General features: G+C 44.0%; 7 protein-coding genes, 2 non-coding genes and 1 pseudogene across 10 annotated transcripts; 3 read left to right on the top strand and 7 right to left on the bottom strand.

The window, feature by feature from the left end:
* Window positions 1-2,341: 2,341 nt before the first annotated feature.
* LOC145358933 (U2 spliceosomal RNA) lies at window positions 2,342-2,533 on the bottom strand. The gene has a single exon (XR_013889527.1). It is a non-coding gene; the product is annotated as a U2 spliceosomal RNA (small nuclear RNA).
* A 1,043-nt stretch (window positions 2,534-3,576) lies between these two features.
* ubxn6 (UBX domain protein 6) lies at window positions 3,577-51,276 on the bottom strand. Its single transcript, XM_080212828.1, has 11 exons — window positions 51,144-51,276; window positions 32,833-32,987; window positions 31,037-31,086; window positions 29,044-29,175; window positions 25,540-25,637; window positions 24,605-24,680; window positions 20,005-20,089; window positions 19,250-19,469; window positions 14,504-14,634; window positions 7,243-7,388; window positions 3,577-6,101 (listed from the first exon to the last, which is right to left on the bottom strand). The coding sequence occupies exons 1-11, from the start codon at window positions 51,224-51,226 to the stop codon at window positions 5,976-5,978; spliced, it is 1,302 nt and encodes a 433-aa protein (XP_080068954.1). The 5' UTR covers window positions 51,227-51,276; the 3' UTR covers window positions 3,577-5,975.
* Window positions 51,277-67,780: 16,504 nt separating this feature from the next.
* On the top strand, window positions 67,781-127,053 carry hdgfl2 (HDGF like 2). Its single transcript, XM_080212818.1, has 16 exons — window positions 67,781-68,011; window positions 84,054-84,130; window positions 84,691-84,829; window positions 94,850-94,996; window positions 98,513-98,632; window positions 99,502-99,573; window positions 103,443-103,641; window positions 104,036-104,114; window positions 104,499-104,808; window positions 106,327-106,442; window positions 107,129-107,199; window positions 108,374-108,444; window positions 110,955-111,056; window positions 120,541-120,745; window positions 122,208-122,367; window positions 125,672-127,053. Exons 1-16 carry the CDS (start codon window positions 67,940-67,942, stop codon window positions 125,766-125,768), a joined length of 2,037 nt encoding a protein of 678 aa, XP_080068944.1. The 5' UTR covers window positions 67,781-67,939; the 3' UTR covers window positions 125,769-127,053.
* Window positions 127,054-129,435: 2,382 nt separating this feature from the next.
* LOC145358945 (U2 spliceosomal RNA) lies at window positions 129,436-129,627 on the top strand. Its single transcript, XR_013889535.1, has one exon. It is a non-coding gene; the product is annotated as a U2 spliceosomal RNA (small nuclear RNA).
* Window positions 129,628-140,109: 10,482 nt separating this feature from the next.
* Window positions 140,110-147,703, bottom strand: LOC145358919 (perilipin-2-like). The gene is made up of 7 exons (XM_080213295.1): window positions 147,641-147,703; window positions 145,165-145,360; window positions 144,659-144,741; window positions 144,135-144,351; window positions 143,717-143,934; window positions 141,810-141,956; window positions 140,110-140,463 (listed from the first exon to the last, which is right to left on the bottom strand). The coding sequence occupies exons 1-7, from the start codon at window positions 147,701-147,703 to the stop codon at window positions 140,110-140,112; spliced, it is 1,278 nt and encodes a 425-aa protein (XP_080069421.1).
* An 11,694-nt stretch (window positions 147,704-159,397) lies between these two features.
* Window positions 159,398-168,378, bottom strand: LOC145358588 (perilipin-3-like). 2 transcript variants are annotated; one of them, XM_080212769.1, is made up of 8 exons: window positions 168,276-168,378; window positions 167,866-167,945; window positions 165,576-165,771; window positions 164,289-164,371; window positions 163,546-163,831; window positions 163,174-163,361; window positions 161,767-161,904; window positions 159,398-160,485 (listed from the first exon to the last, which is right to left on the bottom strand). In XM_080212769.1, exons 2-8 carry the CDS (start codon window positions 167,935-167,937, stop codon window positions 160,120-160,122), a joined length of 1,329 nt encoding a protein of 442 aa, XP_080068895.1. In that variant the 5' UTR covers window positions 167,938-167,945; window positions 168,276-168,378; the 3' UTR covers window positions 159,398-160,119. The 2 variants fall into 2 exon arrangements, with proteins under 2 accessions (XP_080068895.1, XP_080068894.1); XM_080212768.1 differs by having other exon boundaries at window positions 168,280-168,378.
* Window positions 168,379-170,801: 2,423 nt separating this feature from the next.
* Window positions 170,802-173,761, bottom strand: LOC145358918 (perilipin-2-like). Its single transcript, XM_080213293.1, has 5 exons — window positions 173,696-173,761; window positions 172,919-173,105; window positions 172,661-172,842; window positions 172,171-172,305; window positions 170,802-171,203 (listed from the first exon to the last, which is right to left on the bottom strand). The coding sequence occupies exons 1-5, from the start codon at window positions 173,759-173,761 to the stop codon at window positions 170,802-170,804; spliced, it is 972 nt and encodes a 323-aa protein (XP_080069419.1).
* An 8,306-nt stretch (window positions 173,762-182,067) lies between these two features.
* On the bottom strand, window positions 182,068-196,995 carry LOC145358667 (perilipin-3-like). The gene is made up of 8 exons (XM_080212888.1): window positions 196,893-196,995; window positions 196,538-196,617; window positions 191,755-191,950; window positions 190,409-190,491; window positions 188,811-189,096; window positions 187,626-187,813; window positions 183,413-183,553; window positions 182,068-182,507 (listed from the first exon to the last, which is right to left on the bottom strand). Exons 2-8 carry the CDS (start codon window positions 196,607-196,609, stop codon window positions 182,151-182,153), a joined length of 1,323 nt encoding a protein of 440 aa, XP_080069014.1. The 5' UTR covers window positions 196,610-196,617; window positions 196,893-196,995; the 3' UTR covers window positions 182,068-182,150.
* Window positions 196,996-312,465: 115,470 nt separating this feature from the next.
* sema6bb (sema domain, transmembrane domain (TM), and cytoplasmic domain, (semaphorin) 6Bb) lies at window positions 312,466-901,453 on the bottom strand. The gene is made up of 18 exons (XM_080212572.1): window positions 901,042-901,453; window positions 749,053-749,142; window positions 608,905-609,039; window positions 594,255-594,372; window positions 553,282-553,342; window positions 499,433-499,495; window positions 480,574-480,675; window positions 422,912-423,002; window positions 421,120-421,239; window positions 417,770-417,858; window positions 412,982-413,199; window positions 374,620-374,751; window positions 368,949-369,098; window positions 350,947-351,126; window positions 341,673-341,813; window positions 332,645-332,722; window positions 325,507-325,565; window positions 312,466-315,395 (listed from the first exon to the last, which is right to left on the bottom strand). The coding sequence occupies exons 3-18, from the start codon at window positions 609,002-609,004 to the stop codon at window positions 314,386-314,388; spliced, it is 2,712 nt and encodes a 903-aa protein (XP_080068698.1). The 5' UTR covers window positions 609,005-609,039; window positions 749,053-749,142; window positions 901,042-901,453; the 3' UTR covers window positions 312,466-314,385.
* LOC145358650 (large ribosomal subunit protein eL42-like) lies at window positions 510,129-510,441 on the top strand (annotated as a pseudogene).
* Window positions 901,454-1,097,648: the final 196,195 nt, after the last annotated feature.

Genomic DNA, 1,097,648 nt, shown 5'->3' with positions numbered 1-1,097,648 from the left:
ACTATGAAATATGCAGGATGGTGGGAGGAAGGGAAAGGTGCAATGCTGAGATGCACCCTGACCTCCAGAATGCCTTTTGATGAAAATAGTGTGGAATTGAGGGAGGCATTGCAAATTTGATTCTAAAACTGGTTTAGCTGAAAGCAAGAAATGGCAGCCCAGTGAGTGATCGGCTGAGGCTACTTTTTGTTGACTGTAAGTGATTTAGATACAAGCACAGGCTGAAATGCAATAATACCACTATCTCTTATCCTTAATCTGGATAGAACATAGAACAGTACAGGTCCTTTGGCCCTTGATGTTGTGCTGAGCTATGTCCAAACCCAAGATCAAGCTATCCCACTCCCTCTCGTTCTGGTGTGTTCCATGTGCCTATCCAATAACCGCTTGAAAGTTCCTAAAGTGTCCGAGTCCACCTATCACAGCAGGCAGTGCATGCCACACCCTGACCACTGAGTGAAAAAATCTACCCTCCCATGAACCTTTATAGTTATGCCCCATAAAAACAGCTACATCCACCCTAGGAATTAGAGTGGATGTGCAGAGACTATCTATCCCCCTCTTTAAATCGTCTCTCATTGTTCTCCACTCTGAAGGAAAAAGCCCTAGCTCCCTCAATCTTTCCTCATAAGACCTACCCTCCAAATCAGGCAGCTTCCTGGTAAATCTCTGCACTCTCTCCAATGCTTCCACATCCTCATAGTGAGGTGACCAGAACAGCGCACAATATTCGAATTGTGGTCTCACCAAGGTCCTGTATAGTTGCAGCATATTCCCATGACTATAAGCTGCCTTCTGGCTCTATCCATGAGTGTCAACCTTCAGAGATCTGTGGATGTGAACCCTAAGATTTCTCTTGTTCTTCCACATTCCTCAGAACCCTGCCATCACCATCCGAGGTAAAATTTAGTCCATTTGTTAGGAGAATAAATATCATCAATAGCCTATTAATAATAATATATTTACAATTGGGATAACATAGCTAGATCTACATTTTCATACTTCGTACTGATTCCAGTTTTGTCGACATCTATTGCTCGTCAAGTGATTATTCTCATCTCAAACCTGTTGATGGCAGCAGATTTTGTCTGAGTGAGATAGTGCTGCTTTTTTTTCTTGCAGGATCTAAAACTTCTAAGGTTCCTCATACTTGGGTGGTCTGCTTCTGCTTGTTTACACAGTGTAGAATCATTTTAAAGCAGTGCACAAAGTTTTGTAAATTCTTCAAATACCACAAACCTTCAGTGAGTAAATCAACCAGCAGATTCATTTCAGTACTTTGAGCTCAACTTGGAGATTGAAGTCTGCATCCTCAGCTGTTCCATGTTATTCTTGCATTGTTCCTTATCCGCAAAGATAAAGAGCACTTGGGATAAACCTCAAGATTTGCACTCCAAACAAAGTTTAATGTATGATGGATCTAAGATACTGTTAACATAGTTCCACATTATTAGGTTAACAAGATCAAATTGTCAATTAGTTTATTAAGTGAATTATGAAACCTAAAGGAATATTCAGGACCATTACAGTTTTAATTCATTATTTAATATCCAAAGCCTTCAATTTTCAGTAGTTACTTCATTCTTGGCTATATAGTATCTGAATTACATATATCAAGCATGTGACTTATAACAGGGGTGTTAGATTACAAAAATGGTTAAGTAGCTCCTTGGGAAGCAAGATCTTTCTGCACAATTTCTCAGTGAAGGATAGGCAATGATTTCTGTTTCTGCATCATTAACAAGATCATAAACTGACAAAACCTTCTGCAATAAAGTCCCAATTTCAAATGTAAAACAATTTGTATACACAGCACAATATATTCAAGTTTTGGTGTGGAAATCATGAATCCATATTAACAGTGCTCAGAAGAAGCTTGAAAGTAGTTCTGGTTGGGTCAGTTGTTATACAAGTATACACACAGGTTACAAATAATTAGCCTCCATCCCTTAAGCTAAAAAGGAACTCAGTCCCAAAAGAAAACATCCAACAGTGGCTAAGAAAAACAATGGGCTCAACTATGTTACTCCAGGGTTGCTAACACTGCTCTCAAACAAAACCCTACAGAACTGGAGAACCATCTGCTGAACTGTATCCCAGGAAGATTTAACACTGGAGAAAGAAGAAATGAAATGCATAGGTGCTGCATTAGGCTCGAAACAAATCACTACAAGGTAATTGCCAGTATGCATTCCTCTCTTTAGGAAGTGACCAGGGTGCTTTTCAGGTTTATTTATTTTTATTCCAATTTAATCAAATCAAGTCCAATTCAGAGTCTCAACAAGGTGAGTCATTCCTGATCAAGCTGACAAGACAGGGCTCTCACCACCCATCTTGGGCAACATGATCCAAGCTGATTGGAATAGGCATAGTTCCTCCTCCAAGGCTTGATTTCATTTGCATCTTAGGCAAAAGGCCAAGATGCTGCTTTTAAAAATTGCTTCAAATGAAACTTAAATGTAACCTAATGACTTCAATCAAGCGCAGCATGTCGATACTACACTTGATCTTAGCCAAAAGGCCGAGAAGCGATTAGAACAGCTATTACCTTGGCTGGAACTAAAGATATTTTTGACAAACAGATTTAAGGTGGGCCTGTAATCAGAATTGACTGTTTTCATCAAATTTTGTTTGGTTTTGTTTTGAATACAAGATCATTCTGAACAGGTATATATAACACTAACAGGATAAGTAGCTCAGTGTAGAAACATGCAGTTACTGAGTGAGTTCAATGTGATTGTAGTGAGTGCCATTTAATGCAGTCTAAAGGTTCAATTGGTCAGTATTTGTTTCTCCAGTAACAAAGTATAACAACTCAGGCTGGTGCCTGCTATTTAATGGTTCCATTAACAGTATAGTATGCAACTGAAGCAATTAAAAACACTGCAAACATAACCAGATCATCAGAGCAGCGCAAAGTTGCTCAGAATGTTTGGTAAACAGTGTAGGCAGTCCATGTGTATTGCCAAACATATAGTAAATTGACATGTAAATAATAAGTATTTGAATACAAATGCCAAGTTAATGTAAAAGCTATTGTTGGAATTAGACACGGGTCAAGGGAGGTGTAGGAAAAATACATTGTTAAGATGGTGGCGCGGGCTCATTGGGCCGAAGGGCCTGTTTCCCGTGCTGTGTTGTTCTTTGTAGATTTTCAGAATTCTGTTCTCCAACTGGATATGATAATCCAGGTGATAATCCAGAACTGAGTTTATAATTTGTATTTTAAACTATTAAGGTTGAGCACATTTACAAGTTCTTTTCATTTAAAACATTGATTCAATTTTAATATAATGCTTCACTTTCTGTTGCAAAACCAAGTGTTATAAAGATTGAACTAGAATTTATATTTCACCTTTTACATCCTCCTCAAGTACTTCACAGTAATGCTTACTTTTGATGTAGCACTATTTGTTTACACAAGCAAGGTGATGATTAACTCTTAAGCTTTGATGAAAAATAAAATGTTGACCAAAACACAGAGAATGCTCCTTGCATCTCTTTTGAAAAGTGCCAGACAAGTTTCTACATGCACCTAAGCAATAAGACCTTGGTTCAATGTGTTTATTTTCTTAAAAAAAAAGCACTCCCAATACCATAACTTTCATTCTACTGTACTGTTTCAGTAACCTAGATTATGTACTCGGGGTGTGGCGCTTGAACCTACAACCATCTGACACAAAGGTAAGTTCCCCATTCCCAATATTTGTTTCAGGGCAATCTATGAGCACTGGACTACCCAGATGCCAATTTACACATGATTTACAACTGAGTTTTTGACAAACAATTCAACAAGAAGGCTAAGAGCAAATCCAATCTTGACCTCACCCAACTCCTGTAACAATCAAGAGCAAGTCCACAGGCCTACATTTCTCCCTCCTTTGCTCCAGCCTCAGATAAGGATGTTGAGGCCAATGTCAGATTCTGTACCATCTTCACTCTTGAAAAATCAGTAAACTCAGAGGAAAGATGTGATGGTGCCTGTGTCTGACAATATGTTGAACACATAGAAGACTCAAAATCTCTTCAGTGCAGAAGCAGGCCATTTGGTCTATTGAGTCTGCACCAACAACTATCCCAGGCTCTATCCCTGTAACCCCATGTATTTATCCTTCTAATCCCCTTGACATTCAGGGACAATTTAGTATAGCCAATCAACCTAACCAGACATCTTTGGACTCTGGAAGGAAATAGGAACATCTGGAGGAAACCCACGCAGAAACAGGGAGAATGTGCAAACTCCACACAGTCACCCAAGGCCGGAATTGAACCCAGACTCCTGAAGCTGAGAGGCAGTAGTGCTAATCACTGTGCCACCGTGTCATTCTTGGTTTGTATGGTTTAGTTCCACAGGAGGTTGCCCATGTAATAGGCAACATGGCTATTCAACTAGCAAATGCTTTGTAATGTCTCCAGTTAATCTGGGTGCCATATAAACATGAACATTTGTATGTAATTTATTAACTGTATCAGGAGTGAATCACATATTCAATGACACCCAAAGGAAACTTACACCTTTGTGTTAAAACGCTCCCAACTGATCAACTATACATTTGTGTCACTTAATAAAATTACAGCTTGAAACCCTTTTTAGAAATCCCATTTACATAATAAATAACAAAATGTTAAATATTACACATACAGCATTGCTAGCCCAATAATAATATTGAATTTGTTAACCAGCAATATTGTAGAGATAGTGCACTGCTGGGTACAAATTAATACTGTATCAAGACAGGTTTACTTCAAATGGTGCAAAAGGAAGAGGGAGTGGAATAATTCTGCATAGACAAAACCTAGACATCAAGAACATACTAAATTACAGCATCACATTTCACCTTCAGAATAACAGCCAAAGGTTTCTATGAACCTGATGAGAAAAGGAAATACTAGGAATACACAACAGTCCAGCTAGCAGGCAAACAAGTGGAATCCAACTTGATTCCAAAGGGAAACTTTTTGTATCAATGTTAGAGGTTTTTTTGTGTATATGGAGCCTTCCACTGACTTCACTGTGGCTCACATATGCTTTCACCTGAAGTGGCATACAATCCGCTGTTAGTAAACTGCTCCAATTTTTACTGAAAGCTCACAGATCTGCTTATAAAAAGGGAAAACCATTGGGCTTCAGCTGACCCACTTTTTCTACAATGATCTCGCCACTGCCAATGACAATTTAATTCTCTGAATCTCAAGTATCCTCTTCCAAAATCGGGTTATTTTACGAAACTGTGACAAAATACAAAACGCTTACTCCTGGCAGATCACAGCATACTTATTTTATCATGCTGGATACACTACAGAATGCAGAAGATTTCAAAATGTCAATCCAAACATGGGCTCTGGACAGTATTACAAATAATCATCCAAATCCAGACCTGGGGGGTCAGTAGGTAAAGTGGCAGTGATAACATGCAAAGTACTCAACAGCAGTAACTGACACTAATACTAAAGCTCAGGACATCACTGGTAAATAACAGTAAAGCTGTTAGCAAGGCCAAATCCTGCTCAAAATCAAATTCAATTCCAGTAGTTTAATCAATGGTCTCAAATCTTTTCATGCTGCCTTCTCTGCAACCAGGTTCTTGTACTTTTGGAAGTAATGCTCTTCTACCCATTAGTTCAAAATGCAGAAGTTCTAATTGATCCACTCAACATCACCCTCACTACTAATTGTGGTCTCAACCCAATGGGTGTAACCATAGTAGTTTTCCTTCCCTTTGGCAAGTACCTCCAAACCAGACCAAAAGTAGAAATTTAGTATCGAAGAGACTACATCTAACAGTAGCGTAGTATGTCCCATTAATGTCGCAATGTACACACCTGCCTTGAATCATGTTACTTCAAATGACTCCAGAAAAAAATCTTGATTCTTTCCTCTCCTATTTGATACAGTATTAACATGACACCATTTATATTATACAAAATAAATTTACATACAATATTCAAATGAGCACTGGAAGTCCATTTTTTACTTATACAAGTGTCTGGACATTAGACAGCAGTTCCGGTTTGAGCACACTGGTATGACTTTGTCCTGTAGCCTCAAGATCGGATAGAACCTCTGCATCCCATGTCAAGGTGAGCAAAGCAGCAGGAACCTGAAGGTGAAAGGGCAAAATGTCAGGGCTGCAAGTTTAAACTGGGATACTGGTCTTGAAGACCATTACTCCAAAGGGCCATAGCGAAGTTACAGTGCAGAAAGAGGCCATTCAGCCCACCGCGTTTGCACTGACCAAACAAAAAACTAGTTGCTCATTCTAATCCCATTTTCCTTCACTTTGTCCATTGCCTTGCAGGTTACAGCACTTCAGGTGCAAATCCAGGTAACTTTTCAATGAATTGAGCATTTCAGCTTCAAATTGGACAGTGAATTTCAGACGCCCAACACCCACCTGGGTGAACAAGTTTTTCTCCAGTCCCTTGTAATCCTTCTGCCAATCATCCTAAATCAATGTTCCCTGGTAACTGACACCTCAGCTAGGGGGAAACAGATCCTTCTCTTCTACCTTAACAGGGCCCCACAGAATTGTGTACAGCTCAGTTAGGTCACCCTTCAGCGACCCACCCCGCCCCCCCCCCCCCTCCCCGTTATCAGGAAAACAACTCGGGCCTATCCAGTCTTTCCTCAAAGCCTGCAATTTTCAAGCCCTGGCAATCTTTTTGATTACCTCCACTGGCTGGATAATAATCCCCTCCCTTCTTCGTATAAATAATTTTCAGCTTGTACACACGTCGGGGGAATAAAAACAAAGGTACTGGAAATTCACATCTGTATCTGTGCATAGAAAATATAGGAGTAGAAACTGGAACTAGCATAAAAGGCCACTACTCGAAACATTAACTAGTGTTTACATGATTTATCATTTCACCAGTCACTCCTATGTTGCACTCACCGTTTGCTTTATGCCCAAGGAGCCGGAGCACATGCAACAACCCTGTAGATGTTGGCATTCCTTCAATTTCCTGTTCTCTACATGCAAAAAATACCCATAATAGGAAATAAAATGAGCGACATCAATCCTCCCTGTTCTGCAGGAGGCAGGAAATTTGAACATCTTGTTATGGCAAAAGAACAAATGGTTCTTCAACGTAAGAGGTGAAGGAGGAACGAATCATTTCGGGGCATCTCCTATCTAATTGTTTTCAACAGGCATCAACGGAGTGAAGGAACTGAGACATCCTCATCTCTAACACAAGGGAAAAACACAAAGTTGAATAGAAAAATTGTAAACAATTTACCAATCCCACTTCAATAAACATTGCAGATTCGTCTTTCAGTTTCTGTCCTCCAGGAGCCACCAGTTCAAAAGGAATCCAATCTTTTTCCAGAACACTGTGGACAAATTCCCGAAGAGCTAAAACCCTCTCTCGGGCATAGAACGTCCCTGGAAGGAAGGAATCAAAATCAAAGTCATACAACACAGAAACTGGCCCTTTGGCCCACCATGTTTTCTTCCAACATATTTTCTGGCTCACTTGTTTTACTTTTGAGCTTCTGGGGATTCCCTTGAATGTTTGCATAAGTTGTGCATGTTATTGCTGTTTTTCTCTTCTAATCCACAGGTGCTTCGGTCCGCCTTGTTGTCCAACAAGGGGCATACACGCAATGGGTCATGCGAGGGCTGCTCTTGGATGTTTCGAGAGTAGCCTAGTGCTTCACGTCGTTAGTGTACGCTTAAACTGGACCAGCTGATGGGCAACATGACAGCTCAGTGACTATCCATGTATCTGCACAGCAAACAGTGATTTGGGCCAGTGTCTGTGGGAGTTTGCGCATTCTCCCCATGCTTGCAGGGGTTTTCTCCGGGTGCTCCGGTTTCCTCCCACACCTCAAAGATGTGCTCTTAGGCTGATTGGTGTAACAAATTGTCCCTAAATTAGTCTCCCCTCAATCTGGTTTCCAATGTGGAGTGCCGTAAGCACAGACAAGGGTCATGGGTGGAAGAGGGGACTCACAATGTTGAAATGGCGGCGCAGGCTCATTGAGCCGAAGGGCCTGTTTCCCGTGCTGTGTTGTTCTTTGTTCGTCTATGCCGACCATCAAATACCAATATATGCTTATCCCATTTACCAGCACTTGGACCATAGCACCATACACCATGGTGATTTAGGTGCTTGTCCAGATGCTTCCTACCTGCCTCCACCACCCTCTTGGGCAGCATTTTCCACATTTCCACCACCTTTTGGTGGAAAAGAATTTTCCCCAGATCCCTTCTAAACTACCTATTCACCACCTGGCATTTCATCTGTGGCCAGCAAAGATTTACATATCTCCATCAGGGCCCCTACAATCTCCTTCCTTGCCTCCCACAGCAGCTTGGGAGACATCCCGTCAGGCCCTGGGGATTTATGCATGTTTATGCCCGCTAAAACATTTAATATCTCTTCACTAATCTTTACATGCTCTGGAACTTCAGCACCCCAACTGAAATCTCCAGCTACAATGTATTTCTTAGTGAATACAGATGAAAAATATTCATTTAAGACCTAGCCCACGTCTAATTCCACACACACACTGCCCCTTTGGTTTCTAATGGGCCCCACTCTTTCCATGGTCATCCTCCTTCTCTTAAAAGGCACTGGGGTTCTCCTTAATTTTGTCTGCCAATGATATTTCAATACCACTCTTTGTCCTCCTAATTTTTTTGCTATCCAGGCTTTCCTAGACTTGCTGCCCTTGCCCTTAACTCTGAGGAACATGTTGACCCTCAATGCTCTCAATAAATTTACCACCAAAAATGGGAGAGATTTACATTGTTTTACATGCATGATACTTCAGCTTTAGACCACAAAATCTCTACAGTGAAGGAGGCTATTCAGCTTGTCAAGTCTGCAGTGGCTTGCTGAAAGAGCAGTCTACCTAATCCCACTCCCCTAGCTCAACTGCGTAACCTTGACCACTCTCTCTCTTTACACAGCAATCCAATTCCCTTTTGAATACCTCAATCAAACCTGCCTCCACCATTCTCTCAAGTTGGAGTCTGTGTTTCCAGACTCCAACAACCCACTGGGTGGGAAAAAAAATCCTCACATCACTTCTACTCCTTTTGTCCATTACTTGGGTTTTTGCCCTCTACTTCTTGATGTGTTTTTGAAAGGGAACAGTTTCTAACTATTTACTCAGTCCATACCCCTCAGGATCTTGAATACCTCTATTAAGTCTCTTCTCAGCTTTCTTTTCTGTAAGGAAAACAGACTCAACCTCTCCAATTTATCCTCATAGCTACAGTTGTTTATCACTAGTATTATTCTTGTGAATCTCCTCTGTACATGCTCCAATGCCTTCACATCTTTCCTCAAGTATAGCATCCAGAACAGAAAGCAGTATTCCAGATGAGACCCAATCAATATATTTTACAAGTTCAACATGACCTCCTTATTCCTGCATTCAATCTAGAAATCTATACGCTTCATTAAGTGCTTTCCAAACATGTACTATCATCTTCAATGACTTACATATGTATAAACCAAAATCCCCTTGTTCCTGCACCTCCTTAAAAGTTTCCCCCTTTATTTATACTGTCACTGCACATTCTTCCTACCAAAATCAGACATCAAAAGCCTCAGTGGAATCCCACACACATTCCCTCAAACTGTTGGGCTATAAACATTATTTTATGCAAATCAAATACTATTGAATTCACATCAACACATTAAATACAATTGTCAATTCTCTTGCCCAAACAAATTTGAAATCCTGATAAAAGCTCCTTAAGAACAGTATGCAGTTTTTCTTTTACACACAAAGTGCAGGAATGAGAAATAAGACTCTTAAAGGGCTTTTAAATCACTGGATTTAACTATTTATCAACAGAGGAGAGAAGACAATACAAGACCATAAGGATCAGGAGGCAGAGAAGATATTTGGCTCTTAGAGCCTGCTCCATGATTCAGTAAGATCATGGCTGATCTCAGATGCACTGTCCCATCCTCATATCCCACATTCCCTTAGTGCCTGAAAATCTATCAGTCTACACCTCGAATATACTCAATAGTTGGCCAGTCACAGCTCTCCATTGCAGAGAATTCCAAACATTTTGAGGATGCCAACACTTACTCGAAAGCTGTGACCCCATGTTCTAGGTTTCCCAGCCAGGGCAAATATTTTCGTATCGTCAAACCCTGCAAGAAATTTACACACTTTAAACAGACCATTTCTCATCCTCTGGGCTCCAGTGAATATAGTCCGAGTCAACTACTCAACCTCTCCTTATGGGACAATGCCCGTCATCTCAGGAACGAGTCCAACGGACCTTCACTGCACTCTCCCTTTAGCTAAGGAGAACAAGGTGAACACTCTGAGGTGTGGCCCATGCCCTGGAGGAGTGGGAGTGGGATTGGGATTGGCGGGTGGGGGGGCGGGGGGGCGGGGGGGCGGGGGGGCGGGGGCGCAGCAGCAGCAGGTTCAGATATTCAAGGTGGTCAAAGAGGAGAATCCAAATCTGGGGACTGTCACACTTAGAATGTCTACACTCCATCTTTGGAAAATAAAAAATATAGAATGTCAAGGCAACTCATGAATTAAACTCTTTACTCAGATAAAATGAAGGGATCAGCAGATGCCACTGACAGATTACATGCTAGACAACTCGCTGGCACCTCGTTGGTGCTGCAAGGAGTCACATGTTGGACTGTCATGGATGGCAATGGGTCTCACATCTTACAGGACTGTAGTGATTGGTGGTGAGTGTCACGTGTTAAGCAGCAGGAACTGCGGTGGCAATGGGGGTATGTGTTGTGGGAATGTGGTCAATGATTGGCAGTGATGGGGTCACGTGTACAGCACCCTGTGGGTGATGGTTAACAGTTGGCAGTGGTCACATGTTGGGTAGGATGAGGGCCCCAGGAGCCACTGAGGTTTGAGGGGAAGGGAGACCGATGGAGAGTGATAGAGAAGGGGTGGAAGAGCAGGTAGGAATTATTCTAGACAATAACAATCATCCTAAACATTATCGAGCTGTGCAAATGCGTCCCGATTCAGCCAGTCCCCGACTGGCAGGGGTTTCCAGCTGATGTTAAAAAGATGTAGAAGATTACTGAGGTCACCAGTGCCAGACCTGTGGCCTCAAAGACCCTCTCTCTTAACGGCTAGAGCACCCCAGGTTAAAGGCCATCTGCCTGCAGTGCTACAGGAACAGAGAAGCTGTTAAAACAAACAGCAATTTCCCTTTCGTGCTGCTTCAATGGAGATTAAAAGATCCCATGGCCCCGTATGAAGAACTTTTTCCTGTTGTAATAACCAACATTACTCTCTACGCACTCTCATCATTCCTCCCTCTCTCCTTCACTAACTCTCAATAATCAAAAGATGGGGTGAAGAACAGGAGAAGCAACAGTGCCCATGATCTCTCTCCCAGGCCCTGCTGCCATATTCTTGCTCACTCACCAACCTGTCCTATCCCTTTGCAGCTTCCTTGCATCCTCCTTAGTCCTTTACCTTCCCACTTAACATTGTATCATTAGTAAACTTGGAAACATTACACTTGGTCCTTCATAGCTAAAGCCCAAGTATTGGCCCTTGCAGTCTCCTGCTAGTTACAGCCCAGCAACCCAGAAAAGTCCCATTTATTCCAATTCTCGGTTTGACTAATCCTCAATCCATGACTTCTAATCCCACAAATTACAACTTTGTGCAAAAGCCTTATGCGTCTAGGTTTCTTGAAAATCCAAATATACTGCACGAGTTACATCCTCAAAAAGCTTTGTACAGATTTGTCAAACATTACTTGCCCCTTCATAAATTTATGTTGATACAGAAAATCATACTATGATTTTCTAAGTGCCCTGTTACCAATTCCATAATAATAGATTCTTAGCATTTGATTACTATTAAATGTTATGCTATTGGGCATAGTTCCGCATTTTCTCTCTTTCTCCTTCCTTGAACAGCAGGTTTATGTTTGCTAACTTTGAATCCACAAGATCTCTTCTAGAATCCAAAGAATACTGGAAGATCAAATCCGTACCTATTTTAAAACCCTAGGCCATCAGGCCCAAGGAATTTGTCGCTATTTAGTTCCTATCATTTAGTCAAGTTCTATTTCTTAACTTATCTTGATTTCTTATATTGAAGGATATACCTGGTTTGGAGGATATGGACTGTAAGAACACAAGAAATAGGAGCAGGAGTAGGCCATCTAGCCCTTCGAGCCTGCCCCGCCATTCAATAAGATCATGGCTGAACTGAAGTGGATCAGTTTCACTTTCCCGCTTTCTCCCCATAACCCTTAATTCCCTTGTCTATCAAAAACCTATCTACCCGTGACTTAAATATATTCAGTGAGGTAGCCTCCACCTCTTCAATGGGCAGAGAATTCCAGAGACTCACCACCCTTTGAGTGAAGAAATTCCTCCTCAACTCCAATCTAAACTGTCCCCCCCCACTTATTTTGAGGCTGTGCCCTCTAGTTCTGCTATCCTTTCTAAGCGGGAAAAATCTCTCTACCTCTACCCTATCTAGCCCCTTCATTATCTTATATGTGTCTATAAGATCCCCCCTCAGCCTTCTAAACTCCAATGAGTACAGACCCAGTCTATTCAATCTCTCCTCATAGGCTAGCCCCCTCACCTCCGGTATCAGCCTAGTGAACCTTCTCTGCACTCCCTCCAAGGCCAATATATCCTTTCTCAAATGCGGCGACCAAAAGTGCACACAGTACTCCAGTTGTGGCCTCACCAGTGCACTGTACAGTTGCAGCAAGACCTCCCTGCTTTTCTATTCTATCCCCTTGCTATGAAGGCCAACATTCCATTGGCCTTCTTGATCACCTGCTGCACCTACAGACTGGGTTTTTGCGATTTGTGCACAAGGACCCCCAGGTCCCTCTGCACCATAGCATGCTGCAGTTTTTTGCCCTTTAAATAATAATCCCTCCTACTATTATTTCTACCAAAGTGGATAACCTCACATTTGCTAACATTATACTCCATTTGCCAGGGCCTCGCCCACTCACTCAGCCTATCCAGATCTCTCTGCAGGCTTTCCGCACCTTCCACGAAATTTGCTTTTCCACTCATCTTCGTGTCATCAGCAAATTTCGCCACCCTACACTCAGCCCCCTCCTCCAGATCACCTATGTAAATGGTAAACAGTTGCAGCCCCAGCACCGATCCCTGCGGCGCTCCACTAGTCACTAACTGCCAACCAGAATAGCACCCATTGATTCCAACTCTCTGCTTCCTATTAGACAACCAATCCTCTATCCACGCTAACACCTTACCCCCAACGCCGTGCACCCTAACTTTTTGCAGCAACCTTTTGTGAGGCACCTTATCAAACGCCTTCTAGAAATCTAAAAACACCACATCCACCGGTTCCCCTCTGTCTACTACACTAGTCACATCCTCATTGAAATCCAATAAATTTGTCGAACTATGAAGAATGGTTGAACAAACTTGGATTGCTTTTATTGGAGCGTTGGAGGACGAAGGGGGATCTGATAGAGGTTTACAAGATTGTGACAGGTTTGAATAGAGTGGATAATCAAAATCTTTTTCCCAGGGTTGAAGAGTCAATTACTTGGAGGTATAGGTTGAAAGTGAGAAGGGCAAAGTTTAAAAGAGGCAAGTCTTTCACACAGAGGGTGGTGAATGCCTGGAACGCGCTGCCGGAGGTGGTGGTGGTGGAAGCAGATTCTACAACAATGTTCAAGAAGCATCTGGATAGATACTGACTAGGCAGGGAAGAGAGAGATACGGACTATGTAGAGACAAGAAAATATTAGATGAGAGGTGCATCTGTGTCAGCACAGACTTGGTGGACCGAAGGGCCTGTTCCTGTGCTGTTGTTTGTTCTTCAAGTTCCCCATTCTCACTCAACTCTTGATTCCCTATTATTTTAAAAGTCTCTGTCATTTCCTTCTTTTTCATTATAATTTTACCTGTCTCTGTTGGGTGCAGATTTCCTTTCATTAATCTCATCCTTTTTCATACCTATAGAAATGTTGCAATCTGTTTTTGTCTCTTTCAAGTTTTACTCTAATATCCTCTTCTCTCTTTCCTCGTCAATTCATTTGCCAAATTTGAAAATCCTCCCAATCTCGCTACTCTTTTTGGCGACAATAGAATCCTCGTCATTTGATCTAATATTAGTTTTAATTCCTCTTGCTAGCGTCCTCAAGAGTTGACCCGCTTGAAATCTTTACAAAACATATTCAACAATACATCTTGCAATCAGAAAAGATCACAGGCAAAAAGGATCTTGTGCATCAAGCATAACACATTAAAGAATGGTGTAAAAATTATGACTTCATACTTTTTCCAACCATTCCAGAAGCTACATAATAGATCACTGTAAATAGATACGCATTATCAGTTAGATATTAATTTGTGTAACTTTCGTAGAATAAAATTACTTAACCCAATACAGGATTCCACCAAAATTTAAAAGAATCGGAGGGATTATCAAATTAAAATCAAGAAATGAGTGAAGTGACTTGTAAGGATTTAAAAGCTCCTAAGAGTATGGCCAAATTGGCTGCAGTCTAAAAAGCAAGATTACCTTGTAAAATGTATCCATCCGGAAACCTTATGCGCAAGAGTGTGTAGTTATATTTCTTCAACTCCCTCTGCTCATCTCTCTCCCGCATGGCTTTAGTTCTCAGTTTGGTCATCCTATCCAAAGCTTCTGATCTGCCAACACACACCCCATTGCCACATTAATCAATACATCAAAGACCTGCATAAACAATTTAGTGTGAATTTTAAAATAGGAAAGGTTATTTATTATCACACATTTCCCCTAGAGGCTTAAAAACACGACATCGCACTCATTCAACTCTCACGTACTATCACTCACACAAAGACTGGATACAGATGAAGGGAAAGTCTGTGGGTTCTTAAATGAATCAATGTTTTAGTTGAAGTGAAGGTCTTACAAAGCAGAGGATTTTTCAGTAAGCCTCTTGTGGTCAAATTACCAGGAGGTTGGTTCTCAGGCAAACTTGTTTGGGAAGAGTCCTTCTCCCAGTTTCAAGATATGGCAGTTTATTGCCTTGGTTACTTACTTGACTTGCTGTGGGTTCAATGGCTGTCAGAGGAATCTCTGTCTCAACTTCTTGCTGAATTTTTAAAGTAAACCACAAAATGGCCTCTTCACCATGCGACCTGCACAAGCTAAAAGTTCTTTATTTCCAAAAAATGAGTAGTGGGATGATTACACATTGCGGTGTTGTCATTTGACGCTTTGAAATTCACCAAGTCTAGTTTGGAAGATCGACCATCATAATACAACAGAAGATCGATGGGAATCAAATCACATTCATCCAATACACATTGGATTTCAATGTTTCTTTTGTCCTTGGTGAAACAGAAAGATGAGCCAACTGGAAGGCTGCAGCTCTTTTGTTGACGGTCCATTCTTAAACAGGGGGATATATGAATTCTCCGGATGGCTGTGAATGTCCATATTTAACTGGATATTTGCTTGAGACTCAGGGCTGTCTGGAGCTCAGAAACCAAATGGTCACATGGTGTGCAATGGTCATTTTAATAGACTGTTTGTGTTGAAAGTTTTTAAAGTATTAACTAAAAGTTAATATATGGGAACGCAAAAAGTCAATCCAGTAGCAAGTTCCACATTCTACCCACTCTTAGAGTAAAAACTTTTCTGAATTGTCAATTGGGTTTATTCGTGTCAATCTTTATATTTACATACTCTTGTACAAATAAAAACATCTTCCTTATAGATAGCCTATTACACCTCTTATCTATTCGGCCATCTCAGCCTTCTCTCAAAAAAAATTCAACTTGTTCAGTCTTATAACTGCTTAGCTCCGATATCATCTTTATAAATCATTTTTGCATCTGTGCCTTCAGCAATGCCTCAGTATCCTTTACATAAGAGTTTAGAAAAGATCAGGGTACTTAACTGTGACAGTGTCATCTAGAATTCAGTCATTACATTGCTTGCCAACAACTCATGCTAAATAACTCTGGTGATAAGACAAGGACAGTATTTGATTCAATTACGATAACATTAAATGGAAAAGGTAATTTTGTATTTGTGTAGTGCCTCGTATGTCTTCAGAACACCCCAAAATGCTTCACATCAATAAATCACCAAATAAAGTATTGTCGCTGTTTTTAATAGCAAACATAGGGAGAGAATTTGCATTCAAAGGACAATTGTTTAACATTGAAACATAGAAGCTAGAAGCAAGAGTAAGCCATTTGGCCTCTCTGAGCCTTCTCCACCATTCGTTTTGATCATGTTCAATCATCAAATTCAATATCCTGATTCCTCCTTCCCTCCATATCCCTTGATGCCCTGAGCTTGAAATTATAACATTTTGGCCTCAACTATTTTCTGGGTAGTGAATTCCACAGATTCACCACTCTCTGTGTGAAGAAATTTCTCCTCACCTCAGTCCTAAAAGGTTTACCCCTTATCCTCAAACTATGAGCCCTAGTTCGAGACTCCCCCACCCCAAGTTCTGGACTGTTCCACCATCGGGAACATTGTCTCTGAATCGACCCTGTCTAATCTTGCTAGAATTTTTTAAGTTACTATGAGTTTGATGGTAAGAAGAATATGTGCGCGAATGATGGAGGGCTGCCAGTAATTATGGAGCTGTATCTCAGGAGACATCTTCAGGAACAGATACAAAGAAGAGGAGAATATCCAAACAGAACTCAGTCCCATTGTTGCACAAACACATCTTTGTTATCAAAGGGGAGAAACTATTCCTTTGGAAAGTTATTGGGGCGGCATGGTGGTTAGCACTGCTGCCTCACAGCTCCAGGGACCTGGGTTTGATTCCTGGCTTGGGTCAATGTCGGTGTGGAATTTGCACTTTCTCCCTGTGTCTGCATGGGTTTCCTCCAGGTGCTCCAGTTTCCTCCCACAGCCCAAAGATGTGTGGGTTAGTTTGATTGGCCATGCTAAATTGCCCATGGTGTCCTGGGATGTGTAGTTTAGAGGGATTAGTGGGATAAACGCGTGGGGTTGTGGGGATAGGACCTGGGGTGGGATTGTTGTCGATGCAGACTTGATGGACCGAATGGCCTCCTTCTGCACTGTAGGATTTCTATGATTTATACAAAAGAAATGGTACAACTGAGAGACAGAGAAACAACAGTGATTTATACAATTTATAGCTAAATTAGCACAGTGCTATAGAGATACAACAACTGTGCCAATATGGCAACATACAGACTGACAATTAAGAATCTCACATCTAATTCCTCAACTGCATTGCTGTGTGCAGAGTGTAGGCTCTGAAAATAGTCAGAAGAGAAGTTGATAATACAACCACAGAAGTTAATTGGACCTGTGACTTACTTAGCCTTGACAACACTCACCAGTATGAAAATGGTGTCCTAACATTACACTAAAGTGGGCCTGAAAGGGTAACTTTAGCTTTGCTTCAGTGCAAACCTGGTCCTCCCACTAAGACATGGCCTGGGACTGCTTTTGAAAATCGCCATATTTTGGCAACATTGTCTGCTCTCTTGCATCCCTTAGCAACCACAATAAAGAAACACTGGCACTTTTGATTAAGAATTTGGGGGAATAGTGTCATGACCAGAATTTGGTAACGCTATTCAGTTTGCTCAAAGAATAAAATCAGCCAATAACTGCTATAAAACCTTTGCTTTTGCCAACTGTTGCTGTTATTCAAGTTGTTTAGTCTGTTAATGTCTCTTAGACAACAGCATTTGGCATCAATCACTAACAGAGAAAAAGGCAATTAAAAAATAATCTCTCCTTGCCTTCCACAGCCATACATAAAATTTTAAAGTTTCTTTTAAAATGTTCGTTTTGTTACACTGCTGTACAAATGCCAGCAGTTCTGACACAGCTTATGATAACGTCAAAGATGAAGTTGCCAGATTTGCTAAGGCTATCCACAAGACAACCAATGTGTCACAGGCTGGCAGAATACTGACATGATACAAAAGAGAATACATAAATAGGCTGGAAAATTGGGGGGGGAAATTAGGCAGAGAAACGGAATTTAATCCAGACAATGCAAGATGATGCATTTTGGTCGATCCAATTCAGATGCGAACTAGAAAATAAATGGGCAGAACTATCAGGATGTAAAGACGCAGACAGATCTGGGAGTACAGGTCCACAGATCCTTAAAAATGGCAGCACAGGTGGAAAAGAGTGTGAAGAAAGTATATGGCATGCTTGCCTTTATCAGCCAGGCCACCGAGTATAAAAGTTGTCAAATTATATTACAGTTATATGAAACATTGGTTAGGCCACATTTGGAATATGTCCAATTCTGATCACCACACTACCAGAAAAGGTTTACCAGGACGTTGCCTGGTATGGAGAGTATTAGCTGTGAAAAGATTGAATAAACTGGGATTGGTCTCCCTGGAAAGGCAGAGGTGAAGGGGCGACCTGATAGAAGTTTACAAAATTATGAGGGGTATAGGAAAGGTGAACAGTTGGAAGCTTTTTCCCCATGGCAGAAATGACATTTATAAGGGGGCACAAGTTCAAGATAAGGGGAGAAAGGTTCAGTGGAGATGTGCAAGGGAAGTTTTTTTTGCACAGAGAGTAGTAGGGGCCTGGAATGCACTGCCAAGTGAGATGGTTGGGGCAAACACATTAGCGACACTTAAGACTTATCTGGATCGACATAAGAACAAGCAGGGAATAGAGGGATACAGGTGATTGGTCTAGAAAGGAGAATGTGATTGGTGACAGGTTTGGTGGGCCAAAGGGCCTGTTCCTGTTTTTTGTTCAAAAAAAGGCTCGATCAGGATTAAAGCAGAGGGATCTTTGCGGCAGTGAAGAAAGTGCCACCAATTCATTTGTGGAAGCAGCTGAGCTTTTTGGGCCGAAGGCAGAAATTTATAGTTCACTGTGTTAAGGTCAAAGGAAGTAAACCTGTTTCACTGCTCTGTATTGCAGAACAGTGGAAACAGTGATAGCACACTTTCCACTCTACTCAGCAACTGGGGCACACACAAGTAAAAACAATCCTAAAACTCTGAATTATTTGTTTAAGCAAAGTGTTTTTGTCAAAATAATCAGTGTCAGACTGGCCCATTTGCAAGTCAGAAGGTGGCGAGTTCAAGCCAAATGCAAGAATATGAGCACATAATCTAATCTGGCGATTTAGTACCAAGAAGGTGCAGAGTTCAGATAAGCATAAAAAGTTGCAGTAGTAAGATGGTTAGGGTTGGTACGCTGGCCTTGTTCATACAGACATATCCAAGTTTTAAAAACATAACTATGCTTCCAATGATGCAATGCACTGGCACATACGCATGAATCAAGCCATACCTCATCAGCTGCTCCCGTTTAATTTCTTCAGCAGTCAGGTTATAGAACTCGTTTGGCAACTCGAACCTTGCTGCCTGGGGTGAAGGTCGAAAAACCTGGATCCGTCGATCTAATTGCGCTCTCACAGGCTCAGCACTTAAAAGCTCATCCTTGTACTGTCTAAGCTCTTCAAATGTAGTGAGAAGTTCCTCATTTAGCACATAAAAATCCTCTTCATTTTCTATACAAGAAAGATAAGGCGTTTGTTACACCAAAGCATAAAAAGGTCAATTTCTTAACTACACTGAAATTTCACTTTGATGGTTTCTCCTCCTCTCCAGTGCTGTCACTAACAAAGTGCCCATGCCAGAACAACTCGATTCATTCCCAGTGGAGCTAGAACTTTGGAACAGCCCGGAAGTCAAACTGAAGACACTAACCCAAGAGAAATTGGGCTGTGCACTGATAAAAAGGTTGGGGTGGGTGTGTGGTGAGGGGAAAACCTTTTCATCAAGGTATCCTATTTCAATGTCACATCAGACCCTTGGATGATATTAGTTAGACTGTCAAAATTGTAATTTTTTTCTGCTCGATTGGAGGAAATTTCAGCTTAATGATTCATGCAAGGTTGAAACTTGCTAAAGGTAAGCTCTAATCCATTGTGGCATCAATGTTAGTACATAAAGATGCACACAACTACTCAGTACTTAACCGGGAGAAAACTGGCTGCTTAGGTGCAGCAATCTATTTGGAAGTTACTATAGATCTGTGGTTACCTTGTCCTGCTACTTGCAATGTTTTCCTTTCAAACCCAATCGACTGTAAAAATTCATGTGTTCCTTCCAGTTCAGATATCCTTTCCTTGATAGGGCAAGAAAAAAAGGAAGGTGGAATGAGAGAGAGAATACTTCAATGTACACCTACTCAAAAAGATTGAGCTCTAATCCATCTAAGCTTTTGATTATTCTCATTAAGATTGTTAACACAAGATGGAGGAACGATAAAAGGACATGAATAATGACTGATGGCTAAACTAGCTAAGCAAGAAGCTAAATATGACAGTGACATACCAAGGAAGGGAATTCCAGGATTTTTTTTATTCAGGAATAGTGAAGGAATAATAATAGCGTTCTAAGTCAGGATGGTATATGGCTTGGAGGGAACTTGCAGATGGTGGTGTTTCCATGTGTATGTATTAGATTCTCTTTTATGGAGATAGTCTTTGCCTGGCACAAGGGTGGTGTGAATGATACTTACTACTCATCAGCTCAAGTCTCAATGTTGTTCAGGTCTTATTGCAAATGGACTTGGACTGCTTCAATATGAGGGGTTGCAAATAGTAAGGATCATTATGCAATCATCAGCGAAAATCCCACTACTGACCTTATGATAGAGAGAAGTGGTTGAAAATAGTTGGGCCTAGGAGGTTATCCTGAGGGACTCCTGTAGTGATGTCTTAAAACTAAGACAGAGATGATTGACTTCTAACAATCACAACCACATTCCTTATTGCTAGGTATGACTCCAGCCACTAGAGTGATTTCCCCTGATAAATACTGACTTCAGTTCTGTCAGGGTTCCTTGATGCTGCCTTGATGTCAAGGACAGCCATTCTCACTTCCACGTGAATCCACATTTGGATCTAGGCTGTAATGAGGTCAGGAGCTGAGTAGCCCTCGTGGAACCTGAACAGGGTGTCAGTAGCTGATTCATGTTATAAAACCCTGCTGATATTATGTTCAAGAGTGTTCCAAACTGAAACACTGGTTTCAAATGGGGTTTCTTTCTGGGTATTAGTGAGAAACATTTGCAGAAACAGAACCCAAGCCTCTCTTTTGTTAAGCAAACAAATAGAAGACAATAAAACACTACAAAAAACAATCTTATGCTTCAGCAAATTAACAGTAAGCACAACAGTAGTGGGCGAGAAGAGAATTGGGAGAGGTTTAAATGTCAACAAAGAATGACAAAGAAGTTGATAAAGAAGGGTAGGATAAACTATGGAGCTGGGCTAGCGCTTAATATAAAAAAGGATAGTAAGAGTTTTTATAAATATATAAAAAAGGAAGAGGCTGACTAGGGTGAACGTTGGACCCTTAGAGGATGAGAGGGGGGACTTAGTGGTAGGGGACGGGGAAATGGCTGAGGCCTTGAATAACTTTTTTGTTTCGGTCTTCACGGAGGAGGATGTGAATAGTTTGCCGGGTGTTAGCGATGGAAAGATGGTAGGAGTGGAGGGCCTGAATGACATTATTGTTACTAGAGAGGCAGTGCTCGACAGACTGGAGGGACTGATTGTGGACAAGTCCCCAGGACCGGATGGAATGCATCCAAGGGTTCTGAAAGAAATGGCAGAGGTGATAGTGGATGCCTTGGTGATTATTTTCCAAATGTCGCTGCATTCCGGGGAAGTACCGGAAGATTGGAAAATGGCTAATGTTACGCCATTGTTTAAGAAGGGTGGCAGGCAAAAGGCAGGGAATCATAGGCCGGTTAGTTTAACGTCTGTTGTAGGTAAAATGTTAGAATCCGTGATCAAGGAGAAAATAGCGAGGCACCTTGAGGAGAATTGTTTGATAGAGCAGACGCAGCACGGTTTCGTTAAGGGGAAGTCGTGTCTGGCAAATTTATTGGAGTTCTATGAGGATGTGTCTAGGGCGGTGGATAGAGGAGAGCCGGTGGATGTGGTGTTTCTTGATTTTCAGAAGGCGTTTGATAAGGTGCCTCACAAGAGGTTATTGCAGAAGGTCATGGGACATGGAGTTGGGGGTAGGGTGTTAGCGTGGATAGGGGATTGGCTGTCAAATAGGAGGCAGAGAGTGGAGGTCAATGGGTGCTATTCGGATTGGCGGTTGGTGACTAGTGGAGTGCCCCAGGGGTCGGTGCTGGGGCCTCAGCTATTTACCATTTATATAGATGATCTGGAGGAGGGAATCGACTGTATGGTGTCGAAATTTGCTGATGACACCAAGATTGGTGGTACGGCAAATTGTGCGGAGGGTGTGGAGAGTCTGCAGGAGGATCTAGATAGGCTGGGCAAATGGGCCAGGAACTGGCAAATGGAATTTAATGTTGGCAAGTGTGAAGTTGTCCACTTTGGTAGGAATAATGGTAGGAAGGACTACTACTTACATGGCGAAAAACTGCAGCATGCGACGGTGCAGAGGGACCTCGGGGTCCTTGCGCATGAGTCGCAAAAACCCAGCCTGCAGGTGCAGCAGGTGGTCAGGAAGGCGAATGGGATGCTGGCCTTCATAGCGAAGGGGATTGAATATAAAAGTAGGGAGGTCTTGCTGCAACTGTACAGGGCACTGGTGAGGCCGCAGCTGGAGTACTGTGTGCAGTTTTGGTCGCCGTACTTACGAAAGGATATTTTGGCCTTGGAGGGAGTGCAGAGGAGGTTTACTAGGCTGATACCGGAGTTGAGGGGGTTGAACTATGAGGAGAGGCTGAATAAACTAGGCTTGAACTCGTTAGAGTATAGAAGGATGAGGGGAGATCTCATTGAGACATATAAGATGATGAATGGGATGGATAGGATAGAGGTGGAGAGGCTCTTCCCATTCAGAAACGACAGTAGGACTAGAGGGCACAGCCTCAAGATAAAGGGGGGGTGGTTTAGAACAGATTTGAGGAGGAACTTCTTCGCTCAAAGGGTGGTGAATCTCTGGAATTCTCTGCCCGTTGAAGTGGTGGAGGCTGCCTCGCTAAATATATTTAAGACGTGGGTTGATAGGTTTTTGATAGGCAAGGGGATTAAGGGTTATGGGGAGAGGGCGGGAATGTGGAACTGAGACACGACAGATCAGCCATGATCTTATTGAATGGTGGGGCAGGCTCGAGGGGCTAGATGGCCTACTCCTGCTCCTATTTCTTATGTTCTTATATGTTCTTACTTAGTCCCTCAAAGACTTAAACCCAAAAGTATCTTGTTTCCCAAGTCCTAAACTCTGCTGAAACCCTGTTTTCCAAACAATCACCATAAATCTATTGGTCAAATCTAGCCAGTAATTACCACACCATATAGCTTAAGTGACCAGGACTTGGGAATGGTCTTCGGTTCAGTGAAGAAAACAATCTTTTGCACAAACTGGCTTGCCTTTTGCATTTCATCTCTGAATGAACTGAGAATGGTTGCCTGTCTCTCATTCTTGCTGCTGCTGCTGCTTCTTCAACACTTCACCTGTGTCTAAGATACATCCTGGCTCACAACACTCCGACTACTAATTGTACCAATTGCAAAGAACACCCTGTGCCCAGATCTTTCCTTTCTCTTCAGTGTTGCCCAGACATTTTTAACAAAATGCATGGCAGTTTGATTTTAGTTATGCAATAAACTATACGTTCATTTAATAGCACACTAATATTTCACTGTTTCAGAGCACTATCGAGCAAACCTTCTGTCATTTTCTGATGATCAAGAATAGATTGACGGAGCAGTAAATAGCAAGATTGGATTTTCATAGACAGGAAATATGAGAGCAATTTTCCTCATTGTTGGGGAGATGTCAGTGTTGCAACAGTACTGGAATAGCTTGGCTAGGGGCATGGCTAGTTTTTGGAGCACAAGTTTCAGTACTATTGCCAGAATGTTGTCAGTGCCCTTAGCCTTTGCAGTAGCCAGCGCCTTCAGCAATTTCTTGCTTCCACATGGAGTGAATCAAATTTGCTGAAGACTGCCATCTGTGATGCTGGAGACTGAGATGGATCAATCATTTGCCATTTCTGGCTGAAGGGTTGCCAGCAAAGCTGTTTTTGCATTTCTCGACAGTATTCCCCACTGACACCAGATTCTTCAGATTTCAGGTCTCGTGTGTCCACAAGGATATCTGCCGAAATGATGTTTGAGCCGTCACAATACAGCTCCTGATAAACTAATTCTGGTTACATTCAAATTGTGGATCTCATTCAGGACGGTCACAGGGTGGTTCAAAAGTGGGAAAATGTCAGACACTGTTATGTTGAGATGAGAGAATGCCTAGGGTCTAAGACATGGAGTAGAGGAAGCTTTACTCCACATCTAACAACTCGGCACCTGATGTGGGAATACTTGGTGGACTGAGTATCACAATATCCATCACCTTCCAAACATGTTTTAAATTGTTCACATTTTCTCGAGACTAAGCACTTCTGTTAACTTTCTGCATATCTTTGAATGGGACTTGATTAGGATTACACGTTTTCTGAATTTGTTAAAACTCCGTTTGTACTGAATGAGGTTCTGGCTTTTATCAGTTTTTTTTAAGGTTGTCTCAATTCCATCCATTCTTCTATGGAAGACATCAGCCAACAGACATGATACACATGTGGTTCAAACTAGCACTCCAATCCAATTGGTTTTATAAAAGAAGTAAGAAAACTGATTAAGGCTTTTACCTGGAAGATTTTATTTTGCAACTTGATTTTTCTGTATTTCTCTTCATTCGGATTATTGCATATGTTATCAATGTATCTGAAATTTTACATAGATAAAGGAATTCATTTTTATATAAAAAGACAGGAAAAGTACAAAATATAGAAGGTAAAATACTGGAAGACATTGCAAGACTATCAATATCGAAAAATATTTATTTTTCCTGAGGATGTCAGCATATAACCTACAAATTTGAGCCAAAATTATCAAGAGTTGACAGCGTTACTGAGGAGAAGAAAGAGGAAAGGGTTATGGTTACCACACATCACAACAGGGGCAGAAGATGGCACATTGGTTAACACTGCTACCTCACAGCGCCAGGGAGCTGTATTCAATTCCAGCCCTGAGTGACTATATGGAGTTTGCATGTCCTACCATGTCTGCATGGATTGCCTCTGGGTGCTCCGGTTTCCTCCCACAGTCCAAAGATGTGCAGGTTAGGTAGCTTGGTGGGTTAAATGTGTGGGGTTCCGGGAATAGGGTGGGGGAAAGGGTCTCGGTAAGGTACTCTGTCAGAGAGGGTCAGTGCAGACTCAATGAGCCGAATAGCCTTTTTCTGCACTGTAGGAATTCTAGGAAAAGGCAACAAATCCAGGGAACTGTTCATGGAAAAACAGTCAAACATCAGACAGACAAAGATACGAGGAGAGATACAAAGCAACTCTATTCACAGTAGCAAGGGGAGGTGACTGTGGCTCAGAGATGAAAATGAATAAATAAATTTAATGTGAACAATACTAGTCTTCATGTTACAAAAAGAACATAGACGCAAAGGAGAAGGTGCAAAAAGATTTGCTAGCATGTTATTGAATTGAGAAATTATATTGAACAGGAAAGATTGAGGCATTCTTGTAGTTTGGAGTAAATCAAATGGAAGCAACAATTGATTGTTACTTACTTGCCAAGAGTTTCACAAGCAATCTTTACTCTCTCTTTATCTTTATTAAATGTGTGAATCATCATTATAGAGGCTCGTACAGGATCATCAGCAAATTTCTGGATTGGAAACATATGATCCATTTAAAAAGAATGTGCAATTGAGAATGTATAACTACAATAACTTGTATTTTTAATATTCAAAACATTTCAATGACAAAGACACCAGAGTGAGAGGTGGTGTCTGAAGGCCTGATTGGAAAGATGGTATGGAGACGCAACTCACCATACAATATGTGCAGAAGGGCTCCTTACATTTAATGAAACAACAGCTAAAGACTATGATAACATTTTAATAGTTCCAGCCTTGCAACTCAACCAACCAATTTTTCCCTTTTGAAACTGAGCCTTTCTGGTGCTAGTCACCCTCCAGTGCTTCCTCTAAATGACCTGTTGTATTCATGGACATACCTCAATAGCAAATGTAGGCACAAAATCATACTGTCAAGGACAGTAAATCCAAGCCAGATTCTGCTCTCACCCAAAAATGTATTAAGATAGATAAATATAATGGACACATACCTACCTCTACACTGCCAGCAGTAATCACCGTGCAGTAGTCATGAGTGGGATCCCAGGTTGATTCGTCCTTCCCAACCCATGGGCGCTGAGGCCTGTTGTTTAGCCCCTTTTGCTATGCCCACCAGTTTCCTGCCCATCCAATTCCCAGTACACGTTGGCACAAACCCAGGAAAATCTCCTCTGGCATTTAGCATTACTCATTTAAAAACAATTCTTTAAAAATCCTTTCTCTTTGGAAAAAATTGCCCCAATAGCCAAAGTCATGCCTAGGAGTAAAAGAGTTTAAGGTTGGAGATCAACAGTCGCAGGCTGGTATAATGGGTTTGAGGAGGTTGCAGAGGTCAGAATAAAGAACAAAGAAAAGTACAGCACAGGAACAAGCCCTTCAGCCCTCCAACCCCATTCCAATTATGATGCTTTAACGAAACTTAAAAAAAAAACTTCTGTCCTTACTCAGCCTGTATCCCTCTGTTCCCTCCCTATTCTCATACCCATCCAGATGCCTCTTAAATGTTGTTAATGTGCCTGCTTCCACCATCTTCTCTGGCTGCGTGTTCCAAGCACCCACCACTCTGCATGAAAAACGTACACCACACATCTCCCACAGCTACTGTGAAGAGCTAAAAAGAATTAAATCTTTGAATTCAAAGATTTGGGAGCTGAAGCCTGGAAGGATAATGGTGTCAGGAAATCACAATTTAGTTTAAGCTGGAATTCAGGTAAATAAGATATATTAAAGTGAACCCACAGGAATAATAAATGTCATTTGTCAAATAAACTGTATTTTTTAATTACCAAGATTACTATCAAATTTCTTTCAATGCTTGGCAGATCTAGGTTCAAATTTAATATTTACCAGGCCAGCATTAGAAACACGGTTCATTTTTCCTCCTCTTTCGGAATTCTTGCTACTTAAACAACACCCACTCAAATTTGCCCTCACATCACTTGATGGCAAAGATTTTCAGTTTCCTAGTCTCCTATAAGCCATGCACCAATTAAACACTGGTTCAAAGGGCACCACTGAATGTAACCAACTATTATGAGGTCAGCACATAGTCACACAGAGTCCCTTCAATACACAAAGCTGATGCCTAATTAAGCTCAGTTGCAATTTTAGTAAAATCTGTAGAAGAGTCAGCACAGGTTCAATGGCCTCCTTCTGTGCTGTATCTTATGATTCCAGGATGAATTTGATGTGAATACCAATATAAAGGTAAGCTCTGTGCATTATTGATTTTCTATTTTTCTCCACCCTCTCTGCCATTAAAAATTGTTTTTTTTTGCCCACAGTTGCGTTATTTGTCTTGCTCAGGGAGGTAGTAGTGGTTCAAATCCCACCACAGCAGCTGGTGGAATTTAATTCACTAAATAAGTCTGGAATGTAAAGCTAGTCTCAGTAATAGCGACCGCAAAACTATCAATTGTTGTAAAAACCCATCTGGTTCACTAATGTCCTTTTGGAAAGAAAAGCTATTAGCCTTACCTGTCTGGCCTAAGTGTGACTCCAGAGCCACAGCAATGTGGCTGACTCTTAACTGCCTTCTGAAATGATCTAGTCACTCAGTTCAACGGTAATTAGGGATGGACAACAAATGCTCAACTTATTGGTGAAAGCGACACTCACATCCAATGAAAAGAAACTTCTTTTCTGAACCAGTCCTTGAGGCATTCACGTTGCTATTTTTCTTGTTGATATGATTCATAGCTGTTTGTTCTTTTATTATAACTGTGGTTTTCTGGGACATTTTGGATGCCATAGACATCAATTTTATACTGAATTACCTCCAGGTCAACCCAGGAAGAATGCTCATGAACCAGCTGGCTATTTGCAACATTCCAGCCCAGTTTCATAGTCACCTTTCCGATATACTGAAGTCAAACTCATTACTTCAAGTTGCTAGTCCAGCAAAACCACTGCATATTGTGTCTTTGCTGAATTTAGCTGAACTATCATTTCACAGGCACTGGACATGCACTTGGACATCAGTCAAGGGATTATTCTCATATAAATGCTAGGATTCTATCTTACCATGGGGGCACTGCATGTGAGTGTCGCTGGCAAGGCCAGCATTTATTGCCCATCCCTAGTTGCCCTTCAGAAGGTGGTGGTGAGCTGCCTTCTTGAACTGCTGCAATCAGAGGTGTAGCTTCACCAAGTGTTGTTAGGGAGGGAACTCCAGTATTTTAACCCAGTGACAGTGAAGGAATGCTCTTGTCTTTCTAGATGATAGTGGCTATGGGTTTGGAAGGTGCTGCCTAAGGACATTGGTGAGTTCCTGCAGTGCACATATACACAGCTGCCACTGTTCATTGGTGGTGGAAAGGTTGAATGTTTGTTGAAGGGATAGCAATCAAGCCAGCTGCTCTGTCCTGGATGGGTCGAGCATTTTCAGTGTTGTTGGAGCGGCACTCATCCACACAAGAGGAGAGTATACTATTACATTCCTGAACCCAACCCCATTCCCAAGTGACAAATTCACAAGCTCATTTTAGCAGAAATGTCTTGGTAATAGCCAAAAGTAGGGACTGGTAGATTTCACACTTCTGGAACACAGAAGCTAACTGCAGCATCCCTATGAGCTCCCTACTAATTCCATCAAGCAGTACAGGATGAGATGGAACAGTGACTTTTCTGATCTATGTTGCTTACCATATGCCTGTTCCATCAAATGTCTATAACATACAGCTAGAGTACTTTCCTGGAAAATATATCTTGTGATGAACAATGTAGCGCTCACTAAGAATTATTAAAAGTTATGTCAAACCATTCCAACTAAGAACTTATGCAGTGGGTGAATCACGGGATATATTCAGGCCATACCATAAGAACACTGATAGACTAAAAAACTGAACCCAATCTCTTTATAAAAGGTCAATAGAAGAATATTCAAAGCCCTTTTTGATGATTGTGAATATTTTCAAAATTGCATTTAAAACATACCATAAGAATGGCCTCCTTAATGTGTGAATCCCTTGCATTTTTGGAGACCGAGGCATTCGTTAAAGGGCAGATAAAGTACACGCCAGTAACGGAGAAGTTGGTGCGATCTTCCTTTACAGGACTGCTTGGACCCTGTAATAACAATGATGAATTTTATAGTTATAGCTCACCACCAATGCTCTTGACTATTCCACTGTCTCTAAATTGTGAGATCAGTAAGGACAAGCAGAAACTTCTTCCAGCTAAATATTGGGAAGACTTGGATCTTAAACCCATATAAATTTATTTTCCCAGCCACTGACTCCATTCCTCTCCTAGGCAACTAATGGTTTGAAGCTGACCCAGGCTGTTTCAATGTTGGTGTCATTTTTGACTATGAGATGAGCATCTGACACATCTCTGCACTAAGAACACCTATTTCTATCTTAATAATATCACTTTCTTCAGCATGCAAAACCCTCTTCCATGCCTTTGTTATCTTTATGCTTAGCTATTCTGGCTGGCCTCCCATGCTGCACTCTGTTAGGTTGATTGGCCATGTCCTTAGTGTCAGAGGGATTAGCAGGATTAATATGTGGGGTTACAGGGATACAGCCTGGGTGGGATTGTTGTCATTATATGCTCAATAGGCCAAATGGCCTCCATGCACTGTAGGGATTCTTTGATATGGACAGCATGATGGTTTGTACTGCTGCCTCACAGCGCCAGGGTCTCAAGTTCAATTCTGGCCTTGGGTCACTGTCTGTATGGAGTTTATACGTTCTCCCTGTGTGCACGTGAGTTTACTCCAGGTGCTCTGGTTTCCTCTCACAGTCCAAAGATGTGCAAGTTAGGGGATTAGCCATGCAAACTTGTCCCTTAGTGTCAGGGGCTTTAGCAGGGTAACTGTGTGGGGTTACAGGGATAGGATAGGATTGTCGGTGCAGACTCGATGAGCCGAAAAGTCTCCTTCTGCATCGTAAGGATTCTATGATTTCTGTACTCTTTCAATTCCAGCCTCTTGAACATCCCCAATTTTAATCACACCATCACTGGCAGTTCTTCCTTTAGCATCCAAAGTCCTAAGCTCAGAAGTTCACTCCCTTAAACTCTTTCGTATCTCCATCCTCATTTATGATGCTTCTTAAAACCTAACTCTTTGACTAGACTTTTGGTAATCCAGCCTAATTTCACTTTATTTGGGTTGTTTTCAAATTTTGTTCAACAGTGCTCATTTGACGGTCTTGAGATGTTTCGCTATGTTAAAGGTAGTATATAAATGCAAGCCATTGTTGTATATTATCAAGACCACAAGTTGTCTTCTTTATGCAATAATATTTAAAACTACTGAAAATAACATGGGATCTGGGAACATGAATGGAAGGAATATCGAAGCTTCAATAAGAGTTTTTTCCTGAGAGAAGATGGAGAAGAATTTCTGCTGACCATTAGAAAATTTGTACTTTGTTCAGTAAGGACAGTAGAGACAAAACAGAATTTCATTATCTGACCTGTGTAAGCCCCAAATCACTTTTTGCGCTTAAAATAATTTTAATTAAGCAACATAAATAACAACAGAATAAAAGGAATTTATCACTATTTTCTAAAAAGAAAATTCCAACAATTCAAACTCAAGTAGTTCCAATTAAGAATTGACAATGATTGTGTTTTGGAGATCTGTAATTAACAGTTATTGCACTAGTATAATAATGGTGTATTGTACAATATTGTCACTGTCCAATATATAATTACTAACTTCAGTCCGGTCCTAGAGGTCCCAGCACTGTGGCACATAAATAAGAAACATGACACTGCTAAAAAAAAAGTGAATTTTGGTCTGTATCGCTCAGATGATATTCCCAATTGAGCCATTGGAAGAGTTTGAAATTTAAAGTAAAAAAAAACTCCAGTAGATAACAAACAAATATTGAGATTATAAACCATGCCCAGGTACAATTTTAAGTCAATCAAGAAAGATGCTATTCATAATGTAAAATATTAGCACAATATTTACCTGACTGTTGAGAGTTTGTGCTTCAGCCTCTGTTGTCAGTTCCTTCTTTACTATATTAAAAATAAATGTAAAAAAATTTAAGATTCCCATTTCACAATTTCAAATTTTAACCCAGTGTCCAATTTGAGTCAAGGTAACGCTTATACCAGAGGTATTGTGCACAGTGATGATGTGGTGGCCTTCTTGCAGACCAACTGATCACATGCATCCAAGCTTCATTCATTGACTAGCTCCTCTTGTATAGCACGTTAAATTGTAAGGGCTCCCTCTGGCTTTAGCAAGTTTCACAGCTGTCCAATTCTGAAATCCACTGTTTGCAGTCTGACCACATGGTGGCACAATTGGTTCTTACTGCCCTCAAGTAACACACATGTAAAATTTCAATCATTACTGAATCTAAGCTCACTTTATTTTTAGTCCAGTGGTCCTTAACTGGGTCCGCAGACTTTCCAGGATCCATGAAATAATGTGAAAATGCTCACTGAGCAGGATAGGCAGAGTCTGCAGTGAGAAGAAGGCACATCCATTCCAGTGCTATCTGGAATACCTGCTTTCTTAAAGCATTTCCATACTATGGAGTTATAATTTAGATTGAGTGGAGTTGTGATTCATTCAAGCAAATCTCATAATTTATCTTACAGATAAATTTTTGAACAGTGAAAGTTTTAAGGGTTATGGTGAGCGGGCAGGTAAGTGGAGCTGAGTCCACGGAAAGATCAGCCATGATTTTATTGAATGGTGGAGCAGGCTGGAGGGGCCAGATGGCCTACTCCAGCTCCTGGTTCTTATGTTCTTAAAGGATTAAGAACCATATCTTCTGAAGAAGTCAACAGCATGACACAACATAGTTACAGTTAAGGGAGATCATTCAGACAATTATTAGCTTATCAGAATAAAAGATAATTAGCACAAGGTCCTAGATGGTTCCCTCACACTGGAGTGACCAAACTCAATGCAAAAGCAGTCTATAGATTCACCATGCACACAACCTTCTGGCAACACATCCAGCATCCTGTTCAGTTAATTTACCACTGCTTCTGTGTGCTAATCAAGCTTTGACCTGATACCAGATTTATCAACTCCTTACTCGGGGTACCTGCCGAGAGCTAGAATGTTAAGCAAGCAATGAGCTTAAAGGTCATTGTCACTGCCTGATGCCTTTTTTCCTATTTTAATCCAGCATTTTAAAATACATTTGTTTCTTTTCCCATCCCTCAGTCTGCCGCTAACACCATGGGTGGAATTCTCCCAAAAAAAAATTTGAAGTGCTGAAATTGCACGAAACTGGAGTAAATACCGCTGTTTTCTCCCCAAACTCTGTGCACAAAGTGCCCTAGCGTGAATCACACTAAAAAGTTGTGGGCCTATTTCCACTGAAGACACCTGTAGCATAGCATTGAGCAGGCCATTGTACATGCGCTGATCTGTCATTGCGGGGATCAGCGCATATGCAGTAACCTTCTTCCCACAGGTATAGTGAAGCAGAATGGGGGAATAGCACAGGGAAAAGAGGAAAATGGAGTAAAACCACAGAGTACATACTCCTACACAATGTTCTTAATTTGTCATCTCATATTTCCCTCACTGCTCCCACCTTCAGTTCTATATGAGTTCACCAATCACAACTCAAGTTTGTCAATGCAAGAATATATAGTTTTACTGCTGGGTTTTTTTTAGTGCTTGCAACGCAGTTGTGTGGGAATGTCACAGGCCCAATTGTACACTTTGCTAAATCCTAGTGACAACTGTGCATCAAATGGTTCAGTATGTATTGCTCTTCTTCTTTGTCCACTTACTCTCAGTCCGTAAGCTGCTTGATCCAGTTGCATTTCGCCCCCTGTGCTGCTTAATTTCCAGCCGTGAGAGAGCCGCAGCTGCTGCCATTTGAGCTTCTTCAGCCGGTGGTCTACGAGGTTTCTCTTGCCCCTTGGGTTTGGTTTCTATGGATGGTCTAAAGATCACAGTAACAGGACGTGTGTGTTAGGGTAGAGCTTCAAATATTTGGAAGCCTGTGCCTGCATTTTTATGTCAGCAAACATCTGTTCTTATCGTGAATGCTGCACATTAATGCAAGTTCTACATCAGTTCAAGCAGAATACAACCGTAAAATGCTAAAGGAGCTGTCAAGACAAGAGAGTTTAATTTTCTAAACTAGGCATAATGAACACCATAACCTGAAAGTTCCCCTATAAGTCACACACCATCCTGATTTAGAACTATAATTGCCATTCTGTTCTTTGCTAAATCACTGATTCAAGATCCTGGAACTCTTCTTCCTGTGAGTGTACCTGCACCAGAGAGACTGTAGCAAATTAAGACCAGCAGCTCACCGTCAGCTGATCCAAGGACAATTAGTGATGGCAATAAATGCAGACCTGTTCAGCAATGCTCACATCCCATAAAAAATTAGGGACAGGAAAAGTTCCTTAAATCTACCCATTTTTCAAGATTAACCTGGCTTAAACATGTTCTTCACAAGCCTCTTGAATCTGTTTAGATTGTCGTCTTTGATAACTTATTCCCAGGCCGACTGGCCAACCTGGGAAAGGAGTGCCCATGAATGGTCCACTTAAAAGAGTGGGATTGGTGGTCCATCCACCTTTCTGAGACAATCTAATTTCCTTTTGGGCCTGTCAGTACCCATCTTTTTATTTTAACCTCGTGGCTTTCCAAGTGTAAAAAGCGTCCTATTCAGCTTTCCTTCTTACTCCTATTTTGCCAATTGTTAAACTTATTATTTAATCTTACCACAAACAGTGAACAATTTTTCTGGTTTAATTTTATCAAGTAGGTCATTTCAATGGCTCTATACAAAAGGAACTTTTTATAAAGTTAAAATGCTCATACAGTAGTACATCTCAATGCCACTAAGTATGGTGTCATCCTTCACACGGATACACCTGCACCCCGAAGACCGATCGGACTAGACCAATGCTCCACAGCAATAAAGTAATCTCTTTGATTTGTATTCTATCCATCTGCCAATGCACATCAGTACATTATAAGCTCTTTGCTGACCGTTTGTAGATTTACCTACTGTATCAGCACCCTGAAGCATTGTTCAATTAATCACACATTTACTCTTTCGGATCTTCACTCCTGTGCTTTCCTAGTTACAGCGTGTAAAGTTGTCATTTTGTAACTCTTAAAGAGCAAGATTATTTTCAGGGAAAAAAAACGAGTGCACAACTGGACGGTGCAGTACATACTGGACTTCTACCTCCATGATGTGGGTTCAAATCCAGTATAGACTTGGAGCGATGTCATTGGAGTCCATTGGATAAGGGGGTTTTCAAGGAAATTATTTTCAGCAGTCATAATCCAGTTCTTAAAGCAACAGGACAGCTGGTATGGAAAGGTGAAAGACGGCACTCTGCTACAGGGTGCTCCTTTCAGACCTGAAGCACTTTGTTGGGGGTAGCTGCATCAGGCTGTTCTATACTTGGCCTGGGAGTGCTTAATTATTCCATTGGGTGTCTGATATAGGAAAAAATTCCATTTGAAACACCAACACCCTTCACCTTGATGAAAAATCAAATCTGAAAAAAAACACACACCTCTCCATGAACCTTACACCATGCCCTGTATAAAAAAAATTAAAATTGGATACATGCAAGAGATTTCAAAGCTGGAGCGTTTATGACATCTGAGCCCTGCTTTGCTGAGATCACTCCCTTGCTCCCAGCTAGGCATTATTTCTCTATGAAATTGATGCACATTATGTTTTGCTATCAGCCTCTATTCCCATTAGCTGAGACCATCACAACAAAGAAAATGGTCTACTCGTGACACTGCCATCGGTGTTAATGAGGCAGAAGTAATGCAATCCAATTGATAAAGTGGTACATGAGCCAGGAAGATCCCAAGACTGATGCTGAAGTCTGGGTTCTCATGGATTACAGCCTGGACTGGTTATTCTTCAGTGCAAGCATAAACAGAAGGAAAATACAGGCACGAGGGCGGAAAAAGAAAAAAAAAATCAGGAATGTGAACCTGAACTGATTTTCTTGCTACCTGTACCCCAGGAGGCACTGTGACATCCTTACTGCCATCCAGAAATCAGCTAACTCGGCGAGACTAGGATTGAACAGAAGATGTTGAGATATTCAATTTAATTACAGACCGAGCAACGCACTTTGAACTCGGCCACTTTAGTAAGCACATTAATTCAACCCCAAAAAAACTTAAGAAAAAGTAATTTATTTAAAAGTAAATGGAGTAAGGCAAACAAAATGGAATAGGGCCAGAGGTACTACATGTTGCTTACATGGTGCTTGTAGGTGATTGATACAGTAAGGTTTCTTAACACGATGAGCTTATGCCAGGAACAAGGCTGGTTTATGGTTGTTATTTGTCCTTAATTCTTGGAGCTCCGGGGATGAATGGCATATTTTGACGCCATCACTCACTGGATGAATTATGCTTGTGTGATGCTAGTGTGCCTTTAAGGATTTGTTTTTACAGTCATGCTCTGCAGTTATAAACAGCTTTGGCTTTTTTTCCCCATTGTTGCTGAGCTATCTGCTTAGAAGCCCTTTTATTGCTGCTTCAATGGTTTAAATGGGGCTTTGTTTATTTTTACTCAGATACGTTCTGGGATTTATTCATGAGCCTGAAATGTTGGAGAAAAGTGATGACAGGTCAGGTGGTAGGATTTCTTTCATTTTCAGTTTTGAGCTGCTGTTTCAGTTAGAATGGGTTTGGACATCAGACTGAAAAGTGGTGTTTGTTTTCTCTCTGTAAATTCTGCTGGATAGTTGGAAGCAGGTCTTCTGGCCTTCCAGGAGTGAGAATTCTGTCCCTTGCAGTGGTTCGCTGGCAGAAAGCCAGAGGTCAGTAGTGGCAGTATCATCTCAAGGGCTTCTGGAAATTACAAGGCTGGGAAGTCACAGTTTTAATTCTCCAACCAAAGACGAAGTTCCAGCATCACATGAGCAATTAGATTTTCTGTTCTAAACCTGTGGCGGGGTATGTTTATAAGGAGCTTTGTTGTATTGGAACATTTCATATATTTGTCAAGGATTATGTAATATCATGGTTTTTTTTGTCTGTAATTGGTAGAAGTCATTGCTGTATGTTAACTGTAGTCTTAAACAAACCTTGTTTGATAAAAGCTCCTTAGGGGTCATTTGAATCATATCTGAAGTGAAACATATGCTTAATCTAGCCAAATTCAAAGTGCAAAACTTATGATCCAGGGGGCTTCATAAAACACTTTGGGGTTTCTAATCTGAATTATAACAACTGGGGGCTTTGACAGGATTAAAATTGATATTCCTTGATTGATTTGGGACTATTGGACTCAAAGATAGTGAGTGGTAAACATGCTTTTCAGCTGTTGTATTCAGGCTTAAATAGGGAGTGCCTTGTGGAATAATGACTCTTTCAGACTAAGAAGTTCCTGGGAGTAGAAGTCATACAGTTTACGAAAGCTGACTAAATCAAAGCTTTTGGAATTGACAAAAACAGTTGACATTACCTGACAGTGTAAGGAAAGGGGAGATAATTGTAGCGATAGCTCAGCATTTAAAATTGCCAGAACCAGTCAGAGTCATTGGAAATGGCTAGAATTTGATTATAAACATAAAAAAAAATCAAAGCAGTTAAAATTCAAAATAAAAGAAAGAGAGGCCACTACTGCAGAAAAAAAACAGAGAAAAGGAGGAACAAAAAGCACAAGAAATGATAGCCTGAGCAGAACAGAAAGAAAAAAGGAAAGGGAAAAAGGAAGAGAATTTGAACTTCAGAAACTGGCAATAAAAAGTAAACATCTGTTTAGACTGGAGATAAAAGGAAAAGTACAAGTTGAGAGTAGTGATGAGGACAGTGAGAAAGAGCAACAGTGTCATATTTAAAAAGATCTCCACCAAGCCTTTGACTATGTTCAAGCATTGGTAAGGTTTAATGAGAAGAATGTAGCAGCCTTTTTCATTTCAATTGAGAAAGTGGTTAAACAAATTAAATGGCCACAAACCATGTGGGTATTGCTGATTCAAACAAAGTTGGTAGGTAGAGCTAGTGAAGTGTTTGCATCACCAGAGGAAGTATCTGGGAATTATGATCAAGTGAAAATCCATCTTACGTGCATATGGACTAGTGCCAGAAGCCTGCAGACAGTGGTTTAGAAATCTAAGGAAAGAATCTGGTCAGACGAACATAGATTGCGTTAAGGGGAAGTCGTGTCTGACGAATTTATTGGAGTTCTATGAGGATGTGTCTAGGGCAGTGGATAGAGGAGAGCCGGTGGATGTGGTGTTTCTTGATTTTCAGAAGGCGTTTGATAAGGTGCCTCACAAGAGGTTATTACAGAAGGTCAGGGGACATGGAGTTGGGGGTAGGGTGTTAGTGTGGATAGAGGATTGGCTATCAAATAGGAGGCAGAGAGTGGGGGTCAATGGGTGCTTTTCGGATTGGCGGTTGGTGACTAGTGGAGTGCCCCAGGGGTTGGTGCTGGGGCCTCAGCTATTTACCATTTATATAGATGATCTGGAGGAGGGAATCGACTGTATGGTGTCGAAATTTGCTGATGACACCAAGATTGGTGGAACGGCAAATTGTGCAGAGGGTGGAGAGTCTGCAGAAGGATCTAGATAGGCTGGGCGAATGGACCAGGAACTGGCAAATGGAATTTAATGTTGGCAAATGTGAGGTTGTCCACTTTGATAGAAATAATGGTAGGAAGGACTATTACTTACATGGCGACAAACTGCAGCATGCGACGGTGCAGAGGGACCTCGGGGTCCTTGTGCATGAGTCGCAAATACCCAGCCTACAGGTGCAGCAGGTGGTCAGGAAGGCAAATGGGATGCTGGCCTTCATCGCGAGGGGGATTGAATATAAAAGTAGGGAGGTCTTGCTGCAGCTGTATAGGGCACTGGTGAGGCCGCAGCTGGAGTACTGTGTGCAGTTTTGGTCGCCGCACTTACGCAAGGATATTTTGGCCTTGGAGGGAGTGCAGAGGAGGTTTACTAGGCTGATACCGGAGTTGAGGGGGTTGAACTATGAGGAGAGGCTGAATAAACTAGGCTTGAACTCGTTAGAGTTTAGAAGAATGAGGGGAGATCTCATTGAGACATATAAGATGATGAATGGGATGGATAGGATAGAGGTGGAGAGGCTCTTCCCGCTCAGAAAAGACAGTAGGACTAGAGGGCACAGCCTCAAGATAAAGGGAGGGCGGTTTATAACGGAGTTCACTCAAAGGGTGGTGAATCTCTGGAATTCTCTGCCCGTTGAAGTGGTGGAGGCTGCCTCGCTAAATATTTTTAAGACGCGGGTTGATAGGTTTTTGATAGGCAAGGGGATTAAGGGTTATGGGGAGAGGGCGGGAGTGTGGAATTGAGACACGACAGATCAGCCATGATCTTATTGAATGGCGGGGCAGGCTCGAGGGGCTAGATGGCCTACTCCTGCTCCTATTTCTTATGTTCTTATTTTGAAAGCATCAGAGTAATTTTATAGGTGGATAAGGCTTTGAAAATAGACCAGACACATGAAGCTCTTAGAGAAATGACTATTTTTTTAAAAAAATCACATCCTGATGTAGTGAGAACTCATGTGGAAGAACAGAAGGTTAAAACTGTGAGGTTAGCAGCAGAAATGGCACATGATTATGAATTAGTTCATAAATAAAGTTTGGTTTCCAACATCTATTTCAGCCTGTGAGAGACAGAAACTGGAGAGCTCACATACTGTTAAAGGTTTAGACAGGGTAGAGTTTGTAAAATGTGTTCAGGAGAATTTTCTACATCAGAATATAGAGGTGCCAACTAGAGAGGATGCGATATTGGATCTCCTATTGGGAAGTGAGTTAGAGCAAGTGATGGATGTGAGTATGAGGAAACACTTTAGATCCAGTGATCATAATGCCATTAGTTTCAACCTGATCATGGATAAGGATAGATCTGGTCCTCGGGTTGAAGTTCTGAACTGGAAAAAGGCCAAATTTGATGAAATGAGAAGGGATCTGGGGAGTGTGGATTGGCACAGGCTGTTCTCTGGTAAGGATGTAAATGGAAAGTGGGAGGCCTTCAAAAGGAGAAATTTTGAGAATGCAGAGTTTGTATGTTCCTGTCAGGATTTAAGACAAAGTAAACAGGAATAAGGAACCTTGGTCCTCGATGGAGATTGTGACACTGATTAAGAGGAAGAGAGAGTTGTATGAAATGTACAGGCAGCAAAGAACAGATCAGTTGCTCGAGGAGTATAAAAAGTGCAAGAAGCTACTTAAGAGGGAAATCAGGAGGGCTAAAAGAAGGTTGTTTTGCAGGCAGAGTGAAGGAAAATCCATAGAGCTTCTATAGGTATGTAAGGAGCAAAAGGATAGTGAGGGATAAAATTGGTCCTTTTGAAGACCAGAGTGGTAGACTGTGTATGGGACCAAAAGAGATGGGGGAGATACTAAATGGGTTTTTTGCATCTGTATTTACTGAGGAAACAGGCATGGAGTCTACGGAAATAGGGCAAATGGGTAGGGAGGTCATGGAACCTTTACAGATTAAAGGGGAGGTGGTGCTGGCTGTCTTGAGGCAAATCAGAGTGGATAAATATCCAGGACCGGACAGGATATTCCCACGGACCTTGAGGGAGGCTAGTGTTGAACTTGCAGGGGCCTTGGCGGACAATATTTAAAATGTCAGTATGCATGGGCGAGGTACCAGATGATTGGAGGGTGGCTCATGTTGTTCTGTTGTTTAAAAAAGGTTCCAATAGAAATCCAGGAAAGTATAGGCCAGTAAGTTTGATGTCGGTGGTGAGCAAGTTATTGGAAGGTGTGATAAAGGATAGGATCTACAAATATTTGGATAGACAGGGATTTATTAGGGAGAGTCAGCATGGTTTTGTGTGCGGTAGGTCATGTTTGACCAATCTATTAGAGTTTTTCAAGGAGGTTACCAGGACAGTGGATGAAGGGAAGGCAGTGGATGTTGTCTACCTGGATTTCAGCAAGGCCTTTAACAAGGTCCCTCATGGGAGGTTAGTTAGGAAAGTTCAGTCGCTAGGTATACATGGGGAGATAGTAAATTGGATTAGACACTGGCTCAATGGAAGAAGCCAGAGAGTGAACATAAGAACATAAGAAATAGGAGCAGGAGTAGGCCATCTGGCCCTTCGAGCCTGCCCCGCCATTCAATAAGATCATGGCTGATCTGTCGTGGCTCAGTTCCACTTTCCCGCCCTCTCCCCATAACCCTTAATCCCCTCTCTTATCAAAAACCCATCAACCCGCTTCTTAAAAATATTTAGTGAGGCAGCCTCCACCACTTCAACGGGCAGAGAATTCCAAAGATTCACCACCCTTTGAGTGAAGAAGTTCCTCCTCAACTCCGTTCTAAACCGCCCCCCCTTTATCTTGAGGCTGTGCCCCCTAGTCCTACTGTCTTTTTTGAGCGGGAAGAGTCTCTCCACCTCTATCCTATCCATCCCATTCATCATCTTATACGTCTCAATGAGATCTCCCCTCATTCTTCTAAACTCTAACGAGTACAAGCCTAGTTTATTCAGCCTCTCCTCATAGCTCAACCCCCTCAACTCCGGTATCAGCCTAGTAAACCTCCTCTGCACTCCCTCCAAGGCCAAAATATCCTTGCGCAGGTGCGGCGCCCAAAACTGCACACAGTACTCCAGCTGCGGCCTCACCAATGCCCTATACAGCTGCAGCAAGACCTCCCTACTTTTATATTCAATCCCCCTCTCTATGAAGGCCAGCATCCCATTCGCCTTCCTGACCAGCTGCTGCACCTGCAGGCTGGGTTTTTGTGACTCATGCACAAGGACCCCGAGGTCCCTCTGCACCGTCGCCTGCTGCAGTTTTTCGCCACGTAAGTAACAGTCCTTCCTACCATTCTTCCTACCAAAGTGGACCACCTCACACTTGCCAACATTAAATTCCATTTGCCATTTCCTGGCCCATTCGCCCAGCCTATCCAGATCCTTCTGCAGACTCTCCACACCCTCTGCACAATTTGCCTTTCCCCCAATCTTGGTGTCATCAGCAAATTTCGACATCCTACACTCGGTTCCCTCCTCCAGATCATCTATATAAATGGTAAATAGCTGAGGCCCCAGCACCGACCCCTGGGGCACCCCACTAGTCACCAACCGCCAATCCGAATAGCACCCATTGACCCCCACTCTCTGCCTCCTATTTGACAACCAATCCTCTATCCACGCTAACACCCTACCCCCAACTCCACGTCCTCTGACCTTCTGCAGTAACCTCTTGTGAGGTACCTTATCAAACGCCTTCTGAAAATCCAGAAAGACCACATCCACCGGCTCTCCTCTATCCACCGCCCTAGACACATCCTCATAGAACTCCAGTAAATTTGTCAGAGTGGTTGTGGAGGTTTGCTTCTCTGAGTGGAGGCCTGTGACTAGTGGTGTGCCGCAGGGATTGGTGTTGGGTCCATTGTTGTTTGTCATTTATATCAGTGATCTGGATGATAATGTGGTAAATTAGATCAGCAAATTTGCTGATGACACAAAGATTGGAGGGGTAGTGGACAGTGAGGAAGGTCTTCAAAGCTTGCAGAGGGATTTGGACCAACTAGAAAAATGGGCTGAAAATGGCAAATGGAATTTAACGCAGACAAGTGTGAGGTATTGCACTTTGGAAGGACAAACCAAAATAGAACATACAGGGTAAATGGTAGGACTCTGAAGAGTGCAGTTGAACAGAGGGATCTGGGAATACAGGTACAGAATTCCCTAAAAGTGACATCACAGATGGATAGAGTCGTAAAGAGTACTTTTGGTACACTGGCCTTTATAAATCAGAGTATCGAGTATAAAAGTTGGAGTGTTATGGTAAGGTTGTATAAGGCATTGGTGAGGCCGAATTTAGAGTATTGTGTACTGGTCACCTTACAGGAATTATGTAAGTAAGGTTGAAAGATTGCAGAGAAGGCTCACAAGGATGTTGCTGGGACTTGAGAAGCTGAGTTATAGAGAGATTGAATAGGTTAGGACTTCATTCCCTGGAGCGTGGAAGAATGAGGGGAGATTTGATAGAGGTGTATAAGATTTTGATGGGTATAGATAGAATGAATGCAAGCAGGCTTTTTCCACTGAGGCCAGAGGAGAAAAAAACCAGAGGGCATGGGTTCAGGGTGAAAGGAGAAAAGTTTAAAGGGAATATTAGGGGGGCTTCTTTATGCAGAGGGTGGTGCAAGTGTGGAATGAGCTGCTGGATAAAGTGGTAAATGTGGGGCCACTTCTAACATTTAAGAAAAACTTGGACGGGTTCATGGATGAGAGGGGTGGGGGGATATGGTCCAAGTGCAGGTCAGTGGGACTAGGCAAAAAAAATGGTTCGGTGCAGACAAGAAGGGCCAAAAGGCCTGTTTCTGAGCTGTAATTTTCTATGGTTCTAAAAGAGAAATTCTCAGATGGTAAAGGTAAAGGAGAGCTCGTGGGGGGATAATAAAGACAGTGTATCTCTGGTTAAAAAGGAAACACATGAGGATAGAAGAGAAATGAAAAGCCTCAGATGTTTTCACTGTAACAAATTAGGCCTTGCAAAGTCACAGTGTTGGTGGTTAAATGTGGTAAAAGAGGATAAACCAGTGGGATTTGTTAAAGTGTTAAAGGAAAGCCCACTTGAAGTGAAAGAGGTGCAAAAGAATGTACAGCCTGGTCAGGAGTTGATTGATAGGTAAGTGCCAGAGGCTTTTTAAAAAATTCACTTGTGTGGGTAAAGTTTACTCATGTGTACCAGGAGGAGTAGGTAAAGAAATTACAATTTTAAAAGATGCAGGAGCAAGTCAATCTTTGATCTAAGAGATGAGGAGTTATGTAGTTTAGGAGTATAGCTAGAAAAGGTAGTAACATGTGGAATCAAAGGTGAGAAGATAGTGTTCCATTATATAGGGTGAGGTTGGCAAGTCCAGTGAAGAGTATTAAGAAATTGTCTTGTCCAGAAATACAGTTGGGACACCTTGAGGGCTTCTGGAAGTTACAAGGCTGGGAATCAGAGTCAGAGTTTCAATTCTTCAAAGGACTAAGTTCCAGCATCATGTGGGCATTCATATCTTCTGTGCTAAACCTGTGGCAGGGGTTTGTTTACAAGGAGGTTTGTTGTATTGAAACATCTCATACATTTGTCAAAGGTTATGTAATATCATGTTTGTTTCTTACCTTGTCTGTAATTGGTAAAAGTTTTTGCTATATGTTAACTGCATTCTTAAATAAACTTTGTTTGATAAAAGCCCCCTAGTGGGTCATTTGAATCATATCTAAAGTGAAACATTTCATGCTTACTCTAGCCAAATTCAAATTGTTAAACTTTTGATCCAGGTGAGCTTCATAAAACATTGTGGAGTTTCTGACCTGAATTATAACATTTGTTATTTCTTGGGTTTTTATTTTTCCAGAAGATCACAGGGATGTGTACTTGATAGCATACACAATCTTCTGCCTTTTCATTGCAAACCACTTGATACAAAGCAGATTTTAAAACACAATCCATAGAGGTTTGAGCATTTACTGCAAAACTAAAGGCTGAAGTAGACTTGTTATACATGCAACCTCACAGAAAGCCTTGGTTAATAATAAACTTAAGAGTAGCAACTCCTCAAGATCGACAAGACTACAATCTAAATCATAAGCGTTTATTGGCCCTGTAGTTGCATATTATGAAGTCCAAGAGTCAGTGGAGTACATAAAGTTTGGATTTATCCTTCCTAAGGTGTGCACGTTATGGAATTTTGATCAAGGATTTATCCTGAAGCAGCACTTTCCAAAACTCTAGTCGTAAAATTCAAAATTGGACAGATCAATGAATAATGGGTGTTAATGGTTGGATTGATAGGGTTTGAGGGTCACAGGTTGACCATATCTGATGTTTCAAAACATGTCATGATGTGGTAACAACTTTTCTGAATGGACATCACACTGCTGCCACATGAATAAATTAATGATAGTATGTGCTGACTTAGTCAGACAAAAAAAAAGTCCCAGCCTCCAGTTTTGAGCAGGTTGATCATGGTTACAGTGACACATCAGTGCCCCCTGCATTGGGGTTTGGGAATAACAAGTCAGTCAGCACATGGATATCACTATTCAGCAACCCCTGCGTGTATATATGAGTAAGAAGTTTCACAACACCAGGTTCAAGTCCAACAGGTTTACTGGTAGCAAATGCCACTAGCTTTCAGAGCGCTGCCCCTTCATCAGTTGAGTGGGAGTTCTGTTCACAAACAGGGCATATAAAGATACAAACTCAATTTACAAAATAATGATTGGAACGCGAGTCTTTACAGATAATCAAGTCTTAAAGGTATAGACAATGTGAATGGACAGAGGGTTAAGCACAAGTTAAAGATGTGTATTGTCTCCAGCCAGGACAGTTAGTGAGATTTTGCAAGTCCAGGCAAGTTGTGGGGGTTACAGATAGTGGGACATCATCATACTATCTGTAACCCCCATGACTTGCCTGGGCTTGCAAAATCTCACTAACTGTCCTGGCTGGAGACAATACACATCTCTTTAAACTGTGCTTAACCCCCTGTCCATTCACATTGTCTGTACCTTTAAAACTTGATTACCTGTAAAGACTCACATTCCCACCATTATTTTGTAAATTGAGTTTGTATCTTTATATGCCCTGTTTGTGAACAGATCTCCCACTCACCTGATGAAGGAGCAGCACGCTGAAAGCTAGAGGCTTTTGCTGCCAAAAAAACTTATTGGGCTTTAACCTGGTGTTGCGAGACTTCTTACTGTGTTTACCCCAGTCCAATGCCAGCACCTTCACATCATGTATGTATGAGGTCAGGACAAATTCTGACAGTGATTCTCTTGTAGTTAGCCAGTTTGGTGAAACTCATTGGAAGGTTGGCATGATTAATGGTCAGTCAAATAAGGCCTTTGCAGACATCAGCAGAGCATGAAATTGTACTTAAAAAACATAACATTAAGAATTGAAACAAGCATGATGCACTCCTTATTTTCTCTAATATAATTTAAAACTTTAGCATCTCATATTGGGACACCTGCAGTGACTTCCTGCTGCTGCCTCTACAAGAAGATAGTAACCTCCCATCCTGAAGTTATGACTGAGTGTCACTCGAGATTCACAAAGTCAGATAGAAGGAAAAATCTATGGGACATAAAGTTCCATAAAGGGGAAATAAGTTACTTTAGATATTCACATCACAATCACAGTTGTTAAATATGTGAGAGAAAAAAGGTTAAAACCAAAAGCCAACAGAATAACAGGTACCTGCTGACAGAAAGCGGTCTAAATTATAGTTGTGTATCTCTGTCTCCATCCAATTAAAACATTTATCCATTTTGCTCATCTGACTGGCATCTGAATGATGATTAAACTTTAAAGAAGCCAATCACTCCTAGCTCTTCACCAACATTTTTGTTTAATTCTTGGGTGGTTTAAATTCCTAGGTGGTCGAAACTTTGCCTAGTTGCAGATTTTGCCAACGTAACAATAGTGCCACTTCAGAAATAATAAATTGACTGTGAGACACTTGGACATCTTTACACTATTAAAGTTGCAATAAAGTACATGTTCTTTCCTAACTTCAGCACGGACAATTCATAGTGCTGTCTGGGTAGATTTCAAAGATGGTCTTAATTTAAGATTCCTATCCAAATTACACTACGTTGCAACGTGATGCCAAAACCACTTTGCAAGGCTTTTCAGTTTAACTGGTTGACAATCACCCTTCATATCGCTTGATTTTATGGAAATATTTATTATTTAGGCAAATAACTGTGGTCAGAGTAACCAAGGGCCATTAAAAAGGATTAAAATAAGCAAAATAAGTGGTAAAGATATGTACAATAATCAGCACTGAATTCATTGTTTCCACTGCTTGAGTTCAACTACTAATAATGGTTATTTTTTCCCCACTTGTTCCCAGAGGTACGCATGGATACAAATTAAATAACAGCTTACATTTAGGTAGCACTCTTAATGTAGGAAAACATCAAGTGCCTCACAGAAGCATTTTCAAACAAGAATTGATACCAAGCCAAAGGAGGTTTTGGGAAGGGTGACTGAATGCTTAGCTAAAGAGGTTGTTTTTAACTTGGATCTTAAAGAGAGAAAAAGGGAAAGTGGAGGAGGGGTTCAGCATAATAGCACTACACCAGAAATCTCCAGCTTGCTACCTTGACAAGGACATATTGCATGGTTACTTGGAATGTACTTAAAGAGGGAGCACAATGGCATATTTTAATAAAAAGCGCTGTTAATACAGTCCTGTGACAGAAGAATATATTCCAGTAATTACATACTTCATGTATTTAGATACAAGTTGTGACTGTTCATATTACAGCCTATTATCATTTAATGGGTTATAGTAAAAGATATTTAAGCGATCAAGCATAAATCTGTATCCCACTAATTAAATGTCATTTTGGAACAATAAATAGCAAGCATTTTAATTCAAAGTGTTTTTCCATGTATTCACTGAGATCACTTCCTTTTGCCAGAAATCAAAACTCAAAACTCTTCACTAATGACTCAAAAATCGTTGGACCTTCATATGAGCAGTAATATATCACAAAACAATGCTTTTCACTAGTCTATGGTTAGGTTAGTGAACTAAATGTAAGCTAGTTTCAGCAGACAATAATTGTTGATCTAGCTTCGTGTCACTATAAACAAAAACCTTTCAATTAGAGCACAATACTGAGCACGAAAGCTGGTAAACTGCAATACGTTACAACATCAGAACACAGTAAACACTTTGCAGTACCCCTCACAAACAGATAGAAGTCACAGTGCAAACAAGTTACTCAAATGATAAGGATTTCTTAAGCATTAAGGGATTGCTTCAATGTCTCAATCTGTCACTTCATCCTCTTTTACCCAAATGTATGTATTCAATTGTGTAAACATTGTCTACATAACAAACCTGGCAAAAGTGAGAGCGTGACCTTCACGTGCAATTATTCCATAAAGGTAACTAACATCTCAAAACAAAAAGTGGAAAGTCTGAGGATTGGGGCTGTTTTAGAAACTGGCATAAGGGCCACTAAAAAGCTGATGAAAAAGGGAAAGAATATAAATTAAACTAACCAGAAATACAGAAACAAATTGAAAAAACTTTTATTAGTATATATAAATGACTCAGAGGCACAGTGGTTAGCACTGCTGCCTCACAGCGCCAGAGACCTGGTTTGATTCCAGCCTTGGGTGACTGTGTGGAGTTTGCACATTCTCCCCATGTCTGCGTGGGTTTCGTCTGGGTCCTCCAGTTTCCTCCCACAGTCCAAAGACGCGCATGTTAGGTGGACTGGCCATACTAAATTACCCCTTAAGTGTCCACAGTTGTGTAGGTTAGGTGGATTGCGCATGGTTATGGGCATAGGGTGGGCCTGGGCGAGTTGCTTTCAAAAAGTTGGTGCAGACTCAATGGGCTGAATGGCCTCCTTCTGCACTGTAGGTATTCTATAGGAAAAAGGAAAAGATAAGCGAAAGTAAGTGTTAATTCCTTAGAAGCACATACATGAGAAATGAAATGACAAGACGTATTCAGCAAACATTTTTGTCCATCTTCAAGCAGAAGACAAATTTCATACCAGAAACTGTTGGCAACTTAGGGATCAAAAGAGAGAGGAAACTAATATCAGCAGAAAAAAAGTACTAGATAAACTAAACAGACTAAAACCTGAAATCCCCAGAACCTGATGGGCTACACCACAAGTTTCTACAAGAAATGGTGGATGCACTAGCTAAGGTTTCCCAAAATTCCTTAGATTAGGAAATGGTCCCACTAGATCAGAAGTCAGTTAACGTAACACCATTTTTCAATAAAGGAGTGGGGAGAGAAAGTAGTGAACCACAGGCCAGTTAGCTTATCAACTGTTGGGAAAATGCTGGAATCTATTATTAAGGCAATGACTTCCTATGTTTAGGAAAGCACGGTAATGAGAACACATCCACATGGCTTTACTCTACATAAATCCTTTTTGACAAATTCGGAGTTATTTGAGAACGTAACTAGTAGAAAAAGATGAACAGATGGATTTAGTGTACCTGGATTTCCAAAAGATATGTCATAAGGTGCTACACAAGCATAAGATGACATAAGAAGATAAGGCAAGATAAGGGTTTGTAGAGCTGGGAATAATCTATTATTATGGTGAAAGATTGATTAATGGACAGGTACCAGAATGTGGAAATAAATAAGGCATTTCTAAATTGACAGGTAGTGAATGCTGGAATGCGGTAAGGATCATTGTTGGGGCTCCAGCTATTTAGAACATAAGAACATAAGCAATAGGAGCAGGAGTAGGCCATCTAGCCCCTCGAGCCTGCCCCGCCATTCAATAAGATCATGGCTGATCTGTCGTGGCTCAGTTCCACATTCCTACACTCTCCCCATAACCCTTAATCCCCTCGCTTACCAAAAACCCATCAACCCGCGTCTTAAAAATATTTAGCAAGGCAGCCTTCACCACCTCAACGGGCAGAGAATTCCAGAGATTCACCACCCTTTGAGTGAAGAAGTTCCTCCTCAACTCCATTCTAAACCGCCCCCCCTTATCTTGAGGCTGTGCCCCCTAGTCCTATAGATTTACAATCTATATTAATGATTTAGACAAAAAAGACAGAGTAATGTATATAAGTATGCTGATGACACAGAGCTAGGTGGAAAGGTAAGCTGTGGGGAGGACACAGAGGCTGCAAAGAGATATGGACAGGTTAAGTGATTGAGCAACAAGATGACAGACAGAGTATAATATATTATACACTTTGGTCACAAGAATAAAAAAAATCTTTTAAAAAGGTGAGAATTTTTTAAGTGTTGATATTTAAAGAGATTTGGGTGTGCTCCTACAAGAATTGCAGAAAGTTATCATGCAGGTTCAGCAAGCAGTTAGGAAGGCAAATTGCACGTTGACCTCTATCGCAAGGGGGAATTGGAGAACAGGAATAAAGAAATCCTGCTACAATTGAGAAATTACTTCACTTGAAGTGTTGTGACTCTTTGGAGTTTTCTATCCCAGACGGTTGTGGACGTTCCATTGTTGGATACATTCGAGGCTGGAAAAGCAGATTTTTGGTCTCTCAGAGATTCAAAGGATATGTGGGAGTGGCCAAGAAAGTGGCCAAGATCAGCCATGGTCATACTCAGTGTATAGCAGGCTTGACAAACCATGTGGTCTATTCATAGAATCCCTATAGTGCAGAAGGAAGTCATTCGATCCATCAAGTCTCCACCAACTACAATTGCACCCGGGCCCTTTCCCCATAACTTTACTTATTTACCCTTCTAATTCCCTGACACAAAGTCTGGCCAATCAACCTAATCCGCACATTTTTAGTCCGTGGGAGGAAACCAGAGCAGCCAGAAGAAACCCAAGCAGAAATAGGGAGAATGTGCACACTCCGCACACACAATGACCCACGGCCAGAATTGAACCCAGGTCACCGTGCTGTGAAGCAGCAGTGCTGACCCACTGGGCACCGCAGAATTGAATCCAGGTCCTGAGCCATGCTCCTATTTCTTGTGTTCCTTTCACAGGAAGTGTTTTGCCATTCAATTTTAGTACAGTTATTTACAATTCCTCTGCACTTGATTAATTTTGCACTTATTAGCTACCAAAGATACCAACCATCTTTTTCTCCTCACTCTCTAGAAATATTCTACAGAATCATCAGTGTAGAAGTCCTGATGGTAACTCAGAACTGACAAGATTGTGTCTGAGAAAGCCCTGTAAACAACTTGTCTTTACAGTAACTTGCGTTGCCATAACACCTTTAACAGAGTAAATCACCCTAAAAGTACTTCACAAGAGAGTATTAAGCCAAATATTAACACCACACTAAAACAGGAGGCATTAGGCAAAGGTTTAGTCAAATATTTGAAAACTTTGAGGGAGATGTCTGGGTTTAGGGATATTTATTTTAAAAACAGATTTAAAACATTCATGCTCTACATGTCAAACTTTAGCCAGGAATGGACTAAGGATTTCATCTCAAAGAGGGGGGGGTGGGGTGCTTCCCTAAACATTCTTTCTGGGAAAATTCAGCCACAATCTTTAGCAGAATGTGCCACGAAGCAATCACCACAATCTAGTACAGTGCCAGAGAACAAGGGGAGATAGTGGCATAGCAATCTTGTCGCTGGAATAGTAATCCAGAAACCCAGGGTAATGCTCAGGGATCTGGGTTCAAATCCCACGACGGCAGATGGTGAAATTTTAATTGAATAACAGTGTAATGACAATCATGAAATCATTGACAATTGCCATAAAAACCCCTCTGGTTCACTAATGTCCTTTTAGGGAAGGAAATCTGTCCTTATTTGGTTAGGCCACCAGGTGACTCCAGAGCCACAACAATGTGGTTGACTCTCAAATGCACTTAGAGGTGGGCAATAAATGCTGGCCCAACCAGCAACACACTCATTGCATAAACATAGAATGATCAAATCCTACAGTGCAGAAGGACACCATTCAGCATGCACCAGCTGCAATCCCAGCCAAGTCCTAACCCCATAACCTCACATATTTACCCTACCAATCCCCCCGACACTAAGTGGCAATTTAGCAAGGCCAATTCACCAAACTTGCGCAACTTTGGACTGTGGGATGAGCACCCAGAGGAAACCCATGTAGACCAATCTAAACTCCAAACAGACAGTCACCCAAGGCCAGAATTGAACCCAGATCCCTGGCATGGTGTGAGGCAGCAGTGCTGACCCAGATTTTTTTAAAAAGTAACCACAATCTGACAAGTATCAGTATAGAGCGAGTGCGGGGTGGAAATGTAATTTAAAGTTCTTTCCTATATACCACTCCTTTAGATTTGAGAAGAGATGCAAAAGGGGACAAAGATGACACATAGTCTTCACATTATATCCATATTATGTCGTGCAGACTGACAGCCCAGAGTTGTTATCAGGCTAATAGGAGTAGGGCTGATCGAAGTAAAAGTCAGAAAGGTTGAAGAGTGATTGCTACAACGCAGAGCTGTGAAACTTTCCAGGACGGAAGCCAGCTTAATTCCGGAATCAAAGCTCCAAGCTTTGATTGAGTGAGTGAGTGAGTCTGTCCTACCTGTGGCTCCCCTCCTGTGGCCTGCTCTTCCTGGAACCCTCACCAGCCTCCACAATATCTCCCCCTTCCTCACCTGGTCTCTTCGGTCAGGACATGTCCCGGCCCTGCAGTTTTAAACTTTAGATCGCGCTTCAGGTCGCCAAAGAATTTCTTCATCTTTCAAACCCCCACTAGGCCCCGCTGAACTCCAGGTGTCACATCATCAATTGTCCAACCCTGGACCGGAAACCCGCTGTCCGCCCAGACCGGAAGCGACCCATTTCACTGGTGCACCAACGCCGTTGCCGAGGCAACAAGCTCAACTCCCATCTGAACAGACAGCAAAGGTCAGTATTGCTGCTGATAGCCTGAAGCAATTCCATCTGCAGAGTGAGAATAAACTGCAAATAATCAAAGTATAAATAATTTGATCAAAGGGAGGCAGTGGCGTAGTCGTCGAATTGTTGCTGGATTAGTAATCCAGAGACTCAGGATCATGTTCTGGGGACGTGGGTTCAAATCCCATCATGGCAGATGATGAAAGTTTAAAGTTTGCTAATTAGTATCACAAATAGGATTACATTAACGCTACAATCAGGTTACAGGTGCAAAATGAGAGTGTAATGAAAAATAAAAATATGTTGCCGGTATTTTGGTGGCAGCACAGTGGTTAGCACTGCTGCCTCATAGCACCAGGGACCTGGGTTCAATTCCTGGCTTAGGTCACAATCCGTGCGGAGTCTGCACATTCTCCCTGTGTCTGATTGGGTTTCCTCCGTGTGATCTGGTTTCCTTCCATAGTCCAAAAGATGTGCTTTAGGTGCATTGGCCATGCTAAATTCTCCCTCAGTGTACCCAAACAGGTGTGGTGACCAGGGGATTTTCACAATACTTTCATTGTAGTGTTAACGTAAGCCTACTTGTCACACTAATAAATAAACTTTACTGTGAAAGTTCCCTAGCTGCCACATTCATGCACCTGATCAGATACATTGAAGGGGGTATTCAGCATGGCCAATGCATCTAACCAGCATATCTTTCAGACTGTGGGAGGAAACCAGAGCACCTGGAGGAAATCCACGCAGATATGGGGAGAACGTGCAGACTGCACACAGCCAGTGATCCAAGCCAGGAATCGAACTCAGGTTTCTGTCACTGTGAAGCAGCAGTACTAACTGCTGTGTCACCATGCCACCCACGAGTTTGAATTCAATAAAAATCTGGAATTAAAACTCTAATGATGGTCACGAAACCATTGTCAATTGTCATAAAAACTCATCTCGTTCACTAATGTCCTTCAGGGAAGGAGATCTGCTGTCCTTACCTGGCCTGGCCTATACGTGATACCAGACCCACAACAATGTGGTTGATTCTTAACTGCCATCAGGGATGGGCAATAAATACTGACCCAGCCAGCGACACTCACATCCCATGAATGAAGAAAAAAATAGTTGAAAGAGTAAATCTTAAGCGAAAAATGAACAAAAATCCTGAAAAAAGACACACGGAATGGATGCTGAGGTGGTCAGCCATGAATGGAAAAGACAAAGAAAATGTTTAAGATGTAAAGCCAATAGATTTAGACAGGTATAATCATTTGACCTCCATTCTAACGAATGGTTATGCCTAACACGTCAACTTCCTTTTTCTCCACATGGATGCCTTTTCTTCAGTTGCTCTAAATGGTTGCCCCAGTGTCATCAAATATATAACCTAAAAAGAAACACACCTTTTATAGAGGGAGGTGACTAATTTATTTAGGAAAATAACTTATTGACTTTAGTAAAAGGAAATTTATCAAACTAAATTAAATATTGCCACCCGTAACCATTCTTGCCCTGCGGTGACCACTGTTTGCAAAAGGCCTGAATCAAATTAGCTGTCCTGTAATGGATACTGACTGACTTGCAATCACAGATCGCTGCTCCCCAAATCATATCAACATACGTTCCTGTATATTTTAAATGGACAGCACAGCATGTTTGACGTGTGAAATTTCCTACCTTAAAAAGTTTAAAAGTTTTAAAGATTTTGCAGAGAAGGAAGCCATTCAGCACATTGTTCCTTTGTCAGGTCTCTGAGAACGCTACTCAGTTAGTCCTACTCGCTGGCTCAGTCCCAATAGCCCCCTAACTGTTTGTTTTACCCGCAAGTATTTATTCAATACCTTTTGGAAAGTTACCATTTAATCTGTTTCAGTCATCCTTTCAGGCAGTGTATTCCAAGTTGCGGCATCTTGCTGTGTAAAAAAATTGTATTGTTACTTCTGGTTCTTTTAGTGAATTGCCTTGAATCCATATCCTCTGGTTACCAACACTTCTGCCACTGGGAAACAACTTTATGATTTTGAACACCTCTGTCAAATCTTTTCATTAACTTCTTTAATCTCCTCACGTACCTAATGTCCCTCATCCCTAGTACTATTCTAGTAAATCTCTTTTTGCACCCACTTTAAGGGTCCTGGAGATCTTGTGGCACTGTGAGTCGCTTCCCTGCCTCTCAGCCAGAAGCTCTGAATCAACTCCCACCCTAGGACCTGATGCCGAGGTAAGTTAATTCATAAGACAGCCAGACAGATTGATACTCAATCTGAAATGCCTCCCAACACAAGTCAATGGTCAGCCATGTGATGGAATGAATGTCAGAGCCTCTGCTATTACTATCCATAGCTCCAGAGTGCCACAGTAGCTTGGACTCCCTGAGTAACACACCACCTTGAAATCCTCCTTAAAGTGTAGAGCCTGGAATTGAATATGATACTGCAGCTGAGATCAAACCAGTGTTTTATAAAGTTTAGCATAGCTTTCTTGTTTTTAAACTCTATTCTTCTATTAATGAAACTAAGGATCCCAGATGCTTTTTGAACAACCTTCTCAACTTGTCCAGCCACATTGAACAATTTGTGTACCTTCACCCCCAGGTTTCTGTGTTGCTGCTTCCCCTTTACAATGTTATTTATATTGACCCTGCTCATTCTTCATATTAAAATAAACCACTTTTTGCACTTATTTTTGTTCAATTGATTAACCATATCTCAGCCCATGCCCTTCTGAACTCTGTTACCATCCTACTTTACTACATTTCTGAGTTTGGTGTCATCTGAAAACTTTGAAGTTATGTCCTTTATACCCAAGTCTCAGATCATTAATATAAATCAAAAAAACATACTTTAAAATATTTTTAAAAGGTATCAAAATATCCAATGCGTACCTCTGGAAAACACCACTGTGTAGTTACTCTCTGTATTTCCTATCCCTTAGTAAATTATGTGTACGCACTGCCATTGTCCCTGTAACCAATTGGCTGTAATTTTGATTGCAAGTCTGCTGTGTAATTCTTGTCAAACGCCTTTGAAAAATCCATAGACACATCAGCCAAACCATCTACATCAACCCTCTCCAATAAATGTCCTTACCTAGAGTTTCAGATTGGTTAACTGGTTTTCTTGGCGCAAGTTGTTGGAAATCAGTAAAACCAGCATTAAATATCACAGAATTTTAAGTGCAAATTGTGCTCAGTGTAAATCAAGTTTCCAGAATCTCCTGTGCTTGTTTAAAAGCCATTGCACTAGGAGCCTGCCCTGCCACGAAACTGGCCATGACCCCAGATTTCTCAACTTTGCAAGCTTCTGCTAATCATACTCATTGGGTGTGCTTTGCGAATACTCTCAAAATTAAGCTGGTTATTTTGTGCGTGAGGACATTAATAGACTTGTTTTAAAAACTTTTGAACATATTATCTTAATTTGCTAATAAATTAACAATTAAGTGCTTCTTTTTTTATCTAGTAATTTTCAATGATTTAAAGTCAGTTTACCTACAGGTCATGGACTGGATGCTGTGGTTATTTATTTTTGCGATAACCTATTTTCAACTATCTAACTGCACCAAGTTACCATTCTTGCCATTCAAAATGAAAATGAGTTTGAGAAGAAATTTTAGAAATAAAAAACGCTCCTCAAAATCTATGCAACTTTGGACACAATTTGCACCCAGATTGTCCAAAACAGAGATTCCAGGTCACTGTGTTTCTTGAATTTCTGGTTTAATTTTAGTAAAGAATTACACAGGCTACAACAAATCGAAGTCTGTGAACTCAGTCATATCTTAAAGTATCCGTTTCAATTTGGCTTAGTTGGTTAGCACATTGCTTTGGAACTTTGAGCAACTGCATTATCACATAAAGTACTTCAAATGGCTGCAACAATGGTCAAGTTGCAATGTTCAATCCTTAGTCTTCAACTGTCCATAACATGTAATGGTGTTGAAGCCTTCTCATCTCCACTACTTTTTCAGTAGATATTTTGTGATGTCACAATGAAACATGTTAACATTTTTGAACTGGAACATTTGGCCATTTCAAGCATCTCAATCAGAGACCCCTAGGTCACATGTAACAAGGTAACTCAGTGACACAAATCATGGTGGTCGATATGTTTGATTCTGGAGATGACTTTTCAGATCTTCAAAGGCAATGTAGCAGCATCAATGAGCACAAACACCTAAAGTATAAGAAGTCAACAACAGATTAAAAGTGGGCAAAAGTCTACATATGGAGCTGTCTGAGCTTGAAGATAAAGTTTAATAAAGTATGAAAAACAACATAGCATTGCACCCCTCCCATGGTGAAATGTGCATAACTCTCCAAGTGGCAAACGAGACCAACTAAACAGAGACGAGGAATTGAAATGGGACTAACTGAAAGAAGTAAAATTAAAACAGGTGCACCATAAAGAATTATAAGTAGGCGGGACGGTGTTTGTTGTAGAACATTGTGCATAAGAAATGAAGTTTCAAAGATGGGTGAACAAAACTCAGTAACTGAATCACACATCAGTCGAACAGACTGGAACCAGATCTCAAAGGGAATAATTGAAAATGGAGATAACAATTGTAGAATTTAGAAGAAAAACTAGAGTGCTTGGGAAAACCAGCATTGGAAATAGGATAACATGGGTACCCATCTCCAGATAGGGTATAACATGGATGCAGGGAGTAACAAACTTCAGTTTTCATGACAGAAGATTATGCCTAGTTACTAATGATAATATATTGTATAGTTGATGCTAAATATGAAAGCATCAAAGTGAACATAGACATGGTATTTGCTAAACTAAGGCATCTAAAAAAAATCAGGCTGTTGATTGGCAACAATCATCCAAGGCATGCACTAATAAATGTAAGGCCCTTACTCATATTTTACAATTTGCTGGGAAGAGTGACCTGTACCGGGCCCACCCCAACTCCTATTCTAGCCCATCTCACCTCCTTGAACCAAAAATCTTGGGCAGACATTTTTAGAGGTCGTATTCACAGAGCTGGGAATTCTCTGTACAGCCGACCAGGGGACGAAAATCTGGGCCAGAGTCTTTCTTCGCCTGTTCTGCCATTGTGATCATTTTCGACAACACTTTGTCTGCCACCTCCTCCTGTCGTTGCCACAATGGGAGGTCCTACCAAGAAGAAAAAGCTTGTGATGATATTACTCGAAAGATCACCATACACAAGCCAGTGCACCACGCCAAGGTGGCGACTCATGGAGGGAATGCATTTATTTGCCATCTTCAAAATAGGAAAACGTTCCAAGGAATATCAAAGAAAAAATAGGAATGAACAAAAGATCACTCAAAGTTGAGTTTTTAAGTACAGTCTTAAAAGAGAGGAAGAGAGGTTTGGGGAACAATTTCAGAGGAAAGATGTGTGCAGGCAGAATGGTGCATAAGGGACGCACAAGTCCAGAGCAAGAGAGATAGAAAAGTAAATTGGAGGAGTCAAACCTGAAGGGATTTAAACATGAGAATGAGCATTGTAAATTTGACACATTGGACACTGGCAGCCAAAAATCAGTCAGGAAGGACAGGATCAGCGGGTAGGACTTGATGTGGGATAGGTTATGTGCAGTGTTGCGGGCTTTGATGTCAGCCTTTTAATTGGTTATAACTTCACGCTTTGAGTAACCAGACAAGTAACCGAGTTCTCTTAAACATATGCTTCAATACAAGCTATAGCAAAGATACTGGGAAGCTACAGTTCACATCCCTGTAGCTAACCACCTAACCACAATGACGTATTCCAAGATACAAAGGCAATTAAAGTTTTCAAAATCGATTACAAGTAATTAGCATCAACCAATCACAATCAAGTTACACTTGCTTCATTATAATATCCATTCAGTGTGAAAACTTCATAGTACAGCTCTGTTTCTGTGGATCACTCCTATTTTCCTATTACAGATGTCTGATTTATGTGCTTTGACAGACTAATGGCTTGGTGTCTGTCTGTGAAGGTTGTTATAAGGAGACCTTTGTTTTTCAGCCTGTGCGATTTTTAAACTTGGGTAACTATTAACCTTTTCATGCAGCATAGTTTTAAATGAGTTGAAGTTTATGGAGAGGAGATCAGTCAGGAAAGCAGTGGAATAATTGACCCAGAAGCAAAAGGTGATCAACCCGAAATGTTAACCAGTTCTCACCATAATGCTACTTGGCAGGCTGAATAACTCCAGCATTTTCTTTTGTACTGGAATAGTTAAGTCTGGAAATGATAATGTAACATTGTGCACCATTTCTCCCAAAGTATACCCCTCAGCAGCAGAAAATGTAGTAATAAAACTCACACTTTCACCTTCACTACACAGGACCAAAGTTTGTCCCTTGTCTAACAACCCTTCCGTCCTGAACAGAAATGCTATCAGAACATCCACCACTGAATAAAACTCCCATGCTTCCACAATTAGTAGAAGTTTAGTTAAAACCTAATTCCCACAGAGGGAGAACATGGACTTCTTTGCCCTCCCCAAGCGAGGAAAGGGGTGATCTATGCCTATTTTGGCAAATAAATATTCAACATTTCTCCTTCCATTGAGGGCATCTTTATCCTCTTCACACCACCATGAACAAAATAGGCATTACTTACACCTCTGAGCACAAATGGTGCTTGAACAAGTTAAAAATAAGTCCTCTGCCTCACCCCTTCAGCTGAACCGTCTATTAACAAATCCAGACTTTTTTTGTTCCCTTAATTAAATTTCCCAACCCATTGGGAAGCAAAAGTTTTCCCCAACCAGTTGCTGAGTAAAAATATGTGTTTCACAGCCCTCCACGCAGAATCAATACAGCATTTCTTGAGTACTGCTGAACAAAGACTTTTTTTGTCAAAGTTTTTCACCTTGCACCCATCAGGACATCAGCAAGAGTACAATGTAATAGAAATCAACAAATTAATACCATACAAGAAGATAATGCTGATTAATTGGCAAGTAGACTCTGATTGTTAAAGACATTGCCATGGAAAATGCACCAGTTGATGACTGATAGAAGTTTAGAAGGAGTTGATGGAGTTTAGAAGGATGAGGGGGGATCTTATAGAGACATATAAGATAACGAAGGGGATGGACAGGGTAGAGGTAGAGAGATTCTTCCCGCTTAGAAAGGATAGCAGGACTAGAGGGCACAGCCTCAAGATAAGGGGGGGGGGCAGTTTAGATCGGAGTTGAGGAGGAACTTCTTCATTCAGGGGGTGGTGAATCTCTGGAATTCTCTGCCCGTCGAAGTGGTGGAGGCTACCTTGCTAAACATTTAAGTCATGGGTAGATAGGTTTTTGACAGACAAGGGAATTAAGGATTATGGGGAGAAAGCAGGAAAGTGGAACTGATTCATTTCAGATCAGCCATGATCTTATTGAATGGCGGGGCAGGCTCGAAGGGCTAGATGGCCTATTCCTGCTCCTAGTTCTTATGTTCTTATAGTTAACTGTCAAGTATTAGTTGAAATTTAAACCAGACAGCTTGACTCTGCTTGGTCAAGACTTTTCCCTGAGGAATGAACCAGTGATTGGCTATCACTCACTTTATTTAGCTGAAATGAGTATAATGTGTGTATCTATTCTTTCTACCGGTAAAGCACAGGGCCCTCTGTATTAATGTCTGTAGCTTCCTGTACACGCAAATGTGCCAGAGTGTGAGCCCAACTGACAATCTTAAATGGGCTGTGGGTGTAATTTTTAGCGCACTAAGGATTATTTATCATATATTAGCCTCACAGTCATCGACACCCTCCTGGTCTATGATGACCAACTAGTCATTCTGGCTTCTCTTGGGTAGATGTCCTTAAGAAGGTACACCTGGAAAATCCACCATAGCCAGGCAGGCCCAAAGCAATAGAAGAGACCATTGCAAATTGCCAGGTTTGCAAGCTGCTCTGCCAAGGTCAGAGGGAGCCACTTATTCCCATGCCATTCCTGAACAGGCTGTGGGAAAGGCTGGCCATCGACCTATTTGTCTACAAAGGCAGAACCTTTCTATGGTAGTGGACTACTTCTCCAAGTGGGTTCAATTCCAGCCTTGGATGACTGTCTGGAGTTTGCAGATTCTCCCGTGTCTGCATGGGTTTCCTCCGGGTGCTCTGGTTTCCTTCCACGCTCCAAAGATGTGCAGATTAGGTGGATTGGCCATGCTAAACTGCCCCTTAGTGTCTCAAGATGTGTAGGTTAGGGGGATTGGCAGGGTAAATACTTAGGGTTACAGGGAACAGGTCTGGATGGGATTGCCCCTTAGTATCAGTGGGACTATGTGGGACTGTGGGGATAGGGCATGAGTGGGATTATTGTCAGTGCAGACTTAATGGGCTCTTTCTGCACTGTAGGGATTTTATGATTCTGTCTGCACAGAGAAAAGATAGGTTAGTGAGATTTTATGCAACCATAATTATTTAAAACATTTCAGTATATTAGGATAGAAGACAAAAGGGAACCAGCAACAGTGACTGAAGACGTTACAATGAGAGTTGGTGGAATGAGAGGGTTTTTGGTCATTGTAATCTTTCCTGAACTATATGATGGAGGAGATAAGAGGCAGATGAATAAAGTTGTGGTAGTCCCAAATGACTGTAGGCTGCTCTCCCCCTTGAGGGCAAGAACTGACTGGTGATGATTTAACCTGAGGATCACCACACCTCAGGCGAGAGACAAGGTTGAGAGGGCAAAGTCTTCATGAATAACTTCAGCCAGTGCAGGAATTAAACCTGCACCGTTGGTGTCACTCTGTATTGCAAGTCAGCCATACAGCCAACTGAATAACCGACAGACAATAATTAGTGGAAAAAAGCAAAATACTGTAGATAAAGGGAATCTGAAATTACATCAGAAAATGCTGCAAATACTCAGCAGATCAGACAGCATCTGCATGGAGAAAAATACTTAGGATGGAATTTTACCAGCACTTTCGCCCATGGCTCGTACAATTGCAGCCGAGGCCAACAGAGAATGCTGTTCTCCGAGCCTCGCCTGCCCCCGGAATCGGGGCAGGCATGCCAGTAAAATTCCGACCTTAATGTTTCAGGTCACTGAATTCTTTATGAGAACATTAGGGTGTTGATTTGGTTTTAATACAAAAGTGAAGCTTGAGGGACATTTTCACATATTTAAAAAAAGCATTGATAAATTCAATAAGAAATCATTGGTGTGAACACATCGGAAGAGAATCAACAATCCTCTCTTTTAAGTACAAAGAAAGACAATCATAATGAGGCGAGATGGCTCACGAATTTGATCCTCATATTTTGTGGAAGCACAGAAATGCCAGTCTTCCAGTATCGCACCGCTTTATTTAACACAAAGAAAAGGCCACATGGGGGTCCTTCATTTCCACAGGGAGCACTGAAGTGTTACTGACGCAGGTTCCTCTTCGGGATTTACTTCACTTGGGGTGCCTGCTTCTTCAGCTCCCATCTCTGAGTCCATTTCCTCGTTGTCTGGAGGAATGGATGTCAGGTTGCCCTATACTGGTGGCAGTCGCCTCCACAACTAGTAACGAGGCCTCTGGGGTAAACTCCCTACTCCTGAGGTGGTCCAGGTGTTTCCTTACAACCTTACTCTGAACCTTCACCTTGTAGGACACTGGCCCCATTTTCCCTGAAGTTCTTCACGTAAACTGGTCACTTACTCTGAATGTCCTCTCTGTTCTTGCAGAGTCATAATTTATTTTGTGGTCCTCTTGTCTGGTTTTGGGAATAGTAGGTTTGGTCTCGTATGAAGCCAACATCCCACTAACAGTTTTGCTGGAGCGATTCCTGTTGTGTGATGGGTGGTCCTATAATTAAATAAAAAACATGTCATGGTCTCTGTGGATGCTACAGGTTGTAACTTCAGGCTGGAATTAAATGTTTGTACCGCCCATTCCACCAGCCCATTTGCTGATAGATGGTAAGGTGTTGTTTTGATACATCTGATGTCATTGGAAAGCATGACATTTTGGAACTCACTACTGGTGAAGGCGATGCTGTTGTTGGACACTGAGACTTCAGATAATTGGTACGTTCAAAAATTCTGTTGTAACTTCTCAATCAAGGCATGAAAGGTAGCAGAGCTAATGCAGTGTATCTTTAATTGTGAGTGTGCATCTACCTGGATCAAAAATGTGGGGCCCATAAAAGGCCCAGTGAAGTCAGCATGCACTCACACCCATGGCCTCCAAACCACTCCCATTGGTGTAGAGAGGTGGTGGGAGGGAGATTTTGGTTCTCCTGGCATAGATCACACTATCTTACCAAATCTATGATGTCTGAGTCAAAACCAGGCCACCAGAAGTAGCTCCTCCCAAGCCCAACTGGAAAACCTCCAACCAGTTTTGTTTGATTTGCTGAAACCAATTTCTCCCCATTAGTTCTTGTCACTGCACAGTAATTAATGGAAGACAAACTGATTGCTGTCTGTAGGTCACAGAGGTCATGTGGTGCCCCTGATTCTTAATGATTCCCCCATTATGGTCACTAGTCTGGCCTTTGTGTTTTGTAAGTTCAGGAGTTGAATACCATTTTGGAAATTATCATATGTCGGTCAGCTTCCTGATAACAAAAGCTGCAGCTCTTGTGTCCACCTCCATTTTCAATGGTTGTCCATTTACCAGCAACTCCACCATTATTGGGGTGACCTTGGTCATAATAATGTGATTTAGTTGCATTGTTCCTCCTCCTGGCAGCAGGCGTACCTGCATGATGCAGGCAGCACTGGACTTGGCTCTTCCTGGAACAACACGTGTTTTGTCTGCTCCTGTAACCATGCTTTGGCTGAGCCACATGTCTGTGCCTATAACAGTACGTCATCTGACATTTGCAATCTTCCAGAATATGTTCCCTACCACATTTGGGGACATCATTGCATTTCCTTCACTGCCTGGTGAAGCGAGCTGAACGCTGATGTCGTAATGGAAACTCTGATACCTTACTTGCACAGACACCCCCAGTTGAGAAACGGTCACTGTTACTCGAGGCTCCTCTCCTCAACTGGAGGACATTACTTTGGATGTTACTCCACTTGTAGCTCTTGAGCTTCCTTTTGTGCAATTTCTTGTGGTAAAACCATTTCAATAGTTTTCTTTAATTCCAGATCAGGTTCTGCCAATAAGTTTTTTTTGGATGATCAGGTTGGTTATCAGACTGTTTCAAACATTTTGTTCAGGAATGGTCCAAATTCACAATGTTTTTTCAATTTTTGTAATCTTGCCAAAATTTTGGAATTAGGTTCTCCGGGGGATTCTTCCTGTTGTAATAAAACAATTTCTCTGGAGAATAACAGAAGGCTTTGGATTATAATGGGTTTTAACCAGGTCTACAAGTTCATTAAAAGTCTTTGAATCAGGGGTTTCTGGGTTGGTCAGGTATTTTATCATGCCGAATGTCGAGACCTTGCACGTTGTCAATAAGAACACTTTCTGTTTTTCATCTCCCTCAATATTATTTGCCCAGAAGATATGCGCTCTGCATGTTGGGCCCAGCCTTCTCTTTTATATGATAGGGTTCGAGTTTACTATTTCTTTTTCTTACCGGAGAGGAGCTACTTGTGCTCAATGATGAAGATTGCCAGGTGGAGGGGAAAACAAAATCCTGTTTACGCGCATTGCCAATGAAATAATCACACCAAGGCCAGTCTTCCAGTATCAAGCTGCTTTATTTAACACAAAGAAAAGGCTTACAGTAACACAAGTCCTGAGCTCTGAGCCTACAATACATTGGCCTGGATTGAGACATGGGTTTTAAGCTCCCGCTGCTCACCTATCATTGTGCAAACTCCTGCTCACTCAATAGGGAAACTTGTACTCCATGAAGCCCATGGGATGATCATTTGATGATGCCCCATGTCCTTCATGGCTGTTAAGCATGCAGCAAAATTGTATCATAGTATCAGTAGATGTCCTGACAATATTCCAATTATGAAATTAAAGGTATCAAAACCTAGCAAGTATTTTGGAAAATGGTGTTTTATTGAATATTTTAATATTTAGGTAAGAATGCTGTCTCACTGAGAACATCAAAGTTAGAGGTAGTAGTTTTCTTTTGATGATCTGATTTTGGCCATGTCTAGTGATAGGGATGTTTGAATTGGCTTGAATGTTCTTGCACTGCAGAGAGGAAAAATCAACCAGCATTCCCATTTGATCTGTATGCATTGACTTCTACTGGAAAATGTACTTGTATGAATGTTCGATGAGTGCAATTTGGTTCTAATATTGTCCACTGTAAAAAAAATTCTAAAGGTCAATGTCCAGAACTAGTGTCTTAAGAGGAACCATCATTTTGGATAGATATTGGCAATCGGTGTTGCTAGAATTGTAAGCCAGCAATTTAGCTCCTTCAGGAAAGAGAACTGCCAAAACCTCCAGGAAAATGGGATTAGTGTAATCAGATCTTTGTTGACTAGTGCAGATATGGTGAACCAAATGGCCTTCTTCTGTGCTATAAACATCTATGAAATCTATGTCTCTTGTAGAATAGTCGAGAAAGTCGGAAAAAGTCATAGCTATGGAATTAATTGTCTGTTGCCATGTCAAACCAATGAAGCAAATATATGAATATGATATTTTGTTCATTTAAACTTTTTTTAATGTTTAATCCAACATGTTTATGTGAAATTTGCACCATTGGAAAGGTGATCAATTGATGGCAATCTTCATCTCTGCATCCGAAGACTGTGGGTCCAGGAACTGTCCAGAACTTGATTGCATAACCTAGGTCACAACTCTGGAGCTGCATGTGGTTCCCAGGTTTCTGATGTGCAACTCACGAAAGCAACTTTCAAACAATGACTGAAAGAGTTGTCAAAGAATTGTTCCCCAATCTGCTCCCAGTGCAGAAACATTTTAAAAGATCATCAGTGAACTAAAAGTTTTTGCCTGTCAAATGCTTCACCATGAATATTGGCGTCCTGCACTGTTGCTGCCATTGAATCATGTGGGTCAAACAGGCAGGTACATAATCAATAAAACATTGCACTCATGCTGGCTCTGGTTGGTTCTATACGAAAAGCTGACCCAAAGTGGCACACTCTGGTCACCATATTAGCAATCTGATTAATTGATAATAGTGGGTTAGTGCTGATTCATCAATTGTAACATGAATGCTCTTGATGATCTTGATGTTGTGCTGTTGAGCATGCATTAATCAATATAAGAGCACACACATTCTGGCCCTGGTGAACATGTGGGTTGTGTGCAGGCAAACAGATAAATCATTGAAGGGACAAACCTACTCTGATCCTTGTTTTGAGGCTGTTTTAGAAATGCTGCAAAGAAGAGACGACTTGAAGAGGAAAGTCAAGAATTTCAGGATGAATGGACTGATTCATTCGCAATCATCCCAAATTTGGCTGGCCTTCCTATGTGTCTGATTTGCAACGAGAAACTCATAAACAACAAGAAATCAGATCTTGCAAAGCTTTTCATTAAAAAGCCCAGTGCCTTAGCTGAAAGTTATCTGGCTGGAGAAGCCCAATCGAAAGCAGTGCAGGAGCTGATGGACTAGGCAGAGAAATTGAGGAACACGTACACTGAGTGGGTGAAATCATTAGGTAGCTCAACTATTGCTGGTTTTGTGGCAGCTAAACAGATTGTGAAATGAGGAAAACTGTTCACAAATGGAAAGGATGCAAAAGTGCTTTATCAAAATCTCAGAGCCACTGTAGAGTGATGTTAGAAACAAAATGGAAACAGTTAAAAAAAAATTAAAAACAGTGCCTTTATCTGCAAGATGTGAGAGACAGAATAGTGAAAGTGGCTACACATATCAGTCAGCAGATTTATATAAATTCAGCTCCAGTATTAGTAAGTGTTTTCAAGTATGAATTTCATAAAAAAGCGAGTTGAGAAACTAAGTGAAACATTGAAGATAGAAGCAGGAGAAGGCCATTCAGCCCTTCGAGCCTGCTCTGCCATTCATTTTGATTATAGCTGAACGATGAAACACTATAATTGATTTGAAAATGAAAATGACAGCAAATTGTTCAGCTATCAAGTGACTCCCCAAAGAAATCTAGCAGCAGAAATTGCATTAAAGTATTTTTTTTCATTTAAGGAACTCTTTGATGTTACTTAAATGGCTTGTTTCATTGTTTTAAACTTGTATTAACATTATTATCACGGAAAAGCATTCAATTAGCAATTTTTTTGTCAAAATCTTCAAAATGTTTATAATCAAACATCCTCTTTCATTATTAGTAGCCCAATTCATCATGCAAACTAGCCTGCCATCCATTGACTGCTTCTACACTTACCGCTGCCTCAGCAAAGCAGCCAGCATAATTAAGCACCCCACCCACCCTGGACATTCTGTCTTTCACCTTCTTCCGTCGGAAAAAAGACACAAAAGTCTGAGGTCACGTACCAACCAACTGAAGAACAGCTTCTTCCCTGTTGCATCAGACTTTTGAATGGACCTACCTTGCATTAAGTTGATCTTTCTCTGCACCCTAGCTATGACTGTAACACGACATTCTGCACTCTTTCATTTCCTTCTCTGTGAACGGTATGTTTTGTCTGCGCAGCATGCAAGAAATAATACTTTTCACTGTATGCTAATACATGTAACAATAATAAATTAATACATTCCCATTCATGAGCATCTGTAAATTGTGTTGCATAGACACCTATAAATGCATTTCTGCCTAGTTTTTTATTATTATTGACTAACACCATGTGGCTCTTAAGATATTGCGTTTTTGATTACATTTTTTAAAATAGCTCTTCTTGTCATTAAAGGTTGCAGATTCCTTTGCGAGGTTGCTACTTCTGCGCAGTGCTGTTGGTGTAAAATTAGGTGTTGAATTCAACTTTTGTTTATCTGAATAGTGTTATGACAATCATGCAATGTAATTTACTGTAACTTTACAACAAGATGGGTACGTCATACCCAATTCTCACAGCACTTTGCTATGTATGCAGGGTTTTAAAGTCCCAGTCATAATGGATCATGACTGCCCATCTTGAAATACCATGCCCTGCCAGTAGACTTTTGAGAATTCTGAATGCTAGATTTTTCTGACATTGTAATATGCCATTTTAGTTGCTGCATATGAATAAATGTTTTATTTTTTAAATGGCAGCATTGTTATCTTTTGACAGCTGTCTCTGCCTTTCAGAAGTTAGTTCAAAGCGTCCTCCAAAATGTGTCAATATTTGCAAAGAATCTTCTGCCCAGAAGTGTTTGAAGATTTGGGCTTACACCGAAAGAATAATCACTGGGGACAAGTGCAGAGCTGTCATGATTATTCAGTCAAAACTAAGATAGCATTTTATTTGCAAATACTGAGTACATACATGAGAGGGGTCTGCAGCACACATAAGCAAAAACTGCCAAGCATGTGGTGGTCATGGATTGCCCTTTATTATCAAAATCACCAGGCAATTCCATGTAACCACCCCCCCAATATGAAAAGGTGGTATCCCAACTTCTCCCATTTTATAAAACAGCCATCAACTGTCAATCAAATTACTGCAGATAATGGAATCTGAAACAAACACAGAAAATGCTGGAAAAATGCAGCAGGTCTAACAGCATCTGTGGAAGAGAGTACAGCCCACCATAGAGTAGAATTATAGAATCCCTACAGTGCAGAAGAGGCTATTCGGCCCCTCAAGTCTGCACTGACTCTCTGCCCGAGTATCTTTTGTAGGCCCTCTTCCCCACCCTATCCCTGTAACCCCACACACTTCCCATGGCTAATCCATGTAAGCTACACATCTTGGGATGCTAAAGAGACAATTTACCATGACCAATCCACCTAATCTGCACATCTTTGGACCGTGGAAGTGAACCAGAGCACCCGGAGGAAACCATGCAGACATGAGGAGAACATGCAAATTCCACACAGACATTGACCCAAGGTTGGACTTGAACCTGGGTCCCTGGCACTATGAGGCAGCAGTGCTAACAACTTTGCCACTGTGCTGCCCAGGTGGGAAATGTTCTTGACTCAGCTGGTACATGACCTCAGACTTCTGCATCTATTTTCCTGATTGAAGAAGGTGAAAGAGAGTATAATTCAAGATGCGCAGTGTCCTTGATTATGCTCGCTACTTTTCCGAGGCAGTGGGAAGCGCAGACAGAGTCAATGGATGGGAGGCTAGTTTGACTGATGCCCAAAATTACACTTTATTCATAAAAGTGCATGGTATAACAGTTGAAAGTTGACGTGCCATGAAGTGTAGCACTGGTCAGTTGCTTCCAGTACTTGTGCAACTTAACATCCAGACACTGACCCAGAGCCCATGGCTCATTCCAGCATATGCAGCCCAACCAGCCCTTTTCTGCCTTCTCACACGAACCTGCCACCGACGTCATTTAACTGACAGCCGCGTCCTCCATTCAGGGAGCGTCGCTGCTGCCCCGCTAGCGGCAGCGACCAATCGGAGGAGGGGAGGAAGGCGGGACTTCTCGGCAGCAGGTTCGGTTTTACCTCCCCGCTTCTCCCCTCCCCCCCCTCGGGCCCTGTGCAGTATTGGATAGGCTGACAATTGCGTTGCGGGAAGGGGGGTCACGGGCTTGTATTTTTTGGTGCTGAGGGGGGGCCCGGTGAAAGCAGATTGGGGATTTATTTTTTGAATCGGAGTCGATCGGCCAGAAAATGCCTCACAGTTTCAAAGCTGGAGACTTGGTGTTCGCCAAGATGAAGGGTTACCCTCACTGGCCGGCTCGGGTGAGTATTCCCGCTGTCTTTTGATGCGCTTTGGCGGGAGGGAGGGAGAGACCGAGAGTCTGACAGGGGAGGGAAAGAACAAAGCACAATCCAAACTTTTCCTATTCTGAACACGGTACTGGAATCAGTCGGAGGTAAATGAAAACCCATCTGCCATTTGCATATTGTCTCTTTTTTTCCCCCCTCGCGGTTAATTCTTTTGTTTCCCTGAATGAAAAAGGTAAAGAGCCTGGGACTCCTCTTTTCGGGTGAACTTTATTTTTTTTAAGCGAGTGTTAATGCTGGGTTTCTTTTCTGGTGTGCGGGATTTGCGGCTGAAAGTTTTTTTGTTGGGGGGACGGATGTACAGTGGATTTTTCTGGACGAACTGGCGGTGGTGCGCATGCCTGACGTTCGCGGCGCACGACGGGAGTTGTAGTCCTGGTGTCTCGGGAGTTCAATGACGCAAGGCGGTCGGACGTTGCCCCGGAGGACTACAACTCCCAGCATGCGGCGTGCCGAGCGTGTGCGCGCACAGCCACCGCACTAGCTCTCTCTCCCCCTGCCAGTCCACCCTCATCACTTACCTGGAGGAAAAGTGCCCAGGTCAAATTTCTTCAGGTATTTAAAACTGGATTCAATTGAAATCATTAAATAATATAATGGGCGATCGCTCGCAATTTTACACCTTCACGTAGCAATCTCCTCTGAATCTTACCCCAGTAAGAAGTCTCTCAATACCAGGTTAAAGTCTTACCCCAGTAGCATCTCTTGCAGTCACAGGATCCCTACAGTGCAGAAGGAGGCCATTCGGCCCATCGAGCCTGCACTGACAACAATCCCACCCAGGCCCTTTCCCCACATATTGACCTTGCTAATCCTCCGGTCACTAAGGAACAGTTTATTCTGGACAATCAACCTAATCTGTACGTCTTTGGAGAATGTAATGTAAGAACTAGGAGTAGACCATCTGGCACCTTGAGCCTGCTCCGCCATTCAATAAGATCATGGCTGATCTTTTCGTGGACTCAGCTCCACTTACCCACCCGCTCGCCATAATTCTTAATTCGTTTACCGTTCAAAAATGTATCTATCCTTGCTTTAAAGACATTCAGTGAGGTAGTTTCAACTGCTTCACTGGGCAGGTTGTGTGAAGAAGTTCCTCCTCAACTCATTCCTTAAACTGCTCTCCCTTATTTTGAGGCCATGCCCCCTGGTTCTAATTTTATGTGCCAATGGAAGCAACTTCCCTCCTTCTATCTTATCTAGTCCCTTCAGAATCTTATATGTTTCTATAATATCTCCCCTCATTCTTCCAAATTCCAATGAGTATAGCCCCACTCTACGCAGTCTCTCCTCATGAGCCAACCCTCTCAACTCTGGAATCAACCTAGTGAATCTCCCTTCCAGTGCCAGTACGTCCTTCCTTGAGTAAAGAGACCAAAACTGTACACAGTACTCCAGGTGTGCCCTCACCAGCACCTTATACAGCTGCAATATAACCTCACTGTTTTTAACTCCATCCCTCTACCAGTGAAGGATAAAATTCCATTTGCCTTAATTACTTGCTGTACCTGCAAACCAACTTTTTCTGATTCATGCACAAGGACACCCAGGTCCATCTGCACAGCAACATGCTGCAACTTTTTACCATTTAAATAATAGTCCATTTTGCTGTTACTCCTACCAAAATGGATGACCTCACATTTACCAACATTGCACTCCATCTGCTAGACCCTTGCCCACTCAGTTAGACTATCTATATCCCTTTGCAGACTTCAAGCGTCCTCTGCATACTTTGCTCTGCCATTCATCTTGGTGTCAGCTGTGAATTTTGACACACCACACTTGGTCCCCAACTCCAAATCATCTACAAAAATCATAAACAATTGCAGTCCCAACACTGATCCCTGAGGCACACCATAAGTCACTAGTCACAAGAAGAATATCCATTTACTCCCATTCTTTGCTTTCTGTTAGTTAACCAGTCCTCTATCCATGCTAATACATTACCCATAACACTGTGTACCTTTATCTTATGCAGCAGCCTTTGGTGCGGCACTTTGTCAAATGCCTTCTGGAAACCAGATACATCATATTCACAGGTTACCCATTGTGTACTGTGCATGTAATGCTCTCAAAGAATTCCACCAGATTAGTCAAACGTAACTTACCCTTCATGAACCCATTTTGCGTCTTCCCAATGGGACAGTTTATATCCAGATGTCGAAGGGAGGAAAGCCATGCAGATATGGGCACAATGTGCAAACTCCACAGAGACAGTCAGCTGAGGTTGGCATTGAAACAGGGTTCCTGGCACTGTGAGGCAGTGGTATTAACCACTGTGCTCCCCTACCAGGTTGTGTTAGAAGATTGTTCTAAGTTTATTAATGTTGCAAGTGGGCTTATTTTAGCACTGAAGTTACTGTGAAAATCCACTAATAGCCACACTCCTGCAGCTGTTAGGGTACGTTGAGCGAGAATTTAGCATAGTCAATACACTTTAACCAGCATGTCTCTTGGACTGTGGGAGGAAACTGGAGCACCTGGAGGAAACCCACGCAGAGAACTTGCAGATTCCACACAGAGAGTGACCCAAGCATGCTGTGTGAGGCAGCAGTGTTAGCCATTGTGCTGCCTAGGTATTTGAAACTGGATTCAACTAAAATTACTAATTAATGTAATGGGTGATCAATACAAACTTTACGCCCTCGTAGTAATCACATCTGAGTCTTATCTAAGTAGCATTTCTTGATTTAAGTTAGATGATTGTAGGTTCAGTGCCCCGCTCCAGTGATTTTACAGCATAATCTAGGCTGACATTCCACAGCCCGGGTGGCCGAGTGGTTAACACTGCTGCCTCACAGCGCCAGAGTCCTAGGTCCAGTTCCTGGCATAAGTGACTGTATATGAGGAGTCTTCATGTTCTCCTCCTGTCTGCATGGGTTTCTTCCGGATGCTCTGGTTTCCTTCCACAGTCCAAAAGAGGTGTTGGTTCGGTGCATTGGCCGTGCTAAATTCTTGCTCAGTGTACCAGAACAGGCACCGGAGTGTGGTGACTAAAGGATTTTCACAGCAACTTTATTGCAGTGTTAATGTAAGCTAACTTGTGACGCTAATAAAAACAGTAATAGTATACTGATGGAGTGCTGCTGTTTTGGAAATGCATCTTTCAGATGAAATGTTGCATCAGGATTCTATGGCACTATTTAAAGACAAGTTCTCTTGATGTCCTGCCGGTATTTATCTCTCAATCAACACCGGTGACCCGGTCGTTTATTTAATTGTTGATTGTGAGTCTTTGTTATAGGGAAATTAATTGCTGTATTTCCTACATTACAATAGGAACTACACTCCATTTTCACACTTTTGCTCCACCTCCCTTGGCACATTTACCTGATGAAAATTTTTGTCTGTCATAAAAGCTGTCATTGTCCTGGCATCGACAGCCCTTTTGGGGAAGAGTCCCACTTGTGTGAAAACATCATTGCTTGTCAAGTGCTTTAGAACATCCTGAGATTCTGAAATGCAAATGTATGAATACAAATCATTTTGTTTTCCATAACACTGCCATGTTTGCCAATCTAACAAGAGGATATTCATTAGTTGTGAAGAGTTTAGGATGCTATGGGGACGTGATTAAAAAATGAACTTGTGCATTTATATGACATCTTTCACAGCTTTAGGCTGATCCATAGCATTTCTGCTTCTGAGTCACATGAAGGCAAATTAATTGCTCTAATGGCACAAGATCTTTCCATTTTGTCTGAAAATTGGAAGGAACAACTAAAGTTTTGCCAAATCTGTGATTGATATTAATGTGTTTTTTGCTGTTGTTTGGGAGCACGGGTACTGTTTATTTTTTGGCACAATCCACTTGATGATATAAATGCTTTGGATGTTTTGGAATGTGATTCTTGGTAGACTTGCAATTACCTGTATTAGTTTATTGTATATTAGTTTCTTTGCAGGATAGGTGCAGAGTGGAACAAAGATTATCTGAAATGCACCCTCACTGGGAGCCAGGAAAATTGGAAGTTAGGAACATAGTATAGTGGTTATGGAGTGTGATCGATTTAAACTCAGTTGATTTTGTTTTGTATGTTTAATGCATTTAAATTATTAATATATTTTATAATAAAATATTAAATTTTAATTAGAAAAGAGGACAGTGATTATAAATGTAATGTATTGTTGAGATGAGATGATGCTCAAATCAACAGATTGAGATTTTTCTTCTATTCCCATTTCTGAACGTGATCAATGGGAGTCAATACCAGAATTGTGTAGATATTGATTTGTTAGTAATTAGAACACTGCAGTAGCACATTTACAGTATATGCCTAAATTATGCTGTACAAATCCCAGGAAATTATGCCATTATGTGTACAATGCCATAATTTCTTGATAATTTTATGTTACTTTCCTGGCTGAATAAGTTAAACAGCTAATTATCATAGACCTGATTTTCATTAAACTCAGTGGGGACATTAAGTTTGCTAAATTAACACCACTATGACCTCCACAGCCTCTGAGACCATTGCAGAATGGTGCTATAGGGTCAATAGCTTGGAACCTTAGGAACCTTTTGTTTACTGTATATGTTAAATCTGTTTCCCTAATTATTTTCATTGTTACATTGGTGCAGTTACAACTATACCTAGGATTTCTGGTGTAAACAAACATAAATTATGTACAGCCAGTGCAGGTTTTTCATTCCCAGCATTAAGCTGCTATTCAAATGGAACTCATTTTTAAAAATTTTACTTTGATCATTTATCCATTGTATTATGAATGGAACTGATTGCAACATGCCAATTTGTACCTGCTGACAATCTAATGAGTAAAACAGAAATAGCACAAGAATTACAGATTGCAAAACCTCACTCAGGTTTATTCTTGCATTTTCAATGGGAGGGTCACTGCACCGTCCTACAAAATAACCAGACGGATATAAAAAATACCCTCAAGCCAAATTTGTGCTTATTTCTGCCCATCTATTCAATCATTAAACAGCATTTTATACACTTCTGGACCTTGGTGTCATCTTTGACCTCAGCATGAGCTTCCTATCACATATTTCAAATTCCTCATAGTCTTGCTTGCCCTTTTCTCTATCTATAACCTCCTTGCAACCATATAAGATGTATGCAGTCCTCCAATTTTGGCTTCCTGGGCCTCCCTGATTTTAATCGCCCCACCGCTGGTGTTCTTTCATGCCTTCAGCTGCCTAGGCTCTAAGATCTAAATCTCTAGAATTCCTCCTTAATCCATTCTGCCTCTGATTCTCTTTTCTCTTTTAAGGCACTCCTTAAAATCAATCTCTTTGTCCAGACTTTTGGTCATCTAATCTAATATCATCTTGTGTGGCTCAGCCTCAGACTTTGTCTGCTAATGCTTCTGTGAAACACCCTCAGTATCCTGCAATGGTAAATGCACCATATAAAAGCAAATTGTTCTGTTGAATAGTGTCACTTTGCTGTTTGTTTTTATAAAATAAATGCAAAATACTATGGATGCTGAAATCTGAAATAAAAACAAAAAATGCTGGAAAATCTCAAGAGTTCTAGCAATATCTGTGGAGGGAGATAATAGAGTTAACATTTCAAGTCAACTACTTCTTCAGAAGTGTAAAATGGACTCAACATTAACTCAGTTTTCTCTCTCCACATACGTTGCCAGACTTACTGTGACCATTGCGGAATGGCAATGGTACAGCATGGTACACATAATGGCATCATTTGTACACAGTATAGGCATATACTGTAAATGTGCTACTGCAGTGTTCTAATTACTAACAAATCAATATCTACACAATTCTGGTATTGACTATCATTGATCACATTCAGAAATTGGAATAGAAGGAAAATCTCAGTCAGTTGATTTGAGCATCATCTCATCTCAACAATACATTACATTTATAATCATTGTCAACAAAACACTAGGTCAACAAAAATGCACCTTTTTCTAATTACAATTTAACATTTTATTATTAAATATATTAATAATTTAAATGCATTAAACAAGCAATAAATACAACTGAGTTTAAATCAATGGCTCTCCGTAACCACTATGTTTTTAACTTCCGATTTTCCTGCGTCCCAGTGAGGGTTTTCATTCTGCACCTATCCTGCAAACTAATGCAATAATCTAATACTAATTGCAAGCCTACCAAGAAACACATTCTGAAACATCCAAGGCATTTTTTCCAACATTTCCTGAAATTTGTTTTTACTTTGGCCATTAGCTGCTTATCGACTGATTCACCGCCGTGCTTGTTATGACAAATACTAATTATTTTACCAGTAAATTGTTGTGTAAATTTGTCTCTGATGGAACAGCCAGTTGTGGCATTTATTACCAAAATCACCATTGCAACAAATTTGGAGTCTTTTGATGTCTTCATGTAACAAGATAGGCATTGGTCACTAGGATGCTGTTAAAGCATAATGCTGAGTGTTTGATTTTTTTTAAAAAAATTCAACGTTATTACAGAAGGGAGCATTGTATGCTGCATGAAACTAAGCTGAATTACTAGTTATCAGTTGTAACATAGTGGTGGGAGTGACATAATATCCCATTATCGGATTTTCCAGCATTTTCTGTTTTGATTGTTAATTCCCATCTCATTTGACTTCCTGGCAAAGAATTACTGTCCATCAACTCGAGCTGTGGATGGAATTTGGTTCCGGGGATGTCTTGTAGGGAATTCTAGTCTAGTACAAGGGTGTCCAGACTTCCCTTGCTAGGCTCAGAATGGCACTTCTACTTCTCCCACCCCCACAAAGCAGAGTTTTAAAAACTATCTTCCAGGGCTAACTCTCTAATTATGTGCTAGCCTGGTGGAAAGCCAAAGCAGCTATGTTCAGGCCTTGTTTAAAATTTCAGTCAGGTACTGATGACCTTAATGGGACCTAACATGCTTATGCAAAATGGGATACCACCAGCTTTGGGTGGGTGTCCTTGCAACTTGCTCAGGAGAATAAGTTAAAATCACAACAGGCAGCTTTGGGCAAGGTAACTAAATGACATTTAACTGCTTGCCCATCCAGTTTCCATTAGGCAGGTAAGATTAAAATCATCCCTATATTTCATTATCTTAAGTGATCAGGTTGTTGATACTTTTGATATTAAAGATCATAATAAAAATCACTGAAACTTAACTGGGCATCTAATTTTCAACAGTCATGTTAAAATATTTTAATTTTCAAGTTGCAAGCAAGTATTTAAGACATGTTATCTTGACATAATATTGCTCGTGGTTGAATCAATCTCTGAGAACTAACATTTAATATGACAACATAATAACCCATATTACAAATTTTGTAGCAATGTCTTTTGTTGTGAAAGGTCAAAATTGGGCCCAAAATTTTAAAAAATCTTAAATGTCTTAATTGTGCCTTTGCAATTTCTTTAAATATGTATTCTGTTACGAGTTTGATAGCAGTTGACTTTCTCTGTAATCTGGTGCTTTGCCTCTGCAGTTACTCCTTTTATTTTTTTTTCTGTTGTGTAAGTTTCATTTGTCCCAAATTAAATCTTATTCTGTATTTGAGGTGGGCTGTCTTTGACTAGAATTTAAGTGTAAGTAATTCTGTACCCAAATCTCAAGGTCATTTTCACAGCATGAGTTTTCTTAACTTGATGCCAGAATGAATAGTTTTGCATAACATGTGAATTTGGGACTTAAAACTATTTGATTAGATAAATATATTTTCATATACATTGGCAAGGCTGACTCAGAAGTGCAGTCACCAGCAAATCCATGGCATTGTAGGAGACTTGGCTGCATTGAGGTGGGGAGGGGGGATTAAGCAAGAAAAGGTAGAGTTTCAGAACCAGGAAAAATACAGAACTCAAACATGATGGTCTCTGGATTTCACCAACTGCAATAGACTGGGGAAGTGGATGTGCAGTTGGGAAGTGGTGCAAGAGGGGAAGCTTCAGATTCCTGCACCATTGGGACCAGTTCTGGGGCAGGATGGATTTAATAGCTGGACAAGTCTGGAACCACATGGATGTTAACTGGTGCTATTGGGGAGGGATTAAACAAATTTGACAAGGACAAAGTAGGTTGTGACAGAAGAGAAACTATGCTTGGAAAACTAGGAGGAAAAACAACATTAGAATAAAACATAGTGTTGAAGGGGAAAGGATCCCTGTAAGCGGAGGAAAATTGCAAGACAGGATTGCATATTGGAATGCATATGTATTACAAGAGGAGTATTACAAATAATGATGATGAGTTGCAGACCCAAGTTGTCTCATGGGTTTATGATATATTAACTGTAACAGAGACAAAAAAGGCTTGCGTTTTATATAGCACCTTCAGTGACCATCCGGCATCCCAAATTCTTCACAACCAATGAAGAACTTTTGAAGTGTAATAACTGTTGTAACTTAACTAGACCAGGCGTAAATCCTGGCAGGAATGGAGCTAAACATTCTTGGCTGCAATATATTTAGGAGGGATTGGAAAAGAAAAGTAAGTAGTTAGAGCTAAATGGATGGCAGTATTGATCAACGGTAATGCAAGGTATTCATTTAGTAAATATTTTGTTAGTGTTGCGGAACTGAAAAAATGCTACTCCACTTCGGGGTGTTTACACCACAAATAGTGCAAACAGGTAGAGGAGCAAGTCTGTAAACAAAGTCTGAAAAAATGTAATATAGCACAGAGGATTTCATGACCCTAATGTGAGCTGGAAGCATAAAGGACAAGGAGGCCGAAAGCTTTTTCGTATGAGTTTCTGTCCCAATGAGAAAGAGGCTGTGTTTAATCTATATCTAGGAAATTAAGCAGGCCATGTTTCAGTGAGAGAAAATCTGGGAAATAGTGATAGGGTTTAAAGTTTTTATAGAAGGGGACACAGAACAACCAACTGTGAAAATACAATGACAGGTCTTCAGGGCAGAATGGCTTGGATTAAAATCAGATATATTTGCCTAAAAAGGAAAGATAGCATATCCAGAGCGAGATCTCACTGGATCACAAAGGAAATAGTTAAAATAAAACAAAAATAGGCACTTTATGATAAACAAAGTAGAGATTGCAGAGTGTGCAGGGAGAAATTGAAAAAGGGCATAAGAAGGCTAAAGGGAGAATGTGAGAAAAATTATTGGGTAATGTGTAAAAGAACTGTAAAAATCACAGACTTAATACAGTGATACAAAAATTGAGAGGTTTTTCTTAGGTAGGGAGAAACTGTTTGCTTTGGCAAGTGGATTGTAACCAGAGGCCATAGCGCTAAAATGTTGGAAGAAGCACTGGGGAGGGGGGAGGGGAATGAAAGAAACTTATACACAGAGAGAGTAAGGGAGGAAATGTTGTGTCTGCAGTGTTGTTTTCAGTTAGGCAAAAGAAAATGAAGATGGATTGTATATAGCATAATATAGAAATAATCTTCTGTTACACTCATTGCTCAGGTGTATTTGTCTGGAGTTGATTTAGAAATATGTATGTAATGTAAACTTTATCCCTTGGATTTCTTATGCATTCAGAACAGCAAGCATGATTCAGTGTTTTGGTGTACTGTGTTACAGCTTATAACTGAGGTATGATGCATTCCTATCACTTCAAATGATGCTGAACACTAAGACTTTGTTAGATCAAGTCCAGCAGAAGTTATTCAGTGACATATAAACTTGAAAGAGAAAGAAAAGCCAAGTTGGAAAGATTGTAATGAAAAAGTTAAAAGGAGAGATAAAGAAAGGGTCTAGAAAAGAAACTGTTTTCTTACACTGTATACCAGTGTAAGATAGTTTCTTCTTTTGTGACTTACAGAATTCAGATGACAAGCTTAGTTGTATGAATGGTAATCCTTTTTTGTTTTAATTGTGAAAGAAAGGAATTCCTCTGAATGGGAAGTGGTTATGATTGTTTTGCCTTAGTAAGATTCTCACATTTGTGTCTCCTGTAATAGTACAACACGTCTGGAGTTCACTCTGATACTCTGGATTGGTGCCCCAGTGCGTTGTGCCTTCATTTTTTCTCTCAGTGGGGACTGTGGGCCCTACCTCTTAATCCAATATTTGCATGAGCTAACGATTTTTTTGAGATTTCTTGTCTGCTCGGGGACTAAGAGTGCTAACGTAAGGTTCTCTGTCCCAGGATAGAATCGATATGTTCCTGCAACTTTTTTGTGTGTAATTAGTTCTAGTCATTAACTGCAAGAATGTATCTGTTACTGTTTTAGCAATAAGCTTGCTTTACTAAATTGAGACTCTTGTTAGCTTGCTTGCAGACAGCCAATTTGATTTGCTGTTCAGCATGTTATTGCATTTAACCTGCAAGCCATCAACATATTGCATAATACCTTTTGATCTGATAACATCAGGAGAGCAAGATTTGTATTTAGGGTTTTAAGTGATGTTAAACCAGCCTCTGCAGCACCACAGGTGTCAGCTGCAGCTTTCAGTAGATGCCGTGACTGAATTTGAAACCTGTAACTATTGATGAATTTCAACTATTGGTTCACTTGCACTATGTTTATTTCCTCTTGTTATTGCAGTAGCCTGCTATGCAAATACAGTGACAACGCAATGCATGGTAACTCATCCGAGTTAATAACTCCCAGCCACAGACAGAAGGCTTGAGTAATTTTCAAGTTACCTCTCAATAATTATATCAAGACTCAATAATTATATTCAGTGACACTGCTATCAGTCAAACCCCATCAGCAACACCCTAGCTATCCATTGACCAGAAACTGAACTGGACTAGTCCATATAAGTACCATGTCTATGCAAGCAGATCAGAGGCTAGGAATTCTGTAGTAACTCACTACCTGACTCCCCAAAACTTGTCCACCATCCACAAGGCACAAGTCAGGAGTGTGATGGAATATTCTCCATTTGCCTGGATGAATGCCACTCCATGAACATTTGGAAGGGTGTAACACCATCCAGGTCAAAGTGGCCTACTTGATTAGCATCCTATGCACTACCTTTAAAATTCATTACCTCCACTGTTGGCACACAGTTATAATAGCAAATATTGTGAGATGCAAGGTGCAAACCTATGACCTGCATCAGTAAAAGGACATGGGCAGCAAACATATGGGAACACCACTATCATGACTTGGGGCATATTGCCGTTGCTTCATTGTCACTGGGTCAAAAGCTCATTTCCTAACAGCTCTGTGTGTGTACTTACACCAGGTGGACTGCAGCAAATCACTTGGCTCACTAACACCTGAAGGGCAGTTGGGGATGACCAGCAAATGTTGGCTTTCAGTGATGCACATATTCCATGAAAGAATGGAGGAAAATCGGGGAACCCACACATGCATGCTTGCCATATTGAAAATTGCAAGTGCATTTTAACTTTTCTAAAAGCTAGTTTATTGTACAGCAATTGAGATCCTTGTTGAAATTTGTTTGCAGAATTATTTGTAAATCATGCAAAATGCACACTACTGTGACGTTGTGTTTTCCATAACATACCTGTAGTCGACTAAACGGCCCTAAACTTGGCACTTAGAATGGACTCGTTCTCTCCAATATCGATGGATAGGTCATAAAGACTTTGAAAAACTGTGGAAATTTGTTTATCCTAATTGAGATTATGGTGATATTGTGTTATCAGGTTTTTACACAAATTATGAGCAGGGTGCAATACTTAAAAAGAATTAGTCTTTTTAACTTGCGCACTGCTATTGAAACTTGTCTTTATAGACACTGCCACGCAGTTGGTGACCTTGCCAGATTGTTGGATATAACTGATATGAACACTTCAATCTCTGTTTCTAGAAATGGTACCTTTTGAAGTACAAATGCTGCATACTTTAAAAGGTGAATGGGAGTTTTATTCAGAGACATTTTCGACTATACTATAATCTTTGCAGAAAATCCACCTACATATAGTTTATATATATATTTCTAAAAATGCATCTCTGCTCCCAGCTCCTGCCAACCTATTCATTTATAAATTCCTGTATCTGAATATAGTGGAAAATGCTCATGTAAAGTTTACATCTTCTCACCAATGGAGACACTAGCCACGATTTTCCCAAAAAGTGATTAAATGTCATAACAGCAAGAAAACCAGAATGCTGTGTGCCAGTCTGTTCAGCATGGCTGGGCTGCAATTGCCCCACACTTGGTCGGTTTTTGGAGAGTGGTGAGTTGTTTGCTGGTTCTGGGAGGCGCGGAGCCTAAACACACTGGTGAGCCCGGATGCAAAGCGATTGGGCACCATTTTGGAAGGGCACCATGATCTCACAGTGCAATGGAAGAACACCGCCCTTCTCCCATTGACCTCAGGGCTACCCCCTACCCATCGGCAACATGTTTCCCCATCCCATCCCCTCCCTGACGCGGATCACTGGCATCGAGACATTGGAGCTGGTCCAATGGGTCCTCCTTCATGACCCCGACATGTCCGCACTTCATGCTTCAACCCTTCATCAGCACCCCCTTCAAGCTCCACCCCTTGGCATTGCCCGACACTGGAAGTGCCCAACTGACACTGCCAATAATCCATCTTCATTTGTACTTTTTGATTTGATTTAATATTGTCATGTATTAACATATAGTGAAAAGTATTGTTTCTTGTGCACTATACAGACAAAATATACCATTCATGGAGAAGGAAATGAGAGAATGCAGAATGTAATGTTACAGTCATAGCTAGGATGTAGAGAAAGATCAACTTAATGCAAGGTAAGTCCAGCCATGTCCCCCACCAGTGGCCTCCGAGCTCGTTCCCAGACATGGCCGACATGAGGTAGCCATGACCTGAAGTGGTTCTTGCCAGGCTCATGCTGCATCCACGGGTCAGAAGATCCCAGAGCCAGGCAAATCTGTTCAAATGAGCTATGCATATTTATGCTAATCGGCCTCGCGCCCTTTCTGGTTTGCGCCAGCAGAAAGGGAGTGGGATGATTGCAAGCTGTTTGATGCCGGATGTGAAAGTAGCTTTTGGGCCCACGCTATTTCCTGGATTGGGCGCGATATGCGCCAGGCTGGAAAAGCACCCCTGCTGATTCACCCTGACTTGTCTGAAGCATAATTCAAGATTAAATGCACAATTTTTGTTACAGATGTAGGAATTTATAGTGGAAATGTAAGGACAGAAAATGTGACTTGAAAGTGGGGCTGAATTACAGCTACGTGTTCCAGTGACCTCCTTCTGCGCTGGAGGGATTCTGTGGTTCTATTCCAGCTATTCCCTGCCCTCTAACCATACTTCACCTGAAGGCTGGATGTGTGTCTGAAATGCCACGGAAATTTGATACATTGCAGACTAAAAGAAAAGGGTGGCAAGGAAAATAAATAGTGGAAAAACTTTTGTTGCTGAAGGTGTGTCTGAATGGAAAGTTCCCTGACTACAGTAAAGAAACAAGGAGCAGAAGCGTGGGCATGTTCTTTTCTAGCCAGCTTTTGGTTTTATTGTAAACATTAATTCCTATTGGTGTACAGTGTCATGGGTTCTAGTTGCCCTTCAATTCCTCAGTCAAATGGCCATTATTCAAAAAGGAGCTTTACATGGGAGTGTTCTCAAGCTCTCTAACCACATGGGCAGCACTGCTGAATGTAATCCATCTTCATTTGCACTTCTTGATTTGATTTAATATTGTCACATGTATTAACATACAGTGAAAGGTATTGTTTCTTGCGCGCTATACATACAAAACATACCATTCATAGAGAAGGAAATGAGAGAATGTAGTGTTATAGTCACAGCTAGGGCGTAGAGAAAGATCAGCTTAATGAAAGGTAAGCCCATTCAAAAGTCTGACAGCAGGAGGGAAGAAGCTGCTCTTGAGTCGATTGGTACATGACCTCAGACTTTTGTATCTTTTTCCTGAAGGAAGAAGGTGGAGGAGAGAATGTGCAGGGTGCGTGGGATCCTTAATTATGCTGGCTGCTTTGCCAAGGCAGCGGGAAATGTAGACAGAGTCAATGGATGGGAGGCTGATTTGTGTGATGGATTGGGCTACAATCAACACCTTTTGTAGTTCCTTGCAATCTTGGGCAGAGCAGGAGCTGTATCAAGCTGTGATACAACCAGAAAGAATGCTTTCTATTTTAATAATGTTGCTTGGTCAAGATCTTTCCCAATTTCCCAACCCAATGTTGAGGTGATCATCTGTAGCCCCCCCACCACACCTGCAAATCCAATTAAATCCACTAACTGAGAATCAGGAAATGTATTTTTCAATGTTCATTCCTCCTTTTCTGACCCCGCTGATCCCTGAGGGAGTACAAACATTCTTCAAATGCTGAGCCCAGCAATAGTTACGAGCAAACTATACAACATGTTGAATCCAAATGCAATATATATTCTCTTAACATCTGTACTTATACACATTTTACAACGGGTATTAATACTAAGGGTCAAGACTAGGGAAAATGCATATATCAAACTAAGTAATATTACCTCCACAATCTTGAGGCCAGTTGTAGCACCCCTGTTGCTACAAATGACTGAGATCAACTGACTCTGAATAGGTCATGTGTTGGACCTGCGATCATCTGAAATAACAATACGTGGGATTCTTGCTGTTTCCTCAAGCTCAGTGGGAACTTTGGAGAGAGTAATAACTAGATTTGGATCTGGAAGCTATACACTGAAAGAGAACTTGTACTCAGGCCTGCAATATATATTTTGTCTTTGCACTGCGATCCTCTTAAAAATGCACCATGCAAAATGTTTATTTTCGGTTCAGTGTTTGAAAATATATTTAAAATATGCAAAGATAAGTGAAAATTATCATTATGCTGAGTTTTAAATCATTAACTAAAAGCTCTCGTGTAATGAGAATATTTCAAGCCACCTGATCTGAAAGAAACTATATTGCGGATCTTGTGTAGAGTGAAAGAACTTCGAAACACAATGTAACCTTGCACTCTGGTTCAATTTTATACGTTCTATTCAGCCAAGTAAATTCTTTAAAAAAAATTTAAATTAGAATCCTAGTATGATGGTGCAGAAGGAGACTATTCATCACACTGTGCCATCTCTTTGAAAGTGGGATAACCAATTAGTCAGTCCTATTACTTTGCCGCCCCTTTTTTCCCCTATCAAATATTAATCCAGTCCCTTTTTAATAGTTATTAATGAATCTTGTTCCACCACATTTTTGAACAAATTTAGGTCCTTTAAAATAGATTACTTAAACTACATGTGTTGCTTTGAGAATGGAGCTGCTTGCTACAAACACTATGTGTTTGTTGCAAGATCCAGTCTGATACCTTCTTTGTGTTTACAAGGCAAAGAAAGAAACCTGAATTTAATTGTGACAGTTGATGTGTGCGTTTTTTGGAGGGCTGATGGTTGTGTCATTGCTGTTTAGTAGGCCAGGAATTCTGTTGGTAGTTTGGACTTAGGCCAGGTACCCAAATTGTTGCATCTCTTCCTGTGCCCTAACTTGTGTTTATCGTCATACAACATCACACAAACATATAACCTGGTCATCCATCTTGTTGCAATTTCTGAGACCCTGCTGTGAACAAATTGGCTGCTGCGTTTCTCCACAATATAGCTATGACTGTACTCCCAAAATACCCCATTGGCAGTAAAACACTCTGGGACTTATTGAGATCATAAAATGTGCTATGTAAATGCAAGCCCTTCACCAGGAGGTGCAGAAACTTATTTCCTGGGAATTAGATTTATTTTCTGTTGATTTAAGATTAGACAGTGCTGTGGGAAGGAGGCAAAATCCTGGTGAATCCCAACAGCCTGCGTGGGCATTTTCTAGTGCCTGGTTGGTTACATGGCTGAGTAGCTGAGGACAGGAGTGGATGTCTGAAAGAGGGGGGAAAAAATTAGAATTAAACACTCAAAGCTGACATTATGGTAATCATTAAGTTCAGAAATGAGTGTAGTTAACACTGATAATTGTTACTATGCTACAAAATTTGTTCCCCCATTATTAATGTATAGATAATTTAAAGGTTGAAGTGGACGCAGTGATCATATGACAGGAACAAATCAGCCGGCATATGTATTTCAAACATGTAAAATGAGTTATTGGTGTTGGTGGATTTTTGAAATTTATAACTGAATGATAATGATAATCCAGCAATGTACTAATTCCATATTGTCCTGTTACAGATTGATGATGTTGCAGAGGGAGCCGTTAAACCTCCATCAAATAAATACCCAATTTTCTTCTATGGCACTCATGAAACGTACGTATCTCTGCCTTGTAACAGCAATGTAATGTATAATCAGCCTCATTGGATTTGGATTTGTTTGCCAGGATAGACCATTGTTTTTTTTCATTTTTGCTTTTGATCAAATTTTTCATCAACATAATGCTTGTATACAGGAGCGTGTCTTTATTCTGCTGAGCAAAAGCAGGTAAACCTGGCTGACTAAAAATGATGCTTTATTATGTGTAGGGTTCAAAATGGTAATTGAGTGGCTTAGAATATTTTAGGAAGTTTAGTAAATGTCATTAATTATAGTGCATGGTTGGACAGCAACCTTGCAAGGACAGTTCAGAAATACAGTGCTAGCAACCTCCAGTCTAGTTTTTTGAGTGTTAAACCAAGCAAAACTGGAAAAAAGAAAGGATTATCTGGGGAAAATGGTTCCTGATTTGCCTTTTTCAGATTTTATTCTTATGAAAATTACCCTTTTCCATTTTTTTGCCCTGACATAATGATATTTTTTGTACATGGGTATAAAGATGATTTTTGAAGATCACACTGATTCTTAGCCTATTTCTTGTATTTTGGTTATCCAGAGCATTTTTGGGACCAAAAGATATTTTCCTTTTTGAAAAATACAAAGACAAATATGGAAAACCAAACAAGAGAAAAGGATTCAATGAAGGACTGTGGGAAATACAAAACAACCCAAATGTCAGCTTTACGGCACCACTGGTGAGTTGGGCATCATCCTGCCTTGTGTTTAATTCCATTGTGATACAACAAATTCATGCAGCTGTTATGTCTTATCAGTGAGAGATGTGGCCTTTCTGCATGTGAAACTTTGTGCTGATTTAAGAATATTTCCAAATATTCTCTCAGTAGCCAGATTATATTATTAACTATGGGGTATCTTTCACTTGTCTAACTATGGAAGCTGTAATGCAGTTCACACTGGTGAATTTTCCAGAAATTTGAGATTGGAGTTGAAAATGACCTGTGTTGCTGAAACATTGTAAGTTACAATATCGAACTGCTGCAAGCATTATAGAGAAATTAGGAGTGACAAATTTTTACTTTGCAGTTCCTTTTAAAATGTGTATTCTGTAAATATTTGTTTAAAAAAAAGGAAGAAGAGTTTGGCCAATGAGACTTTGGGCGGGATATTCCCAGTATGCTCGACCCAAAACCGGAAAATCCCGCCTGAGGTCAACAGACCTTTGCGTGCCCCCCCCCCCCCCCCCCCCCCCCACGGATTCCTGTGGTGGGTGGGACAGGAATATTCCCCCTTTTGTCTCTTATTACGTTAATTGTCACAGTGTGGAAAAGACAAACTATATGGACTGATCAGTACCTGAAGGAGGTTCGCCTAAACAACTAAATTTTGGAACGGTGGAAGTATACACAAGAGGAGGACGTGTTATTCTGTGATGCATTGTGGGGGAGCAGCATCAATCTGGATTTGCAAGTCCACTATTCTGAGCTCGATAAAGGCTGGAAAGAAAAACCAGGGTGAAGCAGCTTCAAGCCAGTGAATGGCAGCTGCCACCTGATGCAGCAAGGGATTGCACAACTAAACCCAACTTGGTCACCAGCTTCAGCGGGTAGGAGATTCCTGCTGAAGCCAACAAGGATTTCTTGCATGAAATTTCCCTGCACACAACCAACTAGGGAAGCCTTAGTAAGTTCAATAGACTAACTTTATACTCAAAACAATTGAGCAGAAAGGAGAGCACTTTAAAATGTTTGTAACGGACTTATTGGCGCAAATGTTTTGTATGAGAAGAACATTATAACCCCTTCCCACTTAATTTTTTTTCCCACTCATTCCAATATAAATGATCAACAATGTGCCTGCAATCACATGCTCCTGCTTTCCTAAATTCCTACTGAATTTCATGGCTATCAACTACAGTGCACAATTCATGTTCTTTATTCCATTGGTCAGATGTGTTGTTCACATTAACAGGGATATAGATGTTTTAAGATTATGACATGAGATTGGGGACATGGAATCTGGTGCTTGTGGGTCAGGATATTGTGGAGATTAGTGAGAGAAGATTGGAAATGACTGAAACTAGAGGGGGCTAACATCATTAAGTTTTTCTGCCTGGCCTTGCAAAAGTTTAAACTAACTCCTAGCAGGTACAGTACTGATTTCTGATGTACAGAATGGAATCACTGAACTCTGTGAATCAGAAATTAGAATATGTGCTGCAGGTCAGCAGAAAGATTAGGTATTTGTGACAGTTCCATGTACTCGTATTTGTGGTGAATGCTTTCAAACTTTGGGTGGCAGTGGAACCCTGGTATAAATACTGAACAATAGCAGACTATTACTTTCTGATGTCAGATACAATGGTGCTAATACGTACCAGCATCATGGCCATGTTAGAAATGTTCACCTAGATTTAGTTTCCAGATTTTGGTTTTCTGTAAATTTTGATATCCCAGTTAAGCGTACAATCCCTGCATTGCAGAAGGAAGCCATTCAGCCTAGCAAGTTTGCACCGACTCTCTAACAGAGCATATTCATGTAACTCCACCACTAATCCCCCTAACCTATACATCTTTGGACACTAAGGGGCAATTTAGCATGGCCAATCCACTTAACCTCTACATCTTTGGATAGTGGGAGGAAACCTGAGCACCTGATGGAAACTCATGCAGACACAGGAAGAAGGTACAAATTCCATACAATTACCCAAGGCTGGAATTGTTATTGCCGCAGTCAGGAGTAGTACCAGGTACTGTGACTCTGTTCTACCCAATACGATCTGCATGTCGCACTATCTGTAACCCCCAACACTTGCCTGGGTTTGCAAAACCTCACTCACTGTGCTGTCTGGAGACAATACACATCTCTTTAACCTGTGATCAGTGCTCCTTCCACTCACATTGTCGGCTACTTCAAGACTTGAACAGCAGGTTAGGTGTAAAGATTTGCATTCTAATCAGTAATCTCTAAACTGTCTGTGCTTTATATGCTCTGTCTGAGGCCAGAACTCTCCATTCACCTGACGAAGGGACTAACCCGAAAGCTTGTGCGTTTACTATCAAATAAATCGGTTGGACTAAAACCAGGTGTTGTCAGACTTTTTACCAAATTGACATATGCAGTGGTCTAAATGGCACCCTGAAAGGGATGTTGCCTACTGTGAACTCAACAAGAGTTTCTATAATGATGTACAGTGGAGTGTTATCAAACAAAATCTGACACCAATCTAAACAAGGAAAATAACTTGATCAAAGAGGTAAGTCTTCAGGAACAGCTTAAAGAAGAACTCGTTCGTGTAGATATCTAGAAAGGAGCTCCAGATATCTGGAGCTTAGGGCATTGAGAACTGGTTTAAATAGTTGCTCTTGGTGCATTAGGAGGTGCAGTAGATTCTGTTGGATTCCTGCCATTTGAGCCACAATACTGATGCCAAATATGCAGATTATTAACCATGATCAAAGAGACTTGATTGTGGAAGACGCGCACAAGGGTTAGAATGTAGTGGGTTATGTGCTTAGGATGAAATTTCAAGATTATTTTAGCCAAGTGTGTGAGAGAAAATCTTTAGCTTGTATAAAATCACCAGAAAACTACAAACAATTTAAGTACTAAGGAATCTTTTCTAATATATTCTGACTATGCTTTAGGATTTCAACTCTGTGTTGAGTAATGAACATGAAAAACATTGTTCCATCATAAATGGTTGTGAATGGATTGGTTGAAACCTGCAAATGTGTATAAGTCAATAACTGTCCCGTAGAGCACCATGATTCCTTGTGCTCAATGCCAAGATCTGGAACCAAGCCTAGGATGAATAAATTGTCCAAAGATTTAGTGGACTAGGAATAGTGGAACATATTCTTGAGTCTAGTAAAAATGAGAGATCTTATTGAAACATAAAATTCTTCCGATAGCTTGACTGGTTAGATGTTGAGGTGCTGTTTCCTCTGACTGAAGAATGTAGAATTAGGCCTGGATACATAGTCTCAGGGTCAGGGTTTAGTTTAGTTTATTATTAATGTCACGAGTAGGCTTACATTAACACTGCAATAAAGTTACTGTGTAAAACCCCTGGTCGCCACACTCTGACACCTGTTCGGGTACACTGAGGGAGAATTTAGCATCATCAATGCACCTAACCAGCACTGTGGAAGAAAACTGGAGCACCCAGAGGAAACCCATGCAGACACAGGGAGAATGTGCAGAATCCGCACAGGCAGGAATTGAACCTGGGTCCCTTGCGTTGTGAGATGATACTGCTAACCATTGTGCCACTGTGCCGTCCATTCATTTTAAGACTGAGATTGAAATAAACTTCGCTCAGGGCTATGAATCTTTGGAATCTTGACTTCCGAGGATAGCAGGACCTGTGGCATGATATCCAGGACTAATAAATTTGAATGGAAATGCGCTACAATTCTGTGTCCAAGCACAGTTTAAGAACAAAAATCCATGTGAGTTAATTGAGGCTGTATTAGGAGAATAGTTTGAGGATTAAATAGCAAGGTTGAAAAAGGCTAATCGTTTTTAAATGCATTGGTGAATGGAGTTGGTTAAATGTGATTGAAGCACACTTCAAGTCAGACTTGAGCAAAAGTAATTATCTAGTATCAGAACAGAACATCCATCATAATCTGTTCGTTAGCTTTTGTGATGGGCAGGGGCAGTGATGCTCTCTACTTGAATCGAATCTACATTGGCTGTGCAGTTAAACATGCAATTCTTTGATTTTGGGTAATTAATTTTCTGCTAATAGAGGTTTGCAGATCATTTTTTAAATATGATTATGTTTAGGAAGCACTCTGTAGTGTTAAATATCTGGTTTAATGCTGTTGTGACATTTCATCAATCTGTCAGAAATAAAGAAACATGGAAAATAGCAACAGGAATAGGCCATTTGACCCTTCACACCTGCTCCACCATTAAACATGATTGTGGCTGATTCTCTATCTCAACACCATACTCCTGCATTCTCCCCATGCCCTTCAACACTTTTTTAGAGTCTGAAAATCTATTTACTTCTTTCTTAAATATATTCAGTGACTTGGCCTCTATAGTCTTCTATGCCAGAAAATTCCACAGGTTCACTACTGTGAGTGAAGAAGTTTCTCCTCAGCTCAGTCCTAAATGGCCTGTATCCTGAGACTGCGACCCATTGTTCTAAACACCCAGTCAGGGAAACAACATCCCTGCATCCATGTCTGACCAGTGCTGTCAGAATTTAATAGGTTGTAATGAGCTTCTTTCTCATTCTTCTAGATTCCAAATTATATAGTCCTAGTCAACCCAATCTCTCCTCATATGACTTTCCTGCCATCCCAGGAATTGATCAGTTGAACCTGGGCTACGTACCCTCTTTAGCAAGTATATTCTTTCTTAGATCAGGACTTATGGCATATGTAAACTTCTGGAGCCCCTGGGGAGTTCTAGCCATCTTGCTCCCGGGACTTGCATTGGGAACAATCCTGGGAATTCATTCCAGGCAGGGCACTGCAGTACTATCTTTTCTGGCCTCTGGAATGCTGTGCCTGGAGGGATTGGAGACCTGTTTGACAATCAAATTGGCCAACATCTCTAAGGGGGGGGGGCTCTCCTTCCATGGACAAGTAGAATTCTCGCTCACTGCCAATCGATGCTCAGTTGAATGTTAATTGGCAGTGGACTTTGAGGGTCGGTGGGAGAACATTACGTGTGCTGACTCTCGGGATGGCGATTGCCAATTGCTTGCCATCCTAAAAATTCTCCCCCACCTGCAGTCTTGCCAAAGTCTTGTACAATTGCAGCAAGACATCCTTGCTCCTGTATTCAAGTCCCCTTGCAATGAAGGCCAGCATACCATTTGCCTTCCTCAATGCTTGCTGTACCTGCATGCTTGCTTTCAGTAACTGGTGTACGGGGATATCCAGGTCCTTTTTGTACGTCCACATTTCCAATCTGTCACCATTTAAATAATACTCTGCTGTTCTGTTTCTCCATCTGAAGTGGAAATCTTCACATTTATCCACATTATACTGCATCTGCCATGTGGTTGCCCACTCGCTTAACTTGTCTAAATCACCTTGAAGCCTCTTAAATTCCTCCTCACCATTCGCAATCCTACCAGGTTTCATGTCATCAGCAAACTTGCAAATGTTACTTTTGGTTCCCTGATCCAAATCATTAATGTATATTGTGAATAGCTGGTACCCAAACACTGATCCATGCAGGAACCTACTAGTCACTGCCTGCCACGTCAAGGTGATTTAGACAAGTTGAGCCACATTGAATACTTTGTTTCCTGTCTTCTAACCTTTTTCAATCCATGCCAAGGTATTACCCCCAGTCACATGTTCTTTAATTTTGCAAACTAACCCCTTATGTGAGACTTTAACAAACGTTTTCTGAAAATCCAAATACATCACATCCACTGGTTCACTCTTTTTTTTTCTATTAGTTATGTCCTCAAACCCTCCAGTAGGTTTGTCAAACATGATTTCCTTTCCATAATCCATATTGACTTTATCTAATCCTGTTTATATTATCTAAGTGTACTTTTGTTGCATTCTTTACAATAGACTCTGGCATTTTCCCTACAACTGAAGTTAAGCTAACTGGCCTGTAATTCCCTGTTTTCTCCCTCCCTTTTTAAATAGAGGGGTTACATTTGCCACCCTCCAATCTGCTGAGATTGTTCCAATCTATAGAATCTGTAGAATTTTGGAAGATGATAACCAATACATCCAATATATCCATGGCCATCTCCTTTAATACCCTGGGGTGTAGATTATCATGCTCTGGAATTTATCAGCCTTCAGTCCCATTAATTTCTCCAGCACTATATTTCTAGTAATATTAATTTCCTTCAATTCCTCTTCCTCACTAGACCCTTGATTCCTTAGCATTTCTGGGAAGTTATTTGTGTCTTCCTCTATGAAGACAGAACTGAAGTCGTTGTTTAATTGTATTTTGTAGGCCGTCATATTATTTCCATATTAGAATCTTCAGAACCTGCTTTTATTCTAGGTTATGATGTACTGCTGCATTATTAAAACCATGGGGCAGACACTCTATAGGTATTATCATGGAATTTCCCCCACTGTGCTGACTGTATGGGAACAGAATGTGCAATTCGTAGGAAAACAATTTGTAAAATAATGTGACAAAAAGTAGCAAGTATTTGATAGTATACCTTATTCATATTAGGAGACAACTGGGTGATTGAATAGCAGGGTTGAAGAACTCTAGCAGGGCTTTCAAATGCTTTTATTAATGAATATTCTTTAAATTGGACCTTAAACCTGCAGTATACAATAAAGACCAGTTTGGTTAGCGTCCCTGAAGTTTAGTTGTTGGTGACAAGGAGGAAAGAGACTTGTCACTTTTAGGTTATTGTCTGAGGGTCCTCAGTTATAACATGGGTCAGTGAAAGGGGAAGAGCAACAGTTGGGTGAGGCAAGCCCAGTTCTACAAGATGGGTGGTAGTATGGATGGACAGAAGCATCACCCAAATTGGACATGGAGTTGTATGGTCTGAAGTAAGTATGCATCAGTGCCTTGAGAATCAAACTTTGAGGGCTCTGCTAAGTATAATGAGGATTGTGGGTGGCATGGTGGCACAGTGGTTAGCATGGCAGTGTGGTGGCGCAGTGGTTAGCACTGCTGCCTCGCAATATCGGATTCAATTCCGGCCTCGGGTCACTGTCTGTGTGGAGTTTGTACATTCTCCCTGGGTCTGCGTGGGTTCGTTCCGGGTACTCCAGTTTCCTCTCTTGCTCCAACAATCTGCAGGTTTGGTTATTTGGCCATGCTAAATTGCCCTTAGTGTCAGGGGGATTAGCAGAGTAAATACATGGGTTTAAAGGGATGGGGCCTGGGTGGGATTGTTCTTGGTTCAGGCTTGATGGGTTGAATGGCCTCTTTCTGCACTATAGGGATTCTATAAGTAAGTTAAATTTTGGCTTTAGAGGAAGAATGTGCATATGTGTGATTATATGTACTAACACTCTTCTTACAATCAGATTTTTATTTACATTTTCAACATTGTTGCATCACCAGCAGCAGCAATGGTGCATAATTACACATATAAATTTAGGCAATTTTCCTTGTAAATTGTGACATATGAATTTATAGTTGGAAATATTAAGGGTCATAGAGTCGTAAAGATTTACAGCATAGAAACAGGCCCTTCAGCCCAACTTTTTAACCACTAAGCTACTCCCAATTGCCCATGTTTGCCTCTGTAGCCATCTTACCCATGTAATTGTCTAAACACTTTTCAAAAGACAAAATTTTGTCTGTCTCTACTACTGATTCTGGCAGCTTGTTCCAGACACTCACCACTCTGTGTGGAAAAAGTTGCCCCTCTGGACCCTTTTGTATCTCTCCCCTTTCACCTTAAGCCTATGCCCTCTAGTTTTAGATTCCCCTACCTTTGGGAAAATATATTGACTATCTAGCTGATCTATGCCCCTCATTACTTTATATACCTTTATAAGATCATCCCTCCTACGTCCCAGAGAAAAAAGTCCCAGTCTATCCAGCCTCTCCTTATAACTCAAACCATCAAGTCCCAGTATCATCCTAGTAAATCTTTTCTGCATTCTTTCTAGATTAATACTATCCTCTCTATAATAGGGTGACCAGAACTGTACATGGTGTTCCAAGTGTGGCCTTACTATTATCTTGTACAACTTCAAGATGTCCCAACTCCTGTATCCAATGTTCTGACCAATGAAACCAAGCATGCTGACTGCCTTCTTCATCATTCTGTCCACCTGTGACTCCACTTTCAAGGAGTTACGAACCTGTACCCCTAGGTCTCTTTGTTCTATAACTCTCCCCAATGCCCTGCAATTAACTGAGTAAGTCTTGCACTGGTTCGATCCACCAAAATGCATCACTTCGCATTTATCTAAATTAAACTCCATCTGCCATTCATTAGTCCACTGGCCCAGCTGATCAAGATTCCATTTTGCACTATGCCACCAATCTTGATGTCATCTGCAAATTTAGTAATCATGCCTCCTAAATTCTCATCCAAATCACGAATATAAATGACAACAGTGGACCCAGCACCGATCCCTGAGGCACATTGCTGGTCACGTGTTTGAAAAACAATCCTCTACTTCCACCCTCTGTCTTCTATCATCAAGCCAATTTTGTATCCATTTGGCTACCTCACATTGGATCCCGTGAGATTTAATCTTATGCAACAACCAGTACTTTGTCAGATGCCTTGCTAAAGTCCATGTAGACAACATCAACTGCACTGTCCTCATCTACATTCTTGGTTTCCCCTTCAAAAAACTCAATCAAATTTGTGAAACATGATTTTTCCAGCCACAAAGCCATGCTGACTGTCCTTAATCGGCCCTTGCCAGAAAAGGGCAGAATGCATAATTTTCAAAAGTTATTACATCTAAAAATCCTGATCCAGTTATTCCTCAGACTCTAATCCCACTTCATTTGAAGATATGCTTGCTCCTGATTCCCTGGGTGGAATTTTACTGGCAAATTCGCCTGAGGTTTGTATGATCCCACCCAAGGCCAATGGAGAATGCTGTTTTCCGAGCTTCGCCCACTCCTGGAATTGGGGCAGGCACATTGGTAAAATTCTGGCCCCTGTGTCCATTCCACAAATGGCTATCGAGACAAAGGCTGTAACATTTTTTTAAAAAGAGAATCAAATAAGTATTTCAAAAGGAAAAATGTAAAAACATAGGGTTAAAAAGAATTAAAGTACATACTTAAGTGGATTTTATGACTCCTAGTAGCGACGAATGCTGAGAAGTTTGCCACTGCTGAGGGTTGCAATGGCATCATAATAAGACTGTAACTTCCAGTATCACTTGTGTCAAAAATGAGAAGTTGCAGCATACTTCCAAGGGCTCTGCAGGAACTCTCCCTGATGGACCTGCCGGGCCACCTTGTAAAGCAGCAGGGATCTGTCAAGTTTTAGCTAATTAAAGCCTTCAGAAGAACTAGTTTCAGTAAGCAGTTGAAGTCAGGGGCAGTGGAATAATCAAGTTACACTTAATTACACAGAACTGTCCTACAAGAATTTAGCAATGCCTTTTTCTGTAGAAGGATATTGTAATTTTTCTACAACTTTACAGACTGGTATTTGTACCATAATTGGCTGTTAACGCAGCTTCTACAAATGACTTATCTGTGAATATTTCACTTTAAAGTGTCTGATGTGACTGATATCAGTCAAGTGATGCAGATATCATTCAGAAAGTCTTTGTGTAATCCAGAGATAATGAGCCTTTGTTTGTCAAAGGCATTTTATCGAAAAGTATTACAGGCACGTGAGATCTTGCCTTGCTTCACAGGAGGGCCAAGGGCTTGTGTGTGCAAGCTAAATTTCAGGTTGTGTGCAAGATAAAGTATCTGGTGAAACCTGAAATGTAGCACCAACATCTTATCTCCCTTAACTGCTACAAGCAGTTCCTCACTAAGCTCTCTGCATCTCTCTCTTAAGACATTTTTAAAAATCTACCTCTGATTAAGTTTATAGTCATCCACCCTAAATACCTTCTTTTTCAGTTCATTCATTTTTTTGGTTATGCTCCTGTGATGCACCTTGGGAATGTTTTACAATATTAAACATGCTATGTAAATGTAACCTGTTCATTTATACCGCTTTTCCAGGGTTGTTGGCTGAGTGTGCATTTTCCTTGACAAAGAAGACAATGAATAAGATGTGACTACGGAGCTTTTATTTTCTGTTTTGCCAAGATTTGGTAGCTGACCCCATTTCTAATTTTTTCCTTTAGCCATCAAGTTCCTCAGACAGTGAAGTTCCAGAAAATGAAGTAGTCCCGGGAAGCGGGGTGGAAATGGAGAAAGAAGCGAGTGATGTGGAATCCGAGAAGGATAGCATTGAAGAGAGTGGAATCAAGAGGAAGCCGCTTCTTGCAAAGGTACATCCTTACAAGTGAGGCTGTTCATTGGCCATTGTGCTTTTTTTTAAAGATATCTAGCCTTTTTGAGAATGATGCTTGTTTTTCTGCCGCGATTTCCTGGACATTGCGCTGATGTGAAATGACTTACATAGGTGGAGGATCTCTCTCTCTCTCTCTCTCTCTCTCTCTCTGCCTCCCTCCCACGCCCTCCCTTCCCCCCAGCCCGAGGGCTCCCTCTTGCTCTTCTTTGTCTCCCTATTTCTCTCTCTCTCGTTTTCTTCCCCTCTCTTTCTCTTTATTTCTTTCTCTTTTATTGTGCTTTGCAGCTGCAGAGTACTCTTACTGACAACAGCACATTTAACAAAACATATTGCCATGAAATGTGTCCTCCAGCATTAATCGAGGGATGTTCAAACGCTTTTACTATTGTTTGTACTGCTACAAATAGGTACCATTGAGTTCTTTATTAATTACCTTAGTAAAATTGCATGGTTAATCGTGACTAATGGCTCTGTTCAACATTAATACTGCTGTCATTAGGTAATGTGTGCAATTTCAGTTCTAAAGTCATAGAGGTTCATAGCATAGAAACACGCCCTTTGGCCCAACTTGCCCATGCTGCCCAGCTTTTACCACTCAGCTAGTCCCAGTTGCCTGCATTTGGCCCATATCCCTCTGTACCCATCTTACTCGTATAATTGTCTAAGTGCTCTTTAGAAGGCAAAATTGGAGCTGCGTCTACTACTGCCTCTGGCGTTATATACTAATACAGTAAAGGTGTAATAAAGCAATGGTTTAAGAGTATTAAGTAATCAAGTCCCTCGACAACAATGCTATAATTGAAGATGATGAATTATCATGGTGCATAGGAACCAAATAAACTCCACTGAATATTGTGAACTTGGACACTTAACAATACTTTAATTCAAATTATTCATATTTACATTAACAACGAGCAGAAGTTGGTCTCCACAAGGAGATTGTGTGTCAGGGGAGTGGATTGGAAATGAGGCAAATGGAGTCACGATGTCAGGCTTGATGGATCCTGCTTTTCCTGTCCTCCATTTTTGTTATGTACCAATTTCAGTAGTAACCATGCAGTGTTCGCTAACAATTAAGATTGTAAATCAAATTATTGCCTTGGAGCAATGGAAGTCAACCCAAATTTAAATAAGGATTGAATAGAACAATATTGATATAGAAGTACTAATTGGGGTTACCACCTCAATTTTATGGTGCTAAATATGAAAGTATTTAACCCATGTATCATCTCAGGTTCCAGTGAAGTATAATGGTGGGCCTGTAAGATAATGGTTTTGTGTCCCATTGAACTGTTTAGGAAACATATACCTAGCCAGGTGGTATTTGCTAGGTATCCCTCCCAACAGCCAGCCTGATTCATAAGCTGGCTGTCTACCTGTTAAGTAGGAAAATCTTCAGGTAGGTTTAGTGAGAGGGTGGTGAGAAGGAGGAATAATGAAGAGATCACAGAGTTGTGTCAGACAGTTTGGGAGGATAGGTTGTGGGGTCAGTTTTTTCTGTCTGGAAGAAACAGTCTTGCTTCTCCTGGCCCACAAGCAGTGCTGTAAAGGCATTTGACTTCTGGATCACAGCCAAATCATCCTTCTTTACCTGCCAGTTTTCTGATGATTTGAACGTCATTTGACAGGAGTTAACAATAGGGTGGAATGGTCAGCTGACCGTTATCCTGATTCTGTTGAAATCAGTAATTGGTGGATTTGAAAATGTTGATACCTTAATTTTCCACTCAAAATTGCTTCCAATATATCTTTCAGAAAGCGTAAGTAGTCTGTCAACAACAATGAATGAAACCCATTCTTGCTAAGCCCAAGGTGTTTCTCGGTGCTGGGTCTTTTTGATTGACTGACTTCATGTTTTGATACAAATACAGATGAAAATTTGACAGCTAATATGCTACCTAATTAACACTTCAACAGCCAAGTTCACCAACATATTTTTATGACTAATGGTTGTTTTGAGTCAAAACATTGCACTTAACATTATAAAACAAAAGCTTACAAATTAAAATAAATGCTGTTCAATTAAAACCCACAATGCTCCCATGAGTAAGCAAGACCTTCACCTCCAAAACAGATTATCCGTAACATCCTTGGTCTGGACTCTGTTCAAAGTAAACAAAATCTATTGGGCCAGACTCTCTGGCCTTGGAGAATCATCATAGAACCCCACAGTTCAGAAGGAGCCATTCAGCCTATGGAGTCTGCATCAACAACAATCCCCCCTATCCCTGTAACCCCATTTATTTACCCTGCTAATTCCTCCTGACACTAATGGGTAATTTAGCACGGCCAGTCAACCTAACCTGCACATCTTTGGAATGTGGGAGGAAAATGGAGCACCCAGGGGAAACCCACACTGACGCAGAGGGAACGTGTAAACTCCACACACACAGTTACCCAAGACCGGAATTGAACCCGGGTCCCTGCTGCTGTGAGGCAGCAGTGCTAACCACTGTGCCAACGTGCACCCTATTTTTAAACCTTTCCTCCCCCTCAACCACCCATTAGATCCTCTCAACATCCCCCACTTTCTGCCAGAGGGCAGAGTTCGGCAGATCATCTTTGGCCATGGAATCCCTACAGTACAGAAAGAAGCCATTCAACCCATTGAATCTGCATGACAACAATCCTACCCACTTTCCCCATAACCACACTAACCACTGTGCCTCCTCTCAGTGTTTTTCTTGGTTTCGGGGCAGCAAACCATTCACTGGTCGTAGACTCTTGCGGTCCTGGAATTCCTATTGAAGCCACCCCATGCCACTGGAAAACCTGCAGCAGGGATGCACTGCTGGCAGGAAACAAAGAATTCCGCCAATCATTGGAGGCAGTACAGATGGGTTTACCAGGATGATCCTGGATATGGAGAAACTGGCATATCAGGAAAGATTAAACAGATTGTGTTTGTACTCCTTGGAGTTCAGAAAAATGAGAGGTGATATGATTGAAACTTATAAGATTCTTAGCAGGTGAGATAGGGTAAATATTGGGAGGATATTTCCATTCATGGAAGTGTGTAGGACCAGATGACACAGTCACAGAATAAGAGGGTGATCATTTAAGACAAATTTGAGGGAGAATGTCTTCTCCCAAATGGTAATGAAACTTTGGATTTCTTTATCCCAGGAAGCTGTGGAGGTAGAGTCCTTGAACATTTTCAATGTTGAGGTTGGTAAGTTTTTAATCAGTAGGGGAATTAAGGGTTATGGAAATAAGGCAGGAAAGTGGACTTAGTGTTAAATTAGCCATGATCTTATTAAATGGCAGGGAAGGCTTGAAGGGCTGAATGGCTGCCTCCTGTTCCTAGTTCTTATGACCTTATGATAGCAAACTAATGAAAGTGTGTCCAGATTAATTCACGTGTAGTGTTTTTACCTCTAATTGAAGTTGATCAAAGTTGCCTTTTTTAGTAAAAGCAGTAAATCCCAATCAACAACAATCAAATGCTGATCAATAGAAAAAAAATTAAGTTTGCTCTTTTGTAAATCTGCAGAAACTGCCTCCAAAACGAGCTCATAAATCCAGTGATGAAGAGGAAGAGGAAAGTGGCTCTAACTCGCTGGAGGAGAATTCCGAAGCAAGTTCTTCAGAATCTGAGAAAAATAGTGACCAAGTAAGTATAAACATTAAATATTGATTCATGGAAGAGAAAATAATAAAAATGGGTTGTTACCTTTTCGTACTTGTGTGCAATCTTTGAACATAAGAACAGAAAGAGGAGCAGGAAGACACCGTTCGGTCCTTTGAGCCCACTCCATCATTCAATGAGATCATGGTGATCATCTTCAACACCATTTTCCAGCACTATCCCTTGATGTTTTAAATACATAGAAATCTATTGATCTCAGTCTTGACAGTCTCAGGAACACCCACTGACAATCTTCGCACTCTGGCCCTCTCCCACCCCACCCTCGCTTCCCTCACCATTTCAGTCTAACTCTCTCGATGGTCCGCTGAATTTATCCAGTGAATAGTTAAGCTTTACAGACCAGAGAGGGCTCCAATTTGTCCCAGTTTGTGGTAAATTAATTGACTGCTACTGCAATGATATGTAGTGCTTCTGAGTTAGTGAGAAAGAATCTGCCCACGTTGAATGCACAGCAGCCACGAGCAATCCCAAGGGAAGGCAGCACGGTGGTACAATGGTTGGCGCTGCTGCCTCACATTGCCAGAGATCCGGGTTCAATTCCAGCCTCGGGTCACCGTCTGTGTGGAGTTTCCATATTCTCCTCGTGTCTGTTTTTCCTCTGGGTGCTCCAGTTTTCTCCCACACTCCAAAGATGTGTGAGTTAGGTTGATTGGTCTTACTAAATTGACCCTAGTGTCGGGGGGTTCGCAGGGCAAATGCGTGAGGTTACAGAGATAGGGCCTGGGTGGGGTTGTGGTTGATGCAGACTTGATGGGCTGAAAAGCCTCCTCCTGCACTATAGGAATTCTGTGATAAATATTTTTGATTTGTTTCACGTTTTTTTTTCCCTTTAGGAATTCACGCTAGAAAAGAAGGTAATTTCCAGAACCCCTCGGCGCGGCCCTGCAGCTGGAAGAAAGAAAAGGGTAATCAGCATTTTCAACTTGGATACTTGAATTGTGTTGTATGAGTGTCAGCTGTGACAGGATAACTAAATTCTTTTATGAAGATTGGCAAATCCCTGAGTGATTAATGACCCAAGGATGTAATTTTTTTGTATAATGAGTCAATTCCAAGTCCCAATCTTTATAAGTTTAAGCTCTGAAGTAGAAAGTAAAGGAATGCGTTTATTTGCCATTTAGCTACCTACATATCTACCACTATATGCAGAGACTTTTTGCTTATAAAACAGAACTTGAAAAGTCAGAGTGCATTTCTACTATGAGATTAAGAGAGTGTTATTAAGGGATAAAATATTTTCATGGTAGTAAGCACTCTTGATAATGAATTTGGGTTCTGAAACACCCAAACAAGGCACCAATACCATGCATTAAGCTTTGGTATGCAAGTGCATGCAACTAGATGGATTAGATGCAACTAGATCCATCCATTAGATGGATGTTCAATCCTCTCTCCCCTTCCCACTCAATATATTTACTATCTAGCCCTCTTTTAAAACATGTATTTCACACTTTTCACCAAATATGAGCCAAGTCTTTTCTGCATTTGCTTTTTGAAACATTGCAAAATGGTCAGATTATTCAGTCTTACTCAGCTGTAATGTTAGATCATCTGCATCACAACTCCATTCTCCCACCTTTTCTCCATATCCTTTGATAGCATACTTATCTCTCTGCATTCAAACTGCTACTTGTCCACTAGTTTTTGGTAGGAGTTGGAGTAGGGAAAAGGGAGGGAGAAAAGAATTCCATGTTTCTTCTATCCTTTGTGTGAAGCAGTTCTCCCTGATTCACTTCTGAATGGCCTAACTTTAGTTTTATAATTATGTCTTCTTATTCTTGATTCTCTCTCCATGGCTCTCCACCCCTCACAGGAGAAAATAGTTTCTGCATATTTGCCCTGTTAAATGTTTTTAACATTTTTAAACACCTCTGCCTGATCATCTCTCAGTCTTTGATAAAGATTAGTTAATCAGAGTGGCAGAAGGCAGGAAATGGTGACTTGCAAAGATCAGTGCAGTGGGTCGCTACAATTTAGATTTTGAATTAAAAGCAGAATTTTTAAATTTGTGGATGACTCTGATTGAGAGGAATAATCAACGCTAAAGAGGGCTGCACAAATTTCAATAAATTTGCACAATGGACATATAATTGACAATTGAATGTCAACATAAGTGAAAGAATTGCATTCTAGTAAGAAAAATAAAGGGGGTCATATTACTTAGCAGATGAGAATCTAGGTGGCTAGGGATATTGGTGTACAAATACACATCACAAAGGAATGCAGGTCAATAATAAAACCAAGCTTAAATACTCGGATTCATTTTCTAAAGGGATAGAATTGAAAAGTGGAGAAGTTATGCTAAACTTGCATTGAACCTTGATTGCACTAGGGTATTATGTATAGAAATGGATATCATATAAAAAGGATGCAAAGGCACTGGAGAGAGTGCAAATAAGACTCACGATGACACCAAAACTGTGAGATTACACTTATTGACAAAGATCGAACATATTGGGTCTCTCTTCACATGAAAAGAGCAGGCTAAGGGATAATAGAGATCTTTAAAATTATGGAAATGTTTGAGTAGGAACTGAGAAAGTGTTCCTATTTGTAAGGAGGATCTAGAGACTAACAAAATCAGATTAGTCACCAAGATGTGGGATGAGAATTTCAGAAGAAGCTTTAACCTACAGACATGTATGTAAAGTTAAATGTTGGTTTGTTTTGCGGGCGATGGTAGCTCAACCAATCCAAAATCTAGGTTAATAGTCTGGGGACATTGGTTCAAATCCTACCTTGGCAGCTGGTTGAACCAAAACTCAATTAATTAATAATTCTGGAATATAAAATGAGTCTCAGTATTGGTGATTATGAGAATATTTTCATACAAAACTCTGGTTAGATCTCAGCTGGAACATAATGCATAATTCTGGGCTCCACGCTAGAGGAATGATGTGCAAAAGAGTTAACAAGAATGGTTCAAAACTTCAGTTATATGGATAGTTTAGAGAGATTGGATCTGTTCTCCGTGGAGAGAAGAAGGCTACGAAGAAATTTGATAAAGATATTCAAATCATGAAAGGGCTGCACAGCGTAGATGGGGTGAAAAGTTCCCACTTGTAAAAGGACCAAAAACAAAAGGGCACAGATTTAAAGTGATTTAGAAGATGATCATAGAATCCCTACAGTGCAGAAGGGGCAATTTGGCACATCAAATCTACACCGATATTAATCCTGCCTAGGCCCTATCCCTAAAACCCCACGTATTTACCCTGTTAATCCCTCTAACATATGCACCCCAGGACATTAAGGGGTAATTTTGCATGGCCAATCAACCTAACCTGCACATCTTTGGACTGTGGGAGGAAACCAGAGCACCCAGAGAAAACCCACACAGATACAGGGAGAATGTGGAAACTCCACACAGACAGTGACCCAAGCCAAGAACCGAACCCAGGTCCCTGGAGCTGTGAGGCAGCAATGCTAACGTTTGTACCACAGTTTGCAAAAGAAGCAAATGTGATGTGAGAAAAAACTTTTAGACAACAAGTGGTTTGGGTCTGGAATGTACAGGCTGAAAGTGTGGGAGAGGCAAGTTCAGTCAAGGCTTTCAAGAGGACATCAGATGATTACTTGAATAGAAACAATGCGCAAGGCCATGAGAAAGGCAGAGGAATGGCACCAAGCCTTGATGCTTGTTTGGAGAGTCAATGCAGACATGATGGGCCAAATGGCCTCTTTCTGCTCTGTAACAGTTCTGTGATTCTTTACTTGCAGTGGTGAGGCTGAAACATGTGATGCAACACAGATGTTTTCTTTGACCTTGATTTGAGTTTCAATCCTGTACTTTGTCTATAACGAAGACTTAGCACTGTCACGATATTGTCTACCTGTATCCCTATCCTTTATTCTTACTTTGTTGCACGGCTGTTTCAAAATCCTGTGCTTGTTTCCTAACCCACACTAAGTTCTTACTGACCTCAGTTGGATCCCTGAAACCAGTGCAGCAATCGTTCTATTCTTCCATGGGATGTGGGTGTTGCTGGAAGCATTTGTTGCCCTTCCCTAATTTGTCCTGGAACTCAGTGACTTGCTCAGCCATTTCAAAGGGCAGTTAAGAGTCAACCACATTGCCGTGGGCCTGGAGTCATATCTAGGTCAGAACAGGTAAGGAAGACAGATTTGTTTCACTAAAGGGCGTTAGTGAGCTAGATGGGTCTTTATGATGGTCATCATTACTGAGACTAGCTTTCATTTCCAGATTGATATTAATTTCATTGTTTTATCAATTTAAATCCCATCAGCTGCTGTGTTGGAATTTGAACTCATGGCCTCAGAGCATTGCCCTGAGCTTCTGGATTAATCTTCTAGACTAGTCCAGTGACGTCATTACTACATCATCATTTCCATAAGCATACTCCACCATCTCTCTGCAACCCTTTTTCTCTCTCTCACCCCACTGATTCCTTCATCTATGGCCTCCTATGCATCTTCCCTCAGTCCCTCCCTTTGCTTTACCATCAGTGGCACAGTCTTCACCATTTTTGGAACTTGCATCCCAAACTTTGTATTACTTCCTTCTCTGCCTTTAAAAGTCTCTTCAAAACTTTTATTTTAATTTGGCTTACTCGGTGTGTGAAGCATTTTGGGACATCTTATATGCAAATATCATTTTATTGTTGAATGATTTGCAAGCAGCCATCCCATTCTTGGATGACTTATCAATTCACTCAGATTTTGTACAGTTTGACTCTTATCTCCTCTCTCTTCCCCTCCCCCCCAACCCCAGATTAAGAGACAAATTGTTTATTTTGTCTATAAACTTTTCTAGAAGTATGATTCTGAAGAGGAAGAGGAGGAGGAGGAAGAAGATGAGAAACAAGAGGATGAAGATGATGATAAGGAGGAGGAGGAACAGAAGAAGCATGAACAAGCTAAGCAAGAAGATGATGAGGATGACGATGAAGAATATAAGAGAGAATCTGACTCTGATGACTCTATAAAGAAACCTGCCAGAGGCAGGAAACCAGGTATTACAATGAGGGACAATCATTTCTGCATTTGGCATTCATTTTCATAGCCACTAGTAATGTCCAAGCATTGGGGAATGGATGAGTTCATTATTAGTTTCATTATTTATGTACTTGCAATTAAGCATTAATCAATTTACGATTTGTCACAAGTATTATTAGCATTTGTAACCTATCTTTCCTATGATGGGTTAATTAGACAAAATGAATTATTTATTTAGCTTGCTATCTTGAGGCCTACAGTGTTGGTAACTTTCTAAAGATACTAAAACATGGTTAGTTCATTATGTTAAAAATACGGAGCTTAGTACAACCGACAAGTATGTTGTGAATATCAGATTAACCACAAGCCCAATTTAGAGAGGACCTCTTCCATTTTCTTCTTTCTATTCAGCAACACAAAAGAAGACTCCAAAACCCCGTGGGAGGAAGCCAAAGATTGAAAGGTTACCATCTGTCTCTAGCAGCCTCAGGTTAGTAAAATGGCCAAAAATATTTGGTTTCCAAATAGACCCAACTGGATTTCCACACTTACTGGAATAGAATGAAGTATATTAATGTGTTAAAGGAAAATAACCAGTGGAAATCATATCGCGTTATCTGCATAAAGACTAAGTTTGCTTATTATTGTCTTGTAGCTTAACTTGACATGAGCAGAATAATAAATTCAAAGGGATCAATGACTTGTTTTGAAGAACTCCAATTGATTAGTAAATCCGTGAATTGGTAAAACACCACTTGTATTTTTATAATTGTTGCAGTTACAGCTTCTATACTTGACCATTGCACCCGTGCTAGTTATTTAGAATTTCCTTATGAAAAGATAGATGTACCTTACATTTAGTATCTAATTTTAGCAGTGACAGTGACAGCGATGCTGAAGCCAAGATCAGTGACTGGAAAAAACGAGATGAGGAACGGAAGAGAGAGATAGAGGAAAGGAGGAGGAAGCAGCAGGAAGAAGAGCTGAGAAGGTTGAGAGAAAAGGAAAGGGAGGAGGAGGAGGAAGAGAAGAGGAAACGGAAGGAAGAGAAAGAAAAAGAGGAGGAACAGGACAAAATACTTGATGAAGTAGATGAAATAAAGAAGAAAGATTCAAAGAAGACGAAAAAAAATCGGAACAAGTTGAAATATGCCTCTGACTCCGACTCGGAAGTGGAAAAGGAGGTGACTGGCTTCTCGTATTCATTATTCTTTAGAGTTAAAATATCTTTTTGTTAAAATGATCGTGCTAACATTGTTGAAGTTGCAAATTCATTTTGGGGTGCCATTTTATGGCCATTAGCTGCTCAACTGATGCTCATCAAGTTGCTATGCTTAATATGTGTGTGCACTGTGTGAATCTTAGCAAGCTATTTAACTGGGTAGTAATAATGATGGGAGCTGTCACCTTGTATATTGTGTAAGCAAAATGTCCCTTTAGAAACCATAGGACTGCACAAGCCATTTAGCACCTCAAGCCTGATCAGCCACACAAAAAGATCATTTTTGCAGGACGCCACTAGGTCACAGTCTGCCAATTAAAATACTTGCCTAATATCCTTACACTTTCTCCTGTCACTTGGCCAATTTCCCAGCCAGGAGTCTTCAGTTTCATGAGATTTAACTTTAGCTAACAGCCTCATAAGAGGGACCTTGTCAAATGTTTTCTGCAAGTCCATATGAATAATATCCATCAATATTTAGATTACAAAATTTAGGCTTCCCATGTAACTGTATTGTTACCCAGTCAAAATGATATTCCACAAACTGTACTGTTCACAACAAAGCACATCACACTATAAATGAGCTAGTTCATTAAAGATTGCGAGGTACAGAGATGCATCAGTTAATATAACTTGACAACTACAAGGTTCAACATTGAGAATTATAATAGATGGCTGGATAACTGTGTGGTTGAGTTTTTGATGCATTCAAGGAGAAACAAGAAAATAATAGAAATATATTATTAACCAGCCCTTGGATTGCGTTGCCCAGTGGAAAAAATTAGCCCAACCCTAACTTGGGCAGAGCAATTTCACTCCAGCTATCAGTTTGAGCCTGATAGCTTTAGCTTTTGTTTTGGTCATACTCTGTTTACATTGCCGGGTTGAAACTTAAATTCGGCTGCTCATGCTTGAAGCTGTGTGCTTGCAAATATATGCAGTTAAATTTTGAATGTTTAATTAGGCAATGTCATCACTTTCTAAACATTAATTGCAAGTTGAAGAACTGTGGACTTTTAAACCTGGTTTGATCTTGCATTGACTGTGCACTCTGGACGAGGAAGTTTTGCACTGTCTCTACCCCACACTGTAGAAAGGATCTGAGTCTCCTTTCGTTTACCTTCAGTTTGGGCTTGGTTTCTGGATTTACACTTAATTGTCTGAATTTATACTAAGCTGTAGTGTAAATACAGTCTAGGATGCTTTGGTTATGAATATATATTTGTATTGGTTGTGGAGTACACCTGGAGAGAAGAGAGGGAGTTGATGCATTGATAGAGCCAGATTTTTGTCTGCTTTCAGGAAGTTAGTCAACAGAACATCTCTCTGTACCAGAAAAACCAAACCGTTCTTGTGGAAGGTTAAAATGTATGGAAATGAGGAAAATTTGGGAAAATGAGGATATATATAAGTGGGCAGTGTTTGGTTTCCTGTTTTGCAGTTAAACAAAAGTGAATACATGTCACATTATTGTTTACAGGTGAAGAAAAAGTCGAAGAAACCACATCCCGAGCCCACAAATAAACAGAATCAACAGAAAAAAGAGAAAGAACAAAAAGAAAGAAAACGTAAGCTGGAAGAACGTCACAAAGAAAGGCAAGTTGTGTTTTGTGGTGGTACAACAAAAATCTGTTAAATATCCAATTTTTCAATAAATGCTGCTTTCTCATTCTTGAAGGAAGTCGTCCATGACTGATCGCAAAGAAACAATTGGGTAATTCCCTGGGCTAAGGAAGGCAAAATCAGCCCAAGTTCTCACAGCAGTCATAACCGGGTACACTTGCAGTGCGTCAGCTAAAAATAGTATTCAACTTGGATGTAATATCCTTGACGAAGAATCCGCTTATCTCCCAAAAAATAATCTGGTGGCGGGCTGTCAGTGCAATGGAACCACAGCCTGTAAGAAGTTCCTGAGACTTCAAATTAAAGCCAAATCCTTAGTTGGACATGAAAGGTGACAGTACCATGTTATAAAGAGTCACAAGGGAGTGCTCCTACAGCTTAAAATTGGTCATTACCACATTTCTGACTGTGGGACCTTCATCTCTGCATAGTGGCTGTCACATTTCCTACACTGGTCCAGTTAGAGCACTTCAGTGAAGTACTTAATTGGCCACAAAGCACTTTGTAATGCCCTGAGGTCAAGAAAGGTGTTTCACAAATGCACGCCTTTCCCTTTATTGTTTAAGAGAATAAAGGTACCACTCCTGAAAACACAGGATTGAAGTTACTGATTGAAGAGTTTTTCTTTTCACGTATTGAAGTAATTGATTTTTCTGCAGGGCAGCCAAAGCAGAAAAGGAAAAGAAGAAAGAAGAAAAGTTGCAAGCTCGGAAACTAGAAAAGAAAAAAGGTATGTACCTCTTGGGGTTTAAGTTCCTGTTGGAAGCAAACACTTTAAACATGCAATCTAAAAGGAATTTGATAGCCCAGATTTGGCAGTCAGTATGAAGTGGTAGCACTTCCCCTCTGATTTTTTTTTAAAGAAGTTGCCCACAAAATCTAGTGATCTGTCTGACATGGATTTCATCGTCTTCAATGTGAATTTTATCCTAGTGAGAACTTTTGGCATCAAGAAAGAATTATGTTGTCAAGCAGGCTAAGTAACCAATCATCTTGAAGCATTCTTAAAGTCAGCAAACCAGGAAGTAACAATCAGGCTTCACGGTTCTCTTTCTATGATGTTTACAAGCAAAATAAAAATTGAGATGTGAAGACACCTGGGGGCGGGATTTTATGGCATCTTTCAGGTGAGACTGGAAATTCTCACAATGTCAACGGAGATTTCCATTGTCAAACCCTCGCCTGCGCCAATTCTGTGGCAGGTTAATAATATCAGTGTCTTTACAACTACAAATACTTTGTGGTGGAGTACACTATACAGAGCATCTGTGGATGTGATTTTGTTGCAGAGGCTTATTTTCGTACCTGAGCGCAGGATGGTATTAAAATATCAAACTCACCTTGCTCTCTTTAAGTAACCAAAACAAAACAGTGGCACAGAGGTTAGCACTGCTGCCTCACAGCCCAGGTTCAGTTCTGGCCTCGGGTGACTGTGTGCAGTTTGCACGTTTTCCCTTTATCTGCATGGGTTTCCTTTGGGTGCTCTGGTTTCCTCCCACACCCGAAAGATGTGCAAGTTAGGTTAATTAACCATGCTAAATTGTCTCTCTTAGTGCCAGGGAGACAAGCAGGCTAAATACTTGGAGTTACGGGGATAGGGTTTGGGTGGGATTGTTGTTGGTGCAGGCTTGATGGCTGAATGGCCTCCTGCACAGTATGAATTCTATGGTTCTATCCAGACCTTTAATCCATAGACTATATCTCCTGCACCTAATAGAGAAAAAGCAGTATTTTTACAAAGGCTGAAGCAGGATCTGTGATGTGCACACGTCAACCCTACAGCTTGAATGATAGAGACTGAGTGAATTAATAATTTGCCTGGTCTGCTGTCTTTATGCTGTCTCCCTCTTGTGGTATATAAAGGATTATTGTGGAAGATCCAACACATTTCTTTTATTTAACAGAGATGACCGCAGAACAGAAGCTTCAGAAGATTCACACAGACATTAAACATGCTCTAAAGGTTGACAGTCCTGTGAGTATCAGTAAAGATTTGTGTTGAAGGCCAAGCTTCGTATTTCCTTTGGGCAAGTCGGGATTCATGTGTAGCTTGTATAGGATTTAAAATAATTAGTTTTTAATTCAAAGCACTTCAAAGATTTTAGCAATTTCAAAGTAGAAGCCAGTTCATGTAAAGCTTTTTTTTATTCCATTTAATAGTTTTTCTGACTGTGCAGAATTTATTTTCCAGCCCAGGCACTTCATAGTTTATGCTTGCATTTATTTATATCAATTCAGATTAGGAAAAATAAATCCTCTTTTAAGATCCAATGTCTTGAACCAAGGATATCCAATCCCTTGGATTGGGACAAATACATATGTCAAGCTAACTAAGTGAGACCCCTCAAGGGAAGCCCACCACACAAAAGGTGAGACTACCAGTTAACCAAATAACTTACTTTGGGAATGATTTAATATTGGAGGAATTTCAGGTAACATCTAGTAATATATTCTGCTAAAAATGCAGTTGAGTGAGGTTAGGTTCACAAGTTGCAACTTTTGAAACTGTGGATTATTATTCGGCACATAAAGAATTAGACTTGGTGTCTGTACAGGATGTATTTCAACTACCACGTTAGTTTGAGAAAATTAGATTATTCCAGGGCATCTTGCAGAAAATTGAGTGTGATGCTCAATGGCTTTATTCATGTGAGCACAACAAGGAGTGGGGTGGGGTCGAGTGGGTGTGGTGAAAATAATGCCCAGGAAACTGATGCCTCGGATAGTGACAGTAAGAGTCAGAGATTCTGCTTCACACACCATTAAGGAAGCACAGTGAGTGAAAGTATATGACAGTCTGCAAGAGTAAGGAAGTGAATATGGAAAAGGGAGTTTGGTTTTAGATCTAGTATAACTAGATGCTGGGTGAATGCTAACTAGAAAACATTTAGCCCACTAAATGCGGAGTCCCTGTGTTAAGAGAACTATTAAGAAAGTTATTTAAAATCATTGTAATAACTACCCTGTTCATCCATGTGGGTTTCCTCCAAGTACTCTGATTTCTTCCCAGAGATGTGCAAGTTAGTTGATTGGCCATGCTAAATTGTTTCGCAGTTGATCTTGCTTGGAGCATGCAGGTCCTTTCCAGAAAATGGAAGGACTTACGCAAGATTGCTGTATCCCATTCGCATGCATGTTCAGTGGTGATCCAATTACACAGAAGTGAACCCAGTGGAGTATACTGCAAAATGCTGATCTCAAGGCACTATATTGTATAGTGCAAACCCAAAATTTGCAGAGAGCAAGTTCCTGATGCATAAAGACAAGATTTGTGCTTCAGCACTGTGGTGACTCCTCCATCACCACTGACACCTCCCTCCTGCACCATTTCTGTGGAACTAGTATCATTCACCTTATTAAATACAGAACTTACAACATAGAAATGAAAATTAGGTAGGAAATAGCTTTGAAGCTGTGCAAGTGAAATGTAACATCGAACATTGCTACTGCACTATTCATTGTTACGTGGAAAGAAGGCAATTATTTTCTTGGAGGAGATTGAGAAATGAAGAAATGACTTAACTATTGGATGTGAAAGTTTTGATGTTCAGGCCATTCAGATACACTGTTTATAGCAAGTCACTGGATGGCACCATTGTTCTGGTTTTGTGTATCTAAAAGTCACAGGCATGGCTAGTCTTGCTTAGGAAATAGTAGTAAATATCATCCAATTACTATTGCTAAGTACAGTTGTATGAGAAAAGAACAGAATAAAAAATGTCAAGGAAGTTGACAATCTTCAAATCTAGAGATGCATAACAGCTTGTGATGCTTAGCATTTGGACAAAAGTGGATTTTGAATCAAGAAATGAGAAGTGCCTGTAAGATAACAATCATGAGAGATCTTAATCTTCAGCTAGATTGGATGAATCAAATTGGCAAAGGTAGCCTAGAGAATAAGTTCATGGAGTGTATTCGGGATAGTTTTTTTTAGAACAAAATGATCTGAAACCTACCAGGCTATTTTAGACATGGTAATGGATAATGAAACAGGATTAATTAATAACCTCTTAGTAAACGATCCTCTAGGTAAGAGTGATTATAACACATTAGATTTTCAGTTTAAGGAACCGTTTCATGACTCCCAACAAAGATAGAGTAGATGCTAAGAGGATGTTTCCTCCAGTGGGGACATCGAGAACCAGAAGATGCAGTTTAAAAATAAGATGTCCCTGTTTTCAGATGGAGATGGAATTTATTCTCTCTAGTGATGGAATACATTTATAACTGAGATAGAAAGATTTTTGCTTGACAAGGGAGTTGAGGATTACAAAGGACAGGTTGGGAAAGTGGACATAAGGCCACCATCAGATGATGTGACTTAAAGAGGGAGCGGATTCAATGACCTGAATGGTTTAATCCTGCTCTTATTTCTTCGGATCTTGGAGGAATGCAAAGATTCCACTGAAAAGTAATTGAAAGCTAAGCAAACAATATACAGAAGCTGGACTTTTGCCAAATGCTTTAATGGCTGGTGTTTTGTAGGATGTCAAGAAGTGTGTGGAGGCACTTGAAGAATTGCGAACACTGCAAGTCACTACACAACTCTTGCAGAAACACAGTGATCTCGTTGCAACATTAAAAAAGGTATGTTTGTTTACTGTGCTTTCTATTGATGTCTATAGTACTTGATCCTAATTCAGGTCAGTCTGTCATAATTTGTATTAAATTGTTTGAAAGCTTAGGCTAACTAATCAAATAGCTTTATTTGTAGTGCTTGGCATTGCTGATGTATTTGATTTAATTTTTTGATTCCATCTCAATGTTCTAGAGTAATGGTGAGCTACTTGTACAATAGTGTCTCCAACGCAGCATGGTAGCACAGTGGTTAGCACTGCTGCTTCACAGCTCCAGGGACCTGGGTTCAAATCTTGGCTCGGGTCACTGTCTGTGTGGAGTTTGTACATTCTCCTCATGTCTGCGTGGGTTTCCTCCGGGTGCCCCGGTTTCCTCCCACAGTCCAAAGATGTGCAGGCTAAGCTGATTGGCCTTTCTAAATTATCTCTTAGGTTCTCTAGTGTCATTGGTTAGAGGGATTAGTGGGTAAATATGTAGGAATATGGAAATAGGGCCTGGGTGGGATTGTTGTCAGTGCAGACTCAGTAGGCAGAATGGCCTCTTTCTGCACTGTATGATTCTATGAATTCTGTGAAAACATTGCTGCCTTACATTTAAGATGGACAGCTTGATTTTGGAAGTTTATAAGATAATGAGTAGGGGATAAGATTTTGATGGAGTGAGATGGTTGTAGCACGACTACTTAGTTCTCAGCCTGAGCTGTGAGTCTGTAAGCAAAACCGGGGTGCTTTCTGGTAAAGGGAATGGAGTATAGTTTGCTCAGCCCAGGAAAAAAAAATGTCTCTTATGGTTGCAGTTTTTTTTAATTAAGTAATTGCAAAATATGTGGATGCCAAGAAGTCTTGTGTAGAATGGCACCATCATGTGCAGAACCACATTGTGGACTGTTCCTACCTCACGTAATTAATTTGAACACACAGAATTGTCACTGAAATAAAAAACAGATATTTTAGGGTTTGCGAGGTGAGCCAGGTATTGCCGAAACTTTAGACAATAAAGACTCATGAAAGCCAGTGTCTCAGTTAGATGTAACTTCATTTGACAAAGGATCATGGGGAGAAATTATCCAAGAGTCCTGGGGGGAGCCAGACATCTCCAGTAAGTCCTGGCATATACAGTTCAAGATAGATCAATTATACACTTTAGAATTAGATCCATCCACCTTTCATTAGTTTTGAATCAATCATCCTCAATATACGTAAATTAACAATAATACCTGTCATATACTCCAGCCAATTGCACCTCATCTTCTGGCATAAAGGTATTTCATTTGTCAATAAAATTGGATGTGTTTTTCCATTTTGGCTAATTCAACATCCTGTATCCTTTAGGAACCGGAAGCCTGGCCACTAAGTTCAAAGTTGACATTCCCACAAATTTCCCTCCAGGTCATTGTCAAGTCAGACTAACACATTATCATGCATCTGGGCATGCATCCATCTTATCTGGACAGTGATCAAAGCTATTCATAAAGTTGCCCTGAGTGTTCCACCATTAGAAACTCTGCTGATAAAACATACATATTTCCAAGGTTTCATTATTCCATTAGAATGTGGTTCTGTGCGAATGCCCTTTACCATCATACTTTGTGGCAGTCTGCCTTTGGCTAAAGTGAACAATGATCTTTATAAAATACACTTATGAAGTAATTTAATACATTCCAAAATATCAACATGATGCAACCTGGCAATGCCAGCCTGTGCCTGGGGGCAGTTCCGGGACACTGCCTGACCATGTCCTTTTTCCCTGGGAGCTGCACTTAACTTTACACCCCTGGGGTGGGGGGGTTTACTGACCTTTACACCTTTGGGGGGGGGAGAAGGGAAGGGGGGGCGGTGGTGTAGAGGAGGTGGACGATCCCCACAGCAGGTTCACGTCTGGGTGCCCCTGTTCTAATCACGTCGGCAACATTTGAAAATATGCCTGGGGGAAATATGTGCTGACGAGGGGTGGTCTTTAATTATGTTTAAATTTATTAAAATCAGGTTCACGCCCATTATAGATGTGAACCTGATTACCTTGCTAGTGATTGGTGGCAAAAATTGGAAATTGTAATCTCGTCAGTGAACGCACGCTCAAGATTGCCCCAGTGACGCAGAGATAGCTGTGTTTGATTGATGGAACTAGTGCTTTTTATATACTGATAAGTTTAGCAATCCTGTAAACAGAAGTTTACCTAAGACAATTTGGTAACAAGAATAGACTGTCAAGAGGTTAAAGCAATAGTTAGAAGTTCAAAGCAGACAAGGTGTGAATTTTACAATTACATTCTAAATATGGACTCATGAAATAAAGATAACTAAGTGTGGCTTCTGAGGAGGTTAGCTCAGGTAAGGGAAGATCAAAAGGAAAATGATAAATCAGGAGCAATTTTAACCTATGCAAGTTGGCTGTTTTGAGAACTCAGCCCATAGCAGGGGTAGCTGCATGAACTCCCAGCAAGATCTGTCTGTAGAAAAGCTTATTTGGATAATGAGTTGTTCTGCCCTACATCAGAAGTAATCCTCAAAGACAAAATGCCTGGTGTGGTAACTATTGCTGGATTTTGTCTGCTTTTTTTTCAAAACTTATAGGATGTTGTTTGGGGAGGATTTGCTCTGAAGTTAGGGGAAATAAGGGATTTGGAACTGGGTAAATTTAGGGAAACAGTGTATAGCCATTAAGTTTGTAAAGTGTATTTCTAGTTAACTTTATTGTTTATGTATTACATTGTTTAATAAACATTTTGTTTTTGAAAGCATCAGAAAGACATCTGGGCCACCGTCCTCTGATTTTCCTATCTTTCTTCATTTTACGCCAAAATTTACAAAATACAGTTGAGAGCAGATGTTTCAAGTTTCCCTCTGAGATTTGGAATACCCTGCTTTTTACTATCAGCTATGCTCTTAGTAGTATCATAATATTAGATCCTGTTTTGTATCTGTGATTATTTAATATATGTGAACATACCAATTAGGAGCAGGAGTAGACAACACTTCCCCTTGAACCTGCATTGTCATTCAATGAGATCATGGCTGATATAATTGTAACCTCAACTACCCATTGCCATCTATCCCCAATAACCTTTCACTTCCTTGCTTATAAGAATCTATCTACCTCTGCCTTAAAAATGTTTAAAGATTGCTTCCACTGCCTTTTGAGAAAGAGAGTTCCAAAAACTCATGATCCTCTGAAATAAAAAGTTTCTTCTCATCCCTGTGTTAAATAGTGACCCCTTATTTTTAAGCAGTAACCGATAACAGATATATGACTGAATGACAGTAATGTAGCGCTAGAATGCAAGACCTCCTCCTTCAACTCTGGGTCTAAGTAACCTCTGGAAACTAAATCCAAATAAGCTACCTAAATGTGCTAATCCACATTTTTCTTGGTGCAAATGCGACCAAAAATACCTGATATGTTGACGTGTATTCCACTCACCAACAATGAGTAGTCAATGTAGTGTGATTTTGTAAAATTAATGTGGGAATATTACTTAAAAATCCAATATTTCCTTCAGACCAATTACACAGCAGGTGCAAAATTGCACTTACATTAAATGTAGCTCGGGAGTGAGTGATGGTACTATGATTAAACTCTGATATACTTTCTGTAGAAACAAAATTGAAGCCACTTTGAATCCTGTCAGCTGAGTTTAGTTGATAGCTTGTCTTTGAGTTACAGTCAAGTCCCGCCATTCATTGGGGTTACTTCCTGTGGAATTTTGCAAAGTGTGAAATTGAATATGTTCAATAATGGGAGTGAATTAGTTAGGTTCCAGCTATCCCAAAATTTGACGTTTTTAAACAAACGAGAACATCAAAAACTACATTTTTGAGTAAATTCATGACAATTTTACTGCAGAAATTGTTTGACAACCAAGAAAATGAGAGCAATATCGGACTTATCAATTATGGTATTGTTAAGTTACATTACATTTGTGTACAGTACAGATACTCGAGTGGAGGTAGAGGGAGTGGGTGACATGATTGATGCAGGCATTGATGTGGATGAAAAGAATGATATTACTGACTGCTTTGCCTCTTGCTTTTCAATTTTGTGAAGCTATTGGTAAGGAGAAATAACAATGTCAATGTCTCTACAAGGACAGTAGTACTTTCCATGCTTTTGTCATGATCTGCCATCTATTTTTTTCACATCTTCCGCTGATCTTATGACATTTACAATGATAGTTGGAAACAGAGTCTCCTCCCTGCTCCTGTTTAGATTCATTTAATTTCATCAGTTCAACAACTCCTCTGTAGACAGTTCCTCTTGATGAGATCAAAGCAACTCATCTGTAGTCAGTTCTTCACACCCCTCCCCTCCAAATTGTTTGCCAAGTCAATAATCCTGGCCATCCTGATGTTTGGATTGGCTATGGTTATTTTCCTTATATTTGATTTGATTTTGATTTTTGATTTATTATTGTCGCATGAATTAACATACAGTGAAAAGTATTTTTTCTTGCACGCTATACAGACAAAACAAACCGTTCATAGAGAAGGAAACGAGAGAGTGCAGAACGTAGTGTTGTAGTCATAGCTAGGGTGTAGAGAAAGATTAACTTAATGCAAGGTAAGTCCATTCAAAAGTCTGACAGGAGCAGGGAAGAAGCTGTTCTTGAGTCACGTCAGTTGGTACATGACCTCAGACTTTTGTATCTTTTCCCGAAGGAAGAAGGTGGAAGAGAGAATGTCCAGGGTGCGTGGGGTCCTTAATTGCACTGGCTGGTTTGCGTGATGGATTGGGCTACATTCACGACCTTTTGTAGTTCCTTGCGGTCTTGGGCAGAGCAGGAGCCATTCCAAGCTGTGATATGATCAGAAAGAATGCTTTCTATGGTGCATCTGTAAAAGTTAATGAGAATCGTAGCAGACATGCCAAATTTTCTTTGTCTTCTGAGAAAGTAGAGGTGTTGATGGGCTTCTTTAACTGTAGGATCAGCATGGGGAGACCAGGACAGGTTGTTGTTGATCTGCACACCTAAACCTCATAACAGAGGAGGCTGAGGGGAGACCTAAGTTGTGAGGGGTCTTGATAGAGTAGACAGGAAAGACTCATTTCCCCTAATTGAGGGGTCAGTTACCAGGGAGCATAGATTTAAAGTGACTGGTAGAAGGATGAGAGGGAATGTGAGGAAAAACCTTTCACTCAGAGGGTGCTGGGCATCTGGAAATCACTGCCTAAGTTGGTGATTGAGGTTGAAACACTCAAGTCATTTAAGTAGTACCTGGATCTGTATCTGAACGGCTATAACCTGCAAGGCTATGATGCTGGAAAATGGGATTAAAATGAGTGGCTAGTTTTGTTTTTTCACTTTTCGTTTTGACTGACTAGTGCAGTGGATCGAATGCCCTTTTTCTGCACCGCAATTTTTTTATGGCTCAGCATCATTGGGGAACTCTATGAAATAAATCACATCCTCAGGTCAAACTTTTTTCCAGCAGGCATTTATGATTGAAGCTCTAAATTCATCCTAGGAGTCTGTAAGTATGTCTGTTGTTAAGAGGATGTTGAATTGCTTCCAGCAATGATGGATTGTGTTGAAGGGTCTGTTTCCATCATATGAAGGATGTGGCTGAAACTTCATGTGTAGTAAGCCTTGAATGAGGCAGATATTGCCTGGTCCATTGGTTGGATAAATTAGGTCATATTTGGGGGTAAAAGTAAAATGTCAACAGCTGGATGGCTGTATGTGAGAGAGTGCAGACGCCGGTGCATGATTGAGGATTAAACGGACCTTGAAAGATAAGCACCAACCTCCAGCAGAAAGCAATTAGCAAACTAGTCTTCAAAGACTGCTGCTGTAACCCTTCCAAAAGACCAGCAGATAAGATTTATTTTACCCTTTAAAAGTTCGAGGATTCACGGGATCTATAAACCAGCATTGATTTACATTTAAAGACAGTCACATTAGTGCATTGTAGAAGCAGCAACCTGTCCCTTGTTGCTGCAAAACCAGGAGCTGCCACCTTTTTTCAAAATGTAGATACTTATTAGCATCATCTTCCAGAACAGGCCAGGTTTGTCTCTGTTGAAGACTTGCTCTGTCTGCCTGGTAGCCGCTCTCCTCAATGTATTCTTGCAGCACCTTGGAAAACTATCCTGCAGCTAGCTGCACGGTCAGCTGAAACAGCCTCCCCACCAACTTCACATTATGCAGGTCAAAACGCCTTTTAAAATGATCAAACCATCCTGTGCTGGCTGAGAACCCATTCAAAGTCGAAGCAGAGGCACTTTCACACCACCTTCATCATCACTGGTAACACCAGCACTATCTTCTTTACTACTTTTTACCTGCTGGTACAATTCAAGTGGTTTGTTTCACATAACTAGACCATTAACTGGGGTTTCCTTTTGATGTTGGTGCTCTATCAATTGTTGAACAATTCTCCATTTCCTTTTCTGCTCACAAAAGTTAACCTAGCAGTACCACTACCAGAAACGCTAACACTATCCCTTATTTTTCCTTCAGACTATCTAATGCACCTGATTGTGGATTAATTGACAAACTATTCCTTTGTGGCATTTGCAATATTTTTCAGCCTATCTAAAGTTGTGACTTGTTGTTCAAGTGTCAAGCCATTCCTGAGGCTTGGTGCTGACTTGCTAAATTTTAGTAAAGAGTTGTACTGTACCTGAACTGCAAAATACTGGTTGGGAGTTAACTGTATCCTGTAAATCACAACAAACCATGCGCAGTGCACATTTTCTATGTGATAACTCAACACTGAACAATCACTTTTTCATGGCCTCTAAATTTAGTTTTTTATTTATTTCAGGACCAACATATGTTTAGGTGAGAAGTTTTAAATATTAAATCTCAGTTGGGTGAATCGTTAACCACCATCAGGTCTACATATACTTCTGTGCGGGTAAACAAATTCGTAACAGAGGGAGTCGCAAACGGTGTGGGTTGGCTGTAAATGATTGTGGCCTTAAAGTTCTGGGACCCGAGCAGTACTCTTTGCTGACATTCCAATCTGATACGCAGGAGTGTTTTGCACAGTTAATTAGAGATGCTGCTGTTCAGTTGAAAAACTGAAGTGGAATCTTGTGTGGCTTTTGGAGTGTCACAGATGGCTGTAAATGATCCCATATCATTATATTTCCCAATGTCCTGGCCAACAGCCTAGGTTTGTTTTCAAAAATCATACTGGACTGTGCTTGACATGTAAGTTGTATGTAAAATGGCACAACATAAGAGATATGACTATGTCATATATATGTTATTCATTTCTATAAAATAACTGTGCATGTGATTAAAGTGTTGAAGATAGCTGGGTGATATCGTACATGTACTTACTATTTGAGCGTGAATAGAGGTTTTATCTTGAGCCATACCACTGAGAATTGTACTGAACAATGAAATATTTAACAGTTCAGTAAATTATGAATGTAACAAATAAAGTAAAATATCTATGAAGTGAGAGAGAAAAATCCTTTAAAGTAACTCTAATCGAGGAAAACAACTTGTATTTGTATAGCACCTTAACACAGAAAATGTTTCAAAGTGTTTAAGAAATAAGTAATAAGAAAACAGAAGGTGAGCCAGAAAGGAGAGACTTAAATGACTGAAAGCTGGGCAAGCTTGTGGTTCTTTGCACGGTAATGTGGCAGAGAGGTTTACGTACTTACAACAGTGTTGGGAATCACCAGATGGTTGGAGTATTTGATAAGAGCTGCAGCATTGGAGAAAATTGCAGAACTGGAGTGGACAAAACCTTGAAGAGATTTATAAATGCAAGTAAGGAATTTGAATGTAATGCATTTAAAGACTGTGAGCCAGTGTAAATTAGTGGGCCCAGTTTTGAGCGAGTTAGAGTTTTGGGAGGATGGAAGGACAGTAAAGGGCTCAGTAGAAAAGTCAAATCTAGAAGTGACAATATTCCAAAGTGTTTCTGCGTTGGATGGGGTAAGAGCTGATTCTGTTGAGAAACTGGAAGTAAATGGTGTTGGAAAGGATTTGTTTTGAAGATTTAGCACAGGTCTATACAATCGTAAGATTACAAGACATTCTTGTTCAACGCAAAAGATTGCCATTGTTATAATTTGGTGAGAAACTCCAAAGTGTTTCATGAAACCTGCCTGGATCATAAGTTTTGCACTTTGAATTTGGCTAGGGTGAGCATGAGATTTTTCGCTTGAGGTATAATTCAACTGACCCACTAACGAGCTTTCATCAAACAAAGTTTATTTAAGTATACAGGTAATGTGTATAGAAAGAAAATTAGCAATAACTTTTACCAATTCAAACAAGAAAATAACAAACATGATATTATATAAACCTTAGCAGCTAAACACAGTTCCAGCAAAACAAATCCCATAAACAGAACCGTTGCCACAAGTTTAATATAGCACCTGACACTGGAAGTTAGTCTTTTGGGTGAATGCTACAATTCTCTTGGCACACGCAGACAAGCTTGGAGTCAAAACAGCTTCCCAAAACACCAGGGAGAGACTCTTGGCAAGCTAACCACCAACAGCAGATTTTCCACTCCAGGGAGGACAAAGAACCTTGCTCACAGTTAGCCAGCATACGAGGTGGGGAGAGAGAGGGAAAAAAAGACACTGCTTTCCAATCTGATGGCCACTCTCTCTTCCAAACTAAAAATGAATCCTTATATCTTTCCCTGGGGAGGAACTACCTGACTTTGACTTGTCAGTCAATCTTCTCTCTCAGAATGCATAAAAGATCCCAACGTAATAATAAACAAAACTCCATTTAAGCCATTGAAGTAGCAATAAAAGGAGTTCTAGCAGATGGCCTGGCAACAGTGAGAATAAATAACTGATTACAACTGCAGAGAACGTGATTTTTTTAAAAAAAGTTCTTAAAGGTACATTAATGTCACACCATCTCAGTGCTAACCGAATAATTTTGCTGATTAACTTTTACAGGCAATGTTTTTCTTACATTTCATAAATCACTTTGGGAGCTTTGTTAGTCTGAACTATTTCACTTGGAAATTCAAAATTGACTTCCTCCAACCGATACAGCTGAAGTCCTGTAAATGGTTAGTGGAAATTCCTGGATTTGAATAGCTATTGATTACATTTAAAAAGTAAGTGATAATTATGCAAATAACCGAGCAAATAACAAAGTAATTTGGATCCTCCCTCAAGGGCTAGAAGCAACTGATGTAACATTTGACAAATCAGCTTTAAATTTAAACTTGAGACAAAATTCTAACCTTTTTAAAAAATTCCTTCTGAGTAACTGAATTAAAGAACCTATATGAAGCCACAGCAAGAAATTACACTTCACTTTTGTTCAGAGTTCTCCCTTGTAAATTTTTTTCCTGAATTCACCCAAACTGTTTGAACAGTCAAAGAATGAAGCTGAGTGCTGAAAGGAGTGTTCTGAGAATTGGGAGGTGTTGTCCTGCACTATTCCCCATCTCCTCAGTGAGAACTCTGAGACTACCCTAAGAAGTACATGAAATGTTGTCCTTCATACGTAAGACTGTTATAACTCATGTGTCTACGTATTGTTGGCAATGTTTTCTAGATACGCCGCTATAAAGCCAGTCAGGAAGTTATGGCAAAAGCGGGTGAGATCTACAGTCATTTAAAGTCCATGTTTATGGGAGGAGATGATTCTGGCAATAGTACACTGAAGAAGACTCCTTCAGACCAGGAGCAGCAGCAAAATAACAAAACCAAAGAGGAAGATAAAGAAGCTGAGAACAGCATGAAGGAGAAGCAGGATTCTGGTGAGCATTCTTTAGGTGGGATACAGTGGTGCAGACTACAGCTGGCTTCAATGATGTCCATTACCCATCTAACCTCTTAGTGTTTATTTCTCTGTCTCTTTATATGTTTTGGGGAGATATTTTTATGTTGAAAGCTCCATATAAATACAACTTGTTGGGGCTCACCATATCACTTACAGCCATTAACTAGTATGATTCATTAATGTTCTGGCAGTCATTCTTAATTTAGGCATGGATTGCAATTCATTGTAAATGGAATTTTAAAAGTTTGTATCTTTGCTCAGTGGTAAAATTGTATTCTTTGATTTGGCACTGAGTCTCACTGGTCAAAGTCCTCACGTTTGTGTGTTATCTGGTCACCAAAAATTGGAGCAGTGTAGTTGGGCTTTGGAAGGAGAGGGTGATAGAAACTAAAAGCAAGAGTAGGCCATTTGACCCTTTGAGCCTGCTCTGCCATTCAGTATGATCATGGCTGATCATAGAATTCAATGTCCTGATCCCCCTTTAACCCCATATCCCTTGATCCCTTTAGCTCCAAAAGCTGTATCTTATTTCTTCTTGAAATCATACAATGTCTTGGTCTCAACTACTTTCTGTAGTAGTGAATTCCATACATTCAGCACTTTCTGGGTGAAAAAATTCTCCTCATTGCAGTTCTAATAGTTTAGCCCTTATCCTCAAACTATGACCCCTAGTTCTGGACTCATCACCATCGTAACATTCTTTCTGAATCTACCCTGTTTAACCGGTTAGAATTTTATAAGTTTCTGTGAGATCCTCTCTCACTCTTCTGAACGCCAATGAAAACAACCCCAAATGACTTGGTCTGTCTTCATTTAACAGACCTACCATCACAGGAATTAGCCTGATAAACCTTTGCTGTACTCCTTCTGGAGCAAGGACATCCTTTCTCAGATAAGGACACCAAAACTCAAGGTGTAACCTCAGCAATACCCTATGCAATTGCAGTAAAACATTCCTATTCCTGTACTCAAATCCTCTCACTATGAAGGCCAACATATCATTTGCCTTCTTTACTGCCTGCTCTACTTTTGTATTAGTTTCAGCGACTGATGCACAATGACACCAAGGTCTTGCTGAGTATCCACCTCTTTCAGTTTACACCCACTTAAATAATAATCTGTCTTCCTATTATTGATACCAAAGTGAATAACACTCAGCTTGTCCAAACCACGCTGAAGTATCTCTGCATCCTCCTCACAGCTCACCCTCCCCCCAACATGCAATACTGGAAAGTCACTATTTATTTCAAGGACAGATCAGACCTTACTTTGTTGCCGACTGTGGTTAACTAACCTGCTGGCTGTTTGCTCTAAAAGAGAATAGCTGAATATGTGGACACCCAAGATGATATCTGTTAAATTATTGATAATTTAGGTGCATTTGGGGGAAAAAAATCTGCAATTGATCTGTTCTGTTTTCCCTGACAAACAATCTGCAGATTCCTCTACCGCAGTAAATGGAGAGACAGCATCTCAGAAGAATGAAATACTTCCAGAGAACCAGAAGAATGAAATACTTCCAGAAAACCAAGAACAGGATCAGTCACAGACAGAGAAGGAGAAGAATGCTGAGGAAATATTGGTTGGCAAACCGAATAGGTGAGTGTTCTGAATAAGCAACAGCAAATGATTCACCCGCACCCTTGACACTGCATTGCGCGTGAACCATGCGCAGTTCCAGTCAGCTCAGCTTAGTTGGTAAATATCAAACTTTGTGCTGGATGTATGTAGAACCAAGTCTCATTGTGGACTTGAGCCCACAACCTAGGCTAACCATTAGAGTAGTGAGGGAGTATTATGCTTTTGAAACTGTTCTGTTTGATGACACAAACCATCCCGTAGCATTACTTGAAGAGTTCTCACCGTGTTTTGGCCAACGATCCCCATGCAAAAAACATCACCACTGCCAAAAACAAATTAACTGGTTGTTCATTTCATTTGCTATCTGAGTCCTTGTGCACAAAATGTTCTGGTACATTTCCCTGCATAGCAATGACTGCACTTCAAAAGTAGTTAATGAGTTACAAAATTTGTTGGGACATCTTTTTTGAGGATGTGGCACTGATGCAAACAAATACTATGTTTTTTTCATTCTTTTGTTCAAGTCAGTACAGAATATAGACCATTTCAATGGAGCCCAAAGATCTATATCAATTTCCGCTTTTGCAGAGGAGCCTGAAAGGCAAATCCGTACCAGTTGAGGTATGAGCCTAATATAGAACATGCATCAGAAAGTGTTCAAAATAAGCCTTGTTGGGCAGAAGATCTTTTGAGATATTGCTAGAATTAGGTTAAGGATTTAGGTGTCAAAACAATGTAGAAAGTGTAACTGAAGGAGCCCTTTACTGAATTTCTATAACACCTCAGGAGATGCAAAGTACTTTACAGCCAATGGAGTGTTTTAAATATAGTCATTGTTGTGGGGAAATGGGCAAGGTCCCACGATCAGAAATGAAATTTCACTGATCCCCACACGCAGTTATTTTTTCTTTGTGAAAATTAGTTATACAATTGAACATGTATTTACTATTTTTGTTTTATATAATGTGAAACTTGTTACTGGTGCTGAGCAACAATTCTTCAGGCATGGGCGTCACTATCTGACCAGCATTTATTGCCCATCCCTATTTGCCTGAGGGCAGTTGAGAGTCAACCACATTGCTGTAGCTTTTGGAGTCACGTGGAGGCCAGACCAGGTAAGGACGGCAGATTTCCTTCCCTAAAGGACGTTAGTGAACCAGATGGGTTTTTCCAACAATCGACAATGTGTTTCATTGGCATCAGTAGATTCTTAATTCCAGACATTATTTTTATTGAATCCAAATTCCACCATCTGCCGTGGCGGGATTCGATCCCCAGAGCATTAGCTGAGTTTCTGGATTAATAATCTATCGATAATACCACTTATTATTTCCCCTCAATTAATTAAATCTACATGATTTCCCTCCCTAATTAAAAATGCATTAAACATGTCTTCAGTGTTGGTATTTGTGTAACTGAAATAATCTTCCATGCCACCATGGCCTGAATTTTTCAGATGGCAGAATCTTGCCACTTTCCAAGGAGTTTATCGGGAACACATTGCTGCCGATTCAGAATGTTCCGCTGCCGTTTCACACTCTCATGCGCATTAGGTGCGTGCAGGCGGGCCTGCCGCAGCTCATTCAGGAGGAAGTCCCCACCTCAGAGAGCTGCTGGCCAATCTGATTGGGCAGCAACTCTCCTGTTCTGGCAGCAACAGGGGTTCAATGGACAGAAAAAGAATTGCTTGAGGACACTGGAGGCCCAGGGAAATTCATGGGGTCCCAGTGTAGGGAAGGTTGGGAAGGCCTGAGGGCGGTACGATCAGGGTCTTGGGAGGGAGTCCGGAGGCCACTGGAACTAAGGGGTGGGTGTCGAACTTCAGAAGGGTGTTTCTGATTGAACCGGTACATTTGCCTCCCTTCACTGGAGCTGATTGCTTCCATCTGATTGAGCCAGAAATGTCTTTAATTGTATTAACTGCCTTTTTATGCGGTTGAGGTGTTTCATAATGCTTCAGGTGAGTTATTTCCAGAATGCACTAACCCCATTTAGGTAGGTAAATTCACTTGATCAGATGTAGTAAACAATTATTTGACAAGTGATTGTACTTTTTTCTACACTTTCTCTGGTTATATTTGGCAGATTCTGGATTTAAATAATTTTGTATTTACTTTTTGTCAGTAACCTGTTTCTTCCAGTTTGTCTCGTGTTGCATTTCATTTCCCAATTTTCTTTCATGCATGAAAAGGCACAAGATTATCACCAGTTGATTTGCATCAAACTATATCACCAGTTTGCTAAGCAATTCATGCGTTGCCAACCTTTTAATAAATGGTGTTAGTTTGGATTGTATTGGATTTTAAATGGGCCAATCCTTTGTTTTGTTTTCAGTCTTGACTTTTAATCTGTAACTTTCATTTGCTTCTTGTCACTTTTTTTCCCATTCCTCAAGTTTCTTCTAAACCTACTCATGCAAAGGGAATTATGTGAATCGTAGAGATAATGCCCTCTCAAACTAGAGACAGGCATCTGCTACAAACCTATCTGCCGAGGAAAATGCTTGCAGAGGAAGAGACCCAAAGTTGATGTTGGTAGCTGTCTCAACTGTTTGAGATACTGGTCAGCATAAGTCGTAGAAACTAGAAGCAAGAGTACGCTGTTCGGCCCTTCAAGCCTGCTCTGCCAATTCATTATAATCATGGCTGATCATCGAATTCAATATCCCGATTTCCCCTCTTCACCCCATATCCCTTGATCCCTTTAGCCCCAAGAGCTGTATCTAATTTCTTCTTGAAATCACACAATGTCAATTATATTCTGTGATAGTGAATTCCACACATTCACCACCTCTGGGTAAAGAAATTTCTCCTCGCCTCAGTTCCAAAAGATTTACCCCCTATCCTCAAACTATGACCCCTAAGTTCTGGAGTCTGCCACCATCAGGCACATTCTTTCTAAATTTACCCAGTCTAACCCTGTTAGAATTAGGGTCAGTCAGTCAATAGTAATTAATATTTGGGCAGTCTAACTGATTTCCTTTCCTCCACCTCACGTGACTCAAAGGAAACTTATTGTTGTGCCCTGTTGCTGCCTTCCAGGTTGAGAGTAACTAACATACTGAAGATCAAATCATAAACACCCCTATTTTGTATAGATCAGCAGCTCACCACTGATAAATCCACCCATTTTATCATTGATAATGTTTTCGTAATCAATTTTTTAAAATTATAATTTATTGAAAATAAATAAGCACAAGTGCTTATTCCTCCTACAAGATGCTAGATTTATGAAGCGATTAAGTGTGGAAGATTCTGGCATGTTCCAATGAGTTTAACATCGTGTAGAATTGAAATTGAGGTTGTGTGTTTTACTCTTGCAGTGCTCCATACATATCTGCAGTGCTTCAATCAGATGATCAACACACCACCGATACAGAGACCGTTCCAATGGAGATGGAATCAGCTAATGAGAGCTAAGGCTTTGAGCCATAATCAACTATGGGACACGTTTTAAAATCTGGGTTGCTTTCAAAGAAGAACATTTGTCACTTGAATCGTCCTAGAACCTAGTAAAGACTGGTTTGTTGTCTGCCCACGTGAAGAAGCTGAATGAGGTCACTTACTTTGCAGAACTCTGTATTTCTTCATTTTTTTGAAAAAAGAAAAACAAAAATATAGATCTGCACATTAAATGTATCTTTTTTTTTCTGACCTTGAGCAGAGGAAGTGAATGAGGCGCAAAGTGCAGAAATGGCTGCTTTTTGGTGGATTAAATTTATCACCAGGAATTTCCTCCGGGTTCTCCTGACCAGCGGAAGTCCTGGATAGACATGTACGCAGGCTTTTGCTGCAGTGGCCAATTGGGAGAACACTCGAGGAAATTAATGGCGGATGCTTTACTTCAGAGCGTATGTTTCCTTTTACTTCTCATGAAGTTATTTGTTTAAAGTTTCTGTCAGTCTGAAGTATGTTCTCCATGATGGGTTGGCTCACAGAATTAGACAAAGAAAGTGCGTTTTCCTTCATTTTCTTCTTTAACCTCTTCCAGCTGCAATGTTACATTACATGATTTCCCCAAATAGCTAATTTCTCAGCATTTAACCTAATTTTTTTTTACAGGAAGAATGATTATGTAGAGATTGCAGTTTTGTCATTGTAAAGTGCAACTTTGTTATCAGTACCAGTTATTAAAGTTTGACCTTGTGGGAGTTTTTAATGTGATGTTGATACAGATGTAGTGAGCTTCCTTCTCAAGTTACTTTATGTTAAGAAGAGGGCGCGAGAGACTAGCACTGCAGGGAAGAGCAGCAACTCCATTACGGATGTTGATCCTCTGAATGTCTTCCCCTCTCATTCCTTCTAAATTCCAAATATGTCATTCTGTATACTCTTCGTCCTTATTATATTGAAATCAACATTTATCACGTCATCTCCAACTCTAATTCTTCCACATGACCTCAAAACTGTGGGACTCCTTATCATTCTTTGTCTTCCGTTCCTCATTTAATCCAGAGACTTATAAAACTCTGTTTTGACATTGCCTAACTTCTACGTCTTGATCAACCTCATCGTTGCTTTTCATCTTAACTGTGGTGGTCTGCACTGTGAGCCTTGACCTCTGGCTTTTGTTTGTTAATAATTTAAAGGAGAAAAAAATCAAATCTGTTGTAAAAGACCACCAAGGAAAAATGGCCTTTAGCAGGTTAATCTAGAAAGTTTTAAAATGCAAACTTTTATATATTAAAAAAAAACATTTTGTGTGGAGTATTCTTTTGAGTTTGTTTCCTACTAGTTATCAAAGATTCATAAGTAACATCAATCTGACCGCTGTAGAAATTTGAAGATTCTTAACTTTACTATTTGACTTGGTGACTGCTTTTGCCCATCTTAGAAATGTTATAGTAGTGCTCTGAAACACATACTTGTGACCATTCAACTTATTACCTGAGCTCAAACAACAAATAAAATTTCAAATGAATGTATTTTGCTGCAGTTGAGATATGGACCAGAAAACAGATCACAGTATATATTTTTAAAATCTTTTAAAAAGCTATTGTCCATAATGAAAACTCCTCACTACATAAATCATGTATAGACACTTGAAGTACTAGGAAAAACTGATAGTTCAGGGTCCAATAATTCACTATCTGTAGCTCAAATTTGCTTCAGCAGAAGGTTACTGGATCAAAGTGCTAGCTCCCTAAAGTTTAAAGTTTATTACTAGTATCACAAATAGGCTTGCGTTAACACTGCAATGAAGTTACTGTGAAAATACCCTAGTTGCCACACTCCAGCGCCTGTTCAAGTACACTGAGTGAGAATTTAGTATGGCCAATGCACCTAATCAGCATGTCTTCCAGACTGTGGGAGGAAACTGGAGTACCCGGAGGAAACCACACAGACGTGGGACGAACATGCAGACTCTGCACATACAGTTACCCAAACCAGGAATCGAGCCCAGACCCTTGGCATTGTGAGGCAGCAGTGCTAACTGCTATGGCAATGATAAGAAACACGCAATTACTTTGGACATAACAGCGGCACCAGTTTTTCAAGGATGCCAACAATGCCCATGCCCCTCTGAGGGCTCAGTAACAAAGGCTAATTTGTAATTGGTCTCTATGGGCCAGAAAGCTCTGAAAAGATGACAATGCACAGAAAAAGTGAAATAGTCACACCCTTTCACTTGGGAAATATGATTGCGAAGGAGGAAGAAAGGACATGTATATATTTTTGTATATTATTTGCTTTAGAATGTTGATGGAGTTGTTGAAACATTACAGAACACTGATTTTTAAAATTTATTTAGGTTTTTGTTCAATAAGGCTGTGGATGCAAACATAAGAAATAGGAGCAGGAGTATGCCATTCGGTCCCTTCACACTTCTGCATCCTTCAAGATCCAAGCTGCTCTGATATTGGTCTCAACATCATAGAAATATAGAAAATAGGAGCAGGAAGAGGCCATTTGACCTTTTGAGCCTGCTGTACTATTCATTATGATCATAGCTGGTCATCGAGTTCAGTAACCTGTTCCTGCTTTCCCCCGCATACCTTCTGATCCCTTTAGCCCCAAGAGCTACATCTAACTACTACTTGAAAATGTAGTGTGTTGGCCTCAGTTTCTATAACCCTTGATCTATCTATAACCCTTGATCTATCTATAACCCTTGAATCTGTTGTAATTCAGCCTTGAATATAGTCAATGACTTTGGCTCCACAACTTTCTGAATAGAGAATTCCAAAGATTCACAAACTTCTGAGAGAAAAAAAATTTCTCCTTTTCAGTCTTAAAAGGAAAACCATTTGTTCTGGAACAATGGCCTGGATTTTCAGTCGGGTTGACGCGGGAGCCTTTTAATAACGGCGTGTGGATCCTGATTCCTGAGGTTCCTGACCCCACTCTTGGGCTGCTTGGTTTTTTGGGTGTGCCTTTAAAGGATGTGGACTGCTTCGTGCCAGGAGCCTGCATCTGGTACTTACAACCTGGCCAACTGTACTGCAGAGACAGATACCTCCTCCTCCTGCAATTTTCATTGAGGTGGGTCAGGTTTTTAAAGACTCCTGGCTCATGGCTCCTTAGAGGAACTGTGAATCATACTATGCCTGAGGAGATCTTTTTACAAGGCAAGTTCAAAAGATCCCCTCATGCCACCAATGCCAGTCTGTTATTCCACCCATACCGCATACCCCCAGTGCTAACTGACCCATTGTTATTTTCTAGAACCAATTAACATCACAGTATAAAATTAGATGTGCTTTTAAACAAAAACTTTGAAAAAATGTGCTCCGTTGATAGATTTCTCCATGAAAGGTTAGGACTGAAAGATAGTAAAATGTCAATCAGCCAGGCTCTTTGAAGTTTCACAAAGTCCAACCACTCGAAATCAATTGAGTTATGTGGCATTGTGACATTGTGACATTGATAACAGAGATACATATGAATATACATACACCCTAAGAATTAAGATTAGAAGCAGACCTAATCTTATCAATTTATACCTGGTCTAGGATCATATATAGTCTCCCCACAAGAGGAAACATCCTCTCAGTATCCACCTTCCTGTGTACCCTCAGGATCTGCTATGTTTCAATAAGATCGCCCCTCATTTTTCTAAACCAGGCTTGTCTAATGTTTTTTTGGTATCGCTTCTCAGCCTTTTAGCTAAGATCAAGTGTAGTATCGACATGCTGCACTTGGTTAAAGTCATTAGGTTACGTTTCGGCTTCATTTGAAGCAATTTTTAAACGCGCCATCTTGGCCTTTTGGCTAAGATGCAAATAAGATCAAGCCTTGGAGGAGGAGCTATGCCTACTCCAATTAGCTTGGATCATGTAGATCGAGCCCAAGACAGGAAGTGAGAGCTGTGTCTTGTTAGTTTGGATTGGGATTGTCTCAACTTGTTGAGACTCTGAATTGGACTTGATTTGATTGAATTGGAATAAAAACAAAAAAATTTTTTTTGGTAAGGAGATGAAATAGTGCTTGGGAAGAAAAGGAAATGGGCTGAGAAGAATGGAAATTTATCTTGTTACTTCAAGCAATACCAATCTGCATCTCTATAAACAAACTGCAGATAAGACTAATTTATTGCCTCAACTGCTATTGCTTGATTACTGATTCAGTGAGACATCAGACCTTGTTTTCCCTACCTCAAGCTGTTAATGCCTTCTCATGTACTTGATGTAACACCTTGACATATAGAACATAGAAAAACTACAGCACAACAGGCCCTTCACCCTACAAGTTGCACTGAACATATCTCTACCTACTGGGCTTACCTACAACCCTCTATCTTACTAAGTCCCATGTACTCATTCCAGACCTGATTCCCATCTGTCAGGAACGATTCTAATTCAGTATTCTTGTCCATCCCCTTCATGTGAGGGACCACATTCCCATTCTTTCCATACTTGCAGGAGGCCCCATGCACAAGGTTTGGGAGAAATTGGAACAATCAGATGATTTGAAATTTATCTCAAGCAACAGAAATCCGTACCTTCGTGTGTAAGGTCGACATGAGGGGACTAATTTACCACTTCATCCACATTTCAGTAACCCCATCCCATCTGGCAGTACTATTGCTACCTGCACACTTTAGGTGATGCAGAGTATTCCAGGTCGATGTCTGTTTGTCAACAGTGATCTTGATTTTGACTTGATACTCTTTATTCATGAAAAAGGCTGCTTGCAATGATGCAACCAGCACATCTTAACAGGTGTGGGTGATTCAGTGGGAACATAATGCCTGTAAAATGTCAAGATGGTTATGGTCTGCAAAAGCACCCTTCAGGTCACTGTCATCCCCATCTCTGTTAGCTCCATCTGAAACACATTAGCAGCATCAGTTCCAAAGTGCTTCCTGAAAAGCACAAACATGTGTTCGCATTTAACTCTCAAGCCACCAATCAGTGCAGCACACTTCTCATGGTTCACTGCCTCCGCGTGCGCTGATGACAATGTTGTGAATTGGACAGCTCTCTTCCTGGCCAATTGTTTATGATGTGGTTCTAACTTCTCAGTGAACACAGGGACATGCTCGTGCAGTCTGTTGACAAACTGGTCCTTGGAGTTTCACCTTCAAATTGTGTGGCCACGTTCCTTAGCTGGTGCACCTGGCTGAAGTAAACGAAACCTCTTATGCAGTGAGCCTGCATCTGCAAGGAAGGTTCATAACTGTCTGATCAAGCCCTTTGCACTGTATGAAATTGTCAGTTGAGAGGACCTTGTCCCTTGTATGTCTCCTCTTAAGGGTCTTTGCATACAACTTCATGAATGATGTGTGATGACTCCCTAAGGCACTGATTTGAGCATCAGACTGACAAAACTATTAATGCTAGGCAAACACAAAGGAACTCCATCAGTTGTCAGGCCACAGCATTTGTACACTGCACTTCAGTGAAGATGTCTTGCTCTGTTGTCAATCCTTTCAATGGGCAGAGGTCATCCTTAAAAACTTCAAAGGTTTTTGTGACTCCTGTTGCAGAGATTGCAAGTTCAGCTGTATCATCTGTTGTCATCGGGACATAGATTGTAAAACTCAAAGACATTCAATCATGTGATTAGAGAATTCTAAGTATTGGCTGCTAGGTTTGTCAATGCTGTGGTGTGAAAGGCTGGTTCCCTCCACCACCGACTGTTTATCAGAAAATACCACAGCTATAAACAGACTCAAGCAGTCTTTCATAAATTCCCCACTGACCAATTGCTTCCTTCACTTGATTATTGCATCAAGCAATTAACCTTGGATACTGTCTCATAACTCTAGTTATGCAGCCTTCAAGAGAGATTGCTGCCTGATGATGCTTTGCTTCAACAAGTTCAGTTGGTGATTCTCACCTCTGAATCTGTCAAATCTGCCAACGTTTTGCACAAAATAATGGTGCTTGGTATTGCACTCCTTGTAAACAACTACCTTCTCACACCCCTAGTGCTCAATAATGAAGACGTTACCAGTCCAGGAACCTTCAAAGACTCGGCCTTCCAGTTCAATTCACCTCTTCTTGCTCAGGCGTCCTGAGGGGCTACCGTTATCCTTTGTTAAGTATTCTGGGTGGTTAATGCAGATAATTTCCAGGCCTGGAGTACAAATCTTACTTCTCAAGATCACTCTTGTGACATGAAAGTATTATCTGCAAGAACATCTCAACATTTGACACCGATTTGTTGTGGTGTATATTGTTTTTGAAATGATGTGAGGGGGTCACATGAAACCACTCGTGAAAATAAGCAGCCCAGTTGTAGTGTACCAATTACTAAGAGCTATTTAGTAATTGAAAGAAAAGATATGAACAGGACTATAATTCTATAAAGCACAAACAGCGGACTAATGCAAATACACACAGTTTTATCTCAAAATACCTCTTGTTCTAAACCATATCTTTCCCCAAACAATATCCATCTTAAACAAGGTACTCTGGTCTTTCAATGAGATGCTAAACTGGCCTCCCTGATTCTGCAGGAATTGCCAATTATCCTGCTGGCTCACTGTATTTTGGGCCATTTGTCTTGCCTACATTCCTTTATTCTTGGAAATGAATATCTTCATGCCTCTTCTGATCTCACAACCATCTTGGTAAACTACTCTCTGATGATAGGGTTATTCATATCTGATCTTACCAGGCATCTGCTAATCTTGTTACTGGAAAAAAGGATGCATCTCATCAGCCCCTTTGAATGGGAGCTACTGCTATTGTGAGGCATTTTCTCCCTGGTTGCTGGGTGGATTACATCCCATAATTCCCTTCATTAATTCTGGATCTGGTTATTACTAGATAAATACATGGACTGAAGTGAGGAAGTGCAAGTGAAATGAGCTCTGTAAGGAGTAAGAAAGTGTACACATTGTAGACATGGGTAACATTTTCAGTTATATAATATTCTATCAACCTCCCCTAAAGCAATGGCAGTGCCTGATCAGGGGTCTTGTGACCCCCCCCCCCCCCCCCCACCCCTTCCTTGCAGCCCTTGGCCTGCACATCCCAATCCCCCATCCCCATCCACCCCACATGTTGTATCAGGGCCCTGCCCAAATTTTGAGATCTGTCCCCCATTCAAAGTTACTCCAAGGCCCAACTTGCCTCCATGCTGCTGCAGATGCTTCAGTCCCTGCAATCACCATACATTGCTCTGCATAGCATTTCTCAAATCAAGGTCAATTGAACCTTCAGTGCTAAGTCCAATGGTCTGGTAGGCTGAATCATGCACGGGCCAATTCTCATCTTCAGGCCAGCCCTTGGAGAGGCCAGTTCTCAGCTCCAACAGGTATAGGCCCAACCTGGTCACCCTTTCTTCTTAAAATAAGATCTTCATCCCAAGAATGAGTCAAGTGAACCTTCTGATGTAATTGTACCCTTTTTAAAATGAGGGGACAATAAAACTTCACAGTACTCCTGATGAGGTCTGATCTAAAAGTGTACATTCCCACAGCAACTATGACTCCTTGAAGGTTGGCTGGCTCAATTGGTTGGAGAGGTCCATGTGGATCAGACTGGTGCCAGAAAAATTGAACCCAGGTCCCTGGCAAAAAGGAAAGATTTGGATTGCACACGTAGATTGAAACTAACAACAGACCTATTGAACAAGATAGTCTCTGAACTGCACAGATTACAAAGTGAAAGAGCAGCCTCTGCAACACTCTAATGACATCACCATCAAGACATGTGATCAGCTCTTAAAGCAATCATGAATGCCTTTAAATATATAAGATCCCTCCTTCTGTGGTCTTGACACAGTAGTTAGCACTGCTGTCTCAGTGCCAGGGACCTCACTCTTGATTCCAGCCTTGGATTAGTGTGTGTGTGGAATTTGCACATTCTCCATGTTTGTGTGGGTTTTCTCTTAGTGCTCTGATTTCCACCCACAGTCCAAAGATGTGCAGGATTTCCATGCTAAATTGCCCCTTAGTGCCTCAAGATGTGTGGGTGAGGAGGATTAGTGGGATAAATACATGGAGTTGCAGGGATAGGGCCTGGGTAAGGTGCTCTTTTGGAGAGTCAGTGCAGACTTGATGGACCAAATGCCCTCCTTCTGCACTGTAGGATTCTATGATTTTATAATTCTTAATCATCAGGCAACTCAGATTCAGCTGAGTCTTCTGAGTAGCATTCATGACACTAGGGACTAAGATGTGGGCACTCCTGGAAATGATTCTGAGAAATCATTTCAAGAGGACAACAATTGGACAGCATGGCATCACTAAACTAGTTTATCTTTGGTTTGAACCTTGTAAGAAGTTGGACTGTTTCTGCTAAAACTATGGCTTGTACCCATTTCTCACTCATGGCAATAATTACTCGCTAACACACAATCTCCTTATTGAAATGTTGCTTTGCTCTCACTTCACAAAACACACAAAATATAATAAGCGATGAAGCAGATAGTAAGACTCAAGAAGGACATCAACATATGAAAATTGGTGTGAAGTGGTGCATTTTGAGAAGAAAGATGCAGAGAGGCAACATAAACTAAGATGATAATTCTAAAGAGAATGCAGTAAAGGACAGACCCAGCTAGGGATGCACATATACAACCTTTGAAGGTGAAAGGACAAGTTAAGACTTTAAAAAAGACACATGGAGCCTTTGACTTTAATTTAGGAAGAGTAGAATTGCAACTTAGCTAAACCTTTCTAAAATAATGTCCTCTAGGGAAGGAAGTCTGCTGTGCTTTCTGGTCAGGCTTATATGTGACTCCAGACCCACAGCAATGCTCTCTTAGATGCTCTCTGAAATGGCATGTGAGACACTCAGTTCAAGGACAGTCAGGGATGGACAATAAATGCTGGCTGTGTCAATGATGTCCACATCCCATGAAAGAATAAAAAAAATTGGTTAGATCTCAGACGGTTCAATTCTGGACCAGTCTCTTTAGGAAGAATGTTGAGGCCATGAAGAGGATGCAGAAAAAATTTACAGAAATGTAACCAGGGATGAAGGACTTAAGTGAAATGGATATGGGTGGTTCTCCTTGGAGCAGAGAGGGAGGAGATTTGATAGAGGTGCTTAAAATCACAGAGGCCAGGAATTTTCCAGCCCCCCTTGCAGCATGTGTTCTGACAATGGGAGCAGCTCACCATTAGCTGCCAGCATGATCTTCTAGTCTCACTGAAGTCAATGGCATTTTGTACAGCTCGCCTGCCCAACTGCCAGAGAACTGGGGGGGGGGGGGTTGTAGCACAATCGTTGGCATTGCTACCTCACAGCACCAGGGACCCTGGTTTGATTCCCAGTTTGTGTCACTGTCCATGTGGAGTTTGCACATTCTCCCTGTGTCTGCGTGGGTTTCCCCTGGGTGCTCTGGTTTTCTCCCAGGTGCATTGGCCATGCTAAATTCTCCCTCAATGTGCAGGCACCAGTAAGGGATTTTCACAGTAACTTCATTGCAGTATTACTGTAAGCCTACTTGTGACACTAATAAATAATCTCAAACTTAGGTCTGGAAAATTCTACCCTTGGGAGTTTTGATGAAGTAAACAAAGAAAACTTTTCAGTTAAAGCCAGTAATCGGAGAACACCAATTTACTTTGTGGAACAAGAGGCAACATGAGGTAAACTTTAAAAAAAAAGTGAGAGAATGCACTACTTAAAAAAGTGAAGGAATCAAATTCAATAGTAGCATTGGATTAATAGTTGAAGGGATTTTCAAGGAAAGGGCTATGTGCAAAAATTGGTGTTAATTGGATAGTTACACTATTAGCAACAGCAAGAGCAAAATGGATCCTGCACAGCTGTTCCCTAGGCTGCATTAGTGTGTGAAATATCTAGTGGGTTGGATTGATAACAGAGTTCTAGATACATGTTTAAATTTAGATTGCCCTTGTTGCTATAATTATTTGGCCTGTAGCCAGAGACAGGCCAGGGGTTCTGGACTCTACAACAAATTCCTATGTAAAAGGCCAATTTAAAACTGTTGCCAATAATGTAGGAGCAGCTGTTCAATGTGCTTAATTATGCAGAGGGAACATGCTTACTTGAAGCATTCTGCCCAGTGATACCCAGTGTGCCCATCAAGTGCCAAACAGGAACTGGCACAAAATCTGCACCAAGATTCCTGGCCTTAATGTTAGGTTAGTTGTTTGCTACACAGCAAGCATTGGAGTCAGAGGTTTACAGCATGGAAACAGGCCCTTCAGCCCAACATGTCTACGCTACCCTTTGTTTTAAACTCCTAAGCTAATCCCAATTGCCTGCATTTGGCCCATATCCCTCTTTACCCACCTTACCCATGTAACCATCTTAATGCTTTTCAAAAAGACAAAATTGTACCAGCCACTACTACTACTTCTGACAACTTGTTCCAGACACTTGTCATCCTGTGAAAAAATTGCCCTTCTGGACACTTATATCCCTCCCCTCACCTTAAACCTACACTCTCTAGTTTTAGACTCCCCTACCTTTGAGAAAATATATTGACTACCAAGCTGATGAGTAGCTTATTATTTTATAGACCTCTATAAGCTCACTCCTCAGCCTTCTACGCTTCAGAGAAGGAAAGTCCCAGTCTATCCAGCCTCTCCTTATAAGTCAAATCATTAAGTTCGGGTAGCACCTAGTAAATCTTTTCTGCACTCTTCCCAGTTTATAATATCTATTCTTTATATAGGGTGCCCAGAACTGTACACATTGAATGATGCTCTAATGAAAGCAATGTTATTCCTTACACAAAATGTAGGCAGTGTAACCAGCAGCCATTAAATGAATGCTGGTTTGAATACTGTGGGTTGGGTGTCAAGGGATATGGCTGAAAATATTTAGTAAAGTCAAGGACACATTAATTAAACTGAGGCATACCAATCAAAAAAAGAGGCCAATGTCACTGCTGCTATCTCCTGTCTACATGACTAGTTAACAGTTTAAAGTTAATTAGTCACAAATTTCCTGAGAGAGTAGAGGCATTGGTGGGCTTTATTAATTGTAGCTTTGGCATGGAGGGACTGGCACAGGTTGTTAATGATTTGGACACCTAGAAACTTGGGGCTCTTGACCAGTTCCACTTTAGGGTGGCATGATGGCACAGTGGTTAGCACTACTGCCTTGCAGTGCCAGGGACCCAGGTTCAGGTCTGTGTGGAGTCTGCACATTCTCTGTGTCTGGGTGGGTTTCCTCTGGTTTTCTCCCACGCTCCAAAAATTTGCAGGTTAGGCTAATTGACCCTGCTAAATTGCCCCTTAGTGGCAGGGGGAACAACAAACTAAAACTTTAAAACAGACAGTGTGAACGCTACATTGAAGTTACATGAAAATCCCCTATTTGCCACACTGATGCCCATTTAGACACAGAATTTACCATGGCCAATGCACCCAACCAGCCTGTCTAATCAGACTGTAGGGGGAAACCCACACAGACACAGGGAGAACACCATGTAGCCAGTGACTCAATTCGGGAATCAAATCCAGGACCCTGGTGTTGTGAGGCAGCAGTGCTAACCACTGTGCCATTAGGCTGCCCAAGTTTAAATGCAGCTAACATGAAATCCTTCAGGGATTTAACGTATTGTAATTTGATAGTCACTGTTGCTTCACCTGTTTCCACCGTGCGCCCCCCCCCCCCCCCCAAGCACTTTGAACCAAAGTGAAATACTTATTCTGCTACCTTGCAAAACTACTAGGATTGAGATAAAGTTAAAAGCAGGGTTTTTTATAGCTATTATCTTTGTGTTCCTACAAGTAGAAGCACATACTGTCAAAAATTTATAATGATGCTAAACTCAAGTTCCACTCCTGCAAGCTAAAAATAAAGTTTGGAGCAGTGTGAGAGAAATCTTTAGATTTTAGCAGATTAAGTGTTACTATATTAGGCTCCAATACACAGATGAAATGTGCTTAATCTGCTATAGTTGAGTTAAAATTTACTGATGGGAATTGAAGTTCTGTAAAATAACTAACCTTCAGAATTAACACTGGATATTTGATTTAGTCATCATCATTGGGCAACTGTAATCCTTGTGTCCTCAACAACTATAAATCAACCCTTTCAAAGCCATTGTTTGAATTGTTGCCATTTGACTTGTGATTATAAAACACCATCATTGCCTTAATGTCATTAACATGTGATAATGTTAATTCAGTACTTAAACTTATGGTTAAAAAGTCTTCTCATTGCCTTCAGATGTAATATTTTACTTGAACAAACTTTGTCTCAAGGTTTAGTTATGCATCTCTTCCTGTCAAATCTTAATTGTTTGGAATTTCAGGGATCTGCTTGGCAACAGGAACAAAAATTTAAAGAAGGCCTGAAAGATATCTGCCTAGCAACTGCCCAGCATTTCCTGGGGCAGGCAGGCCTCTAAAAGTGCATTCCAAAGGCATGAGAGCATCTGAAGATGATCAGGTGTGAATTGCTCCAAGAATAGAAACAGATTACTTAGATGACTGCTATAGAAGTATGTTCCCCAGGCAGAAACAGGTTACCTAAATGATGACTGGATGACTCAGGGATATGGAAATCCTTAACTCCACAAAAAGGAACAATGAGATCTGTAGACAGCCAACACTTCAGTTTGAAACAAAAAGGGGAAAACAGTAACAGATTGTCCCCCCAATCCCCCATCTTACCTGAGAGAAAGGCCAGTCTAGCACTCAGCCAGGAGACTAGGACCCATTTCACAGCCAAAAAAAAGTGTCCTATGCTATTGTTTACTTGAGATGTTAGTGTTGCATCCTCATCTTAGAGCCAAGACATTGCAGAAAACTGCATAAAGGCAGTTTTAAAACCTTTGTTGGATAATGGAAAAGACACTTCCCAACTTGGATCATCAACACTATTGTATGGCAGCTATAGAATATTTGGACATCTGGGAAAGTCTTAGTGAGTTCAGGATCATAGATATAGTGTGTTTTGTTATTCATGTACCTGTGTCTGAGTATTTAATCCCTTTCATTGTATAAAGAATATTTAACTGGAAAACATGCACAAATGATTGGACTGGGTTCCTTACTGGGCTCTTACACATCTCAATACCTGAGAGATTATACACCAACCCAAATAACTGTTTCAGTTCTAGTACCCATACCTGTATCAGGGTTGTTTGGTGATAGGAAGCCAAGTTGAAGCTTTGCTCCAGAACTTGAATAAGGAGTGAGTGTAATGCTGTATGTGCAGAGTTGTTCAAAACTACTTGCTTGTTAAATAAGGATGAAAGATCCAAGATCAGGCTGTCTCCCCATTTCTCTTGGTAGATATGGGTGTTTATCAACTGCAATTACCAATTTATGAAACAGCTGCTACTTTTAAATCTGTTTAGAGATTGCCTTAACTGTTTGGTCAAAGCAGACTTCATACAGCAGGGGTACCAATATGGACTTTTACAGCTCTATTAGAGCATCAGATTTCTATTTATAGAACTGCCAACTGGTAGCTATCATGTACAAGGTGAACAAAATCTTTGTCATGTGGTTTCTCCCCTCTCAACTTGTGCCAGTCTGTGGTTAAGTGCAAAAACAGGATGCAGGAGCAATCCCAAAACAGACTTTCTACTGGGTCAGTATTAAATCCTTCAAATAAAAGTTACTAAAATATTTGATACTTCACTGAATGTGAATAGAGGCTCAGTACTACACTCTGGCAGAAGAGACATCTCAGCATCTGACATAACCAATATGGTACTAAAATAACCAAACATACTAAAATTGGACAACATTTGGTTCCCTTCAGTGATCTCAGGGCAAGCTAAGTGACTGTTAGATATGCAGCCCTCCCCAAGGAGGGCAAAAACATTTTGCACTCATGCATAAGGCAATTATAATCTTGAGGCCAGTTACAGCACAGGGCACTTAGCCCCTCAGAGGCTGGGTTCATGAACTATATCCACATCAGCCTTTGGCCCAGAATGCTATTCTCCACAGATTTGAAGTTTCAGTATTAGAATTGATACAAAAACATCCTGGTTAGTTGTGCTATGACAGTTTGTCCCTCCTGTAGTACTGCCTCTCCCCAAATTGGTCTAAATTCTACAAATTGGAAGTCTTCAGCCAAGCATTTACATTAGTGTGTGAACCTCAAATTTATGTACTGAGCTAAAATGTTATGCAAGATTTGTATTGATCATCCTGTACAGGAGATGGTACTAAAGTAAAATAGGATAGCAAGGTTATAGACAGACAAATTCCTTTGTGCTCAGACTGCTACCAATGCAATTAAGAGTTAGGTGCCAAATTGCTTTTAAGATGCAATTGTTTATTACAAAAATACATTCCAAGTTACCACTAAAGATAGCATTTATGGCTCAAGACAAGTGTTCTACAATTAGTAGAAATAAGTGGTAACAAGTTAGATGAGCAGTGAAACTCCACAACCTATTAAGTTAAATCAATAGCAGATTACTGCATTTCAGTTGAACCCTCCTCCTGCTTTTCAGTGACTTGGGGGATAAAGGGTCCCACCAGCCAGTTAAGAGGGGTGTTGTGAAGCAGGTAATCCATCACCCCATCCAATCCCTCACCAATTTTCACCATTTGCTCTTTACTCTGGGTCAGGAATTGGGTGGAGAGATCTTGGAAGGAGGTGGCTGACAAAAGGGTGCTGTAGATCTCTTCTGCCAGTTTACACACATGCTGCACTTGATCCTCAATGTTCTGAGGCAGACCACGAATGTCTGAAGCCAGTGTTCGGCAGATGGTTTGGAGTCGATCAGAGAAATTCTGAGTCACAGCCAGTGTTTCAGATTCAATTTGCTGGAATAAAGCAAACTAGTTTAGTCCAGTCTGTTCATCACCCATTGTAGATCAGAAAGGAACAGACTAAAATTGTTTGCATTTACAATTTAGGAATTTTGAAGTTGTCAGAAGTCAAAGGCCTGAGATCATTTAAAAACCAGTTAATGGTAGGACACAAGAGTTACAGAACAAAGATCTAGGGGTACAAGTTCATAGCTCCTTGAAAGTGGAGCCACAGATGGCCAGGGTTATGAAGATGGCATTTAGTATCAATATTGGACACAGGAGTTGGTGGCTTGAAGTTGTTCAAGATGGTAATGCCACAGTTGGCATATGTGTACAGTTCTGGTCATATTATAGCAAGACTACACCAGAAAGAGTGCAGAAAACATTTGCTAGGATACTACTAGGATTTGGTTTGAGACTAGGATTTCCCCCCAGTATGTAGGGGGCTCAAGAGTGGTGATCTTAGTCTATAAATAATGGGGGTATAGATAAATCATTCTTCCCCCACTTCAGAAATAGGGAGTCTAAACTAGTGGGCATGGGGTGATACAAGAGGGTCTGGGGGCATTTCCCCCTCCCCCCACTGAGGGGGGGGCAGGGAGTGTCTGGAATGAACTGCTAGAGGTAGAGGTGGGTACAATTCTCATCTTTAGACAGTTACATGGACAAAGAGGGATTATGGGCAATTGGGACTAGCTCATGGTAAAAAAATTGCAGCATGGACAAGTTGGGCTGAAGGGCCTGTTTCCATGCTGTAACATCTGATATACCAATCAGTTCCCTGCTCTACATGTATTAGCAGAATCTCCAGTCACCTCATCTGTACTTGCAACATGTGCCCCTGTGTACTCCATTAAAAAAAGTGTCTGTATAGACAGAAACTGTCCACTTTCTAATATGTTAGAATAAATCAATGGTATATACTGAATTTAGTTTGATGGAGCAGAATGGGTCCTAAGGCATTTCAGGAAATTTGAGCAGGAAAGTCAAGGAAGTTGTCCAGTTGATTTAAATGTCCATCATAGGATAGATGTTGGATATGCAGGAGGATGTTTGAGCTCTGGCAAAGGGATCATTCACTCAAGACAGGAATTGAGAATAGAGCTTTTTAAGAAGCAAAAAGACAAAGAAAATTCCAGAGTTAGATAGATTCCAAGGGGTGAAGTGTTACAGGTAGGAGTGAGTGTCGTAGCAAGAGTCACAAGGATGAACAGGCAACTGAGGTCAGGTCAGACCAGCCATGGTGTCATTGATGGATATTGCAGGTAGGAATATCAATTCTTCACAAGTGAATGCTGAGTGATGGAGAAGATGGAAGTGGATATGTTATGGCAGACTGTCTATACTGGAGCACTTACTTCAGATTTTTCAGACAATTCCTCCTCTTTTGCTTGGCCTTGCTCAGGTTGTTGCTTTCTCCATTCAGACAAGATCTGATTCAAAGTTGCTTGAACATCTTCAAGTTTTAGGTGTGCAGATTCAGTGTTTCTTTTTGCTGTCTCAATCTAAAAGACAATTTAGAGACAATTGTTGGAACAAAGTCCCTCATGGTAGGTTGGTACATAAGATTAAAGCTCATGGTCAGGTATCTAGATGGGTAGAGAACTGGCTCGTAAAGAGGAGTCAGTAGTAGTGGAGGGGTCTTTTTCTAGCTGGAGGTCTGTCACTAGTGGTGTGCTGCAGGGCTTGGTACTGGGACCTCTTCTCTGTAGCATGTATAAGTGATTTGGAAGAGGGAGTAGGTGGTGTGATCAGCAAATTTGCTGATGACACCAAGATGGCTGGATTGGCAGGCAGTGAGGAGCAGTGTTTGACAATACAGCAGGATATTGATAGGGCAGATACGTGGCAAATGGAGTTTAATCTGGATAAATGTGAGATGATGCATCTTTGGCAGGAATAATGTAGGGGGAAGTTATATGATAAAGGGTAAGCCTGTAAGGAGTATAGAATTGCAAGACCTCAGGGTGCAAGTGTACAAGTCTTTGAAGGTGGCAGTGCAAGTGGAGGGTGTGGTGAAGAAAGCCTATGGTATGTTAGCCTTTATAGGAAGGGGTATAGAATATAAGAGCTGGAGTCTAATGTTGCAGTTGTACAGAACGTTGGTTAGGCTGCATCTGGAGTACTGTGTCCAGTTCTGGTTGCCTTACTACCAGAAGGATGTGGAGACTCTGGAGAGAGTGCAGAGGAGGTTTACTAGGATGTTGCCTGGTATGGAAGGACTGGGGTATGAGGAAAGATTGAAGAAATTGGGGCTCTTTTCCCTTGAAAGACACCAGCTGAGGGGGGGGGGGGGGGGGAAATCTAATATAGAGGTATAAGATTAAGGGTATAGAGTAACCAGAGGCAAGCCATTTCCTATAATAGAGACATGTAGGACAAGGGGCCATGGACTTGGTGAGGGGGGAAAGAGGTACACATATTAGAGGGAGGTTTTTCCCAGAGGGTAGTGGGGGTATGGCATGCTCTGCCAAGTAAGGTGGTGGAGGCAAACACTAGAGTCCTTTAGAGTAACTTAGACAGGCACATGACTGAGTTGGAAATGGGTGGATAGATATGGGAGATCCTTTTAAATAAGGGTCATTAGTATTGGGGCATCCCTGGTAATGTAAATGGGTATAGTATGATGTTTTCTTTTCATTCCCAGGTTAAGTCAGTCCACCTTGTGTCCAATGAGGGGCATACACAATGGGTTGTACTGGGACTGCTCTTGGTTGTTTGAGATTGGCCTAGTGCTTCATGTTGTTAGTGTGCGCCTAAACTGGGCAAGACAACAGCTCAGTGACTATTGCTGATTGCTGTGCAGACACATGGATTTGGGCTGGTGTCTGTGGGAGTTTGTGCATTCTCCAGGTGCTCTGGTTTCCTCCCACACCAAGGATGTGCAGTTAGGCTGATTGGCAGGAATAAGTTGTCCCTAAATCAGTTTCCCTCAATCTGGATGGCCATAAAAACATTAGACAGGGGTCATGGGTAGAGAGGTGGACTGGTGGTGTTGAGATGGCAGCACAGGCTCGTTGGGCCAAAGGGCCTGTTTCCCAGGCTGATTTTGTTCTTTGTTAAAGTGAATTAATGTCATAAATATTCTAGGGGTGAAGTATACAAAATTTAGCCACCAAGTAAAGATGTGAACATATGCAGTGGGGGGAGCTTTCAGGCATCATAAAAGCAAACAAACATACAGGATCAGAGACTAATAAAAACCAGGGGAAAAAACCACCATGATCACTTCACAATATTGACCCAAAAAAGGAGTACAACCAACATAGCATCTAGAAATCTGTTGTTTCCTTACCAGGTTTACAAGATTGTGGAGATGAGAAAGTGTCTCCTGGCCATTCTGCTTAGCTCTATGCATCTTGGTGATGGAATACTGGTATGCACGATTACGAACTTTAGATGATAGAGATCCCAAACGTACGTAATAACTCTGCTGTTGTGCTGCTGCAGTCTCAGAGCCTTCAGTGGAAGCAGCTACTTCAGCTGAAAGTAAGTGAACATCTCAGGATGTAGTAACTACTTTTGTCCCACTGGGAATTTGAGCTAGTAAGATATTGCAAAGCCAATAGAAGGGATAACAGAAAACCCAAATGGCTGATGCAAGAGTATATTTATTAGATCAGTTCTCAATCTGGCATTAGGCTCACTGAAGCCAATAGACATTGATATAACCATTACATTACCTAGTTCTTCTTTGGTCATAGGAAGGTAGTAATCAACCAGCTCCTCAGATTTGAGGAGAGAAATATCCACACCAGTAGCCACAAGTTGACCCACAGCAGCTTTAGTTTTTTCCAGGTTGCCTTGTACTGCAGTGGCTGCCGTGTCTACGACTCCCATCACCGATTCTTTAACATCAGTCATCTTAGATGTCACAAGCTCCTTGGTTTCAGCAAGGACCTGTAATAGGGAAACAAGTTTACTTTCTCTTCAATTACAAAGAAAGTTGTCATCTCAGGCACTTTCTATCATACTCAAAATCCAGAACCTCTGTTTATAGTAGAGGTGTCATCTTTTACTAGAAGTAAAGATATCTTGGCCCTGGGGCACCTGCCATTCTTCAAATGGAAATTAGACTAAGCTGATAAACATGGTAGATTTAACATTATCATTCTATATTTGGATAGATTAGTTACTAAGTGAATTGAGACTGACACTCAGCTCCTTATGGAGCAGTTTTTCCCCTCTGATGAATCATAGCACTAACCTGATCTGTAGCTTGATGAAGGATTGGAAGCTTCTCCTCCAATTTATCCAAACTTTTGCAGGCATATTCATTAGCTGCTGCAACTGAATGTAGAACATGATGTTATTATATTGCTCTTAGATCAGGAAGGAATAATGGTCTTCCATGTTGGCTAGCACCAATTTGGCCAAGACTGCTGTCCATGCATCGCATGACTTAATATCTAAAGCCAAGAACTAGTGACTTAAACAGTCTACTTTATTCGAGTGTACCCAGAAAATAAGTCCTTCAAGAAGGATGTACAATATTGACAGACAGCTGACCCATTGAGTCAGTCTACTCAGTTGCAGTGTCATGACCAGGTAGTTAAAGCTAGATTTCCTCAAAATTGCCTAGTAGCTTTTTAGCTAGAAACATCCTAGAGTGGTTATAAAAGAATGTAGGCATCATCAACTGCACACTCATTGTACCACTTTGCAATATTTGGACAGCAATCCTAGTTTCTCCAAAACCCTGACTCATCTTACTTTGAGGTTCCAGCTTGTCGAGAATGGGTTTAGCACCAGCAGCAGCCACAGTAGAGATAGTCTTCACTCCCTGTTCAGCCACATCACAGATGGTCTTCACAGCAGGAGAGCTCTCCTTGGTGCTCTCATATGCAGCAGATACTTGCTCACATGCAGAGCTCACAAGTGGCAGACTCGTCACTCTATCAACCACATTCTGAAATACAGGGTTGCTAAAGTAAGCTTTGGCTTGCATTAATGATTTCACCATTTAGCAGAAGTCTAGCCAGGATTTTAAAGCAGATATTGCTTGGAAAAATTTTTACAAAAAAACCACCACTATTCAATCCTGAAAGCAAGGCAGGACATCAAATAAGTCTTTTTAATGCATTCATGGAAGGGGGCCACTGGCTTGGCCAGCCTTTATTGACTAAATGCCCTTGAAGATGGGCAATTATGTTACTATGGCTCTGGAGTCACATGCAGGCCAGGACACCAGATTTGCTTCACTAAAAAAAGGGAATTAGTGAACCAGATGGGGGGGGGGGGGCGGTTTTAAAAACAATTAGGAAAGATATTATTAAAACTAAAAATGCATGAGCAATGCAAGAACAAAAACAGCCTGGGAAACAGGCCCTTCAGCCCAATGAGCCCATGCCACCGTTTTAACACTACCAGCCTTCCCCCCTCCACCCATGACACTTATTTGTTTTATGGCCATCCACATTGAGGGAAACTAATTTAGGGACAATTTATTACTGCCAAATCAGCCTAATAGCACATCCTTGGGGTGTGGGAGGAAACCTGAGAAAACCCACACAAGCACAGGGAGAATGTGCAAACTCCCACAGACACTGGCCCAAATCCATGTGTCTGCACAGCAATCAGCAATAGTCACTGAGCTGTCATCTTGCCTTGTATTTGGTCCAGTTTAAGCACACTAATGACATGAAGCACTAGGCCAATCTCAAACAACCAAGAGCAGCCCAAGTAACTACTGGGACTTGGTTTGAGCCACAAGTAGAGGCTAGGACTTTCTCTCCCCCCCACCCCAGAGCATAGAAGACTTAGATCTCTAATAATGAGGGGCATAGACAAGGTTCACTTTTCCCAGAGGTGGGACAGACTAAAGCTAGTGGGCATAGGTTTAAGGCAAGGGGAGATACAAGAGGGTTCAGAGGGGCAGTTCCTCCCCCCCCCCCCCCCCACCTCCACCCAGAGAGGGTGGGGACTGTTTGCAACAAGCTGCCAGAGATAGCAGCAGTTAGTAAAGTTGCCTTTTAAAAGCATTTAGACAGTCACATGGGTAGAGAGACACATGGGCCAAATGCAGGCAATTGGGACTAGTTTAGTTGAAAAGACAGTATGGACAAGTTGGGCTGAAGGGCCTGTTTCCATGTTGTAAACTTCTGATTCTAGCTGATAAGAGTTAACTCCAGACATTTTATCATCTATCATGGAAGGATCAAACTCAGGTCTCCAGAACATTCCTTGGATTACCAGTACACTGGCATTACCACCTCCTTAGTGATCTAGGGAGTTAAAGCAACTGACTTCCAATAGTCCCAAGTTACCAAAGACAAATACACAAGTTACGAGTTACACAGCTGCAGTTATTGTTTCCTGAAGCACAGGGAGGGTATTGTCACTGAAAGTGGCAATGCAGGTGGAGGGTAGTCATCAAGGCAACATACAGCCTTCATCAGCCAGGGTATGAGTTTAAAAATTGGCAAGCCATGTTGACACTTTGCAGAAAGTTAGGCTACACTTGGAATATAGCATTCAATTCTGGTCATCACATTACCAGAAGGATGTGGAGGCCTTGGGGGGGAGGGTACAGAAGAGATTTACCAGGATGTTGCCTGGTATGGAGGGTATTAGCTATAGAGGTTAGAACAAACCAAGTTTCTCCGTCTGGAGAAACAGGTTGAGGGGAGACCTGATAGAAGTCTACAAGATTGAGAGGCATGAACAGAGTGGATGGTCAGAAGCTTTCCCCACCCCACCAGGACAGAGGGTTAATTATTGGGGGAAAATAGGTTTAAGCTGCAAGGGTAAAGTAGAGAGATGTACAAGGTAGTTTTTTTTATATAAAACAGTGGTGGGTGCTTGGAATTCATTGCCAGGGAGGTAATGGAAATGGATATGGTATTGACTTAAGGGGCATCTTGATGACTACATGATTAAGATGCAAATAGAGGGATATGGTCCCTGGAAGCATAGAGATTTAGTTAAGTCAGGCAGCATGGTCTGTGCATGTTTGAAGGGCCAGAGGGCCTGTTCCTGTGCTCTAATTTTTGGACTTTGTAATCAGGCAAAAGATTGTAGGGCTACCAATAGAATCAAAATTTCTTAGTTAGTCAACTTATACACATCAGGAAGGTCAAGAGTTGAACATTACTGAAACTAGCATTGCAATTTTGTTAACATGCTTATACTTAAAAACAGCTTTACTGATAGATTAAACAAGCTAATACTCGCTCTAAGTCAGCTGTACCTGTTGGCTTCCATTTTCCTGGCCCTCTGTGGTTTGGGCAACATTTGCTGCTGTTGATGCCATGATGAGCTGCAAAAATCTACTTAGAAAGAAAGAAAGAGATAACCATTTCCTCAAAATTTACTGCAACTCCAATCTTCCAAACCTGCAATCTAGAAATTTAAACAAACTAATCTACAATGTACCAAACATTAGAAATGATAGCTACAACATACTTAAAAAAAAATTAAACATCAATTTAGCAGAAATTTAACAATATTAAAGCTAGCCTTCAGTTTCCCCTCACTGAATCAAAGCCATTGAAACACCCTTACTTCCTACAAACCTGGTCTGCTTCTCAATCAGTACCATATGCAATGCTTTTATACACCTGATCCTATTACCTCATGAAGGCACTTTGTTAAATTAACCAATTGAGATTCACATGATAGAACAACCAATCCTACACCACTTTTTTGACATCTCTTTTTGAACAACCAATCCTACAGTTACTACTGAGTATCACAAATAGGGTTTTTAATCACACACAAACCCTTCCAGCAAAATTCAATGCATTACCAAGAGATATTTCAAACAAGTGAAAAGATAAGAACAACTAAAAGTGTGAGGTGGTTCTCAGCCTTTTAGCTAAGATCAAGCACCCAAAGGATTGGTCATATTCAAGCCCAAAAGATTGATCAATCAAGCCCAAGATTAGGTGCAATGCTTTTTCTTGTCAGTTTGTATTTGTGTGTCCAGGGACTGTGAATTGGTTCAATTTGAATTTGATTTGGTTTTTGGAGCTAGCAAGGCCCTAGCTTTGAATCACCTAAATTATGAAATCCAAGTGTCAAAATGTCTAGTAAGTATTGTGAAAAGAGCTTGGAACAGGACAACGAATTACTGATCAATCCAAACAGTTGCTTAAATATAAAATTAACAACCAAAGCTGATGAAATTCTTGAACTTCGATCCAATCTGAAGAACATAAGAGATGAGATGCACAAAATGGAAGAGCAAATCCAGGCTTTAGAAGTGGAAAAGAAACATTCTAAGAAACAGCTTGAGGATCTAATGAGTGAACAGGAAGAGTCTTAGGGACAGTCAGTGACCATCGAAGAAAGACTCTGAAAGGAACAGATGAAGTTGTTAAGCTTGTGTAAGAGTGGCACAGATAACCCTGAAACACATACAACTGAACTCTTCAGAGCAGTTGCTGAGCAGAATGAAATGATTAACAAGCTTGAGAAAGAAATGAAGAACAAGAAAGTGATGGAATGTTTGGGTGCAATTGTGAAACAAGTGGAAATGAAGGTTCCATTTTTAAGACATCAACCTCCAGCAAGATCATAGTGAACCCCACATGAAAAGGAAACCCAAGTCCACTCTAGGAATGAACAGGATGGATATTCTCTTTGGAAAGTATGTGATAAGCTCATGGCATCCGATCAGAGAAGGCGGATTGTTAATAAAAGAAAAAAGGTAACACTAAAGAGTTCAAGAAGTGAACCAAATGTTGAAACCTGGGTTCTTAAGATACCCAATTACTGGAGACACTGTATGCTACAATTTCAACTCCCAACCATCAATGTTTGGATTCTCAACTGAAACTCAAAGCACCCAACACTGCCACTCCTCTTAATATAAAAAGATCAAGATCTGACAGAGCAGTAAAGCTTCCAGATTGTCTGACTTTACGAAGTCAGAGACTTGAGGGGAAGAGAAGGGGTAGCACAATGGTAACATTGGGTAAAAGTTAGGGGAAGTAAAGTATAAGGATATGTAGATTTAACATACTGCCCACATACTAATGTGGAGAATCACATTATTGTCCACTTTGCGAAGAAAATGCTGGAAAAATCAAGCATGGAGCCATCACCATCCAGAGCGGTTCCTTGAGATATATACGGTGATGAGTTTTAATAAACACTTCATGTTAAAACTTACAAGCCTCCAGACCTCTTAGTGAGACACTTAGAAACATGGACACTAGAAGCAGGAACAGTCCATTCAGCCCTTTGAACTTGTTCCACCATTCATTTTGATCATGGCTGATTATCGAATTCAACATCCTGATCCCCCCCCCCCCCTTAGCCCCAAGAGCTCTATCTAATTTCTTTTTGAAATCAGACAAGGTTTTGGCCTGAACTACTTTCTGTGGTAGTGAATTCCAGAGAGTGATGAAATCTTTCATCACCTCAGTTCTAGAAGGTTTACCCCTTCTCCTCAAACTCTGGCACCTAATTCTGGACTCCTCCCTCACCATTGGGAACATTCTTTCTGAATCTACCTTGTTCAAACCTGTAAGAATTTTATAAGTTTCTATGAAATCCCCTCTCACTCTTCTAAACTCCAGGGAATATAATCCTAACTGATTTAGTCTCTTCTCATGTGACAGACCTGCCATCCCAGGAATCAGCCTGGTAAAGCTTTGCTCCCTCTATAGCAAGGACATCCTTCCTCAGATAAGGACACCAAAACTGCACACAATACTCCAGATGTGGCCTCACCAATTCCCTATACAATTGCAGCAAAATATCCCTATTCTTATACTCAAACCATCTTGTTATGAAGGCTAACTTACCATTTGCCTTCTTTACTGCCTGCTGTATCCACACGCATACTTTCAGCGACTGATGCACGAGGTGTTGTTGAGTATCCACCTCTCTCAATTTACACCAAACTTTACAACACTACCTGCCTACTCAATCTACACATCCAGCAGTGACCTCTGCAAGGAGTCTCCAATGCAATGGGAGGGTCTCCAGTGCAGAGTACAGGAGGAGAGGCCATGCTCTCCATGATGCTTTAAGAGTTGAGAATTCCTCTTAAAATCAAGAAGCAATTGGAGTTCAAAGAGAAAGGTGGGCTATTTAAATTTCTCCAGCACTTTTTGCACTTTATGTTTCTTTAATTTCCTTTTAGATACTTAGCAATATTTATTGGTCCGTACCTTCTGGTGGAGTGGTGTTTGAATCAGATTGTCATGATGCTCCTAGTTTCTTACCTCAGAATGATGCCATTTCATTTGTCTGACCTTCTGACTCAGGATGTGGAGATGCCGGTGTTGGACTGGGGTAAACACAGTAAGAAGTCTCACGACACCAGGTTAAAGTGCAACAGGTTTATTTGTAGCAAACGCCACTAGCTTTCGGAACTGACTGTTCCTTCATCAGGTGGATGGGAGTTCTGGTCACAAACAGGGCATACAAAGACACAAACTCAATTTACATGAATAATGAGCCATTGGGTTATTATTAATGTAAAGTTGGACTTTCATAGAATCATAGAAACCCTACAGTGCAGAAAGAGGGCACTTGGCCTATCGAGTCTGCATCAATCACAATCGACCACCTTTAACCTGGAGACTTCGTTCTGACTCCGGTCAGGTGAGACTACTCCGGTGGCCAACAGACACGGGCAGCTCAGACAAAGATAAATTTGCCTATTTTTTTATTTTTTCACGGCACCAACTGGTATTAACCAGGTTAATTTACAGGTCGAGCCACTTTGACAAGCAGGAGAGAAGGTCAGTGTGTAAGGGAAGTGGGCTGGATTTGGGGCTGCGGTGGGGTGGTATCAGGCCTGATGGGGAGGATGGGTCGGGCAAGCTGGTTGGGTCAGGCCGTGACAGGCCCACCAAGGGAGGGCGGAGAGGTGGTGGCGGAGGTTGGGTCGGGTCGGATTGGGGTGGGTTGGGTTAGGTTGGGCCCATGGTGCAAGTCAGGTGAGGCTGGTGGGGGAGGAGGGGGTGGGTGTTGAGATTGAGGTGGGGAGTATAGTTGGGGAGAATTTGGGATGGTGGGTGGGGAGAGTCCCACGGCAGCAGTCGTGGAAGGTAGCGGGCAGTCGGGATGGGGAGCGGGAGATGGGGGAGTTCCATGGGTCACCGTTACAGTACCCAAAAGCTAGAAGTGGTTTTAATTCTTTTAGCTTTTTCTGGGTAGCTATTGCTGTATAACAATTGGCAGCATCCGAAGTTTGTGATTTAAATCACAATATCGGATCACAGAGCAGGGTAATTGTCCAAAGGAAGTTTGAAGTTATTGGGCAATTGCTTTGCAATCCTTCCGAAGCTTCCGGGTGTGGGGCACCCCCAGTTACTTTACCCTGGTAGTGGGGCCAGTAATTTTAAGTGTGGCCAACTTACGCGTTTGCACGCAGAAAGATATCAGCGCAGAGTACAATAGCCCAGAAGAAACAATGTCAGAATTCCCAGGATGAAGAGTTGTGTATTACCCGTGAGGTGCAACTTAGACATTGGAAAAGTGAAACTGCCCAGGAATGTGATGTCCTTAGCCCAGACGTAAGTAGCTCAGATAGTGAGTGCAAGTAGTAACGTGTCACGATTTGATGCCTCCTGCCAGGAAGATATTTTGTTTAACTTAAAATCCTAGTGTTTGAGTTGACAAAACAGAAATGCTGCTTTTATTGACTAATTTTATGAAGTGTCATAAAATGCGATTGGGTTGGAGATTGTCCTGACTTTGATTAATTTTATCCCTAATCTCATGTCCTCCTCCTTTGGGTATAGTTAACAAGCTGTCTCCATAGTTATAATATGCATCACAAGACAGCAGAGCAAAGTCTGGAGCATGTGTATTTTAAAATGTGCATTTCTTCCTTTAGGCAAAGCTGGTCTCTTGTGCCAGGAGCACTTGTTGACTAGAGGGATGGGCAGGGGGCAGCAGGAAGTTGGGCAGGAGGCAGGGGGGGAGGGCAGTGGAGGCGGGTGCGGTGAGGTAGTGGGCAGGGGGCTGGGAGGAGGGCGATGGAGGCGGGTGTGGGGAGGGGTGTTCAGGGTCAGGGGTGGGGGAGAGAGGCCAGGGTGGGCGTGACATCCACAAAGGAGGAACTGTTCACTACTTCCAACCACTCGATAACCAATGGTGGATCAGATATGGGGATAAGCAAAGGTGTCATCAGCTGAATGGTTAAACCGTCAGGAGGGGGGAAGTGACAAAAGGTAAATGTGATTTGATTTTTATCTGACAATTACATAGGTGTCCGTGGAGACATCAGATGAAGTGGGCTGTTGGCAGCGTCCAAGGTTCCTGAGAAAGGTGATCTGGAAGGACGGAGGAGAATGCTTCACACCATGATGGCATGTTAGAAGGAGGAAGCTGAGATCTCTGAGTTCGAGGGCAACCATGTTGGTGTTAGAATCCATCTTTACGTGAAACCTTTTGATTGCTGAGGAAAAGGAAGCCTGTGATGTCATGTGAGAAATGTTGGGAGGCGAGGAATCTGTACCTTTGGAAACAGAATCTCCACAAGCACACGGGCACCGCCAGGGCAATGATGATGGCATTGAAAATACAGGTGGTGCAAATGAACTGGCACTTCTTGAGCGGTTATATCGTGGCCAGTGTGCAGATAGTGGAAATGATCTAACTAGTGCTGAGCAGCTGCAGAAGACTGATTTGGTTCAAAGTGTGCACAATATGGAGACAAGTCTTTCCCTGCAAAGAAGCAATGAGACACTTTGTAACCTCCTGCAAAGACAAAAGTACCTGTAGATTGCTTCAGTCACCTGGTGAATACAGGTCTTCACAGCATCCTGGAATATATTGTACATGTCACTAGTATCTGATTGAAATGACCCACATAAATAAAAATTCCATGCAGCGGTTACTTTCATTGCCATTAATAGGATGGCTAGTGCAGTCCTTTGATCTTGACTTCAGGTCATGCTGCAAACTATCACAGAGGCGGACGATCACTTCTCTGCTGAGTTGCCTGACACACAACCTCGTCTGACATCACTTTTCCACTCCCTATATACTCTGGCAGGTGTCAGTTGGCAGATATGGTGCCTGAGTCTTCTTTCATCGTCCCTATGCCAGCATCATGCCTGTTCTCTCACTAACTTAAGTTGCGAGGCAGAAAGCAAGATTTCTGAAGTGCCAAGAGGCAAACATGTCTCCAGCTCAATGTTTGAACCCACAACCGCTGTTAAAGTGATCATTTACATCAGCTTATCAATGTTCCTGTACCGAAGGTCCAGAGATTGGAAGATTTGATCCAACATGTGTTCCAGTCTCCAGACTAGAAATTTAAAATGTCACCTTCTAAGTTAGGCAAGACTGCTACCTTAGAGCCTGACCCTAAATTAAAACACATTATCTAGTCCGAAAAGAAATTTCTCCAAACCATGTTACTGCTGTCATCAGACTTTTGAATGGACTTACCTTGCATTAAATTTATCTTTCTCTATGCCCCAGATAAACCAGCCTTCCATCCAGTGACTCGGTCTATGCTTCCCGCTGCCTTGGCAAAGCAGCCAGCATAATTAAGGACCCCAAGCACCCCAGACATTCTCTCTTCCACCTTCTTCCATCAGGAAAAGATACAAAAGTCGGAGGCCACATACCAACTGACTCAGGGACAGCTTCTTCCCTGCTGCCGTTAGATTTTTGAATGGATCTACCTTGCATTAGGTTGATTTTTGTCTATACCCTAACAATGACTATAACACTATATTCTGCACTCTCTCCTTTCCTTCTCTATGAACAGTATGTTTTGTAGAGTGCGCAAGAAACAATACTTTTCACTGTGTACTAATACATTGACAATAATAAATCAAATTAAAATTCCTTTTGTTTTCAACTATACCTACACTTCATGTCGACTTTACTGTACTTTTTCAGGATTTCAGCTATTATGTTTGCTTAAACATTTGTGCTTACCTCAGAAAAGGTAAACCTTCCTGAAAAAAAATACATTAAAATCTCTCCTAAAGGGGTCTCTGCTTGGAGGTCTTAAGTTCTCTGTAATCTTCAACTAGTTGTAGCAGGATTCACAAACAGGGCAGGAGCTATTATTTACCAGAACATTTTCACCAAGGCTAAAAGAGTTAAATTACGAGAGATGAGAACTATATTCCCTTAACTGTGGAAGATGAAGGGGTGATCCAATTGCATTTACATAAGAACATAAGAACATAAGAAATAGGAGCAGGAGTAGGCCATCTGGCCCTTCGAGCCTGCCCCGCCATTCAATAAGATCATGGCTGATCTGTCGTGGCTCAGTTCCACATTCCCGCCCTCTCCCCATAACCCTTAATCCCCTCTCTTATCAAAAACCCATCAACCCGCGTCTTAAAAATATTTAGCGAGGCAGCCTCCACCACTTCAACGGGCAGAGAATTCCAGAGATTCACCACCCTTTGAGTGAAGAAGTTCCTCCTCAACTCCGTTCTGAACTGCCCCCCCTTTATCTTGAGGCTGTGCCCCCTAGTCCTACTGTCTTTTTTGAGCGGGAAGAGTCTTTCCACCTCTATCCTATCCATCCCATTCATCATCTTATACGTCTCAATGAGATCTCCCCTCATTCTTCTAAACTCTAACGAGTACAAGCCTACTTTATTCAGCCTCTCCTCATAGCTCAACCCCCTCAACTCCGGTATCAGCCTAGTAAACCTCCTCTGCACTCCCTCCAAGGCCAAAGTATCCTTGCGCAGGTGCGGCGCCCAAAACTGCACACAGTACTCCAGCTGCGGCCTCACCAATGCCCTATACAGCTGCAGCAAGACCTCCCTACTTTTATATTCAATCCCCCTCGCTATGAAGGCCAGCATCCCATTCGCCTTCCTGACCAGCTGCTGCACCTGCAGGCTGGGTTTTTGTGACTCATGCACAAGGACCCCGAGGTCCCTCTGCACCGTCGCCTGCTGCAGTTTTTCGCCACGTAAGTAATAGTCCTTCCTACCATTCTTCCTACCAAAGTGGACCACCTCACACTTGCCAACATTAAATTCCATTTGCCATTTCCTGGCCCATTCGCCCAGCCTATCTAGATCCTTCTGCAGGCTCTCCACACCCTCCGCACAATTTGCCTTTCCCCCAATCTTGGTGTCATCAGCAAATTTCGACACCCTACACTCGGTTCCCTCCTCCAGATCATCTATATAAATGGTAAATAGCTGAGGCCCCAGCACCGACCCCTGGGGCACCCCACTAGTCACCAACCGCCAATCCGAATAGCACCCATTGACCCCCACTCTCTGCCTCCTATTTGACAACCAATCCTCTATCCACGCTAACACCCTACCCCCAACTCCATGTCCTCTGACCTTCTGCAGTAACCTCTTGTGAGGTACCTTATCAAAAGCCTTCTGAAAATCCAGAAAGACCACATCCACCGGCTCTCCTCTATCCACCGCCCTAGACACATCCTCATAGAACTCCAGTAAATTTGTCAGACACGACTTCCCTTTAATGAAACCGTGTTGCGTCTGCCCTATCAAGCAATTCCCTTCAAGATGCCTCGCAATTTCCTCCTTAATGACAGATTCTAACATTTTACCTACCACAGACGTTAAACTAACCGGCCTATAATTCCCCGCCTTTTGCCTGGCACCCTTCTTAAACAACGGCGTAACATTAGCCGTTTTCCAATCTTCTGGCACTTCCCCGGAATCCAGCGACGTCTGGAAAATAACCACCAAGGCATCCACTATAACCTCCGCCATTTCTTTCAGAACCCTCGGATGCATTCCATCCGGTCCTGGGGACTTGTCCACAATCAGCCCCTCCAGTCTGTCATGCACCACCTCTCTAGTAACAGTAATGTCATTAAGACCCTCCAGTCCTACCACCTTTCCATCGCTAACACCCGGCAAATTATTCACGTCCTCCTCCGTGAAGACAGAAACAAAAAAGTTATTCAAGACCTTAGCCATATCCCCATCCCCTACCACTAGGTCCCCTATCTCATCCTCTAAGGGACCAACGTTCACCCTAGCCAGCCTCTTCCTTTTTATATATTTATAAAAACTCTTGCTATCCTTTTTTATATTAAGTTTCCTTTACTCTTAATTTGTTCATTCATTTTTGTAAAGTTTTGAGTTGTTTTATGATTGGATCCAACTGACTAGAGGAGTGAGGCAAAGTTTTCACCTAAAAGCGTTTAGTGAACCTGGCTTTTACAATACAAAATATTGTAATAGTTTGGTTGATAAAAAGCACCAAGGTGTCAGGAATAACATCCACAATAGCTACAGAAATTTTCCATGCCATTTCTTAAATTAATTCACAGGATGAGAACATCACTGGCTGTGTCCATTTATTGGCCATCCCTAATTGATCCTGAGGACATTTGAGAGTCATTTTCTTGTGGGTCTGGAGCCACATATAGGCTAGACCAGGTATGGAGACAGTATATGAGTTTATCAAACAGAACCAGCATGGATGTGACAAGGTTGGTCATGTCTTATCAAAATTGGTTTACGTTTTTGAGGAGGTAACTAACCTGCAAGATGAGGAAGTTTCACTGGGTATTATCCATTTGGACTTCCAGAAGGCATTCAACAAGGCTCCACAGAAAAGGTGGTTATGACCATGTGAGGAGGGTTAAAAATAGATTTCCCGACTTTCCCACTCCAGGTTTGGCTGTAGTGAATTTAGCAAGGATGTGCTTCACCAATACTAGTCATGATGTGGGTATGCCGACGTTGGACTGGTGTAAACACAGTAAAAAGTCTGACAACACCAGGTTTTAGTCCAACCTATTTATTTGATAATATACTCGCAAGCTTTCGGGTTAGCCCCTTTGTCAGGTGAATGGAGAGTTCTGGCCTCAGACAGAGCATATAAAGCACAGACAGTTTAGAGATTACTGATTAGAATACTGATATCAGCCACTTCAGGTCTTGAACAGCAGGTTAGGTGTAAGGATTCGCATTCTAATCAGTAATCTCTAAACTGTCTGCTTTATATGCTCTGTCTGAGGCCAGAACTCTCCATTCACCTGACGAAGGGGCTAACCTGAAAGCTTGCGAGTATATTATCAAATAAATAGGTTGGACTAAAACCTGGTGTTGTCAGACTTTTTACTGTCTTCACCAATACTGCAGGAATACCATCATGCAAACATCAGATTCTAAAGAATTAATCATGCAGATTTTCTGAGTTTAAATTGAAGAACAAGTTTATTGACTCTTTTGAGTTTTAAAAGAATTGGTAAATCACAATTCTTATTCACACACACATGTACAGGTAGTAGAATACAAAGAGACAAAGTTTTGCAGAGAAAATAATTATACAATTAATTGCTCTTGATGCTGTGATTTTTTTGTTCAGTTGTCTCCCTGTATAATTGTATGGGGTAAATTTCCATGTTTAATTCTTGATTTTCAGGAGATTCCTCTTCTCAGGATGGTTATTCTGCTCAATACTAGAGAGAGAGAGAGAGATCTTGCAGCAATTCAGTATGTTGTTCCAATCTCTGCTCTGACTTGGTTTAAAAAAGTCTTTAAAAGCCTTGTTGGCTGTATATTCCAGAATAAGTTGATTACCTGGTTTAGTGTAGTTGTTATATTGTAGAACAAGTAATTACAATTGTGATCTCATCTCAAACTTTTGAGGTTTAGTGTAAAAGGTAAACAGGGGCTGTCCAATTACAAATGGAGGAACTGATCTGTGTCAAATCAAGTAAGTAGTTGTAATGAGGAAATGACAGATACCCAGCAGTTGAGGATGCAATATTTCACATCTTTCAACTTCCAAAAGTTCTGCTGGTTTTTGACCAACACTTTCCATTGACAGATTTTCTAGGTTTAATCTCCCTTTCCATTGTCTAATAGGAACCAAAGCTGTTTGGCCAGGAGCTGTATGTCCTAGAAGACATTGTGATACATCTGCTTTTGGGCTTGACAAGTGACTGTTAACAAAGGGCAGAATTGAGATCACCTAGCACAATACTGGACATTCACCATATTCCTTTAAAAGTATAAAAGATCCTTAACAGGAGATAAGGATTAAAGATGCTTGTTAACTAATTAAGCCATCCTGTAGCAAAGGCTAAACAAATTTAATAACAATTCAACTACACAGATGCAGCTAACAAAGGCAGTACAGTGGCTAGGACTGTTGCCTCATGGTACCAGTGATCCAGCTTGAGTCACCGGCTCTGCATTTGTTTTCTCCCACAGTCCGAACGACATTCTGGTTATGTGCGTTGACTATGCTAAATTCTTCCTCCGTGTATCTGAGCAAGTGCTAGTGTGGGGCAACTAGGGGATTTTCACAGCAACTCCATTGCAGTGTTATATTTGTGTCACAAGTAGATGTTAACTGTAGCACTGTTAGTAACCATGCTCACCTAGGAGTCAGAATGTTGTGTGTGCGCAAGAGCCTTGCTACTGTGAGTTTTTTTTTAAATGTATGGGATGTGGGAATCACTGGCTGATCCAGCATTTATTGTGCACATCAATTGCCCTTGAACTAAGGCCACTTAAGAGTCAACCACATTGATTCCAGATCCACAGCATAGGCCAGATCTGCTGATGTAATAAGATTTTCATCCAAAATGGACACTAGTGAACCAGATGGCTTTTTTTAAAATGACAGTGGCTTTAGAACTATGGTATGATCCAAATGCAGGTCCCCAAGATGGGATCCATATCCTCTTCATGATTACATGAAGGTGTATTGGGGTATTTGAGATCATGAAAGAAAAAGAATACTGGAGAAGGAGTTTGTATTTATATTCTATCCACATGTATTTGTAATTTAGTATTCTAACCACCCACTTTAAACTGTGGGATCATAACACATGGAGAATTATACTCTTTTGTAAACTTGTGGTTTATATACTTTTACTGAAAAAAAGCAAACAAGCAAACAATGCATTCTATTAACTTTTACTGAAAACATACAAAGTGCATTCAATGCCAATTCACCAGTTGTGATGCAAATCCTGTCCCCATTTCAGATCCTTGACAATGAATTATTTGTCTCTGGTAACACTGGAAGTATAATTTCTAACTGTTTAGAAGTAAAAGTGTATTTGAGAAAAATCTCTGTACAAAAGGAGTAATCAAAACAACCACTTTAGAAAACTTCAGTCATGGATTGCAAGAAAAAACTGCACAAGGTAAAGTCAAACTCTTACATAATACTATTCCAATTCGAGTGGTCAAACTCTCCATCTGGTGCTGTCATGAATTGCTTGAAATATTAAAAGAACAAATCTTGAAACTTGTACAGCTGAAGATGCAGGCAGTTCAGTTTTCCAAAGTGTTAATCTAGATCAACATTAATCCATTGCTGAATGAGAATGGGCATACTCCTGAACAAAATATTAAATGCAGGTTTTGCACATGTTACAAAAAGGTTAATCTGTCAATTTAGGATGCAGTAGCAATAGGAATTTTACAGCATTGAAACAGATCAAAGATTAACAGGAGAGAAGTTTAATCTTACTCAAATTGGACTGGAAATTTTACTTTTCATGATGTGTACAGGACTGCTGTGATTTCCTCACCATTCTAACACCCCACCCCCCCATTCCATCTTGATTTGCTGAGCATTGAGTTAGTATTTGTCTCTAGGCAGTGGAGCTAGATTACACAATCCCATTAGGGCCATACATGCATTGACAGAGGAAAGTTATGTAGGGCAAAAATATAATTTAGTCAAAACAGCAAGGTGAGTTCAAAGCTCAAAATGCTAAACTTACAAGTATAACCCTCAATATGTAGCTACAGAAGGCTGTGTCTATTCTTGAACTTGATCCATTTCAATCTCCTCTGACTGAGGGTGCTCAGTTAGTTGTGGGGCAAACGGACCCACCATCCAGTTGAGGGGAGTGTTGTGAAGCACATAGTCCATCACCCCATCCATGGACTCCCGGATCTTCAGCATTTGCTCTCGGCTCTGCGCGAGGAGCTGCCCGGAGAGATCACTGAAGGAATTGGCAGAAGAGAACGAGGTGTGGATGGTCTCTGCAGTGTTGCGGATCTGCTGCATTTTCTCTTGTACATGCTGAGGGAGGCCGTGTATGTTTGAAACCAAGGTCCGGCAGGTGGTCTGTAGTTGTTGGGTGAGGTTGCGGGTCATGGTTAGTGTCTGGGACTCAAGTTGCTGCAATATAAAAAAGAAACTTAGAATTTGGTCACCTTTTGGTACTGGCTAAAAGACAAAGACAAATTTAAAAAAAAAGGGTCAAGTTTTCTAGAGTAAAGCCTGACTACAACACAGGAGGAGTTCTAAGCAGTTGCAAGTTGTCTGGTTAGAAAGTTGTCTGGTTAGGTTATGATCCACACCTTTTAGTGAATGCCTCAGTAACAACTGAACTCAAAAACAGCTCAGTGGAAGAATGGAGGGAACTAGAAGAAAAGCTGGTGTTCCCATCATGATCACTATCCAGGCATTCTGGCTGAAAAATATCCCAGCCTTGCCTGACAGAAGGCAGGTAGATCAAAAAGTAGCAGGGAATGACCACCCAGGACAGACCACCTCCAACACTGGAGGAGCTTTCCTATGGAATCATCTTAAAAAAAAATGGAGACAACAGCAACAATGACTAAACCCAGTCTGGTCATGAGCAGCAGCAACTGGTTCTCATATCACCCACAAGCAGCAGCCTACATGACCAATTGTGCATCTCAACCAGGCTGGAGCAGCAAGAATGTATTATCATTTGATCAATATTCATTCTTAGTGTACTGCAGCATTTCAAATTGATCAATCTTACTCCAGGGAGAGCTTCATTTCTACCAGAAAGAGGAAGAAGAACAGCAATGTCCTATCACCTCCAAGTCACACCATCCCTACAAAGGATTACAGCACTTTGAGGCAGCAGCACCAGGGGCAAGAAAGAGATTCTTCAACTCTTGCCAATGGTTGACAATTTAATTAAAAAGCCATATAGCTACACATTGCCCTCCCTGGGTCTTAAAAAAGAACCCACTGGCTAGTTTGGCCAAGCACAAATGGCTTCTTGGGAGAGGTGCTAGCCCCAGAAAAAAAAACACTTTCTAGTAAGGGAGGAATTATCAATGCAATAGTTACAGATTGTTAATAATCTGTTCTCAAAAATCAGGGATATTGGAGCAACTGCACTGCCCAATTATATGGACAGTGAAGGGGAAATACTTCTTGGAACTTTGTGCAAAAGCAAGCTTTCTACCTGTCTGGGCAATGCAATGGAAAATGTCAGGTATCACAAACTAACCAAATAGAAACAAGTATTCTTTCAAATCTTTAATAACTTTGAAATGAAGGCATTTATCCTTGAATAGAATAAGGGAATTGAAAATGTATAGTGGCTATTGGAATCAAAGAGCCCTTTGATAGGAAGGTTCTGTACAATAGCTGCCCCAATCTACACCCACTGGTCAAGGGTAAAATCAAAATCCTTACTTCTGGTTTCTGAGCCTCTTCTTCCACTTGAGCTTTGGGTTGTTTTTTCTGCCAATCAACCCAGGTCTGATGCAGTTTGTCTTGAGCCTCATGCAGCTTCTGATTTGCTGAATCTACTCCTTTCTTTGTCAATTCAATCTGCAAGAGAGTAACAAACTGGTCATAGTGTTGAGAAATTTACTTGACAGAATCTGCGAGTACAATCACTCCATACCCCATTTCAATGCAACAGCAGCCAGTCTTGAAGGGCAAGTAGTTAAAGATTTGGGTAGGATCCCCTCCATGGGCTTCAGGAGACCTGTTCGAGCCTGCATTTGCTGGAGCCAGTTTGCTATTTGAGTTCTTTCCCCCTTTGTCAACAACCTCCAAATGAGTCACTTAAGGATGGCAGATGGGCTTCTGATTTAGCTGGCCAGATTCAGAGATGGCAACTCCAGCAACCCAAAAGGGAAGAGATGGGCATTGTTGAGACAGGTTAGCAGAGGCCCCAATGTCAGCAAAATACTGCTGAGTGTTTGGTTCATATTTTAAATTGGTTGTCTGCTCCACTCAGTAGGATGCATCCCAAGTGGTAAAGCTGCATCAGTGGGCAGGGTTGGTCGATATGGATCCTTAAGGCTTTCCCAGGCATCCTTCCACTGAGCTGAGGGGGCTGGGAAAGTTCAGTCTATATTTGTTAGAATGACTGCAGCTAGTTCAGGTCAATGACTTTCATTACAACATGAAGGGTCATTGACAGGCAATGTTTACTGTTTGGCTTTCCAGATGTTTCTTGACCCCCAACAGCACGTCCTGTTTAATTGTGTTTGAACCCAGCCATTAGAACAAAGTGTGACATGCAGAGCAGCCAGTGAGATATCTACTGTATATTAAAGCAATGGTTTACTGAAAGTGAGGAATTTTCTTGGTGGTATCATGCAGTGTAGTGGATCAATGCCACACAGCATTCTTACCAAATCTATTGTTGAGGCACAGACATTCCTTGACTAATTGGCCTGGCAAACCTTGGTTGGAGAGTGTGGGTACACTCCCAAGCCATAGAGCAGAGGAGAAGTCTGGTCTTGGGGTGGTAGCTTTGACATGCAACTCAAGACATGAAATGGCAATTGGAACATTTACTATTCAAGTCATTGCTCATTTTGAAACTGGCTGTCTGTCTCGATTGGTGGAGGGACCAGGTTGGACAATTGGAATGCAAACCAAGGTTGAGGTGATGTTGTGTAAAGAAATATGATTAAATTTCAGCTGTCTAGTGATAACATTACATTGTGCTCCTCCTTTAAAAAGCTGGTGTCATTTCTTCCAATGGTCAAGATAGGATGAAAGATCCTTAGCCCAGCTACCATTTTTTGGCCAAATCAAAACCACCCAGGAGCACAAGGTATCAGCAGCAGTGTGTATTCTTACCAGATCCATTGTGCTGTGAAGCTGAGCCATGATGTCTTGGCTGCTTTGCCTGGCCTGCTGCATCTTGGAAATGGAGTGCTGGTAGGCTCGATGACGAATTTTTGAAGATAAAGATCCCAAACGCACATAGTAACTTGGCTGTTGTGCTGGGGCCACTTCAAAGCCTTCAACAGAGGTAGCCAGTTTTGCTGAAACAAGAGGATTCACAATTGAAGTTATTCAAGACAGGGCAGGGGTGGGAGGTTGACAGTATATATAGAGTGTAATACATGCAAGACTCAACTTGATTGCTTAGATAGAAGTAAGGGCACTGAGGCCAATACAAAAGCATCCCAATTCAAGTAGGAGGTAGCAAAATGAATCCTTTCTTACCCAGCTCCTCCTCAGTCATAGGAAGATAATGATCAACCATCTCTTCAGATTTATTGAGTGCATTGTCCACTCCAGTGACCACCATCTGCCCTACTCTGGATGCCATGACAGTGTTAACTCCTTCAGCCACTGCAGTCTTGGTCTTTTCAATGCCACCATGCACTGCCCCCTTGGCCATGTCCACTACACCAGTCACTGTATTTTTAGCCCCAGTCACTGTGTTGGAGACAGCATCTTTGGCTCCAGTTATTGTAGATGAAACCAGCTCTTTGGTGTCAGCAACAACCTGTATTTATAAAAAAGATGACAGTGCAGTACATGGTAAGAGGGCAAACACTTGGGTCCTCACTGTCTAACTCCTTAATCCACACAAGACAGGAGACAATTCTAAAAAAATGTGCATGCATTCAGGTGAAACTGGTGAATCTGCCAGATTGACTTCTGCAATTAGATTCCTTCCACACACCCAAATCTGATATTGAAATATTGGCTGACATTTCAATTTTTAAATTTGTACACAAGGGTCCAGCAAAAAGGGAAATTTTAGAGCTTTTTTAAAAGCTAGTTAGGTGACAAATTGAAACACTGCCCAAGTAGACAATTAAAGATGTGAGTTAGAAGTTACAGCTTGGTGGTTTCATCAGCCACTATAGCAAAAGTCAAGTGGATTGTTCCAGTTATCTACATTGGTAGATTACAATCCCTTTGAAAGCTAGGTATTTTAAAAAAGTGATTTCCCTTACCTGGGGTGTGGACTGCTGAAGAATTGGAAGCTTCTCTTCCAGTTTATCCAAGCTTTTACAGGCAAACTCATTGGCGGCTGTAACTGAGCACAGAAGAACCTTTGCTTAGAGACAAACCGAAGTGTGAAATCTCATTATCCAGTCATCTTACAGGGGTTGTACAAAACAAAACTTTAAGTGTCTAAAAAGAGTCTTTTCAAATGACTATCTTTTTCAATAGTCTCTAGAAGGGAACAAGGGTGGCACAGGTGATTAGCACTGCTGCCTCAGTGCCAGGGACGTAGGTTCAAATCCAGCCTTGGGCAATGTTAGTTTGCATATCCTCCAGGTGTTCTGGTTTCTTCCCACAATCCAAAGATGCACTGGTTAGATTGATTGGCCATGATAAATTACCCTTTAGTGTCTCAGGGGATGGCAGGGTTACAGGTATAGGGCCTGGGTGGGATTGTTGTCAGTGCAGGCTCGATGGGCCAAATGGCCACCTTCTGCACTGTAGATTCTAAGTAGTCAGGAAACTGGAGCTTTTGAATAAAGCTCAATTGATTTGTTTATTGGCCACTTATGAAATTGAATCTTCAATATGCAAACCATTCAGTCTGTACCTTCCATTCTTGGATCTCTCCAAGAGTGGAGAACTTCCCACTTTTCCTTCATGATGCAATAATTTGTAGTGTTTAACAGCAGGTGCTGTGTACAAGTGACATGCAACCCAGCCAAAAGTAGTCACTACTGCAACAAACTTGCATATGTCTGAATATGGCTAAATCTGGTTGAGCGTTAACTATTGGACATCTTGCTTTTAAATTTAGAAAGAACAGTAGCAGGATCTATTACAGCCACCCAGAAAGTTAGTGATACTATCCAAAATCTGCCACCATACACAGGTGGTAGAGTTCACTAGAAAACAAATTCCCTTCAGGGCACAGATTTTAAATCTAATTAAAGGAATGTGCATTTCTCTACTTGGGTGAAGCCATGTGACAATTAGAATTTGTAACTTAATCATACTTGTTAAATTATTTATTTCATACCAGTTTATAAAGAGCTTTAAGAATAATTTAGCATTTGGGGAGTTCTAGTTCCTTTTAAATATCACTGGGTACCAAGCTAAGCTCATCTGCCCAAAAGGCAGGCTTGAATAAACTTATAATTCAGAAAGAGGTCCAATATATCCAGGGGCCTTGGTGCAGTATGTTCAATTATTTTTAAACACCCAGCCCCACCGATGAAGGGCAAATTTTAGGTTTTAATTCCAGCCGGCTGAAGTAACGCAAGCTCCGATCTTACTTTGAGGTTCCAGCTTGTCTATAATTGGTTTAGCGCCACTGACAGCTGCAGCCGAGATAGTCTTCACTCCCTGCTCAGCAACATCACAGACAGTCTTCACATATGGGTGGTTCTCCTTGGTGCTGTTGTACACAGCTGATACCATATCATAGGCTGAGCTCACAAGAGGCAGGTTGGTCACTCGGCTCACCACATTCTGAAATACACAAGTCATGGAATTACCAGATCATCGCACAGAAATTCATTCCAACGATGCCATGCTTCTCATCACCTTTCTAAAGTAGGTCAGTTGGACTTGTAGCAACTTCCCATTCAGTGCAAGGAAACACGAGATAGATTGCACAACCATCCTTAAAAAAAAAGATGCTTATGCAAGGATTTTAGTATGTCAATTTGTAGTTATTGCAAGAATTTTGTGCATTTCTTCCTAATAGATGTAATTTGTAGCTAACACTTTAGATGCTGTACCTTAACCCAGGCCCAGTTTTAGTTATTGCAGGCAGTAAAAAGGGTTATTAACCACAAAAATATCAACTTTTCTGTCTCTCTTCACATGCTGCAAGAGCCTTATTTCCAGCATATATAGTTTAAAATCTCATTGAGTTAGTATTTGCCAACTATAAAGGAACTAGATATTCTAAATCAGATGTCAATCCCATTTCCCTCCTTCCCAATTTAATTTAAATTTTGAACACTGGACAGAAGCTGCATCCTGAAGAGGATTTTAGTTGCATATCTGAATTTATCCCCTCCAGGATATCAATCCTTTCCTATACCCTCACCCTAGAGTCTGCTGTTTTAATGAAATCTTTGCATTTCCTTGCACCAGCCAGCATGAACAAGGGTTTTTTTTTAAAAAAAAACTATCATCTCATTTTGAGCACTTAGTTAACACATGTACACAGATGATTAAAAAAAAGGTGGTAGGGGAAACTGAAAGTTAGTAAAGCACAGGATCCATACAAAAGTCTATCATAATAAATTTGTTGGTTCATTCTCCAGAGTATCGTGTTCAATGCAAGGCAGCTATAAGGAGGATGTGAATGGCAGAGAGAGAGGATGCAGAAAAGATTCAAAAGAATGGCAACCTGAAAGGCTTTGGGAGGGATCTGGACAGAATAAACATGGGAGCAGTTTTTTTCCCCCTTGGTAGAAAGGCTGAGAACGACAATGGGCAAAAAACCCTCAACAGGAGGAGAAAGTCTCACATGATAGGGTTGGGAGCTGGAATGCATTCCCTAAAACAGTGGTGAAAGGAAGCAGATTCAATTGGAGGCCCTTCAAGGAGATTTTGCTAATTACAAAGTGAAAGACCAGGACAATAGAGAGAGAAAAAAGAGCAAGGAGCTCTTACAGGAACCATGGAGACAGCAGGCTGAATGGGGGAAGGGTAAAGGTCACCTAAACAGCAAGACAAAAATCCCAAGATATCCTCATTTTCACAGCTGCACAAGATTTATTCTTCCCCTCCCCTTCATCCCTTTATTTAGTTGGTGGCAAACTCCTCAGTTATTTTAAGCACTAGTCTGGATCTATCCTCCCCCACTTCAAACCTGAGACAACACCACCTTCTCTCATCCACCCATTAGTTAAAATAAATACAAATTATGTTTTAAGCACTTTTTTGGCCTCATTAAAGCACAAGGAACAAGCATTTATATCATAAGTGGATATTAATGCTGCAAAGTCACTGAAAATCCCCTGGTTAGCATGTCTTTCAGACTGCAGTACTTTGGAGAGAAAAAGGATAACAACTGGAGCAGCTGGGATAGGGCCCAGTGCTGTGTGGTAGAGAGGCCCTGTTTAGAATGGATGTCACATTCTAAGTTCACTGCTTAGTTTTCCTCCTGAGGCAAAATAAGCTCCTCCACAAACACAATTTTGTAGCTTTGTATTTCAAGGCAATGAACGTTAAGTTCGTTACAAACTAGGCCAAGGGTCACAACCAGTGAGCGTTTGAATCAGTAAGTAATACTTCCCATCAGAAGTGAAAGCAACTCATCATCTTAACAGTATATAAATGGTGAGGATTTCCTCAGACCATCCTTTAGAGTGCAGTATTTAGTAACTAGGTTATAGGTCACCAAGTCAAAGTTAAAAATACAGACGCACACACTACATAATGGAAGGGATTTCACAAGCCATTTTAAAGATTACAGTAGTAAGAAAAACTTACAAATACACAAATCCCAACAGTACACAGCGACGAGGATTTCCTCAGACTACACTTTACATTAGTTTAGCAACTAGAATACAAAATCGAACGTTAAAAAATCTACACTTCCAGTACCTGCTGTTCCCCGTTCTCCTGGGGCTCGGATGGTTTGGAGACCTCAATGTTTTCTGCCACTTCTGGTTCCATAGCGAAATCTAATGGAAATAAGTTGGGGATTGATTGTAAAAGAAAAACCAGCTAGTTTGAACTCTCACCAGTCCGAGAGTAGGGTAACGCCAGAGTAAATAGGACAGATTCAGAGCAACTTTCACAGTTAAGAGTTTATTGAGCAGCTCACTACAAAAAGTTGGGCAAAATCCCTTCAGGAAAAAGAAGTGTAAAAGTCTGCCTGGGGCAAAATGCGCCAGAGGAGATTCTGACAAGAGAAGAGGAGCAGCTCAAACACACACACAGCGCATTGGAAGGCTGCAAAATAAAGTAATTGAAGTTTTGGAAGTAGGCAGAAAGATTTCAGCTGAACTTACTAACTTGTATCAGTAACACACACGCTACTTCTTTTTCACCCTGGACAGATTTAGTTCCTGGTTGCGAGCCACTGCGTTTTAAACTCCTTACGACATTACCCGGGTGGGGCCACACCGGATGCTTGTCGAATGATCTGAACAGGGAGCGAATGAAATTGATTGAGGCGCCGGCCAACCAAAGACTATCAGAGGTGGAGTTTGTTCATTTCAGTCGAGTGTTGAGTATTGGCGATGCGGGGTGGGTTGATATCTCATCTTACCCTGGGAGAGTTTAATTGATGAAATGTGTAGTTGCACAAAAGACTGCAGTGTCACTAAACAGTAATGCTTTATCATCTGGCCAACAGTGGAGTGGCACAGGTGGTTAGCGCTGCTGCCTCACATTTCCAAGGACCAGTGTTCGATGCTCGGCTGACTGTGTGGAGTTTGCACATTCTCCCCATGTCTGCGTGGGTTTTCTCTGGTTTCCTCCCACAGTCCAAAGATATGCGGGTTAGGTGGATTGGCTATGCTAAATTGCCCCTTGGTGTCAAGGGGACTAGCTAAGGCAAATGCCTGGGATTGTGCAGATAGGGCCTGGGTGGGATTGTGGTCAGTGCTGACTTGGTGGGCCAAATGGCCTCTTTCCACACTAGGATTCTATGAACTAGTACACAGTCACAAGACAAGTTAGAAGTTCATTATTGGGCGAGGGAGACTATTTGACTCAGTTCACAAATATTTAGCCCTAGTCTCCCCATGGCACCATCCAGTTGGGGCTGAAAACATTCCAGGGTGTTTGGGATGAAAGTCTGTTGGTGTGCTGACCACTCGTGTTTTTTTAAAGCTAACCCTTGCAGCTGTTGGAAATCTGAAACGAGAACACCAAATGCTGGAAACACTCAGCAGATCAGGCAGCATCTAGAGAGAAGCTAGCTTTAAGAGTGTGAATTGTGCATCAAGATTTTACAAATAAATAGTATTTTATAACTTGGGAAGCTGGGGGAAAGGGAGGGTGGAATACCGACATACTTGAAAAATAATAGAATGATTGAAATAATATGCAAATTAGGATATGGTTGGCTGGCAGACATACAGGAGACAATGGGCAAAATTGAATGCCCTCCACTGTGGAATTTGATGATAGAGATGTTTAATGTGATAGAAGGGTACCCTGCTGCCTTCCTGCTAAGGCCTCAATTAAGACAATGGTGGCAAGACCACTGGACAGCCTCCCTACCCTATTGCCAATTCAGGTGCTTAAATGGGCAATACCCACTTGGGCAGTATCTTGCCATTCTAGTATTCACCCAGCATTGAGCAAGAAAGGTTCTACCCAGGAAGCCCAAAGGGATCCAGCTTGCTGACTGTCCTACCCCACCCCATGGCACCCCATTGTGCAAAACCCTATCCACCATCACTATGTGCCTGTGTCCATGGCACTCTGAGGCCTTGAAATTTCTCATTTATTTGTGGGATATGGCATCACAAGCTGGCCAGCAGTTATTGCCCACCCTTAGTTGCCCCTAAATGGTGACATGCCATCTTGAAACTCTACAGTCCATGCACACAGTGGGTTGACCCACAATGTCAGTCAGGATTCTGACAAGAGACTGCAAAGGAACAGTATTGTACAAATCAATAAGGTGCAGCAGGGAACCCAATTGGCATGGATTACACAGCAAGAGGGATATAGAATTATAAAAGTAGGAATGAGAGAGTGGTTGGGAGTCATATGGGCAATTCTATGCAACACACATCAGAAAAGATGTAACAACTTAAGGGTAGAGGGAAGTTTACTGGGGATGAGATTTAAGAAAATGAGGGTTAACTCGGGTTAGGCATTATATTCTCTGTGGTAGATGAGTCAGGTTAGAAATTTAACTCCTTGGTAGATGAGTTGAGTGAATGAGGTGTGAGGATTTAGATGCCATACCCAAAGGCTTGATAGAAAAACAGATTCCATTAATTTTAAAAGGGAATTGGACAGGTACAAGGAGGAACTTACAGAAAGGAGTAGGATTGCTCAAAAATCTAGCACAGGCACAATGGGATGAGTAGATCCAAGGTAGATACGATAGGACAATCAGATTAAAAGGACCATTGTACTAGAAACTTGAGAATGAGTGGCTGGCTAGTGTGGGATAGAGGGCATAAGGCCTCACATGTTTAAATAGGGCCAATGTTTCCAGGCAAGGATTAGTTCTGATCTAATGAACATAAACCACAGGAGCTAGTTGGTTAAGTATCTTGTACTGGAAGTGACTGTTAAGGAGTGCAATTACTTTTTGCTGAACAAGAACGGAGATGGAACAAATCAAGGCAAGTTATTTACTTGCAGCACATGACCAGGGATATGGTCAATTTGAAGATTCCTGTCCAAATCAGAATGACAGACTAAATTGAATTTGTATGCATTTATTAATTTATGACAATATATACAAGTGACAGTAGAATTACCAGTAGGAAGTGCACTCAGCATGGTTCTTATTCAAGACAGTAAATATATTCCACAGCCAACAAATAATATGAACAAGCCATCTGGAGTTATGAACCAATCTCCTCTTCCTCCCTTGACTGGGGCACAACCACAGATTGCTCCATTGATGAACCCAGATGCTCCGGATCTTCAGTGACCTGGGGAATGGAGGGTTCCACCAGCCAGTTAAGAGGGGTGTTGTGAAGCAGGTAATCCATCACCCCATCCAGTCCCTCACTGATTTTCACCATTTGCTCTTTACTCTGGGTCAGGAATTGGGTGGAGAGATCTTGGAAGGAGGTGGCTGACGAAAGAGTGCTGTAGATCTCTTCTGCCAGTTTACACACATGCTGCACTTGATCCTCAATATTCTGAGGCAGACCACGAACGTTTGAAGCCAGTGTTCGGCAGATGGTTTGGAGTCGATCAGAGAAATTCTGAGTCACAGTTAGTGACTGAGTTTCAAGTTGCTGCAATTAAAAAATTAAATTTAATTTCTAGCCTATAATCCTTTCAGTAGCTGTTCTTTTGAAATTTGGGTTGGTGTCATGAGGAAGAGATTAAGAGAAGTCTGCCCCTTAAAAAAAGGCACCAGCTAACATCCAGCACTTGATGGACCAGTTTGCAATGTGTCATTTAACCAAGATGAACTTCTGAAAGTCTCCATGCCACCAAGACCCCATCTCCCTATAATCTATTTCCAGTCTCCTGACCAACCTTCCAAAAATTTGATCTGACACCATTTCAAAACTGGCACCAAATCCAACTGATCCATTCCTTCCTAGTTCTAACCTCAGCCTCTTAAAAGCTTCATCATATTATGACATCTTCACATCACTAATGCTCAAGATGCATCTTAGATGGATGCTTTATTGAAAGCAAGTTCTGGCCAAGTGGAATAGCCCCTAGTGTTTTTAAGCACTACCCAAAAGGAAAAATGTTACTTTAAACAGCCAACTCTTCTGGAGTTAAGGCCCAAGGTCATGCCACCTTAAAATTAGTTCCACTGAAGGAAACTAACCCCATCCACTTCAGGTTGACCTTTTGGAAGGATAAGATTTTGCTGCACTTTGTTTTTAATGGTAGGGCTAGTACTGATTAACCAATTTCATTAAGGAAGAATGGCCTGCTTAAATTGCTATCAAAAACAAAGAACAAAAAGAGCAAAACAGCCCAGGAAACAGGCCCTTTGGTCCAACAAACCTGTGCCGCCATTTTAACATATGAGTTCCCCCCCTCCACCCATGACCTTTGTCTGTGCTTTAGCATTCCACATTGAGGGAAGACTAATTGAGGGACAATTTGTTACACCAATCAGCCTAATAGCACATCTTTGGGATGTGGCAGGAAACCAGAGAAAACCTTCAGAATAACTACATTTTTCATGCCTCTTGGTTAGAAGTGAGAGACTATTTTGAATAAAAATCAAGTTCTTACTTCAGGTTTTTCAGACAGTTCCTCTTGAGTGTGATCACTTGGCTGGTGTTTTTTCCAGTCAAGTTGGATCTGATTTAGTTTGGCTTGAATATCTTGTAGTTTGATTGCTGATTCAGCCTCCTTGGTCATTTCAATCTGGAAATGCAATGACCAGTTATGTTATTGAAAAATTTCAAAAACTGTTGAGTTAACTTAACAGAAGCATCCTCAGAGGCCCCTGAGAATTGAAGAATCAAGCATGAATATCAGATGCTGATCAAAAGGCTATCAAGGCATAGCATGCAAAACGAGATTTATCAGGTCATGGGGAAGTAAAAACTGTGCAACCATATTTCACAGAATGGTTAGATCAGCCCAGTTAGTCCATGCAAGACTCAATTAGCACAACTACTTTCCTAATGAGTTTGCCTGCCACTATAAACAGGAACTTTACTAGCTGCAGTTCCTCAAGCACAGCTAATGTGGCATCTGCAATCAAGACTCATCTTACCAGATTGACAAGGTTTTGGAGATGAGAGAGTACTTCCTGGCCATTCTCCTTGGCTCTCTGTATCTTGGCTATGGAATACGCATATGCATGATTGCGAAACTTTGAGGATAAAGATCCCAAACGCACATAACTCTGTTCCTCTATTGCTGCTGCATCAGTAGGAGTGGCCACTTTAGCCAAAGCTGAAATAGAAAAAGGAAGTCAAGTCTTCAGGTTGAAGATCAATGATTAAAGATTGATAGTACTAAGTTTAGATACCTAGTTCTTCCTTGGTCACAGGGAGGTAGTGATCAACTAGTTCTTCAGGTTTGAAGAGAGAAGTATCCACACCAGTGGCCACAAGTCGACCCACAACACTGTCATCCTCAACCACAACAGCTTTAGTTTGTTCCAGTTGATCTTGTACATCAGTCACAGTCATTAGATTCTCAGTTTCAACAAAAGCCTGTAACACAATGGGATGCAGCAGCTCAATTTGATGATTGCAAATTATGTAACATGCAGATCTATAAATATTTCTCCTTTAAAAATTCTAGCTAGTGACCAAATTCTGGAGACCATTTTTGTTCCCATCATGTGCAGTGGTTTTCACTCCAGGATTTGATTTGAAATAAGGGCATTGTATTAGAGTAGCAGCTTCAAGAGTTTGAAAGTTTTAATTGCAGAGTGAAATTAAAGAATTACATTCTTTGGGAATTTGGATAAATCAGGGAAACAACTATAAATTTTAGACACTATTCAGCACCTCAAGTTAAATAGCCAAAGCATTTAATTGTACATTTAAGAAATGTAATTGAACTAAATGCCTTAATTGCTAACAATTCAATTTTCAGGAAACCTCATGGCAGTTAACTCAATTAAAAAAATGTTAATTCTAACTCATCTTGGTGCCTAAATTACTGCCCTACAGCTGATTACTTGGGTATTTAGCCAAGACAGACATGTTACTGAACTTGGTTCTTTCCCATCCAAGTAAAGGAAGTAGATTTAAAATAGGTTAACACTTCATTCCAACATACCCCTAGCAGTAAGTACCTGTTGGCTAAAACTTTCTTGGCTTTCTGCAGCTTTGGAAAGCTGTTCTTCTGTCATGGATGCCATGCTGAACCAATGATATCTGCAGAAGAGGTTAAAATGTGGTCACTATTTTAAAAGGTGATAAAAAAAACATACAGTAGTGGTTAGCACTGCTGCCTCAAAGCACTAGGGACCCAAGTTCAATTTGAGCCTTGGGTGACTGTCTCCACATGTCTGCATGTGGTTGCTCCAACTTCTTCTCAGCCCAAAGGTGTGTAGCTTAGGTTGATTGACCATATGCTAAATTGTTTAAGTCAGGGTGTAGCAGGGTAAAGACATAGGGGTCTGGATGGAATTGTTGTCAGTGCAGGCTCAATGGGTCAAATGGCCTCCTTCTGCACTATAGGGAAAGTATGATACTGATTCTTATAGAGGGAACAGAGGTACAAACAAAAATATGTAACTTCATGTCTGCCTTCACACCAATCTGTAACTTAAAAAAAAAACCCACAAGTCACAGACAACCAAAACATGGGTCTATAAAAACAACCTACAAACTTCCCATTTGTCCAGCAAAAATTAAAACCCATAACTCACACTACTTTACCAGCCCACTCTTTACTCACCTCCTCTCTGGTAGTAGCTTGTGCAATACATTTATATACCAACCAGGTGGCAGTAGTTGTTTTTATTCGAGCCAATAGAAAAAGAACAAATCTGCTGTCATCGACCAATGTTGAGAGTAGTTCTTTTCATCTGCCAAATGAGTAAAACAAACTCAAATTAACTTAGGAACAAATTAAAAGGGGCAGCCCCCCCAAAAAGGAAGGAGGGGGACAGCCCAAACAAAAACAAAAGTATAAAGGTAATTTAAGACACATCAAATCAAAATGTGATTGTTGGGGTCTATAACGCACCTCAGCCCCTGCGGTGCCCAATGGGCACGGAAGGCCTCGACTGCCCACGGACACCGTGTGCTCCCTCTCCAGGCATACCCGCCCGCAAACGTAGCCGCGGTAGAGGGGCAGGCAGTCGGGACGGACGGCCCCATCGATCGCCCGTTGCCCGGACCTGTTGAGAGTCAATTTTTTTGACTAGCCAATTAAACAAAATCAAATTAACTGAGGGACAAATTAGAAGGGGCAGCCCTGCAAAAAAAAGGGAACCACCCAAACCCAAAAAGCAAATTAGAAACGAAACTTGCTCTTTTTGGTTAACCAAATAAACAAAATCAAATTAACTGAGGGACAAATTAAAAGGGGCAGATCCCAAAAGGAGGGGAACCGCCCAAAACAAAGGACAAAGTGGAAAGGAAACTCAAAGCATCAAATAAAAATGTGAATAAAGAGGTCAATAATGCACCCCAGTTCCCACGGTGTCCAGCAGGCACGGAAGGCCTCAACAGTGCCTTTGGACACTGCATACTTCTTCTCCAGAGGCACCCAGCCACAAATGTAGACAGGCAAATGGTCAGGTCGGATGATTCCCTCAATCGCCTGCAAACTGGACCTATTAATGACAAGTTTGGCCAGGCCCAGGAGCAGGTTCACGAGGGGGTCCTCTGCCTCCCCCCTACTAGCTCCCTCCCCTCCATGCCCCCACCCCTCTTCCCCTTTCTCCCCCCTTCCCATCCCCTCTCCCCCTTTCCCCTCTACCCTCTCTCCCCACTTCCCTGCCTCACTCCCCTCCCCCTTGCCATCTCCCTCATCCCCCTCCCCACTCCTCCTCCTCCGCCTTCCTCCCCTCTCCCCCCTTCTTCCCACCCCTGACCCCTTCCACCCCCCCTCCTTCCCCTGCTCCCCCTTTTCCCCCACCCCTCCCTCTTCTAACCCTCCATCCTTCCCTGCCCCATCCTCCCTCCCCGGCCTATCCTCCCTCCCCTACCCAACCCCGCCCCCGTCCCCATCCCCTCCCGTGCCCCCTCCCCGTCTCCTCCCTACCCTATTCCCCCTCCCCCACCCTATCTCCCCCTGCCCCATCCCCCCTCCTCTGCCCAATCTCCCTCCCTGCCCCATCCCCCTTCCCACACCCTAACCCCTCCCCCATCTCCCCACCCTCACCCCATTCCCCGTTCCCATTCCCCACACCCCCCTCCCATCCCCACTCCCCAGCCCCCTCCCCCTTCCCCTCCCCCGCCCCTTTGCACTGGGTAATGTTGAGAGTCTTAGAGGAGGGATTTTAATCAAATTCAATATCTCCAGATCATTCTAATCAAAAGCAAGATTAAACATTCCTAATGTGGCGGGGAAAATTAAAAGATTCTCAGGATACAGTTCAAGTAAGTGAAAGATTATAGAAGAAAATGCATTTTTTTAAAAATGAGAGAGGTGGAAATCTTCAATGGGTAGAAGTTTAGAACAGTTCAGAAAGGTCCCATGATACATTGCCAGTCTGTGTTAATAGCAGATCGAAACAAATGGGTCTGAATACTAATGAGCTAGGCAAGGTGTTAGGTTTTGAGATCTATTGATTATCTTTCAACAGAATTAGCTCAGAATTGGCTCTTTTGTATATTGTGAAATTATATAGCGAAGAAATATTGGCATCTGCCTATTCCATCTTGTTGATGCTTTGTGCCCTCCTAATGTTTGAAAATGTAATGTCAGAAGCACTTGTTCACTTCTATCTTAATGACTGACAGCATGCAGAGCCAACAGATTATAGAACGTGTACTAAAATAAAAACACTACGTGTTGGAAGAATCCAGCAGGTTTGGCAGCATCTGTGGAAAGAGAAGCAGAGTTATTGTTTCGAGCCCAATATGACTTCTAGGGAACTGGCTGGCCAGTATTTATTACCCATCCCTACTTAGCCTTGGAGGGCAGTTGAGAGTCAACCACATTGCCGTGGATCTAGAGTCAGATGCAGGCCAGACCATGTGAGGACGGCAGATTTCCTTCCCTAAAGGACATTCGCGAACCAGATGGGTTTTTTCAACAATTGACAATGGTGTCATGTTCATCAGTAGATTTTTAATTCTGGATTTTAAGAATTGAATTCAAATCTCACCATCCTCGTGGCAAATCTTGAGCTCGGGACCCCAGAACATGAGCTGAGTTTCTGCATTAATAGTCTAGTGATCATACCCCTAGGCTGTTCCATTCCCTGTTGGGCTGTGTTGGCCTTCACTGGAATATTGTAGTAGATCGATGATGGAAATATGAACATGGTTATGATCCAAGTCAGAAACTCCAAGATGTTTAATGAAGTCAGTCTAGATCAAAGGCCACACCTGACCTCAGTTTCAGCGATGATTAATGTTTGACATACCTTGCATCATCAAAGAGGTTGTAACTGAAATCTGACAAGTACCATTGCCACCACGCAACCTTAAAACAGGACACCACTGCCTGTAGCAGCTGTTGTGAAGTTAGTGTTTAAAATTATAAAAAATTGTAAAATGCTAAGAGTTGTAAAATTTAAAAGATGGTTTAGTTTTTTCTATACTAAAGGGAAGCGGGTGCAGTACACAAAGAACACAGAGTGAAACATTATATCAGTAGCCTGGATTATGGTGCTGCCAAGGCAACAGGTTGTTTTTGAATTTTAATCAATCAATTTGAAATAGGCATTTGAATAGCCACAGCCTATCAGATTTAAATTTTGATGTTTTGATAACCCGTAAGCCAATCGTAGTTTGTGAATTGTAGTATATCATTAGGGTTAGAAAAGCCACAGCTCCAAATAGCCAGAAAGACAATCTGCCAGCGATGGCCACAGTTCACAGCTACAGACACACAGACAACTCACTGCCAGGGCAACTGCTGGTGTAATAACCACATTGTGTCTGAAAAGAAAGCCTCATCTCATGTCAGAACAGAAGGCAGCAGAAATCAGCAAAGAAGAATTTGCGAAGACAACAAACCTGTCTGCATTTTTAATGTGACTAAGAAATTCTATTTTTTTTTGTTAATGAGTGGTGATTGTACTTATCTGAACAGCATTCCATTAGAATAGTGCTTTATTTGTTTGTTTCTAGTTGAGTTAACCTGTTTACTGTTAGTGAGATAATTGAAGTGTTACTTGTTGATTGTACACAGAGTCTCAGGTAGTTATTTTGATTTGTCACTAAAAGCTGTTGAAGGGCAGATAATCCCCCTTCTCTCACACACTTTAACAGATTATGAAAGGACCTACTTCTCTTTGAGTGGCTGAGTGTTAGTTCTCAGAGAGGAGATCAACCTTCCCCTTCGTAACACAACCATGTGACCGTAGTTCTTAAACTTTTGGTATGTTTGCCTGCTTCCAGCTTGTTGCTTTTGACTTGACTTGATTTGATTTATTATTGTCACACGTATTGGGATATTCAGTGAAAAGGATTATTTCTTGCGCTACCCAGACAAAGCATACCGATCATAGAGTGCATAGGGGAGAAGGAGAGGAGAGAGTGCAGATTGTAGTGTTACAGCCATAGTTAAGGTGTAGAGATAGATCAACTGAATACAAGGTAGGTCTGTTCAATAGTCTGATGGCAGCAGGGAAGAAGCTGTTCTTTAGTCGGTTGGTGCATGTCCTCAGATTTTGCATGATGTATTGGGCTTCATTCACAGCCCTTCGTTTACAAACCTTGTCTTCCACACTACCCTGGCTCCTGCGTACTTGTAGCTGGTGTCTCTAGCCTCTGAGATATGTTCTGTTCATCTCTGAGCTCCTGGCTGCGAATATAAGATCCAGTGAGGGTGTCTGTTCATCTTCACTGTCCTCCTCCTCCATTGACTGGGAAGATTTCAGTTCTTTGGTGCATGAAATGAAAAAGTGATGAGGGGTTGGTTTGGGATGCGGGGATGGGAGAAAGAAAGAGGTGCATGCTTACGCTAGCTGCACCTAATGAATCAGAAGAGATTGCAGGATGAGACAGGGGAGGAGGTGGCCTAGTAGTATTATTGCTAGACCATTAATCCAGAAACTCAGCTAATATCCCAGTTTCGAATCCCACCATGGCAGATGGTGGAATTTTAATTCAATATCTGGAACTAACAATCTGATGACAATGAAACCATTGTTGGGGAGACCCATCTGGTTCAGTAATGTCCTTTAGGGAAGAAAATCTTCCGTCTTTACCTGGCCTACCTGTGACTCCAGAGCCACAGCAATGTGGTTGACTCTCAACTGCCCTCTGAAATGACACTCAGTTCAAGGGCAACTAGGGATGGGCAATAAATGCTGGCCCAGCCAGTGATACCCATGTCGCATGAGTTAATGAAAAAAAGAGAGGATAATTAGATATGCAAATACCATTAATATCGATCCTGTGAAAACACCAGTGGCCGTGGCCTCAGTGACACCCACCAGGCTGTGGGCTCATTGATACACTGCAGTTTGAGGGAGCTTACTGAGTGGGAAATTGGCTGCTGCATTCTCTACATTATAACAGCAAGCGACTAAATTTCAAAATACTTCAATGGTTGCAGAACATTTTGGAAAGGCCCGTGGTTATGAACCGTACATTAGAAATGCAAGTCTTCCTATTACTCAGGATGATCAGCTCTCCACACAGTGAAAACTGGCAAGCTGCCCCTCTGTTCTATCCCAGTTCCTATCTTTAGCCTGAATCATCCTCTAGCTGAAAGTAAGTGGGAAGTATGTCAGTGAGTGTCCTGCACTGTCTTTGGATGATATTGGGAAGGTTGCATAGCCAGTGTGAATCTGTAAGTAGCTTGCCTGAGCTTTGCTACAGTGCTGGGTGTACGAAAGAGATAATGTGCACAAATTCCAGTGTCGATATTGATTATTGGTAGATGCTAATGGGGGTGTAGTAATTTAAACAGTGGATAAGGCTTGTAATAGAATATGCCATTTGAAGGTAAACTCACTCACCTTGGCAACTTGTGTCAAATTGTTAAAGCACTTCCTTAATCCATCCATTAGGGCATGGTTAGGAGTAGACCTGTACGGTTGTGCTGTTAAATCCTTAGTTGTATATCGTTCTTCTCAATAAATTCAGTCAATAAATCTTTTAGTTGCTACTTGCAGAAAAAAGTAATGCAGTCAGTGCAACTTTTATCCAGGTTATCCACTTAACAAGGTCAAATCTATACTGTATAACTTTGTTCCTCCTAACATTGGTATTCATAGAACCCTACTGTGCAGAAAGAGGCCCTTCGGCCCATCAAGTCTGCACCGACCACAATCCTACCCAGGCCCTACCCCCATATCCCTACATATTTTACCTGCTAATCCCTCTAACCTAAGCATCCTAGTACATTAAGGGGCAATTTCAGCATGGCCAATCAACCTAACCCGCACATCTTTGGACTGTGGGAGGAAATGGGAGCACCCGGAGGAAACCCATGCAGACACGAGGAGAATTCTTGTGAATGACCAAAGGAAACAGGCACATTAGCAACATTTAAAACGGCATCTAGATAGGCTCATGAATAGGGAGGGAACAGAGGGATACAGACTAAGGGCGGAAGGGTTTTTTTTTGAGTTTAGTTAGGGCATCGTGATCAGCACAGGCTTGGAGGGCTGAAGGGCCTGTTCCTGTGCTGTACTTTTCCTTGTTCTTTGTCTTGATTAGCCTGAGTACAGGGTGAAAAGCTTTGACAAAAATGTTTTTCAGCAATATTCAAATTTTATACTCCCCATCAATTTGAGTTGTCTTGTTTTAAAACAAACCCACTTTGAATTTCTGAATTATAGTCATTTTGCAATTTTTTTTCAAGCAATAACTCAGTGGGATGTGTGTGTTGATTAGTTGTAAGATGAAAATACATGTAATATTGAATTGTGAATCTAAATCACAAATCCACTCAGTTGCCTTGCTATGAAATAAAGCTGTTTAATGGTTTGCATCAAGCCAATTCCACCAAAAGATTCTTTAAAGTATTTATGTAGATGATACATAAATAGTTAGATATAGGTTGTAATAATACATCATTCTATTATGCTGCTGTTTAATGCAGCCTCAGAAAAAAAGATGGAAAACCACATTCTTGCATTTATATGGTGCCAAAGGACATCCTCAGGTGCATCACAACCAATGAAGGACTTCAAGTCTAGTGGTAACACAAGAAACAGCATCAAATTTGCATAGTGATGTTTTTAAGATGGGTGCTCTCTCTCTCATGATCAACATTATCACTCAATTTCTTCAAAATAGTCATGGGATCTTTAATGTATAGCAAGAGGGGACCTTGGTGTCTCATCCAAAAGATGGCAGTAATGCAGTCCTTCAGTAATGAAGGGCCAGCACAGTGGTTAGCCCTGCTACCACTGTCAGAGACCCAGATTCAACTCCTGGCTTGGGTCAGTGTGGGCTTCCTCTGGCTCCTTCCCACAGCCTGAAAGATGTACTATTTATGTGCATTGGCTATGCTAAATTCTCCCTCAGTGTACCCAAACAAGAGCTGGAATATGACTAGGGGATTTTCACAACAACTTCATTGCAGTTTTAATGTAAGCCTACATGTGATGCCAATAAAGTACAGCAAGGCATCAGCCCAAATTTGTGTACGTTTTAATAAGGTTACTGAGCTGCTGCATTAGAAATAAAGTTGCCACTAGTTATGACAATGTAGTGGCTAGATTAAAGACTCCAAGTGCATTCCTGGCTTCAATGTATTCAGGAATAATGGGATACAGGGTTAGAAAAATTTGGCTAAAAATTGAATTATATTTCAAGATTTCAAAGATTCATTTCTTAACTTAGAGCTGGGGTTTTTGTTAATATTTTATGTTAAAGTTGTGGAAAGAGACAAAGAAAACCAAAAGGTCAAATAGTGACCTGGAAGAGATCCCAGGGACCTAGGCACAGGTATGTGGGAAAACACCTCAAGAGAAATAATGAACAATGATTGGACTCAAGGAAATAGTCCAATTTGGTACAGAATGTGGTTGAACAGACAAGGTTAATGGCACATACATGTACAGAGGGGGAAACAAGGGAAAGTTGGATGAGTACTCAAATCCTCCTAGACTAGGTCAGATGCTGAGGTTAATTACAATGTAGATAAAGAAACTCTGGATCATGTCAGAATTGCAAATGTTACACTGAGGGATAACCCTGACAACTGTTAAGACAAAAATCAACCTTCAGTTGTGGGGGTAACTGAATGTCATGTCAAAATTAGGACTATATCAGATGGAGATGGAGCAGTGGGGAAAATGGCTCATTTTATTGCTGGAGAGAAGTATGCAGTGGGATTCCAAGGTTTGGTATTAGGAACAATTCCCTTGTTGTATAAATTCTGGACTTTGTAGGACTGTTATGCCTCAATTTCCACCCTCTAGGTGCCATTATCCAATAAAATTCAATAATTGCACAATATGGCAGCAAGAGTCCATAAAATGCTTTACCCAAATGGTGAGGGGGAAAAACACCTTTAACAAGATTGTTGGATTATAGCAATTACTCAGACTGAAAACAAGTGATGAAAATTCATGCTGTTTATTCATAGCTTTCCACTAAATTATACAAAATGAGATAGTTTAGACAAGATTAATCATTTAGAATAGATATAGGCAAGTTGCATTATTCTTGAACTGTATCCATTGCAATCTCCTCTGACTCAGGCAATTGTGGGATAAATGGACCCACCAGCCAGTTGAGGGGAGTGTTGTGAAGCACATAGTCCATCACCCCATCCATGGACTCCCGGATCTTCAGCATTTGCTCTCGGCTCTGTGCCAGGAGCTGCCCAGAGAGATCACTGAAGGAATTGGCAGAGGAGAACGAGGTGTGGATGGTCTCTGCAGTGTTGCGGATCTGCTGCATTTTCTCTTGAACATGCTGAGGGAGGCCGTGTATGTTTGAAACCAAGGTCCGGCAGGTGGTCTGTAGTTGCTGGGTGAGGTTGTGGGTCATGGTTAGCATTTGGGACTCAAGTTGCTGCAAGACAAAAAGAAACACTTGAAATGGAATAAAGATCTATGGACACCCCAGTTAGCCCCCTCACTGGAGCTAAACTACAATCAGTAATGTTTTGGATAAAGATGAATGGATTGTATGGAACTAAGAACCACTGGTAGCCTAGCAGGAAAATGAATAGTGAAATCTCCAGCATTTAAGTGACTGTTTAAAATATCCAAACTGGGCTTAAAGTCCATTATTCTTTCATCTTACCACTCCTAAATGCTATAGTTTGATATGTACAATAAGCCATTCAAGGTATGAATGAAAACATTCAATCTTGGTGCAAACATCAAACCCAACCTCCAATCTATTGTCTGTCTGTACTTCCCACTGCCTCAAAGCAGCCAGCATAAGGACCCCACATAGTCCAGACATTCTCTTCCACCTTCTGCTGTCAGGAAAAGAGCTACAAAGAGGTGAAATACCAACTGACTCAGCTTCTTCCCTGTTGTCAAACTGACTGGACCTAGCTTGCATTAAGTTGATCTTTCTCAGCACTAATTACATTCTGCACTCTTGTTTTTTTCTATGAACAATATGCTCTGTATAGCAAAGGAAGAAATGTGACCAAAATCAAAAAGTTTGATAGGGATTGAATTACCATTAAATGGGAGTCACTATTGGCACTGTACTGACATCCAAGCCAATGCCACACTACCATGGCAGCAGGACTAGCCTATTTGATTATAAGGGCTCAACTTTAACAATTGAAATAAAAAAGGATAACTCTTGAGCACTCCAAGGAACTGAAAGTTTGATGGCATTTGGATTCAAATTTATTCAGCCTGGATTAGTTCATCTTAGCAATAAAGTTTTATCAAATAGCTGCTGCAATTTAGCAAACATATTCCATACTCTCCTGGCCCAATTTCTGTTCTTACCTCTGGTTTCTGAGGCTCTCCACCCTCCACTTGAGCTTTTGGTTGATTTTTCTGCCAGTTGTCCCAGGTCTGATGCAATTTCTCTTGGACCTCATGCAGCTTCTGATTTGCTGAATCTACTCCTTTCTTAGCCAATTCAATCTGCAAATATAGTTGGTAATAAAAACATGAAAAATTGGAATTGGTAGCTCCCAGTAGTGTTGCCATGACATTGTCAGCTTAAGGACAAGTGACTTCAGTTTTTATTGGTCTTAGATTGGACCCAAGTTAGCAAAATGCATTGCATAGGATTTTACAGCAGTCTAGACAAAATTAAAATTGAAACATTGAGGCTGGATTCTCTAACCTCACCTGCAGCAGAGGGGAGTTTTGGCCAAGTGCCAAATTCTCCATCCTCAGGCCATAGCAATGGGATTAGAGAATTCTGGCCAAAATCTCAGGTTCAGGTGTCAGGAAGGGATGGCACCAATTTCTAGAATTACCTTGGGGAGTTCAATAAGCCAACATTCTGCTTAATTATGGAGAACTTAAAAACTCAATACCATGGAAAGACAACATGGGGCTTTCAAATGTTACATTTTTAGTGTTAAATTTCCATTAGAAACATTATTGCATAGAGTTGAATTAGAATGTATACAAGATGCAGTTGTCTGCCTATCCAATCCATTGAGTTCTACCAGGCCAGATTAAAAGGATGAGCTTTGGCAACAGGACCATTAATTGGAACACATTTGTACAATTCAGTGGTCAGTTGCTATTGAAGGCTAGGTTTTAATCTTGGCTGACCAAGAGATTCCAGCCTAGGCAACAGCACTGCAAGTAAGCCTATCTCCTTGATGTTGTCTTGTCATCCTGTGATGCACAATGCAAGAAGCCACCTCATGTATTGCTTTGCCAGCCATTTGCTCCACTCCCTTGCTTGATCCCCATTGTGGGGTAGAGTCAATCACTGCCACCCTCCCTCCCCCACAATAGTTCAGAAATTGATTACATGTAAATCCTCTTTCAGGAGAGAATTTGCTGCCACTTCCTCCTCAGTTAAATCTCAACCTTGTTTGAGAACATTGTAGCCTGTCCTTCCTGAGGTGTCATACAAAAATATTCTAGCTGAAGACTGAATGTTTTAAGTAATCACAACTTCACTTGCTTAGTATGCAATTCCTCCAATAAAAATCTAGAGTTTTGTTGAAACCACACCATGCCATCTTCTAAGACTTGGATACATATACTCCCAGGTCTGTTCCTGTATCTCTGAAATTACAGCAGTTTGCATTTTGCAAGGAATAATGAGACAAGAGTGTTGCACTTTGAAATGTTAAAGTGACCTTCTAGCTTTGAAATTATGCCATCTACACTGTGCTGTGGTCCTGTCCAGGTCACCAATATATCTTGCTTCCACTACTAAATCCTTGGGAAACACCACTGGAATTGTTCACCCCCTCCCCCATGAGCTTTTTGTTAGTACTTCATTTTGTATTCAAAAACCCATGTGAGGGTGCCATACACTAGATTTTTGCCTCATTTTTAACCTACAATTTTAGGTCTCCTGCCCTTTCACCATCATGAGGAAGGGAGTTTTGTTAAAACTCCTGACCAAACAGCAAATCCAATTCACCTAGCTGAGGTCTTTTCATCTTGGTATCCAGAGAACAATTAACCTTCTAAGGACCAATGCCCTCAAATCTACTGGATGCATAACCAGCTCCCCCCCAATGCCCCAAACACAAGTCCTGCCACTGCACCAGACTTCCAACTGTCAACTTGTACCATTCCTATACTCACTAGCTTTTGACCCTAGGAGGAATCTAGGAATTACACCCTTAAGCAGCATGGCAATTCATTTCCTCAAACTCCAGAAACCCTGCAAGAGCCAACCAGGCCCCCCAATCACAAGATCTTGAGTGCAAAAGGAGGCCACTCAGTCCATCAAGCCTGCACCAACAATCCCATCCAGGCCCTATCCCCTTAACCCCATGTATTTACCCTGCTAGTCCGACACCAAGCAGCAATTTAGTATGGCCATATCAATGTAACCCACACTACTGGCCATTTATTCCCTTCATATATATCCAATCTTCCAACCACTGTTTCTACACTTGGAACAAAATTACAGCACAGGAACAGGCCCTTTGGCCTTCCAAGCCTGCACCAACCATACTGCCTGACTGAACTAAAAGCCCTCTACTCTTTGGGGACCATATCTTATTCCCATCCTATTCTTGTATTGGTCAAGATACCCCTTAACTCATTTGCATCTGCTTCCACTGTCTGCCCTGAGTTTCAGGCCCCCACCAGCCTGTAAAAAGCTTGCCCCTTAAAGCTATACTGCTTAGTAACTGACTTCCACCTTGGGAAAAAGCTTCTGACTATCCATGCCCCTCATCTTGTAGGCCTATCAGGTCACCCCTCAATCTCCATCATTCTGGTGATAACAAACCAAGTTTCTCTAACCTCTCCTCAGTTCTCCATACCAGGCAACATCCTGATAAATCTTTTCTGTACCCCTCCAAAGTCACCACACCTTTTTAGTAGTGTGGCAACCAGAATTGAACACTAAGCACAGCCCAACTAAGGTTCCATAAAGCTGGAACATGCCCCAGCCAATGAAGGCAAACATGCTGTATGCGTGACTATTTTCTCCACTTGCATTGCCACTCGTGTACCCAAACACCCAGATCACTGCCTATTACTCTTAAGGGCTCTGCCATTTGCTGTATATTTCCTATCTGTATTAGGCTTTCCAAAATGCATTACCTCACTTTGTGGCCCTGTACAGTTATTTGCCCTGCACTGAAAATCTGTTACTTGAGTACAGGAATTTAGGTAGATTGTTGTGGCTGGCAATGTGTGCAGGAGGGAAGGGCTTCAGATTCTTGCAGCATCAAGACTACAATGGGACCACCAAGTTCCCTTCTAAACCACTCACTGTCCTAACTTGCAAATACATCAGTGTTCCTTTGCAGTTGCGGGTCAAAATACTGGAATTCCCTCTTAACAGGATCAATCAACCCACAGAACATGGACCACAGCAATTCAAGGCAGCATCTCACCACCACCTCAAGGGCAACTAGTGATGGGCAATAAATGCTGCCTAGCTAGTGATGTCACTGCCATGAAGGACCAAGAATGCTGTGGGTATGCTTTTGGTTTCCATTTTCAGCACTGGAAGATGGTTACAGTACCACTCATTTTTATGGCCATCAACAGGACAAAAATTCATAGGTATAGAACTTTCTATTGAGTTTAGCTGTGATACAAATTCCAGGAGGTAGTTACATGCCAGGAAATTCAGCTTCCTGAATGGCTGGACTCACTGCAAGGCAATCAAGCTGAGAGTTTGATGAACTGGAGGCATTTCCTGCATGTGCAGTAATGAGAGTGTGATGTCCACATGATAGGACTCTCCAGTCCTCTCCTCTACACAGATAGAATGCAATTTAAGTGTTAATTAAAACAATTTGGATCCCCATGTTATTCTTTAACAAATCTACTTTATTCCTTTGACTAATTACTCATTTATCATGGCCCCTTGGTTGTCCTTTCCCTATATATTGATTCCCATTGCTACTAAGCTACTTGGTGTAACATACTTCTATCTCTGCATAGTGTGGACCTAACAAATTGGATTGATTCTTTCAACAGTAGTACATTCCCAAAACATAACTAATGCAGAAAAAAGGTTCCTTCCATGATTCTTCAAATCCAACTACTATTTACCTAGCTACTGGGTATGAAAGGATAGCAGAACTAGAGGGCACAGCCTCAAAATAAGGGGGGCGCAGTTTAGATTGGAGTTGAAGAGGAACTTCTTCACTCAAAGGGTGGTGAACCTCTGGAATTCTTTGCCTATTGAAGAAGTGGTGGAGGCTACCTCACTGAATATATTTAAGTCACAGGTAGATAGATTTCTGATAGACAAGGGAATTAAGGGTTATGGGGAGAAAGTGGAACTGATCCACTTCAGATCAGCCATGATCTTATTGAATGGCAGGGCAGGCTTGAAGGCCTACTCCTGCTCCTATTTCTTAGGTTAAATTGTGTACTCTGGATAATCAAGTAGGACAAAATCTGTCAGAAGTGACTGGTCACTGAAGCAGCCAAATACCTGGTGAGATAAAAGCTAATCAAGTTTGATCAATAGTAATTTTTCTCTTCCAGAGGTAATAAGCAGGTTACCTCTTATTTTAAGACCACCAGCAGTGTGTATTCTTACCAGATCCATTGTGGTGTGAAGCTGAGCCATGATGTCTTGGCTGCTTTGCCTGGCCTGCTGCATCTTCAGTGTAGAGTGCTGGTAAGCTCGATGACGCACTTTTGAAGATAAAGATCCCAAGCGCACATAGTAACTCTGCTGTTGCGCTGGGGTCACCTCAACACCTTCAGCAGAAGTGGCCAGCTTTGCTGGAACAGGAGGAGTTTATGATCAAAGAGTGCTATTCAAAAAGCAATCCTGGCAATAATTATTCATCTATGCATCAAAGTGCAAGCATCCCAGGTATACATGGTCCACAAAGATAAGCCAACCACCCTGCTCAATACATGGAAGTTGGTGCTAACAAGAGCTTAGTCATTATTTACATTTAATGTAGAGATTGAGATTTCAGATGAGCAATAAGGTAAAGGGTAATAGGGATAGTGGATGTACAGGGCATGTTCTGATCAGCCATGTTAAACAATGGAGCAGGCTCAATGGCCCACTTGTTCCCCACATTATGTTTGTCCTAGACTCATTACAACCTCAGCTCAAACAAATTAGCACTGAATTCTAGATGAGCAAATGCCCTTGGAGCATGGCTTCAGTCAAGTTATTGGAAGTTAGAGAGCTTTCCACAGGCTAAAGTCACACCTAGCACAAAAGATGAGTACAGTGTTGGAGGCAAATTATTTCAGCTGAAGGATACTGCTCTACAGCAACCATCTCAAGTCACCTTTCCTTGAGCATTCAATGGTATCAAAATTCCTCCATAGCCAAAGGGCAATAGTATTGACCAGAAACAATTGGATAAGCTACACAATATTGTAGCTATAGGTCAGAGGTTAGGTACATGGTGCTATAACTAAACCTCTTGTTTTGCCACCATATCACCCAGACAAAGTGGCCTATTTGACAGGGTGGCTAATGTATTATCTATAGGATGTACTGCAGCCACCTGTCAAGATTTTTGATTTAGTGACCTGTTTAATGGGATCAATATTAAAATGCTACTTTGGATTTTCTGCTTGTAGTTTAGTGATATATAGCAGTACCAATACACAATGTTCTGCATGAAGGTTGACATTAGTCTATGATGGATGGATTTGTACTTGACAACTTCACTGCTTAGGTCAAGGCACACAACATGCAAATTGAAATACAAAAACATTTGTATGGGAGGTAACAAAATGAATTCTTTCTTACCCAGCTCCTCCTCAGTCATAGGAAGATAATGATCAACCATCTCTTCAGATTTATTGAGTGCACTGTCCACCCCAGTGACCACCAACTGCCCTACTCTGGATGCCATGACAGTGTTAACTCCTTCAGCCATTATAGTCTTGGTCTTTTCAATGCCACCATGCACTGTCCCCTTGGCCATGTCCACTACACCAGTCACTGTATTTTTAGCCCCAGTCACTGTGTTGGAGACAGCATCTTTGGCTCCAGTTATTGTAGATGAAACCAGCTCTTTGGTATCAGCAACAACCTGTAAAGAGGATAATTCAATACATTGAGACAAAGTGATCAAATGAAAACAATATGAATATTTCCTGGTCTAGACAGCACAGGATGGTCAGGCTTGAATTCTCATGGAGACACTGACACTTGGGTGTCTGCAATACAAAAAAGCCAAAACTCCATCTACATGTATATTACAGCTGCCACTGAACCCAGTCACCACCATTGTTGCACAGCCATGGTTCCCAGAGGCAAGACAATATTTGTTTTTACAGTAGGCATTTTGTGCAATGCAATGAATAATCAATATTGTCAATTTATTTGATGCAGAGCTCTGGCATTAATCTAGGTTGTGCTTACATTGAATCCATAATCTGACCAAAGCAAGAATGTCAGCTTCCTAACCCACACATGGTCACCTCAGCTGGTGTATTCACATTACCTGATGAATGGTTGATCTGATCTAGTCACTGACTGAATTTAACTAAATGCTTAGACAAGAGAAGACCAATGTACAATTAAAGACAAATTAATTGCTAGTAAAGGACAATGAAGGAAGCTGGCAACAATGAAATTGAAAGATGGCACTTTTAGTTCAGCAGATTCAGTACAGATATGGACCAAGATCAAATGGAAATTTAAATGTGGAAGTTAGAGCTCTGGGGAATGGGACTAGCAGAGATCCCACTGTACTGGCATGCTGTGCTTTAGCCCTTATTGATCATAATTTAGGTGGCACAGTGGCAAGTACTACTGTCTGTGCCAGGTTAGATGCCTAACTTGGGTCAGTGTTGGGTGTTTGCATAAACTGTGGGTTTCCTCCCACAATCCAAAGATCTGCAGGTTAGGTGGACTGGCCATGCTAGATTTCCCCCTTAGTGTCAGGGAACTAACTAGGGCAAATGCCTGGGGAATAGACCCTGGGTGGGATTGTGGTCAGTGCAGACTCAATGGGCTGAGTGGCCTCCTTATGCACTGTAAGATTCTGAAATATCTTCAGAGGGAGATGGTCAAATGTCACAGACAATAATCCACGGACCCCAGTGAGTGAGATTGTTCAGATCCCACTACAATAGTTGGTGGAATTTAAATTCAATTAGTAAGTTTGGAATATAAAACTGATCTTAGTAATAGTGATCATAATGTTTCTTTGGGAAAGGAACTCTGCCATCCTTACCCATTCTGACCTACTTATGGCTCAAGATCTGTATGTGGTTGACCAACTGCCTCAAAGTCACTTGGTTCAAGGACAATTAAGGATTGGCAATTAAATACTGGCACTTGTCAGTGATGCCCATAAGAATAAAATAATCTGCAGTGTCATTGGAGATGATCCTTACCTGGGGTGTGGACTGTTGAAGAATTGGAAGCTTCTCTTCCAGTTTATCCAAGCTTTTACAGGCAAATTCATTAGCGGCTGCAACTGAACATAGAAGAACCTTCACTTAGAGACAAATACATGTAAAGTGTTCACACTCTAGCTAAAAACCCAAATCATGAAACTTCATTAGAATACTGAAATCTTAAAGCCATTGCTTTTTACTCCTTGTAAAAATACCACAATCAAGTCAGTGACTGTTATTTGCTTGGTCACGCCAGAGAAAAATTAAGTTGGAAGCTTGAGCCTGAATTAAGCAGAGGTCAGTTATAATCACTAGTTGTATTAAGAAATGATCACATTTAAGTTAGCTACCGGCCAATATTTAGTGAAGTTACATATCAATTTGTCAGTCACAATTGAATAACCTGGACCACAGCCATATTATGTTGCAATGGTAGTTGACAGTTTAATCCACCTTATCCATGTAACAAAGGCAAGCTGAGCTGATAAGTGGCTCACAATTGGAGATATCAAAGTGCTTTATACAGTGATGGTTTCCCTAAAAGGGGAAGATAAATGGACTGCATGGCTTCCTGCTGCCATGGCCCAGGTTTCTAAGTCGGCATATGATTTGTTCTGTGGCAAACATTTACTAGTTTGTCAAGACAATTGCATTTTCCCCCTCAATAGTGCTCAGGAATATCTTTTGCCAGACAAAGGAGATATGGGGCCTTGATGTAGCATCCCCCAGAATGGATGGAAGTCTCAACCTAGATAATGTACTCCAATCCCCTCCAGTGGGTATGGGGGGGTGGGGGAAGTGAGCTGGACAGTCATTTTTACACCTCAAATTGCCACTTTGGACTTTTCTTCCTTGCTTAGCAAGATGTTTTACATATTTTTGTGCCAAACTTTATCCTTCCAAAATTTGCCAATTCTTTTGAATAAGGTTGGGCAAGCCAGAAGACATAATTCCCCATTTCTGGCTTAGGGCACAAACCCAAGATCACTTCATGTGACAGTTAATTGCTGTCACAGCTGGTTTGGATGAAGTAAAAAGTCCTCAAAGAAAATATAATTTGCATTTAAAATTCAGGATCATTTTCATTATTGCCATGCCCAAGTTCAACTCTAAAGAACAAGAACATTACAGCACTGAAACAGGCCCCTTTGGCCCTCCAAGCCTGCACCATGCTGCCCAAATTAAAAATCCCTACCCTTCCCAGGACCACATCCTATTCATGTTCCATCAGCTTATTACAGGCTTGAACAAACTGAGGGAAAAACATCCCATATCAGATTGGGGTGAAAAAGCGTGGGGTGATTTTTAATCCCAAATCAAATTATTGCATGCTCCAATCTTACTTTGAGGTTCCAGTTTGTCTATTATTGGTTTGGCGCTGCTGACAGCCACAGCCGAAATAGTCTTCACTCCCTGCTCAGCAACATCACAGACAGTCTTCACATATGGGTGGTTCTCCTTGGTGTTGTTGTACACAGTTGACACCATATCATAGGCTGAGCTCACAAGAGGCAGGTTGGTCACTCGGCTCACCACATTCTGAAATACACAAGTCATGGAATTACTAAATCACAATTCATTCTAATGATGCAATGGGAGACAACCTCAGTACCAGGCTTGCCAATTCTGGCTGGATAGATTTAGACAGGTTCCATTCCTTTCTTCTTGCTCCCCCTGCCCCAGACTCGAGAGAAGTAGGAGTAGGCCATTTGAATTTGCTCTACTATTCATTTTGATTGCATTCAATATCCCGATTCCCCTTTCTCCCATATCCCGAGTCAAGAGCTATATCTAATTTTTCTTGAAATCAGATGTTTGGCCTCAACTACACTGTTGAATTCACCACCACATTCACTGCTCTGGGTGAAGGAATTTCTCCTCACTTCAGTTCTAAAAGGCATACCTCTTACCTCAAGATATGAGGTCTAGTCCTGGACTCTTGTAAAATTAATACTTATGTCTGTACTAAGTATTTCAAATTATGCACAAACATTCTTTCCAAATCTACCCTAGAATTTTATGTTTTTGCAATCCCTTTCATTCTGAACTCTGAATATAATCCTAACTGACTTAGTCTCTCCTCATGAGCCAGTAACCTCAGCCAGGTTGAAAGCAGTGGAGCCTGTGGTTGCCCCACTCCCCCCAGACTGAACCCTGCTTCTGCCTCAGACAGCAAGAATGGGGCCCCTCTACACTTCTGTCTTACTGGACAAGCAACCCAAAAATCTCCAGGGCCTGCAGAGAGCACAGACCTCAGACCTCAGCTCTTGGGGTCACCATTATCAGATACATGTCTGTAGGAACTACTGAACTTCTCGCAACTGTCCATTCAGTATATCTGTTACTATTTTGCATATCCCAAATCCCCTGGATTGCTTTCAATGGGTATTGAAAAGGAAGATTCCAGGATCTCTGTTGTGGAGAAGATGTTAGAATTGATTAACAAAGTTTAGCCAGGCACTTGACCCAATGAGTCTGTATGGGTTTGCAAAATCATGTTTAACCCATTCATTGGAGTTTTTTGAAGGAGCAACATATGGAAATGTTACAATTGATTTCTAGAAGGCATTTAATAAAGGTGCCATAAGAATGTGGAAGATAGTATAGGAGTTAAAGGAGTCTCCAACACTGCACTGCAGAAGGTCCCACATGAATCATGCTGAAAATCAGTGGGTGGGGCTCAGTTCCACTAGAAAGACCAGCAGCATAGTGTAGAACAAGCCATTGCACATGCACTGTTAGATCAGAGAATGGCACATGTGCTGTGACCCTGCACTGCTGGCCAGCCACAATTCCTGCATCACTTTCCACCAATTGCCCTCCTGGGGCCCCACCTCCTTGGCACTGTTTAGAAGAATGAGTCACTTAATTGACATATACAAGATCCTGAATAGTCTTGACAAGGTGGATATGGAAGGGAGGTTTCCTGTTGTGGGTGAGTCCAGAAGGGGCACTGTTTCAAAATTTAGGGGAAAATAGAAAAGGAGAATTTTGAGGGTTGTGACTTTGGAATTTTATCTCAGAAGGCAGTCATTGACTATTTTAAAGGTGGAAGTGGATACTGGTTAGGCAGGGGAATCAAGGGTAATCAGGATAGATGGAAATGTAGAACTTGAAAGAATGTATCAGCCAAGTGGCAGAGCAAGCTCAAGGGACCAAACAGCCAGCTTGTTCTAATTCACATGATTGAGTTACATACTGCCATGATAACTGAAATTATTCCCAATGTGTCAGCTGAAAAGGTAAACATTGACAGATGTCAGACAAGATATCTGCTTTCCACCCAAATAAAAGAGCACTTACAAAAGCTGTGTACACCAAGTTCAGTACACTTATTCTAGTGAGATCTACCTGCCTTTCTATTCCCCAGTTATGAGCTTACTTTTATAGTCCAAGATTGCTTATTTTGGCAATTCTCATCTTCATTTTCTATGAAGTACCTTAACTATGAGATTTCTAGAACTGGGGCAACCAAAGGTGTTGCCTCAGTGATGGAGCAATTAAATGAGATGCACAAAGAACCTGAATTAGAGAAATGCAAATACCTGGCAGGGTTGTGGGACTGGAGGAGCTTTATTCCAAAATCAATTCATCATCCAAGAGGCCTTTTCATTCCTGTTCCCAATGTTATCATCCACAACTTCAATTGCACAGGTCTTTATCCATTTACTTTGCAAGCTTCATCTGCCTTATTTTGGTGCAGTTCTTCAAAATGTTATTCCCACTTGCCAATCAATTCCAGTTATCCCACTGTGCTGTGGCCCTCCTAAGCCATTTTAGTCATTGGATGACTTGTGACCTTTTGCGTAATCTTTCTCTGGACCTTCTGAGCTGCCTGACTCAGCAAGAGGAAGGGCCTGGACTTACTCATGTGCTTCTCACCACAAGTGACTGTTTTTATACTGAAAATGTCACCATGTCAGGAACAAGACTTTAGGTACCTCAGCCCTGCCATGATACCTCCTCAAACCCTCCTGCCCACAACAGCACAAAATTAGTGCCAGGACACTATTTGGCCCACAGAATCCATGCCAGTTCTCTGTCCAGCAATCCAGTCAGCCCATGTGCCTGCTTTATAACCCTGATATCCTCCACTTCATTTTGATAGTGATGTTACAACTGGATGGGGAAGCAGCCAGAATGGAACCCAAGCTCAAAAAAGAACCACAACTTTTACTTTGTTCTTCCACATTTGAAGTCAATGACTGCTAATTAGTTTAAAAAGCACCAGTGTGGAAAAATTAATTACAGTAGCATTTACTATTTACCATCATAGAATCCTGATGATATTTGGCTCATCGAGTCTGCACTGACCACAGCTTAGGCTTTAAGCCTATGACCATGTATTTACCCTGCTAATTTCCTTGACACTAAGGGGCAATTTAGTATGGCCAATCAACCCAACCTGCACATCTCTGGACTGTGCAAGGGAAACCTGAGCACCCAGAGGAAATCCATGCAGACATGCAATGTGAAACACCACAGTGACTAGAATTGAACCCAGTTCCCTGTCATTTTGAGGCAGCATTGCTAGTCACCGTCACCCTTTGGCTTAGCAAATTATATAGGTTTAACTAGATGGCAAAGTACATTTGAAGGTACAATGTATTGTGGATTGCTCCTCTGAATCCCCTTTATAGCAGTTCACAATCCAGATTGTGAATGACACCTTTCTCTCCATTTTTAAAGTTATTCTGTTCTAGGATTTTGTACAAACCCTTTCACTGTTGTACAAGTTCTGAAAGCTAGACAATACTTCATTTCTTCCCAATTACTTTATTTGCTCAGTGTAGCAAGACATTACAAACTTTAGGATTTGAATTCTTTTTCTAGTATTCTCAATCAATTGCTTCTCCATCGAGCAGGATACCGTTCCTGGACCCCCAGCATGCCAGATCAAAGGGCAATTTGCTTACACATTACTCCATTGTACAGCTTTGCTTAGGGGAGCTGGTCATTTCTCTAGCTTCTTCTGGCAGAGAATTAAGCAAGCCGTCCACTGCTCAGTGGTCTGTCCACAGCTGCCTCTAATTTCCAGCTAAAATCAGGAGAAAAAAAGCTTTTTGCTTCACCTTACTAGGGCCTCTAGTTGTTAAGCGACTATATTTACCTTTACACCACAGCTCGCTAAACAAACATCTTTGTCCAAATATGAACAAAGCCTATACTTGCATTTTTTTCTAGGCACAAACATTAAAGCAAACCCACTTAATATTTTAAGCTTTGACAGAGGGTCACCCAGACTTGAAACGTCAGCTTTTCTCTGAGAGGTTGCCAGACCTGCTGAGATTTTCTAGCTTTTTTTTGGTCCCACACAAATAGAACTCAACTACTTTTGGTTTCTAAATAACATGTGCCCCATTGCTCTTGGCATCTGATAATAGGATCATGTGCCCATCTTGTCTAAAGACTACACTCTTGTATACTTGCAGCAAATCTTTTATCCAAGTAATAGCGTCATCATCTTCCCAAATAGCTTTTGTAGCCTAAATTCCCCATCTTTGATGCCATTCTAATAAATTTCTTCTACATGCACTCAAGGGTATTCACATTAAGTGTGGCAACCAGAACAGGATTCTCAAATTGTGGCCTGACCAGAGAATTATAACAGGTTCAACTATAAATTGTCATTTTGCACTAAATCTCTCTAATGAAGGCAAGATCCCATATGCTTTGCTAATTATTGTACCGTACACATGAACCACCAGTGTCCATTTCTCTGAAGCGCTAGATACTCAAGGAAGTTTTAGTTTGGGGGAAGGACAGAATAAGTAGAACTAGAGGGGCCAAGTGCTTCTTAAAGTAGGTGAAAGGTCACTTGGAAGAAAAATTAGTTTAAAAATCTAAACTTGTCGCTTACATTCTGGTTTTACGTTGAATATTTCCAATATACACCTGATACAAATATGGAACTTATTTTAAGATAATGAATTCGGTCAAAGGTCGCAACAAGTCATTGAAATCAGTGAGTAACTTTCCCCGAGAAGGGCGGAGAGCAGTTCCTGGACTCTTGGTCTCGAACTCGTGATAGTTGGATCATTGTCTTGCACACGGCAAGGGTTTTCCCGCAGCAGTAACTAGTCTAAAGGTTACTAAGTCATAGTTACAAATCCACACTTTCAGTACCTGTTGTTCCCCATTCTCTTGAGGCTCGGATGGTTTGGAGACCTCGATGTTTTCTGCTACTTCTGACGCCATAACGATATCTAATGGAAATAAATTGGAATTAAATTAAAACAATAAACCAGTTAGCTTAACTCGCAATCCAGCAACTGCCGAGGATAGGATAATGCCGGAGTCAGGATGCTTTTTCACCGATTTAAGCCAACGTCTGGGGGAAAGAGAGAGTTAGAACAACTTTTACTGTAACAAGTTAAGGGAAATCCCACAATAGAAAGTTCGCTAAAGTTAAAATACACCAGGAGTTGAATAATAAATGATCCATCAGACATGTTGGACCATAAAGACAACTGAAACTTACAAAGTAAACAGGCAAAAAAAACTTCGCAATTAACCAATTTGTCTTAAGACCGTTCCCAACTCTCGATTCTCCGCACAATTCACACAGGGTCACAGCAGCGGAATTAAATAACTACCATCGGGGCGGCCACAACTAGGATTGACAATAGATCTGCCCAATCTACACAAAGAGTGACATTTAACGAGGCAATCAAAGAGGACAGAGGCGTGTCTTGGTTCACGTCGATCTGGGCTGAGTACAAGCCTGAAGTCACGCAATGTGGACGAATGACTTGCAGTCAGCCTGGAGGAGTTTGGCAAACAGGTTAGACACAAAAACAGGTCAAAGTGCAACAGAATACCAATGCTTTCAGCACATTCTAAAGGGATCAAAGAATATGAGGGAATATGGGATCACAATATTGATTTGATTTGAATGATTATTGTCACACGTATTAGTATACAGTGAAAAGTATTGTTTCTTGCGCCCTATACAGACAAAGCATATCGTTCATAGAGAAGGAAAGGAGACAGTGCGGAATGTATTGTTATAGTCATACTTAGGGTGTAGAGAAAGCTCAAGTTAGCATAAGATAGGTCCATTCAAAAATCTGATGGCAGTGGGGAAGAAGCTGTTCTTGAGTTGGTTGGTACGTAACCTCAGACTTTAGTACCTTTTTCCCAGCGGTAGAAGGTAGAAGAGAGAATGTCCGGGGTGCTTGGGAGTCTCTAATTGTGTTGGCTGCTTTTCCAAAGCAGTGGGAAGTGTGGACAGAGTCAACGGATGAGAGGCTGGTTTGCGCAATGGATTGGATTACATTCACGACCTTTTGCTGTTTCTTATGGTCTTGGGTAGAGCAGGAGCCATACTAAGCTGTCATACAAACAAAACGCTTTCTATGACATGCCAAATTTCCTTAGTCTTCTGAGAAAGTAGAAATGTTGGTGGGCTTTCTTAACTATAGTGTCAGCATGGGGGGACCAGGACAGGTTGTTGGTGATCTGGACACCTAAAAACCATGTCTACTTCATCCCCATTAAATGTAGATAGAGGCACGTTCTTCACTACACTTCCTGAAGTTGATGACTATCTCCTTCATTTTGTTGACATTGCGGGAGGGTTTATTGTCATCACACCAGTTCACCAGATTCTCTGTCTCGTCATTGTTTGAGATCTGACCCACTACAGTGGTGTCATCAGCAAACATGAAAATTGAGTCAGAGGGGAATTTGGCCACCCAGTCATAGGTGTATAAGAATATAGTAAGTGGCTGAGGTCACAGCCTTGTTGGGTATTGGTATTGAGGATGATTGTGGAGGAGGTGTTGTTGCTTATCCTTACTGAATGTGGTCTGTGAGTTGGGAAGTTCAAGATCCAGTCCCAGTCCTGCCAAAACAGACCAATAAAATTGTGAAAAATAAAAAACTGCTGTGATGAATTCTGCAACAATGTCTTGGGACTGAGATTTGTGCTAGATCAGACACCAGCCAGTGGATTTTCCCCTCATTTCCGTTAGCTTTAACTGTATTAGGTGTAGTAGAGGGCCCCTTTAAGGGGTGTGCATTGGGAGGGTCATGTGACCCAATTACCCAATGGGGATAAACACAAGGCTCTTGGTGCAGAGTGTGGGCTTTAGCAGCCAGAGTGGATTCTAGAGTTGGAAGTATTAACATCATAAAAGTACTCTGCATATTTATTGGCTTGTAAATAAATTGGTGTTGTTTGTTTCATATTAACTGTTGGTCCCTAATCCTTCCAATTACTGGCGGTATAGCAGTGTTGTCACTGGACTAATAATCCAGAGACCAAGGGTAATGCTCTGGGGACTGAGGTTCAAATCCCACCCATGGCAGATGATTAAATTTGATTTCAATAAAACTCTCCAATTAAAAGTCTAATGATGACCGTGAAATCAATTTCTATTGTGAATTGTCTTAAAAACCCATCCGTTTCACTAATGTCCTGTAAGGAAGGAAATCTACCGTCCTTATCTGGTCTGGCCTACTTGTGACTCCAGATCCAAAGCAATGTGGTTGACTCTTAAATGTTCACTCAGTTCAAATACAGTTAGGGATGGGCAATAAATAGCCAGTGACATCCAAGTCCACTCAATGAAAAAAAAAGCCTAGAGTTTTTTGACGCAATATTTGATACTGTCTTGATGTCAAGTGCAATCACTCTCTGCTGTACTGAGGTCAAGTGCTGGGCTGTTCCTGGCAGAACTCAACCTGAGCATCAGTGAGCAGGTTATTACTGAACAAGTGTTGCTGAGTGGCACTGGCGATTACACCACACCACCTCCCCCCCCATCACTTTGGTGATCGAGAGTAGACTTTTATGGTGATAATTGGCTGGATTGAATTTGTCCTTTTTATAAACAGGACATACCCAGGCAATTTTCCAAATTGCTGGGTAGATGCCAGTGTTGTGGCTGTACTAGAAGAGCTTGGCTAAATACAATTTATACCCGTGTAAACAAATATTTGACACAAAGCTTTTAGGCAAAAAATGGAAGGGTGGAATTTTCTGCAAATAATATTATCAGGAGGTTGAGAAGTACAAGCTCGATTTTCACCCACATAGCAGGAAACAAAGGTGAAGACAAAATTCTGGATGAAATTTTTAAAAAAAGATCATCGCTTTGTCAACCTCAAAAATATAAAGTTAAAGGCTTTCTCCCAACTGTTGGCAATCATTATCTTCCACATCAAGTTTGAATAAGGAGGATAACTGGCTTTCAAAATTTTCAAAAAGAAATTATTTTGAGAGTAATTTGTTCTAAAAACATGCTTTATCTTTTCTCCCTCTCCTTGAGCAGAAACTGAATTGTCCTGGGCCATTGCCATGAAACTTGTCTCCCTTGAAAAAAAAGTTAAAATTTGTAAATGCTGTTTATTTGCTTATTTTCATTATTTTATACATTTGCAGTGAAATTGAATCATTAACCTATCAAAGGACACATGTAAAGAGGTTTGGCCGTGCTGCCATCTACACAGAAAGTGTGTAGAATCTCCACATCTCATCAATGTGACAAAATGCACTTTGACCGTTTTCATGATTTAAACTTCTCAAACCTGCCTAAGCATCTCCAGGGTTACAGGGTGTTTTGAATATTTTGGGTGTTGGTTCCTGAGAACCAAAGTCAACATTTACATGAAATAATACAGGTTTTTTAAGTCAAAAAAATTAACAGGCTGACTGTTACATGAGATTGACTTTTACTCGGGTAGATGCATGAATAATTCTGTCTATTAGACCATAATAACATAAGATATAGGAGCAGAATTAGGCCATTTGGCCCATCGAGTCTACTCTGCCATTCAATCGTGGCTGATATGATTCTCATCCCCATTTGCCTATCTTCTCCCTGTAACCCTTGATTCCCTTATTGATCAAAAACCTATCTATCTCTGTCTTAAATGCACTCAATGACCTGGCCTCCACAGCACTCTGTGGCAATGAGATTCACCACAATCAGGCTGAAGAAATCCCACCTCATCTCAGTTTTAAAGGAGCATCCCTTCACTCTGAGGTCGTGCCCTCGAGTTCTAGTCTCTCCCACTATTGGAAACACCCTGTCCATGTCCACTCTATCTAGGCCTCTCAGTATTCTGTAAGTTTCAATTAGATCACCCCTTATCCTTCTAAACTCCATTGAGTATAAACCTAGACTCCTCAACCACTCCTCATATCACAAACCCTTCATTCCTGGGGCCATTCTTGTGAACCTCCTCTGGACCCCTCCAAGGCCAGCTCATCCTTCCTTAGGTATGGGATCCAAAACTGCTCACAATATTCCACAGGGAGTCTGACCAAAGCCTTATACAGCCTCAGCAGTACATCTCTGCTCTAGTATTCTAGCCCTCTAGAAATGAATGCTAACATTGAATTTGCCTTCCTAACTGCCAACTAAACCTAAGTCAACACTTCTAAGCTAATTGTTTAATGTGTTGGAAGGAGTGTGGCATGGTGGCACAATGGTTAGCACTGCTGCCTCACAGCGCAAGGGACCTGAGTCCAATTCTGGCCTTGAGTGACTGTCTGTGTGGAGTTTACATGTTCTTCCTGTGTCTGTGTGGGTTTCCTCCAGATGCTTCAGTTTCCCACAGTTTAAAGATGTGGATATTAGGTGAATTGGCCATGCTAAATTGTCCCTTGGTGTTCAGAGATGTGTAGGTTCGGGGGATTGGTGAGATGAATGCAAGGGGTTACAGGGTTAGGGCCTGGTTGGGATTGTTGTTGGTGCACACTTGATGGGCTGAATGGCCTCCTTTTGCACTGTAGGGATTCTATGATTCTATGAATTGTCTGTGAGACACTGAAAAATGCTACATATAAACATTGTGTTCCTTTTTCCATTAGGAAGTCTCACAACACCAGGTTAAAGCCCAACAGGTGAGTGATTTCCTGATGAAGGAGCAGTGCTCCAAAAGCTCGTGATTTCAAATAAACCTGTCGGACTTTAACCTGGTGTTGTGAGACTTCTTACTGTGCCCACCCCAGTCCAACACCGGCACCTCCACATCCTGGCTTCCTTTTCTCATGACAACGCTTGAAAGTTTCTTTTTGCCCTGGTGTTTCAACCAGCCCGCTTTGCTTTAGCGTACACACTGATGGAGTGCTCAGGAATCTCGTTTATTCCATTTAATATACCATTAAATAAAAACTCATCTCCCAGGGAACAGCCTTAGTTTCCCCTATTTAACTCAATATTTTGGAGCCTTGAGGATCTTCTTTGCACTGCACCCTATGGCTTTTAGTTTATCTTATGTTGTGTGTCCATTGCATGGTCTTAGCAAGGGACATTGCCATTGCACCATGCTTCCTTTCGCTCATTCATTTTCTCAGCTTACATGGATCAGAGTCTTCAGGAGACAGGGAGGAGAGAAGAAGGTAGAGATGAGACGCAGAGGAGAAAAGAGAAGGATGGAAGGGGAGAGGAATGGAGGTGTGGAAGGGGAAGAGTCAAGGAAAAGAGAAGGATAAAAGGGAATGGATAAGAGAGGGCAGAAGAGGACAGCAGAAGAAAAGGAAGGGGCGGGAGAGAGGAGTAGGACATGGGAGGGATGAAGAGGGGAGACAGGGGAGGGGAAGGTAGGAGAGGGAATGGAAGAGGGGAGGAGAGAAGAGGGGTGCTGAAGAGAGGAGGAGCTGTAGAAAAGGATAGGAGGAGAGAAGAGTGGGAGGGACAGAGAAGAGAAGTGGGTAAGAGAGGAAAGGCTGGCCATGCTACCGTCTACACAGAATCTCCACACCTCATGAATGTGACGAAAGAGGAGGAGTGGGGAGGGAGGGTCAGAAAGAAGAATGGGTGGGAAGAGAACAAAATAAAAATCCACAAGAATGACAGGGGCTCAGGGTTTTAATAATGCACATGTGAAAATCCAAATTAGCAACAATATACTGTAAGTATATAAGGGGCTGATCAGTATTTGTAAAGAGGAAGGACGGTTTGATGTTAATCATCAGAACTCTTCTGTGAAAAGCATCAAGCCAAAGCGTGAACCTTTCCCTTTCCGAGGTTCGTGGAGTTGTTGCACGTCCGACCCAGTTGGCTTGAATTCTGGATATTGCAAAATCCTGGATGGGATGGTGTTTCATTTAGGCACCAGTCCAACCAGCCCACAAACTACACACGTTCAGAGTATAGAACCTTCATTCAGCCGACTCACTGATAGTTCTATTTGTGACTCTGCCCTCTGCACTTATAACTTTTAAAGTACATTCCGGTACATTGGTTATTCCCCATACCCCCTCCTTATTCCCCCCCGCCGCTCCCCAAGTTTGGACCGATCGAACTATCTGTGTCATGTAGGGGAAATTGCAGGGTAGTAAATAGCGTTAGGTTTTGCATCATAAGTGATTACGTAACTGTCCAATGTCCAATGATGATAATTGCTTTGGTAATAGCACATTAGATGTTGTAATCGAAATGCAGGCCAGAACTTTCCCCCAGAAATTCTAAGTGTTGAATTTGTGTGAAAACTGGAGTAATTCATGCTGTTTTTTTGCAGTGGGAGTTCAGGGGATATCCTTCCACACTCTGAGCACCAGCGTGAATATCATTCGATTTCAGGGGCCGGGGCCTATTTCCGCTGGAGAGGCCGGCAGCAGAGCGCTGAGTGGGCCACTGCGCATGCGCCCGTCTGTCAGCACCAGCTCCCCCTAGGGCCGGCCTCTGGCACAGGTTGGCACTGTCAGGTTGACAGTACCAACTTCATAGTGGCCCAGCAGTGCCACAGGGTATTGTCACAGGGTACTGCCAGGGCCACATCCTTCTCCCCCAGGGACTGTAATGACCTGGTTTGGGGATGGGGGAGGGAGTGGAAGGAGTGGGGGGGGGATAAGAGAGGGGATTAAGGGTTATGGGGAGAGGGCGGGAAAGTGGAACTGAGCCACGACAGATCAGCCATGATCTTATTGAATGGCGGGGCAGGCTCGAAGGGCTAGATGGCCTCCTCCTGCTCCTATTTCTTATGTTCTTATGTTCTTATGAACCATCACATTGGCAAGGCTTGAAAATCTCAAGAGGAGGGAAAATCTGGCACAGGGTTTCTTTAATTAGATTGAAATTGATTAAAATGAATGCAAATTCGATGCTCGCACATTATGGACACAATTCTGATTAACTCGTTGGAGAGGGGTAGCAAAAATCAGAGATCATGATTCTGCCAGTGAGATTCACCCCTATCAACGATCTTACAGACAGAAATTGCAGGCTCAAGATCCCACCTATTGTGAATAAATGACCCTTTAGCAATAGCTTGTTAACTGGTCATTCCAAAATGGCAGGTGGGCTTCCTGTTTCAGAGCCGACTAGCCTTCCATTATTTCTGAGACTGGTGAGATGATGTCATATTGCTGATGTAATCACACATGGGGTGTGGATTGCTCAATTTATGGCCAGAAGATCCAGCAAGAAGTCTCACAGCACCAGGTTAAAGTCCAACAGGTTTATTTGGTAGCACAAGCTTTTGGAGTGTCACCTGAAGAAGGAGCGACACTCCGAAAGCTTGTGCTACCAAATAAACCTGTTGGACTTTAACCCGGTGTTGTGAGACTTCTACCTGTGCTTAGCCCAGTCCAACGCCGGCATCCCCACATCATAAGATCCAGCCCAGGGAGACTAGTTGACAGGAGTGGGATGTTTCAGGAGGCAGGACGTCAGTTGTGACCACCTCCCCAGTGGGTACAGACCTGGATGGCTCTGATCTGTACAGCTCAGTGCCACAGCAGGCGGTAAATTCACTCCATTTTTGGGATTAATTTCCTGTTTTTATTAAATTGAGAAACGAACAAATTAGCAATAGACAGCGTGGTTTTGTAGGAGGGAGGTCATGCCTCGCAAATTTGGTTGAGTTTTTTGAGAGATGACAAAAAAGATTGACGAGGGAAGGGCCGTGGATGTTGTCTATACGGATTTTAGTAAAGCGTTTGACAAAGTCCCTCATAGCAGGTTTGTGCAAAAGGTTAAATCCCATGGGATAAAAGGAGAGCTAGCTAGGTGGGTGGAGAACTGGCCATAGCAGACAGAGGGTAGCAGTGGAAGGGTCTTTTTCCAGCTGGAGGTCTGTGACTAGTGGTGTTACGCCAGTACAGAAGGAGGCCATTCAGCCCTTCATACTGGCACCGACAACAATCCCACCATGCCCTATCCCTGTAACCCCACATATTTACCCTACTAATCTCCCTGACATTAAGGGACAATTAAGCATGGCTAATCAACCTAACATACACATCCCTCGGGGATTTTCACACTAACTTCGTTGCGGTGTTAATGTTAAGCCTACTTGTGACCAACAAATAAACTTTAAAGAAACTTAAAAATAAACTTTTACTTTAAATCCTTGGAGTGTGGGAAGAAAGCAGAGCACCGCCAGGCAGACACGGGGAGAATGTGCATTGGGTCACTTGGGACAGTGACCCAAGGCCAGAATTAAACCTGGGTCCCTAGCGCTGTGAGGCAGCAGTGCTAACCCACTCTGCCACAAAGCTGAATTAGAAATGTATGGTTTTGAAATGGGCAATTTTCAGGTGGTTAACTAGAAATGGATTGTTAATTGTGGAGAAAACCAACACTTCCGCTCATCACCAGTAGAGAAATGTCACTCCATTAACTCACAAGCCACAAGAGCAAGCTAATACAAGGGCACAGGCGTCACTCATTAATAAACTGTGTCAGGCTCCAGTTAGGCAATTTACTAACAATCCATGTTTGCTGTCATTCCTGCTTGATTTTAACAGCCTGAAAGGGTGAGGTGACCGGCATTCGACCTCCCCAACACTACTTGGGCAGAAAATGTTTGTTGAAAAGTGTCATCTCAAAGTCATCGAGCCCTACAGGCCAGATAAAGGCCATTCGGCCCATCAAGTCTGCACTCGATCCCACCCAGACCCTATCCCCATAACCCCATGCACTTACCCTAGCTAGCCCCCCTGATACTGAGGGGCAATTTAGCCTGGCCAATCCACCTAACCCGCACACCTTTGGACTGTGGGAGGAAAGTGGAGGAAACCCACGCCGACATGGGGAGAATGTGCAAACTCTGCACAGACAGTGACCCAAGCCGGTAATCAAACCCCGGTCCCTGTGAGACAGCAGGACTAACCACTGTGCCGCCCAAGTCTTTGCACTGGCAGATTAAACTGCAGAGCAGCAATCACAGGATAAATGTTCACTTGGCTAATGTGATGGACAATTTAAACATTTAACACCCTTGCTAGTGCAGCATGGCTTTTGTGATGACAAACACCCTCAAGAGAACCGCAGTTCACTCTTCCTTTGTTTTATAAATAATGGGTTTTAACGCTGTGAATCAACTAGACAGGCTCATTTTCTTGCTAAATTACCTTTTTAATTTCTATATTCGCTCTCAGGGTGTCATTGGCAAAGCTGTTGTTTATTGCCCACTCCTAGTTGCCTTGACAACTGAGTGGCTGAATGCTAGGCCACTTCAGAAGACAGCGAGGAGTCAACCACAGTGTGAAATCAGAAACAGAAAATTGCTGGAAAATCTCAGCAGGTCTGATGGCATCTGTGGAGAGAGAGTAGAGCCAATGTTTTGAGTCTGGATGACCCTTCGTCAGAGCTTTGTATAACCGTGGTGTGAAATTGGACTGCGCAAGGCAGGTCCCCTCCCTGTTGAGGTGATTAATGCGCCAATTGGATTTCAGCGACAATCCGAGTTTTTACTTTTATCGATGCAAGTTCTTTATTCCCACACTTTTAAAAAAAAAGAGCTTCAATTTCTCTACTTTGTTTTTTTGGGAGGCACGATGGGCACAGTGGTTAGCCCTGCTGCCTCAGAGTGCCAGGGACCTGGGTTCAGTTCAGGCCTCGGGTCACTGCCTGGGCGGAGTCTGCACGTTCTCTCCATGTCTGCGTGGGTTTCCTTCGGGTGCTCTGGTTTCCTCTCACAGTCCAAAGATGTGCAGGTTAGGTTGATTGAGCATGCTAAATTGACCCTAATGTCAGGGGGATTAGCAAGGTAAATGTGTCGGGCTAATGGGCGGGATTGTGGTTGGTACAGACTCGATGGGCTGAATGGCCTACTTCTGTATTATTTGATTCTATGATTCAATCCTTAAACTGGTGAGATTTAAACTCATGAATTATTAATCTGGAGGAACAAGTTCATTGCGGCCTTACTTTGAGTGCTGTAGATGGCAGCCTGCATGGGTTGTGCTGCATTCTTCAATGATATTAAGTTTATGGAGGGTACATCATGGGAGGCTGACCAGGAATGCATTGGAATAGTCAAACCCAGCAGTTTCATAGGCACGGATTGACGTTTCCAGCAGCAGATGAGCTGAGTCCATGGTGGACTTGGGTGATGTTAAGAAGGTGGCCTTGGCGATGGTGCGAATATATGGTTGGATCAAATGTGACTCCAAGGTGGTGAACAATCTGGGTCAGCCTCAGATAGTTGTTGGGGAGTTGGTTGGAGGTGGCAATGAGGAAATGATGTACTGGATTTCAGACACAGTGACTAGCACTGCTGCCTCACAACTCCAGGGACTCAGCTTTGATTCCCGGCTTGGGTCACTGTCTGTGCGGAGTCTGCACGTTCTCCCTGTGTCTGCGTGGGTTTCCTCTGGGTGCTCCAGTTTCCTCCCACTGTCCAAAAATGTGTGACTTAGGTGCATTGGCCGTGCTAAATTCTCCCTCAGTGTACCCGAACAGGTGCTGGACCTTGGCAACTTGGGGATTTTCACAGTAACTTCATTGCTGTGATAACATAAGTCTTCTTGTGACTTTAAAATATTAAACTTGAAGTTTTGAACAAGCTTTTGAATAATTTAGAGACAGTGGGGATCCAGAGAGCTGGTGGTGAGATGTAGTTGAGTGTCATTAGTAAAAATAAACATGTGTGCACTGATGCTGTGCTTTGTGATTCTTTAAAATTTGTTCATGGGACATGGGCATCACTGGCTGGGTCAGTGTTTATTGCCCATCCTTAGTTGTCTGAGGGCAGCTGAGAATCAACCACATTGCTGTGACTCTGGAGTCACATGTAGGCCAGACCAGCTAAGGATGGCAGATTTCCTTCCCTAAACCAGATGGGTTTTCCCAACAATCGAAAATGGTTTCATGGTCATCAGTAGATTCTGAATTCCAGACATATTTTATTGAATTCAAATTCCACCATCTGCTGTGGCAGGATTTGAACTCAGGTCCCCAGAACATTAGCTGAGTTTTGTGGATTAATAGTTTAGCAATAATACCACTAGGCCATCACCAAGAGGCAGCATGTAGATGAGAAATAGGAGAGAGCCATACATAGCCCCATGGAACTTAACGGTGTGGGAGCAGGAAGATTGCAAGTAATTCTGTTGCTATAATTAGGTAAGAATGGAGGCAATGGCCGAGTGATATTTTGAGACCTGTAAATTGGTTTGCTTGCTTCCCATATGAGAACAGTGACTACTGTACTTCATTGGCTGTGGTGGGTTGAGGTTATGAAAGGTTATTTAAAAAATGACTTGTTATTTTTCTGCCATATCCTCATCCTTGTGGTAGGGTCTCCCTGAGTAATCAATTGCGGGCGCTGATTCTCATTGCTCTAATTCAGGGAGACTGTGCCAGTTCTAGCCCCCTCACCACCCCCTCTGCAATGTGCTAACTGAGCACAGAATGTGTGATTTTCCCAGGACAGTTACTGAGAGGTTGGTGGACTTCACTCTGAGTCACCAGGTACCACGTAAGTTCACACTATGGAATTTGAACTGACAACTCATATCTGTGAAGTCACTCAGTACAGAGCACAGTGTGATTTATCAGTCCTACTGATAACGCAGAAGTTGACATTAGTAAGAGCGGAGCAGTTGTTTGAGGTAATACCACACATTGTATCAATTCAACACATGACCTAACAACAGTAAAATGATAAATATAAAAGCAAATGCTGGAATCTTAAACTAAGAGAGAAAATGCTGGAAAACCTCAGCAGGTCTGGCAGCTTCTGAAAGGAGAGAAAAGAGCTGACGTTTCGAGTCCAGATGATCCTTTGAAGCCCTTTGACAAAGGGTCATCTGGACTCGAAACGTCAGCCCTTTTCTCTCCTTACACAAGCTGCCAGACCTGCTGAGATTTTCCATCATTTTCTCTTTTGCTTACCTAACAGTAAATGGCTGAGTGAAGCTGGGTCACTGAGTACTCGGATTTGGTGGCCACCAGGCTGGTGAACATCTCCTCGCAAAGGTTAGTGGTCCCTTTAATTGCTCAGTAACTTAAAGTGACTCAAAAACAGCTGCAATAAACAGCTGTCTTCTTGATGTGTGTTCAAGCTGTGTCCCAGGAGGGTTGAATGTCAAGCACCCACCTTCACTGCTCTGACATGGAGAGCTTAGAGTAGAACCATAAAATCCCTACAACACAGAAGGAGGCCATTTGGCCCATCAAATCTGCACCCACTCTCTGACAGAGAATCCCTTCCAGCCCCTTTCCTGTAACCCCATATATTTACCCTGCTAATCCCTCTAACCGACACAGTTTGGGCAAGTTAGCATGGCCAATCCACCTAACCTGCACATGTTTGGAGTGTGGGAGGAAACTGGAGCACCCAGAGGAAACCCACACAGACATGGGGAGAATGTGCAAACTCCACACCCAAGGCTGGAATTGAATCTGGGTGCCTGGCATTGTAAGGCAGCATTGCTAACCACTGTGTCACCCCAATCAAAAATGAAATAAGGACAGTTGTGCAACACACAATGTTGTGAAGGTGGGGATTCCTTTTTGGAGACTATGACCTTAAAGGTGAGATGATCATACAAAAAAAATCTGTAAACCTTGCAGTCTCCTGTATTCATCTCTCTATTTCTTAGAGGCTTTTGCCAGAATTTTACCGGCATGCCTGCCCCAGAATTGTGGCTTGCAAAACGCATTCTCCTTTGGTCTTGGATGGGATCATACGAGCCTCAGGGGGGAGAGGGGGTGGGCAAGGCGGTAAAATTTCAGCAGTTGACTCTGACAGATGGTTAGGCATCTCACAGGCATTTCATCCCATGAGATTTGGGTCGGGGCCTAGTGCGGAGGTGCTGACTCCATCTACTGACTGAAAAGTCAGGGCCATGTCTGCCTTTGCCAGCCCTGAAAGCCACAACTGGATTTGATGTTGGGCAGACAGTTAACAGCCTGAGGTCCTAGCTTCTGCAGTGAGTGCCATATTGGGGATAGTCACTTTGATGGTGAATCAGGCAGTCAGTCTTGAATCACACAAGGAGACTTGATGGCATGGTGGTATTATTGCTAGAACAGTAATCCAGAAACTCAACTAATGTTCTGGGGACTTGTGATCAAATTCCTGCCGCGGTAGGTGGTGAAATTTGAAGTCAATAAAAATCTGGAAGTAAAAATCTAATGATGACCATGAAACCATTATCGTGGAACGCCTATAGTGCAGGGGGAGGCTATTTAGCCCTATTTGGCCTGCACCAGCAATGATCCCAACCAGGCCCCTTTGCCTGTAATCCCAAATATTTACACCACTAATCCTCCTCACATCCATTTAACACTAAGAAGCAATTTAGCATGGCCAATCAACCTAACCCACACATTTTTTGTCTGAGAGGGGAGCACTTGGAGGAAGTTCACACAGACATGGAGAAAATGTACAAACTCCACAAGCTGGAAATTGAACCCTGATGCTTGAGCAGCAGTGTTAACCACTGCACCACAATGCCACCCCAATTGATTGTCAAAACTCATCTGGTTCACTAATGTACGTTAGGAAAGGAAATCTGCCGTCCTTACCTGGTCTGGCCTACATGTGACTCCAGAGTCACAGCAATGTGGTTGACTCTCAAACACCCTTGGGTAACTAGGAATGGGCAATAGATGCTGTAAAAAGTCTGACAACACCAGGTTTTAGTCCAACCTATTTATTTGATAATATTCTCACAAGCTTTCGAGGGGTTACCCTCTTCGTCAGGTGAATGGAGAGTTCTGGCCTCAGACAGAGCATATAAAGCACAGACAGTTTAGAGATTACTGATTAAAATGCGAATCCTTACACCTAACCTGCTGTTCAAGACCTGAAGTGGCTGACAATGTGAGTGGTAGGAGCACTGATCACAGTTTAAAGAGATGTGTATTGTCTCCAGACAGTACAGTAAGTGAGGTTTTGCAAACCCAGGCAAGTCACGGGGGTTACAGATAGTGCGACATGAACCCAAGATCCCTGTTGAGACCGTCCTCATGTGTGCGGAACTTGGCTATCAGTCTCTGCTCAGCGACTCTGCGCTGTCGTGTGTTGTGAAGGCCGCCTTGGAGAATGCTTACCCGAAGGTCAGAGGCTGAATGCCCGTGACCACTGAAGTGTTCGCCAACAGGAAGGGAACAGTCTTGCCTGGTGACTGTCGAGCGATGTTCATTCATCCGTTGTCGTAGCGTCTGCATGGTCTCCCCAATGTACCGTGCTTCGGGACATCCTTTCTTGCAACGTATCAGGTAGACAATGTTGGCCGAGTTGCAAGAGTATTTACCATGTACCTGGTGGATGGTATTCTCACGTGTGATGATGGTATCCATGTCGATGATCCGGCATGTCTTGCAGAGGTTGCTGTGACAGGGTTGTGTGGTATTGTGGTCACTGTTCTGAAGGCTGGGTAGTTTGCTGCGAACAATGGTCTGTTTGAGGTTGTGTGGTTGTCTGAAAGCAAGAAGTGGGGGTGTGGGGATGGCCCTGGCGAGATGTTCGTCTTCATCAATGATATGTTGAAGACTCCGGAGAAGATGTCGTAGCTTCTCCGCTCCGGGGAAGTACTGGACGACGAAGGGAACTCTGTCCACTGTGTCCCGTGTTTGTCTTCTGAGGAGATCGGTGCGGTTTTTCGCTGTGGCGCATCGAAACTGCCGATCTATGAGTCGAGCACCATATCCTGTTCTTACGAGGGCATCTTTCAGGGTCTGGAGGTGTCTGTCACGATCCTCCTCATCTGAGCAAATCCTGTGTATACGGAGGGCTTGTCCATAGGGAATGGCTTCTTTAACATGTTTAGGGTGGAAACTGGAGAAGTGGAGCATTGTGAGATTGTCTGTGGGCTTGCGGTACAGTGAGGTGCTGAGGTGACCGTCCTTAATGGAGATGCGTGTGTCCAAGAATGCAACTGATTCTGGGGAATAGTCCATGGTGAGTCTGATGGTGGGGTGGAATTTGTTGATATCATCATATAGTTGTTTCAGTGATTGTTCACCATGAGGCCAAAGGAAGAAAATGTCATCGATGTATCTAGTGTACAGCATCGGTTGAAGATTCTGTGCAGTGAAGAAGTCTTGTTCGAACCTGTGCATGAAGATGTTGGCATATTGAGGCGCAAATTTGGTCCCCATGGCTGTTCCATGTGTCTGGATGAAAAACTGGTCGTTGAAGGTGAAGACATTGTGGTCCAGGATAAAGCGGATGAGTTGTAAAATTGCATCTGGAAACTGGCAGTTGTCAGCATTGAGTACTGAGGCAGTCGCAGCAATGCCATCGTCGTGGGGGATGTTGGTGTAGAGCGCTGAGACATCCATTGTGACGAGGATGTACACTAGATACATCGATGACATTTTCTTCCTCTGGCCTCATGGTGAACAATCACTGAAACAACTATATGATGATATCAACAAATTCCACCCCACCATCAGACTCACCATGGACTATTCCCCAGAATCAGTTGCATTCTTGGACACACGCATCTCCATTAAGGACGGTCACCTCAGCACCTCACTGTACCGCAAGCCCACAGACAATCTCACAATGCTCCACTTCTCCAGTTTCCACCCTAAACATGTTAAAGAAGCCATTCCCTATGGACAAGCCCTCCGTATACACAGGATTTGCTCAGATGAGGAGGATCGTGACAGACACCTCCAGACCCTGAAAGATGCCCTCGTAAGAACAGGATATGGTGCTCGACTCATAGATCGGCAGTTTCGATGCGCCACAGCGAAAAACCGCACCGATCTCCTCAGAAGACAAACACGGGACACAGTGGACAGAGTTCCCTTCGTCGTCCAGTACTTCCCCGGAGCGGAGAAGCTACGACATCTTCTCCGGAGTCTTCAACATATCATTGATGAAGACGAACATCTCGCCAGGGCCATCCCCACACCCCCACTTCTTGCTTTCAGACAACCACACAACCTCAAACAGACCATTGTTCGCAGCAAACTACCCAGCCTTCAGAACAGTGACCACAATACCACACAACCCTGTCACAGCAACCTCTGCAAGACATGCCGGATCATCGACATGGATACCATCATCACACGTGAGAATACCATCCACCAGGTACATGGTAAATACTCTTGCAACTCGGCCAACATTGTCTACCTGATACGTTGCAAGAAAGGATGTCCCGAAGCACGGTACATTGGGGAGACCATGCAGACGCTACGACAACGGATGAATGAACATCGCTCGACAGTCACCAGGCAAGACTGTTCCCTTCCTGTTGGCGAACACTTCAGTGGTCACGGGCATTCAGCCTCTGACCTTCGGGTAAGCATTCTCCAAGGCGGCCTTCACAACACATGACAGCGCAGAGTCGCTGAGCAGAGACTGATAGCCAAGTTCCGCACACATGAGGACGGTCTCAACAGGGATCTTGGGTTCATGTCGCACTATCTGTAACCCCCGCGACTTGCCTGGGTTTGCAAAACCTCACTTACTGTACTGTCTGGAGACAATACACATCTCTTTAAACTGTGATCAGTGCTCCTACCACTCACATTGTCAGCCACTTCAGGTCTTGAACAGCAGGTTAGGTGTAAGGATTCGCATTTTAATCAGTAATCTCTAAACTGTCTGTGCTTTATATGCTCTGTCTGAGGCCAGAACTCTCCATTCACCTGACGAAGAGGGTAACCCCTCGAAAGCTTGTGAGAATATTATCAAATAAATAGGTTGGACTAAAACCTGGTGTTGTCAGACTTTTTACTGTGTTTACGCCAGTCCAACGCCGGCATACCCACAATAGATGCTGGCCAGCCAGCGATGTCCATGTCCCACAAATGAAAAAAAAACAAGCTGCAGCACTATCGGGTTTCATTTCTGTGCCAAATATATTGCGCAAAATGAAAAAAAAGCCTATTTTTCAGCCACAAGAAAAAGAGAGGGAGAGAAAGTAATCCACAGAGGCACTGCAATGCTGAACCTCCCCATGGTGTAGAGAGGCTGCAGATCCCCTACACATCGACAACATTGGCAAAGGACAGGAAACATCAGGAAGGTGACTACCAAATTCCGCGGCATGAATTTGAGCGGCACGGTGGCACAGTGGTTAGCACTGCTGCCTCACAGCGCCAGGGACCCGGGTTCAATTCCAGTTTCAGGTCACTGTCTGTATGGAGTCTGCACATTCTCCCTGTGTCCGTGTGGGTTTCTTCAGGTGCTCCGGTTTCCTTCCACAGTCCAAAGATGTGCGGGTTAGGTTGTTTGGCCATGCTAAATTGCCCCTTAGTGCCCTGGAATGTGTAGGTTATTGGGGTAAATATGTGAAGCTACGGGGATAGGCCCTGTGTGGGATTGTTGTTGGTGCAGGCTTAGTGGGCCGAATGGCCTTCTTCTGCACCGTAGGGATCCTGTGATTCTAGTCTATGAGTTGGATGGTATGAATTCGCGCTTTTTAAACAAAGCATGGAGCTGTTTTTATTTTGATTTGAACCAGATGAACAAGAGGTGAAAACCGAGATAGCCATTGGAAAGCAGGGGTTACACAGAGTCAACAGTTCGGGCCTGTCAGAGGAGGGTCCTGCTAATCTGTGGCACACGCGGGTGAATCAGCTTTGTGTAAAGGCGAACTTTGGAATGCATTGTTCGGAGCTGATGGCTTGCAGACAACAGCCTCAAGAGTCAATCAATCAGCTTGTCAGCAGATACTGTGATAAGGGCAAGGACTGTGACCTCTTGGCAGCTGAGCTGCCTGAATGAATAATGGAGCTGGTTATAGCTTCAACACCAACGAAGCTTGCCAAAAAGGTCTTTGGGAGAAAAAGAAAGGTCACATTGTTATGCTGCCAAAATATGGTAGTAAATATAAAGCTGTTGTAGATGGACAACAACACCTCCCAAGTATGAAGTGTAACTACCAGTATTGGACCAGTAGCTAGAAAGTAAAAACATTGTGTGGGGAGTGTTGTCAACTGCTCCCACCACGAAGCTTACCTGCGTTCCAAGGTCTTTGTATGTTACACGTCATAAAAGGGCTCACCTATGTAGGAAATCTGGTTCTGCAGGAGCGGCAGAGATAAACAGCCAAGCAAAAGGTGTGTGCAGCATCCAGGTAGCAACAACAGGGAGAAGTGAATGCCAGATACCTACATAAACTCAAGTACGTTTAGGAGGTTAACGGCCAGGCAGACCCAGATGAAAATGAAGAGTGGAATGACCTTCAACTGGAAAAATGAACAGCCTTTCCGCATGGACTTCACCCACACGTTGGCCGGAACTCTTAACACCTCACCTGCCATGGAATCGGAGTGGGCAACGTCCGTAGTTCAGAAATGTCTGTTGGCCTCAGGCAGGATTTTATGATTTTGCCTGAGCGAGGTCGTAAAATCCCACCCATTGTGTCAAATATTGAAAAATTGTTGGAGGCTTTTGTTACAATCAACATTGTATGACCAAAGAAAAGCGGGAAGCACACTCTCACAGCCAAAGTCAGTAGGGGAGTGAGTGCGAATATCTTACCAGTCAGAATCCTGAAGGATATGTATCTGGAGCGTTGGAAGTCAGTGGTCCAACCTACAGCAGACAAACTGCATACAATGGGTGACCCATTTATTGCGTTGGATCATTGATGTTGAAACTGTAAGTATTCTACCTCGGGGGATGGGGTGCGGGGGGGTGGGGGGGTTGGGGTCGGTTTAACTCAGTTGGCTGGACAGCTGGTTCGTAATGCAGAGCAACATCAACAGCACGGGTTTAATTCCCGTACTAGATATTCTTGAGGGTTTGAAAATAGATAAGTCCCCTGGGCCGGACGGGATTTACCCTAGGATTCTCTGGGACACAAGAGAGGCGGTTGCAGAGCCTCTGGCTCTGATCTTCAGGTTGTCGTTGGTCACAGGTATAGTGCCAGAAGATTGGAGGATAGCGAATGTTGTCCCATTGTTTAAGAAGGGGAACAGAGACTTCCCCGGGAATTATAGACCGGTGAGTCTTACTTCTGTTGTGGGTAAGGTTTTAGAAAAAATTATTAGGGATAGGATTTATAGTTATTTGGAGGGTAATGAATTGATTGGAGATAGTCAGCATGGTTTTGTGGAGGGTAGGTCGTGCCTTACTAACCTTATTGAGTTTTTTGAGAATGTGACCAAAGAGGTAGATGGGGGTAAGGCAGTTGACGTGGTATATATGGACTTTAGTAAGGCGTTTGATAAGGTTCACCATGGAAGGCTTCTGCAGAAAATGCAGATGTATGGGATTGAGGGTGATTTAGGTAATTGGATCAGGAATTGGCTGGCGGATAGGAGATAGAGGGTGGTGGCTGATGGTAAGTATTCGTCATGGAGTTCGGTTACGAGTGGTGTGCCTCAAGGATCTGTTTTGGGGCCACTGCTGTTTGTAATTTTTATAAATGATCTGGATGAGGGTATAGTTGGGTGGATTAGTAAATTTGCTGATGACACCAAAGTCGGAGGTGTGGTAGATAGTGAGGAAGGGTGTCTTAGTTTACAGGGAGACTTGGACAAGTTGCAGAGCTGGGCCGAGAGGTGGCGGATGGAGTTTAATGTGGAAAAGTGTGAGGTAATTCACTTTGGCAGGAATAACAGATGTGTAGAGTATAGGGCTAACGGTAGGACTCTGAATAGTGTGGATGAACAGAGGGATCTAGGTGTATGTGTACATAGATCCCTGAAAGTTGGGAATCAAGTAGATAGGGTTGTTAGGAAGGCATACGGTGTCTTGGCGTTTATTGGTAGGGGGATTGAATTTAGGAGCTGCAAGAGGGGATTAAGGGTTATGGGGAGAGGGCGGGAATGTGGAACTGAGCAGCGACAGATCAGCCATGATCTTATTGAATGGCGGGGCAGGCTCGAAGGGCTGGATGGCCTACTCCTGCTCCTATTTCTTATGTTCTTATGTCATGTTGCAACTGTACAAAACTCTGGTGCGGCCGCACTTGGAGTATTGTGTGCAGTTCTGGTCCCCACATTATAGGAAGGATGTGGAGGCTTTGGAGAGGGTGCAGAGGAGGTTTACCAGGATGTTGCCTGGTATGGAGGGGAGGTCCTATGAGGAGAGACTGAGGGATTTGAGGTTGTTTTCGTTAGAAAGAAGGTGGCTAAGAGGGGACCTTATTGAAACATATAAGATGATTAGAGGTTTAGATAGGGTGAACAGTGATAGCCTTTTTCCTCGGATGGAGAAAGCTAGCACGAGGGGGCATGGCTTTAAATTAAGGGGTGGTAGTTATAGGATGGATGTCAGGGGTAGGTTCTTTACCCAGAGGGTGGTGAGGGATTGGAATGCCCTGCCTGCTGCAGTTGTAAATGCGCCTAGTTTGGGGGTGTTTAAGAGATCTGTGGATAGGTTTATGGATGGAAAGGGTTTGGTTTAGGTTAGAGGGTCATTGCTTTTTAACTGGTGGGCGCAACATTGAGGGCCGAAGGGCCTGTTCTGCGCTGTAATGTTCTATGTTCTATGTACTGGCTGAGGTTATTCATTCATTCTCAACCTTGCTCCTTGCCTGAGGTGAGGTGATCCTCAGGTTAAATCACAGCTCTCCCCCTTATAATAGGGAGCAGCCTGTGGTTATCTGGGTCTATGGAGACATTACCTTTACCTCTACCTGGTGGTCATGAGTGGCCATGATGTGGAGATGCTGGTGTTGGACTGGGGTAAGCACAATAAGAAGTCTCACAACACCAGGTTAAAGTCCAACAGGTTTATTTGGTAGTATAAGCTTTCTGAGTCTTGCTCCTTCAGGTGAGTGAAAAGTTGTGTTCACAAACAGGGCATACATAGACACAGATTCAGTTTACAAGATAATGGCTGGAATGCGAGTCTTTACAGGTAATCAAGTCTTTACATATGCAGACAATGTGAGTGGAGAGAGGATTAAATACAGGTTAAAGAGGTATGAATTGTCTCCAGCCAGGACAGCCAACACGCCACAGCGAAAAACTGCACCTCAGAAGACAAAGATGGGACACAAAGGACAGAATAACCTTCGTCGTTCAGCACTTCCCTGGAGAGAAGAAGTTACGACATCTTCTCTGGAGCCTTCAACAAGTCATCAATGAAGACGAACATCTCGTCAAGGCCATCCCCACACCCCCACTGCTTGTCTTCAAACAACCTCACAACCTCAAACAGACCATTGTACGCAGCAAACTACCCAGCCTTCAGGAGAATGGTGACCACGGCACCACAGAACTCTGCCACAGCAACTTCTGTAAGACGTGCCGGATCATCGACACGGATGATATCATCTCACAGGAGAATGCCATCCACTAGATGCACAGTACACTTGCGACTTGACCAACCTGATATGCTGCAGGAAAGGATGTCCTGAGGCATGGTATATTGGTGAGACCACGCAGATGCTACGACAACGGATGAATGAACACTGCTCAACAATCACCAGGCAAGAGTGTTTCCCTCCTGTTGGGGAACACTTCAGCAGTCACGGGCATTCAGCCTCTGATCTACGGGTAAGCGTTCTCCAAGGAGGCCTTCACAACACATGACAGCGCAGAGTCACTGAGCAAAAACTGATAGCCAAGTTCTGCACAGATGAGAATGGCCTCAACCGGGATCTTGGGTTCATGTCACACTATCTGTAACCCTCACGACTTGCCTGGACTTGAAAAATCTCACTAACTGCTCTGGCTGGAGACAATACACATCTCTTTAACCTGTGCCTACCCCTCTCTCCACCTGTCTGCACCTGTAAAGACTTGAATACCTGTTAAGATTTGCATTCCAACCATTATCTTGTCATTGAGTTTGTGTCTATATATGCTGTGTTTGTGAACCGATCTCTTCACTCACCTGATGAAGGAGCAGTGCTCTGAAAGCTTGTGCTACCAAATAAACCTGTTGGACTTTAACCTGGTGCTGTGGGACATGAGTGGACCAGCAGCAGCCTGGTTACTGGTGTGCATGGAACTCAATATTGTGACCATACACAGGATCACCAAAATACTGCTAGCAGAGAAAAAGGGCAAGAATAATCACACTGAGTCCATCCATGACCACTGGTGATCCCAGATATGGATTCATAATTGAACACCATCCAGAGGATTGGAACGGAAATCACATCAAACCACCCCCCCCTCTAGGTTTCAGACCTGGGAATCAAGCATATCCCCTCAGATTGCAAAATTCAGCCTGTTGTGTATCTAGCAGCAAAATGTTAATTATAGCTATTTATCACTGCGTGTATTTCTTCCTCCTTTGCATGTGGTGGCGCAGTGGTTAACATATTCTACCTGTGCCTGCGTGGGTTTCCTTGGGGTGCCCCAGTTTCCTCCCACAGTCCACAGATGTGCTGGTTAGGTGCATTGGCCATGCTAAATTCTCCCTCAGTGTATCTGAATCGGTGTCGAAGTGTGGCGACTAAGGGGATTTTCACAGAACCTTCATTGCAGTGTTAATGTAAGCCTACTTGTGACTAATAAATAAACTTCACTTTCTGAAGTTGCTCCGAGGTTAAGCCTGCATTGTCAGGGCCTGTGGGACTGAAGGTTCCTGAGACAGGGTTGGTCTATCTCCCATGGCGACTTGGCCTTTGCGGGTATCCGCTGCTGCCCTCTGCTGGGCAGCCTGCTGTTTGCCTCCTAGCTGCTGCTTTAGAGATGTTCTCGGGGATGGGTCAGATGTGTGGCACGAAGGGCATTGGATAGGCTCTTGATGACGAGCAACCTGCAGGTTTATGAGTAAAAGATGGGAATATAGGACTAAGCATGAATGGGTGGCACAGTGGCACGGTGGCACAGTGGTTAGCGCTGCTGCCTCCTGCACCAGGGCCTGGGTTCAATTCCGGCCTTGGATCATTGTCTGTATGGAGCTTACAATTTCTCCCTGTGTCTGTGTGGGTTTCTTCTGGGTGCTCCGGTTTCCTCCCACAGCCCAAAGATGTGCGGGTTAGGTTGATTGGCCATGCTAAATTGACCCTAGTGTTAAGGGGTTTAGAGGGTAAATATGTGGGGGTTACAGGGATTGGGCCTAGGTGGGACTGTGGTCGGTGCAGACTTGATGGGCCTAATGGCCTCCTTCTGCGCTGTAAGGATTCTATAATTCAGTGATTCTGTGACCAGCACATGCATGAGGGCCAAATGGCCTCCTTCCATGCTGTAAGTTTCTGTGATATTTATGAAGGGTTAACTCATCTGGGGAGGCAGCGCTAATAATAATATTCTGAATGTGCAGACCAAACAAATGTAAAGAGACTGCAGACAGTTCCCTGTCCCAAGCACCCTTTATTGTGTACCAAGAAACAGGTCGCTCCTGCTAGGTAGTGCAACACCTTGGGACCTACAACACTGGTCTGGGTGAGATAACATGTTTAAAAGCCCTCACTGAATGCTTCCTATTTGCTCAATAAGGGGGCTCGTACTCCATGAAGTTTCAGGGAGATCAATCGACAACCCCTTCCTCGGCCTCCGTGGCCATCACAACAGAGACTCGGAGTGAAACTAAATCTTGGTTTGTTCTCACTGGAAGGGCAGGGGTTGAGGGGCGACCTGATAGAAGTCTACAAGATTATGAGGGGCGTGGATAGTCAGAAGCTTTTTTCCAGGGTGGAAGGGTCAATTACTAGGGAGCATAGGTTTAAGGTGCGAGGAGCAAAGATGTACAAGGCAAGTTTTTTAACACAGAGGGTGGTGGGTGCCTGGAACTCGCTGCCGGGGGAGGTGATGGAAACAGATACAATAGTGACATTTAAGGGGCGTCTGGACAAATACATGAATACAGGGATAGGGTCCCCGGAAGGGTAGGGGGCTTTAGCTCAGATGGGCAGCATGGTCGGTGTATGCTTGGAGGGCCGAAGGGCCTGTATCTGTGCTGTAATTTTCTTTGTTCTCTTTGTTCTTGACAGTGGTTACCTCTGTCAATGAAACTGCATAAGTTCCATCGCACCCACTGGTTGTAGGAGGCCTCAAGCTTATAGATAGGGATTGTGCATTCCGGGGCCTCTAGTGAGGTGGGTGAATGATAAAATTACTATGGAATTGGTAGATTTTTGCTAATCGAAGCTATTCAGGGATAGTGGATTAAGTGAATTTATGGAAATCAGGTCACATCAGCTAGGATCTCAGTGAATGGCAAAAGAGGCTTGATTGGGTTGTGCTACTACATACGTAGAATAAAATGTCTATTATATTTATATATATATATGAAGAATAGAGCCTATTTTGGGGTAAACTTCTCTTCATTATGCTAGACTAATGATACTTTCAGTGAAATGGCAAATCCTGACAGAATCGCGAGCGAATGTAAAGTCTATAGTACCCTCTGGTGGGCAACCGAATCATAGTCACCGCAGTTTTTCTATATTCTGGAAGAGTTCATGAAAAAGGCTGAGTCCCGTGGTGCAGGACACTACCAAGGCTGAGCAAGTGAGGAGATAAAGATCTAACAATGGCTGTGAAATTAGCCTTGTTTTCTTGAGCAATGTCTGCCCCAAGACCAGCGCAAAAGATTGAGAAATTTCCAGTCCTTTCACATTTAGTGCAAATCATGTCACTGTAATCTTCTGGTTTAAAAAGCATTGTGGTGGAAGCCCACCCCACACACACAAAATTGGTCAAATTAATCACCATTGCTAGTTTTCGCCTATCACACCTGTTGGTGGGCCATAAGGAAGATTATTAAAATTAAATTCTTTGTAGATGCAGGGCACATTTTGAAGGAATAAAATAATTTTTGCTTTTAGCTTACTCAGAAAATTATTACTGTCAACCAGTTTACTTACTAAATGGCTCTGGATCAGGGGGTTAGCACTGCTGCCTCACAGTAACAGTGACCCCGGTTTGATTCCGGCCTTGGGTCACTGTCTGTGTGGAGTTTGCATTTTCTCCCCGTGTCTGCGTGGGTTTCCTCTGGGTGCTCCAGTTTCTTCCCACAATCCAAAGATATGTAGGTTAGGTGAACTGGCTATGCCAAATTGCCCCTTAATTTCCAAGATGCGCAGGTTGGATGGATTGGACATGATAAATCGCCCCTTAGTGTCCAAAGATGTGCAGGTTAGGTGGATTGGCCATGGTAAATGCATGAGGTTACAGGGTGGGGAGTGGGTCTTAGTAAGATGCTCTTTTGGAGGGCTGGTGCAGACTTGATGGGCCGAATTGCCTCCTTTTGCATTGTAGGGATTCTATGATTATATTCTTTTCTTAAAATCACATTTAGTTATTTAAAAGCATGTTATTCACAGATAGTGACCAACTGCATTAATTAAACCACTCTTAAATGTATTAAGGAAGATATTTTAATGTGAACATTTAAAAGGTATTATATTTGGAAACTCTGCTCCAAAGGCAGATTTCACATTTGACAATGAGTTTGAGGGGCAATTTGAGCAAATAGCAGGACTGTCTGTTTCTACGACAGAGAACATTGACTTAACATCTTTTCCTTTGTGTACTCCCCTGATTTGAGTAGTTCTGAGCTGTCGAATCTCAGCTCCCCCACAGCATGACATTGTTCAGTTTCCCTGGGGACGCACTTACTTTCAAACTTACAGGAAAAGTTGTCTGGCATAGTCTGAGCAGGATGTTCTTGCTGTGTACTCTGGTATCAAGCTTCAGATTTATCAGTGTGGCCTCATTTCTCACCCTCTTCCTGATCTGAAAGTTTGTGTGAATTTCTTTCCCCTGGGAACTGCTACACTCTGCCATGGCATGCAGCTGTGAGGCTCCAAATCTTCCGTGTTTTCAAACTCATCGACACTTTCCAGGGTGTGTTATTTATATTTCCTTTCCTTTTCATTCGCCCTCTCTCTGATAACTCGTTTACCATCTTCCTTCCTTGTTCTTATCTTTGTTCAGTGATTTGGATGGCAGTTTGATTGTATATTGGACATTTCCTTCTGTCCCTGGACTTGTCTGTCTGTCCACAGTTTGTGCACACTTTTCTCTCTGTCTGGTGTGTATTCTTTTGTCGCTGTTTCGCTGCATTCGTCCTGCTGCCTTTCTCTTGACTTGACTGAAGGTTAGTCATCTGATTGGTCAACATCTTTGTCTGTTGACTTGTGGTTTCATGGGCTCAAGCCAGCGTCTACAGCTTGTGATACTGTGGGCTTGTCCCTTCCGATTAAATCTTTTTATACTTCTGGCCATCCCTCTTTGTCCTTGTATTTGCGTTCTCTGGCTGCATTTTTCAACTTATGAAATTATCAACAGGCTTACCCGATTCTTGCCTCAATCCTTAACATTTGTATTGGTAGGTCTGGTGATTTGACTTTGGCTCAAGGTGTGTGCTGGATTTTTTAGACACTTTGTCTGGGTTTCTGCTGCTGCCTAGCGTCAGCTTCCAGCTAGTAAATAAAATCTAACCCTTTCTCCCCAGCCCATTAAAGAATATAGCTTCTTCACCAGTATCTTATTGAAAGCTGTTGAATGTCAGTCTGTGCTTTTGTTTAAACTTCTCGAATGCCTGTACGATAACATCAGCCTTCAGTTCACATGAGCTCTTGCCTTGAGTTCATTGCTGTGGCAGTGGCCATTTTAGTTTTTCTTTCTCTGACACTAATTCAGGGTGATTTTCAATCTAATTCATTAAATTTATTTAAAAGATTTGAGTTTTTTACTCACTGACCGCTGCTGCCACCATGTTGTATCTCCTGGTTTCCATAAGTTACAAATAATCACATGTTATGTTCAAAATACTAGAGCTTCATTGAGTGTATTTTTTGGTGCTCCCCATGTGGCTGGTAGACTTGATATGTTGGGGAGAAATCTCTATTCCTTACGGTGTGTTTTCCCATGGTGGCGGTGACTCACCATCAGCCACTGGTGGGATCTCCTAGTCCCGTCAACGTCAATAGTAATTTGCATTTGTTCTGTAGTGGTGCTTTAGGCTTTATCAGGACACTTCAGGTATTTATTGATGAAGATAAACTATATACAGGGGTGGGCAGCCCTAAGCTGCCTTGGAGTAGCAGTCCCCAGCTACTCCAGTCTTTACATCTTACTACATGGATTCCAGATGTATTCTGTCCAAGAGATGACCCCACCATCTGGGGCACTTGGTCTCTCAAACCAGGTGGCCCTATTCTGCTGTGCTGCCTTAAAGAGATAAACACCACAATCAGTACAACATTCCTCACCCTGTGCCACCACTGGGGAATCCACAGTGGGGCGGTCAACCTCGCCAGGACTGGAAGATCCCATTGGCGGGAAGGGCTGGAGTGCTCTGCCCATGGTTACTTAGCACTTGACTGCAGTGACATGATGGATGTAGCACCCGGATGTACATCCTCGTAACAATTTGTTTTAATTCTCATTATGAATAATATAACTGTGTCTCTCCTGTCATAGCCATCCAGTAAGAGAGAGGCAAAAATAGCTATTTGACCACGGAAAATTAGGCTGGAGAAATAATAATAGGAAACAAAGAAATGGCAGAGGATCTGAATAGTTACTTAGCAACAGTCTTCATGGTGGAATACACCAGTGGGATGTCAGAGCTCCAGGAGAGTCAGGGGGCACAGTTGAGTGCAGTGGCCATCACTAAGTAGAAGGTTCTGGGAAAACTGAAAGATCAGACGGTGGATAAATCACCTGGACCGGATGGATTACACCCCAGGGTCTAAAAGAGAAAGCTAAGGCAATTGTGGAGGCATTGGTGGTGATCTTTCAGGAATCATTGGAGGCAGAGAGGGTCCCAGAGGACTGGAATGTAGTGAATGTAACACCGCTGTTTAAGAAGGGAGGGAGGCAACAGAGAGGAAATTATAGGCCGTTTAGCTTGACTTCGGTCATTGGCAAGATTTTAGAGCCCATTGTTAAAGATGAGATTGCAGAGTACTTGGAAGTGCATGATAAAGTAGGGCTGAGTCAGTACAGATTCATCAAGGGGCGATCATATCTGACAAATCTGTTACAGTTCATTGAAGAGGTAACAAGGAAGTTAGATAAAGGAGAACCAGTGGATGTGATTTATTTAGATTTCCAAAAGACTTTTGGCAAGGTAGATCCTGGCATGGATAGAGGATTGGTCAACTGGCAGAAGGCGGAGGGTGGGGATAAAGGGGTCTTTTCCTGGATGGCAGCCGGTGATTAGTGGTGTGCCTCAGTGGTGTGCTGGGACCACAACCTTTCAAAATATACATTAACAATTTGGTAGAAGGAACTGAAGGCACTGTTGCGAAGTTTGCAGATGATACAAAGATATGTAGAGGTGCAGATAGTATTGAGGAAGCAAGGGGGCTGCAGAAGAACTTGGACAGGTTAGGAGAGTGGGCAAAGAAGTGGCAGATAGAATATAATGTGGAAAAGTGTGAGGTTATGCATTTTGGAAGGAGGATTGGAGGCATAGACTATTTTCTAAATGGGGAAATGCTTAGGATATCAGAAACACAAAGGGACTTGGGAGTCATTCTCTTAAGGTTAACATGCTGGTGCAGTCGGCAGCTAGGAAGGCAAATGCAATGTTAGCATTCATGTCGAGAAGGCTAGAATGCAAGTGCTGGGATGTACTTCTGAGGCTGTATAAGACTCTGGTCAGATACCATTTGGAGTACTGTGAGCAGTTTTGGGCCCCGTACCTAAGAAAGGATGCGCTGGCCTTGGAAAGGGTCCAGAGGAGGTTTACAAGAATGATTCCTGGAAAGAGGAGCTTGTCGTATGAGGTATCAGGGTCTATTCACACTGGAGTGTAGAAGGATGGGGGGTGGGATCTTATTGAAACTTACAGGATACTGCGAGGCCTGGATAGAGTGGACATAGAGAGGGTGTTTAGTAGGAAAAACTGGAACCGGAGGGCACATCCTCAGACTAAAGGGATGATTCCTTAATACAGAGATGAGGAGGAATTTCTTCAACCAGAGAGTGGTGAATCTGCGGAGCTCTTTGCCGCAGAAGGTTGAGTGTCTTTAAGACAGAGATAGATAGGTTCTTGATTAATAAGAGAATCAGGTGTTACGGGGAAAAGGCAGGAGAATGGAGATGAGAAAAAAAAAGCCATGATTGAATGGTGGAGCAGACTCAATGGACCAAGTGGCCTAATTCTGCTCCTATGTCTTATGGTCTTACTGTCTTCTGCTGTGAGAGAGCAGGCCTCGGCAATCTATAGGATAGCAGAGTGCATGGTGCTTGATGTTGGTGCAATAGGGGCGGCACGGTGGTTAGCACTGCTGCCTCACAGCACCAGGGACCTGGGTTCGATTCCCGGCTTGGGTCACTGTCTGTGTGGAGTTTGCAAGTTCTCCCCGTGACTGCGTAGGTTTCTTCCGGGTGCTTAAGTTTCCTCCTACGGTCTAAAAATGTGCGGGCGAGGTTGATTGGCCATGATAAGTTGCTCCTTAGTGTTAGGGGGATGTGACTCACGCTGTCCTGGTACCAGCGCAGATACACACACCTCACTGCGGTCTCCAAGGCAGCTAGCTGCACTGTTAGCTGGTGAAGCACAAACGAGTGGGCGCGGGTTGGAGCCGGGCACTGCAGTGAACAGCCCCCAGCTGACTGCAGCTGCTGAGCTTCAAGGGAAGAAGACAATTGCTGAGCAGCAACATGAAAATGTACCAGACAAAAACAGAATGGAAATGCTCAGCAAGCCTGACAGCATCCAAACTTCCTGATGAAAAGACGTCAGCTAAAAGCTTTAACTTGGCTTTTTTCCTCTGCAGATGCTGCCAGATGTGCTGAGCACTTCCAGCATTTTCTGTTTCCATTCCAGACATCCAGAGTTTGCAGTATTTGGTGTTTGTAGAAAATCTGTGAGAATTTTCAGAGGAACATCAAACTCTCCGCTTGCCTGGATGGGTGCAGCTCCAACATCCATCCAGGAAAAACAACCCGCTTGATTGGCATCCCATCCACCACCTTCTACATTGATTCCCTCCACCACTGACACACTGTGTGCACCATCTACAAGATACATTAAGCAACTTTGACAGCACTTTTCAAACGTGCGACCCCAACCATGGAGACATAGCTTGTCCTCCACAATAATGTCACACTTCATCTGCTACTTCAAACAGGAGGGAGGCAACCCTTGCCTTGGCTCTTCCGTGTCTCACTGAAATGCAGCACCTTGGTCTCCAGCCCTTGGCTTGGAATGTGGAGAAGAGATGGAAGATGGAGGCAGGGCAGAAGGAATTGGGTCTTTGCTCAAAGCACTACCAATTTTCACTCCTTACCCTTGCCCTTCCCTCTGGTTAAGGCCCCATTGCCTCCTGCCCTGATCTCAGAGGCTCTTCGTCTGCAAATGCAGATGAGACAGTCTTTGACCAGAGTTTTACAAGCTGAAAACTCAATGTGATGACTGCCACAGAATCTCAGCTATCAGAGCAGGGGAACAAGCAACCTGCCTCTAGCTCTGCTGTAGATCTAGGGGTAAAGTATCATGTAGGAAAATAGTAAAAGGAAGTGGAACTCAGTTTCAGAAGGGGAAGTCACTTGGATGTTGATGATGATATCCTTGTGTTAAAGTTTTTGTAAATGTTAATGAACCCTCCACTGTCCAGTTATCTCCATTGCTGCTTCGCTTTTGCCAAATTGTCATCAGCCAGTTTCCTCCACCCTCTGGGTGAAAAGGTTTTCCCTTAAACCGCCCTCCAAATCTTCTGCCTCTTACCTTGAATCTCCTGCCCCTCTACTAAGGGGAGAAGTTTCTTCCTGTCTATATCGCTCATAATTTTGTACACATCAATCAGGTCCCACCTCAGCCTTCTCCACTCTAAGGAAAATAACCCCAGCCTAACCTGCTTCTTTTCATAACTGAAGGTATTCACTAGGCAACATCCGAGTGAATCTCCTCTGCATCCTTTCTAGTGTAATCACACCCTTCCTATAGTGTTGTGACCAGAACTGCACAGAGTACTGTGTAGTCTGTGTGTTTTATATAGCTCCATCATAACCTCCCGGTTCTTATATTTTATGCCTTGACTAATAAAGACAAGTATCCCATATGTCTTCTTAACCACCTTATCTACCTGCCCAGTTGCCTTTCAGGGATCTATGGACATGCACCCCAAAGTTCCATTGGTTCTCTGTATTTCCTAGTGCCCTACTGTTCATTGTATATTCCCTGGCCTTTTTCATCCTCTCCAAATGCGTCACCTCACCTTTTTCGGGCTTAAATTCCATTTGCCATTGTTCTGCCCATCTGAAGACCTAGAAGAATAAGGGCAAATTACTGCGGATGCTGGAATCTGAAACCAAAAGTGAAAATGCTGGAAAATCTCAGCAGGTCAGGCAGCGTCTGTAAGGAGAGAAAAGAGCTGATGTTTTAAATCCTTTGACAAAGGGTCGGCCGGGCTCGAAACGTCAGCTCTTTCCTCTCCTGACAGGTGCTGCCAGAAGAGGAAGGGCAACATGCGTGGGAACGGCATCACCTATAAAAGCCCCCCCCCCCGAGCCACACACTGTCCTGGTTTATACATCGCTATTCACTGTCGCTGGTCAAAATTCTGAAACTCCCACCCTTACAGCACATAAACCATACGGACTGTAGTGGTTCAAAAAGGCAGCTTGCCATCACCTTCTCAAGGGCTACTGGGAAGGCCAATAGGTGCCGCCTAGTCAGCGATGCCCACATGTCAGCAAAGAATTTCAGAGTGGGCTGAATTTTCCAGACGTAGATTATATTTTTGGTTGTCAGTTCTAGGTACAGTTCCATGACATGACGACAAGAGCGTTGTGCCGTAGCTGAAATTTCTGAAAATGGCCAATTAGCAGTTGCGCTCTGGGCCTGCTGTCTAATTAGGGACAGCAGGAAGGTTGCAGGAAGACTGGGGGCAGGGGCTGAGGGTTGCTGGCTGGAGTGTCAGTGTGCTGCTGAGGCAACAGCGTCAAAGCAGGGCGGAGTGAAATAGCTGTGAGGAAAAGACTGGGGAGTCATCTCTGTGTCTCAAACACTGACTGTGAAAGTAGTCTCCAGGAACTGAACCTGCAATGAAGTCACTCTGCCTGTCGATGCCCTCGGGCATGTCATATGCGCCAAAGGGCAGCACAGTGGCACAGTGGTTAGCACCGCTGCCTCACAGTGTCAGGGACCCGGGTTCGATTCCCGGCTTGAGTCACTGTCTGTGTGGAGTCTGCACATTCTCCCCGTGGGTTTACACAGTCTGAAAGATTGAAACTGGTTAGGTGCATTGACCATACTAAATTCTCCCTCAGTGTACCCGAACAGGCTCCGGAGAGTGGCAACTGGGGGATTTTTACAGTAACTTCATTGCAGTGTTAACGTAAGCCAATTTGTGACACTAATAAATAAACTTAAGAAAAACTTAAATCAGTGGGTCAGGTTGTATCTTATGTTCAGGAAGGAAAAGCCAGTTGTCAAACCCCAGTTAAATTCAGTAATACTGGCTCCAGTAGCACTGGAGTTCCATTTTAATGTGTATAAGAGCAGTTTGAACAAGTTTTATTGGAAGCCTACATTTCTCATCTAACCGGAGATGAGGGGGTTAGCTTATGAAGAGAGATTGAGTAGATTGGGCCTGTACTCGTTGGAGTTCAGAATGTTGAGGGGAGATCTTATAGAGACATGTAAGATATTGAAGGGGCTAGACAGGGTAGAGGCAGAGAGATTATTTCCGCTTAGGAAGGAAACAAGAACTAGAGGGCACAGCCTCAAAATAAGGGGGAGTCAATTTAGAACAGAGCTGAGGACGAACTTCTTCTCCCAGAGGGTAGTGAATCTTTGGAATTCTCTACCCATTGAAGCAGTGGAAGCTACTTCATTAAATGTGTTTTAAGTCACAGGTCGATAGATTTCTGATCAATAAGGGAATTAAGGGTTATGGGGAATAGGTGGGTAAGTGGAACTGAACCACTATCAGATCAGTCATGATCTTATTGAATGGCGGGGCAGGCTCGAGGGGCTAGATGGCCTACTCCTGCTCCTATTTCTTATGTTCTTATGTTTTACTGGTTTGTCTTTCTTCCAGCCCTGGCTGTTCAGCTGCCTCCTCTGAGTAGTTGAGGTTCTGACACAGGGGCAGGATTTGGTGGTGTGTTATCTGGTGGCGGAGATGGCACGCCATAGGCCAACGGCATGATCGTCCGCTGCTGACCATGTCTGCCGTGTTTTGTACTGTTTGCGGGCTCCGCCATCGGGTAACCTGCTGTGGGTAGGGGGGAGATCACCATCGGCGGGACTGGAAGATCCCACTGGCAGGGACGTCCCGAAAATTCGACCCAGCAGGCGCTGCATTCGGAAGTTTTCTGCAAATCGCTGGGTGGGTTCCCGTCACCGGACAGAAGCTCCTCCCAGGAAAAATGGGAGGAGGCGGGAAGAGATCGGGAAATTGGCACAATGGTTGGGGGGAGGATTTTCCTGTCCCGCCCACCATGGGAATCAAAATGGCGGGAGGTGGACCATGCAAAGGTCTGTTGACCTTGGGTGGGATTTTCTGGTTTTTGGGGGGGGAGCGTGGATGGAAAGCCCCGCCCAATGTCTTTCTCCCTTATTTTCCTCACCCTTCCCCCCCCGCCACACTCCAAACTCACCTCTGAAGACCTGATAATATCTCCCCAAGTACAACAGTCATCTGATGGGGAACAACACCTATTTGAGGCAGCCATGGTTTCTTCTGTGTCATGAGGGGCTTTGAAGGGGTTCATGAATTTGAGGCCACACCTTCTTAGAAAAGGCATCTTGCTTTTCACGAGCACTGGAGACAAGTCATGTTATTATATTGCCCATCCACACCCACAGACTCCCACTACCATCTGAGCACCTCTCACACCCACAGGAACATTCTGATGGAATTTAACTTAATCCCAGCAAACGCCATGAAATTCCACCCCCCCCCTCACCCATCCCCCTCCGGCATCTTCCCAGATTGCCACAAAAATAGTTTTGACATTTAGCCTGTACTGCCCAATCTAAAGCATTGCTTCCTTAATTCCGAACTGACATTTTGCCCTGCTGACAACTGTAATTATCTTAATAGCAGTAATATAGCGCACAGGAGATTGAATAAATCGGTTGGGTTGTCAAGCTCTCAAGTCTCTGCTAGCCCTCCTCCTCTGTCTTAAAGCAGCATCGTCCTCTTAATGAAAGTACTTTTGAAAGCCAGGCTTGTGCCATTTTCCAAGCACTAGGACATGCTGCTTTGTCGCATTGCTTGCCTTGCTTCCGATGGGCCAAATGTTCTTTTTTTTCACCCACATTCACCTTGGTATCATGGAGAGGTGATTGAGTGGCACTGTGGCACAATGGTTAGCACTGCTGCCTCAAAGTGCCAGGGACCTGGGTTTGATTCCTGGCTTGGGTCACTGTGTGGAGTTTGCACATTCTCCCCATTTCTGCGCGGGTTTCCTTTGGGTGTTCCGGTTTCCTCCCATAGTCCACAGATGTGTGAGTTAGACAGATTGGCCTTGCTAAATTGCCCCTTAGTGTGAGGGGAACTTGCCAGGGTAAATGCATGGGGTTATGGGGATAGGGCCTGGGTAAGATTGTGGTTGGTTCAGACTTGATGGGCCGAATGGGCTCCTTCTGCACTGTAGGGATTCTATGAAAATTCTATGCCCTAGTGTTATTATTGCTAGACTATTAATCCAGAAACTCAGTTAATATTCTGGAGACCCCAGTTCAATCTCATCATGGCAGGTGATAATCTTTGAATTCAAGAAAAAAAAATCTGGAATTAAGAATCTACTGATGACCATGAAACCATTGTCGGTTGTCAGAAAAACCTACCTGATTCACTAATGTCCTTCAGGGAAGGAAATCTGCCATCCTTATCTTGTCTGGCCTACATGTGACTCCACAGCCACAGGCAATGTGGTTGACTCTCAACTGCTCTCTGAAATGACCCAGCCAAGGGCAACTTGAAACGGGTAATAAATGTTGGCCAACCAGTGGCTTCTGTGTCCCATGAATGAGTAGAGAAAACACCACTGCATTCTGATCATCGAGCTTTCCTGGTGGTTTGGTTTGGAAAGAATAATTTGGAATTGTAAAGCTAGTCTCAGTACTGGTGACCATGAAGCTATCATCAATTATTGTAAAAAACCCATCTGGTTGAGTAATGGCCTTTAGGGAATGACATTTTGCAGCCCTTATCTGGCCTGGGCTACATGTGACTCCAGATCCACAGCCTTTAATTGCCCTCTGAGAAGGCGTAACAAGCTACTCAATTCAAGGAGAATTAGGGCTGGGCAGCTCATGCTGGCCTTGTCAGTGATGCCCACATCCCATCAAAGAATGAAGAATAATAATGGGGCTCTGAACCGTACAGAGCAGGGTGGTGCCAGACTTGATCCTTCCTGTTAGTTGGAATGCCCCTAGGTTAGGAATGAGAAAAACATATGAGGCAGGTTAATACAAACAGAAAATGCAGAACACGGACTCGAAATGTTAACTCTGTTCCTCTCTCCACAGGTGCTGCCAGACCTGCTGAGTTTTCCCAATGCTTTCTGTCTTTGTTTCCAGTGTCTTACTTTTGTTTTTGGTGAGCCAGCTCACCGAGTAATAGCAGGGGAGTCCTCCTGGTGCCTGGATCTAACATTCCTCCCTCAACCTACGCTGTCCAAAGCCCCACCCACCTTCCCACACTATTGAGTCATTCAGTTGACCTTTGAGGAAACTGATACTGAACAATTAAGTACTGCACGTGGGAGAGAGGAAAGAGGCAGTCTTGATTTGTGAACGGTGGCACAGCGGTTAGCACTGCTGCCTTCACAGCACCAGGGACCTGGGTTCAATTCCGGTCTTGGGTCACTGCCTGCGTAAAGTTTGCACATTCTCCCTTTGTCTGCGTGGATTTCTTCCGGGTGCTCTGGTTTCCTTCCACAGTCCAAAGACGTGCGGGTTAGGTTGATTGGCCGTGCTGAATTGTCGCTTAGTGTCAGGGGGATTAGCAGGATAAATACGTGGGGTTACAGGGATAGGTCTGAATGAAATTGCTGATGGTGCAGGCTCGATGGGCCGAAAAGCCTCCTCTCTGTGGGGATTCTACGATTCTATGAATCTTGCTGTGCACAAAGTGCTTGCTCGCTTGAAAACACTGAGTTGAGTATAATGTGCTTTGGGGACTCTGAAGATTTGATTAGCTGCTTTATTTATTCTTCCTATCTTAAAAACATAGAGACTAAAAGCTGGGATTGGCTATTAGACGCCCCGAGCCTGATCTGCCATTCACTTTGATCCTGGCTCATCATCAAATTCAATATCCTGATTCTCCCTTCCCCCCATATCCTTTGATCCCTTTAGCCCCGAGAGCTGTATCTAATTTCTTCTTGAAATCGGACTACATTTTGGCCTCAGCTACATTGTGTGGTAGTGAATTCCACACACTCACCGCCCTCTTCTCCCTCAGTCAGCGTGCTTTGTACCAAGGAGCTTAGCCCCTTCACAGAGTCTTCAAATAAACAATATTTGAAAACCTGGCTGCAGATGTGTCATAAACCCTGTGCTCTACGCTACTGACAGTGGATAAACACTCTATAATGAGAGGACGATGGAGAGAGGCTAATTTGCAACACGTATTTGCATATTTTAATTTGCCCGGTTTCACGGTGCAGTTGGCATTTCAATAATTGTTACTGCTGAGTTGAACAGCATTCTATGCCTGTAAAATAAGCAATTTGTGAGAAATGCATGTAAACATTTGGGGGCAATTTTCAGATCCGAATGCCCTCTGTTACCTCACTTAAAGCCTAATCACAGCATCCATGGCATCAATTGCTGAGATGTCAGGGAGTATGATATTGTTTTTTGAAAGCTGGCCTTTGTCCTTTCAGACTCTTTCACCTCACACACCTGGACCATCATTTCAAAAGAAAACGCAGGGGCTGTGATCGAACCAGGGCTGTCCCTTTCCTTCCATTTGCAGTATTTTATTATTCTGCATCAGTTTACAGATGCTGCGTTTGTACATATCAAACACACTCAAAATGAAATTCTTCCCTTTGCTCTGAAATAACCAAGACGTGGATTTGATTTTTTTGAAACCCAATTTGTAATCGTATATCAGTATCTTTGTGGAACATTAACAAGTCTGGATGATATTGTAATTGTGTGCCTCCCAGGTTTATGAAATGGCAGATGCACTAATGACTGGAATCACTTCATACTGATGAGTTCTGACTTTCTGTAAACAGGCATTGTAACAACAGCCCCAATGCTGCATATAACCCCTCTTCACTCCTCACCAATCCTCACAAGTGACCCTCAATTTTTCACTGTGATGATTTTAATCAGGCAATTAAAGTTGGCCCGTATGAATATGAACTCCCTGATTAAGGTTCAAACTGATGGTCCAACCAGGGAGCCTCATGCTCTGGAGTGCCAGTTCCTCTGACACTCCGGATGTAGACTGCAGACTGAGAGCGCTCTGTATAGTGTTGTTGGATCTTGTAACTGAAAGAATTTTGATGAAAGGACTTGTGCCTCTGAGGACTTATTACATTCACCAATGATTCTGACTCCTTATGTGACCTTAACTTACTACTGGCAACCTCATCACTTTATTACTGATTTGAACTTGTTACCTGGGATCTTGCTTTTCCACAGTGACCCTAACCCACTACTAATGAGTGTGACTCCCCCTCAGTGATTATAACCCTCTACCAATCACCCAGCTCTCTCACAGTGACCCAAATCCACTAACAGTGACTCTAACTCCCTCTCAGCGACCCTAACCCACTACCAATGAGTGTAACTCCCTCTCAGTGATTATAACCCTCTACCAATCACCCAGCTCTCTCACAGTGACCCAAATCCACTAACAGTGAATCTAAATCCCTTACAATGATCCTCAAACCCTACCAGTTACCTAACTCTCTCACAGTGCACGTAATGCATCACCAGTGTCTAACTCCCTCACAGTGAACCTAATCCCTTATCAGTTACTCTCTCGCAGTGACTCTAACCCCCACTTATGAGTTTAACTCCCTCATAGAGATCTAACCCCTTACCAGTGATCCAGATCTATCACATTGACCCTAACACACTGTCAGTGGGTCTAACTCCCTCAGAGTAATCCTAACCCCCATCAGTGACCCAGCACTCTCATCATGAAGTGAATTTTATTAGTCACAAGTGCGTTTACATTAACACTGCAATGAAGTTACTCTGAAGTTAGTGATCCTAACCCTTACCATTGGTCCGAACTCTCAACTCACTTAACTTTCTACCACTGACTCTAACATGGATCCAGTGCCCTTGCAGTAACCCCTACCAGTGACCCTCTCCCTCACAATGACTTCAAATCTCTTCCCCTGACCCTAGTTTTTATATTAGCGACATAGTTCTTCATCACAGAGTGCAGCCTGTTTTCCCACCATCAGCCCAACGTGATCTTATGGTTTGGTCAAAACGATGCTGATTATTGCTCCTATGTACAGCGGCACAGTGGTTAGCACTGCCCTCTCACGGCTCCAGGGACCCAGGTTCGATTCCTGGCTTGGGTCACTGTCTGTGCAGCGTCTGCATGTTCTCCCTGTGTCAGTGTGGGTTTCCTCTGGCTGATCTGGTTTCCTCCCATGGTCCAAAAGATGTGCTGATTTGGTGCATTGGCCATGCTAAATTCTCCCTCAGTGTACCTGAACAGGCACTGGAGTGTGGCGACTAGGGGATTTTCAAAGTAACTTCATTGCAGTGTTAGTGTAAGGCTACTTGTGACACTAATAAATAAATTAAAGAAAACTATTTCTCTTTTCTCCAACTCACCATTTTTCTCTGCTCCTGAAGTTGCTGGGATACAATTCCTTAGATGCAGCAGTCCTCACCTCCCAATCCTGCGCTCCCTGAACCACTTTTCCCAAATAGCCATTCTTCTGGTGTAATTCTACGCAATGAATGTTCGCAGGCTTTGCAACAAAGAGAGGCATCATTGCCCATCCGGATTGTCCTCTTGTCCAGTGGCCAAGAAAACACACTGGGCGAGGTTTCAACTCACTTAAAACCTATTCATGTACACAAGAATTTAAACTTGGCCTCCTGCTATCCAGCGGGGGTCACTGGGCAGTGATTGGGACTGAGAAAGTTAACTGTTCTGTGGCACTGTGAGTGTTCAACCAACATGAGATGTGGCAACAAAAGCACAAATGTAGCCTCTTTCAATCTCTGGGAGGGTTCTTGACACACACTGTATCAGCCTTTCAAAGCCATTGCCCATCTCCTTGGATAGCATTGCATCAGCACCATATAGAGAGACACTGCAGGTCAATGTCAAAAAACTTAGATGGATTAAAGTTTATTAACAGGTTTGAGAAATGCAGCAATTACTTTCCTCCTGGCCTTCTTTCCAAGACCAACAATGGTGTTTCTTTAGCAGAATATGCAAGGGGGCCAATACCATAGATAAGTTCCGTTATAAAAAAAGGTCCATTGTAGTTTACCACCCCCCAAAACAATTTGAGTTTAGTTGTGTTAGTGGGGGCTGGTGCCTCCTTTATTGATTTGATTTGATATTATTGTCACATGTGTTGGGATGCAGTGAAAGGTATTGTTTCTTGCACACTACACAGATAAAGCATACTATTCATAGACAGGAAAGGAGAGAGTGCTGAATGTAGTGTCACAGTCATAGCCAGGGTGTAGAGAAAAATCAACTTAATACAAGGTAGGTCTGTTCAGTAGTCTGACAGCAGCAGGGAAGGAGCTGTTCTTGAGTCGGTTGGTACGTGACCTCAGACTTTTGTACCTTTTGAAGATGGAAGAGAGAATGTCTGGGGTGAGTGGGGTCCTTAATTATGCTGGCTGCTTTGCCAAGGCTGCGGGAAGTACAGACAGAGTCAATGGCTGGGAAGCTGGTTTGCGTGATGGATTGGGCTACATTCTCGACATTTTGTAGTTTCTTGTGGTCTTGGGCAGAGCAGGAGCCATACCAAACTGCGATACAGCCAAGAAGAATGCTTTTTATAGTGCATCTGTAAAAGTTGGTGAGACTTGTAGTGGACAGGCCAATTTCTTTAGTCTTCTGAGAAAGTAGAGGCATTGGTGGGCTTTCTTAACTATAGTGTCAGCATAGGGGGCTGCGGGGGAAGTGTCCAGGACAGGCTATTGGTGATCTGGACACCTAAAAACCTGAAGTTCTTGACCATTTCTACTTCATCCCCTTTGATGTAGACAGGGACATGTTCTCCATTACACTTCCTGACATCGAAGACTATCCCCTTTGCTTTGTTTACATCAAGGGAGAGATTATTGTTGTCACTGCTCCCCTCTCTGCTGCTCCCCACTCTGCTGCTCCCCACTCTGCTGCTCCCCACTCTGCTGCTCCCCTCTCTGCTGCTCCCCACTCTGCTGCTCCCCTCTCTGCTGCTCCCCTCTCTGCTGCTCCCCACTCTGCTGCTCCCCACTCTGCTGCTCCCCACTCTGCTTCTCCCCACTCTGCAGCTCCCCACTCTGCTGCTCCCCTCTCTCTGCTGCTCCCCTCTCTCTGCTGCTCCCCTCTCTCTGCTGCTCCCGTCTCTGCTGCTCCCCTCTCTGCTGCTCCCGTCTCTCTGCTGCTCCCGTTTCTGCTGCTCCCCTCTCTGCTGCTCCCCACTCTGCTGCTCCCCTCTCTGCTGCTCCCCACTCTGCTGCTCCCCTCTCTGCTGCTCCCTTCTCTGCTGCTCCCCTCTCTGCTGCTCCCCTCTCTGCTGCTCCCCTCTCTCTGCTGCTCCTCTCTCTGCTGCTCCCCTCTCTCTGCTGCTCCTCTCTCTGCTGCTCCCCTCTCTCTGCTGCTCCCCACTCTGCTGCTCCCCACTCTGCTGCTCCCCTCTCTCTGCTGCTTCCCTCTCTGCTGCTCCGCTCTCTGCTGCTCCCCTCTCTGCTTGTCCTCTCTCTTCTGATCCTTTCTCTCCTTATTTTATTTTTATTTATTAGTGTGACAAGTAGGCTTACATTAACACTGCAGTGAAGTTACTGTGAAAATACCCTGGTCACCACACCCCAGCACCTGTTCAGGTACACTGAGGGAGAGTTTAGCATGGCCATTGCACCCAACCCGCACCTTTCTCGTCCCTTCTCTGCCAATCCACTCTCTGCTGGTTGTCATGCTATTGGTTACTTCTGTACTGTGCAGTTACAGCTCTGTGACCAGAAGGTGCTGTTGTTGATCGTCTCAATCCTCATCTGCCAACCAAACTCAGGAGCCTAACTGGAAACCATCCCGATGTGATCGAGGAAATGACCAAAACATAACAAATAACTTCTCAACCAAAGTACTGTGAACCAACTCTCCTCTTTTGGTGGCTAAGAAAGCAGTTGTTAGCAGTCAGTACTTTTAGCATTTTTCCTTGAGATTGAATCACCCCATTTGGGTGACACAGTGGCACAGTGGTTAGCACTGGTGCCTCACAGTGCCAAGGACCCAGGTTCAATTCCGGCCTCGGATTACTGTCTGTGCAGAGTCTGCACATTCTCCCCGTGCCTGTGCGAGTTTCCTCCGGGTGCTCCAGTTTCCTCCCACAGTGCAAAGATGTGCAGATTAAGTGGATTGGCCATGGTAAATTGCCCCTTAGTGTCAGGAGAATTAGCAGAGTGGGGGTAACAGTGATAGGGCCTGGGTGGGATTGTTGTTGGTGCAGTCTTGATGGGCTGAATGGCCTCCTTCTGCACTGTACGGATTCTATGATTTAATTGCCTCTGTGTATTCACCTTGCTTTTTACGGATGAGTTTCAGGAAATTTGGGAATGTCATTGGCCTGACATTAAACTAGTCTAAATAAATATTGCTATGTTTGAATGATTTACACATGTTCATTGTTAAGATCAGTTTTTAAAGTTTATTTATTTATTAGTGTCACAAGTAGGCTTACATTAATGCTGCAATGAAGTTAATGTGGAAATCCCTTAGTTGCCACACTCCAGCGCCAGTTTGGGTACACTGAGGGAGAATTTAGCATGGCTGATGCACCTAACTAGCATGTCTTTCGGACTGTGGGAGGAAACCAGAGCACCCGGAGGAAACCCAAGCAGACATGGGAAGAATGTGCAAGCTCTGCACAGACAGTGATCCGAGCTAGGAATTGAACCTGGGTCCCTGTGAGGCAGCAGAACTAACCACTGTCCCACCCGAAGTGTGTTTCTCATAGGGAAGCTGTGCCCGAGCAACCTGCAGGAAACTGCGATAGCTGGTGGTTTGGAAGTTTGCTTTCCAACGTACTGTCAATATCAAACTTTTTATCCCTGCCCCACCATAACCCGCAGGCTCATGCAATTTAAAATACAGCCCATTATATTCCCGTTATATCTCTACCTCACAGACAAGATTCATTCTCATTGTGATTCATCAATGATTAGATGCTCTTTAATTTTTCATCATAGACCATCATCAACTATTCCCTCAGATACAATTCAAGCAATGATGATAAAGCATCCGACCAGATGGAAATCGCTAACATTATTGATGTAATGGTGCATGAAGTTAACACAGTGATGTCTACTATTCTGGACAACTCCACGCAAGCGGATCCCTGACACAGAATACCAGGAATTTCAAATTGTTGTCCATTCACATGGAATGCCCACACAATAGGATTATTATTTTTGCAAAATATAGTATGTTCCTGATTTGATCTGTCTGTCTGTAATAGCTTGCCTGGGATAAAAGTCTCTCCTGTGGTGTTGCTTATTGGTAGTCTGACATCTGAACAGCATTTAGTAGTTGACTAATCTCAGCCTAAGGTGTGCTCAGTCTGGCTTGTTTCCAATATCTGATGTATTGCTGGTAAATCCTCCTAATTGCTGCTGTTTGTAAACCCTTGTAGGTCCAGGTGAAAAGCAGCACGAGCAGACTGACTTCTTTTTACCTTCTTCAAAGGTCATTTGTTATAGAGCCGTAGAGGTCTACAGCATGGAAACAGGCCCAACTTGTCCATGTCGCCCTTTTCTTTTAATCACTAAGCTAGTCCCAATTGCCCACGTTTGGTCCATATCCCTCTATACCCATCGTACCCATGTAACTGTCTAAGTGCTTTTTAAAAGGTAAAATTGTACCCGCCTCTACTACTACCTCTGACAGCTTGTTCCAGACACTCACCACCCTCTGTGTGAAAGAATTGCCCTTCTGGATCCTTTTGTATCTCTCCCTCTCACCTTAAACCTATGCCCTCTAATTTTAGACTCCCCCACTTGTTCCTGTATCATTGTAGGGCAACTGAGTGTGAGAAATGTGGCACAATGGGAGCAATTTTAACCCAGCTAAACAGAAGAGAAACCCACAGAATTGAGTGCAAAACCCGCTTAACCTCCCATCTGGAGTTGCTGGGAGGAAGGGCACTTAATCGAACGGGACGGGGTCAGGTGTGGACCTGCCACCTTCCAGCTTCCACCCTGATTAAGCCAATGGCAGGAAGGCGGAGGAACGACATTCCTGCCTCTTCACCAGTCGAGGCCCTTAAGTGGGAAATTAATGCCCCCTTAAAGGGCTCACACTTGCTCCATTGGTATTAACCCAGTGGCAGGCTGGGGTCTTGCCATGCAGAGAGTAGGACCCTGTGCAGGATTGCTTGTGGGTTTTCGGAAGGGGTTGGGGGTACAGTTAGGAATGGGGGGGGGGGGTAGTTTTCTCATTCAAGGCCACTCAGAGTCTGATTGAAAACTCGGCATTGAGAAGGGGGATTCGCTGAGAGCCATCTCCTGCCCTAGTTGCTGACCCTCCTCAACTTTGTTTCAGAAAAGCTCCCTAGTGGGTCACTTGAATCATACCTGAAGGGAAGCCTATCATGCTTATCCTAGCCAAATTGCTGGTCAATAGAGCTGCTAGTGTCTGATTGTTGGCAACTCTTGGTGGGCAAGACTTTTGCCCCAGGTCATTGACCCTAGGAAAGGCCCTCCAGTGTCCTATAAAGTACCTGAGTGGCACTTAATTTGGTGACCTTCCCCAATAGGGTTGACTTGGTATTTTTGCCAGCTCTTGAGCCAATGGCAAGACTCCCATTATCTCTAATAAATAAGTCCAGTATCACTCTCTGGAGGAAACCCATGCAGACACAGAGAGAAGATACAAATTCCACACATACAGCCGCTGAAGGTTGGAATTGAACATGTGGCCCTGGCACTGTGGGGCAGCAGTGCAAACCACTGTGCCACCGTGCCACCTTTTGGTGGTCAAATTGCCTGTATTCAATTGCCAATGCAGGAGGGCTTTTCTAAACCTGTGACCTCTACCACATAGAAGGACAAAGGCAGAAGATGCATGGTGTTATAGTTCAGTTCAGAAACTCCAAAGTGTTTTTTGGAGCCTGTCTGGATCATAGGTTTTGCTTGAATTTGGCTAGGATAAGCATGATAGGCTTCTCTTCAGGTATGATTCAAATGACCCACTACGGAGCTTTTCTCAAACAAAGTTTATTTAAGAATATAGTCAACATGTATAGTAAGACAATTAGCAAGAACTTCTAGCAATTACAAACAAAAACAAAACAATCACAATCATGCAAAACCCTTAATGAACAACTATAAGCTGCCCCAATCAAACCAACCTCCATAAACAATCCTGTTAACAAGTTCGACACAGCATAAACTAAGGCTCACGTGATGCTGGGATTGAGACCTTTAGCTGAATTCTGCAGTTAAATGGTCTTGAGCCTCAGAACAGTTTGAAGACAAGGCAGCTTCCCAAAACACCAGAGAGACTTTGGTCCAGCTGCCAACAACAGCAGATTTTCACTTATCAGGAAAACAAGATCTTCTTTTCAGCTAACCAACAGAATTTTCAGGACAACAGAGAGAGAGGGGAAACACTTCTTTTTAGCTTGCTGTCCCTTCTAAAATCAAAACTCAAACCTACAGTTCCCAACTGAAAATGAAAAATAAAGTGTCCAAAAACACATGATCACTCTCCTAATAATGCAGGATCATAAAACTAACCCCAGAGTAAACACAAACAACCCATTTAAGCTGCTTAATTAGCAATAAAAGGACATTACAAGTCAAGCTAGCAATAATATCACTGAAGCCGTGAGAGCTGCAGAAATCGTGGGCAGAATTCTCCAGCTGTGCTGGTCTAAAAGCTGGAAATCCCGCCCAACCATCAATGGCGTTTCACATTCCCTGTGACCAGCCTGCTAAAATTCCAGTAGTGGGTGGGATGGGAGAATTCAGGCCCATATTTTTCAAACAGACAACCTTTCTTAAAGGTACATCAACATCACAAAGGGGACAACACTACCTACAAGTTCCTGTACAAGTCACACACCATCCTGACTGAGAATTACATTCCTTCACTGTCGCTGGGACAAAATCCTGGAACTCCCTCCCTAACAGCACTGTGAGTGCACCTACACTACACGGACTGCAGCGGTTCAAGAAGGCTGGTTCACCACTACTTTCTCAAGGGCAACTGGGGATGGGTAATGAGTGCTGGATTCTGATTGACCTCAAAATGTTTACTGCTTCGCGTCTGGATAATGTTCATCCAAGGATGGTTAAATCGATGGGATGTGTGCTCTCTGAGTCCCTTGTTGTTTATTCAACACTTCAATAGAATCAGGGCTAATTCCCTTAGACTGAAAGCTCATTCATGTAATTCTTATTTTCAAAAATGGGGGCACACATCAATGCCAATGGGTGACAGGTTTATCATCTAGACATCCATTACTGGGAAGATGCTAGAAAGGATTGTCAGACATACAGCGAAAGGAGGACTCATTAAAATTTTACAACGTGGCCTCTGAACAAATGGGTTGCGCCTATCAAATCTGAGGGATGGCTTTTTTAAGGGAATTATATCACGAATGAGTGAAATCTGGTGGAAGGCCTTTCGCATGATTACCTCACAAGGTGGAATACCTGATATTACTAAGATTTGGAACAATGGATTAGAAATTGGTTCCAATCTTGTAATTAACCAAAGTCTGTTCAGCTTTGAGGCATGGTTCAAGCGATCTCTCTCAGCAGTTATTCCTGGGTCCACGGCTCTTTTATTAATGGCAGGGACAGTGGTGTTGTCAGTATGTTCAGTAAGTTTGCAGTTGCCACCAAAGGGTTAAGACAGATGAGGAACACTACCAAATCCAAAAGGATTTAGACATGTTTGAGGAGTGGGCAACACAGTGGAAATAGCATTTATTTAAATCAACAAAATGTTGGAAGAGAGAACAATGGATGTAAGTGTCATTTGGGGGAACTGAACTGAAAAAGATTGAGAGAGAAATAGATCTTGGTGTTACTTTGCACAGGTCACTAAGGTTTTGTGACCAATGTGAGGAATTTATTGCTAAAGCTGACTGGATATTGGATTTATAAGCCGACCATTCCCCAAAATTAAATTTTGACACCGTACCACTCACTGGTGAGACTGTAGCAAATATACTGTGCTCAGTGTTGGTCCGGGCATGTGAATGTCATAGTGTCCACAGAAAAGGTCCAGAGGATAGATACAGGAATGATTCCTAGCTGAAAGGACCTCAGTTACTCAGATGGCTCAGGACCTTGGCTTAAGAAGTGTTCGTCTGTGATTGGTCAGGCATTGTGGTATAGAACATAGAACATAGAACATAGAACATAGAACATTACAGCGCAGAACAGGCCCTTCGGCCCACGATGTTGCGCCGACCAGTTACAAAAACAATGACCCACTAGCCTATACCAATCCCTTTTCGTCCATAAACCTATCCAGAGATCTCTTAAACGCCCCCAAACTAGACGCATTTACAACTGCAGCAGGCAGGGCATTCCAATCCCTCACCACCCGCTGGGTAAAGAACCTACCCCTGACATCCGTCCTGTAGCTACCCCCCCTTAATTTAAAGCCATGCCCCCTCGTGCTAGCTTTCTCCATCCGAGGAAAAAGGCTATCACTATCCACCCTATCTAAACCTCTAATCATCTTATATGTTTCAATAAGATCCCCTCTTAGCCGCCTTCTTTCCAACGAAAACAACCCTAAATCCCTCAGTCTGTCCTCATAGGACCTCCCCACCATACCAGGCAACATCCTAGTAAACCTCCTCTGCACCCTCTCCAACGCCTCCACATCCTTCTTGTAATGCGGGGACCAGAACTGCACACAGTACTCCAAGTGCGGCCGCACTAGAGTAGTGTACAGTTGCAACATTACACTGCGACTCCTAAATTCAATCCCCCTACCAATAAACGCCAAGACACCGTACGCCTTCTTAACAACCTTATCTACTTGATTCCCAACTTTCAGGGATCTATGTACACACACACCTAGATCCCTCTGTTCATCCACACTATTCAAAGTCCTCCCGTTAGCCCTATACTCGACACATCTGTTGCTCCTACCAAAGTGAATTACCTCACACTTCTCCGCATTAAATTCCATCCGCCACCTCTCGGCCCAGCTCTGCAACCTATCTAAGTCTCCCTGCAGACTATGACACCCTTCCTCACAATCTACCACACCTCCAACTTTGGTGTCATCAGCAAATTTACTAATCCACCCAACTATACCCTCATCCAGATCATTAATAAAAATTACAAACAACAGTGGCCCCAAAACAGATCCCTGAGGCACACCACTCGTAACTGTACTCCATGATGAATATTTACCATCCACCACCACCCTCTGTCTCCTATCTGATAACCAATTCCTGATCCAACTTCCTAGATTACCCACAATCCCATACATCTGCATTTTCTGCAGAAGCCTACCATGGTGAACCTTATCGAACGCCTTACTAAAATCCATGTATACCACGTCAACTGCCTTGCCCCCATCCACCTCTTTGGTCACCTTCTCAAAAAACTCAATAAGGTTAGTAAGGCACGACCTACCCGCTACAAAACCATGCTGACTATTTCTAATCAATTCATTACACTCCAAATAACTATAAATCCTATCCCTAATAATTTTTTCTAAAACCTTGCCCACAACAGAAGTAAGACTCACCGGTCTATAATTCCCGGCAAAGTCTCTGTTCCCCTTCTTAAACAATGGGACAACATTCGCTATCCTCCAATCCTCCGGGACTACACCAGAGACCAATGACGACCTGAAGATCTGAGCCAGAGGCTCTGCAATCACCTCTCTAGCCTCCCAGAGAATCCTAGGGTAGATCCCATCCGGACCAGGGGACTTATCTATTTTCAGCCCCTCAAGAATTTCCAGCACATCCCCTTTATCAACCGTAATACTGTCTATTTTACACCCCTGCAACCCAATGTCCTCCTCAGCTATATTCATGTCCCCCTGCGTGAACACCGAAGAGAAATATTGGTTCAATACTTCTCCAATCTCCTCCGGTTCCACACACAACTTCCCCCTGCTGTCTGTAACTGGCCCTAATCTTGCCCTGACCAACCTTCTGTTCTTGACATACCTATAGAACGCCTTAGGATTCTCCTTAATCCTATCAGCCAAAGTCTTCTCATGTCCTCTTTTAGCCCTTCTCAACTCACTCTTCAACTCCCTCCTAGCCAATCTAAAGCTTTCTAGTGCACTATCTGAGCCCTCCAATCTGGCTTAATGGACCAACTGGTCTTTTCCTTCCCACCACCTTTGTGATCTTGTATAACCAAAGAAAATCCAGACAATGCCAATTTCCTCTGGTTTGGAACTGCACCAAAGTGCCCAATTACCTTATTCTGAGGCAGTCAGTCGTTAACAGGGAGGGGCTTTGAGATGAAGTGTAAAGAACAGGCCAAGGACCTGGGTTCGATTCTGGCCTCAGATGTGGAGTTTGCGTGTTCTCCCCGTGTCTTCATGGGTTTCCTCCGGGCGCTCTGGTTTACTCCTGTAGTCTAAAAATGTATGGTGTAGGTTGATTGGCCATACTAAATTGCCCCTTGGTATCAGAGGGATTAGCAGGTTAAAGACATGGGTATATGGGGATAGGGCCTGGGTGGGATTATGGTTGATGCAAGCCTGATGGGCTGAATGGCCTCTATCTGCACTGTAGGGATTCTCCGATTCTGTGGGGATCAGGATATTGAGTTCAATGATCAGTCGTGATCAAAATGAATGGTAGAGCAGGCTCACAGGGCCAAATGGCCTATTCCTTCCTCTAGTTTCTATGTTTCTATGTAAATAAAGTCACAGTCAACAGTTTAACAGAGCATTCCAGAAGGGAATGTTACAGAACTCAGCAGACTTATACGAGGCAACTTATCCTCAGATGTTGAAATACATGAGAGAATTTTCTTTTTGTTTAAGATTATTTTGAAAATAGGTGTCTGCTGTAGTTGTTAGGGTACGAGGTCCGATATAGTATAGTATGAAGGTATAGTATGAAGTTAGACTAGATCCCAACTATTTGCTTTTTTGGCATTAACGATAGGTTAAGGTGTTTTACTTCAGGTGTGAATCTGTTGACAAACTAGGAAGATTTTAGTAAAACAAACTTTATTTAGCAATGCCGCTTAACTATAACAAACAAATTAGCTTAACTTTTAGCAACTGAAATACTTAAACATGACAAGATTACAATTCTTAACTGGTAACCAATCTCTATTAGTTCCAATTCAAACAATATTCCTCTTATAGCCTTAAACTTTTCTTCAAAATCAGTTAATAGCACATAGTTTTACATGTTTGTTAACAGCTTTTGAACACCATTGGAGAGAGAGAGAGACAGACAGTGACCTATTCTCTTAGCAGGTCACAATCAATAGCCTCCAGAGAGACAGAGAGAGAGAGAGAGAGATCTTGTTCCTGTCGGAATCCAGCAGTAACTGCTTGCTTTTCTTTGTAAGCTTAGATCCTCTCCTTAAGCACATGACTTTGTCAATCAAGCTAATCAAAATCATATTCTAAAACACCAGAGAAAAAACAAATAAACAAAAGCTCACATTAAAACAAATATATCCCTAGCTAAAATCAATCATTAGCCTACATTCTCAGCATGTGAGCTGCTTGGTGCAGACAAATTGGCACTGCATAAAACAGAGCTGAATTTTAAACATACTCCTTACAAGAAACATGATATAAATATATTTCTTAAAGGCACAGTAGCATCACATAGTCCATAATATATGGCTGTCACCAAACAGGATTCCATGAACCTTTCTATCTCCATTCAAGGACTGGAGGATGCTTTTAGAGCTGGGATAGAATACTGTTCGCTCTCTCTTTCTTGCTCTTCAACAAAGCAAAGCCAATATAAGTATTAGAAGGAAATGCGATCCTAATTTCTGCTCCATGAGTGAAGGGGCTCCACTCAGATACAAGCATTATTTTCTTGTCTGTGTGAGGGGATGCCCAGTTCTGAGTCCCATCGCTTTGTGACAGCCCAGGGGCGCTGCAATGATTGAAATCAGGGGCTTACAGTGAGTGCCGTTGCAGGTTTAGATCCATGAGTAATCGACTCCATGGTGTGGCCTGCTAGAAAACTCCCGCGAGCGGCTCAGGCACGAAATTGCAGCCCTTGACAAGAAGCTAAAGATTGTTTGGAAAGGTGCAACGGGACAAAACTTTCTGAAGTCAGCAAAAACATTTTATAACTTAGTGAGCTGTGAACCTTTAACCTGGTCTGTCAGCCTCTTTGTTCTGTTAACAGCTGCACAATTCATTGAGAATGGAGAATCGATACTATATTAACTAGCACTGGGTAATTGACGACTCTGTCAATAGTGGATAGGAAATGCTAATAAGATTTATTTATGCTAATAAAGCACCTCAGCAAATAGATGTTTGAGGGCTGCTTTTCGAATGTCTCAGACTTGCTAATGAGTTTGTTCTTCGCGAGTCCCAGGACGCAAACAGTTACATGAGAGCCACGCTGCATGGGAACCAGCAACATAAGACCAGTTACCCCTCACTATAAAAGCAACTTTAATTGACTTGTAACTTTATTTCTTCCCATGATCAGGTTTTGCTATCCAGGTAGACCGAAAGGTATAAACATTGCTATCCTTGATGGTGGAATGCTAAACCACACTGTCCTCTGCGTTACTATTGATTAAACCATAAGCATAAAAGTGACACTTCGTCCATTTGCAATGATACATTCCCATCTTAAGATGAATCCTTTCTTAAGGCTTTGCAAGGCAAATTGATTGCAACTCCTTAATAGAATTTACAGGGCGAGGGAGGATGTAAATTTAGACCGAGCCTCCGCAGCTCAGGACTGCGGTTAGTCAGCTGAAAGATTTGGAAGTAATGGCTCAATGTGGAGTATGGGGAGATTTTCTGTCCCACTGGATGGGAAAACAGCCTTTGTCAAAGTTCGAGTTTATTTATTAGTCACAAGTAGGCTTACATTAACACTGCAATGAAGTTACTGTGAAAATCCCCTAGTCGCCACAGTCCGGCGCCTGTTCGGGGACACTGAGGGAGAATTTAGCATGGCCAATCCACCGAACCAGCATGTCTTTCTGGCTGTGGGAGGAAACTGGAGCACCCAGAGGAAACGCACACAGACATGGGGAGAATGTAGAGTCTCTGCGCAGACAGTGACCCAAGCCGGGAATCGAAGCCAGGTCCCTGGCGCTGTGAGGCAGCAGTGCTAACCACTGTGCCACTGTGCCGCACAATGGAAGGTCTCATCAACAGGGCGACCAAGTGACACTTACTCATTGAAAGCTTGCCAGTCAATGCCCCTTTTGAGTTCTGGCTGGATTGCTGAGTTCCAGGCCTTGGCTGGACTTCACCGGACTCACTGGGCCCAAGTGGGAACCCCGATAGCATGATGACTCGGAAATCGGGCCTAAAATGGATTCCTGTTGGGCAGCAAACCCATCACGATGCTCCTGGCCCACTCTGCTGGCCTCGACCAGCTTCCGTACCAGAGTGGGCAGGAGCCCGATCACTACGCAAAACCCACATTCGCATGTGATTAGCGGGCTGGAAGCCTGATTCAATTCCCTCCCATACAACACCCATCCCCAGAGGGAAATCCAGCGGACGGGCTTTGCTAAAATAAAGATGAGGAGGAATTTCTACAACCAGAGAGTGGTGAATCTGTGGAACTCTTTGCTGCAGAAGGCTGTGGGGGCCAGGTCATTGAGTGTCTTTAAGGCAGAGATAGATAGGTTTATGATTCATAAGGGGATGAATGGTCTCTTTCTGCACTGTAGGATTCTATGATTCTACTGTGTTTCTGTCTCCCTTCAAACAGCGCTGTTCCCTGAGAGCGCACAGATAGTGAGTTCACCCTTTATTAAATAGCATACTTTAGATAAATCCAAAGTATTTACTTAAGCTGGAAATTCCAACTCCAAACGAGTTCAAAGTAAATAGACAAAAATGAGAAAGAACTCTATTACTCAGGGAGGTAATTTTCTTCACAGTGATTTACGAGACTGCATGGCAGAGATAAAGGCATTGGGAGCATTGACAACACAGGGCAAGCTTTGATTAGTTCAGTGGCCTTTTCTGATGTTGTGTTATTTTGGCTCTGTTCCACGGAAATCAGACAACTGACTAATTGCTAAGAGAATAGTGCGACTTCAGCATCTGTTATGTAATCCTAAGCTTACTTTGGTTCTCAATATAACATTGAGGATACTCATATCTGAACAGCAGAGGGGAGGGACACATGATGGGTGGGGACACATCTTGCCTTGTATATTTCAGGCTTCAGATACGCCTTGTCGATGATCTCCCAGTGGGCGTCAGTAGCAGTGAAGGGTCTCCCCTGTTTCAACATCAACATTTCCCATAAGAGATGGCAACCAGCAATGCCAGCAGGAGGTAAAGGCTAATGTTATAATTGATAATATTCCTGGTGTTAGTGCTGTTATGATCTCCAAAACGACCAACGCTGTTAAAAAAAATTGAATTTGCAGTTTTGATTTGATTTGATTTGATTTATTATTATCGCATGTATTAGTATTAATGTGAAAAATATTGTTTCTTGCCTGCGATACAGGCAAAGCATACCATTCATAGAGAAGGAAAAGAGAGAGTGCAGAATGTAGTGTTACAGTCATAGCTAGGATGGAGAGAAAGATCAACTTATTGCAAGATGAGTCCATTCAAAAGTCTGACGGCAACAGGGAAGAAGCTGTTCTTGAATCAGTTGGTATGTGACCTTAGACTTTTGTATCTTTTTCCTGACGGAAGAAGATGGAAGAGAGAATGTCCAGGGTGTGTGGGCTCCTTAATTATGCTGGCTGCTTTGCTGAGGCGGCAGGAAGTGTAGACGATGTCAATGGTTGGGAGGTTGGTTTGTGTGATGGATTGGGCTACATTCACAACCTTCTGTAGTTCCTTGCAGTCTTGGGCAGAGCAGGAGTCATACCAAGCTGTGATACAACCAGAAAGAATGCTTTCTCTGGTGCATCTATGGTTAATAGTTCAAAGAATGACATGACAAAATTTTAAAAGTTTTACAGTAACAAAGCACTAAAAGCATTCTTGATCAAACAATATTCTTTTGGGTAACTCATACTTCAAACTGCAAAATTAAACATTCATATTTTCTTTTAGCATAATTGAAAACACACTTCATATTAGGCAGTCCTTTAATTAGATATTCAATTCTCCCAAGTGTTTAATTCTGTTCTTCTTTCTTAGCCCTGGAACGTTTGTTGTATATTGGAGATGTGATGTGCAGGACAGGTTTTGGTTTAAAATGAACAGAGCTTTATTAAAGGTGTGTGATCTTTTCCAGGGGTATTTCTTTTCTCTCTGTTTCCCACACTAGGTCTATTATTACATCATTCCCAGACCATACATTAATACAGCAGAACTCCAGTGAGCCAATAGAACCCTCCTTCTCCCTTAAATTGAACATCCCCAAACAAGTTCAGTGTGAACAACAACCAATAAGTTGGCCAATATTAATCAGTCAGAATGTCTGGAGATTGTTGCTTTCAGAACAGTCGATTGCTAGCTTCTACCATTTTTTTCACACTGACGAGAACTTGTGGTGTCTTTGCATTAATGTTTTTGGTGGTTGGTTTAACTAGCATTGACGCAGGAACTAGAGGTTGTCTCGTGTATCCAAGAATGCACCCGATTCCGGAGAGTAGTCCATGGTGAGCCTGATGGTGGGATGCAGTGATAGCTCCTTCTCTGACTGTGAGTCTCTTCATTTGTTTTAACCCTATTGTACAGCATGGCCATTTCTCCTTTGATTTTATTTAAATGCTACCTTGGTTTGCCCTTGCTTCTTATTTTTATTCATAGCTCACTTTTTCTTCCTGAAGGCATGCGCCATGAGTAAAATTTTACCAGCAGGTCTGCCTGAGGCTCGTACAATCCTGCCCGAGGCCAATGGAGAATGTTGTTCTCCGAGCCTCGCCCGCTCCCGGAATTGGGGCAGGTTTGCCGGTAAAATTCCAGCCCATGAATTCTTTTGGTCCCAAACTTTGACATTCCATGTTTTTACACCAACATTCAGCAGTAGAATGCCCTGGCTTTGTACACTGGTAACATGTACAAGTCTCAACAGCTTTGGGTGTCGATTCAGTGGACATTTTGTGTATTCAAGTACACAAACTCGATTGCTGGCCTTCCTTTGCAGCCATTTCCATAGAAACAGCAATTTGAATGGTCTTCTGCAGTCTAAGAATACCCTCAGTCAACAGACATTTTTGTGTCGCTTCACTGCGTAGACCACAAACACACCTGTCCCGAATAGTGTCATTCAACACACCTCCAAACTCACAATATTCTGCAAGTCTTTTAAGCACTGCCACAAATTGTGCGATTGACTCCCCTTCATCATGGTTTCTTCTCTGGAATCTAAAGTGCCCTACAATCACCATGGGTTTTAGTGAAAAATGTGCTTGTAGGATGTCTACAATCTGTTTTAGTGCCAAGTTTGTCAGTTTGCATGAAGCTACAGGGGAGATTAAACATTTGCTCCCCCCCCCCGCCCACCCCTTCACATTCAGGAAAATGGGCAGCATGATATCTTCAGCTATTTACTGCGCAAACTTGGTATAAGAGTTCCATTGCTCCCCATTTTCATCAAAGGGTTCTATGATGTCAAAAACCCCTGCCAATTTTTCACTTAAGCAAGTTTCCCAAGTGCACACTTCACAACTGCGTTTCCCGCAGTTACCACAATTTTCTTACACACACGATAACTAATTGAACTTCAGCCTCTTATTTATCACAGCCAGCTCTATAATGTGCTTGCAGCGTACCGTTTACTCGTGTCCACCTAGCCTATTAGTCTCTGTAGCACGTGTGAAAGTTTTCTTTTTATTCTGACTTTGCCTCGGTATATTTCTTCTTTCCAGATTGCTAGCAAGCTCGTAGCCCTCGTCGCCTATTTTTGTTGCGTACTGGAGATGTGATGCAGAAGGCAGACTTTGGTTAAATATGAATGGACCTTTATTAATGGTGTGTGATCTCTTCCATGGCAACTTCTCTCTGGTTTCCCGCGTTAAATCTATTACATAATTTCCAATCTACACATGAATTCAACGTAGCTCCAGTGGTCAGTGGGAATAAACACAAATACATAACGCTTCTAATCTCCGAATTGTTTTTCATTTTTCCGTGCACTTATAAAAGGGGACCTGAAATAGGCCAGGCTGATCGAGAAGCCTGACTGCAACTTTTAACAGGCAGGCCAGGATCCATCCTCTGAGTGCTCTAATGCTATTCATGACCCCAGGCCATGTTTTCTTGCATTGATCCTGTCCTCCGGGCAACTTTCTTCGATTCAGCTTTCATTAAAGCTTAGAATCATCCTTCATTAAGACACACTCAGACTCGTTCACATTCCAGTCCAGGTTAAGAGAGGACTGATAGCTGGATAAAAAAAACCCAAATTTTTAGAGTGCATTGTCGTGAGTCACATGGGCTGTAATGTTACGGCTGTTCATGCTGGCAGGGTTTTTCCATCCCACTGCAGTGAACGGAGATTTGGCTGGAAGCCAAATTCTCCAACCTCGCTGCATCGGGAGTGTGGCGTGAACGGCCGGTAAGATCATGCCTGTTGTCACCGATTACACAGAAAGACTTTTATCCTGGTACATCTTGATAATGAGAAACATCTCATGGCTCTGCAGCAAGTGGGCGGCATGGTGGCACAGTGGTTAGCACTGCTGCCTCACAGCGTCAGGGATCTGGGTTCGATTCCTGGCTTGGGTCACTGTCTGTGTGGAGCTTGCACATCCTCCCCGTGCCTGCGTGGGGTGTTCCAGTTTCCTGCCACAGTCTGAAAGACGTGTTGGTTCAGTGCATTGACCCAAACAGGCACTGGAGTGTGGCGACTAGGGAATTTCACAGTTTCACTTAATTGCAGTATTAATGTAAGCCTTACTTGTGACTAATAAAGAAACTTTAAAAGGAAGTGATTTGACAGAAGTAGATTTATTTCATAGATTTAAATTTCCAAGTCAATCTGGAGAATTTGGATTAATGGACATTGATGGCCTTAACCCAGTACTGCATCTCCTTAAGGGCATTCTTCAGTTTCTGACAAGATTCTTGACTGGAAATTAAGCTAATGAATGCAATATTCAAGATCTCAAATGCAGTTGATCTTAATAGGAACTTCATTGCTGGTTTGAATAAATACAAAATGAAAATTCTACTTTTCCTGAATTTTTACTCTGCTCTGTGGAAGATATTATGTCCAATCATAACCCAAAGTGGGAATAGGGCAATATAATCACCTAGAGAGCCAAACTAAAATCTATATATAAAACATGTATTTTCATCACTGGGGTAAATGGTTACACAACAGGAGGCAAAACAAGATTCTCAACACACTTCACAGAGTGAAGTCTGTTAATGTTAACTCACTGGTCTCAAAGGCATACAAAACTCCCAGATCCTCCCCACTGCTGCCGCTGCCCCTCCCCACCCCACCAACCACCCCACCATCCCACCCAGTCAGTTGCCTTTCTGAAAGAGGCAGGCTGCGATAGGTGGTCAGAAGGAATGTTGGGTGGCTGGAGACCACTGGTTGGGAAAATGGTTAGCACAGCACCAGGGACCTGGGTTCGATTCCTGGCTCGGGCGACTATCTGTGTGGAGTTTGCACATTCCTCCCGTGTGTGTGTGGGTTTCCTCCGGGTGCTCCTGTTTCCTCCCACAGTCCAAAAAGGTGCAGGTTAGGTTGATGGGCCATGTTAAATTGCCCTTTAGTGTCCCAAGATGTGCAAGTTAGGGGGATTAGCGGGGTAAATATGTGGCATTACGGGGATAGAGTCTGAGCAAGATGGTCTTTGGGAGAGCTGGTAAAGACTTGATGGGCTGGATGACCTCCTTCTGTGCTGTAGGGATTCAATTTGTCAAAAAGAAATGTAAACAGGGGTTGACTAACAGTTATTGATGCTCGGGTAATTCGTGGGTTGGTCATTTTGGGAGGGTGTCACTTTCAGAAAGAAAGGGAAATGAGGCCAAATGAGGCCAAAACAACACATGTGAGGACACATGCCAAAATCTAAATGCTTGGAACCCTTTGGCCCCAGATGCAAAGTTTTCACATGTTTGATTCCTCCAGTGTTGGAGATATTTGAATACTTGTCTTTCTGCCCTTCCACAATGTAAAACTCTGCAATCTTATGAGTTTCCCAACACTGTTTCTCATTAAAAGATGGAAAACATTCTTAACTCCCAAGAATTAATTCCCAAGTCATTAACAGAACATTCTAAGGCGGTGAGATGATGCCCAAGAGTCACAATAAATATTCCATTTTGGATTTGGCCGTAATCTCTGCTCCACCCAGGAATGTATTACTCCTCCTGATTATTGTGCCTGATTATAGCACCTCTTCTTGAGGCAAAAGCTTCAGCTCATGGTGCCATTCTTTATTGAACAATATTGACAACTAAATCTTCTAAAGTTGTCAAATTAATGGAGGTAATTTTGACTTTGGTCAAGAGTGTAAAATGAATGACATGAGGCTTGTTATTCTTCTCTCCTGATTTTTTATTCTGGAATCAGAAAGTGGGAAAGATGTACAATGGGGGCACTGATATGAAGTTTCCCATTTTATATTGGCATCCAAAGACCTCTACTATCCCTATTTCCAATGAGGACCCCTTTGTACTCAACATCTATACTTAACAGTTTGTGTCCCACCTGCTACAATCCCTGTGGTGGGCAGGACAAGAAAATTGTGCCCAAGTTTCCGCTTTGATACATTTGGTAAAGCATCTCATTTTCTAATAATTCGGTGTAAAAATATTTTTTCAAAATTTCCACCTTCTTCCAGTGGCCATCCTGAGCCTATCTCACTTTCGCTACCCATCTAATAGCCAGAGCTAGCAATCGTCTGAATCGGGCAAAATACTACAGATGCTGGAATCTGAAACAAAAAGCAGAAAATGCTGGAAAATCTCAGCAGGTCTGACAGACACAGTGATGAGCACTACTGCCCCTCAGTGGCAGGGACCCAGGTTTGATTCCTGGCATGGGATCGCTGTCTGTGCAGAGTTTGCACTTTCCCCCCCATGTCTGCCTGGGTTTCCTCCAGGTGTTCTGGTTTCCTCTCACAGTTTAGAAGATGAGCTGGTTAGGTGCATTGGCCAAGCTAAATTCTCCCTCAATGTACTCGAACAGGCGCTGGAGTGTGGTGACTAGGGGATTTTAACAGCAACTTCATTAATTAAGCCTACTTGTGACACTAATAAATAAAAAAAAGCGCCTGTGAAAATATTTACTATTTATGTTTACTATTATTCCTTCCACTTTGGAAGGAATAATAGTAAAATGGACTATTATTTAAATGATGAAAAATTACAACATGCTACTGTGCAGAGGGACCTGGGGGTCCTTGTGCATGAATTGCAAAAACTCAATTTGCCGGTGCAGCAGGTGATCAAGAAAGCAAATGGAATGTTGGCCTTTATCGCGAGAGGGTTGGAGCGTAAAAGCAGGGAGGTCTTGCTGCAATTGTACAAGGTACTGGTGAGGCTGCACCTAGAGTACTGTGTGCAATTTTGGTCCCCTTATTTGAGAAAGGATATATTAGCTTTGGAGGGAGTGCAGAGAAGGTTCGCCAGGTTGATTCCGGAGATGAGGGGGTTAGCTTATGAGGAGAGACTGAGTAGACTGGGCCTGTACTCATTGGAGTTCAGAAGGCTCAGGGGAGATCTAATAGAGACATATAAGATAATGAAGGGGCTTGACAGGGTAGAAGCAGAAAGATTATTTCCACTTAGAATGGCAACAAGAACTAGAGGGCACAGCCTCAAAATAAGGGGGAGTCAATTTAGAACAGAGTTGAGGAGGAACTTCTTCTCCCAGAAGGTGAATCTCTGGAATTCTCTGCCCATTGGAGTAGTGGAGGCTACCCTGTTAAATGTGTTTAAATCACAGATAGATAGATTTTTGACCAATAAGGGAATTAAGAGTTATGGGGAGCAGGGGGGTAAGTGGAACTGAACCATTATCAGATCAGCCATGATCTTATTGAATGGCGGGGCAGGCTCGAGGGGTTAGTTGGCCTATTCCTGCTCCCATTTCTTATGTTCTTATGTCTCAGACAGCTCTTACGAAGGGTCATCGAAACCCGAAACGTTGGCTCTATTCTCTCTCCACCGGTGCTGTCAGACCTGCTGAGATTTTCCAGCATTTTCTGTTTTTGTTGTGACAGCAATTATTTGTTTGGCTTTATATCCTAACAGTATTTGGCTACAGAAAAATGTGTGCTATATGATCACATCTGGGCTTAAAGTTTGGCCTTTTGAATATTACATTTTGCAAGATTCAAGGAGTGCAGCTTATTATAAAAATATATTCATGGAGCAGTCAGTCAGCCAGAAGCTGTATATTGAATTTTATGATCAGGAAATGTTTTTTATCATTCTGAAAGCTCTCATGTATGAACACTGATGAAATAAAATGTGAAGCTGCTTTCTTGTTGCCATAAAATAAACACAAGGAAATTAAGCCAGATTCAAAATAAAATCTCTCAATAAACAAAGCCCATTAAAAATTTACAAGGCAGCTTGTGCGTGCAGTGTTTTACAATGACTTTATAAAACGGGAGCTGTGCTGCATTGGGTCAGACACATTAGAATAATTCACTCCCCTGCCTGCGGGCTGGGGTTTGGATTCCGTTGGGTCCTGTGAGGGTGAGCTCGGACGGTTCCCAACCAGTTCCTCCCTGACGTGGACCCACAGCCGCAATAAAAAATAACCACCCTAATTTGGCACTAATCGTCAGGCTCACTCGGAAAAGCCAGGGGAGACGGAAGTTAAATACTGCCGGAGATCTGTCATCAAAACGGGAAGTGCTGGCCTGGCTGCATGCTACGGGTAGAGCACAGGCTTAACATTTCAGGTTGCTGACCCTTCCATCAGAACTGAACAAGTCAGCAGTGTAACAGGCATCAAGTGAGAACGTGGGCAGGTAAAAGAAATGCGATGGGGCAGGATAGGTGGGGGTGAGGGGATGGGGAGGGAGAAAAAAAATTAAGGGAAATTTGCATGATAGGATGAAAGGCAGGACAGATTAAATGACAGAAGGGATGAAAGATTAAAGCTTTATTTATTAGTCAAATAACCAGCAGTAGTTGAGTGTCTGATGATCAGTGAATAAAGTTTATTCATTCGTGTCACAAGTAGGCTTACATTAATGAAGTCACTGTGAAAATCCCCCAGTCAGCACATTCTGGCGCCTGTTCGGGTTCACTGAGGGAGAATTTAGCGTGGCCAATGAACCTAACCAGCACGCCTTTCGGACTGCAGGAGGAAACCGGAGCACCCAGAGGAAACACACGCAGACACAAGGAGAACGTGCAAACTCCATACAAACAGTAACCCAAGCCAGGAATCAAACCCTGGGATTTTGAGGCAGCAGTGCTAACCATTGTGCTACCGTGCTGCCCGTACAGACATAGAATAGATGTAAATCCCAAAAAAATCTGAATCGTCATCAAAAGTTGCAATAAAAGACAAAAAAAATACTGTGCCTTTAAGAAACATATTTATATCATGTTTCCTGTGAATGGTATATTTAGAAATAAGCTTTGTTGGATTCCTGACTTCCTGGCAGAGTGTGCACATTCTCCCCATGTCTGCATGGTTTCCTTCAGGTGCTCCAGTTTCCTCCCACAGTCCGAAAGACCTGCTGGTTAGGCGCATTGGCCATGCTAAATTCTCCCTCAATGCACCCGACTAGGCGCTGGAGTGTGACTAGGGGATTTTCACAGTAACTTCATTGCAGTGTTAATTTAAGCCTAGTTATGACACTAATAAATAAACTTAAAATTTAAAGAAAAATTTTGATCTGAGGCACTCTTAAGAGTTGAACACCACAATGGCTTTGAACAATCCAAAGGGCTGAGTGAGGGAAGATCATTCAAAAATTCTCACTTCATGATCCTTACCCAGAAAACACTATTGTTAAGTATGGATGTTGAATGCAAAGGGGACCTTATTGGACCATGCAAAGATTAACCTCAGGTGGAATTTTTCGTCCTCAGGGCGAGTGCAGTCAGAAAATCCCACCCAGTGTGTTAAGCCTTCTAGTTAAAGGTAGAAATAATCACACTTCAGTCTCAAAGTGCTGGAAATCCATCAAGTGTATTTTCTGATGATTCCAATGTGGCTGCTACGTTGGTAGACTGAGATATCGTTACTCGGTATATGCAGTGTGTCAGTGAATGTAGCATCCCGGAATATATATTCATGTAACATTTAGTTCCTAGCTCTTCAATCCTGGTGTTGTAGAAATTATGTGTGATATAGGTAATGAATTTTTTTTCTTTATTCATTCATGGGACATGGGTATCACTGGCTGGCCAGCATTTATTGCCCATCTCTAGCTGCCCGAGGGCAGTTTAGAATCAACCACATTGCTGTGACTCTGGAGTCACAAGTAGGCCGGACCAGATAAGGACGGCAGGTTTCTTTCCCTCGAGGACATGACTGAACCACTTGATGTTGTCTCGCTGGAGTTGCTGGGTTGCCGATGATCTTTTCTGTTTTTCCAGCTTTGATGTAGGTCCAATATAGACAAATCCACCTAACCTGCACATTTTTGGACTGTGGGAGGAAACCAGAGCGCCTGGAGGAAACCCATGTGGACACAGGAAGAATGTACAAACTCCACGCATGCAAGGCTGGAATCGAAGCCGGGTCCCTGGCATGGTGAGGCAGCAGTGCTAACCATTATGCCACTGTGGATTAGGTGTCGCGGGTTAAAGCCTACAAGTTGTGTGAAACGTTCAGTACTTTTTTTTGTGCTTCATGAAAGGTGTACTTAAGGGTGGGGGGGGAGCAGGGTAAGTACTCAAAAGGACAAAGGAGTAGACTTAAAGGACATTCATGGTGGAGCATATCCCAGAAGGGCTGAATGGCCTGTTTCTATGCTGTAACCTCGGTGTAGTTAGTGACAGGCTGAAAGAGGTGGATCATGCTCAAGCTGTGAGGTACACACTTTAAACGCCTTGTGCTATTAATTTCCCTCGGACAACTAACAAAACTTGGAAGCTTCTGAAAGTGTGGTTAGATGTTCAGTGGAGAGTGGTGTGACAGACAGCCAGACATAGTATTACCCCTGCAGTATTAGATTTCCCTGATACTGTCAGGGCTGGATAAACAGATGGTGGTGCATAACATAAAATTTCAGAGGCGCAGTGTCAGCAAGCACATTTTTTGCAGATGTTACTGTTTAATATGTGTTGACACATTCCCGCTTAATGGATTCCTCATGTTGCTATTGGTTTTTCTAACTTGCCAGGACTCATTAAAGCAATGACTGTAATCAAATTTTAGTCAATTAAACATGAGATATTCTTTGGGTGCCAGTGGAAGGCTTTTGGCAGTCAGTCAAATGGGAACTTGGAAAACCTGGACTTGAAGGAATAAGACCTGCAAACCCCCATTTTTAATGATTATAAAGGAGATAAGCACAGCAACAACAGCAGGCATTTATACAGCACCTACAATGTGGTGCACAAAAACATTAGCAGACAAAATGTGCCCAACCTTGTGCACCTAGCAAGGAGCCACAGTCGATGGCAGGGCAAAATGAGAATTAGGGTTACTTTTTTTTAGTTTTATCTCAACTTTATGTTCTCTCACAATTCGACTCCTGTTGGGTGGCACGGTGGCACTGGTGGCCCGCGCAGTCGAACAGCTGAATAACAGAGGCAAAGTGAAAAATGGGCAACTTCTGTGTCTTGCTGAAGGATTGTCAGTCACTGTGTTCGTTGTAAACTTTGCATCCTCATTGTGTAGAAATCAAGGCTCATTGGGCAGGATGTTCCTGTGGGCTTTAGAAGTCCAATGTAGGGATACATTGGGTGTTAGCACTACTGTTTCACAGTGCCAAAGACCCAGGATCAATTCTGGGTCACTCACTGTCTGTGTGGAGTTTGCACATTTTCCCCATGTCTGCGTGGGTTTCCTCCGGGTGCTCCGTTTTCCTCCTACACTCCAAAGATGTGCAGGTTAGGATGATTGGCCATTCTAAATTGACCGTACTGTCAGGGGGTTGGCAGGGTAAATGTGTGCGGTTACGGGGATAGGGTCTGGGTTGGATTGTTGTCGGTTCAGGCAGATGGGCTGAATGGCCTCCTTCTGCACTGTAGGGATTCTATGATTAGTATTGGGAGTGCAAAACTGGGATTTGCCATGTCCTCCCAACATCGAACCTTACTGCAGGCTGTTATTTTTAACTACTGTTTTACATCATTACACTTTGGAGCAATTCGTTGAATGAGGTCTGGGAACAGTGTGATGAGCTGCTGTGTTAATGTATATCCTTCCTTCTTTGTCCTGCCATAGTTTTGCAGCCCATCCATCTTTTCCTGCCTTTCCTGCTGTCTACTGACTGAGCTCCAGCCCAGTTAAGTGCAGGGTGAGGACACCCAATTTATCCCTACATTAGACTTCCAAAGCCCACAGGAACCTCTTGCCCAATGAGCCTTGATTTCTACACAGTGAGAATCCAAAGTTTACAAAGAACACAGTGACTGACAACCTTTCAGCAAGACACAGAAGTTGCCCGTTTTTCACTATTTCAGCCATTATTTGGCTATTCGACTACAAGGGCAGTACAACTTCACTTTGAAACACAGTCAACATGCCTTCTTCAGCAGAAATCTGGAACTCCCTCCCTCAAGAAACAATCCAGATGGGCACTGGAAAACTCCATTCCCGCTGCATAAGAACATAAGAACATAAGAAATAGGAGCAGGAGTAGGCCATCCAGCCCTTCGAGCCTGCCCCGCCATTCAATAAGATCATGGCTGATGTGTCGCTGCTCAGTTCCACTTTCCCGCCCTCTCCCCATAACCCTTAATCCCCTCTCTTATCAAAAACCCATCAACCCGCGTCTTAAAAATATTTAGCGAGGCAGCCTCCACCACTTCAACGGGCAGAGAATTCCAGAGATTCACCACCCTTTGAGTGAAGAAGTTCCTCCTCAACTCCGTTCTAAACCGCCCCCCTTTTATCTTGAGGTTGTGCCCCCTAGTCCTACTGTCTTTTTTGAGCGGGAAGAGTCTTTCCACCTCTATCCTATCCATCCCATTCATCATCTTATACGTCTCAATGAGATCTCCCCTCATTCTTCTAAACTCTAATGAGTACAAGCCCAGTTTATTCAGCCTCTCCTCATAGCTCAACCCCCTCAACTCCGGTATCAGCCTAGTAAACCTCCTCTGCTGAGCGCCAAATTGTCCATTCTCACTGACAATAATGTGGGGAGAGAGGGTCGAATAAGATCAGAGAATGCCATCCAATTGAATGTGTCAAAACTGAAATTGATTGGTTTACTGTTTGGCAAGGATGTCAAGGGTCAGAGGACTAAGGCAGGTAGATGATGTTAAGATACAGCTCAGCCCTGATCGAATTGAAGAGGGAACAGACTCAATGGGTTGAATGGCCTAGATATACTGGATAATGTTAGGGGAGAGGAACCCATGAATAAAACACAGACCAGAAACCAAACGTGAAATAACTGTTGTTGCTATGGCTCAGTACAATGCCAGATGGTACGCTTCCTGTTCTTTTCATTTAGATGGTCTTCATAAAATTATAGAATTGACGGCACGGAGACAGGCCCTTTGGTCCAAACTGGTTCATACTGACCAAAAAGCCCATCTAAGATAATCCCATTTGCCTGCATTTGGCACATATCCCTCTAAACCTTTCAAAGAACAAAGAACATTACATCACAGGAACAGGTCCTTCGGCCCTCCAAGCCTGCACTGACCATGCTGCCCGACTCAACAAAGACCCCCTACCCTTCCAGGGGCCGTATCCCTCTATTCCCATCTCATTCATGTACTTGTCAAGATGCCCCTTAAAAGTCACTACCATAACCGCTTCCACTACCTCCCCCGGCAACGAGTCCTGGGCACCCACCACTCTCTGTGTAAAAAATCTGCCTCGTACATCTCTTTTAAAACTTGCCCCTTGCACCTTAAACTGATGCGGTCTAGTAATTTACTCTTCCACCCTGGGAAAAATCTTCTGACCATCCACTCTGTCCATGCCTCTCATAATCTTGTAGACTTCTGTCAAGTCTCCCCTCAACCTCTGTCCATGGATCTGTCCAAATGCCTTTTAAATGTCAATGTCTCTGCCTCAACCACTTCCTCTGGCAACTCATTCCACACATGTACCACTCTCTGTGTCAAAAAGTTGCTCCTCAGGTTCCCATTAATTCTTAACTTAAACCTGTGCCCTCTAGTTCTCGATTCCCCAACCCTGGAAAAGACACCTGAGTGCATTCACCCTATCCATGCCTCTCATGATCTTACACACCTCTATAAGATCATCCCTCAGTCTCCTGTGGGTTTTGGAACTCCGATGTAGGGATGTCCTCACCCTGTACTTAATGGATCCAAATTGGGTGAGCTATCTTTCTGGAGGGTGCCTGCTAATTGGCTGCATCCATGCTCACTGTCCTATTAAGGACAGCAACTGGGCTCCCAATAGGCTCAAACCTTGGGACCCCCACTGAGAGAGAAAGCAAAGGTGCTTCAAAATGGAGATACCCACAGAGGAACACCTTTGAAGTGAAAACTCAAAGAGACTAAGCAGGTGGGGACCCTTGGAGTGGTGGGGGGAGGGGAGGATCTCCTCCATTGGCTCCCCTACATTGGAATTCCAAAATCCACAGGAGAACACCACCCAATGAGTCTTGCTTCCTACGCAGTGACAATGCAGGGTTTACACAGAATGAATAGAAATTGACGTATTAGGAACATAAAATGGCAAATTGAGGGGGGTGGGTCAGGGAAATTCTGCCCACTGTGTCATCGTCTACTCTAACATTCCCTCAAAACCGTGGGTTTTCTCTGCTCTCTTGATCCTCCCTCTCTTGGACAATCTGCTGGCAGGAGGCGTAGACCCTGGCTGAATCAATATTTGCTCATTTAATTAGCTTTTCATCTTCAGACTTGCTAGTGTTCTGCATAGGAGGCCTTGGCCTGTTACCAAAGGGCCTGAAGGCACAGCCTGACTTGGTGCCATGGTACAAAGCATCCAGTGGTGAATTGACAGCCTATTTTACAACTCCTCCAGTTTGTACTTCTGTTGACTTCAGTTGTGTAAAGTAAAAACTACCCTCCCACCCCCCTCACCACATCCCGCCCCCCTACATCACACCCTCCCCTCCCCCTCACCACCCCCCACCACTGATCCCCTTGAGATGATGACTTTATTAGTCATAGGACATATAGCGGACACAGGAATTTTACACAGGAATAGTCTGCTACCAGAGGAAATTAAAAACCTACGGAGGGAGATGTGTCCAAGGATGGAGGTTGCTGTGACAGCTGTTGACCTTGTTATTATCTCACAGGCGAGTGGAAATGAAAATGCTGCAATGCACAAAATGGATTTGGAAAGCGCAATTTTCTTCTGTTTATAATCATAAGACAGTTTAAAAGTAGCTTTGCATGTGACATTTGCATTGGTGGGTTTCGAATATATACATGAGGTGAGCAATTAGCGGATTAACATTTACAGTAATGAGAACTGGGACCACAGGTGCAGCAGAGAGCACTTGAAAAGCAGCGCAGCTCCCTGAGTAAATCAATAGGAGAAACCTCTGCCTTCAAATAAACTGAACGATTATGCTCGAATCGAACGCAGAACAAAATACACACACTTTGTTCAACACAAGAATGCCACGAAAATATTAGTCATATTAGAATCAAGAGCTTGAGGGCAAAGGTTTAAGAGGGGAAAGGATTAATGGGAACCCGAGGAGCAACTTTTTTTTACGCAGAGGGTGGTACGTATTTGGAATGAGCTGCCGGAGGAAGTGGTTGAGGCAGGGACATTGGCAACATTTGAAAAGTGTTTGGACAGATATATGGATAGGAAAGGTTTAGAGGGATATGGGCCAAATGCAGGCAAATGGAGTTAGCATAGATGTGCATTTTGGTCAGCATGGACAAATTTGGGCCGAAGGGCCTAGGTCCGTGCCATAGATTCTTTGATCCTAACCCATTGTTCACCGGCTAACTGGCAAGGCAGTTGAGTGAAAGATAGAATTGAAGTAAAGATACATTTTCAAGTTTTTATTTTCTTGTTCATTTGTGGGACGTGGGCATCGTTGGTCGGCTAGCATTTATTGCCCACCCCTAGTTGCCCAAGGGCAGTTAAGAGTCAATCACATTGCTGTGGCTCTGGAATCACATGTAGGCCAGATCAGACAAGTACGGCAGATTTCCTTTCCTAAAGGACATTCATGAACCGAATGGGTTTTTTTCTGACAATCGACAATGGTTTCATGGTCATCAGTAGATTCTTAATTCCAGATATTTTTTATTGAATTCAAATTTTACCATCCGCCGTGGTGGGATTTGAACCTGGGTCCCTAGAACATTATCTGAGTTTCTGGATTAATAGTCTGGTGATAATACCACTTGGCCACAGCCTCCCCATATGCTGCACATTAATTATTTATTCAGCTGAAGTTAAATTTCCCAGGTGTTGGCTGCCCAACAGTACCACACCCAGGTACACACCTTGAAGGTTGGGTTAAGGTCGTGCGTCTTCTGTAGACTATTTGACTTAGGGCAAATGAAAAAATTGACTTTATGTTACAAAATGATTACACTTGAAGTGGACCATTGCTTGTAAAGGACTTTGGGGATGTTCAGAGCACTATATAAATAGTCTTCCTAGTTTCTCAATCTTCCTGTTGTTCAATTTGCAGGTACAATTGTGTTCCATTGAGGGGGGGGGGGAGGGTTCTTTCGGGTGTGTTCCATTAGGGGATACAGGTGTGGGAGAGGAGAGCTGAGCTCAGCAAGGGGCCAGGAAAATTGGCAGCACCCTTACTGTAGACTGGCTGTCTCTGCATATACATGAAATAGTCAGCACAGACAAAGGGAATGTTTCACTATATCTATCAATAGGACACAGTTGAATGTTCTTCCTAACAGCACTGAAACTGTGATTAAGACACGATTAAATGACTATGATCTGAACGGTCATTCCATCCGTCTACCACTAAAGATTATGACATTTCTGATGAGACACGATTAATCAGCCATTGTTTCGGGCCTACTTCTTTGTGTCATATGTAAATAATTTACTGGTGTGCGTGATGAGAAATAATTAAAGTTGTGCCCTATAAAAAAAGCTGACTGTACACAACTGAAGAGGGCAGACTGAAGAAGACTATTTATATAGTGCTCTGAACATCCCCCAGAGTTCTTTACAAGCAATGGTCCACTTCAAGTATAGTCTCTTTTGTAACATAAAGTCAAGTTAATTTTTTCACTTGTGAAATAGCTTACAGAAGGCACACTACCTGATAGATGTAACAAGGTACCAAGTTACGCAGTGCATCTACTCATTGAGTTACCAAGGGAACCATGATCTGTGAGTGCGTTGTCGGTTGGTAAAGTTTTGCCTTGGAGTGAGAAAGTGGACAGCACTTCTGAACTGAGGAAATGCTTCATTTTTGGAAGTCTTTTGGGTGAAATTTTGGAATTAGAGCTACCTGTGAGTTCCAAAATGTTACATGCACAGAAACACAAGGACAGGAGACAGCCATTGAGCCCTACAAACCTGTTCCAATAACCAGTGAAACTGTGGCGAGACTCTTTGCCATATGTCTCTTAATAAAGATCTATCAATCTCAGATTTAAAATTAACAATTGATCTAGTGTTAATTACCGTTTGCAGAAAAGAGTTCCAAAATGTTACCATCTTTCATGTGTAAAAGTGTGGGGGCAGCATGGTGGCACAGTGGTTAAAATAAAATAAAGTTTATTTCTTAGTCACAAGTAGGCTTACATTCACACTGCAGTGAAGTTACTGTGAAAATCCTCTAGTTGCCACACTCTGGCACTTGTCCAGTACACCAAGGCAGAATTTAGCATGGCCAATGTACCTAACCAGCACCCGAAGGAAACCGACACAGACACAGGGGAATGTGTAAAGCCCACACACACAGTGAACCAAGCCAGGATTCGAACCTGAGACCCTGGCACTGTGAGGCAGCTGTGCTAAGTGTCACTGTACTGCCCTACTGTGGTTAGCTCTGCTGTCTCACAGCACCAGGGATCCAGGTTTGATTCCTGGCCAGGGTGACTGTGGAGTTTGCACAATCTCTCTGTATCTGCGTGGGTTTCCTCAGGGTGCTCTGGTTTCCTCCCACAGTTCAAAGATATGTAGATTAAGTGGATTGGCCATGCTAAATTGCCCATTAGGGCAGGATATTCAGGCCATTGTCACCGCAAGACGGAAAATCCCGCCGGAGGTCAACAAACCTTTGCATGGTCTGCCCATACCCGCTATGATTCCTGTGATAGGCGGGATGGGAAAATTCCGCCCTTAGTGTCCAAAGATGTGTAGGGTAGGGGATTAGTGGGGACAATACGTGGGGTTATTGGGGTAGGGCAAGGGGTGGGCTTGGATAAGATGTTTGTCAGAGAGTCAGTGCAGACTCATTGGGCCAAATGGTTTTCTTCTGCACTGTAGATTTGCTGTGGTTCTTTGGTTTGAACTCCATTCCTGAAAGGTCTGCCTCTCATTCTTAGACTGTGATCCATAAACTTACAATCCTCAACTGTGGAATTGTTTCCCTTTATCGACTCTCGCCCCTTAATATCTTGAAACCTACAATCAAATCTTCTTTTAATTTGCTAAATAAAACTCCAGACGGTGTAATCTCTCTCTGTAATTTAACCTTTGGAGTGCAGGTTAATAATCGACTTGAAGAGCAGAAGTTAGTCAGAAACACTTTTACTGGTTATTTATCCAATTATTCTTTGTGAGACTGGCCTATATATATGTTGCTGAGAGTGTCCACATAAAAACACAGAGTTCAGGTAAAGTTAATTGTATTTGGTGTGCTTTGGAGTACGTTGCAGAAACAGTTGGTAATATTTTCTTTCTTTTGTTACTTCATTCTTTCTTTCTTATGGTGATACAAACAAAAATTCACACTCTACTCCGTGTAATATCCTTTAGAGCTGCATATCTACTGTTCTTACCCTGCCCGGCCTACACGTGTACTGTGAAGAAAGTTTTTTTTTTAATCATGATCTCTGCAGCTCTCACAGCTTCAGTGCTTCTCAGCTCACAGACTTAGCTGATGTCATTATGGCACCGGCTTGTCTGGAAATGTCCTTCCGTTGCTGCTTAAATGGGGGTTTGTTTATTTTTACTGGGATGTTTATGAACCTGCATTGGTAGGAGATAAACTGGTGGGCAGGTTAGGGACAGGACCTGTTTTGTTTTCAGTTTGAGCTGCTGTTGGGTTTGAGTCTGAGCACCACAGCATTCTGCCAAAGGACTGAGGTCCAGCATCACGTGAGCATTAGTCTGTGCTGTATTAAACCTGTTTGAAAGGTCTTATTTATGGGATTGGTTTAATTGGAAGATGTTAGATATATTTGTTAAGGATTATTCATTATGGTTGTTGTTTTGTTTCTTGTTTGTAAGTGATAAAAATTAACTATAATCTTAAATAAGTTTTGTTTGATAAAAGCTCCCTAGTGGGTTATTTAAATCATATCTGAAGTGAAACATCTCATGCTTATCCTAGCCAAATCCAAGATGCAAAACTTATGATCCACGTGGGCTCTATAAAATGCTTTGGAGTTTCTGACCTACGTAGAACATAGAACAGTACAGTACAGGACCTTCGGCCCTCAATGTTGTGCCAAGCTATGTCCAAACCCAAGATCAAGCTATCCCACTCCCTGTAATTCTGGTGTGCTCCATGTGCCTATCCAGTAACCACTTGAAAATTCCTAAAGAGTCCGACTCCACTATCACAGCAGGCAGTGTATTCCACACCCCATCCACTCCCTGAGTGAAGAATCTACCTTGGACATCCCTCCTATATCTCCCAACATGAACCTTATAGTAATGCCCCCTAGTAACAGCTACATCCACCCGAGAAAATAGTCTCTGCATGTCCACTCTATCTATCCCCCTTATCACCTTATAAACCTCCATTAAGTCACCTCTCATCCTCCTCCACTCTAAAGAGAAAAGCCCCAGCTCCCTCAACCTTTCCTCATAAGACCTACCCTCCAAACCAGGCAGCATCCTGGTAAATCTCCTCTGCATTCTCTCCAATGCTTCCACATCCTTCTTATAGTGAGGTGACCAGAACTGAACGCAATATTCCAAATGTGGTCTCACCAACATCCGGTATAGTTGCAGCATAACCCCACGGCTCTTAAACTCAAACCCCCTGTTAATAAATGCTAACACATTATAAGCCTTCTTCGTGGCTCTATCCACTTGAATAGCAACCTTCAGAGATCTGTGGATATAAACCCCAAGATCTCTGTGTTCCTCACATTCCTCAGAACCCTGTTGTTGACCCTGTAATCTGCATTCAAGTTTGTCCTGCCAAATTGAATCACTTCACACTTATCAGGGTTAAACTCCATCTGCCAGTTTTTTGCCCAGCTCTGCATCCTATCAATGTCTCTTTGCGGCCTGCAAGAGCTCTCCACCTCATCCACTACTCCACCAATCTTGGTGTCATCAGCAAATTTACTAACCCACTCTTCAGCCCCCTCTTCCAAGTCATTGATAAAAATCACTAATAGCAGAGGACCCAGCACTGACCCCTGGGATACACCGCTGGTAACTGGCCTCCAGTCTAAAAACTTTCCCTCCACCACCACCGTCTGTCTTCTATGAAACAGCCAGTTATTTATCCAATCAACCAAATTTCCTTTTATCCCACACCTCCTTTTCTTCTTCATGAGCTGACCATGGGGAACCTTGTCAAACGCCTTACTAAAATCCATGTATATGACATCAACTGCTCTACCATCGTCTACACACTGAGTTACCTCCTCAAAGACTTCAATCAAATTTGTGAGGCAGGATTTACCCCTCATGAAACCATGCTGACTATCCTGGATTAAACTGCATCTTTCCAAATGGTCATAAGTCCTATCTCTCAGGACCCTTTCCATTAACTTACCGACCACCGAAGTAAGACTAACTGGCCTATAATTACCAGGATCATTCCTGTTTCCTTTCTTGAAGAGAGGAACAACATTCGCCACTCTCCAGTCCTTTGGCATAATCCCCGTGGACAGTGAGGACCCAAAGATCAAAGCTAAACCATAACAGTTAGCACTGCTGCCTCACAGAGTCTGCACGTTCTTCCCGTGTCTTTGTGTGTTTCTTCCGGGTGATCAGGTTTCCTCACACAGTCTGAAAGATGTGTTGGTTAAGGTGCATTAGCCGTACTAAATTCTCCCTCAGTGTTCCCGAACAGGGATTGTGGCAACCAGCGGATTTTCACCATAACTTTATTGCAGTGTTAATGTGAGCTTACTTGTAACACTTATTAATAAATAAATGAATAAAATTTGACTCCAGACCCACAACAATGTGGTTGACTCTGAAATGCCCTTTGAAATGGCCTAGAAAACCAAGGGCAAGGACAATTTGGGATGGGCAATAAATGGCTGTCCAAACAGCGATACCCACATCCTTTGAACAAACAAAAATTGTAATGAAACCAATGTTTTGCACATAATTATAATTATTTTACTTTTGTACTCTATATGTGTTCAATCTAAAATGCCATTGGCCTTTTACATGGCTTTATCTATCTAGACTTATACTCCAATTAAGTAATTGTTCCTCCAAACACTGCAACATCTTTCCATTAAATGGAAATACCTGCTCCTTTTTTTGCTCCCAAATTATGTTCACTCATGCTTACCTACAGTAAATTGCATCTATGTTGTGTTGACGCAGTCCATTAACTTGTTTAGGAGCTCCTGAAGACTTTTACAGCCCTCCTCATTGTTTGCATGCACCCAAGTCTGGAATAGAAATGTGTCCAAGCCCAACTTTGGATTCAGACTCGGTGCAGTGGAGGCAGTGTGACTGAGGTCAGGAAATTGGTATAGGTGGCAGTACCACAGGGAGCAAACCTGACTGTAAAGCACAATTTTGTGAGGCCTGCCTCGCAGTCACCAGCTCTTGGGTAGGGTTAGGCCTGGATTAAAGAGGAAGGGATGCTTGGAAAGCCTGTCAAGTTGGAGGTGCATCCTTGTAACTCCACAGGAAAGGTTTTAGGAAGGAATTCTTCTGTTGGTAATTGTGGGATGCTGAAGAATCCCAATGACAGACCCAATTGTTTTGAAAATACACCCTTCAAGGGGTTTTAGGAGTGTGACTATACTGTTCCTTTAAGAAATATATTTGAGTCAAGTTTCTGTACAAGATTTTTTTAACAATCTGTTCTATCATCTGTTGCAGCTCGAAAGGTATTCGGACGCAGCGTTTGCAGGTGATGGGTCTTTTATTGCCTTCTTATCGATAAGGAGAGAACTGAAGAATTCCTAAGGCTTCCTAATTGCTCTGCTCAATTGTATACAGTCAGCCTTCTTTATAGGGCATAACTTGTAGTAAAGGTAATTGTTTCTAATCAAGCACACCGGTAAATTGTTTACATATGATACAAAGAGGTAGGCCGGAGACACTAGCTGTTTAATCGCATTTCAGTGGTAATGTCATAATCTTTAGTGGTAGAGGGATGGTACGTCCGTTCAGACAATTGTCATTTAATCGTGTCATTATTACAGTTTCGGTGCTGTTAGTAAGGACATTCAGCTGAGTCCTGTCGATAGATATAGTTAAACATCCCCTTTGTCTGCACTGAATATTTCATGTACGTGCAGAAACAGCCAGTCTACAATGAGGGTGCTACTGCTGATATGCTAATTTTTCTGCCTCCCCCCCACACCGGCAGGCCCCCTGCTGAGCTCAATTCTCCTCTCCCACACACCGGTGCCACTTGGTCTGTAACTTGCAACCTCTGTTGTTATTGCAGTAGCATACTTGGTCCTAATTGCTAGAACGTTTGTTTTAATCTGGATTAATACTTCTGTTATTTTGTTGTTTTCCCTTGGCCTTTTTTGCAGTATAGGGCTTGATTATGTTATTTGACAGAAACAGCAGGTGACTGGGTGGAGCTAGGCTTACAAAGAGCAATCAGGCTCAATTGTTGGAATTGTTTGAGAGTGGTGCCTCTCTTTCTGCCTCTGGATTTGGGGATTAGGTTCTGTAAAGAAAAGTCTCCTTCTCTGAGATTCTGCCATTTGATGGTGGATCTTTCTCTGGAGGTTGCTGTATGAGAGTCAGAGGACAGGTGTCCATCTGGAACTGTCCAGAGATGTTATAAAGCTGGAAATCTACCAAACACGTGAGCGTATCTGTTGTTGGTGCTAAAGAAGAATGTACGTCTATGCGGATACTGCTTACATTGGAACTATAGGGATAGTTAATTGGTAAGAATTATACCTTGATATGTTTAAGCATTTCCAATTAGTAAAAGTTATGCTAATTATTTTTGTTATATTTTAACTGTTGTTAAAATGAAAGTTTATTTAAGAAAAGTTTCCTAGTAGGTCAATAGAATCACATCTGGAGTGAAACATGTTATGCTCACCTAAAGAAAATGGGATCAAGGCTAACTTCATAATACCTTGAAGTTTCTGATCTGCTCCCTACCAGGTGGTATTAGGGCTTATTAGGTAGCGTCCTTGCTGCTAACCCATAAGATCCAAATTGAAATTCCAGTCCAGGGACATTTTAGGTATGAAAAGAGTGATCACGATATAGCTGAACAGGTTGATAATTCGCCTGTTACTCCTTCCCAGAGGATGAAAATACGTGTGTGATGATATGAAGCAAGTAAATTGACATTAAGCCCATCATTAACATGATCAAGGGGTGCAATGCTTGCTTTAAGCATCCATTGGCATGCATCAGAAATATCACATTTTGATGGATTAATTAGAAAGATAATTCTTTTGCTTTCTTGACTCCTGTGCTCAAGTATGGCACAGTGGTTAGCATTGTCGCCTCTCAGCGCCAGGGACCCGGGTTCGATTGCCGGCTTGGGTCACTGTCTGTACAGAGTCTGCATGTTCTCCCTGTGTCTGCGTGAGTTTTGTCTGGGTGCTCCGATTTCCTCCCACCATCCGAAAGACATGCTGGTTAGGTGCATTGGCCATACTAAATTCTCCCTCGATGTATCCAAACAGGTGCTGGAGTGTGGGCGACTAGGGGATTTTCACAGTAAATTCATTGCAATATTAATGTAAGCCTACTTGTGACACTAATAAATACACTTTAAGTAAGGGATGCCATCTTTAGACTTTTGCAACTGAAATTTGGTTGTGCAGATGTAAAGCATCCAAAGGTAGAAACATGGAATTCCTCGTCCAGGAGTGGGAGTTGAATCCAAAGTTTCACACTTAGCAGTAAGTGGCACACCTGATTGAGCCCACAAGACCGCTAGCTGAAGGAGCCCTCTTCAAAATGAGCTTCTGGAGGTCAGTATAACTTGGGTGTGCTGAACATTATATCGGCGGCACGGTGGCAAAGTGATTAGCACCGCTGCCTCACAGTGCCAGGGACCCGTGTTTGATTCCTGGCTTGGGTCACTGTCTGTGCGGTGTTTGCACATTCTCTCAGTGTTTGTGTGGGTTTCCCCTGGGTGCTCCGGTTTCCACCCACGGTCCAAAGATGCGCGGGTTAGGTGGATTGGCCACGTTAAATTGCCCCTTCATATTAGGGAGACTAGCTAGGATAAAAGCATGGGGTTATGGGGATAGGGTCTGGGTGGGATTGTGGTCGGCGCAGGCTCGATGTGCCGAATGGCCTCCTTCTGCACTGTAGGAATTCTATGATTCTGTGCTGTGAGCAGGTAGTGATTTTGAACATGACCTCTTATATATCTGTACCCTTCAAATGCGTCACTTTCCATGAAAAAGCTGACATTACTGCCTAACATAAGCTGTGTTTGATCTATTCCAATGGATGTGATAATGAGTTAAACAAGAAAGTCAGTTTAGTGACATTATCTTGGTGCTGGAACTGATCTGTTTGAGCAGCTGATTAGAATGTTATTGAAATATGACATTTAGAAAGCTAGGAAAACTAATGACCTTACTTTGAATAAAGGAACCATCCTTCTAAACTCTCCTTGATGCCCATTCTACAATAAATGATCCAAAGGTAATGAACCTCATATGAGCTGTATTCACATTGCCTCTGCATTGCTCCTTGATACAACAGTGTTTCACATTATCATGCTGAGGACTGTAAAAATGCTACAATCTAGTGAGAATATTTCCATATATGTAGAACCTTTGACGTCCAAAAATGTCAGAATTTCTGAAAATTCTATTTGATCCTGAGTTGAGCTCTTGGTTCCCATATGCTCTCCATCACCTACTCTCATATGTGTATAATGGCTCATTCTGCCCTGCATCAGGCTACTGAAATCCTTATTGATGTCTTAATTCCTCTCTACTCAAGTATTCCAAAGCTCTTCTTAACTAGCCGTAGTCCATATCCCTACCTCTGCAAACTTGGGGTCAGACAAATCTCTGGCTGCACATATCCCAACTCGCATCAAGCTCTGTTCACTTATTACCCTTGTGTTTGTCGACTGATATTGGCTCCAAGTTTGGCAATGCTTCAATTTAAACATGCTCATGTTTAAATTGAGGGGTGATAGAAATAGGACAGATGTCAGAGGTAGGTTCTTTACTCAGAGAGTAATAAGGGCGTGGAATGCCCTGCCTGCAACGGTAATGGACTCGCTAACGTTAAGGGCATTTAAATGGTCATTGGATAAACATGTGGATGATATTGGAATAGTGTAGGTTTAATGGGCTTTAGATTGGTTTTCGCAAGTTGACGCAACATCGAGGGCTGAAGGGCCTGTACTGCGTTGTAATGTTCTATTCCTTTTGTTAAGCAGTTGAGTTGTTTTCTTTGAGACGAACATTTACATCTGTAAATACAGCTTTGATTGTTGAGGTGAACAAATGTTGCACCTACTGTGCAATGGCGTTAAGCAGGACCATCTGTTTCGTGAAGCCTGAAGGAAGTAACTATTAAATTTGCTTTATTCATCTGTTTTGCTTGAGAAGATGAGGCGATCTAGTCATGTGTCCTCATTCAGCACTAATGTCACTCTATGATTTGATAGCAGCAGACACACTCAAGAGTTACCAGAGTTGAAATGTGTGACCAGAAACTGTCTACGTATTACCTCTGTCAAGGACCAGTGAATCTTTTCTCTGCATCTCTCCACATCTTTTTCAAGATGTATGTTAATATCTTCCTCTATTGGTCATCTGTCTTAGAATCACTGCAATGCAGAATAAGGCCATTTGGCCCATTGAGCCTGTGCCGACAACAATCCAACCCAGACCCTATATCTGTAGCCTCACGTATTTACCCTGCAAATCCCCCTGACAGTAAGGGGTAATTTAGCATGACCAACCCGCGCATCTGTGTGGGAGGAAACTGGAGCGTCCGGAGGAAACCCATGCAGACATGGGGAGAATGTGCAAACCCCACACAGGCAGTGACCAACCCAGGCATCGAACCTGGGTCCCTGGCCCTATGAGACAGCAGTGCTAACCACTATGCCAACGTGCTGTATAGTGTTATCATTTCTTTATGTGGCTTGGTTCAATTTTCTTTGACAAGTTCCTGTAAAGTGTTTTGTTGTATGGGAGGGGTTTTGATGGGGTTTTAGGGATTGTCTAGTCTTACAAAAACATGATGCTTTGAGTCCATAAACTCTTTAGCTACAATTGTTTATTTATGCAAAGTATTTACTCATTTGGACTTGCACACAATGTTAGGGCTTCTCTGTCTTCCAGATCTCTCTTGCATCTCAGACACTGTGATCCCACCTCATTATTAAATCATGTACACTTCTGATGTCAACCCCTAAGCCTACATCTTCCCCAAATCTTTATCCTCATCTTATTTACATCTACAGCTTCCCCAAAATCTCAGGCTTCATAGTGTTAGCCTCTGATGTGCCTTGACCAGTCTCCTTTATCCTTGTCAGTTCAAGAATGTTCAGTATTCTGTCTTTGTCAGTATGAGTAGTCTTCTGCTGGTAGATCTTGTGATAGATCTGTCCTCTTCTCCAAGATTTGCCAAATAAACCCAAGCTTCTATTGGCTTTCTTTCCAAGGATAATAAAGAACTATGGTTTCTCCTCATGATATCCTAGCCTATCTCAACGCTGTACAATCTTGGTTGTGAAATTTTTGATTGCAAGAAACCACGAAGAGTTGTGACGCAGCCTAATCCATCACACAAACCAGCCTCCCATCCATTGACTCCACCTACACTTCCCGCTGCCTTGAAAAAGCAGCCAGCATAATCAAGGGCCTCACCCACCCCGGGCACACTCTCTTCCACCTTCTTCCATCGGAAAAAGATACAAAAGTCTGAGAACGTGTACCAACCGACTCAACAACAGTGCTTCCCTGCGACCATCAGGCTTTGAATGGTCCTATCACGATTTTTCTCTTCACACTGTTGGTAACTGCAACACTATATTCTGCACCCCATCCTTTCCTTCTCCCCATCTACTCTATGAATGGTATGCTTTGTCTGCAAAGTGTGCAAGAAACAATACTTTTCACTGTATCCCAATATATGTGACAGTAATAAATCAATTCAATTCCATTTTTTTCAATTATTGTGGCTTCCTGTTGTTGGTCTCAGATGTATATCCTCACTCTGGGCTTCAGCGCTGGAAACTCACATACTCCACGCCTGTGATTAACGTTCTGAGCCTTGTTGTTTCTCTGGTCTTCCATGCTCTCTTTTGCTCTCTCATGGTGGTCTGTGGTGACATTGGGTTTGAGTTTTGTGTCAGAGATGGAAACTGTGTCCTCAATCACCGACATTTCAGTAACTCTCATGGTGAGAAACTATTCTGTAATGGTGAGGATTAATGATTCAGAGGAGTTAGATTAGAATCATAGAATCATAAAATCCCTACAGTGCAGAAGGAGGCCATTTGGCCCATTGAGTCTGCACTGACCACAATCCCACCCAGGCCCTACCCCCATATCCCTATATATTTACCTGCTAATCCCTCTAATTTACACATCTCAGGACCCTAAGAGGCAATTTTTAGCATGGCCAATCAACCTAACCTGCACATCTTTGGATTGTGAGAGGAAACTGGACCATCCGGAGGAAACCCATGCAGACATGAGGAGAATGTGCAAGCTCCACACAGACAGTGACCCGAGGCCGGAATTAAACCCGAGTTCCTGGCGCTGTGAGGCAGCAGTGCTAACCACTGTGCCACTGCGCTGCCAGAGGGTCAGTGTTTTTCTTTAATAAATCCTTGCACTCCTCTCTCTGCCTTTCCATTTGCCTGCAGATAATGAGGTGAATCACTTACAAGAAAAAGCCCTATCTGTGTCCAAATTCGAGCCTATTGTCAAACAATACAATGTTCAGAAAGTCGTGTGTTGAATAAATTCCCTTGGGAGATTGAATGCCTCTTTCTGTTGGGATGCTATGCAATTGGTTTATTTCAATCCACAGTAAGCAATAATCAATGACCAGAAGGAAGGTGTTCCTCTTAAATTCAAATATGTCCATGCCCAGGCACTCCCACGGCTTTGATGGAAAGGTGGGAGGTAATAGTGGATCTTTTTGTTCCTGCTGTTTATGGCACCAGTAAGACAGTTAAACATTGTTTCTTCTACTGAGTGAGCAATGCCTGGCCACTGACTGATTGATGGACCCTTACATGTACTTTATCAAGTTGTGGAAGAGTATCAAGTCAAAGTACTCTCAGTATGACTATTCTCCCATTAAAGACCAATAGGTTGTCAATAATAGTGAAGTGCATATGCTGTTCAAATTGCTATCATAATATTGGATTATTGGACATATAATCTAGCCATCCTTCCAGACAATATTCTGGGATTTGAAGACATTTTTCGTCTTGTTGCTGGGCTTGCTTTATTTTTTGCAATCTCTGTACAGTAGCTGGTAAGTGTTGAGTGATTCAGGATGTCTATGCTTTAACTGCCTTGATGAAATGTAAATTTTCTTGTTTGGTTCCTTCTGATGGTACTCATGACAGTGGGAGGGATTTTCTGGCCTCCCCACTGCTCATTTCTTGTGGCATGAGACAGCGCACTATTGGCCAGTAAACCAATTTATCACGGTCAATCAACCCAAGCAGTGCATCTTTCGACTGTGGGAGGAAAGTGGAGAATCTGGAGAAAACCCACGCAGACATGGCGAGAACGTACAAACTCCACGCGGACAGTCATCCAAGCCTGGAATTGAACCTGGGTCCCTGGAGCTGTGATGCAGCATTATTTGTTGGAAAATTTCTGGAGTAGAAACAATTCCAGTCTAAAAAATGCCAGCCCTAATATTACTCTCATTCCAGCTCAACCTTTTTGCATTTGCTGATTATTTTCAGCGGTCTTTGGGAATCAGTGTAACCACTGCAATCCAACAACTCAATAATCTATTAGAATCTCACCCAATAAATGGCTGCATTGTCTCTCTGAATGGTTTCAAATGCTGGCTGGATACGCAATTACATGATGTAATTGGAAACAGTACAAATATCCCACCATTAGGGAGGACAGGGAATTACAAAGAACAGTACAGCACAGGAACATGCCCTGCGGCCCCACCAAGCCTGCACCGATACATAGTTTCTGTCCCTCCGTTGTATGTGCCTATCAAGATATGCCTTGAACGTCCCTGCTTTCACTACTCCACTGGCACTGCTTTCCAGGCACCCACCAGCCTCTGTGTGAAAAACTTACCCTGCGCATCTAATCTTACCCCTCTCACCTTAAACCTATGAGGTCCTTTGGTTGAAAGTTAGCCAGTCTTCCTGCCTATGATGGCCACTCAAGTAGCTCATACTGGAAGTATGTTCATGTAAATGGAAGCTTGTGGGTGGTAATGTCACCCACTGAATAACCAGCTGATACACAAGCGACTGAACTTGCACACCAAAGAGGCATCAGAGAGTTGGCAAAGACTCACCCAAACTTTTAATTACATAGAACTGTGCCCAGTAAGACTTTCAAAACAGAAGGGACAATTGACATTTTAAGCCACACCTACATTTTTCCTGATGACCTTCAGTTCTTTCCAGATTCGTTGTTGAGGTAGCACTCTTCCAACTCGACTCTGCAGGTTGCAGTCTCGCTCCAGAGAGCGGGCGCAGTAAATCTAGGCTGGCACCTCGGTGCCGAACTGTCGCAGGATGAGATCACATCCTCCGAGGTGGATGTAAAACACCTCCGGCATTATTTGGAGAGGAGCCAGGTAAAGTCCCTGGTGTCCTGGCCAATAATTATCTCTTATCCAAACTTGTAACCAATGATAAATATTCATGACCTATTTTATCATTTGAACAAACCAGAGATGATAGAGTGTCTTTTATCTAGGCTAATGAATCATAGACAGGGTAATGCCAATTACATGAGATTATTATAGAATGATCAGGCCATGACTTTGATACTGTTTCTGAGAGATTTCTCCACGAGATTTCCAACAACAAACAGTTTCTACATTTCAAAAAGTACTTAATTAACTTTTTATGTGCTTATTTCCATAATTTGGCAAAGAAGAAATGCCTGTAAAATTGCTAGATGATTTGTGTCGAATTGTTATTGGTATCTTGTCTTTAATCTCCCCATAATTTCAATGAAGTTGCTATATTGCCATTTATTTCCCATTACACTTACCACAGAACACTAAGTTTGCTAATTAATAGCATAATTACCCTTTCAGTTTGCTGATAATTGTTCATGACTAACAATTAACCTCTCTTGCCTAGAAAATGAACAATTATAGGTGTGAAGTCTTATTTCCAAATGTAATGAACTGTTGGAATTTTATTTTTTAAATGCCAAAGTTTAGTTTACTTATTTCTGTTCATTTCTCTTGCTTAATCAGATCTTCCTTTATTTCTTTTCCTCCGCTTGATTCTAATGGGATTACATTCATAGAATCGTAGAATCCCTATAGTGCAGAAGAAGGCAATTTGGCCCATTGAGTCTGCACTGACCACAATCTCACCCAGGCCCTATCCCCGTAACCTCATAGTTTAACTTTGCTAATTGCCCTGACACTAGATTCAATTTAGCATGCCAATCAACCTAACCTACACATCTTTGGAAATGGGAACACCCGGAGGAAACCCATGCAGACACAGGGAGAATGTGCAAACTCCACACAGACACTAACCCGAGGCCAGAATTGAACCTGGGTCCCTGTCAATGTGAGGCAGCAGTGCTAACCACTGTGCCACCGTCCTTCTCATTACATTCCCTCTCGATTCATCTGGGTACAGGGAGAACTCTATATACCTTTCATTTTGGGAAGCATTGCACCTTGAAGCAGTTGAGGATATTTCATTATTGTGAAGAACTCTCATTCTATTAATGTGATTGCAAGTTGGATAAGTCTCTGGCAAGACCTATCTCCAATTGGCCTGGAGAAGGTGGTGGTGATCAATGTTCTTGAACCACTGGGTGCACATTGTGTAGGTACTCCTGCACTGCTGTCACGTAGGCAGTTCCAGGATTTTGCTCTCGTGATGAATAAGAAATAATGAGATATTTCCAAAGCAAGATGAGGTGTGACTTGGAGGTGTTAGCGTTCCCATGTGCCTGCTGATCTCATTATTCTAGGTGGTAGTTATTGCAGATTTGGGAGGTGCGATCAAACAAGTATTGGTGAGTTGCAAGCAGTGCATCTTGTAGAGACAAATGGACTGTATTGCTTCGGGCTTCTCTCTTTTGCCTTGTGGATAGATGGCCAAATAAAATTGGACAATTACACAGGAAGGATTATGCCTGAAGCACAGTTGCTGCTATTTTGCAGGCAGCCAATATGTACACAGAAAAGTGACAAAAATAGCAAAATGAATTAGCAGATAATCTTTTCATGGTGCTGTTATGCAAGAGGAATTCACTGGATAACAGGAGAGCTGCCAAAGCATCTTCAGATCTGTTGAGAAGGGGACTGGAATTCTCTCGTCTCGCATCTGCTATCGCTGCCAGTGAGAATGAAGAAATTGACGCTTGATTAAACCTCAGTTCACAGCAGCTGGACTGGAAAATCCCAGCCGGGGGTGAGGTCAGAGAATTCTGGCCGGCACCTCTGACCATGCAGGATTCCACTGGCACTTGTAAAGTCCTAACCATGTGAGGGGTTCTGCATTTTAAACAAGAAGAAAAAGATGTGGACTGGGACGCTCCGAACTTGTTCACCCCACTGCCAGCGAGAATGGAGAATTTGACACTTAGCCAAAACTCCATGCTCTGCAGTGGGACCAGAGGATCCAAGGGACTCCAAGGACCAGAGGACCTTGGCGGGCCGAAGGGCCTGTTTCTGTGCTGTATTGTTCCTGTGCTGTATTGATCCCAGCTGTGGGTGAGCTCGGAGAATTCCAGCTGCAGTTTGCACATGTAGATACAATATAACAACAGCAGATTTATTGAAGGAGCTGCTGCCTGTATAGAGTAGAAAAATGAAATTAAAGCAGGAGCCTGTGAAACACCCCAGTGACATCACCATCAAATCATGCAACGGGCTCTTAAAGCAATCATGCAATCACTTAAATATAAAGCAGTAATCTGTTAAAATGTCAGCCTAGATTAAGGCCTTTCAGCTCCTAACAAGCTCACGAAATAACTCAGTCTCTTCAAAGCATGCAAACCACCTGTTTATAGAATTTGCTGTACCTGACCATGTATCAGTACCTGTCACAGAACCTTTGAACACTGCACCTCTTGTGTTTTAACATGAAACTACTTCATTTTAAAAGCAATTTCATTGAGAACTGCCCTCGAGATCTGCTTTGATGAAGTTACAGAATTTACACAATACCTCTCAATCCACTCTAAATTTTTTCTCTCAGAGCATTCGAATACAAGAGCAGCATGTACTGCTGAGGCTGTATAAGGCTCTAGTCAGACCTCATTTAGAATAATGTGAGCAGTTTTGGGCCCCATACCTAAGGAAGGATGTGCTGACTTTCAAGGGCTCAGCGGAGGTTCATAACAATGATCCTAGGAATGAAGGGTTTGTCATATGAGGAGCGTTGAGGAGTCTGGGTTTATATTAGATGGAGTTTAGAAGGATGGGGGGGGGGAATCTAATTGAAACTTACAGAATATTGAGAAGCCTGAATAGATTGGATGTGGAGAGAATGTTTCCACTAGTGGGAGAGACTAGAACTCGAGGGCAAAACCTAAGGGTGAAGGGATGCTCCTTTAAAACTGAGGTGAGGAGCAATTTTCTTCAGCCATAGGGTGGTGAATCTGTGGAAATCATTGTCACAGAGGGCTGTGGAGGACAGGCCATTGAGTGTCATTAAGACAGAGATAGATAGGTTCTCGATCAATAAGGAGATCAACGGTTACTGGCCAAAGGTAGGAGAATGGGGATGAGAATCATGATGTGGGTATGCCGGTGTAAGTCCACGCCGGCATACCCACATCATGACTACTATCGACACCACAAACTGCCGGATCCAAGTGGAGAGGATCTCCAAGAAGATTGCGCATATCAACACAGACATCAAGTTTTCAGTGCTCCTTCCACTCACATTGTCGGCCACTTCAGGTCTTGAACAGCAGGTTAGGTGTAAGGATTCGCATTCTAATCAGTAATCTCTAAACTGTCTGTGCTTTATATGCTCTGTCTGAGGCCAGAACTCTCCATTCACCTGACAAAGGGGCTAACCCCGAAAGCTTGTGAGTCTATTATCAAATAAATTGGTTGGACTAAAACCTGGTGTTGTCAGACTTTTTACGATGAGAATCATATCAGCCATGATTGAATGGTGGTGCTGACTTGACGGGCTGAATGGCCTATCTTTGTTCCTTATTGTCTATAACTTTGAGTATACAATCTCGCCACACTCAAAAAATGACAATCTTGTTGGTGAGATCTAATTTTCTGAGTCTCCACGTCCTTTACTGGCAACATAATGAGATTCCAGCCCAGGAAGGTCAGGAACCTCATTTCAATAAACTTTAATATAATTAGCAGGCTTCACTGCCAGGCCATTCTCCCCTTCACCAATGTGATGTCAAAACCAGGAAGCAGGTGAACACAACTCGCCAGGGGTGTGCAGGTGAGTATAGCCCTTGGGGGGAGAGGGACATGCCCAGTCAGTACCCTGGCATGGCCTCTGCTCCCTTGGCATGGCCCTCTGGCAACCTGTTTCTTCCCCCTACTACTGTCCCCTGACACTGTCCCTAGCAACCTTGCACTGCCATTTAGAACTGGCACTGACCCTTGTAACTGGCACTGCCCCCTGATACTACCCACAGGGGCATTGCCAGGGTGCCAGGGGGCCCACTGGAGAGCTTCATTGGGGGTGGAGTTTCCCATTATTGCTTCCTTCTTGTAAATGTGAGGGGATCCCCATATCCATGGGACGGGGAGGTGTGTGTATCGTGCGTGTCCATGGGGGCGAGTGTTGTCCCTGTGTCTGTGGGGTAGGGGTTCCACTTTAATAATGGTGCTCCGATCTTCAGGCTCTCGGCTGCCAGTTTTTTTCCAGACCTGCTTCACCAGCGTGACAATGTAGGCCACGGCCCCAGATTTTTCTCTGCACAGAGTACTGGACATTCTAGAGAGAAAATCTAGCTGTGCAGTCTGTGAGCTACCCATGGGTTTCCTCACCTCAGCCCAGCACTCTCTGTCGTGATTGGAAAATTTCGCCACTGGGTCTAATCTTCAGCAGCAGGCAGCTTGAAGCCAAAAATCAGGTTCCCAATAGTGGGATGTATTTTACCAATTCTGTTCCCAGAGCTGCGAAAGCTTTCTGATAAACTATACCAGCAATATCCTTCATGTGAAATAGCATACCATCCACACTCATGGAATTCCTACAGTGCAGAAGGAGGCCTTTGGCCCATTGAGTCTGCACCAACCACAATCCCACCCAGGCCCTAATCTTGGAATCCCACATATTTGCCCTGCTTATCCCCTGACACTAGGTCAATTTAGCCTGGCCAATTAACCTAACGTGCGCACCTTTGGACTGTGGGAGAAAACCGGAGCACCGAAGGAAACCCAGGCAGACATGGGGAGAAGGTACAAACTCCACACAGTCAGTGACCCGAGGCCGGAATTGACCCTGGCATTGTGAAGCGGGACTGCTAACCACGGTGCTACCGTGCCATCCTAGACTTGCTAGAATCACACTCCACTTTCGTTTTTATGACTGCACATAAGTGATGTCCACCTGGTGGGATACACTTCTTCCCTGATTGGTGATGAGATACCACTGCATTGCCATCTTTGGAGAACATCAACGAATGACAGGCTATGTGTGAGATCGGGTGGTGGCATTGGAAGCCTTAAGGAAGGGTTTGTGAGGTAGGGTGGAATGGTGGCCAGGCAAGAGTTGAAGGGATAGTGCAGACTGTCTGGGTGTCCTTTATCCTATGGGCCCTGGACATTCATCTTCATGAGGTAATAGAGGGGACTTCCTGTTTTCACCCATCGGGAGAGTTGGCAAGCTCCTCACAGATGCATATTTCATGAGTTGAATAGGGTAAGATCGTGCGTGGTCAGCCCCACTGTGGAAATCATTCCCACTCCCGCCACTGAGCTTTGTTTCCAGATTCCGGCAATTGAATGACAGAGAAAGCAAGTAGTGGAAAATAAAAAGTAAGGTTAAAAGTAACTTCAATCAATAAAATCAAAATGAACACAGAAAACAACTACACTGAGTAAATAGAAACATAAGCTATAAAAATAAAAATGTAATTTTGGAAGGCAATGGAAATGTCAAACTTAAGTATTAGATAGAATTGTTCAAGCCTCAAAGTGCTTGGTAACGTACTAGACAGTATTCATTGATGTCATTTTGATAATACCAAATCTTACCAATTTTATATAATATCAGAGTATTGGAACTGTGTTGACTATCTCCAAGTTCAGTGATCCACACTCACCCAAATCAATTGCACTAACTTTCTCCTTCCAATTCCCTTCCCTGGTATTGTTTATGCTGGCATATGGATCCCTACAGGTGACTGAGGTCAGCATTGACTACAGGTGACTATAGCTGAACATTGGCTCTATTCTCTCTCCACTGATGCTGTCAGACCTGCTGAGTTTCTCCAGAATTTTCTGTTTTTGTATCAAACGATGCAGTTGTCATGGACAGGATATAATTGCTCTCCGACTGTCTGTGATCAATCGGTATGTTTCTTTTGGAAAGAAGTGTGACTTTTTGTGCCCTGCTTGACTGTGTATTCCTATGAAATAATTCAGCAGCATGCTTTTGTGAGTTTAAAAAGGAGGAAGGCTATTTATTCTCACATGAGGGGAAGCAATGCCTAGTGGTTTTATCATTAGACTATTAATCCAGGAACTCAGCTAATGCTCTGGGGACTTGGGTTCAAATCCCGTCACAGCAGCTGGTGGAATTCAGTAAAAAAAAATCTGGAATCAGGAATCTACTGATGAGCATGAAACCATTGTTGATTGTCAGAAAAACTCATCTCATTCGTTAATGTCCTTTAGGGAAGGAAATCTGCCATCCTTACCTGGCCTGGCCTACATGACTGTAGAGTAATGTGGTTGACTTTCAACTGCCCTCAGAAATGGCCTGGCAAGCCACTCAGTTCAAGGGCAACTAGGGATGGGCAATAAATGCTGGCCAGCCAGCGATCTCATGTCCCACAACCTAATAAAAACAAATGCTTATCCCAAATTAACACATCAGACACAAATGCTTTTGCACGCACTCACACATACAAAGATCAGATGGAAGTCTCTGGATTATGAACTCCAGTCACATGAATGACAGGTCTTTTGTTTCTAGGATGGTTTTGATGCTTTAAAGTTGAAATGAACTTTTTCGCAAACAAAATATTCATAGTAGCAAGGTTTCTTGCAGTCAAATTTCTAGGAGGTTGGTTCTCAGTTGAACTGCAACAGGGACAGGTTACGCAAGCTGGTTACTTGATGTCTCATAGCTTGTTTCACTACTAGCTGAACTAATGGTTTGATGGCTTTGATGGAACTGACTGCAAAAAGTTCTCAGCTGATTTTTAGAAGTAGACAAAAACATGGTTTCCTCATTATGCAACTTTCCACATGTTTATGTCCATTTCCAAATAAAGGGTGGTGTTTGTTGACTACATGCAATGCTATGGATTAACATCGCTGGGGGTTTGACAGAATGAGATACCCATCCATTGAATCTGGCTTCACTTCCTGCTGCCTTGGAAAAGCAGCCAGCATAATCAAGGACCCCGCATGCCCCGGATATACTCGGCAGCAAAAACGGAAAATCCCGCCCGAGGTCAACAGACCTTTCCATGGTCCGCAACCCCAATTCCTGTGGTGAATAGGATGAGAAAATTTGTCCCAATCTTTTCCATCTTCTTTCATCGGGAAAAAGATACAAAATTCTGAGATTGGATACCAGCCAACTCAAGTACAGCTTCTTCTCTGCTGCCAGCAGACTTTTGAATAAACCGATCATACATCAAGTTCATCTTTCTCTACACCCTATCTATAACTGCAACAGGGACAGGTTACGCAAGCTGGCTGCTTGATGTCTCACAGCTTGTTTCACTGCTGGCTGAACTGATGGTTTGATGGCTTTGATGGAACTGACTGCAAACAGTTCTCAGCCGATTTTTAAAAGTAGACAAAAACATGGTTTCTTATATTCTGCACCCTATCCTTCTCCCCTATGTACCCTGTGAACGGTATGTTTTGTCTGGATAGCGCGCAAGAAACAATACTTTTCACTGTGTATTAGTATATGTGGACAGTAATAATCAAAGTAATAAATCAAATGGCTGAGGGGGCCCATTCACCTCCTTTGGCCACCAAGTGAGTTTTAGCTTCTTCTTTTGTTAAGTATAAAACATGGAGGCAGCTGGCCTGAAAATCTCACAGAGGGGGATGTTCTTTGCTGCGCTCGCCCTCAAGACTGGAAAATCCTGCCCCAGGTCAATGATCTTTGCATGATCTTGTTCAACCTGCTATAATTCCCGTGGTGGGCGGGACGGGAAGATTCTGGCTGTAGTATTTTTGTTAGGTCCATCCTTAAATAAAGAGATGTGTGAATTCCCCAGCTGGTTGTATCTGTACATATTTAATTAAGCATTTGCTAGGGAGGCAGTGGCGTAATGGTATTGTCACTGGATTAATATTGCAGTGTTCAAATCCCACCATGCCATCTGGTGAAATTTGAATACAACAAATATTTGGAATTAAAATTATAATAATTAATTAATATTCTTTATTAGGCTGAATTTGGAATATTTCATGCAACTCTGGTTCCACACTACTGGAAGGACATGGATGCATTGGAAAGGATTCATGTTATCCGATCTGGAGGTTTTTGGGTATGAGAAGAGATTGGATAAACTCGGACTGTTTTCACTGGAAAGATGGAGGCTAAGGGGAAACCTGATAGAGGTCTACAAGATTATGAGAGGCATAGACAGGGTGGATAGTCAGAGGCTTTTTCCCAGGGTGGAAACATTGACCACAAGAGGGCACAGTTTTAAGGTGAGAGTTGGTTAGTTTAAGGGAGATGCGCAGGGTAAGTTTTTCACACAGAGGGTGGTGGGTGCCTGGAATGCACTGCCAGTGGAGGTGGCGGAAGTAGGCATGTTGGAACATTCAAAGTGTATCTTTGATAGACACATGAACAGGAGGCGAGCGGGGGACAGAAACTGTGTATCGGTAGAGGCTGGGTGGTGATCATATTTTAATTCATTCATGTAATGTGGACATCACTAGTTGGACCAGCATTTATTGCCTATCCCTAACTGCCCTTGAATTGAGTGGCTTGCTGGGTCATTTCATAGTCAACCACATTATCTGGTGTCACATGTAGGTCAGACCAGGTATGGATAGTAGATTTCCTTCCCTAAAGGGTATAAATGAACCAGATGGCTTTTTGTGACAACGGCTTCATGGTCGTCATTGGACTTTTAATTCCAGATATTTTATTGCATTCAAATTTCACTATCTTCTGTAGTAGGATTCGAACCCGGGTCCCCAGACAAATACCATGGGTGTCTGGATTAATACACCAGTGATAATACCAGAGCACCTCCCCATAAATAACTGAAGTTTCAAGAACAAAACTAACTAAAAAGTGGCACCTAGAAATGGAAATATCAGTATTTCAGCTATTTGATCAGAACTGAACAACTACAGAGATCTCTTCCCCAGCAGCAGAGAGAGGGATTGACTGAGGTTTAGCCGGGATGATGGATATCATAGAGTGGTTGCTGGTGAGGCGATGTGTACGGATGGTGTTAAACAGATCAGTGTGACATACCTTGACAGCAGAGCTCCTGGAGTAGCTACAAGCAGCAGAAGAAAGTTATAATATGCTGGGCATGACACAGTGTTAGAAGGTTTGTCCAGTTGAGCCTGACTCTGTTGTTAACTGGAGTCCATACAAGAGCAGGTCAGAGGCTAGGAATACTGCAGCAAGTAACTCATCTCTTGAATCCCTCTAAGCCTATCCACCATTGACAAGGCACAAGTCAGGAGTGTGATGGAATACTCCATCACTCCATTTGGCATGCTTGGTTTCATTGGTCAGGAATTGGGATGTCTTGTTGAAGTTGTACAAGACGTTGGTACGGCCACACTTGGAATATTATGTACAATTCTGGTCACCCTATTATAGAAAGGATATTATTAAACAAGAAAGGGTGCAGAAAAGATGTACTAGGATGCTACTGGGACTTGATGCTTTAGTTATAAGGAGAGGCTGGATAGATTGGGACTTTTTTCTCTGGAGTGTAGGAGGCTGAGGGGTGATTTTATAGAGGTCTGCAAAATAATGAGAGGCATAGATCAGCTCAGTAGTCAATATCTTTGTCCAAATTTAGGGGAGTCTAATGCTAGAGGGCATACATTTAAGGTGAGAGGGGAGTGATACAAAAGTGTCCAGAGGGGCAATTTTTTCACACAGAGGGTGGTGAGTGTCTGGAACAAGCTGCCAGAAGTAGTAGTAGAGGCGGGTACAATTTTGCCTTTTAAAAAGCGTTTAAACAGTTAAATGGGTAGGATGGATATAGAGGGATATGGGCCAAACATGGGCAACTGGGACAGGTTTAGTGGCTATAAAAAGGGGCAGCATGGACAGGTTGGGCTGAAGGGCCTGTTTCCATGCTATAGACCTCTATGACTCACTACTTGTTGGATGGGTGCAGCTCCAACAACACTCAAGAAACTTGACACCATCTCGGACAAAACAGTCCGGCATCACATTCACAAACATCCACTCCCTCTGACGCTCAGTAGCAGCAGTGTGTACAACGTGAAGTTCACCAAAGATCCTTAGATGAGATCTTTCAACCCCATGACTGCTAACATCTAGAAGGCCAAGGGCAGTAGATACATGGGAACACCACCACCTGCAAGTTCCCCTCCAAACTACTCACCATCCAGACATGGAAATATATCCTTCACAGTCGCTGGGTCAAAATCCTGGAATTCCCTCCCCAGTGGCATTGTGGGTCAACCCACAGCATGGGAACTGCAGCGATTCAAGAAGAAAGCCCACCACAATCTTCTCAAGGGTAACTAGGGATGGGCAATAAATACTGCCCCAGCCAGTGATGCCCATGTCCCATGAATTAATAAAAAAAAGTTAATCTTTCCATCTGGAGTTCATCCCAGTCCAGATGTTGAACAGAAAGGTTGACTCTCCAGTGCAGTACCGTACGAGTGCTACACTGTCAGGGGTGCTGCCTTTCAGAAGAGAAAAGACCCTGTGGTGCATTCAAAGAAGAACAAGAGTGTTCTTCCTGGTGTCCTGGTCCTTCAGCCGTCCACCAAGATCATTAAAGCAGATCATTTGGTTATTATCACATTTCCTGAGTTGGGAACAAGTATCCATCAATCGTGGGTTGAATAGAAACTGCGTTCTGTCGGTGTTTCTGAGGATGACGAGCTAGGAGTGGTCGTTTTTTAACTGATTTACAGAATGTGGGCGTCACTGGCTAGGCCAGCATTTCGTGCCTGACCTAATTGCCCTTGAGATGGTGGTGGTCAACTGCCATCTTGAACCACTGCTGTCGATGGAGTGTAGGTACATGCACAGTGCTGTTGGGCAGGGAGTTCCAGAATTTTGACACAGCAACAGTGAATAAACATTGATATATTTCCATGTCAGGATGCCGAGTGATTTGGAAGGGAACATCCCAGTGGAGGCGTTCCCAGATATCTGCTGCCTTCATCCTTCTAAGTGGAAGCAGTCATGGGTAGTCCAAAGCGAACTGCTTTGATTGCCCGTGTTAATTTGCCTCCTGATATCAGGAGGATTATCAGGGTAAATAGGTGGGATGACAGGGATAGGGCCTAGGTGGGATTATTGGAATGGCCTCATTCTGCACTGTAGGGATTCAATGATCATTCTGAGGTTTGGAAGGCATTGTCTGAGGAGCCTTGGTGAGTTTCTGCAGTGCATTTTGTATTTGTTTTTGACGTACATCAACCGATTTAGGGATAGAGCATCCAATAAGTTGAACAGCTTATTTGGTATGTTCTTTACTGGTACAAACATTACAGCAACAATTATAAATCAAGCATTGGCCGGAAAATGCTCTAGGATGGCCTGACGTTACAAAATATGTCTTATAAATACACGTCTTCTTTCTAAGGAATTTTAATTTTTGACGATCGGCTCTGAGAACATTGCCTCATTTCTCCCTCTAGAGCCCAGGGACAATGAAATCAAGTGTAGTTGCTGTTGCTCACTTGGGTGAGGCACTGAAGGCTATCAGACAATGCCGGCCAAAATGGGGAAACTAAAATCCATTTCCACTGATGCAATCCACTGGTTTGGATAATGTGTATGAGGCGAGAGTCAATCACTCCCGCTTGTACTGGATATCTCGCAATGGTATAAAAACATTAGCGGATGATAAATAGCTGTACTGTACCAATCTGACCACTTTCTAAATCATCGCAGAACTCCCCTTGTGTGCCAAGATGGAAATGCTGGACTGCACGATGCCGTGACAATTGGTGGCCAAGTGGTAATACTGGTAAATCATTGATCCAGAACCTCAGCTAATGCTCTGAGGACCCGGGTTTGAATCCAGCTACGGCAGATGGTGGAATTTAAATTCAATAAAGAACATCTGAAATTAAGAATCTGTTGATGACCGTGAAACCACTGTCGATTGTTGGAAAAAGCCATTGGTTCACTAATGTCCATTAGGAAGGAAAGGTGCCGTCCTTACCTGGTTTGACTTCACAGCCACAGCAATATGGTTGATTCTCAGGCAACTAAGGATAGGCAATCTGCAAAAACCCAGTCTGCAGGTGCAGTAGGTGATCAGGAAGGCGAATGGGATGCTGGCCTTTATAGCGAGGGGGGTAGAATATAAAAGTAGGGAGGTCTTGCTGCAGCTGTACAGGGTACTGGTGAGGCCGCAGCTGGAGTACTGTGTGCAGTTTTGGTCGCCGCACTTGTGGAAGGATATATTGGCCTTGGAGGGAGTGCAGAGGAGGTTCACTAGGCTGATACCGGAGATGAGGGGGTTGGCCTATAAAGAGAGACTAAATAGACTTGGTCTGTACTCACTGGAGTTTAGAAGGATGAGGGGGGATCTTATAGAGACGTATAAGATAATGAAGGGGATGGATAGTGTAGAGGTAGAGAGATTCTTCCCGCTTAGAAAGGACAGCAGGACTAGAGGGCACAGCCTCAAGATAAGGGGGGGGCAGTTTAGATCAGAGTTGAGGAGGAACTTCTTCACTCAAAGGGTGGTGAATCTCTGGAATTCTCTGCCCATTGAAGTGGTGGAGACTACCTCGCTGAATATATTTAAGTCACGGGTGGATAGGTTTCTGATAGGGGAATTAAGGGTTATGGGGAGAAAGTGGGAAAGTGGAACTGATCCGCTTCAGATCAGCCATAGCGGGGCAGGCTCGAAGGGCTAGATGGCCTACTCCTGCTCCTATTTCTTATGATCTTATGTTCTTATGTTCAATAAATGCTGGCCAGCCAGCGATGCCCATGCCCCATGAATGAATAAAAATAAATCATCATCTGCATCATCGGGAACTATGCTCTCACTTTAACAGCCAGAGGTAGAACAGTTGTTGTGACAGATGCTGAGTCCAAAATGCATGTCAGCTATAATCCACCTGCTCGTCTGAAACATACTGATGTGCTCATTCTCAAATGGAGCAAGGAAATAATTAATTGGCCTTTCCCAAATCACTCCTCTCAGCCTCGTGTGTCACACCTGACTTGTTAAGTATCCTTAGCAATGGTTGCAAGCGCCTGAATGATGTGAAAAATAGTTGGAAAAAAATAGCTGAATTGAATGCTCTTACACGGCTTATTAAGTGAGCCCTGGATTACATCTGTCAAATAAGGGGAGTAATAAATTGAATTTCTACCAGTTCAATAAAAATTCACTCTTTTAGTAATGCAGATAATGATAACACAGATAATTCATGTTTCTAGTAGGTTTGATAAGCCATTGGGTGAGCAACTTTCTCTTTTCTTCTGATCACATTGAGTCCATGATGGAGGACATCTCGCTCAACTAACCAGCAGCCCTGTTTGAGCCTTAATATCATTGAATCCCTACAGTAGAGTAGGAGGCCATTCAGCCCATTACATCTGTACTGTGCACAATCCCACCCAGGCCCTATTCCCGTAACCCCATACATTTACCCAGCGAATTCCCTTGACACTAGGGTAAATTTTAGCATGGCTAATCAACCTAACTTGCACATATTTGGGGTGTGGGAGGAAACCGGAACACCCGAGGAAATCCACGCAGACATAGGGAGAATGTGAAATTTCCACACAGGCAGTGACTCGAACCAGGGTCCCCTGATGCTGTGAAGCAATGGTGTTAATCACTGTGCCACCATGCTGCCCATATTACATGTTGGCAGGATATTCAGGCCCAGTTGATATCACACCAGGTTCAAACTTATTCTCACACATAATACTCAATGGAAGTAAATCATGACTAGTGAGCTTGGTTAGCTGTATAAATCAAAGTCATGTATCATGGAATCCCTACAGTGCAGAAGAAGGCCATTTGGTCCATCGAACCTGTACCAAAAACAATCCCACCCAGGCCCTATTCCCGTATCCTCAGTTATTTACTCTGCTAATCCCCCTGACACAAAGGGTCAATTTAGCAAGACCAATCCCCCTAACCTGCACATCTTTGGATTGTGGGAGGAAACCGGAGCACCTGGAGGAAATCCGTACAGACATGGGGAGAATGTGCAAACGCCACACTGTCACCAGAGGCTGGAATTGAACCTGGGTCCCTGATAATGTGAGGCAGCAGTACTAACCATGTATCTACAGGTCGGAGATGCTCATGGTACAAATACTTGTGCACACATAAAGAAAGACTTTTTCCACGACCAAAAGGCATCACAGGGGCTGGAGTGAACATCACCACCTGAATTTACATGTCAATTTAGCTCGTTAACTTTCTTTTATAGTTACACGTATGAAGTTATGAGAAAGATGGCCACTTTCCTTTTAAAAAGTGGAATAGAAGGGAATTTATACATTGACAAAGGGTCTCAAATGTCATACTCCCCCACCAGTGGGTTTTAGGTGGTGTGGGGGGAGCGTGGGGAATGAGGGATGGGGACAGGAGGGTGGGGAATGGTGGGTGGTGGGTGGGTGTAATTTGTGGGATGGAGGGTGGGGTACAGGGGTTGGGGGGGGTGTGAAATTGAAGGAATGGGATTCCCTCCAGATTCCCACCCTCTTCAACAACACTGAGTTTCTGCGCTGGAGCAGGCAAAGGCTCAGATGGGACACCCTACCCCCTTGCCTCAATTAAGGCCCCGTTGGCTACTTACAGGCCATTTCCTCCCCAACCTCAATTTCTAGGCTGGCAGGAGGATTTACCTGGTCTGGGGGGTGGGGTGTGGGGGGTGGGAGGGGAGGGGGCAGTAGTTGGAGGTGGGGATTGGTGGGAGACTGGGAGGAAGGGAAGGGGCCTCCATCAAATATTCCATTTTGACTGAGCACACATTCCCTCCCATTTAAGGTCTGTTGGCCACTTCGCCCTAAGAGCTGTGACTTTGGTCTAGCAATCACAAACATGGTCTTCTGGTAAGAGGATGAATTAAAAAAATCTGGTTGCAGCCCAGATTTTATTATTCATTCATGGGACAGGGGTATTGCTGGCTGGCTGGCATTTGTTGCCCATCTCTAGTTGCCTGAGGGCAGTTGAACATAACATAAGAAATAGGAGCAGGAGTAGGCCATCCAGCCCTTCGAGCCTGCCCCGCCATTCAATAAGATCATGGCTGATCTGTCGCTGCTCAGTTCCACTTTCCAGCTTTCTCCCCATAATCCCCTCTCTTATCAAAAACCCATCAACCCGCGTCTTAAAAATATTTAGCGAGGCAGCCTCCACCACTTCAACGGGCAGAGAATTCCAGAGATTCACCACCCTTTGAGTGAAGAAGTTCCTCCTCAACTCCGTTCTAAACCTCCCCCCTTTTATCTTGAGAGTGAACCACATTGCAGTGGCTCTGGAGTCCCATGCAGGCCAGACCAGATAGGAATGGCCGATTTCCTTCCCTAAAGGACATTAGTGAACTAGATGGGTTGTTATGACAATCAGCAATGGTTTCATGGTCATCAGTGAATTCTTAATTCCAGACATTCTTTATTGAATTCAAATTCCACCATCTCCCATGATGGGATTTGAACCCAGATCCCCAGAATATTAGCTGAGTTTCTGGATGAATATTCCAGCAATAATACCACTAGGCCATCGCCTGTCCTTGGCCATGATCAATTTCCTTTTAGTGACAGTGGGGTTAGCAGAGTAAATACGTGTGGTTACGAGGATGGGGTCTGGCTGGGATTGTTGTCATGGCAGGCTTGATGGACAGAATGGCCTTTTCTGCACTGTAAGGATTTTGTGACTATAAAATGCAATTTAAAACTTTCCAAATGCCAGAAATTTAGCTCCTGTGATGTGTCCATTAGTGAGTCAGTTGCAGGCTAACAGGCAGTTTCCATGCCTCTGGTCAAAACCCATTGTTCGCCTTAGGAGATAGATTGTGTCTATTTGTGCCTCTGAGAGTATAATGAGTTTTGGTGGCTCTTCCTTTGTTAAAGAAAAAGCTGGGGAGACAGATTGTCGACCGGTCACTGATTTTGTTGATGATAATGGGTCCTCACCAGGAGAGGTGTGAGATTCCACAAGGATGAGGTTTGAGCTTTTGTCCTTTAACTACTGTTGGAAATTTCCAGAAACTGTTGCCAACTTACGAATCATATGACTCGTAGCAGCCATCTTTTTGTTCAACAAAGTCCACCTCCTAACTAAGCAAAAAAATAAAGTTTGATTTAAACAGTTTATGAACAGTCTTTCATGTATTAGGGATATGGTACTTTGAATAAATCGTTGGCATAATTGCCCCAGAAGGTCTATAAACAGATTCTGTCAGAGGGGAAATCAACACTTTGGATGGGAGAGAGCTTCTTGAGATGGACCAATGCTAGCTCCAGCCTGACACCTTAGTGAACTCAAGACTTTGGACAGAGGAGAGCATTTTAGATTTATTCATTCTAGCTTTAGCCTAACACTTTGGCTAGATTAAGAAAGCAGAATAAACTGCTACTTTGAATAACCCTTACTTTGGAGAAGACGAGTAGCTTCCTGATCTCTTGACTGACTGAAGAAGGCAGAGAAGAAAGAGCAGGGAACAAAGACCGCTTTTACAAGCAGACAAAATTCTTGCCACCGCCATGTCACAGAAATCAGCTTGATCTGCCCATTTAGGGAACACTAAACTTTTCAGAGGAGCCTGTCAACATCAGCCACACATCCTATTGTCTACCCCATCTGTTTGTCCAACCTGAACCGGTAAACTCTTCTCTGTTGTTACAGGTTATATATATCCTTTCTGTTTATTTAGCTTATGCATCATAACTAAACTGTTGCTTCTTTGTAAACTGCCTCAAAATCATTTCTGAATTCCTGACTGCCCATTTTGGGTAATTTTGACTCCAAAACTGTAACTCTCCCAGGTCGGTGATGGATGGTGATCAGCAGGACATTTCCCTGTGTATGCTTGATCCACTGCCATGAAATCTCCCGTGGCCCGAAATCTTTGTCGAGGAGTCCCAGAATGACTTCCTCCAAAATATAAACCAGTGGCTATGTTTGCTTTAAGGTTGTTTTACTCTTCATTGAAACCCTACAGTCCAGAAGAAGGCCATTCAGCCCATCGAGTCTGCAAGACCACAATCTCAGTAACCCCCATGTATTTACCATAGCTAGTCCCCCTGACACTAAGGGACAATTTAGCATGGCCAATCCACCTAACTTGCACATCTTTGGAGTGTGGGAGGAGACCAGAGCACCCGGAGGAAACTTTATAGATGCAGGGTGAATGTGCAGACTCTACAAAGACAGAAGACCTGAGGCCGGAATTGAACCCGGTTCCCTGGCACTATGAGGCAGTGCTAACCACTGTGCCACCATGTTTTTCCAGCCATTCAGAGCCTTGGACTTAGAGGGTCCAAAAGTGACTAGTTGATTGAATATAAATTCAGCTAATTAGATCATTCTGGATGAAAACACTGGAGTTAGTAATGGTGACCAAGAGGTTATGGGATTGTTGCAAAAATTAAATTAGTGCTCTAATTCTCTTCAGGGAAACAAATCTGGGATTCTTCGATCTGGTCCCTATCCACCCTGCTGCCAGTGAGAGTGGAGGATTTGGCGCTCAGCCAAAGCGCCACTCACTGCTGTGGTGAATCCCAGCCACAGATAAGGTCAGAGGTTTCCGATGCTGATGCCTGCGTCTGTCTAACTGACATGTGACTTTGAACCCATCGCAGTGGCGCTTGTCTCTTAACCACTCCCTGGAATAGCCAGCAAGTGTTTTATCAAATCGCTATGAAAAGTAAATGAATAAAACTGGACAGGCCACTGTGATCAAATTAGGCATTACATTTGGACATGATACAGTTCTGTCCTCCTCACTAACATCTGAAGACCTGTGCCAAGATTGAAGCTGTTGTACAATCAATGGGATCACAGGGATAATGATTTCTACAATCAATGGGATTACAGAGATAAGGACATTGTGGGATTACATTGAGTAGGAGGCTATACCAGAATGTGACATCTGAAATTGGATTGAAGTGTAACATTTTGCATTGTGTAAGGATTTCTGAGCTGGTGTGCCTCTGTTGCGTCCAAATCCTGTACCAAGATTGATGTGGAGTGAACCATTCAGTTTTTTTAATATATTTAAATATTGTTTTTAATACATTGGTCCCAGAATTAATATATCCCAAAATGTTTCACAATAATCAAGCTTGGCTCAAATATTGAAGCTCATTGATCTGAACACTGGTCATTTATTATGAGCGCAATTTTTTTTCTCTAGTGGTTTGCTCAGACTGAATGACTTGCTAGAGGCCATTTCCAGAGATAGTTGGGAGCCAACCACATTGCCGTGGGCCTGGAGTCACATTTCTAGATTTCTGAGAGCAGGAGGTACCGATCGATGTTGGGGAGGCAATGGCTGAGTGGATTATTGATCCAGAAACACAACTAAAATCCTAGTGGCTCTGGAGTCACATGCAGGTCAGACCAGGCAGGGGTGGCAGATTTTCTTCCCTAAAGGACATTAGTGAACCAGATGAGTTTTTTATGACAATTCGCGATGACCTCGTGGCCACCATTACTGAGATTAGCTCTTAATTAGGGCGGAGAGGCAATGGTCCAGTGGTACTATCATTATACAATTAATCCAGAAACTCAGCTGATGTTCCGGGGACCTGGGTTCGAATCCCACCATGGCAATTGGTGGAATTTGAATTCAATAGAAAAAATCTGGAATTAAGAATCTACTGATGACCATGAAACCATTACTGATTGTCAGAAAATCCTATCTGGTTCACTGATGTCCTTTAGGGAAGGAAATCTGCTGTCCTACCTTGGTCTGGCCTACATGTGATTCCATAGTCACAGTGATGTGGTTGACTCTGAACTAGGGATGGAAAATAAATGTTGGCCCGCCAGCGATGCCCATGTGCCATGATAATAAAAAACATGTCTTTTCACGCAAAATAGGATTACATAGCATTTGAATCATAGAATCATCAGTGCAGAAGGAGAGTTCATACTGACTCTCCAACAAAGGACCTTACCCAGGCAGTATCCCCAGTAACCCTGTGTATTTAGTCGGCTAATCTTCCAAACCTACATATCTTTGGACACTGGGGGGCAAGTTAGCATAGCCAATCTACCTAATCATTGGATTGTGGGAGGAAACCGGAGCAACTGGAGGAAGTTCACGTAGACACAGGGAGAATATACAAGCTCCAGTTACCCAATGTTGGAACTGAATCTGGATAGGTCGCACTTGGAGTTTACAGACAGTTCTAATCTTCATTTTATAAAAGGATATAGAGCACTGGAGAATGTGTAATGAAGATTTACAAGGATGTTGTTGGAATTCAAGAGGTTGTACTAATCAGGAAAGACTCTACAGGTCCCCAATTTGCGGGAGAATGGGAATAACTCCCGCTGGTTTTTTCAAGCGTGATTTCCAGAATGAATCTCTGACACTTTGTGCATGACAGAATGCATTCGCATGATTTCCTCTGAAAATCAGGGGCCGGGGCCTATTCCCATCCAAGTGACCGGCAGTATAATGCTGAGCGAACAACTGCTCATGCGGCTGATCTGTCAGAGCAGAAATCGGTGCATGTGCAGTGGTCTTCCCAATTACCAGCCTCCTGACCACTGTCCAGCCCCACAACCCCCATCGCTGGGCATGCAGAGCCCCCATCCCCTGGGCATCAGCTTCCCGAACCTCCCTGGTCAGCCCCGATCTTCCCCCTGCCCAGCCGACAATCCCTTCCCCTCCGATAATCCCGACAACTCCCATCCCTGTGGCAGCCCCAACGCTTCTCCCCCGCAACCACCGAGATGGCCAGCCCCGATCGCTGTCCTCCCTCCCTCTGCCTGCGAATGTGGCAGCGGGGACCCCTCCCCCCCAACCCCACTGATTGCTCACTCACTAGGCCCTTACCCCCAATAGGCCCCCCCACCGGCTCTGCCCCCTTAGACACTGCCTACGGGACATCCCCCCTTACCCCCGTCCTCCTTGGTGGGGGGGCTTAATTACCCCTCCGGTGCGGTCGGCTGCCTGTTCCTGTTGGGTGGGGAGTAATTGTAAACCCCGCTGGAGGGAACCAGTCCTGGCCAGGGTGGGAGGAAGATGCTAATGAGCCCTGAAACCTCAGTCCTGGGCCAGCTAATGAAATTTAAATCCCGATTTCCATATGGTAATCTGCACCACACTGATTTCCGTAGATGGCAGAGGTTCAAAATTTCAGCATTGTGGTAGATGCAAAGGAGATTAATTGCCATCTCTTGTAAAGGTCAAGGGCTTGTGAATTGCATATGTATCTGACCTGAAGTGCACTTTAACCTTTTGTCCTGTCATTTTGTGCTTGATTGCAGGGAAGTAATCCAGTTGGATGAAAAATAGAGTGAAAACCTGTAGAAGCAAAGCTAAAGCAAGAATGTGTAAAACATGTAAACATATAAGCAGCTACCGCAATAGAAAAGTGTAAAGGTTGAGTTAAAAATTGACATGTCAAGGATAAAGACTAATGCTTTAATATGTGGGGTTAAAGGGATAGGGCCTGGGTGGGACTGTGATTGGTGCAAACGTGATGGGCTGAATGGCCTCCTTCTGCAGTGTAGGGATATGATACTACGATACTTAAAGGTAGTAAGTGTGACACAGAAAATATACATGAAATGCAGACCCTTACAGATTGATATCAATATTAATTGATTCCCCATGTGTTGTACAAGAATACAGACATTTATAATGCCTCAGGTGCTTTGGTGTTGCCGTTTGAATAAAGTATCTCTTCCGCTTCTGTATCTTTCTTTTCTTGTCTCAACTTCTTCATTCTCCTTAATTAACGCTTCCTTTTGCTCTTTTTCCTCTGTCCACAATTGCCTCTTGGGCTCCGTCTCCCAGCGCTGAGCTTCAGGCTGCTGTCAGTAAGGTGAGGAGCCAGATTATTGGGCTGTGTAAATCGATTAGCTACCTGTGGACCCATATACAGCTTGTACATAACACAGTAATGAGACCTTAATGTGGCCCAGTTTTGAGCTAAGAGTCACAGTTGGGGCATGGGCTGCATGAGGCTTTGCAAAAAAAATCTCAGTCGAGAATAGGTTCCTAAACTCGCAACCGGGGGCAACAATATGGATTCAGGCAAGGCTTCTGGGAGAAGTTGTTAAAAACTGTAATGAACGTGTTAAATTGCACAAAAGACAATTTGATGGAAAAAGTCCTGTAACCCTACTATGAAATAGGTATTTTTTAAAATTATTAATTTTGTTTAAATCTTTATTTTGAATATTTGGACTTCCAGATACTGAGAGAAAAAGAAATCGCCGATTATTATTTTCCAATAAGCACTGTGGCAAGCATTGCTGCCTTACAGCGCCAGGGACCCGGGTTCAATTCCCAGCTTGGGTCACTGTCTGTGTGGAGTCTGCACATTCTCCCCACATCTGCATGGGTTTCCTCCCACTGTCCAAATATGTGCAGGTTAGGTTAATTGGCCATGCTAAATTGCCCCTTAATGTCAGAAGGACTAACTAGGGAAAATGTTTGAGGTTATAGGGATTGGGCCTGGATAGAATTGTGGTCAGTGCAGATCGATGGGCTGAATGGCCATCTTCTGCACTGTAGGATTCTATGATTCCCTGACTTGTCGGAGCCCTGAAATTGAGATCACGCTTTTAAATCTCGAGGTGGTGCCAACTCTGATTAAATTTATTCCTGGAGGTTTCATCACATGATTTCCTCACGCTCCAGTCATTGGTTGGCTAATGGAATGTGGTAGAGACAGGTGTAGTTACATCATTTAAAACATTCGGACAGATACATGGATGGGAAATTTGAGAGGGTAATATGGGGCGCTAGTTAGGCTAATAGAAACACCTAATCATCAGTTTAAGAACAGTAACACAATACTGACTTAGGAGTGAATGATCTTAGGCTATGGAGAGCGCTGACACGGGCTGTTACTATAGAAGACAGCGCCAAATGAATAACAAGTATTTTTAATTTAAAACATACATTTTGAATCGAAGCGGCTGCGGGGCTGACGAGACGGTTGTACACCTCCTTGTGGAATGTGCCTTTGCAAAGAAGGTCTGGAGTGAGATGCAGTGGTATTTGTCGAGGTTCGTCCCAAGCAGCTCGGTGATGCTGGACTCTGTGCTCTACGGGCTGTTTCCGGGAACGCACACCGAGACAAATATCAACTGCTACTGGAAGGTCACCAACTCGGTGAAGGATGCACTTTGATCCGCCCGAAACTTGCTGATCTTCCAGTTGAAAGAACTGTCCTCGACCGAGTGTTGCAGACTGGCACATTCCAAGGTCCAGGACTACGTGCTGAGGGACGGGCTGAAGCTTGGGGCAGCCGCCGCAAAGGCACAATGGGGAAAGGCCACACTGTAAGGCCTTTAAACGGAGGCAGACCGAGGGCCCAGGAACTGCAGAATACCCTCAACCTGTGTAACTGTGTGCCAATCTGAGAAATAACGGCACACAGTAATTTATTGAGGCATGTATATAGTTTTAAGTATGGAAATGTATTGACTGTAATTTGTATAAAAATGTAAAAACATTTTGATTCTGTACTGTTTGCAATTCAAAGCCATGTATATTTGCAACAGTTTATTTGAAAATTTTATGAATAAAGTATATTTTTGGAAAAAAAACATACATTTTGAATTTATAAAATAGTTGCAATTTGCTTTTAGTGACATTTTGTGCAAGCTTCAGACAAGGCAAAGCACAGTAGAGCTTGATGTGTTGAGGCAGGAGATGGTGCCTGCATTCCAGAGGACAATAGTCCAACTAAATGCAGCTACATTATCAGTAGTTGTCGGGAGCAAGATGGCTACCAATGCTAATTTGATGAATGGAGCTATGTAGCTCTGAGCTGATAATGCAGGTGGAAGGCAGATATAAAGGATTTCTCAAGGTTGGACAAGTGTCATGTTTGTTCAATGCGGCTGGAATCATTTTCCCATTTCACTATCCAGAGTCCCATATTGCTGGGCAACAGAAGGGAGGTAATGTCCATAATTAATGACAAATGAGATCCCATGAGGTCAGGATGTGTATCATTATTGGCTGGAGTTAATGACAGGGTAATTATTGACAGATTTGTATTAATGTCTATTGGGTAATGCTCACCAGGAGGGTGTGCAATATGATTTTGGGAATCCATAATTGCCTTCATGGGGGAGTTGTTCTTCAGCCGCTGCCCGCATTCTGTATGTTGAGTGCTGGGCTGCCTTACATCATTCTCCCATTCAATTGTTTGGTTAAATAAGGTCACGTCTTAAAATCAGTACACTGCGTTTCATGAGTCTTTGGATTAGCTTAAGTTTAGCAACACACAGTCTCAAGAGGAAAACCCCTGTCAACAGAGGGATAGGGGCCAAATGCAGGCAAATGGGATTAATTCAGTTTAGGAAGCCTGGTCGGCATGGACAAGTTGGGCCAAAGAGCCTGTTTCCATACCGTATATCTCTAAGACTTTAACACATTCAGCCTTGTGGTACACTACCTTCATATGTCAATTGGAAAGCAAAAAGACTCATTACCCAATTGGACGATGCTTGGCATCATCTTCATTCTCAATGTTTCTACATCCAGTAAACATTCAAAGAAAATTTAAAAAAAAATATACTTTTTAAACAGCCCAATGATTTCCCTCTGGAATTGCTTAGGGTAGAATCCTGGAGCTTGATCTTAATCTTATGACAGTCCAGGCCCATCCTAGAGCAGCTTTTGCATCTCACATAGTGTGAAACTGCTGATGTCGTTAGGGGAAGCGATGGCCTTGTGGTATTATCGCTGGGCTATTAATTCAGAACCTCAGCAAATGTTCCGGGAACCCGGGTTCAAATCCCAGCACAGCAATTGGTGGAATTTGAATTCAATAAAAGATATCAGGAATTAAGAATCTACTGATGTCCTTGAAACTATCGCCAATTGTTGGAAAAACCCATCTGGTTCAGTAATGCCCTTTAGGGAAGGAAATCTGCACCCTTACCTAGTCTGGCCTACATGTGACTCCAGAGCCACAGCAATGTGGTTGCCTCTCAACTGCCCTCTGAATAAGGGCAATTAGGGATGGGCAATAAATGCTGGCCAGCCAGCAAAGCCCATGTCCCATGAATGAATTAAAAACAATCATGCCACAGTGCCACTTATAGGAGTAATAAGCACTGCAGGTATTTATAATGGTTAGAAATCTCTGACCTTTAACCCCCCCCCCCCCCCCCCGCCACCACTACCAATGAGAACAGAGAATTTGGCGCTTAGCAGTGGGACCAGAGTATAGCTATGGGCAAGGTCAGAGAATCAGGCCCAATGAATCTTCAATGAAATCTGTGCCATAAACCAAACTGTATGTCTTTATATATGTAGTATAATATATATAGTATATATAGGAAGGACATTTGGGGGAAGTTTTTCAAAACATCTTTTAAAATCATTAAGCTATGGCATAGTTATCCATAGCTAGCTTTTCTTGGTTTGATATGGAACTGGCCTGTGACTCAGCATCAAATATTGAGAAGATTCTGAGCTGTTGTGCTTCTGAGACATTTTTCTACCTAATTCCCATGTCACCCATCCGAGGTTGTCAATTTGATGCCAACTCTATGCTCCAATACTGAAGCACGATTAATCAATTGTCTTTGGTAGAGTAAAAAGTCACCATTGTCCCAGATGCTCTCCCCTTTGAAGGACAGGGTTCGGGGGGGGGGGGGGGGGGTGGTATGGGGGGGCGGGGGGGTGCAGGGAGAGAGCTGACTGGTGCTGATTTTAAGCTGAAGATCACCACACCTCAAGCAAGGGGCAAGGTTGAGAAGGTTGGGCCTTTATGAACGGTTAGCATAATGACCAGTGGACAGAGGAAACTTTTATCACATGGGACGTGGGAGGATTTGAATTCAGACCAGAGAGCTGAAAACACATCCAGTCTCCCTCTGCTGTGTCTTTGTTCATACCATCAATCAGGGAAATGCCATCCTGCACCCGAGATATGGCACATAAAGTTTATTAATTAGTCACAAGTAGGCTTACATTAACACTGCAATGAAGTTACTGTGAAATTCCCATAGTTGCCACACTCTGGCACCTGTTTGGGTACATTGAGGGAGAATTTATCATGACCACTTCACCTAACCCGCACATCTTCGGACTGTAGGAGGAAACAGGAGTACCTGGAGGAAACCCACGCAGACACAGGGAGAATGTGCAAATGCCACATAAACAGTGACCCAGGCTGGGAATCAAACCTGCATCCCTGGTATTGCGAGGTTGCTGTGCATTAGTTTGTAACCCAACAGGTCAGTGGTCTTTTTATAGGGTGGGTAAAGTATATCCTATACATCCTATATGTATTTATGGAAATTACAGGCTTTGATGGGGTCAAGTGTTTGTCTTATACAAAGCCTGAAACAAGCTGGGAATTACATAATACCAGTAATAAACTCCAGAGCACCTTTAAGGACAGCATTTAGCATTCTATAACTATTATGTTATCCCCTATGCCTTTTATTATCTTGAAACGTAGAATGGCGCACAAAATAAATGGAAGCTGCAACATCAGATTTTTTTTAATATTATGTAGGACCTTTATAAGCATTTTAAATTCACATTTCAGAAACAGAACACAATATTTAGAAAAAAAAGCCAGTGCATATCTGTTTCCAGACTTCAAAAGAGGCTGGGACAGCCTTGTTTCAAATAAATGGGAAGTAACACATTGGTGGGCACGTTACATTAATTTGCAGATGAGCCACAGCCTAGTACCTGGAACCCTAAGCCATGGAGGTGGGAGAGACAACTCCTCATGCATGCAAAGGTTTATGTGCAGAGCATATAAAAGGGCAATTGGACATTTGTAGTGTGCGCCCCATTTGCTTGGTATGTTTGTGCTGGCACTTCCCCCAGTATTCCAACCACGTGCCTTTTCAAAATTAATTAAACTCAAATAAAACCCATGAAAAGAACGCCATTAACCTAGTCATAACAGGGGGCTGTGCATTCCATCCTGAAAAGTATGTTTAAAAAGCGCTCAGCGCTTGTTGCAATTGAGGACGCCAGTTACTGTGAGTGTTAGCTACCAACTCAATGACTTTAATTATAGGGATTTACCTGATCTAATGGTTCATGGCAGCGAGAATTCCGATTCATGACTTTGATCATTCCAGTGAGGTTGATTGTCCATAGATTATTCTGTCAGTGTGCGGTGATGATAATTGCGCTGTACTTAGCTGACTCAAACAATTAGTTGCTTTTCATTTAACGGCCTGAAATATCCATTCCAGTTTTAAACACATCAGCCCTTTCAGCACTGAAGTGGTTGAAGAACAGTCAACAGAAATTGCAACTTAGAACTGGAAAGGGGTTCAACTCAAGTTTGTCTGCTTTGCACTTGAATAAAAAACAGCCTAGGATGGAAAGGCAGTAGGCTACTCACTCGCAGCATTATGCAGGATGTGGATCTATACATCAGAGGCCAAATAGCGCTGTAAATCAGCCTTAAATTTTGGGCGCAGGTTGAAATTTTCTCTCATTTGTGGTCACTGATCTCCTTAAGACACTGAATCATGTTGAGGTTTGTCTCCATAGGCATAGATATCCCTTGAAATCTCACCCAAGTAGCCACTGGACAGAAGTAAGCACGTGCACAATATGTTGTCAGACTATCCCACTATTGAAGCTGAACTTAATTCCATCCTCCACCCTTGCAAGTTCACTCCTGAGCAGTGGTCAAAGAACAGGGGCATGGGAATTCTTTTCATATCGTAGAGTCCTAGATAGATCATAGATTCCTACAGTGCAGAAGGAGGCCATTCAGCCCATTGAGTCTGCACCGGCCACAATCCCCCCCAGGGCTCTATCTCCATAACCCCACGTATTTACCCAAGCTGACACTAAGGGGCAATTTAGCATGGCCAATCAACTTAACCCGCACATCTTTCAGACTGTGGGAGGAAACTGGAGCACACAGAGGAAACTCACACAGACACGGGGAGAATGTACAAACTCCACACAGATTGTGACCCGAGCTGGGAATTGAACCGGGTCCCTTGATAAATGAATTAAGACCAAATATAGCTTCCCAACTACTGGTCCAGTGAAGATCACTGAACTCAATGAAGGTTCATAATCATATCTTGGGAATTGGGTCAGCGTGACTCAGTCCTACATCACCCACTAAAAATGGGAATATTTCTTCATTGTCACTTTTCTCTGACATTTCTCAGATTGTACAATCACAGAATCCCGACAGTGCAGAATGTGGCCATTTGGCCCATCAAGCCTGCATCAACAACAATCCCACCCTGGCCCTATCCACGTACTTAGGCTGCTAATCTCCCTGACACTAAGGGACAATTCAGCATGGCCAATCAATCTAACCTGCTTGTCTTTGGACTGTGGGAGGAAACCGGAACACTCGGAGGAAACCCATGCAGACATGGGGAGAACATGCAAACTCCACACAGATCTGAACTCTACAAGATCGGAATTGAACCCAGGGCACTGGTGCTGTGAGGCAGCAGTGCTAACCACTATGCCATCCTGTGGTTTTATATGTTTGCATCTTTTTAACGGAAGGTCATTATATTTAATAGGTTTAAATCCACGCAAAAAAAAGATTTTCTTATCTGTAAGTTGATTAGGAATGTTAAAAATTCCTAAAATCAAGTGAAACCTTCAGTGCTCAATATGCTTTTCCTTTCAGAATCTTGGTGATTTTGAAGATTTGGTGAATTTGGATCTCTTGAGGTGAGTGATGATTAGCATTGAGGTACGATATACACTTTCTTATTCTCAGCTAGGTTTCCAAGCACATATTGGTCAGATACAGCATAGCCAGCCTTTAATATCCCAACGCTGTACTTTTCGCTTCAATCCCAGAAGCTGCACTCACTACTGCAAGCAATACGATATTTTCTGCTTCCTGCATCTGCCGTCTCTGAATGAGATACTATTGTTATAAGACTCTAGTCAGACGACATTTGGAGTATTGCGAGCACTTTTGTGCCCCATAATTAAGAGAGGATGTGCTGGCCTTGGAGAGGGTCCACAGAATGATCCCAGGACTGAAAAGCTTGATGTATGAGGAGCATCTCATACATGAGGAGAGGTATGAGGACTCTGGCTCTGTAGTTGATGGAGTTTGGAAGGATGAGGGAGGATCTCTTCGAAACTTACAGAATACCAAAAGGCCTGGATAGAGTGGATGTGGGGAAGATGTTTCCATTAATAGTAGAGACTAGGATCTAAGCCTCAGAAAAATGGAATGACCCTTTAGAACCAAGATGAGGAATTTTTTCAGCCAGAGAATGGTGAATCGATGGAAGTCATTGCCACAGAAGGCTCTGGTCATCGAGTGTATTTAAGACAGAGACAGGTAGGTTCTTGATTGGTAAAGAGATTAAAGGGCACAGTGAAAAAGTGGGAGAATAGAGTTGAGAAACTTATCAGCCATGATTGAATGGCGGAGCAGATTCGATGGACTAAATGGCCTAATTCTGCTCCATATCTTATGGTCTTATCATGGAGAAAGCAACACAGCAAGAGACCATCCTACCCAAAGCTTCTTCACTCCACAATGGAGGGATCTATTCCAATCCTGTTTCCTTGCTTTCTCCACAATTTTGTTAAGATTCTTTTTCAATTGCTTATCTAATTCCCTCTTTAACATTGTGATCGATTTGGCTTCAGTAGCCACTTGTAATGTGCTCCCTAGTATTGGATTGCCAATTTAGTGTCAATTAGTTCCCAATTAGGAGGTAGTTTTGTGTTGTGGGTATGTGCCAACTAGAAACTAGACTGACACTGCAGAATCCTGACAGTTAACAAAGAAGACATTTTTATTAGGCTGATCTTTCTGCGCTCTGCCTTGTGGTACATTTCGCCCAGATGCATTGTGATCTGTGTTTTCCAAGCTGGTACAAATTTGATCGACAACAGAAAATAAGAACATCAAATATCCAAATAATGTGCAGTAATGATACTATCAGTGACTCACATGCAAGGGCTCTAATTCCTTAACTAAACGTATCAGCATTTTCAAATATATCATTTAGATTTTGTTTCTCAGTTTGTATATTGCACACAATGCAACCTTTTTGTTATAGTTACCTCTTGTATACAGTACAATAGGATGTGGATATACCAGGAGTAGAGACTCAGATACAAAGGGAGTACAGAGGTTTTTCATCATTTACACCCAGAAGAAAAAAGCAGTTTGGATCAGTATTCTTATTTTCCAGTTTGACTTGAGCTGCATTTTAGAGTATACAAGACCAATTCAGGGCAGAATTCTTATTTCTCCATTTTACTGGTGTTCCATTTTGAAGTATACAAGACCAATTCAGAACAGTATTCTCATTTCCCCCTTTTACTAGTGTTCCATTTTAAAGTATACAAGACAAGTTCGGACCAATGTTTTTATTTCCCCATTTTACTGTTTTTTCCTTCTGGGGGAAGTTTCATTATGATAGGGTTTCACTACAAGAGCATATATTGTGTTGTTCCAGTCCCTTTATAAAAAGAGGAAACACACTGACACACAAACATACTCACACAAACGCGCAACACAGAGCTTCCCATTAGAACTGGGAGTTTTTTTTTCTTCCGTCAACGATCTCAATACCATCCGTCTTCAGTTGGAATATTCCGAGCTGAGGGCTTTTTGAGAACCACCACGACTACCACTCCGTGATCAGAGGCAAGGAGGGGCACTTCAAAGGAAGTTAGCATTAAGGTCCTTCCCATTCTTTTTTCCCCAAATTGCACCACCTTGCTTCTGAATGACACTCCATCTAGTGGCTATAGTACGACACTCCCTCAACAGGAAGCAAGGATTATGTCAGGTTGCCCTCAGAATCACCTATGGCCAGAAATCAAGTGATAAAAGTCCCTCAAAAACCCCAATTTGTTTGGGGAGAGAGGGGGAGGTGTGTTTATTATTTGTCTTGTTAGCCCACAAAATGTTCCAGTTATGGGCTTTGCTCTCAAGCTAGCAGCATTTCCCATCTTTTGAAAACTAAATTAGTTGCCACTATCAGTGCCTTTCAGATTTGCTGGTAAGGTTCATCGCTTATTCCAATGTGTTGGCATATTGGACATCAGACTGGGCTCTCTCTCAACAGATCTGATGCACAGCGCGTGCAGACCGATGAACAAGAACAATTGTACACTCGGTCTGATAAGGTCTTGCAACAGTTGCAAAGTCCATCCCATTGGTGCCCAGGAAAACGGGTTTGGCAGCCTTGAGGCGAATTATATTTATTCCCCCTTTGCACATCATGCACTAACAATTGTAATTAAGCAAGTGGGTTTGAAGCAAGGTATGGTCAGTGACAGAACTGAACTCCCAGTTGTTTAAATAGGACCATCACAAATCTGTCACAGAATGTTAATCTTTGTCAAGTGCGATGGAGGTAAATGATGCACTATGTACAAGAAAAAGGCTGGCTCCACCCACCCCCTCCCTCCCCCCCAAAGTCTTGCATCTAGATTTTGAGTCTAAGCCCAGCTCAGAAGCAGTGCCCATAGTGTCCTGCTTGGCAGCTTGGGGCAGATTGATCACTTTGGCTTGGGATATGTCTACATTCCATGTCCAAAGTTAAGCCCATGTCAATAGATTTTTGCATAGACCCCCACGCAAGGCATGCACAGCATCATGCAATGCATGGAATGAGTTAAGCTGGCTAGGAAGCAACACATGCTTTTGTACGATCGTTAATGGTCAACTTCATCTGGGACCAGGCTTCGCCATGGTTCAAGCATTCTTCAGTAGGCCCATCAATGTTCAAAAATTAACTTATTTTGGGGAACGCGACAGCAAATTAAATTTTGACCTCAAAAGGGAGCTACTATTCCTTTAAGTTGTGGTAAGGTGGATTATCTATGTCTGCCGTAGAGTAAGTTCAAATAATTCTTTACAAAAATAATCACATGGTTGCAGCTAGCTTTAATTCACAAGCCCCTCTATTGTTAAGTATATTAGGCTTCCGGACAAGTTTTTAGACCATGAATAAGGCAGAAACACTGAGTCTGATGCAGACTTTTGCCACCAATACAGGAAACTATGTTGATTGAAATGGATGGGAAATAAATAAGCATCAGGAAGAATGACATATCCTTCATAGAAAAGCCTGCTGGCAATATACAAACATATATACACACACATATATATGTTACCATTCTGATGATGGTACGCCACTCATCCATTAGGGGAAGATTTTACCCACGCACTAACTCAGCACCACTAATGTTATGTCCTCTTTGTTCTAAGGCCATTGGGTCGAAACATTATAAACTTATTCGTCAACCATTTTGTGGGTATGATTGTTCGAGCTTCCCAGTAGAAAATTAACGCATTGCAACTTGCAGGAGTAACATTGGCCTTAAAATAAATAGCCCGAATGCCCTAGAGGCAGCAAGGCAGTGTTGTCACTGGAGGGATTGTTAACAATGTGCTAGAGGAAAAATGGTACTTTTCGCAAATGCATTTTTAATATTGTGCCAATATGCTTCTTGCGCGACTCCGTTAATGCATCAGCTGGTACTGTTTCTGTCACTGCCTCTACCAGTGACTGACCTGTAACCACCAGTGCTTCACTCCAGTGTCGTACAGCTCAAACTGTTCCCTCCAGATACAACCCAAGTGCAAAAGGACAAAATCTTAATTATATGGCTGGGTTTTTCACAGTTCTGAGTGGGCGTAATCTGAACATTTCACACGCCCGTTATTATGCTTTGCTGAATTTCAAGTGTCAACACTGAGTAAGAGATTCGTAGTAACTGTCCCTCCGTCACCTCGGTGCTCTGGAATTCCTAGGTGCACCCGAACTGAAGCAATAGTTTATGTGCAGTCCATAAATACATGAATACTGAGAAACTCTTTCACAGGTCATTGCAAAATTCAATCGTCACACCACCATCAAAATTATCAGTGCTTCTAAAATTTTACCTTTTATCTAAAATTTTATAAAATGATATTTTTTTTCCATGAAAATTTGTGCTTGCAATCTTCTACAGTAATTATCACAGGACTCTTGCTGCTGCTTTCCAGGAGCCGCTGGTAATTAGGTGTGTATGGGTTTTTGATGGAATTGCAATTTAAAGGCTGCAACAAAACAAAACCCTTCCCACATTCATCATTGAGTAGTCAACACTCCCTTTTGAATTTTTTTTTAACAAAATTAACATAAACTGGAGCCAAACAAATTAATCTTGACAAGCAAAACTATGTAAAGCCTTGGTTAGGCCGCATTTGGAGTATTGTGTGTAGTTCTGGTCGCCACACTACCAGAAGGATGTGGTTCCTTTGGAGAGAAGGTTCACCAGGATGTTGCCTGGTCTCGAGGGCATTGGCCATGAGGAGAGGTTGAATAAACAAGGATTGTCTTCACTGGAAAGACAGAAGCTGCTAGAGGTCTACAAAATTATGAGAGGCATAAACAGGACAGATAGTCAGAGGCTTTTTCCCAGGGTGGAAGTGTCAATTACAAAGGGGCGCAGGTTCAAGGTAAGAGGGGGAATGTTTCAGGGAGATGTGTGGAGAAATCAGATCAGCCATGATCTTATTGAATGGCGGGGCAGGCTCGAAGGGCCAGATGGCCTACTCCTGCTCCTATTTCTTATGTTCTTAGAAAGTTTTTCTACAAAGAGAGTGGTGGATGTCTGGAACGAAGTAGGCGCATTAGCAACATTTGAGAAGCATCTGGATGAATATGGAGGGAACAGAGGGATACGGATTGAGTAAGGGCAGAAGTTTTTTTTAGTTTAGTTCGGGCATCATGATCAGCACCAGCTTGAAGGGCTGAATGGCCTGTTCATGAGCTATGCTTTTCTTTGATCTTGATCCTATCAGTTTCTCCATTTCTTTTGACTTTGAAGGGCTGTAGCCACCCAGCTGCTACTAACTTTAGACAACTTTGTTCACTATATTCTTCTGTTCAAGCTATTAAGTAAAACCGGAATAAATACCAAGTAAATATTCAATTTTGGTTGACCCTTAAAGTACGATCCCACTACCTGAGGAGTAAAGACTGGCTAAGAATAGACACGCTTGAAGAGAAAGGAAAGACTGTTCAAAATACGTCCCTGTTTGTTCAAAAAAATATAAACAATGTAAATATAGGGTTTGATTTTTTAAAAAATGTTGGATTTCAGTCTGAAAGTCATGCACAGGGCACTTTCTCGTCAACAACATCAGCAGAGCAGCCGGGAGTCAACTGCACTGGGCCTGTAGCTGTGTTGTAAATTCTCTATAATGCAAAATCAATAAGACACAACTGCGCAGTGATTAAAAAAAAATCGAAGTCAGTTTTATAATTTTGTCATTTCTGATTAGATGATGAACCAAAATAAATTTGCTTCGAGCTTGTTTCTGCATCTAAGGATGGATGAGATTAGAGTGAATCATAAAATAAGGAGCACATTTGATGTCTGATAATGGAATTATCATCAAAGTTACAGTATAATAAATGGTTCTTCTGGTGCTTCTCTACAATCTGCTGCTGTTATTGTTTAATATTTATGTCCCATCATCCCTCGACTCAACACTTTTCACACTTTCGTGGATGCGTGTTATTCTCATTAGGCTACATGAAAATATAATTTAGATTTGTGTGTCCCATAAGGTGGTATTATCCAAATTAAATTAACATTGTGGGTATAATGTGATAGCATTTGTCATGCCATGATTTGGATGAGAATTTAGGAGGCACGTTTCATAAGTTTGCAGATGACACCAAGATTGGTAGCATAGTGGACAGTGAAGAAGGTTATTTAAGATTGCAATGGGTTGTTGATTAATTGAGCCAGTGGGTCGATGAATGGCAGATGGAGTTTAATTTAGATAAATGTGAGGTGATGCATTTTGGTAGATCGAATCAGGGCAGGACCTACTCAGTTAATGGTAGGGCATTCCGGACAGTTATAGAACAAAGAGATCTAGGGGTATAGGTTCATAGCTCCTTAAAAGTGGAGTCACAGGCGGATAGGGTGGTAGAAAAGCATTCTACCCAGACTTGGCCCATCCCCGTAAGTCCACACATTTATCTTGGTCAACCCAGCTAACCTCACACCTTTGCACTTTGGGAGGACCCGGAGGTAACCCACACAGACACGGGGAGAACATGCAAACTCCACATAGACAGTGACCCAAGGACAGAATTGAACTGGGGTCCCTGGCGCTGTGAGGCTGCAGTGCTAACCACTGTGCCATGCTTTTCGTGGTTGAATTGTCTGTATTCAATTGCTGATACAGGAGGACTGCTGGAACCTATGGCTCCAAATAGCCCTCAGCAGAAGAGGAATTATGGGGGAAATGCTTCTAATTGATATTTTAAGGGAAATCTCGGGAATGGCTCGAAGGGCTAGTTGGCCTACTCCTGCTCCTATTTCTTATGAATGGTCACTTGTCCATGTCTAGGCTTTGGACAATTAAAATGTCCTACCACAAATCAAAGAGATTTGGGTTAATCATCTATCCTTTCTACTTGATGGCCAGGAACTACAATGATAGAAGGAGCAAAGTTGAAAGAAAATATGAATCTGTTACCCTCTTGATACAATTTTAAAAGGGTGTAGAGATAGTCAACTCAGGGATGGGGGAGGGGGGATGTGGGACAGTGGGTGTGTTTGTCTGCACAAATCCTTAAAGGTAGCAGGCCAAGGTGAGGAGGCTGTAAAAGAGATATTCAGGAGTCTAGAAACTGAGACATAAGCCTGGAATTTTCTTTTAACATACCTGGCCTGCTGAAAGGTGATGGGAACATGCAAGTGGAGATCCCCCCCATTACTGAGCAGTTAAACTTCAAAATTGTGTGTGCGTGATGCCACCAGTTGGGTCCCCCCCCCCGCCCCACCGGAATCCAACCTGAATGACAAGCTTGGCTTCTGGTCGTTTGGGGAGCCATTTTGCGAAGGCTAGAGGCGCCAACACAGGAGTGGCATGGATGGGGACCGTTTTTGAGACGTGGTGGGCAGAGATCTTTGGTGTTGGGTAGCAGATTTTGGAGAGCATTTGGAGGGGAGGGGGTGGCAAGTCATTGACACAGCTTGGGAGGGAAGGGACAGGCAAGGTGAGATAAGACCTCAAAGATCGCTGGGATGAATTGGAAGCCCCACCATGGATCCTGTCCATCTTCCCATCTCAGTGAGAGCCAGAAGTGGGCAGTTTGGAAGTGGGTTTCGATTGGAAAGCTGATGTTTTTGAAGTCTTTACTACCCCCCCTTCCCCCCGCCTGACTGAAACTCACTTATTTTTTAGATAAAACTCCTCCCAAAAGTACAAAAGCAAGGACAATCTGCTAAATATTAGTTAAATACTGTCTATATCCCCATCTGGGGTATTGTGGCCAATTCTGGGCATTAGAATCATAGAACCCTACAGTGCAGAAAGAGGCCCTTCGGCCCATCGAGTCTTCACTGACCACAATCCCACCCAGGCCTTACCCACATATCCCTACATATTTTGCCCGCTAATCCCTCTAACCTAAGCATCTTAGGACACTAAGGGGCAATTTTAGCATGGCCAATCAACCTATCCCGCACATCTTTGGACTGTGGGAGGAAACCCACTCAGATATGAGGAGAATGTGCAAACTTCACACAGACAGTGACCCGAGCTGGCGATTGAACCTAGGTCCCTGGAGCTGTGAAGCAGAAGTGCTAACCACTGTGCTACTGTGCAACTGTGCACTACCTGCACTATGCTACAGGAAGGTTGTAAAGGGCTCAGAGAAGATGAAGAAGAGATTTACTGGAATGGGATTGTGGAGGTGGGACTTCAAGAATATGGAAAGTCTCGAGAAACTGGAATTGTTCTGTGAGTTGAGAGGTTTAAGTGGAAATATGATCGAGGTGTCCAAAATCATGACGTGTTGACATGAGTGGATCCTATTCCCAGTGGGTGGACAAGCAGAGGATACAAATTTACGGTAATTGGTAAAAGTTTGGTTTTAAATGCAGTGAGTTATGATGAACTGGAATGTGCTCCCTGAAAAGATGGTGGGAAGCAGTAACTTCCAAAAGGAAATTAGGCAACAAAGGGCAAAAAAAATGAGAGGACAATGGGGTAGGGACAGGAGCATGGAACTAACTCTTTCAAAAAACGTGTACAGATATAGTGGCCCAAATGGTCTCCTACACTTGTCGTTCTATGATGCTGAACGCCTGGGCAATATGTATGCTTGAAATAATATGTTGCCGTCAACTTAATCTGCATAAATCTGAAATTAAGCCCAATGTAGCTTGTCCAAACAATAGATCATGCTGAATTAATTTCAGCAGCGGTAAACGATAACAGTAAATTAACTTTATAAACTCATATTACAGACCTAATGATTTTCTGAATTGCACAGTCAGTATCTTGCGCTGTTGCAGTTTGTTCTATTCAATCACCGGTAATAAAAACCTTACTGTGAGAAATTGCAAGAAAAATTTGCTAATTAAAATTGCTGGCTAATTTTCTCCCTTTGTTATCACGGCTCCTGAAAAGTTAGCAGTCGAGAGAAATCTAGTAAGATTCCTCAGTAAGTTCTCTCCCCTAAACTACTCTGTCCTTCTGAAGCTCATGTCATTTTTATTTTTGCAAAGGAAACGCGTCCTTAATTTTGAGGACAGGCCTTTGTTACCTCAGGAGTGCTGTTGTCTCCACATGTTCCTTTTCCTCCAGTATTTTACTTTTGTTTTTAAATATTTGTCCCACGTTCTCACAAAGATTAATGAAGAGATAGGAAAGCACAAGGTGTCTCATTTTGTTAAAGGTGTCCTTTCAACACCTGACTTTTTTGGTGGTTTAAAGCCTGCGAGGTCAGGTTGCCCGGTGACAGACTGGACTGGTTGATGGAGGTGTACGTGATGTACAGGCACTGGGTCCTTTCTCTGCAGAGGCGCCGAGCTCTCCCCTCTGTTAAAAGTCTGACTCCTCACGTGTTGTGAGGGAATGGGTGCATTTGCCTTTTCGTAATTCCACTGTGTGGAACATGTTGGGTCATCCCCAATGTAGTCCTGTGGCATGATGGGCGTTGAGGCACCCCTCCTTCTTTTTGGGCTGCTGTGCGGAGAGACTGAATACTCCACAAAAGCATGGCTGCCTCCATTGCCGCCCAAGGATGACCTATAGTGAGAACCGGGGTTCTCAAGTTGTTCTCTCATACTGTGCGAAAGGTAGTTGTCCACGACGTCCTTACCATCGCTCATCAGCTCCTGATCCCGATGAAAGGAATGGCGGGAAGTCGGAATGACCCGCACGTTGCCAAGGTGATGGGACATTGCTTGGTGCGAGGAGTCAACGAGGATCATCGGTGATCCCGCGCACGGCTGATCTCTCAGACTTGCATTGATCACGTTCTGCTCCCACTCACAGCTCCTGAGACCTGTGCTGCGTTTCTGCTGCAATGGGGTCTGTTCCGGCGTCGGTAAAACAGTCGAGTCAAGGTGGTGCTGGCTGGTTTTGATCAAGTTCTTCGACCATCCGTTCTGCATCAGCGGAGCGAGCAGGGTTTCTGGCTGCCCTCTGGAGCGGCGCTCCACCATGCCGCCCAGTTTGGTGACGCTGACTACAGACTCGCTGTGAGAAAGGATGGTTTCCTTGTCTTTCCTGCGGGCTGTGTCCTTTTTGTCCCGATGGCCAATGAACCAACAGACGCTGAAGCCGGAGATAACTGCTCCGATCACAAAGGCAGCGATGGCTGATATCACAAGGAGGTTGACGGAAACCAGACCATTGGGCTCCTCAACAAAGCTCTCATGTATCAGGCCTATGATGGGAACAAGGTTATACAAATTGAGAAGCAGTAAACGTGACATTTAATGGCCCACAAAGAAATTGGGCCTCAGCAACCATAATGCATTTTTATCGTTCATTTATATTCCATTCTACAGTTTTCTGTTTCATCTCATAGTGACAAGGTTAAATGCATCACAGATGTAACCAGCTCATTTTTCTTTAGATGCCACTCTCCACCTCCTTCTCTATCGCTCTGACTTTTTCCATTTCAGTTATAATACATCTCTGTAAGAACTTGTCCTCTGCACCATTCTCTTGAAATCATCATCCACTTTATCCCAATCGACTCTTTCCCAGGATCTCAGATCTGTGCAACTTTGCACCTCCCCAAATCTTAACCCCCTTTAATCTGTCAGGTTTTTGGAATTCAATATCAGTGCCTGTAGGTCACACTGTAAAAAATCTGCCTGTCCAAAAACACCCTTTTAAATTAAACCTTTACCAAGTTCCTCTGGGACTGGAAATCTGCTCTGGCTCCACACCAGCCTGCTTTGCTCAGTGCATTTAACAGCCTAAACACAGGGACAACTTTACTTGGTTTTCTGCTTGTTGAACTGAGGCTGGTGTGATTCAGGAGTTGGGGTGGCCAGGGCATGAGCATAAAAGTACCACTGCACCTTCCTGCAGTTTAATTTAAAAGGGTTGCGAATGAAGCCCAACCCATCGCTCAAACCAGCCTCCCATCCATTGCCTCTGTCTACACTTCCCGCTGCCTTGGAAAAGCAGCCAGCATAATTAAGTACCCCTCACAATGGATTGGGCTTTGTTCACAACCCCTTTAAATTCTCTCTTCCATCGTCTTCCGTCAAGAAACAATACAAAGGTCTGAGGACACATACCAACCAATTCAAGGGCAGCTTCTTCCCTGCTGCCATCAGACTTCTGAATGGGCCTACCTCACATTATGTTGATCTTTCTCTATACCCTAGCTATGACTGTAACGCTACATTCTGCACTCTCTGCTTTCCATCTCTATGAACAGTATGTTTTGTTTCACTGTGACAATAATAAATCAAATCAAACCAAATCAAATCAAACCCTGAAGTGGCAATTTGTTTGTTGGTAGCAAGGATTGAAATGAAACATCCGATGGCTCGTTTTGCTCTGACTCCATTGGAATTAAATGTAAGTTTACTTATTACTGTCACAAGTAGGCCTACATTAACACTGCAATGAAGTTACTGTGAAAATCCCCTAGTCACCACATTCCGGCGCCTGTTCGAGTACACTGAGGGAAAATTTACTTCGGCCAATGCACCTAACCAGCACGTTTTTCAGACTGTGGGAGGAAACCGGAGCATCTGGAGGAAACCCACGCAGACATGGGGAGAACGTGCAGACTCTGCACAGAGTGTGACACAAGCCAGGAATTGAATCCGGGTTCCCGGCGCTGTGGGACAGCAGTGCTAATCTACTGTGCCACCCTGAATTAAAAATAATGTCAGGAGAGATGTAAAACCCATCTGCAGATTTGCTCCGTTACAGTGTACGGCCCAGTCAAAATCTACCTGACTGGTTTTATTTTCTGGAATTTCTGGACAGGGATTTGGTGATGGGATCTTCCAGTTGCCCCAAAGTCAATCCTCTGTGGTGGCTTCTCCAGTGTGGGGTGCGCGAGCTATGCGAAAGCCCATAGACTGGAAGATCCCAATGGCTTAAATGCACGGAGCAAAACAGGCTGGTATGGAGGCATAACATGGAATTGGCAATGTTAAATTGCCCCTTCATGTTCCAAGATATATAGTTTAGGGGGATTCAAGGGGTAAATATGGGAACATGGCCTGGGTAAGATGCTCTGTCAGAGAGTTGGTGAAGACTTGATGGGCAGAATGGCTTCCTTCTGCACTGTAGGGATTCTATGATTCACTCCTGACTGTCAGTCTTGGCAGGTATTGACTGCTATGTAAGATGCCACAGACTAACACAATCCTGTTTTCTGCCTGTGCTGAGATCCATGCGCAGGAATGGGAACTCTGATTGAAGGTTCACCTCCCTCGCTCTGTGATATGGACTTGAAAAGCCTGAAATGACAATGTGATCAGTTTTCAACTGAATATTATGACTATAATTTTGCCTGTTTGGATGCGAGAATTATAACACATTGGCCACTGATGAGTTTTCTAGCTCGTGGGAACACCAGCGAAAAGGGAGTGAAAAATAGTCTAAAAAGGCACTTAAACTAAAATCAGTACAAAATGCCTTTTGTCTTGTAGGTACTGCATTCCTAAGGCGGGATATAGGCAATAAAGTAATCAAAAGCCTGTAATTATACTAAGTCAGGTATGGGTTAGATTTATTTGCAAACATTCTAAAGGTAGCAAGACCTATGATTATCAAAAACCTGGCAGGAAACGTCTCATTAAGGGAATCTTGAAACTTCTTCTGGTTTCATGAGATTATCATTGTGATCAGGGGAGCGAGGACCCTTGAAACAGTGTGAAGATACATCTGCGTGATGATTACCAATCATGTGGAATGCTGAGCCTCTTTGGGGATCTTGTGACAGTCAAAAAGGGTATTTTGAAACATGGGAACATAGGATCAGGAGTAGGCCATTCATCCCACTGGGCCTGCTATTCCGTATGATCATGGCTGATTATCCACTTCATTGCCTTCCCACACTATCCCCATATCCTTTTACATCACTGGCATTTCGAAATCTGTCAATCTCTACTTTAAACACACTCAATGACTGAGTTTCTACAGCTCTCTGCGGTATAGAGTTCCAGACATTCGCAACCTTTGAGTAAAACAATTATAGAATCATATAATCGTCAGAAGGAGGTCATTTGGCCCATCAAGCCTGCACCGACAATAATTCCACCCAGGTACAGTCCTATCCCCGCAACCCCATATATTTATTCTCGTGATCCCCCTGACATTAAGGGGCAATCTAACATGGCCAATCAACGTAACCTGCACGTCTTTGGAGAATGGGAGGAAACTGAAGCATCCGGAGGAAACCCACGCAGACGCGGGGAGAATGTGCAAACTCCACACAGGCAGTCACCCAAGGCCGGAATTGAACCCAGGTCCCTGGCACTGTGAGGCAGCAGTGCTAACCACTGTGCCCTTGTGCTGCACATTTTCCTCATCTCAGCCCTAAGTGGCTTTCCTCTTACTTTGACATTGTATGCCCTGGTTCTGGACTCCCCAGCCAGGGGAAACATCTTAGTAGCATCGACCCTGTTTAAGCCTTCAATATTTTGTTGGTTTCAATGAGGTGGCCTCTCGTTCTTCAAAACTCTCCAGCATACAGGTCCAGATTCCCCAATCTCTCTTCATAGGACAATCCAGCCTTCCCAGGAACAAATCTGATGTGCTCCCTCAATGACAATAATGTCCTTCCTAAGGTAAGGGGACCAAAACTGTGCACAGTACTCCAAGTACAGTCTAACCAAGGTTCTGTACAATTGAAGGAAGACTTTATACTCCAGTACTTAAACCCTCTTGCAATAAAGTCTAACATATCATTAGCCTTTCTAATTGCCTGCTGCACCTGCAAGTTAGCTGACAGGGACTTACTGACATCCAGGTCTCTCTGTATATTTACACTTCCTAATCTCTTACACCTAAAAAATACTCTGCACACCTGTTCCTGCTACCAAAGTGGATTACCTCACATTTTTCCACATTATCTTCCATCTGCTACGTTCTTGCTCACTCACTAAATCTGTTCAAATTCTCCTGAAACCATTTTGCACCTTCCTCGCAATACACATTCTCATCTAACTTTGTATCATCCACAAATTCGGAAATATTCCATTTGGTCCCCACGTTCAAATCATTGATATATATTGTGAACAGCTGCACCCCAAGTACTGACCCTCATGGTAACTCCACTAGTCACAGCCTGCCAATGTGAATATGACCCATTTATTCCTATTCTGTGTTTTCCATCTGTTAGCCAATCCTCAATCTATCCATATGACCTACTGTCCCATGTGCTTTAATTTTGCTAACCAACTTGTGGGGGACTTTACCAAAAGTATCCTGAAAATCCAAGAACGTGACATTCACTGACTCCCCCATATCAATTCTGTTAGTAACATCCTCAAAAAATTCCAACTGGTTCATCAGATATAATTTCTCATTTCTTAAATCCACATTGACTATCCCAAATCAAATGTCCATTTAAAGTTTAAAGTTTTATTATTGTCACAAGTAGGCTTATATTAACACTGCAATGAAGTTACGATGAAATTCTCCTAGTCACCACACTCAGGGTCTGTTTGGGTACACTGAGGGAGAAGTTAGCATGGCTAATGCACCGAACCAGGAGGAAATTGGAGCACCCGGAGGAAACCCACGCAGACATGGAGAGAATGTGCAGATTCCACACCGACAGTGATCCAAGCCGGGAACTGAACCTGGGTCCCTGACACTGTGAGGTAGCAGTGCTAACCATTGTGCCACCATGTTACCCCATCTTTTATCTTTTATAATAAATTCTACCATTTTCTTGACTACTAAGGTAAGGGTAACAGTTTTGTAGTTCCCTATTCTGGCTTTCCCTCCCTTCATAAGTAGTGGAGTGACATTTGCTACCTTCCAGTCTGCAGGAACAATCCTAGAATCTATAGAAACAATTCATAGGGACTCTCCATAAGTGATAACCAGGCACAGAGCTGACCATGCAGAGAGAAATCAATCTCCAATAACACCGAACGTAGTACAGAAGGGTATAAGGATGTATATCTTTCTTAGTTCCCCAGAAGTACAGCTGGACACTGGTCAATATGTCAGAAGTTACATCTTTTCCCCTGGATGTTTAATCAGAGCTCAAGATGTGAACAGGGACCATTTCACCAATGTTGCCATTGCCCAACATGTCTGGGGCCCCACTATGTTTTGAAATTATTCTGGAAGGGGCAAAATCATTGAATTATAGAATCCTACAGTGCAGAAGGAGGCCATTCAGGCCCATTTAGTCTACACTGACCACAATCCCACCCAGACCGTCATGTCTATAGAAAGTTAGACCATTTGGGGCAGTGGTTACTTTGATTCCAGCCTTGGGTGACTGTCTGTGTGGAGTTTGCATGTTCTCCTGTGTCTGCGTGAGTTTCCTGCGGGTGCTCTGGTTTCCTCCCACACTCCAAAGATGTGTGGGTTAGATTGAGTACAGTTTCCAGGAAGAGGGAAGGAGTTTTTGCCTCTGGAATGGAGTTTATGGCAGTGACATCAGCCTCAATCTTCCCCATGTTTAGTTTGAGGAAATTTCTACCCATCGAGGATTGGATGTTGGATAAGCAACCTGATATTTTAGAAAGAGTGGACGAGTCAAGAGAGGTGGGGGTGAGGTAGAAACGAGTGTTATCAGTGTGCATGTCAAAACTGACCCTGTCCTTTCAGATGACGTGGATGTGCTGGTGTTGGACTGGGGTAAACACAGTAAAAAGTCTGACAACACCAGGTTTTAGTCCAACCGATTTATACTGACTATTTAGGCAGCGGGAGTTTTTCCACAAACCCCAAGAGGCCAGCAGCGAACACAATGAGACAGCCGATGAACCAGAACAGCCAACAGAGAGATCCACAGTGCAACATCCTAAGAGGAAGGAATCCAATTGGACTCCTCCGGAAGGCTGCTGCCCTCGACTGGACTTGTATGTCCAAACCATCAGGAGGTGCGTTAACACCAGATTCATCAGCCGCACTCACAAGACAGCCCCGAACATCACCCAAGCACAATGCAATGCCATCCACGCTCTCAAGACCAACCGCAACATTGTCATCAAACCAGCAGACAAAGGAGGGGCCATCGTCATACTGAACAGAACGGATTACTGTAAAGAAGTGTACCGACAACTAAACAATGAGGAACACTACAGACAGTTACCCGCAGATCCGACCAAAGAACACACTCGTCAACTCAACACTCTGATCAAGACCTTTGATCCGGACCTTCAGAGCACCCTCCGTGCTCTCATTCCACGTACTCCCCGCATTGGGGGTCTCTACTGCCTCCCAAAGATACACAAGGCAAACACACCTGGCCGTCCCATCGTATCGGGCAATGGGACTCTGTGTGAGAACCTCTCCGGCTACGTCGAGGGCATCCTGAAACCCATTGTACAAAGATCCCCCAGCTTTTGTCGCGACACTACAGACTTCCTACAGAAACTCAGCACACATGGAGCAGTTGAACCAGGGACACTCCTCGTCACAATGGATGTCTCGGCGCTCTACACCAACATCCCCCACAACGATGGCATTGCTGCGACTGCCTCAGTACTCAATGCTGACAACTGCCAGTTTCTAGATGCAATTTTACAACTCATCCACTTTATCCTGGACCACAATGTCTTCACCTTCAACAACCAGTTTTTCATCCAGACACATGGAACAGCCATGGGGACCAAATTTGCACCTCAATATGCCAACATCTTCATGCACAGGTTCGAACAAGACTTCTTCACTGCACAGAATCTTCAATAAATCGGTTGGACTAAAACCTGGTGTTGTCAGACTTTTTACTACTTTCAGATGACGACACTGAGGGGCAGGATGTAAGTGAGACACAGGAAAGTGGTTCAAAGATAAATCTCTGCAGGATACTAGCTGGGAGTAGGAAGTAAACGCATCAGTTCATTCACAACTAGCTAGATAAGACTCAAGGGCAGTCCTATTCAATTGGACATTGGGTAAAGAGGCACTGGAAGATGATTGGTTGTCCACCATGTCAAGGCTGCCGATAGGTTGAGAAGGACAAGGAGTGATCGTTTTACATGTTACATTTTGCCTTTATCTTAAAGTCCTCCTTCTATTCTCACACATCTATCTGTATTACATAAATTAATTAATAGATTATTGTGTTGCCCTATGGGGTGAATATTACTTAACAGATTGTTTGCATTAATGTTCTGCAGCCCTTCCATTAATCTGGCAAAAAATATTGATTTTTAAAAAATTTTCTAGGGCTATATTGATTTAATTTTTAAGCTAACAATTGTTTAAGCCTAACTTTTCATTAACAGAAGTTTAATTAGCTCTTTCCCTGCTGGCTATAGTGGATTTCTTTTTTTAATTACTTTACATCAAGTAAAGTAGCAGGTACATGAATTATTGAGCAATGGAACCAGTTTATTTTCCTTTCAATCTCTTCCTCGCCTGAATGCACTGACTCATATTGCAGTAAGATCTCTGGGATGACATTAGACCAGCCAGCCCTTTGAATCTGTAACACCATTCAATTAGAGCATCTTAACGCCATCTACTGCCTTCACCTCAGTTGTTTTCGAAGTTGTTAGGCCTCCAACCCTCCCCCCTCATGCCCCTTCCAGCCCTCACGGCCCGTCATATCTTCCATACTGCCTCGATAATTACTCACCCTTTATCCAGAGTGGGCAGATGTCAGGAGTCACGTGAAGATGAAAAAATAAACTTCTAATAATCTAATACAGTTTACATATCCTTGATAGTGAAAAATAACACTGATTCATAAAATCAATTCAAAGCTTCTAAATCCTCCTAAAACATTGATGTCTTAAAAAAAAACGCAAACTTCACTTCAAGCCTGACAACAAAGACAGTTTCTTCATTAATAGCTCTTTAAATTATTATTCAAACTGTGAACTCAGAACCCCTTGCAATTGTAGCTTTTGAAAGTCAGCCAAGCATTCACAATGACACAATAAAGTTGGGGAAAGGTCAACAAAGAACTCCATTAAAACTGCATGCCCACAGATGCTACTTTTGTCCACACCTATAGCTATCTTTGAAAGAAGTCCAGCAGTGATTTTTTTTTAAAGTCCCGCTGACAGATGCAGGCTGTTTCTTTATTAAAGGGCAGGACATTTCAAAGAAGCTTCAGGTCCTGACTGTCATCCCTATCTTATCCACCCTTCCAGGGCATTAAACATCCACGCCGTCAATTCTTGATTCTCACACTGCGAGTTAAGGCAACAGCGAAAATGGGGTCTGCTGGAACTAAGCACCAGGTTCAAATAGCCCTGCTGAGTTTCGGTTTCCCTCCTGTGTGCATCATCCCCCAGATTGTATCTGTTAGGAATGGGAGCATCTGGCTTTCGTCCCCCCATTATTAAATATGGAAGATCTGGCCCGAGGTTCTAGTACAATGTTGTTGACTGGAGGTGCTATTTCTCTTTCCCTCTGTACAGCTATTGCCCGAAATACTGACTGTTTCCAACAGTTTGTAAAAACCTGCCTCGAAATGAGGAATTAAAATTGGAAATGGTTTTATTTAAAGAAACTCTACTCTAATAAATTGAAAGTAAAAATCAAAAACAAGTCCCAATTTTTATCAACAGTGAAATAGGGTGACAAGCACTGAAGAATAAATCCAATTATTTTTAGATACCATTTAAAATATTATTTTATATATGTATGAAACTTCCAAATGAATTGTTTTTTTAACTGCACAGTGCAGAAATTCATAAAAATACATAAATATTCATTAAATTTCTCCTTCAACTTAATCTCCTGGGTTGGCACAAGTTAGTATTACACACACCTGTCATGTCTCACTTATATTGCATCAGGGTTTCTCACACTTTGTAAAAGATTAGTCTGCTTCCACGGGAACATTAAATTCGAGAATCAATATCTTTTCCCAAAGGTAGGGGAGTCTAAAGCTAAGATTCTAAGGCATAGATTTAAGGTGAGAGAGGAGAGATATAAAAGGGTCCAGAGGGACAATTTTTTCCACACAGTGGGTGGTGAGTGTTTGAAACAAGCTGCCAGAGGTAGTAGTAGAGGCGGTTATAATGTTGTCTTTTAAAAAGCATTTCAACAGTTACACGGGTATAGAGGGATATGGGCCAAATGTGGGTAATTGGGACTAGCTGAGGGGTTAAAAAAAGGGGGCAGTATGGACAATTTGGGCTGAAAGACCTGTTTCTATGCAGTAAACTTCTATGACAATTCCAATGATCAAAAAAGTTGTTTCATTCACACTGGATTCATTTATCAGAAATTCATGAAAAGATAAATTTTCTATGTATTTTTTACAGTGTAATAAAAGCTTGTTCAAAACATTTTATTTGGGTGAAATTTGTATTTGGCAACATAAAGAGTGGCTTAGCCAGTAAATGGAACACTTTCTTTTAATAGAATCCCTACAGTGTAGGAGGAGGCCATTCAGCCCATCGAGCCTGCACTGACAACAATCCCACCGAGGCCCTATCCCCTGCTAATCCCCCTTGACACTACGGGGCAATTTAGCATGGCCAATCCTCCTAACCCGTACATCTTTAGGGCTGTGGAAGGAAACTGGAGCACCTGGAGGAAACCCAATGCAGACACAGGGAGAATGTGCAAACTTCACACAGTCACCCGAGGCCAGAATTGAATTCGGAATTTGGGGTGGCACAGTGGGACAGTGGTTAGCACTGCAGCCTCACAGGGATTTGGGTTCAATTCAAGCCTTGGGTGTAGAGTTTGCACATTCTCTCCATGTCTGTGTGGGTTTCCTCTGGGTGCTCCGGTTTCCTCCCACAGTTCAAATATGTGCGAGTTAGGTTGATTGGCCATGATAAACTGCCCCTTAATATCAGGGGGATTAGGAGGGTAAATATGTGGGGTGATGGAGATAAGACAGGACCTGGGTGGAATTGTTGATGTAGATTCGATAGGCCAAATGGCCTCCTTCTGCACTGTAGATTCTACAAATCCTGGTCCCTGGCACTGTGAGGCAACGCTACTAATCACTGTGCTACCATGTTGCCATCTTGTGTCTGTCTGCCCGGAACTTCAAAGGTCGACCCTGCCAATACAAGGGCAACAGTGCCTCCCCAGTTAACCAAACCCCAGGCTAGAGACCTACCCGCCTCAAAAAAAAATCTGGAATGAGGGATTTGCAGAGCTGTGGCAAATATATCTGTTTTATAAGCACGTCAGCAGTCCTGAACTTCAATATTTGGTGAGATGGCAGGTTGGCATTTTCTAAAGGTTGAGGTGAGCGAAATCCCCTTGCTTGGATTTCGTACCACGGGGCCATTTTTAGCAATGTGGTTTCCCCATTTTATGAACCAACACAGCTCGGACTCAAAACCCACTGTGATGTCAGGGGGGGGATGTGATTCAATTTAAAGTTGTGCCAATGTCCAGTGCAACCTCACCTTCGCAGTCGCCCAAGTGCGTTGTATTTCCATGTTCCACATCTTGTTCAAATGGAACACTGCAGGGTAAACAAAGAAGAGCATTGAACAGTTTATGTCCATTTGTGTAACAATAATCCAACCCCTCCTCTATTGACGTTTTGAAAATTAATTCCAATTTAGGTTGAAAACATGAAGGGAAAATATATGAAAGTTTACAATAATCCAGGCAATAATAAGTTTTGATAAAGAATATAATAAGTTTTGTGCTGCTTCCTCCTGATCCCAACTTGGCTCCCTGAACATCTTCTGGTACCTTGCCATTCTTCCAGCATTAACCTGGGAGCCAACAGTTGGGAATTTGGTCAATTATGGAGGAGGCATCACAGCCTGCTTGACCCTGCCCTAATTCAACATCAGTGTTAAGGCTCACTCACAAAGAGTGTCCATTTGACTGAGATATCAGTATACAGGAGTTGGGACATCTTGTTGAAGCTGTGTAAGACATTGGTAAGGCCACACTTGGAATACTGTGTACAGTTCTGGTCACCCTATTATAGAAAGGATATCATTAAACTAGAAAGAGTGCAGAAAAAATTTACTAGGATTCTACTGGGGCTTGATTGTTTGAGTTATAAGGAGAGGCTGGATAGACTAGGACTTTCTTCTCTGGACTATCAGAGGCTGAGGGGTGATCTTATAGAGGTCTATAAAATAATGAGGGGCACAGGTCAGCTAGATAGTCAATATCTTTTCCCAAATGTAGGGGAGGCTAAAACTAGAGGGCATAGGTTTAAGGTGAGAGGGACGAGATACAAAAGGGTCCATGTAATAATGTCACGGAGGCAAAAGTCCCATCACCAAGTTACTTTATTTACACCATACATCTGTACAAAGCCAGCTCTCCAGTTGCCCCTTGCAGAATGCAGACTGGGAGACCGACATACTTGCTTTAAATAGTGAGGATGAGGTTCCCTGATTTAACCATCAATTAGGACTCATCAGGTATTTATTTTCAATACCAACCAAATAAACTAACTCAAATTAACTTAGGGATTTGTTCATACTCTAGCAAGCCAACCTCATTAACCTGGCTGAAATCATCATGGTCCAGAGGGGCAATTATTTTACACAAGAGGGTGGTGAGTGTCTGGAACAAGCTGCCAGAGGTAGTAGTAAAGGCGGGTACAATTTTGTCTTTTAAGAAGCCTTTAGACAGTTACATGGGTAAGATGGGTATAGAGGGATATGGGCCAAACGCTGGCAATTGGAACTAGCTTAAGGGTTTAAAAAAAAGGGCAGCATGGACAAGTTGGGCTGAAGGGTCAGCTTCCATGCCGTAAACCTCTATGACTCTGGAGGAAAGAGAAGGAACCAGAGAAGATGGGGGTGGGGGTGGGGGTGGGGAGTGGTTGTGGGAGTGGGGGTGGGGGCAGTTCCTATTTCCAAATAAAAATGTGTGGCCAGATTTTACCTCCTGGGTCGCGTAGCGGGAGTTAGCAAATTACCCATGCTCACCTCAGGGAAATATGCCCTGAATGGTGTGGTTTTCTTCCGGGGGAGGATTTTTTTTTTGGCACAGAGGTTTGAGTGTGGAATGAAGTCAGGCCTGTTGCCCTTTGAACATGGATCAATGACAGCTAGGGGGGCTGCCGAGTGCTGGGGTGGGACACGTGGAAGGCCTGCCTCAGTTGTCTGGAACTTTGTACCACTTATTTTATAAAATGTCAGGGCCCTAAGCTCTTACTCCTCACACCCTCCATGCTCCACTCATTCACCGCACCCAGTCCTATGGAACCTCCATGTTTATTCACCCAGCATATGTTCTGTACAGATCCAGTGAATCTTATAGTAACAAAACAAACTTGCAACTATAGCCCGGTTAAAAACGTCAATCGACTAATTTTTTTAAAGGAACAGTAACAAGCTTGTGGAGAGCCCAGGCTTTCATAAAAACTTTGACTTTGTTGACACAGGCACACAGGAGGGAAAATATTGCCTGAATCACAGCTTTGCAAGCTTTTTCTTAGATCACTCAAAGGGTGGTGAATCTCTGGAATTCTCTGCCCATTGAAGTGGTGGAGGCTGCCTCGCTAAATATATTTAAGAAGCGGGTTGATAGGTTTTTGATAGGCAAGGGGATTAAGGGTTATGGGGAGAGGGTGGGAAGGTGGAACTGAGCCACTTCAGATCAGCCATGATCTTATTGAATGGCGGGGCAGGCTCGAAGGGCTAGATGGCCTACTCCTGCTCCTATTTCTTATGTTCTTATTATGTTCTTATGTTCTAGTTTTGTCAATGGCTCAATGTTTATTTGCAGAAGATAGAATCATAGAACGCTACAGTGCAGAAAGAGGCCCTTCGGCCCATCGAGTCTGCACCGAACACAATCCCACCCAGGCCCTGCTCCCATATCCCTACATATATTATACCCACTAATCCCTCTAACCTACGCTTCCCTGGACACTAAGGGGCAATTTCTTAGCGTGGCCAATCAACCTAACCCGCATATCTTTGGACTGTGGGAGGAAACTGGAGTACCCGGAGGAAACCCATGCAGACACGAGGAGAATGTGCAAACTCCACACAGACAGTGACCCGAGCCAGGAATCAAACCCAGGACCAAGAGCAATCAAGCGCTTTTCGTTTCTATTATTGATATTTTGGAGATTTGGTTGATCGAAACTTTTATGTAGTTGCAGTAACAGCAGTTGTTCTGAACAAAATTATGAAGGAGTGTTTGTTTTTAAGCAGTTCCACACACTTGGATTCATTGGATTTCTCCAAATCTGAGATAAAAATAGAAATGAGGAAAATACTCAGGAGGAAATACTGTGGAGAGAAGAACGGCGTTAACAAAGATTCTGCCTGATGACCTTTCACCAGAACTGGGCAATATCTGATAGGCGATAAGCTTTAAGTAAGTGGAAGAAGGGTTGGGGGGAAGGGGAGAGAATAAAAGGAATGGTCTGTGATTGAGTGAAAGGTGGAATGGTGGTACAGTGGTTAGCACTGCTGCCTCACTGCACCAGGGATCCAGGTTTGACTCCCGGCTTGGGCCACTGTCTGTGCGGAGTGTGCACGTTCTCCCAGTGTCTGCGTGGGTTTCCCCTGGGTGCTCCGATTTCCTCCCACATGTGAAAGACGTGCTGGTTAGGTGCATTGGCCATGCTAGATTCTCCCTCAGTGTACCCGAACAGGCGCCGGAGTACTGTCACACAATGGTGTACAAATATTTATCAGAGCCATGTGAAAATAATTTCTCCGCTATAAGAGCAAAGGCTGTTTTAAAAGAGGGTGGAGGGAGAAACGGCGCTAATATTTCAGATTAATGTCTTTTCATCAGCACTGAGAAAAGGTAAGAGATGTCCACCAGAAACCTCCGACCTTGTCCGCAGCTGGGATTCTCCAACTAGGGGGTTTTCACAGTAACCTCATTGCAGTGTTAATGTAAGCCTACTTGTGGCACTAATAAATAAACTAAATTTTAGGCAGAACAGATTAAATGACTAAAGAGCTCAAGGTACAAGGTCAAAGGGACCGGTAATGAGACTGGTAAAGAAACAAGGGAAGTGCCCAGAGGAGGTGTGAACGCAGAATTATGACCAGTTGCTATTTGAAAGCAAAAGTAAAGAGAAAAACAGAAGGGGCAGACCCAAACCAGCGAAGATAAAGGAAAATGGCAGCAGAGATTGCAAACTGAATTTGCGGAACTCACTGTTGAATCTGGAAGATTGTAAAATGACAAATTGAAAGATGGGGATGGGGGGATTTCCTGTCCATGTTTCCGGTGGGCAGGAAAGCCGGAGGGGGTGGGGAATTCAACAGGGGTCCCCAAACGGTGGGATTCCCTGTTGAGTTTGTCCCTGTTCAGCCACCAATGTTTTGCGGGGGTGTTTCTGCTTTCACATTTATATTTTTCAGATTGGGGCACCTTTTGGGTACTGTTATGTACACCCCCGTTTTTTATTAGCTTGGGTGCGGTTCTGCAGCTTCAAGGACCAATAACCGTGAGCGGCGAGTAGGGTATGCTAAATTCAAAGTTTCTCTTTCCTTTGCCCCTTTTTAGTTTTTCTTCCTTTTTTATTTGCTTTTGGACTGCAGCTGTTCCACAATCTTACCACTCACACCTCCTCCAGGCATATCTTTTGCTTCTTTACTTGCTTCATTCCTACTGCCTTTACACCACCAACTCTTCTGTTATTTAATCTCTCCCGGTCTTTTGCCCTCTTTTAAAACCTATTATGGCGGGATTCTGCAATTTTGTCCAATTCTACCTGCCGCCAGCGAGAATGGCCAATTTGGCGCCCAGCCAAGACTCCATTCACTGCAGCGGCACCGGAGAATCCCAACTGCGGACAAGGTCGGAGGTTTCTGGTGTATATCTCTTTCCTTTTCTCAGTGCTGATGAAAGGCCATTAATCTGAAACATTAGCGCAGTTTCTCCCTCCACCCATTTTTAAACAGCCTTTGCTCTTATAGCAGATAAATTATTTTCACACGGATCTGGTAAGTATTTGTACAACATTATGTGACAATACTGTGCCTTTAAGAAATTTATTTTAGTCATGTTTGTTGTGTAGGATCTGTTTTAGTTATTATCAATTCTGGTTTGTCTGTGACTGGCATATTGTATTATTACTGCAGCAGCATAATTGATCTTAATTACCACAATGTTAGTTTCAATCTGGACTAATGTAGTATCATTTTTGAGATCTCCCTGGAGTTTTGCAGAATAGGGCTTGGTTGGGTTGATTTACAGGAGGATCACATGACTGGGTGGAGCTAGGCTTACACTTAGAATTTAAGCTTAGTTGCTGTTTAGATGCTGCTTTAATTTGAGAGAGGGCAGTGCCTCTCTTTTCCCCACTCTGAAGTCAGGAGACTGGGAACTGCCATAGACCAGGTTTACCTCTTTGAAGTTCTGTTGTTTTAGGATATATCCTTCTTGGGAAACAGTTCTCTGTCCAGAAGTGTTAAAAGACTGGAAATCTAGCACCATGTGAGCACACTTGTTTCAGTGCTATCTCATTTTGAAGAAGGGTGTATGCCTGTGGGGATATTGCATTAAATTGGAACAACAGCGATAGCTAGCTGTTAAGAATTATACTTTGTCATGTTTAAGTAATCTGATTGGTAAAAGTTATGCTAATTCTTTTTGTTATATTCTAACCGTGCTCTTAAATAAAGTTTGTTTTGATAAAGGCTTCCTAGTGGGTCAATTATATCATACCTGGAGCAAAATCCCCTATGATAATCCCAAATCAAATGCAAAAGTTGGGGTCCAGGCTAACTTCATAATATACCTTAGAGTTTCTGATCTGGTCCCCAACAATTATCCCACTGCTGTATGAGTTATGCTCTTGTGTCAATGAGTGAGGTTACTTCACTCATGGAGTAACATTCACATTTTTGTATAACTTCTGGCAGAAAGGAAGTAAAACTTGTATCAGCAAATGCAAGGTGACTAATGAATCATCTATAAGTGAGTATCAGCTCATTATAATGTCATGCTGGAATCCGTCACCAACTACCAGCACTCTGTACTCACAGGTTCTCAAGACTCCCAGGTGACAATTACCTCTTTATTTTGTGTAATTTGGAACTGAGTTGGCAGTAAATGCATTAGCGTTAAGCCTAAACAGAACCATTCTGACTCAAGCCTTGAAACATTTCCTTTGAGAACTGGTGAAATTCCCGGTTTCAGCACCATCAGACAAACACACAGGCGAGATTCTCTGGCCTCCCAGCTGCGTGTTAGAAATAGAAAGAAGGTGCAGGATGAGGCCATTCGGCCCTTCAAGGCTACACCACCACTCTACGTGATCATGCACTTTCAGCATCCCACTCCCACTTTCTCTCTGTATCCCTTGATCCCTTTAGCAGGTAGGAGGTGACGGGATTCTCTAGATCCTGCTGCTGTCAATGGGATTTCCCACTGACATCACACCACGCCGACCGGGAAACTCACTGCTGGCAGGACCGGAGAATCCCGTAGGTGTGAACGGCCAGAGAATTCCGGACACAAATTAGAAGCAGAAGTAAGCTGTTCAGTTCCTTAAGCCTGCCCCCGCCATTCAGCAAGATCTGACTGTGACCTCAATGTCACTTTCCTACCTACCCTTACATGCCCTTTGACCCTCTTATCGGTCAAGAAACAGTCTCCCTATGTCGTAAAAATATTCAATGACTTTGCTGCTATGGTTCTCTGGGGAAGTTTCAAAGACTCAAAACTCTCTGAGAGAAACAATTTCTCCTCATCTTGGTTTCCAACTTTGTACGTTCCAAACAGCCGAGCGTAGAACTGACAAACTCTGCACTCCTGGGAAATAATGCCACCAGTAAGAAGCAGATTTTCAACAATTATTCAGAAGCAAATTTAAACATTTAAACACTGTGAGAATTTAAATGAGGCTGGGTGAGGAGGAATTGTGGCTGAAAGTTTAGTGTGTACTTGCTGATTAAAAATTAATTACAAACATTTGTAACTTTAAATATGTAATCGCAACATAAAGCAAATGGTAAAATAACTGTCTCTGAATATCAGATTTCTGATACCCAGTTTTTATTTTAGAAGTTTCCAAATAAGCCACTCAAAAACTTCATTTTCCGGTCCAGAATTGGAAGGTGAAAATCCTACTTTGATGTTTTATTATTATCACAATTAGGCTTACATTAACACTGCAATGAAGTTACTGTGAAAATTCCCTACTTGCCACACTCTGGTGCCTGTTCGGGTACACTGAGGGAGAATTTAGCATGGCCAGTGCGTCTAACCAGCACGTCTTCTGGACTGCGGGAGGAAACTGGGGCACCCAGAGGAAACCCATGCCGACATGGGGAGAACATGCAGACTCTGCACAGTCACCCGAGGCTGGAATCAAACCCGGGTCCCTGGTGCTGTGAGGCAGCAGTGCTAACCACTGTGCCACCCTTAAGATAAAGACTAAGATGCTGCATTGATGTGTTGTGCATTTTGGGCAGATTTGTAAATCTTTTGTCTCCAGCAACATCAGAATGTACAATACCTTGTGGCAAAAAGTGATCAAGAAATACTATAAGCGGTGTGATTGATTAATATAGGATGTGTCTCCTCCAACAGCGAGTCCTTCTCATTTTGAAATAGAGCTTAGGCCATAAGAGTTTAATTTGGTTCTACCTGGTTCCTGGTTCCAAATACGTGCACACTCCATCGCCAACCCAGCCACAGTACGGGTCACGAGTGCCAATGCAGTTCCTTTAGAAACAATATTTGAAAAATGCATTAATTCTTAGGCAAAAATAAAACACTTACATTTATATAGCACCTTGCATGACCTCCAGACACCGCAAAGCACTTTGCAGCTCAGTGGTGAAATGTATTTTGTGGGTTGGTTGTGGCGGTAATCTTCTTTCTGTTTTTTTTGTTAGTGTGGTGATTATCCCTTTAAGGGTAACACAGCTGAGTAGAGGTCACTGGGCTTGGGTGACCAAACTGGACTCAGAGTGGGGAATCACCCCAGGGAGAGGAGCTCTCCTAGATTGGAGCTATTTGGAGCTAGCTGCATCTCTTCTGATCTGCTAGCTGATTTCTACAAGATCACTAAACTGTTCACTAGGGAAGTCTCTGAAAGGGCATCATTACACTTGGACAAAATTTGTTTTTGCAAATGGTGACTTGCTCAGGTTTGCATCACTCAAGTAGCATTCTTTATATGGGCGACATGGTGGCACAGTGGTTAACATTGCTGCCTCACAGCACCAGCGATCCGGGTTCAATTCCAGGTTCAGGTGACTGTGTGTATGGTATCTGCATGTTCTCCCTGTGTCTGCGTGGGTTTTCTCCAGATGCTCTGGTTTCCTCCCACAGTCCAAAGATGTGCGAGTTTGGTTGACTGGCCATGCTAAATTGCCTCTTAGTATCCCAAGGTGTGCAGATTAGGGGGTTAGTGGCATAAATATGTGGGGTTACGGGGATAGGGTCTGGTTTAGATGCTTTATTGGAGAGAGTTGGTATGAATTTGATGGGCCAAATGCCTGTTTCTGCACTGTAGAATTCTATGATATCTAAGTATTGGTATTTGATAGTAGAAAAATTTGCAGCCAAAGTTAAACCTGACCTTACCCTGTGTCCAAACATGAATTTCTACCAAGATTATCCTCTCTAACCCAAGGGATGCCAAGGCTGATTGTAAATACAGAAGTAGAGATGAATTAACCGAGCACAGACCAAGGAGCAAACATAGCACTTATATGGCTGGTATGATTCATGGACAAGAACATGTAATGACAGTATCACAGATTATAAGTGCAATGGCTTTTAAATCTTTCAATTGAGTTTAAAAAGCCTTTTTCAAAACGAAAATATAGACAGAACCCAGCACTTTTCTCTTTGTTCAAACCTTTTAGACTCTTGGCTACAAAGAATTATTAAAATACAAAAGACTGCCCCAGGAATCATAGAATCTTAACAGTGCAGAAGAAGGCCGTTCGGCCCATCAAGCTTGCACCGACAACAATCCTACCCAGGTTTATCTGCCTAATCCCACCTGCTAATCACCCTGATATTAGGGGACAATTTACCATGGCCAATCAATCTAACCCACGCATCTTTGGCGTGTGGGAGGAAGCTGGAGCATTGGGAGGAAAGCCATGCGCACACGGGGAGAACATGCAAACTCTGTACAGGCAGTCACCCAAAGCCAGGAATTGAATCTGGCTCCCTGGTGCTGTGAGGCAGCAGTGCCAACCACTGTGCCACCGTACTGCCTAAATTGTGCAGTACTGGGGAGCTAAGACACACTTCCAGACAAAGTACCTGAGACAATTAACCCTTCCATAAATTGTTAAATGACAAGTAAGGATAAAATGATTGGTTTTTGACAGTAGGAGACAAAGCTGATCAAATAGTAAAGGGATGGATTCCTTCTGTTCCTTTCGGGGATTGGCTATATGATGTATGAAACCCAGTAGATTTGGATTGGGTAATGGAGCTGTGAGGACAGTGAGATATCATGTAACGTTGCCTTAAGGATCAGGGAGCGATTATGCAGAACTATATCACAGGAGGAAGGATGAGCAGGGTGGCATTCATGGTTGAGTTGGCTCCTAGGTGAACTGTGGGAGAAAATTAAATAGTTGGTGTAGAGTCGTGGATAGATTGTACAGAGTCTGAGGAAGGAGATTAAATGGGTGAGGTGGAGTCTATATCAGGGTAGATGTACAGGCTATGGTAGCAGTGGGTTCGACAGACCATGTAATTGTTTCTTGTTCTGAGTGTCTCTGCGATCTTTCACACCAATGATTACACGCCAATGATTACACACCAATGATTATAAATTCCAACCAGGTTCTGAGACACTCATATGATATTGATTTATTCATTCCTTTGAATCAATCTTTACTTTTGGTTCTGAACATTATAGTTCCTCTCCTGTCTCCACGCTGCGTTCCTCCGGCTGAGACAGTGGGGAACAGGCATATTTTCCATTTGTTTCATTAGGTGATTGAGAAGGCTGAGGCCTGAAGAAATTCTTGACTAATTCACTGACTGCTTTCCCAGCTTGACGCATTGGCTGACGCTATGAAATTGTTTGTGGCTAATTGCTCAGCCAGTACTCAGTGTGTACGCTCAGCCAATGCTTGGAAGCTGACAGCTCCAACCCAAAAATTCGAGACTCGAGACGCAGCAATGTTTTCTTGATGCTGTTACAGTTTCGTTTCGCTTCAGTTGATAGGATACGCACCATCTTGTGCCAACATAGAACAGTTCCCTGGCAACCAACGTCGCGCACAAGGCTCACCCTTAATTATGAATTCAATTATCAGGATTCCATTCGGAGACTGATCCTGAAGAGGAGATTGGTAGAAGAAAACTTGCATTTTTGTAAAGCTTCTCCCAATTGGAGGATGTCAACTTTCAGCTGAAGTACATCTGAAGTGTAGTCACCATCATCATGTGGGAATTGTAGCAACCAATAGGGTAGTTAGGGCATTATAATTGGCATGGGCTTTAAGGGCAGAAGGGCCTGTTCCTGTACTGTGCTTTTCTCTGTTCTTCAATAGGAACAGGTGGGAAATGTCCCACAAACTGCAATGTGATAATAGGCAGATCATCAGCTTTAGAGACATTGGTTAGAATCTTACAGTGCAGAAGGAGGCCATTTCATTCTGCCAATGTTGTAATTGTATCCACCTCTACCACCTTGGGCATTCCACTGGCCAAAGTCATGTGACAAAACCTCCAGGAATACATTTAATTGGCATTGGCAACACCTCAAAATTTAAAAGTGTGATCTTGGTCCTGGGGCTCTGACAAGTCATAGAATTGTAGAATCAATGAATCCTGCAGGGCAGAAGGAGGCCATTTGGCCCATCGAATCTGCATCGACCACAATCCTGCCCAGGTCGTTTCCCCATAACCCCATGCATTTGCCCTGGCTAGTCCCCCTGACACTAAGGGGCAATTTAGCGTGGCCAATCCACCTAACCCGCACACCTTTGGACTGAGAGAGGAAACCAGAGCACCCAGAGGAAACCCATGCAGACACGGGTAGAATATGCAAACTCCACACAGTCACCCAAGCCAGGAATCGAACCTGGGTCCCTGGCACTGTGAGACAGCAGTTCTAACCACTGTGCGACCGTGCCACCCATTGGTTGGTAAAGATTACCAAAGGGCATTCCCATCTCGTTCTTCAAAATAATGCCAAGAGATCTATTCTGTCTCCACGAGAGGGTATTCGATACCTCAACTCAACAACATAATTGAGTGATAGTTCTTCACATAGTGCAGTACACCTTCAGTACTGAATTGGAGCATCAGCCTAAGTTTCCTACCGAGGGGAAGGGGCTTAAACCCAACACTTTCTGTCTCAGTGTTAAGCGTACTACCAACTGAGCAATGGCTGCCAGTAAGCACTTGACACAGAGTTCACAGATTCCCTACAGAGGTCATTTGGCCCATCAAGTCTGCATCCAACTCTCCCACAGAACATCTTTCCCAGACCCCTTCCCCCAGATTATCCCTGTAACCCCACACATTTCTCCAGGCTAATCCACCCAACCTAATCATCTTGGGGCACTTCAGGGGCAGTTTAGCATGGTCAATCCACCTAACCTGCACAAGAACATAAGAACATAAGAAATAGGAGCAGGAGTAGGCCATCTAGCCCTTCGAGCCTGCCCCGCCATTCAATAAGATCATGGCTGATCTGTCGTGGCTCAGTTCCACATTCCCACCCTCTCCCCATAACCCTTAATCCCCTCTCTTATCAAAAACCCATCAACCCGCTTCTTAAAAATATTTAGCGAGGCAGCCTCCACCACTTCAACGGGCAGGGAATTCCAGAGATTCACCACCCTTTGAGTGAAGAAGTTCTCTTCAACTGAGGGAGGAAACTGGAGCACCTGGAGGAAACCCGCGCAGACATGGGGAGTATGTGCAAACTGCACAATGAGGAAAGGCTTTACAGGTTAAGCTTGTATCGGCTGAAGTTTAGCAGAGTAACAGGTGATTTCATTCAATCATACTGGATCCCGAGGATGGACAAGGAGAGGATGTTTCCTCTTGTGGGAGGACCTAGAACTAGGAGCCACTCTTTAAAAATAATGGGTAGAATTTTCTATTTTCCTTCCAAAACGTCAACTCCGATGGGAAAAGCCGTGTGTTGCCTATCAGTCGTGCTGCTGGCTTTTCCCGCCAAATGTTTAAACACTTCGAAAAACAAATCCAGGAGGTGGGTCTCATGATGTCACGCTGGCAAGGTGGGTTCAGAATGAGCTGTGCCCCACTGGCAACATCGGCTATCCAAAGATTGGGGCCTCCTCACCATGGGATCACCTGCCACCCCCCCCCCAAAAATGGGCACAGGGACCCCCCGGCACTCCCCGAATGACCCTCCCATCTGCCCCTCCCTCCCCATACACTGCCCCTCCCCTAGCATTGTCAGGGGCATGACCCTCTCCTCCTGGGGGGGGGAGGGGGGGGTGCTGTACATACCTGCCCGTCCCCTGGCGGGCATCTATTCCCCTTTTTAAAAGCTGTTGTAAAACCCGCCCAATGTGATGTTGCACTGCAGGCTAGAGGGGGTCGCAGGGGGAATGTATGGGGGAGGGGGTTGGCAAGGAGGGATGCGGGACTTCCTTACATGGAGGGGTGTTGCAGCAGGATGGCCCGCTAATCATATTAAAATGCATTTAAATGAGCTTCCAGTCATCATAAGGCGGGAACCCCGTTATAGCACCGGCGGGGGTGGGAGGGGAGCGGGGACAAGTGAGGCAAATCCCATTGGTGTCAAAGCTATTTTGGGACTCCCCCTCAATTCTCTTCCTCCTTCGCCATTCCTGCTTCCCCAGGATAGAGGGTGGAAAATCCCACCCCCCCACCCCGATCCCACCAAGGAGTTGTCCATTTAAGGCACGGATGAGGTGAAATCTTTTGCACTCAGAGGGTGGTGAGCCTTTGGAACGTTCTTCCTGGTGGAAGCAGAGTCTTTGAATATGTTGAAGGGAGAGTTGGATAGACTCCTGGTAAGCAAGAGGGGAATGACGGGTTGTCGCGAGCAGAGGAATGCGGATACTGCAGATCAGCCATGGTCTTATTAAATGGTGGAGGAGGCTCGACGGGCCGAATGGCCTACTCTGCTCCTTGTTCCTACGTCAGACTTTACTTATCTAATGATCTTTATTTAATCTTGGTGCCAGAATATGATTTGAGACTCTGTTCTTGGAGGTGAAAGGATGACACTGGCGGTTTGTTCTAATCCGTATTAACTTCAAGAGCTGAATCTTCCCATCTCGCCCACCACGGGAATCATAGCGGACGGGACATGGACCATGTAATAGCCCGTTGACCACGGGCAGGATTTTCCGGTCTCAAGGCAAGTGCGGCCGCAAATTCCCACCCAAACTCTTTCAATAGCTTGACATGTGGTCTGGATAAAGCACACTGTTCCCAGTGGATCAAATTTAATTGCTGTTCTGTTAATTTCCTCAGATCTTGAGCATTATTTCAGCAGTTTGGCAGGAAACTAACTTTGTTAAGGCTCCTGCTTCTCTCATTTTAATTAAATACCGATCAGATCTCTCGTAACCCCTTCTCAAAGTGCTTTCAGTTCGAAGCAGCACAGACTCATTTCGCTTTGACTGGCCTCCAAAACCTCCTCCAGGCAGATCCAACTTCAAGCCAATTTTGATTTGAGCCTGTTTTGCCTTCCCTCCCAGCCTAAGTCTCGCAGTGTAAAAAAACAGGCATGAGAAAAGTGTCAAACTTCAATCAGCAGAGTAACAAAGCAGTAAATTCTAACCAAGGGTTAGACAAAGCCCTGTAAAAGAATGAAACTTTTGCTTTGAAATTCTGTAGCTTTAACATATTGCTGTACAAGTTTGAACACTATGTGGGGAGGGGGGGTGGGATTTGCATTTTCATGAGGGCAAGAATAGCAATGTGTCAAAAAAGTTCGGTGGGAAAAGCCATCAATGCAGTCTACGGGCTACATCCAACTTTTTCTCCCTGAGTTGACACATTGTCAAACAGAGAAAATTCCACTCTATATTGAAAGCTCCAAAGCAAGCCTTCGAACCTTGGCTCCAAATGCATAGGACTGGGTAGTCAGAACCTGAAAAATGGTAAGTCTTAAAAAACTTTATTTATTAATGGAGGCTTCCATTAGCACTGCAATGAATTTACTGTGAAAATCCCCCCGCCGCCACACTCTTGCACCTGTTCGGGTACACAGAGGGAGAATTTAACATGCTCAGTGCAGCTAACTAGCACATCTTTTGGACTGTGGGAGGAAACCGGAGCACTCGGAGGAAACCCACGCAAACACGGGGAGAACATGCAAACTCTGCACAGACAGTGACCCAAGCCGGGAATTGAACCCAGCTCCCTGGCGCTGTGAGGTAGCAGTGTCAACCACTGGGCCACTGTGCTGCCCTGAGGTGACTGGATATGTGAAATCTTTATTCTTCACAAAGAGAAGCTAACACTAGATGCCAAGGGCCAACTGAAAATCAATTACATGTCCTGGTTGGTCCACTGGTTCAATGGTTTATAAAGGTGGGCGGCACGGTAGCGCAGTGGTTAGCACTCACAGCGCCAGGGACGTGGGTTTGATTCCACCCTTGGGTCACTTTCTGTGTGGAGTTCACACATTCTCCTCGTATCTGCATGGGTTTCCACCGGGTGCTCCAGTTTGCTCCCACAGTCCAAAGGTGTGCAGGTTAGGTAGATTGACCATGCTAAATTGTCCCTTAGTGTCCCAAGATGTGTAGGTTAGATGATTAGCCATGGTAAGTGTGTGGGGGTGCAGGGTTAGGTTGGGGAAATGGGCCTGGGTGAGATACTGTGTTAGACATTTGATGCAGACTCAAAGGGCAGAATGGCTTCTTCTGCTGTGTAGGGATTCTATGATTCTATTCTACTTAGGATCCAAAAAGTATGACAAAAGCAAAATACTGTGGATGCTGGAATCTGAAATAAAAACAGAAAATGCTAGAAAATCTCAGCAGGTCTGACAGTATCAGTGGGGCTCCTCTGACGAAGGGTCATCTAGACTCGAAAGATTGGCTCCATTCTCTTCCCACAGTGTTGTCAGACCTGCTGACATTTTCCACAATTTTCTGTTTTTGTTCCAAAAAGTAAGAGCAGCCTGAACAGGATACAGAAGTCTGAAGAGGCAGTCACAGTTTGAGAAGTCTCTGTGAGATAAATCCAGTCCGGGTTTTTGCTTTGCTGTCCATAGCTGAATCAGGGAAGTAAAGGTTGTTAAGCTGCAATAATTACTGCCTAGATGACAAAGTCATATTTTATCCTTCCTTAATAAATCTTTCCACTTGGCTACAATTTCACGGTCTTGCTGTTGAGACATTTATTATGCCCAAAATTCCCTATGCAGGGATGTGGAAAAAGTTTCCTAGGATTTAGCTTGCGGCACGGTGGTTAGCACTGATGCCTCTCAGTGCCAGGGACCTGGGTTCAATTCCTGGCTTGGGTCACTGCCTGTATGGCGTTTGCACGTTCTCTCCGTGTCAGCGTGGGTTTCCTCCGGGTGCTCCGGTTTCCTCCCACAATCTGAAAGACATGCTAGTTAGGTGCATTGGCCATGCTAAATTTTCCCTCAGTGGACCCGAACAGGTGCCGGAGTTGTGGCGACTATGGACTTTTCGCTGTAACTACACTGCAGTAAGCCTACTTGTGACACTAATAAATTAATATAAACATGACATCTGTTGGGAGAGTGTGGATTTTGACAAGGATAGGATCAGGCTTGTAGTCAAGCTTGCCATTGTAAACAGTCTATTAAAACACAATGCCAAGGCACATGAAGAAAAGCTGCCTGAGTGAGATGATCTACATCTCAGCTGTGTTTACTGACGCAGACTGAAAGATCACACATTAATATCGTGTCTTTTCACAGTTTGGATGTCTCAAAGTGCTTTATGGCCACTTAATTTGTTTTTTTGGAAGGGTAGTCACCATTGTTATGTAGGCAAACACAACTGCTAAATGCTCCCATCAGCGCTCAAAAAACAGCAAATAAAATTAATAAACAAATCTTTGATTTTTTTTGCATTTTGGTTGAGAGGTTCATAGAGTCCTTACAATGTAGAACAGGCCATTCGGCCCATCAAAACTGCACTGATTCTCTGATAGAGTATCACATAGAGGCCCTTTCCTCCACCCTATCCCTATAATCCATCTAACCTACACATCTTGGGACACTAAGGGGCAATTTAGCATGGCCAATCCATCTAACCCACACATCTTTGGATTGTGGGAGGAAACCCACGCAGGCATGAGGAAAATGTGTGGAGAAGACACACACTCCACAGACAGTCACCCAAGGCCGGAATTGAACTCAGATCCCTGGAGTTGTAAGGCAGCAGTGCTAACCATCGTGCCACCTTGCCACTCCCTGTGCCATGAGAGGAGTATTGACTGGGACAATTGCAAGAAACTGTTTCTCTTCAAATAACACCATAGGACCTTTTACAGTCATCTGAACAGATACCAGGGGCGTTAGTTTAGCGTCTCATCTAAAAGATAACACCACAAACAGTGCTGCACACCCTCAGCACGGCAAGGCAGTGTCAGGCTAGATTGCATGCTGAAATCTTCAATCACATTTGAAGCCAGCCGGGGAAATACTTCTTGTTGAAATTTAAATTCCAGTACTTTGCACAGATCGATGGGTTGGACTCACTTCATGCAGACAGCATGTTGCCGACAGTGAGCAAATGCTACTCGCACGACACAAGAGGAAAATGCGACCAATAGCGTTCCGCTGATCTTATCGAGCTCCATTCCCACAATCCTCCTGTTCTCCTGTCCCTCGCTGTCACACCTGGAATGAAGAGTAGTAGGCCATCTGTTACTTTATGCGATTCTGAAACAGCATTTTTAGAATAGAATGCAATAGAAACCCTACAGTGCAGAAGAAGGCCATTCAGTCCGTCGGGTCTGCACTGACAACAATCCCACCCAGGCCCTATCCCTGCAACTCCACGCATTTACCCTCCTGGGGCAGCACGGTGGCACAGCGGTTAGCACTGCTGTCTCACAGCGCCAGGGACCCGGCTTGGGTCACTATCTGTGTGGAGTTTGCACGTTTTTTCCGTGTCTGCGTGGATTTCCTTCAGGTGCTCCAGTTTCCTCCCACAGTCAGAAAGACGTGTTGGTTAGGTGCACTGGCCATGCTAAATTCTTCCTTGGTGTACCCGAACATGCGCCTGAGTGTGGCGACTTGGAGATTTTCACAATAACTTCATTGCAGTGTTAATGTAAACCTACTTGTGACACTAATAAACAAACTTTAAAACTTTAATCCCCCTGACAATAAGGAGCAATTTATCATGGCATATCAACCTAACCCACACACCTCTGCAGTGTGGGAGGAAACTGGAGCACCCGGAGGAAACCCACGCAAACTTGGGAAGAACATGCAGAGTCCACACAGACAGTGACCCAAGCCAGGAATGGAACCCGGGTCCTTGGCGCTGTGAGGCAGCAGTGCTAATCACTGTGCCAACGTGCTGCTCACAATTCCAACTTTTGTGACAGCATAATTAAAAAGAAGTAAATTGCTCTTCAATAATGCTACATTTCTTCTGTCAGGGCAATTTCAAAGTGGGTCATGCACAATAAATTACTATTCAAGTACAGACAGGATAACTCTGCAAAAGGATGGCACCAACATATAGCAAGGCACCAAAAAAATACAGTTGGGTGAATGAGCAAATAATTTATTTTTGGTTAATAATGCTGGTAAATAACCTTTCAATATTTATTCATAGAACAGAATAAGTTAAGACTTTTTTTGCCCTCCCCTCTGGTTTGGTCTCCTTCTGAAGATACTAATTCTTGTGGGGTACCATTTTAAAAGTGTGTCCAACACTATTAACAACAGGAGATTGCAGTTTAATCTACATGTTGACTGAACTACATTGCCCTTAATTTCCTCGTTTAGACCTTTATTTCAAAGCTTGCTGCGTCTCCAGTTCGAAGAAGAGTAATTTGTGTTCCGTCAATTCCTATCAGCATCAATTTTAAAAACCCGGTATCAGTGGCCCTTTCTAATCCGATGTGCTCTAAGTAGAAAGACCTAAAATATTTCCACCTTTCTTCATGGTTCTTGGAAGAGAGCCCAGAACTTTTAGTTGCTTTCTTTGCACTTTTCCCAGATCATCGATATGTTTAATTACAGAGACCGAAACCAGGCCCAGTATCCCCTGTATAGTTTAGGTGCATTAGAAAGCTAATATTGTGTCTGATATCTGATTATAATTTCAAAAATGTTATTCACCTCATTAAATTGCAGCTTACTGTTGCTAGAGTTTCCTTTTTCTTTGTAATTTGTCTCCACTATGAAGGTGCTGGGTGTTGGGGGTGTTGAATTTGGATAGGGGCAGCAATGGAAAAGAGGTAGTATTGCATCTGTGGCCTGTTACATGTCCTGCCCGATTGATTTCAATGGAACTGAATGAGGGGAGTGTTGAATAACAGTTGGCAAATGTGATTCCATTTGATTTGTGCCTCCTTCCCTGTTAGTTTCCAACCCGGTTGACTCTTACAGGGGTAGGGTGCTATATTGTTGGATGCTAGATGGGGAGGCAATGATGGCCTAGTGGTATTATCTCTAGACTAAAAACCCAGAAACACAGCTAATGTTTTGGCGACCTGGGTTTGATTACCACCACGGCAGATGGTGGAATTTGAATTCCATTTTGAACCATTGTCAATTGTTGGAAAAACTCATCTGATTCACTAATGTCCTTTAGGGAAGGAAATCTGCCGTCTTCACCTGGTCTGGCCTACATGTGACTCCAGAGCCACAGCAATGGGGTTGACTCTTAATTGCCCTCCAAGAGCCAGCCAACCAACACCTACATCCCATGAATGAATAAAAAAAAGTTGTACTTCCCAGAAGGGAAAATGTTTTGTTGTGTGAGCCTGAACATTTGAGAGTGAGAGTCTTACAGCACAGAAACTGGCCATTCGGCCCACCGTGTCTATGCCGACCATCAAATATCAATCTATTTTCTAAATTCCATTTACCAGCACTTGGTCCAGGCCTGACTATGCCCTGGCAATTTAAGTGTTTGTCCTGATGCCTCCACCACCCTCTTGGGCAGCACGTTCCATATTTCCACCACTCTCTGTGTGAAAAAAGTTGAGTGCTGGCAGGGTATTTGACTGCGGCAAGATTACCATCAAACCTAAATTTACTCTCAAACAAAACTTCCCTACAGGGCTAGGGGAAGCCATCAGAAAGCAAACTCTTCATCTATCATGAGCTCAGGCATATTCAGATTGACCTTTGAAGTCTTATCCTGTCTGTGATCAACAAACAACATGGATCAGAATCGGTATCTCCCTGATATTGTCATCAAACTGAGGCGGACAATATTCGTTCAACCAGTGAGTGGAGCCCGAAGTAACTTCTCATTTGCTTGCAAAGCCTCATCATTTGCAAACTCATGCAATGCATTTCTTACCGTTACAACACGCAAGTGTGTAATCGTCCTAGATTTTTCTGCGTGCTACTTGGTGATAACCCACATAATTTTGTTTCATCTGCAAAGTTAGCCGGCTTATTAGTAAATATTTCTCAACCAAATCATTTGTGGAGATTAGCTCGGATTTGGAATTGCTCCCAGAGGCACTTTGCCACTTATCTCTCTCCAACCAGAAAATGGCATATCCCATTTTTGTCTCTTCCCCCTTCTAACCACTTTTCTGTTCAATTTCCTATTTCACCTTCAGTTCCACACACCTTAGCTTTCTACGCAGCAGTGCTGTAGAACCATAGAAATATTACAGTACAGAAAGAGGCCATTCAGCCCTTCACTGGTCAACAAAGGGGAAAAAGAAAGTAACCGTTTCATTTTAATCCCATTTTTCCGCATCTGAACCAAAGCCTTGCAGATTACAGCTCTTCAGATACAAATCCAAGTACCATTTAAATGATGTGGAGATGCCAGATTTGGACTGGGGTGGGCACAGTAAGCAGTCTCACAGCACCAGGTTAAAGTCCAACAGGTTTATTTGGAATCACGAACTTTTGGAGCCCTACTCCTTCATCAGGTGATGAAGTAAATCATCTGATTTACAGAGCAGCGCTCTGAAAGCTCGTGATTCCAAATAACCTGATATTGCGAGGCCTTTAAAATGAGTTGAGTGTTTCAGTCTCAACCACCCTTCCAGGCAGGAAATTCCAGATGCCCGGCACCCTCTGGGTGGAAAAGCTTTTCCTCATGTCCCCTTTAATCCTTCTACCAATTACCTTAAATCTCTGCTTCTGGTAATTAACCCCTCAGTGAGGGGAAACAGGTCTTTCCTCTCTAGCTAATCTGGGCCCCTCAAAATTTTGTATACCTCAATTAGTTACTCCTTAACCTTCTCTTTTCTAAGGAAAAGAACCCTAGCCTCCCCAGTCTCTCTGCATAACTGCAATTTTCAAGCCCTGGCAACATGCTTGCTGGCGCCGGCTTTTGAGAAGTCCAAATAAACAAAGGTTTTGGTGTCCCATTACCAAGTGGCTTCAATGCATTTTTTACAAAATTGCAACTTAAATTTATACAGCACCTCTAACATAATGGAACACAGCATCATAGAATCCTACAGTGCAGTAAGAGGCCATTCAGCCCATCGAGTTTGCACCAGCCACAATCCCACCCAGGCCCTATCATAAGAACATAAGAAATAGGAGCAGGAGTAGGCCATCTAGCCCTTTGAGACTGCCCCGCCATTCAATAAGATCATGGCTGATCTGAAGTGGATCAGTTCCACTTTCCCGCTTTCTCCCCATAACCCTTAATTCCCTTGTCTATCAGAAATCTATATACCTGTGACTTAAATATATTCGCCGAGGTAGCCTCCACCACTTCAATGGGCAGAGAATTCCAGAGATTAACCACTCTTTGACTGAAAAAGTTCCTCCTCAACTCTGTTCTAAACTGCCCCCCCGCCCCTTATTTTGAGGCTGTGCCCTCTAGTTCTGTTTTCCTTTCTAAGCAGAAAGAATCTCTCTACCTTTATCCTATCTAGCCCCTTCATTATCTTGTAAGTCTCTATAAGATCCCCCCTCAGCCTTCTAAACTCTAATGAGTACAGGCCCAGTCTATTCAATCTCTCCTCATAGCTAACCCCCTCATCTCCAGTATCAGCCTGGTGAACCTTCTCTGTACTCTCTCCAAGGCCAATATATCCTTTCGCAAATGCGGCGACCAAAACTGCATACAGTACTCCAGTTGCGGCCTCACCAGTGCCTTGTACAGTTGCAGCAAGACCTCCCTGCTTTTATATTCTATCCCTCTCGCTATAAAGGCCAACATCCCATTCGCCTTCTTGATCACCTGCTGCACCTGCAGACTGAGTTTTTGCGATTCGTGCACAAGGACCCCCAGGTCCCTCTGCACAGTAGAATGCTGCAGCTTTTCACCCTTTAAATATCCCCATATATTTACCCACTAATCCCTCTAACCTATGCATCCCGGGACACCAAGGAGCAATTTAGCATGGCCAATCAACCTAGCCCACACATCTTTGGACTGTGGGAGGAAACCGGAGCACCCGGAGGAAATCCACGCAGACACAGGGAGAATGTGCAAACTCAACACAGACATCCCATGGCACTTCATGGGAGCGTTATAACAAAGTCTCACACAGTGTCACATAACGAGATAATGAAAAACTGAGTCAAAGAGGCAGATATTAAGGAGAGACTTAAAGAAGGAAAGTGAGGTCGAATGGTGGTATGATGAAGGGAGGGTATTTCAGAGCTTGGGGCCTCGGCACAGACATTGATGGTGGAATGATTATAATTGGGAATGCACAAGAATACAGAATTAGTTGAGGGCGAGGCCATGGAGGGACTTGAAATCAAGATATAGCTTGACTGTGAGCCAGTCTAGGTCAGCGAGCACATGGGTGAGGGGAATGGGATTTGCTGCGGATGAAGATACGAGCAGCTGTAGTTTAGGTAACCACAATTTTACACAAGGTAGGCTGTGGGAGACCAGTCAGGCATGAAGAAGCAAAGAAAAGATTTGCAGTGATGGTGTATGAGAAACCTAGGAGAAAGGCCTAGGGGTATTTCAGAAAAGCCCATACAAGGGCTTGCTATGAATTCTTCCCATTCCAGCACCCATTTTGATGTGTCTAGGGCAGTGGATAGAGGAGAGCCGGTGGATGTGGTCTTTCTTGATTTTCAGAAGGCGTTTGACAAGGTACCTCACAAGAGGTTATTGCAGAAGGTCAGGGGACATGGAGTTGGGGGTAGGGTGTTAGCGTGGATAGAGGACTGGTTGTCAAATAGGAGGCAGAGAGTGGGGGTCAATGGGTGCTATTCGGATTGGCGGATGGTGACTAGTGGAGTGCCCCAGGGGTAGGTGCTGGGGCCTCGGCTATTTACCATTTATATAGATGATCTGGAGGAGGGAACCGAGTGTATGGTGTCGAAATTTGCTGATGACACCAAGATTGGTGGAACAGCAAATTGTGCGGAGGGTGTGGAGAGTCTACAGAAGGATCTAGATAGGCTGGGCGAATGGGCCAGGAACTGGCAAATGGAATTTAATGTTGGCAAGTGCGAGGTGGTCCACTTTGGTAGGAATAATGGTAGGAAGGATTATTACTTACATGGAGAAAAACTGCAGCATGCGACGGTGCAGAGGGACCTCGGGGTCCTTGTGCATGAGTCGCAAAAACCCAGCTTGCAGGTGCAGCAGGTGGTCAGGAAGGCGAATGGGATGCTGGCCTTCATAGCGAGGGGGATTGAATATAAAAGTAGGGAGGTCTTGCTGCGGCTGTATAGGGCATTGGTGAGGCCGCAGCTGGAGTACTGTGTGCAGTTTTGGGCGCCGTACTTACGCAAGGATATTTTGGCCTTGGAGGGAGTGCAGAGGAGGTTTACTAGGCTGATACCGGAGTTGAGGGGGTTGAGCTATGAGGAGAGGCTGAATAAACTAGGCTTGTACTCGTTAGAGTTTAGAAGAATGAGGGGAGATCTCATTGAGACGTATAAGATGATGAATGGGATGGATAGGATAGAGGTGGAGAGACTCTTCCCGCTCAGAAAGGATAGTAGGACTAGGGGGCACAGCCTCAAGATAAAGGGGGGGCGGTTTAGAACGGAGTTGAGGAGGAACTTCTTCACTCAAAGGGTGGTGAATCTCTGGAATTCTCTGTCCGTTGAAGTGGTGGAGGCTACCTTGCTAAATATTTTTAAGACGCGGGTTGATGGGTTTTTGATAAGAGAGGGGATTAAGGGTTATGGGGAGAGGGCGGGAATGTGGAACTGAGCCACGACAGATCAGCCATGATCTTATTGAATGGCGGGGCAGGCTCGAAGGGCTAGATGGCCTACTCCTGCTCCTATTTCTTATGTTCTTATGTTCATGGCGACGTGAATCAAATGGGTCTTGTATCCAGGTAGAAATAGTATCCTCTAGACTCCGCTCCCCAACTTCATTCTATCTTGGAATTACACAGGCAGTTCAAAGTACAGCTGTTTATAGAATCTGACATTCCTCATACCTCCCTGTGAAACTTGGAGACTAAGGTCTTAATTTACCTCCCAAAGCATGTGCACAGTGAAATGTCCCAGTTTACCACACTGTCTGAGATAAACTGGCCCCAGGCAACTTGGCTTTCACTTGGGGTGGGGGAAGGGGGTGGTAGACAGAGAAAGGGAGAGAGTGGGATGAAGTCAGCTTTGCCAACCCAGAAAGCAGAAGGGATGTGGAGGGAGGCAGCTCTCCATGGGGGTTCAAGCCTTGGGTGTAGAATTAAAGAAGACCCTATAAGGAGAGCCTGCTATGATACAGGAGGTAGAGGATAGAGTTGCAGTTGGACTGGTGGGACGGGGAAGGGGGAGGACACATTGATTAGAGGAGTCAAGTAAGCACTAAATAATAGTTGTCCAATTGATTGCTGACACTGGAGGTGATGGCGCAATGTTGCTTTCTGATACAAAAATGTAGAGATTACTATTACTTGTTCACATTTAATGAAGGATTGCATCGACTATATTAAGGAGGGAAAAACTTCCACAGGATGTAGCCACAGAAATAGCAGCATTGGTGTTGCTCATGACACTCCTTCGAATCAGCATCGAAGCACAATGCTTCAGTGGGTGACTGACAGCACATGCAGAACCTTTTCCCTTCCAGCTACTCTCTTTCCACCCTCATTCTCATTGAGTGCGGCCATGCAATGGAGCCTTTGCCATGGCCATCACACTGCCGACTGTCATGGTAGACCACTGGCGACTCAAAGCGAGCTGGCCGGCTGGGTGGTTTGTGCCCGAGGGTACACCATGCCAGATGCCAGACCTGCCTGCATTCGTTACAGCCTCTTTCCCCTTCACCAAGTCCCCAACACTGAGCATTTGTTGGACAAGAGGATCCATAACACCAGGGAAACAGCCTGAGCTGAGAGGCTACATGCGATTCGAGATGTTGAGGGGGCAGCCACGGATGTAGTGATGGGGCCAGTACAGCTCGTGGTCAGAGATGGAGAATCACCTGTAGCAGGTGCTAAAGGCAGTGATAGAGGCACTTTGGAATGTGGTGGTAACGGTGGAGATGAACCTGTTAGTTCAGTGAGCGGAAGGGGACAGATCAGGAGAAGAGACAAGGGTAATTCCATAAGTCAAAACTAGATAATGGTCTGTAAATTGTAGGAAGGAGGGAAAGTAAGAGATGGCACCACGTTGAAAGACAAAGACAAAGAACAACCCAGCACGGGAAACAGGCCCTTCGGCCCAACGAGCCCGCGCCGCCGCATCGCCCTACACCTATTCTACCCTGAGGTCTTAGGAAGGAGTGTGTTGGAGTAGGTGAATGTGGAATGAATTCAATGTTGGTAAAGATGGGGGTTGGGGTGAAAAACTGTAAGACAATGCGTTCTGTACTTGAGTGGAATAAGGGAGGAGGTTTCATTAGAGTAATAACTATAATACTATAATATATATTACATATACTATGGCGTGGATTTTCTCTGGGTGCTCCAATTTAGAACATAGAAAACTACAGCACAAACAGACCCTTCAGCCCACAAGTTGCGCTGATTATATCTCTACCTACTAGGCCTATCTATAAACCTCAATCCCATTAAATCCCATGTACTCATCCAGAAGTCTCTTAAAAGACCCTAACGAGTTCGCCTCCACCACCACTGACGGCAGCCGATTCAACTCACTCACCATCCTCTCAGTGAAAAACTTATCCCAGACATATCCTCTGTACCCACTCCCCAGCATCTTAAACCTATGTCCTCTCGTAGTGACCATTTCAGCCCTGGGAAATAGCCTCTGAGAATCCACCCGATCTACACCTCTCAACATCTTATGAACCTCTACCAGGTAAATTTCTGTGTGATCTCTGAGTTACTGAGCTCATAAAACCTCCGGCTGAAGGAGCCTTTTCTGAAATGAGCTCCTGAAGGTCAGTAATAACTTGGGTGTGCTGAACCCTTATATGGGTGGCACGGTGGCACAGTGGTTAGCACTACTGACTCACAGCGCCAGGGACCCGGGTTTGATTCCTGGCCTCGGGTCTCTGTCTGTGCAGAGTTTGCATGTTCCCCCCGTGTCTGCGTGGGTTTTCTCTGGTTTCCTCCGACATTCCAAGGTGTGCAGGTTCAGTGGACTGGTCATGCTAAATTGCCCCTTGCTGTCTGGGGAATTAGCAGGATAAATACATGGGGCTACAGGGATAGGTTGTGGATGGGATTGTTGTCAGTGCAGGCTCAATGGGCTGAATGGCCTTCTTCGGCACTGTAGGGATTCTGTAATATATACAATACACAAAATGAGGGAAGAAAGGCTGCAATGTAGAGATAGAGAACAGAAACTAAAATGCAGAAGCTATTGAACTGGGTTACAGATCTTTCCTTCCCTCTGCTATTTACTTATCACTTTGTGATTAATGACTGACATCTTCCTGAGTGTAGGAATCGAATAAAGTTAGACTTACTTCTCCGGACTGTAGGCATCAAAATGTTCCAGAAATAGGCTCCGATTGACAAAGTTTGTACTTGCAGTTGGTCTAATGAGGAATTTGAGAATAATTCCAGTTTCTGAGCCAAGGAATACCACTGTGTAATTCTTAAAGGGACCAGCTTCTGTATCCACCACTATCTTGTTCAATCGATCCCTAGATATTAAAGAAAGACATTAATTACACTGCAGTAGAGATAAAGATTTCTGGGAATACCTAATAAAATGGACACTTGTGCCTCAATTCCACCTGTAAAACGACAGATATTGTTCCTGAAGTTACAGCATCAAATTTTGGCCATTGTCAAATGATGCAACATTCTCATCAACACTGCATGGAATTTTGCAGAACCTTCAAACAAATCTATTTCCATCGAGAACTATGTTTCATGTTATTTTGCAAGCTTACCTGTGTATGTGTGTATCTGTGCGTGTGTGTATGTATGAGTGTATGTGCCTGTGTGCTTGTGTACGTATGCATGTGCATGTGTGTATGTATGTGTCTTTGTGTGTAAGTATGTATGTGTATGTAAGTGTGTGTGTACATCTGTGAGTGTGTGTCTGTCTATGTGTCTGTGTGTCAGTTTATCTGTGTATGTTTGTGTGTAAATATATGTACATCTATGTGTGTGTATGTCTGTGTGTATTTGTGTGTCTGTCTGTTGCCAGTTTATCTGTATGTCTGTGTGTGTGTAAGTATGTGTGTGTATGTAAATATGTGTGCATGTCTGAGTATTTATGTGTATCTATCTATGTGTCAGTTTATCTGTGTGTGTGTCTGTGTATGTCTCTGTGTGTGTGTCTGTGTGTGCATCTGTGTATCTCTGTGTATGTGTGTGTGTCTGTGTGTATCTGTGTATGTGTATCTGTGTGTGTGTGTGATCTAAACAGATTTAGAAATTATTCAATATATTTAATACAATGGGTGGGATTTTCCTCTCCCTCCCTCCTCTTTGTGACAGTGAGAGGTGGCACGCTGTTCGCTGGCGGCAGGATCTTATGGTCCCGCCATTGTCCACATCCCTCGCTACCAGGAAAGCCATGGCAAGTGTGCGCCATTGGCAGGACTGTAAAATCCCACCGGTGTAAACAGCAGCCAGATTTTAGCAAGTGTCTTTCCTTTGAATCCAAAGTTGCCTAACAACTAACTACTGATACCAACTTACTAGGAGCATTTTATCCTTACTGAAGATGAGGAATATTGTTTGTAAGTTGCTGCTTTGTTTTCTGCTGAGCTAATTGCTGCTGTATGTTATTCACCAAATCACTCATAAGGGATTGGGTGAACATGTTGTGGGCTTATTTATTAAGACTAGGCACAATTATTGATGGGTACAACGCTTGAAGACATCAGAGCTGTGTGTGCTGTGTTCTGCTCAAAGCAAAAATGAGATGAAGAGGGGATCAAATGACGCACTTCCCTTCAAGTGATGTCATATTGCTGTACCTTAAAGGCATATTACAGGCATGGCCTCTGGTCGCGACACAGGACAGTATTCCTGGATCTGAGTTCTGAATACTCCAGCAGCAGCCTGCACAAGGATCTACAGAACATTCCAGGAGCATGAGGAGTTTGGAGGCCTTTCGCGTCTTTATAAAATCATCTGATCTGAGAAGATGAGAGGATGATTTCTGGCAGAGTAAACATTCAGGCCAGTGTAATATTCCAAAACACTGTGCCTCTTTCCACAGTTTGGATGGCAAATGCACCATTCAACATTGAGTACTAATGAAGGGCCAGGGCCCATGTTGCAGAATACCCACAGGATTGGAAAATGCGGCAGAAAAGCTGAGATAAAAGGAGAAGGAACAGTGCCCAAACTTAAATATTTAAAGCCTGCGGGTTGTTGGAGGAGGGCCATTTCTGAGTTGCTGTGAAGAATCAGTTAGATTAGGAGGAGCTGGAATGAACTCAACACAAGGAAGACAGATGAAGGTATCGGAGCGTGCACCAGAGAACAAAAGAAATTTGAAGAAATGTGTCTTTACTTCCCAGTTTTGGCAGAGCATATAAATGATTGACGTTCCTGCCTGAAAATAGGTTAAAGGGTAACAAATCTGAAGATGGGAAACCATGGTTTAAAAGACCTGTGTTTTTGAAGGATAAGTATGGATTTTTTAAAAAATAAGATGTTAGAATATAAAAGTTTGTTACTTTTCAGGAACTGTAATCAATAGGAAAGGCGAGTGTGAGATATTTAATCCAGACTCGGGTATCTGGACTTTGGAGGTGCTGTTTCCTGTATCCACACTAGGGGTCAGTATTACAATCTTCTGATAACGTATTTTTCTCTAGACTTCCTGAATGTTACAGCTCTCAAAAAACAGACAATGCTCTGCTTACCTGCCAGCACCTCTATGGACCTGCTTAGAATAGACAATTCACAGATACTGCTGTGCAATCATGTGCTGTATTGATTATCGAGTGAGGTTTCTCTCAAGGGGGGAGAATTACTTTTACAACTTTTACTCGTGGTGAGGTGTCACCCTGTTCTTTACAGTCACACACACATCTTGCAAACCCCAGGACATGACACAAAACAACGCCAGCCTCCATTTTATGTGGCACCTTGAGCCTGAAACACAATCCCACTGTGTCTCAGAGACAGGCGTGGAGGCAGAAGGAGCGGTTAGATGGTGGGACCTAAAGTATGGTTCAAGGGGAATGGCTTTTGAGGTGGGGAATATAGGTTTTTAGTAGGACTCAGGAGTGGAGGCTGTTTAAATCAACGGAAGGAGTTAAAGGATGAGGATTTGAAACAAAAATGCAATCTGAAGAGCTACTGCAGGTCAGCAAGGGTTGAGTTAATGGACATAGTGCGAGACATGATATCCATAGAATTCTTATAGAGTCACAGATGTTTACAACATGGAAAAAGGCCCTTCCGTCCAACTTGTTCATGCCATCCTTTTTTTAAACCCCTAAGCTAGTCCCAATTGCCCGCGTTTGGCCCATATCCCTCTATATTCTTCGTACCCATGTAACTATGTAAATGCTTTTTAAAAGACAAAATTGTACTCGCCTCTACTACTATCTCTGGCAGTGTGTTCCAGACACTCACCACCCTCTATGTGAAAAAATTGCCTCGCTGGACCCTTTTGTATCTTGCCTCTCTCGCCTTAAACCTATGCCCTCTAGTTTTAGACTCCCCTACCTTTGGGAAAAGATATTGACTATCCACCTTGTCCGTGCCCCTCCTTATTTAAAGATCTCTATAAGATCTCTATAAGATCTTTAAATAGAGAGATCACCCCTCAGCTTCCCACTCTCCAGAGAAAGAAGTCCCAGTCTATCCAGCCTCTCCTTATAACTCAACCATCAAATCCGGGTAGCATTGTGGCAAATCTCTCCTTATAGCACAGAAGGAGGCTATTCAGTCCATCAAGCCTGTACCGGCAACAATCCCACCCAGGCCCTATCCCTGTAACCCCACATATTGACCTTAATGCTCAGGGGCAATTTAGCATGGCTAATCCACCTAACCTGAACATCTTTGGCGTGTGGGAGGGAGCTGGAGCACCCAGAAGAAACCCATGCAGTCACAGAGATAACGTGCAAACTCCACATAGACAGTCGCCCAAGGCCAGAATTGAACCCATGTCCCTGGCACTGTGAAGCAGCAGTGCTAACCATTGTGTCACTGTACTGCCCATATTGCTAACCAACAACAGATAAACTGAAGCTGATGGAGGGTGGAGGATTGGAAACCAGTCAGGAGAGCGTCAGAGCAGCCACGCTCAGCAATGACAAAAGCCTCAATGTTTCTACAATGAAATAGTGGAATGGTTTTGGAGCTGAACATAAGTGGTCTCTCTAATGGAGGGATGTGGAGTCTGTAACTCAGTCCAGGGTTGGACAGGTTGCTGCAACGTGGTTCCATCAGAGATAGTGTCCAGGAGAATGGATGGAATCAGTAGCAGCTTTTATATTACAATGAGTTGAACCAGTGGAAGTTTAAATACATCTAACTCTGAATGCCAGGTAAGCAAAGTGACTGTATAGAATGGGCGAGTAATGTGATCAAGATGTGGACCTGGATATCATTGCTGTTTTTGTTGGTTCAAAGTTGGCAGATCATGTCACCATGTCTCTCAGGAAATTAGGGGATAGGCGGAGCGGGCAAGAAAATGGAGCTGAGGCTCAAGATCAGCAATGGTCGTATTGAATAGTGGAGCAGCCTCAACTGGTCACACAGAATCCCTAGAGTGTAGAAGGAGGCCATTTGGCCCATCGAGTCTTGACCTGACTCTTTGAAAGAGCATTATACCAGGGTTACCCACTGTGCTATGGTCTACTCCTGCTGCTATTTCTTGTGTTCTTGCAAGTGGAAATTTTGAAGAACATTAGACCCCAGTCAGCACCGTCTGTGACAGCGACACAATGACTGATCAGCTTAATTCTTATTCATTCTCCATATGTAGGCATTGCTAGCATGTGCTGCCTGTTCAGTTCAGTAGCTTGCTCAGATATGTGATCACATAAGTAGATTTATTTCAATGAAGTATAGCAATGAGCCAGTTTTGCCAGTACTAACATTTTATTTCCATATTTAATCTGCCATGGTAGAATTCGAACTCCTGTTCTCTGAGTTATTAGTTCAGGCCTCCAGATTACAAGTTCAGGAACTCAATACTCTAAGCCACCGTACTTGTGTATATTCAACTATTCCAGAGAATATGTGGGCTGATTAGGCAGAAAGAAATGTGTAGGCCACTGCGTCCTGTGTCCAGTGTATTTAAAAGCGCTAACGCCACAGTGACTGGAACTGCCTTACTCTAGTGGGAGCACTGTAACACAGGATTAACACCAGTGAGATAGTGCCAAAACCTCTGTTAGACAAGGGAGAGACAGAGACATATTTGCAGGTTTGTACTCTGGCCTACTGTGGGCAAATGGAAACCAGCTGCTATTTTTCAGTCTGCAGTCAGATGGTCCTCTGCTCACCCATGACGGCTAATGCTTTCGCAGTGATAACATGCCCAGTAACTTGGAGTCATAAGTGCAGCTCCGAAATAACTGTGTTTCCCTGCTTCACTGTTTACAGGGCAGATTATGGAGCGGCAGCAGCTCAGCGCACTCCCTCAATAAAAAGATTTCTGCTATAAAAATGAACATTTTTATAAGCATAGAACAAAGAGACTGGATGGGGGAGCATTTGACAGATACATCACAGAAAGCATCCTTTTCTGGTTGTATCACAGCTTGGTATAGCTCCTGCTCTGACCAAGACTGCAAGAAACTACAAAGGGTTGTGAATGTAGCCCAGTCCGTCACTCAAAACAGCCTCCCGTCCAATGACTCTGCCTACACTTCCCATTGCCTCAGAAATGCAGCCAGCATAATTAAGGATCCCACGCACCCCGGACATATTCTCTTCCACCTTCTTCCATCGGGAAAAAGATAGAAAAGCCTGAGGTCATGTGCCAACCGACTCAAGAACAGCTTCTTCCCTATTGCTGTCAGACTTTTGAATAGACCTACTATAGATTAAGTTGATCTTTCTCTATACCCTAGCTATGACTGTAACGCCATATTCTGCACTCTCTCCATTCCTTCTCCCCACTAACTCTATGAACAGTATGTTTTGTCTGTATAGTGCTTGTTCAAAGAGACTGTTTTTAAGGAGAGGGAACCCCAGAGGCACAGGGGTTCAGGCAGGGATTTCTAGAGCTTTGGGCCTATATCTGAAGGCACCACCAGTGATGGAGTGATTGAAATCTTCTCAATTAACATCCTTGGGATGGGAATACTGCAGGGCAAATTTTACCATCCCGCCCGCCATGGGAATGGGAGCAGACAAGGGGTAGACAATGGAAAGGTCCGTTAACCTTGTGCGGGATTTTCCGGATTCGGGCGAGCAAGGCTGGAAAATCACGTCCTGGGTCTTGCTGTAAAGAAAAATAAAGGACAAGTTCCCCCCCCACCCCAGCAGATGGCTTCACAGTTAAACAAAATCCAATGCCAGCACATAAGACCCATTAAGACCTAGGTCTCAGTCACTTTCCAATGGTCAAAGATCCCAACTCTATATCACACAGTGACGTGACTTGGAAATACTGTGAATCTACAGTCAGCAGGACATAAGAACATAAACATAAGAAATAGGAGCAGGAGTAGGCCATCTGGCCCTTCGAGCCTGCCCCGCCATTCAATAAGATCATGGCTGATCTGTCGTGGCTCAGTTCCACATTCCCGCCCTCTCCCCGTAACCCTTAATCCCCTCTCTTATCAAAAACCCATCAACCCACGTCTTAAAAATATTTAGCGAGGTAGCCTCCACCACTTCAACGGACAGAGAATTCCAGAGATTCACCACCCTTTGAGTGAAGAAGTTCTTCCTCAACTCCGTTCTAAACCGCCCCCCCTTTATCTTGAGGCTGTGCCCCCTAGTCCTACTGTCCTTTCTGAGCGGGAAGAGTCTCTCCACCTCTATCCTATCCATCCCATTCATCATCTTATACGTCTCAATGAGATCTCCCCTCATTCTTCTAAACTCTAACGAGTACAAGCCTAGTTTATTCAGCCTCTCCTCATAGCTCAACCCCCTCAACTCTGGCATCAGCCTAGTAAACCTCCTCTGCACTCCCTCCAAGGCCAAAATATCCTTGCGTAAGTACGGCGCCCAAAACTGCACACAGTACTCCAGCTGCGGCCTCACCAATGCCCTATACAGCCGCAGCAAGACCTCCCTACTTTTATATTCAATCCCCCTCGCTATGAAGGCCAGCATCCCATTTGCCTTCCTGACCACCTGCTGCACCTGCAAGCTGGGTTTTTGCGACTCATGCACAAGGACCCCGAGGTCCCTCTGCACCGTCGCCTGCTGCAGTTTTTCTCCATGTAAGTAATAATCCTTCCTACCATTATTCCTACCAAAGTGGACCACCTCGCACTTGCCAACATTAAATTCCATTTGCCAGTTCCTGGCCCATTCGCCCAGCCTATCTAGATCCTTCTGCAGACTCTCCACACCCTCCGCGCAATTTGCCGTTCCCCCAATCTTGGTGTCATCAGCAAATTTCAACACCCTACACTCGGTTCCCTCCTCCAGATCATCTATATAAATGGTAAATAGCTGAGGCCCCAGCACCGACCCCTGAGGCACTCCACTAGTCACCAAGGACTGCAGTGTAAATACTGTGTGTCTTCAAACCCAGGTGTTCAAATACTGCAGCCCATGCTGACAATTCTACTTACATTTGCTGCATCCTTTGGGACAGGGAGAAGATTCTTCTGTTGAGCTGGTTACTGATGGCTGAGATACATATTAGACAGATTATGTTTTATGTTGGAAGGGGAAAGAGGATAGCAGGTGCAGAGAATGATGGCACAAATGATACTGAATATAGGATCTCAAACTGAAACCTCGATTTAGTCCAGGCAATGGCCAAGTGGTATTATTGCTAGACTATTAATCAAGAAACTCAGCTAATGACTGGGGACCCGAGTTCAAATCCAGCCAGGGCAGGTGGTGGAATTTGAATTCAAATAAAAAAAACTAGAGTTAAGAATCTACTGATGGCCATGAAATCATTGTCGATTGTCAGGAAAAACCCATCTGGTTCACTCATGCCATTTGGGGAAGGAAATCTGCTGTCCTTACCTGGTCTGGCTGACATGTGACTCCAAAGCCATGGCAATATGGCTGACTCTCAACTGCCCTCCAAGGGTGACTAGGGATGGGCAATAAATGCTGGCCCAGCCAACAATGTCCCATGAATGACTAATAAAGGTTAATGCACAGTGCCAATTTGGTAAAGGAATTGAAGTGTGCTGTTGGATTTGACTTGATTTATTATTATCACATGTATTGGTATACAGTGAAAAGCATTATTTCTTGCGTGTTATACAGACAAAACATACCAATCATAGAGTACATAGGGGAGAAGGAGAGCAGAATGTAGTGTTACAGTTATAACTGGGGTATAGAGAGAGATCCACTTAATATAAAGTAGGGGAATTCAGAAGTCTGATGGTAGCAGGGAAGAAACTATTCTTGAATCGGTTGGTATGTGATCAAAGACTTTTGTACCTTTTTCCTGACGGAAGAAGGTGGAAGAGAGAATGTCCACAATGCGTGGGGTACTTGATTATGCTGGCTGCTTCTCCAAAGTAGCAGGAAGTATAGACAGACACAACAGTTGGAAGTTGCCTTTGGGAATTATGGATTGCTTTCGGCTTGCAATACTCATGTGACCTATGATATTCTTTATTTATAAAGGCTCGAGGATGGGAGCCATTTTATCCACCAATTGGAACATGGTGGCAGTGACGTCCAGCTAAAACAGAGTGGATTTTAATAGCTGGAAGAGAGCCTGCTATTCTTAAAAACAGAGAATAAATAAAACTTCACTTTGCAACTTTGTGCAGGACACTGGCTGCTGTGTGAGTATGTCTTTGAATATTCCACTACTGGCTCCTATGGATATGAAGGGAGATTTGGAAATTCTTTCAGTCACAATGGCGTAATTATGAAATTGCCACACAGTTAAACAAGAAACCTGAACATATGAGAATAGAAAATCTTGTTATCAGTGCTGGGGAAGGAGTGCTACTCGCTGTCTGACACCTTAGACCTCACTGAGGAGCAGAAAGGCCAGTCTTGTGACATTTTAGAGACAGGAAGACATACCTTGAACCCGTTACTGATGTTACGTATGGATGCTACATGTTCAATACCAGAGATCAGGAGGATGGGGAAAATATTGATCATTATGTCACATCTAGCTGAATCTTGTGAGCTTTGATCTGTTCAGAGATAGGATTGTCTTAAGCAGAAGAGGTCCTACCATAGGTACATGTCTGCTGACAGAGGAGAAGCTTACTCTCAAGAAAGTCACTGACATGTGCATAATTTTGGAAGTGGTAAATCATCAGCTGAAGATTGGCGAACTGACAAGGTTGTGCAGTCTGCTGAGAGGCAACTCAGATGATGCAGAAGAGGAAGAACTACTTATGGAAGAGCCAGCAGGGAGGTCAAGGTCAGAATACTGGACGTAAATGTTGTGGAAGATGTCACACAAAAGAAAAGGAAGCATGTTCAGCATAGGGGAAGCAGTGTTCTAACTGCAAGAAGCTGAATCACTCTGCGTGTAAGTATTTTGAGTAAAAGGACAAAAGCAAACTTGTAAAGATTGATGCTGGAAAGATATCAGACAATGATTCTGAAGTATTGCTCTAAGTTGACAATGACTTTGACAAGGCACTCTCAGTCCTGGAACAGTTTGGTACCCTCAAGTGTCAAGAAAAAGAAACAGTTTGTGACTATTGGAAGATGACTACAGAAGGAGAACATCAAGTTAATGTGAAGTGTCAGGTAGACACTGGTGCAACTTGCAACATCATGGGCTTTACACACTCTGTGTGAAGTTGCTCAAGATGGTGACCTGAAAATAAAGGTCAAGTTGAGGCTAAGTGATGGACTGGGCACACTCCAAGAGGACAAACTAGACAGACAGTCCAATGCAAGAGGAAGAAAGAAAATATGCAGTCCCACCTGATAGACACTAAAATAGAATGGATTGCACAGTGAGGCAGTGGTTAGCACTGCTGCCTCACAACACCAGGATCCCTGGGTTTGATTCCCAGCTTGGATCACTGCCTGTGCGGAGTTTGTATGTTCTCCCTGTGTCTGCGTGAGTTTCCTTCGGGTGCTCTGATTTTCTCTGAAAGACGTGCTGATTGGGTGCATTGGTCAGGCTAAATTCTCCCTCAGTGTACCCGAACAGGTGCTGGAGTGTGGCGACTAGGGGATTTTCACAGTAACTTCATTGCAGTGTTAATGTAAACCTGCTTGTGACACTAATAAATAAATTTTTAAAAAAGGAAACCCTCGTCTCAACTGCCACAAGTCAAAAGCTTGGACTGGTAACCCATCCGAGGACCAGACAAGGTTCGCAGTAATTCACACGGCACAAAGCCATTGACTGACGAACAAATCCTGAAGAATTACAAAGATGTTTCCATGGCTCTTGGATGTCTTTCTGACAAAAATCACCTTGACGACAATGAGAGTGTGAGACGAATTCCACATCTTCCGAGGGGAGTTCCAGCTGACCTCGAGTCTAGCTTGAAAGACACGATGGAGGAACTTGAAACCATTGGAGAAATCAGGAAAGCGACAACTCCTACAGTCTCGATTAGCAGAATGGTTTCAGAGAGAAGGGAGTGGAAAAGCTGACAGTGTGCATAGATCCAAAAGACCTCAATAAAACGTTGAAGAATCCTCACTATCCCAATTCTGCCACAACTTTCCAAGGCATAGGTTTTGGATACCAGGCTCGATGTGAAGGATGGACACTAGTAAGTGAAGTTGGATGAAAGCATGAGTGTTTGGACTACATTCTGGATGCCATTTGGGACATATAGTTGGTTGTGCATGCTGTTTGGCATTTTTACCACCTTGGGTGAGTATCAATGCAGACTGCATGAGGTCAGCAGTGATCCTCCAGGAGTGGATATGATGCTGAAAGATCTGCTAGTACATGAACATGATGGAAGAAACCATCGCAGACCATGATCAGAATCTAGTGAGACGACTAGACAGAGCTTACCTGATGAACCTGAAACTTATTAAGAATAAACTGAAGGTTATAGTAACTCCAGGAGTTGGCTATAAAGGAACAGTGCTTTATTGCACAAAATAAAGTAAAACAAAACTGTGGTGAACACAAACAGGTTCCAGCTGGGACAATGCAATTATAGACCCGCTCAGGGGTCTGCTTCATACAAGGCTTGGTATACGTTAGTTAATTACCAATCCCCAGGGAGCTCATATTCAGCGAGTCCTACAGGAAAGTCAATCAGTCATTCCACATGCAAGTCCTGGGAGTTATCACAAAGATCAAGTACACAGGTCATGTTCAGATGGCAAAAGAACTTCATCCTGATGAAATACGAGCTGTAGCAGAGATGCAACCAACGGATGTGAAGGCAATGTAACAATTTGTTGGACTTGTGAACTAACTAACAAGGCTCTTGCCCAGCTTGTCATCAGTATGCAAACCTCGACACATGTTCACTACAAAATATGTTCAGGATTCGCTACTCTAATGTTAATGACGAAGTCGCCCTGCAGTGTGATGCCAGACTAACAGGACTTGCAGGAACCCTCATGTGGCAAGGATACCCAGCTGTGTTTGCATCTAAGGCATTAACACAAAACGAATGGGTGGAATTTATTTTGAGGAGCGGAGGCAGCCCGCAATTGGGCAGGTCACACCGCTGTCAACAGGGTTTCCTGTTATTGGCACCCTCCATCACCGGGGAATCCGTGGCAGGGCCTTGCCATCAGTGGGACTGGAAGATCTCACTTGTTGTGTATGTGGTGGCTGTCTCTTTAAGACAGTATAGTAGAAGTCACCTGACTTGAGGGACCAATGGAAGGAGAGAATGAGTGATGAGGGTAGAGTCCTATCTCAAGCAGAATCATCCATGTAATAAGCAAGTACAGACTGGAGCACTGCCCCGGGGCAGCCTTCATGCTGCATAAACCTCCTGTATCACGTTTCTATTATCAATAAGTATCTTACGTTCCTAACAATGTCACAAACTGCTTCTTGAGGCTAGAAAGCCTCAACACAACATACTGGCAACAAGGATGGGAATCTATTGAATGGCACAGCCTCCCTGTGAGTATCTGGTTTAACTAAAGTTGGAAAGGAGGGATACTGCTTGACTTAGCAAACAGACGTAGCGAAACTTGTTGAGCCAGTGCTTGGCCTGGAGGGGCAGTTGAAACACTGAACCCGGTGTTACTGGCAAGTAAAGAGATCTTGAAAGATATTTTCTGAAATCTTGAAATTTTGAGTTCTTGAAAGATTTTTAAAAAAAAAAATTGGAATGAAGAGCGGTTAGAATCAGGAGCGAGGAAAAGGAAATTAGGAAGAGAAAGGATAGGAGATATCTTTTTACAAAAGAAAGATATAGCCAGCTAAAAGAAAGATTTGTTTCAGACTCAAAAAAGATAAATCTGGAAGAAATTTTTTTTTGAAGAAGATATTGGCCGCAGTTGAAAAGTTCTGAAGTAAAAAAGGAGAAAAATGAAAGTCTCAGGAACTGAAAAACTTATGTGAAAAGTGTGGAAAAGTGAAGAGATTTGTAGTCCTCTCAATCTGAACAAAGCCTTTTTTTTTAATTCATTCGTGGGACATGGGCATCACTGGCTGGCCAGCATTTATTGCCCGTCCCTAGTTCAGAGTCAACCACATTGCTGTGGCTCTAGAGTCACATGTAGGCCAGACCAGGTAAGAACAGCAGACTTCCTTTCTTAAAGGATATCAGTGAACCAGATGGGTTTTTCCAACAATCAACAATGGTTTCACGGTCATCAGTAGATTTTTAGTTCCAGATTTTTTTTATTGAATTCAAATTCCACCATCTGCTGTGGCGGGATTCGAACCCGGGTCCCCAGAACCTTAGCTAAGTTTCTGGATTAATAGTCTAGCAATAATACCACTAGGCCATTGCGTCCTTTGTAAAGCCAGCAGGGAACCATCCCTGCACTAAGGGGTGCAGTATTGTCTGAAAATATTCAGATGAAGGCAGTCCTTTGAAAAAGAAAATACGTTAAAAAGTTAAAAGAAAATAATGGTTCTGAAACGGACAGCTCCCACTGTGGTGGGATTAACAGAAAGAATGTCACATCACACTCTTCAGCCAAGAAAATTAAAAGCTGCACAAATTCTTGTAAAAATCCTCCACCAAAGAGAAGTTAACAATCCAAAAAAAGCATCCACGAAGGAGGAGCTTCTTGGTAGCTTCCTGTAAAAACCACAACAGTGTGGGAAAAGCACAGAGAGAACGATAAACTGCCCCTATGGCAGTTAAAGAACATAAGAACATAAGAACATAAGAAATAGGAGCAGGAGTAGGCCATCTAGCCCTTCGAGCCTGCCCCGCCATTCAATAAGATCATGGCTGATCTGTCGCTGCTCAGTTCCACATTCCCGCCCTCTCCCCATAACCCTTAATCCCCTCTCTTATCAAAAAACCCATCAACCCGCGTCTTAAAAATATTTAGCGAGGCAGCCTCCACCACTTCAACGGGCAGAGAATTCCAGAGATTCACCACCCTTTGAGTGAAGAAGTTCCTCCTCAACTCCATTCTAAACCGCCCCCCCTTTATCTTGAGGCTGTGCCCCCGAGTCCTACTGTCTTTTTTGAGCGGGAAGAGTCTCTCCACCTCTATCCTATCCATCCCATTCATCATCTTATACGTCTCAATGAGATCTCCCCTCATTCTTCTAAACTCTAACGAGTACAAGCCTAGTTTATTCAGCCTCTCCTCATAGCTCAACCCCCTCAACTCCGGTATCAGCCTAGTAAACCTCCTCTGCACTCCCTCCAAGGCCAAAATATCTTTGCGCAGGTGCGGCGCCCAAAACTGCACACAGTACTCCAGCTGCGGCCTCACCAATGCCCTATACAGCCGCAGCAAGTCCTCCCTACTTTTATATTCAATCCCCCTCGCTATGAAGGCCAGCATCCCATTCGCCTTCCTGACCACCTGCTGCACCTGCAAGCTGGGTTTTTGCGACTCATGCACAAGGACCCCGAGGTCCCTCTGCACCGCCGCCTGCTGCAGTTTTTCGCCCCGTAAGTAATAGTCCTTCCTACCATTCTTCCTACCAAAGTGGACCACCTCACACTTGCCAACATTAAATTCCATTTGCCATTTCCTGGCCCATTCGCCCAGCCTATCTAGATCCTTCTGCAGACTCTCCACACCCTCCGCACAATTTGCCTTTCCCCCAATCTTGGTGTCATCAGCAAATTTCGACACCATACACTCAGTTCCCTCCTCCAGATCATCTATATAAATGGTAAAAAGCTGAGGCCCCAGCACCTACCCCTGGGGCAGTCCACTAGTCACCATCCGCCAATCCGAATAGCACCCGTTGACCCCCACTCTCTGCCTCCTATTTGACAACCAATCCTCTATCCACGCTAACACCCTACCCCCAACTCCATGTCCCTCGACCTTCTGCAATAACCTCTTGTGAGGTACCTTGTCAAACGCCTTCTGAAAATCTAGAAAGACCACATCCACCGGCTCTCCTCTATCCACCGCCCTAGACACATCCTCATTAAAAGATGCTGACAGTCTTAAAGCGGTAATACATTTTAAGTAGTACAACTTTTAATTAAACAACCAGAAGAAGGAACAAGAGAACAAGGGTCAGAAAAGTCAAAGAAGACTTCAGACGGAAGGCAACTCTAAAAAGGGGGTCACAGGCAATGCAGGGCCTCAAAGGAGGAAATTAAGACCTCAAGGAACAGACAATGCCAGACTCAGAGTAGGCAATTAAAGATCTTAGGAGGGCAACAAAAGACACAAAAAAGGCACCAAAAGCCCCTAAATGACTGAGTGAAGAGCTGAAAGGAAAACAGAGTTTCATCCCATTCTTATATTATTGAAATGAGAAGTTCCTTGAAGCTGTAGCAATAAACTATAAGCAAACGATAAAGCTGCAATCAATTTTAAAATAAGGAAAGCCACAGAAAAGAAATAGAGTGAGTGAAAAGAAAAGAATTGGATACTCTTCACTGAGAACTGCAGCAACTAGAATATGAGGTGAAGGTTTATGACCCGTAAGCTGAATGAGAAGCAGCCCAGCTACATCAAAGCTAAATAAAAACATGCATGATGAGAAAGGTGGAAGTTGCTAGGAAATTTCTGTTCATGCTCATAAGGAACTGTACAACCAGCAAGCGGTGAAGCAACTGGAGTTAGCGCATGAAGATGTGAATAAAAGGTAAAAGGGGTCAAGAGAAACAGCATAAGCGGAACTCAGCAACAGAGGTCATAACATGGAACTCGAGACGAGCCAAGGAAATCCCATGTAAGGGATGCGATCAGTTTTGTGATCAATGAGAGACCTGATTGTCTCAGAGAAGCACTTCAAGGATTTGATCCACGGTGCTGATATACAACATTTTGTATCATCCACTGCAAGAGTCACCATACTGTTGAAGCAGAAATTAGAGCAGAGCCATCATTCACCTGAGCCATTATTGGGAATTCTCTAGAGAGCCAGTTGAATGTTCAAATTACCAGTCGTGTGAAATACACAAATGAGCTGGAGAATTTGGCGTTCTGCAGAGAGGCAGAAACTGTCCGGTATTCAAGGGTGCTGAGGAGGACTTAGCAATGGGCAAACCCAAAGAAAAAACACAACTGTTGAACAAGTTAGCAATTCAGGAGAATTGTTTAATTAAAAACAACAAAAAGGTAGAAATGTTGAACGTAGAAGTACAGTTTGATGCAACTACAACAAATAGGAATGTGCCAGTTTTCTGAAAACATAAAGGATGGCACAGTGGCACAGTAGCTTGCGCTGCTGTCTCACAGCGCCAGGGTTCTGGGTTCAATACCTGGCTTGGGTCAATGGCTGTATGGAGTTTGTATGTTCTCCCCCTGCCTACATGGGTTCCCTCCGGGTGCTCTGGTTTCCTCCCACAGTCCAAAGATGTGCAGGTTAGGTTGATTGGTCATGCTAAATTGATCATAATATAGGGGGATTAGCAGGGTAAATATGAGAGGTTACAGGAATAAGGCCTGGGTGAGATTGTGGTCAGTGTAGACTCAATGGGCCGAATGGCCTCCATCTGTACTGTAGGGATTCTACGAAATGTAAAGCATGAGAAGGAAGAGATTACTAAATGTTGATAGGAGGAAATGATGGATTCATCTTGGAAGACAGTCAGTAACAGATAAACTGAAAGGATAGAAAAGCATATGTATTGAATAAAGAACAACTCATGTTTAAGCAGAAGATTGGTTGATACAGAAGATGAAAGGAAGAGATTGGTAAATGAAGCCACTCAGCTGAAGGAGATGTGCTAGAGAGAGCTAGACAAAGCAGCAATTCAGGAGAAGGAACCTCAGAATACATGGCAGATTGCTGAAATGGTCACACTAATAGAAATGCACAAGGCCCAACATGGTCAATGGAAAACATATTGAGAAGAAATGCTAGAAAGAGAAGAAACTTTATCACATGACCTAAGTACCAGTCATAGAGTACCATGGCCATTTCCTTCACAGGTTGCAAAACAAGATTGTACAAGAACTGTCAAGATGTAAGACTGTATTGTTTTGAGATGATGGTACCTGCCTGCTGTGTAGAGTGAGGTGCTTGACAGAGAAAAGGATCCACAAAGGTTAGAGAGTGGCACTATCTGGAGAGTAAAGTTTATCAACCATGGTGACCACACAGTTTAGGATGGAACTTGGAAAGCAGCAAACCTGTATGGAAGAATCCCATGGAAGACTATATTTGGAACTGTGCATAGAAGGTTTCTAGAAGAAGTGTTATGTAAAATGCAAGCCTCACAAACCCTTCATTGAACATTGATTTACAAATATCTAACTTACAATGCTTCTTTAGAAAGTGGGTTGAGTAAATCAACTTTACAGATTGTTTAAGAACATTAAAGGGACGCCCTGTATGTGGTGTCTGTTTCTTTAAGACAGTACAGCAGAAGTCAGTCACCTGACTTGGGGAAGCAATGAAAATTGAGAGTGAGTGATCACCCCAAAGGGTGGAGTCTTCTCCAAGGCAGAATCATTGAGCAGCCATGTAGTAAGCAGGTAAAGACTGGAGCTCTGTTCCAGGGCTGCCTGGAGCTGCAAACCTCCTGTACCAAGTTTCTCTTATCAATAAATACCTTTCGTTCCTAACAAAGCCTCTATTCTCCTGATGGTGCCAGAAAGCCGCAACACAACATTGCTGGCAGGAGAGCCAGGAAATCCTGCCCAATACCTCTATACACAGATTGAGAAGAGTGTCTTTGCTTGTGAGCACTTTACTCGGGACCTGTTTGGGACAGATTACGTGATGGTAGATTCTGACCACAGGCCACTTCAAAGCAGCTTCCCTAACCGCTTCTGTCTGCTCCAAAGGATGTTCCTTTGTTTGCTGAGACATCACTGGGATGTGGAGAACAAGTAAGGGAAGTAGGTGGGAATCGTTGTCGAGAGCCACATTCCCTTTGAAGAAACTGCTGATGCTTGTACAGACTGTGAATTCTTCCAGATTTAACAAGAAGCAACAGCTCGGAATGCTCTGGAAATCATCAACCCAGCAAAGACATTAAATCTGACTTCAGATGTCTTACTCAGATGAAACAAACTACACAGCAAGATGCAACTTTCCGAGTGCTGCAGGATATAATGATGGAAAGGATGGCCAGAAACCATCAAGGAGACACCCATTGTGATAAGATAATATTGGGTAGAAAGAGATGAAATGATTGCCTATTATGGTATCTTGTACAAAGGAACTAGTCATTATTGTTAGGGATGGGGAATGGGTTAACAGACCTTCCAATTGAGTCCTAAGTTGACGTCAATTATTCAATTGAACTCACTGATATATAAGGGGACCACAAGTGGCAATATCTGTTGTTATGTGTGGAGTTGGATCAAAGAAATAAAGGTATTTTATGAAGAAACAGAACTTGTGACTTCTTTACTCTACAGCAACCGTGAGGCTTGAACAATTATCCCTATGGAGATGAGGAAAGAGATGTTGAGGTAATCTGGTAGGCATCTGGTGGAAGGAATGGTGGGAGAGGATGAGACCAGGCAGAGCAGAACCAGCTGCTGGATGAGGGAATGCCGGGAGTGTCAGTTGGACTCCTTCCCCTCGACATTCCTTCTCCTTTATCCCTCCTCCACCAAGACCCTCCAGAGCCCTATCCAAGAACCTGTGCTGCCTCTCATTTGAGCCTCAAATCATCCTGAAACGTGCTGCTGTGTGTCAGCAAGCCCATTCTAGGACTGAATTTCACTATCATTTTTTAAAATCGTGTCATTAGGATCACCTGCCGGTCACAATGGTTGCTGCAGTAATAATACAGCACTGTTAAATTCAGGCAGAACAGCTCCAACAAAATGGAAGGTTCTAGTAAACACATTCCGCACAGAAGCATGACTAAAATACATTTCTGCTGCCTGTGTCTTTCAGTATCACCTGATGGTTGTCTTTATAATCCAGGGTCCGTGGCTGAGTGAGGGAACAGTATCGTCCATCAGTGGGTGGGTCTTCACGAAATTCAACATCTCATCTGGAAACCCGTTGGAGGAGTTGTATTTTGTTCCGGGTCCTGCGCAGCAGCCAGGTCTGTATGTGTGAGAAACAAGAGCTCAGTGAAAAGTGGGTAGTATGTTGCTCATGATGCTTTAGGCAAATTCAGTCTATTGGACCAAATAAGATGTGTTATTGGTCCACTCACACTATGTGTTGCCCTTTTATCAGCAAAATAACATTTAATTAACCCATGCCACAATTAAATTACAGGGTAAATGGTAGGACTCTGAAGAGTGCAGTTGAACAGAGGGATCTGGGAATACAGAATCCCTTAAAAGTGGTGTCACAGGTGGATAGGGTCGTAAAGAGTGCTTTTGGAACATTGGCCTTTATAAATTGGAGTATCGAGTATAAAAGTTGGAGTGTTATGGTAAGGTTGTATAAGGCATTGGTGAGGCTGAATTTAGAGTATTGTGTACAGTTTTGGTCACCTAGTTACAGGAAGGATGTAAATAAGGTTGAAAGAGTGCAGAGAAGGTTCACAAGGATGTTGCCGGGACTTGAGAAGCTGAGTTACAGAGAGAGATTGAATAGGTTAGGACTTTATTCCCTGGAGCGTGGAAGAATGAGGGGAGATTTGATAGAGGTGTATAAGAGTTTGATGGGTATAGATAGAATGAATGCAAGCAGGCTTTTTCCACTGAGGCTAGAGGAGAAAAAAAACCAGAGGGCATGGGTTAAGGGTGAAAGGAGAAAAGTTTAAAGGGAATATTAGGGGGGGATTTGTCACGCAGAGAGTGGTGAGAGTGTGGAATGAGCTGCCGGATGGAGTGGTATATGCGGGGTCACTTTTAACATTTAAGAAAAACTTGGACGGGTTCATGGATGAGAGGGGTGGGGGGATATGGTTCAAGTGCAGGTCAGTGCGACTAGGCAAAAAGTGGTTTGGGACAGACAACAGGGGCCAAAAGGCCTGTTTCTGAGCTGTAATTTTCTATGGCTCTATGGCATCTTGTTCTAAGAAAACTGATGAATTTGTTGACAAAAAGATACAGCTTGCTCACAAACACATCACAATGTTCTAACCACCCATTCATGTTCACCATTGCTGCCTTCATTGGAACACAGAATATCTGGAATAAACAACATCCTGAAGATAAGAATCATTGTCGGCCCAACAGGTCCATGCCGATCATGGTGCCCTCCCAGCTATTCCCAATAGTCCATGTTTGGTCCATATTCCTCTAATCCTTTCCCAGCCACGTACTTATCCAAATGTTTTTTAAACATTGCTACTGCATCTGTTTAACCACTTTCTCTGGCAGCTCATTCCATATACACACCACCCTCTGAATGAAAAAGTTGACCCTTTTAAATCTTACCCCTCTCACCTTAAACCCATGCCCTCTAGTTGAAAATTCGCCTTCCCTGAGAAAAAAGATTATGTGCGTTCATCCTATCTATGCCCCTCATGATTTCAGATACCTCAATAAGGTCACCTCTTGTTTTTATATACGTGTTAGGTAGTGGAACAGTTTGGTAGTTTAGACACCCAGGTTGGGATTTCCCACTCACCTTCTGCCGGTTTTCAGATGGATGTTGGGTGGACAAGAATTGGTAATTTCTTGGAACTTTCCCCGCCCCCTCATTGGTGCCCTCTGACCCCTGAACTCCATCCATATTCTTTGAAGAATTAAGCCCTAGCCTGGTCAACCTCTCTCTACAATCAGGCCCACTAGTTCTGGCAGCAACCTCGCAAATCTTCTTTGCACTCTTTACAGTCTATCAATGTCTTCCCTATAACAGGGTGACCAAAACTGTACACAATGCTCCCTTAGCAACGACTTATACAACCGTAACGTAATAACCCAACTCCCGTACTCAGTGCTCTGACTGATGAGCCAGTGAGCTAAACGCCTTCTTCACCACCCTTATAGCACAGAACAAGGCCCTGCAGCCCATCGAATCTGTGCCAGCCTGAGAAGTACATTGGAGGGCATATTTCTCTAGTTTGCAATTCATTTGCTTTCCCCTGTCAGTTTCGTTAATGGATGGAGTTCAGGAGTCGGAGGGCACCAATGGGAGGATGGGGTGTTTGAGCATTAAGTTGAGGAAAATTCCAAGAAATTACCAGTTCTTGTCCACCCAACAGTCATCTGAAAACCGGCAGGAGGTGAGTGGGAAATCCCAACCTGGGCGTCTAAACTGCCAAACTGTTCCACTACCTAACACATACAGAAAAAAACATATTATCTCACTCCCTCACTGCCAAATTTCCTCTATTCTAATTGGCAGAACTAATTTCCTCCAATTTATTTCATCTTCTGGTCGTGCCAACATCGCTTTTTGCCATCTGCCAGTGAAATCTACACATGAAAAGACATTTTATCACAATTGCACTGTGGCATTTTCACTCATTATGCTGTTAACCCATGGCATACGTAATGCCTTCGATGCACAACTATGTCAGTTTTCGCCTTTATGAAGAAAAATGTAGCATTACTCCCTCTTTTGCCTGTTCTTTCAGGTACAATACTCCCTGCCTTTTGGAGTTAGAAACATAGAAACTAGAAACTGACCATTCAGCCCTTTGAACCTGCTCCGTCATTCATTATGATCATCGCTGATCATCAAATTCAATATCCTTGTTCCCCCTTTCCCCCATATCCCTTGATCCCTCTAGGAAGTTCTCTCCCAACATCACCTCATCTCACCAACAACTCTTCATTTTCTCCAAACGCCTGCCACAAAATCTGGGACCATGGTACTTTTCTTCTCCACTCATTACCCCAAATTGATATCTTAGTCTACCCTTAGGTTTATCCTTAGGTGGGGATTGGGTGTCAGGTAATTCTCAAAGTTGTGATCCAGCCTCCTTGCCTGGCAGCTGCCACCCACAATATTCTCATGGTGGTCTGGAATTTGACTGGAGGTGGGTATGGAGATGGTAGGAGGCTGAGGTGGTTACAAGGCCACCTCTATTCACTGGGCCATTGGGCCAGTTCTGTAAATGAGTGCTAATTGTTCTAGTCCTTATTTCTCACTTCCTTTCACTCCTCCACTCACTCACCCTTCATAGCTCCTCATGTCCCCCATGCCTTTTCCATACTCCCCACGTCCTCTCCATTTTCTCATTCCCACTCACTGAATATCCACTATGGACAGAACTCATGAGCCCTATAATAACAATGGGAATTCTTTGAGATGCTTACAAAACTGTCAAAATAAAAAAAAAGCCAGTCAAAAACATCTTTAAAAAATTTAATCCTCTTAGATGCTCATAAAACTGTCAATCAAACACAATCATTGAAATTACATTCGAAAGGTAATCCTCTTAAGTGCTCATAAAACTATCAAAATAAACAAACAACAATTCAAAAGCTCTTTAACAAACTAATCCTACTAAATGTTCACAAAACTGTGAATCAAAACAAAACTCTTTGTCTCCTTGCCAACTATATAAATAAACTCTGCTGAGCTAAACAATGAGTGGTGCTTGGAATCCATGCAAACATTCATAATGGGATTCTAAAGCAGTATCAACAAAGCTTCTAGAGCTGAATTTTATGAAGCCTCTAAAAGCCATGGAGCAGATAGCTCCACTGATTCAAAGACTGAGCTGATGAAAGGACTGTCAATCAAAGAAAAGATTTAAATCACGGGGGGAATTAACACCATGAAATCTAATCTCAGCACAGTTGAATGTGGAAGAACACTTTATCCACAGACTAAGTACTCTAATGCATTTGAACACTTTCACACTATTCATCAATTTAATAATTATTTATCTTTTTTAAAAAAAGCCCTTTCATTAATCACTGAATTAAAAACATATTGAATTTGTTATACGTCATTAATTCATGTCATGTGAAGTCAACAGATTGACAATTCCTTTTCAATATATTCCTGACTCGAGGCTAGGCTTCTTCCACAGTTAACAACTACTGTGAGGTGCCATGAACCCTGTCTCCTAACAAAACATATCCAGCATCATGGAAGTAGGGGGAGGGGGCTGAAATCCCATCTCACAATGGAGAAGGCATGGGAGAGATTGTTTCATGTGGGCCTATTATCTGCACACTTATGCTGGGCCCTAAATCAGGTTTAAGTTGCCAATCTCACTAATCAAAGCCAGCAGATTGTCTAAAGTATAGAAATGCTACACTGATGCAATGGGCAGTGCTCTCTGAGGTTCCTGCAAAGTTGCATTGCTGGGGCAGGATCAAACAAGTTATTATCTGTTTTATTCATTCACAGGAAGTGAGTGTTGCTGGCAAGGCCAGCACTTATTGCCAAAAGTTAACTGCCCTTGAGAAGGGGGTGATGAGCTGCCTTCTTAACTGGAATCTGTACGGTGTAGATACACCCACAATGCTTTGTTCTAAATAGTGCTGAACTTCTTGTGTGTTGTTGAACTGCACTCATGCAGGCAAGTGGAGAGTATTCTACGCCATGCCTGACTTGTACCTTTATAGATGGTGGACAGGCTTTGGGATGTTACAAGGTAAATACTCGGCACAGGATTCCCAGCCTCTGACCTGTTCTTGTGGCTGCAATATTATGTAGCTAGCCCAACTCAGTTTCCCATCAACAGTGACCCCCAGGATGTTGAGTAATGCCATTGAATGTCAAGGAGAGATTCTGTTTTGTTGAGATGGTTAATGACTGGCACTTGTATTACTTGCCACTTATCAGCCTAAGCCTGAATGTTGCCAAGATCTTGCTGCATGTGGAGCGTTGGGAGAAAGATGATGGCATAATGGCAAAGTCACTGGATGAGTAATCCAGGGATCCAAGTGAATGCCCTGGAGACGTGAGTTCAAATCCCACCACAGCAATTAGTGGGATTTAAATTAAGTTTACAAATCTGTATTTTTTTATTCATTCAGGGGACATAGGTGTCGCTGGCTGGCCAGCATTTATTGCCCATCTCTAGTTGCCCTTGCTCAGAGGGCAGTTGAGAATCAAGCACATTGCTGTGGCTCTGGAGTCACATGTAGGCCAGATCAGATAAGGGTGGCAAATTTCCTTCCCTTAAAGACATTACAGACCCAGATGGGTTTTTCTGACAATCAACAATGTTTTCATAGTCATCAGTCGATTCTTAAATCCAGATATTCTTAAAAAATTAAATTCAAATTCTATCCTCTGCTGCGGCAGATTTGAACTCAGGTCTCCAGGATATTAGCTGAGTTTCTAGATTAATCGTGTAACGATAATACCTCTAGACCATCGCGCCCCCCCCCCCCCCCCCCCCCCCGCCCCACCAATTAAAAGCTAATCTCAGTAATGGTGACCATGAGATCACTGTGGATTAAAAACTCATCTGGTTCAGCAATGTCCTTTAGGGAAGGAAATCTGACGTCCTTACTTGGGTCTGACCTACATGTGACTCCAGAGCCACAGCAATGTGGTTGACTCTTAACTGCCCTCTATAATTGCTGAATAAGTCACTCAGTTGTATCAGTCTAATTGTGTTGATAACTATTTTGACAGCTCAATGCCTACGATATATAGAGAGCATTTCATTCATATTACTTTCACCTCACCTTCAGGCAGATTTATTTCATTTTGTAATGTGTTGTGTGTTCTTGGCCTTGAAGGATTCTCTTACCTTGGCTTTGGAACCAACTCCTCAGGAACCGGTGTCCATATCGACTCTGGGGATTTCTGCTCCTTGAAACGTCCGTCAAAAATGCTGGAAATCTGCTCCATGTCGAAGGCACAGATGGCAGATCCAGGAATGCTTCATTGAACAAATAAAAGGAAAATGCAGAGTCAGTATTCCTGCTTAAAAACCTTCTTCAATTGTGTATTCAGAAGCTAAATACGGAGAACTCATCCAAAAAAAACTCTGGCCCTTTCCTTGACCTTTTGGAGACTGAGGTTGGCTGACTAAGAATGATAAAAGTTTTTGTTTAAATCTTGCACCCTCTTGATGACACAGCGGTTAGCACTGCTGCCTCACAGCACCAAGGACCCAGGTTCAATTCCCGGCCTCAGGTCACTGTCTGTGTGGAGTTTGCACATTCTCCCCGTGTCTGCGTGGGTTTCCTCTGGGTGCTCTGGATTCCTCCCACACTCCAAAAGTATGCGGGTTATGTGGATTGGCCGTGCTAAATTGACCCTGAATGTCAAAGGGATTAGCAGTGTAACTACATGGGGTTACAGGGATAGAACCTGGGTGGGATTGTTGTAGTTGCAGTCTCCATGGGTCAAATGGCCTGCTTTTGCACTGTAGGGATTCTATGATTCCTCACAAGGAACTGATTAAACACACGAGGGAGACAGGAATTGAACATTATGCTAATAGGGTTAAATGAAGATAGGTGGGAGGAAACTCATGGAGAATAAACACCAACATGAACCAAATGGGCCAGTGACCTGATAGCTTAAGAAGACAAGAAGTAGGAGCAAGAGTAGACGACGTGGTCCCTTGAAGCTGCTCTGCCATTCAATATGATTGTGTCTCACCTCTACTCTCTCACCTGCACCCCAAGTCACTTTATTCTCTGAGCAATGAAAATCCTATCTATCTTAACCTTGAATATACTCAGCAATGGAGCTTTAACAAACCTCCTGTGGAAAAAATCCTAAAGATTTGAAATTTCTCCTTGTCTCGTTCCTAAATGATTTTCTCCTTATCCTGAGACTGTGACCTAGATTCCTCTCTCACGTTAAGTCCCTTCAGTGAGATCACCTCTCACTTTATCCATGCTCCAGAGTGTTTATATGTTTAATTTACTCAGTCTCCCGTGACCCCTTTTATCCCAGGAATCTATTGGGTGAACCTTTGCAGCATGACCTCCAACACAAGCATAGCTTTTCTTAGATATGGAGGCTAAAATTGCACAAAGTACCATAGGGGTACCGTATCAAAGCTCTGTACAATTGTAGCAAGGCTTCCTTATTCTTGTGTAAATGCAAAATACTACGGATGCTGGAATCTGAAACAAAAACAGACAATGTTGGAAAATCTCAACAGGTCTGACAGCATCTGTGGAGAGAGATTAGAGCCAACGGCTTTGAGTCTAGATGACTCTTTGTCAGAATGCCAATGTTTTGAGTCTAGATGACTCTTATTCAGACCCCTGACAAAGGGTCATCCAGGCTTGAAATGTTGGCTCTATTCTCTCTCCACAGTTGCCATCAGACCTACTGCAATTTTTCACCATTTTCTGTTTTTGTTTCTTTGTTCTTATAATCGCCTTGCAATAAAGGCCAACATGTCATTTAGATTCTAATTGCTTGCAATATTTGAGTGCTAATTTTCTGTGTTCCTTGTACAAAGTGTACTCCAAGTCTTTGTAAAGGTTTCACGCCTTTTCAAAAAATATTCTTTTTTATTCTCACTACCCTGATGAATAATTTCACACATTCTCACATTAGACAAAATCTGCCATCTAGTTGCCCACTCATAGGATCATAGAATCCTCCAGTGCAGAAGGCGGCCATTTGGCCCATCGAGTCTGCGCCAACCACAATCCCACCCGATCCCTGTAACCACATGTATTTACTCAGCTGGTCCCCCAGATACTAAGGGGTAATTTAGCATGGCCAATCCACCTAACCTGCGCATCTTTGGACTATGGGAGGAAACCCAGGCAGACACGGGGAGAATGTGCAAACTCCACACAGACAGCGACCCAAGCCAGGAATCAAACCTGGGTTCCTGGCGCTGTGAGGCAGCAGTGCTAATCACTGTGCCACCCTGTAACTCATACAACCTGTCTATATTCCTCTACAGTCTGTTTGTGTCCTCCTTACAGCTAACATGAAATTGTACAGGTGGGAATGTAAGTTAGAAACTGTTCGAAAGGCTGAATAAAACCTACTTACTTTGATCTGTTTGGAATTATTTCCCTGAAATTCAATCGAACATCTTCCTGATACCAACAGTGTGTCATCATCCCAGTAAATTTAATTTGTTTTCGAATGGAACAATTTATTTGACACCCTGAAAAGTGGTGTAAATTTGAAATTTGTTATGAACTCAAATTTCTGTATGGATGCGTTGAGGAACCAATGTCTGGGGGGGGGGAGAGGGGAGGGGTGACTGGACATTCAAAAGCACTTATTTAGCTTGGATATTAAATATTTAGTTCAGACGAAATCCAAATTAAGCCTCATTATGTAAACAGTGCTGTTGGGAGCAGGTTGTGTGTTGTGTTACATCGAGAGAGAGAAGCCCGACTTATGAAGATGGGAAACCCTTGGCACATCAACGAAACAACCTGACTCTCTCTAGAGCAGTTATAACGAAATCACAGCTTGCGCTGTGGACTCAAGCCAACAGCTAACTAGTGTAGATCTGCCAGAAACGCATTCACTTGGGGGTCTCAACAGCCAACAAGAGAGGAATTTTTATCATGTTCCTGTGGGTTGATTGTGAAAAAAAGATTAAAGATGTTAACATACTTTTATTTGGCTTTCCACGGACGTGCAAATGCTGCAATTGCACCAGTGTGCAAAAAAAACCAAGTTAGCTTTCCGTGAAGCCTGCTGGGACGGAGGAGGGGACGGGGGCTAAGGGTATATTGAGTTCATTATCTTGTTGTAATTCAGATCAGAGAATGCTGGAAAATCTCAGCAGGTCTGAGAACCACTGAGGAGACAGAATAGTGCCAATGGAGAGTCTGACAAAGGGTCAGCCTGACTCAAAACATTGGCTCTATTCTCTCTCCACAGATGCTGCTGGACCTGCTGAGATTTTCCAGCATTTTCTGTTTTTGTTTCGGATTCCAGCATCCACGGTATTTTGCTTGCATCTTAGTGATCAGATTAGAACAGTGGTTGTTCTGCAGGATAGCTTTGGTGCATTCAATATCTCTGTCAAGCTTGCATGGTGTGTATGATGACATGGCCCCTTTAAGGGGGCAATCCCTGAGTGTCATGTGATCAGGTTGGACCCTATGGAGAGGCAACGGAGGAAGCCGAGCCCATCGGGGGCAAGGGTACCCGTCCTGGTTTGGGGAGGAGCCTCAGTTGGAGCCAGGGAGGAGTGGAGAGTGGTCATGAGTTCAGTTCTGTCACAGCCTTGTTTGTGTATATCTATTTATCGTTGGTAATAAAATAAATAAATAATAAATACCCTCAGAATAAGGGGGAGCAGATTTAGGATTGAGTTGAGGAGGAACTTCTTCATTCAAATGGAATTCCCTGTCCAGTGAAGCAGTTGAGGCTACCTCATTGAATGTTTTTAAGTCAAGGATAGATAAATTTTTGAACAGTAAAGGAATTAAGGGTTATAATGAGGGCAGCGAGGAGGGGGTTAAGTGGAGCTGAGTCCACGAAAAGACCAGGCATGATCTTATTGAATAGTGGAGCAGGCTCGAGGGGCCTACTCCTGCTCCTAGTTCTTATGTGATGAACCCTTTACAACTTGAAGCTACAACCTGTATCCTTTGAAGTTATTAAACTGTGATTTCATTTTCTGCAACCAAGAGGAATATTCTCACCATGAATTGCCCAGGAGTTTGGGGAATCTATCATTCCCATTGCTTTCTTCATGGCAATATTGCAGCTAATCAGAGTCAAGTTGCCAACTGATCAGCACTCTTTTCTCAAATTGTTGTGATCATTTGAAATTTGGTGCTCTTGCATTTGTCCTGTTGAGTGCAAGATTCTGGTCACCACATTATAAGAAAGATGTGATTGCACTGGAGGGGATGCAGAGGAGATTCATCAGGATGCTGCCTGGAATGGACCATTTGAGACAGAGAGGTTGGGTACGCTTGGGTTGTTTTCATTGGAGCAGTGAAGACTTGAGGGGCAACCTGATCAAGATGTACAAAATTATGAGGGACATGGACAGAGTGGAAAAGAAGCAGCTGTTCCCCTTAGTCGAAGGGTCAGTCACAAAGGGACATTGGTTCAAGGCGAGGGGTAGGAGGTTTGGGGGGCTGTGAGGGAAAACATTTTTTAGCCAGAAGGTGGTGACGATCTGGAATGCGCTGCCTGGAAGGAGGGTAGATGCAGGTTGCCTCACATCCTTTAAAAAGTATCTGGATGAGCACTTGGCACATCATAACATTCAGGGCTATGGGCTAAGTGCTGGTAGATGGTGGGAGTTCAGATGTTTCCAATGTGTCAGTGTAGACTCGATGGGCCGAAGGGCCTCTTCTGCACTGTATGATTTTAACAGGAAAAGTTTCAGCGACGTCTCTCTTTTCGGCAATATTCAAGTACGGTACTACCAAGTGACAATCAATTACTGTGTGTCTGACTGAAGTCACTTGTGGGGTTGCTGTTCTGCTCTCCGAAAGGACATTAGTGGAGTGGTTGGGTATTACCAATAATTAATTTCTTTCTGGAGCCGTGACAAAAATAAATTACTTTGTTGAAATCAACTTCAGAACTTGCCATGTGGGATGGGAGGTTATTACCTCTGGGGTGCTCAACATAGGGACGCAGGAAGAGGAAAGGCTACTGAGACGTTCTAAGTATGTCATTTATTTAGATCTTGGCTGAGCTGTAGCTTAAGGTCTTTGATTCATATCCCCAGTTAGCTCTGCCTAATAATGTCTGCCCATTTCCATTTTGAAAATTTCAATTGACCCAGTGTTCACAGCCTTAACCACTAAAGTTAAGCTTAGAGCTTATTTATTAGTGTCACAATAGGCATACATTAACACTGCAATGAAGTTACTATGAAAATCCCCTGGTCGCCACACTCCGGCGCCTGTTTGGGTACACTGAGGGAGAATTTAGCATGGTCAACACAGCACATCTTTCGGACTGTGGGAGGAAAACGGAGCACCTGGAGGAAACCCATGCAGACATAGGGAGAATGTGCAGGCTCCACACAGACAGTGACCCAAGCTGGGGATCGAACCTGAGCCCATGGTGCTGTGAGGCAGCAGTGCTAATCACTGTGCCAACCATAGCTATCATATTGCCATTCCTTTCGACAGTACCCCAGGCAACAGTGCATAAACCTGCCTGTAACATCAGGCACTTTCAGATATGTAGGGGCAGCTATCCCAAAGAAGTGTCTAAGTGTTCCATTCTGGCCTTTTGGGCGAGCTCGTCACTGCAATCTTCCAGCACTCTGTCAATGTCTAGGACAGCTGGGAGCTTTGGGGTTGGGGATGGGGGGTGGGGGGTTGAGTAAGCTGGTGAAACTGGTTCTAGAGTGTTAAGCATTATTGTGCAGGCCACCTCAATCTGACAGTGAATCAGGAGACCTCCTCCCAGTACCCCCCATGGACATCAGACCCCATCACTGGTGGCATTGCTACTGCTACCCCCACCGCAGCCACCCCACACCAATACAGGATGTTGGCATCGGGAAATCAAGTCCCTCCCGATGAGTCCCCTGGCGGACCCACTTCATGCGCCCCCCCCAAGCCACCCCTTCACGATCCCCTCTGCAACCCACCCCTGCACGTCCCCCCACCTTACATCCTTGCATGATCGCACCCCCTCCCCCTTCCATGACCATCCACCTTGGCAGAACTCCTCCCCGTTGTTGTGCACGGTCCCCCGTCACAGACATCCGCAGAGGATCCAGAAGGGAAGAGTGGGAACGAGTATTTGTGCTGTGATATAGTGGTAAATGTTCTGGCTGTGCCCACTGTGGGAACTGTCCGGGGCGGGATGGACAGTTTGATGGACCATTCGACGGTCGGTCAACCCCTGGTGGGAATTTCTGGTTTTGGAATGGGAACAACTGGAAAATTCCACCCATAATTTCAAAATAAAACAGTTGTGAATCATCAGAATGTCTTGTGTTGCCTAATTCAGTAAATGGATGTTCACCTATAAAAGGATGCGATTAAATGGGCTGAAAGGCTTCCATCATCAGGGGCATTCTTGTGATCGTGTGAATGTTTTGTGTGACAACAACAAAAGGCAGTCTCCATAACAGAGGCAATGCTGGTATTTTCCAGCCCCGTCGTGGTAGGACCCACCGCGGGAGATTCAGCAGCCCAGCCAACTGTCCATTGACTTTCAGCGGATTTGGATGATCCCAGTGGCAGGTTGGGCCGGAGAATTCCATTTTTAAATTGACTCCAGTGAAAATCAGCTGTAAAAACTATGCAAATTGAGCTACACACATGCAAACACTCACACATATACAATAACACTCACACAAACAATGTTCAGAGCCTCACACAAACAAAACACACACGCACAACATACACAAAAAACACACTGGCGTGACTTGTGCTGGGCATGACTTGAAATTGGGAGAGTTTCAGATGTCTTTTGGGCGTGTTTTTCAGCAACCCCCCCCCCCATGCACTCTGCCTGTAAAAATATCACTGAGCCTGTTGCTCGCTGGAGAAGACTGTGGGTGGGGCTTTACGTGTCTGAAAGCCAGCAGAGGGAAGTAGTGCACATGCGCAGGCCTCTGATACTGCACATGCGCATTAGCAGTAGCAGGTGTCTGACAGAAAAGTGTCTGTCAGGCCCTTGCTAGTGTAGGCTGCCTAAAAGAGCAACCGCTACCCCCCCCCCAGCAATCGCTGGGGCCCGCAGCCCAAGATACAGCCAACGTTGACGCCCCCCCCCCTCCCCGCCCAGCCGATCGCGGAAACCCTCCCCCCAACGATTGTGTATGTGTCACTCTCCCTCTCCGCTGATTGCTGCAGAGTGGCAGTGGGCCCCTTCCCCCACTGACTCTGCCCCCACCTCAACACTGCCCAGTGGGCATTGCCCAGGTACCAGGGTGGCATTGCCCAGGCACGATGTGATGGTAAAATCGGCCCCATAGTCTCACACAAACATGCGCAGACACACACAAACATATACAAAAATGCACACACACACAGACACACACCTTGTGTATCTTCCTGCTAATTTAAAGTCATGCTTTGCTTGAAAAAATAGTGAATTAGCAGGCAGTGCAAATTAAGTAATTTTAATATTAAGGGGAAGATTTTTTGCAAGGCTTCAATTTAAATTCAGAGATAATTTAATTAAGTAACTTTGAATAAAGATGAGTACACAGTGAATATTAAACTAGATTTGAGATGCGCCTGTCACAATTCAGATGTCTTATTTTGTCACATATGTAAATTCTGTGTCACACTAAAAAAAAAGGGAAGGGGAACCAATCATTTCTTCTTTTTGCTCAGCAACAGAAAATACCCTTTAATTGACCTCAAAATATACCTACTCCCAGCAATAAGACCTTGCAGGCTCACAATGGATGGGTCAGGTTACACAGCGATCCTCTTTAGCAACAGAATGATGTATGATGTGTTAAATGGTATAATGTTCCTGTTCTTATAAAATAGATTATCAACTGACCTACCATGAGCAATACCATGGATGATTTGCTGGTATAATGTGACATTTTTATAATACAATCACATCAGTCATAGCCTGGCCACAGGACACCGCAGAAAACCAATGAAAGAATGCACCCTCATGATAAAAATGTTGACCTGTTCCATGGAACAATGATGACAGCTTTTGTGAACAAGATATAAGTTTTCATAGAATCACAGAATCCTCACAGTGCAAGAGGAGGCCATTCAGCCCATCGAGCCTGCATCAACAACAATCCCACCCTATCCCGTAATCCCATGTATTTACCCTGCTACTCCCCCTGCCACTAAGGGGCAATTTTGTGTGGTCTAAGGCACATGGCTTTGGAGTGTGGATCTGTTCAACTTAATTGTGTAGCATTAATCACAATCACGAGCCTTTTTGGGTAACTATACTGTATCGTGTGTTACTGGGCAAAAGACATCTGCAAGTTCACAGATGTAACTGTCAGATGGAAAACATTAGTGTGGCTTCCACCCTAAATACTGTCCAGTGATCCCTGTTACAAGTAGGGATTCCAATCCCCCATGATTCTTTTGGACCATCCAATGACATAAAGATTAATCTCTTGACACTTGTGGACAAAGGACGGCACAGTGGCACAGTGGTTAGCACTGCTGCCTCATAGCGGCATGGACCTGGGTTCGACTCCCAGCTTCAGTCACTGTCTGTGTGGAGTCTGCACGTTCTCCCCATATCTATATGGGTTTTCTCCAGGTGCCCTGGTTTCCTCCCACAGGCCAAAAGATGTGCTGGTTAGGTGCATTTGCCATGCTAAATTTGCCCTCTGTGTACCCGAACGGATGTTGGAGTGTTGGCGACTAGAGGATTTTCACAGTAACTTTATTGCAGTGTTAATGTAAGCTTATTTGTGACACTAATAAATAAACTTAAACCACAATTTGGAACATTAAAAGATATAAGCTTGTTTTGTGACTGGGAAAAAGTGTCTCATTGACCAGCAAGGTTGGCTAGAAGCATGAGGTCATGTGATGAAACATTGAGGAGGATCTCCATACAGAGAAGGAAGGTACAAATAAGATGATCCTCAGTGAATGATAGCTTGTGTGCATGTTACTGGAAGCTGGTCAGCCCATTTGGAATCAAATCCCAGTAGGAACTCTCATGTACAGGATATATAATTGGGAATGGTGGGGATATATCCTCAGCTGTCAGCTGTGGTTCAATGTGTAACGCTCTCACCTCTAAGTCACACAGTTTAGGGAGGCAATGGCCTCATGTTATTATCGCTAGACTATTAATTCAGAAACTCAGCTAATGTTCTGGACAGCTGGGTTCGAATCCCATCAGATCTTGGAATTTGATTTCAATTAAAAAAAATCTGGACTTAAAGATCTACTGATGACCATGAAACCATTGTTGATTGTTGGAAAAACCCATCCGGTTCACTAGAGTCATAGAGGTTTACAGCATGGATACAGGCCCTTCAGCCCAACTTGTTCATGACGTCCTTTTTTTTAATCACTAAGATAATCCCAATTACCCACACTTGGCCCATATCCTTCTATACCCATCTTAGCCAAGTAACTGCCTTTTAAAATGTCCTATAGAGAAGGAAATCTGCCATCCCTACCTGGTCTGGCCTACATGTGAGTCCACAGCCACAGCAATGTGGTTGACTCTCAACTGCCCTCAGGCAACTAGGGATGGGCAGTAAATGCTGGCCAGCCAGTGACATCCAAGTCCCATGAATGAATAAAAAAAAGTCCCCCTTCAATCCAGGGCTTGAGCACAAAATCAAGGTTGACACTCCAGTGGCGTGCTGAGAGAGTGCTGCATTGTTGGAGGTACCCTCCTTTGGCTGAGATGTTAACCCTTGAACCCTTACCTTCTTGCTCAGATGGATCCTGTGGCACTGTTTCAGGAAAGAAGAGGGGAGTTATCCCCACTGTGCTGCCGATAGTTATCCCTCAAAGTCACATTTTTAAAAATCCAGTCATTATCACATTGCTGTTTGTGGGAGCTTGCTGTGTTTAAATTAACTGCTGTGTTTCCTACATCACAACAGTAAGCACACATCAAAAATAATTCATTGGCCTTAAAGCCCTTTAAATTACAGAATCATAGAGTGCCTACAGTGCAGAAGGTGGCCATTCGGTCCACTGAGTCTGCACCGACCACAATCCCACCCAGACCCTATCCCCATAACCCCACGCATTTACCCTAGCTAGTCCCCCGACACTGGGGAGCAACTTAGCATGGCCAATCCACCTAACCTGCACACCTTTGGACTATGGGAGGAAATCGGAGCACCCAGATGAAACCCATGCAGACACGGGGAGAATGTGCAAACTCCACACTGTGACCCAAGCCGGGAATCGGAGCTGTGCCCCTGGCACTGTGAGGGAGCAGTGCTAACCACTGTGCCACCCTGCCACCTGGCAACCAAACACCTGGTTGTCATGAATGGCCCTATGTAAATGCAAGACTTATTTCCTTTTTGAAAATTGTAAATTCCCACTCGTTTAGCCTGCTGTGTGATGGTCTCATTAAAGGCATAACAACTAAGTTCCTGGCTCTCCTATGGTTCAAAAAAAGGGAAGTTTGGCTGTGAGACTCTGTTATTTTCTTTTTTAATAATTTTAATGACTTTGTCCCTGCCCTAATCATAATTTAGCCTTGCAGAAAATAGTTGTTACAGCCGAATGCTCATTACTTCTGGCTGGTTCTGTACAGCCGGGCTGAAAAATGTAGCAGACACGGTATAAAAAGAATTGCCTTGACAGTTAAGGGCATGCAGAGACTTAAATGAAACTTGGTGTCAAGGCTGATTAATTTCCCCGTTGGTACACATCTTTCCTGTATCGAAATATGTTTCTCACTGTCGCACTAATTGAAATCCGTTAATTTTAATGACTTTGTCTCTCTCCACACCTTGCTGCCAATAAAACAAGTTTGACAGGTATATGTACTTGAACATATTACTATTGTAATAAAGAAAGATCAGTTGAAACTTCCATTACCTTGTTCAACAGCTAATAAGGTAGGAATACTGGGAGCTGCAGTGATATTTGAAATGCTGTCATTGTGTTGATTGTAAAGCGGAGGTTCAGGATGTAAAAACACTTAATTAATGCTCACACGAATTCACTGTTACCACAAGATACAACCCCTCACTGCAAAATATTTTGCCCTGTTTGCCTTGCTTTAAAAGTGCACCTAATTAGCATTTTATAATTTATTTTCCACCACTCTAATTTTCACCTCTCCTTCCTTTAAGGCTCAGACTGAGTTACAGGTCCGTGGACAGCACTTGCCCCTCCACACTTCACGCAGGAAGCTCCCAGTCTGTGCTCAATTAGTGTAGCAGGAGCCGAGCTGCTAAAATTGGCCACAGGCTGTGAGTAACCTGCTAATGATGCTCACCAGAAGGAGGAAAGAAAGCAAGGAGGAAATAAAGCAAGAAAGGAGGAAAACAAGACGGAAAGAAAACATTTGCTGGAGGAGACCACACATTCAATCATTTACCACCATACTCACTGTTGCCTTATTGACAAAAGCACTGGTCAATTTGTGCCCAGCAAGTTCTCACAAATAGCGGCCAACTGGCCGGAGGAGGAGCGTAGGCTGTTGTAATATGGGTTCCTTAAATGTCTCATGATGAGACCCATATGTTCAAACCGTTTATAGTTCATTTTCAATTATTTAGAGATCCCAGGTTACTCATCGCCATCCAACCACCTTCCAGAGTTTTCTCTCTGAGTCTACTACTATGTGGCTCAATACATCATACCTGCCATTCCAGTCCCACATTAACCTTTGCTCTGTCGAGCACCTTTACATTACAATGGCATGCACACACTGGCCCTGATTTTACTGGCACGGCCGCCCGAGGCTCGTACGATCGTGTCCGAGGCCAATGGGGAATACTGTTCTGCAAGCCTCGTCCGCCCCCATTTCGGGGTAGCCATGCTGGTAAAATCAGGACCACTATCACAACACAGGCCGGGTCAGTGGGAGAACTCCTTGCTCTGCCTTGAACCATATCACAAAATCTTTCATACTCACCCGAAATATCTCAAATGGAAACCATCACCTTCAATAAGGTAGCGCTCTCTTGATATGCACCAGTTGATTAGATTAAGAGCTCAAACCTGGAGTGGAGCACAATGACACTGCCTCTGACTCCACAATGTTACCAATTGAAAACTGGCTATGTTGCCAGATGAACATTGATCACTTAGTGCGGTAAAAGAATGCCGGGAATTTCTGCTTCACTGCAGGACCCAAAGGAGGGGATACATTTCAAAATGAAAATCTCAGAGGCGTAACCAACAGTATCCTGGTGGCACAGTGGTTAGCGTTGCTGCCTCACAGCGCCAGGGACTCGGGTTCAATTGCAGCCTTGGGTGACTGTGGGGAGTTTGCACATTCTCCCCCTGTCTGAGTGGGTTTTGTCCCACTCTCCAAAGATGTGACGGTTAGGTTGATTGGCTAAATTGCACCTTAGTGTCCTAAAATGTGTAGATTAGGGAGATTAACGGCGTAAATATATAGGGTTAAGGGGGTAGAGTCTGGATAAGATGCTGTCTCGGAGAGAATCAGTGCAGACTCAATGGGCAGAATAGCCTGCTTCTGCACTGTAGGAATGCCATGATTCTATTCTGAAAAAGGGAAAAGTCTGCATTCCTAATAAAGGTACGCTGTTGCATGTCTCAGTACATGAGAATTTTGGGAGAATTTTTCCAAACTAATGATTCACGAACTCTCAGGCAGTTCTAATATTCACAAAAAACACTTAAATCCTTATTCATATTGATTTGCACATATTGAATGCTGATTATATGAATATGTTCCGATGTAGGATTTATCCATCAATGGGCAATAGTTCTAAGGTTAGCCCCATCCAAACTGCCTAGCTCTACAAAATTCAAACTGACAGGAGTCAGAAATAAAGGCACAAATAAAGTTAAGTTGTAGCTCCTCTGAATTCAGTGCTCACAAAGCCCACTTGATATGTAGCCTGGTGTTTCCAAATCCTAATGGACGGGATTTTCTGCCATCACACCCCCATCCCCCCCCCCCACAACCAAACCCTCTCACCCCCCCCAACTCCCCACCCCTTCGTCACCCCTCTAACACCACACAGTGTGTTCTATGGCAGCAGAGGTGGCCCAGCCTTGGCTGGTGGCAGGAACCAGATTTCCCGTTGTTTGCACCTTTGTCAACAGGGAACTTGTGGCAGAATGGTGGGGGGCGGGGGCGGGGAGGGGGGGTGGGGTGGGGAGAGGAGAGAGTTGCCCTCAGTAGGATTGGAAGATCCTGCCAATGGGAAGGGATGGAAAATCCCGCCCAATGTGATTGGGATGTGGAGGGCCCAGTTGCCTGGGGTGGGGAGGGGGGATGGGGTGGGTGGGGTGGGGGACAGTGATGGCAATGGATGGGTGGCGGGACTGGCAATGGAGGGGTTAGGGTGGAGAAATAGGGTGGAGAAAAAAATGTAGCATTGGGGTTTGAGAAAGAGGAATCCAGAACTCTTGGAAGGGGAAAGATTGACATCCACAGTGACGGACACAATCCAGGATGAAAAGGGGACAAACAAAGTAAATCTGGAAATAATTGCTTGTTGATTCCGAACTTGGGTTTTAAAATTTTAAGTTTTGGAGAGAAGCGAAGTAAGAAAAGCAATCGAGCAAGATGCAAGAATCTTAAATGATTCGTATACAATTAATCACAACATACGTGTGTTAAAGACTAAGGAAAACTAAGGAAATTTGGCATGTCAGTTCTGACTCTATTTTACAGGTGCACCATTCTTTCTGGTTGTATCACAGCTTGATTTGGTTCTTGCTCTGCCCAAGGTCACAGGGAACTACAAAATGTCGTGAATGTAGCCCAATCCATCCTTCCATCCACTGACTCTGTCTACACTTCCCGCTGCCTCAGCAAAGCAGCCAGCATAATTCAGGACCCCCATGCACCCCGGACATTCTCCCTTCCACCTAGATACAAAAGTCTGAGGTCACATACCAACTGACTCAAGAACTGCTTCTTCCCTGCTGCTGTCAAACTTTTGAATGGACTCACCTTGCATTAAGTTGATCTTTCTCTACACCCTAGCTATGACGGTAACACTACATTCTGCACTCTCTTGTTTCCTTCTCTGTGAACAGTATGCTTTGTCTGTATAGTGTGCGAGAAACTTTTCACTGTATACTAAAACAGGTGACAATAATAAATCAAATCAAATCAAATAAAGCTGAAGCCAAATCCACACATGAGAAATAAAGGAGTAGATGTGTAGGGTGTCATGGTGGCACATTGGTTAGCACTGCTCCCTCACAGTGCTAGGGATCCAGGTTCAATTCCTGGCCTGGGTCACTGTCTGTGTGGAGTTTGCATGTTCTCCCAGTGTCTGTGTGGGTTTCCTCTGGGTGCTCCAGTTTTTTTTCCACAGTCCAAAGATGTGTGGGTTAGGTGGATTGGCCATACTCATATTGCCCCTTAGTGTCAGGTGGATTAGCTAGGATAAATTCATGGGGTTATGGGGATAGGACCTAGGTGGGATTGTAGTTGGTGCAGACTCGATGGGCCAAATGGCCTTTTTCTACACTGTAGGGATTCTATGAGTAAGCTGATAGGCTGAGATGAAGGTGGGGGGTTAGTGGGGACTGTTGTTGAGCATAAATATGAACAAAAACCAGTTGATCCTAATTTCTGTTTCTGTGTTACATGAATCCTCCAAGTCACATATGAAGCTGTGATGTCGGAACAGGAGATGCCAAAAGCCATTGTTCTCACAGCTCCTCATAACCTTCTTCCTAACCCCAGTTACTGTGCATCTCTCGGAAGGTCAGCATACAATTGACAGCAAATAGACTTTAAAGCCCTGCTTCCAGCAAGACGTGCGGTGTCTGCAGATTTGTGTATTCCAAATCATGCTGCCATTATTTATCCAGCACAGAAAATGCTTACAGAGCGGAAATGCAATTCAAATGACCTGCCAACATACTGGCCAAATTAGCTCCAATGCCTCAACAACGTGCGTGCTAAAGGCCACCGTATATTAAATAGAAACATAGAACACTACAGCACAAACAGGCCCATCGGCCCACAAGCTAAACATCTTGAAAGCCAATTCTAGGGTTCCCTCTCATTTGTAGCAATAAGGTGCATGTTTTCTGGACTTCTATGGAATCCCTTAGGACAGGGTGGGAAAGTGAAGTTAACGCTACTGTCAGATCAGCCACGACCTCACTGAATGCAGGCTCAAGGACTCTAATGGCCAACTCCTACTCCCACTTCCTTTGTTACCTTTAACCTTACTTTAATTTAAAGCTTTTTGCATCTCTAAAGCGAGCAGAGGTTATGCTTCAGAAATCAAAACTCAGGAACAGTTGTGCCTCGAAAATGCCCCTTATATCGGCTGGTGCATTGGGTTGCTGGAGGTCTTGCAAGAAGGTACACCTATGATAGCAATGGGATTTCAGACTGTTGATGACATTGCAGCCCTTCCATGGCAACTATGTACGTGTGATGTATATGCTGCTTACAGCCCAGTGACCTGCCATGATGATGTAGAGGTGCAACTGCAACTTTCTGATTCCTAGCAACATTACTGCAACATTAGGAGTCATTAGGGAACAGGAAAGGCCAGGTCAAACTCTTTGCCAGAAGATGTGATAAATGAAATAACAAAGGAGCTAAGTCTGGGTGATATTAGTCTCTATCTCTTAGTAGATTTGACTCTGTGGAATGCTCCACTCATCACACCTTGTGGGGACGATGCACATAAACCCATAGCTTCTGGTTTTCAACAATTCTATAAGTCTGCACACATGTGGCAATTTGAGCCTCGATTTTGTGAACTCACAGTGGTAACCATTCATTACAGGCTTCCGTGAGCTTTGGAAGATGCGGCCATTAAAAATGCAAAGGGGCTTGTTGCCCATCGACCTGAGACCTGTGGGAACAGGATAAGACGCTCAACAAATCAGGTTGAATAACTCTCACTGAAGGGGAGAAATATTGGATTAAGAGTTGTGACAAAAGAGACAGAAAGAAAACAGAAAAAAAATTGTAAAATCTCCAACAATAATTCAAATCTGAAGGATTGAGACCCCCCTGTGCGTAAAAGTTCATGTGCGGTGGTGGAGAAGTTGTTTTGCTGTAACTGAGAACTATCACACAGCTAAAATTTCGAACACAATTGAATGGGCAGATTGAACGTTTTTTTGATGTGTTTAGTGAGTAAATACTTCAATATCATGTTGAAGGGCATTATGTAAGTTGCGGAGTCTCTTGGCAGGTTACCAGGAGAGTTTGGTCCAATTTCTGGAGGAATAAGTCTCTGGTTTGTATGTACTAGACAGCAACTCTCTGGTTTGTATGTATTGAACAGTGTTGTTGCTGGATAGTATTAGCCCATTTTACTCTTTGGTAAGAGTGAACGTTAATCGCCTCACTGTTATTTTACCACCACAACACCTGGGCCTTTATAGAAGTGGGATTGGACATAGCTCGGCACAACATTGAGGGTCGAAGGGCCTGTACTGTGCTGTACTGTTCTATGTTCTATGATGTGGTGATGCCACAGTTGGACTGGGGTAAACACAGTAAGAAGTTTCACAACACCAGGTTAAAGTCCAACAAGTTTATTTGGCTTATTTATGGCTTTTGCTACCAAATAAACCTGTTGGACTTTAACCTGGTGTTGTGAGACTTCTTACTGCCTCTCTAGAAGCAGAGAGATAGAAAGAAGTTCAGTCTTTTTTCAAATTTTGATTTGACTCTCTCAGCCTGATGGGAGGTTCCCAGGTTCCTATCCTTGACGGCTATGCTATGACTCTTGTTGGACTGTCTTGAATTGTATTCCCTCTGGTTCCTATTAAATTTTCTTCCCTTCTTGCCTGAGGGTGATAGCTGTCACCACCTGGCTATTTCACCCGACTGCCTGTTCTTCATACGCGAGCAGTGATGTCCTTGTGGAATGCATTAAACTTGTGATATAACTCAACAACTACCGAATCACACTTTTCAGCAGGAATCAGTGGACAGTGATTAAATACAGGACACGGGACTGATTTTTCTTTATCTCACCCAGCGACACTGAAGCTATTTATCATATCATTCCCGAGTAATGTCATTGCTGAGGTTGACAAATTCAGCAACAACAGCTTGTATTTATATAGCACCTATAATGTAGGCACCATCCCAAGGTCCTTCATAATAGCAATAGAAATTGACATCAAGCCAGAGAAGAAGCTACCCGGAGGAGTGAGGAAAAGTTTAGTCAATGATTCTGGTATTAAGAAGGGTTCAATGGGAGGATTAAGCACAGCTTTGGGATCAAATCAGGAATCACAGAATGATAGAATCCCGATGGTGCAGAGGGAAGCCATTTGGCCCATCGAGTCTACACTGACCACAATCCACCCAGGCCCTATCTCAATAACCCCACATATTTATCCGACTAATCCCCCTGACACTAAGTGGCAATTTAGCATGGCCAATCCACCTAACCTGCACAACTTTGGAATGTGGGAGGAAACCGGGGCACCCGGAGGAAACCCATGCAGACATGAGGAGAATGTGCAAACTCCTCACAGACAGTGATCCAGACTGGGAATCTGATCGCTAAGACTGATGGAATCATCTCTATCTTTCTGGCTGAATGTCCGATCATTAGTTTTCACATGATCCTATTATGCTTTGCGTAAAGACTTAATTCTCACTGACATATATGGGGCCAACTGGCATTTAACTGATGGGCATGTGGTCAGAATGAAATCACTGTTTTAGAGCTAATACCGATTCTGAAATATTAATTTTGTCTCTCTCTCTTGCTACAAACGCTGAATGTTTCTGGCATTTTTTGGTTTCAGTTTTGCCACTCAGTTGCTTTTCCTTGGGACACAACGGGATTTTGCAGATGTTATATTTTGGTAACTAATATCCTTGTAATATTGAGCTAACATGTCAACATAGAATTATCATAGAATCCCTTCAGTACAGAAGGAGGCCATTTGGCCCATTGGGTCTGTACCGCCCACAATCCCATGCATTTACTCTGCTAAATGCCCTGACATAGAGGTAATTTACCATGGCCAATCAGCCTAACCTGCACATCTTCGGACTGTGGGGGGAAACTGGAGCACCTGGAGGAAACCCATGCAGACACGGGGAGAATGACCAAACTCCACACAGACATTGACCCAAGTCGGGAATTGAACCTGGGTTGCTGGCGCTGTGAGGCAGCAGTGCTAACCACTGTGTCACCCGATGTGAAAGGTTAATTTTCACGATTTTATCCAGTGTTAATTTGAATAAGTTTGGTGGTCAAATATTTTATGAGGCGTTGGCTGAACTCTCCGACCTCGCCAGGGACTGGGATTCTCCAGTCCCGCTGCAGTGAACAGAGATTTGGCTGAGCACCAAATTCTGCTTTCTCGCTGGCAGCAGTGGGGGTGTGTGAACGACTGGAGAATTCTGGCCATAGTTTATTTCTGGAACACACAATCATGGTTGGAAGCATATCTATCATTTGGGAGTATCATTAACAATACAGACAGTATTGTCAGAGTAGACAAGAAATAACCCACTGGGCAAAATCTTCTGGCTCTTTACACAGCTAGGACCTTCTGGTCTCACCGACGGTGCACTCCTGCCACAGGTTTCATGAGTCGCAAAAACCCAGCCTGCAGGTGCAGCAGGTGGTCAGGAAGGCGAATGGGATGCTGGCCTTCATAGCGAGGGGGATTGAATATAAAAGTAGGGAGGTCTTGCTGCAGCTGTATAGGGCATTGGTGAGGCCGCAGCTGGAGTACTGTGTGCAGTTTTGGGCGCCGCACCTGCGCAAGGATATTTTGGCCTTGGAGGGAGTGCAGAGGAGGTTTACTAGGCTGATACCGGAGTTGAGGGGGTTGAGCTATGAGGAGAGGCTGAATAAACTAGGCTTGTACTCGTTAGAGTTTAGAAGAATGAGGGGAGATCTCATTGAGACGTATAAGATGATGAATGGGATGGATAGGATAGAGGTGGAAAGACTCTTCCCGCTCAAAAAAGACAGTAGGACTAGGGGGCACAGCCTCAAGATAAAGGGGGGGCGGTTCAGAACGGAGTTGAGGAGGAACTTCTTCACTCAAAGGGTGGTGAATCTCTGGAATTCTCTGCCCGTTGAAGTGGTGGAGGCTGCCTCGCTAAATATTTTTAAGAAGCGGGTTGATGGGTTTTTGATAAGAGAGGGGATTAAGGGTTATGGGGAGAGGGCGGGAAAGTGGAACTGAGCCACGACAGATCAGCCATGATCTTATTGAATGGCGGGGCAGGCTCGAAGGGCCAGATGGCCTACTCCTGCTCCTATTTCTTATGTTCTTATGTTCTTATGTTTCCCACTGGCGAATGATGGAATCAATGGAAAATCCCATTGGGACCAGATGATCCCACCACTTCCCACTGCAGAGAAACATGCCGCAGTGAGGCCAGAGAATCGCACCCATTTGGCCGAATTCTCAAGCCCTGCCCGCCATGGGAATCATAGTGGGTAGAACAGGACCATGCAAAGGTCCATTGACCTGTGGCGGGATTTTCCAGTTTTGAGTTGAGCGTGACTGGAAAATCCTACCCAAAGTCTCAGAATTTCCGTTGTGGTGGCAAACGGTTTATGCACCTAAGAAACAGAAAGAAGAGGCCATTCGGCCCCTCAAGCCTGATCTTCTAACCTCAACTCCACTCTCCCTCCAGTCCCCACATAAGAAATAGGAGCAGGAGTCGGCCATCTAGCCCCTCGAGCCTGCCCCACCATTCAATAAGATCATGGCTGATCTGATAGTGGTTCAGTTCCACTTACCCGCCTGCTCCCCATAACCCTTAATTCCCTTATTGATCAGAAATCTATCTACCAGTGACTTAAACACATTTAACGAGGTTGCCTCCACTGCTTCAATGGGCAGAGAATTCCAGCAGTGGAGGATACTTTGTTACCCCTTTTTATTATTAATTTGTGGGACATGGGTGTTGCTGGCTGGCCAGCATTTATTGCCCATCCTTAATTGTCCTTGAGAAGGTGATGGTGAGCCGCCTTCTTGAATCACTGCAGTCCAAGTTAGAGTCTAAAAATCTATCAATATCTTTCTTCAGTGTACTTAACAAATGAGCTCCTACAGCCCTCTGAGAGTCGAGAATTCCAAAGATTTACAAGCTTATGAATGAGGAAATGTCTCCTCATCTCTTCCCTGAAAGTTGACACCTTATCCTAAGACTTTGAACCCCTGCCACAATTCAGAAGCCACCTCGGTCAAAAGAGTTTAATCTGTTGAAGATGTTATTCTATTCAAGCAGCCTCCTGGATTGGTTAAACACACTGAGGGATAGACTACCAAGTTGGAAGAGACTTGCTTGACGGCTGTTGTTGAGACCAGTAGTGAAACGCAGTTAGCTGGAGTCTTCTGTAATTTGACAGTTTGACACACAGAGACTTCATCTTTCAAATCCGTACACTTCACAGTGAAAGAATGGAAACAGTGCAGTCAATCACCCAGGGCAGATCAAACTCAGCAGTGGGCAAGGCTTTCCGGTTTTGAAGTCCTGTGGCAGCTCGATGAGCAAGGCTAGGCTAGCTCCAGGTTAAAAGAGATAAGCGAAAGGTTAGCGAGCAGGGTGACGATCTTGTTAACGTGTGCCAAGCAGTGGGTGATTCAGCCTTCTGCTTCATCCAACTAATGGCATCAGCGTGAGGCCAGATCCGTTCCTCTGAGGAAACTGATGAGTTGTCTGTGCTGGTGGCTAAATTGGGTGCTTTCCTATATAATTAACGCAGACGTTATTTGCTGAAGGGAAAGTTGGTGGTGTTAGGGAAGGCAATCTGCTGTTGGTGTGGGACACAGACAATCAGGCCATTGATACAAGGATAAAAATGCTCTTCTGAGTTCAACAAAATTCTTGTAAAAAGCTCCTTGCAATTAAATGCTCCAATCCTTTAAGGATCTCTGGTTTGACTGCTTTGTGTGTGGTGGTACAGGAGACACACTGGATGAAGATCTTAATCACATAACACCATAAGCCATAGCAGCAGAATTGGGCCACTCGGCCCATCGAGTCTGCCCTGCCATTCAATCATAGCTAATTATTTTTCATCCCCATTCTCTTGCCTCAATCAAGAACCTATCTATGTCTGTCTTAAAGACACCCAACGACCTGACCTCTACAGCCTCCTACGGCAAAGAGTTCCACAGATTCACCACTCTCTGGCTGAAGAAATTCCCCCTCATCTCTGTTTTAAAGGATCGCCCCTTTAGTGTGAAGTTGTGCCCTCTGGTTCTAGTTTTTCCTACTAGTGGAAATATCGTCTCCACGTCCACTCTATCCAGGCCTGGCCTGTAAGTTTCAATAAGATCCCCCCTCATCCTTCCAAACTCCAGCGACTACAGGCCCAGAGTCCTCAACCATTCCTCATACGACATAAGGAGATCCTGATTTGAATATGTTAATGAGGTTTCCGCCTGTTTCATGGCGATCTGAATCAAGACCCAAAATTGCCTTGGGTGAGACTCAGTTGGCAAGTGGGTGTTACTTTTCTTTTTAACCTTTTTGTCTTCTCCATTTTGCTGAAACATGGCTATTGTAGTGAGATAAAAATTACTACACATTCATAAAGTTAACGAGTCTTTGTTAAATGTAGAGAAGAAGTGTGAAGGGAAAACAAATCACATTATGTGAAACTGTGACCTTTTTGTTCACCTAACTTGTAGGCCAGAACTATACGTTGCTTGGGCGTGTGTGTGCCCAAACCAAAACCCCGCAGGGGAAAATGTCAGCTATGTCTCCCAATCTCAGTGCACACTTGCGGAATACTTTGGTTGGCAGGAGAATTAGAATCATAGAATCCCTACAGCACAGAAGGAGGCCATTCGGCCCACTGACTCTGCATCGGCCACAATCTCACCCAAGCCCTATTCCTGTAACCCTCATTTACCTTGTTAATCCCCCGACACTAGGGTCAATTTAGCACCGCCAGTCAATCCAACCCACAGATCTTTGGGCTGTGGGAGGAAACCGGTGCACCTGGAGGAAAGCCATGCAGACACGGAGAGAATGTGCAAAGTCTGCACAGACAGTGACCCAAGGCCGAAATTGAACCCAGGTGCCTGGTGCTCTGAGGCAGCAGTGCTAACCACTGTGCTGCCCTCGTTGCGAGTGCAACAAATGCATTAGGATGCCAAACAAATGCAATTTTACATGGCCCATCTGCTTTTACGGCTGGTGGGTGGGAAATTGGCCAGGCAGCCTTTACGTTTTAGTTGCAACCTCGATCCTGGGTCAAGGTACTACCATGAAATTACAAAGAGGATCTGCTGGCTGAGGCTTGTGTTTGAATGCGCGGCCTATTGAAACTCTTTCCATAGTTTATCCATCTCAATTTATTTATTTTTTTAAACAGGTCTGCAACTTCCTGAGACAATTCCTCAGCGGCTGTCACCCTGAGGGAGAGCAGTAGAAGTACCAGCCTGCAGCCTCTCTTTACCCTCGTCCAGTGCCCCTGGCAGCACTGAGCCCTTCCCAGCTGATGTTTCACACTGGCAGCCAGTTAACTGGGCAGCTAGCATGAAACCACGCGCTGGGATGATCATAGCCGAGAACGTGTATTCCCGTGCCCGATGGATGAAAATTCAGGCCATGATAGATCGAACCATTTGTTGGTTCAAAGCCTGGATTTGGTCAGAGTATTTTTACAGTCTGTTGTCTGTAAAGGGTGGTGGTGGGGGGCGGGGCGCTGGTTATTTCACACGGTGGAGCATGAGAGGTTCCTGCTGTTGGAAAACAGAATAAGGACAGGACTCTCAGTTGAGATTTCTGGGCTTTGTGATTGTGCTCGCTGCTGGGAAGACCTCCATCTTGAGGGACACAAAGTCCACTTGGGGAAGGGGCTGATGAATCTGAAAACACAACTAGAAAAAACAAACTGTAACACCTCCTTCATATTTAAGAGTTGCCTTCAATCACACCTCGAAAAGTAGTGAAGAACAGTCTTAAAAGCTTCACGTTTTTTAGGTGTTCAGATCACCAACAACCTATCCTAGTCCCCCCATGCCGACACTATAGTTACGAAAGCCCACCAATGCCTCTACATTCTCAGAATATTAAGGAAATTTGCCATGTCCACCTTCCACAGATGCGCCATAAAAAGTATTCTTTCTGGTTGTATCGCAGCTTGGTACGGCTCCTGCTCTGCCTCAGGCCGTAAGAAACTTCAAAAGACTGTGAATGTAGCCCAATCCATCATGCAAACCAGCCTCTCATCCATTGACTCTGTCTACACTTCCCACTGCCTCAGCAAAGCAGCCAGCATAATTAAGGACCCCACGCACCCTGGACATTCTCTCTTCCACCTTCTTCTGTTGGGAAAAAGGTACAAAAGTCTAAGGTCATGTACCAACCGACTCAAGAACAGCTTCTTCTCTGCTGCCATGAAACTGTTGAATGGACCTACCTCGAATTAAGTTGATCTTTCTCTACACCCTAGCTATGACTGTAACACTACAGTCTGCACTCTCTCCTTTCCTTCTCAATGTATGGTATGCTTTGCCTCTATGGTGCATGAGAAACAATACTTTTCACTGCGTACTAATACATGTGACAACAATAAATCAAATAAAATCAAATGAAAAAACATATCAAATCAAAATAAAAGGCACCGCCTGTATCTTCAGAAGTAGTAATAAAAAGACGCAGATATAAGTAATTGCTGCTGGCCCACTTTTTATTCTGGATCGGATGCAGTAAGGCAGGGTAAGCACCCAGCCAACATAGAAAGTCCATGGATTGATTGAGGAATGTTGTGGGTAACTGGAGAGCAATCCATGTTGACAGGGCAGTTATAATTTTAAATAACTGCTGCGTACTTTAGAAAGGAATAATTGTGGAGTTAAACTCAGAACGGCAAGTTGCAATATGGAATATTATAAATAACATGGATCAGTGGCAGATGTAGATATCATGATCTGTGTTGACATGCATATCTTTTCCTAGTATTACTGTACAAACTGTGTAACTGAGATCTTCTTTCTTCCAGCCAGCGTCTTATAAATAATTTGCGTGCCCAGTGATCTGCACACTGGGATCATTACCACAGCTGGGAGAATAGGTTGGCACTTCACAGTTCCAGGGTTAAGGAGCTCAGGGTAAGTTTGCATGCACAGCCTGCATCTAACAGCTGGAAACGGAAGAAAAAAAGACTCAAATTCACATATTAACATTCGCATTTAGCATAAAGCACCTTGATGCTTTTCGTAAGCTGCTTTCTTGTTTTTATTATTGCCAGTGTGACAGCCACTTAAAAGCAGCATCTCTGAAATGGATTAATTAATGACGATTTAGTCATATCAGGGGAAAAAAAGAATTGCATTTATGCAGTGCTTTTTGCAATCACTGGCCTATTCAAAAGACTTCGTAGTTAATCAAGTATTTTCAAAATGTGGTCGCTGTTGTAATGCAGGAAGCTCTGCAGTTAACTCGCACACAGCAAGTTCCCACTGATGACAATGTGATAGTTACCAGCTACATGGATTGAGGGTGAATACTAATTAGGACACTGAGGAGAACTCCCCTACTCTTCTTCAGAACAATGTTAAGGGATCTTTTGCATCCACTTAATCAGGGAAATGGAGCCCTTGATTTAAGGTCAGTTTGCTTGTTAGTGTCACGGCTAAGCTTACATTAACCCTGCAATGAAGTTACTGTGAAAATCCCCTAGTCACCACATTCCGGTGCCGGTTCGGGTACGCTGAGGGAGAATTCAGCATGGCCAATGCACCTAACCAGCACGTCTTTCAGACTGTGGGAGAAAACCAGAGCATCCGAAGGAAACCCTACGCAGACACGGGGAGAACGTGCAGACTCCGCACAGACAGTGACCCATTGGAATCGAACTCAGCTCCTTGGTGCTATGAGGCAGCAATGCTAACCTCTGTGCCAGCCGGTTCTTAAGACTATGGGCGCCAAAGTGACCATTTCTTGCTGTAGAGTTTACATAAATGGAAATGAAGTATTTTTGGATGATTAGTTTGTACAAGCATTATCTTGTTTCATTCTTATTTCAGTCATGTTTCCAAACTGTCATGCTGAGCGTGTGAATGTTTTATTTAGGGGTATAGTGGCCAGGATTTTGCGTGCATGCTTGCCCTGGGGGCAAATGGCAAAGTGGGTGCAAAATCCCACAAGAGGCAAAAACCAAGAATTTTGCCAGTGTGATTTCAGGATGCAACTGCTCCCACCCAGGAACCTCATTTAAATACATTTAAATCTTATTAATGGGTTTTCCCACTGTACAACCCACCACACAGGGAAATCCTCCCCCCCTCTCAGACGGCATGACATCACTTTGGCAAGGTTTGAAACAGGTCTGGATTAACATGAACCAGGCAGAGCTTGGGCAGTGCCAGGGAGGAGGGGGAGGGGTACAGCTGAGAAGGCTTGCTTTGGAAATCCAAGGTTGCCGACGGGGTGGGCTCACCTGTTGGTGGGATGCAGTGGGATCCATCTCAAGCACCTTCTCTTTTTCAAAGATCTTAACAATTGGCGGGAAAAGCTGGCGTTGTGCCCACCTTTCTTCCTGTCTCAGTCAACAATTTGACTAAAAATGTGGATATCCCCACAATTATTTGAGACACAAAAAGCAGACAATGTTGGAAAAGGAGTCAGCAGCCTGGGCAGCATCTGTGTAGAGGAAGGAAAACAGAGGCCCTGAGCCTCGTCCCTGGGTCGGGCTCGCATAGTTGGGACATTTCCAAGCTTGGCGAGCCTGACTTTTAAAAATGGCCACCCATGGGTGGGGTTTTCAGTCAGGAGGTTGGCGGTGTGATGGTGGGGAGGGAGCAGTGGGCTAAAATAAGGGGTCAGAGTGGCCAACCCTGGAACGACTGCAGAGGCTGCTAGGCGTGGAGATGGACTGGTTGGAAGACCTGCATCTGTGCTCTGGCACTATGTTTAAATTAATAAAAATAATAATAAAACACATTATTTCTCGAGCTCTCACCCTTCAAACCTCCACAGGCCGCATGCCCCAGCCATGCCAACCCATTTTGCCCCACCCACCCCCATGGCTGCTCACACCCTGCTATGCCAACACATGTCCCATTACCTAGATCCCACTACCCGAGGCCAGCTTGAATGTCCACTCAGCCCGCCCCTCCCCAACCGCACGCACACCCCTCCAACCACACACACCATCCACCCACCCCCCACCCCTCCCGCAACAACACCACCACCACCACCAAACCCCTACTAAGTTACATTTGCCTCTTTGAGCACTGATTAACTAATTCAGGGAAAATCACTGCTGGTGATGGATTGTCACACAGTGTGGGGTCATGACCTTCATTTCAGGATCCCGATTCAAAACCCTGCCCGTGGAGTAACAATTCAAAGGTGAAGGAAAGATAAATTTCAAATGAATATTGAGCTATAAGTTTTCTACAGGTACTTTATGGAGCCGGGGTGGGGGGGTGTGGGTTTGGTGGGGGCAGAACCTTATAATAACTTTTAAAAAATCAATACGTAACACAACAAAGTGAAAATTATACGGTATTTGTGAAATCCTTTAACAATCCATTTCCCTTGCTTTCTGCACACAATAGATTCGTAAGAGGGTCATAGATACTTCTATACAGTTTGATAATGGAAGATATGCCAGGAAAAGCATCTATTTTCAGTCAATGCAGGGGAATGGGGTCAAACACATCGTTTATTGGATATCAAGAGTGTATGCGATTTGGTGAGGTGCATGGGGACAGGAAAAGGTCATAATGCCTAAAGCATATTCTTTATTTCATTGATCTCAATCCGACTAATCTGCCTCCTTATCAAATCCTGTGAACTTTTTGCTCTGTTCAACTGCACACAAGCATCTCAGAGATTTTGTTTTTCAAAGGTTCTTAAGTTGCAGGTAAATCATTCAGGGGAAGCGGGCATTCTCCTTCTCCATGGTTAACAGAAGAATTGCCTGAGTTTCCTTCTGCCTGGTTTCATGCTGTTGCTTTATTAACAATTTCAGGTAACTTATTCCAAATCTCTCTTATCCTTCAGCTGTCAACCACATTTCCTATGAGATTCCCAGCTCTGAATAACAAGTCATGAGAGTTGAATCTTGAATAATTTGCTGGATTAACTTTGCCAAACATGAAAACTTAGTGGGAAAGCTGGGAACTTACTCCCACTGTCTAGTCCAAAGGTCCTTGTGAGATTGTAAAGTTCTGCTCCATATAACAGGTTGGAAATCAATACTGTTCTGTATTAATGAAATGCTACCTTGCTCTGAGTTAAGACATTTCATTGCAAGCCAAGTTAATTTTATACACCGTACGGTCACTGTGAAGGTCAGTACTCATCAAGCATGCACAGGCTGTAGAACTGCCATGGTCATTCAAGAAAGATTCTCAGGAGCTATGACTGCATCTCTCCTCTTGTCTCTCACCTGTATATTGAGAAGACACTGGCTCCATTTGTAGGTTGTGTTTTCAGGCAACGAGTACTCTGATATTTTGTCCCAGTGACTATTCTTCATACATCAGTCTTTAAATTAGGCAGTACCATCGCAGCCTAGGTTGAAGCTTTTCACTTCAGTAGCTCATGTATGCATACTTTCCACACTGTTCAGTGCAGACTCAATGGGCCGAATGGCCTCCTTCTGCACTGTAGGAATTCTATTATTCTACACTATTATTGAATAGAAACTCTGGTCAATTTTGACTCTGGGGCAGCACAGTGGTTAGCAGTGCTGCCTCACAGTGCCAGGGACCGGGTTCGATTCTGACCTTGGGTGATTGCGTGGAGTTTGGAAGTTTTCCCCATGTCTGCTTGGATTTCCTCTGAGTGCTCTAGTTTCCTCCTACAGCCCAAAGATGAGCAGGATAGGTGGACTGGCCATGATAAATTGCTCCTCAGCGTCCTAAAATGTGCAGATTAAGGTCTTAGCGGGATAAATAACTGGGGTTATGGGGATAGGGCCTGGGGTAAGATGCTCTGTCGGAGGATCAGTGCAGACTTGATGGGCCAAACGGCCTCCTTCTGCACAGTAGGAATTCTATGACTCTGTGAATTTTTCTCTTCTAACCCCAGGATTGATGAAGCCGGCTGCAGTGCCATAAATCATGCACTACCTGTGGTCAGTTTTACTGATAGCAACAAACAAACATTGCACCTTAGCCACTGTGATAGAGTGCGATGTGATCAATACATTTACACACCAAACCATTGAAGACCCAAAACACATCTAAGAAGCCGTTTTCATTTTAAGGTAAGGACTTTGAAGAGGATCAACCAGGTACCTGCACCAGCTGACACAAAATGCAACCTTGAAGGAGGATTGTCCAGGGAACTGACACATTCAGTGTCCGGCCACACCTAGACTTAAGGCTGGAAATGGGGTGGGCAACAAGAAAGGGTGAGAAAACCGTAGCTTGATTTTCTCTGCATTAAGGTTAGGGTCTCCTGCAGAATCTTTAATATTCGTGTGCTCTCATGGGATTTGTTTGCTCCTATTAAAATGGGTGGGACTCCTTCTGGGAGTCCTTCTTCCAACCAGTGAGGTCACTAGGATTAAGATGGCACGGTGGCACAGTGGGTAGCACTGCAGCCTTGCAGCACCAAGGATCCGGCTTTGACTTCTGACTTGGGTCACTGCCTGTGTGGAGTCTACACATTCTCCCTGTGTCTGTGTGGGTTTCCTCCGGGTGTTCCGGTTTCCTCCCACAGTCAGAAAGACATGCTGCTTAGTTGCATTGGCCATGCTAAATTCTCCCTCAGTGTCCCCGAACAGGCGACTGGGGGATTATCACAGTAACTTCATTGCGGTGTTAATGTGAGCCTGCCAATAAAATAAAACTTTAACTTTTAAAAGGATGGTTTGAGAGGGAGTTGGATCCAAAAGGGCTCCATTGGCAAAGGAATTTGTCTTGAGCAATATTTAAATAAACTATTTTAGACAGAGATTGAAGGACCTTTCAACAAAATGTATTCCCTTTAGACACCCTATCACTTGAAGGTCTATCGTCAAATCGTGTTAATTAAGACTGAATTCTATTGTAAGTGGAAGTTGTTGAGCTTCATTAAAACACAATGTTAATTGTTTTTAATAAATCTAAGATCATAGACAATTTTCATCGAGGATTTAATTTGCTCTTTGGACTATTTTTCTAAAAGCACCAAATTAAATCTTTGCTGGACAATTGGCAAACGTGAACTTTTAAAATAGCACACAATTTTCCACTCATCAATTTAAAGGTGCTAATAGTTCCCAGGTTATGGAAACTTAACAGTTGCATCCCAATGGAATGCATAATGTGAGATCACTACATGGTGAAGTGTCTGATACAAACGAATGAAACACAGAGGATTTAATTAGATTCTAAATTTTGAGGCGGGGATGGGCATATTTTAGCTCCAAAAATTTCAATGAAGATTGAGATCCATTGATAGGATATGGCTGGGGTTGAACCCTGGGGGCATAGTGATAATGTGGTCGGACAAGAAATCCAGGCTATTGTGCTGGAAACACTTGTTCCTATGCCGCAATGGTGGAATTTAAACTAAATTTATTTGTCTGGAATTAATGGTGGCAATAAAATTATCATCAATTGTGGTAAAAACCATCTGGTTCACCAAAGCTGTATAGGGGAGAAAATCTGCTGTCAATACCTGGTCTGGCCTACATGTGACTCCAGACCTACAGCAATATTTCTGGCTCTTAATTGTCCTCTGAAATGTCCCAGCCAGCCATTCAATTGAAAGGCAATTAGACAAGGGCAATAAATGCTGACCTTGTCAGTGACACCCAAAGAATAAGTGAAAAAAAAGCGAGGAAGCAGTCAATAGGAATCAGGCACAGAGTCATAGGGGTTTACAGCATGGAAACAGGCCCTTTGGCCCAACTTGTCTATGTCACCCAGTTTTTAACCACTAAGCTGGTCCCAATTGTTTGCATTTGGCCCATATCCCTCGATACCCATCTTCCAATGTAATTGCCTAAAGACTTTTTAAAAGCCAACCTGCCTCTGGCAGCTCATTCCAGACACTCATCACCCTCTGAGTGAAAAAATTGCCCCTTGATCTTTTTGTATCCCTCCCCTCTCACCTTAAACCTATGCCCTCTAATTTTAAACTCCTCTACCTTTAGGAAAATATGTTGACTCGCTACCTTGTTTATGCCTTTCATTATTTTATAGAACTCTATAAAATCACCCCTAAGCCTCCTACACCCCAAAGAAAAAAGTCCCAATGTATCCAGCCTCTCATTATAACTCAAACCATCAAGTCCTGGTAGCATCCTAGTAAATCATTTCTGGACTCCTTCTAGTTTAATAAGATGCTTTCTAGTACGGATAATGCCACAAGAGCTTTCACCTTCACACAACAGGGAGATGGAATCTCAGTTCAGCAATTCATCTACAGGCTGGCAACACGATGTAGCAACATTTCAGAGATGGTTTGATCTGTGACTCTAGCCTTCTAACGTAGCGATGGCGGAGTTAACAAACAAGTGAACATGGCTCATGACTAATTTTGTCGGTAGCTCTTGCAGTTTGCCAATCAAAATGGCAACCGAAGGAAATTTTCTCAGTGCACCCACATAACCAGGGAGGTTTTGCTAAGCTTTTTCTATGCAAAAGGATATGATTATAGAGAATGTGGCTGTTGATGTCAATTGATTCAAACTATCGGGGGGGAGGGGGTGCGGTGCTGGTTAAATAAAAATTTGAAGGAAGCAAATATATTTAGGACAGCAGAAAGATTGATCAGCAGTAGAGAATTCTGAACTGGGGTTGGCAGTGGGAAAAGGACAATGGACGAAGAGGAAGTCTTTCTTTGCTTCTACAAATCTTCCTTTCCCATATCTCAGTGGCTAACGAGATACTACCTGGACAAATATTTATTATTTGGCTCATTATTAAGTTTTTTTTAAAGTTTATTTATTAGTGCCAAGTAAGGCTTACATTAACACTACAATGAAGTTACTGTGAAATTCCCCTAGTTGCCACACTTTGTCACTTTCAGACTGTGGGAGGAAACCCATGCAGACACAGGGAGAACGTGCAAACTCCACACAGACAGTGACCCAAGCCGGGAATCGAACCCGGGTCCTTGGCGCTGTAAGGTGGCAGCACTAACCACAGTGCCACCCTTCCGCCCAGTGCGCAATTTCATGCCCAAACACCCCTGTGCGAGTTATTCATTGGTAGCCTTTAACTAGCTCGTAAGTTCTTGTCTTGCTAACTTCCTGTGACACGTTTCAGAATAGGAGCAAGACTGTGCGGAGAGGACAAACACAACTAAAGCATTATTGCTTGCTTCCTGTCTTGTACAGCTATTTACTCATCTTTGCAACCTAGAATGGCAGATATAACCAAAAAGCAGTCATGACAGTGTAGGAGATTGGAGACTCACAGCCAGTGAGTTTCCTTATATCTTGTCATGTCACTAATTAGGGAGAACTGTATAGAATGTACAGAAATAGGCCATTTGGCCTCATTAATCTGTGCTGGCATTTGCGCTTCACATGGTCCCATTTCATTCACTTTATCTTAGCCAATCCCTATACATCTTTCTATGTCTTTTTCCTTGCGTGTATCTGTCTATTCTTTCCCAAAACATCTCAGCTACCCGCCTCAGCCACTTCTCATGGCAGCGAGTTCCACATTCTAACCACTCACAAGCAGAGACATTTCTCCGTTGGACTTATTAGGAATTATCTTCTACACATGGCCCCGAGCTCTGAATTCCCCCACGTAGAATCTTTAAGATTTAAGGCACGATCTTACCGCCCGTTTGCGTCATCCTCCCGCTGCAGCAAAGGTGAGACAATTTGGCGACAAGCCAAATCTCCGGGATGAGAAAATCCCGCTGGGGTGAACGGTCGGAAAAGTCTGGCCTTGGTCCCTGCTGAAATGGCAGGAGCCGCAGTGGTCAGTAATCTGTTAAATTCTTCAGGGGACCTTGTCATGGTGTTTACACTGAGCCACAACATTAGCATCCTGTTTCTGAGTTATCTGGCTAATGAAGGTGGGGGTGGGTGGTGCTAATGGTTCGTTAAGATATACAGATGAAGAGCATTTTTTAATTAAGTATCCAGAGCATATACATAAAGTGAGACGTATGTGGGCACCCCAGAGGCCTGGACTGCTTCCTCACCCCATAAAATGACATCTTGATTTAATTTGGTAATGGTTCCTTTCATTCTTTTCCTTCATTACAGTGCCCCTTTGGGGCTATCACTTGGTTTATTGCCTAGATGGGCTTTTTAAAAAAGTTAGCTGCTTGATTAATTGATCAACTCGACAGAGTGTATAGTGAGACTCCAGGGACTGACATCCTGCTTTCATTTGTTTATTTTCTCTAATCATTTGTTTTTATTTCAGATGGGTATAAACTAAGATTTGGCCCCCAAAATGACATGTTAGTTTAACTTGATACAATTCCTTCAATTTTCTTTCTTTTGTTTCAGTGCTCCGTGGGGGCTAGCGATTTGTTTGATCTCAATGGGACTATTACATTTGTGTTACAGGTACGGAGAAGAGTGTAAAGAGAGACTTCTGTGACTGCTGCAACCTTAGGGGCTGGATCACTACATTAGCTCTCACAATGTTATTTTGGAAAGTTTTCTTTTAAATAGAAGATGTCCCTTTAAGGAACCGTCAATTTGCTTGGTTACTTAATATGCTAATTATTGGTATGCTTAAGAAGAGAGACTGTGCCCCCTTAAATGGCTATCACTTTAATTTAATTTGTAATTAGTTTTTTTCCCCTCAGATTAATTAGTTTAATGAAAGTGTTCCGTGCTAACACGAAGCCTACGTGAGTTGCAGCCCCTATTCCTCAAGTTTCGGCTGCACTGCCCCAGGCTCCTGATCTGTGCCCACTCAGTATGGGGGAAGGGCCTCACTGCAAACCTGGGCTTGGCTGAGGTGGCCATTTACAGGTTGAGGTAGCGGGCGGTCGAGGGAGTTGTCCAGCCTGACTGTCTGTCTGTCCCTCTGCTATGTTCATGGCTGGGTGTCCCTGGAGAAGAAAGACATGTTGTCCACTGGTTCGCTTGTGGCCTTCCGTAACTGGGGATGGAATGCATCATTAGCCCCCAAAAATGATATTTCGATTTAGTTTAACTTTCCTTTAAACTCTTATCTATTTGGTATTAGGCTCCTTTAAAGGACTATCACATTCACTTAATTTTTTAATTTGTTAATTAAATTAACTAAATTCGTTCAACTGTAGTGCGACTTGGGCTGGAATCTTACTACCTCACTCGGGCAAGGCTCGGAAAATCCCACCCGAGGCCAACGGAGAATTCCGTTCTGCGAGCCCAGCCTGTCCCGATTCCGGATTGGGCAAGGTGGTAAAATTCCAGCCTCAGTGTTTCATGCACAGGGTGCACAAGGTGACAGCCCATTTGTAGTTTTTCAAAGGGGCTGCACCTCATCCCAAGGGATGCTGTGGTTACAGCAGTTGCAGGCTCTTCCTGTTCCTCCGGCTCCCCTTCAATCAAGGGATTTGTCCAGTCCGACTGTCTGTTCCTCTTCCTTGGCTAGATTCGCAGCCAGGTGTCCCCAGAGAGGGAGTGTCTGGCAGTGTGTATTGGTATGCTCGAGGTCTCTTTTGACCAGTGGGCACCCTGGGGGCTGGAGTGCCTCATTAGCCCCTAAAATAACATATTAGTTTGATCTGGTAAGGTTCCTTTTGTTTTTTGTTGCAGTACCCTTCAAGAGAACATCAATCTGTTTAACTGGCTTGGCTAATCATTTAATTTGTTACTTATTTTTATCAGTATACTCAAAAAAGTATAACTAGATACAGTGCCCCTTTAAGGTGCTATCAAATTGTTTAATTGGTTGATGTGTTAATTAGTCTACTTTATTTCATGGGTGTACTCAAAGGAGTATGGAGAGCAGTCAGCACTCGCCATCCTGAGAGTTGGCACAGAACATGCTCCCGTGACTCCCAGAAGCCCATTGCCCATAACACACTCGACTGAGCTCTGATTGGCAATGGGCAGGTGCTCTGACTACCCGGCCGCCATTTGATTGGCTCACTGATCCCTTCCAGTCCAGGCGCAGCGTTGCAGTAGCCAGGAGAGGTAGGGTAGCACGCTGCCTTAAGTCCCAGGACGTACGTGAGGTAGATTCCCAGGATGGGAGGATAGGGGAAGCCCTGGAGGGTTGGGGGTTCACTTGAGGTAGGGGTGGGAACAATTATGGCATCTGGGGTAGGCCAGGGTGGGAGGGTGGCTCAGAGTTCCCAGGTCCTGGAGGGGATGCTGCCCCAAATCTGAAGGGGCCCTCAAATTGAGATGAATTCTCACCCCTGCCCACTTCCCACCCAAGATGGAGAATTGTTTCTCTTTCACTTACCCGCCCTGCTCCAAGTGGCATCTGCCAGCCAAGAAATTGAGGTTGGGCAGGTAAAAAGTACTTAAAGTGGCCACTTATGGGTCTGAATAAATGAAAGAACAGGTTTTCCATCTGAAGCCCTACTATGAAATAGCACCTTTGTCAGGTGGGCAGGATCCTGGGCTGAATTCCATCCATACAAGTTTACACTCCCTCCCTCCTCTTCGCCCACCTCAGAACCCACCAGGGGTGGGGAAAGAGTAAAATTCTACCCTATATAGTGAGGCTGCTGGGACAGTGGGTTAGTTGTTAAGAAGCAGACATACATAATGCTGCATTCTGTAAATAAACCTATTATCAATAAAAGTATCAGTGTTTACTTTCACACCTCATTAACTAGCTTGGAATTGGTATACAGTCACTGGCAACATGTGCCCATCAGAGCCACTGGGAAGGAGGCTGCAGATGTTGGGAACACTCTGCTGTAAAAGACTGAGTCTCCTGTAGTCCTAGTGCTCAGAATTGATTGACAGAAGTATTCCTCCGTCTGTGGACCCTCTGATGGGCAAAGGCAGCGGGTGCTGCCCTTGATGCTGCTGGTGTTGCTGTTCCTCTCTGCTCCATGTATCGGTGAAGACTGCCAGCAGGAATGTGCAGCCAAAGCTGAATAAAGTGCCAGAGTGACTTCTGAGTAGGTGGCAACCAGCCAGTAAGCAGTGACAGTGCCCTCTGAGCAGTAACCTCTCACCTGGGCCATGGGGGGAGCTCTTCAATTCCAGCTGAACAGAAGCCCGCCCAGCCTAGTGATTTCATCGAGATAGCACTCCCCGATGTAGACTCACCTTGCTGACGCTGGCAAGTTCCACACAGCTTGGGAAACAGGTGGGCTGTCCGTGAAATCCGGAATCTTCCGTTAAAATGGAACTTGATTGCCTGAGTAGAGCCATACCTGACAACTATATGGGGGCTTCCCACTTGCCTCCAATGGGCCAGGGCAGCAAGGTTGGCACAGTGGTTAGCACTGCTGCCTCACAGCAACAGGTTCGATTCCCGGCTTGGGTCACTGTCTGTGTGGAGTCTGCATATTCTCCCTGTGTCTGCGAGGGTTTGCTCTAGATGCTCCAGTTTCCTCCCACAGTCCAAAGATTGTGGGTTAGGTGGATTGGCCACGCTAAACTTCTCCTTACTGTCAGAGGGACTAGCTTGGATAACTGCACGGGGTTATGGGGATATGGTCTGGATGGGATTGTGGTCAGTGCAAACTTGATGGGCCAAATGACCTCCTTCTGCACTGTAGGGATCAGTGCCTGAAGGTAATTTTTTTCCACATGCACGCACCCAAATTGGTCTCCCCTTGCCTGTAAAAAATCCTCCTCTCTCCTCCTCACATCCATTTTTAGAATCAGCCCAACCCATTCATAATTTGAACGAACTCTTATCAGCTCTAAATCTCCCCCTTTCTAAAGAGTCAACCCCAACCTGTTCAATTTTCCCTGGCAGCTGCATCCTCTCAGATCTGGTGTCATGCTTGTAAATAACTTTTACAATGTAAATGCTTTCTCCAGCATCCGATACCCTTTTTATGACACGGAGATGGTGTAGTTCTTCAGCTGGCCAGACAAGGCTCCGACGCAAGTTTCGCATAAAAATTGTTTTTGTCAGCCCCGCTGCCTCAGAGTGCCAGGGACAGGGCTTGGGTCACTGTCTGGCTGGAATCCGCACACTCTCCCTGTGTCTGTGTGGGTTTCCCCCAGGTGCTGTGATTTCCTCCCATAGTCCAAAAGACATGCTGGTTAGGTGCACTGTCTATGCTAAATTCTCCTTCAATGTACCCAAACAGGTGTCAGAGTGTGGTGACTAGCGGACTTTCACAGTAACTTCATTGCAGTGTTAATATAAGCCTACTTGTGACATTAATAAAATAAACTTTTCTTTTGAATTCCATTACTCTAGAAATAAATTGCATTTTAACTGCTTTTAATGATTGGTTCACTACATATCTCTGAGATCTCTTCATACTTCTGCTCCATTCACTTTCTTATTTCCTAAGGTGTAGGTTATGTTTCTAATTTCCTAACCAGCCTCACATTTGTATTTAAGGGAAGTTCAGCTGCAGTTTAACAGGCCAGCTCGCACATTTCTCATGCCTTTCCACACGCTGCAGTTTTTGTATCTCCAACTGCATCACCCTTTGATATCAGCTGCCAATTTTTACCCTGAGTTCCTTGTTCCAAGGGCCAAATCATTCACATGAATGATGCTGAGTTATGAATAATACTTGTCCCAGAGACGGTCCTTGTTGAATATCTCTTTCTACATTACAAAGCCCCACGTCTGCATATTATGCACTTTGCAAAAAAGGCTGGATCACATAAAGCTGTCGCCAAAATCAAAGGTACTGACCCTGCATTCACTGTGAATTTAAACATGCTATTTATTCCCATTTTCAAATCCATTTTCAAAATGGGTTACTACAGAAATAAAGACTTGTTTCAACATATGAATGACTGGGGAACAATGTGCAGACCACAGTAGTCATTTTGCAATCATTATTCCCTTTGATTCAGTTCATTTAGTTTCATCTGTGGAGCATATTCATTGTTGACAGTCATTGATTTGACCCAGAGATGGTACATTTTTGCACAAATCCATTTTGAAAATTGCTTTGTTTACAGGAACGAAGATCTGATTTTAAACAGGTAGCTTAAACTGGCTCACTTGATGTGGAATGACTCAGTAAGCAATACCACAGAGAATTAACAAAATAACACCATAACCACCTTATTGAGTTTAACTGTCAGAACTGTGTTCTACAAGGTACCAGTCACTGAATACCCAATTTAGATGCTGTGCTTTGCTGTGTTGTTTTCTGATTCCTTTTGTCAAAAGCAAAATGAAGGAAACACGGAGTTGCGTAGCGAGCTAATTATAACGGTTTGGGTTTTTCTCTCTGTCTGTGTCAGCGGGAGGTGGCATGCTGCTCGCTGGTGATGGGATCTCATGGTCCTGTGTTGTCAATGGGGTTTCCCATTAAACACTTCCCTCACCAGCGAGGTGTGCGCCATGGCAGGAAGTTAAGATCCCGCCATAGTGAACGGCAGCAAGATTTTGGCAAACTTTTCAGCTTCAGGATCTGGGTTCAGACCACACTTTTTTTCATTCATTCATGGGATGTGGGCATTACTGGCATCCCTAATTGCTCTCAAGAAAGTGGTGCTGAGCCACATTCCTGAACAGGTGAGACAGGTGTTAAAGTGGACGTTCCAGGATTTTGACCCAGCGATGATGAATGAATGGCGCCATCTTTCCAAGTCAGGATGGTGTGTGGCTTGAAAGGGAACTTGCAGGTAGAGATATTCCTACGTGTCTACTGCCCTGGTCTTTCTAGGTGGTAGAGCATCACTGGGTTGGAAGGTGCTGTTGAAGAAACTTTGGGGAATTCCTGCAGTAGATGGCACACACTGCTGCCACTGTGTGTCAGAGGTGGATGGGGTGTCAATCAAAGGGGGCTGTTATGTCCTGGATGGTGTTGAGCTTCTTGAGTACTGTTGCAGTTCCTCCAGGCAGGTGGCGTGCATTCCATCACACTCCTGACTTGTGTCCCAGAGATGAGGACAGATTTTGGGGAGTTAGGAGATGAGATGGGAGGTATTTCTGGACATCAAAATATGTTGCAATTAAATACAGTTCAAAAACATAAATATCAATGTTAAATGAACATTTTCAGATCATCAAACCAAAAATAACTGTCTTTATATTGGATGATTTTTAAGTCACAAACCTGGTTTCTCAACACATTACTTAATCCCTCCTCAAAGTACGAACACATATATTTGGCCATTAGCATCATTGGTGTTGTTCTCTTCAAAGGTCTCCCAGAGTAACTTGAATCTACAAGATTACATTTCTGTCTTCCCTCTACATCCAAACTACTGATTTGTAACAGGTGTCCTGTGGTATTTGAACCTGTTATGCCACCGTGAACCATTTTCTCCAATCGGTTTTTAACCTGTTTCCTTCTAAATCTTGAAAAAAGGCCGGTCAGTCACTCTCATGTTCAAAGAAAGCAGACCCGACTTCTTTAACCTTCCCTCTTTACTGCAATTCTTCCTATTCTCAATCATCTTGATTGTTCTCCTCTGCACCCCTTCAAGGGCGCTGTTATATCTTTACAAAATTAGAACTGCACTTTGAATTCCAGAGGAAGCCTGGTCAATATCTCATATGTATAAAAGACATGTTTTATTAGGCTAGAGTGAATGCTACTTCACCAGAGCTATTATCACTCAAATAACTCATTAAGTAGTTTACTCGCAAAATCTGAAAAGGCGGAATGTGCATTTTGTTATTGGAAAATGCATTTACCTATTGTAGGGGGTGGAGAATATGGCCAGCACAATCGTGTGCCCGTTGATCCGGATGATGTCTGTAACTGCCTGGAGGACATTGAAGTAGAAGTGGGAGTCTCCAGGCACTGAGCAGTTCAAGCGTGCTTTCAGGAAGGATGTCCACTGCTTCTCCAGCACCCGCTGGGAACCCCCCATGTCATTCTTGCAGACGCGAGCAACTCTGGAGAGGACCACCTACAAGCAGGAGAGAGAAACGTTGGTGAAATTTTCATCTGCCAGTCAGGTACCCTCCAGGGGCTGTCACCTTCCCATTGTCTCCCTTCCTCTCCCGCAGGCATGTTGGGTTACACTCCTAATGGGGACCCTCAGCTAGTTAAAGTACTAAAGTGGCAGTTCCTCAAGTCAGCCTGCATAGTGAATGCCAGTGGCTATCCCACAGTGGTGAGTACCACAGGTAACCTTGGTCTTGTCTTCATTTTGCTGACAGGAATAATGAATAATGTTCAGGTGCATGAACCCTGGTTGAATTTCAACACTTCTTGCCCTCCACCCCAGCACCACTGAGACCAACAAGTACCCCTTTTTTGGCTGAGAGTGGGGAACTGACCATGGACAGGGATTACCTTCCTTGTCTGGGTGGAACAGCTTCTACGTTGCACACTGCATTTCCCATCCATACGAGGCCACTTCCACACTTCACAAGCTATGGCCAGTCCTTTCTTCATATTTAACACTCATGTCAACTACACAGGAAAGTGTAACTAACACAGAATGTGTACATGTAGAGTACATAATGAATCATATCTCCGCAGTAAAAAAAAGTTTCAACCAATTACGTGCCAGGTAGAATTGAATTATACTTTGCAGTTATGTGGATTAGGATCTGAATTAGGATCAAGTGAAAACCAACTGAAGTTGAAACAATTAATGTATTTAAACAACATCATATCGATGATCAGACTGGGAAGGGATATAGATACCATATAGATATAGAATGGGAAAACTAAATACTCCAGAGGACGAGATGGTTTTTCATAACTAGTGGAGAGGGATCTGGTCTTTGGCAGAAAACTAGTGCATCATGAATAGTGAAGATGCGTGAACTATAGAAGGGGATTTTATAATTGGGGTAAGGTCAATGAGAGAGTCGATTGTTGATGCTTTATGGAACAGTGGGATTGATGGGCTGAATGGCCTCTTTTTGTTCCATGCTCTATTAATATTTAATGTGAGGATGAGTGTTTCATTAGATTAGCAGATTGAGTAATCCACTTCCCCTGAAAGATCTAATACATTGTAGAGGGTGCTGGTGCTCCTTGGCACTTTACTGAAGTGGTCATTCTTTATATTTAAGTTTGGACACCAAGGTCAAGCTATTCAACATGGTAAGGATCATAGCTGAGGCAGACCTGATTGTTACTCAATGCCCAACATCTGCACTTCAAGGAGAAGGTTGTTGGACAATGATCAGGAGCAGGAGCCTTGGAGAATGTCCATCTCCCAAACTCAGGGCTATAGAGTCAATGCAATTATCTCCTTAAAGCAGTTTTGCCTTAGATCACCAACATCAGCATAGATTGCAGAATTCAACTGGAACCTTTGTTAATCTGCATCTGCTCAGCTATTCATTAGGTACGCTGTTAGTAGGATGGCATGGTGGCACAGTGGTTCACACTGCTGTCTCACAGCGCCAGGTACCCAGGTTTGATTCCCTGTTAGGGTCACTGTCTGTGTAGAGTCTGCATGTTCTCCCCGTGTCCATGTGGGTTTCCTCTGGGCGCTCTGGTTTTCTTCCACTGTCCAGAAGATGTGCTGGTTAGGTGCATTGACCATGTTAAATTCTCCCTCAGTGTCCCCAAACAGGTGCCGAGTGTGGCAATTAGGGGATTTTCACAGTAACTTCATTGCAGTGTTAATGTAGGCCTACTTGTGACACTAATAAATAAACTAAACTAAACTGTTGAGGGAACAGTATTTCTCCACCGATCATTCAATGAGTCGGAAGTCCAGAATGCCTTAATTTCCGACTGTCCCCTCTCAGCATGTTAAGCCACATCTATCATGGTGTATAGATCAGTTGCTGCATGCTGCACCATGGACAGGAACTGCTCAGATCTATTGCAATGACATGACCAGTTTTGGATTTGGAATCCAACTCCTTGAGGTGTGAGCTTTGTGGTTGCTCTTTGGCAGAATGCACCAATTAAGAGCCTGCCTCCAGACGCCAGGCTTCCTGGGGAAGGCAGACGGGCTGACATGTCTATTCTGCCGCAATTGGTGCGTGCCGCAGTCGGTGTGTGCTGGAGTCAGTGTATCGGTGCGTGCCGCTGTCGGTGTGTGCCGCTGTTGGTGTGTGCTGGAGTCAGTGTATCGGTGCGTGCCGCAGTTGGTGCGTGCCGCAGTCGGTGCGTGCCGCAGCCGGTGTGTGTCGCAGTCGGTGTGTGCTGGAGTCAGTGTATCGGTGCGTGCCGCAGTCGGTGCGTGCCGCAGTCGGTGCGTGCCGCTGCCGGTGCGTGCCGCTGTCGGTGCGTGCCGCAGTCGGTGTGTGCCGCTGCCGGTGCGTGCCGCTGTCGGTGCGTGCCGCAGTCGGTGTGTGCCGCAGCCGGTGCGTGCCGCTGCCGGTGCGTGCCGCTGTCGGTGCGTGCCACTGTCGGTGCGTGCCGCAGTCGGTGCGTGCCGCTGTCGGTGCGTGCCGCTGCCGGTGCGTGCCGCTGTCGGTGCGTGCCGCTGTCGGTGCGTGCCGCAGTCGGTGTGTGCCGCAGTCGGTGCGTGCCGCTGTCGGTGCGTGCCGCAGTCGGTGTGTGCTGGAGTCAGTGTATCGGTGCGTGCCGCTGTCGGTGCGTGCCGCTGTCGGTGCGTGCCGCAGTCGGTGTGTGCTGGAGTCAGTGTATCGGTGCGTGCCGCTGTCGGTGCGTGCCGCTGTCGGTGCGTGCCGCAGTCGGTGTGTGCCGCTGCCGGTGCGTGCCGCTGTCGGTGTGTGCCGCTGCCGGTGCGTGCCGCTGTCGGTGCGTGCCGCTGTCGGTGCGTGCCGCAGTCGGTGTGTGCCGCTGCCGGTGCGTGCCGCTGTCGGTGCGTGCCGCAGCCGGTGCGTGCCGCTGTCGGTGCGTGCCGCTGTCGGTGCGTGCCGCAGCCGGTGCGTGCTGCAGTCGGTGCGTGCCGCAGCCAGTGCATGCTGTTGTTGGTGTGTGCCGCAGCCGGTGTGTGCCGCAGCCGGTGCGTGCCGTTGTCGGTGTGTGCCGCAGTCGGTGTGTGCCGCAGCCGGTGCGTGCTGTTATCGGTGTGTGCCGCAGCCGGTGCGTGCTGTTGTTGGTGTGTGCCGCAGCCGGTGCGTGCCGTTGTCGGTGTGTGCCGCAGCCGGTGCGTGCCGTTGTCGGTGTGTGCCGCAGTCGGTGCGTGCCGTTGTCGGTATGTGCCGCAGCCGGTGCGTGCTGTTGTTGGTGTGTGCCGCAGCCGGTGCGTGCCGCAGTCGGTGTGTGCCGTTGTCGGTGTGTGCCGCAGTCGGTGCGTGCCGTTGTCGGTATGTGCCGCAGCCGGTGCGTGCTGTTGTCGGTGTGTGCCGCAGCCGGTGCGTGCCGTTGTCGGTGTGTGCCGCAGTCGGTGCGTGCTGTTGTCGGTGTGTGCCGCAGCCGGTGCGTGCTGTTGTTGGTGTGTGCCGCAGCCGGTGCGTGCTGTTGTTGGTGTGTGCCGCAGCCGGTGCGTGCCGCAGTCGGTGTGTGCCGTTGTCGGTGTGTGCCGCAGCCGGTGCGTGCCGCTGTCGGTGCGTGCCGCTGTCGGTGCGTGCCGCTGTCGGTGCGTGCCGCAGCCGGTGTGTGCCGCAGCCGGTGCGTGCCGTTGTCGGTGTGTGCCGTTGTCGGTGCGTGCCGCAGCCGGTGCGTGCCGTTGTCGGTGTGTGCCGTTGTCGGTGTGTGCCGCAGCCGGTGTGTGCTGCACTCGGTGCGTGCCGCAGCCGGTGCGTGCTGTTGTTGGTGTGTGCCGCAGCCGGTGCGTGCCGCAGTCGGTGTGTGCCGTTGTCGGTGTGTGCCGCAGTCGGTGCGTGCCGTTGTCGGTATGTGCCGCAGCCGGTGCGTGCTGTTGTTGGTGTGTGCCGCAGCCGGTGCGTGCCGCAGTCGGTGTGTGCCGTTGTCGGTGTGTGCCGCAGCCGGTGCGTGCCGTTGTCGGTATGTGCCGCAGCCGGTGCGTGCTGTTGTTGGTGTGTGCCGCAGCCGGTGTGTGCCGCAGTCGGTGTGTGCCGTTGTCGGTGCGTGCCGCAGCCGGTGCGTGCTGCAGTCGGTGCGTGCCGCAGCCGGTGCGTGCCGCTGTCAGTGTGTGCCGCAGCCAGTGCGTGCCGCTGTCAGTGTGTGCCGCAGCCAGTGCGTGCCGCTGTCAGTGTGTGCCGCAGTCGGTGCGTGCCGCAGTCTTTCAGCGATGTTAGTTGGCGATAAGCCAATGAACTGGAGTTGAATGATCGGATGTTTTGGTTGGAAGTGAAACAAGGGTTATGAGGATAGATTTAGTGTTAAATAATTATGGAGGAAGATCACAGTTTCAACTTCTTGCCTTGGGACAACCTAATGATGCTGTGCTTTGTGGAAATGGAGGCTAAAATGGTCCTTTCTTTGCATTGTCCTTATGTGTTTCACGCTGCACTGGGCTGCGCTCAATCCTCGAACGGTGGGGCAGATAAGGGAAAGAAAGCCGCAAAAAGGGCAGAAAGTGACCACTTAATTTTCCAGGGACAAAGCACTGTTGCCAATTTGATTTTTTAAAAAAATTACACAGCTTTCACTTTGCACATTATTCACACCTACCCAAAATTCCCAGTTACCTTTTCCAGGTAGTTAAATTCCATGGCGATTTCTCGGAAAAAGAAGAAGACATGACGGCCGTATTCGACAGCATGGATAAAGTATGGCTCTGGAAGAAAAGTAGGTAGGCTTTAGCTAAGCCCATTGGCACCAAGTACAACATTGTGTGAATTACTTATTAACCCATTACAGAAAAAGATGTAATTGTAAACTGGATGAACACCTTTCAATGTAATGAATATTTTATTGCAATTGTATTGACTCAGTTTTCATTATAATTCACTTTAATCATCACAAATTGCACAAACATAATTAGGTGCAATGAAGAGAAGCTACATTAATATACAACTTTGCGTTGATTGTTATGAAGCCACATTGTTGGTATTTGCTAATATGCATCAGATTTTTCAATGGAAAGTACAGATGTTGAAAAAAAAACCTGAGGATCAGCCAAAGAGAAAATCCTTTCAAAGTAAAGTATAAAAATGTTGAGGAAATCACCATGGGAACTGTGAGCAGGTCAAAAGTTATTAATTTTATTATCCAGTCACATTTATTCAGAAAAGCTGTACATTTCCCATGGAGGAACTGGCGCAAACCCGTGTACAAAATGTTTAAGTGACGAATTGAATTAGAATCCCTACAGTGCAGAAGGAGGCCATTTGGCCCATCGAGCCCACACCGACCACAATCCCAGCCAGGCCCTATCCCCTTAACCCCCTCTATTTACCCTGCTAGTCCCCTTGACTCTAAGGGGACGGCCAATCAACCTAACCCGCACATCTTTGCACTGAGAGGGGAAACCAGAGCACCAGGAGGAAACCCACGCAGACACGGAGAGAATGTGCAAACTCCACACAGACAGTTACCCGAGGCCAGAATTGAACCCAGGTCCCTGGTGCCGTAAGGCAGCAGTGCTAACTATTGTGCCACAGTGTGGATCATCGTACTCCTGGAAAAAACTGATGCTGGAAAAAGAGCCAAGAGTAGTTTGGGTGATGGTTCCCCAGTACAAGTGAATATATTCTCTTGTAAGAAACTGGACCATTGTGTCAGCAGGCTATTTATCTGTATTGGCAATAATAACCAAAGCTAAACCCACCTAATTGAAGCATACATACTTTTTTCCAGTACAGGCTCATTGGATGTGATCAGGTGTGAAAAAGTTGATCCACTGAATAGATTTTCCTTCCCTGGGCCAGTCATGTTAAGCCCCATTCTAATAACATGACTGATGATCTGGCTGGTTGGGTGGCACGGTAGCACAGTGGTTAGCACTGCTGCTTCACAGCTCCAGGGATCTGGGTTCGATTCCTGGCTCAGGTCACTGTCTGTGTGGAGTTTGCACATTCTGCTCGTGTCTGCGTGGGTTTCCTCCAGGTGCTCTGGTTTTCTCCCACAGTCCAAAGATGTGCGGGTTAGGTTGATTGACCATGATAAAATTGCCCCTTAGTGTCCTGAGGTGCGTAGGTTAGAGGGATTAACAGGTAAAATATGTAGGGATATGGAGGTATGACCTGGGTGGTATTGCGGTTGGTGTAGACTCGATGGGCCGAAGGGCCTTTTTCTCACTGTAGAATTCTATGATTCTATGAATTGATCTAATTCAGTACAGTTCAGGGATTAAACCTAGGATCTTTCTCATCTGTATGGCTCAGTATAACTCATTATCCCCTGAGACACTGGAGTGGCTAAGGTTATCCCCAACACTGTAATAAACACTGCATAATGTGGCAAAACATTAGGTTGATGAGAGATGCATTAAACATTTATTAAAAAACATATAATGATCCGCCACAGTTCAGGACCCATGTACAGGATTAACTGTATTTTTAGTATAATACCACTATCAGTGACTATACTCTATTCCATGTTCCCTATGGCAAGGATAAAACAATCAAACCCATTGATCTCCTCAGCCCGCCTGAGCAACTTTATATTCAGTTTTAAAAAAATTAAAAATTGGCAAGCCATGTTGCAGCTTTATAGAACCTTAGTTAGGCCACACTTATTGTTCAACTTTGGTCGCCACACTACCAGAAGGATGTGGAGGCTCTGGAGAGGGCACAGGAAAGATTTACCAGGATGTTGCCTGGTATGGAGGGCATTAGCTACGAGGAGAGGTTGGAGAAACTTGATTTGTTCTCATTGGAACGACGGAGGTTGAGGGGCGACCTGATAGAAGTCTACAAGATTATCAGGGGCATGGACAGAGTGGATGGTCAGAAGCTTTTTCCCAGGGTGGAAGAGTCAATTACTAGTGGGCACAGGTTTGAGGGGCGAGGAGCAAGTTTTAAAGGAGATGTACGAGGCAAGTTTTTTTTTCACAGAGGGTGGTGGGTGCCTAGAAATTGCTGCCGGGGGAGGCAGTGGAAGCAGATACGATAGTGACTTTTAAGGGGCGTCTTGACAAATACATGAATAGGATGGGAATAGAGGGATATGTTCCCCTGAAAGGCAAGGGGTTTAAGTTCAGTCAGGCAGCGTGGTCAGTGCAGACTTGGAGGGCTGAAGGGCCTGTTCCTGTGCTGTAATTTATTCTTTCTTTATGACTTGTACCATTCCTCCTGCCAATTCTTGTTAATTTTTTCATATTGTTTCCCTTAACCTGTTCAGAGCTGTTTCTGTAAGCGTTTGTGAGCTCCGTGAATCTCGTTCTTATTTCATTCAGGTTTAAACCTCAAATATTGAGATTGACAGATAGTTGGAAATGGTGGGGTAGTTCCACGATACTGAGAGGTACTGAAAATGTTGTAAATATCATCATTTTCTGTTACTTGTCCATGGGTTGTTGGCGTTGTTGCCTGGGCCAGATATTATTGACCATCCCTGACAGCATTTAAGAGTCAACCACATTGCTGTGGCTCTGGAGTCACAGGTAGGCCAGACCAGGTAAGGATGGCAGATTTCCTTCCCTAAAGGACATTAGAACTAGATGGGTTTTTCCGACAATCAACAATGGTTTCACGATCATCATTAGACTTTTAATTCCAGATTTTTATTTAATTCAAATTTCACCATCTGCCATGGTGGGATTCAAACCTGGGCCCCCATAGCATTACCCTGGGTCTCTGGATTACTGGTCCAGCGACAATACCACTATGCCACTGCCCCCACTCTCAAGTACGATTCTAATTACAGTCTTACAGTCCCTTCTTTCACTGTCATTTCTCCCTTCCTGGAAGCTGAGTCAGAGGGAAGCCCAGTTTTACTAAACAATCAGACTGTGTCGTGTCATTTTAAAGCTTTAATTTTTACAAATTTTTTTGTTTTAATGTTGGCTGTAAGAACCTACAGTAAATCCAAGAGCTGCAAGGTTACAAAGTGATCGGCATCTCGGTATTGAGTACTCCAGTAGTGGATGACTTACCCTTGAACCACTTGGAGTCATGTTTGACTGTTCGGAGGGTTGGACTCTCACCCAAACTTCGATAGATGACAGCATCAATTGCTAGGAAATCCGTTACTGTCCCAGTAAATAGCTTATTATCTACAGTGCGAGAAAATCGATAACTCTTCAGTTTTTTGATCAAAAAGCACCTTCTACATTGAACAAGAACATTTAATAATCAACGAAGCTGAATCAGACTAAATTGGGGCAATTTTCAACTGTGTCGCATGGGAAAGGGGCAGTGGATTGCCTGACCTCACCTGATTTCCATCGCATTGCCATGCGTGTGGAGCGCCTGAACAGTGATGACATGGGCAATGTTGCAAGGATTCAGCATTATCAGCCACTTTAGATCTCAAAGTTCTGCTTCCCTCATTATTTCTACCATCCCAATTTCAAAGTCTTTTTCTAATTGAAATCTTTATCACCTTTATTGTCAACAATTTACTTGGAAACATCTCATAAAGAATGCAATCATATTCCAAAAAGATCATTTAGAGTGTTTTTAAGTGTTTCCAGAATTTCTAACCTTTCCAGATAACTTCAATTCCTGATAGTCAAAATAATCTTTGCTAAATGGGAGGAATAGAGAGGGACAGATCAAAGATTTGACACTCAGATTTGCAAGGTTCAATTATCCTAATGATCATTTGGTTGGCTTCCCATCTTCCATAAAATTCAGCTCATCCGAACTCATCTGCCTATTTATGGGTGGCACGGTGACACAGTGGTTAGCACAGGTGCCTCACAGCGCCAAGGACCTGGGTTCAATTCTAGCCTCGGGTGACTGTCTGTGTGGAGTTTGCATGTTCTCCCTGTGTCCGCGTGGGTTTCCTCCCACACTCCCAAGATGTGCAGGTTAGGCTGCTTGGCCATGCTAAATTGCCCCTTAGTGTCGGGGGATTAGCAAGGTAAATATGTAGGGTTACCAGGATAGGGCCTGGGTGGGATTGTTGTCGATATAGGCTCGATGGGCCGAATGGCACTTCTGCATTGTAGGAATTTTATGATCATGTCCCTCTTACTCATCACCTGTGTCTACAAGGGAGATTGTTCTATCTTTCTCAATTTAAAATTCTCTTCCTCATGTTTTAAATCTCTTAGTTGCTTCACCTTTCCATAATTATGTAAAAGTCCATCAGCCCTATAACAGTTCCAGAACTTTCCACTGCTCTAAATTTGGTCCTGTGAACATTCCACTCCCTTCAGTCTATCCATTGGCAGTCAAACACTCAGCTACCTCATACTTTCCCAAACCTCTACTCTACATCTCCCTCACTTGCTTTAAGATAATCTTTAAAGTCACCTCTTTGACCAAATGTTTCGTCACCTTGCTAATACCTTCTTTGGATCAGGTGTTAATTTTTCTTTCTGATCAGGCCTCTGAGGAGCACCTTGGGATATTTTTCTATCAATCCCCTTTCACGCATCACCCTCAGTTTTGGCTTTCAGTCCATCAATGCCTTGAATCATGTTCAGACTTCTATACACCCATCTTGCCCATCCTTATCCCTGCACGCTCTCCCTGTGTCCGTGTGGGTTTCATCCGGATGCTCCGGTTTTCTCCCACAGTCCAAAAGACGTGCAGGTTAGATGCACTGGCCATGCTCAATTCTCTCTCAGTGACAAGTGTGGCAACTCGGGGATTTTCACAGTAACTCCATTGCCGTGTTAATGTAAGCCAACTTATTTATCACGAATAAATAAACTTAAGAAATAATTTGACATAATTGCAGTTTTAACTAATAGATGTTCATGTTTCTGGTCTTACCGGCAAAGAGGGCGACGTTGGCCTGTTTAGGATCATAAGGACATCTTGCCATACCGCTGATGCTAGATCCAAGAGACTCGAGTGTATCCATCTGAAATAAATAAGGGCTATCAGCTCGTAAGCGAATGAGAAATGGATCACATTAGTGCTCAGCAAACTGGTCAGAGTTGAGCGCGATGACCATATTTCATTTGAAATTGAAAAGAAAGTCAATTACAGTGAAACTTTCTTATAATCAACTCATACTGCCTCGATAATGCGTTCATGCAACAAAGAAATCAATTGTAAAGGTGGAAAATAAACAGCAATAAATAAGCTATTTATTCTACCAGCCTTTGCTGCATTATCAACAGATGTAGGTTTGCAGGATTATAAATGTAAGGACTGTGCACTGTTCGAAACATTTCGCAAAATTTAAGACTCAATCTCAATTGCCTTCATCGTGATACTTGTATTCTTTTAGTAAAGCCTTTTAGTTTAATTCAATATTACTGTGAGGGGACTAACACACTACACTATATTCTTTTTGTAAAATATGCCATTATGTAAAATATGGCTACTTCTAAAATTTTGAAAACTGGACAAAGACTTTCTAAAATGATTGAAGCTATATCCATCTGTTGACCCTCAAACAAAATGAGCTTGCACGCAAGTACCAAGAAAATCCACATCAGGGAAACTAGTTAGCTCTGAAGAGCCACTAAAGGCACATTGTAGGCTGATGTTGTAGGATGCTGGCGTTGAACAGTAAGAAGTCTCACAATACCAGGTCAAAATCCAACAGGTTTATTTGGTAGCAAAAGCCATTAGCTTTTGGAGTGCTGCTCCTTTGTCGGGTAAGTGGGAGTTCTGTTCACAAACAGGGTATATAAAGACATAAACTCTATTTACAGAACAATTGTTGGAATGTGAGTCTTGACAGGTAATCAAATCTGAAAGGTACAAACAATGTGAGTGGAGAGAGGGTTAAGCACAGGTTAAAGAGACGTGTACTGTGTCCAGCCAGGACAGTTAGTGAGATTTTGCAAGCCCAAGCAAGTCATGGAGATTACAGGTAGTGTGACATGAATTCAAGATCCAGGTTGAGGCCATCTTCATGTGTGCAGAACTTGGCTATCAGTTTCTGCTCAGTGATTCTGCCTCCTGAAGATACACAAGGCAAACACATCTGGCTGTCCCATCATATCGGGCAATGGGACCTTGTGCGAGAACCTCTCCAGCTATGCTGAGGACATCCTGAAACCCATTGTACAAAGAACCCCCAGCTTTTGTTGCAACACTGTGGACTTCTTACAGAAACTCAGACACGTGGAGCAGTTGAACCAGGAGCACTCCTCGTCACAATGGATGTCTCGGCACTCTACACCAGCATCTCCCGCGATGATGGCATTGCTGCAACTGCCTCAGTACTCAACGCCGATAACTACCAATCTCCAGATGCAATTTTACAATTCATCCGCTTCATCCTGGACCACAGTTGTCTTCACCTTCAACAACCAGTTCTTCATCCAGACACATGGAACAGCCATGGGGACAAAATTTGCACCTCAATATGCAAAAATGTTCATGCATAGGCTCGAACAAGACCTCTTCACCACACAGGACCTTCATGCTATACACTAGATACATCGATGACATTTTCTTCTTTTGGACTCATGGTGAACAATCACTGAAACAACTATATGATGACATCAACAAGTTCCATCCCACCATCAGACTCACCACGGACTACTCTCCAGAATCGGTTGCATTCTTGGACACACACATCTCCATCAAGGACGGTCAACTCAGTACTTCACTGTACCGCAAGCCCACGGATAACCCCACGATTCTCCACTTCTCCAGCTTCCATCCTAAACACGTTAAAGAAGCCATCCCCTATGGACAAGCCCTCCGTAAACACAGGATCTGCTCAGATGAGGAGAATCGCAACAGACACCTTCAGATGCTGGAAGATGCCCTCATAACAACAGTATATGGCACATGACTCATCGATTGACAGTTCTGATACGCCACAGTGAAAAACCGCACTGACCTCCTCAGAAGACAAACATGGGACACAGTGGACAGAGTACCCTTTTTCGTCCAGTCCCCCCCCAGAGCGGAGCAGCTACAACATCTTCTCCGGAGTCTTCAACATGTCATTGATGAAGACGAACATCTCTCCAAGGCCATCCCCACACCCCCACTTTGCACCTTCAAACAACCGCACAACCTCAAACAGACCATTGTCCGCAGCAAATTACCCAGCCTTCAGGAGAACGGTGACCACGACACCACATAACCCTGTCACAGCAACCTCTGCAAGACGTGTCAGATCATCGACATGGATGCCATCATCTCATGCGAGAACACCATCCACCAGGTACACGGTACATACTCTCACAACTTGGCCAATTTTGTCGACCTGATACGCTGCAGGAAAGGGTGTCTCAAGGCATGGTACATTGGAGAGACGATGTAGACGCTACGACAACAGATGAATGAACATCGCTTGACAATCACCAGGCAAGAATGTTCTCTTCCTGTTGGGGAACACTTCAGTGGTCACGGGGATTCAGCCTCTGATCTTCAGGTAAGCGTTCTCTAAGGCAGCCTTCACAACACATGACAACGCAGAATCGCTGAGCAGAAACTGATAAGACAACTTCCGCACACGAGGACAGCCTCAACTGGGATCTTGGGTTCATATCACACTATCTGTAACCCCCATGACTTGCCTGGGCTTGCAAAATCTCACTTACTGTCTTGTCTGGAGACAATACACATTTCTTTAACTTGTGCTTAACCCCTTCTCCACTCACATTGTCTGTACCTTTAAGACTTGATTACTTGTGAAGACTCGCATTCCAACCATTATTTTGTAAATTTAATTTGTGTCTTTTCTGCCCTGTTTGTGAACAGAACTCCCACTTACCTGAGGAAGGAGCAGCGCTCTGAAAGCTAGTGGCGTTTGCTACCAAATAAACCTGTTGGACTTTAACCTGGTGTTGTGGGACTTCTTACATTCTAGGTTGCACAGAGTAAATTCAAAGAGAACTATGCAAAGATCATTATCATTTCATAACCTAGGCTGGCCAATTGGCGTTTACCTGTCTGCTAGGACAAAGGGCACCGTACCTTCCTTGCTGTTCTTAATGGCTGAGATATTTAATCCAGGCGAGTGATACAGATCCTTTGTCAAGGACAGTGTGGAGATGTCTAAGGATAGTGAGGAGTCATGTAACAGAGACCTCCAGCTTGTTTAACCAGCTATACTGCTTGGCTGTAGTGCAAACTCAATTTGCCATTTTACTATCTAACTGGCAGCATCACAGAAAAGGGGGTCTGGCCAGAATGAATATCTCGCCCCGTTTACACAGTTTCTACTGGAACTTCTATACCCTTGCATACAGAATAGTTAGTCTCTTGTGTACTTTTCTTATTCTCTAACATAAACATAATGGGAAAAGTGAATTGTGCAGCATTGGTTTTCAACCCACTGATCTCTGTGAAGGAATACCTTATTGGAATTGCTTCCGGACTCTGGACCAAGTAAAACAAGATTTTTCTTGTGTGTGATCTCTGCACTGTATTTTTTTTTCCTTTTCTCTATCCCTCTTTTACTGTATGAGTGCAAAGTGTTGTAATGTTGCGACCGTCCTCCTGTGTTTGCATGTGTGCAAATGGACTAACCCTTTGAGTTCATCCCACATCAAATTTGCAGTGGCACTATTGCTAGAAATTGGATCACACCAAAATTGAAGGGTTGGGAAATATGTCAAACCTTATAAAGGGGGAGACAAAAAGAAATACCTTTTTGTTTCTGCCTCAAGTGCATTATTCTTAGATATACATAGCGAATAATTCCTGTTTCTGTTTGTGGCCAGGTGGTGAGAGGATGTCTAAAGTAAGTAAGTCTCCTCCAGTTCATAACAATTACATTAGGTATGTTAGTAAATATTTGTTGTTGTATGATCTTTCTCTCAGTGTCTCATACTTTTCCCATCATGCTCTGATGATGATTGTTTGATCCAGTAGGAACTCTTCCAGTGTAGACAATAAAAACATAACAAAACTTACTCCAACTTATAACTCGAGGTTTAATAAAAACAATTGATTACTCCAAACTTGAGGCTTCAAGTTTGGAGTAATCAAGCAACTTAACAATTCCCGACAGGTTCTAATTTATACTGAGTCAGTTGACCATCATATCATCCTGTCTTTGGTTTACTGGGTCAGCTGACCCTTATAGCTTGTTACCATTGGTCACATTACAACAGATCCAATGTTATCACATTCTAACAATGATAATGTCCGAATTGTTACAAAACAGTAAATTCACTGTGAGAAATGGAATGGGAAATCTGCTGATATAACTAAAGATCCTTACTTGTTGGCTGATTGGTCTGACACAGACATAAACCATCACTCTTTTCTAAAGCACAAGCTTCTCCCTTCCTCTCATGAAAGTGCTTACCAATGCTGGGATATAGTACCATGAATTTCAGCCATACTCCAGCATCACACCCAATTGGCCATTCCTTATGCTTGACCCTACGCAGAAGCGTTGGACTCTGTAATCCCTGAAGTGCAGGAGGCAATAGGTAACACTTGCATTGCATTGCAGAGTTCAGTGGTAAACTGATTCAATTTTCCCAATAGAAAGTTACTCCACTGACTTCCTGAATTATTTGTGACTAACTTTGACTACAAACCAGAAAGAATGTACTCCTTTTGATCTTATAACTATTGACTTTATTGAGAAATTAAAACATTTTCCATTGCCGAAGCCAATTTAGTGTGGATTCTAACAACACTTTCATCTTAAAGCAGTCTAGCCTCCTAGCTGTAGCTAAGTGTTGGAATCATTTCTGGCAGATAAGATGTTGTTTCCATGGGTCACGGCCCACTCTTGAGGTTCCACCTCATCAGCAGAGCTTCAGCACAAAGAGGAAATTCTGCCAAAGTCTAGCAAATCTTGAAAGTAATCTCACAGGCATCTGGACAGGAAATTGTTCTAAGAGGGACAAATGAATGGGAGGCGGCCAGCAAACAGCCAACAGGTCATATTACAAATATCTCTGACACAGATGACCAAGAAAACACAACCATTTGTAGGGTTCACTCAATAGAAAGGTGCAATTTGAGATTTTTTTTATTGTCAAGTTTGGTCAAAAAAAAATGCTATTTTATCCTTCAAAAGGACATTTACAAGAGGTGCCAGCAGCTACATGAATATCAATAATAGTATATATGAATAAAACATATTCTAGGCACATTATTTCTGTAGCAAGCTGTCAGGATGCAGGGAACATCGAACATAGATTACAAACCAGAAAGAATCTATTTCTTTTGATCTGTTCATGCTTCTGACTATCAAAATGGAGCAGGGGCCTCTCATAACTATTGACTTTATTGAGAGATTAAAACTAGGCATGGCAAAGAATTACAGCAATTTTTGAAATTCCTCTCAGCAAGCCTTGCTGGTTATTACAGCTGTATTCATACTGACCTGTGCAGAACATCAAATTGACTTTTTAACAGCTACATTCCTTTTTCCTTAAGATGTGAGGCCCCATGTGTAAATCAGAGGATGATGAGCATTCCAGAAAGAAGCTTTGGATTGTACTTAATTAATTCCTGCAAGTCTTAGCGCAACGTCAGCAGCGAGGAGGAGCAAGGCAAGGAGCGACAGGGTGACACACTGGTTAGCACAACTGGGTTCGATTCTGGCTTTGGGCTACACTCTGAGTGGAGTTTGGACGCTCTCCCTGTGTCTGCGTGGGTCTCTTCCGGGTGCTCTGGTTTTCTCCCGCAGTCCAAAGACATGTGGGTTAGGTGCACCAGCCATAATAAAATTGTCCCTTAGTGTCTAGGTTAAGTAGATTAGCCATTGTGGATACACAGGTTTTTGGGGATGAGACAGAGGGGAGGACGTGGGTAAGATATTGAGTTGATGCAGACTCAGTGGACCAAATGGCTTCCTTTTGCGCAGTAGGAAGTCTCTGGAGTCTATAACTGCACCATGGTGTTAGTCCTTATCTTTCTTCTGTAGGGGCACCTGATCATTTTCCGTAAAAAAAAGAATTCAACAGCATAGGTTGGTTGTGGTGACTTTGGAGAGACCACAGAAAAGGTTTACCAGGATGTTGCCCTGTATGGAGGGCATTAGCTTTGAGGACACTTTAAATAAACTGCGATTGTTGACCCTGGAAAGATGGAGGCTGAGGGGCAACCTGATAGAAGTTCACAAAATTACGAAGAGCATTGATAAGATGAACAATTGGATATTTTTTCCCAGGGCAGAAATGGCAATTACAAGTTCAAGGTAAGGGGGAAACTGTTCAGTGGAGATGTGCGGGGGAAGTTTTTTTTCAGGGTGGTGAGGGCCTGGAATGCACTGTCAAGTGCGGTGGTTGAGACAGATACATTAGGGATATTTAAGGCTTATTTTGATAGACAAATGAACAGGTGGAGTGTAGAGAGATACAGACGGTTGGTCTTGGTAAGACAATGTGACCGGCGCAGGTTTGGTAGGCCGAAGGGCCTGTTTCTTTGTTCTTGTTCTTTATAAATTTCATTGTGCTGCAGACTAAACTTTCCCCTCCCCCACCACCCAACACCCCAACATTGTCCTTATTCCACCTTCCTAGGGAATATGGGGGCCTGAGTGCTGGACAGCACTCTGATTGAGTTGACGAGAAGGTGAACTGAATAATTCAGAGAAATAAAATCTTGGACAAGATGGGTTGACTGGATAAAACGGGGGTAAAAATGTTCCTCAGTGGTCAATGTAGTGCTGCTGGTCAGTGCAATTCTTTTAAGAACCAGTTACATTTTTGTTAGACCGTCTCTGTTCCATATCCCCGGTAAACTCCCAACATTCTTGGGTCCTTTATAGGCTGTTTGAAGGGAGGGAGTGGCAGTCCTGCTGTACCAGTCGAAAGAGCTGAGGCAACATTGTGGCTGTAGCAATGTATCCTACTGCAGTTTCTTCAGGATAACAAGCCTGTCTTCTGTCTATAACTCAGTAAAGCACAAATCCAATTTCCTGGCTTCCAGCAAGAAAGACCTGTGAAGGATATAATCCAGCTTGATGGAATGACGTGATCTTGGCAGTGAGCGTGCTTCCTTTAGCACTGTTTACATGGCAAAGTCTGTGGACTGGTACAGGATAGCCGAGCGAATGTATTGTGTAACCACACTGAGCAGTATGTTTCCTAAGTCCAGTCACCTTGCTATCACTGCGCTGAACACCACCTGCAATTTGCCGCCTGTGCAGAACAGATAGTGAATACCCTTCACATCCCATTCCTTGTGCAAAGGGCAGCATGGTGGCACGAGGGGAGGCACGGTGCCTTGCACTGCTGCCTCACAGCACCAGGGACCCGGGTTCAATTTCTGGCTTGGGTCACTGTGTGTGTGGAGTTTGCACATTCTCCCAGTGTCTGTGCGGGTTTTCCCGGTTGCTCTAGTTTCCTACCACAGTCCAAAGATGTGTTGGTTAAGTGCATTGGCCATGCTAAAATTTCGCACAGTGTACCCAAACAGATGCCGGAGTGTGGCGGCTCGGGGATTTTCACAGTAACGTCATGGCAATGTTAATGTAAGCCTAATTGTGACACTAATAAATAAACTTCAAACTTTAAAAATCGTTCTTTATTTGTGGCTGCACATGTAGTGAATTGGTAGAAGATTTATATAATGGATTTTTCATTCCTGGAACCTGTTCTCGCCCTTTGGCCTCTCTATGGGCTGCCTTTCGTGGAATGACATAGTCAGTCAATCTCTCACCACCTCAACCAATTATGGAAATGAGCATGATGAAAGACTAAGAACTAACACTGCAATCTCCCAGAGAGCCTGCTGGAAGTCACTAGTCAGGCACTTCAGAATGTCAAGGTGTGAAAGGTATTATGCTACCCTAGCATGCCAGGATTCAGAAGTCACAACCGGTAGGCATGCCACTGGGACCTTAAACAGAAACAAAGTTGTCCAGTCAGTGAGATGTTTTGGTCACTGATATGCAATGGTATGGGACAAGGTGGGGGAGGGCTGTGAGAAGGAATAGAAGAATAAGTTGTGAAGAACCACGTTGTCAGCAAGTGACTGATTTAACACGCGAAAGGGTAGCAGACTCTTTTGGCCATTGGTTTTCAGTCAGCTGAAGGTCTTGGTTATGGATTCGATCTACAGCCATTTGGAAGCTGGCAGAGCTCCTTACTACCCTGTGAGGAAGGTTCAGTCTTCTGAAGCATTGCTAAGGGTTGTATGAGGTTGCCTCTGGCTCTTCAGGCAGGGAGGTGTAAGCATTGCTACGGTAGAGCTCAAAGGAATATTAAGAGCAGGTGTCAGGATATTTAACCTGTGGATATCACAGCTAAGCCCCAGTCCTCGCTGAACTATTGACACAACTTCTACAGGGATTTTCCAATCTTCTGCTGTCACTTCAGGGGAAGATTGAGAGAAACACTCGGGCTTCTGCTGATGTTCTGTCAAAATGAACCAGGAGATCAGGAGAAGTCTACAGAAATTTGTAGTATAAAGGTCTGGCATATATAGGGTTAATATAGGACTGAGTATAGTAGCATCCAAAGAGTGATGTAAGAAGTCACATGAGCTAGGGTCAGCCTGGTGTTGGCCAGAGATATGCTCCATGGAACCACAGAATCTTATAGTACAGAAAGAGGTCATTTGAGCCCTCTTGAGTCTGCACTGACGCCCCAATAGAGCATCCCATCCGGCTCCTCGGCTTCACCCTAGCCCTGTAACCCTGCGCATTTACCATGGCTGATCCCCCTAACCTACACATCTTTGGACACTAAGGAACAATTTAACATGGCCAATATCTGCACATTTGGGAGGAAACTGGAGCATCCAGAGGAAACCCACGTAGACACAGGAAGAACTCCATACAGAGACCATCCGAGGCAGGAATCAAACCTGGGTCCCTGGCACTGTGAGGCCCCTTGCCTCTATCCGTATCCTATATTTAGTGAATAAAGGCATACTGTTAATATGCAGAAGACTATCAAGACGTCCGTACAGATGCATCTTGTAACAAAGAAGCATTGCAACAAAATTCTCTCCTCTTGGGTTATAAGAATGGATCAGCACATAAGGCAGAATAAAACCTAGCTGGTCTTTTTCTGTTCTGAACACAAGCTGACTGAAGCTAATTAGAGCGGCTCAACTTCCATCCTGATCCCCAATGCTTTGTTGAGCCAGTGCCATGTTCCTTAGCTGTCCTGTGCTGCATTAGCTGTATTTTTTAACAGTGCATTTTATTTGCTTTGTCATGCCTCCCTGGCTGAATATTCTGCTGAGAGTCACAATCTCTTGGACGAAAGTGCGGTGAGTGGTCAATAATTCTGGAATCAAACACAAGCAAGAAGGCGGCAGGAAGGCAGAGAAAAATTCTACATCTATATTCTTGGCTTTCACGGATATTTCTCTGCTGTGTTAATAGTACAGTATTGTGTGAGTTTGAGTAAAATGTTGATATATAAAACTGATTGTGTACACCATAGCATTGTTGATAGAATATAATTCCATTATGTTTTCACTGTATATGTTGATGTTTTGTTGGAAGCTTCACTTTTTCTTTTGCCAAAGTCTTTACATACCAAAAGGAAAGATTAATTTGCTGTCTGTCTCCAAAAAAACATATGCTTGTCAAGATTAAAAGTATACTAATATATAATAAAAGTGGAATGAAATGAAAGGCAGCCATGAATAACTAACTCGGTTAATGCCAATGCATTTGATGCCATCACCTCCAAGATTTCTTTTGTCAGTACGCTGCCATCATTTTCAACATGTCACGTTCTCAGGGATAAAAATATGAAAAACATATAATACCTACTTCAAACAAAATATTATTTTGAAAACGTGCTTATTTTTCAGCTACAGGCATTACCAGTTTCATTTACAATACCTCATGCACAGGGGAGGCAGTGGCACAGTGGAATTATCCCTGGACTAGCAAGCTGGTAATGTTCTAGGAACTCTGGTTTGAATCCCACCACGGTAGATGGTGAAATTTGAACTCAATAAAAACATCTACAATTAAAATGGCAATGGTGAAGCCGATTGTCGTAAAAACCCATCTGGTTCACTAATGGGAAGGAAATCTGCCATCCTGGTCTGGCCTACATGTGACTCCAGGCCCACAGCAATGTGTTTGACTCTCAAATGCCCTCTGAAATGGAGGGTAGTTAGGGATGGGCAATAAATGCCAGCGACACCCTTTTCCCATTAAAAAAAAATTGGGCTCCTGTGCTTTGCTGCAGAATTGTTCTTTAAGTAGCCCACTATTGGTTTCTTTAAGAGCAGTGCCTTTTGTTATTCTTTAAATACATTAGGACAAATATAGCCCTCTGATTTTGATGGGGTCAGATACACATGTCCAATGATCTGGGGGTGCAGCACAGTTTGAAGGGGCATTGTGTGGAATTCAGATACGCTGGGTCTGAGCCCAAGCTCAGAGGTTCCAATGAGACTTGTTTGGAACAAAGCTTACATTTGTCCTTGAAATAGCTTTAAATTAAGGGGTGGTAGTTATCGGACAGATGTCAGAGGTAGGTTCTTTACCCAGAGGGTGGTGAGGGATTGGAATGCCCTGCCTGCTGCAGTTGTAGATGCGCCTAGTTTGGGGGCGTTTAAGAGGTCCGTGGATAGGTTTATGGATGGAAAGGGATTGGTTTAGGTTAGAGGGTCATTGCTTTTCTCTTAATTGGTCGGCGCAACATCGTGGGCCGAAGGGCCTGTTCTGCGCGGTAATGTTCTATGTTCTAAAACATCCATGATATCAGAGAAAGAGAATGAGTTTCTTCAGCCCTGGTAAGTCTAAAACAGTGTGGGGGGGGGGTACTTTCCCATTTCACCCATCACAAGAATCATAGTTGGGGGTGGGGGTGGAGATCATCATGCAAAGGTCCATTGACCTTCTGGTTTTGGGGCGAGCGCAGTCGGAAAATCCCGTCCAGTGACTTGGATGCCAGCCTGAACCCAGGGTCCAGGGGCAGGAGTTTTTGGCCCATCCCACTGTTGGAATCTGCTGGACCCAACGCCCTCTCCACCCCCAGCGGTGAGGCCGACCTGCTTTGCAAATGCCCACTGACTTCGGCAGGACTGGAAAATCCTACTGCTCACCACCTCTGCTGCGGGCGGAATGAAAAATTCCAGCCCAGGGCTTTTGAGCATCAGAAAGGGGTCCATCTGGGCAGCAAGATCAGGGTGCTACTAAAAATGCGGGCATTAATATTCTTGTTGGCCATTGATATAAGAGAGAAAGGGTTTCTTGTAGGCTGGTGATTTTCCTGCATCCCCAAGTCTGTTCAGTGACACTTACCTCCCTATCTCTCCTTTGGTAAATGTTCACGATGTTTTTATACATTGCTGGTGTGCTGATGAAGTAATTATCCTGACCCTGAATACTAGCACAGAATAAGGATAGGAGCTCATCAGGACCCATTCCATTGCACTCCCTCCAGTACAACAGGATTTTCAGACCAATGTTGTCTATTCAAACTGCCAATAGTCAATGTGTGTGGATCTGCTGATCAAATTAAGACTGTGTATGTGGCTTGTCACTCCTCAATTCTCAATACACTATCCTGTGGGTTTTTCTCTCCCTCTCATCCTCACTGATAAAATCAGGATGCATTACATTGCCTCCCAGTCAAGCTCATTCATTCTGATGATTGCAATCTAATGGATCTCGTAACAACGCCAGGAGTCGGCTGTAAAGGAACAGTGCTTTACTGCACAAAATAAAGTAAAGCAAAACCAGGAGCCTACAGTGAACACAAACAGGTCTCAACCGGCACAATACAATAATGGAGCCACTCAGGGGCCTGCTTTATAAAGGGCTCGGTATAGGAGTTCCATCTGGTGAGGTAACTATCAATCCTCGGGGATCTCGTATTCTACAGGTCAATCAGTGATTCCCCCATGCAAATCCTAGGGCCTATCACACTTTCTAAATGACAACTTATACAATTATCCTTTGATAAAACAGCTCAGTGATGCTGTTACTTCAACTGCATTTGGCCTCACAGTATGAATGGTTCACCTGGACTGCAGGGCCAGTTCCAGTGGATACAGGATTTCACCTATGGCATCTTTGATGAGTTGTGGTTATTATGTTGTGGCTGTTATGGTATTGCCAATAGATTTCTGACTTTTTAGGAACAAAAGGTGTTTATTGATAAGGGAAACTTAGTACAGGAGGCTTATGCAGCATGGAGGCTGCCCTGGGGCAGGGCCTAGTTCTCCACGCGCCCTAGTTGCCGCACTCTGGCTCCTGTCTCGGTACACTGAGGGAGAATTTAGCGTGGCCAATGCAGTTAACCAGCGCGTCTTTTGGACTGCGAGAGGAAACCAGAACACCCAGAGGAAACCCACGCAAATACAGGCAGACTCCGTACAGTAACCCAAGCTGGGAATTGAACCTGGGTCCCTGGCGTTGTGAAGCAGCAGTGCTAACCACTGTGCTGCCACAACATGGTTACAGAAGTAAAATCCCTGCGAGAGGACTCTCTCTTTCTTGTTCTGGAGTGATCACTCATTCTTGGTTCTCATTGGTCCCTCAAGTTAGGTGGCCCTCTACTGATGTATTGTCTTAAAGAGACAGACACCACACACACACAACATTCCTTCCCCTTTAACTCTCTTATACCATCTTCAAAATTGATTTACTCAAACCACATCCTAAATAAAGATTATTCACACATTTGCAAATTGATGTGGCAATGTTCAATGGCGAGTTCGCCAGGGTTTCATTTAACATAACACTTCTTCTACAAAGTTTCAACTGTGCACAGTTCCAAATATAGTCTTGCATGGGATTCTTCCATACTGGTTTGCTGCTTTCTGAGTTCCATCCTAGACTGTGCGCTAACCATGGATGATAAACTTTACTCTATGGACAGTGCCACTCCCTAATCTTTGTGGATGTTTTTCTCTGTCAAGTCCGTTACGATGCAGGCAGGTATCAGCTCAATACAACATAGTCTTATGCCTTGACAGTTCTTGCACAATCTTGGTTTGTCACTTGTGAAAGCAAAGCTCATGGTACTCTATGACTGGTACTTAGGTCATGTGATAAAGTTTCTTCTCTTCCTAGTGTTGTTATTCAACATGTTTTCCATTGACCACGTTATCGTATTGGACCTTGTGCATTTTTATTAGTGTGACCATTTCAGCAATCTGCCATGTATTCTGAGATTCCTTCTCCTGAATTGCTGCTTTGTCTAGTTCTCTCTAGCACATCTCCTTCAGCTGAGTGGTTTCATTAACCAATCCCTTCCTTCCATCTTCCATATCAACCAGTCTTCCACTTAGACCTGAGTTGTTCTTTATTCCAATGCATCTGTTTTCCATCCTTTCAGTTGATCTGTTTCTGACTGTCTTCCAAGGTGAATCCATCATTCCTTTCTGTCAACATTTAGTGACAATCTCTTCCTTCTTCTGCTTTGCAAGTTTTCAGAGAACTAACATGTTCCTTCTTGTTGTTGCTTCGAACTGTACTTCTACATTCAGCATTTCTACCTTTTTTTTTAATTAGACAATTCTCCTGAATTGCTAACTTGTTCAACAGTTGCGTTCTCTCTTTGGGTTTGTCCATTGCTAAGTCTCCTCAGCATCCTTGAACTTCGGACAGTTTCTGCCTCTCTGCAGAACGCCAAATTCTCCAGCTCATTTGAGTATTTCACACGACTGGTAATTTGAACATTCAACTGGCTCTCGAGAGAATTCCCAATAATGGCTCTGCTGAATGATGGCTCTGCTCTAATTTATGCTTCAACAGCATGGTGACTCTTGCAGTAGATGATACAGGATGTTGTACATGAGCACCGTGGATCAAATCCTTGAAGTGCTTCACTGAGACAATCAGGTCTCTCATTGATCACAAAACTGATCGCATCCATTACAAAGGATTTCCTTGGCTCTTCTCGAGTTCCATGTTATGACCTCTGTAGCTGAGTTCTGCTTCTGCTGTTTCTCTCTTTTACCTTTTATTCACATCTTCATGCTCTAACTCCAGTTGCTTCACTGCTTGCAGGTGAATGTTGTACAGTTCTTTATTGGCATGAACAGATATTTCCTAGCAACTTCCACCTTTCTCATCATGCTTGTTTTTAGTTAACTTTGATGTGGCTGGGCCTCTTCTCATTCAGATTACAGGTCATAAACCTTCATCTCGTATTCTAGTTGCTGTAGTTCTCGGAGATATTGATCAAATTGTTTTTCACTCATACTACTTCTTTTCTGTGGCTTGTCTTACTTTTAGATTGAACAAAGAACAGGGAAAATTACAGCACAGGAACAGACCCTTCGGCCCTCCAAGCCTGCACTGAGCATGCTGCCCGTCTGAACTAAAACCTCCTACCCTTCTGGGGACCACAACCCTCTATTCCCATCCTATTCATGTATTTGTCCAGATGCCCCTTAAAAGTCAGTATCATATCTGCTTCCACTACCTCTCCTGGCAGCGAGTTCCAGGTACCAACCACCCTTTGTGTAAAAAACTTGCCGCATACATCTCCTTTAAATCTTGCCCCTTAAACCTATGCCCCCTAGTAATCAACTCTTCCACCCTGGGAAAAAGTTCTCACTATCCATTCTGTCATTGCCTCTCAAACTTGTAGACTTCACTCAGGTCGCCCTTCAACCTCCGTCATTCCAGTGAGAACAAACCAAGTTTCTCCAACCGCTCCTCATAGCTAATGCCCTCCATACTAGGCAACATCCTGGTAAATCTTTTCAGTACCCTCTCCAAAGCCTCTACATCTTTTTGGTAGTGTGGCGACCAGAATTGAACACTATATTCCAAGTGTGGCCTAACTAATGTTCTATAAAGCTGCAACATGACTTATCAATTTTTAAACTCAATGCCCTGGCCAATGAAGGCAAGCATGTGGTATGCCTTCTTGACTACCTTCTCCACCTACGTTATGACTTTCAGTAACCTGGGTATCTGTACAGCCAGATCCCTCTGCCTATCAATATTCTTAAGGGTTCTACCATTTATTGTATACTTCCTATCTGTATTAGACCTTCCAAAATGCATTACAACACGTTTGTCTGGATTAATGCCATCCGCCATCTCTCCGCCCAAGTCTCCAACCGATCTACATCCTGCTGTATCCTCTGATGCTCCTTACTGCGATCCGCAATTCCACCAACCTTTGTGTCGTCCGCAAACTTACTAATCAAGTCAATTACATTTTCCTCTAAATCACTTATATATGATAAACAGCAAAGGTCCCAGCACTTATCCCTGAGAAATGCCACTTGTCAGCGCTCCATTCAGAAACACATCCTTCCACTGCCACCCTCTGTCTTCTATGACTGAGCCAGCTGTGTCCATCTTGCCAGCTCACCCCTGATCCCGTGCGACTTCACCTTATCTACCAGTATGCCACAAGGGACCTTGCCAAAGGCCTTACTGAAGTCTATGTAGATGACATTCACTGCCCTACCCTCATCAATCATCTTCATCACTTCCTCAAAAAACTCAGTCAAGTTAGTGAGACACGATCTCCCCTTCACTGATTACAGCTTGACTGTTTGCTTGTATTTCATTTTACAACTTCAAGGAACTTCTCATTTTAATACATAAGGATGGGAATGCAACTCAGATTTGCATCTGGTGCTCTCCTGGCATCCTTTGTTGTCTTCCTGGGGTCTTTCATCGCCCTCCTTGGGTTTTTTGGTGCACTTTTTTTGGGGTCTTTCAATTCCTCCCAGAGGACTTAAAAAGCCTACTTTGAGTCTGACACTGCCTCTTTCTTGAGGTCTTCACTTCCTCCGGACCCTCCTTTTTTTAAGAGCTGCCCTCTTTTTTTAAACAATGTCTTCTTACTGGGGTCTTCCCTGATTTTTTTTTCCTGTCCCTTGCTCCTTCTTGTGGTTGTTTCATTAAATGTTGAACAATTTTAAATGCATTACCTCTTTAAACGCATTACTGCTTTAACACTGTCATTTGTTGACTGCCATTTCTGTCTGTGTGCCTGTGAAACTACAATTCCATCATTCTCGGACTCTCTTTCGGTGGTGGAATGTTTTTATCTCAGCTTTGCAGTTTTTCCCCATTTATTTCCCTGGCTGACTGGAGCATCCATTTCTCTCTCCTTGTTTTAACATTGATTTTTTTTCATCAATTTCACCACCCGGCTCCACTGTTGGGGCTGCTGTTGTAATAAAACTCCTTCACTTTTAAACAAACAGATCTTATCCTGTTCCAACAACTTCAGAACTCCTCTGCTGGTGGCCCCTCTGCGCAGCTGGAGGGCGGGGAGAGAGTGGCCCTCCCTTGCTGTTGGGAGAGGGGGGGGGGGTCCATTCATGCTGCTGGGGGGTGGGGGGTCCCTCAGCGCTGCTGGGTGGAGTGAGGGGGTTTCTCATTGCAGGAGGTCCCTCTGTGCAGGGGCTGCTGTTAGGAATGGGTTAACAGATCTTCCAATTAAGTTCTAATTTGATGTCAATTATTCAATGCTCGTCACTGATATATAAAGGGGCTGCAGGTAGCACTGTGTGTTGAAGGAGAATTGTATGTGGAGTTGGATCAGAGACAAGTGTAGTTTATGAAGAAGCTGAACTCTTGTCTCCTTTACTGAACTGCAACTGAGAGGCTCAGAGACCTGGACCCCCTGGCAGACTCTGTCCTGATTAGGAGAACTGTAATTGCTTCCTGAGGCTTTTCCCCTTTTTCTCTGTTCAGCCTCTGAACTTACTAGCTGCAGCCAATATCATCTTTTAAAACAAAACTCCTTTCCTCATTTCTCCTTTTATATCTGAAACATGGCTTTTTCTAACTGGGTATATCTTCACTTTATTTCAAAAACTCCTGTCTTTTTTTGATCTCTATTTGTTCCTCTTTCCCTGTTCCTGAAGGCCACCTTGCTTCATTCCAATTTTGAGATATTTCCTACCAAATCTTTTACCCACCTGGCCAAACTGGGTTTGGTTTCTTTGCCTGGTCCTATGGGTCAGCATCTCTTGCTGAGTTTATCCACCCTAAAGGTGTCCCTTTTTTTTCCAACTTGAATTGGATATGGACAGGTAGCCTGTGCCATTCAGTAGATCCCATCCTTGTTGCCAATGTTATATTGTGGCAGACATGATTGTGTCAATAGATTCCAGACTTAAGAACAAAAGTATTTCTTGATAAGAGAGGTTTCTACAGCACAGAGGCTGCTTGGGGTGGGTCCCAGTTCTCCATGTTTGCAACATGGCTCCAGAAGTAAAATACCTGAGAGAAATCTCCCCCTCTGATGTCATCACTCACTCTTGGTTCCTATTGGTCCCATGAGTCAGGTGACCCCCATTGCTGTACTGTCCTAAAGAGAGAGACGCCACATACACAGCCATGGCCTCCTCAGTGACTGAGTTTGTGGTGATAGAAATGTTTGCTGTGATAGCATATAATTTGTGGTTTGTCTTTGGATTCATCTGGCACCTTGTTTCATCTTTCTCCATAGAAACATTCAGCCCTTGGAACCTGTTCTGACATGCAATTAGATTATGATATTATCTTTAGTCCACATTTTAGTCTTGATTCTCTCCAATACCCTTTTCCTTCTAGAAACCCATCCCAGTTTTTAAATGATTAATCTGTCTAGACTCAGTAGCCTTTTGGGGAAAGTATTCCAGATTTCTACTTCCTTTTATTTTAAGAAGTTCTTTTACCCACCATGGGTGGGGTTTTACAGTCTTGTTTGCCCCAAGACTGGAAAATTCTGCCCAAGGCCAACAGACCTTTGCATGGTCTGTGTCCCACTTGCTATTGTTTCTGTGGCAGGTGGGACTGGAATATTCCACTTCATGTGTAAATGGTCTAATTCTAATTGTAAGGTTACATCTGCTTATCCTGGAATCACCTGCCAGAACTCATGGATACAAATAGTCAACTGCTGTAGGTAAGTAATTTTAAAAAGCTTATTGACCTTTCTAAGAAACTTAGGTATGTTGCAGTAACTAATTAGACTGAAAAATTGTATGACCTGTAACATCAGCTGAGGACAGTGTGTTGATCTCAGTCAAGATATTGGCAAACTTGTCCCTTGATCTTCCTCTTCCTCCTTTGGTCTATCTTCCATCTGAAGCAGGCAGTTGTCCAATGGGCACTACCCCCATCCCCAGCAATTCAAACCCCCTACCACCAAATATATTGTTCTACTCAGTGTTAATCAACTAGCTACCCATTCTGACCAATGGATACAGGACAGGTAATCCAAGTGCCAAGGTGGTTACCACCTGTCCTGTTTTGTCACCTTGCTTGCGGTTAACTTTCCTCTTGACAGCACTGAGTGTTTTCTCTTGGACTCATCCATCAGAGGAAATAATTTCTCTCTGATCTAATATAAATCCTTTAATCATCATAAACTCCTCAATATGCTGAGAAAATCAGCCTCACAGATGGATCAGATGTTCACTGAAACATCATCAATTTGCATTTATGGAATATTTTTAACAATGTAAAATATCCTACACTACTTCAAAGGACAAATATCAAACAACATCTGGCACTGAGCTGAGGAAGGACATTGTCAAAACTCTGACTTGGTCAAAGTGACAGGTTTTTAGGGGTTGAGTAGGAATTCCAGAATTACAGTTCCTAGGCAGTTGAAAGCCACTGGTGGAGCAGTTAAAACAGGGGGTGGACAAAAGACCAGATTTGGAGGAACGGTGAACTATCAGAGGCCTACAGATGGGCAGAAACAAGCGCAGATCTGAAAATAAGGATGAGAATTTTGAAATAGGCACTGGGACCTGGGTTTGAATTCTGCCATGGCAGATGGTGGAATATGAATTAATAAAACTAGAATGGGAGGCATTCTAGTAATGGTTAGTACTGCTGTCTGAGCACCAGAAACAGAATTCAATTCTGGCCTTGGGTGACTGTCTGTCTGTGCAGACTGCACATTCTCCCTGTGTCTGTGTGGGTTTCCACCTACAGTCCAAAGTTGTGCAGGTTAGGTTGATTGGCCATGCTAAATTGTCCCTTGGTGTCAGGGGAGGCTAGCAGGGTAAATAAGTGGAGTTACGGGGATAGGGCCTGTGTGGGATTGTGGTTGGTGCAGATTCAATGGGCCAAATGGCCTCCTGCACTGTAGGATTCCACAAAACATTTACCTGCAACCAATGTAGATTAGGGGTGCTGGGGTATTACCAGTTAGGATATGGGGGGCAGCAGAACTTTTTCCGGACTTGAGGGTGGAGAATAGGATGACGGTCAGGAGTGTGTTGGAGAAGTTAGGTCTGGATGTAACAAAAGCATTGGTGGAGAATTTCAGCAGCAGATGAGTTGAGGAAGGGGTGGAGTCAGGTGAGGTTAGAGTTGGAAATCTGTAGACTTGGTGATAGTGGATGTGTGATCAGAAGCTCCTTGAGGTTAAATATGACATGGGTTTGTGAACTGTGTGGCTCAGCCTCAGACAGTTGCCAGGATGGAGTCAGTAACCAGGCAATAGAGCTTGTGGCACAGATTGTGGACTATGGTTCCGAATTCCCAATATTTCATTTTCTGCTTATCCAATGGTGGATGTTGGACAAGCAGCAGGAACATTTGGAGAAGCAGAGTGGTTCAGGGAGAGGTGGTAAGTGGAGCTGGGTCAAGGTACATGTGTTGTGTTTTCAAATGGTATCACTGAGGGGTAGCAGGTAGATAGGAGTGGCCCAAGAATACAGCCTTGGGGAGGTAACACTTTAGGAGTAAGATTAGAAGCCTTCACAGGTGACTCTGACAACAATTATATCGTTCTTGAAAAAGTTACTCTATTCAATGCAGCATCTCTACCCTCCTGTAACTGTTATAGTTGGTGCCCTTAAATATTTGAACTAGAAGGCAGAAGCATATTCAATTTGCTTATGTGCCTTGAACTGGTACTAAGTAAGCAAGCAAGCCCTTAACAAGCTAAATAAATGTTATTGTTGGGTGCATATGTTGGTCTGTATTAAGATTGCCTTTGACCAGCAGGAATTTTGGTAGCTTGGTCAGATGTATGATGGCTTTGTTAATGCTAACATACCAGGTCTTTGAAATGACCCAGTGGGATGTGAATGTACGAACGCTTAACACGCTTGATTGAATTTCCTCTTTCCACTATTTTACAGCAGCTGTTAGCCCATTTATTTGAAATGGGTTAAAATAGCAGAGAGAAGAATTTCGGTCAAACACGTTAAGCTGGTATCTTGCGATGGGATCCCAGTGCTCATATTACTGAACTTTAAATGTCCTTCAGTGTGTGTTAGATTTAATGTGCCAAATATCAGCAGTCTCTCAGAGTTAGGAAAGAAGTGAAATGGAGAAAATTGAACCTAATGGAGTGTGATCTCCTGAAGTCGAAGTTTCCGCGCAACACCATGTGGATAGAGCCATGGAGGACTTTAAAAAGAACCAAATATGGTGCATAGCAAGACACCTGACAAAACTCTGGTAATAGAGATTGATAGCAGAGCAATCGTCTCTGTAATCTCCAATTCGAAAAAGAAAAAATGATCTCCAGAGTTCAAGCTACAGTCTGTTAAATGTGTACTTAAAATATGTACTTCTGGAACATTACAGCTGATGGGTAAATCTCAGCAAAATGAAGGTCAGTTCTTTTGATTGGAATTGCTGACAGTAAAAGACTGATAGACCTTTAGTGCCTAAAAGAAACTGTCTGGAAAAGATTGTTATATGGTTATACTGCATACTTAATATTGCTGCTGCAGAGACCCTGCTGCTGCAATGTTAAATGTGAGCTCACACTGCCAAGTCGCAAGAAACCAGCTGGTATCATGAAGTCAACATGTGCAAATGGTGTCAAGGAAACCTGGCTTGGTCCTGATACCTGTCATGATTGAATGGATGACTAATGTTATCGAGGCTTGTGCATGAACAATGACTATAGCTTGGAAGGTGACCAGTACCTGTGGAACTGTAGCTTGGCAAGGGAAGATGGTGAAGGATATGAAGAGCTACCTCAAAAACAAGGGGGAATGATTATGTTCGATTAACAATTGTTGTGGTTGTGAGACTCTACTTAAGAGTGCTCTCCTTCTAAGTTCAGTTTACTTAAAAGTGGGCTGGTCTGGTCCAAAACATAACAACCCACAGCACAGTGGGGTTAACACACAGGCTTGAAACATATTAAACTAATTCACTAAGAGGCTACACCTGTTATAAAATGGTCAAGCAGTTCTGCTCATGATGCAAACTATTCAAGGGAAGCTTTCAACACTTTAAGGATATAGAGGCACAGTGGTTAGCACTGCTGCCCTGTAGTGCAATGGACCCAGGTTCAATTCCAGCCTTGGCTGACTGTGGGCAAACTCCACATAGACCCAATGTCTTTTTCAGTCATTCGTGAGACATGGGTGCCACTATCTGACCAGCATTTATTGCCTATCCCTAGTTGCTTGAGGACAGTTGAGTCAACAGTATTGCTGTGGTGCTGGAGTCACATGTAGGCCAGACCAGGTAAGGATGGCAGATTTCCTTCCCTAAAAGACATTAGTGAACCAGATGAGTTTTTCCAACAATTGACTGATTTCATCATCAGTAGATTCTTAATTCCAGATTTTTTTATTGAATTCAAATTCAATAAAATTTGCAGGGGAATTCAAATCTAGGTCCCCAGAACACAAGCTGACTTTCTGGATTAACAGTCTAGCAATAATGTCGCAAGGTAATCACCTTGCCTCAGCCTTCTGGACTCCACTCTGAATTCAACAAGTTTAGAACACAAACCTTGTCCCCTGTTTTGTTTTATTATCTCCTGAGTGCTGCATTTTGCTCATGTGTTTTTTGCTTTCAGGCAAATTGACTGTTATTCTGCTATTAACATCTACTCCAGCCCAATGACTTTTCTTCACTATAACCAACACCACTCCCTTTAGTGTCCATGACATCCTGGTCACTTATTTCCCCTGCCCTCTCACCTATCTCTGGCCTTCCCTTTTGCTGCATTTTATCCTCTCCACTTTTTCATAAAATCCATCACATTTCTACCCCTCTTCAGTTATGAAGAAGAGTCATGTTGACTGTGGAACATGAACTCTGTTTTTCTCTCTCCACAGATGCTACCAGACCTGGTGTATCTTTTGAGCACTTCTGTTTTTATGTTAACTAAAATCTATATTTCATGCAAACCCAGTAATGACTTGGCCTTAACTATTTTAAGGAGGGTATGAAGTCCTACTCCTGTCGCACACTAAGCAAGGAGAGGCAATGGCCTAGTGGTATTATCACTTGACTATTAATCCAGAAACTCAGTTAATATTCTGGGATCCCTAATTCGAATCCTGCCATGGCAGATGGTGGAAACTGAATTCAATAGAAAATATCTGGAATTAAGAATCTACTGATGACCATGAAACCGTTGTCAGAGAAGCACATCTCGTTAACTAATGCCCTTTAGGGAAGGAATTCTGCTGTCCTTACCTGGTCTGGCTTGCATCCAGAGTCACAGCAATGTGGCTGACTCTCAAATGACTTCTATGCCTGACTAGGGTTGGGCAATAAATGATTGCCCATGTTCCACAAATGAATAAAACAAGCAAGTTGTATCTTACTCAATGTACTTGTCACATTGTAATGTCACTGCACATCTGGTGGAAAAATTATAACCTAACCTGCTGGATTTCTTAGTGATAGCTTGCTCCCAACCTGAGGTCTAGTGAAGTTCTTCTGTTTTCTTCAAATAGCTCTGAACTTTCCTTTGAAATCTGAGTTGACTGGCAGATTGGGGACAAGAACAGGGACATCTTGTATTTCATGACAAGAAGAATTTGTTCCTATAAATCACAATTGCTTTTAAATGAGTTGCAGATAGAAAAATGGATACCTGACTATGGTTACAAAGGTTGTAATCCAATCAAAGGGTTCAGCTGCAGTAATAAAGTGGGAGATCAAAGATCAAGTGATTTACAATAGTTGTTTCAATTTCACAGCTAATAGTTTTATTCCCTGATGACTGCAATTATTTAATGTGTATTGTTTCAATTTTACATGAGGATTTTTGGTTTTTAATCATTGGGTATTGAGCAGCTGGAGGTTTTCCAGTGCAAGTATGGTCAATTGCTCTGCTTCATACTTGTGAGATGAAGTTTAAATTTGTCAGAAGTCCTGCCACCAGGACTGAGGGTGAGAGTTGACCTCATGTCTGTGGGCAGCGTATGGCACCTGGAGGGAGCATTTTGCCAGTGTGTGGGCCAGTTAACATGCTACTGTTGGGACTATTGTCCAATGGAAAATGGTGGCCTGCCAGTCCAGTCCCATCAGAGCGAGCACATCAGCTTTGGCAGAACCACCGCTAACAGTGGACACTGCCAAGGCTGCAAGATGAGGGAGAGACCTCTTCCACAGTGAGGGACCCACAAATATGAAGCACGTTTCTTTCAGTAAGTCAGGGCCACAGGCAGACCTGACAACTGGGGTCATATTCCAGGGCCTTAGCCATAAGGGTGGCCACTGCCACCACGTGATCTCTCCATGGTCTATGGAGTGGCCACTAAGATGGCTCCAACACTGGGAAACTGCTTGGAGGATGCCAGGGGTCTCCCTGTGGCAATGGGCCCTCCCAACACAGGCAAAATGCTGTGAGGCTAGGACATGGCCTTCAATTGGGCAATTAAGTGGCATAATTGACCACCTGACAGATGACCACACCATTAAGGTTCCCCTCAATGGTAATTTGACATGTTCGGTGAAAGGCATCCTTGCTTGACGCATCTCAGTATGATCAACACTTTCTGTCCCTCACCACCACCCTCTTCAAGTGCCAAGAGGGCTTTGACTATGGATTTCCACTGACAAGAATAATCATGGATTAGTCTGAAGTATTTTGACATTGCCTTTTGCAATATGGCTGACCAGGAAACACTCCCATTCTTTTCCCCTGTCAGCAGGCATCCTGGGAGGATGCTGCTAATCAACCTATTGGCTGCACCTTCCATGACCATGAAGTCTTGAAGAGATTTGAACAGTAAAGGCCATTACAAGAAGAGAAATGTATCAAATTGCAGAGGTCACTGGAAAGTAATAATAAGAACCCTCATAGTTTTGTTATACCCTGGACACCATTAGACCAAGGCCTAATATTGTGCCTCACCCTGGCTCAGCTGAAACTGGTCAATCTGAACAGTGTGCATTGCACCTTGGTTCAACCTGGCTGTACAGATTGTTTGCTGCACTGTTAACAGAGCCAAATTAGCAATCATATAGAATCTCAGAATCATACAAGGTAGAAGGAGGCCATTTGGCCCATCAGGTCTGCACCAACAAGACCATATCCCCATAAGTTTACCCATGTAGGTCTTATCCCAGTAATTCCACAAATTTACCCTGCTAATCTCCTGACACTAAGAGGCAACTTAGCACAGCCAATCAATCTAACCCATACATCCTTGGATAAAAGCAAATTGCTGCAGATGCTGAAATCTGAAACCAAAAGAGAAGAGTCATTGAGCTTTGACAAACGATCATCTGGACTCAAAACATCAGCTCTTTTCTCTCCTTACAGATGCTGCCAGATGTGCTGAGATTTCTTAGCATTTTCTCTTTTGGCTGCACTTCTTTGGAGTGTGGGAAGAAACTGGAGCACCCAGTAATTATTTGATGTGGAAACCCACCCAGACACAAGGAGAATGTGCAATCTCAACACAGTTACCTAAAGCTGGAATTGAACCTGGGTCCCTGGTGCTGAGGCAGCAGTGCTGACCACTGCCACCGTGCTGCCCCACTTTAATTTTGAAAGTAGTGAAACAAGATGATACAAATGATTCACATCCCCACTGGAATAATGATGAGAGGACATTTCGAGTGGTTACAGCTACTATCTTGCAGACTCATTTGATTGTTGAATTTTTTAAAGATTAATGAGTTCTCATTGATGGTTTCTCTTTAATTTTTGCTGGTACTGAGGTTATCGCCAGCCACCATTACTGGAACCTGACCTTGAAATCATATCTCAACAATAAGTCAAGGAAACATCTTTCACAGGTTCAATCGTATCAATTCAAATTTGTGGAAATGTTTTATGCTGTGAGTAAATTATCTTTCCACATTTTCCCTCTTTTGCCTCTTCTATTCTTAAAGGTTCAGGCTGGGATTTGGTTCAATGGCTTGCATTTTTTGCCTTACAGGCACCCAGACTCAGTGGGCCTGGAGGCAGGTGTGAAGCATGCTTCCGGTTCTGAGCTGGCTGCTCTGGAAAGCTGCATGGTACCGGGGAGGCTATTTTTAATTAATGTCAAGTAGTACTGCAATGTGGCAATCTCCTAGTTGCCACACTGGCAGCACCTGTTTGGTACACTGAGGAAGAATTCAGCACGGCCAGTGCACCTAACCAGCATGTCTTTTGGACTGTGGGAGGAAACTAGAGTACCTGGAGGAAATGCACACAGACATGGGGAGAATGTGTGCTAAGTCTGCATGATGACCCAAGCTGGGAATCGAACCTGGGTCCCTGGTGCTGAAAGGCAGCACTGATGACCACTATACCACCATGCCACTGCTGCCCCCTTCCCTCCCCCTCACACTCCACCACTGCAGGTGGAGACTGAGAAGAGACAATGCAGATGGGTGTTTTTCAATGAGTGCTTTGAAGATTAGATCTTTCTCTTCATCCTATCTGTAACACTATATTCTGCATCCTGTCCTTTCCTGCTCCCCTATGTATGCTATGGATAGGATGCTTTGTCTGTATGTGAGAAACAATACTTTTCACTGCATCCCAATACATGTGACAATAATCAATTCAAGGCTGACAGGTGCCCCAGGGAGCTGCAGTATTTGCACCAAAAGCAATGCTGCAAACTCTCTTTGCTGTGCAGAATCAAGAAACTTGGTGTAACCCATAACACGGCAACCATCAAACATCTTTTGTTTTACTTCATCCTGGGAGTGGTGAAAAAAGTGAAGGTTGTCTGGCCACTTGGCCCAGGTACCAAGCATAAAACCACACGGGCCACACAGTTATGCCAATTTGCATGCTCAATGAGCTTAATTACTCTTTCACTTGTCGGTTGGTGTACTTCCTGCTTGTGCATGCAGCTACCAACCAAAACATGGCTTGAAGGTTCCATGATGTCAGGGTGTGTGCCCAACACCATGCCAGTTTGGTTTGGGTGCACACTTACCCATAAAAACTTTGGCCAATGGGCTTGATGTGCTGACTGGAACTTAAAGCAACTGGCTTCTTGTCAGTTGAGAGTAAGTGGGTGGGTGGCCCCAAAGTTAAAGCCCAAGTGGCAACTTGTTACCCAGCACAAGGCACATCACACCCAAACCCAATCATCTTTATCACCCATATGTGTGCATTGTCTGTGTGTTATCCAAGTTATTGCACTAATACAATATTCTGGCCCATGTCCCACAATGTGTGTGTACTGGCTCAAGGCTTTCAGCAGCTAGAGGGGCTGCTTCTTTCAAACAACACAAAGTTAAGATCGGACAAGTAAAGGGACATGTCTAGTACAATACTGTCATCTTCCTGCTGATTAAGAATCACTTTTCTTGTCACAATTACCAGCAGGGGACACTGCCTAGCCACCAGGAGCAAAGGCCACAGCTGAATTTATTCCTATAAAGAGGGGCTCAGTGGCTAATTATAGCATCCAATCTCCTACTAGGGCTGAGAAATTTCCTTGTCCGAATGACTTGGTATTATGTCCCATTGATATGCGTGCATTGAACCACCCCAAGACCTCATCTCGTGGCCCCTGAGGGTGAATGTTAAATTAGTAGTTTTGATGATCTGAAAACAATTGGTGCAAAAAAATGCTTTCTAAAAAAGAGAATTGCCTTTTCTCATTTAAAGCCAATCCTGGTATAAGCACAATACAGGTGTAAACGTTTACAAATCATTGATAGGACACCCATTTATTTGTGGGACGTGGGCATGTCTGAAGCCTGAATTTGTTGTCCATCCCCAAATCCTTTTTGAGGGCAATGAGTCAACCAGATTGCTGTGGATCTGGAGTCATGTGGCAAATTTCCCTCTCTAAAGGGGATTAGAGAGAACCAGGTGGGTTTTTATGACAATCGATGATGGTTTTATGGTTCCCATTACTGAGATTAGCTTTCAAATATTTACTTCTAAATGACCTCTTGATTGTAGCTGAATTCTCTGTACAATGTTCTGTCAGCTATCAGGCATTTATCCCAGTACAGTGCGATTGCACATCTGGAAATGCAACGTTGTGTTATTAGTGAGTACTGACACTGATTAATGAAGCATATTATCATTCCTGTAAATTTCATTAATGGAGAACATGTCGGTGGGTTATAAGGTGCACTAGAAATTGTAGGCCCTGGATTCTAACTCAAAGTACCTTCAGTAATTTGCTCCTCTGTGCTGGATAATAATGACCGTGTAAATTAAATTGTGGCATAGTTGATTACTATCCTATTGAGTTGAATAACAAGGGAGGTGGAGAGGGCTTTAAACTAATGATGCAGAGTGGGGACAGCAGTAGTTAGAGGGCAGGAAGTTATGTGAAAGGGTGAATTCAAAAGCAGAAAAGAGAAAAATCAATGCTGGAGATAGAAGAAATGTAATACTACATTTAGGGTCAGGAAGGGATAGAGAGCTGAACAAAGGCAGTAGAGAATTAGTGAATAATGTGACATTAGGGAAAATGTTAACGCTAAAGACACTAGACCTAACTGCATGAAGCATTTGTAAGAAGTGCGTGGATTATAAAATAGGCCAGAACAAGTAAGGACAGCAGATTTCCTTCCCTAAAAGACATTAGTGAATCAGATGGGTTTTTCTGACAATCAGCAAAAGTTTGTCATGGTCACTAGTAGACTCTTAATTCCAGACACTTTATTGAATTCAAATTCCACCAACTACCGTAGCAGGATTCAAACCCAGATTCCCAGAACATTAGCTGAGTTTCTGGATTAATAGTCTAAAGATAATACCACTAGGCCATCACCTTTCCTGATTACTAACCTTATAGTAAAGAGGGTTCTGGAAAGCAATAGTTTGCATGATGGAGAATTTAAGAGTGAATTGGTTAAGTCTGGAACTGGGGCAGAATTTTGAGGCCTCATTCACTTATGATTTTCCTGGTCCTACTGAAGTCAATGGACAGATAAATGGTTTGATACATTTTTCAGTTCCAGCTCCACCATACCAAAGTCATAAAGCTCTGCCCCAGGGCTTTTAAACAAGGGTCTTGGATATAAACATTGGTGTGAGGAGTGATCTGGTTATCATAGCTGGGGAAACTAGCTTTTTAAAAAAAAATGGTAAATGGGTAACAATAATTCATAGTTCACAAATATTGATTCTCTTGGAATAAAATGTTATAAAAGGGGGAAAATAGCCAAGTGTGATTTAGTGAGAAATTAAGAATAGTGTTAGATTAAAAGATGAACCTCATAACATTGTACCAAAGGCCTGATGACTGGGCAGCAGCGGTTAGTCGGGGGGGATAAACAACGAAATGATAAAGATAATATAGAATAAGCACTAAAAATACGGATTTCAAAAGCTTCTATACATAGTTACACTTGTAGGAGAAAATAGAATGGGTAACAGTGAAATTATTTTTCTATTTGTTCATGGAATGTGAGCATCACTGACAAAATCAGCCCATCTAATTGTCCTTGAGAAGGTGACGGTGAACTGCCTTCTTGGACTGCTGCTGTCACTGGTGCAGGTACATCCATGGTGATGTTAGGAAGGAAGCTCCAGGATTTTGACATTTCAGGAATGATACAGTTCAAAGCCAGGATGGTTGGAGGGAAACTTGCAGGTGTTGGTGTTCCCCTGCATCTAATGCTCTTGTCCTTCTAGGCAGTGGAGGTCATGGGATTGGAAGGTGCTGTTGTGAGCTATTGCAATGCATGTTGTAGATGGTGCACACTGCTGCTACTGTGCATGGGTGATAGACAGAGTGCATGTTTTATATGGAAGTTGAATGCCATTGAAGTAGGTGATTTTTGTCCTGATGGTGAAAAGCTTCATTGTTATTAGAGCTGCACTCATCCAGGTCCTGGGGAATATTCCAGCACAGTCCTGATTCATGCCTTGTAAATGATGGACAGTCTTTGGGAAGTCAGGAGGTGAAGTACTCGCTGCAGAATTCCCAGCATCTGACCCTGTTCTTGCATCCACACTGTTTATATGGCTGGTCTAATAACCTTGAAGGTTGATGATTTTTAAAGCGCTGCAATTGGTCAGATTGGATTTCTCCTGCTTTTTTGAGGAGACAGGTTTTTGTCTTAATGGTAGAAGACATTTGAAAAATAGAAATCATGGGGAAGCTGGTGGAAAACTGAGTAATGGGATTAAAAGCCAACAAATTCACTGGATCTGTTGGCCAATATTCTAGAATTACGAAGAAGTTGGTTAAAGAGTGGCTTTGATTTTTCCAAAATTCTTGAACTTAAGAATGGTTCATTCAGTTTGGACAGTTAAAATCAGATCAGCCGTGATCAAAATGAATGTCACAGCAGGCTCAAAGGGCCGAATGGACTTCTTCTAGTTTCTGTTACTCCAGCTTCTAATTTCTATGTTTGTAAATGTAATGTCCCTTCAAGAAAGGGAATAGGGGACTATAGGCTAGTTAGTAATGAGACATAGTTACTATGAGGGAAGATGCTGAAATCTATTATTTGGGATTTGGTGCATTAAAAATCATTTGATTATACTGCATGAATGTGGATATATGAAAGGGACAGGAAGGATATACTTGCCTTGGGTGGAGTACAAGGGTTCACTAGACTATATCCCAGGAGAAGGGAATTATCCAACAGGGTAGATTGAACAGATCTGGTCTTTATTGCTTAAGAGTTGAGATGACTGAGAGGTGACCTAATTGAAAAGTGCAAAATTCTTAAGTGGCTTTATAGGGTAGACCTCATTCAGTGTAGTACAGGGGGAGTGCTGCACTGTTGAAGGTGTCATCTTTCAGATCAGAAGTTAAAACCTTTTTGGGGTGGATGCAAAAGAACCCATGGTATTAGTTCAAAGAAGAACAGCAGAGTTACTCCAGTGTCCCATTAGTGCTGCAATCATCACACAAACAGGGTTTTCCAGTCCTGTCTCAGCTGGGGTTTTCCAGTCCTGTCTGCAGCTCTTCTGGCGATCTCTCCAATCTTTCTGTTCCCACCCACAAATGTTCCCTCCATGGACCAGAATGGAAAATCCCAGCCACTATCACATTGCTGTTTCATCCATAAGTATTGGCAGGATTCAGATGCCTGAAGAGCAGAAATTGTAGTTCAGCAACTGTTAAGTGCAATCTGGAGAAATTGGGCTGCATTTACAAGTGTAGGAGAAATAGGTTGGTCATTGTCAATTTAGTTGTTAGTGATCCACAACTCAATTGCTGGTAGTTTGGCTCTAAATTAACAATTGAGTGACATATTACATTTGTGTGATAACAAGTATCTTCTGAGATGAATTGTTGGAATAAAGGAAAGCAGGGTTTAATTTTTCTTTAAGCTATTGTAGGTGACTTGGAAGAGCTCGATATTGATGCCAGATCCTGAAATTAGGAAATGTTACAGGTCTGCCTGCACCATCACTTTACTGGAGATTTTCACCATTCACAATATTGCCTTTCTTCCTCCAGCAGCTATTGCAGCACTTCATTAACTGCTCCTTTGTAGAACTGGGGCTGTCAATGGCCATGGCTGCCCTTTACTATCCTGGCCACAGTTTTCAGGGTAACATTCAAAGTTTGCAGCACGGTTTTTCCATGAATGTTGACACTAATTATAAAAAGCTGTAAGACTAGGATTCCACATAAGTTGGGATCAATACTGCCCCACGTGTTTATATAACTCCTATTACTTGGGCTAATTCAAACTCTACTGCCCATGTAATAGTAAGGACTAGATCCCATTCAGTGAACACCCCATACTGATCTTTCTGAACTCCTGGGATGGTAACACTTCTGCTTGAAAACAGGAAGGTGATAGTATTATCGCTAGACTATTAATCCAGAAACTCAGCTAATATTCTGGGGACCTGAGTTTGAATCCCACCATGGCAGATGGAGGAATTGGAATTCAATAAATTAAAGAATTAAGAATCTACTGGTGACTGAAACCATTGTGAATTGTTAGAAAAACCCATCTGGTTTGCTTTAGAGAAAGAAACCTGCTGTCCTTTCCTTGTCCAGCCTACTTGTGACTCCAGGGCTACAGCAATGTGGCTGACTCTCAACTGTCCTCTGAAATGGCCTAGTGAGCCACTCAAGAGCAACTAGGGAAAGGCAATAAATGCTACCAGCCAGACACACCCATGTCCCATGAATGCATAAAACAAAGGTTTCAGATCCCTCCCCAAACTGACCTCTCTATCTCCATAGCCTCATCTAGCCTTACACTGGCTATTGAGGTCTGCAATGCTCCAATTATGCTGGCCACTTTTGTGCATCCCAGTTTTCTTCACTTCACTGGTGCCTAAGCCTTCACCTGTTGGGGCCCCAAGTCCTGGAACTCCCTCTCCAACCCTCTCTCTGAGTTTAAGATGTTTCTCAAAATCTTATTCCTCCTTCTCTAATGTCTTGTTGTGCAGTCTAACACCATATTTGTTTGATAATTGCTTCCCTGAGGTGGCTGGGATGTTTTGCATTCTAAAGGTATTATACAGATGCAAGTAGTTCATAAGGTCTGACAGAGTTGCTCAGACTTGAAACACTGGCTCTATTCTCTCTCCACAAATGCTGTCAGACCTGCTGAGATTTTCCAGCACTTCCTGTTTTGGTTTCAGATGTGGAGATGCCAGTGTTGGACTGGGATAAACACAGTAAGAAGTCTCTCAACACCAGGTTAAAATCTAACAGGTTTATTTGGTAGCAAATGCCACTAGCTTTCAGAGCACTGCTCCTTTGTCAGGTGAGTCACCAACGAAAGCTAGTCGTGTTTGTTACCAAATAAACCTGTTGGATTTTAACCTGGTGTTGAGAGACTTGGTTTCAGATACCAGCTTCTGTCGTATTATGGCTTTATTTTAATATTGTTGTATTCCTTTAGCTTCCACATATTCATACCAGCATTTGAGATGACTAATCCTCAAGCCTACACCCAGGTTGTTGGAGAACAGCTAGCATCAATGGTTCCAAAATCACAACACACACAATGTGCTGATTGAGCTGGTCTTAGACAGGGCATCGGAGTTTCAATGACTTGGAGAGTGGCCAAAAGTCCATAAGACCACAAGATATAGTAGCAGAATTAGGCCATTCAGCCCACCCGGTCTGCTCCACTATTTGATCATGGCTGCTAAGTTTCTTAACCCCATTCTCCCACCTTTTCCCTGTTAGCTTTGATCTCCTTACCAATCAAGAATCTATCTATCTCTGTCTCAATGACCTGGCCTCCACTGCCTTCTGTGGCAATGAATTCCATAGATTCACCACCTGGCTGAAGAAATTCCTCCTCAGGCCATCCAGCCCTTCGAGCCTGCCCCGTCATTCAATAAGATCATGGCTGATCTGTTGTGGCTCAGTTCCACGTTCCTGCCCTCGCCCCATAACCCTTAATCCCCTCTCTTATCAAAAACCCATCAACCCGTGTCTTAAAAATATTTAGCGAGGTAGCCTCCACCACTTCAACGGGCAGAGAATTCCAGAGATTCACCACCCTTTGAGTGAAGAAGTTCTTCCTCACTCCGTTCTAAACCCCCCCCCCCTTATCTTGAGGCTGTGCCCCCTAGTCCTACTGTCCTTTCTGAGCAGGAAGAGTCTCTCCACCTCTATCCTATCCATCCCATTCATCACCTTGTGTCTCAATGAGATCTCCCCTCATTCTTCTAAACTCTAACAAGTACAAGCCTAGTTTATTCAGCCTCTTCTCATAGCTCAACCCCTTCAACTCTGGCATCAGCCTAGTAAACCTCCTCTGCACTCCCTCCAAGGCCAAAATATCCTTGCGTAAGTACAGCACTCAAAACTGCACACAGTACTCCAGCTGCGGCCTCACCAATGCCCTGTACAGCCGCAGCAAGACCTCCCTACTTTTATATTCAATCCCCCTCGCTATGAAGGCCAGCATCCCATTAGCCTTCCTGACCACCAATGGATGAGGACAAGATCACTCAATTCACAAAAAATGGCTCCCATGGGCAAAGTGCTAAAGGATGGCTGGCACCAAACAAGGTGAAGTACCTTCAGATCTCTATTTATTCATGGGACATTGGAATCATGGGTTATTGCCCATCCCTAATTTCCTTTCAGAATATGGTGGTGAGCCATCTTGAAGCACAGTTCATGTGGTGTAACAGTGCTGCTAAGAGAGGGGGTGCTCAGATTTTGACCCAACGAGAGAGTAACCCTATAGTTGTAGGTCAGGATGGATCCAGGTTAGACCTGCAGGGGAACTTGTTCAGGATGTGGTCCCGTGCACTTGCTTCCCAGGCTTTTCTGTGTTAGAAATCATGGATGGGATTTTCTGGTCGTGCTCACCCTGAAACCAGAAAATCCTGCCCAAGGTCAATGGATCTTTCAATGCTCTGCCCCTTGCCCACTACGATTCTCATGGCAGGTGGAAGAGGAAAATTTGCACCTAGCGGTTTGGGGGAAAAAATTGCCATGGATGAGTTTTTGAAGTGCAACTTGTTGATGGTATACACTTCAGGTGAAGAAGGCACTTCAGAAAGCTGGATGGGGGGGGAGACCAGGGGTTATGGTGGAGAAAAACCAGAGCTAGCATGCCTTTGAAAGTTTGACGTTTATTCTCAAACTGTTTTACAGGTGCAGAATTACTGCTTTGATGAAGGGTCATTTTGACTCAAAACGTTGGCTCTATTCTTTCTCTACAAATGCTGTCAGGCCTGCTGAGATTTTTCAGTATGTGCAGTAATTTGCTTTTATTTAAGAGTTACTTCTGTAGTGTGTGCATTATTTTAATACGAATAAACATGCCAGCCAATTTGCACAGAGAAAGATTCCAAAAAAAATGTGTAAACCATCTGCTGATCTGTTTTGGCAGTTTGAGGATTAATGTTGGTCATGACCAATGTTCTAATTCATTTTTAAGTGTGGGCCCTTAAAGACTTTTATACATGGCCATGCACATATGAGAGGTTCCAAGGGGGCCCACTTGTGCCTGGCTTGTGAAGGAATTACTGGCTTGGTGTGCAGTGGCACAGCTTAGAGGGAGCATGAGTCATGAACCAGGGAAAGTCTGCACCTTTCACTGAACAGTCATTACAGACAGGGAAGAGAGAATAGAGATGCCTCCCCTCTTCTCCCCACTCCTTGACTGAGTGAAAAAAGTGTAGCTTTTTTAAAAGGAAGTGTTTTAATGTGAGTGCTGTTCTTGCCAGGAGCAAACAAATGCCAGGTTTTTCTCATAACATTTATCTGTCATTTAAAATGTTAATTGTTCCATACCTGAATATATGCCATTATACACATAGGCAGATATACTCACTCAAAGACAGACTACACAGACACAAATGTGCACTCTCCTACACACAGGCAGGTACACACACACATATATATATATATTTTCACGACAGATACACATGCAGTCAAGGAAATAGTGATAAGAAAAGTAGCATGCAATTATGTTTTAGGAGATTGAGTTCTTTATACTTGTTTTTCTCAAGGGTGTACGTTTGAAACAATTCAGGCTGTAATTCTCAAATCCATTATCAAGCTCTTTACTATAGAGCATTTAGAAAGCAGCGGCAGGATCAGAGAGTCAGCTTGGATTTATGAAAGGGAAATCATGCTTGACAAATCTGTTGGAATTCTTTGAAGATCTAACTAGTAGAATTGACAAGGGGCAACCAGTCAATGTGATATATTTGGACTTTCAGAAAGTGTTTGACAAAATCCTGCACAAGAGTTTATCACGCAAAGTTAATGCGCATGGGATTGGGGGAAGTGTATTGAGGGATAGAAAACCAGTTGGCAGAGAGGAAATGAAGACCAGGAATTAATGGATGCTTTTCAAATTGGCAGGCAGTAACTAGTGGGGTGCCACAAGGATCAGTGCTGGGACCCCAGATATACACATTATATATAAATGATTTGGATGAGGGAACAAAACGTGAGATCTAAGTTTGCAGATGATACCAAGTGAGGTGGGAGAGTGAACTGTGACGAGGATGCAGAGATCCTTCAGAATGATCTGGACTGGTTGGGTGAGTGGGCTAATCAATGGCAGGTGCAGTATAATTGGGATAAAGATGAGGTTATTCACTTTGGAAGCAAAAACAAGAATGGTTGTAAATTGGAAGAGGAGAGTGTACAGTGGGATCTGGGTGTCCTTGTGCACCAGTCACTGAAGGTAAGCATGCAGATGCAGCAGGTGGCAAAGAACGCAAGTGGCATGTTGGTCTTTATTTCGAGAGGCATCGAGTACAGGAGCAGGGATGTGTTGTTGCAACTATTCAGGGCCTTGGTGAGGCCACACCTAGAGCATTGTGTGCAGTTTTGGTCTCCTTTTTTTTTGAGGAAGGGCCTATCCCATAACCCCACATATTTACCCTGCTTATCCCTCTGACACTAGGGTCAATTTAGCACAGCCAACCAACCTAACTCTCACATCTTTGGACTGTGGGAGGAAACTGGAGCAAACCCACACAGACAAGAGGAGAATGTGCAAACTCCACACTGACAGTAACCCAAGGCCAAAATTGAACCCAGGTCCCTGGTGCTGTGAGGCAGCAGCGCTAACCACTGTGTGCCACCCCTATTAACCTGTGCATTTTAATTTTTTAAATTTGTTTTTTGGGATGTGGGTGTTGCTGGCTGGGCCCTGCATTTATTGCCCATCCCTAACTGCTCTCCATTTTAGAGGGCATTTCAGAATCAGCCACAGTGCTGTGGCTCTGGAGTCGCATGTAGGCCAGACCAGGTAAGGATGGCAGATTTCCTTCCGTAATGGACATTCGTGAATTATCAAGTCTTGCTCAATCACGAAGGCTAGCTCAGGATTCTTGCAGGAACAGGTGCACTGGCAGGAAAGAAAATGTCACCTGACCTCTGAACTCTATTTTGTTCCTCAATGTGTCCATTTCAGGTTGACACTTCATAATTTCAGACTGACCGCTCCTAAGTTCATATTGCTTGAGTGGACACGGTGCCATCATATCTATTTTAGCAACCTGAATGGGATCCCAGCATCTCATTTGAAAGGCAGCACCTTCAACAATGTAGTCATCCCTCAGTACTGCACTGAAGTGTCAATCCAGACTGGTTGGAATTTTACCTGCCCACCATGGGAATTGGAGTGGGTGAGAGATGGAGTGAGGAAAGGCCTGTTGCCCTGGGATGGGATTTTATGGTTTTGGGATGAGCGAGACTGTAAAATACCACCCTGTGTATTCAGGTTTGTGGTGAGATTTGAACCCATTATTACTTATCAGAGGGAGTAGTGCTACCACTAAGCTGTGCTAAGGGGTAGCATGGTGGTTAGCACCAGGGATCCAGGTTTATTACTGTCACATGCATTGGGATACAGTGAAAAGTATTGTTTCTTGCACGTTATACAGAAAAAGCATACTGTTGATGAGTACATGGAGAGATGGGAGGGGAAGATGCAGAATATAGTGTTGCAGTTTGAGATGGGGTGAAGAGAAAGGTCTAATTTTCAGAGTGCTTGTTGGAAAACACCCACCTGCATCATCACTTCTCTCAGTCCCCACCCGCAGTGGCACAGTGTGGGAGGGGGGAGTGTGGTGTTATGGTGGCACAGTCATTAGCACTGCTTCCCCTCAGTGCCAGGGACCAGGGTTCAATTACCAGATTGGGTCACTGTCTGTACAGAGTTTGCACGTTCTCCCCTTGTCTGTGTGGGTTCTCTCCTGGTGCTCCAGTTTCCTCCCACAGTCTGAAAGATGTGCTGGTTAGGAGCATTGACCATACTAAATTCTTTCCCTGTGTACCCACAGCATTGGAGTGTGGCAACTAGAGGATTTTCACAGTAATGAAATTACTGTGCAGTGTTTAATGTAAGCCTACTTGTGTCTAAATAAGTAAACTAAACTTTACAACTTTGTTTGATACAACTGCCATTAGTACACTTTAATTGAGACCTGAAGTAACATTAAGTGTAATATTATTGATAAAGTGACTAAAGTGTTTGCAGGTCATTACATCAGAAGTATAATATAGTACCTTATTGTTGGGGTGACAGGAAGGTAGTCAGTCGAGGTGATGTATGAATGGGGTAGGAGGTAGTCAGTCTTGTGGGGGCAGGAGTTGGTGCAAAAGGTGTAGTTGGAGGTCAGGGTATGGAGTGGGAGCTGAGGTGGGGGTTTTGGAGGTCTTTGGGGGTTAAGGAGCATCAGATCAGGAGTATAGCTGGTGTTTGCTTTGGGGGTAATGAGTGGGTCTGTAAGGTACTTTGGGAGTTGGGTGTAGTTTGGGGATGGAGGTGCGAGGGTAATCAGGAGTGGGAGGTAGTTCAGAGTTTGGGAGTAGTCAAGTGCAGTAGACGCTCGAAGGTGGTCAGAGGCTCAGCAGGAATTGGGGAAGTCAGGGTTGGGTGTAATTGGGAGTTTGGAAGGGGTAGTCAAGATCATTGAAGTAGGGTTAGTCTGAGGAAGGGGTATTTTGGGGGTGGAGGAGATCAGGGTTGGTCGAAGGGGAGTGGTATACTGAGGGTTAGTTGACGGAGATTGGCATTAGCTGGGGGAGTAGAAGATTGGGGGTTAGTTGGAAGGGGAGGTGGAGGATATTGGGGTTATCCAGGGGGGTGGAGTAGATTGGGGGGTTAGTCAGAGGGAGGTGGGGGAGATTTGGGGTTAGCTAGCAGGGGTATGGTGGTCTGGGGGATAGGGGAGATTGAGGGTTAGCCAGGGAAGAGGGGGAGATTTGGAGGTTAGTCAGTGGGGAGGGAGAAGTTGCTGGTTGGCCAGGGGGAGGGGGAGACTGAAGGTTAGTCAGGGTGTGGGGGGAGAGTTGAAGGTTGGCCAAGGGGAAAGGGGAGATTAGAGGTTAGTTGGGGATGGGGTGGTGAGAATAATCTGGGGGGGTGTTTGTCAGGGGGTAGGTGGGGGGGGGGGGTGTGGTGGTGGAGAGCTGAGTTCAGAATGTTATTCAGTTCCAACCTCTATCGTCATTCTGTGGATTTGCTGTTTTGAATGCTGTCATTTCTCATCAGGTGGATGAAGTGAGGGAGATCCAAAGTAAATCTTGGTGCTAACTACTTTTGTAAAGGAAACCACACTTCAAAGTGTGTAATCTAGCATGGGAAATATCATCTTTTATAGCTGCCCTCCTTTCAGAAGGTGCACATTTATCATTTGAGTAGGAGCAAGTGAATGATGAGGCAAGTGTTTATTATCAGTTTTAATCCTAGTGTGAACAATGATGAGATTGTTTCACTTCTACAAGAGCCAATTTTTGAATATTAGATTGTGATTGTTCCCCTGGTGTTTGAGGTAAAACTATTTATCCTAAATTCTAAAATGTTCTATTGTTGGTGGAAATGTTGACTTTCTGCTGTTTTGCCACATTAAGATGACCAGGCCCCACTGGCCTCCATTCAGGGATCAACACAGTAATATTGGAATGAATGAAGCTGCATTAGTTCATCACTCAGAACCTTAAAATACAACTCAGCTTTAACTAAACGGGCAAGTGAAGCATTCCTGACCTTCGCTACTCGTTAGGAAAAAGGGTCATTTTCTTGCATCAAAGAGCATTTTGAATTCTAAGTGTATCTATCCTGTGTTGTTTTTTTTAAAAAAAGTACAATTCCTTGTTTTGGTTTTTTTCTCTTAATGATAGTGGAGCACAGTTCCACTTCAGCAATTTTCTGATGACTTACACAAATGATTATTATTGTGACATTTGTGTGGTGGATGAGTGCCTACAGATTATTGGACCATGCAGAGTTCACTAAAATGCTCTGTCTTGTAACTATCTCAATGTGTGCTCAGGGCATTTTAGAGTAGGGATCACTGGATCCTAGTCAAGAGGAAGTATCTTGGTTAACTCACTCTCTCTCCTCCTGAATCTAGGGATATTGAACCTCTTTCCCTTTATGGTTCTGGTTTCTATGCATCATTGGCACAGTGTCATTTGGGATGGCTTTTCATATAATCCCTACAGTACAGAAGGAGGCCATTTGGCCCATCAAGTCTGCACCAATCACAATCCCACCCAGCTCCTATTCCCACAACACCACTCATTTTGCCCTACTAATCCCCTGATGCTAACAGACAACTTAGCATAGCCAATCAACCTAACCTGTACATCTTTGAACTATGGGAGAAAACTGGGGCACCTGGTGGAAACCAACACCAACACAGGGAGAATGTGCAAACTCCACACAGTGAGCTGAGACTGGAATTGAACCTGGGACCCTAGTGCTGTGAGGCAGCAGTGCTAACCACTGCTACCATGCCATCTCTTCCTATTCCCACACCATTACATCTGGTCTTCCCCCAAGGGTCTATCCCTTGGTTTCCTATACATGCTGCCCCCTGGTGGCATCAATCAAAAGTGCAATGTTAGTTTTCAAATGTCTCAGCTTCTCTACAGTGCAGAAGCAAGCCATTCAGCCCAGTGGGTCTGCACTGACTCCGATGGAGCATCCCACCCAAACCCACATTTACCATGCTGATCCTGCCCAACCCACACAGCTTGCGATGCTAAGGGGCAATTTAGCACAGTCAATCAAACTAACCCACACTCTTTGGGAGGAAACCCATGCAGACACAGGGAGAATGTGCAGACTTTGCACAGACAGTGATCCAAGCTGGGAATCAAACATGGGTCCCTGGAGCTGTGAGGCAGCAGTGCTAACCACTGTGCCTGCCCTGAACACACATGACACCTAGATAATCACCATCACTCGACTCCTCCATTTGTCAACAGCTTTTCCCACATCAGTGCTGACCCTTGGGGATTTCCTCCCATAGAAAGGAGGAGTGAAGCCATTGGCTGGAATTCTTCAGCTACTCTGGTGGGTTTCTCTGGTCCATCCCCTGCTGTGGATTTCCAAGGGGAATGGGGTGGCTTCAATAGAAATTCCCATTGGCAGCGGGATACTCTGGTCCTGCTGCCAGTGAACAGCGTGCCACAGAGAAATACTGCAGAGAGGCCAGAGAATCTCACCCCTGGTGTTTCTGCTCCCTGTTCCAAATTCCATTTCCCAGCTACAGACTCCATCCCTCTCCCAGCCAGTCTGTGTTCATAACCTCGGTGTCACATCTGACATCACATTCCTCATATATCACAAAGATGGTCTATTCCCTGCTCGGTAACTGTCTGACTTCACACCTATCTCAAACCACCGGACGCTAAAGCCCTCATTCATGTCTTCACTACCTCTAAACTTGATTATTCCCATGCAATCTTGGTGGATCTCCCACCCTTGGTAAATTTAAGGTTATACCATACTCCAGTACCCATGTCTCAGCTCATAGGAATAGCCACTCGACTGTTACTCATGTGCTTGCTGGTAAAACATTGATTTCTGATCTAGCAACACCTTCATTTTAAATCATAGAATCCCTACAGTGCAAAGGGAGGCCATTTGGCCCATCTAGCCAGCACCAACAACAGCTCCACCCAGGGCCTGTCCCTGTAACCCCATAAATTTGTTGCTAATCCCCTTGTCACTAAAGGGCAATTTAGCACAGCTAATCTACCTAACCCACACATCTTTGTGGAATGTGGGAGGAAACCCACAAAGGTGCAAACTCCACACAGACTGCCACCCAAGGCCAAAATTGAATCTGGGTCCCATCCCTCACCCCTCCCTATTCCTGTAATCTCCTGTAATCTCCTCCAATCCCTCAGCCATCTGAGATGTCTGCAATCCTCTGATCCTGCCTCTTGTGCATCTCTGCTTTTGATTCATCCACCATTGGCGGCCATGCCTTCAGTTGCCTAGGCCCCAAGCTCTGGAATACCCTCTCTGCCCCTCTTTCTTGCTTTTCTTCAAGACATTCCTTAAAACCTACCTCTTTAAGCTTTTGGTTATCTGACCTTATACCTTCTTGCGTACCTTGTTCTGGAATGCTCCTGTGAGGGAGGGTGTGAACACATGAGAGAGATCGTAGAGGAGGTTTATAAGAATGTTTCAAGGGATAAGAAACTCCAGTAATGAGGATAGATTGCAACAGTTGGGAATATTCACCTGGAGAGAAAAAGGCTAAGAGGAGATTTGCTGGAGATGTTAAAAAAAAATTGTGAAGGGGCTTGACAGAGTAAATAAGTTTAAATTCGATTTATTGATGTCACAAGTAGGCTGCAATGAAGTTACTGTGAAAATCCCCTAGTCTCCAACACTCATACACCTGCTCAGGTACACTGAGGGAGAATTTAGCATAGCTGATGTACCTAACTGGGAGGAAACTAGTGTGCCCGGAGGAAACCCACACAGACACAAGGAGAATGTGTACAGTCCACACAGACAGTGACCAAAGTCAGGAATCAAACTCCAGTGCCTGGTGCTGTGAGGTAGTAGTGCTAACCACTGTGCCACCTTTTAAGGAGAAACTGTTCCCACTCATAAAAGGATGAAGAACGAGAGAGCAGAGGGTTAAAGTGATTTGCAAAAGCAAATGTGAGGGGTGCAATTCTCCCATCCTGCTGTGCTGAAATCAGCATGGAGCTGCATAAATTATGATAATGGTCATTACCATATATTTTAAATATCATTAGAGTGGCCTGGGACTGATCTCCAGGCCTTTTAGTCAGCACAACAACAACCCCCCCCCCCCCCCAAACTCCACCTGCAGGGGAGATTGAGACAAGCTGGGGTGGGTGGGGGAGAAGCTGGCTAGTGACTTGGAGGCTGGCAGTGTGAGGCTATTGCGCATGTGCCGATCTTGGTGCTGACAGATCGGCACATGCACAGTGGCCCACTTACCACTGTGCTGCTGGCCTCTCCAGGCGGAATAGGCCTGATTTTCAGCATGATTCATGCTGAGGAACTCTACAGGAACTGTGTGGCACATTCATTTTGAAACTGCCGCTGAAAATAACAGCGTGATTTACTCCAGTTTTACGCCAATTTGGAACTTTGAATTATTTTTGGGAGAATCGCCCCTGTGATGTGAGGGAAATACTCTTTCACATGACAAGTGGTTCAGGTGTGGAGTGCACTGTCTGGAAGTGAGGAGGAGGCAGGTTCAATCAAAGCATGTGAGAGCATTGTTTTTATTCAAGTTGTCGTCCAATGTATAGGGCTACTGGGGAAAAGAAAGAAAATGGCACCAAGACACGATGCTTGTTTGGAGAGCTGGTGCAGAAATAATGGGCCAAATGGCCTCAGACACCATAATAATTCTGTAATCTGTGAAGCAGTTATTGTATGAAAAGCTAACAAGATAATGCATCAAAAATCAGAACAATTAGTAAGAACGTGAGTATGAAATCTTAATCCAAGCAGCCCAAACTGTAAACTCTTCTCGTAGAACATAGAACACTACAGCACAAATAGGCCCTTCAGCCCACAAGTTGCGCCGATCATATCTATACCTACCAGGCCATAGAACTATCTGTAACTCCCAATCCCACGTACTCATCCAGAAGTCTTTTAAAAGACCCCAGTGAGTTTGCCTCCACCACCACCGACGGCAGCCGATTCCACTCACTCACCACCCTCTGAGTGAAAATCTTACCCCTGACATCTCCTCTGTACCTGCTCCCCAGCACCTTAAACCTGTGTCCTCTCGTAGCGACCATTTCAGCCCTGGGAAATAGCCTCCGAGAATTCACCCTATCTATTCCCCTCAATGTTTTATAAACAGGTTTTATAATTTTATAAACATTCTCATTATCAGATTTTTATTTTGACTTTAGGCATTTATATAATCTACCAATGTGATAAGGCTCAGGGAAAATAGACCTGGGGTGAAGCAAAAAACAGTAACTGAGGGGAAACTGTTCATCCGTGATCAGGGCATAAGAAAATGAACACTTTGAGGAATGGGAACTCATCCATAGAAAATAAACTTCAACGGTTAGGTAAATTGATTCTGGCGGGAAAAGACCTCATCAAGCAGAGGCCACTGACTTGCTCATATAAAGCATAAACTCAGAAGGAATGGCACAGTTTAGAATCACAAGTTAGCACAGGGAAACAGCCGATTTGGCTCTTCAAGTTGCGCACTGGTGTTTTTCTCCGCATGATCAATCCTGTCTAACACTGCTCTATAAGCCTTCAATATTCCTTGTTTGCAGACAGCAACTGAATTCATTTCTGGAAGAAATTGTCTGCCACAGCAGAGGAGCTCTTTTGGACAAAATGAACTAAACAAGCTTGAGGGCATAGAGAAAGGAAAAGAACTGGGCAAAATTGCTACATTTTAGGATGTAATTTCTGCACATAAACCACAATCTATCAACTTAATTGAGTTATGGGATAATTCAAAGACAACTGGGAAGGTGCCCAACAGCAGTTAACAAGTACCAGACCCCACACTAAACATGTGCACAAAATGAAAGTTGTACAAATGTGTGGCTTCCAGGTTGTAATATAAATCAGGCATTTCTTTGAAGCCAAATGGGCAGTTTGTTTTATTCATTCATGGGCTATGGGTGTCGCTGGCTGGCCAGCATTTATTGCCCATTCTTAATTGCTCTCTGAACTGTGTTCTATTTCTTATGTTCTTATGTGTCTCTTGCTTCAGAGGGCAGTTGAGAAACAGGCTCTGGAGTCACATGTAGGCCAGACCAGTGTAAGGAAGGCAGATTTCCTTCCCTGAAGAACATTAGTAAACAAGATGGGTTTTTTTTCCAACAATGGTTTCATGTCATCTGCAGATTCCTAATTCCAAATACTTATTATTGCATTCAAATTTCACTATCTGTCATGGCGGGATTTGAAGCCTGGTCCCCTGAACATTAACTGAGTTTCTGGATTGGTAGTCTAGCAATAATACCACTAGGCCATCACCTTCCCCCTACAACTGGCCACAGAGCAGTAGCACCTCAGTTGCCTGTTGTAGGCTTCCCCTATCATTCCTTCAGTTTGATGTCCATTGTAAATTTCTTGGCCTATATGTAAGGCAGGCACACCAGTTGTTACAGAGGACAATAACTGCAACTTGTATTTATATGTCATCAAACATGCCATGGTGCTACACACAGGAGTGTTATGAAACTTGTCACTGAAGCACACAGTGGGGCAGAGTTTAATACTGGTGACAACAGTCTTGCCTGCCAGTTAAAGGACCCATCAGCACTTAATTGGCCAACATGAGACTACGTTTGGGATTAGGATACTAGAGGCAGTAAACTCGCCTTAAACAGCTGCTGCCAAAAGGATGCCAATAGCTCTCCATCGCCCAGTGCCTGAGTGAGTTACCTGATGAAAGAGCAGTGCTCCAAAAGCTCCAAATAAATCTGTTGGACTTTAACCTGGTATTGTGAGACTTATTACAATTATGTAGGTAAGAATGGAATCAGGTGAGTGCAGACCCACCCAGCAGAGTGACTACAGAGAGGTGTTGGAAGAGGACCTTGTGTTAACTGTGTCGAAGGCTGAGGCCTGGTTAAGAGGGAGGGGTTTACTTTTAGCAGTCACATGGAATATTGTTTGTGACTTCAGTACAAGTCATTTTGGTATAGTAGGAGAGACAGAAACCTGATTGTAGGGATTCAGCACAATGTTCTGGGAAAATTTGTATGTTTTTGGGATGTGGAGATGGGGTAGCAGTTTGCAAGGATGGTGGGCTCGAGGGTTGTCTTAGAAGAGAGAGGTTATAACCGCAGATTCAGAGAGAGTGACTGAGATGAAGAGAGAAATTTGTTAACAATATTAACAATACAGCACCAGGGACCTGGGTTCGATTCCCTGCTTGGGTCACTGCCTCTGTGGAGTTTGCACATAATCCCTGTGTCTACGTAGGTTTCCTCCGGGTGTTCTGGTTTCCTCCCACAGTCCAAAGGTGTGTGGGTTAGATGGATTGGCCGTGCTAAAATTGCCCCTTAGTGTCGGGGGAATTAGAAGGGTAACTACATGGTGTTAAGGAGATAGGGCCTGGGTGGGATTGTTGCCAGTGCAGGCCTGATGGGCTGAATGGCCTCCTTCTGCACTATAGGACTGTTATGATTCTTCTATGATATTGGCTAAGACGGGGACAAGCAAGGGAAACCCGGTCATCAGCATTTCATTGGGAAGAGGATTGAGGGAGCAGGATGTGAATAGGAACCTTGGAGAGTATATTGGGAGATTGGAAAAAGCTGAAGAACGATGTGAATTTGCAGCTAGGGTGGTAGGGGTGGGTTGGATCTGTGGAGAAAGTTTGGCCTGGTGGGTTGGGGAAGGGGATAACTGGAAGGGTCAGTTGATGCAATGTCTCAAACTTGAGCTTATTATTGGATGCAAGGATAGAAGAAACAAGGGAGAGGAGCTTCAGAAAATATTTTTTTTACATTGGAGAAAACAAACCTGGCCTTCATAGCGAGGGGGATTGAATATAAAAGTAGGGAGGTCTTGCTGCAGCTGTATAGGGCATTGGTGAGGCCGCAGCTGGAGTACTGTGTGCAGTTTTGGGCGCCGCACCTGCGCAAGGATATTTTGGCCTTGGAGGGAGTGCAGAGGAGGTTTACTAGGCTGATACCGGAGTTGAGGGGGTTGAGCTATGAGGAGAGGCTGAATAAACTAGGCTTGTACTCGTTAGAGTTTAGAAGAATGAGGGGAGATCTCATTGAGACGTATAAGATGATGAATGGGATGGATAGGATAGAGGTGGAAAGACTCTTCCCGCTCAAAAAAGACAGTAGGACTAGGGGGCACAGCCTCAAGATAAAGGGGGGGCGGTTCAGAACGGAGTTGAGGAGGAACTTCTTCACTCAAAGGGTGGTGAATCTCTGGAATTCTCTGCCCGTTGAAGTGGTGGAGGCTGCCTCGCTAAATATTTTTAAGAAGCGGGTTGATGGGTTTTTGATAAGAGAGGGGATTAAGGGTTATGGGGAGAGGGCGGGAAAGTGGAACTGAGCCATGACAGATCAGCCATGATCTTATTGAATGGCGGGGCAGGCTCGAAGGGCCAGATGGCCTACTCCTGCTCCTATTTCTTATGTTCTTATGTTCTTATGTAAACCAGGATTTATCTTTGCAATCCTGCGCATACATTGCTGGGACTGGACCTGACATAATGACAAGTCTTTCGACCTAATTGCGCCGATAATTGAAAGAGTGGGAACTAAAAGTCAAACATTTTACAAGTATAACAGCTGGGGTAGTTGGCATGCTGATCTTTCACCTCATTCAGTGAAGAATATCTCAGAAGCAATAAGAAATTATTTATCATTGTGCACTTTTATCAGGCTTGTGGTAAATGAATTCAACCTTGAATGATGACTTGAACCGTGAAATAAGCTTCACTTTTTCCATCAGGAAAATGCTTCAATTATGTTCATCCTGTAGTCACTCCTTCAGATTCTGTTCTCCGTGTGAAAGAGTTCACTGTGCAGACAGAAATTTACTAACTGTATTAACTCACACTTCTTCAGGCATCTACCAATTACCCAATGACTCAATTCGGTTGATCAATTAGACGCTAAACTGAAAGACGTTTGTCAATTTTTAAAATGTCTGAGGATTGAATTATTTACTTGATTATTCTTCTCCTCACACCACAACCAACTCGTTGGAGCTGCAGAATTTTCTGTCATCAGAACACAGTGACAATTGGGAACAGCAGCTTAGTGGTTCTGACAGATGACCGATAATCTGGAGGCCTACATAAATTCTTCAGAGATACCTTCAAATCCCATCACTTCAGTTGGGGAATTTCAATTTAGTGAAGTAAATATATCTGAAAATTTATATAGCATCAATGATGGTCACCACGTGACACTGGGTTGATGGAAAAATACATCTTGGTCACTGATTGTTAGAGTCCAACTGATGACAACTTTGTAATGTTTGTACTATGACCAATGTGAACAAGATGCAAGGGTCAGCTGACCCAGTAAACCGTGGAACCAATTACAGAGTGATGTAATAGTCAGCTGACCACTTGATTCACTATAAATAAGAAACCATGTAGAATTGTGGAGAACTTGGAGTGGCCCAGGGTGAGGCCCCAAGTTTGGAGCAATGGTGTTTCTTTATTAAACCCTTTCTTTGATCTATAAGTTGGAGTAAGTTTGGTTGTATTTTCGTATCCTTCTGAAGAAACACTTACGTCTGTTAGTGAAGGAAATCTGCCATCCTTTCCTGATCTGGTATCTCCAAGCCCAAAACAATATGATTGACTCTTAAAGTGACCTCTGGTGCAGTCCATCAAGACACAATTATCAAGGGGAAAGTTCACCCACCTTCTTGAGAGCAATTAGGGATGTGTAATAAGCTCTGCCTTTTCCAGTGGCATCAAGATCTTGTGAAATGAATTAAGAAAAAAAACTGTGCCTTGTACATAGGTTGAATGCCAACTTAAAATAAATACAAAAATCAATCGTGTAGATTGTAAAGAGATACAAACTGGCTTAAGCAATTGCATGATTGTCAAATTCTAAGGTTGCATTTGATCTATGCAGGAGAATGCTGGGCATCAACGGAGGGATAGAAAGGCTGGGAATGCTGTAATTAGGATGGTCAAATAATCTTCAGAAATGGTGGACAGGAATGTCCCCTCCCCATGACATGTTTCACAGTGGTAGGTGGTTGGATCTTCCAGTTGCTGTCAATGGGGTTTTCTGTTGTTCTCACTCTCTGCCGTTGGGCCACCTATGGCAGGAAGGGTCACTGTACGCAGGACTGGAAGTTCCCACCGGTGGGAATGGCAGGAAGATCCTGCCTGTGGCTTTTCTTATGGAAACACCGGGGCCCACAGAGCGGGACAGAGTTGGCATTGAAAAGAATCGAAGAAACAATGAACAGTCAGTGGCTAACATCAAACTTGGACTTCAAAAGCCTGTAAATTTCAGCTGGTTTTAAACCGGGATTTGCATTAAATGGGAAAACACTATCAACCCCGGAATGAAGAGATCTCTGGTCCCATTCCGAAGAACAGGATAGGATTTGCCAACTGTTTTTAATGGGACAAGTATTTACATAGGGCAGTACGATGGCACAATGATTAGCACTGCTGCCTTACAACACCAGGGTCCCGGGCTCAATTCTGACCCTGGGTTACTGTCTGTGTGGAGTCTGCACATGCTCCCCATGTCTGCACGGGTTTCCCTCCGGGTGCTCCGGTTTCCTCCCAGAGTCCGAAGATGTGCAGGTTAGATGGATTGGCCATGATAAGTTGTCCCTTAGTGTCCCAAGATGTGTAGGTTAAGGGGATTAGTGGGGTAAATAAATGGGGTTATGGGGATAGTGCCTGGGTCAGATGTTCCAGCAGAGAGAGTAGATGGGCCAAATGGCCTCCATCTGCAATGTAAGGATTCTACAATCAGGACGAAAATATAAGAGCAAAAGACAACTTGTATCTGAGATGGTCAGTCTTACCAGGATGGAAGAATGACAGAAGGGAAAAGCTGTAGGAGGTGATGGGGGATGGAGGTGTCCAGTGGTATCAGTTGTCTAGTTGTGCTGACTGACTAATTTATTTTCCGTCTCTTCCATTTTTTATGTACAGCCAGTAACTACCAACGCTCCTCTTTACCTTTCCCCACCCCCCCCGCCTTTTCCAGTTTCATGCTGCATTGAATGATAGACAGGGCCTTTGTGTTCCTTGAAAGTCTGAAGGAAATGTGATCCTCGGGCCTGCCAGCACCAGCTACCTGATTAGGTAAATACTTGTCACATTCCAGTATAAACACAATTGGCGAATTCTATCCTAATCAGCCATTCTTCACAAACCTTAGGAATGGGAACAAGGGTCCCTTTATTCTGGTGGGTGTTTCTTTCCCTTTAGAAATGTAAACCTGGCTCTGAAGGGACGGAAGGAATCCTACAGTTATAATTAACTGCGTTTATAAAATTTTAACTCCCGGAAATTTTCACACAGTGGCGTTTGTTTGAGTTATGGTCAATTAGACAAATTAAAGTAACAGAATCCCTTTCTTTGGGGCCACAGAAATTGCATTTAATCATTGCCACAACTTGTATGCCAGCTTTTTTTTTTGCTGACCTCAGTTCACACACACACACATGCGTGCACGCACATGCGAAATGTATTACACTAATTCGCTAAGATAGATGCCAAACCCCTCTATGTTATATGATAGTCAAGCAGATCTGGTAATGAGGCAATTTATTAGAGGTGAGCTTTGAACACTTTAAGAATGTAGAGCAGCACAGCAGTTAGCACTGCTGCCTCATAGCATAAAGGACCCAGGTTCAATTCCAGCCTTAGGTTGGGGTGTGGTTTGTGTGGAGTTTGCATGTTCTCCCCATATTTCTGCATGGGTTTCCTCTGGGTGCTCTGGTTTCTCTCTCAGTCCAAGGCTGTGCAGGTTAGATGGATTGGCCGTGCTAAATTGACCCTTAGTGTTCAAAGGTGTGCAAGTTAGATTAATTGACCATGCTAAGTTGCACTTAGGGTCCCAAGATCTGGAGGTTAGGTGGATAATTAGATGACTCTAAACTGTGTCAGGGCTTGTTCTTGTATGTTCCTACACATACATGTGAATATAGCCCAGTCCATCAAAGCACCTCCCAGCCATTGACTCTGTTTATACTTCCCACTGCCCCGGCAAAGCAGCCAGCATAATTAAGGACCCCATGCAGCCCGGACGTTCTCTCTTCCACCTTCTTCCATCAGGAAAAAGATACAAAAGTCTGAGGTCTCAAGAACAGCCTCTTCCCTGCTGCCATCAGACTTTTGAATGGACTTACATTGCATTAAGTTGATCTTTCTCTACACCATAGCTATGACTGTAACATTACATTCTGCATCCTCTCGTTTCCTTGCTTTGTCTGTATAGCATGCAAGAAACAATACTTTTCATTGTATACTAATACACGCGACAATAATAAATCAAATCAAATCAAAATACACTGGCTTTTCCTTTTCAGGTGGCCTTGAAAAGATTAGGCTGGTATCAGGATTCTGAAGTTACTTTTTTTGGGTGCAAGGCAGGACGGATAATTTTGTCAGTTCTCTCCTGTAATTCCAGATGAAGTGTTGTCTAAGGGTTTTGGATCATCTGGCTGTTACCTCCCAGATCGTTCATGGATACCCTGTGAGGGTATTCCGTGCTTCTCACTGGCCCTGCCTTCCTGCGGTCCAGCTTTTAACATGCACATTTTTCACATTGCTAGCCTGGTCTGGTCTGCGTTGGTTTTATCCCCTCACTGTCCACCTCTATAGCCTGTGAATTTATTAGCTCCAACTCAGGCACCCATACAAATCTGGATTCTAGAGTGATAACAGGCTGTAATTGGAGGAATTCCGTGGGAAGTCTGGATTTGCTTCTAGTACTTTATTTTCTGGTGAATTTTAAATTCATTATTTCATTTTACTTATCAGTGGACAACCCTGCATGAGTTTCATTGCTAATTCCCTTGTGGTCTCCACAATTCTTACCTGCTTTGGCCTCTCTTTCTCTCTTGTTTTGGGAATAGGCCTGTTCCACGTTTCTTGGAACTCTACGGTCCCCAAATGAAGGTTCATCTCATGCTGATCATCCTTGTGGCTTTTCAACTCAGTGGAACGCCACTTTTGCTCCTTCTTGATCATTTTTGAAACTTCCCTGCACCCAATTTGAACATGTCATGAAGATGTTCTCCACAACAATCACTGGCTCCCTTCCTTCATCCTGTCTAACCTTTTAGAGGTCCTCCATAGACCTATTTTACTCTCACTGGCCTTGCTTTTGCCCTTTTAAACTATAATGACTGTTTCTAGTTTCCTCAATGCCCGTGGACTCCACCTGAGCTGATTTACTTCCACTGGCCTTGCCTCGACCTTTCTAACTCCCAGTAGCTCTGCTCCAGGTTCCATCATTCCCTGTAGAGTGTCTGGGCTTCCCTCAGTTCCCTCCACTCTTACAGATTCCTGCTGGCTTTCAGCCTCTCCTGCCTGTCAGCTACCTATCAGAGTACTACTCTTCACCCTATCTCGCTGCCTCTAGATTCTGGAGAAAGCTAACCAGACAGTAGGGTCACCTTCAGCCTCCTCTGGCAGAGTTTGTCTGGCCATAGACTGGGTTACCACACAGTCAAAGAAAACACCAGGCTCTTTCTCCTGCAGCTGTTCTGTCTTCCTGACCTCAACTGGTTTCTCTGAATCTACTGGGTTATTGGCTATTGCTATCACTTTTGATTCCACCAGACCATTGCTGGGGCATTGGTCAACTCCAACCAAGGCCATGCCTTTTCCCAGCAGTAGAGTTCGGTTCACCCCTATATTCCTTCAATATCACTAGAGGCTTACTCGCCTCTCTCTGGGGAAATGTGGCCATCCTTGTAACTCTCAGGGATTTCTTAAGCTCACCCAAGTGACATAGCCTCATGACAAACGGAGTGCACTGGAATCACATTGGAAGCAACATTTGTTTATGGTTATGCACTTTGGCCAGCCTTTCAAACTGAAAGCTTGAAGGATAATTATAAGCAGGAAATGCAAAGGTTGGATAAAGCAACTCTTAAGGTCTGAACTGGTGATGTGCTACTGATAATGCAGAGATACTGGACAACTCAAGGCCATTTTCTACACATCTGCTCACTCAAAGAATACTATTAGTGCCTTGTTTTATCTCGGTTTCTGGATGGGGTTTCTTTTGAGTTTGCCTGTTAACCTAAGGATTCTACTGTAGGCTGTTGTTCATAAAGCCATTCTTGTTTATTGACAGATCTGTACATATCTCAGTGCTGTACACCAGCTCTCAATCTCTTGTAGCACTGCAGCACAGTCACATCAATAGTTACATCAGCATCAGATGCTCCTGATGTTCACCCTTTATTCTATATCTCTCTCCCGCAAGACTTTAACCCAACTCTATATATGCTCCTACATTTCCCTCCACGGTCTCAGGCTGAAGTTTTCCAGCCCTCCTGTAAGTGGGATCTTCCAGACTCACCAAAGGAGTGGAAGTTTGAATGTCTTGCCACATTCACCATGGTGGCACCTGCCATGTCGGGCTAGAAAAATCCAGCCTCAGACTTCACAGGGTTAGTCTCTATGGTGCCCTGACCAATCACCGATTCCTTTCGATATTGACTTCAATAGACCGACCCCTTGTGTAACTTGCAATTGAATGAAGTGCATGGCATTGGTTGAGCCAAGTTGGCAGGCCAGCTGCTTAGTGATGTGGAATGATGCCAGTAGTGTAGGTTCAACTCCTGTACCAGCTGAGATTATTCATGAAGGCCCCACCTTCTCAACCTTGCCGCTTGCCTGAGGTGTGGTGACCCTCAGGTTAAATCACCACATGTCACAGAAACATTGAACTCTTACAGTGCAGAAATAGGCCACTCAGCCCCTTGAGCCTGCACTGGCAACAATCCCATCCAGACCCATAAACCTACTTATTTATCCTGCCAATCTCTCTGACACTAATGGACAATTGAGCAATCAATCTAACACACACATCTTTGGACTATGGGAGAAAACCGTAGCACCCAGAGCAAACCCACACAGACATGGGGAGAATGTGCAAACTCTACATGGACAGTTACTGGAGGCCAGAATTGAACCCGAGCCCATGGCACTGAGAGGCAGCAGTGCTAATCATTGTTCCGCACTCTCCCTCAAAGGAGAGAGCATCCTATGGTCATCTGGGACTACCTTTAATATCTTTGTTTGCAGAATGGGCACTGATGGGACCTGGCAACTGGATGTCCAAACTTCTCCCTCTCCTTTTCAACCCATCTCTGAGTGTCAAATCTTACTCAGGTAGAGTGCCGTCGGCAACCTTGCTACGGACAAATTGTGAGCTGAGTGTACAAACACCGCAGTAAAGCCATACCCAATCTGATCCTGAACAAGAATTCCCATCCACACCCTTCTCAGCAGTTGCTCAGCAATCCGGAGCCAGCGCCATGGATGACTTTCCTCCCCTCAATGTGGGGGTCCTGGGGCCAATTATGGTGCTGTCCAGGCACGTCGGCACAGGGGTTGGTGGTGGGGAGGGGGGGGATTTATACTATGTACCCTTGATCTGTTTGGCTGAGTAATGCACCAGATTGCTGATTGCTATCTAGCCGTGGCACTTAATTAGTTTTGTAAATTCTATCCTTAGTTTTGTTCACTCTGATAATTAGCGTGAAAAATAGATTTTAATCACACTGAAAATAACTGTTATCCAAGTAGGCACAGTTATCTATAATTGGATGGGAAACTATTCAGACTATGAATGGGGCTTGCTGAATGCCCGTGCTAAACCATCAAACGTATTCTATTGTTCACATGCTGCGGTCATTAAAAATTAGAAATAAGATGCAAAGGATGATGGAATAGGCAATAAGTGAGAGCAAGGGGGAAATGCATTGTCTTCCTGTTTCTGGGGAGCGAGGGTAGGACTGGGCTTAGTGCAGTAACTTCCAAAGTCAAATATCCTGCACGTGGTCACTGATGACGATGAAATGAATGACCAGGTGGATGGCAGTGCATGTGGAATTATACAAGTCAATACCCTCAGAAGGTACAAAAGTAATTGAAAAGGCTAAAAGATTATTGGATTTATGGGCAGGAATACAAACATGTGGAAGCTATGTTTCAGTTGTGCATTCTGGTGAGATTGCAACCCAAGTACAGCATTCAGTTCTGGGCACTGGGCCTCAGACAGGCTCCACTGGTCTTTGAGGGAGATATACTGCAGATTCAGTAGAGTGATATTGGAGCTAAATAGGACAGGTTGTACAAACTAGGCTCTTTATTACTCTCTCTATCGCTCTCTCCCGCACCACTGCACAGTGCTTAACACAGGGACCCGGAAATCATAGAATCCTACAATGCGGAAGGAGGCTATTTGGCCCATTGAGTCTGCACCAACCACAATCCCATCCAGGTTCTATCTCCATAATCCAATGTATTTACCCTAGCTAGTCTCCCTGACACTAAGGGGCAACTTAGCATGTTATCATCCATCCTTACCTAGTCTGGCCTGCATGTGAATCCAAGCCCACTTCTTTTTAGTGCCCTCTGAAATGGAATTAGGCACTCAGATCAAGCTGAATTAGGGATGGGCGACAAAAGCTGGCCTTGTCAGTGGTGGCCATATCCCAAGAAAGAATGGATTAAAAAATATATAATGTTTTGGATGACCTAAAGTTTATGGACAGCGGAATGTGGGAGACCAGTCAAGAGTGCATTGGAATAACTGTTTCTATCTTCCTAGAAGATGCAGGTTAAAAAACAGAATAATAATAATGGGGATACATGAGGAAGATTTTTATAAATCCCTGTTTCTGGCACACAGTCTCACCCACTGGCCTCGACTTGAAAAATTCAGGTGCATGTGACCCACAGTTAACTGACTATAATGGCTGTAAAATCAACAAATTTCCCTTACGTACGGTCAGCAGTTAAACTTCCTGATGATGACTCATAAAATTGCTTCACAACATCTCTTCAAATTCCTTTAAATTAAAAGCAATACATTCTGGACTATGTCGGGATAAAAGGTGGTGAAGAAACTATGAGAATATGCAGAATTAAGGAGCAGGCAGGATTTGATCCCAATGTGTCAAGAATCACCAAGTAACATCAACACTTAAGGCAATAGGAGCAGACTTAGGTCATTTAACCCGTCAAGCCCACTCCACCATTCAACCATGGCTGGTAAGTTTCTCAACCCCATTCTCCTGCTCTTTTCCCCGTAACCTCTGATCCTCTTACCAATCGTGAACCTATCTCTGTCTTAAACATACTCATTGTCCCGGCTTCCGCAGGCTTCCATGGCAACGAATTCCACAGATTCACCACCCTCTGGCTGAAGAAATTCCTCCTCAACTTGGTTCTAAAGAGTCGTCTCTTCATGTGCCCGCAGGTCCTAGTCTCACCTATGAACGGAAACATCTTCCCCACATCCACTCTATCCATTCAGTATTCTGTAAGTTTCAATAAGATCCCTCCCTCATCCTTTTAAACTACTTGATTGCGTCTTGAGGGCGCATAAATACACAATAACAAAGTCATCTTTTAGTGAAATTTGAACTGAAGACTCAAGCCCCCTGAGCTTTCAAACCCGTGCCAGTGAGCTGGTCTTCCAATAAATTGGTGCATTGCACGTATTATAGATTCTCTTTTCTTGGTACAAAGAGAAAAGAATGTGCTGGAAAGGTTACAGGGACAGATCAATGCTGTTCTTGTCATGTGGAAAGGTCTGTTCGTCACGTGGTACAAACGTCAGGAAGATTCATTTAAGAGGAATACAGAATTAAAATGAAAGCAAAACTGGACCCACTTTAAACACTGAGATAAGTCCAGAAAGATAAGAATCTCAGAAAACAAATAATTCAACCCAACAGCAAGTGTTTCTGTAATCAATAATTCATTCTCTTTGTGCCGAGTAAAATATCAGGGCAAAAAAGCAGAGTTGCCGTTCAGCCTGACCCAGAAGTGCGATGTCCCCACAAATTCTGACTGGTTAGTCCCTCTGTAGTTAATATCTCGACTGTCAGAGGTCCAGCTCACAAAATGGGTGATTGGGTAAATATAGCAGAACCGGAAAGGTATCATGTTTAATTCTATCAGCTCCATAATTTTAACAGGGTTCCTTGGATAGCTGTGCTTCCTAATTGGCTTGCAATTTCTCTGCTGGGAGGCGTGAAATCCAGAGAAAACAGCAGTGGGTTTGAGCTGGGTCAACATTTCAAAGCTAGCGAGCCTGTTAGCAGAGATTAGACGGAGCTGCTGTAGGAAATTGTGAAAAAATATGATACTGTCAGACGCTCGGATTCTCTTCTGAGGTTGGGGCTGAGGCACATTATTGATCAATGTGGGAGTTGCTCAAAATCCTGAACCAGTTTGAGAGGGTAAACAATGAAAGATTATTTTCTCTGGTCAGTGAATCGGTAACCAGTTTTGACAAGAAACAAAGATTTGACGTCAGATTAACTTGACAGATTTCATTAGGTACCACACAAGTTTAACAAAAAAAGCCACACATTTAAACATTCACCCACAGGAGACTAATTGGGGGCCAGGACCATCACTAATCCAGCTTGTTCCTAACATTAGTTCAACTAATAGAAAGCTTCATTACACATTTATACGCACTATCGAAAGCCTGTCCGCTACCTACAATGTGCAAGTTAGGAGTGTGAAGGAATACCTTGCCTGGATGGGTGCAGCTTCAACAATACTCAAGAAGCTTGACATCATTCATGACAAAGCAGCCCACTTAATTGGCATCCCACCCACAAACGTTCAGTGCCTCCACCACCGATGCTCAGTGGCAGCCCTATGTATCATCCACTAGATGCGCTGCAGCAACTCACCAAGGTTCCTTAGGCAACACCTCTCAAACCCATGATCACTATCATCTCAAAGGACAAGGGCAGCAGATACATGGGAACACCACAACCTGGAGGTTACCCTCCAAGTCATGCATCATCCTGACTTGGAAATATATCACTGTTCCTTCACTGTAATTGGGTCAAAATCCTGGAGCTCCCACACTGTGGGGTGTGCCTACATTACAGGGTCTGTAGTGGTTCAAGAAGCTGGCTCACTACCACCTTCTCAAGGGTAATTAGAGATAGGCAATAAATGCTGGCCAGCCAGCGAAGCCCACATCTCATGATTGGATAAAAAACAATCCTTCTTGGGTTATGCTTTGCTCACCAATGTAAATGTAGGCTGACCATTTTCAGGAAGGCAAGTGACCAGAACTGGCTCTGTGCCAGCAGACCCACAGGACGCCTGGGGCAGCACAATACTGGAAGCGGCCAATTAAGACTCTGCTTCCACGTTCCATCATCAAATTGAAGATGGCGACCCACCTCCCAAAGCTGTTGGACCAATCAGAAGGTCAGAAGCCTTGGCAATACCATTAGAAATAAGCACGTCTGAGCTGTGGAATATAGGAGAGGACGTCTTCATGGCGAGGCACACTTGAATTCCCCTAGGTCGGCTTATTTTAATGAGCTGCGGCCTGGTAGATAGACCCTTGCAATCGGAGATGGGGAGGTGGGTGATAGGGGGGGTGGGGAGAAGCAGGGTTCATCTTCAAGCATTGGGGCAGTGGCCATTGCTGTCCATGGGACCTTGCGGCAACAATGAAGGAGGGATCTGTTTGACAACCACAAGGCTCAAGGTAAAATGTCAGCTGAGAGTAGGCGGTGGTCCTTAATGAGCAGAATTGGCCATTGATGGGTGGCCAAGCTGTTTAGGTCCCCACCTGTGATAATATGCCACAGTGGCAGGAAGACCTTGATTCTCCTCTTGCAATGCCTTCTACTGCCAGTTTACCAGCATGCCCACTTCTTAGACTGTCTCCATAGGTCTGATAACCAGCTGATATCAAGTGATGGCACAAAACTATGTGGTGCAAAGGCCCAAATTCTGATCTGTGACTGGTCCTGCTGAATCCTGCGTACCTTGCCTTGCTCAATTGAATCTATTTCTCGGGCCTTAGTGAAGGTGCAATGGGCCAAACAGCCCCCTTCTGTCCTGAAAATTTTGATGATTCTTTTGATCTAGCAACATACATCCAGACACAAAACACATACAACAGAATTCTCTCTGTTCTATCCCTTCAGCTTATTTCGCCAAAATGTTGCAAGTCCCACAAAGCTTTCAATCCCCGTCGAGGCTGCCAGGGTCAATAGCCCTGAGTTGACAACTCTAGCTCATTAAGAAGCTGGCGTCTTGTGTTGTGCATGTTGCAAAGGAGACGAGTACTAATGAGCATTGCAAACACATACAGCAATGTTACAGAAGGCGACAGTCACTCACTGTGTAATTTGCACACACTGGATTATAAGCATTGGTCCCACATATGAAAAGTGTGCTGCTGTTTCTCTTCAAAAGTACTTTGATAAAGTTCCGACATTCTGCCTGGAAATAGAGAGAAGAAAAAGACTCATTATAACACCTTCTGAACAATCAGCTCTCTTTCCAATTTGTTTCCTTTTTAAAAGAGGCAACTTCTCCTTATTTTTCAAATAATTAAAGTAATTGAGGCATGGTGGCATAGTGGTTAGCACTGCGGCATCACAGCACAGTGAGGGACTTGGGTTCAATTCCGGCCTCGGGTCACTGTCTGTGTGGAGTTTGCACATTCTCCCCATGTCTGCGTGGGTTTCCCCCGGGTGCTCCGGTTTCTTCCCACACTTCAAAGGTGTGCAGGTTAGGTGGACTGGCCATGCTAAATTGCCCCTTAGTGTCAGGGAGATTAGCAGGGTAAAAACGTGGGGTTGTGGGGATAGGGTCTGGGTGGGATTGTTGTCAGTGCAGGCTTGATGGGCTGAATGGCCTCCTTCTGCACTGTAGTGATCCTATGATTCTATCCCTGCATACAGGCAGGAGCTTCAGGAAAATGGTTTCCATTCTGTTTGCTTTGGGGTCACGTGCTGAAACCCCTGAAACAAACACAAACCTCATAGCATCAAATCAATTCAAAATTCAGCAATTGTTCCACTTTTCAGGCAGCAGCGAGTTTACAAAAGAATATTTTTATTGTTTTCCTAATCAACTCTAGTCTACAACTGGACTACCGTGGATTCAACTTTGGCCAAATTTTGGTTTGGTTTCCTACCACAGAAGTTGAGGCCAAAACATTGAGTGTTTTCAACAAGCAATTGGATATAGTGCTTAAGGCGAAGGGGATCAAAGGATATGGAGGGGAGGCAGGATCCGGCTATTGAATTGGATGATCAGCCATGATCAAAGTGAATGGTGGAGCAGCTCGAAGGGCTGAATGGTCTCCTTGTGCTCCGACTATGTTTTTATGTTTCAACACCTTGAACAACCCTGTAGCATATATAGGATATGAATACAACAGCAGCAAATTGCAACTATTTGACTTAATAAAACATCCAAAGGTGTTTCAGATGTGTAATCAGACAACAACTGACACCTAACTATGAATGGCAAAAGGCGTGATTAAAGAGGTAGGGATTAAAGAATGACTTAAATAAGGAGAGAGATAGAGGGATGGAAATACAGCACTGGTGTAAAGGGAAAGATGACTGATAGCGAATTATTGGGGTGCTTAATATTTCCCACACTTCCTATTTCTATTAAAGTCAATAGAAAACCAGTTGGGAATGACATAAAACAGGGCATTGGATTTGCCAATTTAAATTATCACCAAGTTAAAATTGCCTCCCTTCAGTGCTGTGTGTCAGATTATATAAACAACTTGCATTAATATAGCAACTTTGACAGTTCAACATTCAAGGTACTTCACGTGGATGTTTTCACACAAAATTTGACACCTAAACTTTAGGACAGATGACCAAAACTCCAGATGAAGGGATGGATTTTAAGGAATGTCTTAACGGATGAGAGAGAGATACTGAGAGGTTCAGGAAGGGAGTTCCAGAGTTTGGAGTCCCAGTTGGCAGCTGATGGCACACCACCAGCAGTGGAGCAATTAAAATTGGGGATGATCAAGAGGTCAGGGATAGAGTAACATGTACAATTTTTATTTTTGTTTTTATTCCAATTCAATCCAATCAAGTCCAATTCAGAGTCTCAACAAGTTGGGACATTCCCGATCCAAGCTGACAAGAGAGGGCTCGCACCTCCTGTCTTGGGCTTGATCTACATGATCCAAGCTGATTGGAATAGGTGTAGCTCCTCCGCCAAGGCTTGATCTCATTTGCATCTTAGCCAAAAGGCCGAGATGCCAGAATATGTACAAATTACAGCAGGAGAGGCCATTTGGCCCATTGTGTCTAAGCCAGCCATAAAGGAGCTGTGCAGCCTGATAAACCTCTTGCAGCATCAGCCTTATTGGTTAAGAAGTGCATACTGAAGTATTATTTAAATGAGATGATGAGTTAGGGCAAAGGACAAAGAACAGTACAGCACAGGAACAGGCCCTTCAGCCTTCCAAGCCTGCACCGATCATGATGCCTGCCTAAACTAAAACCATATGCACTAACGGAAACCGTATCCTTCCATTCCCATCCTATTCATGTATTCGTCTAGTTGCCCCTTAAATGCCACTATCGTAGCTGCTCCCACCACCTCCCCAGGCAGCGCTGTCCAGACATTCGTCACCCTGCCTCTACAATCCTTCTGGACCATGTGTTCCAGACTCTCACCACCCTTCGGATGAAAACATTGCTCCTCAACTTCCCTCCTAATCTTCTTGACAATTACTTTCCATCTATGCATATTAATTATTGATCCCTCTGTTAAGGGAAATACCCATAAGTTGAAGTTTATTTGTTAGTGTCACAAATAGGCATTAACACTGCAGTGAAGTTACTGTGAAAATATTCTAGTTGCCACACTCCAGTGCCTGTTCGGGTCCACTGAGGGAGAATTTAGCATGGCCAATCCACCTAGAATTATAGAATGCTACAGTGCAGAAGGCGGCCATTTGGCCCATCAAGTCTGCACTGACCACAATCCCACCCAGGCCCTATCCCCATAACCGTATGCCATAACACTAGCTAGTCCCCCTGACACTAAGGGGCAATTTAGCATGGCCAATCCACCTAAACTGCACATCTTTGGACTGTGGGAAGAAACTGGAACATCTGGAGGAAACCCACGCAGACATGGGGAGAACATGCAATCTCCACTGACTGTGACCCAAGCCTGGAATGGAACCCGGGTCCCTGGCATTGCAGTGCTATCCACTGTGTCACCATGCTACCATATACCAGCACATCTTTTGGACTGTGGGAGGAAACTGGAGCTCCCGCAGGAAACTCACACAGACACAAAGAGAACATGCAGACTCCGCAAAACAGTCACCCAAGGCTGGAATTGAACCCGGATCCCTGGCACTGTGAGGCAGCAGTGCTAACCACTCATCCCTGTGCTGCCCACGTTGAAATGTAAAGGAAGAGGAAGATGTGTTTTCTGGTGCCCTCATGTTGGAGGTGTGGACAATGCCAGAAAGATGATCTGTTAAACATGGAAGGTGAGGACAGGGAAATGTTATCATGGTTCCGGGAGGTAATGGGAAGGGATGAGAGCAGTAGCGTGTGAAATGGAATGGACGCAATAGAGATTCCTGTCAAAAACAATGAGGGTGCAGATCTCTGGTTGCATTGAGTTCAGCATAAAGAGGACACATTGGAAACATGAGTTTGAAAGATTGCATCACAGAGCAAACGTGGCAGAGACAGGGAAACTAGGAGCATGGAAGAGAGTTTTTTTTTATTCATTCGTGGGAATTGGCGTCGCAGGCTGGCCAGCATTTATTGCCCATTCCTAGTTGCCCAAGGACAGTTGAAAGTCAACCACATTGACTGAGGCTCTGGAGTCACACGTAGGCCAGACCAGGTTAGGAAGACAGATTTCCTTCCCTAAAGGACATTAGTGAAGCAGATGGGTTTTTCCAACAATTGACAATGGTTTCACGATCATCAGTAGATTCTTAACTCCAGACATCTTTTATCGAATTCAAATTCCACTACCTGCCATGACGGGATTCGAACCCGGGTCCCCAGAACATTAGTTGAGTTTCTGGATTAATATTCTAGCCATAGTACCACTAGGCCATCGCCTCCCCACTGAGTCCTGACAGGAAGCACGATGTGAAGATGTTTAGTCAAGTTAGCCATAGCAGAACCTTTTAAATGGAGGATGTAAGTGGAGTTGAGGAAGTTGACCAATGTGGGAACCAGTTAAGCCAGGCAGAGGGGGTGGTGGTAGATGGGAGACTGGTTTAGTCTCCTTTCAGGTTAGAAGGGGACAGCTCAGACCATCTTTGTAGGGAATGGAGGATTAGAGAAAATGGATGTCCTTGGTGAAAAGAATAATGGAAACTGATGGAGGGCACCGCTAGAGTCACTGATGTATATGCCTATCCTGCAATATGACTTAAAGGTGGTGTTTGCATGTCACCGGAACAATAAGCATGGTGTCTAGTACTCACACAAACTCACAAAAATAACAAGGGAAGAGATGTATTCTGTTGTGAGGTCGAGTAACTGACAGTAACCATTACTCCACCTGTCACCAGGAAAATAAAAATCAATGGGAAAAGAGCCCCATTCCAACAGGAAGATGGATTTTGATGTTACTGTACATTCAGGAACTGCTCTGATGCAAGATGTCTTAGCAGGTTGTCTTTCAAACATCCAGAAATATGGGAAAAGAAGCCGGGTGATTGTGCCTCCCAGAGGCAAGACTTAGTTGAAGTCTGACAGATGGGCTCAAGGAGTGGGGCGAGCAGAGAGAAAACAAAGAAACAAAGCGCTTGTTTCTATATATCTATGTCTTATCACAGCTTTCAAGATGTTCCATTTCACACAAAACAAATTGCTTTGAAATGCAGCCGCTCTTCCGCCAGTAAAGACAATGTTTTGTACATAGCTAAAAGGAATAGTAAATGAAAGGAAGTCACCTGTTTTTCTGTGTTTGACGGATGAACGTTGGTCGCAGAACTGGACAAACTCCCTGTCCTTCATGCAACAGCGTAACGGAAATCTTCAACTTTTAATTACCTTTCTATGAAACATTGCTGAGTTTTTGAATGTTATCGGCTATTGCTTTGGATTTCACTCATTCCAATTGTAGCTCTGTTGGTAGCTTGCCCCTGAGTCATTAGGTTTCAAGATTGTGCCCCATTTCAGAAACTTATCATCGAATCCTTCAGTGCAGAAGGAGCCCTTTGGCCCATCGAGTCTGCATTGACACATATAAAATATCTGGCCTCCCACTTATTCTCACTTCCCAGCACTTGGCCCAAATCCTTTAATGTTATGATGTGCCAAGTGCTCACCCAGATACTTTTTAATGAATGTGAGGCAACCTGCCTCTATTACCCTCCCAGAAGGCTCATTCCAGACTGTCACTCTCCTCTGGGTAAAAAAGGTTTTTCCTCACATCCCCCAAAACATCCTGCCCCTCATTTTGAACATGTATCCCCTCATGACTGATCCTTCAACTATGGGGAACAGTTGCTCCTTATTCTCTCGGTCTATGCCCCTCATAATATTGTACACCTCGTTCAAGTTGCCCGTCAGTCATCTCTGCTCCAACTTGAGGGCAAAACTCTAAGCTGACACCATGGAACAGTTCCCCACTGTACTGGATGGGAGATTAAACTAAGGCCCCTCAGATGACATGGTGGCACAGTTGTTAGCACCGCTGCCACACAGCACCAAGGACCCAGGTTCAATTCCGGATTCAGGTCACTGTCTGTGTGGAGTTTGTACATTCTCCTTGTGTTTGCATGGATTTCCTCCGGGTGCTCCGGTTTCTTCCCACAGTCCAAAGATGCATGGGTTAGGTTGATTGGCCATTGTAAATTGCCCCATAGTGTCAGGGGGAATGACGTGAGGTTAGGGGGATAGGGCCTGGGTGGGATTATGGTCTGTGCAGACTTGATGGGTTGAATAGCCCCCTTCTGCACTGTAGGAATCCATGACCATTAAAAGATTCCTATTTTGAAGAAGAACAGAGGTGTCTCAGCCAATATTTAACCTGTAAGCTTCAATCAATATCACAAATACAGATAATCTGGTCATTATTATGTTACAGTTTGTAAGAGTTTGCGATGCGCAGATTAGCTACCTACATTACAAGCATGATTCACCTCAAAGGGAACTTTATTAATTGTAAAACAGTTCTGGAGATCCTTAGGTGGTAAAAGGTGATATATACATGTGCAAGTTTTGTTTCTCCTTTTCACTGAACCACTGCAACAAATTGATAAAACCCCATCTCAGCCCCCACTTAACATCTCAACCAAAGAACAGCACCTTTGATCAATGCAGCATTCCCTCTGTACTGGTGAGCATTACATTTGTGAGTTTAGATGTTGAAGTTGAAACATGCTTTGTTGTTCCCGCTTGAACCAATCTTCATACACGTTGATGGAAACCCTCTGTTGGACATCCACTATCTTCCCACAGTTTTCAATAAAAATTAGAATAAGGATCTCCTGAGAAGATACTTGACTTCATATATATATATAATCCCTACAATATAGAGAGAGGCAAGTTTTGTCCTGTCATCTGCAACCATATTTTCCAGTGGGTTTGATAGGTGCTCATCAGGACAATGAATCCTATTTCCCCTTTTGAACCAAGACATGCTGTAGTCAATCAGAGAAACATAGACAATTGCAGCAGGAGTAGGCTAGTCAGCTGTTTCACCTCGCTCCACTATTCAACATGATTATTGCAGATCTTGTGTCCCAGAGCCACGCCAGCACTCTCTTCATGCCCCCAGCAACAATCCTGTGCTAGGTGGGGTTGTTGGTGGTGCAGGTCTGATCGGCCGAATGGCCTATTTCTGTACTGTAGGGATTTTATGATTCTATTCTATAATTCTAAGCTCTCAATCCTATCAGCTTCCTCAGCCTCAAAGGTCAGTTCAATTTCACTGGTCATAACTGGCTCCTTTGCCTGAATTAACTCTCACTTGCCCAGATCTAATACTAATACTGTCCTGACCAGCTTCTCCATGTGATCAATCCACATCCAGCCTCTGTGGTTAACCTGACTCGCCTCTTTTGCTGACCCGATCCATCTCTCTGTCCCTTCTGCACCTGTCTACAGAAATAACTCCAAATCTGAGAAAAGACAAAGAAAAAAAACCTCTCACTTATGCGTCACCTTTCATGACCTCAAAGCACTTCACAGCCAAAGACCTGCTTTTGAAGTGAAGACAGTTAGTAACAGGACAGCCAATTTGCACACAGCAAACTCCCACAATACGGAAAGTGATACTGACTAAATAACCTTAGTGATCTTGACTGAGGGATAAATGTTGGCCAAGTACCAGGAAGAATCCCCTCCACTACACCCACCACTTCCTTCTTTAGAGTAGCACCAATGGAACCTTTCCATTCACCTTAGAAAGCAGACACAGCTTTGGTTTCACATCATCTAAAGATGGCACCTCCAACAGTGGATCTCATGCTCAGTGCTCCGTTAGGAGTGGATCAGTCTGGGTTAGGAAATCAGAGAAAAGAGTGGAACGACAGTCTTGACTGTAGCGGTTGCTTCTTTTAACTTGTGGATATTAGCTACCCTGTACTTGCTTTATTTTCACTGTAATCCTCATTTAAATGTCATTATTGTGCAGTTTGATGATACTGTGCTTTTAAGAAATGTATTTTAGTCATGTTTCTGTGCTGAATGTGTTTACAAATTCCTTCCATTTTCTAAGAACCATTTTGTCTGGCTCCAGCCACACTGTATTGATATTGTAGCAACATAATTGATCTTAATGGCTGCAATGTTTGTTTTAATCTGACCTAATGAAGAGTCCTATTGTGTTTGTGTTTTCCCTGGGACATTTCAGAGTGGGACTTGATTAGGTTGATTGATGGGTAAGATTGTATGACTAGGTACAGTTTGGCTTAGACAGAGAATTCAAGCTTTTTGGGAGAAGAAGAAGTGCCTCTCTTTTCCCCTTCCTGAGGTCTGGAGATTATAACCTGCCAGGAAATAAATCTCTTTCTCTGAGATTCTACTGTTTGGTGGTGGAGCTTTCTCTGCAAGTTGCTACATGAGGTTTAGATGACAGGTGTCTGTCTGGATCACTCTCCAGAGATGTTAACAGGCTGGAAATCTAGTACCCATGAAAGCATCTTAAGGCGTCTGTACTAGTTGGTTAAAAGAAAGGATTCATGTCTGTCAGGGATACTGTGAAATTGGAACAATAGAGATAGCTAGCTGTTGAGAATTTTATTTTGTCATGTTAATTGGTAAACGTTATGCTGATTCTTTTCATTATATTCTGTGTTCTTAAATAAAGATTATTTTGATAAAAGCTTCCTAGTGGGTCACTTGAATCATACCTGGAGTGAAACATCTTATGTTCACCCTGATGCCAAAATCAAATGTAAAAGTTAGGGTCTTGGTAACTTCACAAATAACTTGGAGTTCCTGATCTGGTCCTTAACAGCAAATAGAAACAGAAAGGTTAAAGGGGAGTTATAGATCCTTCAAGCAAGGATTTGGAATTAGTTAATGTTGGGAAGATATACTTGGCAGCTCACACTTGCTGAGATTCCTTCGGTCTTCATGGATCATGTGCTTAGCAATTGAATTTACTGAAGCTTTGGGGGATTTACAAATCTTTAAATTATTCTGTGGAGTGTACAGAAGGGGAATGGTCCCAAGTTTAATCAGTGATTGGAATCGAGTTTGCCAATCCCTGCAAGTGCAAGAGTTGGGTGTCATGATTTCTAGTTAGATTTCTAGGCTCTAAAGGTGTTAAGGGGCATGAAGAGAGTGCTTGGCATGGCTCTGAGACACAAGATCTGCAATAATCATGTTGAATCGTGGAGCGGGGTCAAAGAGCTGACCGGCCTACTCCTGCTGCAATTTTCTATGTTTCTCTGATTGACTTTAGCATGTCTTAGTTCAGAAGGGGAAACAGGATTCATTGTCCTGATGAGCACCTATCAAACCGACTGGAAAATATGGTTGTGGATGTCAGGAGATGACAGGATGAAACTTGCCTGGGACGCTCTGAAATAACTCCTCAGAGGTCAGTGTCCCTTTACCAGGTTCCCTTTATTTACACAGCCAGAATCTGGAAAGGCATTGTGTACTGTGAGGCTTCCTGATTGGGCAGACAATTATGACCCCCAATCAGGGAGCTCATACTCCAAGGGGCCTCACTGAATTCATTACACTTGGTATATTTGAAGAGCTCACTGCATTCACTTTAGCTGTGATTCCAGATGACCCCAAGTGACTCTGGAGCTGCCCTCCAGCCTGTCAGAGTGGTGGAGAGGGGGAGGTGATGGCCCACTGGTATTATCGTTAGACTGTTAATCCAGAAACTCAGCTAATGCTCTTGTGACCCGTGTTCGAATCCTGCCAGGTGGTGGAATTTGAATTCAATGAAAAATGTTTAGAATTAAGAATCAACTGATGACCATGAAACCATTGTCAATTGTCGGAAAACCCCATCTGGTTCACTAATGTCCTTTGGGGGATGAAATCTCACGCCCTTATCCAGTCTGGCCTACATGTAACTCCAGAGACACAGCAGTGCGGTTGACTCTTAGCCACCCTCGGGCAGCTGATACCGGAGTTGAGGGGATTGAGCTATGAGGAGAGGCTGAATAAACTAGGCTTGTACTCGTTAGAGTTTAGAAGAATGAGGGGAGATCTCATTGAGACGTATAAGATGATGAATGGGATGGATAGGATAGAGGTGGAGAGACTCTTCCCGCTCAAAAAAGACAGTAGGACTAGGGGGCACAGCCTCAAGATAAAGGGGAGGCGGTTTAGAACGGAGTTGAGGAGGAACTTCTTCACTCAAAGGGTGGTGAATCTCTGGAATTCTCTGCCCGTTGAAGTGGTGGAGGCTGCCTCGCTAAATATTTTTAAGAAGCGGGTTGATGGGTTCTTGATAAGAGAGGGGATTAAGGGTTATGGGGAGAGGGCGGGAAAGTGGAACTGAGCTACAACAGATCAGCCATGATCTTATTGAATGGCGGGGCAGGCTCGAAGGGCTAGATGGCCTACTCCTGCTCCTATTTCTTATGTTCTTATGTTCTTATGTTCTTAAGAATGGGCAATAAGTGATGGCCCAGCCATGATACCCATGTCTCATGAATGAATCATAAAAATATTTAGAATCTGGACCATGCTGGACCATTTTGTCCCAGGGAGTGGCTGGTACGTAACCCACCACAGTCAATATTTTCTTGTCTCTTGTTAAATAGTTAAATTTGTTAAATTGCAGCAATGGAGGTTTGGAGGCCAAGTATCCGGTAAATCTGTACAGGAATAAAAACTCCTGTGCCTACTTGGAAATATTATTCCACCATCTCAGATGCAGCAACAGCATTAACTCTCAGCCGTTAAGTCTCAATTACATTTCCATTTATCTTTTACAGCAGTCATTCCGAAAGTCTACAAGTGAATGGCCCTTCAGTTTGCAGAATAAAACCACTATTTCAAAACTACAGACAAGAGGGAGGAAAGAGTGCTTGTAGAACATTTTATCTGAGTGGAAATACAGCACAGAGAAACAAGTTACATGGATGCCCTAAAGGTCTCTGACATTCAGTGCTATCTATAATTCAGGAATTTTAAAAGTCATTTATGGCTTTCAGGATTTATACATCCTACCATGGCAGCACTTTTGGGTATGATTTCTGGTGAATCTTTAATGTTGAATGTTATTGTTCTCATTTATGTTTCAGTCATGATAGCTGAGAGTAATACAACAGACTGCAATTTGTTTAGCAACCGTGATTGTTCTTGTTTTTAATCATAGCCTCAAACAATGGGGACACACACTGTGAGAAAGGAAGCAAGAAAGGTCAAAATGATGCCCTTCAATTAGGTGATCAACAAAGCACAGAAAAACAGGTCTACACCGCAGGGTTAGAAACAAAAAGACATCATTGTGTAATGGTAGTTCAGAACTTCCAACAACTCTTCCTTATATTCCAATAGGCCTGCACTCTTCCAACCTGTTAACTACCCAATGCTTCAGTCTAATCTATGGGCAATGCTTCAGTCTAATCTATGGGAGCGCAGCAGTCAAATGTACAAGCAAGTGTAATCATTTACAACAGATCTTCGTGTGATTATTTTTCACCACAAGCAATGATGTGATAAGGATGATTCCAATACTTAGGGCTGGGAAGATACGTGCCAATTTCCATTCACTGAAGGACAGAGATTTAAAGGGAGACACAATGCAAGATTTCAAACTAAAAGCAAAATACTGCGGATGCTGGAATCTGAAACAAAACCAAGAAATGGTGGAAAACCTCAGCAGGTCTGACAGCATCTGTGGGGAGAGAATAGAGCCAATGTTTCGAGTCAGGATGACCCTTTGTCAGAGCTGAAGGGAAAGATAATTGGATGAGACTTATACTGTAAAGTGGGGGGTAGGGAAATTGATAAAGATGTCATGCTGGAAGACACAGAAAGTATGGATATCAAGGAGCCATTGAGGCCTTCCTGAATTCTCTAGTGGCACAGAAAGGTGTGCACAGCGAGGCACGCACAGAGAGGCGCACACAGAGAGATAAAGAGGTGTGGTCAGAGGCGGGATGGGGATGCAGTATGGTACTCTGGCAGCCTAACACTGCCTATCGGGCACCAGGCAGAGCCAAGGGGTGGCACCTAAAATAAGGGGCCTGAAGAGTTGGGCAAAAAGGAGATTATCCTGGATTTTGGACACCTGGACCGTGTGGTTGAGGGTAATTTGGGTCGACTCAGAATGTGACAAAGTCAAAACTCATACTCACTACCATCCTTTCAAGCACTGAGTTCCAGATTCCCACCACTTCTGGTTGGTGAAGTTTTTTTCTCAAATCCAGTCTTAATCCCCTACCCCACACCTAAAATCTATGTCCCTTGGTTATTGACCCCTCTAGTAAAGGGGAAAAGTTTCTTCCTATCTACCTCATCGATGTCCCTCATAATTTTATGTACATCAATCAGGTCCCCCCTCAGCCTTCTCTGCTCTAAGGAAAACAACCCCTGCCTATCTAGCCTCTCTTCATCACTGAAACACTCCAGCTCAGGAACATCCTGGTGAATCTGCTTTGCACCCTCTCTAGTGTAATCACATCCTTCCTATAGTGTGGTGAACAGAACTGCACACGGTGGCTCTAGCTGTGGCCTAACGAGCATTTTATTCAGCTCCATCATAACCTCCCTGCTCTTATATACTATGCCTCGGTTAATAAAGGCAACATCCCATATGCATTCTTTATAACCTGCTTAAATCTCCAGAAAATGTTGTGTTTCCAGAATTTTCTATTTTCATTTTTAAATTTCCAGGATCCCCAGTATTTACATTTTGCTTGTCATGTCATAGGCTGGAATTTTCCAGCCCTGCTCTGGTCCCATTGTAGTGAACGGGGATTTGGCCAAATTCTTTGCCCTTGCCTTCAGTGGCAGCTGGACAATGAATGTCCGGAAAATTCTGGCCATAGCATCATCGGGGGTGATCTTACCAAAAAATTTCTAAGTGCCAAACAAGCATTAAAACAGAAGAGAATTGCACCCATCTTTCTGGCGAGTTCTCAGAGACAATCCAATGCCACTTAGTGCAAAAAAAGACAAAGTGTAATTCACTCCAGTAGGGGGAGTGGACGGAGTCTATTCCCACCAGAAAGCCAGCTGATCACAGCTAGAGTGCGGCATTATCCATGCGTCAATCTCTCTGTGTTCTGTGTACAAGTGTACATAGAACACAGAAGATCTGTTACTTCCCCACCCTGCAATTGCTGGCCTCCCCAGCCCCTCACTGACCTGATATCACCGCTCCCCTCCCCCTCTCCCTTCCCCCACCCTCAGCCGATCACTGCCCAGGCTGATCCCCGTTTGCAGAGCAAACACAGCCCTCTGCCTGCCTCCCCTTTTAGTCACCACAGAGGATTGGTGCATAGCTGATTTGTCCCTGTGTTTTGATCAGAAGTCTGAATTTCATTCAACCGAATTTTAAGATGTCCCCGGTTTTCAGGCAATTCCAGGTTTCGAACAGCTGGATTTTGGACACCCAACCTGGTAAATGTGGTTGAAAGATGAATTAGATATCATCAGATCAAATTCAGATGAAGTTGACCAAAATATTCCAAGTACTGAATGGAAGTACTGTGCTGCTGGGACTGTGCTGGGTGGAGGCTCATTGATTGCCATGTCCTTGTTGTCTGTGGAGGACAACTGGTTGTACCACGGAAATGTAGAAATTTCTTAACATGGTCGATTGAATAATTTGGGGGAGACCCAGGAGTAATGATACAGGTCTTTCCCAAAGCTTAAACAGGTGGATATGGTCCTTGATTGTACATGGTCTGTGGGAGAAGTAGGTTTAAATGGCCTAAACTAAATCCTTTCTTTATTTTATTATAATAAAATTCATTCAAGACAGTATTTATGCAATATGTCAGCTAGGCTAATTGTTTACATACATGCGGCACAGTGGAACACTGCTCCCTCACAGTGCCAGGGACCCAGGTTTGATTCCCAGCTTGGGCCACTGTCTGTACAGAGTCTGCACATTCTCCCCGTCTCTGCGTGGGTTTTCTCTGGACACTCCGGGTTTCCTCCCACAGTCTGAAAGACATGCTGGTTAGGTGCATTGTCCATGCTAAATTCTCCCTCAGTGAACCCGAACAGGCGCCGGAGTGTGGCAACTAGGGGATTTTCATAGTAACTTCATTGCAGTATTAACGTAAGCCTACTTGTGACAATAATAAATAAGCTTGAAAAACTGTAAACTAAAATTAATCTCTAGTCTTCGTGCCTCAAATTAAATGGTAGTAAATTTCTCTAGTGTTTGAGTTCACAAAGCTAGGCTGTGTCGCCTGTGTTGTACGAGTACATTGTGAAAGGCATTGTTTAATACACGTGACATGTGCCATTCCTATGGTTGTTCTAAGGGGAAGTAAACTATGTATTATTAGAGGCAGAGCAGGGAGCCAGTCCTGCTTAATATTTCTTCCTCTTATCATTGTAAAACAGATTAATTGGTTATTCATTCTATTGCTCCTTCTGGGACATTGCTGGTGAAAAATGATTTTTTTTGTTTCACTACGTAACAATTAATTATGTAAAACCTCATCAAGGCACTTCAATGCTAAATGAGTTCTATAAATATAAGTATTATTATGGTTCACTGTTTAAACCTCAGATTTCCCTAAGAGGAATAATGAGCAAAATACCTAGTGTGGTACTGAATCAATTGCGAATACCCAAGAGTCAATCTTTTCCTCGCACTAAGCCAGCTGTTTTTAGCCATGCAACTAGCTGCCTCGGAACGGATGAGGGGGAAAAAAAGGCCAAGCTTCCAATTCCAATATCTGATCTAAAAGCCTGGCTGGGAATATGGATATCAGAGGAGAAAAGGCCCAGTTGTGAGGCCATCATGGTCAAATAGCCTTAAGACCATAAGATATTGGACAATAGGGCCATTCAGCCCATCAAGTCTGCTCTGCCATTCAATTGTGGCTGATAAGTTTTTCAACCTCATCTTCTCGCTTTTTCCCTATAACTTTGATCCCCTACCAATCAAGAACCTATCTATCTCCATCTTAAGTACACTCAATGACCTGGCCTCCATAGCCTTCTGTGGCAATGAATTCCACAGATTCACCACCGTCTGGCTGAAGCAATCTCCTCATCTTGGTTCTAAATGATCGTCCCTTTACACTGAGGTTGTGCCCTCGGATCCTCGTCTCAAATGGAAACATCTTCCCCTTGTCCATTCTATCCAGGCCTTTCAGTATTCTGTAAGTTTCAATGAGATCTGCTCCTCTGGCCTTCAAAACTCTATCGAGTACAGACCCAGAGTCCTCAAATGCTCCTCATACATCAAGCTTTTCATTTCCGGGATCATTCTCATGAACGTCTAAACTCCTGGTCACTGTCTGTGTGGAGTTTGCAGCTTCTCTGCATGTCTGTGCGGGTTTCCTCCGGGTGCTCCAGTTTCCTCCCACAGTTCAAAAGATGTGCTGCTTAGGTGCATTGACCATGCTAAATTCTCTCTCGGTGTACCCGAACAGGAGTGTGGCAACTAGGGGATTTTCACAGTTACTTCAATGACTCTCCAAAGCCAGTACATCCTTCCTTAGATCAGGGGCACAAAGTTGCTCACAATAGCCAAATGTGGTCTAACCAGAGACTTATAAAGCCTCGGTAATACATCCACGCTTTAGTTTTCTAGACCTCTTGAAATGAATGCCAACATTGCATTTGCCTTCCCATATATCAACTCAACCTACAAGTTCACCTGAACAGAATCCTGAACTAAGACTCCCGAGTCCCTTAGCACTCCTGATTTCTGAATTCTGTCTCCATTTAGAAAATAGTCTGCGTCTCTATTCTTCCTACCAAAGTGCATGAACCTCACTTTTCCAGCTGACGTTCTCTATGAAGGTTCTTATAAGGAGAATGGTCAGTTGGGTTCTGCAACAATGAATGAACTAATTTGCTCTTAAGTTAACACTGAGAAAGAAACTCAAGACAGGACATCGATCCCTTTCTCAGCAATATTTCTTACTGTTGCAGATGTTTTATTTAAAATCTTTAAAGTAATTTCCTGTAGAGATATTCCATCTACAGTCTATGCAACTGAAGCCTGTAATCCATTGTCAGACACACCAAGCTTTGTATAATTAATTGCATGCTGAAAAACTACTCACTCACTTGTTAGGAGCAGAGAAAGGCTCCATTTTAAGCCAGCATGAGAGTTACTTTATTTTCCCTTGAGTTTCAGTCATTCATTGGCTCTTTCTAATTCCGTTTATCTCCAAAGTTGAATATGAGGACTGGTTTTCCTTCCCTGCCACCATGCCTGAAGCGAACAGTTCACATAACGGGAATGAACATCCCAGGAGATTACAGGTTTGACTTTGTTTTAGACCCTGGACTGCAGCGGATGACAGTGAAATTGGGGGGAGCTCACAGTCCCTCCAGGGTGGCACAGTGGTCAGCACTGCTGCCTCACAATGCCAAGGACCTGGGTTTGATTCCCAGCTTGGGTCACTGTCTGTGTGGAGTTTGCAGCTCCTCTGCATGTCTGTGTGGGTTTCCTCCGGGTGCTCCAGTTTCCTCCCACAGTTTGAAAGATGTGCTGCTTAGGTGCATTGACCATGCTAAATTCTCTCTCGGTGTACCCGAACAGGAGTGTGGCAACTAGGGGATTTTCACAGTTACTTCAATGCAGTGTTAATGTGAGCTTACTTGTGACAATAATAAATAAACTTTAAACACTGTCCTTCACAAATAGCCAGACTGGAGAATGTGGAGGAAAACCTAGGTTGGGGCATTGATGCAATGGTAGATTTCCAAGCTTGATTTCCTTCATTTTTGTCTGAATTTGTGGGTTTTGATAAGGATTCACGTATCCCAATGTCACACAAAATAAATATGCCAGATGTAACAAATACCTAGCTCATTCACTTATCCCCTCAATCTCTTCTCCATTAGGAACTGATCGACTGGGTCTTTTGGGCCTTCACACACTATTTGATTAATGTGTCTGACCAGTTTAATTATTCCTGAAACGAAGTTCCACCTGACTGTCTTTCTTTACGTCTAATTTGAAGCGAGAGAATTTGGCGACCCAAACCATGGTTTCTGCTGCATTCACTATAAAGCTGGTATATACAGGTGGTTTAAGCAGGCTTCTGTACCTTTTCATTTAAACTGAGTTTCCATTGTTTTTTTCCCCTCTTAAAAATCATCACCACGCACTGCTCAAGAAAACTTCACCATGAACCCTTGTGACGGCCTACCGGTATAATCCGCTAGACAGAAACTCAGCTAATGTTCTGGGAAACTTGAGTTCAAATCCCACCACGGCAGGTGGTGGAATTTGAATTCATTAAAAAAATCTCTGAAATTAAGAATACAACGATGACCGTGAAACCATTGTCAATTGTTGGAAAAACCACTTTGGTTCCTTTAGGGGAAGGAAATCTGTCATTCTTACTTGGTCTGGCCTACATGTGATTCCAGAGCCACAGCAATGTGATTGACTCCCAACTGCCTTCTGAACTAGGGATGGAAAATAAATGCTGATGTGGACATGCCGTGTTGGACTAGGGTAAACAGGAAGAAGTCTAGTCGCCAAACTCCGGCTCCTGTTCGGGTACACTGAGGGAGAATTTAGTATGGTCAATGCACCTGAGCAGCACGTTTTTTGGACTGTGGGAGGAAACTGGAGCACCCGGAGGAAACCCACGCAGACACGGGGAGAAGCTGCAAACTCCACACAGACAGTGGCCCAAGCTGGGAATCAAACCTAGGCCCCTGGCACTGTGAGGCAGAGGTGTTAACCAGTGTGCCACTGTGCCACCCTGGAGGGACTGTTTCTCTGAGCTCCCCCAATTTCACTGTCATCCACTGCAGTCCAGGGTCTAAAACAAAGTCAAACCTAAAATCTTCTGGGATGTTCATTCCCGTTATGTGAACTGTTCGCTTCAGGTGTGGTGGCAGGGTTGTGAGACTTCTTGCTATGATACTTGTGATGTGTATTAACACACATCTCTTTAATCTATGCTTAATGCTATTGCCACTCACATTGTCTGCACCTTAAAGACTTGATTAGCTATAAAGACTCACATTCTAATCAGTATTCTGTAAACTGAGTGTGTGCCTTTATATGCCCTGTTTGTGATCAGAACTCTCCGCTCACCTGACGAAGGAGCAGCGCTCCAAAAGCTAGTGGAGTTTGCTACCAAATAAACCTGTTGGACTTTAACCTGGTGTTGTGAGACTCGAATGAATGAATAAAACAAAACTCAGCAGCACTTGGTGCCCACGTTAACCTTCAAACATTGGCAGCTCTGGACAGTAACATAAGGGCATTTCAATTCTACAATTATTGTCATTAAATTACAAGCACATCAAAGTCTTCTCTGAAGTCTGCAACACCTTTTGGAGGAGGAGAAACACCAAGACTTGAAATATGTGTTTGCAGATAAGCTGTGTATCTGTAAAGTTTTCAGGTTCCGCTGAAGGTGTCCTGAGACTGGAAACATTAACATTATTTACCGTTCCCTCTCTGTGATGGTGCTGAGTGAGCAGCTCCAGCATTCTCTGATTTTTAACATCTCATACTTCTCACATTTGCAATATTTTCCTTTGGCAATTTTCCACGATTTGCCATTTAGAGACAGTGCCTCAACAGCAAGTTTGTAAGCTCTGCACCAATACGGTTTTTCATATTACTGAAAAGACAGACATGTTTATAGAATCATAGAATCCCTACAGTGCAGAAGGAGGCCATTTGGCCCATCGAGTCTGCACCAACACTCCAACCGAGCATTGCACCCAGGCCCTATCTCCATAACCCCAAGTATTTACCCAGCTAATCCCCTTAACTTATACATCTTGGGACACTAAGGGACAACCCTACAGAGCCAAACCACCTGACCTGCACCGTGGGAGGAAACCGGAACACCCGGAGGAAACCCACGTAGACAGAGGGAGACGTGCAAGGTCCACACAGACATTTTACTCGAGGCCAAAATTGAACCCAGGGCCCTGGTGCTGTGAGGCAGCAGCGCTAACCACTGTGTCATGATGCCACCCACTGCCACTGCTGTCCACTGCCACCATGCTGCCCACATGTTGCCAAAGCTTTTCATCTTGTACTCACCAGGATAAATGCAAGAATATCAAACTTCAAACAATCACGATAATTAAGCTTGTTTGAAATTTGGCACTCTTTATTTGTCCTGATGAGTGCAAGATGAAAAACTTTGGCAACATGATTCTTTTTTCAGCAATACCCAGGTTCTGTCCTGCCAGTCTTGTTAAGTCAGTTGAGATGGCAGCTAGTTAGAGGGTTAATTAAGAGTTGTTGTACCTGTGGTAATCTGACCCAAATCAGTACCCCACTGATCCCGGATTTTATTTCAACTCAACATCTTGTGTGGGAACAGAACGAGGCAAATTGATATGCAGGCCACTCGTCAGCAGCCATCCGGTGTCAGGTCATTCGGACATGGAAGTAAGTGTAATAGAATTAGAAGATTGAATTTCCCTGAATTTTGAGATGCCTCTGTTTTGATCAGTGAACTCGAAATAATTAATTGCAAATCCAATTACATGGGCTGCTAATAAATCATGTTTGACAATATAATTCAGAGATAATAAAAATGGAAGACACTGCCCCTCAGGCACAGAGTGACACAGTTGCTGAACTTAAAATAATGCCAATTTGTTTGCAGATATACCTCGTTTTTGCCTTTCATTCTGCAGATATCAATGTCATGTTGATTCGATCGCCATGTCAGTTTCTGTGGAAAAAGAAGGCCAGAGGTTAAAAACAGGCAAAATGGAAAAGGGAATTCTTAAGTGCTAGAAAAAAACCCAGTATGGCCATGCTTGAAATAGAGCAATTTTTCACAGTGTGTGTACTGGCAAGCTAGAGTATGCTATTACTAAACAGTCCACAATGAAATACAGGTTACAAAACCCACCATCACCTTTATTTTCCCAGGAGGCTAAGGAAATTTGGCATGTTCACTACTACTTTCACCAGCTTTTACAGATGCACCATAGAAAGCATTCTTTCTGGTTGTCTCACAGCTTGGTAAAGATTCTGCTCTGTCCAAGACCACATGAAACTACAAAGGGTTGTGAACATAGCCCAATCCATCACGCAAACCAGTCTCCCATCCATTGACGCCATCTATACTTCCCGCTGCCTTGGAAAAGTATAATCAAGGATGCCAAGCACCCTGGATGTACTCTCCTCCACCTTCTTCCATTGGAAAAAAGATATACAGAAATCTGAGGTCACGTACCAACCAACCCAAGAACAGCTTCTTCCCTGCTGCCATCACACTTTTGAATGGACCTATTTTACCTTATCTTCTTAAGTTGATCTTTCTAGACACCCTAGCTATGACTGTAACACTACATTCCGCACCGGCTCCTTTCCTTCTCTATGTATGGTGTGCTTTGTCTGTATAGCGCTCAAGAAGCAATACTTCTCACTGTATACTAATACATGTCTCCAAAAATGCAGACCAGGTAAGGATGGCAGATTTCCTTCCCAAAAGGACATTACTGAACCAGAGGGGTTTTTCCGACAAGCTGGGTGGCAGTGTGTGCTGTGAGGCGGATGCTAAGAGGCTGCAGGGTGATTTGGACAGGCTGTCTGAGTGGGCAAACACTTGGCAAATGCAATAACAATGTGGATAAATATCCACGTTGGTGGCAAAAACAGGGAGGAAGGTTTTTATCTGAATGGTGGCAGTTTAGGAAAAGGGGAAGTGCAACGTGACCTGGTGCAACAGTCACTGAAGGTTGGCATGCAGGTACAGCAGGCAGTGAGGAAAGCTAATGGCATGCTGACCTTCATAGCAAGAGGATTTGAGTATAGGAGTAAGGATGTCTTTCTGCAGTAATACAGGACCTTGCTGAGGCTATACTTCAAGTATTGCGTGTAGTTTTGGTCTCCTAGTTTAAGGAAGGATGTTCTTGCTACTGAGGGAGTCCAGTGACGGTTCGCCAGACTGAGTCCTGGAATGGCAAGACTGACATATGAAGAGAAACTGGATCGACTGGGCTTGTACTCACTGGGCTTTAGAGGAATAAGAGGGAATCTCATAGAAACATATAAAATCCTGATGGGATTGGACAGATAGATGTGGGAAGAATGTTCCCGATGTTGGGAGGTCCAGGACAAGGGGATCACAGTCTAAGAATGAGGGGTAAGCCATTCAGGCCGAAGGTGAGGAAGAATTTCTTCAGTTTTTAAAGCTAGAGTTTTTAAAATTTAGGTTTAAAGTTAAAGTTTAAATTTGACGTTTTTAAAGTTTAAAGTTTTTAAAGTGAAAGCTTCTTTTTTAAAGTTTAAGTTTATTTGTTATTATCACAAGTAAGGCTTACATTAACATTGCAGTGAAGTTACTGTGAAATTCCCCTAGTCGCCACATTCCAGTGCCTGTTTGGGTCAATGTGCCTAACCTGCACGTCTTTCAGACTGTGGGAGAAAACGGGAGTACACAGAGAAAATCCACGCAGACATGGGGAGAATGTGCAAACTCCACACAGACAATGTGCCAACCCAGGAATTGAACCCTGGCGCTGTGAGGCAGCAGTGCTAATCATTGTGCCACCTTGCTGCCTCGAGAGTTGTGAACCTGTGGAATTCTCTAGCACAGAAAACTGTTGGGGCCAGTTCATTAGATGTGTTCACGAGGGAACTGGACATGGCTCTTGTGGCTAAAGGGCTCAAGGGGTATGGAGAGAAAGTGGGAGTGGGATACTGAAAGTGCATGATCAGCCATGATATAATGAATGGTGATGCAGACTCGAAGGGCTGAATGGCCTATTCCTGCTCCTATTTTCTACGTGCCGACAATAAAACAAATCAAAAAACAGACCGCGAGGGAAAATGAATAAGACTAACTAAAAATGTTAGTCGACCAGGCTTGGTTAAACTGATGTAGATTTTGGTTGGAATTTTACAGCCATTGACACTGCTGCCACTGCAAGTGAGGATGGAGAATCTGGTGCTCAGCCAAATCTCCATTCAGTGCAGCAAGACCGGAAAATTCTGCACTTTGTGTTTTGAAATATTTGATGAATTACACACAACCCCTCGTTTAGCATGAGATAGGGCAAGATGGGTAAACTGAGGTGGGTAGATGAGTTGGCATTTAGGATGTAGGCAGATGGTTTGTAAGGGTTGGTGCCTTTTGCAAATGTACTGTGGAAGAAATAGACTCGGTTCAATAAATGGCATTTTTATTTTGATTCAGGAGATGGTCCTTGTGATTTGATACACACACCAAGTAATTGATACGTGAGTGTGAAACAGTGGAGGCACAGCGGTTAACACAGCTACCTCACAGTGACAGGGACCCGGGTTCAATTCCAACCTCAGGTCACTGTCTGTGTGGAGTTTGCACGTTCTCCCCATGTCTGTGTGGGTTTCCTCCAGGTGCACCGGTTTACTCCCACAGTCCAAAGATGTGCAGGCTGGGTGGGTTTGCCATGCCCCTTAGTGTCAGGGGGACTAGCATCAGGGAGATTAACAGAGTAAAAGATGTGAGGTTACAAGGATAGGGCCTGGGTGAGATTGTTGTCGGTGCGGACATGATGGGCTGAATGGCCTCTATCTGCCCTGGAGGGATTCTATAACGAGTGCTTACAAGGGGAAAAATTCCAGCCTCATCTTCTCCCGAGTCCGATATGGCTTAGGTAGCAAACACTTTCTGAAAATGTACTTCATCTGCAATTGATGTCTCAGGAACAGCGGGCAGCGGGGAGAGTGAACCATCAAATTGCTTTGTTAATGAGAGCCATGCATGAAACAATTCATTGATTTATTTTATCTTCGCTTTTTAGTTAACATTTTGTACTCAACAAACAAACAAGGCTACCAGTCACTGGGGATCCGAATATTTTTCTACTCCTGGGAATCTGTGGTATCAGAATTAAATGTTCCGGTGTCAGGTACAAGCTGCTCTGTCAGACACTGTAAACAATCCACGTAATTCCCAAAGAGCCAGATTCCTCAAACTTTTGGCTCGTTCTCCAGCTGTTGACAAAGCAAATCTGCAGCGTAAGCTTTCAAACTGCACCGTGCTTCCTGAAGTGTAAGGTTCCTTGGCATTTTCTTGGTTCCCAACAAGGCGAGGGGCCTTCTGTTCCACACGACATTCAATATCACCAATCAATCCCTTAATCTGTAACTCATTTCTAATCAGATATTCATCAATTCTTTTTCTCCAAAGGTGTTAGCTGACACACTATTAGCCATTTTTATTGGCGGAAGAACTCCTGAAAGTAGTTGCAAGATTAGATTAAAAAGATTTACACTGAGTGCTTTTTATAGATAGCCGACTTGGTAATTAATGCCATAAATCTAATCACCAGCCTCTTTTTTAGGAAAGGAGACCGGCGTTGTATCAAACTGTAACTGCCGCATAATCATGAGTCACTTTCTCCAGGTGTCACACAGATTCAGCCGTTAATGAAGCCAATAAAATAAGAAACAAATCATCCAAATGCGTCACTTAATAAACTCCAAGAAATATTTTGTTCCAACTTGAGCTCAAGGTGGCATGGGGTGAAGGAGAAGCTCTTAAACATAGAGGAAACGGAGATCAACTATGAGCTTTAGTACACCGCCATCAGTCGTCGCCTCTTTCTGCTAAGTCACTAACCGCTCCTTGACGTTGTGCAGATCGAAAGCCATAGGAGTGAGTCACACTCCTGTGTTACATCCTAGTGGAGTGGCACGGTGGTTAGCACTGCTGCCTCACAGCGCCAGGGACCCGGGTTCGATTCCTGGCTTGGGTCACTCTCTGTATGGAGTCTGCACGTTCTCCCCATGTCTGCGTGGGTTTCCTCCGGGTGCTCCGGTTTCCTCCCACAGTCCAAAACAAGTGCACTGCCATGCTAAATTCTCCCTCAATGTATCCTAGCCGCTGGAGTGTGGCGACGAGGGGATTTTCACAGTAACTTTATGTAAGACTACTTGTGACACTAATAAATAAAAATAAATAAGAGCAAGGAGCCCATCTAGGATTGGATAAAACACCAGTGAGGACATTGCTGAAGTATAGAATCCCTATCGTGCAGAAGGAGGCCAGTCAATCACCAAGACTGCACTCACTCACCATCGTTATCCAGGCCCATTCCCTGCTCCATCCCCCATAACGCCAAGTATTTACTCCATTAATCACAGAATCCCTAGAGTGCAAAAGGAGGCCATTTGGCTCATCGAGTCTACACCAACTCTCTGACAGAGTATCTTACTCAACCTCAACCTATGCCCTAGCCTCGTAACTCATTGTAAATTCACCATGGCTAATCCATCTAACCAACACATCTTGGGCCAGGAAGGGGCAATTTAGCATGGCCAATCCACCCAAACTGCACATCTTTGGACTGTGGGAGGAAACACATGCAGACACAGCGAGAACGTGCAAACTCCAGACTGACAGTGACCCAAGGCTGGAATTTAACCCGGGTCCCTGGTACTGAGAGATAGCAGTACTAGGAACGGAAAATGTTAGTAATGAAGAAAGATTGAAACATTTTCTTCGAAAGAGATGAGGCTAAAAGGAAATTGAATTGAAGTGCCTAAACCAATGAGGGTCCTCGGGAGAGAGGGTAGGAAGGATCTATTTTCCTGAGCAGAGAGGTCAGTAATTAAAGAGGGTCAGATTTAAAACATTTGATGGAATGATTAGATGGAATTGGAGGAGAAACTTTGTCTTGTGGAGGGTGATGGGAGTCTGCTCAGAGCCTGAAAGGAAGATAGAAACAGAAATCCTCTTGGAATATTCTAAACCACAGGGGGTGGCAGGATGGCACAGTGGTTAGCATTGCCACCTCACAGCACCAGGGACCTGGGTTTGATTCTGACCTTGGGTCACTGTCTGTGTGGAGTTTGCACATTCTCCTCATGTCTGCATGGATTTCCTCTGGGTGCTCCCGTTCCCTCCCACAATCCAACGATGTGCAGGTTAGGTGGATTGGCCATTCCAAATTGCCCCTTATTGTCCCAAGATATGGATTAGCCTTGGTATACGTGTGGGGTTCCAGAGATAGGGCGGGGGAGAGAACCTGGGTAAGATTTTCTGTCAGAGAATCAGTGCAGACCTGATGGGCTGAATGGCCTCTTCTGCACAGTAGGGAGTCTATTATTCTATTTTATTTTACTGACTAGGAGCTGCAAAGTAGGATTAGTTTCGGCAACTCTTTTTCAACAGGTACAGGCACGATGGGCTGAATGGCCTCCTGTTACATTGACAATTTTCTAAGCTTCTATGTATGCTTGGTGAGAAAGGACAGGGTTAAAATCCTCTGCTACTTGTTCATCTATTAATGCTCCCATCACAGACCCATACTAGTACCTGTGGAACCAGACCTCCTGCTCTCTGTGACATTGGGATGGAGATCAGAATATTGGAGGAGGAAGAGAAAGGCAGGATTTGCTTAGACACCTTATTAATTTGAGCAGAAACATCTTATTTTCTGGATCAGATCTATGTAGCATTGCAATACAGCAAACAATCTGCACAAAGCATGGGGTGACAGTTAATAATTACAGATACTGGATATACCACAGCTGAAAAGATAAATGACAGATTTTATGGTGTTGCATAGTTTAACATCAGAATGTGCAAACTAAACATTTTCTGTTTCTCAAGGTTAGTCATGAGGATTTGATATGCAGAATACATTGTAAATTATTTCATGCAATTATAAATCACAAAGGGACTCAGCGGGACACAGATTTGGAAGCTCTTCAGCTCATATTTGAGTTATTCATTTAAAATTTTCTCTCTCCATCAGCCACAAGTACACTAGCTTGCCAGTTCGAGTGCAAAGCTGGACATCTCAAATGAAAACACAAAATGCAAAGCAGGGAATCGGGATCCGCAAGAGGGAAGTTAACATGTCAGATGCTTCAGAAACTGGTGTTAAAAGCAAGCCAGCCTCCCGTCCATTGACTCTGTCTACACTTCCTGCTGTCTCGGCAAAGCAGTCAGCATAATTAAAGACCCCATGCATCCTGGATATACATTCTTCCGCCTTTTTCCGTCGGGAAAAAGATATAAAAGTCTGAGGTTGTATACCAATCAAAAACAGCTTCTTCCCTACTGTTGTCAGACTTTTGAATGGACCTGCCTCGCACAAAGTAGCTCTTTCTCTATGCCCTAGCTATGGCTGTAACACTACATTCTGCACCCGCCCGTTACCTTATCTATGCTTTGTCTGTATAGTGCGCAAGAAACATTACTTCTTAATGTATACGAATACATGTGGAAATAAATTATCAAATCAAATTAAGAAATACAATAACATCTGTTCTGATCTAAGGTCCCAAACAAAACATGCATTTGTCTTTCTCCCCATCCCCTCTTGCCCCCTCAACCCCCCAACCCTTCCGCCTGAGATGTGGTGATTTTTAAAAATCAGTACAATTACAGTGCTGTGTCAGGGTCAATGTACAGGCAGTCCTCAACTTGACAACATTAGAGTTATGTCAAACACTACTTAAACGATTTTATACATTTACACCTGTTTTTGGCTTCACAACACAGGTTTTAACTTTACGTCGCCACGCCAGCAAAATGTTCCTTTATGTTCCACTTGTCACAACGTCAAGGAAAGCAAAATGCTGCTCAAATATAGATCTCACAAACTTGAACGTGACAAAACCCCCCCCCCCCGTTTAAAACTACCTGACTCAGCGGAAACTGGTGCGTCGGACGCCTGTTTCGCAGAATGTTTGAGTTTACTCATTGTAAACTGGTTTTCTCTCCAAAATTACAAAGCATCAAATAAGGGATGATTCTAAACCTCTGTTCTTGGTGTCAGGGTCACAAGTTGATGGAAAGGGACCATTACTTTCCAGTGAAAATAGGCTTCAGGAGACAATCCCCAGATTCATGATGTTGTTCCAACGGGAAAATCAATTCCAACTTAGACATTTTGACTTACAATTTGGTTTCCAGGAACCAATTGTGTTGCAATTCCGAGGATTGTCTGTAGAGAGCTTTTACTTCATACTGATGCACATTGCGGGGGGTGGTGGAGATTATGGTCTGGTCCATGGCATTTTGAGAACAGAGCCCTGTATAAGGTTTCACCCTCACACTGGTGCATTTTTAGCAGTGTGAAGATTTAGCTTGACAGGGCATTCAACCATGTCTGCCCCATTTTCTGCATCTCTGCCCTTCCCCTCCCTCCCAGAACTGTGATAGGATTTTCCCTGTCATTTTTCAATCCGCCAGCATCCATGTTCAAAGTATCATCCTCTGCCGTCTCTGCGAACTGCAGAAAGATGCTGCCACGTAACAAATCTTCTCTCACCCCTGCATCAGCATTCCACAGGGACACCCTGGTCTATTCCTCCATCCCTCCAAACCCAATATCCCTTTCCCACGGCACCTTCTCATGCAATCCCAGGAAGTGCAACACCTGCCTCTTTACCTCCTTGCTCTGCACCATCTAAGGCCCCAAATGGTCCTTTTAGGTGAAGCAAACATTCACTTGCACCTCCTTCAATGTTGGTCTACTCTGTTCATTGCTGCCAATGTGGTCTCCTCTATATTAGGGAAATTAAAAGCAGATTGGGTAAACTGCAAGCAAGATCCCCAGTCTTCCTGTAGCTTGCCATTTCAACTCAGCATCTTGCCAACATGTCCATCCTTGGCCTGTTGCAATGTTCCAGCAAAGCCCAACACAAAGTGGAGGGAACAGCACCTCATCACTTTACAGTCCTCTGGACTCAATATTGAGTTCAACAATTTCAGGTCATGAACTTTCTGCTCCACCTTGATCCCTTTCTTAAATCCAAATATTCTTTGGCCCAACACAACTCCCACTTCCCCAGGGCCATCTGTCACTCGTTCTTCCATTTTGCTATCACTGAGCACGGACCTCTGTTCTGCTAATATTGCATTCTGCTATCTCACCTTTACATCATTATCAGCACCTTCTACAGCCCTCACACGGCCATTAACACTTCCTCTGTCTTGAGTTCTAAACGTTGTTTTACAATGTCCCCAGCTCACATCTTCTACTTTGCTCCACCCCTGTCCCACTCCCTCATGAACAGTCGAAAATCCATCACATTTCTCCCTCTCTTCAATTCTGAAGAAGAGTCTTATGGACTCAAAATGTCAACTGCGTGGGCAGTATTTTATGACCACTCTCGCCCCGAAACTGGAAAATCCCGCCTGAGATCAACATTCCTTTCCGTGGTCTGCCCCTCGCCCACTACAATTCTGATAGTGGCAGAACGGGAGAATTCACCCCTTTTACTGTCTCCAAGGATGCTGCCAGACCTGTTGAGTTTTTCCGAACTTCCTGTTTTTATTTCCGGTTTCAACTTCCCCAGTACTTTGCTTTTATTATAAAAATTTAGCTTAATGTTAGCACAGAACTGACTGCGTTCCTTCTTCCAGATTAACAATTCCTGTTGAACACCTCTGCTTTGTTTGACCCAAGAGTGCCAAGTAGCCAGCATCATAACTCTTACTTCTAGTTTTAAAAAACGTAAATGGCTTTAACAAGCATTGCTGCCACCGTAATCATAGAATCCCTATTGTGTAGAAGGAGGCCATTCAGCCCATCGTGTGTGTACCAACTCTCTGAAGGAGAATCTTATCCAGGCCCGGCCCAACCCCCCCTCCCCCCTATAACCCTGTGAATTTACTAAGGTTAATGCCCCTAACCTACACGTCTTGGGACATCAAGGGGCAATTAAGCATGGTCAATCCACCTAATTTGCACAGCTTTACCAAAATGATAGGGAGTGGGATAGCTTGATCTTGGTTTCAGACAAAGCTCGGCACAACACCGAGGGCCGAAGGGCCTGTGCTGTGCTGCATTGTTCTATGTTCTAGCTTTGGAGTGTGGGAGAAAATCGCCCCACCCGGAGAAAACCCACGGAGTAAACACGGGGAGAATGTCCACACAGACAGTCACCCAAGGCTGGAATCGAACACAGCTCCTTGGCACTGTGAGGCAGCAGTGCTAACCTCCGTGATACCATGCCGTCCTGACATATTGCATACAACGCTGGTCACTGCCACTGTGCCGGCTCAGTTTCTGTAAATCTGTACAATACAACAGATGGGATATTGGCTCTACTTTGTGAGCAATTCTTTTGTCCTCCTTTACATCATTAAAGGGTGTGCTACAAATAGCTTTCCTTCCCAGCATCTAAGCAAAATTTGTCTTCCCACCCCCACAGACAGTCAGTGCTGGCAATAGAAGTCAATCTCAGCCTCTAATTGAAGGTTTCTTTACAAATTCATCACAGTCTGGAACAGGTTTGCTGCTGACATTTTACCCTCCAGAGTCAAACGCTGAAAGTATTGTTATCTTGTTAACAGAAATGTACAGCATGCCCCTTAACTTCAGAACAACTCCTTCCTGCACAAACATGAATGTTCCCCTTGCCCACAGCAGTCAGCTAGCAGTCTCTCGGAGCGACACCGCCAATTCTGCGCTGTGATGGCCGCGGGGATCACATAGAATTATACAGATCAGCAATAGGCCATTCAGCCCAGCATTTATGTGTCACATGATACTCCATCATCACTTTCCATCTGACTCCAACAAAGGAGAAAGAAGTTTGCATTTATATAGCGCCTTTCACGACCCTGCCGGTTATCTCAGCTAATGAAGGATTGCTAGTGTAGTTGTTGTTGTAATGTCAGAAACAGGATAAGGATGCAGCGAACTCCCAAAAACAGCGATGTGACAATGGGCAGATAAGCTGTTTGTTGTCACGTTGTTTGAGGAATAGATATTGGCTGCGGGGATAAGCCGCCTGGCTTCTCTTTGAAATACCACCTTCAGATCTTTTACCCGCTTGGGTAGATGGGATGGGCCTTGGTTTAATGCCTCATATGAAAGATGGCACCTTTCAGGATGCAGCGTAACTTATGTGTTCCACTGCAGTGTCAGCCTCGAGTGGGGCTCGAGCCAGATCCTTGTGATTCGGAGGTGAGGGTGCAGCCAACTGAGCCCAAACTAACAGTGTAATCTTTCGTTCTTTTCTCCCTCTAGCCTTCCCTTCAATGCATCTCTATTACTTCTCTTAACTACTCAGGCAGTATGGTGGCACAATGGTTAGCACTTTTACCTCACAGTGCCAGAGACCCGGGTTGAATTCAGGCTTGGGTCACTGTCTGTGTGGGCTTTGCACGTCTGCGTGAGCTTCTTCCGGCTGCTCCGGTTTCCTCCCGCACTTCAAAGAGGTTATGTTGATTGGCCATGCTAAATTGCCCCTTACTGTCCCAAGATACCTAGGTTAGTGGAGGATTAGTTGGGTACTTATGTCGGGTTACAGGAATAGGGCTCTGGGTAAGATGCTCTGTTGGACAGTCAGTGCAGACTCGATGGGCCAAATGTTCTCTCTCGCTTAGTGTCCAGTCCGGGAAGATGGTCAAAGCACCAAAGACCCGGAGGACATACTGCAAAAAATGTTGTAGACACCAGCCTTACGAGGTTACCCAGTACACGAAGGGGAAGGATTCCTTATACGCACAGGGTAAGAGACGTTATGACAGAAAGCAGAGCTGTACAGACAAAGCCTATACTTTGGCAAAAGGCTAAGACCACAAAGAAGATTGTGCTGAGACGGGAGTGTTTGGATTCCAACTATCGGTCAAAGAGAATGCTGGCCATCAAGAAATGCAAGCATTTTAAACTGGGAAGAAATAAGAAGAGGAAGGGCCAAGTCATCCAGTTCTAAGCTGCATTCCTTATGTTTTTTGGAACACTGAATCACAATAAAATTTATCAAAAGTTTTAAAAAAAGGCCTCCTTCTGCACTGTAGGGATTCTATGATTTTTTTGTGGTAGGGATTCCGCATTCTAATCACTTTCTTGGGTAAAGTTTTTCTTGAATTCACTATTGGATTCATCAGTGACTTTGTAGCTTTTGGTGGAAAAATCTTCTCTACATCTACTTGATGAAGTCCTTTCATAACCTTAAACCGGGTAACACCTCAGGTTTCTTTCCCTGAGATAATAGAGACCCAGTCTGCTCAACCTTCACTGAGGTGCACAGTCTACCGATTAGAGGCTTCAGCTGGATTTTTCTGGCTGTTCATGCCCGCCGGATGTTCTGGTCCCTCTGATGGTGCACCCATGCCATGGGCTTCCTGGTGTCTTGGGATGGCATCAATGGGAATTCCCATTGACAGCGATGGAACCAGAAGATCCTGCCACCAGCAAATGGCACGCTGCCTCCCACTGCAAGAAAGGTGCCATGGGGAAGGCCAGAAAATCCACTCCCATGTCTCAATTTGCGCCCTTATAGCCAGCAGACATTTCCCACACAAATTTGGATTTGAAGCTATGTTTCAGTAGATAAATGATTGTGTCAAAACTATAGCATTCACAGCAGTTCTCTAGTGTGGTGAGAATCAATGGCCTGAGAATAAACCATGCAGGGAAATGCAGATGTATCCTGCCACAGCCCCCTCAGTAAATTTGACCAAAATCGCAATAGACTTAAAGCATTCCCAGAGTAAATGCTTTTGAGGAATTCTTGCTCAGTGTTTCCTATAGTGAACTGAGGCTCAGCACACCTTCCAAGGGGCCTTATCTCACAAAACATCATCTTGCCCCAAATTTGGAACTGGTTCGACAGTCTCGCTCAAAGAGGCCAGAGCAAGCCCGGTGTGAGAAGTGGGAACGTATTAAACTGAAGCGCGTTTGTAGAGGGAGGTTTTCTCTTCATCTGGTTATTGCTCTGATTGATGTGGCAGAGTTTGATAATGGCATTGGGACGTATTTCACAGCATTGACTCTGCTGATCACTGCTATGTCTGCCCCAATGTATTAAAGGTGCACAAAGGATCATGAGGGGGGCTGGGTAACTTGAGTGGGAACTTCTAATTTGAGGTGTGCACTGATTCACAGTCAGGTCTAAGATTGCCCAGCAGGGTCCCCACACTGGGAGAAGCTAACAGCCCAGGGGTCACCTGACCCAAACTCTTAAAGGGGCAGTCCAAAACCCAAACCCCAACATATGACTAATGTCTCTTAGGGAAGGAAATTTGCCATCCTTACCAGGTCTGGCCTACATGTCACTCCAAAGCCACAGCAATGTGGTTGACTCTCATCTAAAGTGGCCTAGCAAACCTCTCACTTCAAGAGCAACTAGGGATGGCCAATAAATGCTGGCCAGCCAGTGATGCCCACATTCCACAAGCGAATTAAAAAAAAACTATTGCACTCAGCATATAGTAACTATTTTTGAACGATAAAATTTGCATGGTGAATGAGACCAATGATTGGCCCTGAGATGGGCGACTTTGTCTAAAATGTAAGAAATTGCAGCAAAATGAGTTCCAATAACATTTCTTTCCTTTTGAAAGGTTACTAGAAATCCATTAGTTGCCAGCTGAGTTTTGCTACATGTATAATATTGTAAGATATACAGTAAGTGGTGCCTCATTTGGATCAGGATGACTAACCTTGTAAAGGGTAAAATTTGTCATAAATATTAACTATTTTTTCTGTAAAACTGTTGTTAAATAATGAGAAAAGGTGTTTTAAAGTATATAACCTTATACATACAACATTCAAATCTGCAAGCTTATTTGACACATTGCAACCTTTGCATTATTGTACATAAACCACATAGCACAGTCCAGGCTGTCACTGTTCCGTCCTAAACATCCTATCCTGCATATTAACCTTGGAATATCACAATCAATACTGCATTACCCTGGACATACTGGTCCAGACTGCATTATCTTGCACAAAACACAACCCAGACTGTGTTGTGCTGCACAAAACACAACCTCAGTAAATTTGACTGAAATCACAATCGATTTAAAGCATTTCCAGAGTAAATGCTTTTGAGGAATTCTTGCTCAGTGTTTCCTGCAGTGAACTGAGGTTCAGCACACCTTCCAATGGGCCTTATCTCACAAAACATCATCTTGCCCCAAATTTGGAACTGGTTCGACAGTCTCGCTCAAGGAGGCCGATGTAAGAAGTGGGAACGTATTAAACTGAAGCGAGTTTGTAGAGGGAGGTTTTCTCTACATCTGACTATTGCTCTCACTGATGTGGCAGAGTTTAATGATGGCAGTGGGAAATATTTCACAGCATTGACTCTGCTGATCACTGCCGTGTCTGCCCCAATGTATTAAAGGTGCATGAAGGATCACGAGGTGGATTTGGTAACGTGAACAGTGGGAGCTCTTTATTTGAGGTGTGCACTGATTCACAGTCAGGTCTAAGATTGCCCAGCAGGGTCCCCACACTGGGAGAAGTTAATTGCCCAGGGGTCACCTGACCTACACTCTTAAAGGTCCAAAACCCAAACTCCAACATACTATATATACAATATGACTAATGTCCCTTAAAGGAAGGAAATTTGCCATCCTTACCAGGTCTGGCCTACATGTGACTCCAAAGCCACAGCAATGTGGTTGACTCTCATCTGCCCTCTAAAATGGCCTAGCAAACCTCTCACTTCAAGACCAACTAGGGATGGGCAATAAATGCTGGCCAGCCAGCTATGCCCACATTCCAAAAGCAAAAAAAAAACTATTGCACTCAGCATATAATAACTACTTTTGAACGATAAAATTTGCATGGTGAATGAGACCGATGATTGGCTCTGAGATGGGCGACTTTGTCTAAAATGAAAAAAATTGCAGCAAAAGGAGTTCCAATAACATTTCTTTCCTTTTGAAAGGTTACTAGAAATCCATTAGTTGCCAGGTGAGTTTTGCTACGTCTATAATATTGTAAGGTATACAGTAAGTGGTGCCTCATTTGAATCGGGGTGACTAACCTTGTAAAGGGTAAAATTTGTCATAAATATCAACTTTTTTCTGTAAAACTGTTGTTAAATAATGAGAAAAGATGTTTACAATTATATAACCTCATACATACAACATTCAAATCTGGAAGCTTATTTGACACATTTCAACCTTTGCATTATTGTACATAAACCACATAGCACAGTCCAGGCTGTCACTGTTCTGTCATAAACACAGTAAGAAATCTGACAACACCAGGTTTAAGTCCAACCAATTTATTTGATGGCAAACTCACAACTCGGAAACGGTGTTCCTTCATCAGGTGTGTGGAAGGTTCTGACATTCTGTAAGCTGTGTGTGTCTTTATATGCCTTTCTCAGATCAGAGCCTTGCACACACCTGGTGAAGGAACACCGTTTCTGAAAGCTTGTGGGATTACTATCAAATAAACTGGTTGGACTTTAACCTGGTGTTGTCAGATTTCTTACTGTGTTTACCCCAGTCCAACGCCAGCACCTCTACATCTGTCCTAAACATCCCAGCCTGTGTATTAGCCTCGGAGTATCATAACCAATACTGCATTACCCTGCACATACTGTTCCAAACTGTGTTACCCTGCACAAAACACAGCCCTGACTGTGTTATCTTGCACAAAACACAGCCCAGACTGTGTTGTGCTGCACAAAACACAACACAAATTACATTATCCTGCACAAAATACAGCTCAGACTGCGTTATCCTGAACAAAATAGAGCACAGCTTGCATTATCATGCACAAAACACAGTCCAGACTATGTTATCCTGCACAAAATACAGCCCAGACTGTTATCCTACACAAAATACAGCCCAGATTGTGTTATCCTGCATAAAACATAGTCCAGATTGTGTTATCCCACACAAAACACAGCACAGACTGCGTAATCCTGCATAAAACAGAGCCCAGACTCTGCTAACCTACAACCAACCATGCATTATTCTGAATGTAACATTGTTCAGACTGCTTTATCAAAACAACAAAGAACAAAGAACAACCCAGCACGGGAAACAGGCCCTTCGGCCCAACGAGCCCGCGCCGCCGCATCCTCCTACACCTACCCTGCCCTGTGTGTATGTGAGTGGAACCCCTAATGTAGCCAGATTCAGGGGAGAATACTGTCAATTTGGTACACCAATCAGCCTAAGAGCACATCTTTGGGGTGTGGGAGGAAACTGGAGCGCCCAAAGGAAACCCATGCAACCACAGGGAGAATGCGCAAACTCCCACAGACACAGGCCCAAATCCTTCAAAATAATTTTGCATCGAACCCAAGTATGTAGTCAGGAAATTGGTACATGCCGTACCTGTGTATTGGAAATAAGTGGGTGCATGAACCCACTTTAGGTTGATAGGTTCCACGCTCAATTTACCAAAGTGCACGGTAGGTAAATTTGCAATGGGTGATATTTAGCAGCCCAGGAGCCCATCTAAAGCAGCTGTTGGAATATCTGTTTTAGCATACAGACCTCAAAATTAGTTTTAAAAAGTGGCAGAACTTGCTCTGCAGAAGCTCAGACTTGCTTCTCTCGTGCTCCAGTGGCCTAAAAGGACCAGTAGAGGCCGCTTCTCTGTAAGGAAATCTTTCTCTCTTACTGTGGGACCAAGACATGGGGGATCTCTCTCTGGTCTCCACCATTCAGTGGATTTCTATCAGTCAATGTTTGCTCTCCTCCCCACAAAAACCATCTACCATTTACCTACCCCTCCTCACAGGACCTACCTGACATCTCGCGCCATCCAGAGCTCACACCCACCCGTGCCTCCCACTTCCTCCCCCCACAGTCTCCCGAAAGTTCAGACCTAGCCAATTGTTCTCTCTTCCTGACTGGCTTCATGACAATAAGGGCCAGTTTTGGGCAAATGTCAGGTTGCCCTCTTCAGATGTTTTTTTCCAAAAATATACTTCATTCATAAAATTTCTTAAAGGTATATTACCTGACAGTTCAAAGTTGACATTACAGTCGATGCAAATCAAATCAGTTTCTCCGAGTGCTGTACTGTATTCACTGCATTTACAACCGCAGTTAATATTTACAAAATTCATCACAAACGTACAGCCTGAGGGGTTTTACCCAGTTTCATAGAATCCTACAGTGCAGAAGGAGGCCAGTCGGCCCATTGATGCTGTACCAATCACAATCCCACTCAGGCCCTAGCCCCAAAATCCCATGCATTTACCCTAGCTTGTCCCCCTGACACTAAGGGGCAATTTAGCATGGCCAATCTGCCTATCCGCACATCTTTGGAATACGGGAGGAAACTGGAGCACCTGGACAAAACCCATGCAGACACAGGGGGAACGTGCAAACTTCACATAGCCACCTGTGGCTGGAATTGAACCTGGGTCCCTGCCACTGTGAGGCAGTAGTGCTAACCACTGTGCCACCGTGCCATCCAAAAGTTTCCAGCCACTCACTGCATTATGGTTGAAAGGTTTTAGACAGTGACCTTTCCCCATTGTGCCATTGCCATGGCTGCCCCAAGCTTTACTCGATCCATAAGCACATAGTCCATCACCTTGGAATGTGCTAGTCTGCAACACTCGATTGTGCCCTACTCATTGCACTGGAAGATCAATAGACTTCAGGCAGACCAAGGAGTGTCTCTTACCAAGTTGATGATCCTCCATCTCTCAGTGCACATCGCTGGGGACAACCCATACAGCACAGAATCGTGCGTCATGAAGCTGCTTGAGATGAACCTCAAAATCAGTGCTTTCCAGAGCTTCTTTACAAAGACACATTCCAGATGGAGATGCAAGACAGACTCTTCTTCACTGCAGCCACCTTGAGGGCAATGTGTGGGTGAGATCCAGAGTGTGTTGGAAAGATCTGACAGGGAAGGCCTTTCTCACCATCAGCCTGACCTTCAATCCACCTTCTCCACACCTCTTCCCCACTTTACAAAGCATTACTTGTTTTTAGTGTCACAAGTAGGCTTACATTAACATTACAATGAGGTCACTGTGAAAATCCCCTACGTCACCGTACTCTGGTGCCTGTTTGGGTACACTGAAGGAGAATTTGCCATGGCCAATGCACCTAATCAGCACGTCTCTCAGACAGTGGGAAAAAACCGGAGCGCACAGAGGAAACCCATGTAGACACGGATAAGAATATTCTCCTTCTCTTCAGTTCTGAAGAAGAATCTTACAGATTTGAACCATTAACTCTGTTTCTCTCTACAGTGGGACGGTGACACTGTGGTTAGCACTGCTGCCTCACCATGCCAGGATCCTGGGCTCGATTCCTGGCTTGGGTCACTGTCTGTGTTGAATCTGCAAGTTCTCCCTGTGTCTGTGTGGGTTTCCTCTGAGTGTTCCAGTTTCCTCCCACAGTCCAAAGGTGTGTTGGTTAGGTGTATTGGCCGTCTAAATTCTCCCTCAGTATATCCGAACAGGCGCCGGAGTGTGGCGACTAGGGGATTTTCACAGTAAGCTCGTTGCAGTGTTCATGTAAACTTACTTGTGACACTAATAAATAAAACTTAAACTCCCTACACCTGCCACCAGAGCTGCTGAGTTTATCCAGCGTTTTCTGTTTCTATTTCAGATTTCCAGCAGCCGCAGTATTTGCTTTTATCTTGGCCCTTGTTTGTCAGCGCTGGCGATGAGGCATTCTGCCAAATGACTTTGTCAGTCATGTTCAGGGTATCATCCGAAAGGATCGACCACGTCCTTCTCCTGCAGGTCCTCAAGGTTCTTACACATGATGGCCACTGTCTATCGGACTTGTGGCCGAATGTATTTCTTTGCTTTGATGCCCCTGCCACTCAGTTTGCACTCACTGTCAAGCATGAAGCTTTCTTCCTCCCCGCCATACCGATAAGACCTTCCTCGCGGTGCTGAGACCTTGAGCTTTGTCGCTGTCGAGAAAATGATGCTGTCGCTTTTATTTTGTTCCTTTCACCTGAACGACAACATTTGGAAGTTTGAAGTGAGATGGTTAGTCAGGTGGAAATTTTTCATCTAGACTGGAATTGGCTCGTGTGGCACAGTGGAGCATTTACGGACAGTATGAGTGAAATCAGCAATTAGATATGTTTCTGGAGTGAGAAGAGAATGAAAGGTACGGTGAGAATATTATACTTGGGGCTTGCAATCTATCAGAAAGGGACAGCAGCGTTGAGCCCAATGGTTTTTTTCTAAGGTTCATGAAAGTGCAGCACACTCAGTTGAGAAAAAAAAGCTAAAACATCCATGTCACAGCAATTGTTTACATTGAGAACCTTCCGTGTGAGGCAAAACACCCAACGTGGAGGACATTGTCGAAGTAGAAAGGAGAAGCAGAGATGACTAAATAAATCGGTACTTAGCAAAAGAGAAAATGCTGGAAAATCTCAGCAGATCTGGCAGCATCTGTAAGGAGAGAAAAGAGATGACATTTTGAGTCTAGATAACCCTTCGTCAAAGCTCTGACAAAGGTTATCTGTACTCAAAACATCAGCTCTTTTCTCTCCTTACAGATGCTGCCAGATCTGCTGAGATTTTCCAGCATTTTCTCCTTTGGTTTCAGATTCTAGCATCGCTGTAATTTGCTCAAATCAGTAGATAGCTCTTAATGATTCTGGGCTAGATTTTCCAGCTCTTCCCACTGGCGGGATCTTCCCACAGGCAAACCACACCCCCCCCCCCCACCCTCGGCGGCAGAATGAGTGAGACATGCAAAACATCATAGGTGTCGGCAGGACTGGAAGATCTCGCCAGCAGACAATGCTGAGTCCTCTCTGCCACCGGAAAACAAGCTGTGGGGTGAGGCTGGAAAATCCTGCCACTGTGTTTAGATTTCAATTGAGCGGGGGCTCTTGGATCTTGATATTTACCAGGATGTGGGTTTGACCTGGGGCATGCGGAAGTTCAGGTTTGTTGAACATTGCCAGATATTTGCTCCAGGGTGTGTTTTTGCTGTGGATTCCCTGGCCAACAGCCAGGCTGGTTTATAGATTGCCTGTATAACCACGATAATGTCTCATTCGAAAAGCAGACAGCCAGTAGGGAAGCAGGGAGACTTCATCGCTGGGGATTCAGGATTGGGAAGGGTGACGGCGGGGCAGAAGGCTCAATAATTGTGGAGCTGGAAACGGGTAAGCTCGCTGGGCCAGGGGTAAAATGCTTCTGTTTTTCCTGGCCCACAAACAGCACTGTCGAGACAATGACCTCCTGGGCACGATCCTTCTGTCCTCCTTTTGACTTCTGATTTCTAAGGCCCAGCAATCCTGATTGAAAAGGGTTAAAAATAAAATAGCAGTAAAATGGAGGCCCATGGCAGCTTAGGCATCTGCTTCTGGCCTCCCTTTGTGAATAGTAGGTGGGTTGAGGTTGGGTTCGAAATTTGAAAACTTTTAGCTTCTCGTCCAGCTGTGACCCCTCTTCATTTCACAATGATGTAGATGCATGGATGAAAATTGGAATTTTAGAATCCCGACGGTGCAAAAAGCAGCCATTTGGCCCATCCTGCCTGTACCGATAGCAATCCCACCCAGGCCCTATCCGATGTACTTACCCCACTAATCCCATTTGACTCTTAAGGGCCAATTTAGCCAATCAACCAAATCCACAGATCTTTGGACTGTGGGAGAAAACCGGAGCACCCAGAGGAAACCCACACAGACACCGGGAGAAGGTGCAAATTGCACACAGACAGGGTTCCTAGCGCTCTGAAGTAGTAGTGCTAACAACTGTGCCACAGTGCCGCCCTAGTAGGAAACCTATTGAGAATATTCAACTCTGCCAAGGAAGTCCATACTAACCTCATTACTATAACAAATATTGTTGCATGTAGATAGGGGGACAATAACATAGTAATATATATTCAGCACAATGGACTGATGCAGTTGTTCCATCAGTTCAAAGATAACCTTGAGTATCTGCATTCCTATGACATGTGCACTGGCTAATCCATAAGAAATCTAATTCTGCGTCGCTAACATGATAGCTAAAATGATTTTTAATTGATTTTTCATAGACTCTGGCTTCTTGATCCAGCAAGCTAAGTAGTTGTTATCCAGGTGCCCATGGTAAGTATTCAGAATTTACTATCCAGGCAGTTGTTATTTTAGCTTCCGGTCTGATCAGCCAGTGTCAAGTCTTTGAGTTTGGGTTTAGTGAGAGTTCAAATGCTGGCAATTTCTTTTTGAAAATGCCTCATTTTAAAAGGGGAGAATGGGGGCACTGAGCTGCACAACTTGATTAAGGAACATAAATTGTTCAACCCAAAGCTGGGAGCTCAATGCGTCATCCTGTTAATTACGGAGCTCTGTCAATTATGCGACAATTTCCATTATCTGCCAGGGTGAATTTCTCTATTGTTGCAGTTAATTGGAGTCTCGCTGTCATCTTTATAGCAAGCATCTCATACAATTCACACATTTATGCTTTCTCAGAGTGTTCTTTCAAATCATTGTTTTCGTAAGACCTCTGTGTACAGCCCAGAAATGGTGTAGAACTACTTGGAAACGCAGCACAGAAACAGACCATTTGGCCCACCTTATAATGCTCCACACAATCTTCCTCTCCAACCTTCTCAAGCCAACATTTCGAGATAAAGGATTGTTAGGTGAAGGGTTACCCTGTCCCAAAATGTTGGCTCTATTCTCTCTCCACAGATGCTGTCAGACTTGCTGAGATTTTTCCAGCGTAGAATCATAGAGTCATAGAGGTTTACAGCATGGAAACAAGCCATTCAGCCCAACTTGTCCATGCCACCCTTTTTCTCTAACCACTAAGCTAGTTCCAATTGCCCGCGTTTGGCTCATATCCCTCTATACTCATCTTAATGCTTTCTAAAAGACAAATTTGTACCCATCTCTACTGCTACCTCTGGTAACTTGTTCCAGACACTCACCACCCTCTTGTGTGAAAAAATTGCCCCTCTGGACCCTTTTATATCTCTCCCGTCTCACCTTAAATCTATGCCTTCTAGTTTTAGACTCTTCTATCTTTGGGCAAAGATGTTGACTATCTAGCTGGTCTAAGACCCTTATTATTTTAAAGACTTCTATAACATCACCCCTAAGCCTCATACGGTCCAGGGAAAAACGTCCCAGTCCATCCAGCCTCTCCTTATAACTCAAACCATCAAGTCCCAGTAGCACGCTAGTAAATCTTTTCTGCACCCTTTCTTGTTTAATAATATCCTTCCTATAATAGGGTGACCAGAACTGTACACAGTATTCCAAGTGTGGCCTTATCAATGTATTGTACAACTTCAACAAGACGTCCCAACTCCTGTATTCAATGTTCTGACAGCATGGAAACAGGCCTTTCAGCCCAATTTGTCCATGCTATCCTTTTTTTCTAAAAAAAGTTCCAATTGCCAGTGTTTGGCCCATATCCCTCTATATCCATCTTACCCATGTAACTGTCTAAATGCTTTCTAAAAGAGAAAATTGTACCCACCTCTACTACTACCTCTGGCAACTTGTTCCAGACACTCACCACCCTGTTGTGTGAAAAAATTGCCCCTCTGGACCCTTTCATATCTCTCCCCTCTCACCTTAAACCTATGCCTTCTAGTTTTAGACTCTTCTACCTTTGGGCAAAGATGTTGACTACCTAGCTGATCTATGCTCCTCATTATTTTAAAGACTTCTATAAGATCACCCTAAGCCTCATATGCTCCAGTGAAAAAAGTCCCAATCTATCCAGCCTCTCCTTATAACTCAAACCATCAAGTCCCAGTAGCACCCTAGTAAGTCTTTTCTGCACTCTTTCTAGTTTAATAATATTCTTTCTATAACAGGGCGACCAGAACTGTACACAGTATTCCAAGCGTGGCCTTATCAATGTATTGTATGACTTCAACAAGATGTCCCAACTCCTTTACTCAATGTTCTGACCAATGAATCGAAGCTTGCTGAATGCCTTCTTCACCACCCTGTCCACCTGTGACTCCACTTTCAAGAAGCTTTGAACCTGTACCCCTAGATCTGTTTGTTCTATAACTCTTCCATACGCCTTGCCATTAACTGAGTAAGTCCTGCCCTAATTCAATCGACCAAAATGCATCACCTCGCATTTATCTAAATTAAACTCCATCTGCCATTTGTCAGCCCACTGGCCCGATTGATCAAGGTCCCAAAGTTCTGTTTTTGTTTCAGATTCCAGCATCTGCAATATTTTACTCTTATCCCTGTCATTCCCACTTCACTCCATCGACATAATCTTCTGATCTTTTCTTCCCCGTTCATTACATCAGCTAGACATTGATCCTTGCGGAGGCTGCTTTTCAAGTAACCAAATTAGAAGAAGAATAATGAGGAGGAGTGCATACAACACTGTTCAAAAGTCCAGCTTAGATCTTTGACCTAATCCAGTGTGAAGACTAATGATGGTGGAAAGGGATGCTGACCAATTGAACTCTGCAGGATGGGAGCAAACAATGCTGAGGTAGCGATAAACATTCTCCACGGGACAAACACTATTGGAGCAGCAAAACTATGATACCAATATGCCCAGGAATACAGAGAACTGAAAAATTCAGTCATCCCAATCCCAATGATTATACACAATTGATTACACACTGGTTAGCACTGCGAGAACCAAACAATTCTGGTTGTAGACAAATCATTTTACATCGTTGCATTTTTTTGAGGTCAGTCTACGTTTTGTATGGTGATAATACATTGTTTATTTATTAGTGTTACAAATAGGCTTACATTAACACTGCAATGAAGTTACTGAGAAAATCTCCTAGTTGACACACTCCGGCGCCTGTTTGGGTACGCTGAGGGAGAATCTAGCATGGACTATGCACCTAACCGGCCCGTCTTTCAGACTGTGGGAGGAAACCAGAGCACCCGGAGGAAACCCACACAGACTCCCCACAGACAGTAACCCAAGCCGGGGAATCGAACCCGGGTCCCTGGCACTATGAAGCAGCAGTGCTAATCACAGTGCTGCCATGACAATCTAATGGTAACAACTGGTAAAAGGTAAAGCCACCACAGTCGGGATAACCGTTGGCTACTCTCCCTTTTGAAAAGGAGAGTTGATTGGTGGTGATTTAACCTGAAGATCTCCACACCTCAGGTGGGGAAGTGGGGGGGAGGGGGTGGGAGGGAGGGTCAAGGTTAAGAAGGCAGGGCCTTCGTGAATAACCTCAGCTGATGTGGATTTGAACCAATGATGTTGGCATCACTCTGCATCACAACCCAGCCGTCCAGCCAACTGAGCTATGATTGATACAAGGATGCAGACTCACAGGGATTACTCGTCCTCTAATAATGTTTCAAAATGATCTGTGCTTAGGCAGTGAGTACGAGCAGACTATTTAACATTAGAGATTATAATTGGATAATCCTGACTGTCTGGTAAGTACATACACATGTGCGCGGTCTGGTAGGAAACACCATGCAGTGATGTTGAAATGGAATCTTAATTGATTAACCCCTCTTTAATTGAGGGTACATGAAGATAATTACTGTCCCTAAACCACTGCCACTGTTGAAGTTGGATAAAGAAAGCATTTTTACAATGTGTTTCACAACCTCAGGATGTACCCAAAGGGCTTTTGAGGTAGAGTCACTGTTGTATTGTTGGAATGTGGCAGCTAATGTGTACACACCAATGCAACAATAAGAAAGGGACAAGATAATCATTCCTAAATGACAGTCACTAGGAGAACTCCCTTGCTTTTTATCATATAGAGCCATGGAATCCTTCACATTCTCATTACAGGGATGGCACTGCCTTTCTCATCTGAAAGATGGTGCCACTTTCATTGGCATGCCTTATTCATATTTTTAAAGATGGTCAGCGTCAGTATATAATTTTCTGGAACTGTCTTTTACTTTAAAATAGACGCGAACAATGTGGCTAAGGTAATGGTCGAAGGTCAAGTAGCTATTGTAATTTCTGTCTCAAGTGAGACTTTTTTTCCCTGGAGCATAGGAGGCTTAGGGCTGATCTTATAGAAGTCTATAAGATAATGAGGGGCATAAATCAGCTAGACCGTCAACACCTTTTCTCAAAGGTGGGGGAGTCTAAAACTAGAGGGTATAGGTTTAAGGTGAGAGATACAAAAAGGTCCAGAGGGGCAATTTTTTCACACACAGGGTTGGAGTGTCTAGAACAAGCTGCCAGAGGTAGTACTGGAGGCAGGTACAATTTTAAAAAAACATTTAGATAGTTACATGGGTAAGATGGGTATAGAGGGATATGGGCTAAATGCGGGTAATTGGAACTAGCCTAGTGGTAACAACTGGGCGGCATGGACAAGTTGGACCGAAGGGCCTGTTTCCATACTGTAAATCTCTCTAAGTCTTTGGAAAGTTCCTGATTAAATAGCCATGGATTAGGGCTTCCTCCTTTAATGGACATCCCCAGATGGAACCCCATCTGTGAACATAGAACATAGAACACTACAGCACAAACAGGCCCTTCGGCCCACAAGTTGCGCCGATCATATCCATACCTACTAGGCCACAGAACTATCAATAACTCCCAATCCCATTAAATCCCATGTACTCAGTGAAATTTACACCCATTATTGTTTGTGGTTTACCCAAAGTTCCATATCATTTCGCTTCCAGATGCCCCCAAGTTTGAGACTTTACAACAGCAAACCAAACAAGCCAGTTTATCATAGGCAAGTGTGAACAAATCCCCCATCCATTCTCCATTGTACAGCAATTACTTCTAGCTTTATTCTGAGTGGGCAACAGCAGTTGATCAGGTGGTCAAAACTGTCTTCAGCTCACAAGCCAAAGAACCAGAGAGAAATAGATCAGCCTACACTGAACACCAGCTGCAGAAACCTGAGCTTCAATAAAAGCAGGAAAAGCCAACTCTTTAAATCCGTGAGGCTGCCGCATCTTAAAAGCATCTTAGCCATTCCTGTTTAAAAGTCCACCAGATCAGAAACTTCTCATTAAGGAAACCTCAAACAACTAATGCCACGATCTGCTGAAAAAAACCATCTAGTCGAAGGAATCCTTCAATAACGCTTTCGGGAGAGGGTGTAGCATGGTGGTAATGTCACTGGGGTGGTAATACAGAGGTCCATGTGAATTCACTGGGGGACATGGGTTCAAATCCCAGGTGGGCATGTGGCAGAATTTAAATTTAATTAATTAATCAATCACTACTGTCCTTTAGAGAAGGAAATCTGCTACCCTTATCTGGTCTGGCCTTTATGTAACTCCAGACACAGAGCAATGTCGTTGATTCTTAACTGCCCTCTGAAATGGCCCAGTAAGACACTCAGTCCAAGGGTAGTTAGAGATGGTTAACAAATGCTGTCCTTGTCAGCGATCCCCAGATCCCATGAAAGAATAAAGGGGAAAAAAGAGGACTCCAGCTCTTGAAACTATCTGGACTACCCTTTGGAGTGAAGTGCCTTCTTCAACTCATCCACAATGACTGTTTTTCCTACAAGGGGCCAAATATCTGAACAGCAAGCTGTTCCACTCTTGCTAAATTGCATTATCCTCTTCATAGAGTCATAGAAACTTACAGCATGGAATCAGGCCCTTCAGCCCAACTTGTCCATGCCACCCTTTCTTTTAAACCCCTAAGCTAATCCCAATTGCCTGCATTTGGCCCATATCCCTCTATACCCCATCGTACCCAATGTAAATATCTAAATGCTTTTTAAAAGATAAAATTGTTCCCATCTCTACCACTGCCTCTGGCAGCTTGTTCCAGACACTCACCACCCTCGCGAAAAAATTGCCTCTCTGGACACTTTTGTATCTCTCCCCTCTCACCTTAAACCTATGCCCTCTAGTTTTAGACACTTGAGCGGTGTTTTTCTCAAACATGCATGGGTAAGCGAGTGATGTAACATTTCGACTTTTGGAGTGAAGTGCAGGGGTAGTGCGGTGGCACAGTGGTTAGTACTGCTGCCTCACAGTGCTAGAGACCCGGGTTCGATTCCTGACTTGGGCCACTGTCTGTGTGGAGTCTGTACATTCTCCCTGTGTCTGTGCGAGTTCTCTCCGCGTGCTCCGGTTTCTTCCCACAGTCCAAAAGACGTGCTGATTGGGTGCATTGACCATGCTAAATTCTCCCTCAATGTATCCGAACAGGCACTGGAGTATGGCGACTCGGAGATTTTCACAGTAACTTCATTGCGGTGTTAATGTAAGCCTACTTGTGACACTAATAACTAAATAATCCCCTTTACCTAAGCTCACAAAAGTTAACAGTGATTATTTAAAAACTGGCCACACACACTGAGATTGGAAAAAAGTTTTAAAAAGGTTCTAGAAAGTACATTGATTAGGGACAGTAAGGTAGAGAGATTCTTCCCGCTTAGAAAGGATAGCAGGACTCAAGGGCACAGCCTCAAGGTAAGAGGGGGGGCAGTTTAGATCGGAGTCGAGGAGGAACTTCTTGACTCAAAGGGTGGTGAATCTCTGGAATTCTCTGCCCGTTGAAGTGGTGGAGGCTACCTTGCTAAATATATTTAAGTCACAGGTAGATAGGTTTTTGATAGACAAGGGAATTAAGGGTTATGGGGAGAGAGCGGGAAAGTGGAACTGATCCACTTCAGATCAGCCATGATCTTATTGAATGGCGGGGCAGGCTTAAAGGGCTAGATGGCCTACTCCTGCTCCTATTTCTTATGTTCTCTCCTGTCCCTGTCTGTAGCGGCTCAGTAGGTATCAGTAGGTATGTGGTCAAATCTCACAGCAGAGCGTTGAAGCGGCAACCCTGTGACTCCAAAGCTAGGGTGCCACCAGCTGAAGCATGGTTGATGCAGACTTAATTCAGCACAGATCACAGAATGAACAAGAGACCTTCCAGTTCAGCTTGGTTCAATGCCAGTCCGGGGCAAAGCATTCATCCTTGAAGCTATTAGAGAACTGGAGCTGAGAACAGACGCGAAACAAGTGTGAAATGAACAAGAAGTTTCCAGCCTTTGAGTTCATCAGAAGGAAACTGACTTCAATGTGGAAATGTTGAAATGTGTTCATTTTGTTGGGTCATTTAACAGATTATTCTTGCAGATTACGTGGTGTGACTGTTTTTTTTAGGTGGAACTGAATTTCACTCCTCACATGAAGGCACTCAATATTGCCTCAAGGATGGAACTTTTGACAAAGCGTCTTAGAATTGGAACCATTAAAAAAATGAATATCGCAATGTCATTAATTTTTTAAAAAAGCAACAAAAGGAAATATGCAGCAAGAGCTATCACCTTCTGGAGAATCGGGGAGAAAGGTAAGTAGATTGAGGGATATAAATAAATTAATATCATTAAGTTAAAATAACCTTGTCAAGGGAAAAGTGGTTGATGTGAAATAATAGCACTGATTTAAATGGGTACAGTTTGAATCATTCAAGTGGAATTATAATGTAATAAAATAACTAATAGCAGAATGGCAAAGTTCACGTATTATTATTTTCATTTGCCAATAGTTTTTTTTATTAGTCACCCTTTTAATAATGTGTAATTTTGGTACACCATCTGGCAAGGTTAATTTACTCTGACTAACATGTCGGGGTAAGGTATCACAATTTGCCAATGGCTCGCATAATGCAAACACTACTCCAGACAAATTGGACATCAGAGTCCTCTGTAAATCTAAATAAATTCAAGTGTTTTGTGCAATTAACAGATTGGGCTCCAAACCCTCAAGCAGGCCCAAATCTACCTCAGCCCAATGCATGAGCTGTGGTCTAACTTGGAACTGAGGTAAATTTATGACAATTGTAGATTTCATTCCTGCATCCTACATAAGAACTAGGAGCAGGAGTAGACCATTTGGCCCCTCGAGCCTATTCTGCCATTCAGTAACATCCTGCACAGCCACACCGCCATATTTGCCCTAAACCCCCCCTCTGACCCTGGTTGCCTTAATTCACCATCGCTCCCGCATTCCTCTTATGTATTTCCCTTATCCTCAACACAACCACACCCCCCGCTCCATATTCTGCCTTAGCTACCCCTCATGATTTTTTCCTCATCCAATCCCTCAAATATCACCAGCTACTCTCCTCTGTCTTCTGCCCGTGACCATAATTCAACCATCTCTCATGCAGAGCGTATAATCTATTAATCTGATTACAGATAGTAATACTCCAACAAATATCAATCAAATATCAAAAATAACTTCGGACGGTATCTTATGCAAAGTTGGCAAAGTGTCAGTTCTGGTGAGAAAAGTGGTGTGGAACTCTCTAGCTGCAGTGGTCAGTTTTCTCTTTGGATTTTGGCCCTTTAACCGCAAAAAAGAGCACACGTGGTCTGGCGAGGTGGGGTCTCTTAGAGCCAGGAACCGGCTCCAGTGAGATGAGGGTGCCCAAATATGAATGTCCCCCCACGCCACCATGGAAATATCTGGGGCCTCCCACCCCAACAATTCCCTGGCATAGGTACCAGGGGCTGTGCTGGTAGGCATTACCAGAGGGCACTGCCTTGTCATGTCCCTCGCCCCCTGGGGGGGCTATACTGACCTTTATGAGCCCGGAGATATGCCCTCGCCAGGTTCATGTCTAGGTGACGATGTTGTGTGCGAGTAATGAAATTCTCATGAGGGGGCAAAATCTGGCGAGGACGGTCTCCAATTGGAGAGTCTCCAATTAGATTTCAGTTTATTAAAATGTATTGAATTCAGGTTCTCACTTGTTACGGACGTGAACCTGATTATGTCGCTGCTGAGGGGTGGCAAACTTCGAGATCGCAATCTGACCAGACCAGCTATCCTGCAGACTCAAGATCCCGCCCTCCATCACAGAGATTATTAAATTAAACAAATACAAAATAATTTTAATTCAATATGAAATCATTCCACCTCGCGCTTCTCTCTCTCTGCTCTCATTTCATTTTAACCGGAAGGCAACCTTTATTGTGCAGAGATGAGTCAAATACGGAGTTCCTCAATGGTCACACGGATCCAATTCCCAATGTAGAACTCAGCAAACACATAACTGGAAGAGCCTAAGTTCTGTTTCCAGAGTGAAATAGGAAGATGAGAGATCAGCTCATACTTCTGGCTAATTTCGCAACTTGCCTGTGAAATAACTCCTCACAGGCCGGTGTCCCTTCATCAGATTCCCTTTATTTACAAACTCCATTCCACTCCTAAGAGTGCTTCAGTTACAATGTCTGAATCAGGGCTGCCACGGGATCTGATGTTCCCCTATTTATATACAGATGAGATTCCCTGATTGAGGTAACGATTGCCTGCCCAATCAGAGAGCTCATACTCCAAAAGACCCACCTCATGGACCCCACTGAAGTCATTACCTACAGATTTTACATACCACGTGAATGAATGGAGCTTAAAATTGGACATGGTGCAAAAAGAGGGAGCTAACCATTCATTTCCTACTGACCAAGTTTGGGTAAAATGATTCCAAAATGTCCCGAGCTGCAGACATCCTCATTTGGATTCTGTGTGAGATGGGACAGTCAGCACTTTGCAAAGATCAATACTTAATACAGAAGAACTCAGATTCCCTTGGGCAGAGAGCGTGTGCTGGCATTATAGCTCAGCTCTGCCAGAACAATGTCACTCACAACAAATACTGGCCTCTGTTTTTTTAAATTCATTTGTGCGACATGGACATCGCTGGCTGGCCAGCAGTTATTGCCCATCCCTTGAACTGAGTGGCTCAACCATTTCAGAGAGCAGCCAAGAGTCAACACATTGCTGTGGCTCTGGAATCACATGTAGGCCAGACCAGGTCAGGGGCATTAGTGAACCAGATGGGTTTTTCCCGACAATCGGCAATGGTTTCATGGTCATCAGTAGATTCTTAATACCAGATAGTTTTATTGAATTCCAATTCCACCATCTTCTGTGGTGGGATTCGAACCTGGGGCCCCAGAACATTAGCTGAGTTTCTGAATTAGAATCATAGAATCCCTAGAGTGCAGAAAGTGGCCATTTGGCCCATCGAGTCTGCACTGATCACAATTCCTCCCAAGTCATATCCCCGTAATCCCATTTATTTACCTTGCTAACCCCCTGACACTAAGGGCAATATAGCAGAGCCAATCAACCTAACCTGCACATCTTTGGACTGTGGGAGGAAACCTGAGCACCCAGAGGCAACCTGCACAGACACGGGGAGAATGTGCATACTCCACACAGGCAGTGACCCAAGGCCTCTGGTGCTGTGAGGCAGCAGCACTATCCACTGTGCCACCCATTAAAAGTTAAAAAATTAAAAGTCTAACGATAATACCACTAGACCATTCCCTCCCCTATTGTCCTATATTAACACTGGAAAACAGTTAATGTGAATTCAATCTGGATTTACAGTCCTGGTGTGTCTTGCGAGACTAGATCGGTGGACTTTTGAAGGTGTTCAGGGTGTGTCTACCATTAGTTAATGAGTTTTCTTTGACATTAACTGCAAACTCAATTAATAAAATGTGCACAGTGGTAAAAGCATACATCTTACCAGCAAGCTGGAAAGTTTACAGAAAATGCATTTGACATTCATAAGCTAGCTTTCATTACCCAGTCTGAAATATAAAAGATGGTGTGATAACTGGAACATTTCCTATCTTATTCTCAGTAAAGACATCATTCATCATCTTCCCTTCCTAATCTTCTCCCCTGCTTTTCTCAAGCCTTTGACTTGCTGCCTTCAGGAATCCTTTCTTCTATAAAAAAACAAGACAAGCAGGTTCACCACCAATTCAATTTAATCAAGTCTCATTCCTTGGCTCTTCACTCTTTTAACACGCTCATATTAATACCCTCTGTGCATTTATTGGTAATACCTACAATGGAGTCGTCAAATATAGCCCAACTCCCAGGTAAATGAGGGCAGCACAATGGCACAGTCTTAGCACTGCTGCATCATAACACCAGGGACCCAGGTTATGACCGTCTGTGTGCACATTCTCCCCGTATCTGCATGGGTTTCTTCCTGTTTCCTCCCAGAATCCAAAGATGTGTAGGTTAGGTTGATTGGCCACGCTAAGTTGCCCCTTAGGATCAAGTGGATTAGCTGGGTGAATATGTGGGGTTACGGGGAAGGGGTCTGGGAGGGATTGTTGTTGGCTCAATGGGCCAAATGGCCTCCTTCTGCACTGCAAGTTGCATGGGATCACTGCTGAGCACTCTGTAGTGGGAACACGGGTGTATTTTTCGTTCCTGATTTGGGAGCAGGGGAGTTAATTATGGAGCCCCCACCCGCCACCCCAACTTTGCCTGTGGATGAGAGAGTAAAAAGAAATAAAATTGGCAGGACAATCTCATCTGCAGAAATTAATTAAGTGCAGTACGTTGAATATGAACTTCTATTCAATTTGTCACATGCTTGTTAATACGTCCATGAGTTGTCACTAGGCACATTTGATTGACCCTTGTGTCAAGTGCTAACACAAGCATCACAGTGGGGGGGGGGAAATATCACAAAACCAACAGTGGCCATTTTAATTGTGGATTCTGTGACTACAAAAGAAAATAAAATGACTAAATTGTGTCCTCTTGTAATGATACGGTTTTACACCACTGACCCATAATCACCGTGGTCGCTTTAGGTTTTGTGGAGTATGGAAATGGAGTTATAATTGCACAGAACTCCACACAAATGGTGAGTCGATTCTTGACACGCTTTCTCTAATCTACAAAAAAAAAATTTGCAGCTTTTTTAATACGTAGCACTCTCCTGGAATCCCGCTGGTTTGTGCGATTAGTGCATTACTTGGGATGCTAGGCGCCATCGCTGAATAATTGGCCCACCACAGCTGCAAAAACAAAGCACAACTACAACTGGCCCAATGCACCCTGTACTTGTCTGAACAATGTAGAATCCATCGCGCCACATTTTTCGATTTGCCACTAAACAATGTTAAAGGGAAATCGCTTCTCACTGTAAAATGAAAGAACGAAATGAAAAAAGGTAAAAAAAATGATATTTCAATCTTTCAGGGCCATTTCTGTCAAATGAAAAATTGCACTATTTATAATAAATATATCTGAAGCCCATCTGAAATAACTTCAAAATGAATTAAACTTTTGAAAACAGAATGGTTCTTGTGAGAGATGGCAAAATTGTCAAATTAGCTTCAAATTAACGTCACATTTGGTGTTGTTTACCGCTGTAAGTATTCATTCTCAACACATGAATTGAAATTGACTGAACTCCCTTCTTATCCACACTGTCACAAAGGAAAAGGTCCCTCACTTATCCACTTCTGAATGAGCCAAGGAGATCCTCAATTGACAAATGTTCTGGTTGTTATGGAACTAAGATATACAGGCATGGAGGGTCTTGTTGTAATGGAGTTGCTTACAGAACATGGCTGTTAAAGGAGGTCTTTGTGACCTTCTGTATATTAACAGCGGGTCTTTATTAACTGCCCAGATATGCACAGTTAAGGGTACAGGAAAGGAGCCTCCATGTCCAGATCTTACAGGGTTTTGCACCTCTGGGTGGCACGGTGGCACAGTGGTTAGCACTGCTGCCTTGTAGTGCCAGAGACCCAGGTTCAATTCCTGGCTTAGGTCACTGTCTGCGAGGAGTTTGCACATTCTCCCCTTGTCTGCGTGGGTTTCCTCTGGGTACTCCAGTTTCCTTCCACAGTTCAAAGACGTGCAGGTTAGATTGAGTGGCCATGCTAAATTGCCCTTTGGTGTCAAGAGGACCAGCTTGGGTAAATGCACGGGGTTATGGGGATAGGACCTGTGGTCAGTAAGAACTCAATGGGCCAAATGGCCTCCTTCTGCACTGTAAGATTCTGTGATCAATGATTTTAATAGGTTTATGCTCAACACCGTACTGACCCTAGCTCTGGGTCATGTGCCTTCTTACATCATTATGTGGTAGGTACTATACTCAATCCTACATTAACCCTCTATATACCATATCCTTACACTACAGGCACCTGGTTTAATCTCTGGCGCGCGCTGAGTTTGTTGATCCTTGCTGGTGAGCGGTTGAAGTTCTACTGTTATCTTCAGTATTGCTGTCAGGAGAATTCCCATTCCTGACCACGTCATTCAGTGATTCCTGCTGGGCATTGGGTGCTCATGAAGTGGCCTAGCAAGCGACTCGGTTGTATCAAGTCACGACAAAGAGCAACATTTCCAGGAAAATGTTCTTTTATTTTGCAAATGTTAAGTCTGCAGAACCATAGAATAGAGCCATAGAACCCCCACAGTGCACGTCCCTGAGCCAAGCAGTTGCTTCAGGTCCAGCTTCGTACAGTGCAGAGAGGCCTCTCCTGAGTCTGTGGCTTCTATCAGATGGGGTTCTCTTCCACAAGTGCATAGGAAGCTGGCCCTATTTCCCATCTGTGGAGGTTGGCCAAGCAGGGGCCGTGACCAGTCCTGAACCTGTTGAGGGCGGACCACTTTTTCCTTGGAGAGTTCAAACTGGGCAACTATTGGGTTGGGTTTCAGACCAGGTACTTTTTTGTCATGTCCAATGATTCCCAATGATTTGTCTAGAAAAATTAGGGATGTGTAGTTTATAAAGTTAAAGTTGTCAATGTCCCAGATGACCCTTTGAGGGGGAGAGCTGACTGGTGGTGATTTAACCTGAGGACCACCACAGCTCAGACAAGGGGCAACGTTGAGAAGGACCATTCATGATTAACCTCACCAGTACAGAAATTGAACCTGTGCTGTTGGGATCACTCTGCATCACACACCAGTTATCCAGCCAATTGGGCTAACCTGCAAACTCCGGTTTCCTCTCACACACCAAAGATGAGCAGTTAGGTGAATTGCCCATGCTAAATTGCCCCTTAGTATCCCAAGATGTGTAGGTTAAATGGAATTAGCCATGGAAAATGTGTGGGATTAAAGCGATAGGGAAAGGGCCTGTGTACGATACCCCATCAGAGAGTTGGTACACATTTGATGGACCAGATGGCCACCTCTGCATTGTAGGGATTCCATGATTCAGAAGCGGGGGTGCGGGCTGAATGAATGGGAGAGAAGGAAGGAACTGGATAGAAGGGGAAAGAAAAGTTCCATTCTGATGCGAGTTGCTGTAGGCAAAACCAAGTGTATAATGCAAAGAAATATTCAGAAAGGCTTTTTTCTGTCCCATGCTATACGATCCAACCTGTAAGTTGCATTTCTTTTATTAAGTGCCACGTCAAATGAAAAATGCTATTTAACTCATGTATTTTAAATCCGTGTCAATTCCCCACTAAAGGTAGGTATATTTAAAACTCGACATAAATCACTGACATGTAATTTATTCAACAATATCTGTTTGACTAATGTAATTGAGTCAAAAGCAGTTCATTATTCACATTAAGTAATTTTCTATTTATCAACAGGGAAATTTCCACTTAATTATATGGCGTGATCCTGCCAGCAAGAATCCATCCAGTCTGTAGGCTTTCAACCTCTCCCACCTCAATTTCTACTCTCTCCTTTTCAACCACCTTGCTAAAAAAAATCTCCAACCTGGAAAAGGAGCCACATCTTTAGGGCACTGTGGGGCCTCCTAAACTGGCATTGGTTTTGACTTGAAGAGTGCCAAACCAGGCAAGGACATTCAGGAGGGAAAGGGTCAAATGCCCAACTGACGGTTAGTTTGCCCTTCCGTATACGGCACAATTGCCCACTATATACTCTGGAAACCCAGCCCAGCAGAACACTTGCAACACAAAACTAGCTGAGTTCTTGAGCTCGGATTATGGGATTGCAGGAGTGCCACCATTAAACCATTGGCCTAATCAGTGCCACCCCCAACCTCCATTAACCTGCCTTCCAGCCCCAATACCCAAACACTCCTCTCCCACGCTGCTGCCCTCACTACCCCCCTCCCCCACCATACTGCGAATGCCGACCCAGGCTTCAATCCATCTGATAGTTTCTAGTTACTCTCCTTGCTCTTCACACCCCACCCCCCGCCACCCCCCCACGGGCATCAACCTATCCCCTTGAGACTGAGGTCCAGAATACGCACCGTGGCCCTGTCCTACCTCCTATCCTGCGACCACAATTTTACCTATGCAAATGTGGCCTGAGGGCCATTATCTGCATCTCTTTGGACCTCATCTTCATCTGCAGGCTCCCTATCCAGAAATGGCTGCTCCCAGCTTTCTAAGTTTCTCCAAGTTGCTGGCAGGTTTGCCTGACTGGGTGAAAAGTTTATGTGCAAATCTCCTGAGTACCGGCAGATTATTTGGCCAGGGCGAGAGCCTGATCCTGTTCTCACCTGAAGCACGTACACTTTCACTTTTCTCTGAGGGATGGAAATTAGGAGTAAAAATCCTCCCTCTCCCTACTCCTTTATGATACTCTTAACAACTGGGGCTGGGATCTTGCACTCCCGTTTTTGTCAGGCAGATTCGACAATGGGAGCAGAAGATCTTGCCAGATGCCCCTATCCACGTTGACGGAGACGTCTAGTGCGATTGTTCCCTGCCCCTGCCAGTGACGTGACATCAGGAAAGTCATACATTATCATCTCATTATTAAACCTCTGAATTCCACCCCCCACCCCCACCCATCCTCCCCATCTCCTCACCCCCCCCACCCTCCCCAACTCCCCCACCCCCACCACATCCCCCCACCCTCCAACCCCCAACCACCCCCCACCAATCCCCCCCCCCCCACCCTCCATCCTCCCACCAACCCCCCCAACATCCCCCTACCAACCCAATCTCCCCCCCCTCCCCCCCCACCAACCTCTCCACTCTGGTCACTGATTGAACTTGTGTGAGAACGCTATCGACGAGGGATCGGATTCTCTGGACTCACTCGCAGTTGGGGTTTGCCAGTCCCGCTACAGTGAACGAAGATTCGGCCGAGCGCCAAATTCTCCGCCCGGGCTGGTAGTGGTGGCGGGGCGTGAACGGCCGAAGAATTCCGACCGGGATGTTTGAAATTCAGGCTGCAAGTTTCCAAAACCATTAAACAGTGCACGCAGGATTCTTCGAAAAAGCCACTATTATAATTATTAACTCCTGCGACTCACTTCATTAAAAGCATACCCTGTGCAGAAATTGAGGGGAATAGATTTAAATTGATTCACTGGCTACAAAATCCATTTCAGCTTTCTCAGATGCGGTGAAAGTGTTGAGATGACGCTATTTGGGAGCCGTAAAGAGTCCTTCTTTAATTGACAGCCCAGCGTGCCTACGTAGGTACAATAATCGCAAAGGTAATAGCAAGCTGTGAAGGAGGAAGCTACAAAAATGATTTCATTTTATTCAGATCCGAGTACTGGATTTTGGAAGCCAATACAATTAGAAGGTCTGTCATTTAACGAGCTTTATTCCTGATTTGTTTTGATTTTTTTTCTACTTGCTGTTTTGTAAAATCAGTTGCCCGTTGGCTCATTAAAAGGAAAAAAACCCATCAAATTGGCAGAGATTGTGGCAACTTTCTTTCACAGATGCCGCACCTACCATCCTTACCTCGGATTTTAATGCGTGGGAGGTTTTGTCCACTATTCAATTTTTTTTTAAAATAAGCAGTTTTTTTTTCCCTGTCTCTATATTTATTTGCTGCTAGGCCTCGTGTCATTAGGTTCTCAGCTCAGTAAACTGTTCTAACATTCCAAGAAAGGGTGGCTACAAAGCCCCACACATCAGCTACCAGTAAGGGCATTATGGCAACCAACCTGGAGTTGGAACACTGCCCACTTTTCTCCCTGGCCAATCCAGCAAAGGTAGAAACAGTCATTGACTGGCTCACTCAGGGGAGCAGGCCCCAGTCCAACTGAGGGTAGCAGGCGGGCTCTGGAAGCTAAAGAGCCAATCAGGGACCTCCTAGCTCAGGAGGAGCAGCAAGCTGTGAAGATAGGTGGGTAAAAAAAGAGGGTGCTTCAAAATAGCGGTGTTCTCTCTCTCTCAAAATTTATTTTTAAATTTTTAATTAATAATGGTTTCCGAGGTCTGGCCACCACTGTGCAGACAAAGCCCCTCTGGAGGGCAGAATGTGCTGCTCTCATGCCCAAGTTAGCAGAGAGGGCCTTTGAGCCTGTCTGGAACTTTGTCACTCTGCCTCACCCACTCTCAAACTCGGGCTTGTTGCTAGATGCCCACCCACAAGCACCTAAACTAGTCCCTGATGGAGTGGGAAGCTAGAGGTTGAGTGGAAAATTCTACAAGGCCTCCTTTAATTGGACTTAAATAAGCCTGATTGGCTATCTGCAGATTGGCTTATTGGCACAAAGCTACTTCAATCCCTCCCCCCACCCCCAGCATCTTGTCATCTCTTCTGGTCAGGATTCGTGCTACAGTTGGAGGGATCAGTCGGGGTGGGTGGGCAGCAAGGGTGGCCTTGGCCTGGGTCTCAACAGAACGAGGTGCCAGTCTGCCATAAGGGGCCAAGTTAAGTGTTTAAAACTGTAAAAATGTCATATCTTCCCATGGCTGAGACAAACTGGAGTGGTTCCCCCCAGGGCAATCACTCAAGGAGTCACTCAACTTCCCCAGATCCAACTACCCCTGATCACACCAGATCACCTCCTCCTCCTGATCCTGACAGCCTCCAGGCCCCTTCTCCATCCCTCCTTCTGAGAGGTGACTTGATTGAGGTGTATAAAACAATGAGGGGAAGAGATAGAGTGGGCGGGATAAAACTGTTCCCTTGGTGGAGAATTCTAGAACAAGGTGACATAGATTCAAGATAAGTTGCAGAAAGTGTAGAGGAGACATGAGGAAGAACTTTTTTGCTCAGAGGTTGGTGGGTGTCTGGAATTCGCTGCCCGAGTTGGTGGTGGAGACAGAGACCCTAAACTCTTTTAAAAGGTATTTGGATCTGCACCTTAAGCGCTGTAAGCTACAGGGCTATGGGCCAGATGCAGAAAGGTGTCAGCTACGACCCTCACCAACTCTTACAGATGCACAGTTGAAAGCATTCTTTCTGGTTGTATCGCAGCTTGGTATGGATCCTGCTCTGCCCAAGACCACAAGAAACTATAATGGGTCGTGAATGAAGCATCACACAAACCAACCTCCCATCCATTGACTTTGTCTACACTTCCCGCTGACTCGGAAGAGCAGCCAGCACAATCAAGGACCCTGGCCCCACGCACCCCGGACATTCTCCCTTCCACCTTCTTCAAATCAGGAAAAAGGTACAGAAGCCTGAGGACACGTACCAACCGATTCAAGAACAGCTTCTTCCCTGCTGCCATCAGACTTTTCATTGGACCTACCTTGTATTAAGTATTGAATGGACCTACCTTGCATTAAGTCCAAAGATGTGCGGGTTAGGTCGATTGGCCATGCCAAAAATTGCCTTTAGTGTCCTGAGATGTGTAGGTTAGAGGGATTAGTGGGTAAATATGTAGGGATATGAGGGTAGGGCCTGGGTGGGATTGTGGCCGGTGCAGACTCGATGGGCTGAATGGCCTCTTTCTGCACTGTTGGGTTTTTATGATTTCCATTTCTATGATAAGTTGATCTTTCTCTACACTCTAGCTATGACTGTAACATTCTGCACTCTTTCCTTTCCTTCTCTATGTACGGTATGCTTTGTCTGTATAGTGCGCAAGAAACAATACTTTTCACTGTGTACTGATACATAGGACAATAATAAACCAAATCAAATCAAAACAGTGTACAACGTGAGGGGCATTTCGCAGCCTGTGTGGCATAGGTTGAATTTAACCAGCTGGAGGTTGGGATGCTAAATCAACCATCAGTAGCTTCGATGAGGATGAGGGAAAATCACCCACCGTTTCCTGCTCCTGATTACTCACCTGCCACCATTCCTGAAAGGTTAATGAGTGGGATGAGGTTGAAGAGCCTCCCCACCCCATGTTGGCGACAGAGGGCTGAATTTTCCTGCAGGTTTCAGGAACTTGTGATCAGATTTGGGATGGCACAGTGGGTTGACACTGCTGCCTCACAGCGCCAGGGACCAGGGTTCAATTCCGACCTTGGGTCGCTGTCAGTGTGGAGTCTGCACATTCTCCCTGTGTCTGCGTGGGTTTCCTCCGGGTGCTCGGGTTTCTTCCCACAGTGCAAAGATGTGCAGGTTAGGTTGATTGGCCATGCTAAATTGCCCCTTAGTGTCAGGGGGATTAGCAGGGTAAATATGTGGGGTTATGGGAATAGGGCCTAGGTGGGATTGTGGTCAGTGCAGGCTCGATGGGCCAAATGGCCTCCTTCTGTACTGGAAGGTTTCTATGATTTCAAGAGAACCAAACAGGGATCTGAGCTGTACTTAGCTGCAGCAGAGAAATTCCCAAAGGCAGCATCTTATTTGGCTGCCCCTGAGCGCATCGCACAGTTAGGGAGAGGCAGGTCATCGATGCTGAAAGATGTGGTGGGCAGGGGCTCAGGACCCCTGTATCCACACTAGGGGAGGTGGGCAATGCTGAGGCAGCTTTGTGGTCAAGAGGACGTCTCAATAGGGGAGCATCGTTGAGGGCATAAGTAGAAAATAAAAATGCACAGTGGGCAGGAGGCTTGGCCCTCTGATTGGAGGAGAATCCAGGTGGCTCAATGGCCAGCATTTCCCCCCCTGTTCTGGTGGGACCCACTGTGGGAGAATCGGCAGCCCAGCTAAAAGCCCATTGACTTCCAGTTATCCAGACACACACTGGCGGCAGGCGGAGCTGGAAAAACCTGCCCATTGGGTTCACATCCCTTGCCCACATTCTGCTCTTGGCTCCATGGAATGGTGGCCTGCCCACATGGTGATGACGCTGTTTTGCGAAGCCCATCTCAATTGCCCCTCATTGAGGTTTTTAACTGGCTGCTCACCTTTGGTCAGAGGCCAGTCTGTCTAGATCCCTAGTGGTGGGAATGAATCAGGAGGCCATCCCAATGCAGCCCCACCTTGGGGCTGAGAGAATTCTGCTGACAGGGTTCTGCCTAACTGTCCTCCCCCCCACCACCACTCCGCCCCTCCCCTGCCAATACCTCCATCCACTCTTCTTCCCTATTGGCCCAAAGATTCATTGAGTTGCTGAACTAACCTAGACCAGGAGAGCTTCAGGCTGGCATGGAACCGTAACACTGACATAACTGGATTGAAAATACTGATTCTTTGCTCTACGTTCTCTCTGATCAGTGGCACAGTAGCGCAATGGTTAGCACTGCTGCCTCACAGTGCCAGGGACTCGGGTTCGGTTCCCAGCTTGGATCACGTCTGTGTGGAGTTTGCACATTCTCCCAGTGTCTGCATGGGTTTCCCCTGGATGCTCTGGTTTCCTCCCACAGTCCAGGTTAAGTGAATTGGCCATGATAATTTCTCCCTCAGCGTACCCGGAGTGTGGTGACTAGGGAATTTTTCACAGTAACTTCATTGCAATGTTAATGTAAGCCTACTTGTGACTAATAAATAAACTTTAACTTTAATCTCTGGTCTACTCTGAGTTAACTCAGTCAGGAAAGCTCTGGAGGTATTGAAATTGGCCTCAGTGCCCCTCAATAAGGTGAGGGAAATTATTCAGAGCTTCAGACACCAGCCCCCTCCCCATGTCGAGTGGGATTGCGTACTCCAAAAGGAGGTGCCTTGGAAAAAGATAACCTGAAACACAAACTGTTAAAACTCATGTCAAGAATGAGGTGAGATCATCAGGCAGGGGTGAAACCACGATCAGGCAGGGAGGAGGCCAGCCCATTGCACTGGGGGGGTGGGGGGGTGTTAATATGGTGGTTTGCCTAAGCTCGGGTAGTGTAAAGTATCAGGGTAGCCAATGAGATTGAACAAGACTTTACCAGATGCAACTTCACAAAGCCATCTTGGCCTTTTAGCTTAGATAAAGCGTCAGATCAAACCCAGGAAGGGTGAAATCCTGTCAGCTTGGATTTTGTTTGATGGAGCCCAAAATGGGATGCAATGTCTTGTCTTGTCAGCTTGGATCTGGTTTGTCCCTTACGTGGGGACCATGATTGGACTTAGCTTAAATTGGGTTTTTTGATTAGAATTAAAGTACCAAAGGGTTCCAATATAAAAAAGAGTGACTAAAGTCCCTGATGTAAATATTCTGCTTTTGGACTCCCAGCACACACAAGAGCACATATCGTGATACTGGGTCAGCCCACGCATAATGTCCTGCCCGTGCATTTTGATGGTTAAAGATCACTGAGGCTGCCAGAGTGCACAGTTTTCAGTTATGTGGGGAGTACAGGCATGGGATTCTTTACACTGTATCTGAACAATGTCAATGTCCTTCAGAATGGAAGGAGAGAAGATAAAATTGGTGCAAGGAAGTAAACAACTGTCACCTTCATTTTCTTGGCTTACTCAGGTAAAATGGCCAGCTGATGGAATTACCAAATTACTGATTGCGTGTGAAACCCAACAGTCAGGAGGGGGGGATAGAGGTTTAACAGAAATACATCTGCACTATCGTGTTCTCAGTATTCATTTTTGAAAGTGGTGGCTTTATATCTGTGCGGTGCCGAGGACTGTAGACATAGTTTCGTCATAAAGGTTATTAATTTACTTTTGGGTTTGACACCACTGTCGGGTTACATTATGTGGAATGACTCATTCACTATAATACACTTAAGGATCAAAGACGAATATCACAGACTCATAAGAACATAAGAAATAGGAGCAGGAGTAGGCCAACTAGCCCTTCGAGCCTGCCCCGCCATTCAATAAGATCATGGCTGATCTGTCGTGGCTCAGTTCCACATTCCCGCCCTCACCCCATAACCCTTAATCCCCTCTCTTATCAAAAACCCATCAACCCGCGTCTTAAAATATTTAGCGAGGTAGCCTCCACCACTTCAACGGGCAGAGAATTCCAGAGATTCACCACCCTTTGAGTGAAGAAGTTCCTCCTCAACTCCGTTCTAAACCACCCCCCCTTTATCTTGAGGCTGTGCCCCCTAGTCCTACTGTCCTTTCTGAGCGGGAAGAGTCTCTCCACCTCTATCCTATCCATCCCATTCATCATCTTATACGTCTCAATGAGATCTCCCCTCATTCTTCTAAACTCTAACGAGTACAAGCCTAATTTATTCAGCCTCTCCTCATAGCTCAACCCCCTCAACTCCGGCATCAGCCTAGTAAACCTCCTCTGCACTCTCTCCAAGGCCAAAATATCCTTGCGTAAGTATGGCGCCCAAAACTGCACACAGTACTCCAGCTGCGGCCTCACCAATGCCCTATACAGCCGCAGCAAGACCTCCCTACTTTTATATTCAATCCCCTTCGCGATGAAGGCCAGCATCCCATTCGCCTTCCTGACCACCTGCTGCACCTGCAAGCTGGGTTTTTGCGACTCATACACAAGGACCCCGAGGTCCCTCTGCACCGTCGCCTGCTGCAGTTTTTCTCCGCGTAAGTAATAATCCTTCCTACCATTCTTCCTACCAAAGTGGACCACCTTGCACTTGCCAACATTAAATTCCATTTGCCATTTCCTGGCCCATTCGCCCAGCCTATCTAGATCCTTCTGTAGACTCTCACCACCCTCCGCACAATTTACCTTTCCACCAATTTTGGTGTCATCAGCAAATTTCGACACCCTGCACTCGGTTCCCTCCTCCAGATCATCTATGTAAATGTGATTCATCGTTTGATAGCCTGCCCATAGCAATAAGACAAGTCTTTCCAATGCGTTCATATTCTTCCTATAGGATGGAGCCCAGAATGTACACAATACTCCAGCTGCAGTCTAACTGGTATCTTGTATAAGTTCAGCGTATAGTCTTTGCTCTCTTACCTGTGCCCCAATTAATAAGGTCCAGAATACTATATTTATTAACTGCCCTCTTCGCTTGTCCTGATCTGTGCACACAGGTTCCATTGCTCCTGCACCCCCTTAAAGATTTTACCCCTTTTGTTATATCGTCTTTCTATCAATTGATCAGTGTTCTTCCTACCGAAATGCATCACCTCACATGTCTCTAAATTGAACTTCATCTGCCACCTATCCGCCCATTCCACCAAATTGTCTATGTCCTTTTGATACTGTCCTCTTCATAAGAACATAAGAAATAGGAGCAGGAGTAGGTCATCAAGCCCTTCGAGCCTGCCCCACCATTCAATAAGATCATGGCTGATCTGAAGTGGATCAGTTCCACTTTCCCGCTTTCTCCCCATAACCCTTAATTCCCTTGTCTATCAAAAACCTATCTACCTGTGACTTACTTCCAAGTATTGTGTCATCAGCACACTTTTAAATTGTTCCTTGCACACCATAAGAGCATAAAGACATAGGAGCAGAATTAGGCCACTCAGCCCACTGAGTCTGGTCCACCATTCAATCACGGCTGATATTTTTCTCATCCCCATTCTCTTGCCTTTCCCCATAACCCCTGATCCCCTTATTAAACAAGAATCTATCTATCCCTGTCTTAAGGACATTCAATGACCTGGTCTCCACAGCCTTCTATGGCAAAGAGTTCCACAAACTCACCACTGTCTGGCTGAAGAAATTCCTCCTCATCTCCGTTTTAAAGGATCGTTCATTTAGCCTGAGGTTGTGCCCTCTGGTTCCAGTTCACACCAAGATCAAGATCATTAATATACATCAGAAAAAGCAAGTGTCCCAATACTGAGTCCTGGGGAACACCATTACAAACCTTCCCTCAGTCTGAAAAATGTCCACTGACGTCCTATCATTTGGCCAATTCTGTATCCACACTGTTACTGTCTCTTTTATTCCATGAGCTATAACTTTTCTTGCTAGTCTGTTACATCTAGCTTGAGTGAATCCAATTGGTTACAAAGATCAGACCTCATGAGAATAGGGGGGTGTAATTTATTAACACGAATAGGGGATTGATTAATGGACAGAAGCGAGAGTCATACGAAATGGGTTATTTTCGGGTTGGCAAAGTGTAACTAATAGAGAGGCACTAGGATCAGTGCTCAAGCCTCACCTATTTATAATCTACATCAGTGGTTTAAATGGTTTAAAAGTGTAATACATCTAAATTTGCTGATACAAAGTTAGGCAGTATGGAACAAAGCTGCAGAGGGATTAAATGATTAGGTAAGAAGTTGGCAGAAAGATTATAATTTGAGAAAATATGAAATTATCCACTTTGTTAGGTAGAACGGAAAAGCAGATTATTTCTTAAAAGGCGAGAGATTAGTAAATAATGGTATTGAACAGAATGCAATTAGTAAGGCACTGGCCTTGCGTGCAAAAGAGTTGGACATGAGTAAGGAAGTCTAGCCACAATTATACAGTGTTTCAGTGAGACAATTCCTGAAATACTGTGTACACATTCAGTCACCCTAGCCAAGGAAGGACATACTTTTTATTTTAGACTGGGTGCAGCAATGATTCATTCGATTGATTACTGGGATGAGATGGCTGTCCTCTGAAGAGGGATTGCGCAGAGTAGGCCTACATTCTCTGTAGTTTTCTTTTTGTTTGTGGGATATGGGCATCGCTGGCTGGGCCAGCATTTATTGCCCATCATTTCAGAGCCAATAATACTCCTGTGGCTCTGGAGTCACATGTCGACCAGACCAGATAAGAATGGCAGATTTCCTTCCCTGAAGGACATCAGTGAACCAGATGGGTTTTTACAATTGACAATGGTTAGCAGTAGCTTCTTATTTCCAGATGTTATTTTTATTGAATTCAAATTTCATCATCTGCCGTGGTGGAATTTGAACCCGAGTCCCCTGGCTCTGAATTACTGGTCCAGCGACAATACCACTCCGCCATGGAAGAAGGAGAAGTGCTCTCACTGAAACGTAGAACAATTCTTCAGGGCCTTGAAAGGTGGATGCTGAGAGAGTGCTTCCTCTGAAAAGTCTAGAACTAGGGTCTTCGGGCTTGGTTTTCACTATTAAGGCAGAGAGCCCGAGTCAGGAAACGCCCCACCTTGACAAGACCCACATTGGTTTCAGGGCCCTGTTACTCACTCTGGGGAGGGGAGAGGTTGGTTGAGGGTTATGAGGATAAAGCAGGGAAGTGGAGTTGATGCAGATCATCCATTTTCCTGTTGAGTAGCAGAGCAGGCACAATTGGACCTCTCACACAGTTGGGATTCTCCTGTCCCACTGCAGTGAACGAAGATGCGGCTGAGCGCCAAATTCTCCATTCTCACTGGCAGCAGTGCTGGAGCGCGAACAGACTGGTCTACCCTTGCTCCTATTTCTTAGTATCTTACGTTCATTTTGGTGTTATTGTGAACTGTATGAGGCCCATGTGTTAAACAGAGTGACACTTGCCCTATCCACTGCCCACTGCAACATAAAAGTGACTTACAATAGCTGAAAAGAACCTGCATGACAGGAGATTCTAACTTAGCCCTCAGAGGATGGATTCGCAAAGTATAGAATTTGTTGATTCTCAGCCCACCAAACATTCAAAATTCCTCTGAAAGGTTGGGTGGAATTTACTTGAGCCCATTGGAGCAGGCATAATGGGGGTGGGAATGGAAGATATGGGATGTTACGACCTCGTTAGGGTGAGATAGCTGCCACTCCCACTGGCTTCACCCATTCAAATTCACACTCTTTTCGCACTCCAAGCCCTTTGGTTAAGGAGACAGTCTATTTGTTCCATTCGCTCAGGTTCCAGTTGCCCTGTTTCCTTGTTATCAAGTCACACTTCGAGCAAAAAAAAAACCTTTCAAGTGGCAGGTCTAATTGACAGCAGCTACTATTAAGTGCCCTACTTTGGCAACCCATTGTTGCAATCAAAAGTGGATTACCTTTCATGGTGGGATATATATCAGGCAAAGCAGAATGGATTTTTTTTTCTGTATCCAGTTCATTTTGTTATTTGTCCTGGTAGTATTTAATATGAACCCATATGAAAGATGTTTCATTCCCCGTGCAAATACCCTTAATTTAGTGAGGAGAGAAATGGACCAAAAGGACATGTCTAATGATGTAACCAATGATAACATTGGAATGTTATAATGCAACAAACAGTGAGGGCCAGCTGACCAAGTAGACAATGTAACCAATGGTAAAATTATGTGCTGTATAAATCGAGGGGATTGTGGGAGGCCCAGGGCATGGCCTGAATGTTGGTGTAATGAAGTTTCTTTATTAAATCTTTTGTATTTGATTTGCTTTGTGAAGTGAGTTCTTTTACTGTTTGCAACTGAAGATGCTCACTGCCAGATGAACATCTAACGCAATCCGTGAAAGCCATACTTGATAACTCATTTCAGCTGGCCTCTTTTTCTTCCACGTACGGATTCTGTCTAATACCACTTTGTTAACGGTACCTTTTGTGTCGTGTACCTTTGCCTGCCGTGGTTCCACTTACGCCGTAACATGACAGCGTAAGCGAATACATTTCAGAATCCATGTTAACGAGAGTACCCACTCCACAACTATGAAGCTGCCAGCAACCAAAGCTGGTTAAGCCCAAAGTTGTCGCTGACAGGCTGTTGCTAGGTAAGTCTCACTGAAATAAATCAGTTGCTATGAGAGGTCTTCCTGGTATAAAGCTTATCTCTGCATCCACACGCTTCCTTTCAAGAATAACAGGTTTTATTCAGCGCTGAACTCAGGCAACCCATGATAATTAAAGACAATGCTGTTTGGAGCCGAGAAACCGTGCTTCCCCTCACAATTCCATTGTTGCTATGTTACAATAGTTCAGTTGCACTACCCAGTGATCTACATCATTTATCTTCAATTTTCCATTTTTAAATCCTAACAAAACCTCATTTCTAACGCTGAAACCCACCGTGAGGCCACTCGACTTCTCTCTGTGAAATCCAATTTCGCTTCTCATTTACCAGGCTGTAACTTTGTTGTGAAAATGCATTACAAATTATCGTGGAAATTAAAATTGTATTCCAAAAGCAGGCGTCGGCTATCCTCAATTTCTTCCCCATGAAGCACAGCACGGGGTGCCACAGATTCATCTTGACAATAGCATCCGTGCACTTTGTCTTGCAAATTCAAACAAATAGCAAGCTAATATATATCATCATTACAGGACAGCAGCAGACTCAGATTTCTTTTCATCTCCAGACCTCAGAGGCGCACTTAGAATAATCGTATTAGCATTAATCCATCTCTGCTGTCCCTTCATGTGGCTCCCAAATAAAACTAATCCCATGGCAATTTGCTTTTTTTTCAAACAGTTGCTCCGAATCTCTTGGGGAACACATTGTTTTCACAATTTTCACTTTCAAAGAGTTACTGTAGGTGAAGCTTGAGTTGGAATCATAGAATCATCCAGTGCAGAAGAGGCCCTTCGGCCCATCAAGTCTGCACCTACACATGAAAAACACCTGAAGTTCCACCTAATCCCATCTACCAGCATTGGCCCATAGCCTTGAATGTTATGACGTGTCAAGTGTTCACCCAGGGACTTGTTAAAGGATGTGAGGTATCCCGCCTCTACCACCCTCCTAGGCAACGCATTCCAGACCATCACTGCCCTCCGGGTAGAAAGGTTTTTCCTCATATCCCCCCTAAACCTGCCCCTCATCTTGAAACTATGTCTCCTTGTGACTGACCCTTCAACTAAGGGGCACAGTCGCTTCTTATCCATGTCTCTCATTATCTTGTGAACTTCAATCAGGGCACCCCTCAGTTTTCTCTTCTCCAGCGACAACAACCCAAGCCTATCCAACCTCTCATCATAAGTTAAAGATCCATCCCAGGCAGCATCCCTGTTCTGCTGGAGTAATCAGCCTCACGCCATTCCTAGGTGCGAGGTTGATTTAAATATCCATAAGATTATTTAAATCTATTAGTGAGTCCCAGACATGATCGACTGGACTCACTTGTCCTTACCTGCTCGCCGTTGGAGGTCCTTACTGAGGACAATCATGTATGGTCCCCACCCTGACACTCTGGCATTGCTAGCCTGGCACCCTGGCTCTGCCAGCTGGCACCCTGGAATTGTTCACCAAGCACTGGACAGAGCAAGGGGGCTGGGCCAAAGGGGAGGGCCCTTAAGGTGGTGGGCTGACGATGGGAGGTAGGGCCATGACAGGGAGGTTGGGAAGCTCCATAAGGGGAGAGTTTGCTGCATAGATGGGTGTGGGGATCAGCTGGAACAGTGATTGGTTGCATCGGGGGAAATCGGGGTGGCGATTGGCCTGGGAGATGGGATTGGGAGCAGTGACTGGCTGGGGAGGGGGAGGGGGGAGGATTCAAGAGTGGTGATTGGCCTTGGGAGAGAAACTAGGACTGGCTATCAGCCAAGACGAGGTGGGGGGGTGGTGGTTTGGGGGGCTGGAGATCAGGACGGTGATTGGACTGGCGGGAATCTGGGTTTTAATCGAGCAGGATGGGGGCGGGGCAATGATTAGGGGGCACGATCGGGGGGGGGGGGGGAGGGGGGAGCGATGTCAGGTGGAGTTGTGGGGGAGCAGGGACCAGTGATAGGTCTCCCACTCTCCTGTGTACACACTGTACACAGTGCACTAGGAGATTGGGGCACCTGCGCAATGGAACCCCTAGAACTCAGCAGCTGGCATCTTGGCATAAATAGGTTCCTCCCACCCCATACTGGCAAGAATTGCATTTTGCCTCTTTTTTTTCCTAAGTGCCGTATGATTGTGTCTTGGAGCTCATCCAGAAAATGAGCGCCACTCTCTACTGTTTTCAATCATTCGACACTTCAAGTGTTTTTGGTAAGATCGCCTCCTAAGAATTTTTTTGGGAAATACTGCTCATAGTTTATTCCTTGAGAGAAGTAACACTGCAAATAAGATGTATTTGTCAATTATTACCTGAAACCACTAACATACATGCTGATCCAACGCCTTTTAGTCATTCTATGTTAAGTGTTATTGATGAAATTATGATGAATACATGGTTCAAACTCCAAACAGTATGACAATACTAACAAGCCAACATTTAACAATAGAAACCATGACTGTTGTCAAAAGACTTACGTAAAATAAGTTTGAAAAGATCTTGATGTGGCTAATTTAGATGAGAACATCTCTTAAGTCTCTACAAAGCTGATTGTTTCTCAGTCTAACATCGTTCATCTTTGCAGTTCTTTACACTTGTAGACAGGATATACATAAGAGATTTCTTGCTAAGGACAATGCTTGTTTAATCTCCAATCTTTATCTTTCATTCTTCCAAATTTATTTATACTTCTAGTCACTAGTCTTCCAACTCCTCCCACCTGTCCTTTCTAAGTTCCCATAATGTATTCTCTTAAAGACTCATCATGTTACTTCTTCTAATTCATTCTTTCCCAGGACCTCAAGACGAGAGAACTATTTACCTCCCTCAGCTTCCTTCCTTCAACAAACTTCTTTAAATCCGGGCTAGAATTTTGCCTTTTGCTTCAAAATGTTTGGAACTAAAATGCTAAAACAAATGTCTTATACTAAGTGTAAAGATCTCAACGAGGCTCCTGAGGTTGGCCTCTTGGAGTACGAGCTCCCTGATTGAAGTAATTGGTTAGGCTGCATTTGGAATATATCTTGGTTAGGCCACATTTGGAGTATTGCATGGAGTTCTGGTCACCACACAACCAGAAGGACATGAAGCTTTGGAGAGAGTACAAAGAAAGTTCACCAGGATGTTGCCTGGTCTCGAGGATGTTGGCTGTGAGGAGAGATTGAATAAACTAGAATTGTTTTCACTAGAAAGACGGAGGCTGAGGGGAGATCTGATAGAGGTCTACAAAATTATGAGAGGCATAGACAGGGTAGATGGTCAGAGGCTTTTTCCCAAGGTGGAGGGGGCACAGATTCAAGTTGAGAGGGTGGGAAAGTTTAAGGGAGATGTGTGGAGGAAGTTTTTCACACACCAAGTAGTGGGTTTGTGGAACACGCTGCCAGAGGTGGTGGTGGAAGCAGGCACCTTAGCAACATTTAAGAGGCATCTGGATGGGTACATGAATGGGGAATGAATAGAGAGATATAGACTGAGTAACGGCAGAAGATATGTTTCAATTTACTTAGGGCATCATGATTGGCACAGGTTTTGAGGGCTGAAGGGCCTGTTCCTGTGCACTGCTTTTGTTTGTTCTTTGTAATGATTGCTTGTCCAATAGGGAGCTTCACCTCTATATATATATTGACAAATTATCAGGGTTACTGACTCTCCTGATTCTGAATTTGTATCTGAAGCACTCCTTTTTAAGTTGAACTTTAAGTTTATTCATTTGTGTCACAAGTAGGCTTGCATGAACACTGCAATGAAGTTACTATGAAAATCCCCTAGTCATCACACTCCGTCGCTTGTTCAGATACACTGAGGGAGAATTTAGCACGGCCAATCTATTTAACCAGCATGTCTTTCAGACTGTGGGAGGAAACCAGAGCACCCAGAGGAAACCCATGCAGGCACGGGGACAAGGTGCAGACTCCACATAGACAGTGACCCAAGCCGGGAATTGAAGCCAGGTTCCTGGCACTGTGATAACCACTGTGCCACCCTCTCTTTGGAATGGAATTGAGTTTGTGAACAAAGGGAATTCGATGAAGGAATGCAGGCCACTGGAGGTATTTTACTATGATATAAACATGCCAGCTATTTGTCTATCCTTTACTATGATACATTTGTGGAACAGTTCGTAGAAATAACAGATGCCGACAATACAGAGGACGCTATGTTCATGCTGGCTTTTTGCGACAACAACATGTACAGTTGGAGACACCATAAAAATTACTTCTCGCCCATGAAGTCTGATTCTTAATGCCAGCAACAGACATCAAGCTATACAACTGTCATCGGTCAGAATGTCCGTTTTGCAAGCTCTAAGGTGCTTTAATCTGACCACAATCAGGGACACAAGCTGACAGAAATGTGAAGAATTGATGCACCGAAACAATTTTTGTCCTTTCAGTGTGTACTCCATGCTGTGGGTGTGAGAAATAAGAGTACAAAGCAAATCAGGGAACTGCCAAACCAAGCAGAGATATTCCATTTACTCAGCGAGAGCCAGATTGGGAGAACACGCAGCTCTTCATACTTTCCTCCCCAGGGTTTCACTCACCTATAATATTATTACTTCAAATTTTTGTTATTTTGACAGCTGACACCAGCGGATGGGGATGTGTTTAATGGAGACGTTTTTTTCTCAGTACCAAGGATTAATTCTGACTTTATTTAAATCAGTGCTGCTGGGCTTTCCTTAATGAGGATAGTATGCAAATTATACAACCTGATTTTCACCAGGGTGTGCCAATTACAATTTCAATTGCATTTGCAATGAGCTTATTGACTCTGTTCATTTGTGATAAATTGTTAACAGGAAGGCTCAGCTGTTGCGTGCACTGCCGTGTGTGGTAACTGAGCGACGTAACCTAAGAAGGACCTGGATTGAATCTCTGTTGTGCGTGGAGATGATCTTAGGAGAGCGTTGTCAGGGGCCACTACTGATTGAGCTCAGTACCTTTGGGTTAGGGAAAGGAAAAGAACGCTGTGATGTCTACAAAGCATTTTATAGCCCAGTGGTTAGCACTGCTGTCTCACAGCGCCAGGGACCTGGGTTCAATTCCAGCCTGGGGTCACTGTCTGTGTGGAGTCTGCACACTCTCCCTGTGACTGTGTGGGTTTCATCCGAGTGCTCTGGTTTCCTCCCACAGTCCAAAGATGTGCTGGTTAGGTGGATTGGCCATACTAAATTGCCTCTTAGGGAGCTAGCTAGGGTAAATACATGGGGTTAGGGGGATGAGGCCTGGGTGGGATTGTGGTTGGTGCAGGCTTGATGGGCTGAATGGCCTCCTTCTACACTGCAGGATTCTATGATCATTTCTATAAAGGAGTCTTATTTGATGCAATTGTACGCATCCCAGTTAGATTCTTAGAAACGGAACTGGACCAGCCATATAAATACTATGGCTACAAGAGCAGGTCAAAGGCTAAAAAGTCCTGCTGAGAATAACTCACCTCCTGACACCCCAAACCATATCCAATATCTACAACGCACAAGACAGGAGTGGAATGGAATACTCCCCACTTGCTTGGATGAGTGTAGCTCCACCAACACTCAGAGAGCTCAGCACATCCAGGACAGTGCAGCAGAACCATCTGCAAAATGCACAGCGGGAACTCACTCCCAACTAGGAGGATAAAGGTAGCAGGCGCATAGGAATTAGACAACAAAAATATTGCAGCAGGTAAATCACCTGGAGGTTCCCTTCCAAGTCACTCACCATCCTGACTTGGAAATGCCGTTCCTTCATTGTCGCTGGGTCAAAATCCTGGAATTCCTGCCCTAATTCCTGTAGCACTGTGGGTGTACCCTACACCTCAGGGACTTCAGCATTTCAAGAAGGCAGCTCACCACCACTTTCTGAAGGGCAATTAAGGATGGGCAGTAAATGCTGGCCTTGGCAGCAATGCCCACATCATGTGAATGATTTTTAAAAAGAGCAGATAATGGGATGTAAACAGACAGTTGAAAACAGAAGACTCACGGCAGATAAAGTTTAACACAAAGAAATGTGGTGCATTTTGGAAGGAAGAATAAAGGGAGTGATACAAGTAAAATGGTATTATTTTAAAAGGAGTACAGGAAATGAAAGACAATTCTTTTCGTGTACATAAACACAGATTGGAAGGTCACTGGATAAGTTAATAAAAATGTGGGACCTTGGGCTTTACGAATAGAGGTATAGAGTACAAAAGCAAAGAGGTTATATTAACGCTTTATAAATCACCAGGGGTCAAGCCTCAGCTGGATTATTATATCCAGTTCTAGGCACCACACTTTAATGTGAAGGTCATGGAGAGTGTGCAGAGAGATGGGCTAGAACAGCATCAGGAAGAAGAATGCGGAAAGATTGAAGTAGCTAAGCTTGTTCTCGGTAGAGCATTGAAGGTTACAGGAAGGTTCAACAGAGGTGTTCAAAATTATGAAAGTTTTTGACAGTGGAAAAATTATGTCCATTAGCAGAATCAGATTTAAGACACTTTGTCAAAAGAAAACAAGAAGGAGATGAGAACTTTCTTTGTGCAAGGGAGACATCATAGTATGAAATGCACTGCCTGGAAGCAGGTTCAACAACACTTTTCAAAGGGAATTAGACAATGAAAACATTGCAGCAGTATGGGGAAAGAGTAGAGGAATTAGAGTAATCTGATAGCTCTATCAAAGAGCCAGCACAGGGACAATGGGCCAAATGGCCTTCTTGTGTGCTGTAGAGATTCTTTGAAATATGACATTCGCAAAATTGGCCCTTAGCATCAGGGGGACGAGCTAAATGCTTGGGGTCATGGGGATAGAGCCTGGGCGGAATTGTTGGTGCAGGCTTGATAGGCTGAATGACCTCCTTCTGCACTTTAGGGATTCTATGATTCTATACGGAATCATATTCCAGCGTGAGTCAGCATCTAAAGAAAACATTATATCAATGTATGAACAAGGAGCAGGAGTAGGCCGTTTGGCCCCTCAAGCAGACTCTGCCATTTAATAAGATCATGGTTGATTTGTTACCTTAAATCTGCATCCTGCCTACTCCTGATAACTGTTAACACCCTCGTTTAGCAAGTATCTATTTGCCTCTGCCTTAAAAATATTCAGAAACTCTGCCTTTCCAGGAAAAGAGTTCCAAAGACTCGTAGTCCTTTGAGGGCAAAAACTTTCACCTCAACTCCATTTTTAAATGGGTGACCGCTTATTTTAGCCAGTGAGCCCCTAGTTTTAGATTCTCCCACAGGAAGTAACATCCTCTCCACACCCCCTCTGTCGAGATCCTTGAGCAGAACGCTATGAATCCCACTAAAATTACACCATTTGTTCACTAAACGCAAAGAACACAGTCACTGAAGTTTTGTGACTTTGGTATTCTCATCAGAGTCTGGGGATGCAGAAAGTGGAGATGTGTGCAAACAATGCTACCTGTAATCCAATAGCACCAAACAGAAGGGATAGTTTTAATTCATGTGACAATAACCATTTCAACACTTAGTTATTGACCACAAAAGCTGGTGGGATGAAAGAGAGAACCAACGCTCAAGATTACCATCACATTATGACCTCCACACGGGCAAACATTTTTTGGAGCTTGTATTTTATCCATCATCGGAAAGCTGTTGATTATGTTGATTTTGTACTTACCCTATTATAGAGCATCTCATCTACAGCTGGTGCATCTAAATCCACACTGTACAGGTGATCCCTGTAAATGAAACAAGAGCCTCATTAGCTTGTGGAGGAACTAATACAATATTTACATCTGATTACTAACACTGCATTAGGCAGACTTTGGAAGCATTCTAATATGCAATGCTCTATAGCCCGAAAGTGATGGTTAACATGTCCTCATTTGACAGTTAACATTTGCTTCAGCATCTAAAGAGCAGTTGATGGATTTTAGGTTAAGGAGTAGTGTGAGAAGTTACAAATTGTCCTTTCCTCCTCCACCCTTCTCACACATTTTCTCTACTCCTGTCCTAAAGGTGCTCATTTTTGATGGGGCCTAGCTCCCTGAATAATGGGAGCCCTCCGGCATCTTATATCGTTGCTTATGTTCAAATGTGACGGCGAACAGGGAGTGCTGTGAGTGTACCCAAATAAAGAAGACATGAGACAGCCTCATTTTGTCCTCAGCTGGTATTCAGTCTGGTATACTCTTCAAAAAAGATTGGAAGGTGAGCAGGAAGAGGAACCCCAGTTGATTTTGATGGACTCCAATTCCAATGGTGTTGAAGCCCATTGCAGTTTCCCTAGTGTTTCTTAGCTGAAATCAATTCATTCAGCACAGATTTGAGATTGAAACTGATGTTCTCCTTGGCTGGTAGGCTCAGTCGGCCTCTGGATAAAGGGTCATCTCACTCTGTCACTGGGAGAGAGTTGTGACGAAATTGAATAAAGCAATTTGTTAAAAAAGTTTACATTTAAAATTTACATCTTGTAAAATTACACTTAACACATCAGATGTACAAGTTTCAAGTATAATTTCAAACATAATACAAGTTCAAAGGTATCCAAATGCAGATTACTTTTTTATACAGTGTATTTACAAGCACTCATCAGAGTTCCAATATTTACAATGTTGGGGGGGATGCTAGGGGGAACAGGGTACTTATCCATTTGTAATCTGGAAGAAGTGGAAATTGGCAAAGATCCCAGATCAGTGGGAAGGAATTCAGATCAACAATCAGGAATGCAGACAAAGAAATCTCACAGGTTTGTGTTGGGGGTGACTGTTGGATGGGGATTGTGGGAGAAGTGGGTAATGGACTGGTGTTGGATTGGCAATCAGGAGAGAGGGGAAGATTAAGGATTTGATTTAATTTATTATTGTCACATATATTAGTATACAGTAAAAAGGATTGTTTCTTGCGCGTTATACAGACGAAACATATCGTTATAGAGTACACAGGGGAGAAGGGTGCAGAATATAGTGTTGAAGCCATTGCTAGTGGGTAGAGAAAGATCAACCTAATATGAGGTAGGTTCATTCAAAAGTCTGATGGCAGGAGGAAGAAGCTATTCTTAAGTCGTCGGTACGCAACCTCAGACTTTTGTATCTTTTTCCCAACGGAAGATGGAAGAGAGAATGTTCGGAGTGCATGGGGTCCTTGATTATGCTGCCTGTTTTTCCAAGGCAGCGGGGAGTGTAGACGGGCACCTTTATTGTCCGACTACTGGAGGCAATAGATTTTCTTTGGAAGTGTGAGGAGCAGGTTGGAGTGGGGAGAGTTGGTGGAAGTGTATTCCTGCTCCTCCTGGCCCACAAGCAGTGCTCTATGAAGTACTTTCCCACTGGATCCAGCAGCTCCAGATTTACCAAGCTCTGAGAAACCTACCTCATCAGTACAAAATTTAAATGAGTGCCAAAAATGTAGAGAATGGAGCTCCATCAATCTCTTATAATCGTGTATCCATCCGTTCAGTGCAGGTTACTCAGATTTTCCCCAAAGCACGTTTAGAACAAAAACAGGCCTGATCGCAGTGGCTTGATCTGATGGTGATCTGATGATTTATTCCCAGGACTCCATCTGGGAACAATTTATCATAACTGATTGATTGTAATAAGGTTCTTAAGAAATTTCTTGCTATTCTGACCTAACAAGGCAAATAAGCACCAACTGCAAAAGCAGCACCCTCTCTGAAGGTCTGGGAATTTCTACTCCAGCTATCCTGTGGTTGTTTCTGTGAGATTATCCTTAAGTTTAAGTTTATTTATTAGTGTCACAAGGCTTACATTAACACTACAACTAAGTTACTGTGAAAATCCCCTAGTCACCACACTCCGGCGCCCGTTTGGGTACCCGGAGGGAGAATTTAGCATAGTCAATGCACCTCACCAGAACGTCACTACTGCCTTCTCCAGGGCAACGAGAGATGGGCAATAAATGTTGGCCAGTCAGGGATGCCCATGTCCCATGATTGAACAAAATAACCTTCCCCCAGGCCACCTCCCCATATTTTAAAAGTATAATCCTCACAGAAAAGATATGAAGTTGCCGTTTCTAAAAGTTCAAAAACATTACCATTCCAAAACATACTCCCACTATTGGATTTGATTAGTGTGAATCCAGTTCTGAGCATTCAGGTAACTTAATTTGGAACTATTATTTCAGTTTTGGGCTGGGTGGTGTGTAGTAGTTGCTCTTACATCATTGGAACCTGGGTTGATATAAGGTTTCCATGTAAATTGGACTTCAAAAGTATCAATTCAATTCCTAGTCGAAGGTCTACATCACAAAACAGCACAAAGTGCCCTCACACTGTCCCATTCTTCCAAGTTAAATATGATCTCCCACCAGAAACTCCCTGGCTAGATTGATCATAATTAGGTGCTTAAGAAATTTCTTACTATTCTGAGCTAACAAGGCAAATGAGCACCAACTGCAAAAGCAGCACCCCTTCTGAGGGAGTGACAATTTCCATGCCAGCCAGCCTATTTCCGTGTGAGATTGTTGTTAAGTTTAAGTTTATTTATTCATGTCGCAAGTAGGCTTACATTAGCACTGCAATGATGTAACTGTGAAAATCCCCTAGTTGCCACACTCCGGGGCCTGTTCAAGTACACTGAGGGTAAATTTAGCACGGCCAATGCAACTAACCAGCACGTCTGTTTGGTGCTATAAGCCCATATAGAATTCCAGAATCCCTACAGTGCAGGAGGAGGCCATTTGGCCCATCAAGCCTGCACCAATAACGATCCCACCCAGGCCCTATCCCTGTAACCCCATGTATTTACATTGTTGGTCGCATGACACAAAGGGATAATTTAGCATGTCCAATCAACCTAATCTGCACATCTTTGGGCTGGAAGTGGAAGGCTCAATACAATTAATCGCAACACTGCATCTAGATTTTCAGGTGCAGTAAGAGAGCAACATTATTTTTCTGGACTTTGTGGTAATTGTTTGAATGTTTTAAGAAAATGTGTCCTGCAAGTGTTATCTGTTGTGTTTTGATAGTAAAGTACTGTCACATTAAAAACAGAAAAGCTATTCCATTTTCAGATACTTGGAAGTGCTGTACCTGGTGTGCCAGGACTGAGTTGAAATGGTGGCACAGTGATTAGCACTGCTGCTTCACAGTACCAGGGACCCAGGTTCAAATCCCGGCTTGGGTTACTATCTGTGTGGAGTTTGCACGTTCTCCCTGTGCCTGCACGGGTTTCCTCCGAGTGCTCCAGTTTCCTCCCACAGTCCAAAAAACATTAGGTGCAATTGGCCATAGTAAATCCCCCCTCAGTGTACCCGAACAGATGTCGGAGTGTGGTGACTAGGGGATTTTCACAGTAACTTCATTGCAGTGTTAATGTAAGCCTACTTGTGATGCTATTAAATAAATAACTGAATTTCCTGCAGTACTGACCTGCAGTCTAGGTGATGACAGTGTTGGTATTTAGTACCAATGTCAACTGACCACACACATCATGACACACCTTTGTGTGCCTTCATTCAGCAATCTCTCTTTCTCTCTCCCATCCACTAAATCTGAAGTTGTGCCTTCTATCCTCCATTCCTCTTTGCCCAGTTTCCTTTTAATCGCTAATGTTCCAGCTGAAATTGTTCTTAATAAAAAGGCACAAAATCAGATGTGCCACCCAGTGCACCTCCCTGGCTGTCTACTCGGTAAGCCAGACACACATTCCTATTGAAGATGCAAACTCCAGCTGAATGTGCTTCCTGACAGGCTGCACTCGAGTTTCCAAGCACCCTCGCACATGAGTACTTCTGTTTTACACCACATTTACACTGGAGCACTGCCAATCGTTATTTAACAGAGCCAACTGTACAAGTTTTGGCAGAATCCGCTGTCCAATGTAGCAACGAGTGCAACTCCACACTCTGGCTCCAAGCCAGGGCAACTTGCACGTGGAATTCTCAAGCTCTTAATACATGTTAACTGATCAAGTTACACTTGGCCTGGCTCTCAATTCAAAAGCGGCCAGAAATCAATCTGCGTCTTCAATTAATTCTGCGCAGAGTGTCTCCCAGAAATAACTTTCATGTAGACACTTGCACATGCGGCTGACCCTGACATATAAAAGTGGTATGTTGATGTCAGTTTCTGGCTTGGGTTACAGCACTCTCACATTGAGGTTCAAAGCTCGTGGGTCAACCCCTCTGCCAGCCTTAGTTCATAAGATTTAGGAGCAAAATTAAGCCATTTGGCCCATTGAGTCTGCTCTGCCATTCAATTATGGCTGACATGCTCCTCATCCCCATTTTCCTGCCTTCTCCCCATAATTCTTCAACCCATTACCGATTAAAAAAAAGTCTAACTCCTCCTTAACTGTACTCACTGTCCCAGCACCCGCCGCACATTCGGGCAGTGAATTCCACAGATTCACAACCCTCTGGGAGAAGTCATTTCACCTCAACTCTGTTTTAAATTTGCCACCCCTTAGCCTAAGAGTGAGACTTGAGTACCTAATCTTGAGTGACACTTCAATACAGCACAGAGGGATTGCTGCACTGTGGGAGACGGCTTTTGGATAAGACGTTAAACAAAGCTTTCTATCTGGACTAAAAAGACCCCAAGGCTTTAGTGAAATAAAAGCAGGTGATTTCTACTCAGTGTCCTGGCCATACCATTCCTCAAGCTACACTACCAAAAAAACCGTAAAACAGGCCATCCACTTCGCTGCTGTTTGTGAGACCTTGCTGTATCCAAAATTGGCCGATGCACTTGTCTGCAAAATAACTCGGCTAGGAAGTACTTTGAAATGCCAAGAAGCAATGTTCCCTCCAATTTCTCTTCACTGTGCGTGGTCTCTTTATTAGGAACAGCTCTAATCGCTGAGAGGCTGCAAGTTTTCGCATACCAAAGGGAATGTATGCAGCTTGTTTGTGCAAAACATTCCAGATTACTGCCTGTCCATGCACCTGCACAGCTTAGAGGGAACACCGCCCTTATGGTATGACATCCCTACAGTGCAGAAGGCCATTCGGCCCATCAGATCTGCACCACCAACAATTCCACCTAGACCCTATCCCCGTAACCCCGTGTATTTACCCTAATATCCCTGACACTAAGGGGCAACTTATGGCCAATCAATCTAACCCGCACATCTTTGGAGTGTGGGATGAAACCCATGTAGACACGGGGAGAACATGCAAATGCTACACAGACAGTCACCTGAGTTCAGAATTGAACCCGGGTCTCTGGCGCTGTGAGGCAGCAGTGCTCTCCACTGCACCATCCCAATAATGCATGTCCTTGTTTTAATCTGTCCCATTTTCTGTAAGATCCCCTTACCGAAGAGATGTCTTTTCTCCCCCCACTGTGAGTTTGTCAGTTTTGCATTGTACAGTTGCCCCAGTCTGTATTACCCTCACCCCATTGTGGCCGCTCACTCGTACTATAGTGCGGTTCTACAAGTCACTGGGCACCCCCAGTACAAACCCATTTTGCTGATGTTGACGTGTAGGGCCCTGATTGTAAAAGTGGGCTGTATGATGCATCCCAGGCAGGCACACTCTTGGTGCCCACTTGATTAACCGTCACTGCTCACACCAGCTACAACTGCAGACCAGGAGCTGAACCTGTGACCTTCCCCGATGGCTAATCCGTGCCGCGGTTAATCCTTTTATCAACGGGCTTATCAGTGCAGCTTCAGGCAGAGTGACACTTCAAAAACCCCAGCAGACTCGGCACCCTGATGTCAGGCTGGGATGTCACTTCACTTTGATTCGGGCTCCACTCATAACCTTTTGTACTTCCTTTGACAGGAACACAAAAGACTTTTTAAGTGACGAGAATTTGCGGCCTGCCTTGGGCTGCAAGATATTTTGCGCGGAGCTCAAACTGGCAGCTCAGCATCAAGAAGAGAGCTTCCTTGTCCATTGTGTCGGGCAGGGCTGCAACCCTGGGTCCCTGCTGGAGTTAATGATTTGGGGCTTTCGCTCTGAACTTTTCGGCTGATTGAACAAGTGAAAGTGTGTCACCCTGAAAAGGCCTATTGTACAATCCTCTTCATGTGGCTGCATCAAAAGCATTGTGGAAATTGACTTGCAGATTTCAGGCTGATCACTATCTCACGGGTAGCAATAGAAATTTTTTTCAGAAATTCAAAGGTCATAACTTGGCCTTTAAAGCAATACAGTCTCAGCAAAAAAAAAATCCATTTGAAGTTGGTAAGCATTTAGAGTGAGTGCATAAGGGAGGAATAGTCAATGATAAAACAAGGGCTTGTCAGGCAGGGGATAATTGTATCGTATTCAACAAGGTACTGTTTTATTGAATGGTGGCTGCAAAGCAAATAGAACTGCTCTGACAGCTTTATTTTTGACACATATTGCAATGCTTTGGCACAAATGCGGCTTATTAGCCAATTCTTACCAGTGTTGCCATCTCTCCAGCTACTGTTGTTTGAGCAGAGCTCCTGAGTTTGGACGCTGTTTCAAGCTTGAAATTTCAGCAAAGCAAACACTAGGATGGAATTAGGCTTCCCGGTGCCACAGCAATACTAATTCACCCCAGGAATTCTCAGCAAGGGAATAGCATTCCGTAGTCATTGTGCGGAAAGGAAATTGGGACAATTCCCGGTGGTAATTATTGCTAAAGAAATCAAACGCGAGATTTTATTTCCCACAAATTGGGAGCAATCTTCCCATTTTACCCTGCTGCCTGATAGGCGGGGCATGTAACTGTGATCTGTCTGACTGGGGGTTGGGGGGCTGGTGGCGATCAATAGCAAAGTCCAACAATAGCTAGGGGGTGGGGAGGGCTGATAACAACCAGAAGGCCGACTATAGCTGGGGGAGGCAATGACAGATTTCTCAGAGCACAGAAATCTGCACATGCACAATTGCGCCCTCTGCTGCTATCAGCTGGCTTTTGAGTGATTTAAGTCCGCCCACTTCCCCTGCTGTCAGATTCCAAGTTTGGCATTTTTTTTGACTATATCAGGTAAGACTCACTTTTTAAGTCACCCAAAAACACAGTGTAAATTTCTCCCAGTTTCACGCTCGTTATAGAGTCATAGAATCCTACAGTGCAGAAGGAGGCCATTTGACCCATTGAGTCTGCACCTGCAACAATCTCACCCAGGCCCTATCCCCATAACACTATGCATTTACCCTAGCTAGTCCCCCTCACACTAAGGGGCAATTTACCATGACCAATCCACCTAACCTGTACATCTTGGAATGTGGAGCAGCTGGAAGAAACCCATGCAGACACAGAGAGAACGGGCAAACTCCACACAGACACTGCTCCAAGCCGGGAATCGAACCTGGGTCCCTGGCGCTGTGAGAAAGCAGTGCTAACTATTATGCCACCGTAGAGACTTCGAAATTTTTTGGTGAGCCCAGCCCCATTGTTTTACCCCATCTACCCAACCAAAAGAGTCCACGGCTTTATTTCTAAAATGATAAGCAGAGTTATTCCTTATGTCCTGGTCCAAATGTATTGTTTCTCCAACACTGAGAGATCACTGGTCGTTATCACATTGCAGTTTGTGGGACTTTGCTGTGTACATATTGCATGCCACACTTTTTACATTGGAGCAAGTGATTACACTTCCAAAGTGACTGTGTAGCCCTTTCATTGTCCAGTGTTTGTGAGAGGCTCCATACTGTTCCAATTTCTGCTCAGAGTGATAACTGGAATTTCAAATCTTATTTTAAAGTTAATAACTGAAGGAATGACCCAACAATGTTTTGGCCAAAATTCTCCAGCCGTTCACACCGTCGGGATTTTCTGGTGCTGCCACTGGCTCACTCTCTGCTGTGGATTTCCTAGCGGAGTGGGTGCCTTTAAATGGAAATTCCTATTAACAGCGGTAGGATCCTTTCACCATCGAATGGTGTGCCACATCCGGCCACCGAGAAAATTACTGAGCATTAAGGGAGGCTAGAGAATCTCACCCTTTGTCTTCGGGCTGTAATGAATGACTCAAAAAATGCACTATTGAGTAACCCTATTTTTCAGTAACCTTATACTTCAAATAACAGTGAAGAACGTTCCCCTTTTATCATAGCCATACATCACACTCTCCACAGAATTATAATCCGTATCGTAAACAGTCCACAAATGCTCGGAGCTTCCGTTAGGTTTGCATTTATTCATTTCAACGTATGGTAGCTGAAAGTGACTGCCTCCAAGCATTTCCCTTAGGTTTTGGGCAATTTTTAAAAATCCATCCCATTAAAGCCATCCCAATGATTCTTCCCCTCTGGTCACACCAGGACACATCTCCCAGAATCCTTAGATGGCTTCGAGATGTGTCTCTTCGATGAGAGACCATCTCCCTTTGACATCTGGCAGTGGGAGTTTGCAAAGCCTCTTTTCTCTGCTGACCGCACAGAATTGCTGCCTCTCTGAGGCATTCAGAGATTTGTAGGGAATCCTGTAACCTGATGTCAAAAATGACTTCATCTGCACTCTTCCCCATAACAACACAAAGCATGTGCAAGTGGGTTGGCTTATTCCAACTTATCCCTTGTACCTTAAGCAGAACTTCTGCGATTTCAGTGTCTGCTGACTCAGCAAGCAGATGGTGGGGAGGTTCTAGATCTGATCAGAAATGATGATGTGGCAGATACTGGATGGAGGTCCATTAGAAATGGGTCCAGACTGAGAATCCATCAGTGAAATCACTTTAACGTTACACCATAAGAACCAATATGTCTAGAAAGAAGCTCAGTTGAAATAAAATTGAAATATTGACCAACAAGGAATGGAACATAACATAGACAAAGAAAGAATGGCAAGTAAAACATAAGGAGTGAGGTGACTTCTTGCAAGCTGTCCCCAGCATACCCTCTAATTCCATCTTTTATGACTGTTTTGCACCTCCAAAATGGAATTGTTTTTCTCTTCATCCTACCTGTAACTTAGTTTGGTTTTAGTTACTGCAACACCACATTCTGCATCTTATCCTTTCCTTCTCCCCGATATACTTCATGTGTTTTTTATTCATTCATGGGACATGCGTGTCGCTGGCTGGCCAGCATTTATTGCCCACCCCTAGTTGCCCAAGAGCAGCTGAGAATCAACCACATTGCTGTGGCTCTGGAGTCACATGCAGGCCAGACCAGGTAAGGATGGCAGATTTCCTTCCCTAAAGGACACCTGTGAACCAGATGGGGTTCTTCCGACAATTGACAATGGTTTTGTGGTCATCAGTGGATTCTTAATTCCAGATTTTTTTTGAGTTGAATTCAAATTGCACCATCTGCCATGGCAGGATTTGAACCCGGGACTCCAGAACATTAGCTGAGCTTCTGGATTAATATTCTAGCGATAATACCACTAGGCCATCGCCTCCCCCAATGAATGGTATGCTCTGCCTGCATAATGAGCAAGAAACAATATTTTTCACTGTATCCCAGTACATGTGGCAATAATAAATCAAAGCAAAAATGTTTTGGAAGCTGGGGCACAAAGTAAGAACCAGAGAAGCAAGAAAGTTATGGTGCAGAAAGAGACCATTCAGCCCATCATGTGCACTGGCCAAAAAAAAAGAGAAAAGAAACCATCCACTCATTTTAATTCCACTTTCTAGTGCCTGGTCTGAAGAGGAGCTACTGGAAGTTCTGTGGAAGGATGCAGTTGGGAAAGAGAATCATAGAATTATAGAATCCTACAGTGCAGAAGGAGGCCATTCGACCCATCGGGTCTGCACTAACCACAATCCTACCCAGGTCCTATCCCCATAACCCCATGTTGATACTAACTAGTCCCCCTGACACTAAGGGGCAATTTAGCATGGCCAATCCGCAGAACCCGCACATCTTTGGACTGTGGGTGGAAACCCAAGCAGACATGGGGAGAACGTGCAAACTCCATACAGACAGTGACCCAAGCAAAATGGTAGGAAATCTAATGAGATGGCACATGTCGTGGCCTCCCACAGTGATTGATGAGGGCCTGGTGAATGGTAGGAACATAAGAAATAGGAGCAGGAGTAGGCCATCTAGCCCCTCAAGCCTGCCTCACCATTCAAAAAGATCATGGCTGATTTGATAGTGGTTCAGTTCCACTTACCCGCCTGTTCCCCACAACCCTTAATTCCCTTATTGATCAGAAATCTTTCTACCTGTGAATTAAACACATTTAACGAGGTAGCCTCCACTGCTTCAATGGGCAGAGAATTCCAAAGATCCACGACCCTCTGAGAGAAAAAGTTCCTCCTCAACTCTGTAGTGGCTCCTTTGGCAACGCTTTAAGAAATGAACACCGAGGGTCAGTCTCACATCCAGTAAAGTGGAGCCCTCCCAGCTTGACTGTTAGAAATGGACCACAATTAGTTGGTATGAGGAGGGCATCAGAACTTGAATCCTGCATTGCTGCATAGAGCCTGGCTTTGGTCAACGCCTGACACACAAATAACTTCCACGCACTTGGCAATATATGAGCAATAATTACCAAGCCGAATGAAAACTCCAGTATGAAAATAAGATTCCTCAAGTTAACGCTGCATTTTTATGGATTATTTTCAAAATGCAATATGACCTTTATTCCCAGCCTGATTAGACCCATACGTTCCCACTTAGCTTAAGTATTGATTTCAATTCTGATATTTAGAAGGCCACAAAACAGTGATGCTGTAACGTTTTATATCAATTAAGTCATCATGTATAACTTGGGACACAGTGAACAACTTGCTTTTCCATTTTGCTGTTCCAAGAAGTATTTCCAGACACTTATAGAACATAGAACACTACAGCACAAACAGGCCCTTCAGCCCACAAGTTGCGCCGATCGCATCTATACCTACCAAGCCATAGAACTATCTGTAACTTCCAATGCCATTAGATCCCATATACTCATCCAGAAGTCTTTTAAAAGACCCCAGTGAGTTTGCCTCTACCACCACCGATGGCAGCCGATTCCACTCACTCACCACCCTCTGAGTGAAAAACTTACCCCTAACATCTCCTCTGTACTTGCTTCCCAGCACCTTAAACCTGTGTCCTCTTGTAGCGACCATTTCAGCCCTGGGAAATAGCCTCTGAGAATCCACCCTATCTATTCCTCTCAACATTTTATAAACCTCTATCAGGTCGCCTCTCAACCTTCGTCTCTCCAGGGAGAAGAGACCTAGCTCCCTCAACCTATCTTCATAAGGCATGCCTCCCAATCCAGGCAACATCCTTGTAAATCTCCTCTGCACCCTCTCAATAGCTTCCACATCCTTCCTGTAGTGAGGCGACCAGAACTGCGCACAGTACTCCAAGTGGGGTCTGACAAGGGCCCTATAAAGTTGCAGCATTACCTCCCGACTCCTAAACTCAATCCCTCGATTAATGAAGACCAGTACACCATACACCTTCTTGACCACATCCTCCACCTGCGAGGCCGACTTAAGAGTACTATGGACCCGGACCCCAAGATCCTTCTGCTCTTCAACACAGCTAAGACTCCTACTCTTGATATTGTACTCCTGCATCCTGCTGGTCCTGCCAAAATGGACCACTACACATTTATCCGCGTTGAAGTCCATCTGCCTTTTTTTTCTTTTTTTTTGTTTTAAGACTGGGCAGAGAAGTGGCAGATGGAATTTCACAGGTATGTCACCTGAGAGCGGTGGGGGGGCGGGGGGGCATAAAAATGATTGTCAAGCCAAAGAAGGTGGTATCTGGCAGGGTGAAGAAAAAACACCCTTGCCCAGGCATGCAAAATGTGGGGTTGAATCCCACTGCTGCCAAAATTTCAGGTGATTCACTTAGGGGTCACTTTGAATGCTCTCTGCTGTTCATTCAATGTCAGAAGTCTGACGACGCCAGGTTTAAGTCCAACCAATTTATTTGATAGTAAACTGTGAGTTTACTATCAAATAAATTGGTTGGACTTAAACCTGGTGTTATCAGACTTCTTACTGTGTTTACCCCAGTCCAACGCCGGCATCTCCACATCATTCAGCGTCAACGCAGAGTTAACGAGGGTTCCCTTTAAAAAGGAAGAACGAGGAAAGGCACGACAAATATATATTTCTGCAGGGAGAATTCTACCCCAGTGGCTCAACTCCCGACTGTTTTCATATTTATTTATTAGTGTCACAGGTACGCCCACATTAACACTGCAATGGTGTTACTGTGAAAATCCCCTGGTCGTCACACTCAGGCGCCCATTCGGGTACACTGAGGGAGAATTTAGCATGGCCAAAGCGCCTAACCGGCAGGTCTTTCAGACTGTGGGAGGAAACTGGAGCACCCGGCGGAAACCCACGCAGACACGGGGAGAACGTGCAGACTCCGCACAGACAGTGAATCGAACTGGGGCCCCTGGCGCTGCGAGGCAGCAGTGCTAACCACTATGCCACCACGTTGTACAAATAGGGGTTAAATTATAATGCTAACAAAGAATAAGTGAGAACATCTGCCCTTCGCAAGGACATAAAAAAAAAAGGTTAAACATTAGCAAGCCTGGCTGGTTTTTGTTGAAAAAACATTTTCCAGCTCTGGGACCACTTGTCATTCAGTAAATCTGCTAATTTGGCACTAACTCTTTCAATTTCATTTTGCTGTGTTTGCCATTCTCTGAGGTGCAGGGCGGAAATTCTCTGAGAAAGCTCTCTTTGGGGGTTGTCTCACATTTTTTCCTAAATTAGGAAGTGTGTTAGTTTAGTAACTTTACACCCAGTTTAAAATACATTTCTTATTTCAGTGCTCGCTCCAGGAAATGGTGAAAAGTGCAGTATAACTCGTCTATTACTTTGTTCCTCATTGTCTGTAATACATGTGTGTGTGTGTATTGTATGTGTGTGTGTATTGTGTGTTGGTGTGTATGTGGTTTGTGGGTGTGTGTGTATATGGTTTGTATGTGTGTGCATATGCCTTTATCGGCCATTGTGTTTGCGTGTTGTGTACGTGGTGTGCGCACGTGTCTCCATCTGCCTGTGTGAGTCCATGTGTGTGTCTCTCTAGCTGCCTGTGTGAGGTGTGTCCGTATGTGTGTCCATGTGTATGTACACACGTGCACATATTCTCGCATGTGACGTGCGTCCATGTGTGTGTGTGCGCGCATGTCTCTACCTGCTTATGTGAGGTGTGTCCACGTGTGTGTGTGTGCGTGTGTGTGTGTGTATATGCGCGCACATGTCTCTACCTGCCTATGTGAGGTGTGTCCATGTGCATATGCGTGTGTGTCCGCATGCGTCTCTATGTGCCTGTGTGGTGTGTCCGTGTGTGTGCTTGCGCATGTGAGTTTGAGTATGTCCGTGTCCATGTGCGTGCGCATGTATTTGCTGAGTTCCATAAGCAGCAGTTGAGAAACAAGAGAGCAGCTTTGTGTTCTGGAATTACTTCAGTGTCCATTCTGGGGTCAGTGAGACAGCTGAGGCTTTAACATTTATCATCTCCCCTCTTTCAATGTCCTGTTCCCCTCTCCCTGACCCATGAGTCCACAGGTAATCCTCCATTACCTTGTATGAGTGGCTAAACTCTTATCTCAGAACTTGTATGGCCCAGATTTCTCATTTAACCTGATTGTTCACTTGACCTGGGGTGAACAGGGTGGGTGGAGAATTCCTCATGGACAGGCGAAGTGGCAGGTCCACCTCCGGCTGTGTCGCATTCCCTGCCTCCGGGTCTGGACTTGTCCAGTGTGGTCACCTACCAGGCATGTTCAAACGGTAGACCAGCGAGGGAAATATATTCTCCAGGGTACATTTAAATCTGCACAGAAGGGGGCTCAACTCCCAGGTGCAGGGGGTTGAATTGTAACGGTAACAAAGAGTCAATGAGATTGCAGAGAGGTTAAAAATTGGCAAGCCTGGCTGATTTAAAAGAAAACATTCTTTGCAGCACCGGGACCATCAGTCACTCATCAAGTCTTACTCCTAATTTGAACTCCGAAGTTGACAGAGGGAGTCCACAAATCTTTTTATTCTGCCAGCCCAAGTCGCCAGCTAGTGTTGCTTTACACTGGCTGAAGAAAGAACCTTAAAACTTAAAAGATGTATCGATTCAATATTGCAGGCATCACGAGGACTCTTAATTAGGTCTTCCAGATGCCACCAAAGCAAATCTTTGCTACACATCTGCCACTGATGGTCCCCAGGTTGAAAGGTCCCCTGGGGCCAAGGGCACAGTCCTGGAGGAGTCCCTTCCCTCTCCAAGATGCACCTCGATCACAACAGAGCAAAGCCTCAGCTCTGAGGGTTTGTTGAAATTGTGGCGGTGTCGCAGCCAATCCAATGCGGCCCTCGCTTGAGATCTTCAAAGAAAATGCTTTCCAGCGCAGTCCAGTGGATTGAACTGACGCTGGGAGGCCCTTCGCTGACCTTCCAACCCCAACCCTAGCCCAATGGATTTGAGCTGAGGTGCAGCATCCCGATCAGTGACTGTAATAGAGAGATGCATGAATCTTAATTGATTCTCAGGTAGTGGGCGTTACTGGGAAGTATCGCATTCATTGTTGATTCCCCGAGAGAGTGAGTCACAGTCACTCTCAGGATGGGTTGCCATCTTCATTCTGATCCGTGGGGCATTCCAATGTTTCAATCCCACCCCAGTGAAGGAACAATGGGTAATGTGTCCACAACAGGATGACATGGAGGGGAATTTGGAGGTGATGTGTTCTAATAGTGTTTCCATTAGTAAGAGAGCCTGGGATCCGAGGGCACAGCCTCAGAGTAAAGGGACCATCCATTAGAATTGAAATGAGGAGGAATTTCTTCAGCCAGAGGGTGGTGAATCCGTGGACTTTGTTGCCACAGAAGACTGTGGAGGCCAAGTCATTGAGAGTATTTAAGACAGAGAAAGATAGGTTCTTGATTGGTAAGGGGATCAAATGTTATGGGGAAAAGATGGGAGAATGGGGCTGAGAAACATACCAGCCATAATTGAATGGCAGAGCAGACGGAATGGGCCGAATGGCCTCATTCTGCTCCTATACTTTAAGATTAAGCTTGATGCTGATACAGAGTAAGGGTAAAGTAGAAAGTTCTTGCATTCCTGGCACTAACGTCCTTCAATTTGATGAGCACAAAACCCCCTGGGGGAGAAAGGAGCCTTGGCAAGTGGCTGTGGCTTCATCCTGCCCACAGGGCACACTGCAGTCACAGTGATGGAGGTGCGTGTTTACGTATCAGAAAATAAACCCGAGTTACGGGGGAAACGGAGAATGTTTCACTCCTGCAAGATAAGACAATCCTGAGAGGAAGCCTGAGGAGACCACTCTGCATCTAACCTGAGCCAGCAGCGCTTTGATGATGATGCAAAACATGATTGAAAAATGTTACCTTCTCAGCACTGACATTCCTTTATTTGACAAGCACAAAATTCACAGGACAAAAAAATGTAAAAATCAATAACTGAAACGATCACTGATCTGTGTTGCCTTTGAGAACTGGTGACCTGATTACATTAATCAGGCGAGGGAAGCAGGACACACAAAGGCAGCATTGCACTGGCATCACATTGGGATGGATGTGAAGGCAACCAATTATAGAGTCCTACAGTGCAGAAGGAGGCCACTCAGTCCATCGAGTCTGTGCTGACCACAATCCCACCCAGATCCTATCCCTGCAACACCATGCATTTACCCTAAGTCCCCCTGGCACAGAGGGGCAATTTAGCATGGCCAATCCACCTAACTAGAGCACCCAGAGGAAACCCACACGGACACGGGAAGAATGTGCAGACTCCACACATGATGTGGAGTTGCCAACGTTGGACTGGGGTAAACACAGTAAGAAGTCTCACAACACCAGGTCAAAGTTCAACAGGTTTATTTGATAGTAAACGCCACGAGCTTTCGGGGTTTGCCCCTTCACCTGACAAAGGGGCAAATCCTGAAAGCTAGTGGCGTTTACTACCTCATAAACCTGTTGGACTTTAACCTGGTGTTGTGAGACTTCTTACTGTGCAAACTCCACACACACAGTGACCTGAGGCCAGAATTGAACCTGGGTCCCTGTGAGGGAGCAGTGCTAACCATTGTGCTGCTCCACAATGCTGAACGCAGGTTGTAACTTAAAATGGAGACAAGCGCAGATATGGAACTTGTTAGAAGAGATTTGAAAACAATTCCTGGAGTAAGGAGTGCTGGAAGAACACTTTTTTTTTTAACACTTTCTCCCAAATGAGGCTTTGCTTTCCCAGAGTCTTTTCCAGACAGCGCTGAGAATGTCACACCCCGAATCAAAATGCACAGAATGCTTGAGTTTGTTATTATTAGGAAAGCAAACATCTGAGATCTGACCTCCACCTCGCAGCTGAAAGAAATACCAATTAATCTTGATAGAGAGTTGTTTCTCTATTATTTATTGATGTTACTTTGGGCTGAGGGGGTGTGGGAGCACCTTTGTCTATGAGTCAGGTCACGACTGAAGCCCCCACTCCAGAGGCTTGAGCAGGTAATTCAGAGGGATACATCAGTGAGGGAGCACGGCACTGTCTGACTTTTAACCGAGGCCCGTCCGTCTGTCTGCACATGCTGGATATGTGAGAGCTGCCCCAGTGCCTTGACAACATTTATCCCTCAACCAACATCACTAAATTAGGTTATTTGCTTGTATTCCATGACTGGAATGTGTGAAAATTGACTGATATGTTTGTCTATGTCACATACCGTTTTGTAGGTTTGCAGCGTACCAACAAACCATGTGCCACAACTGGTCCTTGCCAGTGTTTAAACTGCTGATAAGGCTCCTCACACCCCTCTTTAGCTGACCCTATTAAGTGGTTAGCACTGCTGCCTCACGGCACCAGGGACCTGGGTTCGATTCCCGGGGTCACTGTCTATGTGCGCGTCCTCAGGATTACATAAGAACATAAGAAATAGGAGCAGGAGTAGGCCATCTAGCCCTTCGAGCCTGCCCCGCCATTCAATAAGATCATGGCTGATCTGTCGTGGCTCAGTTCCACATTCCCGCCCTCTCCCCATAACCCTTAATCCCCTCTCTTATCAAAAACCCATCAACCCGCGTCTTAAAAATATTTAGCGAGGTAGCCTCCACCACTTCAACGGGCAGAGAATTCCAGAGATTCACTGCCCTTTGAGTGAAGAAGTTCCTCCTCAACTCCGTTCTAAACCGCCCCCCCCCTTTATCTTGAGGCTGTGCCCCCTAGTCCTACTGTCCTTTCTGAGCGGGAAGAGTCTCTCCACCTCTATCCTATCCATCCCATTCATCATCTTATATGTCTCAATGAGATCTCCCCTCATTCTTCTAAACTCTAACGAGTACAAGCCTAGTTTATTCAGCCTCTCCTCATCGCTCAACCCCCTCAACTCCGGCATCAGCCTAGTAAACCTCCTCTGCACTCCCTCCAAGGCCAAAATATCCTTGCGTAAGTACGGCGCCCAAAACTGCACACAGTACTCCAGCTGCGGCCTCTCCAATAGAGGGGTAAATATGTGGGGTTATGGTGGATGGGATTCTCTGTCAGGAAGTCAGTGCAGATTCACTGGGCCGAATGGCCTCCTTCTGCACTGCACGTATTCTATAATTCTAGAAACTTCTAGTTCTTTGATCCCAGTCTGTGTTCATCCAGTCTTCTCTTAAATGAATCTGTGCTATTTGCCTCAGTTCCCCGTTGTGGTTGCAACTTGCACATTTCTGGGTGAAGAAGTTTCTCCTGAATTCTTTACTGGATGAACTTATCTTTATGGCCCCAAGTTACAGCCTTCCCCACAAGTGCAAGCTTCTTCTCTCGGTATAACTTATCTCCTGCTTTCATAAACTTAAAAGACTTGAACACAAGCCACTCCAGTCGACCTGTGGAGCTTGGCCTTACCAGGCCCTTGAATTGGCCTAGTTGGCTATCAAACAAAACTAGCTGGGAATTGGGACTATCGCTGGAAGTGAGCATGCTGGCAAGTGGCAGGAAACTTAAAATCCGTCTGACTCCAATCCCACTGCAACAACTGTTTAAAATTTCAGCCCACATGGCCGTTTTGCCTTGGCTGGGGGATCTAGAATACCAGTGGCACAGTCTTGGCATGTAGGGTTACTCATTTAGGACTGAGTTGTGGAGAAATTTCTTCACTTGGTGGCTTTGACTTGTTGGAATTCTCCACCCGAGAAGTTTGTGGATGGTCCAGTGTTGAATATATTTAAAATGGAATTAGACAAATTATTGGTCTCGCTGAGAATTGAGAGGAATAGGCTGGAAAGTCAAATTGAGGCAGAAGATCAGCCATGATTGGATTGAATGTTGGGAGCAAGCGTGAGGGGCTGAATGATCCACATTTATTCCTAATGTTACATTCAACTAAATAGAAGCTTCGGGAAAAAAGTCATATAATCCTACGGTGCAGAAGGAGGCCAGTCGGCCCATCGAGTCTGCACTGACCACAATCCCACTCAGGCCTTATACCCGTAACCCCATGCATTTACCCTAGCTAGTCCCCCTGACACCAAGGGGCAATTTTAGCATGGCCAATCCACCTAACCCGCACATCTTCGGACTGTGGGGGGAAACCAGAGAAAACCAATGCAGACACGGGAAAGCTCCCTCCCCGGTTCATTCCCCAGGGCAATGCCTTGACCAGAGTTGACATAGTTTGAATTTGAAACAAGCTGGAGAGCTAACTGTTCCATTCTTCATGGTGATGCCTCTATTAGTCAGAGTCCACGTGCAACCCAATTAGCACTCTCTTCACATGCAGTAGAAATTGTTGTTCTCCCATTGGGGTTGGAGAATTCTTACGAGCTACCCTGGTGAGTGCAGGGAGAAAGGCTTTGTTTGCCTGTCTCTTGTTGCAGCGAGACTTAGACGTAATTAAGTCAGCCTTGAGCACTGAGATGATGAAAGGTGCCAAATAAATGAGAACACTTGCTTTCCTTTCACCAGAGATCTGCACGCAGTTTATAAAATAACTGCTGTCTAAAATAAATCATGTGTTAGAGCAACTGCCCAGTTGCACAAATTGTCAGTGAGTAACTCCGCCGTCCCTCACTGAAGTACTCAATTTCACAGGCCAGGGAAGACTTGTTCCCTGGGCTCTGTGAGCTAAATGAACTCGGCAAGTACAGTCACCCTAATCGCGAGGTGGGAGCAACAGTCAGGGATTTATCCGGCACCATTTTATTTCACACAGCCCACAGTCAATATTCCCTTCAAATTTACTTTGTACTCGGCAGACAATAAACTCTGCCAAGCTCGAATTTCTTGCTCACGGGCAGTTTACATTTTACAAGTCATGACTTTGCGATTTCTCTCAATGAACTGAGGAAGGTCTGTTTGTTTCAATGCATTCCCGTTTGCTGCGTACGTGCGCAGCCCAGAGAGTACATTGTCCACATTTCTTGCAAAAGGTAAAGTTGCCAGATTTCCAGATGACCATCGGCTGCTTTCCCCTTTGAGGGAGAGAGCTGATGGGGGGTGTGATTTAACCTGAGGATCACCACACCTCAGGCAAGGGGTAAAGCAGGATTTTCATGGGTAACGTCAGTCAGTACAGGATTCGAACCTGCACTGTTGGTGTCGTTCTACATGACAAACCAGCTGCCCAGCCAACTGACCCCCACATTTCTTGTACTCGCACAAGAACAGTCCCTACTTAAGTACGACATTGAATCAAGTTCAGGAGTGTGTTCTGGGGTCGGGATTAGAAGATACTTGCGGGGTAGCAGTGGTTAGCCTCACAGCACCAGGGCCCCGAGTTTGATTCCTGACTTGGGGGTCACTGTCTGTGCGGAGCTTACACATTCTCCCTGTGTCTGTGTGGGTTTCCTCCCACAGTCTAAAAGATGTTCTGGTTTGGTGCATAGCCCATGCTAAATTCTTCCTCAGTTAAAGTTTATTTATTTCTTAGTGTCACAAGTAGACCTACAGTAACACTGCAATGAAGTTACTGTGAAAATTCCCTAGTGTACCCGAAAGGTGCCAGAGCATGGCAACTAGAGGATTTTCACAGTGATTTCGTTGCAGTGTTAACGTAAGCCAACTTGTGACACTAATAAATAGATAAACATGATAAATACAGAACGTTGTGTCATAGATAGTTGACTATTTGGCTCACATATGAAAACTTGCCAACAGGGATATTTGGAGCTGTACCAAAGTGATGCCTACTGAGGGGAGAGAAAAAAAATGGGCATGAAAGGATAGAATCGGAGAATCAGAAGAGGCCCTTCAGCCCATCAAGTCTGCACTGCCATCTGAGAAACACATGACCTTCCATCTAATCCCATTTACCAGCACTTGGTCCATAGCCTTGAATGTTATGACATGCCAAGTTCTCACCCAGGTACTTTTTAAAGGATGTGAGGTATCCCGCCTTCACCACCCTCACAAACAGTGCATTCCAGACCATCACTATCCTCTGGTGAAAAAGTTTATCCTCACATCCCCCAAACCTCCTGCCCCTCACCTTGAACCTAAGTACGGCATGATTGACCCTTTAACTCTGGGGAACAGCGGCTCCTTATCCACTCTGACCATGTTTCTCATATAAGTACATTTTCCCTATCTCTAGACCCCTCCCACACTGCTCCATTGACTCAACAACAGGAGTGCTGTGGATACAACTGTGTAACGTTACAGAAAGGTACGTTTTGGAATGGGCTCGATGAGGTTGGGTTTATGTCATATAGTGGGTCAGAGCAAGGCAGGGAATTTGGATTTGAAGTTGACCTCGCCATCTGAACTCTCAATTAAATCCCCAAACATTTTCACACTAATATCCTTTGCCATCACAGTAGTGTATTACAGCTGCCTCTCTGTTACCCTCTCCAGTAGGGAGGTGGAAATAAAGTTAGGTCAGTAATGGCTGGCTGCATTTAGCATGTGTTAGTCTGACTTAGTAGACAACCAAATTCACAAGAAACAGGAAGAGCAGCCTGAACTCACACTTTCCCTTGTTTACAATCGAGCTGGAGAATGTACTTTGTGGTGACACATCCCGAAATAAACATTTGATTTGATTTATTATTGTCTCATGTATTGGGATACAGTGAAAACTATCTGAAGCATACTGTTCATAGAGTACATGGAAGAGAAGGAAAGGAGAGGGTGCAGAATATAGTATTACAGTCATGGCTAGGGGGTAGAGAAAGGTCAGCTTAATATATGATATATTAAGATCCCATTCTTTCAGGATTTTCATTATTAACTGAATAAAACACTTCATTCAGGCATGTGTTCAGGTGTATGTGTTTTATAGGTGACTGTCCAATACTGAATTAGGCAGCAGAAGGCATTCTGATATAAGGTAAGTCCATTCAAAAGTCTGATGGCAGCAGGGAAGAAGCTATTCTTGAGTTGGTTGATAAGTGGCCTCAGGCTTTTGTATCTTTTTCCCAACAGAAGAAGGTGCAAGAAAGTATGTCCGGAGGGACATGGGGTATTTCATTATGTTGGCTGCTTTTCCGAGACAGTGAGAAGTGTAGACGGAGTTAATAGATGGGAGGCTGGTTTGGGTGATGGACTGGGCTTTGTTCACAGCTCTTTGTAGTTTCTTGCAATCTCGGTCAGAGCAGGAGCCATACCAACCTGTGATGCATCCAGAAAGAATGCATCTGTAAAAGTTGGTGAGAATCGTAGTGGGCATGCCAAATTTCCTTAATCTCCTGAGAAAGTAGAGGCTTTGGTGGGCTTTCTTAACTGTAGCATGGAGGGACTCTGACCTCACCCGCGGCTGGGATTCTTCAGTGCCACTGCAGTGAATGGAGTTTTGGTTGAGTGCCAAATTCTCCATTCTCGCTGGCAGCAAGGTGGGCGCGGAAGAGATCCTGCCTAAAGAATTAGATTCGACAATAACTTAAACAGAAATCAAAGCACCAAAGACATTTGCAGCAAAGAACTTTACTATAAAAGCTTCCTAAACTTCCCATGATTTGTTCCTTATTTTTCTCAAGTGGCCGTTACACATTTAACTGCATCCTGTGCTCATTATATTGCAGCAGTTGGCAATCTCATTTTATTCTTCAGAAGACCTATTTTTTATTCATGCACATATTTAATCACACTTTTCCTGCATTTGATTATTACATATTTAATTAACTGTCCCATACCTGTTTGATCATTCTATATTTAATCATTTTTATTTATGCGCATGTTTAATGACACTTAAGTGACTGCAAACACATTTAAATGTATTTGGTCAACTACAGTATCGCATAGGTCTGTGATTCACTGAATATTCAACCAGTAATCAAGCAGAAGGGAAAGTGATTTGCCCTCAGATAATTTTTACTGTTGCTAAGTCTGGGTGCCAACCCAGCAGCTAGCCCTGCTCAACTTTGATCACTCAACCTTCAGCCTTTTATCTGTGATGCACCATGGAAAGCATCCTTTCCGGACGTATTACAGCTTGGTATGGCTCCTGCTCTACCCAAGACTGCAAGAAACTCCAAAAAGCCTACACTTCAGAGCGGAGGTTTCTCCCTCAGTAGGGAGTTGCTTCCGGACAGCGAGAGAGTCCAGCAGGGAAGAGCGGCAGTCACTATTAGTATTGAACACCAGCATCACAGTAAAACAACTGTGAATCATCAGCACGCCTTCTGCTGATTGTCTTCCATATTCACCTATAAAACACACGCACCTGAACACATGGAGTGTTTTATTCAGTTAATAATAAAAATCCTAAAAGAATTGGATCCCGCTTAAAGTTCCAACAATTTAGACTGGCAGCTCATCCACTTGTCCCTTTCTCTGCCCCTCAGGATGTTCAGATCAGGGACTTCTGCATCATTAGAGATATCGTCCTTTCAGATGAGGTGGTAAATTAAAGATCTTTTTGATTGATGTCGAAGATCCCATGGCACAGTTCCCTGGATACTAAGCCAGCGTTTCTCCCTCAAATCACACCGCTGCAACACATAAGTTGAATGTTTACAAAGTGTTGCTGGTGTGGGATGGCCACCAGGTTTTCCCACATAACAGATTGATAGGGTGGCATAGGTTAGCACTGCTGCCTCATGGCGCCAGGGACCCAGGTTCAATTCCTGGCTTGTGTGACAGTCTGTACGGAGTCTGCACATTCTCCTGTGTCTGCTTGGGTTTCCTCCGGATGCTTCAGTTTCCTCCCACAGTCCGAAAGACATGCTGGTTAGGTGCAGTAGCCATGCTAAATTCTCCCTCAGTGTACCCAAACAGGTGCTGGAATGTGACAACTAGGGGATTTTCACAGTAACTTCATTGCAGTGTTAATGTAAGCCTACTTGTGTCACTAATAAATAAACTTTAAACTTTAGTTATGACACTGGCAAGCAATGGGAGCACCAAAGCACGTGGCAAAATTATATTCTATAAATTCGATAATATGGATTCCACAATACCCTTCCTACTCAGTCTGACCAGCATAAGACTTGAATCCACACTACACTTAATTCATTCATGGGACATGGGTGTCACTGGCTGACCAGCATTTATTGCCCATCCCCGTTGCCAGAGGGCAGTTGAGAGTCAACCACATTGCTGCAGATCTGGAATCATATATAGGCCAGACCAGATAAGGATGGCAGATTTCCTTCCCTACAGGAAAATAGTGAACCAGATGGGTTTTTCTGACAATCGACACTGGTTTCATGGTCACCAGTAGCTTCTTAATTCCAGATTTTTAAAAAAAATTGAATTCAGATTGCACCACCTGCCATGGCAGGATTCAAACCCGGGTCCCTAGAACATTAGTTGAGTTTCTGGGTTAATAGCCTAGCGATAATACCACTTGGCCAGTGCCTACCCTGATCCAGAACTCATGAGTAATGCCATGTGTGGCCTATCACAGGCCATATAATTGCTATTCAGGCAACTAGGGGTGGCCTTGCCAATGTTGACCTTATCCTGAGGACAAATTTAAAAAGCCACCGAACTTGAAAGTCATCTACTCCTTGTAATATTTTGATGCGAGAAGGCAATATAAAAATGATGTATTATTTGTTACTATTTAGATGCTCTTAAAAGTAACCATAAATTAAGTATTAAATGCTTTTTTCTCTCTGCATGCCCATGAAACAGGTATCCTGTTCAATTGGCATTCTAAAGAAATACCATTCTCCCTTTAATTGGAACTGACTGCATTTGCTTTAACCATTACGAGAAAAAAACCATGCTGAGGTTTCCATACCATGTACACTAACACTAGCGAAGGAGTGTTTAAGTTCCAATCCCACTGCTCTATAATTCAATCCTTCAACTTTCACTAAACCTTTCTTTTCTCCCATCCCTGCCAAGAGCTGGCAGTCAATTGAAAACTGAAATTCTCTCCTTAACCATTGCCTAAGAAACCTTGGGACGAATGGAAGTAAAGTAACAGGGCTGACCTTTACTGAGTTCTTCAATGCTTTCCTCCCTTGTTCTTATGGAGTTAGTGCCTCATGCTGTTGAATGATACCTTTGGTATCCTTTCAAACTGACCAATATCTCAAGTCATAGGTCACCATCAGAAGAAGAATAGTTTATGAGACACCATACCTAAACCTGACTTCGTCTCACTCTTTGGCCCAAATGGGGCTCAAGGGATTGTAGAGCAAAGGGTTAATGGTTATAGTATGAGACAGTCAGGTTAATGTTGACATGAGTGTGAACGATAGAATTATAGAATCCCTGCAGTGCAGAAGGAGGCCATTCAGCCCATCGAGCCCACACTGAGCACAATCCCACCCAGTCCCCGTTCCCATAATGTCAGAGTCAGCTGACCAAGAGGCTCCAAGAAAACAAAACACAGCACGGAGTGTGCCCACAGATTCACATATACTTTCTATATTTTTAATTCTTTTCTTTACACACACTTTTCTCACTTTGGGGAATAGGAGAGGTGATGGTCTAGTGGTACTATCGCTAGACTATTAATCCAGGAACTCAGCTAATGTTCTGGGAACCCAGGTTTGAATCCTGGCAAGGCTGTGATGGAATTTGAATTCAACAAAAATATCTAGAATTAAGAATCTATTGATGACCCTGAAACCATTGTTGGAAAAACCCATCCTGTTCATTAGCATCCTTTACAGAAGAAAACCTGCTGCCCTAACCTGGTCTGGCCTACATGTGACTCCAGAGTCACTTGACTCTCAACTAGGGATGGGCAATAAATGCTGGCCTGCCAACGATGCCCATGTCCCAGGAATGAATTTTTAAATAATCAACAAAACCGCCAAGGCAGCTCGGGAAATCATTCACGAAGGAAAGCAAAGGAAAACAATGGCTCCCCTTTTCATCGAGATTTCCTTGGGATGTTTTTTGGATACATTATACTCTTCCTGTGGCTTATCAATAAGTTATTCTTGGCTAATAACAACACAATGGTCAACTGTCAAATAGGTGTTCATTGATTGACTGATTGCATTTTTAAATCATTTTCTGGGTGTTTCAGCAATTCTTTAGAACATTGTGCGATATTTTCATTAGGCGCAGTTCACGTCAAACACTAATGGTGCTTGATTCTTCGATCGGTTGCTGTGCAGTGCACACAAAAGCAAATGGCTTCTCTCATTGACCTAAGCTCCCCCGGTGGTTCTCTTGGAGAATGAAATGAGTCACGTAGATTTTGTTATATAAAATAGTTAAACTTGCATCAGAAAAGTGTCCAAAACATGTCTGATCCAGGTTAAGGGGGGAGTTTAATGAAGTTATAGAAAATGTAAGGTGGTATAAATAAACAAAGGTGTGTGTGTTAGCTTGGCTATGATACATTGCCCCTCAGTGTCAGGGGAAAGAGCAGGGTAAATACAAGGGGTTATGGGGATGGGGCCTGGGTGGGATTGTTGTTGGTGCAGGCTGGATGGATTGAATGGCTTCTTTCTGTACAGAGATTCTATGATTAGAGCCAAAGAAATTTACAGCATTGAAGGAGGCTATTCAGCCATTCATCTCTATGATAGTCCTTTGCTGAGTAAACCAAAAAAATTCCCCCTGCTCGGCCTTCACCTCATCTCCTGGGACCTTCCTCTGTTTAAATATTTGTCCAAGTTTCCATTAAATCATGCAATGTTGCCCACCTCAGTCACTTCCATGGAAAAGCTTTTCATCAATCTTTGTGTGCAAAGATCTCAAAACTTCACCACTCTCTTAGTAGCAACTTTAACTTGATGACCCTGTATCACAGACCTTCCTCTGGGCCTTTGCTGGCCCAGCACAAATAGTCCGAGTACCTCCAAGTCCACCTCACATTCTCCCAATTCAAATGTCATTCTGGTGATTTGACAATGGGTGGGATTTTCCAGCCAGTACGTGACGTATTTTCCGATGGCGGAGACAGAGCCATTGGTCGGCAGTGGAATCTTCCGATTCTGGGATGTCTCCTGGTTTTTGTGTGTCCTGTACCCCCTGTCACCGGGAACGCACGGCAAGGGGTTGCCATCCGCAGGACTGGAAGATCCAGGTGGGAAAGGCTGGAAAATTGCACTCGCTGCATGCTCTCCAATGCCTTCAATGACCTTTATATAATGAGGTGTCCAAAACTGCACACAGTCCCCCAGCTTATTATTTATAAACAAAATTGAAAATTGGTTTCGAGGGCGACAGCCAAAATGAATGAAAATTAAATTTAGCGTTTGCCTCAAGAAACTCCTTTTTATTCCATGAGGATTGAACAACTGGAATAAAGTATCAAACAAGTAAATAAAGTGAAAATAATTGGTTAGTGCCTGGAATAAAAAAGTAATGCAGGAAAACTCAGCAGGTCAGGCAGCATATGTGGAGAGAGAAACAGGGTTAACATTTTGAGTCCAATATGTCTCTTCCCCCCCTCTCTCAACTTCACTCAGTCCTTCTCCGATACTTCTCTTCCCTCCCCTGACTTCTCTGTCTCCATTCTGCTAACATTCATTACAAGCCCACTGACAGTTAGGCAGTAGAGTTATATTCAACTCCAAATGTTAACTCTGTTTCTTGGCAGATGTTGCCAGACCTGTTGGGTTTCTTTCAGCACTTTCTGTTTGTATTTCAGATCTTCAGCATCTGCAGTACTTTGCTTTTAGTGTTTAATTCACTGCCACTTCTCTTCCAGAAATGCCACCTTGAAAAAGTTCTGATCATTGTTGCCTGGATTGGGAGGCATGCCTTATGAAGATAGGTTGAGGGAGCTAGGTCTCTTCTGCCTGGAGAGACGAAGATTGAGAGGTGACCTGATAGAGGTTTATAAGGTGCTGAGAGGAATAGATAGGGTGGATTCTCGGAGGCTATTTCTCAGGGCTGAAATGGTTGCTACAAGAGGACACAGGTTTAAGGTGCTGGGGGGCAGGTACAGAGGAGATGTCAGGGGTAAGATTTTCACTCAGAGGGTGGTGAGTGAATGGAATCGGCTGCCATCGGTGGTGGTAGAGGCGAACTCGCTGGGGTCTTTTAAGAGACTTCTGGATGAGTACATGGGATTTAATGGGATTGAGAGTTATAGATAGGCCTGGTAGGTATGGATATGATCGGCACAACATGTGGGCTGAAGGGCCTGTTTGTGCTGTAGTGTTCTATATTCTATCTCTTCGATGGGATTTCCATTTGTCTCTTCCACATTGTTCGTCTTGATTGCTTCCCATTTCCCTCCTGCTGTTTAATAAGATGTTTACCAACATTTACTTTCACAGTCGCACCTCCTTCCTCAGAGAGTGTCTCCAGCTCCGATTTACCCTGTGTACATCCCAAATGAAATTCCATCCGTCGTATTTCAAATCCATCCAGGATCACAGGTACCTCCGAGACACACAACATTCTTCAAACTGCTATTCTCGCTAATTCCTTAGATACTTACCCTGCACTGCCACATGTACACACTCCACCTCTCCCTTCTATCAGCACCAACTCACCCTATCTCAAAGCTGGCCCGGTCCCTAGTTTCTTTTCATTCTTCCTCTCATCTGTTGGCTTCACAAAAAACTTTTTTTCCTCCTTTCGGGTATTAAGGAACACAATTCCAACAATTTATGGGTACTGATTCACTTCCAGTCCCTCTACCTCCAATCTTTCTGTCTAATCCTGCCTCTTGCTGTGTATTCAATATCCTCTCCGACCTTCCTCTGTCGCTGAACAGCTTCAGGTTCCAAGGTGGGGTCCAGATCACCAACATTCTGTCCTGGTCCCTCCACACTGATGTGATGGTTAAGGAAGCCCATCAGCGCCTCAGGCTAAGGAAATTTGGCACGTCTGCTATGGCTGTCACCAGCTTTTACAGATGCACCATCGAGAGCATCCCTTCTGGATGTATCACAGCTTGTTTTGGCTCCTACTCTGACCGAGACCGCAAGAAACTACAAAAAGCTGTGAAAAAAGCCCATCACACAAACCAGCCTCCCATCAATTGACACTGTCTGCACTTCCCGCTGCCTCAGAAGAACAGCCAGCATAACCAAAGACCCTACGCAATCCAGACATTCTCTCTTCCACCTTCTTCTATCAGGAAAACGATACAAAAGTCTGAAAACACGTATCAATCGACTCAAGGACAGCTTCCTGCTGCCATCAGACTTTTGAATGAACCTACCTATATTCAGTTGATTTTCACCCTGACTACAACTATATTCTGCACTCTCTCGTTTCCTTCTCTATGTACAGCATGCTTTGTCTGTATAGCATGCAAGAAAAGTACTATGTCCCCTGGTTCTAGAATTCCCCACCAAGGTAAATGAGTCTCTCCTGTCCACTCTATCTTTTCCCCTCATAATTTTGTACACCTCTATCAAGTCATCCAATTATGTTCTGCGCCTTTGCCTTTCCTCCTCAACAAAAAATATTTGGAAAGAAGAATCTATTGATGACCATGAAAACACTGTTGATTGGTGCAAAAACCCATCTGGTTCACTAATGCCCTTACCTGGTCTGGCCTACGTGTGACTCCAGAGCCACAGCAATGTGATTGACGCTCAAGTGCCCTCGGACAACTAGGGATGGGCAATAAACGTTGGCCAGCCAGCAACGACCATGTCCCATGAATGAATAAGAAAAAACTTGTGTAACATTAAGGAAGTACTGCACTCTCAGAAGATGAAAGATTAAACCAATTCCCTCTCAGGCGGATACAACAGATCCCATGGTATTATTCAAAGAGCAGGGCATGCTGGGCAATGTTGCTAAAACAGGTGGTCAGATCATTAGCTCATTGCTATTTCTGGGATCTTTCTGTGTGAAAATTTACAGTCACGTTTCCTACATTACAACAGTCACTATCCTTCAAAAGTACTTAACTGGCTCTAAAGTCTTCCTGAGAAAGATGACACACAAATGAAAGGTCTTTATATATAGAATATCATTATGGGAGTGCCATCGTGAGAGAGGTATTGCACTCGGAGGTTGAGCTTCAAATGAGTGAACAGTCAATGAACCAGTTCTGCTTAGGGCAATAAAAGCAACACCAGTGTTTCCAGGTTCAGACAAGGTCAGAAACCAGCCAGTGTTTCTGACTGCTATACAGCGTTCCATGCTAGGATGCTTGTTGAGAGCTAAGGAGAAGCTTGTTTGAGAGGTGTGGCTCCATCAGTGGTACTCTCACCTCCGGGCCAGCGCGGTTGCGGGTTCAAATCCTACTTCAGAGACTTGTGCTGGAACTCTACCGTATCGCCAGCCATGGAATCAGAGCGGGCGAGGGGCAGACAACAAAAACGTCCACTGACCTCGAGCGGAAATTTCCGATCTTGCGAGAGCGAGGCTGTAAAATCCCGCCCTTGAAGTGACACTCCAGTGCAATGTTGGGGGAGTGCTGCACTGTTGGAGCAGTCATTTTTATTGCGATATTAAACTGAGATCCTATCTGCCAGCTCAAGTGAACTTAAAAGATTTCTGTAGCATTATTCTGTTACACCAGAAAGGGGAGCTACTCTGCGTGGCCTAGCTAATTCTTACCCCCCAACCATCATCACAAAATCAGATCATCAGGTCATGATAAAATGTTTATGGTCTTTTGTGGAGTGTAATTTAGAGGACTGCAAGGTGGCACAGTGGTTAGCACTGCTGCCTCACAGTCGCCAGGAACCTTAGTTCAATTCCAGCCTTGGGTAACTGTCTGTGTGGAGTTTGCGCGTTCTCTCCCGTCTGCCTCCGGGTGCTCTGGTTTCCTCCCACCATCCAAAGATGTGTGGATTAGGTGGATTGGCCGTGCTGAATTGCCCCTTAGCGTCAAGGGGATTAGCAGGGCAAAATACATGGAGTTTCAGGGATAGGGTCTATGTGGGATTGTTGTCAGTGTAGGCTCGATGTTTCAAATAGCCTCCTTCCGCACTGTTTTCGACAATAGAGCTGCAACTATCCTTCAGAAAGTGCACCATTGCCGATAAAGTCCTTTGGAACATCCGGTCACTGTGAAGGATAATATTGCCTTTCTTTCTACTTCTCGAGACACTCTGTGTTGATTAGCTAACTGACATTCTGAGGTTCACCAATGAACGAATGCTAGTGCGGAACTCTCAGCCACTTTGAGTCAATTTTTCAAGAGAAGTAGAGAAGAGAATTGGAGAAAATGTACTCCTGAATGGCTCTGAGGGATACTTCAATTAATTACCTAATTCATTAGAATGTGAGACAGACACATGATTGATTGCCAGCAGGTAACAGCCATTGATTATTTATGAAGGTTTTGGCTCAAGTAGGTTTAACTTCTTTTTATGTCACTTGTATTTCATGCACCTCTGTCAAAGCTTTCTTGCAAATAATATACTGTTTCCCTCCGATCTGCTGGCAGAGGTTAAGAACGAGACTGTAAAATCATTCATTTGTGTCAAATCGCTCATGTAATACTTTAATAAACCTAACACAGAGCTTGTCCAACAAAAGAAGGAAAAAGGAGAAAATTTAAATAAAAAGGAACTTAATGGGAAGAAAGGAACTATTTTTTGTTCAAATGACTTAGTATTTTCTGTACATTTTCCAAGACCAGGATTTTCTGTGCCCATTTGCAGAGAATCACAGAACCCCTACAGTGCAGAAAGAGGCCACTCAGCCCATCAAGTCTACACTGACTACAATACCACCTCGGCCCTATCCCCCGAACCCCATGTATTTACCCTAATTAGTTCCGCTGACACTAAAGGGTAATTTAGCACTTCTAATCCACCTAACCCCCATATCTTTGGACTGTGGGAGGAAATTGGAGGAAACCCATGCAGACACGGGGAGAATGTGCTGACTCTGCACAGGCGGATGGGTTTGGAAATAGGGGTGAAAAATCTTGCGAGTTGTCCAAATTGTGTTTCAGAGCAATGTAAAAGTGTGACACGATTGTCCCCTCCCCCTATCAGTGATGTAACACGAGGGGGACAATCACTCCATGTTTTTATGGGACAGAATGCATGATTGATTGTCAAGGCCACATCATTTCCATCTGAGTATTGGCCTGAATCACCTACCCCGACCCCCACCATCGGGTAAGATAGTCGGCATGAGGACAGAACAGTGTAAAACTCAACTGCTCTCGCCAGATGTACACCTGATGAGCCGAACTCCCAGAAGAACTTAGGTGATGCACTGCTCAAAGTGGGAGAGAGACATGCCCGGGCAGCGCCAGAGGGAAATACTGGGGGGGTTGTTTTGTGAACCTTTTTGCACTTTAAACATGATGCCCCGATCTTCGAAAAACAAATTGGTCTGCTCAGTCAGAGCCTGTCCCACCAGGGTGACATCGTGGGACCTGTCCCTTGCCTTCTTATTCTCTGTGTCCCGAATGATACAGTGGAGAAAGCCATTACTGGTGCTGGCGGCATCAATGCCACTTTTCCTGCCCACTATCTCCCAAGTGGGAGCTCCGTCTCTGTTAGGCTGCTCCAATGATATCATGTAAAAGGAACACTCATTACTAATGGTGTAGCAGTTGTGGGGAAGGAATGGGGCAAGTTCAATCTGGCCTGAAATTTGCTCAGGAACAAACAGAGGACAGCTCTGAAGAAGAGTTTCATAGACCCAAAACAGAAGCTGCCAGACCTGTTCATTTTTTCTGTTTTAATTATACAGACTGTGGGATTTGCTTTCCAACCTTTTGTAGGATTTTCTGGAGAAGCAAGTTTCAGGAAAACAGAAGAAATTTTAAGGGATTTATATTTGTATTGGTAAACATTAGAAATAAGGTACAGTTTTAAGAGTTTTAATGTTCTTGTGGCTAGCAGTGTAAAATCTATTCTTCGATTCATGTTGGACAAAAGTGTACGTGTGGAGGTTGATTAAGTTCCAACTGTGTTTCTATTGTGTTTAGAGACTGCTACAACGTGAAGAATAAATAGGCCAGCAGGTGTATGCAGGTTTTGCTTAGCAACTGGAGACCATTTTAAAGGAAACAAGCTTTTTGAGTTTTAGTTGTAGCTGGATAGATTGCAGTTAGCGAGGGGATACTGGGGAGTGAAAATCTCTCAACTGTGCCAGGAGAAGACAAGGGAGTTGCAAAGATGCAAGCTTCTTAAGAAACAAGATACAATCCCAGATAACCAGGGAATTGGAACAGAAAGACTGTCTAAGATGACTGGAGTTAAGAGAACAGAGATCGAGGTATTATTCAGATGAATTCAAGGAAGAGTAAATGAAGGGTACGGAGTTAAAGAGACAATTGAAGTAACTGGATTCAAAGTAGGACAGCAAACTTCAGAGGTACAAGAAATGTTTGATACCATTGTAGTAAGTGTGGGGAGTTGCTGAGAGTTAAAGCAATCCTGAGCAGTTGCACAGCAGTCAAGACAAAGAAATCCGAATGGGGTTGGTGTAAAATCCCAGACTGGATTCACTATTAAAAGTGGAGCAGTGGCTTTGTTTAGAAGTGTCATTTAGAGTCAGAAGTTTACAGCATGGAAACAGGTTCTTCAGCTCAACTTCTCCATGCCGCCCTTTTTTTCAAAAACCCCGAAGCTAGTCCCAATTACCTGCATTTGACTCATATCCCTCTATACCTATCTTATCCATGTAACCGTCTAAAAGCTTTTTAAAAGACAAAATTGTACCCGCCTCTACTACTACCTCTGGCAGCTTGTTCCAGACACTCACCACCTTCTGTGTGAAAAACTTGCCCCTCTGGACACTTTTGTATCTCTTCCCTCACAACTCAAACCTATGCCCTCTAGTTTTAGACTCCTCTACCTTTGCAAAAAGATGTTGACTACCTAACTGATCTATGCCTCCCATTATTTTATAGACCTCTATCAGATCATCCCTCAGCCTCCTATGCTCCAGAGAAAAAAGTCCCAGTCTATCCAGCCTCTCCTTATACCTCAAACCATCAAGTCCTGGTAACATCCTAGTAAATCTTTTGTGCACTCTTTCTAGTTTAATAACATCTTTTCTATAATTGCATGACCAGAATGGAAAACCTGGGCTGGAATTTGTAATTTTTAAAAAAATTGTTGGTGTCACAAAGTAGGTTTACATTAACACTGCAATGAAGTTACTGTGAAAATCCCCCAGTTGCCACACTCTGGCGCCTGTTCAGATACACTGAAAAAGAATTTACCATGGCCAATGCACCTAACCAGCACAACTGTGGGAGGAAACTGGAGCACCTGGGGGAAACCCACACAGACAAAGGGAGAAGGTGCAGACTCCACACAGAGAGTGACCCAAGCTGGGAATTGAACCCAGGTCCCTGGTGCTGAGAGGCAGCAGCGCTAACCACCGTGCCACCTCTACTGCAAACTGCTAATGGAAATCTGAACAAATAACTTAAAGTGCGTTTGAAAATGAAGTTTGGGAACTCTCATGTCAGTCAGTCATCTGGGGAGATTCTGAGGAGAAATCGATAGACATTAGCATTGAGGTTCAAAGTGGAGAGCGTATTTGACCATAGCCATCTTATGTGTTTAAAAGGATGTCATGTTATTGAGACTGCTGTAGTTAAGAAATACTGGGCAATTCATATTAATCTTAAAATCTGTGTGTATTTGCTGAATGAAAGGGGAGTAAAGAAGTATTGTATCATAATCTAATCTCTCCATGTCTAATCAATATTTTTTCTCTTGTTGTTAATACTAATTAGCTGTCCTATGGCTCTGTTCCTCCACATTTTATTTTTTAAAAAGTAAATGTGATGAGCTGGAATTCTCCCGTCCCGCCAGCCATGGAAATTGTAGCGGGCAAGGGCACGGTCCATGAAAAGGTCCACTGACCTCGGTCAGGATTCTCTGGTTTTGAGGCAAGCGCGGCTGGAGAATCCTACCCATAGTCTTTTCAGCCAGGCTTCCATTCTGGGTCCTTCCTGCTCAGTTACACCAACTGGGATTGAAAGACTAGGTTGAAGTTACGATTCCCATTGTTGACGTTACTTTGACTAACACTGGAAGGGAGCACCTGAAAGTTTCCATGCAGGTTATGAAGACAACATTATATTAGTGATACGTATACCTCTTGTTGGTGAATCCAGAACAAGGGGCCACTGTCTAAAAATAAGGGGTCACTTATTTTAGGCAGTAGTGAGGAGAAATATTTTCTTTCAAAGAGTGATGACTTTAGAATTCTTCTTCAAAATGTGGCGGCGGAAGCAGAATCTTTGAATATTTTTAAGGCAAAGTTAGATAGATTCTTGTTAAACAAGTGGGTGAAAGGTTATTGAGTATAGGCAGGAATCTGGGGCTGAAGTTACGATCAGATCTGCCATGAACTTATTGAATGCTGGAGCAGGCTCGAGGGGCCAAATGGCCTACTCCTGCTCCTAATTCATATGCTCCTACTGAGACAATTACTTTGGACTTCAGATGCTTTTAATTCTGGTACTCTGGCTTTACCATGTTACTGCGATCAGTCGCTGACCAGTGTTGCAAGCTGAACCTGGCCTAACCAGGCTGAACCAGATGGAACATGGCCTAACCAGGCTGAACCAGATGGAACCTGGCCTAACCAGGCTGAACCAGATGGAACCTGGCCTAGGCTGAAACCCTCAATTTTGGTTTTGTTACCTTCAGATTCAACTATTCCAATATTAGCCGCTCTGCCATTTTCCACTCTCTGTAACTCAAGTTCATTAAAAACCATTGCCTGTTTCCTAACTCTTTCCAAGCCTCACATTGTCACCGCAATGTTTGCTGATTTCTATTGTCTATCCCCATTAACACTGTCTCAATGTAAAAATTCTCATTGTGTCCCAATCCATCCAAGACCTTTCTCCTCTCTGCCTTTGTAACTTCCTCCATCACTAGAACACTCCGAGACCTTTACCTTCCTCCACTTCTGGCCTTTTAAACAACTCTCACTCTCTCCATCCATCCACCCATATCTTCGAACTAAACTTTAGAATCCTTTCCACCTTTCTCTCTTCTCTATTGAGAAACTTAAAACCTGCCCCGGACCCAGTTTTTAGTCACCTGTCTGAATATGCTTTTCTCTGGCTCAGGTGTTAAATTTTTTATTTATGTTTCTGTGAAGGATGATGGGATGTTTTTCCAGACCAAACGCACAGAATACCTGCAAGTTGTTGCTATAGAATGTTATTCTTTAAATGATAGAACCATAGAAATAATACAGCACAGAAGGAAGCCATTCAGCCCATCCTGTCCATGCTGACCCAAAAACACCCAGGTGCCCTTTCTAATTCCACCCTCCTACACTCGGCCCAGAGACCTGCAGCTTACAGCACTTACTGTGCAGATCCAGGTGCTTTTAAGGCAGTTTAAGGCCTCTCTGCCTCCACCACCAACTCAGGCAACGGATTCCAGACACCCCCACCCTCTGTATAAAAATGCTTTTCCTCATGTCCCCTCTAATCCTTCTGACACTTAGATTGAATCTTGGACCTCTAGTTTTTGAGCTCTCTGCCAAGGGAAACAGATTCCTGCTGTCTATCTCTACCCTTCACTATTTTGCATACCTTAACCATGTCACCCCTCAGCCTTCTCCGTTCCAAGGAAAATAACTCTCCTTCTAGCTACAGTTCTCCAGCCCCAGCAACATTTTAACAAACCTTCCCTGCAATCTCTCCAGAGCACTTACATCCTTCCTGTCATGTAGTGACCAGAACTGCACACAATACTCCAGTTGTGGACTCAAGAACAAAAAACAATACAGCACAGGAACAGGCCCTTCGGCCCTCCAAGCCTGCGGCACTCATGCGCCCAACTAGACCATTCGTTTGTATCCCTCTATTCCCATCAATGTTCCATCATTGTATCCCTACTTTTGTATTCTATACTTCTGCCAATGAAAAGGATCATTCAATAGACTGTCTTTATGACCTTATCCATCTGGACTATCACCTTTAGGGACCTGTGCGCTTGCACACCAAGATCTCTCACTTCCCATATCCTCTGCATTTTCATGCAACATCCCTTCTTCACTTCTGACAGGTTCCACTTTTTCCTTACCTATCTTTTTGTTCTTTATACACTGGGAAAACATCTTTGAGTTTTCTTTAATCTTGCTTGCTAATATTTTTTTCATGCCCTCTCTTTGATTTCCTTATTTTGTTTTTACTTGATCTTTGTTCTTTCTATACTCCTCCAGGGTATCTGCAGTGCTGAGATTTTTGTGACTATTATAAGCTTTCGGTTTAATCTCCCTCTGTATTTTTCTAGACAACCATGGGGGTCTATGTTTGGCAGTACCATTCTTATTTTTGGAGAGGTATGTCTGCTTTGTACCCTGAGGATCTCACCAATAGTACTTCCCATTGGTTTACCACTGATTTATCCTCTATCCTTGTCCAGTCCACCTCAGCCAAATCACTTCAGTTTTGTAAAAGTTTAAGACTTTTACTCCTGATTTATCTCTATCTTTTTCCATAATAATACTAAATCTAACCGAATTGTTGTCTCTATCCCCGATATAGGGTAGAATTTTCCGGCCATCCACGCCGGCGGGATTCTCTGGTCTGGTTGTAGTGAATGGAGATTTGGCTGAGCACCAAATTCTTCTTCCTTGATGCAGAGGCTTTGGGTATGAACGGCTGATAAGATAGCACCCGTCTTCACCCACTCTCATTTCACCCACTTGCCCATCTTCATTTCCCACCTCTAAATCCAGATTTGCATCTCCTCTCATTGTAAGAAGTTTAATCAGATGTTTCTTTTCAAATACCACTTCACTGATTTCCAAATAGAACCATAGAATCATAGAACGCTACGGTGCAGAAAGAGGCCCTTCGGCCCATCGAGTCTACACCGAACACAGTCCCACCCAGGCCCTACCCCTATATCCCTACATATTATACCCACTAATCCCTCTATCCTACACATCCCTGGACACTAAGGGGCAATTTCTTAGCATGGCCAATCAACCTAACCTGCACATCTTTGGACTGTGGGAGGAAACCGGAGCACCTGGAGGAAACCCGCACAGACACGAGGAGAATGTGCAAACTCCACACAGACAGACCCGTGCCGGGAATCGAACCCAGGACCCTGGAGCTGTGAAGCAGCAGTGCTAACCAGTGTGCTAACGTGCCGCCCGGTTAGAAGTTAGATGAATCATAGAAGAACCCTAGACTCTCTACAGTGCAGAAAGAGGCCATTGGGCCCATCAAGCCCGCACCGACAACAATCCCACCCAAGCCCTATCTCTCTGACCCCACATATATACCCCGCTAATCCTCCTAACACTAAGGGGCAATTTAGCACGGCCAATCAATCTAACCTGCACATCTTTGGAATGTGGGAGGAAGCCCATGCAGACATGGGAAGATCATGCAAACTCTACACAGTCACCCGACGCCTGAATTGAACCCGGGTCCCTGGCATTGTGAGGCAGCAGTGCTAACATCTGTGCCACCATATGAATATGTGGTTTGGTGGGGAGCCACTTACATTTAACATGGATAAAAGTTTTTATTGGGTATTTTTAACTCCTTTGAGATGCTGAGGTGGGTGACTGGACTCATGATGTGGAGATGCCGGCATTGGGGTAAACACACTAAGAAGTCTCACAACACCAGGTTAAAATCCAACAGGTTTATTTGATAGCAAATGCCACTAGCTTTCGGAGCGCTGCTCCTTCATCAGGTGAGTAGGAGATTTGTTCACAAACAGGGCACATAAAGACACAAACTCAATTTACAGAATACTGCAGAATTTTCCAGCCCACCTCATTGGTGGGATTTTCCAGTTCTGCCGAAGACGACCCTATGTGTTAACGCAGCCAGTGGATAATGCAAATGTCCATCAACTTCAGCGAGACTGGAAGATCCCACTGGCGGTCATTGGCAAGTTACATCTGCCAGTGGAAAACACGGAACTGGGGTGGGTGGAAAATCCCAGCTATTGTGGAAGGAATGGGATTGATATCATGTATATGGCTCTGGTCCTGTCAGTTAATGTTTGGATACCAGGATTTTGTACACAGTATTGCCATGTTGGGAGATGGGGAAGAGAAGGTTTATCTCGTGTTAAATTTTTAAACCCAATAAACTTCAGCTGTTAGTACATTTGAAACATCATGAAGAAGCACTATTTCAACTGAGATTGCTAACAACTCGCTGTAACAACCTCATAAAGCACTCCTGACTGAATCAATGAGACATTTCCATTTCCTAAACATGCCTTTCTGTAGCCTGTCTGAATCATATTGCTAATCTTGCTCTTTGAGCAAATTTCAGCTGTCAATTTATGCCAGCTAAGAAACTGCCTCATAAAATCACCAGAAAGCATGGTCACAGCAGGAAGAGTGAAGTCTATAATATGCCTGCTGCAATTTTAACCTAATGGGCACTGCTCTCGACCAGTGGCAGAGAAACACGACATCAGACTATGGGTTGGAGCAATCCACATACTGTCTGAGCACCTTGACTGTTAGCGCACACATACAGAGACACACACCCACACATACAGAGACACACATACCCACACACATAGAGACACACATAACCACATACACAGAGACAAATACCCCCACACACACAGCCACACATACCCACACACACACAGACACGCATACCCACACACACACAGACACGCATACCCACACACACACAGACACGCACACCCACAGACACAGAGACAAGCATACCCACACCCATAGAGACACCCACACACAGAGACACACATACCCACACCCACAGAGACACACGCACACCCACAGACACGGAGATACACGCATCCACACCCACACCCACAGACAGAGACACATATATATACCCACACCCACAGAAACACACACACACACACACATACCTATACACACAGAGACATGCACACCCTCACACACACAGACACACACACTCACACCCACAGCCACAGGGACACTCACACGCACGCACACACACACACAGACACGCATACCCACACACAGAGATACGCACACCCACACTTCCAGAGACACACACTCCCACATGTGCACACAACACTGCACCCACCCAACAGGAGTGGCAGGTTGGTGGTTAAGGGCTGTAACCATGGCTGAATTTTCTCCAGGGCTGTAAAGAACTTTGGCTAAGATCTAGATAGCAGACACCTATGTCACATTCCTATTAATTGACTATAGCTCAGCCTTCAACACCATTATCCCAACTAAACTCACCTCCAAACTCCATGGCCTGGAGTTCAGCCCCTCCCTCTGCGACTGGATCCTCAACTTCCTAACCCACAGACTACAGTCAATAAAGATAGGCAAAAACACCTCCTCCACGATCATCCTCAACACTGGTGCCCCACAAGGCTGTGTTCTCAGCCCCCTACTACACTCCTTATACACCTATGACTGTGCGGCCAAATTCCCCTCCAATTCAATTTTCAAGTTTGCTGATGACATCACCATAGTGGGTCAGATCTCAAACAATGATGAGACAGAGTACAGGAATGAGATAGAGAATCTGGTGAACTGGTGTGGCAACAATAATCACTCTCTCAATGTCAATGAAACGAAGGAGATTGTCATCGATTTCAGGAAGCATAAAGGACAACATGTCCCTGTCTACATCAATGGGGACAAAGTAGAAAGGGTCAAGAGCTTCAAGTTTTTAGGTGTCCAGCTCACCAATAACCTGTCCTGGTTTCCTCCATGCTGACACTATAGTTAAGAAAGCCCACCAGTGCCTCTACTTTGTCAGAGGACTAAGGAAATTTGGCATGTCAGCTACGACTCTCACCAACTTTTACAGATGCACCATCGAAAGCATTCATTCTGGTTGTATCACAGCTTGGTATGGCTCCTGCTCTGTCAATGACTGCAAGGAACTACAAAAAGTCATGAATTTAACCCAATTGATCACGCAAACCAACTACCCGTCCATTGACTTTGCCTACACTTCCCACTGCCTCGTCAAAGCAGCCAGCATAATTAAGGACCCCACGCAGCCTGAATGTTCGCTCTTCCACCTTCTCCCGTCAGGAAAAAGATACTAAAGTCTGAGGTCACATACTAACCAACTCAAGAACAGCTTCTTCCCTGCTGCAGTCAGACTTTTGAAATGGACCTACCCTGCATAAGTTGATCTTTCTCTACACCCTAGCTATGACTGTAACACTACATTCTGCACTCTCTCCTTTCCTTCTCTATAAAGGGTATGCTTTATCTGTAGAGCATGCAGGAAACAATACTTTTCACTGTATACTGATGCATGTGACAATAATAAATCAGATCAAAGACAGACTGGAGTATCGAAATTTGGACCTTCCTGAATTACATGCCAACGCACATACTCGCCAAATTATTGAGGAAGTTTAAAAACGGCGAATATTTCATCAGGAGACAGGCTGCCAATGCTAATTGAGACCAAAACTCTCTGAAACTTTTATGTCAATGCATTAACATTTCAACTGATAAACAAAAATACCCCTGAGAGACCGCTGAACATGACAGCCTCATTAACGAAGCAAACTGAGATTTATTGAAAAGAATATCAGAACAGATAACCATATGATAACGCTGAAAAGAGCCTGAATGACAGTTACTCTGCAGTGTATTTACCTGCCACCGATGAAGAGGGTCCTGTTCACCTTCAGTATCCGCTGAATATCTAACCTCTCTGCGAAACCAGGGTTTCCTCCTGGGCCGCTTCCTACGAAGGCGACACTCTGCCTCACATCTGAGGAGAAAGAAGAGTCATGTTGATTCTAATTTTACTCTTGCCTTCTGACACGTGGTGGGGTGAGATTGCGGGCCTGGCAGCCCACCATCGCTACCCTTACCCAATTCATTGTCCCTGCTTCGGGAGTCGACAGGATTATTGGTCGCAAATTGGAATCTGAGCTCAGCTCAATTGTGCCCTCACCTGATACAGTCTCTCTCTCCCTCCAGCAAAGGCCAGTGATATGGAGCCCAGTGGTGCTTAGTTCGAGGAAGTGACGAAGATGATTGGTGAGGGTAGGGCAGTGGATGTTGTCTACATGGACTTCAGTAAGTCCTTTGAGGAGGTCCCTCATGGCAAACTGGTGCAGAAGGTGAAGTCGCATGGGATCAGAGGTGAGCTGGCAAGGTGGATACAGAACTGGTTCGGTCAAAGACGACAAAGGGCAGCAGTGGAAGGGCGTGTTTCTGAATGGAGGGCTGTGACAAGTGGAGTTCCTCAGGGATCAGTGCTGGGACCTTTGCTGTTCGTAATATATATAAATGATTTGGAGGAAAATGTAACTGTTTTGACTAGTGTGTTTGCAGATGATACAAAGGTTGGTGGATTTGCAGATAGCGATGAGGACCATTGGAGGATAAAGCAGGATACAGATCGGTTGGAGGCTTGAAGGGAGAATTGGCAAATGAAGTTCAATCCGGACAAATGTGAGGTAATGCATTTTGGAAGGTCCAGTACAGATAGGAAGTATACAATAAATGGCAGAACCCTTACGAATATTGATAGACAGAGGGATCTGGGTATCCAGGTACACAGGTCACTGAAAGTAGCAACGCAGGTGGAGAAGGTAATCAAGAACACATACGGCATGCTTGCCTTCATCCGCTGAAGTACTGAGCTTAAAAATTGTCAAGTCATGTTGCAGTGTTATAGAAACTTAGTTAAGCCGTACTTGGAATATAGTGTTCAACTTTGGTCGCCACACCACCAGAAGGATGTGGAGGCTTAGGAGAGGGTACAGAAAATATTAGCTAGGATATTGCCTGGCAAGGAGGGCATTAGCTATGAGGAGAGGTTGGAGAAAGTTGGTTTGTTCTCACTGGAGCGACGGAGGTTGAGGGGCAATCTGATAGAAGTCTACAAGATTATGAGGGGCATGGTCAGAGTGGATGGTCAGAAACTTTTGCCCAGGGTGGAAGAGTCAATTACTAGGGGCACAGGTTTAAGTTGCTAGGGGCAAGGTTTAAAGGAGATATACGAGGTAGATTTTGTACACAGAGTGTGGTGGGTTCCTGGAACTCGTTGCTGAGTAAGGTAGTGGAAGCAGATATGATAGTGACTTTTAAGGGGCATCTAAACAAATACATAAATAAGATGGGAATAGAGGGATATGGTCCCTGGAAGGTTAGGGGGTTTTAGTTCTGTTGGGCAGTATGGTCGGTACAGGCTTGGAGAGCTGAAGGGCCTTATCCTGTGCTGTAATTTTCTTTGTTCTTTGTTTTCTCCTTTGGCTGACATCAGCTCAATTAGCACCGACTAAAACATAACAAAGAGTTTTGGCTCAGTATAGTGAGGTGTGTGTTGAAGGAACTTGGAGAAGCAGGAATTAGGAATGTCAGATGAAAGCAGAAAGGATTCTTTCAAGATTTATATCATCAAACTTTTTCAGGAGAGATTGGATGGAGAATCAGACTTGCATTTTAATTTGCCTGGGAGGGTACAGTGGGGTGGGACAAGATGGAAGGAGGAAGAGGGCTTTATTTGGGTTGAAAACTTTGTGGGCTCTTATTTTAACAATTTTTAAAAATGTTTTAATTTTATGGGATGCGGGTGTCGCTGGCTGGGCCAGCATTTATTGCCCATCCCTAACTGCCTTCCATTTCGGAGGGCATTTGAGAGTCAACCATTCCAGATCTGGAGTGTGATGTTAGTATACCTTTTAGAGATTTTTTAAAATTCATGCTCACAGCCTGAGATGATGTCATTGTCGGGAGGACAGGGACATCAGTTTCAGTTCGGAGCTGCAGGTTTGAGTTTTTAATTGTTAGAAAGGACTATAAGCTAAAGAGTCTTCGCCTCTCTCCCTGCTGTTTTGAAAATTCTGTTGGTTAGCTGAGAACACGATCATGTTTTTTCTGAAGGTTAAAAACCTGCTGTTGTTTGGGGCTGTGCCAGAGTATCCCTGGTGTTTTGGGAAGCTGGATTTTTTTAAAAACTGTTTGGAGTCTCAAGAGCATTTGACTGCAGAATTCAACTAATGGCCTCGATCCCAGTATCACGTGAGCATTAGTCTGTGCTGTGCTAAACCTATGAAAAGGGTCTTCTGTCAATGGGAGGTTTTGGTTTCAATTGGGGCAGCTTATATATATTCATGACTGTTTGCTTGTTTCTTTTTTGCAACTGATAAAAGCTCTTGCTAATTTTCTTACTGTACATGTTAACTATATTCTTAACTAAACCTTGATAAAAGCTCCCTAATGGGTCACTTGAATCATATCTGAAGTGAAACATCTTATGCTTATCCTCGCCATATTCAAGATGCAAAACTTATGATTCAGGTGGACTCCATAGAACGCTTTGGAGTCTCTGACCTGAACCATAACAGGAGTCACATGTAGATCAGACCAGATAAAGATGGCAGATTTCCTTCCCAAAAGGACATTAGTGAACGAGATGTGTCCTTACAACAATTGGCAATGGTTTCATGGTCACCATTAGACTTTTAATTCCAATACATTCACACTGCATCATTGCTCATCTGTAACCTTTACCATTGACCCATCCAGAACTATACATTTAAAAATTATATTCCTTGTTCTTTTAAAAAAGTACCATTTTTATGATGGCGACTTCTCATTTTTAATGTTTGCGTTTGTGATTAGAGTATGATTTTCTCCTTGGAAAAATAGCCAAAAATCAAAGGGGGAGGGTGGTGGAAGTGTTGTTACTTCATTTAAATACAGGTGGTGGGCAGCCAAGATACTGTGACTGGCTGCCACAGGGTGTCACACAATGTGGCTGGAAGGTCAGGTACAGAATGGGTGATGTATAGAACACAGCTCCCAGTTTGTAAAGATCCATCAATCCTGCCGAGGACAGGCAGGTCACAATGGCAAGACTGCCTACTCCATCCTGAATGAATTCGGGCTGTAATGCTGGAGAGACTAAAGGGGAAAAGCCAATGAATAGAACAGGAACACAGCCTGCACTGGTAATTATTTTTTAAAGGAGCACACCTCAACCGAACAAATTACTAAGCCAGATGTTGAAGTTACAGTTTCAAGTTAGATTCAAAACTGCCTGTTTTTATTATTTTATTCATTGATGGGATATGGGTGGTGCTGGACGGCCTACACTTATTGCCCATCCCTGAGGGCAATTGGGAGTCAACCACATTGGCACAGTGGTTAGCACTGCTGCCTCACAACCCCAGGAAGCCAGGTTCGATTCCCAGCTTGGGTCACTGTCTGTGTGAAGTTTACACATTCTCCCCGTGCCTACGTGGGTTTCCTCTGGTTTCCTTCCACAGTCCAAAGGTGTGCAGGTTAGGTGAATTGGTCATGATAAATTCTCCTTCAGTGTACCCAAACAGGTGCTGGAGTGTGATGACTAGGGGGATTTTCACAGTAACTTATTTGCAGTGTGAATGTAAGCCTACTTGTGACTAATAAACAAACTTTAACTTTTTAACTTAACTTTTAACATTGCTCTGGGTCTGGAGTCACATGTAGGCCAGACTGGGTAAGAGTGGCAGATTTCCTTCCCTGAAGAACATTAGTGAACCAGATGGGTTTCATGGCAATGGTTTCATGGTCATCCATAGACTTTTAATTCCAGGCTTTTATTGAATTCAAATTTCACCATTTGCTGTGGTGGGTTTCGAACCCGGGTCCCTGGAACACCACCCTGGATCGCTGGATTACTAATCCAGTGACAGTGTCACTGTGCTCACCAGATTTCAGGGTGATCTGACAGAAAAGAATTGATAAATCAAGTGTAGGTGAGAGACTAGCCATTTAAGAAAGATTTTTAAGCATAAGTACGCTTTTATTTCAAAAATTCCTTGCATTCTATATTTTGAGCTCTAACCTGATGCTGAATTAATGGAGCTTGTTAATGATCAGTCTGCCTAGTAAAAAAAAGGCATTAAAACACAATGTAAAAAGGGATTTGGCCATAAGTCTCCAATTACAAATGTAAGCAATTAAACATGTTACAGTTATTTCAATTCATTTTGAACCTAAATTATAATTTGACAGACTTTGACTATCTTGCAGCCTTTTCTGAAAGCTTGTGCTGGATTCCAGTTCCATGGAAGTTCACCCCTCAATTACCTTTGACCAAAATTTTTTTTTATTCATTCATGGGATATGGGCGTTACTGACTGTGCCAACATTTATTGCCCATCCCTCATCGCCCTTGAACTGAGTGGCGTGAGAGGCCATTTCATTTTGAGAGTGAACCACATTACCTTGCTGAGGATTGGGAGTCATGTGTAGACCAGATGGAAGATTTCCTTCCCTAAAGGTCATTAGTGAACCAGATGGGTTATTAATCATAGAATTTACAGTGCAGAAGGAGGCCATTTGGCCCATCGAGCCTGCACCGACAACTACCCACCCAGGGCAATCTTCGCAACCCCAAATATCCACCCTCCTATTCCCCCTGACACTAAGAGTAATTTAGCATGGCCAATCAACCCAATCTGCACATCTTTGGACTGTGGGAGGAAACTGGAGCACTCGGAGGAAACACAGGCAGACACAGGGAGACTGTGCAGACTCCACACAGACAGTGACCTGAGGCAGGAATTGAACCCAGGCCCCTGACGCTGTGAGGCAGCAGTGCTAACCACTGTATCATCACTTTTACAACAATCCATATTGGTGTCATGGTCATCACTAGACTTTTAATTCCAGATTTTTATTGAATTGAAATTTCACCATATGCTCTGGTTAGGATTCGAACCCGGATCCCCAAAGCATCACCCAGGGTCATTAGTAGTCCAGTGACAATACCGCTATGCCACCACCTCCCCCAGTGGTAGATATGCACTGTGATTGACCTTACTGCCAAAGAAGGTAGGTCAGGCAAACATTAACAGGAGCTTCTGCTCCTAATCACAGTCCATTTGACTGGAAAACCACACATACTTGGGACATCACGCATGAAGACTGGTGACTTGGATGAGGTACCAGAAGGGCAGCTTAAATGCTATTCGAGCAAGAATCTGTTTAGAGGGAACTTTAGCACATATCTAACCAGTGATGTGTCTGGCCTGGGAATGTTCTTGTGGGCCATACAAAACAGAGACTTTTGAAACTCATCTCAAAATTGGAAGAGCAGGAGCCAGAATATCAGTGGAAACTGGATAGGTGGATTACAGACAGGGGATGTTAATAACTGCAGGTCAGAATATTGATTCATGTATTCTGGGGAATTGGAGCAATATGTTAATGGCCATTCACAGGGTAAGGTCAATGGGTGAGACTAGAATGGGAAAACATTACAACATGTTGGCAGGGAGCGGGGCAGGTGAAATGTTTTAATCTTAATAACAATGGTGGCACATACGGTAAAAATGAATAAGAAACAGTCTTTTTTAATGGAAATTATTAAACCAACGATGGGTAATTCTACAATAACACTGACTTTTTCACCATGTGCGCAGTTATGACACAATTGCTATTATGCATTACCCATTGTCAGGCTCTTAGACACAAGATCCTCTCAGTGTTAAATCTCATCTCTTGAGGCTCTCAAGTCTGAGAGGGAGGGGGCACCTAATCAGAGCTTGATCCTGTTCTCATCGAATGTAATAGATGCATATGTAGCAACAGGAGCAATTGAACACTGTCAAGCAGCATAATCAAGAACACACATTATACAGTTGGCAGTTAAAACTTTAAGGCTCTCCTTTGCAAAACCATGGGGAAAATTTCCTCCGTGTGGCAATGAAATCGTTGTCTGGGTTATAAAGAATGAGAACATACCTACCCCACCCCCAATGTGGGCTGCAGCATCTAAGGAAGGCAGCTCACCACCACCTTCTCAAAGGGCAATTAGTGACGGGCAATAAATACTGGCCGAACCAGCCATGCTCACTCGACGAACAGCAAGTTAAATTGTTGTCGAGCATCGTGCATGGAGGACCTCTTCCGCAACGCACCCACCACCCTGCCCAAGATGTTAGTTCTTTCACCCCACATTGTTAGACTGTCAGTTATAACATCTTTTGTAAAAATTTAAGCACCTGAGGCCACCAATTTACCCATTTTTTTGCATTAACCCTATCTTTCTACTCTCTCACCATATCCCTTGATATCCCCTCCCTCTTAAATTCACTCACACCATCCACCTTCAATAGCCTTCCACAGTACATCCCACAAGTGAATCTATCCCCTTTCAGTGACAGAGTAATGCCTGACTTCCCTTCTCACTCCCAACTTCATAACTATAACTTGTACTCTTTGGAATTTGAGCCCTTCCATATAATGACCATGGAGCATGATTGATTTGTATTTAACACACATCATCTTGCCCTGGTCCATAACCTTGAAAACCCTTGCCCAAAAGTTTATCAATGCCAGTTTTGAATTGACATTGCCCCAGTAACTTCTCTGGGTGTGAGTTGTGATTGGCGCACAGGGGAGTTGGGGCATGGTGGGGGGGGAGGGGAGTTGGGGTTGTTCTGGATATCTACATCCATTTGTGTGAAGTGAGGAGGAAGTCTTACAGGAAAGTTGGGGGGGAATGATACAGTCCCACATGGGAGACTTATTAAGAAGGCAAATGCACATGGGATACAGGGTGATCTGATAAAGTGGATTCATAATTGGGTTAGGAGACAGAGAGCGGTGACAGACGGCTGCTTTAGTGACTGGAGGCAAGTGACATACCACACGGATCTGTGCTGGGCCCCCTATTGTTTGTCATTTATATAAATGACAAAGATGATTATGTGGGGGGGGTAGGATCAGTAAGTTTGCTGATGACACGGAATTTGGCCAGTTGGTTAATAGTGAGATTGGGTGAGTAGGGTTACAGGAAGATATCGACAAGATGGTCAAATGGGCGGATAAGTGGCAGATGGAACTTAACCCTGAAAAATGTGAGGCGATGCACTTTGGAAGGAGTAATTTGACAAGGAAGTATAGTATAAAAGGTCTGACACTAAGAAGTTCCGAAGAACAAAGAGACCTTGGCATTTTTGTCCATAGATCTCTGAAGGCAGAAAGGCAGGTTAATAGTATGGTGAAAAAGGCAACATGCACACTCGCCTTTATCAATCGGGCTATAGATTACAAAAGCAGAGGCCATGATGGAGTTGTATAGAACTTTGGTGAGGCCACAGCTGGACTACTGTTTGCAGTTTCTGGTTGCTACATTATAGAAAGGGTGTGAACACACTGGAAAGGTGCAGAGGAGATTCACCAGGATGTTGCCTGGGATGGAATACTTCAGACATAAAGATGATGTGGAGATGTCAGCGTTGGACTGGGGTGGGCACAGTAAGAAGTCTCACAACACCCAGGTTAAAGTCCAACAGGTTTATTTGGTAGCACGAGCTTTCGGATCGCTGCCCCTTCATCAGGTCCCTCATCTGATGAAGGGTCAGCGCTTCGAAAGCTCATGCTACCAAATAAACCTGTTGGACTTTAACCTGGTGTTGTGAGACTTCTTATTTAAGTTATAAAGCAAGGTTGGATAGGCTTGGGTTGTTTTCCCTGGGGCAGAGAAGACTGAGAGGTGACCTGATTGAGGTGTTCAAGATTCTGATGGGCATGGACAGGATGGATAGGGAATGGTTGTTCCCCTTTGTTGAAGGATCAGTTACGAGGAGACACAAGTTAAAAGTGAGGGGGTGGGAGGTTTAAGGGAGAATATGAGGAACAACTTTTTTACCCAGAGGGTGGTGACAGCCTGGAATGTGCTGCCTGGGAGGGTGCTGGAGGCAGGTTGCCTCATCCTTTAAAAAGTACCTGGATGAGTACTTGGCACGCCATAACATTCAAGGGATGGGCCAAGTGCTGGCAAGTGGGATTAGGTGGGCAGGTCAAGGCCCTTTATGTGTGGGCGCAGACTCGGAGGGCCTCTTCTGCACTGTAGTATTCAGGGACTAGATGGGCTTGGAGTGCAATGGACCAATACCAAATGACTTGAGGTGTTATGCACCATTGCTGAGTGCGCTGCTGAACCTCACTTGATGAAGAACGTCCATTTGGTACTGATAAACTGTTATGGCGAGAGAGATAGATTACAGTGCGAGTCTGAACATTCAGAGCAGCAAGTGAGAACATTGAAGGGAAAAAGAAATTCCAGTCAACTAATTTATTGACACTAAATTAATTGATTCACAGCTTCATATTAATTGCCTAAGACTGGACAGGTTTGCATCAGGGGAGGGGTGGTTACATCAACATTACGCACAGCTTCTCCAGAGCCTGCTCATTAAAGTAGCACATCTGTTCACCATGCCAACACAATGCATTGCTCACACACACACAGTTCACAGCGGGTGCTTAAAAATCCTAATACCTGAAATCAGAATCAGATTCGCCTTTACACGCACCCCAGTTTGACTGGTGTTTACATAATTCAAAAATAAACACGCCAAGACAACCAGCGAGAAGGTTGTTAAAAGAGATTTAGTTTCGCCCTTGTGTGTTTTATTGGGTGAATTCACAAGGTCACTGCCCAATAATGCTGCTCTGAATCACTTCCAATAGTCAACAACCCAAAGTACTATTAGGAATTATAACATGGTTCACATTCCAATTGGACCATATAGCACTCTATTATAACAAGAGAATTAGGTGATGAGGGTCATTTATATTCATTGCAGTATAGTCAAACTTTACTCATGTTTAACAGAATTGGAACGGCTCTTATGCATGAAATATTATCCTGATTTACTGCCCAAAGGTGTCACAAAGAACAATGGGGGAAATATATTCAAATTACCAGCACTGACCGCAGTAATTAATAAGAAAACATCTGCGTCAACAAATAAATGTTTGACTTAAATCTATTTGAGGATGCATATACCACAGGTGACTTTTTATCTGAATGCAACTTCACAGCAGCAATTGAGTTTTCTCTCCGTCATAAGTTCATAAGATATCGAAGCAGAATTAGGCCATTTGGCCCATCGAGTCTGCTCCGCCATTTGATCATAGCTGATACGCTCATCCCCATTTTCTTGCCTTCTCCTCATAACCCTTAAACCCATTACCAATTAAAAATCTATCTAACTCTTCTTTAAATTTAGTCACTGTCCCAGCATCCACTGCACTTTGGGATAGCAAATTCCACAGATTCACAACCCTTTGGGAGAAGTAGTTTCTCCTCAGCTCTGTTTTACATTTGTTATCCTTATCCTATGACCTCTCGTCCTAGGATGTCCCACAAGAGGAAGCATCCATTGCACTCTATCCATACCTTTTATCATCTTGTATACCTCAATTTGATCTTCCCTCAATCTTTTAAATTCCAGAGTGTTATAGGCTTAAACTGTTCAATCTCTCTTCATACGACAAACCCCTCATCTCTGGAATCAATCTAGTGAACCTCCTCTGAACTGCCTCCAATGCCACTGCATCTTTCCTCAAATAAGTGGACCAAAACTGTGCACAATACTCCAGGTGTGGCCTCACTAATGCCTTGTGCATTTGCAACGATACTTCCTTACCTTTATATTCTATTCCTTTAGCTATAAATGCTAACATTCCATTTGCTTTCTTTATTATCTGCTATCATTGGTGATGCTGTCACTCCATTTGATACCCACGGTGGCACAGTTGTTAGCATTGCTGCCTCACAGTGCTAAGGATCTGGGTTCAATTCCGACCTTGGGTGGCTGTCTGTGCGGAGTCTGCACATCCCCCCCCCGTGTCTGTGTGGGTTTCTTCTGGGTGCTCCAGTTTTCTGCCACAGTCTGAAGTTGTGCATTGGCCATGTTAAATTCTCTCTCAGTGGACCCGAACAAGCGCAGAGTGTGGTGACTAGGGGATCTTCACACAAAGCTTAATTGCAATGTTAACGTAAGCCTACTTGTGACACTAATAAAAGGAATCTTATGAAGGAAGGTGAAAGACTTGGATAACTTTGCTGTTCCCTTCCATGTCTCACTGGTAGAGATTGCAGTTGGGGGCATGTGGCACGTGGAGTCGCAGCTTCATGGCTATGCCAGATGCCCATGCCATGTGGAGCTGCTGGATGACCAGTCCTGCTTTGCTAACTCTTTCCCAGTAGGAATGGTATCAGAGAATCACCATCGCTGTATTGTTGTCCTAACACCAATCCACACGCCTGATTTTAGTGCAACCCTGCTGGAGGCACAGAATTGGTAAATGTACCTTGTTATGTGGTCCTTTCCAGCAGCCACCCACTGGATGGTAACCGGGTATTCTGACCAATTTCTATTCACTTTATCTCACCCAGGGGCATTGTGGTCAATGGTAACATCACAACCATTAGCTGGCTGAGGGTGAAACCTGGCACAAGACTGAGAAAACTTTCCAGACTGTGTCTGAAAAGACCATCAAATTAAATAAGGGCTTACGGTTACTGGTTTATCTGTGATTATGGTAGTAACAGCATTCAGCTATTGAGCAGTTGAGTATGTGGGAAATCTCAATGATCTCCGGATAGGATATAAAGTGCGTTATTTTCTCAGCCCGCTGCTCTCTTTAAAGGGTTGAGTTAAATTGGATGGTGTTGAACCCATTCAGAGTTGGAAAGCTCCAGATTTCAGCCTCGTCTATGTGAGAGAACCTCAGCCAGGAACATAAAAAGAAATTGGCCTCAATGATCCTGAGCTTTGGAGGAGAAAAATAAGCTGGGCTTCAGACTGACTATTACCCAATGTTACATTTGGGTATCTGGCAGGGACTGAGCCCAATGTAATTGGATGCTCAAGGAACGGCTGGATGCAGTGGACTTAAATTCTGAAATATGGAAAATCTAACTTGAACCCACTGTGAATGTGTTCACTTCCGAAGCTGGTTGACTCTCAAGAGTCAGGTCAGTGTTCATAATATGTTAATTACAATTACGATAAGATTTAGGTTATAATTCCACCTGGATTTAATGGTCACAGGTCAGTTTCTCAGGGCACAGAAACAAAGAATCATAGAATCCCTACAGTGCAGAAAGTGGCCATTCAGCCCATTGAGCCTGCACTGGCTACAATCCCATCCAAGCCCTATCCCCACAACCCCATGCATTTACCTTAGCTAGCCCCCTTGACACTGAGAGGCAATTTAGCATGGCCAACCAATCTAACCCGCACATCTTTGGACTTAGGAGCGAGAGGCTGGCAAAAAATAAAAACTGCTGGACCTGAACTCTTTCTCCATGATGTCTCTCTCTCTCGCTCTCTCCCCCCACCCCGCCCCTCGCAACCAAACCCCCAGAGCCCTCCTTCCCTCCCTCTAGCCTGTGCTAATGCCATTGCTAACATTTCTGAGCAACCGGTGATCAGCTCTCAATCTGCCTGGCGGTCAGCTGTGAAACAGAGGGTTAAAACAAAACACATCAAATAAGCTCCTGTTGTTAAATTTGCCAGGAACTTGGCTCTTCCGTATTTCCCTGTCGCAGGAAGTCATTCCCACCTCGTAATAAGTACTGGGGCCATTACGCTTGAGACTCAACAGTTCTTTAAAGTTGCATTGCACTACAGCTTGTGTCAGCACTTTCAGGAGAGAACGGGACAAAGATAATGAATAAGAGCGAGAGCTGTATTATTAGGTGTGTCCCAGTGCTGCTCATTAACCATTGCTTGCGAGAGACTCGGGGCTGTACATGCAGATTTCCTCCCCCATTGTTTAGATAAGCACTTAGCACCACTTGGCCTGAATATATAGCAGCAATCAGAAATGTCATTTCTCGGGAATTGGACTAAAATCCGTTCTATGAAAATCTGTAGCACGTCATCTTGGCACACTGACATTCTGTGCCACTAGTATTGTCACAAAGATTTCACCACTGATTCCACCAGTGCTGTATTGACGTGAGCTGTGAGTAGGACTGAGAAAACTTTCCAGACACAGAGCATCAAATTAACTAAGGACTTATGGTTAAAGGTATATCTGTGATTATGGTACTAACAGTCGGGACAATTTGAGAGGATACATTATCGCATAGTAAGTGTGATATACAACATTAGACTGGGGCAGCACGGTGGCACAATGATTAGCACTGCTGCCTCACAGTGCTAGGGACCCAGATTCGATTCCCAGCTTGGGTCACTGTCTGTGTGGAGTCTGCACCTTCTCGCCGAGTCTGCGTGGGTTTCCTCCGGGTGCTCCGGATCCCTCCCACAGTCCAAAAAACTTGCTGGTTAGGTGCATTGGCCATGCTAAATTCTCCCTCAGTGTACCCGAAAAGGCGCCAGAATGTGGTGAAGGGGATTTTTACAGTAACTTCACTGCAGTGTTAATGTAAGCCTACTTGTGACATTCATAAACATTATCCTGATACTAATGCACTAAAAAGCTCAGTCACTTCACGGACCACCATGCAGTTGACCTTTCAAGAACATTTTCAATGTCTGCTCTTTGTAATCTTATTCCATCCCCAGCAGCAGTTCTGTCACAGGTCAACAGAGGACAAGAAGGTCAGCGAAACCACATGGCTTATTGTGGGTTTAAAAATGGTTCCCACCCTTTAAACCCACCCATAACTCAAGTACGCATTTCAATAAGTCCTGTGCCATTTCCACCATGTCTCTGTGTCACATTTATTGCATTCTTGCTGATGTTTGTCATATATTTCCATTAGTTCACTTGAATTCCATCAGACAATTTTCTCAGCCCCCTAATTGAATAGTGATGCATTGCCCAATCTTTTCAATGTAAATAAAGCCTCAATTCACTGTGGAATGTCACTCCCTGGAGGTCAAGACTTGTTGCTGTTGAGTGAGCACCTTCCCACAATGCGTTGTGTAAATACAACTTTCAGTGAATGAATGACTGAGAAGCTCGAACTGACAGTGGTGAAAACATTTTAAAGGGATGAATTTAAGGAGTCATTTATCTGAAGTCATGACAGGGTGGTCCCTTCCTAGACAACTTTGACAATGAGGTAAGGTCAAGCATTCTCCCTCACCTCTTCAAAAAATCCTTAAGGATTCAGTCTACGTCCAACCCCGGTAAACCCAAGTGGGATGAAAGGAAGAAGCCTGTCTCCTCCCGTGTGACTGATTAACTATGCTTCTCCGAAATTATTTCTGGAGTTATCATCGAATCTCTACTGTGCAGAAGGAGGCCATTTGGCCCATCAAGTATGCACCAATCACAAGCCTACACAGGCCCTATTCTCGTAACCCCAAATTTTTACCTTGCTAATCTCCCCTGACACTAGGGTCAATTTAGCATGGCTAATCAACCTAACCCACACAGCTTTAGACTGTGGGACGAAACCGGAGTACCCGGAGGGAAACCCACACAGACACGGGGAGAACATGCACACTCCAACAGGCAGTGACCCGAAGCCGGAATTGAACCTGGGTACCTGGCGCTGTGAGGCAGCAGTGCTAACCATTGTGCCACCATGCTGCCCAAACTGTGCCACCCTGATGGATGAGAAATTTTGTGAGGGGATTGTTTTCTTGCCCTGTTTAGAGGGGTACGAGATCAGTGTCAGGAAATCTTGTGAAAGGCCCCAAATGTGTTCAATGCCAGGGGGAATTTCCTGTTGCATCTGTCTCCAACCTCCTGCCAGGGATGTTCAACATTGGGATCCCTTTTTGAATATATTTAATGGTAATTATCAGGCCTTTACACCTCATTGTCTCTCTCCCCCAGTTACACTGTTTGTTCAGGTCAGTGTGAGGACATGACAGCTTGAATCGTGACAGGTTCCCCCATGATGTGCAGCTGGTGAATGGAACCCGCCAGAAGCAAACAGATGAGTATATCCCCCCAGGGAGAGATGGCCATGCCTGGGCACTGTGCCAGGGGTAGTGCCCAGGCAGCATCTGGGACAAAAGAAAATTACTGCAGATGCTGGAATCTGAAACCGAAACAGAAAACGCTGGAAAATCTCAGCAGGTCTGGCAGCATCTGTAAGGAGAGAAAAGAGCTGATGTTTCGAGACCAGTGCAGGAGGAGGCCATTCTGCCCATCGAGCCTGCCCTGACAATAATCCCAACCAGACACCATTCTCATCACTCCAAATATTTACCCTGCTAATCCTCCAGACACCAAGGGTCAATCCACCTAACCCGCACATCCTTGGATATGGGAGGAAACCCATGCAGACATGAGGAGACTGTGCAAACTCCATACAGACAGTCACCCGAGGCTGGAATTGAACATGGGTCCCTGGCACTGTGAGGCAGCAGTGCGAACCACTTTAAAGATGAAAATCCAGTTCACCATCTTCAGTAGAAAATGAGAAAAGGATATGCCTCCATCCCAAAAAAAAAGACATTAAGTTTTCTCCCAGGCTGGTCAATGCTGATTTAATCCTGACCAAATGAACAGCCCCCCCCCCTGAAAATGTACTCTCTCCATTTGAGTAATTAATGAGCTCCTATATACTTACAGTCTGCAGTCCCAGCACTGAGGGGCCCACTGTCATCTGGGAATGTGGCTGCAGCCAGTCCAGACAGTACCGTGAGGAACAGGAAGGTCAACGGCTTCATGGTGAGAGAGGAAATATGGCCTTCTTCAGAGATGTCTGGGGGCAAAGACACAACAACACAGCGGTTAGCGGAGGAGTTCTGTGTTAATTTAAAGTTATTGAACCTAGTCATTTCCTGGAACAGTTTTGCTCCTTGAAAAGGCTGCGTTGGGGAAAGACCCTCTGGCAAAGTAAGCTTTCTGTGAGAATATAAGCCTTAATGTCACACAGGATGCGGAGGGACTTGTCCTCTGGGAGGCAGCTTTGATTGTGGCTTCAAATGGAATGGTAGATTTCTGATATATGAAACAAGCGATGGCTTCCTTCGTCACACAGCGAATATGTCGAACAGCAAAACTATGCTGACACTGAGATTGGTGGGTAAGTGTAATACGGTACAGGCTTGACGCTGGGTCTGTGTAAAGGCAGTATATTTAACTGGGGCAACAATTTTAATGCAGCATTCAATGTTAGTGCCTCTGGATTAGGGAGTTGGGGAAAGGGTTGGAGTGGAAATTAGCCAGGGGTCCCTCATCTCGATCACTACCTATTGGCACCAGTTGGAAAACTTCCATCTGCAAACATTGATTGAGGGCAGGATCAGATGTTTGATATCCCACAATCAAATTGCCAGCTGACAGGAACATAGAAGCAGAAGCAGGCCATTTGGCCGTTCAAGCTTGCTCCACAATTCAATCTGATCATAGCTGATCATCAAATTCAATATCCTGATCCCCCCTTCCGCCCATGTCCCTTGATCCCTTTAAACCAAGAACTATATTTAATTTCTTCTTGAAATTGGATAACATTTTGGCCTCAACTGCTTTCTGTGATAGTGAATTCTACACATTCACCAACCTCTGGGTGAAAAAATTTCTCCCCACTTTCTGATCACTTCTGGGCAATATGGGAATAACGGTCACTTGGATACGATGCCTTAGGCTGCTCTGTAAATGTGGAATCCCAGCAGGAGTCAGGGTCTTCAAAGTTGGAAGGGTTAAAATCGGGATGTGTGGGGATGGTGGGCTGTGGAAGAGAGGGCTTTATGGAATCGGACATTAAGCAGAAATCCCTAGTCTTTGTTGAATCAAATAATTATTCTCCATCCCATTCCTTGATACAAATATCTGAGAGAGAGCTTGTTAAGTTCTAGAAAACAGAAAAGCTGGCTAATTACCCTGGTTAAAATCCAAATCATCTTAAACAAAATTGCAGAAAAAAAATGCATGTCACGCTCCACAATCAAACAGGCTAAATTTCCTCAGATGCTCATTTGAATAGCATTTAAAATTGTTTAGCTATATCACATTATTACACCTGTTAGAATAATCTCAGATTCCCTTCATTCCCTGGCTTTCCATTCCAGGATTTTAATGGGTATCATTGTGAACATTGCTAATGCCGTAACTCCAATCTTCCAGTGTCCTCGATTTCAGAACTGTTTCTTGGCATTGGAAATATGTGCATGCCACACCATCACTGAAGGTGAGGGAAGGGGGAGCGAGGGAATTATAGATCAGTTAGTCTAATGTCTGTTGTGGAGAAATTAATAGAGATGTTAATTAAGAATAGCATAACTGAACACCTTGAAAATGTTCAACCAGAGACAGCCACATAGGACTGTCATATCCGACAAGACTGAATGAATTTTTGTAAGTTTAAAGTTTACTTATTAGTCACAAGTAGGCTTACATTAACACTGCAATGAAGTTACTGTGAAAACCCCCTAGTTGCCACACTCCGGCACCTAGTCGGATACACCAAGGGAGAATTTAGCATGGCTAATGCATCTTATTGGCATATCTTTCGGACTGTGGGAGGAAACCAGAGCACCCAGACATGGTGTCCACACAGATAGAGACCCAAGCCAGGAATTGAACTTGGGCTCCTGGTGCTGTGAGCCGCAGTGTTAGTAGACAGGGGGTCATCTATAATGTAATTAACGTGGTTCTCCGCAAGACATTTGACGAAGTGCCCCATAAGATATGGTTAGCTGAATTCGGAGCTGGGGTTGAGTTGACCTGGTGAGGAAACTGGGTGAGTGGCAGAGACAGGGAGCAGGGATCATGGACTCTCATTAGCAGGATGTGACTTGTGGTGCCCCTCACGGATCTGTGTTGGGGCCACAACTATTCACTTTCTTTATTAAAAACTTAGACGAGGGGATTGAAACCCACATATCAAGGTTTGCTAATGATGCAAGATAGGTGGCATTGGAGGTAGAAGCATTACATTACAAAAAGACAGTAAGAAGTCTCACAACACCATATTAAAGTCGAATAGGTTTATTTGGAATCATGAGCTTTCGGAGCACTGTTCCTCCATACTCACCTGATGAAGGGGCAGCGTTTTGAAAGCTCGTGATACCAGATAAACCTGTTGGACTTTAACCTGGTGTGATGAGACTTCTTACTGTGCCCACCCCCGTCCAACACCAGCATCTCCACATCACGGCTACCATCAACATTAAAAAGATACGTTGATGGATGAACTCAGTGGACAGGACTGTGGTAATGGATTCAACATGAGTAAATATGTGGTCATCCCTGACGGATCCAAAAACAATTGATCAGAGAGAGTACTTGCTTAATGGTAAAAATACTAGAAACAGAGGGGGAACAAACAGGCTTGAGTATATCGATCATTAAAACATACAGAAAATATCCAAAAAGGCTAATGGAATGCTTGTATCTGGGGAAACTTACTACAAGGGAGTAGGAATTAGACCGTAACCATACATTTCCACTGTTAGACCCACTTTGGGAATGGTGACCAGCACTGAACACCACACTTCAGGTAGGATATTCAGATCATGGATTGAGAGCTAATGAAGTATCAAAAATCATAGAACCATACTACTACTGCAGTAAGTGAGCAGAGTTACAGGGATAGGGCAAGCAGGGGGTGGAGGGGGACTGATTAAGATGCTCTTTTGGAGAGTCAGTGTAGACTCAATGGGCTGAAAGGTCTCTCTCTCTCTACACTGTTAAGTTTAAGTTAAGCTTAAGTTTTTTATTAGCGTCACAGGCAGACTTAATTTAACACCGCGATGTATTTACTTTGAAAATCCCCTAGTCACCACACTCCGGCACCTGGTCGGGTAGACTGAGGGAGAATTTAGCATGGCCAATGCATCTTACCAGCATGTCTTTCAGACCTTGGAGGAAACCGGAGCACCTGAAGGAAACCCACGCGGACATGGGGAGAACATGCAAACTCACATAGCCACCCAAGGCTGGAATTGAACCTGAATCCCTGGCGTTGTGAAGCAGCAGTGCTAGCCACTGTGCTGTCCTTAAACTTGAAACGTTAACCCTGCTTTACACTCCGCATATGCTGCCTGACCTGCTGAGGGTTCTATTCTCATTTCTGATTTCCAGCATTTGTAGTATTTTGCTTTGAAACTACTTCTGCAAACTGGGCGCACGCTGGGCGAATACTCCACGATACAGAGCCAGACTTTTCAGGAGCAAAATTAGGAAACACTTAGGGTGGTAGATGTTTGAAGTGACCTTCCACCAATAGTTAATCAATTGTTAATTTTGAATCGGAGATTGATAGTTGTTTGTTAACCAAATGCCAGCTGTGCAAAGGCAGTGATATGGAGCTCGGTCACACATCAGCCAGGGCTAAATGGCCTACTCCTGTTCCTACGCTGCAGTCTGTTGGAAAAGGAAAACATACACAGACATGTTTAATCGTTACCCCGCTGAATTATTTACCTTCTGGTTCTCTGTAGTCGCTGGGAGAAAATCAATAGCTGGTGCTCCATGCATATACAGCAATGCAGCCTTGGCCATCCCAGTTCCAGTTGTGAATTTTCATGAATATTAATGGGACCTGAAGCTGACACAATTTTTTGTTTTAATCTGAAATTTTCTGTACAACTCAGGTGTGCAATCACCCAAGTTGAATTCCATTAGCGGGCTCGATACCCGTCCTTGCAAAGCTTGGCTTCAGTCACATCGTATTTTCATTTTTAGAAGAGTTAAGTGTCCTGTCGTCTCTTCATTCGTGTTAAAACCTCAGTGATATTCAGATGTCAATACATTAATCTGGTACAGCGGTTAGCACTGCTGCCTCACAGCGCCAGGGACCCGGGTTCGATTGCTGGCTTGGATCACTGTCTGCGCAGAGTCTGCATATTCTCGCTGTTTCTGCGTGGGTTTCCTCTCACAATCCGAAAGACGCGCTGGTTAGCTATATTGGCCATAATAAATTCTCCCTCAGTGTAGCTGAACAGGTGCCAGAGTGTGGCAAGTAGAGGATTTTCACAGTAGCTTCACTGCAGTGTTAATGTAAGCCTACTTGTGACACTAATAAACAAACTTTAAAACTTTAATCTCTTCATACACACAGATGCCTAAACAAAGCACCCTCTTCCTTGACCAAAGAGTGGCAGTGATTTGCCACCCTGAGCCACCCACCCTCTGCTGGCATGACAATATTCTTCGTGGCTGTTCCTGTCCAAATCTGAAATGATTTATTTGATTGGTTGATTGTTTTTACAATAGTTATGTTTATCATTATTCTGCCTCGTACATATACAATGGACTAAATCTATCACAGTTGGTCGACCTTTACAATCAGTGAATAAGCCCTGTTAAATGAGCTTGCAACAATGACTTGCCATCAAGGCTAAAATCAAAACTCTATTTGCATTGAAATGGCACTACACGCTTATTATCGATTACTAAAGGAATTTGGGACAGAGAACTTTTCCAGGCTTTTCAGACCTACTTGAACAAAATGGTTTCATTCCCTTTGCCATCCCGCAGAACAATGAACTATTTTGACATTTCTGGTCAACACCGGACCATGACCCTCAGCAGGTCAGGCAGCATGTGTGGAGAATAAAGCAGGGTTAATGTTTCAGAGCGGCACAATGGTTAGCACTGCTGCCTCACAGCATCAGGGACCCTGGGGTTCAATTCTAGCCTCAGATCACTGTGTGAGTTTGCACATTCTCCCAGTGTCTGTGTGGGTTTGCTTTGGGTACTCCACTGGTCCAAAGACGTGCAGGTTAGGTGGATTGGCCAGGTTAAATTTCCCCTTAGTATCTAGAGATGTGTAGGTTAGGGGGATTTGTCATAGTAATATGGATGGCATTACGGAGATGGGACCTAGGTAAAATGCTCTGACGGAGAGTGGGCGCAAACTCGATGGGCTGAATGGTCTACTTCTGCACTGCAGGGATTCTATAAGCACGATTTCTCTTTCCAGTTTTGAGCCCAACTTGGTTAAAACTATAAGTGCCAAATTCCACCTCCCCTGCCCCGGCACCCTCCAACAAAAGGTTCCAGGATGAGACCAGCTCAGACTGTGCTGAAAGGGCAGTGGATTCGATATTAACTCTCAAAGGGGGATCGGATTGCCACTTACAAAAAAAGGGGGGAAATCAGTGGAGAAGTGGGAACGTATTGTGTTAGCTTCTCGCTACAGCATGGGCTAGCTGCACCTCCACAGTGGAGAACAAAAGTGAAACAGAAAGCACCTCCATCAGCGTGATGTAAATCCAAGACAGACACCCTTTGTGCAGGAGTGCCCAAGGGAAGGGGTGGCAAGATGCTGCTGTGACTTTTGATGGTTACTTATAAGCTCTGGAGTGATCTGTGCCCTCCAGGAGTTCTCAAAGCCAACAGAAAAATAAGCTTTCATCATACCAGTGGAATCAAAGCAAGGTCCCGCGAGTAAAAAGCACAGCGCAGTGCTCCAATCTCCCGAGATATGACTCTCATTTCAACATGTGAGGGCGGCTGAATAATTCACGAGGCAGATAATCGGTCCCTTTGACTGGAAAGGAACCTGGCTCCTGCTGGATAAAGGCAGCACTCCGCACGTTGCTGAGTTACACAAACAAAGCACTCAGTTCCACACGCAGCCTAGACCCTGAACGGGACTGGCTCGGCTGGGCAGGTCTTTGGGGGTATTGCAATAGGATCTTAGGACTAGGAAAAGGGAGAAACAAACACTCCAGGTTTCCTGCCCCTGGTCAGCCTCTGGCTGTGAGGCATATCGCAGTCAAATTGCCTGCCCATGTTCCTGGTGCAGGGTAACGTGATGGATTCCTGACACTTTTTATTCATTTATGGGGCGTGAGCATCGCTGGTTGCCCAGCATTTATCGCCCAATGTGTTTGAGAGTCAACCACATTGCTGTGGCTCTGGAGTCACATGTAGGCCAGATCAGGTAAGGATGGCAGATTTCCTTATGATTGAGCCAGATGGGTTTTTCCAATAATTGGCAATGGTTTCATGGTCTTCAGTAGATTCCTAATTCCAGATTTTTTTTTATTGAATTCAAATTCCACTATCTGCCATGGCAGGATTCAAACCTGGGTCCCCAGAAGATTAGCTGAGTTTTGGGATTAATAGTCTAGCAATAATACCACAGGATCATTGCCTCCCCATCGATTCCTTAAGGAAGTGTGCCCCAAGGCCTTTGGTGTGTAGAGGAGAAGATGCACTGAGTGCCACTTGTGTTGGTAAGAAAATTGGTTCATCTATTGAAGGGATTGAACCGTAACAGACTGTGGAAGCGAGAAAGCAATCTGTGCAGCCTTCCGTCCCACACACAGCCTTGTACTGGCTGTTTGATATCTAGACTGAGTGGATTGTAGCCTTTCACTTGGCATGTGTTTCACTGTATGCATGATGGGCAGGCGAGATGTCAGAGGCTAATCCTCAAGCAATGATATCAAGTTCCCATTGAAAGTTTGGATAATTCTGTGCCTCATGGTCCGTCAATGTGCAGAACTATTTTTAAATTCCAACCCCAGCCGCAGCTTCGATCTGAGCTGCCTGCATGTTTAGGTCGGGATATATTCCTCCTTCTGGGTGGCACAGTGTTTAGCGCTGCTGCCTCACAGCACCAGGGACCTGGGTTCGATTCCCGGCTTGGGTCACTGTTTGTGGAGTCTGCACATTCTCCCCATGTCTGCATGGGTTTCCTCTGGGGTGCTCTGGTTTCCTCCCACAGTCCGAAAGATGTGCAGGTTAGATACATTGCCACTTAATGTGCCCGAACAGGCGCAGGAGTGTGGTGACTAGGGAATTTCCACAGTAACTTCATTGCAGTGTTAATTTATAAAAGTTTATTAGTGTCGCAAGTAGGCTGACACTAACACTGCAATGAAGTTACTTCAGTCAAGGAATGTAAGCCTACTTGTGACACCAATAAATGAATAAACATTTCTGTATGATTTGGCCCTGCGGTTTTCTCACCTCTGCTCTGGCAGGGTGTTAGTTCAGCTCAATATGGTGCATGGACTGTGACATGTCCACAGTACCCTGCCTGCCTTCAACACCATCAATGAACAGGAACACTCCCTCCATCTGTTTCACTAATGCCCTTTAGGGGAGGAAATCTGCCATCCTTACCTGGTCTGGCCTACATGTGACTCCAAACCCACACCAATGTGGTTGACTCTTAACTACCCCTTCAAGGGCAACTGGGGATGTGCAATAAATGCTGGCCCAGCCAGCAATGCCCACATCCCATGAACGACTGAAAAAGAAACAGCACCGTGGTAGCAACTGCAGCAAATAGACCACAGCTGGCTATTTGACCATGGAGGCATCATAGACACAAGCATTCACCAGCAATGGGCTACTGAACTGTGATCAGAAGCAGCAATCCTGACTGATTGACCTTCTCTTCCTTACCTTACCCATTATAGGAACAAACCAAAGAGTAACGGCCAAACGTGGTGACTTTCCAGCATCATGTGACTCAGTGCTTCACTGAGCTATCGGGGGACTCCCTTGTGAACATTTTATTTAAAGGGAGGAGGTAACACAGTGATACCATTGCTGGATGAGTAACCCAGAAAGAACCTAGGGTCGAATCGCATCATGGAGTAGAACAGAACAGAATTCCTACAGTACAGTAGGAGGCCATTCAGCCCATCGAGTTTGTATTGACCACAATCCCACCCAGGTCCTATTCTCGCATTTACTCTGCTAACCTCCCTGACACTAAGGTCAATTTAAGATGGCCAATCAACCTGACCTGCACATGTCTGGACGGAGAGGGGAAACCAGAACACCAGGAGGAAACTGACACGGGGAGACACGGGGAGAATGTACAGACTGCACACAGACAGTGACCCAAGGCCGGAATTGAACCTGGGGCCCTGGCGGTGTGAGGCAGCAATGCTAACCACTGTGCCACTGTGCTGCCCATGGAAAATAGTGAAATTTGAATTCAATAAATATCTGGAATCAAAAGTTAATGATAAGCATGAAAACTGTTGTTGATTGCACTTTTAAAAAAAAATCTGGAATTAAGAATCCACTGATAACCATGAAGCCATTGTTGATTGTCAGGAAAACCCCACCTGGTTCACTAGTCTTCTTTAGGGGAGGAAATCTGCTGTCCTTACTTGGTCAGGCCTACATGTGACTCCAGAGCCACAGCGAATTGGTTGACACTAAAACGGCCACCCAGGACAAGAAATGCTGGCCCCTCTCGTGACACCCACATCCAATGAATGAAGAAATAAAATTAAAAGAAGATGGTGAGTTAAACGTCTGCGTCTCAAAACATTATATTTTTTTCTCTGTTAAAAGCAAAGCCATCCTTTGAAAATGCCCAGAATACTTACTCCTCAAGCTGAGAACACTGTGAAATGTGTTGCTGTGTGTATTACTGAGTAACTCAGACAAGGGAGAGGTCTCTGTGCTTGATCACTTGTCGGTGCTGCATTAGGTGATCAAAGGTGGAGGTGAGGTCAATGGGTGCGCTCCCACAGGCTCAGGGGGAGGTGAACACAGTTGGGCGGTGGTGTTTCACGTGTGCTACAGATGTGCTGGGTGACTGGGCGAGTGATCAGAATGCCTGTGTGATGTTGCCTGAATCCTTTTGATGGTTGGCCTTATGTTCTGGGCGAATTGATTCGGTGTTAGGAAGCACTGCTCGGAGTGCAGGGACAGAAACATCCAGTTGTCCAGCCGTTACAAAAAGAGGCGCGGGGACCGGGCAGTGGTCAAGAGCATTCATGCCCGTCCTGCCTCAACCATACCTCCACTCACCTGAATTCTGGGCTTCCCTGAGACGCTCCCCAAAACCCTTTCAAATATCATGGAATCAGGAGGCCGCCATTGGGCCCATCGAGTCTGCACCAAGCACAATCCCACCTCGAACCCTAGTCCCGTAACCCCTCATATTTACCCTGCTAATCCCCCTGACAGCCAATCAACCTAACCTGCGCATCTTTGGAGTGTGTGGGAGGAAACCGGAGCACCCGGAGGAAACCCACGCAGACATGGGGAGAATGTGCAGACTCCACACAGGCAGCGACCCAAGCCAGGAACTGAACCCAAGTCGCTGATGCTGTGAGGCAGCTGTGCTAACCACTGCGCCGCCGCTTGAGATGCTGTTTTGAGACTTTGCATTTATGCCAGTGGGCAAGATTTCTGAAGTAATATACTGCGCGCTTTCAGTAAAAATTATATCAAAATCTATGGCATGTTATAGATTCCTGTTTGCATTTAGTTACACGCCTCAGGTCCATTTCTAACGAGAGCCCTGGGTGCCTATTTCAACAGTCGTAACAACACTGCAGTGGGCACAGAAACTGTGGTAAATTTTCCTGTACCATTTTCCTGTGCTCTCTACCTCCCATCCCTGCTATAAAAATCCAATGGATAAACCCCATTGGTTTCCACTGCTGTCTCGTGATTTATGCCAGTAATTCTAGATAATCCTAATTCTAGGTTTGTTTGATCTACACACTCTCTCAGCACATTCTGGACGATCACTTGTGTGCGTGTCTGAAGGTCAGCCGATTTGCAGTAATTATATTCCAGCAATAATCATGCAGCCTTTCAGGAGAACGGAGAGGCAAGACGGAAACCAAAAAAAAGGGAAAAGTCATGCGGTGAGATTTGGAGACCGTCACAACAGTCTGTTACACTCGATGAGGTTTGTAGATAACTGCTATAGACAGAAACCAGTCTACCTGAAACAAAGTCCAGGATTTGTTCTCTACAAGAGATAAGGAGATAATTACTTTAGGGAGGGTTTCCATCCAGATTAATTAGAGCACTGAGCAGTTTTAGGTGCACACAGTGCAAAGTGGTCACAGCATCCTGAACTAATGAGGTGGGGAAAGCAGACAGGGTTCTTGTGCCTGGACAGCATCCAGTAACACTTGTCTGATAACAGAGGCGTGTGCTCATTCAGCGAGGGTTGTTTGGACTCGGCAGAATCAAATAGTCCTCCAGTGCCCGTGCATGATGATTGATAACTTTGGAGAATTATCAGAGGGTAGCCAGCATTTGTGGGACCGTATCATAACACGGGATCTTGGTGTGTTCGGGAGATTCAGGCGAAAAAAGACACCAGGAATAACTGAGGGAAAGGAATGCACGCTGGATTATTAAAGTTTTAAAGTTTATTTCATTCATGTCACAAAAACTCTTACATTAGCACTACAATGAAGCTACTGTGAAAATCCCCTAGTCGCCACACTCTGGCCCCTGTTCGGGTACACTGAGGGAGAATTTAGCATGGCCAATGCGCCTAACCAACACGTTTTTAGGACGGGAGGAAACCGGAGTGCCCAGAGGTCGCCTTGTCTCCCTTGAAGTTTTTGACACATGCAGAGGGATGGTGCCCAGGGTTCCATCAAACCACACAGACACAGGGAGAAGATACAGAGAGCAACCCAAATCGGAAATCAAACCCCGATCGCTGGCACTGTGAGGCAGCAGTACTAACCACCATGTACTCATGACTTACATTCAAACTTATAAAGTCATCTTTGTAAATAAAATGCAGCATAATAAATTCACTGACCTCCCCAGGCTTCTCGTTTCTTGAGAGGTTTATTAATATTCAATAAACCGCTGAGATGTTTCCAGCCAAGGAACTAACAACATCAGCATGTTTTTTGACACAAATAATCTTGCCCTCAACCATCCCCCAGGATATATAAGTCTTTCCAATCACGAGAGAGAATGAGACATGAAAGGTATATCTGTGCAGGATAAATCATTCTGGTTATCTCTTGATCTGCTATTTCCCTTTGTTCCAACTGTCGCCTTGTCTCCCTTGAAGTTTTTGACACATGCAGGGGGATGGTGCCCAGGGTTCCATCAAACCACTCAGCCACGTTACAACTTGTCAATGTCAGCGGGGGAAACGAACGAAAGTGGGCAAGGGTGTACCCCCGTCTACCCGTGAACTGGAGACCTTGGCTGAAATTTTATCTCCCTATCTAATGGTGCTGAGGCTAGCTGCTGCAATGCTAAAGTCACCCGGTCGAGGCCAGCCAACCCAACACAGACTAAAAGTCAGACCTCAGGCATTTCATTGCCTGACTAATTTTAATGAAACTCTTAGCCCGAGAACAGACTCGAGTTGTTTGACAGGTAGAAACTTCCTTTTGCACAGGGCATTCTCAGCTTTAGTGCACAATGAGACAGAAACAAACGCTAATATTACAGGGAAGCTTCTCAAATATCACCACCCGACTTCTCACTGTAATAGTAACCCCGTCGCACATGATTAATGAGTTCACCTGGTCAGTGTGCTCTGCTATTGGTGGTTATGGAGGCTGCCTGACAATTCTTGTCTATTACAGGAAAATGAGTTAATTTTGATCATGTTTGTACCTACAGCACTGTGAGTTTTGAGTTCCCTCATTACAGCGGCTTTTGGAGGCCAACTTCTAAGTAATTAAGTGACATCTTTGTTCATAGTTTCTTCCAACGGCCAAACAAAAAGTACTTGCATTCTATAATACCTCAGCATATCTCTGAGGACACTCATAGCTAAGGTATTGCTTTCTGAAGTGCAACCATCGTTGTCATGTGGATTTCGCAGTAACTACTTTGCACACAGCTAAATTCCACAAACACCAAATCATAGAATCGAATCCCTACAGTGCAGAAAGGGGCCATTCGGCTCCCTGGCAGAGCACCTTACCCAGGACCTATCCCTGTGACCCAACACACACACCTTGCTAATCTCCCTAAGCTGCACCACACTGGACACAGTAAGAAGTCTCACAACACCAGGTTAAAGTCCAACCTGTTTATTTGATAGTAATTCCACAAGCTTTCGGAAATGTTGTTCCTTCGTCAGGTGTGTGGAAGGTTCTGATCAGAGAAGGGCAGATAAAGTCCTCAACCAGGATCCTGGGTTCATGTCACACTATCTGTAACCCCCATGACTTGCCTGGGTTTGCAAAATCTCACTTACTGTCCTGTCTGGAGACAATACACATCTCTTTAACCTATGCCTAATGCTATCTCCACTCACACTGTCTGCATCTTTAAGACTTGAATAGCGGGTTAGCTGTAAAGACTTGCATTCTAATCAGTATTCTGTAAACTGTGTGTGACTTTATACGCCTTTCTCTGATCAGAACCTTCCACACACCTAATGAAGGAACAGTGTTTCCAAGAGCTTGTGGGATTACTATCAAATAAACTGGTTGGACTTTAACCTGGTGTTGTGAGACTTCTTACTGTGTTTACCCCATTCCAACGCCGGCATCTCTACATTATGGAGGAATGTTGACCAGGACAAAAACTTCACATTCTCATTTCAGCCCTGTTGTACCAACAGAACCAGCAGACCAGCCGTGGTTTGACGAGGGCAGCATCTTTGACAGTGCAGCACTCTCTGCGTACCACACTGAAGTGCCAGTCCAGATTTGATCCTGGATGGGGCTTGAACCAACAAACCTATACTGACTCAGTTGTGAAAGTGCCACTAGTTGAGACAAGTTAGACCCGAAGGTGACTGCGGAAGGCAAGGAGGCAAAGGAAAAAAAATCAAAGATTTTAAGCTTGAAAAGAAAAAATCAAGATTAAAATCGATGGTGCGATGAAATCGAGGCATGAAAATAGTAAAGCATGTAAAGAGTGTCAGTAATGTGGAGGACACAAAGGTAGGATAAAATCAAGGTAGGAAGTAACCACATCACAGGATTCAAAGCTTCCTAATGAAAGTTCTTTGCTCTGTTAATCATAAACTTCAGGAAAACGTAGATAGTTGCTGCATTTAGAGCATAAGAACTAGGAGCTGGAGAAGGCCATCTGGCCCCTCGAGCCTGCTCTACCATTCAATAAGATCGTGGCTAATCTTTTCACGGACTCAGCTCTACTTACCCACCCGCTCACCATAGCCCTTCATTCCTGTACTGTTCAAAAATGTAGCTATCCTTGCCTTAAAAACATTCAATGAGGTAGCCTCAACTGCTTCCCTGGGAAGGGAATTCCACAGATTCACAATCTGTTGGGTGATGAAGTTCTTCCTCAACTCAGTTCTAAACCTGCACCCCCTTATTTTGAGGCCATGCCCATTTGCTTTAGTTTCTTCTGCCTTAATATAGTAAAGAAATACATAATCATTTTTGTTTGACAGAAGAAAATAAAGAGAACTTTTGAGTGAAGTCTTGGGTGGCTCAGCTACTGGAATGGTTCTTGTAAATGCTCCAGCCCATACACACTACGCAGGAGGGAGCTACACTAGCTGACAGGTCTGAACAGAGCTCTGACCTGTATGTACTACTTGCACCGTTTTACTCCATCCAGATACTTGAAAATTCCCATCTGACAGAGACTTGGCTCTGTGCTTTCACATTTCTGTGCAGGCACAGCAGTTTGAGGGTCCCACGAGGTTGTGGAGCTCTGATGTTATTGCGGCCTCGCACATTATGAAGTGCCGTCAACTACAACAGTTGTGTGTGTTGTACAGGGAGGGAGCCAGAAAGCATAGTGGCAGGAAGTCTGTTTTAAGTACAATTAAAACGAAGTCACAGGTTGCCACCTTGGAACGTGGCCTAGACCTGAACACAAACAAATCACAATTGAAATAAAACTCTCACCCTTCTCCACAAAAACCGAAGAACACTAACCTTGTTACATTCAGCAACAGAAGCAGGAAACCGAGGAACTCTTGAAGGACACATAATGTCCCAGTGGTAAGGAGACCTGTCTACACTGAGCCTTCCCTGTCATTAATATATGTAGTGTATCTCAAGCAGGGTTTTAGGTTTGCTCTGTGTACGAGGTGACATGCCATGATGAATAAAATATAACTTTAAAAAAATACAGCCCTGTGTGTGAGTATTGTGACTAGGGAAGGACCCACATCATCCTTGTTTATCCAGCTGTCACCTGATACAACTTCAATCAAAAAATGAGTTTGCTTTGGAGTGCATGAAGCTCTGTTACAATGTGCAACTTAGCAGTAATATCATTAACCCTTTTCCATATGGCAATTCGACTAAAAATAATTGTGCCGCCCTGCCTGCTTGAAATAGTCTCATCCAAAGTTAAGTCAACTCGCTTAGTTCAATATTTCAACGTTGGGAACTGGAACACGATCCAGAGCCCTGAGCTCGCCAAGTCTGTGACATGAATTAAGCTGGCTAAGTTTTAACTCGAGAGTAATCTTGGTGTGTCAGTTTGTTCAATTCATTGAAGAAGATGCAACAGCACCAATCCGCAGGAGACGCATTGTGCTGCCCTTAATAATTTATGAAGGTGTATTAGAATACAGCGGTGAATTAGCATAATTAGAAATTACTGGAGGCTGGCTCTATGAGGCACGAGACTGAGATCGGAAACCAGGTCACACAATCTTAACTCTTATACCTTTGCCATCAGTAGCAGTGAAATTAAAACATTTAGACAATTGCTTATTTAATAAGTGGAGAAAAAAAACAGTTGAACCCTTGATAATAAATCGATGAGCAGATTTCCATTTGAGTGACATTTTCCTTTTCCTGTCTGATTTGGTAATGCTTTGGTTCGCTGCTTAACACAAAGGACTGGAATTGGATTGAAGGTGACATGCAGAGACCCTGCCTGCGGAATGAAGATGGATGCCTCCTATGTCCCACATGGGGAGAACACATCATTAGCCGGGGCGGCTGCTCGGAGCTGGAATGGCCAGGCACTCGCCATTTGCCCACTTCCAACTGAGCCCACACCCTGAACTGGATGCCACCAATTGCCCTCCACCACCCCACATGACAACAGGTTCATGAGTGGAAACTTGGCATCGCATTGAATGACAAGGTGATAAGAGAAGATAAAGGAGTGGGAGGCTGCCAAGTTGTAGGAAGGAGTTATTGTGAAGACTTAAGCCGCACAAGCTGTGTTCAATGCTATAACTAAACCTACTGAGCGTTAGTTACAGCATGTCAGGCAAATGCGGAATTTTACACTGGAGGGATTTTCCGGTCCTGCTGAGGTCAATGGACTTTTGGAAAACTCGCCACATTTTAGCACCCCGCCCCCACAACAACAGGACTGTAAAATTCTGCCCTAAATCTCCCAAGTTCCAATGCTGGTGGACAGTTAGGTTTGTGTCCCACTTACAACCATTGGATCAAACAAACCTTGTTCACCAACCAAAGGTGGGAAGGCAGGATCAGGCTATTGAGTTGAATGGCAAGCCATGATCATTTTTTTATTCATACAAGGGATGTGGGTGTTGCTGGCTGGGCCAACATTTATCGCCAATTCCAAATTGCCGTTGAAAGAACAGTTAAGAGTCAACCACATTGCTCTGGAGTCACATGTAGGCCAGACCAGGTCAGGATGGCAGATTTCTTTCTCTAAAGGCCATTAGTGAACCAGATGGGTTTTTATGCCATTCGACAACGGTTTAACTCTAAATATTTATTGAATTCAAATTTTGCCATCTGCCACAGTGGGATTTGAACCCACGTACCCAGGGCATTACCCTGGGTCTCTTTATTACTAGTCTCATGACAATACCACTACACCACTGCCTCCAAATAATGAATGGTGGAGCAGGCTCAAAGGGCCGAATGACCTCCTCTTACTCCTTGTTTCTGTGTTGAGGTGTCCTTTTCCAACTCCAGTTTTCAATAGCTAAGTGCACATTTTTCACGTGAGAAACAGTCAGAAGTTGAAGTGTAGAGGAGAACATGCCCCCGTCTACATCAATGGGGATGAAGTAGAAACTTTTTAGATGTCCAAATCACCAACAACCTGTCCTGATTCCCCCAAGCTGACACTATAATTAAGAAAGCCCACCAATGCCTCTACTTTCTCAGAGGATTAAGGAAATTTGGCATGTCAGCTACGACTGTCGCCAACTTTTACAGATACACCATAGAAAGCATTCTTTCCAATTGTATCACAGCTTGGTATGGCTCCTGCTCTGCCCAAGGAACTACAAAAGGTCGTGAATGTAGCCCAATCCATCACACAAACCAGCCTCCCATCCACTGACACTTCCTGCTGCCTCAGCAAAGCAGCCAGTATAATTAAGGACTCCACGCACACTGGACATTCTCTCTTACACCTTCTTCCATGGGGGAAAAGATACAAAAGTCTGAGGTCACATACCAACCGACTCAAGAACAGCTTCTTCCCTGCTGCCATCAGATTTTTGAATGAACCTACCTTGCATTAAGTTAATCTTTCTCTACACCCTAGCTATGACTGTAACATTACATTCTGCGCTCTCTCCTTTCCTTCTGTGTAGCACACAAGAAACAATACTTTTCACATATACTAATACATGTGACAATAATAAATCAAATCAAATCAAACAAAATGCCCATGGTGTACTATACCCCTATTCCACATTTCTTGGCACTATTATAACATTCAACAGTCACTTCATATCATGCATTGCTGAAGAACATCTCTCTGAACACAATGACTGGGACTTGGAAGCGGGTCAGTGAGACTCTCCTTTAATTTATTTCATCTATTATAGACAGGCTGATGGACCTTGACTTGGTTTCGTGGCTGCTTATTAACCGGAACAACATTAATTAGAAAATCAAAATTAAAACTTGCAAGTAATTTATTATTATTTTTTAATTAAGAAGGTTCATTCTTAATGTAATGCAATCAAGGGAATGACACCATAATTATTAGACAACGCACAGTGAGGCCCTGATAAGCTCCTGCATACACAAGGGAGATAAGGCAAAGAGAACAGGATGTTCCACAATGGATTTGACCACAGATTTGACCAGGTAGCCGTGGACTCAGTGAAATTTCTTCGCTTGCTCCTTTTTGATGGGTTATCAACTATAAGAAAGGTACTATTATAAAAGACTATTAAATAACAACCAGTGTCTACTACCTCTCATTTTTCCAGCCAAATCTCCATCTCCACAACTGCAAAGCAAGGACTTGCAAAACAAAACAAATCTTCAACAATACAAATAAGGTTGGAATTGCAATTCAAAAAAAAAATACAAATAGTTTATAAAGATAAATTGTAAAAGAAAAAGCAGCAATATGGAGGAAAAATAGTTCCAGATTCTGTCGCCAAACATGTGCTTTGCTGGCTGATCTCTGTGCTGAGGAGGGCTACCCAATTGTGCTTCCCACTCTGGTATGCCATTCAATGAACCCTGTGGGAAAGTCCATACGGATATACAAATTAGGAGCAGGAAAAGGCATGCATAGGAAAGAAATCTGCCATTCTTACCTGGTCTGGCCTATGTATGACTCTAGAGCCACAGAAATGTGGTTGACTCTGAGAATCACTACAGCACAGAAAGAGGCCACTCAGCCCATCAAGCCTGCACCAACAACAACTCCACCCAGGCCCTATCCCCATATGCCCACATGTTTACCCTGCTAATCCTCCTGATACTAAGGGGCAATTTAGCATGGTCAATCAACCTAACCCGCACATCTTTGGGCTGTGGGAGGAAACTGAAGCACCCGGAGGAAACCCATGTCACGTGAAGAGAACGTGCAGACTCCACACAGACAATGACCCAAGGCGGGAATTGAACCCGGGTCCCTGGTGCTGTGAGGCAACAGTGCTAATCACCGTGTCACCCAAGCATGCTATTGAACGCTCATGGTAGTTTTATGTTTTACTGACATGGACAAGATGGGCAAATGGCCTCTGTCTATGCTGTAACTTTTCTATGGTTGATTCAGCAGATAACTGGCAGAAACATCGCAGGGGGGGATAGAAGCAGACCAGGGTTTCTGCTGTTCTACTGAAGTCACGGCAGGTGATAGGGCAATCCACGTGAAAATCCTAGCCCTATGGGCACAGTCTGCTTTCCTAGTCACTGCTATGGCTCACCGGAAATATGCTCAAGTGTCATAAAGTTGCCACTATTTCTTGCCACTTGCAAGAAGTACCAAAGGCCCATCATAATAATTGTTAAGACCAATGAAGCAGTCTTCTAATCTGGTGCTGATTTATAATCCCACCAAAATATACCCTGGATTAGCTGGCGCGGGGAATTGGAACAACATTACTGTTGTGCAGCAGGACTGATCTCTTCTGGGCTTTAGCTGAAACAGAGAACTCTACATCTAACCATGCTATGCCTGAACTGAGAGCATAATGGAAAATCAATAGTGATTTAAAATTGCTGGCTATTATATTAAGGGGCTAATTTTCCAACATAATCATTCCAGTAGGGGGGCCTTGCCAGCTGAGGCACTTATTATAAACTCTGGCGTGCGATTTTCTAACCAATTCAGTGTATGTCTGGAAAATCACACTTGCGTTCACGCTTCCGGCATATATTTCTGATGTTTAACGCATGCTGCCTGGAACACAATGTCAGAAAAATGACTCCTAAAGCTGAAGTTGTGACATTGAAGTAGAGAGAAGGGTGGGGAGTCCTGGCTTTATATTAAAGCTCTACATTTCTCTTTCAGGGAATAATCCGTGATGAGTCTCAAAGCTGACAAGATTGTGCTTAGAATGCTCCCTAACCCTTCTCAAATAAAACTGTTCCACTCCACTTCAAGGTACATCTGGAATCCGTCAGTGACTACCAATTGACACTCCCAACAATTGGCCTGCCCTATTCAATTTAATTCCCCCTAAAGCAAAGTGGAAGTAGCCGCAGGGCCAGACAACCGCAGAGGTGAGCTGCTTAAAAGGACCACCTCAGTCCCATGGGACTGTGTCCCATTTGTCTGGTTACATTGTGGGCACTGTCACCTTCAGCCCCCCAACTCCCCATTCCACTTCCATGCCCTCATGGCAACTCAGCGCTAATTCACACCCGCATCCAGCTCCAATGGCACTTATAGTCCAATGACAGGCCATGGCTCTTCCGTGATTATACACCTAGAATGCACTATAACGAGAAGCAATGTACCCAACGGTAACAATGGAATGTGTGAAACTGCTTAGAAAAAGGATACCCGTTCATAATTCTTTGAAAATAAAATGGTGTCTCTACAACCCTACAAAAAGGTTAATCAAACAGTCTGTGATAACAATAATAGATGTTTTAAGTACTTAACACCTCTTCATCCTGTACAAATAAATATTTAAACTTTGTCAACTTACAACCACATAAAGATGTCAATCAACAAATGTCACAAACTGTGTAAACAACCTCCCAAGCAATAATTCTTTCATGGGTCTGGGCTCATTGTATACGATGTGAATGGGCAGAGAGGACCGGGAGTTGGCAATGGAGGGTGTGAGGGGCCAGTGGAGATAGTTGTAGATGCGGATTTGTCACTGAGTTAGCAAGAAGGCTAAGGGCTGAGTGGGTGCTATGAGTTGGCATTGATTTGGCATGTAGGATTTAAGGGGCAGAAGGATGTGTGTGTGTGTGTGTGTGTGTGTGTGTGTGTGTGTGTGTGTGTGTGTGTGTGTGTGGGGAAGAGGTTGGGTGGAGGGATAGGGGTTAGCATTGCCTTGGCATGGAGAGAAAATGAAAGGCATGAGTAAAATCTTTTGAACTTATCTTTCTAAAGTTTCCCAATCTAGACTTTACTCCATAAATCCTCGGACATCCATGAGTCCTTGAAAAGATGGTCCAATGCTATGAAAGTTATGGGGTACTTGGAAATGCTTACCTCACAATGGAGGCAGGTACATTGGGATTGCAGAGTGTAAGCTTGCTGCCTGCACCCTTAAGCTGTGCCAGCATAAATTATGGGCACCAGTTCAGGGACAGGACCCCTGCAATCAGGTCCCACTTGCCATTCTGATGTGGCTCTGGAGTTGTTCCAACTCTGCAAAAACTTGGGCCAATATTACTAGAATTTGGCATCTCTTAGATGTTCTGTAACATAACGCTGAAAAAACAAGAGCCTTCATCTCACTGAGGAGGCTTCAGACCATTCCACATCTAACAACCTGCTCTGAAAACTCTGCTCACATTTTGACAGCTGTGCCAAATTCCACCACAGCAATCCATAACACTCAAAAACAATCAACAGCATGCTACCTTGCTGAAAGTGACATACATTCATATGGAGGGACATAATGGGCGGGATTTTATGGCCTCACTCAGGCGAGACTGGAAATTCCCATCAGAGATCAAAGGAAGTTTCTGTTGTCGGACCCTCACCCGAGCTGATTCTGTGGCAGGCGAGATTGTACAGTTCTGCCCATTCTCTACAAATAAAAGGAATATGTTCAAACCTTGCCCCTTTTTTTGAATCAATAGGGAACTTGGAGTCTGTGGTTCCCTAATGTGTTTTCCATGCGCATGCCTTGGCCTATCAGAATCAACCTGTCAATCAATCAGCACCCTTTTCTCCTGTAATACCATAGAATCCCTACACTCCATTCAGCCTATCCAGTCTGCACCAACTCATGATCATTTGAAATTTGGCATTCTTGGAAACTTTCCTGACAAGGACAAGGCAAAAAGCCTCACCAACATGTCTTGTTTTCCAGCCACCACATTCTAAATAAAACAACCCATTGCATTAAAGTCAATTACCTAACCTTCCCAATGTTAATGGATCCCTTAAAATGAATCCACGATCTGGACTTGGATCCTGATTCACATCTTTGCCAAAAAATTAATCAATTTTCCCTTGGGCCATGTCTTGATTTGATTTATTATTGTCACATGTATTAGTGTACAATGAAAAGTATTGCTTCTTACACGCTATACACGCCATTCATAGAGAAGGAACAGAAAGAGTGCAGAATGTAGTATTACAGTCATAGCTAGGGTGTAGAGAAAGATCAACTTAATGTGAGGTAGGTCCATTCAAAAGTCTGGTGGCAGCAGGGAAGTGCATTGTTAGAGAATTTAAAAGAACTAGAATGAAGTTTTGGAAAAAAATATTTTGTTGAAATTCGTCCATTATTTTTTGATGTGTATTGTTTACAGACTTGCAGATAGGAACAATAACAGGTGACATGAAGGCAATGGATGGTTTTGCTCAGAGCTGCTGAGGGTAAGGCACCATTAATATCCAATAAGAATGCCCAGCGACAGCAGCACTGGATATTGCGTGCTTCCATTTCATTCTGATCTGATCTCATCTGATGTACAGGACAGAAATTTTTCTTGTTTTCTGCACACGGGCTTAGCTTGGTCCTTCTCCTGACATCAGGGATGATCTCTGAGCAGAACCGTGACTGCAAATTAATTGTGCCTACAAGATTTTGGCCCCTGAATGGCATTAAGTGCACAAAAAAATCTGCCCTGCAATTTAAACAGACAATTAGCAGTGAAAGCTATTTGGCAATATACTCAAGGTTTGAGTGAACAGCACTTGTGCGTTGATCAAAACTCACCGCACGGTCTCCAATCACTTGAAGCTGTCGGACTCCTTACCATATTGCTCAATCTCCTTTTCCCTCCCACAACCTATCACCCTTTTCAAATTAAAGATTGAGATTGTCAGGTCTCTCCTTCCTAAGTTGTTTCATCTGCAGAACTCCACTCTTCAATATTGGTTTGTCTGCGTGACTCAGACCTTTTATCTCCTTTGAAGATGTTAAAACCAATGCCCCTCTTCCGTTCAGAGTGAATATAAAAGATACCCCAACAACTCTTTGAAAGAAGACCAGGGGAGATCTCCCTTTAACACTGTATCCAGCACCCTCCCCTTTCCTTGTCACCAATATACTCTATCGTTGTCACGTTTTGTCTGTAACCAAGTTAGCTCAATGGTACAGGGGAATGACTTTCGATTGGGGCTGAATTTGAGAGAGGACCGGGATTCAAATCCCAAACAAGCCCTTCACTGGTCAGCACTGCTGCCTCACAGCGTCAGGGAGCCCTGTTCAATTCCGGCCATGGGTCACTGTCTATGTTTGCCTGTCACCCTGTGTCGGCGTGAGTTTCCTCTGGGTGCTCCGGTTTCCTCCCACAGTCCAAATGTGTGCAGGTTAGGTGGATTGGCCAGGCTAAATTGACCCTAGTGTCAGGGGATTAGCAGGGTAAATATGTGGGGTTATGGGAATAGGGCTGGGTGGGATTGTGGTTGCTGCAGATTCGATGGGCCGAATGGCCTCCTTCTGCACTGTAGGGATTCTATGTATAGTGCGCAAAAAAACAATACTTTTCACTGTATCGCAATCCACGTGACAACAATAAATCAAATCAGGGCCTGGACCAATATTTATTCATCAACCACACTCGCTATCGCTGAGGGCTTTCCAATGTGTAGATTGGCTGATGTGTTTTCTACAGCATTGACCGCACTTCAAAGGTATTTAATTGATCTAAAGTGCTCTGGGATTTTCTGAAGTTGTGAGAGACACTGTTAAGTCCAAGTTTTATGTTTGTGCTCGTTCACTGTCTCAAATCGCAGGTCCGTTTTAAAGTGGGCAACAGGGAACTGCCGGCTGAGAGGAACAAACTCCTGAGAGATCGGTCAGCGTTGCCGAGAGGATGAGACCAGCATGACCACAGGATGGGGCTTTATGCTCCTTCCTGGGTGTCAGAAACAAGAATTTGATGCACCCCCCAGGTACACACTGAATAATGGAGCACGAACATTGAAAGGATGGCGTTAACACACAGTAATAGCGGCGGTACGATCCTATTTATTATGTATGAGCAAACTTACAGGGTCAGGATTGAAAACATTTCAGAAAGCGGGCATCATGCAGAAGAGCTTTCACTCAAGTAGATGATTATTTCTGACCCCAGAGATTTATGGCCTGTCTGTGCCATGGACATAATAAATCAGAGATTCTGGGGCAAATTAATCTTGTGAGATTTCCATTTCTTCCAGCACGTGCAGCTGGCAATTTATCATTAAAGGTGAATAGTGTTGAACACCAATATCATATCCTTCTCAAAGCAGCCTGTGTCCTCACCAACAATCGCAATACAACACAGACACACTCTACAAAATCAAGCCCGGGGGTGAACTGACCATGCTGGATTGACCATGTTATACTGTCCCTTAGAGTCGCAAGATGTCTAGGTTAGACGGATTAATCATGGGAAGCGTGTGGGGTTATAGGGATAGAGTGGTGGTTGAGGGCCCTGGGTGAAATAGTCTGGCAGAGAGTCGGTGCCTGCGATGGGCCGAATGGCCTCTTTTGCACTATAGGGATTCTATGACTTTAAACCTTTTCAATCCTTGAGACCCCGCTGTTTGCCAGTGGGCTAGCTTACATAATGACTGAATCTTTCTGAATCGTAGTAAATGAGACTTCTGGTGAAATGTTGTTCTTTCTCCAATTATTGCCCCTTCTCTTTTGTGCAGTTTGACAGGTGCCAGCTGCCCACTGCTATCTCCCCAAGCTCAACATTTTCTTCTATTTTTGCAGGAGTTCCAAATTTAAATAGAGCAACAATTTATGTTGTATAGAGGGTGCTGATTGGTTAGTAAGAAGATTCAGAATGGTAGTGGGCATTGTCTTGGAGAATACACCAAAACTTCAGTGCTGGCATGATGACAGCCAGCTACATCGGCTATATGTCCCAATGACTGGTAGATTATACCATGCAGTGTCCATCTTTGGCTATTCGCAAAGGGCAAGGTGCTCACCACACTCAACCAGCCAATACTCGCAAAACTCGAAACATAGTGTCCAGCATTAGGGGTGATTCTGGAATTAGCCATAAGTAACATGAGTTAGCCACTTGGCCCATCAAGCCTGCTCTCCCGTCCCATTTGATCATGGCTGATCATCTATCACAATGCCACCTTCCTGCACCATCTCTATTTCCCTGGATGTGATCAGTTTCTATAAATCTGTCAATCTTTGTCTTGAACATGCTCAATGACTGAGCTTGCACAGCCTTCTGTGGTAGAGAATTCCAAAAATTCACCACCCTCTGAGTGAAGAAATTCCTCCTCAACTCAGTCTTAAATGGCCTCAGCCTTATCCTGGACACACTTGCTAAAGTTGATTATGGTCAGAATTACACTCACAACTAATTTAAGATTATCAGCCAGGTCACAGGGTGGCTCGCTTACGTGTGTTAGCAATCACATATGGGGCCCTGTCCTTTGCAGACTGAAGGAGAATGTTCACACACTTCACCTTTTTCAACTAAACACAGGCTTGGGGGCAACACTTCCTTGGCTCATTCTTCACGGCAATGTCTTGACCAGAGTCAACCTTCCTGGTTTGAATTTAAACAAAAGCTTGGCAGTTAACTGCTCCCTGGTGCATTCTCCATAGCACTACTTCTACCAAGATCCTCTTGCCAATCAACCAGCACTCTGTCTTCATGCAGCATAAACTGTTGTTCCTTTTACAATTCTTGCGAATCTGTCCTGTTGAGTGCAGAATAAAAAGCTTGAACAACATATCTCTTTTATCACCAATACTCAACTTCTGTACCACCAAGCTTCCATTTGTCAGTCATGGTTGTGACATTTTCCTACAATAAAGACGCTATTAAAATACAAATTCTTGTTGCTGTAACCAACTACAGAAAAAGCAGACACCGTTGACAAACCTCAGCTGTCTTCAGACCACATCTAAAGAACTTACATAGAATTAGTTAAATAAATCTAAAATAAAAAGCTCGTATCAGTAATGGTGACCATTAAGTGACCAGATTGCCACTAAGAATCCCTCTGTTTCATTATAATGCCCTTTAGGAGAAGAAATCTGCCAACCATTTAATTCCAGGCTCACAATAATATGGCTGACTCTTAACTCTCCTCTGAAGTGACCTAGTAAACTGCTCGGTTGTACCAAAGCAGGATAGAGAGGTATAATACTAGGTAAACCACTTGACATAACTCCTGACCTGACAGCACTGTGGATGTACCTACACCAGATGGTCTGCAGTGGCGCTTCATCACCTTCTCAGGGCAATTAGGGGTGGGTAACAAATGCTGGTCTTGCCAGTGATGGCCACATGCCACAAGCAAATAACAATTGGAAAAGACATCTATGTGTGCTCACATCCCAGTCAGAGCCTTTGGAAGGTAAAAGAAAACGTGAGAAAGCAAACAGACTGGCCAAGATTTTCCAGTCCTGCCTGTGGCAGGAACTGTCGCAGGTGAGACTGGAAAATCCCAGCTACAGGTAGCTGTGGAAAATCATACCCACTATTGCTTTGTTTTAGAAGAAATATTATAAAAGTTATCTTCAGAAAATTAAGTGAGGGGATCCTGTCAATGATAGAAGAGCTTTGTACAGGCAGGATTTTATGCTCTTGCTTGTCCCAAAACCCCAATTTCCCACCAGAGGTCAACAGACCTTCCCATGGTCCAGCCCTCACCCTCTCTGATTATTGTGGCATGTGGGGCAGTAAAATTCTGGTCTGTGCGACAAGATTAATGGGTGGGTGGAGTCTAGTTTAGGATAGTTTGTACTTGGGCTACAGGAGAGTAAGTTGATGGGAGTTATGCATGATGGGGTTGGTTGTCCCATGGTAGTAGAAGGATGGGCAGAATGTACTGATGGCGTTTTCTTGTTGCAGGTTATGTAAAGGTGATGCCAAATCTGCTAATCATCTTCTTGAACTACCTGACCCCACCTGAATCAATGATTATTTTGGAATTCTAAAGGGATTGAAAAACCCTTATTCACTACAACGAATGCATGTTTATCACAATCCATCCCCTCACTGGCTCCAATAAACCACATTCAAATTCAATCCAATTCATGGTTCCCACAACAGAGACATACAAGATCCAAGCTGACATGAAAAGGCATAGCACCTGATCTTGGGCTCGATGTGATGCTTGATCTTAGCCAAAAGGCTGCAGTTTTGCCAAGGTCAGATAACTTTTTCAAATCAATCTCCCCCCTTTTATCTGCTGCTTTTTGGTTACATAACCTCACATTTGGCTAACACTAAGCTTGCCAAATATTCACTGAGGATATGACTTTATCAGTTTTGAGACATTTTCTTTGAAACATGAAACTATGAAACTATATCTCTGAGGAAAGGTTGTGTGCAATAATTTGCAATCAGAAAGTGAATTAAAGTGTATTTTATTACTCGCTTCATCTCAATTTCTTCCATTCTCTTTATGTGACATGCCTTTCAAGCACTCCAGGAGGTTATGAAGCAGGGATCTTCACTGGCATTGACTGTCGATAAACATTAATGCCAAAGCTTAACTTAGATGAGTGAACTATTTACAACGGATATTCATGGTTAATGCTCCAAATCCAGCAGGAGCTGACCTCCTGATCTATAGCAAGCTGGGTAGCAGAATTTAATTGTCGGAGCCTCTACTGCGAACTTCCCATGGCCATGTGACCCAGATTACCTTGCCTCCCAATCACAAAGGAGAGCTCCCTTGCTGCTAAGGTCTTCTGTAGCTGTCCACTGTTGCTGTTTTCTGGTGCACCAGCTGAAGGGTTTTAGTTTGCCCCGTACGTGTTAGGGGCTCCTCAATGCCCTGACTCACCTATCTCAGACTGCTGGTCCTTCCTGCTACCTTCTCACCCCTCTCTCTCTCTCTCAGGTTTCCAGCATCCCCTGATTTTCCACACTCTGGGCTCTAGACTATACCCTCACTCCTTCAGTAGACGTTAGCTTCCTCCTCCCTACTGAGGGCATCCCTTCTCATCCCAAGGAGCGGGGTGGGGGGGGAGTGGGGCACATAGAGCTGACTAAGTTTCCTGCTCGGTGTCCTCCCTGCTTGCGACCTCAGCTGCCAAGGTCCCAGTTCCCCTCAGGGCATGTCTCACAATGATGGGGCATTCGACCCCACTCCATGTTTAATCACCTAGGTGCCACTCATTTCCCTCGTCACACTTGCAATCCATTCCACAGAACTCAAAAGATCATTTCTCATTCACTCCACAATACAGAACTCCTTCATGTTTTCTTCTTGTCCTCCCCACCTCCAGTATTCTTCCATTCACTCCTTGAGGCACTCAGTATTACCTGATATGGTTCCATATGGGTAAGATGAACTTCAGTATTGTTAGGATACTGGACCAGAGCCCTAAGGTACATTATGAAGCTAGAGTAGACCAGACCAATTTTTCTATTTTGGTTTAAACGTGAGGATAGGATGCCTCATCTCAGAAGTAATTCTGCCGTGAAACTAGGGGTCTTCTATAGTAAAACAAACTTTATTTAATAACATGTTTAACTTTAACGCTAATAAATTAAGCAACTTAACTATTAACAGCTGAGAGTATTGCAGTAAGGAAGGGAAAGGAAACTTTAATTTCTAACTTATCACTATTTCAGTTCCAAATAAGCAGCATTCTTCTTCAAGACTTACAATGCCACTTTAAATAAAGTTAGCATCCAAAAATATACTTGCTATGAGTGTAGTCAGTCTTAAAGTTTTCCAAGAAAGACAATGAGTTTCAGCAGCTTGCAGAAACCTGTCTTCAAGCAATTCCCAGTCAAAACTGAAAAGCTGTTTCTCTGCTAGAGATCCGGCTCCTCTCATTATCCACATCATCACATGATCCTGCCTATCTAAACCCACCTTCCATTCCTTTAATGTAAATCCCAGAGAAAATCTCCATTGATAAACAAAGATCCATTAACTCTATTCTAAGTAAGCACCACATGACTACAATGAGTAATTATCCTGCTCTCGGCAGCCAAGCTAAACATTTTCCAGATACCCTGGTTGCAAAAAGCTAAATTTTAAACATTCTCCATAAACAAAATGTAAAGATTTATATCAATTGCACGCGTATCATCACAGTACCCTGACTGCCTTGTCAACCCTCATCCACTAGGTTTAACAGTGAGTATTGGCAGAGTATACAACATTGGATCGGGGGCCCGATGATTCTCGGGGAGGGATGGGGAGTGGTAGGGGAAAGATCCACTTATAGACAAACTCCAGCAGGAATAACACCATGGCAATCAAGTGCCAGAGACTTGCTCCTTACTTTCTTCTCCCACAAAATTCCAAAGGACATTTAAGCAAATACTGTGGCACTTGTTGAGGTCAATTAACTGGGCATTGAACCTGGCAACTCTCTGGTCAGTATATCTAAGTATCGCCCAGGTAACCCATGTACATGTCGAGTCACTCTGCCATCATTTCACTGTTCCCTCAAACATTCTGCCTTCGTATTTGTTGATTTTGGGTTTTTCACACAACCTGCCCACTGTCTCTCTGCCATAGCTGAGCTGTTAATTCCAAGGATAATTCAAATCCTTCCTTTACTTTGTCTTGATAGATTTCCAAAAGGCAACCCTGATATACCCAAGGCATTATAGAGAGAAAAAAAATCACAAAATGGAAGGGTTTGTTTTGGTTCGGAGATTTAAATGTAATCCCAAAGTGAAATAATAAATGTTGTCAGGATCACTGATAGGGCAAAAGATTTGATGAGTTGTAATTTTCTGTAATAAGTATTATAAATTTCTACAATTAAGATGTTCAATGTGATTTAAAAGAACAAAGAGCAATACAGCACAGGAATAGGCCTTTCGGCCCCCCAAGCCTGTGCCGACATGTAGTTTTTATCCCTCTGTTCCCCTCACGTTCAGGTGTCTATCAAGAGACACTTTGAATGTTGCTAACATGCCTACTTCCACCACCTCTACTGGCAGTGCACTCTAGGCACCCACCACCCTCTGTGTCTCACCTGAAACCTGTGGTCGACCCTTCCATCCTGGGAAAAAGCCTCATAATTTTGTAGACCTTTATCAGGGCTCTTCTTAGCCTCCATCTTTCCAGTGAAAACAATCCGAGTTCATCCAACCTCTCCTCACACCCGAAACCTCCAGACTCGGTAACATTCTGATAATGTACTCCAAATTTTGACAAAAGATGTGGAAGGTAATGAAGATACAGGTGAGAGCAAATCCAATTAGCACCAAATTATTTGCTCCATTGTTAATCTTGCTTCCTCATCCCCGTTTGCCTCACAAATGACTGCAACAGTTCAGGTTATATCAGCTATGCCTGCTCATCGCACACTCAAGTCTCACCATCTATTTTGTGACTGCTATGCTAAAGGAATATGATTCTAAAAATACCTGAACAAGTGGGAAGAGGCAAGATGGGAGTCTTTCACCCTAATTACATCTAGCTTCAGTTCCACAGCCAGCAAACATCCCAGCAAGATGACTATCCATCAAGGAACATCTTGAATCCATTAACATTGTACCTGCTGGCATCAACCAGAGCTCTCCAATGAGTTTGTGCATTCAAATCTAATTCCATAGGAGTAAGAAAATCACATGCTAATGTACTCAGTTCTTGTTTTGCTGAGCATAGAATCTGAGGGATCACCTCGAGCCATTTCCAAAGGAGACTGCAATGGCGAGCCAAATCAGACAGTTCTATAGTTCTCTGCTGGTGATTGAGTTAGATTGAGATGATATCCATAATTCTTTGTATTCCATGCCTACTCTATAGTTAAGAAAGCTCTCCAATGCCTCTATTTTCTCAGAAGACTAAGGAAATTTGGCATGTCTGCTACGACTCTCACCAACGTTTACAGATACATCGTAGAAAGTATTCTTTCTGGTTATATCGCAGCTTGTATGGATCCAGCTCTGTCCAAGACTGCAAGGAACTACAAAAGGTCATGAATGTAGCCCGACCTATCATGCAAACCGGCCTCCCATCCATTGGCTCTATCTACACTTCCTGCTGCCTCAGCAAGGCAGTCAGCATAATTAAGAACCCTGAACATTCGCTCTTCCACCTTGTTCCATCAGGAAAAAGATACAAAAGCCTGAAGTCACATACCAGCCAATTCAAGAACAGCTTCTTCCCTGTTGCAGTCAGATTTTTAAACGGACCTAGCTTACGCTAAGTTGATCTTTCTCTACACCCTAGCTATGGCTGTAACACTACATTCTGCACTCTCTCGTTTGCCATGAATAGCATGCTTTGTCTGTATAATGTGCAAGAAACAATACTTTTCACTGTATACTAATACATGTGACAATAATAAATCAAATCAAAATCTTTAGGGGTTTGCATCAAATCACTTTTAAATTCTTTGGAAGAGTGTTGAGTATAATTTTCATGAGAGAAAAGCGGCAAAAACAAAGTTTCAGAATACCAGGAAACACTAGAAATGTTCAGCAGGTCTGGCAGCACCCGTACAGACAGAAACAGAGCTTTCAAACAGCTGTCATTTTAATTCTCCACACCACTCTAACCACTTTTTCCAACATTCACCTCCCATTGTGTTAGGCAAATTGGGAAATAAACGAGGTTAATAGTTGAACTAGAGATGAAAACAAAATAACAAACAAGTGACAAGATTAGCAGGAGTCTAGAGAAATCGAGATCCGAACTGCTAAATCTGAAAAACTTTTACCAAAGAGCAGTGGATCTATACAAATGTTATCTTTAAAAGACAATGAATTTGAGAGACGTAGACAATCCAATGCACACAATGGAATATCAAAGAAACAGAACAATGTAACTGCTGACACCATCATCCAGGGAGGAGGCTGGTTTCCATCTAATGGCCAGTCAGAGGGCTGTTCCATCCAACAGTTAGAACCACAACAGATTGCAAATATTTTCATCTAAAAGGTGCAATTTTGCACCTTCGCTGAACTAGGAAAAGACAGTTCTCCAGACTAAACTGTATTGTGTGGTAACTATTGCTGGATTTGTCCTATATAAGTTAGATGTTGTTTGGTAAAAGGGGTGTCTCAGCAAGTTCAGGGAATGAGGGTATATTTTGGGAACAAGAGATAAGTGCAAATAAAATGTTGTGTTTAGTTATTAATATTTGTTAGTGTTATAGTTTATATTAGTCTTTCTTGTCACGTGTTTTGCTTTTACTTTAATAAGTACTCGTTCTTAATTGTTTATGCAGCAACTGGACTGCTTCTTCACTGATCCTTACAAATCAGAACCAACGTTATCCTTCGAGGTTTTGAGACACTCTCATCAGCGGGGTGCTCAACAGCTGCAACTGGGAAAAGGTAGAAACGTAATAAGTTTTAAGCAAGTACAGAGGCAGAGAAATGCATGAAAAGGATAAACAGAAACATCTGTGAGGGGTGAAATGAGAAAAAGAGCGATGGTGCAAGGCAAATGTAGGGGGAGGCAAGTAAAAGGAACTAAAGATGGTCCAGAAGAGGTATAAATAGGGAAAGCTGAACCATCACCAGCATTTGCTATCTGGAAAACATAACTGGTTATTATGTGAAATTGTTGAATTCCAAAGGCTGTAAACCTTCTATTTGAAAGATGAGGAGGAAGTTCTTCACACAAAGGCTTGTGCATCTGTGGAATTCACTGCCCAGTGAAGCAATTAAGGCTACCTCATTGAATATTTTTAAGGCAAGGATAGCTAAATTTTTGAACAGTAAAGGAATTAAGGGTTATGGTGAGCGGGCGGGTATTTGGAGCTGAGTCCATGAAAAGATCAGCCATGATCTTATTGAATGGCGGTGTTGCCTCACGGGGGTCAGATGGCCTACTCCTGCTCCCAGTTCTTATGTTTTTATGAGGGGTGGGACTTTCCAGCCGTGCTCACCCCAGAAGCAGAAAGTTCCACCCAAGGTCAACGAACCTTTACATTTCTGCTCCCACTCTTTCCCTGTGGCGGGCGGAGTTAGAAAACTTTCCCTAAGGTGTTGTTCTTGCAGCTTATGTTGGGCTTCATGGGAAGGGTGCAGGAGGTGCATACTGGGGGCTAAGGGCAGAGTTAGTCAGACTGGGAGTGGGACGGAGAATGAAAGTGACAGGAGACTGGAAGCTCAATGTTATGCGCTCAAGACTTCTAGCATCTTACACCAAAAGTCATGCAGATTGAGAATGACATCACCAAATCAGGGGTCAAACGCAACGTACTTCTCGCTGACCCCGGAAGCTTGAATCGGGAAATATTCAGTTCCAGAATTCTGTCTCCAGGAACAACATTAACTTCTAAGAGCACAAGAATATTGGGCCAATGAATTCTGGAGGGTGATTTTATGTGTTAGCATTCATTCTTTCCCTGTTGGAACTACATTCAAATCTCACTCTGACACCAACATTTCCATTTCAGATTTTTTTTAAAAAATGCTTGTGAAAAGTGGCACCGTAGATATGGAGCAAAACAAAAGGAAACAAAAAAGTTCTCAATTCCCAAATCAATTCAGCACTTCACTGAGAACAAAACCACAAGTGACCTGCCATATAACTCATGGCTAACAAGCTGCCTGTGGCTTTCAATGGTTGGATTACAAATTGAATTACCCTGCATTCATCACCCTGTTGCCATATATTCTCTCATAATATATCCCAATGAACATTCTTGTGATTGACTGCAAATGAGCCCCTGCTAATAAAGGGCATCTCGGAGAGATCAAAACCTCTTACTGACACCGCAGCTCTGAGATAATGCAACTCCCCTTGGCAGCAAGAAAACTGCAAGCTTGTAGCTACATTTAGTTTAAAGTTCATGGTGAGGAACATCTCAAGCAGTCTCTGGCCAGACCACATTACATAGTGAAGAGGATCATTCTCTGCTTTGTGTAGAGTTGCCAACCCCCACCCACCCACCTCCCCCTATCCCCGCATCCCTCCCAAAGGTGCCCTGGAACTTCAAGGAATTACTGGTAATCTTCTGGACATTCCAGCATGCAACCTGGGAGATACAATATCATAGGGCCATAAAAAAAAATCTGTTTCCTCAATGTCTCTGAATACTTTTAGCTTATGCAAGTATTCAAGATGGTGGATGAATCAAAGGTCATCAGCTCTGAAGGAAGAGGAGGGGGTGGCGCGGTAGTTAGAACTGCAGCCTCAGAGTGCCAAGGACCCAGGTTCAATTCCAACCTTAGGTAATTATCTGTGTGGAGTTTGCATGTTCTCCCCGTGTCTGTGTGGGTTCCCTCTGGGTGCCCCGGTTTCCTCCCACACTCCAAAGATGTGCTGGTTAGGTGGACTGCCCATAAATTTCCCCTTAAAGTGTCCAAAGATGTGTGGGTTACAGGGATTAGAGGGGTAAATACATGGGGTTACGGCGATAAGGTGGGAAAGGTGCTCTTTTGGAGAGTTGGTGCAGACTCAATGGGCCAAATGGCCTCCTTCTGCACTATAGGAGTTCTGTGATTCTACAACTCAAAACGTTAACTGTTTCTCTCTCCAGATCTGCAGTTTTTCCAGTATTTTGTTTGTATTATAAAAGATAGTTTGACAGATTGGGATGTGAAAGGTCATTTTATGCATTCTCCAGGAATATGTTCAACCTGAGTTGGCAACTATTTACACCAACCTAATGAACACTCCCTACTGCAGCAGAAATACTTAGGCAGAATTCTACCCCCGGAAATTAAACAAACGGAGTGAATTACTGATGGAAGGTGTTCTGCCTATGGAATCTGTATAAATCTACATAACGTTCCATGTCTATCTGTATGGAGTTGGCTGTTGAGATGACATTGCTACTGGTAACTGAGGGCTAGCGAGGGCAGAAACCAGCTAGGGTTCTTGTCCCAATGGTTTTAGTTTAGTGATATTTTTTCAAAGTGTCAGGTTCAGACGGAAAAGCAAAGTGGAGCTCTCTAACTGCACAGCCCAGTTTTCACTCCAGGTCTTGAGACTCTCTGAGTAAATAAAGTGAGTGGGAGGGATTTACACCATCACTCTGGCAGGGCAGGGCCTGATAGAGCCAGCAAAGCCTGCTCTGCAGAGATTGGGGCATCGTCTTCAAAGGGCTCAGCATACAACAGAATGGCCCCAACCTGTTTCAGCTCCCCCGCCACCGCCCCCACTCCATGTAAATGTTAGAACCCCTTCACACAAGCATCAGCGGTTACCACCTACTGCCTCCCTCCATCTCCCGCAGTGTGGGGGGCACTCTCCTTCTTCACAGGCATCAGTTCTCAGCAGCACACATAAGGGAACAGCCCAGAAGGTTCACCCTTGGCATTAACCCCTGACACAGGTTGGCACTGCCTTTTTTTTCCCCACTATGGACTTTACCTCACCATTTTCACCTCCTCTACCCTGTAACATGTTCTGTTGTGTGTGCGTTGCAGGGGTCCAGACATGTTTTTACCTTTGTAACAAGTCTTATACTTTAACCTGAATACGTCTTTAACAACAAAATTAACTCCTTACTTGTTAACTCAAAGAGATCTGGCTAACTCAAGTACACATGTTACAACCAAGCTCAGGAGTGAAAAAGAGAGGAATTTATCCCCTTCCAACTTAGTTGTAACAATACACATCAGAAATAAACAGAGGTTATTACTGTTTGTTTTCTCCTCTCCATTCATATCCACATCTCTCTGCCTATCTCCATCTTTAGACTATATGGAACCTTGGCTGCCAATAATCCAGCTTGAAAACCACCCAGTCTGTCACCAAAGCCACTTATTTCCACTTTCACATCACAGCCTGCTTGAACTCACGATCAACCCTTTCATTTGTGCCTTCATCAACTCCGGACTTGTTTTTGTCAATTTGACCTTGCTGGCTCTTTGACCTCGACAAATTCTTGGTGACCTCAATTTTGCCACTGGCATTCTGACCTGCAGTAAGCTCTAATTAACCTTATCCTCACTGACCTGTATTGCCTCCCTGTTCCCCAGTGCACAAAATATTAAAACCCTCAACTTCAAAATCTTTGCAGTTTCCACTTCAGACTGTTTCCAGAACCTCCTTAGTTGCCTTCACCCTTGTTTCCACGATTGGTGGCAGAAGCTTCAATGGTGCTAAAACTTGAGTGACACAGTGGTCAGCACTGCTGCTTCACAGCTCCAGGGGCCGGGGTTTGATTCCCGACTTGGGTCACTGTCTGTGCGGAGTTTGCACATTCTCTCCATGTCTTCCGGGCGCTCCAGTTTCCTCCTACAGTCCAAAGATGTGCGGTTTAAGTTGATTGGCTAAGTTAAATTGTCCCTTAATGTCCCAGGGGACACTAAGGTTAGAAGGATTAGCAGGTGAATATGTAGGGATAGGGGGATAAGGCCTGGGTGGGATTGTTGTCAGTGCAGACTCGATGAGCCGAATGGCCTCTTTCTGCACAGTAGGTTTTCTGCGATTTCAATCCCATAAATCACTCCGCCTCTTTATCTGTTTCATGAAGGCAAATTACTGGGATGCTGGAATCTGAAACAAAAACAGATAAAGCTGGGGAAACTCAGCAGGCTTGACAGCTTCTGTGGAGAGAGAATCTGGATGACTCATCGGCTCTGACGAAGGGTCATCCAGACTCAAAACATTCGATTCCGGAGCAGGTGAGGCGATAAAATTCCAGCCATTGGCTCTATTCTCTCACTATCTGTTTCTCTGTTTTTAGAAATCCACTTATTAAAACTTCCCTCTTCAAGCAATGTTTTAGTCTGTTCTCCTGCCTTTCTCTGAAATGCTTTTGTACTCCTTTCTTCCTTTCTCTGTGAAGCACTTTGGAATTTTTTTCTATACTAATGGAATTATGCAACGTGCAAGTTATTATTGTGCGGAGGTCAGATGAAGACAACAACAATATGCATTCACATGGTATTGTGCATGTAGAAAATGCCCCAAGGCTCTTGACAAAGCCATTGTCAAAAGATAGATTCCAATCAAAGCAGGCAACATCAGTTGTGTTAGCAGAAGCATGGACATACGGAGTGTCTGTAGTAATTGAGCCTTCAGTGCCTGGGTTCCTACATTGATCACTGAGGCATGCAACCAAGGAGCTGTTTGTTTTTAGAAGTTAAGGGAAGAAATTCTGATTTTACCCTTTGCCAGAGGCACTGAGGCTAACAAAGGCATTCAAAGCATCCAACACATCTCAATCAATGAGTAAAAAGTTGCAATAAACCACATAAATCCAGCATAATTGAGGACCCCACACACCCTGGACATTTTCTCTTCCACTTTCTTCCTTTGGGGGAAAAAGATACAAAAGTCTAAGGTCACGTACCAACCAACTCAAGATCAGCCTCTTCCCTGCTGCTGCCTGACTTTTGAATGGACTTACCTTGCACGAAGTTGATCTTTCTCTACACCCTAGCTATGACTGTAACACTACATTCTGCACTCTCTCGTTTCCTTCTATATGAATGGTATGTTTTGTCTGTACAGCGTGCAAGAAACAATACTTTTCACTGTATGTTAATACATCTGACAATAATAAATAAATCAAATTACGCACAAATTGTAATTTGATGGAATGCATGAGAAGGTGGTCATTCAGTTATCTTGTGTATATCAATGAAGAATCACATAGTTTATCGTGATTGAGAACCTGTAGCAGCCAACATTTTCTCTTCCTCCTATCACTGAGAGCTGATTCACATTCATCGTTCTAGAATTTTCTGACCCTTGCCGGTGGATCTGCCTGCGGGTAAGATGTTCCTTCCACGGCTACCTCATTACCTTCTTCATCTTTTTGGCAGAAGATTTTTCATGACTGTCACCAGGGTTGGAGACAGCTGCCACTGAACCCATTATTTGTTAATGCAGCTGTCAATTTCAGCTACTTGATATTAAAATACTTGTGAAACCGTAGAAATTCCAAGAAATGAAATACCCAGGGACCCAGGAGTAATTGTACACAAAATGAAAAGAAAAATTTAATAAAAATGTCTTTTCTCCCCTAGTCGTGACAACTTTGGCAATTAATTCCTTTCTCCGGAAACAAAACTCTTCAAAATTGATTGAAGGGTGAACTTTTCCTTTGAGAGCCGGTGGGGAAAAGGGTTTGGGAGAGGTGGCTGCAGCTGGTGCCAATCACCGAGACCCAGGCTCATTCACCGTCTGGAATGACAGGCAACTGGGCAATGTCCAAAGGAGCCAATCAGGTGTGCAGACCATCTAGATTGACAGGCTACTTAGCCAATGATTGCTGTTGTTCTGAAGATGTCGGGACAAGAAGGACCCAAGGGCACAGACAGAAACCATTGCATTCAGACTCTGTGACAATAAAGGAATGCTTGTTGGGACCCACTGGGAGACAATCCTAGGGACAACATGCATCAACACTCCACCCTCCACCACCTGTCCAGTGCCTTTGCTTTCTGATCCCAGTGCGGTGAAGAATGTGTGTATTGGACACAAAGCTGATTTGCCAAGGTGGCTGGGGTAGTGGGTTCCTGTGTAATGGATACGTTCTTTGTTTCTAGCCTTTCTACTGCTCTCCAACAATGAAACAATGTGAGTTGAGGCACGGTGATGGTCTTTTGTTCTACACAGAATAGGTAGTCAAAATATTAAATTCCGACCGATGAAGGCAAGCATGGTGTGTGACTACCTTATCCACCTGCATTGCCACTTTTGGTGATCGGTGGACATGTACGCCCAGCTCTCTCACTTGCCAATACTCCTAAGAGTTCTACCATTTACTGTATAATTCCTACGTGCATTGGACCTTCCAAAATGCATTACCTCACGTTACTCCTAGTATTAATGCTCTGCCGCATATATATTATGATATTTGTAACCAGGGGTGGAATTCTCAATATTATATACCCCAACCCTGCTAGCAGTGAGAACGGAGAACTGGACGCTCAGCCAAATCTCTATTCACAGCAGCTGGACTGGAGAATCCCAACTGCGGTCGAGGTCGGAGAAGTCCAGTGTTATTGCCAACGTTGGGCAGAGTCAATTTTACTAGGAATCTGCGATTGGTTAGTGAATCGCAAAAGAGAGAAGAAATAACATCCATATTGGGGGGGGGGGGGCGGTCCGGAAGCAAGAGAGGCACCATGGCCCATAATGATCTCTCTTTGCTGGCCCTGCTGCAGGTGTAGGGGTTGGGTGCAGGGGGGGGCGGGGGGCGGGGGGGGGGGGGGGGGGGAGCAGGTTAAACAACGGGGAAGGATGGGGGGCGCAAATGGGGGCTGTTGCTGGCAGAAAAAATAGAACTGTCAAAGCAAACATGCTGCCAATGGTGAGAAGCTGAATGATGCAGATTGCAACACTCCCAGCTTTGATCTCAGCTATTTCACACCAGGGAAGCAGTCAGGATTCTGTAATTATGCTTTGTGCTCCTTAGGCAGCTGGCAGCAGAGGTACCAACCAGGGTTTTTTGCTCTGATCATTATCCAGTGACTCCTGTCTAGATAGAAGCTTGGATCACATTGCTGCCTGGTTGTTATTCAGTCTCCTGCCGTGAATCGAATGAATAGTAAACACTTTTGGAGAAATATTTCTGGTTGATGCTCATGAAATTAAACATCTGCTTACGTCTATTGTGGGGGTGGGATTTGGTGGAGAGGTTATCGGTGCACAGACACAAATTAGGAATATGTTTTTAAGTTTGTGTATTAGTGTCACAAGTAGGCTTACACTATATTCTGCAGTCTTTCCTTTGCTCCTCTATGACTGGTATGCTTTGTCTGTACAGAATGCAACAAACAATACTTTTCATCGTATACTAATACACGTGACAATGATAAATCAAATCAAATTAATGCTGCAATGGAGTTACTGTGAAAATCCCCTACCCGTCACACTCTGCTGCCTGTTCGGGTACACTGAGGGAGAACTTAGCACGACCAATGCTTATAACCAGCATGTCTTTGAGACGGAAACCGGAGCACCCAGAGAAAACCCACGCAGACACGGGGAGAACGTGCAGATTCTGCACAGACAGTGACCCAAGCCGGGAATCGAACCCGGGTCCCTGGTGCTAACCACTGTGCTGGAAAAGAGATGAGGAAAAGTTTCCTCATCATGTTCTCCACTGCAACAAAAAAAATCATCTCCTTCTGCAGAATCTCACCACTTGTTTACACACAAATGATGACCATGCACCTCACAGCTTCCTATCCTTTTATTTACTTATTCATGGGATGTGGGCATCGCTGGCTGGCCAGCATTTATTACCCATCAACTGAGTGGCTTTGCTAGGCAATTTTGGTGTCAACCCCATTACTGTGGATCTGGAGTCACATGTAGGCCAGACCAGGTAAGGACGGCAGATTTCCTTCCCTAAAGGACATGAATGAACCTGACGGGTTCTTCCAGCAACCAACAATGGTTTCATGATCATCAGTAGATTCTTAATTCCAGATATTTTTTATTGAATCCAAATTCTACCATCTGCCATGGTGGGATTCGAACCCGAATCCCCAGAACCTTAGCCGAGTTTCTGGATTAATAATCCAGCAATAATACTACAAGGCCATTGCCTCCCTCATAGACTTTACGGTTGTATTTAATACCTTTTTGTTGTAATAAGCCAAGAAACAGGAACAGGGTTATGCAGACAAAACTGCCCCTTGACCCTGCTCTGCCACACAGTCATGACTGAATGTGAGCTTCAGCCTCACTTTCCACCCAGTCCCCACACCTCCTTGATTCCCTGAGAGATCAAAAATCCATCTATCCAGGTTAAGTGAGCAGCCATACCCCCCGCACCCCCCATCCCCACCCCTGCTGTAGACAATTCTAAAGATTCACAACACTTTGAGTGAAGTTATTTCTCCTCATCTCAGTCCTAAATGATTTGGCTCCTTATGCTGAGACGGTGCTCCCAAATTCTAGATTCTCCAATCAGAGGAAATAATCTCTCCACACTCACCCTCCCAAGCTCCTTCAGAATGATGGTTGCTCATTCTTGTAACCTTCAGAAAATATAGGGCCAATTAACGCGAGAAATTCTGCCAGGGATCAACAGACCTTTTATGATCTGCTCCCCCCCCCCCGCCAATCCACTGTGATTCCCATGGTGGGAGAGATGGAAAACAGCGCCCCCCCCCCCCCAACCCCTCCCGCCCCCATTCCCATACTGCGCACCCCCCTCCCCCGACTACCCAAGTGCCCAATAGATATTCTCCTGGGCTCGATGCTATCAGCCAGCACCTTTTACCTTCTATGAACTGAAAAGTAGAATCATAGAATCCCCATAGTGCAGAAGGCCATTCAGCCCATCAGGACTGCATCGACTCTGGCAGAGGGTCTTACCCAGGCCCTATCCCTGTAACCCTGTATCTTTCGGGGCGGCACAGTAGTTAGCACTGCTACTTCACAGCTCCAGGGACCTGGGTTTGATTCCCAGCTCAGGTCACTGTGTGGAGTTTGTACACTCTCCTTGTGTCTGCATGGGGTTTCCTCTGGGTGCACTGGTTTCCTCCCACAGTCCAAAGATGTGCGAGTTAGGTTGATTGGCCATGCTAAAATTGCTCCTTAGTGTCCTGAGATGCGTAGATTAGAGGGATTAATGGGTAAATATGTAGGGATATGGGGGTAGGACCTGGGTGGGATTGTGGTTGGCCATCACCTTAGCAGACTTGGTGGGCCAAAGGGCCTCCTTCTGCACTGAAAGGTTCTATGATTTTAGCCTGCTAATCCCCCTAACCTATGCATCTTGAGACATTAAGGGGCAATTTAGTACCAGTCCACCTAACCTGCACATCTTTGGAGTATGGGAGGAAACTGGAGTGCTCAGAGGAAACCCCAGGCACCCATGGGAAGAATTTGCAGACTCCACCCAGACAGTGACCCAAGCTGGGAATCGAACCTGGGTCCCTGGCACTGTGAGGCAGCAGCGCTAACCACTGTGCCATCCATCGATGGCTGAATCAATGTACTTTGATTAGGAACAGGAATAGGCCACTCAATCCTGTTTCCTCAATTAGTTTGATCACTGCTACTCTGAATGCCACACCATTTACTTATCTTCGCCTCATGTGCCTTAATTCCCTCCCCTTATTATCCAATATGTAGTTGTAAGACAGTGTGACCCTGGGTACGTAGCAGTAAAAGCCCTGAATGTATATGTACTGGACATTATAATCACAGATGTGCTACATATCTTCCATTAATGGACTTATAAAGACTCCAGTGAAATGAAGTCGATTGTGAAAAATAAACTGATTCATCTTATGTTAAGTACATAAATGAACATAATGCAGGTTTCATTAAAATTCAATCAATTCCCTACTTGCTTCTTAATACCATAAAAAGTAACAAAATATGCAGCTCTACCTTCCCTAATAGGTTTAATTCACTCTCTCCGAGTCAGCAATCCCTGAAGTGACTGGAACTAATTTTATTCTACAAGGCTGCATGTTTTCATGCTTTGGCCCAGAGCTTCCGAGATCTCCCACGAACTGGTGAGAAAGCGAGACTTCACTGTCTCCACCTCCCTCAATGTTCCAGATTGAAACTGGTTAGTTCTGTTCCACCCCCCCCAAGAGATAGCAAGGTAAAGACTCAACCCTGATTGATCCGTCAATCAAATAGACCACCTCGAGCGAGAAGCCAGCTCCCTTGATGTGGGCACCGTGTTGGCCACAATGACACATTGCTTATTTTCCTGAACGATGAAGATGTGAATATTCCCAGCAAATATTGGATAGCCCCCATTATTTAACCCGATTTGCAAGAATATGCAAAATTCTTCAGTGGCTGGTAATCCAAATCCCAAATTAATGCGACAGTCATAAATGCCAGAGAAATGTTCCCCGTGATTTTCCAATCTGTGTTGCTGGTGGTTCCCTATTACCAATACCTGTTTGGAAAATTACCCCCAATGGATTCACTTGTCCTCAATAGCAACCCACCGTCCGGGATCTGCCTGACTATCTCTGCTGACCCTGATCCCACTTACATAATAGTGAGGGTGGCATCCGAAATGCTTCCTCTCTGCAGACATGCACGTGCTCCGTGACTGGTTCCACCGGTAAAACTAGCGAGAATCTGATGCTGATCGGGAAGATCTCAGTTTGGAACCCCAGTCATCAGCTTGGAAGTGGTCAAGGGGAGGTGACGGCCTAATGGTATCATTGCAAGATCAAGATTTTCTATCCAGAAACTCAGCTAAAAATTTGCTGGTTGGTTGGATTGGTCATGCTAAATTGCCCGTCATTGTCAAGAGGGCTAGCTAGGGTAAATGCATGAAGTTATGGGGATAGGGCCTGGGTGGGATTGTGTTTGGTGTAGACTCGGTGAGCTAAATGGCCTTCTTCTGCACTGTAGGATTCTATGATAATGTTCGGGGAACCCGGGTTCGAATCCCGTCACATCAGAATGGTGAAATTTGAATTCAATAAAAAAAAGGAATTAAAAATCTACTGATGACCATAAAACCTTTGTTGGAAAAACCTATCTGGTTCACAAATGTCCTTTAGGGAGGGAAATCTGCTGTCCTTACCTGATCTGGCCTACATGTGACTTCAGAGCCACAGCAATGTGATCAACTCTCAGCCGCCCTCTGAAATGGCACTCAGTTTCAAAGGCAACTAGGGGGCAACAAATGCTGGCCCAGCCAGTGACGCTCATTGCCCAGGAATGAATAAAAAAGTGACAGATCAGGTTCAGCGGTGATGCCTCTCATAGTTGAATAATTTCACCCATCATTCAGTGCCCTGTCTCCATTCGAAGACTGGCCACTTTGGACGAGGGATTACTTGGCCAACCTACAACTGAGGGACTGTATCCAGCAAGGAGTCAATGTTGTCAAGACAGAGGAGGGGGGCTTAGACGGGAAGGCGGGGACAAGAAAAATGTGCTAAAGATGGAATCCAAACTCAAAACTGAACACTTGGAACTGAACCAAGCTTCTTGCTGAACCATTAATGATGCAGATTAGCATCCAGATCAAAGTTTGATGAGGTAGGATCAGATCAGGATAAACTGGCCTTAAAATCTAAGCTAAAGCTAATCTACTCAATTCTAATTGCTGGAACTTTGCTTTTTTTGGACCAGTTCTCTTCTCCCTCATGCTGCAGGGGTTGCTTTATTAAGAGGTACATTTCCGCGGACACCAGCCAGCCTTGTCTTCGAATCCAGTCTGCACAGTCTTTCTAGATAAAGGTGGCACATCATAACATTCAAGTCTAAAGTTTAAAGTTTATTTATCAGCGTCACAAGTAGGCTTACATTAACACTTCAATGAAGTTACTGTGAAAATCCCCTAGTCACCATACTCCGTCACCTGTTCGGGTACACTGAGGGAGAATTTAGCAAGGCCAATGCACCTAACCAGTACGTCTTTTGGACTGTGGGAGGAAATTGGGGCACCTGGAGGAAACCCACGCAGACATGGAGAGAATGTGCAGACTCCGCACAAACAGTGACCCTAGGCGGGAATCGAATCCGGCTCCCTGGCACTGTGATGCAGCAGTGCTAACCACTGCTATGGGCCAAGCGCTGGTAAATGGGATTAGGTGGGAGGTCAGGCGTTTCACATCTGTTGGTGTAGAATTGATGGGCTGAAGGGGTCTCTTCTGCACTGTACGATTCTGTGATTCAATCGATGGGCCAGGAAGTCGGGGCAATGACTTTTTGGGCAGCCCTGACAGAATTTTATGTTCACCGGGCAGTTAATGAGCAACCAGTCAGGAGGTTAGATGCTCTTCAGTCCTGGCATTGCCACTGATAGAGAGCAGCATCATGGGCACTGCCCTTACAGCAGGGTGAGGGTAGTTGAGATTGTTGGAGCCAGGCCCTGGCAGGGCAGTGTGTGCTAAGGTCCAGGGGGACGTAACACTAGAGGAGCAGCCAATGCAATTGGGGAGCCTCTCTGTGGGCCACACATCGTGCTGTAAAAGAAGAAAAATCTCCAGCCTACTCTTTGTTAGTAATTTCAATGGAAGTTTGCTGTACTCTTAACATTGACCACCCTAAGCTAGGGATCAGTGATATTTGTACATGGCTCCTGCTCTGACAAAGAGACCAAAAGTAAATACAATGGTTTATGAGTGTAGCCTAGTCCATCAGGCAAACCAGCCTCCCATCCTTGTCGAAGGAAAGACATTCTTGCTATTGAGGGAGTCCATTGAAGGTTCATCAGATTGACTTCTGCAATGGCAGGACTGAGACATGAAGAGAGATTGGATAGACTGGGCTCGTACTCACTGGAATTTAGAAGGATGAGAGGGGATCTCATGGAAGCATGCAGGCTCAAAAGGCCGAATGGCCTACTCCTGCACATATTTTCTATGTTTCTATTCATTGAAGCCTTCTACACTTCCTGCTGCCTCAGAAAAGCAGCCAGCATAATTAAGGACTCCATGCACGCTGGACATTCTCTCTTCCACCTTCTTCCGTTGGGTAAAAGATACAAAAATCTGAGGTCACATACAAACCGACTCAAGAGCAACTTCTTTCCTTCTGCTATCGGGCTTTTGAACGGATCTACCACATATTAAGTTGATCTTTCTCTATGCTCTAGCTCTGACTGTAACACTACATCCAGCACCCTCTCCTCTCCTTCTCCCCTGTATACACTATGAACGGTATGCTTTGTCTGTACAGCAGGTAAGAAACAATATTTTTCACTGTATACTGATACGTGAGAATAATGAGTCAAATCAAATTCCTAATCATTCTCCAGTTTATTGCTGTATCAACAGTCAATGCACCTTTGTGATAATTCTGTATCAACATTCTTGAAGCCCCACTGATCTGATCAGTGGTTACATAAATTAATTAGAAATATTTTTAAATTCTTTCCCAGCACATGACTGTCACTAGCAAGGCCAGCATTTCTCGCCCATCTCTAATTGCTTTTGTGCTTGGTGACTTTTTAGGCCAAACAGGTTTTAGCAACAATCTGGATGGACTTTTACAACAATCGATGGTTGTTGCTATGGTCACCACTACTGACACGAGTCTTTCAATTCCAGAATCATTAATTAATTGAATTTAAATTCCACCAGCCGCCATGTCCCCAGGGCATTAGTCTGGGTCACTAGATCGCCAGTTCAGTGACATTATCACTACACTCCCGTCACCCCTATTATAACCCAATGCACCTACTGCAGGAAATTGAACACACAGATTGATCAAGTGAGGACAAGATTTGGTCTGGCAGCATCAGAAGCTGATGGTTTGTGCTAAGAATGTGCTCTCTCCTAGACACTGATGGAGGAGTGAATTGAACAAGGTGCGACCCACGCAATTGTTATCCCAGTTAACCCAGATACTCAAGCCTCATCGACTTCAGTGGACTGAACAGTGAGCAGGTTCATTAACCGCAATGCTGCCCTGGCTCCAACCAAGTTCAATTCCATCCCCGACGGTGTTAGTTCATACATGAAGGAGGACCATGGGCAGAATTCTCCCATGTTGTCACCAGCAGATTCAATGGCAGGAGGTGGGCATGGGGTTGGAGTGGGGTGGGGGAGGGGGGGGGGGGGGGAGCAGTTGCAGGGAGCAGGAATTTGGCAAGAAGGTCAAAAATTAATTCTACATCAATCTCCCACAGGATTTTCCTCCACTGGTGCCCACCTTGGCGGATCGGGAAATCCTCTGGTGTGAAAATGAATTGTACCCCTTTAATGAGATACAGGTGAAGTCCAACTGCAATCTCCGGCCCCCCCCGCCCCCAATTCTCTGTGACACTAGCAAGAAAACATGCCGGTCCAGCACACTGTGCCATGCAGAAGTTGGGCTTTACCTTAACAATTTGTGGGGCTGCAGCCAGAGTGCGGGAAGGAGCCTGCCAGCAATACTAGACCTGGGAACACCACCGCAGTGAAGTTGGGAGAGCATCTATCAAGGAGATCATAGAATCCCTACAGCACAGAAGGCCATTTGGCCCATCGAACCTGCACTGACAACAATCACAGCCTATCCCGTAACCCCACAGATTTACCAGCTAATCCCCCTGAAACTAGGGTCAATTTAGCATGACCAATCAACCCAACCTGCACATCTTTGGACTGTGGGAGGAAACCGGAGCACCCGGAGGAAACTCATGCAGACACGGGGAGAATGTGCAAACTCCACACAGACAGTGACCCAAGCCGAGAATCGAACCCGGGTCCCTGGCGCTGTGAAGCAGCAGTGCTAACCACTGTGCCACATGCTGCCCAACTTCCAGCTTCAGTGTCCTTGGTGATGTTTATCTTCCAGCCTCTGAGTGTTCCTGGAGATCCGTCTTCTGTCTTCAGGAGGTCCACCTTCATTCTTCAACAGCGGGTCAGTGACGTTGGGCACCTTTTATATACGGCACTAAGTTAGGACGGCGAGAGGGACACAATCAAACCTGCCGGAACATGGTGCGAAACCCCTTGACGCAGAATTAATGAAGTTCGGCTGGGATACGTGGCGTGGTTTGCTATCAGCCTCCACAGCAGGAAACACTCCGCATCCCTGCCACAGGACTTAGTGCCAGGTGGGAGAACTCTGTCCGAAGGGCGAGAAACACTCTTCGCACAAACTGCTAGCTTCTGAAGCTGGGAGGCAACTGGACAGAAAATACAGATTTCCTAAACAACGTAGACAATAAAGGTCTCCTACTAATCACTAGACTGATACAAATTAGTCACAGGAAAATCAATGAGTTGTGAATGTAGCTCAGTCCAACACACAAACCAGCTCCCATCCATTGACTCCAACATAATCAAAGCACCCTCCGACCCTGGCTACCCTCTCTTCCACCCTCTTCCATCAGACAGAAGGCACAAAAGTTTGAAAACACCTACCAACAGATTCAAGAACAGCTTCTTTCAGACTTTTGAAAGGGCCTCTCAGATATTGATCTTCTCTGCACCTTCTCTGTAGCTGGAACACTCTATTCTGTTCCTCTACCCTGATGTACTTATGATTTGTAGGGTAGCACGCAAAACAATACTTTCCACTGTATCATGGTATGTATGACAATAATAATCAAATTAATCAAGGTATTTTTGTTGTAACCTCTGGCTGCTGTTGGTGTCTGCACCCTGTCTCTCCCTTAGCAATGGCCTCAGGAGTTTGCTAGGCCAGAGGCCTGGACTATCAGTTTTTACAGAGGTGTTAGGAGTCATTGGCAGCCTGATAATGAACAGTAAATGCCTTGCAAGCATAGTCTTTGAGTGTGTAAATCATGCCTCCTTATTAAGTTGCTTTACATAGGCATCCAATATGCAAACACTTTCTCTGACTGTGTTCTCAAGTTTCCATCTGTACTATGAAAGGTGCCAACACCTGTATGGTATCAGTCTTTGTCCCATCTTCAGGAGCAAAGGCAAGGAGAAATATACAAAAACAAAAAGGCTTGAGAGAGGAAATGAAATAAATACCTTCTTAAATTAACTGAAAAAGAGAAAAACATTTGCTGTGTATATTTGCAAAATGATGTGTAAATTTACTGAAATCCACCTCAGCGAGATAGATTTTTGTTATGACAGATTTATTGGTGTAAAAGCCTGGGGAAATGCTGCTCTACCCTTTTCCTCATATGTATTACAGTTAATAGTTGTATTATTCACCACTGACTAGCTGCAGATACTCTTAAAACGTTCACTAAAACAGACTTCAACAATACATCAGTGACACATAACATCGACCGAATGCAATTGTACCATTTTCTAAAGAATGCAGGAAGCAACCTCTTACTTTGTTCTTCTGTGAATTGCGCAGACGTTGAAGTGAGGTGAGGTGAGGTGAGGGATGTTAGCATTGAGGATCTGAATGCTTTCCAATTCAAGCGTGCAGTATCAACGTCAAGCACTTTCTGGGCAGATAAAGCACCATCATACGTAATATAAAACTACTTCTTCCCCATTGGAACAATGTACTTCAACTTAAAATGCTCACCAACCCTCCACTCTGTCCAGAATTCCCCATCATGTGTGCCCTCCAAATGTAGTTGCCAACTGCGTGACAGTTGGTTCAAAGTTAGGGGCAATTTTGCAATTATATCATTAGCAACGAGATTGCCATCATCTTGCCTATAAATGTAGACAGTCTTAAAGAGAAGATGCATTCATCTATTTAGGTATGATTAGAATAAAGGTCAGAAAGACACTAGCCCACATGATCTCACAAATGTAGTACTCAGTCCTCTAACTCAGCTGCCCTTTCGGTTAAGATCAAGCACCAGATGAAGCCCAAGGTGGGGTGCAATGCCTTATTCTGTCAGCTCGAGTCTTGTTTATCTCTCTTGTGGGGATAATGAATGGAATTCAATTGGAAGTTGAATTTGGTTTTTGGAGCAAGCAAGGAATGGATTCAGGTTTGCCCGGTCCATTCTGAGCATTGGCTTTGGAACTTTAAAGATGAAGTTAAAAATTTTTTAAAAAGTCCTCTAACCCAGCTGTGTGAGAGTAGATTACAAAATCAAATATTTGCAATCTTCTCTGAGAAAATATTTGGAGAGTGACTTCAGATATTTTACTCAGCCTATTTTCCTGGTGGTCCACTAGATAAATACATATCCAATATGGGCGACACAGTCCCACAGTATTGGCACTGCTGCCTCACAGTGCTTGGGACCCAGGTTCGATTCCAGGCTTGGATCTCTGTCTGCATTGAGTCTATGCATTCTCCCCATATCTGCGTGAGTTTCCTCCAGGTTTCCTCCCATAGTCCGAAAGAGGTGCTGGTTAGTGCCTTGGCCGTGTTAAATTCACCCTCGGTGTGCCCGAACAGATGCCGGAGTGTGGCCACTTGGGGATTTTCCACAGTAACTTCATTGCAGTGTTAATGTAAGCCTACTTGTGACACCAATAAATAATCAAACTTGAAATAAATAAAAAAAATTATGCCACAAGAACCAGGCAGATCCAAGGTTTGATCCATAGTCTGTAGGGGGCTAACTGATTTTCGTTGAAGGAGCAGTTGAGATACTTCATGTGGCCTCGATGCTTTTGCACTTGAGAGGAGATGAATTAGATAATGTAACGTGAGAAAAACATTTTCACACAGCAAGCGGTTTGGGTCTGGAGTGCACTGCCCGTCAGTGTGCTGGAGGCAGGTTCAAATGAAGCATTCAAGAGGGCAGTAGATGATTACTTGAATAGAAACAATGTGCAGGGGTACGGGGAAAAGGAAGGGGCCATGGCGCTATACAGTGACGATTGTTTGGGAAGCCAGTGCAGAACAATGGTCCGATTGGCCCACTTCTGCACCTTACTGATTCTGTGATTAAACTGAAGACCTGTTCTCCTGAGCAGATGTGAAGATCCCCTGGTGCTACCTCAAGAAAGCGCAGAGACGATCTGCTCGTTGTTTCGGCTGATGTCTATGCCTTAACTAACATGGATAAAACGGGCCACAGTGAAAAGTCTGACAACACCAGGTTTTAGTCCAACCTATTTATTTGATAATATTATCAAATAAATTATCATTATCAAATAAATTATATTATCAAATAAATAGGTTGGACTAAAACCTGGTGTTGTCAGACTTTTCACTGTGTTTACGCCAGTCCAACGCCGGCATACCCACATTAAAACAGGCCAGCCAGGCACTTTCACATTGCTGTTTGTGGGAGCTTGCTGTGCACGTATTTGGTGCCGCATTTTCTACATTATTGAGTGCCATTCAAAAAAATAATAATTATCTGGTTGTACAGTGCTGCGGGAAAGGTTCTATATAATTGCAAATCTTTCTTTTCCTTCAGCAGAGATCCTGGATGAGAAATGCATTTTGCATGCACACAGATTTACATCAACTCCCCAAGGGAACATGCACCACAGGCTGCTGGCTAGGTGGAATTTTTTATTGATATCATTAAGCTACTTGGGCCCTAAGCCTCCATTGCCTCCTTACACCTCCATGCCTCTCCCCCTGCCTCTCCCCTCCATTCAGGTGCTGCTTAAAACCCACCCCGTTGACCAAGCTTTGCGTCACCTGCCCAAACATCTCGGCGTGTGGCTCACTGTCAAATTCCATTTGGTGAAATTCCCGTGAGGCACCTTGGAATGTTTTACCACATTAAAGATGCTATATAAATGCAAATCGTGGCAATGTTCTCTCTCCCCTTCCTTCGATAAATAGGGCTGACACGCATAATTTTATAGACAAAGACCGGCCACGCATGAGATGCGAACCTAGTACCCTTGGAACTGTAGCTTCCGCCCCCTCGGGAGAGAAAGACAAGAACAACAAAAACAAAGTCAAGCTTCTGAACAGCTTCCACTCAATTTCACAAGACTGACATTTGAATTGATTAAAACAAAACACTGTTTGGAGTTCATTTTAGTTTGGAATAACAGCATACAGTCTTTGCAACTTTAACTTCAGATTAGATTTCAAAGGGAACAATTGTTTGAAGTTGTGAATTTCAGGACTTATTAAAGCTGCATTCTTTCCTCTGTCATAGGAAATGAAAAATATTTTAATCAGGTGTACAGAGACACAGACGGACAGGCAGGCAGGCACAGACAGTCACATGCACGCGCGCACACACACACACACACACATGCATGTGCACGCACACACACATGCAGAAGGGTGGCACAGTGGTTAACACTATTGCCTCACAGTGCCAGAGTCCTGGGTTTGATTCCTGGCTCAGGTTGCCGTCGATGTGGAATCTGCACGTTCTCCCCGTATCTGCGTGGGTTTCCTCCCAATCTGAAAGATATGCTGGTTAGGCTATGCTAAATTCTGCCACAGTGTATTCGAACGGACACCAGAGTGTGGCGACTAGGGGATTTTTTTTTACAGTAACTTCATTGCCTTGTTAATGTATGCCTACTTGTGACACTAATTAATAAACTTTAAACACAAATATGCACACTTGTAGAAGCACACACAGATACAGGCAGACACACATACACACATGCACACACACACACACACACGCACTCCTGCAGAAGTGTGTGTGTGTGTGTGTTGGGGGGGGGGGGGGGTGGGGGTGGTGGGGGTGTGGCGGGGTTGGTGCTAACTGTTTTTTTCCATCTACTTCACACCCAATCTGAGGATTCTTGATGCTGACACTTGGGGCAAGAATCAGAAACTCGTCTTATTCTCCATGACAACTTTAAGAAGAGGGAAACGTTTAACTGTAATCGGAATGCTGTAGATGTGTGAGAATTAGTTTGTGAAATTTGACCTCATTCTGCCTCGCCTGCTCGCCAGCTAATCGACAGTAAGACGAGAATTTTTTCACCAATCTCCCAGGCTGTATCGCTCCATTAGCACAATTTTCATTCTTGCATTTTATGCTACAAATTAAAACTACAGTTGCGCTTGTTACTGAGGTTTATGACGGCAATGATGACACTAAAAAGGTCTAGTAAAAGGTAAGAAGAATGGGGTAAGTGATGTGCTGCAGTTATTTCCCAGTGGAAAGAGGTTGCAATTTGTCCATCAGCATTACTTGTTTAGCACGGTGAAGCCTGCTCATTGGCATCCCAAGCCAAGGCATGACTTCAGGTTCACTTTACTGATGACTGAGGAACCAGCCTTTCTGAAGCAATGCTTCTCGGTTCAAACAAAATGGGACTTGAAGAGGAAGTGACATGAGTTAGTCAGAAATACCAAGAATTTGCAACACCCAGTGGTTAGCACTGCTGCCTCACAGCGCCAGAGATCCGGGTTTGATTCCCAGCTTGGGTGACTGTCTGTGTGGAGTCTGCACGTTGTCTGCGTGGGTTTCCTCAGGGTGCTGCAGTTTCCTCCCACAGTCTGGAAGACGTGTAGGTTAGGTGGGTAGTATCATAGAATCCTACGGTGCAGATGGAGGCCATTTGGCCCATCACGTCTACACCGACCACAATCCCACCCTGGCCCTATTCCCACAACCCAATGCATTTACCCTAGCTAGTCCCCCTGACACTAAAGGGCAATATAGCATGGCCAATCCACATCTTTGGACTGTGGGGGGAAAATGGAGCACCCGGAGGAAACCCATGCAGACATGGGGAGAATGTGCAGCGATCCAAGACAGGAATTGAACATGCGTTCCTGGTGCTGAGAGGCAGCAGTGCTATCCAATGTGTCACCCAACAGGCCATGCTAAATTCTACCTCATTGTACCCGAACAGGTCTTTCCATATCTGTGTGGGTTTTCTTCAGGTGCTCCAGTTTCCTCCCACAGTCCCAAAGACTTGCTGGTTAGATGCATTGGCCAGGCTAAATTCTCCCTCAGTGTACCTGAACAGGTACCAGAATGTGGCGACTAGGGGGATTGTCACAATAACTTCATCGCAGTGTTAATATAAGCCTACTTGTGACACTAATAATTGAACTTAAAGCTTTAGAACACCAAAATGCGGTTTTCCTCCGTCTCCCTCTTAATTATGGATGGAGATTGGGAGAATCCGACCTTGCTTCAGTTCAGCGTGGTTGATACAAAATCTGCATTGTAATCATTGCCTCCGAGAGTTGGTATTGTATTACTTTGGTGTTACGTTAGCTACAACATTGCTGCAATCGATAGTTGTGCAGCAAAGCCACAGGCGCTTTCATAGGCAAGTTACTTTTCTACAGAAAGATTCTGCAAACCCAGCCCAGGAAAATGTACCCCTGAAGTTCAGATATTCTGCCGGTGATGAGGTGAAAATTAGGAGTTATTGTGGTCACCCAGGAAAGCATTTGGAGGTGGGCACAGTACAAGGTAGTCTCCCATCTCTGGCACTTTGTCAAAGATTTTTTAAAAAAATGCATAAAGTAAAAGACAGCAGCCTTCCAGCCCTCACTCCATACAGCCCTGGCAAACTCACTATGCTGTGGATAGCCAAGTTCCACACACATGAGGGCGGCCTCAACCAGGATCTTGGGTCCATGTCACGCTGTTTGTAACCCCCATGACTTGCTGGGCTTGTAACATCTCACTTACTGTCCTGCCTGGAGACAATACACATCTCTTTAACCTATGCTTAATGCTATCTCCACTCACATTGTATGCACCTTTAAGACTTGATCAGCTGTAAAGACTCGCATTCTAAGCAGTATTCTATAAACTGTGTGTGCCCTGTTTGTGGTCAGAACTCTCACTCACCTGATGAAAGGGCAAGCCCCAAAAGTTAGTGGCGTTTACTACCAAATAAACCTGTTGGACTTTAACCTGGTGTTGAAAGACTTCTTACTGTGTAGACTCACCATGCCCCATCCTTCCCAATCCATGCTCCACACTCTGACCCCCACCCCACTGACCCTTATACCTTCCAGGTCAACCTCTGTTTCGCTCCCCTCCCCGCATCCTGTGACCCTTCATAGCACCTATGCCAATTCATGCCAACTCATGCCCATCATGCTCCACCTACAGCCTGTGATAATTGCAGACAGTGAAATCAGACATACATCAGTAATCCAGTAATGCGAATACTTAGGTCTTATGTCAACAGTCAGAGTGAAATAGCAAGCACAGATTTTTTTTTTGAAACACCACAGACAAAGCTTTTTTTCAAAACAGCAGGAAATTTAATTCCCTTAACGGTTCTCTTTGATTGGAAGTTCCAATGAGCTGGGCAATTCCAGTAAGTTTATGCACTTTATACGCACATTCATGTCTTCTTCTAATAATCCCAAAACTCATCTTCCATCTGCCAAGTGCACCTTAACTCTCCTGAAGGTGTCCCTGGGCCACGTCCAAAAGGCTACTCCACCTCTCCAGTTAACTTTAAACTTGCTGCTACCACGTCTAAAGCGCACGAGTCTTGTGCACTTTGAACATCCCACTGGCAAAAAGCAGATTAGCCTTGAGGCAGCTGCACTTTAAAATGCTCAGTCATGTCCATGAACCACGGATATGCTATTTCGAACCTACTCCAATTCCCCAGTCAGCGCGATAGTAATTCAAAGAAAAGTAAGGGAGATCCCCAATCATGGGTACTTTTATGACCATTTCAGAAGCTGGATGAGGTTTTGATTCAGCATGTCATCTAAAGAAGAGTATCTCCGACAATGCAGCACTCCCTTAATATTGTACTGCCATGTGAACGTAGATTGTGGCTGGGATTTTCCACTCCCACACGTGGTGGAAATTGTCATGGGTGAGGTGGAAAATTTGATGGATCAGTTAAAGAACTGTTAAATTCAAGCAGAAATTTCCACTTTCAGCACAGCGTATGTATTTGTGCCTCTGGAGTTTAAGCATCACATCTGGTCACTCACTACTAACTTTTTGTTAATTTTAAAACTTGATTACCAGGATAGGATGCTGCTGGGTGATGTTCTGGAATCACATATCCACACAGTTTTCCCTCAAGCCTGCCAGCTCAAAGGTAGCTACATCATTCAGCGTCGTTGGGAACAAAGAGATGAAAAAGTTGACAAATTGTACTTATTGATAGGAACATCTTTTGTAGTTAAGACAGAGACATTTTCAAAACTCTCCAAACAAACAGAGCTGAAGTGGTTTAGTGACATGAATGATTCTCTGTGCAATTGTAAAATCAAGTTGGCGATGAGTAGAATATTGTTGTTGTTTAACGCAAATGAAGTTTGGACCTTGAATTCTGAAGTAAAATGAAGGTTGGAGAAATTTATTTTGTGGCACAATTCCACTGAGTTTGTGCTTTTTAACACACATTCATGTCTACCTCCAATAATCCCAAAAGTCAAATTTCTTTCTTCCAAAGTGCACCTTATCTCTCCTAAAGGTGTCCCAGGATCATATCCAAAAGGGCACTCCACCTCTCCAAACAACACGGCTAACTTTGGACTTTCAGCTACCAAGTCTAAAGTGCACAAGTCTCGTTTTGGATGTTCTACGAGACCAAAATCAGATCAGCCTGAAGGCAGCTGCACTTTAACATGTTCAGTTGTCTCCATCGCGAGGCAAATTCTCAAATCAGCAAAAGCAGAAAATAAAAGTTAGTGAGTTGATCCTGATGAGAAAAACGACACATTAAGTGAGAATCATAAGGAACTTTATTCTCGGTATCACTCACTGAATAGGTTGCTGGTAATAGGTCGAGAAGAGGTTGAACAACAACATGGTGGAATGATGTGACGGAGTATACAGGGACTATTACATTGAAGATGTGCAGATACCAAAAAAGTGTAGGATGTGCAAGCCTCATCTTCTAGAATTGAGAAGGCATTTTTACAGCTATAAAAAAATCACCGGAGCTGTCTTACTGTTGCACCGAAGACATTAGATTTAACACTGCTGAAAACTGGCAGTTTTTAAAATTCATTTTCGGGATTTAAGCACTGCTGAAAATAGTTGCCCATTGTGATTATCTCTTGGTATTACGCCTTTGTGCCTGTATATTAATCCAGACCTTTGAATTTCTAGCCCAGTAATATACTGAAGTGAAGGAAATAGTTGGAAAGGAAAGCTACAAGGTTACTAACAGTTTACAAAGTGATATTGATGGGTTAAGTGAATGGGCAAAAAGTTGGCAAATGGGCCATAACGTAGGAAATTGTGAAGCTGTTCATTTTGGAAGGGAGAACAAAAGAATAGGTTTCTTCCGGGTGCTCTGGTTTCCTCCCACAGTCCAAAGATGTGCGGGTTAGGTGGATTGGCCAACCTAAATTGCTCCTTAGTGCCCCGGGATGCATAGGTCAGAGGGATTAGTGGGTAAATATGTAGGGATACGGGGATAGGGCCTGGATGGGATTGCTGTCGGTGCAGACTTGATGGGCTGAACGGCCTCTTTCTGCACTGTAGGGTTTCTATGTTTTCTATGCTTCTAACAGGCTAATATTTAAATGTGGAACAACAGCAGAGAACTGCAACACAGAGACTTGGGGGTAATTGTGCACAAAACACAGAAAGCTAGTGTGCAGATGCAGCAGGTAAGGCTAATGGAATGTTGGCCCTTATTTCAAGGGGATTGGAGTATGAGAGCGGGGAATTCTTGCTGCAAATGTACAAGGTACTCATGAGACCACACCTGGAGTACTTTGAGCAGTTTTTGTCCCTGTATTTAAGCAAATACACTATTTCATTGAAGGAAGTTCAGAGAAGGTTCACGAGGAAGATCTCTGATATTAGAGGAGGTTAAATAGGTTGGGACTGTACACGTTGGAATTTCAGAGGATGAGAAGTGATTTCATTGAAACATTGAAGCTTTTTAAGGAGCTTGACAGGGCTAATGCTGAGATGATGTTTCTCCTCACGGGGGAGTCTCGGACCAGAAGGTATAGTCTCAGATTAAAGGAGCCCCAATTTAAAACTGAAATGAGGAAGAATGTCTTCTCTCAGTGGTTTGAGTGTCTTTGGAACTCATTGCCACAGAGAGCTGTGGGGGGTAGAGTCCTTGTGTATATTTAAGGCCGAGATAAGTAGATTTTTGATCAGCCAGGGAATCAAGGGATACGGGGAAAGGGCAGGAAAATAAATGTGAGGAATGCCGGATCAGCCATGATCTCATTGAATGGCTCAAGGAGCTGAACAGCCACTGCCTGTTCCTCTTTCTTATGGTCTTATGGACTGGTGTCCATGGGATGATTTAAACCCACTGCACTCACCTAATGAAGGAGCAGTGCTCCGAAAGCTTGTGCTACCAAATGAACCTGTTGGACTTTAACCTGGTGCTGTGAGGCTTCTTGCTGTGCCTACCCCAGTCCAACACTGGCAACTCCACATCATGATTTAAACCAGCCCATATTTATGCCCTAAAAAAACGTGGGGATAAATGGGGTAGCATTTTTCTAAGAAAATGCACTAAAGTGTGGAGACGTTCTGTTACAAACTGCTTTTAGACACTCAGAGTGCAAATCAAAGGAGGTGACATTATTGCCGTGTAATGTGTTGGTCACACCCTCTGTCCAGCTGAGACTGGGAAGGACATTGGGGGTGATTCTTCCATCGCAACCCACAAATTTTCTGGCAGGTCTGGTTTGGGAAATTGCGTGTCAGCCATTTTGTGGGATTCGCGCATGATCGGGAATGCAGGCGTGTCTCCCAGAGCCGCAGAACAGTCGCAGTCGGGACCGCACTGGAAACCAACGGGAAGTGAGACAAGTCATTTAAATCTTTCTTTAATGTATTTTAAATATACTTTGCATGTGATGATCGGATCTGGCATAGAAATTGCCAGGCCTGATAGCGTCCCCCACCCTGCCAGGAGTACTTCATTCTGCTGGGGTTTAGAGTAGCTCCCCACATTCAGAGAATTAGGCGGAGATTCCGCCCGAGTGAAAGGGGGGGGGGGGGCAATCAGAGCTCCCCAGGTTGGGGGGCATGGGCACCCTGGCAGTGCCAGCCTGTGCCCCATGGCACTGCCCCAAGAACAAAGTGCCCATGTCTACAGCGCACCTTGGCACTGCCCACTGGACAGCACCGGGGGGGGGGGGGAGAGGCCTATTGTGGGAGGGCCTAGGGGCGATTAGTGGAGGGAGGGGGGCTCCCAATGCCACTCTGCATGGGGATTGATCTGGGATGGAGGGAGGCTGGCGATTCGGGGGTGCTCTGCCGGGGTGAGGTGATGGAGGGATGGGGGAGGGGTGGGGAATTGCCACTTCTGGGGGTGGGTGGGTGGGTGGGCCTGGCCTGGGAATTGTTGTGGTGGGGACTGCGATCAGGCCATGGGGTGAGGCTGGAGGGGCAACACCGCAGGGGTCCTGGGCTGGCCAGCAAACGGGGAGACTGACAGACCGGGGCCAATGCCGATGCTCAGAGTTCTGGAGCTGTCACACTCTGCCGTGAACTGGCCCTGCCCCCTGAGTTTTTAATAATATCCACGATTGTGATCTCTGCAGTGCACAGTGTGTGGAGATTCAGGTCTGAAGCTGCACTGAAAAAACAAGTTGTGATCTAGACCAATTTTCCCATCAATTCTCCCAAAAGTGCTGAATCGCTCCCCATTATTTCCACTGGGAGGGCACAAAGGGGAGGAACTGATGATGATTCGAGATATCAGGAATCTGGCATTAGAAATGATTTAGATATCAAGAAAACTTGAGAAATATAGGCTTGTTGTTGAAAATAAGTTTTTAAGATGATCAAACAGGTGGTGACTTCTCTGGAAGAATGCTGGTGATTAATCAAGTGAATTACAAATTGCAGTGTGGGTTCAAACGCAAGAGGATGCAAGTAAAACAGTGTAACTAAGAAGTAAAGACAGGCAAACTGCTTGCCTGCAAGGAGTGGTAGATTTGTATAACAAATTACCAGCGAAAAACATGGAATTAAATAGAGCAAATAGGTTCAAGAGGCAGTTTGACGTGTAGGTGGGTGCGATTGAGGTAACAAAAAGAGAAACAAGACCTAAATACCTTTCCCTAAAAACCCTTAGGCTTTTACTATTGGCAGGGGTGTACCTACAGCAAGAGGGAGATGGAGCTTCTGGTTACATTTGCCTGAATGAAGAAAAGGACAAAATGGTGTAATTTTGTGTTGAATCACAGAATCCCCGAACGTGCAGAAGGAGATCACTTGGCCAATCGAGACTGCACCAACAACAATCCCACCTAGGCTCTGTCCCCGTAATCCAACGTGTTTACCCTACTAATCCCCCCGACACTAAAGGGCAAGTTAGCATGGTTAATCAATCTAACCCACTCATCTTTAGAGTGTGGGAGGAAACCAGAACCCCTGGGGGGGGGCGGGGGGGGGGCGGGACCCACGCAGACACAGGGAGAATGCACAAACTCCACACAGATAGTCAACCAAGGTCGGAATCAAACCGGGGATCCCTAGCGCGGCGAGGTAACTGTGCTAACTTCACAGCCTAATCTGTAGTAACTTAACCCTTAAATTAATGCCATCTGTTACATCCCACTTCATACATTTTGATCTCAATGCACAGGTGAAGGCATACTTTTTTTTTAAAAAGGTGGAAGTTCTTTCTCCGTGAAGGAGTTTTTACACAGCAGATCCCATTTCTTTTGGCAAACATTCTTGGCTGGAGGCCATTAAGGATGCTTGGAAGCAGGAAACCGGTTTCCAAAGTTTGTCCACTGGGAATTTTGACTCCAAGCTACTGATCAATTAATGTGGAGAGAGAGCCAGGGCAGCAGGCTGCTAATGCACCCAGGGACACACTGTGGGAGCTTGGGTCTAATGAATAAGTTTTTTGTATTAAATGGAGCTTTGAATAGCACGTTTTTGTCCTTTTGCAAACATCTTGTGATTAATGAGGTATTCAAGTGTTTTTTTTTAAAAAAAGAACAGTCCATTGTCGGCAGCAGGAATTTGTTGAGTATGGAGACTTGGGGCTGAATTTTAACATTCCGACATGCTGGCAATGTGGGTTGGGAACCCCGAAATTTCAGCAGCAGGTTTATTCAATAAACTATTTTTAAAAGAAATTTAAAATTTGGCATTTAGATCTGTCTTTCAGATTTCCAGATCAATTAGGGGTGGCCGGGCAGGATGAAAATCCACAGCTTGTGACTCACGATTTAAACAGGAAAATCCGGGAGCCAGAATGGAAGAGTTCCAGGTGTGCCAGAAACTGGACAAAATGGAGGATCATTGTGCAAAAGCGAATTTGATTTGATCTATTATTGTCACTTGTATTGGGCTACAGTGAAAAGTATTGTTTTTAACTTAAGCATTGTTGCCTCACAGTGCCAGGGACCTGGGTTCAATTCTGGCCTCCAGTGATGTCTGCGTGGAGTTTGTATGTTCTCCCCATGTCTGCATGGGTTTTCTTCTGGATGCTCTGGTTTCCTCCCACAGTCCAAAGATGTGCAGATTAGGTGGATTGGCTAATACTAAATTGTCCTTAGTGTCCCAAGATGTGTAGATTAGGGAATGTGTTACATCGATAGAGCGAGGGAGAGGGCCTGGTAAGATGCCCTTTTAGAGAGTTGGCGAAAACTCAATGGGTAGAATGGCCTCTTCTGCACTGTAGGGATTGTATGATAAGGTGGAAACTTATCAGCATGTCTCTTTTCTTCAGCAATACTGAAGTTTTCTGCTACCAAATGACTTGAGATATTTTCAGAGGTGCACAATGCAAGTGAACTGGAACTGGTGGTGGAGACAGGAACAGGAATAGAGAGTCCCTCTCAAAGCTTGCAGAATCCTCCAAGCTCAGCTCAGTGGCTCACACATGCTGACTCTCAGGAATCATCGACTCTTCTAGAGCAGGAGCTGCAAGTGTTGAAGTGGCCTTCAGCTTTTCCTTTGGAGGCTTCAGCATGGGTACCAGTACCAGGATGTCTCAACCCTTCATGTTTATGTCCCTAGAGCCACTGAAGAAGCATCAGGTACCCTCTAGCAAGTGCAGGTGGCCCCTCACTAACCACTGCACACTCTGACTGCCACCTTAAGCATAAAGGAAAGTCTCCTTTGGCCATGCAGCAAAACGTTCTCCAGCCATGGGCAGCAGGGAAGTGTGGCTGGGCCACATGAAGAAAGAGGGACAGAAGTGTTGTAATATGCCTTTAAGAAATAGCAGCACAGCATCACTTTAAGGGAAGTGTGTCATGTGATTCAGCCTCAGCTTCACTTGGAGCACAGCACAGCGCACACAGCTCTGACATCCTTAAGCTTTCTATCCAAGCAAATACGTGCCTAGATTTATTAACTGAACTCATATATTTGCACAATTCCTTATGAATTATTTATATTATAACATACATAATAAGTGAGGCCTCAGCCCACTTTTGATTCTTTGCACTGCCTTCGACAGTGCCCCGCCCAATCTCCGCAAACTCAGATCACCTCATTACCTTCACAAGCTGTCTCCCAGCTCAATGGTCATGTCTACCCCTGCACAATTACAGGATTGACAGCATCAGGTTAGAGTCCAGCCAGTTTATTTGACAGTAATTTTACAAGCTTTCGGAAACAGTGTTCCTTCATCAGGTGTGTGGAAGGTTCTGATCAGAGAAGGGATATAAAGTCACACACAGTTTACAGGATACTGATTAGAATGCAAGTCTTTACAGCTAACCTGCTATTCATAATAATTCATATAATAGCAGGTTAGATGTAAAGACTTGCATTCTGATCAGTATTCTGTAAACTGTGTGTGACTTTATATGCCCTTCTCTGATCAGAACCTTCCACACACCTGATGAAGGAACACTGTTTCTGAAAGCTTGTAAAATTACTATCAAATAAACTGGTTGGACTCTAACCTTTTGTTGTGAGACTTCTTACTGTGTTTACCCCAGTCCAATGCCGGCACCTCTACATCTCAGTTACAGGTTTGACAGTCTTTGGTGGGGCCTCACGTGATGCAAATTCCCAGAGAACATCAGCCAAGAATGTCTGGGTAAGCAGAAGGGGGAGGTGGGGATGAGCAGCCTGCCTCTAGCTATGAAACCACAAGACTCACACGAGGTAGGAGTGACAAGGAAAGAAATAGAAAAGGGTTAGTCGGTGTACGAGGGTGTTCACTTGGGTGGCAACTCCCCGGCTATCTTTCAGAGAAGCTCATGATGATCTTCAGATGGTTGCATGGCGGCCGAACATTGATGGAATGGAATCCCTTAGTGTTGATAATTATTGACAGGGGATCTGAGGAACCCTTGGTGCTACACGGGTGTAATAAGTGATTCCTGTACCTGTGGGAGCACAGTCAGCGCAGCAAATCGGAGGGCACTCTTATTCTGACTGGTCTCACAGGTTGCAAAGTGCACGTAGGCATCAACCATGGCATGCGTCATATGGGAGAAGCGCTGTGGGCAGCGGATTATGAGGTTCTACAACTGCTGATCCTTGGAAGGAACTGGAGCTGATGACATTAAATACTGCGTTACTTTGGCCGTCACTGGTAACGTGCGGTCACCCGGTGTACTGGGCAGGAGGCTGCAAACATAGGCAACAACCTGACAAGAAAGCTGAAGCTTTCAGAGGCACAGGTACTCACTCATGCCCAGCAGGCAAATTTCTCTGCTTCAATACTGTTGGGAGCAATGGCCCTCAATTGCTTCTTGTAGGGCAACCAAACCTTTATGAGGCACGGTGGCACAGTGATTAGCACTGCTGCCTCACATCGCCAGGGTCACTGTCTGAGTGGAATCTGCACGTTCTCCCCGTGTCTGCATGGGTTTCCTCTGGGTGCTCTGGTTTTCTCCCACAACGGGAGTTTTTGATGTATACTAATGAAGGTATTCGAGTTAAAGGTGGCATTCTTGCTGACTACACAACATTCCGGCAGTTTAACCTGAAAACCACAGTTTAATATTAATCCCTTTATCCAGAAATGTTTAACTTTCGTGGATGTTCTTCTGAAAGGTTAGACAGATATGAATATTGCATCCCCTTTAGGCTCTTAATTATTTGATCAGCAGCTGAGAAAAAGCTCTGGAATGATAGAATGATCAAGCACACAAGACGCTATTCAGCCAGTCAAGCCCTTCCTGGTTCTCCACAAGAGCAATTTAGCTCCAAATGGTCAAATTTTATACCAGAGGTTTTATACAACCACCATGTATGGTCAAGGACAAGTGACTGTTATAAGTTTTAGCTGCCATTCACAAATATCCAGGTTTTACAATTCACATGAACATTACATAGAACTGCATTAACATACAGAGGGATCTGGGTGTGCAGGTTGACAGTTCCCTAAAAGTGGCAACGTAGGTGGCCAAGGTGATTAAGAAGGTAAATGGCATGCTGCCTTCATTGGCCGGGGCATTGAGTACAAGAGTTGGGAAATCATGTTGCAGCTGTATAAAATCTTAGTTAGGCCACGTGTGGAGTACTGCATGCAGTTCTGGTCTCACACTACCAAAAGGACATGGAAGCTTTGGAGAGAGTGCAAAAGAAGGTTCACCAGGAAGTTGCCTGGTCTCGAGGGTATTGGTATAAGGGAAGGTTGAATAAATTAAGATTGTTTTCACGGGAAAGACACAGGCTGAGGGGAGACCTGATAGAGGTCTACAAAATTATGACAGGCACAGACAAGATGGATAGTCAGAGGCTTTTCCTCAGGGTGGAAGCATCAATTATAAGGGAGCACAGGTTCAAGGTGAGAGGGAAAGTTTAGGGGAGTTGTGCAGGGACAGTTTTTCATGCAGAGAGTGATGGGTGCCTGGAATGAGCTGCCAGTGGAGGTGGTGGAAGCAGGCACATTAGCAACCATTAAGAGGCACCATGAATAGGGAGGGAAGAGAGAGATACAGACCAAGTAAGGGCAGAAGGTTTTTTTTTCTGGCTTAGTTAGGGCATTATGATCGGCACAGGCTTGGAGGGCCAAAGGGACTGTTCCTGTGCTGTACTTTTTGTTCTTTGCTGTTAAAAAACATGGCATGTATTACATGACAGAGTTACTAAAAGAGTAATAAATGTTCTTAATAATCTCCTTGACTAATGCAATGGAAGCAAAACAATGAGTTTAAAGTGTAGTTGAATGCAGTGCTAAATACAGTACCCAAGAGTTAAGTTTCAATAGTGTTCTACCTTGGGTTAGGAGGCGAGGGTAAATTTTGCTAATTGATTGTCTGGAACCTAGATCGCTTTGCTGCCTTTCCTAAAACTCAAAACATGTTGCCATGTTCAAAAAATGACAACCACAGACCTTACAGGAGTGTTCAGCCTTACTGCAACATTACGCTTGGGGACAAAGCTTTTTGTATTTCAGAGAGAACAAAAGGTACTGAACGTTTCCAGCTGATGTCCACGCTGGTTTCAGCCTTCACCAGCTAAACAAAAGGAGTGGGAAAAAGAATCAGAATCCCTACAATGCAGCTGGAGGCAATTCAGCCCATCGAGTCTGTACTAACCACAATCCCACCCAGGCCCTATTCCCGTAACCCCACCTTTTTACCCTGCTACTCCCTGACACTCGGGTTAATTTAGCATGGCCGATGAACCTAACCTGCACATCTTTGGACTGTGGGAGGAAATCGGAGCACTTGGAAGAAACCCATGCAGCCACGGGGAGAATGTACAAACTCCACACAGACAGTGATCCGAGGCTGGAATTATAGATCGTAGAACCCTACAGTGCAGAAAGAGGCCCTTTGGCCCATTGAGTCTGCACCAAACACAATCCCACCCAGTCCCTACCCCCATATCCCTACATATTATACCCACTAATCCCTCTAACCTATGCATCCCTGGACACAAAGGGGCAATTTCTTAGCATGGCCAATCAACTTAACCCGCACATCTTTGGACTGTGGGAGGAAACCAGAGCACTCAGAGGAAACCCACGCAGACATGGGGAGAATGTACAAACTCCACACAGACAGTGACCCGAGCCGGGAATCGAACCCAGCTCCCTGGTGCTGTGAAGCAGCAGTGTTAACCACTGTTCCACCACTGTAGCACTGTAAATATCAGTCCAAGCTAAGTGGAGAGGCGCTTACCTTCAAGACAAGGTTGAGCTTGCATTGGCATCAAGGCTGGCAGCTGTAAAGGAGTCGCTGTGCCGACACTGTAACCTCTTCAAGCAGTTGAAGAACAGACACTGTCGGTTTGGTACGAAAGCTCTGACACCCTGTATTCCCACTGCAGGTGGTGATGTCTGAACAACTGATCCTGAGTGGCCTGCACAAACTGCCTGGCATGGCATTATTCGACAGAACTCACTCGTGACAGGTTAATTAAATAAACCAATCGCAGAGAGCTAAAGTGTCAGTGTAAAGCACCTTTGGCTGCTGGAAGGTTTTTTTTCAGTGTCTGTTGGGATGCAAGAGAAATTTCACATGTTTTTGGAAACATTTTTAGCTCCTTCCTATTTAAATGCAGGGTGTTCCAAACAATACTTTTCCTTTTGAGTATGACAAGCTCAATTGGATGCTAACACAGCGCTGCCTGTGTACTTTACAAAAGAACAATGGAAGCACGCGGTACTACATAAACCCTGAGTATCCTCGGTATGAGGTTTCCCCATAGAATCTCCAATCTTAACAATATAAACAAATTACATTGAAAATAGATTGTCCTAAGAGACTAAAGATCTGTCTAGAATTCAAATGGATATTAGGTTTGACAAAATTTACACGTAGATCTGATATCTGGCTGATCTTTTTCAAACTACAGGTTCTTTTCATTGCATATTGAGCGGGAGGGGTGGTGGGTGGTGGGGGGGTGGTGCGGCAACTGTTGAATGCTTTTGCAATCTCTTTGCAGGTTTTTCACCTTATTTGATGCTATTAATTCTCACAAGGCACCATCTCTGGTTGCAATTCAGACTCTCAGGCACAAGGGGCAGCATGGTGGCACAATGCTGCCTCACAGCTCCAGGGACCTGGGTTCAATTCTGGCCTCGGGTCACCAGCTGTGTGGAGTTTGCACGTTCTTCCCATGTCTGCGTGGGTTTCCTCCGGGTGCTCCGTTTTCCTCCCACAGTCCAAAGGTGAGGGGGTTAGGTGGATTGACTATGCTAATTTGCCTCTTTGTGCCTTTAATTGATTTATTATTGTTACATGTGTTAGTATACAATTGAAAAGTGTTGCTTCCTGCGCGCTATACAAATAAAGCATACCGTTCATAGAGGAGGAAATGAAAGAGTGCAAAATGTGGTGTTACAGTCACAGCTAGGGTGTAGAGAAAGATCAATTTAATATAAGATAGATCCATTCAAAAATCTGACAGCAGCAGGGAAGAAGCTGTTCTTGACGTGACCTCAGACTTTTGTATCTTTTCCCCGACGGAAGGAGGTGGAAGAGGGTTATGTCTGGGGTGCGTGGGGTCCTTGATTATGCTGGCTGCTTTTTTGAAGTAGCAGGCAGTGTGGACAGAGTCAATGGATGGTGGGGGATGGGGGGAGCGGTTGGAGGGGGGGGGAAGGGGGGGGGGCTGGTTTGCGCGAGGATCTGGACTTCATTTACAATCCTGTGTAGTTTCTTGTGATCTTGGACACAGCAGGGGCCATACCAAGCTGTGATACAACCAGAAAGGATCCTTACTATGGTGCATTTGTAAAAGTTGATGAGAGTCGTAGTGGATATGCTAAATTTCAAGTGTCAAGGGATTAGCAGAGTAAATGCGTGGAGTTATGGGGATAGGGCCTGGCTCAATGGGCCAAATGGTTTCTTTCAGCACAGTACGGATTCTATGATTCTAATACTTCTCCATCACCTCTCACAAGTGGTCATTTTGTGTGTGAGAGAGACAAAGAGCTTAGACAACAAATGCCACAGCCTATTTGGTTATGGAGACATCACAGCTTGACTGTTTATAGACGATTTCCCAAAATGAGCCATTTCCAATATAAGTCATGGGTCTCAAATCAGGAGAGGGAGGTTATAGGCAGAATGTTCTACTCTTTATCTAGAGCATAAGTTAAAATCATAGCCTGTTTGGCACCCAACTGTTGTATCACCTAAAGGCAGCTATAAAAACTGAACATTTGAACCAAAAAACCGCTGGCTCGATATTACTCAGTACCACACCTTTGCCCTTGTGGAAACTGTGAAATCCAGCTAACCTTGCTTATTCTTTATGGAAAATAGTGGATTACAATCCTGAACTTTAATGGTTTCTGCATTTTTGCAACCACTATGTGTCTTCATAGGGCAAGATGTTCCAACTGTGCCAAGACCAGAAAATCCCACCCAAAGTCAATGCACCATTGCATGGTCCGTGTCCCACCCACTATGATTCCCGTGGTGGGCAGGACAGGAAAATTCCACCCACAGTGTCATTTTGTCATCAGTATGTCACTGGGGTGACCCTTTGGATCACATTTCTTAGATTACTATCATATTATTCAAGGTGTGAACTTTACCTTGAGCAGTAGGTGAGCAGCTGATAATGTGCCCAGGTAAATGAACTGCTAATTAGGTGTTGGTCTCCATTATACCATGGTAATATCTCAATCCAAGCACTATACACATCACAACAAACATACAACACAGAACACTACAGCACAAACAGGCCCTTCGGCCCACAAGTTGTGCCGATCATATCCATACCTACCAGGCCATAGAACTATCTGTAACTCCCAATCCCATTAAATCCCATGTACTCATCCAGAAGTCTTTTAAGAGAGCCCAGCGAGTTCGCCTCCACCACCAACGGCAGCCGATTCCACTCACTCACCACCCTCTGAGTGAGAAACTTACCCCTAACATCTCCTCTGTACTTGCTTCCCAGCACCTTCAACCTGTGTCCTCTCGTAGTGACCATTTCAGCCCTGGGAAATAGCCTCCGAGAATCCATCCTAACTATTCCTCTCAACATTTTATAAACCTTGAATAAAGTTTCCTCTGACGTTCTTATAATTAGTAAGGATTTGAAAGGCTGTGGTGAACAGGCAGGAAAGTTGAGGCCAACATGGGACCAGCCATGATCGTACTGAATGGCAGAGTAGGCTCGAGGGGCTGAATTGCTGACTCCTGCTTCTTACTTAAAATATGATGTGGAGATGTCTGCGTTGGACTGCGGTGGGCACAATAAGAAGTCTCACAGCACCAGGTTAAAATCCAACAGGTTTATTTGGAATCGCAAGCTTTTGGAATGCTGCTCCTTCATCAGCTGAAACACTCACCTGATGAAGGAGCAGTGCTCCAAAAGCTCATGATTCCAAATAAACCTGTTGGACTTTAACCTGGTGTTGAGAGACTTATTTAAAAGAGGAGGAAAACATACTACACAAAAACATCTAAATTAATAATTAAGTGGTGAGTGCACAGTTACATATTTCCATTGGAGCATCTTTCATCTCACTCCATGAAGAGACTGAATAATAAATAAATATAAATACTATGAAGTTTTTCTAGGTCAGTTTTAAAAGCACGTAGTGCTTCTCTGTCCCTTCAGGAAAATCAAACTGAAAACCACTGTAAGCTGTTTCTGGGTGTGTTTCTGAGATTTGCAATCCGTCTCGCTTAAGAGATTATCCAACTCTCTCTTAAATAACTAGGATTTTGGGTTTTGAAGATCTGACTTCTCAAATTGGAAAAAGAAGCAATCAGTCAAATGCAAAATGCTTCAAGTCACAAAACGTGGAATATTTGAAAAGTTTGTCAAACACTCAGACAAACCTCAAAATACAAACTTCACAACATAGAGTCATAGAGGCTTACAGCATGGAAACAGGCCCAACTTGTCCAAGCTGCCCCTTTTTTTAAACCTCTAAGCTAGTCTCAATTGCCTGCATTTGGCCCATCTCCCTCTATACCTATTTTACCGATGTAACTGTCTAAACGTTTCTTAAAAGATAAAATTGTACCCGCCTTTACTACTACCTCTGGCAGCTTGTTCTAGACACTCACCATCCTGTGTGTGAAAAAATTGCCCCGCTGGACTCTTTTGTATTTCCCCCCTCTCACCTTAAACCTATGCCTTTAGTTTTAGACCCCCTATCTTTGGGAAAAGATATCAACTATCTAGCTGATTTGCCCTTCATTATTTTGTAGATCTCTATACGATCACCCCTAAGCCCCCTGCACTCCAGAGAAAGAAGTCCCAGTCTATCCAGCCTCTCCTTACATCTCAAACCATCAAGTCCCGGAAGCATCCTAGTAAATCTTTTCTGCACTCTTTCTAGTTTAATAATATCCTTTCTATAAAAGGGTGACCAGAACTGCACACAGTATTCCAAGTGTGGCCTTACCAATGTCTTGTACGATTTCAACAAGACATCCCAGCTCCTGTATTTACTTTTCTGTCCAATAAAACCAAACATGCCAAATGTCTTCTTCACCACTCTGTCCACCTGTGACTCCACTTTCAAGCAGCTATGAACTTGTACCCCTAGATCTCTTTATTCTATAACTCTCCCCAATGCCCTACCATTAACTAAGTCCTTCCCTGGTTTAATCAACCAAAATGCATCACCTTGCATTTATCTAAATTAAACTCCATCTGCCATTCAATGGTCCAATTGATCAAGATCCCATTGCAATCCTAGATAACCTTCTTCATTGTCCAATATGCCATCAATCTTGGTTTCATTTGCAAGTTTACCAACCATGCCCGCTAAATTCTCATCCAAATCATTAATATAAGTGACAAATAACAGTGGACCCAGCACGATCCCTGAGACACACCGCTTGTCAGAGGCCTCCAGTTTTGAAAAACAACACTCTACAACCACCTTCTGTCATCAAGTCAATTTTATATCCATTTAGCTACCTCATCCTGGATCCCATGAGATTTAACTTTATGCAACAACCTACCATGCAGTACCTTGTCAAAGGCCTTGCTAAAGTCCATGTAGACAACATCAACTGCACTGCCTTCTTCTACCTTCTTGGTTGCCCCTTCAAAAAACTCAATCAAATTTGTGAGACATGATTTTCCACTCACAAAGCCATGCTAACTGTCCCTAATCAGTCCATGTGCCTCTAAACACCTGTAGATCCTGTCTCTCAAAATACCTTCTAGCAACTTACCCTCTACAGATGTGAGGCTCACTGGCCTGTAGTTCCCAGGCCTTTCCCTGCAGCCCTTCGTAAATAAAGGCACAACATTTGCCAACCTCTAATCCTCAAACACCTCACCTGTGACAATCAATGATTCAAATATCTCTTCTAGGGGACCCGCAATTTTCTCCCTAACCTCGTTCAGAAATTGCTTCAGAATAAGCCTGGTACGAGAGATTATTTAAAGATGATAACACTAAGTCAAAACCTGGTTTAAAAATAAGTAATTCTTGTCACATCAACATTTTTACAATGGTGGGCTTATATATTTCTGAAGGGTATTGTAGGCAGTGAAGGTTCAAAGTTTACTCCACAGACTTATATCCCCAAGGACATTTTGATTTATGACACTTGCTTGTTGGAATCTGGTGAAATACTGATGTTTGAAACCAAAAATACTTTTTTTTCCCAGAAAATATAATTACTGTAAGTTACAACTGACACTTGACTTTCATTCCATTGAAAGACATACACAAAAAAAAAGCACTGCAGATGACATGGCTCATGGATATCTGATCAGAACAGAGTTCGGCTTAACTCTGATGTGTTGCATCTTGGTCAAATACATTACGGTTGTTCTTTATCAAAGTTCACACATGAAGGCCAGGTATTTCTGTATTAACAATGCCTGCAGAACTGTTTTTTCAATTTACTTGTGGGACATGGGTGTTGCTAGCATTTACTGACCATTCCTAGTCGCCTGAGGGCAGTTGAGAGACAACTACATTGCTGTGGCTCTGGAGTCACATGTAGGCCAGGCCAGGGAAGGACAGTAGATTTCTTTCCCTAAAGGACATTAGTGAACCAGATGGGTTTTTAAGACAATGGTTTCATGGTCATCAGTAAATTCTTCATTTTTTTCATTGAATTCAAATCTCATCTCCTGCCACAGTGGGATTTAGACCCAGGTCCCCAGAACATTAGCTGAATTTCTGGATTAATGGTCCAGTGATAATATCACTAAGCTATTGTCTCCTTATTTGTATTCAGGCAACAAGACAGCTCATGTCCAGGGCACTATATCCCAGCAGAGAGCTGATGTTTTCAGTCGAGGAAGAGGGGAGAAATAAACTGCTGAGAGAGAAAAATAGATCCATGTACTGTCAAGTGACATAAACAAATTCAAAACAGATGCATAGTTTGCAGGATATGTTTGCGACTGTAGCAAGCAGTCAAACTGATGATAATGATATGTATTTAATTCCGGCAAAATTAACTAAACAGTACTTAATTGTATGACTTTCATGAGGAGAATTTTGTGTGGGGCAATGAAATCAGATAGCAGCTCGTTCGTTCCTCAGTCTGGGTCGTAATGCAGATTAGCTCAGCTGTTTGCAGAGTTCAGTAATGAGTTTTGTGGTCTAATAGCAGACTGATTGGTTAAAGACTGTTTTTGAATTTAACCACAATCTCATTGATTGAATATGTATTTTGAAAGAGAGCTTTTAGGAACTTGTTAAGCAGCAAAGGAGGAGGGGGTTGGTGGTGGTGGGGGGTGGATTTGCACTGGTGCATTATCTATTGCTATCCAGATGTTGATGGCTTGTCTAAACCTGCGGCAAATCTATTCAATCTTTTCAGTCTTGTTAGCGCTGTTGCCTTTTCTGCAAGTATCTTTGTAAACTGAATGTTAACGGCAAGACCAGGATAAGTACTGTAACTAGTGTATTTCAAGGATGTGGCGCCAGCTCACCCACAGCCTGCAGATGCCTTGATCGCAGGTAGGTGCAGGAAGTCCTTGGCCACATAACTGGAAATGCGCAGAAGCGGTTTTCTGGGAAAAGCTTGCTGCAAGTGGCGAGACAGTTCAGACAAAGGTCAACAAATGTTGACCATCACTGTGAGACACTGATGGTTGGCATGAATGCATGATTGGCCAGTTGCCAAGCTGTCCCAGTATATCTACTGTATTTACCTGACAAAGCAGAAAATAGCCCAGTTTGTCATGTTTTCATCTTTTAAAACACTTTTACTCTATTATTAAAGGTTACAAAGCCAATGCTCAGAATGGACCAGGCAGACACAAATCCTTCACCTTGCTCGTTCCAAAAACCAATTCAAATTTGGGTTGTCAGAAGCTTTTTCTCAGGGTGGAAGAGTCAATTACTAGGGAGTATAGGTTTAAGGTGTGAGTGGCAAGGTTTAAAGGAGATGTGCGAGGCAAGTTTTTTTTTTACACAGAGGATGATGGGTGCTGGGACTTGCTGCCAGGTAAGGTAGTGGAAGTGGATACAGTAGTGACTTTTAAGGGGTGTCTTGGCTAATACATGAATAGGAAGGGAATAGAGGGATATGATCCCCAGAAGGGTAGGAGGTTTTAGTTCAGATAGGCAGTATGGTCGATGCAGGCTCGGAGGGCCAAAGGGCCTGTTCCTGTGCTGAAATTTTCTTTGTTCTAATTCAAACTGAATAGAATTCATGATCCTTACAAAAGAGGAAAACCAGGATCCAAGCTGACAGGAAAACGGGTTGCACCCCATCTTGGGCTTGGCCTGGCGCTTGACTTAGGAAAGGCCAAAAAGTGCACCCCTGACAGGTGCTCATGGTCTCAGCCCTGCCAGGTAAAAAGGCTGTACAAATCAATTACTACCCTCGATCATCACCAACGTGATGGAAAGTGCCAGTCACCAATGATCTGCTTACCAATTGCTAGTTTTGGTTCTGGCAGGATCACCCCAGACATCACTGCAGTCCTGGTCTAAACATTAACAAAAGAGCAGAATTCCAGAGATAAGGTGAGAGTGATCACTTTTGACATCAAGACAGCATTTGACCTACTGATAAGGTGCCGAGGAATTCCAGTAAAATTTAAGTCAATGGGAATTGGGAAAAGTCTCCACTTGGAATCATGCTTATCATGAAGGAAGATAGTAGTGGTGATTGGAGGTCAATCATTTTAGCGTCGGCACGCTGTGGCAGGGATTCCTCAGAGTAATGTCCTACGCTCAACCATCTTCATCAATAATTTTCCTTCCATCATAAGGTTAGAAATCAGAATACTCACTGATTGCACAGTGTTCAATTACATTTGCAATTCCTCAGATAATGAAGATATCAGTGCCTGCACACAACAAGATCTAGACAACATTCAGCCTTGGGCAAATTAGACCTAGACGACATTCAGATTTGGGCGGATAAGTGGCAAGTAACTTGTAAGTGCCAGGTTATGACAAGAGAAACTCTAGCCAATTCTCCTTGACTTTCAACAGCGTTACCATTGAAGAAATCCCACTACTAATATTCTGGGGTCACCCTTGACCAGAAACTAAGTGGATCAGCCGCCCACATACAGTAATTACAAAGGCCGGTCTGAGGCTGAGAATTCTGCAATGAATAATGCACCCCATGATTCCCCAAAGCCATTCCCCAACCTACAAGATATGAGTCAGGAGTGGAGTATTCTCCACTTGCCTGGATGAGATCTGCTCCAAGTATGGTCAAAAAGCGTGACACCGTTCAGAGGATGGACTCCACTTTCTTAGCCATCCTCAACGTTCACTCCTTTTATCAGTGGCATACAGTAGCAGCAATGTGTACCATCTATAAGATGCCCTGGAGCAACTCAACAAGGCTCCTTCAATAATACCTCACACACCTCTAACCTCTACCTACAGGAGGTCAAGAGCTTGTGAAGCCTAGTTTCCGTGAACAATTAAAATAATTACTTCCCTCCTGAGCTTTGTAAAACTAAATCAAACCAAACTTCAAATCTTTTCAATCGACTTTAAGAAACACTAAAAAAGTTGGATCAATATTTTTGAAGCACATATTACATATTAAAATTGGCCTGTAATCAATCTGTTGGGCTGGATCATTAACCTGGTTAGACCTTTCTTGCATTGGAGCTTTATTGTAGAACGCACAGGCAGAAAGAATGGTGCATCAGAAAGCCTGAGACTCCTCTAATTGTGTTCCTGGTCTCAAGTCCTTCTAGCTTCTGTGCCCTCATTTACCTTCTTGGTTAACCCTTCAAAAAAACTCAATCAAATTTGTGAGACATGATTTTCCACTCACAAAGCCATGCTGACTGCCCCTAATCAGTCCTTGCCTCTCTAAATGCCTGTAGATCCTGTCTCTCAACATACCTTCTAACAACTTGCCCACTACAGATATGAGGCTCACCCGCCTGTAGTTCCCAAGCTTTTCCCTGCAGCCAAAGGCACAACATTTGCCACCCTCTAATCTTCAGGCACCAGGCCTGAAGATTAGATGATTCTTCAATCATCTAATTGAAGAATTGGATGATTCAAATGATCCAGAATAGTGGGCAGATCCTTGGTGAGTTATGGTATATTGAAGCATGCCCGACTGCACTTCAAGGGAAACATTGCTCATTCGAATTGTGACCTTAAGTGACAGGTCACCAAACAAACACAATGATTCTCATGAAGGTGCTGATAAATTGCAGTTCTTCAAAATATTGCTTAAACCTTTGAATCTCTCCCATCTTCAGGACAACATATTAGTGCCACTTATCCAAGTGGGGTGCGATCTTACTGACCGTTCACACCTCGCTGCCGTGAAGACGGAGAATTTGGCGCCCAACAGGACTAGCCATAAGATTTTGTCTATAAACAGCTACCTTACAGCACCAGAGACCCGGTTCGATTCCCCATTTGGGTCGTTGTCTGTCAGAGTCTGCACATTCTCCCTGTGTCTGCGTAGATTTCCTCTGGGTTCTCCAATTTCCTCCCATAGTCCAAAAGACGCACTGGTTAGGTGCATCAGCCATGCTAAGTTCTCCCTCAGTGTACCCGAAAAGTGTGGTGACCAGGGGATTTTCATCATAACTTCCTTGCACTGTTATTGTAAGCCTACATGTGACACTAGCGAATAAACTTAAAATTTAGTAAACTTTGTTTCCATACATTCATTCAATCACTGACTACCTAAGATGGGTTGCTTGACACCTGACATTGCAAAGAAAAACATTTCACCGGGTGGTGACTTTTCATCAATAAATCTAAAATTGATATACGTAAAATGAAAAAAAATCAAAACCTTTCTGGAAACATCTCTAAGAAAGTGTCAAAGACGGAATCTACTTCCAAATTAAGCTGAGGTTGTTCTCATCCTTTTGATTAATGTCAGGAAAATGCATGCTTTCAGAAGCTTTTCAGTTGAGGTGCTCTCTGTACTCAGCTCACAGCTAATCAGGCTTACTTTGTGTCATTTTGGCACATTCCATTTCGTATTGCCTATTCAAGCAAAGCTGATTTGCTCCTTTCACCTTTGCATGCTTTGCTCATTCTGAAAAAAAACATTGCTTTAATAAAAGAAAAAAAAATGCGCTTCAGAAACAGCCAGGATATAAGGCATTGTGCCCTGAGGGTTTATGAGGAGAATCTTCCACTTGCTAGCGAGTAATCCTGAACGAGACACAGGCTTTAATTAACCAGCCGAATTTTTCACAAACAACACGTTTTTAATTTATCAGCATGGTCAACGTGTCTGCAGGTTGGGATTATGCATAAAATGTTGGGGATTTAATGAGCGGTTTCGCGAGCTGCCAGTTTTCAAGGACTTGGTGTTTTGTTTTCCTTTGAGAAGTCATTGGAGGAATTACGGCCAGCCCTTCATTAAGCTGGGTACAAACTATTATCTGGGACTTTGGTCCCAAATCTGATTAAAATGGCAGGAACTGAAAGTGAATTTCTTTCGCAGAATGTACTGTGCTAATAAGCAGGCTGGTGTGCAATAATGTGATTACAGTCCAGAGGCTATTGATTGCTAAGCCTCCGAAAACAGGGAAGGTGGGTGGGTTGTGATGCTTGATTAACCCATGCCCATTGAGCGGAATGGAGGCACCATGCCATTGGCAGTGCTGCCCATGTTGTTCATTGACTGTACGCATCTGGAGGGGGCCCAATTGTGTTAGTAACATGCTGATAACTACTGGAATATTGCCTTTAGCTCTGAAAGGAGGGGTGCATTGTGGCTGTAGCAGATGCTGAGAGTTGACCTCCCTTTCCTAGGTAACTGAATGTTCCCTTTAAGAATGATGTCCCGATCACCGTGGGGATGGCATTTCTGGCTCTATCAGGCTCCAGCCCTCCAGTGTGATGGTGAAATCCACGCCCCACAGATTTTCTATGCACAAAGTGCCAGAGAATCTGGAGAGCTACCCACCAATCTTCTCACCCCAACCAGCACCTGAGTGCAAAATTCCTCCTACTACGTTCTGCCTGTTCGATATATTTCTGGTGGATGTTAGTGATGCGTATGCAATGGATTTTTCCAATATAACATTGGGAGCACTCTGCATTAGAAGCATGGAAGACATTCTGGATCTTCAGGGGCATCACGTGTAGGTGTTACCGAGCCTATCACCACCCTCACTGACTCTGCTGGTAATTCCAATGCATTGTTTTACTTCTCCTCAACTTCTTACTACAGCAGAGTTCTATGTGATCAGTGTCTTTCCTCAGAGGTTGTTTATCATGTTATCCAAGCCAATTATTGGATTATTCAGCATTGGAGCTGAGTTGGATTCCACCTGGCTATCAAAACGTGTTGGATAAGTTCAAATCTTACCCTGGAAAATAGAGATGAATAGAGAAATATATAGAACAGGCAGAATGTAGGAGGAGGAATTTTGCACTCAGGTGCTGGTTGGGGTGAGAAGATTGGTGGGTAGCTCTCCAGATTCTCTGGCACTCTGTGCATAGAAAATCTGTGGGGCGTGGATTTCACCATCACACTGGAGGGCTGGAGCCTGATAGAGCCAGAAATGCCATCCCCATGGTGATCGGGACATCATTTTTAAAGGGAACATTCAGTTACCTGGGAAAGGGAGATCAACTCTCAGCATCTGCTACAGCCACAATGCACCCCTCCTTAGTGGGCTAACAGCAAAAAAGAACCTCGAAGACTGGGAGTTATTGCAACACAGCTAGAGTTACAGGAAACCTGCACCCCTCCAATCTGCCCTGGTCCACACATGACTTTGTTCCACTGCATGTTTAATGCCGTCAAAGCAACTGTGGCCTGACCAGTGTTGTCTCTATCCTGAGAGCAAACAAGCCTGGCTTAAGACTCTCACATTTCTGCCCACTGCCCATCTTGTGAACATGGCCCAGTCCATCACACAAACCAACCTCCCATCCGTTGACTCCGTCAACACTTCCTGCTGCCTTGGAGAAGTATCAAGCATAATCAAGAACCCTATGCACCCCAGATTTACTCTCTTCTTCCATCAGGAAAAAGATATAAAAATCCGATGTCACATACCAACTGACTAAAGAACATCTTCTTCCCTGCTGCCTTCAGACTTTTGAATGGACCTACCATAAGCTGATCTTTCTCTACACTGTAGCTATGACTGTAACGCTACATTCTGCACCCGCTCCTTTCTTTCCCTATGTATGGTACGCGTTATCTGTATAGCGCAAGAAACAATACAATTAATATGTGACAATAATAAATCAAATCAAAGAAACTAAGAGGCAATTTAACATGGCCAATCAACCAAACCCACATACCTTTAGACTATTGGAGGAAACTGGAACACCAAGTGGAAACTCACACAGACACAGGGAGAATGTGCAAACTCCACATGAAGAGTCACCTGAGGCCAGAATTGTACCCAGCTCCCTGGTGCTGTAAGACAGCATTGAGCCACTGTGCTGCCCCTAGTGTCTTAGTGCCTATGAGATTAAACTGCAACAAGAGACAGTGCCTTGTGAGAACTAACAATGCCAAATAGTTTATCTTTCTTTATACCCTAGCTATGACTGTAACACTACATTCTGCACCCTCTCCTTTCCTTCTTAAATGTATAGCACACAAACACAATACTTATTGTATACCAATGCATGCAAAAGAATAAGTCAAAGCAAATAAAATCCAATTACAAGGCAACTGGGACAGGAACTTTAAACTGAGATTTCAGCCCTGATTTAACATTTTTCAAAATATATTGAAACAATCTAAGCAACTGGCATGGCAAAAGCTGGTGGTGTAGACAGACAGCCTGAAAGATCTGTCACGCCAGTAAAATGCCCTTGAAAATCTATAAACATGTAAACATTTCATTAGGAGAATTGGTAATGTTTCAGCTCAAACTCATAAATAACAACAGAATTACAAAGTCATTAATGCATAATTACACTCTTAGTCATCAAACCACACGAACAACAAAGACCCTGCCCTTGTTCCAATTGCAGGCTAATCAATACATTATTAAGTTATCAGTAACACAGCGTGGTAAACATCATAGGAAAGCATTTTGTTCCCTTGTAAACCTGCTCATGTGAGCAACATCATTAGCTCTCCAGTGAGCAAACCCCATTGAGGGATTGTCTTGTACAGACCGGAGAGAATTCAAGTTCAAAATCAGCTCTGTGTCTCCATTCTCATCTTCTCAAACAGCGAAATAGAAATATTGGCCCACAACAGAAAAAATAGCAGAATTATTTTTTATCACTGCAGATACAACTTCACGCTCCAGTGGCCCCTTACAAGGATGTTGCTTGAGCATAACATCGAGGCGAACACTGTAAAGTAGCACGAAGGCCTGCTGCATTGTAGGGAGTGCATGGATGAGTAAAGAGGTAAGAAGCAACATAGAAGAAGCATGCAAAAAAATACACAAAACAACATCGATCCTGACGACGGGGTGAGATATAAAGAACGACAAAGGGTAACAAAACAGACTGTAGCAGCTACAGAAAGGATATGTGACAATAAATTCACAAGGATGCATCGAAATCAACCAAATCTTATTTTTTTACAGACGTGCTAGGGAAGCAGTATGGGTCCCAAGAAAGCTGGTAATGTCAATGAAATAAAGAAATGGTAGGAACCCACCAACAATAACAGTAACAAAGAAAAATAACATCGCTAAAGAGTGACAAGTCCCCACGGCAAGACAGTTTCCATCCCAGGGTTTTAAAGAAAGTAGGTGAGAATGTTGCAAATGTTTTAACTATACATTTCTGAGCCTCAGTTGGTAGGCCTCTTTCCTGAGTCAGAAGGTTATGCTTCAAAAGCTACTCCAAGACCTGAAGATAAAAATCAAAGCTTTTCCACAAATTCAGGACAGAAGATGCATTGCAATGTTGAATAGTGTGTCTTTTGGCTGAGATATTAAACAAAGACCCTCTCTGCCCTTCTAGATGGATGTAAAATATCACATTACAGGTTATTTATTAGTGTCACAAGTAGGCTTACTTTAACACTGCAATGAAGTTACTATGAAAATCCTCTAGTTGCCACATTCTGGTGTCTGTTCGAGTACACTGAGGGAGAATTTAGCACGGCCAATGCACGTCTTTCCAACTGTGGGAGGAAACTGGAGCACCCAGAGGAAATCCACGCAGACACAAGGAGATTGAAGAAACTGGACTTGTATGCTCTAGAGTTTTGAACAACGGGAGTTGATCTCATTGAAACCTACAAAATACTTAAAAGAATAGACAGCGTAGATACAAGTAAAATGTTTCCCTTGGCTGGGGACTCTCGGATCAGGGTACAATTTCAAAATAAAAGGGAAGCCACTTCCGACTGAGGGGAGAAATTTCTTGACAGAGGGTTGTGAATCTTTGTACCCCAGAGTGCTATGGAAGCTCAGTCATTGAGTATGTTTAAGATAGAGATTGATAGATTCCTGATTAACAGTTATGGGGATAGTGCATGTCAAAAGCAGTGAAGTGTCTGATCAGCTATGACCACATTGAATGGTGGAGCAAGCTTGATGGGCTGAAAGGTCTACCCCTGTTCCTGTGTTCCAGGATAATAGAAAACTACTCCAAGTAGAAGGATGTGACTAGAGTGCTATTCCACAAGAACCTGTGTTGGGACTTCAAGCATTTTCCATATTTATTAATGACTTAGGTGACACAATGGGCAGCCAAGTTTTCTCTTGACAGAGAGATGAGCTGCATTGTGAGCAATGTAGATGAAAACAGATAACTGCAAAAGAGATTTAATTAAGGAGCAAAGCTTTGACAAATGGATCTTAATGCAGGCAAGTATGAGGTCATTGAACATGGACACAAAAAGTTTAGATCAAAGTTCTTTCAAAATAATGAGAAGCCAGAAACAGTAGAGACCCATTTACATAGATCGTTAAAAGAGTCAAACTGACTAATGAATTGCTGGTTTTTTTTATGAAGAGAAGAATAAGACCATAAAACGTAGCAGCAGAAATGGTCTTTGTTAATGACCTGAGGTTGATAGATTTAAGGGAAATGAGGCAAAGGCAGGAATATATAGTTCAGTCGCAGATCAGTCAGTGATCTCATTGAATTGTGGGACAGGCTCAAAGGGTTAAGTGGCCTAATTGTGGCCCTCGGTTAGGATGAATCATTGGAATGAAGCTTTGTTCGCCTGCTTGGGAGACCACAAAAAAAGAACAAAATACATCTGACTACTATCCTTTCCCTGCTGACAACACAAGAGGCAGGAGAACCTGCCCTTAAATACATTGGCTCACTGTGAGCAAACTGGATACTGGATCAACCCATTTCAAAAATTGACTACACCGCTGTCAAAATTGATTTGAGTTTCATGGCTGGCGCGATGGCACAGTGGTTAGCATTGTCGACTCACAGTACTAAGGGACTGGGTTCAATTCCCAGCTTGACTCACTGTCGGTGCGGAGTCTGCACGTTCTCCCCATGTTTGCGTGGGTTTCCTCTTACAGTCCGAAAGATTTGCTGGTTAGGTACACTAGGCCATCTAAAATCCTCCCTCAGTATACCCGACCAGGAGTGTGGTGACAAGGGGATTTTCACAGTAACTTCATTGCAGTGTTAATACAAGCCTACTAATGACTAATAAATAAAACTTTGCTTAAAAAACGCACGAAACACCTTAGATATTCAGGGGGCTGTGATTGAAATGTAAGACAATTGTTCTTTTGGACTTCAATAATTAATGAAGTTCTGCACCTGCTTTCATGATGTCAAAAAACATTCGAGTGTGCCACCATTTCTATGGAGGATGCCAAAATCCACAGTAGCTCTATCCCGACAGCAATATGGATTCCAATCGCTGTGCTGTGTGGACCCATTCCAACTCTCAAGGAATCTCTGGCACACATGACCAAGGATTATCAATTGCAACTTCCAAATCATTGCCTGTGGGTGAGCTTGAACACACACACACAGTTTGTAACCACTGTGAGATAAAGGGTTAACAGAATGGCTATGCTAATGTATAAAGCACAGGGATGATATAGCACTGATGTCAGACAAGGTGCTGTTGCTAGCAGACCGGCAGCCCTGAGGAGGGATGGGCCTTCCTGATAACTCTCTATGTACATACTGTAAATAAACGAGTCTTTAAAATAGACACCCTGATATTCCTGCAGCTTCTCCATGCTACAATTTTGGCTTTGCACCTTCGATGACAGCTATAGTGTTGTGGGTGCGCCCGGCAACATAAGCCATCTGGATTCCACATCAATGACAGACGTGAAATGCACTATTGAGTTTCTTCTTCAAGGGATTTGTGATGAAATCAGAGCTGGCTCCATGATCCAGTGTTGATGCAGTCAGGGTATTAGATAAGGTGGCATGATCCATTGCTGATATAAGAACATTAGATGGGGGATTCCACGATCGAAGCCACCCACTGCCAAAAGGGAGTGTCTCTCAGGAAATGGAAGGAGCTCAGCCCACCTTTAGTTTTATTCATTCAGAGGATGCGAGGTTCACTGGTGAGGCCAGCATTTACTGCCCATCCCTGATTGCCCGTGAGAAGATAATGGTAAGTTAGTTTCTTGAACCACAAGTCCATGCATTGTAGGTTCGTTCACAGTGTTGCTAGGAAGGGAACTCCAGGATTTTGACTCAGCGATAGTGAAGGAATGACAATATATTTCCAAGTCAGGATGGTGAGTGCTGTGCACCTGCTGTCTTTGTCCTTTTAGATGGTGGAGGTTGCTGGGTTTGAAGATGCTGCTCCAAGACTCATGGTGAGTTATTGCAGTGTATTTTGCAGATGGTACACACTACTGCCTCTGTCAGTTGGGGAGGGAGTAAATGTTGAAAGTGGTGGGTGTGGTGCTTTGTTCAAATGGTGTTGAGCTTTTTGAGTGTTGTTAGAACTGCACTCATCCAGGCAATTGGAGAGTATTCCATTGCACTCCTGATTTGTGCCTTGGAAGTCTGGACATGCATTATTTGCTGCAGGATTCCTAGTTTCTGATCACATCTTGTAGCCATGATATTCAGAAGCCTGGTTCAGTTCAGTTTCTGGTCAATGGTAACCCCCAGGGCATTGGTAGTGAGGGATTCAGTGTTGGCAATGCCATAGAATGTCAAGGGGAGATGGTTAGATTCTGTCTCATTGGGAGATGATTGTGCCTGGCACTTGAGTGGCATGAATGCTACTTGCCACTTATCCACTCAGGCCTGATTAGATCTTACTGAGTAAGACTCAGGTCTTACCACATATAGGCACAGACTGTTTCAGTATCTAAGGAGTTGCAAATGGTGCTGAACATGATGCAATTTTTCACAAACATCCCCAATTCTGAACTTATGATGGAGCGAAGATTATTGATGAAACAGCTGAAGAGGGTTGGACTTTGGATGCTATCCTGAGGAACTCCTACAGCGATGTCCCAGGACTGAGGTGATTGACCTCCAACAACCACAACCATCAGATAGGACTCCAGTCAATGGAGAGTTTTCCCTCTGATTCCCACTGACTTCAGTTTTGCTTGGGCTTTCTGATTCTACATTGGGTCAAATGCTGCCTCAATGTTCAGGGCAATCACTCTCACCTCACCTCTGGAGTTCAGCTCCTTTGTCCATGTTTGGGTTAAGGATGTAATGAGGTCAGGAGCTGAGCAGCCCTGGCAGAGCCCAAACTGAGCATCAAACAGCAGGTTATTGTTAAGCAAATGCCACTTAATAGCACTGTCCACAACAGTTTACATCACTTTACTGATGATTGAGAGTCAACTGATGAGGCTATTCTTGATGCAATTGGATTTGTCCTGTCTTTTGTGGAAAGGGCATACCTGGATAAATACCAGTGTTGTATCTGTACTGGAATAACTGGGTTAGAGGCATGGCTAGTTCTGGAGCTCCTCAGTACTATTGCTGGAATGTAGTCAGGGCTAATAGTCTTTGTAGTATCCAGTGCATTCAACCATTTTTTGATATCATGTGAAATGAATTGAATTGGCTCAAGATTTGCATCTGTGATGCTGAGGACCTGCGGGAGGAGGCGGAGATGGATCATCCATTGGACACTTTTGGCTGAAGATAACTTCAAATGCTTTTTAGCCTTTTCTTTCGCACTGATATCCTGGACTCCATCATCGTTGAGGACAGAGATACTTGTGGAGTCTTCTTCTTCAGTTCCTTGTTTATTTGTCCACCACAACTCATGGCTGGATGTGGCAGGACTGCAGAGCTTAGATCTGATCCATTTGTTATCGAATTTCTTAGTTCTGCCTATTACTAGCTGCTTATGCTTTTTGGCACGCAAGTAGTGCTGGATTGTAGGTTGACAGCTCAATGTTGCTCCTGGCATGCTCTACTGCACTCTGCATTGGACCCTGGTTGATTCCCTGGCTTGATGGTGATGGTAGATGGGTGCATATGCCAGACCATGAGGTTACAGATTGTGGTTGAGTACAATTGTGCTGCTGATGATGGCCTACAACGCATCATGGATGTCCAGTTTTGAGTTGCTAGATTTGTTCGAAATCTATCCTAAATGAATATTTCTCATCAATATTTACTGTTGAGAAAAGCACGGATGTTAGGGAACTTGGGGAAATAAATACTGATGTCTTGAGGAATGTACATATAACTGAGAAGGTGGTGCTGGAGGTCTTAAAACGTATCAAGGTATATAAATCCCCGGGACCTGATGAAGTATATCCCACATTTACCCCACTTAGATAAATGTGAGGTGATGCGTTTTGGTCGATTGAACCAGGGGAGGACTTGCTCAGCTATTGGTAGGGCACTGGGGAGAGTTATTGAATAAAGAGATGTAGAGATACAGGTTCATAGCTCCTTGAAAGTGGAATCATGGGGGGAAGAGTGGTGAAGAAGGCATTCAGCATGCTTGGTTTTATTGGTCAGAACATTGAACACAGGAGTTGAGACATCTTGTTGAAGTTGTACAAGACATTGGTAAGGCCACACTTGGAATACTGTATGCAATTCTGGTCACCCAGAAAGGATATTATTAAGCGAGAAAGAGTGCAGAAAAGATTTATGAGGATGCTACCAGGACTTGATGGTTTGAGTTATAAGAAGAGGCTGGATAGGCTGGGACTTTTTTTTTGCTGGCGTATAGGAGGCTTAAGGGTGATCTTATAGAGGTCTATAAAATAATGAGGGGCATAGATCAGCTAGATAGTCAATATCTTTTCCCAAAGGTAGGGGAGTCTAAAACTAGAGGGCATAAGTTTAAGGTGAGAGGGAAGAGATACAAAAGGTGCTGAGGGGAACTTTCTTCACACACAGGGTGGTGAAGTGTCTGCAACAGGATGTTGTGGAGGTTGGTACAATTTTGTCTTTTAAAAAACATTTAGACAGTTACATGGGTAAAATGGGTATAGAAGGATATGGGCCAAACGTGGGCAACTGGGACTAGCTTAGGGGTTTAAGAAAAAGGGGCAGCATGGACAAATTGGGCCAAAGGGCTTGATTCCATGTTGTAAATCTTTATAACTCTATGACCCTATCCCATTTATCATGATAGTAGTGCCACACAATAGGATAGAGAATATCCTCGATGTGAAAATGGGATTTAGACTTCACAAGGGCTATCTAATGATCACCCCTACCAATATTATCATGAACAGATGCATCTGCTGATAGCTGAGATTGGTGAGGTTGAGGTCAAGTAGCTTCTTCTTCTCTTGTTGGTTCCCTCACCATCTGAAGACCCAGTCTAGCAGCTAGTACTTTAGGACTTGGCTTCACTAGCGGTACTGTGAAGCCAGTCTTAGTGATGGACATTGAAGTCCCTCAATTAGAATGCATTTTGTACCCTTATCGTTCTCACTGGTTCTTCCAAGTGGTGTTCGACTTGGAGGATCACGGACTCATCAGCAAGAGATTTCCTTGCTCAAGTTTGGCCCGATGCTATGAGGTTCCACAGTGTCCAGAGTTGACGTCGAGGACTCCCAGGACAACTCCCCCCTGACTGTACAGCACTGTGCTGCCAACTCTGCTGAGTCTGCGAGTTATGACCATGTCTGGCTGTGGCTGGACTAGTCTGTGAGGCAGCCCTGCCAATTTTGGCACAAATCCCCAGATGTTAGTGAAGAGGAGTTTGCAGGGTCAACACAGCTGGATGTGTTACTGTCATTTCCGGTGCTGAGGTTGATGCCGGGTGGTCCGGTTGATTGCATTCCTTTTGGGATTTGTGACGGTTTGATACAACCGGGTCATTTAAGAGTCAACCGCGTTGCTGTGGGTCTGAGATCACACATAGGCCAATGGATTTCCTTCCCTGAAGGACACCAGTGAACCAGATGGACTTGTACAACAATCGACAATGGTTTTGTGGTCACCATTAGACTAGCATTTCATTCCAAATTTACTGATTCAATTTGAATTTCACCACCTGCTGTGGTAGGATTTGAACCCGTATGTGCAGAACATATGCTACTGCCTCTCCTCTTCCCCATGACCTGCTCACTGCCTGGAAGTGCAGATTTTCTTCTGAGAATGCCAAAAACAACAAAAAAAAATCAACTGTAAAGTTCATTGTTTGCAGTTGACTTAAGGAAGGACCCTCACTCCGACGCGCCGATAGAGCCCCTCACTCTGACGCGCCGCTAAGTGTCGAGGCACTAGCTATTGCAGAGGCAAAGTAACAGAACACATTTGTTACTACCCACAGGTTGGTTGCAGCTCAGAGAGTAGGAGGCCTGAGCTGGCTTGGATCCCAACCAAATATTCACCGGCAGCTGTTAATGTTGTAATAAGAACTTGCACCCACGTAAGCCCAGGCAAGCAAAGTTAGTGTTACACTACATCTAAGAAGACGATAGTCAAATGGTTTGAATAAATGGAGACCAGGTTCTAATCTATTTCCTTCACAGGTAGTTACACTGCCTGGTATATTGTTCAAGTTGAACTGATCACAAGCTCTTATGTTTCATTTGTGCTGAGTTAAGTGTTCTCAATTGAGGTTCATCATCCCTCTAGATTGGGCAGCATGGTGGAACAGTGGTTAGCACGGCTGCCTCGCAGCACCAGGGCCTGGGTTCAATTCTCAGCTTGGGTTGCTGTCTGTGCAGAGTCTGCATATTCGCCCTATGTCTGCGTGGGTTTCCTCCAGGTGCTCCAGTTTCCTCTCACAGTCCCAAAGACGTGCTAATTAGGTGCATTGGCCATGCTAAATTTCTCCCTCAGTGAATCATAGAATCCCTATAGTGCAGAAGGAGGCCATTTGGCCATCGAGTCTGCACCGACCACAATCCCACCCATAACCCTACCTTTTAACCCTCTCTTGACATTAAGGGGCAATTTAGCATGGCCAATCAACCTAACCCACACACCTTTGGACTGTGGGAGGAAACCGGAGCACCTGGAGGAAATTCACGCAGACACGGGAAGAACATGCATCTCCACACAGACGGCAACCCAAGCTGGGAATTGAACCTGGGTCTCTGGCGCTGTGCCAGTGTATCCAAACAGGCATGGTGTGTGGCAACTAGGGGATTTTCACAGTGACAGCGGAGGGAAAAATCAACCTTAATTTCTGCCACAGAGTACTGTCCAATGATCCCTGCTGAAGATTTATATGAGCAGACATTGGGTGAAATTGGGATCAGATTTGGCTGTGATGCCCTCTGTGGTAAATAACCTGCTGACACCAAACATCACCACAGGTTAGTGGCACTGCAAGTACAGCAGGGAAAATTCCTGCATTTATTGTATTGGATCTAAAGGCAAAACGAAGAAGTGTATTTACCATGTCACTGTCGATATTGACAGCAGGAGGTCTTCCTGGTTTTATTTATGATGTTAGAAACACTTTAGCCCGCATGGACGGCCTCTCCATCATTCCAAAATTGACGGAAGAGGCCGAAAATTGGAAGCCCCGCTCTTGAACACAACACCAACTATTTCTGGGATTGCCAATGCATGTTTTATGGAATCAGCTGCGCATATAAAATAGCAGCTGCCTCCATTCTAATCTAATCCCCATTAGCCAGGAGTGGGAAGGATGATGTGTGAAGATTACACTGAGGAGAAGCAGGTCTAAAATTTACAGAGTTTTTCGCAGAAGTGTGGTATGCTTTTGGACTGGTTGGTATCCCTATGGATATGGCACAGGACATCTTTGAGAGAAGTAAGCTGCCCTTTTGGAGATGTAAGACACCTTTGGGATTGTTAACAGTAGACATGAATATGCGCAACAAGTGCATAACCTCATTGGAACTGCCAAGAGGGATAGTCAAAATTACTAAAAGTGTCAAAACAACTGTCAAGGTATTTAAAACTCCTGCCCTTTAAATCTTTGAAAAAACTGTAATGTTAAAACAAATTGCTATTTCACATTGTTGACATAAACTGCAGGATTATTATTGGATGCGTTGCTTGGCTGATTTCATAACCTTCCATTAATACAGTGGGATGTCTTCCACTTCATGGGTTGATTGATATCTCCAAGTGGTTACAAACCCTTTGAAATTGGTTTATAAATTCCTATGCATGTTTTTATAATAAGTTGGCATGAAGGGTGTGAGGGGTTGTAGAGGTGGGTGGAGGGGTATAGATTAGCATGAGGGATATAAAGGGTTATGACAGATGGTTACAGGGCACTAGATGGCATGGATGGAGGATTAGGAATGGCTGAAGATTTATTTAGGTGGACTTTGAAGACTGAGCTGCGCTTGTGCAACATGACATCAAAAAAGAGGAGTGATCTTCAGCTTCTGAGTGTGTCCATACCTCAGGGCTTTGCTATCTTTGATGAACTAAGCAGGAAGCTGAAATTCTTCAGTAAGCAAGTTTCACTCAAAATCTGGGCAGTATCCTCCCAGAGCCAGGTGCTCGGGTTCAATTCCAGCCCTGGGTCACTGTCTTGTGTGGTGTGTGCACATTCTCCCCATGTCAGTGAGGCTTTCCTCCAGATGCTCCGGTTTCCTCCTACAGTTCCTCCCACATATGTGCGGGTTAGGTTGATTGGCTATGCTAAATTGACCCTTAACGTCAGGAGGACTAGCAAGACAAATATGAGAGGTGATGGGATCAGCCCTGGGTGGGATTGCTGTCAGTGCAAGTTCGATGGGCCGAATGGTCTCTTTCTGCACTGCGGGGGTTCAATGATTGGGGAGTTACCCTATTCAAAACCTAGAACATTTGCTTCAATACAATGAAGTCACAACACAAGTTACAACAACAAAGGAAACAATATACACACTGTTCCAAAAAATTACATGTAGAAGCGAGAATGACTGTACCTGAATGTGGTTTTGGTTACTGGCAGCAAGTTATCAGGGATGGTATCTGTTGCCCCACCCCCAGCCTTCCTTTCAATTGCAGTTGGAACTGCTTTCAAACTATACAGCTTTCCTAGGGAAATAGGTCTGGCTGCTTTCTGTGGGTGTACAGAAAGACCTGTTACAGAGGTATCCCCCTCTATTTGTATTTTTTTTGTTTGAAAGATGAAATGCATCGCAATGCAATGTGGCATTTATGTGACATTTCCGAGATGAGACTGAAACAGCAATATGCTTATTACTCCTGTTCTGCTTTAAATCCACGTCCTCATAGAATCCTTACAGTGCAGAAGGAGGCCAGTTGGCGCATTGAGCTTGCACATCAACAACAATCCCACTCAGCCCCTATTCCTGTAACCCCATGTATTTAACCTGCTAATCTCCCAGACACTAATGGTCAATTTAGCACGGCCAATGCACCTAACCTGTACATCTTTGGACTGTGGGAGGAAACCGGAGCACCCGGAGGAAACCTGTGCAGACACGGGGAAAACGTGTGAACTCCACATAGACAGTGACCCGAGGCTGGAATTGAACCCAGGTCCCTGGCACTGAGAGGCAGCAGTGCTAACCACAGTACCAATCCTTTCTTACAATAAATCCTATCGATACTGAAAGACACATTTAGGTTTAATCTGCCTGTCTCTGTCAAGTATCTGCAGAAACATTACCCGATTCGGTGACCATTACAGTCAGTTGAATGTGGAAAATGTATCTTCATTTATGACGTATAGCAAGCTATATATTAACCCAAATTCAGATTGATTCAAGTCTACCCATAGGAGAGCTGTCCTACTGAAGTCCTCACAATTACTTTCCTCCTTTTACTGAAGGGCACTCTCTAGTTGAATGGCATCAACACTCCTCTCGAAACTTCCTTGCGAAGCCATTCTCAGTGAGTGCCAACAGACTATTCACCCTGTTTGGCATCACCCAACCACACACTAGATAGTGAGCATCAGCAACAAGCCTGATGCCCCCCAAACCTCCATCCAAGGAGCACCAAACAGATCATCTAGCATTCTGACTGTGACAAATCACCACCGACCAGTGATTGCTGGAGTGGATTTTAGCCACCTCTGGGCATAATTCCACACCAGATAACAAATCAACTGTTCAATCCAAGAGGGCAGATCTCCCCTCGAGATGCAAAGGACAATTTGCAGCAGTATCAGACTTACTTGGGTTGACGTACCTCTGTCTGTCCAGCAACGCAATAGAACCCTGTGTCGATGATTACTGAATGGAACTGAATGATGATGTGGAAGGAGACATCAGCACCAGTTGACGAGGGGAAAAGACTCAGAACATGCTCTAACGCAGGGTCTGCGCAGACTGCCATGGCTGGTGCGTGGACATCATGTGGTCTCAACAGCTGCATTCACAGAGAGGATTTCCATTAAGCCCATCATACACTTATTAATCTCTCGACCTTATCAACATCTCCTCCTTATTAATTGCCTGACTTAATCAGCTGTCCCTCTTTAATAAGGCCGGACTGATATCCTCAGACAGTTCCCCTTTGTCTGAATCAGCAGCTCCAGTCCCGCTCTCCGTGGAGAGAAGTCCTGAACTGCTCAGCGTCTAATCTCCTCCTCTCATCAGCTGTTTCCCGAGACAATCTCACTCTTGTTGCCGGAGACATCCTCGGCTGACGCAAACATTGCAGCAACTTCAGACAGTTGTCTTGCCTCGAACAACTGAAAGGCGAAAACCGTTCACACCAGGGACAAGCTGCTCACTGCTGAAAACAGCTGTAAGGTTTTTTAACTGAACTACGGGGCCTGAACGGGAGAAACCAGAGCCCCAACAAATTGCTCTGGAGTTTTACACTTTTTTCCAGATGGCGGAAACTCCTGGTGAATAAAGTGTTCCCTCAATCCTGATATTAGCCTGCTGGAGAACATAGAGGGAACATGGACAAAATGGAAATTTCAAACACAATGGGTTTCAGCTTCCCCTCAGTGGGCAGATATATTATCTGCTTTGGTAATGAACTAAACAGAGCGGGATAGAGGAGGGGGGGGTTTGAGTATTGTGGAGTATAAGATCTCAACCTTGAGGAGAGAAGCAGATTTGGCCACAACATCCCTTCCAGATTGATCTGCCTCGGGAATCGTTGCAGGCAGGACGGTAAATTTGACAGACCAGCAAAAGGTCCGTTGATTTTTGGTATGAATTTCTGATCCCATGATGGGCGGGATTGGGAAATCCCACCATCTAGTTGTGGGGTATGAATCTAATACCTGCATTTTCTCTAAATCCTTACACTACAGATGGAGGCTATTCAGCCCATCGAGTCTCGACAACAATCCCACCTAGGCCTTATCCCTGTTAATCCCTCTAACCTACGCATCCCAGGACACAAAGGGACAATTTAGCATGACCAATGCACCTAACTCACACATCTTTGGACTATGGGAGGAAATTGGAGAACCAGGAGGAAACCCACGCAGACACAGGAAGAACATGCAAACTTCAACAGATAGTGACCAGGAATCGAACCCAGATCACTGGTGCTGAGAAGCAGCAGTGCTAACAACTGTGCCACTGTGTATCTTGCACCTGGTTCTACTCGCGCATTTGATGCGTGCTTGGTCATCTAGATTTCAACTTTTGATTCTCCCAAAGCCTGAAATTTAATATTCTCATCCTCATGTTGAAATCTTGCCCCTCTCTATGGCAGGAAGCTCCTGGGGCTCTATTATTCACGCTCCCCCTCTACACCCCCTACCTCCTGAATTCTATCCTCTCTCCCCATCATTGGGAGCTGAAGGCATGGCTGCCAATCTCTTGAATTCCCTTATGAAACTTGTTGGCCTGCCCACACTCTCTCTCCTTGGGTCCGCCTGAAGTTTGAAAGACCTCGCTTTGACCAAGCTTTTAGCCCACGCTCTAATAACATCTCCTTCTCTGATTGCACCTTTGGATGTTTTTTTTTTGACATTAAGGCGCTATGCCAATGCAAGCTGAAGCCAGTGCGTCTGATCCCAACTATGAGGCAGCACTCTCAGGAAAGAAGGGTTTAAATAATCACAGGTTCACCACGAGGTAGCACTAAATTGACCTCCTCTGTCCTTCCCATTTCTCTCCATGCTCTTTGGAGTTAAGAAAGAAAAATGCGAGATAGCCCAAGTCTGTTCTGCGTTGTGCCTCGACAGGACCACTCTACACAAGAGCGAGATGGAGCTTGTGCTTTTTTTCCCCCTCTCTCCAAAGTCTCATTTTCACTCCAGATGAACAATTCCAATTTGTTAAAAGGGTGTGAATTGATGGGAGAAAAACATTCTGTACAGGAAATGGTACCACAGAAGATTAAGAATATCCACTTTGGGAAATTATATCTGTAATGAGATGAACAGGAGGGACCTGTGGCATTGAAGTGCACAAGGTAGGCGTTCAAGGCTGCTGAGCTGTATGAGCTCTACAGTACGAAGGGACAGAGTAGATTGGGAGTGATGGGCGAGTTTGAGCCCAACTAGATTGGCAGTGATGGGCAGCACAGTGGTTAGCACTGCTGCCCCACAGTGCCAAAGACCCGGGTTCAATTCCAGCCTTGGGTATCTGTGTGGAGTTTGCACGTTCTCCGCATGTCGGTGTGGGCTTCCTCCAGGTTGCTCCAGTTTCCTCCCGCACATAAAGGTGTGTGGATCAGGTTGATTGACCATGCTAAATTAACGTCAGGGATTAGCAGGGTAAATATGTGGGGTTACGGGGATAGGACCTGAGTGGGATTGTGGTCGGTGCAGACTCAATGGGCCAAATGGCCTTCTCCTGTACTGGAGGGATTCTATGATTCACTTTGCCACCAATCTGAACTGTTCCTAGTTGAGGCTCCGAATCTGGAGCAGGACATTGCCATCTGGAGCTGGGAGGGCCGGCTGCCAAAGAATGGGCGATGAAAACATAAGCATAAACAAGAAGGAAATTCAGCTGAGCACCCCATAAAAACACACACACAGTGAATCAAGGCTGCCAGACAGGTAATGAGTACAAGCTCAAAAATCTGCACTGAGCAGTGGAAAGCAGACACTTATCCCCAAAGGCAAAATAACACTGCCAGCCAGGTATTACACAAGTAATAAAAATAGCAGAAAATGTTGGAAATACTCAGTAGATCTGGCAGCATCTGTGGACAGCAAAACAGAATGCAGTGGCACAGTGGATAGTACTGCTGACTGTCAGAGCTGGGTTCGATTCCCAGCTTGGATCACTGTGTGTGGTTTGCACATTGTCCCTATGTCTGCGTGGGTTTCCTCTGGGTCTGGTTTCCTCCCTCAGTCTGAAAGACGTGCTGATTAGGTGCATTGGCCATGCTAAATCCTCTCTCAGTGTACCCGAACAGGCGCCGGAGTGTGGCGACTAGGGAGTTTTCACAGTAACTTCAACTGCAGCGTTTTGCAAGCCTACTTGTAACACTAATAAATGAACTTAAACAATTAACATTTCAGGTCAATGAAAAATCGCATGCAAAGTCACTGACTTTAACAGTGTTTCTCTCTCCACAGATGCTGCCAGACCTACTGGGTATTTCCAGAATTTTCAGTTATTTCCGATTTTCCGTTTCCACGGTATTTTGGTTTTGGCATTACACGAGGATTGGAATCTTAACGTCCCGCCCACCGTGGAAATCGGAGCTGGCGAGGGATGGACTGTGAGGAGGTCTGTTGACCTCAGGTGGGATTTTATGGTTTTGGATGAACGAGGCTTAAAAATCTTACCTGGAATGTTCACAGGCAATGGTGTTACATACAAAGTAAGACCTAGCAAACTTTACAATGGGATACAATGGAAATAGCTTACCGTGGTATCTATGTAACTCAAGTGCTCAGGCTATAAGAATTTATGGAATCAAGCCAATTTGAGGTCAAGGTAAAAATTAAAATTAAAATAGGTCCCGGTGCATTTTGCACATCGCAGTGCGTGTGTCTGTTACTGCTTCGGATTCAATCTTACGTCTCCCCCGTAACTGGACCCCGAAATGTTGGGTTTGCCTCTTTGCTTTCCGTAACAAGACAAGAGATGTTTTGAGTGCAGCTGTTGTAGTTTTTTTTTTTGCAGTGGCCAAAAGCTGCAGAACTGCTGGAGCAGATTGGAATGAGAGCTGAGCTTGTCCGAAAGCTCCTCAAGATAGTCCCAGCTGCCCTTTTAAATCAAAGCTCTGCCTAAGCCGTGAGCAAGAATCTCCCTCGGCTTTGGAAAAACTCTGTGGACTTGTTGCACCAGTGATTAATGATCATTCCAGGACATGGTCTATATCAGGATGGAAGGAAATGGTAATTCTGATTCAAGCTCAGAGCTGTCTCTCAGCAGAACTGCATGTCTGGCTGCCGCACTTCATGGGCTAAGAAGTCCTTGAAACCCTTATGGATTAGCTGCTAGTTTTAGAGGTCAACGTGTTTTGCATTACTGAGACAGAGGTGTCTAAATGGAATATTTCAGGCCAATGTAAGAGGATATTTTCAAATGTTTTATGGGCTGAGTTCTCTTATTGGATAAATGGATTACCGGGTATGGCACTGAGCTATATAGAATCATAGAATCCCTACAGTGTAGAAAGAAGTCATTCGGCCCATTGAGTCTGTACCAACTCTCTGACGGGGCGTGTCTTATCCAGGCTCTCTCCACTGCACTATTCCTGCAACCCCACACATTTACCATGGCTAATCCATCAAACCTGCACATCTTGGGACACTAAGGGGCAATTTAGTATGGCCAATCCACCTAATCTGCTCAGTTTTAGACAGTGGGAGGAAACCGGAGCACCTGCAGGAGCACCCACGCAGACACAGGGAGAATGTGCAAACTCCACACAGACAGTCACCCGAGGTGAGAATCGAACCCAGGACCCTGGCGCTGTGAGGCAGCAGTGCTGACCACTGCAACAAAAACAAAGATATAAAATGCTGGAAAATCTCAGCAGGTCTGACAGCATCTGTGTAGAGGAAAATATAGCTAATAATCAGACTCTGTGGAGACTTTCCAGCATTTTTTGTTTTTGTTTCAGATTCCAGCATTCACCATATTTTGCTTTGATCATAGTTCTAATCACTTGAAACTGGAGCACTAGACAAGGTCATTTTATAAACATTTGTTGGAGTAGGAGAAAATGTTTCCAAAATAATATTTTTCTTCTTGTGTTTATCTGCTTTTATCATCAATTCAGTGGTCACTTAAGAACCCATTTGGGGGTGGCACGGTGGTTAGCATTGCTGCCTCACAGCATCAGGGACCTGGGTTTGATTCCCGACTTGGGTAACTGTCTGTGTGGAGTTTGCACGTTCTCCCCATGTCTGTGTGGGTTTCTTCCAAGTGCTCTGGTTTCCTACTGGTTAGGTTGATTGGCCATGCTAGATTAACCCTAGTGTCAGGTCGATTAGCAGGGTAAAGACATGGGGTTATGGGGATAGGTCCTGGGTGGGATTGGTCCTGGGTGGGATTGTGGTCGGTACAGACTTGATGGGCTGAAGGGCCTCCTTCAGCAATGTAGGATTCTCTGAAAATAATGAGCCGGGTTCTCCAGCCCCACTGCCAACGAGAATGGAGAATTTAGTGCTCAGCCAAAACTCCATTCATTGCAGCAGGACTGGAAAACCCCAGCCATGGGTGAGGTCAGAGGTTTCAAGTGAGCATTTTGGCCAAAGCTCTCCAAATCCAGGGCTGCACCGTAAGCTAAAGTGCAGCCCGACCTCTGCGCAGGCAAATGGCAGGACACAGGGCAGCATTTTAGCAGGTGTTGAATTGGTGTTGCTAATTTCCTGTGGCGTTAACCAATGCCTTCTACCCCCATTGTGCCAGCCTACCTGCCCATCTCGAGACAACTGGTAAAGTATTAGCCCTTTGATGGAGAGGTAAACAGAAAAAAGATCCTCTTTCTAGCTTCTACTTCCAATCTTAAGTTTGTGTTCAGGCATCACAACTGGCCTCAAGAGCTTTGGCCTTGGAGCTGAAGGCTTCTGCTGCTAATCACTAGCCGGTAGATCTTGCCAACAAATGTGAGGTAATCAGACAAGGGCAGGATCAGACGCACCGATGATTCTGTCAATTGATGTGACTCACTGCCTAAGCTCACACCTAAAGAATAACCACTTGCTTGGGGTACTGGCATCTAGCCAATATCCATGGCACTGTGCCCAGAAAGAGTTAGTGTCTTTAAGAGAGGAAGGGAGGAAATAAACGGTGGGCGAAACTTTTTAATTGGCTACTAAATATGGTAAATCAGACCACCTGCATTGATTCCTTGATAATTCTGCTGAAACTGACATTCTCAATACTTTATTTTCCTTTTTTTAAAAAATATTCTGTTCCTCTCTCCCCAACTCCCACAAATAAATTGAGGGAATGCTGCCTCGAGTATCGTAACCATTTATTTTCAACTCTCCACATCCTGTTCCTCATAAGTAACTCTCTAAAACTTAGGTGAGGTCGCAATTCAGTGAATTAAAAACAAACAAATGGTCTAGTTGTGTGCATGAGTGCCGCAGGCTTGGAGGGCCGAAGGGCCTGTTCCTGTGCTGTACTGTTCTTTGTTCTTGTTTTGTTCAAATCAGCTCTTTACCACCTCTCAGATTAAAGTTTATTCCTTTGCGTCACAAGTAGGCTTACACTAACACTGCAATGAAGTTACTGTGAGAATCCCCCCAGTTGCCACACTCTGGCACCTGTCTGGGAGAATTTAGCATGGCCAATGCATCTAACCAGCACGTCTTTCAGACTTTAGGAGGAAACTGGAGCACCCTGAGGAAACCCACGCAGACGCGGGGAGAACTTGCAGACTCCACATAGACAATGACCCAAGCTGGGAATCAAATCCGGATCCCAGGCACTGTGAGGCAGTGCTGACCATTGTGTCACAATGCCACCTTCTGCTTTCTCTATTGTTCTCCTGATGTCTACACAAGGGACTGTCTGGCCCAGCAAAGCCTAACACTAAGCTCACTAAAGAGCTTATGTGACCTCGCAGGAAACGTCTCTGCCAAGTACAAAGTTCAGCTGGAACCTTTATAAAGCAAAGCTGCTAGATGTATTATAGCAGTGAGACACGTGCAGCTCATCTGGGTTCCGAGCGTGACCCACAAGACACTTTATTGACCATCGCCCACACACAGCGTTACACATTGCACTGATTTCCTTCTGCACAGTTTTATTCCTACGGGTGTGTGTCTGAAGTGAAACGCACGAACTCCTCGATGTCGATTATAAGTTAGTGAGGGCTAAGCACTGATCCCTGTGGTGATACCATTCCTTTACACCATTCCATCCTGAGAGTGACCTAGTTATTCCCACAGTTTCTTTAAAGTTTATTTATTAGTGTCACAAGTAGGCTTGCATTAACACTGCAGTGAAGTTACTGTGAAAATCCCTTGATCGCCACACTTTGCCACCTGTTCGGATACACTGAGGGAGAATTTAGCATGACCAACGCATCGAACCAGCACATCTTGCGAACTGTGGGAGGAAACTGGAGCACCTGGAGGAAACCCACCCAGACACGGGGAGGATGTGCAGACTCCGCACAGATATTAACCCAAGCTGGGAATCAAACTCTGGAGCTGCGAGGCAGCAGTGCTAACTACTGTACCACCCTACCAGGATTCTCCAGTCCCTCCTGCTGTGGGACCAGAACTTCTTACCCAGAGTCAATGAACTTTTGGCAAATACGTCACATTTACTGTCCCACCCATGATGATTCCTGCGGCAGTGGGAACGTAAAATGTAGACTTTGTTTTCTGTCCATTAACCAATCCACAATCCCTGCCGATGTATCACCAATGCACATGGGCTACAGCCGTTCAAGGAGTAAGAACACCACCACCTTCTTGAGGGCAATTAGGAATGGCAAATAAATGCTGGTCCAGCCAGTGACGTCCACACCCCTTGAATGAATTAAGAAAAAGTTACCCCTCCATCGTGTATAACTGGCCGGGTTCAGTCAGGACAGTGGATCTTCCTTGTTGCTTCCTATTACATTGATGGGTAACCTTGGAGAGTAAATGGGCTGCATGAGTGGCCTTCCTTTGTCTCAAGATTGAAATCAGCCTTGTTCACGAACACTCACAAACAAAGACTGAATACGTGCTGAATATTACATAACGAGTTGCAGAAAATACTTAAATCATTATATATAATAGAACTCTCCTCAACTTCAAATGGTACAAACAAGAGGAATATTTACACTGGACACAGAGGGAGCACACGGCTCTCATAGGCAATGTTGTGTGTAATCAGCGTGCACCTCACTTCGCTTGCCCTTGCTTTTCATGTGTTTCACTTCAGTCACACCCCTAGGAATAAAACTGTGCAGAAGGAAATCAGTGCAATGTGTAAAGCTGTGTGTGGGCGGTGGTCAGCTAAGAGTCTTGTGGGTCATGCTCGGAACCCAGAGGGGCTGCATGCGGCCCACCACTATAACACATCCAACAAGTTTACTTTATAAAGGTTCCAGCTGAACTTTGCATATTGCACAGATGTTCCCTGCAAGGTCACATAAGCTCTTTAGTGAGTCTTAATGTTAGGCTTTGCTGGGCCAGAGAGTCCCTCGTGTAGGCATCAGGAGAAGATAGACAAGCAATAGAGAAAGCAGAAGGCGGCATGACAACACAATGGTTAGCACTGCGGCTTCACAGCACCTGGGACCCAGCTTGGGTCATTGTCTACGCGGAGTCTACAGTTCTCCAAGTGTCTGCTGGATTTTCTCCGGGTGCTCCAGTTTCCTCCCACAGTCTGAAAGACGTGCTGGTTAGGTGCATTGGCCATGCTAAATTTTCCCTCAGTGTACCCAAACAGGCACTGGAGTGTGGCGACTAGGGGATTTTCACAGTAACTTCACTGCAGTGTTAATGTAAACCTACTTGTTACACCAATAAATAAACTTTAATTTGAGAGATGGCAAAGAGCTGATTTGTTTTCATTCATTGAATTGCGACCTCACCTAAGTTGCAAAATTAAGAGTTTAAATTTATTTATTGAGTCAGAAGTAGTTTTACATTAACACTGCAATGAAGTTAAAGTGAAAATCCCCTAGTCACCACACTCCGGCGTCTGTTCGGGTACACAAAATCGTTACAGTACAGAAGGAGGCCATTGGGCTCATCCAGTCTGCACTGAACACAATCCCACCCAAGCCCCATTCCCGTAACCCCGCACATTTCCCCTGCTAATCCTCCTGACACTAAGGGGCAATTTGCCATGGCCAATCCACTTAACCGGCACATCTTTCGGACTGTGGGAGGAAACTGGAGGGCTCGGAGGAAACCCATGCAGACATGAGGAGAATGTGCAAACTCCACAGAGACAGTGACCCAAGCCGGGAATTGAACCCGAGTCCCTGATGCTGTTAGGCAGCAGTGCTAACCACTGTGCAAGAACGGTTTGAAAAATCTCCTCTGAAGAAATCAAAAAGTGGTTCCTTTCTTTCTTACTTTCCTCCTTTTCTTTGCTTGCAATGATAAAGATTACGTTTCACGGTTAAAACATAGAAAATCATCACTTGGTTAGGCTACCTAACTGCCTCGCCAGTAATCATTAGCCCTGCATGTCTTGGACTGAATTACAATGTTTCAGTCGCACTATTTCCATTTCAATGGGGCCAACATTTCAGCGAGTGGATAGCTTGGCTGCAACGACGTGCCAAGATTAATCTGGGAAAGGGCAGTTTGAGATAGTCAAAGAGGCCCATGTTGAGTACTGTTGCAATCAGCCCCTCGCCTCTTTGCTGATTCGTGCCTTCGAAAATCACGTGCATTACAGAAATTACGATTAGTGCAGCTGGAAAAAAGAAACCCACCGACAGTCACTTGCCAAATGCTTTTTGGGGCCACTTTTCTCTTTTGCAAGAGAAATCTTGTTGCTGAAGTGAATGAGAATCTCCTGCCAGGGCGCAGCATTGTAAAGATAATGACAGAACGATCAACCGAACGCTCGACAGGAACGGAGGAGTTACCTCCTGCAGCAGATGAGATATGCACATTTCCAGATTCCAGCAGAATCAAGAGCTGCTATTTACTGTTCAGTATTTTCACGGCAGGATATTAAGGGAAAGCCTGGCTGATCTTTCCAATGTAAACGCCTTCCAAATGGCACCTCTGCTCTGTGATTGATTGATAAATGGAGGAATCAACATCACCTCGTTGACATTGTTGTGACTGGCATTACTGTGATTGATATCTCTGCTATTCAGCTTATGGCTGTAGGTGTACGCTCTACAATAATGATCCCCTGCTCCAAACTTGGTCACACTGCTGAAAATTAAACATGTCAAAGGCCAAGGCGTTGAATTAGATTGCCCCCGAAAGTGGCTGCGGGGAACATGGTGTGCTATTAACCCATTCAGCGTATCCTCTGCAGCGCCCCAACTTAGTGCTGTTTATTCATTATTACTATACTAAGCCAACACCAATGTATGATTGGTTCCATGTATCAGCAGGAGGCTCAATATGGTTACACATAAGTAACCCAATAATGCTTAAAGTTACAATGTACTACTTTGGGAAGCTTTGCGTGCCCCCGCCCCCTGAGGGGGGAGGCTGGCGTGTCCCTCCTTGGGGGGGCAGGGGTGGGGAGGCTTGAGTGTCCCTCCTGGGTGGAGGGGTGGGGGGGTGTAAATGGTGGCTGCATCTTGTGCTGAGAATCATTCTGCAGGAGTGACTATGAGGAAGTGAACATACATAGGTTTTTAGATGTTGCACTGAAAGCCTGGAGGTGGAGGAACAGAGGAGAGATGTCCTGCATGGTACGAAAGTGGGACGAGATAGCTGTAGAGGTCAAGTTGGAGGCAGTGCCACACAAAATTTAATAAGCCCACACTAGCGGTCAAGATCAGTGAATGTATCTTTAAATGCCATACCCTACCAACTGCATCACTAACCTCAGCAACTGCTCAAATCACCACAACCCCATCATTCACCAGTCAGGACTCACTAACATCCACATGTTTCATCTCACCCTCACACACTTACACACTGTTGAAGCCTCACACCCACAAACCACACACAATGTTAACTATTCAACTGTGAAAGGCACATCACCACAAGATGACATTGCTGCCACACATCGCTTGCTCTTGTAACAGGAGACGGCACACAACTGGAGGCAGAAGGAAATAACAGAGAGAAAGCTAATGTCCCATGCAAGAGACAGTACTGGTCGTAATGGGAAGGTGTCATCGAGACTCTGGCCAATGGTGGAGGAGCAACTGTTGAAAAGAAGATAGGTTCGCAACTAATGCTCCTCATTTCATAGAACATAGAACCCTACAGTGCAGAAATAGGCCCTTCGGCCCTTCGAGTCTGCACCAACCACAATCCCAATCCCCATACCCCTACACATTTACCCACTAATCCCTCTAACCTACGCATCCCAGGACACTAAGGGGCATTTTTAGCATGGCCAATCAACCTAACCCGCACATCTTTGGACTGTGGGAGGAAACCGGAGCACCCGGAGGAAACCCACGCAGACATGAGGAGAACGTGCAAACTCCCAGACAGACAGTGACCCCGGGAATCGAACCCAGGTCCCTGGAGCTGTGAGGCAGCAGTGCTAACCACTGTGCTACCGTGCCGCCCATTTCCCTTTTATCCAACATTCCTTCTGAGCTGCACAGCCACACAGCAATCTGAAAGCTCATGTACAGGTTAGACACAAAATGCTCTCTTTAAGGTATCACCCGTGTATGATTGGGAAAAAGAAGTTAAAGGGCTTGTGTCGTAATCAGGTGGGCACTACAAAAATCAATTAGCAGGTATTTTGTCCTCATCCCATAATCCTTTTGTGCCTTACAGGCTGTAGATGGTTTAAATATGCATCTTTTGCTTCCTCCTCTCTGCCTCAGACTTCCCTTTCAGATAACCATAAACTGGTAACCAGATTGCAGAGGAATAACAAGATACTGAAGATGTGGCATGGTGGCAAAGTGACCTGGACAGCATGGTGGCACAGTGGTTAGCACTGCTGCCTCACTGCGCCAGGGATCCAGGTTCAATTCCGGGCTCAGGTCTGTGTGGAGTTTGCGTGTTCTTCCCATGTCTTTGTGGGTTTCCTCCCACACTCCAAAGATGTGCAGGTTAGGTGGATTGACCATTCTAAATTGCCCCTTGGTGTCCCACGAGATATAGGCAAATACGTGGGGTTACAGGGAAAATGTGGGTAAGAGTTGGTGAAGGCTCCTTCTGCACTGAAGGGATTCTATGATTCGATGCATCACCACTAAATTTCACACACTCAGACACTAGCTAAGATGCTGTGTGTAATGTAAAGGATAGTGAAGAGGTGTCAGTGTGATCTGTACATGATGAGCCTAGTGATGGCTGGCAGCAGGGCAGGGGGCAGAGCTGCCAGTTTGCCAGAAGGTAGGACACACACAAGTTTTGCTCCAAAGATGCAAGTAAAAGCTTTAAATTGTCCAGGCTGCAAAACAATGCTTGGTGCCTTGGAAAACCTGCCAGAAAACTTATAGTCAAGGATCATCGAGGAGGCTGGCACCGATTTGCAGCAGGGCTTTATATAAACCTGGGCACAGGCACGGCTCTAGGCCCAGAGCTTCTTGAGCTCATCCCTTCAGCATTCTCCTCCATCAGCCCTCTGGCAGCCACGCTGGAACCATGGCTGCAGTGTTGTGTAGACTTGTAAAACAACCATGGGAAACAACAAAAATGCGCATAAACATCCAGAAGAAATGTATGATTGACAAACCTGATGGTCCTGGCACTAATGACGGGCTCCTCTTGCTGCTTAACGTTGTGGTCAAATGTGCGAGGTTGAGAGGGGTCATTGGCTGGATTGTGGTGTGTCAAAATGGCCACGTTGACACCAGGCCTACCTCGGGTGAATAATAAGTGCACGAGTGCTAACCTTGAATCCTGTACAGTGCATTTCACAGTGGAAGTATGCAGACAGCAGGCTACAGACACTATTTTGGAAGTCTAAGGAGCATCACAGAACCCAAAGAATGAGAGCTTCTAAGCACAACTTCACTCCTGTGATTTTCATAAAACAGTTTGTTCTCCAATTTTCTTTGCTCTTGTGCTGAAGACACAAGGGTATAAGTTTATGAATATTAACAGACCTGCAGTATCTTACTAAATTGGCCACTTGTCATGCGTGAGCCCGGATGGAAAGCAAAAATTGTCAGATTTTTTAAACAGTACAAGCTATCGTAGGAGAGTCCAATCTCACTGATGCTCATTCCCATGCACTAGCCAACAAGGGTCACAAGACAACAGGGTCCCTTGTTGGTTCCTTCTTCACACATCTGGAACACTAAGGCTGACTGAATCACATCTACCGCATTAGAGATTGGCAACCTCCCTATTGCCCGTAGACAATCCTGGCAGCTTCTTTGTTCCCATGACTGTAAATAAAATAGAACATGGAAAAACTACAGCACAAATAGGCCCTTTGGCCCACAAGTTGCGCTGATGATATCCGTATCTATGAGGCTTACCTATAACCCTCAATTCTATTAAGTCCCATGTACTCATCCAGAAGTCTCTTGAAAGACCCTATCGGATTTGCCTCCACCACCAACGGCGGCAGCCAATTCCACTCACCCACCACCCTCCGAGTGAAAAACTTACCTCTGATATCTCCTTTTGTACCCGCTCCCCAGCACCTTAAACCTGTCTCCTCTCGCAGCAACCATTCCAGCCCTTGGAAAAAGTCTCTGAGAATCCACCCGATCTATACCTTCCAACATCTTATACCACTTCTATCAGGTCACCTCTCATCCTTCGTCTCTCTAAGGAGAAAAGACCGAGCTCCCTCAACCTATCCTCATAAGGCATGCCACCCAATCCAGGCAACATCCTTGTAAATCTCCTCTGCACCCTCTCAATAGCCTCCACATCCTTCCTGTAATGAGGCGACCAGAACTGAGCACAGTATTCCAAGAGAGGTCTGACTAGGGTCCTATAAAGCTGCAACATTATCGCCCCACTCCCTAAACTCAATCAAATAGGTGGTGCATTTGTCAATCACCCATCACCAATGATCATGCTATGATTATCTTTGAGGCAGATGGACCAATCAATTGCTGGCATAAACAAACCATCAACCCTTTTACTTCTCCCAGACGTTTGAACAACAGCCTAACACACATTCTGTAAAATAGGAACCTTCGGGGACGCAAACTAACGGTGAACAATAAACTAGAATTATACAGTGCAGAAGAGACCTTTCAGCTCATGGAGTCTGCATCAAAACATTAGAAACACCTGAACTCCCACCTACTAGCACTAGGCCCACAGCCTTGAACGTTGTAATGTGCCAAATGCTCATCCAGATACTTTTTAAAGGATGCCTCTATCATCCTTCCAGGCAATGCATTCCAGACCATCATAACTACACAACTTTCCTCCAGCTATTGATCTATACATTTATGAGTTAATCTATAGATCAGTCATGAATCAGACAGATTTGCAGACTGTCCAGCTGTATCAGATGAAGTCACTCTGCTTTGTAGCAAGCAGCACACAAAGTTTGAAATTAACTCAGCCGTTACCTCATCCGCCAACCTGCAGAGAAGAAGCAAATATCATGCAAACATTAAGTAGATTATGCAAAGGGCTCTTAACTCTTTAAGTACTGGCTTGTCCTCAGTTTTTCTTTGCTATCTTCCCAGTTTTTCCTTGTTTTGTCTCAAAGGGAACAAATACAATGGTTAGATATCTGGCAGTTGCCAAGAAGCGCACTGCTTGATTTGGTTAATGAATATCACAAACTGCTCAAGCCCAAATGGGGTGTAAAGCTTGTCCCCTAATCCTGCTCTCACCTGATGTCCACACACATTCCAGCAGCAGGGGTCACTGAAGGCCAAATCTTCACCCAACCTGGGATAACCTTGGTCTTCATGCCTCGTTCTGCTGGATTACTTCCACCGAGTGAAGAGCTCCAAGGCCTCTTCTCCTGAACTGCACTGATCAGAAAATAGTTTCATTTCCTGTAACCCCTCCAATTCCTGCTCCTGTATTGTCGCCAGGAGTTATTGTAGAGGTTAATTTGGTCTCTCACTAAGAGGTCTTGACACTTGTGTGGTTCAATATTAGCCATTTATTGTTAGCCCATAACTTTGTACATATCCCAGGTACTACCATACATGGGAGCTATCCCCATATTGGCTCAGTTCAGACTCAACTCCACAGTCTACTATCATGTGACTCTCTACATCATACTGTGGGCGGTACTATTCTCCAATTCCACATTAACCCTTGCTTTGCTGGACATACTTTTTTTAATTCAATCACGGGACATGGCTTGTGTTGCTGGCTGGCTAGTATTTTGATTGCCCATCCTGAATTGCCCTTGAGGCACATTGCGGTTAGGGAGGGAATTCAAGGATTTTGACCCAATGACAGTGAAGGAACAGCGATATACTTCCAGGTCAGGATGGTGAGTGGCTTTGAGGGGAGCTTGCAGTTGATGGTGTTCCCATGTATCTGCTGCTCTTGCCCTTCTAGATGTAAGTCGTTGTGGGTCTGGAAGGTGCTGTCTAAGAATCTTTGGTGAATTTCTGCAGTGTGTCTTGTGGATAGTACACACTGCTGTGACTGAGCATTGGAGATAGAGGGAGTGGATGTTTTCTGGATGTGGTACTATAATGGCATGCTGCAATCACCTCAGGGCATATACAACAGGAGCAGTTTTTAATACCTATGATTTTCACCATTTCAAATTGTTGCTACCACTCTCAATGAGTGACAGACATTAGTAACCATCAGTAGCTACCAGCAGAAAGGGTGTGATGAAACATCACTGACCTGAAGGTTTAGTTTCATTCCTCACTGTCCACAATTGCCACCTAACCCACTGAGTGTAATATTTACTGTTATTATAGATCATAGAAGATCATAGACCATAGAAGCAATACAATAAGAAGGAGGCCATTTGGCCCATCAAGTACGTACTGACCACAATCCCACCCAGGCCCTATCCCTGTAACCCCACACATTTATCCTGCTAATCCCTTGACACCAGGGGCAATTTAGCATGGCCAACCAACCTAACCCGCTTATCTTTAGACTGTGGGAGGAAACTGGAGCACCCGGAGGAAACCCACACAAACACAGGGAGAATGTGCAAACTCCACACAGACAGTGATCCGAGGCCGGAATTGAACCCGGGTCCCTGACGCTGTGAGGCAGCAGTGCTAACCACTGCCACCGTGCTGCCCATTTTATTACTAGGCACAACAGTGGCTTGGGAAAGAAAAACAATAGGTATTTGGATGCGAAAGCAGAAAATGCTGGAAAATCTCAGCAGGTCTGACAGCATCTGTGGAGAGAGAATGGAGCCCATGTTTCGAGTGTGGATGACCCTTCGTCAGAGCGCATAGGGTATCCAGAATTGTGCTGAATGCGTCTTCTTATCCCTATACAAAAACTTCCCTCGTCGAGCGAAAAGATATTTTGCTGAAATTGTTCTGCTTGTTATAATGTGGAGATGCCAGCATTGGATTGGGGTAAACACAGTAAGAAGTCTTACAACACCAGGTTAAACTCCAACAAGTTTATTTGGTGGCGTTTGCTACCAAATAAACCTGCTGGACTTTAACCTGGTATTGCAAGACTTCTTACTCTGCTTATTATATGCATAATGCTACTTCAAAGTGTCAGCAAAATAATCTGTGTTCTGCGCGGTCAAGTGGAAATCGAGCAAGAGATTCCAATGTGTTGGCGGTAGAGGTTTTATTGACAATGAGTATTTCAATCAAATCCTCGCCACAAACATTTGATTGAATTTGATTCAAACACATTCAGGCCTCAGCCTGGCAAAGTTGGGGATCTATTTTTATGCCTTTGCTCTTCGCTCAGGAAGTGTCTCTTGTTGAATATTTGATTTGCAATTCGTAATCAAATCCTACAATCATGCTTTTGAACGTACCTTCAGATGAACCTTAAAATTGAGTCACCAAAGTGGATTAAGCTGGATTATTTTCCCCTGAAGACAATCCAAATTGGAAAGCTCTCCCATAACCTAACCCTGAAGATCCAAATCCCACTTAATCCAAAATTTCCCTGTGTTTAGTAATAAATGTACTATCAAAGTTGTCAAAATCAGACTAATCCGAGATTTGAAGTTTTTACCACTGCGTAGTGTACATTGTGAGCGTTCGGGGTAGGTGAGTGCATCATAAAGTGACAATGTTGTTTCCCTCCCCTCTTTCCTATGCCTCTTTCCTGGTGGGGGTTGGGGGGAGTGGGGGGTGGGGGGGGGGGGTGGTGGGGGAGAGAAACAGTGGTTAGCACTGCTGCCACTGTCACCATAACGTTATACATTATAATATTCACAGCACCAGGGATCTGTGTCCGATTCCCAGCTTGCCTCACAAAACTGAGAAGGTAGCACTATGGGGAAAAACACACTTTTTCCCTTGGGTGCACTTTCTGTGTGTGTGGGTTTCCTCCGTTTCGCTCCAGTCTCCTCTCACAGTCTGAAAGATGTGCTAGTTAGATGCATTGGTCATACTAAACTCTCCCTCAGTCTACCTGGGGTGTAGCGACTAGGGGGTTTTCACAGTAACTTCACTGCAGTGTTAACGTAGCACTTGTGGCATTAATAAAATAAATAAATATGTGGCTCTGTTTTGGGTCTTTCTAGTTTATACCGTCTCTCCCTCTGTCCCCATCATGCCTCAGGTATTTTTTATGCTGGAGAATGAACTCAGGGGACAGAGCCAGTACACAGGCTGGGCTTTCCCTCCACAGGTGGGAAACAGCATGTTGGAACTGCTTCTGGTTTCCGGATTTTCCCCAGGGCTACCAATTGAGGGCCTGGACAAAGGTTCATTAGGCTCTCAAAGCTGGAGGATGAATCAGAGACCTTCAAGCTTGAGAGCAGCTGGGTGTGATGGAATGGAGCGAATGCTTTAAAATGGAGGCACCCTCTCACCCACTGTTTAAGATATATTAAATAAAGAAAAAGATTTGGGAGCCAAAACATCACTGTAGCAGCAAGGGGGAAGGGGAGAGGATTGGGAGGGGGGTAGGGTTCGGGGAGTAGCTTGGTAGTTCGGAGGGGCAGGGTCATGGGAAGACAGGGTTTGGGGAGGGAGTTGAGGGGAGGGAGGGTGAAACCCCTCTGTAGGGTTTCTGCGGCTGCTTTTGCCCCAGGCAGGCAGGGATGACTTTTGGGGCTACCCGGAATTATGACTCCTCCAGCCAGCTGCCGGCTGCCCAGGTGGGGTGATTGGGGGGTGGGCGTGGAGAGGGTAGCTCCGTCAGCTCCTGAGTCTATCTCTCCATAATTGGCCCAGAGACAGGATGGAGCCAGAGAACTGGCACTCCAGCTGCCAGAGCCTGTTTTCAGTCTTGTACATCTTCACACTTGGTCCTGGTGGGGCCCATCCAGCCTCCAGGATTCCATTGTTTTCCCTGGGGCTCAGGTGTTTCATAAGGCTAACGTATTTCTGGGCTATCTCATTATGTATTCTTGGCTGAGAGACCATGCATCCATTAGAATACTGAAACACCTGAGCCCCATGGAACCATTGCTTGTTTGACAGGTCTGGTGTTCTTATCTATGTTGTCAATTTCACAATGTTTACTTACACAAGATGAAGAGGTTTCAAGTGATTGGAGTTTCACCTATTGACATTTTTAAGGGCCTGAATGATGAATAATTTGATTTGATTGTTGTAAAATGGCATTGTCTTTAAGAAAGTAAAACGTTACAAATGAATGACTGTTTCTGAAAAATATTCTTACACATCCTATTGCCTCTTAAGGATTCAATGATTCTATACAGTGTTTGGTGGGTGAATAGGGCTAATTAAGTGTCATAGCTTGTATGGGGGGAGCGTGAGAGATCATAAGGGGCTATTTGAGTGTCAGACCTTGGTATGGAGGCACAAGGGTCCATGTGAATGTGTCAGGTGCATAACGTGGCATGGAGGTGGCATGAGGACAATATTTTGAACTCACCTTTCAAATGATTCTTTTGTACAAACTACTGATCACGACACCTGAGGAGATGTGAACCACGCCTGACTGCATGAACATTGCATGCACTAGGACATGTCTAGTATCAAGAATCTGCCTAGCAACAGCAGCAACAAGAATCTTAAAAGGCCTAAAAAGATGCCATTTACCCTGCAACAAATAGAAATCTGCCTAGCGACAGGAACAGACAGCATTCTAAAGGCATAATGAGAAGCCTAGTAACAAGGTTAGCAGGCATCAGGACAAAATCTCGTGTAAGTTGGCCTATCAGTAGAAACAGTTTACCTAGATGACTTAAAGATCAGTGGAGGTATACAGATGCTAATTTCTAAAGTCAAAGAATTTGAAAAATGAACACAGCCAAATCCACGGAATGAAATATCAAAGATGCTAAGGGATATAATTGCCAGCACCCCTCAGAGGGAACATGGTCAGTACATTTGACAGCCCAAGAGGCTGGTTTTCTATCTCCAGCCCATGAGGCTAGTTCCTTGAAATAGTCAGAGAGGCTGGAGAGAGGCCAGTTTTTCATTCAAGATTCAGAGCCAAGACATATTGCAGAAATTCTCCTTAAAGATGCACGTTCGTACCTTCGCTGACAAGAGACATCATCATCATCACTTGATCATCTATGCTGTATTGTGTGGCAATTGTGAGCTGGATTTAATTTGTAACACTATATTCTGCATGCTCTCCTTTCCTTCCCTATATATGGTATGTTTTGTCTGTACAACACGGAAGAAACAATACTTTTCACTGTATACTAATACTAGATAAATAATAAATAAAAAAAATTACTAAACTGGATGTTGTTTGGGAAAAGGGATGTCTCAGTGAGTCAGGGAACCTGGGTACAGTTTGGCAACAGGAGTTAATCTCAGAGAAAAGGTGTGTTTAAAATCATTCATATACTTAAGTGTCACAATATGTTCTAGTTTTTGTGTCCATTTTATTTTCTTTTATTTTAATAAATATTCTTTATTAATTGTTTACACAAAAACCGTACTTATACCTCACTAGATTGTATGTGACTCCAAGAATTAATCTAAACGAGTATGCATCACCATAAATCAATGGTTCAAGTTGGGACAATCTAGTATGTAACAGTAGCAGGGTTTATAACTCTATACCCGCAATAGAGTAGACCAGGTTAGGAGAACAGTGTGCAGGGTCCAACTCCCAGAACAGCCCGCCCCTTTAAAAGGCGCTCCCAAAAATCGGAAGTCTTGGGAACACGGTGAGGAATCCCAGAATAGGACCCTGGTCCGACTGAATGGAAATCCACCCCTAGGAGTGAGCAGGAAAGTTCACATCTGGTCTGACCAGAGTGTGGCGTAACATCCGACTCAAACCGACACAGCAATCTAAATAATTCAGTACTTGTGTTTTTTTTTGACACTTCACTCTGATTTGAGATGTTCTGTCTGAATACATTACCGACACCAGATTCTTTCCTGCTAATAATTTTAGTTATTTCTACACCGAGCAGTTTTCTCATGACATCCAGTTTTCCTTCTACACTGCAGTACCTCACGCTTACTTATTGATATTGAATTTCATTTCCACTGATTTCACCAATCGCGAACTGCTTTTATCTGGCCTCGTGGGCAGCCGACTGCTTCATCTGTCTTTACGGTTCTGCTCCCCCCAGCATCTAACATCGTCAATCGTGATCCATTTGCATTGGGTTTCTGAATGTGAATTATTGATGCAGATTAGGAACAGTAGATGCCTCAGGGCACTGCACTCAATAGACGCTGCACCCTGACACCACGGTGCTAACTGCTGCTTTTTCCCCTTCAATCAACTCCATGCAAAGACTTCAGAAGCAATCCCACGTTTATTTATTTTGGTAAGTATTCCAGTGGTAAATCCACAGGATTCATTTGTACTTGATAGCCCGTCACCAGAACTGTCTCTCTGCTTCTCGCACTGCTCACCTCTGCCATCTGACCTCAGAACTCATCCCCACAGTCAGCAATATTTGCTGCTCTATCTGTTTTATCTCCGGGATCCTGACACCATTGATCCTGACTCCACGGCTTATGTATCTCTGCTGGATTGTAGAATCATAGAATCTGTACAGTGCAGGAGGACACCATCTGGTCTATCGAGCCTGCACCGACCACAGGCCCTATCCCCATAACCCCATGTATTTACCCTGCGAATCCCCCTGTCACTAAGGGACAATTTAGCATGGCCATTCAACCTAACCCGCACATCTCTGGAGTGTGGAAGGAATCCGGAACACCCAGAGGAAACCTACACAGATACAGGGAGAACGTGCAAACAGACAGTGACCCAAGGAATCGAATCAGGGTCCCTGGAACTGTGAGGCAGCAGTTCTAACCACCGTGCCGCCAGATCATGGCTCTGTCCAAATTGTTAAGCTCCCCCTATCCCCTCTCCACCAGCCGCTGATATCAATGCCACAGCCCTTTGTCGCTGGTTTGGGATCCATGGCTCCATCATCCTTCTCTCGCACTCCTGATTCTGCTGTTGCTGCTGGTCTCTCTGTCATCAATCAGGGGGCGACACAGTGGCACAGTGATTAGCACTGCTGCCCCACAGCACCAAGGACCTGGGTTCAATTCCCAGCTTGGGTTACTGTCTGTGCAGAATCTGTACGTTCCCCTGGTGTCTGCATGGGTTTCCTCTCGGTGCTTCGGTTTCCTCTCACAGTCCAAAGGTGTGTTGATTAGGTGAATTGGCCGTGCTAAATTCTCCCTCAGTGTACCCGATCAGGCAGTGGAATGTAGCGACTATGGGATTTTCACAGTAACTTCATTGCAGTGGTAATGTGAGCCTACTTATGCCACTAATAAATAAACTACTACTCCTACTACCGTTCACCCACACATTGTTTAACTTAGTAATTACTTCCGTTCAAACAAAGGTTTTGGTCTTGTTGGCTCTTAACTTTGATGAAGGGTCATCTAGACTCAAAACATCTCTATTCTCTCTCCACAGATGCTGTCAGACTTGCCGAGATTTTCCAGCGTTTTTTATTTTGTTAAAGATTCTGGTCAATGCAACTCAGGAAAGATGTGGAGGATTTGGAGAGGGTGCAGAAGATCTTTACCCAGATGCTGCTTGATTAGAGGGTATGAGATATAAGGAGAGGCTGGACAAACTCAGATTGTTTTCTTTGGAGTGAAGGAGACTAAGGGGAGACCTGATAGAAGTCTATAAAATTATGAGAGGCATAGACAAGACAGTTAGAATCTTTTTCCCAGGGTTGAAATGTCTAATACTAGGGTGCGTGTACTTAAGGAGAGAGGTGGAAAGTTCAAAGGAGATGTGAGGGACAATTTTTTTACACAGAGAGTGGTAGGTGTCTGAAACATGTTGACAGGGGTGTGGTGCAGACAGATATGATAGGGGTGTTTAAGGGGCTTTTGGATAAGCACATGATCTTTCAAAGAATAGAGAGATATGGACAAAGGGCAGGCAGCAGGGATTAGCTAACTTGGCATCTTGGTCAGCACAACATTATGGGCTGAAGAGCCTATTCTTGTGCTGTACTTGTCTATGTTCTATGTAAGATGCCCCATCTTTCTCTGCTTTATTGAGCCATCTGTAAATAATGTGGCAATCAAGTATGTTCCTATATATCCTGGCCAGTCAGAGATGTCTCTCGGGGCTCATTTATTAGGTGGTCAAAGACTGCGTTCCCTCAGGACTGTATTCTGAATAAAGGTTTGAAATACTGTCTCAATCTGACAGAAAAGAGAATATACCAATTTTGTGATTTAGTTGGCCTGCTAAGTTTATTTCTCGAGATAAGTACAGTTTAATAATATTGATTAAAAATTTTCATTTACGTTTCTGTCGCCTGTCACCACAGCAGTCCATCACAGGCAATTTCTATCTCCTGTATCGCTGGCCTCTGCCATGATGGTAACATTCGCACTTAACCCACTGTCCCATTCCTCTTTGCTCGCTGTGGTTTGTCTGGCCCATTTCTCCTCACTGCCTGTTTCCGAGGCTCAACCATCTCCTTACACCTCCTCATTTTCACAACGGCCCTCCCTCACAGCAATGCCAGAAATCACACCCACCCCTCCAGTGGCCCAGACATACCTTATAGTGGAGCTCCCACATCCTGTCGCCGCCCAGATTCAGGAATTCTCAGCATTCCTATATATATTTTATATAACATATATATGTCCTCAGGAGAGCAAACCTCTGAAAACAGCAGCCATTACTTCTCATTCCAAGGAGAAACAACCACATATTTCACCGCAGATGTTAGCTTGGAGACACTGCCTGCAACTCCACTCTAAAAGGTCACGGTTAGCATGGAAATGCATTACATGTAAGTAACTGCCAGCGCTTCAACATCAGACACTTAAAGGAAAATAACAGTCCTGATTCCTCTGTTCATTGCTACAGGAGACTGATTCGAATTTTATTAAACTCCTGGGGGACTGTGGGAGACCACTTTCACCTTTAGTAAATACATTTTAATCTAGCCCTGATTATTGGCTGTAGGGTTGCTATCGAAATTGAACCTGGGCTGCACAGTGTGGGCATTGGCTTACAGATTCAGAATCATAGAATCCTTACGGTGCAGAAGGAGGCCATTTGGGCCATCGAGTTGGGACCGACTCTCACTGACACAGCGTCTTAGCCAGGCCCTCTCCCCCATTCTATCACTCTACACATTTATCATGGCTAATTAAACTAACCTACACATCTTGGGACACTAAGGGGCACTTTAGCATCCTCAATCCACCTAATCTGCACATCTTTGGAGTGTGGGAGGAAACCGGAGCACTTGGAGGAAACCCACACAGACGTAGGGAGAACGTGCAAACTCCACAGAGTCAGCCAAGACTGGCATTGAACCCTGGGCCCTGGCATTGTGACACAGCAGGGCTAATCACTGCACCACCGTGCCGCCTTTTTGACATTCTTGTCTAGCCTTGGCACAGTGTTTGCTAAAGGCACTCCAGTGATGTTAGGTGAGATCCCAAAGAAGGAGAAAGCAACATCTATTGACAGTGAAGTCATAGAATCATACAGATTTGTAGAGAACATGCAAACTCCACACAGTTGCCCAAACTGGGAATTGAACCCGGGTCCCTGGTGCTGTGAGGTAGCAGTGCTAACCATTGTGCCATTGTTTAGACCATAAGATATTGGTGCAGAATTAGGCCATTTGGCCCATCGAGTCTGCTCTGCCATTCAACCATGGCTGATACATTTCTCAACCCCATTCTCCTGCCTTTTCCCTGTAACCTTTGACTCCTTTCCCAATCAAGAACCTATCTATCTCTGTCTTAAATACACTCAATGATCTGGCCTCCACAGCCTTCTGTGGCAATGAATTCCACAGATTCACCACCCTCTGGCTGAAGGAATTCCTCCTCATCTCGGTTCTAAAAGGTTATCTATCTTCCACACTGGGGTTCGGGATGCAGTGAGGGATGAATTGCAGTTTTGTGCCTGTTGAGTCAGTTTTGAGGTATATTGGTTGAATGGAGTAGAAGATCTCCGATCACGCTCTATTTAACCTGGAAGTGATTATTGTTGTTGCTGGAAGTCTGAATGAGACAATTTCCAATTCTCCATTTTTAAAACTGTATTCTTTCATGGGATGTGGGCATCGTTGGCAAGGCCAGCATTTGTTGCCCATCCCTAACTGCCTTTGAATAGCGTGGCTTATGAAGCCATTTCTGAGGGGCTGTTAAGAGTCACCCACACTTCTGGAGGCTCGGAGTCACATGTAGGCCAGACAAGGTAAGGATGGCAACTATCCCCCTCAGAAAGGCCCTTTGTGAACTAGATGCTTTTTAGCAACAATCAATGATGATTTTATAGTTACCATTACTGACACTAGCTCTCAGTTCCAGATTTTTTATTAACTGAATTTAAATTCCTCCAGCTGCTATGGGAACCCACGTCTCCAGAGTAATTCACCTGGGTTTCTGGATTTCAAGGTGGGAAACTTCATAGGATCCTACAGTGCAGAAGGAGGCCATTCAGCCCATCAAGTCTGCACCAACCACAATCTCACCCAGATATGGCCCTATCCCCAAAACACCATGCATTTATCCTAGCTAGTCCCTGACAGTAAGAGGCAATATAGCATTGCCAATCCACCTAACATGCACATCTTAGGACTTGTCTGTGAGTGATAGGAAACTCATGATATGTGAAATTGTCCATCTGCATGTAATTTAAATACTGTTTGATTTGATTTAATCCTGCCTTCCCAATTTAGTGAAAGTCATGCATCTCTCTTGTGTCTTCAATAACCTGCCTGGTGAAAGCTGACTGTACATGGCTTTGTTGACTCACTATGATTGCTTCTTGACCTTTTGGCTAAGATCAAGCTTCAGATCAAGACCAAGATCAGGTACAATGCCTTTTCCTGGCAACATGGATCTTGTGTGGGGGCCATGGATTGGATTCAGTTTGAATTTTGTATTATTTTTGGAGCAAGCAAGGAGATGGATTGCAGGCTCGCCCTGTCCACTCTGTCCACTGGCTTTGTAACTATAAGAATGGAGAGTCCTTTGGACCTCCAGGATAATGGATTTCTCCTGGAGATATTTTCTCAGTTTAAAAGGGGAGAAAGCTTTCAGTTCCTCATCTATCTATCCGTCCAAGGATGACTGTGTGTTCAACACTTCAGCTCAATCCCATCCGTTTACCTGGTCACTTACCTTCTCCATAGCCTGTCAATTTCACCCAGTCCCATCATGCAATCCAGTCTCCCATCTATTGACTCCATCTACACTTCCCGCTGCCTTGGAGAAGCAGCCAGCGTAATCAAGGACCCCACGCACCCACGGACATACTCTCTTCCACCATCTTCCATTGGGAAAAAGATACAAAAGTCTGAGGTCACGTACCAATCGACTCAAGAACAGCTTCTTCCCTACTGCCATCAGACTTCTGAATGGACTTACCTTGCATTAAATTGATCTTTCTCTACATCCTAGCTATGATGGTAACACTACATTCTGCACTCTCTCGTTTCCATCTCTATGAAGGGTGTGCTTTGTCTGTATAGCGCGCAAGAAACAATTCTTTTCACTGTATACTAATACATGTGGCAATAATAAATCAAATCAAAAAATCACAGGGCCCTTGAATCAACATGCTTTCTGACAGTTAGTGTAGTGAAAAAAAGGGATATTGCCTTCCCGAGTTCACTGCAGCTGGACTGCAATGGGACCTCCGGACCCATCACTTTCTGACTCTAGCTGGAAGCTGTGCACCACCCACCCGCTCCCCCACCACCGTTCCCCGAGGGGGTGTTTAATCAACATTGGGATCTGTCCAGCACTGAGTGCAGTGGGAAAAGGAAATCGCCCTAACATGAAAATGATTGCAAACAGATCGAGGAACCAGATCAAAATTGTACAGATTGAAACACAATCAATATCTGTATTCACTCAGTCTGTTTATACCCCCGATCAAGGCCATCAGTAAACTAACTATGCACATCAGTCAAAGACCTGCCAACAGCTGTAAAACCTTAACAGTCCTCGATTTAACTGGGAGTATCCTGACTTGTAGCTTTATCACACATTGTCTTAAGTACTTCTATGTTTAAAATTCTGAAGTAACAATTTATTGCTCCATCTTAGGGCCTTGAGTTAACTATATAAATCACAAGGGCTGAGCTGTGGAGCCAATACACTGAGTTTCTTATAACTCTATTAACAATGGCCTATCAAATTTCCAGAATCTGGTCTTTCAGTGTTTGCGCTCAGCTCTGCTCACTCTCTCCCTAATCCTCTCCATGCAACAGTTACTAATCGAGTTTCCAGACGGATATTAGCTTTTATCCTCAGGACAGAACCTTAACCAGGGATCTGAGCAGGCTGTTTACCAAACACATCAGTCCCACTTACTCTACAAATGTTCATTACAACAAACTGCTGAAATACAAGAAGTGCTTACGGTTCCATATTTTGACAATAAGCGTCACATGTTCAGAGGAGCAGCTCCTAATCAGGGACCATAGCTCGTCTGATCTGTGCAGCTGAAGAAATTAAAGATGGATTTATATAGGCTGGTATGAAGATCCCTGTCTCCTACCATTGTGTACTTGGCCCAGAGAATTAATGCAACATCCTGGATCTCCAACACTTTAGGAAGCTTAGTGGAGGGCATGCCCCTGTCTACATCAAAGAGGATGATGTGGATATGATCGAGAGCTTCAAGTTTCTAGATGTTCAGATCAGTAACAACCTGTCCTACTCCCTCCACACTGATGCTATAGTTAAGAAAGCCCACCAACGCCTCTACTTTCTCAGGAGGCTGAGGAAATTTGGCATCTACACTATTACTCTCACCAACTTTTACAGATACACCACAGAAAGCATCCTTTCCAAATGTGTCACGATTTCAGCCTTCAGCTAGTATCACATGTCCGATTTTTTTCCCCCCTCGTTAGACCTGGAACACTGGACTTAGGAGGCGGCACAGTGGTTAGCACTACTGCCTTACAGTGCCAGGGACCCTGTTTCGATTCCTGGCTTGGGTCACTGTGCGGAGTCTGCACAGTCTCCCCATGTCTGCTTGTGTTTCCTCCCACAGTCCAAAGGATGTGCTGGTTAGATGCATTGGCCATGCTAAATTCTCCCTTAGAGTACCCAAACAGGTGCTGGAGTGTGGTGACTAGGGGATTTTCACGGTAACTTCATTGCAGTGTTAATGTAAGTCTACTTGTGACACTAATGCATACACTTTTAAAACTATTGTACAGCTCAAGCCAATATCACAGATTCCTTACAGTGCAGAAGGAGGCCATTCAGCCCATCGAGTCTGCACCGACTCTCTGAGTGTCTTACCCAGGCCCTCTACTCTCGCCCTTATCCCGATAACCCCACACATTGGTGTGGCTCCTGCTCTGACCAAGACTGCAAGAAACTACAAAGGGTCGTGAACGAAGCCCAGTCCATCACTCAAACTAGCCTCCCATCCGTTGACTCTGTCTATACTTCTCACTGCCTCGGAAAAGCAGCCAGAATAATCAAGGACCCCATGCACCCCATCCATATCACTTCCACCTTCTTGTGTCGAGAAAAAGATAAAAAAGTCTGAAGTCACATACCAACTGACTCAAGAACAGCTTCTTCCCTGCTGCCATCAAACTTTTGAATGGACCTACCTTATACTAAGTTGATCTTTCTCTACACCCTCGCTCCGACTCTCACCCTTATCATCATAGCCCCACACATTTATCGTGGCTAATCCATCTAACCTACACATCTTGGGACACTAAAAGGCAGTTTTTTTTATAAGGGCCAATCCACCCAACCTGCACATTCTTGGAGTGTGGGAGGAAACCCAGAGGAAACCCATGCAGACACAAGGAGAATGTGCAAACTCCACAGAGACAGCCTAGGTCAGAATTGAACCTGGGTCCCTGTGAGGCAGCAGTGCTAACCACTGTGCCACCAAAATTCTGAAATTCACTCGTTAAGACTGTTTAAAGCACATTGGATGGTGGATTCATCTATTGACTTGGTGAAATCAGCTGATTGCAATAAATCTTAAATTGACAACAAGTAATGATGTGTTTTTCTACTTTTAGGAATAGTATAACTGTGAAAATTTACCTTATAAGTAAGACCAGTGGACATCAGTGGAAAAATTGGACACTCAGCACTTCCATACAATAAAACCTCCATAAACACCTGGGCTGCCCCCTTTTAAGGGGGAGAGCTGATCGATGGTGATTTAACCTGAGGACCACCACGTAGAATGGTGGCACAGCAGTTAGCACTGCTGCCTCACAGTGCCAGGGACCTGGGTTCAATTCTGGCCTCGTGTCACTGTCTGAGTGGCGTCTGCATGTTCTCGCCGTGCCTGCATGGGTTTTCTCCGGTTTCCCCCCACAGCCCAAAGGATTAGGTTGATTGGCCATGCTAAATTGACCCTAGTGTCAGAGGGATTGGCAAGGTAGATATGTGGGGTTATGGAAGTAGAGCCTCAGTGGGATTGTGGTCGGTGCAGACACAATGGGCTGAGTGGCCTCCTTTTGCACTATAGGGATTCTATAATTCTACCTCAGGCGAGGGGTAAGGTGGAGAAGGCAAGACCTTCACAAATAACCCCAGCCAATGCGGGAATTGAACCCGCACTGTTGGCGTTGCTCTGCATCACAAAGCAGTCATCCAGCCAACTGAGTTAACTGACCCCCGGTAGGATGGACGGCTGGTTTGTGATATGGCAAGATGCTAACTGCGCAGATTTCCCTCCCGAGGACCTGCCCACCAAATTTCACTTGGGTTTGGGTGGGTGCATTCCTACAGGGAATCCCATCTATTCAGTATGATGTTCCTCACTCCCTCAGAACCCGCCTTGGGAGTCGGGGGGTGGGAATTAAAATTGTGCCCATTCTGTTACCAACTTGATTAGTCTACTGAACAGGTAATAGCTACCTTGAAAATAAAGTCCCAGAACCATCAGCTACAAAGGCTGAACAATTCTTGTGTCTATGTCAGTGTATACAGCAGCAGTCAATGCGAAACGCCTTCATCAGAATGTGTCCTTACTTGGGAATACAGCCTTTGACTTTCACTTAATGAAACGGAGAAATACCCCATCGCTCAAAAAAACAGGTCTCAAAGCATGGAAAAGCAACAAGTTACTTTGGGCAGCGCGGTGGTACAGTGGTTAGTTAGCACTGCTGCCTCATAGCTCCAGGGGCCTGGGTTCAATCCCCGACTTGGGTGACTGTCTCTGTGTAGTTTGCACATTCTCCGCATTACTACATGGGGTTTCCTCCGGGTGCTCTGGTTTCCTCCCACAGTCCAAAGATGTGCGGGTTAGGTGGATTGGCCATGCTAAATTGACCCTAGTGTCAGAGGATTGGCAGGATAAATAAGTAGGGTTATGGGGAAAGGAGCTGGGTGGGATTGTAGACAGTGCAGACTCAATGGGTGGAATGTTCTCCTTTCACACTGTCGGGATTCTATGAAGTGAAGTTACTGATGTTGTGTAGGCAAGCATGAGATCCAAGAAATGGCTCTTCCCTATACTGGGACATTCAGCGCAGAATCTAGGTTAACATCTTCAACTCAATTGAAAGGCATGAGTGCTGTTAACCAAGCATTTTTAGTCTCCATTCCCTTCTACAATTTACAGGCATTTACAATTTAAAAACCAAATAGCTGGAAATAGTAGGTGGCATGGTGGCACAGTGGTTAGCGCTGCTGTCTCACAGAGCCAGGGACCCGGATTCAATGCCCAGCTTGGGTCACTGTCCGTGTGGAGTCTGCACATTCTCTCCGTGTCAGTGTGGGTTTCCTCCGGGTGCTCTGGTTTCCTCACACAGTCTGAAAGACGTGCTGGTTAGGTGCATTGGCCATGCTAAATTCTCCCTCAGAGTACCCAAACAGGCACCAGAGTGTGGCAACTAGGGGATTTTCATTTCAATGTTAATACGAGCTTACCTGTGACACTCATAAATAAACTTAAACTTAAGTAACACCAGAGAGAGAAAGGCAGGTTGAAGCTTGGTGTGGAGATTCTTCATCACAACTTTTCCTTTCTCGGACACAGAACATATCATAGAATTCCTATAGTACAGAAGGAGCTATTCAGCCCATCAAGCCTGCACCAACAGCAATTCTATCCTTTCCACATAGAATAGAATAGAATCCCTACGTTACAGAAAGAGGCCATTCAGCCCATCGAGTCTGCATTGACCACAATCCCACCCAGGCCCTACCCTCATACCCCTACATATTTACCCACTAATCCCTCTAACCGACACATCTCAGGACACGAAGGGCAATTTTTAGCACAGCTAATCAACCTAACCCACACATCTTTGGACTGTGGGAGGAAACTGGAGCACCCAGAAGAAACCCACGCAGACACGCAGAGAATGTGCAAGCTCCACATAGATAGTGACCCAAGCCGAGAATCGAACCCAGGTCCCTGAGGCTGTGAAGCAGCCGCGCTAACCACTGTGCTACCGTGCCACCTGTATAACCCCACGTATTTGCACTGCAAATCCTCTAAGGGACAATTTAGCAAGGCCAATCCGTCTAACCCACACATCTATGGACTGTGGGAAGAAACCCACACAGACACGGGGAGAACACGCAAACTCCACACAGACAATCACCCAAGGTTGGAATTGAATCTAAGTACTGGAGCTGGGAGGCAGCAGTGCTAACCATTGTGCCACCCTGTGATGTAAGCTATGCATTGCCAGGATTGCTGGCATTTACTTCTAATTTCTATTTACCTTAACATCTAATCTTGCCCTCACCTAATCATCATTTGCAACTTGCCCTTATTTGCCCAGTCTTTATCCCTGTGCTCTGAGCCTCATCTCTTTAGATAGACTTCACAACATACACCCTGTACGGTCCTGTTCCCTGAAAGAATTCTAACTGTAAGCAGATTTTTCACACATTGTGGTTGCCGTGGTTTCTAAGCGCTTTGATTTCCTCAGTGTTAACCTTGATTAAAAAAAAGCTGCCTTAAGAAGAAGAAAAAAATCATTTTCAGATCTTGCCTGATGATAGCTGACACACACTGGCTGGTAAAACAAAGAAACGTTTCTGCTGCAGTGATTTTGTACTTGGATTTTATTTACAGAGAAGTACTATCTTGAACGGAATAGCTGATTGTGCTCGAATCAGCCAGCACCATCCTCATAACACGTAAACCCAGTTTGATCAGTCATGCGCAAGAAGTTTAGCCAGTGAAAATCAAGAGTTGCTGATAAGTGAGAAAAACTTGCATAAACGGTTAACCCACGGTTAATTTATGAAACGAGAGAAAAAAAATAACATTCTCTCCTCTCAGGGAATCCGTGTTCCTCTGAGTTCAGAGGCATGTGCAGATAGAGCAGGAAGACTTCCACTTTGACCTCTGACCCTTGCCGTGGGGACACTTATAGTTGGCCTTAGCATTATTATAGTTAGGTCTGTTCTTGGCGAAAGCAAAAGGCGTTGATAGTTAATATTGACCATTACGATTAGACAGGCAGACAGAGACAGACAGACAGATAGACAGACAGATAGCGATGAGATAGAGGAATGGATCGTTAGATAGACAGACCTATGGATAGATAGATAGCTAGATATAATGGTGAGATAGAAGAATGGGTAGATAGATGAATAGGTAAATAGATAGATAGAGGGATGGGTAGATAGCTAGATGAATAGGTAGATAGAGATGTGATAGAGGGATGGATAAATAGACTGATAGACGGACAGAAGAATACTGACAAACAGATAGATAGTTACACATATAGATAGGTAGATAGATAGATAGTTAGATAGATAATTGAAAAATCATCTTGGTGGCATGTGCCAATCTGTGATGACGGTACAATTAAAAATGTATTTATAATTCATTGTTATAGACGATCATTAAAATAGAAATAAGGTATAAAAGTAAGAGAATCACTCAATTTGGAGCAACTCAGTATACAAGTCATTACATTGCAAGACACAGGTCTCCCTGATTTACAGAATAAAAATGAAAGGTCTGCCGCACTCCATTTTGTGTAAAAGCCCATAGATCATACGTTGTCAGGTTGAGTTCATTAAATTCTCAATCAGTGACATGCTATTTATAAAGTAAGGGATTGGGCTGTCTTGTAGTCCATTCGTTTTGTATCTAATTTGCGGAATGGTTGGTACAGTGACTGAAGTTTTATTGTTAGTGGGAATGAGGACAGGATCAGCCTGTCCCCGTTTCCCACCTTGGGTACAACAGGCGTACTTGCCCAGCAGGGGAAGAGCAAGGTGGCTTCCATTATTTTGGCTCACAACTAGTTATTCAGTTTTTTTCATTGAGGAGGAAATGTTAGCTAATTGGCACCAGGAATTGGGTGAGGGAGAGTGAGGCTGTCATGCTAACAGAATTACAGTGGGAGTGAGTATGGAGAAAAGAAAGACTGGGGGAGAATAATGACAGAAATTAATCTTAAATTATTCAATATAAATTTCAACAGTTGCCGAAGGCATCAACTATATATCTACAGACACAATCATAGCCTATTATCTGAATTTAAAAGATCAAATAGACTGGAGGAAGACTGTTGAAAATGTGTTTCTTGATTACAAAAATTGTGACATTGTCCTGTTAATTGCTCTTAGAGTTGAGTTGGATTTACAATCTGATGAGTTCCTATTAACCATCAGCCGACTCCCAATAATTCTGTGCCCAATTCAAGTCACCTCGGGTAACCTGCCTTGAAGGATTTTTACAGAATCTCTTTGGATGGATGCATGTCCAAAATTAAATAAATGTTTCATCTGATGTAACATTCAATATTGCTCACTGTAAGTTGTTCATCCGGAAGTGAAAATCAAAGTTGTTTGTCTGTATTTCAAATTGGCAATGGGAACTATAAGTGTCGTACTAGACACCTTTGATTCTGGCTCGGGAATGTAATACATTATTCGCTATTATAGATATTATTAAACTAGACAGAGTGCAGAAGAGATTTACCAAGATGCTACTGGGGACTTGGTGGTTTGAGTTATAAGGAGAGGCTGGATAGACTGGGACTTTTTTCTCTGGAGCGTAGAGGGCTGAGGGGTGATCTTATAGAGGTCTATAAAATAATGAGGTGCAAAGGTCAACATGATAGTCAATATCATTTCCAAAAAGTAGGGGAGCCTAAAACTAGAAGGCATAAGTTTAAGGTGAAGGGGGAGAGACACAAAAGGGCCCAGGGGCAATTTTTTTCAGAGGGTCGTGAGTGTCTGCAACAAGCTGCCAGAGGTGGTAGTAGAGGTGGGTACAATTTTGTCTTTTAAAAAGCGTTTAGACAGTTACATGGGTAAGATGGGTATAGGGGGATATGGGCCAAATGCAGGTAATTGGGACTAGCTTAGGGGTTTAAAAAAAAGGGTGGCATGGAGAAGTTGGGCCGAAGTGCCTGTGCCTTGCTGTAAGCCTGTATGACTCTATGACAATTAAATGGATGGGTTTTTCCATTCTCCTCACAGAGTGTTGGCTAAGATGGTGCGTAGCTTGTAGGTTACGCAAGCTGACTTTTCTCTCCAGATAATTCACCGCTCTATGCTGAACTAAATCTGGACATGTGGCCCACACCGTCACACTCGCTATGCAGGGGTTGGTCAGAACCCAAGATTGGGATTAAAGGGTGCCCTGATCTCCGATATGAAACAAAGGAGGAGTAGTGGGCAATGACAGGAGCAATGCCAAGGCACTGCCCAGGCATCTCCCTCTCACCTGGGGGAAACACTTGTGCTCCCCTGTGGGCCCCTTCACCTGACTCCCATTTTTGAAAAGTATTGTGAAGTTCACTGACACGAATAGAAATTCCAAAAGTGGGAGTACGATACGGCGGTGAAGTCCTCTGAATATATTCATATTTATTGAAATGTGAATCCTGACATTCCTGGGCAGGAACTTTGTTATGTCACTGGCACGGAGTGGGAAAAATCGGAAAACAAGATATCACTGGCGAGACTCTCGTTTTCCGAGTGTTGTGAGATTTTGTACCCAGTTCACCGTTTGTGCTTGCCGCAAACCTGGAAGCAAAATCGCAATGAATAGCTTGTACATCTTTTTGTATCTCACTGAAGTCCAAGGAAGATTAGAGATTGTACAAAGAAGAGTCAGGAGACTGATCCCTCGTGCTAGGGGTCAAAGTTGTGTGGAGAACCTCAAGAAAGGTGGGCTCTTCAGCCTTCAGGCAAGCTCTCCAAGGTGTATGAGATTTAACAGTAGTGAGGAGGCAAATCGGGAGCACTAGTTCAAGTTAAAAATGGTGACAGTAGAAAAAGATTCAAACCACTGAATGGTAGAAGGTTCGTCTTCAAACAGAAAGGCTGAATTTAAAGCCATTGCCCATGGCAAGTTTGGTCTCTGGCCTGGGGAGTTCGCAATTATTCAGGCAGAGGGTGGGGATCCTGACATATTCCTGTCACTGTTCCAAGTAAGTCCAGGATAAGAAAGCCCATGGGCAAGCTTATCCCACCCCATCACCAACTGAGGCCCTTCCAAATTTTAAATTCAGTTGTGGAACCTGGATTTCGTTGGCTGGCCAGTACTTATTGCCCATCCCTAGTTACCCTTGAACTGAGTGACTTCGTAGACCATTTTGGAGGGGAGTTGAGAGTCAACCACATTGCTTTGGTTCTGGATTCACATGTAGGCCAGACCAGGTAAGGACGGCAGATTTCCTTCCCTAAATTACATCAGCGGACAAGATGGGTTTTTCTGACAATCGATAATGGTTTTATGATGATCAGTAGATTCTTAATCTCATTTTTTTTAAAAGGGCAATTAAAGGCCCCCATGCTTTCACCACTCGAATTATCCCATTTGCGGCTAGGGAAGTGGCTTGCGGGTAGCACGGTAAACAAACCGATTGCTTGCTGGCACCCACAGGATGTCTCTAGTTGAAAGGCACTCAGTGCCTGATCAAGGGACCTGGTATCGGGAAGGGCCTGGAGCTGACCCATTGCAACAACTAATCTGCCATCACCCACCTGAAGCCTCAGATCCATCAACTATACTAGGCCTCAGGTGGGTGTAGTACCAGCAGCAGCCACCATCTCCCCCGTGGCACTGTCATTTAATAGAGATGCTGGCACCTGATTGGTTGGCAACTCTGGGGGGTGCGGCCTTCTGGGATCCTGGGGTCCTTCATGCTGGGGAAGGCCTGTTGCTGCCTAGTGGCTAAATGACAGTAAATATGAGAGGTGATACGGGACTCCCATCAACTCTCCAGTTAATGGGCAAGACCTTAACTGTATAAATCACCCAAGCTTCTAAAATTCCATGCTGGCTTTATTGGTGTCCTATTGTAACTTTGCCAGGAGGCTGTGGAATGGTGTTACCCAATTTTAATTAATTGTGTAGCTGGGAGCCCTACCTACATCGACTGCCCCACATCCACACTCCTGCTTCTTGTAAGCAAGCACGTCCACTCTCACAATGTGTTACCTTCTCATGTCAATTGGAAAACAAAGACTTCATCACACAACTTCATGAATTTTGCCTATTGGTCAAATAGTCGCATCTCGAACAATTTTATGACGAATTAACAAAAATGTTGGAACAGGGGAGAAGATTTTTGTTTCAACGCTTCTGTGATATTGCTTCAGGGTTGCTTGCTGCAGTTCCCTGGTGATTAAACTTTACTTCACGGAGACACCGGGCTAATCCTGGAGCCTCGGCGACCCGACTGTGGAGTCCATAGAGAGATGACACTTTCATCGACCTCCCTGGGGAATGTTTGCCATTGACAGAGCTGACATAGACCTGAAACATCAAACTCTGCCTCTCTCTACACGGATGCTGCCTGACCTGCTGAGGATTTCCAGCACTATGTTTTTCTTCTCAATGGAGCTTTTCTGGATGAATTGTTGTTATATTTTTTTATTTGAACATAAACATGAAATGCCCTCTGCTGGCTAATTGTAGAGCTATGTCCTGCTGCTAAGCTTTGTTCCGGGGTTGAATGGTCCCACTCGCACTGAATGACGTCACACCGCAGCACAAGACCGCTGTACCCACAACCACGTGTGGACTCGTCAGAATATAAAATAGTGATAGTGAGTGAGGCTGCTGCACTGGCCATTAATACCGAGAGCTAACAAATATATACATATAGGGCATGATTCTCTTCAAAGTCTGCTCTCTGGTAGGAAACGGGGTGTGATCCTGCTGAGTGGGTCAGCGTGATCCCCGTTGCAATCCATCCACATTGAAATGTGGAGTTTTTTCAAGGAGCAGCTACTGCGAGTCCTTGATAGGTATGTCCCTGTCAGGCATGGTGGATTTGGTAGATCTAGGGAACCGTGGTGCACTAAAAGAGTTGAGTCGATGGTTAAAAAGAAAAAGGAGGCTTATGTTCGGATGAGATTGGAGGGCTCAGATAGTGCACTAGAAAGCTTTAGATTGGCTAGGAGGGAGTTGAAGAGTGAGTTGAGAAGGGCTAAAAGAGGACATGAGAAGACTTTGGCTGATAGGATTAAGGAGAATCCTAAGGCGTTCTATAGGTATGTCAAGAACAGAAGGTTGGTCAGGGCAAGATTAGGGCCAGTTACAGACAGCAGGGGGAAGTTGTGTGTGGAACCGGAGGAGATTGGAGAAGTATTGAACCAATATTTCTCTTCGGTGTTCACGCAGGGGGACATGAATATAGCTGAGGAGGACATTGGGTTGCAGGGGTGTAAAATAGACAGTATTACGGTTGATAAAGAGGATGTGCTGGAAATTCTTGAGGGGCTGAAAATAGATAAGTCCCCTGGTCCGGATGGGATCTACCCTAGGATTCTCTGGGAGGCTAGAGAGGTGATTGCAGAGCCTCTGGCTCAGATCTTCAGGTCGTCATTGGTCTCTGGTGTAGTCCCGGAGGATTGGAGGATAGCGAATGTTGTCCCATTGTTTAAGAAGGGGAACAGAGACTTTGCCGGGAATTATAGACCGGTGAGTCTTACTTCTGTTGTGGGCAAGGTTTTAGAAAAAATTATTAGGGATAGGATTTATAGTTATTTGGAGTGTAATGAATTGATTAGAAATAGTCAGCATGGTTTTGTAGCAGGTAGGTCGTGCCTTACTAACCTTATTGAGTTTTTTGAGAAGGTGACCAAAGAGGTTGATGGGGGTAAGGCAGTTGACGTGGTATACATGGATTTTAGTAAGGCGTTCGATAAGGTTCACCATGGTAGGCTTCTGCAGAAAATGCAGATGTATGGGATTGTGGGTAATCTAGGAAGTTGGATCAGGAATTGGCTATCAGATAGGAGACAGAGGGTGGTGGTGGATGGTAAATATTCATCATGGAGTGCAGTTACGAGTGGTGTGCCTCAGGGATCTGTTTTGGGGCCACTGTTGTTTGTAATTTTTATTAATGATCTGGATGAGGGTATAGTTGGGTGGATTAGTAAATTTGCTGATGACACCAAAGTTGGAGGTGTGGTAGATTGTGAGGAAGGGTGTCATAGTCTGCAGGGAGACTTAGATAGGTTGCAGAGCTGGGCCGAGAGGTGGCGGATGGAATTTAATGCGGAGAAGTGTGAGGTAATTCACTTTGGTAGGAGCAACAGATGTGTCGAGTATAGGGCTAACGGGAGGACTTTGAATAGTGTGGATGAACAGAGGGATCTAGGTGTGTGTGTACATAGATCCCTGAAAGTTGGGAATCAAGTAGATAAGGTTGTCAAGAAGGCGTACGGTGTCTTGGCGTTTATTGGTAGGGGGATTGAATTTAGGAGTCGCAGTGTAATGTTGCAACTGTACACTACTCTAGTGCGGCCGCACTTGGAGTACTGTGTGCAGTTCTGGTCCCCGCATTACAAGAAGGATGTGGAGGCGTTGGAGAGGGTGCAGAGGAGGTTTACTAGGATGTTGCCTGGTATGGTGGGGAGGTCCTATGAGGAGAGACTGAGGGATCTAGGGTTGTTTTCGTTGGAAAGAAGGCGGCTAAGAGGGGATCTTATTGAAACATATAAGATGATTAGAGGTTTAGATAGGGTGGATAGTGATAGCCTTTTTCCTCGGATGGAGAAAGCTAGCACGAGGGGGCATGGCTTTAAATTAAGGGGGGGTAGCTACAGGACGGATGTCAGGGGTAGGTTCTTTACCCAGCGGGTGGTGAGGGATTGGAATGCCCTGCCTGCTGCAGTTGTAAATGCGTCTAGTTTGGGGGCGTTTAAGAGATCTCTGGATAGGTTTATGGACGAAAAGGGATTGGTATAGGCTAGTGGGTCATTGTTTTTGTAACTGGTCGGTGCAACATCGTGGGCCGAAGGGCCTGTTCTGCGCTGTAATGTTCTATGTTCTATGTTCTATGTTCTAAAGTGGGTGGATTGGGGTGATTCCACCCCAATGGAGGTTGGGATGATTTGTGCTGTGATTGAGATGTACAGAGCGCAGGCAAGGGCGGCTCCTCAGAGACTGGGGCGCCAGTTTCAAAAGGTCACAGCATAGACCCTCCCCCCGCCCACCCAATTGCTGGCATCAGCACCCTTGCCCTCAATCATGGTAACACCCAGGTATGGGGGTCACCAAAGGCTCCTCTCCCTTGAGGACTCTCCCTTTTGTAGTGCCAACGTGCCAGCATTCCCTGGCACTCTGATCGTGCCACCTTGACATCACCTTAGCAAGTGCCACTCTGGCACTGCCAATCTGGTAACACCTGTGGTAGTGCCAACCTGCCAGGGCACTTCCAGCCATGTCCCTGATCACACAGGGGTGACAATGACCTCTGAGTACCCCACCTCCCCCACGCCCCCAGCATGGTCAGTCTCTATTTTTGGGCACAGTAAGAAGTCTCACAATGCCAGGTTAAAGTCCAACAGGTTTATTTGGTATCCCAAGCTTTTGGAGCACTGCTCCTTCATCAGGTGACTTCATCAGGTAAGTCTCACCTGTTGAAGGAGGAGCACTCCAAAAACTCGTGATTCCAAATAAACCCGCTGGACTTTAACCTGGTATTGTGAGACTTCTTATTGTGCCCAACCCAGTCCGACACTGGCATCTCCACTCCATTTTTGGAGACTAGTAGTGGTGCCCGCTAGCTTGACGGTTGGGGAATGCCAGGAGCTAGGTAAATTCACCTTAAAGCCAATTCTGAATATTTAAATTAGGATTTAAGTATGTTAATCTGATTATGTCATTGGCTGGGGAGGGTGGGGAAAATCTCATGATGAGATCTCCCCATCGTACAGTCCCTCTCGCGAGAGTCTCCAGCTATAGTGGGATTTGCTTTTGTGTGAGTGGGTTTGGTGAATCACCCCTAAAATAGATATCTATATATACACATTACATATATTAAATAACTGGCAATAGAACCAGACATCAAATGAAGAAAAACATTTTTATGCAGGAAAGTAGATAAATACTTGGAAAAGAAACCTGCTGAACCAGTGAGGAAGAGCAGAGAAGTATGGGAGTAATTGGATAACTCTTTAAAAGTCTTAGGCATGCTGGGTTGAATGGCCTCCTTTTGTTCTGTATCATTTTATGAAGATATCGTTCTATGTGTGTAGTCACACCATATGTTTTTCAATAGAGAGTAGAGATTTCTTTATCAGAAGGCATGTTGCTTACACTTTTCTTTCCTGTTTAAAAGCGTGAGTAGAAATGAGTAAATCCTCACAAGGCCATCTGGAATGGAAAGCGAAAAGCCAGCATTGAACGCCACCTCAGATTTATGCTATTCTATAGTACAGGACGGACCGATTCACTGGGTTTTGGACCTGTTCTGGCAACAATAGCGCCAATTCCATTAACTGCGCGCACACGATTGTTTAGAAATGCACATATGTGCAATTTGCATCATGTCTTCACACAGCCTAGCACTTGGAATGGTCTGTCCTTATGGACTGAGTCAGCTTTTACACTTTGCAAATGGTTAGTTTGCCCCCGTAGTCAGGGAGCAACTGAATCCAGGTACTTGGTAAAGCAAGAAAGCAAAGGCTGAGATAAGAAGAAGATTAAAGAATGCTGGTGCTATTACGGTTGGAGATGGACAACCAACTCTTCATCTCTAATCAATGCACGTTCCCTGATGTACAACAAATGCATTTGGATCTTGGTCTGGTGCCACTCACGATTAACCTCCAAGTTCTGTCTGTACAGGCACACATTCACTTGCAGGCAATGTAAATCAGCTTGGCTCAGTTGCCAGCTCATTGAGTCTTGAAGGTTCAAGGTACACTGTAGGGTTTAGTAACATTGTGCAGAGGGTAATACCTCTCCCTCAGATGCATTTGGAGGCGGGGAGGGAGGGTGCCAGGTTGGGACTTGGCGCTCTCTTGCTCCTATCCCGATTAAGTTCACAGTGGAAAGACTTGTGGATGGCCGGTCCAGTCCACCGCCAGTTGATGCATGTATGCCAAGAAAGATTTAATCCCACTGCTGTTGACATTCAAGCAGTGGAAGGCAGGACAGCTTTAACATGGCGAGCTGGAAATGCAGGGGGGGCCTCGCTGTCAGGCACTCAGTGCCACGCTGAGGACCCTGGAGTTATGAAGGGAGGGGGCATGCAGCAGCTGCTCTTCCTGCGTTTGCCTTTGAAGATACCCACTAACCTCCTCCCAATGAACCAGTTAAATGCTGAGAACCCCCATGCCACCCTCAGTTACCTGTGGCCTGGGTCTCTCACTGATACTGGCCCTCTGGTTGGTGTAGTGACCATCACTACCACCACTCTGGTGGCACTGCCTGTGATGAGAGCCTTTGATTGGCCAGCAGTTCTTGGAACGGGGTTAGAGTGGGGTCAGGTGTGCAAGATTTCCATCCTTGGGATCCTCGAGTTCGGGGCTGGACTGCCATCATTTACCTAAGTGCCCGTCTGGTACTTAATTTGACCAGAATTTTACCACCTCACTTGCCCGAGGCAAGCAGAATGGCATCTTCCATTGGCTTTGGGCAAGCAAGGCGGTAAAATCCCAACAAAATCTCAAGAGTCTCCCTGTAAGGAGATGAACGTGAGGTTTTCATCAGCTAAAGAGCTGATGAACAAGAATCCCATTACCTGGACTAAATTCCACCCATCATTTTGATTTAGCTCAAAAACAGAAGTAGATGAAGGTGGCTCAAGTTGAGACTGAAGATTCTCATGACGGTATCTGAACACAAATGGAGATTTGACCAGCAAATGCTTCACTCATAAAGAGCTGTGCTTCAGACTCCTGATTGTGTGATCTTGTTGCATGCAAAATGGCTGTTTATCCCAGTAAGAATGATAACTGGACAAAGTAACTTGACTACGTCTGCAATGCTGAGACTGCAACACTTTACTCTTTTAAACAAGGGGCAACTGGTGCTCTTGAAACAATCTCTCAGCAAAGGGCAGCACCTTCCAGAGGTGCGGGGGTAAAGTTGAAAGATTAAACAGAAAGAAAGTCTAAAAATTCTCTTGTAAGGAAGGATAAATTTAATTCTGAACGCGTCTTCGCAAAGAATGAATCGGGCTTTCTCTGAGTTTTGTATCAATGTAAATGAGTGGGAGCTATATTGCAAACTCTACAGATTTCTTCAGGACGATAACCATTCAGAGGATAAAGATGCGAAACCGTTCAGTGATAGCAGGTAAGCTGCCCGCCAACTTATTCTTCAGTAATGTTTAATAGTATTTTCTTTCTGAATGGCAAGCATTCCCAGTAACCAGATCTTTCAATTCAATTCCGTTCAATTGTCTGTTGTCAGAATAGCTAAAAGAAGTGTATAATAGGTTGATTCACGGCATTGGAGCCTGGCTTTTGTATGGTCGAAAACCCCCAGTGGCAAAAAAAAAATCTTGTGAAGAGTTGCAATGAGATCGGTTGAGCATTTAGGTTGGTTTAAGTAAGTGCAAATTGGTGCAAGGATAAAAAGAGAATTAAAGAAAGAATTAACTTTCTGTGACTCCTTAAAGAGCATGCCCCATCTGCACTCATCTTTACAAATCCAATTGGTTCTTTCCCCAATGACTCAATTAGTAAATGAACATCCTTGTGATTTATTGAGCCACACAGACCAGGAAGATCACACGTTCAGTTCCTGAATTGTTCTGGCTTAGCCAGCCTCATTCGACAAACTGGGACTGTGCTGAAGGGGTGTCCTTGAATTAGGGCAGCGGAAATACAGTGGGCTTGGTGCCACAATAAACTGAGCCCCGCAGGAACAATGACAACAAAGGCAAAATAAATCTACACAATGGCAACAAATTCCAACAAAAGATTGAGTGAATTAAAAATCCTTTGAAGTGCTTGTTTAATGTTTATTTGTTAGTGTCACAAGCAGACTCCCAACAATGCTGCACATGGTGGCACAGTGGTTAGCATTGCTGCCTCACAGCGCCAGGGACCTGGGTTCAACTCCCAGCTTGGATCACTGTCTGTATGGAGTCTGAAACAGGAAGAAATCTCACAACACCAGCTTAAAGTCCAACAAGTTTATTTGTAGCAAATGCCCCAAGCTTTTGGAACACATTGTTCCTTCATCAGGTGGCTGGGCGCTGACGAAGAAGCAACGTGTTCCGAAAGCTTGGGGCGTTTGCTACAAATAAACTTGTTGGACTTTAAGCTGGTGCTGTGAGATTTCTTTCTGTTTTACCCCAGTCCAACGCCGGCATCTCCACATCATTACTACCATCGTGTGGACTCTGCACATTCTCTGCATGGGTTTCCTCCCGGTGCTCTGGTTTCATAAGAACATAAGAGGTTTCATAAGAGGAACATAAGAACATAAGAGGTTTCTTCCCACATTCTGAAAGATGTGCTGGTTAGGTGCATTGGCTAAGCTATATTCCCCTCAGTGTACCTGAACAGGCGCCAGAGTGTGGTGACTAGGAGATTTTCATAGTAACTTCATTGTATTGCTGTCCATTTTTAAATAATGGTCCATGTTCCTGTTTTGTTTTTTTTTACATATTGATGTGCATCACTAATTACACATTTAGTGCCATTTCTGAGACTAATAGATCATTTTGAGAGAAAGATAGTGAAATAAAATCCAGTGCTCTATGATGCCTATGTGAATAAATACATTTATCAGGAATGAATTGTACGTGGGGCACTTCTGGGAAACAAGATGAGTGTTATGTAAATTTCTGGCTTGTTCTTTCATTGCACCTCTTTAGGAATCTGGACTAAATTCCATTTCCAAATTCCTCTTGTACATTCTAGGTTGAACCTGGAACCTTCCTGGTTCCAATACCTCATGCCATGTTAATTTAGTTTTTATTTATTTACTATTGTCACAAGTAGGCTTACTTTAACACTGCAATGAAGTTACTGTGAAAATCCCCTAGTCTCCACACTCTGGCGCCTGTTCGGGTATACTGAGGGAGAATTTAGCATGGCCAATGCACCTAAGCAGCATGTCTTTCAGACTATGGCAAGAAACCAGGGCACCTGGAGGAAACCCATACAGATATGGGGAGAACATGCAGACAATGCACAGACAGTGATCCATGTAACCTTTTAAAAATGTACTTACTTTAGCAAGCTGGTAATAACTGGTGGCATGTTGGCACAGTGTTAGCACAGCTGCCTTACAGCGCCAGGGATCCGGATTCAATTCCGGGCTCGGGTAACTGTGGGGTTCGCACATTCTCCTCGTGTCTGTGAGGGTAAGCTCTGGGTGCTCCAGTTTCCTCCCACAGTCTGAAAGACGTGCTGCCTAAAGATGGGCAGGTTAGGTGGATTGGCCATGCTAAATTGCCCCTTAGTGTCAAGGGGCTTAGAAGTGTAAATATGTGGGGTTACAGATTTGAGCCTGGGTGGGATTGTTGGCGGTGCAGGCTCGATGGGCTGAATGGCCTTTTTCTGCACGATTCTGTGAACTGGGAGTTGATTGAAGTTGCACATTTGAAGTAATTATAAATGAAGCATTTAAGAAATAATATGTAACAAGGCATAAATTCTGGGCTTGAAAGTTCCTATTATGTATGTGAAGCATGCTTACACCTGCCCAGTTAATATTAAGAGCTTTCATTGTTAATTTTCATATCGGATCAAACTTTCCCTTTTCTTCCCTGTCCTGAAAGCGACGGCTTTTGTTGGGTTACCGTTAATGGCTCTTAATGGTGCCTGGCCCAACATGGCTCTTCTTTCTCTGTGGGACTGGCAGTTTGTTTTACTGTGTGAAGCCTATTAGTGCATCTGGATAAAGCTGCTCCAAATTAGCTGAAATCAGTTGAACTAACAGGAATTGTGGCTTTGCACAAAGCACTTTGGGGAAGTGATTGAGAAATAATTAGAGTTTTGCATCGGCAGAAGCACTGTAATGGGCCAATTATCCGAATGATAATTGCCAATGTCACAGATGAATGAAAACCACATTTAAATAAACTGAGTTCCAATTTTCTGGCCCTATGTTAGCCCCATGTTCCGACACCACCCCAGAATCTTTAGCCTGGAGAAATCCACCCTCACCAACCCCATGCTTCTTTTTCATTCATTCGTGGGGATATGGGCATCGCTGGCTGGCCAGCATTTATTGCCCGTCCCTAGTTGCCAGAGGGCAGTTGAGAGTCAACCACATTGCTGTGGGTCTGGCGTGACAGGTAGGCCAGACCAGGTAAGGAAGGCAGATTTCCTTCCCTGAAGGACATGAGTGAGCCGGATGGGTTTTTCCGACAATTGACAATGATTTCATGGTCATCAGTTGATTCGTTATTCCAGATTTTCTTTACTGAATTTAAATTCCACCATCTGCTGTGGCGGGATTCGAACCCGGGTCCTCAGGACATTAGCTGAGTTCCTGGATTAATAGCCCAGTGATAATGCCATGAGGGCATCAGCTCCCCAAACGCTCTTTAAAGGCTGAGAATGCAGAAGAATATTTGACACATTTTTGACACATATTTGACACATTTCTTCCCACTTAGAAAGGATAGCAGGACTAGAGGGCACAGCCTCAAGATAAGTGGGGGGGCAGTTTAGATCAGAGTTGAGGAGGAACTTCTTCACTCAAAGGGTGGTGAATCTCTGGAATTCTCTGCCCGTTGAAGTGGTGGAGGCTACCTCGCTAAATATATTTAAGGCACGGGTAGATAGGTTTTTGATAGACAAGGGAATTAAGGGTTATGGGGAGAAAGTGGGAAAGTGGAACTGATCCACTTCAGATCAGCTATGATCTTATTGAATGGCGGAGCAGGCTTGAAGGGCTAGATGGCCTACTCCTGCTCCTATTTCTTATGTTCTTACGTTCTTATATCCAGGTATGTTACTCGAGGGTGGGTATCTCCAGAATGGCTGGCAATATCTCCCTGACCACAGGGATAAATAAACACTGACCTAATCCAGGTTAGTAAATCAATCCAACCCAACCTCAAATTCGTTGCCTTCCAAATTGCTGAATCTTTTGGGGAGGTTTTGTTTAGCCGATCAAATGGCACTCAGTTTCAAATTTGCATCCATCTGCAAAATGGGCAGTGGGCACACGTAAGATGAAGACGGGGCAAACAAAAAATTGTTAATTTACACAACGTTCCATTTTCTGTTCTGTATGCACCGAAAACAAAACAAGGCAATTTTCTGGTGAGGTTGTATTTGCCTGAGCCTGTTGGTAACCTAGAATCAAGGGGACCCAATCTTACTCACGCTCCCAAGAAAAGCCTGAAGGAGATGGAAGCTTTCAGTCTAGGACAATCTGCGTTCCCAGCCTTTGTATGTCATGGCACACCTATGGGCGGCACGATGGCACAGTGGTTAGCACTGCCGCCTCACAGGTCCAGGGACCTGGATTTGATTCCCAGCTTGGGTCACTGTGGAGTTTGCACGTTCTCCCCGTGTCTGCGTGGGTTTCCTGCGGATACTCCAGTTTCCTCCCACAATACAAAGATGTGTGGGTTAGGTTGATTGGCCATGCTAAATTGCCTCTTAGTGTTACGGGATGCGTAGGTTAGAGGGATTAGCAGGGTAAATATGTAGGGTTACAGGGACAGGGCCTGGGTGGGATAGTGGTCGGTGCAAACTTGATGGCCGAATGGCCTCTTTCTGCATTGTTGGGTTTCTATGATTCTCTATACTATAAAAAAACAGAGGCACACCTCCTCTTTTCTCTGCCTTCTTTCCTTACTGGGAACTTGGTTTTTAATTTCTCCCTACCCTCTCCTGCCTTTTTTAAACTCTCCCTGTGGCTCTCGCTTCTTCTGGGTTTTTGTGCCCATTTTGAGTTTTTGTGCTGGCACAAGGGACCATTATCTTCTGCTCCAAGTCCCATTGACCATGTTCAAGGGCCTGAACAACTTAAAAAATCTGAACTGCGCATGTCTGGCTCTTTCCCAGCTAGTGTATGTGCAGGATGCCCAAGTTTCATTGTGTATTGGAGACCATGAAACTATCATCACTTGTCGTAAAAACCCATCTGCTTCACTAATAAGTGACCATTTGAGCTGGCTGCTGTGTTCTGACTTCCGTGCTACAATGGTGAGTACTCTGGACTCTCAATCCAGAGATCCGAGTTCAAATCTTGGCGGTACCTTGCTTTCGGGTGGCATGGTGGCGCAGTGGTTAGCATTGCAGTCTTACAGCACCAGAGGCCTGGATTCAATTCCTGGCTTGGGTCATTGTCTATGTGGAGTCTGCGCACTCTCCCCGTGTCCATGTGGGTTTCCTCCGGGTGCTCCGGTTTCCTCCCACAGTCCGAAAGACGTGCCGGTTAAGTGCATTGTCCATGCTAAATTCTCCCTCAGTGTACCTGAACAGGTGCAGGAGTGTGGGCAACTGGGACATTTTCATGGTAACCTCACTGTAGTGTTAATGTAAGCCGCTTGAGACACTAATAATTACATAAATAAACCCCCTTGACACCAAGCTTCCTCAGGCAACATGGACTCATTCTGCACAGATTAATACTTAACAGGCGGAGAATACTGAAGTTTCATTAAATGGACAATTAAAAATTCAGCATATATTATAAATGGATGTTTTCAAGATGAGAAGGGGATTGACGGCGTTGATTCAGGTAATGCTTTGCTCTGGTGAAGGATTTAAATCTCAGTGGATTCAAGTGGAAAATTTGAAAGCAAGTTGCAACAAGGGAAATGATGATGAAACTTTTTTTTCGACAGAGGATAATGGAAATGTGGTCTGAAGGATAAGCCATTGAAGCAGGCAACATCAATGCACTGAAGAGATTGATGAGAGAAAGAGAAGTGATTACGAGATACAAAGAGAAAGTAGCTTGGTCAGGTTCATGTGTCAAAGCAGGACAGGCAGGTAGGGATTAGTGATATTTCCTATTCTTTTGTGTTAGTTACATTAAAACAAAATCTAATTTTCATCCTATTTTGTTTCCCCAGTGTGGTTCTCATTATCCCTCCAAAATGGATTAAGATTCCTGACTTAAACAAGTCAAGGAAAATGTCACTTCCTCTGGTCAGCCTAGTTTTTGAACAATAATTTCAGCTGATGTACTTTCATGTTGCAGTTGAACAAAACACAAAACCCCTGACATTTCCCATGTTAATGAGCATGAATAAGATAAAAGGGAAAACTTTTTTTTTTGCACACTTTGATGGAGCCCAATCTTTGCGAAAACCCATGTGACCGTCGGGGGTGGAGGGGGGGGAGGGGCGGCAGCGGAGTTGCCAAATGGGCGAAATTTTCCACTCTGGTCTAGTGGCAGCTGGGAAAGTGACTCCGGTGGATGGGAAGGGTTGGCAGGGGTGTGCGGGTGGACACGCACCATCTTCCACTTTTGAGCTTGTTTAATGATGCTTCAGCGAGGAACTCGATAAATCTCATCAGGGGCACAGGCGGGAAGTTGCCTGCCCCGCTATTACCTCGTGGGGTCAAGGCTTCTGGTGCCATGTTTAAAAGGCATCCTGACTGATATTCACTCATTGCAGGTCAGGCATTCTGCGCTACTTACCCAGAGTCCCTGTAGCCATAGCTCATACTGGAGAAGATGGTAGATGTGAGCCACCACATCCCAGGACATACAAGGATGCCTCTGGCAGTGACCCAAGGCTGGAATTGAACCTGGGACCTTTGCGCTGTGAGGCTAACCACTGCGCCACCACCCCCCCCATCTTCAACTTTTGCAAACCCCACCCTCCACCACCCTCCCCCTCATAAAGCTGATCTCATCCCAAACTCTGGTAAGTGCAATATATCTCACAGCAAGTCCCACTAACCCCATCACTCAGCTCCAGTTTGGAACACCACCAACATGGCCAGGCCAATGGTCACCAATGAAATGGGCCATGTTCAACAGCATCTGGACCTTACAGAGGTCCTGCTTCCTCTTGCTGCTCAGATCCCTGTTAGTCATGGCCCTGGGCCAACTTGTGATGGGCCTGCCTTCTCCCCATCCGTATGAGAGCCATAACTAAGGCAGGCTTGCCTGCATCATCAAAACCTCAGTGGGATGTGTGAACAAATTGCAGTGATACATTAAGTGAGCATATCCTTTGCAAGTTTCTTTCTATCTCAAAGAAAGTGTCACACCCATAATTGTTGGGGTGTCTCTTTACTCAGCCTTCTATGCTGACTGGCCTTGATCTCCACCTGCCTGAAAAGACTCTGCTCCCATCTTGGGCGATCTCACTGACTGACGAATTACATGGTCAAGATCATTTGGGAAAAATTGTGCACATCAGCTTTCAAACTCCTTCCACCTCTTTCAACGCCAGTGATTAAAATTTGGAGCACTCTGCAGGTATCTGGGTGGGTCGTATAGAAATGGTGGGAGTGGGGAAGCCGTGGAGGGATTTGAAAACCAGGATAAGAATTTCAAAAACAAGGTGCCAATATAGATCAGTAAACTCAGGAGTGATGGGGTTAGTGGGACTTGCTGTGAGATATACTGCAGATACCAGAGTTTGGGATGAGCTCAGTTTTATGAGGGGGAGGGTGGTGGGGGGTGGGGTTTGCAAAAATTCAAGATGGTGGGGTGACACAGTGGTTAGCACTGCTGCCTCACAGCGCAAGGGTCCCAGGTTCAATTCCAGCCTCGGGTCACTGTCACTGTGGAGTTTGCAGGTTCTCCCCATGTCTGCATGAGTTTCCTCCAGGTGCTCAGGTTTCTTGCCAAAGATGCGTGGGTTAGGTTGATTGGCCATGCTTAAATTGACCCTAGTATCAAGGGGATTAGCAGGCTAAATGTGTGGGGTTCTGGGAATAGGGCCTGGGTAGGATTGTGATCAGTACAGACTCAATGGGCTGAATGGTCTCCTTCTGTACTGTAGGAATTCTATGATTCTGTTCTATGGGAACTGGCTAAGTGATCATTGGGATTATCAAGTGTACAGAGCCCACAAGGACATGGATGAGGTTTCAGCAGGAGATGTATGAGGCAGGGACAAAAATGGACGGCATTACAGAGATTGGAAGCTGACAGTCTTGGGAATTTTCTGGGCTGGCTCACCACTGGGATCTTCCGGTCCCCCCAGTGGTGAACTCCCACCGCGAGGTGCCTGGTGGTGGGGGTTGGGGTGCATAGAATAGGAAATCCCGTTGATAGCGGCACATTCCAGTCAATGGTGGGACATCATCACGAAACATGCAGGGGGTGCGGAAAATCCTGCCCAACGGTTTTGGCCTTCCCAATATTAAATTAGAAGGAATTTCTACTGATCCAAGACTGGATGTCGACAAGCAGTGTGACAAATTAAAGATCAGGGAAGGGTCAGCAACATCATTTCAAAGTAGATCAGGCAAGTCGGAGAGAGGAAATGAATTATGAAGTAACCTTAAAATAGATCTTAAAAAGAGATACTTCGCTTAAGAAGTGATAAATGTTTTAAATAATCTGCCTGACAGTCTAATGGAGGGAAAAAAAAAGACATTCGGGATATTTAAGATGGTGGGATGGTGGTGACTAGGTGAGGACTACTTTCATAAGGTGAAAGAACTTTTCTGGTCCTCAGCATTTTGTCTGCTCTTGCCCTGTACCATGTGTAAAACCAACCAGGAGAATTTGTCGGGGGGATTTGAATTTCATTGATCTTTCTTTAAACCCCCAAATTCAAAGAACAAAGAACAAAGAAAATTACAGCACAGGAACAGGCCCTTCGGTCCTCCAAGCCTGCACTGACCATGCTGCCCGTCTTAACTAAAGCCCCCCCACCCTTCTGGGGACCATATCCCCGATTCTCATCCCCTTCATGCATTTGTCAAGACGCTCTTAAAAGTCACTACCATATCTACATCCATTATCTCCCCCGGCAACAAGTTCCAGGCACCCACTACTCCCTGCGTAAAACATCTGCCTTGTACATCTCTTTTAAACATTGCCCTTGCACCTTAAACCTATGCCCCCTAATAATTGACTCTTCCACCCTGGGAAAAAGCTTCTGACTATCCAAAAGCCAACTGCAACTGGCAGTCTCCCATCCAAGTACTAACCAGGCCTAAATTTACTTAACTTCTGAGATCGGGCATTTTCAGACTAGTATGGACGTAGGTGATAATACAAAGAAAGTGAAGGGCGAGATTCTCTTGCCTCCACTCAGCACTTTTCTCGGCAGTAGGAGGTGGCGCACCATTCATGGGCAGTGGGATCCTCTGGTTCCGTTGCTGTCAAAGGGAATTCTTACTGAAGCCACTCCATGCCACTGGGAAACAGCAGGGGGCGCGCTATCGGCAGGACCAGAGAATTCCACTGGATGTGCACGGCCGGAGAATTCCAGCCAAAGTGTCCCATTGAATTTCCATGAAGTGACGTTCACGACAGTTAGAAATCTTTTTTTGATTCGTTCTTAGGACATGGGTGTCACTGGCTGGCCAGCATTTATTGCCCATCCCTAGTTGCCCAAGGGCAGTTAAGAGTTGCTTTGGCTCTGGAGTCACACGTAGGCCAGACCAGGACATTAATGACCCAGGTGGGTTTTTCCAACAATGGTTTTGTAGTCATCAATAGATCCTTAATTCCAGAATTTTTTATTGAATTCAAATTCCACCATTTGCTGTGGCGGGATTCGAATCTGGGTCATCAGAACACTAGCTGAGTTTCTGGATTAATAGTCTAGTGATAATACCACCAAGCCATTGCCTCCCCTAATAATAGCCATAACTTTAAAATGCCAGATCCGAATTTCTTGTGCCTGATTTTTCCTTTCTCTTTACATTGCTGCTACTGTATAACACTGTGGAGCTTGACCATCTATCTAGGTTTCTCAGATAATAACAACAGCTTGAAATGCTAGTTCATTTACAACAAAAGCTTGTACCTGTTTAAAAATCAGTGATGCAAAAGTAATAATAACACATAAAATATGTTGGACATTCCTGATATTTTACAGCAGGAGTTAATCCATTTACATTGTGCAAATGAGTTAACAATGTTAATACTAAGATAGTGCATGTTCACCCATATGGAGCTCCCTGTTGGCGTGACTGACAAGGTCTATCCTGTGTAGACTGAGACTTAAGAGGTAGGGAACAGAGGAAAATGCTGCAATACGATTCACCAAACAAGTCATGATATTTACTGTTAGTAAAATCTGGGTCTCCTTGTGGATAAAATTGTGAAGGTGCCCTACCTATTCCCAAGAAATGAGAAGAAGGCTCATGCAGTTCATTACACTGGAGCGATCTGAAGAGTGGAGGGTCAGCTAGAGCTGGGCTTCAACCTACAACAAAGAAAGAAACAAATGTGAGTTCATCGCCATCCCATTCAAACTTGTACACTGCCACCATGTATGATAAGAGCTGCAAATATGAGTATAAAATTAGTTTGTGACATATAAGTTAAATAACAACACTCAACTCCAACTGAAAAAGGTGCCCTTGCTCAGCAGAAAGCCATGTGGGCAATTGTATGATGTGCAAGGTTACCAATTCCAATGCCTTCCTGGAGATTTCACCACATGACGTTCTAAATCCAACTGCCTTCTCACTCCCCACCCCAACCCCTCCAAGCTCCTACCATTGGTTTTCCAACACATCCATCTACACAGTGCACCGGCTCCCCGAACTAACTGAAAAGTGCAAAGACTCTAATTCACTCAATTGAGTGATCCTCATCTATCAGTCACACACCCTGGGCTGGATTCCCAAATGCCTGTCAGGGTCGGGCTAGGTTCAGGCGCACTGATTGCTCTGAGTTGGGGTAAGGCTAGGTGTAGGTGCACTGAATGCTCTCAGTTTGTGTGTCAACCTTTCAACGTCTCTATGACGTGCTGCACTTTTCAAAGAAAGGGTGGGGAAGGTGACTTCACAATACAATCCGTCTCAATTAACTGGCTCATTCAGACTTTGTTAATGGGCTGGAGAGGTACTGAGTGAAATTTTCAAAGTTGAGAATAGGAAGAAGAATGGTCTGGGCCTTTGTCAGTATGCAGCTGTTGGGTGTACAGCAAGGGGCCATTATTGATTGTTGCTTAAGACTTCAATCAGCAGCAAAGGGGATGTGTAACTCATGAGGTGGCAGAACATTGCCATCGCTTGAACAGACAGAATTAGTCACCTCAGGAGTGGGCACTTGCTTGGACCATGATGTTCCTGGTCTTCTTGTTCCATTCCGCAAAGACCAGGGTCGGGATTCTCTGACCTTGCCCGCAGCTGGGATTCTCCAGTCCCGCTGCAGTGAATGGGGATTTGGCTAAACACCAAATTCTCCGTTCTCGCTGGCAGCAGTAGAGGGGCGTGCAAAAGCGGAGAATCCCGGCCCGGGCATGGTTACCATCTGCCTTTGAAACATTCTAATCCAGAGCTGGTTCCCAGGCAACGCTAAGGGGTGTCGCCGATGGGTTTGAACATCACCAGTGGCCTAATTGGGCGTTTGTGTATCGGAACAGCGTCATATCAGCAAGGCAGGGTCAGGATCCACAAATGATCTACTTCTAATGCTCAGTCATTCTTCTACAGAATGACCAGTGGCAGGAGGGTTGGCAAAGCTGAGGCAGAGCCGAGATCAGGAAGAGCCCAGACTTAATCCAATCATAGCAACAAGTTGAGACAAATATCTGTAGTGTTCTTGCTGACATTGTGGGAAATCCCATTCAGCAAAGTGTTTCTTTATTCATTGGGGTGTGGGCATCACTAGCTGGGCCAGCATTTATTTGAACTGAATGGCTCCCTTGACCATGCCAAAGGGCATTGCTTGGATCTGGGGGTCACATATTTCATGATCATTATTAATCTTTTAATTCCATATTTTTATTGAATTCAATTTCTGCCATCTGTCATGGTGGGATTCGAACTACCCTCACAGTGGTTAGCGCAGCTGCCTCACGATGCCAGCCACCCAGGTTCAATTGGGAAGTTGACGGCCTAGTGCTATTATTGCTAGACTATTACTCCAGAAACTCAGCTAATGTTCTGGGGACCCGGATTCAAATCCCACCACAGCAGATGATGGAATTTGAGTTCAATAAAGAAAATCTGGAATTAAGAATCTGCTGATGACCATGAAACCGTTGTCAACCATCGGATAAACCCATCTAGTTCACAAATGTCATTTAGAGGAGGAAATCTGCCATCCTTACCTGGTCAGGCCTACATGTGACTCTAGAGCTGCAGCAATGTGATTAACTCTCAACTGTCCTTGGGCAACTAGGGATGGGTAATAAATGTTGGCCAACCAGTGACTCCCATATCTAAAAAAGGAATTTTTTTAAAATTCCAGCCTCAGCTCACTGTGTGTGTGGAGTTTGCACGTTCTCCCATGTCTGTGTGGGTTTCCTCCGGGTGCTCCAGTTTCCCCTCACAGTCTAATAATGTGCATGTTAGGTGGATTGGCCACGCTAAATTTTCCCTTACTGTTCCAAGACGTGTAAATTAGCAGGGTAAATATGTGGGGTTATGCAAGGCCTGGGTGGATGGTCTGTCGGAGAGTCAGTACAGACTTGATGGGCTGAATGGCTTTCTTCTGCATTGCATAATTCTATGAAGAAAATGAAGGAGAGATTGTGGCAGCAATGGTAGCTTTGATAAAATGAAGAGAACTTAGCTAGTGAGCCTTTACCGAAATCTGTCAATAAGTCCTCTTTTTGCATTGAAATTGTGCATTGGTAATGATGAAAGTTCAGTGTACTAACTAGAGTTGACTCAATGTAGCTTCAACAATGAAGAGTTTATTAACTACTAATAATATGTATGTATATATATATATATATACATACACACACACAAGTAAGTTATGTCTCTGACAGCGAACTCTCCCACGTGTCTCCTCCCTTCTCCTCCCTGGCTCCAACTGAAGATTGCCCTCCTCCCAGGATGCACACCCACACTCCTGACTGACCCGGTTTTTAGTGCGGCCTCTCCACAGGTTCCGGCCCAATAACATGGCCTGCAAGAGCTCACCCTTTAAAAGGGTGGATACTCAGAAAGTCTCTTGGTATCCTTGTGCATCGGTCACTGAAAGTAAGCACACAGGTACAGCAGACCATAAAGAAGGCAAACGGTATGTTGGCCTTCATAGCGAGAGGATTTGAGTATAGGGATAGGGATGTTTTGCTGTAAGTGTACAAAGTGTTGGTGAGGTTATATCTGGAATATTGTGTGCAGTTTAGGTGTCCTTACTTGAGGAAGGGTATCCTTGTTATACAGGAAGTACAGCGAAGGTTTACCAGGCTGATTTCTGGGATGGCAGGTCTGTCATATGAGGAGAGAATGAGACTGTTGGGGTTATTTCCACTGAATTTAGAAGACTGAGAGGGGATCTCATATACACTTATAAAATGCTAACTTGGTTAGACAGGATAGATTCATCTCAGTGGTGGGGGAGTCCAGAACTAGGGGTCATAGTTTGAGGATAAGGGATAAACCTTTTAGAACTGAGATGAGGAGAAATTTCTTCACCCAGAGAGTGGTGAATGAGTGGAATTCATTACCACAGAAAGTAGTTGAGGCCAAAATGTCAAATTTCAAGAAGAAATTAGATATAGCTCTTGAGACTGAAGGGATCAAGGGACATAGGGGGAAGAGGGATCTAATTTGATTATCATCCATGATCAAAATGAATGGTAGAGCAGGCTCAAAGGGCCAATGGCTGCTTCTAGTTTCTATGTTTCTCTGGCTCCATTCCCATACTCGGTTAAAATATAGACAGCGTTCAACTTATGAAACTACCTTGTTATGAATTACATCCTACAGCAGAGAAAGGGAGCAAACAGCAAAAGAAAACCTTTCTAACCTGAGATAAAGGCAACAAAATGACAGAGCTCTATCAAATCTACAGGGAGCCCGGTAGTCAGTACTCATTTTGTCTGATGTTTCACTGCTGGAAGAAGCTCTTCGCTGACTGAGAATTGGAGTTGTTGGACTGGCACCAGCTGACAGAGTGAACTGATGAAACTACTCCTTGGGAATCGCAGCTTCAGTATAGACATCAGTCATGCTGCACAGGCTAAATGCATTGTTGCCTGATGTGATGCAGAGGACATCTGCCATACCTCCGATCTCTTAAAATGCCCTGACCTCACAATTCCCTTTATTTCAAGCTGAAGCATCCTCCCAGACTGCCTGGTGTTTGTCTTTGGAACTGTCAATCAGCCGTCCCTGTGGCTGACAGGGATGCCGAGAGCCGGCTTGGCAGCAGCCTGTGGTCTTAGTCACGCCCACGAGGAGCTCTCAGGGTAAACAAATACAGGAATTGTTCATTAAGAAGTATCCAAGAGTGTCAGACATGGCTGACTGCTAGCATTCGAGCTCTGAATCGGAAAGCTTGTAGATTCAAGCTTTCCCCAGAAAAACTCTCCAGAGAGTTGCGGATAAAATCTAGGCCGACATTTTAGTGTCATGCTAGTGCTGCGCTTTCCAATAACCGAGGGCCTATCTGTACCCTCAGGTGGGTGGGAAAGATCCCGCAGCACTATGTTGAAAAATAACAGGCTTAGATTCCCGGCTAATATTTAACCCCCAATCATAATCACAAAAAATATATTATCCGGTCATCACCACATTGCTGTTTATGGGACCATAACCTTCGGCTCTGCACCAGCTGTCCAAAAGAGCATCTTACTCAGGCCCACCCGCACCCACCTATCCTATCTCCATGACCCCACACCTCACCATAGCTGATCTACCTAACCAGCACGTCCTTCGGACTGTGGGAGGAAAACTGGAGCATCTGGAGGAAACCCACGCACACATGGGGAGAACGTGCAGACTCCACACAGACAGTGACCCAAGCCGGAATCGAACCCGGGTCCCTGGAGCTTGCTGTGCACAAATTGGTTACCGTGTTTCCGACAACAAGGGCAACAATTCAGAAATCGTTCATTGGCTATTATTTGAGATATGCTGAGATCGTGAAGGTGATGCATAAATGCACGTTCATCTGATTGAAGTGAGCTCACAACTCCCTCAACTGTTGAGTGGATGTCTGTTTTACCAGCTGAGACAGCTACCTTGCCTGGAAATTGGATTGTACTGCACTGGGTGATGTGCAAGCACTCGTTTCATGCAGTGAAGGTTCCACAGCGTGTAGGGTGCACAACGAACACATGTTAAACCCCTCGCCCATACAAAGATTGGATTGTAATTGTGCGTAGGAGGCACACTGCATGCTGTGCTTAGTTTCTTCAGGAAATTGGCAGCCAGTCAGGACACTGCAGAAGGCTGGCATGGTAAAGGGAGTGGGGAGGGTGGGGGATTGTGGATTGTATGTTCCTGTTTTTTGGGGAGGGGGGGGTGTTTCAGGGGCAGGAGCAGAAAATCCCAAAACAGTTTACACTGGTGGGATTTCCTTTCCCACTATCCCGGCCCCATGCTAATGACGTAGCCGGAATCCTATTGTTCAACATCAGGATTGTAATTTGAATAGGTTTAATTATAATTATCAGGCATTTATGCCGGATTCTAATTGGGGTGGCGGGGGACAGACATTGTCCATTCATGTGATAGGGCGGCACGGTGGCACAGTGGTCAGCACTGCGGCCTCACAGCGCCAGGAACCCAGATTTAATTCCTGCCTTGGGTCACTGTCTGTGTGGAGTTTGCACGCTCTCCTCGTGCCTGTGTGGGTTTCCTCTGGGTGCTCTGGTTTCATTCTACATTCCAAAAATGTGTGGGTTAGGTTGATTGGCCATGTTAAATTGCTCATTAGTGTTCGGGGGATGTCAGGGAGATTAGTAGGTTAAATATGTGGGGTTATGGGATAGGACCCAGGTGGAATTGTTGTAGGTGCAGGCTTGATGGGCTGAATGGCCTCCTTCTGCATTGTAGGTATCCTACAATTCTATGATGTCAGTGTGAATCATGATAGGGCCTTCATGATGTGAGTATGGGTTTCCTCCGGGTACTCTGGTTGTCCTCCCACAGTTCAAGGATGTGTGGGTTAGGGGAATGTTCATGCTAAATTGTCCCTTGGTGTCCCAAGATGACCACGAAGCCATTGTTGATTGTCAGAGAAAAACCAATGTCCTTCAGGGAAGGACTAATGTCCTTCAGGGAAGGAAATCTGCCTCCCTTAGTTGGTCTAGTCTCTATGTGACTCCAGAGCCACAGCAGTGGCTGACTCTCAACTGTCCCCCAAGGACAACTAGGGACGGGCAATAAATGCTGGGCAGCCAGCGACATGCATGTCCCACAAATGAGTAAAGAAAAAGATGTGCAGGTTAGGTAGGTTAGCCATGGTAAAATTGTGGGGTTACAAGGATACAGTAGGGGAGAGAGGCTGGGTAAGACACTCTTTCTGTGTGTCTTTGCAGACTTAGTGGGATAAATGGCTTCTTCAGCACTGTAGGGATTCTATGACTCTATAATTCATCAACTCCCTTGTCTGGAGTCTGAGCAAGCCAATCTTTGTGGTCCCCGAGATTGGTGAGCAGAGTCCAGGGCTCTGACTGCTGTCTGCAGCTCACTCCAAATGAAGCCAGCAGCACAGTATCTCAGGGTCCTGCCGCCAACCTCGTTTATGTAGCATCCAAAACCTTGAAAATCAGGCTCCAATTCATGAGTGTTCTAATTCCTATGCCCTGATCTTAAATGAGCAACAGACAATGGTCTGTGATTGGACTTGGGAAACTTGGGCAGGTTTCCTACTCCTGATCCCTATGCAGTGACTTCTGCTGGAGTGAGGGAGTCAGCAAGTTGGGTATGGGGAGCTCAGCAGCTGAGTGCAACATTCCCAGCAATAGGCAGACACACACGCACAGCAAAAGACATCCACAGCAGGTAGTGACTGGCAGGTGAGTCCCTGGCTGGGCTCTTCCTCACTCCTAATGCAGGAACACTGCAGACCATCGACAATTTCATCTCCACTCTCATTGACATCAGCTAACCTGAGACAGACTGCAGAGAAAACCTGGACCTTTCCGAACTGCATGGTTAAGTTCTTCACTGAGCAATGAATTTATTAAGTAAGAAGCTTATGTTTTAACGGTACTGGAGACAATAAATAATTAATTCAAGTCTTAACTTGGTTTTCTGATGGACCGGAATGTAATTACATTTGGAATATGCCAGAATATGCAATGATAACAGTAGCTAACAAGACAACAGCATTTTTGTAATGCATCACTGAACATGACAAGGGTCGAAATCTACAGATTAATGCGGGATAGATGCCTTTTATTCCCTAATAAAGGATGGATAGTTGCGACATCAATCAGAGACATGCTCACCCAGCATAAAGGTGGTGCCCATTAAAAACTGATTCCTCACACTGAATAGGGCACACTGCATAATCCTAGAGTCCATTAGGCTCTGCTCTCATTAGAGAGCCCATAGATTATCCTTTGAAAGGAGCAGATCTCTGTTCGGTCCAGCAACTCCGAACCAGTTCATGAGCTGGTCCAGGGTCAAGGCTGCTGGCCATTGGACTGGCTTTGATTTGATTTGATTTATTATTGTTACATGTATTGGGATATAGTGAAACGTATCGTTTCTCTGATATACAGACAATCAAAGAATCATAGAATCCTGACAGTACAGAAGGAGGCCATTTGGCCCATCAAGTCTGTACTGACCACAGTCCCACCCAGGTCCTATTCCCACAACCCCATGCGTTTACCCTGCTAATCCCCCTAACACTACAGTCAACTTAGCATGGCCAATCAACCTAATCCGACATCTGTATGTGGAAACCCACGCAGACACAGGGAGAATGCGCAAACTCCACACAGATGTGTGCAAACTCCACACAAGTAAAGTTAAAGTCTCAAGTTTATTTAGTCTATTTAGACTATTAAGTTCATTTATTAGTATCACAAGTAGGCTTACATTAACACTGCAATGAAGTTACTGTGAAAATCCCAAGTCACCACACTCTGGCGCCTGTTTGGGTACACTGAGGGAGAATTTAATATGGTCAATCCATCTAACCAGCACATTTTTCAGATTGTGGGAGGAAACTGGAGCAAAACCCACACAGACATGAGGAGAACATGCAAACACCACACAGATAGTAACCCAAGCTGGGAGGTGAACCCAGGTCCCTGGTGCTGTGAGGCAGCAGTGCTAACCACTGTGCTGTGCTGCCCCAGTATGGGTCCATAGCATATGATTCATAGAGTACATAGGGGAGAAGGAAAAGAGAGAGTGCAGAATGTAGTGTTACAGTCATAACTAGAGTGTAGAGAAAGATCAACTTAATGCAAGGTAGGTCCATTCGAAAGCCTGAAAGCAGCAGGGAAGAAGCTGTTCTTAAGTAAAGTTTATTTATTAGTCAGGCTTACATTAACACTGCAATGAAATTCCCCTAATCGCCACACTCTGGTGTCAGTTCAGGTCAATGCATCTAACCAGCACGTCTTTCAGACTGTGGGAGGAAACCGGAGCACTTGGAGGAAACCCACACAGACATGGGGAGAATATACAGACTCCACACAGACAGCGACCCAAGCTGGGAATCGAACCCAGGTCCCTCTGAGACTGCAGTGCTAACCATGCCACCGTGCCGCTCACAGTTCTTGAACCGATTAGTACGTGATCTCAGACTTTCGCATCTTATTGATTGAAGAAAGTGGAAGAGAATATGACCAGGGTATGTGGGGTCCTTGATTATACTGGCTGCTTTTCTGAGACAACTGGAAGTGTAGACAGAATCAATGGATAGGAGGCTGGTTTGTATTCTTGTGGTCTTGGACAGTGCAGGAGCCATATATCCAGAAAGGATGCTTAGTGTGGTGCATCTGTAAAGGTGGGTTTGAGTTGTAAGAGACATGTTGAATTTCTCTAGCCCCCTGATAAAGTAGGGGAAATGATGGACTTTCTTATCTATAGCGTGGAGCGTCCATGACAGGTTGTTGGACACCTAGAAACTTGAAGCTCTTGACCATTCCTACTTCATCACTGTTGATGTAGACAGGGACATGTCCATCACATTACTCTGGAAGTAAATAGGCCCGTTCCTTGGCAGCACCATCCAGCAGTGTGGGAGGGTTGGCCAGGCAGAACGTTTAACAGCTCCAAAAAACCTTTTTCAAAAAAATCAAATCAGGTCCGTGTAAACCATAGCTTTCACTGTGAAAATATTTAGGGGGGATGGTATCTTCTGAACAAATGGTATTCTCGCAATGCTTCTTCACTCCTTGAATTGTTGCAACAGGTTGTTCATTCCCCAGTTTTTTTTCTTTGAAAATTAAGTTTATTTATTAGTGTCACCTGTTCAGGTACAGCAAGGGAGAATTTACCACGGCCACTGCACCTAACCAGCACATCTTTCAGATGGAAACCAGAGCGATTGGAGGAAACCCACGCAGACACGGGGAGAACATGCAGACTCTGCATCGACAGTGATCCAAACCGGGAATTGAACCCGGATCCCTGGCACTGAGAGACAGCAGTGCTAACCACTGTACCAATGGCATCGCCTTTGGACTATGGTTCACAAGAAAGAGTTCTCTCCTGTGTCCAACTGGTCATTCTTCCTGAATCATTCAAGGCAGCTAACTGGCTACTCATTATGTAAGCATCATCACCGTGGTTAATGTTACCCTCTGCCAACATATATAGGTCTCTACCTTCCAGCAGGGGATGGTGAATAGGGAACCATTGCATCATTCCCTATCCTTGGCGCACAGGACCTCTTCATAATATTGTTCATGCTTTCTAGCTGTGCAATGAACCTAGCATAGATCAGGGATAAACTGGGGCCTTTTTAATCTACAAGCCTTTAGTTCCATGACAGAAATATTCAGAAGGATTCATCCCTTTCTGATATACATTTCCTTGGCTTCCACCCAATCATAGAACCCTTACAGTGCAGAAGGAGGCCATTCAGCCCATTGAGACCTCACCAACACCAATCCCACCCAGGCCCTCTCCCCATAACCTTGCATATTTACCCTGTTAATCTCCTTGACAGTGAGGGGCAATTTAGCATGGCCAATCAACCTGACCCGCACATCTTTGGAGTGTGGGAGGAAACCAGAGCAACTGGAGGAAACCCATGCAAACACGGAGAGAAGGTACAAGCTCTGCACAGACAGGTGCCCAAGGCCAGAATTGAACCTGGTACCCTGGCACTCTCAGGTAGCAGTGCTAACCACAAACTGCCGACAACAATTCTCTTGTAACTTGGACAGTTTTTAAAATTTATTTTTATTCATTTTTGTGGCTAATGGGTGTCGCTGACTGGCCAGCATTTATTGCCCATCCGTAGCTGCCCTTGAACTGAGTGGACATTTCAGAGGGCAGTTAAGAGTCAACCACATTGCTCTGGCTCAGGAGTCGCATGTAGGCCAGATCAGGTAAGGACTGCAGATTTCCTTCACTAAAGGACATTAGTGAACCAGATGGGGTTTTCCCGACGGTTGACAATGGTTTCATGGTCATCAGTAGATTCTTAATTCCAGATTTTTTTTATTGAATTCAAATCCCACCATCTGCTGTCGCGGGATTCGAACCCAGGTCCTCAGAACATTAGCTGAGTTCCTGGATTAATAGTCTAGCAATAATATCACTAGGCCAGCACCTCCCCAGAAGCATAAAGAATTCTTTATATTCTTTATCTCAGTAGAGAGATTCTCCCTGTGACTTGTTATTAATAAACGGTGAGACACTCTCGTTGTTCAACAGCTTTTTACCCACGGTTCAGTACTTCAGCCGAAGACAGTTTGATGTCCATCTCTTTTTGTAAATAAATCCTTCTGGCTGAATACCGTGTTCGTCAAATTGAAAGATGTTAGCGCTGGGCAAATGAAACAAATACCTTTTGGAGGCCCGTGGTAGTGTAAAGCACGTTCAGATCAGGTACAGCGCAGGTCAGATAACTCCTGCACCAATCCAACAACATATTTCAGCACCAGCCTCGGAACAGCAGCCACCACTTACAGCGTGCCAACATCTTCCCATTTTACATGTCAGTCACACGGTTGCCACGGAGTAAGATTGCCAATTTAGTGCTAAATTGTGGGTAATTTTATGCTTTTACTCATGACCGCAAGGTAATGTGTTGACATCTTCTCACAGTGAAATCTTAACATGGTTTGGGTGATAGGAACAACAGACAGTTAGCGGTATGGCCCGTCCTTCAAGCAAATCCAGGCTCCAAAATTAGTCTGCCGCTCAGAAAAGAATGTGTGCAGCACAGGCAGATTGACCCCTTTCTGCTGATGACTCCTGAATAATGTGGTTCTTATTCAGGAAACCTATGGTCTCAGCAAGGTTCCAGCTGCAGGAGGTTCCTCGGGGGCTTTATCACTTCTGCCGACGTAACCTCGGAAGGAGCCGCATTTGCGCGTGTGAATGGAATTTCTAGAAAGGGATTATTCCCGTCGGGAATCCTCCACAGGGGTAACTGCTGCAGTGGACACACCACCACTGGCATCTCATACTCTGGCCTGCAGACAGGAAACTCCATCCATAGAAAGTCCAGCAGAGGTCTACGGGGATTCAGCCTCAGAAATGGAGATGGAGGCAACGGAGTTGCAGTTTGAGATCGTCACCGAGGACGAGCCCCCTGCAATGGCCCTTGGATGTTCCATGAGGAAGAGACATTCACTCACTTGGCATACGCCTCCCGACTAGACCGTGTGAATGGCAGAAACGATGCCATGGGCCAAACTACAAAAATGGCTTCATCGCCATCGGAGTGAGGGGAAACTCGCAAACTCAGAGGGGGAGGGGTGTGACAACCCACATGAGGAATCTGAAATTGGTCTCTGCGTGGGGCTCATTGAAGCACAGATAGAACCGTAGAACCCTACAGTGCAGAAAGAGGCCATTCGGCCCATTGAGTCTGCACTGACTACAATCCCACCCAGGCCCTACCCCCATATCCCTACATATTTTACCCACTACTCCCTCTAACCTATGCACCTCAGGACACTAAGGGGCAATTTTAGCATGGCCAATCAACCTAACCTGCACATCTTTGGACTGTGGGAAGAAACCGGAGCACCAGGAGGAAACCCATGCAGACACAAGGAGAATGTGCAAACTCCACACAGACAGTGACCCGAGCTGGGAATCGAACCCAGGTCCCTGGAGCTGTGAAACAGCAGTGCTAACCACTGTGCTACTGTGCCGCCCTGAATACGAGTTCCCTTGGTAACAGGCAGTCGCCTACCCAGGAGCAACTCATCACTGAGCCCTTTATAAGGCAGATGCCAGGAAGCGTCTGCAGGACCAATTTGATTTGATTTGATTTATTATTGCTGCATCTACTGGTATATGGTGAAAAGTACTGTTTCTTGCGCACTATACAAAGCATACCATTCAAAGAGGAACGCTGCTCCTCCATCACTCACCTGGTGAATGGGCACAGCTCTGAAAACTCATGATTCCAAATAAACCAGTTGGACTTTAACCTGGTGTTGTGAGACTTCTTACCGTTTATAGAGAAGGAAAGGAGAGAGTGCAGAATGTCATGCTACAGTCATAGCTAGGGTAAGATCTAGCTAGGGTACAGAGAAAGATCAACTTAATGTGAGGTAAGTCCATTCAGCAGGGAAGAAGCTGTTCTTGGTTTGTTTTCTCCCAGTTGGGACTTGGGTACGTGCGCCGCAGAGTAATGGCTTTATTTTATGTTTAACAATGAGTATTGTTCCTTTCCAGTCAGGTTCCCTGAGTTATTACAGTAAGCTTCTGCACAGAATCATAAAGCGGGAAAGAATTTAGGGTCTTAAAAGGAAAGGCTCACAGCTCACTAGTGATATACACTGACCAGTGTGGAATGTAGCCATATGTAAGGCAACCAAACACAGCAGAGTAGGAATTAAATCTCTCAACCGGACTAGAGTTGGAGTTATCTACTACCCATGCTGCAGGAGTGCGAATTAATCTCCGTAATAAGCTTGACGGTGACTTGTTGTGGCTTAAAGTTATAAAGGGTTTATTACCAAAATAAATAGATTTATACAAACAAGGTTCTAACAGAACTGAATACACAACTATTTTTCACTCCTGCCTCGTTCCAACTGAGCTTCCTCCCTGATCCAGGATACACGTCCTTGCACCCAATTAGCGCGACTTCTAACGCTGCCTCTCCAAAGGGTCTGGCCCCATCATGTGGCACCTTACATTCACACTGAAATGAAGTTACTGTGAAAATCCCACTGTAACATCTCAGCCAAAGGGTAGTGTCTCTGATAGTGCAGCACTCCTCTAAATTTAATGATTATTTAGTCATTAGTGTCACAAGTAACACTGCAATGAAGTTACTGCAAAAACCCCCTAGTTGCTGCACTCTGGTGCCTGTTTGGATGCACTTAGGGAGAATTTAGCATGGCCAATGCAGCTAACTAGTTTGTCTTTCAGACTGTGGGAGGAAACCGGATCACCCAGAGAAATCCCATGCAGACATGGGGAGACTATGCAGACTCTGTATTAGGCAACAGTGCTAACCACTGTGCCACCGTGCTGCTGCCCTGGGGTGGGAGGTTGCGGGGGAGTGGAGTGTGGGGGCTGCAGGTCAGGGCTCAAATAAAATTAACAAATGTGTGGGGACTGTAGCCTGTGAATGATTGTGCTGTCTCGACACTTGTTGCACAGTTTCTCTGTCCAGGCCCACCGAGCGCACACTCCCAACAGGTAAAGGATTCATGTTCTTGCTGGTGTCTGTGTTTCAGCACCACACTGAGCAACGCATTCAGAACATTAGGTCCTCATTTAAAATGGAGGGATTGCCGCAAAGGGGGCAACAAAAAACGTGAAGAGTGACACTGCAGCAGATATTCCCCAAACAAGACAATTGAGGAAGAAGTGAGAATTCCAATTAACAGTGGAACATTAATAAGCTGTCATTTGGCAAGGCAGCATCATCTCAAATTCAAGGATAATCAAGGATTTTCCCACACACAGCGTTTGGCACCTCAGCTTTTGGTCACTCTATTTTCATAAACTTTCCAGTAATTTCAGATCCAGCCAGACCCGGAAACAAAATGTCATGTTGCCTAAACTTCTGCTAGATCTTGAGCCCCAAGCCTGTAAACTCAGTTAAGAATCCTCAATGGCGTTTTAGCTGGTTTATATAAAATTAAATTCCTGATTCCGCCAAAAAGTTCTTGCGGGCGATTGATCAATGTTCCACTGCAACTTCTTGCAACAAACATCGGCTGTCTGCAGGCTTCATCAAATGAGAAATGCACAGCCCCTTTATGGAGTTGAGCAGCTAAAGAATTGCTTGTACACAGGGTACACTCTGTGGAAGGAGGGCTCAATGGCTTTTGTGTCTCTTATCTCTGACGCAAGCTATCCATTTCTCTGGTAAATGCGGTCACATTCAAAACGTGTCTGCTTTGAGAAGCGAAGAGAATCTGATACCAGTCTAATGAGGAAGAGAGTTTCTTTTCTCTCCAGGGACATCTCAGTCCCAACAGAGAGAAAAAAAATGGAATCCCTCTCAAACAAAAGCCAGCTAGGGCAGGTCAAGAGCTTTTTGTGTGTCTGCAACCTGACCTCAGGCTTGGACCTATGATGTACAGTTTTCTGAAACTGAATCCTGGCACCACTGAATGATAACTTCTGCCTTTGCTTCATCTTCCCCCTTACTCTTTCTACCCAGGGTGAGGTTCCGAGCCGTTAGCCGCAATCCTTCAATTAAGGAAAGGTTAAAAATCTATCAAAAACTTATTGACAAAACCAACTTGTGAGCGCAACAGATTTTAAGGTGAAAATCAGAAACATCAAATTATTTAATTAGAATGGAAAATAAAAAGTTCAGCTTACAAAAAGATGTTTCAGATTAATTATTTAAAAAAAGCATCAAGCCAGTGTCACTAAATTAAGTAATGATTTGAGGGTATATCTGGTGTTCGTGACTCTGTTGGGATATCCTCAGTTTCTGATAAGGCCACTTCTATTTCCCAGAATATCCAGTGAGGTCAGTGCTTTGTGTCTCCACCAGTATCATGTTAAGGAACCTTCTTACATTCCAGCCATTAACAGGATATCTTCTTTCTTTCTTTATTAAGGGCATAAGGCTGGAGGTCCTCCGATGGCTGATGAGTAAAGGTATCACCCGATATATGACTAAACCACAGAGACCAGCAAGGCCCACTTTCAGTTCTTGTCTGCAAAGTAAACTTCTGCACGTCACGAGAGTGGCTCCACGCAGAAGGAACTTCAGTTCCTAAAAGACTTTAAGAGATAGGAGCAGAGTTAGGCCAATCGGCCCATCGAGTTTGCTCCGCCATTCAATCATGGCTGATATTTTTCTCATCCCCATTCTCCTGCCTTTTCCCCATAACCCCTGACCCTCTTATTAGTCAAGAACCTATTTATTTCTATCTTAAAGACACTCAATGACTTGGCCTCCATAGCCTTCTGCGGCAAAGAGTTCCACAGATTCACCACTCTCTGGCTGAAGAAATTCCTCTCATCTCTGTTATGAAGGATCGCCCGAGGTTGTGCCCTCTGGTTCTAGATTTTCCTACGAGTGGAAACATCCTCTCCATGTCCCACTCTATCCAGGCCTCGCAGTATCCTGTAAGTTTCAATAAGATCCCCCCTCATCTTTCTAAACTCCAACGAGTACAAACCCAGAGACCTCAATCGTTTCTCATATGACATTCCAGGAGTCATTCTTGTGAACCTCCTGTAGACCCTTTCCCGGACAGCTTGGAAAAGCTGGGGTTGAACTTCTTAAAGAAGGTCAAGAGAGGGGTTTCGATAGAAGTCTTCAAAATCATGAGAATCGAGACTAGAGTTAGTGGGAGAGTTGAGAATAAGAGGATGCTGGTTTACACTGACTGGCAAAATAAATCAGATACCTGGGGAAAAATACATTTCACAAAGCAAGTGGTTGGGATCTGGAATGCACTACCTGCAACTGGAGAAGGGGAGCAAGGATTTACCCAATGCTTGATTTCTGAGAGAAACTCATTCCTAAAATCTAACTTCTTTGCTCTGATATTCTTATGTTGTATTATTCTCAAACATAACGGTTAATGGAATAATAAGTGGGTGAACTGTTAATTTTCCTGTTGTATAATCTAGAGCTAAAGTTTAAAGTTTATTTATTGGTGTCACAAATAGGCTTACATTAACTAACAAGTGAAGTTACTGTGAAAATCCCCTAGTCGTCACACTCCGGTTCCTGTTCGGGTACACTGAGGGAGAATTTAGCACGGCCAATGCACCTAACCAGCACGTCTTTCGGACAGTGGAAGGATACCGGAGGACTCAGAGGAAATCCATGCAGACACGGAGAGAACGTGCAAACTCCCCACAGTGACTCGAGTTGGGAATCGAATCCAGGTCCCTGGCACTGTGAGGCAGCAACGCTAACAAGTATACTGCCCATAGCTAGGGAACACAGTCTAAAGATTAGGGGAGGAATTTTCTGGCCATTCATGTCAGCAGGGTTTTCTGGTCCTGCGGCAGTGAACAGAAATTTGGCTGAGTGTCAAATTCTCTGTCCTCAGGCCTGAGGTGGGGCGTGAACGACTGGTAAGATGGCAACTAGGAGTTTGTCATTTAAGACTGAGATGAGGAGAGTTATTTTGCTCTCAGAGGATTATTATTCTGTGCAATTCACTTCCACAGAGAGAAATGGAGGCCAAACATTGAATAAGCTAGAAATTGAATTTGACAGATATTTGAAGAAAGTCAAGGATTATGAACAGGTTGGATGGAGGGGTGGGTGGGGCGTGTTGGTGGAGGTCTGGGAGGCAAACAGGAAAGTGGAGTTGAGGCCCCAATCAGAATAACCTCGGTCTTATTGAATGTCTGAGCAGCTCTGGGGGCTCAAAAGGCCTGCTCATGTTTCTAATTCCTGTGCTCTTGGGCTCCTGTTACCCTTGGACGCTGTTCAGTTCCGAGGGGCTGTAAACGGAGGTGCCACACCCCTACACGTTACATTTCCTCAGGATTTCCAGAGCATCCCCAGATCAGCATTACTGGCAAAGGTTCAGACCATCAAGTAGATCGGGTAGGAAGGGCACCCGAGCTTCCTGCTTAACTTTCTTCTTTGTCTATCCATGGGTGCCCAGGTGGAGAAGTGTCTGAGGGTACACTGCACCAGGACCTTTTGCCAATCAGGTAATCTGTACAGGTTCAAGGGATAGTCTGAGGAATAAAAAAAGCAAAGTATTTGAAATGTTTCTCGCATTCTTCCATCCAAGGCAATCTTCAGCAGCCAAAAGACGCCAGTGCCAGTAGCTAACTGTAGAGCTTCAAGCCTCTCAGCCCTGTTGCCACCACAATCCCAGTGCAACATCTTGCCAAATATATGCTCAGATTGGTAACATTCTCTTGCAGTTACAACACTGCTTCGTGCTGCACTGCATTGATATCAAAAAGAGTCTGTAGTGGAAATCTGGTCATGAAACAGCAAAGAGCATTACAATCTCAGTTTGAGACTGACCTGTAAGTTATAGTTTGAAACAATGGGTAAACAGCAAGTATTCCCCATCACACTCACTATGTTAAGGCAGTATCTAAAAATTCTCATTCAGACTGATGCCTATTCTACTTTGGCGCTCAGTGGTAGAATTATAGAATCCCTACAGTGCCAATTGTCCCATCAAGTCTGCACTGACTCCCTCTGACAGAGTTTCTCGGTAAGAAGTCTCACAACACCAGGTTAAAGTCCAACCAGATTAAAGTCTTGGACTTTAACCTGGTGTTGTGAGACATCTTACTGTGTCTACCCCAGTCCAACACCGGCCTCTCCACATCATGACAGAGTTTCTTACCTAGGCCCTCTCCCTTACCCTATCCCCCTAACCCCACACATTTCCCACGGCTAATCCATCTAACCTGCACATCTTGGGACACCAATGGCCAATTTAGCATGGCCAATCGCCTAACTGGCACACCTTTGGAAGAAACTGGAACACCTGAAGGAAACCCACATGGATACGGGGAGAACATGCAAACTCCATAGTCACAAGGCCAGAATCGAATACGAGTGCCCGGCACTGTGAGGCAGCAGAGCTAACGACTGTGCCACCTTGCTGCCCTAATGATAGAGGCAAGTATACATCAGGAGGCAAATGCTTTCCCAATTGAGGGCAAACTTGCCAAGGAGAAGGTAAGCATCTGAGGCAGTTACCAGCCCAGCCATGGCAGTGAATCTATTTGTCACAAATAACCGAGGCCAGATTGGGGATTGTGCTGGTAAGACCCTCATGCTTCAGACAGGTCATTGGAGATGGCCTCCTGCGCAGGCAGGCCTACTGGCCAAGCCAGTCCGCCTTCATTTATACACCCCTGGAGCTGCAGGGTTACAGCTGCAACTGCTGGCTATCCCCGGCAATAAATATCTGGCAGCTGTGAACACAATTATTTCCAAAAACTGCATGTAAACCTCAAAGAGCACCTCTACCTTGGATCCTCTTCTAACTCCTGCTGTGGACACTCCCACTGGCCCAGCTGGATGCATGTTCCGTTAGATCGGCAGTCGCACAGCCAAACAGCAGCAGTGGGATCTGCGACTTGCTTCCCATTCTTATCTCAGGGAATCTTCCCAGGCAGGAAAATTCCAAATTACAGCTCAGACCTTTATGGGGTTGTCTGCATATTTGATTTGATTTGATTTATTATTGTCACATGTATTAACATACAGTGAAAAGTATTGTTATGCACTATACAGACAAAACATACCACTCATGGAGAAGGAAATGAGAGAGTGCACAACGTAGTGTTACAGTCATAGCTAAGGTGTAGAGAAAGATCAATTTAATATAAGGTAAATTCATTCAAAAGTCTAACAGCAGCAGGGAAGAAGCTGTTCTTGAGTCAGTTGGGACATGAGCTCAGACTTTGTATCTTTTCCCCAAGGAAGAAGGTGGAACAGAGAATGTCTGGGGTGCGTGAGGTCCTTAATTATGCTGGCTGCTTTTCCAAGGTAGCTGGAAATATAGACACAGTCAATGGATGGATGCAGAGAAATTTATTCAGAATCTGCTTGCCCTGGGGAACCAGATTTAGAAAGGCCATCAATATTAATCCATCTTGGAATTTTGTATGAAGCAGCGCTCTTTAATGATGTGAGTGTCTGGGTAATTTTTCTCTGGTAACTCGGGTGCAGGAAGGTCACAGGTTTGGTTCTGCTGTCTGTGCTAAGTTGGCTCAGGTTAAGCCAGGTATTGGTTTGGGTGCCACAGTCCTTTCCTTCTCCCCTCTGTAATCCTATGTGCGGTATGTTTTGTTTGTACAGCACGTAAGAAACAATACTTTTCACTGTATCCCAAATATGTGACAATAATAAATCAAATCAAAAACAATTAGCCCACACTTAAGTGGAAGTTATAGATTCATAGGGCAAACAGGCCCTTCGGCCCAACCATGCTAGTCCCACATTTGGCCCGTATCCCTTTAATCCTTTCCTACCCATGTACTTATCCAAACGCTTTTTAAATGTTGCTATTGAACTTGTCTCAACCACTTTCTCTGGCAACCTAATTCCATGTACGTGCCGTCCTCTGCGTGAAGAAGTTGCCCCTCCAGACCCTTTTAAATCTTTCCCCTCTCACCTTAAACCCATGCCCTCTAGTTTACAATTCCCCTTCCCTGGGAAAAAGAACAAACAAAGATCAAAGAACAGCGCAGCACGGGAAACAGGCCCTTCGGCCCTACAAGCCCGCGCCGCCATCAGTGAGTGCCTTATTCAAGTCTTCTGTCGATCGTCGATGTTTTTGTCTACCTCCAGTGGAGCTCCACAATAAAGGAGATGCAAATTTAGGGAATTAGATATGCTCCAGATTAAGGCAGATCCAATTCAGGGACGAGACTATACGTTCATCCTCTCTGTGCCCCTTATGATTTTACACACCTCAATGTGGTCACCCCTCATTCTCCTACGTTCCAAGGAATAAAGTCCTAGCTTGGCCAACCGCTCCATTGAGCATGGACAGAACTGGTTCCGGAAGCAGTAAAATAATCCGCTCCTCTGTATGAGGAACAGGCAGTTCCAGAGGAAAACCTGGAAGGCTGAAGGTACCTGCGGATCTCTTTCAAACATGTCAGCTAGTGCAGCAGGGAGGCAGTGCCAGGAAAAGAAATAGTCAATTTACCAAACTAATTCTAAGTCCATTACTTAGCACTCTGCGATTAAAGCCTTTTTAATGATGATATAGGTTTGTGATGCATCTTCCAAGGAAGTTTTATGGTTTTGTTTGCTAATTTAAGGGAGGCATTTGAAAATGGTACATTTGACTACGTTTTATTATGCCAATAATTAAAGGTCTCAATTGGACAAGAACATTAATAATTTTAGCGTAATTGCGCTTTTCCAATTAAGCGGCGTTCTTAATTAAATAACACAAGCAAGTACATGGACTTATTAATATTCTGCTCATGAAATATCCATAATATGTGAATCACAGCAGGCTTTAAAAGCACCACCAAGCTAAAATGTGGACTTTGCGAATTAATGTAATGTTCTTCTTCCAATGACTGTCAGAGAATGAAGAGTTCTGCCTTTCATAGGGATTTACTGTTCTGCAACTTGACACCGTTACTCTGACCCTGGATGCTGTTTTCCATGCACATGATCTCCAGGAGGGTTAACCTTCACCTCCCTCCCCCTCCAGGCTGTCAAAAACAGCTGCCCAATATAAGTATCACAAAAGGAAAAAGGCTGCCAATAGAGTTAGACTTTGACTAAGCTGGAGTGACAGGATAATATATACTTAGCTCCATCAGAAACTGGGAAGCCCATACCGCTGTTTCTCCTTCGGCTATTTAGTCTTTTTACTGCCCATCACACAGAGTTTGGTTTGGAGAGAAGGAGAGACCCATGACAATGGCCCACCAAGCACCCCCAGGTCAGGTAAAGCATTGATAGATCGGAGTACAGCTTCCTCTATCATAGAGAATCATAGAATGCCTACAGTGCAGAAGGAGGCCATTCAGCCCACTGAGTCTGCACCAACAACAATCCCACCCAGGTCCTATCCCCATAACCCCATGCATGTACCCTATCTAGTCTCCCCCGACACCATAGGGCAATTCAGCATGGCCAATCAACCAAACCTGCACATCTTTGGACTGCAGGAGGAAACCGGAGCACCCGCAGGAAACCCAGGCAGACATGAGGAGAACGTGCAAACTCCACACAGACAGTGACTCAAGCCGGAAATCAAACCCGGGTCCCCGGCACTGTGAGACAGTGGTGTTAACCACAGTGCCACCCTGGCATGGCGCTTTCTACTTTGCATCTAAAAGATGCCTCAATCACACCCCCCTCACCCTGGCCCCCACCGACCTCAGGATAGCATCCTCCACAATACATTCTTCTCCATTTCTCACACAGACTGCCCCTTCTGTGAGAGATTTTCAGATTCTGATCAAACGGGCAGACATTTTGTCCCAAGGAAATAAAATTCAAAGTGCGTGGATAGAAACATTCGAAACGAATGGACCATTGCCTCAGTTTCCCGAGGATGCGTCTTGAAGCTTTCCATCTTGCATTCTGCCCCTACCCACTTCTGCCTCCAAAAATATCAAACAGGAATTGAACTCTAGCAGGAGTCCCAGTAATATTCCGATTTTTCATTTCGCCACCAACGTTTCGCAAACGATAATCTATCGGTCAAAAATTCTGCAGTTCCTCAAAACCCAGACTGGACCGTTCCTCTTCACACCCATTTTAGGGCGAGCTCGAAGCTTTCAAGGAGATTGTACGGCTCTGAAGGTCAGGTGGAAGATGCTGATAGGACCAGCGATAGGTATCGTCCATCTCCACAGCAACTCCGTTGTGAGTTCTCTCCCAGTACCAAAGACTCCAGAGGTCAGGAAGTGTAACATGGCTCCAGACCCCGGGAATTCTCATGGCATCAAATCAAACATGGGCAAGGAAGCCTCCTGCTGATTACCACCTTTCGCGATCTCCCCACCTCGCCACTAGCTGATGAATCAGCACTACTCGATGTTTAACACCAGTTGGAAGAAGCACTGAAGTGGAGGGCCCAGAATGCTCTGTGAGTGACAGGCTTCAATGTCCATCACCCAGTGTGTCTCAGTAGCATCATAGAACAGAATCATAGAATACCCACAGTGTAGAAGGAGGCCATTTGGCCTATTGATTCGGCATCAACTCACTGACAGAGCATCCTACCAGGCCCTATCCCTGAAACTTTATCCACTAATCCCCTCCTAACCTACACATCTTGGGACACTAAGGGGAAATTTAGCATGGCCAACGTACCTAACCTGCACATCTTTGGACTGAGGGAGGAAACCAGAGCATCCGAATGAAATTTATGCAGACATGGGGAGAATGTGCAAACTCCGCACAGTCACCCGAGGTGGGAGTCGAACCCGGGTCCCTGGTGCTGTGAAGCAGCAGTGCTAACCACTGTGCCACCATTGACCCAGCTGACCAAGTCCTAAAACACATTGCCTTAGATTGGGTCTGAGGCGGGTGGTGAGAGAACCAACATGCGGGAACAACGTATTTTAAATTATTGTCGCTAATCTGCCTGCCACAGATGCATGTGTCTATGACAGTACTGGTAGGAGTGACCACCACACAGTCCTTATGGAAGTGAAGTCCCATTCTCACATTGAGGGTACCTTCGTTCATACTGCATGGCACTACCATTGTGCTAAATGGGATAGGTTTCAAATAGACCTTGCAATTCAAAACTAGAATCCATGACACACTGTGGCCAACCACAGCAGCAGAATTATATTAAACTACAATCTTTTGAGCTTCCCTCCACCATAAGCTCAAAAGCAGGGATATGCGCTGATAGTTGTAAAATGTACAGCACCATTCGTGACTCTGTAGTCCGTGTCTTTTTGCAGCAAGACCCGGACATCTTGGGCCAATAAATGGAAAGTAAGCTGTTCCAGACACAAGTGGCAGTCAATGATCATCTCCAACAAGAGAGAATTGAAACATCTCTTCTTGACATTCAATAGCATTCCTATCACTGAATTATCCACTACCAACTCCCAGGGAGTTACTGTTGACCAGAAACTCATCTGAACTAGCTATCTAAATACTGTGGCTACAAGAGGAGGTTAGAGGCTTGGTTTGCTGAGGCAAGTAACACATCTCCTGATTTCTCAAACCCTAGCCACCATCTACAAGGCACAAATCAGAAGTCTGATGGAATACTGCCCACTTGCCTGGATGAGTGCAGCTTCAGTAACACTCAAGAAGCTCGATACCATCCAGAACAAAGCAGCCCATTGCCAACCTGTCCGCCGCTTTAAACATTCACTCCCTCCATCACCGACACACTGTGCCACCAGTGACAATATCTATCAGGTATTGTGCAGCAACTCATCAATGCTCTCTCAACAGCACCTTCCAAACCAAGACCTTTACCACCTAGAAAGACAAAAACATGGGTGATTGGAAGTATATCTGTCTGTCGCTGGCTCAAAACCCTGAAACTCCCTTCCTAACGGCACTCTGGGGGCCCGATTTTACCATCCAGTTGGGCCCTTTATCGGGCATGAAATCTTGGCACAGTCGGGTGTGAGGTGAGCAGCGCGATCCCTGCCCGCCTTCGTGCCCATTCCCTCTTCACCAATGGCTGAAAATGGTGGCGATCGGGACCACGTCCAAAATGGGCGCGATGGCAGTTTTATTGCATTTGAATGCATTTAAATTCAATTAATGGGCTGGATGCCCAACTTTACCAGCACTCCCCCCGTTACTGCCGCGTTCGCCTGTTCAGATTTGGCGCAATACAGACACACGCGGAGTAGCAGCGTGTGATCGGCGAGGGGGAAGGGTGCAGGGGGCTGTAATCGGCCTGGGTAGCAGGGGAGTGGGGAGATAAGGGGGTCAGTAATGTTGCAGGGGTGGGGCAATGTCTGTGGGGGCTGCGGGGAGGCACTACCCAGCCCGGGAGGGATGTGGCAGTGGAGCATTTTTCAATTTTTTTTACTGCGCATGCGCAATTGAAGTCTCTGATTGGAGTTGCAGTGTTTTGGGCACAATAAGCCTTGTGCAGGGCGATTTGGAAATGCTGATACTTTTTCAGGCAGAGTATGCGTGGCGGCGCCTGAGAATGGGTCTAAAAGTCCGATCTGAAACATTCCCAGGTTCAAGTCCGCCCAGAAATTAGAATCAAAATGGTAAAATCAGGCCCTTGGTGTACCTACACCACATGAACTGCAATGATTCAAGATGACAGTTCACCATCACCATCTCAGGGGCAATTAGGGACAGGCAATAAATACTGGTTTAGCCAGTGATATCCCTAACCCGGGAATGAATAAATCAAAAAAAAAATCAGATATCGAGCAGGAATTTTGATAGATTTTTTTCCCCATTTCTTTGGTTATTTAAGGTGAACACACTTAGAATAGAAATGGCTGGAAAATAATTCATTTTGAATTTCTTGCCAGTCCCCCTTTGCAGAATGTTGGCACTCTCATTTCAATAGTTCCTGGTTGAGGAATGGAATTTCTTTTTAAAATATGCAGAATGATGATGCAAATAAAATTAAATATATTTTGACTGCCGTGAAGTCAGCACAAAGGGAAGCGGAAATCCGGTTCTCACACGGTCACCCGGATTCTGCTTTGGTTACAGCAGCTAATTCAGAGGAACCACAAAAGGAACTTCTGCTTTTTAAAAGTTTAAACTTTATTTATTAGTGTCACAAGTGGTCTTATGTTAACACTGCAATGAAGTTACTGTGAAAATCCCACATTCCTGTTCGGACACACTGAGGGAGAATTCAGCATGGCCTACACGCCTAACCAGAATGTTAATCGGACCATGGGAGGAAACTGGAGCGTCCGGAGGAAACCCACGCAGACATGGGGGGAACGCGCAGACTCCGCACAGACAGTGACCCGAGCCAGAAATCAAACCCATGTTCCTGGTGCTGTGAGACAGCAGTGCTATCAACTGTGCCACGGTGCTGCCCACATTTATGGAGAATAGTGCTTGTTACAGACATTGCCCTACAGGTCAGGAAGACATTGAAGTAGCGTCACTATATCTCAAATTTTTAAAAATGACAGCAAAATAAAACCTAATGCAAAATGAAGAATGTGCAGTGGTAGGAATCGATGTAACCCTCAGATGTAGTGTTGTCTCACAATGATTTATATTTTTTCCAATCTTTTCCCTTCCATTACTGAAAGAGCGCAGTGCAGTTCTGCAAACAACATCTGTGCAAAGTGATCAAACTTCATCGTTGACAGCGTGTGTTGGCAGGCTACGCAAGTGAAGAGGGGATTACGATGGATTCTAACTGTGACATCTGCATGTACATTTTCCAGTAAGGGTCGCTGGGCAATTATTTGGAAGTAAGGATTCTTCCACTGTCCTTGCCAAGACATTGCTCAGTATATAACATGAGTCAAGTTGTGAATCAGCCTGGTTTGTATGGTTCAACCATTAGAAAAGTTTAGCTAGGCATTGGGCATGATTTTACCACCTCACCACACCTGGCAATCGGTGTGGTGGGCTTGGAAAATAGCGTGCAAAGCTAAAAATCCAATTCACATCAGTGCGAAATGGTTTCCGATCTTCCCAATCCCTTCTGAGTGGCCCGGAAACGACGCAAAGCTTATTAGCATGAGATTGGCTGGATATCAATATCAGTAGGGAGTTCAGCAACATTGCTACCCTCCTCCCAGACTCTTCCCACCTCTCTGGCAAGACATCACACTGGCGTGAATCACTACTGGTTTGCATCGTGCGGACCTGGTGAACTGGTCACACCGGGGTGTTCAAAGGCCATCAATGTCCTTAGGTGGTCAGAGGCATGGCTAGACAGTGCCCATCAGGCAATGCCCACCTGGTGGTGCCCACCAGGCACCCCAGAAACAGAAATCAGGCATTGCCAGTGTGGCAGGGGCAACAACAGGGGGTGTGTGGCATGGGGCAATGACAGGGGGAGTGCTACGCAGCGGGGCTATGCATTGGGCTCTGCAGGGGTGTTGTGCAGGGTTGGATCACAAAGGAGATCATCACGGGGGTCATGAAGGGGGCATGTGTTGGGGGTCAGCCGGGGGAGCCCATCAGGAGGGCCCAGATGTCCTGATGCGGCCTGCGTGGGGATAGCGGGAGGACATGTTGCTGATGAAGGGTGGGTGGGAGTTTGGGGGGCGGGGGGAGTGGAGGCTGGTCCCAATGTTTATACAGAGTGGGAGGGAGTCCGCCAGTGCGGTGTGAGGTCGGGGCGCTCTGGCAGCATGACAACCCAGTGTTGTGAAGCCGATTTTACTGGCGTGTTTAGGATCCACCCTCCTGTTCCAATACCAAGATCACAACTCTTCATAAAAGTGACTGAGTGTCGAAAGATTGTGTTGTGGAGCGTGCCTGAGAGACTGGCATCGTGCGCATCATGTTTCTCACTGTGATGACACTTTGGAACTTTGGGGGAAAATTCCACCCTTTGTGCCTAACACAAGCTTGTCTACCTTCACTGAAATACTCAGTGGTCTCCATCTTTTCCAAGATGATGCCTCTGGTATTTAGGAGAATGATTCTGCAGTTGGATGTTTTTGGCATGCAGTCGCACTCGCTAGGAATGTTGGCCGGAATATTGCGTGCTTGTAGTTCCTGAATTTCTATCCATTGATCTAAATGCCTAGAAAATAAGCAGTGCTAATCCATGATTTCCTGGCTGGCACTCCCTACGATGTCTGTTAGCTTTGGGAGCTGATCTCAGCCCAGCCCATATCTCCCTGGGTGTTCGTTGGAAGTAGCCAGAGTAAAATGCACAGGGTCGTCGTGATGAACTGGGTTCCGACTAGGTGTGAACCCAAGCTCAAACCTGCATTAAACTGGCAATTTCATTCAGAGACTGCAGGATGGCTGGAGGGGGGAATTGGAAATTGAATAGAGTTTGAAACACTGTTCTGAGATATAGGGGAGCTTAGACAGAATTTTCTTCACATGGTGAATTCTTCCATTGCACGTTTCTATCTCAAAACTTCACTCACTGGGACTGGATATCGTGGAACTGCACAAAGATTTCCCTCTTTCCTCAGTTCATTATACTAAAGAGATGGAAAACCTTGGACTGCATGTGAGACCTCCTGATATATCACAGAATCCTTACAATGCAGAAGAAGCTATTGCACACATTGATTCTGCACCAAGTTTCTGACAGGGTATCTTACCCGGGCTCACTCCCTTCCATATCCCCGTAACCCCACACATTTCCCATGCCTATTTCATCTAACCTGCACACCTTTGGACACTAAGGGACAACTTAACATGGCCAATCTACCTAACCTACACGTCTTTGGACAGTGGGAGGAAACCGGAACACCCTGAGGAAACCGCAGTCATCTGGAAATTTGCAAACTCCACACAGTCACCCAACTCCAGAATTGAACCCGTGTCCCTGGAGCTATGAGGCAGCAGTGATAACCGCTGTGCCACTATGCAGCTCACATATAGAATCATAGAATCCCTACAGTGCAGAAGGGGGTCATTCGGCCCATTTACCCTGCACCGACCGCAATCCCACTCAGACCCTATGCCCATAACTCCACACATTTACCCACTAAGGGTCAATTTAGCATGACCAACCAATCTAACCCACCACATCTTTGGACTATGGGAGGAAACCGGAGCACCTGGAGGAAACCCACGCAGAAACAGGGAGAATGTGCAAACTCCACACAGAAGTGACCCAAAGCCAGAATCGAACCCATTCCCTGGCACTGTGAGGCACCAATGCTAATCACCATGCCATCCACATATGTTCTTGCCGCTGCTGGAAACATGTTATACGTAACTAAGTAGCCATAGTCCAAAAACTCTATAGGCATCTCTCTCCATCAGAGAGAGAGGGAGAGAGATAGTTCTTTATATATATATAGCTTGAGGGGCATCACTCTGGGCCTCCATGGAACGACTATGAGGATTGAACCAGTGCTGTGGCCATCATTCTGTCAGCATAATTGCTGTGGGAGTATTTGGTGGTGGCACTGGGTTCCTCGAATGGAATTATTCCATTTCCCTAATGCTTGCCTCACTCCCATGAACAAGCGCCAAACTGCCCAAACCCAAGTGCAAAGCCGCAGGAGTATTCAAGCCAGGAGCTGAGGTTCTATCTGAACCCAGCTCCTCATGCTTGAAGGCCAGTGCGTAATAAAAAGGGATCGGCCATTCTCCCCTCGATACTCACTTCATGGTTGTAGAGCTTGTTTTGGGTAATATTCACACAACTGTTTGAAGGTTATTATACACACACCATGTAACCAAAACTGATCACTTATCGCCACTGGGTCAACATAACATGTGTTTCCTTTTTAACACATTTCTCTGAAACATGAGAACCTGGGAACTGACAAACTATCCAATGCTCAAATCCTCAGATACAAAAAGCACAGATGTGTAACCGATCTGCTAGTAAATCAATATGGATGCCTATGACAGTGTGTCATCTATCAAACATCAGCTGCCATCTTTATGTCAAGCCTCCAAGCAATGCCTGTCTTCTCCAGCTTCTGATCTGTTTGCACAGTTGACCACAAGAACCATCTCCAAGTATCGTTTTCTGGAGCTGAGCTCTGTCCAAGTGTTAATTTGTCTGAGCATAACTTTCCATTGACAGGAGCTCAAACAGACACGTGTGTCATTGTGGGGTTTGCTACAAAGTCAGTCGCAGTAAAGTTAAGTAATGATTGGGCCCCATTCCAGATTCAGGTAATTCAGCAGGTTTAGGGATGCCAAGGATCTGGGATAAATAGAGAGGTGACTGTAATAACTTCAAAGGCGTCTTGTTGTGGCTTCAAGTTATGAAGAGATTATTACATTATGTACAAGTGACGGTCTGTAGAACTGGGGGGAAGGTGGGGGTCAGGATACTGAATTTGATGATCAGCCATGATCATAATGAATGGCGGAGAAGGCTTGAAGGCCCGAATGGCCTACCATTGCTTCTGTTTTCTAAGTTTCTAACTGCGATACATGTCTCCTCCTCCCTGGCTCCAACTCAGGTTCCTTCCCAACCTGGGACACACCTGATTGGCTTCCCATGCGGCCTCTCCTTAGGGTTCGGTCCAATCCCATGGCTCTCTGGGATCGTCCACTTAAAGGGGTCTCGCTACCACAGTGACAAAGCGTCCAGACTGCAAAATGGCAACTTACCCATTCTCGACACAAAAACTGCCCGACTGTTATCCCGCATTCTCTATGATTTCAAATTCTTACTCTGTTCTTTTGATATCCCGACGTTGCCACTCGAGGAATGACTGACTCAAGTTTCTGCTCCGCAACAGAAAGAAAACTGCCACACCTGCAGTGCCATGGACACCCACCTTGAGAAGTTGCTCCTCCGTGGAATGCCAGAGGCTTCACGCCACGTTGGCACACGCGAACGGGAAGTCTAACAATCTTGGATGTTGCCATTTGTTTTTTTTTAAGGGTGGGGCTTTGTCTGAAAGGACTGAAGTTGCAATGTTCCCCTTACCGGTTCCGAGCATCAGTCTTTAGAAACCAGTCAGAAAATGCACAATGGCTCAATAGCAAATGTACTTAGGATCTGCTGTATTTTCAGAATGGGACAGATCAGGAATGCAACCAAAAGCTGTATTTATCCCTGAAAAGAATGGAGTCCTTTAATAAAGCATACTGGTCAAATGTTCCTTGTAGTTGAAACTATTGTGGAGCTGCTGGCGTTGGACTGGGGTAAACACAGTAAGAAGTCTCACAACACCAGGTTAAAGTCCAATAGGTTCATTTGGTAATAAACGTCACGAGCTTTTGGGGTTTGCCCCTTCGTCACGTTCACCTGACGAACGGGCAAACCCCAAAAGCTAGTGGTGTTTACTACCAAATAAATCTGTTGGACTTTAACCTGGTGTTGTGAGACTTCTTACTGAGTTGAATCTATCCACAGCCAGATACATCAACATTATCGTAACAAAACTGTATAAGTACCACAGCCCCGATTTCTTGCCCACCTTCCCCACAAGTGCAAACAGTGACCTGGGCGCAAAGTACCTTAAGACTCAGAAAACGAAAAGCTAACTAGTGAGATCTCGCTTTCTGATTTTTCCTGCCCCTCACCTGTGATGTAAAAGCATGCTGGTTTTCCCACCTGAGCCAGCACTCTGCAAATAATGGAAAATTTCACCCCCTTTGTCTTAGAATCCCAACTGCAGGATTTGTTCATGACCCAGTGAGTCCATTGGTAGAATTCTTACTTCTTCAATGGTGGTGCTGTGGCACACTGGTTAGCACTGCTAACCTCACAGCTCCAGGGACCCGGGTTTGATTTTGGCCTTGGGTGTCTTTGTGAAGCCAGCACATTCTGCCCATGTCTGCATGGGTTTCCTCCGGGTGCTCTGGTTTCCTCCCAGAGTTCAAAGATGTGTAGGTTAGGTGGATTAGCCATGCTAAATTACCCCTTCGTTTCCCAAGATGTGTAGGTGAGATGGATCAGCCATGGGAAATCTGTGGGGATACAAGGATAAGTGGGGGATAGGGCCTGGGTAAAATACTCGTAAGAGAGTTGGTGCAGACTCGATGGGCTGAATGACCTCCTCTGCACTGCAGGGATTCTATGATTCATCACAAGGTTGTGGGTTTGAGCCCCATCCCTTAGAACAGCAGGTGATTTGGACTAATTTTTCTACATAGTAGCAAAGAAAGTTCTGGAATATTATGGGGCATTGTCTCAGGTGGAATGTTAAACTGCTAGCTATAAAATATCCCATGGCCCTATTCAAAAAGCCCTTTGCATTTGTCCAACACTCTCCAATCTCTATCATGATACAAAGATGAAAGGTTTATTCATTTCAATCCATGGTTCTGAGATCTGGCTGTGTACAAGTTATGTGGACAATGATAATGGGCTCCACCGGAGTACTAAGCCCCACTCTGAATACTGAGGGGTGAAGGAGGTGAGACACAAGACTCCCTGCTTCTAAATTATGAGGAGAGATTGTAGAGACATTGGCCAAAATTGGTGGGTTTCCCGGTGGCAGGGACTGCATACAACAGGAGACTTACTTTGACAAATTTTGGCCAATATTTCTCCAACCTTTTCTCATAATTTATAAATTTGGAAGTAGCGTCTTGTGTCTCATCTCCTTCACCCCTCAGACACCAGCCGATGGCCAACTGCCTCCATCGTCGCGATACACGCCACATGGGTACGGAAAAGCCCACCCTTTGCTTCTCTTGCCTTCAAAGAACGTGTCTGATAGCGGATCGGAGAGGCACACATGACAATCAAGGGAATAGAACGAGTAATTCCAGAACAAGAAATGGAGACTCAGACTGGGATTTTCGAAACCTGTCCAGGCAGAATGGAAAATTTCGAGAGACAGCCAAACGACCATTTCTTTTGGGTGAAAATTTCCGGTCTCATCATGGGTGGATTGAGAATGGTTGAGATTTTCCACACTCCCTCTGTGTTCTGCACTCTGGCAGCAGAGGTGCCCTGCCTTTGGTTGGCCGTAGTGGTATCATCTGGTCCCACCATTGTCAACGGGATTTTTATTTTTTATTAATTTGTGGGACATGGGCGTCGCTGGCTGGCCAGCATTTATTGCCCATCCCTAGCTGCCCTTGGGAAGGTGGTCATGAGCTGCCTTCTTGAATCACCGCAGTCCATGTATTGTGGTGGACCCACCACGCAGTTGGGAATTTCAGGATTTTGACCCAGTGACTGCGAAGGAACAGCGATATATTCCCAAGTCAGGTTGGTGAGTGGCTTGGAGGGGAACTTGCAGGTGGTGGTGTTCCCATGTATCTGCTGCCCTTGTCCTTTTAGATGGAAGTGGTTGTGGGTTTGGAAGATATTGTCTAAGGATCTATAGTAAGTTGCTGCAGTGCACCTTGTAGATAGTACACAGTACCGCTACTGAGTGTTGGTAATGGATGTTTGCGGATGTGGTGCTAATCAAGCAGGTTGCTTTGTCCTGGATGGTGTCAAACCTCCCATTGCAACCCCCGCTTCCCTCCACCCCCATGGCTGCCGGAAAACCCACGGCATGGGTTCACCATCCGGAGGACTGGAAGATCCTGCCGGCAGAAATGGCCAGAAAATTTCGGCCAGTAGAGGGTAAATTTGATGCTGATGTCAGAGCCAAAATTCTCCATCCCTGTTCGCGGCTGGCATTTTCCGGTGCTGCCGGAGCTGAATGGAGTTTTGATTGGAATGCCAAATTTTCCATTCTCGCTCACAACAGGCCCTGCCATGGACAGGACTGGAGAATCCTGCCCCAGGAAGTTTTCACACAAAGAGTGAGCCATACTTGAAATAGATTCCCAGATAAAACAGTGGAGATGGAATTCCTGCAACTACTTAAATAATTAGATATGTCATCGGAGGAATGCAGGGTTACTTTGAGTGGGTGAAATGTCTAATGATCTTCCTTGTCCGTATCTTCTTGAGACTGTGACTGTCCATTAAAAGACATTTTTTTTGTTTGCAAAGTGCTTTGAGGCACTTTAAAGATGTGCCAAGTGCTTTGCAAATGATAGTTCTTTCCGTTAATGACTTTTGGTACAAGCAATTGTACATGATAAGCACATTAGTTTTTTTATTCGTTTATGGAACATAAGAACATAAGAACTAAGAGCAGGAGTAGGCCATCTGGCCCCTCGAGCCTGCTCCGCCATTCAATAAAATCATAGCTGATCTTTTCGTGGACTCAGCCCCACTTACCTGCCCGCTCACCACACCCTTAATTCCTTTACTGTTCAAAAATTGATCTATCCTTGCCTTAAAAACATTCAATGGGGTAGCCTCAACTGCTTCACTGGGCAAGGAATTCCACAAATTCACAACTCTTTATGTGAAGAAGTTCCTCCTCGACTCAGTCCTAAATCTGCTTCCCCTTATTTTGAGGCTGTGCCCCCTAGTTCTAGTTTAGGAATTCCAGGATTTCTCATTTAGGAATGTGGGTGTCACTGGTGAGACCAGCATTTATTACCTTTGAGAAAGTGGTGGTGAGCTTCCTTCTTGAACCACTGCAGTTCTTGTGGTCTAAATACACCCACTGTGCTGTTAGGTAGGAGGTCCCAGGATTTTGACCCAGCGACATTGAAGGAACGGCGATATAGTTCCAAGTCAGGATGGTGAGTGGCTTGGAGGGGAACTTGCAGGTGTAGTGTTACCAATGTATCTGCTGCCCTTGTCCTTTTGATGGTAGTGGTCACGGGTTTGGAAGGTGTTAAGGTGCCTCGGTGAGTTCCTGCAGTGCACCTTGTAGATGCTACACATGGCTGCCACTGTGAATCAGTGGCGGAGGGAGTGAATATTTCTTGCAATCAAGCAGGCTGCTTTGTCCTGGATGGTGTCAAGCTTGAGCTTTGTCACAACTGCACTCTCAGGAAATTTGTTCCAGACTCCAACCACCTTTGAGTGAAAAAGAAATTCCTCACATCATTTTTATTCCTTTTGCCAATTATTTTGAATCTGTGCCCTCTAGTTCTTGATGCTCTCCTGAGTGGGAACAGTTTCTGATTATTTGTCTTGTCCAAACACCCCAAGGATCTTGAATATCTCCATCAAGTCTTTCTCAGCCTTCTTTACTCCAAGGAAAACAGGGGCAACCTCTTCAAACTACCCTCATAGCAACAATTGTTTATCCTTCAAATCATTCTTGTGAATCTCCTTTGTACTCTCTCCAGAGACTTCACATCTTCCCTCGTACGGCACCCAGAAATGGACATAGGATTGCAAATGACGCTTAACTAGTGTTTTATACATATTCAACATGATCTCATGGTGGCACAGTGATTAACACAGCTGCCTCACAGCACCAGGGAGCCCAGGTTCGATTCCCGGCTTGGGTGAATGTGTGTGTGTGGAGTTTGCATGTTCTCCCTGTGTCTGTGTGGTTTCTTCAGGTGCTCTAGTTTTCTCCCACAATCCAAAAGACACATTGATTAGGTGCACTGGCCCTGCTAAATTCTCCCTCAGAGTACCCGAACAGGCGCTGGAGTGTGCTGACTAGGGGATTTTCACAGTAACTTCATTGCAATGTTAATGTAAGCCTACTTATGACTGATAAATAATAATCTCTTCATTCTTGGACTCAAATCTCCTATTAATTAAGCCTAAGATAATATGAGTTTTATTAACTGCTCTCTCAACATGCCATGCCATCTTCATTGATGTATACGCACATAAATCAATTCCCTCTTTTCCTGCACTTGCTGTAGAGTTTCTCCTTTTATTTTGTGCTGTCTCTCCACATTCTGCCAAACTGAATCACCTCACACTTATCTGCATTGAGCTTCATCTGCCACTTGTCTGCCCAATCCATCAATATGTCTCGTGTCCTTTTCAAATTCAAAACTATCCTCATCACAGTTGACAACATTTCCAATCTTCTTATCATCTGCAATTTTTGACATCATGCCCTGAACACAGGGATCTTGGATCTGTGAATATTTTCAATGGGATTTTTAGACAGGTCTATATACTGTATGGCAAAGGATCTACTGCATGCTTGAAGCAGAGGTCAGAACAATGATATCTTGTTCCAGTCACTGCACTCTCTGAGGGATGTAAAATCTTAATTTTAGCAATTATCACAAATGCAGTACAAAGATTTCTCAAAACAGAGGAACTCTTTAATAATGGACCACGGTCAAATTTAATTTTTCTGGCTGACCCAAGCTATGCAAATGGGGCAATAGCCTTTTAGCCACCTGTCAAAAACCTGACATATAACAATGAGTCATGGGAGAGGGGGGATAATAAATGACCGCTTGCTAATTACCAGAGTGTAACTTGATCGGGCCGCTTGATAGACATCATAAACCATGGGATTGAAGCTGGGGCAGTTTAAGAACCTCAGCAGATGCCAAGATGCATCTCTTGCCTTACCTTTGCTGTTTGCTGCTCCTTCACAACTTATTTTTACTCTGGTTAAATAACACGGTGGCACAGTGGTCAGCACTGCTGCCTCACAGTGCGAGAAACCCAGGTTCGATTCCCAGCTTGGGTCACTGACTGTACGGAGATGGCACATTCTCCCCCTGTCTGCATGGATTTCCTCCCACAGTCTGAAAGACGTGCTGGTTAGGTGCATCGGCCATGCTAAATTCTCCCTCAGTGTACCTGAACAGGCGCTGGAGTGTGGTGATTTTCACAGTAACCTCACTGCAGTGTTAGTGTAAGCCTACTTGTGACACTAACACATAAACTTAAAACTCCCCCCCTTCATTACACATGTTGGTAACCTTTGTACCTCAGAAATATGCCTACTATTCGTTAGCAAGCTTTGACTATTCATTAACAAGCAACCACAAGCTATTTGGTATTTTTTATCAACCAGATTCTCCCCTCATCAACTTTAACATTGCAGGCATTTCCCAGCAGAACATACTGAACAATGAAGAGAAGTTAGCTCCATTGTGTTGTTGGCTTGATAGTTCATCACTTGCATACACTGAAATTATACCACTGGATACTAACCTACTGCTATGTGGTCTTGTGGTCTTTTGGTTCCCAGAGGCTGGTAATAATCACACTTTAAAATCACAACATTTGAGCCTCAACTTTTAACAATCATATTGGCACCTCCACACACAGTGCTCTGGTGGCTGGAAGAGGCACTGCAGCAATGTGCCTGGAATTATATGCAAGGAGCCAGAAGGCTTCTGGGGAGGGGAGAGAAGGGATGGCCCAGGGAATTGTGAAGAGGATGATTGGTTGTGGGCAGCAGGATGGCACAGTGGTTAGCACTGCTGCCTCACAGTGCCAGGAATCCGGGTTCAATTCCTAGCTTGGGTCAAAGTCTATGTGGAGTTTGATATTCTCCCTGTGTCTGCGTGGGTTTCCTCCAGGTGCTCCGGTTTCCTCCCACAGTCTGACGATGTGCAGATTAGGTGGATTGGCCATGCTGAATTGGCCCTTAGTGTCAGGAGAACTAGCTAGGGTGAATGCTTGGGGTTATGGAGATAGGGCTTGGATGGGATTGTGGTCACTGCGGACTCAATGGGTTGAATGGCCTCCTTTTGCATTATAGGATTCTATGGTTTCCTGGGAGATGAGCTGGAGCAGGGGAAAATTGAGATCTGGCAGTTTCCGAGATTCGAGGGGAAGACACCCCGAGTCAGAAAGAGCTTTCCCTCAAAGATCTCAGTTTGGCCATTTTTCAGGCCCTTTTCCCCAGATCTGTCTATCGCCTAAAATTGAGGCTGGATGAGAAAAGACCCTTAATTGGGGCAAGGTTGCCCTTCCCCCACCAACACCCTGCCTGCCCCACCATTAATTTCCTCTAATTCGGGGAGAATCAGATCCTGGAGCTCGGCCCTGCAATTTCTTGCCCCCTTCTCTATCTCAAAACCCGCTATGGCAGAGTGTAAAATCCTGGCCTTCATCTTGAACTTGTCTTACAGCCTTGTACACCAGAAAAGGGTTGGTTACACATCACATCAGTCTCTGTGTGGCCTCCTGGGAAACAAATACATAATAACTAGTTCCATACTAATTATTTCCTAGAGGTTTTCAGATAATACAATATATAATATCCCTCTATCTTTAAAACATAGTTCCTCTACCAATGTAGCTCTTCCAGACATTAACTTTTCTAAGCTAATGAAGATTAGTAAATGACTTTTGGAAATAAACTGAACTCCTTTCTAGAGCCTACTCTTTTCTAAAATATTCCTAACTGTGTAGCTTAGATGGTAAGATGTTGAGCATTCACGTTGCAGATTGGGCAATCGCTGCTGCTAGTGGTGAGTTGAAGCACTGCACAGGCTTTGGGTTGTCCCTGGCATTGCAGGAGTTGTGTTTGTTGCTGCTGATATTGGGTCATTTTCTGGAGATGTTGCCAATGTTGTCTCCTTGGACATTAATATTTCCAGCGTTGTCTGTGGTCTTTTCTGTTTCTCCACTCTGGTGCGGGTTGAATATGGACTCTGTTTCTCCTCATTTGCTTACCGGTTTGGATCTCCAGTACAACCCTGGCGTCTAGGCTTCAGTAACAACTTTTGCTGGGCTCCAAGCTTTCATGATTGGATTCAGTGCATGTCCATTTTGTTCTTTCAACAGCGTGGGTGGGATTTAGCATGTTTGATGTTTGTTGAAGTGCTGACCTCCTCTTTCCTGTGTTTCAATTAGTGGTCTTGTTTCTCCCTGCTCATTTAGAGGATGTATTTTACTTCACGGAGTAGCGTTACATTTTCTTCCTTTCAGCTACTCTACAGGTATTTCACACCTGCCTTGAGAAGGGGATTGGAGTGACAACACGGTAAGATTTGGGTTTTTGTTCGTTTCTCAATATTTTGCAAGGGTTATTCTGACTGACTAGAAATGTCTTTCCATAAACCCTTTCTTTGAGAGTGGTGTGGTGATAAGGTGATGACGTTCAATCCATATGCTCAGTAAAATCCTTAATTTCCCTGGATGTGAGCTGGGTGCCATTATTCAATGTTAACCTTTCAGGAATTCCTTCTTCCTCAAACAGAACTCAAACTGCTGAGATGATTGTTGTGGCTCTCAGGTTTTTCATCTTCCAGATAAACTATATTTCTGAGTAAATCAGCTCCTGCATCATGTCACAGTCTGGATGGTATTTCAATAGCTATTATTTCCTTTATCTGTTATGTGTCTCTGACATACATTACATAGAATCCATAGAATCTCTACAGTACAGATGGAGGCCATTTGGCCCATCATGTCTGCACGCACCACAATCCCACCCAATCCTATTTCCATATCCCCGCTTATTTACTCTGCAAGTCCCCTTTACACGAAAGGTCAATTTAGCATGGCCAGTCAACCTGACCTGCACATCTTTGGACTTAAACATTATGTGTCAAAACCATGGATAGAATTCTCCAGCCGTTCACACCCCACCACAGCTGCCAGAGGGGATGGTGAATTCAGCCAAAATCTCCAATCACTGCAGCAAGATGGGAGAATCCTGCTTCGTGTGAATGGGCAGAGAATTCCACCCAATGTTTTTCTTTCAGACAATACTGACCCTGTTTCTGTAATTCTTATACTCTGCTCTTTTGCTTTTAGGCAATGATGACCTTTATTATGCTGTTAACACCTATTCTGGGCTATCATTACCACTCTCTTTGTCTTGTGTTCCATGACAGCCTTGTCATTTAATCTCCATTAGGTGCATTAGCTATGCTAAATTCTCCCTCAGTGTACCCAAACAGGCGCCAGAGTGTGGCGACTGAGGGATTTTCACAGTGACTTCATTGCAGTGTTAACATAAGCCTACTTGTGATACTAATAAACTTTAAATTTCTCCTACAACTTATTTATTTGTGCCATTTTCAACCTTATTTCCTCTGAATTTGCTAATGCTGGGCTGCGGTTCCACAAATGCTGCCAGATCTCTACCATGTCACCTGTGGCTGTTTTTCATGTAGAATCCTAATTAATGAGGCCTGGAATTACAAAGGGATCCCAACATAGCTGGGTGCACTCAACAGAAATTGCATTCCCCTCTTTGCCTGTTTGTGTTAATGGCAGGATTTGTAGGATAATACAAACGGCACAGCGGCAGAGTGATTCACATTGTTGCCTCACAGTGCCAGGGGCCCGGGTTCAATTTCGGCCTCGGATGACTATCTGTGTGGAGTTTGCACCTTCTTCCCGTGTCTGTGTGGTTTCCTCTGGGTGTTCTGGTTTCCTCCCACAGTCCAAAGATTAAAGAATAATCAGCTTAAGTTGATTGGCCATGCTAAATTGCCCTTTAGCGTCAAGAGAATTAGCAGGGTAATTACGAAGAGTTACGGAGATAGGACCTGGGTGGGATTATTGATAGGCTCAATGGGCCGAATGGCTTTCTTTTTCGCTGCAGGGATTCTATGATTGTATGGATATTGTTGTGTACATAGAATCATAGAATCCTGACAGTGTAGAAGAGGCCATTCAACCCATTGAATCTGCACCGACTCTCTGATCTTCTGGGTATCTTACCCAGGCCCTCTTCCTCTACTTAACCATTGTAACCCCACACATTTCCTGTGGCTACACTGAGGGAGAGTGTAGCATGGCCAATGCACCTACACACCATGTCTTTTGGACTGTGGGAGGAAATCAGAGCATCTGGAGGAAATCCACACAGAGATGGGGAGAACGTGAAGACTCTGCACACACAGTGACCCAAGCCGGGAATCGAAACTGGGTCCCTGGCACTGTAGGTCAGCAGTGCTAACTCCCGTGCCACCGTGCCGCCCCTTACTTAAGAACTTAAGAGAGTCACACAAGCAAGGTCAAAAGGCAATGTGGAGATGCCAGTGTTGGACTAGGGTGGGCACGGTAAGAGATCTCATAACACCAGGTTAAAGCCCAACAGGTTTATTTGGAATCACAAGCTTTCGCAGTGCTGCTCCTTCCTCGGGTGAGTGATGAAGGAGCAGTGCTCCAAAAGCTCGTAAAAGGAACAGCAGCTACCAGGCCATGAGGACATCAATGTTCGAGACTACTTCACTGGTGCACTGGAGAGGGAAGTGTTACAATGGAAGCATTCAATTAGTACCTGGGAGAAAAATTTCATTTTCGATGTAGAAAATGTCAACTGCTCAACCCTATTAGAAGGAAGGGAAAAAAACATGAAAAAACGGCTTTGAGTTAATCACTGAAAATAATCAACAAATTGTAAGTAGGTAATTGCTTCCATTTGTGAACAGTTTGCACCTTGTACTGTGGGAAATATGAAGTAATTGTGAAAGCCAGCACATAGAATTACACACAAAGGTTTTATAAATTTAGGAAGAACAAAAAGGAACTAATGGAAAATCACATTATATTGTATCGAGCTCATGTAAAGACTATTAAGGAAACCGAGGTCTCCGTGTGATTTTCTTTTTCGATTCGATGATTACAACAGAATATGTTAAAGTCCGCAGGGAACTTTGCTGCAGACTGTGGGAGGACAAAAGCGGTTAGCAACGGAAGCCAGGAATTCTCAAACCTTCAGAGGTTCACTACCTTTGATGGAGTGAGCGAGCTCGGTGGATTGCAAGCTTAGCATTCTGCAAAAAAAAAACATTGAAGAATGTCAAAAATGAATCAAATTAATTTTTTTTATGCCATGCATATCCAATACGCTAGGCACCTGATGAACCACGGGCTAGAGTTAACTAAAAAATGGTTCATCATCGAGCATTCATACCTCAGCGTGACCCTCTTTCAATTAACATGGAGTTGGTCTGCACAGTCTGTTGGTGTGGTAATTGTCCTACTCTCTTATCCCTCCTCCCATACCAAGCTTTTCATTCGCTTCTATACCAGTTTGTTGTTAACCGCAGCTCCCTGTTCCTGTTTTGGTCCAAGCTAAGCTGATCTCAGCTGAAGCAAAAATATATGCATGGCATGGTGGCACAATGGTTATCACTGCTGCCTCTCAGTACCAGGGACCCCGGTTCGATTCCCGGCTTGGATCGCCATCTGTGCAGAGTCTGCATGTTATCCAAGTGGGTTTCCGTCAAGTGCTCCGGTTTCCTCCTACAGTCTGAAAGACATACTGGCTAGGTTCATTGGCCATGCTAAATTCTCCCTCAGTGTACACGAACAAGTGCCAGAATGTGGCAACAAGGGGACTTTCACAGTGACTTCATTGCAGTGTTAATGTAAGCTTACTTGTGACACTAATAAATAAACTGTAAACTTATTGCTCAATGGGGGAGGAAAAACAAGAAGAGTTTCCCCATTGCTCCTCATCAGTATCTGGTGAACACTGGTGGGAAATATGCCTGCGTAAATGTTGATGTGGAGATGCCGGTGTTGGACTGGGGTGGGCACAGTAAGAAGTCTCACAACACCCAAATTAAAATCCAACAGGTTTATTTGGAATCACGAACTTTCGGAGCACTGCTCCTTCATCGGGTGAGTGGATTCCAAATAAACCTGTTGGACTTTAGCCTAGTGTTGTGAGACTTCTTGTGTGAATGTTGACTGTGGATAGAAATGGATGTGAGTTTGATGTCTTCCAATCCATGTATAAATCACCTACTGTCATTTGCAAGCAAGGTTCATGCTCATTAGGTAAAAGATACTCGGTGGATGCAGGCATCTGTGGAACTGTGCCCTCAGTCTCTTTCCTGAACTGTCCTCTCACGGCAAAGGGTGGTGAGAGTGAACCTCAAACTTCCACTTTTTACAGCATCCTCGCACACCAGAGCCCTGAGCTGCAGGTTCACCTACATCATTACTTTGTAAAACATTTGGAATGAATTCTGACATGTCACCCAGTTACACTGCTCAGAATATTTAAAAATTAATGCAGTACTCAGAGGTTACAGTTTCATTTCGTGACAACACATTTCCCACACAGACTGAACTTCAATCCTTTTATCACTTCAATTCAGAATCGATTTTAGCTTGGGTTACAAACTTGCACCAGCTGTTTCCGATCCTTCCACTGTCATGCTACATAACCAATGACAAGCACAGATTTAATCCAGTTAAGTATTGGGAACCAGAAGAGAAAACGCTGGCAAATTTCAGCAGGTCTGGCAGCATCTGTAAGGAGAGAAGAGAGCTGATGTTTCGAGTTCAGATGACCCTTTGTCAAAGCATTGGCAAAGTATTGGGAAAATTGCAACTGCTGGGGCGAATTTTCCCGATCCACCTGCCACAGGAATCAGAGTAGGCAAGGGATGGATCATGGAAAGGTATGTTGACATCAGGTGGGACTTTCCAGTTTCGGAGTGAGCGTGGCTGGAAAGTCCCGCTCATTGTCTTCAATCCCGGCCAGCCTTGATATAAGAATGACACGTCAGACCAGGATGGCAAACACATTGTCATCTGGTGCTTTGTAAGATCCCTCTCACTTCTGTTGGTTTTGTTCACAATTACACTTGTCAAAAGTTGTCAGTAAGGATAATGACATATGAGGAGTGTTTGAGGGCTCTGGGTCTGTACTCAATAGAGTTTAGAAGAATAAGGTGGTGGGGGGGATCTCATTGAAACTTACAGGATAATAAAAGACCTGGATAGAATGGATTTGGGGAAGATGTTTCCATTAGTAAGGGAGACTAGGATCTGAGGGCACAGCCTCAGAGTAAAGGGCTTTAGAACTGAGATAACGAGAGTGGTGAATCTATGGAATTCATTGCCACAGAAGGCTGTGGAGGCCAGATCATTGAGCATTTAAAACAGAGATAGATAGGTTCTTGATTGATAAAGAGATGAAAGGTTACGAGGAAAAGGCAAGAGATTGAGGTTGAGAAATTTATTAGCCATGATGACATTTACTTCAGTATCAGTTGCCCATTAATTCATGTTTAACTGATGTGGATTCAGATTTGTGCTAAAGTAAAAGTTGCAATTTGTCAAATCTTGTTGTTAATTTCTATTTTGCTGATCATTCGGTAAATTTGGTTATTTTTGATTTACCTTTGCCAACAACGATCATAACATTTGTAGCCAGTTCGGTCTGTCCAAACCAGAACTAGAGGGCACAGTCTCAAAATCAGAGGGGGGTTTAGAACAGAGTTAAGGAGGAACTTCTTCACTCAAAGGGTGGTGAATCTCTGGAATTCTCTGCCCGTTGAAGTGGTGGAGGCTGCCTCGCTAAATATATTTAAGGCACGGGTAGATAGATTTCTGATAGACAGGGGAATTAAGGGTTATGGGGAGCAGGCGGGAAAGTGGAACTGATCCACTTCAGATTAGCCATGATCTTATTGAATGGCGGGGCAGGCTCGAGGGGCTAGATGGCCTCCTCCTGCTCCTATTTCTTATGTTCTTATGTTATATTCTTATGTAAATCAGTTCAGGTGACAGTTGGGGCAGAACATCAGCCTAAGTCTCCCATTACAGATTACTACCCGTGGATGCCAGATGAATGTATGTTTTGAGCTTTGATGGCACACCCCCTGCCCAACCCCACCCCCCGAGCTTGACCCTGTGGTATTGTATCATATTGAAATTCACTGTCTTCGGGCAAAGAACGGTTACTTAGAGAAGTAACAGAACACAACCAGTGTCTTTAGAACAGTACACTAACTTGAAACAACATTATCACTGGAAGATACAGAACAGATGAATCAGAGAAACATGATAGGGGCATTTTGATTGGCCTTTGACCCAGATGCAGTAACAGTAAGGAAAACTTTTAAAATGTTTGGGGAATCTGTAATTGCTTTTAAAAATGTTTCAAAGGGACTCGTCAGAGTTTGTATCACCTGTAAAGGGATCACTTTTCATTTTTAAATAATAAGAAACATTGGGCCACATAACCTGGTGACCCTTGGCCTGGAAGTGGTATCATAGAACATAGAATTTCTGCAATGCACAAAGAGGCCATTTGGCCCATCAAGTCCGCACCGACAACAATCCCACCCAGGCTCTATCCCCAGGACCCCATGCTTTTACCCTGCTTATCCCCCGATACTAAAGGGAAATTTTGTATAGCCAATCAACTTAATCCCCACATCTTTCGGACTATGGGAGGAAACCGGAGCTCCCAAAGGAAACCCAAGCAGACATGGGCAGAATGTGCAAACTCCACACAGACAGTGACCCGAGGCCAGATTCGAATCTGGTTCCCTGGCACTGTGAGGCAGCAGTGCTAACCACTGTAAGAACATAAGAACATTAGAACATAAGAAATAGGAGCAGGAGTAGGCCATCTAGCCCTTCGAGCCTGCCCCGCCATTCAATAAGATCATGGCTGATCAGTCGTGTCTCAGTTCTACATTCCCGCCCTCTCCCCATAACCCTTAATCCCCTTGCCTATCAAAAACCTATGAATCCGCGTCTTAAAAATATTGAGCGAGGCAGCCTCCACCACTTCAATAGGCAGAGAATTCCAGAGATTCACCACCCTTTGAGTGGAGAAGTTCCTCCTCAACTCTGTTCTAAACTGCCCCCCCTTTATCTTGAGGCTGTGTCCTCTAGTCCTACTGTCCTTTCTGAGCGGGAAGAGCCTCTCCACCTCTATCCTATCCATCCCATTCAACATCTTATACGTCTCAATGAGATCTGCCCTCATTCTTCTAAACTCTAACGAGTACAAGCCTAGTTTATTCAGCCTCTCCTCATAGTTCAACCCCCTCAACTCTGGAATCAGCCTAGTAAACCTCCTTTGCACTCCCTCCAAGGCCAAAATATCCTTGTGTAAGTGCGGCAACCATAACTGCACACAGTACTCCAGCTGCGGCCTCACCAGTGCCCTATACAGCTGCAGCAAGACCTCCCTACTTTTATATTCAATCCCCCTCGCCATGAAGGCCAGCATCCCATTCGCCTTCCTGACCACCTGCTGCACCTGCAAGCTGGGTTTTTGCGACTCATGCACAAGGACCCCGAGGTCCCTCTGCACCGTCGCATGCTGCAGTTTTTCGCCACGTAAATAATAGTCCTTCCTACCATTATTCCTATCAAAGTAGACAACCTCACATTTGCCAACATTTAATTCCAATTGCCAGTTCCTGGCCTATTCGCCCAGCCTATCTAGATCCTTCTGCAGACTCTCCACACCCTCCGCACAATTTGCCGTTCCACCAATCTTGGTGTCATCAGCAAATTTCGACACCCTACACTCGGTTCCCTCCTCCAGATCATCTATATAAATGGTAAATAGCTGAGGCCCCAGCACCGACCCCGGGGCACTCCACTAGTCACCATCCGCCAATCCGAATAGCACCCATTGACCCCCACTCTCTGCCTCCTATTTGACAACCAATCCTCTATCCACGCTAATCTGTGCCACCCATGGTATCGCAGCAGCACAGAATCACAGAATACTACAGTGCAGAAGAGGCCCTTTGGCCCATCAAGTCTGCACTGATGCATGAAAGGCCCTGACCTGCCCATCTAATCCCACTTGCCAACACTTGGTCCATAGTCTTGAATGTTATGACTCAAGTACTCATCCAGGTACTTTTTAAAGGATGTGATGCATCCCCCTTCCCAGCACCCTTCTTCCCAACACCTTCGCAGGCAGTGCATTCCAGACCGTCACCACCCTCTGGGTAAAAAAGTTTTTCCTCAAGTCTCCTCTAAACCTCCTGTCCCTCACTTTTAACTTGTGTCCCCTTGTAACTGGCCCTTCAACTAAGGGGAATAGCTGTTCCCTATCTATCCTGTCCATGTCCCTCATAATCTTGAACATCTCAATCAGGTCGCCCTTCAGCCCTCTATGCTCCAGAGAAAATAACCCAAGACTACCCAACCTCTCTTCATGACTTAAATGTTCCATCCATCAACTGGAAGGAAGTTAAAATGTGGACACTGCGTGGCAGACAAAAAAAGGAGCTCTGCAGGAGAAAAATGAGCTTCATTAGTGAGTCAATAAGAAAGAAAACTTCAGCTATAATGAGCATTCCAAAGCTCAGGACTATGTGCTGAGGGATGCACTAAAGCTTGGGGCAGGCGCCACAGAGGCGCAATGGGGAGAGGTTGCTGTCTAAGACCTTTCCGTCAGGGTGAACTGAGGGGAGGCAAATTGTATAGAACCCTCCCGGGCTTACATTCAATGTATACAGTGAATCTTACACTGTATCAACGCTGTATCGAAGCACCCCAGAGTGCAACTTGATCTATGGAGCAACTTAAATACCAGCGCACCATTTGTAAAGGCCATTTTGCATTGTCTGTAATGTTTTGTCTGTAATGTTTCGTTGACTGCATTGAAGCACCTCAGTGACATGTAGAAATCCTGAATATCATTGAACTCTCTGCAATGACCTTTATGAAATGTTTGGAATGTTCTTTCGGGTATTTTACATGGCAAGTATATTTTTGCAAATAAAATTTTCAGCTATGGTTAGCTGCTTGTGGTTACAAAGCAGAAGTCTTTTTTTTAAAGCAAGATTCTTGGTGTATTATCACTGGAAAGCTGACATTATTATTTTAAGTTTATTTATTAGTGTCACAAGTCAGCCTACATTAACACTGCAATGAAGTTACTGTGAAAATCCCCTAGTCGTGGCAGTCCAGCGCCTGTTCGGGTACACTGAGGGAGAATTTAGCATGGCCAATGCACCTAACCAGCACGACTTTCAGACTGTGGGAGGAAACTGGGGCACCCGGAGGAAACCCACGCAGACACAATGAGAATGTGCAGACACTGCACACCCAAGGCTGGAATTGAACCCAGATCCCAAGTGCTGAGAAGCAGCAGTGCTAACCACCATGCCGTAGAGGTAGCCCTCTGGTTGTAGTCGCCAAGTGGATACGTCTGGTCATGAATTCCAGTGACAAATAAGGATCACTGATACCTGACCAAGTTGTGATGGGTGTAGCTCAGGGAGGATCTTGAAGGTGATGTTGTTCCAGTAGGGTTGCTGCCCTTAAGTGGCGGAGGTGATGGGTTTGGGAGGAGGTACAGTTGATTAAGCCTTGGTGATTTACTGCAATGTGATCTGTGGATCGCACACACAGTGTGCTGGTGGTAGAGGGAGCGGATGCTAAAGTTAGTGGATGAAACGCCAATCAGAAGGATTGCTTTGTACTGAATGATGTAGCGTTTCTTGAGTGTTGCAGCTGCAGGGATTATCTGAAATCAATTGGTCCATCAAGTGTTCTTATCTGTTTCATCCCTTTTTTAAAACCATGCCATTACTCCAATTACACAGCGTTTGAGAAATTACAATTACTTCGAACCTCAGCGCAGCTGTATCATTGCTGCTTCATTCCATCACTCCTTCCCTTTTGGCAGCCTCGGCCAGGTCCTCCACTGAGGAAACGTGCTTTAAAAGTGCTGCAAAAAGCTGGCATGAGTGCCACCAGCCAATCAGAAACTCTTGTAAAACATTCATTATCCCCTTGCTGCAACTGGCTATTCGGAAATTTCCAATAAAAAAATTGTCTCCACGCTGCAGTGCTCCTGTGTTATGCAGGAATAGTGCTCACTCAGTGATACAATTAAACTGATCTGTAATATATGATCACACATTAGTGCTGGAGTGGCCAGGAACGCGGAGGCGGCACAGTGGTTAGCACTGCTACCTCACAGCACCAAGGACCCGGGTTCAATTCCGACCTCGGGTCACTGTTTATGTGGAGTTTGTACAGATTTGCCGTGTCTGCGAGGGTGTGCTCCGGTTTCCACCCAAAGATGTGTAGGTTAGGTGGATTGGCCATGCTAAATTGATCTGTTGCATTGGGGGGGATTAGCAGAGTAAATATGTGGGGCTATGGGGATAGGGCCTGGTTGAGATTATCGTTGGTGCAGGCTCGATGGGCCTCCTTCTGCACTGGGAGGATTCTAAGTGCCATCATGCCGATGCAAATTCAGGCCAAGTGGCTCCATGGAATTTTCAGGGATGCTACTACCACCTCTTGTGTTTCTCATGGAACTCTTGCTGAACTGAGACCAGTTCTTTGGCTCCACTTGGGTACTGCGTCAGCCCTGCCACTTGAAGGCTGTGCTGGAACTCCCTTTGAGAACAGCACCCATTGGCAATGCTGAAAACGGTGAAGCGACTGCTGGTCGCCCTTTGCCGACCCTGGAGTGGCAGGAGACATAAAGTAATGGTGAGAGGGTTGAATCCAGTGTGTTGTTCTCCCTCTGAGAAACAGTCGAGGTGGAGCACTTTGCAAGAAAGATCACTCTGAAATGAGTTAGCCTCCTTCTCTCCGCAGTGCCTGCTACTGGAAATTTTGATTACATGCCTCATTTGGAAGGAGTTGTAAACACTTGTATCTGGTGGGTGAGACAAGAAAATGATGGAGCATGTATAGGACTGGAAGTTCTGCATAAAGCAAGACAAGACATTTTATTTAAAAAAAACCCATCAGACCTCTCTCATAGTTTTATTGACAAATTCTTGTAGGCCTCAGCTAAACAGGACCATAGAATCTCGACAGTGCAGAAGGAGGTTATTCAGCCCATTGAGTCTGCACTGTTTCTCTGATAGAACATCTTACCCAGTCCTTCTCCCCTGTCCTATCCCTGTAATCCATTTCCCATGGCTAATCCATCTGATCTACACATCTTGATACACTCAGCGGCACCTTAGCATGGCCAATCCAATCCACACATCTCTGGATTGGAGGAGAAAACGGGAGCACCTGGAAGAAACCCACGCAGACGCAGGGAGAATGTGCAAACTCCACACAGTCACCCGAGGCCAGAATTGAACCCAGATCCCTGAAGCTGTGAGGCAGCCGTGCTAACCACTGTGCCACCACAGTAGGATGGCCAAAAGTTTGATTTCTTCTTTGAGTTAATTTATTTCATCTGTGATGGCTGGCAGGATGCAATTAGCTTCAGTTGTCCCAGGTTTAAATGGGGAGGCGTTGGTCTAAGAGTATTATTGTTGGACAATTAATCCAGAAACTCAGTTAATGTTCTGGGGATCTGGGGTTCGAATCCCACCATGGTAGATGGCGGAATTTGAATTCAATAAAAAAAATCTGAAATTAAGAATCAACTAACGACCATGAAACCATTGTTGATTGTTAGGAAAATTCATCTGGTTCACTAATATGCTTTAGAGAAGGAAATCTGCTTTCATCTGGCCTCCATGTGACTCCAAAGCAACCATGGCAATGTGGTTAACTTTTAACTGCTCTCAGGCAACTAGGGATGGGCAATAAATAGTGGCCAGCAAGCTATGCCCATTTTCCATGAATGAATAAATGAAAGGGAGCCAAAAGTGGTCACCGTTCCTGGGAACTTATCACACTATCCAATGATTGTGTGGGAAGTGTGTATGTGGCCTCATTCTGCTCCTATGGTTCTTATAATGACAACATTGGAATCTGTTCTAATGTAATCATTATCTGCAAACCCTCATGAGTCAGTAAGGCTGGGGCGGGTGTCAGCCACCGGCCACAGATCATGGAAAACCAGGAGTGCGCTGTAAACGATATTCAACCATTGGACTGAAACTCGTGGGCAGTGAGCCCACGCTTATCCAGTGAGGGGTAAGGCTCTTCCATTACCAATGTGAATTCAGGTGATCAGCACTTTTGGACTAGAAATTAGCAAGGGTGCTGACCCACTTAAGTTAAATAGGCTACCATTAAAATACTGTCTGTCACATGAGCACAGTGGGATTCACTGCTGGTCTTGGCTGAGGGAAAGATTCAGCAGTGCTGGCAAAACCCTCACTTGTAGCCTTGAAACGTCAATGAGGAATGGTCAGATCTTCTAGAGGCCCCTTGTGTTACAACGTGACTAAAGACCAATGTCTTTAAGACAGAAATAGATAGGTCAGGTGTTGGGGATGAGAAAAATATCAGCCATGATTGAATAATGGAGCAGTCTCGATGGGCCGAGTGGCCTAATTCTGCTCTTATGTTTTATGGTCTTACAATGACAACATCGGAATCTGTTCTGCGGTAGTCAGCTGACCCGATATGAATAGAAAGCAGATGGGAATCGTGGGGAGCTGGTGTGGCCCAAGCGTTGGTGTAGTGAAGTTTCTTTTCCTTTGATTCACATTGTCAAGTTAGTTCTTTTGCTGCTTGCAACTTCAGTCTCCACACTGCCAGATGAACATCCTGGCCCCCTGAGCAGTCACATCTCAAAAATCAGTCCGTGTCTTCGGGGAGTCGGGTGGTTGAAGAGAAATTGTAAGGCAAAGGGAACCACGAACAATTTCATGGTCATTGCTGAATCATCAGTAATTCAAGATACCTGACCAAGTCCAAGCTTTACTTCCTGTGCCAAAATTACCTCGTATTTAGCATTAGGAAGCAATGCTGTCTCCAACAGAGGAAACATTTGTTAATATTTTATGACGTGAACATACTTTTTGTGCCATAAACTCTATGCTGCACACATTCATACTGAGCTCAGTACTTTTAAGTGCACAATCTCTCATGCACCGTCTTAAGTTTTGAATTTACAATCCAAAAGTAGCTTTGAAGTGTGCTGTACCTAAAATAAGTGAGGGTAACTTAGCAAAAGAAAAACAGGCTAACTTCACAAACTGACACCTCCAACATTCCCTGATCATCAAGTCACAATGGAGAGGGGAAACAAGCATACCAGGACGCACACCGCACATATTATAGAATCCCTATAGTACAGGAGGAGGCCATTTGAACCTGCATTGATAACAATCTTACCCAGGTCCTATCCTCGTCACCCCAAGTATTATGCCCACTAAACCCCCTGACAGTAAAGGGTAATCTAACATGGTGAATCCAACTTACCCGCACAACATTCAGGTGTGGGAGGAAACTAGAGCACCCTGAGGAAACTTACGCAGACACCAGGAGAACGTGCAAACTCCACACAGACAATAATCTGAGGCTGGAATTGAACCGGGTCCCTAGCGCTGTGAGGCAGCAGTGCTAACCACTGGTCCACCGTGCCACCCTTAGGATAGGATATGAATTTCGTGAAGTTACAGTGGCCAGCACTGCTGTCTCACAGCCCCAGGGATCCGGGATCAATTCCAGCCTCGGGTGACTGTGTGTGTGGAGTTTGCACATTCTCCCCGTGTCTGCATGGGCTTCCTCCGAATGCTCTGGTTTCCTCCCACAGCCCAAAGATAGGTGGGTTAGGTTGATTAGCCATGCTAAATTGTCTCTTAGTGTTAGAGGGATGGGGGGGGTGGGTGTGGGTGAGTGTTTGAGGTTACGGGGATAGGGCCTGGGTAGGATTGTTGTTCGTGCAGGTTCGATGGGCCAAATAGCCTCCTTCTGCACTGTAGGGATTCTATGATTCTATTACACAAAGCTAACTGCTATCTCTTGGGCATTCAAGCTCAGACCTCCATGTCTAAATGAAGTTCCTGGTGACGTTAAGCAACAAAAGCAATAGGCTTACGGACTAAGATCAGTGTCCTCACAATCAGTGGATTGGTGGAAAGCAGTTTATTTGATGTAAGCAGATTGGGTTTATTTCTGTCCATTTTACAGCAGGGTCATCACAAATGAGTAAAGTGGGAAAAATACCAGACTGTTTGCTTAGTGGGTTTGGTTCAGTCACGCGGGCATGGGTTGTATTCATCTGTGGGAATTTTTGGCATTGTCACAATTTAGCAAACTCATAGGAGAGTACAATAATTCAACACTCAGCTCTTTGCAGAATCAAGCAGCTACCAGGAGGAGATGACCCATGACGATTTCCATGAATTCCACAAAGTATCTTTAACCAGAAGTGCTGAGTGCATGATTCTACTTGCTCTCTGCCAGAGGTCCTCACCATCATGGGTATTAGTTTCCCACCAGCTTAATTCACTCAACTGATGTTGAGAAATGGGTTTCCTCCGGGTACTCCAGTTCCCTCCCACAGTCTAAAAGTTGTGCAGGTTTGGTACATTGGCCATGCTAAATTCTCCCTCAATGTATCCAAACAGGCGTTGGATTGTGCAACTAGGGAATTTTCAACGTGACTGCACTACAGTGTTAATGTAAGCCTTAAAAAATTTGTGACACGAATGAATAAACTAAACTTATTTGCAGGTTCATCCCCGCCCTGCTAATAATGCAGAGTTAATTTCATGCCATCTTTCTACGGGTACATGTTCACAGCTCCTTGAAAGTGGAGTCACAGGTAGACAGGGTGACGAAGAAGGCATTGGGTATGCTTGATTTCATCGGTCAGAACATTGAATACAGGAATTGGGACATCTTGTTGAAGTTGTACAAGACATTGGTAAGGCCACACTTAGAATGCTGTGTGCAGTTCTGATCACCCTATTATAGAAAGGATATTATTAAACTAGAAAGAGTGCAGAAAAGAGTTGCTAGGATGCTACTGGGACTTGATAGTTTGGGTTATAAGGAGAGGCTGGATAGACTGGGAGTTTTTCCTCTGGAACGTAGGAGGCTGAAGGATGATCTTACAGAGGTCTATAAAATAATGAGGGGCACAGTTCAGCTAGATAGTCAATATCTTTGCCCAAAAGTAGGAGAGTCTAAAATTAGAGGCATGGGTTTAAGGTGAGAGGAGAGAGATGCAGAAGTTCCAGAGGGGCAATTTTTTTCATGCAGAGGGTGGTGAGTGTCTGGAACAAGCTGCCAGAGGTAGTAGTAGAGGTGTGTAATGTTATCTTTTAAAAAGCATTTAAATACTTACATGGGTATAGAGGGAGATGGGCCAAATGCAGGCAATTGGGATTAGCTTAGGGGTTTAAAAGAAAAGGGTGGCATGGATAAGTTGGGCCGGAGGGCCTGTTTCCATGTTGTAATCCTCTACGATTCTATGATTCCCTGATAACTCTGATACATTTTGCTTAACTCTGTACACAATGGAGCAAAATCCATCCCTATGCAAGCTTGGTTGTTTAAAAATTACAGTGCTTACTTAGAATTTCTACCTATTAACTGCCTTCGCTTGCTTGTGAATATCCACCAGGCCTTTAATTGGGAAATATCTAAAAATAAATGGTATCTAGTATTATTTTTGATAAGTGTTTTCATTTACTCTCAATGAGTGGCATTGTGGCCTCTGTAGGAGACTTTGAAGAATAGCAGGAGAAGATATTCTGTGCACCAGAGGAACTTGTGCCAATTCCTGTTACACATACATCTGGTATTACTGTAGTAATCTTTTGTATTTAATACATAATACTTTGATACAATACACATGTATGAATATTCCATTAAATATAAAATTTAGGTCACCCTTATGGCAACTGCAGTAAGCTCACAGATAAAAAGCATTCTGCTGAAACCATTACTTGCAACACAATCCCCATTACAACCGAGGGTCTTTTATATTGCTCCAATTTTTTTTTGCCTAGTTTTCTTAGCGTTCCACTGGAGAAAGAAAATCTTTTGTCTATGACTATAGACTGCGTCTCAATCTGTACTAGAGCACAGAGAAACCATTTGCTGCATAGATCTCTCTCTGGTGCCAATCCCGAATGCGTCCAGTTCACATCAAACACTTCATTTCCTCTCAAACTATGTGTCTCCAGAGATGTTAACACCATCAATATAATGACAACTTCATTCAATCAAACTTTCCAGAAGGGGAGTCCAGCCTCCCCTCACAGCACCCAGCATTAACACATTGCCGACCACCTTTCATCAAGTTGTCAATCGAAGAAACTTCTCTTATGAGACCACCACCGGAATACATGCTGCTCCTGTGAATGGCAAAGACTGTTCTTATGATTCCTCATGCAGAAGGAAGTTCCTACAGCCTAAACCCTCTAGTTCTGCTCACCTTGGGAAGGCGGGACAGATAATTTGACAGACCAGTAAAAGGAAAATGCCACCCTGTCTGTAATGAAATTGTATACATTTTCTTCTTGATTTGAATTAGTGTAGCAGGGAAGAAGCTGTTTTTGACTTGAATTAGTGTAGTAGAAATGGTGAGCAGATGGAATGGACAAATGTCTGATATGGATGATAATGTACTACCAGTATCAGTAAGTCACGAGTTAGATGTTTGGGAGAGGTTAGAATCATGCTACTCTGTAACTTTCAAACATCTCATACTAATAACCAGATGTTAAGCAGGCATAAGTGTACGTCTAAGATCTGTCTAAGAAGCAAGTCCCATGCTTGGAGTCCAAGATAGAAGAACACATCCCAGAGCGTGGTGGCAGCAGTAGAGACATTGATGTAAAAAACACACTGGTATTATTGAAGCAACCAGCCTGAAGAAACGTTTAAAAGCGGTGGCACGGTGGTTAGCACTGCTGCCTCACAGTGTCAGGGACCCGGGTATAATTCTCGGATTTTCACATTAACTTCATTGTAGTGTTACTGGAAGCTGATTTGTGACACAAATAAATAAATAAATACAAGCCGTTGGTTTAACGTTGGTGGAAGAGGCAACACGCTGGAGAGTCGTGACAATAACGAGACTTGGTGACCTTATCTCACTCAGTTGACTGTCACTGAGGCTAAGGAATTTTGCATGTCCACCACGACTCTCAGCAACCTCTGTAAAAAACATTCTTTCCAGATTTATCACAGCTTAGCATGAATCCTGAACTGACCAAGACTGCAAGAAAGGGTTGTAAACGTGGCCCAGTCCATCATGCAAAGCCATCTCCCATCCACTGACTCTGTCTACACTTCCTGCTGCCTCAGAAAAACAGCCAGCCTAATCAAGGGCCTGACACAGCCCAGACATACTCTCTTCCACTTTCCTCCATTGGAAAAAAGATACAGAAATCTGAGGTTACATACCAACTGCTGCCACCATGCTCTGAAATGTGTTCTTCTACCTTGGACTCCAGGTGTGGGACTTGCTTCTTAGATAGACCGTAGACATACTCTGATGCCCACTTAACACATGGTTATTAGTATGAGATGTTTACAGGTTACAGAGTAGCATGATTCTAACCTCTCTCAACACCCGTCTCATGACTTACTGATACTGTTGGTACATTATCATCTATATCAGACATTTGCCCATTCCATCTGTTCACCATTTCTACTACACTAATTCAAGTCAAAAACAGCTTCTTCCCTGCTACCATCAGTCTTTTGAATGGACCTACCTCATATTAAGTGGATCTTTCTCTATACCCCTGGCTAGGACTGTAAGACTACATTCTGCACTCACTCCTTTCCTTCTCTATGAATGGTATGTTTTGTCTGTATAGCGTGCAAGAAAAAATATCTTTTGCTGTTTTCCGATACATGTGACAATAATAAATCAAATCAATAGTCACAGAGAGGACAGCAGTGGGAGGGATGGGAACATCATTTTTTTCTCAAATTACAAGGTCTTGGTGGCATTGACCTTCCAATCAAAGGCAGAATTATTGCTCCTCTTAGTTAGAAGAGGCAGCAGATTATTGATTCTCTCCATGTTCTTCGCAGGCGAGGTGCATCACTATTGAGTGATGTTAAGTTGACTTACTTCTAAGGATCCAAGATAAAAACAAATGATGCATTTGAACAACTCATTGAGATGAACGTTCCCATCTGGCTTGCCACAGGAATCGGAGTAAACCATGCAAAGGTCTGTCCACCTTGGGGGGAATTTTCCCATTTTGGGATGTGTGCGGCTGGAAAATGTCGCCCGCTGTCTTTCAAGCAGCAATCTTCAACCTTTTATTTAGAAGTAGTGGCAATTCAGGCTTCAGAAGCTAAAGATGTTTAAACAGTAAATAGTAAATTCCTTCCTTTCACAGAGACACCATCCAGTGAATCCTGGGCAGAGACTGAAGTTCTGGATCTCTCAGTTCTTCACTAGGTAAGACCGGAGCTGGTGGATACGGAAGACACAGCACCAGATGGCGGCTGTCTCCATGAAGACTAGCTGGACCTGAATTAGCACTTCCTGGAAAGTGATGAGGAAGAATCCCTTGCACTATTGAATGATCTCTTGGCAGTTGTGGACATAAAAGATGATTTATACCAGAATATAAGACTCTTGTTGTTTTAGAAGTGTCAGTTGAGTTTCTAATGGCCAAACAACATTCAGGCCTTTGTTCCACTGAACCTAGCAATGCATTGCCTAGTGTCTCTCTCATTGTCCATGGAGATTCTTCCACAGAGAATACCTTGCCGGAGTCTAGGTCATAGTCCAAAGAGGATTATACTGCTAAAAGGCATTGGTACAGAGTTGACATCCATACTTCAGTCCCAGCTGAAAGGCTTCAGTGGATAGCACTGCTCCTCACAGCACCAGGGACCCGGGTTCAATTCCAGTGAATACCAGTGACCCGGGTTTGGGTCACGTATGTGTGGAGTCTGCACATTCTCCCCATGTCTGCATTGGTTTCCTCTGGGTGTTCCGGTTCCCTCTCATGGTCCAAAAGACATACTGGTTAGATGCATTGGCCGTGCTAAGTTCTCCCTCAGTGTACCCGAACACGCGCCAGAGTGTGGCAACAGTGGGATTTTCACTGTAACTTCATTGCAGTGTTAATGTAAGCCTACTTGTGATACTAATAAATAAACTTAAACTTAAAACTTAAGGAAATCAGCCAGAGCTAGGGTAGCAAATCGACGCTGAATTGGAGTCAGACTGACTGTGGGTATGAGGGACTGCTGAGACTTGTGGTCATAAAATATAGTCACTTGGAAGAGGTACAGAAGGTTGGCAGGAGTTGTGAAATTGTAATCTGGTGGGAGAAGAGGGAAAAATAAGATGAGTTTCACATCTGAGAGTTGACACTTTACACCTGAGCAGGCATTGCATCAGTAATTGACCATGACATTGAATAATACATCTTAATTGAAACTTGACTAAGAAACTACCTGTTCCTCCCTTCCGACCATGATTCAGTGAATTTTAATTTAATAGTACCATAGTACCATTTAAAAAAAGAGTCTCGAGAGTACTTCATTAATGTAGACTTAACTGGGAAAGGAGAGGTTCTTCAGAACGTAAATAAATGCTTGTTGAATTAAGATGTCAATCTCGATGTTCTCTGTTGAGAGGGATGTGCTACAATTTTGAAGCAAGTTGCTTCTTTTCCACATTCACAATTGCTTATCTGGAGCACATATTGTACGCACTTAATCCACTGCTGCTTCTCCTTAACTTAATACACCACTCCTTTCTTTCTACAGAATGCAGTTTTGTCCGAGGCTTGAACACTGCTCCCGTTATCCAGCCAGACTCTTCCATCGTCTTCATTTACAGGGGAGATAAAAAGCAAATCATCTGGTGAGCGCACTATCTCTCCACTCCAGCCTCCCTCCCTGGGGAGAATTTCTCATTCTCTGCACGGAGTGCTGGGCTGAGGTTAGGAATCTGTTGTGTAGCTCCAGATAATCCAGCACTCCTTGCAGAGAAGAATGGAGGCATGGCCCATCTCATCACGTTGGCCTGGAAAAAGCTAGCAGCAGGGAATCCCGAGATTGGGAGGGGGGGGCGGTCTTCGGAACCCCTCCCCTACAAGAACACAAAGACCTGAGGCCACCCTCCCAACCCCTCCACCACAACGGACCCAGATACATCCACACACAAACACACACACGAGAAAGAGCAACCTCCCTCCCAATCAAAATAGAGAACCCTCCTCCCCAAATGGAGCTCATCAGAGGTTCCCCCCACCGCGACATTACCACCTGGTGCTGCCCCATGCCAGGGAGCAATGCCAGGGTACTGTTCAGGCATGTCCCTCTTGCCCCAGGAGCTATACTTACCTGCGTATCCCCGGCAGGTTCCCTGGTTCACATTTTATAAAAACAGTTGCAAACTGCACCGATGTGGGCAAGGAAGCCAACTAGTTATATGGCAGGGTATTGAGATGAGGTTCTCAGTTTTCCTGGGTGGGAACCTCATTACATCACCGGCAAGGGTTGGGAGGAATTGGAAAACAAGGTCTCGGTGGCAAGATTCTCGTTTCCTACTTCGCCGTTTGCGGAAAATGTGGGCAAAAAATTACAGCCTGTCTCTCTCGCTCTGTCCTACTTGCTTGTTTAGCATCAGTGGATTAAACACGCACAATACATGCACTTCAGATAAGTAATTATAAATGTGGAAAAGAAGCAGAATGCTTCAGAATTGTAGCACACTCATTCTAACATAGCACATTTTGTTTCATTGATTCTCGGTGAGTCTTCCTGCTCAAAAAGTCTTGCAGTCTAACTCATTCCAAGGTGCTATTGTGTCGTTGTTGATTCATCATAAACTAGCTGGGCTACACCTCTTGGATAGAAGTTCTCTCCCTGATGGAAAGTCCTGCACATTTAACCAGTTTTGAGATCTTCCTCCTCCTCGTCATCTTCAATTGTCTCCATCATTTCACTTCACTCGATCTCAGAAAGGCCCACCCCACCTGCATTCTTTTCTCTAAGATTCCAGACTACTGCTCACTCTTTGTCTCCACCAGAAATCAATCTCTGAGCCAAATATTCTCTGGAATTCTTTCATAAAACCACTACCTCCTTCCCAACATTCAAAAATCCCAAAAATATTTAGAATATTTTCAATTGCACCTTTAGTCAGCATTACAAGCGTAAGAAATAGGAACAGAAGTAGGCCATTCAGCCCATCGAGCCTACTCCACCATTCCATAAAGTCATGGGCCGATTTGTTTGCATTCTAAGTGCCACATTCCTATCTACCCCAGATAACATTTGACTTTCCTGTCCAACAAGAACACGGTTATGGGCAGCATGATGGCATAGTGGTTAGCACTCTATTTCACAGCTCCAGGGAGCTGGGTTCGATTCCCGGCTTGGGTCACTGACTGTGTGGAGTTTGCACATTCTCCCCATGTCTGCGTGGCTTTCCTCCGGGTGCTCCAGTTTCTTCCCACAGTCTAAAGGTGTGCGGGTTAGGTTGACTGGCCCTGCTAAAATTGCCCCTTAGTGTCCTGAGATACGTAGGTTAGAGGAATTAATGGGTAAATATGTAGGGATATGGGGGTAGAGTCTGGGTGGGATTGTGATTGGTGCAGAATTGATCAGCCAAATGGCCTCTTTCTGCACTGTAGCGTTTCTATGATTCTAAAAATAGTATCTACCTCAGCCTTAGAAATATTCAGTCATCATTATTTGAGCCTCTTAGTTGTGGGTCACTAAAGGAGACAAGAGTTCAGCTCCTTCATAAACTGCTTTTATTTCTTTAATCCAAATCCACATACAATTCTCCTTCAAAACTCAGTGCCAGCTGCAGCCCCTTTATATATCAGCGACTTCTATTGAACAATTGACATCAATTTGGACTTAATTGGAAGGTCTGTTACCCCATTCCTAACAATCATGCCTCCACCACCTTCTGAGGCAGAGTTCCAAAGCAGCCCATTTGATTGGCACTCCATCCCCAACACCTTCCACATTCACTCTCTCTGCTAAGGGTACACCGTGGCTGCAAAATGTACCACTGACTGCAGCAATTCGCCAACGCTTATCGAATAGCACCTTCCATGCCCACAATCTCTACTGCCTGGAATCAGGGCAGCAGGTGCAATGGAACACACCCTGCAAGTTCCCCTCCAGGACATACACTACCCTGACTTGAAACTATATCACTGTTCATTCCATCATTTGTGGAGCAGAATCCTGGAACTCACTCCCTAAACAGTACTGAGGGAGTACCTACACCACACATACAACATAGTTCAAGTGTGTGGCTGGTCACTCAATAGGAAACAACATTGAAGATTACCATTCTTATTTCCCAGTTTTTACTGGTGATCCATTTTAAGGTATACAAAATCAGTTTTGACTAGTATTCTTGCTTTCTCATTTTTACTGTTTTATTTTCTCTGGGTACTATCTTTTCAAGAGTAATTAGGGATTAGTACTAAATGTTGTCCTTGCCAGGTACACATGAACAAATAATAAAAATATAATTTACATCCAAATCCCAACCACTTAATCATCAAAGCTAATTGTCATACCTTAAGGTGCCGGTGTTCCAAATGAAAAAAAAATAATTTTTTTAACAGGGATTTTGGATTATCAAAATGAACCATTCAGGTCAATTGGAGCATCGAACCCAAAGCCATGAGAGTCAGATATTACTATCTCTAATTGCTGGCAGCATGCAAATATGAGGCAGAGTAATCGTAACAAGATCTGCTACTGATTAATTTAGCAATTATCCCCAAAAGAGTTTGTGTAAAGTCACACAACTTTTGAAAACTCATTTCATTCCTGTTCTCCTGGAACATCAAGTTTATTTATTAGTGTCACAAGTAGGCTTATGTTAACACCGCAATGAAGTTACTGTGAAAATCCCCTAGTCGCCACGCTCCAGCGCTTGTTCGGGTCAATGCACCTAACCAGCACATGTTTCAGACAGTGGGAGGAAACCAGAGCACTCAGAGGAAACCCACGCAGACACAGGGAAAATATGCAAACTCCACAAAGTGACCCAAACCAGGAATCAAACCCAGGTTCCTAGCACTGTGAGGCAGCAGTGCTAACCACCGTGTCACCCATGCTCAGCTGATGTAATGATTTATTTTCTTCAATAGGTTTTGATGTAAAGAGGATGTGAATGGTGTGAACCAACGAGCTGCTTTTGTTGAAACATCCCTGTCAATGAATTGGTAGAACTGACATGATTTGAGATTAGTTGAATGGAAGTGTTTGCAGACTTGTGCGAGTGTGTGAGCTACATTGCCTGGATGTGTTCAGTAACCTCAAAAAGCTGTTTTCGATTTGTTCAAGCGCAAATTGTTAAGGTCTCTTTGTTGCCGGCAGACAGACCACACTGTACATGAGCGTGTGGAGGAGGATGTGAGGCAGATTGAATGTCTCAGTCTTTGGTTTGCTGTGAGGTGAATGTGGGACCATAAAATTTAGCTGCCCAAGTTTGCTCCTGTCTTTCTGCACACGTCAATCTTTTAATACTGGCAACCACTTTTTTTTTGGTTATTCATTCTTGAGACATGGTCGTCACTGGCTGCCAACATTTATTGCCCATCCCAAGGGCAGTTGAGAGTCAACCACATTGCTGTGGCTCTGGAGTCGCAGGTAGGCCAGACCAGGTAAGGACTGCAGATTTCCTTACCTATGGGACATTTGTGAACCGGATGGGGTTTTATCGACAATCGTCAATAGTTTCATGGTCATCAGTAGATTCTCAATTCCAGATATTTTTTACTGAATTCAAATTCCTCCATCTGCTGTGGCAGGATTTGGACCCGGGTCCCCAGAACATAAGCTGAGTCTAGCGATAATACCACTAGGCCATCGCCTCCCCCAAAGCATAAAGAATTCTTACATCCAATATGAGAAAATAAAGCTTTCTGATGGTTACAAAGGACAACAAAGGTGTAATACTGATAATGTTTCATTGATAATTGGCTGGTCTCCGGTATGGCACAACCCACTATCGCTGCCAGCAAGAATGGACAATTTGGCGCTCAGCCAAATCTCCGTTCACAGCAGCAGGACCGGATAATCCCACCTGTGCGCGTGGTTGGAGAAACCGGGCCGTAAATTTGCATCGAAATCCAAGCGATGCTTACTTTCACACTTAAGAAATCTGTAATCACTTCATAAAAATAAATATTTTTCAGCCGGGAACCAGAAATGCAAAATACCAGAGAGTGTACCAAATAAACAGACATAAATTGAAACAGTCAGGGAGAGGAAAGCGTGGTTTATATTTCCATAACTTGGGGTTATGGAAATCACATCACAGGGCAACGCTCTGGGCTAATTTTGAGTTATCCAATTCTGGGAGGTATTTCATTTTTTTTTTGGATTGTCCGCCTCTCAGTATTTCCAGTCCTCCTCAACTTTCCCTTGCCCGGAAAGAAATATCAAATGTAGATTTAATCCAATATTTAGTATGTAGTCATCTCTGATCTGTAACCTATAAGTTGACCTTTGAAAAATCCTTCCAAAAAACAGGGGTTGACTTATATGCTGAACATTAAACGTGAACCACCTGGATTGACGTAAGCAGTTGCCATTGTGAAATGTGAGAAAGAAAATGTATCTTGAGTTGAATCAATGTCACATTTTATTTAGCTAAATAATTAAAATCATAGCATCCCCACAGTGCAGAAAGGAAGCTATCTGGCTCATTGAGTCTGAGCCAGCTCTCTGAGAGAGAGAGTATCTTGCCCAGTCCCATCACCCTGCCCTATTCGCATAACCCCACACATTTACCATGGCTAATCCACCAAACTTTACACATCTTGGGAAACTAATGGACAATTTATTATGGTCAATCCACCTAACCTGCACATCTTTGGGAGGTGGGAGGAATCTGGAGCAACCCAGAGGAAACCCACGTGGACACGGGGAGAATATGCAAATTCCACAGTCACCCGAGGCTGGAATTCAACCAAGGTCCCTGGCATTGTGAGGCAGCAATGCTAATCACTGTGCCATCGTGGCTCCCTGTAAAGATATATATATATATGTATACATATATATATAATATTCTTCCATCAGGATAGTTTGAAAAGTATTAGAATGTTTTAAAAATACATCAAATTCGTTGTTTTTGGTGTCTAACCGAAATATTAGAATTTTCCGGCTGTTCCCACCTCTGTGAAACATGCCGCGGGGCACATGGAAAAACCCAAGAGTTCATCAAATTGCTCCTTTTGTTATGCCACCATCGTAAGGATCCCACTCTGAATCAGGTGTGGCACTTTAAGTTTTCTAATCATCCGCCCACATCCGATCATCTTCCTCTCCATCCACTGAATTGGGAATTGTGCAATTTTGTTTTGAGTGATCTGGTGACAGTTTGTGTGTTAATAACGTTGCACGGTTTGATGATGAAGCCACGCAAAACGTCAAGAGGGGACAGCATGCACATTTTCACTCTTGGGCAAGATTTGTTTCTCTGCCAACCATCCACTTATCCCATTTGGTGCACCCATGATCATTGGATGCCTTGTTCAGGCACAGCTTGATCTATCAATGTTAGATCTCCCACTCCGGAATAATTGCAATGTGGGTGCTATCTCTTCGAAAGCACCTTTCAAACCCAATTGGTTATAATGGGATCTGAGCATGTCCCACATTGATAAGCTGTGGTCTATATGTAGGCCACTGGGACACCTACTCCACAAGCTATCAATCCACAGCTTCACTCTAGCCTCATCCATCCCACCACTGTCATGTAGATGCACATTAACTCCCACGGCTAACTCGATTTGTGGCTGGTTTTATGTTTGTATATTTCCCCGGGCTTTGATTTTGTTCCCTCAGCTATGCAGGCTAGTTGCACTGTGGATCTTGTCTTCCCATGTTCTGTGGTGTTCAGTGTTTTTAAACATTTCCACTCCCAACCTGGTTGCTAAGCGCATCAAAACTCATTGGTGTTTCATCAATGTTACTGTGCCTCTTGTGATTTTTGCTGTTGACTGATGGATCACTGGAAACTGGTAATTTTGGCATCAAGATCTGTTAGTAGCCTCAGTGATCTTGCTCTTATGCCACAACACAATTATTCCACAGAACGGCTACACCACCTAACTGTTACTCTGAAATCTTTGCTGGGCTTACGGTTTCATTTGGCCCACTTAATTCCATTTCTGGTGATGGTGGAACAATTCTGATGATTTTCGAGAATCCATTCATGTACAAGTGTGGAATTCTCCCTAAACGCACTTTTTCTCATTCATTCATGGGACATGGGCATTGTTGGCTGGCCAGCACTTATTGCCCATCCTAGTTACCTGAGGGCAGTTGAGGATCAACCACATTGCTGTGGCTTTGGTGTCACATGTAGGCCAAACCAGGTAGGAATGACAGAATTCCTTCCCTGAAGGACATCAGTGAACCCAAGTGCCGTGGCGAGGGTGGGAACATGGAGTGTTACCCGCTGTGAGGCTGATGGGAACACACACCACATCTTCCGGCTCAGACCTCATTAATTACGCAACTGAGTGTTTTGCGCTGTGTTCAGTGGTGGGGCAGGCCTGATAATGCGTGGTCTGATTTGATTTAATTTGATTTAGTATTGTCACATGTATTCATATACAAGTATTGTTTCTTGCACGCTATACAGACAAAGCATATTGTTCATAGGGAAGGAAAAGAGAGAGTGCAGAATGTAGTGTTAGAGTCATAACTACGGTGTAGAGAAAGATCAATTTAATACAAGGTAGGTCTATTCAAAAGTCTGATGGCAGCAGGGAAGAAGCTGTTCTTGAGTCAGTTGGAACGTGACCTCAGACTTTTGTATCTTTTTCTCAACAGAAGAGAGTAGACCCAGGGTGGATGGGGTCCTTAATTATGCTGGCTGCTTTTCCAATGCAGTGGGAAGTGTAGACAGAGGCTGCCATCGTATCTGGCACCATCTCACTGACCTGCTATTGAAGAAAGAAAATGGACCTCCTGAAAATGAAGCTGGATCTCCGGGAGTACTCAGAGGCCGGATGGTTGATCACCTCGAGGACAGCAAATCTGGAAGGTCCATTTGTAAATGTTCCCTCAGCCATTGCTGTGGTGTTCCAGAGGGTTGCTGGCAGCCTTCATTCCTAATTCTGGAGGCAGCCCCAGGCATTGTTCATGCAAGTTCCAATACCTGCACACCATATTGTTCTGGTGTGTTTTCCTGCTGGAATCATGGAGAATTGGGCATAATGGGAGCAGTGAGTGGAAGAGGAGTTCAATCAGGCCTTCATCTGCATCTTATTTGCGGGGTGAAAATCAATTTCATGTCATCCTCCAGCTGGTTTCCTGATCTGCCGTGGTGGGCACCGGTGGAAGATTCCATTGGAAATTCCCACCGACGTGTCAGTAATTTTTGTGAATTCTCTGCCCCTCTCCCCTCCAAGTCTGAACCTGTCAATGGGAGCATGGGAGAATTACCCTCAAGTCTCTCAGGATCAGGCCATTGGCTGATGGCTCGTTTAGTTTTGGGCATCCTCTTCCAGACAGATTGCTTCTCCATCCATTTTCCAACCGCTATTTCACCAACATTGAACTCCCTCGCAGCCGCACGGTTATTTGACGAGTTAGCAAATGTTATAACTTGTAGCTTGAAGCTGGCATCTTGCTTCCATTACTTTTGCGGAGGGACCTATTTCTGCTCATTGATCACCACGCATGGTGTGACCAAGTCTTAAACTGCTGTGCATCTCCTTGGTAAAATGACCCCTATCGCCTACTTGATCTTGCATGCCACTTTATTAGGCTGAAGAATGGAGGCCGACTGCAGTACAAATATATCCCTAAACATGCATTTATTAGCTGAAAAATGGGCTATTGATATTAAAGTTGAGAAGAGGCCGATTAGAACTAAAATATAGTTTTATATCTAGGGTTGATTTGTACATTGCAATCTATAATATTTCTTCCGCAAGAACTCTTAACAGTAGAATTTCCCAAACTTTTCCTTCCTCTCACAATCAACAGGCTCTTTAAAATCAAGCTTATCTAGTGAATTATAATTTAATGTACTTTTGACTATTTTCTTCAACATTGGTAGGTCTTCATTCAGGTTGTTCACAAAATAAAGCCCCAATTCAATCTCAGAGTTCGAATCCTTTTTGAAATGAGTTTATGTCAAACTGTTTGGAATGGATTTTCAGCTTTAGTGTTTTTAATAAACGGAAGGATGTGCAGCTTGGGCGAGCAGTGGCATTCTAATTCTCCACAATTTTAGAATAAAAACACTTCAGTTGCACTTGGAATTCTGAAAAAAACCAATGGAGTGGTAGCCTTCCATCTTGGAAGACAACAGTTGGCACCATGGTGGTCAATGCCCAGGCAACATAGAATCAATCACAGAATCGTAGAATTCATACAGCGCAGAAGGAGGTCATTCAGCCCATTGAGACTGCACCAACAACAATCCCACCCAGTCCCCATCCCGGTAACCCCACATATTTACCCTGCTAATCCCCCTGACACTGAGGGGCAATTTAGCATGGCTAATCAACCTAACCCGCACATCTTTGGACTGTGGAGGAAACAGGAACTCCTGGAGGAAACCCATGCAGACACTGAGAAAATGTGCAGACTCCGCACAGACAATGACCCAAGTCGGGAATCAAACCCAGGTCCCTGGCGCGATGAGGCAGGAATGCTGACCACTGTGCCACTGTGTTGCCCATAAACCTGCTGGTGTGAGTTTTGGCCTCAACTACTTTCTGTGGTAGTGAATTCCACAGATTCACCAGTCTCTGGGTGAAGAAATTCCTCCCGCACCTCAGTCCTAGAAGATTCACCCCTATCCTCAAACTGTGACCCTGAGTTCTGGATTCCCCCACCACTGGGAACATTCCTTTTGAATCTAACCTGTTAGAATTTTATATGTTTCTATGAGAGCCCCTCCCACTCTTCTAAACTGCAGTGAATACAATCCTAAGTGATTTAATCTCTCCTTATATGACAGACCTGCCATCCCAGGAATCAGCCTGGTAAACCTTAGCTGCCTCAATAGTAAGGACATCCTTCCTCAGGTAAGGACATCAAAACTGCACACAATACTCCAGATGTGGCCTCACTAATGTCCTGTACAATTGCAACAAAACATCCCTATCTCTGTACTCAAATCCTCTCACTATGAAGGCTAACAGACCATTTGCCCTCTTTACTGCCCGCTGTTGCTCTGGTTAGTTTTTCAAAGAGTTTCTTCTGTCTGACCATGCCAGTTTTGGGAATGGTTTCCACCAAAGCATCGCCCTGACTCTCAGGCCTTTCACATTGACTTTTGAAAAAGTATTTTCGGAAGCAGGTGCCCATGAGTTAGGGTTCGACCATTTAATCTGTCTGATAGGAACCAACAAAAATTGTTAACTGCTGGATTTAACCAAGATAAACTCTAGGGCTCATTTACAAGCCCCAAGCTCGAAGAATGTGGATCGGAAGGAAAAGTTCAATGAGATATTTTTCCTCTCAGCTGTGTGACCGACTTGTTCCATCAAAAGGGTGGCTGCCTGGGTGTCACCAGGGTCACGTTGCCTCTGAAAATTCCAGGAATAGCCTTGTTGATCTGACTGCAGGTGGAGCATTCCAATTTCTGGGAGAGGTAGCGATGGTTAAAAATGACCAGAAAATCCCTGTCTATATCACGAAGTTGATATTTAACGTCAGTCATGACCATCATGAAAGGCAGAACAGATTCAAAGGTCCACATGGCCTCCACCCACTACTATTTTCTATGTGTCTAAAGGTTCAGTACATGACAAATGACAGGCTGAAGGCTGAATGTGTAAAAGAAAATAAAAGTGAAACAGTTACTGAAATAATTGGTCACCAACCAGGTATTTAATTGGATAGAGACCAAGTTAAGTGAACACTTTTAGACTGTGGAACTATCTTAAGCTCAGTTCAATTCACAGTAAAAGTGGCACTTATATATGATTGCATTTGCTTGGCAAAGAAAATGATTTTTTTATACAAAGCGATCGACCTTGTCAAGAGAAAAATAATAACTGTAGTTTCCATTATTTTTGAAGTGGCTGCTGTCACTAACTGAGTTTAATACGTTGTGGGAAAACCCCCATACCTGACAGTTTTACTGAGCCACAGAAATGGGATACACCAGCCATTTTGGAAGAAAAGCACTCCGTAAAAAAAGACTAATGCCTCATTTACCTCGTACTGCGGCAACCAGCAACAACCTTGACTTCGACAGGACGGCTGCAAGTACGGTGCTGCTGCTCAAAAAAGATTTGTCCATTGCTCACGTACAGAGAGCCACTTACCACAGTGTCTTCAATGCTGCTGCCACACCCAGGAATCATGTTCATTGCAGTGGCACAGTGGTTAGCACTGCTGCCTCGCAGCACCGGGGACGTGGGTTTGACCCCTGGCTTGGGTCACTGTCTGTGTGGAGTTTGCACATTCTCCCCGTGTCTGTATGGGTTTCCCCCGGGTGCTCCGGTTTCCTCCCACAGTCTGAAAGACATGCTGGTTAGATGCATTGAAATTCTCCCTCAGTGTACCCGAACAGGGTGTAGCGACTAGAGGATTTTCACAGTAACTTCATTACAGTGTTAACGCAAGCCTTACTTATGACACCAATAAATTTAAAATCTTTTGCACGATACAAAGGGAGGCGATGGCCTAGTGGTATTATCGCTGGACTATTAATCCAGAAGTCAGCTAATGTTTTGGGGACTCGAGTTTGAATCCCAACGTGGCGGACAGTGGAGTTTGAATTCAATAAAAATATCTGGAATTACGAATCTGCGGATAACCATGAAACCATGGTCGATTGTTGGAAAAGCCCATCTAGTTCACTAATGTTCTTTAGGGAGGGAAATGTGCTGTCCTTGCCCGGTCTGGCTCCAGAGCCACAGCAATGACCCTCAACTACCCTCAGGCAACTGGGGATGGCCAATAAATGCTGTCTAGCCAGCAACGTCCACATCCCACAAATGAATATAAAAAAGAAATACAAGCCAGCATTGTACGCTGTTCTTTACTGACCTGTGCTAATCTATTCTGGGCAACGTTCGCAAGATCAGCAAATGAAATCATACAAAGATTCACTCAGGACAAGGGGTCAAGTAGAATTTGCAATGTTGTAAAATTGCGCTTTCGGTGTTTACCTCAGTTGGCCAATTATGCTGTGACTGACAGGGATATATATTACTTCAGTATTAATTGCAGTTTAAGGTCACGATGTTCAAGCTATACGGGCCCAGAGCAGGAAATCTAAAAGTTAATCCAAAATGTAGAAATAGGGAGCATGGTTTTAAAATGAGGAGCCGCCCTAAGAGATGAGAAGAATTTTTTTTCTCTCAGAGGGTTGTGCAACTTTGCAATTCTCCGCCTCGGAAGTGGGTGGGAGTGAGATCACTGAATATATTTTAAAGGTGGAGGTAAATAGATTTGTGTCGGGCGAGGAAATTAAGGTTTATCGGAGATGGATGGGAATGTGGAATAATACAATAGTGGGAATGGGAAACAACGAGATCAGTCGTGATCTTATTGAATGGCAGAGCAGGCTCGAGGGGCTCCACTCGCTCAATCAAGAGGGTGTAAAAGATTCCATGGCAGACATTTGAAGAAGGGCAGGAGAGTTTATCCCACAATCAGTGACACAGAATTAGATTATCCTGTCATTATCACATTGTTAGTTGTGGGAACTTGCTGTGCACAAACTGGCAGCCTCATTTCTTTCGATAAACAGAGCCTACACTTCCAAAGTACGCAATTGGCTGCACAGCACTTTGAGACATGTGGTGGTCATGAAATGGACTATATAAACGCAGCTTTTTCATTTTTCTGTGTATGTTAGTTCGGTAATGTTTACGTGAATTGCCTTGAGTCATATTATGATGTATAAGGTGCTTTCTGAGTGCAAGTTACTATTGTTTTTGTCCCTGTGGGGTACCTTTGTTTAAAAATTTTAAAATGTATTTATTAGTCACAGGTAAGGCTTACATTAGCACTGCAATGAAGTTACTGTGAAATTCCCCCAGTCGCCACACTCCGGTGCCTGTTCAGGTCAATGCACCCAACCAGCATGTCTTTCAGAATGTGAGAGGAAACCGGAGCACCCGGAGGAAACCCACACAGACATGGAGAGAACGTGCAAACTCCACGCAGTCACCCAAGCCGGGAATCGATCCCGGTCCCTAGCGCTGTGAGGCAGCACTGCTAACCACTGTGTTACCGTGCTGCCCTTTGGAAGAGTTTGTAGAATATGGCTGGAGAACCTCATAGCAGAGGCACGGTAGCACAGTGATCAGCACCAGGGACTGAGTTCAGTGCTGGCCTTGGGTGATTGTCTGTATGGAGTTTGCACATTCTCCCCATGTCTGCCTGGGTTTCCCAGGGTATTCCGATTTCCTCCCACAGTCCAAGGATATATAGGTTAGGTGGGTTAGCCATGCTGAGTTGACCCTTCGTACCTAAAGGTGTTTAGATTAGGTGGATTGGCTATGGTAAATGCGTAGGTTATGGGGATAGGGAAGAGGTGAGGGCCTGTAAGGGATACTCTTTTGGAGAGAAGGTGCAGGTTCAATGGGTCAGGTGGCCTCTTCCTGCACTATAGTGTCATCCTACTATACTGCACTCACCTGATGAAAGAGCAGTGCTCTGAAAGCTCGTGACTCCAAATAAACCTGTTGGACTTTAACCTGGTGTCGTGAGACTTCTTACTGTGCCCACCCCATTCCAACACCAGTATCTCCACATCATCACGGGTTTAAAGGACATGGATCAGTAGAATGGGAGTAGATGGCTGGCAATTATTGGTCAGAGTTTGATTCTTCACCCTTGCACCTACTCACCCTTATTTTCACCTCTTCCATCCTATTGTTGTTCGTCGATCGTCATCGATGAGGACCTCAACATCATTAGTCATTTTGAGGCTGGTTGCGGTGTGTTTGAAGATGACTGATCAGGCCAATTCAGGCACGAAATGTCCTGGCACATACTGGACAGACTTGTGTAGACACTATTACAGGATACACTGGTGGCTCTGGACTTGTGCAACTCACGCTTAAGTTGTGCTTCAGCAATGAACCTTGCTTCGTGAGCTTGACAGCCTTTGTGGATGAGGCAGCGCCAGGTAGGGTGGTTTTGTGCCAGCGTTTCCCAGGTGGTCATGTCAATGTCAAGCGACTTCAGGGAGGCTTTGAGTGTGTCTTTGAAACATTTCTTCTGCCCTCCATGCGAGTGTTTTCCAGGAGAGAGCTCCCCAAAAAGGAGCTGCTTGGGTATGCGCTCGTTTGACATACGGATGACATGACCTGCCCACCGGGTCTGCGCTCTCATCAGCAGTGTGGACTGATGGTAGACTTGCTCTAGAGAGAACTTCAGTGTCTGGTACTTTGTCTTGCCAACGGATGCGTAATATTCTGCGAAGACAAGTCATTTGGAAATGATTGAGCTGTCTTGCATGCCTTCGATACACAGTCCACGTTTCATAGGCATACAGGAGGGCAGTGAGTACCACAGCATTGTAGACCTTCAGTTTTGTTGCTGGGCTGATTCCTCGACGTTCCCATACAGTGAAGCGCAGTCTACCAAAAGCAGAACTTGCCTTTTCCTATTCTGCAGTTAACTTCTGTATCAATCGTCACTGCTTGGGAGAGGGTGCTGCCAAGATAAGTGAACTGGTCCACTGCCTGTAGTTTCTGCCCTTTGATTGTGATTATGGATTCTGTGTATGGTGCATGAGGAGCAGGCTGATGCATGACTTCTTCCTTCCTAATAGTGTTGATGGAGGCTTAGAGAGGGTTCACGACGACACCCAACTTTACAGGTTACTCTACACTATGAAAACTGGCCGCTGATTTAACAGTGGAAAGCCCTACAGCCAAGACTTGGCTCCTTTTCTTTCAATGGCCACACACGTGCACCACCCAGGACGGAAACTGGCAGGAGAGATCCTGGCAGAGTTTCTTTCTCCTCTGTATCCAGGGAGCCACTGAGTGCAATCGCAGTGAACTAATTGTTACCCTAGGTGATGTCTGCTCGTTCAGCACACGCCAACGGCTGAACAATGCTCAGTCCACGTGGTTCAATACCACCGGTGTGCTCACACAGGCTGGTCACGTGACCATCCGACAGAATTAGTGGACAGGTAGTAATATTTAATTTCAAAAACGCTCACCGTGGCAGAGAAAAGATCAACTTTCAAGCATATTACGGACCCAGTCAGCAGTTCAAACAAGACTATTAAGTGAGAATTCACTGTTCTCTTTAATCATTTATAATTTGACTGCACACGGAGATATTGCACTGGTAGCCTGAGTAATTGCCTTTATATTATGTGTGTTGTGTACAAGACTTTGAATTTAGATGTGTAGAGTGGAGTTCTTTCCTTGGTGTGAAATAAAGCCAGTTAAACATCACCGCTAATGTTGAACCTCCACCAAATTTGCTCCTCACCATTTCCAGAGATGCTGGCTGATGATAACATGTAGTTCCGCTCCTGCCAGCAGCCCTTCACCATCTCGGTCGATTACCCATTCATCCTGAGCTCAGTGATGTGTCAACAGGCTGTTTATCCAAGGAGAACGTCAAAAGCCTCTCCTATTTTTGTCCCCTCTCAAATTCCACACACGCTCGCTTTCCAGCGGGCATCACTGCCGAGTGTTCAAGAACCATAACGCTGGTTGAATATTTACCTTTCTTGCCTAGGGACAGTGAAGTCAAATGCAAGATTCTAATACTGAGGTTGTTTAAATGGGGTTGTTCCATTCACTGAATTACCTGGTGAACCCCGTTTCCAAATATATGTGTGTTGTATTAAAAAAATTGGACGTTTTTACAAATCCTGTAACAGTGCAAGGTACATTCCCCTCTATAGAAATGAGCCAGACCAGGATGACTATGGGGTGGCACAGTGGTTAGCGTTGCTACCTCACAGTGCCAGGGACCAGGGTTCGATTCCCAGCTTGTGTTATAATCTGTGCGGAGTCTGCACATTCTCCCCATGTTTGTGTGGGTTTCCTCCAATGTGGACTTACGCAAGGCTGAGACTTGGCAAGCCTGTTGTTCTTCCTGCTAAAGCTCAGCATCAAAACTTAATCCTTACTTGTGATCCCAGAGGATAAATGGCACTGTGTAATTGTAATTTAGCAAGGAGTTGAGGGAAGGGTGAACATGTTCAGATAAGATCAATTTAAAGCTTTGTTTAAAGTTTATTTATTAGTCACAAGTAAGACTTACACCAACACTGCAATGAAGTTACTATGAAAATCCCCAAGTCACTGCACTCTGGTGCCTATTCGGGTCAATGCTGGTTAGGTGCATTGACCATGCTAAATTCTCCTTCAGCATACCCGAACAGTGCCGGAGTGTGGAAACTCAGGGATTTTCACAGGAACTTGATTGCAGTGTTAATGTAAGCCTACTTGTGATACTAATAAATAAACTTCAAATTCGTCAAAGACCTTTAACAATTATAGTCAAGACTTGAAGAAGTGAGATTGAGGTCTAGTGATCATATTTCCTTACATTCAGCTTATTTTCAATAAATGTTCTTTAGTGTTAGCAAGGTTGCTAACTGTCTCTAGTTACACTCAGATTAAACAGATATTTTCAAGTATGGTCCTTTGCTTTCCCTGCAATAGACCAGGTTGTATTGATTTAGTAGTGGCTTTATGCTAATGCTGGAATTTCTCATTTACCATGCATTAAACAGATGCTAATGCAATAAATTCTTTGTTGTTGCCAACTTTATTTAATTATGGCACACAAAGATCAGCAAGAATTCACACACAGTCATTCTTAGCACTAACACCAGACCTTGTACAGGGCAAGAAGACATTTCCGCTTGTAATCACCTTGTAAATATTATCCATTTGTCACCACTGTTTGAGTGGGGTTTATTTATAGACAGATAGCATAATTTCTCTATTTTTCAATTTGGAGATCAAACCTTGGTTCGGCCATGTTTCTGGGAAGAGTGCTGTGAACAGTTCTGGTTGCCATAGTATTTGAAGGATATAGAGGCATTGGAAAATGTGCAGAAAGGATGTACAAGCATGATACAAGAACTCTGAGGTTATACTCATCAGGAAAGCAAGAATAGACTGCACCTTCTTCTCCATGTAAAAAATGCTGAGGGAGGGATTGAATAGAGATCTTTTAACATTATGAAATGTTCTGACAGAGTAGACATATTAGAGTGCATTTACACTTGTGGGGATAGCAATATGAACAGCCATCAAAATAAGGTGGCCACCAAGAAATCAAACAGGGAATCCAGAAGGGACTTTGTTACCTAGTGATCATAGAATAGCATCCCTACAGTGCAGAAAAGGCCATTTGTCACACTGAGTCTGCACCAACTTTCTGACAGTGTCTTAGCCAAGCCCTACAGGGTTATCCTTGTAACCCTACACATTTATCATGGCTGATCCCCATAACCTGCACATCTTTGGACACTAAGAGGTAACATAGCATGGCCAATCCATCCCTGTGCGCTAAGGGGAATTTAGCATTGGCCAATCCACTTAACCAGCATGTCTTTCGGACTGTGGGAGGAAACCGGAACACTCAGGGGAAAACCGCGCAGACATGGGGAGAATGTGCAGACTCCACACAGACAGTCACCCAAGGCTGGAATTGAACCCGGGTCCCCGGTGCTGCGAGGTAGAGTAAGAAGTCTGACAACACCAGGTTAAAGTCCAACAGGTTTATTTGGTACCACAAGCCACAAGCTTTTGGAGCGCTGCCCCTTCCTCAGGTGAATGGGAGTTCTGTCCACAAACAGGTCATGTAAAGACACAAACTCAATTTACAAAATAATGGTTGGAATGTGAGTCTTTAGAGGTAATCAAGTCTTAAAGGTACAGACATTGTGAGTGGAGAGAGGGTTAAGCACAGGTTAAAGAGATGTGTATTGTCTCCAGCCAGGACAGTTAGTGAGGTTTTGCAAGCCTAATCAAGTCATGGGGGTTACAGATAGTGTGACATGAACCCAAGATCCCAGTTGAGGCTGCCCTCATGTGTGCAGAACTTGGCTATCAGTTTCTGCTCAGCGACTCTGCACTGTCGTGTGTCGTGAAGGCCGCCTTGGAGAACGCTTGCCTGAAGATCAGAGGCCAAATGCCTGTGACCGCTGAAGTGTTCCCCAACAGGAAGAGAACAGTCTTGCCTGGCGATCGTCAAGCACTGTTCGTTCATCTGTTGTTGCAGCATCTGCATGGTCTCCCCAGTGTACCAAGCCTCGGGACATCCTTTCCTGCAGCGTATCAGGTAGACAATGCTCCGAAAGCTTGTGGCTTGTGCTACGAAATGGACGTGTTGTTGTGAGACTTCTTACCGTACCTTCCCAGTCCAATGCTGGCATCTCCACACCATGGCTGCGAGGCAGCAGTGCTAACAACTGTGCCACCATGCTGGTGGGAAAATAAACTCCCAGCAGCAAGAAATTGTTGAGGTGGATAATAGTAAAGGACTTAATGCAGGGCTAGGTAAGCATATGTGAGGGAGAAGGAAACAGAGGGTTATGTTGGCATTAGATGAGAGGAGGCTTGAGTGGAACATAAATGCTATGTGATGGTTGACCGAGTGGCCTTGTCTCCGTGCTGTATGTTCTATTTGCTCCCATGTAATTTTTACAGCCAATTGAGTTTGTTGTTGCCTGGCTCCCCTCCCCTTGTGGAGGGTAATTTTAACTTTCAAATGGGGGATATCGATTGGTTGCTGTTAGATGTCACGCTCGACTTTCTTTCCATTGATTCTGATGGCTGGTTAACTCAATATTGTCTACTTCACACGCTCAGTAGAAGTTAAAATTATCCCTGTAGCCTTCTTCAAACCTGCTGCTTCCTTAGTCTCCAGGCGTCCGTTCACAGCTTGCCTGGCTGCATGCGGTATACTCATGAACATGTGATTCAGCGCTGTCATTAGTAATCCTCACCTCGATTTCCAGCAAAGGAATGTGATTCAGAGGCCGAATCATCCTGTCACCCAATCAGCAAGTTGAAGGGCCTATTTATATGTGACATTTTTAATGATACTGTGCTCTTAAAATTTTGTAGTTGGCAATTCTCCAACCTCCAATTAAAGTTTATTTATTAATCACAAGTAAGGCTTATATTAACACTGCAATGAAGTTACTGTGAAATTCCCCTAGTTGTCACACTCCGGCACCTGTTTGGGTCAATGCACCTAACCAGCACGTCTTTTGGACTTGGAAGGAAACCAGAGCACCTGGAGGGAGCCCACGCAGACATGGGGAATACATGCAAACTCCACACAGACAGTGACCCAAGCCGGGAATCGAACCCAGATCCCATGCAGTGTGAGGCAGCAGTGCTAACCACTGTACCACCCAGTTGTATCTACTATCAGCCGCCATGCTTGAAATCAAAGGCTGAGGGGAATGTGACGTGAGGAGGGAGAGTGGGGAGAGGGCGCAGTGTCAGAATAAGGGGCAGGCGATTTAAGACTGAGGTGAGGAGAAACCTCTGCACTCGGAGGGGGGGTGAATCTTTGGAATTCTCTGCCCCGGAGGGCTGTGAAAACTCAACGATTGAGCATGTTCAGGACAGAAATGGATATATTTCTGGTTGCCAATGCCATCAATGGATATGGGGACAATGGGGAAAATGGCATAGAGATAGAGGATCAGCCAAGATCTATTTGAATGGCTGAGCAGGCTCGAAGGGGTAAATGGACTACTTCTGTGTTCCTATTTGAAATACTGGAGAATGTAGTCTAGGGCAAAGTTTATACCATGTCCAATTTTTAAACTTGTGTTTTTGCAATGCTAGAATCGAAATGTAATGAGGCTACCTATAATTTGTTTCGACTCATTGATAATGGGTTGTCATGTTAATTGGGGGTTTTATTTACAATCCTAAACATCTCAAGGTAGTGTTAGATGCAGTTCCACGGATAGTCCAGCGTACAATGGTTAGCACTGCTGTCTCACGGCAGCCAGGGGCCGAGTTCAATTCCAGCCTCAGACAACTGTTTGTGTGGGGTTTGCACATGCTTCCCGTGTCTGCATGGGTTTCCTCTGGGTGCTCCGGTTTCCTCCCACAGTCCAAAGACGTGTAGGCTAGATGGATTGGCCATGATAAATTAACCCTTGTGGCAGAGGAATTAACAGGGTAAATATGAGCAGTTATGGGGTTAGGGCCTAGGTGGGACTGTGATCGGCATAGACTTGATGGGCCGAATGACCTCATTCTGCACTGTAGATTCTACGTTCCCCACTGTTTTTGGCCTTATTACAGTGTCCTTACATTCAATCTGCACAGCTGGACACACTTCAGGAGGTCCCATTGTCAGAGATTAGTGGATAGACTCTCCATCTTGTACTGATGGTTTTGACTGACAGCTAACTGAAACGTGGATGGGTCAGTGATAGGCTGCAGCTCATCACACAGCATTGATGGGAGCTCTCAGAGAAATACAGGATAGCAAGAAGATGGTCAGCATTATTGGTTTCATGGGGCTGGACCTCCCTGGGATGGGGGCAAGGACAGGTGCAAGGACCCTGAGAGATAGCACTCCTGAATATTGCATCAGTCTTCTGATGCCTCTGGAGCACACTGCAGTGTGGAAAGCAAAGGAGGGAAGCTGGCAATCTGTCCCCTGATAGGCTTGGGGAAGAGCAGGATAGAGAGAGGAGGGGGAGCTTTTCAGAGCAGTGAGTTGGGAGAGCAAACAATCTGGAGCATGTTCATGCAAAGCTGTTGAGGGCACTGTGGGGAAGCGGGATCCGATCATAGAATCATAGAATCCGAATGGCCATTTGGCCCATTGAGTCTGCACTGACCACAATCCCACCCAGGAACTACCCCCATATCCTTACATATTTACCCACTAATCCCTCTAATTTACACATCTCAGGACAATAAGGGCAATTTTAACATGGCCAATCAACCTAACTTGCACATCTTTGGACTGTAGGAGGAAACCGGAGCACCCGGAGGAAACCCACGCAGACACGAGGAGAATGTGCAAACTCCACACAGATGTTGCTTCTGAATTGAAATGTTGAGCAAGGAAAGGGCTATTCAGACTGAGCTACTCAAGGTGTGGCACAAAACTGTCATTGTTTGAGCCAAGTAGGTCAAGTACCTTGTGATCACTTGTCTGACCAGGAGGCTGCTGGTCCTCGGCTCTCCTGTCTGTTCCAATCTGTAAGGCGACACAAGCACAGTCATGGCTGCTATCTGCCTCTGAGCATAGTACTGCAGATTGTCTACACTCCTCCAGGCTGCACTCAGAACCATTCAGTGTCTCTTCCCTGGCCCAGTTAGGGGCTTTGCATATTGAAATAGTGTTGTGCTCCTAATGCCAGCCCATGTCTAGAGACAGCAACTGTAGAGAAACTCAACAGTGTTTATTTATACCCAAGGTACTTCACAGGAACATTATCCCTTTGGCATTGAGCCCCATAAAGAGATGTTGAGATGAATAGGTAATTTCTGAGGAGCATCTTTAATGAGGGAAAAGTGGCAGAGAGGCAAAGATGTTTCAGGAGGTAATCTCAGAGCATAGGACCTTGAGAGCTGAAGGAAATTACAGTGAAACAAATGGAGGGATTTGAAAATTAGGATGACATTTCTAAAATTAGATCCTTTTAAAAACTGGGAGCCAGTGAGTAAATGGATGATGTGGGTTAGGACATAGGCAGTAGGGTTTTAGATGATAGGACATGGGAGGCTGGTCAGAATTGAATTGGATATTCAAGTTAAGATGTAATGCAGGCAGGGATGAGGTGAGAAAGCAGTTACGATAAGGGAGGAATGGAGTTGGGTGTTATTAGGGAGGTGGCATGACGTGGACATGTGGTTGATCTAGTCAGCGTTCAATGGTTTAATTAATTTGTATGCGCTTATGTGAGGCCGCTAACTGATCAATGTTTAGTGTGCTCGATTAATTAAGCCTGGGTGTTGACTCAGAACTTGAGTAAATAGATAAGCTACTCGAAGAAACTGAGATATCGGGATTGCAGAGATATTTTAGAACGTTGTAAATAAACCTGGTGTCCACTTAGAAAAGCTTGTCATCTTGGCATTACTCTGAGGCAAATCAAGTATATCAAATATACAACAAACCAGGGAATACATAACAATTGGAAGTCCATGTCATGTCAAATAATATCCCTAGGATTGCAAACAGCCTGGTTCAGCCTTTGGCAGCTGCCAGAGAGGGGGATGGAATTGTTGCTAGGGAACAAAGTTCTTGTCAGGAATCAAAAACAAGAACTGCGGTCTTCCCAAAATTGAGTTGGAGGAAATTTCTCCTCATTCAACATTGGATGTTGGACACCAGTTCATCATTACAGCGACAACATTGGGATTGTGAGAGATGGTGGTGAGTTATGTAGAGTTGAATGTTGATGGCGCACATGTGAAAATCAACACTTGTGTTTTCACATGATGCTGAGGGTTAGCATGTAGTTGAGAAACAGGAGGAAAATGGAAAGTCCGTTGTGTCTTTGTTGTTTTACACAGCAATGTATGGGAGAATATATCTCAAGGAGTAAAACTGTGAGCAAAGAGAAATTTCTTCTTTCAGAGGGTAGGCAATCTGTGGAATTCTTGTTTACCCCATGTCTGTGTGAGTTTCCTCCGGGTGCTCCGGTTTCCTCCCACAGTCTGAAAGACATGCTGGTTAGGGGCATTGGCCGTGCTAAATTCTCCCTCAGTGTATCCAAACAGGCACAGGAGTGTGGTGACTAGGGGATTTTTAGTTACTTCATTGCAGTGTAAGTCTATTTATGACATTAATAGGTACACTTTTAAAACTACTGTACAGCTCGAGCCAATATCATAGAACCCCTACCGTGCAGAAGGAGGCCATTCAGCCCATCGAGTCTGCACCAACCCTCTAATAGAGTATCTTACCCAGGCCCTCTACTTCTGCCCTTAACCCTCAGTGTACTCGACCAGACGCCGGAGTGTGGCAACTCGGGGATTTTCACAGCAACTTCATTGCAGTGCTAATGTAAGCCCACTAATAAATAAACTTAACCTTAACTCCTGTATACACACCACAGGTTCTGATTTAACTTTAGATTTGAGACTAAAACATTGTTCCTTTTCCAGTCGGCTTCCTGAGCTGTTACAGTTGAGTTACGGTCAGCGTTTTAAACAAAGAGACCATTTTGGGTGTTAAAAGCAAAGGAAATATTTTGGGTGCTTGAGAGCTCTTGATCACTGGTGCATTATATTATAAATGTGAGAACTTTCAAACACAGCGCTGTCCAATACATTAGTCACTAGCCACATGTAACTAATTGGCAATCCAATTGTGGGTAATTGCATTGCCAGTATAAATTTTTTTGTAACATTGCCGCAATTAGTTGCCGGGCATCAAAAACAACTGAGAATTGAAATAGATGAGAACTTGCTCATGTCAAAGTGAGTGAGAGGATGAATAGTTCTTTAATTCTGCGGCCAGTCAAATCCAAAGCTGTTAATTTTAGCCAGTGTTCGCACAGAGGCCGGAGAAACATGGGAGAAGATTGAAATAAAAGGGAGAGTGGCGATATTCCCAACTCACCAGCTACAGTTCCATTAACGCACTGAATGCACTTAGGTCCTGCAGCTGGGGAATGATGTTGTCATAAGCAGTTAGTCGTCAAAGATAAATTATCATGAAAGATCAGTGGGTCTGACGCATGACCGAGCCAGACAGTCCCAGGTCGTTCAGGTCTAACTCTCGGTCAGCACCAATCTCATCTGAGGTGCAGGCAGGGGACATTCAGCCTCAATCCTCGGGCTGGCTGCTCAATAATTCATCGCATCAGGAATACGCAAATCAAATCAGAGACGCCAAAGGACTAGTTAGTCCATCAAAGCTAATTCCTCTAGAACCCAAACTCCCTTAAGACAGTGCCAACCTGAATTTTCAACCTCTGGAGTGCATTTGCTTCCATTACATTGCCTGACAGATAGCAGGGTATAGCAGAGCTGGCTTGAAGGGCTGAATGGCCTACTCCTGCTTCTATTTTCTATGTTTCGATGTGATCTGCCCTGAGTGGACAGCAAAAGGTAGCGGCATGGTGGCACAGTGGTTAGCACTGCTGCCTCAGAGTGCCAGGGACCCGGGTCCGATTCCCAGCTTGGATCATTGTCTGTGTGGAGTCTGCACATTCTCCCTGTGTCTGCATGGGTTTCCCCTGGTTGCTCCGGTTTCCTCTCTCTGTCTGAAAGACCACCTGTTTAGATGCATTGAGCATGCTAAATTCTTCCTCAGTGTACCCAAAGTGTTTTTCACAGTAACATCATTGCAGTGTTAATGTGAGCCTACTTGTGACTAATAAATAAAAAGAAATGTACTTTGGGACCTCATGGGAGCACAGCAAGGTGTAGTCTCTGAGAATGCCACTCAGAATCATTAGCATTGTGGGTCAAAAAATGACCTTTTCTACTCCAGAAGATCTTTTAAGTTAAGATTTTTTACACTAATGTTGCACTTGACTTACAGACTCACATCCAATAGCAGTGTCCTATAACAAGCAAGATGCTTTCGGACTCTGTCAGTTACATTTAAGGGCTGCTCGATAAGTACATTTTTTATAATATCCTTTTGTGGGCATCGCTGGCTAGGTTTTTTATTGCCCATCCCTTGAAGGTGGTGATGAGCTGCCTTCCTAAACTGCTGCAGTCCATGTAGTGTAGGTACACAGTGCTGTTGTGGGAGGGTGGGGGGTTAGTTCCAATATTTTGATCCAATGACAATGAAAAAAACAGCAATGTAGTTCCAAGTCAGAAGTCAGGATGGTGTGCGGTTTGGAGGGGACCTTGCAAGTGGTGGAGTTCCCGAGTACCTGCTGTCTTTGTCCTGCCAAGCGGTAGAGGTTTTGGGCTTGGTAGATGCTGTCGAAGAGGTAGAAAGGTACATGAGGTTACAAGGAGTGGAACTGATAGGCTTGGATGAAGGAACATGGGAGGAGGCTCATGTGGAACATAAACAGCAACATGAAACAATTAGGCCAAATGGTGTGTTGTAAAGTTCTTTGTACACCTTATTGAACAGTCAGGGACAGAGCACTTGTGACATCGTGTATTGGGTTGAAGCCAATATTTGGTTCTGGCGGGGTAACAGGGCAACTTTAACACTAATGGCCTGTATGGGTCTGAAGAGTTTGTGGATTTTCATCACTTCGACTGTTTACAGTCCCATGCCCGCAGGCTCGCCTGTTTTTTCAATTCTGCCCCTGGAGATAAACAAGACAAATACCGGCTAAAAGCAGGCGACAGGCAGGAAAACAGGCAGGAAAAGAAATCAGTGGCAGAGCGTGCAAACCTGCCATTAAATATCACTTATTATTTTTTTCTATGCACAATTTAATAGGTGACATTTTGGATCTTTTTAGCAATCTCCAAGGTCTATTCAATTCGGGACACACATCATCTTACTCTCACCTTCTCCAAGTACAATAGAAATGCTCCACAATCCAAGTACTCCCTCAGTATGCTTATTCGAGAATCCCCTATACTTAGTTCGACACAGTGTGATGTTCACTTCTAACTGATTTATTTACATTATTTAATCACATTCCCAGCATCAGCACACATGACCCAAGGTTTTTCATAATTATATCTACATGTGTTATATATAATTAAATGCTGGCAGTCCAAACGCTTGCTGGTTTTCTGGGCCTAAGGCACTGACCTCGCTAGGATCCAAATCTGAAACTCATTTCAGGGCAGCGTGCACAGGTAAAGTGATCAGATTTCTAGGTAAGCACCATCCTGCTAGATTAGAGATTGTGGAGAACCGTGTCAAGTTATCAGATTTTTACAAAGCTCGGGTTCAACTCCCACAGAGGCACTTTAAATTAAACTTGCTGCAAATAATATATGAATAAAGATAAAGGCAGTGTTCTGCAGGGAGAATACTTATTGTGCGATCCTAACACACAGGTGAGTGGCAATGGTGCTGGCTTCCTGGCTCAGCGAAATGAGATCAGAAGAGATCAATTTAGGGCCCGAGACCAAAAGGGAAATGAGACGAATTTTCCCACTTGCTTTTAACAGAAACCCTGTGCTGTTGTTGAGACAAACGCATCAAAAGGACCTTACTAGCTCTCAATCTTTCGACTGGGACTGTGTCCAAGGAAATCATAACCTTATACCCAAGAATGTCCATAATTGATAAGTATTCAACACATCCACTGTGATTTAAAAATCAGTAATATACAGTAATAAAGCTTTTTAAACATCAGAAGGTACATTCATTGCTGAAATATTAATCCACAACTACGAAAACATACTCATAAAGCACAACTGTGATTAACAACCTATTTAAATTACACTGAAGGTTGTTTTTATTGCAATGATTTTTCCTTCTCTCCATTCTTCTGCCTTCACTCTCACTTCTTAAACCCCATTGAGTGAGTCATAGAATCCCTACAGTGCAGAAGGAGGCCATTCGGCCCATCAAGCCTGCACGGACCACAATCCCATCCAGGTCCTATCCTCATAACACCATGTATTTACCCTGCCAGTCCGCCTGACACTAAAGGGTGATTTAGCATGGCCAATCAACCTAAGCCGCACATCTTTGGACTGTAGGAGGAAACTGGAGCACCCAGAGGAAACCCACGCAGACACGGGGAGAATGTGCAGATTCCACACAGATAATGACTCAGGCTGAGAATTGAACCCGGATCCTTGGTGCTGTGAGGCTGCAGTGCTAACCACTATGCTTTTGTGCTGCCCCAAAGCAAGGTTGTGCCGAGATTTGAACTTGGATCACTGGATTCAGAGTCCAGAGTGCTCAGCATCACAGCATGGTGGTCACAGCACAGCAGCCAGCTGTAAATGGTCACTCATTGGTGTAGTAGATGGGTTTTTACAACAATCGATGATAATTTCATGGTCGTTCTCACTGGACTAGCTTTCCATTCGCAACTTTATTCATTGAATTTGAAATTCCACTGGCTGCGATGTTGGGATTTGAACCCATGCTCAAATTATTAGCCTGGGCCTCTGGATTGTCATCACCCTACTGGTGCTCAGATTTCTTCCCACACTCCAAAGATGTGCAAGGTAGGTGGCTTAGCCGTACTAAATTGTCCCTTAGTGTCCTAAGGTGTGTAGGTTAGATCAATTAGCCATGGGAAATGTGTGGGGCAGGGAGAGGGCCTGGGTGGGGTACTCTGTCAGAGAGTTGGTGCAGACTTGATGGACTGAATGGCCTCTTCTGCACTGTATGGATTCTTTGGTTCTATGTTACTTACTACCTGCGCTTGTACACGAGGAGTGGCCACCTGATTTAGAAGCCTGTGCCTGTGGAACCCTGCTCTGATGTGGGTATGCCGGCGTTGGACTGGCGTAAACACAGTAAAAAGTCTGACAACACCAGGTTTTAGTCCAACCTATTTATTTGATAATATTCTCACAAGCTTTCGAGGGGACAGCCTCTTCGTCAGGTGAATGGAGAGTTCTGGCCTCCGACAGAGCATATAAAGCACAGACAGTTTAGTAATCTCTAAACTGTCTGTGCTTTATATGCTCTGTCGGAGGCCAGAACTCTCCATTCACCTGACGAAGAGGCTGTCCCCTCGAAAGCTTGTGAGAATATTATCAAATAAATAGGTTGGACTAAAACCTGGTGTTGTCAGACTTTTTACTGTGTGAACCCTGCTCTGGCCAGACTCAGCACCTTCAAGCAAAGAGGAGCCAACATCAAAGGAACAACTTCAAAAGATGATGGAGTCTTCAAGTATTAACGATTGACGTGTAAATGGAGCACAATTACTCCATTGCCTCTGACATATGTAAATATTTTTGCAGTTTATTCCCCCCTCCTGCAGATGGTTTTCTATATTAATTGCTCAAGTGTTGAGTTTTATTAGAGATCGAGAACAAATTCTGCAACTAATCTTCGTGCCAAGTCACACTTTGTAATAACATATTCTTGCAATCAAAAATTCCACTACCCATTAATCAGTAGCGATGAACTGACTGAAGGTGCATTCAACCAGAATTAAATTTTGTTTTTCTGCAATGCCAGTGAATTTTCTGCCCTCCATCACTTAGCCTCTGAATTTTACAACACACATCTCTAAACTTCCACAGCAACAAGATGTGTTTAAGGAAATCTACTATTTCTATGTGTCCAAATTCTTACCATGTTGAGTGATGATTTTGACACAAAGAGAATGCAGGTGAGGAACGCCTTGAAGAGCAATGTCCTGTCCAGAATTAGAGAGATTAGATGCTGAATAATACAGGGTCAGGGGGGCCGACTGCTCACAGCCCTGAGGCATGTAGCCAATCCATTCAAACTGGCTCACTCTGCAGCCATTATTTACTGCCAGTGAGCTTAACAAGGGCGAAATGGTACACTTTTTGATTTCATTTCATTTGATTTATTATTGTCACATAGAATCATAGAATCCCTACAGTACAGAATGAGGCCATTCAGCCCATCAAGCCTGCACCGACCACATCCCACCCAGGCCCTATTCCCCTAACCCCACCCATTGACCTTGCTAATCTCCTTGACACTACAGTCAATTTAGCATGGCTTGTCAACCTAACCCGTACATCTTTGGGCATGTATTAGTATACAGTGCAAAGTATTGTTTCCTGCGCACTACACAGACAAAGCATATCATTCATAGAGTACCTAGGGGAGAAGGAAAGGAGAGGGTGCAGAATATAGCTGGGGTATAGAGCAAGTTCAGCTTAATATGTGATAAGACATTCAAAAGTCTGATGGCAGCAGGGAAGAAGCTGTTCTTCAATCATTCAGTACGTGTTTTCAGACTTTTTCCAATGGAAGAAGGTGGATGTGAGTATGTCTGGGGTCCCTGATTATGCTGCCTGCACAGACAGTGACTCGAGCAGTGGGAAGTATGGACGGAGTCAATGGACAGGAGGCTGGTTTGCACGATGGACTAGGTTACATTCACAACCCTTTGAAGTTTCTTACGGTTCTCACTGGGGAAAAAATCCCACCCTCTGGAGCAGTGCTACGAGCACCTTGGTGGCAACTGCTGGGATGGCAAGAGGCTCATGGAGCCCTTCAACAGGAAAGGGTAGGATTTTGGAAGGGAGCATTTGGGAAGGTCGGGGTAGAGGTTGGGGTGGGTGATGAGCTGAAGCTGCAATTGGGTAGGAAGAAAGAAAGGATGTTTCCATCCAAGGGGACTGTCCCCTCATCTATACAGGGCATCCCCTGAAAATAGAGCCCCCCCCACCACCACCGCTTCCTTCCCACCCTTAGAAGAAAGGATATAAAATAAAATTGATCTTCCTGCACTCCAACCACCTGCACACGGCAAACATTTGATAGCATTGGCAGGGTGTTATCAGTGTCCAGTGGTTTGGTAATAAGTCTAATTGACCCTTAGTTACTTAAGTGGGGGTGAGTTCAGGGGTGGGTGGGAAGGTGGAAGGGTGAGCCCGTGGGTGGATGGGAATGTGTGCACCCGTCCTATTTTATGTGCATCCCCACTGCAAATGTGGCCGAGCAGGGGCATGTAAAAAGCAGCCCTCTATCACGGTGAAGAGAAAGATCGAAAGGATTGCAGGAATAAAAGGGTAGCCTCTCACATACCAGGCTTTATCTTTAATCCTGTCCACTTGTTGATGAAATAAGGGGGGCGGCGGGGTGGGGGGGGTGGTGGGGGGTGGTTGTATTACAACTCTGGGATACAAACACAAACTATTCTGCAGTTTTATCTGTATGGAAAAGTGACAATTTCTTCAGGGCAAATATATAGTGCTTCAATTAAAAATTTAATTAAAACAAAATTACTTCATTACTATAATGATGAGGTTTACCAATTTCAATGATCAAAATCCAATTTGCCTAATTTCAGTTATAGGAGAGCAGGAATAAAAACAGGGAGTTTTGGAAAATCTCAGTAGGTCTGGCAGCATCTGTGAAGAGAGAAACAGAGGTAACATTTTGAGTCAGATATGACTCCCCTACAAAATGCAAGTTTGTTCTGAAGAAGAATCACCTTTTAAGTTTATTTATTAGTCACAAGTAGGCTCACATTAACACTGCAATGAAGATACTGTGAAAATCCCCTAGTCGCCACACTCCAGTGCCTGTTCGGGTACACGGAGGGAGAAGTTGGCATGGTCTTTGCACCTAATCAGCGCAGCAGGTTATGGGAGGAAACCAGAGCACCCAGAGGGAACCCACGCAGACACGGGGAGAATGTGCAAACCCCGCACAGTGACTCGAGCTGGGAATCGAACCCAGTTCCCTGATAGTATGAGGAAGCAATGCCAACCACTTTGTCCAATATGGCTATGAGTCATATTGGACACAAAATGTTCATGTCTCTATGGAAGCTGCCAGAACTGCTGAGTCTTTCCAGAACTTTCTGTTTTTATTTCTGATTTCCATCACCTACATTATTTTGCTTTTACGTCAGAGCTAGACTTGATTGAATTTAAAATATGAAATCCTCTCTGCTTCCAATCTTTGTATTAGATGGCCAAAATTCTCCAGCTATTCCTGCCAGTGGGATCCTCCGGTCCTGCTGATAGGGCAAACCCAGACACTGGTTTCCCGCTGGCATGGGGTGATGCGGCAGGAGCAGATAATCCCACTGCTAGCAAACATCGTGCCACCTCCTGCTGGCGGGAATCTCACCCATCATGTTTCTCACCCGTTAAGCTGACATTCCTCCACCAGTTTCTGATGTCTCCTTGTCCTTTCGGTGAACTGGCCTGGTGGCCTTTGACGTGATCTATCCCAATCGCCCTGAAGTTCGCACTATTGTTTTGCCGCTGCCTCCCAAAGGAGACGGAGGCACTTTACAAAACAAGCAATTCGCTCCCCAGCTACGTAATTTACTCATACAGTGCAGTCTCTCATAAATGATTGAGTTTTAGCTTCCCTTGTCTGGCAGCTGAACACATTCAGTGGAACCATTTGAGAAAAACACCAGCATATTGTGTTATGGACAAGAGGTTGAAGCATTGAGTGCCATTTGCTGCTCATGGCTTTCTGTCTCGGGAAATTGTTTGTCCATTCTAACCAATTTTCATCTCTTCCTGTCACTCCCCTGCTTGAAGTCAATGACTTTTGCTGGTTTCTACATTTATCATTTTACAATACTCCATACAAAAAGCAAGCGTGCACGTACAGCGGGCAGTAAAGAAGGCAACTGGTATGTTGGCGTTCATAGTGAGAGGATTTGAGTATAGGAATACGAATCATAGAACCCCTTCAGTGCAGACGGAGGCCATTCGGCCCATCAAGCCTGCACTGATTAACAATCCCACGCAGGCCCTATCTCTGTAACCCAATGCATTCATCCTGCCAGTCCCCCTGACACTAAGGGTTTATGTAGCACGGCCAAACAGCCTAACCAGCATATCTTTGGACTGTGGGAGAAAACCGGACCAAAGGAAACCCATGCAGACACGGGGAGAATGTACAAACTCCACACAGTCACCCCAGGCTGGAGTTAAAGCCAGATCCTCGGTGCTGTAAAGTAGCAATGCTAACCACTGTGCCACCCATAGGGACGTTTTACTGTAATTGTATACGGCATTTGTGAGGCCACAATTGGATGTTGCATTCTGTTTTGATGTCCTTTTCTGATGAATGATATCCTTCCTATAGAGGGACTATCGCGAAGGTTTACCACACTGATTCCTGGGATGGGAGATCTGTTATATGAGTCAGTTAGGATTGTATTCATTGGAGTTTGGAAGAGTGAGAGGGGATCTCATAGAAACGTATAAAATTCTAACAGGGTTAAATAGGGCAGATTCAGAAAGAATGTTCCCAGTGGCGGAGTCCAAAACTAGAGGTCATAAACCTTTTAAGACTGTAGTGAGGAGGAATTTCTTTATTCAGAGAGTGGTGAATGTGTGGAATTCACTACCACAGAAAGTAGTTGAGGCCAAAATGTTGTATGATTTCAGCAAGAAATTAGATATAGCTCTTGGGCTAAAGAAATCAAGGGATATTGGGGGAGGGGGAGGATGGCAGGATCAGGATATTGAATTTGATGATCAGCCATGATCAAAATGAATGGCGGAGCAGGCTCAAAGGGCCGAATGGCCTACTCCTGTTTCTATTTTCTACGTTTCTATGTAAAAAGCTGTGCTTCATTTGTGTGTCCAGAGAGAAGTGGAGGGGATGGAGGGGAAGAGGGGTGGGGGGAATGTGAGCACAGTAGTGAAGAGGGGAGGGGGGAAATGGAATGTGCTGGGCTGTGGGGTATTGGTGTTGAGCTTGCCTCATAATGGCCTCACATGTTGTCCATTCACATGAGTTTTGTGCAGAAATCACCAGTTAACAATCAGGAGCCAAAGCTGTGATGCATTCTTTCTCTTCCTTGCTCGGAGATAGCTAACCATCACCCTGAGAGAAAAATCTCAAAATAAGTCAGCAATCTCAGTGGCATGGATCTCAAACTTTCCAAAATTTAGTTTGAATCTGGCTCCAAGTCATGGGGATCTCCAGTCATCCAGCAACTTTAACATCATCAAGTAATATAAGCAGCCTACCACATTGAAGAATTCCCACAGACAGCAAAGCAGGAGATAAACCACTCCAATTATCATTCACTTCTCATATAAATTTGCAAAGAGCGAGATAAAGATTGGGACATGCACATTAGAATCAAAAATATAAAGTTAAAAGTTTATTTGTCACAAGTAGGCTTACATTAACAATGAAGTTATTGTGAAATTCCTCTAATTGCCACACTCCAGTGCCTGTTCGGGTACACTAAGGGAGAATTTAGCACGGCCAATATGCCTAACCCATACATCTTTGAGAGGAAACTGGGGCATCCGGAAGAAACCCATGCAGACACGGGGAGAACGTGCATTCTCCATTCAGGCAGTGACCCAAGCTGTGAATCGAATCAGGAGCAGTGTTTGCCACTGTGCCACCTTCTAATAAACTCTAAAGAAAAATGGAATTACTATAATGGAAAAATTGACATTATACAAATATAAAACTAGATTTTCAGAACTGAAGAGGTTCTGCGCTCTCATCAGCAGTGTGCGGACTGATGGTAGACTTGCCCTAGAGAGAACTTCAATGTCTGATACTTTGTCTTGCCAACGGATGTGTAATATTCTGTGAAGCCAAGTCATGTGGAAATAACTATCTAATGCCCTCTTGAATGCCTGGATTGAAGCTGCCTCCAGCACACTTCCAGGAGGTGCATCCCGGGTCTGCCCCCGCCCGCCATGATTCTGGAGGTGGGTGGGCAAATTCCGCCCGAACTGTTCCATCTGGAGAAAGGCATCAACACCCATGGGGTGAATCTCCCAGATTTTGGCAGATTTCAGCAGTGGGGCAGTCCTGATCCCATTCGCAGTAGCAGCGTACCTCCCAGGGGGTTTTATGGGAGCTGACCTGATAAGAAGCTGTCTCCGATTTTGCCATCTAATTAAGGATGGTTTAGGAGGCTGGGAGGGGGATTGATTTCGATTGTGAAGCTGCGAGGCGGCAGTACGCGCGATGAGATTGTTATCGGCACGCACGGGATGTGAGATGGGGCTGGACAAAGTGGAGGCCTGGGGCAGCTGGCACCCCGACAGCTGCCCCTTCCTTCCGCCCCGCACCATTCCTCACTTCAGCCTCCAGCCAGCCATGGCCTGTGGAGGGCCTCAGGCTTTGCAATTTATACATCTTTAAGCAGTCGATTTATTTGTCTGGTTCCCCCCAGCTCTGCATGAGTTTCATTTCACCTGACGAGACCTTGTTTTGTGAGAAGCTGGTAAAATTTCATTTAGGGCAGAAAATTGCTGCTAATTGGTTGCTGATGAGCCTTAATTGGCTCCCTGCTGCAGCTGGGGGGAGCGGGTGTCACCATCACGCTGAAACTTCGCAGAGAAACAGGAGGATGCGGGAACATGCAAAGGAACTGGTACATCCTCCTTCTCCACAATTTTCCTGACTGCCTCGACATCCAAACACACCGAAATGATGGGAAAATTCCCACCAATGAGCCAATTGTTTCTATTCCAGAATTCTATGACGTTCTAAAAGGGTTTTGTCCAATGTTGGTACTGATCTCAAATGGACAATCAGTAAGGGCATTAGGAATGGTCTCACTCATTAGAGTCAGGGGCAGGGAGAAGAGAAGAGATCCCACACCTTATCACCACCCAATCTTTGCTGCGGGAAAGGCTGACTGTTTTGAGATTAGGTAATGACAGAATTAAGCTCAGATGTCATAACCTCCATAGTAAAACTGCCCGGTGACACTTCCACTTTCTCAGAAGGCCAAGGAAATGTAGCATGTCCCTACCAACTTTTACCCTAAATAGCATCCTTTCTGGTTGTATCACAGCTTGGTATGGCTCCTGCTCTATCCAAGACCGAAGGAAACTCGAAAGGATCGTGAATGAAGCTCAGTCCATCATTCAAACCAGCCTCCCATCCAGTGACTCTGTCTACACTTCCTACTGCCTTGGAAAAGCAGCCAGCATAACCAAGGATCCCACGCACCCCACACATACTCTCTTTCGTCTTCTTCTGTTAGGAAAAAGATACAAAAGTCTGAGGTCACGTGCCAATTGACTAAAGAACAGCTTCTTCCTTGCTGCCATCAGACTTTTGAATGGACTTACCTCGCATTAAGTTGATCTTTCTTTACATCCTAGCTATGACTGTAACATTATATTCTCTCTATGAATGGAATGCTTTGTCTGTATAGCACACAAGAAACAATACTTTTCACTGAATACTAATACATGTGACAAGAATAAATCAAATCAAATCAGAAAACAAATGAAAAAAGGATCCCTTGCATGAAGTTTGAGAAGGAACCTTCTATTGAGAAAGTGGCCACAACAATAATAAATAAGGGTCAGGAAAGAAGGTGAAAAGAGTGGGTTGCGGAGGAGTTAAAAAAAAAATCAAGCAAGGGTGAAGTTGAACAATAACCAAGAAAACACAGAAAATCTAAAATAGCAGAATGAAGAATCACAGAGAGAAAGCAGACAAAAAACAATCATCACCCAAGGACATTCACCCTTGAATAAAAGATAGCATCCTGCCTACCAAAGCCATGAGGAGTTTTGAGGCATTGCCAGAAATAGGAATGGGTTATAACAGTCATATACTTACATCCCCCAAAAAAAACAGCCACTGAAAGAAAATGGGACGGTAATATTAGGGCAGCATGGTGGCACAGTGGTTAGCACTGCTGCCTCACAGCGCCAGGGACCCGGGTTCAATTCCTGGCTTGGGTCACTGTCTGTGTGGAGTCTGCACATTCTCCCTGTATCTGCGTGAGTTCCTCTGGATGCTCCGGCTTCCTCTCACAGTGCAAAGATGCGCAGGTTAGGTTGATTGACCATGCTAAATTGACCCTAGTGTCAGAGGACTAGCAGGGTAAATGTGTCAGGTTGCAGGAATGGGGCCTGGGTGAGATTGTGGTCAGTGCAGACTCGATGGGCTGAACGGTCTCCTTCTGCACTGATTCTATGATCAATTTGTCACAGGTGTAGTAGGCTGAAAAAGTGGGACTGTGGAAACAGCACCACCCATGTATGTCAGGGTTCTCTGGTCACCCTGTGGCATTCCTCTCAGCAGTCGGAGACAGCGTGTCATTGGCTGGCTGTGGGATCTTCCGGTCCCGCCGCTGTCAATGGGTTTTCCCATTGATTCCAGCCCACACCACTGGAAAACACATGGCGAGGGTGCACCATGGGCAGGACCAGAAGACCCCGCTGGCATGAAGAGCAGAAGATCGCAGCGATAATGATGTAAGTGACACATGACCAAGAGTTGAGAGAGAATGCTTATGGCTCAGACAGTGTAACACCTAGGGTGGGCTTTACAACACTCCCACGGTGTGTTTTACCGCGACAGAGGTGGCCTGCCTCTTCCAGACCCACCGCTGCCAATGAGGTTTCCTGTTGTTTGCACCGTCTGTTGCTGGGGAACCCGTGGTGAGGGAGTTGCCATCAGTGGGAGTGGAAGATCCCACCGGCAGGAACGACTGGAAAATCTTGCTCACTGTCATGTATATCTGTATCATTTTCGTTGGCAGTGCCTTAAGGCTGAAGGTGACTTGAATGGTAAAGTTGTGAGAGTCCCAGATGACCATAGGCTTCTCTCCCCTTTGAGGAGGGGGAGCTGACTGGTGGTGATTTAACCTGAGGATCGCCACCCCTCAAGCGAGAGGCCAAGATTAAGAAGCCGGAGCCTGCAAGAATAACATCAGCTGGGACAGGAATTGAACCCATGCTATTGGTGTCATTCTGTATCACTAACCAGCCATCTCGCCAACTGAGCTAAACCAACAGTATATGGTTTATCCAATAAACCAGTTATTGTTCTGGCATATCAATATCTCAGCAACCATTCCTCAGCCAATCGCAACAAACATACAACAGGATGGAAGAAAGCAAATGCAAGGGGGATAAAACAGTTTTTTTTAAGTCTAAAGTTTATTTATTTGTGCCACATGTAGCTTACATTAACACTGCAATGAGGTTAATGTGAAAATCCCCTCATCACCACACTTCGGCACCTGTCCGGGTACACTGAGGGAGAATTTAGCACTGCCAATGCACCTAACCAGCACATCTTTCGGACTGCGGGAGCAAACCGGAGCACCCGGAGGAAACCCACGCAGACACGGGGAGAAGGTGCAGGTTCCCCACAGACAGTGATCCAAACCGAGAATCGAACCTGGGTCCCTGGTGTGGTGAGGCAGCAGTCCTAACCATTGTGCCACTGTGCATGCGAGTAAAGGAAAATCAAGAGTTTGTGCCAAAGAAAATGGGTAGCCCGGCACGTATAAAAAGAAAAATGCAGTTGAAGGTTTCAGAATTCTGCATGTTGTGTTTTCAAAGTGTACAAACGGTTTCCCACAAAATCTTACACGCTCATTAGGAACATTTATTGGCAGAGTATCAAAGATCTATGTCATCATGTTGGAAAACATTCCAGTCATACTCCAGTCCTGGAATAAACAGTGGTTCCCTGAGCCACAAAACTGTGAGCCCTGGGAAATAGTTTGCACTGTCATCTCTTCAAAAGTTACTCTTGCCAGAACTTCATAGATACAAAATTAAGCCAAAAATGAATCCCAATCACGGTAGGTTGAACTAACAACATCAACATAGGAAGAGTCAAGATGAGCTTGCAGAAGCCAGTCCTTGATTCTTCCACTATGCCATTCAGCTATATTTTGAATATAGAATCATAGAATTTACAGTGCAGAAGAAGGCCATTCAGCCCAAAGAGCTTGCATCAACAACAATCCCACCCAGGTCCCATCCCTGTCGTAGAGCCGCAGAAGTTTACAGCATGGAAACAGGCCCTTCGGCCCAACTTGTCCATGCTGCCTTTTATTTTAAAACCCCTAAGCTAATCCCAATTGCCCACATTTGGCCCATATCCCTCTATATCCATCGTACCCATGTAATTATCTGAATGCTTTTTAAAAGATAAAATTGTTCCCGCCTCTACTACTACCTCTGGCAGCTTGTTCCAGACACTCACAACCCTCTGTGTGATAAAATTGCCCCTCTGGACATTTCTGTATCTCTCTCCTCTTGCCTTAAACCGATGCCCTCTAGTTTGAGACTCCCCTACCTTTGGGAAAAGATATTGACTATCTACCTTGTCTATGCATCTCATTATTTTATAGACCGCTATAAGGTCACCTCTCAGTCTCCTACACTCCAGAGAAAAAGTCCCAGTCTATTCAGCCTCTCCAATCCATCAAGTCCCGGTAGCATCCTAGTAAACCTTTTCTGCAATCTTTCAAGTTTAATAATATCCTTTCTATGATAGGGTGACCAGAATTGCACACAGTATTCCAAATGTGGCCTCACCAATGTCTTGTACAACTTCAACAAGATGTCCCAACTCCTATATTCAATGTTCTGACCGATGAAACTAAGTATACCGAATGCCGCATTCACCACTCTGTCCACCTGTGACTCCACTTTCAAGGAGCTATGAACATGTACCCCTAGAACTCTTTGCTCTGTAACTCTCCCCAACGCCCTACCATTAACTGAGAAAGTTCTGCCCTGGTTCAATCTACCAAATGCATCACCTCACATTTGTCTAAATTAAACTCCATCTGCCATTCGTCAGCCCACTGGCCCATTGCAATTGGAGATAACTTTCTTCACTGTATAGCCCTGCAGCCCCACATTTTTACCCTCCTAATCCCCTTGACACTAAGGGGCAATTTATCATAGCCAATCAACCTAACTCGCACATCTTTGGACTGTGGGAGGAAACCGGAGCACCCGGAGGAAACCCATGCAGACACAGGGAGAAGTTACAAACTCCAAACAGACAGTCACCCGAAGTTGGAATTGAACCCGGGTCCCTGGTGTTGTGAGACAGCAGTGCTGACCACTGTGCCACCGTGCCGCCCCTTTGTTACCCTTGTTATTTCCCAGTTTCCATGAAGAAACTCTTCTCAACATCTGCTGATAATTTTACAAAAAGGAATTTGTATCTTTTGATTTTATTTTCTTGGCTGAATATGAAGAAATATTTTGGATTTGCTTTCCTTAAAACTATTTAAGTTGAAAAGCTTGAGCTTCTCTGATGTTCCTTCAGTTTCATTCCTGAACAATTGGGATCAGTCGAAGTGACCTCCCTAATACTTGCGATTTTTCTTAGTGGCCACCACACTGGTGCAGAAGTGCTCATCCAAGGATACAATTGCCATCTTTAATGCATCTCGGAAGACTGGTAAGAGCATTGCTGTAATAACTGGACTTGTATTGGATGGAATACTCAACCTGCCAGAAGTCTGAAACAAAATTGGGCTCTGTTCTTAGGAGCTTACAGTTACCATGGGGTGGGGGGTGGGGTGCTGCTATGTTGAGAGAGTGGTGGAAATCACAGGGGTGACTGTCTGATTTTTCTCCCCCCCTCAAGGAATGGGGTGAAGGCCATGAAAAGGAACTTGGGGAAGAGATTTGAACTGTTCATTCCTCTCTCCTTTTCACATTTCTCCAGAACATCTGGGGCCTCCCTGGCAGGGCAGAACCAAGCCTATACCTGCACAAAACGTAAGCCTAGCAATACTATGATTTGATTTATTATTGTCACATGTATTAGCATACATGTTTTGAAAAGTATTGTTTCTTGCACGCTATACAGACAGAGCATGCCGTTCATAGAGAAGGAAATGAGAGAGTGTTACAGAATGTAGTGTTACAGTCATAGCTGGGGCATAGAGAAAGACCACTTAATGCAAGGTAGGTCCATTCAAATGTCTGATGGCAGCAGGGAAGAAGCCGTTCTTAAGTCGGTTGGTACATGACCTCAGATTTTTGTATCTTTTTCCCGACAGAAGAAGATGGAAGAGAGAATGTCCGGGGTGCATGGGGTCCTTAATTATGCTGGTTGCTTTGCCAAGACAACGGAAAGTGTAGACAGAATCAATGGATGGGAGGCTGATTTGCGTGATGGTTTGGGCTACATTCATGAACTTCTGTAGTTCCTTGTGGTCTTGGGCAGAGCAGGAGCCATACTAAGCTGTGATACAACCAGAAAGAATGCTTTCAATGACTGTAAAGTGTTGGGAGAGGGGGTTGGGGGAAGAGAAAATGTTATTGGATTCCTTCTTCTTTTTCTTGAATTTGTTGCTATCAAGCAGATAAACCAAATATTGGCATTGGGCTTGTGCCAGGAACTCAACAGCAACCCAAAGAGGAGCCTCAAGGTCAAAGCTACCAATTTCCATCATCGTTGAATAGCGGAACAATTTGTTGGGGAACCAGCAGACTGAAGGGCTTGCTGCCAATTTCCCACAACCGGGAAAGGGGACTTGGAGGAGAGTGAGGATTCTGTCAAAAGAACAATAACATCCTTGCCTTCGGATACCACAGTTTAAGAGGGAATCACGTTGCTGGGTCTGGAGTCACCTGTAGGCCAGACCAGGTAAGGATGGCAGATTCCCTTCCCTAGAGGACATTAGTGGACCAGATTAGTTTTTACGACAATTGGTTCATGGTCATCGTTAGGCTTTTAATTCCAGAAGTTTTACTAAAATCAAATTTAACCATCTGCCATAGTGGGATTCGAACCCTGGATCCAAAGAGTGTTACCCTGGGTTTGTGAATTACTAGTCCAGTGACAATACCGCCAGCCAACCACCTCCCCACTTAAAAGAGCTCTTGTATCTAATTTAAAAACAATGCTTCTAATTTACAGCATTTGCTTACAAGAGATTTCTTCGGGAAGATGTATTGGATGTGGTATGGATGAACACAACCCATTTGCATGAGATCGTTTTGCTAATTTAGCAGAGGTATTAGCACACATAAAATATTCAATCTGACACCTGTATTAACATAGCTGTCAAAGGAATGTCATGCAAACATATTAAGTATCTGCCTGCTAATAATCACCAAGAAGTCATTTCTAGACTCATATCTTGAATATATCAGAGGGTAGGAGATTTTTAGGAGCATGTCACAAGAGGGTAGCACATTAAGCAGGACAGATGATATCATAAACCATACAGTTGGAGAGGTTTATGACCATCACCGGTAACCTTAAAACACACAGATGAAGAACCTTGCCAAGAAGGTGACAGATGGCAGCTGTTAATTTCTTTTTTGCAGTTTTAGAAAATATGGACTTGTCAAGGTGAGGGATGTTAATGATGGGGAATTGAACACTTCCCAGTTCAGGAACTCAAGTGGCGGCATCAAATATTCCCAGTTCAGGTGCCTGGAACTGCCTGATGCACAAGAAAGCTCCCACGCTGTGTTCAAAGAGCCTCGACCCCAGACAAGTATCGCGTCAGTCACATTTTATTGCCGTTTCCACACTGGCCATCTTGTGGCCTCCCTGAGTGGAATTGCCAGTAAGTGTAAGTTTTGTCAGCCCACATCCATCAGGAACTAAACTGAAGCAACGCAAGCTCCTTTGGTAAGTCACCCTTACAGTGTAATGGTGATGACGCAACATTGGGGATTTTCACAGTGACTTCATCGCAGTGTGAATGTACATCTACTTGTGACTAATAAGTAACTAATATGGACTGCATTCAAAGCCAAGAGGAATGAGCAGGGTGCTACTTCGTGCACTACGCCATTCAGCTCCTTCAACAGACGTCCTGTCAGTGGAAGTTTTAAAATAAATATTGTTGAGGTTATTGTGGTGGGGAATTTGGTAATGAAAGACGATTAGGTGGAGGACAAGAGAAGGGAAAGCAGAAGGGAATTTCGTAGACCGGGAATGGATTTTTTGTCACAGAAAAACCAACACTTCCAGCTGAAGAATTAAGAATTGATATGATTCAGACAAGGATGTGAACACTCCTACTGTAGCAACACAAAAACATAGAAAATAAGAGCTGGAGTCAGCCATTCGACCCTTCGAGTCCTGACAATGCTTGCAGCATTTAGTTACGACCACTCATTACCCAAATGAATTCAGTCATTAGGAATTGTGAGAAAAAGTAATGCCACATATTACATCCCTTGAGCTTTGAAGGTTGAGGAGTGATCTAACCATTGTGTTAAACTGCTAAGGGAATTTGATAGGCAAATGTAGGGAATTTTTTTCATTCTTTCATGGGTTGTGAGAGTTGCTGACAAGGACGGCATTTGTTGCCCATCCCTAATTACCCTTGAACTGGGTGCTTTGCTCTGCCATTTTGGGGGGGAAGTTAAGAAACGACCACATTGCTGTGGGTCTGGAGTCACCTGCAGGCCAGACCGGGTAAGAGCGGCAGATTTCCTTCCGTAAAGAAAATGAGTGCACCAAATGGGTTTTTACAACAATGGTTTCATTATTTTTTTAATTCCAGCATTTTTATTGAATTCAAGTTTCACAATCTGCCATGGTGTGATTCGAAACCTGGTTCTCAAGAGTCTTACCCTGGGTTTCTGAATTACTAGGCAAATGACAATGCTACCACACCACCAGCTTCCCACTTACGCTGATGGGGATTAACCATTCCACATTGGGAAGGGAAATATAGTGGTTATACTATTGAACAAGTAACCCAGATGGATGAAAGACTTGGATGCAAGTTCAAATCTACCGCAGCAAGTGGAGAATTTAAATTCTGTTAATTTAGTACACCTGAAACAGAAATCTAATCTTAGCAATGGTAACCAAAATTTTTTTTTGAGTGCTGTAAAAACCAATCTGATTCACTAGTGTCCATTTGGATGGAAATCTGCCACCCTTAACCAGTCTGGCCTCTGTGGGACTCCAGACTCACTACGACTCTTAACAGCTGATCAAAATGGCCCAGCAAGCCTTTCATGCATTGGGAAGATGGCTCAACCTTCTCAAGGTCATGTTAAGGATGTCACTGGACTTGTAATCCACAGCAGATGGTGAAATTTGAATTCAATAAAAATCTGGAATTAAAAGTATAATGATGACCATGAAACCACTGTCGATTGTCATGAAAACCCATCTGGGTCACTAATGTTCATTTGGGAAAAAAATTCTGCCGTCCTTACCTGGCCTGGCCTACAGGTGACTCCAGAGCCACAGCAATTAACCCTTAACTGTGCCCCTCCCCCAGGACAATTAGAGATGGACAATAGACGCTGGCCCAAGGAGAGACACCCACATCTCATAAAAGAGTTTTGAAAGAAGTTACAAGCTGTATAATTAGAGCGTGATCATTCAGGAAAGAAATAAGGAAATATTTTTCACACAAAGGGGAGGAAAAGTCCTCCACAAAATGCTGCAGATGTTGGTATAAACAAACTTTTGAACACTGAGGTGGATAGATTTGTTAGGGAACTGCCTCGATCGTCCTTAGGGGATTGCAAGTGGCTAGAGGAACAACATTAGTGGGTTAATGCACAATCTGGCATGGAAAGAGGGGGTCAAACAGATCAGGAAATCCCAATGCACAGGGTATTCTGAGCTTGCTGGTGTCAGAGATGAGGGGTAAAATTGGACGTTTCACCATTCTGATTGCTGGAATGTGTGTGTATGCAGGCAGCAGATGTGAGCATGATGCACAGTAGAATACTCTATCTCTAATGTGAAGAATGACTGCTTCAGAGGTTGATTACTACCTGGTAAATTGCACTCAGTGTGGGTCACTGCCTGGAAAGGGGAAGTGAGGAGAAAGAGGGCGCAAAAAAAAACACCTCGAATATGACATCAAAAAATTCAATCCCACCATAGACTTTGGGCCACACAGTGGTTAGCACTGCTGCCTCACAATGCCAGAGATCCGGGTTCGATTCACAGCTTGGGTCACTGTCTGTGTGGAGTCTGCATGCTCTCCTCGTGCCTGCGTGGGCTTCCTCCGGGTGCTCTGGTTTCCTCCGGCAGTCCGAAACACGTGCTGTTTAGGTGCATTGACCGTGCTAAATTCTCCCTCAGGGTCTGTGAACAGGTGCCGGAGTGTGGGATTTTCACAGTAGCTTCATTGCAGTGTTAATGTAAGCTGACTTGTGACACTAATAAATAAACTTTGAAAGTTTGGAGTGTGTCTAAGTCCGTACTATTTCAGTCAGCACAATTAAAGTGTGAAAAGAGAAAGAGGTTAGAGAAAACCTTTCCCTTTATGTTGGTTTCTGAACAAGTATCAGAAATTTACAAACACCTGCCAATTTGCATACTTCATCAAAAGCAATTAACTTCTAACCGACCTTTAGCCCTCCTTTCTAAACAGCAATTACAGCTTTGGGCCTTATAAGGAAATGCCCTATCAAACACAGCCGCAAGTAAGTAACAGGATAATAACTCTGCACCACGTGACACAACACTCTGATCATTTATAAAAAAGAATGGCTTTATCACCTGGCTTTTCCTTGAGCAGCGCTACAGAAAACAGACTTAATGTAAAATAACATTCCCTGCAAGAAAGAGAAATTGATCATTTCAAAGGAGCAGTTCTTTGTGAAAGTGTCTGACAAAGGCTTTTAATGAGCCTGTAAGTACGTTGCAATAGTACAGATCACAGTCAAAGCAATCTCATGTTGCTAGTGCATGAGATTAAATCGAACAATACAAACTGGAAGCAGGAGTAGGCCATTCGGCCCTTTGAGCCTACCCAACTACTCATTTTGATCATGGCTGATCTTAAAATCATAGAACCCTAAAGTGCAGAAAGAGGTCATTCGGCCCATCAAGCCTGCACCGACCACAATCCCACCCAGGCCCTATCCCCACCACCCTGTGCATTTACCACCCTAGCTAGCCCCCCCAACACGAAGGGGCAATTTAGCATGGCCAATCTACCTAATCCGCACATCTTTGGACTGTGGGAGGAAACTGCAGCACCCAGAGGAAACCCACGCAGACATGGGGAGAATGTGCAGACTCCGCACAGACAATGTCCCGAGGCTGGAATTGAACCTGGGTCCCTGACGCTGTGAGTCATCAAATTCAAAATCCTGATCCCCACTTTCCCCCCTCATATCCCTTGATCCCTTTTGCCCCAAGAACTATATCTAATTTCTTCTTGAAATCAGACAATGTTTTGGCCTCAACTATGTTCTGTGATAGTGAATTCCACAGATTCAACATCCTCTGGGTGAAGAAATTTCTCCTAGTTGCACGGCTTCCCTAACTCTATCCTTACCAGGACAAAAAAAAAGGATAGTTTCTTTTCTTGGAGATGGTTCTCGTTTAAATAGGGGTTATTTTAAATACCTTCATAAATCATGACAGTACCCTCCCCCAGCCAGATGTGGCCTGCTCATGTGCCAGACTGAAGTTTTCCCCACGGAATGCTTTGCAATTTGTACTGAACTAAGCGGCAAAATATATTTTCGGCTACTCATTTTCACAAGGACAGCAAAATATTTCTACGGTCAATTACAAACAGCACGCTCATTAAGTCTTTACCATTCATTCAACACAGCCATACTGATTGTCTGGTCCGGAGCATTTTCGTCATAAATCACTGATGCCCATGGTATGGAATGGGGCTATTTGTTGTCGGCCACCCCTTCACCTGTGACCCTTGCCGGAGTTTCTGAGCTTGCTCGGTTATGGGATGTTTGCCAAGCTAGGATTCAGAGCTTGTCCACAGACGGAAGGAGACAAGGGCAAGCCAGCAGGAGACAAGGTTAGACCAATTTACATACAAGTGAGTAAAAGAAAGACTAATTAACATAGGGCTGCACAATACAGTGGAAATATTAGCTACACTCCTGTTTTTTTTTCCCTCAAGAGCCTGGTCTCCACTTTGCAACTGCCCAGAGTGAGAGAATTAGATTCAGAAGCTCAGTGTAAAAATCACAGATACGGAACATTCATTTTCATGGTGCAGGATATTACCACACTCCTGAGACAGCCTTCAAGCTGCCTCTGGTGGTTACCCGCGACGGAAGTTTAGTAAATAGCACCGAAAAGGAAGACTTGCATTTACATAGCGCTTTTCACAACCACAGGATGCCACAAAACGCTTTACTTCCAGGAAAGAACTTTCTGAAGTGTAATCACACTGTTGCAACGTTAAAAACACAGCAGCCAATTTGCACTCAGCAAATTCCCTCAAACAGTAATGTGAGAATAACCAGATAATCTGTTTTATCATTGTGATTGAGCACCAGGATAATAACTGCTCTTTTTCAAAACACTGCCTCAGTTTCTTTCACATCTGCACACCAGCGTGCAGACTGGACCTCAGTTTCGTGTCTCTTACCTCTGATGTGCAGCACTCCCTGTGTCAGCCGTAGATGGTGACTTGAACCCATTTTCTTCTTTATCTTAATTCTTTCCTAGCATGCGGGTGTCCCTAATTGGCTTGTTAGGCTGCTTCAGAGGCAGTTAAGAGTCAGCCACATTGTAGGCCAGGCCAGGTAAGGATGGCAGCTTTCCAGAAGGACTTTAGTGAATTGACAATCATTTTATGGACTTCCAGGTTTTTATTGAGTTCAACTTTCACCATCTGCCATGGTGGGATTCTAACCTGGGTCCCTAGAGCATTACCCTGGTTCTCTGGATTAATAGTTGTAATGTTTCAACTATGTTAGGGTATGTTGGGGTTTTAACAAAAAGAAAAAATATGGAGCGGAATTCTCCCCAGAAAAATTCTAATTTGAATGTGTGTGAAAACTGGAGTAATTTACACTGATTTTTCAGTGTGAGCTCAAAGAAGAATCTCCCACACTCTGTGCACTGCGGAGGCCACCAGCGTGAATATCACTAAACTTCAGGGAATGGGGCTTTTCCGCTGGAAATGTTGAAATCAAGGGTAAGTTACTGCGCATGCGTCAATCCGTCAGTGCCGAGATTGGCACATATGCAGTGGCTCTGTTGATAGCATCCGGATTGCTGGCCAGCTCGATCGCTGGGCAGCCTCATGACCACATGAAGCCGGCTCTCCGTGTCCCCCCTGCCCCCCCACACATTCCGATCGCTAGCCCCACCCCCCCCGGCAACCATTCCTGGGCCCAGTCCAATCGCTGGCCTCTCTTCTTCCCCCACCAATCCCGACTGCAGAGTGGCAGTGGGACCTCCCACCCCCACCAATCACCGCCCGCGCCCCCATCCCTCATTAGACCCCACCCACTGGCCCTGCCCCAATATACTCCATCCCTTGGCACTGCCCCATACCTGATGGCTGGCACTCCCAGAGTGTCAATGCCTAGGGGGCACCCGCCCACCTCTCAACCCTGTGGGGGGTGGGGGGGGGGGGTCCCGATTGCCCCCTCCTTCACTCCAGCAAGGTCAAGATGCTAGTTCCCCATTAGTGGGGGGCTACTGTAATCCCCGATGGAGTGAATCACTCTGGTGGGATGGCAGATGCTCGCGAGCCAGGAGATTTCAGTCTTGGGCCTGCTAATCTCATTTACATTATATTTAAATGACTATTTAAATGATCTTTGAGGTTCCCTGCTGATTTCTGGGGTGAATATGACACCGCTGGAAATCCAGCGCTGGGAGTCACTAGTGGGGCACGAGCACATGTGCAAACCCCATGAATCGCCCGCTGCGGAATTCTCCCATGGCATAATCACCCCCGGGGTTTGCACATGTCGATTCAAACTAACAGCAACAAATTTATTAGAGGAGATCTTGTCTGTGCAGAGAACAAACTGAAAGTAAAATAGCAGCCTCTGCAACAACCTAATGACATCAACATTAAATCACAGACTGGTTTTTCAAGCAATCACAGAACTCTTTTAAATATCTAACACTAGTGCAGTGACAATACTACTATGCCGCTACTTTTTGATTCAACGCCAAATAAGTCACCTTTACAACTGCTGCAAGGCCCATTGTTAAACACCAAGCCGACAAAGGAATGTAGTGTAGGGTGCCTGGAGACAACCACACCACAGTGGCTTTTCTCCTGCACCTTGCTACATGTTGACATTGCCAGACTGCTGCTCAACATTCAAATCAATATGTACCACCAAGTAAGAACTATAGAATCAAACTACTTACAACATATTGATAGGACTGCGTGATGCATTTTCCAGCTTGTAAATAGTGTAGTCTTTCAAAGAATGCTGCGGAGAAAATCCACTTAGTGAGTATCTTGTATGTAATTAAATAAGAACAATCTTCAAGCCAACACAACACACTATAAGCAATCTGCAATACATCAATTCCTTAACAGTTATAGACTGAAATCACCCGGTACGTCATACTGTGCCAAATACAGTTGCCAGCAGAACTGATAGTTGCAGCAAGATCTCAGCTCAAACTTTTCATTAAAACTCCCCAAAATTACGCAATGTTTTGTCTGCGAGGGATGAGCAATAACTTTCCAACTGTTTTCTCTTTCCATTGCAGTCATATCAAAGAGACATGGCAGTCGTGTGGCCATGGCACTCGCTAGCAATTAGAGGTAAGGGGCTCAAATTCCTCCAGGGCAACTGTACAGTATCACAGATTGTTGCAAAAACCCATCTAGTTCACTGACATTCTTTTGAGGGGATCTTCTAGCCTGCATCAGATATTGTGGACCTGATATTTTTTGCTTGATTTGATTTATTCTTGTCACACATACAGTGAAAAGTATTGTTTCTTGCATGCTGTACAAGCAAAACATACTGTTCATCGAGAAGGAAAGGAGAGAGTGCAGAATGTAGTGTTACAGTCAAAGCTAGGGTGTAGAGAAAAATCAACTCAGTGCGCGGTAGATCCATTGTGAAGTGTCACAGCAATGGGGAAGAAACTATTTTTGAGTTGGTTGGTATGTGACTTCTGACTTTTGTATCTTTCTATCTTTGGGGAAGGGGAAGAGGGAGTGGGTTGGAAAAGGGCTTGTGGGGCTGAGGAACCCAGAAAAGTAAATATTTCAGAAGCCCTGCTGAGTTTAACTTGGAACTTTTGTTCTCTGTTGGTGGTAGTTCATGTTAGACCTTACCAAAGATCCTTAGACAGCACCTTCCAAACCCATGACCATTTCCATCTGGAAGGACAAGGGCAGCAGAAACATGGGAACACCACCACTTGCAAGTTCCCCTCCAAGCCACTCACCATCCTGACTTGGAAATGTATCGTCATTCCTTAGCAGTCAAATTCCTGGAATTCCCTCCTTAATGGCATTGTGGGTCAACACACAGGAGACGGACTGCAGCAATTCAACAGCAACTAGAGATGGGCAATAAATGCTGGCCAGCCAGCAACACCCATGTCCCATGAACGAATTAAAAAAAAAGCAAAGTTGATTGAGTGATGGGAGAAAGATTGTGCACATGAAATCTGAAAGTAAAGTCAACAGGTCAGATTCTTCGATTTTGATTTGACCAAATCAATGACGTTTAGCTTTGGAAGTTTGGCTCCTAAACTACCCGGTGCGTAAACATGAGCCTGATCTAAAGTCCACTATTTGAAAGCCAATGCAGAAATGGAAATTTGAGGGTCCTGGAGCGATTCATGAAGAGCGAGTCTCAATGATGTTTCCCTTTGTCAGTCAGGAGCTGGAGAGACTTACATTCCTATAGCAATGGGAGGAAGGAACCAGTTGCTTTCAGTTACAAGTGATTGGAGATAGCTAAAGAGGTGAGCAGCAGGAACCATTGTGCCCAGCTCTTGGATGCAGGTAGCAGCTCAATGAGCTCACCAGGTCAGGAAAAGTGAGTACCGTTGCTGACTTGCCTGCATCGTGTAGTACAAATATCATCCCTACCCGCATACCTACCCTCAATGTGCCTTCCGTCACATCAGTCCTCACACTACATAAGCTTCAGCGTCTTATACTTTCTCTGCGCTTGCTCATCCCATGTGTATACCGGCTGTTCCCGCTCACACAATCCTTATGCAATGTGACACATCTTAAGTGTTAGTTGCCTTCACCTAATGCACTGGTCTGAAAGCTGAATGCTTTTATAAAAATTAATTTACTGGATGTAGGCATCACGGGCAAGACCAGCATTTATTGCCTATCCCTAGGTACCCTTGAGAAGGTGGTGGCGAGCTGCCCTCTTGAACCGTGGCAGTCCCTGAGGTGTAGGTACATCCACAGTGCTGTAAGGGAGGGAATTCCAGGATTTTGACAGTGAAGGAAGAGTGATATATTTCCCATTCAGGATGGTGACTGGCTTGGATAAGTACCTCTAGGTGATGATGTTCCCCTATATCTACTGCCCTTGACCTTAACAGTCGCGGGGTTGGAAGGTGCTGTCTAAGCCATCTTGGTGAGTTCCTGAAGTGCATCTTGTAGATGGTACACAGGGCTGCCACTGTTGGTTTGTGCTAGTGGGATTGAATGTTTGTGGAAGGCATGACAATCAAGTGGGCTGCTTGATCCAGGATACCATTGAGCTTCTTCAGTGTTGTCGGAGCTGTACTCATCAAGGCAAATGGAGACTATTCTATCACATCCTGACCTGTGCCTTGGAGATGATGGACAGGCATTGGGGAGGCAGGAGATGAGTTACTCGTCACAGGATTTCTAGCCTATGGCTTGCTCTTGTAGCCACAGTATTTATATAGCTTGGTGCTCACTCACTCTAGTGAAGGAAGTGTGAAATGTAAGGGGAAAGGAGAGAACTGGAGGTGGCCTGTCATAAATTGTGTAGTTAATAGGGGCAGAGGAGGATGCCATGGAGATAAGTGGCACATCTGCGTCCCTCTCAATCGTACATGGAGAAGCTAAGAGCTTGTGGAAGGCTGCTGACAGAATTAAAAATATTCCTGACACAAATACTGACTTTATTTCATCAATGACTCACCTATGAAAAGACTGATAAGGTTGTAATTTTGCCCCAATTATTTCATATTGCAGTTCTTTTGTCTCCAGTGTTTTCATACATAGAGCAAGAATTGCTGGGTGAGTCAATTTTCTCCAGCTTTTCTTCAGCTGTTCCTTCTAACTCAATCCAAATGTGCTTGTTCTTGATTTGTAAAATGCACCATACTGCTCCCCCTTCTCCCACCAAACTCCTTCCCCTGCCTTCTTCACACTTACTGAGGAACTGAAAGTTGCAGCTTCTGGGTCAGAACCTCTTATGGGTTCAAAGTGCCTGCAATGACATCCTCCTTGAACTAAGAACAAAGACTAAGGGCGCGATCTTACCACCTGTTCACGCGAGATCGGAAAATTTGGCGGCTGGCCAAATGCCCATTCATTGTGGCGGCATGGGAAAATCCCACCAGAGTGAACAGTGGTAAGATTCCGGCTTTCATTGGTGTAAGAATTATATTGGCCACAGGAACAGGAGTAGACCATTCAGCCCCTCAAGCCCGCTCCGCCATTCAATAAGATCATGGCTGATTGTGACCTAACTCCATGCACTTACCCCTAGGCCAATATCCTTCGATACCCCTGCTCAACAAAAAAATTATCTGTCCTAGACTTAAACCTAACAGCTGAGCCAGCATCCATCTCTGTCTGAGGAAGAGAGTTTGTGCTAGTGGGATTGAATGTTTGTGGAAGGCACAGCAATCAAAGTGGGCTGCTTGATCCTGGATACCATTGAGCTTCTTCAGTGTTGTTGGAGCTGTACCCATCAAGGCAAATGGAAACTATTCTATCACATCCTGACCTGTGCCTTGGAGATGATGGACGGTTCCAAACCTCCCCCACTCTCTGCGTGTGGAAGTGTTTTCTAATGTCTCTCCTGAAATTGGCCTTAATTTTTTGATTATCGTTCTAGAGCCTTCAACTCATGCAAACAACTTATCCTCTGTCAGTTTATTCTTATTCACCCTGTTCCTCCCTGTAAATATTTTGTAGACACTAACCAAGAGACCAACACCATTTCATTGTGGCTCCTGTTCATTTGAACTGGCTTTAGCTTTGAGTTGGCCAGTCAGGAGGGACATGCATTTAACATTTCTTACTGAGGGAATGAAGCATGTTGATTGTCTATTTGGTGTCCACAGCTGCTATTCAAATGGAAATTCAGTTATGTTCATGCAGCATGAAGTGATTAGGAAATCAACAGTTCTCATCTGCTCAATTTGCCCATTATCAAGGCTGTTGCTTCAATAACACAGGAGCAAGTTGAGTTGGTCTGTGTGCTGGTGCAATCCAATGTCTCAGATGGCATTGCTTTTAATGCAGTTTCATTTGTTGCTTCCAGCGTTTTCATTGCTCGAACTCTCCATTCTCATTCGGGATTTAATTTAGTCATTAATATTAAAAGTGGCTAAAAGCACTCCCAACAATGCACTGGGCTACAAAAGAACATGGAGGGTGTAGGTTTAATCCTTGATAATTGTTGTATCAACTAATTTCAATCAGTGGATTTGACTTGATAATCAGTTTTTTTTAATTCATTCTTGGGGTGAGTGAACATAAGAACTAGGAGCAGCAGTAGGCCATTTGGCCCCTCGAGCTTGCTCTGCCATTCAATAAGATCAGGGCTGATCTTTTTGTGGACTTAGCTCCACTTACCCGCCCGCTCGCCATAACCCTTAATTCCTTTACTGTTCAAAAATTTATCTATCCTTGCCTTAAAAACATTCAATGAGGTAGCCTCAAACTAGGTAGGGAATTCTATAGCTGCTGGCTGGGCCAGGATTAAAGCCTATCCTTGAGAGCATTTAAGAGTCAACCACATTGCTATAAGACTGGAGTCACATGTCATTCAGACCAGATAAGGATAACAGATTTTATTCCCCAAAGGACATAATTTAATTTTGATTTGATTTGTTATTTTCACATGTATTAGTATACAGGAAAAAGTATTGTTTCTTGCGTGCTATATAGGCAAACCATATGGTACACAGGGAAGGAAAGGAGAGGGTGCAGAATGTAATGTTATGGTCATAGCTAGCGTGTAGAGAAACATCAACTTAATATATGGCAGGTCCATTCAAGAGTCTGACAGCAGCAGGGAAGAAGCTGTTCTTGAGTCAGTTGGTACGTGGCCTCAGGCTTCTGTATTATTAGTGAACCAGGTTGGTTTTTATGACAGTCGACAATGGTTTCACGGCCTTGCAAATTTTTAATTCCAGATTTTTATTGAATTTAAATTTCACCATCTGCCAAGGTGGGATTTGAACCCAGGTCCCAGAACGTAATCCTGGGTCCCTGGATTATGAGTCCAGCAACAATAGCACAATGCCACTGCCTCCCCTAGATTGTGTATTACCACAAGAGGCAGGGGTCTGGGGAAGCAAGGGTGCAGGAAGGGGAGACGAGAGGAGGGGAGGGGAAACTGGAGAGCCCAGAGCAGAGCAAGAGAACAGAATAGTGCTGTAAAAACTGTCAATTACAACTAAACTAATCACAGTATGTTCTACCTCAACGTGCTAAGAGGACCTATCTTCTTTTCTATATTCAGAAGCTTACCTTCTGGCATGATATAATACAACTGAATCATTCCATATATAGGAGGTTTGGATCGTATTTCACATTAGGGACATGGGTTTGAATCCAGACCAGACGAAGATGAAAGTCTCCTCGTCTCTGTGGCACCAACTTGGTCAACTCTGTCAGAGAGTCACAAGGACAATCGCAGTGAATGCTAAATATCACACTTATGCAGTCGCAGGGCTTATCTGAGGCTGCAGCTTAATTGCATTGTGGGGGGAGAGCAGGGGAAGATTTTACTCTGTATTTCACCCTGACCTTGACCTGAATTGAGGTGCTTAGCTGCGAAGCAAGTGGAAGAATGTTCCATTCTCTAACATAGAGTTTCTCATTCGGTGATCTGCAAATGAATGTCAGGCAAATATCATTAGGCTGTTGACCAGTAAGGAGAAATCTTCAACCCATTACTATATATCTAACTCGATCGAGAAAGTAACAGTCGTTGAGGTCCGTAAACCAAATTGGAGGTGCCTGGCAGTGCTCCATTATCAGATATTAATATTAAATACAAGAATTTCACTTAAGGCTTGACTATCAGGTCTCCATCTTTCTGCTATGCTCTAAGGGGCTGGTACTATTTGGGGCTTTGTTGTTACTGTTTCCCACTTCCTCATGTTTAAATCATTTTATTGAACATGTCGTTTTTTTGTTGAATTTTATTTTGTCTTCTTGTTTAGATTTTTCTTTTCTCCTTTTCTGATTCACTTTGAAATGTTGCAATAATGATCCATGGAGCTGCATCCTAACGTGATCAGTTAGTCCAGGAGAAGGGAGGAAATAAGAGAGCCAAATAACAATGATGCTTCCTCGCAGAACAAAATTTCCTTGAATTGTGAAACTGTGGGTACACCCAGAGGGCCAGGATTCTCTGACCTCGCCCACAGCTGGGAGTCTGGGGTCCTGCTGCAGTGAACGGATATTTGGCCGAGTGCCAAATTGTCCATTCTTGCTGGCAGCGATCATAGAAACCCTACAGAGCAGAAAGAGGCCATCAAGTCTGCACTGACTACAATCCCATCCAGGCCCTACCCCCATATCCCTACATATTTACCCGCTAATCCCTCTAATTTATGCATCTCAGGACACTAAGGGGTAATTTTAGCATGGCCAATCAACCTAACCCGCACATCTTTGGACCATGGGAGGAAACTGGAGCACCCAGAGGAAACCCACACAGATACAAGGAGAGTGTGCAAACTCCACACAGACAATGACCCAAGCCGGGAATTGAACCCAGGTCCCTGGAGCTGTGAAGCAGCAGTGCTAATCACTATGCTACTCTGCCGTCGCTGTGATGGGGTGTGAACAGCCAGAGTGAATTGGAGTGCCTGCCTTGTCGCAGTGCCACTTTTTGAAATGACAAAATACCTTAGAGGGAAGGAAATCTGCTGTTCTTACCTGGTCTGACCTACATGTGACTCCAGAGCCACAGCAATGTGGTTGACTCTCACTGAAAATACCTTACCACATCTTGGAGCCCCTCAAATAAAGGTTTTGCACAGTCAAAGTTGGTATCCCTTTATTTAATCCTGCGTTTTCTGGCTCAATTGAAATATTAAAAATATTTTTTGATAGGTTTTAGTTGTTTAATAATTGAACCCATCACAGCTCAGGGAGAAACTATAATTGACTTGGTGATTATACTATGGCCCAATGTGTGGGTGAGGGCAAGAACGTTCTTGGGTGCTTTCTTTTAATCGTTTGTGGGACATGGGCATCGCTGGCTGGCTAGCATTTATTGTCCATCCCTAGTCACCCTGGAACTGAATGGCTCGCTTGACCTTTTCAGAGGGCAGTTGAGAGACAACCACATTGCTGCGGTTCTGGAGGCGCATGTCGGTCAGATCAGGTAAGGAGGGCGGATTTCCTTCCCCAAAGGGCATTGGTGAACCAGATAGATTTTTCAGACAATTGTTTCATAATCAGCAGTAGATTCCAGATATTTTTTATTTAATTCAAATTCCATCAGCTGCCGTGGTGGGATTCGAACCCGGGTCCCCAGAACATTAGCTGAGTTTCTGGATTAATAGTCTAGTGATAATGCCACGATGCAATCACCTCCCCCGATAGAGCTGTGGTACTCTCTACAGAGAATTAGGATGCCATCGATCATATATAATTACAAAGCTATTTGGCTGAGATATTAGGACTCAGCTAACACCTTTGAAACCATATGTAAGGTATAAGTGTCTCAATGTCAAGTATGGTTCAGTTGATAGCACTTTCACATCTAAATCAGAAGGTTCTGGATCCAAGTCCCGTTCCAGGACTCAAGCACAAAAATCAAGGCTGAGATTCCCATGCAGTGCTGTACTGTTGGTGATGGTGGATGGAATTCTCTGTTTCTGAGACTAAGTGTGGTGATGGGTGGCTGCTTTCCCCTGGCTGGAATAGCAGGATCCCGCGCTTGAAGCCTAGTTATTCTGAATCACCTGGCAGGCGGGCAGTTGAATCATCCACCTGCTACCAACAGGTTCAAAGATCCTGGCACCATATTTAACCACCAAATCAGCACACTCCTATCACTCTCTCCGATCCACCTGTCTTCACCAGACCGTACAGGATGTCGGCAACCCAGAGGAAAAAGGCCAGGAGCTTCACGAAGAAATCTGCTCCTCGATTCAAGAGGCTTTCCCTGGTGCCCATCACCAGCAAGGCATCCATGCCCCACTCTACCTACCGCACCTGGAATCTTCGTGAACTCCTTCCAGTAAGTGATGTGGTATCTCTTTGACCCCCTTGTTTGTGAGCTTTTCATGAAACCTTGTCGGGGTCCAGATGTCTCAGTCTTCCCACTGTTCATCTTCTTCATCCTCCATCCAGCTGTCCATGAGGACCAGCTCAGCATGGAGATGGACAGTGGGAACAAGTCAGCCTCGGCAGAGTGGTGAACAGTGCATCAGGAGCAGCATAGTACAATGGAGGGAAGTCTTTGTTACAATCACTTTGGGGTCTGTTGTGAACTGAGGCACACTCTCTGCATGCCACTCTTTATCAATCAGGTTTGAGACAAGATTGGAAGGCCTGAAGGGCATCGGTGGCCAGCTATTTTAATGAGTCTTCATGATATGCAAATGAATGCAATGGCATTCGCACCACCTACCATCAGGAAGACAGACCTGCAATTAACCTGGCCATTGTCAGAATTGCAACGTGAGTTTACGTCAGTGGGTTTCCAACTTTTTGGCTCCCACCAGATTCTCTGCCCTCATTCACCATGGGTTCGGCATTGGGCCGGATGGGGGAATTCCACTCAGTGTCTTGTGGATGAGATGTTAAACTGAGGCCCCGTCTGCTCCCTCACGTAGGCAGAAAAAGACTCGCATGGACCTTCTGCAAAGAACCGGAGAGTTGCTCCAGGGGAGTTTTCTGTGTGCAAATTGTACATTGTTGCAAATTCATCGAGGCTGACAACCTTTACAAAGAGGTACAAATTTCCCCAGGTTGAAAGGACCACACAGGGTTTCACATTAAGACTTTTACTGTATCAAACAAATAAAATCAACATCGACTAAACATTACTTTGCAGGAAACTAAGTGACACTTTTCCCAGTAACTATTTAATGCACCAAAAGCCCCACGTCACATCTATATGCAATGCCACACTCACAGCAGTTATGTAGTCTTATAGTTAAAATATAAAATGTCTGCAGGCTATTCAACAGGGGTTCTCCCTGCCACACTAAATGGAAAATCCCACCCGAGGTCAATAGACCTAAGCATGGTCCTGTCCTGCCACTCTGATTCCCGTGGCAGGCAGGACGGATAAATTCCACCCAATGGGTTTGACCTGGGCCTTTATCCCCATGGCAACAAAATCACACGGAGCTGCCTCCAGGCTGAGTTCAGGATGATTATCATTCCCCTCTATTGGACAACACTGTTGTGTTTCAAATCAAAGGAAACATTTTAAAACATGACCATCTTATAATGTAATCATGTTACAACAGTGACAATGCTTCGAACATTCTTCATTGGTGGTAAAGCACCTTGGAATATCCAGTGGTTGTAACAGATGTTACGTGAAGGCAAGTTTTCTCCCTTTTTCAAGGAAGGTTGGAGTCTGGGGAACTGGAGGCAAGGTCGGGTGAGAAGGGTGTAACGTAATGAACTAGTTGGGAATTATGTTCTGCAGTATTTTCTGGTATGGGGGAATCCAGAACTAAGAGTCATAGTTTGAGGGTAAGGGATAAACCTTCTAGAAATGAGGTGAGGAGAAATTTGTTGATCCAGAGGATGATGAATGTGTGGAGTTTGCTACCACAGAAGGTAGTTGAGCCCAAAACGTTGTCTGATTTCAAGAAGAAATTAGATTTCGCTCTTGGGGCTAAAGGGATCAAGGAATATGGGGCAAAGAGGGGGGGAATCAGGATGTTGAATTCAATGATCAACCATGATCAAAATGAGCAGGCTTGAAGAGCCGAATGGTCTACTCCTGCTTCTGGTTCCCCTGTACTAGAATATCAATGGTCTGAATTGCTACACCCATAATTGAGGGTGCACGAACCAGTCAAAAACAACAGGCGGAGGCTACAATCTCACAAGTGACTTCTGTATAATGGGGAATCAGATTGCCAGCTGAACAGAATCTTAACAAAAGCTGGAATGTGGACAAGATCAGGAAGTCATTCCCTTGTCTCCGAACCGTCAACAACAATTTTGTGCCATCCTGTTGTGAAATATTCAATAGGAACAACAGATAATCGGATGAGAAGGGTAGAAAAAAGCCTTGAAGATTGTTTCTCCATTATAAATCATCACACTGCATTGCCAAGCAACCAGGGGTGGCGTGTTATGATATGAGATGTTAGAAAACTGCTGATATACTTGGCTGCAGCTTATGGTCTCAAATGCCCTAAAACTCAATGCGCCACCCAATCCCTCCGCTTTTATCTGACAGCATTAAAAAAAAATTTGACACTGCCTGGTACTTTGAGCCTGGTAGTTTTGAACAAAAAAAAAATCCCAGTGGCTACGGCAGAAGCAAAGGATGAGAATTAATTCCTTACTCGATAAATTTAAAACCTTTCAACGGGGTTTTGGAGGAGGGGGGCAATCATTGTGGCAGGAAGAATGTGCTGCTCGTCCATGTGTCCCCCCAGATCCCGCAGCTTGAGATGAGGTTTTACAAAACGCACAGCGGATCCCTCTTACAGATGAGTGAATGGCTGGTTCAAAATCAACAGAAAGACACGCATCACTGGAGGAACATTCCCAACCTATTATTAGCGGATTACAAACATCAGGATCATGTGTAAAGTGTAAAGTCAGTGTTAAATCCAACAGCACAACTGATTAGAACTGAGATAGAGTTATAAAGCATTGTCTAATAACACCTGCAGGTTCTCCTGTCACCTACAGAAAAACATAAGCTTGTCCATAAAATACCCAGACAATGGAATCAACAATGTGATTGTTTCTCTCCCCCACCCATGTATTGATTGAACTGATTTTCAATTCACTTGGCCATTTCTCTTAAAGGCGGTGGTACAACAGACTTGGAATCCAGAGGCTCAGGTTAATGGAAGCTAGAAGCAGGAGTAAGCCATTTGGCCCTTCGAGCCTGTTTTGCCACTCATTTTGATCATGGCTGATCATTAAATTCAATGTCCTGATAACCCCCTTCCCCTCATGTCTCTTGATCCCTTTAGTTCCAAGAGCTACATCTAATTTCTTCAATGCTCTGGGGACATAGGTTCAAATCCACTATGACAGCATATGGAATTTAAGTTCTTTTAAAAGTTTATCTATTAGTGTCACAAATTGGCCTACATCTATATTGCAATGAAGTTACTATAAAAACCCTCTAGTTGCCATACTTTGGTGCCCGCTCGGGTACATTGAGGGAGAATTTAGCATAGCCAATGCCCTGTGGGAGGAAACTGGAGTACCCAGAGGAATCTCACGCAGATACGTGCTGAACATGCAGACTCCACACTAACAGCGACCCAAGCCAGGAATCAAAATTGGGTTCTTGATGCTGTGAGCCAGCACAGCTAACCATTGTGCCACGAAAGGAAAATAATACTTAACAAATCTACTGTTTTTTTTGCGTATGTAACTAGTAGAATAGACAAGGGAGAGCCAGTTATTGTGGTGTTTTGGACATTCAGAAGGCTTTTGATAAGATCTCTTATAAGAGGTTAGTCGGTAAAAGTAATAGCAGATAATGTTTTGGTATGGATCGAGAATTGGTTGACGGGAAACAGAGAGTGGGAATAAATAGGACTTTTTTCGATTGGCAGGCAATGACCAGTGGGGTACCGTAGGGATCAGTGCTGGGGTCCTAGCTGCTCATGATACATATAAGTGACCTGGAAGAGAGAACGAAATGTAACATTTCCAAGTTTGCTCATGACACAAAGCTGGGTGGAATTTTGAATTGCAAGAAGGATGTAAGGAGGCTTCAAATTGATTTAGACAAGTTGAATAAGTGGGCAGACACATGGCAGATGCAGTACAATATGGTTAAATGTGAAGGAAATAGAGAGTATAATTTAAAGGGTGATATATTGGGAAATGTGGATGTACAAAGGGATCTGGGTTTCCTTGTACACAAGAAAATGAAGGTGGAGAGGCAGGTGCATTAGGAAATTAGGAAGGCAAATGGAATGTTAGCCTTCATTGCAAGAGGACTTGAGTTGAAAAGTGGAGAGGTCTAACTGCGGTTTTGCATGGCCTTGGTGCGACCACATATGGGGTATTGTGTGCAGTTTTGATCTCCCGACCTAAGAAGGGATATATTTGCCATAACTTGTGAGAATTATTTCACTTTTATTTATTTAAATGTCTGCGAAGCCGTGTTAACTGGAAACAGAAAATGCTGGATAAACTCAGCAGGTCTGGCAGCATCTGTGGAAAGAGAAACACAGTTAACATATTGAGTCCACATGACCCTTCCACAGGATTGGAAAGGGATAGAAGTGTGATGAATTATGTATTGGGGGGGGGGGGGTGCGGGCGCGAGTGTTGGAGCAGAATGGAAATTCCGTGATGGGCCGGAGCTTAGGAGAGATTGACAGGGATGTCATGCAAATGAGACAAGGGGCTGTTAATGGTGCCATTAGGGACTGATGTGTGTTATTAGTGGCAAAGGTAGGATAGCAGGATGAGTTAATAGGAAGACAGAGGTGAATGCTCAGAACAACAAGGAACAGGGTCATGTGGGGCAGGGGTAGGTAGTATTGAGACTTACTTGAAACTAGCTGACCTTATTTAAAACATGAAACACTACTGACTTGCCAATTGCTTCCCTGCACCCACATTGGTGCTCTACACACAGTACACAAAATAGACATTGTAACTGAGATGTCTGTACCCAAGAATTGGTTGTGCCAAATTAATAATTTACCTGGCTACATTGGTGGCAAAGCAACTGTCAGTGGACAAACCATGTTGGGGAATGAGAATCAGCCCACACAATTTAAGCTGAAAGGGCTTGTACACTGACTAGCTAGGTTGAGGTATGTACGTATGCACTTTTCCGTATTGAATGAATTGCTATTGATAGAACACAGCAGATGGAATATAATGTGGAAAATGTGAGCTTATCCACTTTAGTAGGAGGAACAGATGCACAAAGTATTTCTGAAATGGTAAGAGATTAGAAAGTGTAGATGTACAAGAAGATCTGGGTGTCCTCGTCAGTAAGTCGTTGAAGGCTAACATGCAGGTGCAGCAGGCAATTCGGGAGGCTAATAGTATGTTGGCCTTTATCACAAGAGGGGTTGCGTTCAGGAATAGTAAAGTCTTGCTTCAAATGCATAGAACCTTGGTTAGGTCACACCTGGAGTACTGTGTACAGTTTTGGTCCCCTTACTTTAGGAAGGATATTATTGTCAGTGAGGGAGTGCAACACAGGTTCATCAGACTTGTTCCCGGGGTGAGGGGCCTGTCCTATGAAAAGACATGGGGGAAACAGCGGTTAGCACTGCTGCCTCACAGCTCCGGTGATCTGGCTTTGATTCCCAGCATGGGTCACTGCCTGTGTGGAGTTTGCATGTTCTCCCCGTGTCTTCGTGGGTTTCCTCCCACAATCCAAAGATCATAGAATCATAGAACCCTACAGTGCAGAAAGAGGCCCTTCGGCCCATCGTGTCTGCACCGACCACAATCCCACCCAGCCCTACCCCCATATTCCCGTTAATCCCTCTAATCTACCCATTTCAGGGCATTACGGGGCAATTTTAGCATGGCCAATCAATCTAACCCGCACATCTTCGGATCGTGGGAGGAAACCGGATGTGTGTTAGATGCATTGGCCATGCTAAATTTCTCTTTAGTGTCCTGGGATGCATAGGTTAGAGGGATTAGTGGGGTAAATATGTGGGATCGGGGGATAGGGCCTAGATGGGATTGTTGTTGGTGCAGACTCGATAGGCCAAATGGCCTCCTTCTGCACTGTAGGGTTTCCATGATTAAAACTAGGCCGTTATTTTCTAGAGTTTTGAAAAATGAGAGCTGATCTCATTGAAATGTATTAGGAATTTAAAGGGATAAACAGGGTAGATGCAGGTAAGAGGTTTCCCCTGGTTGGGGAATCTGGATCCAGGGGAAACAATTTCAAAACAAAGGGGAAAGCCACTTAGGACTGAGTTGAGGATGAATGTTTTTTTCAGAGGGTTGTGAATCTTTGGAATTTTCTATCCAGAGGGCTTGGAGACTCAGTTATTGAGTATATTCAAAGTAGAGATTGATATTTTTCTAAATGTCAATGACATAAAGGGATAAGGGGAAAGAGTGGGGAAAAAAGCATTGAAATGCATTGAATGATCAGCCATGATTATATTGAAATGCTGAGCAGGTTTGATGGGCTGAATGGCCTACTGCTGCTCTGGTGTTCCTATGTCTCATTTCATCTGCTGCTAAAACCCTCATTCATGCTTCCTGTTACCTCTAGACACTTCCAATGCACACCTATGCTCTGTAAACGTGAGGTCATCCAAACCTCTGCTGCGTCATAACTCACACCAAGAGCCATACATTTGCCTACATTGGCTCCAGTCAAACAATATTCTTTGAGGAAGGATGTGGTGGCACTGGAGGCGGTTCAGAAGAGGTTCACTGGATTGATTCCAGGTTTGAAGGCGCTGTTGTATGAGGAGCTGTTGTGCAACGTGGGCTTGTACTCGTTGAAGTACAGAATCATGAGGGGAGATTTGATTGAGATATGTAAAATACTCAACGGGATTGATAAAGTAAATGCTAACCAAATGTTCCCCCTTCTAGAACAGTCCAGCACAAGAGGTCACTGTTGTAGAATAAGAGGTGGGTGGTTCAAGACAGAGACAAGGAGGAGCTACTTCTCACAGAATCTATGGAACTTAGTGTCCCAGGGTGCAGTGGGGGCAGAATCAATTAATAGATTCAAGAAAGAGATGGATAAATATTTGATCAAAAACGGGATAAAGAGCTATGGGGAAGAGGAGTTAGGATAAGATGGAGATCAGCCATGATCATATAGAATGGTGAAGTGGGCTCAAAAGGCTGAACTGCCAACTCTTGCTCCTAATTCCTATACAACATCTGGAATTTTAAGCTCTTACCCTTGTGCTCAAAACCCTCAATTTCGTCTCTCTAACTCTGCAATCTTCTCCAACCTCACAATCCTTTGAGATGCCACATTCCTCTGATTCTGGCCTCTCAAGGACTCCAAGTTGAACAGCTTTACCATTGGTGAGCATGTCTCCAGTTGCCAAGGCCTTCAAGTTCTGGAACTCTCTCCCTAAACTTCTCTGCCTCCCTACCTCACTTTCTTTCTTAACGTTCCTTAAAACTGACCTCTTCGACCAGGCTTGGTGTCAGCTGCTCTTATGGGTGGAATTTTCCGGCTGTTCACGTGGATGGGATTTTCTGATCCCGCTGTAGTGAACGGAGATTTGGCTGAGCCGCAGATTCTCTGTCCTCGCTTGCAGTGGCAGCGGGGCATGAATGGCCAGAACATTCCAGCCAGTATCTCTTTAAGTGGCTTGATTCTATGTGCTTTTTTAGCTCTCTAGGAAAGGCATTGGGAGAGCTTGTTATGTTAAAAGTGCTATATAAATATAACTTGTTGCTGTTGTAGCCAGGGCAACAGTCGGGGAGGCTGATAAACAGAATATCAACCAGACTTCTTGCTTCTTATCACCATCTAATGATACTTTCTGGAAGTAAAATATCTCACCGAGACATAGAAAGTTCTTCGAAGGCCTGGCAAGATAAATGTAGGAAGCGTAATTCCCCAGGAAACACAATCTCAGAAAAGGAGATAGTCCATTTCGGACTGGGATGAGGAGGAATGCCTTCACTCACAGCATGTTGAAGCTTTGGAATTCTTTAACCCAAAGGGCTGTGAATATTCAGGACAGGGGAGGGAGATGATGGGGTAGTGGTATTGTCACTGCACTAGGAATCCAGAGACCCAGGGCAATGATCTGGGGACCTAGGTTCAGAGAGTCCCATCATGGCAAATGGTCGGATTTGTGCTCAATAGCAATCTGGAATTAAAAGATTAAAATCAAAAATTAAAATTAAATTAAAATTGAAAGTCTCTGTGTGGAGTTTGCACTTTCTCACTACGTCTGTGTGGGTTGCCCCCAGGTGCTCCAGTTTTCTCCCACAGTCCAAAGATGTGCAGGCTAGGTTGATTGGTCATGCTAAATTGACTCTAGCATCAGGGGGATTAGCAGGATAAATGTGTGAGGTTACCAGAATAAGGCCTGGGTAGGCTTGTGGTCAGTACAGACTCGATGGGCCAAGGGCCTCCTTCTGTACTGTAGGAATTATATAATTCTATAATGATGACCAGAAAGCCTTCACTAATGTCCTTTAGGGAAGGAAATCTGCTGTCCTTACCTGGTCTGGCCTACATGTGACTCCGGACCTACAGCAATGCGATTGACTCTTAACTGCCCTCTGAAATGGCCTTAACAAGCTTCAAGGACAATTAGGGATAGGTAACAAACATTGGTGCTTGGCAGCAATGCCCACATCCCGAGAAAGAATTAAAACAAAGAGATGGATAGATTTTTAGTTAATGAAGGTACATGGGGATAATGCAGGGACATGGCACTGAGGGCAGATCAGCTACGATCTAGCTGAATGGCTCAGCAGGCTTGAAGGGCCGAATGGCCTACCCCTACTCTAATTTCCTAGTTTCCTTTGGCTGGTCATGGTGAAGTTCAGTTGTGCTAACCTCTGTAGTCACATGGCCTGATGACATTCCCTGCCAGGGTTCAGATATAAAGAATGGGCACCGGGCTGAAATAGTGAAGGGTGCTGAGCTCATTCAGGTAGCCCAAGGTTCAGTAATCAGAGACACAGCTTGAAGATAATTGGCGAACAACTCAGAGCGGGAGATGAGGAGGCTGTACATATATATTTTTTTCAGCAGTTGTTTTTGATCTGGAATGTATTGACTGAGAATGTGGTGGAAGCAGACTCAATTATAACTTTCACAACAGAATCGGACGTAGACTTGAGAAGTAAACACTTTCACGGCTACGGGAAGAGAACAGGGGAGTGAAACTAATTGGATAGCTCTCTGAAAGAGCTGGTTCAGACGTGTGGGCCTCCTTGCTGTGCTGTAAGACGCAGAGTCAGTAAGGAATCAATGCCTTCTCCCAAGGAATACAGAAAAGAAAAATTGGCAAGAGAAAGGGGCTGCATTCACCCTCATGAATTTTGCACAATTTGAAAATGAAGAAGCGATTCAGACACAAATATAGGAGGGAGTTTAAGTGTTGACACAACGCTACTGATAAGTGGACCTGTCAACGCCGGCCAAGATATGAGATCTTCATAATTTAAACATATACCACACCTTGCAGCAACAACAGGAATGTGTTAAGGTGGCAAGCTAACAACGCAATACCCCCCCCCTCCCCCCGATTAAAAGTTAATACCTGAGCACAGGGTATGCTCAGACCAGATAATGAAGGCGGGAGATCGCAATCTTGCCCATGACTCGCCTGCTGAGTGTAAGGGACACGGCACGATGATTAAATACTGGATGGAGATATCTTGTGACAATCAGAATCTCATATTCATGCATTGTGATGATATGATGCTGCTTCTTGCAGACGGAGGAATACAATAGGTGCATGTTTTAAATACGCTGACACATCATGTTCAGTAAAAGGAAGGGATGTTGCAACTCAATTTCATGCTTGTACTGATTATTGTCAGTGACAATGAAGGTCTTTAAGTTGCCGCACACACCTGAAATGATGTTGCAGCAAAATGTTAAGCTTAAAGCTTAAATCATTCAATGTCTTTCTATTCAAAGATTTCCAAACACTGTTAAAGTTTAAGTTTATTTTCTCGTGTCACAAATAGAACACTGCAATGAAGTTACTGTGAAAATCCACTAGTCGCCACAGTCCGGCACCTGTTCGGGTACACTGAGGGAGAATTTAGCATGGCCAATGCATCTAACCAGCACTGGAGGAAACCCATGCAGACACAGGGAGAACATGCAGACTCTGCACTGACAGTGACCCACACTGGGAATTGAACCTGGATCCCCAGCGCTGAGAGGCAGCAGTGCTAACCACTGTGCCACCGTGTATAGTGACTTAAATAAAACACTTCTTGCCTTTTTGAACAAAGAAGAGCACAGCACAGGAACAGGCCCTTCAGCCCTCCAAACTGGGGCTGATCATGATTCCCTAACCTCTGCCCTTACTCGTCCGTCATTTTTACAAGTTTTTTTTTTACACAGAGGGTGCTGGATGCCTGAAACTTGCTGCCAGGGGAGGTAGGGGAAGCAGATACAACAGTGACTGTTAAGCAGCATCTGGACAAATACATGAATAGGATGGGAATGGAGGGATATGGTCGCGGGAAGATTTTAGTTCAGTCAGACAGCATGGTCAGTGCAGATTTGAAGGGCCGAAGGGCCTGTTCCTGTGCTGTAATTTCCTTTGTTCTTTCAACTTTATATTCTTCTATTCACTCCGTATTCATGTACCCGTCCAGCTGCCTCTTAAATGTTGCTAATGTCCCTGCTTCCACCACCTCCTCTGGCAGCGCATTCCAAGCAGGCATGAAAAACATCCCCCACACATTTCCCTTAAACTTTCCCCCTCTCACCTTGAACCTGTGCCCCCTTGAAATTGACCCTTCCATCCAGGCAAAAAGCCTCTATCCATCCTGTCTATGCCTCTCATAATCTTGTAGACCTCTATCAGGTCTTCTCTCAACCTCTGTCTTTCCAGTGAAAACAATCCTAGTTTATTCAACTAATTGAATTGGAAACCTTTATAATTTCCTTTCTTGCTGTCCCACACAGCAAACTAGATGGATAGGAGGGAGAGATTATTACACCGAAATGATTTTTGGCTGTCTGCTATAGAATTACCAGGTGTCAGCTGTGGCCCAGTGGGAGGGCTCTCATTTTTCAATCAGAATAGTGTAGGTTTACGTCCATTTCCAGAGACTTGAGTCCAAAATCCCAGCTTGTTCTTCATTGCAATACTGAGAAAGGACCTATTCCAAAAAAGAGCAGGCGAGTTCTCCCGGGAGGCCTGGTCCATATCTATCACTGGCAGAATGGTGGCTCACACTGCTGTCTCACAGCGCCAAAGACCTGAGTTTGATTCCTGGCTTGGGTCACTGTCTGTGTGGAGTCTGCACATTCTCCCCGTGTCTGTGTGGGTTTTCTCTGGGTGCTCTGATTTTCTCCCGCAGTCCTAAAGACATGCTGGTTAGGTGCATTGGCCAAGCTAAATTCTCCCTGAGCACAGGAATGAGCACTGGAATGTGGCAACTAGGGGAATTTCACAGTAACTTCATTGCTTTAATGTAAGTCGACTTGTGACACTAATAAATACACTTTAACGCTGAAAGCAAGTTACCTGATCGTTATCACATTGCTGTTTGTCGGACCGTGCTGTGTGGAAATTGGTTGCTGCAATTCTCTACAAGAGCACACATAATTGACCTTTCACCTGACGAAGAGTTCAACCTTGAAAGCTTGTGAGTTTACTATCAAATAAATCTGTTGGACTTAAACCTGGTGTTGTCAGACTTCTTACTGTGTTCACCCCAGTCCAACGCCGGCATCTCCACGAGATGGAAGGAGACAGATGGAAAACTCCTCAAGCCCCGGTAGGGTGAGGTCGTAGAATTCCAGCACATATCTCTTGAATAAGGCCCTGTACACACAGTGGAAAAGCAGCCACCGACCTTGGCCAACTAACAAAACAATGTCAGAAAAACCACACAGTAACCCCACAAGACCAATATGCTTATCTATCCGACTGTATCCTTGGCACAATATCATAGAATCCCTACAGTGCAAAGGGAGGCCACTTGGCCCATTGAGTCTGCACCGACCACAATCCCACCCAATCCCTATTCCCATAACTCCATATATTTACCCTGCTAATCTCCCTGACAATTTAGCATGGCCAATCCACCTAACCCGCACATTTTAGAGTGTGTGTGGAAACCGGAGCACCCAGAGGAAATTATGCCAACCCAGGAAGAATGTGCAAACCCCACACAGATAGTAACCCAAGGCTAGAATTGAACCCGGGTCTCTGGCGCTGTGAGGCAGCAGTGCTAACCACCGTGCCACTGTGCTGCCCACCAATATTCTACAACTTACAGCTATCAAGAAAAAACTCTTCATAATTTCCATCTTCAATGTCCACGAGGCATCCACAGGATCATATGGAAATAAAAAAGTCAACCAGGAAGTGGGGCGTGATCTTACCTGCCGTTAACATCAAGTTCCCACTGCAGCAAGGTAGGGGAATTTGGCAGGCAGCCAAATCTGCATTCACTTTAGCAGGATGGGAAAATCCCACTGGCATGAACAGTGAAAAGATTCCAGCCATGGTCCTTTCTAGGCAAAATGCCAAGGATGCTAGCACTAATCAAGCAAAGGAAGCTTTGCTGGCTTGGGTATGAGATGGAATATGGCAGCATCACTGAGGATATACGATACAGGGAGGTAGCCCATGCCAAGACACCAACGTTGTTATTCAAGAATGCTGTCAAAAGAGGCACAAAATGCTTAACAATCACACCAATTGGGAAACTCTAAATGACAAACATTGTGAACGGTGACACCAACTCAGGGTAAGAATTCACCACCAGATGTGAACTTTTTGAACCTTTAAAATAGATGCCATCCATGCAAATAAAACATTGGCAGAGAAAACCTCGTATCACTAGCTAAGGACAACTTCATGCCAGGCACTTGCGGTAGGCTCTGCCTCTCCACAATCAACTTGTTCAGCCATCAAAGAGAGTGCAATGGATGATCTCATTGGACCAAAGTTCTGAGGCTTCATTCGCACTGTCTCTCACAGCTGGAGATCGTCCTGAAGACATGAAAATTGTGATATTTTGCATGGTCTTTCTTTCCCAGTGGGATGCCGATGCACTCCATTTACGGTCTTTCCATCATTCATCCTCTGAAGCTGCTGTCCCAGGCATCGGAACCAAGCCCAATTCTGTCTGAATCCGATCTCTGAAAATGGCCACTGGACAGGAATCCCGGTAGATTTTTTCTGTGCTAGCCCATGAATGCTGAAGGCACTTATGGCAACTACTTTCTTGGTTGAGGAGGTCAAACATAAAGTCTGGGGCCTAAATCTGGGACTTTCCCTGGTTTATGTAGATCAATGTTCCACTCACAAGAGTTTACCAAGTGAGCTGGTCTGGAAGGTATTTATAGCTTAAATCAGAACCCTTTTTGGATCATTGTTCATTCAATTGCTGTGAATCATTTTTAAAATTTTTGGTTGACATCTAAATGATGACAAAAGAAACCCCTTTATACAGCTATCTGCTTTTTTTCAGAAACACATTCTGTATGGATGGCTGGATGAATGAAATTCATATCAATATGATTGTCTCCAGTTGCTGACAATAAGGTTGACAGCTCATCGGGAGGGGGCAGAGAAGATCTGCAGTTTACTGAGATAATGTGAAAATGAAGGGATTCTGTGCACGTGTTATCAAACCCTGAGGCAATACCATAAATCAGTAAGAAGGCTCTCAACACCAGGTTAAAGTCCAACAGGTTTATTTGGAATCTCAAGCTTTCGGAGCGCTGCTCCTTCATCAGGTGGGTCGCCTGATGAAGGGACAGCACTCCGAAAGCTCGTGATTCCAAATAAACCTGTTGGACTTTAACCTGGTGTTGTGAGACTTCTTACTGTGCCCACCCCAGTCCAACGTCAGCAACTCCACTTCATGGCTACCATAAACCAAAACAGCCAAATTCACTGAATGAGACCCAAATGAAGAAATTACCCACAAAATTCCACTCTTTGTAGCTTTAACATTAATACGAATCAGAACCAATGCAAATTATTGATGAACTAACAGACAAATGATATGTCAATTAATGAGATACATTTCCCTTTAAATAGTTGCTACAACAAATACAAATATGAGGTACCCACAAATATTTGCATCAATCCCCATGCAAATATGGCACCGCATTGCTACACTGTTCCACAATGTGCAGTACATCATTCCCACACAGTAGGTCGGAGGTCCTATCTGACAACAACTTTGTGTTGAAGGCTGTGATTTTCATCAGCAAGACATCCTTCTGTAGACTATCTCTCCCTTGAGTGTGACGGATTACGATAATGGATAGATTTTAAAACAGCTTTGTTGGCTACAAGCACTTTGGTACATTCTGAGATTGGAAAAATAAAGTTTCATAACGCCTAGACAATGTTTCATGGCATGGTCAGCTTGGGGAAGTCTATAAGACTTGTCAAAATCAAGAAATGGTCTCATGTTCTCCGCTGTCCTCTATTCTTTATTTGATCTTGACTCTACGAATTCTTGTGATGGGTCCCATCTGAAATGTTAAGCCTCCGCTTGTCTGACAGTTTATTGACTGATCTAGTCTGTATTTCACACATTGGGTGGAATTTTGCAGGAATCATAGCAGACGGGACAGAACCATGCAAAGATCTATTGACCCCGGCTGAGCGTGGTGGGAAAATCCCATAAACTATCTTTCGATTGAGTTAAACCTTCCTGAAAATTGTGGTTTAGTCATGACGCTGGAGAATTATAATCGGCAGAGATTTCAGATACCCTCCACTGATGCAGGAAAAGCTGATAGCCGAGGGAAGACTAAATTGGTGGTGGAGAAGTCCTCTCTGGTTTAGCATTTCATTCTAAAAGAACACAAGTTCATTACTGGTTCAATATTGGAATTATTAGCTGCGCGTATCCTGATAAATACTGAAACAATGATCCTATCAGGCTTGAAAATACCTGGAAACTTTCCATATATAGATGTGGAACATCTTTCTTTTAATCTGAGAGTCCAAGTTTTGCCAGCATGGACTTAATGGGCCAAATGGCCTCCCTCCTGTACTCTCTGATGTGTTGCAACATATCAATACTATTCTACTTCTGTCTCATCCCATTTTATCACAAGTAGGTTTACATTAACACTGCAAAGAAGTAACTGTGAAAATCCCCGAGTCGCGACACTCCGGCACCTGTTCGGGTACACTGAGAGAGAATTTTAGCATGGCCAATGCACCTTACCAGTACATCTTTCGGATCATGCGAGGAAACCAAGCACCCCGAGGAAACCCATGCAGACATGGGTAGAATGTACTCTGCACATACAGTGATCCATGCCAGGAATTGAACCTGGGTCCCTGGCACTGTGCCACCCTGCCACCCCTTGGCAATGGCTCTAGATCAACATATGCACTTACAGTTCTGGTGTTGCCTTGTTTTCATTCAATGCATTATGGAGTTAGCATCTGCTTTAAAATGTTTGTTACATGTATGGTCACTGTAAGTATCTGAACAACATTTCCAAACCCAATTTTTCTCCATTATTTTCTCTACTGCTTTTATAATCCTGTGGCAAGTCGTACTTCAGTATTATTTTGTTCACTATCCCGTACGTATGAGAATGACTTGAGATGATACGCATTCCTAGTTTTCTTCCCGAGGGCCTTGCAGAGAAGCATCTGGTCTCCACTCAGCATCTCCGCTTCTCCCACAGCCTCACACGGGCAAGATCAGCTCAGCAGCAGTGAAGCAGGGAAGTGTAGAATTTAACTGTACAGACCAGGATAGTCCAAGGCCAGTTCCTCACAAGTTCTCAGATTACAGCCTGTTAATTTTATTCAGATACTGAGTTGGAACTTCACTCCCTCCATCACTGATACTCAGTTGCAGCAGTGTGTACTATCTGCAAAATGCACTGCAGCCAATCACCAGAATCCTTAGACAGCATCTTCCAAACCCACGACCACTTCCATCTAGAAGGACAAGGGCAGCAGACACATGGGAATGCCACTCACCATCCTGACTTGGAAAGATACCGCTATTCTTTCGCAGTCACTGGGTCAAAATCCTGGAATTCCCTCCCTAATGGCATTGTGGGTCAACCCACAGCAATGTTTCAAGAAAGCAGCTCACCATCACCTTCTCAGGGTCAACTAGGGAAGGATAATACATACTGCCCAGCCAACGACACCCATGTCCCACGTCTGAATGAAAAAAAAGTGCTGGCATATATCGGAGCAGGCTGAAAGAGGGCTTATACCATGGTGCTTCATGGTCTGTATTACAGGTCCTGTGAATAAAGGCTTCTAGACTCCAGTGTTCTCTCATTCACTCAAATCCTCAATCACAAAGAACTGCTTCAGAGATAGAGAGAGAGGTAGAGTGGAATTTTATGGCCTTGCTCGTCCCAAAACTGTAAAATCACGTCCAAGGTCAATGGATCTTTCCATTGTCCGTCCCTTGCGTGCTCCGATTTCCGAGGCAGGCAGGGTGGTAAAATTCCAGCTATAGAGTGAGTTGACTGCCTGAAATCTAACACAGCTATTAGGGCAGGTGCCAATTTTAGCTTTGTCCCTCCTAGGCTACGAAGATAAAATATGAAATCGGCCAGAATTTCCATCCCTGTGTGCTATTGGGTGGCATTTGTTGAAAAGTGTGCAGTTCAGGGTAAGATGAGTGGTAAGTATAATGTTTTTCATACAAACAGACAATCTTAACTGATTGACCTGACTTATAAATGAATTATGGTCATTTGGATAAGACACTGGAAGGTGGCCAGTGTCTTTGGGTCTGATCCTAGCACTAACCAGTATCTCCAACTTTTAGTTAAACGAAGATGACTTCTGTTTTATAAGTTCAAGAGTTTGATGTTCCATCTAGCAATGCAAAATGAAAAAGCTTCAAAATGCAGTTGCTTTAAAGGTAGAAGCATTTGAACATGCCAACCGTTTCATTGGCTCCAGTTTCAAAGGAAATGCTGGACAACCTATAATATCTGAGCAATACCTGATCAAATGTGTATCAATTCCCTAAAGGGTGAGACTGTTAATGGAAAACTCTCATAATTTTGTGGGGATCAGTCCAAAGGAAGATTTAATTGTCTGCGTGTGAACATGAAGAATAATAATAAAACGAGGGAGCAAATTTTATGAGGACCATTTGGAATTAGCTTGGTGCTTTGGAATTTCATAGTCTGTTTAGGCTAAAACATGATAATATATGAGCACTTCTCTCCATTGCCAGTTTTTAAGCTGCATTGATTGAATTTTTTAATTCCCTTCATGTGGAAAATAGTCTTTTCTCTCTCTTGTTAAGATAAGGAGCTTCAGTCAACCACAGTTAAAGAATGTGAAAACGGTCTACTCCTAGATGCCTCACAACAGAACCTGGGTTTGTTCCTCACTACAAAAAACAGGGGGATGCAACCTAACAGGCTTAGTAGCACTTACATAAAAGGAATGAATGAATTTGCATTTATATAGAGCCTTATCATTTCTTTAGGCAATCATAAAATTGCTTTACAACCAATGGGTAATTTTTTTTTGCAGCGCAGTCACTGTTGTTAGGCAAACACATTGGTCATCTGAGCATATAAATCCCACAGACAGCTAGTGAAAGACCAAGGGCAGAATTTTACCGGCACATCCGCCTGAGATTTGTACGATCCTGCCTGAGGCCAACGGAGAATGCTGGTCTTCGAACGTTACCCGCTCCCAGAACCAGGGCAGGCGTGCCGGTAAAATTCCGGCCCAAATGATTTGTTTTTGCTGGTCGTGTTGAGGGAGAAATGCTGGCCACGGCCGTGGGAGAATTCTCTGCTCCCTTTCTAGTGATGGGGTCTTTTGCACCACCTACACCAGCAGTGGGCACTTTTCAACCTGGGGGCCTCATGCGGCCCATGTGGGTTCTCAGTGTGGCCCTCCAGACAATTTGGTGTCTGTTGCCATGCGCAAGTTTGTCACATTCCACTAACTTCCATCCATATCTTTTTTTTTCCTACCAGTATGACTGAAGTAATTCGCACATAAAGCAAGGACGTGAAGTGAGGTGTACACAACATTGACTGTGAGAGCCGTGCACTCCCTCTGTGTCCAGTGTAAATATTCCCTTTCTTTTTACCATTTGAAGCTGATAGTTCTAATAACACACATATATATATATATATATACACGATGAAACATTTTCTAGAACTCATTATGAAATATTTGGCATGTATTCTATGTATAAATACATATTTATACATTATTCATGGGGCCATGTATAATGATTTTAATCAGGCAATTGAGGTTTGCCTACCTGAATATGAACTCCCTGATTAAGAGCCAAATTGATGGTCCAATCAGGGAGCCCCATTCTCTGTACTTAAACAGGAGTGCCAGTCCTCTGACACTCTGGATATAGGCTGAAGACTGAGGGTACTCTGTATACTGTTGTTGGGTCTTGTAACTAAAGGATTTTAGTGAAGGGATTTCAATCTCCAAGGATTTATTACATCATGGTTAGTGAGCAAGCCAATTTCAACCTCGTGGCCCACTGACATGAAGGAGGGCCACTCATGCAGCCCACTAGCTTGCCTAGGTTGCCTATCTCTGACCTAAACAGACAGACGGGGTATCTGTTTAATGTCACATACAATCTGTGTTGAAGGTTACCCAGAGTCAAGGAAAGGCCATTCAGCCCAATCTTTATTGGACAGCTGTCAACCATACCTGTCTGAACTCTCACCTTATTCATTAATCTCTCCTTAAGGCAGGTCCAATAGCAAAGTGAATTAATTTATAGTCTGGTATTTTCCATCCCTTCTCGATGGCGGAACCTTCTTTCTTCCTGCTCCTGTTGTACATTGCAGAGAGGGAGCAACTTTGGAAAGAATTAGGAGTATATGAGAAGTGATTATCCAGCCTATCAATTCATGTCTCCAGGAGCCATCTCTTCCCCCCATAGCAGCATTTTCAATACTCCCAATCTTTTTGCCTTCTTTGCAAAACCTGAAAAACTATTCCAAATATTTGAGCCTCTCAGTTGCAGTCCAGTAAAGCAAGTCCTGCTTCTTCATAAACTCCCTTAATTTTCTGATTCAAGCCCACATAAACATCTCCAATACCCAGTGCCACCTGTAACCTCTTTATACATCCCAATGACTTCTATTAAATGATTAACATCCAATTTAGGAATTAAGTGGAAGTAACCATTCCTAACACTAAGTATTGGCTAAACTGAAGGTTAGTGGTATCAACCAGTCAATCTCAGGATTGAGGTGGTCATTTTTTGTTTTAATTTGCAAAAATGTACCACTTGTGCCCCCAGCTGAAAAGAGCATCAGCTATTTAAGAAATGGAAGTTGGATATAGTTTGTTTTTAATTATTGAGAAGCCTTGATGAGTGGAGAGAGCCTCTGCACAACATTGCCAAGGTTAGAAGGATAAAGCAAATCACAAAGTATTGATTTGGCAATGGCAAATTTCATTTTTGAAAGCCCAGTGATGGTAAGAAAGAGGAATGACTCCACAGTTTTCACATCCTTGGGAAGGATATATTAGGAGACGATGTAATGACTGCAGCAAAGTGTGGATGCAGAGCATATAATTGGTGTAACTGGAAGACCAAGAGTTCTTTTTCTCTCAGTCATGGGGTATGGGCATTACTGGCTGGCCAGCATTTATTGTTCATTCCTAGTTGCCCTTGAGAAGCTGGGGGTGAACTGCCTTCTTGAATCGCTGCAGTCCATGTGCTGTGGGTTGACCCACCATACCGTTAGGGGGGGATTTCCAGGATTTTGACCCAGCGACTGCGAAGAAACGGTGATATGTTTCCAAGTCAGGTTGGTGAGGGGCTTAGAGAGGAACTTGCAGGTTCCCACGTACCTGCTGCCCTTGTCCTTTGAGATGAAAATGGTCGTGGGTTTGGAAGGTGCTGTCTAACGACCTTTGGTGAATTTCTGGAGTGCACCTGTAGACGGTACACACTGCTCCCACTGAGCACCTTTCTTTGCCACTGAGGTGGAGGGACTGGGTTTGAGCCGAGAAGCCCAGATGTTCCAATAAAACACAAGGACAAGAAAGGTTTTGATGGGGAGAAAGTTACAAGTCAGGGAACTATTCAACGCATGGATTGTGCATTGGTTCTACTGATCAACAAGGAACACTTGTCACATTCCAATCTGTTCTAAATTATAACATCATCATGACGCAATAGAAACAAAAACCTGGGATCAATTTATTTTTGCAACATCGAAGTACACATTTTAAAGAGATTTCTTTTAAGTTTCTATGATGTAAATTTTCCCAAATTGAGAGAGGCAGTCAAGGGAAATAAACTTGCAGGGCTGCAGAGATCGAGTAGGGGAAAGGGACTAACAGCATTGCTCTACAGGGGGCCAGCATGAAGTCAATGGACTGAATGATCTCCACGTGTAGTACTGCTCTATGATTTTAAGACTCTTTGGAGTTAAGTTGACCCCAAAGGACAGGATTTTCCGAGCCCACCCACCCATCCCCCCTGCCCCACCCCCATCCCACCCAGCAGCATATATTCTGGTGGCGGAGGTGGCCCACTATTGGCTGGCAGTGAGCTCTTACAGTTCAGCCGATTTTACCATCCCCACACCCTCTGCTGTTGGAAAACGCACAGCGGGGAGTGGGGGGCGGGGTGGTGGTTGGAATAGGGTGCCATTGGCAGGGCCGGGAAATCCCACCAACGGGAGGGGCCAGAAAATTTTGGCCAACAGTTATGATGCCATTTACAACAATCCACTGGGAATTCATTTCAGTCATCGGTCTTTTACAAGGAGACTGTAAGTACTGCTGGAAAAAGGGGTGGGGGTAGGTCTGACAGTTTGTTGGACGGATGTTCGTGTTCGCTGTTAGGTCTAAAATAGCTGAGAGCTCAAATGACATTCCTAATGGTGACACAGTTTCGTTCAGCATGGATCACAAGCAATCCTTACAATTCTATTCTATGCCCTGTCTATATTCCCAAGAAGTCCCACAACACCAGATTAAAGTGAGACCTGATGAAGGAGCAGCGCTCTGAAAGCTAATGGCATTTGCTACCAAACAAACTTGTTGGGCTTTAACCTGGTGTTGTGAGACTTCTTACTGTGTTTACCCCAGTCCAACGTTGGCATCTCCACATATGTTGCAATGATCCAGGTAAGAATTAATGATCTCAAGACATGAATTGAAAAACAGCAAGGCATTGCCTCAAATTCCCTATTACTTCTTCATCTGATACCTCCAGATTTAACTTATTTTTTGGGAAAAAATCATTTACAGGATGTGGGCGTCGCTAGCTGGGTCAACATTTACTATCCATCCCATTTCAGTGGGCAGTTGAGAATCAACCACATTGCTGTGGATCTGGTGTCACATGTAGGCCAGACCAGGTAAGGACAGTAGATTTCCTTCCCTAAAAGAAATGAGTGAACCAGATGGGTTTTTCCGACAATTGTTTCATGGTCATCAGAAAAATTCTTAATTCCAGATATTTTCATTGAATTCAAATTCCTCCATCTGCCATAGCGGGATTTGAACCTGGGTCCCCAGAACATTAGCTGAGTTTCTGGATTAAAGTCTAGCGATAATACCACCTGGCTGTCACCGCCCCTCAAGTTCAGGAATTCCCTCCCTGCTCCCTCACTACTTGACTTTCCTCCTTGAGGACCCTTCTTAAAGCCCACCTCTTTGACGAAGCTTATAGTTATCAGTCCGAATATCACCTTGTGCGCTTCAGTTTTATATTTAGTTTCAGACTGCTCCTGCGAAGCATCTTATTATGTTAAAGGGCGCTATACAGGTTGTTGTTGTATTTTTGCCAAGAAAATTACAGCACAGGAACAGGTCCTTCGGCCCTCGATGCCTGCACCGACCATGCTGCCCGACTGAGGCAAAACCCCCTACCCTTCCGGGGACCATATCCCGGTGTTCCCATCCTATTCAAATATTTGTCCAGAGGCTCCTTAAAAGCCCCTTGAAACTTGGTTGAAACTGAAAATGAGGCAGCTTGAGCAGATCGTCAGAACAAACCTTCACGTGGAGATAAATTGCTCTGACAATGAGTTACAGACATTTTTAAGCAATCGGGAAGTTTGATTTATTATTGTCACGTATATGAATACACAGTAAAAAGTATTCTTTCTTGCATGCGGTACAGACAGAGCAGATTGTTCATAGAGAAAGAAAGGAGGGATTGCAGACTGTAGAGTTACAGCCATAACTAAGGTATAGAGAAAGATCAATTTAACATAAGGTCGGTCCATTCAAAAGTCTGATGGCAGCAGGGAAGAAGCTGTATTTGAGTTGGTTGGTACGTGACCTCAGACTTTTGTATCTTTTTCTCAACAGAATTGGTCATGTCCGTCCATTAAACTGCTGACCATGGGATCAAAGCTTGAACCTCAGTCCTTTTCTTCTCCAGTTCCTTCTCTCTCCATCTCCAGTAGCAGGAAAGTCTCTGGTATTTCATTTCTGGTCTGCGCTCAGTTAATTGATCTCAGCCACGACGCAGTCGGAACGTTGCAATTTGCCGCTGCATTTCTTTTTAGGATAGGGACATTAGTTAGCGCCCTGGGCCACCCAATCCAGACAACAACGCAAACTCATACACTGCACACCACCCGGCCAACAATACACACCATCGTACACAGCCAGCTCGTAATACACACCCTCACAAAGCGATAGATCCAACCCAGGAAAGGGGCAGCACGGTGGCAGAGTGATTAAGCACTGCTGCCTCAAAGTGCTAGGGAGCCGGATTAGATTGTGGCCTCGGGTGACTGTCTATGTGGAGTTTGCATGTTCTTCCTGTTTACGCGTGGGGTTTCCTCGGGTGCTCTGGTTTCCGACCACCCAGAGAAGTAGGGGTTAGGTTGATTGGCCATGCTAAATTGCCCCTGAGTGTCAAGGGAATTAGCAGAGTAAATATGTGGGGCTACAGAGATAGGTGGAATTGTTGTCAGTGCAGGCTCGATGGGCTGAAAGACCTCCTTCTGCACTGTAGGGATTCTACGATTCTAAAACACCTTCAGGCACAACCTGACTCAGCCCTGACGCCACAATGAAAGACAAGAAAAAAATATACTTAGTGGAATATCGAGATGACTAATTTTGGGAATACTCTGGTAAATTCCTTTTATTTTCAGGCAAATTGGTTCCTGATTGCTAGCTGCAGATTTCTCTTGGAACGTGTGCACTCCTGGGTTGTGGGGGAGTGAGCGAAGAGACAGTCCCAGGCTTGGCCGCGATGCCCCGCACAGTCTAACAGCTTAATGAAGCTGAAAGAAGTGCCCGCTTGAGTGAGGACCTGATGATGGGTTGACGCCAGTCAGATTGTACCCCAGCTACGAGCCAGCAGTTGCAGCAGAGCAGGGGATAAATCAATCACCAACAGCAGCATACCCTTCATCGTGCTGGGAGAGGGAGGCCAATTATCTTGAGAGAGACACAATTGAGATTCTGTAACTTGCTGAATCGCTAATTTTTTTTTACAGAAGAAGAAGATCCGCATCTTACGTTACGGAAATGCCTCCGTGGACTTTGAAGCAGCTATTGAACAACGGACACGAAAATAAAGAAACTATTTCCTTCACACTTGTCTCAGCGATAAGGGATTTGTTTAGCCAGCCAACGAAAGATGATAGCAGCTCAGGCAGAAACATGGTCTTGTGCTGTCGAAGAGGCATTTTGCTTGAATCTAAATATAGGTTTTGATTTTTAATCTCCAAAAGATTGCACTGCATGTCCTGTTTCTTGTCAATTAACCCTTGGAGGCCTGACAGCTTTTGACGCTTTTCCCATAGCACTATGCTCCCCGCAGCGTCAGCCCGGACCCCCACCCCTTCTTTCCCCTGAAGGTACTGAACCCCGCCAAAGTTTCAAGCCCTAAAGACAGAAGATGTCCGCCGGCACTAATTGTTGGCAACAGCTCTGACGAAGGATTACCCAGACTCAAAATGTTGTGACAGGGTGGCTCAGTGGTGAGCACCAGAGATTCAGGTTTGATCCCTGGCTCGGGTCACTGTCTGTACGGAGTTTGCACATTCTCCCTGTGTCTGCATGAGTTTTCTCCGGGCGCTTTGGTTTCCTCCAAAAGTCCGAAATACAGCTGGTTAGGCATATTGTCCATGCTAAATTCTTCCTCAGCGTACCCGAACAGGTGCCAGAGTGTGGTGACTAGGGGATTTTCACAGTAACTTCATTGCAGTGTTAATGTAAGCCTACTTGTGACACTAGTAAAGAAACTATTCTCTCTCCGCAGATGCTGTCAGACCCACTGAGATTTTCCAGCATTTTCCGTTTTTGTTGCCAAACATGGTCAGACATAATCCAGGAAGTTTCATCAAATGATCTCCCCTGCACCTTCTGCCCCGCCGCACTTACGCAAGGATATTTTGGCCTTGGAGGGAGTGCAGAGGGGGTTTACTAGGCTGATACCAGAGTTGAGGGGGTTGACCTATGAGGAGAGGCTGAATAAACTAGGCTTGTACTCGTTAGAGTTTAGAAGAATGAGGGGAGATCTCATTGAGACGTATAAGATGATGAATGGGATGGATAGGATAGAGGTGGAGAGACTCTTCCCACTCAGAAAGGACAGTAGGACTAGGGGGCACAGCCTCAAGATAAAGGGGGAGCGGTTTAGAACGGAGTTGAGGAGGAACTTCTTCACTCAAAGGGTGGTGAATCTCTGGAATTCTCTGCCCGTTGAAGTGGTGGAGGCTGCCTCGCTAAATATTTTTAAGATGCGAGTTGATGGGTTTTTGATAAGCGAGGGGATTAAGGGTTATGGGGAGAGGGCGGGAATGTGGAACTGAGCCACGACAGATCAGCCATCATCTTATTGAATGGCGGGGCAGGCTCGAAGGGCTAGATGGCCTACTCCTGCTCCTATTTCTTATGTTCTTATGTTCTAAAAATCAGTGATTGGTTCCCCACCATGCCTGATCTTGGTATGCACAACCATCCTATACCAACTAGGACCAAGCAGACTCTCTCTTACTTAATTAGATAATGTCTAACTGTTCTTGAAATGCCATCCCCAATCCTCTTCTCCTGTAACTAATGGACGAAGAGGTTTAAAAATTTTTTTTTAATGCCCTCTGTGATTTTTCAGATGAATCTTTAACTCTTGAGGACTCCAGGGCAAACTAGAATGTCGGTAGCCCTTTTCTTGCCACTTTGGGTGGCACAGTGGTTAGCCCTCACAGCACCAAGGACCTGGGTTCGATTCCTTGCTTGGGTCACTATCTATGTGGAGTCTGCACGTTTCCCCCCTTGTCTGCGTGGGCATCCTCTGAGTGCTCCTGTTTCTTCCCACGCTCCAAAGATGTGCGGGTTAAGCGGATTGACCATGATAAGTTTCCCATTAGCGTCAGGGGGACTAGTGGGGTAAATATGTGGGGTAACGGGGATAGGGCCTGGGTGGGATTGTTGTCGGTGCAGGCTTGATGATGGGCCAAATGGCCTCCTTCTGCACTGTGAAGGGATTCTACGGTTCAATGATTTTCCACTGGGCGAACTGAATTATTGAGTATTGAGAAAGTCTTTGGCAGTGGAGTGGATCAAAGGAATCCTGATTCTGTCCACAGTGGGAAGCCACACAGTGCTCTTGCCCTGCGGTTTTAAAGAGAAGTGTTGCCTTCTTCCACGGCTAGGTCTGTGCTGCTCTATAACTGCGGTCTGCAGTCTGGTGTTCCTGGGAATGAATCATGCTACCGTTACCTTCCACACTGCCTGCCCTACTTCAGTGACAGTGCTGGAAGATAAATGAGCAGCTGTGAGGAGTACCTCAAGTTTGCTTTGCACACCAGCGCAGCCAGTAGTTGCAAGGTGAATGGCTGCCACAAGCCAGCCCCTGCTACTGTTTCATTCCTGCTCTCAGCTCGACTTCACATCAGATCAACAACTCAGCTTCCCACTCAGATCATAGATCATAGAACCCCACAGTGCAGAAAGAGGCTCTTCGGCCCATCGAGTCTGCACCGACCACAGTCCCACCCAGGCCCTATCCCCGTATCCTAAACCCACTAATCTCTCTAACCAATGCATCCCTGGACTCCAAGGGGCAATTTCTTAGCATAGCTAATCAACCTAACCCGCACATCTTTGGACTGTGGGAGGAAACCGGAGCACCCGGAGAAAACACACGCAGACACGGGGACAATGTGCAAACTCCACACAGACAGTGACCCAAGCCAGGAATCAAACCCAGGACCCTGGAGCTGTGAAGCAGCAGTGCTAACCACGGTGCTACCATGCCGTCCTCCGTGATCTTCCCCCACCCACTGAGTAATGCGAAATATAAAAATTCCAATTATGATTTCCAAACAACACAGGCTTCTGGGACTCGGGCGGCACGATGGCACAGTGGTTAGCACTGCTGCCTCACAACGCCAGGGACGTGGGTTTGATTCCCGGCTTGGGGGTCACTGTCTGTGAGGAACCTGCACGTTCTCCACGTGTCTGCATGGGTTTCCTCCGGGTGCTCCGGTTTCCTCCTACAGTCGGAAAGACCTGCTGGTTAGGTGCATTGGCTGTGCTAAATTCTCCCTCAGTGTATCCAAACAGGTGCCAAAGAGTGATGACTAGGGGATTTTCACAGTAACTTCATTGCAGTTTTAATGTAAGCCTACTTGTGACACTAATAAATAAACCTGTTTACATTGTTACAGAACATTCTCCAGTGCGGAACAGAAGTGTTAACCCTGCTTCTCTTTCCACCCATGCTGCCTGATCTGCAACACGTTTCCAGCATCTTCTGTTTAAATAACAAATGTTGGCTTGTTTGAATCATCGCCAAAATACATCGGATAAACGCAAGTCTGTTTACTTTCCACTTGGCAAGGAAAGATGGTGTTGGGTGGGGGTGGAGTGGGGGAATGGTGCTGGAATGGGAGGCTCTGGTGATAAAACCCCCTGGACAATGTCCAGAGTTGGCAGCAGTATATCGCAGAATGACTTCAAGTCAAAACAATTGAATAACACGGACGGAACATCACCGCCCCTTCTCAAGGGAACTAGACGGCCTCTATCTGCTACCCTGTTAATACAGACCAATGACAAGTCATATAAGGGAATGAGTGCCAAGGATGAGCTGAGGAAACAAAAGCAAAGATAAAAGCAGAAAAAAACTGTAGGAATCTGAAACAAAAACAGAAGATGCTGGTCTGACAAGCATCTCAGAGGGAGAATAGAGCCAATGTTTTGAGTCAGTGTGACCCTTCACTGACTTGACATGTTGGCTCTATTCTGTCTCCACAGATGCTGTCAGACCAGCTGAGATTTTCCAGCATTTTCTGTTTTTGTGTGAAATAAAAGCAGTGGTATGGCTGGCCTACATCTAAGCATGGTGGCACAATGGTTAGCACCCGGGTTCAATTCTCAGCTTGGGTCACTGTCTGTGTGGAGTCTGCACGTTCTCCCCGTGTCTGCATGGGATTCCTCCGGTTTATAAGAACATAAGAACATAAGAAATAGGAGCAGGAGTAGGCCGTCTAGCCCTTCGAGCCTGCCCTGCCATTCAATAAGATCATGGCTGATCTGTCGTGGCTCAGTTCCACATCCCCGCCCTCTCCCCATAACCCTTAATCCCCTCTCTTATCAAAAACCCATCAACCCGCGTCTTAAAAATATTTAGCGAGGTAGCCTCCACCACTTCAACGGGCAGAGAATTCCAGAGATTCACCACCCTTTGAGTGAAGAAGTTCTTCCTCAACTCCGTTCTAAACCGCACCCCCCCCCTTTATCTTGAGGCTCCCACAGTCTGAAAAACATGGTGGTTAGGTGCATTGGCCATGCTAAATTCTCCCTCAGTGTACCTGAACACGCACCAGAGTGTGGCAACTAGGGGATTTTCACAGAGTTTCATTGCAGTGTTAAAATAAGCCTTCTTGTGGCCTTAATGAATAAACTTTATGAAATTCTAGCACCAAATTTCACTTCAAAGCACAGCTAGATTTTAATATTCCACATGTGTGAATGATCCGCCTCCCTCTCCTGTAGATTGCCCCGTCATTTCCCAATGCTGATTTTCCTTGACTGCTGGTATATCTCACATTGGAATAAAACTCTCAGTACCCTCTTTAGGATCCTCAGTCAGCACGCAAACCCAATCACACTCACCTTTCAACTGAAGCCTACACTGCGGCATTTTTGGAGGCAGCTGTTTTAATGAGTTCCCCATCCTGTCCACAAAGATATCTCTTCCACAAATATTGATAATTGCCTTATCAACTTGGACAAAGGAAATTATCACTGGAGGATAATGCCACTCGAAATGCTGACATTTCAGTGATATTTGCTTAAATGCCAAAATCGATTTAATGGAGCACGGACTTGGAGAGAAGGCACCCGACTCTTAGCCAGGCTGATTGGTAAGCTTGCAGAGTCAGGGAGACATAAGCACACAGGTACAGCGGGCAATAAGGAAGGCAAATGGTATTTTGGCCTTCATAGTGAGAGGATTTGAGTATAGGAAGAGGAATGTTTTGCTGCAATTGGATAGGATGTTGGTGAGGCCGCACCGGGAGAATTGTGTGTTGCTTTGGTGTTCTTATCTGAGGAAGGATGTCCTTGCTGTTGTGGGAGTGCAGCAAAGGTTTACCAGGCTGATTCTTGGGATTGTTATATGAGGAGAGACTTAGTCAGTTAGGATTATATTCACTGGAGTTTAAAAGAATGAGAAAGGATCTCATGGCAATGTATAAAATTCGAACAGGGTGAGACAGCGTGAATTCAGAAAGAATGTTCCCAATAGTTGGAGAGTCCAGAACTGGGGTGGGGGTCATTGTTTGAGGATAAGGGGTAAATCTTTTATGACTAAAGTGAGGAGAAATTTTTTCACCCAGACAGTGGTGAATGTTTGGAATTTACAACTCAGAAAGTAGTCAGGCCAAAGCATTGTGTGATTTCAAGAAGAAATTAGATATAGCTCTCAGGGCTGAAAGGATCAAGGGATATGGGAGGAAAAAGGATCATGATATTGAATTTGATTATCAGCCACGATCGTATTGAATGGTGGAGCAGGTTCAAAGGGCTAAATGGCTTACTCATAGAATTCTACAGTGCAGAAGGAGGCCATTTGGCTCATCGAGTCTGCAACAACCATAATCCCACTCAGACCCAATCCCTGTAACTGCATGCATTTACTCTAGCTAGTTCTCCTGACACTAAGGGGCCATTTAGGATGGCCAATCCACCTAACCCACACATCTTCCGACTGTGAGAGGAAACTGGAGTACCTGGAGGAAACTCATGCAGACACACGGAGAACGTGCAAATTCCACAGAGACAGTGACCCAAGCCAGGAATCCAACCCGGGTTCCTAGCGCTTTGAGGCAGCAGTGCTAACCACTGTGCCACCACCCCACACTCCTGCTTCTAGTTTCTAAATTTCTATGAGGCATCATACAAAGAAGCTACTAAACCTCCAGGGGACGTGGCTATTCCCAACTACATTTGCGAAGAACAACAGGAGCACCTCCATTGATTGCAATGGAAAATTAGCCCTTTCCTCCTGATTTTCAGAGAAATGGACATATCCCCATTAGAGTTTATGAAAAACAAACAGTGTTGCATTAGAGTGAACGTGGAGAAGAGATACCCTATAACCCTCACCCCTCGCACACAAGTAATAAAAGCAAATTACTGCAGATGCTGGAATCTGAAACCAAAAGAGAAAATGCTGGAAAATCTCCAGCTTTGACCAAGGGTCATCTGGACTCGAAACATCAGCTCTTTTCCCCTCCTTACAGATGCTGCCAGACCTGCTGAGATTTTCTCTCTTTGGGACCTTGCACACAAGTACTGGCTTAAAAAATATGGATCTCAATGGATGTGCTACTGTCACACTTGAAAGGGGAGAAGGTGGCATAGTGGTATTGTCTCTACAGACCCAGGATGGCGCTCTGGGGACCGATATTTAAATTCCACAGCAGATGGTGCAATTCAAATTCAGTAAATATCTGGAATTAAAAGGCCGATGATGTCCATGAATTGTCCACTGTCGTAAGAAAAAATCCATCTAGTTCATTAATGTCCTTTAGGGAAAGAATCATAGAATCCCTCCAGTGCAGGAGGAGGCCACTTGGCCCATCCAGTCTACACCGACAGCAATCTCACTCAGGTCCTATCCCCGTAAACCCACGTATTTACCCTGATAATCACCCTGACACTAAGGGTCAATTTGGCATTGCCAAGCCTAACTGCACATGTTTGTGGGAGAAAACTGGAGCACCCGGAGGAAACCCACATAGACATGGGGAAAATAAATCCATTGTCCCTATTCGGTCTTATAACACCAAGTTAAAGTCCAACAGGTTTATTTGGAATCACAAGCTCTTGGATCACTGCTCCTTCATCAGGTGAGTCTTACCTGATGAAGGAGCGGTCCTCCAAAAGCTCGTGATTCCAAATAAACCTGTTGGACTTTAACCTGGTGTTTTGAGACTTCTTATTGTGCCCACCTCAGTCCAACGCTGACATCGCTACCTCATGCCTACCAACTCTGGCCTAGATGTGAGTCCGCACCCACAGCAATGCGGTTGGCTCTTAACTGCCCTCTGAAATGGGCCTAGCGAATCACTCGGTTGTATCAAACTGCTACAAAGTCAATTTGTGGACTGCAGCAGTTCAAGAAGGCAGCTCATCGCCATCTTCTCAAGGGGGAGTTGGGAATGGGCAATAAATGCTGGTTTAGCCAACAACACCCACGTCCCAGGAATGAATAAATAAGATCTGGAAATTCGCTTCTTCCAAAGGCTGGCGCATTAGGACAATGGAGCTTTCAAGATCGAGGTGGATAGGCTTCTGCTAGATATGTGCATCGAGGAGTTTAATGGATTGATGATAATTGCAGCCATCATCTAATTGAATGGTGGAGTAGCCTTGATGGGCCGAATGGTCTGCTCCTGTTTCTGTGTCCCTTGCAGCTTAATGCTTCCAAGTTTGTCTACTGGGAGTCTCAGTTGCACTGGACTGCAACAAGAACACAGCCTCTGGCACACAAGCACCTGGTTGGGATCTGATGGCAGTTTTGTTTAAGTATTGTCAGGTCCACCTGTTATCCCCGTGTGAGAAAATAAAAGGGATTCTTTGTGCTCCCGTACACACCTCTTCTCTGTTCTGTCAAATCCATTCAGAAACAGGTGTCGCAGCTCCCTCTAAGTTGGCAGGATGGGGGAAAACATGAATTCAAATCCGCACACAGTGACCCAACAAAGAGGCAGCCTAATTTTGGGACCACAGCCAACTTCTTTCAGTGCACTTCAGCAGAGTACTATCCATCAAGTCAATAACGCCAGTGTCTTTGTCAATTACAATGAAATAAACAATTACGTTCACTTGATTCAGTTTGTAAGTGCACCACCATTGTACAACTGACCCATACCAACTCCAGTAGGTCCCTGCTTTATCCCGTTAGCTAAGCTTGGCTAGGGTAGAAATCAGAACATTTATTTAAAATATTCATTTGTGGGACGTGGATGTTGCTGGATGGCCAGCATTTATTGCCCATCCCTAGTTGCCCGTGGAGGGCAGTTGAGAGTCAACCACATTGCTGTGCCTCTGGAGTCAAATGTAGGGCAGACCAGGTAAAGATGGTAAATTGGCACAGTACTGCCTCACAACGCCAGGGACATGGGTTTGATTCCCAGCTTGGGTCACTGTCTGTGCAGACCTTGCACATTCTCCCCATGTCTGCATGGGCTTCCTTTAGGTGTTCCAGTTTCCTCCCACAGTCCAAAGATGTGCAGGTTAGGTGGATTGGCCATGCTAAAGTGCCCTTTAGTGTCGAGGGACTAGCTAGGGTAAATGCAAGGGGCAATGGGATAAGCCTAGGTGGGATTGTGGTCAGTGCAGACTCGATGGACTGGATGGCCTCCTTTTGCACTGTAATTTCTAAGATTCTATGATTTCCTTCTGTAAAGGACATTAATGAGCCAGATGGGTCTTCCCTGACAATCGACAATGGTTTCATCATCATCAGTAGATTCTTAATTCCAGATTTTTTGTATTGAATTCAAGTTCCACCAGCCAGTATGGTGGGGTTTGAACCCAGGTCCCCAGAATGATAGCTGAGTTTGTGGATTAATTGTCTAGCGATAATACCACAGGGCCACCTCCTCCTCTCTCCCTATTGCCATTGGCCTCAGTGCCTGTGGGGAGGGAAGTAGGAAATCAGCCAGACTCCCATCTCCTGATCACTCTCCAAGGAGTTCACATCTGTGGATTAAAAACACAAACACTGGAAATACTCAGCATGCCAGGCAGCAGCTGCGGAGAGAGAAACAGGGTTAATGATTCAAGTTGAAGACCTTCCATCAGAACTGGACAAAGGTGGGATTGCCATTTGTTTTCTGATGCATTGCACTGTTGATAAAAGCTAACTGAACTAGTTAGCCTATCTCTCTCTCTCCACAGATGATGTCTGATCTATTCAGTTTTTCTAGAACTTTCTGTCTTCATTTCAGATTTTCAGCATCTGCAGCATCCGCAGCTTACACCCCAGCTGTGACTGTAACACTACATTCTGCACTCTCTCCTTCCCTTCTCTATGAACGGTATGCTTTGCCTGTATAGCGCACAAGAAACAATACTTTTCATTGTATCCCAATACATGTGACAATAGTAAATCAAATCAAATCAAATTTTCTATCCACACTGTGGAGACACAGCGGGATTTTACAGCCTCGCTTTGTTCCAAAACTGAAACATCCTTCCCATTGTCCGCCCCTCGCCAGCTCCAATTCCCGTGGCGGGCGGGACAGTAAAATTCTGGCGAGGAATGGACACAGCTCAGCTATGATTTCCCCACGGTGTGATGACATACCGACAGTGACTGCCTCGGCTCATAGGCAGATTGTGTGAGGTATCAGAGGAGTGTGAGCACCTTTCACAAGAGTCAGCAACTCCAAACATGATAAAAAAAGGGAGGTTTAAAAAAAAAACAGGCATGTGCTTAGTGGATCAAATGTTACTTCCTTGTTTCTACATAAAGTATGCTGAAACTTATTGGTGTAAAATCACTTTATTTGCAATAGATTTATATCAGTTACCTCAGCAAGAGCTTGTCGGGGAGGGTCTGTCTCCTGACCCTTTCACAAAGAGAAAGGTGATCTGCTGTGGTTATGGTCTTTAGAACAGTGAAAGAACAGTTTTGTCAGAGAAATGCTGAAACTCAAGGGGACAGCATAACATTAAGCAGCCTGATGTATTTTCAAATACTGCAGCGTTGTACTGACGTGGTTAGTGGTACTGACATCATCCCAGCCCAAATCGATTGCTGCAAACTAATGCTAATTCTTTTCCGAGGACTGAGTATGTCTGAAATCTCTGGACCAAGACTGTAATGACCTTTAACCCACCCAGAGCCACACTCGTCAGCAGAGCCTCCTCCAGATTTTGGCAGGTAAGGAAATGTCAAGAATTCACTGTCAATGGTGCAGTCAAGGTGCAAAGTTAAGCATGTAGGGGGTTAAGTACATTTATCAAGGCTTTCCTGCTGTCTGGTGCTGTCGGAGAATATGCCAGGCTCGGGGGTTTCGTTCTGGTGTACAGGATTAGCTTGAGTCAGTTTGGACGGCTGTTCCACAGGTCAGTTTATCCCCAAAAAACCAAAACATAAATGATTCTAGCCGAGCTACGTGAAGAAGTGGACTATTCTCGATGCGTGGGATGTCTTGTAAACCTAGTGATGCAGAACAATCAATTGAATGCACTCACTCCCACATGTTGAGTGCAGACCACGTCTTTCCCATACACACTTAGAATTATATATTTTAAAAGTTATAAAGCAACATAAAAAAGGGCTAACAACAGCCTGAAGTGACTCCCACACGCTGGTCCAACAACCTATAAAAGCAATCATCCCCTGTCAAAAGCAAGATTCACACTCTGTGGCATCTCTCAGTAATGTTGTACAATAGGCTGGATGTTCCGCTGCATTGAATTAACCCCTTTGCCTTGAGATTTGCAAGAAGTCCAATTATTTTCCAATGGGAATTGGAGGGTCAGTTTTGGCTGAATACGTGGGAAAGGAATCAAATCCCCTGTAACTGTGTCACTCTGCTGATGTTTGCTAAATGGAACTCGCGACTTCACACGCCAATTTAAAGTGGGAGCCGAAACAAGTAGATCTGATTCAGGATGAGTCTGAGGAGTCAGTGTTCCTCTGGGTTTGACACAATAACCTGATACCAGTCAAAGCAGCACGGGGGACAAAGCAAGAAGGAATTGCTGGAGGGCTAGAATTCAGCAATACTATCATTGTAAATATATCAGCAAATCCAGCACAATGTAGCATTAAGCTTAGACATTACCAAACATAGACATTAATAACATCAATGGTACACTAACAGATGCAGATGAACCATGTCAGGAAATCTATAGTACCAAATCCGGTCCAAACACACCAACCACCCTATGGTGTCAAACCCAGCCAAAGTACAGCATTAGCATAGATGTTCAAAGTTCTCTCAATCCTTTGAAAATGCCCGTTTCCTTTCTCTTAAAGGAACATACTTGTGCATATTGCAGTACACTGTCAAACCGCTTTAGGGGCAGCACGGTGGCGCAATGGTTAGCACTGCTGCCTCACAGTGCCAGCGACTTGGGTTCAATTCTGGCCTCGGGTCACTATCTGTGTGGAGTCTGGTGTGTTCTCCCTGTGCTCGGTTTCCCCCCTACAGCCCAAAGATGTACTAATTAGGTTGATTGGCCTTGCTAAATTGACCCTTAGTGTCAGGAGGACTAGCTAGGGAAATACATGGGGTTACAGAGATAGGGCCTGGGTGGGATTGTGATCAGTCCAGATTCGATGGGCCGAATGACCTCCTTCTGCACTGTATGGTTATAAATGACGTGACATCTTTTTGAAAACAGCATATAGATAGAACCTTTAATATCGAAGAAAAGTTCAAGGTGCACCACGGAGGTGTAATAAGTGAGGCAGAGATGAGCCAAAGATGGAGAAGTTAACAAGGGTTAAAGAAAGGGCTTTGCCTAAAGGAGTTGTTTTAAAGAAGTTCTTAGGGGGAAAGAGATGAACAGGTAGTTTGGGTTCACTGGAGGATGCAAATACAGAGTGTGGTGGCTAGGTGGTGGTCAACAACAGTAAGGTAAAGAGAGTTGGAGATGCACAATTGATGGGAGTAGGAATGTAGAGCTCCTGGCAGATACTAAGGCTAGAGGTGCCTAGGATGAGAATAATAAACTTCAGTCTCTGGGGGATTGGGAGTCATTGGAGATTAATGAGAGCAAAGATGACAGATGAGTAGAGCTTGGTGCCATATAGAATATGGATGCCCTACAGTTAACTCAAGTAAAGTCATGTCTATTCTAATCTAGGTACTCTGTAACAAATTATAATGTTAACTGTTGCACAGTTAGCCACGTTATCAGCCTTGGAAATATATTGGCCATTCCTTCACTGTCACTGGGTCAAAAATTCTGGAACCCCCTTCTCTAACAGCTACGTGGGCGTACCCACACCATATGGACTGCAGAGGTTCAAGAAAATGACTCACTGCCACCTTCCCAAGGGCAATGAAAGATGGACAATCAGTGCTCGGCCACCCCAGTGACGTCCACATCCCATGAATGAATTTTTAAAAAAAATTACTACCAATCAAATTCTCTGACATGAGCAACAATTACAAGTGTTGAATCACATTCCTTCAGGTTTTACACATCACTGAAGATTTTAAAATGTAATTTTTAAAACCTATTTATATTTCCTTTCTGTCTGACTTTATTTCCTCTCCCTTAATTCACTCTTTCTTTCTCTCTTTACCCCTCTTTTGGGAACTGATTTTGAATTAAATTCATCCATTCAATTTTACTCTTATTTTGCAGTTCTTGCGTGTTCATTCCACAATCCAGGCGCGTTGGAATGCGCAATTCTCTTCCCCGGAGTGCAGTGGAGGCTGCGTCATTGAATTTATCCGAGGCAGATTTTTGATACACAAAGGAATTGAGAGTTATTGGGGGCATGGGGCATGGGACAAAGTGGAAAAGCGGAGTTCAGACCACAACCAAACCTAATCAGCCATGATCTGATCGAATGGCGGAGCAGGCTCGAAGGGCTGAATGGCTCCTCCTCCTCCCATTTCCTATGGTAATAGTCCTATCTTCCCTTTTCCTCAATCTAACTGGTTATGGAGAAACAATTACTTGCTTGTTCACTCAGGTTGCAGTTTCCCTCCCTGCCATATTTTTTAGCTATTACTTTCAGCGACTTGAAAAAGCTAATTGAGCATAGTTTAAAGTTTATTTTATTAGTGTCACAAATAGGCTAACATTAACACTGAGGTGAAGATGCCGGCGTTGGACTGGAGTGGATACAGTAAGCAGTCTCAAAATACCAAGTTATAGTCCAATCGGTTTACTTGGATTCATGAGAAGTCACTCACCTGATGAAGGAGCAGTGCTCCGCAAGCTCATGATTCCAAATAAACCTGTTGGACTTTAAGCTGGGGTCATGTACATTAACAGTACAATGAAGTTACTGTGAAAATCCCCTAGTTGTCACACTCTGGCACCTGTTCGGGTACACTGAGGGAGAATTTAGTATGGCCAATGCATCTAACCAGCACACCTTTTGGAGGAAACCCAAGCAGACACGGGGGGGGGCATGTGCAGACCCTGCATAGGCAGTGACCAAGACAGGAATCGAACTCAGGTCCCTGGGGCTGTGAGGCAGCAGTGCTAACCACTGTGCCATCATTACCCAAGACCAACTAATAGCAAAGGCTGTTGGGTGCCCAGTCAAAGCAAAATCTGGCTCTTTAGGTTTCAGTCAGAAGCATTTGGTCATCAGTGCTAGTTTTTAGCTGGGTGACAAGTTGAAAATCTACCCTGTTGACTCATGCATGAGTTTGCACTTGAGGCTTCATATGTGGGGGAGACTAAATGAGCTATTTAACTGAGGAAGGCATGACATTGGGCGGCAACAGGATTGCTCGCTCCGCCACCACACATTTACTTTGTCGCTGTGAAGTACTAGATAGTAACCAAGACTGAGAAGCATACCTGCTTCTACTGAAATTCAGGGGTCCTGAGTCCAATTGTAGTGTCCTAATTGTTGACCCAACTGAGATGAGCTTACTCAACCCATTGCTAATAACTCAATCAGCCTGTATTTGTAAAAGCCCAATACAAAACGTCTACTGTTAGATGTGATTCTGCGATTGATCATCACTAGCCAAATAATCTTGATAGTGCTAATAGCTACACTAACAAGCAATTTAAGATCATCAGTCAAACTCATAACATAGCTCATTTACATATTTGGAAGCACAATGCATTCACAGACAGGAAAACATTCTCTGCGAACAAAAGCACTATATCCAAGCCTTGCATTGCTTTTGAGTTACCTGGGAGTTTTGGGAGTCTATATTTCCCCTTTGTTTTCTCCATGGCAACACCTCAGTCAATCAGAATGAACTTGCCAACCAAACTGGCACCCTTTTCCCTTGTCGTATAAATTGTTGTGATTGTTTGAAATTTGGCATTCCTGCATTTGTCCTGATGAGTGGAAGATGAAAAGCTTTAACGATATGTCTCTTGTTTTAGTGATGTTCAACTTGTGACATCAAAAAACTGTTTGAATGTCAGTAACCAGAAAGGTGATGAAAAGCAGCATGAGAGGGAGAAAACTGGGCGGCATGGTGGCCCAGTGGTTATCACTGCTGCCTTACAGTGTCAGGCACCCGGGTTCAATTCCCGGTCGGGTCACAGTCTGTGCAGAGTCTGCAGGTTCTTCCCGTGTCCGCGTGGGTTTCGTCCGGGTGCTCCAGTTTCCTCCCACAGTCAAAAGACGTGCTGGTTAGGTGCATTGGCCATGCTAAATTCTGTCTCGGTGTACCCGAACAGGTGCCAGAGTGTGGTGACTAGGGGATTTTCACAGTAAATTCATTGCAGCGTTAATGCAAGCCAACTTGTGACATCAAAAAAATATAAAATTTTTCTGAGGTACTAAAGGGTTAACCAAAGCAGACTGTTTGAAAATAGATAATTCAATAAAAATTTGAACCTTATATTTAATCGAATGCAGTTGGAGGCCTGTGTCGGGCACAATATGTTTTCTTCATCTGCAGAACTTACTTCAATAAAATAGAAATGCAAATTTAATTCATTTTTTATTAATAGGTGCTTTATTAAAATTACACTATTTGATTGGTTGATGAACAGACTCCAATTCCCTTGCTGGATTTCTGCATTCTGAGAACTTCATTTAAATTTTAAAACTGGCTTTGCTCATGTTCTAAAGGGATCAACTGCCAATCTTCCTCCTAATGGTTATAGGAAAGTCTAGTTTGTAATTGATGTCATTTAATGATCAAATGTTAGTTGACGGCACTGTAGTGTCTACGACAGAAGGCCGTGGATTCCAGTCCCACTCTGGGACCTGAGCACATCGTCCTGGCTGACACAGCAGTGCGGTGCTGAAGGAGTACTGCACTGTCAGAGGCACCAGCCATCCTTTATGTGTGATGTTAAATCACTTATTTTAATTGGATGCCAAGGATTTTTTAAGACAGAAGAGTAGGGTATCCCAGCAAACACTCCTTCCATGTTTGGAATGGTGGCACAGTGGTTAGCACTGCTGCCTCACAGCGCCAGGGTTCGATTTCCATGCTTGTCAGTGCATTCTTCACTGTGTCTATGTAGGTTTCCTCCTGGTGATCCAGATTCCTCCCACAGTCTGAAAGACATGCTGGATAGGTGCATTGGCATGCTAAATCCTTTCTCAGTGTACCCGAACAGGTACCGGAGTGTGGCAACTAGGGGATTTTCACAGTAATTTCATTGCAGCGTTAATGTAAGCCTGCTTGTGACACTAATAAATAAATAAATAGATTTAACTTAGTGGGGAAGTGGTGGAAGGATTCGCGAGCTGATAGTCTGCCCATTATACTATCTTTTCTTTATTGAATCCCTATAGAGCAGAAGGAGGTCATTCGGCCCATCAAGTCTGCACCGACCACAATCCCACTCAGGCCCTATTCCCGTAACCCTACATATTAACCCCACTAATCTCCCTGACACTAAGGGTCAATTTTGCATGGCCAATCAACCTAACCTGCACATCGTTGGACTGTGGGAGGAAACTATAACACCCGGAGGAAACCCACACAGACACGGGGAGAACATGCAAACTCCACACAGACAGTGGCTGGAATTGAACCTGGATCCCTGGCGTTGTGAGGCAGCAGTGCTAACCGCTGTGCCACCACCATGTTCTGAATGCTCCTTCCCTGGCCATTGCAGTGTTAATGTAAGCCTACTTGTGACACAAATAAATAAACTTTAAAACCTTGTCCAATATCCCTGTCTGTGATTGCTTTCTGAATGTGAAAGGAGGACCATTTTTATCATTGTAACAGTCACAGCACCTTAAAACAATCCAATTAGCCAAAGAGGATAATTTACGATCAAAGTGCATGTTCTCCTTTCATTCTGTTTGTTTGCCTGTATTTTGTCCTATTCATTACAACTTCGGTGTTACCCAGCATGGCAAGCCCTGTTGCCTTCTGGTTCCCCAGTAGAGAAATCCTAACCAAGGAAGTGATTTTGATCTCAATATACCTGGAGAGAAACCCATGGGGCTGGATCAGACTGCTTTCCGCCCTACTCAATTTTACTCTTCATTGACTTAAGCGATCCGTCTTCCTCCCAGTTTGAGACAGGGTTGCCAAGCCCAAAACTAGCCAGCAAGTGAGATATGACAGAGCTGGGGCCGGGGATGTGGTTTGAGTTCTGATTTCTGTTTAGTTGATGAGGGAACGTCAATGAAACCCTGAATAACTAGAACCCCTACTGAGTGACACAGAAACCAGGGGGTGGGGGGGGGGGAGGTGGAGTACACTTTAAAAACATTAGGCTTTTATGTCTGAGACTTTTATGGTTGTTTTAATTTTAGAAGTTTCTGGAATGCAGCGCACAAGAAAGAAATGGACTCTGCATTCCTCAACTTGACCACTCGCAACTGGCAAAGCTGGAATCAATTAAAAGACTTGGCTATCACCTTGTTTACTTATCAGCCTGCTCCTCATCTCCAGTCCGGATTCTAAAGACATTGGTTCACTAGAGTCACAGTACAACTGAAGCAGATCTGTCAGCTGTTTTGCTTTTTGATTCCATAGTTTACAATTCATGTATAATGACATCCATGTTCAAATCCATCTAAAAACCAGGGAGGTAATCAGTCAACACAGACAGTATCTCCCAAAAGGTTCACTGTGGGTTAACCTCAAATTCTGCCAATGCAATAGTATTGGAGGCACAAATCAGAAGTGAATAGACTTTGTCTTTGTATCATTTTTGGAAAAATATTTAAAATAAAAACATCTAGAAGAACACAAGAGACTGAGGGAAATTTCCATTAAGGTGAAGCAACTGCAAAAGCTAGATAGTCTCTAACTGGCAGATCAGAGCATACTGGGGAATGTGTAAGATGCCAGCACTGAAATCTAAACAGAGATAGACAGATGAGGAAGACATCCTTGCAATATTTAATTGACACATACAGCCAGCAACAAGACAAAGGATAGCAATCATGAAGGAAGCATCTCAGTGGGTGTGCTCAAAGGATAGGGAACACTAAGAAATGCCCGCAGTAGTTGTTTAGTTCCTTTTTTTGGCAAAAGGGAGGTCGGTCCTTCCTAAAACTTTGTCACTTTTGCCTTTGTGTCGACAACTGATAATTTTCTGGTCCGGTTCATTAAAGAGAAAGCAGGTGAAATGTCCCAGGAATTATCTAAAGGGGGCTTGTGCCTTTTTTTTTCACTCTCTGGGTACATGCCCCTCCTGACACAGGGTTCACCAGATGGTCCTGGGAAGTCCCAGGTCCAGAACAGATGCTGAATGAATCACCCCAGTCTCCTTAACTCCTGACACTATTCTGCTGACTGGCTGCTGGAAAGTGCGCGAGTGTGTGCAGAAATTCTGGGTGAGGGCAGGATTCAGGACCGTGGAGTGGCTTTGCCGTTCCTCACAGTCCATGCCTCCACTGCAGGTCACCTCCTAATAGGCTAGCCTTGGCTCTAAAAACAAGGCTGGAACAAGAGCGAGAAGTGGATCTCCTCTTCACTCTCTCCCTTTAAGGGTACAACGGAGAGAGAGAGGGAAAGAGAGAGGGGGCTCACAAAGGAGTCTTAACAAGCGACCAACCAAATGAGCTAATGAAGGTGAAGGCACGGCACTACTGAACGAAGAGGAGGACTCCCATTCTAACCTTGCACCTGTACACAGAGAGACATCTCAATAAAAAAAACCCATACCGCCAGTCAAATAGAGAGGGCACTTTCCCCAGCCATTCTCCTTCCTTTAGAAAGTGCTGCTTAATTTCCAGCGTTTAGTAGATGGCAAATGCATCACACTTGCCCAATGAAAAGGAATGCTTTTTTTTTCATTTTGCAATAGATAATCCATTAGCCACTGCCAATGGTTAGTTCAAATAAACCATTCAAATAGCATGACTCAAACATCGCTACTGTGCTGCTCAAAGGCAGGGAACGTGTGTCGATTGGGGGAAAATAAACCCTTGTTCAAAGCCAAATATTTACAAGTTCTCCCCGTTATGTGGGAGATCTGAAACATTGATTTTAAATCCCAGATTTTGCTTTTTGCCAAGTCACGTCTAATGAGAAAGTAATCTTTTCTAAAAGACATCTTTGGGGAAACCTTGAAGCGAAACAGCATCCAGCGGATTTTTTTAAAAAGGTAATAGATAAAGCCACAATGTAGACATTGAAATTAACGCGTTTCCAGCACAGTAGCAATTTGCTAATCAATTGGTAACAACGTAAGGAATCACATTCAAACAAGTCAGGATGAAATGTTGTAGAGGGTTTTTTTTGTTACCTGGTTTTTCAGTGTCAAAGCGGCTCCTGTATGCACCCGGGATGAGCACTGGCTGTTAATTTTACCTTGTTTAATGCTAGCTGAAGCTCCCTTTGACACTCGCAGCATTGAGGACTTGCACTGATCACCCCCGTCTGGACTCTTCTTAGCTCATGTTCTGAACTAGTTGTCTCCCTCTCTCTCTCTCACACACACACACCTGTCCCAGCCCCGCACTGGTGGCCAAAAGCTTCAGAGCACCAGCCAGCTGAAAGGGGACACAGTCCTGTAAGTCTGCTGGTAGTGACAGCAGCTGGATACAGTTGCGAGCCACCTGGCTCTGCTGTGCCTTCTGCAGTGTGTAGATCCAAAGTGGGTGGTGGTGGGGGAAGAGAGTGATTTGTCCCCGCGCTGTGTGGTGTGGATATGCAGCCTCTCGCTCTCTCCCTTCAGTGCCTGCACGGGATTAGGACTGAGCTCCCACCTCATACCTCTGTGCGATACCAGCAATGCCCTCATCTCACTGCTTACTCGGAGCACCAGCCTCCAGCACGCAGCAAAATCTGAACTGGAGCTCGCATGGAAACTGGACTGGCTCCTGTTTTCCATTCCTGCAGCCAGCTGCGTTATTTAGTTCTCCCTCTCTCCGCTTCTTGGAATATGCAACGCCAAAGCTTTGCCTGACACAGTCCGACATAAAACCAGGAAACCCCCTCTCATCAAAAATCTAGATTTTTAAAAAATTCATTCAGGGACATGGTTGTTGCTGGCTGGCCAGCATTTATTGCCCATCCCTAGTCACCCTTGGGGGGTAAATGAGAGTCAGCCACATTACTGTGGCTCTGGAGTCATATGTAGTCCAGACCAAGTAAGGACAGCAGATTCCCTTTCCTAAAGGACATTAGTCAACCAGATGGGGTTCCCAACAATCGACAATGGTTTCATAGTCATCAGTAGATTCTTAATTCCAGACTTTTTTTTATTGAATTCAAATTCCCACGATCTGCCGTGGCAGGATTCGAACCCGGGTCCCCGGAACATTAGCTCAGTTTCTGGATTAATAGTCTAGCGATAACACCACAAGGCCATCGCCTCCCCATATAATTAGGATACATTGGGTGGGATTTTCCGGCTGCACACACCCTGAAACCAGAAACTCTCACCCGGGATCAACAGACCTTTTCATGGTCCACCCCTTGCCCGCTACGATTCCCGTGGCAGACGAAACAGGAAATCCATCTCATTGTGTAGCCTAGGCGTACAGTGGCACAGTGGTTAGCACTGCTGCCTCGCAGCGTCAGGGACCCGGGTTCAACTCTGGCCTTAGGTCAGTGTCTGTGTGGTCTGCGTGAGTTTGTTCCAGTTTCCTCACACATTCCAAAGATGTGCAGGTTAGGTGAACTGGCCATGCTAAATTTCCTTTTAGTGTCAGTGGATTAGCAAGGTAACTACATGTGGTTATGGGGATAAAGACCTGGGTAGGATTGTTGTCAGTGCAAGCTTGATGGGCTGAATAGCCTTCTTTGGCATTCTGTGATTCTATAATGTAGGTTAGGGTGATTAGTGGAGTAAATATGTGGGGTTAAGGGGATAAGGTAGAGGGTGGGTCTGGGTAGGATCCTCTATTGGAGAGTCAGTGCAGACTCGATGGGCCAAATGACCTTCTTCTGCACTGTAGGGTTCTATTAATTTCCCACCGTAACAAATCAGATCTGTTTTGATATCTATCAATTGATGTTTTCTGAGATTTTCTTTCGTCAGTAGCCTATCTTGTTTCAGCACAGTGGCACAATGGTTAGCATTGCTGTCTCGCCGCAGCAGGAACCGGATTCAATTCCCGGCTTGGAACGCTGTCTGTGTGGAGTCTGCAAGTTCTCCCCATGTCTGCGTGGGTTTCCTCCGAGTGCTCCAGTTTCCTCCCACAGTCTGAAAGACGTGATGGTTAGGTGCATTGGCCATGCTAAATTCTCCCTCAGTGTACCAGAACTGGCGCGGGAGTGTGGCAACTAGGGGATTTTCACAGTGACATCATTGCAGTGTTACTGTAGGCCTACTTTAAATAAAATAAGGTTCTGGTCACACAAGTTAAATGACTCTTTTTTAAAAAATTGATAATTAGCAACAGCTAATAAAATTTGGAGACGTATAGAAAACAAGTCTCAAATTGAGAAGTAACAGAGTTGTCTCTTTGTCTGTTCCACTCCTACACATTCTGATTCTTGGCAGGGTAGAGTCGAGACCCTCCCCATCTCACTGCACCACCATCATTTGGGTACCTGACCCAACTGGCAGGTGAATAAGCTCAACACTCACACTTGGGCACATTCAGATTTAAGTTTTTTACAATTAGTCTTTCGCAGGATGTGGGTGTTGCTAGCTGGGTCAAACTTTATTGCTCATCCCTCATTGCCCTTGAGAAGATGATGATGAGCCATCTTCTTAAACTGCTACAGTCCATGTGATATCGCCCTGCTCAGAATGGTGTTAGGTAAAGAGGATTGGACGCGAGGATGGTGAAGGAATGTGATAGAATTCCAAAACAGGATGTTGTGTGGCTTGGAAGGGAAGTTCCAGGTAGTGGTGTTCCCATGCATCTGCTGCCCTTTTCTTTCTAGGTGGTAGAACTCGTGGGTTTGGAGTGATGACCATGAGTGAGACCCAAGCTTACTTTGCATTCTCCGATATGCGGGGGCGCTTTGAAGCAAATTCCCATAACCAGCTGAGTTCAACTCAACTAACACAACATAGAACATGGATCAGTCCATGATCCACAAAGTTTATTTGTCACAAAGGTATTTATTTATTAATGTTTACATTCTGGTAATTACATTATATTTGATGGACTAATACCTAGGAGTAGGAATCACAGTTGATTTCCCACTTTCTCAGTGAAAAACATTTGACTAAAATGCATCACCCAACTCAAAGTCTTGTGGCAGAGTGGGCAGCCCACCCCTTACCTCTGAATCAGAAGCTCTTGGTTCAAATCCCATTTTGGGACTTGTTGGCCAAGGAAAGTACATTCATGACGCAGCCAAACAGGTTGAGTGTCGACTTATAAATCCTTCCAACGCACATCCACCAGTGGCAGATGCTAAGAGTGGGAGAGATTCCTGGGCAGCCATTTTGATGTGAGGAGGTGCCCCTCAAGGTATTAGCGTCTGGTGAGTGGGTAATGACCTGTTCCAGAAAAATCCTCACTATGGGAACAGATGAAAGTCCACATTAGGTGTGGGAAGAGAAACAATATCACTCCAGCTGATCAACTTGAGTGAACCTAAAATTCTCCTGACCTCTAATGTGCCACACTACACAGTGCCATACAGATCTGAACGACATTTATTTACTTCCCAAGCTGGGGACCTGAGAAAGAAAGTTCTTTATGGTTTCTAGATTGTAAATTGCGGCCCTGGCAGTGATGAATGCTGGATCGCTGACCCACTCTTGGGTTGCAATGGGTGCTGTGTACCATTTTTTTGCCAATGGACAGGCTCAGCAGTCAGTTTTTAAATTGCCAGTCTGGGTGAACCTGAAATCACGAATGGAACTTCCGAATAGCAGCCTCTGTATAAATCTTGTTCTGTTGCTGTCACTGAGGCAATGAAAATAGTGAGCTGTCTTAAAGAGGCAAAGTTTGGACCAACCACTGATTCACCAGTGGCAAAAGTCCCACATCATAAATAGCTTATCAGAGATGGAGCCACAGGCAATATGTATTTGACAAGAGATACTGGCGTCACAGTGTATTGAATTGAACCAATTCCTCGGGGGGGTTTCATTAATGTGCTCCATTAGACTGTCCCAATTTCAGCAACTGCATTTGTTCTCACCATTAATAATGTCAATACTTTGTATGATTATGTCCAACCAAGAATTTAACCTATCGAGTCATAGAATCCCCATGGTGCAGAGGAGGCCATTCAGCCCATTGCGCTTACTTTGACTCTCCGACAGAGTATCTTACCCAAGCCCTCTCCCCCGCTCTATCACTGTAACCCCACATATTCACCCCTCTGATCCTCCTAACCTACACATCTTGGGGCACTAAGGGGAAATTTAGCACAGCCAATCCACCTAACCAGCACATCTTTGGATCGTGGAAGGAAAACCGGAGCATCCGGAGGAAACGTACACAGACATAGGGAGAACAAGCAAACTCCATATTTCATTGAAAATTCTAAGCATCTTAGAAGTAATTTCTATGACTGTTCTTCCTCAATTAGCTTTTTTATGAACTGGCAGATTAATTAAAGGAATTAACAAGTGAGTGCAGTTAATTGCTTACATGGGGGGGGTTGGTGGGGGGAGACAGTTCATGGTGGGAGTTCAAGCTATCTGATGTCTGTGCTTTGTGCAGCCTCCCCTGGGCCTACTCTTCCTTAGCTCAAAAATTCCAATTGAATCAAATCATATCCTATCCACCTCCCCCCCAACTCCCCTCCCCTGGTTTAGTCACAGTACTCAAATATGTGTTCCCGACATCAAACATCAAACAATCGCCCTCTTCTCCTAACTCCCTGCTGAGCCATGAATTAGGATAATTCATGTTGACCTAGCAGGCCTGCCATGCACCTTTCGCTCGTCGAAAGATGTGGGACACCACGGCTTGCAACACACTGTGTGGTTCAGTGGTATAAACTCCCACCCAAGTCCCTGATTTGCAGTGAGCCCTGGCTGCAGCTGGGCTGAAGTTTACTCCCTTGTCATTTACTTTTCAAAGGGCGGGCTCAGAGCATTGGCAATACTGCATTAAAATAAATGCACAAGCGCAAGATTGCACATAAACAGCTGCAATGGAGTCATTACATTGTGGCATCCTCGGCGTCAACAGAGATACAGATGGCCAGCAATGTAGAAACTGCAAACTCCATGCAATCGCAAAAGTGTCAGCCATTGTGTTTGCTGCAGGAAACAGATGAAGCAGCCATTACCCCAGCGTTAATTGTGGAACTGCAGTGCTCTTCCAATCTTGAAACCCCAGGTTGAACCCCAGTTCTGATGGACAGTCACTGATCTGATAAAATCATAGAAACCTTACAGTGCAGAAGGAGGCCATTCAGCCCATTGTGTCTGCACCAACAACAATCCCACCCAGGCCCTATCCCCATCACCCCACATATTTACCCCGCTAATCCCTCTAACCTACACCTCTCAGGACACTAAAGGGCAATTTTAGTATGGTCAATCAACCTATCCTTATCTAAATATTGACCCCTAACTTTCTGGCTCCCCAGTGTCAGATTTGGGGGTGCCCTAAAGATGCGCTGGGGTACCTCTTCTCAAGGTGTTAGGATACCAGATCAGAAATCGTAAGTAATATTGCGAAGGCATACTAAACCCCAACATTTTTTATTTTGGAATTAGTGTGTGGATTAGATGTTTCACTCCAGGCGCAATTCTACTGACAAACTAGGAAGCTTTTATCAAAACAAACTTGATTGAACAACCCAGTTTAACTATGAGAAATGAATTAGTTTAACATTTGACAATTGAGCAATACATAAATACAAGATACAATTCTTAACTGCTAATCTATCACCATGAGTTTGAATTCAAGCAATATTCCTCTTATAGACTTAAACCCCCCTCTTTAAAATTAGTTTGCAAAACACAGGTATACTTGCTTGTTTTGGGTTAATAGTTAGGGTGGTTCAGTAGCACAGTGGTTAGCACTGCTTCTTCACAGCACCAGGGACCTGGGTTTGATTGCCGGCTTGGGTCACTGTCTGTGTGGAGTTTGCATATTCTCCTCGTGTCTGTTTCCTCCGGGTGCTCCAGTTTCCTCCCACAGTCCAAAGATGTGTGGATTAGGTTGATTGGTCATGATAAAATTGCCCCTTAATGTCCTGAGATCTGTAGGTTTAGAGAGATTAGTGGGTAAAATATGTAGGGATATGGAGGTAGGGCCTGGGTGGGATTGTGGTTGGTGCAGATTCGATGGGCCAAATGGCCTCTTTCTGTACTGTAGGGTTTCTATGAACAATTCTATTCTAGTCCTGGAGCTTTCAGAACACCTTTGGAGAGAGAGAGAGAAAGACGTCTGTTTTTGTTTGGCAGCTCAGATAGCAACTGCTTGTATTTTAACATGAAAAAGAAACTTTTTCTTTCCTGTAAGCCTACCTCCTCCCATTAAGGACATGACTCTGTCCTTGTCAATCAACCTAATCAAAACTCTTCTCTGAAACCCTGGGGGAACTTAAATGAACACAATTGCATTCGCTTTGCTTAAATAAACACTCCATATCTAAAATCAGTACATATCTTGATCCCCAGCTATTAATTTAAATGTTTTCCTAAACAAATTGGGACCTGCAAGATAGATTTGAATTCTAAGTATACCCATTACAAGAAAAGTGATATAAATATATTTCTTAAAGGCACAGTATTGTCACAAATGTTCCCAGGTAAGGATTTAACTGGCAATTATCCAGAAGTACTAACTTTCCTTGGACAATTGCAATGGACTGGGAACAATCCAACAATGTGATTTAAATCACTAACTTCAGATGGTTCTGTTAGTTTTACACTAATAGTTACTCCAGAAGAGTTAGAAGAAATAAAAGTGCTTCAACTTTGGCTTAATTATTTTAACCACACAGATTGAACCCTGCACATGATATCCCCACTCTGTGGACACCTACTCCCCAGTTAGTCAACCCCACAGGGTATTCCCAACCCTCACAACCCCCTTCCCATAGGATTCCCCGAACACTCACCAATCCCCAGCCACTCGGAATCCCTCTGCCCCTCCTCTAACCTACGGGCCTGACTCGAAGTCCTCCTCCTGTCTCAACCCCACCATGCCCGACTCAACCTTACTCAATCCACTCTGACCCAGTCTCCCCCCCCGACTCGATCCAACCCTCCATCCCAACCCGGTCCGATCTGATTGATGCCTCCCCCCCCCCCCCCCGCACGACCCATTTCCTGTCCCCGGACTGGACCCTGCCCCCATTCCCGCCAGCTAAATCGCATCTGCTTACCTGATCGCTTATCTTCTTCCTTGAGCTTTTAAACCTCCTACTTTACGGCATCCAGTGCAGTTAAAAAAGGGAGCGTGACCTCCCTTGTCTCATCAGTGCTGCATCGCACTGTGGTCTTTGGGGATGCTTTTGCTGCATGCCCCAAGCAGTTCCGACCAGTGCAGGATTGAGCAAAGTTTCTTCAGAACAGCTAATTGTACTTTTTACTGTTGTAACTCCAGTGCCGCTGGGTGGAAGTTATGGCCCATTGACTGTTTCCCTCCTGTTGGTGCTGCCTGATCTGCCGAGTGCTTCCAGCATTTTCTGATACCATTATTGATATCCAGTGCTTTGCTGATGTTGGAGGATTTGCTTCTGCCTGATTCAGGGACATAGCAGACTTGTTGCTGGAACTTGCAGCTAGGTGCCTCACTTCACAACCTGAAACTAAATCAATCAAGTCTAACAGGCTCCGAGAAGCTGCCCCACTTGTCAGCATTGCTCCCTGGAGCGTGGTAAATTTGTAAATTCTGGCAATTCCCTTACCCCAAGCATCCAGACGGTGTGTGTCCCCTGTGTTTGGGTGTTGATATCTCTACAGCAATATACCCTCATTTCCAGACTGTCTCTGTAAGGCATGGCTACAAATAGGACATTAAATTCAGCCAGAGAATGCCTGGGGAAATAAAGCAGAGAACAAATTTTGCGCACACAAATTCTAATCCAAGAATATAATGTTTTGCAATGCATATTTGTCAGAATTCAGCTGTACTTAATAGACGGGTGAAGTTGGCAGTAGGGTAACTGAGAACTGTCACTGGTTACAAGATAGCAAATGAACCAAACTCTGAGGGCATAAGGAAATGCAAAATAAATTTACTTTATTCCCTAAAAAAAAACACTTTAGTTTACCCCCCACCCCACACTCCCTACCCCGCACCTCTTACCCCACACCAATTTCCCCACTACGACCCTTTCCCTATTCCCTGACATGCTGACTCTGTGATGTGGAGATGCTGGCGTTGGACTGGGGTAAACAAAGTAAGAAGTCTCGCAACACCAGGTTAAAGTCCAACCAGTTTATTTGATAGTAAACCCAAACTTGTTGGACTTTAACCTGGTGTTGTGAGACTTACTTTGTTTACCCCTGCCATAATATCTTTCCATGCATTCTGGCATCAATCCCCAAATGGTTCTTCATCCTCACAATTCCCCAATTAGGCTTTTTTCTATTGATGACCGTGCTGCCTCTTCTATTTTCCAGTGAATTAGTGATCAAATTTACTAGTGCATCTTGCACTTTGTGAGCTTACATTGCAGTTATGTTTGAACCTCAATAAATAATGCAGTACCTTCCATCTTGCATTAAGCACGCAGATCAGGCAAGGCTAGGTCCCACAGCCTGGCTAGCTCTGGAGAAAACTCTGAAGTCAATGGTGGTCAGCATGTGGAAGGACATGCATGATAGACCGTGAGCCTACCTCTAGGTTTCTGGGATACGGGGGAATTGCACTTAGGAACGAGATGAGGAGAAATTTCTTTGCGCTGTGAATCTTTGGAATTCTCTATCCCATAGGGCTGTGGCAGCTAAGTCATTGAGAATATTTAAAGCAGACGTTGACAGATTTCTGATTAACAATAATGTAAAGGATTATGAGGATAGTGGATGTAAAAGGCATTGAAGTGTCTGATCAGCCCTGATAGAATCAAGACAGTACAGAAGGAGGCCATTTGACCCACGAAGATTGTACCAACAACAATCCCATCCAAGCCCTATCCCCATAACGTCATATATTCACTCTGCTTGTCCCTTTGACACTGAGGGGCAACTTAGTTTGGCCAATCCACCTAACATGCACATCTTTGGACTGTAGGAGGAAACCGGAGCACCCGGAGGAAACTCATACCAAGAATGTGCAAACTCCACACACAGTCACCCGAGACTGGAATTGAACCCAGATCCCTGCCATTATGAGGCTGCAGTGCTAACCACTGTCCTAACATGCCACTGTCCTTCTTGAGGAGCTGAGTGGCCTACTCCTGTCCCTATATTCCTATGATTCCACATTAATCTGCGGTAAAAATATGATAACCACCTGGATTGCTCTCCAGTATCCCCACTGCAAAGTGCACATGAGGATATCGAGTGAGGATCGCACTGCCTGAGTTTTATTGTGATGGTCCCCATGATCAAACAGGCTGTGGACACTCATTCCTCAGGTTCCTGCACGCCGAATGTCCTATTGAGGCTCTGCTAGCCTCCCGTGAGTCTTGATTCCAGCATGAGTCAGCACTTGCAGGAGAGTACAGAATTGGAGGGAAAGTCATAATTAAAGAACTGACTGAAATAGATTCAAAGCTAGTAATCATTTATTTTTGTGACTAAAACCACTTGAATAAATCCTTCAGATTTTCTAAGCGTTTCTCTTCTCTTTAATGCTGTCTAATATTCTATTCCATGCTCTATAAATACAGGCACTTCGCAAATGGCTAAAGAAATTTGCATTGATTTTTCCCCTTATAGAATTCATTATGCTTTCCAGAAAAAAGTCAAAATGGATGTCAAGTTTATCTGAAACATTTTTTTATACTGACTAATTGGATTTATTCCATGAGGCAGCTGGGAAGTTTACTGCTCATAAAATCAACATTTTATACATGTTAAAGAAGACTTGGCAATTCACATTCGTGAGACCATTTCCCAAAATAATTCTAACTGTGGGAGCTTACGGCCTCACTCATCCCGAAACCATAAAATCCTGCCTGAGGTCAACGGACCTTCCCATTGTCCAGCCCTCGCCTGCTCCGATTCCCATGGCAGGCGGGGCAGTAAAATTCCAGCATAACTGTCAAATAGGTGACAAAACAAGAGGTTTTTCCGCCTGTTTTTTGGGCGAGCTCATTTTAATGAGTTTACGGCCCTCTGTGCCATACAGAGGTCATCAGGAAATTTACACCAGTAGTGATGGAGGGGCCCAAACCTGCCAGAGAGGTCGTCAGCAGAGTGCTCGGGGGTCGATTGCGCATGCGCCGATTTCCCAGTATTCCCAGATTTCGGTTCACATCCTCCCACCCCTTACAGACATGGCTTTCCACACAATGGGAATGGCTGACCCCCCCTGGATATCGCTGGCCTCTCAGCACCCGCCTTCCCCAGACATCGCCGGCCTCTCAATGCTCCCCTCTCTTCTCCAGACATTGCCGGCCTCTCAACCTCCTCCCCTTCCCCAAACACCGCCAAACTTTCAGCTTCCCCCCCTCCACATCCCCAAACATTGCTGGTCTCTCATTCTCCTTTCCCCAGACATTGCCTGCCTCTCAGCCCCCTGCCCCTTTCCCAGACATCACTGGTCTCTCAACCCCAACCCCCCCCCCTTCTGCAGACATCACCAGCCTCTCATTACCCCCCTTCCACAGACATCGCCGGCTCCTCGTGTCCACTGCCTTCCCCAGACATTGCCGGCCTCTCAGCTCCCCACTCCAAATGTCCAGCACCCATTGGAATACCCCACTTCTCCCCACAGCCAGGGCAATGCACCATCGATGGGTCTGGGGACAGCAGCCCCCCTGACTTGTGGAGCCCCGGAGTGGCATGCTGCACCCCCCTCCCAAAACCCCTGCACCCACTGGAGTCGTCCACCTCACTATCCTCCCTCCCCCCCAGTTGAAAATGCCTAAAGGAAATTTGGCATGTCTGCTACAACTCTCACCAACTTTTACAGATGCACCACAGAAGGTATTCTTTCTGATTGTATCACAGCTTGGTATGTGGGAAGTGTAAACAGAATCAATGGATGGGAGGCTGGTTTGCGTGATGGACTGGGCTTCATTCATGATCCTTTGTAGTTTCTTGCAGTCTTGGGCAGAGCAGGAGCCATACCAAGCTATGATACAATCAGAAAGAATACTTTCTATGGTACATCTGTAAAAGTTGGTGAGAGTTGTAGCAGACATGCCAAATTTCCTTTGGGCATTTTCCAGCCAGTTCCTCTCTTGGAATGGTCAGCCCCTATTGTTCCTGTATTGAAACCAGACAAGACTGCCTGCATTTGCAGTTATTACAAGTTGACAAATAATTGGGCTGCCATGTTGGATAAATAAAGATTGAAGACCTGTATGCAAAGTTGGCTGGAGGTCAATCTTATACAGAGCTGGACAATGAGCCACACATATCAGCAATTTAAATTAGATGTTGCTTCCTGATGTTATGTCATAGTAAACACACACAAAGGGTTGTTCCAATACATGTGTCTACCTTCTGGTGTGTCTTTAGCACATGCAATTTTCTCGAGGACAATGGATAGTCTGATGCATGGGCTGCCACAAGTTGAATGATACCTTCTCATAACTGGATTGACAGAAGCCAAGCACCTAGCTAACTTTGTGGAGGTGCTGAAGAGATTTCTTGAGATTGGAGCTTTCAAGACTCTGAGGTAACCTACCTGGGGTACCATGCAGATGCACAGGATTACACCCCATGGAAATCAAGGTCAAGACCATAAAGGAGACACTGGCCCCCAAAACACATCTGAACTCAAGTCATTTTTGGAAATGATAAATTACTAAGGACTTTTGTTTCCTAAACTTGTTCGCGTCATTGGACGCTTTCATATTCTGCTAAAGTAACACCAACAGTGGGCTCGGAAGACTCCCCAGAGAGATGCTTTCAAAAGAGTAAAACATTTGGCGCATTCTTCGAACATGTTTGTACATTCCAAATCTGTCTAAGGAACTGCTGTTGACCTGCGCTGACAACCCACATGGTACTGGTGCAGTGTTGTCCCATGAAATGAATGATGGATCTGAAAGGTATGTCTCAAGAGCCCTCTCAGAGACCAAAAAGGCTACTTACAAATTGAGAAAGAAAGATTATCAATAGTTTTTGGTGTCGAGAAATTCTACCAGTACTAATATGATAGACACTTTGTTATTGTTTCTGACCACAAGCTACTGTTGGGTTTCCTTTTGAAGAAAGCAAGGCTACTCGCCAACCATATCGTCTGGAACTCAATGTTGGACATTAATTCTGTCTGTCTATGAATATACATTCAAGCACTGACCTGGAACACAGATAGTGAATGCAGATGCACTTAGTTGCCTACCTTTACAAGAAAGTATCACAGCTGCTCCAGTGCCACAGAAAATGTGTTGAATTTTTTGGACACATTGTCGTTCTTAATAAAGCAAATCAAGTACTGGAGCAGAAGGGATCCCCTTCTGTCCAAGGTGAGACACAGGATACTTACAGGTTGGGCCAGTAAGCCAATTTCTGATGAAATGAAACTATTTGTTACCTCTAAGGACCAACTGAGTTGTCAGGATGGCATTATACCCTTGGGAACAAGAGTAGCTATCCCTGTACTAGGCAGAGAGCTGCTTCAAATGGATTCATTGGGTATCTTAAAGATAAAGATGCTCTCCAGAAGTTATGTGAGGTAGCCAGGCATTGATGGTGATGTCAGGAGCTTGGTCAAACACTGTGAAAATTGTCAATTGCAACAAAGTTTGCCTGCTGCAGCTCCACTGCATTCTCGGGAATGTCCTGGCCAGCCATGGATACGAGTCAATATTGATTATATTGGTCCATTCATGGACACATAGGCCGGAATTCTACCACAACACCTGCCATGGAATCGGAGCAGATGAGGGACAGATAATGGAAATATCCATTGACCTAGGGCAGGAATTTTTGGTCTTGCTCGAGCGAGGCAGTAAAATCCTGCTATTATAATATTCCTACTCATTGTTGATGCACACTCTAAGTGGATGGAACTGTTTGATTTCAAGTCTCCTACATCGCACACTACCATTGAAAGATTATGCCAATGTTTATCCACCCACGGAATAGTGTCTGACACTGGAACAGTATTCACAAGTTCTGAGTTTCAAAACTTCACCACACTCAATGGAATAAAGCATATTAGAACTGCACCTTATTACCCAGTATCCAACGGAATAGCAGAGCGAGCCATCCAAACTTTCAAGTATGGACTGAAGAAGCAACCAGGAGGAACCCTGGAGACCAGAATCTTACACTTCCTTCTTGGCCAGAGGATTAGTCCGTATACAACAACATGAATCCAGCCATCAGAGTTGTTAATGAACCATAATTTCAGAATGAGACTGAGCCTCTTGTTTACAAAGTTGCTGGGGAGGGTTGAGGTGAGTCAAAGCAGTCAGGAGGTAAGTCATAGTCAACACGGTCATGTTGAGTGGATAAAGTGGTCTATTTGAGGTATTTTGGTAGTGGGTCAAGTTACATAAGAACATAAGAACTGGGAGCAGGAGTAGGCCATCCAGCCCCTCGAGCCTGCTCCACCATTCAAGAAGATCATGGCTGATCTTTTCATGGACTCGGCTCCATTACCCGCCCGCTCACCGTAACCCTTAATTCCTTTACTGTTCAAACATTTATCTATCCTTGCCTTAAAAACGGTCAGTGAGGTAGCCTCAACTGGGAATTCCATGGAGTTGAATCCCTGGAATCATTATCCCAAAAACTGGATCTCTGTCTTATCAAGTTAATTGTGGAAGGAAGGATCATCTGAAAACAGACCGTTTGAGAAAAAGAGAGATAACCCAGCAGCCAATTTTGCCGTTTGGAAGTGTATTGCCATCACAAAATGTTGCCAACTGTTTTAGCAGTGACGTACCTGGTCATCCTACGGCAGGCACAACCAACGTTTCCATGGAAACAGAGGGGGAACTGAACTGCCTGTGACTGACGAGACACCTGTCGCTGTGGTTTCAGCAGACAGCAATCCTCCAGTGCTCCAGACGGCGGAATTACGCCATTCCCCAAGGATTCGCAAACACCCTGAAAGGCTTGATTGACTAACTTCATATACCAAATGTTTAATTATCGAAGACTGTGTAAATTGAATATTGATATTTATATAAAGAGACTTAGGTGGGGAGGGATGTTGTGATTGCCCCTTCAAGAATCAATCTGCATAGTGAGGGTCATATGACCCAGGGAACCAATCAGGGAGCAGGGCTGGGGGGGGGGGAAATCACCTTGTTAAGTGCAGACATCTGTACTCAGACTCAACTCAGGAGCTGGTGGCAGCCATGAGGCTACAAGCCTCTGTATAAATCTTAACCTGTAAATAAACGAAGTGTGCTTTCCCTAAACTGGTGGATGAGCATCTTTCCACAGATCCCAGTTAACGTCCTCCCTCCTCATTCAAGGAATGCTGAAGTTAATTGTAATATCCTACTGCTGTCCATTGCCCTGGCTGAGGTCAGCTAACTTAGTGGTGATCATGTGTGGAATGTGGGACCTCTCTGCTTGACACGGCATCGTCCACCCCTGCGCATCCAGTTGTCAGCTAGGGGTTTACGCTGATCGGTTATGTGAGAGAGATTTGTTTCCAGGGTGTTGGAGCAAAGACTGCACAACAATGGAATTTTTATTGAACCTGACGCACAAATAATTCACTCACTAATTTGTACTGGCTGTTTTAGCAGTAAGACGTTGATAATGGGAACGCAGCAGACAGGGGATCCAGGACAGAGCTTGTCTGTTTGTAATTTGTGCTGTTAACGAGAACGTGCAACATGAAGCAAACAAACCTCTATTTAACAAGATCTCACAGCTGAAAGCAATCAGTTTAAAACAAGGAACACAAGGGGTATGTATTATATCACTTTGGCTGCTTATATTTGTTTTAATTTTGAGTTATTGGCAAATTTCCCTCATGAGAGAGATAAAATCTTGGACCAAAAATACATTAAGGGCTGCTGCTGGGGGACTGGACAATGTGTCATGTTCCTACGATGACCTTTCACCTCTGGGCCTGTACTTACTTCCAGCCCAAACCAATGTGATGATAATCTCTCTATCTGAATCCCACGAGGAATTATTTTGGGGCACTCTCAATCCAGTTTTTCTGTGGGTTCTGAACTCACAGCAGAAAACTCTCACTAATTGGCACAGAATTGACAACTCACTTGGAGCGAGAGTGAGAGAGGGTTGTGTGAAAAATAATATAATTTCTCGTGCCGTGAGGGGTGTGGAGATCAGAGATCATAGCTGATGCATGTTATTGAGGAAGAGTAGAGGAAGAGTGGCAGTTAATTCTCTAAATAACCACACTATTCTTAACCTGTGAATGATGTGGAGATGCCAGCATTAGGCTGGGGTGGGCACAGTAAGAAGTCTCACAACACCAGGTTAATGTTCAACAGGTTTATTTAGAATCACCAAGCTTTCGGAGCACTGCTCTTTCACACATCCAACAAAGGAGCAACGCTCCAAAAGCTTGTGATTCCAAATAAACCCATTGGACTTTAACCTGATGTGCTATTTCTTACTGTAACCTGTGAATACTTCATGTTGGCATTAGTTACTTGACAAGTAGAAGAGACAGATGGCATCACTGGTAGCATTATTCTATGGCTATTGTGCCACCATGTCTGTAGGCATGATCAAGGCAGATTCTAACTCAAGTGCTGGGGGAAGTTCTGCAATGTCTTTTCTAACTTACTTTGATAATCAAAGCTCTTTGATAATCAATGAGCAGTGGCATAGTGGCATCGTCACTGGACTAGTAATCCTGAGACCCAGGGTAATGCCCCGGGACCAGGGTTCGAATCCCACCATGGCAGACAGTGAAATTTGAACTCAACAAAAATCTGGAATTAAAAGTCAAATGATAATCATGAAACCATTTCTCAGGAAAAACCCACCTGGTTCACTAATGCCCTTTAGGGAAGGAAATCCACCCCCCTTACCTGGTTCTGGCCTACGTGTAACTCTAGACCCTCAGCCATGCTATTGAGTCTTAAATGCCCTCCAAAATGACCTAATAAGCCAGTCAGTTTAAGGGCAATTAGGGATGGGCAATAAATGCTGGCTCAGCCACTGATGCCCATGTCCCATGAACGAATTAGCAAAAGTATATCAGCAGTCGAAGTTTGATGTTTTATTACCTTTTCATTCAGTCTTCTGTTTATGAACATCACACAGTCCAAAGTTTTGCTCCAAGCTTTTCCCGTCTTCCCAAGGTTTCGACTCATGTGTGGACATGGTTAAATAGGAGCAGTTACATGGTTATCAGCATCTCTCCAGTGGCTCACTGGAGAAGACATTTTACTTGCAAATGGAGGCAGTTACCATTACCAGGCTTTTGCTTTAGAGAGATCAACAAAGCTGAACTTAATCCTGGGATCTGTGAGTGTGCACCTTCCAGTGGAGGCCACAGGAAGCCAGTCAAGAGTAGAGACAGTGACATTTTTTGCCATTGCCCAAGATTACTGAGATCGCTTATTCCTCCGACCTCAGCTGAGGCTGAACCTGGAACCTTCCGAATATGAATATTTCGCTTCTACACTGAACAGTCTTGTCAGGGGACTCAGGATATATTATTTAACACATGAAAAGATGTTGAAAAGCCGCCAAAGAGCCAGGATACAAACCACTAACCTATCACTTCTCTTCAAAGCTGCTAATGAACCCACGTCCTGCTACCAAAATATTCTTTTTGTTTTTGCTTCGCATTTTCTTGGTTTACAGTAAAAGGGAATGCTGGATCTTAATATGATGCTGAATTAATTAAACCTTGGCAGCCATCCTAATTATTGTTTATCACTAGAAAATAAATGAATTCATCTGACTTCATTTGCAATCTTAAGGTCAAGGCCAGGTCACGTTGCAACTGCCAAACGCAGACCATATTGTTGTTCTTCTGCTTGTCTGTGGTGAATCGTTGCTCCCATGATTGGTATATGAGAGCGCAACTTAATTGGCCATGTCAAACTTCAGTTCCCAAGGTTCCTTATGCCTGAAGAAATGGTCCTTCTGCTATATTCTGCTAAATAGTTTGGGGTGGCTTTTGGGCCACACTTATTCTAGCCTTTTGGAAAGATATTGATTGGCAGCATGGTGACACAGCAGTTAGCACTGCTGCTTCACAATGCCAGGGATCCGGGTTCAATTCTGGCCTCGGGTAACTGTGGAATTTGCACATTCTCCCCGTGGGGTCCCAGTTTCCTCCCACACTCCAAAAATGTGTGGGGTTAAGTGGATTGGCCACGCTAAATTGCTCCATAGTGTCAGGGGGAATAGCTGGTAAATATGTGAGGTTGTGGGCATCAGCCCTGGGTGGGATTGTGGTCGATACAGACTTGATGGGCTGAAAGGCCTTCTTCTACACTGTAGGGATTCTACGGTTTGATGATCTTTTGCCTGGCTTTGTGGCTGTGAGTCAGGGCTGTCCTCACTTTAAATATTGCAGAATGAAAAAGAGAATGCAGACAGCAGGTTATGATGGGAAGATAAAGAAAGGTGAAGAGAAAACTGGATCAGAGAAATGATTTGATGAAGATTTTATAAAGGGACAGTGCAAAGTTGAGAGGTGGGATTGTTCAGGTGGGAATTCCAGGGAGTAGGTATGAGAAGACCGCTTCCTTGGCTACAAAATGTGGGGGTGATGCACCGGGGTCAGAACTAGAACGCGCAAGAACGCAAAAGGGCAAAAATTATAGCTGTGAGACTCTAGGGGAGATGGGTCATAGCTGGATTTGAAGATGAGAACATGAAGTTTAAAGTCAATACATTGGGCTTTATGGTATCAGGGAGGGCACAGTTGATGAGTGGACAAGGTTCATGGTGGGGATGGGGGGTATAGGGACGGTTGCCAACTGTGATTAAATGCATTCCTGGAGCTTGCATCACATGAAGTGCCCCCAAGTTCCGGCCATTGGTTGGCCAACACATCCATCCTTGTGATACATTGCCTTTCTATACCAATTGGAGAGCAAAAAGGCACATGATCCAATTGGAGGATGTGCAACTGTTGGCTAAACTGCCTTTATTTCTCATTTTCAATTTTAGTCTCTGGTAAAGAGCAACTTGCTGAGAAAACAGCAAAAAAAAACATTTTTTGTGATGTCCTAATTGCACCAGGCAATGTCCTGGATACTGATCCTCAATTCCTAGAGATTCCAGGCCAATCCTGGAGGGTTGGCAAACTTGGAGGTGGGTGGTATGAGGGGTATGTGGAAGGTGGGGGAGACACAAGATTGGCAGGATAGAGGCAACTGAGTCTTGGATCAATGAGAGTTTACAGAGGATTGGAGGCCAGGTGGTTTAGTCTCCTGGCGCCCAAATTGGTTCATAAACTGGCTCCAATGTGGATTGTGGAAACCAGGAGGAAGACAATATCATTCATAAAAAATATTGCAGCAGACATTGAGAATTTCATCATTTACATCATGTAATAGCTTTAGGGTAAAAAACATGTCCGTGTTACTTCAAAAAGCAAGGGAAAAAAATATTAAATTCAGCTCACTATATAAACTGGAACTAATATAATGGGGTGTTGATAGAATCCAAGGTCAAGCTGAAACCAAGAGAAGGCTGGAATTTTGTCGCCCTGCCCACCACAGGAATGGAAGCGGGAAAGGGGCAGAACATGGAAAGGTTCATTGACTTTGGGCAGGATTTTATTTCTTTAATAAAGGAGATGCTAGGGGTAAGTTTTTCACTCAGAGGGTGATGGGTGAGTGGAATCGGCTGCTGTTGGTGGTGGTGGAGGCAAATTCAATAGGGTCTTTCAAGAGACTTCTGGATGAGTACATGGGACTTAATAGGATTGAGGGTTATAGGTAAGACTAGTAGGTAGCGATATGATCGGCGCAACTTGTGGGCCGAAGGGCCTGTTTGTGGTGTAGTTTTTCTATGTTCTAATATTGTCACAAGTAGGCTTACATTAATATGCAATGAAGTTACTGTGAAAATCCCCCAGTTGCCACACTCTGGCGCCAGTTCAGGTACACTGACACTAAGGGAGAATTTAGCATCGTCAATGCACCTAACCAGCACGTCTTTCGGACTGTGGGAGGTAACTGGAGCACCCATAGGAAACCCACACAGACACAGGGAGAACGTGCAGTGACTCAAGCTGGGAATCGAACCTGGGCCCCTGGTGTTGTGAGGCAGCAGCGCTAACTACTGTGCCACCGTGCTTAGATGTGGATCAGCCTTATGTCTGCTTTTATTTCACACAGAAACAGACTCTGCTCAGACAGTGACCCAAGCTGGGAATCAGTCCTGAGCTCTGGTGCTATGGGGCAGCAGTGTTAACCATTGTGCCACCATGCCTGTTGTATAATGGTTTTGGGATGAACAAGGCAGTAAAATCCCACCCACAGAGGTCTTCTTTATTGAGTGAGTTTATTGATTTGTTCAGCCTCAGTCCAGAATCCCAGCAGTCCCCCATTTATATATGCTCAAAGGCAATTAATGCCAATCATCTGTGTCTCCCAACGTAATGATATAATTAATGTAACATGGGGTGGGGGGAGAGCAAAGAAATGATACCTGGGATGCAAGTTCAATATGTTTCAATTTTATACTTATTATATGCTGTAGTTCCATAGAGCTATTGTGATAAAATTTGGTTAAGGTATGAATTATACGCAGACAGCATTGACCAACTGAGAGAACAGTGGTGGACCTAAAATTGGACCTTACTTATTAATTTTGTTGCAATTACTTTGCCTGTCACACGTCCATAAGAAGATGGACGTGTGATAGACAATTTTACAATGAAGGATGTTCAGCTGCTTACATGACATTCACAGCCTCATCTTTTGAATTTGCTTTTTAAGTTACATTTTGGTGTTATCAAAAGGGCATTATCGAGCCCACACTTGGGAAAATGTGTCCAAATTTGGTCTCCTTACCTAAGGACAGTCTCACTTTCCCCAGAGAGAGTGCAATGGAGGTTCACTGGACTGGTTCCAGCGATGAGGCCATTGTCCCGTGTGGAGAGATTGGGGAGGCGAGGGCTACATTCTCTGCAATTTAGAAGAATGAGAGGTGATACAATTTAAATTCCTAAGGGGCTTGACAGGATAGATACTGAGAAAATGTTTTCCGGGCCTGAGGAATCTAGAACGTGGTTGGGGGGAGGGGGGGTTGTCACAATCTCAGAAGAAGGGTTCTGCCATGTGAGTTGAAGAGGAATGTTTTCATTTAAATAATTATAAATTTACCCCAGAGAGTTTGGACACTCATTCATTCAGTATATTCAAGAAGGTTTTAAAGTTAAAGTTTAAATGTTTATTTATTAATCACAAGTAAAACCGCAATGAAGTTACTGTGAAAATCCCTTAGTTGCCAGACTCTGGCGCCTGCTCAGGTACATTGAGGGAGAATTTTGCACTGTCAGTACACCTAGCCAGCACGTCTTTCGGACTGTGGGAGGAAACCGGAGCACCCGGAGGAAACCCACACAGACGCGAGGAATATGTGCAGACTCTAATCCCTCTAACCTACACAACCTGGGACACTAAGAGGCAATGCACTTAACCAGCATGTTTTTTGGACTATGGGAGGAAACCGAAGCATCCAGAGGAAAACCACGCAGACACGAGGAGAATGTGCAAACTCTGCGCAGACAGTGACCCAAGCCGGAAATCAAACCCTGGCGCTGTGAGGCAGCAGTGCTAACCACTGTGCCGACTGAGTCTGATAGATGATTGGGTACTAAGAGAAATTAAGGGAAAGGGGGATCATATTGGGAGGGTTGCAGTAGAAGATTAGCCATGATCTTGTCGAATGGTGGAGCAGGTTTCGAGGCCCAAAGGGTCTACTTCAGCACTCATTTCCTATATGTGCTATACACCAGAGACTCCCCTGGTAAATATTTATAGGTTGAAACTGGATAATGAGAAATTGATCAGGGTCAGATCTATTGTGTTCACTCGTTCCACTTCCCTTACCCAGAGTAAAGCAGCCCGCTGTATTGCACAGTTGTCCCAATGGGTGAAAGAAGTGTGGCGGATGTCCATACTTCATGCTTCCGCATGACTCAGTGCTTTCAGGAGAGTGTAATTATACTAATTGTTCTTGCTTGAGTTCAAATGGATACAGCATCTATTAAGTTATTTACATAGCCAGTGCTCATTAGACATTCAGACTTGTTCTGTTGTAAAATATTGTAACAAGAGCTGAGGAAGAACCGTTGCCAAAATTAATTGATAAACACTTAATGTAGAGATGTCTGACCTCTTTGTACCAGGAGCTGGATACTTGTGTACAAACTGAGGATTGGCTGGTGTGATCAGGCCCAAATGTGACCCCCCCCCACTACCCTGACGATTCAAGCACCCCTCTCCTTACACAACAATGGAATGATCTCAGATGAGAAAATGAGCCTGCCCATACACCAAAAGGTGGCACCACGCACACACAAACCCTGAGACCTCCCTTATAGTTAAAAAAGTCTCAAGCACCTCCACATCAATAAGTGAGATGCCCTGGACCTTTTCTCCCATCCTCGCTCCATGTTCTTCACCCTTTGTCAGACTGCAAGGTGGCGCAGTGCTTAGCACCGCTGCCTCACAGCGCCAGGAACCCAGGCTCGATTCCAGCCTTGGGTCATTATCCGTGCGGTATCTGCACATTCTCCCCGTGTCTGTGTGGGTTTCCTCCGGGTGCTCCAGTTTCCTCTCTCAGTCTGAAAGACATGCTGGTTAGTGTATTGGCCATGCTAAATTCTCCCTCAGTGTACCTGGACAGGCACTGGAGTGTGGCGACTAGGGGATTTTCACAGTAACTTAATTGCAGTGTTAATGTAAGCCTACTTGTGACATTAATAAATAAACTTTAAAAACTCCCATGTCTGTCACCCTTGCTCCATCCATCTTCACCCGCCTCTTCCCCATCCCTTCCCTTCCCAAAATTTGGATGCATGAAATCTTTGGCCTCAACTTTTTGATTTGATTATTTTCACGTGTATTGGGATAAAGTGAAAAGTATTGTTTTTTGCATGCTATACAGACAAAGCACACCGTTCATAGAGAAGGAAAGGAGAAGATGCAGAATGTAGTGTTACAGTTGTAGCCAGGGTATAGAGGAAGATCAACTTAGTATGAGCTAGGTCCATTCAAAAATCTGATGGCAGCTGGGAAGAAGCTATTCTTGAGTCAGTTGGTATGTGACCTCAGGCTTTTGTCTCTTCTACCTGATGGGAAAAGGTGGAAGAGCATATTTGCAGGGTGCATAAGGTCACCAAATCTCTGAGAGATTGAAATAAAGCATTGCTATTGAATTTGAAAGAGTTAGAATGGAGTTTTAAAAGCATAAAACAAGAGTAAAAGATAGAATCAGAAGGTATGCAGGGCACGGTTTGTAAGAATTCACCACGCTCTGGCGCCATCTTAAAATTGATTTGACTTGGTTTGATTTATTACTGTCACATGTATTGGTAGACAATGGAAAATACTGTTTCTTGTGCACTATACAGACAAAGCATACCATTCATAGAGAAGAAAAGGAGAGAATGCAGAATGTAGTGTTATAGTCGAAGCTAATGTGTAGAGAAAGGTCAATTTAGTGCAAGGTAGGTCCATTCAAAAGTCTGATGGCAGCAGGAAAGAAGCTGCCCTTGAGTTGGCTGGACATGATCTCAGACTTTAGTATCATTTGCCTGAAGGGAGAAGGTGGAAGAGAGTATGTTCAGGTTGTGTGGGGTCCTTGATGATGCTGGCTGCTTGTTTGAGGCAGCGGGAAGTGTAGGCAAAGTCAATGGGCGGGAGGCTGGTGTGTGTGATGGTGGAAAGGCATTGCTGTCTGGGTCTAAGCCCACCAGTCAGGGGGTCAATCTCCAAGCAGGCAATTTAAAGTGCTGCGGCTAATCCATTTTTACAGCCTGCAATTATTCTCCTTTTTAAGCAGAGAACACAGAATCCAGTTGAGGGTGCTTAGAGCTCCGAGTGAAATTAACTGTGGTTGTAATTAGCTTAGCACATGTGAAGGAGTGTGACCATATGCTGGATGCTCCTGGCTTAATGTGTCCCCACGACCTTCCGTGACTCAGGAGTTAACCCGTTTATGTGAAATGAGTTAATTCTCTTGCTAGAATCAGGGCAAAGAAGAATGTCAAACAAGAGCATTAATCATTTGCTTGCCAGCATCAGCAGCAATAACTCTGAGACGCTGACATGTAGGAAAGAATCGAGTTGAGTCTTCTTGAATTATCTAATTCTTCTTTGTCTTTGAGACAACAGAGGAGAGAATTGGAACAGGAGAGGGAGAAGTGTTTGCGATTTGCAAACATTTTGCCCGTGGTGGCTGATGTTAAGTTCCCTGAATATTAGTTTTTGTTTCGCTTATTCCCTTTGCGGCCTTCGGTGATGCTGATGTCATGAAGCCCTCAGCACGCTATTTAATAAATCGTAATCGCCCTTCTCTCCTTCAGCAGGACATTGAAGATCTTCCCAGCGTGGTTCTGGCAAAATCAAATTGCGATGCTTTCAACTTGTATTCCTAGCAAGGAGAATTTGTTCCACTTTATGAATCTGCCGTGTTAAGAAATGTTTTATATAGTTCACAGCAAGTAAAAGCTGACGATTCATTAACATCGGCACTGTACAGCTCAAATATGGTCCAACAATGGCCAATTGCAGTTATATAGTGGTGTTAATATAATTAGATGTACTTCACAGGAGTGTAATCAATCAAAAATTGATACCAAGCCAATAGGAGGGGATATTACTACTGGTGATATAAAGAGATAGGTACAAGTTAATGGAAATGATGTGGTCATCTTTGAAATGAAGGATAAATTAAAGGCATTGGGAGATGTTCCAGTTTCCTCCCACAGTCTGAAAGACATGTTGGTTAGGTGCATTGACCCGAACAGGCGCTGGAGTGCGGTGACTAGGGAAATGTCATTGTGACTTCATTGCTGTGTTAACGTAAGCCTTACTTGTGACTAATAAATAAACTTTTAATTTTAGTGTTGCAAGGAGTTTTGCATTCACCCTGCAGTGAAGTTACTGTGAAACTCCCCTAGTCAACACACTTCGGTGCCTGCCTGGGTACACTGAGGGCCAATTTAGCATGGACAAGCACCTAATCGGTATGTCTTTCAGACTGGATGGAAACCCAAGCACCCGGAGGAAACCCGTGCATACATGGAGAGAATGTGCAGACTCCACACAGACAGTGACTCAAGCCAAGAATTGAACAATGCTAACCACTGTTCCAGTGTGCCACCCTACTTGCCTGGATGGTTGCAGCTCCAACAACACTCGAGCCTGACACCATCTAGGACCAAGCAGCCCATATAACTGGTGCCTCATCCACAAACATTCACTCCCTCCAACCCCGGCGCATAGTGGCAGCAGTGTGTACCATCTACATGATGCACTGCAGGAGCTCACCAAGGCTCCTAGGACAGCATCTTCCAAACCCATGATTTACTTTTGCAATAGCTTAAAATGCATCCCACTTCCAATCAGCCCCTCCCACAAAGCCTGGTCGAGCCCTAGATTGAATTAATTAATGGCAATTTTCTGCTAACTCCCCCGCCAATGGACCTGTAAGGAAGTGCTTCAAACTGAGCTGCTTATGTTTGGTTCCGGGACACCTTTTAAAAGCTTTGAAACATTAATAGAAATTGAACTTACAAAAAAGCTGACTATTCCACACCAATGAGACTGGTCAATGGTCCTGAATAGATCTTTAAAGTGATTTCTAGTTAATTCAAATTGGCTTACTCACAAGTGGTGGATTGGACTCTAATAAAAATGATTTTTATTGTGATTATCTCTTTTTCAGTGTATTAATAAAATTACACCCAGGAATCATATAAAGGAACACTTTCAATGTTTTTTTTCAAAGAATAAAAATTACATTTTATTCTCAGTCTAATTGTGTTTGGTCATGGACAATTATATTTTTGTGAATATGCAAATGGGTTTGAGCAGAAACACGAGCCGTGAAATCTATTCAGAAAACAAGCGCAAATTTCAGCACAATTCATGACCAGATTGTCGATTCTACTCAAAGCGGAATGATTGTGCCTGAGTGTTTGAGCTGTAAACTGCACAAGGTTTATGCCCTCCAGAGTAATGTTTCAGCAAGTAAACTGTGTATACATTCCTTTTTATCCAGCAGACCCATTTAAAGCTGCCAGAACGAATGGGTCCTTGACTGGGGTTCCTGGTACTCTGTTTTAATTGGGGGGTACACTTCACATCACTTTTTTTAATGCAGTTGGCAACCATGTAAAGTAAGACTGCACACGTGCAGTTATTAGAAGTCACAGTTATCCTTATGTATATACTCTGATATAGATTCCATCATGATGGCATGGCAGCACAGTGGCACAGTGGTTAGCACTGCAGCCTCACAGCGCCAGGGATCCAGGTTCAATTCCTGGCTTGGGTGGAGTTTGCACATTCTCCCCGTGTCCTCCGGGTGCTCTGGTTTTCTCCCACAGTAAAAAGTCTGACAACACCAGGTTTCAGTCCAACCGATTTATTTGATAGTAAACTCACTAGCTTTCGGGTTAGCCCCTTCGTCAGGTGAATGAGAACTCGCCATCCACCTGACAAAAGGGCTAACCCGAAAGCTAGTGAGTTTACTATCAAATAAATCGGTTGGACTGAAACCTGGTGTTGTCAGACTTTTTACTGTGTTTACCCCAGTCCAATGCCGGCATATCCACATCATTCCTCCCACAGTCCAAAGGTGTGCGGTTAGGCGGATTGGCCGTGCTGAATTGTACCTTGGTATCAGTGGGACTAGCTGGGGTAAATGAATGGGGTTATGGGAATAGGGCTTGGGTGGGATTGTAGTTGGTGCAGACTCGATGGGCTGAATGGTCTCCTTTTGCACTGTAGGGATTCTGTTATTCAAAAGTTATTTTCTATCAAATTCAGGGAATGTCTGTCCAATTGAGCTCAGCGTTTTGCTTGCCTGGACCAGAAAAGTACCAGCCAGGTTTGCTAACATTGATCTCTGAGGGAAGCCTTCCTCAAGTGCTACTCCTGCCTCTCTATTGTAGTGAAGGTGTTCACTAATGCAGAATATAAATGCCATGCATTGCCCACACAGTGGAGTCACCATTGCTTGTAGGCTAAGGATTGCACACAGGAAGGACCCACAGATAACTATAAGATAAATCAGAGTCATAGAGGTTTACAGCATGGAAAAAGGCCCTTCTGCCCAACTTGTCCATGTTGCCCAGTTTTTACCATTAAGCTAGTCCCAATTGCCCATGTTTGGCCCATATCCCTCTATGTCAATCGTACCAAAATAACTGTCTAAATGCTTCTTAAAAGACAAAATTGAACCTGCCTCTACTGCAGCTCATTCCAGACACTCACCATCCACTGTGTGAAAGAATTGCCCCTCTGGACCCTTTTGTATCTCTCTCCTCTCATCTTAAAACTACGCCCTCTAGTTTTAGACTCCCCTACCTTTGGGAAAAGATGTCGACTACCAACCTTATCTATGCCGCTCATTATTTTATAGACCTCTAGAAGATCATCCCTAGGCCTCCTATTCCCCAAGGGAAAAAGTTCCAGTCTCTCCAGCCTCTCCTTCTATTCAAACCACCAAGTCCCAGTAGCATCCTAGTAAATGTTTTTGCACTCTTTCTAGTTCAATAATATCCTCTGTATAATAGGGTGACAAGAACTATTTCAAGTGTGGCCTTACCAATAGCTTGTACAACTTTAACAAGATGTCCCAATTCCAGAATTCAATGTTTTGACCAATGAAACCAAGCATGCCAAATGCCTCCTTCACCATCCTGCCCACCTGTGACTGCACTTTTAAGGAGTTAGGAATCTGCATCCCTTGATCTCTTTGTTCTATAACTCTTCCCAACACCCTACCATTAACTGAATAAGTCCTGCCCTGGTTCAATCTACCAAAATGCATCACCTCACATTTATCTAAATTAAACTCCATCTGTAATTCATCAGCCCACTGGCCCAATTGATCAAGATCCCAATGCAATCCTGGATAACCTTTTCCACTGTCTGCTATGCCACCAACCTTGGTGTCATCTGCAAACTTACCAACAATGCCCCCTAAGTTTTCATCCAAATCATTTATATAAATGACAAATAACAGTGGTCCCAGCATTATCCCTGAGGCACAACCGCTGGGCGCAGTCCTCCAGTTTGAAAAACAACCCTCTACCACCACCCTTTGTCTTCTCCATCAAGCCTATTGTTCCCAGGCTTTTCCCTGCAGTCTTTCTTAACCAAAGGCACAACATTTGCCATCCTCCAATCTTCAGGCAACTCACCTTTGGCTATCGATGATTCAAATATAAATGATCAGTGAGTTTGGATTGTCTGTAGAGAAGGGACTGTTGGCCAGGCCTCAGCTCTATCTGAACCTCCCTCTATAATGTGAAGAACAGTGCCAGGATGCTGGCTCAGAACAAACCAATGAAGGCCACGGCTGAGATCATAGAATCCCTACAGTACAGGAGAAGACCATTCAGTCTGTTGAGCCTGTCCTGATTCCAACAGAGCAGCTTACCCAGGTCCCAGCCCCATAACCCCCACATATTTACCTTGCTAATCTTCTTAACCTACACATCTTGGGACACCAAGAGACAATTTAGCATGGCCAATCTACCTAAGCTGCACACCTTTGGAAACTGGAGCACCCGGAGGAAACCCATGCAGATACGGGGAGAATGTGTAAACGCCACACAAAGAGTCACCCAAGGCCGGAGTTGACCCTGGGTCCCTGGCACTGTGAGGCAGCAGTGCTAACCACTATGCCTCCGATGGTAGGACTCTGTAGAGTTAAATTGAATGAAAAGGATGTCAGAGCTTTTGGGGTAAATCTCTCTCCACTCCCCCCACTGCCCCAACATCTCACTGAATGATGTTAGGACAGTTGCCCAGTGGACTGATTTGATAGGATGACTGGTCCACTGTGAGTGTGGGATCTCATTAACATTTGTTTGGTGGGGTATGGATGGAAAATGTGTGCCCTTGGCGAGCCCACTGACTTCGACACGCTGCAATATTGGTGACCCGCCAGCTGCAATCTGTAGAAAGGTGGGTCCATTTGGTCCACTCTTAGTGAAGATAGGACTGCTTGGTCCACTCATGGTGAATGCTTTGTGGATCTGGAAGACCACCTCCTCCCCACCCCCCCGCCCCCCAACCCCTCTGCAACTCTTCCTGGCCTCAGGAAAGTAAATACAAACTTACCTGCTGGGCCCCAGAATGGTGAGACTGTCAAGGAACTGCAGCGTGGGGACAAGGCCCTTTAAATATGGGATATGAGTGCTGGTTTCCACCAGACAGGGGGGTCTCAGCATCTTCCCCATAGCATACAAACAGAGATGTTTATTGTTGGAACAGGGGTCAGTTAGGCAATTAGAGAAGCAGGAATTATCTGGATGGTTTAATGGAGTTACAAGCCTCTTATCCAAGAGACTCATTGCTAAGTACTTGCGCTGTTAGAAGATAATTATATTCGGATGCGCACATTATGGATGGGAATTCAAACTAAATACCAAGAACATGAATCTCTACAAGGATTTAGAGGGTTTCGTAACACAATCAGATTCAAATAAAGACTCATTAACTGATTACTTTCATGATCCTTCAATAATTCAAGTACAACAACAGAGACATTGCCCACAAAGGAATTACAATTAAAAGTCAAAAGTCTCTATTGGCTTATTTAATAAAGCAAATCATTCAACCACTCTAGCCCGGACAATCCCAACTTTAGTCTCCGATCCGTGTGGATCTCAGACAGAAATGTGGCTGGGTTGAGACCTATTAACCCTACAGGGATATAAATTGCAATAGGATATATACCCGAAGGATTTACATAGAGTACGTAGAATCTCTATAGAGCAGAAGGAGGCCATTTGGCCCATCGAGCCTGCACTGACAACAATTCCACCCAGGCCCTTTCACCGTAATCCTATGTATTTTCCCTACTAATTCCCCGACACTAAGAGGCAACTTAGCATGGCCAATCAACCTAACCTGCACATCTTTGGACTGTGGGAGGAAACCGGAACACCCAGAGGAAACACACGCAGACACGGAGAGAATGTGCAAACTCAACAAAGAGTCACCTGGGGCTGGAATTGGACTTGGTTGCTGGCACTGTAAGGCAGCAGAGCTAACCACTGTGCCACTGTGTAGCCCATAGGCTTTCATAGGCTTACATAAGATAGATGAAACTAAAACAGTCCATTTGGCCTAACCAGTCCATGTTGGTGTTTATGCTCCACCCAAGCTTGCTCCCATCTTTTCCCATCTAGGTCTATCCTTGTAACCCAGTATTCACTTCTCCTTCACAGGCTTATCTAGTTTTCTGTGAAACACTCTTTGCTTCAATCACTCCCTGTGGTCACAAATTTCGTCTTTTCACTTCATTCTGCTATCTAATCTTTATGTCAATATCAGTACCTTCTTTAGTCCTCAATGCTGCCATGAATACATCTTTTGTCTTGTGCCCTATCCTCTTCTGTAACAGTATAAAATCTTTTCCATTTCTTCCTCTCTTTAACTTTGAAGAAGAGTCATACAAACTAGACATGTGAACTCTGTTTCTCTATCCACAGATCACAGAATCATTGCATCCCTACACCATAGAAGGAGGCCATTTAGCCCATTGAGTCTTCACCGACTGTCTGACAGAATAATTTACCCAAGCCCTCTCCACCCCCCATCCCCCTAACCCCACACATTTACCATGGCTAATCCATCTAACCTTACACATCTTGGAACACCAAGCTCCGGTTTCCTCCACAGTCCAAAGATGTGCCGGTTCGGTGGATTGGCTATGCTACATTGCTAATTAGTGTCCCAAGATTGCAGGATAACTGGATTGGCCATGGTAAATTGCCAGTTAGTGTCCCAAAATGTGCAGGTTGGGTGGATTAGCCATGGTAAATGTATGGGGTTACAAGGATAGGGTGGGGGAGAAGGCCTGGGTAAGTTACTCTGTCAGAGACTCGATCGGCAGAATGACCTTTTCTGCACTATAAGGATTCTATGATTCTATGAATTTAACATGGCCAGTCCACCTAACTTGCACATCTTTGGACTTTGGGAGAAAACTGGAGCACCCGGAGAAAACCTGCATAGACATGGGGAGAACAAGCAGACTTCATACAGTCAACAAAGGTCAAATTGAACCAGGGTTCCTGGTGCTGTAAGGCAGCAGTGCTAACCACTGTGCCACCGTGTTGCCAAACCTGCCAAACAGATGCTGCCAAACCTGCTGAGATTTTCCAGCATTTTCTGTCTTGGAGCCAGATTTTCAGCACCCATTTTGCTTCCATATTTTTACTACGTTATCACATGATTTCCTGCCTCCAGCCACACAACTAAACCAAATAGCCTTTCTTCAGCATCTCTCATCGTTTTATAACCAGAAAATAAAACCGTTCAAAGAAAATGGAATAAAACTTTTCTTAAAAATGACCCATGATTGTTCTCAGATCAGTCTGCAGACTAACTTCTATATTTTGGATACTGTATTCTGTGGCAATCCTGGAGGGTTGGCAGGCATTGTAGGGCCCTGATCTAGGGAGATGGAAATGAATCCAAATTTCCAGTCCTGAGTTTTATCCAGAGACTCATACCGGACAGTGAGTGTGTGACTCTATCAGACGAGATCAGGAGCTTGTTCAATTGTGAACCATGCACTGTCCTGTAGATTTCTGGCCCTCATCATTTGTACCAATGTACTGTTGGGTGCTTAGAATCATAAAATCACTACAGTGCAGAAAGAGGCCATTTGGCCCATCGAGCCTGCATGGACAACAATCCCACCCAGGCCCCATCACCATGATCCCACATATTTACCCTGCTAATCCCCTAAGAGGCAATTGAGCATGGTCTGTCCACCTAATCCACACATCTTTGCATTGTGGGAGGGAGAAACCCATGCAGACACGGGGAGAACATGCAAACTCCACACAGGTAGTCACCCAAGCCCGGAATCAAACACTGGCGCTGTGAGGCAGCAGTGCTAACCACTGTGTGTGTGGGGTGGTGGTGGCAGGTCCCAGGTTCCTCCCTAATCCCCCTTCACTCTTTACGTATCAGGCCCATTCAGAAAATAGTTTTAAGGAGTGGCTCCCTCCTTCAGGACTCTGAACTGCTTGCACTCCCAACCATTGGGTTCTCTGTTCATCCATCGAGAAGTTGCAACATCTGAGCTCGCCTGGTTGACTGGCCACTGTGCATTTGTCTGTCCTTGAGGCTAGCAGGAATTCCAGTGAAGGCGATCCTTCCCGATAGTCCAGTTGGACCATGCACCATCTACCCTATCATGATCTCAAGTCTGTGTGCCTGATCTCTTTACAATGCTCTCCTTGACCTCACCTCACTTGTTATAATGTTAAGGAAGGATCTCTATGAATAACATTGTGAAATTTGAAGAATTTAACCAAAATTCCAAAATCATTACCCATCCTCATACCTCGACTGTCTGACCTGGCTCTGACATTAGAATCATAGAATTCTGATAGTGCAGAAGGAGGCCATTTGGTTCATCAAACCTACACCAACAACAATCCCACCTCGGCCCTATTCCCATGCATTTACCCTGCTAGTGCCCATGAGAGAAAAGGGCAGTTTTGCACTGTCAATTAACCTAACCCGCACATCTTTGGACTGTGGGGGGACTGTGGTTAGCACTGCTGCCTCACAGTGTCAGGATCCCGGGTTTGATTCCTGGCTTGGGGGTCACTGTCTGTGTGGAGTTTGCACATTCTCCCTGTGTCTGTGTGGGTTTCCTCCGGATGCTCTGTTTCCTCCAACAGTCTGAAAGACGTGCTGGTTAGGTGCATTGACCTGAACAGGCACCAGAGTGTGGCCACTAGGGAAATTTCACAGTAACTTCATTGCAGTGTTAATGTAAGCGTTATTTGTGACACTAATAAATAAACTTAAAAATAAATTAGAACAACTGGAGAAAATCCATTGCAGAGAACGGGCAAACTCCACACAAGACAGTCACCCGAGTCTGGAATCAAACCTGGGTCTCTGGTACTGTGAGGCAGCAGTGCCAACCACCGTACCACCGTGTCGCCCAAGTTTTCCATTATTCCTTTTCTCTTCCCGACCTTTTGAAATAGAAGTTATTGTGTCTTGCAGAGCATCTGAGTGTCTGAGTTGGTGTGTCTTAATCTATATATTCAGCATGAATAATGTGAGCTCACAATGAAACTCTGTACATGGAGTTGTTAAGGGCCTTTAATTGTTAACTATGGAAGCCTTGTGGCCCACCATATAATTTGTACTTGTCCGCCTCATTTACAGATATTGACTAGTTTATTGACAAATGTTTAACTCCCACTTCCTGAGCAGGAGAAGGACTGAGGTAGAACAGCATCCCTCCACATTATGCACCAATTAGATGGTTGTTTATGAGTTTCTTTAGTTCTGAGCTCAAAAGGAGATTGGGAGACAAAAAGCTGGCCCGAGTTATTTATCTGAGTTGAGCTCACGTCTCATTACAGTAAAACCTAAGGAAACATTTAATATATTGCTGGGAGGCCAGATTATAACCTGCTGTTTTTCTGGATGGATGACTAATTGTGCACTAGGAGGTACTCATTTGGAAAATAATCATTTTCTTTCATTTGAATTCTGGGAGGAATAACCACGGTTACAGCCTTTTTTGTTTGCTCTTTTAAGCCTAAAATGTAAGAAAAAAAACTTTTAGGTTCACTGAGAATCAGAGACATAATTGAAAAGGAGGAAAATTGATGGTAGTTCGAAGAGTCTGAGGGCTGCAGAACCTCATAAATTGGCAAGGAGTAGTGGGCAAATACACTGTTGGTGTGAAAATCAACCATAGCAACCAAGGCAAATCCAAAATTGGCTCCTGGTCTAAAGTGAATTAGTAAACTTAGCACTGCTGTCTCACAGTGCCAGAGACCCAGGTTTGATTCCCAGCTTGGGTCACTGTCTGTACAGAGCCTGCACGTTCTCCCAGTTTTCTGCATGTGCTTCCTCCGGGTTGTCCAGTTTCCTCCCATGGTCTGAAAGATGTGCTGATTAGGTGTGTTGGCTAAATTCTCCCTCAGTGTACCCAAACAGGCGCCAGAGCGTGGCGACTAGAGGATATTCACGGTAACTTCATTGCAGTCTTAATGTAAGCCTACTTCTGACACTAATAAATAAACTTCAAACTTCAAATTAAACTCAAGCCAGATGACATGAAGGATATTACAGATAACCTGATTTGACTTAATTTGATTTTTTATTGTTACATGTACTGGGATACAGTGAAAAGTATTATTTCTTGCATGGCACAATGGCACAGTGGTTAGCACAGCTGCCTCACAGTGCTAGGGATTTGGGTTCAATTCTGGCCTTGGGTCACTGTCTGTGTGGAGTTTGCACATTCTTCCCATGTCTGCGTGGGTTTACTCCAGTTTCCTCCCACTCTCCAAAGATGTGCGAATTAGGTTAATTGGCTATGCCAAGTGTCAGGGGCACTAGCTAGGGTAAATACATGCGGTAAGGGGACTGGATGGAATTGTGTTTGATGCAGACTCGACGGGCCTAATGGCCTCCTTCTGCGCTGTAGGATTCTATGGTATATGGGCAAAACGTACCATTCATGAAGTACATAGGGGAAAAGGAAAAGGATAGGGTGCAGAATATAGTGTTGCAGTTACAGATAGGGCGAAGAGAAGGATCAGTTTAACATATGGTAGGTCCATTCAGAAGTCTGATGACAGGAGGGAAGACATAACTAGAGACAAAAAGGGAAGACTTGAGTCTCTGCCCCTCCTGATGAATGATGATTTTAAGGTGTTGTCGGATGAAGGCTGCTTCGTGTTCAGCTATACTGACCTCCCTCCTAGTCAAACAGCCAACTGGCGTTCCATGCATAGACACGGAGAATGACATCTTTGATGAGATTCCAGAGAACTGTCAGCATTCATGGATCTTCCTAGAGTGGCACAGTGCTAAACCTGCTTTCACACCTGCTTATCATTTACAAGCACAATCAGGGCCATTGCCTCTTGCCAATGTGAGCAATTTCCTTGGACTGGTTGCTGTTTACAGACACAACTTGGGCTCAAATCCAGGCCTGGTTGATGGAATGCAAATTCCTGTCCTCCTCTGCCAGATGCCAGGACTTTATGTGAAGTTAGATTAAATGAAATAAGAACTGAAGAAAGCATGGGATGTCAAAGGTCATTCAGCTCACATCTTCCTTGTCATGTAAAAATCTTGGATTCAAAACTCTTCCCTCCCATCTTCCCACTCGCCTTCCGCCCATCCCACAATAATTCCTGAAAACCAAATCTAATCAAGTGAAATATCAGGCGTTTTAGCCCAGTTCTTCATAGGCATGGGTTCAACAGCATTGAATCCGTCCATAATTCATTGGGAAATTGGCTCCAAAGTTAGCCTTAGTGTTCAGACAGCCTATAAAATGGCCGATTTGGAAAAACAGGGCAAAAAAATAAAAATTACATTCACTTTTATGAGGCTGGAGTGAAGGAGCATTGTTGGAACAGAAATCTGCCATGCAGCAAACCATCCTACACGTGACTGGGGGGAGGTGGGGGAGACTGGAAATGTGCCATTCTCTATCTCCAAACTGCCTCATCCTGTATTAGCACAAAACATCCCCAATGTTGAAGCATATCAGACGACCTCTGTGTGAAGAAAAGATGAGTGTCTCTTTCTTTGTTGTTTTTTTCCTTCTTCCCCACCCTGCCCCACCTCCGAAACAACATTCTTGGAACATTTAGATGAAAGCAATGCCCATTTAGGATAAACAAAATTCTTGAGGAATTTTCAATGACCTTCCCAAATCTCAACTAGGGAAGGTTTTAATCAGCCAACCTGTCTAAAATTACATAATTCTTATCCCAAACTTTATCCACTTTGGAAAGTTTCGTATCAACATTGAGTTTATGCTTATTTTTATAAGATGCATGTTGCCTATTATATATTAAACATATAATGAGGAGCTGACAGCATATAGTTGGTTGCCAAGATAAATACTTTGTTTTCTCCCTCCATCTGTGCGACCCACCCCCCCCACCCCCACCCGTGTACAGAACTCAATTGGATTAAATAACATTAGTTTATTCCTTAACCCATCCCCGACTGAACTTGTCCATAAATTCATACGGCTGCCATATTCAATGTTGTTCAAGGCTTAGTTGATGGCCACACACCCATACAGCTGCAGCCTGTCTGAATTTACTGTACGAGGCTTTTCAATAACTGACTTCAGCTGAAATCCACAGCACTAAGATCTCCCCGGGGTGATTGCAAACACAAAAACAAGAAGACATGATTCTGGTTTTATTATTAGTCAGCCAAGATATCCTCAGATCAGATTTGTGCAGATTAACTAAAGTGTAATGCGTTGGCTGTAAGCAAATCCGATTTCCAAACCAAGAAAGTGAGCCAAAGGAGAAAATGCTGGAAAATCTCAGCAGGTCCGACAACATCTGTGGAGAGAGAATAGAGTAAGAAGTCTCACAACACCAGGTCAAAGTCAACAGGTTTATGTCCAACATAAAGTCCAACCTGACTTTAACCTGGTGTCATAAGGCTTCTTACTGTGTTGACCCCAGTCCAACACCAGCTCTCCACATCGAGAGAGAATAGAGCCAACGCTTCAAGTCTGGATGTTCCTGTGTTAGAGCTTTTGTTTCAGATTCCAGTGTCCGCGGTATTTTGCTGTTAAAGTAAAATAAAGTTAATTTTTTGTTACAAGTATGCTCACATTAACACTGCAGTGAAGTTACTGTGAAAATCCCCTGGTTGCCACACTCTGGCACTGTTCGGGTACATTGAGGGACAACCTAGCATGGCCAATGTACCTAACCCACATATCTTTAGATTTGTGTGAAGAAACCAGAGCACCCAGAGGATACTCACGCAGACAGGGGAAGAACGTGCAAACTCCACGCAGACAGTGACTCAAGCCAAGAATTGAACCTGGCTCCCTGGCACTGTGAGGAAGCATTATTAGCCACTGTGCCACCTATTAAAGAAGGGGAGTTTATTTTTCATCTAGAAATTGAGATGTCAAGGCCCATACATCAGGGTATCATCTAGTTGAAAAGAGGATGAGGTCAATCAAAATGCTAAATTTGGCTTTAGTAGTTTATGTATTGGGGCAGAGTTCCACTTGCAGAGTGGCACCGTGGTTAGCAATATTGTCTTACAGCGTCAGGGACCTGGGTTGATTCCAGCCTTGGGTCACAGCTTTTACAGAGTCTGCACGTTCTCCCTGTGTCAGCATGCGTTTCCTCTGGGTGAATCGTCAAATTCTACAGTGCAGAAGGAGATCATTTGGCTCATCGAGTCTGCATCGACCACAATCCCACCCAGGTCCTATCCGCGTAACCCCATGCATTTATCCCAGCTGGTCCCCCTAGCAGCCGATCAATCCAGCCTACACATCTTTGGATGTTCCACTTTCCTTCCACAGTTCGAAAGACATGCTAGTTAAGTTCATTGGCCTTGTTGAGGCACTGCATGCAGATCTATGAAGGTCATTGTTTCATGATGCACCTGAGTCCATCACGTTCAGTTGAAACACACACTCTGCGATCAACATTGTAACAGTCACAAACCATTTGTTCCCTGTAGGATTGCTGAACTAATTTGTTGTATCGTATATAATTCTTCATCAGGCTCATTTGCTAATATCTCTCCCATTGCCAGATCTAAAGGATTGTTTTGCTTTTTCTCTAGCCAAACATTTACGTGCAATATGATTCTACTTCTTGCAGTTAAAATGCTGTTTTCCCTACAGTGGACAATCCTTATTTTCCTGTGCATATTCCCTTCCATAGTGTTTGCATGCAGCCTGTTTGTCTGAGATTGTTCCACTGTTTCAGTTTGGACTGTCATTCAGCATAATGTGTCCCCTGGAGTGCTCTGCCACACATACGCTCTAGCTAACATTTCACATGATTGCATTTTGACACAGGTTTCTCACTGCATGTCGCATCAGTTTCAAAGACTTGCTGTCTTTGAGGAGTCTCAATTGCCTACAACAAATCTACCCTTAATCAGATCATCTTTTAGTTGTCCAAATTCACATGATTGTGATAGCTGCAATATTACCATCACTTTTTATTTAAAGGTTACATTTTCACTCTGAAGTCTAATGTTGAATACATTTTGTTCATATATAACGTTCATTCTGGATTCAAAATGTGGATGATCATGGCTTTGAAAATCTCTGTCATTCTTTTTCTTTGCTTGTCTGTTAGGTTTACAGTGGTGTACACATTCTAGCGGCCCTTTCGTGCAGTATTAAAAGTGTAGCTTCTCTTATTAGCCCAGGCTTGTGAATTAAGTATCTTGCAATCTCATAGTTTTGCCATTGCAACTGGAACAGCTGTCAGTTTTACCTTGTCTCACCATTTATTTCCACTGGAGCTGTGAGTGAAAATTTACTGCAGCCATTTTTATTCACTCAGAAATGTTCTTGCATCCTATATATACATTCTTCTTGTCCATTTGTGCCTATGTTTTCCTTGTCCTTTTGTAGCCTTCTACAGATGTGAACTTTTCTATATGCCTTTCTTAGCTATGTCTTCTCTGTAACCAGCATTTCACTTGCACCTTTTCTTCCCCTCCTCTTACCAGCTGCTTTTTTGCAGATGTGTACCTTTCTCGGTTCTCAATGTCTTCTCTGCATCATTTCCAGGGTTCAATAATCTATTTTTTTTCTCCACTTTCTGACTCCATGTTTCATGTATAAGGACAACAGAGCTTCCTTAGTGTCTGGTCTCAGTGCGATTCTTTACTGAACTGCCCTTAAGATGCCTGCCTCCAGAGGCAGCCTCCTGGCAGGGCCATATAACAACAGACAGCCAGATGTGTCAATCAGATTAGTTCCATTTCAAAAACCCAAACAGACTGAGTCAATGGGGAAACTGGGTATATTAAATCAAGTGCAGAAAGCATTTCTGTTTAGAAAGGAAAACTTGTACATGCATTAAATGTTATTTCTGAAGGTGGTGATGTAGTGTTAGCCTGATCCTTTGAGAGTTCATTAAATAACCACATTGTTTTAGCTCTACTGACCCCAATGAACTTGACACTGTGCATTCTGATGTGGAAAAGGTGATGGCACTGTTTCCTACCATATGTTTACATTGTTTTATATGCACTTTCTACAACTGATATATGAAGCTCTGGGTTGGTTTGGTGGGTGCTGAAGGACACAGCTCAGGAAGATCATAGGTTTGTTCCCCAGACTACACTGAGTTGGCTCATTTCTGCTTGAGTGACATTAGGAATGTCACATCTGACTCTTGCTAGTTAGCCAGTGAGAGTAGCTTCCCTTGATCTTAAAGTGGAAAATTAATGCGCATAGGCGCTGAGTTCAGACAACATGAATTCAAAATTATTTAGATACAGGCTGTGTGAGCACTTGACTGAAAAATGAATAATTTGAGTGAGGCATCAGAAGGAAATAAAGACACTGATTTCCCCACACCCAGTAGCTTGAAAATATTCCATTTTATGGCAAACTTATGTCATGAGAATTGTCTCTATAATAGTGCATAAACCACGACTTTTAAATTGTTGGGAAATGGCCAAAAGACCAAAATGTTTCCATCCAGCGACAGCGAAAAATAATGTAAAACGAAAGGCTTTAGCATGCTAATCTGTCATGTTATGTCCATTTGCACTGCTTGTCACATCTAACAAGGCTCATGCCTCACTAAAGCGTGGGAACAGTTTGTTGTGTTATTACTGTCCTGTGGTAAATTTAACAGTCAATTAGTGAGGGACAGAAATTATTCCTTGCTCTTAAATTGGGATTTGGTGTGATTCTTCACACAGCATTGCTTTTTTTCACAAAGTAAGAGGTGTGCCAGGTGTGAAGGCTGCCTTCCCAGTTCCCTTTCCCTCATGTCACACAACCACAGAACTGTTGTGGTGTAGAAGGCGGCCATTTGGCTCATCAGGTCTGCACCAGCTCTCCAAACAAGCATTTACTCACTGCCTGTCTTCTCACTGTAAGACTACATATCGTCCTTTTCAGAAAACAGTTTAATTCTCTTCTGAGTGCTTCCTGCCTCCGCCACAACCTCGGGTAATGTGTTCCAGACCTTAATCACTCGATGTGTGAAGGCGTTATGTTTTCATATCACCTCTACTTCTTTTGACAATTATTTTAACTCTGTGCCCTCTCAGTCTTGGTCCTTTTGTGAGTGGGAGCAGTTCCTCCTGATCTAATCTATCCAGAACCCTGGTGATTTTGAATGCCTCCATCAAATCTCCTCTCAGTCTTTTCACCAAAGGAAACAGACCCAGCTTCTCCAACCTGTCTTCATAACTAAAGTTCCTCATCCCTGGAAGCATTCTCGTGAATCATTTCTGCACTCTCTGCAATGCCTTCACATCCTTCTTAAAGTATGGTGCCCAGAACCGCACATAAACATTCCAGCGGAGGCTGAACTAATGTCTCACAAAATTTTGACATAACCGCCTTGCTTTTCTATTCTATGCCCTTATAAATAAAGCTGGGGATACTCTGTTTTATTAACTGTTCTCGACTTGTACTATGACTGTCAATGGTTTATGCACACGTAGACCAAAGTCCCTCTGCTCATGCACCCGCTTTACAATTGTACCCTTTATTTTTTTAATTAGCCCTCTATGTTCTTACTCCCAAAATTAATCACTTCACATTTATCTTCATTGAACTTCACATCACCTTTCCACCTATTCTTCCTACTTGTCTACATCCTTTTGAAATTGTACACTATCCTCTTCACGCTTCGCAATGCTTCCAATTTTTGTATCATCTGCAAAGTTGGAAATTGTGCCCTCTAAACAAAGACGAGCAGAGCGATCTTACTGGCCGTTCTCACCACAGTCCCACCACAGTAAGGTTGGGGAATTTGACGGCCAGCCAAATTTCCGTTCACCGCAACAGGATGGGATGGGAAAAATCCTGCCGGCGTGAAAAGTGATAACATTCTAGCCTTGGTCATTAGGCCATAAGACCTTCCGATTAGGAGCAGAATTAGCCTATTTGGCCCGAGTCAGCTCCATCATTCAGTAAGTTTCTTAATCCCATCCTCCTGCTTTTTCTCCATAACCTTTGATTCCCCTATCAATCAAGAATCCAGATATCTCTCTCTTAAGTACACTCAATGACCTGGCTTCCACAGCCTGCATTGGAAATCAATTCCATAGATTCACCAGCCTCGAGCTGAAGAAATTCCTCCTCATCTTGGTTCTAAAGGGCCAACTCTTTACTCTGAGGCTGTGCCTTTGTGTCCTAGTGTCTCCTACTAATGAAGACATCTTCCCACGTCCATGCTATACATGCCTTTTATTATTCTGTAAGTTTGAATGAAATCCCGCCTCATCCTTCTGAACACCTTTCAGTTCGAACTCAGAGTCCTCAAACACTCCTCATACGCCAAGTTTTGCACTCCCAGGATCATTCTCGAGAACATCCTCTGCACCCTTTCTAAGGCCAGCACATCCTACCTTACATACGGGGCCCAAAATTGCTCTCAATATTAGTATTGCGTCATTAAGATATATCAAGAGAAGCAAGGGGCCCAACGCTGACTCTTGGAGAACGATACCACAAACCTCCCTTTAGTCCGAAAACATCTGCTAACCATTATTCTCAGCTTCCCGTCACCTAGTCAGTTTTGTGTCTGTGTTGCTACTGTCCACTTTAATTCAAAAGCCCAATAGTTTCTGAAAGCTGACCACATGACAGGTTTATTTTACGCATAATAATGGTGACTAAACAGTGGCTGGCCAATTAATAATTATGACATGATTTTTGTTTGCAGCTAAAATACTTAGGCTCTGAAGGACTTATTTGCTGAGTATTCGTGTCTCTGGCAGGATATTTAATATCCACCACACTGCAAAATAATCTTGCGAAAGCCTTGTTTATGAAGGCACTGACTCACTGCTAGGGAATGATGGCTTGTTACAGGGACTGACTGACAGACTGCTACATCACCATTCTGTGGGAGCCTAGAGAAAAGTTCTGACAGGCCATTTCTGCATGGGATGCATCACAACCACGCGTTCACCCAACCCTCAGCTACCTGTACTTCCCAGCAGGGGATTATAGATGTCAATCAGGAGAATGAGCCATGACTGTTCCCCCTAGCCTTGGGCACCTAGACTGATTGCAACATCTCCATATTGTGCAAGCTGAGATCATCTAACTTGTTACAGATTTTGATCGGAATCAGTGAGACTGTCCTAGTCTGTTTAAGCCAATACCACACTGTGCAATGCATTTGCAGCAAAAAAAGCCCCAGAGCTACTATTTCATGGGAAAGTTTTGACTATAATACAGAAAGAATTTGAAAATATTAAGGGTAGACTTCCTGCAGTGGCTTCACAGAAAAATACATTGCCTATTGTGTGACTGAGTCATACAGACCAAATTTGGTCACCTAAATGAAGGAATTTCAGTCAGGCAATAGATATCCTTCAGGGACAGGAAGGTCATCTGCTGTGGTTACCCAGTCTAGAGTACATACACATCAATGCCCACAATAACCTATTTATAAGAATTCATTTTGGGATGTGGGGTTACTGGGAAGGCCAGCATTTGCTGCCCATCCCTAATTGCAGTCCCTGAGGTGTCAGTGCACCCACAGTGCTGTCAAAGAGGGAATTCCACGATTTTGACCCAGCGATTATGAAGGCATGGCAACATATTTCCAAGCCAGGATGGTGACTGACTTGGAGGGGAGCCTCCAGGTGCTAATGTTCCCATGTATCTGCTACCTTTGTCCTTCTGTTGATGCTTATGAGTTTGGAAGGTGCTGCCTAAGGAATCTGAGTGAGGCTCTGCAGTGCATCTAGTAGATGCAACACACTGCTGCCGCTGTTTGTTGAAGGTGGAGGGGTTTATGTTTGTGGAAGGTAAATCAATTAAGTGGCTGCTTTGACCTGGATGGTGTTGAGCTTCTTGAGTGTAGTCAGAGCTGCACTCATCTAGATAAATGGAGAGTATTCCATTACACTATTGATTTGTGCCTTGTAGATTGTGGATAGGTTTTGAGAGTCAGGGGATGAGTTATTCTGCATAGGATTCCTAGCCTTTGGTTTTCTCTGGTAGCCACAGTATTTATATGGCTAGTCCGGTTCTGTCTCTGATCAATGACAACCCTCCGGATAGCGATAGTGGAGATTCAGTGATGGTAATGCCATTGAAGGGGTGATGGTTAGATCCTCTTCTGTTGGCGATGGTCATTGCCTGGCACTTGTGTGTTGTGAATGTTACTTGCCATTTGTCAGCCCAAGCCTGAATATTGTCCAGGTCTTGCTGCTTTTGAACATGGACTGATTCAGTATCTATGCGTTAGGATTTTACGATCTTGCTCATACCAAAACTATACAATCCCACCCGAAGCCCTTCCAACGGACCTTCCCATTGTCCGCCCCTCGCCTGCCCGGATTTCCATGATGGGTGGCGCAATAAAATTCCAGCCGAGAAGTCACAAATGGTGCTGAACATTGTGTAGTCATCAGCGAACATCCCTATTTCTGACCTTATGATGAAAGGAAGGTCATTAATGAAGCAGCTGAAGATGGTTGGGCCTAGGACACTACCCTGAGGAACTCTTACTGTGATGTCCTGGAACTGAGATGACTGACCTCCAACTACCACAACCCTTTTCCTTTGTGCGCAACATGACTCAAACCAATGTGAGATTTTCCCCATGATTCCCATTGACTCCAGTTTTGCTAGGATTCCTTGATGTCACACTTGATCAAATGCTGCCTTGAAGTCAAGGGCAGTTAATCCTACCTGACCACCTGTGTTCAGTTCTTTTGTCCATGTTTGAACCAAGTCTGGAATGAGATCAGGAGCTGAGTGAGAAGAACACAAACTGAGCATCCATGAGCAGGTTATAGGTGAGTAAGTGCTGCTTGATAGCACTGTTGGTGACCCCTTCCATCACTCTACAGATGATTGAATGGGGGTGTTAATTGGCCAGGTTGGATTTGTCCTATTTGTTGTGTACAGGACATACCTGGGCAATTTTCCACATTGCCAAATAGATGTCAGTGTTGCGACTGTACTAGAAGAGCTTTGCTAAGAGTTCAGCTAGTTTTGGAGCACAAGTCTTCAGTACTATTTCTGGAATATTGTCAGGGCCCACAGCTTTTGCAGTATCCAGTGCTTTCAACCTTTTCTTCATATCATGTAGTGTGAATTGAATTGGTTGAAGACTGGCATCACTGGTGCTGGAGACCTCTAGAAGAAGCCGTGACGGATCATCCAATTGGCACTTCTCGCACAAGATTGTGGCAAATGCTTCAGCCTTATCTTTTGCATTGATGTTCTGGGCTCCTGTATCATTGAGGATGGGGATGTTTGTGGAGTCTTCTCCTCCAGTGAATTATATAAATTTCCACCACCATTCACGACTGGATATGACAGGACAGACTGCAAAGCTTAGATCTGATCTGTTAGTTGTGATTCGCTTAGCTCTGTGTGCTGCTTAAGCTGCCTGACAAGCAAGTAATCCTGTGTTGTAGCCTCACCATTTTTAGTTATGCCTGGTGTTGCTCTTGGCGTGTCCTGCTGCACTCCTCACTGAACCAGGTTGATTCCTGGCTTGTTGGTAATGGTAGAATGGAGGATATGTTACAGATTGATGTTGGGTACAGTTCTGCTGCTGTTAACAAAAACAAAGAACAACCCAGCACGGGAAACAAGCCCTTCGGCCCTGTGGTCACCCACAGCAACTCACGGACGCGCAGTCTTGAGTTGCTCGAAGTCAATCTCATTTATCACAGTGGTATTGCCATGCAACAAAGTGGAGTTTATCATAGAAACATAGAATCCCTACACTGCACAAGGAGGCCATTCGGCCCATCAAACCTAAGCTGACAACAATCCCACTCCAGCCTTATCCCTGCAACTCCCGTCTTTACCCTACTTGTCTCCCTGACACTAAGGGGCAATTCAGCATGGCCAATCCATCTCACCTACATATTTATGGATTGTGGGAGGAAACCAGAGCACCCGCAGGAAGCTCACGCAGACATGAGAAGAATGTGCAAACACCACAATTCCAAGCTGGGAATTGAACTGTGAGGCAGCAATACTAACCACTGTGCCACCGTGCCACCCTCCCCATTGTGAAGAAGGCATTTGTCTCCACAAAGACTGTGTGGTGGTTATTTCTACCAATACTATAATAGGCAGGTGCATCTGTGGCAGACAGTTTGATGAGGATGAGGTCAAACATGTTTTTCTTCTTGTTGGTTCCATCACAATCTGCTGAAGTCCCAGCCTACCAGCTATGTCCTTTAGTACCAAGCTAGCTCAGTCTGTGGTGGCACTATCGAGTCAGTTTTGGTGATGGACATTGAAGACCCCCACCCAGGAAGCACCTTTCCCTCCCTCAGTGTTGTTCAGCATGGAGGAGTATCGATTGATCAGCTGAGGAGTGGTAATCAGCAGGAGGTTTCCTTGGCCACATTGGACCTGGTGCCATGAGGCTTCATGGGGTCTTGAGTTGATATTGGTATTCCCAGAGCAACATCCTCCTTACTGTATATCACTGTGCCACCACCTGCCGGTGAGACAGGATATGCCCAGGAATGGTGATGGTGGTTTTGGGACATAAGGCGGGATTTTACAGCCTCACTTGGACGAGTTCATAAAGTCCCACCCATGGCCAAAGGAGATTTCCATTCTGAGATGGCAGAGTATCGGCCATAATGTCTGACTCTCTGAGTCTGACTACATCAGTCTGTTGCTTGACTAGTCTGTGAGACAGCTCTCCAAACTTTGACACACGTCCCCAGATGTTAGAGCGGAAGATTTTGCCGAGTTGACATGACTGGGTTTAGTATTGTCGTTTCCAATGCCTCGGTTGATGCTGGGTGGTCTGTCCAGTTTCATTCCTTGTAGTTTTCTTTGTAGAGGTTGAATACAATTGAATGGCTTGCTAGGCCATTTCAGAGGGCATTGTAGTGCTTCTGTGGACCTGGAGTCACATTTAGACCAGACCAAGTGATGGCTATCAGATCATATTTGTTTACTTCAATGTGTGCTATCAATTCATTAATTTTGTTACAATGCAATGCACATTCAGATACACAGCCTTTAGTTTTGTCTTTTTGTTAACTTTGTAACATCTCGTCTTGACTGTAGGTGTACTCTTAGTTTTTTTTCTCTCTTTCCCTTCCTCCTATTCTCTGACTCTTATTTTCCATCATTGTGCTCTCCTACCTTGACTCTACCCCTTGATTTGCTACATGTATCTAAGCCTGATCCTCCAACCCCGCCCCTCCTCACCATTTAATTTGAAGCCCTGTCTATTTCCCTAGTTATACACTTCACTGGAACACTGGTCCCGCTATGGTTTAGATGCCAAGCATCCCAATGGCACAGCCCCCACTTTCCCCTGTACTGTTGCCAGTGACCATTGACCTGGAACCTTCTCCCACACCAGTCTTTGAGCTAAGCATTAATTTCCGGAATCCTATTTGTCCTGCTCTAATAAAAAGTAAATTAAATAAAGTTATTAGTGTCACAAGTAGGTGTACATTAACACTGCAATGAAGTTACTATGAAAATTCCCGAGTTGCCACAATCCGGCACCTGTTCAGGTACACTGAGAGAGAATTTAGCATGGCCATTGCACCTAACTCGCATGTCTCTCAGACTTTGGGAGGAAACCGGAGCACCCGGAGGAAATTCACACAGACACGTGGAAAATGTGCAGAATCTGCATAGACAGTGACCCGAACTGGGAACTGAACCTGGGTCTCTGGCACTGTAAGGCAGCAGCGCTAACCACTGTGCCACCATGCTGCCAATCATAACTCATGTAACAATCCAGAGATTATAATAATCCAGAGAACCTTTGAGGTTTCGCTTCTTAATTTAGTGCCTATCTCCTCACTCTGACTATGCAGAACCTCTTTCCTTATCCTACCCATGTCATTGGGACCTACATATACCATGACAACTGAATCATCCTCCTCGTACTGTACGTTCCTCTCCAGCCCCTTCAGTCCCAAATCCTAGTACTTGGCAGGCAACACAGCTGTCTGGACTCTGTCTTTGCTGCAGAGAACAGTGTGAATCTCCCGCACTATACTGTCCCAGTAACTTGGCCTGAGCAGCACTGGAATAGACTGGGGAAAGGGCATTGCTAATTCTGTTTATTCTCTTGTGATTGCCGCTGCTATGTACATGTTTGTGAATGCCAGGATAAGGGACAGATGTAATTAGTGGAGGCGATGGCATAGTGTCAGTGTCACTGAACCAGCAATCCGTAGGACCAGGCTAATGCTTTAGGGGAGATGTGTTCAAATCCCACAGTTGGTGGAATTTAAATGCAATGAATTAATGAATCTGGAAGGGAACCGTTTGCTGGAATTCTACTGCCTCGCCTGCCATCCAATCAGATTGGGCGAGGGGCCCACAACAGAAATGTCGAGTGGGAGTTTCCAGTCTCGCTCAAGCGAGGCTGTAAAATCCCACTCCTAGTCTTAGATCATGAAACTATCATCCGTTGTTGGAAAATCCATCTGGTTCACTAATGCCCTTTAGGGAAGAAATGTTGCTGGTCCTTACCTGGTACGGTCTATGTGTTCGACAGCAGTGTAGCTGACTCTTAAACACCCTCTGAAATGGTCTGGCGAACCACTCAGTTGTGGTATTTTGGAGTGGGCAACAAATGCTGGCCTTGCCAATGACACCCACGTCCCATGGAAGAACAAAATCCTACTGTTCTTAGAAACGTAGAAAATAAGAGCAGGAGTAGGCCATTCAGCCCATCGAGCCTGCTCCACCATTCATTATGATCATGATTGAGCCTCTATCTCAATATCATACATCCGCACTCTCCTTACACTCTGTGATGCCTTCAGTGTCTAGAAGTCTATCTATTCCTTTCTTAAATACATTCAGTGATTTGGCCTCCACAGCCTTGTGTGCTAGAGAAATCTGCAGGTTCACAACCTTCTGAGTGAAGTAACATCTCTTCCTCTCAGCCTGGAATGGTCTGATATCCTGTATCCTGAAACCGCGACCACTTGTTATAGACCCTCCCCCTAGCCAGAGAAAACATCTTTCATTCAGTCTGTCCAACCCTGTTAGAATTTTATACGTTTCAATGAGATCCCCTCTCTAAACTCCAGTGAGTATAGGTCTGGTATGTGGCTGGCGCATGTTATTGAGGAATTCCCTTTGAACAATATCCTGGGACAAGTTAGCATCACAGGAGAAGGATGCATTGAGTAGATGGTGGGATGCACAATAAGTCAAAATGCGGATTTTGTTTCATAAACGCGAGGGATTAATGCCGAAAAAATTACTCCGATGCTAAGGGCTCAGTAGTGTCTAATTAGGCTTGACTACTGTAGACAGGTACATTTTAAGATTCAACACATATAAGGCTTGTTAATGGGTGATTCTTCGCAATTTGACAGCAGCAGGAAATGACTAGCTCGTTTCATTTTAGACTTTCTCAAAACCGTTTTACATGTGTACTAAATAAGCGTGGCAACTGAAGCTGTGACGTTTGACATGTGACAGATCCAACGTAATACAGGGGATCGTGTGTGTGCTGTAGATAAATTAATTACATTGTAAAAATGGTCACGCTTCAAATAGTGCTTAATTATCTGTGAAGCATCTGGGACTTCTGAAGGTTGCGAAGAGGTGCTATCTAAATGCAAATCTTTCTTTCTTTGGGAGGCAGACGCCAGCTAGGCGGGGAATCAGAAAGCCCGATGAGATGGACAGAGACAGATTATCAGCGCCAGAATCTGTGGCTTCACCCTGGCAAGAATGGAGGTGAAAGAGACAGAGAGGTGTGAGATTTGTGGAAATTAGGTCCTGTGGTTTATGGCGCATGGTTGCACCTGACAGCCTCTGTTACTTTTCAGCAGCTTTAAGATGGATTATAATGCAAAAGAAAACACGTAGCAAGGCATGAATTATTACCTCACTGCTTTATGATCAAGCACTTGTGTAGTTAATGAACTCATTTATGTTTTGCCATAAACAATGCTGCACGCATTAATTCAGGGCTAAATGTGCCAGAAAACATATCTCCCCAGAGGCTCAAGTAACCCGAGTTGTGTCCTCAGAATGCTGGAGAGAGATTTCAAAACACTGGATGAAAGGTGGCAGCGAGAAGAGGGATCAGCCTGAATTAAACTCCAAAGAATAACTCCATCGATGTGCGGGTTAGGCTGATTTGACTGTGATAAACTGGGCCAAGTTTTCCCTTTCTGCGTTCTGCCAGGGGAATCGGAGCGGGCGAGGGGCGAACCACGGAAAGGTCTGTTGACCTCGGGATAGGATTTCCCATTTTTGGAAGATCCAGCCCTTAAGATGGGATTTGAGTTTGTAAAACCCTGCCTGAGGCCAACTGAGATTTCTGTTCTGTGAGCCGAGCCCACCCTGATTCCAGGGCAGCGAGGGGGTAAAATTCCGGCCTTAGTGTCAGAGGATTTGCAGGGTAAATATATCCTGGGGTAACAGGGATAGGGCCTAAGGGGGATTTTTGTCAGTGCAGGCTTGATGGGCCGAATGGCCTCCTGCTGCACTGTAGGAGTTTTTATGATTCTATGATTCTAACTGACACTGTCTCAGCCGTGTCCCTTGTACACCAATTAATCCTTTACGAAATGAAACTTTGTGGATAGCAGATTTTCTCCAGTTTAAACTTTGGGAAGGATAAATAATGGGATAAGGTTGAGATGTTTGCAGAGGAGATGAAAGACTTAGGATTCAGAAGTCCAGGCAGCTCAGTAAAAGAATGCAGTGAGTCAGACAGCACAGAAAGATCCCAGGCAACATCTCTGCCCAGCTACAATTGGTTTTTGAGTAACTGGATTTTGCAGGAGTGTAACTATCCAGAAGAAAAAAAATGAGTAAAAGTGGAAAAATATATAGATACATATAGATGATCTGGAGGAGGGGGCTGAGTGTAGGGTGACGAAATTTGCTGATGACATGAAGATGAGTGGAAAAGCAAATTGCCTGGAGGGTGTGGAAAGTCTGCAGAGAGATCTGGATAGGCTGAATGAGTGGGCGAGGACCTGGCAGATAGAGTGTAATGTTGGCAAGTGTGAGGTTATCCACTTTGGCAGAAATATTAGTAGGAGGGATTATTATTTAAAAGGCGAAAAGCTGCAGCATGCTACGGTGCAGAGGGACCTGGGAGTCCTTGCGCACGAGTCGCAAAAACCCAGTCTGCAGGTGCAGCAGGTGATCAAGAAGGTGAATGGAATGTTGGCCTTTATAGCGAGGGGGATAGAATATAAAAGCAGGGAGGTCTTGCTGCAACTGTACAGGGTACTGGTGAGGCTGCAGCTGGAGGACTGTGTGCAGTTTGGTCGCCGCACTTGCGGAAGGATATATTGACCTTGGAGGGAGTGCAGAGGAGGTTCACTAGGCTGATACCAGAGATGAAGGGGTTGGACTATGAAGAGAGACTAAATAGACTGGGTCTGTACTCATTGGAGTTTAGAAGGATGAAAGGGGATCTTATAGAGATGTATAGGATAATGAAAGGGATGGATAGGGTAGAGGTACAGAGATTCTTCCCGCTTAGAAAGGATAGCAGGACTAGAGGGCACAGCCTCAAGATAAGGTGAGGGGCAGCTTAGATCAGAGTTGAGGAGGAACTTCTTCACTCAAAGGGTGGTGAATCTCTGGAATTCTCTGCCTGTTGAAGTGGTGGAGGCTACCTTGCTAAATATATTTAAGTCACGGGTAGATAGGATTTTCACAGACAAGGGAATTAAGGGTTATGGGGAACAGGCGGGAAAGTGGAACTGATCCACTTCAGATCAGCCATGATCTTATTGAATGGTGGGGCAGGCTTGAAAGGCTAGATGGCCTACTCCTGCTCTTATTTCTTATGTTCTTATGTTCTTAGAAATAAGAACACTCGCCCAAACTGCTTTTCCTATCGAGCAACTAGGATTCCCGATACCCTCTTGAAGGACTTTGCTGAAAAGTGTGTACGTTTTTGCGCATGTGTGTGTGTGCATGTGTGTGTGTGTGTGTGTGTGTGTGTATGGAGACTGGATTGAACTCTGTAGATCGCTGGTCAAAAGCATATTTGAATATGAATGAGGAAGCGGGGAGGAAAGCCTTAGTTTACAGAACAATATAGATGGGTTTGTCGTTTTGGCAGAACAAGTCAAATTTAACCCTGCAAAGTATGAGGTGATGCGTTTTGGAAGGCAATGCACACTGAATAGCAGTATGCCAGGAAACACAGAGGACAGAGGGACATTGAGTTGCCTGTCCAATGATCTAAAGGCAGCATGACAACTGGAGGGGGGGGGGAGGAACACAGTGGCACAGTGGTTAGCACTGCTGCCTCACAGTGCCAGGGATCCGGGTTCGATTCCCGGCTTGGGTCACTGTCTGTGTGGAGTTTGCATGTTTGTCCCGTGTCTGTGTGGGTTTCCTCCAGGTGCTCTGGTTTCCTCCCACAGTCCAAAGATGTGCAGGTTAGGTGGACTGGCCGTACTAAATTGCTCCTTAGTGTCGGGGGGGTCTTACTAGGATAAATCCATGGAGTTATAAGGATAGGCTGTGATTGAGACTGTGGTCAGTGCAGGCTTGATGAGCTACTTGCCCCCCTTCTGCACTGTTGGGATTCTATGCTTCTATGAATTAGATAAAGTGGTTACAAAGGCCTACTACTATTATTAGCTGAGGCATAGAATATAAGAGCAGGGAGGTTATGATGGAGCTGTATAAAGTGCTTGTCCGGCCACAGCTAGAGCACCGTGTGCAATTTCGTTTGCCACACTATAGGAAGGATGTGATTCCACTAGAGAGGGTGCAGAGCAGATTCACCAAGATGTTGCCTGCGTTGGAGTGTTGCAGCTACGAGGAAAGGCTGATTAGGGTGGGGTTGTTTTCCTTAGAGCAGAGAAGACTGAGGGCGGACTTGATTGAGGTGTATAAGATTGAGAGGGACAGAGATATAGCTGATAAGAAGAAACTTTCCCCTTAGTAGAGGGTCAATAACCAGGGGCAATAGGGTCAAGGAAAGGGACAGGAGATTTAAAGGGGATTTGAGAAAAAACTTTTCCACCCAGATGGTGGTGGGAATCTGGAACTCACTGCCTGAAAGGCTGATAGAGGCAGGGACCCTCACAACATTAAAGAAGCATTTAGAGGAGCTCTTGAAACACCCTTGCATACAGTGCAATGGAACAGGTTCTGGAAAAAGGGATTAAATTAGATGGGTGCTTGATGGGTGGGGCAGACACAATGGGCCTGTTTCTGCATGATAAACACTATGGGCGGGATTTTCCAGCCGCACTCGCCCCAGTACTGGAAAATGCCCAATGTCAATGAACCTTTGCATGGTCGCCACCCCCCCCATCCCCCACTGTCCACTACGATTCCTGCGATGGGATAGAAAAATTCTGCCCTATAATTCTAGTGACTAAGTAACATTGTGGACAAAGAACAAAGAAAATTACAGCACGGGAACAGGCCCTTCGGCCCTTCAAGCCTACACCAACCACGCTGCCTGACTTAACTAAAACCCCCTACCCTTCTGGGGTCCATATCCCTCTATTCCCATCCTATTCATGTACTTGTCAAGATGCCCCTTAAAAGTCTCTACTGTATCCGCTTCCACTACCTCACCTGGCAATGAGTTCCAGGCACCCACCACCCTCTGTATAAAAAATCTGCCTCCTACATCTCCTTTAAACCTTGCCCCTTGCACCTTAAACCTGTGCCCCCTAGTAATTGACTCTTCCACCCCGGGAAAAAGCTTCTGACTATCTACTCTGTCCATGCCCCTCATAATCTTGTACACTTCTATCAGGTCTCCCCTCAACCTTCGTTGCTCTGGTGAGAACAAAAAACTATATCGCAGGATGAATCATCGTCTTCAGGAAAAGAGGGAAAAATATTTGGAAAAGCTAATAAAAAAAGATATTTTCCAAATCTGTATTTGAAACTATAGTGGTGAACGATAGTGTCATCTATGACAGGCAGGTTCTCAGGTACACATGACCAGTAGACCAAGGGGAAATGGGCTTACCTCTCTGAGTGGAATGAGAGAGATGCTCAGCACTAAACGGCGCACATTTTGATTCGAACACCCTGTGGTGGTGACAGGGCCTCGGTTGCTGGCTGGAGTGCGAACAAGAACCCCATGTCACTTCTTTTCAGGAAGGCACCTTGTCCCACTCAGGCACTTGTCAGGCCTTCCTCATTAACAACTGCTGACCAATCTGAACCGGGGCCATCAGAAAGGCAGTGAGGGTTGCTGGGATACCACCCACCCGAGGCCTAGGATCATCACTGGACCCAGGCGAAGGGGTGAATGACGGCAGGCAGGAGGGCGGTCGCGGTATGATATTCGTGGGGGAGGAGAGGTGAGAGGAGGGGAGGAGGAAGAGGGCAGGGGTTACCAGCTATAGCAGGCAGGGTGGCTCCCAGTATGATCCCCTGTCCTTGATGCCAGGATCCTGGATCACACATTGGGTCCCTAAATGAAGGGACCATGGGGGAAGCCTGCAAGCTACCCCACACGGTGAACCCTCCCCACCATTCTTTTTGGCAAATCAAATAAATTAAATCAAACAAACTGAGGGACAACGTAAGAAGAACAACCCTATAAAACAGTGTGGGTGGGGGGGTGTGAGCGGGAACCACCTGAAACAAAAAAACAAAGCATTAAAGAAACTTAAAACATCAAACCCCAGCCCCTGCGGTGCCCAACGAGCATGGAAGACCTCAATAGCACCCATGGACACTGCATGCTCCCTCTCCAGGGACACAAATGCAGCTGCGATAGAGGGGGAGGCAGTTAGGTCGGACGGCTCCCTCAGTCACCCCTAGCTGCTGGGGCCTGTTTATGGTGAGCTTGGGCAGGCCCAGGAGCAGGTTCATGAGGGAGCCCTCCATCTTCTCCCCCCACCCATCACACCGGATGCCTCTCTGCCTGCCGCAGTGGGATGAAGGCTTTAAGCAGCCATTAATTAACCACTTAAGGATCTCAATAGGCAGTGTGGCAGGAAGTCCATCCACGGGCCTCCGATCAAGGTGGAGAAAGGAAGATGGCGGGGGAGTCCTAAACCGCATCCCCCCCTCACCCCCCTCAATTAAATGGGCCTCACACCTGCTCACTGCGCACCATTTTAAAGTCAGGGATGAGGGAAAATTAATTTAATCAATTGAAAATCGTGATATTTAATTGTCTTCCGGATAACCCTCAAAATGTTTCCTTTTATTGACTCCTGACACATTTCCCAATTTCATATGCGATTATTCCGGAGGAAGGAAAGAGAGAGGAGTTGCTTGTAATATGGCAGGGAGTCAGGGTGGGGGGCGGGGGGGGGGTGGTTCTTTGCGAAGGGAATGTATATTACTTGAAATAAGGGCAGGCATCAAAGGCAGCCAATATGCTAATGGAAAGTCGCTTTTCAAGAGACCAAACGATAAGCAATTTGTTAGCTTCCCCGAGTATCGAAAAACACATTTCACCATGGTGCAGGGAGAGGCTTTGATGTTTGGCAAGCTATTTGACACGGTGGGAAAGATTTTAAAAATCAGAGCAGAGACACCAGCTCGCTCCCCTTAAAAAGAGGATGCTGCAGATTGGCAGTCGGGCAGCGGACGGTTTTGAAGAGAGGAGATTGTGCCCTAAGCTGTTGGACAGAAGGCCGAGTGGTTATTCTCTCTCTCTGAAGTAAGGGACAGCTTTGAATGTCATTCATTTTGCACAAAAGTAAATCGTATCTACCTAACTCCCAGAATACCCACTGCTCTGTGTGACTTATTAAGCTGTGGAGTGAAAACTGCTTACAACTTGAAGCAAATTTCATCTCGTCTAATATGAACTTTGCCAGTCTTTGGAATGATTGAAGAAACATAAGCAAATGACCCGTGTATCCGGTCCTGTTTTTAGGAATCACAGAATCAAGGAAACTGACAGTGCAGAAGGAGGCCATTCAGCCCATCTGAGTCTGCACTGACCACATTCCCACCCATGCCCTATCCCCATAATGCTATGCATGTAGCCTAGCTAGTTCCCCCTGACACTAAGGGGCAATTTAGCATGGCCAATCCGCTTAACCCACACATCTTTGGGGGCTACCATACACATGCAGGTGATGCTAAAAGCAAGTAGAGACTGCGCTCCCTTAAGAGTAAAACGCTCAAACTGAACATTGCAAACTATGCCAATGAACTCTCCAATTATTTACAGCAGATTCAAATTCAGGCCACCTTATTTGGTCAGTCTTTCCAATTGCCAAGAACTTCAAAAGTGTGAAGCTTCTCAGTTCACTGAGCTTCTTTCTGTTCCCACAATCTGCTGTCTTTTGCCACTTAAACTTATTCCCTGCTAATCACTACTTCCTGCAATTATCACATATTCATTCCCAATCCTTTTAAAACTCCCTTAATGATGCACACCTTGACCCAGGAAAGTTGATTAAGAGATGCTGCCTTCTGCCAGCACAATATGGCCGTGCAAGATGGCCGCTGATTTCCATCTGCTCAAGCGCACTGTTCCACGCACATGCAGAAGTCCTTTGACATCACTGCTGGAGACTGCAATATAGTCTAACACTCACAGCAACCTCCAAACCACAGCTTACTGGCATTGTGAGGCAGAGGGTGGAATTCCCCACTTTTGAGACAAGTGAGGTGGTGGGTGGCTCCAGTAATCCTGGGAACTTCCACCAAAATGTTGCAAGCTCATTTATTACGCACTGGTATGTTCTTCTCTGAGTCACCTAATGGCTGTCAGCTGATCTGCCCACATGGCTTTAACTGGAGACTCCAAAGGTTCGGGCGCCATATTTAAATGCCAGTCTAGCACACTCAGATCGCTCTGTCTGACCCACTTGTCCTCAAGAGACTATGTAACATATCCTCAGAACCCAGAGGCAAAAGGCTCGCAGCCTCAAAAGGAATTCTGTACCTCAATTCGACCCCTCTCCCCCAGGCCCATCACTTTGAGGTATTCATGTTCCATGTAGACATCTGTGCACCACAGCTGGATTCTTCGTGCATCTCCTCCTCGCTGTTACACACCCCACCCTTGCACAACACCGCCCTCCTTCCACATAGTCCTCTTTGTTTTCGTCCACCCCTCTCCTCCCATCTCGAACTTCGGACTGTTGGAGAGGAGGGCCTATGAATCCCGCAGCACCGTGTTATCCATATGACCAGCCCGGCATGGGTCTGAAGGGCGTGAACCAGTCTGACCCAGCAGGATGATGTTTAGTACAACCGGAACAGTGGCAGCTCAGATATGTGTGTTGCACTCATCTCAAAGTCTCAAATGAACCAGGGTCTGTCTTGTGCAGGTCACTTTTTCAACTGAGCTTGACGCCAGTTTGATTTCCCGCTGAGTGTGATGCGAGATCGAATGTCCTGAACTGATTCTGACAAATGGCCATTTTAATGAACGTTTGTAAGATGCAAATGATTGCAAATGGTGTTTGTGTCGCCAGACAGCAGGCAAAACCATCCACCATTAACCCGCCATTGCCAGAATTTTGAACTGTGTTTACACTGATGGGTTTCCAACTTTTCAGATTCCCCCCTCCTCCCCCACCACTGGATTCTCCACTCCTGCCAAACCCATCTTGAGCACGATAGGAGAATTCCACCCAGAGTTTAGAAACACTGACCGATGTGTTAACGGTAAAATATCCCACAAGGAAAGTATTTTACTGTCCCATCTGCAAATTCTTCACGACTAACCACTTACAGGAGAAATTTCCAAAATCCGTCGCTGTCAGTCTCGGATAGAAATACACAGTACTATCTCCTCCTGTTGCCAGGGACAGTAGTGACTATGAATGAACTCTGCTGCACATTGCCCATTATAAAGATGGCGGCTACACTATGCACCTGCTGCACATTGCCCCCTATAATGATGTCGGCCACCCTGTGCACCTGCTGCACATTGCCCCCTATAATGATGTCGGCCACCCTGTGCACCTGCTGCACATTGCCCCCTATAATGATGTCGGCCACCCTGTGCACCTGCTGCACATTGCCCCCTATAATGATGGCAGCTACACTGTGCACAGGCTGCACATTGCCCCCTATAATGATGGCAGCTACTCTGTGCACCTGCTGCACATTGCCCCCTATAATGATGGCAGCTACACTGTGCACAGGCTGCACATTGCCCCCTATAATGATGGCAGCGACACTGTGAATCTGCTGCACATTGCCCCCTAGAAAGATGGTAGCCACACTGTGCACCTGCTGCACGTTGCCCCTTATAAGGATGGCAGCTACACTGTGAATCTGCTGCACATTGCCCCTTATAAAGATGGTGGCCAATAACTCGGGTCTACCATCAGCGTGCAACTGCACATACTGGGCATTGGTAGCATACATAGTCTTAAAAAAAAATCAAAAGTTCTGCCTGTATGTTGGGCTCAGTACTTTCAAGAATTTTAAATTTCCCTTTCATGCTTATTTTAAATATCTCTTATGGATTTGCTTTGGTTTAAATGTCCACAAACTTTACAGAAGTTGGTACTGGGCTAACGTCATGTGCTCGTATCAATGCCCTAATATGAAATTCCACCTCAGCCAGCACGCTTTAATATTGGGTGATACACTTAGTGTGGTGATCTTCTGTCAGCTCAAGTCATTCCCAACATTAGCAACACGGGTGACAGATGAATCAACAAGAGCTGCCATTCATGGAGAAATTATCAATTAATCTGCATGGAAAAGGAGACTGCCTAGACTTTGTGAATGGTGAAAACAGACAGGTTAGCCAGGATTGCAGTGAGGAGATGGATGTGATCTTTGGCAGGTACGAGGATCTGCATCAAACAATGCATTAAAGATGAAAGAAGGCAGTCTCAGTAATAAACAAATGGAGTAAAACATTCAGTTTTGGATGGAACACAGCACCGGGTTTACAGATCAAAAGATGTAGCTGTGGAATGTGATGGATTCAGGGCTAGAAGCATGTATGAGTTGACAAGTGGGCTTGCTTTAACACTGCAATGACGTTACTGTGAAAATCCCCTTGTCACCACACTCCAGCGCCTGTTCGGGTCCACTGAGGGAGAATTCAGCACGGCCAATGAACCTAACCAGCGCGTCTTTCAGGATGTGGGAGGAAACTGGAGCACCCGGAGGAAACCCACACAGACACGGGTAGAATGTGCAGACAGTGACCCAAGCCAGGAATTGAGCCCAGGTCCATGGCGCTGTGAGGCAGCAGTGTTAATCATTGTGCCACCGTGCTGCCACTTCCACCGGTGTTCATTTTACAGCATACAAGATCTGTTCAGAACAGTCCAATAACATTCGAAAGAAAATTGGATAAATATTTTTAAAAAAAGCAATTAGAGGCGATGGGGAAGGAGTTGAGGAGTGCGATCAAAACCATTTAGATAGCGTGAACAAAGAGCTGCCACAAAAACAATGGGCTGAATGTGCTCCTTCTCTGCTGTACTATCATTTGGTGAAAATGACTCTGGCCATCATAAAAATAGCCAATAAAATGAAACAAAATATCATAATTTAAAAGAAGATTTGCAAATGGTTTCTGCCTTGGCACATTTCTGCCAATGCCCAGATCAACTCATAACAACAAAATCGTCCAAAAGTTATCCACGAGATTTTTAGGGCGGCGGTTTAGCTGGTTCAAATTCTTTTCCACCAATAATCTTTTTGCAATAAGAAGATACCAATTCCATTAACAACACCCAGTGTCAGCTTTGCTAACCTCTCAACATGCTTCGATGATGAGCAATGCTCCCTCTGCACTGTCGTAACCAAACATTCAACTCAGAGTCACACAAGAGCATCAGCCTGCCCAGTTTCCATTACCTGCTGTTCCCTAGCCTCTCTGAATGGGACTGCCAACTGGTGCCAAGTTAGGTGCAATGTTTTGCCACGGGCCTATTCTCACCAGAGACCAAACACCCAATTTCTCCAGTTCCAAGTTACTGGACATGTTTTTTAAAAAATAATTTGTGCAACGTGGACATCGCTGGCTGACTAGCTCCCCATCCCTCGATGTCCTTGAGAAGGTGGTGGTGAGCTGCCTTCTTGAAATGTAGATACAACTGAATGGCTTGCTAGGGCCATTTCAGAACGTAGTTAAGAGTCAACCACATTGCTGTGGCCCTGGAGTCACATGTAGGCCAGACCAGGTAAGGACAGCAGATTTCCTTCCCTAAAGGACATGAAAAAATCAGAGGGGTTTTTCTGACAATCAACAATGGTTTTATGGTCATCAGTAGATTCTTAATTCCAGATTTCTTTTATTGAATTCAAATTTCTCCATCCATTGGGTGGGACTGTGGTTGGTGCTGATCCAATGGGCTGGATGGCCTCCTTTTGCATAGTGGGGATTCTATGATTCTATGATCTGCCATGGGGGGGATTTGAACCCAGGACCCCAGAACATTAGCTGATTTCTGTATTAATAGTCCAGCCATAATACCACTAGGCCTTCACTAGTTTGCAATAGTTCATTGCTGTCTGTATAAGCGACAACATGCAGTTTGAGTTATCAGTGCATGTTAACAATTATATCAGTGGGAACTTCCTTTTCCTAGTGGATATGGCAGTGACTCTACTGGTCTAAACTGAGGTTTGGGATGAAAAGACTTCCATTTTTTGTTGCTGGCAAGGCTGCAAATGGAAACACTCTCAGCTTAGCTCTGGAGATGTGGTTTTTACAGCGCAGGACCAGCGTTAATTCACTGTCAATATACTCAGAATGAACAATCTCACTTTGGCAAACTGCAAGGATATGGAAGAAATAATGGCAGAGGTGTTCTTCAGTGGTTATGTTGCAAACAAAGCAGATGGATGTTTGGATGTAGCAGAGGAAACGCAACTTTGAATTTGGTTGTCCCTCAGCTGAACCGAGTATAATTTGTAATGACTTTAAGGAGGCCCATAATGTAAATCACTTAGAATACAAGCTCCTTGATTGAGGTAGTAATGGATGGGCCAAATAAGGGAGCCCTGTATGTGTATATGGAGTATCTGGAGTTCTAGTTTTATCCTCTGTACGAGGAAGTGTCTGAGTGTTGCTTACTATATAAATAAGTCTACATTTGTTGAAGATGATGTGGAAATGCTGAAGTTGGACTGAGGTGAGCACAGTAAGAAGTCTCACAACACCAGGTTAAAGTCCAACAGGTTTATTTGAAATCGTGAGCTTTTAGAGCACTGCTCCTTCATTAGATGAGTGGAGGAGTGGAATTTGGTGAAGGTACACCTGTCTTGGAGGAGTTATTTGATCATTGATATTGCACTCCTCAGCATTTGCATCTCAAACCTTGAACACAAGCACAAAAAATCCTCCAAAAGAAGCCCTGACTTCAGTTTCACCCTATTCAGAATACAACTTTAAACATCTCCAGTAGGCATGGCCTTATCTTTAAGAAAAAACTCAGATGAATAGAGCATTCCCATTGGCTTAGTTGAAAAATGCACCATCTGGGGTATTAGCATAATTGAGTGTTCCACATTTGTGTTTCTGAACCAGGATATTATGGACTCAATCCCAATTTGAGGATCTGATCATTTAATCTACAATGAACCAATGACATGGAACCAAAAGCACCCTGCCAAGTTAGAGATAAGATGGAACACTAAAACCAAGGATGTCCTTTGACCCTTGTGGATGTAAACTCTCCCATGGTACTATTGAAAGAAGAGCAGATGAGGTCTGTGGGTGCCATTGCCAATAATTGTCCCTCAACCAACAGCACAGAAAAAAACAGATCAGGCAGCATTTGTGGGAAACTGTCTGCATTATAAAAGGAATCTTGCAGCAAGCAACTCAGCTCCTGACTCCCCAAAGCCTGTCCATAATCTACAAGCCACAGGAGTGTGATGGAATACTCTCCTCTTGCTTGGATGAGTGCAGTTCCAACAGCACTCAAGAAGCTGGACACCATCCAGGACAAAGCAGTCTGCTTGATTGGCACCTCATCCACAAGCATTCTCTCCCTCCACCACCAATAAACAGTGGCAGCAGCGTATTACCATCTACAAGATGCACTCACCAAGGCAGCACTTTCCAAATCTCTGACCATTACCATCTTGAAAGACAAGGGCAGCAGACACATGAGAACACCAGCACCTGGAAATTCCTTTCCACGCCTCTCAATATCCTGACTTGGAAATGTAACAATGTTACTTCACTGTAGCTGGGTCAAAATCCTGGAACTCCCTCCCTAACAGCACTGTGGATGTACCAACATCACATGGACTGCAGCGGTTCAAGAAGACAGCTCACCACCTTCTCCAGGGCGATTAGGGATGGGTAATAAATGCTGGCCAGGACTGTGATGCCCAAATCCCATAAATGAATAAAACAAAACGTCCTAACGACATGAAAGATGCGATAGAAATTCAAGTTTTTTTCTTTACTGGATCCACACACCTAGTTAAGTCAATGGCCTCTGTCCTCTCAGATGATCAGAGGTTCAGTGAGGGTATGATTCTACTCGTCCATGTCATACTCATTGCTTGAAAGTCCTTGCCACTCGCACATCACAAACGGCCACTCAGATTGAAGCCAGGCTCATGACTATGAAACTAGAATCCATCACCTTGGAAAAGCTGAGGCCTTCGGGAGAGAGAGATTAGGACGAAGGAAAGAAAATTGGAAAAAGATAAAGCTCATGCAATCTAAATGCTTTCTAGCCTTGCCTACCAAACAATGATCTGGTGTGTGAAAGGAAACTGATTTCATCTCTCATCATTAATTGCCGGCAGCCAGAAAGAGCTAGCATTTATAGAATGTTGATCAGTGGATTGATTGTATCTGTTGTCAGAGGTGATCTGTTTTGGAATGTACAGAAGACCTAGCAAATGGAAATATGCCACTTCTGATATAGTGTTGAGACTAGCCAAAGGCTTCACTGCAGACGTGATTACAGCTGAGATTTTAATAGTACGGGCTCCAAAATAATGCCTAATGCTTTTCTTTTTACAGTTATTTCTGAACTGTTTTTTTAAGATTCTGTGATTGAATTTCATTCTGGGTGGTAGCACGGACTAGATGGAGTCACATCCGCCATCAGTTATACACCCTGCCTGACATTTAGCCCCAGAATCTTGCAGAGCAGACAGGGTCTTATGAGGGAGAGCTCTCACATGATGTGTAGGCTCTCTGTATTGGTGAAAATTCCAGAAATGGTCAAATTTTCTAAGTCCCACATCTAAACCTGGGGTTTCCCATCTTCACAGAAGGGGGCTGGAGTCTGGCCAGGGTTGGAGGTAGCTGGCCATTTTAATCACTAACTGATTCCACTACCTCGCTGCTTGAATCTCCCTGGAGTAGGCAGAGCAGACCACGCAGGAGGAAATCTGAACTTGGTGGAATCTTTGGATAGCCAAAATACCCCTTTGGAGAAGTAAGTTGTGCCATTGGGGCTCGGGTCCTGGGACACAGTTGAGAGAGTTAAGACACCCTTCAGGGTTGATATGATTAAAAACGATAATGCAGATTTTATACACAAACTCATTGAAACTGTTCAGCTGTCAAACGTATTCATGAAGTGTCAAAGTGTCAAAACTGTCCAGGAAATATTAAAGCTGTCAATACTGTCCAAGAAATAGCAAAGCTGCAAAAAGTGTCCTAGAAGTATCAAAGCTGTCTACAAAGTGTCCAAGGAGACTAGTTGAGTTAGCATGATGGAGTTAAAGGCAAAGGGTGCTGTTATGATGATGGAGAAAAAAAAATTATAAAGGGAAATATTGAACTGTAACAAAGAACCTAAGTTTTATATTATTTAAAGGAACACAAACCCTGAAGATGGCTGAGAATGTACAGATACAATAAGAAGTCTGACAATACCAGGTTTAAGTCCAACTGATTTATTTGATAGTAAACTCACAAGCTTTCGAGGTTTCCCTCTTCGTCAGGTGCATGGAGAGTACTGGCCTCAGACAGAGCATATAACAGCACAGACAGTTGGACCCCAGTCTAACGCTGGCATCTCCACATCAATGTACAGATAGCCATTGACAGGAATGGCAGCAAGGGGTTTCTGTAACAAATAATGGAACACCTACCTCCCTGTGGTTCCAGATAAGGTAATTCTAAAATATTCCAAAGACTAATTGCTATTGGTAAAGAGAAAGGAAGATAATGGCTCTCATCCAAAGACCATTGGTAAAATTTCCTGGACTGACTAGGGGACTCTAGTTCAAATACACAAAGATAAGGTGTGTGCATGTGTGTGTGCGTAGCTGAAAATTTGCCACAATTAAGGTGATACAGTAACTGAGGCAAATAGCCAGCTTTTGCAGGAACATCTAAAACTCTCTCTCTGACTGTGATCAGCCAGCAGAAAGATCAAAGCTGGAAAAAGAACTGAAATCTCACTACAGAGCTACAGCAGAACTAAATCAAAGAATCATAAAAAGTATCCTTTCTGGTCGTATCACAGCTTGGTATGGCTTCTGTTCTGTCCAAGACAACAAGAAACTACAAAAAGTTGAGAACAAAGCCCAGTCCATCACGCAAACTAGCCTCTCATTCATTCGTTCATTCATTCAATGACCATGAACTAGGAAGAGGAAAGATCTTCGATAAAATTCTTTCTTAGGATCAAGGCCTAAAGAGCAAAAAACGAGGAAGTCAATGAGATTTGATAGAGATGTCCAAAATCATGGGGGGGAGGTGGGGGAAGCGGTGGTTGAACAGAGAAGATAGGGAGAAGCTGTTCCCAGTCATAAAAGGATTGAGATCGAGTAGACAGACTTAAAGTGATTTCCAAAAAAACGCAAATGTGATGGAAAGAAGTAAGTTTTCACACAATGAGTGGTTCAGGTCTGGAGTGCACTGCCTGGAGGTATGGTGGAGGCAGGCTCAATCGAGGCATTCAGAAGAACATTAAATGACACTTGGCAATGGTCTTGTGGTATTTTCACTAGACTATTGATCCAGAAACTCAGCTAATGCTCATGGGACCTGGGTTCAAATCCCACCACAGCAGATGGTGGAATTTGATTTCAGTGAAAACTGTCTGGAATTAAGAATCTACTGATGACCACAAAACCATTGTCAATTGTTGGAAAGACCCATCTGGTTCATTATTGTCCTTTAGGGAAGAAAATCTGCCATCCTTACCTGATCTGGCCTACATGTGACTTCAGAGCCACAGCAATGTGGTTGACTCTCAAATGCCCTCAGGTGACTAGGGATGGGCAATAAATGCTGACCCAGCCAGCGACTCCTATATCCCTCGGATGAATTAAGAAAGAATTTGAATAGAAACAATATGCAGGGTTACAAGTAAAAGGCAGGGAAATGGCACTAAGTCATGATGCTTGCTTGGAGAGCTGGTAGAGACATGATGGGCCAAATGGCCTCCTTCTGCACCGTGGCAATTTTGCGAGAGACTGTCTCTAGACCGCAGCACAGATTCGAAATCAGCTTGTGTAATGTGGCCCTATCTCTGACTCATGCACTCCCATCTAATGATGGTGTACTCTGACTTTCCTTTCCTGGCATATTTACTCCAAGAATCCTAGAATAGGTATGGTTTCCCAGGCATATGACCACGGATCCTAAATACTCGGCATTGATGATGTAAGGTCTGAATTGAGGTTGTGAAAGAGTAATAGGGAAAGAACAAGGAACATTGAGACAAAGTTAAAAACAAACCTATTTATATTGCATATTTTCACATCTCAGAAACATTTTAACCTGCAATTATTTGAACAGTAATTCTTGTGATGCAGGCTCATGATACAATCATTTTGCTCCAAGGAAAGACCCATAAGCAGCAATAATCAGCTAAACAATTTTTGATGCTGTCTACCATGACACTCGGAAAGGCTTGAATTCTCCGACCTTGCCCACAGTTGGGATTCTCCAGTCCTGCTGCTATGAATGTTTGGCTGAGAGCCAAATTCTCTGTTCTTGCAGGCAGCAGTGGACAGGGTGAATGACATTGGAGAATTCTGACCACATTCTTTGACAAATAATGTCAAGGAATTTTTAACATTCATTTTACCCTAAGACTTTGCAGCAATCCCTCAAGTCTGCTTTGGAGTGGCAGGCTGGAATTAGGTGCTGAGACATTCTGAAATGGATCTCGAACCTAAAAATTCATACACAAACTGTGCGGATCTTACCTACTGAACAAGGTAAGAAGTATAAAGAGACAGAGGATCGACAAAAAAGACCAAGGGGAATAATGTAGAGAGTAGAGAGGCATGGATGGATAGAAGGGAATAACATTGAAACAGTGGAAAATATAGAGAGGGCAACATGACAGAAATACAAAGAAAGCTTGTGGAGTGATGGAGAGAGAAGCAGCAGGTTAGAAATATTTTATCGCCAGATTAGATTGAAATGTTCCCGTAAACAAGTAAGTGAGAAATAGTCAAGTGAAAAATGCCAGAAAAATTATTTGTAGAGACAGAAATAGAGGCTCAGGGCCCTTCAACCAAATGTTCGATAAATATTTGATTGAGGAGGAGGCTGGTAGCTTTTGGAAGGAGTAGAGATGGAGATGAACAATGTAGGCCAAGTGATGTGAGAATGTGATGACATGGGTATCCCCGGGAGTACGGGTTTATCCCTTTGAGTGGGGACAGAGCACCAGTGTTGTATATACCTGTCGAGCTCAGCAATAAACTACCTTTGCTCAAAATGATTTAAGGAACTTGTAACATTCTCCAAACAAATATCTCAGATATAATAGGGAGAAGATAGGCAGGTGTGGTTAAAAATTCAGAATTGTCTAGTATGAAACCAACCTGCCATTTTTACATGGTGGGTTATGTTGTGTGTCTGTCCCATTCTTGAGACATAGGAAAATTCATTACACTTACATCAGACAGTGCATTTATGAGGCTGATTTAACTTTAACCTTGCTTGGCTGTGGTTTCGCAGGGTTTGGAAAAGCTGGAAGCTAAAGGCAAGTGAGGACAGCCAGTTCCAGGCAACCTATTGTTTGGAGGAACCCTTAGTGGGCCATGTGGAGCAGTAGGGTTCCACAGGTCACAAGCAAACATTATGCTGTGACTGACTGACATTTTCACCCCAGAGATTGCCTACTCTGTCCCATGTTGTTGTCTAGATCCCCTCCCCATTGCCCATTTGCTTCCATCCTTCTGTCCTGTGATCTCACCTGCCAACCCTCACCATCAGAAAATTATGTTTTGACCAACTCTTAGCTATAGCGACGCACTCAAAAACAAAGTGGCAGGAATCAAGGAAACCAATCATGGTCTCCAGTGATCAATTCATAAACCCACCATGTTTTGTGGAAGTGAATTATACAAATTAGAGATGACATAGAGCCAAGATAAAAATTGCCTCACTCAGTAAAAACTCCTCGATTCAATGCCAATCTTAGCTCCCACTGTCACAGCAGTATACGATGTTTTCAATTTCACAAGTTAATTAAAAGTAAAGTATATTTATTAGTCACAAGTCAGGCTTATATTCACACTGCAATGAGGTTATTGTGAAATTCCCCTTGTCGCCACAGTCTGGCGCTTGTTCAGGTCAATGCACCCGAACCAGCAAGTTTTTCAAACTGTGGGAGGAAACCGGAGCAACTGGAGGAAACCCAGGCAGACATGGGGAGAACATGCAAACTCCACACAGACAGTGACCCGATTGGATCTGACATTCTTCAGTGCCATTTGCACTGCTTGGGAGTGGCAGTGGTGAAGGAGGGTGAACAGTGGTAATAGTAAGGACAGTTGGGTGGGCTGGGGTGTGGGTGGGGTGGGGGGGGTGCAGGGTGGTGGTGGGGAAGCGGAACCTCTAGCCGCCTGGTAAAATTAACATTTTCACGATAGATCAATGTAAATCTCATGTAATATTGGAGTAAAGCGTTGGTGGAGGGAGGGTTGGGTAGGAAACTCACTGCTGCAGGATTGAAAAGCAGAGGCAGCTTTGCAGAGTGTCATCAGAGGGGTGGGTCTAATGGGTTTTTCCAATGGGCAAAACAATTGCTTCATGAGCCTGCATCGCAACAATTATGATTCAATTAATTGCAGGTTTAAATGTTTTGGAGCTGTGAGAACATGCTCTATAAATGGATTTGTTTATTTTCTTAGTTCCTATGTCACTTCTTCCTTCCCAGTTGCTCTTTCACAATCTCAAGTCGCATCTTTCATCGTGCTCTCCAACTGTCACCAGAGTAAGAAAGACAGAAAATAGGAGCAGGTGGAGGCCATTCGGCCCTTCGAGTCTGCTCCACCATTCCTTACAATCAAGGCTGATCACAGAATCGCACAATCCTACAGTACAAAAGGAGGCCATTCGACCCATCAAGTCTGCACTGACCACAATCCCACCCAGGCACTATCCCCATAACCCCATGCATTTACCCTAGCTGGTCCCCCTGACACTAAGGGGCAATTTAGCATTGCCAATCCACCTAAGCCACCTAACCCAATCCACTTGATCATCCAACACAATAGCCTGATCCCGCCTTCTCCCATGTCCATTGATCTCCTTTGCCTCAAGTGCCATATCTAACTACTTCTTGAAAACATTCAACGTTTTGGCCTCAATTGTTTTCTACGGTAGTGAATTCCACAGTGAATTCTACTCTCTGGGTGAAGAAATTTCCCCACATCTCAGTCCTAAACGGTCTACCCTGTATCCTTAAGAATTGTTTTGTCTTTTCCAACAGGACAGTGATAACACTGGGTTGAATTTTACAAGGTGACTGTGGGCACCAATGTTGGGGTGAACAACGGGACCCGAGGCTGCACCTATCAAGCAGAGGGAGCCACTGGGCAATTTTACCACCGGCGACCTCCAAATTAAACATGGTGGGGGGCTCTCCATGCTGCTGTTCCAATCACAGGGCTGGCAACTCTGAACTTTCAGCAGCACTGCCAGGAGAGGTGGTTGCTGCTGAGGAGAGGCAGTGGGAGACCTCAGAAGCTGAGAAGAAAAGGAAATTGAAAAAAACTCCACGGAGCAGAGGGTTGGAGGGGAGCCCCACTTTGAGGAGAGCGTTGGGACTGTGGAGCGTTCCTTTCCCAGCCCACGGCCCCACCATTTAGCTGGCAGTGTAGCCACATGATTTAGGGGTCACCACGCTGTCAACAAAACACCAACGGAAAAGTGAAATGGATTCTTGGGATGGTAGCCTGTCCCCTTCCAGTTCCACCATTGGCAAAACTCCGTGACGTGATGGTGGGATTGTCTCATCTTTCAATTGTGGACAAAAGAGGGGGTTTAATTGGGATCAGCCAGAAAAGGTAGCAGCAGAAAGCACTTGTCACCGCATAGTGTTAATAACATCTCTATTCAGGGAGCCATTTCTACTCAACTCCCCACAATTTATCAGCCTCCCTGCCTCTCCCAAACTGCCTCTTAAAAGCTTGGTATAATTCAATCCAGTGACCGTGTCTGCGTGGGTTTCCTCCGGGTACTCCAGTATTCTCTCACAGTGGGAAAGAAGTGCTGGTTAGGTGCACTGGCCATGCTAAATTCTCCTTCAGTGCACCTGAACAGGCGCCAGAGTGTTGTGACCAGGGGATTTTCACAGTAACTTCATTGCACAGTTAATGTAAGCCTACTTGTGACACTAATAAATGAATGAACTGAGAAGAAGCTTCTAATGCTGGAAAAGGAACCACAGAACCAGTGTCTGTCACCTGCCGTTGGCATAGTTCAGTGATAGCAGTCTGGCCTGTCCGTCAGAAGGGCTGTGGATTCAAGTCCCACTTCAGATACACTGCTTCTCCAGTGCAGTACAGCAGGAGTACTGGACTGTTGGAGGTGCCTTGCTTCAGATAGGACACTAAACTGAGGCCTAGGTGGAATGTAAATGAACTTGTGGCACTCAAAGCAGTGGAGATTTTCCTGGCAGCTGTTTCCCCTTCATTCATTGTACCTCAGTGGGACAGAGTTTCTGCTCTGGGCACAATTCCAGAACAAATGGTGCCAATTTTGAAAAGTGTTGTTTTTTGCAGTTTCTGCTTAATCTTATTTGCATATCACTGTGCAAAATCTGTGATTGAGCCAGTGCAATAAGGCAGTATTTTAGAATGTAATTTTTTTATTTTGCAAAATTTGCTTTGAAAAATATTTCTTAATATACTTAAGGGTGGAATTCTCCCATTTTGAGACTAAGGCTGGAATTTTACTGGCACGCCCTTCTGAGGCTCGTAAGGTGGCTGTTCTGCGACCCTCACCTGCCCTGATTTTGGGTTGGCTGTGCCGGTTGAATCAGGGCCAAAACGCGGTGGTGGGCAACTCCGGAGGTGCCTGTCTTGCTGACCAGAATGGTGGAATCCCATGTCGTAGCCTGTGCTTGGAACCTCACATTGCATTCCCCTCCTACTCTCTTGGGAGGCAGCTGATTCGCCCGCCTACCCTCGGCTGAGGGGTTCTAAGGTCCCGGCGCCATATTTAAACACCAGTCCAGCGCACTCGTATCATTCTCTTCAGCCCATCTTCACCAGGCCGTGCAGGATATCAACAACCCTGAGGGAAAAGGCTAGCAGCCTCAAGGGGAAATCTGTTGCCCGATTCAACCACCTATCCCCCAGCCCATCATCTGTGTGGCACCCATCCCTTACTGAGACCTCTACCCCACCACATCTGGAGTCCTCAGGCACTCCCTTTCGTTAAACGATGTGGAATGCCTTTGACCCCTTTGTGTGTGAGCTTTTTAGAGAGTCTTGCCAGGGTTCCGCTTCCCCCACTTCAGTCTTTCCTCTACCTTCCATTCATCATCTTTTTCATCCTCGTCTCTCTAGCTGCCATTGTGATCCCTCGCTCTTTCCCCTCCTCCTTGCACAGCCCTCCTTCCACATTTCCCCTCTTGTCTTCATTAGGTCACACTACCCTCAAACCCTCCCCCAACCCCTCCCCCCACCCCCGCCCCCCAACCCCTCATCTCACACTCCACCCTCGATTAAACTTCCAACCTTTGCTGTGGTAGCAGAATGAACCCCACAGCACAGTACCGTCCAGGTAGATACTGGTGTATGGCACCAGGGGCACTGGCTATCCTCCCCAACTCCATTCTCTGTATTGATCCAACCCTGTGGCACAGGAAGGTCCATGTGTCCAGTGCCCGTGGAGACCAGTTCAGTTTGGAGATGGAAGTCAGAAACTGGTCTGCCCTGGCAGAATGGTGGACAGTACATCAGGAGCAGCACAGCACTGTGGCAGAGAGCTGTTGCACTCACCACGATGTCACTGGTGAACTTGTGCTTACCAATGATCTGCATTTGACTTTGACAGTAACGTTAATTCCCACTGGCATGACACAGGGTTAAAAGGCCTGATTGGATGCCAACGGGCAGCTGTTTTAAAGGGATTCATGAGATGCAGTTGAACGCAAATGGAGTTTGCGCCCTCTGGCAGCGGGAAGAACGAGTCACCATTAACCTGCCATGACGAGAATTGCAATGGGCTTTTACACTGGCAGGTTTTCAACATTTTGGCTCCTGTCACATTCACTGCACTCGCCCGCCACCAATCCCACTATGGGCTGGTCGGGAGAATTCCGACCTAAGAGTGGTACCTGTAAAGTTGTTTAATACATCCAGAAATGAGTTTGTCACAAAAGTAAGGGCCAGGATCTTAAAGCCCCTGGAGGGAGAGAATAGACCCAACATTTCGATTCTAGATGACCCTTCGTCTGAGCTGGACTCGAAATGTTGGCTTTAACCTCTCGCCACAGATGCTGTCAGACCTGCTGAGATTTTCCAGCATTTTCTGTTTTGTTTCAGATTCTAGCATCCGCGGTATTTTGCTTTCATCTTGAAGCCCCTCCCATGGCGGAATATTATGGTCACACCAAAGTAAACAGCAATTGAAATGGCCCACTGCATTTGCTGGGGGAATGGGGGGGGGGCGGGTGAGGTGGAGGAGACATGCAGAGGTGCAGTCTAACTAGCTGAGCAAGGAATTCAAATTACAGCATCAACCCAGTAACTGTGAGTAAGCCGTTTCTAAATTACTGTCAACGTCGGTTAAAATATTTAGCAACATATGAATTAGGAGCAGAAGTCGGCAAATTAAGCTCTTCGAGCCTGCACAACCATTCATTCAGATCATGGCTGATCTCTCTCTGAGCTCAAATCCACCTCCTCACCTGTTCCCCATATCCCTTTATCCCTTTTTTATTAGAAATATATCTACCTACTTCTTGAAACCATTCAATGATTCAGACAAATAGTTTAGGAAGCTATTTTCAAGTTAGTTTGGGGTACAATAGTCAGCTTCTTCATGAGTTTAAAAAAACATTCAAAATCTGTGAAGACTTGCCTATTAGATTCCTTGTATCCAAAAATTTGAGCTTAATTTCTGGAACTTCTCAAACACATGCAAGCGAATGCAATTAGTGGAAACACCAAGTGGTTATTAATTCATCCTAGGAGTGTCATCAGATTTATGGGTGTAGCCTGCTTCCAGTAATCTGCTTTTGAAACCAGTGCACAAGATTGCTGAGGCTCCAGTAGTGCTGAAGGCAATTTGTGTTTAACATCCTGTTGTTCTTTGCCTCCACTGGGGTGGGGGGAGTTGTGTCAAAAAGGCCAATGCAAGCAAATGAAATTTCCAAGCCATCTTCCAACCCACAGAGATGTCAGGGGCTACAATGAGTGATCCCCTATTTTTAAACAGCGACACTTCTGGATCCTCTTCACATCCACCCTGTCAACATCCCTCAGGATCTTAAAGGTTTCAATCAAGTTGCCTCTTCCTCTTTTAAACTCCAGTGGATGCAAGCCTAACCTGGTCAAGCTTTTCTCATAAGACACCTTGCCCATTCCTGGTAAGATAAAGTTGCCGTATTCCTAGATGACCATAGACTACTCCCCTGTTCGAGGGGGAGAGCTGACTGATGATGATTTAATCTGAGTATCACCACACCTCAGGCAAAGGGCAAGGTTGAGTAGATGAGGCTTCATAAATAACCCATGCTGTAGGCATCACTCTGCATCACAACCCAGCTGCCCAGCCAACAGAGCTAACTGACCCTGGTATAGTCTCGGAGACCTTCTCTGAACTGCTTCTGACGCATTTACATCCTTTCTTAAATGAGACCAATACTGTACGCAATACTCAAGCTGTGCTCTCGCCAGTTTCCTGCACAACTCAAGTGTAAGCTCCCTAATTTTATAGTCAATTCCCTCACAATAAGATTTTGCATTGGGGTTTCGCAACAAGCATAAAATCCCCAAATCCCAGAGTAAAATATTAAACTTGTTTCAGATTGTCCATCTACAGATCCACCTGGATATGGGATGAAAGGCTCACAATTACCCTGGTTTCTCTTCTTCCCACCCCAACTCCCAGAAGAACTCTATTCCATTCCCCCATTTCCTCTCGCTCCATCGCAACTCTTCTGATGACACCACTATGCACACCAATGCTTTTCCTATGTCTTCTTCTCTCACAGAGATTGACAGAATGCTTGATTATATCTGTCTCATCTCCTGAACTTCTGGCTTCACCTCTCCCCCTCCCTGCCAGAGCTGTGATGAGGGCCCTCCTTTGTGAATATGACACTTGTGTTCTTACACTTGAGTCTAATTGAGTCGAAAAACCCAGACCCAAGATGTGCGAGTTAGGTGGATCGGCCATAATAAAGTGTCCATTAAAGTTAGGGGGATTTGCAGGGTAAATATATGGGGTTACAGGGATAGGGTCGGGGTGGGATCGTTGTCAGTGCAGGCTCAATCGGCTAAATGGCCTCCTTCTGCACTGTAGGGATTCTATGATTCTAATTATAAACTATAAGAAGACCACAAGATATAACTTAAACAAGGAAAAGTTTATTTTAAGTGTTTACAATTGCATAGTCATTCCAAGACTGACTCTCCCATGCTCCACCCTGGGAGGAGCTTGTTCCCCAGGTCACTGACCCATTCTCTTACAGAGAACATAAGAACATAAAAATAGGAGCAGGAGTAGGCCACAGACAGTGGGACGGCGGCGCGGGCTCGTTGGGCCGAAGGGCCTGTTTCCCGTGCTGTGTTGTTCTTTGTTCTATCTAGCCCTTCGAGCCTGCCCCGCCATTCAATAAGATCATGGCTGATCTGAAGTGGCTCAGTTCCACTTTCCCGCTTTCTCCCCATAACCCTTAATTCCCTTGTCTGTCAAAAAACTATCTACCCGTGTCTTAAATATATTTAATGAGGTAGCCTCCACCCCTTCAACGGGCAGAGAATTCCAGAGATTCACCACCCTTTGAGTGAAGAAGTTCCTCCTCAACTCCGTTCTAAACCGCCCCCCCCTTATCTTGAGGCTGTGCCCTCTAGTTCTGCTGTCCTTTCTGAGCAGGAAGAATCTCTCTACCTCTACCCTATCCATCCCTTTCATTATCTTTATATTTCAGAGACAATATACACGCAAACTACATGTATAACAGATGTCAACAAGGTGGACAAGATAGTCTCACCCCTGATTTTCAACTTCTGGCAGCCTGTAGGAACAAAGGAATTAGGAGCAGAAGTAGACAAATTCAACCCTTTGAGCCTGCTGTGCCTTTCAATCAGAACATGGTTATCTCTCCCTGGTCTCAAATCCACCTTTTCCTGTTCTCCATATACCTTTAACCCATTTTTAAAATGAGAAATACATCTATCTCCTCCTTGAAGCCATTCAATGATTCCGTCTCCACTGCGCTGTGGGGCAGCAAGTTCCACAAATTCACCACCCACTACGAGGAACAGTTTTACCTCATTTCAGTTTTAAATCTGCCGCCTCTCAACCTATACTTGTGGCCTCTTGTTCTAGATTGTCCCATAAGAGGAAACATTTGGTCTACGTCTTTCAAGAGTGCAAAGAAAAATATGGCTGTGAGTCAAATTTCACTGCTGGAATTTAATTAGTAGCATGACAAAGTAATTACTCACCCTTTGCAAAAAAAATAGTTGAAATTCATCCCTGGCCATGTGGATCACACCCATTAGGAAATAAAGTGAGGTTGTGACTAATGCATCGGCAATGGAGGTACCTACGTCCTATTCCTCCCAGGTAGCATGAAACCCAGATCCCAAAGCTGAGAGGCCTTTTCTTAACCCATTGCCACACTCAGTCTCTTGACTTGTTGTTTTGTAGCCAACATATCAGTCTGTGTCTGTCTGTCTGTTAACGCTCATTCCGAGTCTGCTGATGGAGGTGGAACCTGCGCTGGTGAATATTATACAGATTGCCAATATTTATCCCTTGTTGTGATGGTTCTAAATAAAAGGCTTCAATGTTGGTTTTGAAAGGATGCCCATATAGAATAGATTAATCTGCCTGGCTCGTGCCAACAGAAATAGAATTAAAAATTACAGGAAGGTTCAATTTCAGATTGCCTGTGAATTAAGTGGGAAAACAACACCAAATTGCACAAATTCTCCATCAGGGAGCAGAACCAGTTTTCTACTTTTACACATCTGTTCACTTCCATTTTCAGAATCGAGAGGCATTTCTCAGTAGAGATTTTCTAATGTTTTATGATGTTTTAATTAACCATCGTCTCCAGGCGAGAAATCACCTTCCTCCTTGAAAGAATACAGGACCTTTCTTATTATTCGGGCTGCAACCTCCCAAATAGGGGGGATGATAACCTGATTACTTCATCACTGACCAAAACACTCTTAGCCCCTGAACATTCTGCAGCTCCTTGGCCTTAACGATGACCTTAACAACTTCAAATCTTGACCATACCCTCACGTTTTCTTAAAGCAGTGGATGCCGTAGATATGGAGTGAGCCTGTCAGAATCTGTGGGAATGAACGTGAGATTAAACATCAATATTTAGGGTGGTTAGCGCTGCTGCCTCACAGCTCCAGGGACCAGGATTCGATTCTCAGCTTGGGTCACTGTCTGTGTGGAGTCTGCATACTCTCCCCGTGTCTGCGTGGGTTTCCTCTTGATGGAGGCTGGTTTGCGTGATGGACTGGGCTACATTCACAATCTGGGGGATTAGGATCCCCATGCACTCTCTGTGTCTCGTGGGTTTCCTCTGGGTGCTCTGGTTTGAAAGATGTTCTGGTTAGGGTGCATTGGCCGTGCTAAATTCTCCCTCACTGTACCTGAACCCGATGTTGGAGTGTGGCGACTGGGGGACTTTCATTGCTGTGTTAATGTAAGCCTACTTGTTTCACTAATAAAATAGACTGAAACTTAATATTTCAACAAATGGATTGATACTTTGTCAGAAGTTTGTCAATGTTGACAGGGTAAAATAGTTTTAAAGTTTATTTATTAACCAAGATCAGCTTTTTTGATTTGATTTGGTTTATTATTGTCACAAGTATTAACATACATTGAAAACTATTGTTTCTGGCCCGCTGTACAGACAAAACATACCGTTTATAGAGAAGAAAACGAGAGAGTGCAGAATGTAGTGTTACAGTCATAGCTAGGGTGTAGAGAAAGATCAACTTGGTGCAAGGTAGGTCCATTCAAAAGTCTGAATACAGCAGGGAAGAAACTGTTGTTGAGTCAGTTGGTACGTGACCTCAGACTTTTGTATCTTTTCCTGAAGGAAGAAGGTGGAAATTGGCAAGTGACCGGCAGTGCTGGGCCACTGCGCGTGCAGTGATCTTGGCGCTGACAGATGGGTGCATGCGCAGTGGCCTGCTCAGCTCTCAGCGCTATGATGTCAGCATCTCCAGCAGGAATAGGTCCCGCCCCCAGCTACTTGGACTGATTCAGGCTAGTGCACTCTGCAGTGCATAGAGCCTGGAAGATAAATTTAGAAACTCCTGCTGAAGAAACCAACGTGATTTACTTCAGTTTTCATGCAACTTTGACACTGAGAATCTTTTTGAGAGAATCGCCTCCAACGCCTCTCTAAATTCTCCAGTCGCAGTTGCAACAATGCCCACCTGCAATGGGACTGGAAAATTCTGCCCATTGTTCGACGAAGCTTTGTAAAACTGGCTGCCTTCCAATACAGGTTTACCTACTGCTATGTATTTTTACAAGTTCTGTTTTTCTCATATCACCATCTTAATAATTTATAGAACACCCCAAGAAGCATCAGAAACCAAATGTGAAGGACCATTGATTAAACTGGCCCCTACCTGTTCAATGCCTCATACTACCCTCCATCACTCCTCTGAACCAGCCCCGTGGAGGCCTAAAAATCAACCCAAGAATCTTCACCCTATCCCAACGTTCATTCAGGAGTATTCAATGCTGATCTTGCCCACTCAAGTGAAAGCTCTCCAGTGCTATCATTAGAGGGATGAATGTCCACTCCAGGATTGGGAAGCAGCTGTACAGGGGTCCCAGATTCACACCCCAGGGGACAACAATCACTGACCTGGGTTTCCATGGAGATGTCCCTCTAAGTAGAATGGAAACAAGTTCCCTGGACAGGAGGTGAGCTCTTGAAATATGAGGGCCTGTCTGAGGCCTTCTTGTTTGCGAGGAGCAAAAGGCCGCAGTGAAGGGGAACTCATAACTAAGACCAGTGAGTCTGAACACGTCAGCGGGAGAGAGACTGCAGCTGCAGTGAGTTTCAGCCAGAGTGAGGGTGCGGAGAATTTGGAGCTGAGTGGGAATTTGGTGCCGAGGGAAAGAGGTGCTCACCTTGGGGAGAGGCGGACCTGCGAGGGAGACTCGAAGGCAAGTGAGAGCTAGAAGGAAATGGAACCTTGCTGTCACAGCCAGCAAGTAAGTGATTGGTTGGTGACTGGTATATTATCTTTTCTTTTTACTCTTGGCATTGCAATTGTTGTTGTACACTACAATCGTGTTTCCATGTAATTTCTGTGGTTTATAGTTTGTTAAGGTTATTTTCCGGTAGTAACAAGGAGCAGAAAAGAAGGGCCCTAGAAAACTGGGTACAAAACATCTTTCAAAAGTTGAATTTAAAGGGATAAGATATGACAGGTGAGCTCCAAGCAATAGTTTACTCCACTTGCTCCATGTGGCAGGCTGGGGACAGTTCTAGTCCCCCGGGTCACCAGGTGTGCAGGAAGAGTCTCCAGCTACAGCTTCTGGAAGTTCAAGTTTCAGAGCTGGAGTGGCGGCTGGAGACACTGTGGAGCATCCATGAGTCAGAGAGTATTGTGGATAGCACGTATAGAGAGTGGGTCACACCGCAGGCTCAGATTCCGCAGGCAGGAAGGGAATGGGTGACCACCAAACAAAGCAAGAGAGATAGACAGGTAGTGCAGGAATCTCCTGTGGCCATTCCCCTGCAAAGCAGGTATATCGCATTGGATACTGTTGAGGGGAATGACCTCGCTAAGGAAAGCAGCAGCAGCCAAACTCGTTGCACTATGGTTGGTTCTGCTGTGGAGGGCAGGGTTAAAAAGTGTGCCAGTGCAATAGTTATAGGGGATTCAATGGTAAGGGGAAATAGATAGGTGTTTCTGTGGCCACAAATGAGACTCCAGGATGGTACATTGCCTCCCTGGTGCCGGGGTCAAGGATGTCTCGGAGCGGCTGCAGGACATTCTGAAGGGGGAAGGCGAATAGCCAGTGGTCGTAGTATACATTGGTACAAACGACATAGGTGAAAAAAGGGATGCGGTCCCACAAGCAGAATACAGGAAGCTAGGAAGCAAGTTAAGAAATCGGACCTCAAAGGTAGTGATTTCAGGATTACTGCCGGCACCACGTGTCAATCAAAGTAGAAATGAGAGGATATATCGGATAAATACGTGGCTGAAGAGGTGAAGTCAGGGGGGAGGGTTTCAGAATCCTGGGGCATTGGGAACAGTTCTGCGGAAGGTCAGACCTGTACAAGTTGGGCAGGTTACACCTGGGCAGGGCTGGGACTGATGTTTTGGGGGGACTGTTTGCTAGAGCGGTTGGGGAGAGTTTAAACTAATATACCAGGGGGACGGGAACCTATGTAAGGAGTCAGAGAAGGAGGGAGCAAGGACGTAAACAAGAGGTAGAAAAGGGAACAAGAAGAGTGATAAGCAAAGAAACCAAGGGCTAAGTTCAAACAGGGTTAGAGAGAAAAATATTGAGATCAAGGCAAATGTTAAAAAGATAAGTTTAAAGGTCCTGTGCTTTACTGCGTGGAGCACTTGCAATGAAGTGGATGAGCTATTCGTACAGATCGATGTAAATGGGTACGATATAATTGGGATTACAGAGACATGGCTGCGGGGTGACCAGGTTTGGGAATTGAATGTCCCAGGATATTCAATATTTAGGAAGGACAGGCAGGCTGTATAGAGCATTGGTGAGGCCGCAGCTGGAGTACTGTGTGCAGTTTTGGGCGCCGCACCTGCGCAAAGATATTTTGGCCTTGGAGGGAGTGCAGAGGAGGTTTACTCGGCTGATGCCGGAGTTGAGGGGGTTGAGCTATGAGGAGAGGCTGAATAAACTAGGCTTGTACTCATTAGAGTTTAGAAGAATGAGGGGAGATCTCATTGAGACGTATAAGATGATGAATGGGATGGATAGGATAGAGGTGGAGAGACTCTTCCTGCTCAGAAAGGATAGTAGGACTAGGGGGCACAGCCTCAAGATAAAGGGGGGGCGATTTAGAACGGAGTTGAGGAGGAACTTCTTCACTCAAAGGGTGGTGAATCTCTGGAATTCTCTGCCCGTTGAAGTGGTGGAGGCTACCTCGCTAAATATTTTTAAGACGCGGGTTGATGGGTTTTTGATAAGAGAGGGGATTAAGGGTTATGGGGAGAGGGCGGGAATGTGAAACTGAGCCACGACAGATCAGCCATGATCTTATTGAATGGCGGGGCAGGCTTGAAGGGCTAGATGGCCTACTCCTGCTCCTATTTCTTATGTTCTTATGTTCTTATAAAGGAAAAGGCGGTGGGGTTAAAGGCTGGTTAAAGAGGAAATTAACACATTAGGGAGAAAGGATATTAGCTCTGACAACATGGAGTCTGTATGGGTAGAGCTGAGAAATACCAAGGGGCAAAATACATACGTGGGTGTCATGCATAGACCCCCCAACTGCAGTGATGATGTTAGGAATGGCAGTAGATATGAAATTAGTGATGCATGTGGTGAGGGAATATCAGTGATCATGGGTGATTTTAATTTGTACATAGATTAGGCAAATCAAATTAACCACAATGCCGTAGAGGAGGAATTCCTGGAGTGTATACGGGATGGTTTTCTTGACCAATATGTGGAGGAACCAATTGGAGAGTAGGCCATCTTAGACTGGGAGTCATTGCCAATCTAGCTGCACAAAACCTCTTGGGATGAGCGACCATAACATGATAGAACGTTCTATCAAAATGGGGAATGAAGTATTTGACTTGGAGACTAGGGTGCTGAATCTTAATAAAGGAAAGTATGAGGATGAGGCATCAGTCAGTCTCGATAGATTGGGGAGAGTTACTTGAGGTAGTGAATAGACAATGACAAACATTCATGGAACGCATGGGAGAACTGCAGCAACTATTTTTTCCTGTCTGGTGCAAAAGCAAAATGGGTAAGAAGGCCAATCCATGGCTTACATAGGAAATTAGAGCAATTATCTGATTTAAGAAAGAAGCATACAGATTGGCCAAAAAAAGTCATAGATCTGAGGACTGGGAGCAGTTTAGAATTCAGCAAAGAATGACCAAGTGATTGATTAATAAGGGGAAAATACAGTACAAAAAGTAAGTTTGCAGGGAACATAAAGACTGACACTAAGAGTTTCTGTAGATGCATGACGCGGAAGAGGTTAGTAAAGACAAATGTAGGTCCCCTGCTGACAGAAACGGGGGAATGTATAATAGGGGACAAAAGAATGCCTGAGCAACTGAGTGCATACTTTAGTTCTGTCTTCACAAAAAAGAACACTAATCAGATGCCAGAAATTTGGAGAATGTAAGATATAGTGAGAAGGAAGAACTGAGGGAGATCAGTATTAGTAGAAAAATAGTGCCGGGAAAGTTGATGGGATTGAAGGCGGATACATCACCAGGGCCTGATAATCTACATCCCAGAGTACTTAAGGAAGTGGCCCTGGAAATAGTAGATGAATTGGTGGTCATCTTCCAGGATGCTATAGACTCTGGAACAGTCCCTGCAGATTGGAGGGTAGGGAATATTACTCCAATATTCAAAAAGGGAGGTAGAGAGAAAACAGGGAATTATAGACCAGTAAGCTTAACATCAGTAGTGGGGAAAATTCTCAAATCCATTATCAAGGAGTTTATAGCAGAGCATTTAGAAAGCAGTGGCAGGATCAGACAGAGTCAGCATGGATTTATGAAGTGGAAATCATGCTTGACAACTCTGCTGGAATTCTTTGAAGATGTAACTAGTGGAGTTGACAAGGGGGAACTAGTCGATGTGGTCCATTTGGACTTTCAGAAAGCATTTGACAAAGTCCCCCACGAGAGATTATTCTGCAAGATTAAAGTGCATGGGACTGAGATAGATAGAAAACTGGTTGGCAGAGAGGAAACAAAGAGTAGGAATTAATGGGTGCTTTTCAAATTGGCAGGCAGTAACTAGTGGGGTGCCACAGGGATCAGTGCTGGGACCCCAGCTATTCACAATATATATTAATGATTTGGATGAGGGAACAAAATGTAACATCTCAAAGTTTGCAGATGATACCAAGTTGTGGGAGGGTAAACTGTGACAAGGATACAGAGATCCTTCAGAATGATCTCGACAGGTTGGGTGAGTGGGCAAATCAATGGCAGATGCAGCATACTTTGGATAAGTGTGAGGTTATTCACTTTGGAAGCAAAAACAAGAAGGCAGTTTACTACTTGAAAGGCCGTAAATTGGAAGAGGGGAGTGTGCAGTGGGACCTGGGTGTCCTTGTGCACCAGTTACTGAAGGTAAGCATGCAGGTGCAGCAGGCGGTAAAGAAGGCAAATGGTATGTTGGCCTTCATCGCGAGAGGTTTCAAGTACAGGAGCAGGGATGTGTTGTTGCAATTATACAGGACCTTGGTGAGGCCACACCTAGAGAATTGTGCGCAGTTTTGGTCTCCTTTTCTGAGGAAGGATGTTCTTGCTCTCGAGGGAGTGCAGCGAAGGTTTACCTGGCTGATTCTGGGGATGGCGAGACTGATGTATGAGGAGAGATTGACTAGGTTAGGATTGTTTTCACTGGAGTTCAGATGAATGAGGGGGGATTTCAAAGAGACTTATAAAATTCTAACAGCTCTAAACAGGATAGATGCAGGGAAGGTGTTCCCGATGGTGGGGGAGTCTCGAACCGGGGGTCACAGTTTGAGGATTCAGGGTAGACCATTTAGGACAGAGGCAAGGAGACATTTCTTCACCCAAAGAGTGGTAAGCCTGTAACATTCATTACCACAGGCGGTAGTTGATGTCAAAACATTGGATGCATTCAAGAGGCAGCTGGATATAGCACTTGGGGTGAATGGGATCAAAGGTTATGGGGAAAAAGCAGGATTAGGTTATTGAATTGGATGATCAGCCATGATTGTAATGAATGGCAGACCAAGCTCAAAGAACCAAATGGCCTCCTCCTACTCCTATCTTCCATGTTTCTATGTAAAAGGACACCACCATGGAAGTATCTTCTCACCATTTCCTTTTAAAATTTCACATTGCAAAAAAGCATGTCGGCCAGTATATTGGATGAAAGAATGAGAAAGGGCTTGTCCAGGAGGGTGCTGTGGTGTGGGTGTGGTGGGGGGAGAGGTGGTTCAGAATGTATTTGGTAGCAGTTGGACACAGGTCAGCCCGGAGTGCCTGCACTAACCCCTCCCCCCACAAGCCTACTTCTAGGCTTTCACCCTCAGGGAAAATCCTAGTGGGCCTCTTTAATGTTAGCAAAGTTCTTAGCGAACATAATGGACTACCCGCCATGTGAACGAGGTCATGGGTGGAGTCAGGAAACTGGCATGCCAGCTGATGGCAGTGTTTTTGGGTCTTTCCTCTGTTCCTGACCATTCGTGGGGTGGGTGGCAGGGGTGGGTGTGGTGTTGGCGGAGCTGAGAGATTCAGCCCACAATCTTATATTTAAAGATAGAACGGAGAATGGGGGATGGGTGTGGGGGCGGGGGGAAGGGAGGGGTACATCTCACACACTCCACTGCAAGTGTGATTATCATTGCATAGAATCATAGAATCCCAACAGTGCAGAAGGAGGTCATTCAGCCCATTGAGTTTGCACGACAACAACCCCATCCAGGCCCTATTCCCGTAACCCCACATGTTTACCCTGCTAATCCCTCTAACCTATGCATCCCAGGACACTAAGGGGCAATTTAGCATGGCTAATGCACCTAACCCGCACATCTTTGGGGTGTGGGAGGAAACCCACGCAGCCATGGGGAGATTGTGCAAACTCCACACAGGCAGTGACCCAAACTGGAACTGTGAGGCAGCAGTGCTGACCACTGTGCCATCCATAAAGTGACCATGACAGGACGTTTGGCTCTAGAGTATGGCCCATGCAAACATCCTATTTTCAGTTCCTCAGTTTGGGCCATCATTGTGACTTTACACAGGGAGATCCAGTACCCAAAACTTTAAGCTGCAAAACAAAATTTGAAATAACTACATGTGTTCATTGTTCATCATATGCAGTTTGCTAATAAGGACACAATAAGTGGGAGCAGGAGTAAATCACAAAGTCCATCGAGTCCACTCCGACATTCCGCCATGGCAGATCCTGGGCTTTCACCTCCAATACCTCACCCACTACCTCCGTAAATTCCCCGGCAGACCAATAATCTGACTATCCCATCCTTAATCGTATTCAACGATGGAACATTCACATCCCCCTAAGATAGAGAATTCCAAAGATTTACAACCCTATGAGCAAAGTAACTTCCCCTCATCTTGGTCCTATGTGACCGGGCTCTTTATCCTGTGACTGTGCCCCTGTGTTTTGGATTCCTCGACCAGGCGGGATTTTCCCCTCCTGCCTGCCACAGGAATCAGAGTGGGAAGGTGATGAGTGGGTGGGGAGGGGTGGGAGGGGTTGCGGAGGGGAATGGAACACATAAAGGTCAGTTGACCTCGGGGGGATTTTCTGGTTTTCAGGATAGCCTGAAAATCCCATCCAATCTCTCAGGGTCCACCCTGTCAAGTCCCTTTAGAATTTTATAGGTTTCGACGTGACCGTCTCTCATTTTTTCTAAACTCCAGAGAATATAAACCCAATCCACTCATCGTAGAACAACCCCTCATTCCAGGAACCAATGTGGAGACCAAAACTCTTCACTATTCCCCATGAGGCCTCACCAAAACCTGGAGTGTGCTCCTTGTTATAATGAGGTGATTCCCAGGACAGGTTTAAGTCCTGGGATATTAAAGACACATTTCCATCCGAACTGATTCTGTAATATGGAGGGAGTGTAAGTGTGTGAGGGTGAGTTGGGGGGAGGGGGGAATGTTTGTATGAGCTTTATATAATTGCATAATTGCAATTTCCTCATACTCAGCTAGGAACTAAGGACACCTCTGGGAAGTATTACATCTCTGACATTGGAGCTAATTTTTAATTGAATGTTTAACTCGAATGTGGTCAGAGCTGGAGAATGGAATAATTTTGCACACAGTTATAATTAAATACTCCTGCATCAAATACAGCTCAGAATACACGGTGGATTAATGTTCTTCTGCAATGCCTGACAATCCCTGACACACCCAACACTGACACCAGTCAAATTAGGGACCACACTGTGTCTATACATTTAGCACCAAAGAGTAGAAACATTTGGCAGATTTATGTGGTGGAATCATATCCTTGTCAAGTGTATTTGAAACAAATGGAGCTAACATTAAAGTGGTGTTTTCCCCAGAGACAAAAGGGAAATTCTAATCATATATACTCCCAATCCATCCAATTTTTTGATTCATTCATGGGATATGGGTGTCACTGGCTGGCTCTGTTCATTTATTGCCCATCCCTCGTTGCCCCTTGGAGGGAAGTTGAGAGTCAACCACATTGCTGTGGCTCTCGAGTCACATGTAGGTCAGGTAAGGACAGTAGATTTCCTTCCCTAAAGGACATTAATGAACCAGATGGGTTTTTCCAACAATCGGCAATGGTCAGCAGTAGATTCTTAATTCCAGAATTTTTTTTATTGAATTCAAATTCCACCAACTGCCGTGGCGGGGTTCGAATTTGGGTTCTCAGAATATTAGCTGAGTTTCTGGATTAAAAGCAATAATACCTCTAGGCCATCGCCTCCCTTTGGCTATTTGTCCACAATGGGAATCCAGATCAACATCACATGATTTTACGAAGTTTGCATTCCTTTAAGTCTTTGGGCCAGTATTTCTTTCCATTTGTCCTTAGAATGCTGGCAACTTTGGCAAGCTACAGTGTTATTGCAGACCCTTGTGACTTTATTCATGGAATCATATAGTCCAGAAGGAGACCATTGGGCCCATTGAGTCTGAACCAACCACAATCCCACCTGGGCCCCATCCCCATAACCCCATGTATTTATCCTTGCTAATCTCTCTGACCCTCTGACACTAAGGGGCAATTTAGCCCAGCCAATCCACCTAACCTGCACATCTTTGGACTGTGGGAGGAAACTGGAGCATCCGGAGGAAACTCATGCAGACACGAGGAGAACTTGCAAACTCCACACAGTCACCCAAGCCAGGTATTGAACCCAGGATCCTGGCGCAATGAGGTAACAGTGCTAACAACTGTGCCACCATGCCACCCCATTTACTACACATCCTTATGTCATGGTCACAATGTGATGGAAAATAGATCTACATTTATTCATCAGCTGCATATTTTACAAATATTTTTTTTTTCTGTGCTGTTAAAAACAGAGCATTGATGAATTAACAAATGGAGCAGTTTTGAGGTGACGTTGGCCACAGTTTGGACCAGATACCTCTGCACCATCACAAATGGTAATCTGCCATAATGCTGCTAATGGCCAAAGTGTTAGCAATCCTAACACCTTGGGTTCAATAAAGAGATCGGCAGTTAGTTAACCTGATACAGTATCTCCAAAACCAAAGGGAATCCTGACTCCAATTAAACACTGAGGGCAGAATCCCACCAGTCGTTCACACCCCGCTGCCTCTGCAGCGAGGATGGAGAAATTGGCACCCTGCCAAATCTCCGCTCACTGCAGTGGGACTAGAAAATCCCGCCAGCGTGAACGCTCATAAGATTCCGCCCCTAGATTCCAGCCTTGGGAATATACATCCTGGCCGGAATTTTCTGGCCACTCACAGCCAGCCGCCACTGAAAGCGAGGATGGAGAATTTGGCGCCCGGCCAAACCTTCATTCACCGTAGCGGGGCCAGAAAATCCCACTGGCATGAATGGCCAGAAAATTCTGGCCCCTGAGTCCAACATCGAGGAGCAGGGAAATTAGGGCAGTTTAAATGGGTTTCCTCCCGAGGTCTGAAAGATACGCTGGTTAGGTGCATTGACTTGAACAGGCACCAGAATGTGGCGACTAGGGGAACTTCACAGTAACTTCATTGCAGTGTTAATGTAAGCCTTATTTGTGACTAATAAGTAAACTTTAAAACTGTCCTCCTGTCTGTGACACTAAGTTACTTTAACAAGGTGCTGGAGGGGGGCGGTTACCTACTTGCATTATTTTAGTGCCGATGGTGGACTTCAGGAGCTGAGGGGAACTGAGCTGAGGACATCTTTCGAAGGAATTCCTGCCATCATGATCTGAGGCTTAAATTCTCTAATAATACAGACCATTCCCTGTTGCGCCCGGTACAACAGCAAACACTGAAAGATCTTCTATTTGACTTCAGTTTTGTTTGGCCTCCTGAGTGCCACACTGGCCAAGGGTGGTTACCCTCACTTGCTTCATCAACCAGCTCCTGCATCCATGTCTGGAGCGGCCTAATTTCTCTGGCAGAACACAAACTGAATGTCCTTTCATGGCTTGACCAACATTTCGCCGTTGTTTAAGAAGGGTGCCAGGCAAAAGGCGGGGAATTATAGGCCGGTTAGTTTAACGTCTGTTGTAGGTAAAATGTTAGAATCTGTCATTAAGGAGGAAATTGCGAGGCATCTTGAAGGGAATTGCTTGATAGAGCAGACGCAGCACGGTTTCATTAAAGGGAAGTCGTGTCTGACAAATTTACTGGAGTTCTATGAGGATGTATCTAGGGCGGTGGATAGAGGAGAGCCGGTGGATGTGGTCTTTCTAGATTTTCAGAAGGCGTTTGACAAAGTGCCTCACAAGAGGTTATTGCAGAAGGTCGAGGGACATGGAGTTGGGGGTAGGGTGTTAGCGTGGATAGAGGATTGGTTGTCAAATAGGAGGCAGAGAGTGGGGGTCAACGGGTGCTATTCGGATTGGTGGATGGTGACTAGTGGAGTGCCCCAGGGGTCGGTGCTGGGGCCTCAGCTTTTTACCATTTATATAGATGATCTGGAGGAGGGAACCGAGTGTAGAGTGTCGAAATTTGCTGATGACACCAAGATTGGGGGAACGGCAAATTGTGCGGAGGGTGTGGAGAGTCTGCAGAAGGATCTAGATAGGTTGGGCGAATGGGCCAGGAAATGGCAAATGGAATTTAATGTTGGCAAGTGTGAGGTGGTCCACTTTGGTAGGAAGAATGGTAGGAAGGACTATTACTTACGGGGCGAAAAACTGCAGCAGGCGACGGTGCAGAGGGACCTCGGGGTCCTTGTGCATGAGTCGCAAAAACCCAGCTTGCAGGTGCAACAGGTGGTCAGGAAGGCGAATGGGATGCTGGCCTTCATAGCGAGGGGGATTGAATATAAAAGTAGGGAGGTCTTGCTGCAGCTGTATAGGGCATTGGTGAGGCCGCAACTGGAGTACTGTGTGCATTTTTGGGCGCCGCACCTGCGCAAAGATATTTTGGCCTTGGAGGGAGTGCAGAGGAGGTTTACTAGGCTGATACCGGAGTTGAGGGGGTTGAGCTATGAGGAGAGGCTGAATAAACTGGGCTTGTACTCGTTAGAGTTTAGAAGAATGAGAGGAGATCTCATTGAGACGTATAAGATGATGAATGGGATGGATAGGATAGAGGTAGAAAGACTCTTCCTGCTCAAAAAAGACAATAGGACTAGGGGGCACAGCCTCAAGATAAAAAGGGGGTGGTTTAGAACGGAGTTGAGGAGGAACTTCTTCACTCAAAAGGTGGTGAATCTCTGGAATTCTCTGCCCGTTGAAGTGGTGGAGGCTGCCTCGCTAAATATTTTTAAGACGCGGGTTGATGGGTTTTTGATAGGAGAGGGGATTAAGGGTTATGGGGAGAGGGCGGGAAAGTGGAACTGAGCAGCGACAGATCAGCCATGATCTTATTGAATGGCGGGGCGGGCTGGATGGCCTACTCCTGCTCCTATTTCTTATGTTCTTATGTTCTTATGTTCTTATTTCCCTCCTTTACCTTGCTGACAATTGGGTGGATGCTGAATCTGTTCAGTGGGGCCAAGCTGACTTGATTTGCCCCACCTCTTGTAACCAGGACGTACCTGGGCAATTTTCTACAAAGTTGGGTAAATGTCTGTGCACCAACTCCAACAAAACAACTTGCTCAGAAAACAGCTAGTTTTGGTATACAGCAGTGTTGTAATGTAACCAATGATAATATGATGTGAGAGTCAGCTGACCCAATAGACAATGTAACCAATGGCAAAACAGTGTGATGGTCAGCTGACCAAAGACCCAGTATAAATAGGAAGCAGATGGGGCTTGTGGGGAGCATTTGTGGCCCAAGTGTTAGTGTAGTGCAATTGTTTTATTAAGCTTGTGTTTTGATTTACCTTGTGAAGTTAGCTCTTTTATTGCTAGCTAGGAAATCAGCAATAAGACAGGATCCAAAAATCTCACTGCATCTGGAGTACTCAGCCACTTGTTAGAAATCAAATGGGTTGAACCAAATAGGTTGGTCACTGGCATCTGTGATGGTGAGGATCACAAGAGGAGGCCACAAAATCATACAATCATGGAACCATACAGTGCAGAAGAGGTCCTTTGGCCCATTGAGTCTCACTGATGTGTGAGAAACAGTTGACCTCCAACTAATCCCACCTCTGTCCCACCACATTCCCCTCTCCCTCCATCCCCACAGACCTAACCTAGTGCTTTGTATTCATGAGACTCTACTAATATGGAGGAGTGGCTGTAACAACAATTTTGAATTGCTATTTGGCAACCTGATGCCTCTTGTTTAACCACATGTAGTGAGTCCAACACTTTCCCCTTCCCCCCCACTACCTGACATTAACCTCCCCCCCCCCCACCCCCACCCAGCTCCACTGTCCCTCAACCTAAGGCCCCTTCCTCTTTTTAAGAGGCTGTGGATACAGGTCTGGTATATTGGATCCTAGCCTTGATTCCAGCTCACCCAACATGCTCCCACCTGTGTTAGACCAGAAGTATAGTGCAATGTTCCATATACCTCAGTTATACTCCCTTCCACCACCTTCTATCGGAAAAAGACACAATAGTCTGAAAACATGTTTGAAGAGACTCAAGAACAGTTTCTACCCTGCTGCATCAGACTCGAATGGTCTTTCCAGATGTTAAGCTCTCAGCTCTGATGAAGGTTCGTCCAGGCTCGAAACGTTGGCTCTATTCTCTCTCCACAGATGCTGTAATTTTCCAACATTTCCTGCTTTTGTTTCACGTTCCAGAATCCGCAGTATTTTGCCTTCGTATTTTATGAGCGATATGTTATATCTGTGTAGCATGCATACTTTTCACTGTATGATAATACATTTGATTTGATTTATTATTGTTACATGTATCAGTATACAGTGAAAAGTATTGTTTCTTGCGCGCTATATAGAGAAAGCATACTGTTCATAGAGAAGGAAACGATAGAGTGCAGAATGTAGTCTTACAGTCATAGCCAGGGTGCAGAGAAAGATCAACTTAATGTGAGGTAAGTCTATTCTTCTCTGTCTGGTGGCAGCAGAGAAGAAGCTGTTCTTGAGTTGGTGGGTACGTGACCTCAGACAGAAGAAGTTAGAAAAGAGAATGTCTGGGGTGCATTGGGGTCCTTAATTATGCTGGCTGCTTTGTCAAGGCAGTGGGAAGTGTAGACAGAGTCAATGGATAGGAGGCTGGTTTGCGTGATGGATTGGGGTACAGTCATGACCTTTTGAAGTTTCTTGTGGTTTCGGGCAGAGCAGGACCCACACCAAGCTGTGATACAACCAGAAAAGATGCTTTCTATGGTACATCTGTAAAAGTTGGTGAGAGTCATAGCTGACATGCCAAATTTCCTTAGTCTTCTGCGAAAGTAGAGACATTGGTGGGTTTTCTTAACTATAGTGTTGGCATGGGGGGACCACGACAAGTTGTTGGTGATCTGGACACCTAAAAACTTGAAGCTCTCAACCTTTTCAACTTCATCCCTGTTGATGTAGACAGGGACATGTTCTTCACTACACTTCCTGAAGTCAACGACAATCTCCTTTGTTTTGTTGATATTGAGGAAGAGATTATTGTTGCCGCACCAGTTCACCAGATTCTCTGTCTCATTCTTGTACCCTGTCTCATCATTATTTGAGATCCGACTCATTACAGCCGTGTTATCAGCATACTTGAAGATCAAATTGGAGGGGAATTTGGCCACACAGTCATAGGTGTGTAAGGAGTATAGTAGGGGGCTGAGAACATAGCCTTGTGGGGCATGATCGTGGAGGAGGTGTTGTTGCCTATCCTTACTGACTGTGGTCTATGGGTTAGGAAGTTCAGGATCCAGTCACAGAGGGATGAGCTGAGGCCCAGGCCACGGAGTTTGGAGATGAATGTCATAGGAATAATGATGTTGAAGGCTGAGCTGTAGTCAATAAATAGGAGTGACAGTAATAAATCAAATCAAATTAAATCAAATTGTATATTCCTAGATTTTGAGAGCTTCATCTGTTCAGAGGCTAGGAGAAATACGACTTATATTTGCATTACGCTGTATTAATCACTGAAGCTGAAATGAATTTTGGAAAATATACTTAATTTTAAAAGCTGTGCGAGAGTTGTTGCACTCAGAGGATTAATAAAAGGAAGGGGATTTTGGTTTAACTTTCAAAGTACATCGACGCGAAATCTTCAAATAACACTGAAAATGGTAATTCATCAACGTTGGAAGGTAAGAGTTCAGCTTATTACTTTTGATTGGCCGTTTCTTGTTTCCATGGTGAAAAGACATCACATACCAAATGTTCTATCGCTCCAGTCGATTGCGATTTGTGACATTCACAACTGAGGAAATGTTCGACTGTTTAAAACTCCTCACACTAATTTTCAAATTATCACTGGGGAGAGGAAGGTATTTAAAAGGTGCGGCATGCATCTCCAGGAGAAAAAATAAATTTAACAATTAAAAGGTCATGTTGAACAGAATGGTTAGGAGGTGGGTTTTGTTGAGAAGCTCAGTTGAAATCTCAGTGCAGCGCAGTTTTCTGCTTTAAGATTTGGTTCTGGCTACTTGTTTAATTTTGCCTGAATTGATATGTAGGCGGGGATTTTTCTCAGAAGGGGGAAAGTCCCAAGATGGGCCTGAGCCCACAGCAGGCCCACAGCGTCCAGATACCTTGGTCACTGATGGGCTGGATCTCCACCCTGCCTAAATCAGTGGGCTGGCTGACCTGTGGCCTTGGCAATGTTGGTGAGACAGCTGGCTGCTTTGGGGTGGGGGGGGTGGGTTTGTGGTGGGGGAGGTGCGGTGAGAGGATGTGGGCCGCAGTTTGTGATGCCTTCGCAGGAGGGTCAGAATTTTTGTTCTTTCTCCCAGAGCCAGGCAGAGCAGGTCCCACTGATCAGAGTGGTAACCCCTTCCAGTGGCGGTGTGGAGCCATGGGGTGGAGGATGGGGGCAGCCCACTCCTTGCGCTGTGAGCCTCCAAGTTCGATAACTACACCCCCACACCATCCCTCTTCCTGCCGCCACCAAAAACAAACCTTGGGAAACCTCAAGATATCCCTTCCCACTCAGCTGGTGGCCACCTCACATCTTTTGCCAAAGTTCTGGTGGCCTATTCAAAATGTCCCCATCAGTGGCCCATCATCATTTTCCTTAACTGCCTGCCTTCGGTTGGCGGGGAGTTGCTACGCTTCTGGCCCTGTCGCTGGCAAACTGGCCTGACATTGGGACCACCCTGAGTAGTCATCCTGATGCAGCTCCTGGTATCTTACCATTGCCCCTCCCCCATCTCATATCCTTGCCCATGCCTGGGGCGGGTGGGGGGGGTCGCTAAAATTGCACCCATTGAGGGTCACATCAGAATTATGGTAGCATGGTTATTATTTCACTGGACCGTTAATCTACAGGCCTAGACTAAAGATGTGGAAACATGAGCCAGAATTTTACCGGCCTGCCCACCTCGGGAATCGGAGCTGGTGAGGGATGGAGTATGGGAAGGTCAGTTGACGTCAGGTGGGACTTTATGGTTTTGGGACAAATGAGGCCGTAAAATCCTGTCCATGATTCCTCATCAAATGTCACCATGGCAACTTGCAACTTAAGAAGAAAAAGGAGAAACAATAATTGTAAAATGATAAAGGAAATGATTAAAACTCATTGTGGTCATGAATGCTGACTTGGAAATGAGTCTTAGCTTTCCACAATTATTCCTAAACTTGTTTGTGGCTTCATTTGCTTTCTGGTTTCCAATTATTTTCTGTCTTCTCCTGAAGCACTAACTGATGTTACAGTGGTTCCCCTGGTCATTTGTACTCACTTGTACATCGCACATTACCCATGCTGGACGGAATTGTGAGTTGTAAGGAGGATGCAAGAAGGCTTCGAGGCTGTTTAGACAAGTTGAGTGAGTGGGAAAACACATAGCAGATGCAGTACAATGTGGCTAAATTTGAAGTTATCCACTTTGGTGTGGAAAATAGAAAGCAAGAGTATTACCTAGATGGTGATACATTGGGAAGTATGGACATACAAAGGGATCGGGGTGCCCTTGTACACCAGTCGGTGTAAGCGGATAAGAAGATGTAGCAAGCAATTAGGAAGGCAGTGGCCTTCATTGCAGGAGGACTTGAGTTCAGAAGTAGGGATGTCTTACTGCAGTTACTTTTATTCTTTTGTGGGACATGGGCATCACTGGCTGGCCAGCATTTATTGCCTATTGCTATTTGCCCTTGAGCTGAATGGCTCGCTTGACCATTTCGGAGGTCATCTGAGAGTCAACCACATTGCTGTGGCTCTGGAGTCGCATATAGGCCAGACCAGGTCAGGACGGCAGATTTCCTTCCCTAAAGGACATTAGTAAACCAGATGGGTTTCTCTGACGATCAACAATGGTTTCATGGTCATCAATAGATCTTAATTACAAATACTTTTTACTGAATTCAAATTCCACCACTTGCTGTGGTGGGATTTGAACTAAGGTCCCCAGAATATTAGCTGAGTTTCTGGATTAATGCACTAGCAATAATATCACTAGGCCAGCGCCTCCCCCTATTATTCAGGGCTTTGGTAAGACCACACTTGGCGATTTGCTTGCAGTTTTATTCTCCCTACCGAATAAAATAAATACTTGCCATGGAGGGAGTGAATCGGAGGTTCACTAAGCTCTGGTTCACTAAGGTTGATGGGGCTGTCTTATGAGGAGAGATTAGTTTGACTGGACCAATATTCACTGAAATCTAGAAACTTGAGAGGAGATTTGATTGAAACATATAAAATTCTGACCGTGCTGGACAGACTAGACGCAGGGAGGATGTTTTCCCTTATTGAGGAATCTAGAACCAGGGAACATGGTCTCAGGATTCGGGATGGACCATTTAGGAAGGAGGTGAGGAGATATTTCTTTACTCAAAGGGTACTGAAGCTGTGGAATTCTCTACCACAGAAGGCTGTGGAGGCCACGTCAAAGAACGTATTAAAGAAAGAGAATACATTCTCTTCAAGAAAGAGATAAATAATGTTATAGATTTTAATGACATCAAGGCGAGAAATGGGAATATGGCATTGAAATAGAGGATGTTGAATGGTGGAGCAAGCTCAAACACTCAAATGGCCTACTCATGTTCCTTCTATGTTTCTATGTTTGTGATGTAATGAACCAGAGCATTCAGGCAGAGCATTCAATTGTAGGGGCAACACAGCCAACTTTGATCTCGTACCTGCTCAAAGCCTATAACTTGAGGACGGCATGGTGGCACAGTGATGAGCACTGCTGCCTCACAGCGCCAGGGACCTGGATTCAATTCCACCCTCGGGTGACTGTCAGTGTGGAGTTTGCACGCTCTCCCTGTGTCTGCTTGGGTTTCCTCTGGGTGCTCCGGATTCCTCCCACACTCCAAAGATGCGCCGATTAGGTTGATTGGCTATGCTAAAATTGGCCCTTAATGTCAGGGGGATTAGCAGGATAACAACATGGGGTTACACAGATAGGCCTGATGGACCAAATGGCCTCCTCCTGCACTGTAGGGATTCTATGAAACACCCATGTATCATGGAACTGGAGTGACTGGACAGTAATCACAAGCAGCAATCCTGGTCGCTTTCTTTGCCTCTGTAGTACAAGACGTTAGGAAGACTCCAATGGCTTTATCCACATTGAATGCTGTTAATTCAATACGTCCCAGGTGTCAAGCATTGGGCAGTGTGGGTTTACACCATTTCAGTTTATATCAGCTGGCATTCTTACCAACTGAGTCTTTAGTTTATATTTTCCACCTACTTTGTTTGACCCAGGTTTGCAGAGAATAGTTCTCTGCATCCACTTTAAACGATCAGATCCAGCTCATCCACTTAATCTTTGCTTCCTCACTCCCAAATCATCCTTCCTTTTCCTGTCTAAATGATTCTAATGCTTCCATTTCTCTCTGGCAGGGTGGGTTGAGATGGTCACTATTTCCCGTGTGAAAAACGCTTTGTTTTATGGAACATTAAATGAAGAGGAGAAGACTGTGAAACTCTGTGCCCCTTGCTTAGAGATTTTGATTGATTGCCAGATATTTTCAGTGAATTAATTTAAGAAAATGACAACTGTATAACGATGAGGTAAAGGACAATCTCCCGCTGTATCTTCCTTCAGCAGCTCTTGCTAAGCAACAATCGTGATTTGCTTCTTTTTTTCCCTCCAAGTTCCAAGTTTCCGCTCAGTCTTGCCAATGTTTGCTTGTTTTGTTTTGTACACCCTAGATTTTTATGCAAATATCAGTTTCACACCAATAAAACTGTCAAACAGGAACAGAGCGAAGCAATCCTGGAAGCGAGGTGTGAAACTCATTATTCATTCCTTGGCTGTACCTAGAGTGAGGTCTGGCTCTCTGCTGGGGATCAGCGATTGATATCTTGTCAAATCCATAAGCGATTTGAATCTTTGAAACCGCTATCTTTGTACAGGGTGGCACGATGGCACAGTGGTTAGCACTGCTGCCTCTGAGCACCAGGGTCATGGGTTCGATTCCCAGCTTGGGTCACCGTCTGTGTGGAATCTGCACATTCTCCCCATGTCTGTGTGGGTTTCCGCCAGCTGGTCCAGTTTCCTCCCACAGTCCGTAAATGTATAAGTTAGGTGAATTGACCGTGTTAAATTCTCCTTCAGCGTACCCAAGCAGGCACTGGACTGTGGCGACTAGGGGATTTTCACAGTAACTTCATTGCAGTATTAATATAAGCCTACTTGGGACTAATGCATAAACTTTAGGTTGGGTTAGGATCCTGCAACAGGATAGCTGTTTTATGGACTACAGATCCATACAAAGTGCAGCTGATGCATGGTTTTTTTTCCATCAGTGACTGGACTTTTCAATGCAAATCCTCCAACCTGTGGAGATAACAGAGTGTGTTCTGAGAGAGCCAAGGATTTCAGTGCCTCTCGCTGCGACAGGTTAAGTATGCCAAGCTGGTCACATTTGCTTGCATGCCTTTAACAGCTGGCATTACATATTTCACACTGCCGTTTTGGAGGCTGGCACCCAAAGAGAAATTGCATGGGCATTGCTCCTGCCTGATCAAGGAAAATTAAAATAATTTAAAAACTGTTTTGGTATAGCTAAGAATGTATTGACACAGCAGCATTGGTGTTCTTTCTAAGGGCTACATGGTGGTTAGCCACACGGTGCCACTTCAATCTGCCTGGGACCCGGGTTTGATTCTGGCCTTGGGTCACTGTCTGTGTGAAGTCTGTACATTCTCCTCATGTCTGCGTGGGTTTTCTCCAGTTTCCTCCCACTGTTCAAAGATGTGCAGGTTAGTTGGATTGGCCGTGCTGAATTGCCTCTTAGTGTCCCAGGATGTGTAGGGGTTAGAAGGTTTAGCGGAATAAATGCATGGGGTTACAAGGATAGGGAAGGGGGAGAGCTTGGGAAAGAATCTCTGTTGGAAAGTAGGTGCAGACTCGATGGACCGATGGCCTCCTTTTGCACTGTAGGGCTTCTATGGTTCCATTCTAATGGGGAACTAATTATGGACTGAGGATTGAACACTGATTTGAGATTTTTAGATCATTGTTGTGTTTTTTTGAAGTCTAGCAACAACTGTCATCATTATTATAATATCCTATCTCTGGGTCACTAGCCCTGCTCCTCCTGAAAACTGGTTTCAAATACATCACAGGAAGCAGGAGATAAATTTCTCTGTCTGCTAAAAGCTCAATGTATTAAAAAGTTGGGCAACAAGACTTCAGTTTCTAATTAATGTAAAGTGAAAAAGTTCCATTCCCAAACACATCCCTCGTCTTGATCACCCTGAGGAGCACTGGCCTAGTGGTATTGTCACTGGACTAGTAATCCAGAGACCCGGGGTAATGCTCTTGTGGACCTGCATTCAAATCCCACCATGGCAGATGTGGAATTTGAATTCCATAAAAAATCTAATAAGACCACTGTCAATTATTATAAAAACCTTTCTGACTCACTATTGTCATTTAGGGAAGGAAATTTGCCATCCTTACCTGGTTTGGCCTAGAACCATAGAACCCTACATTGCAGAAAGAGGTCCTTCGGCCCATCGAGTCTGCACCGACCGCAATCCCACCCAGACCCCACCCCCATATCCCTACATATTTTATCTGCTAATCCCTCTAACCCACCCTTCTCAGGACACTAAGGGGCAATTTCAACATGGCCAATCAACCTAACTCGCACATCTTTCGAGTGTGGGAGGAAACTGGAGTACCCAGAGGAAACCCACACAGACACAAGGAGAATGTGCAAACTCCACATGGACAGTGACCCGAGCCAGAAATCGAACCCAGGTTCTTGGAGCTGTAAAGCAGCAATGCTAACCACTGTGCGACCGTGAAGCTGACTCCAGATCCACAGGGATGTGGTTGACTCTTAAATGCCCTCTGAATTGGCCTAGTAAGCCTAGTTCAGGGGCAGTTAGAGGTGGGCAACAAATGCTGGTCTAGTGAGATGATAGCCTAATGGTATTATCACCAGACAGAGTTCAGAAATTCAACAAATGTTCTGGGAACTCTGATTCAAATCCTGCCATGGCAGATGGTGGAATTTGAATTCAATAAAAGAAATCTGGAATTAAGAATGTACTGATAACCATGAAACCATTGTTGACTGATGGAAAAGCTCATTTGGTTCACTAATGTCCTTAGGGGAGGGAGATCTGCCGCCCTTACTTGGTCTTGCCTACAATTGACCCCAGAGTCACAGCAATGTGGTTGACTTTCAGCCCCCCTCGGGCAACTGAGAATGGGCAATAAATGGTGGCCAGGCAGCGATGTCCATGTCCCACAAATGAATAAAAGTTATTTTTAAATTATCAAAAGTCCCTGCCTAAATTCTAAATGCTATTGTCATTGTGAGAACATCCCTGAGGTAATTATTGTTCCCGGATAGTTAATTAATTTTTTCTTGTGGTCAGGTTATTTTTTTCATATTAACAAAATAAGATTAATGAACAGCAATGAATCTGAGCACGTCTCCACTTGCTGTATTAATATCTTTCATTGCCCCTTGGTTCTCCAATTATATTGGTAGCTTCAACACCCTTCTCTGGTAATTTCATATGGATAGTCTGGAGGTTAGCATTAACTCCCTTAGAGGAGAAGAGGTTGAGAAGAGTTTTGATAAGAGGATTGGCCAACTAATAGAAGGCAGAGAATTTGGATAAGGAAGACATTTTCAGGATAACAACCTATAACTATTGGAGTACCACAGGTATCAGTGCTGGGACCACAAATATTTACAATAATTTTTAATCACTTGGATGAGGGAGGTGAATGCACTATTGCTAAGTTTGCAGATGAAGAAGGCAAGCGGTGAAGATAAAATCATAGAACCATACAGTCCTTCAGCCCATTGAGTCTACACTGACAGATTAGAAACACCTGAACTCCCATCTAATCCCATCTGCCTGCACTTGGCCCATAGTTCAGAATGTTGTGATGTGCCAAATGCTCATCCAGATACCTTTTGAAGGACGTGAGACAACCTGTCTCTCCACCCTCCCAGGCAACACATTCCAGATCACATCACCGTCTGGGTAAAAATGTTTTTCCTCACATCCCCCCTACACTTACTGCCCTTCGCCTGAACCTGTGTGGCTTCGTGACTGTCCCTTTAGCTGAGCGGAACAGCTGCTCCCTATCCACTCTATCCATGCCCTCTCACAGTCTTGTACACCTCGATCAGGTCCCTCCTCAGTCTTGTCTGCTCCAATAAAAACAACCCATTCCTACTCAACTCTCTCCGTAACTTAAATGCTCCATCCCAGGCAGCATCCCGATGAATCTCCTCTCCAGCGCAATCACATCTTTCCAATAATGTGGCAACCAGAACCGCGCACATACTCCAGCTGTGGCCTCACCAAAGGTCCATACAACTCCAACGTTACTTCTCTGCTTTTGTAATCTATGCCTCAATTGATAAAGGCAAGTATCCGGTAAGCCTTTTGCATCACCCTACCAACAAGCCCTTCTGCTTTCAATCTGGAGCAAACACAGCCTTTATTCTACAGAACTTCCTAGTGTCCTATCATTCATTGAGTACTTTGTTGTCAAATTATTCCTTCCAAAGGGTATCCCCTCACACTGTTCAGGGTTAAATTCCACCTGCCTCTTATTTGCCAATTTGACCACTCCATCTATCTTTTGGTCAGATTCAGCCCTTTGATTTAGGAGGGACTCTGCTGAAAATCTAATAGTTTGGAATTTGACCCTAGGCGGCATCTCTCGCGATGGGTTGCAACAAAAACTGATCCAGTTTTCCAATTTCCAGGCTTTACTCAGCTTAAAATCTGCTGCAGATTTCTTTGCTACATTGTACCATATGAAATTTCATCTCACTATCTTCCCAAACCTCATTATTTACACGAGTAATGAATTTTTCACTGCCATGTTGAAGAGTTTAAGATAGAAGGAACAGGCTTCCTGCTGCATTCCTGTCCACCCTGACCTCACAGTGATTTTACGCTGAGGTGGACAAGGCCTAAGACTGGCCATCCACCCTTTCCCCAATAGAAGTAATTCCTCAGGGTCGTGCCCTAGGCCCAACCATCTTCAAATGCTTCATCAATGACCTTCCCTCCATCATGAGTTCAGTCGTGGGGATATTTGCCGATGATTGCACAATGTTCAGCACCATTCATGATTCCTCAGATACTGAAGTCCAAATGCAAAAAGATCTGGACAATATCCAGGCTTGGGCTGATAAGTGGCAAGTAACATTCATGCCACAAAGTGCCAGGCAATGATCATCTCCAACAAGAGAGGACCTAACCATCGCACCTTGACATTCAATGGGATTACCATTGCAGAGTACCCCACTATCAACATCCATGACATTATTATTTATCAGAAAATGAACAGGACTAGTCAGATAAATTATACGGGTCTCAGAGCAGGTCAAAGGCTCATAACTCACCTCCTGACTCCCCAAAGTCTGTCCATCAAGAGTCCGGAGTTCCAGAAATGCTCTCCACTTGCCAGGTGACTGTAGTTCCAACAACATTCAAGAGGCTTGATATCATTCAGGACAAAGCAGCCTGCTTGATTGCTATGCCTTCCACAAACATTCAATTCCTCCACCACCAACAAACAGTAGTAGCAGTATGTACCATCTACGAGATGCACTGCAGGAACTCACCAACATTCCCTAGGCAGCACCTTCCAAATCCACGACCACTACCATCTAGAAGGACAAGGGAAGCAGGTACATGGGAACACCGCCACCTGGAGGTTCCCTCCAAGTCTCTCACCATCTGACTTGGAAATGTATCGCCGTTCCTTCACTGTCGCTGGGTCAAAGTCCTGGAATTCCCTCCCTAACAAAAAATGGGCGTACTTACAACCCTGAGACTAAGTAGTTCAAGAAGGCAGCTCACCATCACCTTCTGAAGGGCAACTAGGGGTTGATAATAAATGTTGTCCCAGCCCACGCCCCAAAAAACTAATTAAAAAGAAATCTCTCTTTGGAAAAGGAAACCAGACCATTAGGCTTAATCATGTAGGTGCAGATATTGTCCATGAATGATGCAGCATTTAGAGTGGCATACACTAATAGAATGATCCCAGTATTTAAGGAGAGGCAGGGATGAATGAAAGGGAGAAGGAATTTTAACAGCAGAATCTCATTTACATCATTATAGCTCATTTCCCTACTGGTTGCCAACAGTTTAGAAGTCTCATAACACCAGGTTAAAGTCCAACAGGTTTATTTGGTAGTAAACGCCACTAGCTTTCGGGGCTCTGCCCCTTTGTCAGGTGAGTTCTGATCACAAACACTGATGGTGCAGATCTTCATAATATCGAAAGAGCTTGAAGAGGGGATAGAAGAATAGAAGAAGTGTTGCTTATGTGATACCAATCTCGGATTTGAAAAGTCTATAAGTAGTATGATTATGGGGAACATGTTTCATGGTCTTTAGGTCCTGGGGAATTATGAAGTAGCCTTAATTGCAAAATGGCAAACCTCTTTTCCAATTCTAACTCACTTCCCATACCTCGTGGTGCACTAAACCAGGCTTCCACCTGTTTCCATAGCTAGTTATTCCAGGAACAAGCCACTAGTCTGTCCTCGGAGACTTATATATAGCTTGAGGGGCGCTGCTTTGCATCAAGCGCAGCTGACCAGGAGTCTCTCCCGTTCTTACCTCCTTGGCGCATTAGAAGGATTTTACAGGTTGACAGTCAATCTGTTTGGCTGCATGATGAACGCATCTTCCTTGGCCTTCAAATTCATTGCTGGGATTCAAAACTTGAGTTCCTGATTCAAAACCCCTCATCGCCACACTCCGGCGCCTGTTCGGGTACACTGAGGGAGAATTTAGCATGACTAACGCACCTAACCAGCACGTCTTTCAGATTGTGGGAAGAATTCGAAGCATCCGGAGGAAACCCAACACAAATACAGGACAAGTGTGCAAACTCAACACAGTGACGCGAGCTGGGAATCAAACCCAGGCCCTGGTACTGTGAGGCAGCAGTGCTAAGCACTGTGATATAGTTCAGAGCAGTAACAACATCAGCGATATCAGTAAAATAGTAAATTAGAAGTTCTTCTGGGCAAAATAAATTCTTGGCATGAATGGAGAAATCCAACTCTTTGAAGACAACTTTAGCAATGGGATTGATGCACAAATTCCATTTTTGAGCAGGTGGATATAATCCTGTGGTGGCTCAATGAGAGGTTTTCATGTTGACCTAAAAACCCAATTTGCAATCCTTAAAATGTTGCAACTTGAGTCAGGAATTTCATCTCCCTGCCCATGAGGTTTTGGGCGGCACAGTGGTTAGCACTGCTGCCTCACAGGGACCTGGGTTCAATTCCGGCCTCGGATGACTGTCGGTGTGGAATTTGCATGTTCTCCCATGCCTGCGTAGGTTTCCTCCAGGTGCTCCGATTTCCTCCCACAGTCTGAAAAATGTGCGTGTTAAACTTAGAAACATAAAAGATAGGAGCAGAAGGAGGCCATTTGGCCCTTCGGGCCTGCTTCACCATTCATTATGATGAAGGCTGATTGTCCAACTCAACAGCCTATTCCTGCTTTCTCCCCATAACCTTTGATTACATTCACCCCAAGTGCTTTATCCAGCTGCCTCTTGAATACATGTTTTGGCATCAATACTTCCTGTGGTAATGAATTCCGCAGGCTCACCGCTCTTTGGGTGAAGAAATGTCACCTCACCTCCATCCTAAATGGTCTACTCTGAATCCTCAGACTGTGACCCCTGTTCTGAGCGACCCCACCATCGGAAACATCCTCCCTGCATCAATCCTCTTTAGTCCTATTAGAATTTTATAAGTCTCTATGAGAACCCGCCCCCCCTCATTTACCTGAACTCCAATGAAAACAATCCTAACCTAGTCAATCTCTCCTCATACATCAGTCCCACCATCACTGGAATCAACCTCTCAAACCTTTGCTGCACTCTTTCAAGAGCAAGAATATCCTTCCTCAGAAAAGGAGACCAAGACTGTGCACGATATTATGTGGGTTAGGTGGATTGGCCATGCTAAATTGCCCCTTAGTGTTGGGGGTCTGGCAGGATAAATATTTGGGATTACAGGGATAGGACCTGGGTGGGATTGTTGTCAGTACAGGCTTGATGGACTGAATAGCCTCCTTCTGCATTGTAGGGATTCTATGTTCTTTGAAGTATTATTGTTGCTAGGAAGCTGCGGCCTCTCCGACTTATGAGTAAAGCTCATTAAGAAGAACGTACACAGTTATCAGTTATGTGATCAATATTGCTGTGCTACATAAATTGAACTCATCGGTTGAAGATTGTATAATTAATTGCTAGGAGACATAATTAATGATAAGTTCCACCATATGAATGATTCAACAAAGCAAACAAAGGATTTATCAGCTTCAGAGGTTATTAATTTGAAACATTTTTAATCAATTTGTAATGAGATAATTGCCATTTCCTTCTTGCATTTAAGCACTTAAAGGAAGGAAGTGAAGCAGAGGCATTTTTTCTGAAATACTTTGATGTAAAGGTTTCCTGGTCTATAAAGGAAAGGATTAGAAGTTGTACAAGGGTAATTGTATTGGAAATAAAACTCCATCAACCGCAGTCTTATTTGAGAAGGATTTTCTATAATTTCTCTCCTGAACACCATGCTCCAGAAGAAAAATCTAATTTCCTGATAGCATACATGGTTCTTTCTATTATTTATCAGCTTTAAGGGACTGTCTCTTGGTCGGATTTAGTTCCGCAATGACCTGCTCATCCCTCACATTTCAGTGATTATCATAGAATCCCCACAGTGTAGAAGGTGGCCATTCGGCCCACCGAGCCTGCACCGACTACAATTCCACCCAAGCCCCATTACACCATGCAATTACTCTAGCTAGCCCCCCTTGTCACTAAGAAGCAATTTAGCATGGCCAATCCAGCTAACCTGCACAAATTTGGACTGTGGGAGGAAACCGGAGCATCCGGAGGAAACCGACAAAGACTCGGGGAGTACATGCAGACTCCACACAGACAGTGACCCAAGCCAGCAATTGAACCCAGGTCCCTGGCGCTGTAAGGTAGCAATGCTAACCACTGTGCCACCTTGCTGCCTGCACCACACGCACTTCAAGGGCAATTGTCAGAAAGTTATGAATTGGTACATTCCGGCCCTCTTCCGACATTGACATTCACACTTTGCAATGGCGATCGTTGGTGAACAGTGACAAGTCAGAGCCCTGGCTGATCCTCCACTCCCTTCATTCAGCCCAGGTGTAACATCACTTCAGCGAGGACCAAAGCTGGAGTCATCCTGTCCTGGATGACTCAGTTCCACACTAAGAAGCTCATTTGTTGGCGGAGCCATTGGTGGAATAACCCTAAAGCATATCTTTAAATCCCAGGGTTGTCCTAGGTCTACCCAATGGACAAGAATGAAGTTTATTGGGTGGAAATTTCTGCCAGTGACGGGTGGGGGCGCTAAATTTGGTGTAATGGGTGAAGTCAGTTTCGTGCTGGTGGGAAATTAGTTTTGGATTTTGTTCCCCTGACGTTGATGGCAGGTTAAAGGCAGCTGGAGTTTCCCACTGATCAGTGTCAGGAAACACATTTGCATCTGCTCATTGACTGCACACTTGGAGGTCAACTCGTAGAATCATAGAATCCTTATAGTACAGTTGGAGGTCATTCAGCCCATTATGTCTGCAGTGACCACAATCCTACCCAGGCCCTATTCTCATAACTCCATACATTTACCCGGCTAATCCCATGACCCAAAGTCAGTCAACCTAACCTGCACGTCTTTGCACTGTGAGAGGGAACCAGAGCACCCAAAGGAAACCCATGCAGACACAGGGTGAATGTGCAAACTACACACAGACAGTGACCCAAGGCCGGAATTGAACCTGGGTCCCTGGCGGTGTGAGGCAGTGGTGCTAACCACTGTGAGTTAATACTCAATGGTATTATGTTCTCCTTCAAATTAAGTGGTCCACCAGCAGATTTTTTAGAATGACCTGTTTCTCAAGTATACGTAAGTGGTGTAGCCCTGGTAAGCTTCACTTTATCAGAGCCTTTGATGTATCTGGGCACTAGTTTAATCTACCTTGGATAACATCGTAGTGAGAGTTTGGCTGCTTGTATCACAAGCTGCGCCAAGGCTGGACAGGGGAAGCAGGCCTTCATGAGAAGAGTGGAGAATGTGTCAAGGGAAGTGAGGGTGGTGAGGTGGAGAATCGGGGGGTGGGGGGGGAGAGGGTGATGGTGGGAGAGGGGAATTGGGGCCTACAGGAACAGTGGGAGAGAGTCTTAGCGGGCAGGATCAGTGGTGTCAATGGTGTGGTCCTTGGAGGAGAACTCAAGGTACGGTGGTAGGGGGAATGTGTAGCAGTCAGAGAAGGGAGTGGGTTGTGGTAGATTCAGAGTAGGTCTGGTGGATGAAGGTATTATCGGGTGAGTCACAGAGGGGGACAAAACAAGTGGCTCAAATCATGGGTCAAGGTGGGCTTGGGGTGTTGGCTCTGAGGGGTGGGAAGGCATGTGGGTGGTGAAGGGGTGCAGGATAACAGTGGGTGACAATGGGATAGGAATGGTGATATTGGGGGGTGTTTGGTGATGGGGGAAGTTGGTCAGTGACAAGGGAGGGTGTGCAGCGTATCTGAAAAGTTCCATATACCATTTTTTCAAGGTTGTTCTTGACAACACCATCTCTCTTTACATGTGAATCCTCAAAATGGGAGGAGAGGGTCTTTTTGGCAGGATAGAGTTCAAGGCCAACACTAGTGATTGACTAAAGGACACCCTAATAATTATGGGGCAACTGGATGTCAAGGATGCTCTGTTGTGCTCTCCTCAATGGTGAAGGCTGCAATTGTTCCCTACTCATGGGTCTATGACATTGAGATTCCAGAAAAGTGCGGAGCTGCCATTTGTCATCGGCTGCTGTGAGAGGCAGGGAGGAAGGGAGGTAAATGTCTCCAAGGGGTACAGCTGGTTGATGGCAGCAAACTTATAACTCCAAACCCTCATCCTCCCAGGTGAATGGCCATGGCTGATTAAGGACAATCAGCTTGGTCTACTACACTACCAAGGCAATGGTTTCTCTATGGAAGTTTAAAGGTTAGACAAGCAGAAAAGTGTCCACGTGAGGCTTCTTGCACATGGCCCTCATCATCCTGGCCAAAGAACAAAGTTTTCACATGTATGTTTGCGAGAAAAACCTACCTCCGGTACTTTTGATTTGATTTGATTTATTATTGTCACACGTATTAGCGTAGAGTGAAAAGTATTGTTCCTTGCGCGCTACACAGACAAGGCATACCATTCATAGAGAAGAAAATGAGAGAGTGCAGAATATAGTGTTACAGTCATAGCATAATAGAGAAAGATCAACTTAATGCAAGGTAGGTCCATCCAAAAGTCTGACGGCAGCAAGAAAGAAGCTGTTCTTGAATTGGTTGGTATGTGTCCTCAGACTGTTTAATCTTTTTCCCGACAGAAGAAGATGAAAGAGAGAATGTCCGGGGTGTGTGGGGTCCTTGATTATACTGGCTGCTTTTCCGAGGCAGCAGGAAGTATAGACAGTGTCAATGGATGGGAGGCTGGTTTGCGTGATGGATTGGGCCTCCTGGATGTCCTTTACCTGAAAGGGTGGGGTGGGAATGCTACGTCTCGACTGAAGCCAGCTGAAGGATTTAATTGCTGGCTTTTAGACGGAGGGAAATCTTTAAAAGTAAACTAAAAAAAAGTAAAGTTTATTTATTTGTCACAAGTAGGCTTACATCAACATTGCAATGAATTTACTGTGAAAATCCCCTGGTCGCCACATTCCGGCGTCTGTTTCAGGTACGCTGAGGGAGAATTTAGCATGGCCAATGCACCTAACCAGCATGTCTTTGGAGTGTGGGAGGAAACCGAAAACTCACACAGACACGGGAATTGAACCTGCGTCTCTGGTGCTGTGAGGCAGCAATGCTAACCACTGTGCCACCTGGTAAAAGATACGCACAGGAAATACATCGTTCACACATCTACTGAGGCGTTGATGATGCAGGTTGCAGGAGACCCTGCCTCGGTAATGGCTCTTATCTAGAAGAGGAGAAGGAAGAACCATTGCCGATTGGTACAGGACCTGGGGAGAATGATGCTGAATACCAAGAGGCAGCAGGGTCTCTAAGGTCAAGAGGCTGGCAAACATGGACCATTATAGCAGTGGCCATTGGCCCAGTCATGTGTGTATTATCAATGGTGCTCTTTACTGGAGATGAGTGAAAATCAATGCCAGATGTATTCACATCTGTGAGCTTCCAGCTGTGTCTGTGAGGGATCTGGAGGGAGTAATGCGGAGCACATGGCCTGCAATGAAAGAGTGTGTGCCCAGACCCATTAAATATGGCATCAGGACCTTGGGCCCATGCGGTAATGGTGGAGTGGGCTGCTTCCTTCCTGCCCACCCTGCTATGAAATTTGCTGAACTCCTCATTGACACATAGTTAATGAGTTGAATAATGGAAGATCGTGGGTGTGCACCCATCTGCCCCAATGCCCAGCGGGAATCATGCCCACTATCCCATTCTCATAGAATCACAAAATCCTACAGGGCAGAAGGAGGCCATTCGGCCCATTGAGTCTTCACAAACCACAATCCCACCCAGGCCCTATCCCCGTAACCCCATGCATTTATCCTAATTAGTCCCCCTGACACTAAGGGGCAATTTAGCACGGCCAATCCACCAAACCCACACATCTTTGCATTTGGTAATGGCTTTCGTTCTCATACTTTGATCTACAGCATTCTCCAGAATCAAAAATTCCACCCATTATCTGCACACTTTGTCAGGAATTTGCTGCAGGAATTTATCTTAAAATAACCATGGCATTACCGTAATAGCAGAGTCTAGAAGGACTGAGTTTGAACTCATAATATGAAAAGGTTCATCTTTCAAATGTAACATAGAATAGAACTATTTTAAGCGCAGATCCACATATTGAAACAAAACAGCCTTTCATTTAGTGATTATGTTGATGAACAGAAGCAGACAAAATAATGCAGAGCCGATCTTAAAATGTCAATCTCCATTAAAACCATTATTACAGAGAAATCTATGACAAGCTTCAACTGTTGAAGGCTGACAACCTTTCAGTCTTCCGAAAATATGGAGATTTTGAAAAAGAATTGGAAAAAGGAATTTTTCTGAAGTTACTTCAGAATCAGAAGAGATTTTGGATTCTTGTAAATACTCTGCCCCGCTCTTCATTAAGGATTGACTGATGGATATGGTGGGGGTAATTTTTCTGGGTCGGGGGAGGCAGTTGTGCTTTCAGGCAGGAATTTAAATCCCCTGCAAATGTTATCTGGCCAATCCACCCTTTTCAGAGTTGCATTTGGGTCTTTTTATTTGTTCATGGGGTGTGGGCATCGTTGGGTCAGTATTTATTGCCCATCCACGAGACCAATTAAGAGTCAATCACAATACTGTGGATGTGGAGTCCCGTTTTTTAAAAAGTTTACTTATTAGTCACAAGTAAGGCTTACATTGACAATGCAATGAAGTTACTGCAAAATTCCCCTAGTTGCCACAGTCCGGTGCCTATTCGGGTCACTGTACCTAAGCAGTACATCTTTCAGAATGTGGGAGAAAATCAGAACACTCAGAAGAAACCCGCATAGACATGGGGAGAACATACAAACGCCACACAGGCTGTGACCCATTACCCTGGGTTTCTGGATTACTAGTCCAGTAATGATACCACTACGCCATTGCCTTCCCTTTGAGTGGGTTTGCATGTGAACGGGATCCCCTCACACAGCAGAACCTTCAGCCTGGGAGTGAGAGAGCTGGGGAGCAGCATTCTCAAATCAGCTCTGCATTTCTATGGGGATTGCAGCCTCAAGTATTCATGTGCATAACATGGAATAAAGCAAAAGACAACAAATCTTATCTATAGCGTTCTGAACAGAAAGTCAATGTTATTCTAGTGCGTTCCAGGTGCTAATTGGGGGACTGTTAACTCAGAAATCCAATTACATGTTCCAATGAGTATTACTCAGGTATGTTTTAATTTTTCTTTTCTTTTCTAAATTTTGTGCAAAATCTGGACATGTTTCTGTGAATCTAGCGCTGACTGATTTGAGGGATGCCAGCATTAGAGAATGGGACACTCGTTCAAATAGTCAGAGGATAATATTCAACCTCTGCCCTGTTGTGGAACAAAAGAACACAAAGTGAATAAGGATATAATCCACCCCAAGAGATCCCTTCAGTCCAGGCACTGTGATCTGTTCTGGTGTTCCTTTAACGAGTAATTCTTCCTAGTGTGTGATTCTGCCCACCCCATCTGGAACCAGCAAGTTCAATGTGAATGCTGTGGCTCAGTTAAATAGCTGTGACTAAGCTGCTTCACATTTCAGTGGATTTCCAACCTGCTAATGGTCTCACTTCTTTGACAGGACCAAGCTGTGTGTAGATCCTCGGTGCACAAACAGGTGTCATGATGTGCTGAGGTGTTACTGGTCCCCAGTGTCACCAAAGATGAATCTGGCCACGCTGCTGCAGAACGTTCCAAGTAGTTAGACCACCTGCCCTTCATGGAAAAGTGTATGCAGAGAAGCACCTTTACCCACAAGTCCATTAAGTAGTGGTCTACACGTTACGTCCTAGAGGCCCTGCAGGGGAAGGAAATGGTGGATGTCCGATAATTCTCTCAGCTGACTGTCAAAGTCACTACCAGAACTTTCCAGCAAGCACCAAGACCTAGTCTGGCTGGTGGTGAGAAAGGCCCTTACCATCTGATCCTTCCTACACGTCCAGAGTCTCATGCCATCCATATGTTCCCCTCGAGATAACTGTCATCCATCTCCTTGTGGAATGTGCCTTTGTAAAGAAGGTTTGGCGAGAGATGAGGTGGCTTTTGTCAAGATTCATCTTGAGCAGTTCTGTGACACAATATCTGTACTCTATGGGTTGTACCCAGGGACGCATTGCTGGACAAACACCAACTGTTGTTGGAGGAACATCAACTCAGTGAAAGACACTCTTTGATCTGTCCGAAACCTATTGGCCTTCCAGTGCAAGGAGTTGTCCCTGACTGAGTGTGGCAGACTAGCACATTCCAAAGCCCAGGACTTTGGGCTGAGAGAAGTACCAAATCTTGGGGCACCTGCCACAGGGGCGCAATGGGGAAAGGTCATGGTCTCAGATCTTTTAACCACAGTGAACTGAAGGCAGGGCAATTGTATAAAACCCCCTTGGGTGGTCTGACTCACATCGAATGCATACAGTGAATATGACATATATCACAATTATACTGAACCAGCTTGGAGCGCAGCTTGATCTATAGGTGGCACAGTGACACAATGGTTAGCACTGCTGCCTCACAGCCTCAGGAACCCGGGTTCACTTCCAGCATCGGGTGATTGTCTGAGTGGAGTTTGCATGTTCTCCCCATATCTGCGTGGGTTTCCTCCAGGTGCTCCGGTTTCCTCCCACAGTCCAAAGATGTGCAGGTAAGGTTGATTGGCCCTTCAGAGTCAGGGAGATTAGCAGGATAAGTACATGGGGATAAGGCCTGGGTAGGATTGTGGTTGGCGCAGACTCGTTCTGTATTGTCGGGAGTGTATGATTCTATGTAGTCAATTTAAGCACCTTTGCGTGATTTTTTTAATGACCATTTGTAATGTTTTGTCTATCTGGTATCTTTGACTATATTGAAGCATCTCAGAGTGTAACAGGATGTATGTAGAGAACCTGAATATTATTGCGTTTTGTATGATGCCAATTTTGAGATGTTTGTAATGTTCTTTCAGATATTTTATGAGCAAAGTATATTTTTGCAAAAAAAAATGACAGGAGCTGAGGGTGGGATTTTATGGCCTTGCTCATCCCAAAACAGTAAAATCCTGCCTGAGGTCAACGGACATTTCCATTGTCAGTCCCTCTCCCGCTCCGATTCCGTGGTGGGCGGGCCGGTGGAATTCCAGACCATGTGTTGTAAATTCCACCTCTTAAGGAAGAGTTGTTGTGTTCTTTGGTAACCCAACCAAAAGTAATCACTCTTCGTGTATGAGCCAGAGAGAGCTGGGATAGAAGTGTTCACCTAGTTTGTACTTGTACACAGAGCTTTCACAACAATTCACTCACTTGCAATCAGAAGCACAACCCATGGCTAATATTACCTTGCTCCAGCCGAAGATTCTGAGACCAATTATTAAGCTCCAGTTGCTGATTAAGCGACTCAGCATGTACCAGTGAGTCAATTAGAAATCTTCCTGTAATAAGTGGCTTATCAGTTAGTGCATCTACCCAGAAAAAAACACCAGGGGAACTCCATTTTCAAACCATTAATGACAGAAGTTCACTTCCTTTCACAGAGGTCAGAGGCTAATGTTTACCTTTAATATTTTTTCTGGTTCTCTCCAAATTCCATATTAACTGATCAAAAATCAGATTATCTTTAATCTTGTGAGGAGAAGGTCGTCATTGTTATTGTACATTCTGGGCACTAATTAGAGAGCTGTTTAATCAGAAATCCAATTACATGTTCCCTTGAATATCACTCAGGTATATTTTAAATCTTTCATTTTGTTTTTAGAAATGTTGTGATTAATCTGAACATACTGACAGAATTCGAGGCGTGCCAAGGTTTTGGGGAATGGAACATATCCCGTTTCGAATGCGCGGTGGATAATTTTCAAGCTCTCTGTGTGGGATGTGGTTCCTCTGTTGTGGAACCTGCTGATTTTAATGGGAAAAAAATTGGACAGGCTCCGCATGGGTGGGCAAACTGCCTCTCCAATGCTACTGCCCTAGACCTCGAGCTTGAAAACTACCGACCCTACTGGCAGCATCAAGCATTCCCAATCAGACACAGAAGCAAAATGCAGTGGTTAGATGCAGGGTGACAATCCAAAGCACTCGGTCTAGCACATCACCCAACACCTTTTGTGCACAGTGTCTGATATTACGTACTGTGACATGCTAAAAAGACATGCTAAGAATGAAAATTTTGCTTTCCTTTGGAGATTGTAGAGTCATTTCCCATTATTCCTGGTCCCCCAAATTAGCCTTGAGGTTTTAAAAAAATCTGTTTGGATGCCTGTACCAAGAATCGACGTTGTTGTTTGGGGGGATGGGGAGCATTAGGGATCATGGTGTTTCATTGAATCATAGAATCTCTACAGTGCAGAAGGAGGATATTTGGTCCAGCAGCTCTGCACTGACCACGATCCCACCCAGATCCTATCCCCATAACCCCGCTTTATTTACCCTGCTAACCCCCTGACACTAAGGGGCAATTTAGCATTGACAATCAACCTAACCTGCACATCTTTGGAGTGTGGGAGGAAACTGGAGCACCCGGAGGAAACCCACGCAGAGAAGGTGCAAACTCCGTATAGACAGTGACCCAAGGCTGGAATTGAACCCAGGTCCCTGGCCCTGTGAGGCAGCAGTGCTAACCACACTGCCACCGGGCCGCCCGAAATATGGCTAAATGGATCGGACCATTTGACCAGCTGAACAGTTCACCCAAGTGCAACCCTGGCCCTCACCATGGCAGGCTGCCCCCACCCCTCAACGCTGTCTGGGCACCCCTTGGGTAGTGCCCAGGCTGTGCCATGCTTGAGCCTCTCCTCTATGTATGCTGCACTGACCTGAGCTCCCCTGGGGGTTCCGCTTGCATACTTCTGGAGGCCAGTTGAGCTTCATGTCGTTCTGTTGTCACACGGTTGTGGGTGGATTTTTTGACAGTAGGGATGGGGTTAGGGTGATGATTCTGGCTTCCAGGCCAGATAGTGACTTGTTCCATGTCTTCAAATGAGGCTCCCAATATTGGATGTCGCGAAACACACCCCATCACTGACAAGGGGAGGGGACAATCGCATCACGTGTTTGTGCTGAAGTAAAAGGCGACTTTGCACTTATTGCAATATTTTGCACTTCCATTGCTGAACCCACCCAATGCGAACAGGCGTAGAAAATCCCAAACGCTGTGTCTATACCAAGTCTTCCATTAGAACAATCTAATGCTAACCTCATGCGCTGCTCTCTCCCCGTAGTCCTCTGTCACCCTCTGTTTCAACCACTCCCTCATTGCTCACTCTCTGCCTCAATTGCTATGTGCAGTAAGGCACCCTAAAACCTCCTGGCTGCAGTGAACATCACCCTCACATCACTGACACCAGAGCAGTGCTGTTTGATGTCCGCAACCACCCCCATCTGCGATTCCAGGGAATCTGTCTGCTCTCACGCGCATGTCAGCAAGAAACAGACATAATACTCTCCCAATGACACGCTAAATATAGATTTGGAACCACAGATCACTGAAACTGCAATGGAATCTCCAGCATTAATTGAAAATCTGTTATTCTGTTATTAAAAGAAACACAGCTCCCAGGGCTGAGGTAGTTTGAAGTTTAGAACATAGAACAGTACCACACAGGGGCAGGCCCTTTGGCCCACCATGAAGCCAAATTAAACTAATCTCTTCTGTCTGTCCTTGGTCCATATCTCTTTGTTCCTTGCACATTCACGTATTTACCTGAAGGCTCCTTAAAAGCACCGATTGTATCTGCCTCCAAAACCACTGTTATATTTCTTATCTGCATCAGTTCCTTTTTTTTGATTAATTCGTGGGACATGGGCACAGAGCTCAATAATTGATTAAAATGAAGATTTGCATCCTATTAGCAGTCCTGGGACTGAAGTCTCCAGGCTTGCTAGATTCTCTCTCCTGGGACCCCCGCCAGGAGTGGTTCATTCCAGCAGGGGATACAAAAGGGGCCGGCAGCCCGACCCTGCTGAGTGAGGGGAGGCCATGAAGGTCAGGAGTAAAGGGGTGGTACCCATGGCTACTGCCAGATTGGCCCTTTGGCATTGTCCAAGGGGCAAAGTAGCAATGCCCAAGGGGGCACTTCGACACTGCCCAGCATTGAGTAGTGCGAGGGGGAGGAGCCTAATGGGGCTTGGGGCCTCTGGGGGGAGATCAGTGGGGGTGGTGGGGGTCCCGCTGCCTCTCTGCACTCAAGGGAGTGAGGCCAGTGATCAGGCTGGCCATCGGGATGGGAGACATGGGGGGGTGGTTGTTGGCCTGCTGGGGGGTCAGGGGGGTTTCAGGACTGGGGGTGTGTCGGAACTGCTACCCAGAGGTAGGAGAGAGATTGGGACTGAATTCAAATAACACCATCTGCTGTGGTGGGATTCGAACTGAGGTCCACAGAACATTAGCTTAGTTCCTGAGTTAATAGCGATAATACCACTACGCCATTGCCTCCTCATTGACCAGTGACATGCAAATGAGACCCAGGAAATAACGTTTTCCAGGCCTTAACTTTAGGCCTGAGAGTATCTTTGAAGACACCTTGCCTGCTTGAAACCCTCCAGGGTTAAATTAAACTCCTATATATGTTATGCCTACCTCTTGGTTCACATGGGCCATTACTTGGGGTATGGATGCCAGGGCCTTGGCAGTTGTTCAAAGTAGGACCCTGTGTTTTCAATTCTAAATTAACAATGGAACTTTCAGCCAAAGTTGGATTTAACATTTTCATTCATTTCACGTTGTGGGCACAAAAGCGGTTCTCATAGCATTTGAAGTTGTCATAGTTACTTGATTGGCTCATGTGCCAATTAGGGCAAATGAATAGTTTAAGTAACCGAAGATCTTTCCTGCCTCTTGTAAGTGTCAACTGGGAAGTTCTAGTTCTAAATAATGTGGCAGGGGTGTCCAGAACCAGAGGCCATTGTCAAAGGATACAGGGTAAACTGAGATGAGGAGAGATTTCTTCACTAAGAGAGTGGTAAGCTTGTGGATTTTATTACCACAGAACGCAGTTGAGGCCAAAACATATGTTTTCAGGAAGGAGTTGTATGCAGCTCTTGGGGCGAAAGGGATTAAAGGATATGGGGGGAAGACAGCGTCAGGTTATTGAATTGGATGATCATAATGAATAGTGGAGCACGCTGTAAGGGCTGAATGGCCTTCTCCTGCCCCTATTTTCTGTGTATCTATGTTTCTGGTCAATGGTAACTGATAGTGGGGATTCAGTAATGATAATGCCATAGAATATCAATTCTCAGTAACAAGGTTCAGCTGGAAGAAATGAGTGAACTTGCATCTATATATCAACTGTTGTGATCTCAGGATGTCCCAGAGCACTTCACAGATTATGGACAAGGGCAGAGAGATAAATTAAAACCTTTAATTCCCCCCCTCTTCTGTCCAGAATCAATTTGGTTTCACGTTGTGTTTCTAAAACCCCGTTAATTTGTAGCCATTTTATAGGACCAGCAGCAGGCTTTTGTAAGTTTAAACAGAGAAGATTATTTATCCACACACTCACTCCAAAAGGTCTACCCTGTGTCAATCACACACTGCACCCTGAAGAAAGAAACAGTTAAAAAAGGAGTATAAAGCAAAAGAATAGTTCATTTGCCTTGGTGAGACCAGTAGAGAAGGAAACTTTCCTCACTCTTGAGTTGTAGTTCAGGTAACTTTCGATGGATGGGGGTCAGATATCAGCATTATTTCAAAGAGAAGCATGTCAAGCAGATCATGCAGTCAGGTATGTATGGTTAAGTCAGGCATGCATGACTGTTGTAGCAGGATTTGTTTACAGGTGAACTCGAAGCTTTGTAATCAGGCTGAGAGCTTTTAAAATGCAATGGTAGCGCAGTCTTTCTCTGTGGCTGTTGACTTTTTGCTGTTAGTCTGAAGACTGCCCCCAGGTATTTTCTGAGTGCCGGATGGGAGAATTTTAGTATCAGAGAACAAATTTTAGTCATATAGTCAATGGTAATTGATGGAAAATAGAAGGCAGCTTGTGTTCTTTCTTGAGGATAACTGGTCCCATCAGCTTTCCGTTTTTGGGTTGTAAACATAGAGTTGAGGAATCCATTGACTCTGCATTTTGGAGTAGGCTTTGAACAATGGCCAGCTTGAATCCCAAAAAGGAGTGCTGTCTAGGTATTTCCATTCAAATGAGAACCCAGAAAATTTGGAAATTTCTGGAAGTTTGGTGGTCTGTGTTGATTTTGAAAAGGTCACCTGACTCTCCCCGCCATCCCAACAGCCATCTTAACAGTCTATCAACGTGCATTTTTAAAATGTAAAGTTAATTCCAGAAGCTTCCTTATGAATGCACGTTTAAGGTTATGAATATGATATGCCTTGTGATAATCTGAAGCAATCACTGTTGTCATGTTGGAAACACATAGCAGGCAAACTGGAGACAACAAGGTACCCAAAACAACAATGAGATACATGGACAGAAATCTGTTTGAGTGATGTTTGAAAGAAAGTTTTGCTTGACTGACTGCAGGGGTATCATTGGTGAAGAAAGTTTTGTCATGAGAGTTCTATCTCAGGTGGGAACAAATCTGAAGAGAAAATTTCAATTCATGGGCTGTTTCATTCTAATCTTCTTGACTTTGTCCAAGGGTTAACTTTTATTCTAGTGATGCGTTTAATCGACATATAATTATTGGGTGTGGAGTTGAACTATGTACTTGCTGGCTTGGGATTTACTGTAAAATCCCTATAGTACAGAAGAAGACCATTCAGCCCACCGAGTCCGTACAGACCACTATCCCACGCAGAATCTATTCCCATAACCCCATGCATTTATGCCGCTAATCCCCCTGATACCAGGGTCAATTTAGTATGGCCAATCCACCGAACTTGCACATCTTTGCAGTGTGGGAGGAAGCTGGACCACCCAGAAAAAAACCATGCAGACGCAGGGAGAACATGCAAACTCCACACAGACAGTCGCCCAAGCCGGAATTGAACCTGGGTCCCCGGCGCTGTGAGGCAGCATTGCTAATCACTGTGCCACCCAAAAGGGAAGGGATGAGATGTCCCTATTCTGATTCTCATTCTTTTCTCCAAACTCACTAAAAGGAGATTTGCAGAGGGGAGTCTTCAGAGACTAGAATTGAAACTCCTTGCAGGTATTTCAAAAGAAATCCCTGCTGCCTTTATTTCCAAGTTTCTGTACCTGATACGGAAGTTGTCAGCAAAATAGGCTGTCACACTCTGAGGAGAGGAGGTCATTAAAGATGTCCGATTATCATTAGAATGGCCATGCGCTAGGCAAGTAATTCCCCAGATTTACTGTGTGCTTTAGAATGTTGAAGAGCCACAGTGGAGGAAGTTTAGTCAGTTTGAGCAAGCCAGAAGAAATTTGTCTTGATAAAAGTAATACTGGATCTTAGATTTCCCACATGGCACTTGACAACATGAACACGGAGGCAAAGAGAGAGACCAATGAGCCTGAGAGCTGACTAACACAGAGGAACAGACTTGCCTCAGAATTATTTCCTTCTGTTCTGAATTTAAAGTGTCATTATCGATGGAACTTTCGGACAGATATTTTCCTAGCCTTCCTATATAAATACGATTCCAGACCATTGAAATTGCAGCACTAGGGCAGGCCACAACCAAAGCATCATTCTTTTCTCCAAGACAAACAATAACTCATCATCAGGCTGAAATGGGAACTAGACGTTAGAATAGCATAAACGATTCCAGGCTAATATCTGAGTGCTTTTAAAATTGACAAGCCTGAACAAGAATGGATGAATATTTAGAATAGAATAAAAGACCAATTTGACTTAAGTTATTGACGTCTTATAGCCTATTTAATAATAATCTGATATACCTGGAAGCTATTAGCTACAGGCTGATACACAGAGGAACATAAACATTTATTTTGTTTTCAAGTTGAAGGCCTCACAGGTGTTGATCACAGGTGAAAAAGAAAGCCAAGTGGCTATGGTAATTGGATAGTGCAGTGGATTGCATCTGGAGATCTAACTTTAGGGACCCAGGTTCGATTCCTGGCTTGGGTCACTGTCTGTGTGGAGTCTGCAGGTTCTCCCCGTTTCTGCGTGGATTTTCTCTGTGCGCACTGGTTTCCTCCCACAGTCCGAAAGATGTGCTGGTTAAGTGCATTGGTCATGCTAAATTCTCCCTTGGCATACCTGAACAGGCGCCAGAGTGTGGTCACTAGGAAATTTTCACTGTAACTTCATTGCAGTGTTAACGTAAGCCGACTTGTGATACTAATAAATAAACTTAGACTGAGAACGACAGGATAAAAGTGTCCATTTGACATGAGGACAGTTTAGGGTAGCACCGATCCAGTTCCCATGGGAATGGGAAACATTTATAATTCCCAAAGTCTGAATACATTGTTTTAATTCCACACAATTCACTGGAAAAATCTAAGATCCAACAGTTTGCAAGAAACCAGCATTTGTTTTACCTTCTGGATAGAAGAAAATTACTGTGGATGCTGGAATCTGAAACCAAAATGCTGGAAAATCTCAGCAGGTCTGGCAGTATCTGAAAGGAGAGAAAAAAGCTGACATCTTGAGACCAGCCTTTGTCAAAGCTGAGACAAAGCTTTGACAAAGGGTCATTTGGACTCGAAGCATCAGCTCTTTTCTCTCCTTACGGATGCTGCCAGACCTGCTGAGATTTTCCAGCATTTTCTCTTTTGGCTTGTTGTGCCTTCTCCTGAATAAATTGCAAACAACAAAGAGACCTCTTTAAATCATGAAGTGCAAATTTTGACAGCGTAACATTGGTCTTGTCATAAATTGACATTAAATTGGTAATCTTCTCTCAAGACGTCATAGTGTGGTGAGTACCAAAATGAAATGGTGTTGCGTTGGTACAGTTTGGGATAGTTTACTGAACTTACAACAAGGCAAAATTGTTGGATGGAGTATGAGAAACTTTAGTCTGCATTTATCTACTTTCTGTGATCTAGAAGTGCTCACGCCAACACTATGAGCTCAATGATCAATTTTCCAGTCCCAGCACTGCACTGCATCTGCATCTGCATCACCCACACAATGCAATCCAGAAATGGAAAAGTTCTAAATGGGTCAGAGGCAAGCTTGGTGCCCAGTTAGTGGTGCCGGGTATTACCAAGTGGTGGAAGCTGCTTCAAGAGCATGAGTGTCAAAAACAGATGGCAGCCCTCATGGGGTGTGATGTTGCCTTGTAGAGGAAAGTGTCAACAGTTTCAACACGCACAGAAGTGGCCATGTGAGGCGGCTCCAGATCTTCCAGGTCCCAACATTCCTCAGCTTAAAGACCTGTAACATCTGCCCACATTGAACCCAACATCTGTGCAGCAAATTACACTGGATTGTTTGGGTTCAGCGATTTACAAATGGAAAATTGTCTTCTCACCATTAATGAGCTCTCCAAACAGTTTAGCATGTCCCTAATTGGAGACAAGTGTGTTCCCTGCTTCCCTCTGTTTCACTGTTCCTTTCCCCCCCCACAAGCTCTCTTTGAAAATTGCATTATGCTGTAGAGGTGACACGATGCAGTTCTGTCCTTTAGTAACATAAATTTTCAAATTGCAAAGGCAGCCATTCCTGTCGCCATGTACAATTAAAAATCAAGACCTAGGATGTCTGAAATGGAGGATGTTCCAATCCACTGCACAGAATATATTCAAAATGACGAATACAAGATCTGTACATTGTGTGACCACAGAACAAAACATTAACAAGAAAGTTTTCAGAGGAGCTAGATGTGTTGTTAGCTTCCCCAGTGCACTTAACTAGCACACACATCATCTGATATGACACTAGGTTTGGCAGATCAAAAACAATGCCTCAAAGACACTACTGGGACTTGAATTTTCATAAAATCTGATGGAATCTAATCTGTGGTCAAAAAAGGTACCAGAGCCCCAATTTCTGAGGTCTCTCCAACCACCCCTGCAAAGCCTGGCACCCATTATTTTTGCTGAAGGGGAGGGAAGAACGGGGAGGGAGGTTGTATTTTTCACATTTATGGTTCATGGAGGCAGCTGCACACGCAAAAAAAGTTCAGCTACTTTGATACGGAAGCAATCTTTGTCAGCAGAATTCCCGAAACATGATTTGTGGGCTTTAGATGTTTAAAGAGCAGATCCATGAGTGGCAGAGTTATTTAGAGCAGTAATATATCGTAATGGAGAGGAAGTGTGTCCTTTGGGAGTGGTTTGATGCCTCTTTGGGATTGTTAAGAGTAGACATGAAGTGAAGAAGCTCTGTTGAGCTATCAAGCTGTCAAATTATTTAAATTACCAGGCCCAGCCGAAAAAAAATTAGTGCTTGCTATTTTACTGTTTCTTGGGATAAGACCAGGGATAATCATTATAGGATTAGCACTGATTGACCACTTACACAACCTTTAGTTATCACAGTGGCGACTTGTTAATTCACAGTTTAATTTACAGCTCCAAGTAGTAACAAAGAAATATATCTCTGATACAATCTTTGATGTAGTGCTATAAATAAAAATGTTTGTTTTTCATAAGCACTTGAAGGAAACTTTTTTTAAAATCAGGGATTAAATACTTGAAGGGATTTAAATGTTATTAATAAGTGTATTTTTAAAAAATATAGCGAAATATGAAATGGACAATTAGAACTTTATTTTTTAACTCATTTCATCCCAGCTCCTGAAGTCTGTCCATGGTGGATGCTGCGGAAGTTAGCATGGAGGGTGTAAAGGCAAAGAATAATGTGTGGGGGCATGGATTGGCATGAGTTGGCACTAAGTTGCATTTGGGGCCATAAAGAAACATAGGGATGAATGGGAGATGGATACATGGTGAAATATGCTGATGTGGGTGAGGCATAGAGAGTGTATGAGGATTGGGTGGATGAGGGTCGATTTTTGATATTTTTGTTTTGTTGTTATTATAACTGAGATGAGGTTGTGGAACTAGCCCACCTCAGCACCTGGTAGTACTTGTGGCTGCCTTTGCAGTATCGCCAGGGTCAGTGGTGAGTTCAATTCTTGTTAGCCTCCACTCTGTCCTCCTGGGATTTGAAACTTGATGCTTTGGGACAGTTTTCTGCAAGTTGGGTTAGCTGGGTTGGGTTTTTCAGACTTCTGTTGACTCATAGGGACCTTTGTCTTGTCAAACACTCACTGCCACAGTGTGTTGAAGGCTGCCAGTCATAGGAACATATGACTTAGGAATAGGGGAGGCCATTGCGCCATTCAATGGCGGCACGTTGTCACAGTGGTTAACACTGCTGCCTCACAGCGCCAGGGACTCAAGTTCGATTCCAGACATGGGTGACTGTCTGTGTGGAGTTTGCATATTCTCCCCGTACCTGCATGGTTTTCCTCAGGGGTTCTCCAGTTTCCTCCCACAGTCCAAAGATGTGGAGGTTAGGTTTATTGGCCATGCTAAATTGTCCCTTAGTATCAGGGGGATTTGTAGGATAGGTAAATGGGGTTACGGGATAGGACCTGGGGATTGTTGTTGGTGTAGACTCAATTGGCTGTATAGCCTCCTTCTGCGCTGTAGGATTCTATGATTCTATAATTAGATCACAACAAATCTGGTTGTACTCTGAACTCCTGTTTCCTGTCTGTCTCCATAAACATTGTGCCCCATGTCTGTCAAAAATCTGTCTAATTCTGCATATAAATTCACTGGCTAGCCTCCGTGGGAAAGAGAATTCCACAGACTAACAATCATCCGAGAAAAAAATTCCTCGCTCTGTGTTCTGGATTCGTGTTTGAAAGTTCAGCCAGCAGCGTACACTGGTTTAGCTGGACTTAGCCATACCAGAAGCCAGGCCCGTCCAACTGAAGTCAGCTCCCTTGATGAAGAAGTGGGGAAAAAAAACCTGTTACTTTGGATTGCTACTGGTGACATTTTAACCTCAGTTGCCCCCAACTAAACTGAACACCACAGACATACACGTTTCACAATTTATGAATGACTAAGTACAGTGCCATTGCCAACTCTGCACCAGATTTGTGAGTTGCTCTTATCTCTTAAATTCTGCATGATAGAAACTTGGCCTGTCCCTGAATGTTGCCGTAACAAAACTCATATATCAACCCACACCAAATATTCCACATTCCATATATGTTGAAGGAGAGACTCTTGAATATGTTGAGCAGTTCCCACAGCTCAGCAGCCTTCTCTCTCAGGAGGCCAACATTGATGAGAAGGTCCAACATCAGACTAGCTGTGCCAGCTCAGCACTCTACAAACCATGGTCGCAAGTGTTTGACACAAGAGATCACCCTATGGACTAAGGGTGCACAAAGAGTCATGAGATAGGCTTGGCAACTTAAACAGTGGGAGCTCTTTATTTGAGGTGTGCACTGATTCGCAGTCAGGTCTAAGACTGTCCAGCAGGGTCCCCACACTGGGAGGAGCTAATTGCCCAGGGTTCACCTGACTCACACTCTTAAAGGGACAATCTGCACCCCAAACCCCAACATACAATATTGTTAAGGCTCACGCTAAAAGCTCAGTCTGGACCTCAACTTTTGCATTTGATTTTAGGGTGAACATAAGATGTTTCACTCCAGTTATGATTCAAATGAGCCACTAGGAAGCTTTTATCAAAATAAACTTTATTTAAGAACACAATTAGAATATAACGAAAACAATAAGCATAAATTTTACCAATCAAAATACTTTGACATGGCAAAGTGTAATCTTTAAGTATAATCCTTAACAGCTAGCTATCGCTGTTGTTTCAATTTAAAGCAATAGCCCATAGACACATACCCTTCTTCAGAATTAGTTAGCACAAAAACAAGTATGCTGACATGATGCCGGATCTTCAGCTTTTTAACACTCTGGACAGAGATCCAGACAGCAGTTTTTAGAGAAGGCTATATCCTCAAAACAGCAAAACTTCAGATAAGTGGGCTCTGTCAGCCCTCAGTCTCCAAACTTCAGAGACAGAAAGGGAAACCTCTCTCTTTACAGGTTCCAAAACAGTAACTCTTAGAGACAGATCTATTCTCATACCACAGACTCTCCGAGAAAGAAATTCTTGGTGTGGGGGAGAAAAGAGCTGGTTAATCCTTGGGATTTCCTTCTTGTCTCAGTCTCTCGAGTTTCCAAATACAGACCAGTTCCACAGGGATGAGGTTTCCTAGCTGGATACTGGCAACCACATTGTATTTCAGGACAGGCAAAGAGAATACAAGTTGGACTGCGTCCCCCTTCTCAGTTTATTCCCAATGAGTTCAAAGCAGCAAGTTCAAAACATAAAACTCAGCTTTGTTAGGTGATTAAGTTTAGGTGCATTGACTTGAACAAGCACCGGAGTGTGGCGACAAGGGGAATTTCACAGTAACTTCATTGCACTGTTAATGTAAGCCTTATTTGTGACTGTGAAATAAACTTTAAACTTTACTTTTATTTTCAGTAAATTATCAAAGTCTTTTCTTTAAAGGAAGAAAGCGATGCCCAAGGGGCAGTAGGGGTGGTGCTGGGGGAATTGAACTTAGGCTGACAGCACACCCGCTCCTCTCAGCTTCACATCCAATTAAATATAATTTTAAAAGTTGCCTTGCTGGATGTGACAGTCCCTTAAAGCCACACGTAGAATCGTGGCAGTTTCCACTTTAGAGTTCAAAGACATGTTGTATTTGCAAAGGACCTTACAGCTGCTTCAGATATAGGCAGCCATCCTTTCGACTTCTGTCAATATGGCTGATGGCTCAGCTCTGATTCATAACGACTGGGTGTCTCTTTCCCAATTCAAAAGGCTGGCTTGGCCAAACTTCTGTGCAAGATGGCTGGCATGGCTACATTTCTGGACAAGTTGGCTAGCATGGCTACATTTCTGTGCAAGTTGGCTAGCATGGCCACATTTCTGGGCAAGTTTGCTCGCATGGCCACATTTCTGTGCAAGATGGCTGACGTGGCCACGTTGCTGGGTGAGATGAAGGGTGAAAATAGAATAAGAGATGCAACAAGGGGAACTAATAAGCAGCAACACCATGGAGAAATATGAAAGGAAAGCAAAGTGAAGAAATATGGAGCTACAAGAAAGCTTTATTGTTATTATAATGCTGGTGCGATTTGAAGTACTTTATAGTGATTTATGACTTGCTGACAAGTTTGATATGATTTAAAATACAAATTAAACTTTAGTGTTAATGTTGCATCCAAGTGTAACATTTAATTAGCATTTAGCAAATATGTTTTAATAAACTATTATTTTCCAGCCCGTGGGCCGAGGTTTATTGTAGTTATTGGGAGAAGCTTTAATTGAAGTAATGATGGGTGGTGAGTTAAATTGAATCCAACCTGTAATTGCAATTAAAGTTAGTCAATGGCAAAGTCAGCCTTGCACATTTTTATGACTTCTGATTGAAAAAAAGATCTGCAATGAAGATTTATATTCTGATCATTTGTAACTGCAGCAGTCACTCTGTAAATCCATGTATTTAATTCTGGGTTGAATCCTGGATAAGAAGGACTTTTTTTTTAGTAGCAGATCCCAAATGAAAAGTCCTGGTGCAGCAGACCACCAAGGGTGAAAAAAAAGAGGCAGATACATTCTGCTTTTGCCGCATTGCTTATTTTGGAATTATTTTAAAATATTCATAGAATCCCTACAGTGCAGAAGGAGGCCATTCGTCCCATCGAGTCTGCATAGACCCAGGTCCCACTCCCGTAACCCTACATATTTATCCTGCTAATCCCCTGACCCTAGGGCCAATTTAGCTTGGCCAATCAACCTAACCTGCACATTTTTGGACTGTGGGAGGAAATCAGAGGAAACCTACGCCGACACGGGGGAAAGTGCAAGCTACAGAAAGACAATGACCCAAGGCCAAATTTGAACCCGGGGCCTTGGTGCTGTGAGGCAGCAGTGCTAACCACTGTGCCGCTGTCCACCCATGTCTTCAAAGTTAGTATTTGTTTAAATACAGACTTAGTTTAACTAATCGAAGTCATTTCAGGACTAACATTAACCTATTTGATGGTTTAATACAGGTATTAAAATAATTTCAGTTAGAAATCTTAGTTGAAGGCACTAACAGTTAATCTTGGAAGGCAACATTGTAGACGCATTGTGCACCACACCCCTTAGAGATGCCATTATTGCTGAAGTCCTGTGTTTTGGAAATCTCTCTCTAACTCTTCCATTCCTCCATCTCTCTCTCTCTCTCCTATTTTAAAGCCCTCCTTTAAATCCAGAGCATTGAATAGGTTCTTGGTTATCCCTCCCACCAACTCATTGATTTCCTACAGTGCAGAAGGCTGCCATTCCACCCATTGAGTCTGCACTGACAACAATCCCATCCAGGCCCTATCCCCGCAACCACTCGTACTTATCCTGCTAATCCCCCTGACAATAAGGGGCAATTTAGCATGGCCAATCAAGCTAACCAGCACATCTTTGGAGTGTGGGAGGAAACCCACACAGACATGGGAAGAATGTGCAAGCTCCACACAGACAGGTACCCAAGGACTGAATTAAACCCGGGTCCCTAGCACTGTGAGGCAACAGTGCTGACGACCACTGTGCCACCCTTCTCCTTCTTTGCCTCACTTCGATTTGATTGTATCTTTGTGAAATATCTTGGTGCATTTTTCTATGTTAAAGGCACTGGAGCATTTTGATAAGAGAGGGGTGTACAAGCGGACACACTTCATCTGATCAGGAACACTCCTGTTTAAAACTAGATGTTTGGAACAGGTTCTATCAATCGTCATAAAATAGCCAATGTACATCGACAATTCCGATCAAACACCCAGTTTGATCATCATTGATTTGATTTGATTTATTATTGTCACATGTACTAACATACAGCAAGAAATATTGTTATTTGTGCGATATACAGACAAAACATACAGTTTATAGAGAAGAAAAGGAGAGAGTGCAGAATGTAGTGTCACAGTCATAGCTAGGGTGTAGAGAAAGATCAACTTAATGCAAGGTAGGTCCATTCAAAAGTCTGACAGCAGCAGGGAAGAAGCTGTTCCTGAGTCAGTTGGTACATGACCTCAGACTTTGTATCTTTCTCCTGACAGAAGAAGGTGGAAGAGAAAATGTCAGGATGAGTGGAGTCCTTGATTATGCTAGCTGCTTTTCTGAGCAGCGGGAAGTGTAGACAATGTCATTCGATGGGAGACTTGTTTACATGATGGATTGGGCTACATTCATGACCTTTTGTAGTGTCTTGCGGTCTTGAGCAGAGCAGGGGCCATACCAAGCTGTGATACAACCAGAAAGAATGCTTTCTATGGTGCTTCTGTAAAAGTTGGTGAGAGTTGTAGTGGACATGCCAAATTTCCTTAGTCTTCTGAGAAAGTAGAGCCGTTGGTGGGCTTTCTTAACCATAGTGTCGCCGGGGGTGGGGAAACCAGGGCAGTTTGTTGGTGATCTGGATACCTAAAAACTTAAAGCTCTCCTTTGAGATCTCTGTGTTTACAGCTTTTAATTGGTTTGTAGCTCAGAGAAAGGCCTTCATCCCACAGGCTGACTATCAAATGCAGAACTTGCCTTTCAAAAGACTCTTGAGTGAAAATTGGTTAACAAATTTCAAATGGCACTGGAAGTATATTTTAATACTGTAATGACATTACTGTGTGCGGCCACATGATTTCTGGTAAACTGCATGTTGCGTTTGCGGATGAACAATTTGTCTTTGTGAAAAAAAGTGTTTTTTTCTATTCCCATTGGGAATGAGGTGACTATTCTTTCCACTTAGTGACTGAGCTCCAGACTGTTGTATCTGGTACTAATTTGAATGGACTGCTTCCTTCTGTAAATAATTTGGTTCATGAATAAACCTTGTTACAGAAAGTGACTGACGGGGTTATTATCTGATGGGAGATTAACAGCAATTCTGACAAACTATCCAGTAGCAATAAAAAGGGCTCAGTTTTCGAGCTCGGCTAGTCGTCTGCTTGATATTTGGAGTCGAAGGTCAAGTTTCTGCTAATGAAAAGCAGCACCAGATGTACATCAACATGAAAGAAGCAGTGTGCCATCGGAGTGGGAGCCTTGAAGTCAAGAGATGTGGGATTACGAGCAGGGGGCTAGTGTCAGTGCCAAGACTGTAGCCTGACTGAAAGCTGTGTTTACAGACTTCCCAAGCAACCCATTGGGTGCCTGGAATGTCGTTAGAAGGTTCCAGGGAGGGGACTTGCTTCTCTGGCGTTCCCCCGGACTTTACCAATGAGGGCACGGCTGCCATTGAGGGGAACCCCTTCATTGTTTCTCTTTTTAAAGCTTACATAATGTTTGCTCCTGTGGACTAAGGTTGCATAAAGAATCATGAGGTAGAATCATAGAATCTTTACAATGCAGAAGGAGGCCATTTGGCCTATCGAGCCTGCACCAACAGCAGTCTCACCCCATAAACCCACATATTTACTCTGCTAATCCCCCTAATCAAATAATCAAATAGGTTGGACTAAAACCTGGTGTTGTCAGACTTTTTACTGTGTAATCCCCCTGCCGCCAAGGGACAACTTGGCATGGTCAATCAACCTAACCTGCTTAACTTTGGAGTGTGGGAGGAAACCGGAGCACCTGGAGGAAACCCACACAGACACGGGGAGATTGTACAAACTCCACAAAGACAGGTACCTTTGAAACCACTGTGAGTCAGCAGTGCTATCCACTATGCCATTCAGGGGTCACCTGACCAGCACCATTAAAGAGGCAGTCTGCACCCCAAACCCCAACATACAATATATACGTGATGTGGAGTTGCTGGCGTTGGACTGGGATAGGCACAGTAAGTAGTATCACAACATCAGGTTAAAGTCCAACAGGTTTATTTGGTAGCACAAGCTTTCAGGGTGCTGCTCCTTCATCACGTGAGTGCCTAATGAAGGAGCAGTGATCCAAAGCTCATGCTACCAAATGAACCTGTTGGACTTTAACCTGGCGTTGTGAGACTACTTACCATACAATATTTGCATAAATATACATCACACTTACGAGACATTTTTTTCTAGAGTAAGATTTAAATGTCGGATGTACCGAGCAAAGTGCATGCTCCTGTGCATGCATGTCCAGAAGTCCTTTGTCATGGAGTAGAATGTACAAATTCCACACAGTCTGTATGGAGTTTGCACATTCTCCTCGTGTCTGCGTGGGTTTCCTCCGGGTGCTCCGGTTTCCTCCCACAGTCCAAAGATGTGCGGGTTAGGTTGATTGGCCGTGCTAAAATTGCCCCTTAGAGTCCTGGGATGTGTAGGTTAGAGGAATTAGCGGGCAAATGTGTAGGGATATGGGGATAGGGCCTGGGTGGGATTGTGGTCGGTGCAGACTTGATGGGCCAAAGGACCTGTTTCTGCACTGTAGGTTTCTATGATTCAATGAGAATAGACCACACTAAGTACTGAGGGCAGTTTTGGTCACCATATTATAAACGGAATATAGAGGCACTGGAGGGTGTAGAGAAAATGATGCCAGAAATGTGTGGGTGCCTATATCAGGAAAAGATTGGCAGGCTGATTTATTTTCTCTTGAAAAGCAGGAGGCTCAGACATGACTTAACAGATCTATTTTGAAATCTTTTCGTAAAATCCCTACACTGAGAAGGAGGCTATTTGGTCCATCGACCCTTCACCAACTCTCTGAAAGAGTACCTTACTCAGGCCCTAGCTCCGTAACCCCACACATTTACCTTGCCATCCCCCTAACCTGCACATCTTTGGACTGTAGGATGAAACTGGAGCACCTGGAGGAAACCCACGCAGACATGGAGAGAATGTGTAAACTCCACACAGACAGTGACCCAAGGATGGAATCGAACCCTGATCCCTGTTGCTGTGAGGCAGCAGTGCAAACCACTGCACCATTGTGCTGTTTTGGTAGCGTAGATACAGAGAAAATGCCTCCCCTTCTAGGGAGGTGTATACCTTGGGATTATCGATATAAAATAGCCAATAAGAAATCCAATGAGCAACTCAGAAGAAGCTTCTTTATCCAAATGTGGAATTCGCTGCCACAGAGAATGCTTGAAGTGTAAATGCACTTAGGGAGAAACTAGACAAAAGGGAACAGAAGGGTGAGGGAGAAGGGTGTGGGAGTGTAACCCTTTTAAGGGCATGATCAACAAGGGCGATGCGACTGGGCCAGATTCTATGTAGTGTCAAGGCAAGAAGTTGAGCCAATTGGGTGCAAAGGGGCGTATCCTGGAGTCCGATCACGGGGGGGGGGGGGGGAGGATCCACAGTTGGAGCCAGGGAGGAGTGGGGAATAGTGGCATCGTTACTTCTGTCAGAGAATTGTTTGTCAATAATTATTTATCATTGGCAGTGAACCCCTTTGTACCTTGAGCTGCACTGAGTCGTGCTCAATTAGTACAAAGGGAATATGAGACGTGATAGCCAAGTAGTATTATCGCTAGTCTATTAATCCAGAAACTCAGCCTGGGTTTGAACCCTGCTGCGGCAGATGGTGGAATTTGAATTCAATAAAAAAATTGAGAATTAAGAAATACTGATGACCATAAAACCATTGTTGATTGTTGGAAAAACCCATGTGGTTCACTAATATTCTTTAGGGAAGGAAATCTACTATCCTTACCCGGTCTGGCCTATATATAACTGCAGAGTCACAACAATGTGGTTGACCTTAAAAAATGCCCTCAGGAATGGGCAATAAATGCATTGCCCACATCCCATGCAGAAAAAAAAGAGCTGTCTAATGCATTCATCCTTAAAATAGCTCCACCTCTCCATCATAATTGGAAAGTGAACAGATCCTTTATTCCTAGATGATCATTGAATATCAGTCAATGTGCCTCCATCTCCAAATCTGATATCTTTCTAACTAAGAAAGAGAGACAGAAAAAATTAAACAAAACAATACTTTTCTCATTTTTTCTCCTGGGTTGCTTACAGCAATGACCTGGAGAAAGTATATAATTCTTCGACACGCCAAGATAATCTTTGAAGAATTGGCAACCCTGTTGAGGTCTCCTTGGTTATCGTTCATTCTGGTTCTTCTGGATATTTCAATGCAGGGGGTGCAGAAAACATTACAACTACTCACAGATGTTATGTGGTCAGAGAGCTAATCCAAAAGCCCAGGCTAGTCCTCTGGGGCCATGGGTTCAAATCCCACCTAGCAGCTAGTGGAATATAAATTAAGCTTTGAGGTAGCATGGTGGCACAGTGGTTAGCACTGCTGCCTCACTGCGCCAGGGACCCAGGTTCAATTCTGACCTAGTTCACAGTCTGTGTGCAACTTTCACATTCTCCCTGTGTCTGTGTGGATTTCCTCGGGGTGTCCCAGTTTCTTCCCACAGTCCAAAGATGTGTGGGCTAGGTTGATAGGCCATGCTAAATTGACCCTAGTGTCAAGGAAATTTGCAGGGTAAATATCTTACAGGGATAGGGCCTGGGTGGGATTGTGTTCGGTGCAGACTTGATGGGCCAAATGGCTTCCTTCTGCACTGTAGGGATTCTACGATTCTATAAAAGGCAATCGAGGCAAGACCAACTGTTAAATTTAAAACTGAGATTGTTAGATATTTGTATGAGGGATGTGGGGAAAAATGATCTAGAATTAGTCATGATCTCGTTGAATAGTGGAACTGGCTCAAGGGGCTAAATCCTGTTCCTATATTCCTATTTTCGTCAGAACATGGACAAGTCCAATAACTGCAAGAGTCCTTAAATCGGTCTCGCAGGTAGAGGATGTGGTTAAGGCGGCGTATGGTGTACAGGCCTTCATCAATAGAGGGATTGAGTTTAGGAGTCGGGTGATAATGCTGCAGCTTTATAAGGCCCTAGTCAGACCCCACTTGAAGTACTGCGCTCAGTTCTGGTCGCATGGATTGGCCATGCTAAATGCCCTTAGTGTAGAAAGATGTCTGGTTCGGTTTATTAAATTGCATGAATTTAATAAATCCACATTAAATTGCCCCTTAGTGTCCCAAGATGTAGACGAGAGATGGATTGGCCATGCTAAATTGCCTCTTCGTGTCCCAAGATGTGCACGAGAGGTGGATTAACCATACTAAATTAACTTTAGTGTCCCAAGATGTGGATGAGAGGAGAATTAGACATGTTAAAATCCCCTTAAGTGTGTTGATATTCGTTGAGAGATTGTGCAAGAATACTTTAAAATGACCTAAGTATGAATGTTTGAGGCATCCTGGCTTGTCTTGTGCCAGCCTTTTGGTCAAAATTCTATTGAATCCTCTCTGTCTCTGAGCAAACAATGGTTTGGAAACTCTTGAGATGAGAGAAAACTGAAATTACAGAATGATGATAGATACACAGGTCAGAAACTGGCTCCTACCTAGATAAGGGACCAGTTGCTAGGAGACCCATATAATGTGCGGGGCCATAATTCGACTGGTATTTTGAGACATGTAAAGAGTCAGGTACTTACAGATAAGAAGAGAGCGAAATAACAATAACCCAGTTTGTAAGATGGAATCGGAGAAGCGATAATGACATTGTGATAAGAGCTCTGCGTGGCATCAGCTCGACAGGAGCACATGAAGCCTAAGGTAGCTGAATAGTATAAGATTAGAATCTGGTCCCTCAGACATTAGAGCCCTTCTGGGCAGCCAGATGTCCTTAATGGTAAGCCCTGCAAGTCGCAAGTCAGCTCAGCAGGAAATGGTTGTATTAAAATACTTCTCATTTCATGTAATACAGCAGAACTGCTGTGTGAGAACTTGAGGCAGGTATAAAAGAAGATTTATTTAACAAGAAGGACTGTATTCAACTGAAGGATTTTCAACACGACAACACAGGGGATGGGATTTTCTGGCTGCGCTTACTCGCCCCAAGGCTGGAAAATCCTGCCCGAGGTTAACGGACCTCTGCATTGTCCATGTCCAACTCGCTGCAACTCCTGCGGTGAGCGGGATGGGAGAGTTCTGCCCAGGGTCTGATCCCAAAGACTCCCCAAGTCGCTCTGCCAACTTCCAGCCCTGGGGGACGCACATCCTGGCTCCCAATTGGTCAAGGCTCAAGTGCTCAAACGTTTCATTGGCACCGACTTTGGTCACGTGACTCAAAGAATCGTCTCTTAAAGGGGCCACACTACCATATGTTGTGTAGGAACAATACTGATCTTGGTACATGTATATTAAAGCTTCTCGTTTGTAATCACTTGGGCTGAAGCATGCATACTGTTGCATGACTAACAAACTTCTTTTGTAATTGTGCACGAAAGGTAACCACTTTGTACTGATTATTAGCTCTTGTTTTATTTTTTAAAAATCCACTCTCACACTCTTACTTCCTGCTCGGCACTAAGTTAACTGATTTCAGCACTCTGATATGTGCAAAAAGAGCCAAGCTCCTTGCTCCTGCATGATCAATAGAAAAGTAACCCCCGCTGGAAAGTGCATTTGCAGACATCAGGGGAGAAGGGGAGAAGCGAATAAGGCCCGTCTTTGATTCCCCCTATGACACCTACAATATCTTTTCCAGAGTCTTCAACATGTCATTGATGAAGATGAACATTTCGCCAGGGCAACCCCCACACCCCCACTTCTTGCCTTCAAACAACTGTAAACCTCAAACAGACCATTGTCCGCAGCAAACTGCCCAGCCTTCAGGAGAACAGTGACCACGACACCACACAACCCTGCCACAACAACCTCTGCAAGACGTGCCGGATCAAAGACACGTATGCCATCATCTCACGTGAGAACGCCACCCCCCCAGGTATACGGTACATACTCTTGCAACCCAGACAACGCTGTCTACCCAATACATAAGAACATAAGAACATAAGAAATAGGAGCAGGAGTAGGCCATCTAGCCCTTCGAGCCTGCCCCGCCATTCAATAAGATCATGGCTGATCTGTCGTGGCTCAGTTCCACTTTCCCGCCCTCTCCCCATAACCCTTAATCCCCTCTCTTATCAAGAACCCATCAACCCGCTTCTTAAAAATATTTAGCGAGGCAGCCTCCACCACTTCAACGGGCAGAGAATTCCAGAGATTCACCACCCTTCGAGTGAAGAAGTTCCTCCTCAACTCCGTTCTAAACCGCCTCCCCTTTATCTTGAGGCTGTGCCCCCTAGTCCTACTGTCTTTTTTGAGCGGGAAGAGTCTCTCCACCTCTATCCTATCCATCCCATTCATCATCTTATACGTCTCAATGAGATCTCCCCTCATTCTTCTAAACTCTAACGAGTACAAGCCTAGTTTATTCAGCCTCTCCTCATAGCTCAATCCCCTCAACTCCGGTATCAGCCTAGTAAACCTCCTCTGCACTCCCTCCAGGGCCAAAATATCCTTGCGCAGATGCGGCGCCCAAAACTGCACACAGTACTCCAGCTGCGGCCTCACCAATGCCCTATACAGCTGCAGCAAGACCTCCCTACTTTTATATTCAATCCCCCTCGCTATGAAGGCCAGCATCCCATTCGCCTTCCTGACCACCTGCTGCACCTGCAAGCTGGGTTTTTGCGACTCATGCACAAGGACCCCGAGGTCCCTCTGCACTGTCGCCTGCTGCAGTTTTTCACCACATAAGTAATAGTCCTTCCTACCATTCTTCCTACCAAAGTGGACCACCTCACACTTGCCAACATTAAATTCCATTTGCCATTTCCTGGCCCATTCGCCCAGCCTATCTAGATCCTTCTGCAGACTCTCCACACCCTCCGCACAATTTGCCTTTCCCCCAATCTTGGTGTCATCAGCAAATTTCGACACCCTGCACTCGGTTCCCTCCTCCAGATCATCTATATAAATGGTAAATAGCTGAGGCCCCAGCACCGACCCCTGGGGCACCCCACTAGTCACCAACCGCCAATCCGAATAGCACCCATTGACCCCCACTCTCTGCCTCCTATTTGACAACCAATCCTCTATCCACGCTAACACCCTACCCCCAACTCCATGTCCCCTGACCTTCTGCAATAACCTCTTGTGAGGTACCTTGTCAAACGCCTTCTGAAAATCCAGAAAGACCACATCCACCGGCTCTCCTCTATCCACTGCCCTAGACACATCCTCATAGAACTCCAGTAAATTTGTCAGACACGACTTCCCTTTAATGAAACCGTGTTGCGTCTGCCCTATCAAGCAATTCCCTTCAAGATGCCTCGCAATTTCCTCCTTAATGACGGATTCTAACATTTTACCTACCACAGACGTTAAACTAACCGGCCTATAATTCCCCGCCTTTTGCCTGGCACCCTTCTTAAACAACGGCGTAACATTAGCCGTTTTTCAATACGCTGCAGGAAAGGATGTCCCGAAGCATAGTACGTTGGGGAGACCAGGCAGATGTTACGACAATGGATGAATGAAAATCGCTCGACAATCACCAGGCAAGATTATTCCCTTCCTATCGGCGAACACTTCAGCGGTCACGGGCATTCGGCCTCTGATATTCGAGTAAGTATTCTCCAAGACGGCCTTCACAATATAAGCCAGTGCAGAGTTGCTGAGCAGAAACTGATAGCCAAGTTCCGCACACATGAGGACAGCCTGAACCGGGATCTTGGGTACATGTCACACTATCTGTAGCCCCCATGACTTGCCTGGGTTTGCAAAACCTCACTTACTCACTGGAGACAATACACATCTCTTTAACCTATGCTTAATGCTATCTCCATTCACATTGTCTTCACCTTTAAGACTTGAATAGCAGGTTAGCTGTAAAGACTCACATTCGAATCAGTATTCTGTAAACTCTGTGTGTCTTTATATGCCCTGTTTATGATCAGAACCCTCCATTCAGCTGACGAAGAAACAGCGTTCCAAAAGCTAGTGGCATTTACTATCAAATAAACCTGTTGGACTTTCATCTGATGCTGTGAGACTTCTTACTTTGATTCCCCCTGCAGCTGAATAACCAGGTGCATACCAGGCAGCCCATGGTTGAATCGTTGGCCGAAATGCATGTCTCAGGATGTAGAGAATGGGCAGCATGGTGGCCCACTGATTAGCACTGCTGCCTCACAGCACCAGGAACCCGTTTGATTCCCAGCATGGGTGACTGTGCGGAGTCTGTACGTCCTGCTCGTGTCTGTGTGAATGGGATCCCTCCCGGGTTCTCCGGTTTCCTCCCACAGTCGGAAGGATGTGCTGGATAAGTGCATTGGCCGTGCTAAATTTTCCCTCAGTGTACCCGAACAGGTGTTGGAGCATGGCAACTAGGGGATTTTCACAGTAACTTCATTGCAGTGTTAATGCAAGCCTACTTCTGACACTATTAAAATAAACTTAAAAACATAAAGAGTGGCTACTTGGTCAGATAACTGACTGAACTCAGCATGAGCTAATGTGTTCAGAAAAGGAGAAGAAAATAAATGAGGAGATGAAATAAAATGATTTCTAGTCCAAAGCTTCTGCTGAGTACATCAATATTGCACACAGAGATTGAAACCAAAAAGTCAGGCACTAGTGCACCCACAGGAATGATGTGAACAATTTCAATCTTTCTTCATAATATTGATGATAAGTTTATATCGTGTCTCTATAACGTAGCGGCTAAACCATAATCATAAGGATTGATAAATTATCATCGCAACAAGCTTTTATTCATTCAACAGTAATGAAATTCGGACCAAGTCACATTTGGTCGGGTAGAATTTGAAATTGGATTATATCTGGAGAAGCAAGATCTAGCGGTGTGTGCATGGAGCACAAACACATTACAGCTTCTTCAGCAAGGATTATCCTGTTTGTGCTTAGTCATTGTGTTGTAGAGCTGTTGTAGCACAGGCTATTCGGCCCATTGAGTCAGTGACAGCTCACTGCAGAGCAACCCAGTCAGGCCTACTCTCTCTCTCTACAGGTTCATTTCCTTAAAGTGCCGATTAAACTTCCTTTTGAAATGATGGATCATACGCATTCTCACCAGCCCTCATAGGCAGTAAGTATTTCTCTGGGTTTTTTTGTTACATCTTGCTTGTAAATTTATTAATTTATAAAATGCATGTGGGGGGATGGGAAGGGGGAGGTGAATTGTAATATATGCTCTGATTATAGGAGCAGGAATATGGTGCTCTGGGCAGCACAGTGGTTCGCACTGCTGCCTCACTGCACCAGGGATCCAGGTTCGATTCCAGCCTCAGGTCACCAGCTGTGTGGAATCTGTACATTTTTCCCGTGTCTGCATGGGTTTCCTCTGGGTGCTCTGGTTTCTTCCCACAGTCCAAAGATTTGCGGGTTAGTTGGATTGGCCATGCTAAATTCTCCCTGAACAGGCGCTGGGGTGTGGCGATTAGAAGATTTTCACAGTAACTTCATTGCACTGTGAATGTAAGCCTACTTGTGAGTAATGAATAAGTTCTTGAACTGTAAAAAAAAAAAAAAATTTTGTCAGTGACACCAGCCAGAACTCCGCCACCTTGTCTGCCATGGAATTGGAGTGGGAGAAGGTCCAACAACGGAAATCTGTGTTGATTTTGGGTGGAGTTTTCAGTTTCAACAGAACAAGGCAGTAAAATCCTGCCCACGGAGTCTGGCTGTACACCAGGGGGGCTGTGATTTTGTGCCCATGTTCACTGTGAGCGCAAACAAAGTGTCACCAGACTCTGAAAATGAGAGTCTTGTCCGCAAGATCTCATTTTCCGATCCTCCCCACCCCCGTTAGGGATGGAACGAGGTTCCTGACCAGGAGGGTTGAGAGCCTTATTTCAATGAATTTAAATACAATTAATGGGATTTCCCACCACATCTAACCCCCACATTTGCTCGTTGGGGGGCAGTGCCGAGGCATTGTCAGAAGGCAGTTTCAGTGCCTGTGCCGGGGCAGTGCCATGTGGCAGTACCAGGAGCTGTGGCAGGAGATGGTGCTAGGGGGCAGTTCTAGGGGTAGTGCCAATGGGAAGTAGCGTGGGAGAGTACAAGGAGCTGTGCCAGGACAGTGCCAGGGGGCAGTATCAGGGGCTGTGCCGGGGGGGGGCAGCACCAGAGGCTGGGGCAGGGGTATGCCAGGGAGCAGTGGCTGTGCCAGGGGGAAATTCAAGAGGCTATGCCACAGGGTAGTACCAGAGAGTGGTGCCGGGGTGTTCTGCTTGGTAACTTCATTGAGGGATGGTTCCCCTTATTAGTTGGCAGACGGTGGTGGTGGTGGTGGTGGTGGTGGGGGGGGGTGGGGGGGAGCGATGTGCGTGTGCAGGGTTCCTGCGTTGCCTTTATAAAGGGATGCCCCAATCTCAGGATTCCTGGCTGCTGACTTTTACAGGCCCTGACATGCTCCAGCAGTGTGACAGTGTAGGCCATGCCTCTAGATTTTTTTCTGCATCAACTGCTGGATTACCTGGAGGGAAAAGCCAGCTCTGCAGTTGGAAAGCTCCACGCCGATTTTCTCATTTTGACCAACACTCTGTGCAGAGAATGGAAAATTCCTTCAGGGCTCACGCCCCATGTCATGTTTTGTGCACAGTGAAGTGAATCGGGGGGGGTGCGAGTCTTCAGACAGAGCATAGTATCTAATATTGCCTGTGTCACAAATGTTTGCCTCTATCAAAGAATTAGAACAAGTATAATGGGTGGAATGAAATTTGTTGTATGATTCTGGCACAGTGGCACTGTGGTTAGCAATACTGCCTCAGCATCAGGGACTCGTGTTCAATTCTGGTCTCGGGTGACTGTCTGTGTTAAGTTTGCACATCTTCCCGTGTCTGTATGGATTTCTTCCAGGTGCTCCGGTTTCCTCCCATACGCCCAAAGATATGTGGGTTAGGTGGATTGGCCGTGTTAAATTGCCCTTTACTGTCAAGAGAATTGGCAGGGTAAATACACAGGGTTACAGGAAGAGGGCCTGGGTGGCAGTATTGTCGGTGCAGGCTCAATGGGCCGAATGGCCGCCTTCTGCACTGTAGGGATTTCAATTTCTATGATTCTGTTCTGGAAACACAGCCAAGATCAGATGCAGAGTAGAGCTTTGTTTACCCAGCTCCTACAACTTACCTCGGTACCAAGTACCTCCCCTGTTCTCCCTGTGTGGTGTTTACCACAGAGGCCATCCTGTTTCTCCACCGACAGAGATTTGTTCTCAATTTATACTCTGGGCCCACCCTTACCGGGAATTGGTTCTACATTTCTCAGGCTCAATGTTCCAGCCCACAGAGAGAAAGGATTGTCATCCCACCAACCGGTTGTGAAGGAGCCGCCATGCAAATCACACCAGCATGCTAGATTTTCACTTATCACTTTTAAATTTTCCACAAGTTCTTGAAAAAATACATCTACTACTGGAAAATACAAGGAGTTGTCATCAGTTCATTTATTTAGAAAAGGCCTTAGGCTGCATTCCTGGTGTCTCGCAGCAACTTGAGCGAGGTGAAATGCATGCTAAAATAGAATAGATTTTTCTGGTACAGTTGAGAAGCCAGTCAGTGGAAGAGCTGAAAGGGGATTAAATCTAGCAAGCAAGCTAAAAAAATCATAAATAATGGAAGATTGGAAATGAAGTAAAACACACTGACGCTTCTTGCATTCTGTTAAGATCCGTTGCTTATCACCTTGTAAAGAAGGAGAGGATATTGCCTCCCAGCCTATTTCTGGGTACAGTTTTCAAGCATTGTTGTAATTACAAGCCCTGTAAAGCTGGATAAGGTGGGAGATACGTAATTTAACATCCTCCGAGATACAAATAAGAAAAATAACTCGAATCGCGTTTGATTGACCTTCACGAAAAAAGAAAATTCACGGAAAAGAAACATTCCTAATAGTATTCCTTCACCTCCTGGCATCACAACTTGGAATGTCTGCTTTTGCCAAGACCAGAACCACACAGTGAGGAGGTGAGGGTCACAGGGATTTCAGCCTGAGTTTTAGCCTCCTTGAAAAATTGTTGAAAACTAATGCATCCATATCGCAAAAAGTCAGATGTTAATGGAAAAGATAATTATTTTAATGTTTATTTATTAATCACAGTTAGGCTTACATTAACACTGCAATGAAGTTACTGTGAAAATCCCCTAGTCGCCACACTCTGGCGCCTGTTCGGATACACTGAGGTAGAATTTAGCACCGCCAATGCATTTAACCGGCACGTCTTTCGGACTGTGGGAGGGAACCGGAGCACCCGGAAGAAACCCAGGCAGACACAAGGGAGAATGTGCAAACTCCCCACAGTGATCCAAGCCAGGAATCACATCCAGGTCCCTGGTGCTATGAGGCAGCTAATCAGTGTGAGGAGAGAGCCTAGTCCCATTCTGGGCAGTCATGGTGAATGTAGACTGGAGGAACTTTTCCCTAGGAAATGGGAGACAGATATGCTTCCACAATGGGGACCAAATTCCCTGAAATTAGTGCTGGATCAGGATTCCCGCTTTGGGCATGACCTTTCTTGCAAAGTTGGAGAATTTGGCAGGATGGGAAAATCCTGCCGGTATGAATGGTGTTAAGATTCTGACCATCATCTGGCCCTCTACTGCTGGGTGGATAGAAGGCAAGCAGGAAACCTTAACTCCCCACCCCCCCCACCTTAATCTGTCAGGTAAACAACTAAAGTAATTAAAAAGCTAATGAAGAACTTTTTCACCCTCAATTCCAGATTTCCCAGCCAGAGCACTGTTTCCCAATCTGTCAACAACTTGCCAGAGTCACCTTGAGTAGTCTCACAACACCAGGTTAAAGTCCAACGGGTTTACTTGGGATCACGAGCTTTCGGAACACTGCTCCTTCATCAGGTGAGTCTCAGAACGGGAACCATATGTGCTTGAGGGGGTGGGGGGGGGGGGAGGTGCGGACCATGCAGAGATCCATTGACCTTGGGTAGGATTTTCCGATTTTGGGGTGACTGCGGCCGGAGAATCCTACCTTTTAGGGTGGAATCTCTCCTTCAGTGTTGGCTGAGGTGACAAAGGCAGCTGTAGTTCTCCATCTGCACAGCCAAGATTTTCTCTCCAACGTTTGGTCACTCTGTGCAAAAGATACCCCGGAGGCACAGTTTTCACTGTCACTCTGGTGAAGCCCGGCCTGTTAGAAGTGGGCAATGCCAGCTCCACAGAGATCAGAGTGCCATCTTGAAAGGGTGCTCCAACTGGAAACACAAATAAGCTCCCCCATCACCCCCCCCCTCCACACACCCGCAGAGGCACGGGGGAGCCCCTCCACAAGCACTGGGGTGACACCCCCCACCCACACTGGCATTAGGGCAGACTATTCAGCCCCCACCACAAGCACTGGGTAGCCCAACCCCCCACCACACAAGCATCAGGGTGAACTGCATCACCCCCTCCCTCCCCCACAAGCATTGGGTCCCCACCGCCCCACAAGCATTAGGGTGTGCCCCCCGCAACCACACATAAGGGGAATGCCCCCAGTGGTGGTCCCTGGAGTGCCCACCCCTGACACTGCCAACCGGCAGCGGAAAATCAGGAAACGAGATCTTGCTGATGAGAATCTCATTTCATTGAGTCATAGAGTCATAGAATCATAGAATCCCTACAGTGCAGAAGGAGGCCATTCAGCCCATTGAGGCTGCACCGACCATAATCCCACCCGGGTCCTATTCCTGTAACCCCACATTTACCCTGCTAATCCCCCTGACACTAAGCAGCAATTTAGCATGGCCTATCAACATAATCCGCATATCTTGGATTGTGGGAGGAAACCGGAGCACTTGGAGGAAACCCACAAGAAGAACGTGCAAACTCCACATAGACAGTGACCCGAGGCTGGAATTGAACCCGGGTCCCTGGCACTGTGAGGCAGCACTGCTAACCACTGTGCCACCGTGCCGCCCATATTTAAAAGGTCAATCCTTTATTTGCAAAGTAATGAATGTACTCCAGTGCGGATCTTTTAAATGCTAATGACTCAAGTGTTTTCTTTGAATTATTAATACAGGTTTAAAATACAATTGTAAAATAATTTTCTAAATTGATGGTTGTTGGGCACTGTTTAAGGTAATTGTTGAGTACAAGCTAATATATGAAAGCTGAACAAAGCCATTGGCTTTGTGTACAGTAAGATACTTAAAATTAGATCAAGTATATTTGAAGGTGATGATAAGAGAAAGAGAAGAAAACAAATTTTCATTAATAACTAATATTTTCTCTAGCCTGGCTGATGCATTAATACTTCTTCAAATATAAGATTTATGAGATTAATATTGAATATAAGGCCAGAACTTGAAATGTGTGTGTTCGTTAGCAACTTTGTCCCTTACAGAATTGTAATTTGATATTATATTCCTTTAGAAGTTCATTTATTAATCACAAGTCGGCTTACATTAACATTGCAATGAAGCTACTGTGAAAATCTTCTAGTTACCACACTCCTGTTCAGGTACACTGAGGAGGAATTTAGCATGGCCTAATGCACCTAACCAGCTTGCCTTTTGGACTGTGGGGGAAAACCAGAGACCTGGAGGAAACCCACGCCGACAAGGGGAGAGCGTGTAGACAATGACCCAAGCCAGTAATTGAACCCGGGTCACTGGCGCTGTGAGGTAGCAGTGCTAACCATTGTGCCACGCTGCCACCCCAAAGCTGTTGGAACAATAAATGCTATTGGAGATTGGCAATTCTCCTATTTATTACAAACCATCTGAAATCATATGTTATTTATCTATATTAACATTAAAAACTACCCCAGTTTACACTTCCCATATCTGCAATTAGTATCTTATCCTGTTCACTGCCATTTTAGTTTTAGAAGTGAAATAGCATTTTGTTTCTTTACATTCAGATTCATGTAATAAAAAGTACCTGGATCTGCACCTTAAGTGCAATAAGCTACAGGGCTATGGGTGCAAACATGTGGGATTAGAAAGGGCATCTGAGTGCCCTTGGGCTGGCATGGAAAAGATGGGATGAATGACCTCCTTCTGTGCTGTAACTTTTCTATGGTTCTAAATCTCCAGGAAGCAGCACAGTGGTTAGCACTGATGCCTCACGGCGCCAGGGGTTCAATTCCAGCCTAGGATCATTGTCTGTGTAGAGTTTGCACATTCTCCCTGTGACTGCATGGTGCTCCGGTCTCCTCTCACAGTCCAAAGATGTGCGGGTTAGGTTGATTGGCCATGCTAAATTGACCCTAGTATCAGGAGGATTAACAGGGGAAATATGTAGGGTTACGGGAATAGGGCCTGGGTGGGATTGTTGTCAGTGCAGACTCGATGGGCTGAATGGCCTCCTGCACCACAGGGAATCTATGATTCTACTGTGTGAGCTGTCTTCAGACATTCAACTTATCCATGTGTGTGTGCCATTAGTGCATTTAATTGGGGTTTAAACATCACAGAAAAGCTTCACTCCAATCTTTCACACACAGTCTTTCACTCAATAATCAGCAATGGGCATGAACCTGGCTGTATTTTTCCCTCTCCACCAGCTGTCCAGCTTTAACCAAACACAAACCAGGAACTGAACACCTCCAGTATTTTGAGTACATTGTACATATTTTCCAAAGAACAGCAATATGTTACACAAGCTGGACTTGACTATTTTGGCAAGTGATTCGCTTCATTAGCATTGATATCTTACTAAAATCTCCTTTCTCTGTCCATTATTGAAATGGATAAGCTGTCAAATCCATCTGGCGACGCTTGCCCCTTGGAGTTTTACCATTCATTCACTTTCAATTCAAGACCAACAATAAATGAATGTGAGCCATTGATTTAATATAATCGAATAAAAGTTTCCCAAAAAGTATGAAAATTTCTAATTCATCCTGTACACTTGTCCAATCTGGCAGTAATGGAGGAATGGCCAGTGAATTATATGAGACATTAGATTTTTAACTTTGCAATTTGGGTCAAATTCCAGCCCACAATCAGCCCAAACACATGATTTGATTTGATTTCATTTATTATTGTCATATGTATTAACATAGTTGAAAAGTATTGTTTCTTGCACACTATACAGACAAAACATACCGTACGTAGAGAAGGAAACGTGCGAGTGCAGAATGTAGTGTCACAATCATGGCTAGGGTGTAGAGAAAGATCAACTTAATGCAAGGTAGGTCCATTCAAAAATCTGACAGCAGCAGGGAAGGTATCATTATTCATTCTTTCCTATCTGCTCCCAATATACAATGGTTGAAATTTTCCAGCTGTTCCAGCCAGTGCCTACCCCCTGCACGGGTTTCCCAGTGGTGGAATGTGTCCCCCCCCCCCCCCCCCCCCCCAACCCCGATAGCCAATGGCAAACCTCCTCCACAAAAGATGGCACAGGGAAGGGTGGTGGTGGAAAATCTAACCAATGTATACACATGAATAGATTGTTATCCCACATCTAGATATCCCCACAACCCCAACATCCATCCATCCACCACCACCTCCTCTCACTGTCCCCCCACCCCGAAACGCCTCTCCTTAAAGTGCCGACCCCAGCTGGGCTTAGGTCCATGTGGAACATCCATTCCTCAGTTCAAATGGTCATCCTTGGAATGAGTCTTGAGAGGAAACATTGGCAGGCTATGGAAATAGAGAGGACTTGAGCTTAACCATACCTGACATTGTGTCTGATTATGCGTTAGTTGTATCTCAGTTAGTGGCACACTTGTTGCTGAATCACAAATTTCCAGATTTAAGTCCCACTCCAGGTCCTGAATGCAATCATCAACTAACCCTGACAGCACAGAGAGAGTATTGCATTGCCTAAGGTGCCATCTTTTGGATGAGAAATTTAACTGAGGCTTGCTTGAGTGGATGCAATGTATCCTAGGGCACTATTGTGAAGAAGTGTGGGGCAGTCATCTCCAGTGTCCTGCCTAATATATATCTCTCAGTCAACATCACAAAAAATAGATTCTCTGGTCATTATTGCATTGCTATTTGCGGCAACCAATGACTGCATCTAGCAGACTTCTACAAACATCAATGGGATAATAATGTAATTTTCTTACATTACAACATGACTACACTTTAAAAAAAGGTACTTAACTGTCTGTAATGTGGCATGAGATGTCTGGACAATATTATATAAAAGGAGGTCTTTCTCTCTTTCCCTCCCTTTTGTCTTGTCTGAGGACATTGAAATCTGTCGTTCCAACTGCTGTCCCACTTGGATCACCAATTTCACCTTACCCAACACTGAGGCAGACGTTTGTGGGTTCCAGCCTCACTTGGGGGCTTGAGCACAAAGTCTTGGTTGGCACAGTGGTCAGCACTGCTGCCTCAGAGCGCCAGGGACCCAGGTTCATTTCCAGCCTCAGGTCACGGTCTGTGTGGCTTTTGCACATTTCTGCTGTGTCTGCGTGGGTTTCCTCCAGGCATTCCGGTTTCCTCCCACAGTCCAAAGATGTGTGGGTTAGGTGATTGGCCATGCTAAATTGCCCCTTAGTGTCAGGGGGACTAGCAGGGTAAATGGTTGGGGTGATGGGGGTAGGGCCTGAGTGGGATTGTTGTCGATGCAGGCTCAATGGCCGAATGGTCTCCATAGGGATTCTATGATTCCCTGACACTCCAGCATAGTACTGAGAGAGGAATGCTCATCCCTCAACCAGCATCATGAAAACACATGATCTGGTCATTCTCACGTTGCTGTTTGAGGCAGTCGCCTATGTTCTCTGCATCACGTCAGTGGTTACACTTCACTTCGTTGGGTATTAAACGCTTTGCCACACATTCAGGTCAAGAAAGGCTGATTATAGATGCAAGACTTGCTCCTTATTTCAGCACAGACAGGAGACCAAACATGGGGCCTGGTGGTCTATATGGCTCAGTCTTACACTAGGACGAGTACCTAATGACAGAACCGACTTGAAAACTTCAAACTGGCGATCTTACCATCTTTGATCTCTAAGTACAGAATAATAGACACAGGGGTTAAGTTAAAACTGAATACCCATTTCACAAATATGATAATTATTTTGTTCAACTTAATAGTACTTAACCGAATAAGTAGCTCAAGTGAAAAATACAATTTAAATCCATTTAGGATTTGATATATTAAAGTGCAGATATTGCAGTAATAAATTTAATGTAATCTCTTTTCTAATATTTTGCTGACGATAGTGCATCAACAGTCACAACAGTAGATTGCTTAAAGGATCTGAAATAATTATTGCCCTGCTCCAAGTATCCCATAATAAATAGCCTTGACTCTTTTGTTTTATTCATTCATGGAATGAGGAGGAATTTCTTCAGTCAGAGGATGATGAAACTATGGAATTCATTGCATAGAAGGCTGTGGAGGCCAGGTATTGAATACAGTGAAAGATAAGCTTTTGATTGATAAGGGGATCAAAGGTGGGAGAATTGGGTTAGGAAACTTGTCAGCCATGATTGAATGGTGGAGCAGATTCGATGGGCCAAATGGCCTAATTCTGCTCCTGTACGTTATGGTCTTATGACGTGGGCCAGCATTCATTGTCTGCCCCTATTTAGCCTTGACTGGCTTGTTCGACCATTCCAGAGGATATTGCTAAGGATCTGGAGTCACATGTAGGCCAGCCCAGGCAAGGGTTAGTGAATGAGGTGAGTTTTTACAACAATCAGCAACAGCTTAATGGCCAATTAATTCCAGATTTTTATTTAATTCAAATTCCACCATCTGCCGTAGTGGGATTCGAGCCGAGGTCTCTGTATTACTAATCTGGTGACTGTACAACTATGCCACTGTATCCACTCATGATGATGTCTGCGATGAAACTATGATTTGTCCCATTGGCTCCGATCCTAATTCACTTTTGTCTCAGGATTTCCAGACTCACCTGGTCTTGCCTTCAAATGAGTCAAGAATGTTACAGCATCTTACAATTTTGCTCCCCCAAGCTTGACATTGAGTAGAATGCATGGCATATTTTGATCAGTTGGTCTATACCAATGTTTATGCCCTGTACCAGCTACTTCCCATCTACTTTATGTAACTGTATCAATATACCTTCATGTTCTTAGATCCCCCTTGTAAGATTCAATGTTTTGTTAAAGGCCTCTATGCTATTTGCCTCAAGTACCCCACCATGGTAGTGAGTCCCATTTTCGTTACAACACTTTTTCTTCTCTACCTTAATGGAGTTCTTCCTTTCACTAAACAAGAACTTGAAAGATTGGTGAAGATTTATTGGGAAATTCTCAGTTTGAATGAAGATTTTGAGCTGATTATACTTGACAATTACTTCATTAAATGTAGTAAACCTATAAACAATATCTGTGTCATTTGAACCAGAGGAGAATGAGCCTCAATTGCTCTGAGGCCTGTAGGCCCACTCCTGGCAGTAAACGTTCTCGAGTGTAGTTGAAGAATGTAAAATTTGACAGGGCTTGGAAACATTTTGGGTGGGATTCAACGGCCTCAGTCATCCCAAAACTGAAAAATCTCGCCCGAGGTCAACGGATCTTCCTATTGTCCGTCACTCCCATTCCTGTGGTGAGCAGGGTCATAGAATTGAGGCCATTGGCTCAACCTAGAAGATCAGCCAAGGCAGTTTCTGCTGGGCCCTGAGGCAGGTGAACATTCTGGTTGCCTCATTGTTGAAAGCCTGTCACGTTGTTTCTCTCATTTGTCTCAATATAATTCCCTTTGCTTCTCATAGAATCCTAGAGTACAAAAGGAGGCCATTTGGCCCATCAAGTCTATACCAACCACCCAGGTCCTATCCCCATAACCACATTATTTACCCTAGCTAGTCCCCCGACACTAAGAGGTAATTTAGCATGGCCAATGCACCTAACCTGCATATCTTTGGACTGTGGGAAGAAACCGGAGCACCCAGAGGAAACCAATGCAGAGAATATGCAAACTCCACACAGAAAGTGACCCAAGATGGAATCAAATTCAGGTCCCTGACACTGTGAGGCAGCAGTGCTAACCACTGTGCCACCCTTGTATTTCAGGGATGTTTCTCTGGAATATAATTCAGATCTATGCAAATATAAATTTGAGTCAATGTTTGGGTCCTTTAGCTCTGATTTGTCACTGGCCTCTCTGGGTACAAGGCATTTGGTACAAGCAGTAGTGAGATTATTCAGAAGAAGCTCAAGCAGTATAATAAATGATACTTGGCAAGTCAGTAGCCACAGTCTGTCCTGGGCTCTCTATTGATTTGCATACTGGCTCTTGCTCTGTTCTTGTTGCTGCTGTATTCGTTTGACAACAGTTTATCTTCTCTTGGTTGTGTGTTGGGAGACACACGAGTTTTCTTCTTATACAATGGCACAGTGGTTAGCACTGCTGCCTCTCAGTGCCAGGGACCTGAGTTCAATTCCAAGCTTGGGTGACTGCCTGTTTGCACATGTCTGTGTTTCCTCCGGGTACTCCGGTTTCTTCACATAGTCCAAAAATGAGCAGGTTATGTTGATTGGCCATGCTAGATTGACCCTTAGTGTCAGGGGGATTAGCAAGGTAAATAGGTGAGCTAACTTCCCTGGTGGGATTGCTATTGGTGCAGGCTAGATGGGCTGAATGGCCTCTTTCTACTCTGTAGGGATTCTATCTATGATTCTACTAATCCATTCAGCCTAATGATGTGTTGGTTAGGTGGATTGGCCATGCTAAATTGTCCCTTAGCGTCCAAAGATGTGTAGATTAGGGGGATTAGCTGAAGTAATTGTGCAGGGCTATGGGGATAGGGCAGAGGGCACGGTCTGGGTGGGATGCTCTTTCGTAGAGTCGATATAGGCTCGATGGGCCAGACGGCCTCTTTCTGCACGATGTTCTATGGTTCTATACCATTTATATGTCCTGCCTTGCGTGTATTCAGTTACTGATTAATCTTGAGGAGAGTGAAACCTTACCTCAGTCAACCTGGTTTGTTTACTATTATTTTATCATTGCCCATTGCTATATTGTCATTTACTTGTCCCTCATGGATGACATTTTTAAGCAGAAGACCCAATAGCTAAATTAGTTAACATAACTTAGTTCTTTATCATAGAATCATAGAAACCGTACAGTGCAGAATAAGGCTATTCAGCCCATTGAGTCTGCACTGACAACAATCCCAAGGAGGCCCTATCCTCGTAACCCAACATATTTATCCCACGAATCCCTCGAACCTACACATCCCGGGACACTGAGGAGCAATTTAGCTTGGCCAATGTACCTAACTTGCACATCATTTATCTTTGCTAATGTCTCATTGTGGAGTTGTTGGTCATATGATGACAAATCTACCCTCTTATTAAAGGGGCCATTGTTGAAACAATCAAATAGTGCAACCACCTCTCTCCCACATGTGGATTGCCAGTGTTGGATCTTCCTCTGCCAGGGACACAAACCACTCCTTTCAACATTATTCAGATTGGCTGACTTTGCACTGAGTTTGATATTACAGTGAGGCCAGGAGTGGAGCTCAGGATATAGTAACGTCATCACCCTGTCTCTCTTGGAGATGTTGACTCTTACTCGTATACAGTCGCCTGAGCGCTGGGCACTCTCCAGAAAGCTACCCTTTCTGTGTGAACTGAGATAGCAAGTGTTGACAGGTTATTTGACAGCTTTTTTTGGGCATGACAGCCACGCCAGCTCCCATTGTCACTCAAATTGTGCAGCTTTCCAGCAGAATTCATTGGACATAGAACAGAGGCAGGCAAAATCTTTCCACCACAATCCGTATTGCGGATTGGAACTCCCATCACAACCAGAGTTTCAGTCAATATGGGGTAATATTTGCCATCATTGTCTAGCTCATAATTTGGCAGAATTGCTTATTCAACTATTCTAGAATCAACTGGATTTTCACTCCCTTGACATCTAAATGATAAAAAATTGATGGGGGTCTATAATTGGTTGATAATCCATCTCACCAGATCACTGAAAGGGAAAATTGCCCCTATGTTTGAAATAACAATCACACATATGCTAATCCTTTGGAGCTATATTAGGCTGGGAATATAATCCCTCTTCCCCCATCACCATGAGGCTGTCGTAGCTTGGCTGGCATATCCTCCAGTCCCTTAGAGGTGGTCATATTTCTGCACCCATTGGAGATTCCTGTGAACTATGGGCTACAATCCACCCAGCTTCTATTAATCATGACGTCTAACCAAGGACCAAGTCTTGGGGTGTGACTGGCTCCAAGAAATTAAACTCAACTGGCTGCGAATTTTCAACATTTAAAAAGGCGGCTTGCGTCAAGTATCAGGACGTTTGTCAGGATGTACTTGGGAAAATTAAAGGCCGAAAGGCAAAAATTCACATTGACCCAGTCAACCCAAAATTATTCAAAGCTACATCTGTGCACTATGCTTTGTTGGGGAAAATCGACGCCGAGATAAAAAAGCTGGAAGAACTTAGCATCATCCAAACAGTTCAGTTTGTGGACTGGCCAACCCCTATTGTGCCTGTTCAATTTGTGGACTGGGTAACCCTGAATGTGCCTGTAGTAAAACCAAATAAAACAGTTCGCATATGCAGAAACTATAAAGAACAGCAAACTAGGCAGCTATACTGGACAAATACCCTATCCCCAATATAGACAATTTAAATGCAAGATAAAAACAAAATAGTATGGATGCTGGAATCTGAAACAAAAACAGAAAATGCTGGAAAATCTCAGCAGGTCTGACAGCATCTGTGCAAACAGAATAGAACCAATGCTTCGAGTCTGGATGACCCTTCATCAGAGCTCAGAAGGGTCACCCAGACTCAAAACGTTTTCCAGCTTTTTCTGGATTTATGTGCAAGTCTGGCTGGAGGACATTGTAACGATTTTAATCAGGCAATTGAGGTTGGCTTGTTAGAATATGAATTCCCTGATTAAGGGCCAAATTGATGGACAAATCAGGGAGCCTCTTTCTTTGTACTTAACCAGGAGTGGCGGTTCCTCTGGGACTCCCAGTGTAGACTGCTAACTGAAAACACTCTGTATGCTGCTGTCAGACTTGTAAATAAAGGGATTTTGGTAAAGAGGACTTTTGCATACATACCAAATTAGATATGAGTCATGCACATCAACAGTTGGAGTTGGATGATATTTCCAGAGGCTACGTGATTATTAATACAAAGAATTGTACCCCTGGTTTACACGCTTGTCCTTTCATCAGCATGTGCCATATTTCATATAACTTTGGAGAAGCTAATGCAGGGCTTGCCGCATGTCATTGTATATGTGGATGATATACTGATTACTGGTGCAACCCATGATGACTATTTGGCCAATCTGGAAGAGCTACTTGGAAGATTTTAGGAGATGGGTGTTCACTTAAAACAGGGGAACATTAATTTTCCAGGCCAGTGAAGTAGCTTACCTTGGCTACCTTATCAATGCCCAGAGATTTCTATAGAAGACGAAGTAAAGGCAATAAGAAGGTACTGGTCTCTAGAAACACCTCAGAGTTTAAATCATTCCTGGTGATGGTTAACTATTATGGGCAGTTCCTGCAAATCTGTCAACACCATTTGTTCCTTTACACGTTTCATTAAAGAAAGACCAGGGATGGTTTGGAAAGCACTACAAAGAGGAGTCAACTAACCATTGCATTCATCTTGTCTTTTGGTTCGTTTTGGCTTATCTAAGAAGTTAGTGCTAACATATGATGCCTCCCCACACAATACTAGGGCGGTTTTGTTATACAGAATGTAATGGGTAATGTGTGACAGCCATACAATAGCTGTCTCAGAGCCCATAAAGAACCCTTTCAGAAGCTAGCATATCAGAAAGGAAAATGCTTGCATGAGGCTATGTTTGTGGCCAGGCATTGGTGCTGATATTGAGAAAATGGCAAAGCGCTGTGGGTCAATGCCAGTTACAGCAAACATTATTGGCCATGGAACCTATACACCCCTGGAAATGGCCAGGTTGGCCATGGGTGTGAGTTCACATAGACAATGTGGGACCATTTGTTTGGCATGATGTGCCTCCTGTTGGTGGGCGCCCACTCCAAATGGATGGAGGTTTTTGAAATGAGATCCAAACTGCATATACCGCAGTTGCAAAGCTTCGGCAATGCTTCCTGTCTCATTTCAGAATGGCATGGCTTTTACAAATGTTGAATTTCAAACTTTCATGTTTTCCAAATGGGATAAAGCATATCAGAATTGAACCAGAACTTGAAGTAACAACCAGCAGCATCTTTGGAAACTGAAATATCTTGATTCTCTTGGTATGCTGGACCATCCAGCATTTGATCACAGGTACATCTCCTGCAGAACTATTGATAGGTTGATTGCTAAGGACCAGGCTAAGCCTAGTATTTCCAAATTTAGTGAAGAGGGCAGAGGCAAGACAGCACAACAAAAGTAGGTGCTATGATTCGATGAAAAACCATAGAATCTTAGAATCCTTACATTGCAGAAGGTGGCCATTCAGCCCATCAAGCCTGCAATGACAACAGTCTCACTCAGGTCCCATTTCTGTAACCTCACGTATTCATCCTACTAATCTCCCTGACACTAAGGGGCAATTAAGCATGGTTAATCCACCTAATCCGCACAATTTTGGACTGTGAGAGGAAACTGAAGCACCCAGAAGAAACCCATGCAGACACGGGAGAACATGCAAACACCACACAGTCACCCAAGGCCGAAATTGAGCCTGGGTCCGTGGCGCTGTGAGGCAGCAGTGCTAAACACTGTGCCACCATCCAAAAAATGCAAGATCATTCGATATAGATGACCTAGCCTGTGTAAGGAACTTTAGGAATGGCCACAGTTGGGTTCCTGGAACTATGCTGGCCAAGACAGGGTCATTGTCATACAAGGTAGAAATGCAAGGTAGGATTTTGGAGAATTGCGCACACCACTTGTGAAGGCAAGAGTCGTCCCAAAAGCTAATGTCTCAGTCTGATCCATTGGTGCCAGATGGAAGTATTGTTGGATGCTCGAGAAGTGAAATGTTCAATCAGCCTCTGACAGGCAAGAGCATCGTTCTGACTGGAACAGAGGTTGAAGCATTAGTAGTGGAAGAGGGACCAAGTGTGACCATTCCTATGGGAATTCCTCAACAGAGACACCCCAGACAGTGGAATTGTACCATTCTACAAGGTAGAAGTTTTTAATGGACTGTTTAAAAATAATAATTGTTGTAAATGATGGGGAACCTCATAAGTTAACAATCATTCTGTATACTGAATTCTGAATGAGAGGGGAAGGGATGTGGACTGGAAGTTTCTGGCTGGTCACGCCCCATTGTTTCTGCAAGAGAATTTGGCACTTAACCACATTAACTACAGTAGAACCAAAACATCGCGCTGGCGTGAATGGCTGAAAAATTCCACCCCTTGTACCTGGCCCCTCAAGAGACGATCTTCTGAAAGTGTCGCATGGCCAGGGCTGACCCATCGGGAACCGAGTTGGGGCTTCACTCTAACTTGTCTGGGCTCACCCCAGCAGTTAGGTCCTGTAAGCATTGATTCTGCATTGCTGTGTATATAGTTGTACTATTAATAAATGTTCCCTGTTCATTAATTCGGGTGGCATAGTGGTTAGCACTGCTGCCTCAGAGCTCCAGGGATCTGCGTTCAATTCTGGCCTCGGGTGACTGTGTTTGCATGTTCTCCCCGTGTCTGCGTGGGTTTTCTTCCAGGTGCTCCAGTTTCCTCCCATACTCCAAAGATGTGCAGGTTAAGTGGTTTGGCCATGATAAATTGCCCCTTAGTGTCCCAAGATGTGTAGGTTTGGGGAATTAGTGGGGTAAATACTTGGGGTTATGGGAGAAGGGCCTGGGTGGGATCCTCTGTCGGAGAGCCAGTGTAAACTCGAAGGGCTGAATGGCCTCCTTCTGCACTGTAGCGATTTTATGATTCAATGATAATAACCGATGGAGCCAAGTTACTACAGGGATAGATTTAAACTTTGTGTGATAAAATGAAAAGGATGATAGCAAATCAGCAGTCCATTTTACATCTCCCTTGAAGTCAATTGGAATAAAATCTGGGAGTGGTGTTAAATGAGCTGCTGATTCCTTAGCACCCAGGCTTGCAACAATATCTGCCCCACGGTGATGTTAATAACCTAAATATAGCAAAAGCTGAGATGAGACAAATTTGTCATCTTGCTCCAGTGAAACATAGGATTGTCCTAATTTGTTGAATGCCTATATCCTGTTAGCGCTTGCTTGCTTGAAATGGGACACTGCTTCCTCCAACGCTCTGTGTGTGAATGTGTTGTTCATATTCACGGAGCTAGCCAGAGCTGGAAGACCTCAAGTTTGTTCCATCACTGGTTTGTGCTCATTCTCAGCCGCAGCGACAGTCGGGTTGTTCCCTCAATGCTGCTGAGGCTTTAAGGATGAGAAAAAGAGCCAGATTTATCACTTCCAAAGTGACTGGGCTGAAAAATATTATCTGCATTTATGTGGATATAGACATTGGGTGAAAATCAGCTTCATTCTGCAAGGGAACTGAATTTTTATAAACAGATGAAATTACAAGATCATTGATCCCGAGGTTAATGACTATAACGCATGGTAATTTTTTTTGCAAATCAGTTATTCCGTTTATGAGCATTCACTATTCAAATACATAATTACACCGTTTCCAAATGAATGGAAATGTAAAGGGTATTAAAATTGAACATAATCTTTGCAAATATTCCTTGAAGAATAGCCCATTGTGGTCAGGAAGGACTTGAAAGAGCTGAATAAATTCAGGACGGATCTGTTGGATGTTGAGGTTACAGTCTAGCAGGGGTTCTGGATATGTTCACCACTTGTAAGAAGAAAGTTCATGTCCTCGGTCCTCTTCACAATCCAACCATTGTTTGATCTCAATGGTTGTCTTTCTATTTTGACAGATAAATCATTGTGCTTTGCTTTGTTGTCTTGTCTTGAGGATCAGGTATGTTGTTTTTGGCATTGCAGGCTATCTCAATTCATTTGTTGATTTAAAGTGTTTATTTATGAGTGTCACAAGTAGGCATATATTAACGTTGCAATGAAGTTACAAACTGCCTCCTGCTTATGCAACATTTCCATCTCAGAACAACTAAACAACTATTTCTTTTTTATTTACATGCATACATAGTGGCGGCACAGTGACCCAATGGCTAGCACTGCTCCCTCACAGCATCAGGGACCCGGGTTCAATTCCCAGCTTGGGTCACTGTCTGTGTGGAGTACTAGAACTCACCACTCACCTGACGAAGGGGCAAACCCCGAAAGCTTGTGTGTTTACTATCAAATAAAGTTGTTGGACTTTAATCCGGTGTTGTGAGATTTCTTACTGTGTGGAGTTTGCACATTCTCCCCGTGTCTGCGTGGGTTTCCTCAGAGTGATCTGGTTTCCTCCCATAGTTCACGAAGATGTGTGGGTTAGGTGGATTGGCCATGCTAAATTTTCCCTTAGGGGATGAAGTAGGGTAACTGCATGGGGCTATGGGGATAGGGCCTGGGTGGGATTGTGGTCGGTGCAGACTCAATGGGCTGAATGGTCTCCTTCTGCACTGTAGGATTCTATGAAAATCCCCTCATCGCCACACTCCAGTTCCTGTTCGGGTATACTGAAGGAGAATTTAGCATGGCCAATGCATCTAACCAGTACGTCTTTCAGATTGTGGGAGGAAACTGGAGCACCCTGAGGTGCACCTGTCTGCATGCAGACGGGGGGACAACATGCAGACACCGCAGTGACAGTGACACAAACCAGGAATCAAACCCGGGTCCCTGGCACTGTGAGACAGCAGTGCTAACCACTGTGCCGCCCCATGACTTTTTATAGGTTATTTGTGGGTAACTTCTGTGCTCAACTTGAAGGATCTTAATGCTGGATGAGGAAACCCTTCAGATTCCAAGTGCTCAGTGTCAAGGCTTAGCCACTGTACATTCTGTTGCCAAGTGTTCCAACAAGCTATCTCAAGAGAGGACAGCCATCCTGTGGGTTCCAGGAGCGAGATTATCAATTTTGTGCCACTCTGTCGTAAAGTAGGCAGCTGGCTTGAGCAGCGCAAACACATTTTACATAGAACAGCGAGAGGAGACTTTTATCTCTTTGATCTGGGTTGGATTTAAGCCCAAGTCACATATTTGATCAAACAAAGGCCTTTGAAGATAAATTGTGTTGGAACAAATGTGTGTGTGTTTTGAGAACTTGCTGTATTATACAAATATGTGCATTGAATAATTTTAAAATATACAGCTGAGAGACAGGTCATTCTTCATTGCAGTGTTAATGTAAGCTTACATGTGACACTAATAAATAAACTTTAAACTCAACTTTGCCATTCCGTACTGGCATTTATTGTCTGCTTAATTCCATCCCTGCTCATCTAATTCTATCAACATAATCCTCTATTCCCTTCTTCCTCATAAGTTTATCTAAGTTATCTTAAATGCATCCATACCTAATCATCACAATTACACCCACAAGTTCCATATTCTCGCTACACACTGAACCATACCAATTCTTCCAAATTTCCTACTTGATTTCTTGACGATTATTTTATGTTGATGGTCTCTAGTTATGCTCTACCTCCACAGGTGGAAACTGACCCTCCGGGTGTTATTTTTACTGACCTGACTCCCACGGGGCGAGAGTCAGTCAGAAAGCCTTAAAGTTTATTTATTAGCGTCACAAGTAGGCTTACTATAACACTGCAATGAAGTTACTATGAAAATCCCCTCATCTCCACACTCCGACACCTGTTCGGGCACACTGAAGGAGAATTTAGCAAGGCCAATGCACCTAATCAGCACATCTTTCGGACTGTGGGAGGAAGCCAGAGCACCCGGAGGAAACCCACGCAGACATGGGGAGAATGTGCAAATTCCACACAGACAGTGACCCAAGCCTAGAATTGAACCTGCGTCCCTGGCGCTGTGAGACGGTAGTGCTAATCACTGTGTCACTCTGAGTCATGGGAAAGCCATAATTATGATGGTGGTGTCGGGTTGTGATTCCAGCCGATATGTCCACAATGTTTCCAGCATAGCAGAGAGCACTGTGTAGATTGAAGCTCTTTATAAGAATGACTTGGATGGAAGTGTAGGATAGAATCAGTAACAGTATCAAAGATTTACAGAGGTTTGCAAATGTACTGCAAATAGTTGAAGATTGTTATTAAAAAAAAAACTGAGATTATTCTTGTAGGCCAGGATTTTCCAGCTCTGCTGTGACAGGTTTTCCAGCATGGGAGGTGACTCATCGTTGGTGGGATCTTCCAGTCCCACTGAAGTCAATAGACATTTGTGTTGCTCGCTGGCCATGCTGCTGGGGCATTCATTGTGTGGCATCACCTCCAGCAGGACTGGAAGATCCCGCAGGTAGGGAGGCCTGTAAAATCCCAGCCATAGGGTAAAGGTTTAATAATTATGGTAATGAGATGGTGACATGTATCATGATGCAACAATGACATCAGCAATCACATGCAAGGGACTAATGGAATAGTCTGCAGAAGAAAGAGGTGTACTTTTGATTTGATTTGATTTATTATTGTCACAAGTATTAACATACAGTGAAAAGTATTGTTTCTTGCGCGCAATACAGACAAAGCATACCATTCATAGAGAAGGAAAGGAGAAAGTGCAGAATGTAATGTTACAGTCGTAGTTAGGGTGTAGAGTAAGATCAAATTAATGTGAGGCAGATCCATTCAAAAGTCTAATGGCAGCAGGGAGGAAACTGTTCTTGAGTCGGTTGGTACGTGTCCTCAGACTTTTGTATCTTTTTGCCGATGGAAGAGGTGGAAGAGAGAATGTCCAGGCTGTGCGGGGTCCTTACTTTGCTGGCTGCTTTTCTAAGGCAGTGGGAAGTGCTGACAGAGTCAATGTGTGGGAGGCTGGAATGAGTGATGGACTGAGCTTCGTTCACGACCCTTTGTAAGTTCTTGTGGCCTTGGACAGAGCAGGAGTCATACCAAGTTGGAATATGATCAGAAAGAATGCTTTCTATGGTGCATCTGTAAAAGTTGGAGAGCGTCATAGCAGACAGGCCAAATTTTCTTAGGCTTCTGAGAAAGTAGAGGCGTTGGTGGGTTTTCTTAACTATGGCTTTGATGTGGAGGGTCCAGGGCAGGTTTTTGGTGATTGGGACACCTAAAAATTTGAAGGTCTCAACCGGTTCTACTTTGTCCCCTTTGCTGTAGACGGGGGCATGTCCTCCACTGAGCTTCCTGAAGTTGATGACTATCTCCTTTGTTTTGTTGACATTGAGGAAGAAATTATTATCATCACACCAGTTCATCAGATTCTCTATCTCTTTCCTGCACTCTGTCTCATCATTGCTTGAGATCTGAACCACTACAGTACTTTCATCAGCAAACTTGAAAATTGAGTTGGAGGGGAATTTGGCCACATAGCATAGATGTATCAGGGGTATAGTAAGGGGCTGAGAACACAGCCTTGTGGGGCACCAGTGTTGAGGATGATCATGGAGGAGGTGTTGTTGCCTAGCCTTACTGATTGTGGTCCGTGAGTTGGGAAGTTTAGGATCCAGTTGCAGAGGGAGGGGCTGAGCCGCAGGCCATGGAATTTGAAGATGAGTTTCGTAGGAATAATGATGTTGAAGGCTGAGCTGTAGTCAATGAATATGAGTCTGACATAGGTGGTCCTTGTTATCTAGGGGTTCCAGGGTTGAGTGCATGGCTAGGGAGATTGTGCCTGCTGTGGACCTATTGCAATGTAAGCAAACTGTAGTGGATCCAGGCAATCTTGGCGGCCAGAATTGATTCATGCCAGGGCTGACCTTTTGAAGCACTTCATAATGATGGATGTCAGAACCATTGCACGATAGTTATTAAGGCACGCCGCTTGGCTTTTTTTTGGTATCAGGCTGATGGTTGTCTTCTTGAAGCAGCGAGGGACCTCAGATTGTTGTAAAGAGAGGTTGAGGATGGCTGCGAAAACCTGACAGCTAGTCCACGCTGGACCTGAGTGCCCATCCAGGTATCCCATCCCATGTCAATCGCTTTCCGTAGATTGACCTTTGATAAGGCTGCTCTGACATCTGCAATGGGGACCTTGGATACAGGTTTGTCCAAGGCTCCTGGGATGGAGGGCATGCTCTCATTGGCCTCTTGCTCAGAACGGGAATAGAATGCACTGAGCTCATCAGGGAGAGATGCGTTGGAGCTGGCGATTTTACATGCCTTCATCTTGTAACTTGTTATGTATTACAGGCCGTGCCATAGTTGGTGGGGGTCAGTATGGCTAGCCTGGGATGCTAGCTTAGTCCGGTACTGTGTTTTGGCAACTTTGATGGATCTTCTTAGACCATACCTGGCTGTCTTGTATAGGTCAGGGGCATAGGACTTGAATGCCTCAGGCCTGGACTTCGCCAAGCAGTGGATATCCCTGTTCAACCATGGTTTTTGGTTGGGAAACTCGCTGATTAGCTTCTTAGGCACACAGTCCTCTACGCTCTTCCTAGTGAAGTTAGTTATTATCATGATATACTCATTCAGGCTAGCCGCAGTGTTTTTAAATACTGATCAGTCTATTCACTCTGAGCAGCCCCATAGGAGATCATCCAATTCCTCAGGTCAACTTTGCATGATTCTGTTTGACGGATTCTCCCATTTCAGTTTTTATTTATAAGCCGGGAGCAGGAGCACAGCCTAATGGTCTGATTTGGGCCTCTGATGGTGCGGGAAACGTGTTGGCGATAACTTGATAGTCCGCTCTTGAGCTTGCCCTAATTGAAGTCCCAGGCCATGGGATATTTTGTCTCAAGGCTATTTCATCCAGTGCGATCCTCACGTCCACGTGGATTGAGATGTAAACTGTCGTCAGGATAACAGAGGTGAACTCCCACGGAGGGTACTAGGGGCGGCATTTTAGCATTAGGTATTCTCTGTCCGGGGAGCAGAAACTCGCCAGTGTTGCTGTATCTAGGCACCGTGAAGTGTTGATTAGGAGGCAGACTCCACCTCTCCTAGCCTTGCCTGAGACCACTGTACAGTGCATTCATTGAATAGAGAAGCACTCTGGTTGCAGGGCACAGTCCAGTGAAGCAGTAGTGAGCCACGTCTCCGTGAAACAGAACACACAGCAGTCCCTACCTACTAATCATAGAATCATAGACCCTTACGGTGCAGAAAGAGGCCATTCGGCCCATTGAGTCTGCACCAACCACAATCCCACCCAGGCCCTACTCCCATATCCCTACATATTTTACCCACTAATCCCTCTAACCTATGCATCTCAGGACACTAAGGGGCGATTTTAGCATGGCCAATCGACCTAACCCACACATCTTTGGACTGTGGGAGGAAACCAGAGCACCTGGAGGAAACCCACGCAGACATGAGGAGAATGTGCAAACTCCACACAGACAGTGACCTGAGCCGGGAATCGAACTCAGTCCCTGGAAGTGTGAAGCAGCAGTGCTAACCACTGTGCTACGGTGCCGCCCACCTAGCTTATCGAGAAGCTTAGAATGTTTTACAGTACAAATAAAAGAGCTGTTGAAGAAACCCAGTAGAGTTCGAACTGAGTTGTTTCTAAGTGGTGGGAAATACTCCCAATCCGGATCAGGCCACAAGTTTCCCGAAGAGAGGTCCAAACTCAATTCAAAGTGGAAACCAAACCACATAGCAACTTTTCTTTCTTAACATTTTGGTATTTAACAACATAAATAGCTCAAGTGAAAAATTATAATTTGAACCTATTAAGGATTTGATCTATTGAAATGCTATATTTGCAGTATTGGATGTAAAGTAATCATTCGTTTACATGTTTCCTGATAATACAGTACATCAATCATCATATTCTTAGAATGCTCAAGTGACCAGAGATAATTAGTTCTCAGTTCCAAATATCCCTTCCCACATATTCTACCTGCAACACCTCCACGTTCAAATGTGTTCTTTTATTTATTCAGGGGATGAATATTCCGTTAGAAAAGTGAGCATTCATTGTCTTTCCCTAATTGTTCTTGCGCAGATGAGAATATTTGTTCTAAACCTCTGGTCTGAGAGGTAAGTGTACTCCCACACTGCTCTTAGGTAGTAAATTCTGAGATTTTCATCAGACAATGATGGTGATAGATGTCCAACAAAGAGTACGAAACCAGATTATCTACCTGTGGGACTTTGCTCTGTGCAAAATTGGATCCCATATTTTCCACAATTTAACAATGACAGCATTTAATTAATTGGTTGTAAAGTGCCTTAGGACAGGGTGAGGTCACAAAAAGGTGCTGCTTAAATCCAAGTCTATTTTCCTTTCTCCATAAGATAAGGCCATAAGATAGAGTAGCACAATTAGGCCATTTGGCCCATCAGGTCTTCTCCACCATTCAATCATAGCTGATAAGTCTCTCAATCCCTTTCTCCCGCTTTTTCCCCGTAATCTTTGATCCCCTCACCCATCAAGAACTTATCTATCTGTGACTTAAATACACTTAATGACCTGTCCTCCACAGCCTCCTGTGGCAAAGAGTTCCACAGATTTACCACTCTCTGCCTGAAGGAATTCCTCGTCATATCTGTGTTAAGGAGTTGTCCACTTTTTCTGAGGCTTAGCCCTCGAATCCTAATCTCTCCTACTAATAAAACAACTTCCACACGTCCACTCTATCCAGACCTTTCAGTGTTTTCTAAGTTTCAATGAGATCCCACCTCATCCTTCTAAACTCCATTGAGTACAGACCCAGAGTCCTTAAATGCTCCTCAGATGTCAAACTTTGCATTCTTGGGATTGTTCTCGTGAACCTCCTCTGGATCGTCTCCAAGGCCAGCATATCCTTCCTTAGATACAGGGCCAAAAATTGCTCTCAATATTCCAAATGTAGTCTGACCAGAGCCTTACTAAGCCAGAGCTGTACATCTCTGCTTTTGTGTTCCAGCCCTGTAGAAATGAATGCTAATATTGCATTTGCCTTCCAAACTGTCAACTCAACCTGCAAGTTAACCTTAAGAGAATCCTGAACCAAGTCCCTTTCCGCTTCTGATTTTTAAATTCTCTCCCCATTTAGAAAATAGTCTATGCCTCTATTCTTCCTACCAATGTGCATAAACTCACACTTTCCCACAATATATTCCATCTGCCACTTTTTTGCCCACCCTCCTAACCTGTCCCAGTCTTTCCACAGCCTCCGACCTCCTCAATACCAACTGTCCCTCCGCCAATCTTTGCATCATCTGCAAACTTAGCCACACTGCTCTCAGTTCTTTCATCTCCTTCAAGAAGGTGGTATACTATAGCCATTGTCAGTCTGAACTGCAGGCTGCACAGCCCAGAACACAGTAAGCACACAGTCAGCAACACAGAAGAGTTAAAGAATAATCCACTCTGCCATTCCTAGCTATTTCAATGATACTTCCAATTTCACAGACGGGAAATGTTTATTAGCAAAAAAAAGCTGCAGAATGGCTTATCACACCCGAACATACTCTGCAATACCTCAGATTTCCATTATTGCATTTAAAACTGATTACATGAACATTCTCCCTCCTCATTGTGATGTACAAAAGGATCAAATTTTACATTGCAGAAGTTGTCTTTTCCTATTAGGTAAGGATACTTGGTCGCAATAGCAGTTGAATGGAGGCACAAGGCTGCTCGATATTGAGGAAATTGATGACATTAATGCACCTAAAATATGAGCTAAATGGAAAAGAATGCCCACACTTCATTATTCTGCAAGGAGGCCATTATATAGTAAAAGTTTTACAGATTCTTTTTAGAGCCGCGAGATCAATTTGGAGTGCGCTGAAGTCGAAAGAGACCCTAAAGGCTCACCCCTGAATTTTATCACCCATCCATAATAGCTAATGGGCAGAAAGTCTGTGTTGTCAGTAATCTCTGCATTACAAAGATAGTTTCGCTGAGTTAGTACACTTGGCACATGCTTCTGCGCACTGCGATTGGAGCCGATATTGGATATTTGAGTGGGGGTGGGTGGGGGGAGGAGGGGTGGGGTGCGGTTGGCTTGCTTGATTTTCCGCATGGCTTTCCAACAAAACTGAAATGGAACTCCTGTCCTGGAGGTGAAAAGGGCAATGTCTGAGATCCCCCCCCCCCACTCCCCACAAATCAGTGCATTGGAAAAGAAGTTCAGAATCCAAATTCAAAGGCCAGATTGAGCAATCAATAAGTACCCATGACAAAGAAAGTACAAAGGCATGAAATGGTAGACTTAATGGAGTCTGCTGCTTCTTTACCACAAGTATGGTGTGTATAAAATGTTTTCATTTCTTAGTGGAGAATATGGTTGAATTGGAACAAAGGAAAGAACAAGGAAAATTACAGCACAGGAACAGGCCCTTCAGCCCTCCAAGTCTGCCCAAAATTGATAATATTTTATTTCCAAATTTTTGAAGACTAAGGGTTAACCACATTTTTTCCTTTTTGGTGTTAATACTTCTAGTTTATCCCCAAAAAATAACTAAGTGTTGAACAAGTGGGAAAAGGGGAGATTTTCCTGCCTGTTTTTTGGGTGTACTTTGATGAATTTCCGGCACTCTGTGCTTCACAGAGTCCGCTGGGGGATTCACGCTGGTAAGGGGAGGGTGGAGTCCAATCCCACCCGAGTGGCCACATCAGCGAGCCACTGCACATGCGTCGGTCTGTCAGTGCACTAACCCCTCCATCGCTGGCCTCCTGATCACTGGCCCCCAGTGGCTTCCCCAGATCCCCGCCCCCCACCCTCCAACTTCCTGATGGTTTCCCTGATCCCCTCATCCCGGTTGCTCACTCCCTCATGGCCAACATGCCACCAGCCCTCTCCCCCACCCCCCCAGCCAATCACAAATCCCATTGGCAGCCCTCCCACTTACATCTCCCAGCCTGTTGCATCACTCGAGCAGCACAGCGGGCCAGGAGAAACACATCCAATGTGTCCTATCATCGAGTCTCCTTTCTCGGTTCTGTGCTCAAAGACACTGTGCCATGACCTCAAAGAGGCAGGTCCCCAGTCCACCCCAGATAAATCAGGGATTGAACCCCTGTCTAATGGCTTCACTTTTATCCACACCAGCCATCCAGCCAACTAGGACCCTCCCCGCAAGGAGCCTGTGTTGCTGTGTGGCAACGTATACTTTTACACGCTAAGAATAGCAATGGCAATTCCGCCTTTACCTCCTCCCGGTGGTGTTTGCTGGTAGGGTTTACAAGTTGATACTCAGCCTGTTTGGCTGAATCAGATCCGAGATTGGGACTTAATTCCAGATCATCTGGCACAGAGGCAGGGGTACAACCCACAATGCCACAAGACTCCTATCGTGCACTCCAATCTTTCCATTAAATTCCCTGAGGAAGATCCACTCTGATTTCCTCAATATAATGCAGCAAGATTTCAGAACATTCATCCATCACTACATCCCCAATATTCAACCCCAGTTGGCTAGCTTCTCCAGACTTCATTGATCCTAGTCTCAGCAACACATTGAAGCCTACAATAATGAGTAAGGGAGCTATGCTTATCCCGTAACCTGTAATCTCACAACCAAATATTCATCCATTTTAAATTCGTTATTTCAAGGTCTGAGGAACTGACTGCACAAAGAAAGGTTACAGCATTTGGATTTGTTTTCTCTGGAAGAGGAGTCTTGGTGGTCAACCTAAGTTTAAAGTTTATTTATTAGTGTCACAAGTAGGCTTACATTAACAATGCAATGAAGTTACTGTGCAAATCTGCTAATTGCCATACTCCAATGCCTGTTCGGATATACTGAGGAAGAATTCAGCATGGCCAATGCACCTAACCAGCACATCTTTTGGACTGTGGGAGGAAACCGGTGCACCCGGATGAAACCCTCGCTGACACGGGGAGAACAAGCAAACTCCGCATAGACAGTGAACAAAACCGGGAATCGAACCCAGGTCCCTGGTGCTGTGAGGCAGCAGTGCTAACCACTGTTGTGTCACAAATACAAGTCTTTCATTGTAACACTGCCAAACATCCATATCCAGGCCAGGGGCATATGTCTTTCCATAATTGTTTTAAGCATGCTCTTACTCTATAAATTGGGAACAATCATTTGTGTTCCAACTGAAATCTTTAACAGTGTAATTATTCTTTAGATCAATGTTTGAAGATCACACAGAACGTATGCAATGTTTACATGCGTTTAATCTATCCCAATTCATTGTTAATTAGAAAATTAATCATCACATTTACAGCTAAATAATTATTATGCAAAAAAGTAATTATTCTAAATTTGAAATAGAACAAAATTAATTATTTTATGACAGGGTGCTCACTCGAATAACATTTCCTGGAGTTTAGAAGTGAGAATTTAAATTCTTTGAACTCCACTTCATGACAATAACCTATCTCAGCATAAGCCCTTTAACCCTGGTTTCTGCATGGGGTTTTCCAAGTGCTCTGGTTTCCTCCCACTGTCTGAAAGATGTGCTGGTTAGGTGCATAATCCTTGCTACGTTCTCCCTCAGTGTACTGAAAGGTGCCAGAGAGTGGTGACTAGGGGATTTTCACAGTAACTTCCTTGCAGTGTGAATGTAAACATACTTGTGGCACTAATAAGTAAACTTTAAACTTAAATGGGCCAGCAGTGTGCAGGCAAAAGCCAAGGGAGGAGGTAAACTGTTCTAACCTCTTCAACATGAAGCCCAGGAAATTTTACCATTGACCCTCAGGTGTGTACTTACTCAGACTCAAACATGACACAGTATAACTCTTATTAGCTAGCTATCTCTGTTGTTCTAATTTAAAGCACTACCTCATGGGCGTATGTCCTTCTTCAGAACTAGTTAGCACGTGATACGGGATCTCTAGATTTTAAACACACGTGGACAGAAATCCAAACAGCAGTTTTCAGAGAAGGGTATATCCTCAAGACAGTGAAACTGAGAGGTAAACCTAGTCTCTACCACCTTCCAGTCTTTAGACTTCAGAAACAGAAATGGATACAAACTGTCTCTGCAGAATCTGAAACAGCAGCGCTCAGATAAAAAAAATCTCCAACTTCAGAGAGGGGAGAAAAGAGACCCTCTCTGTCTCTCTTAACTCCAAACAGCATCTGAATTCCAGCAACTAAGCTAGAATTCTCTGTGAAAGCCTAGCTGTCCCCAATCATATGACCTGACCTGTCAATCATCCAAATCAAGCTCAACTCTGCTGTCATGTCTGAAACTGGTGGTGAACCAGGTTGATATTTTGCAGCCAGTGGCAATGGGGGATGGGGTATGGGTGCGTACAAAGTTGGACAGCAGGAGCATCTGGGGTGCCATACGTTCTGAGAACATAGAAGATAACCAATTGACCCACTGTGCCTAAGCTAGCTCCTGGAGAGATCTTTCCCGTGTAGCCCCACAGCCCAGCCCTTTCGTCCTTCAATTTATTTCGCTCCAAATACATGTTCACATCCACTTCCCTCTTGAATGTCTCTGTTAGAATTTGATTCAAACTGCTCTTTTGAGGTTGCTTTTTTTGCATCATTACAAAATTCTGCAAAAAAAAAGCCTTCTCCTTTCCCCAATTTGGCCAATTATTTTCAATCTGGGACAGAAACTTGAAAGCTGATGTGAATCTTGTGCGTATTGATGCTCATTAAAAGAAAGAGTGTTTTAATAATGGAGCTAAATAGTTCAAACTGAGATACGATTCTACCGGTCTGGTAGATTCCCCCGGGGTGCCCTGTTTGATGATTTATACAGGATCAAAGCACAACTTTGATCAAAAGTACTTTCTTCTAATAGCATCTTCAGAAAAGATCTCATTATTGTCCGCTTTGCCCAGAAGCTGCTGACGCGCTCTGGGTGCTGGCTTCACCCCATCACTCGACCAAATTGGCCATTCTGGGGTTGCATGCTCACAGATATGTTGGCAGGCTTTCTGAGTGAGGGGTTCTTGCGGAAGTTGGGGTGGTACTAAAGTCTGATTCTGTCCATATTCAACATCCACACACACAGGAACCTTCAGAGGGAAAAGCTGGGTCAAGATCATGGGCAGAAAATCCTGTTGCATTTGTCACAGAATCCTTATAGTTCAGAAGGAGGCCATTCAGCCCATCGAATCTGCACTGACTCTCTGAAAGAGCATTTCACCCAAGCTGCTCCATATCCCTACCCTATACCCTATTGATTTGATTTGATTTATTATTGTCACATGCATTGGGATACAATTAAAAGCATTGTTTCTTGTACAAAAAACACAACATACCATTCATAGAGTACATAGAGAAGAAGTAAAGGAGAGGGTGCAGAATATAGGCTGGAATTTTATTGCCCTGCCCGCCATGGGAATCTCAGTGGGCCATAACATGCAGAACATGGAAAGGTCCATTGACCTCAAGCTGGATTTTATGGTTTTGGGATGAGCAAGGCTGTAAAATCCCACCTATAATGTTGCAGTTAAAGATCAGGTGCAGAGAAACATCAGTTTAATATATGGTAGATCCATTCAAAAGTCTGATGGCAGCAGAGAAAAAGCTGTTCTTGAGTTGATTGGCACGTGTTTTCAGACTTTTGTATCTTTTTCCTGATGGAAGTAAATGGAAGAGAGAATGTCTGGGTGCTTGGGGTCCTTGATTATATTGGCTATATTTCCGAGGTAGCGGGGCGCATAGATGGAGGCAATGGAAAGAAGACTGGTTTGCGTGATGGACTGGGCTATTAGACACTATAAAGTTCACAATCTTTTTTGGACACGAAGGGCAATTTAGCAATGACCAAACCAGCACATGTTTGGACTGTGGGAGGAAACCAGAGCACCCGGAGGAAACCCATGCTGGCACAAGGAGAACGTGCAAACTCCACACAAACAGTCACCCAAGGCTGGAATTGAACCTGGGTCCCTGGTACTGCCAGGCAGCAGTGTTAACCACTGTGCCAATGTACCACCCTCGTACCGAATTTGCCGTTCTACCGAGCCAAGCGTGTTAAAGCGAAAAGTGGCAGCCTGATTCCTACAGAAAAATCAAAGCTTTGCTCTCTGGTTTGTTTAGGAGCCTATGATTAAAGAATTAATCACTGGGACACTGAGAGCCTGATGAGTTGGGATATGTGTGTGTGTGTGTGTGTGTGTGTGTGTGTGTGTGTGGAGGGGGGGTGCGGGGGCAGGGGGTGTAGGGGAAGAAGGATGTAAAGCAAAACGCAATCAGTCCTTCTAAAGTTTGTGGTATAAAATAATTGGATTGATTACGTTACAAGAATGTTTGCCCATTGGATAATTATGAATTTCCCACACATATTCATAAATCATCTGAGTCTCATCTCCTTGAACGATTTCAATCTCATGAAACAGCACCACTTTAGAAACAGCATCAATTTCTTATATAAAAAAATACTATTAAAGGAAATGGCTTCCAAAAAAAATGACCATACCAAGTAATCAAAGTAGAATTTTTGTCTGAAAAGCAATCCTGCTTTATATTAAATATGTATATTTCATTTCTTTGCACACTCCTTATCATTGCCCTGGAAGGTCAATCATTAAAAAAGGCAATTTCCACCAGCAGATATTCTTTTAACCTATAAAAGTCTCCATACGTTTGTCATCATTCGTTTCAAAGGGACTTGTTAATTCTTAGACAGACTCGGGTCTGTTCTTGGAAAGGATTTCATCTACAAGAAAAAAATAATTATTCTCTAAAGACACCAATTCCGCAGCTAAAATGTAAATCACATCTTTGATTTCCCCCTCTTCAGTAAAGACTAACTTGGTCAACAGCTTCAGGAATAAACAGCTGGATCGGAACTACAGGAACAAAAAAAATCCCAGATTTGAGTCCGGGGCTGGATTTTTCAGCCACGCTCGCCCCAAGAATGCAAAATCCTGCCCAAGATCATAAAATCCTACAGTGCAGAAAGAGAATATTTGGCCCATTGAGTCTTCATCAACCACAGTCCCACCCAAGCCCTATCCCCATAGCCCCATGCATTTATCCTAGCTAGACCCCTGACATTAAGGGGCAACTTATCATGGCCAATCCACCTAACCCGCACATCTTTGGACTGTGCGAGGAAACCAGAACAGCCAGAGGAAATCCACGCTGACGGGGAGAACGTATAAACTTCACACAGACAGTGGCCTGAGCCAGGAATCGAACCCGGGTCCCTGCCGCTGTGAGGCAGCAGTGCTAGCTGCTGTGCCACCCGTGCCATCCTAAGGGTCAATGGACTTTTGCACGGTCTGGAATGGGAAAGCTCTGCTGCCAGAGTTTGTCAATTCAATTCGGGAACATTAGGGATCTAGATTTACTAATAAACTGGCAGCAGATCTAAACTTCTGTCAGTCAGTGTAACTCCATCCAAAACCAGCCCCATTTCCCTTGGTACAATTTTGTTATATCTTCATAGTAGATTATCAGAGATCTCTGTCAGCCTGCTTCTGTTAAGAGGAATATGTCTGGTGATGACATGGCAGTTATAAAGGTCAAGACAATTGTTTTAATCTTGCGACAAACAGTTCGGTGCAGTGTCTGAGGCGAATGTTTCTTTGGGATGGCAGTTCTGCACATTTACAGTCTCCTGAGGTGAGTAATCTGCTACCTGTAACTCAGTAAAGGAGTACATATCTTCATGACCTGGTGATCCACAGGGGTCATGATCCAAGCACATGGAAGAGGAATATTGACAGTGAATGCCATCTGCATCAAACGCTACAAGGTTTCCGAATGCTAGAAGAGTTTAATTGATCTTTCCAAGGCTGCTGAACTAACGAGGCTGTCATAACTTGCAGCTAGTCACTGCAACAAGTCTGCTTTATAGAAACCCTACAGTGCAGAAGGAGGCAATTCGGCCCATCAAGCCTGCACCGATCCACCTCCAAAAATGTGTGAGTAAGGTTGATTGGCCATGCTAAATTGCCCTTAGTGTCAGGGGGACAAGGTAGAGTAAATAAATAGGGTTATGGGGATAGAGTCTGAGTGGGATTGTGGTTGGTGCAGACTCAATGGGCCATCTTTCTGCACTGTATGATTCCACAATTCACCTTTTTATCTTCGATCTTGCACCGACAATAAACCCACCCAGGCCCTATCCTCATAGCTCCACTTATTTACCCTGCTAATCCCCCTCACATGAAGGGTCAACTTAGCATGGCCAATCCACCTACCAACCCGCACATCTTTGGAGTGTGGGAAGAAACCGGAGCACCCGGTGGAAACCCACACAGATAGGGGAAGAACTCCACACAGACAGTCACCTGAGGCCAGAAGTGAACCTGGGTCCCTGGTGCCACTCTGTGACTGTACAATATATGCTTCCCAGTTGCTTTACAATAACTGCATTAAATATCACCTATCATTTATAACATAACACAGCATGGAAAGAGTACTCCAAAACCCTTCCTTTTGCAAATATGTAATCCCAGTCGAACATGCAGCACAGCGATGGAAGGCTCACATGATAGTTATTTAATTGCCAGCACCCATTCATAATCTATTAAAGACTGCAAAAAATCAAAACAGAAAATGCTGGAAAGATCAGACAGCATCTGTGGAGAGAGAAACGGTTAACGTTTCAGGCCAATGATCTTTCATCTGAACTGGGAAAGTGATGTAACTTCTTTTCGAAACAAGGATCGAGGTAGGGAGAGATGCAAGGGGAGGACAGAGCAAGAGGGAAGGTCTGTGATAGGCGGTAGAGATTAAATGACAATAATGAATGATGGTGCAGGACAAATGGAAATGGGGCAAGTAAAGGAACAATTGATGGGAGCCAATGACCATCCCCAACAAGAGAGAATCTAACCATTGGCCCTTGACATTCAGTGACATTACAATTGCTGAATTCCCCGCCATCTTTGGGTTACTATTGACCAGAAACTGAATTGGACAAACCATATAAATACTGTGGCAACGTAACAGGTCAGAGGCTGGTAACCTTGTGGTGATTAACTCACCCTCTCACTCGCCAAAGTCTATCCACAATGTACAAGGCACAAGTCACTTTCCTGGATACATGGATCTTCAGCAATATTTGAGAAGCTTGACACCACCCAAGACAAAGCAGCCCACTTGATTGACACCCCATCCATTAAAATTCACTCCCCCACCACCAGTTTACAGAGTCAGCCATGTGTACCATCTACAAGGTGCACTGTAGGAGCTCACTAGGGTTTCTTGTGCCTTCTTAACTATCCTATTCACCTGTCCTGCTGCCTTTAGGGATCTGTGAATAATTACCCCAAGATCTCTCTGTTGCTCTGAGGTACCCAGTCTCCTGCCGTTCATTAAATACTACCATATCTTGTTGGGGAGGCAGTGGCATAGTGGCTTTGTCACTGGAATAGAAGTCCAGGGCAATGCTCTGAGGATCCAGGTTCGAATCCCACCATGGTAGGTGGTGAAATTTGAATTGAACAAAAATCTGGAATAAAACTATTGTCATAAAAACTCCTCTGGTTCACTAATGCCCTTTAGGGAAGGAAATCTGCCATCCTTACCCAGTCTGGCCTACACATGACTCCAGATCCACAGGAATGTGGGTGAATCCTAAATGGATTCCAGGGCAATTAGGGAAAGGCAATGAATGCTGGCCAGCCAGCAACGCTCACATTCCATGAAAGAATATTATGGTCTGTCGTAGGTTCATTGATGAAATTGTTTGCTGTGATTGGCCAACAGCTCCATTATCGGGGTAGCATGTGACTTGATAAAAACTAGTTGGATCATGGCCATATTTTTGGAACCCATGCCTTCACCCAGTACTTTCATTAGGCCTACGAGAGTGGACTGGTCTGAACTTCCAGGTTTGTTGTAATACCTATTTCAGTATTGCTGAGAAAAAGACATAATACTTTTTGTTTTGCTGTCATCAGAACAGATCCCAAGATTATCAACAGCAAAGGGAACAACAAATTATACTGCATGAGAAATGAGTGATGATTGGTTGGTAGGTGGAGTCTGATTGGTAGAGGTATTTGTGACGGGAAATGCAGCAAGGAACAGTTAACTGCCGAGCTTGTGTTAAAATTCAAACCAGGTGGGTCGACTCTGATCAAGGCATTATTATGGGGAATTAACTAGGGAATGGCTGTCCCCCAAGTTTTTGTTGAGATGAAAAAGGTGCAATGTGTATACCTGCTCCTTCTGCCTGCAAAGTTCAAGGCTCTATGTGTGATTACATATGGCTCCTGGCATAAGCTACATTGGGAGTCCAACTGATAATCTTAAATTGGTTTTCAGTGTAATTCTCAGCACAATCAGGGTTGTTTAGCAAATGTTGTCCAATCACAGAACCACAACGATAGTTAGATATAATCATCTGAGCTTTGAAAGCATGGGGTGATTGTGTACGGTCCCCTGACACTAAGAGACAATTTAACATGGCCAATGCACTTAACCAGCACATCTTTCAGAGGGAGGAAACTAGAACACCAGGAGGAAACCCATGCAGACACAGGAGGGAAGGTGTAGACTCTGCACAGACAGTCACCCAAGACCGGAATCGAACCCAGATCCCTGGGGTTGTGAGGGTGTGCCACTGCGCTGCCCCAAATGTCCGAGGGACTTCCCCCAAAGTTGGTGTGAATGTTAATTCTGTTGGGAGATTACCCAGCCAATACTCAAATCACTGGCCGTCCATCCCCAAGTCGCCATCCCACACAACGTTTCAGATACAGTGCAAATGAGGCAGAAACCAGGTGAGATCCAGGTTCTGCCCCATATAGTCTGGCTCAAGTCGCAGGGAGTACACCCAAGGTGCTGATTCACTGCTCCACGTTAGCCCATGTTAGTGAGGCCTTTTTAAGGAAAGAATGTGCCCTGTTCCATATAATCCAGTCCGGATTTTCTCCCCGGTGGATGACCCATTCATTCAACTTCACAGCCAGAGTTTCTTTCTCATGAGACAAAGCAACCACAAGAGCGCTTGTGGAGCGAGACAACAGATCACACTGCTGGTCGCTTTATAGCGAGTGATTGATACCCACTGTATAAGGACATGCTCCCCCTCATTAGTGATAATTGGCCTTTGGAGTGGAGGTCTGCTGGAATTTCTCTCTCCCGCTTTCGCTGCTCTTTTGTCAGTCATTTGCATAATAAAGACGGGGAAACTCATTGAATCCTTGGTGGAATCATTAGCCAAAAACAAACTGAAATTCAGAAAAAAAACCTCAGATAATTGCCTACTTATTCCGATTTCCTAAGTTTACACTGCGAGATCCTCTCTTTTAATCATTGCCACCAGCTTGATGTAGAAGAAAAAGATGAACCTGTTCTGTCAGGCAGCCACAGCTACTGGATGACTTATGGATAGCTTGAGTGTGTTATTGAAAGCTTACTGTTGACTACAAAGCTTCAGCTTTGAAGTGTGACTCAGTGTGAAACGATAGACTCAACTGCTGTTTTACATTCCAAACAAAGACTTCTAGAAATTAATTTTGACCGATAATTGGCCGGCAAACTCAACCGAATGCCAAGACTGAAAAGCAGCACTTATCAGCTCAAGTGTGATTGGTTTCATTTTTTTAGTTGCTATTTCAAAAGGATCAGCGAAGCAACTGCATTACGCAATGTGAACCTGATACCGTTCCAGACAGACCAGCACAATTCCACCTTCGATCCCGGCCCCCTGAGACAGGCTGTTTGATCTCAGCCAGAGGCGGTTCAGTTGTTACAATTGGCCTCTCTGTCTGTCCCTGGGCTATGAAGTCACCACTGATTTCAGCATCAGTCTGAGGAGATTGGGTGGGATTTTATGGCTTTGTTCGACCGGAAACAGTAAAATCCCGCCCTAGGTCAAAGGACCTTCCCATTGTCCGCCCCACACGCAGTCCGATTCCCGTGGTGAGCAGGGCAGTAAAATTCCAGCCATTGACTCAAAACTTGATTTTATTCGCAGGCCTGGGGAAGCAGTTATCATTTGATGGTTAAGATTAACAATCTTAATTCATCAAATCTTAGTTAATAAGTAGGGTGGCACAGTGGCACATTGCTGCCTCACCACACTGGGGACCAGGGTTCAATTCTGGCCTCAGGTCACTGTCTGTGTGGAGTCTGCACATTCTCCCTGTGTCTGTGTGGGTTTCCTCCGGGTGCTCCGGTTTCTCCCACAGTCCAAAAATGTGTGGGTTAGGTGGATTGGCCATGCTAAATTGCGCCCTAGTGTCAGGAGGATTAACAGGGTAAATATATGGGGTTATGGGAATAGGGCCTGGTTGGGATTGTGGTCTGTGCAGGCTCGATGGGCCAAATAGCCTCCTTCTGCACTGTAGGGATCGTACCATTCTTTGACAGTATGTGTACAAGTACGGGCCAGACTGGTCCCACCATTCATTCCTTCTCTGCACTATATTAATTGAGGCAGTACAGTAGAGACAAAATAATTGGCTGCTTGCTAGTTACCACAACAAATTATTGACCCAATTTAATTATTGCTTATTGGGATGATTAGTGAATCATTAACCTTTAGGCTGCAATTAGGATGAAAGACAATTATATATTTTAAAAATTGAGCAGTTCATTGATGTTTGCAGTGGCATTCTCTTTCTCTTCCACTTCTTTTCTTTGTTCAATGATTTAATTTTTTTTAACCATCTTCAGCGTGCAGGCTGATTTTGTGTGACAGTGCATCCAGTGACAGGAGAGCTGGGCACCAGCACTTATTTGTGGCTTGGAAATCAAGGCTGTAGGAGTGCTAATTACTGCTCCATGATATAAATGTGGGAGATGAGTTTGCGAAGGGACAACACCTGCAGGTGCATCGCCTTATGTCTATCATCAGTATTTCAATTTACAGGCCATGCCAGGTGGCAGGGTGGTTAGCACCGCAGCCTCACAGCGCCAGGGAGCCAGGTTCAATTCCAGCTTGGGTCACTGTCTGTGCAGAGTCTGCACATTCTCCCCGTGCCTGTGTGGGTTTCGTCCGAGTGCTCCGGTTTCCTTCCACAGTCCAAAAGACACGCTGATTAGGTGCATTGGCCATGCTAAATGCGGCTCAGTGTGCCCGAACAGGCATCGGAGTGTGGCAACTAGGGGATTTTCACAGTAACTGCAGTGCTAATGTAAGCCTACTTGTGACACTAATAAATAAACTTGATTAGCATGCTGCCTCACTGCGCCAGGGACCAGGGTTCAATTCCAGGTGACCATCTGTGTGGAGTTTGCACGTTCTCCTTGTGACAGCGTGGGTTTGCTCTGGGTGCTCCTGTTTCCTCCCAGGCTTCAGGTTAGGTTGATTGGCCATGCTAAATTTCCCCTTAGCGTCAGAATAAATATGTAGAAGTTATAGGGACAGGGACAGGGCCTGGGTGGGATGGTTGTGGGTGCAGTCTTGAGAATTAAAACAGAGCATTGTGACATTGAAGCAAGATGTGAAAAATGGATGAAGCCTGGTGAGAATTGGCAAGCATTTTTAAATATAAAGCTTTCAAGAATGATGGAAACACCAGGGTAGACAGTGGTATTCAGTAGAGACCATTCTGTAGCATGAGAATAGAAGGATTTACATGGAGAAGTGGTCCAACCAGGATTCCTGCAGCGTGAATCTATATTATAGGTTGAGATTATAAAGCATGTGCAATAAATTGGGCAATTAATATAGATTTCTAATAGGAGGGCAGGCTGTCATTGACCAACATTACAGAATGTTTTAAACAATGGCACAGGATAGATAATGAGACTCCAATGTCTGTAATGCTGTCAATGCATCCCATTTGTCAAATATGCTCGCTAAGCTACCACACACAAGAGGCTTATGACAAAGATAATGGTCAGATGGATAAATCTGAGGGAAGAGTTAGAAGGTAGGGGTAAAAGGAGGCTTCTTAGAGTGGAATGATGTGCTCTGTGGTGCATAGCATGAGTTCAGGTTGGGGCCGTTCCTATTTCATAGAATCCTACAGTGCAGAAAAAGGCCATTTGGCCCATTGAGTCTGCACCGACCAGAATCCCATCCAGGCTGTATCCCCATAACCCCATGCATTTACTCGAGCTAGTTCTCCTGACACTAAGGGGCAATTAGCATACTGTGCAATTAGCACAGCCAATGAACCTAACCCGCATATTTTTGGACTGTGGGATGAAACCAGAGCACCCGAGGAAACCCATGCAGACACACGGAGAACGTGTGAACTCTGCACAGACAGTGAGCCAAGCCGGGAATCAATCTTGGGTTCCTGATGCTGTGAGCCAGCAGTGCTAACCACTGTGCTGCCCCCAAGATGAGCAATGGGTGGGATTTTCCAGACATACTCAACCCAAAACTGGAAAATCCCACCCTAGGACAATGGACCTTTCCATGGTCTGCCCCTCGCCTGCTCCGATTCCCGTAGTAGGCAGAATGGGAAGACTCACCTCCATATATCAAAATTGAGCCAACTGTTTTGAAATATGATGATTACAGTAAATTGGATGTGGGAGTATGACAAATAGCGACAAGAATTGTTAAAGATAACTGAAGGGCACCGATGGGCTTGCCAGATAGACAACAGCACAAACAAATGGACCTTAAGATCAGAAGCATGTAACAACACCCAAGATGCTCAACACCATCCAGGACAAAGTAGCCAACTTTGGCCGCAATCCACAAAAATTCACTTGTTGTACCATTGACACACAATGTGTACCATCTACAAGATGTACAACAAGAACTCATGAAACCTCCTTAAATAGCACCTTCCAAAACCATAACCATTACAGTCTAGAAGGACAAGGGCAGCAGATACATAGGAACACCACAACCTGGAGGTGCCCCTCCAAGTCACTCACTATCCTGACTCGGAAATATATCACCATTCCTTCACTGTCGCTGGGTCTAAAATCTTGGAACTCCCTCCCTCACAGCACTCTGTGTGTACCTATACCACATGAACTTCCGCGGTTCAAGAAGGCAGCTCACCACCACCCTTTAAAGGACAATTGGGGATGGGCAATAAATGCTGGCCTAGCCAGTGACACACGCATCCCACATGACTGAAAATAAAATTTTTAAAATGGCATCCAGTGGTACAAAATGCAAAAAGTAAGGAGGTAGTATTGAAATAAAAGTGCTGGGAATTCTCAGCAGGCCTGGGTACGCTAGTGGAGATGTCGGTTGGAATTGTGTGCCCATGTTAGCCATCAGCATAAATGGCAATGCAAATCCGTAATCATACCAGATGTTGGAAAATGAAATTCCTGCTGGTGAGATCTTGTTTCCTGGTTTTCCCTGCCCCTCACCGGCAGCATAACAGAAAGGTGAGAACCTCATTTCAATACATTTTATACATTTAAATATCATTAAAGGACTTCCCAGCCAAATGATCTCTACCCTCCCCCCCAATGAATATTGATATCTCATCAACGTGAAGTCACTTCAGCAGGATTTACAACAGGTACATAAAAATGTCAATCTGTTGAATGAAAACTGCTGGGGGTAGCGAGATATGTATATCCCTGGGGGGAGGGGAACTTGTCCTGGCACTGTTCTGGCATTGCTCCCTGCCCCAATCTTGCAATGCCAACCTGACCTCATTTTACAGTGCCAACCTGTACCAGGTTTGATTTGGTTTGATTTATTATTGCCACACGTATCAGTATACAGTGAAAAGTATGGTTTGTTGAGTGCTACACAGACAAAGCATACCATCCATAGGGAAGGAAGCGAGAGATTGCAGGATGTAATGTTACAGTTATAGCTAGGGTGTAGAGAAAGATCAACTTAATGCGAGGTAAGTCCATTCAAAAGTCTGAGGGCATCAGGGAAAAAGCTGTTCTTGGGTCTATTGGTATGTGACCTCAGACTTCTGTACCTTTTATCCGTTGGAAGAAGGTGGAAGAGAGAATGTCTGGGGTGGCAGTGCCAAGGGCATGTCCTCTGGGAAGCCCCATTGGGTTTCGCTTCTGAGCGATGTGTTGCATGTTTGTGGAGGTCACTCTGATACCTCTGGGGATTGTTGCCCCAATGCCTTTGTGGTTAGGACGGGGTGGGGGGGCGAGTCACCCCGATGCTAGTGTGGGGGTACCCCATGTCCGTGTACCTGATTGATAAAAGATGTGCCTTTCTTTCAGCTTATATTGAACGTCACTGGAATAGTGTGAGAACTATTAGGAGACTAGGAGACTGAGAACAGAGAGGGCAGAGATCCAAAATCACATGCCGAATTCAGTTCAATATTCAATTCTTGTTATGTTGTGTGTGTGGGGCTTTAGGTACTTCACTAGTGGAAGGATGTAACAGCAGCAGATGTGATGTCAAGCATATTGATTCACTAAGATTTTACTTGGGGTGATGGACAATAATTTTGAGAAATTCCAACTTTTTTCAATAAAGTTTAAAATATTTGAGAATCCACCTCCAAATTTCAAGGCATTAATGATAAGATAATTAAAAATATATCCTCAAATGTGGGCCTTGATGGCAAGGTGGTGGGTGTGGTCCATTCTCAGGGTCCTGAAAGATTGATGGCTCAATTCCTCTTGAACTACTTTATAAGCCATTGCTTTGTAACTGTTTGTTCCAATTCAGTGGCTTTCTGGGCCACCTCAAAGCCAGATTTGTTCGTGTGGCATTGGAGTCACATATACTAATGCCAGTAACGAAAAGAGAAAATGCTGGATAAACCGAGCAAGGTGGGATTAGAAAGGGCATCAGTGTGACCTCTGACAGGCAAGGACAAGATGGGCTGAATAGCCTCCTTCTCTGCTGTTCATTTTCTATGGCTCTATGATCTGGCAGCAGAGAAACACAGTTAACATTCCAGGTGACTCTTCTACAGAGCTGAAGAGAGACAGAAATGTATTTATGATAACCCCCAGGACTAACGTGGGGGAACCATTGATTGATCCCCCTGTCGGACTCACTGAATATGAGTTCTTTGAGAATTGGTGATTAACTTACTAGGTGGAGCACGTATACCAAGCCCTGTATAAAGCAAGCCCCTGAGTGGGTCCATTATTGTATTGACTCAGCTGGGACCAGTTGTGTTCACCACAGGCTTGTGATTTTTGCTTTTCTTTATTTTGTGTAATAAAACGCTGCTCTTTTACAGTTGACTGCTGGTATTATTATAGTGATGAATTATATAGTTAGAGAGATGGGTGAAGAAGGTGGGGCATAACAGAAGGACAGAGATATGTCACGGTAAAGGACAGATTGACAGACCTGTTGTGGATATAAGACTAAGTAATAGTTCATTTTTAGGATTCAATCTAAATTCTCAAACATGGTAAGATTTAAACTCATGTTCATAAAATCATAGAATTTACAGTGCAGAAGGAGGGCACATAGCCATCGAACCATAATCCCACCCAGGCCCTATTCCCATAACCCCACATATTTACAGTCCTAATCCTCCTGCCACAAAGGTGCAATTTATCATGGCCAATCAACCTAACCCGCACATCTTTGGACTGTGGGAGGAAACCAGAGCACCTGGAGAAACCCACAAGACACAGGGAGAATGTGCAAACTCCACATAGACTGTGGCCTGAAGCCAGACCTGAACCCAGGTCTCAGGCGCTGTGAGGCAGCAGTGCTAACCACTGTGCCACCGTACCGTCCATATTCTCTACGGTAACACAGCCAATACTATGCCACTCTCTTCATCAGCAATAGGATGTTCATCACAGGTTGGTGAGAAAGGTACAAATTGAAAATGATATGCAAACTACTCAACTCCCGGTAGTTGTCTATCCATTTTAATGAAAGCAATTTCAGAGAATCTATAATTGGTTGGTGACTGATTGAGGTAAAAGGGATACTGGGCCTGTGAAATAAAATAATGCATTGGTGGGAATAATTGTCCAGCAGGATAGAATGTCGGGAATCACAGCCACTTCGTGCACAGTTTTCCATCTAACATGTTTACACAGCTGAGATTTCCTGACATTCGACACAAGTGGCGAGTTTATCTACTGATATTGTCTATTGGCCTTGATGTTGCAATTGATCGAGGATCGTCACTGTTGGCACGAACCCCAATACACAGCAGAGCCGCAAATTACAATTATTCACAATACTCACTCTTGCCTCACAGCACCAGAGACCCGGGTTCAATTCTGGCCTTAGGTCACTCTTTGTGTGGAGTTTGCACATTCTCCCTGTGTCTGTGTGGGTTTCCCCTGAGAGCTCCAGTTTTCTCCCACGGTCCAAAAATGTGTGGGTTTGATTAATTAGCCATGGTAAATTTCTCCTTTAGTCAAGGGTTTAGCAGGGTAAATATGTGGAGTTAAAGGGATAGGGCCTGGGTTGGACTGTTGTCAGTGCAGCCTTGATGGGCCAAATGGCTTCCTTCTTCACTGTGTGCATTCTATCATTCGATGAGAGGCACAGTGGCTATCACAGCTATTCAGGCATAATTCCACAGAGATACATCAATCTTTATAACTGGCCTTGATGCTCCTGCATTAGTCAGTGTAAAATCTGTCAAAGTTTATACTCCTCAACACCATTCCATCACACTTTCAGGAAAAAGCTTTAAATGATTGAAAGCATTTGGCTGAATCAACGTCTCAATGTAGTATTACTGAAAAAAGGAACATGCTGGTGAAGCTTTTCATCTTGCACTCATCAGGACAAACAGATGAATATCAAGCTCATTTGCAGGAACATCTGAAACTCTCCCCCTGACTGTGAAAGTCAATCAGACAGCAGAAGGATCTCAGCTGGAAAAGGAACTGAAATCTTTCTGCTGAACAACAGAGCCCCCAAATCAAAGAATTAACTCCTGGAATCAACATGTATTGGCCTCACTGCATCATCATCTACTCTTGACAATTTGAGGGCTATTCCGTATAATATTTTATTTATATTTTCTTACAATTGGACTCAATTCTTACTTCCAATCATATGAATGTAGATCATGTGTTTTGCCATTTCGCTTTACCTTTTTAGTAGTTAAGCAACTTACTCCATCTTAACTCAAGGAAGCCAAGTTAAATTGACTCTAAGCATAATTATTGGGTATGGAAAAGTTACCTACAGGAATTGGAACCTTGTTAAATTACAGTTGTTGCTCACAGGGTGGGTTGAATGAAGACAAGGAGACAATCACCCCTCCTTATCCATGTTTTAATAATGTGGGTGGCATCCCAGTTGGACAAAGATATATCGAGGAATCCCACTCAGATCAATAACTTTTGGGGAACCTCACCTGGGGCTGGCCGTAGCCTGGGCTGCAATACAAACATCAAAGGCAACACAAAATAAAATTGAAAAATCTAACTAATGGCCTTTGTGCATTCCCTTATAGTGCCTGTCTTCTGTAGGTCTTTGTCTCTCTTTCTGCTCCTACACAGTAGCCCATAACCTCCTTCTATCAGCAGGGAGCCAAGGGGTGCCAGGACTAATGGAAAAAAATTACATGGAAAAAAAAACCCCATGGAACTTCCAGTAAGAGCCATGGCCTTTGGCATATGTCCAGATAATCTCCCCAGGCCCTGGCACATTTGATTTGATTTGATTTATTATTGTCACATGTATTAGTATACAGTGAAAAATATTGTTTCTTGCGCTATATAGACAAAGCATACTGTTGATAGAGAAGGAAACAAGACAGTGCAGAATGTAGTGTTACAGTCATAGCTAGGGTGTAGAGGAAGATCAACTTAGTGCGAGGTAGGCCCATTCAAAAGTCTGATGGCAGCAGAGAAGAAGCTTTTCTTGAATAAGTTGATATATGACCTCAGATTTTTGTATCTTTTTCCTGACAGAAGAAGGTGGAAGAGAGAATGTCTGTGGTGTGTGGCATCCTTAATTATGCTGGCTGCTTTGCCCAGGCAATGAGAAATGTAGACAGGAAGAGTATAGCCATGCCTGCTTATGAGGGGGTCAGATTTGGAACACCCATTAAGGTCAATCTTGAAGCAACAGTTTTGTATTGAAGACTGAGGGCAGAATGATTTCCTGCTATTATGTTGAAGTTTCATTTGCTATTTCTTTTCAGCATTAATGCTTTTGTTATTGGTTCATTTAAGGTGTAATTTTTAATTTTATTTTTCATGATTGAAGTTGATTATTCAATATTTATAAGTGAACATAGATTTTGTTATTTATTTTAACATGAGAAACTACTGTATTAATCTGTACTTGTACTCGTTAGAGTTTAGAAGAATGAGGGGAGATCTCATTGAGATGTATAAGATGATGAATGGGATGGATAGGATAGAGGTGGAGAGGCTCTTCCCGCTCAGAAAGGACAGTAGGACTAGGGGGCAAAGCCTCAAGATAAAGGGGGGGCGGTTTAGAACGGAGTTGAGGAGGAACTTCTTCACTCAAAGGGGGTGAATCTCTGGAATTCTCTGCCCGTTGAAGTGGTGGAGGCTGCCTCGCTAAATATTTTTAAGACGCGGGTTGATGGGTTTTTGATAAGAGAGGGGATTAAGGGTTATGGGGAGAGGGCGGGAATGTGGAACTGAGCCATGACAGATCAGCCATGATCTTATTGAATGGCGGGGCAGGCTCGAAGGGCTGGATGGCCTACTCCTGCTCCTATTTCTTATGTTCTTATGTAATTTTTGTTAAATAACTTACATGTGGCATGCTTAAAAATGTTCAAGTGTTTTAATTTAGAATATGGCAACTGAAAACTTAGATGTGACAAAATGGGGAGGCAGTGGTGGAGTAGTTATCACTGAACTAGTAATCCAGTCTAAGCTTGGTCCAAATCCCACTAGGGCAGATGGTGAAATTTGAATTCAATTTAAGAAGTCTATAGTTAAAAGTCTAATAATGACTATGGTTTGTCATAAGCAAGTGATATTACGTGCTTGATTTTTTAAAAATTAGAACAGGATGACATGGTGGCACAACGGTTTGTACTGCTGTATCACAATGCCAGGGACCCAGGTTCATTTCAGGCCTTGGGTCACTGTCTGTGTGGAGTTTGTACGTTCTCCCTGTTTCTGCGTGGATTTCCTCCATGTGCTCTGGTTTCCTCCCACAGTCCAAAGATGTGCGGGTTAGGTTGACTGGCCATGCTAAATTGGCCCTAGTGTCAGGGGGATTAGCAGGGTAAATATGAGGGGTTACGGCAATAGGGCCTGAGTGGGTTGGTGGTGCAGAGTCGATGGGCCAAATGGCTTCCTTCAGCACTGTGGAGATTCTATGATCTATTATCTGTGATTTATGTTAAAAAACCCATCTGGTTCATTAATGCCCTTTAGGAAAGGAAATCTGTTGTCCTTACCTGGTCTGGTCTGCATGAGACTGCAGCTCCACAACAATGTGATTGACTTTTAAATTGGGATGGACAGCAAGTGATGCCCACATCTCATGAACAAATAAAGAAAAAAGAAGTCAGAACTTCATAGATGATGAGTTGGATATCTTATTGCATAACGTTGAACATGGAAATATTCATACTCAAGGCCATGGTATGGCAGGCCAGTGTAGTAGCTGGTGGGACATGACCCTTGAAGATACATTCAAAGATCTTGACCACTCGTATGAAGTCACATTCTCACGGCACTGCATCCAGGGCCTTGGGATTTGATTCCTGGCATTGACTGCTATCTGGTTCCACCGCGTACATTAAACATGTCAGGAGGGTCACCCGGGCCCCCTGTGGATAGACCGCATCTCCTTCAACACTCCATCTGGGCATCCAGAGCTGTATCAAAGCATGCTCTCTTCACGAGATAGTGCACCATAATTCATTGTCCTCCTCTTGTGAATCATCTTACGCAAGCATTTACTGCACCTCCTCCAGCCCGTGTAAGCTGCTTTCAGTAGTGCAAGCTAGTTTTAAGTGGTGCTTTCCTTACTTAGATTTGCCTCATGCTGAATGTAGCAGCCACACAATAATAAGTTTAATGCTGGCTGTATGCAACAAACATGGCTAGCAGCAGGCAGCCTGAGTTGGTTTTCAGGGCTGATGCCCTTGTTGTTTTTTTATGGTGCATACATTTTAAGCCTTGCAATATATTTCCATTTTTATCTCTGAAAAGCAATTAAACTCTAATAATATAGTATTGTATAAAATCGCAGATGCTGTGCAAGCTGTTAGGAGCTGCAGGTCAAACTCATAACTTCAGATGAAGTCAGAGTCACTTCATTGCACCACAGTTCTATTGGGGTAGCTCGCCCCCTTTTTCCCCAGGGCAAAAGGAATGGGCAACAAGTGTCAGCCTAGCCAGCGGCGTCCACATCCCGTGAAACAATTAAACAATTATTGCTACTGTATTAAAGTTTAATTTATTGATTAGTGTCACAAGTAGGCTTACATTAACACTGCAATGAAGTTACTGTGAAAATTCCCAAGTTGCCATGCTCCGGCACCTGTTCAGGTACACTGAGAAAGAATTCAGCATGGCCAATGCATCGAACCAGCACATCTTTCGGACTGTGAGAGGAAACCGGAGCACCCAGAGGAAACCCATGCAGACACAGGGAGAACACGCAGATTCTGCGAAGACAGTGACCCAGGCCGGCAATCGAACACAGGTCCCTGGCACTGTGAGGCAGCAATGCTAACTACTGTGCCACTATGCCACCTGTCATGTACTGGCAACATCTGCCATTATTTATTATTGTGGAGAGTTTTTATTTTCTTTCATTCATGGGATGTGAGCATCACTGGCTGGGGCAGAATTTATTGCCCATCCCTAGTTGCCCTTGAGAAGGTGGCAGTGAGCTGCCTTCTTGAATTGCTGCAGTCTCAGTGGGGTAGCTACACCCACATTGCTGTTCGGGAAATAGTTCCATGATTTAGATCCAGTGACTGTGAAAGAACAGCGATATCTTTCCGAGTCAGGATGGTGATTTGTTTAGAGGGGAATTTTCAGGTGGTGGCATCCCACGTGTCTGCTGCTCTTGTCCTCCTAGATGGTAGTCGTCGAGCTTTGGAAGGTTCTGCCTTAGGAGCCTTGGTGAGATCCTGCAGTGCATCTTGTAGATGGTGTATACCACCGCTACTGTTTGTCACTGGTGGAGGGAGTGAATGTTTGTGGATAGGGTGCCAATCAAGTGGGCTGCTTTGTCCTGGATGGGATTGAACTGCCTGAGTGTTTTTGGAGTTGCACTCATCCAGGCAAGTGGAGGCTCTGCCATCGCACTCCTGACCTGTGCCTTGTCGATAACGGGCAGGCTTTGGGGAGCCAAGATGTGGGTTACCCGTCGCAGGATTCCCAGCCTCTCATTGTGGAGAGCGCAAACATTCTCAATGATCAGGCTTTACAGAGAAGATGATTGCGAGTTTGTGTGCCTGATTTAAGAAGGAAGCAATTTAACTCTCCCATTATCGCATCCAATATCACCTTTATGTTAAATTTACTGATTATGCATAGCTTTTCACACAATTCTGTTCACATTTAAGGAAGATTTATCTGGAATTCAGAGTGAAATATTACACTGTTCTGTATTCAGGCTACCTGTGTTATTTGCAAATGGAAGAGACTTAACAAATGTAAATAGCTTCACACTTTCATTTCTCTGGCCTTTGGTTTCTGGTTGTGATATCAGATGAGGCATGCAAAAAAAATATTGTTCAAATTAAGTGTAAATGTGGAAAAATGAGCAATGGAGATAACATACTAGTCCTATTATTAATCTTATTAATATTATTAATAATAATATTATATTAACATTATCAACATTAAATACATATTAATAATATAACATTTATTATTATAACATATATAATACAATACATTTGCTTTGTAATCCCAGTAGGTTCCATGTGAAACAATCCACTGGGTTACAGAACCATACAAACCCAAATTATCCCAGATTCAATCCTTGCTTTGCCTTCAGGTAGCAATTGTCAGCTCGAGCAATGATGGCTGGAATTCTCTGTGCTTGCACTCCCCTCTACCGCTGCCAATGAGAAGGGAGGATTTAGCGCACAGCCAAATCTCCATTCACTGCAGCGGGAGAGTAAAATTCTGGCTGAGAGCAAGGTTAGAGAATTCCGGCCGACGTCTCCGCCCTCTCTGACAGTCCCTCTAGATTGAGGATGACTTGTGTCCACTTGGTTCCACTTGGATCCCGAGTGATTGGTAAGTCCAAAACCCATTCTGCAGATTCTGCCGCATGTTGGGTAAATGGTACTGAAAAGGTTGGGTAGTCAGTTTATTTGGAGCCATGATGTGGGCATTGCAAAATGGCACAGTGGCCTTTGCGCTGTCGGCTCCTGATCGCCATCTCTTGGAAGTTGCAAATGTGGATGTCAGATGAGCTCAATTAAGAATTAACCTTTTTCTCCCCTTTCAACATCACAATGCCAGTTCATTGTGCAGAGCTTACAACCTTGACTGCAGTCTAAAATGGTACTGAAGGCAATAGAATTGCAGATTGAGTGGATTTACCGGCATGCATCCTTTCTGGATGTATCACAGTTTGGCTCCTGGTCTGGCCAAGACTGCAGGAAACTATAAAGGGTCGTGAATGTAGCCCAGTCAATCACACAAACCCGCTTCCCATCCATTGACCATGTCAAACTTCGCACTGCCTTAGAAAAGCAGCCAGCATAACCAAGGACCCCACTCACCACAGACATTCTCTTTTTCTGTCGGGGTAAAGATACAAAAGTCTGAGGTCACGTACCAACCGACTCAAGAACAGCTTCTTCCCTGCTGCCTTCAGACTTTTGAATAGACCTACCTAATATTAAGTTGATCTTTTCTGACACCGTAGCTATGACAGTAACACTACATTCTGCACCGTCTCCTTTCCTTCTCCCCTTTGTACTCTATGAACAGCACTTCTTGTCTGTATAGTGCGCAAGAATCAATACTTTTCACTGTATCCCAATACATATGACAATAATAAATCAAATCATATCCAAGTATAAGAGGCTGCCGACTTAATACCACTTATTTAACACCCTTTTTGAGGCATTTCCTCTACTGGTCTAGATTGGCACATGGAAAAATGGGAAACTTGTGCCACTGCAGGGTGGACAACAAGGAGAATTCACTCAAATGAAAAGAATTTACAGTTTAAAATTATTCTGCAAGTGGAAGTAAAATAGATAATGACAGTGAAATTTTCATTTATGTCTAAAGGGCATACTTTTTAATTCAAACTTTCACACAAGGACAACTCATTTGAATATTTTAATGAATTCTAGTTTCTTACTGCATGATGTATGACTGTGAGTGTTACTGAAACCAGAATGTTGGTATCTTCTCTTGCAGCAATCAATGCAGTAATTAAGAAGAAGGGGGTTAAATTGGATAGCTTTCAGAAGCAGACATAGAGGACACAATGAACCATTCTCTCGTGCCTGTTTGAGGTAATGAAGACAGTGTGGTATCTTTAATCTCCTGCTCATTTTGTTAATTACTGAATGTAACCAGCACCAAGCACACTACTGATTGGTTACATACTGTAAGGACCCAGGCCAGAAACTCCAAGCTTATGAATTTAGCTTAGTTCCTAATGTAATAAATCTTCAGAGGCAGAAATCCCTTCACCAAAATCCCTTATTACAATTCCAACAGCAGATACACTGCTATCTGTCAGCAGTGCACTTTCGGGAGCACCAGAGAAACTGACATCCCAGTTAAATATGAAATATAAGGAAAAGACACCTTGATTGGTCCATCAATTGACTCCTTAATCAGGGAGTTGATAAAGACCAACCTCAATGGCCTGATTGAAGTCATTACACCTAACTTTTACACTGCACTTTGGTATTGGTGAGCATGAGGTGTTTTGCTCCAGGTATCATTCAAGTGACCCACTAGGAAGCTTTTATCAAACATGATTTATTTAAGAACACTGTTAGAATATAACAAAGAAAATTAGCATAACTTTTACCAATTACAAGACTTAAACATGACACAATATAATTCTTAACAGCTAGCTACCTCTGTTGTTCCAATTTAAAAGCACCATAAGCTTATACCCTTCTTCAGAATTAGTTAGCATGAAAACAAGTATGCACCCGTGATACTGGATTTCTAGCTTTCTAACACCTATGGACTGAAATCCAAACAGCAGTTTTCAGAGAAAGATATATCCTCAAGACAATACAATTGAGAAATAAATCTACTTTCAAGTAGCTTCTAGTCCTCAGACTTTTGAGTCAAAAAAGGATAAGATTCTCTCTGTAGCTTCCAAACAGCATCTGAAGAACTAAGGTGGAATTCTTTGTGAAAACATAACCAGTCATATGACCTGACCTCTCAATCATCCCAATCAAGCCCCACTCTGCAATCCCAGAAGAACGTTAAAATAACAGAACACTGCATTAGTTCAGATTAAAACAAACATCATGTGAATTATACTGCTTCAGTAGTAACAGAGGACACCAGAGGCTGCAGACAAAATGGCTCCAAAAATGCCAGGGACTGCTTGAAACATCCTGTAGAGCAGCATAATTAAAATGCATTTCTTAAAGGCATACTACCATCACAATAAACCAAAAGGATATCCGAGGTCAATACTGATGAGTTACTTAAAGCTGGCATGCTCTAATGAATGAGTAAACTGTGTGTGCCTTTATATGCCCTGTTTGTGATCAGAACTCCCCACTCACCTGACAAAGGAACAGCGCTCCAAAAGTTAGTGGTGTTTACTACCAAATAAACCTGTTGGACTTCAACCTGATGTTGTGAGACTTCTTAGCAGTAATGAATACCAGCCTGCACCTCGGCAAGGGGAGATGCCTTGTGATGGAGCAAAGGCTGAGAGTCTAGTGTGGACCAATTCTTACCTGGGAAATACAGGTGGTTGATAATGGGAGGCATGCTGGTTTTCCAGCTGGATTTTGTGGAGGAGATGGAAATAATGGGAGATGTCTTGTATTTGTAGACGGACAGAAGGTCTTCTAAACACATGGCAAGATCTCAGTGTGAACACGTAGCCACAGAGATTGTGACCAAGCGTCTAGCTCCAGTGACTGTTATGACACTAAAACTAATGCTTCACAGACCACCTGTGCAGAAAGGGGCTTTCCAATTTGCCACCTTTCTTCCTCCTCTTCTTTCATCCTCTTACTGATCCTTTTTCTCTCCCTCACGTTCCCCTTCCTGCTCTTCCATGTCCTCTCTTATTTCTCCTCTTCCTCCTCCTTGTGCTGCTACATTTCTGGCACGGAAAGTGTGTCAACATGCTGCCTCCAATTTGGATGGCTAGGTGCCCAGTTGCTGCCTGTGGAGGTGCTGTAATCACACTTCTTGCTGCTTTTCAGGCCAGGGGTGAAACTCGAATCTCTGTTTGCTATCAATGCCTCTCAAAACTGAGTGAATGCATTCGTAATCCTTCTCAAATTCTGTACACGAGGCAAAAGAATCTTTTCTTCAGCACAGCGTGTCAGAAAAATATATGTTCTATAAGTAAAATCTGGACTTTGACGGTGCTGTTCCCTGCATGCGTGCTGAGATATGGAAACCCAAACATAACACACACCTCATTTCAAAGGGATTCGATTTCATCGATGTGCAACTGATGTGTAATGCCCAAAATGTCATTGCACATGTTGATGCCAATTACCCAGGCTCTCTGGTTGACTCCTCATTCGGCTCCAATCATCCGCGACCTGATTGTTTGAGGGAGATGTGGCAGGCTGCAGGAGTTGCCTGCTGGGCTACCAAGGATAAGCAGTGCATGCAAGGCTCATTACTCCCTTAATTAATTCCTCTGGTTCTTTCAGGCACAGATATCATTAAACATATGAAACCCATCCGTGCAGTTAAGGAACGCGAGTGGCATACTCAAAGGTACGCTTCCGATCTCGTAAGCTTTCAAACTAAAATTCAGGAACTTCAACAGCGAGACTCCCATAATGCAGCACACGTGCACAGTTAAAAGGTGGAGGTACTGAGGTAGTGGCTAGATTACAAGCTCTGGTTTTATTGCTGCGGGAAGGTGAGGCCTGGAGGTCTCCAGACATGTGAAGGATTGGACTTAGAGTGAGCAATCAGTCATCGTTTCAGCTTAGTGCGAATACTGGCCAATTAATGATGTATACTGGTGCTTTGAACCAGCAAGAGAGGTTGGGATGAGAGCAAATCGGAAACAAAAACAGAAAAGGCTGGAAAATCTCAGCAAGCCTGACAGCATCTGTAGAGATAAAACACGGCCAACATTTCGAGTCTGGATGATGCTTCATCATCCAGAGATTGGGGCAAGTTCTTATAATATTCCCTTGATAGGATTTACAAAACATTTGCTCCAGCAAAGCGGAAAAGCATTTTTCAGAACAAAACTTGTACACTTGAGTGATAGTTGAGGAGTTATCTTTGTTGCCAAATAAATAATAGCTAACTTAATCCAATCACACAATTATCAGCATAAACATTGCTTTGGGCCTCAAGGGATTTTTTTGGAAAACCGCTCACATTACCATTGAACAAAGACCAAAGAAAATTACAGCACAGGAACAGGCTCTATGGACATCCGAGCCTGCCCTGATCATGCTGCCCGTCTGAACTAAAACCCCCTACCCTTCTGGGGACCAAATCCTTCTACTCCTATCCTATTTATAAATTTGTCAAGACACCCCTTAAAAGTCACTATTGTATCTGCTTCCATTACCTCCCCGGCAGTGAGTTCCAGGCACCCACCACCCTCTGTGTAAAAAACCTGCCTCGTAGATCTCCTTTAAATGTTGCCCCTCGCACCTTAAACCTGTACCCCCTAGTAATTGACTCTTCCACCCTGGGAAAAAGCTTCTAGCTATCCAATTAATCTTTTCTATATTCTTGATGACATCAATGCAAAACTTGGGATAATTGCAACAACGCCTACCTGCAATTATACCTGCACTATATCAGTATTTGCCCAGGTTTAGCAAAACACATTTTTCACACATTTTTCTCACTCACTTAAGCAAAACTTTGGTGATTTTGTTTTCCCAACATCAGTATTGAAGTGAAAATGTGGGTGAGGTCCACTGAAGATTATGTTTATTGAGCAAGCACTCATAATGATTCATAGCCATTTTATACTCCCCATGCTAATATTAGCAGAATGGTAAATGAGACTGCAAAATGGAGCAGTGTCATTCTTGATGTGAATTCCTGCACTTCCAGAAATTGTTCATTGAATCAGAGCAAAAAGTGAAAACAGAAAGCCTATCTGTATTCACATAACTTATGTAATAATGTAGCATTATGCAGTCACTCACTTTCAGATAAATGAGGCAAGGCTTTTACACAGAGGCTGTTGGGTGCTTGGAACTCGCTGCCAGGGGAGATAGTGAAAGCAGATACGACAGTGACTTTTAAGGGGCATCTTGACAAGTACATGAATAGGAAGGGAAAAGAGGGATACGGTCCCCAGAAGAATAGGGGGTTCTACTTCAATTGGGCAGCATGGTCGGTGCACCCTTGGAGGGCCGAAGGGCCTGTTTCTGTGCCGTGATTTTCTTTGTTCTTCGTTCTAAACCTGGAGCAATCAGCTTAAAGAAGTCTGAGGAAAGCTGCCTTAACAAGGAGCCTATGTTAAGATTTGCCATTTGACCCACAAGTGGACAGTCACACCCTGTCATGGAATACAAACTTCAGCAAAGACCATGACAGGTCTCAACCTTAATGCTGGACTAAGATCCAAGATTGGGCCACTATGACTTTCAGACGTCTGAATGTTGTTGCCATCTTGTGCCATACATGGCACTCATATTTCAAAAGGATGGCACAGAGACACCATTGTTAGCGCTGCTGCCTCACTGCACCAGGAACCCGGGCTCAATTCTGGCCTTGGGTGACTCTCTGTGTGGAGTTTGTACGTTCTCCCCTTGTCTGCGTGGGTCTCCTCCGGGTACTCTGGTTTCCTCCCATAGTCTGAAGATGTGCTGACCATGCTAATTTGCCATTTAGTGTCCCAGGGTGTGTGTGTTAGCTGGATTAGCCATGGTAAATGCACAGTGTTGGGAATAGGTGGTGAGTGGGCCTGGTAAAATGCTTTGCCAGAGAGTTACTGCAGACTCAATGGGCCGAATGGACTCCTTCTGCACTGTAGGGATTCTATGATTTCCCCGTGGTGGCTCTACTACATATGAAGTTAAAATGATAGGCATTTTTAATATCTCAGGTTGCTGGCAACCATTCTCCAGACAATTGAAGACATGAGTGCGAATTAGAATATGAGTCCCAAAATCTGTATGGTAAAAACAGAAGTAATCATGCGATGTGTTCCCACTGTGTTCATGAGTTGCACGCCCTGCCCTACATCGCTAATCATCAAATCAATGACAGACTGCTGTTCAGACAAATGTTGCTGCACAAATCACTCTGTGGGTAAATGTCAGTTTATAGCAGAGACTCTTCCTCAGAGCATCTTCAAATATTGTGTGAAAGAAGGCACCAACACCATTGTGATATTTTGCAAGGGGGTGCATTCACCTGGCATTCAAGTACGCAGTTGAATGGATTTATTCTGGTCTTGGTTTATATGCAAACATAAACAAATGGCCAAAAGAGAGTGATATTGCAGTTTTTTTCTCCTTAATGAAAAAGTTCTACAATCTTCAAATTCCATAAAATTTGTACTCATTTTTTACTTTTAATTTATTTACATGTCCAACATACCCACTGGTTTCGTATTCCTAAGAGGATATCTCCTTTTTCGATCCAAACTTTCAGAGCTGATTTTGCTCTTGACCTTTAATGTATTTTGCACTTGTTCAGACATGTCTGTCTGACTCTGACTTGGATTTGAACTGGTTTCAGGCACAAGTTCTTTTGGGGTAACGATTGGTACTCTACTCATATAATAAGTATTTAATTTAGCAGAATCATTTGATTCTTCCTAATTCTATTCTTCTGTCCTGGTTTTATCTACAGAGGTTCTTTGTGAACCTGTACAGACGTTGAACCTCTGTAGATAAAACATGATCTATATGGACAAACTGAATCTTCCCACTACTGAACATCCTGACTAAATACGTGTGAGGACCATGTATCTTCATGCCTTTTCCTGGTAGCCCCTTCAGCCACTGATGGTGATATTCCTTCACCTTAACCCTGTGATTCAACTTCAGACGTCTTTCTCTCATGCTGCCCCTATCGTGATTCTCCTTTTGTCTGACTTTTCTCTCTCCTACTGACTGTGCTATGTGTGGCATCAGCAATAAAAACCTCATTCTCGGCCGACTTCTAAGAAACAATTCAGCTGGTGTTCAGCCAGTGCTGGTGTGAGGAATGTTATGGCAAATAAACAAAAGATTCACCAGTTTGTGATTCAGTAACAACAGACATTTCTTCGCACTGGTATCCAGCATTTGATTAATAAGAGGACACATTACAATTTGTATTATGCTGCATCTATTGAAGCAAGATCTTGCAATGGAACTCCGGTCTGTTTTACCCAGTGCATTCTCAGCAATCTGACAAAGTCTTCTGAACAAAACAGAGGTTCATTGTCAGACACAATTTCCCGTGGGGCCACAACAATAGCAAAACAAAACTGCAAAGTACCTAGGGATTTGCTAGTTGTTATTTGATTCATCGGAAACCACAACTTTGAATGCCTTTCGAGCATAATAAACAGATGTGAAATCTTGAAACTCTGCAAACGTTTATGTGCAGCAAAGGTATCGATGGAAGGTTAATTTTCCTATGGCTTGACATACTTTATTTTATTAATTCATGTGATGTGGGCATCACTGGCAAGGTCAGCATTTATTGCCCATCTCTAGTTGCCCTTCAGAAGGTGGTGGTGGGCTGGCTTCTTGAACCACTGCAGTCCATGTGGTGTAGGTACACCCACAGTGCTGTTAGGTAGGGAGTTCAGGATTTTGATACAGCGACAGTGAAGGCACGGCGATATACTTGAAAGTCAGGATGCTGAGTGACTTGGAGAAGTTCCAAATGGTGGTGTTCCCATGTATCTGCTGCCCTTGTCCCCACGTCTCTTCCTGGTAGCCCCTTCAACTACCGATGATGATGTTCTTTCATCTTAACTCTATGGTTCAACTTCAGACTTCTTTCTCTTGTGGGTTTAGAGGATGATGTTCAAGGAGTTCCTGCGGTGAATTTTGTAGATGGTACACGTGGCCGTCTACGTACATTGATGGTGGAGGGAGTGGGTGTTAGTACATGATGTCAGGCTTTATGAATGTTATTGGCCACACTTGGAATACTGTGTGCAATCCTGGTCACCCTATTATAGAAAGGATATTATTAATCTAGAAAGAGTGCAGTAAAGATTTGCTAGGATGCTACTGGAACTTGATGGATTGAGTTATAAGGAGAGGCTGAATAGTCTGGGACATTTTTCTCTGGAGTGTAGGAGGCTGAGGACTGATCTTATAGAGGTCTATACAATAATGAAGTGCATAGATAAGATAGATAGTCAATATCTTTTCCCAAAGGCAAGGGAGTCTAAAACTAAAGGGCATAGGTTTAAGGTGAGAGGGGAGAAATACAAAAGTGTCCAGAAGGGCAATCATTTCACACAGAGGGCGGTGAGTGTCTGGAACAAGCTGCCAGAGGTAGTAGTAGAGGCGGGTACAATTTTAACTTTTAAAAAGCATTTAGATAGTTACATGGGTGAGATGGGTATAGAGGGATATGGGCCAAATGCAGGCAATTGGGATTAGCTGAGGGGTTTTAAAAACAGGGCAGTGTGGACAAGTTGGGCTGAAGGGCCTGTTTCCATGCTGTAATCCTCTATGAGTCTATGGATTTGCACTCATCAATATTACCCCGGGATGTTGATAATGAAGTTAATGCCATTGAATGTCAAGGGCGATGGTTAGATCCTCTCTTCTTCCATCACTTTACTGATGATCGAGAATGGGCTGATGAGGTAATAATTGACTCGTTTGGATTTGTCCTTTTTTTGTGTACGGGACATACCTGGGCAATTTTCCACATTGTTGGGGGAAGATGCTACTATTGTACCTGTACTGGAACAGTTTGGCTAGAGGCTTGGTAAGTTCTGGAGCACAAGTCTTCAGTACTACTGCCAGAATATTGTAAGGGCCCACAGCCTTTGTAGTATCCAGTGCCTTCAATTTCTTGATATTACATGTGACGCTGGGGACAACTGCAGGAGGCCGAGATGGATCATCCCACTCAGCACTTCTGGTTGAAGATTGTTGCAAATGTTTCAGCCTTGTCTTCTGCACTGGTGTGCTGAACTCACCCAATATTGAGGATGGATAAAGTCGACATGGAGTGGATGTTCCCTTTTATGGGGCATTCTATGATGAGAAGTCATAGTTTTAGGATAAGGGGTAGCAAATTTAAAATAGAGTTGAGGAGAAACTACTTCTCCCAAAGGGTTGTGAATCTGTGGAATTCGCTACCCAATGTGTGGTGGATGCTGGACAGCGAGTAAATTTAAGGAGGAGTTAGACAGATTTTTAGTTGGTAATGGGTTGAAGGGTTATGGGGAGAAGGCAGGAAAATGGGGATGAGGAGCATATCACCCTGATTGAATGGAGGAGCAAACTCCATGGGCCGAGTGGCCTAATTTTGCTCCTATAGTTTATGAGCTTATGAACTTATGGGCTTATTTGTGGAACCTCCTCCTCCAGTAAATTGTTTAATTGTCCACCACCATTTATGACAGGGCAGCAGAGGTTAGATTTGATCCATTAGTTGTGAGATCTATCACAGGCTGCTTTGACTGTCACGCAAGCAGAATCATAGAATCCATAAAGTGCAAAAGGAGGCCATTTGGCCTAACGAGCCTGCACTGTCCTCTGTTGCAGCCTCAACAGGCTGACACCCTAGTTTTTGAGTGCCCTCGATGCTGCTCCTGGCACGCCTTCCTCCACGCTTCATTGAATCTATGTTGTTCACTGTGTTTTCTCTGCCATTGTCTAACCCAGCCCATCACAGATAGCTTCCTGCTCGACTCTTTGTCAAGTTTATCTCTAAGTGTGGATTATGAAGAGCATCAGTGATCAGTACCTTTCACTAATTACAACTGTGGCTCCCCATGTAACCCAACCGTTATCAACTGAAAACCCATTCTTGCTGATAAAATATGGCCTGATTTCTAAATCCAGTATCTTTGCTGGCCACCCATTTGTGGTATAATCACATACCCTTGCCAATACAGGGTCCCTGTAAGTTATTATTTTTCTACTAATTATTATTCTACTAACATACTCTGTTGTGACTGCCAACTTGTCTATCATAGAATCCTTACGGTGCAGAAGGAGGCCATTCGGCCCATTGAGCCTACACCGACAACAATCCCAACAACGCCCTATCCCTGTAACCTCACATACTTACTCTGCTAATCCCCCTGACACTAAGCGCCAATCTCACATGACCAATAAACTTAACCCACCCACCTTTGGACAGTGGGTGGAAACTGGAGCACCCATAGGAAACCCACTCAGACACAGAGAGAATGTACAAACTCTGCACAGTGGCCTAAGCTGGGAATTGAACCCAGGTTCTGTGTCACCGTGAGGCAGCGGTGCAAACCGATGTGCCACCATGCTGCCTTTTCAACATGTGAAAGAAAAATGCATCTACCATGTTGGCTTGTATTCCTGAGGGAGATGGTAATTCAGGAATTGCATCAACATTGCAATGATCTTCGATTGTCTGTGCTTATTGTACTGTTAAGGAGGCAAAATCAAAGCCCATCTCTGCATTCACTCTGCAATTAAAGTTTGTACTGGAGACTTTGGATAATAGCTATCCGTGGCTTAAGTTCAATTTCGATCTTGAACATACAAGTATTTATAAAAGCTTCTTACGCCAGAAATCAAAGTCAATGCTTCACGTTTTATCTGAGCAGAATTTCACTCAATGGCACTGAGAGTATGTGAGAGTGTTGCAATCGGTCTCTCTTCACTATCATCCACCACATGAGAGATCACAGCACCTAGTCTGTATCTTCAGCTAGTTAATCTTTTTGGACACATTGTAATCGACAAGCATTGTATCATCCATCAATTGACTTCTGCACAATGTGAATCCTTTGTCACACTCATTTGTCCAATTCCACGGAACACTCTTGCTCAAAGTTGGATGCAATATGGTTGCAAAATCTGGCATGAGGCTTCAAAAAGCTCTGAGGTCTGAGATATACTGAGGGTGAATGTAGACCCAGTGACATTCAAGTAACATCTAGGTCAAAGAAACCTGCTCAACCAGCACTCCATCTCAATATTTAATCCCAAAGACAAAAACACAATTGCAAGATAATTACAGGTACAGACAGTGCGAGTGGACAGAGAGATAATCTGTAATTATCTTGCAATTGTGTCTTTGCCTGTACCTCTTCACTCATCTGATGAAGGAGCAATGCCCCGGAAACTTGTGATTCCAAATAAACCTGCTGGACTTTAACCTGATATTGTGAGGCTACCTGGAATTGTGCCCACCCCAGTCCAATGCCAGCATCTCCACATCATGGTTTCTTGACTAGCGTAGTGTAGGGCAGCACGGTAGCACAGTGGTTAGCACTGCTTACTTCACAGCTCCAGGGGCCTGCGTTTGATTCCTGGCTTGGGCCACTGTCTGTATGGAGTTTGCACATTCTCCTCGTGTCTGAGTGGGTTTCCTCCGGGTGCACTGGTTTCCTCCCACAGTCCAAAGATGTATAGGTTAGGTTGATTGGCCATGCTAAATTGACCGTACATGCATAGGTTAGAGGATTAGTGGGTAAAATATGTACGGGTATGGGGGTAGGGCCTGGGTGGGATTGTGGTCGGTGCAGACTCGATGGGCCGAATAGCCTCTTTCTGTACTGTAGGGTTTCTATATTTCTATGAAAGGCTCGAAAAACAAGATATTGTACTCTGGTAAGCTTTAAAACTCGCTGAAGTTTATGGCATTCAATTATCTATTTTTACAATTTACTGGGATTAGTTGCTGGATCATACTTTATTTCCTCATGAACTTTATCTGTGGAATATTAAGCTGCTGGGAAATTATTCTTCCTGCATCACTCATCATTTGGAGATTCACCGATCAGTTCCAGAAACTTCAAATACAGCTTGACAAAATTGAAATTTCTTCTTAAACTAAACAAAGGGAATTAATTTCTGCTTCAACTATTTAATTTCCTTTCCAACTTCCCAATGTCTTTTGTCCTCTCAGTTGTTCTGTTTTCCTCCATTGACACTGTGGGCGGGATTTAATAGCCTCACTCGGGTGGGACCCGAAATTCCTACCCGAGATTAACGGAGATTCCTGATGTTGGACCCTCGCCCATCCTGATTCCGTGGCAGGTGAGGAGATAGAATTCCGGCCACTGTGTTTTGACCCATGTTGATCATCGTTAATTTTTAAATTATCATTCTTTTATCTAAATTCCTACCTTTAACTTCCTGCAGCCCGTTAACCATCAAAGATGTCTTTGCTCTTCCCATTCGGGCTTCATGAGTATCTCTGATTTTAATTAATTTATCATTAGTTTTCAGCTGCCATGGTCCTAAGCTCTGGAATTCTATAAGACCATATGATATAGGAGCAGAAATAGGCCGCTTGGCCCATCATGTCTGTTCTGCCATTCAATCATGGATGATAAGTTTCTCAATCCTATTCTCCCACCTTTTTCCCTCAACCTTTGATCCCCTTACCAATCATGAACCTTTCTATCTCAGTCTCAATGATCCAAGCTCCACAGCCTTCTGTGGCAAAGAATTCCACAGCTTCACCACCCTCTGGCTGAAGAAACTCCTCCTCATCTCGCTTCTAAAGGGCCATCTCTTTACTCTGAGGCCGTTCCCTCAGATCATAATCTCTCCAACTAATGGAAGTATCTTTCCCACGTCCATTCCATCCAGGCCTTTCAGCACTCTGTAAGTTTCAATGAGACCCCCCTCATCCTTCTAAACTCTATTGGGTACAGACCCAGAGTCCTCACACATTCATCATTGTCAAGCTTTTCGTTCCTGGGATCATTCTCATGAACCTCTTATGGACCCTCTCCAGGCCAGCTTGGTATGGCTTCTGCTCTGCCCAAGATCGCAAGAAATCACAAAGGCTCATGAATGAAGCCCGGTATATCACGCAAACCAATCTCTCATCCGTTGACTCTGTCTACATTTCCGCTACCTCAGAAAAGCAGCCAGAATAATCAAGGACCCACGCACCCCATGCACCCTGGACATTCTCTCTTCCACTTTCTTCTGTTGGGAAAAAGAAAAGTCTGAAGACACGTACCAACCGACTCATGCTTCTTTCCTGCTGATATCGAACTTTTGAATGGACTGATCTTTCTCTACACCCTAGCTATGACTGTAGCACAACATTCTGCACCCCTTCCTTTCCTTGTCTATGAACAATATGCTTTGATGTTGGCACACAAGAAACAATACTTTTCACTGTATTCTAATATATGTTTCAAGAAACCAAATCAAATCAAATTTAAAAAAAGGGCCAATACATCCTTCCTTAGATACAGGGCCCAAGATTGCTCTAAATGTGGTCTGAACAGAGCCTTTAATTCCCTGCTTAAACTTTTCTGGATCTCAATCCATCTTTTTTCCTTAAAGGCACACCTATGTCTATAACCAACCATGCCAGTCTGGCTGGGATTTTACAACTTCGCTCGTCCTGAATCAGGAAAATCCTGCCCGAGGTCAATGGACCTTTCCATGTTCCCCTCCATACCCGCTCCGTTTCCCGTGTGGACCAGATGGTAAAATTCCAGCCTCTGTCTCTTTTTGAAGCATGGATTCAGTCTTTGCTAAATAACTCTCCTGCGAATAAGGGGTGGCACAGTGGCACAATCGTTAGCACTATTTTCTTACAGAGCCAGGGACCCGGGTTCGATTCCCGGCTTGGGTCACTACCTGTGTGGAGTTTGCACATCCTTCCCATGTCTGCATGGGTTTCCTCCGGGTGCTCCAGTTTCCTCCCACACTCCAAAGATGTGCGGGTTAGGTGGATTGGCCATGCTAAATTGACCCTTACTGCCGGGGGATTAGCAGGGTAATATATGTGGGGTTATGGGGATAGGGCCTGGGTGGGATCTGTGGTTGGTGCAGACTCAATGGGGCTGAATGGCCTCCTTCTGCCCTGTAGGCCTTCTATAAGAGGCCAAATTAGCCCAATATACTTTTAAACCTGGTTTTGTCCTGCACTATGCAACAAAGCCATCAACAGTTTTGGAAAAGCAAGGGCTGAAATCAGGTGTATGAGACTGGTTGTGAACCTTTTTAAGTATATGCTGCAAGCAAGTATATAGGTCACATTTTTAAACCAAAAATGAAAAAGCATCTTTCTAAATGATCGAGGCTCGACAAACTTAAATGGGAAACTGCACTGAGATTTCTCAGTTCCAAAACAAAAACAACACATATTCCAAGGTACATTATTCTCTGGGTGTTGGTGATAATTCCACAGTCCAGGAACATGATAATTAACTGCAGTGAAAATTAAGTTAATTAACACTCAATGTGCAATGTGTTTCAGAACACATTTGAAAGTAAGTCACAGATTCACAGAGACTGCTCACAAAAAAAAACAACCATCATTCTCTGACATATAGAATCCCATAATTGATAATAGCAGAGCAAAGCAGTCATAGAAATTAAGCAGAGTTGGGTGGGTGTGGGTCTATATGAGTGAATTATATTGAAGTTCCACTGAGGCTTGTACTGGGTTCCCTGATGTTAGGTAATTTACAAGCAATTTTGAGCAGTGAATTGCTTCTTCACTTGTGTTTATAAATGCATTGTAAAGTGGTGACTGGAATTTTATCATGAAAATGTTATTGACTACTGTCCTCATTGAAATAACTTCTGAGAGGCCAGTGTCCCTTTAGCGGAACTGATTTATTTACAATGGTTTGCAACATTCTGGCAGGTAATTCTCAGTACAACTTATGGACCTTGTTGAAATCATTACACAGATGGCACTTGCACAGATTGGAGGGCAGCTAATGTAAGTCTGCTATTCAAAAAGGAGGTTGAGAGGAAACAGGGAAGTATAGACAAGTGAGTCTAATGTCAGTTGCTAGAGTCCATTATCAAGGATTTCATAACTCAGCATTTGGGAGGCAGTGGTATAATCAGACAAAGTCAGCATGGATTTACAAAGGGGAAATCATGCTTGGCAAATCTATTGAGGATGTAACTGCGAGAGTTGGCCAAGGAGAATTGGTGGATGTGGTTTATTTAGACTTTCAGAAGGCTTTTGACAAGGTCTCACAAAGCAGTCTACTATGTAAAGTTAAACGCATGGGATTGCAGGTGATGTCTTGAGATGGATAGGGAACTGGTTAGCAGATAGGAAGCAAAAACCTGGCGTAAGTAGATCTTTTTCTTATTGGCAGGCAGTGACAAGTGGGTTTCCGCATTGATCTGTAATAGGACCCCAACTGTTCATATTCTATATTAATGATTTGGAAGAGGGAACTACATGTATTATCTCCAAGTTTGCAAATGATACAAAGTTGGGTGGGAGAGTAAGCTGTGAGGTGAATGCAGAGATGCTTCAGTGTGATTTGGACAGGCTCAGTGAGTGGGCATATGCATGGCAGATGCAGTAGAATGTGGATAAATGTGAAGTTATCCACTTTAGTAGCAATAATAGCAAGATAAATTATTACTTGAATGGATGTAAATTGAGAGAGGTGGA

This window comes from Carcharhinus amblyrhynchos, chromosome 26 (assembly GCF_965287045.1).
Source record: "Carcharhinus amblyrhynchos chromosome 26, sCarAmb.v2.hapA, whole genome shotgun sequence".
Classification (NCBI taxonomy): domain Eukaryota; kingdom Metazoa; phylum Chordata; class Chondrichthyes; order Carcharhiniformes; family Carcharhinidae; genus Carcharhinus; species Carcharhinus amblyrhynchos.
This window is presented reverse-complemented; position numbering and strand designations above follow the sequence as displayed.

Bases quoted from the DNA above. Each gene is read 5' to 3' on its own strand.
- hdgfl2 (XM_080212818.1), top strand. From the start codon at position 67,940: ATGCCTCACAGTTTCAAAGCTGGAGACTTGGTGTTCGCCAAGATGAAG. The intron at 103,642-104,035 runs GTATTACAATGA...CTTTCTATTCAG, and splicing joins TGCCAGAGGCAGGAAACCAG to CAACACAAAAGAAGACTCCA. The intron at 104,809-106,326 runs GTGACTGGCTTC...TATTGTTTACAG, and splicing joins ACTCGGAAGTGGAAAAGGAG to GTGAAGAAAAAGTCGAAGAA.
- sema6bb (XM_080212572.1), bottom strand. From the start codon at position 609,004: ATGAAGCCGTTGACCTTCCTGTTCCTCACGGTACTGTCTGGACTGGCT. The intron at 594,373-608,904 runs GTAAGTATATAG...CTTTCTCCTCAG, and splicing joins CAGTGCTGGGACTGCAGACT to ATGTGAGGCAGAGTGTCGCC. The intron at 499,496-553,281 runs GTAAGTACAAAA...CTTTTTCCACAG, and splicing joins ATGAGATGCTCTATAATAGG to AAACTGACATGGCGATCGAA.
- ubxn6 (XM_080212828.1), bottom strand. From the start codon at position 51,226: ATGAAGAAATTCTTTGGCGACCTGAAGCGCGATCTAAAGTTTAAAACT. The intron at 19,470-20,004 runs GTAACCACAGAT...TTTCTTGTATAG, and splicing joins ATTGCAAGTAGCAGGACAAG to AAAATGAAGAGGATTTTTAT. The intron at 7,389-14,503 runs GTAATCTTGCTT...CCTTCCTTCCAG, and splicing joins GGATGGATACATTTTACAAG to GGACGTTCTATGCCCGAGAG.
- LOC145358919 (XM_080213295.1), bottom strand. From the start codon at position 147,703: ATGGCATCAACAGCAGCAAATGTTGCCCAAACCACAGAGGGCCAGGAA. The intron at 145,361-147,640 runs GTACAGCTGACT...CCTGTATTTCAG, and splicing joins AGGAAAATGGAAGCCAACAG to AATGTGGTTGATAGAGTGAC. The intron at 141,957-143,716 runs GTTGGTTGTACT...ATTGTCTTTTAG, and splicing joins AACAGATTTCTAGATGCTAT to ATTGAGACAGCAAAAAGAAA.
- LOC145358588 (XM_080212769.1), bottom strand. From the start codon at position 167,937: ATGGAACCAGAAGTGGCAGAAAACATTGAGGTCTCCAAACCATCCGAG. The intron at 164,372-165,575 runs GTAAGATCGGAG...TTCTGTGCTCAG, and splicing joins AGACAAGCTGGAACCTCAAA to TTACAGCCGCCAATGAGTTT. The intron at 161,905-163,173 runs GTAAGAATACAC...ACTCTCTTGCAG, and splicing joins TTCACAGCACAATGGATCTG to ATTGAATTGACAAAGAAAGG.
- LOC145358918 (XM_080213293.1), bottom strand. From the start codon at position 173,761: ATGGCATCCATGACAGAAGAACAGCTTTCCAAAGCTGCAGAAAGCCAA. The intron at 173,106-173,695 runs GTACTTACTGCT...ATTGTGTTACAG, and splicing joins AAGAAAGTTTTAGCCAACAG to GCTTTTGTTGAAACTGAGAA. The intron at 172,843-172,918 runs GTATCTAAACTT...TTTCTATTTCAG, and splicing joins TGTGACCAAGGAAGAACTAG to CTTTGGCTAAAGTGGCCACT.
- LOC145358667 (XM_080212888.1), bottom strand. From the start codon at position 196,609: ATGGCGTCAGAAGTAGCAGAAAACATCGAGGTCTCCAAACCATCCGAG. The intron at 191,951-196,537 runs GTACTGAAAGTG...TGTGTATTTCAG, and splicing joins AAGAGAATGGGGAACAACAG to AATGTGGTGAGCCGAGTGAC. The intron at 183,554-187,625 runs GTAAGAATACAC...CTATATTTGCAG, and splicing joins TTCACACCACAATGGATCTG to ATTGAATTGGCTAAGAAAGG.